Genomic DNA, 1129476 nt, shown 5'->3' with positions numbered 1-1129476 from the left:
AAAAATGCAGAAAAAAACCACACAAGCTTCCAGATTCTTGCAAACCCCTCCTCAACTGTTCCCCCAGCCACCCACCACACAGAAATTCAAATCCAGAATTTTTTTAAAAAAACAGCAGAGTGGCCCAATGATCACAGAAAATCATAAAAATGCAGAAAAAAACCACACAAGCTTCCAGATTCTTGCAAACCCCTCCCCAACACCAAGTCCTTGAATTCCAAACACCCCAACCCAAAATCCAAAAACCCCCAAAAAAGTTTTAAAAGTTTAACTTACCAAATGGCTGCAAAAGAAGTTTTGGAAAAGCTTCAAAAATCACCGAAGTCTTCAAAAACCTCAGAAAAGGCTACCACACCGCGTTCTATGAGTTGCTCCTCGGAGTCAAGTCGCAACTGTATTAACGGTGTTAAGAAAAAGGAAACAAACTTGCAAGACGTTTTCGTCTTGCGAAGCAAGCCCATAGGGAAATTCGTCTTGCGAAGCAGCTCAAAAAACGCAAAACCCTTTCGTCTAGCGAGTTTTTCGTCTTACGAGGCATTCGTCTTGCGGGGCACCACTGTATCTAGTGATTGGATTGTTCAGTTGCACACAATACAGAGACACAGCATAATTACCTGTCAAAAGATGTGGAGGCAGAATAGTAGCAGGGAGTATCATTTGTGTATAAGTTACACACACTTTTCAGTTACTTATTTCTCACAGCATAGGATGGGAATTACTGGTTTAATTCTTTTACTGATGGTCTTATCTTGCAAACCTGGAGCATGCATCTAGATGGTGCAGTGGAAACCTAAGATTCTTAGTGGGTCTACTAGAGAAGTAGATCGGCAGTGTGAGAATTGGTTCCATTTTTTAAAAAAAGTAAAGGTTTTTTCCCTAACCCACCCCTTTTCTGAGAGCACTTCTGTACACTCATGCCTGGCAGTAGGTCCCATTGAATTCAGTTGGAGTCCATTCTGAGTAGATATGCATGGGGCTGCACTATTAAATTATTCAGAGACAGGATAATGTTGGTTTGGATGGGTTAGAGGCATTTGCAAGGAACTAAGCTCTGTCTTTCGTGCCTTCATTTTACATCTGTTGTAGACTGAGAGGTGTTCCTCAGCGTCAGTACCACTTTTGTAAAGAATTCCCCTGCTTTGATGGTAGAACAGCTGCTTTCAAGCTATCTTCCAGGGCACTTGGGCATTCCTCACTGGTCAGAAGAACAGCCAGTAGGACTAACTCCCCTGAAAGAGAGTCTGATTTTTCTTCTGCCAAGCACAGATGCAAGATTATGCTGGGTGCATTCTAGGACAGCAGTAGAACTGGGAGGATTTATTAGTAATTTGCTGAAAGAATTTCATTGGATGGGTAAGATAGTATGAATCCCAGTGGTTTAACGAAAATGCAAAGAATTCTCCCCCTACTCCATTCCAGCACTTCCAAACCCTGAAATGTGTGATCTGCAGTAACTCTCATGTAGATTTGCAATTCTTTATGTAAGTCATCTCAATGTATCACTCTGGGTGCAGTGCAGCAGGTAGCTGGATCCACCTTGAGCCATCATTTTGCACCTGGTTTCAGTTGGTGGATGACACATTTCTAGTAAAAAATAAAGTAGACCACATGAGTCTGAAGTCTGTGCCTATCCTAGGCCACTCTCCCCTTCGCGGATTTCCCATGTGCATCTGCTTGGTCACTGTGAGAACAGAGTGTTCGACTACAAAGTCCATCAGCTTGATCCATCAGAGCTCTTCTTATGACTTATGCTCTTTGATGGTAGAAGGAAAGGCTGAGCAGGTCCTAGTCAATTCCCCACATCAGTTGAGGATCCCCACTACAACGCCGGCTAGAATCCTCTGCACACCTATAGGGTCCGTTACAAGAGGTAGAAAGGATCCCTTAAAGACAGGAGTTTTAAGGTTTTGGAGCTTTTCTGTATGTGATTTGTTTTTCTTTTACTTTGATTATTTACATTAATGCTTTCCCCTTACCTTAACGAAAGCACCTGAGGCAACTCATGAGCGTGAAAAAGCAATGCACAGCCAAATTAAAAACTAATGGGCAGGAATCAACTCTTTCTCCTGCATCTCAGAGAGGTAATTGATGTTCTTTTTTTTCTCAGCCCCTTTGTAATCAAGACCTCTTTCTCACACAACAAAGTGAGTGGCTGAAGGAAGGGTGCAGATAATTAAACCCAGGGCACTTAAATGCTCTTGCATACAAACAGTGGGTTGTATCTAGGGTTAGTCTACTCAGAACAAACCCATTGAAAATAATGGCATGGCTAACCTCAGCCAATTTCAATGGGTTTACTCTGGATAAAACTGATTTGGAGGTAACCCAGTGCCTTTTCCGCCATTTTGCCTCTGTATCTCAGGTGCCATGTAAATGCTAACATAGTGTCTGCACCTTCAGTATCTTTTTGTGCTCAAGTGGTTGTGTGAGCTGTTTTCCACATCTAGAAATGCACATCAGGAGCAGTAGGGCATGAAGGGAAAGGGCTCAGTGGTCAGGCACCGGCTTTGCATCCAAAAGGACTGTGGGTTTTTTTTGGCATCGCCTGATGGGGCAGGGAAGGCCCCGTCAGAAACTTTGGAGAATTGCTGCCTATCAACTTAGAAAATGTTGAGTTAGGTGGACCAAAGGTATGACTAGGTAGAGCAGGGGTAGGCAAACTAAGACCCGGGGGCTGGATCTGGCCCAACCGCCTTCTCAATCCGGCCCGCGGATGGTCCGGGAATCAGTGTGTTTTTACATGAGTAGAACGTGTCCTTTTATTTAAAATGCATCTCTGGGTTATTTGTGGGGCATAGGAATTCATTCTTCTTCTTTTTTCAAAATATAGCCCACCCCCCCACAAGGTCTGAGGGTCAGTGGCCCGGCCCCCTGCTGAAAAAGTTTGCTGACCCCTGAGGTAGAATATACCTTCTTGATTTCCTTTTAAGGCAACACTGCCCTCTAGTGGCTACGGGTGCCCGGCATCCTGACAGCTGCATTCTTAAGTGTCGCACCGTCCAAGCGAATTGCTTTGTACCACTTAATTCTGCTGAGTGTATACACTAGCCCTGAATCTCCCTTTCCCTCAGTGTTTCAGCACAAGCTTTGCATGCAAAAGGTTGTAAGTCTGATCTCTGGAATCTCCAAGGAGGGTTTGGAACAACCCCATCTTAGGCCCTGAAGAGTCAGTGCAAAGGCAGACAATATTGGCAGAGACAGTATAAGGCTGCTTCCTGTATTCCTATGACAACCAAACAGCTCACATTTCAGGGCCAAAGTGGGGCGGGGGGAGGGATTGGCAGATTTAAAAGAGGAAATTACCTCCTGCTCACAATAAGCTGTAATCATATTCGCCCTAAAATGTCCTCCGTATCATACTTTTCTTAAAAGCATCATTTTATTCCAAGCCAGAGTAATGCCATGGGCAAGGTTTCCCGAATTTCTCATAGAAGGAGCACACTTGTTATGTGGAAACTAAAGGGACGCTTTGCTGTTGCAACAATTTTCAGTGAAACAGTAAGAGCTACTCACCCTCAGAGGCTCTGCCCCGTGCTCTTTCTGCAGGAGTCGCTGATCTTGAATAGAAAAGTGCAAGCCCAGAGCAGTGACTCACACAAAGCACAACCACCAACCTCCTCTGAGAGCGGGTGTTTATGAGGTATTGGAAATGACTGCACGATTGAGCTTATCTGATGCAGCAGAATTACATGTATGTGCTCACATCTGGCAAAGGAGGAAGCTAAGTTGCAGCAGTGGCCCAAGTCCAGTTGCCTGCCTACTGAGATGATCAGGAGAAACTTTGCTTCCATCAGAGGAACAATAGGGGATGACATTGGACGGGGTATTTTAAGGGGCCTCGGCTATGGAACTCCTTCCTGTAGGAAAGCTGCATGGGACCCACACTGCAGTGTTTCAAAGCTCTTTACAAATGGTTCTGTCGGGCTTTTAGTTTAGAATGACCCTCATTTCCTCTGTTGCCGTTGGAATTGTGTTGCCCCCCACCCCCCACTGCTCCACCTTTTATGTTTTTATTTCTATTCATTCTTTATTGGATTCTTAGTTTTTATTTTGCTGCCTTTTTTTACCTCGTAAGCCACTTTGGAAAGGTCTTTTTGGCAGAAAAGAGCCTGGAAGTATAAATAAGTAGGGCTGTGGCAGACTAGCCTCCAAACGAGGAGGTAATTTGGGCTCCAGGGAACTTTTAATAATTTGATTTACGTTCTTGCTCCAGGAACACAGCTTGGGAATTAGCAACTTAGAGGAACCGATGCCATGTCTCTGGCGGCAAATAGCAGGGGTTTTATAGATTTCTCTGTGTGATATGCATCCCTACTCAAAAAGAAATAAATACATTAGTCTCTACAACCCTAGTACTGGGGACATGGCCAGTTTTTCTTTCCCTCCTCTTCTCCCCCGCCTCCCCCCCCTTTAGGAGAATCTGGTATCTTCAAAATCTTTATGTGCCGCAAACACCTTCTGCAAATGCCTCCAAAGAGTCAGTGGGCACCTTCTAACCTTTTTTTCACAAATACTGCTCAGCCTTTTTTTAGCATAAGACACAGGGAGGGGTGAAGTGTTTACCTTGCTAATTTCTAGCACCTCTGTCCATGGTGCTGAATATGATTTGCTAAGAATGCGTTGGCAGCAATCACAGAAATTCAAAAATGGAATTGGTATAGGAAGCACCTGTGTCTGTAGTACAAGGGTGATCCAGATGCTGCTGGACTCCATCTCCCAGCAGCCCCTGTGACCAATAGCTAGGGATGGTGGGAGTTGCAGTCCAGCAACATCTGGAGGGCACTGGGTTGGCTGGCAGTACAGAGAAAGAATCATAGAATCATAGAATGGTAGAGTTGGAAGGTGTCACAAGGGTCATCTAGTCCATCCTCCTGCAATTCAGGAATCTTTCTGCAATGTGGGGCTTGAACCCACAACCTAGAGATTAAAAGCCTCATGCTCTTACCAACTGAGCTAAGAAGCCGGCTGCTCAGGCCATGTGTTTTGCCATTTATGGGCAACTCTTCCCTATTTGTAATACAGACTCTTAGCACCACATGAACTGAGTCTCATGAACAAAAGGCTAGTCCAGGCAAAGGCGTTGTTGTCTTCTGCTGTTCATTTCAGTGGAGTTTCAATAGAGAAGCTCCCTGGGGATGGTGTCCCACGACTTCTCCCTGCCTCCTAGATCCAAGTATGCTACTTTGTCGCAGCCTGCGCTCACTTTCTAAGCAGCTAATGCACAGCCTCGGCTATAAAGATTTCTTTGCTGCATCAGCTCCGCTCTGTGACCTGTGGGTGGTCTTCTCCCGCTTGCCACATTCATCACGCCAGCTCGGCACGCAGCAGAATTTTGCTTAAAGCTGCAGAAACAAGGGAGGAGAAGCCTAATTCCATCTGCTGTAGTGACTCCCAGCCGGAGATCCTTCGAACCCCATTAAAGTTGCTCACTCCTTCAGTCGACCCCTCCAGCTGCAGCCAGCAAAGGGACTGTCACAGAAGGAAGGGACTGATAAGAGAAATGGAAGCTAATTCCAGGTATAAGTCTTGTCAAGGAGGGCTATCTAATACCACCAGGAGATGGGTATTTTCTGAATAAATCATCTCTCTGTTAGGGATTTCGCCTCTAATAATGGGAGGAGGGGTTCTTATTTATTTTCTGCTCTTGTATCATCAGAATCACTGGCTCATCTCTTCAAGAAGCGATCCTGTCTTGAAAAACTCTTGTCTTGCATGACACAGTAAACTATCATTTACCAGGGTTGTGCGAATGTACAGACTCCCAGAGAGGAGTTGCTTTGCCCCTTCTCTCTCTCTCTCTCTCTCTCTCTCTCTCTCTCTCTCTCTCTCACACACACACACACACACACACACACACTTTATTCCTGTACCATGCTGAACTAAGCCAAGGTTTGGTTTAGCTCTCTCCTCACTAGCCACAGGCTATAGTCACGGATAAACCTTGGTTTACTGTGTTGCATGAACCAAGTTGCAAACACCTCAGAGAGGATGCAGAAGAGGTCAGATCGATCTCTGTCAAAATAATAGCTCTAGCTGAGTCTGTTAAGTGTCACTTTGCATGACAAAAGAGTACAGGAGACTGACTGCCACAGAAACTACTAGCTGGAGATGCTTCCAGAAGGGGGTAGGCTTCCCCTCCCATGGCCGTAGGTGATGTCATTGCTTAGTGTGAGAGAACAATGGTCCTGAGACAGTCTTAGTCTGGGCTGGAGAGGCCTGGACTGCTTCCTTCGCTGAATCCAAAAGTCACCTCTAGAAGCCTAATGGAGGAACACAGATAAGCACAGCATCAAAGCAAGCCAATTAGCATATTTCAAAGCAAATGAATATAAACATATATGAGCTCATTCTTGCAACAGCTACCAATTAGTTTTGAGGTTATCTTGACTACCAATATGGCGTTTGCAGGCCTTCCGGAACATTTCACCTTTGGTTTAACATCAGTTGCGGTTGCTATGGAGGTGTGGTGATGCAAATTCTGCCTTAAAGTAACATATATCTATCTAATAAATGGAGCCTTTGACTGCAGCAGTGGAAACTGCTGGTCACATTAAATGCCAAGAGCATTTGTTGGCCCGCAGCTAGTGTGACATTTTCCAAAGCCTCTCAAGGGATGAAGGAGCAAAGGCACCTGACATTTCCATGGAAGCAATGAATCATTATCTCCTAGCAAGGCGCAATTACCAATTCATGGTGAGGAAGGCACTGAAGACCTGAGACCTTCAGCCCTCTTGCTATCTCTTCTCAGGCAGTTGTGGTTGCAATGAGAAGCTGCATAGGTCGATGGGTATGTGGCTTTTTGTTTTTTATTCGGCACCTGGGGGCATGAAAGACTATGCAAGCTTTTGAGGTGTGTGTGTGAAACCATTGCAAATGAAGCTTGCATTCTGTGAATTGTTCCTTGCTGCTATCAGTTCTCGCTCCTCCCAAACCAAGGCGGGTTCAAGTGGAGGACAGATGAATGGGTTTAAAAGAGAATGAGACAGATTCATGGAGGATAAGGCTATCAGTGCCTTCTAACCCTGATGGAGATGTTCTACTTCCACTGTTGGAGAAAGTGTGCTTCTGAATACCAGTTAGGTGGAAAGAGCTGATGCACTCAGGTCCTGCTTGCAGGCTTCCTATAGGAATCTGGTTGGCCACTATGAGAACAGGATACTTTGTGTAGAACACATACCAGCTACTGATCCATCATGTGTCCGGTGAATTTTTGACTTGCGTTGCTAACAACTTCATCTCCCTAAAGATGGAAGAAGGAACGAGGGGATCTGCTATTCAAGACTTAATAATCCTGACCGGCAGAGAAAAACTGATCTCTGAAATGAAAGTGGGGGGGGGGGGGACCTTAGGCGAGAGTGACCAAATGTCACCTTGGAATTTGTGAGCATAATTAAGCATGTATTTCTTGGATTTCAGGAAAGCCAACTTCAAGCAGCTTAGAGAAAAAGTTGGGTAGGATCTCATGGTTAAATGTTCTGAAGGAGAAGAGAGTTCAAGAGGGATGGGACGTTGTGTTAAAACGGCATTGCATTAAAGGGAAACGGAGTGGAAATAGTTTGCTTTTAAAAAGAAAACATGCTGTTTTATGTATATTGGGGATGGGGGATTCTTAAGTATTGTGGTCTGCTTCCCCACCGCCTGAAGTTCTGTTTGCTTCCAGTTCCGTTTTGTGAAGTGTGACATTATGGGGCTTGCATGAGAGAACTTCCTCTGAGTCAGCCTTGCCCACAGAGCTGCGAGAATAGAATCGGCAATAGCCGCTTGCGGTTCTCATCCCTCCACAGAGACAAAAAAGAGAGGAGTTTATACATTTTGGGTTGTAGCCAATGTTAGTCATACTCAGACTAGATGTATATAATCCTAACTGAAATATAATAATAATCCATGGAAACATCATTAAAAAATCCTGTAAAATAAAAGTTACTTTTGGCATTTGGGAACTTCCATATTGTCTTGTGAGGGAAAGAGCTTTATGACAAGTGACTGAACTGACTCACTCTAGGCCACGGCAGAGCAAAGGTGTTGATACCCGGAGCAAGGACAGAGAAGTTCATGTGGAATGCATAGCCCCTAAATATGAAGCTTATGAGCAATGTGGAGCCCATGTTGGTATGGCAACCTTGAGGTGCCCACAAAACCTCTGCACCGCCCTCTCCTGGTTGATAAGGGAAGTTTCTGCTCTTTTCCCTTCAAAAGTACATAGAGCTGAAGTTGAAAGAGTGACATTCTTTCCCGCTTTCTCTTTCAGGAATTTGTGGATTGTACTCAACCAGCTTTTTCCCTTTAATTTTAATTTTTATTAATAATTTATTTACGACATAGTCCACAACAACTCATACATACAAACAAACCCACCACCATTGACAATTTAATTATCAAAATTAAACTCCTATCCCCTTATATAAAGAAAACATAACATAAAAATAAAAGACTTTGTTTGTCCTGTAAATAGCCTCATTTACTTCTTTTATACTGTTTTTTTTATATGTGATTATTACAATTTTTCCTAGTTATGACTTAAAAAACCACAACGTCTCCTGTAGAAATTAATGAAAACAAGTCCAGGTATATATTTTGGGGCACTGTTTGGTAAAGTATTCTCTGCATTTTCCCCATTCTTTTTGAAATTCTTGTCCGGGTTATCCCCTAATTGTCTCTGTTAATCTGGCCAGTTCAGTATAATCTAATAATTTATCCTGCCATTCCATTTTTGTTGGCACAAATTTTTCTTTCTTTCTTTCCAAAATAGACCCATTGAAATGAATGTCCCTGACTAATTGAGACGTGTTAATTTCAGTTAGTCTACTCCAGGTAAAAGTTAGCTGAATACAATCACCACATGCTTTTCAAGGCACAGATTAGTTCCACCCAGATTCGTTGGAAAAGTAAAATGTGTGGGTTTTTTCCTTGAGTGACACACATGTGTGTGTTTGTGTGTCCTGATCTGGATGAGTGAGGAGAGAAGCTATCAGAGGGAGAGTCACCCACAACAGTTACTTAAAATTACAAATGGGTCCCTGGGTCTAAAAAACATTGATGACTGGCTGCCATTTCAGGTAACCCACAATTTCAGGGACCGTCTTATTCCTGACCTCTGTGAGCCTCTCTGGGACCCATATTTATCTCAACAATGAGGTAAAAATGCTTTAAATTTTAAAAAGGGAGGGATGATAGGAGCTGTATGGGGATGAATGGGTAGGGTTGAACTCACTGGGGGGGGGGGATGAGGTGGCTGATATGCGTGCATTTAAAACTATGCAATTTATGCAGATAAACAACTTTTATGCTAGCCACCCACCCAAAGTCTGAGCATTGCCCACAGACCCATTCTGACCCAGGCTTCAACCAGGTCTTAGCATCTTTTCCCAAAAGTCAACAGTTACAGAGGAAACAGTTAAAGTTGCTGTGCAGCACTCCTGCTAAAAGCAGGGCCATTTAATTCTCACCCCACCCCTAGCCAACATCTCCGGCTTAGATTCCATTCCAATGCCCATTTCTCAAGTTAATAGAACGTAGCTTCTGATTGTCGGTTCCTTTTTACTGTACTTAGATTGGGGTGTGTTTTGGGGGGAAGGAAGAAAATTAGTGTTTTCTGTTCCACTCTCTTTCAAAGGCTCATATTTACAAAGGGAAGGGAAAAAAGCAAGATATACATTTTCTAGGTTATCGATTCTCCTCCCACCCTCCAGCCCAAGTGCCCAGAGTTGCTGATTTCAGACTTCTTTGCTTAATGGGATAATCTTTTTTGGAGGCTCAGGGCCATGGCCTGCATTTGCAAGAGACATAAAGCAGGACAATTTGAGCTGGTTGCTTAAGAGGATTTAAGCAATGTCAGGAAGTTTAGACATGAGAGAAAGACAAATTGTTTTTTTTCTGTTGGGAGGCGATGGGGATTAGGAAGCCACTTGGATCGTAGTCTGAGTCTGGATGGAGCCCCAGAACCAGTCACAGAGCGCTGGGCAAATAATATATTGTGTGAAGAATGACGGTGTGAGAGAATAACCTTGAACATGTACAGAGTAGCTTTGCCTCGCTGCTGAGAAATCATAGCCAGCCTCCAGCTGGCTTGGATTTAGGAGTTGGCTTCCTCAGACTTTCCTAACGGACACAAGCCACAATTTGAAACCTTTTCACTGTTAATGTGGAGAGGAAGTTCTGTAATATTCCATGAACAGAGGTTGGTTCTGTGAGGTAAATTGTTTATGAATTGCCTCCTCAGAACTAGTGTGATGTAGTGATTAGTGCTGGAGTAGGATCTAGGAGACTAGGCTTCAAATCCCCACTCAGCCATGTTGTTTATTGGGTGACCTTGGGTGTTGTTTATTGTGTCTCAGGCTAGGCTACATCGCAGGGGTGTTATGAGGGTGAAATGGAGAGGGGGAGACTCACATACACCACCTTGAGGGCCTTGGAGGATAGGTGGGATATATAAATATAATAACAAACAGTGCTTTTTCTAGGAGTACTCAAGGAGATGCGGTACCGCCACCTTTAATATATATATATATATTTATATATATATATATATATGAAAAATGTGGCACTTACTATAACAACTTCATGGTGAATACCAACACCATTTTTCCTTAAAAAAAGAAAAGCACTGGTAACAATAACAGCAACACTAGAATTATAGAGTTGGAAGGTACCCAAGGAGTCATCTTGTCCAGCCCTTTGCAATGTAGGAATCACACAGCTAAATCACTAGAATCCATGTGCATGGTGCAACCAACATTTAAGCAATTTTAAGTCCCATTTCACTGCAGGTTGAGGCCCAGGGTCAGACCCAGCTGGGCATCAGCAGAGCCCCATGACATGGCAGAGGATGCAATGCTGACTGGAGATACTGGACTGCTCTCCTCTTTCCGGGGGGGGGGGGGTGTCAGCAGAGAGAGATTGCCAACTACCACTGGGCACTCCTCCCATCAGAAAACAGAGTACTGTGATTACGAAGCTGGAAGAGTCCTAGAGGTCCTTTGATCCAATTCCCTGCTCAGCGCAGCATACAACTACAGCCTTTCCGACAGATGGTTATGCAGCCTCTGCTTAAATAAGGCCAGTGAAGGCCAGCCCACTGCATCCTGAAGCTAAAGGAGGGCACTGTCCTCATATACTCAGCTATAAACAAAGGTTCTCCTGGTGCTTATTGCAGTACAGCTTGGGGGAGCAGCCTCCTTCCACAGACTTTTAGGGTGATTTTCCCATTCTGGACATGCGCAAGGGGGCTACACAGGCTTCACATTGTAAGATAGATTCTTCATTCTCCACTAAGGCCGCCTTTGGGTCAAAGGTTCTTAGTCAGCTGAGCTTTGGTCCGCAGGCAGCCTGTCCTGCAGAGAGATAGGTAACTGTTATGCAACCTTTAGAAGACACCTGAAGGTGGCCCTGTATTAGGAAGTTTTTGATGTTTAATGTTTTGCTATGTTTTTATCTATGTTGGAAGCCACCCAGAGTGGGTGGGATATAATAATAATAATAATAATAATAATAATAATAATGACATCCCTATTTTAACTGAAGAAATGTTGGAGGGTATGATGTAAACAGTTGGTCCAGGCAATATAGGTTTGGGTAGCATTATGTACACATTAGCTCCAAGTAACCACCTTGCTATTCTGCTGGTGTTGCTTTTTGGAGCTTTAAGTCACAAACCCTTTTATTCTTTGACTGCCATTTTTATTCTGAACAGAAATAAGTTTATTTGAACTTATTTATTTGAAATGGGGACTCGCTAATTCTGGCTAATTCCCTTAAGTAATTTAAGTAACTGAAGTACCACACAAAGTCCCCAGGTAGATGCTTTGAACTCCAGATCGAAGGTCTCAAATACCAAAACCTTCGTGGTCTGCCTTCTATGTAACACAAATGATGCTCATTTCCTAGAATTAGGACTTAACATGGGTGACCTCCATGGCACAGCCTGTAAGATGGGGTGGGGGGGGACTGACTTACCAATGTCCTGCTGCCAAAGGCCCACAAAGACTTGGAGCCAGCTTTGTATGATCATTAAATGTTCCTCATCCTAAATTAATGGGGCTTCAAAATACCTAACTTTAAATGGATCATGCCATGGGGCTTTATGCCAAAACCAATCCATTACTCTGTCAAATGACTTTTTCTGCAGGACTCCAAACGTTTTTCAAACATCATTACTTGTTCTGCCTGAAAATTGTCTTGAGGCAGTGATAGAATTTTTTTTGCACATTAGCTTTTTTTCTATTGTAGTCAAACTCCTATCATCCCACACCCAAATAAATACTAACTTTGCCCCCCCCCAAGTCCTCCTCTCTCCTTCTCTTGCAATTTAGCACATCAAACCCTGTTATTTTCATCGCCTCACTTAATGACAACTCCCTACTTTCCAAAACAGTCTTCAAATTTTGGCTTGAGACGGTGAGAGGCTTTCAGTCAGTGTGTCTCCAGTGCCATCTCCTGGGCAGAACCAGAACTGTAAGGCTTGAGCAGAAACAAGTTTGACAGAATGGGCAAGACATCTACTGTATTTTTCGCTCCATCGAACGCAGCGGACCATAGGACGCACCGGATCATAGGAGGGGGAGAACAGGGAAAAAAATTTTTTTCTTGTTCTCCCCCTCTAAAACAAGGTGCGTTCAAGGTACATTCACCAGAGCTTGTGGGGCTGGTGGTGGGGGGAAGTGCTGCTTTCCCCCACTGCCAGCCTCAAAGATCCCTGAAGCCTTTGGAGCGCAGCGCCCCGCTGCCCTGCACAGGTTTGCACGCAGCCGTCCCCAAGCTAGAGCAGCGAAACGGAGCCCTCCGTCTCGCTGTTCTGGCTTGGGAACAGCCTTGCTAGCTTCTGCAGGACAGCGGGGTGAAGGCACCCCGCTGCCCTGCAGAGGTTTGCGCGCAACCGTCCCCAAGCTAGAGGAGTGAGACGGAGCCCTCCGTCTCGCTGTTCTGGCTTGGGAACAGCCTTGCTAGCTTCTGCAGGACAGCGGGGTGAAGGCACCCCGCTGCCCTGCAGAGGTTTGCGTGCAGCCGTCCCCAAGCTAGAGCAGCGAGACGGAGCTCTCCGTCTCGCTGTTCTGGCTTGGGAACAGCCTTGCTAGCTTCTGCCCTGGAGAGGCTGTGCACGCAGCCGTTCCCAAGCTAGAGCAGCGAGACGGAGCGCTCCGCAGTGCTCTGTCTTCCTTTTCTGGCTTTGGGCTTAGCGGCGCAGCCTGCATTTGCTCTATAGGACGTACACACATTTCCCCTTAATTTTTGGAGGGGGAAATGTGCGTCCTATAGAACGAAAAATACGGTATTTTGATGCAGGTAGCCACAGTTCTATAAATCCTCTGCAGGACCAACTGAACTTAGGCAGCCTAATAAAGAGTACATTACATTTATGCAACCAGATGTAACTAAGGAGTGAATCCAAGAATTTGCTTAGCAGGCTGCTAAAGCAAAGGAAGTATCTATAATTCTACCAGGTCATATACTTTGTGTTCCATAAATGTATGGCAAAAATATTTGATAAAAATCTAGTCTTAATCTGTGCCCCTGGTGTTGTCAAAGTGTTACCTTGGAAATGGGGAGAGGGGGCGAGGCGGTGAGAAAAAATGGCCTAAGACCGCCATATGCAATCACGGAAAATGTGAGATTTCAGACCAGCAACAGCCTCACATAGCAGAACTCATTCACTGAGTCACCCCACTACAAAAGCACTTAGTGCACTTACATCATGGTTTTGCTTATTCCCAATCAATTTAGGGCACTGTAGGGCGGGGGGTGGGGTGGGGAAGGACCCTGTTTTGGGAAGTAACTTTGTCTCCAGGAGCTGAATAGTTTTGCTTTTCCTCAGCTGCACAGATAGAATGGGGCTGCAAATTTGTCCGGATTTTCACTTTTGGGAATATAGCAACCCTTAGATAGAAGGGTATATCCGCATTAAATCTTGAGCTCAGATCTTTAGGGAACATGTCTAACTGCTGTTTCTGGCTTCTTCACTAGGTGGGGAGACATACGGTAATTGCCATTTATGGAAGAGTCCAGAGTCCTTCCACTAGTCTCTTGCAGCAACAACAAAAAGTTTGGGGGCACCTTAAAAAGACTCAACACTCTGAGTACAGAATTAGCATTCATCTACCACACAGACCATGAAGTCAGAAAGAAATGAAATTCAAAAAACAGAAGGCTGGTGCCCGGTCTTGAGCTCCTGAAGTTTCCCAAGATGGCAGAAGATGGCAGCATTTCCTTACTCCAAAGGCAGTGAAGGGTGGGGAGCAAAGGTGGCAGGCAGCTAAATCAGGGTTGCCTACACTATATACAGGGCCAGATTTAGGTTTGATGAGGCCCTAAGCTACTGAAGGTAATGGGGCCCTATATATGTCCAGCTGTCCTTTGTCAACAACAAATTGTCGCTGTTTTTTGTGTTGAATATATGCTATATGGTAATTTATGGACCTAACAGGTATCTAAAGCCATTTGCACATAACAAAATATGTATTTTATCAAAGTAATTGTTGAACTGAAATACAATTAAGAAGAAATATATTAATAGTGAAATGTAATTAAGAAGAAGTATATTAATAGTGAAATAATTATTAAGCTCGAACTTAAAATGATTTGGGGCCCATTACTTACATCATAGGAGCCACAAAACACTGTTGCTGAATGTAGGTTTTATTTTATTTGTTTTTTATCTTATATTTTGGAAATGTACATCTAGGTGTTTTTTTCCTTTAAATTTTTTTGGGGCCCCCAAGAGAGTGGGGCCCTAAGCTATAGCTTGCTTGGCTTATACGTAAATCCGGCACTGAATATATATTGAAGGATTGCAGAGTGGTTTGCAATTGCTTAACAACACCAATGAAATAACACCTAGAGCTATCATTTAAAAAGAATGAGGTGACTGTATATTTCAGCCGAATAAGAGAGAAAAATCTGGAGGAATGTTGTTAGCCATCCTCCATGTTTCAGAAGCCCAACTGGCAATGTCTAGATGTCAGGCATTGAGTGCTATTGATTCCATGCAGTGAAATTCTCTTGTAGTAGAGACACAGCACTCATCTTCACTTGTAACCTGACTTTTTTTTTTTAATGTTGACAGGCCTGTTTAGTGGTTTCAACTTTTAAGATGAGCAGGTCAGTGATGGCTGTTGCCCACCAGACCAGGGGAAGCTGCTAGGAGGTCCTGGGGGCATGACCAATGAGCGGTCACAGAGGTGTAGCCAAGTTGTTCTGGTTTTTTCCACAACCTCCTCCCTTGTAAAGTTACGGTGGGCACTTAAGCGCTGCAATTTTGCATCAGCAACTGACTAAAACTGAAAAGTACCTCACTCTGGTTCAGAAAGGGGTCCCTGCTGTCACGATTCCTAGTGTGGGTTCATGCTAAGCAAACTGCACAGAGGTGAGCCCTGCTTAATTCTATGGGGATTGCCACCTTGTAAGTATGTACAGGATTGTAAACCTGAACTGGCTGGTCTTAAAAGTGCAGCACAGGACTGTTAATAAGTTACCCCATAAATCTCCAGAGCCTCTTTTCCTGTCCTGCTCCTTTCCCCTGGGGAAACTACTCTTTATCGAGGGGGGGGAAATAATCTGGTTGTCCCAGACTGCCGTTCATTCCGATTTAGAGCCAAAGAGCAAGTTTTCCCTGGGAAAGGAGTGGAGAGAGGGAAAAACCACACAGACCTCCCATGCCTAGAAAGCATTTGTCAAGCAGAAAACCGCTCAGACCTGTGCTTTCTAGGCACAGGGAAAGAGGAAGTGTGAACGATCCCTAATAATCATCCATCCAAAAAAATTACTCGCACACAGAAAGCTAGCTATCAAGGAGAGTCCAACTTTATGCTTGATATGTTAGATTTCCACGCACAGGAATTTGGAGGTGGAAGGGGGAGCAATCAATCTTGTGGGTCCCCACCTATTTCTGATAGTTTGGTATGTCCCAGGTTTATCAGAAGACACTCGAGGACACAGACAGGACTTCCCTAATGGCTACTGCAGGGGGCAGGAGGTTTCGCATCTAAATTGAGCCGCTATCCCATTTTCCTGGCAGGGGACTCTATGAAGAAGGTTTTCCAAAGGTTAATGCATCCCAGCATAACAGGAAGCAAGACAATGGCCGAGGCTCTTATCTCGACTGTGCAGCTTTTCCAGGTGCTGACCTCTCCCCTCCCCGCTCTACACACATCCAGCGGTGGAGGCATGCCTGCAGACGTCTCAGAGCAAAAGCCCCTGAGGCCAGAGCTGAGGCTGGAAGTGAGAGCAGGAAGAGTCTGCTTCTGTCTTTTCCCCTTCCCATGGTGCTTTGCAATGAGGCCAAGTTTTTGCCAGGTAGGCCAAGTTTGGGTGTATCAAAAGATACCTCTGGTCACAAAAGTAGTCTGGCTACAGATCAGACGTGACACAAAAGTGTGATGGCATTCCTGTCCTTTTTCAATGTAAAACAAAAACCCACAAGATTGTCGTCTTTGACTCTTTCTGCAACTGACGTTTTCTTCCTGAAAATTACCCCCAAGAGGAAAAACCCCATCTGGACAAAAAAATAAAATAAAAAGCAGCCTCTTCAAGAAGTTACAAATACGCCAGTTTTCCTTTGTATATTAATGAAATTTACAAGTTTAAGTGTCTTTAGGAAAACCTCAGTGTTGGTTTCCAAATACCAGCGGATAACCTCTCCCAGTTCAGTGTGTGTGTTTTCCTGGGGTGTGCATGCTAAAATTTAGCCTAAGGCTCCAGGTGGAAAGTAAGAAACCAGCCACACACAGTTCTTGCCACTGTCTTTGATGCACTTTATTTACAAATAAGCAAAATAAATATAAAAAGGCTCTTAGAAATACAAAACCTTCTGCATAGACAAGATAGTAGGATTGCTTCTGTCTTTGAATAAGTTCTTGATCTACGCCTGATCAGAAGCAACTTCTTTGGAATGTAATAACTTGAGAATTTGGAGCAGGGCTCCCTGCCGCTGCCGCCACACACAAATCAAGTTTTGTTCATTCATGCAAGTGTCAGCTGTTAGTTGCAAAGGTGGAGATTCCCTCTATTCAGAAACCAGAGCGTGTGGATAATACACAGGTGCTCTGAGCCAGCTGAAGAGATCCATGTACATAAATAGACTTTTAACACGTGCATCACCTCCTGGATCAGTAACCTTTCCATGATTCTTTGTGGAAAGCCGCAACAGACAAACTGGTTATATTTATTTAGGTTTGCAACATTTATGTCTCTGAGCGCTTCCAGGCTGTTCATATTTCTGGGTGGAATTTAGTCACATTCTGGGCAAATTCCGGTTGTGCAATTACAGTTAACTGAGAGGTCCTGGGCAACAAACCCACTCGGTCAGACTTTCAGCAATAGGGAAAGTGACAGGGAAATGCTCTGGAATGTGTCAGATAACACTAGCTGGATGCAACACCCTCCGCAGTCGTCCTCCAGCCTCCCCACAAGCAAATCAGGATGAATGTTCACTTAACAGCAAACCCTAATGAGCCTCCCTGCAAACAAGTCAGGATGAATGCTCAATAAACAGATTGTCTGGAAGTTCCCTATCTGTCACCATTTGTTTTACTTTTCATCTTTGCTAGCCCATAATTTGCACAAATAGCAATGACAAACCTAGACAGGATCTTAAAAAGCAGAGACATCACCTTGCCAACAAAGGTCCGTATAGTTAAAGCCATGGTTTTCCCAGTAGTGATGTATGGAAGTGAGAGCTGGACCATAAAGAAGGCTGATCGCCGAAGAATTGATGCTTTTGAATTATGGTGCTGGAGGAGACTCTTGAGAGTCCCATGGACTGCAAGAAGATCAAACCTATCCATTCTGAAGGAAATCAGCCCTGAGTGCTCACTGGAAGGACAGATCCTGAAGCTGAGGCTCCAATACTTTGGCCACATCATGAGAAGAGAAGACTCCCTGGAAAAGATCCTGATGTTGGGAAAGATGGAGTGCACAAGGAGAACTGGACGACAGAGGACGAGATGGTTGGATAGTGTTCTCGAAGCTACCAGCATGAGTTTGACCAAACTGCAGGAGGCAGTGGAAGACAGGCATGCCTGGCGTGCTCTGGTCCATGGGGTCACGAAGAGTCGGACACGACTAAACGACTAAACAACAACAACAATTTGCACAAATGCACCTATATCCAGTCAATGTTATGCTGTGTGCTTCAAAGGGGCAGGGAGAGCAGGCACTAATATAACAGCCAGTCTTCTAACATGGGGAGTAACTGGCTTCTCAGAACATTTTGGTCAATGGCACCACCTGAAAAGGCAAGGCTATGCCTCACTTTTGCTGAATTTAGCAGGCCAAGTCAGCTGCGACCATTTTGAATCCCTCAAGTTTTGAAATTATTTTAAGCACAGGCTGTACATGTAGCAGGAAGAGGTGGCAAGAGTCCTGAGGTGGAAGAACAAGGTACATAATATCAAAGGGCAGGTGGGAGATCACATTATTCAATGTGCTGATACGTTAAAAATCTCATTGCAAGCACAACAGAGTGCGTGGCTGGGGTTAGAGCTTTTAAAACCAGGCACTCATAACATTTAGATCAGCTATGGTAGGGTTTTTGTTTTCATTACTTTCAGTGAATTATTTTTAAAACCCGGGGGAAGCATTTCAAAACGGCATTGCCAACCCACAGTCTAAATCAAGTATATTTCATTCTTATAACCACTAGGTTCTTTCATCTCATTCTCCTGCATGACTTGGCCTCGGGTGCAAGTTATGACTTGTATGTGTAAATGTAGGGCTGCCATATGTCTGGAATTCCCTCGACATATCCAGGATTCGCCTGCTGAAAATGGAGTCCCGGTGGAATTTCCAAAAGAGGTTACAATAACTGGGAACCCATAGCAACCCATGTTGAAAATGTTGATTTTTTTTTTTTTTTTTGGTCTAATTTCCTTTAAAAAAGCTCTAAAACTTCAATTTTTTTCAGAGATTTCCCAAAGGAAGCTCAACAGCTATGGCAACCCTATGTAAACAGGCCATTGCAGATAAAATGTTGCGGACTGGAGGGATGCCTCACTACACTCCAACAGCCATGCATTTGTTGGCCATTTGTAGGGTCTCCAGACACACAGTTAGCCTTGAGGAACTTTGAAACTCCCTTCTTCACAAAAATTTCATCACAGTTCAAGGGCACCAGTTACTTCACACATTGAGCTACTGATGAAGTGCCCAGCAACTAAATGTAAAGAAAAAAACTGAGACATGTATGCCTGTCCGAACATTCTCTGGAAGAGGGCTACCAAGTTTAGTCAATGGGTGCACAGATGCACTGATGGCAATTCATTACATTTTCTTATCTTTCCTTTTTCAGTTAAAAGCTTTGATAAGGAAAGAAGAAGAAGGGATGGAGCTATAATAGCCAGGAAGTGGGCAGCATTAGAGGATTGCCCACAATGATTGCACAGTAGTTACAAATGGATGTCAGAATCTAGGCTGCTCCTAAAAACAGCTGCAGCTGCTGCCAGCAGTTTAGAGAGGACAGCAAGTCAACCTAGGATGGAAGCGTGGACTGCAGAGCTTGACTGTATCCCCAATGCACATTTCCATTCCCAAAGCACTTTGAAATGGACAGGTATCCTGGAGGCAGTTCTGTTCTGCTTTCATGCAGTGGCCCAGTTCTCCCTGGTCAACCTGTGTCTGGATTATACCACTGCAGACTGCGAGTGGAGGCACACATGGAATACTTTTCATGCCAAAATTAAAAATGCCATCTACCTGGGCAGATGCCATGGAGGTGGGTTTGCACCTTGCTTTCTCCCTAGCATGCTTACTTTCCATGTTTTTATTTAAAATTTTCATAGAACAGTCCATGCATCCATCACCGCCACCTGCAGTCTGAAGTGGTATAGTCCCAGCCACAGCTTTATGGGCCTGTGAGTTCTAAGCCAAGGTCTGGGCTTAGAAAATCCACAATCACCTGGATGTCTCTTTTTCTGCTTTGATCTGGGCACATGTACTTGCTGGCCTCTCCCTTGTTAAAACTTCATTTGGACTCCATATGGAGTGCTGGCACAGATGCTTACTCTAAAGCCTCGCTGCCTCAGTCAGGCGTGAACGCACTCCACTTTAATGTGCGCTTTCACTCTCCGCTTCTTTCACATGAATGGGGGCGGCTCGGTGTTTACACTGACGCTTATGAAGCTTGCAAAAACTGACAGAACCAGCCACGACGCCTGACTAAAGCCCCCTTTCATCAGCACCAAACTCCCAACAATGGTCTTACTAAGCCAGGGTGGGATTAAGCACCCAAAGACCCCCACATCCTGTACAGAAGGCTCAGAGACAGGCGCTAAAACATGAAAGAAAGGGACAGGGATAACTGATAGGGGCAGAGTGAGGCCAGAGCAGGGGAGAATGAAGGCTTTCAATATGGATAATATATGGGCTGGTGCACCGAGTTCTTCGTGTCAGCAAAACTCTGTGTTTGCAAGAGATCTCGGGAGGGCAAATGAGAAAACAGAACGGGATTTTAAAGGGGTTGGGGAGAGAAAAGAAAAAAAGGATTTCCTATTTTCTAATTTGGAAGAGAGGAGAAATGGCATTGTGGTAGGGAAAGAGCACGGGGCTCTAGCAGGACAGGGGGCTGATTCTGGCTTGCTCTGCCAGTAGGCAGGCGGATGCTTTTTTCAGATAACTGAAGGTGGTACAATGGAGTCATCCCCTGTGGCACAAACAAACACTCTGCTCTGGCACAGAGTAAAGCACACAGGAACCCCATGCCGAGTTCCTTCCTCCAAGAAGCACAACTTCTTCTGCAAACTCCTGACATCATGATACGGTGTGTTTCCTGCTACAGAACATTGGCCGCCCTTGGCAGCAGTTGGGCAGTGTTCAGCTTAGAGATGTCATAAGGACGTGGGCTAAGTTATGGAGAACTTGGCTGAAAGGTTGCTATTTTCAGTGTCAGCCCCACATTTTTTTATAACATGTTGCTTCAGCCTCCTTAATGGATGGTTTCTGCCATGTTTCAAAAATCTGCCAAATTCATTTGATCAGAGAGGAGTGCCAGACAAATACAAAGGGTGTGAATACAATTAACAACAATGCCTCCTTCATACCATCCTCAGCTCTCTTGAAAACTATTGCTTGTCTTCCAATCGTTTGGTTGATCACCAGGAATCATAAGATACACAACCTTTTTTGGGGGGGAGGAACCCTAGCAGTAGTTCATTCCACCACCCAGGTGAATTTCCCACATGCCTGGGCAAAGCTGTCTAGAAAAACCCAGTCTTTGGGGTTGTTTCCTCATTCTGTAACTGGACGCCATTTCCATTTCAGGATTGGGCCTCCAAGAATGATGGACCTAACTGAGCAGTTCTAAAAATGTCTTCTCAAAATCGCAGCACTTCCTGTGATTTGGACTGACTCCTCTGTTTGTGAGGGCATCACCTGACAGACTTGAGATTTGGGATTCCTTCTTTTCTTTTATATGTTAGCCAGGCTGAGGTAAAGCAATGGGAATTTGGAGTGGCTAGGAACGAAACTATGGGAGTGTTTACGAGAGACAATGTGTATTAGGCTGTGAGGCCTGATTGTTTTTGTGTGGTCTCCATAAGACTGGTGTTGGTACATGTGTGAGGAGAAGGAGCAGCTAAGGGGAGATCCCATGTTATCTGAGGCCCGAAATGGTTTGACATGAGAAGCCCACAACTGTTGGCATTACAATGGCTGCCAATTCCTCGAAAGAGGCTTGTTCCTGACTCAAACCACTGTCGAACATCAGGTCAGAGAAACCAGCACTTCTGAAATGGCTTCATTTTGAGGCACTGGTGAGGTGTACAAGAGATTACTGGATACCCACAGAAAATGAGATGCTGATTTGTCCTCCCATACAGTTCACTGTATGGCATTAGCCACTCTTCAGGCAAAATTGACAGGGTGTTCCTTATTTGCTTCTGATGTCTCTGTGGCAAACTTTGGGTTTTGAGTGTAGGCTAACAAAGATGCAGAGGAGCATGGGGGTGTCAGACAGAATAACTTTCCCTTCTGACAAAACTTCCCCCTCTTCAGCTGTTTCTTGAGTTCTCAAGGAGCTTCCAAAGTTTCCAAGAAGGCCATCCAAAGCCTTTTAGACATACCCAGGGCTTCAAGAACAGTCCTAGGCCTCACACAGTCTTGTGCAGACCCCAGAATGTGGTCAAGCATTGTTCTCTTCAGAGACAGACACAGTGGTGAAAAGGAGCTGTGTGGTGTTCTTTGGCTGATCCAGATCTCGGATTTGATTTTGTTTTCTTTTTTTTGGAGAAGAAAAAAGGTGTGGGCAACAAAAGGAAGGAAGTTCTCCCTGGTGACCTGCTGATGCAAGGTCGGCCTCCCAAGTTCCTCACTTCTTGTGGTGCATGTCCTCCATCCCGACTCGGCCCCAGACGCCTACCACAAAGGTTTCGATCTCACACTCATTTTCCCCACGGGCAATGCGGAAGTAGCCGTCCTCTCCCCAGTCCTTGCCCCACGAGTTGGCAGCAATCTGAAGCCAGAGACACAAAATTGCCCAGAAGATAACATGAGCCATTAATGGTTTCCGACAAAACAGCTTTTCACATTTATACTGCGCCGTAGCATTCATACATAGCAATCTTGTTGCCATCCTTACAGCAAGCATGCAAGGCATGTATTGTCAGTATGATCCCCATTATCTTGCAAAGAGAAAAAGAGAAGCTCACCTAAGGCTGTCAAGTGAGTTCATGGCAGAGGCGAGTTTTAAACTGGGGATTCCTGCTTTGTAACACTATCTCATAGTGGCTTTGCTACACCAAGTCTCACATTAAAATGAGGATGGGGAACCTTTTCAGCTCAACAGGCCAGATCCTGAGCCCAGTGGGTCAGTGACAGGTGGAGGGGGCACCCACCTCAGGGAACCCTTTTTCCTTTGCAGCATGGCTTGATGCCACCCGCTACCAGCTGGTTGGTGGTGACTTCAAGCCCTGCTGGGATCGGCTACATTCCAGAGTTTCCAATCAGCTGACTGGCACTGTCTTCAAGCCTCATTTACAGCAGCGCTTACTTGTAGACAGCGGGGCAGGAGAGATCCAGAGAAATAGATGTCTAGGATAACGAATAATTATTAAAAGGTCCTATAGTGTGCTTTGAAGGTATATGTTGCAGCCACTTGCTCAAGTTAAAACCAATTTAGGTCTGGGTCAGTGTCTCGATCGTCACCCCCACACTGAGTTGCTCCCTGACACCCTGTTTAATGAGCATGCATTCTGATTTGTTTTTGGGGAGATCAGATGATGATGTGTCAAGGGAGTTTTATCACACACTTCCATTTCACCATATTTTTCCTTATTGCGAGTCTGATTTCTTAGGGAAGCAGGTTTATTTCGCAAGAGTTCCAAATCAGCTTTGAGTGCACAGGCTGAATTTGCCAGGATTTGACTGAATTCCACCTGAAAACAGTGACAGTCTGGAAATGCCCTGACTGGGCACCCATCTATGCCACCTTGAACTCTATGATGGAAGACCTTAAATGAAATACCTCAAATGAACAATACCTAAATTTGTGGCAATTCCTGGTTAAGAAACGGCAGCACTCACCCAGTATTTCTGATTTGACCCATCAGGCAGCTGTTCCTCTCCCCACCTGTGACACAGAATAAAAGAGACAGCTTTGTTGAGTGGTCCTCCTTATCATGTGCTATGCAAAAGATTTCAGCCACACATTTGCACACCACCCAGGCATCTTCTGATGAAGGACAATTAACAAATATTAGGGAAACTACTTGCAAAAAAAAGTGTATATTTGGAGTAATCAGACCAAAATGCTGATGAATTTTCATGCAGATCTTAATACAGTAATAACAATATTATGTGGAAACGTGGCAAACATCTTTAAGACTGGAACAATAAGAAACCAAAATGAAATTTGACAGATTCTTCGGTCCATACTTACAAATGAAGCTGAGAGTGATAAATATTTTGCCACACTTTAACTAAAATATGATAAAGCCAAAAGTACCTGGAATAAAATATATGCTTCAGAGGCAACATCCAGTGTTTAGGCCACTAGGCAGCCCTGTTTAGGGAAGTTTTTAATGTTTGATGTTTTATCATGTTTTTAATATTCTGTTGGGGGCTGCCCAGAGTGGCTGGGGAAACCCAGCCAAATGGGTGGGGTATAAATAATAATAATAATAATAATAATAATAATAATAATAATAATAATACCCATCCTTCTTTAACATGTCAGGAAGCTGTTTTATGACAGATTTGCTCAGTGGAATGCATTTCACAAAAAATGAAGCATTGTTGTTGCTTTGATTGCTAGATTTTAACCAACCCCATTACATTCATCCTTCTGATTTGAGAAGATCATAACAAGAGACCCTCTGGACTCCAGCATCCTGTTTTCCACGATGGGACAACCAGATGCCTCTAGGAATCCTACAAGTAGCACATGGAGGGGAAAGCCTTCCTTGGAAGCTGCCCTATACCAAGTCAAACCATGGCCCATCTGGCCTAGTGTTGTCTGCACTGACTGGCAGCAGCTCTCCAAGGTTTCAGGTAGGGGGCATTCCCCATCCTACCTGGAGATGGTTCTAGGGATTGAACTTGGGACCTTCTGCATGCAAAGCAGATGCTCTACCATTCGTTATTGCCCAGAATCTGGAGGTTACAGATAAATATAATGTCTAGTAGCTGCTGGTACATGAATCTGTCTAGTCCCCTTATAAAGCCATCAAAGTTAGTGGCAGTACTTCATACTGCCTGTCTGGGAGAGATGCCCAAAGTCAGGTGTTAGCAAAGCAGGCTTGGTGTCCGACTGGAAGGGGTTTCCCATTTCATTCCTTACTGATTAGCTCAGAATCTGGTCTGTCATTTCCTTCTGCAAGCAGCTTGAGAAGATAAGCCCAAGTGGAAAAGACAGCGTGATCTAGCTGGCTGGGAGCCCTCCACTTGTTTCTCCTTAGCTTGCCCCCATAGTTCAGTGTTTTCCTTTGCCCTAAGCAGAGGCCTTTGCCCATCTCTGAGTGTTTTGATCTCAGTGTTGGAATGGGTAACTGTGGCAACATTCTGTGTACTTGCAGTCTGTGAGTCAAGTTAAAAAGACTCAAAGCATCGCCTGGTGCCAATGTTTTGTTTAGGTTTCTGCTGTATTCCCAGCTTGTTCCAATCCAGTGAGAATTCCTCGTCCCTCACACAGTATTATAAGTAGCATTATTATTATTAGCATTTCATCCACAGCAGCTTAGAAGTGAGAAGACAATCTATTCCCTTCCCTTCCCTTCAGGCTCAGTCTCCCCATTTCATCTGCGAAACGTTGGAGAGTCTTTTGCATGCTGTGGAATAAGTCTCTGAAGCCGTTTCAGTCCTGGTGAAAGAGATCTCAGAGGGGAATCTGCTCCAGCTGTGCTCAGCTCACCCAAAGAATGACTCTTTCACCCGGCTGGCGGCTGTTTGACGTCAGAGAGAAAAGTTCTCACTTCCCCCCCAAAGAGTGGCCTTATCTGGCAGTGACTTGTTCTCAAGAGCCTCTACTCTCCCCCTGCGGGGCCTCTCTTTTTAGTTTTCCTTCCTCATTCCTCGAGCAGCAGTGAGCTGGCATGGATCAAACTCCGCTGTCCAGTCAGTGCCCACCAAATGAGGGAAAGTGGAGAGGAAGCCACGTGGCCCCGCGGAGAGGAAACATGTTGAACACCCTATGGTGCCCACCATCAAACACACACACACACACAGACAGAGAGAGAGAGAGAGAGAGAGAGGCAGAGTAAGCTCCAAAGAGTCACAAGGCCAGGCAGTCATCAGGGGTCCAAGAAGAGCCACAAAGAGGAAGGAGTAATATGAGGAAATTCTGCCCCCTCTTCCAGGTTAAAACAGCCTGTGGAGGATGTCCTCTGCAACTGTCCCCCCAACCCAACCCTGGGAAAAGAGAGGAGGCCTTCAGAAGCACCTTTAAAAAACAAAAACAAACATTTTTCTTTACCCAAAGGTCTCCTTTATTCCTTTTTCCTGCAACTGGTGCCCTCTCCCAAATTCTGGGGCCAGGGCCAAGCTCACACACCTCTCAACCAAAACATACACAGGCCATACAGTCATACGTTCATGCCATACATTTATAGCACCATGATAGCATTTTAACCAGTCATGCCTCCCCCCCAAAGGATTCTGGGAGCTGCAGTTTGTTATGGGTGCTGAGAGCTGTTAAAGGTAAAGGGACCCCTGACCATTAGGTCCAGTCGCGGACGACTCTGGGGTTGCAGCGCTCATCTCGCTTTATTGGCCAAGGAAGCCGCCATACAGCTTCCGGGTCATGTGGCCAGCATGACTAAGCCGCTTCTGGCAAAACAGAGCAGTGCACAGAAACGCCATTTACCTTCCCACCAGAGCGGTATCTATTTATCTACTTGCACTTTGATGTGCTTTCGAACTGCTAGGTTGGCAGGAGCAGGGACCAAGCAATGGGGGCTCACCCCATCACAGGGATTTGAACCACCAACCTTCTGATCAGCAAGCCCTTGGCTCTGTGGTTTAACCCACACCCGCGTCCCTGAGAGTTGTTAGGAGGCCCCTATTGCCCCCACAGAGCTACCATTCTCAGAGTGGTTGAGTAGTCAATTGCTTTCATGCCCTGCTCTGAGGCTCTCAGAAGCTGCTGTCTACTGTGGGAAACAGAACACTCGACTGAACCGGCCCTTGTCATGATCCGGTAGGACATAACATGTGAGAATACCATGCAATTGGATATTCCTGTGATCAGTAGAAAGGCAGCCCCTGAACCAACCAACATTACCCCCTCAAGCAATATCCCTCACCCAGTGACTTTGACAGAATGGGTGCCGTGCCGTCGGTACTGTTCTGGCTTCCCGGCAGCTACAGATGTGTGCCGATAAATGCCACTTCTATACATGAAGAAGTCTTCATGCACCTCCATGATGGCTGTACAAGAAGAGAAAGGAGATGAAGTAAGCAACAGGAAAAAGTCGGCAGGCACAGACCCTCCACCTCTGACGTCGACTTCACCACCAACCCTTTGGAGGCCTGTCTGCACTACAAACGTGTATCAGTTTTATAACTCTCTTGGCTTGCACATTCACACTTGCATATGTGCACCCCAAAGGATCCTAGTAATTGCAATCTGGCTGAGAATCCTGTTAAGGGTTCTTACACTCACAAAGCCAGAATTTCTTCAGAAGGTGGAATTGTTAAGCAGGTTTGCTGTGTGAACACACCATTTAGAATTCTACGATAGGCATACCGGCTGAATTTCCGTCAAGAAGCAGGTGTGCATTTCTGCACTATGGATGATGGAGCTGATCATGGGGGCCAGAAAGGATTGTGATTGGGCTTGCAGGGCTTGGAAGGCAGGAGGTAAAACTTGGGCTAGTGGTGGTGATACCCATTGCTAGTAGTCTGTGGGTTGTGTGCTTCCACTTTTGAAAGTCAGTGTGGCATTGTGAACAGAATGCTGTACTTGAATAGGAGGGAGCAAATTAAGATCAACTGACCCTAACGCAGGGTTATATCTAACTACGTTTTACTCAGAGCTGCTCCATTGTGATTAATAGGCCTAGCTTAGTCTTGCTCATTCACTTTTATGGATCTACTCTGAGTAGGACTAGCACTGGCTACAAACCATGTTCATCTATCATCATCATCATCATCCTACTACTATACTACTACTACTACTATTATCCTTTTGAGATTTAGACCATTGAAATTAATTTATTTTTCTTTCTTTCCATCTGTGAAACTTTTGAACAACTTTGTGGTGCTGAACGTCCAGTGTGCTCTGCTTTAAATGACAAGGACATGGCTTTCATAATATCTAGCTCCGGACTCAAATTAAGCCCTCCACCCCCTCCCACCCAATGGCAAAACTGTTTGTATGTAGTGTTATATGTATATCAGCACAACCCTTCCAAGATTGCTGGTGCTGGTGAAATGGAGCAAACATCTTCCATGTGTTCAAAGAACATGTGAAAGGATTACACAGGCTGCCCCCTTCCTTGCTGATGCACCCAAGAATGCCCCCCTCCAACTATGTGCATGAAGCTTCTCTATGCAAGGGAGGTGGGTCATGACTGGACCTCTGATCATAGAGTCTCTTCCCACATGTGATGAATGCACCGGTGGCAGAGGGACACACAATTCCCTATTAATGCATGTGGGTTTTCTTCTGTCTTACATCACTGTCTCAGAAATCTCAGTCATAGAGATCTGTGAACCACTGAAATCCAGAGTCCAACTCCCTCAAGCTTAATCATTGATAATTTTCTAACGGAAGGTCTGTCTTGATTGTGCCTATCCTAAAGATCATAAACCAACTTCTACTGGGTTTTTTATCTCTGAGGGTTACAGGAGCATTGCTGGTTGCTGTGATGGAGGCATTTTTTTTGTACAAAATATGAAAAGACAGCATTTTGGGGAGCTGGCTTCCTGTTCTCATCATTGTGTCTTCCATACTGGGCACCACAGCACTGTAAATAATCATTTCTACATCAGGCTGGCACTGGGGATGAGACTGCCAAGTCTATGACCTCTTCCTGGCCAGGATATAGCACTGGAGCTAAGGTTCTAAATGCTCAGGTAACCTGCTCTTCCTCAAAGTGCTTTCTGGAAAAGCTCTGAAGCTACAAATCTCTCGGGGTTTTTTCCTGGGGGAGATCCATAGCTCACCTTGCACTGGTCCATTCTCCATTAACTCCTTCATGATCTCTTTCTCCTGCAAGCAGACGGAAGAGTAGCAAGGCATTTTACAAACATATCATAAACAGCTTTAAAAACCCTATAAAAAGAAAGATACTTTGTAAAATTTCCTCCCAAGATTCTCCACCATTTTTGATGGCAGATCCCCCTGACAGCACCCCAGAAGGATGCATAGGCTAGGACTTGGTAGAAGAGGCAAAAGGTGGTCAGGCTGCCAGCATAGTTGAAGCTGCACCGTGCAACAGGAAAATACAGCTTTGTGACAAAAGAAAGAAAATCCACTACTGCAACTTTTAAGAGTGATCCCCACCACAAATAAAGTACTGGGACCCTGCCCGCCCCCACCACAAATATAGATGTGCCCACCAATAGGATAGAGGATTTAAAGAGGCCATTTGTGCACAGCTCTAGCTTGAAAACCCTGCCCAGAACCATCAGCTGTGCTCAGCCCAACCTCTACAGCACTCACGTTAGAGGAGAGGCGATACGCAGGGGTGGACTGGAAGATCTCATTGGAGTCCGTCCATGGGTTGGGGCAGCGTGCTGTGGCTTGTCTCTTGCCCCGGCCTGTGGAGCGGCTATGCATCATGCAAGGGATTGCAGGCGGGGTGCTGTCTTTTTCCTGGCTTGTGAAAGGGTAGCATTCATCCGTCACCACTCTGGAAGACCGAAGGTGGGGGAGAGGGAAAGGAGAAAAGTATGAGATTTTGTAGGTAACTGAATGGCTTATGTGGAGACTTGCTCACTCCCAAGGGTGATGTTAAGAACATGGTCTGTATGTACCTTAAAAAAAAAAAACCCTCTAACTAGGAGTCACCCAGGATGGGGATAGCATGAACAGGGAGGTGATTATTTAACCCTTCCCTCCTATAGAAATGGAAGGGGGAAGGGATTCACCCCCCTAATCAGGAACACAGTATGGGGGGACAATTTAAAAACACCTTCCTCCTGTGTTATGGTCCTGATCTTCCATCCCTTGGCCCCTCTCAAAGCTGCAGTTATTTATAGATTTTTTTAAGATACAAGCAATGCCAACCCACCTGCCTAATGCCACGAGTTGTTCAGCTTTAAGTCTTTACATGCAACTCCTTCAAGACCCTTCCATTCCCACCCTTCCTCCCCCCCCCACCTGACATCCCTTGCTAGTTGTGTTGATACTTTTCCTAGCCTTCTAGCCTTCCCAGCCATCAAAGGCTAATAGCCCCAGCCCTCCAGCCCTATAACAATGCCAGACCAGTATTGCCTAGCAGTTTTCAAGGAGAGTAATGGAGGCTGGTCTTTCGTGAAAGACAATATGTACATAGGAAGTTGCCTTATTCAGAGTCAAGCCACAGGTCCATCTAGCTCATTAGACAGTAATATGCCAAGGAACTGTTCTACCGTTGAACTTTGTTTCTTCCCCATGACTACTCTTGCGTGCATTTTTTTTAAAAAAAAATTGGGGGGTGGGGGAATTCCTATTCCATGCCCGCTGGTGGTGAAACACCCCATGCAGACTCATTGTGCAGTGGATGTAAACTCCCCAGAATCTTCTGCAATGCACTGGGCTTCCATGGTATATATATGTAGAGGTGGAAAGTCTGAACGTCACAGTTCTCTAATTCAACAGCCTGCTGTAAAATGATGATGCCTGAACATTTGAGTTTAAGTCAAATTCAGCATATGATCCCTTTGTTCTTCCTACCTTCATGGTCTCACGGCTGAGCCAAAACTGGGGGCCTGGCAGAATCTGGGAGATCCAAAAGGGTTTTGGAAAGCCTCCAGAGCTATACTAGGCCATGCCACATTTGCACAGAGACCATTTCTGTCCCGTGCAGGTTGACAACCTCATCAACTTGCATTGCTACACCAGGTTCCATTTCTGAATGTGACAAAGTGGACTTTTCTGCACAAACTCACCCTCTCCTGCGCAGGAACCACCAGGCCCCATCAATTCGGCCCCCGCTACAGCCTTGCTGGTTGCGAGTGTTGCAGGAGAGGAGGTTCTGGGGCGATAAAGCGGGAGTCATGTGTCCCATGGAGTGGATGGAGATCCTGTCCGAGGCCACCGCTGGTGAGAAGACACATGTGGTTAGAAGTCTGGAGAGCTAGTAATGAGGATGAAGGTGGTTTCTTGAATCACAGGAGCATTAGCATTGTGCTACAGTAGCATGCAGTTGATGCAGTTCTCCTATTTGGATTTTCAAAGCATAAGGAATCTCCAGATTTAGGGAGGAGAAAGTGAGGGGCAGCAGTAGTAGGAAGAGAACACCGGATGGATGAGAGGGAACTAAAGGGGACACCAGGGGTTCACAATCTGCATTAAGATGAGGTATGTCTGGCCCCTCTATGTGTGAGAACAGCTTGTACAGGGAAGTCTAGGGCGTTGCTTGAAAGACTATGAGTGATGCCCTCTCAAGAACTACTGTTCCCAGAGTCCCTTAGCATCAGTACAATGGAAGGAAGAGGCAACAGAGTGTCACAGCAGGAGGGTGGGACAAGCACAGTGATAATAATCAGGGACACAGACATGCCAAGGATGTTGGAAAGGAGCCAGTACTGCTATTAAGATTTACAGGCCTCTGAAGATGTGTGAGTCAATGGATGAGGCCCATTCCCAGAGCACCTAGAAGAACTGACAGTAGATTGCCAGGTACAGAAAACCATAGCTGTCAACTTTTCCGTTTTCTTGCGAGGAATCCTATTCGGAATAAGGGAATTTCCCTTAAAAAAGGGAAACATTGACAGCTATGACAGAAAACATCTGTATGGGAACAGGTTAGCCTAGCCTACCCCACCCCAAAGTAGAGCATCAGGAGGGTAGCAGAAGACATGCCCTCTCCCTGCTCCATCATTGTTATGGCACATTCTTTCCACCTGTGAGGTGGGGTACCTGCAGTAGAAAAGGCCCAGGATCCAGCACAGTTGCCCTGGTCCAGCGGTTCGTGGATCATTCGTGGCCACTTCTCAGCAGCGTTGAAATGGGAAGGCAGCACCTCATTGGCATCCATATTCATCTACAGAAAGAGGGGAAAGAAGGAGAAGGAAGTCACTAGAGAGAAGGGAAATGTACCCAGGATTCACAGTGGAAACAGCAACAGGAATCAGGCCAGGGATATTCATATCTTGCAACAGGCTCGCCTCGGTTGCTGCTTCAAGATACTCACTGAGGCAGAATTGTTGGTCTTCTGCTCCAATTTAGTGCTAAAGAGCAGGTTTTCCAGGTAAAAGTAGCAGGGCAAAGGCAAAGCCGCCCAGACCCGTGCCTAGACAGCATGGGACAAGCGGAAAAGCTCTTGAACCCCTTGTTTTCTAGCACAGGCAGACTAAGCAGAACAAGCCCTGAGAGTCAAGAAACCAGAACACAAGCTGTGTAAAACTTCCTGCCCTTTCCTGCATCTTCCTCTCCCAGCTTACATAACCTTGAAAGTCCCCACGTTGCTCAGTCTCAAAGCAACAAGAGCAAGAGCAAAAATTGCTCAGGCTTGGAATCATGTCCTGTTCTGTTGACGGACAGCTTGTGCTCGTAGCCCAACAGACAAGGTCTCGTTGCTTCCCTTGCTGGAAAAGCGGGGCCTTCAGTCCAGCCTGGCCTCTTCCCTTTCCTTGTTCTAAAAGAGAGCAGAGATCTGGGGGCCACCCTGGCTTGATTCCTCTGACATTTCAGCCGGCTTCCTTTGGTCTGGTGTTTGCTTTAGGGGAGCAGATTACGTCAGGGATAATGCACTGCTGAATCAGCAGCCTCTGCTGATGTCCTGAGGGGCTGCAGTGGCCTTCCCAGGAGTGGGAAAGAACAACACAGCCAGAAAAAGAAAGGACATGTGTCCTCTCCCCCTGAAACCACCCTCATCCCGAGGACTGAAATTGCTGAAGCAGCTGAGTTTGTTTGCAAACATCTCCAGGGCCCCTGAAGTCTCTGGATTGTTTTGTAGATTGTATGATTGATGGTGAATTTGTAATGTTCTATTATGTTCTATTGTGTTAGTGTTATTTGTTGTTTGTAAACTGGTTTGGGATTCATTTGAATGAAAAGCGACATAGAAATACAATAAATCAAATCAAACCCTTCTCTTAACAAAGTCACATATCTTCCCTCTTTTCCCCACAAAAAAGTGTAAGTGACCTCCCTCTAATATTGTTGTAGATTGTAAGCAGGGCCTTTTTCCAGCTGGAACTCACCAGAACTCAGTTCTGGCACCTCTCAGGTGGGCACCATTGTCCTTATAAGTGAACAAGGGAGGCGTTCATGGTGAGTTCCGGCACCTCTTTCCCTAGAAAAATAGCACTGATTGTAAGCCTTCCTGATTTAGAGCTCAGCGTTCCAGGCCATCCTCATTACTGCCACTGTAAGGACTGGATGCCTGACTAGATGGGCTTTGGGCCTGATCCAGTAGACACTCCATGTTTTCTCCCCCCCCCTTTTTTTTTTAATTACTGTCAACAGGTAACAAAAACAGGCTTGAAACTGACCTCTCAGAAGTCAGAGGGGTAACTGGGTGTGAGTTTCAGAGCTCTAAGAGCTACGTGCCTGAAATCAGTCCCTTGTCCCTTCTGACACAACTGGGAAAATTATGCACATGTTCTTTTGTATTTAATTTTACACTGTCCTGTGCTCAGAAGTGCAGAGGAAGAAAACTCCCAGGCTTTGGACTGAAGAAGCGCAGAATGAGCCTTTCTGGATCATCCACCAAGCGAGACTTACATGGAGTTCATTCATGTTCATGACAGCAGTGGGGGGTTTGATGGTGCCAAGGCGATACTGGATGCCCTCCTCTAGCGTCATGCCCCAGAACTGGCTGTAGTTGGAGGCTGTCCAGCTAAAGAAAGATGGAAGAGACTCCATTGAGAAGATGAACCTTTGCTCAGAGAGACCCTGAGAGATCCATTAGAGAGGGTGCCAGCATTCGGAACTAACCAGCTACCTTGGTAAGAAAACACCGCCATTTCATAGTTCTTGGATAATATGACAAGCCAGCTCCCTTTCCTCTTGGCATTCTTCCTTGACTCAGAACTGGCATGCAATTTAAAGGGAGACTCTGCCTGCTCAGTCTGCCCAGGAAGGGTGAGAACCCCCCAATTCGCAAAGAAACGAATTGATTGCTGTGGCGTTTTGAAGAACTGGAATGTAATATAAAACAATAATAATCAGTTCTAATTCTGAACATGGTGTCCCTGTGCCAACAGAACTGGAGTCAAACCACTGAGAACTCACCACTGAGAAACAAAATGGAGGCATTGGTATGCTCAGCTGAATACTGAGGTATGCAACTTTCGGAACACTACTGTGCCATTACATAATGGGCATATAAGCACCACTTTATGTCAGATATATACTGACCACCACATGTATCTTATAAGTTTCCAGCTTCTACCCAGAACAGACCACAAAAACCACTGTCTGCATTCTGCCATCAAGCTCTGTGATACAACCACATCTGTTTTAACCCATTGGATAGAGACTCACAACTGGAATTCCTTATTAGACTACAAACACTTAGAGATTTTATTGCAATCAAGCTGTATATAAATGTTGCTAAATAAATCAATACAGTACACACACACACACACACACACACACACACACACACACCACAAAGTGAAAATTCAGATCAGCAAAGCCAGACAGGTACCCAGAAAGGACTTATTCTACAACAGGACTAGATGACGCGGCTTCTTGTTACTTGTAGTTCCCAGCTAAATCCACTCCAAGAAGCTACAGCCCATCCTCGACAAAGGTACCTCCCTCTCACTGGCCTTGGGTGGTAGGTCTTACTTACAGACACATCCTCAAGCTAGCACAGCTCCTCTCCAAGAATAATAAGCCACAGACACAAACACAGGGACCAGACCCTGCAACAGACCCAGGTTCCAATCCTATCTCCACAGCTCCTCAGAAAACACTACTGCAGATCCTAATAATGTCAGCCAGAATGTCAAGAGGACACTGTCCAGCTCATCTTACATGACGACAATCTCTCGTTTGCCAGCGATGTCTTTCTGCATCCTACATAAGAGCAACAGAACAACCACTGTGCAAAAAGTATAAATGGACATAAACTTGACACTTGAAATAGCAATTTAAAACACACACACACAAAAAAGCCCAACAACTGTAGGGGACCATTTCAGTGTACTTGGACACTCTGCCATGAACCTTGCTCTTGAACAGAGGAACTTCAAAAGAAAACTGAAGCATGAAACCAATGAATCACAGTTTTCCTAGAGGTACCATTTTTCAAGAGCTTCAAGTCTACTAGCTTCAAGTCTACTAGCTGCGTTAAATCAGGATAATGGGTTGACTCTTCAGGTGAGCTTGGGGGACAAGATCCATGAGGGTCCTAGCTTGGGTTCCACAGACCCCCTGGGCCACTCCCCTCAGGTGTGGTATCAGGAACTTGTTCCAGGCCTTACAACATCTCCACATCCAGCCAACCTATCCTTTTATGACACTGAGGTCAAGGCTGGAGCAATGGCAGCTTTTTCTTTAGGCTTATTCCTTCCTGCCCACAGCTTTGACCACAAGCCGCAAAATGGTGGATATGTGGCTCCACTCCTCACGATCGCTACACTTCCCTTGGAATGGAGACCACCAACTTTTGTTGGACGCCTCCTCCCTAGCAGCCTGCTTGATTCGTCAAATTGAGGTTCTTCTTCTTACCCATAATTCCCTCTGTTGATGGCATCTATCATATCCCCATTGATGAGGCAAGCGTGGTTTTCACAGGACCATCGCCCATTTCCTTCGCAAGTGCTGAGAAGAGAAGACATGGGAAACGTTAGATATACGAAGCTATGGAAGGGTGGTGAGCTAGTAGCCAAAGGCAGATACTTCCAGAAGTCTAGATCCAGCAGTGGCCTGCGAGGTGGTGTGGAACTGCCCTCCTGACACCAGCTTTGCTGACACTTACCTGAATGCAGTGAGCTTGGGCAGAATGATGATGCCATTGGGGCTGTGCTGGCCCACTGGCAGAGCCAATCCAACACTGGTGTGCCCAAGCAACTTCAACCTTGCCGCCAACCTGCTTTACACCAGAGCTTGCCAATGCATTGCGTGAAGGTGCCATAGCACCCACCAAGGTCTTCCCTGGCAAACCACCTTGCAGGTTAAACTGAGCAACTCATCAGTGAGCAGTACGGAATTCTTCATGTTTGTTACAAAGGACTAGTGAGCTCTAAGCTTTGTGGAACCAGGTGCAGATCACCTGAGGATCAAATTCATAACAGTACAAAGGAGATAAGTGATGAGACAGGATGGACCACAGCACAGATATAACAGAGGCAGTTCTGACTTCTATAGGAACCTGGGAAGCTGCCTTAAACTGAGTCAGAACATCAAGCTCAGTGTTGCCTACACGGATTGGCAGTGACTCTCCAGGGTTTAAGATAGAGGATATTCTCAGCCCTGCCTGGAGACACCAGGGATTGAATCTGAGACACTTTGCAGGCAAAGTAGATGCTCCACCATTTAACTACAGCCTTGCCATTTACCTTCCCACACAAGACTTTCCCCCCATCATCTTGGCCCTCTTTGCTACCACCTTTGAAGGTGCTCCAGCGTGACTACATCCAAATTCAAAGTGCAGAATCTACAAAAAGACACAGAGCTCCAAGTGAGATCCGACTAGAGCTAAGAGCTTTATTTACTTATTGGAACTGGCTCCTTTATTAAAGAAAGCTTGAGATTCTGAGGATGCTGAAAGTAAAGGGCTGTAGCTCGGTGGCAGGACATCTGCTTTGCATGCAGAATGTCCCAGGTTAAATTCAGGATCTGCAGGTGGAGCTGGGGGAGACCACTCTGAAATCCTGGAAAGCCACTGTTAGACAATTGAGTTGGATGGACACAATGGTCTGACTTGATATAAGGCACCAAAAACCTGTGTGTGTGTGTGTGTGTGTGTGTGTGTGCGCACGCGCGCACACATGCTCTTAGACCAAGCTCCCCCTGCACATGGTCTATGGCCAGGCCTTCTGCAAGCACATTGCTAGCACAAGGTGCCCTAATCCTTTTCATGAAGCCTTCAGGAAACACGGTGGCCTTGCTGACGAGGAGCCAATTCCAACATTAGCTATGCTTCATAGAACGCTTGGCATTTTCTCTCGGCCAAAAGGCACTTTAAAAAGCAACAACAATCCTTTCCCCCACCCCCTTCCCCATCCTGAAGGCAGAAAAGGTTTTGTCCTTTTACGGACCTGCCTGGCAGCAACACTCTCCCCTTAGAGTCTGCATCCTGCCAGGGCCTACTGAGCAGTTAACTGGAGCTCAGTCGGGACTCTTTGTTTTACCCTCATCTTCCCTTTGCCTTTCAGACCACAAGGAAAGCTTTGTTGCTGGATCTGGTCAAAGGTCCATCGAGTCCAGCACCATGGTGAACATAAGAACAAAAGGAAAAAAGAGTCTGCTAGATCAGGCCAATGGCCCATCTAGTTCAGGATCCTATTCTTGGAGCGGCCAACAAGATGCCCATGGGAAGCCTAGAAACAGGACCTGAGCACAATTCTGACTCCCAGCAACTGGTATTCAGAAGCATTACTGCCTCCAACCATGGAGACAGAGGCTAATAGCCACTAATAGCTTTCTCCTCCATGAATTTGTCTAATTCTCTTTTAAAGCCATCCTAGTTGGTGGTTATCACTGTCTCCTGGTGGAGTGAGTTCCATAGCTTAACCATGCTCTGTGTGTATTGTGTTTACACTAAATAATAATAATAATAATAATAATAATAATAATAATAGTTGTTGTTGCTTTATTTGCATCAGGCCCTTCTGACTGTGTTGCCCCAGCCACTCTGGGTGGCTTCCAACAAATACATAAGCATAATCAAGCATCGTCATTCATCCAGCTTATTTCAACGCATTTCCCTGTCACTTTCCTAACTGCAAAAGTCCATACAAGTTTTTAAAGCAGATTTGTTGTGGTGAGGATTTGTTAGGCAGTGCAAACTGAAAGCTCTAGCATGCGCTCAGATTCCTTCTGCCAAATGCTGACGGCCTGAAGGGAACCTTTGGCAGCAAGACTTTGACTGAAAAAAATGCTTCTGTGATCAAAGAGCCCAACTTACCAGAAGTTGCAGTTATCTCTGTAGGTTGAGCCTGCTGGGAACTTGTGTCCATTACGGATGCAGGCTGGAAAAGAGGGAACAAGGAGAAAACTGGGATGGGAAACTGAGTGCATATGGATCCATATAGATAGCAAGAAGGCTTACATTTTGGTAGAGGGGCTCAACCGCCCAATATCAGGATTCAGAGCAATATTCTGTACAACTGTTTACTGCTGTGGATGCTGGGAAAGCAATATTTAGTTAGGCTGATTGCTTGTACTAAAAGCACAGATGTCATGCTTATATGGCATTATATTTATTGTACACTTGTATTTGAATTTATCATACTCTATTGTATTTTTCTTTTCTATTTTGTCCATCACTTTGGGGGCATTTGGGCCAAAAAGCAGTATGTATGTATGTATGTATGTATGTATGTATGTGTGTGTGTACACACACACACACACACACACACACACCCCAGCCATAACCAATAGGAACCAACAATGGGGGATAGACTCCTGATTGCTGGGAATCTCTCTCCAGCTTTAGGAATGCAACCTCCATCAGAGTTTGGGAAGGCAAGACTCTGCTCCATCTAGTGGGAAGGGCAGCAGAGAAATGGTTTGGGAACCAGTTGCACAGTTTCAAACCAGCTAAAACAGATAGAGAAGAAAGAGAAAGAGCTTAGAGCACTGCTTGGGTGTAGCTGCTGGTGTTTATGGGCATCTATTAACCCCTGCCATGCTCTGATTGTATATTGTAAGCACATCAAATATTACAAAAGACATCATTAAGCCTTCAGGGCTTTATCATCCAAGCTAAACCCTGTAGCTCATTTCTTGTAACTTCTCACTAAAACATAATAAGGCATGCTGGGGGAACCGACACACTGATGTAGCCTGGCTTAATTACGTACCACTCCCTGGTTCTGGAGCAACAATAACTTACTGTTTAGAAGCTTCTCTCCCTCCATAAATGTACATGGAAAGTATGGGATAAATTCTACCCTTTTAACCTTTCCAGAGTACAAAAGGCTGGTTGAAGCTCGCAAAGGTTGAACTGTATAAAATCTCACTGTGTTCAGTAGAGTTCACACTCCTGTGCTGAGGATTTGGATCGAGAGCTCAGGGTCAAAGTTTGATTAATTAATTCAAGGCTGGAGCGTGTTTCAAATGCCATTTTCCAAGTCGGGCTTGGAAAATGTGAAGGGAGGGGCAAACCCTAGCTCTTAAGAAGATAGGAAGAGCCTGCTAGTGGCCCATTGGAGTCCAGAATGTACAGAACTTTCCTAGTTGTGTAGGGAGAGGCAAGAGGAAGGTTTCAGGCATGTAATTCTGCTCCATGAACCCTGAAACCCCTCTGCCTTCTGAGAAGTCAGTTTCAAGAAGATATGTGTTACCTGTTGGCAGTAATGTACAGAAACATAAGAATATACAAAGAGCCCTGCTGGACCAGGCCAAGGACCTCTTCTCACAGTTGCCAATCAGATGCCTACAGGGAGCCTGCAAGCAGGACCTGAGGGTAGCAGCACTCGCTGCGCCTGCAGCTTCCAGAAACTGGTATTCAGAGGCATGCTGCCTCTGACAGTGGAGGTGGAACAATGTGAATGTGATAATGCATGATCTTGTGGCAGTAACAGAAGGTGGTGTTCCTGAGCAGCTTGCAAGTCAGGAAGCCTCGTTTGAGAAGGTTGTCTCTGCCATGAACTCAGCAGCATCCCCAATGCCCTGGAGAATGGCTATCTCTCAGTGTAGGCAGTACTGTACTAGAGGGGTCAATGACCAGAAGGCAGGACATCTGGTTTGCAAATCATTTATTATTATAATTATGATTCACTTTAGGGAGAGCTGGGGATGTCCCTGGTCTATAACCCTGACAGCCATTGCCAGTCAGTGAGGATGAGGCTGAGCTAGATGGACCAATGATCTGGCTCAGCATTAGGTTGCCTCCTACGTCTCAGGATAAGGTACCTCCCAATGTGAAAAATAGCAATAAACATGACAATTTATCTGAGTATGCCCAAAGTGCTTTTTTCCCACCACTGGGGGCGGGGAAGGTGAAATAGTCCATGCACACCAAAACTTGAGAGTGTGGAATTGGTTTCCCGGCTAGGGTTTAGCACTGCTCTTTTTAGAAATTAACTGCTTGGAGTGGGGAGAAAATTTAGCCCAAAATGAAAATTTCTATTTCCCCTTTGGATTCAGCTTTGATGGGGTTAAATGTCTTATTTCAGAGGGAAGCCAGAGCCCTGAGGGAAGCTGAAGGCATTCCCCACCATCAGCCCTTCTATGAGGCGCTCAAGAGAAAGGCGCCTATTGTTTTAAGCAAGGATGGAAGGGGAAATCACATTTTCCTTAAAGGGGGTCAAGGGGATTTTGCAGCTGCTGCGGAAGTATCCCTACTGGGACTCTGGGGACTGCGATTGTGCCAAGGGCATATTTGCATGACACATCTAGTAGAGGCAGATTTAAGGACCCAAACACTGACGTCTTCAGCATGTGGGGTGAAGTGAATGGGAGAATCCCAATACAGTGGTACCTCAGGTTACATACGCTTCAGGTTACAGACTCCGCTAACCCAGAAATAGTACCTCGGGTTAAGAACTTTGCTTCAGGATGAGAACAGAAATTGTGCTCCGGCGGCACAGCAGCAGCGGGAGGCCCCATTAGCTAAAGTGGTGCTTCAGGTTAAGAACAGTTTCAGGTTAAGAACGGACCTCCGGAATGAATTAAGTACTTAACCCGAGGTACCACTGTAATAATAAATCCACACATTTAATCATAAGGTTGGTCTTTCCCAGATCAATCCAAGGGCCCAGTGTAACATTACAACAACAGCATCCTAATTATTTTATCTGTAAGCCTCCTTGAGTCCCAGTCTGGGGAAAAGGTAGGATGATGATGATCATGATCATGATCATGGTGATTTGGCCCCAACATTGGGCACTCCAAAATGCACTGCCTCTTCTCTGGCTATCTTCTCCAATGTGGTGGTGCTGGTGGAGCCTGAAGAGAGCTGTGGACCAAAATATCTAGAGGGCATTTGGTTGATGAATGTGGCTTATCCCCTTCCAGGAATTTGTCTCTAATTCTGTATTGAAGTCACCCAAAGTAAAAAAGTCATTACTACATCTTGCGGCAGTGAGTTCTGCAAATTAAATGCAGGTTGCAAGAAGAAGTGCTGCTTTCTATGCCGGCTTTCACAGCAGACATTTACCATAGAATTGTTGTTCTTCATCATTTTTTTACAAGGCATCTACACGATGTCATTATCAAAGCACTGCCAGCCTGTGTTTCCCCTGTGCTCTGTTTTCTGCAGCATTTTTTTCAGACTGCAGGAAATCCAGTTTGGGGAGGAAGGATCAGAAGAGTAGCAAGAACTCAGCCTGTCTCATCAACAACTACTGGGCACAGTTTGGATGCGTTTAGTGATGAACTGGGCAGGAGAGTCTATCGCCATGCCCCTAAACTTTGGCACACCTCCAATAGGCACCATTCTATCCATGTGCTTATTTCTTTAAGCAATCTTGGGTAGTGCTAGGAACCAACAGCCTGCCTGCTGTGACTTTCCTGCTGATCTGTTTCTACAGTCTATAGTATTAACACAGAGGAAGAGAAAACGAAAACACACACAAATGCAACCATTCATAATTGTCCAGCACACACAGCCACTTATGCCCACAGACCCTTATCTGCACAAGTCACAAACACCTATCTCAAAACATCTAACCTCCTAAACAACTTTTCTCAACCCTGTGCCCTCCAGGTGACTTGGACTACAACTCCCATCAGCACCCCAAGCAGTGTGGCCAAAGTCTGCAAAGCAGCCCACATCTGTACCCCCCTCCTCTCCCCTCAGACTCACCTCCATTGTTATATATATCTACCCACCGGTCAGGCAATCCACCCGCAAGTAACCTACCTTTCTGCACAGCAAACGGAGGTTCAATGCCCAAACAGTACTCCCAGAAATCGGGGCAGCAGTCAGAGACAGTGCGGTTGCAGAAGAGGTCGCAGTAGCAGATGGTGTCCAGGTATGGCACTGTGCAGCCATCATCCCTCCCAGGACAGCAAGCATTACGGCGTTCGCAGTAAGAGCCTCCTGCGTCCCGGATCCCGCGTTCATGCAATCCTGGGGCCAGCTCCCTCCGCGTACGAGATGCCCGGAGAACAAGGGCCTCTTCTGCCAACAGCACTGTGGCCAAGAGAGTCCAGAAGGCCTTCATTCTTCTGTTTGATCTTCTGGGATCTGCAGGTCCTGGAGAACAATGAAAAGATGGAGAATCACACAGAGGAATCGATCTCCCTTTTACACTATGTGGAGCTTGGTTGGATACATACCAACTTGTGCACCCCGTAAAATGATGCTCAAAGTGATTTACAATACAAAACAAAAACATAAAAAATTAAAGTGACCTGTTCAGTGCAATAACATCAAGGACAATACTTTCCCCCAGAAGAATAGTGTTTCCGGAACTCTGACCCAAATCCTCCAACAGAGCACCCCAAAGTGCAGTAGCAATCATGCCCCTGAAGGCAGACACTCACAGCAGGCACCAGCAGCCCTTCCCATTGATGGTCTCCCTTGGGTTGCTCTGCACCCTGCCTGGCCTGACAGTCAATCCCCTCCATGAAACATGCAGGAATGTGCAGGAACCGCGGGAGCAATTTTGCAGGGGAAGGCGGGCAGTGTTCAACATTCAAATGTTTTGCCCAACAGGATCCCTCACTTCAGCTGGCAACTCGAGAGATCCTCTGAAGAAATCCCACAGGTCTTGCCAGCATGCTCTGGGCTTCCCTTGCTAGAAGATGGTGTTCAGCTTGACCTTCAGGTATCCAGGAGCACAGGGCTGGCCAGAGCACAGTAATCATGTCTCTTACATCCTGGCTGGCCAGAGCACAGTAATCATGTCTCTCTTATATCTGTCCCAGCCATTTTCCCTGAGCCCAGGCTTTCCTAGCCAGGAATGTAACTCGGGACATTTTCCTGTTTACGCTGCCTTCAGGATGGAAAAAGAAAGCAAAAGGGTACAGCCTTGAACTCATGAACTGAGCAGCAAATGAGGAGGGGAGAGCACTGGGCGTTCTTCCAGGCTGGCTTTTACTGCAGGACAGAGACACCTCATTTTTACACCATCCTCAAAACATGATGCCAGCCTGAATTCCAGCCCCCCCCCCACCTCCAATTTAATTCAGATTTAATGAATTTCTGGGGGTAATCTGATAAGGGTATTTTTTTCCCCCTCAAGATACCTGTTGCCAATGATACATTTGGAATATGAAGCTAGAACTCCAAAGGAACTGTTTCTGAACTGTGATTGAAGTTTAAAGTTTCTCAAAAAATAAATTGGAGGAAGGATGAGCCCCCTCACCTCTCATGTTAGAAAGACTGGGTGCTGGTGTCTGCTGTGCCCCCTAGCCCCGGAAGAGGAAGACATCCTCCTTCTCTGGCATCTCCCCTGTGTCCTCCCATCTCATGGCCACCTGGGATTAAGAAGGCACCTTCTATGATCTCAGACTTCAGCAATGCAATAAGTTTTCTACTCTCAGCAGCAGCAATCTCAAGAGGAGGGCGGCTCAAGGTCAGAAGGCAAGGAAGGAATCTGGGCCTCTCCCCCCACCCCACACCTCTGCCTTGCTCTTCCAGATGCTAGGAAGTAGTGGGGCGTCATTTTGATTAACTGTCGCCTTCTGACCTCAGTCGGCAAAGTCCACGGAAACACACCGGGTGGCTCATCAATCTGAGGAGGTGGAGCGTTCAAGAACGGCTCTCATCTCGTGCAAGGCAGGGAATCTGGGCTTGTGACTGTTGGTGTGTGGCTTATCTCCCTTTGAACTGTGGTGTTTGTTATGTGACTGTACAACTATGGAAGTTTTCCAGCCCAGAGCCGGCGGCATTTCAAATGGAAGAGGATTTTTTTTTTAATTGAGTTCTTTTTTTCTTTTTTTGGTTTTTTGTTTTGTTTTGTTGTTTTTGTTTTAGTAGTGATGGGAAAAGATCTCCAAAAGACATAACTGCAAAACAGGAGAACTTTGTGCCCACTTTACAAGGGCACAGTTTACACAGTACACATAACACCATCTGCAACAGTTCCAGTCAATTCCACATCCCTCCTAGCGACACGGGATGAGTGGCACCCACACCCTAGTTCCCCACCCCAAACACAAACATTAGCAGCATGTTCTAAATTTCGCAGACAGTTATTAAATATAACCTTTCCTGGTGCACCTTTATTTAAACACATTGCTGATAAGGGAGTCCACACAAACACTTGGGACTGGGGGCCTTCCGTGGCAATCGGAACACTCCCCTCTGCTCAGACAAAACTCTTCTTCACTAAGTAAACACGGGAAGGAGAAAGAACACTTATATGTTCAAGCCCCCCCCACCCGCCCCCCCAAATACCCTTTCATTGGGGACTTCTTAAACGACATCAATTAGAATAGAACTAGAATAGAATAGAATAATTAGGGTTTCTTAAACCAGAATCCCTCCCCTTTCCTTCCCCAGTTGCCTTAGATGTGTGGGAGGCTTGGGGGAGGGGATGGTAGAGAGAATATGTAGTAAAAAAATTCCTTCTCACTTAGCAAGTTCTTTATATGGATCTTTTAAGAGATCTCCAGGATATCTGTCTAACTCGTTGCATTTTTATCCCACCCTTCTTCCAAAAAAGCTCAAGTGGTGTACATAGCTCTCTTCTGCTTCAATCCTTACAACAATCCTGTGAGGTAGGCTAGGTGGGCCCAAAGCCAACCAGTGATCTTTGTGGCTGGACAAGGATTTGAACCCAGCTCTCCTCAGTCTGACACTAACCATGACAGCACCCTGGTTTTCTTGATCCACAGACTTCTGCACCCTGACCGTTGTTTAGGAAGCTTTTAGATGACAGAACCCAAGGTGGCATGCCTATGGTTCCAAGGTGGTCAGCCACCAAGGCATTGACTAGACCCAGAGCTGCTTAGCTTCAGCAAGGTACCCTGGAACTTGATCCCAGGGATGTGCAACCCAGATGTTGTTGCACTCTGATCTGGAACCTTGATATAAATATGCTTAGCATTTTCCTTTGCAGCTTCAATTATATTATAATTGCCTAACAATTGACAACTCGATTGTTGCTCTCACCTGTGCATGTAAGCATGGTTTTAGTAAGTTGGCAACCCTAGTAAGCAGAAGCACCAAGGCCAACTTGTGCATTTGGCAACCTAGCAAATCAATGACATTCATGCACATGATACATTCACATATAATACTTAAAAAAAAAACCATACACCAATCCTCTTTATTCCATTCTATCCTGCATTCCCCCCCCCCCCCAATTTTTCTGTGATAGAACTTTCGGGTGGTCAGTCAAATATGATGGGAGTTGGAGTCTGGAGGGCCACGAAGGAACATAGACCAAATCACACCTTTGTCCACCTAGCTCAGTATTGCACACACTGGCTGGCAGCTCTCTTCAGACGGGGGACATCCCCAGCCCTGTGTAGAGATGCTGCGGGGTTGCGGTTGAACCCAAGACATTCTGCATGCAAAGCAGATGCTCTCCCCACGGAGTTACAGCCCTGTACCCCACACGTTTCCCCATCCCTGCCCTACTCCACGTTTCACACCTGGCCGTGTAACACTTACCCCACCAGCTTCCCAGGTTCAGAGGAGCCTCAACAGGAGAACAGCCTCGCCTTCCTGCCCCGGTGATGCTCAGGCTCTGGCCAAGTTGGATCGCTTTTCACCCGGAGAGGAGCAGCCGAAGGGAAGGGCGGCGGCATACCAGAGAGGCTGATCTCCTGAAGAATCAGTCGCGCAGGAGAAGGCGCGGGCTTCGTGGACCTGAAGGGGGTGTGAGCTGCAGCTCTGGCGCTCGCAGGCAGGCAGGCAGCCGTTGCTCCTCGCCGAGGAAAAGTCCCTGGCAGGGGCGGCAGGAGCGGGCGGACGTCTCTCTCGCACTGCTGACCGGAGATTCAAGCGCCTCTTATGTACGCTTCCCAGCCCACCGGCTCCCTCGATCCAGTCCCGGCAACCAAGCCTGCCGCCTGCCTCTCCGACCCGCCCAGCTTTACGCAGGGGCAGCGCGGAGGACCCTTCTGGGGTGGGGCGTGCAGTGGTAGTTTTTCCTAGTGGTGAGAGACGCAGCGCTAGGAAGGGACATTCCCCTTCCCTTCCTCGCTTTCTTTTTTTAAACGGTCGGCTTTTATCTGCTTTTAAAGCCTCTTTTTATCGTTATTTTTAATGACTATTTTATCCTGTTATGTAAGCAACTTAGAGCTAGTTGTTGACTAAGCGTAATACAGTTGATTGGTTTTTTTTAAATAATAATAAAAATAATAATAATCATTCATTCATTCAACGATTTCTCAAAGAAATTCTCCAAGCGGTGTTGTGCAAGTCTGGTTTTACGCAAAGCAGTACGAAAATATACAAACCAACTAGAAGCAGATAGAATCACTGAAAACAGTTATAAAATCAGTAAAACTTTAAAGCAAAGTATACCTAAAATATGCAGCTGAGTGGGTTTGTTGAAACAGAAAAGTTTTCAGCAGGCAGCTAAAACAGTATGGTGAGCGCACCTGCCTCACGTCAACAGGCAGGGAGTTCCAGACTTGCTAAATAAATACTCATTCTTTTATATGAACATTTCCTCTCACTTGCACCTCTGTTGGGGATCTAGGCATGGCATAAGCACCACACTAAAATAAATAGCAGCTTTAAAACAACAACAAATAAACACAAGGTTCTAGTCCCTGTGACTGCAAACATGAGAGGGAGTCCTCTTTGAATTTCAAAAGCAAACATGAATAAAGGCTGAATCAAATCTATAGGCAGCCAGGGTGGTGTCTAATAAATATAAATAAATATTGCTGGACTTTCACAGTTCCAGTCATCTCTGACTATTGGGCATGCTGGCTAGGGCATGATAGGAAAGCAGCAGCATCTGGAAGGCCACAGATTACCTTCTTCTCGTTGGAGTGTTGGGTTTAAACCTTGGAGATCCCAGTGCACACCCCTGCATAGCCAGAAAACTTTCTTGGTGAACTCAGAACAAAACCTTTGACAGATTGTTGTATAGTGTTGGAATGGGAGCAGGGAGTCCTGAGTTCAAATCTCCGCATAGCCATGAAGCTCACCAGTCGATCTTGGGCAAGTCACCCCTTCAACCCAACGTACCTCACAATATTGTTGTGAGAAGAGGGCATGGAGGGTATGCTAAAAATGCTTTCAAGTACTAAAGATCCCCAGTGGTCCCATGGAGAGATTGGGGTTGTTGTTTTTAGTACCCTGTCCCTACTAAGGACATTTAGTTTGGAAGATCAATAAATGATTATTCACTTAACAGCAGCTTTCCTTCTGTCATGGAAGAAGTCACACCCACCTAAATCAGAAATCTGATGGATAAAAATTGGGGGCATTGTCTAGATGATAAAATTAACAAATATAATTCTGGTTTGGGAAGGTGGGCAAAGGGATAACAAAATATTATTTAAATATCCACCTGGAATAAATGAACACACAGTGCAGTAAATCCTTATGTGGTCTTGAGGGAGGGAGAGAAAACGGGGGGGAAAATTAATGTGGGAATGACAGCTTAACAACTGATTTGGTGACTTTAATAATTATCTGCTAAAGGAAAGAAATGAAATGTTAAAAATTGCTTATGTGTTTGCATCTATTATGATGCTCATTGAACTCAGTGGAGGCTGGTCCATGAGGTTAAATGGGCAGAATCCAACCAGGCTCAGTCAACTCCTGCCTGTTACCTGCCTGCCATCTTACATACAATGACTCTGGGGGTGGGTCTGCCTACAGGTGTACTTAGGGGTTGGTGAAATCAGCCCCCTCCAGGGTTGCAGGCCTTTGAGGGGTGGGTATATGACATATATGTGTTTGTTGAAATGCCCCTGCTGTTGTGGCAAGATCAAACACAGGAGAGTCCTCCTACCACGGCACAAAGGCATGTGATTTTTTTCACTCTTCCTCCTCACTTTGCCCACAATCCAGACACTTAGAATACTTGGGTCATGTAAAATGCAATCACATCTAATGTGGCTATTTGGTTTTTTGTGGGTGGGGCAGGGATGCTGATACAGCTTCTTGACAAGGGTGCAAGGAACCTTAGGTAAGCCTCTGGTTCTGCTCGCCATTGGCTCTGGTTCAGCCTCATGTTGGTCTCCCTGCCTTTCAACTCCACCAGCCACCTCTGGTTGGAGATGATTTTGTACAACACTCTACATGATAATTATAAATATACATGCTTTAAAAAAGTGTGTGTGTTGGGGAGGAAAAACTGGAGGCTCTGGCAGCGCATTCATCCCTGGGGAAGGGGCCTCTGCTGAAGCAAAGCCTGACCTGAAGCCTCAGTGAAGTCTTTCAGCTGTGATTTCCTCTTCCCACCCCCAAGAAGGATCCACATGGAGATGCGTTGCCAAAGATCAAGGCCGAATCTGCCTCCAAAGACATGGGATGCAGCATCTCATCCTGCTCAAGCAGGAGCCAGCAGGGCAAGGATGTGCTAGCCAGCTGCACCCTCGATAAAGGCAGAGAGATATGCCACCAAACTGTGGCATCCCTCCACAGGTTTCTCTTGGCAGCACTCAGTGCCGAACCAGATGGCAAGTTGCCCATTGGAACATGCAAGAGGCTGGGCTGTGGTTGCGCCAAGAAAAAAAAAATTAGCCACAGTGGTTGGGCATGCTGCCAACTGTGACCTCAGGACGCTGGCAAGAAAAGAGATGGGAATTAAGCCAGGCTGCCACTGTCTGTGGCTGGTTGGGATGGAAAGGCGGTCGCGAGGAGGAAGGCTTAGCCGGAGCCACAGACCCACCTGAACTCAGCCTACTTTAAAAAATAGAAATCTAAGCTTCTGATAGCTGAGACACACCTTTCTGAATTGAAATATGGAGCACATTTCATCCCACATCTGAAAAGGGTTCCTTTGGAGGCATATGAAGCCAAATATAAAACATGAGCCACCCACAAAGAAGTCCAGCTTTTGTGTTTCTGCATGAGTCTCTGTTCTGGCCCTCATTGGAAGGAGGCCAACCTGGAGCAGAGATTCACCCAGGGGAGCAATGAGAGCTGAGATGAAACATCTCCCAAAATAACTTGAGAAATTCCTTTTTTGGAATCCCTCTGAACTGTTGGTGGAATGGGAATTTTCCTGCCTGTGAATAGGGTGGAAACCTCTAAGGACCATTGTGGATCCAACCCATGGTACTGTTATGAGTTTTGGGTGCCAGGGTGTATGGGTGTCAGACACCCATAATTTCTAGTTTTAGTAAGTGTTAGAATACAATCAATGCTTGGCAAGTTAAACTGGAAGGCACACTCTTAATAGCTGGACTGTTTCTTATGTGTGTGTGGAGGGAGAGGTCAGTTCACACACAATTGAAGGAGTATTTGAAGATTTATGGAGCTATACAAACTAGCTCTGAAACATGCATGAAGTCCCTTCATATGGTGCCTGAACATGCAAATGATGTGTGGCTGTTGCATGGTGTGCCATGGTAGGAGTGCCTAACCCACCTCATGAATTCTTTCAATGCTTTGGGGGATTGTCTGAACCCTCTTTGGTCACCCCTCTCTGCCTCAGGAGTGAGCACCTTACCCAATCTCATCTACTGAAAGCTGCAGCACAATGATTTCTGAGTTAATTCAGTGTGAGCTTTGAAATAATAACACCATCATCAACAACAATTTATTTATATGCCACCCATCTGAGTGGGTTACCTCAGCCACTCTGGGAAGCTTCCAACAAATGAAAAAGCTCATTCATCTCTCATTGTTGCCATTAGCCAATTGCCACCAACCCATTTCAGCAAGCATCTTCTAACCATCAGTTCCCAGTGTAAGTCTTTTTCTTGGGTATTAGCAATACGTACACCTGGAAAGGGAGTGTTCTCTTCACAAGAGGACATTATCAGTAAGAAGATACAGAGGCCTGGAAGGAGGTGAGCGTTGGAGCCCGGTTGCTGCTGATTTTGAACAAACCACTTGCTCAAAAAGGTCCTACCCAGAGTAGACCCAGTGAAATTAGTGGACATGACTAACTTAGGTCCATTCATTTCAGTGGGTCTACTTTGAGAAGGACTAGCATTGGCTATAACCCAGGAAGCTGCCTTTTACAAAGTTTTCTCTCATCTCCCCCTGTCCTCTTTGGCGGTTGGGGGCCCCTGCCTTTGCCTCAAGGCTTGCTCTGGGATTGACCTGCCAGCGTCCCATTACACAACCCCAAGTGGCAGGACTCTGCACAACGGGGTTCCTGTTGCACAACCATGTGTCATGATCCCTTGCACAAGTGGGGTGGGGGCGGAATAAGAGGAACTGAAAGCATCTTGGAAAGGCAAGGGAGATAGCATTGGACCCTCTTCCAAGACAAGGGCAGAGGAAGTGAAAATCTGGGTCTGAATCACTTTAGCACCAACGTCCCTCAAGCAAAGTGCTGAAAGGTTAGGAAATGTGGAGGGAACATCACTGAGTCACCCCAGGGCTGTGACCTTGAAGTCAGGTGGGGACAAATATGCTGAAGCAAACCCCATCCATCCACACAGTGTGCGTCACTTCATTTCTGCAGAAAAAAATGCCAGCAGTCATCCCCACGACAGGCAGGACCACTTCCCCTCAAATTTTGCATCTATAATTAAAATAGAAATGCATTCATCTCAGCATGCTGGGGGAGGCAGTGACCAGGTGAGCTGTGTGCCTTCCTCAGCCTGCTGCCTCTCAGGTGCTGCTCACTGTCAAGGGGCAAAATCAAGGGCTGCCTAGTTTCCTAGTCTCCTGCCAACCTAGCAGTTTGAAAGCACGTCAAAGTGCAAGTAGATAAATAGGTACCACTCCAGCAGGAAGGTAAATGGCGTTTCTGTGCACTGCTCTGGTTCGCCAGAAGCGGCTTAGTCATGCTGGCCACATGACCTGGAAGCTGTACGCCGGCTCCCTCAGCCAGTAAAGTGAGATGAACGCCGCAACCCAGAGTTGGTCACGACTGGACCTAATGGTCAGGGGTCCCTTTACCTTTACCTTGTTTCCTAAGTGCCAGGCTGGTCTTTGAGATCAAGTGTTGCAGAGGCAGATTTAGAGAAGTGCAATAGGAGATGTAGTCCAAAAACATCTGGAGGGCACCAGGTTGATGAAGGCTGTTCTACACAGACCTTCTGATTAACATATGGTGGTCAGAGTGGTCGGTGGTTGGGGGATAAGAAAGCAACCCCAATCCCACCCCCCACTGATGAGTCATTGTTGTTCCCCACTGTCCATATAAGACCAACATTTTCTGTAGGTCCAAGGAAAGGTTGTGCAGAGCCCCAGTGAGATATTTTGCTAGTTCACGGAAACTCTTTTTTGCTTTCCTCCAAATTCCTCAGAAATCCCCACCCCCAACAGGAACCTCCAGAATTCATTCCAAAACACTGAAACCCAGTACTGCCTTGCACAACAACCACCCCCTGGCCCAAGAGGCACGGTTTATAGAGGTACAAGTACAAAGCATGGGTGTCATTAGGCATGTCCAGGCCAGCCTCTTAAGAGCCAGAGGCCCACTGCTGCTCTTCAAGCGACAGACCTTTGCCTCTTCAAAGGTCTTTGCCAAACAATATGCAATTATCTTCCAAACCCATTCCACATGCCCTAGAAGAGGCTACTGTAATTTAGCAAAATCAACGCTGACTCCATCAAAGAGGAAGTTGCCCAATCCTGAAGAAGCTTTGGGGCACCAGTGGGTCAGGAGGAAGTTTCCAACTCCTGGCATGCCATTGCTCAACTGGAGCTCCCAACTTATTCTGAAACAGCATTCAGTGCTCGCTTCTTCTCCATAGAAATATAGGAAGATCCCTGCGGATTGGGCCTATGGCCCATCTAGTCCAGCATCTTATTCTCAGAGTAGCCAATCAGATCCCTCTTCTGGAAAACCAACAAGTTAGGCCTGAGTGCAACAGCTGCTCCACCCCTGCAGGGCTTCCAGAACCTGGTATTCAAAAGCATTGCTGCCTCTGACCATGGAACCAGTGCATAGCCATTGTGGCTAGTAGCCATTGATAACCGTGTCCTCAACGAGTTTGTCCAATCTTCTTTTAAAGTCATCTGCTGGTGTGGCTGTCACTGCCTCCCGTGCAAACAAATTCCATAGTTCCACTATGCGCTGCATGAAGAAGTACGTCCTTTTGTCTGTTCTGAGTCTTCCAACATTCAGTTTCATTGGATGACCCCAAGTTCTGGTGTAATGAGAGGATAAAACTCCTCTGTCCACTTTCTCCATGCTGTTGCTGGTGTTTGCACATTCAGAGGCCAGAGAGAGAGAGAGCCCAACAGAATGCAAATGGGATAGAAGCAGACATAAGGAAGGTTGGAGATACAGTGGTACCTCGGGTTACAGACACTTCAGGTTACAGATGCCACTAACCCAGAAATAGTACCTCGGGTTAAGAACTTTGCTTCAGGATGAGAACAGAAATCACGCTGTGGCAGCAGGAGGCTCCATTAGCTAAAGTGGTACCCCAGGTTAAGAACAGTTTCGGGTTAAGAACGGACCTCCAGAACAAATTAAGTTCTTAACCCGAGGTACCACTGTATTTGCTTGCCAGAGTGGGAAAACAACAACCACAGTGGAAGTTGAACCAGACATTCCTCCTACTTGTGATGGGTTAAAACAATTGTACAAATTCTTCTACCCGGGCCCTATTTTAAGAAAGAAGCGTCACCTTTAAGATAAGTTTATACAACTTTGATAGATTTTTCTAATCCGCCAAAGCTCCTTTTCCTGTGTTGGTGACTGTAAGTCTCACTTCCTGGCGGTAGCAGCAACCCCACCTTCTGGTGAAGGGGCCGGGTGCTGGACAGGGTGTCAGGAAGGCCCAGCAGGACACTCGGAGACCCAGCGTCTCCTCCGCACATATTTTAGCAGTGACTGAGTGGATGGGAATGTGCCATGCGTCATGTGCCTTCCCATGCGCCCCTGGGGAAAAGCAGCAGAGATCCCCTTCCACTTGACATGAGTCTTTAGCCATTGTAACGCAAGCAGGGAATGGCTCTTCCCGGAGCATTTCTTTTCTCCCCTCAGCCTGGCACTTGGATGACTTTTAGTATGCAAGAATGTTTATTTCCAAAACTCCCCCACTTCATTTCCCAAAATAAAGATGCTCTTTCTCACATTGCTCTTGTTTTTCAGCCAGTGGTCCACATGGAGTACACAGGAGGATCCCATTGCACTTTGCCAGAGAGAACATCCCTAGCGATTACTGGAAAAGGGAGGCAAAAGTAAGAAAGTTGGGTTTGGGGCAGCAGGTGGGGTGCTTAGAGGAAGAGGAGGAGGAGGAGGCAAACAGGATGCATTAGAACTTCTAAAAGTACAGCCAGGGCCGGCCCACTCAGGAGGCACACTGAGGCAGCTGCCTTGGGTGGTGGAAACCCACCAGGGCAGCTCCCAGTGGGAGCCCCACTTGCTACAACCACCACTACTGGAGAAGTGAGGGAGAAGCAGCAGCAGGGAGTTCTGGCAAGCTCTCATAAGATCTTGCAGTGCTCTCACAAGACCTTGCAGAGCTCTGCATGAGATCTTGCTGCCGCTACCACTTCTGTGCCCTTCCTGCCTCCCATGCTCCATTCCACCCTTGATCTGGATGGATTTTGCAGTTCAGTCTTCAGTCTACAACTGACTCCGCCTTGGGACTGATGCTCTTCTGGATCTGCCCTAAGGTTCCATTCTGTGTGTAGCCCTCATCACACTAGGCCTTGCATGCCAGCTGTCTCCCTGCCATATTTCAAAAAGTAAAAAACCAGGACACCCCAGAAGTTGTTGAGCCAAATAAACACAATTTTCTGATTGACTTGCCTATGATCCAGGACAAAGCGCCACCTTTGCCAACCTGACATGCTCTCCAGTAGTACTGGAGCTAGCACTGTCCCTGCATTGCATGGTCAGGCTGATGGTCCTTCAAAGGATTTAGAGCATGAGTAGGCAAACTAAGGCCTGGGACAGGATCCAGCCCAATTGCCTTCTAAATCCAGCCAGAGGATGGTCTGGGAATTAGCGTGCTTTTACATGAGTAGAATGTGTCCTTTTATTTAAAATTCATCTCTAGGTTATTTGTGGGGCATAGGAATTAGTTCAATTTTCCTTCAAAATATAGTCTGGTCCCCCACAAGGTCTGAGGGGTAGTGGACCGTCCCCCTGCTGAAAAACTTTGCTGACCCCTGATTTAGAGGCCTTGAGACTGGGGAAGGCTATCCCAAATGCTGTGCTGCCAAATGAACCATGGATCTACACAGACCGCCCTGTGCGACAAGAAAAGCACAGCTTCAGTGCAACCACAGACAAGCAAGAAAGACAAGAGGAGGGTGGCCTCCTCCTCTTCCCATCCCCAAAGAGGCAGAGTCCATCTCCATTCTGATCTAGGAGGGAGGGATTCCATCCTGTCCCCAAAGATGCTGATCCATCAGATCAGGAGTATGAATGAGACCCAATCACTCAATCACCCCAAGGGCGTTTTCACTGGGTGAAAGTTGTAGGCAAGAAAGTTATTGGTAAACTGTTTTCAGATATGCAGAAAAATTAAAGGGGCAAAACAGGACCTGATGAAGCTCTGCTTGCCCTGCAGAGTATTGTGGGGGCAGCAGATGCTGTTATGCTGCCCCTTCAACATCCACCCTGCAGTTGTCCCTAACCCTGATGCCTCGAACAATATAGGAAAAAGAAATCCACAATCCTATGTTAGGAGAGAAGGGTGAGCATGGAACTTCCTGATCCAAGGAGCCAGAACTGAGCCAGCAGAAATCAAGTCTCATAAATTAATTAGTTTACCCAAGGCATGTCAAAAACATCACAATGAAAAACCAAACATTGCAACCTTTCAACATCTGGTAAATACCATTTAATACCATTCTACCACAACGTCTGATGTCTAAACTGGAAGATCTGGGGCTTCCGTTATCACTTTGTGGGTGGATATTGGACTTTTTGTCAGACTGCCCCCAGAGGGTTCGGTTGGGCTCTTATACCTCTAATATGCTCAAGACTAACACAGGAACACCACAGGGATGCGTACTCAGTCCGCTCCTTTATATTCTCTACACGTACGATTGTGTCGCTACTCACCCTAGTAATAGGGTTGTCAAATTTGAAGATGACACAACCGTGATTGGGCTCATCCCTGAAAGGGAGGGTGAAACGGATTATAGAGATGAGGTGGAGCGGCTGACAGAGTGGTGCAGAGCTAACAACTTGCTCATAAATATAAGGAAGACAAAGGAGCTTGTGGTGGACTTCAGGAGACAGAAGAGCAACGTCCAGCCACTTTTGATTGATGGGGTCTGTGTGGAGAGGGTAACAACGTTCAGATTTTTGGGCATTGAATTACAAGAGGATCTGTCCTGGAGTGTCAACACAAGGGGGCTTGTGAAGAAGGCGCAGCAGAGACTGTACTTTTTGAGAATACTAAGGAAAAACCATCTTCCGCAGAAACTGCTGCTTGCCTTCTATCACTGTGCCATTGAGAGCGTGCTCACTTATGGCTTATGTGTGTGGTACGGAAGCTGTACTACCCAGGACAGGATGGGGTTGTGCAGGGTTGTTAAGGCAGCAGAGAGCATTGTTGGCTGCCCACTCTCCACCTTAGAGCAGATTTATGCCACAAGGTGCCATAGGAAGGCACTGGACATAGTAAAAGATCCATCGCATCCTGGTCACTGTCTCTTCGAGCTCTTGCCGTCGGGACGGAGATACAGGACGATGAAGACAAGAACGAGCCATCTTAAGAACAGCTTCTTCTCCAGAGCGATCTCGGCCCTGAATGGGAAGCCCGGACTTTGAAAGTCATCTAATCTCCCTTGCTGTATTATACTGCATTGATTAATTAGAGTTTTTATGGAGCAGTCAAGTAATTTCGTTGTCCCCGAAGGGGGCAATGACAATAAAGATTTTTTATTATTATTATTATTATTATTATTATTATTATTATTATTGTCAGGGGTTCAGGAGCAGAGGCAAGGGCAAGGGAGGAAACAGAGAGCGAGGGAGAGGAGGCAGAAGAAAAGATGAGTGATGACGACGACCCGAGATCTCCGAGTCTTTCCAGTGAATCAGAAGATTCACAGAAAGGAGCACCAGTGGCCAGGGCAAGGGGGGAGCCTAGGGGGACACCCCAGGAAGATAGAGCCAGAGGGGACTCAGAGGGGAGCAGTTGGAAATCAGGACCAGCGTCACCGCCAGAGAGCAGGGAAGAGGAAGGGCGCCAGGGATCAAGCGCTGGCAGCTCACAACAGGGGGGAGGGCACGAGTCAGGAGTGGCCACACCTCCATCGGGGAGCGAAGAAACGGTCAGACGGAAGGTGGAAGGTTGGGCGCGCGTGCCAAGTTCAAATGCACAGGAAGGTGGCGCAGTAGGCAGCCCGGAAAGGGAGCCAGGTCCTAAAGCCCGCCGAAAGGAGGGAGAAGAGTCAGGGGGGTCAGCGTCAGAGGAATCCCGGAAGGAAGAGACCCCGGGGGGCAGAGGGACCCAGAGAAGAACAGTCAGGCGGAAAAGGTGGAGCAAGGCTAGGATATTAAGTTGGTGTACAAGGGGCGGAGACTCAGATGGAGCTTCGCCGATCTAACCATGAGACGTAGAGTTGCACGCAGCAGCTTGAGAATGGAAACTGTAACTCAATAAAGACTTTTATTTAATGATCGCTGGCTAGCGTGATCCTCTGTGAGCTAGGATCTGGAAGCAGCTCTGACAGTAAGCTCCATCTCCTTGATTGTGGGCATCTACGTCCTCGCGGAGAGGAGAGAAAGCGGGTGCCTACTAGCGAGCTCACGAACGGCAGACAACATGACGGCCGAACAGCAGATAGTGGAACTCAGAGAAGCAGTGACACGACTGAATGCCGAGGCTCTTGCATCCAGGAAGAGAGAGGAGGACGCAGCTGCCGCCTACAGGGATCTCCAGGTCAGGTTGGAAGTGCTTACGAAGCAAGGGCAACTGACACCCAAACCGGAGGGGATTGGGTTGGGGAGACGAACAGGCGGTCTGGTCTCTCACTTCGATGGGAATTTGCAACAGTACCCCAACTTTAGAGCAGATGTAATGTGTGCACTGCAACTGCTGAACAAAGACTTTAGAGATGAGCAAGAGAAGGTGGGATTCATCATGTCCCATTTGCATGGAGATGCTAAAGCATGGCTGCGCAATTTGTGGAGAGATAATGATCCGGCGCTCCAAAATGCGGATGCCTTTATTAAAGCGATGGATGGGTGCTTTTTATCAAGCATTGACGTGGATCTTGCTCGGCAGGAGATACATGGACTGAAGCAAGGGAGGGCCAGCGTAAGGCAGTACCATGCCCGCTTTTTCGCTTTGGTCAGTGCCCTGGAATGGGACAGAGATTCGGCTCCTGTAAGAGACCTGTTTTGGGAGGGATTGCACGGCTCGGTTAAAGATGAAATTGCGAGGGGGGAGAGACCCCGGACCACGCAGGAGATCGTTCAGAGGGCGCTGGCGGTGGGGGTGCGGCTGGAAGGACGTCCGTGGAGCAGGGACGAAGGGCGTGGAGGGCGCGAACCAGCCAGGGGCTCCTCCTTCCTTCCCAGAGAAGCAGCGCGTGCGCAATCCACGCCTCCGCCAGGAGGAGGAGCGGAACCTATGGAGGTTGGAGGTGCAAGGGCTCAGTCAGCAGCCAGAGCCCTAGCACCGGCAGCAGTGAAAGCGAAGCCTCCTAGAGGGAACAGGAAGTGTTACATCTGCGATGATCCACAGCATATGGCGAAAGAGTGTCCCCAGAGGCTCCACAAGCACACTGCAGCCTCAGCAATGGTAACTGCAGCAACGCAGCAAGGACAACCACAGCAGGGAAACGAAGGAGTCTGGTTGGAGGAAGAGGCACTGGGGCCCAACCAGACGTGTCAGTGAAGCAGTCCCCAGAGATTTTACAGCCCATGGACCCCCTCCCGCCCAAACCGGTAGTGAAGCTCACCGCGTCGCTCCAGCTGCCCAATGGAATCACCATGGACGTGCCAATCACCATTGACTCCGGAAGCAATGCGGACTTTATAGGGCAGGACTTTGTCGACCGGCACGCTATACAGTTGCTGCCTGCCACGCTGCCCCTGCAGGTTGTCACGGTGGATGGCAGGGAGCTGCTAGGGGGGCAAGTGGTGAAGCAGACGCCACCAATGGTGATGCGACTTGGGAATCACAGGGAAATCATCAGCTTCAATGTCACTCAACTATCGGACACGCCCATTGTATTGGGCATGAGTTGGCTGGACAAGCACAGCCCGACGCTGGCTTGGTACCAGAGGCAGCTGACCTTCGGCTCTTCCTTTTGCGCTGAACACTGCATCGTGCCCAGGCAGGAAGGAGGGGAAGAGGAGTCACAGCTGCAGCTAGGCACGCTGCAAGCGGTCCCCCACAAGTACGCAGAATTTTTGGAGGTTTTCTGCGAGAAAGAGGCAGACAGGCTACCCCCCCACAGACCATATGACTGCAAAATTGACCTGCTGCCGGGGGCGGCGCTACCCAAAGGGAAGCTGTATTCCATGTCTGAGGACGAACTGCAGGAACTCAAAGAGTTCATAGATCATAATTTGGAGCGCGGTTTCATCCGAGAGTCCAAGGCAGCGGGGGGCAGTCCGGTATTCTTTGTTAAGAAGCGGGACACGCCCCAAAAAAGACTTGTAGTGGACTTTCGCATCTTGAACAGTGTGACCAAGCCATCGGACTTCCCCATGCCCCGAATCGACGACCTCCTCGCAAAGGTACGGAAGGGCAGAGTGTTCACCAAGTTGGACCTGCGAGGGGCATACAACCTCATTCGCATGCGGGAGGGAGATGAGTGGAAGACAGCCATGTTCACGCCCCTGGGCACCTACGAATATAGAGTTATGCCTTTTGGATTGCAAAATGGCTCCCACGTTTTTCAAGCTTTCATGCATCACGTGTTGGCGGGGCTCCTCTACAAGACGTGCGTCTGTTTCTTGGATGACATCCTGATCTTTTCGGAATCGCAGCAGGAGCATGACAGACACGTCAAGGAAGTGCTGAGCAGGCTACAGCAACATAGGCTTTACGCCAAGCTGGAGAAGTGCCAATTCGACGTGACCGAGGTGGATTTCCTGGGCTACAAGTTGTCTGATAAAGGGCTCGCCATGGACAGCGCCAAGGTCCGAGCAGTGTTGGATTGGAAAAGCCCACGCAACCGGAAGGAGGTCCAACGGTTTGTCGGCTTCGCGAACTTCTATCGCAAGTTTATCAAAGGCTTTGCGATGCAGACAGCGGCCATCACGGACACGCTCAGCTCCAAGAAAAAGAAGTTCATCTGGACAGAGCAGGCGGAGCAGTCCTTTCAGGCACTCAAGCGTCTCTTCGCGTCGGAAGAGCAGCTGCTTCATGTCAACCCCAGCAGGCCGATGAGGGTGGAGACAGACGCTTCGGACAGAGCCGTGGGAGCAGTCCTGCTGCAGAAAGACCCGCAGGGGGTTTGGAGGCCGGGAGCGTTTTACTCAAGGAAGCTCAGCAAGTCCGAACAGAACTACACCATCTGGGACAGGGAGTTGCTGGCCATTCATGCAGCGTTCAAAGCGTGGAGGCACTTCCTGATCGGTGCCAAGCACACGGTGCAGGTCTGCACGGACCACAAGAATCTAGAGCACTGGCGCACGGCACAGTTCCTGAACCAGAGGCAGATACGTTGGGCTGAGTTCTTTGCGAATTTCGACTTCCGAATAGAGTATGTCCCGGGGGACACCAACATCATGGCGGATGCTCTCTCCCGTAAGCCACAGTATCTGGAGGAGGCAACGCCAGCGGCCGCCATGCACATCTTCGCACCGACAGTGTGGGCGTGCGCGGCGGCAACAGTTGACCTGGATGCGGTGCGACGAGCGTTGCAGGATGACTCCTTCGCGCAAGCAAAGATGGCAGAGGTGCACAGGGGCACGGCAGCGACCGACGAGTTCCAGCTGCGAGATGGTTTGCTCATCCGTAAAGGGGCCATCTACGTGCCGGGAGACGAACTTCGCGCCAAGGTACTGCAGCAGCTGCACGACGCGCCCACTGCCGGGCACTTTGGCAAGGAGAAGACGGTGGAATTAGTAGCCAGAGACTTCTGGTGGCCCGGAATGAGAGGGGAAGTCGCGGACTACGTGGCGAGGTGTGACACCTGCCAGAGGGCCAAACCAGTGCACAGACCGCCGGCCGGACTGCTGGAACCGCTGCAAACTCCGTTCGAACCATGGGAGAGAGTGGCCCTGGACTTTGTCACGGATCTGCCCAGCTCGAGGGGCAAGACGGCTGTGCTGGTGGTGGTGGATTTGTTCTCCAAGATGGCACATTTCATTCCGTGTGCGAAGGTGGCCACGGCGGAACAAACCGCCAAACTGTTCATAGACCACGTGTTCAAGGTTCACGGTCTGCCGCGGTCTATTCTGTCCGACCGAGGGCGACAGTTCATCTCAAACTTCTGGCAGAGGCTGATGGGCTTCCTGAACGTCAAGATCAACCTGGCGTCGGCTAGACACCCGCAGACCAACGGGCAAGCGGAGCGGGTCAATGCCATCATGCAGCAGTACCTGAGATGTTATGCGAATCAACAGCCTGCGACGTGGGTGGATTACCTGCCTCTCGCCGAGTTCGCCTACAACAACACGAAGCACGTGTCCACGGGGGTCACGCCGTTCTTCGCCAACAACGGGAGGCACCCTAGAACCTTCCCGGGACTGGAAAGAATGGGGGAGGGGGAGCCGCAGACAGCAGATGCGTTCGCGTCGGAGTTGCAGGAGGTCCACGATCAGCTGCGGCGGCACCTGGAGCTGGCTAAACACGCATACAAGGTACAAGCGGACAAACACAGAAGGGTTGGCGAAGAGATCCATGTGGGAGACTGGGTCTGGTTAGCAGCCCACGCAGTGCCGGCCAGGTCGTTGGCGAAGAAGAAACTAGGGCATAAACAACTGGGGCCCTACCAAGTCGACGAACAGGTCAACCCGGTGGCTTTCAGGCTGGCTCTTCCGGAGGGTTCCAGAATGCATCCGGTGTTCCACAGATCGGTGCTCACTCCCTACAAGGCACCTCACAGGTTTCAGGAACCAGGAACGGCACCGGGTCCGCTCCGAGAGAGAACCGGGCAAGGGGGAGTGGCACAGGAGGAGCGCATCAACGAAGTCACGGAGATTTTGGACTCCAGATGGGGGGAAGAGGGGGTAGAATACCTTCTCGCCAAGGAGGGCACCCCGGCCAGTGCCAACAGCTGGGTGCCGGGCTACGCTTTAGACGAACCTCTGCTCAAAGAAGAGTTTCATGCCCTCTTCCCACATAGGCCAATGCCAGCAGACTTTTTCGACGACTGGCTTTTCACGCCCACGCTTTCAGCCAGCACGTTCCGGGGGTTCGACTCGGACGAGGAACCGACACGAGACGCCCGTTCCCCAGAGGGGTCACCCTCGGGATCTGCTTCAGAACCCTCGTATTGGTGGGATGATCGACCAGAGGAGCAGTTCCGCAGAAGGTGGCTGGAGGGTCCAGGACGAGCAACGTCTCCAGAAGGCAACGAAGGAGAGACGGACATGGACGTTTTCGGGGACGACCCGGGTTTCGAGCACGGCGGCACAGAGATGGAAGCGGAGGTGACCGTCGTCAACGAGAGCAGGGAGGAAGAACCGGAAGACTTCGGATGGCGGCCCGCCACGGGAAGCGAACTGTATCCGACATTCGTCCCCCTGACACGGCAGCACCCAGATCCCGCACCGGAAGGAGGGGAGGGGGGAAGAGGGGGCTTCGAGGGGGGGATGGATGTCAGGGGTTCAGGAGCAGAGGCAAGGGCAAGGGAGGAAACAGAGAGCGAGGGAGAGGAGGCAGAAGAAAAGATGAGTGATGACGACGACCCGAGATCTCCGAGTCTTTCCAGTGAATCAGAAGATTCACAGAAAGGAGCACCAGTGGCCAGGGCAAGGGGGGAGCCTAGGGGGACACCCCAGGAAGATAGAGCCAGAGGGGACTCAGAGGGGAGCAGTTGGAAATCAGGACCAGCGTCACCGCCAGAGAGCAGGGAAGAGGAAGGGCGCCAGGGATCAAGCGCTGGCAGCTCACAACAGGGGGGAGGGCACGAGTCAGGAGTGGCCACACCTCCATCGGGGAGCGAAGAAACGGTCAGACGGAAGGTGGAAGGTTGGGCGCGCGTGCCAAGTTCAAATGCACAGGAAGGTGGCGCAGTAGGCAGCCCGGAAAGGGAGCCAGGTCCTAAAGCCCGCCGAAAGGAGGGAGAAGAGTCAGGGGGGTCAGCGTCAGCGTCAGAGGAATCCCGGAAGGAAGAGACCCCGGGGGGCAGAGGGACCCAGAGAAGAACAGTCAGGCGGAAAAGGTGGAGCAAGGCTAGGATATTAAGTTGGTGTACAAGGGGCGGAGACTCAGATGGAGCTTCGCCGATCTAACCATGAGACGTAGAGTTGCACGCAGCAGCTTGAGAATGGAAACTGTAACTCAATAAAGACTTTTATTTAATGATCGCTGGCTAGCGTGATCCTCTGTGAGCTAGGATCTGGAAGCAGCTCTGACAATTATTATTAAATTTTCTAAATTTGACATGAAAATTCAGATTTCAAATTTCAGAGATGAATGGATGGATGGATGGATGATGTCACTATACATTTACTCAATTTTATTACAATACACTTTTCAGAAAGCATCAAACGCTAACTGCTGTTGTATGCCACTTGTCAAATGTATTCCCAAATGCCAGCAACTATATGTCGGGTCTTAGTATCTTCTGATGACAAGTGCTGAATATTAAATATTTACCCAATATTCACACCCCCAGAGTGTGTTTGGAGAGTCTCTCACTCAAAACTTCAGACAACAAATTGAGTAAAAACTACTACTCAAGTGTGGTATAAAAATGAATATAAGCACCTTAAGATATGGGCACATTAAAATGTTATGTCCATGTAGACACATAATGAACAGACTTGTGTGGCAAACAGTGTTCTGTATGTACTTAGTGGCACAATTGTCTTTACCCAAATTCTCATCTGAGATTTGTTTTGGAGTCTGGGGTCCACATATCTTTTTCTGGGTTGTGATTGTTTGCAGAATACAGTGGAACCCTGGTTCTTGAACTTAATCTGTTCTGGAAGTCCGTTCAACTCCCAAAACCATTTGAAAACCAAGGCATGGCTTCCGATTGGCTGCAGGAGCTTCCTGTCCTCAAGTGGAAGCTGCATCGGACGTTTGGCTTCTGGGTTTTCAGCCTTCAGGAGGCGATTTGTTCATCAACTAAGCCATCCGAGAACCAAGGTACCACTGTATCTGCCATAAGAAAACTGAATAGGCAAACTTGGAAATTTAGCAAGCAAATTTGTTTCAGCCCTTAAGTTCTTTGAGCTGCCAAGGAAACTCCTTTAGAAGACTTTTCCACCACTAAGAGGTGCTGCATTGTGAAGGTTAATTATTCACATAGAGAAGCCTGGACACTGAGATCACGGCAGGCGGAAGTCATGGCCTCCCTGATTCATTTCCCCCTTTCTGCCTTCTCTGGGCAGCCCTGCCTATAGAGATAAGAGCACATAAGTCCTCCTCAGCACAGGGACTTCAGTGACTCACATTTCCTTCCCTGGCATTCCGTACCTTTTTCATTCTAGGTAGCTGTCAACCTGGTGAATATTTTACTCCCCGGAACCCTCTGCTGGTAGTCTAAATTACAGGTTTTCTGCATTTCGCCTCTGTGATGTTGCACCGTATCAACAGATGTGTCACACACACAAACAACATGCACAAACACAGCTACTGGAGCTGCAGATCTCAAGAAGGATCATTAATGCACATGTGGTGAGCATGCCAACTTAGGCAGCAATTTTGTGCAAAGGTGTGTGTTTTTTGGGGGGGGGGCAACTCAGTGTTTATCTAACAGATTGTACCACCCAGTCTGGCATGGGAATTTCTATTGATGGCACCAGCTCAAAGTTATGCAGAAGGAGTTAGTCAGCTTCCTCAGGGGAGCGGAAGTCACAAGGCATTGGAAAATGAAAACTGGCTGCTTGGTAGAGCAAAAAGAATGGGGCAAATTGCATTGCTAGAAAAATCCACACACCACAATAGGTGGATAAGAGACATGGTCAAGCAGGACAATCTTACCTGGTTTCTATTTTTGTCATATGTTAAGGGGGGGGTCACTTAAAACTCGTTTTGGAGAAATGCTTTTTCTTGAAGAGTGCATCTGATGGGTGAAACAGAGACATCAGAACTGTCCCTTATGGAAGTAACTTGTTTTCTGTGTTTAAGTCTTGGTGTATTTACTGTAGTTGCTGGTGTACTTGCTCTTTATAATCCCCACCCCCCTACCCCACAGATTTTGTCTGAGTCCAATGCTAGGTGAAACAAAGGGATTCGGGAGCCCAATTCTCCCCAACCACACACCTGAGCAGATTAAAACAGGGACAGTTTCAAATCATCTCTATTTCTCTATCACTTGGTTCGGTTCCCCATCATCTCAACCACTGATGCATAGCTGAAAGCTCTTTCCTCTTGCCATATGACATTTTCATCTATCCTGCAATAACCTGTCCTAAAAGCAAAAAGGAGTATTTTTGTTTTTTAAAAGTATGCAATATAATATTATGGTACCCTCTTCCCACAAAAATAAAAATAAAAAATTATAATGTAAAAGAAAGATAACCAGTGGCCAGGAATTGTGAGAGCTGAAATCTAGCAACATCAAGAGGACCAAACATTCCTCACACTTGATTTTGATATTTAAAAGGTATTTTGTTTTGTGCTTTTGTGCATTATAACTGGATTGCAGAATCTGTGCAAGCGCATAATCTGCCTAGGAGTTGCATTTTGATCCACAAGCAAATTTGGGAGCCCCAGATTGAGTTGGTCTGCCATGAAATAGATTGGACAATTTTCTCCATCCCTCACACATGGCACTAAACATCTGGTTTTATACCGTGAAAACAAACAGTTGCTGATTTCTACAACTCAATTATACACTAAAAGCTCGGGAGCAGGCCAGGCTGGATTTTTTTACTGGTTAGTTAGCAGCCCCACAACTCCAGCACAGAAATTATATTTCCTTGGAACATAAGAGGGTGCTTCTATTTTTAGGTGGGATTCAATCGCATCCTGGCAAATTCAGGTTGTGCAATTATAATTGATGGGGGTGGGTTTGTACAACACACTTCTCCCCAAAATCAGCCTTTTGGCGATTAGGAAAGTGATGGGGAAATGCACTGCGGAGTGCAAGAGAACCTTTGCTTCTATGCATAGCTGCCAACGTTTCCCTTTTTTAAAGGGAAATTCCCTTATTCCGAATAGGATTCCTTGCAAAAAAAGGGAAAAGTTGACAGCTATGCTTCTATGCAACATCATTTAACCTTCCCACAAGCAAAGCAGAGTGAATGCTCAGTAAATAGCCGACATTGTCTAATCTCCCTGAAAACAAAATAGGGTGAATGCTTAATAAACAGCTTGCCTGGAAGCACCAAAAGACCCAGTCCGCAAGTGATTCCTCTTATCGTGAGGAATTCAGCACCATTTGTAGGAGGCTTTGTGTGCTTAGCATGCCTGAAGATAGACAGAATGGAAAGACGTCCTTCATGGCACGTTTCTGTCTACTGCTGCTGTGGCACAGCTCATAGTGACCCCCTGAGGCACATTCATGTTCCCAGAGGCATCATGAAATGGGGGAGGGGGTCTGTGCCTACATGGGCAGATGTTCTGAGCCTTGACAGACAACAGCTCTGTTCTCTTCCTGGAAAGTTCAAGTTCCCATAGAATAACTGGACAAAACCCACCATTGTCCTTGAGTAATGCACATTTATTTGGGATAGTTCTGAGAGCAGATTGTGAAAGGGTGAGTAGGCAAGGGGGCTGAATGTCACAGCAAGTGAAGGGAGGAACAGACCTGAAGGAACTTTGGCACAGCCCAGAAGCATTGTGGGTAATCCATTACCTGCCTGCCATTTTGGTTTCCATTTCAGCGTGATTCTAGTTAAAGGAAAATGGGAAAGGTTAAAAAATGTGGCTATAGGCCACAGGAAGTGGTAGGCTTGTAACACAATCATCTGTGTCCTTGTTATGCTCACAATGGATTATTATCATGCACCCTGCATAGGGCTATTTTCAAAAAGGGCTTTTGGAAGTTTCATTTGGTTCGCAACACAGCCACCAGACTGTTCTTTGGGGTGGAGTTCACTCCACTGCTCTTTCAAGTGCACCAGCTACTAGTTTGCTTCAGAGCTCGATTTAAAGTGCTGCACTTCTAAGACCAGTTCAGAGGCCTCATTCAGCTCCCAAAGCAAATATTCCCCCACCCAGATTCCACTGGAGCTGAAGTGGGGGGAGACCAGCATTTGGATAGGTATGCCATTCTCAGGCATCAGATTGGTCATTTGAGGAGCAGAGGGGCACAATAGCCTCCCTCACTAGTTGATCTGCAAGAGAGGAAGGGAAGCACACTACATGCTGATGTCTGATTGTGTGACAGAGTGTGTGGAATGGTCCCATTCACTTTGGCCATACCCACATGGCCCCAGGAGGTAGACCAAGGTTTCCAGAATAGGTTAGTCACTTCTGCTTCATGGCTTTAAACCAGGGATGGGCAACCTGCAGCCTTGCTCTAACTTTATGCATTCCTCAGCCTTATTTCAAAAGCCCTTTGCAAACGATCAGTTGAAACAACTGGCAAAGGTTTTCCTGGCCCTCAAAGGATGAAGAACTTGGAGTAGTGTTTTTGCCAAAATCTTTCATGCTCAAATCAGTGTGTTACATAGGCAAAACAGGGCGCAAACACTCAACAAGTGTTATGCATGGCAAATGAGCAAACAAACAGGAACTCCTTCTGGAGGGCCGGACATGTTATGAAGACAAATGCAAAGAATTAATTCAGATTCTGTGCAATTTCCTTATCGTTCTTTAGTATGCCTTCAACTCTCTTGTCATCCAAGTGTCCAGCAGTCTACCTAGGTGGTCTCCTGCCACTGATGTATTTAAAGGACATCTTGATGGTGGTCTTAATGTTTTTAGGAATGCACACTTCTAATTCTTTTCAAGCATCCTTTACAGTATGATTACACCGGGGGGGGGGGGAGGTGTCAGAGGCTGAACAGAGGTAACAGGGTTTAGTGAGCAAGAAGAAGCTGTGGCAGAGAGCAGCCAAGAATCAGAGGCAGAAGCAAAGGCTGGAGAGGAGGGGCCTAGAGGCAGAGTGGGGGTAGGCTGCTGAAGAAGCCAGGGAGTCTCCCCCTTCCACTGTGACCTGCTTTCTCCCCCTGCCCCCTCCACATCTCCCAGTACATGAAGAGGAATGAAGAGGGCAGAGCAGAGAGAGACAAGATGAAGGAGCTTCAGGTTGCTGAAGAAGGTGCCGGTGCAGAAAGAGACTTAATGAGCAGTGGAAGGTGAGGACCTTCAGTTCTCGCAACTGCCTCATTGGGACAAGACCTACGGGGAAGAGTTGCTGTGATCACTAGGCTTGAGCTGTGTTGTTTCTTTGAATAAAGAGTGAACTTCACTGATAGCTTGTGAGTTATTGCTGACTTGCTCCTAGCTCCCGCCTTGACATGGGAGGTAACCAGTGCTGCATGCCATATTCCTCAAAACAGAGATGGGGAATGTGTGCCCCCACTTGATATATTTGACCACCCATCAGCCTGCATCACCAATGGTCAGGGGTGATGGGAGCTGGAGTCCAGCAACTTCTGAAGGGTCCCCAGGTCTCCCCCTGCTGCTTTAAGGAAAGGGATGGAAAAAAACAGCTACAGCACAAGTGAATCCTCAGTCATACATTCTGCTAAAATTCACTGCGTAATTGTAACAGCTGATAATGTTATGGGGACTGGTAGACTGCCTGCAGGTATAGAAAAAATTAACAGGCTGCTCCTAGCAGCTGTGAAGGAATGCAGACCCTGGGGACGGGATAAGTGGTCACTTCCAAACACTCAAAAGGCAGAATGGATGGTGATGGCAGGAATCTGAGTGACTCCAGATCTTGGACCATGTCGCAACCTCCCAACATTCCTTCCATACTACCTTCTCTGGCACCAGGCCAGAAGGCCACCCCTTCCTCAGAGTCCTCTTACGTCCTTGGGTTGGAACAAAATCAGGCAGGTAAGCAGCATACCTTTGTCCCGGCCTTGTCCTGCCCAAACCAGACAGAGGCGGCTCTTTGAGATGGGAATGTTAAGAGCTCTGCAATTTGCTGGGAGCCAAATTGCTAGGAACCGCAGGAAGGGAGGGTGATCTTGCACTCAGGCCCCAAGCAGGGTGGGTTACAATTAAAAAACAAGGTCAGGTGGTCCACGGCACGTCTGCATGAAATATCCATAGTGATTTCTAATTGTATTTTTATTGATTCGTCTGTTTCTCCTGTTCGCATTCTGAATTGTGTGGATTTCAAATGGTAATAAGTGAAATAAAAGAAGTAATAAAAATACAATTAAGGACCTACAGCATCTAAGACGGTACATCATGATTACTAGTATAGGCTGAACTGTGATTAATTGGTCCACCAAGACCTTCAGCAATATGCAGGTGGTCTGAGAGAGGAAGAGTTTGGGAACCACCAACCACAATCACATTGCCTCCCAAGGGAAAAGGCACAGGGACCCCCATATCTTTTCACCCATGGGTGGGTGTCTGGGGGAAGATAGTCTTAATCAGAAAAATGCCCCCTGGGGGAAAGAGTTCAGCATTCCCACCCTACTGCCACTGCTCCAATCCAAATTTGCTTCTTCCGCCCCATGTTTGTGTTCAACTTAATTGTTTAAATTTCAGTTTAACAACCCCACACATAAACCATCAGGAGACTGTTCATTTCTGCATCTAGATGAGCCTAACGCGGGACTTTGGCTTCATATCTGGGGGGTGGGGGGGGGGGGGAGAGAAGCCAAAATATGCTTAGCTCATTTATGGAAGTGGCAAATTGTGAGCTGCTCTTATGGCCATTGGGATGCTGCCAGAGGTCATGTTTTAGCAACCATATAAATTATGGCCCAGGGCTGAACAGCTTGACATGGCAAGCAGCCTTCTCCCTCTCAGTCAGTGGTTCTCAACCTGTGGGTCCCCATCATCCCTGAGCTCTGGCCTTGCTAGCTAGGGGTGATGGGAGTTGTAGTTCAACAATCTGGGGACCCACAAGTTGAGAAAGGCTGCTCTAGGTCAAGGCAGGGGTCCAAGTCTCTTCCAGTTCTTGTGCTTCTTCCTAGCCCATGGGGCAGGGGAAGAACCTCTGGCTCAGGGACCAAATCTCTCCCCTGGTGCTTTGCACCCTGAATGTTTTACCTGGCTGGAATGTATCCTTGAATGCTTGATAATGCCTGTTCCTTGCCTAGGTGGAGGCTAAGAGGACTGTGTGTGCATAACAACAATAAAATTGACATTTGTTGCTTCATCCACTTTTACTTGGGATCCTGCCCACCACTGGAATGTGGCCCTGGGAAACCTGCCTTGGAAGGGAATGCGGCCCTTAAGCTGAGGATTCCCCACCCCTGTTGTAGCCCAAGGCATCTCCTGGCCCTTTTATAGCTTCTTCCCAACTTCTTGGAAGAACAGAAACAGCAGGAAACAGCCAGTAACTACCTTCTCCCCTCATCTGCCCTCCCCCCTGCTGGACCAGACTCCTCCTCCAATACGCTGTCAGTACAACTGTGCCCCCATTCCCAATATGCTATTGCCTGCTTTTTAACTGTGAGTAGCTCATCTCTAGCCATGTTGGTCATTTACAAGAACGATGTAACAGAAAGAATTGGGTGTCTCAAGTTTACCGGCATTCATCTTCCCTCCCCCTCCCTGTTTCCTTTGTGTCATCTGTTTTTAGATGGTAAGCCCAAAGGCAGGCACTGTGTTATTCTTACTGATTTGTAGGCCGTGCTGGGAGCTAAACATCAGGGTGTAAATGCTTTGAATGAATTAATGTACAACTTTCCCTCAACAGTAGGCCTCAATAGCCTTGAAAGGCAAGGGGGGGCGGTCCTAGTGATTGCCATATCTCACTCCATCTTTCACCCCGCCCCATGCAGATTGACGGACAGTCATTTCCAAGATGGAGCCCAAGTTAACTCTGGCCCCCATCCACACAGCCCGCAGGTTTCTCCCACAAACAGATAATTAACGAGACACACAGGCAACCGTCTACTGAAAACTTTAATGAAACAAATAAGTTAATAAGTTAATAAAGTGAGGTAACTATTCATTGTCTCAGAAACAAGGTTTATTTGGAAATCCATTGGAGGGTCCACCTCATTTACCTTGGTTGGTCAAAGCCATGCCCCTCCTCTCTTCCTCCCCCAACCGCACAAGCCCCTTCTCCCTCCCACTTTTGGAGACGTCCGTCTTGGATGGAAGACTTGGGGTGTATTCTCCAAAGACGCCGTGTTCAGTGCATTGAGAGGTGGGGAGAGGTGGGCTTCGGTGGGCTGAGAAGTCAGGAAGAGCTCTAGCCATTTCTTCAAGACACATGCATGAGCATGCAAAGGAGAAAGGTGCACGGGAGGCCAGAGGGGCTTTTGTGGCATGCACCCTAAGGAGGCGTGAAATGGAAGCAGGGCCCTCCCCCTAATCTGATACCTCCTGGGGCAACTGGATCACCCTGGTGATGTTGCCTGTGAGGTGAAAAAAAGGGATAACCTTCCAGTTTTAAACCCTCCTCCAACTTCATGTATGGCAATGGTGGTGGTGGCGCTAAGAAAGAGAAGACAAAATCAGTGGGGAAGGGAAGACAAAAACCATGAAGAAGAGGAAGACAGAAACAATGAGGAAGAGGAAGACAGAAACAACGAGGAAGAGGAAGAGGAAGAGGAAGAGAGACAAAGAGGAAGACAGAAACAATGAGGAAGAGGAAGGACTTTGATCTGATCTCCTGCTTAAAAATAATTAATTATCCAATCGGGGGGGAGTACACTGTGAAATCCAGGTGGCCAGGTAGAGGCCAGAAAAAGGGGAGGAAAGGCAGAAAGGAACAAGACATTCAAGCTTGTAAATTATCGTGGGATGGCTCTGTACCAACAAGAAATGTGCAATGGAAATGGAGAGCGAGGAAGTATATGGTCCCCTCAAACTACTAGATCTAAGGGCCACTGCTTAAACAGCAGCAAGCTCAGGTTTGCGGCAGAGTGTCAACTCGGCAGAGCTGCAGTCAACTGTGGACCTCTGACATGCATGCTGGTATGATGCATGTGCTTTTAGACACATCTGGTTTGTACATTATTTTTGCAGATGAATTTCTAAAGCAGAGTTGGGAAATCTCAGGCCCATTGGCCTCTCTCTCTCTCTGGCTCTTGGGGCTTTTCACAGGCCACAATTCTTCCTAGTCCATGCCCCTTTCCCCCAGGCCATTCCTTTCACAAGTGTTTTGCCTGTGTCCTTGGAATACAGGACACAAGTTTGCCTAGATGGAGAGGGGTGTGCTGCATGTGGGTGTAGGTAGAAACCTCTGGCTCTTGCTTAGTTGGAATGTTGCCTACTAGACAAAAGTCACCCCTGTTGCTCCACCCACTTTAGCCTCTGGACCCTCCCACCAGGACATGCGGCCCCTGGAAGCTTGCCCATCAGGAAATGCGGCCCTCAAGCTAAAGAAAGATTATCCACCCCTACCTAAGTGTTGTTGTCACTGTTGTTTTTTGTAATAGCACACACCTGGAATGGTAATGTGTTGAGAAAGCCTTAGCCACTGATCTTCCCCAAGAAAGCACACTCAAGACTGAAGTCTACAGTGATGCTTATTGCAATTAAGATTAAGAAAACAGCAAAACAAACTAATTGGGAAAGGTTATTAGGAAGGCGAGTTAGAGTTCTGGACCTTGGGGACCAAGATTCAAAGCCCTAGTCAGCCATGAAGCCCACTGGGTGACTTTGGGCCAGTCGTAGCCTCTCAGCCTGACCTACCTCACAGGGTTGTTGTGAGGGTAAAACAGGGATGGGGGGAGCTATGTGCACCACCCTTGAGCTTCTTGGAGGAGAAAGTGGGATAGAAATATAGTAATAACATAAAAAATAAATTAGAATACCGTATCATATCTAGAGGCACAGCCTCATAATGGGAACAGCTCCCAAAGATGCAGAGGTTGGGGCTTGAAATGATGTTGGAAACAAGCTTTTGGTGAGGATCATAGGAAGGCAGTTTAGTGGGCTGCCTGCAGGAGACTGAGGGGTGGAAATCGGGGGTCAACCAGGGTCTGTCCGCTAGCAAAGGGGCTGGATTCGTTAGGTGGTCAGAGGGGAGGGAGGATCTAAAGCTACGCCAGAGCGCCCTCCGTCAAGGTAACCACCACAAAACCAGAGCCTCTAATCATGAAAGCCTAATGCTATTGGATGCACGGGAGGCACAATCCCTTGGGACAGGCTGGCTGCTGTCCTAAAGACAGGAAACAGATGCAACACACCCTGCAGGTCACCAGGAACTTCTCTGCTGCTGGCCAGCTGGATTTGGCCTTCTTAGGTGAGCATATAAAGGCATCAGGATTGCCTCCGTGTCCTAGTCAGGGGAGGCTCAAAGTCCACTGATCGACTGTAAAGATTGATTTCAGGTTGCATATTTAAGATTGTTGCATATCGTGTTTGCTCTGCACCTGGGAAGCACTTCCCCTGCGAGGAAGGTCCCGCTGTGCTTATGATATCAGGGCCACAGAGCAACGTCCACTACCTGGTGGGGGTGAGTGGGGGAAGAGCCAAGGTGCTTAAACACTGCCAAGAGCAGGAATAGACATTGCCAGTTATTATTCTCTTCTAGATGCAAAGGTAAGAAACCACATTCACTTGAGTCGCAATGCCCCTTGCTTTTGACCGGGGAAGAAAGGGTTACCTAGCATTTGCATAGCTGTTAGTAAGCATCTCCGACCTGGTAGAAGTCTGGAGCCAGAGGCGGTCAGATACAAGCCAATAAAGTAAAGTGTCTGGAACCACTGGTGTTATTTGCTGGACTCGGGGAAGGGGCTGTTGGTGGCTCTTCAGCCCTGGTACCTCTGTGACAAAGGAGGGTCCAGCCCCTATGAAGTTGGATGCACCTGGAGATGCTTTTGATAGAAGAGAACCTTAAAAGATGCTCATCAAAGGCTGAAGGGCAAAGGATGGAGCCCTCTGCATCATGTTTCAGGCTAGCGTGGCTTTCTCCCCATGGGGAAGACCACCTGCCCCATGTAGTTCAGACTGCCAGGCGCTGCTATTTAGCACTTTTTGTTTAAAAAGCCACAGAAGTGCCACAATGGCTCTACAGAGGGCATGAAAACTGCATCCTTCTTGGAACGCCCAGTAATAGCGGCTTTGTTCTGCAGCTGGAAGACTTCAAGTAAAGTTGAGGTGCATTGAGAGGAGTCAGTTGGCGCCCCACCAGGATGGCGAGGGTGACAAAGGGCTCTCGCTCTCGGAGCGTTGTCTGTCAGAGCAGCCGGCAACGTTTGTCTATCCCTCCTTCTGCCCTGCAAGCGGAGAGATGCCGCCCTCCCTAATATGGCTGGTGTGTAACGACCACATGGCTAGGCTGGACGCCATCTTAGTCCATGTTGGTGCTAGCCGACCGGGAGATGTTCAAGGTCTGAGCGGAGACAGAGATGTCCTCGTGGTCCACAGGGCTGTGGTAGTCAGAGGTGATGTCAGGCTCCCCGGTGGGGATTGGCATTGCCGTCAGGCTGATGGAGTTCACGGACCCTTTCCGCAAGCACTGAGAATAGACACCCAACAGCAAATCCAACTTGTGCTCAATGGACTGCACCTGCACAAAGCAAGAGAGGTCTGTCAAAGGCCAGGAGTTGGGTTGCTTTCCATCAGGTGATGGAGGTGAGGACACTGAACCTGAAGGGGAAGGCACTGCTCCTGAAGGAGTCAAGCCAAGAATGTGGCATTGTCTTCCTCTCACAACTCCACTGTAAAAAGACCCAGGAAGACCTGAACCTCCCCTGTTCCATTGCTGGAGGAGATTATTAGAGAAGGCCAAGTCCTTTAAGCAGAGGCAGTTTCAACAATTAGGCTACATCTGTTGCTGCTACTCTATCAGGGCTCTGTTTCAACTGCAGTAACTCCAGAGCATAGTCTGAGCCCTGCTTTGTCTTGCATGTAGCTTGAACCTCACTGTATCCTACGCCCTGGTTGAGCCTTGCCACACTGCAGAGCAAGACGAGAGAGGGGTGGGGGAGAAAAAGGCCCTCTGGTGCCCTGGATCAGAGTGGAAAGGGAAAACCTCAAAAGGGGAGAAACTCAACTTTCACATCTCTAGCTTCTAGATTTGATTGAGTCCCTAGCTGAAAAAGTAGCTCAGAAAGTCTGCCACCATTGCAGCCAAGTTCTCTCTAATGAGTGTTCAGTGCAATTCTTTGATCTCATGGCCACTATGTGTTCCAGCTGGCAACGAGGCCTTAGTTTAGCTAAATAAATAAATAAATAAATAAATAAATAAATAAATACATTATTTCACATCCCACCTTTCCTGCCAAAGGAGCTCAGTGTGACAGATGTGATAAAACACTAAAAAAAATTAAAACATTTTTTTAAATTGACCACATATAAAGCTATTCCTAGCTGGGGGTTGCAAGAGGCCTCTCAAGTGTGTGCATTACAGACCCTTCCTTCCTTCCTTCCTTCCTTCCTTCCTTCCTTCCTTCCTTCCCTCCCTCCCTCCCTCCATCCTCCACTTCCAGCCATACCTGCTTCTCCACCTTGACCACTCGGCCCAACATACTGAAGTCGTCCGCCAGCTCCACCTCCAGTGGCGTCTTTTCCCCTTTTTTCTTATCGATAGCGACAGCTCCCCGGCCCACAATCTGATCCACACTGCCAGGCAAGGAAGAGAGAAGAGACAGGCAGGAAAATGAAATCACAGATGCAACAATGCATGGAGGGCTAAGGATGCAAGGGCGAGCAACTGGCATTCAGAAGCAGTCCTCCATAGAGGCAGAGCATGGTCATCATGTCTGCTAGCCATTGATAGCCTTCTCCTCCTCCATGATCCTCTTTTCATGCATCCTCCTCCATGATCCATGATAATCCTCTTTTAAAGCCATCCAAGTTGGTGGCAATTGCTGCCTCCTGTGGGAGTGAGCTCTGTAGTTTAACTGTTCTATGCATGCAGAAATACTTTCATTCATATTTCCCAAATCTTTCAACATTCAGCTTCATTAGATGCCCATGAGTCCGTGTTCATGGAAGACAATCTTACTCGGCTATGAGTGATCACAGAAGAAGAAGAAGAAGAAGAAGAAGAAGAAGAAGAAGAAGAGAAGAAGAGGAGGAGGAGGAGGAGGAGGAGGAGGAGGAGGAGAGAGGAATGAGTTTCCCCCCTCCCTCTATCCACTTTCTCCTTACCACTTATAATGTCATAAACTCCAACCATATCACCTCTTGCCTTCGCAAAGCTATAATTCCAAGCAGCCTTTAAAAAAGGGTTCCCAGGATTCTTTGGGGGAAGTAATGTGCTTTAAATGAAGATACCTTGCCTGATGCCAAGAGGCAGCAAGTGCCAAAGAATGGCTACAGATTTCTTATAAATGCTGAGCAAGTATTACATGGCACCTGCAACCATGCAAGTGCTACAAATTGAAGCAGCCAGGTGGGAATATATTGGGCAAAGTGATTCCACATGTAAACTGGACCCTGGCTAATAAAGGCTATCTCGATTAATAGTGACACCTTGAATTTGGCCTGGTAGTAAACTGGCAGCCAGCGCAGACACCTGAGCACAGGTGCTATATGTTGGAAGGGTCTCACTCCTGTCAGCAGTCATGCTGCAACATTCTGCACTGACTGTAGGGATCAAGCACAAGGGAAGAAGCCCCATGAGCAATGATGGCAGTTGTAGTTCAACAACACTGGGAGGGAGGGAGGGGGGAGGAGGAAAGGAGGGAGGCAGGTTCTGGGTGAAAGTGGGTTTCCTACAAGAGAAACTATAGTCCAAGCAGGCATTGGCAGCTCCACTTACCGGGTCTGGAGACTTTTGATCCTGCCAAGCATGTCCAGGTGACCAGCTGAGTACTGCTCAATGACATCCTTGACGTCATACGGACGCAATGTCTCCTTGAACTTCCTCTTGGCCACCAGAAACTTGAGGATTCTGCAAAAATGTAAGAATCCAGAAGGCTTGAGGGAAAGGCAGCCTTATAATTTGATGAAAGCTGCTCTACAGAGAGACGGACCACTGGCCCATCTAGCATAGTCTGCTCTGTTAAGTAGCACCTTTCTAGGGCTGCAGACAGAAGACTTGTCTATCCATACCAGGTAGTGGGACCTCATCCATGCAAAGTAGATGCTCCAACCCATTTCCATTACCACTGGTCCATGTAGCCCAGTAAGAATTTTAGAAAAGGTGCACGGGATCAAGCCAAAGGATTAGCTAGCCAGAGCATCCTGTTCTCACCATGGCCAACCAGGTGTGCTGAACCAAAGGTAAAGTGTCCCGGAAGTGTTGCTAACACCACCTTGGTAGTCAAGATAACCCCACAATTAATTGGTAGTTGTTGTCATATATGTTTATATTTGTTTGCTTTGATATAAGCTAATTGGCTTGCTTTGATGTTATCCTTATCCGTGCGCTTGCAGTACTGGGCTCTGAGCCCAGAAAAGGGAACAATCTGTAAAACTTGGGTATTTGCCACCTATGCCCTCATTCAGACAGGTGCAGCAATGGGGAGTCAACTACCTAAAGTCAACTACCCAGCCACCCCCATCACAAAGTTCAAGTTGTCTCATCAAAAGCAAGGCATCAATCCATCAGAGAGGATGGATGGAAGGAGGAAAGGGGTACCCAGAGCCACACTTGCCAAATAACACAAGACAAAGGCCCCCAGGGGCCTGAACCAAGAGCACTTGCCCCACAGGGCTCACCTCACTGCCCTGATGAGCATCTTCACAGCAGGCATGATGTCCTCAAAAGTCAAGTCACACTGGTAGGCCTTCTCCTCACTGCTTTCCTCTGCAGGTCCATCAACTGTGAGCAGAAACAGGGCTTCATGGGAGGAGAGTGACTTGCCTGGCATTCATGCCTTCTTAGTCAGTTTAAGGAAGGCAGAAACCTCTGTGCACAGCCCACCATTCACAAATTTCCCTCCACTTTCCTCTTGATTTCTCTCCACCCTCCATCAGTTCATTTGCACAATAATTTCTTCTCCCTACCATCAAACACACACCCTGTGTGTGTTTTCCCCTTTTTGCTCTGATTTTGTTTATCCAACAATTGCTCAATACAGTGGTACCTCGGGTTAAGTACTTAATTCGTTCTGGAGGTCCGTTCTTAACCTGAAACTGTTCTTAACCTGAAGCACCACTTTAGCTAATGGGGCCTCCTGCTGCTGCTGCCGTGCCGCTGCTGTGCGATTTCTGTTCTCATCCTGAAGCAAAGTTCTTAACCCGAGGTATTATTTCTGGGTTAGCGGAGTCTGTAACCTGAAGCGTATGTAACCTGAATTGTATGTAACCCGAGGTACCACTGTAGTATAAGCTTGCATCCAAATAAAACTTGTGAAGATTGAAGGGCAGGAACAGGGCAGTTGATGGCTGCTGTTGCATACTATCAATATCATATTTAGAACAGGGATGAAATTCCCCTAGCAGGTTCAGATTGATTAATGACCCCGTGACGTCTTTATTTCTTCCTTCCTTCCTTTTGTAGTAGCATGTGGCTTGGCTCGCTTCCTCAAGCTGTCTAGAACTCTTTCTTCTGCAGGCATCTTGAGGAGCAGCCCCTAAAGAGAAGCACACTCTGCAACATTCTCTCCCCACCCCAGAACCCCTTCACAACCCCAAACTGTAGGTGCTCCCAAGACCTACCCTCCACAGGTGTCCGGGGCTTCAGCCTCAATGAGGCCCGGAATCTTGTCCTGTCATTGAAGCTCCAGCTCTTCTGCACCTTGGTGGGGCTGGTGGCCTCGTTGACATTCTCAGTGCTGGGAGAGCGGCGGAGAGGTGGGACCAGATGCTGCTTCCCCCGGCTGCCCTGCCTCTGGGAATTGTTCAGGCGGATGCGGTCCTTGATGCCCATTTTATTGCTGCAAAGGATTCAAGGGAGGAACGGAGAAATTAGGATGAAGGTGAGGGGCTCTTGAGCTGGTGAGGATGCAAGCAGCAACCTAAAGGGGGCGCTAGAGAGAATGAGATAGAGAGATGTGGCGCATTGCACTCTGGTCCCCGGTGGACCTGCTGACTACTTCCAGGAGGGAGCTGACTGGAGCTGACTCAATGGTTCTGACATCCTACACCAACTCTAGATGTATGTCAGAATCCGAGAGGAAATATTGGTACAAAGAATAGCCTGATCACAGCAGGCTAAAGACAGGGCATTTCCCAAGGTCTTGAACTCAGAACCTGAATAAATGGCTACTCTACCCACACTGAGACTCAAAGAGGTTCTTATTTAGCCTGTGGTATCTCCCCCCAACTCAAATGAATTTCTGTTTGCTCACAAACCAAATTCTAGAAGTCAGGCATCAGCGAAGACCAATGAATGGTCAAAATACAGTGGTGCCCCGCAAGACGAATGCCTCGCAAGACGAAAAACTCGCTAGACGAAAGGGTTTTGCGGTTTTTGAGCTGCTTCGCAAGACGAATTTCCCTATGGGCTTGCTTCACAAGACGAAAACGTCTTGCAAGTTTGTTTCCTTTTTCGTAAAACTGTTAAAACCCAAGGTGCATTGCTTGAAGAGGTGCAGTTGCGACTTGACTTCGAGGAGCAACTCATAGCACGCGGTGTGGTAGCCTTTTTTGAGGTTTTTGAAGACTTTGGCGATTTTTGAAGCTTTTCCAAAACTTCTTTTGCAGCCATTTGGTAAGTTAAACTTTTAAAACTTTTTTGGGGGTTTTTGGATTTTGGGTTGGGGTGTTTGGAATTCAAGGACTTGGTGTTGGGGAGGGGTTTGCAAGAATCTGGAAGCTTGTGTGTTTTCTTTCTGCATTTTTATGATTTTTTGTGACCATTGGGCCACTCTGCTGTTTTTTTAAAAAAAAAATTCTGGGTTTGAATTTCTGTGTGGTGGGTGGCTGGGGGAACAGTTGAGGAGGGGTTTGCACGAAACTGGGAGCTTGTGTGGGTTTTTTTTGAATTTTTATGATTTTCTGTGACCATTGGGCCACTCTGCTTTTTTTTAAAAAAAAATCTGGATTTGAATTTCTGTGTGGTGGGTGGCTGGGGGAACAGTTGAGAGGGGTTTGCAAGAATCTGGAAGCTTGTGTGGTTTTTTTTCTGAATTTTTCTGATTTTTATTGTTCCTTCAATTTTTGAATTTATTGTTCCTTCAATTTTTGAAATGCTCTTTACAGTATGTGTGACTTTAAAGAGCACTTAATAAACTCTTGTTGTACCAAATTTGGCTTTGTTTGGACTTTTTTTGACCATAGGAACGCATTAATTGAATTTCAATGCATTCCTATGGGATTTCGTGCTTCGCAAGACGAAAAATTCGCTAGACGAAAAAACTCGTGGAACGAATTAATTTCGTCTTGCGAGGCACCACTGTATGCTGTGTGTCCACCAGCCCCTCATACAACACAATCCTGTAATATTTTCCTGGGAATAAGCCCCACTGAACTCAGTGTCACTCACTTCTGAGTAGATATGATAGGATTGCAATATGACTAATCCAAAACAGGGCTGGAGAACCTGTGGCCCTCCAGGTGTTGCCAGACTACAACTCCCATCATCTCTGACTTTGGGCCATGTTGGCTGGGGCTGGAGTCCAACATCTGGAGAGCCACAGATTCCCTACCCAATCAGGAATGTAAGTGTGACACGGTGGTTCAAAGGCATGCATGTTGTGCCCCAATTGATGCATTTTAGCCTGGATTAGTTAATCCAGAATAAGAAGGTGGAAATATCTCGAAATATGTGGCAGAGAGATATTTCTAGATTTGTCTGGCAGGGCAAGAAGCCTAGAATAAAATTTAAATTTAAAATACTAACAGATGCAAAGGAAAGAGGTGGATTTGCCCTGCCAGACCTTAAACTTTACTATGAATCAGCAACTTTTTGCTGGTTGAAAGAATGGCTGCTTCTTGAAAACACAGACATTTTGGATTTAGAAGGTTTTAATAATGTATTTGGATGGCATGCATATCTGTGGTATGATACGATCAAAGCACATAAAGCATTTAAGAACCATATTGTCAGGAAAGCATTGTTTAATGTTTGGATAAGATATAAGGATTTATTGGAAAATAAAACCCCAAGGTGGCTGTCACCAATGGAAGCGAAAGCATTGAAAAAGCTCAATATGGAGGCCAAATGGCCAAAATATTGGGAAATTCTGGAACAAGAGGGAGAGAGATTGAAACTGCAGAGTTTTGAGAAACTAAAAAACAAAGTGCAAGATTGGCTTCATTATTATCAGATAATGGAGGCATATAATTCAGATAAGAAAATTGGCTTCCAGGTGGAAAAATCAAAATTAGAAACAGAACTGTTAGAACCCAAAACTAAGACTTTATCGAGGATGTATAACTTGCTGTTGAAATGGAATACTCAGGATGAAACAGTGAAATCTGCTATGATTAAATGGGCACAAGATGTTGGACATAACACAATGATAGCTGACTGGGAACAGTTATGGACCACAGGTATAAAGTTTACGGCATGTAATGCCTTAAGACAGAATATTATGAAAATGATTTACAGGTGGTACATGACACCAGTCAAGCTTGCAAAAATCTATCATTTGCCCGATAATAAATGTTGGAAATGTAAAGAAACTGAAGGTACATTCTTTCACCTTTGGTGGACGTGCCCAAGGATTAAGGCTTTCTGGGAGATGATCTATAATGAATTGAAAAAAGTATTTAAATATACCTTCTTGAAGAAACCAGAGGCCTTTCTCCTGGGCATAGTCGGCCAATTGGTGCCAAAGAAGGATAGAACTTTTTTTATGTATGCCACAACAGCAGCAAGAATACTCATTGCAAAGTATTGAAAGATACAAGATCTACCCACTCTGGAAGAATGGCAGACGAAGGTGATTGATTACATGGAACTGGCGGAAATGACTGGCAGAATCCGAGACCAGGGAAAAGAGTCGGTGGAAGAAGATTGGAAGAAATTTAAAGACTATTTACAGAAATATTGTAAAATTAATGAATGTTAGAATGATGTTGGATAGAAATTAAATGGTTTTTAGCTGAAATATTATAAGGGAATATGAAAAATGGATTACTAACAGGTAAAAATTTAATGTTACAATACTTTAGGATTAAAGATTAGGATAATCAAAGAGGGGAAGGATTTGCTGAACCAACAAACTGAACTGGAATAGAAAAAAGGGAGGCGTGAGGAGGTCCGGGAAATAAGCTAATGAAAAATAAGTAATGGAAAGATTGACTTGTTTTTACCTATTTTTATTTTGTATTTTTCTTTTTTCTATTTTTCTTTTGTAATATTTTGAAAACCTTAATAAATATCTTATAAAAAAAAAACAGAATAAGAAGGTGGTCCTAGCTAGCGTACAAATGGCAGTATAAACTGTGGTAGTGATTTTTTTTTTTTTTTGGTCATTTTGTTTTGCGATTAATGGGTGTCTTTTATTTTTTAACACTTTTACAAATGATTTTGACTGCTTCCCTTCCACAAGGATGGCTTTATTTTCTGCTGCTTGTGGAAGTGAAAAGAAAAGACTAAATGACTGGTTCTTAATCTCTGGAGGGCATCAGGGCACGGAAGGACATCCTAGCTATGCAGGAGTAGGGGGAGAAATCTACATGAAAAGGGAGAGGGACCAGTTTCCCCTCTATGCTTAGTAAGGGCACTCTCTAGGTTGTGGGGACAGGCATATCATAAATCAGAGCTGCAAGTCCACACAACCTCCCCTAAAAATGCAAAAGTGACTTAAGGATTAAGACTCTCTGAGAACGTCAACTTTTTTTTTTTTTTTTTTTTAAAGGATTCTAGTCTTTATCATTGCTAACAACAACATGAAAGTGTGTGGGCAAGTTCTGTTGAATTCTGGTTAAGATTTGCAAGGATTAGGGATGGAGTTTCAGTACCCTGAACAGCTCCTGACCCCTCCTTCCAACTAGAAGAACCAGAATAAATGATGCAAAGTAAGAGAGTTCATGCATATATATTTAACAGACATAAGATTGCAGAATCCAGCTTGTTGTAGAATTTGAGTTACCTTAGTGCAGACACACACACACAAATATATATATATTTGTGCACTATATATATATAGTGCACCCAATCCTGACCACTGACAGTTGTTTTGTTGTTGTTAACAAAGAAATAGGTGAGGGGAGAGAAGGAAAAGGACAAAATCAAGTCATGCCACAAAACGCTATTCATGGTCCAGATGCTACTGAGGTACTTACGGTAAGGGCTGAAAAAGAAAGAAACAAAAATATGAAGCATTAAAATGACCAACCGATAAAGAGAGATTGAAAGACACCGCCAGAAAAAGGAGGCCTGGAAAGGAGATGTTTGGATACTCCAGAGGTTTTGGGGGAGTACATGGGAGCTAGCTAAAATAAATAAGTCTTTCGGCTGATGTTCTGGCTAAATGGCCAAGAACATCTCCCTTGGTAGGAAGCTGAGGCCTCCAACCCAAGCAAAGCTGACAGTGCGAGGAAGAGGGCAGCAAATCTGTCCCAGAGCCAAATTCAAAGTGCTGGTTCTGACCTATAAAACAGCAACAACCTCAGGGGTTATAATGCTCACACCATATTTGAGTTGAGCATTATGAACTCCTGAAGTATTTCCAAGTCCCAGAAATACAAATTTTGGAGACATTACTAGCACTGACCCACAGGATTTTTATGAAGATCCAGCATTGAAAGAATTTCTACCACTGAGTAATCCAGAGATGGAACAAACAATATGTAGCACAGACCACATTGGATAACCCTTTCTAAGATGTCTGGAGGCTACGCAAGGGGAGCCCCACACCCAAGGTGCAAGGACCAGAAGTCACCATTTGGCATAAGATCCACACAAAGGCAAATGTAACAGCAAAGGATTTTACATTTGGGTCTTATCAACTTTCCTTAAAACAAACAAATGAACAAAAGTCAAGAGAAATGTTAAGTTTCTTGATCTCACTTGTAAGCTACTCTGGAAGGCATTCTGCCACCCAGGTACAACAAAGCATTGTTAGCCTTCAACATTAAAATAAGAGTGAATGGGCAAAATGTGTCTGTCAGAAGCACAATAAGTAAGAACATAACAAGAGCCCGCTGGATCGTCTAGCCCTGCGTCCTGTACTCACAGTGGCCAACCAGACGCCTGTGGGGAACCCGCAAGCAGCACTTGAGTGCAAGAGCAACTCTCCCTTCCTGCAGTTTCCAAAAAAAATTATTCAGAAGCATTGCTACCTCTGACCATGGAGACAGAGAACAGCCATCGTGGTTAGCAGCCACCCATAGTCTTCTCCTCCCTGAATTTTCTGGAAATTGCAGCAGAAACAAAAGGGTGGATGAGCCTTGAGACTAACCATCTCTTGGCCACCTTCAAGCCCCAGGCGGCCTTCTGAATTGGGGTGGGATGGGGGGAGAACATTGCATCTGCTCTGGGTAACTTCTTCCACCAATCCTTCCAGCCAGCGGTTTTCAGCCTTTTAAACTGGAGACACCCCTTTCCACATTGGCTGGATTTCAGCAGAAGCCACTGATGCACTGCAGGGGAGTCTACCAAAGTGGACCCTCAGTTCATGCAAAACACAGATCACAGGCCTCCTCCTAGTCCTCAACATCACCTGAGAGCAGCTTTCCGCAACCAGGTACCCTCCAGGCGCTTTTGGACTGCACCTCCCATCAGCTCCAGCCAGCACAACCCATGCTGGCTGGGACTAATGGGAGTTGCCACCTAAATCTTTTGTAGCGCACCTGTCCGGCAAAGTCTGCCCTCCAAGAACTGAGAGTTCACCCTTTCTGCGCCCCCAGCATTCCTTGCAGCTCTACACTGCTGGGCTGAGGGTAGGGCCATAGCCATGGGTGTCCATTGTGGGGGGGGGGCATTTGCCCCCCTGAATCCTAAATGCATTTATTTGTTTTACTGTACACAGACTCATGCAAGTGTCACAGACTTCCCCCGACAAAAATTATTTCTGCACACATCCATGGCCATAGCTCAGTGGCAGAGCACATGCTGTGCATGCAGGTCCCAGGTGCAAACCCCAGCAGCATCTCCAGGTAGGGCTAGGAAGGACCTGGCCTGAAACCCTAGAGAACTGCTGTCACTCACTGTAGACAATGCTGAGCTAGATGGACCAGTGGAATATAAGGCAGCTTCCTATGATCAGTAATTGTGATCAAACTGTTGTTCTGGAAACACTTGTCCGGGGTTCTTGCTGAGGTAATGCCAATAGACTTTCAAGCCAGGGTTCCTTGGCACACAATAACTGCCACCAGGGCAGAAATTATTTGTCAGCCTTGTTCCTTGGGTTGCACTGATGGGGCAGTTGTCAACCTCCTTGGCCCCCTCACCTGCTCCACCTTTCCCCCATGCATCTTAACTAAAAACACAATAGGAATAACTTCAGGGCCAGCTCTTGTGTAGCATATTCTGCCAGACTAAATTCTTCCTGTGGCTGAAAACTGATTGAGCCCATCCATGACAACCACCAACTTTTAATTCCATGGATGCACACCTAGGAAAGCCTCGGGGTGTGGGGTCAGTAGGTGAGCTTTGAATGCGATCCTTTTGAGGTTTAATGCAGCAGAAGTCCTACAGGGTGAGCTGTGGACTCTGAAGACTCTCTGCATCCCTGCAGATGTGGGTGTGGCACCCAGACACAGAAGCAAGTGCTCGTATTGGAATCCAGACGCCCATGAAAAGTGGTGACATCACCGTGCTAATGGAACCACTTCCCCTGGAATGATATGGTGTGTGGGTGAGAGAGAGAATCCACAAAGTCACTACTGGCCCCAAGAGTTATTCCAAACCCACTTTGTCGTCAAGCACCTACAGGCAAGCAGATCTCCAGCACAGCTTTCTTAGGGTTGCTATAAGAAAAAAATGGGGAAATCCCATTTTCCTCCTATTAATTTTTGGCATTGCTCAGATTATGAAGTGAGGGACGTAGGGCAGGGGACTTAATGAAACCTACAGGCTCCACCACCAAACTGGGCTTCATATAACTGAGCTTTTTTTCTTCTTCCCTTGCCTTCTAAAAAGAGACAATAAGTGAGCTGTTGCAAAAGGGAAGGGGCAGAGATTCTTCTGCCCAGCTGAGCACTGATGGAAGCAGAAGTCTATCTTCCTTACTGCTTCATGGGGGCCATCTGATAGAAGTGGAAGCAGGACTCCCTGCTCACAACACAATCGCATTTGAGAACAGGAACTTCCTGACTTGAAGCCACATGGACCAACTCTGTCTAATGGCCACATTCAGTCACTAAAGGAATTTCTAAAGTACAGCATCCATCATCTTCAGCCAACAGCCGTTCTGACTGAGGCTGATTGGAGCTGCAGCCCAGAAGCATCTTGAGGGCTGCACGCTCCCCTTCCTTGGAATGTAGAATTCAAGGAGGAGAAAGTCATTGTCCTGGCAATACAGCTTGTCCAACAGTGATCTCTCTCATGTGAACCCACTGCATTCTCTACAGGTGGGAGGGACCTCGGTGAGATCAGCACTCTATAAAACTGAATTCTAGCACAGGGTTGGTAGCCCTCATGATTTCACTTGTCTGGGGTTGAACCCCCTCCTCACTGTCCTTGCTGTGAAGAGGAGTAAAGTATCAAGCTGTTTGGCCAGAAATAAAGAGGGTAATCTATGTTGAGTTTAGCTTGATGAGAGATTCTGCTATTAGATCCAGGCCCTGTTCAAGAAGCCCCACCCTGAGCCATCACTACCATCTTCTGCCCCAAACACACTCCACCCCCTTGGCTGCTGAGTCTCCACCCCTTGAGCCTCTGGGGGACTTGGGAGTAGTACCTTTTTGAACCATGGATGATTCCCTCTATGACACTGTCCTGATAAAATCCATGTCACATACACATTTAATCAATTTTTGGTTCATCAACTGCCCTCTGTTCAGACAGGTTAAATCCCAACCCAACAGGAAAGGAAGTAGAAAAGTTTAGAAGACTAGGGAAAGGAACCATTTTAAAAGGAGTTTGGGGGACATTGCATAGTTCTCTCTCCTTTTTCTATGGTTCCAGCTGAAACGCATTAATGGACTCTCCTTTTAAGCTGCACTGGAGACCGATTATCTGGTTGCAGGAGAGCAAACATATCTCCCACCAAGAAAGGACTTCATAGCAAGATTCAGAGGGTTACCCCCCATGCACATCTCCATTGCACATTGGAGCAGCATGCCATCCTTTTTTTTCTAAAGGAAAGGAAAAAACCAACACAGGACGAAACAATGCAATGACAATTAAAATCCAATTCAACCCCAAAACATCTCTTGGGTAGCAGATCCAAAGCCTCGGTACCTCTGTTTCCAGCCGGTGTGAATCCGAAAGAAATTCCTTTTACTACTAAAGATCTGGCTAGAGAAATGGAAAGAAAGAAAGAAAACAACAGAAGGGGAAAGGTGGGAGGAGGAGGAGGCAAAAAGTTAGTAAGGGGGGCAGCAGAAGGGAAGTTAGAAGGATGATCCCAGAGGGAAAAAGCCTTGCTGAGGCTGGCAATAATGGATGCTTGTGCGCATACAGCACCCCCTGCAGAACGAATCATTCAATGACAAATGTGACTGAATATTTAACTCTTATCCATAAGTTTCTGGTCCTAATTCAAATGAGCAGGCATGGGGCAATTTATTGGACCCCTTCAGGAAGCAATCCATTATTATATTTTTTTTAAAAAACACCTGTTGGAAAAACTTCTGGTTTAAAAAGGATAAGCACATTTCAGAGAAAGAACTGGGGGGACAGCAAATAACCAGTTTTTGTGGAGGAAGTTTTGGTTCAGGCATTCTCTCTCACTTTTTGCTCTCTGCCTCCATATGGGAAGGTGCGTACTTGAAACTTTGCATGAGAGAAGCAACTGACAGGGGCATTCCTGGGAAAACCGGAAGATGCCTCTCTGCAATCGTGATTCTGAGACATGCATTCACTGGAACACTGGAACAGGTGGCTGTGCAGTAGCATCAAAACAATGCAGCTGTGTCAGCAACCAACTTTTTGGAAGACTGCTTGGGAGAAATAAGTGAGGGCAATGGGCTGAGTCCCCATGACCCTAATGTGGCCTGCTATCAAATCCCATTTTTTGAGGTGTTGCTTATCCATTTCTCTGTTTCTGGGACTGGCAAATGGCTCCCCTCTTAGGCCTGGATATGATCCAGAGGTCATTGATCATTTGTGGTACCCTCCACATGTTGATGGATTCTCAGTTCCCATCAGCCCTAATCAGCATGGCCAATGGTCAGTGATGAAGTTGCTAGGAGACCAGCAGGAGGACACCACCTGCTTTGGAGCCTAAAAAGCATGCAGGCAATGTCTCTGCAGTAACAATGTACTGGCTTCTTTCCCGATACTCACACACACATTCACAAACACACACTCAAGGTTTATTTGGCTTTGATGACCTCTCCCCAAGCAGCAGCTGCAGATCGTCCATACTTCTGGAAGAAAACCTACCGTCCTGTGGTCTCTCTTTTGAGGGGGAATAAAAGCACACAGCAGCTTTGAGGGAAAGGTTACCTTAGGCGTAAACACTTGTGGGGCGGAGCTTCCTCTTCTTTCCAGCTTCCAGGAATGAATGGGGAATGGTGAAGATGGGAAGGTGGAGGAAGGACGAGGAGGAGGAGTGGAGGGAGGTAAAGAGGAGGAGAGAGAGAAAAAGATGATGAAATGAGGTAGGGACTGCAAAGGAGACTTGAGGGGGGAAACTATCCGGCCCAGCAACACAGGCCTTCATATAGTCAAGACAATCCAGTTGGTTGCATCCAGCGACAAATCTGCCCTGCTGCGGGCTAGCAGATTTTATTTTTTTAGCCTCAAGAAATATTTGCTGCCTGTCTGTTATGAAGGAACAAACACACAATGGATTTCCAGCACCGTGAAGCACAAACTTTGTAGTCTCTGCTTCCCACCTTCCAGCCCCACAAGTTGCCAAACCCTCGTCAGTGTTTATGGGTTCTATAAACAGCTTTCTGCTCCTAAAGCAGAAGTTCCTTGTCCCTCCTCTTACAAATAAGGACCCACCTGCCATGCTGTTTGCTGCTGTCTGTTTAGAGACCACCTCCCATTGGAAAGACCCCCAAAAGTCTGACTTTGGCCAGATGGCAAGGGAAATCTTGGGATTCGGCTCTTTTTGAGCATCTAACACAACACAGAAGAGCTGTCAGAGGCCAAACTAAACATGATCTGTATAACAAGTTCTGGTTCCCGTACAACAGCCATGTAAATAGAAGTGATGTCAATGTCAGACCTCCAGCCACTCATGCTGGCTTTGGGAGAGGCTATGTCTCAGATAATTCAGTTATTTTGCAGTGCCTCTCTTTCTTATATGTGTGTGATTTAGGCATGTAAAAACCTACAGGTTTTATTATAGTTGTTAAAAACCAATAAAATATATGTCTTTTTTTAAGTCTCTCTCTCTGATCCGGTCACCATGTGCATAGATCACCATACCTTCTGCCTTGCAGATCTTCCCCCTCTTGTCACTCTCTGCCACCCAGTGGCATAGCATGGGCAGGGCCACGGGGTGGTTGCCCTGGGCACAAAGTTCTTAGGGGTGCAAAATTTCAAAAGAGAAAGAAAGTAGTAATGAAAAATGAAAAATATTGCATCCTCCCCCTCACACAGAAAATCTCCCAATGTTCACATGGGTGGACTGGGGAGTGGATTTGGGCAGCAGCTGGTTGCTAGGGTGCCCTCTGAACAGGTTTTAGAAAGTCACCCACTCCCGACCAATCCCCGTCCCACTCTCAGCTGTGCTTGACACTCATGGGGCACTGCAGCTGCAAATTGGACAGGTTGCCTAGCTATTGCCCCTTCATTTCAGCCTATTGGCAGGCAGTGCCAAGGATACTTTCCTTAACCCGGACACAGGTAATCCACGCTATGCCACTGCTGCCACCCCTTTGATTCAGAGCAGATTTCCTGATCACATGAATGAGAGAGAGGAAGTAGCTTGTGCTGCTTATTCTCTAAACCTCTTTGTAACTACTGGAGAGCAGAATAAAGAAGCCCAATCCTAACCTCCAAGTCTTCAGAAACAAATTCTCCAGTGTCCATTGTCTATTCATTATGCCCTACAATCACAGCAGCAAGAAACATATCCTAAAAACTTTGGTTCTCAGGGTTCTGAGGTGGGTACTAAAATCTGTGATAGAAAACTAGATTCCCACTGTTAGCAAAGTCTTACAATCCACACCAAAAGGCCAGGATGGTGACAGCTATAATTCATAAATGCCGAAGTTTTCTGTAGAAAATGCACTTGTTAAAAATGATTAATTAGAATAGGCAAGATGTAGCAGCAGACTCCAGTCAGAAGGGGGAGGCCAAGAACAAGGGCTGGTGGTGCATTCAAGTCAAAGGGCCATTGCAGACAGGAAGGAAGCCAGTTCAACGTCTGTCAGATGTTAAACCAGAAGGCAGCAGAGTGAGAAAGAGCCAACACACCAGACAGACAGAGGGGACACACCACAGGCATGGAAGAGGCTTTGACCCTACCTTTCCCCCGAGCAAAATGGAGGATGGATGGTTTTCAGGCCAGAGGTGAAGGAGTGATACGGTGGTGGAGCTCCATCAGGGAATTTCCTCACCTCAGAGTTCCTGAGCCCCCCGTTGCGAGCTCGGTGCAAGTGGTCAAACATAAGGACCAGTTCTCTAGGGGTGGGTCCAAATAAAAACATGGAGAAATTAAAATGCTTTGAAAAGGGGGAGAAAGAAAATAATAAAATAATAATAATAATAATAATAATAATAATAATAATAATAATAATAAATATCAATATAACATGCAGAAATTGAAGGGAAGGAATAAAGATGGGGGTAACCCATAATTCTTTCAGTTGTTTGAGTTGGCCTCTCCGAGGTGTGAATTGACCAAGGTGGGTTTGTTGAACTGGGGGGTTACAGATGTTCGGCTTTGGTATTTTGCCTTTGAATGACCGGTCAAAACCTTGCAGTGGTGAGGCTTCATAGTTGGACCTGAACCTTATAAACTGCTTGGTTATGCACACAGCTTGAAAACACATTGAAATTACTGGACACAACAAAATATGCCATCTCTAACCTTCCGATGGCAGCAGAGTGAACTGCATACAAAGCTAGTATATTGTCAAAGCAAGTTATGCCTCAGCTGCGGAGTGCTTTCACTGCTGACGGAAGACATGCCTGTTCATCCAGGCCAAGGGTAGCAACATGGTGACCTGAGGATGCTATGGTCTAGAGCTGTGTTTCCCAACCTTGGGTCTCCAGCTGTTTTTGGACTTTAACTCCCATCATCCCTAGCTAACAAGACCAGTGGTCTAGGATGAGAAGAACTGTACTCCAAAAACAGCTGCGTGCCCAAGGTTGGGAAACAATGGTCTAGAGTTCCCATCACTCTCAGTCAGCCTGCCCAATGGGACGAGATGCTGAGAGTTGTACAGCAAAACAACTGACTAGCCCCATGCTGGCTACCCAGCCCTTCATGTTATTAGTAGACTTTGGTGATTGTGACAATTTTACTGCTTACTAATTTTTATTGGATACTGTTATGCCTTATAAGGGACGCAGGTGGCGCTGTGGGTTAAACCACAGAGCCTAGGACTTGCCGATCAGAATGTCGGCGGTTCGAATCCCCGCAACGGGGTGAGCTCCCGTTGCTCGGTCCCTGCTCCTACCAACCTAGCAGTTCGAAAGCACGTCAAAGTGCAAGTACATAAATAGGTACCACTCCAGCGGGAAGGTAAACGGCGTTTCTGTGCGCTGCTCTGGTTCGCCAGAAGCAGCTTAGTCATGCTGGCCACATGACCTGGAAGCTGTACGCCAGCTCCCTTGGCCAATAAAGCGATATGAGCGCCGCAACCCCAGTCGGTCACGACTGGACCTAATGGTCAGGGGTCCTTTTACCTTTACCTTTACTATGCCTTATTATTGTGCAAACCACTGTGGTATTCTTTTTGGTAAATGAAAAGCAGTGTAGAAATCTTTTGATTGATTGATTGATAAATAAATAAATAAATAAATAAATAAATAAGAATGAACAAAATAGCAGGCAAACAAAACTTGCAGCACCTTGCTCTTTAGAATGCTCTATTTTCATCTTGCTACAGCAGAGATTGCCCAAGTTGTACCCACTGGCATTAATGTAATTGCTTCTTATGGTGCCCATAAAAGCTCTCAGAAAATATCCCCTCAAAAATCGACAATGAATGAATGGCTGATAGCTTTTCCCGGCTGGTTCCTGCTTTCACTGATTCAGGCCCTCTTACGTTGGACCTGCCCCCTTGAAACACGCCTGCAAACCACGGGACGCCAGGGCTGGACATCCATCTTCCCATCTGTTCTGAGAAGTGCAAAGAGCTTCTTTCTGTGAATGAACATGGAGGCACTTGATACACATGCCATTTCTCCCACTGACTTGAGGGGGATTCTGGGAGGGGGGGCTGCTTTATAGCCCTGTTTTTTCCCCTGCTGTTGTAGATGCGGCAGCAATTTTGTGTTCTGCCACACCCCAGCAGCAGCTATTGGGAGGCAAGCACCCACGGCACTTTCTCAAAATTCCCGATGTGCTTACTGGCCCCAAAGGTTTGGCTGCCTCTGCGACAGGGTGTGCACCACTGAACATATTTTCTGAAACCAGCCGTGGAATCAGGCCATATAAAGGTAAGTATGGAAGTCATTCCCTGTACTTTGCAGAATCAGTCATCTTACAACTGCATTGCAGGGGGTTGGACTGGACGACCCTTTGTCTCACTTCCATTCCATGATTCTGTGGTGCAAACTTGCTGGGCTGGGTTGTCATATGACTTCTACTATGGGTTGCTATACCTCTCTACTTGAGACCCTGAAGAGCCTATCAAATGAGGCAGAACTTAGCAAGATGGATTAACAAGTCTGATTCAGTAAAGGCCACCAGTGCATATTCATGTATTTATGTATGTATGTGAGTGAGTACAGTATATATATCAGCATGTAAAGACCAAGAGTCTCCTCCAAAATCCACACCGCGCCTCCCAGTCTCCACAGAAGTCTTTGCAAACAAAGTCCCGACACTGATTGAGATGGGAAGGTCATGTGTCAAGGGAGAGGGGGATGGAAGTGTGATGGAAGTGTGATGCGTTGTGATGAGGGTGTGAGATCTGCACACAATCCCCAGCCAGCAGATGTTCTGTTTCACTCCTCCACTGGCTCCAGGGAAAACAGCAGCACGGGAGACATAAGCCACTGCCTCACCTTTAAAAGTCATACCATCACATTCCTGAGGGCACCTGGGTTTTTTTTCCCCTCTCCCATGCAACAGAATGGCTGTCATTCACTACTATGGAAGCAAAAGAGTGTTGCACAGGGAGAGAGGGAGAGACATTGTCCTTTCAACCCAAGTGCCTGCAATGTTCAGGCCTTCTGTGCTCTCCCTTCCCATTCTAAAGACAGACATCTGACTAGCACATAGACTGAACAGAAAAAGAACAGTGGATTATTGCTGCATGGCAACATTTCCCCCAAATTAATTCACCATATTAACTCAACTTAAGTTAACATAAGAACCCCCCTGATTTGGATCTATCCAACACCAGCTACTCAACACTGGATGAATGACAGAAAGTCGGTGACACAAAATGTCCCCACCGTTCTTATTTGCTGGGGAACGGATACATCCATTATATTGAAAACTGTTACATGAAATGGCAACAATACACAAAGAAAAAATGTACCTTTAGTCCAACCACTGCCATCCTGAACCTGATGTTAATTATCAGCCCCACTGGCTTAGCCATTCTGGCCAACCCTGGCTCTCCACCTCTTGGCTTGCAGAGAGTCTGTGAATTTTAGGGGCCCACCACCAAGTAGGCTCCTCCACCAAGGCAACTTCACACCTACCTAAATGATGGAAGGATGCTGTCGTAATAGCACCAGGTGGCTGTCAAGTAGGCCCGGCTGACATCCGTTGAGTAGAGGCGCCACGCAGCCTGCACCAACCGGGACAAGGGGGATGGAGGTGGGGAAAGAGAAGGGCATGTTATTTATGCACCGCTTGTTTTCCCCAGTGGCCACCTCGTTATTGTTACTGATTGACACTGTTGTTTTTTAAATCAAGGTGGCTCACGAAGATATCACAATATAACACGATAAATAAGATATATATCTCCCTCCTTCCCTTCCTTTCTTTGAAATCAGCAATTAACAGCATTAATAACAAATGCAATTTAACGTCTAGTGAAGGATGATGACTGGACATTAAACAAGAGAAGATGCGGCTTTGGGAGGAAATGATCAACATATGTTTGCAACAGGAGCTGGAAACCTGATTTTAAGAAATTGTATTAAATTTAAGTACCAGTAATCTGGTCTGATTTGTAACAATTTGGGGAAAACAATTTTTTTTTTTAGAAAAAATGAATAGCAAATACAATGAATACAACTAAAAAACACAGAATTGTGTTTGTTTGTTTGTTTGTTTGTTTGTTTGTTTGTTTAAAAAAACTAAATAGTGTCCCTATATTTATAAGGCAATCAGAAGTGGTCTCATAAGGATGGCCATTTTAAAAAATGTGCTGTGGGTGATTTACTGGAGCCTGAAGCTAAGTGATCATGAGAGACTCAGAAAAGCAGCCAGGAAGGGACTGTATAATGGGATATATTAGGGCTTTCCTAGTCCCTTGGGAGAAACTACAGTTAAAAAAGACATGCAAGATAGACTCCACCTCAGTATTGTTACAGGAGATAAACAAGATAAGAGTAAAACCACCAAACTGCAACAAAAACACAGCAATTTAAAACTGCAACCGGGACCATCTTTTGCTGCATACACACCATACATTCAAAGCACACCCAAATCCTGGGAACTGTAGTTTGTTGAGGGTACTGGGAATTGTAGATCCCTGAAGGGTAAACTACAAATCCCAGGATTCTGGAGGGGGGTGTGTGGATGTGCTTTGAATATATGGTCTGTACACTTCTTTTTCTAATACAGAAGACCAGGTATATTTTCACCCACCAACCCAACCTGCATTTGGCCAGACGTTGTTGGGAAAAGGATGCTGGATTTTAAAGGTAAATCTAGAAAAAGCTTCACAGGGAAGGAATTGCACTATTGCTTTGGCAGAAATGGGGCCAAAATCTGCTGCCTTTTACCCCACAGGTGTCCCAGGCAGCTGTCTTTGCAAATCAAGATGAAAGATTCACTCTCCATTTATGTATTTATCCATTTATACTTGCATACTGTAATGTAACAGAATCTCTAAGTGGTCCACAAACAATGCAAGCACCATTTTCCTCCTTTACTTTTCAGAGCAACTTGCCCCCTCTCTTCACAGAAATATGGTCTCACTTTACACGGGCACCAGTGGCAGTTGTGGTTCTATTACAAAACTGAAACGGTACCCGTGGTTTGAAGCTATGGTTAAGAGGGCATCTGATTTCTGTAAATCACAGAGGGCATTTAACATGTAGCCATGTTTAACGCTGGGAAATGAAGGGAGTGGTGGTGCTGGTCTGCATTCACAAAGCCGGCTTCTGATTTGCAAACCATAGCAAAAGGGGTTCTGCTGCATGGGCAATGGACAAAGGAGCTCCCCTTTGTGTCCCCTTCCACATACAGATACAGACCGTATTTCACCACGCCTTCAGGTGTCAGATTATTGGCCCATCTAGCTCAGAACCGTCTCAGAATTGACAGCAAGCTCTCCAGGGTTTTAGGCAAGGAACTTATCCCAGCCCTACCTGGAGAAACCGGGGATTGAACCCGGGACTTTTTGGATACCTTAGGCAGGTGTGGGGCATGTCACTCAGTGTATTCAGCTCTGGGCTCCACAACAATGGTAGGAATGGCCCAGCTGGAAAGTCACATTGTTGTGAACTGGCTTTAGACATTCTACTTCTCAGTCTAACACAGAGGCCCTAACGTATGCTTTGTCTCATCACACATTCCAGTATTAATCTGTTTCATTTGATCAGATGCCTCGAGTACGAGACGCTCAAACCCATAGAGAGGATTTGGGGCAGAGGCAGGGGGGCAGGGCAGAGAATAGGGCTGGGGCCTAAACCAGAGGATGGTGAGCACATAATCTTCTCCCAGGAGTCCTCAAATTACAGCAGCTCAATATTCTGAGATGTTTCTCCCAAACCTTTTCCTATTTATTTCTGGGGGTGGGGAAATGCTCTATAAGAAATGATTGTGGGTGGGGTGGAAGAAAGTAGATGGCCATATCGTCATTTTCCATCTGCTCCAGAAAGCAAGGCCTTCTGAACTGGCCGGCGTTATCAGGTGGGAAAGGACAGAGGAGCCCTTTTCAGGAGCAAAGGGGGCAGAGAGCTGTGTCCTTGCGATTGCTTTGTGTGCTGAAACAATGAGTCTGTTCCCCTTTTGTCTCACTCACTGTCCATTTCCAGCTGTTGGCCTTTCAGCGAATGAAAGGCAACTTGGAGTTGCATTTAGCAGTGGGGCAGCAGGAAAGCTGACAGGAGGAGATGGGAGGGGCAGGAGGGGTCCCCTTTGTCACAAGAGTCCTCTGAACCAGAGAGATAACGCGGGAGTCAGAAGCATCACCTTTCCAGCAACAATGGGAGGGAAACAATCTAGGCACATGGCTAATACACCAGGATTTTTGTTCTTTGCCCCGATGGCAGGTTCTATATTATAAAATGCAGGGCAGATGGAGGGACAGCCAAAGAAAAACTGAATCGGAACTGGGTGTGAGCATGCAACATGGGGAGGGGAAAAGGGGCCAAGAAGGAGGTCACAGATAGAACAAGGATGAACAGGGAAAGGACCAGACTGCAACACTGGGCTTCTTGGGGAGGCAGGGCAGGATATAAATTTAATAAATGATATTATTGTGCAGGGGAACCAGCCAGGGGCATGCCAGAGCTTGTTGGACTCCAACTCCCATCATCCCCCTGACCACAGGCTGGGCTGGCTGCAAGGGCTGCTGGGAGTTGGGCAGTTGCTGCCAGTCAGTGTAGACAATATTAAGCTAGATGGGCCAATAGGCTAAAGCCTCCAGTGTTTCTATGTTTCAGGTAAAAATCTGCTTCTTATGTGAAAAATAATAATAAATGTAACCATGGGAGATAGGCCATCTACACCCAAACCTCTATGACTTGGAGGAGGTTTCCTGGCTAGCTTTAGCAGTTTCCCCTTTGGATCCAGCTTTGATAGGGTTAACATGCTGAGCTCATAGGAAAACCAGAGTCCTGGGGAAAGCTGAAGGGATTCCCACCCACCACCTTTTCCTATGACATGCTCAGCTATTGTATTTAAGCAAGAGAAGGGGGCTGGAGTTGCATTTTCCTTAAATAGGGCTTCCATTGTTCTTCCAACTGGCAGTGTCTCTCTGAGATCTCAGGAAGAGAGAGGGAGCCTTTCTTTCTGAGCTCTGATGAGATATTTTTATCCAGAGAGAGTGGCAACTGAACCTGGGACCTTAGGCACAATCTTGTACTGTGAACTGGGACCCCTCCCACTTGACCATTACTCTACTAGCAATGCTTCATAGGGCTTGCTCCATGCTTTCTAGGCATGGGGCAGAGTGGTTTTTCATTTGCCCTGCTGCTTTCCCCAGGAAACCCTGCTGTTTACCACTGAATCTGGCAATGTGCAGAAAACCCAATTGCCGTTTGTTCCGATTCAGTGCTAAACCATGGGTTCTCCCAGTGGAAAGCAATGGGACAAGTGGAAATCTGTGTGAGCCCTTGTTCCCACTGTCGTCAATTTTCCAAGGCAGGCAGAGTAACGTTTTCCCCAACTCAAGATCCGTTGCCAGGGATGCTTTGCCACTAAGCTGTGCCCCCCTTTTGTGCCAAGAAAAGCTCCACTCTGTGATCCATGCAAATTTGCTTACTTTCTCTTATTTTGCATAATGCATTGTCATATTGTTTGTCCTGGGGAGGAGCTATATTACTTTAAGAAACTGCTACTCAGCCTTACTTTTTTTTTTCCTCCTCCCCACCCGTCCCTCCTTCCTTGTGTGCCGTGCCTTTTAGCTGATTTCCATAAGCAACTGTGAGAGCCTAAAGAGCAGGGTAAAAATGTTTCGAGGGGATTCTGTATTTGAGATTCCTGCATTGCAGGGGGTTGGATTAGATGAATCTTGGGGGTCCCTGCAACTCTACCATTCTGTGATTCTAAATAAGTAACACTTAGCTTCTTTGGGAGGATTATTCCAGCCATTCCATGAGGTGTTGTCAACACCCTTCCAAGCATACCCCCACAATTACAAGGGCAAGGATTTGGCTATCACAAACAAAGAAGTGGGGGGAAATCCCAGGATCACAGCCCACCCACAGAGCTGGAGAAGGGCCTTGTGGCAAACTCTTCTCTCCTTTCTATCCACCTGGATCAAGTTGGCCGCCGGTGTCCGTCTCTTCTCAAAATGCTTCTGCCGATGTTGCTCTTGGACTTTGAGAGCAAACCCCGAGCCCAGGATCCCCTGTGTGGAAAAGAGAAATGGAGCCAGAAAATAGAGGTCAAGGCCTAATTTCGGAAGAGGAGCCCCATCAACTGCTTGGAAAAGCCCACCAGCCCACCTGCTTGTGCCAGACAAGGGCATTGGTGTCTCCTCACTTCCCCTACCCACCAGTCTGCCATCCCTGTTAGCCTCTCCCCCAGGTCTCATTGGCACCTACTTACAGCAGGTAGAGCAAAGAAGGAAATGCCCAGAAGGGCAAAGCAGGCTGCCAACACCCGGCCCAGCCACGTCTGTGGGGTCTTGTCCCCGTAGCCAATGGTGGTGAGTGTGATCTGAAAGCAGAAGAGGAGATATCAATACAAATCCTTTGCCATCACCCTGCCTTCAACCTGGCAGCTTCCAAAGGTTGTCGGACAGCAGCCCTCGCAAGCCCTGACCATTGGGCATGCTGGCTGATGGGAGATGTAGCCCAACAACATCTGAGAATAGAATAGAATAGAATAGAATAGAATAGAATAGAATAGAATAGAATAGAATAGAATTAAAGAGTTGGAAGGGACCATGAGGGTCATCTAGTCCAACCCCCTGCAATGCAGGAATCTTTTGCCCAACACGGGACTCAAACCCACAACCCTGAGATTAAGAGTCTCACTCTCTACTGACTGAACTATCTCAGTCAGGATGACTGGCTAGGACTAGGCTGGCATCCTCTCGATTCACGTCAACTTCTGGTTCCTTTACACGTTCAGAGGGTGCAGCTAAGAGGTACACAACACTTTTCATTTCTTAACTTCAGTTCACCACAAAACTGAAAATAAAACCGCCGGCACCATAATACCATTACAAACATCTACGGTGTCATTTGAAATATGGTGTCCTGTTCTGGTTGCCTCACCCCCAGTTGGATCTGGGCAAGGTTCAAAAAAAGGCAACCAAAATGATCATGGGGATGGAGCAATTCCCCTATGAGGAAAGGTTACAAACATTTTGAATTTTTCAATTTAAATAAAAGGTGTGTAAGTGGGGGTGGGGAGCATAGTGTGGCAAAAGAGAAGGTTTCTCTCTCTCTCTCTCTCTCTCTCTCTCTCTCTCTCTCTCTTAATACTAGAACTCAGGAATATTCAATTCCCGGTAAGCTGAATGTTGGAAGATTCAGGACTAGCAAAAAGAAACCACTTCTTCACACATTACATAGTGAAACAATGGAATATGCTCCTACAAGAGGTTGTGACGTCCACCAACTTGGATGGCCTTAAAAGGGAATTAGACAATTCCATGGAGGATAAGGCTGTCAATGGCTACTAAGCATGTCGGCAATGTACTACATTCTGTGCATTATGCACTGGGCATTATGCCTCCCAATGCCAGTTGCTGGAATTTCACATGGGGAGAGTTGCGGCTGTTGCTTTCAGGCCCTCCTTGCAGGTTTCCCATTGGGGCATCTGGTTGGCCATTCTTAGAAAAAGATGCTGGACCCTTCTGGTTTTTATCAAGTACAGTTGTACCTTGGAAGTCGAATGGAATCCATTCCGGAAGTCTGTTTGACTTCCAAAACGTTTGAAAACCAAAGCGTGGCTTCTGATTGGCTGCAGGAAACCCCTGTAGGGGTCTTTTATGTTCTTATTTCCTCATCAGTTTGCTTGGCTTTTTAGCAAAGTCCTCACTCTGTGTGTGTGTGTGTGTGTGTGTGTGTGTATTCCTAATACACACATTTTCGTTTGCAGCTTTGCCTAATGTACAAATTTTACCAGCCATTTCCCTTAACATAGTTTTTTTTTAATTCAACAAGATGTATATATACTGCTTAAAATAAAAAAGCTCTAAGCTGCTTACATAAATAGCATAAAATATTCATAATAAAAAAGTACACATCTGGGTAGGATTGCCTAAATGAAAGTGCTTCTAGCAGGCTTTTAAAAAAAAATACAACAAGGGTACCTGCCTAATATTAACAGGAAAGGAGTCTCAGAAATTAAGTACTGTCACACTATATGATGGGTTCCTTGTAAGTGTTAGGGTGAGCATTAAACAGTACATGTAAAAGGGCAAGCTCAGCATTTTGCTTTATTCATGTATATTTTTATGCACACTTTCCCTTAATATATGCATTTTTGCACCCATCTCTTTGGTTGGCATTACAAAATTCAAAGAAGTGTGAATTTCAAAGGATGGCTGCCATTTGCTTTGTTATGGGAAGAACGAATTAGGCAGCTTCATATTAAATGGCAAATTGAAGTCAATTTCTTCCCCTTCCCTAGACTATGGAGGATATTCTCCGCACTCAGTCATTCCCACCCCCTGCATCTTAAGAATACAAGACAGACCTTTATGGACCAGCATCTAGTCCAGCATCCTGTTCTCACAGTGGCCTACCAGATGCCTATGGGAAACCCACAAACATGACCTGAGCACAACACCACTCTCCCCACTTGTGATTCCAGCAGTTCCTAGCATACTGTCTCTGACAGTGGAGGGGGCACATAGCCTGGTCCTCCACATATCCTAAGCACCCAGCATGCTCTCAACAGGTCAGTTGAAACATCTCCCCACAGACTTAACTTCTTCTCCCTCCCTGCCCATCCCAAGACGAAAGAGCAGGCGAGATCAAAAAGATGTCTAACTTACCGTACCCCACCAGAGTGAGTCTGCATAGGTGAGAAAATCTTTGTTGGTATCTTTCTCTGCCAGGTAGACAAGGAAGGAGGCGAAGATGAGGACCAGGAAACCGATGTACCAAGCTGTGATCAGCTCCTGCCCACACACACACAAACACACACACACACACACACACACACACACAAAAGTGAACTTCAGCAAGTAACCTGAAAAGGAACTTGGAGCAAAGCAGTCCTAGCTGAAGACATAAAAAGCCAGCTAGAAAACCAAAGGAATAGGACACAGAAACCTAAGTCATGGAACAGAGTGCAAGATTCAGGAGCTCTTCTACCCAAAAGTACCAAGAAAGAAAGGTCTTCCTAAACTACAAAAGCCGCAACATGACTGGCCATTCTCTGGAGTCATTCAATGTTTCTCCAGCTACAAAAGCCACACATGGTTGGCGATTCTCTGGAGTCACTCAGTTGTTTCTCTGGGGGGGCTCTGAAATCCACACAAGGAGATAGCAGCATGCTCAGGGGAACCTTGAGCTTTGCAGAAGTACAGTTTTAAGAAAAACAGCTTCCCAAAGAGACACACCCCAAACCAGCCTAATGATGACTGAGCATGCTACGTGTCCACAGAAAGTTGAACGTCACTTAAAAAGGAGAACGGAAAACTGGGCAGATGGTGAGTGGAATGCCCTGCTTGAGTTTCTAATAGCTTCTAGTCTCCTGTTGGAGGAGTTGGCTGGCTGGCTTGGATGCCACACATCATCATTCCCACTAGAAGATGAGAAGGCCACTCTGATATATAGTCCATGCCAATTCTCTCTACTTAGTTCTGTTCCATTTGGAATTACAGTGGTACCTCATGTTAAGAACTTAATTTATTCTGGAGGTCCGTTCTTAACCTGAAACTGTTCTTAACCTGAGGTACCACTTTAGCTAATGGGCCTCCCGCTGCCGCTGCACTATTTCTGTTCTCATCCTGAAGCAAAGTTCTTAAGCCGAGGTACTATTTCTGGGTTAGCAGAGTCTGTAACCTGAAGTGTCTGTAACTGGAAGCATCTATAACCTGAGGTACCACTGTATCTTGCTTTGTTTTCTAATTGCAACATTTTTATCTGTTTTTATAATTGTGTGCTATATTTTTGGTGATTTGCCCTGGGACCTTACAGTGAAGGGCAAGTGAGAAATATTACAAACAAACAAACAAATAGTGATCTTATTAAGAGACCGTGTGGTCTCCTGGAACTTCGTATAAGCTTTGCTGCTTTACATCATTGCTTATTCAGAGAGGAAGCAGGCGTGCTGAGAGGAGGGAGGGAGAAGAAATTTAATCTCTGCAACTGACAGACCCAGTTTTCTGTCACCAAAATTTCTTTTGGAACAGAATTCAACTATCACTCAGATTATGCACTTCTCCAGAATTTGCAGTGCCCCAAAAATGTGCACACAAAAGAAGTACTACACATTTTCTTAAAAAGGAGGAAAGACAGCATGTATTTTATGCATTGGAAAGCATACAAAAATGTGCATTTTAGGGGAAGAAGAATACATGTACAATGCAGAATATGTACAATTTAAATGTAGAAATTTTTGTGCTTTCTATTTTTTAAAATCTGTGAAACCTGACATGGGACAGACCTTTGATTGGGCAACAGCAAAATGCCATAGAATGGAAACAGGTTTATCCATCTGCCTCTGGTTGAGAACCCCTGATGATTCAAATTTTTTTTCAGTCTCATAGTCATCCTCAAAAAGATTTAAAACCACTTTCCGCATTGGAAGCAGTATGCCTCTGAATACCAGCTGCTGGCAACCATGTGTGGAAGAGTGCTGTTGTATTCAGGTGCTCCTTGTGGGTTTCCTGTCTACATGTGGATGGCTACTATGAGAATAGGATGATGGACTGGATAGGCCTTTGGCCTAATCTGGCAGCAAGACTCTTCTTGAAGACAAATGAGAGGCTGAAGGTCTTTAGGTCTTTGCAGCGCTGGAACTGAGCCTATTTCTTCCCACACCTCAAACATGGCCACCCCCACAGTGTGCTTTGTACCTTCTATTTTTGCCTCAGGCTGCCAACTCACCTTGCTGTGCGCATAAACCACTGAGCCCAGGAGTTTCCAGGTGCCGCCACGGCGGTCCATGCGCACCATGCGCAAGATCTGTAGGAAGCGCATGCTGCGCAGTGCCGAGGTAGCAAAGATGTTCCCCTGGGTGCCAGCAGCGATGACGGCCAGAGAAGCAATGCAAACGATGAAATCTGGAACAGAAGAAGAGAAGGGGAAAGCAAGCATGATCCAGGGCCCAAGGGGTGGGCCGGTCCCCTGTGTGTTCAGCAAAAACCCTCTGCCTAAGCGCAGAAGCTGGTCATCTGAAGCACCAACAAGGATTTGCAACTGGGCCAAAATTACACAGAGAGAGAGAGAGATATTCATAGGATGTTTACGTTCTAATGGGGCGACAGGGACGCACACATCCTTGAACTATGAAAAGTCTTTAAATTATTTGTATAAAAATGTGTCCCTCGGGTGTAGGAAGCTGCCTTATTTTGAATCAGATCACTGGTCCATCTAGCTCCATACTGTTGACACTGACTGGCAGTGGCTCTCCAGAGGCCTCTCTCCTCTCTGCCTGGAGATGTGGACGACTGAACCTGGGATTTTCTGTATGCAAATAAAATGCTCTGCCACTGAACTGCAAGAGCAATTCAAAGCACCTTGCAAAATATAAAAACAGACATAAAAATAACAATAATCCAATATAACTGTCTAACTAAAAGCTGCATCAATAAACAAGAATCCAAACAGCCAAAAGTCAAAAGCAATTACTTATAATCTGAACCACATGGAATCAAAAGCTTGTTTTAAAAACAGCATCTTCAGTTGTAGGCAGAATAGAAAGGAGGAAGATAACATAACCTCTTGGGGCAAGGCGTGCTATACAGTGACACTGCTGTGAGACTGGGGCAACGGAACTATTTTTAAAGTTCTCTTTTCAAAGGGCTACACCAGCTCTCCTGCGGCGAAGCGAGTAAGACTATGCAATGCATGCAGTGCTCAGGACTTCCAGTAGATGGCATTCAAGGCCGCCCTTGGTGAAGAGAACTTGATAGCTCAGCAAAAATTAAGAAAAATGTGGGTCTCTAAAGGACAAAGCAGGGCTGAGATAAAGGCTGCCCAGAGCTCTTTAAGAACTGCAGTAAAACAACTTGGATGTCTTTATTCAAATCATGAAGAAGGTATTAAAAACCTTCCGTGAAAGGGGAACATAAGGTCTATACGGCTTAAGATCACCTGTATCTAGGATCTCACTGTTTCTGGGTGCTATTAACCTTTGGAGCCCTTAGTAGCTTGAGAACAAGATCCCTGAAAAATCATATTCTCTTATATATACCTTAGATCTTCAGAGGCCTTGTTCCAGGTGCCCCCATGAAGGGAAGCAACAGGCACGAGGGCTTTTCAGCGGTAGTAGTTGAGCCGTGGGACACCCTCCTAAGAAAGAACTATCTGATGACTGCCTTGCTGTCTTTCTGGAACATTTTTATTCTTTTTTAACAACCTGCATTTATTTATTTTTTACAATTTTAACCTTTTCAGCCACTGTTTACGCGCTGCATGATGTACTTTTGAATTGTCTGTTTTGATTCTCCTTTCTTACAGAAAATGAATTTTATGTTGCGAGTTGGGTTATTTAAAAAATAAAATAAAATATGAAATTGTCTTTTTAAATTGTATGTTACCGTTCTATGCACACTACCCCAAGAACAATGTTGCTGGCTAGCCTTGTATCAGCGGTGGGGAATTAGATACAGGCAGAGGGCCCCATCCAGAACTGGTTCACCCTCTGTGAACCATTTTTGATGGGCAGGTTGGGGCCACCTATCTGTCAATTACCTGATGTCATATGGCATCCCCTGGGTCAAAGTTCAGGCCACAGCAGCAGGTACAGGCTTATATCTGATCTCAGCACATCACTAAGATCAGAAATGAAGCTCTGTTTGCTCTTTGAAAGGCAGCAGGCAAAGAATTATCTCCTGATCTTAGTGCAGTGCATATCTGAGTGCTTAGATCAAGGATAAAAGATTGCTGCTCCTGATGTCTGGTGGCTAACAGGTGGATGTGGTTTACACATTCGGTGCAAAGATGTGGTCCAGCTGTGCATGCCTTGTCCCATTGCTATGTCTCTTCCCATGACTCCTCCTTCTCTCCTGGATGCTATAGGGCAAAACGAAAGGCGTACCTATGACACAGAAAGGTTTCCGGGCAAATCGAAAGCGTCCCTGCCAGCCTCTGTAGCGGCAGCAGCAGCCGGCTGACCACACCCTGATGATGTATTCCATGCCAAAAACCACAATCATGACAAATTCCTGCAAAGGAGGAGAGAGGAAGAGAAAAAATCAGGTGTGGGGTTTGGGAGAGGGGGAAACCAGGCAGGAGAAAGCTACCAAACACTTTTGAAATCACTCTCCATTAACAGTAATTGTAAGAACCTGCCCCCCATATGTGTGTGTGTGTGTGTGTGTGTGTGTGTGTGTTGAAAGTCACGCAAATAAGCAGACATGTGGCTAAGTTTAAAATCAATAAAGGAACATGCTTCTTCGCACTCATATATTGTATTTAATAAAATATTTACACCTCACCTTTCAGGACAACTGTACCATAAGACAGGCTACACCTCCTCCCACAAAAGCATATTAAAGACAGCTATTGAACCCCTATAAAAAAGGAAAAATAAAACCAGAGCAAAGCAACGGTCTTTCATAATGCACAGTTAACTTACAAAATTTGCTGCCGTAAAAATTAAGAGAGAGCTGTTAATTTGGAAGACTTTAAACAAACTCATGATAATGTGTTTTATGGCTGTGGCGGCTGCATTTTATAATTCAATATTGCATTGTTGTAACCTTAATTTGTCACCATGGTCGTAACCTGGTATTATCCTTGTAATCTAATATTCTGTTGTTTTAACCTGGGACCTCACAGTAAAGGATGGGCAAGGAATCTAATAAATAAATACCTCTTTGATTACTCATGACAACTAAAATGGAGCCTCCATGTTCAAGAGACATTCAGCATAATCTCTGAATGTCAGGCCCAGGGAATGAGCCGCAGGAAGAGGCTCCCGCTTAATGGCTTCCCAGAGGCATCTTAACAGGCTGGCTGAAATGGGACATTGGACCAGGTGGGGCTTGGATCAGACCAGAAGTCCAGCTAAAAGATTCGTCCTTATGCGACTAACAAATGTCAGTTCAAGCCACGCAGAATGAGACCTCCCCCCCCCCCGCAGTTTCTGCCACAGCCCAGTGACCAGGCCACCTCGGCAGGCCCCCGTGGACCCCACAAGCAGAAATTAGAATCCGGAAAGGGCAGGGTGGCATAGGGACCTGCTTTCTAAATATAAATGTCCTCATTGCAAATCATTGATCCCTCTCCCAAGCAAAGGCCAGACCTCAGAAAGCAAAGGATCTCTTCTGGAGAAGGTGGAGGAAGTTGGTTTACACCGATGCCGGGAATTCACTTTCAAATAGATATTTGGGGGATGTATCATGAGAGCCCCCAGAGAACTTCAGCTGCAAAGCCACTTGTGAGCACCAGCCTGGTTGGCCTATTCGTAGGAACACAGGAAGCTGCCTTATACAGAGTTGGACTATTGAACCATCTAGCTCAGTACTGTCAACACTGACTGGCAGCTGCTCTCCACGGTTCCAGGAAAAAAGTCTCTCCCATTCCCATCTGGTGATGCCTGCAAAGCAGAGGCTTTCACTGAGCTACAGGGGAGTCTGCTCCAGGACACCCTTGTTTCAAGCCAAGGAATTGCGGCAGCTGTTTCCATGTACAGCTGAGGTATGGAGCCATGGTTTCTCATGTAACTGAAGAAACCCAACCTTTTATCCATAAAGTTAATCACTGCAGTGGGGACATAGGAATCTGCCTTACACTTAGCTAATCTGTCTGTCAGGTGGTGAGGTGGTTGCTCACGAGTAACCAGGCAGGACTCCAACCTGTCTTTAGCAGATTTTTATTGTGCAAACTATTTACAGTGCAGAACCACAAAGTTCATGTCCGTCTTAGTCACCTGCAGATTCTGGGAGTGGCCCCTTCCGGTTTCTCCCCCAGCATAAATATTTAGACACCCCAAATCTCCGCCTCCCCTCCTTATGTTTCACCCCTCTGCTCAAACTGGGCGACGGAAATGGCGTGCCTGTTTCCTGGCCAGCCGGGCTGGATGAGGCGCTTGGGCTCTCAGTAGCATCTTCGAGCCCTCCCCTCTCTTGGCTTTCCCATTCCGTCTCTGCTCCACTGGAGGTGTGGCTTTCCCCACAGTTGGACAAGGAGCTGCTCCTCAGAAGCGTGGGAGGCTCTCTATATGCCCCTGCCTCCCTCCCCTGTCCCGATGGCAGTCCCCTGACACTGCCTTATAGCAAGCCAGACCCTTGGTCCACCCAGCTCAGTATTGTCAGCACTGACTGTCAGCAGCTCTCTCCAGAGTTTCTGATGGGGAACATTACCAGTCCTTCCTGCAGACACCAGGGACTGAACCTGGGGGCTTCTGTGCACAAAGCGGGGGCTCTGGCACTGAGCTTTGGCCTTTCCCTTTTGCTAAAGTAAGATTCCAGCCCTCGTGGTTCCAAATAAAGGGATGGTTTAAATAGGAACAAAGGAAGATCCCTTCTACTGAGTCAGACTATTGCTCCATCTAGCTCAGTACTGTCCACACTGACTGGCAGCAGTTCTCCAGGGCTTCAGCTGGGGGGGGCAGATATTGCCAGCCCAGAGATGCCAGTGATTGAACCTGGGACCTTCTGCATGGAAAGTAGATGCTCTGCCAATGAATTATAACCCTTCCCTCAGAGATGGCAGCTTCACAAGCCTCTCCATCTTTCCTGGTCTGACTGGAAAGCCAGCGTGGCGCTTCAGCACCCTTGCCCAGGAAGCCCGTATGAGCTGGCATCCCTTTCTTGCACCCTTGGAGCGCTAGTCAATAAGGGCACGTTTTCCCGCCGTGTCAGCTTTGTCCTGCCTCGTCGCCTCCCTTTCCTTTCTTTCCTTTTTCACAAACAAGCCCCTATTTTGCTTACTAGAGGGAAAGTCACACGGACCTTCTTAATTTAGTCTCCATCTCAGTTGGGAGAATTCCAGCGTCAGCCGTTTCTGACAGTTTGGGGGAAAGTTGCTTTTTTAAAAGATTCTTCTCGCCCACCCCCTCCCCCTGGGTTTGGTCGCCCTTCCCTCTTCCCCAAGTTGTCACCCGCCTTTTCCACACGGATAAAGTTCACCACCAGGACTGCCGGCTATAAGAAGATGAATCTTGCTACCAAATCAAACCAAAAGATCCAGCTAAGCTAGCGTTATGCACCCAGAGTCCTCCAGGAAGCCCACAAGCAAAGCATCTGACAGGTACCGGCCCTACCATTAGGCCAAGCGAGACACTGCCTCTATTAGCGGAGGTTTGGGGCGGTAGCGGCCACTCCCTGGCTGTCCTTCCAAGACCTGTGGTCGTATCCCTCTGTTGGAGGGTAGACTTGCAAACACAGCAATGGTGGCTGGTGCTCACTGGGGTGGAAGGCAGGGAGGCCAGCACCAGGTGGCGCCAGAGGCAACTGTCTCCATCGTCATCCTCCCCACTGCTGAGTTCTGCAAGGGCAACACTGAAACCCAGGAGGAGGAAGCTGACAGCCACTGCTGCCACCACCTGCAAAGGTTGCAAGGCAGGAGGCAGGAAAGTAGATGTAAGCTGAGGTTGGTGAGGCAGTGCTCCCCCAGTTGCCCTAAAGGACCAGCCTCCATTGCTACACAGCCTGTCCCAGCCCCCTCCTAAACTAGTCTGTGTCCTCAGGGGAAGCAGAGGATGCTTTTCCAGTCATCAGTGTGGAATAATAATAATAATAATAATAATAATAATAATAATAATATAAATAAATAAATTATTATTTATACCCTGCCCATTTGGCTGGGTTTCCCCAGCCACTCTGGGTGGCTTCCAACAGAATATTAAAATACAATAATCTATTAAACATTAAAAGCTTCCCTAAACAGGGCTGCCTTCAGATGTCTTCTAAAAGTCTGGTAGTTGTTTTTCTTTTTGACATCTGGTGGGAGGGCATTCCACAGGGCGGGCACCGCTACCGAGAAGGCCCTCTGCCTGGTTCCCTGTAACCTCACTTCTCGCAGCGAGGGAACCGTCAGAAGGCCCTCGGCACTGGACCTCAGTGTCTGGGCAGAATGATGGGGGTGGAGACGCTCCTTCAGGTATACTGGACCAAGGCCATTTAGGGCCATTTAGGGAATTCAGGTTCAGTTATTAGGCCAGCCAGCTGTAGGTGGAATGGAGAGGGGCGGCCTCATTTATATATTTGCTTATTGCATTTGCATCCCATGCAAGGAGCGGAAGGTGACACACATGGTTCTCCCCTGCCTCAATTAATCTTCACAACAGCCCTGTGAGGCAGGTTAGGCTATGAGGCAGTGATTGGCCCAAGGTCAACCAGTGAGCTTCTTGGCTAAGCGGGGATTCGAACCTTGGTCTCCCAGGTCGTAATCTGGCACTCTAACCACGGCACCACCCTGGATCTCCTTGGCACCTGCTCCTCCCCACCCACTTCATTCCTTCCACTTCTGGTTTGCTGAGAGAAGAGGAAAAGGAGAAGCAGCAGCAGCAGCAGAAGGAAAAGAGCCTTCCGGGGCTTATAAGGCCTGGCCCACTGAGACACGACCTTTGGAAGGTGACCAGTGATGTCAAGCTCTGATTCCAGAGCCAGTGTAGTGGTTAAGAGCGGTGGACTCGTAATCTGGTGAACCGGGTTCGCGTCCCCGCTCCTCCACATGCAGCTGCTGGGTGACCTTGGGCCAGTCACACTTCTCTGAAGTCTCTCAGCCCCACTCACCTCAAAGAGTGTTTGTTGTGGGGGAGGAAGGGAAAAGAGAATGTTAGCCGCTTTGAGACTCCTTCGGGTAGTGATAAAGCGGGATATCAAATCCAAACTCTTCTCCTTATTCTTCTTCCTTTCCTGGGGCAAGCAAACCGAGAATGGTGGGAAGGAACTGCTACCACCCTCTTGGAGGGAATGGAATGGGGGTCCCTAAGTCCCTTCCTTACAAACTTGGAGCTGGCCCTGTAGCAAAGCCACCTGAAGAGAAAGGATTGCAAAACCAAGGGTGGGGAGAAGGGATTTGCAAGAATGAAGAACAGACTTAAGATGGGCAGACAGGAGAGCAAGACAGATGAGGAGGGGGCCAGAGGAGCCCCCCTTACCAGGATGAAGAGACACTGGTTGGCGAATTTGTGATGCTCTGGGATGGTTGAAAACACAGACAGGACCAGACAGCTGAAGACCAGGAGAAATCTGGAACAAGAAGAGGAGGGGGACACAGATTAGCCCGGCCTGGCAATGGCACATACCTCTGACACTGTTTTCTTCCTCTTTCATAGAATCATAGAACTGGAGAGTTGGAAGGGACCCCCTGACGGTGCTCTAGTCCAACCCCCTGCAGTGCAGGAATCGCAGCTAAAGCAGCCCTGACAGATGGCCACCCAACCTCTGTTTAAAAACTTCTAAGGAAGGAGAGTCCACCACTTTCCAAGGTAGGCAGTTCCACCGTCAAACAGCTGCTACCGTCAGAAAGTTCAGTCTAAATCAACTCACTGAACTAGTCAGAAGACCCCACAACACATCCTGTACGTACTATATGAAAATAAGATACAAGATCAAATAACTCTATGGTCAGGGAAAGAAATGTGGCAGTGTTTATTTGGCAAAGATTTTCTTCACTCTTTCAACACAGATTTAGAAAGTTGATGTAATTTTAATCTGTTTTGGTATTTTAGCTTTTGTATGTTTCAAGTTAAGGTTGCAAATTTTTCTTGATTTTATCATCTTATCTTTTTGTAAATAGCTTTGAAGGTTTGTTTGTTTTTTACAATCAAGTGTATAAATGTTACGAAATAAAAAATAAAATAATCTCCTGGGCTGGATTTTTTTTAACTTCTCAAAAAACCCCTCTATATGTACTGTTTTTATTATATTTTACTGTTTTGCTCTGTTTTATCAATAATGTTTTATTGTGCTGATATATTTTTAATCCACCACTGTAAACCACTGTAAAAGGAAAATTGTTTTTTTTTAATAAATAAATAAATAAATACAACCATAATATATAAATGTTAAGGAGAAATGAATGGAGACTGGCAAGGCTTCCTTTTTATTTTAAAGTGTGCATTTAGGATTACATTTATGCCCTGGCTTTCCTCCAAGGATATGAGAGTGGCATGCCTGGCTCTCCGCCTCCCCACTTTATCCTCTTAGCAACCCTGTGAGGTAGGGCGGGCAAAGGGAGCTTCATGATGGAGAGGGTTGTTTGAACGCTCGCTTTCCCCCTCCGCAGGTTGTAGTCTAACCACCACACCACACAGCCAAACATCACAGAGCAAGGGTGAGGTCCTCTTTGGACTGGCCTATGGAGAGGGATCAGAGCTCAGGTTCCTTACCCAACACCTACAATTAAAATGGTCAGGTGGCAGAGGCACTGGCACAGGAACAGGAGTATGGAGGGAGCGGACTGCCCCTGGCACCACTTTTCTGGTAGGGTGCCATTGTGGCAACCCCCCTGGACGCGCGCCGTGTACCCCCGCATGCGCCGGGTGCCACACCCCCACAGACTGTGTGTCACACCCCCAGAACGCATGCCACGCTCCTGAGGGCAATGTGTCATGCCCTAGGGATGCGTGTCATGCCCCTGGGGGGCGCCGGCCATGCCCCCGCCTGCTCTCTGCCCCTGGTAGCAGAGCATGCAGCTTCGCCACTGGGCAGAGGGAACCAGGAAGGCTCCTTTTGGAAAAGGAGGGCACGGGCGCACCAGGGAGCAGTGGAGCCCCAAGGCAGGCCATGCTCAAAGGAGGATGGACATAACTCACACTGGAGCGGCCATGTTTGAGAGCGGGAGAGTACGTTTGGCGCTTGGCCATCTCTTGGTGCAGCCAGGCTTGGAGTCTTATCAAACACAGACCAGGTGGAAACTTGGAAGTGGAAGCTAAAACCCAGCATTCTCAGCAACCCTCTCCTCAGAAGGACTTCTCGCTGGGTCACAGCCTGTGGAAGACAGCTGGAGTTTCCACCTCAGGCACCAACAATTTAGAGAACCCTCAAGAACTTGCCACCAGTGCATCTGACCAAGCTGCAGGTGGGAGGCATGGCCCGTAGGTGGCAGCATGGAGCAGCTGACGGAGCCTGGGAAGTCTCGGAAACCAGAGCTAGAGGCACAACAGATTTTTTGCTGCAAAATCTGGGGGATAAGCCATTGAACCTCCTAGCCACACATGCACCCCAAATGCCAATCCTATCTTAGTTTATTGAAGCCTCTCAGCTTCTTTAAGAGAAATGAAGGTGATGGAGACTTGAATTTGCAAGCTTGAAAAGTTTTCTTCTGTCAGCGGGAGGCGCCACTTTGGAGCGACCTTCCTGCAATAGTAAAATCTCGCTGCAAGTAGAAGGCTAGCACATCAGGGGGGAGACATTTTAGCCCACACCACTTTCTGGGCTAGCTTTCTAAGTGCAGGGATGTTTAACTACAGCCAGGGAAGTGTTCTAATATGCGATCCTTGCCCAGCACTCTACCACCTTAGAACTTTATCACTTCCCCTCCCTTTATGTGCAAACCAAGTCCAAGACATGGCTACATCAGAGAAGAGAGACAAATACCTAATGACCAGCAGAAATCTCTATTGCATCCAGAAAACAACCTCACAGATTTTTAAAGGATTTTTTTGGAGGGGGGGGAGCAGTAGCTTAGTGGTAGAGCTTTGCATACAAGAAGGTTCCAGGTTTGATTTTTGGCACCTCTCAGTGGGGTTGGGAAAGAGCCCCATCTGAAACACTGGAGAGTTGCTGCCAGTCAGTGTAGATAATATTGAGCTGGCTGGACCAATAGTCTGACTCAGGCAGCTTCCTGAGTTCAAATATATAAAAGGATGTCACACAGAGGAGGGAGAAAGGTTGTTTTCTGCTGCTCCAGAGAAGCGGACACGGAGCAATGGATCCAAACTACAAGAAAGAAGATTCCACCTAAACATTAGGAAGAACTTCCTGACAGTAAGAGCTGTTCGACAGTGGAATTTCCTGCCAAGGAGTGTGGTGGAGTCTCCTTCTTTGGAGGTCTTTAAGCAGAGGCTTGACAACCATATGTCAGGAGTGCTCTGATGGTGTTTCCTGCTTGGCAGGGGGTTGGACTCGATGGCCCTTGTGGTCTCTTCCAACTCTATGATTCTATGATTCTATGATTCCTACATTCCTAAGTTTCTAGCCTACAAAGATGTAGGCTGGGAGCAATGCATGGTAAAATCTCCAAAACTGGTGAGTGTCTCAGTAGGAATTCCAGCAGTTGTGGAGGCTGGCACCAGGGTTGCTCAGGGAAAACCCACTGCCAGCAAGCTCAGGACAGACAAAAGGAAATGCTTATTCACACAACACACAATCCAGGTGGAATTCATCGCTACAGGGTGTGGCATAAGCTACCAGCATACGTGACAATAAAGAAGAGGGTCCTGAGGGCCAGGCAGAGAGGTCTTGGGGGCCGCTTTTGGTTCCTGAGCCTGAGGGCCCCCCCCCCCGCTCAATTCAGCCACAGGGAGCCAAACCCTTCTGACTGGTCCATTTCCCAGCTAGCCAAGGGGAAGCAACAAAACCATTTTTACACATTGTCTTTCTTTCCCAAACAGCAACCAGGGAAAATGCTGATCTCAAACAAGCAGAACAAGAGACGCACACAGCCTGTAATATTCTGAGCGCTATCAGAGTTGAGCCAGAATTTTAAATATTTAATCACTTATAAAAAGAAAAGGGGGGGGACACTTTGTAGCCATTCTCTGGGGACTGGTGAAAGGAAGCACTTTTGTGGTGACAAGGGGCTCAGAATCCCATTATTGCACTAATAACTGGCATGACCAGCAAAGTTTTTTTGGGGAGGAGGGATCAGTCATGGCCCCTGAGGTCACAGCTGTGAATAAAGCCAGCACTCCATGGAGTGTGGCAGCTATTCCCCATGCATGTCTTTCTGAATCATGCCAGATTTGCTCTTGGAGAGAGCTGCAGTCCTTCATCTATTCAGAATTCCCCCATTAAGCCCAAAGCTCTCTGTTATCAACCACTCCTTGGTCAGTTACTCCATCAGTTTTCTGCCGTGCTTCAACCTCAAGCTTCTAGTCCTTATGGCAAGTCGGCAGTAGACTCACAGACCAAGCTGCCCATCAGCCATGCACAAACAGTCCAGCGGGAGCATGACAAGTCTTTTCTTTTCGGCTGCCTGCCTGAGACTGGGGTGGGTGGGGAAATACAGCCGTGTCCAGCCAGGAGGCCACAATAGAAACCTGATTGGTGGGTCACACGTGGAACACTCTACAAAGGAAGCCAGGGGCTGCTGTGCTGAGGCGCAGTTTAAACCCTGGGTCCCAGTTTCATGGCAAGTTTTGTCCATGCAGCATGCAAGGTAAACTTAAGCAGAAAAGGACTCCACTCAAGAACAGTGCTTGGCATTTACTATACTCACAGGTAAACCTTAGCTACCTAGGAATACAAAGCAAAGCCCCTGGGTCTCATGACAGTATATACACACACTCCCCCTTGGCCTTGCAAAAGAAGACTCTCTCACTAGCTGAACCCAGGGTTTGGAATTCCTCACATGGATGGTATTTCTCTTTGGCAATGCTTTTGCCCACCAGACTGAGGTCTCTTCCATACCCTCCAATATTTCTCCAATGAAAGGGACAACTATTATTATTATTATTATTATTATTATTATTATTATTATTATATTTCTACCCCACCCATCTGACTGGGTTGCCTCAGCCACTCTCAGCGGCTTCCACCATATATAAAAAAACATAATAAAACATCAAACATTAAAAAAACTTCCCTATACAGGGCTGCCTTTAGATGACTCGGGGGTCAGATAACTCCATAACCTCCGGAAATTTTTCCAGTGAAAATAGGGAAGTCCTAAGGAAAAGTGGGACATTACAGGATCAACTCAGAAACTGGGATGGCTTCTGCAAATCTGAGGCCACCCCGGAAAATAGGGACACTTGGAGACAGGGGTGTAGCCAAAGGAGGGAAGGGGCAGCTGCCCCCCCCCCATCAAGAGAAATCAAGAAAAATACATAGCAACTTGAGGTTCTGCCCTCAACAAAAGGCCTGCCCCCTAATGAAAATCCTGGCTACGCCCATGCTTGGAAGGTCTGCTCTTCTGCCCCCAAGGTGCAGTTTTATTGCTGGGCAGCTCTTAGTTCTTTTAGCTGGCTGCTGTTCTTGCAGTCTCTCTCTCTCTCTCTCTCTCTCTCTCTCTCTCTCTCATGGGTGGGTGGTTATTTTCTTCTTGTTTTCTTCACTGCTTTGGGTACTTTTTGAAGACAAAGCAGGATATAGGTTGCAAAACAAGCCAACAGCATTAAACTCCACAGAGCACCAGAGGCATCCTTTTGGTTCCAAACAAATGACCTATAAGCACAAGACCAAGGGTAGGTAACCTAAGGCTCGTGGGATGGATGCGGCCCAATCGCCTTCTCAATCCAGCCCGCGGATGGTTCGGGAATCAGCATGTTTTTACATGAGTAGAATGTGTACTTTTATTTAAAATGCATCTCTGGGTTATTTGTGGGGCATAGGAATTCGTTCATTTTCCCCCAAAAAATGGTCTGAGGGACCACAGACCGGCCCACGGCTGAAAAAGGTTGCTGACCCCTGCACAAGAGTCTCCCAAGCACTTCACAGGTAGCTTCAGATGGATCAAGCTGTTGCTATTATTTCTATTAAAAAACAAACAAAACCCAATATCTTTCACTCACAATTTCTGACAACTCTGCTACAGAGGACAGGTTAAGTACAATCAGCAAAGTTTGGAAGTAAACCTTTTGCAGGCTGGGGGCAGAAAAGCCAGCTGTATGTTTGAATCTTCTCCCAAGTACATATGGGGGGGGGGGCAAGGAAAGCTAGGGTGAACACTTCTCCACTGCATGCTAGAGTTCTCCATGCAGGGAGATTTCTTCTTGGGACAAGGAGTCAGCCTCCTCTCCAGCTGCAGCCTGAGATGGCACAGTCCACAAAACACCTTCACTACAGGACTCTGCAGGCTGCATGAACTCAGTAGCAGAGTTTGTGTTGTTGGAAACACGTGAGAGATACTAAAAGAATAATGAAAACAGTGAGTCCTGTCCTTTTGGCCTTTTGGAAAACTTCTCAAGTTGGGCTGGAAAACTGGAGCTTGGGTAGAAAAGGCACGCAGCAAAGGATGTGAAACTCTCGCCCCGCTGCAGTCCGAGAGCAGGCGCCTGAAATGAGAAACCTGCCGGATCTCAATACTGCCGATTCTGGCGGTTTCTAAAAACTGAATGAATGAAAAGAGAGAAGGAGCAAACAAGACCCAGTTGCCAGCCAAACATATCAATGTCTTCCAGTCTCTTCTGAGGAAGGAGGGCTCTGTGGTCACAGAGTTCACACTCCTGGGGTGTGTGGGGAGAAGAGATGGCTCATGCTGAAATTTGCCTGGCTTGGCCTCGGGAGGAAGATGTGTCAGACCACAGGGTGAACCAGGGAGCATTGTTCCCTCTGAGCTTTCTTTTAAAGAGTGCTGCAAAACCAACAGAACCTTTAAAGCTTGCAATGCTTGGCTCAGGGATGAATGTGGAAAACTTGGCCTCCCACTCTGGGTCAATGAACTGTAGTGGCTAAAGCCCATTGGTAGGGTGGGAAGCAGGGAGCCCAACAGTAGGTGGCACTAGAGCCATTGAAAGACAGCTAACTAATTCTGGTTCTGTCTCCCTCCTCCGCCCTGCTGTGTTCTGCAAGAGCAACACAGAGACTAAGGAGGAAGAGGAAGCTGGGAAGCAGGGCTACCTCTTGGACTGGTTTTAAGTAAGAATGGGGGCTGGTTGAGAGTGGAATGAGGTTGGTGGAACTGAGCAGACGCCACTGCTTGCTGCACTTCATGCTTCAGTTCTAGTCTGCAGGAACCCCGGGCTGAAGAATAGCCACCTGGAGGTCAGACAGGTGGCTGTCAGAAAAAGAACAGACTTTTTGGTGGTGGCACCCAAATTATGCAACTCCCATTTTTGGGTGCTGCACCAAGTTCATCTTGTTCTCACATGCATATTAATGACTTTAAATGGTACTATGGATCTTTTCAATTGCCTTTTATGCTGCCTTTTGTTTGGGCTTTTAATTGTTGGCTCTTGTTTCATCTGCCATTTATATCCGCTGTTTCTACTGCTCCTGTTTCATCTTTGGTATATTAGCGTTTTACATTGCAAGCTGCGTCAATGCCATTCGATGAACGGTGGAATGTCAGTGCTAGATATTAGAAGAAAAACAAAGAAACTCCATACGTGGACTGAGAGTTTCATGAGGCACCCAAAGCCCTGGGGTTGGGCTGACATGGTGGATTGTGACAATCAAGAACACTTGCACTTTTTTTGCGCTGAACGGGAGAAAATGTTACCGTTTCGTCTCTGAATCATGGCCAGTTGTTACATCGCAAAGTGACTTTGATCATTACTAATTAGAGGGGTAGAAATCTCCACAGAGAAACATTATACTATCTGAAAGAACTGTTTCTCTCACCAATGCAGCTATATCCTCCAAAAATGGGCCGATTAAGAATGTAAGCTAAGCTATTTCAAATCTTCCTCCCTTCTTTTATCCAAGCATCCTTAAAAGAAAAAAAGTGGGGGGGGGGAGGTGGAGTTGGCACAATTAGCAAAGAAATGAATAAAAGGGAAAACAAAGATTGCTGAAGACAAAGGAATGGGAACTGTGCAAAAATATTTTTCCCCGATCCAGCAATTCTAAATATGGCACATGGAAAGACTGGCCCACAAGCTTGCGTAACTGCGTGCAGAGACCATCCATCTCCCAGGGCAGCGCACTGCCCCCAAGACCCACAGGCAGCAACACTAGGTACATGCGTGTACGTGACAATTTGACAGCACTTGGTTTAAAGAAACGGGGGGGGGGGGACTCTCAGCTCCTACAAGTCAGTATGCCAGTTACCAGCTACACTTCAGAATCGTATCAGTTAATGCACAGCCAAGTAGCATTAGAGGACTGTCTCCTCTTGACGGCACCCAGTTGTCCTTTGCTGCTCAACAGGACACGAAAAGATGTTTATTAAATTGTGTTCAGTGCGGGGAATGCGTGCAGACAGAAGTTTTCCTCCCTCTCATATAACTCTAGAACTCAAGATCATCCGATGAAACTGAGCAGCAGCAGTACAGCTGGAACATGGGAGCTGCCTCCTATCAGATCAGACCTCTGGTCCTTGCAAAGCAGTATTATCTACCCCAGGGGTGCGGTAGAGATTCTGGCCTTCCAGATGCTCAAGGATGATACAAGTTCTACTCCAGCAAAATCTGGAGGGTCACAACTTCCCCAGCACTGCGCTATACTGACCAGATACCTGTTTGTTTGTTTGTTTTTTAGCTAGAGATGCCTAGCAGCTCCATCCTGCAAGACATATGGTTTACCAAAGAGTTAAATTGGCAATTAAGGCACAGGAACACAGATAGCTCTCTTATGCCAACTCAGACCATTGAGATCTATATTGTCTACACTGACTGGCAAGGGAGAGGAGAAGATATCCAAGACAGGAGAGGAATTGGAGAGGTGAGAGAAAGGAGGTGCAAATTAGGAGTAAATAGCTGTTGCATGGATCTCAGGTTTGTTTTGATTATGGGTGAGGGCAGAGGGGTTAAGCCAGGGAGCTTCTGGGTAAGATTCAATCACAAATGAGCAAATTCAGGTTGTGCAAATTCAGATTGTGCAATGGAACTCTTAAACAACAAATTTCAATCCTCCCTCCCCCAAAGCTGAACTTTTTCCGATAAGGAAAGTGATGGGGAAATGCCTTTGCCTGAAACGATGCTGTCTAATTTCCCCACAAACCAATCAGAATAAATACTCAGTAAACAGCACCTATTGTCTAGCCTCCCTGAAAGCAAATCAGAACAAATGTTCAATAAACAGGCTGTCTGGAAGTGACCCCAGATGATTTGTCGAAGAAGGGGATTTTGAGCTGGGATTTAAAAAGAGGAAGGCAGGCTGGAGAGAGAGAGAGAGAGAGAGAGAGAGACAGACAGACAGACAGACAGACAGACAGCCACAACAGCAGTAAGAATACTTATTGCAAAGTATTGGAAGACACAAGATCTACCCACTCTGGAAGAATGGCAGATGAAGGTGATGGACTACATGGAACTGGCGGAAATGACTGGCAGAATCCGAGACCAGGGAGAAGAGTCGGTGGAAGAAGATTGGAAGAAATTTAAAGACTGTTTACAGAAATATTGCAAAATTAATGAATGTTAGAATGATGTCAGAATGAAGTTAAGTGGTTTTAGCAGCAATGTCATAAAGGTGTATATAAAAATGGATTGTTAATAGGTGAGAATCTAAAGCTATAATATATTAAGCTAAAGGACTAAGACATAAACAAAGAGGGAAAGGAATTGCTGAATTAACCAATTGAACTGGAATACAAAAAAGGGAGGTGAGAGGAGGTCAGGGAAGCAAGGAAATGAAATGTAAGATACGGAAGGATTAATTAGTTTTTAAGTGTTTTTCTATTTTTTTCTGTACTTTGTATTTTGTATGTTTTTTCTCTTTTTTATTTTTTTCCTTGTTTCTTTTCTTTTTAACTATGTAATTTTTTGTTTCTGAAATTTTAATAAATATCATTTACAAAAAAGGGAGAGAGACAGACAGACAGACAAGGATCATATATGTGTTTAGGGGATGGAGTTCCAAACATAAAGGGAGGGTAGGCAGAATTAATTTAAGATACAGTGGTACCTCGCAAGACGAATGCCTCGCAAGACAAAAAACTCGCTAGACGAAAGGGTTTTTTGTTTTTTGAGCTGCTTCGCAAGACGATTTTCCCTATGGGCTTGCTTCGCAAGACGGAAACGTCTTGCAAGTTTGTTTCCTTTTTCTTAACACCGTTAATACAGTTGCGACTTGACTTCGAGGAGCAACTCATAGAACGCGGTGTGGTAGCCTTTTTTGAGGTTTTTAAAGACTTTGGTGATTTTTGAAGCTTTTCCAAAACTTTCCCGACACCGTGCTTCGCAAGACGAAAAAAATCGCAAGGCGACAAAACTCGCGGAACGAATTAATTTCGTCTTGCGAGGCACCACTGTACTTTCCATAAATGTGTGTGTTCAAAACAAAACTTCTGAGTAGTCATACCTCGTGTTACGTTTGCTTCATGTTGCAGCTTTTCAGGTTACGAACGTGGCAAACCTGGAAGTGTTTACTTCCAGGTTTGCCGAACACACAGAAGTGCTCTATTACGCTTCGCGCATGCGCAGTAGCGCACTCTACTTATGGACTTTTTGGGGTGCTGTTCGCACTCTGAAACAGATCGTGTTCGTAAGTAGAGGTACCACTATATGTGCAATTGATAGTGCTTGTTAAAAGTAAAAAAGAGCAGGATGTCAAGTTCTTTCAAACATTTTTGGATCTGCTGAATATGTTAGCTTGCTGATCTGCAACTGAACTCTTGCAAGATCTCAACTTTCAGCAATTTAATGGAGATGACCTCTTGCTCAGCTTCAAATCTAGGAACTCGTTGCACTTGGGCAAGTGTGTTACACTGCCTGGAGAATCACAAACCAGATTACCCAAGAAGGCAGGTTCCATCTCCAGGCAAGGAGTGAGGGTGGGGAGCAGAGCAGAAGCTTAAAAGTTAGTGCACAGTGGTGGGGCAGTAACGTTAGCCCTCTAAGACCCTTGAGTTCTCCATGCAAACCCTTTCCCTAGTTCAGCAGAGAGACGCAGTTCCAAAACAGCTTCTCCAACAAAAGAGACCCGCCAAGATGAATCAATCAACTTGCTAAATATAGCAAAGGGGGGGGGGGAGCCATGATCACAGACACCCCTCCACCAAGAGAAAGACTGAGCCTGCCCAGCACTGACATTGAGTTTCTCTTCTTTTGTTGCTGATGTGAAGGATTACAGTTGAATCAGCTGTAACAGGAGTCTTTGGGACCTGAAACTAATCCCCAGAAAGCAAGTCAGAGTGTAAAAAACCCTCAAGTGGTGGCTTCCTAGCTTTCCTGATCTCTTCTCTGCCTACTTCTGCACCATCCCATTCCAACCTCAGGCAATTTATCCAACCATTGGCAGAAACCCTGATTCGCCTGCAAGAGTGCACTCCCCAGCAACTCTCAGTCGGAGCATTTCGGCACTTTAAGCCAATGGTCTGTTCTTTTTTCAACTGTGAGGCCCTTGGGGCAGGAATCTGACCATTGGGGTTATGCTGCAAAGTGCTATGTACAACAGAAAGGGCTGCATAAAGAATTAAATAATGGCAACACATACTTTTGGTTGATGGTGCCTCGTCTCTCTTCCTCAACGACTTTGTCATTCAGCAGAGACTCCATCTGAAAGCTAAAATTGAGGGGGGTAACTGACAACTTGGGGAACCTGCAACCTTTGACCTGGATGAGAGCCCCTGCCAGTCCTTCACCCTAGAGACAGCACAGTGAAATATCTTTAAGAAGCATCTGTGTCTCTCTGCCATCGACAACTGCTCTACCAATATCCATTCTCATCTCAAACCTATTTGCATGCCCAGCAACCAGCAAAAATCTGTTAAAGATGGTCATAGCTAAAAAAACCAAAACAAACCCGGTGACAAAATATAAAACAAAACAAAACAGTTCTTCCACTTACATGTCCACCATTTGATGAGCATTGTGTTAGTAACGGAAATCTTCTCTGGCCTCTTTCTACCTAACAGTGTACTGGCCTCTGTTCATTATACTGACATGTATCTGGCCATCCGTCATGGATGCTTTAGTTGAGATCCCTGCATTGCAGGGGGTTGGACTAGATGATCCTTGGGGTCACTTCCAACTTTACAATTCCATGATTCTATCTCACAATCCACACTATTTCATAAAAGAAGCACCTATATGAAGATGCTAAGCAAATAAAGGTTTTTAAAAAAGGTAAATATGTTTAATCAATTGGGCTAAACATTTCTCTAATTCAGGGGTAGGGGACCTCAGGCCCAGGGGCCAATACGGCCCTCCAGGCCATTCTATTTGGCCCTCAGGCCACACCCCTCACCAGCCCTGCTTTCTACCCTGAGTGTTTTTGCCTGGCTGGAATGTGCCCTTTGAACTCTGATAAGGCCTTTTTGCTTGCTAGTAGAAAGGCAAAATGTACATTTCTTATTCCTCCATCTTATTTTGCCTCTGTTCCTTCTCACCACTGGAATATGGCCCTCAGGAGAAAATATGCCACTGGGCTTATGCAATTGTCTAAAATATCCCTTGATGGGTTTGTGTTGCTTTTCAATGTTTTTATGCAGTTGTCTGACTCCCTGAAGTTTTGTGAGAGGCAAGATGCAAATACATCTGTAAATAAATATGCCCCCAAGCTGAAAAAGGTTTCCCATCCTTGCTTTAATTGGTCAACAGCATGGCAATTTTGTACATGAATGTGTGTGCCCCCTCTCCCACCCCCACTGTTTTATAAGCATCAGCAACAAGACTGCTTTGATCCAGGCAGAAACTATCTCATCAACTCATGGCTCCACCCTTAGGGGTTGGGACTTTCTTGTTCCTTTCCTTTCTTTTTCTTCCTGGAGTATTTGATTTCATGACAAGGGATTCCAGCCCTTGACAAAGGGTAAAGAAGGGGGGTTGCATTTTTCCCCTTGTCCCCCCTCCTCCAACTTCCTTGCCTCTGTAGCCAGACTGCCTCAAACTTACGATAGGATGGAGGGAGGCAAGAGAATTGCTAAGCTCATTTTTTCCTAGCCTGTCAGCAGAAGATGAGAGAGATGGATTCAGGTAACAGGGTGGCATGTGTGAACAGAGGAAGGAGAGCCGGTAAAGGGAAATGGATGCAGGGTGGGAAATGGAACCTAGAAAAAAATCATTAAAAAACAATATATATATTCTATTAAAACCATATAAACAGTTACAATAAAAACAGCACAGCACAAGCTCTTTCATTAAAAACAGCCAGTTCCCAAATGCCTGTTAGAACAGCACAGTAATCAGCTGCCAGCAGAGAGACAACAAGGAGGGAGCCAATCTAGCTTCACTAGGGAGGGAGTTCCATAGTCTGGGAGCAGCCACCTGAAAGGCCCTGTCTAAATGGGCCCCTCCAGGTGTCCTTTTTACTGTGCATTCACGATTATCTGTGCTCATGAGCTTATATGGGACAGTTATATCATATAATCCCACTTTCAATACTGTTTGCTCCTGAAAAGGTTTCAGGGCAGACGCACTGCTTTGTTTCCAAGCAGTGCGTTAGCCCTGCAGTTTCCTGCTGAAATCATGTACAGTGGTACCTCGGGTTACATACGCTTCAGGTTACATACGCTTCAGGTTACAGACTCTGCTAACCCAGAAATAGTGCTTCAGGTTAAGAACTTTGCTTCAGGATGAGAACAGAAATCGTGCTCTGGCGGTGCGGCAGCAGCAGGAGGCCCCATTAGCTAAAGTGGTGCTTCAGGTTAAGAACAGTTTCAGGTTAAGTACAGACCTCTGGAACAAATTAAGTACTTAACCCGAGGTACCACTGTATCGTGTCATACCACAAATGTTCAGATTGGGAGAGTTGTTTTGCGGCAGAATAGCACAAGAGGGCCCCTCCGGATTGCATTAATGCAATCACATTCAGGAAGCACTGCAGACCAAATGATAAAAAGGAATGGCGTGTGGATGGTCCAGTTTAAACCCAATAATCCACAATTATTGCATTAATGATGTTGCAGAATAAACCCATGCACAAAAACCCGGTCCAGAGTGCCCTTGTATGGGGTGCACACCCATCCCTTCTTCCCCGCTGGGTAAAACAGCTTTGGAGTGTTTCTGTGTGGCTGGGTGGGTATGTGACCAGAGACTCGCTGATCCTTCTGCATTTCAAGGGGAAGGATTAAACTATCCTGCAGCTTAGGCCAAGATCTTGCAATGATGATGATGATGTACAATTACCATCTTGCCTTCTCCAGCAGCAGCAAGAGACAACTCTCTCCCCTTCTGAATTATTAACAAGCCCCCTTCCTTCTTCCCATTCAGCATTTCTGATGTTAACTCTTTCCAAACAGGAGCCCAGAGGGAGTCTGGGAGGATGAAGGATAAAAGGAATGGTGGTGAGCCCAAGTAGAGCGTGGCCAGTTTCAAGGAGATACAGGTAGCAGGGCGCGAGAGTGATGAAAAGTTGAGGGTTTGATGCAAACCTACCTCATTTGCAATTCCCAAAATAATACACGTCACACAAAAAACTCCTTTATAATTCACACTTCTCGGAACTTTGCCATGCAGTTTTCCAACCAAACAATATGCACAAAAAGACATTATATGAGAAAGTGTGCATTTTAAAAATACATATATTAAAGGAGACAACATATAAAAATGCATTATATTAGTGACATTTGCTTGGAAAAAAATGTCCATAGTAGGGGAAATGGTCACTGAAAATGCTGGTGGATTTTCATGATGACTTAAAAATAATAATCACAAACTGATGTGGAATGTGGCACCCTCAACTTAAGACTGGAAAAATGAGAATCTACCATGGGCTGATTTTGTTCTTTTTGCCCAGTGAAAGCAGACTTGTTGAGGTTTGGCAAAGAGATCAAGAAATCCAGCATGCAGGGCAGGATAGTGGACACTAGTTTTATACTGGGGGAGGAACTGGGGGAGGAGCCTTAGAGAGCAGTGGGGAGGCAGGGACCTTCAACCCTCGCAACTGCCTCATGGGGGCAAGACCTAATGGGAAGGGTTGCTGGGACTACTAGGAGAGAGCCATTTTGTTTCTTTCAACAAAGAGTTAATTTCACCAACAGCAAGTTCTTTATTGCTAACCTACCCCTGACTCCAGCACCTGACAGCGGAGGGGTCTTAGAAGCCACCTGAGCTAACCCCTTGCTCAGTACAGTGGTACCTCGGGTTACATACTTAATTCGTTCCGGAGGTCTGTTCTTAACCTGAAACTGTTCTTAACCTGAAGCACCACTTTAGCTACTGGGGCCTCCTCCTGCTGCTGCGCCGCCGGAGCACAATTTCTGTTCTCATCCTGAAGCAAAGTTCTTAAACTGAAGCACTATTTCTGGGTTAGCGGAGTCTGTAACCTGAAGCATATGTAACCTGAAGCGTATGTAACCTGAGGTACCACTGCACAGGAAATTGGAGATCGAGAGCATCCCCTGCAGAATGCTGCTCAGCCTGTGCTTGAAGACCTCAAGGAAGGGTCTTCACACCCCCCCCCATAGGACCCAGTCCTGCCCTCTTCCAGCTGCAAAGCTGGAATCTGCCCTGTGCCAACTCAGACCATTGGTCAGTTCTGTCTACAGTGGCTGTCCAGAATTTCAGCCTTTCTGAGCCCTGCCTGGAAACAAGGAACCTTCTACATGTGCTACAGATGTTTTGGAACGCAACTCCCATTAGCTCCAGCCACAGCTGGGGCAGAAGGGAATTCAAAACATCTGGACAGGCAGCTTTTTTTTATAGTCATAGGAGCTGAGTAGGGCTTCCATGTGCAAAGGCACTATACCCCAGGGTCAGGGGAGAATAAAGAAGAGAGAAGGCCATTGCCGTTATGCTTGTGAGCTTCCATAGAAGCTGGCTCCCTTCCGACGGAAACAGCCCATTTGTCTGATGCATCCTGGCTCTTCCTATGCTCATTGCTACCAAGAGAGAACATAATGCCCAGACCATTTGCCATTAGGAAAAAGGTTTCAAGAACAAGGTATGGGGCTTCCAGAAAGTTTTTAGCACCACCGTCCTGTTTCTTTTGCTTGTTTTCAGAACTTAGCTATTCTAGAGAGCTCTAGACATCACTCTGCACAATTCCGACAGTTTTAAAAAAATTAAATCCGCACCAGGAAAAAGCCAGGGTAAGCCTACCATTTATAGTTAAGTTTAAGAGGCAAAAATAATTTCATCTAACAGCAGCCCAGATCTTTAATCAGATGAGCTCAACGCCTCCCATCACCAGCAGCAAAGACTATCAAAAATCAAAATGTTGCAAGCGATTTCAGAGGGGATGCAGGTGCAACAAAGCAGAAAGTAATTCAGCCGTCATTCAGCTACCAAGAATTTGGGCACTGTATGGCGATCCAAAGTCAAGTGGGTAAGCATGAAACTGCACCACGCAAAGTTCCCTTGAGGTCTGGGTTGGGGGGGTGGTTTGAAACAAAACACTCTGCATGCAAAAGAACCCAGTTTCAATCTGTGGCATCTCCAGGTAGGGTTGGGAAGGACCTGAGTCTGTGTCACTAGAAAGCTGCTACCAGTCAGTGTTGACAATAGTGAGCTCAATGGAACTATGGTTTGGCATGATATAAGGCAGAAAATAAGGCAGAATCCTGTTTCATTTTCATGCTGGGCATGCTTGCTGTGGAAGTGTTGCTGGGGACAGACTACTCCCAGCACATGCCTCGGGTGCTTAGCAGCTTCCACTGGCTGCCTGGGTGCTCCTGGGTTCATGGTTCCTGCATTAATTTACAAGGCTCATAACTTGAGTCTAGGATAGTTTAAGGACCACCTGGGTTCCTTATATCAAGCCCCATCACTGTAGTCTTTGTGGGAGTCACTGTCATTTCAAACAGTCCCCCTCCCCCCATGTTCAGGAGGTTTTAGTATTATTATTATTATTTCAGCAGAGGTTTCAAGTTAAACCTTCTGATTTTATGCTTAAGTTTTAACTATTTCATCTTTGGGCTTATCTACACTTTCGCTTGTCCCACTGCTTTACCCCACGAGGAAACTGCTCTTTAGCGCTTAATCGGAGCAAACAGCAATTTAGGCTTTTCCGGATTGACGTTTGCTCCAATTTAGCACTAAAGAGCAGGTTTTCCTTGGGAAAGGAGAGGGGTAAGGGGGAAATCACTCAGACCCATGCCTAGAAAACTTCTTGGATCTGTGCTTGCTAGGCACGGGACAAGTGAAAGTGTGGAAGAGCCCTATATTTTGTTTTGTAAAACCGCTTATGGAATATGGTATTAGGTTGCTCAGAAGCTGCTGAAAAAAATAATAAATCCCTCTCCATGCTCAAGACCAACATCAAGGGATGATCTGCAGGCACCTGCCGAGGGTCCCTCAGTCAAGAGCCCCCCTGGACCTGCTGCAAGGAAGAAGTAGGCTGAGAGGCGGGGGCGTGGCATGGAGGGTACCTCACACAAGGGCCTTAAAGAAACTTTATCAGACGCTGCTAGATACCATAGCATTCTGCCTCCAGTACATCAGCACAGGTGACATCCAAAGCTGAATGATGGAAGATTCAGGACAGGCAAAAGGTACGGCACATAGTTAAACTATGGAACTTGCTCCTACAGGAGGCAATGATAGCCACCTGGGCAGCTCTAAAAGAGAATCAGACAAATGAATGGATTAATGGCTACTACCTTGGATGGCTCTGCTCTGCCTCCACTGCCAGAGGCAGCAATGCTTCTGAATACCAGTTTCTGGAAGCCACAGGAGGGGAGAGTGCTGTGGCACCCAGGTCCCGCTTCTGGGCTTCCTCTAGGTGTCCCACTATGAAAACAGGATGCTGGACTGGCTCTTCTTGTGCTCTTATGTCACATTGCTTGTGTTTATGTTTATGCATGAATGTGCATATAATTTCAAAAGGACTTTGCCAAGGACAGATAAACAAACAAACAAACAAACAGGGGTGAGAAGCTATGAGAGTAAAAAGGTAAAGGACCCCTGACAGTTAAGTCCAGTCATGAACGACTCTGGGGTTGCAGCGCTCATCTCGCTTTACTGGCCAAGGGAGCCGACGTTTGTCCGCAGACAGTTTTTTGGGGGTCATGTGGCCAGCGCGACTAAGCCGCACGGAACCAGAGCAGCGCACGGAAAAACCGTTTACCTTCCCACTGGAGCGGTACCTATTTATCTACTTGCACTTTGACGTGCTTTCGAACTGCTAGGTTGGCAGGAGCTGGGACTGAGCAACGGGAGCTCACCCTGTCGCACGGATTCGAACTGCCAACCTAGGCTCAGTGGTTTAGACCACAGCGCCGCAGGGGTGAGAAGCTATGAGAGTATGCTGGTCCAAAAGTCCAAGTGTGAATCCAAAGCAGGATCAAGTCCCTGAAAGAACAGAGTCCATAATGGAGGCATCGCCAGCCCAACTCCATGCTAAAAAAACCCAAACATCTGGCCTTGAGCCCAGGGTGCAGAACAAAAAGGGACTTTTTACATTGGACAAGGAGCACCTGAAGGCTGCTTGAAGGAGCTTAATTGTTTTAATATCTGCACTAAGGGAAGCATGAATTGTTTATAGTAGTGATGACTCCTTGATACTTGGGAGCTGGGAGGAGCAGAGGGAAGAAAGAGAAAGGCCTAATATTATGGGTGAGTGCCTTGTTCAAAAGACTCTCTGTCTCTCTTTCCAGTAGTGCACAGCACAGACCACCCCAACTTGATACCCCCTCTGGATCTTTTCCTTAAAACTCCCATCAATGCCAACCTGCAAAACCAGGGGTGAGGGTTGATGGGATCTGCAGCCCAAAACCTGGAGGGAAGCACCTGGTGCAGGGACTGCAATGTCCATCTCCCTTTGACAACAATAAGCTGTACTGGGGGCCATGTGCAATATTCTCCTGAGTTTTGGGACCAGCTTGGGAGTGGGGTGGGGGGAATCAGTAGCACTGTCGCTTGCAGAGCAGAATCCATCAGAAAGACTTTAGAATTGCTACCCTAAATATTTTCTATGCAACAAGTAAAAATGAATGCAGTTCCATTTGCCACAGAAAGCAACTGCTGCAGATCAACTGTGAAAATCCCACTGGTGGTGTGTGGCACCCTGGGCAACTGACATGTGGCAATTAAGCCGACAGGAAGTAGATTCAAGCCAGGCCAAAAAAGAGGAGTGAATAATATGCACGCAATTTACAGAATTCACTTCAAGATTTATACAGCACTTCATGGAAAGGAAGGGGGAGTAAACAAAAAAATACACATTTCGGTTATTATTTGCGGTTATCACAGATCCCTCGCTCCTGCTGCCACCAGCCTGGTTCACACATAATACTGAGCCAAACCAAGTGTGAACAAGATAATGGTTGCTTCAGTCCTCTGCCAGTCCTGCTATTGCCACTCTATCAAGAGCAAAGCCATAGTTTGGCTTAGCTTGACATCTGAACCCAGGCAGACCAGAGGCTGCAGCCAGGGCTTGTTTGAATGTTAATACCAAGCCAGACCACGACTTCACTCCATGCAGAATAGCAACATTTATCTGGGCCCCATACTCCTCCCCCCTACCCCACCCCACCATACTCCCTTGCCTGGGTTAGGGGGGAAAGTAGAGGGATGATGGCTTTAGCTGCTTTGGGTCCCTTTGTCTAAATTCCTCACATTCCTGGCTGTCTGACTTGTATTTACTGCCAGCCGTATGACTCGGATGTACGTGAACTGCCCACAAGTGACAAATGCCCTTTACAGCGGCCTTCACCACGCTGGCGCCCTCAAAATGGTCTGGATCCCAACTTCCAACGCTGGCTAGAGCTGATGGGCATTGTGTTGGATGTCTCTGTTTTTCCACGGCAATTGACAGGTATGGGAGTGTGCGCCTTTGGGGATGAAGTCAAACTGTCGCAAGGTTGCAGCGCCTGCTGTGGCTGTAAAAGACCTAGAGTCTCAGTTAGACACCCAACAACCACATCTAATATATCCACCACTAATACACTATTTAGGCGCCAGGTGAAAATGTTTCTTTTCAACCAGGCCTTTGGCTTATTAACATCGAATGACCTTTTAAATGTGTTGTGGGAGGGGGTGATTTTTGGTTTGGTTTAGTTCTTATTTTTATTATGTGTTTTGTGTTTTTATATTGTAATTTTATGTTGTGAACTTCCTTGAGATCTATGGATAAAGGGTGGTATACCAAACAAACAAACAAATACTGCATATTGCACACACAACACAACCACACAACCAGTATGTTGTGAGGGACTCATTAGCAAGTACTTATCAGCATGCAGTGAAACACTGCAAAGCACTGCAAAAAGTTGGGGCTACTTGCAGCTGGTTCAATTGTACTGCACCCTTTCTCATGAGAGGAATATGTATTAGCGAAACCCCACACTCCCCAATCCTGGATGTCCGCCCTTCTTTCCACTTCTGCCTAATAATCCCTAAATAGGATTAGCATCCCATGAAAAGGGTCATGCAAAGTACAGAGTATGAGAAGAATACTTCGTAAACTGGATCACCTGCTAGGCATTAATGTCTAAAACCTTTGCTGAAAGTTTCTCCCCCCCCCTTTTTTTTTTTTAAATGTGTACTTCTATGCAGACACACACTAGAAAGGGGCTTTCTTAAGCTGCTTAGTAGAGAGCGAGTCACATGTGGCTAAGGGCGACTAATGGGAGATTTGCCTTAAAATGGAAAAAAGGCAGCAGAGCTGGAAGGCTGAGGAGGTGAACTGTGCAAGGAGAAGCTGCAGATGTTGCAAATATGGATGCCAGGAGAGCAGGCAGGATTCTTCTCCTCCCCAGGGTGCAAAGGAAACAGTCAATGCTGCTGATAAGAGTCCTGAGCAGGCAGCAGGTTTGAGACCAGGACTGTCAGATCCATGAAACAAGAGAAAGAAAGAAAGAAAGAAAGAAAGAAAGAAAGAAAGAAAGAAGCAGTAGCAGAAGAGAAAAGCCATGGTTCTATATACAGTGGTACCTCGGGTTAAGTACTTAATTCGTTCCGGAGGTCCATTCTTAACCTGAAACTGTTCTTAACCTGAAGCACCATTTTAGCAAATGAGACCTCCTGCTGCCGCCAGAGTACTATTTCTGGGTTAGCGGAGGCTGTAACCTGAAGTGTCTGTAACCTGAAGCGTATTTAACCCGAGGTACCACTGTACAGTGTGATATGCAGTTAAACTGCAAATAGTGACAGCTACAAGATGTGCAATAAAGACTCAGATCTATATTGGAAAAAACATCCTGAAACAGCCCCTTCATGCCACAGCACCAATAGGGTGCATTAACAGGGGTCTGCCAGCCTTTGGGGGCCCATGTGTACATCTGCAAAGTGGGGAAACTGTCGTGGGTACCCCATACAAACTGCAACCAATCACACGCTGCAACCTAGTCTTCTGGCTACAACAGAATGCTTCCTTCAAGTCTACTTTGAGCAGGGAGTGGGGATGCTGCACGCACCATGGAAAGCCTCTGTGGGGTTATGTCCAATTATGGATGCCACACTGGCAGCCCCTGCTTAAAAATGTTGAAAGGCCTGCATGCATAACTCAATATGTCTTCTGACAACCCTACAAAGTGGGCTGGTGTGTTTGCCACAGATCTTTTTCTAGTAACCATCTGTTTTCGTTGCTGGGGTCCACACTTGTGGGGTACACTTTATTTATACAGGGTGCAAGTCCACCATAAGGAGACAGGAAGTGGCTTGGGCTCATGGCTGCCATAGTCCAGAACATGTGGAGGGCACCAGGCTTGGGGAAGACTGGATTGTTGCATCCTTTTTCTGCCCTCCCCCTATATCAAGCTCAGGGTAATGTACAGCCACCCCAATTTTATTTGCTACTAGTTCATCATCATCATCATCATCATCATTATGGATTTCGCAACAACCCTATAAGGTAGGTTAGGTCGAGAGATAGTGCTTGCCCAAGCTTACTCTGAGCTTCATGGCTGAGTGAGGAATTGAACCCAGGTCTCTGTGACAAGATGCTTGTGCTCTGGTTCACAGATGCCCACAGGTATTCCTTGGAGATGCATTTTTGTGATGCTGTTGGGTTTATCCGTGACTATTGTAGGGCGAGATTATCTCCCTCCCTCCTGCCCTTGCTAGCAAATGATCCCTGTCATGAAATTTAAGAAGGTAAGCTGCCAACTGCACAGTGGCATTCTTGGAATAATTGGCCGTGGTCAAGCAACAGATGATCAACTGACAATATCTGATTGATCAATTGTCCTGCATGCCTGCCAACCTGAATTACTAAAATAGTATCCGATGAATTTGGATATAGCAAGGCATGGTAATGCAACAGTTGTGCAGAAGAGCAACAGTGCTCTCTCTCCTAAAAAAAATTTAACATGCCCCATTTCTCAGTATATTAATTTAAGAGTGGGGTTCTTAAAACTATTACACCAATGCTTATCATGCAAGGATGGAGAGCCAGCAGTCCTCCAAACAGCATTGGACCCCAACTCCCAGCAGACTCTGTAAGCATGGCAATGGCAAGGGATGAAGGGATTTAGAGTCCAACACCATCTGGAGGGCTACAGGTTTCTACCCCTGCAATAAAGTAGGAGTCCATAGCAGCAAATCTGGTGGTGAGGAGAGCTCCTCTTTGCCACCAGCACACTTGTCTGGTCTCAAGTGAGAGAGGCAGGTGAGCAAGGAGGTTGCCATGGCAAAGAGGAGCAGGCGGTCCAAGAAGGCCCTTGGCAGTGGGTCCCTTGCTAGGGTTAGTGGGCCCTCACAAAATGCCCAGTTATGCCAACCCATGGAGCAAGTCCTGGGTAGTGTGTAGGAAGAAATAATCGGAAGAACTGACTCAATTGTAGGAAAAAAAAATTATTTTGGCAGAGTATCTCCTTACAGTTGCTAGAATAACATTGTGTGGAGGTTGGTGGCTGGGAGAGAAATGAAGATTACAACATTTCCCAGGCCAATTGAAATGATCACCATTTGGGATATCATGTATCTCAGATATGGAAAAAACCTAAGGCCTGGGGGTCAAATATGGCCCTCTCAATTTGGCCCTTAAGACTCTGTCCAGGCTAGACCCTCTCTTCCCAGCTACACCTCTCACTGGTCTTACTCCACACTCTTTTTGAGTCCTTGAAGACTGGAAAGTAGCCAATGTAACACCAATTTTCAAAAAGGGATCCAGGGGAGATCCTGGAAATTACAGGCAGTTAGCTTAACGTCTGCCCTGGGAAACTGCAGAAAAAATTTCTTAAGGATAACATAATTGGGCATATAGAAGAACAAGCCATGCCGAAGCAGAGCTAGCATGGCTTCTGTAAGGATAAGTCATGAACCTCATAGAGGTCATTGAGAGTGCCCACAAACACACAAATAGAGGTAATCCTTAATAGAGGTTGACATAGTATACTGGAACTTTCAACAAGTTTTAAATAAGGTCTGTGGGGTGTGTAGAAACCTCCAACTTCTGCATAGCTGAGTGTACAAAAAGAGTCTCACCCACTGTGCCACCCATGTTTTGCCTGTGGCTACCCCTAGAACTAGCACGCAGCCCTCAGAAGGGTCACCCAAAAGGGAATGCAGCCCTTCAGCTGATAAAAGTTCCCCACCACCTATGTATATGAATAAACTCCCATGTTACATATCAGTCTATGTTAGCATTTGCCACCCTGGCACCCTCCAGCTGTTTTGGAATATGCACCATCAGCTCCTGCGATGTGAGCTGCAGTGCAAAAGAGCTTCAGAGCACCAGGATGCCAAAGTCTAACGTACGTATACACCAAAACAGGCCAGCAAGGCAAGCATTGATGGAAATTTGGCATGCCTTTCATAACTTTTGGAATAGTTTGAGAAAAGACATAAATATACTTGATTGTGTGTTTTATTTATATAACTTCATAACAAAACTTGAACTATGTTCTCTTCTGCCCCTTCTGTTAATAGAAACCATAATTTAGTTTTTTAGACAACAGGCAATGCATGGACATTCGTTCCTTTTAACATGATTCCTACAGCACCTAACCATTGAGCCATTTTATTCATGTACTGTATATTTTGGAAAGCCGTTTGTTCACTATGCAACTGGACACATCTTAAGATACCACAACCAAATCCTCTGAGTGAGAGGCACGGGAGGGAAGGCCTCCCAGGGTGAGAGACCAGGAGAAGAAAGGAAAGCTCCCTGGTAAAATTTAGAAGGATCCACCACTTTCTGTGTGAGACAAGGGTTAAGAGCTACATTTGAGAGAGGACTCCATGTTTTCTTTTCTCTTTCTTGCTCTTTTTCTGCTTTTATCTAGATTAGTTTCTTTTATCCTACTGTATCACGAAAAAGCTTTAACAAAATCTTATCAACAATAACAACCACCAAATCCTCAAGGAGTAGGTATTTGTCTATGTTTGGACACACTTGCATGCCACTTTGAATCAAGATGCCAGATTGAACCTTTCACCACTGCACCAATTATAACCACTGATTTCAAAACTGTGCTGATTCCCACCCCCCTTTGAATTCCCAAGCAATGCCAAGGACAAGGCTGCTAGTAATATGTAAATATTCTGATAAAGCTTATCAGTTTTGCAAAGTGGTAATGTCAAACAAAGCAATGCCATCACCTGTTCATGCATCTAGCATGTTTGCACGGCTGCTTCAAGCACACTGGCTTGGGAGTGAGTCTCAAAGAACAGAGCAAGGCTTTGCTTGCAAACAAATGTGGCATAAGATTGGGCTGTCCATCTGCAGAGGACATCTGTACCTTTGGGGGGTACAGTCACCCTAGGGTGGTAGATCATGGCTAAAGCCATTACACAGGTGAGGAAAGTTGTGGCCAAGAAAGCAATTTGCCCTGGACCAGGTATCACATAGGTGCCAGTGAGCCCACCAGAACATCCTATGGAACCTGCAAAAAGTTTCAGTAATTATCACCCCCCCCCCCAAAAAAAAGCCTTTCCCTGTTCAGTTCAGTTCAGCAAGAACTTGAACCCAGGCCATGTTCTGCTTTAATGCATTGGCATTGCATGCCTCTCTACATATACCACTTAAACAGGAGGAGGAGGATACTTATGAACTAATGTGTGTACATGGTGGGGGGCAGAGAACTCAAATACAAGTAGAGTCTGCTATTTTTATTTGCGGGTGAGTGGGAGGAAAGATAGCTAATACTACCTCCAGCCATTGAAAAGTCCAGCTGTGTCACTTATCCACTCCACACAAAATAAAATAAGTTGTTGGGGAGACAGAAAAGCGCTGCACTTTTCAGAGACGTTCCTGCTGTGTTCTCAGCTGACAGAGCCCTTGCTCCCTTCCCTTTCCCACCCAGATTAAAGTATTTTCAAGGCTTTAATCTCACGAGTCTGGTCTCAGGTCCTCCTTGTTCACAGCTTAGCATCTGAAGTCAGAAAGTGTTGGTGGCAAGAAGGGAAGAGAGTTGGGAGACTGGGACAGGATGGACCGAGTGATCGATCTTAGCACAAATGGTCCCCGCACAGGCAGGGGCATTCCTCTCTTACAAATACGGTAGCTCATCAGCTCAGCATACTGTGACAGCAAAGAAGGGGGAAGACCACAAAGGGAGGCCAAAGATGAAGAGGCCATCTCATAAGCCTCCTAGGGACCTGCAGCCCACCGGCAGGCAATTATATTGCTACTGCTGCCTTTATTCCTCACGTTCTGCAAGGAAATGTGTCAAAGCAGTTTACAGATCCATAAAATACAAATGAGCTTGGCAACAGTTTAAAAGCCAAATTCACAGGGCAAAAAAAAATACCATAGAACAATATGCCTAAAAGTGCTGCTACAACTATAAATATAAAAAGGATGCACCCTTAATGCCACACCACTAAAAAATGACAACCAGAAAACAGGCCAGAGACAATAGGATGAGTGGCCTGCTGCAGGATGACGAGGGTAGCACTGTTGTGCAGCAGGACAATGCAACCTATTTTGGGCAGCACCACAAGCGGGATCCATGAAAGGCAAGAAACTGATGGGTGCGGATGATGCAGCGATGCTTTCTAAAGCAAGGGTCGGGACCTTTTTCAGTCCAAGGCCTACGTTTCCTTCTAGGCAACTTTTTGGGGACCACATGCTAGTGGTGGGTGAGGAGAGCAGCAAAAGTGAGTGAAACAATAAATGCAATTTAATAATAATAATAATAATAATAATAATAATAATAATACTCCGCCCATCAGGCTGGTTTTCCCCAGCCATTCTGGGCATCTTACAGCATATATTGAAACATAATATCTGGAGCTACATAGTGCATATTTAAAGTATGCAATCCAAATTAACCCTGATATTCATATTAAATCATCCAGCTTATACAGTAGGCTAGGTTCTGCATTCACACACCACTCTCTATAATCTCCATCCAGGAAAGCAAGAGGCATTATCAAGACTTCAAGGACATATTTCAGTTCAGCCAGGTAAAAGCACTCAAGAAGGGTGCAAAGCAGGACTGGAGAAGGTCATGGCCTGGGAAGAAGGGGTGTGGCTTGAGGAGGGTCCTGAGGGTCAGATAGTGGCCCCTAGGCCTAAGGTTCCCAACTCCTGGCCTAATTAAACATAGTTTTTCCAGCACCTAAGCCCGAGGTTCCTCACTGCATAAAGGGTTGGTGGTCCTGGTGTGGGGCAGGGCGAAGGAGCAGTGTTTGGGCTGCACTTCAGGGAGGAAAATGTCCTACGCTAGCTGCTAGCACCCTGGATTTCACCCAAGAACAGCTCAAGCAAAAGAGTGTAAGAACTGCAAAGGGTCATGAAGTGATTTCGGTAGAACTCAAGACAGATCTCAGAGGGTTTCAAACATCCCAACCCAAGAGAAAAATATTAATGCAGGCTGTTCGCCAAGCTATATTCCATGCTATCATTTGCTTCCCACCAAAACCGGATGAGCGAGTGAAGAAGAAGAAAACACTCCATCCAGAAACAAGACGAGAGCCAGGAACAGAGTCCCCATGGATGAAACAGAGAGATATAAACCCAGTAAAGGAGGGGAACACATTGCTGCACCTTAGCAGTCAAAGGCTAACTTAATGTTTATCTCTATTGTTGTGAGTTACTTGCACACTGCTTAAAGACAATTGTAATTGAGTAACACACATTAGCTCAATAAATAAGTACATAAAGAGATGTGTCTTCAGCACACAGGGGGGAAAATCTGTACAAGCAAGATGCTAATTGCACTACTGTGGGGAGGAAGTTCTGCATTTGAGGGGCTGCGACAGAAAAAGCCCTCTCCCCTCCTGGGCCACCATCTCCCAACTTCCTGAGGGTGGCAGAACTACCAAGGAAGTGTTGTCCTTGTCGTCCCAAACAGATCTTGATATCCAGGAAGGTTGGGAGGGATGGAGATGGTTGGTGGGCAAATTGAGATGGCCACCTTAGGAGGCTGATGCTGGAGGAATGCAGTGCTTGACTGTTTTTCCCAACCCTCCCCTCCCCCAGCCATTTCCCTCTGCTGCACAGTCTGTCCTTCCTCCTTCCCCACTACACAAACTAGCCTGCTGCCCATCACCAGGCAGCCCTTTACATGGGGTAAGAAGTGGGGGGGGGGGGTGGAGAGAGAGACATCTTATTTACCTCAGGCTGCAAAATGTGTTGGGTCGGGCAGCCATGCCAAAACCCAACCCACAGCCATCATGTTAATTTCTCAAGCCAGAAAAAAGGGGGGTTCCTGCTGGCTGTCTCCAAGCCAGCACTCAGCTCCCAGGAGGACTTGAAGGGCCGCCTGCCTCTTATATAAACAGCATGTCGTATAAATCCACCCATCCCTCGTTCTGCCGACCTTTATGGAGAGTGAGAGAAGGGAGAGAAGGCATCCGATCTGCTCCGAAGGATATAAATACCCTTCTGTGGAGCAGCGTTTGTTTCTAGCCGTCACCATGGCAAGGGCCGCTGCTGTTGTTTATCTTGCTGCATGTTACACTCCAGGCCTCTCCGCCCTGCCTGCCAGGGCACCCAGGACTCCTAGACAGCAGTGAGAAAACTCGCTCCCACTGGCCGGGGCCCAGAGTAGGCCATCAAACCTTCTTCCTGCCCCGCATCCCTGCTCTGTAAAGGGTCAGAAAGGGTCAATCTTAAATCTTATTCCGCTAACTTTAAACCAATTACATTCAGACCTTGTCCCGACAGGGCAGAAGTGCTAAAAGCACCTCATTTTGCAGTAATTGTATTTCTCCTTGCGTCTATTGAATAGGAGCAATCATAGCTATTAATGTAAAGCTGTTGAGGGTTCAGGGTGTGAAAGAGATAGCAAATTAGCAAACGGGGAAAGAAAACCCACTAGGTAAGGTAAAAGTAAAGGACCCCTGGACAGTAAAGTCCAGTCAAAGGCGACTGGGGTTGCGGCGCTCATCTTGCTTTGCAGGCTGAGGGAGCTGGCATTTGTCCACAGGCAGCTTTCCAGGTCATGTGGCCAGCATGACTAAACTGCTTCTGGCGCAATAGAACACTGTGACGGAAACCAGAGCGCATGGAAATACCGTTTACCTTCCTGCTGCAGTAGTACCTATTTATCTACTTGCACAGGCATGCTTTCGAACTGCTTGGTTGGCAGGAGCTGGGACAGAGCAACGGGAGCTCACCCCGTCACAGGGATTTGAACTGCTGACCTTCTGATCCGCAAGCCCAAGAGGCTCAGTGGTTTAGACCACAGCGCCACCTGTCCCGAAAACCCACTACACCTGTCATCCATCAAAGTCATTAAATCTTTATAAAGTTAAGGTAGCACAAAGCCTTTGCCCATCATACTCGGCCAGAACAATGGAAGGTGGAAGATTGCTTACCCCCAGCTTTGCAACTGAACAAAATACCACCAGCGTATCCTCAGTTATGCCTCTGTAAGTAAAAGAGCAGCAGATGCTTTTTGGAAAAACTCAGCCCAAAATCCAGAAAGGACATTGCTGACAGGGCTAGCCTCCACAGACTGTGTGCCTGCTGTTCCAACTTAAATTATCTCTATGGTCAACATATAGCCTTATAATCCTCTGGTTTTAAAATGAAAGCTCTTCTCTAGGTTACAGATCTCAGCTGTGGTGGGTGCCCTTCCTCAGTGCCCACTTCAGGATGTAAGTGATGCTCCAAGCAGTTCTTTCCAGACTCCTGGCATTCAGAGATGGTACGAACTGGATGGAACAGCAACTACTTGACAGGGGATGGATTGATGGACCATCTGCCTCTGTGATGGATGAGGAAAGACTTCCAGGGGAGAGTTGCAGTGAGTGATGGGCAAGGGGGCTTGGCAGGGGGGCATTTTGGACAACAGCACGTGGGCTCCTCCTTCAACCAAACAGCTCAGTTCATTTAAAATGATAGTTCCCAAACAGCCAGATTCTATTTCTTCTCAAGACAGCAGCTAACTTTTTTTAAGGATTAGTCCCCCTTTGAGCAGCTGTGGCTGAAGAGCACCACTGCTTTGTTTATTTTGCAAAAATTATATATCGCTTAATCAAAAGTATCTCTCTTAAGTGCCTTGCCAAAGAATATAAAATATTAATTTTAAAAAGTGATACAAACAAACTTTAAGAATAGTTTCTTCCAGCTCATCACCAATTCACTTATTCCATATGGCTGCACCAGAAAACAGAAGGAGCCCCACTTGTGACTGTGTGCTCCAGCATTCCCCCCCCCCCCTTGGCTATGTAGACCTGACAAAAACCAGCTCACTATGGACCAACAGTGGCCTGGAGACAACAATTTAAGAATCAGTAATCAGGCATAGGCAAACTCAGCCCCCCAGATGTTTTGGGACTACAACTCCCATCAACCCTGACCACTGGTCCTGTTAGCTAGGGATGATGGGAGTTGTAGTCCCAAAACATCTGGAGGGCTGAGTTTGCCTATGCCTGCATTAGGATGTGGTGCAGTGGAGGAGGCAGCTTGCGAGCTCCAGGTGTAAAAGCCAACTCAGATTTAGGAACACTTGGCCAATTCTTTGTCCTCAGTGTCAGGAGAGAGGCCAGTCAGGAGGCTCCAGCATCTGCCTCTCAGGAGGTCTTCAAGAAGAAGAGGAGTTTGGATTTGATATCCCGCTTTATCACTACCCGAAGGAGTCTCAAAGCGGCTAACATTCTCCTTTCCCTTCCTCCCCCACATCAAACACTCTGTGAAGTGAGTGGGGCTGAGAGACTTCAGAGAAATGTGACTAGCCCAAGGTCACCCAGCAGCTGCATGTGGAGGAGCAGAGACACGAACCTGGCCTACCAGATTACGAGTCCACCACTCTTAACCACTACACCACACTGGCTTCAAGAGCATATTTGGGAATCCTGGGCAGCTCCGAGATTCCCAAACACAAACCTCAAGGCTGAACCTTCAAACCAGAACTATGGGATGGGCAAAAGCTTTTTACATCCCATCCAGTAGTGAAAGGATCCCCGACACAGCAGCTTGCATGCTGAGGGGGCGGCTGAGGGGAACCAGGTCCAGAGGGGATATTTCTACAGGTGGAAACACAGTCCTGCCTTAGAATCAGTTGCAGCCCCTTGGCAGAGCATAAATACATTAATAAATTGACCTTTCTTTCAGCAGCCGAGCAGTACACACGAGCATCCTGCCCATCGATCCATCCATCATCCAGCAACACCCCACGACAGAAGCCCAGTTGGAAAAGGATGGCAAAACTCAGTCCCTGGCGCTAGAGCAACTGGATGTAAATATTTCATGTTGAGTGTTCTGTGCGACGCTTCGGCTCACCTCTACCTTATCCATCAAACAGCCAGCCCCATAAAGCAAGGGAAATTTTATCAAAGCTAAGGGCACACACATAATTTTGTTATGCTTAGCTGAAACAGCGTCTTTGAAGCATTGATGCCGAGGGAGGAACAGAAATACAGCACTGAGAAGGAGCAGAAGGTCACCACCTCTACCTGAAAGTTGGCCTTTTTGTTTGCAAAAAGACCTCCCAGAAAACAAGCAGGTCATAGGGTCTGAAAGGGGAAGCTTCCATTCCAAGGTCACCGTTGGCAGTAGTTGAATGGAAGGAGAAAGGAGTCACTATTCCCACCCCAAGCTCCAAAAGAATTTAAGCAGGTGGATTGATTTAAAGTGTCGGGGGGGGGGGGGGAGATCAAGATGGATAAGACCTATTGTAGAACATTAACCTAAAAATCAAAGAAGGGAACTCGAAGAAGCCCCATCCATACAATTAGCAATTGCCTGAATGGGTTTTCTAAAATTCCAGGTGCCAGGAGGACAGGGGGAGATGTTCTGGACTGGCCGCTTTAAACCTTTGCTACTTGCTGTAGCCTCAGTCCAGGTCCCCTTTTGTACCAATGAAAACTCATGCTACTGATGGGAATCCCTGACACTGCAAAATTGCGTGTGTGGGGGAACAGCAAATGGGATTGGGATCACAGCAAGGGATAAAGGCCTCCCCCATCTTTGTCCTGAAAGTAAACATTCATTCTGTTGCAGGGGGTAGAGAGTCATGAATTTGGGAACTGAACAGAGAGAGAGTATAATGCAGAAGTACAAGATCATTGAGATGGGCGCATTAGAGAATCCTGGTGAGATACAGGATGACACATCCAGAATCGTAGCAAGCAGCCCCTGGGTCCAGAAAGAAGTGACCAAACTATATGATCTATTGCAACATCTTCCAACCTAGAGCTCTCCAGAAGTTTTAGACTAAAACTCCCATCAGCCCTGTGCTGTGCAGTTACCAGGTTGGCAAAGGCTGACCTACTGTGTCATGTTTGCAAAACTTGACCTTGAGTGTCGCATATCTCCCCTGTGCTATTCATTCTTTTACATAAAAAGCAGACGTAACTCATGTCTTCAACAGAGGACAATGGATCCAGACTAAAACAAACATGTCTGCATTGAATATTGGATTATAAAACCAGGTTATATTTTTTAAAGGAACACTATTGTTGAAACCTTTATTTTTAAAATTGCGTCTATTTTTTAAAGAAAGGTTTAAAATTAAAGAAAAACCAATTCTCCGCTCAATATTTTTTAACTCCATGTAGGACCAGCCCATTCTTTGCATGGATCTATCTCCTTTTGCTTCCTTTGAAGCCAGCCAGTTGATTCCCACATATGCTTGTTCTTCTGGCTGCTCTCTTTGGTTGCAACTACATCGATATCTGCATGGACAGCAGCCTTCCCCAACCCAGTGTCCTCCAATTTGAACTCCCATCAGTTCCAACATCATTCAGCCATGCTGAGTAGAGCTGATGGTATTTGGCAGGGGTGGTACCAGGTTGGGGAATTCTGGCCAAGGAGATGAAAGCAGATCAGGGCAGCTTTTAAAGAGGCTGAGATTCTTGGGCAATTGCTAAGGCCCCAGAAACCTGGAAGGGCTAAATATTGACACCTCACCTGCTGCCAGGTGGTGCTCAGGCAAGTGGTGGTGGTGGTGATGAGCAGCAAGCTCCCATCAGCATGAGAGGGCAGGTGTTTTCTCACTTGCCAGCCACAGAGCCACTGTATAGTAAAGAGTGTCTCCAAGGTCAAATCCCCACACAGCCACAAAACTCCTTGGGTGACCTTGGGTCCAGATTCTTTCTTCTAAGAACAAAGGTGGGGCAGTGGAGAAAGAAAACCATGTGAGCCCCTTGGAGGAAAGGTGAGGCAAGACTAAAGAAAAGAAACTCTCAGAGGTAGTGGGAAGCGGTTTGGAAGAAAAAGTGCTGTCATTGAGGAAAGGGGAGGAGAACCCACTGAGAGCACCTTTGTGGTGGTAGGAGCTTCCAAGCCTTGCACCTTGGCTGTTTACAGCTCTGTGTAAGACACTGACCTCTGCAATCCTGACAATAGGATGCCACAGTGACTTATAGGCTATGTTCCACAAGAGCCACCAAATCCAAAATTGACCACAGAATTCAACTTCCTGAGATTTTCAACTTCCATATCTTTGTTCATTTTTGTTGTTGTTGTTTTAAAAAACACACACCAAATTTCTAGCCCTCATGGCTATGAAAGGGAACACATGCTGGAACCTCCAAAGCAAGATAAGAATTTATGGGGCTTCACTGCGCTGCCCCTTCCCATGACCACGAAGAGCAGAATAAATTGTGTAGAAGAAGGAAATTCATTTATACAGGTTGCAAAATCCAGCTTTTCACACTGGAAGCTTTTGATCCATTTTAAAGTGAAGAGTACATATCAGACTGATTTTTTTCAGCTGCAGTCCCACCCTCTGGCCCAACTGCATGTTCTATGGGCACAACCCTCCACTCTTTCACATCTTGGCTCTGCTCAAAGTAGACCCTACCAATTTCCCAAGCAGGACAAGACGAGGCAATGTTTCTTCTGCAAGATCAACCTGGATGTTATGAAGACATAAGGCTGCCTTCTACCAAGTCAAGGCCACAGGGGAACACAGCTCAGCAGCAATCCAAGGTCTCCAGCTGGAGGACTTTCTTAGTTCTGCTGCCCCAGGCGATTCTAAGTGTAGACAACCAAGGGCAGAATTGGGGACCTTCTGCAAGCCAAGCATATGCTCTACCGCTGAGCTCTGCACACCCACACATTGCCTTCACCATCCTCCTTCCCTGTCCTCACCGCCTTGTATTAAGTTACAACAATGGGACAACTGCATTGCGAGACATCTCCCTAACGTGTAGGAGAACAAGGGTTTTTATAGCTATTTCAGAAGGGATTTCAAGTGCCATTTGTCATCTTTTTGGCAGCCCTGCTGCCAGGTGGCTCTTTATAATTAAGCATTGTGCTATTATTGTAACACACACCGGCCCACTGCAACTCCGCTCAGCACCTTTACACCCTTCTCCTCAAGGCGCTCGCCGGCACCTCCCTGTAGATGTGGCGGGAAAGGTGGGGAGCTGCTCCATTTCGGAGGCAAATCTGCTGACAAAGCTGGCTTTTATTTTAGTTTCCTGGGGAACAAGTGCGCGCAGATGCTCGCGGGCCCCCTTCCTCCCACTGCTGCGCATTCCCTGCGCGGTATTCAAACCTGTAGCCTGCTGAAGCTATTCTGTGGCGTCTTCCTCCCTTTCCACACCCCCAAAATGTCTCATCACCACCACCCCTTCCCTATGCAACTGCTTTCCACCAGTATCAAAGCAAGATGCAAATATCAAGTCTCAAAAGATGGGGGCAGGCATTGTACAGGGCTGTCCTTTTCACTAAGAACCAGTGTGGACATCAGATTCCAGCTGCAAGATCACTGGGCGGGTGGCAACATCGTGCCTTGCACCATCACAGCCTTCACAAAAGAAGAGTGTCACCCACTTGTTTTCTATGTCCATCAATCCACAGTCATTTTTACCACTTGATTCTGGTTATGATGTTCTTACAAACATAGTTTGCCTTGCACCGAGTCAGACAACTAGTCCATCTAGCCCAGTATTGTCTGTGCCAGAGGTGGGGAAACTCATGCACAAAGGATGAATGAGGCCCCTAAGACCTCTCTCTCCGGCCCTTGGGATTCTGCCTGGGCTATCCCCCTTCCCCGCAGCCACACCTCTCACTGGCCCTGCCGCCTCCATGCCTAACAGGAATCTGTCTTTGAACTGTGATCATGCCTCTTGCATGTGTGGAAGAGGGGATAGAGGGATTGGCAGAGGAGGGCAATAAAAGCGTGTGAAGAATTCTTGACTTTTGTAGGCCTGGAATGTAGCCTACTGTACAACATCTGTTTCTGCACTCAGGGTTCGTCCACATTTCCGCTCGTGTGCTGTGCCAAGAAAGCACGAGTTCCGGCTCTTTAGCGAAAGATCACAACAAATGGCAATCTGAATTGCCTTTTGCTCTAACTCAGCGCTAAAGATTGGCTTTCCTGGGAAAAAGCAGCAGGACAAGAAGCAGGGTTCGAAATTAGCAGGGCGCCAGGCACATTTTGTGCCTAAAGATCCTCCATTTGCGAGCACTTCAAAAACTCTGGGTGCCATTTTTTGTGCCTGGCTGACACTCAATAATTACTGAAATGCATGTGCTTTGAATCCTTGAAGTATACATTAAGGATAAACAATGTTAAGGAGTTTAACAATAAAGGGTAGAGTGTTTTGAAAACTGAAGTATGGTACCAATACAGTCGTACCTTGGTTGCCGAACGCCTTGGTACTCATATGTTTTGGCTCCCGAACGATCAAAAACCGGAAGTGAGTGTTCCGGTTTTCGAACGATTTTTGGAAGCCGAACATCCAGCGTGGCTTTCACAGCTTCTGATTGGCTGCAGGAGCATCCTGCAGCCAATCAGAAGCTGTGCCTTGGTTTTCGAATGGTTCCAGGAGTCAAACAGACTCCCAAAACGCATTCTGTTCGAGAACCAAGGTACGACTGTATCCTTATCATAAACACCAAATTAAACATGAATCAACAATTTCTGATAAAAATGTGAAATTAACAATGTGTCTCTTATGCGAATTACATATTAGTTTATGCTTACCAAAAGAATAAATAAAAAGTGTTGCTGACCCCCACCCCATGGCGACAAGACATTCCGTTTTGGCTCCTAGCTTTTCTATCCCAGTTTCTAACACTGCACAAGAGGCAGTGTGGATAGGCCCTTACTTTTGCCTCTGGTCCTGCCCACTTTTCTGTCTCTCGCTCCACGCAACTCTGGCGCACATGCACAAACACAAATAAGCTTTGCTTAGAAGGGAATGCATCAGGCTGAAACGTGGTTCCCCACCCCTGGTCTATACTGACTGGCCCTGCTCCTACAAGTTTTCAGAAAGACATTTTGCCAGCAGAAGCAGACAATCTGACAGGGCGCCCTCCATCTCCCACAGATTCACATGGCGTACAAACCAAACAGGAAGTTCTACTGCTCAGGGCTTGAGAACTTCCTGCTGGATTGTGTCCATTAAACAGAACCGTCCCATCTCCCACCACCAACTGTACCTAGAAGTCGCTACCCGGGCAGTCACGTCGGTCCATGGGCAGCACCGTTTCCCCAACACACAAATCCAAAAAAAAGGGGGGGGGAGAGGGGAAAATGCTGAATTGGTTGTTTTTGCCATTCGGGGCCGAATTAATCTCTCGAGCCCCCGGGTGTGCAGGCAAAGCTTGCCAGGGTGTGCAGCTTTCATTAAGCAGCATAACAGATGTGCCAATAAAGCCAACACAATTCCCCCGTGGCCACCAATTTGCTTGCTCCCGTCTCATCATACCCTGAACTCAGAGTCCAAAAGGTGAGGTTTTTAACAAGGGGTCCTCTAAACAAGTATGCATCAAATAACTGTTAACAAGGGAGAGACGCAAACAGGCCTCCAAACTGTAGCTGGGGAGGGAGGAAGGAACAACTTCCAATTTCTAAGGAAACAGCGACTGCGTTGTCTGGGCGGGGGGTGGGGTAGGGTGCAGGATAGGGGAAAATGTCTCTCTCTCTCTCGCCTGTAATTTGCTTCTGGTCAAATTGCTCTTTTTAATGAAATGGTCCTCCAGGAAAACGGGGAAATTCTGCTGAGCCAACTGTTCCATTCCCATCCCACCCCCCAGCTGATTTAGAGGCATTAAGAGCAAAGCCTGCTACATACTTTTCAAAAGAGTAAATTGGGAAATCAACAGGTGAAGAAACCCCACCCAAAAGGGGGGTGTCATGAGAAAGGGAGGGCAAACGGCAAGAGTGGGTTGTATAAATGAAGTAGTCATTAATGGCACAGGAAAGGGCAAATCTGTCAAATTTTGTTTCGCTCATTTTTGCATTTTTCTAGCCTTAAGGTTTGTTCTACATTTCTGCATCAGTTTGTGATTTTGTTTTTAAGTCCTCGTGAAAATTCACCAGCATTTTAGTGCAAGCTTCTAATTTGTATGTGATTTTGCCTAATATGCACATTTCTGCAAGAATTTTCCCCAATATAATGCATGTTTATAGCTTTTTTTCTCTAATACACACATTTTTGCAAGCAACTTCAGCATTGTGCAGATAATGCCAAGATTGCAAGTTTAATCCCCATATGGACCCTGAGGATCATTGCGGGGGGGTGGTATTTTTATTGCTTCTCTTATTTCTTATACTGCATTTTATCATATTCGAATTAAAATTCTGGTGGAATCACATTTACTATGACAGGCAAAAACAATCAGTAATTTTCAAGTGGTCTATATGTTTAAAAAGGGTTTGGAACCAGTGGTCTATAGCAGGCATAGGCAAATTCTGGCCCTCCAGATGTTTGGGACTACAACTCCCCTAGCTAACAGGACCAGTGGTCAGGGATGATGGGAATTGTAGTCCCCAAACATCTGGAGGTCTGGAGTTTGCCTATGCCTGGTCTATAGAACCACAAATTGCCCACCCCTGCCTTAAAGCATTGTTGCCAAATCCAATTTGAGCCACAATATTTTACTTTATTTATAAAATAAAATTCCACAAAAGATTAAGTACCCTGTCTGTTTGTCATTTGTGGCGCAAAAGAGTGTGGGGTGGGGAAATAACCCATTTTGTTCAAGCAGCCATCGCTAGCCTGGTGCTCTCTAGATGTCTTGGACTATAATCCCCATTGGCCCAGCCTTCCTGGCCATGTTCCGTCAGCCTGAACATTCCGAGGTCATGCTGGCTGGAGCTAATGGGAGCTGCATTACATAGCAGCTGGAGAGCCCTACCTGGGCAATCCCTGCTGTAGAGCATCCTAGCACCATTTGCCACAAAAGCACTCAAGTTTATGAGCCCCCTCCAGACTGGTGCTCTGTGTGTGAATGTGCGTGTGTGCTGTGTAATGCGTCCTCGATGCAATAATAGTTCATTAGTGGTGGATATAAACTGGATCATTCCCACATCATTCCAATTTGTCAGTTGTTCTGTGATGCTCCCCCAATGTCACCACATCATTTGCATCTGGAGGAAAACTATAGCATGACAAAAGCAGAATGGTGATAGTGGTGGTGGGGAACTCCAAACATTTGCATTACAAAAAGTTACCAGATTTCAGCAGGAAGTTACAGGGAACTGGAATCCAAGCTGTACGTGTTCACCTTTGCAGGCACAAACAGTATGGAGAATGAGACTGCCCTGATTCCATCATGAGCACAAATCATCGTTAACGCTCAAGAAAAGGAGCCCTATGCCTTTGGGGTAGGTATGCTGAAACACACTCGCTTCATCCCGGTTCACATCTGCAGGTGCCCAAAAGCTTCCCTAATAACTCAGTGGAGGCTTTTTCAACCCTTCTCCTTAAGTATCACTAGTAAGAAATATCACACTCTTTAATCCACATTAACTCCCATGCACAGAGGTCTACAGGGAGGGTACCCCGTTGCGTCTCCTCCAAGATCAAAGAGAACAGCAGTAACGGCAGGCGTCGGCTGGTGTTATTGATTCCCAAATGGCAATGGTATTTTTAGAAAGGTTGCCACCCTGGAAAGGAGAACAGAGCTTCTGTAGCAAGGCATGAATGCCACCTTCCTGCTTGTTAGTGACGCACTCAAAAAAAGCGGATACTACAGGTCCCCGGTGTTTAACTGCTGATCACCCAAGGAGCTGGTTAGAGAGGAACACGATCTCACCAGTGAGGAAGTCGTCAGCACCTCAAGAAAAAGTGCTGCAATTAAGGGAAGGCTGTGAGTGAGGACTGGCTGGCAACAACATTTTCCCCACTGAAAGCATTTTTGCTGGAAGGGGATTTTCAAAGCAAGTGGTCCAAATTCTGCTGCATTCATTGCAATGGTTATATGAGGCTGAGAGTCCAAGCTAAGCCAGAAAAAAAACAAGCCTGGTAGGGGTGGCTGTGTAGCTCAGTGGTAGAGCATCTGCTCTGCATGTCGAAGGTGCCAGGTTCAACCCCCGACATCTCCAGTTATGACTGCAAAGGTCCAAGACCCTTTGGGAGAACAGCCCATTCTGACCTACCTTGGATCATTGTTTTAATGGTCAGGCCCCTAAGGATGGCTCTGCTGATCGGACCAAAGGTCCATCTACTAGTCCAGCAGACTGATGCCACACAGCAGCAGGCCACATGCTTTTAGGAAGCCCACAAGCACAAAGTCAGCCTTTAAAAAAAGAGGACTGGACAAATTCAGGGAAGGTAAGCCTATTGGGGGCTACTAACCATGATAGCTATGTGTCCCCACCTTCATTTGGGAAGGCAGAAAAACCAATGCAATGTGATATTTATACTATAAGGAATTGTTTAGGGTGGCTTTTAGGAAGTAAATTGCAATCCCACAGTTGCTAGAAGCCTCAAGTAGGGGCAGTGCTGTTGACCTCAGGTCCTGCTTGTGGGTTCCCCATAGGCTGGCCACTGTGGGAACAGGATGCAGGACTACATGTCCTATGGTCTGATCCAGCAGCCAGAACCATCTTATGTTCTTCAGCAGAATAAGAGGGTAATAGCTGTCTTTCCCTGCTGGAGGTAATGTACATAGCCATGATAGTCCTATTCATCATGGATTTGTCTAATCCTCATTTAAAGCCGTTTAAGTCTTCTGGTAGTGAACCCCACAGATGATGCATTGTGTGAAGAAATGCTGCCTTTTGTGTCTGTACTGAGTCTGCTGCAATGACCTAAAATTATGAGAGAGATGGCAAAGCTCTGTCTACTTTCCTACACGGTGTATGCTTCTATAAAACTCAGTCCTGACCCCCACTTACTCACCTTCCCCACCAAAATAAAAGAGCCCCAGATGTTGAAGTCATTCCTCACAAGGGAGTTGTTGTTCCAGCACCTTCATCAGAGCTGCCCATTTATTCCTCCTTTTCACTTTCTATTACGTATTTAATCAGTTACTAATCCATAAGAGAACCTGTGTTCTCACATCACTACGGCTAAGTTGATTGTGGAGATAACATCTATTAAGCAATCTGAACTTAAGAAAGCACTATTTTAAAGTGCATTTTAATATTAAATACTAAAATATATACAGTACAATCTTCGCTGTACTAAGTGCAGATCATTTCTGATTATGACACATATTTTGCTCAAAGCAAAATACAATTGATTTGGCCTAAAAACAGCACTGATTTGCCCCAACTTGCAATATACGATAGGTTTTACCTTATCTGCTTCATCATTTATTTATTTTATTCTTAAAAAAATAACCCTGAAGCAATTTAAAGACAAGTTAAAGATGCTGATTTTGAATATATATGGTGAAGCAGTTGTGGGGTGGGGACGGATTTTACAGGATATTGTGGGAATGTTTAGGAAGGTAGGAGAGGATATATTGTTTTGATATTATCCCTCCTCACTCATGCTAGTGAGCGAACAGCAGAGAACATTCCCTTGCAGCTTATAGTGAAGCAGTTGATGACTCGCTAGAGCAGGGGTCAGCAACCTTTTTCAGCCATGGGCCGGTCCACTGTCCCTCAGACCATGTGGTGGGTCAGACTACATTTTGAAGAAAAAAAAGGACCAATTCCTATGCCCCACAAATAACCCAGAGATGCATTTTAAATAAAAGCGCACATTCTACTCATGTAAAAACACTGGGCAGGCCCCACAAATAACCCAGAGATACATTTTAAATAAAAGGACACATTCTACTCATGTAAAAACATGCTGCTTCCTGGACTGTCCGCGGGCCAGATTGAGAAGATGATTGGGCCGCATCCAACCCATAGGCTTTGGGTTGCCTACCCCTGAGCTGGAGTCTTTTAATTAAGCAATCCAGTCTGGCTTGTCCCATCTGGATTGTTCCAGGTAAATTTCCCCTTTTATTTCCCTCTTAAAATAAGAATAACACAACACAGTCTTCTTGAAAAATAACAATAAACTGTTGCTATCATTCAGTTCACAGCAGTAATCTGAAGGCAGGCTTTATCTTGTGGTTACAAGTTACATTTGTAGAGAAAAGAAGTCAGAGCTAGGTCTCAGACTTTCTGCTTGTTGCACTGTGGTCTAAACCACTGAGCCTCTTGGGCTTGCCGATCGGAAGGTTGGCAGTTCAAATTCCAATGATGGGGTGAGCTCCTGTTGCTCTGCCCCAGCTCCTGCCAACCTAGCAGTTCAAAAGCACGCCAGTGCAAGTAGATAAATAGGTACTGCTGTGGCGGGAAGGTAAATGGAGTTTCCGTGCACTCTGGTTTCCGTTACGGTGTTCCGTTGTGCCAGAAGTGGTTTAGTCATGCTGGCCGCATGACCCGGAAAGCTGTCTGTGGACAAATGCCGGCTCACTCAGCCTGAAAGTGAGATAAGTGCTAAAACCCCATAGTCGCCTTTGACTGGACTTAACCGTACAGGGGTCCTTTACCCTTTTACCTTTTTTTTTTTAACCTACTTGTTGCTTTCATCCTCTGTAAGGATGTGCCATGCGCTGGCTAAGAGCCAGGAGCAGTAGAGATCCAGAAGTGAAGATCCAAAAGAGGAAGTCCAAAGGAGAAGAAGGGAAGATGGCTGCGTGGCTAGCCCTTTTACATGGTCAGCTAGGGTCATGCCCATCCACCTGGTTACACACAAGGGGAGGAGGCTCCAGAGCAGGTATGACAGGAAGTCCTCCCTGTCTGGAGCCACATTCCCCTGTGTGTTCATTCTAGGCAACAGGAAAATGTTGGACTTGACTGCTCTAGCAAATAATACATCCCTCAGATATGACCTCTTATTGAACATGGGAACAGTTTACATAGATTTATTTGGCGTTAATGAGCCCACAAACTCACGTTGCCAATCTTTTGCTAGCAGCTAAGATTTTAGTGCCTTCTAAAGCAAGAAATAACAAACACATCACCCATAACTGAATGGTTAAACAAGGTATGGCATGTGGCTGAAATGGAAAGACTGACATCATACATTAAATTAAGAGAACACAGAATAAGAAAGCTTTCACTCAGTATAGGGCCCTTTTACATGATTCTGGACAGCACGGTACAATTTATCAGATTTCAATATATATTTGTTTGGAATTCTGTCAATCATTGTACCACTCCCAGTTTGCAACAAGTCATGCCTGCTCAGCCCAATGCAATGTACCTGTGGAACTCAGCACCCCCCTCCCGCATGACCCCAGCCACTTCCCAGCAACCAGGGATGGAGCCCAAAGACCTGAGCTTCTAACTTCCACAAACTGCCAGGGTACCAGTTCAGTAGCAATGGAGACTCCTTCTCCGAACAACAGATCTGGCTAAGAAGACAACTCTCTGTTGAGAGCTTCTCTCCATGACATTCAAGGAGTTAAGGAAACATTCTGCACTGGGCTGAATTTTCTGCTGTGCTTTGGAAGTTCACTGCCATCCCTCCCACCCTGCTAAATCCCTTGCTGGGATTTCTCATTTTCTAGCACAATATTTGCAAACAAGCAACTAAACAACTACTGAACCCTTGGAACTTACAAACAATGCAATCTCTCACTTCTATCTCTTTTGGGGGGACTGAGAAAGAAAGCATTTTGTAATGCGACAGCAAGGAGATCACAGCGAAACAAACACAACTCTACTAAGTGGCATTTTGGGGATCTGTTTCTTAACCTTTTACTATATGTTTGCATGGTGGTAGAGCTCTTGCTGCGACCCACCTTGGATCAGGCCATGACCCACACTAGTGAGTCCCAACCCACCAGGTGAAGACCAGTGGTGTAGACAATACTGATCTAAAGGGATCAATGGACTGACAGTAGAAGCTGAGTACAGAACAGTTGCTGCTACCAACTAAGACTGATTCTTTACTTAACAGCTCCCCCATATTTCTGGCTTGGCAGCTGGCACAGGAACTCAGTTGCAGAAGCTCTGTCAGTTGTAGAGACCAGCAGGTGAGTAGGCAGGCAATAATGCACACCGAAAAATATGATGAGGGCTAGAAACCTGGAAGATTACAATGAAAAGCCAAGATTGTCAAAAGCCCAAATTCTGCATCAGCACCAAGTTCCATGTGGACTTTTCTGCACTACACAGCATGCAGTGGGGTCCACAGCAGCTGTAGAAACTGGTGCAGAAACTGGTTCAGGGGGCAGAGAAGAACCAAATCTACAACACACACCACGAGGGCTAGAGACCTGATGAATAGGGTTAAAATGAAAACTATGCCTCTTATGAATCTGAACATTACACCAGGCTTCAAAAGTGGGGTTTGGTGCATGGCTAATAGGAAAAGATCAGTAATAATCATCAGGCACACCACTTCTCTCCTTTTGCACATTGATATTTTTCTCTATCTATCCATCCTGTTAAAATAACCCAGTTAAGAGAGACTGGGGGGAGGGGAGGGAGCAAGATCCCCAGCACAGGGGAATCGTAACACCTGCTCTTTGATTTATAGCTTTCCTGCTTTCTCGAAACCCTGCTGCAACCCTGATGCTCAAAGAAGATGAGCTATCTAATTAGGTGGAAAAGAGGGGAAGTCATCTTCGATATCACAAGGCAGCCCCACCTCTGAACCCTCCAGAATTAACGCTGTCTCTTTGCGCCCAGCACAGGAGTCGATGCAAAGTTTCAAGGCCTGCCACTCCTCCTTTTGTTTTGCATAATTACCCTTTGTGCTGAACCCAAGAAACATCGCCACCCAGTGCTATTAACTCATAGATCATTAATGCTTTTGTGGGCTTTACAAAACAATTAGAGGCAAGGCGGTCCTCCGCCGCTTGCCGCTAACCCAATCACTTTTCATTCCGAGACTCCCCGGTGCACGGACTCGTGAGGCTCTCCCTTCCAAGGCCCACATTTGATGAATTGTACTGTCTTTTCTGCTGTTGCTGAGCGTGAGTTTGTTAATGAAATTAACAAATTCAGATGTGTGTTTTACGTGGCACGCGTTGGTAAAGGGAGAGAGGGCAAACCTGCTTTTAACAAATGCTTAGCTTTTATTCAGCACATTTCAAAACGCAATTCAAAAGCATTACCCATGCATCATCTTAATTATCTCTACAACAGTTCTGCAAAGTAGGCCAGTATTAACACACCCAGATGGCGGAGACAAAGCTATAAACAACAGCCAGCCGAAAGCTGTCTTATTTGTACCAGGAACTTCCACCTCATGCAATTAGCTCCCATTTATTTATAAAGAGGGTCACTTATGACAACTTAAGTTTCCTGATAATGCTGATTTTTAAATATATATATATATAATGTTTTTATAAGTTAAAGACTATAAGAGTAACTTGCTGAATCAAACCAAAGGTACATATAGTCAAGAGCTAAGCTGAAATTTCTCAAAATACTATTCCGAGAAAATGTCTCGTATTTTTCTCACACACTCCCCTGCCTCAAAGAAGACCACATGGCAATTCCCATCTTGCAGTTCTGCACCATTTTTTGATGATGGTTACCACTCATGCCCCCACCCCATTAGGGATTGTGGAGAATTCAAAATAGTGACCAGACTGTCAACACAAAAGCAGCGACAAATAATATTCCTTAGAGGGGGAAACATGGCTATGTGGCTACAACTGCTAATAGGGTACCACACCGACTGGAGGCTGCTGGGAAAATTGTGACTTACAAATAGAGAATGTTGAGAGGACATTTGAGTACAACTCTAGTTAAGTCCAGCATTCTGTTCCATACGCTAGGCTAGACAACAGTACATCTCCAGGAATTCACAAGCAGGATGTGAAAATAATAGCACCCCTCCCTGCAATACTGCCTGTTCCCCAGAAACCTACATTCAGAGGTAGACTGCCCCTGAAGCTGGAGGGTCCTCTTAGCTCATTGTTGTTGCTAAAACCCTCCCTCTGGGAATTGTCTGCCCTGCTTTTGAAACTGTTTGGCCATTGCCACATCTTGCAGAAGCAACTTCCAGGTGTTAACCACAGCACACACACACACACACAAATTGTAAAACACTCTGATATATTTTTTTTTATGAATACTGGTATATAAATATTTTTACAAATCAAAATAAATAAATCTGCAACCTTAAAAAGATATAAATATTCCATTGATTCTGCTTAGGGATGGGGTTCTTATTCTCCACATTGTGGAGCTAGCTGATATATTTCCATCTCAGTTAAAAAAGAAAAGGAAAATATTGCTAGCTACCTTGAGCTTTCAGATGTAGGGAGAGACAGAAGCCAAATGCGGAAAGCAGCACCCAGGCAATTCAGAATGAGCAAGAGAATTCCAAAGAAGTGTATTCAACAAGAGCAAATACAAAGCCTTGTTCTGAAGGAGGAGAAAACATAGGGAGCTGCCTTATAGTAAGTACATTGAGTACATTGGTCCATCTAGCTCGGTGTTGTCTGCACTGGCTGGCAGCAGCTCTCCAGGGTGTCAGGCAGGGACCTCTCTCAGCCCTACCTGGAGGTGCCAGGGACTGACTCTGGTCCCTGGGGCCTCTTGCATGCGAGGCAGATGCTGTACCGCTGAGCTATGGCCCAAAGCAATTTACGGCAACCCGTTGCCAAATGAAAGATGGATTTATAGATATGTCTTCATCTTGCATTATGCCTGGAATCAAATTGAAGCTGCTATACAGCTGGGACAATGCAATAATAAGCATTTATAAAGCACAACCCTTTTATACATGTCTCCTCGGAAGTCCACCCCACTGAGTTTAATGGGATTGCAATCTAAATGTTCAAAATGCTTTACATCCTGCTGCAAATCAGACAGATTATCTCCATACTGCAGATGGGACAACTGAAACTGAGAATGTAGCTTGCTTAAGTGCCCCTTCTGACTTTACAGCAGTGGTGAAATTAGAACTAGGCCTTTTCTTTCTTTTTTTATAAATAATTTTTATTTGGTTTTACAAATTCATTCATATTCATCCATAGTAAAAACAAATATTGCACAAGATTCTTCCAAATCTCAAGACTTCCCTCCTCCCCTCCATTTGAGTAACTTTTTAACTGTATATTGTAAGTCCTAGAACTAGGAATTTTTCAGTGTGCACCTCGGACTCTTCCCCGTTATGCTCTTCCACAGGCATTCACAAGCTGTAGCCCCAAATTTCTAACACCAAGGAAACCCAAAGTTTAGTGAAATGCACGACATTTTGATGTACATACAGTCCTTTAAGTTCCAAAGGCAAGCAGATACAACATTTACAAATATGACCATCTCTCTCTCACCATGTGGACTAGGAACTTGCTTTTAAAATCATATCCTGCCATTGCCAAATTCCATACTGGGAACCAGCACATCACAGTTGAATAAAACACAGGTAATATATGTGCTTTGACCACAGAAATGGGTCAATGATGTGCAGCAACGTGAGTGGGACCTTCATCTGAATTTTATTCTACTATTACCTGCCTCTAAGGCTCTGGGATGAAACAGACAGTAAAGGACATGATCCAGGGAAGTTTTAGAACCAAGTCATCTGCATTCTCATGACTACCATTATAGAGACTACCAGAGAATCCCACTCTTGCAACATCCAATTCTTTGGGTACAATTGCAAAACGACCATCTATATACAGTGTCAAGAAGGATTTTTTTCTTTTCTTAGTTTTTGCTTTTAAATGCTTTTAAGTGTTTTGTACTGCTTTTAATTACAGTATTTAATTTTTAACAATATTTATATTGCTTATGTGGATTTAGCTGTATTTGTTTTCATTTATGCTCTGAGCTGCCTTGCATCCTGACTGAGAAAAAGGCAGAAGCTAAATTAATTAAATAAATGGGGACTATGGGGTTGTGGCGCTCATCTCACTTTCAGGCTGAGGAAGCTGGTGTTTGTCCACAGGCAGCTTTCCGAGTCATGTGGCCAGCATGACTAAACTGCTTCTGGCACAACAGGACACTGTGACGGAAATCAGAAGGCACTGAAACACCATTTATCTTCCCACCACAGTGGTACCTATTTATCTACTTGCACTGGTGTGCTTTCAATTTGCTAGGTTGGCAGGAGCTGGGATGGAGCAATGGGAGCTCTCCCCATTGTGCAGATTCGAACCGCCGACCTTCCGAATGGAAAGTCCGAGAGGCTCAGTGGTTGAGACCACAGAGCCACCCATGCCCCAATTTAATAAATATCTGTGAGATGGCAATATTAACCAGGAAAATTCGGAACCAGCAGGACCAGGCTTTCCTAAAGGAATGGAAGAAGTTTTCGATATATTTGGAAAGCAACTGTAATCAATTGCCATCGCTTGTATGCTTAAAAGAAGTTTTGTAAGGAGTAATATATAAATTATTGTGAAAAGAATAGGTATTAAGATTTGAATTTATAGCAATAACTATAGTAACAAAATGCATAATTAGAAAAGATTTTAGAAAAAACATCAGTTGAGGTTGAAGGAAGTCTTAGGTGGTGACAGCCAAAGATTTTGAAATGATGTTTAAAAGAATGATATGCTGGAAAATATGTGTAAAAACCAATAAAAATTATTATATAATTTTTTAATAATAAATAACTACAAATAACAGGATCATCTTTAATATGCAATTATTATTTTGCAAAATATTCTTCTACTATTCTGGGTCCCACAGCAGGAGAGCAAACAGTAGCTTCTCCCTGGCATTTATTAGGCTGAGTGTTTATCGTAAGTCTGAAAGCAGAGGGGCAATCTGTTACAGAAATATATTTCCACTTGCTTCTCAAGTTGCTGTGTAATTCAACTGAGTCCCCATTGCCCTCTAGATCCTGGCCAAAGGAACTTTTAAGGCCGCAGTCCTAAGTGTGCTTACCCCCCGGCAAGTCTCACGGAAGATAGCTCTGAGCAAACCTGCATAAAGTCAAACTGAACAACATACACAGTCAAATGAAGTCAAGACAGCCTTGTTGGGCAGCAAGAAAGAGATTAAGATTTTAATCTTTGTTTCCTCCAGTGTAATTAAACTAAGCAGCCTCTCTCCAAAAGTCCATTGCCGGCTTTAACATAAATAACATTTCCTCAAGTACAGTACTAAGTAGATTTTTCACCAATTGCCTCTTTAGTTGGATGCTCACAGCCGGGTTTTTTTAAACAGTTTGTAATGCCAAGAGACTTTTACGCACAGGAAAAAGAGACCCACAAATGAATGGTTTTGGCTCTGGGTCCTTTCCAATCCTGGAAAGCCTATGAGCCTGTTAAACCAGCTTATTTAAACATTCAAACAACTTTTCAAATTCAAAGCAGGAAAGCACACCCTCTCTCCCTTGAACTTGGGAGTGGAAGGGAAGAGACTGGAAAAGCCAGTATGTATGAAATTCACAAAAAGAAAAAGAAAAAAGTTTTTCTTTCTTAGATGAAAAATAATGTGTTGTTGTTGCTATATTACCCATCCTTCACCCTAAGGTTTCAGAGTGACTTACAACAATTTAAAAGACAACATTAAAAACAATTTCAAAAATTAAAAAGAGTATCAGCAGAAAAGTTTGTGCTGCTAAGCTGCAGAACAAGGTAGGGGTGAGAATTGGCCTTTAAAAGTGACAATAATGATTCATTTCATAGAATTTATACACCGCTTGATAGCAAAAACCTCAAAGTGGTTTACAAAATGAATAAAACAACAGAATCGGCAAAAACAACTACTTAAAACATTGAAAGAAACAATAAACTGAAAACAGATTAAAGCACATATCAACAGGACTGACCGATCTCACAGGGCTTTTTATGTATATTTTGTTTGAAATATTTAAATTCCACCTTTTTTGACCAAATCCCACTTTTTTAAAAAAGAAAGGCGATTCCAACTACCGTATTTTTTGCTCTATAAGACTCACTTTTTCCCTCCTAAAAGTAAGGGGGAATGTGTGTGCGTCTTATGGAGTGAATGCAGGCTGTGCAGCGATCCCAGAAGCCAGAACAGCAAGAGGGATTGCTGCTTTCGCTGCGCAGTGATCCCTCTTGCTGTTCTGGCTTCTGAGATTCAGAATATTTTTTTTCTTGTTTTCCTCCTCCAAAAACTAGGTGTCTTATGGTCTGGTGCATCTTATAGAGTGAAAAATACAGTAAACATCAAGAACATTCTGATGGTAAGGGCTGTTCAACAGTGAAACAGTCTCACTCAGGACGATGCGGACGCCCCTTCGTTGGAGGTTTTCAAGCAGAGGTCTGTCATGGATGCATTTGTTGACATTCCTGCATTGCAGGGCTAGATTACCCTCAGGATCCCTTGCAACTCATCGATTTTATGATTCTATGAAAGTTCTCAGGCAGCTCAAAACAAGAAATTTAAAAAATAAAATTCTTTAACAATGAAAGTATAGCTAACAGTATCAAAGCATGTCACAGTTCTTCTTCTTCTTTTAATAGCCTAAAGCTAAAACCAATTTAAAATGCCTAGGCATCAGGCCATAGCTATTGTATCATGATTGTCTATACAAAACACACCTTCCCAAAGAAACAAAAAGCCTCAGCCAAAGTTTCCAGTGCAGAGAACAGCTGCTTGTGTCCTCCAGGGCACACAAAACTAACATCTTCCACCCTGCCTGACTCAGAGCAAAGAAATATGGAATAGTTACCTATCTAGTTCCTGTTTGGAGACAAAGGCAGATAAGAGGAACAGCCTGAACTGAATCCCTACTCAGACGGTAATATGATCAGTGGAGAAGCAAATAATTGTATTGTCAAAATTAAGGGGGGGAATAAAGGACTGCTTCTTTAAAAAGATGAACATGGAGGTAAATGCCCAGGGTGTTGGAGGGCAGGATTGCCAAGACAGTCTGATGGTCTCACACACCAATCACACCAATCAAGGAGAGATTCTGTTCCACTTTACAGCTATGCTAGCTTTGCTCCTTGCAGTATCTGCGAAGGAGGTAGACACAACTGAGAAGAGATGGTGGTCTAATAGATGGAGAGATAAATAATGCCACAAGGAGCAGCTGGGTAGGGCAAGACAGAGGCCCAGAAAAAGTGCAGCACCTGCCTTGCACGTAAAAGGTTCATTCCCCAGCATCTCCAGGTAGGACCAAGAGAAATAAAGGCTGTCTGAATATCCTGGAGAGCCACTGCCAGTCAGTGCAGGCAATACTGAGCTAGATGGACAAATGGTCTGAGTCAGGATAAAGGAGCTTATCATGTCCGTAGTGGAGATCGGATTCTGCAAAAAAGGGAGGTATTTTGGGGTGAATCAGCAGAAAGGGAGCTGGGACAGGAGACTGAAGCCCAGTTGCCAACAGCATTGTATGCCTATTGAAACCAAGATCCTTTTCCCCATGATGGAAGGAATACCCTTTGGACCTCATATTCAGCTTTCCTGTTGCAACTCTGCCTTACATCTTCCTGAAGGACCTTGCAGGAGCCAGCCTAGGGTAGGGAGATCTGGAGAAGCCTCTCCAGCAGTGGTCCTCCAGGTGTCATGGGACTCATTATTTAGAGACAACTATGATTAACTAATATACAAATGGTTGAAATAAATAAGGTATGAACTCCCATCAGCATCAACCAGCATGACCAATGGTCAGAGGTGAAGGGAGTTTTAGTCCAGCAACTTCCACTGGAGGGATAAAGGTTCCTCATCCTTCCTCCACAGACAGACCTTGCCAACAGCCACCAGCCAGGTACCTTTCAGGGTTCACAAGCTGGCATAACACAAACGGGCCCCTTTACCTGTTAGCCCCACAACTAAATGGTACCCTAGCCAAGGAGGATCCCCTTAGCTAGTATGGCCAATATAAACTTTTCAGAGATCAAAGGCTCTGGGGCATGGAAGCATCATCAAAGACATCTGTTGTTACTCATGTGCAGAGTTACCTACTGCCACCTTACAACTTCACATGTTTTCTTGTTGAAAAATGGGTCCTGAGGCAGAAGAAGTGTGCATTTCTGAGCTCAGAAGCTGGGAGGAACATGCCCTGGGTAAGATTAAGCAGGCGGCGGTGAAAAAGAGGGAGATCTGCAGGAATTGCTCTGTCCAAACAGCCTGAAATGCCGTTCTGTCACCACAGGGTTCTCTCAGCATCAATAAGGTTAACTTTCATTTGGGAGGGGTGGACTTTCCACTGACTTTCCATACCATTCAAAAACATCACACCAATGCACCCCGGCAGCCCGGGAACTGGTTCTGGCTGCTGGCACAATGTTGTGGCTGCACAGCTTGAGATGCACAAGAAGGGGAAAATCTATGTGCTTGGTTGCCTCCAAAGTTTGGTGCCATCACTTAAGAGATCTGGCCCTCCCTTCCCTCAGTCGGCTCAGGCAACGGAAACCCCTGGTGCCAAGTCTTCCAGATAATGCCTCTAACTTGTCGTTCCATATAAAAGAAGCAGAATTAAAGAACACTTTAAAATCCAGCTCTCCTTCCAAAAAGGAAACTGAACTTTGAGTCCAGGCAAGCTGCTTTTGCTCAAAATCCATCCCTTCTACCCTTGTCTCTTCCTCAGCTGCTTCCACTGCTGCAAAATTTGAACTGTAAGCTCCTGATCTGTTTTGCTGTGCTGCTCTGAAAAGTACTGGATATATGGTGCCCTTAATGTCTCAACAACAGGGGCACAGTCAGAGTTGCACCTCAATTTTAGATCCAGCCACTCCCAACCTCTCACCTGGAAACTGATTACTTACATGAAAGAGGGAGTGGGAAGAGTACAGTGGTACCTCGGTTTAAGAACTTAATTCATTCTGGAGGTCTGTTCTTAACCTGAAACTGTTCTTAACGAGAGGTACCGCTTTAGCTAATGGGGCCTCCTGCTGCTGCCGCGCAATTACTGTTCTCATCCTGAAGCAAAGTTCTTAACCCGAGGTACTATTTCTGGGCTAGCAGAGTCTGTAACCTGAAGCGTCTGTAACCTGAAGCATCTGCAACCCGAGGTACCACTGTAATCCTATGCTATGGCTTTACCCAGGATTTTAAGACAAAAGTAAGTAGTCATCAAATCACAGCCAATCACTCCCCTTCCAGGTGAGTTATCTGCCTGGCTTCATATCCACAATCATTAAGGCAAAAAAACACAAACTAAAAAACCCCAAGCCCCTTTGTTCAATCTGCAGCATGCACAGAAGGAGCAGCACTAACCCTTTTACCACTTATTAACCAGACTAGGAATACAGCTTGGGCACACTTATGCTTAATTGCAAACAGTTACCACTAATTACTGAATACAGGGAACAATGCCTAGCCAAATTGGAGGCTATAGCTTCAGTGATATCAAGTAAGTGAAGACCTGCCATTTGCTTAAGTTGCCACCAGAAGTTAAGAGCAAAATAATGGCTTCATCATTAAATATATTTTCCAAACTGATTTTTAAACTGCGCCCTAAGTCTTGCGGGTGGCAAGTGGGGACCCGAGGAGCCGCCTGTCTATCTGCATCAGCTCAAGTTATTGATCTCTGTGTTGGCCAAAGAAACAGAGCAGCAAAACAAGCACCACAATACCTTATCATGGCTCAAACTTTGATCAGCAAAAGAACGTGCAGGCTTCAGAGTTACACAGGGCTCTTTTATCACACCAAATTGCAAAAGAAAAGGGGGGGAGCAGAAGAAGCAAGGATTTGCATATGGGAATGGGCCATTGTCCATATAGGATCTCTCTCACACACCCATCCCATCCCTTCCTCCAAAGATATAGATGTGGCATGCATGAGCATAGCAGTAAGGTGGGCATGCACTTTACAAAAAGTAAAAAAAAAAAAAAAAACTGAGAAGGGTGGCAGGGGGAGAGCAGGCTAGTTTCTCAGACACTCAAAAATGAGAGGAAGAGTGCCTGAACATTTTGCTTCATATCTCAGGTTCTAAAAATGCTCCCGATGTGGTCCCTTACAACTTCACTATTAATTATATGATTTTATGATATTTCCTCTTTCTAAAGTATGAAAGCTGGGAAACTGCCGGTTAGGATTCATTGGAGGGAAGGCTGGCTCTTTTGCGCGCGCGCACACACACACACACACACACACAGAGAGAGAGAGAGAGATGCCCAAAGAGTTAGCCTAGTTTGAACACTGGGGACTGGCCCTGCCTGCACCACTTTGTGAGTTTCTTTGGCTAAACAGGAATTGAAACCCAGGTCTCTCCACTCCAAGTCTAACATTCTAACCGTGACACTGTGCAACTTTTTTCAGTTCAGCAGCCACTCAGCAAGAGTAAGAGGGTGATAAAGTTGGGCATTTGCCCAAGACCAACAGGGGACCGCTGGACCAACAACGCTGCCCTTTCCAGTTTGCACAAAATATCCAAGAAGCAGCAGATATTTCCTAAGGGAAACAATAGTTTGCACGTCCTGCCTCTTCTAGCAGAGCTCCTGCCCCCACAGCAAATCCTGGAGTCCGCACTGAAGAATAGAGAAAACCAAATAGGAGCCTGCAGGTGCAAAGTAGTTCCCAGATAGGCTGGGGCTGTACAGATGCCTAAGAAAGCAAAGGTCTTGGCCAAGCAGGCCAGAAGTCAAGGAGGAAATGGATTTCTGAAGGGGAATATGGCCATGATCTGGATTTGGTGACAGAGAAGCAGCTTTGCCCTCCAATTCCAGCAGTCCTTTGTAGGAAGGAGGGGCTGGGCCCTTAAGAAAATAGGATGTAGAGGGCAGGCTGCGTAGTCAAGGACTGGTCAGGTGAAACTTGCACTTCCCAAATGTCATGTCAAAAGTTGCTTTGCCAAGCGCCATTTAAATCTGGCTTTGCATTTCACAGACGTGCAATTTAAAGAACACAAGACTTATGCAGACTGGGAATAGCGGCAGGCTCAGCCCTCTGTTGACTTTCAGGGCCACGTTCACAAGTGGAGCAGCACTGGCCTGCTGAGCATCCCTTGCAACAGTGCCCTCAATATGCTTTGCATGAGCCTGCACACCTGCCCAGTGCTGTAAACAAGCTATTTACTAAGCAGCTCAGGGTAGCAAACCTTGGTTGGCTTTAGACAATGTTGGCTCTCACCTGTGTTTACTAGGAAGCAAGCCCCACTAGGAAGCAAGCTCCACCAGAACATCTCTTATTTAGTGAGTCCTCTCGCCCCTCACCCCATGTTTCCTCCCTAAGCATAAAACTGTGGGAAGTGGTAAGAATAGCTGGAATACATCTTAATACTGCAAGGGGAGGAGGAAAGACACAGAGAGGAACATGGTCTTTAGTTCTGGGCCTGTTAAAAGATGGGACAGGGAGAACGGAGGAATTAAAGAGTTGGGTGCATGAGTGGATGGTGGCATAGGATCCAACTCTAGGGACCATGGGGGCTTCAGCCCCCACAATAAAATATTTGAGGGGGCTGGGCATTCCCATTCAAATGATGTGTGTGCACTGAGTCATGTGATCGATTATGTAGTGTGGGGCTTACCTGGGCCCCCACAATATTTTATTCAAGTTGGCACCCCTGGATGACGGAACCCCATGCAAAGAGGCACCTTTCATATGCAAAGAACCTTAGGGGAAAGTTTCAGGTTGGCCGGGAAGGGTCTGGGGGGTCCAGTACTCACATGAAGGCGTGATAGATAAACGCCCAACCTCGGGGTCTTTCCAGCACATTGTAGAGACAGTTCTGGAGGCGCCGGTAGCGCTTGTTAGAGGCGGATCGGGCTCCGGAGCCCCCCGGGGGAACCGGCAGCGGCGTCCCGAGGAGCCCCAGGCGCCTGGGGCTGCCGGCGGCAGGGACGTCGTTTTTCTCCGTCTGCACGGCTGTAAGGGCCACGAACTCCACCCGCTGGGCTTCCACGCCGCCGCCGGGGATCGTGGCCGAAGACAACATGGCACGGTCCCCGCCAGACGCCCCGGCCATAGCGCTGGCAAGATGGAGAGGACACCGTCACCGCATGGAGAGGCACCAGCCCCGAAGCCGGTCAGCCCGGCATCATGGCCTGAGGAAGGGGACCGAGAGGGGCTCCGCCGCGACACTTCGACGCCCGCGCCAGGTTAGGGACCTCCGCGCCCTTGCTCAGCTCGCTTCTCGCCCAGTCACACTTCGCCCAGCGCCGCGCCCGGGTCTCAAGGGCTGGAGGCGCCCAGGGCGCACGTGCGGGACCCTCTTCGGAAAGTGAGGTGCGCTCTTAGCCTCGGCCGCGCCGTCCCCGCAGCTTCTTCAGCCTATCCAGAAAAGAAGGGGGCGCAGAGAGAGAGAGAGAAAAGAAGTCCGGAGGAACTGGGATTCTTCCCCTTGCCTAGCTCACCCAATTACTTCTCCGCCTACGCCCAAGTTTAGAAGAGTTGCCGCTTTACATGGCGCTTCGCTTTGGAGAGCTGGACAGCGTCAAAAGTGCAGCCGGCTGGAAACAGGAGCAGCCGCCGCGGCTGGCTCTTTCTCCTCTTGCCTCGGCCCCTCTCCATCCTGCTGGCTTTCCCACCTGCCTTTTGCTTCTCCGACTCACATGGCACCTTCTTCACCCGCCTCCTTCGGCCTCTCTCCGCCCCTCGGCGGCTCGCCTTTCCGACGGCGCGGCGGCGCTCAAGAAGCACGACGCCCGCGACTCAGCCCCGCCCTGCCTCGCCAGCCCAGAGCCGGGGGCGCGTTTCCTCCACCAGGCGGGAGGCTCAAAGGGAGACGGACGCGAAGGAGCGCGGCTTCCTGTTCGGGACTGGGGGTCTGCCGTCTTCCTTTCCCGCTAAACCACGCTCCCAAGCCGGAGACTGAAAAAGGCGTTGAAAGTCGCCAAGCCACACGCTTCCAAAACTCTCACGAATACGTAGGGTTGGCCACCGTGAGAACCGGATGCTGAACCAGATGGGCCACTGGCCTGATCCAGCAAGCGTTTCTTATGTCTTTTCTCTCGGGGATCTGTGCGACCGTCTGTCTTCCCGATCGTGTGGGAAGCCCAGAAACCCACCACGGAGGCCTCGACCTACGCACCTCGCTTTCCAAAATACAGGCAGAGAGATGCCTTGTTTCCCGAAAAGGGCGAGCACAATGTTGCCAACTGACTGGAAAGGAGCTTACTCTTAATGCCTGAGGTGCAGAAACCAGAAAGTGAAGCTCCCCCCCCCGTCCCCACAGGGGGAGGTTCATGTTGATTTGTGCTCAGGGTGGTGGCACAGAATCTCACTTTCAATACTGTTTGTGTCTGCAAAAGTTTTTGGGCTGCCACACAGCTTCATTTCCAATCACTGCATATCCCGCTGAAATCGCATAACATTTTATACCATGAATGTGTGTGGGTGTTGTTCCACTCTAGCCCCTCTAGACAGCAACAATGTGGTGACACTGGAGAAGCACCACAGAACAAATTAAAGCAGAATAAAGCCACCACTACTGGTGCTATGATTACATCAAGAACCTGTTGCAGAGCACACCCTGAATAAAACATTGGTCCGAAGGTGGGGCCTTAATGATAATAATAATAATAATAATAATAATAATATATTATTTATACCCCACCCATCTGGCTGGGTTATGTCTCTCCAAAGATTGAGCTTCTTGTGAGAGGCAGAGCTACGGTGGGGCGCTGTGAAGTTGGCAACCCTGCCTCCTTGTGGTTTTGCAAGAGCCCTTGGGAAAACATCCAAAGCAGAGTGCTCATTTTAATGGAATAGGCTGAGTAAATTGGTAGATTAATCGACAGCTGACTGCTTTAATCAGCAAAAACAAACAAAAAAGGAGAATTTTAATCAGTTGGGCAGGGAGGCTCAATTCACCTGAAAAATTGTTACTTTTCCAGAATGTGGCAGCTAGACTGGTGACTGGGAGTGGCTGCTGAGACCATATTATATTGGTCCTGAAAGACCTACATTGGCTCCCAGAACATTTCCAAGCACAGTTCAAAGTGTTGGTGCTGACATTTAAAGCCCTAAACGACCTGGGCCCAGTATAGCTGAAGGAGCGTCTCCACCCCTATCATTCTGCCTGGACACTCCTGGACAGTCCAGCTCCAAGGGCCTTCTGGCGGTTCCCTCACTGCGAGAATTGAGGTTAGAGGGAACCAGGCAGAGGGCCTTCTCGGCAGTGTCATCAGATGTCAAGGAAATAAACAACTATCTGACTTTTAGAAGACACCTGAAGGCAGCCCTGTTTAGGGAAGTTTTTAATGTTTGATGTTTTATCACTTTGATAATAATAATAATAATAATAATAATAATAATAATAATAATATTTTGTTGGGAGCCGCCCAGAGTAGCTGCCTCCTTGTTCTGATTCTTGTATGTGTGATATATGAGTGAAAAGTGTTAATGTCCCAAGGCACATGGCTCTCAAGCCAGATTGGTGTGCCCCATGACTGAATGGAGGCAACAGGCTATTCTCCATACACAGACACCTGCAGAGATAGATTGCAGACCATAGATCCTGGCAGGGAGGGCAAGGATTTTTGAAGCACCAGGAATCATCCAGTCATAGCTGATGTAGAGAAATAGCAGAATCACCTGATTCCACACACCCCTCCCCAGAGGAAGATGATTGGATGGAGCCAACAAGCCTAGAGAAATCAATCATTCAGAGATGCAACAGGCAGCCTCTACTGTGAGCAGCACTTCTTTGGACTCTTGGGAGCTTTTAGTTATGTGATGCATCTATTTCTGTTTGGGATTTTGTTGTACTAAGCAGATCAAATTAAACAGGGGGAAACTAAGGAGATCAGTAGGAAATTAGCAGCCACAAAACCACTAAATAAGGACCCAGTGTGAACTTTAATTGTCTCAATTTCTGATAGGAAGACCCGGACATGTTTCCCACCCAATTTTCTGCCCCTTCCCACAAACATTAGTCGGGTTTCTGTGGGAACTCAGCAAGGGGGACAAATTATTTTTTGTTGTTGTTGTTGTTGTTTGCTCCAACCTCACTGTGCTGAATTCTTTTTTGGGGGGAGCAGGTGGGGGTCCTTGTCCCATTGAGGTTATTTTTTGTCCTAAATATTTTTACACTTACAAAAACCTTGGGGTTCCCCCAAGGCTACTGATATTGCCTGGATGACACTGTCTGGTCAACATAAAGATCCACACTCAGAGAATTCCAGCCAGACAAAAATATTCAGGGTGCCAAGCAAGGTCAGTGAGAGGTGTGGCCTGGGGAGAGTTCCAAGGGCCAGATCTGGAAGCCTGGAGGGCCACATTCAGACCCCAGGCCTGAATCTCCCCATTCCTACTCTATTATATAACCACTCAGTTTGCCTTGTTAAAAAACAGGGGGAAGCCCCAGACATTTTAGTCTTTCCTCATAGGTAAAGTGTTCCATCTCCCTGATATTTTTTCTGTTCCTTTACTGCAACTTCTCCATTTCTGCAATATGCTCCTCTTCTCTTCTCTTCTCTTCTCTTCTCTTCTCTTCTCTTCTCCTTTTTTGAGTTGGGACAACCAGAAGTGCCCACAATATTCCAACTGTGGATCTACCATTGATTTGCATAATGACAATTCAATACAGTACTGGCAGTTTTGTTTTCTGCCCCTTTCCAAAAAATCTCTATCCTGAAAATTGCCTTTTTCACAGCTGTCATACACTGGTTTGACATTTTCATTGATGCCAGATCTCTTTGCTAGTTAACCATTGCCAGTCCAAATCCTGCTCTGTATTTGTGTGAAGTTCAGTTTCTTATTTTAGTCTCAGTGGGCATCGCTTGGCACTTATTTACATCAAACAGCATTTCCTTGCTTTGTTGTTCATTCACTTATTTTGGACAGGTCCATTTGGATCTCGTTGCAGTCCACTTGTGGTCACCCCACCACCATCCTGAACAATTTGGTGCCATCACAAACTTGACCTCTTCACTACAAGCTCTTAGCATTTAACTGTCCAACAGGGAGTGTGCCCAGTCATCAAAATGACTTAAGTTGCAAGCGCTGACCTCATTCAAGGCAAGACTCAGGATATACTAGAAGAGAGCAATGCTCCAGTGTTGCTTCAGCAACAGCAGCCTCTTAGCCTTACGGTGGAGCAGCAGTCCTGTCTCAAATGTAAGTTCTACCTTTACTGAAATGTGCCTCTTCAGTTAAAGAGGCCCAGCCCACTCCAACAGTCTTTGACAGAGCATGCAGTGTTCTATCTTTAATGATGAACAAGTCAGAGATCATGATAGCTCAGTCGGTCGAGTGTGAGACACTTAATCTCAGGGTTGTGGGTTCAAGCCCCACATTAGGTGAAAGATTCTTGCATTACAGGGGGTTGGACTCAATGATCCTCGTGGTCCCTTCCAACTCTGAAGTTCTAGGGTTCTAAGTTGAAAATGAAATAGTTCTAATAAAGAGCCATGCACAACAGGTCTTCTCTCCCTTCAACTGCTTTCCCACTCTGCTTCTAGCCAGGCCTCCTAAACTAGATGTGACAGATGCCCTTAAAGGTATAGTCACACTTATCCTTACAGAGCAGGGGAGACTGATTGCACTGGGCTTCTGTGATGGAGTTGTCTGCCATCAGAGACCAGCAGATGCAACATCCTCAGGCCAGAGGTGGGATGAGCACTGACTCACCTTGCAGACTTGCATCTGAGACTAGTCCTGTGTGCAAATTCCCTTCTAACTCATTCTTTAACATCATAATGAAGGAGAAGACTCCAATCCCAGGGTCATGGCAAACCAGTTTCATTTTTGTGGCACTGTCAGATTACGTCCCCTTAAATCTTTGCCAACGGAACCACTTCCCCACCTACAGATTAATCCCACAGGAGGTTGGGTCTGTTATGCTTTCAAAACGGGCTTTGGTTCCTCCAAATGCACCCACGGGATCCCAACTGCTCCAAGCCACAAGGAACAAGAATGAAAATTAAAGGCTCATGCATTAGTGAATTATTTAATGTGTGGTTGAGGGGCTTGGCACCGATGCCCAGTCCTAATGAGCGTCGCTGCTTTCGGAAGGCACTTAGAGATGTGGGCCATAAAAGCATCAATAAGTAATACCTCTGCCACCTACATTCTCCTCCCAGTAAAGGGGCTTGCTAGGAAAAACTGGAACAGAAGCAATCTCCCAACGTCCAGGAAAAGGTGACCAGTGGTTGGTCAAGGCACATGCTTCAAATGTCCCTATTTACTCCTGGGCCCTCAATATAAGAGGAGCCTTGCTGCTGGGTCAGGCCAAAGGAGGACCACATCTAGCCTAACAACCTGTTCTCACGATGGCCAGCCAGGTGTCCATGGGAAGCCTGCAGGCAGGACCTGAAGGCACCAGCACTCTCTCCCCACAACAACAGAGATTCACTGTTGCTCTGCCCATCTTATGCTAAAGGAGAACCCCAGTTAGCTTTCTTTCTATTTTATTTTAAATACGCTTTATTAATTTTGCACACACTTTAGAAAACAATAAAACACAATGGGGGAGAAATGGCGAATCACATTCTGATGGGCAGAAGATATAAATACAGTGGTACCTCGGGTTACATAGGCTTCAGGTTTCATACGCTTCAGGTTACAGACTCCGCTAACCCAGAAATATTACCTCGGGTTAAGAACTTTGCTTCAGGATGAGAACAGAAATTGTGCTCCGGCGGCACGGCAGCACCAGGAATCCCCATTAGCTAAAGTGGTGGTTCAGGTTAAGAACAGTTTCAGGTTAAGAACGGACCTCCAGAACGAATTAAGTACTTAACCCAAAGTACCACTGTAATATAGATGGTTTGTGTATCTTGCATTTCACAGAAGGAATACAAACTTATGGATAGAGCCATGTATGGTAATTGTAGAGTTGGAAGGGAACATGAGAACCCACCTGTCAAAGGCGGCCCACTCCTTTACACATTCAGTTACCCTGGGTTGACAAACTCTGAACTGAACTCATAGGCTTGGCATATAGTCTGAAGGCCCAGGAGGCCTCAGCCTTGCTGGAACTGAGCAGGTCAGGATATTGTCAGCACCTGGAGGGAGACCACCTGAGAACCACATTTATGCTGTCCTGAGCTTCATGATGGAAGAAAGGCAGGAGATAAGTACAAGATTATATTAATTTTGTTCGCTTACTTAAGGAGGAGGATCAGAGTTGCGTGTTGCACTGGGGGTGGATTACATGTCCTCCAGGATCCCTTCCAACTCCAAATTCTGTGATTCTGTGAAGAAGAATCAGTGGTTCCTTGATTGTAGCAGCAGGGAACTCTTGACCAGGGCTGTTAACTCTGCATGTTGCAGTTCTATAGGAGAATGGAGACACACAACATATGGTTTCCAGCTTTCATTTGAAAAGAGAACTAGGTTTTGAGGCCTTATTAGTGTGAGGATATATTTAGGAAAGGCTGCCTGATGACATCTCACTAATTAAAGAATGTGACTGCCTAGTTCTGTGCCCTTCCTCCTAACTAGCATGACCAGAGTCAACTATGCAAAACAACCAAGTTCTCTTCGTTTGCCTAATTTCTACATGCCACAGAAATCACCTTTGCTTGAAGCAGGATTTTTCTTCATCAAAGAACACGCAGAGTAGCTTTCAGCCCTTGACTCACCTTGCTTTTTCAGGATAAACAATCATATGTACAAGGGCAGGATGATCTTTTCTGGTGGGCGTCTCTGGAGAGACACAGCTGAGCTGTTCCTTTGCCTGCTGATCTGCACAATCAACAGTTCACATGCTTAGTCTGCTTTATGGGATTAGCAACTGGGCCAAAGCTGGTCCTGAGAGGGATATTGCAGCCATTCTCCCAGTTGCCAGGCCAGAGAACTCAGAGTCAGCAGTGCAGTGGTCAGAGCATTGGACTAGCCCCAGGAAGACCCAGGCTCACATCCCCACTCACCTGAGAAACTCACTGGGTGACCTTGGGCCAGTCGCTCTCTCTTAGCCCAGGGGACATGAAGCGCCTTTGGTTCAAAGCCTGCATTTCCATCTGGGCATCCTTCCAGTGGTGGGTGAGGCCAGAGGCAAAAGGGGGCAGAGCAACCTGTATGACTTTTACCTTTGCCCAGTAGCTTCTGCACACACCCCACTCCATCCTCCATCCAGGGAAGCAAGAAACATCACAGTATTACTGTTCAAGGACAAATTCCAGTCAGGCAAATACAATCAAGGATGGTGCAATACAGGGCTGGTGAGGGGCGTGGCCTGGAGAAAGGGGTGTGGCCTGGGGAGAGTTCCAAAGCCAGAAAGGAGTACATTTGGCCTATGAGCTTGAGATTTCACGTTCTGGTCTCAGCCTAGCCTAACTCACAGGATTGTTGTGAAAATAAAATGGAGTGTGGGTTGGGGGAACCATGTGCATGGCCTTGAGCTCCTTGGGAGAGAGGTTGTATATATAAATGTAGCAGTTGGGGGGGGCAGCAACCTCTGTGGCATGGCACTTGCCAGCAGGCTACATAAACAAGCAGAACCAAGACCTCCATTCTCAAAGCAGGCCTCCAGCATAGCCAGCCGCTGATCAGGAATCTACTCCTGTGAGTGGTAAGAATGGAGTAGTATGCTACAGATCAGTTTCTGCAATCAGGGGTTTTCCACATCTCTGCGCCTTTCCTGAAAAGGCTTGCACAAAGTGTGTTGATGGTCTCTTTGGGTTGTTTCCTTTCTCTCCTGAAACTGGAGTGGAAAGGCTCATTTTGTCCTCCATAATAGCCTAAATGTGTGGTGGTGTTGGGCCAAAGGGAATTTGTTTGTGTGCATCCAGGAACCAGTATATGGGTCACCAGTTGCCAACCCCTGCATTAAACCACCCCCAGCAGAGCTTCTCTCAGCTCAAGAAAATGCCTCAAGCCTTCCATTGTATTCCGGTGGCAAGATGAGAGCATCTCCTCTATTATGCAGGACACTGAGGTCATAGGAAGAGCCTGGGTCTCTGGGTACTTTGCTGGCCATCAAGACATCTCCAGCCATGTGTCCAAATGACTGTGGACAACCAGTTCCTCATGATGGTTGGAGGACGGAGGACTTTCCCTTGGCACCGGCGCACGGACACACAAACCACACCCGTGATGAACAATGACAGCTGGGATATCTTTGCTTCTGCTTTTTTGGTGCCTCTTCTGAACCTAGAAACCTCCTCCGATCGATTTCATAGCCGAGAATATATTTTGTTAGTTTTTGTCTTGGTCCAAAGCCAGAGAGTCTAAATCAATATGGCACCAACTTATCCATCAGATCTGTCATGGGTTTCGGGAAGCCAGCCTGATCTCTTTTGCTGCCACAATGTTGCCTGGTTGGACTGGGCTTCAGCACTCTCCTCCTCCCCTCAATGAAACTTTAAAAAGGCTTTCCAAGGCCTGAGCTAATAAGAACAGGGAGTCCTGAGCGCCTGGAGCCCACTCCACTCCTGGGAACGAGGATTCAGTTCCTGGCATGGCACTAAGGACAGAAATGGCATCCTCAGGGTTTCCTGTAAGAGTAGCTACACACACACACACACACACGCACACACAACTGGGGTGGCAGGGGGTGAGGGAGACCACCTTTGAGGGAAGCGGGATTTACGGTACATTGCCAAAGTGGCTGGCGCCTCATTCTACAGTCTCCACTGTGTGTGGTGGACTGGATCACATCTGGGTGGTTTCTGAGCAGGCCAGAACTGTAGGAGGCAGTTCCTGAGTCCTGACCAGGAGGGTCTGCTTTGCAGATCAAGGTCTGTAGTTGAAAGCTGGGTGGGGGGGGGGGGGAGAAAACAGTAGCATTCCTGGCTAAGGGCCAGGCTCCAATTATTTAAACCAGGACTGCCCAATCCAGTGGCTTGGTTCTGTCCACCACCAATCCAGAGGCAAGGTGAGGCCTGAAAGCCTCTGCAAGCCATTCTGAGAGTCCTAAAGGAAGAGTGTAATGTAGGAGTAGGGAGCCTCAGGCCCGCCCTTGAGGCCTCTCTATCTGGCCCTCGGAACTGGGGTGTTTTTGCCCGGCTGGGATATACCTCTGATAGCACATCTTGCTTGCCTACATAGAGGATGGAAAGGGGTGTGTACGAAGGTTACAACCACATTTGTTGCTCTGCCTGCTTTTTGCTTCTGGCCCTGCCCACCAGGGGCATATTGGCCCCCAGAAGTTTAATGCAGACCTCAGGCTGAAAAGGGATTCCCCACCCAACATAATGAATAGAACAGGCCATCCAGAAAGCTTGAGTGCAAACCGGGAAAAAACCCCATGGAGCATCAAGCGCCAAGGGCTGCACTGACATGGCTTACCCTCTGCTAGGGGTGGAATCAAAGCAGCCTCAGACAGGCCTCTGACCCCCCTGAGTGGCTAAAGCTCCATCTGAGGAGTTTGGAGTCCCACCCACTGGAGTCTTCAGCCACAGTGGAAGCAATGCCAAGGAAACCAGTGTCAATGTTTTAATATGTGCATTCATCAAATTCCTAAATGCATGCTGAAAGCAAAAACATTAAGTCTTAATGATCAACTTCTGAATGATTAAGCTGTTTCAAGAGTCTTTGCTTTTCTACTTCCTCTGTTTGTCTACCCCAGCATCTCTGACCTTGGGTGATAGTAAACAGGCTACTACAAACACATAAAATTGTCCAGGATCTTAAGATTTTGCAGGTTGTGACTGCAAGACCTTTGATCTTGGTTCACTAGCAGCTCAGGATCAGTCACATTTAATCTCATTTGCAGTAGGACAATAGCAGACCCTCCAAGTGTCCCTATTTTCCAGGGATGTCCATGATTTAGAGAAGCCATCCCAGTTTCTGATTTGATCCTAGAATGTCCCACTTTTCCTTAGGATGTCCCTATTTTCACTGGAGAAATGTTGGAGGGTATGGAGTTATCTGACCCACAAGACATCTGAAGGCACTCCTCTATAGGGAAGTTTTTTTAAAAATGCAATAGATTTTCAAGGTTCCCATTGCTCCAGCAGTTTAGCTTTAGACAAGGCTTAATCTCATTAGCTGGCAGAAGATATATTTTGCAAAGTGCTTTGCACTGATCCTGCAAGAGCAGCTCTCTGCAATCTTATCTTAATTCATAGCATATATTGTGGTTGAGAGGACCTTAACAAAGAGCAAAGGCAAAGCCCAGAGAGCACACTCTATGCAAGCAGGAGGCAAAAAGCAAACCAGGAAACCCAGCCTCGAATCCAGGTAGCCACCACTCAAAATAGTGATCAGCAGGTGCAGGTTCATAAGGGATTTTTTTATTTTTTTATTTTTGCATATAATGAAGCTGACAAGCACCTGCTTAAGACACTATCGTTTAGGGAAGACATGGTAGATGTAGACATATTAGAATTGCTTTGACTGTTAATTGTAATTAACTTTAAATACTTTTAATTGTTTTTCACACTTTTCATTGATATTTCTTGTAAACTCTAGAAATTTAAGAGCTCCTACTACTTTCAAGCAGTAAATGCAGGGTGCTTTTTTTCAGCCAGAACTCAGTTCCGGCACCTCTCAGGTGGGCACCATTGCCATGATAAGAGAACAAGGGAGGTGTTCATGTTGAGTTCTGGCACCTCTTTTTCTAGAAAAATAGCACTGAGTATATGTATTTTGTTTAATTAATTAAGACTATGATAGTTAGCTAGGAAGGGATGCGGGTGGCACTGTGGGTTAAAGCACAGAGCCTAGGACTTGCTGGTCAGAAGGTCGGTGGTTCGAATCCCCACGACGGGGTGGGCCCCTGTTGCTCGGTCCCTGCTCCTGCCAACCTAGCAGTTCGAAAGCACGTCAAAGTGCAAGTAGATAAATAGGTACCGCTCCGGCGGGAAGGTAAACGGTGTTTCCATGCACTGCTCTGGTTCGCCAGAAGTGGCTTGGTCATGCTGGCCACATGACCCAGAAGCTGTACGCCGGCTCCCTCGGCCAATAAAGCGAGATGAGCGCCCCAACCCTAGAGTCGGCCACAACTGGACCTAATGGTCAGGGGTCCCTTTACCTTTAGTTAGCTAGGAGACAACACAGCCCCCTCCCCAGAAAACAGGATCAGCCTACAGCAGGCACCCCCAAACTCAGCCCTCCAGATGTTTTGGGACTACAATTCCCATCATCCCTGACCATTGGTCCTGTTAGCTAGGGATGATGGGAGTTGTAGTCCCAAAACATCTGGAGAGCCGAGTTTGGGGATGCCAGGCCTACAGCATTTTGTGGCCTGAAAAAAATGGGAATGGAGGAGAAATTCGAAACAGTTCACATTTAAAGGCAAATTTATCAAACTCACACTTCCTAAAACAACATGCAAACCAAAACACTGCCATCCTCGAAATCCACATTTATCTGAATTGCGTGATGCAGTTCAGCAACAAAAAATGCATGTATTGGGGAAAGTTTGTGTAAAAATGAATATATTAGTGAAAATAGCATACAGAAATGCATTATATTAGGGGAAATTGCTTTACAAAAATGTGTATGTAAGTCAAAGCTGCCTACAACAAATATGCTTATTAGGAAAAATTCTCATTAAAATGTGGATGAATTTTCACGAGGACTTAAAAAAAAGTAAAATAATTGTAAACTGATGTGGAAATTTGGAGAACTGAATTAGAAACTGAGAAAATAGCTGAAATTGACAGACCCTTCCATCCATATTGAGGAGAAGGGTAAGACATTGCCATCCATTCCAGATAAAGAAGCCAGCCAAACTGACAGCTGAATTCATACTTCAACACAAGTGGGATCAAATCTGGTCCAAAGCTCTGTTAAAAACAAATATCATCTTCATCAAACTGTCCACTATGGCCCCAAGGTCACATTCCTGGTCAGTCACTGCTAGTTCAGATCCCATGAGTGTATATGCAAAATGAAAACGTTTTGCTCCAACATGCATCCCTAATGGGATTGTAAGGCCAAAGAAAAAATCCTGCCCCTCCAAAAAAAATAACAACTCCACAGCAAGCTAAACATGACAAAATCATGGAAGCAGCAATATCACACAGCCAATAGGGTGAAAATGGCATCGCAAATATGCACAAGTCTGGCTGTTACTGAAGTCCTGAGCAATATGGAGAACTTGCGGTTAAAATTAAACCAGCACTTTCTGTAGAATCCAGAAAGAAACAGGAAACTGTGAATATTTGTGTGTGTTCCTCTTACTGCAGAACTCCGAGCTTTCCTGACCTCTGTAGTTGCTGACCATTCATCAGGGTTGTCATATTTCAAAGAGTGAAAATCCGGACAGAAAGGTTGTTGAGCATTTTTGCCAAATTTGCCGAAAGAAAATAAGTTTTTGAGCTATTTTTAAGGGACGTCACCACTGCCGACATGGGCTGCTATACGTCCAGATTTTCCCGAACATTTTAGCGATTGCTGCCCAGGCACTGCTTCCAACTGCAGTATTCCGGATATGTGCAGGAAATTCTGGACCTATTCCAACCCTGCATCCATGCTACTCAAACTTCTCTTCCTTTCCCTCCTCTTCCATTTTCTTACTGTCATGAACTGGCAGGACAATGGGGAGGAGGAAGAGGATCCCGGTAAGGAGTTTAGCCGGGACTGGGACACACTGGGGCAAGTGGTGGATGGGGAAGGAAGTACTCACAGTGTGAGGGAGGATTGGAAGTGGATGGGGGTCAGTGCACAGGAACCAGAGCAGCAGGACCCATCACCAGAGCCAGAGGGACCTTTGTCTCCATGAACACAGTGGGCTCTGAGCTGTAGGGAGCAGCAGGAGGAGGGGCACTCTAGGAGGCTGAGGCAGGCAAGGACCCACAGCCCAGCTCCCTAGCTGGCCAGGAGGGGCTCACTATCTCTGGGGGGCGGTGTGCGATTCCTCAGCTGGAGTAGGAACAGGTGAGGAATGCCTTGTCAAGCCCAGATATTGCAATCAGCATGCAAGGTATAAAAGGGCAGCAGAGTGCAGGTGCTGGGTCTGCTCAACTGCCCATATTGGATGCTCCAGGATCTCTGTGGGGCTTTGGATATGTGGATTGATCCTGGACTGAGGACTTGACATACTGACTTGCTGCAAGGTAGGCCAGGGGCTCAGGACACTTACCAACGCAGGCCCCCAATTTGTATCACATAATGAATACCCACCGGATTGATTGGATATGTGGAAATCCCTGCTAGCTCCCTCACCTTTTTTTTTCTCCCCTCCCCAGCTCAGGCCCAACCCCAGTTTCCTCTTCCTTCTCTTTCCTCCTCTCCATGGACAACACTCAAAGCCACAGTAGACACAACACACGATTGTGTGAATGGCATCTGAAAAATTAAATAACAGGTACAAGGGGAGGGTAATGGTTAAAGCCCCAATTTAGATTAGGGTCTCCTTCCACACCTGACATTTACAATAGAAGCAACTACTGAACCAGTCAGGCGAATTTCTGTAGCTGGCCAGTTAAGTGCTCTCTGCAGCATCTCAAAGAGTAAGCTATGGGACACAGCAAAAACTCAGTGGTGATGCTGTCCAGGAAAGCGGTAGGCATTTTCCAAGTCCACTCACCTGGCTGGATGTCCCTGTCATCCTAGGAAGGAGGAAAAGACAGGCCAAGTGAGTTAAATTTTTGGTGTATGAGTTTTGGCTGATGCTGGAAGCTGGATACACAGAGGAACACTTTGCTCTGTGCTGGACCCAAAGCTGTGGCTTCAGATGTCCCTGGAAACCTATTGGGGAAGCAAGATCTATTGGCATGTTAATGCTGTGAGCCCCTCTATCATACCCTCCAACATTTCTCTGGTAAAAATAGGGATGTCTCATCCCATAATGATAATTTAAAAAAAAAAAAAAAAAGTTTATTGAGAGTTTAAAAGTTACAAAAAGAAAAAAGAAGAGTTAAACAAAGCAAAACAATACAATACAATACAATACAATACAATACAATACAATACAATACAATACAATACATAAAAAATAAAAAACACTGCTTATCTTAACAAAACAAGAACAAGAACAAAAACAGAATCAATTAAAAACACATCCCATATTTCCATATCTTGTCTTTCATTTACTTGTTTCGACGACCTCCTCACACCTCCCTTTTTTGTATTCTAGTTCAGTTAGCTATTTCAGCAAATCCTTTCCATCTTTCTCAGTTTTTGTCCTATAATTTATCTTAACACAATCTAACCTTGTTTTTTTTCCCCTTTAGCCCATTAACAGTCTATTTTTACTTAATTCTTTATAACATTTCTGCTAAAGCCATATAACTTCATTCCAGCATCCTTCTAACATTCATTAATTTTACAGTGTTTCTGTAAATAGTCTTTAAATTTTTTCCAATCTTCTTCCACTGACTCTTCTCCCTGGTCTCGGATTCTGCCAGTCATTTCCGCCAGTTCCATGTAGTCCATCAGCTTCATCTGCCGTTCTTCCCGGGTGGGTAAATCTTGTGTCTTCCAATACTTTGCGATAAGTATTCTTGCTGCTGTTGTAGCATACATAAAGAAAGTTCTATCCTTCTTCATCACCAATTGGCCGACCATGCCCAGGAGAAAGGCCTCTGGTTTCTTCAGGAAGGTATATTTAAATACCTTTTTCATTTCATTATAGATCATCTCCCAGAATGTATTAATCCTTGGGCACGTCCACCAAAGGTGAAAGAATGTACCTTCAGTTTCTTTACATTTCCAACATTTCTTATCGGGCAAATGATAGATTTTTGCAAGCTTGACTGGTGTCATGTACCACCTGTAAATCATTTTCATAATATTCTCTCTTAAGGCATTACATGCCGTGAATTTTATACCTGTGGTCCATAACTGTTCCCAGTCAGCCATCATTATGTTATGTCCAACATCTTGTGCCCATTTAATCATAGCTGATTTCACTGTTTCATCCTGAGTGTTCCATTTCAACAGCAAGTTATACATTCTTGATAAATTCTTAATTTGGGGGTCTAACAATTCTGTTTCCAATTTTGATTTTTCCACCTGGAAGCCATCATAATGATAATTTTACTATATATGCCCCACACATCTTATTGGGTTGCCCCAGCACTCTGGACAGCTACCAACATATATAAAAACTTAAGAAAACATTTTTTAAAAAACCCTTCCCTATACAGGATTGCCTTCAGATGGCTCAGGGGTTAGAGAACTCCATACCCTTCAACATTTCTCCAATGAAAATAGGGACATCCTAAGGAAAAGTGAGGGACGCGGGTGGCGCTGTGGGTTAAACCACAGAGCCTAGGACTTGCCGATCAGAAGGTCGGCGGTTTGAATCCCCGCAATGGGGTGAGCTCCTGTTGCTCGGTCCCTGCTCCTGCCAACCTAGCAGTTCGAAAGCACGTCAAAGTGCAAGTAGATAAATAGGTACCGCTTCAGCGGGAAGGTAAACGGCCTTTCCGTGCGCTGCTCTGGTTCACCAGAAGTGGCTTAGTCATGCTGGCCACATAACCCGGAAGCTGTACGCCAGCTCCCTCGGCCAATAAAGCGAGGTGAGCGCCGCAACCCCAGAGTCAGCCATGACTGAACCTAATGGTCAGGGGTCCCTTTACCTTTAAGGAAAAGTGATATATTTTGGGATAAAATCAGAAATCAGAATGGCTTCTCTAAAACAGGGATGTCCCTGGAAAACAGGGACATTTGGAAGTTCTGCCTCTATCCTATGCACAATGTGTGTTTGTGTGTAAATAAAACAACATACCGTAGACACCACAGTCTCCACTGACCTTCAATCCAAGGAAACAAAACCTTGAAGTGCTGTAACCTCTGGAGTCTTCAGCTGCTCAGAGAGTTAGTGGCAGACTTTAGGCTCTCAAATTTCAGTGGCATGTTGTGCAACACTAAAATTCAGTGCTCCCCCCCACACACACCTTTCACGCTCCATTCTACAGCATTGTTGTGGTGCCCCCTGCAGCGTGGCCCCAGTGCGGCCAGACCAGTCATGCTACCCTAAAACCGCCTTTGCCAGAGGCTGGGGATTTTGCAGAAACATACTATTCTTTTCTGCAACAAAATGGTTGTTATGCCCAGGTAAATGTGCTGAGCATCAGGGCAGCAGAAGATGACATCCTTTTGTGAAAAGATGATAGTATTTCTTTGGAGCTGATCGAGATGGAGTGACTGTCCTATGAGGAAAGGTTGCAAGTGTATGTGACTTTTTAGTTTAGAGGAAAGGTGAGGAAGAGGTAATGTAATAGACGTTTATAAAACTATGCATGGCATGGAGAAACTGGATAGAGGAAGGTTTTCCTCCCTTTCTCACAACTCATGAACATCCAAAGAAGCTGAATGTTGGAAGATCCAGGACAGAGAAAAGAAAGGACTTCTTCACATAGCACATAAACTACAGAATTCACTCCCATGGAAGGCAGTGATGGCCACAAACTAAGATGGCTTTAAAAGAGGATTAGGCAGATTATTGGAGGACAGGGCTAGTCTTTATGGCTGTGCTCTGCCTCCGTGGTCAGAGGCATACATTGCTGGAAACCACAGGAGAGAGGGCTCTTGTGCGCAGGTCCTGCTTGTGACCGGCAGGTGAAAGCAGGATGCCAAACAAGATGGTCCACTGGCCTCATCCAGTAGGTTCTTACGCATTTATTTCACAACACTTTCTCTCTTCACCCTGCTCTTTGAAACTCCATAACCTTCCCGGAGGCCTAGAAATAGTCCAAGCTTCACATCTGAAACCAGCAGAGACAACTTTGGTCTCCGGCCTTCCTTCTGCACATGGTTGCTTCCCTTCGCCTGCCCAAAATCCACTGTTTTGGAGACATCACAGAGGCAGGATCTGCAGCAGCAGCAGCCACCCCGTACTCTTAGTGCTAAAGTCGGGCATTCCTCGGCCTGCTGCTTTGGGAACCGAGAAACGTTCATGAAAGTTCTTTACCACACAGATTTTGCTCTTTTTAAATGCTGCGCCAGCGAGAGCTTAAGAGTGCTGATCACCCGTTAAAGCTACAATCTCATCTCGAGGGAAAATCCGATCACTTAATCGTTTGGCTGGCTCCTTCCGCCACCCCCCGCCTGCAATCCTCCATCTCCTTAATTTGGCACAAATCTTTTTCCTCGTTTTTTTTCATTCCAATTATAAAAAAAACCCTTTTGTTTTTACAAGCACTGCCAGCGGAATTAGCTGTGGTGTCCCTGAGATATCCTATTTATCACTGTGTAGGCGCAGCCACTGGAGCGGACAAATGACCCCAGGGGAGGTTTTAACATGTGGGAAGCTGTGCACAGGGTGTGACCAGGGAAAGGGCCATAGCTCAGTGGTAGAGCATCTGCTTTGAAAGCAGAAGATCTCAGTCCCCAGTAACCTATCCAGGTATGGTGGTGAGAGACCCAGGTCTTACCCCGAGAGTGCTGCTGCCAGTCAATGTGGCCAGTATTGAAATAGAGGGGCCAATGGCCAGACTCTGGATAAGGCAGCTGAATTGTCTGGGGGAGGCAGAGTACACAGTCAGTCCTAGGTTCAATCTCCAGCATAGAACCCCTGATTGAAAGCCTGGAAAGGAACTGCCAGTCAGTATAGAGACAATACCAAGCTAGCTGGACCAGTCGTCTGACTTGGTGTGAGGCAGCTCCCTATGTTCCTATGAACACCCAATACAGCCAAATGAAATGCAGACCTTCCAGATGTCCCTATTTTCCAGGGACGTCTCTGATTTAGAGAAGACATCCCGGTTTCTGATTTCATCCTGGAATGTCCCACTTTTCCTTAAAGGTAAAGGTAAAGGTACCCCTGACCGTTAGGTCCAGTCGTGGACGACTCTGGGGTTGCAGCACTCATCTCGCTTTACAGGCCAAGGGAGTTGGCGTACAGCTTCTGGATCATGTGGCCAGCATGACTAAGCCACTTCTGGCAAACCAGAGCAGCGCATGGAAACGCTGTTTACCTTCCCGCCAGAGCGGTACCTATTTATCTACTTGCACTTTGACATGCTTTCGAACTGCTAGGTTGGCAGGAGCAGGGACCGAACAATGGGAGCTCACCCCATCACAGGGATCCGAACTGCCAACCTTCTGATCAGCCAGCCCTAGGCTCTGTGGCTTAGACCACAGCGCCACCCGCATCCCTCACTTTTCCTTAGGATGTCCATATTTTTATTGGAGAAATGTTGGAGCATATGGAAATGTTTACTAGACTCCCAGAACAAGGGCCACCCAGTCCAACCCTCTGCAATGCAGGAACAGAACCCCCTGCGGTACATATTTCCTACTGAAGTTTCTGAATTTGAAACAACCTTGCAGGGTTGTTCTGAGGAGGTTGAAGCAGGGAGGGGAGAACCATGCATGCCATGTTGCACCCCCTGTAGGAAAGGCTGAGTAGAAAAGTTAAACAAACAAACAAACAAACAAAAACAAATTAGCATACATAGGGTTGCAGGCTTAGAGTTTAGCAACAAAGTTTACATATGCTTTCTAGCAGTTTAGCTAATTGCAACGCACCTCAAAGAATTATCAGTAGGTGTGAGGTGACTGAGAATTCTTCCTAAGAGATCTCTTCCACTCTTTTCCCTCACAAGCTACAGTTCCCAGGCTTCCCTGGGGAGAGAGAATGACTGCTGGAGCTATTTAAATCTGTGGCACACATAAACTAGGGAAGAAAGGATGCAAACGGCAGAAAGAGCAGCTAGTGCCTGGGAAGCAGGTGGGGGGGAGCAGGGAGAAGGAATTATTATTAGAGGTCCCTCCCAATTTCACCCAGAGGCAACAATGATTCTGGATTTAGAGGGTCCTGTTGAGGCAAAACAGCTGCAGGATTTAAAGTGGAGTGAAATGAATGTCAGTAAGATTAGGAAAATCTTTTTCAAGCCAGCCGGACTTTCATCATTTTATTGTCACTGGATTTGGCACAAAGTTCACATTGCAAGGTGAATTTGGAGGAGGTTCACAGGAAGGGTTAAAAGGCAGGCCTTTTCTTAGAGACTACCTTGGCCAGCCTGATCCGAGATGCTGCTGGACCACAGGGGGCAGATAGATCAGAAACATCCCCAGTTGCTCTCTCTGGTGCAACACCAAGTGCAGATCCTCTAAGCCCTTCCTAAGGTAAAGAGGTTTTATGGTCAAGGAGATGGTGCTTTTATGGACAATAGCAACCTGCTCCCAGTCTAGTTTGATGTACCAAGTACCCAGGTAGGCACAGCTGGGTAAGGTGAGGACCAGCCAGCTCACTCACCTATCTCTCCTAGAGGAGAGTGTGCATGAAAATGCACATAGTACTGTAGTGAAAATAACTTACCAAAATGCCTTATACTAGGGAAGGCAGCTTGCCAAAAATGTGTATATGAGGTAGAAAATGAATTCCAAAATGTGTTTATTAGGCGGAATTCACACTAACAAGCTGACAAAATTTCATGAGCATTTTTAAAAAAACCATTGCAAATCACTTCAGGAATGTGGAGAACTGAATTTAAGATTGGGAAAATGAAAAATGGAGAGAAAACAAAATGGACAGTGCCACCCGTACTCTAGGGATGTGTGTTAATTCCCCTGTGGTGATCTCAAAGAATGCTGCGCCTGATGAAACTGTAGGTTTAAAGGAGAGATTTGAAGGGAAAGGAAGAGCTGAAGTGTTCAGGGAGGGAGTCCTGTGCAGGGCAGCCAGAGAGAATGGGCAGAGTTGCATCAGAAAGCAGTGAGGCCTCTGAGCAGTGATGGTGGTAGCGTTACTGTTTGTTTGTTTGTTTGTTATTTGAAATTATATACCGCCCTATACCTCTGTGTTGGAGTAGCAAATGCCAAGAGCAGGTTTTCCTGTCTGAAAAATGGATTGAGTACAGCACAGCCACTGAGGGATGGCACCCAGGTGACCTCCCACAGTAACAGTATCCCAAGTTTTCTGCTGAGTGGAGACACTCGCTTCCTTTTAGCAGAGCTTAAAAAATCTTGCCCTTGCGTGCGTCAGAACGTCCCCTTGATCTCAGCTGAGAAGCGGAGACACCTCCGTCCCCGTACAACTGAAACATCATTCCACTTGGCAACACCTTCCGTCATCTTGCTTCCACCAAACCCGTCCTTTTGATAGGATATAATTTCACAAGGCAAGGGAGGCACATTCAGCAAGGGGTGCTCTGGGAGACGGCCTGCCGCTTGGGCATCTTAGCAGAGGGCCCTTGATTTATTGTTTGGAGCTGTGACGTCCACAGGGCTGCCCATTCCCACGGTGGGCCTGGTCCGTCTTCCCTCAGAGGTTGTCGCTCCTGAGTCCGGACTATTTTTAGCAGCCTCTGCTTCCTGGCAATATAAATATACCCGGCATCACTTTACCTTTGTGCTGGTTCCCAAATTTACCTTTTCCACCCTCTCTCACGGGCAAAGGAAAAACATAAACATGAACAAAATGGAATTTCTTTATTGCTTTTGGCTGTCAGCTGACCAGGGGAAAAGGGTTATTTTATATTAGCCAGGACCAGAATTGTAAGCAGCAAGACTGCACACTCATCTTCCCCATCCTCTGTCTTTTGCTTTGTTTCTAGACATCCACCTTATTTGACAAAATACTCCAAAGTCTCTTGAGTAATCTTAGCAGTCATGGAGTAAGAAGAGAGGGCCTCTTGTGGATCAGTAACTGGTTAAGTAACAGGAAGCATTGGTTAGGAACAGTGAATAGTTTTCACGATGGAGGGAGGTAGAAAGTAGAATCCCACAAGGATAGTTACTGGGACTTAAGCTTTTAGACTTATTCATAAGCAAGTTAGGGAGGGGCAGTGAGGTGGCCAAGTTTGCAGATGACACTAAATTGTTAAGGATTATTTTTGAAAAAACCCCAAGGATTCTGAAGATCTCCAGACTGGACCTTTCCAACCTGAGGGAATGGGCCATAAAATGGCAAACACAATTCTACATAAACAAGTATATAGAGTAATAAATGTGAGGGCAAAATAATCTTTATTTCACATGTATACATGTGGGGCCTGAACTGGCGGTGACTGACCAGGAAGGAGACCTTGGGGTTTTTAGCTGATAGCTTGATCAACCCAATTTTTGACAGTTGTGGGGGGGGGGGAGGCAAATTCTATGCTGTGGATAGTTTGGAAAGGAACTGAAAATAAAAGTACCAATCTCATAATAATACAAATATGCAGTGTGAATCTTGTGTACAGTTCTGGTTGCCTTTACCTCAAAAAGGATATACTAGAGTTGGAAAAGGCGAACCAAAATGATCAAGGGGGTGGAGCAACTCCTGTTTGAGGAAAGGTTGCAGGGTTTGGGCCTTTTTAGTTTAGAGAAAAGGAGAGCAAAATATGCTGGAAGTTTATTAAACGATGCATGGCATGGAGAAAGTGGATAGAGAACAGTTTTTCTCCCTCATAACTCCAGAATTTGGGAACATCCAATGAAGCTGAATGAGGATTCAAGACAGACAGAAGGGTAAAATCTTCCACCCATTACCAGATTGAATGAAGATACAGCTGTCCCCTGCATGTTTATCTGACAGAGCTCAGTCACGTAACTATGTAACGTTTAACCAGCCATCTTTAAAGTGGGCAATTCGATGCTACTGTCTCCAGAAGAATAAAAAAATTAAAATGAGTCCTGCGCCCTCTAGTGACCAGAAGAGGGATACAATTTGTACATTCTGGGGTCGACCAGCTGCTACAATTGTAAAACACAAAAGGTGCAAAAGACAGAGGCCTCCACTTTCATCTTTTCAGTTCTCAAGCAGGTCTTGCCAGTATAGCAATGCCCCTGGGAGATCTCAGAAACCAGAATGGGTTTGGGGATGAGACTCTGGTGCTCCAGTAGAACTTGAGTCTGACAGAAGTCTTTAACTACACATTAAGGTTGCAAACTTAAATTGTAAAGAGACTAGTTAAACAGAAGGTGCTCCCTAACCAATCAGGTTACATATGTTATTGTTAAAGCTTTAGGCTCAAAGGACTTCTGAAAGTTGCAGATAGCGCTTCAGACATTGTCTTAGAGTCAGGCATTCTCCCATCACTCTCCTAAGTTGATGCTGTGATGTGAATGTGTTTTGAAGCACCTTCAAAGCACCTCATTTTAGTCCGATGCAAACTTAGGGAGGTTTAATTTAGAAGACCTTATTTTATTAGATGGCATAAGACATGGATGGGTAATCTCAGGCTCAGGGGCTGAAGGAAGCCCCCCAGGTCTGTCTGGCCTTTGGGGAATTTCACCAGTCACCAGCTGTGCTTCACTCTTCCGGGTGTAATGGAACTTTGTATTCCATTCTTGCTCACTTGGACAGTGTGTGAAAGTGTGTAGAAACTAGCCAAGAGGTACAAAGGCAACATTTTCATTCATTACTCTGCCTGGTTTTGCCACAGGCCCTGCCTGCCACTGGTATACCCGCCCCCCCCAAAAAAGATTGCCCAGAGGGCAATTTGGCCCTTGTTGTACAGTTCCCCACCTTTGGCTTCAAACTTTATTCACTGGATGGAAGACATATATGGTCATGGAATGATTGAAGTTGTTGAGCTTTTTTTAGGATTGAAGTTGTTAAGCTTTTTTTAGGATTGAAGTTGGACTTTGGACATGCCTGGATTAAAGGAAATGTATCCTGCCCAATTGCATGTTGTTAGGTCTGAGGGTGCATTTTCCTCTTTTGGGAGAAGCAGCGAAAGCAAAATTTACAGCACCTGCAGCGACATCTCCCAGACTGTGTGGTGTGTGACTGTGCCAGGGGTAAAACTGCTACAGTATGCTGAGAAAGCAAGCAATTAAATAATGACTGACTCCTGTAAATCCAGCATATGCACCCACTGGGGAGGCTGCCTGCTGTGTCTCTGCTTGATTTGTTGCTCTGGTCCTGCTTCCATCAATTCAGCTTGCTTGGCAGGGATGGAAAGCTTAATGTTGCGTTCCTGCCCAGGTCACTCTTCCTTCCAATTAGGAAGCAACCATCGTTCTCACTGAAGCACAAAGACAGGGACTCCACTGAAGCGGGGTGAGTGGGTTATTTTAAATCTTTACAGAGGCTAGCACATAACCTTTTTTAGGCGTAAGAGCCAACTGAGCTCCCAAAGACTGGGACACCCAATCGTAATCAGCACGCAGGTCAGAAAGGAGCTCCTTCAGATAACTGTAGGATTTCTGATGGTATTTTCATTGCTTCTTCTATGTCTTGAATTTTATTGTATTACAGTTTGGAATTCATAGAATTGTAAGTGGCATTGGTTAGACATGCCATGGACCACCTGAAAGAATCCCTCAGGCCACTGGTGGTCTGCAGAGCACAGTTTGAGAACACTTGCTGTAGGGTAGCTTAGCTGCTGCATTTTACACTCCAGACCAGCTGTAAGGGCAGCCCCCCGAAGAACACATTACAGTAGTCCAATCTTCAGATCCAGAGCATCAGCATCTTAGCCATACTAGATTTAGAAGAAAATCTTCCTTTTTACTCTATAAATATCCAGGGATTTGGAAAGTGTGAATTTAAAGACCGTAACAAATTAATTCTTTGGGCAGCTTTCAAGACTATTCAAGTGCACAAACTGACCACTAAGCAGACATTTTCTCTCTTTCTGGAACTGGCTCCCTCTGGACTAGCCAGATGCCCACAAAAACAATGTTAATCGTGAAAGAGTTTGCTTTCTTGACTTGTTCCCCCCACCCCACCCAGAACTGGAGACTGTGAGGGGGAAACCGCCACTGTTATCCTGACTTTGGAGTAGCACCATCTCAGAGATGCTTTGAGGTGTGGTTTCAATTTTGAAATGAAAAGCGAAGGTTTTCACACCTACGCCATGCAGAGGGGGGAGACATATCATCCAGAATGTTACAACCAAGGAAGATCTAAGTTCAGCTCTCTGCTAAACCATAATCCCAGCTGTGTGATCATGGCACAATCACCAACACCCAGCCTTCCCCACTGCTCTCTGTGTTTTGAACTATAACTCCCATGCCCGACATTGGCAATGCTGGCAATCATAATCCAGAGCATCTGGAGGGCAGTAGGTTGGGGAGTGAAGACCCAACCAATTCCAGAATGAAGTCTGCTATATACAGCTCAGTTTCTCCAGGGAGGAATGCCTGGATACCAATGTGTTAATAGCCGCAAAGCAATGTCTGCCTGTAGTGACAAAAGCAACTCCAGCCTACTTCGCACTCTCGAGAAATGCTATCAAGTTTACCAATTATTAATTCCTTTTCTAATAATACTGAACTTGGGTGCTGAATTGTACCAGTCAGGTAGGCAATCTCAGCATTCTTGGAGAATAATAATAATAATAATAATAATAATAATAATAATAATTTATTATTTATACCCTGCCCATCTGGCTGAGTTTCCCCAGCCACTCTGGGCGGCTCCCAATCAAGTGTTAAAAACAGTACAGCGTTACATATTAAAAACTTCCCTGAACAGGGCTGCCTTAAGATGTCTTCTGAATGTGAGGTAATTGTTTATCTCTTTGACATCTGATGGGAGGGCGTTCCACAGGGCGGGCGCCACTACCGAGAAGGCCCTCTGTCTGGTTCCCTGTAGCCTCACTTCTCGCAATGAGGGAACCGCCAGAAGGCCCTTGGCGCTGGATCTCAGTGTCCGGGCTGAACGATGGGGGTGGAGACGCTCCTTCAGGTATACAGGACCTAGGCTGTTTAGGGCTTTAAAGGTCAGCACCAACACTCTGAATCGTGCTCGGAAATGTACTGGGATCCAATGCAGATCTCTCAGAACCGGTGTTATGTGGTCCCGGCGGCCACTCCCAGTCACCAGTCTAGCTGCCGCATTCTAGATTAATTGCAGTTTCCGGGTCACCTTCAAAGGTAGCCCCACTTAGAGCGGGTTGCAGTAGTCCAAGCGGGAGATAACCAGAGCATGCACCACTCTGGCGAGACAGTCCGCGGGCAGGTAGGGTCTCAGTCTGCGTACCAGATGGAGCTGGTAGACAGCTGCCCTGTACACAGAGTTAACCTGCGCCTCCATGGACAGCTGTGAGTCCAAAATGACTCCCAGGCTGCGCACCTGGTCCTTCAGGGGCACAGTTACCCCTGGCACAGTTACCCCAGAGTTTCCAGGAAGGGGAACCATGAAGTTTGTGGGGAAGAGGAACACTATGGCAGATATCAGCCTTCCTTTTAGGGCAAGGCCAAGCCTTCCAGTGTTGTAGGACAGGGCAGCAACCTTGCCTCAAGCAGTGGATTCTAGGGCAGCCTTGAAATTCAGTAGATTTGTCACTTTACCACCACAGGGGAAGATGCCAGTTATATCTTCTGCTACTGGGCTCAAGTTGTCTTGGACCATCCAGTGGGGGCTATTGGGCTGCTGATTTGAGAGAAGACACACGGCTCTTGAACTATCATAGAAAACAAGTTTATTGCATTTCATGCAGCTTTATTTTACACATGCATTGACTGAGACTTCATACAGTTAACCAATAACTCATATCTGCGCATCCAAACCGAAAGTATTTCAAAAAAATAGTTCAAGGCCAATATTAAAGCCTATGGGGCAGCTTTCCCCAACGTGATTCCCCACCCGCAATGCCCTATCAGCCCCAAGCCAGTTGTAGTCCAGAACATCTGGAGGGCGTCACATGTTGGGGAAAGCTGCCTTCAAAAACAGGTTTAATACAGAATTGCTGGGGCTGGTTTACTCCCCTCCCTGCCCCCTCCCTCAGAAGCTGAAGTTAACAATACTTAGATTGGGACATTAAAAAAAAGAGAAACCTTTCAAACACATACACCCACACGCAGGCTCGCACACTTCCTGACTGAAATATGAAGATGGGGATATGTCCAGCTTTTGCAGCCAACGCAGGGTTGTTGCAGGATGAAAGTCCTGGAAGATGAAGTTTACTGGACAGGGAAGTGGGAGGGACAAGGATGCTGCACCAATGAAGAAACAGGGAAACAGATACACTGCTTTTGACAGAGCCCTATAAAAATTCATCAGTTATATACAAAGCAGAATTGCTGAGCAATGTAGAATTTGCCATTTTCTTTTAAAAAAAGAAAAGAAAAAGAAAAATATTGCAACATTGTCAGTTTGTGGGGTTTCCTTGTCTGCCACCAGATTGAAGCAGTTCATAGAATACAACGTAGATTGCTGCCCTTGGCAGGTTTATATCAAATGCAGATATATATTGGGGAAGGGATGGAGGAGAAGAGCTGAAGAGGGCCTCTGGTTGGCTGTACAGCAATCAAGATGGTGTAACTTCCATAACATCCCACAGCCCTCTGGCTGAACCAACTCAGTCTCCTGTAACTTGTGGGGCCTGTCCATCTGTTGTCTGATTGGTGGACTGGATGAACATGGGCTGGGTGATGTCCTGGCCGGCAGGCATGGTCACTTGCTGGATCTGGTAGAGCTGTTGGAAGAGAACAAGCAAGGAGACCCACTGAGGTTCCCTCTTCAATGGATACATTCATATACAGAATCGCAGCATCTTGGAACAACCGTTACATAGGCAAAAGTGAGACCCACTATGCCAGGTCAAGCAGTTTAAACACACTGTTGATGCAGTGTACCCCACACCATGGTCATGTATGATACTCAAGAAGGAGTCCCTACTTCACTGAAAGTGAAGAATTAACACCGCCATTCACATTCCTAACAACACCGTTGCTCATCCCAAAGGCCCATCTAGTCCAGGATCCTGTTCTCACAGTGGCCATCTAGTTGCCCATTATGGGGAACCTGCCAGCAGGAACCGACCGCAACAGCCCTCTTCTCACTTGTGATTCTCAACAATTGGTACGGAGAAATATTGCCTCTAGTTTCCCTGTCTCCTACTGTAAGTTTGAAATAATCAAATGGAGACATAAACTTAACTTTGCAGAAGCCATGAACTTCCCAAGCTTTTCATTTTCTTAATGAAAATAAGAGGCAATAAGATGGCCAAATAGGAGCTAGATCAAGCTAGACCTACATCAAGGTGTTAGTGTATAGCGTAATAGCCCTACTGGATCAGCCCAATGACCCATCTAGTCTAGCATCCTGTTCTCAGTGGACAACGGTATGCTTATAAGAAGCCCACAAGCAGGACCTGAGCACATCAGCATACTCCCCACTTCTGATTCCAAGCAACTAGCATTCAGAGGCATACTGCCTCCAGCTGTGGAGGGAGAACATAGTAGTATCATGGCTAGTAGCCACTGTCTGATCCTCTTTTAATCCAACTCAATGGCTGTCACCATGGGTTCTGAAGCTCATACCTGTCCGTCTGTAAACTGGCTGAATTGCTGCTGTCCCTGCTGAACCTCCGTCTGTGCAATCTACGAAATAGATGATTGATTTATTGACATTTGCAGCCCCACCGTGTAAAAACAAAAAAGGAGGTCAGAGGCCACTTGCCTTAACTGCACTCCCACACAGAGAGACCATTTTAATTTTAAAGACAGGCTTGCCCCACCAGGCGGCTCTTCTCTTCTGCTGGCATCAGAGCCCTTTGGTTCACAAATCCACCTCCTTGCCCCCATTTAACGGAACAAGGAATAGAATAGAAAGGAAAAGAAAAGAAATGCTCTATGGAAGTATCTTTAACATACAAAAACACAGCAATTTGCAAAACAAATTTTCTTCATCAGAGAGATTAGAGAGAATAAAACAAAAGGACAAAAGGATGATTGAGGCTGCTTTGTTATGCATGCTAGATTTTCATATTATTTTGCTCATGTGGATTATTTGACAAAAAAATGCCATGGTGCCTATTGAGATTGGATGGATGGACGTATTTCACAGGAGGAAGTGGTAGAGACACCTGGGGGTGGAAGTGATATTGAAAGCCTCAAGACAAGCCTTTGCTATAGGCCAGGCATAGGCAAACTCGGCCCTGCAGATGTTTTGGGGCTACAACTCCCATGATCCCTAGTTAACAGGACCAGTGGTCAGGGATGATGGGAACTGTAGTCACAAAACATCTGTAGGGCCAAGTTTGCCTATGCCTGCTATAGGCCATTCACATAGCCAGCTGAGAGAAGGAAGCTGTGTGCATGGAGTAGGAGGGGAAAGGCATGTGTTTTTTAAAAAACTGAGTGTATTGCTAGGCTGTATATAAAGATGCATCCCAGACTTGAAAGAGCAGGAATACTGTTATATAGGATGTAAAAGTAAAAGTAAATGATGCTTTTAATGAATGTATTAACAGTGACTAAAAATGGTTCTTGCAAAGCACTGGAAATCAGATATGGTGACTGAACAGAAATAATGGCTGTGTTAAATCTGGCAGGTGGCCAGAACAGAAAAGCTGACCTATGCAAGAAAGGTGGGAGTGGGAAGAAAAGGGAAGGAATAGCATTTAGCTGAATTTGCCAAACACTGGAGGAGGCCTGTGCCAAACAACAGCCAGGTTTTTGTATTCCAGCATGTGTTCCAGGACAGGTTGTATCTTTTGTATCTTGTAGTTTTCTCTGGTGCATGACAGGTATTTCCTGAAAGTGCACGTTAACTGTAATTTGTTTTCTGGGAGTTGTCTTTTGATGGAAATTCTGGTGATCAAGCCTCAGGACCTTGCTTGAAAAATGAAGGGGTGGGGTAGAATGGAGTAGGTCCAAAACAGGTTTCCGTACTTTTTAAAATGGAAAAAGGCAGGCAACAGAAAAAGGACCAAGGAAACTACTGCCACTCCCTTGCCTCAGTGACCAAGTTCAGGAAAATCCACTTCTTTTCAACAGACTAGGTACATTTTAACAGCTATTAACAAGCCACTGGACCTCAGTTTATACCTGTTGTGTGTTGGCTGCAAGTGTCTGGATTTGGCCCTGGACCACCTGGGCACCAGAAACGGGCTGAGTTAAGCGGATATACTGCAGCTGACCGGCATTGAGATGTACCTAGAAACAGTAGGAGATGGCACATAGTTGGTAACCTGAAACATGCAGGCTTTACACACTTGTTTTAAAAAGAGACAGAGATATTACACAGGGAGGGCTAAATAAAGCCAGGGCTGAAATGTGACCACATATCCCCCTTTTACATTATCCCCCTTGACAGCCTTATCCCACTTCCCTAAAAGATGAGCACCTCAATATAGGCTACTTGACTACCAAAGGTCTGGGCAAACGGAAACATTAGTCTTGCACCTACAAACTGACTGTCATAGGGCCAGTTGTGTTTCTCTGGGGACAGAATTCCAAATAGTCAACTTTCTGTCCTTTAACATTAGACACTTGTGTACTATATGCATGGAAACCCCCCCCCCCCTTTTTTTAGGAGCAGGTGGGAGAAGATCTTCAGACAGAGAAAATGTTTTAATACCTGTCACTGATGCCCAAACCATTTGGAGCAGAAGCTATGAAGCTTGCAGTTTGCCCCCTTGCCGATTTCTCCATGATGCAATATTTTTCTCTAAAGGTCATCACCCTGTTACAGGCAAAGTGTAGCCCCCTGTAGCAGATATACTCTATGTGAGCACAGGCACCTCTATGCAGCTGTCTTTCAGCAATGAAATTTGCCTTCAGGGGAAAACCCTGTTTGCCACGAAAGGCCCCTAGTTAGACTTTAACTATAAGAGCTAACTCTGAAATGGACAAGGCAGACTTTCAGGGGTTTAACTATTATCCTACTCCTCACAACCAGAAAGCTTTTGTCACAGAGTTAAAGTTAAATCCCATTGCCTCAAGCTGTTTTGAGGTGCACCTGCAAAACCTTTTCCTAAGGTGGGCTGGGTATAGTTTGAAACACTTGTGCAGCACTCACACAAAGACTCTACATAACACTTGAACAGTTTATTATTTTAAAGCATTCATGTATCTTTTCATGCGGTTTTAAGGACTGCAACCCATCCTGGTTGTACAAAGCAGGCAAATGAAGATTTCAGAGCTGAATGCAGCTTTGGCAACAAAAGTTGCAAGATGATGTGATCTTTGACTTAAGAGCACTAAATATATATTGTCAAAGTGTGCTGTGCAGAACATACAAATGACAGCCAGTCCTACCCATAGGGCTTGCAGCCTATGCGACGATGAACAAGATGTGTGCAAAATGGATGTGTGGATATGGGTGAGAGACAAGGAGTTGGCTTGGTGGAAAGAAGGGAAGGCTGTCAGAGGCATAAGGCATGCTCAAAAATTTAATGAATTCAGGTCCCCCCCCCCAAAAAAATTTACTTTCAGAGCCTCACAACCCTCTGGCAGCCAAGCATGCAGTATCCTCTAACTTATCTACATGAATGCATGCAATTAGCTGCTGTATATAAGGATCTGTTGACTGAGATATGACGGCAACAGTGGCATCAGAAGAGGACGACCATGGCTCATCCAAGTCTTCCTCTTTAACCCATTCCACCAAGTGAAAGAAGCAGGAAGGGAATGAGCTCACTGGAGCCAGGAGCTCCCACCTGTACCTCACCCATCTCTGTATCTTTCATGGTAAGCACAGCCGCTCTGGTGGCAAAAAGTCTCTGGCTCTGCCTGCTGGAGGATCCTCTCTCACTCCCTGAAACTTTGGACCCTTCCTCCCAGTATTATGCACAGTTTTAGAGCCACTGGTGTAAGTCAGCAAGAGAGGAAGAAAGGGAGGCAGAAGAAGTTTAGAAGAAGAGCATGAATAAGAAAAAGGAGGACGTTTAGGCATAAGGTAGACTGCTGTGCAATGAATGGAAGGACCTTGAAGCTCACACAGAAGAGAAACAGTATGGATTTGAGAGCAAGTGAGAGTCAAGTGTCCAGAAAGCACTCCAAATGTGCTGGTGGCAAAAATGACACCCCCCCCCCCGCCGAATGCTCCCACACATCAAAGAATGCTGTGCAAATGGAAAGCTATCATGTCAGGGTGTCAGGCTCTATCCTAATCTTCTTCCTGATTAGTGAGCTTTTACAGAAAATTGTGGTTTATGACAAAAGAGTTATAATTATTTCAGCGATTATTTGCAACATGCAAACACTTAGCTGGATTACAGAAGTGTTCAGACTTGAGAGCACTGCACCACATATGCTTTTTCTGAACTTCTGAAATGATGGCAGGAAGGAGGGGCACAGATGGTTTGCGAGTGTGTGTGGGTTGGTGGGTATTTGAAAGTGCAGCAGCACAGCAGAAGGCAGAAGTGGGAGAAACACAGAAGGGAGCTACTGGGTTCTTTATTGTAGCACAATGTTCTTTAACCTTGGGGCCCCAGATTTTGTTGGACTACAACTCCCATAATCTCTGAGCATTGGCTAAGTTGGCTGAGGAGTTGCAGTCCAACAGCTTCTGGAAACCCAAAGTTGAAGACTGAAGCCCACTCAAAGCAGAGAGAAGCAAACACAAGTCCCTAACATAGTGCCATTTCTGCCTTCTGAGTTGTCTTAAAAGCAGGATATCATCGTCAACAACAACAGCCTTCAAAGAGAAGACCCTCTTGAGAACAAGGGTCACAAGAGGACAGCCTGAGTACAAAGAATAAGATTAGTCGGATGCCTCCTTACCGGTATTTGCTGAATTTCTCCAGTATTGGTGATGATCTGCTGCATGACCTGCATGGTCTGCCCAGTCCCACTCTGTGCTGGCTGAGCCTGCCCCTGCGGCTGAGCCTGGACAATCTGAACCTGCTGCCCTTCTCCGACCTGCATAGTCACAGGGGTGGTCTGAAAGAAAAGAGCACAAGGGAAGCATCCTGAGCCTTGAGGGATCCCAAATATACCTGAAGCCCGGCTGGTTCCCTGCAACAGCCAGACTGAAAAGAAAGAGAAAAAACCCCCACAGACCCTCAACTTTTTCCAAGCAATGTCCCAATCTGCCAGAATTTCTCTGCTGACTACCTTCAAGGAGGTGCAATGGATAAGATTTTGATTTACACATGTTGTGCTGAAAACAATCTGAAAGCAAAAGAGACCAGTATCTCCACTCCCAGTGGAAAGTGTAAGTGGGTTAGAATCAGGACACATCTATGCAGCTCAGTTGCTTTCTACCTGAAAAAAAAGACTGCATTGTTGCATCTGGGAACATGCAAGTACCTGCATGCACCTTCACACTGCATGGCAAATACTTATGAGGAGGATCAAGAGTTTGGATGTCAATATAGATTTGGGGCAGGAAGACCCAAAGACTTGCTCTAATGGTGGTCTAAAGCAGATAATTCTCCTTTCTCCACACATCTTCTGCACATGTCTCATACTTCTTTAGAATTTAGGCTCTTTTTGTGAAAGCCTGGGCTGATGAAAATAATCAGACCTGCAGTTTTCTCTCCAAGATTTTTTCTTTGCAGTCCTCAAGGCTGCAAAACAACACCCAGATAGTGGGTATCGAAGTCTCAGAGAGCAGAACGTTACTAAATCTCCCGGCATAGGCAGATGCTAGACTTGTGGGGATCTATTCTGATTTCTGCCAGAACCCCGAAGTCCACCAACAGGAACAGAGTCAATGAACACCTGAGTCCCATGAGCCATGCGTTGGGATGATCCACATATAAAAATGGAAATCTACACCAAAATTAGTTGAGATCAGGGGTTTTGATTACAGACGAATTAGGCAAATAGGCAGATGATGACACTTTTTAGGTGTTGCTATTGTTAAAACTATTATTGGTCCAAAGCCCCATGTCAATGTATTTCAAGACATCTGCAAGCCCATAATCTAAGGTGCCCAACTTAAGCTTCTCCACTAGACTTAGAACTTCCAGAGAACTGTCCATCCAGCAGCCAAAGGATCTTGCCACAATTCTGGGTGACTCACCAGAGTGCTGGCATTTTCCACTAGGAAGTGGAATGGGCTGCAGTATTATCTAGGACGTTTGGGGTTTCTGCTGCTGTCAGAGCTAGGGAAATTCAGACCCTGGGACCAAATATGGTCCTCCAGACTAGGGCTTTTTTCAAGCAGAAACTCATTGGAACTCAGTTCCAGCCCCTCTCAGGTGGGCACCATTGCCTTTTTAAGAAAACGAGAGGTGTTCGTGGTGAGTTCTGGCACCTCTTTTTCTGGAAAAATAGCACTGCTCCAGACCTTTCCATCTGGCCCTCAGAACTCTCCCTATGTTACACCCATTTGCTGACCACATCCCTTGTTAGCTGTGCTGTGTCCTCCTTGGGCACTTTCACCTGGCTGGAGTTTATCACTTAACTGTGATAATGCCTCTTGCTTGCCTGTATGGAGGATAGAAAGGGGTGTGTGTGGTGAAGCCGATTTCGCATGGCCAGAACGTACCAAGGTAAGTCACACAAGGGGCACTCTTCAGCCCACCTCTAACGCAGAGCACAAGCCCTCTGGAATGCAATTTACCAACCTGCCCTTGCTGAGGCTGTGCTATGATGATCTGCCCTGGCTGGATGGTCGTGGTGGACGTGGTTGTCTGCTGCCCTTGCTGCTGCCCCTGAACCTGGACAGCTGCAGGCTGCTGAGCAAGTGTGAAGTAGTACTGGACAGGCTCTGCCGGGGTCACAGCCTGGCGTACCTCCTCCTGTGCCAAAGGAAAAAAAGGGGATGAAAAAGCAGAGTTCATCAGCCAAAGTCCTCTTTGTGATATCCAGTACAGCAGCCTGTGCAGTGCTTCGGAATGGGATGTTCAGATCCTTAGTAATTCGCAGCAAGCCTATGCCTACTGACCTGAAAATGATGGGCTTCAATGGAATCAGAGAACAATGCCTGTCTCTCCACTGTCAGAAACCTTATGGTGTGCGTCCCCCAATTTTTTAATTGATTTTTTGTTATATACAAAAACATGACACCAAAAAACCCAAACAAACCCAGATACCTTATATCTGATTGGTTTTGTGCATCTATCAGCCACTTTGCTCAGCATTCAGTCCTGCTTTCTGCCCAAGCTCATTGTAATTTGAATTATTTAATGGAAGCCACAAGAGGTTAATGTGTGCTGCATACATGGGACATCCCTCAAGGGTTTGGTCTTAGCAGAAAGTGGTGTGTGTGTCTATGAGACAATCTTCCAAGTCTGCAAAGTTTAGTGAAATCCCCAGCTGACTCAAGGTTTTCGGTGGGTAGTGGGTGGGATCTGTGAAAGTGCTCTTATGGTATAAGTACTTTCCCCACTTTTTAAAGAAGGGGGTGGGCTTTCATACTCCTAGAACAGGCTTCCTCAAACTCAGCCCTTCAGATGTTTTGAGACTACAATCCCCACCATCCCTGACCACTGGTCCTGCTAGCTAGGGATCATGGGAGTTGTAGGCCAAAAACATCTGGAGGGCCGAGTTTGAGGAAGCCTGTCCTAGAATGTCACTACAAGCAGTGGAAAAAATGGCAGTCCTCTAGCTGAAAATCTAGGGTGCTACAGCCAGTAGAATGGTGACTTGGAAACGGGAACACCAGGGTTCAAATCCTTGCTCATCTATGAAGTTCACTGGGCAAATCGTGCCTTGCCATCTCTCCATCTAATCTACCTAGGTATGGGTGAAATGGGACAACCTCTCATATGCCACTCTTGAGCTTCCAGAAGCAAGGGTGGGGTGTTAAATGAACTCCAGAAGGAGAAAAATCACTCCCATTCTGAATTCTCCAAGGTGGATTTGGAGAGCAGAAATACCTCCTTGATCATAACCACTGCAGGCTGGATGAAAACTTCTCTGTAACTCAAATGTCTGAGTGTGTATGGTGTAGGTGGGTGGGTTGCCCTTTCCGGAAGCATGAGACCGAGAAAATTATTTGTACCATCTGGACTAGTGTTGCTGCCCCTTGCAGATATGGGCAGCGTTGGGTAATAAACAGCGTGACCTTTGGGCAGGAAGCTTTCATAGACTGCTTTTGGGCCCCTATTAAAGCTGTGAGTTAATTATAATGAATTATGGTGATAATCTAGGGCTGAAAACCTGGCTCAGGTTGTTTTTTTGTGTAAGAACAGCATTCTCTTCCCCACTTTGAATCAGCCTGTAAGAGATGATTTGGAGGTAGTAGATGAAGATGTTTGAAGATGAACAATCCATGGCAGAAGGCGTAAACAACCTTCTCCCAGCCACCAGAAAGTCACAGCTGAGAGTGTAGGATGTTTACACATGCTGCTGCATGGGAAATTCTGGTTCTATGTAGAGCACATGCCACAAACTGCTTGCAAATCAATTTCTTTTGACTTCCTTTCTATCCTTGAAGGTAGAGAAAGAAACAGGGTATGGACCCTTGTCACCTTTCAATTGCCAACTTGAGCGCCAGTTCTGCAAAGCTGTTACACAACTACCTTCTGGTTCAATGGCAGCTCACCAAACATCCAGTTCCTAGTACACAGACATGCATATGAAGCTGAAAAGTCTGTAAGTTAGTTACAAGTATGTTGAAATCCTTTTTTGGGAGCGTTGGTTGCATCTGAGGGTTAGAAGTCATTCATTACTCTTTTTCGTTCAACCACAGTTGGCTTCAATATGCTCTCCCCCCTCCCCAGCATGGAGTAAATTTTCTCCATGTAGGAAAAAGGAAGGTGTGAAGATGTCCTCACCTTCCAGTGTTCAAAACTGTAGATCCTGTGGGTTATTCTGGCTAACTTTACATCTTAAGCTTATCAGAGACAAACAGGTTACACAAAGCAATTATCCTCATACATAATTGGGGGGGGGGGAATAGTTCAAGTACAACTTTCATTGTTTCTGAAACATTTTTGGATGCACAGTGATTGGATTTTAATGACTTATGCTTCTGAACCGCAGTCACAGTCACCCAGCCCTCCTGCCAGTAGTCTTGTAGATTAGTGGAGGCCAAGAGACAAGACCACCAAGAATGGCTGGAATGGATTCCATCAACATAATGTAAGGATCTCTTGTGCAAACTTATTGGTCTGTCCCACTCTGTAGATCCAGGGTTGATTGCTTTAAGGGGAGGAAAACTCTCTTTACAACGCAAGTACTGGATAATGCTTTGCCAGAAGAATGCATGCCTGCAACCCACTCAGCCCCGCTTTTCTGAAGGACACACTAGATATCAACCCCAAATAATGCTGTTAAACAAATCTATGGTACAGCCATATTCGGAATACTGTGTACAATTCTGGTCACCTCATCTCAAGGGTAGAGTTGGAAGGGATTAAAAAAAAAGTAAAAACAAGAATGATCAAAGGGCCAGTGCAACTCGAGTATGAGGGAAAGTAACAGTATTGGGCCTTTTTTTAATTTAGAGAAAGAGTGAGTAAGAGATGACATGATAGAAGTTTATAAAATTATGCATGGCATGAGGAAGGTGGATCGAGAAAAGCTCTTTCCCCTCTCATATAATACTAGGAACTGTGGACATCCAATGAAGCTGAATGTTGGAAGATTCATGACCGACAAAAGTACTTCTTCATGCAGCACATGGTTTAACTACGGAATTCAATTAAACTACGTTCTCATGTTCTTAAAGAGCGAGTGTCAGAACCATTCCTGTTTTCCCTGCTGTGCCATATAGCACAAGAGGGCGGAGGAGCAGGGCTGGCTGTCAGTCCCCAAACTAGGCAAGTTTTAGCTATACAGCAGGAGTTGGGGGCTGAAGGGTGAAAAAGCTAAAGATCCATTTTCTTTTCCTACAGAAACCCTGTATAGTAAAGGGAGGGAAGTCTATTTTATAACCCAAGGGTAAACATCTCCCTAACCCTAATCCCTCCTCCTCCTCCAGGATCATTACTATAAACTGCTAAGAGCTTGAGCAGGTCAATTCCCTCTTCTTCCCACACACCTAGTTTCTTCTCCCTCCCCTTCTAATGACACCAGCTTTTATTACATGGTGAAAGTTCTTGTGAGGCTGTTTTGGTTGTGTTTTTTATAAAACAAAACTAAAAATCTTTTAATTTGCAAACTTATGTTCCAAGAGAGCTCACCAAATACGTACAAACCATTATATTACTTCTCGGTGGTCCTGGTTTGCTTTCAAACCAGTGACAAACATGAGGTGGTTAAGTGCTTAGTAGATAGGCTGAAAACAAGTATCTGCCAGCAGGATGTGGCCCAACTCAAATTGGGGTAGATGTAAAGCCATTTCTGCCTGGAACACTGCAAAATATTAACTAGGAATGCAAGCTATTAAGATGCTGAGGGTGACTTCATTCTAGACAAAATCTCCATGGAATCTGAAGTGTTGCAATCCTTGGATTGCAATAGGGAGAAAGAGCTGCAGCTTTCCCCACACTTGGCCTCCTGAGGCACCTAACTTACTCTATGTTTGCAGTGAAGGCTCAGCTGAAACACAGTCTGCTTTGGGATTGACCTGGGAAAGACAGAAAGTAGAAAAATCTTCAGAGTGTTGCAGCCCAACCAGCTAGAACCGGGGCTGCTGATTAAGCTAGCGTTTGCTCTGATGCTCAGCAGCTTCCTTGGAATCTCTCTGCAGCTAAGCAAGCTCACCCTCCCACCACACCTGCTTTCTTTATGGATAGAAAACCAAGGGCTGCCCTGCAATCTGGCAGCTGGCTGAGTGGCAGCGAGGCCTTTGGTCCAGACTACCTGTCCTGCATCTCCAGTTGTGTTTCCAACATGCACATTCTCCCGGCACACTGAGATATTGGAATTGAATTTGGTATGTGCTGTGGACCACAAGTTCCGGGGTTCAGAAGTGAGTGCCAATTCTTATGTACCCAAAATGACACAGTCACAATGCAAGAGGGGAGGTATCAGTAGGGTACCTTGTGGTTTGCATAAGAACAAAAATCTTTTGGAAAAAGAATTACCAAAACAGCCCAATGAGAACATCTGGAAATGGTGCCCCTGCTGGAGTTATCAATTGTGCTGGAGATAATATCCATCATATTCTGAAGTGCGGGTGGGGGGGATTTTAAAATCACAGAAAGCAGGTGATAGTTCCAGTATTACTGTATGTTTATTCTATAGCAGCTTTCAAAATTCCAGCCATATACATGGTGTACTAGCAGGAATGGAATTTAGAAACAGGCACTCCCTGTGGTTGTCAGATGACAGAAGCAGAGGCTGCTGTATTGATGAGAGATTGAATTTCAAAGACAGCAGACCGTCCTTACAGCAATCCTGGAGAGTCAGCTTCCTCAGAGCTGAGGAATCAAGGCTATCTTAAGCTTCCCAGTAAAAGCTCTTAGATAATCTTGGAGCTCCCCAGTGACAGCCTTGCCCAAATAGGAAGCTTTCCCTTCTGCAGTGACTAAAGGCAGATTCTCACACACTCCATATCAAGTCTGTTTGTGTGCCTGCAACCAAGAAGTACCAGATTCAATGGACCACATTCTCTTAGATTGTCCTTTGCATAGCAGACCTCGCCAACTGATGCTGAGTAAAATGTTGGATCTCCAGCCCACAACTCTGAGAAGAAATCAAATGAGGGTTCTCCTGGCAGATCAGGACAAAGATACCACTGCTCTAGTAGTCTCATTTTTAGTCACAATTTTACCCAAAAGGGTTCCCAACAGACCTCCCCCTTGGGAAATAGACTGGGTGTAGCAGAACATCTAAGTGCACATGACCACAGTGTGATTCTATAACCCTTGACAGCTTCACCCTTGTCCTTTTAATTATCCCAGTGATTTGAAAAGTTTTATATTGTGAGGTATTTTATATTGTGAGGTATTTGATTTGATTTGGAAGCAGCTGGCCCCAGAATCTCCCTGGATCCAAGGTGTTTAACAGAAAGGAACAGCATTTTGCATCCCTGAAAGAGAAAGCTAAATTGTGATTTGTTGCATTCCTGCAAGGGGATATTAGCAACTGCCATCTATTAACTCCACTTGAACTGCACACTAACATTCCCACACAGTAAATAAACTTGCAGAAGACCATCAGCTTGATCTTCTCCAGATGTTTGGACTCCAACTCCCATCAGTCCCAGTTAACACAGCCAGTGGATGATGGGAGTTGCAGCCCAGCAACCAATTCCCCACTCCTGAATAAAGGGTTGCTGACAACATTGCTACTAAGAATACTTAAAGGTCTCTGGTTCATGTAACCCAGCCTAATTATGTGTAGCTTCATTTGCTTCAGCCTTTCCTTTCCTCCCACTCCTGTTGCCTCCTGAACTGTCAAAATTTAGTTTATAATTTTCTGTGGAGCCAGGGACCTGTCTTTTTTGCTCATGAAACTGCAAATGTCCCATGTACAGTGATGGCTACATTACTGCAAACTTCTCTCTGAAGGTCTTCCAAAGACATTGTCTCTGCTATAAGACAGGCACAATAAGGCACCGCCTTCAGCATTTTTCAGGAACAGTGGGATACAAAAACAGTGGGATACAAAAATACAAAGTGCTCTTAGTATTCAATTAAATAGAATTATATAGCAACATCTGTACAGAAATGCAAGTCTATTTACGAGTAAAGAAAGATGGTAACATAGTTGTAGGCGTTATATATATATATATATATATATATATTCTCTAAGGGTGGTTTAATGTAAAGCTGTGACCTAAGTGTTGATCCTTAACCTGCTCTAACACCACAGTTGCTTCCAACCCCAAATGTCGCCTCACAGTGACTCTTCAATACAAACCCGTTATGTTTCAGGAGAACTGCAGCAGCCTGCCGCTGTAAACATCCGACTGAAAGCCCCTTCAAGCACCATACAGCTTCCAGTCAAGGATGTTTACAGGAGCAACAACTGCCGAGAAAGATTTGGGATGTGACGTTCCTGGGGTGGCTCAATCCTTGTGGCAGGGAGGACATGGGCCCTCAGTGTGGCCTGGGCTGGTGCTCTGTACGGCTTCTTGGAGGAACTGGAGTCTTCTGGAAGACGGTGGTTCTTCTAAATTAGAATAATTATCTCTGACTGTTGCTCTAGGAAGTCAATGTTTGAACTATTTGACCAGCACACTTACAAGGTGTTTTGACCAGTCAGATGTCAGCACCTTAATGAAAGTTCCAGATGGCTGTGAGGAGAGTGTCATAAACCTGTATGTATCCAATCTCTAAGCACCTGGCATAAACCGAGGGCATTGTGCACAGGTTATTGCTTATGTAATGGGAGCCTGCTGTGCAGCTAATAAAGTGCCCAATTGTGCCTCTGTAGAAGGGTGCATGTGTGTGTGCTCAGCACTTCAAATCAACACTCATGCTGCTTTTCACAATTTCTAAAACATTCAATTATTCTTCTCAAAAGGCGCCAGCAATACCATTTGTCACTCCAACAAGACAGAAAAGGTAAGGGTTTTGAGAATAAGCCTCATTTAATATAGGCTGGCAGTCTATCTATACCCAGTTTAAATATATATGCAAAAAGCGGAGTGTTGAAGCTGAGTGAATAGCTCTTTCCCACCCCCACTAAAGGAGAAGATGTGAACTCTGGTGGCCATGCAGGTCAGCTGAACTTTGTTCATATACGACAGTCTAAAATCCGGTTCTGTGTGACATCCACTGTCTGGATCTTGTGTCTTACCCATTCATTCAAGTCACTATCCCTATTTCTTCCCCCAATCCTATGTGCATCACCTCCAGGTATCTGCCTGCCCCAAAGGCAATGTCTCAGGTGTACCCAGTATTTTGTGCCTGGTCTTCCATAGCCTCTGACCATGGAGCTTGGCCACTCAGGAGAGAGGGCAGCAATGGCTCTACTGGAAGTTGCTTCCACTGCACCATTTGGATCCCCAGACCAAGCTCACCTACAGAGTGCCAATTGTCCCAAATCTCCCCAACCTCCACAATGCAATCAACACTGATTGCAAGATGGTCTGATGGGCTTGCTGCTAACTTCTCTAAATGGTAGATAACGGAGGCTGGAGAATTTTGAGGGTGGTAAATGCTGCTCATGAAAGACCTCAGCTGTCTAACATGTAATGCTCTTGTTGTTTAAAACTGATTTTCTTTATGCAATTGTATCAATTGTTTTTATATCTGTAATTGTTTTATATAGGTTATATTGTAAATCACTTCAGGTGCTGCGTAAGAAGCAATTCATAAATGAAATAAAATCACCATCATCTCATCAACATCACAAGAGATTTGAATATGTGCCCTTATGTTTTGGGGGGCAAACAGAGCTAGTTTAGAATCAATGCAGTGCTTCCAGACTAGTGACATCTTGATCCTAGGCAAGCACTTTTGTCTGTTGTATGGTGATCTTGGGGGAAGGAATCAGCACAGGCAAAAATACTGGCAAACCCTCCCCCCACCCCGCCCAAATCTTTAGAGACCACAAACACAAACAGGGCACAGACTGTTTCACTCTCACCTGGCGCTTGGGAGGTTTAAGTTCATCCCTCGGAACAATGTCAATGAGAAAGTCAAACTGATCAAACTTAGTGATGGCCATGGCAATGTCGTTTCTCTGTAACAAGGAGAAGGTGGTGGTTACATTAAGCCTTGCCCACCTGTACACTGCTGGAATTGACCAGGCTCAGATTAACAAGCAACAGCACCTCATAGATGTTAGAGTAGCCTTTCTTCATCTTGGGTCCCAAGATGTTGTTGGACTACAACTCCCATCACCCCTAACAAGCAGGACCAGTGGTCAGGGAAGATGAGAGTTGTACTTCAACAACATCTGGGGATCCAAGGTTGAGAAAGGCTGCGTTAGAGATACTTGGCAATGAAGAAGCGAATCCTTAGCAGTGGGAAGCTATCAGAAGAACTGTAAGGAAAGGTTATTCTCAAACTTCACAGCCTTGTGGAAAGTCAATCAATAAGAGATATCTTGAATTTTGCTAGTTTACTCAACCCAAGGACACATGCACTGCTTATTTAATATTATGTGGATGTGATTCAAAATCTACCTAAGGCTACTCTACAGCAGCTGGTTAAGGTCACAAGTCTTGTATGCTTCACACAAAGGAGCAACATCATTTAATACTACCAGCCAACTACTTTATAATGAGTCGTGGGTGGTCCACTTGCCCATAACTGACCCTCAAATTGGGTGGAGAATTCTGGATCCTGAGATCTGATCATGGAACTTTCAGCATCATGTCTATTTTGGTCCTTAGTGCAGCTTGCATGAAATCCATGATTATTATGTTGGATTACTACTAGAATTCAGCCCCATGAATTTTGCTCAGGAACCTTTGGAAAGGCGAACCACTAGTGCAGCCAACCAGTTATTACATTATTAACTGAAAGCAGAAGCAGAGGAGCACTTCAGAAAGCGGACTCCCCCCCCCCCGACATTCGGGATTCTTTTTGCCTTCAAATTGTTTCCGAGTATCAAACCAGTGTGGCAGCCATCGACAAAAGTCTGAGCTGCACTTCTAAAGGCAATGACACTGGTGAGGTTGAACAGAGCAGCCTTCGCCAACCTGGTGCCCTCCAGATGTTTTGGACTACAACTCCCATCAGTCCCAGCCAGCCCTGCTGCTGTAGTAATCTGAAACATGTGGAGGTGAAAAGTGACATGGAGGTTCGACAGAAGTTCTCAGGACACACACGTACTGAACACAGAGGCCAGAACTTCATATTACTAGCCACCTCACATATGCAGACACCTCAGGGCCACTTTCTCCTTGCAACTCTATCCTCACCCATTAGCACCATGGGGTTCTGACATATATCTTCAAAGGAAACAAAGTCTGGAAGTGGGGGAAGGGTTAAGTTCCTAAATGCTGCTTCTCCATTGCAAACTGCCTCCTCCTCCTCCTGACACCACTCTGCAGCAAAGGTGCTGCAACTTCGTTTTACAAGCCCAAGTCAAATAGCTCCAGTCTACTCTCCATTCCACTCCCCTGCCCCAGCCCCTACTGGAGAAATATTCAGAAAGCAGAAGGAGATGCCATGGCACTTTTAAGGTAGCTGAGAAATAAGTCTTCCATTACCTGTAAGGTCCTGCGCTTGTTGTCCTCTGTGTGTATCCAGGCCCGTAGTGTTAGTTCTGTGATGAATATCTGAGCAGCCTTGGCAAACAGAACAGGTGCCTCTGCACTGATCATCTAATAAGGAAAGGGTGCATTTACTCTGACTATAGAAAAACATAACTAGATGCTAAAGTCTGTCCCCACACACCCTTAAGTTTTGCTGCTCAGACTCCAGAAAGAGGTCTTCCTCATGTACAGGAAAGAGATGTCAAATCATTTTTGTATTATCACATTTGTAACATGCTCTACTTGAAGTGGCACATGTGTGTTACATGTAAAAGCACCTCATGGCCTCTTCAACCCAAGTTGATGCAAGGTCTCAAGGCCAGCAATGTCACAGCAAGTGATAACATATCTACAGAAGAAGGGGTAGTTAGGTCTCTGTGTTCTTTAGTGCGGGGGGGAGGGGGAGGGTGTACTTGTGTTGTTCACCCTTGTAGTTTAAGAGCGGATATGACAATTCCCCAAGTCATCTGCAGAACAGACAAACTTCCTCTCTCAAACAGGAAATGTCTCATTTCACACTGTCAGCCTCAGTGCAACCCTCACCACTTCCAGATACAGTAAAAATAAAACTGTCAGTCAAAGAAGTATTAGCCAATCATGAGTTTACTTAGTTAAAATTGCATATAAATAAAACGTTCTGAAGTATAAAAAAATACAATTTAAGACACAAACACAACTACATGCACAATGCCAGAAAAGGCATTTCATCTTCTGTTTATTGAACCTCATTTAGCTAATATTGAGTCTACAGACAGGGGTTCAGAATTTCCATAGCCTCTCCTGATCCAAAAGACCAGGAGAAAGAGAGCTGTGTATTATCTGCATACTGATGACACTGCAAATCCCCAGATGACCTCAACCACCAGTTTCATATAGATGTGAAAAAGCAAGGACAAGCTCAAATGCCATGGGGTCAAGCATAAATCCCCCAGTGCTATGTTCTGAAATTAATCCTGCAGATACGAGTGGACCCACCAAAATCACTGTGTCTCCCAACCAACATAACCAATCCAGCAAGATAACCATAATAAATGGTATCAGAAGATATTGACAGATCAAGAACAAACTAAGCAGAAGTAAACTTCCAGCTCTTTCCTGACAGAGGTCATATTTCAGGGTGACCAAGGTTGTCTCTTTGCCAAACCCTGGCCTTTATCTGGACTGAAATGGGTCTGGGTGATCCAGAATATCCAATAGTGCCTGGAGTTGGCTTTGTTACCAATTTGGGAAGAGGAATCAAGCAGGGATGTGTTTTTTAATATTAAATATGCTCAGAACAAATTTATTGACTTGCAAATGTCAAAACTCAACATTTTTTACAGGAATTTTACCTTTACATCTTCATCTAGTTTCATGATCTTCTTTATGCGTGCCAATGGAAGTTCCTGAACTCTGAAATCTTTCTGCAGAGATCAATGGAAAAGAAGAGACTTTGTATCACTCTGGTACACACAATTCAGTCTAGAAAAGGACAGTCAAAGGCATCTACTAAAAAAAAAAATTAGCTAACACAAGCTGGCTTACAAACATATTGTACTGGAGATTGTCTATTTTTCCTTTAGGCAGCCTTTTTCAACCTGGTGCCCTCCAGATGTTTTGGGCTACTACTGTACTGGCTGGGGTTGATGGGAGTTGCAGTCTAAAATGTCTGGAGGGCACCAGGTTGAAAAGACTGCCCTGAGGGAGGACAAATGTGGTCACTTAACATTTGGAGCTGCTCCTGCTCCCCTTCATTAGAGTGCCATTGCTATGGTTATGCAAGTGACCCACAGATCTGAAAAGGACAGTTTGGCTTCTGTAATAAAATCAAAATATCCACAGGGATTGTTAGGAAAGGCACCTGACAATTACCCAATTCAAAAAAGCAAAAACAAAACAGGCTTAGCAGCAGCAAAGTCAACTCTTAGTTATCCTAAAAATGAATCCTGCTCTAATAAATTATGTTCTGTTATCTCCCCACCCCTAAGGTCAGAGTGGACAGGCATTTCTAAAGTTCAAGGGAAAATTTCTACAGCTTCAGGGTCACTATAAAAGTACAAAAGAGATTCTGATTTATCTTCTAGCTGTTGTGACTGCTTATGAAGAGATGTTTCTAAGCAGAACCTCACCAGTAGATCTTAACAACCATCGGGATTAATATAGAGGGCATTCCCAGTTATGCAGGGTCCAGGCCATCAAGTAAGCAGTCTGTGAAAAGAACTGAGTGGCAGGAGACCTCTTGACCTGGATGGACATTTATCTGCACTGTTCTTGGATTCAACTGTCAACCCTTGTGTGCACAAACAAAGCAAACACTGGTTCCAGAGAGAAAGAAGCTCCCAGATGCTTAGATCACACACACTGGCACCATCAGCATATAGGTGACACTGCATACCAAAGCTCAGGAAGATCTTGCCCAGCAGCTTCTTGCAGATGTTGAAATTACAGAGGTGACAATGTGCAACTTTGAAGAACTCAGCATATTGGTAGCCGTGATGTACAACAGGCTGCATTCTGAGAGAAATTAGCACAGTAATATGCTAGCTGCATGAGAATTATGTTGGCCTATTTCAGCAGGTTGTTAAAGGATGACCAAAATAATATAGGAAACACTTGGAAAAGTGCATTCCAAAAACTTTGTGTTACCTTAATCTACACTGTCTCCTACAAATAATGGAATTAACACCTTGTGGTTAATTCCAAATAATGGAATTAACACCATGTCAAATACAGCCAAGAGGTTTAGGACAGTGGTTGTCCAAATGTATTTCAAGAAACACCAGGATTCCTTGGAACATCAACAACCATTCTTCAGTTAAAAGAGTAGACACGTTTCTCTGAAAACAGCTGCTTCCCTGCAACACAAGGTGTGCTCCAGGATAGAGTGCTCAGCTGATGTGAGGGTCAACATGCCATGTGAAGTTAAGGATGTCTCAGAAGCCTCCACAACTTGCAGGCTAATGTGAAGGGTTTTTTCCTACAGTAAAGTCAATGTGTAAGTAGTTTCCTTAAGCTAGAAAAATATGGGAGAAAGAAAGAAAGAAAGAAAGAAAGAAAGAAAGAAAGAAAGTTTTTCTTCTACTGATCTCTCCGAACAGCCAAGAGGGATACCATCAGTAAGAGTTGTATCCAACTCAATTTGACTCAGTAGTCACACTGAAATTAAAGGACTGAACACTGTCATTTTCACTTATTTAAATGGGTCTACTCTGAGCAGGACTAGAATGAAATACAAACCAATGCCTCGATGTCTCACACCCAGATCAGGCATATGACTGAAGTGGGACTTGGGCCCATTGATTTCATTGGATACATATAGCCCAACAACAGACACCAAGGTCACTTCAAACAGAAGCAGAATCTGAACATTTTGTACACCCGCCAATTGCATAGTACAGGCAAATCAGGACCTGTATTTGCATAGAGGAACATTTAGTGGACTGGCTGTACAAGACGTAATTTCAGCAATGATTATAAACAGAGTAGCTGTAGAGGGCTTTTTTGTAATTATCTTTCTTCCACAGTCCCTATTAAAATTTCCACTCAGGCAGAAGGGTTATAGCTTGACATTCAATGTTTTGTTCATTCACAGTGTAATAAATTGAATCACGTGACCAGAGTACTAAAAACAACAACCCCAAAAACCCACCAAAAAAACTGCGCCTTTTTGGAAAGCTGCAGAAGACTTTTTACCACTGAGCTGAAATCTCAGACTTGCAGCTCCTACATGTCAGAGCTATGTTTACTAAAGGAACATAATTAATTCTGATTTTTATGCATCAATATCTTTTCACTGGCCTCCAAAAAGGCAGCTCTAAGAATCAGATCCAAATGTGAAATTTATCTTTAGCCTGCTGGTTCCAAGGTGGGCTCTAGGGTTTATTTACAATTATATTAAGACTCTAATACTGATTAATCTCTAAGATAAATTCTTCAACAAACAGGTCCAAACTTCTTCATAAATTTGTTGATTTAAAAAGAAGTGGGAGAAAGGTCTAAAAGGTATTGTACTCCTGACTGGGAATCAAAGTATAGTTTTTACTTATCAGATTTGTAGAAGGAGGCATGGTAACTAACCATTCAAATTTAGAATTTTCTCAGAGATGTGTATGTTTCTGCAATTGATTATTTATGATGTGTCTTAATTTAAAATATTCAAAAAATGGAGAATTATATCCAATTGGTGGCGATGCAGGTCTCTAAAGGGGTCTTATTCATCTGTAAATCAACTATGTTACGAGTTTAGTTCCTTCACAAATTTATAAAAGGCACTGGACCTCAGGCCAATGAGCCATATGAAAAACTTTCTGAATGCAAGAGTCCTGTTTGGTCCATCCATTGCAGCATGTAGATGCTCCAGAAAAGCCCTTCAGATTGTGCCCTCCTAACTGGTATTCAGAGGCTCACTGCCTCTCACCTTGGCGATTTCATTTGACCATCATGATTAACAGGCACTAAAAAACCTAACCTCTGCAAATTTGTCTACTCCTCTTTTCCAAGATTCCTCTGAACATACATCACACCACTGAGCTTCTATTAGAGAGATGCGATTTGTGAAGGCATGGGCCCCATTTATTTTCAGTGATCCCACACATACTGTGAAGCAGCCTCCCAAGAGAGACCTCTTCATTACATCAAGTCCTCCAGAAAGCAAAGACCTTATTATTTGTAAATGCTTTTACCGTCTGATTTTAACAGGCTGATTTATTCCGGCATTTAAGCCTGTGTGTTGCCACATTTAGTATTTATTGTAGCTAAAAATGACTAACATTTAGTTCTATGTATTTTCCTCCTTTCAAATTTGCCACCTTGAGCTTTTTTTAAAAAAAATGGGAAGGTGCTCAATAAATTAAAAACAGAAATAAATAAAATGTAAGAAAATCACATGCGCTAGCTAAAGATATGAATGTCCATGCTTAGTCTGGGTGGCAATCAGATGACAACTCCACCTAAGTGAGGCATCTACAACAGGCACAATCACTTCTGTGGGACTGCAGGTAACATGAAGGAATGGTGAATGACGGAAAACTGTACAGAAGACCAGATACCTGCCATCCACCTCAGCTGCACAACCCTACCCACCCACAAAGGCAAACAATACATTTTCTGACCTGAACATATGTGTCTCTTGTAGTTCTATGGCAGGGGTTGGCAAACTACAGCCCCGAGGCAGGATCAGGCCCACCTGGGTCCTAAATCCGGCCCATGCAGCAAAGCCGGAACCTGCAACTCCTGGTGATGGCGATGGGAGGAACACCGCGCCTGGTTTACCTCAGTGGTGTTTGACTGGCAGAGCCGCCGACGCTTGGCCTCTTCCTCCCACCACCGCCACCCTGGTGCTCCTGTGGGCCAGAGAGTGGAACGGACGAGCTTCCTCTGCCTACCCGCTTCACGAGAAGCGGCGGTGGTGGAAGTGGTGGTGGCGGCAGCCCCTGGGAAGGTAAGCGCAGCGCCTTCTTTCTCTAGGCGGGGAGGAAGCCTTTTTGGCACCACTGCCACCAGCCCTTCAGCGAATGAGGCAGGCAGCAAACCAAGAAGGCAGCTGGGGCTGGAGGTGGGGAGGAGGACTACTTGCCCCCCTCGCAGTGTGCATAGGAATTATAGTCCGGCCCTCCACAAGGTCTGAGGGACAGTGGACTGGCCCCCTGAGGAAGTTTGCTGACCCCTGTAAATATCACCTGAAAGTTCTGGGTTGGGTTTTTTTAATGGAATAACTTACCACTGTTAGATTTCGAATCTCCTCCATGACCCGAGGCCAAAAAGACTGAAGGCATTGCTGGGCATCACTGTTGCCTCCTGAGCCAAAGCCCCCATCTGTGGACATTTTGGAAGCTAGAAAGAAATTAAGAGACATGTTAGAAGCAGAACTGTCTTGAGGAGCTGTAGAGTTCACATTTCAAAGGTCCTCAGATGGCTTTGGGACATGAAGAGCAAATGCAAAGCCTTCCCACAATTCTCCTTCATTACTAAAATTTTCTTAAGAGTCTTGAGAAGACACAAAGGACTTCTCCACAGATTCTATTCTTATATACAGTACCTTTCAGAAAGATCTTACATTTTGCATTTGTGACCAAATAGTGTACTTTTGGGAGTTTATTAACCCACATGAGTCTTCTGATTCCTTCAGATTAGAAATGGTTGTTTTGGCTGGAGCTGATGGGAGTTTTAGTTAGCAGTATCTGAAGGGCTGGAGAAGGCTACATTAGAGCTTTCTCTGCCATAGCACCTACATTGTAAAACAGTCTCCCCAAAAGCCTACATTCCACTATTTTAATTCAGATATTTTTGTTCACCAAGATTGCAATCTCAGTACAGTACTCATACACATGTATTAAATTCTACTGAGCCCTGTGGGTCTTTTGTCAGAGCAAATATGCCGGAAAAATAAATAACTAGATTGTTTGGCATTTAAGTTAACATTTCTTGGCTTGCAGACACTTGTTACGGTTGTATATTGTTATGCTTTTTCAATGTTGTTGTCGATTTAACATTTTTGATGGTAAATTTACTGCTTTGTATGATGCTTTTTGAAAAAGTTTATAAATGATATATATGAACTTCAGATCACCCTAGCTTAGGTCTGGGAGGAAAAGGTTTCCAATTCATTGATGACCTTGAGAAATATTGCCTTAAGTATCTTTTGATAGCACGATGGCCACAGAAACAGAAGACATTCCTAAATGTAAAATGAGAATACAATTCACATTCTAGCTAGGAAACAAGTGTTCCCTAGCATTATCCCTTCAAAGACTTTTAATGAAATGGATGCGAAGAGGTGGTACATTTCTCCTAACTTCCTAAGAGCTGCTATCAGGCACAGAATTGTTTGGAATTGCAGTCTGGTAATAATAATAATAATAATAATAATAATAATAATAATAATTTATTATTTATACCCCGCCCATCTAGCTGGGTTTCCCCAGCCACTCTGGGCGGCTTCCAAAAGAATATTAAAATACTATGATACATCAAACATTAAAAGCTTCCCTAAACAGGGCTGCCTTCAGATGTCTTCTAAAAGTCTGGTAGTTGTTGTTCTCTTTGACATCTGGTGGGAGGGCGTTCCACAGGGAGGGCGCCACTACCGAGAAGGCCCTCTGCCTGGTTCCCTGTAACTTGGCTTCTTGCAGTGAGGGAACCGCCAGAAGGCCCTCGGTGCTGGACCTCAGTGTCCGGGTAGAACGATGGAGGTGGAGACGCTCCTTCAGGTATACTGGACCGAGGCCGTTTAGGGCTTTAAAGGTCAGCACCAACACTTGAAGTTCCTGGTAGGAACTTGAAGCTTCATGACTGTACTGCTCATAAGGTAAGTACTTCCTCATCTACGACAGTTATGTCAGAAGGGAAGAAGAAGAAGAAAACAACAACAATTAAAAGGGGGAAATACAGAAATCAGCACTTTTTCAGAACAAATTGAGACCTAGCCTCACAGCTGCTAGGCAGAGCCTATCAGTGAAACTGAAGAACCCTCCTGAGAAGCCAATCTTCAGCTGGCCCTGCCTCATGTTTAGATGGAAGAGAATATCCCAAAGGAGAAGATACCTCTTTCTTGCCTTCACCTGAGAAGTGATAAGAAACTCCAGGAGGAGATTGTATACTAGTTTTTTACAGGGGACAAAAGCCTGGATTGGCCAGAGAAAATTTAAGTTTGTAAGTAAGTAAGAAAATTTAATAATAGTCAGAAGATAATTCCACAGCTGGTTTTTTGAAATGACTGTGTTAAATATACCTTCCTAAGTTTGCATAGAGGGGAGAAGAAAACCAGAGATTGTTTTCATTCAGACTTTTAAAGAAAGCAATCTTTCTGCATAGTGGCGTAATGGGAAATGGCTGGGGGCCAGGAACAATTCTAACATAAGTGGGTATGATTCCCACTGACTTATGATCTATTGTGTGTGGTGGGGTTTATTTTGGACTTTTACTCAGGCCGAGAAAGGGAAGAGTGCTCCACTCCCCAAAGAATGTCGAGAATGCCGTGGTCCTGGGTCAGCTAGAATCTGGACCCTGGCTTATGCTATGTAAAGCACCAAGCTATTGCTTAAAAAAATAGCAACCACAGTGCTAAATAATTCTATTGTGGAAAATTATTAGTACTTAAGTTTGCAGATACAACTCCATGAAGAACAATAAATTCTGCTGGTATAAAAGAAAAGGAAAAATCAGAAGTTAGCTAGGACTGGTTAAGTTTTCTAAGACTGGATTTTGATGAATACTCCCTAATGGCACAGCATCTGCAATATCTTGAGAAAATAAAAGATCGCTCGCAGCTTCTTTAGAACATACTTATTTAAATGTAATCAATCCACTCAAATATGCAATTAGTTGACAACCCTAATAAGTTATGCTGCCACGTGTATGCAATTTCCATAATATATACCAAATAGATAATTCATGTGGAGCTGAAAAGACCAAGGCAATATGCAGCCTGATCCCGGGCAACAAAAGCAGGGCAAACCCCCACCAGCTGCGAGCACATTGTTTACTGATGCAATCTATATCACAGCAGGCCAGAGCAAGCTTGCAACAGAAAAGCACCTGCAGAGCAAACAGGTCCAAATGACAAGACCACACCACCCAACATATCATCTCACTGCAGAATCTACCGTAATTAGGCCTCTGAGGAAGGGAAATAACTTAATACATAGTCATATATGGTGGTGTGGATTGTGCTCCGACCCCAGTGGGCCACTTTGTGTATTCTGCTCCACCCTGGGGGATGCAAAAGACATTTCTGCATAATGGTGGTACATGCAGCAGGGCATGGCACTTGCATTGCGTTGTACTGAGCAGTCAACCTGCTCCTGCAAGATACACATACTTCCACACCAGTGCAAACACCTTGTCCATGAGGTGGGGGAAGAAACCTTCAGGAATCATATAGACGATGACCCAAAATACACCTTCCAAAATTAATTTTAGTCCATCTTTAAGTTGGCATCATAGTTCTACAGCGGTATCTCGGGTTAAGTATTTAATTCGTTCCGGAGGTCTGTTCTTAATCTGGAACTGTTCTTAACCTGAAGCACCACTTTAGCTAATGGGGCCTCCTGCTGCTGCCACGCTGCCAGAGCACGATTTCTGTTCTCATCCTGAAGCAAAGTTCTTAACCCGAGGTACTGTTTCTGGGTTAGCGGAGTCGTAACCTGAAGCGTATGTAACCCGAGGTACCACTGTATTATGTTCTTGCGCTGTCCACGGGAGATTATTCCAGATTTCCACATCAGATTTCCATCAGACATTTATATTTTATTTTCTAGCCTTTTATGTAAAGAAAGAGCTCATCTGGAATTCTCAAACAGAAGTACAAGAATGATGACCAAGTGTCCCAAAAAGCTTGCCCACCGCTACCAGTTCCCCCAGTAAAATTAAACTGCATGGTATTTTACAGCACACACAGTTTTTGTGGGATGATGGCAAGAAATAATGGCTCAGGTGAACTGAGAACATCTCAGGATATTGTCCCAGCCCCAGAATGCTCAGCAACAGAGGGGTCCTCAGCAAATAAGCTAGTATGTGGAAGTGTTCTCCTAAAGGGGAAAAAAGGGTTAAGAGACTGTTCCTTGACAAGAGCACACACATACTGGCATAAAATTTACTAGGGGGTTTATATTTCTTTTAACCATTAACACTGTTTGCCTTCAGATGCTTAGAAATTTTTAAGAACATCAGCAATTGAAAGGCGTGCCTACATGAAGGCAAGTCTTGATTTAAGGACACACAAACTAATCCCCCAGATCTGCTCTGTCCTGGCAGGAATCTCTTATGTAACTGATCTTTCAATGTTAGCACACTAGAACCAGGCAGGACTTTCTCCTTTCAAGCAGCAATATAATTCACTCAAAAAGCAAAATCAATATATGATCCCACCACCCTGCAATTTCCCCCTTTCAGTAGCTATTTTGCATCCCAATCTATTTAACCTCTGCCTTGTGCTAATGAAGAAGAAGAAGAGTTTGGATTTGATATCCCACCTTTCACTCCCTTTAAGGAGTCTCAAAGCGGCTAACATTCTCCTTTCCCTTCCTCCCCCACAACAAACACTCTGTGAGGTGAGTGGGGCTGAGAGACTTCAAAGAAGTGTGACTAGCCCAAGGTCACCCAGCAGCTGCATGTGGAGGAGCGGAGACACGAACCAGGGAGAGAAAAAGAATAAAACATGCCAGTCACTTGAAAAAATGTTTGCTATCAGTTATACCACAATTTGGGTGTTTTTTATGGCATATCTCACAAAAAATTAAAAGATCAAACTATTTTAAAGATACATCGGGGGGGGGGATCACATTCGGAAAAAATAACAGAACAGCAATGGAACAGAATCAGTTTGGGACTGAAGTAAAAGCATCTGGCACAAAATTTGTGGAGCAGGAGAAGAGAGGAAGAAGTTTGATTTCTTTTTCCCATAATGAGTCTAGGAAATATGCGGGGACATAAATCAAACCTTTTTATTCCTAGCTATTCTCTAACATAGTTGAAAATGTGTACTTGTTTTTCTAAGTTGCCTATTGGCACAGAGTGTCCCTGAGACTAAAGTGCTTCAATCCTCTCTTACTAGGTCAAGCAATAGGCTGACTAGAGCAGGGCAGGGCAGCCTTAAAGCACTTCACATACATTGCCTCCAGAATTGTTAACTCTAGGAAGATGCCATGTTCTCCTTGACATGGTGCTAGTGCCAGAACTGACAGCCCCACTTCAAGTTTCTCTCCACCACACCCTCTCTGCAGAAGCTTAGGCACACTTCTTTGTGTAGTATATCATCATATGGTGCTATACACCAGCCTGCAACACTGGTTGCCACTGGCATGGAAACACATGAAATGAAGAAGTCACTACCACACAGGGAAACAAGCCTAAATGTGAAAGAAGGGGAGAGAGAACTCAACAGAGCTGCCATTTTCAGAGGCAGCATTATGCTGAGTGTAAGGTGTCGTTCCATCTTAACACAAACCATTATCATTATCCCCTTATTGTTGTGAGAGGGGATTATGAAGGTTGACAAAAATCTGTGTCTTCCTGCATCAGCTACATGCTGGCAAGAACTGGAAGTCAAGTAGCAAATGGCATACCTGCAAAAACAGCCACATTATTCTACTTTATGGTATTCTTTTAAAAAGTTTCCTGTTTTTACACGATGCTTTAAAACCTAAACATCAGTGCTCCCTTTAAAAAGTATCAGGGAGAAGAAATGGAGCCTGATTTAGTAAGTTGTTTGCAGAATGAAAAGTCTACTAGAAACTTTAAGGTGCTAACTTTCATTCAACAATCACAGGAAAGCAAGAGATAGCAAAATAGCATTTCTGCCCCCATTGCTGCATCCTACATTTGGGTGAACGCTTTAACATATCGCACCTCTGCTCACAAAACTAAATTGCTTACAGTGATTTTTCAAACTTTCCAACTTCAGAGAACATTTTCCACATCTTTGCTGAGGAACTTCAGCCTCGCCATCAGCCCACTTGAATTGCGACTGTGTCCGACTTCTGTAGGTGACACACATTTCAGGGAGGATTTCCCAACATTACTGATTTTCTCGTTCAGGAACCCCCCAGTTTCTCTGGGCAGAATTTCAAAAAACAATACCTTGAAGAATGCTAGGCACATATGCTATTTAAGCCTAAAATTTTCGTTTTCAATACCAGTAAGAAAAGTTTCTAGCTCTCAGTGCAAATGACAAAAGTTTGAGAACACATGGGGAAATGCTTAGTAAAGGTTGGGAGGGGACATGGCTACCAGAAAGATTTCCAACATCATTAGATGGTGATGGCAAGAATGCAACATATATACTTTATTTGCTTATATTAAAAATATTGGATTGTTTTGGAACTGCATATAAATGAGATCCCGCTTCCCATTCTGGAGTTGTTGCGTATATACGTAGATGCTTTTAAAGCGTGTATTAATTTTCCATGTTGAACTGTGGTATGCTATATTTATCTTACAAAAACATCACTGAAAACTGCTGCATATTCTCAGCAATAGGAGTTTCCAAAATATGGGCTCATTTTACATTCACTTTTCTTATACTGGTTTCTCTCCTCATCCCTAACACAAATAAACGGAAAAAAGAACGGGAGGGGAATAATTTGAGCATACAATGACACATACACCAGTCCCAAGGATGTTTGCTTCAAGCTTTATACCACTCTGCAAAATTCACAAGCAATGTTTCTCTTTTTAGCAACTGACCTAATCAGTGAGAAAACAGCAAGCAAAATGTGTACTTTTGTTATCAGATAACATTATTCAGTATCAATAACCATCTACATGACATATGATTCCCCCAAACTGAAGCTTAATTTTATTTCTTTTAAACAATATCATGCTATAGCAGCAAAGCCAGGAAAAAGAACAACATTTGGTTCTTTATCAAGCTATTTGCTGAAAGGACAAGAGTTCCTCCATCCAGAGCTGCACAACAGTTGCTCAACTGTAGCCCAGCTGTTCAACTATGGCTCCCCCAATGCCTTCAGTGCAAGTCTGGCCTACAAGCTTCCTACAAGCTTGGCAACATTCCTGCTCACTTTCACAAGCAACCTACACTGTCGTAGGCACACTATGCCTACAAGATATTGTGCACAATATGCATGGGAGACAGAGCTAAACCATACAACCTGAAGTCATTTGATACTACGGACTCTAGTCCCTATCACTCCTGACTACTGCCTGTGGCTTATGGGAGTGCAATTTCAAAATATCTGGGAAGGCATCATGTTGTTGTTTCAGCCCTTACCTCTGGTTTAAGTATTTCTCAAACCCAGTTCACACATCACAGGAAGCCATGGTCAATGGCTCCCTGTGAGCAAGCAGGGTACATGGTGCCCAGTCACTCCGCTTGTTGCTCCTTTGCCACAAGAAGGAGTAACAAGCCACGAAGCCTGGACTGCTGTTATGCCCAAACTGGGATTATCATTTGTTTATCCCTAACAACCATGATCAGGAAGCCAAGAATAAACCATGATTTAATGATAACTGTTTGTCAGGGAGAAACAAACCATGACCTCCAATTTGGATGCAAGGACAACCAACACAAATGCTATTGGGGAAGAGCAAAGTGGGAGCAATCAGGCAGTACATGCTAGCATGCTGCTCATTCACGGTAAGCAATTAACTATGGCTTACCATGATGTGTGAACTGGGCCATTGCCAATGTCAATCAGATTTCTCCCTCACCCCCCCTTAAATTGCAGGAAACTGAACTGAAATAGTTCGGGCTTGCCAATATTTAAAAATGCAAAATACAACAAGAGACAATATGGTGTATTGCTTTAACATTAATTTATTCAAAATTTAGATGCAGAAAGAATAAATGCACCTGCTTTTCTTTTAAAGAGATAGCACCGTATAATGGGATAACGGAACTTGGGTCTGGAATACATAGTGTCCCAATCCCACATCAACCCCATGTATTTACTGGGAAGTCTCAGCTAGCTCCAACTGTTTCATTGTAGTTTCACATGAGTCAAAATGTGTAAACTCTATACATACTTGCAGTGGCAGTGGAAAGAACCCATACAAGTCTGACATCTCATGTGAAGATGACACAGGGATCTATTTTTACATACACAATGCAAATGAACTTTCAAAATAAAGCTGATCTTCCCATTAGAGGCCAATTGTGTGTGTATGCATAGGGATATATAAATATGTAGATCTGCATCGAAAGTTAGAAAGCGCCCAGGCTAAAAAGGGCTTGTGACAAAGCCACCCAACACTTAGGCTGAAGCTGACATCTAGAAAGTGAATTTATTCCAAATTTATATTCCACTCTTCCTTCCCAAAAGGAGACTATGACAGCTCACAATAAAATTATGTAAAAGCAATTCAAAACTACACACCACAGACAGATGTTAAAAGCAGTACTATCCTTCATAAAACTATTGGCCAAATAAGTATTTACATGTTTGCTGAATACAAGAAAGGGGTGGTGGGGATAGCGGGGGAGAGAACTGCCTGACTTCCCTTAGGATGGAGTTCCATGGCTGGACCTAAATTATTTCTTCCAACACTACTTGCACCTCTACAGCTACACAAACTGAAATTTTGTCCACAAAATTACTGGCTGGAAAGTCTACACACATAGTAGAGAATCACCTCGCCCTCAAAAAACAAGAGAGAAGGTTTATGTACACCCAGAGGATGGCATAAGAACATAGAAATAAGTGCCGTGTCATTATGTGTTAAGGCAAGCATGCCTAGTCCTAGTTCCATTCCCCCATTGTGCACACAGTAAAATATATGGTTATGGCCAGACGGCCTTAAAAAGGGACTAGGCAATTCATGGGGGATAGATCTATCAACAGTTACTGGTCACATTAGATAAATAAAACCTTCATATATCTCAAGTGATGGGTGGGGCAAGCAACAGGGAGGAGCCATTGCCTTCAGGCAAGTTTCCCAGAAGCACATGGCTGTCCACTCTTGGAAACAAAACACATGCCTACAGGAATCATTGGCTGGGTCTGGCAAAGTCCTTATCATCTAGCAAGAGACATTTTCTATTGGCAGTGAAGTGTGTATCCCATGCATTACAAATGCATTGGGCAGCACAATAATTGACTTCTTGACTCTTTCAACTTTTAAGATCGTTTTTAGTTCTCATGGCTGCACAAGGAAGTTGGAAATAAGTCAGAGCAAAACAGCAAAAAGCCAGAGTAAACTTTTATATGCAGCAACCAACTTCCCACCAGATGCATGAAGTAGACCAAGAAAGTGGGAACACAAGAGGGGTACTGAAAAAGGAACTTGCAACCAGCATGTTTATTCTGATCATAGAATCTCTCAAGGTGCAGACATGGCACTGCCTCTTAGAAGCATAACTGATTTGGTTCTATTGTGTTGGTTTTATAACCATCTCTTCTTAAATAGATACTTAAGTGCTAACATTTCCACATATATGAAAAAGAATCTGTGGCTCTTAACCTGGCTGTTAACTTGTGGAAAAGTTTACTTTCACTAACTTATTTTTGTTAAGTGTTTATAATCCACACAATTAAGAGTAGCTAAGCACAAATTGTGCCCACAAAATAAAGAATAAGAAGTTAAGTAAAGCCGCACCATACATAATCCAATTCATGTACTCAAAAACTTGAGACACTGGTGAAACACAGTTGCCTTGGCAGTTTCTTTCATGCAAAGTCGGAGGATTTTCAATTTACAAGCAGACGGAGGAATCACAAGTGGCTACAGAAACAGCATGCAGCAAAATTCCAGAAGAAAGGCAATAAGCTAAATGCTCACCAAGAGAAGAAATGACCTTTTGCTGGTGCCCCACCACAATCACAGTCCATTTGGAAAATGCTTCACTTGCTAGTTTTAAAAAGTAATGTATTAAGAGAAAAGCAAAACTCATTGGCATCGCTATTTCCATCTATTGTAGTTGTCTTTAAACAGAACAGTTCAAGGACATAAATAAAAATGGTACTTCCAAAGTTAAACATTTACTGGGTCTAGTTTATCAAACGGCTCATTATTTTACATTTCCTCACAACCATTCAGATTTTCCAGGTTAGCAAGGTACTTTCCAAATGTGGAACCACCTTAGAAAAGATCGATTCAACATTGTAATTTAGATATGTTGTTAAATGTAAGTCAGAAAAGACTGAAACTCAGGGGTGAAACACTGCGTGTCATGTGCTGAATAGTACACAGGTGGTGTGGTTTGTCCTTTAAGTTTTGTGATTTGAGGGTGAACTCTGTGGTGTGCTCTCTTTTAAGCTGATAACATTCTGAAAAACAGGAGACCTCATGCTTAAGGCACACTGATCCCACCCTAATATGCACCTGCTCCTGCCCATTCATCTTTCCAAAGTGTTAAGAGACTAGTTTCTTGGACCCTAAGGTACCCCTGCCCGTACGGGCCAGTCGTGTCCGACTCTAGGGTTGCGTGCTCATCTCGCTCTAGAGGCCGTGAGCCGGCTCCGTCCAAAGACACTTCTGGGTCACGTGGCCAGCGTGACGAAGCTGCAGCTGGCGAGCCAGCACCAGCGCAGCACACGGAAACGCTGTTTACCTTCCTGCTATAAAGCGGTCCCTATTTATCTACTTGCACTTAAGAGTGCTTTCGAACTGCTAGGTGGGCAGGAGCTGGGACCGAACGACGGGAGCTCACCCCGCCACCGAGATTCGAACCGCCGACCATACGATCGACAAGTCCTAGGAACTGAGGTTTTACCCACAGCGCCACCCGCGTCTTGGACCCTAAGACACTGTTTAAAAACAGTAATCTTGAGCAGTATTTTATATACATTTTCCAAAAAAACTAAACAAAACACACACACATTTTAGAAATAGGTAAGGTTTAACTTCCTATTGGGGAGAACGGCTGTAGCTCAGTAGAAGAGCACACATTCAGTATAGAAAAGTTCCCATGTTCAGTCCCTGGCATCTCCTGATAGGGCTGGGAAGGACCCTTGTTTGAGACCCTGGAAAGCTGCTGCTAGTCAGTTCAAACCAGGGGTGATGAACCTCCAGGCATAGCTGTCAACTTTCAGATTTGAAAATAAGGGATCAGCAGCCTCGAAAATAAGGGATCAGCAGCCTCACCTGTCCCGGGGACAGTCTATGGGATATCTAACAATCCAGGATAGCAGCAGGAAGCAGTGGAAAACGGTGCTGGAATAAGGGAATGTCCTGCAAAAAAAGGGAAGGTTGACAGCTATGCCTCCAGGTCATGGGCAAAATCTGGCCTGGAATAGATCACATGTGACATCAGTTGTGGGGCAGGTACCAATGTGGCTACTAAGGAACTATTAGGGGCTTAATGAGTTCCCAATTGTTCCTTTGGTGGAGCAAGACACTTTCCTGCCCCCATCAATAGCTAAAGTGTTGGTGCTGACCTTTAAAGCCCTAAATGGCCTTGGTCCTGTATACCTGAAGGAGCGTCTCCACCCCCATCGTTCAGCACTGAGGTCGAGCGTCAAGGACCTTCTGGTGGTTCCCTCACTGCAAGAAGTGAAGCTACAGGGAACCCGGCAGAGGGCCTTCTCAGTAGTGACACCCGCCCTGTGGAATGCCCTTCCATCAGATGTCAAGGAAATAAGCAACTATCCTACTTTTAAAAGACATCTGAAGGTGGCCCTGTTTTGGGAAGTTTTTAATGTTTAATGCTGTATTGTGTTTTTAATATTTGATTGGGAGCCGCCCAGAGTAGATGGGGAAACCCAGCCAGATAGGCGGGGTATAAATAATTATTATTGTTATTGTTATCATCATAGCACAAAACAGTTTGTATTGAAACTGCTGCTAAAACCTAGCTTTTTAGTAGAGAACTGACTTATGCAGCTGACACCTTCAGAAAACAAGTTTGAACCCAAAGCTATTGCAAATACCTGACAACCAGCTGGCTGATGGACAACTCAGAAGCACTGCATAAGGACCTTAGACAGGTGAGTCACTTGTCAGGTATCTAATGTCATATTGGTCTGACTCAGTATAAGGAAGCTTCCTTTATGTCTTCTTGGTGGCCTCTTAAAAGAACATATTTACTGTATCATTGCAGGAAAACATGGGAGCTAGAATTTTCATCAAACCTCTGAGTGGACAATTAAAGAGATAGTCTACCTTCAGGAGCCAAATCTGGCCTCTGAGGCTCACAGCTGCTTATTCCTAGACACTTTCCCAAGTCATCCAAATTTAGTACGAGGTGCCACACATTTTCACAGATAAATGTGTACTGGCTGTACTGCAACAATGAGAGGGTCAGCTACATGTCTTGTGATCTACACTTTGGCCACCTTTGGCCATTGTGTGATCTGAGCATCTCGTAGGTGGTCTTTACCAACTCAAGAAGTTGGCCCAGGTCAACATCAATGACCAGATTATAACAACTGAAAACTTAAATGTTCTGAACCAACTACTGAACCACAGCAAGCACAGCAATGTGAGTCCAACTTCTGTTATTTTTCATTCCACGTTGCATTTAATGGAAGCTCTAAGAAGTTCTAACTGTAGAGGGTACAGACTGCTTCCTCCATTCTCTGCAATTCATTCTCAGCCTCTGGGAGAATTATGTTTTCAAAACATTTCTTAAGCACCACACTTAACAAATGTAGACTTTCTTGATTTTTACAAAGCTGGCTAAACATTATTTGTAACCCCTTATCCTTTATGATTGCAGATGGTGTAAATATTCTATCCTTAAAAAAATATTCTAATTTTTTTTAGTTTTTTATGGTATTGTATGCTGAAAAGTTCCAATCTTTTTTTCTTTTTCTTTTTAGAAAAAGTAATTATTCTAATTATTTTTCATTGGCTTGTGTTAAAAGGACTAAAGGATAGAATAACGTTTAGTGAAAGCATAAGCCAATTACAGTGTTAGAAACTGAGATATGAAAGCTAGGGGCTAAATGGCGCCTTAAACCTAGGTTATGGGTGCCAAAACAGAATGTCTAGGCACACTTTTTCATAACAAGAACACAAAAAGCTGAAAATGAATGAACTGCAGCTATAATATTGTGTTCATTTTTCACATGGTCCAGTCCTTCCCCTAATATTCTTAAGGAGGTCTCTTCTCCAGACTTCAGAGAGTAGCTGGAAGTGGGGAGGCAGAAAAGATCCCCCATTCCTTCCACTCTGCAGTTTTAAACTGAAATCTTATGCACAGTACTGTGCCCTGAGCTCAGAAACTGCTCACACTAATGAAATTCCCTGTCGCAAAATGTGCCTAGAACAATGGGAGTTTCGAACACTGGCCAATTATTATTCCATATAATTCAATCACACCCTTTCTTTTTATGGCCAAATCACACATTTGCAATCTGGGAGTAGTGTGTATGTGTTCGTTCGGGTGGCAGATTCTATGTGCACCACCTCCTACCACTACCATAGTCCTCTTGAACTTACAGCACTGTGTATAATGCCCAAGTTCTGCAATCCTCCTCCATCCAAAAACACATACAGACGCAAGGATGATGGAAATCAGGTTATTAAATACATATGTATATGCGTACCTATGTCTCAAACATTACACTGTTAGTGAGAGTCTGCTATATGTACAATATTTCCAGATCATAGATTAGTTGTCAATTTTCTATTTAATTTATCTATAAGATTCTCTCAAAGTGACATACAAAACATTTAATCTGTAGGGTGTGGGGTATCAGTTTAATACAAATTGTTATAGGGTGTGTTTAAAATTGGATGGAAGCCATTAAACACAATTTCCATTTGTATGTAGTGTAATGGGAAACTAAAGCTACGTGCAGCTTCCTGGTTTGCTTTGCCACTCATGCAAAGGGAGGAGCAACAGAATTGCATACTAAATGATAATAAACTAGGACATGGTCATGTGAATACAGTCAGAGTTTTAAAACTGATTCATTTCCACCTATCAAACATTGTGGTAAAATTTGTTTTTTCTATGTAAACAAGAATCACTGGAGAGGATATCTAACTACTTAGGTTAATTATTATAACATGTAGTTATAACAAATGCTATATACATGTGGATTTCCTACTGGACTCAGGGACTAGCAACCAGGAATTGCACATCCAACAACTTGAACTGTGCAACATGTATAGTTCTCCATAAATGCTTATGACTCTACTCAGAGTTTGAAATTGAAAATTGAAATTTAGCACCTGCCTATTGACCACTTGTGACCAGGTGAAGATGCCTGGGCACCAGTATGGTGCCTTACATCTCCACCATCTTCAGGTGCATGCCTGGGGATCCTTGGATTTTGACTGTTTTCATGCATTAGCAACACATCCCGTAGAATTCAACCTGCTATATTTTATCTGCACAATCAGAATGAATTTCAGGAACCAAAAAGATGTATTGAAAAATACGGCTTTCAAGCTGTCGGGCCCCAAAATGGCAACTAGACACTCCATTTTGGCGACTATAACCCTGGTTTGGCACCTAGCTTATATATCTATGTTTCTAACACTGGCTCTACTAAGCGAAAGCATGGACATTAAAAGTTTGTATCGCATGGAGATGCTATTTTGCCTAGTAACTCCTAGTCTTTACTTTTGGAACAGTTACAACTCAATCTTATGCTTACTTGAAAGAAGTACCACTGTATTCAAATAGGACTTAGTCGAAAAAATGGGCATGGGATTGCAGCCTCAGCCTTCATGTAAGTGATCTTGCTTAGCATCCTTACAAAGAAAGTTAACAGAAATATGTTCCTTAGCTCTAAGCAGCAGTAATTCTGCAGTATAAAAGGCACATAAGCTGAATGATGAAAGGCATTCTAAAATGCTGCTACACTGAAGACTCTATATAGCTGCAAACAAGTATGTTTAATAGTTATAGCAACTATTTAGTATGCATGCTTCCAAATGCTTTCACAAGGTTGAAGAGATACAAGAAGTTATTGATATTATAACACCTGACAATGCCCACACATAAATGTTCCATAAGCTATTTATCATAAACCATAGCCAGAAGTGCATTTACAAAACATGGTCTATGCCAACTATGTGTTTACATACATAAACAAACCATATTGGAGGTAACAGAACAATAATATCAGAGGCTACTACACCATCGAAAAAAGCTGAGTGCATGGGAAATGAAAGCAGACAGGCACCTTTAAGACAGGTTTGCCTAGTGCTTTGGGGAAGCTCAAACCATGGTTTGGGTTCTAAACTATGGTTAGCACAAACCACTGTGGGAGGAAAATGGCAGTAGTGAGCAAGATACCCTGAAAATGAGCTTGTCCGCCATTATTAGTCATCTCATTATAGAACACCTAAAAAGCTGCAAGGATCCCCAAGGTTCCCTAGAATGCATGTCTGAAAAGCATCAAACAGCCTAAAAGCCATGGTAAACAGTTCTGATGTTCCATCATTCTTTTCCATGTAGCCCTTCTCTAAAGATGTCCTCCTCATAGTCAAGACTCCTACTTCCTTCAGACTTCCCTCAAAAATGCACTTCAATAACCTCATCTTCTCCAAAACCTGTATAACAACCTAATGACAGCCTAAATTTTGTCAAACAGAAGTGAAGACTTCAGTCGAGCTCCTGAATAAGACTGAACAGAGCAATACTCTTGTTAATGTCACTAAAATGGCAATCACATTTTGAGTGACATCATCAATCCTTTAAATGGAGATCTACTGCTATCCTCTATTTGCCACTGGGTTCAATGACTTGAATAAAGGGACAGGAGGCATGCTTTCATTTTATCTAGGACACTGAACTGCAAGCTTTAGCGAAAACAGGGTCAATCTTGAGAAACTGGGGTGCTAGGATAAAAGCAAAACAATGCCTGGTTTATGATTCATAAAAAGGCCAGTTCTGCAGTTTCCTAACACACCTTTATACGTGCAAAGCAGAGTCTATGCATTTAAGGATGGTGGTGACCAATAGGCTTGGCTTGAATCTTATCAATCCCTTCCATGAGGAGCTAATATTGGGGCAATACAGAAGCTAGTTGGAAGGAATAAGTGTAGCAATGTACACAGAATATGCCAGTGGCACAATCCACAAGGAAGCTCTACTGTACAAGCTCCACTGATGTTGCTATTCATTTCAGGAATGTGCCCTAAGTTCTTAACTACAGCAGAAACAAGGATGCATAGACATTTGCAAAACTTCGGTGCCAGCTGGGGGTGGGGGGGATGGGAGACCTGAGGACATCCATGAAATGGGATATCTTGCTTTTGCAGTTAAGTGAGAGCTGCTACTGGGCAACCAGAGCATCTGTTTGGGAGATCTATGTCCAGCAAGGGGTTGTTGCTTGCAAATGGGGACAAATGAAGTTAGAGGTAGCTGAAGACAGCAGCAATCTCACAATCTCTCTCTCTCTCCCTCACACACAAACACAAACACACACACACACACACACACACACACACCAGCAGCATACATGGGGTCAGGGCAGTGGAGGAGGAGAAACAAGCTTCCTGTCCCCTTCAGCAACTCAAGGCACCAGGGCCAATTTTGAGCCAACAAGGCTAATGGGTGGCTGGATGCTTGCCACCCTCAGTCATGAACAGCTGATTCTTGAAGGGTGGTGTAAAATCCATCCTTAGAAACTGACACTTGGTAAAGTTTATTTCCAAGAGACACTCTTATGTTAACACTATGTTTAATGTTGATGCAAAATTAAGTTGTGCCCCTGCTCATCACCACATTACATTGGGGGGGGGGGGGGGGCTGGCAACCTGATTTGAACACTCAAAATTTAACTCCCAAAGCCAGTGGAGAAAGGTTAGGCAGGATATAAGGACAGAAAACAACATTCCTTATCATCTTAAATATCACAATCCTTTGGAAACTTTGGGACTGAGGCAAAGGGGGGGGGGGGGGAGAACAATTTCAAGGATTTTTGTTTAAATGGCTTCAGTTTCAGTCTTCCACTTACTTATACCAACTATGGTTTTGCTCAGGTATTACAAATAACTCTTCAGCCTCCTCCTAATCCAGATGCTTCTTGATAGCTAAGAACAGCATAAACAAACTTTGTCCTTCAATCGTTAAAACTCAGAGAAGCAGTGCTTCAAGGTCACTCTTGTTAGCAAAGGAAGGCCTTGCTCCAGCAACTTTTACTGCAACACCATTCCAACTACGAGGAGGGAGAAATGTAAAAAATAAAAAAGCCATGAGTGTCAGTCTTTACTCTATGCAAACAGGTAACCCATTCCAGAGTGCACTTGTTCCCCTTCTTCCAGTAAAGGATGACTGATCTCAGTGGTAGGAACATCCCAGTGACCTTCATCATCTACTTACAACTAAGAAGAAAAGCAAAAGCCTTCTAATACTTGTCAAAAGAAAGCAGAAGTCTGCAAAAGAGATGCAAGTCTTTTGGTACCCACAGCAAAGTCTTTAGTAGCCTGTGACCAAAGGAAAAACTTGTCTCACTTAACCTAGATAAGAGGCAGAAACTACAAGGGCAAGAGATTAAACCCTTCTCTGTCCCCTTACTTTCCCACATCAACAAAATGTGGTTGCTGCAAAGGTTTTCAGATCACAGCACATGGAAACTGACTTTATGATATATGCAATACAATACAGAATGACAGCTGCTGCTCAGAACGATGGTGATTTAAGCAAGTAATACACCCCCCTCACTGAAGCTTTATAAACACTGGGGGGGGGGGGGGAGAGATGACAGGTGAAAAAATGTTGCCAAGATTTACAAATGCATGGCACCTACATTAACGCTAATATGTACAGAGTAATGTATCAGTTTAAGGCCTCAGCTACTAAAGACTGAATGGTATATAGCAAGGGAGCAGGTTAATGCTAACTCTCCTCCCTACACCCCCACTCCTCCAAATGTGTTGCCAATGTTCTTTGTATTTCCCAAAATCAAAAGGGCATTTGAAGAACAACTCCCTTATGTTTTCTCCTTCTATGAAAGCTTCAGTGCATTTGAACAAAGACAAATTATCAGGAGGGGAAAGGGGGGGGGAGAGAAAGAGTTCCAGGTTTTCAACCCAGATCTTGCACAAAAGATTAGGCATCTCTGCACAAATTAATCTCTTTCCTCACACATCTCCTTTTACAGCTACAGAAGTGGGGGCAAGCGGGGGGTGGGGGGGGAGGACGGGGAGCCAGCTAAAGGGCATGCACAAGCCAAGGAGAGCAAGGTAACGTAGGTGCTCCTCCGTAAGGTATGCAAGGAATGCAAAGGGGCCATTTTCTGAGACAGTTTCAACTTATCTGCACTCTTGGATTCTTGGTTACAGCTAGGAACGCTACATAGAAAACAAAACAAAAACAATTAAAAAAACTTACCAGGGATTGCGTTTATTTTATGTGCAGTTAATTGTGCTTCCTCTGACAGAGCTAATTAAGTCATTCCTAGCCCTTCTCCACACAAACACACACAAAACCAGAGGTGGAGGAAGAGGAAACAAAGGCAGCAGGAGATGCAGGAAAAGGTCTCTGGAGTGTCCACTGTGGTACAAAACTGAACAGCTGCCCTCCCAACAAACTATTCGCCATTTTCTTTGTCTTTCAGCTGACCCCTGCCTCAGTGAAAAACTCCCAGAGACTCCAATGAAACACTGTGCAGCCTCCTTCCACTTTAACAGTCAAAGACATTCAATCTAGCATGCTATTTGACACCAAACCTCGCCTCCGCCTGCATCTCATTGGCTAAGCCCCTTTATCTAGGAAGATCACAGAGGCTGGATTGGCTGCTCCAGTCATCACTAACATCCTTTGTACACTTCCTGTTTTAAAGTTACCTTGAGATGCAGAACAGGGGTCAGACACGGAGACTTCAAGCTAGAAACAACTTACATAAAAGGAATTTCTGGCAAAGACACACTTTTAGCAATGAGAATAGGAAATCATAAAAATGAAAGGCAAGCCTTTCCCCCCTTTTTTGTCCGTACCCAGCACAGTAACATCTACATTTCTGGCCCTTTCCTTCACATTATATTAATAAAAACGTGGCTCTGCTAATCATAGGATTTTTAAAAAACTGGTACTAAAAAAAAAATCATTTTTTTAAAAAAGCTGTGATTTTCACAGCATGCCTATTGGCCCCACAGGCTGTCCATATACAGTATAGCTTCACAGGCATTGAAATACAGAGCAACAGCAAGCACCTGGCGTTGCTCAGAAGTAAAGGGGAGAGAGGAGAAGAGAAACAGTGGGCACATATCATTATTAAAGTACACAGGCACCCTTATGGCAGCAGGACTCATCAGCAGACTTGAGGTTCAGGAGCGCTGGTTCTCTTCCCACCCACCCCTCTTGTCAAAGTGGTCTTCTGGCAAAACTAGCTGCTCATCAAGGGATTCCCTTACTGCACACAGTCATCACAAACGCTTCCCACACATCAGCAGTTACACATCAATTGCCAGAAATGCGGCAGGTTTCCATGCCCGCAACTGAGCTCAGCTTCCTGCAACTGCCAAAGACATGCCAATATAATAATTCAAAAGGCAGGTGAAATCATTTTATGCACCTACACCTGCACGCTTTTCATGAGAACATTCAGATACCCCATAAGAACCTTGTGGCACCTTCCCTAACACAGCATAAGCTGCCGTGGACTAAAGCCTACTTTGTCAGATGCATTTGTCTATCTACTGAATGACCCGCAGCCCCTCTCTCTTCCTAGGTTCCTTCTTCTCCCTGACACCGCTCCCTCTCTCTAATCCAAACCCTCCTTTCCTAATACTGCCTGCTTGTCTTGGGCTGCTGCCCTCTCAGGCCTGTTTTCCTAAGTTTTCCCTCTTTCTCTCTTTTTCCATGTCCTTCTCCTGCCTCCCTTGATCTCTGAGTAGCTCAGACCATGGCAACAAAGCTGCGCTTCCTCCACAACCACCATGACATTAGAGCAGGCATAGGCAAACTTGGCCCTCCAGATGTTTTGGGACTACAACTCCCATCATCCCTAGCTAACAGGACCAGTGGTCAGGGATGATGGGAGTTGTAGTCCCAAAACATCTGAAGTTTGCCTATGCCTGCATTAGAGTAACTCAACTAAACAATGTTAAGACCAACACCACCATAATCTCTTGCAACATTACAATGCTTTACCTGAATTGTAATAAAACACAGTATTTCACTGAACAAATGTACATGGAAAGTGGCTAACCTAACAGGCAAACCTTACTTCTGTTTTGCGGACCTGGAATTGCGACCAAGTACTAAATTAACTGTGGACATCAGTTTTCAATCCAGAGGCAAAAGCAGAAGTGCTATGGTGCTTGCATTGCACAAATCCCTTCTTCCCCAAAGTCCAAGCTCTTGGATCAGGAGAACACACTGCATATATTAGGCAAGCCTTGCAACTGGTCTGTGGGAAGAGTAAATGATTCCTTGTAATACAATATAGCAATATAATAACGCCATCCCAACTCACAGGCAAATGTGCACAACCTGTTGCAGAAGCAAGCCAATTATTCTGTGCATATATGAAAGGCTGAATACTTTTGCTTCTAATATCTCTTTAATAAAAGGGGTGGTGGGAGAAGCAGCAGCCATGAATGGACTGGCAGAAGAGAATCTTTGCTGTTCCATTCTCTTCTGCCAATCTAGATATGTCACTCTAGATATGAACTTGAGGCATTTACACAATCTGATATACAAAATGCCAAGCAGCCCCAGCCCCCAAACACAAATGTGAATGGGTTTAAAAAGCAACAACATTAAAAAATAAAATAATCTTCTATATATTTTGGAAACAGTTTGGCCTATCTGTCTGTTCTCTGAGTTTGGCACTTCTTGAGATATCGTTGCCAAAGTTGGCACAACGGTTCCCAAGGTGAGGGTGGCTGACTTAGTTGATGCCAGGCACCATTTTGAATTAAGATGGCAGACCAAAACATCATTTTGGCATGACTTTGCCTATTTCTTGGCATAGGTTTGGCCATCTCTTGAGATTAAGTCACCAAACCTGGCACAAGGGTTCCTTCAGTGATATTTGTCAAAAGTTGGGTGCCAGGTGCCATTTTGAATCAAATGGACTGAAACCTGACTTTGGTGTGGCTTCTTCCTTTTTGTGTGTGTATCAGGTACAAACTATGCTGATTTGGGCACCTCTGAAGATATTGTTGTCCCATTTGGCAGGTCTTCAACAAATTTAACCTGACAGTCCCACTCTGCACCAATTTGGACAGGTTGGACTCAGCAAGAGTTCCAGAAGTGGAGGTGGAAGTCTTTGCCTATGTTTGGACATCAGGTGCCATTTTGATTCAAGACGGTGGGAAAAACTGACCCTAATTAACCATTGGCTTCCCCCTCCCCAATTGATTCAGGCCTGGTTCCTTAAAACTCACACATGACACTATCCATTTACAATCACATTTTAACAAATTTCTTCAAATTTCTGGGCAGCGCCAGGCTCTTCCCACTACTATGAAATAACTTGCATATAAATATGTTATCCCTAATCTCAAAACTAAAAGTAATACCTCTACCAAATACATTGATTTAAATGAGTCTTTTCTATGTAACTGAAGAACCAATTTGATCATTTCTAAAGTATGAATATTTACATTCTACCTGCCAAACACAGGCAGCAAAGAGATTTAATACTGAAAATACTACCGTATTTTTCGCCCTATAGGACGCACTTTTTCCCTTCCAAAAATGAAGGGGAAATGTGTGTGCGTCCTATGGGGCGAATGCAGGCTTTCGCTGAAGCCTGGAGAGCGAGAGGGGTCGGTGTGCACCGACCCCTCTCGCTCTCCAGGCTTCGCGGACCTCTCCGCAAGCAGCGGGAGCGCTCCCGCTGCTTGCGGAGAGGTGCCGGCATGCCGAAGCCTGCACGCGCTGAGATCAGCGCGTCCTGGCTTCACGGACCTCTCCGCAAGCAGCGGGAGCCAGCGCTGGGCTCCCACGGCTTGCAGAGAGCTGCCTGTTTGGGGGCTGGGGTCGGGGGAAGCTCGGGCCTCCCCCGCCCCAGCCCCGCGCCTGGGGGGGGGGAAATAATTTTTTTTCCTTTATTTCCCCCCCAAAAAACTAGGTGCGCCTTATGGGATGGTGCGTCCTATAGGGCGAAAAATACGGTACTCTATTCAATTGTAAATTAACAGAGTTTAGGCTGCAGCCATGTATACCAGGGGTAGGGAACTTCTATGGTCCAGTGGGTACCACAGCTAGGGCTAACTTTGACAGGTGCAAAGTTGACAGAAGCAAGTCCCCTAGCAAAGGCAAATGTTTAGGAAACAAGCATCAATAAGAAACTTGATTTAAATCAACTCTTTTTCTTACTGATTGTTTTGTAGTAATAATAATAATACTACAAAATAATAATTGTGCTTCCTCTGACAGAGCTAATTAAGTCATTCCTAGCCTATAATTTATTTTGCCTTTCCTTCCAAAGGAGCCCAGGGTAGCAAACAAGTGATAAAACAATAAAAACTAAAGCAAAAACAATTCCAATATAGATGCAGTTGGGTCAGATCTCAACTTAAAAGGCTTATTGAAAGATGAAGGTATTCAGTAGGTGTCAAGGCAACTGAAATAGCACTAGTCTAATATTCAACGGGGGGCGGGAATCCAAAGGGTAGGTGCCACACCACTAAAAGCTGGATTCCTGCATTGTGCAGAACAGACCTCCTCATAAAATGGTATCTGCAGCAGACCCTCACCTGCAGAGCACTGTGATCAACCAGGTATATATAGCAGGTAAGGTGGCCTTTAAGGCATCCTGGTCCCAAGCTGTTTTAAGGCTTTATGCAGTATAACTAGTACCCTGACCTTAGTACAGTAAATCATCAATTTAAATCCTCTTGGTTTAAATCAATCTACCTGCTACTACATTCCTGTCAGTGCAGCTACCAACTTGCACAAATCTTCACAGCTAGAAGGAATGTGTATAGAAGCATAATTTTTAAATGATCTTGTGCAATTCCTCAGAACCAAGTTGCAGCTCGGAAGTCAGCCAGATCAAAACTAAAACTCGATGGAAGCCTGAAAAAGGACATTCTCCTGTTCATAATAAGGGTACTATTTTTTTTTATAAGATATTTATTAAAGTTTCAGCATATTACAAAAATAAGAGAAAAAAGTAAAAGAAAAGAAAAAAAACGAAAATGAAAATACAAGGTTAAAACAGTTAAAAACAAATCAGTCTTTCCATATCTTATCTTTCATTTGCTTGTTTCCCTGACCTCCTCACACCTCCCTTTTTTGTATTCCAGTTCAATTAGTTAGTTCAGCAATTCCTTTCCCTCTTTAAATTTATCTTAATCTTCTATCTTAATATATTATAACTTTAGATTATCACCTGTTAACAATCCATTTTTACATATTCCTTTATAACATTGCTGCTAAAAACCACTTAACTTCAATCCAACATCATTCTAACATTCATTAATTTTGCAATATTTCTGTAGATAGTTTTTAAATTTCTTCCAATCTTCTTCCACCGACTCTTCTCCCTGGTCTCAGATTCTGCCAGTCTTTTCCGCCAGTTCCATGTAGTCCATCACCTTCATCTGCCATTCTTCCCTGGTAGGTAGATCTTGTGTCTTCCAGGATTTCGCAATGAGTATTCTTGCTGCTGTTGTAGCATACATAAAGAAAGTTCTATCCTTCTTTAACACCAATTGGCCAACCATGCCCAGGAGAAAGGCCTCTGGTTTCTTCAGAAAGGTATATTTAAATACCTTTTTCATTTCATTATAAATCATCTCCCAGAAAGCCTTAATCCTTGGGCACGTCCACCAAAGGTGAAAGAATGTACCTTCAGTTTCTTTACATTTCCAACATTTATTATCGGGCAAATGATAGATTTTTGCAAGCTTGACTGGTGTCATGTACCACCTGTAAATCATTTTCATAATATTCTCTCTTAAGGCATTACATGCCGTAAACTTCATACCTGTGGTCCATAACTGTTCCCAGTCAGCCATCATTTTGTTATGTCCAACATCTTGTGCCCATTTAATCATAGCAGATTTCACCGTTTCATCCTGAGTATTCCATTTCAACAGCAAGTTATACATCTTTGACAAAATCTTGGTTTTGGGGTCTAACGGTTCTGTTTCCAATTTTGATTTTTCCACCTGGAAGCCAATTTTCTTATCCAAATTATATGCCTCCATTATCTGATATTAATGAAGCCAATCTCGCACTTTATTTTTTAGTTTTTCAAAACTCTGCAGTTTCAATTTGTCTCCCTCTTGTTCCAAAATTTCCCAATATTTCGGCCATTTGGCCTCCATATTGAGCTTTTTCTGAGACTTCGCTTCCATCGGTGACAACCACCTTGGGGTTTTATTTTCAAGTAGGTCTTTATATCTTATCCAGACATTAAACAATGCTTTCCTGACAATATGATTTTTAAATGCTTTATGTGCTTTGACCTTATCATACCACAAATATGCATGCCATCCAAATACATTATTAAAACATTCTAAATCCAAAATGTCTGTGTTTTCAAGAAGCAGCCATTCTTTCAGCCAGCAAAAAGCTGCTGATTCATAATAAAGTTTAAGGTCTGGCAGGGCAAATCCACCTCTTTCCTTTGCGTCCGTTAGTATTTTAAATTTTATTCCAGGCTTCTTGCCCTGCCAGACAAATCTAGAAATATCTCTCTGCCACTTCTTGAAGCAATCCATTTTATCCAAAATTTGCAATGTTTGAAACAAAAACAACATTCTAGGCAATACATTCATTTTTATCACAGCAATGCAGCCTAGCAGTGAAAGCTTCAAATTTGACCAAATTTCTAAGTCTTTTTTCACTTCAGTCCAGCATTTTTCATAATTGTCTTTAAATAGATTCCCATTTTTAGCTGTCATGTTAATCCCCAGGTATTTCACTTTCTTAACCACTCTTAAACCTGTCTCATTCTGAAACCTCTCTCTCTCAATCGCTGTTAAATTTTTCTCTAAGACCTTTGTTTTTAACTTACTCAGTTTAAATCCTGCAACCTGACCAAATTCTTGAATCAGTTCCAAAACTCTTTTAGTACTAGATTCTGGCTCCTGTAATGTCAATACCAAGTCATCTGCAAATGCTCTCAATTTGTACTGTTTAGCTCCGACTTGTATACCTTTAACCAACTGGTCCCTTCTAATCATATTCAGCAAAACCTCCAGGACCGATATAAAAAGCAATGGGGAGATTGGGCAACCTTGTTGTGTCCCTTTTTCTATCTTAAATTCCTCCGTCACCACATTATTAACAATTAATTTAGCCTTTTGTTCTGAATAAATTGCACTTATACCATTTCCAAAGCCTTGACCTACCCCCATCCCCTGTAGGTTCTTCTTCATAAAACTCCAAGAAATGTTGTCAAAAGCTTTCTCCGCGTCCACAAATATCAAAACTGCCTTGGTATTAATATTCACTTGTAATTTTTCTAAAATACTGATTATGTTTCTCATATTATCAGATAAGTGTCTACCCGGGACAACGCCTGCTTGATCTTTATGAATCTCTTCCACTAGCACTTTTTTTAGTCTTTTAGCCAAAATATCTGCAAAGATTTTATAATCCACATTAAGCAGTGATATGGGGCAGTAGTTCTTGAGCTGCGTCTTTTCAGTCTCTGTTTTCGGTATAAGTGTGATATACGCTTCCTTCCACGACTCTGGTGCCTTTTTCCCATCCATTATTTCATTACAGACTTCCTTTAAAGGTTGCACTAACCATTCTTTTAAAGATCTATAGTATCTAGAAGTCAGTCCATCCGGTCCTGGAGATTTACCTAATTGCATATTCTGATGGCACCTTCTACCTCCTGTTCAGTTATTTTCATAATAAGGGTACTAAACAGTCTGAAAATGCGATTTTGTCTTTGCTCTGTTGGATTATATGAACAATACTCATTTTTCTTAAGAAGCTAGTTTCCAAGTTGTTGTTTTTTAAAGTGGATGTTTTCAACTTGAAATATAAAATGTTAGAAAAGAATAGGGATGATGCTCACCATTCAGACAGGAAGAACAATTCCCATCCCTGACAAGGGAGTTGAGAAAAAGAAGTTTCTTGGAAGCAGAGAGTTCCAGCCTAAAAAAGAAAAGAGGGTGTAGAACTGTGGCACATAAGGTTTAGTACAGGCATAGGCAAACTCCGGTCCTCCAGATGCTTGGGGACTACAATTCCCATCATCCCTGACCACTGGTCCTGTTAGCTAGGGATGATGGGAATTGTAGTCCCAAACATCTGAAGGACCGGAGTTTGCCTATGCCTGGTTTAGTAGGAAGCTATACATGGAAAGAAGTTTATGAAGAGTAGGGAGGTACCTTATCACACCTGTTAATCCTAATAATTGGCATAGAGCAGGGTCATTATTAATACAGTTCCCTCAAGAGCACAGGGAGACACAAGAGATCAGTATTTTATATTCCATACTGCATAGTAATTTATGTCCTATAGCAGAAGGGTGGAAGGAAATGTAACAATGATATAGCCATATTACCTTCCAACATCCAAGGGTTAGGAGGGAGGGAATGTATGGCTAAGCTGTCCGAGCAGGCAATGCCTTACTATTATTAGTGAACTTGTGTGGTTGGTGAAGATACACAGAATGGACCCTTGGCCAACATTGGTTCTTTGAGTTGAATGCAAACGCGTAGATTTGTTTATTTGTAGCTTTTCATTTACTTGATTAAAATAATTTGTATGTCGCCTTTCATTTCAACAAAATACCTGCTTTAGTGGGAAAAGTCCACATATGGAAATAACTCGCACAAAGTGGCTGCTTGCACAGATAAAAACCATGCTGGCTACTGTGCATTATCACACTGTTTACAGATAAAAGGGGTATTTAAGACTCATAACTCTCTGTGAAACACTGTGATGTTAAGTTGATAATAGGAGCAGGGAAGGAAGAATAAACTTTTTAAACTTCTGTTCATGGGTCCAAAGTACAGATTAAAATCATTGGCAATAACCACTGAAATTGCTCTGGTGATAGGAACCTAAGAAGCTACCTTACACAGGGTCAGACCACTGGCCCTTTCAGCTTAGTTTTATCTTGACTGGCAGCAGCTCTCCAGAGTTACAGACAGAGGACATTCCCAACTCTTCTTGGAGATGCCAGGGATTGAGCCTGGGACTTTCTGTATATGCATGGTAGATGCTCTCCCACTGAGCTATGGCCCTTCCCCATGTTCAAAGGTAGCATACCTTTAAGCATAGGTGGCTGCTATGAAGTATTATTTACTTCTACTGCTTTCACAGCTCACATCTAACTAAATTGTGTGGCTTGGTCAAGAGAAACAAGAGACCAAACGGGAGCTTTAGACAGCTTGCCCCTAATTTCTGGAAAAGAAAAACGGACAAAATCAGGAGAAGAAAAGGGGGGGGGGGTCAGAGTGTAAGAAACAGTAAAGAAAAAGACCAAAAGGGAACAAAAAATTCAGAGGAAATAAGGCACGTTTTGGAGGAGAGCAAGGCACACATACATACTCTCAAAATGGAACCTCTACAGGGACTGACAGAAAAAGCAGAGTAGGCAATAGGAAATATGGGTTTAGTGGAAAAAGCAAATCCTAGTTATGAAAGAGGGATGGCTTCAGGCCAAGTCTGCCCACCAGTATTAGAAACACTAGATATGAATGCTAGGAGCCAAATGGTACCTTAAACCTAGATTATGGGTGCAACAACAGAATGTCTAGGCACGCTTTAAAAAAAGAAAGAACACAAAGCTGAAAATGAATGAACTGCAGCTAAAATATTATGTTCATTTTGCACATGGTCTAGTCCTTCCCCTGCCCACCTCCCTAATAATCTTAAGAGGGTCTCTTTGCCAGTCTTCAGAGAGTAGCTGGAATTGGGGAGGCAGAAAAAGGTCCTCCTTTCCTCCAACTGAAATTTTAGGTGCAGTACTGCACCCAGAGCTCAGAAATTGCTTGCGCTAATGAAATTCCCTGTTGCCAAATGGACCTAGAGCAATGGGAGTTTCGAACACTGTTGCCCAAAAGATCCACTTTAGAGGAGAATGGACCTCCAGGGCCATTAGAAAGCATCACTGTGTTTGACTCTGGTTTTGATCCTTGCCTCATAGTGTGAAACACATTCAGCACAAAGTATTAGCCCAATAACTGTATGAAATTCCTTTCAAAGCAGGGCATCCAGATATGTAGCTGACACTGCCACAAGAAAAGAAGAACAGAGAGCCACTATTATGACATCTTGAGGCAAGACAATCATATGACCAAGAAAATCAGAAGTTCTTGCAGGAGAAATAATTTGAGGCAGGCTGAGGCTGAAAATAAATCAATATAGTGGAGTAATAAAGATCTCCAAAGACAATCTGGAAATCTCAGAGGCTGAAAAAGGAGTCCTACAACAGAAAATCCAGCATCAAGAATGGGAGGCCTCTGAGGCCTATACTTCAAAAACTGATGCCGAGATGTTCAACAAGATCAGGAGAATAAACCAAGTAGAGACAGTGAAGAAGATTACTCTGGACAACCTGGGGCAAAAATTTAGGGCTAAGACACTACTGCATGATGATTTGGAAATAGAAAACAAAAAAACCCATAATCCATGCCTCCAAGGCAGAAACTGTTATCAACAAAGAATAAGAGTCATGATCCCGATTTTAAAAACATGGGATGGAATCCAGCTATACAGCTTCGCTAGCACAATAACTTTTAATTGCATAATGGAACTTTCCTGCCTGCTTCCTCTCCTCTAAACCTGTTCCAGGAGTTCCTTCAACCCTACAGAGCAGATTTACGGGCACGCAGGAGGTACATAGGGAAAGGAAAGTTCTATTGCATCACTGGAAGTCCTTGTGCTAGTCAAACTGTTTAGACGGATAATGTTCATGGTTGTGACAGATGTTGAAAATGAGCTTTTATAAGATGAAACATTGCATGTTCTCTTCCTGCTCCAGAATCAATAGTTTGTTTGCATTGCCTAACAGTACAAAAAACTCTTAAGACAGCTATGATGGTGTCAGATTACATCAGAGCTAGAGTGAGGAAGCTGGTGCCCCCCAGATGTTGTTGGACTCCAACTCCCATCAGCCACTGTCAACATGGACAATGTCAGGGATAATAGGAACTGCAAACCAGCATAGGAAGCTGCCCTATACAGAGTCAGATATTGTTCCATCTAGGTCCATATTCTCTACATACTGGCTGCCAGTTTGTTTTTGGGCCCAATTGAAGGTGCTCATGCTACTGTTTAAAATTGTAAACAACTGATGCCCCAAATATCAGAGGTATTTCCCTAGAGACCCTCTCATGTGTTAAGAGCAGCCAAGGTAACTCTGCCACCCTCAGAAGTTTCAGGTGGTGGCAGGCTGAGAGACAGCATTTTCTGTGGAAGCACCTAAGATGTGGAACTCCATCCCCATGGAGCTGCATCTCCCAACCCACTACACAGCTTTTGATTAATGCTAAAGATGCACATCTTTACCGTGGCTATTGACAATATGTGTTTCCTGAGATTTGTTTTAACTGTTTTTAACACTGAATTTCAAGCTGCTGGTGAAGGGCAAGTAATCCATTTAATTCATTCATTCATTATCTGACTGGCAGCAGCTCTCTGGGTTTCAAATGAGGAACAGTCCCAGCCCTGTCTGAAGATTCTGGGGACTGAATCAGGGACAATTTGTATGCAAGGCTCTACCAGTGAGTTATGTGGAAGGCCACAGGTTCTCCACCTCTGCATCAGAGTAGTAGGCAAATTGAATGGGATGAACTGCAAAAATCATATGCATGCTTATTAGTAAGTCAGTTCCACGGATTTCAGGGCGATTCACGCCATAGCACACAGAAGTGCACTGCACAGTATAACACAACCTTCAAATGGAAATTAGAATACAAAACAAGGAAAGAGATAGGTAGGATGGAATTTGTTATTTCTTTCAAACAAATTTGATAGGATTCAATATCAGCTTAGTGTGAGAAATAATGATGGGTCAGAGAAATCAGTTTATGGCCATTTCACAGTTCAATCCTGTGTATATCTATTCAAAAATAAGTTTTATTGAGTCCACTGAGATTTATGAGGTAAGTTTATATCGCTAGGGTGGGGAATCTTTTGGGCTTGGCAAACCAAATCGTGGAGATGGGGAGAGATACAAGGGTCAACTGTGAAAGATCCAGTTTGGGGGAAATTGCCTAGTAGGTCAAATGAGGAGGTCTAAGCAAGCTAAATTTGGGACATGGGTCAGAGCTTCCTTTTCGTGTGTGGAAAAAAATGCATTTGGAAACAAAAACATATCCAATGGGGCTTATGCAGCAACATTACTGCAAGAATGTCTTGCAGCTCAGAGGTTCATAGCATACACAGGTCCCCTTCCCATTGCCTCTAATGCAACTGAACTGCCTCAATTTACACCAGGGTGTCGGCAACCTAAGGCCCATGGGCCACAAGCGGCCCAGGGGGTTGTTTAACCAGCCCATGGATCCCCACCGCCCGCTCGGTCGGCTCCTGTGCGCCGTGCTAAACCGGCGTGGAGTAGAGCAGGGACCGCCTTCCACAGTGCTGGCTGGCTCCCATTGGCTGCAGGAAGCTCCTGCAGCCAATGGGAAGCTGGGCACGCTTCCTCCACACCGGAAATAGCATTTGCACATGCATGCGTGCGCACTCTGGCCCACTGCGGCGTCTGTGGGACCATGAACCGGCCCAAGCCACAAAAACTTTGCCAACCCCTGATTTACACCCACCTGCATTCCTAGCACATGCTCATTTTAACTAGACAATACTACCTGCTGAGAATAGATCAGTGTTGTGTAGCGAAGGACAAGGACACAGAAATCACAAGCAAAGTCACTATGAGGCAAATATAGCCCTGGGCTGCCTAGTTAATGCCAGGACATTAAAGGAAGATAATAGCAGTCAAGCTGGAAACTTGCTTGACAGAACACTTCAAGGTGTAGTAATGTTTCCCTTAACATAAAATCTGGAGTTTCAAGTTTAGTGTTTTCTCCCATAAAGTGCATGTATTGTTTTTAGAAAACAGCCACTTAGTTCTACATGTTTATAGCTGAAGTGTTGTAATTTATCACTATTTATCCTACTTATTTACTTTAATTGTACAAAATACTTTAAAGACTTTATATGAAAGGTATTATTAAATGCTTTTCCAAAAACATCTTCATAACGAACTTAATATTGAAGGGCCATATATATATGTTTTAAGGGAAGGCAAATAATTATACATAGTACAGTAGCACCTCGGCTTATGTTACCCTTGGGTAATGTAAACTTCGGGTTGCGAAAGCAGCAAACCCAGAAGTGTTTCGCCGCGCACGCATGCGCAGAAACACTCTACCATGCTGCATGCATGCACAGAAGCAGTCCCTCCGGTTGAGGAAACCTCAGGGTCCAACCAGAGCTCCAGATCGGATCCCGTCCACAACCAGCTGTATTTCAATTCCCAGTGTTATGTTACTTGCCGCAAGAGCAGCTAAAACATGCCAAATGCTTCATCTATTTGCTAATATCGCTAAGTACAGTCATACCTCGGGTTACAGACGCTTCAGGTTGCTTTTTTCCGGGTTACGGACACGCCGAAACCCGGAAGTACCAGAACAGGTTACTTCCAGGTTTTGGCAATTGTGTTTTGCGCAGAAGCGCTGAATCGCAACCCGCATGTGCGCAGACGTGGTGCTGCGGGTTGCGAACGCTGCAGGTTGCGAACGTGCCTCCCGCATGGATCACGTTCGCAACCCGAGTGTCCACTGTAGTAGTAACCTCCAAAACGACGTTTACTCAAAAACAACATTTAAAAGTAGCTGACTATATTCATATTCACACAGGATTAAAAGCTTAAAGGCTAAAATGTGGGATGTTGCAAGGCAGTCTTGCAAGGCAACTGCCCCTCCAACTCTCTCCTCCAATGCATTACAGTAGAGCTTTCCAAACTGTGTTGTGACACTGCCAGCTGCAAGCTCCTCCTGGGGTTAGTTTAACCTCTGGTTTGCTAGGAAAATTCTGTCGTAAAATATGTTCCTATTAAGATACCTTTACTTGCTCCCATGCAAATATGCTCCCATTTCTATGCCTTTCTATCAGACAGGGTATTCAAAGCCACTTACAACAAGAGGATAAAATCAAGTTATGAGGAAGCAATGAAAATTGTTTGGGTGAAGCTTGGGAAGCATACAGGGGTACCTTGGGAGATATTACGGGTTCAGTTCCAGACCACCACAGTAAAGCAAATATTGCAATAGAGTGATTCACACCCTTTTTGGTTCTGTTCCCCAGTGCGTATAAAAGTAATATTTACACTATACTGTAGTCTATTAAGCTAGCCCTCCCTCCCCCCCCCCCCGGTTGCAGGGGCAGGAGGGGAAAAACCTTGCCCCAGCCAGCTTCACTCCAGTTGCCCAAAGAGGGGTGGCATAATAATAATTATTACACACCACAGGGCTTCATTCCCCTGGAAGCAGCAAATCTGCCTGCAACTGCATCCTCGTAAGAAACAGTATCTGTGAAGTCCAATAAAGTGAAGTGCAATAAAATGAGATATGCTTGTACAATAAATGTTTTATCAAAGTTAAACAAGCAATACACAAATGAAAAAATGAAGTGTCACAAAATCTATCAGAGCAGAAAAAGGGAGGGAAAAAACAAAAGCAGTTGAACATAACATCCTTGGGTCTTAAAATATAATAAAAGCTTCTATGTAGAGTTTGCTTATTTTCTTCCTTTCCTCCTCAACCCCTTTTCCATGTGCATCATTAATGTTTTATAGATTATAAACCTGTATTGCTTCTTATTGGCCTGTAAGCCTATCTAGGAATCTTTTCAGCTGAATAGCAAGGTACAAAGATGCTTTAAATAAAATCAGGTCAAAAACAAAGTCAAGGCTTGGATGAATGGAAAAGGACGAATGCAATGACTGAGGCAGCTTCGTTCTTTATTAAAATATCACAATAGCCCTCCAATGAGCTCAGGGCAATATACATGGCCCTTTACTACCCCTCTCCCCATCCTCACGACGTTTATTCTTTATTACATTTATATCTCATCCTTCCTCCACCTAGCTCACATTAGCATACATCGATCTCCCCCACTCTATTTTATCCCCGCAACAGCACTGTGAGGCAGGTGAGACTGAGAGACAGTGAGGGACCCAAAATTACCTAGTGAGCTTCATGGCTGCATAGGAATTTGGGTTCTAGTCTAATAATCTACCCACTATACCACCCTGGATCTAAGAGGTAGGTAAGGCTGAGAGGAGAACACATAGCTCAAGGTCACATACTGAGCTTCATGGCTAACAGATGTGAGCTACTCTAACTACTGTGCCCACTGCCTCTTTCTCAGGTTTCTAGGTCCTGCATCCCTATAACATGCTTACTCTGAAGTCCCACTTGGCTCCTTCTGTCCAACCACCTTAAGTGTGCACAGGATGTTGATGCCTCAAGGTCTACTGAGACCCCAAAGCTTGAACTCCCCTGATCACTTCCCTGATCGCCTTGCCCTCAGCCCTACTCCGACAACTTCTCCCGCTCTCTCCCACCCTCTATCCTGGCTACCTCCATAAACTTCCATGCATTCCCTTTCAGACGCACGCGCTCGCTCTCAGCCCCGCCCCAATACCGTTGGGCGCTTAAGGGCATCAGAAAGGGGCGGGGGGCGGGGAAAACATGCGATTTCCGTTGAATCCTGCTCTCTCCACGGTCCGCCGGCGGCACTCACCCAATCGCCGAGCTGGAGTTCCGGGCGGCCGCCTTACCCCACTGCCGGCCAATCAGAGACAGCACCGGAGGGCCCATCCAACCAATCAGAAGCGGGAAGGGAGGGAATGGCGGCGCCGAGAGAGGGGGAGGGGAAAAACAGAGTCCAACCGCTGCTACTCCTCTCTACGAGATCTACCCCCCCACCAACCAACAAACAAAAAAGATCCATCCCAGACTCACCAAGCTAATCAAGAGTCCGTGGTTTCCGCTGCGCTCCGGTGGCGGGTGCGAGTGCTAGTGCGTCAACCGCAGCCCGCGCGCTCCCGGACGCAACGAGGAAGGGGGGGCGGGGATGTGACGGACGGAGCGAGCGCAAAGTGGCGGTGAAACAAGATGGCGGCGGGGCTGGGACTGAGGAGGGTGAGCCCCGCCCCTTCTCTACGTTTGTGACTGCTTCTACTTACTGCGCAGGCGCAAATCTCTTTTCCCCCCTCCATGTTCCTCGGTATCGCGATATTTTTTGCCATACGCGAGCGACGCGCGTTCTTTCCGCGTGGGAGCCTGGGAGTTGTAGTTTTTGTTCTACCTCCCCGGAAGGTTATAGTTGTGTGTACGAAAGAAATAGAACCACGTTTCCCAAGGAGGAACAGGAGAAGTGAGCCAAGGAGGATTGTGGCACCGCGATACGATCCTGTGCACACTTAGTTAGGCGTAGATCCCATTTCTTAGTTCAGTGGGATTAACTTCCGAATTGGTTTCCACTACCTGTAGGGTATGGTAGTAGGAGGTGTCTCCCTCTGTCCTCGTTATTGTGCATCCACGAAATTTTGTCTTCATCGTTTTGTCCGGGAATGGTGGTTCTACGTACTGTCCTCATCTGCAAAAGACCTAGGGCAGACCTCACAAGAACATAAGGAGAGCCTGCTGGATCAGCCTAATGGTCCATCTGGTTCGGCATCCTGTTCTCACAGTGGCCAACCAGATGCCCATTATGGGAAACCTGCAAACACGACTCCAGCACAGCAGCCCCCGCCCCTTCCATCAACTTGTAACTCCAAGCAGACATGCTTATAAGAGCAGGGGCGGGTTTTGGTAATCTTCTGTAATACAGCGCCCTGTGTGAGGCCAAAAATTGGCACGGATTCTAGGACAACAAGAGTGCAGGAAACAAGCATAGTCTTTGGGCTTATCCACACTTACTTTTTTCCCCTCTTCCCAGGCATGGCCCAAACTTTAAAGCTCTAGGTCTGCGCTCCTTTTTTTTTTTTTGCCCTGGAGCCCCCCCCCCTCTCCAGAAGCCTGTTCTTTAGTGCCCAATCTGAGCAAAGGGCAATCTGTTTAAAACTCAAACTGACGTTTGACTGAGAACGGAAGAGTGAGTCTTCATGGGGCTGCTGAATTTGCTGCCTGGTGCCTTTTTAGAACAGACCAGCACCTTATTTCAAACCATCAGAGAAGTCCAGATGGCTTCAGGAGATTTCTGTCCATCCATTTTCTTTTTTATGTCTTACATTCTCCACCACTCATCAAGTAATGCTCCATTTCCTACCCAACAGCCTCTGTATCAGTAAATGAAAGCCATTGCTTCAACAGAATGGCCAGCTTGCAGTACAAAAAACACCACCGCCTTTTGCAGAACAAGGTCTGTGTGTGCCAGGCAGGCCTGAAAAGTTGCAGCTCGCAAAAGTGAAGTTTTCTGCCCACCCCCACCCAGCACATTCCAAAATACATTCTCCTCTGTCAGTTTCACGATAGAGCAATATCTGCAAGTCTGCAGTGTTTTTTGTTTCTGCACTTTTGTCTGGCACCTCATATGGTGCCTTTGCTGAAACACAGAAAAAGAGAGTTGGTTCTTCAGAAGTTAATTGTTAATTTCAGAGCATAGAACATTATAAGTCTGCATACTCCAAGCTGTAGATTTATGGGCATGGGGGAACAAAGTACAAGATTTTTTCCCTGCAAAATAGGCACTTAGAAAAACAATAATCTGCTGTTCCACATTGCATAATTTGCCTTGAACAGAATAATCAGAGGTTTCATGGTCAGTTTGATGGTCATGAACCCCTATGTGTATCTGTAAAGTAAGGAAACAGTATATTTTTATGTTTCTTTTTTGCCTCCAGATGGCGGCAGAGAGCAACCACTGATCCTCATCCTTCAGACTGCTTTAGTTACCTTGCAGAATGAGATTATGATGATGTGTTGTTACAAAGCTGAGCCCACTCAAAAATGCTAGCTCCAGGGCCACCACAGCTGAAACCACAATTTTCCTGACACACTGGAATAATTAATATGTAATCAAGCATAATGGCTTGCTGGGGGAAGCTTACAACAGCCTTCCCCAAGCCAGTGCCCTCCAACTCCCATCAGTTAAGGGTGCTGAGAGGATGTTAGGAGTCTTCTATCCCACTCCCCGCCCCCAGACCTACAAGTCTAAGGGTGCTTTAATGTTCAATCCCTCTTTCCAAGGAACTCTTGGAATTGTAGCTCTTTGAAGGGAATAGGGGTCTCCAACACCCTTAACAAACTACAGCTCCCATAATTCTTTGAGGGAACCCATGATTGTTTATTGTGGTATCATGGTGCTTTAAATGTGTGGTGTGAATGTGGTCTGAGGAAAAGCACAAAACATAGGGTTCATCCACACTTCTGCTTGTTCTGTGTGTAGAAAGCATGGGTCCAAGTGGATTTCTACTTGTCCCATGTTGTTTAGGCAGGGGTCCAAGCAGTTTGGGCATTGCCCTGCTGCTTTACCCTGGAAAACCCATTCTTTGGTGCTAAATTGGATCAAATGGCAATCCAGGGAAAATCCAATTGCCGTTTGTTCTAATTCAGTGGCAAACCATGGGTTTTCCTTGGGGAAAGTGACAGGGCAAACAGAAGTGTTAGCATGTTTGATGCTGCATGGCAAACTTCAGGCTTGCCAGATCTACTTTTTCTTTTTTACTAGAACCTGTCATGGACTGTTTGGATGCAGAGGGAGACAACTGAGAGAAGTAGGTTCAAAGGTCAGGGTGTGGTGGTTGGACAACGGTGAGTGGTGAGAGCAAGAAGACTGGGAGGAAAAGGTTTCAGAAGCTGAAGAGTCACAGGACTTAATAATATTATTATTATTATTATTATTATTATTATTATTTATACCCCGCCCTCCCCAGCCAAAGCCGGGCTCAGAGCGGCTTACAAGCAATAATAAAAACAAGTTGAATGATTACAACTTAAAAACAAAATTAAAATACAACATTAAAATATTGAAACATTAAAATATTAAAATGTAGCCTCCTCGCAGGAGAAGGAAAAGAAAAAAGAAAGAGAGGGAGGGAATCAAATTGGCTCCAAGCCAAAGGCCAAGTGATACAGCTCTGTCTTACAGGCCCTGCGGAAAGAAATCAGATCCTGCAGGGCCCTGGTCTCATGCGGCAGAGCATTCCACCAGACCGGAGCCAGAATTGAAAAGGCCCTGGCTCTGGTTGAAGCTAATCTAACTTCCTTAGGGCCCGGGACCACTAGGGTGTTGCTATTTATGGACCTTGAGGCTCTCCATGGGGCATACCGGGAGAGGCGGTCCCGTAAGTACGAGGGTCCTAGGCTGTGAAGGGCTTTAAAGGTCAAAAGCAGCACCTTAAATCTGACCCTGTACTCCACTGGGAGCCAGTGCAGCTTGAAAAGCACTGGATGAATATGCTCCCATGGCAGAGACCCCGTGAGGAGCCTCGCTGCAGCATTCTGCACCCGCTGGAGTTTCTGGGAGAGCTTCAAGGGCAGCCCCGCATAGAGCGAATTACAGTAGTCAAGCCTGGAGATGACCATCGCATGGATCACTTGGTGAGCTGGGAGAGTCTGTGGCAGAGAGAAGTCCAGAATCGGAGGCATAAGTTGAAGCAAGAGGGTGAGATGAGGGAGGCCGTGAGGCAGAGATGAGTCAGTCTGGTGAAGAGTCATGGTATCTCCCTCTCCTGCTGCGACAAGCTGCCCTCCCCCTTGTCTCCCAGAACCAGAAGAGGCATGAAAAAGGCAGAGGAGGCAGGGACTTTCAGTCTCCACTTTCATGGAGGAAGTCCACTGGTGACACATCTACACTCATGGTTTTTAATGCTTAAAATGAGTTTCAAAGGGGTTATGCTAATCTTATAGCCATATGATGTTCTTTTAAAACTTCAATAATGAGTTATTAAAATGTGACACCAGAGGGCGCTGTAGAATTCTCCCCGTCAAATAAGTGGGTAGACCATGTAGAAAAGGAAACGGAGAAAAGAATTCCTTTATGTTTAGAATATCAGAAATATCGTTCTAAGAATGTTTAAAGAGTGAGTATAGATCCAGCCAGGAAATGTGCTGCTCTGCTCATTAGGCCTGACACTCAATCAAGTCTGTGGAGATTGTGTTTTTGCTAATAAGGAATCAACTCCATCTTTGAACTGTGTGATTACTGACCAGCATGATCCTGTGACAGAACCACAAGATCTACCAACCAAAGCAAAAAGTAAAAGAATTAGGTGGTCTGTGAGCACATTCTGAGACTCAGAATTTATTTTCAGCACCAGTAGTTTGTTGAACTCCTAGACTCCTAGTTAGTCCATGCTTCAACAGTCTGATTTGGTATGCAAGGGAAATGATATTTTTGTTGCCACTGCAAAATGTCCAGAGATCTGCCAGTAGGTCCTAGTCTACCTTTGGTCCCAACCTGCAGGCTATGAAAAGTTTCCAACCCTGCTTAGCGGCCTGGGCAGAACTCATTCTGGAAAGGCAGGGATACATTTGTGGCCAAATGCAAACTAGCTGGCACACCCAAAGCAGGGTTGGACTCCTTGTTTATCAGCCATGTCTTTAGCAGCCATGCTTTCTTTTCCCCACACATGTGGTGTAACATGTGACCATGGTTTTGGGGAAATGGCCTGGCAGGGTAAGTTGGGCTGAAAGTTTCGCACTCCTGCTAGAAAGGAACTAAAATGGAATTTATTAGATGCACACGCGTCCTAGGGGGCGTGGCACGCATGGGGGTTCGTGGAAAGTGTCGTGCGTCCCCGGGCGTGTGCGGCAAGTGGTGAGCGTCCTGGGGGGCGGCCGGGATGGCACCCCCTGGGATGGCACCTGGTTGGACCGCCCCCATTCGTCTGCCAGTGCACCTCCAAAATGTCACAAGTTGACTCTACACTATGCAGGAGATCTGTTCATGTCTGAGACCAAACAGGTGCTTCAGGCTTCACTTTGGAGCTTGAAATGGCTGCCATTGGAAGCTTTGGTAGAACCTGGGAGGGTAAAGATCTAGGTTAACTCCCCCTCCCCAATAAAAATTGCAGAGGGAACCTCAGTTCTACTATCTCAGTTGCTCTCGGTATGAAGCTGAGAGACTCCTAGTGTAAATAATATTATGCAGCATGCTAACATTTCTCCACCCCTTTCATTAAGTATGTTCATCCATGTGCGTTGAAGGGGACCCACAAATTAACACATGTATGCCATCTGTCCAGAGGCAGCATCCAGACCTACCTTTTAGCCACCTGCATCACCAGCTCTTCAAACACTCCAGATCAGTTCACAGATCGTTGATGGGCTTTGGAGTCAAGCCTATCAAGGAAGCCCTCCTTGAATCCTCTTAAGACATGCCTCAGAAGGCTAATCCTGTTAAAGCCATTCCGTTCCTTTTGCAGAGAACCAACTGACAGTGATCACTGCCAGGAAGTGGCAAAGATCCAGCTTCTCTCAAGGTTGAGTGCTTTAAAAGAATGATTTGAATCAAGAGATTGAAAAAGATCTAAGATTCTCTGGAACTTTAGGCCTACAGAACAGTCTAGGTTTTTTCTTTTTCTTTTTTCTTTATTTATGTTAGAAGAGCTGGCCCATGACATTTTGCAGCCTGAGGCAAAGGACCTACTGCTTTTGCTTCTTCTGCTCACTGATACAAGAGCTGAGCAGAGTCTGTAAGACTGAAGTTTAAAATAGTTGCGGAGTACTTGTATTCCTCCAGATGTTCCTATCAGGGCAAGTGGGTGGGCCTTTTTCCACCTCTCTTTGCTAGATGCCACACCCTCCTTGGAAGGGGAATGATAGGCCGTGGCGACTGGGTACATGAGAGTTGTGTGTCTGCGCTTTTGGAGTGAGGCTCAGATTTCCAGAGCTCTATGCCAGACTTTCAGCTTCAGGGGAGTCTTTAGCATATGCGCTGCCAGGGTACAAAGATCTGCCCAGAGCCCCCGTGTCTGACAAGCACCACCATTGTGAATGATAAGTGCCATCGTTGAGTCTGACAATCGCCACCATTGTAAATGACAAGCACTGCGTCTTTGGTAAATGAGTGCACAAAGTTGAAAGTCCTTTAGTGAAACAGTAGGTATACATTTTGGTACTACCTAGGTATTACTTAGGTATTTACTACTAGGTATATAGGTATATCTTACCTAGGTATATATTCTTGAGAGTCCCATGGACTGCAAGAAGATCAAACCTATCCATTCTAAAGGAAATCAGCCCTGAGTACTCACTGGAAGGACATATCCTGAAGCTGAGGCTCCAATACTTTGGCCACCTCATGAGAAGAGAAGACTCCCTGGAAAAGACCCTGATGTTGGGAAAGATTGAGGGCAGAAGGAGAAGGGGACAACAGAGAACGAGATGGTTGGACAGTGTTCTCGAAGCTACGAACAAGAGTTTGACCAAGCTGCGGGAGGCAGTGGAAGACAGGAGTGCCTGGCATGCTCTGGTCCATGGGGTCACGAAGAGTCGGACACTGCTAAATGACTAAGCAACAACAACAACATTACCTAGGTATATATACCTAGGTATCACCTAGGTATATATGTGTTTTGTTTTTCTAGCTTGATCAAAATTAATTATTTCATAACAGGTATATAGTTAAGAGCTTAGGCGGCTTCAGCAGCGGGCGCCTGGCCCTCCCCAGAATTTGGCGCCTGGGTGCCCTGCACCCCTTGCACCCCAGGGTAAAGATGGCCCTGTTCAGCTCCCTTGGAAAACTAATGGGGAAGGAAGATCTGCTGGGATGTTAATTCTGCGAGCCCTTCCATACAGGCTGTATATATGTGTAACTGAAACGATATATCCAAAAGACTCCATGGTCTCTGTTGACTATTCCAAGGAAACTGAATCCTGAGGAAGCACAGGAATCCCTGGAGTTTCTTGCTGATTAGAGGTTGGAGCGCCTGTTTGCATCTTTTATCTAACTTTCAAACTCTTGTGGCATATATTGTGCAGCCACGTTCAATGTTTTTGTACATTTTATTTCCTAAAATAAGTTTTTAAAAAGTAAATAATGTGCTGTTTTTATTTCTTTCTCATAGCTGCTTTGACTAGAATGTTTTAGAAAAGCAGGTTCGTTCAGTAAGACAAATGTATGTTATGATCAGAATGGAATCTTCATAAAGCATTTTCCAGGAAAGGAATATCCTGCTCATGCATGGTTTTGGCAAGGGCGCTAAAAAATACACAAATAGTTAATAGTTAATAGTTTCTCCTTCTGGCCCATACAGGAAGGGCAGAACAAAGTCTGGCCGGAATTGAGGGATTTGCAGCTGGGCCAGCTGTGAGGAATTAATTAATTGATCCCCGGTCACATTGTGGACAAGGAGACCTATGGGGAGCTGAAAGATGGCCTGCAGGGCACCACTCCTCTCTTCTTAAAGGGGGCTTAGCTCTAAGGAATGTTTTCTGAGTAAGCACAGCATCCTTGAAAACCCAGGAAAGGAGACTTTGATTAAACATTCAAATATTGATTAAACCCTAGGAAGAACTTTTTCAGGGCGAAAGCTGTTTTGACAGTGGAACAGACTCCCTAGGTGGTGGACGGCCCTAGGATCATTAGAGGCTTTTAATCAGAGGTTGGATGACCATGTATCAGGGATGCTTTAGCCGAGATTCCTGCATCGCAGCGAGTTGAGCTAGATGACCCTTGAGGATCCCTCAATTTAAACAATAAAGTTTAAATTCAAATGGTATTTATCAACCTGGCTTAGATTTGGAGTTGCCAACGTTTCAACTGGTGACTCTAGTTGTGTGCTTCGTAGCAGGTAATGACAGATGTTACTGGGTGTTAACATTTCTTTTTGTGTTTGGAAAGCTTCAGCTCCTGATATTCTTGCAGACAAAGTTTCTGATAAAGGCACAAGAGCAGGCTAGTTTTCCACCCCCACTGGAAAACTGGCACGCCCAGCCCAGCTGGCAGTGAGTGTCATTGGCAGTGTCTTGTGGAACTCTCTGCCAATAGAGTTTCTTTTAAATGCCTGCTAAAAACTTTTTTATTCCATCAGGCTTATGCAGGCAATTAAACAACATGTACCGTATTTCCATAACAGCTGGCTGAGCTCCGATTCTAACTTTTTGATACTTTTTAAAATAAGTGCCCGGTGCTCACCATGAAGTTGTTACAGTAAGTGCCACACTTTTAACATTTGAAAGGGAGAAAAAGAGTGCCAGTGCCCCTGGGTACCCCTAGAAAAAAGCACTGGTTTTTATTGCATGAATTTATTTATAATTGTTGCGACTCCTCCTCGTTATTATTATTATTATTATTAATAGCAAAATATAAACATTTTTATAAATATTAAGGAAGCAAAACAGTCTACCGATCAGGAGCTGATCTATGTGTCAGTCAGTCAATGTTTGTTACGGCAAACAGCCAGCATATTAAACGAGAAATTCTGGATAATTCTCCACATAAACAATAAAAATGACTGATACGGGGTTTTAACAGTCAATATACTAATTAAGTGTACAGTACTTATAATACGTGTCCAGAGGAATAAAACACCAGAAAAGAATAAGAGATTTAACTAAGAACTGTACCGGTTTATGGTGATCTATATATGTAATGCATCCTTAAGCTTTATTTGATGAGCTAGTATTTATTTAATAAGGTGATATGGTCATCCGTGTATCAGGGGAAGCTAATCTAGTGCCCTGCAGATGTTTTGCATTTGCAGTTCCCATCAGCCTCTGCAGCCAGCTTGACTACTGGTGAGAAATGTAGTCCCAGCAACAGCTGGAGATCCACAGGATTTACCACTCCTGCAGTAAAGAAGGTGTTGGACTTTCCTTCATTGCTATTTTTTAAACAGAAGCTGGATGATCACCTGTCAAGGGTTCTTTAGCTGTGATTCTGGCATTGCAGGGGGTTGGACTAGAGGATCTTTGGTGTCCCATCCTTCCAACCTGACGCTGTATGATTCTGTGTTCCAGTCTGGTACCCAGACAACGAGAGCTGATATCCCCACTGGGCAAAAAAGGCAATTGATGATTTGCATGCTGAGATGGAAGCAACACTGCAGGGTGGAGACAGGTGTGTGTGTGTGTATGCATGCACCCAGTGTTTTCTTAACCGGAGCAGCAGCTGCATCTGAACAGCACAGCTCAGAGTAGCACCGTCCAACAGTTGGGCTTTCCCTTGCCTCCGCCCCAGCTGTGATTTCCAGAAGGGGATGCTGTGCTGCCACTGCTGAGAGAGACAGCTGGTACCCACCCCGCTCGTTTAAGGCTGCATCGTCAGATCCTGGCAAGCATCTTTCTACAACAGCAGAAGCAGGGAAAGGCTGCGAGAGACAGGTGGATGCATGCAGGAGGCAGCGGGGAGCAGCTCTTCGCCAGTGGCAGCAGGGAGAAGCGGGGAGGTGAGTAGCTACTAACCGCCGGCTTGTTTTTATTCAAGTCGGGAGATGTTCTCTTTGGGAACAATATGGATGTTGTCTAGGAAGGGAGCGCAGCCTTCTGGTCTCCTGGGTTGTATTCAAGCGGCTGCAATTTACTCTCGGCTGTGATACTCTCTTAAGTTCGACAAAGGGCCAGCCTGGGTTTTAATTCAACCCCACGCCCAGCAACGAACGGACTAAAGGGGTTGGGTGGGGACTGGTGTGTGTGCATGCACAGAACTTGTCTTTTTCCTACAGGTCCTAAGGAATTCTGGGGTATGTGCTCCAGAGGGCTGTTGGTCATCAGTTCTGCAGATGTCCCCCTCCAGTGTTATGGAGGAGTGCATTATTACCCCCTCCTAGGAAAGAGTTCTGACTTTTTTTTCTGTGACTGATCCTGGTGATCTTATGCCTTTTGCAGCAACCTGCCCGTCTATGCCCCATAACATGCTCCCCGCCACTTGGCTCAGTGATAGGGAACATGTGGCCCTCCAGGTGTTGTTAGACGACAGCTCCCGTGGCCATTGGCCATGCTGGCTGGTGCTAATGGGAGCTGTAATCTAACAACACCTTTAATTTTGCTCCACAACTGGAAAAGCTTGCATCTGCTGTGGTTTTGCATGCTGGGTGGCTGTTCTAGGCGCAGCAGCAGAGTGAGTTAAAAACAAACATGGCAACCCAACTGGAAGTGACCATCTCTGGGGGGAAAACCATCCCCCCGAAGTGTGTGTACTTTTTACTCCAAGTGTTTCCCTGCCAACAGTGTAAAAATATGCATCACGGTGTTTCATGTTTAGAATATTTAGAATCCTTTTTCTCACAGAGACTCCTAGAAGCTTGAAATAAATAACTCATCATGCAAATTAAGGCAGTGGTCCTCCTATGCAGATTTACTTGGGAATCGGTTCAGTGGGTGTTATCTCTAAGTAATAAGGCTTAGGTTTGGGTTGCATGTGTTTCTGCCATAAATTAATACCCCAAAATCTTCTACACAATATTTTGTTTATCGTCTTACAATCACCAGTCAGGTTTGCCAACATCTTTACTGCTCTTTGTTACAGTACCTTTGGTAACAGTTTGATCCATACGCATTGACAAGTATAAATCTCTTTAGGTGGGTTTTGATAGCTTTTTTCTTCTGTGTGGTTTTTAATGAGTAAATGCTGCTTTATATACATTTTTTTATATTTAACTCTCTGGTTGTATTCTTGTTGTGTTCTAATATTGGGAGTCACATTGAAATAAAATTTTCTATTTTTAAACAGTGGGTAAAAATGACTTAAATATATAAATAATGATAATTTCCATGTTGTCAAGTGTTTCACTTGCTGGTTTCTATAGCTGTTATTAAAGGCAGAAGAGCATGTCAGTCCTTTTTTTCCCTGCTGAACTGGCAACCGTAGCCAAAGTCCAGCCAAAGTCCATTGCGACTAACTACCCAGCTAGATTTATGCAGGAATTCCGTGTTTGGAGCTTCCAATTTTTTTTTCTGTACTCAGAAATAATTGTGTGTGTGTGATTTGGATTGGGGCCTCTGTGCAAGAGGAAGAGGTCAGGTCCTGGCCCCTGTGCTAATTCCCCACATTAAAGCAGTCCATGGAACACAGGAAGACATGAAGCTGTCCACTTTGGTGGGAGGCATACAGCCCAATTCTGCATGTTTTTACTTTGGAGCAAGCCTAGTAAGCAGGGTGAAGTTTATTCTTAGTAAGGATACATAGGATTGTTACCTTACAGTGCAGTCCTTTACATTTTCATTCAGAAGCAAGACCCATTCAGTTCAATGGGACCCTTCCTAGGTCAGTGGGTATTGGGCTGCAACCTCTGAACTGACAGTTTTAGGTAGCTTGGGATGAACTGAGTTGATGGACCATCCATACAGGACTGTGGTTTTGTTCTGTTTTGCTTTTGAATTAGTTTACACTGGGCCATCTGCACATCTTCTCATAGTGGGATTTTGCGTACAACTGCTCCTATTCCATCATAAGCACTAATCATTATGAATGCACAATAAAAATCATGTTTGGATACCCAGTGTCACTGGTGGACTGTACTCCTGCAGTTGTTCAACAGTTGGTCTATTGAAAAACTTGACAGAACATTTGGAGAATGTTCTCCTAAGTCCACCTTCTCCAACCTAGTGCCCTCAAAATCTTCTGAGACTCCAGCTGGAAGTCAAACAACATCTGGAGAGCTACAGGTCCCCATCCTAGATCAAGGTTGTATCAAGACAAGCAGTGATTTCCCCACCTTGCAATCTGCTAGCAAGGGAATATTTATCAGTCAGTCACTACTTGAAGAGCCATTCTGTCCACGTTCTGTTTAAATAACTGCAAGAAGGGAGACCAGGAGAGGGGCTCAAAGTGGTTAGCACCATCAGTAGTGGACAGCACCTGGGCAACTGACTAAGTAGGCACACACAACGGATCACCTGGTTATACTCTTATTCCCCACTATGGTGAGACATATCATGTTTCTATTTAAATTATAGTAATTATTTCTAATTGAACCTATAAATTAGCCTCTTCAGTTTTATGCAACTCTCTTTTTGTAGTGGGGTGTGTGTGAATGCACTTCCTTTGTTTTTTGGCCGCATCTGTGACCACTCTACTGCTGCACCGTATGCAGTACCTTTGCCCTTCATAATGTTGCTTCATGCAGCTTTAACCAGTTGAAACTCATATGATTAACTGATGGAGATTTCCTAATTGACTGAGAGCATGCTTGGCTACTGATAGATCTTGTGCCATACCTCTTTCTGGTAGCATTACCAGCTTATCAAGGGGAGTGGGTAAACTTGTGGAAGGTGAGGATGCAAAGTAGATCATAGAATTGTAGAGTTGGAAGGGACCCCAAGCGTCATCCAGTCCACCCCATGTAATGCAGGAATCTTTTGCCCAATATGAGGCTCAAACTCACGACCCTGAGATTAAGAGTTTTGTGTTTTACTGGCTGAGTTGTGATATGCTACCTCCAGGGTCAGAGGCAGCCTGCCTCTGAATTGCCACTTGCCGGGGTTTAGCAGCTGGAGAAAGCTATTGTGCTCATATCCTGTTGGTGGGCTTCCTTCCCAAGGGCATCTGGTGGCCTGCTGTAAGAAGCAGGATTTGGACTACATATGCCTTTGGTTTGTTCCACCAAGGCTGCTCATACGCTGTTATGCCCAGGAAATAGCTGGTTTGGCTGATTTTCTCAATTGAACAGCAGCCAGAGCCATTCCCAGGTACTTAAAAGATTTGAGACCTATGTCCATAGGCAGAATTTGCAGAACAATTGAATATGCTAATTTGTATTGTGGGTGCAAATTTAGAATCTAAATGTCACAGAAGGCAAGCCAACTGACTTCCCATCCAAATCGCCCCAAATTAATTCTTCTTCGGTTATTTTGCACTCTACCCCCAAACCAGTTCCTTTTCCATTCATTTGCCCCAATTAATTTCCCAACGGATCCTGTTATAATTCAATTTTCTTTCCGTTGCCCCATTTTGTGCCCCCAAATCATCTCTAGATAAGGTGATCTTCAATTTATTTTCCCAAATTAATATTCTATGCAATGATTCAGATCACCACTGCCAGTTCACCACCCTTACACACACACTCGGAACACTTGGGGCACACAGGAAAAGATTTGGAGCCTGTGCCCCATATGACCACCCCTAACAGCACCCAGACAGGAGCTGGAGAGGTGGGAGTTAGCAGGTGAAGCTTTACATGGCATTTTCATCGGCTAACCTCAGGAGATCAGGCTGTTGTTTAAAGCACAAAAAAGCAGCGGCCGTTCAAGAAGTTGGCAAGCTTTCTTTTCATTCCTATGAGGTGCAGCCAGATCCCATACAGGTGTATCTGTAGGTAATATTCACTGTATTCAGTATGGTGTGAGTTCTGCGGAAGTGTGCAGCCTAATCATAAGTATGATTATTCAGAAGTGAATCCTATTGAGCTGAACCGGGATTGTTTCTTAGTAAACCTGTTTAGGATGACAACTTTGGCTAGGCACAATCCAGCCAAAAGAACTCTTAAGGCCCAGTGATTTCAGTGGGAGAGAGTTAAGCATCTGTTTCACTTGTGGAAATCAGAGGGACTTGAATTCAGGCAAATTTAAAGACATTCTTTATTTTTGCAAAGCTTTTCCAATTACACATTGATTTGTGGTGGAGAGTAAAACCCTAATAACTAAATCCCCCAGTACTAGAATTTAGCCATGGCGTTTTCATGAAAAAGTACTTATATGAGCACATGCCTATCCAAACTGCCAATTCTCCACAACCAGTTTGCACATATCAGGAAGCAAGACCGGTCATTCCAGTTCTCATCCAAACAAACTGGGTCCAGAAGACCTCTTCTTCGAAATGAATCACTGAAGGTCACACAGCTGAAATTCCTGTGGGTAGGCAGTTGCAGAGTAGAAATCCATTCCTACTCCACTAACTTAAAAAAGCTGTATCCACAACCTTGTTTTGCAGGGGTGGGGAATCAGTGACACACAAGCCAATGTGGCTCCCCGGGGTGGCCTCTATCTAGCCTGCATTGCCTCCTCCTTGTTCTGCCTGCCACCCTGTGCAGCTTTTAGGCTTGAAAATATTCTACTGGATCCATTAGGAGGATTTTTTCAAAAATACTACAGAGCATGGAGGTGTTTGCAGAAGCATCACAGCTGGGGAGGAAAAGGTTAGGCCATGGGTCAGCAAACTTTTTCAGCAGGGGGCAGGTCCACTGTCCCTCAGACCTTGTAGGGAGCTGGACTATATTTTTTAAAAAAATTATGAACGAATTCCTATGCCCCACAAATAACCCAGAGATGCATTTTAAATAAAAGGACACATTCTACTCATGTAAAAATACCCTGATTCCCAGACTGTCCACGGGCTGGAATTAGAAGGCGATTGGGCCAGATCCAGCCCCTGGGCCTTAGTTTGCCTACGCATGGGTTAGGCTTAAAATATATTTATAATAGCTTGTGTGTGTGTGTGTGTGTGTGTGTGTGTGAGAGAGAGAGAGAGAGAGAGAGAGAGAGACAGAGAGAGAGTGTGTTGTGTGTGGTGGCCATGCCCACTTTGGCCCCACCAACCACTTGCATGTGTTGTAGGAGTTGAATTCCAGTGTAGAATATTTGGGGAAATAAATTTTAGATCGCCTTATCTAGAGATGATTTGGGGGCAGAAAATGGGGCAACTCCAGAGGTCTGGTTAACAGGGAATGCAACCCTCAGGCTGAAAAATGTTCCTCACCCCTGTTGCTGGGTTGAGGTGAGGAGAGGGTCCAATAAATTTTTAACAAAGAATCAGACAGCCAGGGGTTAACAGGCTACCTTCAGCCGCCAGAAGCTCTCTTCCAATTAGCTTTAATAAGACAGCAGCAGGTCCCTTTGGGGAAATGTGGCTTGGACTAATTGGCGGCAAACTTAAATGATTTGCCCAAATGCTGGGAATGTAAAACCGATAATGGAGCAGGGGTGGTGTGTACATGTAGAGTGCACAAGGCCAAGAATGAGGAATGCAGGGAGTCTCCCGGAGCGCCACCTTTGCATCTTTTTAAATCATTCAGTTGCTTGACCAGTAGAAATCCAGCAGGTGAAGCAACCCACTTTCCACAGCTCCTCCTGTCAGCTAACAAGGAAGTACATGGAACTGACACTTTCTGGTGGTTAACACAACAAAATCGAAAGAAAAGAGAGGTGTGATGAAAGCTTTATCCTCCCTGGTCCTCAGCATGTGGGGATGCACCGTGTTCTTTTAGCACTCTGTATATTCTCTGGGGCACTGCTGAATGTAATCCAGGTGTTGAGTGGTAGAGCTCTGGAACCGAAAAACCCCATGGCCAAGGCTGAGTCATGGTGAGCTCTGGCTTAGCATAAACATTGTGTAAAGGTAAAGCTGAAGGGACCCCTGACCGTTAGGTCCAGTCGTGGACGACTCTGGAGTTGCGGCACTCATCTCGATTTACTGGCCGAGGGAGCCGGCGTACAGCTTCCAGGTCATATGGCCAGCATGTCTAAGCTGCTTCTGGCGAACCAGAGCAGCGCACGGAAATGCCGTTTACCTTTCCGTCGGAACAGTACCTATTTATCTACTTGCAATTTGACATGCTTTCAAACTGCTAGGTTGGAAGGAGCAGGGACCGAGCAATGGGAGCTCACCCCGTCGCAGGGATTCAAACTGCCAACCTTCTAATCGGCAAGCCCCTAGGCTCTGTGGTTTAGACCACAGCGCCACCCTGGATTAACACTAGTGAGGATTTGGGTGGGTACACATATCACTATAAATATCAAGTTTCAATGACCAGGGTAGGGGAGCAGTTTTTGTCACCCCCCACCCCACTTTGAAGCTTCAGGAAGGGGAAAGTTAGAACAGACTGTGTTGCAATTAAAATTATCTGCATAAACACCCCGGGAATCGTTTTTATAGTATTACTCCAGATCAATAACTAGAACCGGGGTGATGGAAGGGATTATGCATAAATGCCTCTTGTTTTTTTCACTTCTCAGACAAGGAGGCATTTAAAGCGAACCTTCAAGGCTATGCTAAACAAGCAATTAGCCTGGCACTGTATTACATCACTCAGTGTACTGAGACAGTGTCTTGTCTAGAGTGGCTGATTTCATTAGCACCATGACAGGGCCTTGTATTATCTGAGAGATGGCAGCTTATACAGCCCAAAGCCCAACAGCACTCTTTGGTGCCCTGCTCCTTATTTTGGAATGAAAACTTATCATAGCTGTTCATTTATTTCAGAGTTTTTATACCCCAATTTCCCTCCAGATCTGAGCACAGGGTTGTTTGCAATATGCACCATAAATTATGAACAGTGATATAAAATAAAACAGAAGAAAACCATGCATCCATTATTTTAAAAAACAGCAGCACTAAGCCTAAGCTCCAATCGGCATCAACTTCATCCTGCTCCAAACACCTGGACAAATAAATATATTTTCTCCCATCACGTAAATATAGCTGCTGTTTTCATGAATATGTGCATTTTTAATGCACATTTTACTCCATTATATGCATTTCTATACACTTTAATTAGCCAATGAACTGCATTTCAAAGTCTGGAGGCAAGTGAATTCCAAGGGATGGCTGGGTCGCAGTCTGTGTGTGTTTCAGGAAGAGTGAATAGGTAGGTTTACCTGTAAATGCTAACAGTACCAAATTTCTCCCCCATCCCTAACGTAGGGTGACCAAAAAAGAAGAAGAAAAGCAGACTGAACACCAATATTTTATCTTTCATAGTAGTGCACAAGAGAACATGAATTTAGCGACATAAATAGAAAAATAGCCTCTTGGGGGTCCTGAACATAGGAAGCTGTCTGATACTGTCAGACCATCCAACCATCTAGCCTGGTGGTGTTTACATGGGCTGAAAGTAACTCTTTGGGAATTTAAAGCTGGAATAATTCTTCTTTTAGTATTATTCCACAAGATCCTGAGTTGGCAAGGATTAAATATGGGACCACCTTCATCCAAGTCTGGGCTTTCTCACTGAACTATAAGCTGATTTTAATTCTTGTTTCTTTTGTTGCCAAAGGCAATAGGTTTCCATCATGCTGTAGCAAAATAATAGTAATAATAATTGACGATGAAGGGCTAGAGGGAGTAAAAGCAACAGTGCTAGAGGCTAATGACTTAATTGGAAATCATTTAGGAAACTGCAAGAAAGGTTGAAAGCAAACCAGAGCACAGATGGAGTCAGTAATTCTGGTTTAGGGGTGTACAAGACTTGTTTTAGACTGGAAATTATCTTAATCTAATGGATTATTTTGCCAGATGTCTGGAAACAATCTGGACTGAAGCCAAGGTTCACGGATACTAGCATGGGCTGAAGCCATGGGTCTGCATCAGTGTACCAGGACTGGACAAATGGAGGTGGGGAGAAAAGGGACACAGCTTTGGGTGAAGAAGATGATACTCTGTAGCATCTTCCTCAGCCAGTGACCCTCCAGACATTTTGGGCCATGACTCCCATCCGCCCCAGCCAGTACAGCCAAGCCCAAAGCATCTGGAGGCACCAGGTGGCAGAAGGCCGTAGTAATGCATGATGGAAATGGTTTGAATTTTGAACACGCAGTCTCTGCCCTAGAAACGGATGTCTTGCAATGCAGCAAAAAATGGGTTTCACCTATTCATTTTGTTTTAGGTGTTTTTATACCACCCTTCAATCATATTCTCAGGGTGGGATGGTGAAATAAGAAAAAAGAAAACAATTAAAATGCAAGTACAAGTTAACCCAAGGCCACAGAAATATAAAACAGTCAGTTTTCAGATTAAAATTGTATCTGAAAAGCTTGGAAGGGAAGGTCTTTGGAGGCTGAAAAGACATGATGGTAGGAACCAGGTGGTCACCTCTGGGGAGAGCGTTGCACACCTGGGGTGCCACCAACAAGAAGGCTGCTCTCTAGTAGCCTCCTGCTTCATGTCAGATGGTGGGGCACCTGCAAGGATGCCCTCCACTGAAGATCTCCATGGATAGGCAGGAGCAGATGAAGACACACTTTTTCAAGTTCCTTGGTCCTCAGGATTTAAATACAGTGGTACCTCGGGTTACATACGCTTCAGGTTACATACGCTTCAGGTTACAGACTCAACTAACCCAGAAATAGTACCTCTGGTTAAGAACTTTGCTTCAGGATGAGAACAGAAATCGTGCTCTGGCGGCACAGCGGCAGCGGGAGGCCCCATTAGCTAAAGTGGTACTTCAGGTTAAGAACAGTTTCAGGTTAAGTACGGACCTCTGGAACGAATTAAGTACTTAACCCAAGGTACCACTGTATCTAGAACAGCACTTTGGACTGAGCCTGGAAAAAGAATGGGATCTTGCGTAGCTCACAGGGCATAGGTATAATGTGAACATAAGTACCTGGTCCCAGTTAAGCACTCCAATAGCCACATTCTGCGCTAACTGCAGTTTCTGAGCAGACTTCAAAGGCAGGCTCACACACAGTGTATCAAAACAGCCTAAACTGGAGGTTACTAGAGCATGGATAACTGAGGCAAGGCTATCTCTGTTGAGATAGAGGTACATCAAAGAATATCTGCTTGTTTTCGGCCTTCTCAAACCTTCGGGCCCTTTCAGAGGGCTGATGGCCAAAACTCTAGCATCCTTCACTGAAATCCTGTATTTGTGGAACCTCCAAGCAGAGGCCAAAGCAAGGAAAAGCATGGTCAGTCTCAACATTATGCACGTGTCTGCTGAAGCCTTGGTGGGTCTGAATATACTGATGAGGCATGGAATTTCTCTGCATTTGAAAACCGATGCCTTGCTATCTGATTTCCCCCATGCTGACCTCACTAATTTCCCCCATTTCTAAAACACAGACACTCTTTTTGCCCCATAGGGACACCCCTCCCTCCTTGAGAGCTTCTCTTTTGTTTGTGGTAAGCACAATCTTCTCCAGGGTTTGCTGCCAGCCTTTTGGAGTTCTCCCGAAGGGAAGATTAAGTTTTGTTGTTGATGAGGCTGCAGTGCCCTAATGAAACCCAAGCACTTGCTTTGCAGAGATCAGCTTCTGCTTTGGCAAGGAAAAGCAAAGTATGACTAAGAAGCCATCAAGTAAGGGCCCAGCAACTGATCTCTCTGGGTGAGGGGACGCTGCTTGATCCCTCCAACACTTTCCCCAGGGCAGGTGAAGGGTATTGAGGTTGGACATGGATGACCCTGTCAATTTTTGTTTGTCTCCGTTTCTCATTTTTCTAACCAATTCTCCACATTTCCCCATCAGTTTACATATTTTTAAGTCCTCATGGAAATTCACCAGCATTTTAATGCAAATTTCTCTGCATATTCACATTTTGTATGCAATTTTGCCTAATATAGGCACTTCCTCAAAGCTTTTTTGAACATGTTACTTGGCATTGCAAAATTCAGAGAAGTGTGAATTTCAAAGGCTGGCTGTGTTTGGTTTGTGAATTGTTTCGTAAAGTGTGAATTAAGTAGGTTTTCCTTTAAATTGAAACTGCATTGATTTTCTCCCCTCATTCCTCATAAGAGGGCTGTTGGAGATCACTGCCCAGGTGGAGGGGTTGTTAGTTAGGGTTAATCTGTTTCTGGTTGTGTTAATTTCACATGTGTTTATTCATAACTACATTCCATACTTGTTTCTGCATTAATCTATATATATATATATATATATATATATATATATATATATATATATATAAAATCACATTATATATATATATATATATATATATATATATATATATAATGTGAAAATTGTATTTAAATGCCTATTTTGTTACAAAATAGGTATTTAATTATAAACACATACTTTGGGATAAAGCATAAATGAGACAGAATGGATTTATAAATTGGCACATGTAAATTTGACATAGTACACATTTCATATCAATGTGTGCATTTCTAAACATACTTAATCTTAAAGTATACATTTTCATAAAATGAATGTTGACCTTTTAAAAATTTGAGGACTATATTGCAAATTTTGGAGAAGTGCAAAATCCAAACGATAATTGCATTTCTATCTGTTTTTAATCTGGGACGTGAATTAGATCAGTTCTCTTAAAAATATTGACTGATTCTCTCTCTCTCTCTCTCTCTCTCTCTCTCTCTCTCTCTCTATTGTTGATACTACTGTATCATAGCTGCCATCCCAGGAATCTAGCTGCTAAGCAGAGGTCACTTCCAAGCTGGTGAACAGGTGGACTGAACCAGTGAGTGGTTAAAGAGCTCAGTCTGTAACCAGCAGAGGTGGTTTTAGGGCAGCGTGACCCAAGCAGAGAGGGTGCCCAGTAAGCATGTGGCTGGTTATGGGAAGGAGCCATGAGGGCTCTGACAGGGGCTGTCTTTAGCGTATGCGCCGCCGGGGTGCAAAGATCCGCCCAGCGCCCCCAAATTTAGTTTAGCCACCCCAAATTAACTTTTATTGAGCTTTTCTTGGGAGGGGGGAAGCCAAAGTTGTTGACCTTTTTTGGGGGGAGCAATATTTGAAGGTACGGGGTAACAGAGCAATGGAGGAGGGGGCGGGGACTTTCGCTCCATTGCTTTTCACTGCCACCGATTGAGAGGGACCGGTATACAGTAGTTATACATTTGGCGCCCCCCAGAATCCGGCACCCGGGTGCACTGCACCCCCAGGTAAAGACGGCCCTGGTCCTAGAGTCCTCCCACCTCCTTCCCAAAGCCTTGTGGGGGGAAACAAACCCACCCTCCCCAAAATAGCCCAACGAGGGCTGAGTATGCTCTGAGGCCTGTGAACATCATCAGACACAGGACGTTGAGTGTCAGTTGGAAAAGAAAAGGGGGAAATAGAGATGGAAGAGAGGAGAGTTAGTGCTTGAGACCCTAACTAACAGTTTATAATATTCTGGGGTAAAGGAATTGTGGATTTGAACAGCAGCCCTTCTATTGGGCCCTAGCAGTTAGGGGATGAGGATACATAGCAACATTTCATTATAGTCCCACCGGTAAACAGGTATTATGAAAAAGCCCGAAGTCTTCAGTACACTCTTCACTCTCCCTGCTGAAAATGTCTACCCCCTCAGGACATTGGGGAATGCAAAGTGATACAATAGTCACATGTTTGAGCAGAGTACCTTGCAAACAAATAACCAGGCATGTGACACACCTGCCAGGCACAAAGGCAACTCAAGGGCTTCCAAGCAGCTCCCCTGCGACTCAACAAGCACCACATTCTCCCTCGGTTCCACTGAGATATGTTTGTGCAGCTCCTTGGGTCTGATTACATATTGATCCTGGTGGCAGCTTCCATTAAGCCCAGTTCCCCCGGTGCTTGGCCTTGCTTCATAACCCTGACGATGGAAAATGCAATGGCTTCCCACAAAGCATCCTGGGAACTGAAGTTTGGCAAAAGCGCCAAGAATTCATCACTGGAGGCCTTGTAGAACTGCATTTCCCAACGTTCCTGGGAAAAGGGAATGACTGGGAATCTACTTTAAGATGTGTAGCTCATGCTCTCAGTAGTACACTGATGAGTCATGCCAGTTCCTGCCTAGGCTCTTGTTCTCACACCCTTTTTTTCTCTCCTCTCAGTTGAAAATTAGCATATAAGGGCCTGGCCGGGGAGGGGTGGGGGTGGGGGTGGGGAGAGAGAGCGAGAGAGCAGGGATCAGACTTTTTTGTTGTTGCCTAAATTACTCTGTAAAGGACTATATACACAATACTGGTAATAGTCAATAACTGTTCTAGGTTTAATAAAAATACCCCAAGGAAGCCCATTTTTCCATTGGTCAAGACACCTCTGTCAAATCTTACTTTTTGAGACCCTTTTCTTATCCTTACTTGAACAACCCTTTAAATGCAAACTGAATCAAATCCTCCCCCCGCCCCATCCCTACCTCTGATTTGTGGTGCGCCTTGGGCCTAGAGGGAGAAAGCAAGTGAGTGGATGGCAGAAGTTGTGGGAGGAGGAGGAGGGGAGCACAGTGGTGCTATCAGGGCCTTGCGGGCAAAAGCTTGTTTCGCACTTGTGAGTAATTAATCCTTCAGTGCGGCAACACCTACCCTTTGGAACTCTCTGCCCCTTGATATTAGGCAGATGCCTTGGCTGTATTGTTTTCAGCACCTGCTAAAAACGGTTTTGTTTCAGCAAGCCTAGCCAGGCATGTAATTTTAACATGCCGTTTTAACATGTAATTTTATTATGTATAATGGATTGCTGATTTCATTTGATTCCACTATTCAAATGCAATCTTAGCAGCATGGGTTATAGTCACTGGGAAGCAGTAATGATATTGCCCTGATGACGTATGAATAGGCCCTCGGTGGAATGATTTAATGTGACAATTGTAGTGGATCTGCCTCTAACTGATCCTCTTTTCTTTTCCCTCCTGCTCCCTTGAAAAATTGGGATTTGCATCCTGTGCCTTAAAAGTCTTCATCATTTGCATGCTTCCCTGTGATTGGGCAGCACAAACTGCAAAGTCCTAGAAGATGCCCAGTGAGAGAACCGCATGTAAATTGCAGCGTTGGTTCTTGTTACTATGTCAGAAGTGTGATGCTCTGGCAGATCAGCTTATGGGCATCAGACGTGCATCTCAGTGGCTTCAGATTAAGGGGGCTGTGATTGCTGAGCTGCTCCCACAGAGAGCAAGATATATAGAGAGCAGGGATGAGGACCCGTCTTCAGACAGAGGGATGTATCCCTTTTGGACCCCCACACAGAAGCAAAAGTGATTAGAGCAATGGATGTGGATTTGACCTTTGTACAGTACGGTAGTTTCTACACCCAACTCACACAGCCCTCTGTCCTCCATGCAGGAAAGCAAGAGCTGTTATCAGAGCTGAAGGACATATCCCAGGCAGGCAAAAACATGCAAGGAGGGTACAAAGCAAGGCCACTGGGTGCTGTGACTTCGGGGGAGTCTTGGGGGACTGCATTTGGCCTCTGGGCCTGAGTTTCTCAACCCCAATACAGAAGGATAAAAGCAGGAGTCTGGTTACACGCTAATCTTGAGAGCAATGGGGCAATATAACCACAGCAAATGACATGATGAAATAACTAAAATATTACTTAAATGGTCTCACGTTCCATCTTCTTAGTGTAATAATCATGGTGCTATGATTTAAGTGAGTTTTAACTGTGAAACTATGTGCTCAAAGAGTTTTTCTATTTTAAACAAGGTAGCGAGCTGCTTTTTGTTGTTGTTTCTTTATGCTTCCTAACTGCTTCTTCCTTCTGCTTCTGCATATTTCCACATCAGTTTGTGATTTTTTTTTTTTTTAAAGAAATGTCCCCATGGAAATGCATCAGTGTATAATGTGAATTTCTCCTAAACGTACACATTTTTGTATGCAATTTTGCCTGATTATACATATCTTTGCAAAACATACTTTCCCTAATTTCCCCCCTTATGCTCACTAATTGTGTTTATGCATACTTTACCTTAGTATATGCATTTTTGTACACACTATTCAGATGGAGAAATGCATTGCAAAATTTGGAGAACTGCAAATTTCAAAGGATAGCCGTGTTTCAGTTCACCTTTTTTTCTTTTTTGCAACCTGTGAATCGGGAAGGGTCATCTTTAAATGTGAGCTGAATTGAATTTCTCCTCCCTCCCTTTATTCTGGCTCAGAGCCATACATCAGGCTGCCATTGAATTACCTTGAATGGTACCTTTTGCCCTCTTCAGTAATGACCTTTAGAAGCGCAAAATCTCTCTTAGACAGTGGCATTTCACATAGTGAACACTTGCCACACCCCTGTTCTCCTTCCAGGAAGCACTGCCTGAACACCCCCACCCTCACAAGTTGCTATAGGCTTTATTCTGCCTGCTGATAATTTACTCTGCAATAGCGAGTCCTGACCTGGCTACTGAAGTACGAAGTATGTCTGTCTGGAAAAGCAGTTGACTGGGATAGGAGGAAAAAGGATTACATTGCTCTGCCCAAACAACAATGTTTGGGAAATGACTTTAGCTCAGTGGTAGAGCATTTGCTTTCCAGGTTCAATTCCTGGCATCCCTAGATAGGGTTGGAACCCCTGTTTGAAACTCCGGAGGGTCACTGCCAGTCAGTGTAGACAATACTGAGTTAGATGGACTAAGTTAGATGCATTTCTGTACACATTACTTGGCTGGAGAACAGTGTTGCAAAACTTGAAGAAGTGTGGTTTTCAAATGATGGCTGCATTTTTTCCCTTATTGTTTCAGAAAGTGTGAATTGGGCATTTTATTTCTCCCCCATCCCTTCTGAGATGACAAAACCCTGTCCAAAACCCACATGGATTAGGATACTGAGAAATCATTTACAGACCTCTCCTCAGATGCAACGGGTTTGCATGTACATTCACACATACTTGCCTTCTATGAAGGGGCCAATTCCAGCTTAGATGCTACTGTTGAGGTCTGCTATTCGTATGATGTTTCTCTTCTTTGGCCTTCCCCATTTTTGGTGACCTCCCCTGTGTGATGGGTGGTGGATAGACTTCAGCCCTCTTCACTGACCTGTGCTCTGCAAAGACTGCTCTCAGCCTCTTCTTTTATCCTGAATTGGATTAGGAAAGTTAATCAGCCATTTGATGGAGGTCTCAACCCTTCCTGCACTTCAGGATTAAGAACCTACTGCCAGAGCTGTTAGCCACTTCTCTAACATGATAATTGTTTCTTGGCTGCTAATATATCCTGCCCCCCCCCCCCCGCTTCCTTGCAGTGAGAATAGCTCTGTCTTAGGAGAAAGAAAGGCTCCGGAAGATACTGGTATTGCCTGTTGGTACGACTGTGCTCTCTTGATGTCTAAGCCACAGGGAACCTTTCTTTCACAAGAAGAAAGATAAGAAAGCTCTGATTCACACATGTATGCATGTCCTTTGATGACTGCAATGCACAGAATACCACTGAAGCTTTCTGACATCAACTTAAATTCACTGCTTTTCAATAGAGTTTGTAAAGGCCAGGGCTACTCAAGTGGCAGAGTGGGGTGGTGCGATCCTGCAGTGGCAGAATGGACTGTGCCACTTCAGACTTCAAGTAGGGGGCAGGTACCATTGTTAATGGTCTCTTATGTGTTAAAAACCAACCAAACCCAAACTTCATTCAATCGACAAGGAAATTGAGAGGGAAGCTTCTAGTCCAGTGTGGTGTTGCATTGCTATTCTTCTTGTACGGAGTCCCCATCACCACCTATAGGCTGACGGGGTATAGTCCAGTCTAGAACCTCAGAACTATGCCACTATGTTCAAGATTTTGGGCTCAGTCTTCATATTCAGCAGCATGAGTTGATGTAGTGCTGAGGCAACAGAATAAGAAACCTTATTCTCTGAACTGCATGTGGAAAGGAGATTACCATTTTTGAATACTCCCCATGTTCTCAGTTAATTGAAATAAACAACGTTGAGGAAAGCAATTCTAGCCTAACCCTGTCCCTCCTGGACCGGCTTTCTGTTTGCAAGGAGAGGTTTTTCTCCTTGATGTAGGAAAGCAGTAAAAAAAATATGATTGGCCCACCAGGAGTGATGCAGCTCATTTTACCACCATATTGCTTGTTTGTTTGTTTGAAACATGCCTATATTGCCCTTCAATTAAACAGATCTAGAGTAGTTTTCAATAGCTTATAAAACACAATACATTTGCAACAATAAGTAAAACACTTTATTGCAGCAATAAAAAAGCAATTGCAGCAGAAACATTCTAGGCAGTCTTCAGGGACAGCCCTATGCACAATGCACTGCGGTAGTCTAACCTGGAAGTTACCCAAATGTGGGCGAATGCAGCTGAGCTATCTCCATCCATGAGGGGTTGCAGCTGGCAGAGCAGCCTTAGCTGGTGGAAGGTGCTCCATGACACTGAGGCCTTGTGGGTCCATTAATCACAGAGCTGGACTAATGAGCACCCCCAGGCTGTAAATATGATGCTTTAGTGCAAGTGTGATGATTTCCAGAACAGGCTGAGTAACACTCCCCTAGACAAATGAACCGTTTAACAACGTACTTCTGTCTTGTCAGTACTGAACTTCAGTTTATTCATTCTAATCCACTTCACCACTGCCTCTAGGCAATGATTCAGCACATGGACTACTGAATTTGTAGGCCCACTCTTAGGGGTCATTTGTAAGTGTGTGGTAATCAAAGGTAAAGAAATCAACAGATGTGCAACCCAATCCAAACTTGATAGTTGTTTTTTTTTACCCTTTCTTTATGAGGGCAAGAGATGCACTTGTGACCAACTCTGGCTTTGTCCAGTGGAGGACTGAATCTCGAACCTGGGGTGTAGAAGGAGGAGACACAGAAACTTGATAAGCTTTAAAGATGAACCAAGTGTAGAACATCATAGCTTACAGAATTTTTGCGGTTCATGGTTGACTCTTAGCCTCATCTGCCTAACCCAGGGCCTGAATGTAGCTTTCCAGGCCTCTCTGGCTTGCATCCATCTCTGGCCCTCTTCTGCACCTTCATAAGGTACTGTTGCCTGGCTGGAATGTGTTCTTGAGTTCTGATAATGCCCCTTGCTTGTCAGGATGGAAAGATTGCTCTGCCCACTTTTGTATCTGGCCCCTCCCACCCCAGAAGGTTGCCCATGAGGGGCCATTGGGCTGAAAAAGGTTCCCCATCCCTGGGCTAGAAGCTATATATGAGCTCTTCTGGGTCAAGAAGTCAGTCCTAAGGAATGGGTGTTCTCTTGGTAAGCCCTGGGCATCTAAGCTAGTATTTCCGTATAGCAACTGCTGCCATTACTACTTCACCCCCTTTTCCGGGTCCTCACTCTACAGTTAAATGGGAATTTCAGTCCATTGACAAGCCTGTTAAGTTGCTAAGAGAAAGCATCTATTCCATCCTCCATGAATCCTGGGACAAAGATATGTGAGGCTACATTTTCCTTGGTTCCTGAGGAATGCTGTTGGAGTAAATTTATTGTTCAGCAGTGGGCAATGAAACAATTCCAGGTGACTTCACTGGAGCCAGAGTTTTCACCTTAGTCTTCAAACATCTTAATTCTGGAGCCGCCTTTGTCTCCTGCATCATGCCCAACATGGACATACGGACATTTGGATGCATGGGCTATTTTATACTCAGCCTAAGAATCAAGTGCTCTGCAAAACAGAGCAACGGCAGCAAAAACAGTGCTTTTTAGAACTGAAACAATAGTAAGCAGATATTCAGATTCGCCCCAGAATTTCATTTGACAAATTTTACGTACAAAATTTTGAACCTGAAACTCGCATTTAAATATTGTGTGAAATTTTAAAGGAGTCCAATTTTCAGTTTGTTGGCATCTCTCGATTAGTTTGATTTGGGCAGGTGTCAAACCTCATAAACTGTCACCTCTCAAATACTAAATCCGATTAGTCATAGGCCCAGTACACACAAGCATAAATGTCACTTGGTATCTAATCACTCAACAAATCCCTTATGACTCTCGGCTCAATGTCACAAATAAACAAAATTCCCAGCATCCAAATTTTACCCAAGATTCTATGGTTTCAATTCACCTGATCTTGTTTGTGGATCAGCACCGAGTCAGTGCTGTCATTACCAAAGCACAGGAGCAACATTATGTGCATTGATTAACATATCATTTAAAAAGGAATACTGATGTAATGAGACCATCACATCTGGATTCCTTTCCTGTTGTGATTTAATCAACGTACTTATACGTAATTACAGCATCAGAAACAAACCCATCAAGATCCCTATGTTGCCTGGCATTTTGATCAATGCACATTTGCTCTCCTCCACCTGGTGGTCTGTCAGTAAGAAAGAAAAATACATTATGCAAACCTGCAGCAAACTGTGCACCTACCAATCCTGAAATTAATTTTAGAAATCATTCTAGTCAAACCAGAATCCCACAGAATGAAAACAAGATGGAATGGGGTGCACACCCTCTCGTCCCTGGCAATTTGCGTTTGAGGTGCTGTGAGGTGATGCTGAAGCTCTGTCTGTGGCATGTGATCTGCAATGTTCAATTCATGCATGATACAATCACTGATGTCGCCGCCATCAGAAGATGGAATGTGTTCATTTGCAGCAACTCACAGTGGCAGGCAAATTCCAAAGAAGAGGAGCCCATTTGGAAGGATTTTAGGGAAACTGTGAGGGTAATAGGGATGCATGTGCTGTGTGCGTCACCACTTGTCAGTGATCTGATTAGCATTGTGGGATAATGAGCCAGTGATTTGTACTGCTGTGGTTGAAATCCAGAACACTTGGAAGATAAATATCCTGCGTATTCCGATGAACCTCGAACCTTTTCCATTGAACCTTGAACCGTTAGCACTATACTGTCTGCTTTTCTGCACTGGCTCAGACCCAGCGCTGTATCAGTGGCACAGTGGTGGGGGTGAGTGCTGCGTTTGGGTTCAGCAGATTCTTGCCCCTCTCTACATTTCCTCTGTGGCTAATCCCTCCCTGTCACTGTATACTACTCCCACCCCCCACCCCAGTGACAATAGAGTTAATGTGGTGGGGAGGAGGAGACACAATATTTTTCTCCCCCGTTTCATTTCTGGAGGGGGAAGAAATCCAGAGGCTGCTACCCACATGCTTGGACTTTCTTTCTTTCTTTCTTTCTTTCTTTCTTTCTTTCTTTCTTTCTTTCTCCCTCTCCCCCCCCCAACTTTTGGCTGTGAGGAGAATTGGGTCAGCAAGGTAACCATGGTAATGCTTAAGCAAAGAGAGTCTACAATCCAGCCCCCCTCCCCACCATCTCCCTCTCCCTCTCCCCTTCTCTCTCTCTCTCTCTCTTTCCCTCCAGAAACCCTTACATTACAGATTAACTAGATTTGTCAGCTCCAGCAATGAGATTTGGGGCCTGAATCCCTTCCATTTGGGGGCCACGATTATTCCAATCTATTTCTGGAGGGGAGGTGGAGGGCGGGTTGTTGAGTTGCTTCCGTGACTCCATTTACACTTGGATGCAATATAGGACCCGTCCATCTCTAGGTAAGGAGCATCCTTCTTCCCATCAGCATTGATGTTTATTTTCATTGATGTTGGGCAAATGGGGGAGGGGGAGGGGAGGGGAGGGGAGGGGGTGTAGCATTACTTTTGCAATAACCCTTGGCAGTGTCAATTCTGGGTTGGCAAAGCTGAATTTTTTTAAACAAATACAGTGAGGAATTTGTCCGTCCCCCTCTGCCAAATGACTGGGTCTATGCATTGTATTTTCCTTGCCACAAAGGAAGATTTCTGTTTGCATTTTGCATGCATGGCTCTTTCAAAGAACAACCAAGCTGGCACCAGGAGGCAAGGATGCTAAAAGATGCATTCTTTTGATGTCCTGCCTCCTCTTTGCTTCCTAAGGGTCCTGGCAGGGATGACAGGTCATCAGGAATGTGAAATGGATGCATGATTTAAAAGAAATCTCAGAACAGTGTCTGGAGGCACAAATCTCTCACATTGAGTTCAGTGGCCCTTACTCCCAGGTAAGTGGATGTGTAATTACAACCTGGTCAAGCATCTGTAATCATGTTAGCTGATGATTGCTTCACTTCAAACCCCCACCCCCCGTCCTCTTGAAATAAGTTTTTCATGATTTTAGGAACCTGGTATCTTTGAGAATGTTTTCATTTGTTAAAAAGTCAGAATGCTTCTGCAAGAGAAAGACAGCAAGAATTGGGAACTGATTGAGCTTCTCTTGCAAACCTTCCCCTCTTCTTGCTGTTTATTTGGAGAGAAATGAATGAGGAAACAAACAGCGGTTTGGTTTTGGGATGCTGAAGTGAATGATGGTATTAGCTGTTGTGAGTCTTACAGCAGCCACCCTGTGGCTAAATTAGCAGTGCAACTCTCAGGGTTTCTTTTTTGGAACTACCTTAAAGGCATAAACAGCCTGGGAGAGCCGAGGAAAAGGTAAACCGAAAAGACAGGCTAAGAAAAATAGATGCCTTGTCTTGTGTTCCAAAATGAGCAAAGAAGCACCCACCATTTCAGTTTTTTGCCTCACCTTCTCTTTCACATGTTGCATTGCCAGCGATCTTACTGGCATCGCTGTGGCATAATGATCTAATTTCTGCACCCACCCTAGTCTGGTCAATCTCAGCAGCAGCAAATAAAGAGCAGGGCAGAAGAGGCAACTGACATGGTCCTTTCTACCTGCTTTTAGAGAAGGCTGCTTTGATTATTGTTGTTGTTAATCATAAATGAGACATAAATTTGCTTCATTTATGAATCACTCCCAATGAAGCATATAAAATCAATTTCACAGTACAATAAAAACATACAAGACAATTTCAAATCCAATGCAGATATCGATTGGGATAAAAATCTCCATTTGGAAGTCTTATTGAAAGAGGAAAGCAAGCCCTTTTACCAACACAAATGTTCCCTCATTTAGCTATCTATGGATACAAGAGGTTTGAAGGATTATTGCACCCCACATCTTTTTGCCAGTCGTGCCTTGCCTTGTCCTGAAGCACAATTTCACTTAACATTGTGGAGTGTTGTCATTATGATAGCAAAAAGAACTGTGGTAATTAGTCGTTCCAACATGTGCTTGGTGTGGGAGAGTGGGAATTAAGCAGACCAACAGTGCAATCTATTGGTTGCCTATCTGGAAGCAAGCCCCGTGGAGTTTCATGGCGCTTACCCCCAGGTAAGTGTATATAGGGTTGCAGTCTAGGGGCCAAACTATACATGACCCTAAACCAGGAGTGGCATTCCAGATGTTGTTGGCCATTAACCAAACTGTATGGGGCTTGTGGGAGATGGAGTCCAGCAACATCTGGAAGGTCACAGGTTACCCACCTAGAAACATCACTTGCAGTTGGTGCCTATCGTGTCGCTGCATCCATGTCCCCACTGTTGCCCTGAGTGGGGCTTAAATGGAGATGACTCACCAGCAGCCACCAGCACCTCTTTGATGCCACCCAAACCTGAAGCCATTGCTCTCCAATCATCCTCAGACTCATCAGATAAGCCTTCTGTAATTTCTCCTGCTCCATGGCCCTGCAGGAGCATGCGAATGCAGAAACAGCTGTGGGCTTCGCTTGCCAACTTTAAGCCTTCAGATGACTTTGGTCCTTTGCTGAGACAACATTTTCATTCGCTCAGCCAACAGGGCTTAGCACTCCTTTAACAGAGGTTGGATGGCTATCTGCCATGCATGCTTTAGCTGGGATTCCTGCATTGCAGGGGGTTGGACTACATGGCTGGTTGGAAAGAGTCGTGCATCTCTAGTAGGTTGCTTAAGAGAAGTTTGAAAAGGATTTAACTTGTTAAGATCTGAGGTTGCAGCCTTCAACCAGTCATTTGTTAGATTAGTCAACTAAAAAGCTGACCCCAATGAACAAAGCAACAGGTTTTTTAAAAAAGTGGTTAACTGTCTTAACACCAGAATGGGCAAAACCTGTAGGTGGCAGACAACTTTTTAAAGTGGATGTTTCCCCTTCTCTTTCACACATGACTGTAAGTTGGGTGCTGCTGTGACATCTAGAGACAACACTTAAACACAAATGAAAATGTCTTATTTACTCATAGAGGTATTGCTTTATTCATTTGCTAATAGAATAGAAATAGAAAACCCTTATCAGGTAAGAGTTCCTTTAATTGGCTGATGGACCTATTAAGAACTTGAATAAGGTGTGTTAGGATAGCTTCAGTGCTGGTGTTGTATGGCATCATAATGAATTTTCAAAGGGTCTACCTCAGAAACCTCAGCAGCCTCCTTTGTAATTCTAAGGAGAGTTAAGTGTCTTTCACTCTATATCTGGGTCTCAGTGTTGCTATACAGGAGCATTCAGATGAATCACTAGTGATCCCATTTGGATCAAATTGGGCTCTTAGCACCTCCTTATGCACGCTTCTGGCCTGGGGATATGGCTCTCCCATATTATTCATACTCTGGCTCTGACTCCCCTGTAGCTTCTTTAGCTCCACAGTCATGTAGGAACACACAAGTTTGGAATCTGCTATGGGTCTTTTAAGGATTGCAGGCAATTTCCTGGGAGAGGCGGGCAGAGATCCCGGCAGCTTTTTAGAGCCTTCACATAATTCTGGTCCTTTGCTGATAAAACATCTTTCTATAGCCCAGCTAGCAGAGGGTACATAGAACTATCCATGGTCCTGATTGTTGCTCCCTAGAACCTGCCTTGTCAAAGGCAGTAGTCAACTAACCAGCCTTGACCTTGCTTTTTATATCTGGACTTGTCTCCACATAGCTGTGATCTTAAGGAGCTGGTGTTGTCCCATGGCAGTGGCCTTACAGGGAGGAACTCTAAGCTGCTCTAAAATGTCGTTTATTCATTTCCATCTTAACAGCATTATGGTCGGAGCAGGTTTTTGGGCAGATTTCCACTTTTCTTGTCTTTGGTGCCATTCCTCTAGTTACCCATATTTGGTCAATTCTTGTCCATGTCATTTTGGCTTCAGAGAAGAAGGTTCCCTCTCTAGCCAATGAAATGAAAAGGGTATTTAAATATACCTTTCTGAAGAAACCAGAGGCCTTTCTCCTGGGCATGGTCGGCCAAATGGTGCCAAAGAAGGACAGAACTTTCTTTATGTATGCCACAACAGCAGCAAGAATACTTATTGCAAAGTACTGGAAGACACAAGACCTACCCACTCTGGAAGAATGGCAGATGAAGGTGATGGACTACATGGAATTGGCAGAAATGACTGGCAGAATCCGAGACCAGGGAGAAGAGTCGGTGGAAGAAGATTGGAAGAAATTTAAAGACTATTTACAGAAATATTGCAAAATTAATGAATGTTAGAATGATGTTGGAATGAAGCTAGGTGGTTTAAGCAGTAATGCTATAAAGGTGTATGTAAAAAAGGATTGATAACAGATGAAAATTTAAAGTTATAGTATATTAAGTTAAAGGATCATGAGAAAACAAAGAGGGAAAGAAATTGCTGACTTAACTAATTGAACTGGAATACAAAAAAGGGAGGTATGAGGAGGTCAGGGAAACAAGGATATGAATGTAAGCTATGGAAAGATTGATCTATTATTCTTTTTTTAAAAAGTGTCTTTTATTCTTTTATTCTGTAGTTTGTATTTTGTATTTTTCTTGTATTTTTACTTTTTGTTTTTGTGTAATTCTTTTTTTCTCTGAAATTTTAATAAATATCATTTAAAAATAATAATAAAATGTCGTTTATTCAACCCAATTCGCGTTAGCATGTATTCTTTGTTTGTTTGTTAGCCCAACAAAACAGTACACTGCATTTCCATGGAGCAGAACAAAGTGGTAGGATTGGCAGCAGATGAAGGAATTCACAGAGCATTCAAAATCCTGTTTTGAATAGCAAATAGGCACTGTTTTTAGGGAGAGAGCAAAACTAGAGCTTTTCTTCCCAGTGTGCTACTTTGCTACTCACAGAGAATCTTCACATGAAAGAGCATTCTAAAAAACAAGATCTCTTTCCTGCTATCAGAAGAGTGGGGACCGTCTCCTTTTGATGTTTGTGTTGAAAAGGCCCAAAAAAGTGGTAAGAGACAATATTTTTTGAGCCACCAGTATAGGAACATGAGATCTTTGCAGTGCAAGTAGGAAAGGTTTTGCACCAACTCACGAAGTGAGGAGGGAGATGGAAACTCACAAAATGGATTTGCTGCCAATGTGATAAAGTGAAGGCAACATTTTTCAAATTGAGCTGCTCATAACTTGGGGCACGCAAATTTGAGGTGCTCTGTAGGAGGCTGCAGTAGAAAGCACTTGCCAACAGCTGAAAAGCCACTTGTGAATATGAGTACCTATGCTTAAAATGTGCTGGGATTATTTTTGCCAGTTTAACTGTCATTCTTTCTCTGCAGGGAATTCTGGGCACAGTAGTTCTGTGTGCAGGGCCAAGGAATCTGTGGTAGAGAATTATCAGCACCCTCCTCAAATTCCAGTTCCCAAGATTATTTGGGAGAAGCCACTGAAGTAGCATGAAACCAACTTTCCCCTCATTGTATGGCTGAATACCTAGGTTTGCTAACATTGGAACAGGTAACAGCAGCCAATCACTACAGGAGAAGAGCTTTAGCTCAGTGCTAAAGCAACTGCTTTGCACTGGAGTGATTTCTGACATGGGACAGATAGGACAAATAAGCAAACACTGGCAATTTCTGCTCCTGTTTCAATTTTTGTCAGAATTCTCTGACGACCCTAGTGAAGTGCACCTAAAATGTAATGTGTGAAGTGACCCTGAGAACTTCAATTATATACCATTGAAAGCAGGATGTTACAAAAAGTGTGTGTGCGCAGTTAAGGATCTCATTATTTTGACTATTACATTACTCTTTAATTTTCACCACTGTGCTAAGTATTGCTTTGCCATTTATGGCTGGCTTGAAGGAAAGGTCCCCTGCCTCGTTCATTTTCAGAGAATAGAAAAGCGACCCGCTAACCCATTTTGTTACTAGGAGCTGGTTAACGCTCTTGAGCAACAGCCAAATCTTTTATTGAAAGGCTGGCAAGAGAGGTCTATTTATCTAAATTTCCTGGGGAACTGCTGATTTGCAGGACTAATTGAGGGCTGGGGTGGCATTGGCAATGATTTAAACTTGCCGCACAATGCCTGTCTAAAACAGAGTCCTGCTCCTTGACAATAGAGATCATTGGCCAACAGCCTATAGCTAGCACTGTCTTTGTTCTGGGCCACAAAGAAAATCTCAATTTCACATCCAAATTCTGAACTGAGAAAAGCCTGATTCTGCAACCTGAACAGATTCTGCAAATCAAATGAAGGGAGTCCCCTGGAGATTGAATACCCTGCCCTATTAATATTCTGTTCATTCCACCTTGGGGCTTCTTAGATATTGTGGCTGCTCAAGGTTAACTTGCATTGCCAGGGGCTTAAAATATGCAGAATGGAGAGAGAATTCAGTTTCCTATCCAATATCATTGTCCTTCCCTTTGACTCCCCACCCTGCCCCCACTATATGATTGGAACAAAGTCAAGGGGAACCATCCACAAGGGAGTTCTCTTGCAGAAACTTCATTGAACTGGATGGGGAAAGCACATGGACACCATGTTCTTGAACTTCTGCCATTCATGTGCAGGAACTTTTCCCAGTGAATGGTGCTTTTATTCAGCACCTCTGTTTCTAAATGTGTGAGTAGCTTGGTGTCTCCTGCACACACTGGGAAAACCAAAAACCAAACGTTCAAAGAGCAGTGCAGGGTTATTTGCAAAAAGGCCTTCAAATAGCTCTGGACTGTGCTTTGAAGTCATGAAAGTTAGGGCTTCAAAGCACAGCATCATCTGATGCAAGATGATTGGCAGGTGGGTGGCTCTGCCTGACAAATTTGACCAGGGGTGGGGAGATAATGATTTGGTCTAGCCAGAAAAGCCTCCCCACCCCTGTGGTATAGAGTAAACTGCTAAGTCATGGCTGGGCCTCCAAATTTGACCCAAAAGGCCATTTTGCCCACCCAGTATTCACCTGACATCAGGTGTAGGACAAGTAAAGCTGTGGCTGCAAAGGAACAATGGGAGCCTTAAAGTGAGCTCTCCCAGTTCTTTTGCAAGCACAGTTTGGTTCAGAATGTTTAAAATTGGCACAAAATGCAAGCTGTGCTGCTTACAGCAGAGGTTAGATCCACCCAACATCATATGATGCCAGATGATTGACAGGGGATCTGGTCCTCTGGCCAAAAGTGCTTCCCCGCTATGATAAGTAATCTAATTCTTTCAGGCAAACAGCAATGTTGGCAAGCACTCTTTCTGGAATCAGATCAGATGAAGGGACAGGGCTCCTATGCAGATAGAAGCAGGCTTAAGGTTCAGTCACTCTAATTCACTTCTGTGATTGGTAGACTGTCAGGGAAAGGGGGGCAGCTACCCCCCTCCACTCCACAAACCTGAGTTGCAAGGGGCATATTCCTCCCAACATTTTCTCTATGCTTTTCAGCAAATGGTTGCCATTCACTTTTATAGACGAGCCTTAGCTCAGTGGTAGAGATCTGTTTTACATGAAGGTCCCAGGTTTAATCCCTGGCATCTCCAGATAGGACAGGGGAAAATATTTCCCTTAGATTCTGGAGACCCGCTGACAGTTAGTGTGGGCAGTACTGAGCTTGTTAGATCAATGGCCTGACTCAATATATAAGGCAGTTTCCAATGTTCCAGTGGCAGAGCAAACCCATTGCATGCAGAAAGTCTCAGGTTTAATCCCTGGCATCTCCAGGTAGGTCTGGCAGAGGCTCCCTGTCTGAAACCCTGGAGAGATGTTGCCATTCAACGTAGCTAATTCTGAACAAGATAGACCAATGATCGGATTCAGAGTAAGGTTTCCTGTGTCACCACTAGATTTCTCCTTTAGGTTGATGAGAAACAGTCTATTCTCTATAACCTCAAGGTGCTCTGTACTCAGGTCTAGGTTAGTAATCCCTTTGCCCAGTATTGCCACCTGGAAAGGAGACCTGGGACAGAAGCCTCCCTTCTCCAGCCATCCATAATCAGGGCCAGTCCTACCATTCGGTAAAGTGAGGTGGCTACCTCAGGCGGCTGATTTTGAGTATCATGAAAGAGCAGCAGATTGTTAGTTCTATCATGGTCCACTTTTTGCTGCTTGTGGTACTTTGTGCCCCAGGTGCCCAAATAATTTGGCAGGCTTTGCGTACAATGCACCTTTACTGGAGGGGGGACACCATTTGCAGCTCCACCTCAGGCAGCAGAATGTCTTGGGCCAGCCCTGTAAATAACAGGGATGCTTACCCGGCTTCTTGCCAGTGACTGTCTCAGCACTCTGGTCCTTTCCTTCTTACTGTCTCCGAGGCTGAGGTGAGACTTGTGTGTTGCTGTATCATGCCTATTCTGGGTAAAGGGCCATGGCTCAGTGGCAGAGCATCTGCCTTGCCAGGAAATGACCCTAGGTTCAATCCCCTGTTGAGATAGACCACTATCTGAAAGAGAGAGAGCTCCTGCCAGTCAGTGTAGAAAATATTGGCCTAGAGGAACCAGTGGGCTAGACAGAATTCAATTAATCTGGGATGTTTTCCCACACAAATTCCACTGAAACAAATGGAGGATGCAGAAGGCCACAGTAATGTTATTGTACAACACCCAACTATTTCAGTGAGGTTTGTGCTGTGGAACTTCTTCGTGGATTGCGCAAGGTCTGCAAGTAGGTGGCCTGTGAACTTTCTGACTCCAAGCATCAAAGTATTTCAAGTTGGACCAGCAGTAACAAGCTATTTACCCTCTTCCTTGCCCCTTAGTGCTGTTTAGTGTCCAAAATTACGTTTGCCACCAGAAAGGAGGAGAAATGTATGTATTTAAACCTGCCCTTCCTCAGAAAGAGCCTTGGGCAGCTAACAACCTTTATCAATACATCTGGGGTTCCCAAAATGGTGCCTTCACCATCTGCCAAGACTGCATTTCTCTTTAAAAAAGAAAGAAAAAGCTTTCATTGGTAGGGGTTGTTTGGTTGGGTGCCTGTTGTTGTTTTTTGTCTGTGCATTATTTGTTCAGGGATCCACGTTTTGTCTCTTCTTTGGGGTGAGTGTCTGAACATCACTGTTTATTCTTCTTTTGTGGAATGAGTATATTGATGTGCCCATGACAGAGCCTTAGCTTTCCAAATGTGCCCTCAGGACCCAGAAAGATTGAGGACCCCTCCAATAAATCAACATCACCAAAATCATCACGCCAAAATCACAAGGATGCCACACAAGTTGCTACAATGTTGAATAAAATGCCAGGAATTTGTTGTCTCCGAGTTAGCTCCAACCAGCTAAAAGTGCAACACAAAACCTTTCCCACACAAAAGCAGTCCAATTCCACCCAGGCACAGCTGGTAACTTGGCAGGCCAGTGAGAAATGTCATTTCTAGAGATCTAGAGAGTTTGCTCATATTTAATCTTTATTTTATTTTTTCCTCCCCTTCCTCCCCACTTTTTTCTTTCTTACCGCTTTCCTGGAAGTGTTTTCCAAGGCGCAGCCGCCTTCCCCTCTTATTACAAAGTGGCAGGGAATGAATAATTTAGCTTCCTCTAGATGATGGATGCATCCCATCACATGGGAAGGCTGAATTATTCATGGCAGGGAAAAGCAAGAGTGAGCAAGTTAGGCATTTGGGCATTTTAGAGGAGCGTTGGAAGCTGCCTTATAGCGAATCAGGCTGTCTGTTCATCTAGCTCAGTGCTGACTGCACTGACTGGCAGGGGCTCTCCAGGATTCCAGGCAGGGAATTTTTTCCCATTCCCTACTTTGAGATTCTGCTGGGGATTGAACCAAAGAGTATCTGTGCACAAAGTGGATGCTCCGCCATCGGGTTGCAGCCTGTCCCACTACGGTCCCTATGGCAAGGCTGAGCCACTTTGGCACAGAATGGGCAAAAGGAGACATTTACTGGGAATGTGACTAAAACCTAGGCTATCCCAATGGCAGAAGCTGCCAAAGAAATTAAGTGGGGCTGCAGGTGGGGAACCACTTCTTTGGGAGCTGAGAGTCGTGGCCATACCTGTTACTGGCCTTGCCGCACACCCTCCTTGAAGCGTGATAATGCTTTTTTACTTGCCTGGAAAGAGTGTGTGTTTGTGTGTGTAGACCTCTGCCTTGTGACATCAGCAAGCTCTAGTTTCTGAGTCCCAAAGGACACATATCAGAAAATGTCTGGGAAATAACTGGAATGGAGTGTTTTGACCATATTATGCCTGTGAAATGTCAGTTCATTTCTGGGCACAGTTTAAAGTGTTGGTTTTGGCTTTTAAAGCTGTTAATGACTTGGGAACAGATTAACTGAAAGAGCCTCCTTTTCTTGTAAGTACTTAGCCAGCTCTTAAGCTCTTCAGAAACCCTAGTCTGAGTGCCCTCACCAAACAAAATGAGGTAGGCCACCACTAAGGAAAGGGACTTTTCATTCAGTAGAGGCACCCCAGTTCTAGAATAGCCTTCCCACAGATGTTTGCCTTTATGATCAGAAGAGAACCTTCCTATTTTCTCAGTTCTTTAACTTCTGTTTCACTGTCTGGGCCTTTCAGTTTTAAACTGTTTTAATTTTTCAGATCGAGCCATTCTAGTTTGTATTGTTTTGTGCTGCGTGCTAATACTGTATTATTTAAAAATGTGTTGTTACAACATTATTAATATAGTATTAAAAACCATAGTTCAGTGACAGGGCATTTAGTTGGCATGCAGAAGGTCCTAGCTGCCATCTCTGGCCTCTCCAGATATGGTTGGGAGAGACTCCTTTCTGAAATCCTGATTTGCTGCCAGTCAATGTAGATAATACTGAACTAGATGGACGCAATGGTCTGGCTTAGTATAAGGCAGTTTATGTTCCTATTTTAAGGGTGCAGTCCTATAGCTTGTGAAAGAGGAGAGGGATACAACAGCACTTTAACCACTCATTTGACACCCTCTTAGACAGGCACCCCCAAACTCAGCCCTCCAGATGTTTTGGGACTACAATTCCCATTATCCCTGTCCACTGGTCCTGTTAGCTAAGGATTATGGGAGTTGTAGTCCCAAAACATCTGGAGGGCCGAGTTTGGGGATGCCTGCTCTTAGAGATGCAGAAGGGATGGATAGAGTAGCGTTCTGTGTTCTTCCAGATATTTCTAGGCTTAGATTTAAAACAACAATAACATTGAAAACATTTTCCCTTCTGAAAGGGAAGCAATAAGTTTAGACACACTTAGAAGTGTGACCAAATTTCTCTTTGTTTGGGGACCTAACAGGGAACTGGAAGAGCTTAGGATAGTTCAGATCTCATCTGCTTTCCCATAAACTCCACTGTCAGTTTGGCCACAGCAGCAGAGGAGCCCGTGTCATTGGAGAAGGCAGCCAGGGACAGGAAGGCAGATCATGGGCCTACTGTATTCTATCAGTTTGGCACTCATACCCCTAATGGATCAAATATTTAATTCACTGATGGTGATTCCCACAGAGACAACCTAAGGAAGAGATCCTGTATAATCTGTGCATATAGGGAGGAAACTGTATCTCAGTGGCTGGAGAACTCACTTTGCATGCAAAATGTTGAGGGTTCAATTTTTCAGCTAAAGTTTCATGGGTGATAGTCAAAGAAAGGTCTTTCCCAGCTCTAAGTCTTGGAAGCAACCTCCCCCAACCTAGACAGTTTGGACTATAACTCCTATCGGCCCCAGCCAACATGGCCATTAATATCCTTCTAGCTGGCTGTGCCAGCCCACTTGCAGGCTCTGCCATTAGCTAACAATAAAGAAACGAAATACGGTGATAAACATAATAACATTTTATATCCTTAGCTGTCAGTCTTTGTTTAATTATGGTGGTAAATGAAAGAACATATCAGAAGACAATGCCAAAGGACCTGCTTACATTATATGAAAATCACAGTTGAGGTCTGGTAAATAGATCTCCTGGGCATCAAGGACAACAAAAACAATTCAAGAGCTTCCCAGAAACTTGTTTTCTGGGTGTTACAATGTTGGCTTCTAAAATAAGACTGAGAGTTACACCATCTAATAGGACTTTTCAAATGTAGATATAGCCATTGGGTATTCATTGAACAGGTAAAAATATGACTATAGGAAATGTTTGGAGGATTTGACTAGATTTTCAGTAAGGAAATGATACATATTTTATTAAGAGCACTGTTTCTATGTACTCAAAAGTGTCCCATGGAGTCCAGTGGGTCTTTCTCCTAATTACGCTGTGGCTGAGGCTCCAAAAAGCACCTTTTGCTATCCTCCTCTTCAGTGTGAGAAATAAGAATATCCTGCATGATTTATGTTGCTGCATTTTTTAAAAAAATTTTTGTTAAAGACAATTATGGTCTGAGATGCAAAACATCTCTGTTTTCTAAAGACCCCATCTGTGTGTACTGCTTGGTACTGTCATAATTCAGGGACAAATGCCATTGACTAGGCACAGCTAAATCTAATCCATGCCACGCGAGAGAGCTAAAACAGCTCTAATGTTCAAGCTGGCGGTCAGCTCTGGTGGGGTGGGGCAGACAGCAACACTCAGCAAAGCTTTAGGGCCGTGGTAGCTGGTGTCCTTCGAGACTGGCAGGGTGGAAAGCACGGAGGCAAATAGTAGATGGAGACAGGACCTATGAGAGGCAGAGCCAATTAATGCTGGTTTTGTTTCCCCCTCTTCTTGGTGGAACGCTCTGTCACAAGAGACTAGGGCCCTTCGGGACTTGACATCTTTCCACAGGGCCTGCAAGGCAGAGCTGTTCCGCCTGACCCTTATGTTTTTCCTCCCCTTACTGTTTTGATCTATGGGCTACTTTTAAAATGAGGCTGCATTTTAAATAGCATTTTAAGCTGTATTTTAAATTGGTTCCCCCACCCCCCCTTTTATGTTTTCATTGTAATTTTACTGGTGTTAGCCGCCCTGAGCCCGGCTCTGGCTGGGGAGGGTGGGGTATAAATAAATTGTTGTTGTTGTTGTTGTTGTTGTTGTTGTTGTTGTTGTTGTTATTCCCTGCTGTGTTCTGTCAGAGAAAACCTGAGATTAAGGACTTATCCACACTTCCTCTCATCCCTCTGCCCCCCCCCCCCGGGGAAACCACTCTTTTGTGCTCAATTGGAGCAAACAGAAAATTGAGTTTTCTCTGGATTGATGTTTGCTCTTAGTGCTAAGGAGTGGGTTTTCCCTGGGAAAGGAGCGGGGTAAGGAGGAAACTGCTTGGACCCATGCCTAGAAAGTGTGGGTCAAGTGGAAAATGGTTTGGATCCATGCTTTCTGGACACAGAGAAAATGTGGACGAGCTCTAAGGAGGAGGAAGCTGACAGCCGGGATTGCCATCACTTGGTCCTTTTTAGTTTTTTAAGAAACAGGTGAGTAAGGGGATGAGGACATGTTTTCCCCCCTCTCTCATAATACTAGAACCTGGGACTTTTGGTCTTATCCCAGCCTTTAAAATAGGTAATTATAATGTTCAAAGTGAAAAAACCATTGAGACATTGACAGTCTCTTTCCTTGGACACTCATGTCTCCTTTGTCTTCTGTTGCAGCTTCACCCTGCTGGCAAGGAGCCACTGAGATCGCCTCAGGTGACCATGCTTAACGGGGAGACAAGTTCTTCCTCAGCCAGGAATGTGGTCCGGAGCTCCAGCATCAGTGGAGAGATGTACAACATTGAGAAGAGTAATGCAGGCAACCCGGATTCAGCTAGCCTCTCATCCAATAAGAAGCGGCGATCCAGCCTGGGGGCCAAGATGGTGGCTATTGTGGGGCTGTCCCAATGGAGCAAGAGTACGATGCAGCTCAACCATCCTGGTAGGGAGGCTGTCAGGGATTTTTGTGTGCTGCGAGATACCAGGGGAGGGAGACTGGAATCAGCCTTCATAGACCTGAGAGTTAAGCAGTCTCTATGTATGGAGGGCTGAGTAGGGAAGCCTTGGAGGACTCCCCTTAAGTGAAAACACTGCTTTTGATCGTGCTCAGGGGCATCATTTCCTGCCAGAAATTTTATTCATTTCAGGAAGCAGAAGGAACTCCAAGTCCCATGCTACGCGATAATAAATGACACTTGTAGATATGCTCAAGGACAGCCTTCCCCTTACCTGATATCCTCAGGTACTAGCCAAGGCTGATAGTAATTGTAGTCCAAAACATCTGGAAGGCACCAAGTTGAGGAAGGCTGCTCAGCCAAGCCACTGAGTGACTATAGTTACCATTTGTTAAACAGGCCGATATGCATGTCAAATTGACAAGCCTCTCTGCCTAGAGAAGGAGTTACTCTTTCCTGATTTAAAAAAGTAACCACAACAAATGTTCTCAAGATACAGTTAGGTGCTTGGCAATTCCCTGAGTGGTGAGAAATGCCAAGAGATTTGGAGGCTTATGTTGTTGCTGTTGCAGTATCTAATTTATTTACATATATACCAGCAGCAGGGAGGCAAACCTGCCCCCTCCGAGGTTGCAAGTTCCATCTAACTTCCTCCCCCACCAGTGGTAGAGCATCTGCTTTGCATGCAGAAGGACTCGAGGTCAATCCCTGTCACCCCACAGGTAGAGCTAGTAAATAGTCCTGTCAGTATAAATAATACAGAGCTAGATAGACCAATGGCCTGGACTTGGTATAAGGCCCCTTCCTACATTCATATGATGCTCCTTGCTTCTTCTTCTTCTTCTGCAGAGTCAATTAACTCCCCTCTCTCGCTTACATGCACATTTTGCCCTTTCTTTTGCCTGTGGAATAGTTTCTCCTTGCAGAATTTCATGCCACTGCTCTCCCCAGCAGATAGCTTATGCTTTTTTTTTGCTTCGGCTCGGCTGCGGGCATCAGGGTCAGCTGCTGCTATCTGGCACCATGCTTGCTAAGCTGCTGCCTTGTCCTCAGGAGTTAGGAAGGGTTAGCACATAATGGATAGCTCACGCTGGCTCTGCCACCTGCCCCTTTTCGTCCCATCTCTCGCCAGAACAGTGATCAAATTATAATCATTTAATAAGGGGAAATCCCATTCCCGTCTGTCCTCTTTCTCTTCTGCCCTCTCTCTTTTTCTTGTAACCTCTAACATCGGATGGAAGAAATCCCCTCCAGTCACTGTATATAAATCACACAAAAGGGTTCACAGTAGGATACCGAACAAGCCAAGTGGCTGAGCTACATCCCTAAGGTTTCGCAGCATGCCTCCCCAAAGGACTTTGGAGAAAGGCCCTGCCACACCCTCGCAGCTAAAGAAAGTTTCACTCTGTTTTGCATGCAATCAGTCTGTTTATTCCTCTGTTTGAGGGACAGGGAGTTTCTTTCATTGTAAGTGCCACACTTGCTTCTGGAAACCAGTGGTGGATGTGGCCAGAGGCATAAAGGAGAATAGCAATTAATGTAAACTAGCAAGAAGCTAACTTCTACACCCACACCCACACTCATCTATGTCTTCCATCCTAGGACTAGATATTTGTGTGGAGGGGCTGTGGGTTCCATTCAGTTCTTGCCAAAACAAATTACTGGGTTCAGAATTATTTCTGACGCCTGTCTGTCTTCTGCACCAGGCTCTGGTCTTTGGATCTCAGGGTTCTAGTGAAAAACAAGCCTCTCATTTCATAAAACAGTATCTATCAGCAGTTAAACACTTTAGAGCAGCCTTCCTCTACCTGGTGCTCTCTGGATGTTTCGTACAACAGCTCTCATCAGCTCCAGCTACTATGGCCTTTTTCACTCTGGCAAGAATCCTGGAAGTTGGGAGCTGCTCCTCTTCTTACCATTTGAGTTGAGGACCATCTGAATGGCTTAATTAAAAGGGGGAAGGGGTGCCTCCTCCATCATCTGTACAGAGGAATAAAGGAGAAGGGGCTAGGAGTCTGGTGCCCTTGTCAGTTAATCAAAATCATGTGGTGGGGAGGGGCCTGCTTTCCATGTCAAAGGTTGCCAGTGCAGTCCCAGGAAACCCAAAGAGCCATTGCTAATCAGTGTAATGCTAGCCCGGAAGGAACAATAATCTGAGTTGGTATATGGCAGCTTCCTATGTTCCCATGAGTGGCAAAGGTAACAATTGATGTACCTGTGCAATTTGAAACAGATACTAGAACTTGTTTTGGTTGGACCAAAGACTGAGGAGAGATAACAAAGGCATCACAGAATGGGTGGGTTTTGAGGGGGATTTGAAAGAAGAGCCTGTGTGGTATAGTGGGAAAACTTGGATTGGAAAGCCTTGTGTTCAAATTCCTGCTGTTCAAATTGAAGCTCACTGAATGATCTTGGACTCTGTATCTCAGCCTATTCTACCTTAAAGAGTTGTTGCTGCAAGAATGAAAAGGGGGCACTGAACTCCTTAGAGAAGGGGTGTTGTAAAAACACATGCAACATAATTGAGCAGGAGATCAAAGCAGAGGGGAATATGCATATTTTGCAAATAAACAAAAAGGCTTTCATGCATTCAGCAATTGCATGCAAGTCATTTTTGTTACCCAATTGCATTTTGAAACTTTAGGCTTTGAATACCTACAAGGCATGGGACAATGGGCAGTATCTTCTGTGACCTGCCCTTCTGCATTTGGCATCATGAATTTTCAAAAGAGACCACCAAGTGGAACTGCTGAAGGGGTGTGGAAAATGCTCTTTCAGAAGAAAAGGGGCTTGTCAACTACTACAGCTTCAGGAAATTTTTATTTGCCTAAAATAGATATTTGGGGGAAAGCCTGAAAAATAATAATATGAAGAGCCCATTATAATCTTGGCAGTTGTTCAACGTCGTCCCTTTGCATTATTATAGTTCTGGTATTTGCTGGCATTTCATGGTTCAGCTGTGATTTGAAAAGAAGGAGTTTATTTGGAGCTTTTTAAGACTTGCACATCTGAGATGTATCCAAAGGGTTGTAATTATCCGCAGAAAGGCTAAGAAAAGAAAGAGCAAAAATAAATAAGTTAAAATGGTGAAGAACATAGCTCAGTAATGTGGAACCCCAAAGCAACATTCTCAAATTCTACTGAACATGAAGAAATACTGCCAGTTTAGCTGGAGAAAAGGTGAGGCATAGGAATTTTAGATATGAACAAAAAATTCCAGTGCTCATTGCCCACATGGAACAAGGAGCAGAGACACCAACCCAGGTTCACTTTTGGTGGAGTGAATCAAACTTTCCCAAACTGGTGCCATCCAGTTGTTTTAGCCTCTAGCCATGCTGGCTGAGGCTGATGGGAGATGGGGTCCAGGACAGCTGGAGGGGACCAAGCTGGGAAAAGGCCTCTTTCCCACAAATGACTATTGTGCAGCAGGGGAAATTATTTATCAAACCACTAATATCAGGCGTGGGGCACCTATGGCCCTCCAGATGTTTTTTGCCTACAAGTTCCATCATTCCTGACCATTGGTTATGCTGGCTGGGACTGATGGGAGTTGGAGTCCACATGTTGCCCATGTCTGGTTTATATATTGTCTTTTAGCCTCAAAAGAACCTCCCAGACCAGTTTACAGCTTTAAAATCACAGTGAAATTAAACCAGAGCACATTAAACATGCCAATTAAAAGCAAATCTAAAAAACAAACAAACCAAGTATGTGTTAAAATAAGTCAGAAGCTTGGTGGAAAAAAATGCTCACCTTTCCACCTAAAATCATTTTTAAAAGTGCCATTCTAATGTCCCTTGCATGTGTGGGAGGAAGGGGTGGCAGTTCTACAGAGAATGTAGAACCACTTAAACTTGCTTCATGAACAACCAAATATCTCTTGGTGGTAAAACACAGAACACAGCCTCCAAAGGTTTATGCAGAATGAGGTGGTCCTTCAAATACCTGGTCCCTAGGTAAAGGTAAAGGGACCCCTGACCATTAGGTCCAGTCGTGACTGACTCTGGGGTTGTGGTGCTCATCTCACTTTACTGGCCGAGGGAGCCGGTGTACAGCTGCCGAGTCATGTGACCAGCATGACTAAGCCACTTCTGGCAAACCAGAGCAGCGCACGGAAATGCCGTTTACCTTCCTGCCGGAGCGGTACCTATTTATCTACTTGCACTTTGATGTGGTTTCAAACTGCTAGGTTGGCAGAAGCAGGGACCGAGCAACGTGAGCTCACCCTGTTGCAGGGATTCGAACCACTGACCTTCTGATCGGCACGTCCTAGGCTCTGTGGTTTAACCCACAGCGCCACCCGCGTCCCTAGACATTCCATTTTTCAAAGGAAAAAAACACCTGCCTACTTTGGTTTTTCAGAAGCATGATCTCACAATAGGTGGGGATCTCTTTCCAGATTTTGGAATGCAATACTCATCAAGGGTTGAGCACTAACACCTTCTAGCTCTTGGAAGCGGGGACAGAGAAACAATTTGAATGTGGCAGAGATGATCACAGTGATAGAGAGATTGGGGGAGATGGGAGATGAGAAAGAGAAATAGCACTGAGAGTTTTTGTCTAGAGTTGGCTGATGATGAAGCAGCTGTGGGTGTTCTGGCCTTCCCTGGGAATCTGGCAAATTTTCTGCCTTCTGGAGAGTATCTGTTTCCAATAAGCTCAGCTTGAATATTTGTAATTAAAACATATGTTATAAAAATGTCAATAGATCACTGTCCTAATCCATAGGCGAGTGAACTCTGCAGTGATGCTCCTGAACTTCTTGCTGTTCAGGGAAATAAGGAACCAAGTGGCAATATATAAAGATGCCCAAACATCTCTTCTGACAGAATGAGTACAGAATTCTGGCCCATTAGGCGTTCTCCTGAATCCAATGGCTTTGCCAATATCCTAGCAGCCACCTAGAAAAGGTCAGAAGCTTAGAGCTGAGCTGATGTCCCTTGGTGCTCAGTATTGTATTATTACATCTTTTGTCCCCTGCTCTAGATGAGCTGAACAGCCTCTGGGGCAAAGAAGTGAGACATAATTCAGTTTCTGTTGTGCTTGCAACCCTCCCGTACTCTGAAGCTGCTGAATTAGCATGGGCCGAGGGTGCTGGCTGTTTGTAAGGCATAGGTGCCCACCTACAGGGAACTGGACCAGACAGGAAAGCAGCAGTTTTGAGTTTCTACCCTCTTGAGTGTTGAGCAGAAAAGTAGAAGCATCTGTGCCTTCCTTTTCCCCTCCCCTGTCAATCTCATCCAATGGGGAGAGGGGTTACAAATCGGTAACACTTTGCCTTGCTGTCCATGGTGCTGAACTTTTATAAGTAGGGAATGCATGTCTTCTGAGATATAGAGTTGTAATCAACTAAGTTCTATTCTGAGTAGACCCGCTGAAATTAATGGGTCTAAGTTAGGCATCTTCAGTTCATTGAGTCTACTCTGAGTAAGCCTAGCAACAAATACAAACTATAGTGCAAGTGTGGGGAACTTTTGACTCTCCAGATGTTATTGAACTACAGCTCCCACTAGCCCCAGAAAGCATGGTCAGTGGTCAGGGATGTTGGGACTTGTCATTCAGGAGCATCCAGAGGGCCAAAGGTTCCCCCCACTTGCTGCAATGTTCTGGATTTAGCCCAGAATCTCAAACTGCTCCTGCTCTGTTCACATACAAGACATTTTCAGAAAAGTTCAGTTCTGACTCTATTTATTCTCCCACCCTGCAAATCTTGAATCCAGGTAAACTGTGGCATGAAGGAAGGGAAAAAAAGAAGCACAGAGGTTCAGCTGTAGATTAGTGTCAATGCAAATTGGGTTAATTAATCCTTGCCATGGATTTGCCCACACTGTGTTCTGATCATGAAGCAAAATAGAATGGGGGTGGCAGGACTTTTATCCTCCATGACTCATTAGGAAATAGCTCTCTTATGCCAAGTCAGACCATTGATCCACCTAGCCTGGTACGGTCTACCCTCTGGACTTTGGGCTATAACTCCTATCATCCCTAGCCATTGCTCCTGCTGGTTGGGGCTGATGGGAGCTGTGGTCCAAGACACCTAGAGGGCACCAGATTTGGGCAGGTTGCTTCATTCTAACTGGCAACTCAATCTAGCTGCAGTTCCCTCTCAGGACCAGCAGCACTGGTGGACCAGGTGCTCCTAGTTTGAACCTTACAGTGTTTGCCCCCTCCCCCATGGCTTAATCACTTGCTTGAGCAGGATCCTAACTAGGGTTAGAAGGAGCCTGAGAACATCATAATAGGAAGGGGATCCTGTCCAGGCACTGATTGTGTCATTTGGTTTCCTTACAACACTCACTGGAGATTTCTTGGCATTTGGGCTGTTTAAGCCTCATTTTTTACTCCTGCATGCCATGGTCTGGATTTTGTGGGTGTATCTGTGAGGTTGATTTCTCAGTCAAAAGTAGGAATGGGGTACCTGTATACTCTTGGGCTCCAACTTCTACCATCCCCATCTAGCATGGCCAATAGTTGGGAATGATGGGAATTGTAGTTCAGCAACATTTGCAGGTTTGCAGATACCCCATCCCTGATCTAGGGAGACTTGGCATGCCAACATTCCTGGGGATGTTTCAGCCCCCTGCTGCTGGCATTCCTTCCGCTGGTGAGCAACTCCTGGAGGGAGGGAGGTGAATTCATGAGCAGCTGGTAGTCAGGCCATGCTCTGTGGGGATGAATCACAGTCAACAGGACCAGAGGAACTGCCATGTCAGATCAGGCCACTGGCCCGTCTCATTTCCCTTCCCATGACAGGCTTACGCTTCAGAAGAAACAAAGCAGCCGGCCTCCACGTTCTGCTCCTTCCTCCCACAATGCTGTTTGCTGTGGTACTGGATGTGTGTGGGTGGTGGACTCCAGCAGATTCTCTCCTGACCTTTAAATCAGTTGACTTATGTCCTGCAATGGTCTAGTTTAAATTCTCCCAGAAATGCCTCCTGAGTGACTGTAAACCAAATTGTCTGGTAACCGTGAATGAGAGAGATGTATAAAGATGGGAATGAGGGGGCTCTCCAGTCTAGCGCAAAGGTTCACAGATGCTTGTTATTAACACAATCAGTTATTCTGTTGTATAAAAGGAATCCTCTCTAGGTTTCTAAATAGTTAAGCATTTGATGGAGAACAACAGGCTTTTCATAATGGGCATTTTGTACTGCTCCTTGACTAAAGAGCCACATTAGAAAGTATCCTAGAATTAAAGAATCATAGAATTGCAGAGTTGGAAGGGACCCTGAGGGTCATCTAGCCCAACTCTCTGTTGTGCAGAAATCTCAACTAAAGTATCCAAGACAGATGGCCATCCAACCTCTGCTTGAAAACCTCCAAAGAAGGAAAGTTCACCACCATCTTAGGGAATCTGTTCCACTGTCAAACAGTTCTTACCACCAGAAAGTTCTTCCTGATGTTTAGCTGGAATCTCCTTTCTTGTAACTTGAATTCCTGCTCTTCAGAGCAGGAGAAAACAAGTTTGTTCCATCTTCCATGTGACAGCCCTTTATATATTTGAAGATTGCTATGATACCTCCTCAAGGTCTCCTCTTATCCAGGCTAACCATACCCAATTCCCTCTACCATTCCTCATAAGGTTTGGTTTCCAGATCCTTGATCATCTTAGTCACCCTTCTCTCCACACATTCCAGACTGTCAACATCCTTCTTAAATCGTGGCAGCCAGAACTGGACACAGGACTCCAGGTGTGGTCCGACCAAGGCAGAATAGAGTGGTATGATCTGAACACGATACTTCTCTTGAAGCAGCCAAGAATAGCAATAGCTTTTTTTGCTGCTGCATCACACATTTTGAGTGATGCAAGATAGCTAGGGGAACTAAGGTCAGCTTTGATTAGCAGAGGCTAACACTTTCCTTCCCCGACCTGGAACCCTCCTGATGTTTTGGGCTACAATTTCCATCAACCTAAGCCAGCACAGTCAGTGGTCATGGATTATTGGAGTAATTGTCCAAACATCTGTAGGTTGCGGGTGGCTGGTTGCCATATAGGAACAGATCTGTGTAAAATTTGCATATGCAAATTATTTATATAGTTGAAAATTTAGGACCAATATAATTTAAATGAAAATCCAGTGAATTGCCCCATAGTGGGGAAGGCTGTGACCTGGGGGCATGGTGTGCTTGCTGGCAATGCACTAACAGTTGATGCACAGTTTCAAGGTTCCTTCTCTCCTGTCTCTGGTTCTTTATCTTGAAACAGGACACTTTCAAATAGAGGACTGTCCTCTTTAGTGCAAGACATATGGTCACCCTAAGCCCTGCTCTGGTTCCACTTTGTCCTTTCTTCCAGGCCTGCTCCTCCCATAAGGGCCTGGCGGTATGATTTATGCCAGACTCTCCCTGGGGAACAGCCTGCTGAAGGATGCTGGCACAGACAGATTAGTATTAGTGAGCAAAAGAGAGAGCATAAGCCTGCTCTGGGAGGAAGGAAGGTACTGGGGAGGGGGTTGACAAGGAGAGGAAGGGTTGTCATGGCAACTCTGTGAATGATTGTGTGAAGTGCTGATTAGGACAGAAATTAGAGGGCCAAAAGGAGCCTGGATAGTCTTGCTCAGTGGTGCACACAACTTCTTTTGCTTCTGTTCTGAAAATTATCCTTATCTACGCCAGCCTCCTTCATTCCCTCTCTAGGGGCGCCCCGTTTTAAAGCAGGCTGTGCTCCTGCATCTGTAAGAGAAATTTAGCAGCTTTGTTTTGCTGTCCAACTGCCCACACCTCAGTCTGTGGCAGCATGGTCATGAGTCAACACCAGCTGGTTTCTGAATCACATCTGCCTTGGTGTGAGGCAGTCATGTGGATGGCCCCTACATCAGACAACACAGCATCCAAGCTTTAAAGCCTAAGGTTACCCAGATGCAAACTGGAAAGCCCTGTTTGCCTTTTATTTGTTGGCTGGCTTGCTTTAGTAATTACATTTGCATCCCGCCCGGGTGGGAGCCCAGGGTGGCAAACACAAAAGTGGTAAAATAAAAACAATTTTAAAAATGTAAAACAGTCACATACGCTCATAGCTAACAATTTTGAGGTTGCCAGAAATAGTCTTTCAGCTAAAAGATATCTGGGAAAGCAGAAACAGATTAAAATTCCAACTGAAAGCCAATAATGAGGGAAAGAGACACCTCACCAAAGAGCATTCTACAAAGGAGCTGCTACCAAGAAGGCCCTGTAATGGGTCAGTGCCAACTGGGAAGCACCCGGTGGCAGCACCTCCAGCGGGGCCTCCCGTGTTGCTTGTAGGGCCTGAGATGGTTGGTACTGAGGGGAGGCACTCTTTTAGGTACTTAGGTCTCAAGTCATTTAGGGTTTTGCATGTCAGGCCTGAAACCTTGAATTGGGCCCTTATAAAGCAGGAGCTGTGTGCTCTTCCACTCCTGCCTCTTCTCCACACCACCCTTCCCTCTGCTTTCCATCCCTTCCTGCATCAGGTCAAAGGCTGCTGCAGATGGAAGTAGAGAAGGACAAAAGAGCTAAGGGGAGAGATGGACATAAGACTCCAAACAGGTTCTTTTGTCTCTAGGATTGTCACCTGACCAGGGAAAAACCAGCCTGCTCTGTTCCTGGGCTTTTAACTGATGCTTGATAAACAGTTGAAATTGCTGCTAAAGGTACAATTTTGGTGGATAGTTTAGAAGTTGGAAAACTAGTGCCTTGCATTGTTGGAATTTGACATTAAGTTGAATTTAGCATCTAGGCCAGGGAGAACAAACCTTTATCAGTCCAAGGTTCCCTCATTTGCAACCTCCAAGGGGCCATGTGCATGTGGTGGGCAGGGCCAGAGGAAGAAATGGTCAAAGAAACAGTGAGGAGTGTACAAAGAGTTATATTCCAGCCAAACAAAAGTCACCAAGGTCTACAAACACTAGGGCTGCCATATCTTTAAGAGCAAAAAAGAGGACAGCCCAAGCTGCTGCCAGCCCGAGCTGGGAAAAGAGGTGCGGGGGCTACCACACCACTTGTCTCTTTCCCTGGCTTGGGCTGGCAGTGGCCGCAGTGTACAGAGCAGCCTGAGCCCGAGCCGCCGAAGCCCAATCCCCCCTCCAAAACCCAAACATTTCATTTAAAATGTAAACATCTGCCTGGATATTGGCCCCCCCAAAAGAGGACATGTTTGGGTTTTGCCGGATGTATGGCAACCCTAACAAACACATCATTCAGGCAAATGAGAAGCGGCATCATCATCATCATCGTGTTCAAGGACATTCTAGCCAGCCAAAAACACTCAAGGAAGGCATGAAGCAGGGCCAGTGAAGTGTGTGGCCTGGGGAGGGAAATGAGGGTTAGTTAGGGAGGATGAGGGGGTTGCATTTGGTCCCCAGGCTTCAGGTTCCCCACTCCTGATCTAGACCAAATTGCGATCTCTGCTAGGTAGGGTTGAATAGAATTTTAGTCAAAAACATATGGAAGACCCCAGGGTGGAGAAGGTTAGATGCCGCTTTGCCACCAAAGATCTGGAGGAGGGAGATGTATTTTCAGTAAGATGGGCTCACCTTCTTCTTTGTTTGGCTCCGAGACACACAGAAGTGCCTGAGTTTGGAGCTGGAAGGGTTTAAAAATAGCTCTTTTATTTTGGATTCTCCAGAGGCCTGGCAGGAGGCTTGTCCGCGTGAGGCTTCATTGCGCAATCTGTGACAGCCTTGACGAGTTGCTCTTGAGCCCCCAAATATTGTGAGTGGTGCTGGTAGCTCAGTGAGGAGGAGGCTGCTAATGAGTGGAAAGAAGTACAATCTCTCGCACAGAGGCAAGCCTTTTCGATAGGGCTGGGCACGTTTTCTTAGGCTCAGTTCTGAATTGAGTCACATAAAATGAGCTGATTTGGGATTTCTTTGGACTGATCTTGAATAGCTTGGGTCTATTCTGGAAGTGAGAGCTGGACCATCAAGAAGGCTGATCGCAGAAGAATTGATGCTTTTGAATTATGGTGCTGGAGGAGACTCTTGAGAGTCCCATGGACTGCAAGAAGATCAAACGTATCCATTCTTAAGGAAATCAGCTGAGTGCTCACTGGAAGGACAGATCGTGAAGTTGAGGCTCCAATACTTTGGCCACCTCATGAGAAGAGAAGACTCCCTGGAAAAGACCCTGATGTTGGGAAAGATGGAGGGCACAAGGAGAAGGGGATGACAGAGGACGAGATGGTTGGACATTGTTCTCGAAGCTACAAAAATGAGCCTGACCAAACTGCGGGAGGCAGTAGAAGACAGGAGTGCCTGGCGTGCTCTGGTCCATGGGGTCACGAAGAGTCGGAAACGACTAAACGAATAAACAACAACAACAATTCTGGAGACTAGGACATGGGTGGTGATGTGGGTTAAACCACTGAGCCTAGGGCTTGCCAATCAGAAGGTCAGCGGTTCGAATTCCCATGACAGGGTGAGCTCCCATTGCTTGGTCCCTGCTCCTGCCAACCTAGCAGTTTGAAAGCACGTCAAAGTGCAAGTAGATAAATAGGTATCGCTCCGGCAGGAAGGTAAACGGCATTTCCGTGCGCTGCTCTGTTTCTCCAGAAGCGGCTTAATCATGCTGGCCACATGACCCAGAAGCTGTACGCTGGCTCCCTCGGCCAATAAAGCGAGATGAGCGCCGCAACCCCAGAGTCGGCCGCGACTGGACCTAATGGTCAGGGGTCCCTTTCCCCTTTATTCTGGAGACTCCCAAGTATTGTCACACTCCTGATGATATCATTGCAGATATGACCAGCTCTGGAGACCTTTTCACCTCCACCACCCAAATCCATGGCTATATCTGGGTGGCACAGCACATGCTTTGCTCGCAGAAAGTCTTGGGCTCAATCCCCAGCATCCCTGGGGTGGGCTGAGAAACGGGGGAGAGCCACTGACACTCAGCATAGACAACACCAAGCAAGATGGCGTATTGGTCTTGCTTAGTATAAGGCTTTAGGTCCCTTTACAAGCCCTCTCTTTCCATTGTCCCTGTTTCTCAGAAATGATACGGAGTGCTGCTCTGGCAGTGGCACCACTGTGAGTACAAAGGGCTCCTGGATCCTGTGTAGTCTTTAGTAGCCTTATCCTCCATGAATTTGTTTAATACTTTTATGCAATCGTAATACAAGTTGTTGGCCATCGCTACATCCTATGGGAGAGAACTACACAGTTTAACTATGTGCTGTAAGAAGAAGAAAATATACCTCTTAGCCTGTCCTGAATCTTCCAATGCTCAGCTTTCTTGCATGGCCCCAGCTGAGTTCTAGCATAATGAGACTGTGCACGTGCAGGATCTTGTTTTTCATTCTGAGCCAGCAAAGAATTTGGAGGACAAACGCCGCTCACTTCATCATACATCCAAGCATTTTGAACTTGCTCCAGAGGGCAATGTTAAGTATTTCATCACTGAAAGATCAACTGAGCACATTAAAGGCCTTTTGAACATTTTTTTTTAAAAAAAATATATTGGTTGTGAATAATTTATCAAAGGGCCAGGGACTGGCAATGCAGGGATCAGAAATCTGTTGTAGGGAGTGCGCAATGTGAATCTGCTTTGCTCTCATCTGCTTTCAAGTATTCACAAGCGATGCCACCCTTGATTCTCCCCTTCCAGAGCCTGGGGGTCTGCAAGTCAAGGACTGTTTCTAAGTGGTTAATCTTGTCCGCTCTACTGTCCCTATCTGAGGGAAAGGTCAGTTGTAAAGGGCAGGTAAACAGCATAGCTGAAGCACAAAGCGGAGTCTTGCTTTGGTGAGCTATCAGGAGGGAAAATTCACTTTCTTGTAACTCTCTGAGAATTACAGCTTGGGCACAGGGGATGGGGGTGGGGAACACACTAATGGAGACAGATTTGCTCCCCCCAGGTTAATTGCTGTGGATTCTGAGGTTGGTTAGCTGTCTGATATCAGTTGTGGTTGTGCAGTAGAGTTATCAACTTTTTTGTTTTAACTTAGGACATAGTGCCACATTTTGGAAATTCTCTCCAGACGTCAATTCTGCCTTTGAAATCCCAGTGATGTCCGAACATATGGCAGCCCTATTTTAACTATACCCCACCCTTGTACATTTAGCAGTAGATGAATTGGAGGTGTTTCCATCTCTGTTCTGAAAAGCATCACTTGCTAATACCTAAAGCACAATCACAGAGCAGGTGCTCCCCTCTCCCCACTATGGTGGTGCAGAACATGAACTGCGAACCAGGAAATCCCTGAGTGAATATTAACCTCAGGAATGAATTCACTTGCTAGCCTTAGGCATGATACTGTCCCACACTTGTGTAACTAGCCTCTCACCCACCAAGATGAAGGCAGCCCACAGGGGGATCAACATTTTTGCTCCCTCCTTGGGACACCACAGACCATGGAGTTGTGAGCTAGTTGTGCTGGTGGGCTGTGTACAACTCGGTGGTCACCGATTCTGCAAACCTGCCCCATTTTCTCAGCCTTAGTTTACCATGCCTCAGACTGCAACATGGGATGGGGGATATGATCATGCTAAAATATAAACAGATTGTCAAAATCTGTATATAAACTGACAGGTGATGGAAAAGGAAATGTCTAACTTAGTGTGTTAGACATTCTGTTACAGTATACAAAACTATACTATAACACATATTCATTTTATACCAGTTTAGTGGTTTCCCCCAGATAATTCTGGGAGTTGTCATTTGATGAGAATTCTTTGTTGTTTAGCTCCCCCCACCAGACTTTCCCTGTTGGGGGGTGGGTGTTAATAAGCATTAACTAGGTTTAAGTCTGTATTGGATGTTAATGATGTTGTAATTTTCAAATGGAGAGGCGGGGTATAAATGTTTAATTAATAAATAACATTGTGGCGTAGATACATCCAAAGAGCAATCCTCAATAATTTAATGGACCTTAAGGTGTCTTGAAACCAATAATAACCCAAGCATGGGCACTTTTAAAGTCTCTGAAATCTACTGCCCCCCCTCCCCCAAGTATAATGATTTCTTTTTTTCAGATGGTGGGCCAAAAAAGCTTCGTAGTAACATCCGCAGGAGTACGGAGACTGGCATTGCTGTGGAGATGAGGAACAGGGTCACCCGGCAAGGCAGTCGGGAATCAACTGATGGAAGCACCAATAGTAACAGCTCCGATGGCACGTAAGGCCCAGTGGCAGTGAAGGCCACTTTTCCATATAGGGCAGATGTCCCACATCTTTTTGTAAATGGCTTTCAGGTTTTACAATCAAGCGGTATTGTCAGAGCTGACAGGTATATAAATTTTATGAAATAAAATAAACATAAATAAGCATAAGCACAGGAGAGACATATTATACAGTTGTTTCCCAGTGGTTTGGTTTTTTCTTTTAGTGATCTGCTGTTGGTGGCTCATAAATGGGAAAAAGGCACAAGAGGAACAGGAAGCATCATGCCCTGGTGCTTCCTGTTCCCTCACTCCTCTGCATTATCAAAAACACATTCATCAACAGAAGCTTCTGCAAGAAAAGTGAATGAAACATGAGATAGTTGGCCTGTCTTTTCTTGCTTTGCTTCACCATCATGTCTGAAACCACCCTGTGGCATGAGGAAGGAATGAATGAAGGGGCAAATGAAGAAGTGACTCACATGCCTTACCCTGCCAGGCTTTATCTGAAGGCAGGGGGTGCATTTCTTCTGAGGGAGATATGAACGTACTCTGTCCTCACACAGGAAACCCCTTTGTTCCTCATGGAAAAGATGTGCATTTTCCAGACCTAGTGTTAAAGGTTGACATCGCTGAGGGCCCAAACCCATTGACAAGAACCCTCTTAGCCAGCTCCTTCTCTTTCCCATCACAACCTGCTTGTTCGCCCAACTCTCAGGCAGGATGAGCAGGGAAAGAATCATGGTGGGGAGATGGAAGCAGAATTGCTGCCACAGCCTGCTTGGCTCTGTCTGTCAACCAGTCAGGTGGTAGCACTGATGAGGCAGGGGAGCAGTAGCTGCTGGCAACAGAGGTAGAGAGGGGAGTAGGTCTGCTGAGAGAGGGGGTCCCATTGATGGTCTGCCAAAACCTGGGGCTGGCACTGCATCTTTTCCATTAGACAAAGGGATGCAGGGATAACAGTGAATCTCGTTTCTGCATCTTCTCTCTTTTCACCTCTCAAATGTCCAGTGTAGCACCTGCTCACTGTATTTCCACACTGCCATTTCTCTCCCCTCACTACCTAACTCTCTTGTCCTTTCCTTCAGGTTTATTTTCCCCACAACTAGGCTGGGAGCTGAAAGCCAGTTCAGCGACTTCCTAGATGGGCTGGGGCCAGCACAAATCGTAGGACGGCAGACACTTGCTACTCCGCCAATGGGTGAGCAAACCAGTTCTAGGCACTCAGTGCTACAAGGTCACCTGAACACCGACCTCCTTTGGATTTTGTGCAGTTAACACGCTATCAAAGTCGTCTTTCATTGAGCAGTCATGGCACAGGGGTGGATTCCTGCTGAGCTTCTCTCAGACTGATGGTGCTGTTCCTCTAGCCCATTGTTGAGTTTTGATGTGGGAATCACAGGTTCAAATCTTCACAGAGCTCTGAAGCTCTCCAGATAGCTTAAACAGGGGTGGCAAATGCTTGGCCTGTCTGATGTTGCTGGTCTCCAGCTCCCACCAGCAACATGGCTGACGGGGATGATAGGAATTGTAGTCCAGCAACAACTGGAGGGTCAGAAGTCCCCACCCCTGCTTTAAGTGGTTCTTATTAGAAACAATCAAAGAAGGCCATGAAAGTGGGCCAAAAAGGCGCCATAAATCCCCTTTTCATTGTTGTTAAGAGGGGATCTGTGATCGCCTTGTGTTGATAACCTTGCTATTCTGGGGTATAACAAAATGCTCTATAAATACACCTGTTGTTTTGCAGTTCAGGTGTGAACCTTGAATCTTTTCACTCCAGTACTTAATTTTGAAAATGAAGGTTTTCTGAGAGATTCAACCATCACTGCTTGAAAGCCTGCATTTTAAAATTCCTCTCGTCTTTTTATATGAGACTAGGATGTGGTTGTTAAGCAGTGAGGAAAAGTCTATTTGCACATGTTCAGAGGTACTTCTACATCCTTTTTTCTCGTGTTCCAAGCCTGAGCTCTGGCTCAGAACAAGGACCACTTCCCCCAATGCTGTTCTGTTCAAGATCCTGTTCTCACTTCCTATCAGCTCCATGTGCCACTGTTACAAAAATTCCTTTGAGCATACTGTTCAAGATAAAGCAACTGTGAAAATGCACTGTTGGCACAACAGTCGTTTTCTTAAAAGGAGAGCTCCTTTTGTTTTTCTGTTTCTTGTGCTGCTTTTATCTTTTTTATTTTCTTTCTGTGCTGCTTTATTTTATTTTATTCCAATTTGCCTTTTCAGCCTGAAAACCGTGCCCTCTAGTGGTAAGATCTGAGATAACAGATGGCTCATTCTCTTCTACAAATAAGACATATCATAAAGGAGTCGTCTCTCTTTTTGCACTCCTAGCAATGGAGAACCCAGTTTCTTTTTTGCCCTCTGCTGGTTAAAAACAGGAATGATGGGCTTAGACAAATATCCTAGGGCTGTATTCACATGAACAGGCAAGACAATGTTGCTTTGTGCTGTTCACACATTACATGTGGGATAAGCAAGGCTTTTTTCAGCCGGAACTGGCCGGAACTCAGTTCCAGCACCTCTCAGGTGGGTGCCATTGCTGTTATAAGAGAAGAAGGGAGGTGTTCGTGGTGAGTTCTGGCACCTCTTTCTCTAGAGAAATAGCACTGGGTATAAATGTGCACAGAGAGCAGCAGGCTGTGCTTTTAGCTCCACCCTTGATGTCACGTTTGGTATTTGTTTCCTACTTGTGAGTAAGGGCTCTGCATAATCAAAATACCAGCACAATCAGATGTCCTGATGTGAAGAGCTCCCACTCATTAGCAGTTGCTCATACATTGAACTTCCTCCTTGCAGAACTGAGGCCCACATGTGGTGGATGGGGCAGGGAGATTCAAAGTCAACGCAGCGTTTAATGCATGGCCCTGCTTCCTACACATGTATTCCCTGTACACAAGTCGTGTGTGAATAGGGCTGCAGTCTCAACATAAGGGCAAGGCAAGACCATGCAGTTCTGTGGATACAGCACTGAATTGTCCTCTTTGGTGCTTTCTGAAGAGGATCATAGCTCAGTAGTAGAGCATCTGCTTTACATGCAGAAGGTCCCAGGTTCAGTTCCTATCGTCTGCAGGTAGGACAATGGGAGACCCTGGAAAGCCTCTTCCAGTCAGTGTAAAACAGTGACAAGGAACCTATGGCCCACAAGATGCTGTTGGATTACAAGTCCCATCATCCCTGATCGGTGGCCATGCTGGCTAGGAGGTGGATGGGAGTCCAGCGACCTCTGGAGAGCAACAGCTTCCCTGTCAGTGCTGTAAGCAATTCTCAACTCAAGGAACCAAGGAACTAAGTCAGCAGACACCAGATTACTAGGTTCCTAAGCTGTCCAGCCTGTTCAAAAGCATCCTGGCAAGGGAATGCATCCTGGTGAGGAGCCACTTTTGGTAAACCCTTTGCACTGATGGGGGGGAAATGCTTTCATCTGGTGAACCCTGCTTCCATTTTATATTGTTTTGTTTCAATATTGTTGTTTTATTATAGGATTCTGATGTGTCCGGATTTTTGAACCCCCCTTTAGCAGTGTTGGCTGGTATTCATTGGGACTGGTAGGGCAGAAGGCGGGCGGGCAACCGTAGGTGGAGCCAGAGCCAATGACAGGGAAAGCCAGCTAATTCTGGTTTTGTTCCCATCCTCCTGCCTGATGAGTTCTAAAAAGGCAAAACTGAGATGGAGGAGGAGGAAGCTGACAGCCAGGGCCACCCCCTGGGCTGGTTTTGAGTAAGAGGCATGCAGGGTAGGAGCAGGCTGAGGTTGGTGGGACAGTGCCCCATTTGTCTTTAGAGACCACCCTCCGCTGCCCTTTAATCTGTATCCAATCCATGGTGTCACAGTATTCCAAATGAGGATATGCTACAGAAATGTCAAGGTGGCATAAAGCAAGTTGAAGAGATGATACACGACCGGCACAGGACTGTGAATGTGTTCCCATGCTGACTTCTCTGTCTTCTTCTAGGTGATGTCCACATTGGAATGATTGACAGGAATGGACAGCTGGAGGTAGAAGTAATAGAGGCCCGGGGACTCAGTCCAAAGCTAGGATCCAAGTCCGTTCCCGGTGAGTAGTCACATCAGAGAAGGCCATATGGATAGAAAATATCACGTATGACAACTGGCATGGAGCAATTGGATGTGGTTTGGGGAAAACAGATTAGTGGACTAAATTTGGTCCATACACCAGAGATATCCCATGGAGGAGTTAATTGAGTTGTTTCTAGTTGTTTACTTGTTTCAGAGTGCTAAACCTAGTCATTATACATCCTCCTGCCTCATTTAGAAGTAGAAAGAATATGTAAAACGGGGTTCATGTTTGTAGTGAGGCAACTGAGAATTAATATATTCAAGTCTTCCTTTTGAGGAAAAAGTACAGGGAAAACTGGGTCTTTTCCAGTAACTTCTACCTCACTTAATTTTTCCTTCCAAGAGTTTTACCATCATTAGTCTCACTAAGACACCCAATTCACTCTAACATATTTTTTTAACTCTGAACATACAGATTATTATTATAAATAGTCTGACTTAGTAAGAGTGCTAATAAATGCTTAACATTTAATTAATTCATGAGATGTTTTCATAAAGTGCTATTTGATTATATTGTTGCCTATCTGGCAGGTCCTTTTTAATTCTGCCCCAGCTTCTACCTTTTTCTTTACCAGAAGGCTACATTTTATCTGAGTTTCCCTGCCACAGGATAATTTTGTTTAACCATAAGGGCAAATGAAAGTGCCTTAATGTAAGAATAAAGTCTCCCCTCAAGCCCTATCCCCCAAATCCCACAGAGACCTTAAAAGCGTTTCATCTGCTAGACCACCTCAAAAACCAGCCCCGAGACATGGCTGCCGTTATAACAGGCCATTCATGTTTCTCTCTCTCTGCCAACGCAGCCACCTACATCAAGGTTTATCTGCTAGAAAATGGCGCTTGCTTGGCCAAGAAGAAAACAAAGACTGCCAAAAAGACCTGTGACCCGCTCTACCAGCAGGCCCTACTCTTCGACGAGGGCCCTCAGGGAAAAGTGCTACAGGTGATTGCTTTCCTCCTCTTTAAAGGGTAAGAGGATCACTACCACAGCTCATCTTCCCTCGGACAGAATATGTCCTGGTGGTACATGAGGGAAAGAATATTCTAGAACCTTTGTAGGAGGGTAACCCATTGGGACACAGTGAAAGTTTCTGCTGAGGTAAAATGCCCTGGTTATGGGAAGGGGCTCAGTAGGTCTGTGTGGGCATGTGGGAAGCAATACAAAAGCCAGGGTGGTGTAGTGGGTAGAATATTGGACTAGGACCTGGGAGACCAGGGTTCAAATCCCCACTCAGCCATGAAGCTCACTGGGACCAGACCTTGGGATAGTCACTGCTTCACAGCGGGGTTGTGGGGATTAAATGAGGAGCGGGGAGAAGTGTGTACACTAAAACCTCAAGACAAAGGATTTGCTTCGGCAAAACCCCAGTTTTAGACAAGAGTGAAAATACATAAGGCATGTTCAGGCATTCACAAATGCTAAAAGTGAATGAGCATTTCCTCAGTCCCTTATCTTTCCCAGAGGTCTGCTTTCTCAGGGTCCCCCAATGCAAGTGGAAGCTCCTTATAGATCTTCCCCACACAACAGGGGAACTGACAGCCTCTGTTCAGGGTTTCAGGGAAGGAACATTTCCAGCTCTATGTGGAGAAGTTGGGGATTGAGCCTGGAACCTTCTTGGTTGCAAGGTAGATGCTCTACCAACTACGGTCCTTCTTGCATAAAGCAGCCCTTTGGTTGACTCTGTAGGGAGGGATTAAAAGGGATATAGTTTATGAATGTCAGCAAGTTAAAGGCAATGGAGCTCAGGATTGCTGGCTGTATACAAATTATTATTATTATTAATTAGCCATGCATGTACTATTCTATTTCCTGCTTTCCTGTGTGTATAAATGTCCAGAATCCAGTTCAGATATAAAGAAATTAGAGGTGTCATTTTAGATTTCATATGGGGCCAAGGAGCTGATGTTAAAAGCCTGCTCTTCAATATATTCAAAATAGATTGCAGACAGAAAAGGAAAGGAGAGTAGCATTAAGGGCTCATTCATACCTTTCGCCCCTGTGCTTTCTAGGCACAGTTGGCACAGGCTGTGCTTTAAAGTGCTCTGTCCTCCTCTTTAAAGCTGAATAAGAACAAACAGAAATTTGGTTTTTTGTGGATTGCTGTTTGCTCTGATTCAGCAGTAAAGAGTGGGCTTTCATGGGGAAAGCGCCAGGGCAAAGACAAACCTGACAACAACAATGCTTGGACGTGGTGCTTTAAAGTATACACTTGTGCCTGGAAATGCGAAATAAAAGAAAGTCTAGATAAGCCCAAAGACTATATGTTTGTGGTTACATTTTTATACTTCATAGTTGGCATAGTAATGTTAACCACAAAGGTCAAACAGTTGCACATATATTCCCCATTTTGGAACAAAAGGATTTAATTGTTTATTTATGTATAGAATTTACAAGTTTACCTTTTGATGGGAACATCCTCAAGGTTGGCTAGCAGCTTACAAAAATCAGTACAAAAAAAATAGAAAATATAGTTGGTACGCATGTCTAATATACTCCCAGTGCATGTCTGCTCATAAATAGGGATTTTGCTCATTTTACCAAATTCAGTAGTAGTAGTAGTAGTAGTAGTAGTAATAATAATAATAATAATAATATGCTGCCCATCCGACTGGGTTGCCTCAGCCACTCTGGGTGGCTCCCAGCAGAATACTAAAAACCCATTTCTGCAGGCGTGTGTAATTCATACATTTTTGTGTGCCATTTTCACTAATAAGTGCATTTTATGCATGCTTCCCTTAATATGCACATTTTTTTGGTCACAAAATCTGGAGAAGTGTTAATTTCAAAGGACAGTTATGTTTTGATTTGCATATTATTTCAGGAACTGCAGATTAGGTAGTAACCTAACCAAATGTCTCCCTAGTCAGTTCCACTGAACTCATTGGGACTTACTCCCAGGTAAGTCAGTAAACCGCTTTTGCTGCAATCCCTATTCACGCTTGCCTAGGAATAAATCCCATTGAATGGTGTGACTCACTTCAGAGTGAAGATGGATAGGACTGTCCTGTGGATTATTTTGTCACTCAGCGGCTGTATTGCACCTCACAGTAAACCGGGGTGAATGGTTTATCACTATGCACAGATCACTCCCACTTTGCTCCACTAGGGAGAAGGAGCAAAAAACCACAGTCCTTGGCTTAGTATTACATCTGAACCAGGGTTCAAACAAGCCATGATCTGAAGCTAATGTTTGTTCTTGGCTTACCAATCATGGGTTGTTTGGAGCGAAACAAACCACAATCCCTGGGTCAAATGCAATGCTTTTGGGGAAGATCTTCATGTTCTCTGTGAAGCACTAATCATGGTTTAGGATGGTGTGCGAATGCATCCGATGTGTAGAACTAGGGAGTTGGCTAGAAACATAGGGGCTCCTAAAGATTAATCATGTGGTCTGAAAAAGCAGGAGGTGGACAGATTCCTTCCCAACTTCTCTAAGTGGCATATCTGATAGGCATACCCATTACCTTTTACTCCCCATAGCAAAGTTCTGCTCACAGTTCAACTCCTCCTTCTCCTTCATTGTAGGTGATTGTTTGGGGAGATTATGGGCGCATGGACCATAAGTGCTTCATGGGAATGGCCCAGATCGTTCTAGAAGAGCTGGACCTGTCCAGTGTGGTGACCGGTTGGTACAAGCTCTTTCCCACCTCCTCGCTGGCGGACTCCACCATCGGACCCCTTACGCGACGTCTCTCCCAGTCCTCTCTAGAGAGTTCAATAAGTCCTTCTTGCCCTTAAGGATGGACTGGGAGGAAAGAAGGAAAGCAAAGGAGGAGACACCCTGCTCTGCCACAAATTTGGTAGCATGGTTTGTAAATATCCCATGTCTTTCCCTCCCATCACCCTTCCTTCTACTTCTTCACAGAGGGAAGACTGCTACCAACGATTTTAGGCGTTCCCTCACTCACCCTGCAGGTATGCGATTATAGGAAGAGATAATTCCAGAATGTGGTGGGGGAGGAATTAAAAGGAGATGGGGGTGGGAGGAAAGGAACATGTGATAAAAGGCAAGTCATGCGACTGGCTCCCCATTTTCAAGACTGTTGCATCACTTTCAAACAAATTGCCTTTGAAAAGGAGTCACCCATTTCTCACATCTCTAATGCATTTTGGGGGACACATCTCCAACCTGACTCAGTTAATCCCATTGCAAGTAGCATGTTAATTGAATATGTTTCTTTCCTGCTCCATATTGTTTCATTTCCATATCTTTGAATGAGAAAGTAGAGCTTTTCTCATTTTTGTTTAGAAAAAAAGAAAAAAGAAAGACTGACTGAAATCAAGCACTATTCAGCTTTTTAAAAAGGAATGTAGCATCTTCAGACATTATGTAGCCTGCCATGTGCTCACAAATCTCTCTGCAATATATGGCTAGACAGTTTTCCTCCTGAATTTCTGGGTGCAAGCCTTGGAAATGTTGAGCAAGCAATCAGAGTTTTGTTTGTTTTGCATATAAGGGGGGAAACAGGTGATTCTGCCAAAGTTGTGAAGTGGGGGGGGGGGGAGCTATAAATGGTGCATTTGACATGACTGTTAAGTTTAAAGCATAGTAAGGTTCCTGTTTTGCTTTCTCATCTTATGAACAATTTAATTTGTTTCTCCTACTCCAACCAAGGCATTAGCCTTTTGGCATAATCCAATCTCTCATCCAAGCCCCACTGGAATTGTGGGGCTTGTGCAAGAGCCCAATAGCGCTGCATTGCTTCAGCTGAGAGATGCACACAAGATAATGCCAGAGATTGGTGTCCTTTGCAGTTTCATCTTTGCATGATCTTTGTCTTTGCATCTGGGTCCAGTTGGTAACCCAAGAGGCAGGATGTCCAACCACTGGCATTCAAATAGAAGGTGAAACTTTCACTGGGCAAGGTAGAATATGCCTCTTTGAAACCCTTTTGGTGGGCATATCTGAATAGCACATTGTGGTTTTCTCATAAGGGTGAATGTGGTTCTGTCAATCTACTGTTTTGAATTTAAAACGTTCTGGCTGCAATCATAAATGCACTTACTAGGGAGTAAGTCCCCTCTGAATTCCCAGTGGGGTTTTACACCTGTGTAAACCTGCATGGGACTGGGTTATTAGTTGTGTATTCATGTGTTCTTAAGTAGCAATCTGGCACCCAAAGCAAGGGCCAGTTCCTGTAGCAAAACTGAGAATTACAGCTTTTAATGAAGGTGCCTACTAAAATTTGATGAAAATACTCAGGGGAGATACTACTGGAAATCATTATTTCTTCTTCATTATTCCTATGTTTTTTAAGTTTCACACTGACCGTAGTGTAGGAGATCTAAAACAGAAGGACCCCTTGTCACTGCAGAAGCAAACAAGAAGTTGCCAGGTAGCTTTGGATGTTTCATATTCAATCCAACAGTGCTCAAATTGAGATTTTAAAAGAAATTATTGTTAGTGGTAAGGAGCACATTTCACAAAGAAATTTCATAATCCTATATATAATGCACAAGATAAGATATGGGTTCTTCTGTTGCTCTAGCCAAGCATGAAACAACCAAGTTCTTAAGAAGAGTTAGAGTCAGAGAGATAAGAAAACAGCAAAGAATCATTTCCACCATTGAAATGAAGTGGATGGCAACCTTTTGCTGATGATGATCTGAAGGGATCCTGTCTCTGCCCTCACAAGGCACAAAGATCTGCACAGTAACCCTCATTCAGCAACTTTAAACCTTGCTGATCTTTCGGATTTGTAATTTATATGCTTTCATGTTTAAGGCATCAGATGTACAATTTCAGCAAACCTGCAGCCTTCAGAGAGTTGATGAAATTCCATTGGTCTGGGTGTTCTCCTTGGCCAATTCATGCCTTTGTTCCAGTATTTTGTCCATTGTGGCTCCCCTTGCCACCCCACCCCACCCCCAGAATAAGCAATATGTTGGTTTGCACCCAAGGTGCTCATTCTCTGGTTAATGGTAGAAAGTCTTCAGCGGGGGTGGGGAGTGGGGAACTGATGCTCACTGATGTGTTAGTCAAGTCATCTGTATTGATTGCTTTTTGCTATCCTCCTGCTGTACCTGCAGGTGTGGGCACTGCAGAAGATATAGCAAAGCATGAACTACTTTAAGTTATTTTGTCCATCAGCATTTATGACAACCAATGCATCCAACTTTGCTCTTGCAGAAAAGTGAACAGATCTGTTTGGAGGTGGAAAAAACGACTAAATTACCACTTAGGTCATGACATGAAAGTTATTCAATTGGCTGTCCAAGCCACCTACTTTCTTGTGCCAATAGTAGAACTGTGCAACCAAATAGACCTATGTCTTGAAACCAAAAGAGGGCCATAACGAGATTTGCTGCCAAAGGCATCACTGAGCCCACTGTTTGTTTGTGAGCGAAGTAGGAAAGACCATTGAGATAGTGGACCAGTTGACTTGCTCCGCAAGTCACACCAGCTGGAAGAATATTCATGAAGCACCTAATGCCTCTGGGCCAGAATAGGGAGGAACTCTCTTGCAATACATGGCTTAAGTTTTCATAATGGCACTCATGCTCTGGAAAAACAAGAATAAGAGAGCATCACTTCTAAACACATCTCACCAGATATTTCTTCAGATGAAACTGGAACATTGTTGCTAGGCTGAAAACACCTGGCAGCAGACAGAAAGCGGGTCAATGATTTTCCATTCCTCTTGCACCCACATGGTGAAATCATGACAAATCAGTTTCTAAGATGGACGCAGTATTCTTGAGCCAGTGCTGATAGGCATGAAAAACCTGACCTGCTTCACATTGCAGTCAACCACACGTTAGCGCAATCATTGGACTGCTATGCTGTACATTAACTCAACCCACAATTACTGCACCAAACATCAAGGTTGGTCTCTACGGGAGATGTTTCAAGAAGGGTATGAAGACAAGTCACAGGTGCAAACTGGGGCATAGTCCACGTGTCAGCATATGGGCTTAGGCTTTATCAATTGGCCCATAACAAACTGTGGCGGTGGGATATCTTCTTTGCTTTCCTTACCATGAAAAAGCCCAACCCACATTTGTTCAGCAATGTGTGAATTAAGATTAGCTCTATATTTTAATGTCTGCTTCCAAACATAAGTGCACTGGCCGGCATCCAAAGAAAAAAGCAATTAGTTTCATGCATGCATTCAAAGACCTTAAAAAAACACACAACATTTAAAACTTTTTTCTAATGGCTCATCTTTGTAGGCAAGGGGTTGCATCCATGGACAGAAGATATAAAGGTTCAAATGGTATTTGAAAAAAAATTCCAGATTCTCTTGCACTAAACAATTTTCTAGAGGACACACAACCCATTCTGGTGGCAGTAATACTGTAGAAAAGAAGCTGATGCAAACTAAGGGCGATGGGTTCATAGGAGCTCCTTTCATTGGAAACCAAGCTACCAAGAAGAAGCTACTCTGCATTCCCAATCTTATTCCACTAATAAATAGGACTTTGAGCAGTTTCCCAGCACATCCTGAAGGACAGTTGGGTTGTAGGGTGAATGTATAGCTGATGAATGAATAATTTGGTATTTATTTGCCCCATATATTAATCCAGGTTACAGGAAATGCATGAAGGTGGAATTAAAATTGGCATCTATGGTTAAAACAAAGCTGGAGGGGGGCGACTCATTTGAAATATTTCCTCTGGGAGTAGAAATGGTGAACAGCAACAGTCTTGGCCTTGTGCTGTTAATTAATAGCGCAAGACTAGCTGCTCCAGTTAACTGCTAGTTATTGGTTGTATACCTCATTATTTTAATTACTAATATGTTGTGACTTGTTTCAAGTGTTTGTCTGTCTGATAAAGGAAACTGTGGGTGTTGAGAAACAGCTGTGAGAAGCCTCCATTAGCACATCTCTTCCCCTATTTGCTTTGCCCGTGAGTAGATACAGATTCAGAGTTTGTCTACTAGTGTGCGTTTATTTATTGCCATCATGTATATTTCACTTTTTTAAAAAGTTTACAAAAAAGGAGTCCGCAGAACCACAATAAAATCACAATTGAAATAATATCAGATAATTATGAGCACTTCAGCACAAGCTGTATAAAAGGCAGCCACTCGGTTAGCCATTCCCAAGCTGGTGCCCTCCAGATGTTTTGGACGCAGTCAGCACACATGTGCAATAACAATGGTTATTAGAGTTCATATTGAAGTTGCTGTTGAGAAGTAGGTCTTGTAGAAGCCATTTGTCCGTTCCACAACTTCAAAAAAAGTAGTAGTAGTTTTTGGCTTGAAAAAGCATCCTCAGAACTGTTGAGGAGTGTTGGCAAAGGGGTGATGTGTGTGTTAATTGAGGTTGTTTTTAAGTCACTGGTCTCTGTCCACATTTAGGGGGTGGGTGGGTGGGAGGGGAAGAGAGAAAGATGTTTGTCAATTAGACATTCCAAGCACTTGCTGGAATGGAGGACTGTATTTCCGATATTCATAGCAAGGACCTCGAAGCAATGCTTTCCTGATGCCAGAGATGACAGCTTGTTCTCACTGGGCTTGGGTGCAATAGTCTCCCCCAAGACTGGGCACCTGCCTTTGGCCTAGTAGCGAACAGTTCTGGACTGTTAGCACTTTTGATGTTGGTGGCCTTGTTGGGGTTTCTTTCCTTCTTTTTTTTAAAAAAGGGCTTATTACCGTACCGTATTTGTTAACTGGATGAAAATCCTTCACCTCCCCATCAGTTTGGTCTTCCCATCCCTTTTAAACAAAGCAACTAGCAAAATAGCACAGGTGATACCCACTGAATTCCCAGAGTGTGACAATGGAAACTGGAGGCGATTCTACCTCTAAATCTTGTTTGGCCTGGAGCTGTTCTGGAACTAGAATTGTGGTAAGGCCTGAGATCTGTTCATAAGACAATTTAAAAAACACCCCCAAAATGACCATTTAAATAAAAAGAGACACTGATAAATGCAAACCTGATTTAGAAACCTCTTTATATTGCCATTGCTTTAAAATGAGACCTAATGCTTCCCTGAAGGAAAGAGTCCTTGTGAATATGATTCCTTCAGAATCGCTGCCCATGGCAGATGTGGTGCAGGAATTCATATATTTGCAGTTTTATAAAAAAATTCAAAACAGTATACAAGTAATTAAACTTCATACAAAACATACACACACTGTAAAAACCACATTAGCAGCAGAGCTGAGCAGCATCTTAGCTAGGGGTCATCAACCTTTTTCAGCCATGGGCTGGTCCACCGTCCCTCAGACCATGTGGTGGGCTGGACTATATTTTGAAAAAAAATATGAATGAATTCCTATGCCCCACAAATAACCCAAAGATGCATTTTAAATAAAAGCCCACATTCTACTCATGTAAAAACACACAGATTCCTGGAGCGTCCACGGGCCAGAATGAGAAGGTGATTGGGCCTCCTCCGGCCCCCGGGCCTTAGGTTGCCTACTCCTGATCTTAGCAGATGCCACTTCTAAATGCATAACAGAAAAATATGTTAATCTGCTTCAAAAGGGATGACAGAGAGGGAGTCAAATAGGCTAAAAGTTCTGGGGCTAAAACAGAAAAAAGCTCTGCTTCATGGAGGCCAACTTGATTTCTATATATTATACTTTCAACAGTAAACCTTAAATTGGTGGTGTTCATATGGAAACAGATTCCCCATGGGAGAATCTGGACCTAAACCATTTATGGTTCTTTAGGTCAAAAACAGAACCCTGAACTGAGCTCATTAACCAGGGGTGGCTGACATTTGGTCCTCAACATGTGGGACTACAGCTGACTACTGGACATATTGGCTGGGGCTGAGGGAAGTTGGAGCCCCAACATCTGGAATGGCACAGGTTAGCCCTGCCAGGTTAACAACCAATGCAGATTCTCCAAGGAGGTGTAATGCGACTGTGGCATGTTGTGTCTGACAATAGTCAGGCACCAGCATTCAGCTCCAGCTGAAGTTTTCAGACTTGCTTCAAGGGTAGCCTCAGTAACTGGGAAGCAGGCACATCCGTCACCTCACCCACGTTTCCTTCTGTCAACAAAGTAGCACGGGCCATGGGACATTTCCATGGATACAGGGAGATGAGGAACAAAAGATTGAGGACTTAGAAGCCTGACATGACTGAGGAATGAAGGGGTATGTGTATGACACGATCACAGCAAAGAATGTTTAATTAAGCAGGGGTGACACGAACAATCACTAGGAGTTAGAATATGGCAGGGAAGCAGGGATCAGTCTATTTCTGGCCTGTGTCAGTTTCACATAACCATTTCCCCCTCTTTTGGCTTTAATCAGCAACTTATTTATTTTCAGATCTTAATATTTAAATAAGTATTTCATCTAGATATATTTTATCCCAAAATATTAATTTTGGTACACTTTTTTGAGCTGATAATGGTATAATAAAATTTGGACCAGGGCGAAAGCCAAAAGATGATTATTTTCCAATCAGTGTATTTGTCTGGGAGGTGCAAATCTTTTGCTTAAAGATATGGACCAAATATAGTTCTGAATAGCTATGGTAGTCTTCACCATACAGCACAAAAAAGGTTTCAAAATCAGGTTTTTTAAATTGTGGTTTTGGGGTGTGTGTTTTTTAAAGCACGTAGAAAGTCAATATTCTTTAAGTTGAGGTGGAGAACACTTTTGCCCTCCAGATGTGGCTGAGCAACAGCTGCCATAATCCTTGGCCATTATTCATGCTTGTTGATGCTGATGCAACATCTGGAGGGCCAAAGTTTTCCCATCCTTGCTCTAAGTCAACCAATACAACTGCCAACCTGCCTTCAAATCTCTCCTATTTGGCTATTTTTTTTTTTAATGTATAATGGCCTTTGCTTTAAATGATAGATTTACCACAAAGTTTGAATACAAGGGAAAACCCCACACTTGGAGATTAGAGTTCAAAATCTCCTGGTCACACTGAGCACAAGAAGGGATGAGCTTGTGATGGGCAGTGGAAAATTTGATTATTTATGAACCAAGAAACATAACACACACTAACACACAAATGGCAATTTTATACCTGCGCTCTGTAACGTTTTCTATGTGATGTGGTCTTTCCTAAATGTAGAACTCTTGTATTTTTCTGTGGGTTTATATGCAGCAGGACTGACAGCTTTGAGGGTGCACGCTCAATTTTGTATAAACATTCTTGACAAGTTTTTTCTCCTCTTTCCAAAGGAGACAAGATGGATTAAAAAAAAAAGTTAATGTCTCTCCATTTGGCTTGTTAAATGCATGTACAGTATTTGGGCAGCAAGTAAAGACAATTAAAGCCAGTTTTGAAAACTGTTTTGACTGCAAACTGTGTTTGGAAAAGTTGCGCCAATAGTATTTCCAGTTCTTGACTACACGTTTCATGCATCCTGTACATGCACCCACGCAAATAAGCACCAAAGGTAGGTGTTTGCATAAATTCACACTTGGTTTTAATAGGAGTCTACCTTAATTTTTGCAGATAAATGTACGTGACCGTGTGTACGCCACACTAAAGATGGAAGTGATTCATTCAACTTCTCCACAATATTATCCCACCTTCATTAATCCTTTCACACTGTTGTCATCAAATGGTTCAATGATCTTGCTTAATGTTTCTTGCATCTGAAGCATCTTGCTTTAACACACGTTTTTAGCTTTGAAATCGTTTTCCCCCTTGCTGTGTTGTCAACCTGCATACATTTGTTTTTCTGGAATTTGTGCTCTTTTATCATCTCCATTTAGGCAAGACTTCCACTTCTTTAAGGAAGCCTTCTTGCATTTGATTATTTATCCATCTAAAAAAATTATAATCTGCTTAATGAAAGTACACCTGAGCAGCACAAACAAGACAATATAAAATAATCACTAGGCAGGTATCTAAAATAGTATAAACAAGGGTGCATGCTTAATGTTAATGGGCAGGAAGTTCAGAGTAATAGATGCTGCCACGATGAAAAAGAGACTCCTAATAGACACAGAATCAATACTATGTCATTTGTAAAATGTTTACCAGATTTACACTGAGGAATTTTACTTCCCTCCTTTTAAACTAGTCTCATGTTGAAGAAGTTTCTGTTTTGAAATTAGATGTGGCCACGGTGGACTTTCTGGATAATTGTCCACTTACACCTGTTCCTGGGAGGTTTTTCAGTGCTTGCCTCACACACCAGATTTCAGGTCCCTCAAAGCTTCTTTTAACTGCACAACTTTTCTTGTGACTCTTTAGTCTTTTGTTTCTGTAGGCTCATTGCCAAAGTTCACCCCTCCCTAGTTTGAGGATCTGAAACACTTAACACCATCCCTAAAGGGTGAGTTTTCCCAAACCAGATTCTTCCAAGCAGACAGCTCCCTCCCTAACTGGTCACTTAAAAACCCATAACATCTTCCAAGTGAGTGAAGCTTGTCTCCTTCAACAAGTCCAACATGTCCCAAAATGTTCTCAGTGCTTACCAAATCTAAGTCCTTCCTCCCAGCACCAGCCTCATTGTTAATTTGCTTGTCAAACCCTGTCCAAGCAGCGATAATGAAAGCAATGCCTTGAGGTCCTGGGCTTAACATCCTAAAATTTGGCTGCCAGGACCTTGCAACTATATTTATGGGATTACAACACTCTAGGTCAGCCACTTTGGACTAAAGATAACAGATTTGGATTCGCAAGAGCCAGAAGCTCGCAGCACCAAGGACACATGCATGAGTTCTACCTAGCAGGCAAAAGAGCAGACACAGGATGCTCCATGCAAACAAACAAAAAACAAAAACCAATGCATGGTTCTTACAGTTGCTGATTAGCAGAGACAACTGAAATTCACTCAGCATAAATGCTTAATGCATTTGGGTACATGTGTAGAAGTATTAAAATAATTTTAACACAATGAGTTAAGATAAGAGAGAAACAAGGTTTCACTGCAATATTTTTATTAAGGAATTTACATATACACAAGGTAAAGTAGACAGAAGATGCCTAGCTTTCATTTATGCTTTCTTTCAAAACCACAGATTGGATATTCTTCCTCTGTGTAGTTGCTGAGGAGAGTCAGACCACCCCAGTCCCATAGTTTGTATTCCACCACTAAAACTTTCAGGCTGGCAAGTGTGTTACACAGGAAAACAAAAAAGTGCAAAAAAAGTGCAAGGAGAAAACTTGCCAGAGTCTTGGCCCTTTTACATTTTAATGACCTAATTGATCAAAGAAAGAAAATATTGGTGGGCAGGTGGGGAGAGGAGAGGTTGTTTAAATAGGTCGCCACCACTGGTGGTTAGAAAGAAGAAGCAGTTGTTTCAAAATGGCGCCAATTTCACCCCACCTTGTTCACAGTTCCAGAAAAAAAGATTTGTGCTCAGGGGCCTCATGGGAATTCTACCAGTTCCAGGGTAATATATTTCAAGCTCATGAAAGGTGGAACTAGTTCTGGAAAACCCCATAGTGTGTGTGGAAATGGAATGTTCAGTAGAAAAAAGGCAAAAGGATGAAGGCAAGATAACTTTTTTTTTTGGTATGGGGGAGGGGGGAGAAGAGATCGTAAACCTCAGAGAAGGGGCTTGATTTCTGAAATACAGGTCACCTCCCACCTTATGTGCACGCTCACATAGTTTAAAGAGCCAAGATAGTGAAATATCCAGTTCCATCATCAGTTCCATGGATGTGGAGTTGGAAAGCAGCAGAGAAGATTTCCCTTATTACAGGGAAGGTCCAGCCAAGATCACCAGAATGGAAAGCAAAACCTTAAAATAACCTCAGGGAGCAACTTTTTAATAATGCGGAAAACAAACAAACAAACAAAAACCCCTCAAACAAGAAAACAGAAGTAAAGGAAGAAACAAAAGGTCCAAAATCCTGGTGTATTATTTCCACACCTGGGAACTGAGGGTTTGATTGGTTCCTTGGGCCCCTCCTCTGCCCATAGACTGTCCATATCCCACCATTCCATTTGTGCCATAGAAGTTCATCCCAGCCATCTGCTGCGTCATCTGAATGAGAGAGAAGGCAAGAAATTGGTCAGAAGGCCCATTCTACAATACCAGGGATGAGGAACCTGTGAGTCTCAAGATGCTATTTGACTACAGCTCCCATCAGCAGTGGCCAGCGTGGCCGATAACCAGGATGATGGGAGTTGGAGCCCAACAACTTCTAAAGTAGCCTTCATCAACCTGGTACCTTCCAAATGTTTTGGCTGAGAACTCCCATCACCCCTGACGCTTAAGCCATGTTGGCTGGGGCTAATGGGAGTTTCAGTCCAAATCATCTGGAGAGTACCAGGTTGGAGAAGGCCAGTCAGGAGCGCTGCAGAGGATACTCATCCCTGTCCTACACACACCTCTTAAATTTCCTGCTCTGTAAACAGATTTCAGCTGGCTACGACACCTTTGCTGCTCTCATTTTTCTGGACTTGCTAGCATCTAGGTCCAATAACCAGTTGCTAGTGACCATGGTAGTTCTCAGAACAGACTTAATGAGCTTCCACAATTTCTTATCCTTTACAGAGAGGTCATGATTGTTCGGTGGCAGCAGGAGGCCCCAGTAGCTAAAGTGATGCTTCAGCTTAAGAACAGTTTCAGGTTAAGAACGGACCTACGCAACGAATTAAGTACTTAACCCGAGGTACCACTGTATCTCTCAATCCCGAAAGGCACCTATATGAGAGACCCTATTTTAGTATCTCCTTTCATTCCCTCTTACAAGTAGAACACAAGAGCCAGAAAAGCTCACCCACCTCACACTGTTTAATTCCCAGCCTCCATCAATTACATTTGTTTCAAGCATTTCATTTAAGAAACTTTGAGAACTGTTACACAAAGAACTACCTATAAAATGAGAATACACATAAAGTGAGAGGCAATTTTATTTGTCAACTACCGTACTTTTCTGTGTACGTACTTTTTTGGGGAGGATTGCACAGAATTGTTCTTTTTTGGGGGAGGACTGCCCACAGTTGTTGAACTTTTTTTTGGGGGGTGCAAGAGTTATTGAGCTTTTTTAAGGGGCAAATGCCAAAAAACACTCACACGGCAGACCAACAATGCCGTGTGCGTGCGTCACCAAAGCAACCTATTCTCTGTCCCATTGCCAAAAAAGCAGCAAATTGACCGGCCATTTGCCGCAGCGACAGCCAATCAACAACAGCCCTTGCAGCCACCAATCACAATCTCCAACTTGTGGCAACAACCTATCCCACGGCCCCACAATCCACTACCCATGTAAAAGACGACCCCTAATTTTGAACATGATTTTGGAATAAAAAAAATAGTCTTATACACGGAAAAGTACAGTAACTCTACTGACTAAAAATCACTGCATCATTTCAGGCTTTCCAATTCATTGGGGGGAAAAACAGGCTAGAAATGTAAAAACTAAATTCTACATTATTTGTAAGAGCAGGCAGCTTGTTTTTGTGGAAAGCAAGAGAGCTTGCCCCATGCCCAAAGGAGTTATGCAGCAGCCACCCTTGCCCCCAAAGCCCCCTCTTACCTGGGCAATATTCCACTGTAACTGCTGTGCTGGTTGCACCCCATACACGGGGGGTGGGACGGGTGCCATGCCAGCCACGTACCCAGCCTGCTGTGCTGGCATCATCCCATTGGGGACGCCGATGACTGCTCCCTGCATGCCGCCCACGTAACCCGCTGGGATCGCCATGGGTGCCACCATGCCAGCTGCTCCCTGCTGTGCCATCATCCCAACTGGTGGTGCCATCATGCCACCCATCATGCTGCTGGGGGGTGGCATGCCTGGAAAACTGGGGTATGCTGCAGGGTAACCCATTTGGGCTGGGGTGATGAACACAGCTCCTAGATGAGATTAAAAAAAGGTGTTAGTGCTGAAGGTGTTAGTCCTGGGAGGAGTCTGGGTTATTTTGATTTCTCTGCTGACATGCTGTCTTTATGCCTGACGAGCCCACAAGGCAGCCTTTCTTTGCTACTCCATTCTACGGGCATCAGAGTTTGACATTTTGTGTGAGTCACACCGATTGTAATCAAGAAGCAAGGTTGGGAATTGGGGGTGGGGCAAGAGGAAGAGACAATCACCTCTTCGCATACGCACATCCAAATCGGGAACTAACCTTGGGACGAAAGACTAGTAACGCATTCCTCCTCTGCAGCCTAGAAAAGTGGTCTCAAAGGGTGTGAATGACGTAAAACAGTCTGTGATGATGGAGACAGGGAGTGGGAGGAGGAGAGTGCAACTACTTCTTTCGCATGCAGCGTGGTGAAGTGCATGCAACAGTGTCAGATGAGGGCTGCATCAAAATGCTAGCCACACCACTGCTATCCAAATACAGGATATCAAACTAAATCCGATGCAGAGTAGACCCTTTTCAGCTGCTGTCCCTCCCCCACTGCAAATGGCTGTAGAATGCTCTCCCCAGCAAGGACTGCCTGGACTAGGTGCCGAAATTAATAACTTTTTGGTGCCCAGTTACAAAATATCTCTTCTCCCATGCTTTCGTAGGATTACGATAACCATGCTTAATGCTGAAATAGAAAAATTCCTTCCTGTAGCACCTTAAAGACCAACTAAGTTAGTTCTTGGTATAAGCTTTCGTGTGCAAGCACACTTCTTCAGATACCATGCTTAATGCTGTTTGGGATGGGGCATAGGAGAGAGAGGGCACTGCTTTATTGCTAAGCTTCATGTAGATTCCCCCCCCCCCCCACCTAGAGCTGCTTTGTACTGGATGGTCAATAAATCAAACAACAAGTCCATCAATTTCTACTATTAAATTGCCTAACTCCAGTGATTTCAGTGGACTTATTCAGAGCATGATGAACATTAGATATCACCCACAGCATCTAGGAGAAGCACTTTACTTGCCTGTCATAGCCCCAGCACCATAAAAAACCAACATAAAACATTGACATAAACTCTTCAAGAAAACCAATTGCATATTCAACAAGCCTTCCTAGCTTTACCATTAGAACATCTCCATGCAGTCTACTAACTTGAACAAAACCTTTCCTAAATTTAGAAGCTACACCAAACAATGCAACTTTATGCTTCAAACCCAGCAAATGAGTTCACCACTTACAAAATTATTCTCTACTAGTTACATTCATTCGCCTTCCCCAAATATAGCATTAGCGATAAATGGCCACAGGATCTTTCCCCTACCCTTCCCATCCCTCACTGGGTACCTTGTGCAGGCATTTGTGGGGTCTGGGAGCCATATAAGGAGAGGATAGAATCCTTTGAGAGCTGCTTCTTTCCCATCTCTTCTGACTTGCTTCCAGGCTCTGGGAAAAGGTTTAGGTTTTCAGGAACAGAACCAGCACTCCCAGCTGTGGGCATAGAGCCAACAACCTGGCAAGAGAATGTACCATGTTTATTCCCAATGGCGGAGGGAGGGAGAAAACAAGGGATACAGCATTCTTCCTAAATATTCAAAAGCATTTCACAAAAATATTTGAGATACTGTACCTTATTCTCTGTGACCAAAGAGGCCCTCAAGGTAATGCACAACAAACTAATTTACAGTCCTTACACAGCAGCTCTGCATGGTAGGACAATATTGCCATTCCCATGCAACAGATGAAAAGCGGAGGACAAAAGAAAAGTGGATTTGCTGCTCTTTGAAATCTCAGCCAGATAATCCATCAGGGACAAATAAGAGCAGATAGACAATGGAGAGAAAGATGGTCAGCAGCTCCACAGTCAGCCTTTAGCTTTTCTGCCTGCCTGAGAGGATCTTCAGAATTCTCAAGAGGAACAGCCTGACTTGCACAGGGTTACCTGTTAAGTAATGTGTAACCAGAATCTAGTTACATACAGTGGAACCTCGGTTGTAGAACGTAATCCGTTCCGGAATACCGTTTGACTTCCGAAACGTTCAACAACCAAGGCGCAATTGCTGGTTGGCAAATTCCTTTTAAAAATAGAGAAACGCGCCTCAGAAGCCTTTCGACTTTTGAGGCGCGTTTGAAAACAGCAGCATTCACTTCCGGGTTGTCAGCATTCGGCTTCCGAAGTGTTCGACAACCAAGGTTCCACTGTATTAGCAATTCGCCGCAGATGTTGCAATCAAACACTGAAAGCAGACATGTCAGCCAAGCTTTCTTTGCTAGTCAATTTGATTTAACAACAGTGAGACGCAACAATATACAAGCATTTGGAAGCTGGCTGCAAGGGTACACCAGCCCATCAACATGAATCTTCCTCCTCCTTTCAAAACTTGGGTTGCTGGGTATTCTACTTTTCTCACCTTCCTCTCAGAGGTCATGGAGGCAAACAGGTCCAAGTCCTTCTCTAAACAGCTACTTGATCTGCCATTGGGGAGGGTTGTTGAAACAGGAACATCTGGAAAAGAGGAATGTAATGGGAACAGCCTGAAAGAGGGGCTAACTAATCCAAATCCAGTAAAAATGCACTGGTGGCTAGCGGCCCAATCACCAGCTGGCCCGCCACTTGCTTGGGCCTTTTGACCCCAAACAACAAGATGTATTAAATCCCTCTAGCTATATAAAAATTGCGCAAATTAGGGTGAGTTCTCTCACCATGGATTAATTCTGTCGCTGTGTTCTCATGGAGGGCAAGGAGCTACACAGAGCAAAGTCCCATCACCTAGACCAAATGAAATCCTATTCAGCCTCCCCGTTACCTCTGGCTTCCGAGGTTTCATCAGGCATTGCTCACACATGTACAAGTGTAACTTGGCAGCTATGCTGGCAGCAGGCAGTGAATTTGTGGCCATCCAGATGTTGTTGGACTCCCAACTCCTATCAGTCCCAGCTAGAATGGCTACTGGCCAGAGATATTGGGAGTTGGGAGTCCAATTGTGTCTGAAGAGCCACAGAGATTCACCATCCCTGCCAGAGGGGCTACAAATTTGATTTAATTTTTTTACATGAAACGTAAGATTCTTAGGAAGCTGAATTTTACTCCATATACTGTAATCTATGCAGGACTCAGGGAAGACACAAAGCATTGGCTTCAGGATATAAAAGGAGAAACTGCCACAAACGTTAGTGCTGCCACCCCCCCCCCCCAGTCATCTGTCTTTTTTGAAAAAGGCAGGCTGGAATTGTCATGATCTCCACCCTAAACTAGGCACCCACCACTAACCCAACCCCAATGGCTCATGGTGTATGTTAATTTGGACCACCGTGTCCTTTAAACCAAGCTACACTCTTCACTTTGCTGATCCTGCAGAAGCAACTGAGACCACAAGCTCTGTTGCAGTGCTGGGTAGCAGCTGCAGTTCAGAGAAGACTCAATTCGGTGATTTCTGCTGCAGAGGCAGATTTTCAGTACCTCAAAGGATATGTTCCTGTCCACCTCCCATCAGGGGACAACTCTTGGGGAGCAAAGGCAGAATATTACATGCTACATAATCTGCAAAGAAGAGAGCAAGTGCAGAAGGGAGAGTAATGCAGAGAGCAACATCTGCAGCTGTTCCTTAACCCCATTAAGAGGGAGGTGAGCTGCTGCAGCCAGGATAAGAGGAATTTCATGCATGGCTTGCAGTTTTGCTTTGTTGTCCCCCTCCCTTAAATATTTCAGCATCTTTAAAGAACAGCAGTGAGATGGGCTGGGATCTAAACCTTGGTGCCAGATAGAACTATGTGAGCTGCAGAAAGCAGAAGAATAGAATATCTAATTCACTTTAAGCTCAAAGGCAGCCCTACACCAACAGTCTAGCTCGGTAAAGCCTACTCCGACAGGCAGCAGCTCTTCAAAGTTTCAGGTAGAGAGAACTACTCTGCTAGAAGCCCTTTTGATAGGGCTTACAAGGGACTGAACCTGGGGTCTTCTGCATGCTAAAGCACCTGCCAGGTTATGGGTGTGCAAAACCCCTATGCAAAAGCACAATGATGTAGAGGCAGAGACAAGTTATACTACACTGGAGCCCACCACCCAGGCAGATCAAAGAATCCTATTGCCAATGCCAATGGTGTGATCCATGCTGCCAAGAGGCCACCTGCCAGGAGCATGCTCACCTGAGGGAACCTGAAGCACCCCTTTCTGCACAGGTATACCTGCAAATCCTGCCTAACAATCTGCTTTGCAATCTACCAAAGCCACCAGATCTCTTCCAAAAGAAACAATGGATGGAAGTAGATCCAGGAACATCTACTGAAAGGTAGAGGTAGCACTGAAACACCCCAAAGGATTTGTTGCTGTGGCCTCTCTAGGGAGCAGCACTTGTTATTTCTGCCTCCTCTTACTCACGAATGCCTAGTTTTAATACCACACAGAGTATGACATCACCTTGCTGTGCTCTTCTCCACCCACACTGCTGACTGGCAATGGTGCAGGCAGGGGAAAAAGGCAAGAACAAGGATGTTGCGTTTTATGTTGTATTCAAAGTGGATCTTTTGAGGAAGGCAGTCCCAGGAGTGTGGGAAGGGAGACAGACTGAGCCATGGGCTCTCTTGGAACACCCAGTCTCATTCCTGAGTGTTTCAGCAAATGTCGTTTATGCAGTTCCATTTCAGTCAAGGATGTAGAATGAAGGATTAAAAGGTTAGGCCAGAGTCTTTATAGGAGGGGTTGGTCTTGGAACTTTGAAGACAGTGATTTTTATGCTTCACTGAAACACAGAAGTATAGCACAGAAAGCTGCCTTATACAGAGATAGGTCATTTGCCCATCTATCTCAGCCCTGTCTACAGTAGGGGTGGGGAACCTTTTTGGCTTGGTGGGTCAGAAATTTATTTCCACCCATCATGTGTGCCAATTTTAACAGGTGGTTGGGACCACCCACCTCTTAAAGTGGGGAGAGATAGTGAGCGACCAGCAGGCTTGAACTCCTTACACATCAACTGATGAGCAGGAAATTCAATCCTGCTTTCTTCAGGTACACAAGTGAGTTTCCAGCAAAGAACCCGCTTGTGCACCCAAACCAAACAGGATTGGTTCCCGTGTTGATGCACTGCAGAGGATTCTGGGTGACACACAGTTCACACGGGGTGGTGCAGGGCCTGACTACAGAAGCTGCATAAGCTTGGGAGCATATAGGAACACACCATATGCTCCACCACATCTCACACTGCAGAGGATGGGCAGTAAAATCAGCCACAAGATGTCTTTCAAAGAGGCTTGCCTGCCATGTGTGTGTTTTCCTTATGGATAAAAGCCCTTTGTTCAAGGGAACACAAGAGTGGACAGAATACCCTGTGGCAGCTATTTAACCTGTTTCCAGCACCTACGGTGTGTCTTATCATGTATAGAACATGACACCAAGGTGAATTTGGACAAAGAAAAAGCCCCAAAGTGCACATCATCTTACCAAGTCCCAGCAAGTCCATGACGGGCTCAGAAGATCTGGAAGGACTTTTCCTGGCATGAGAGTCGTCTTTCTTCTGAGGCTGAGCCAAATAGAGTAAAAAGCCCCTCAGTTACTTTGATGCAGACTTCGCCAATCTGGCGCCCTCCAGACGTTTTGGACTACATGCTGGCTAGGGCTGATGGAAGTTGTAGTCCAAAACGTCTTGAAGGTACCAGGTTGCCAAATGTTTCCTTTACATGTTGTCAAAAGCTGCCTCCAGTTTGAAAAGCTTTTTCAAATGTTTGGAGGCTGTTTGAAAAGCAGAAAATAAACCTACTAAGTAAATCGGAGACAGGCAATATGGAGCACTCTCGATGTTGTCACACTACAACTCCCATCATACCTGACTACTGGGCCATGCTGCCTGGGAGTTGGAGTCCAACAACATTTGAAGGGCATCTGGTTGCCTACTACCAAAGTAAAATAACACATACTAGTTCTGTACATAAAGAGGGTTTACCCAAATTCCCAACAAAAAAACAAAACAAAAGATACACGGAGCATAAAATTACAGTCCCAGATGTTAACACGCCCCCATCTGTCCATCTGAAGTTCAGGAACAACCACACACAGCAGAAGGAAGGGTTGTCTTACCATTTTCACTTTCTCAAAGATTATTGGCTCCAGCTTTTTCCCTGAGGCTGTCTCTTTTTTCCATTTGTCATCCTTTTCTCTCTGTGTATACAATCAAACGAAGCAGTGAGAGAGTGAGGAAGGTAGCTGAACATGACATTGTCTTTTCCAGGCCAGTGGGACAGAAAGCCCAGCTGGTCTGGCAAATGTAAAACCCCTTAAAACACACCACACTTCCCCAACAGAAGCGAAGCATTCCTAGTTTCCAGCCATATTACGTCAGAAATGGGACATGTGTTGGTGCTTATTCCCTTTCAACTTCTCCAATGTGCAAGAGGACACAGTAGCCACATCTGGCTGCTGAGCAAATGCAAAAAAGGTTCAGGTAGTCTAAAGTCCCAGTGTGCTGTCCAAGATGGCAGCCTCTGGCAAGCTCAACTGGATTTCTTTTTGTTGGGGGGGGGGGGAGGTGAAGAACTCTCATCCTTTCTACCATAAAAGGACAGTTTAGATGAAAATTCTTCCAAAACCTGGGCCATCAACAGTTTGGCTGTCTCATGCTAACAAATTAGTCCAGATTATGGCTTTATACTTTTGAATTTATACCACTGCTTTGTATGCAGCAGATCCCAGATTCAAATCCAGGGATCTTGGGAAGCCAGGCTGGAAAAGACACCTCTCTGTCTGAGGTCTTACACTGGGGGTAGTCAGTGTGGCTCCTTCCATGCTTTGGACTACAACTCTCATCATCCCCAGCTGGCACAAGGTAATGGAAGTTGTAGTCCAAAACATTCAGAGGGTGTTATGCTGGGGAAGGTTGCCTTAAAAGAAGCACTGACAGTCAGAATGAACAGGACTGGGCTAGATGGCACTTAATGGACATCATATATTCAGGATGCAGCAAGCATTCTAATGCATTTAAGACTCACTCGCAACACGTTGATATCGAGGCTTCTGTCGATGTACTTCTTCTTTTCGTATTTGTCCCTGATAAAGCCCTCCACTGCTCTGCACGGAAGTTAGTTAAAGAAGAACAAGGAAGGGTTGACAGCTTCTGCACAACATGGTCAGACAGCAGCAAGATTCTAGCCCAAGCTAGACCTCTGTCATGGCATGGTTTGACCCACACCTTCTCTATTCTTGTTGAAAAGGTAGACATTGTGACAACAAGGATCCTTGGCTGAGTCGCTATAGCTGTGCTTGCCAGCCAAGTGGTAACAGTGCCTTTCTAGTATGAGCTACAGGACATGTGCAGATCCAGCAGCAATCCAGTGCCTTTTATGGTGCTTTCGCCTCCAATCTACCTAGACCGTGGTGGGGATACCATTTTAAGCCCAATAATTACATTCCCGTCTGGGCAACCTTCTGAGGACCACATGCCAGTGGCAGATGAGGCCAGAGGCAAAGGTGGGCAGAACAACAAATGCTTTTACTTTTGTATGGTAGGCTAGTTTTCACACACGCATCCCTTTCTATCCTCCATCCATGCAAGAAGCATTATCCAAGTTCAATGGGATGTACCAGCTGGGCAAAAACACTCAGGGTGCAAGCAGAGGTGGTGTGGCCTGGAGAGAGTCTGAGAGCTAGACAGAAGGGCTGCATTAGTCCCTTGGGCCTGAGCTTGACAATTAGAAATGCAGAGGCCATAGCCTTGGAATGCGCAACACATGCCAAGATTTTTTGAGCGAATGCTGTGCACCACCCACTCCAGTCAGTTCTCTCTTCCGTCCCTTTGATCAGCCCCCCTGCCTCGCAAAGAGACAGAGAGAGACACACACACACACACACACACACACTTCGCTTTTCCAAGGAATCTTGGATACAGTATAATTAAGCTGAGCATTAAAAAAAGCACCTAGAGTTGAAAGAGGAAGTGAGAAAACATCACTCTTCCAACTCCAGCTCTATGGACTTTTCATGGGTGAGAAAAGTCCATCTCATGACCAAGGGGGATTTATAGGAATATGGCTCAAAGGCATCATGGGTGCTGGGGAAGACCTCAAAGGCACAACTGCACCCATGGGCACCATGGTAGCAACCCCCAGTTTGACCCGGCGGGAGTGGGAGCAAGATCATGACTGCAGGGAGGGGAGAGCAGATGGGTGTGCATTGGAATGCAGGCAGAACTGAAACATGGTCACAGTCATGAGGAAGGCAACCACCAATGAAGTTTCACCACCTGTTCTGCTGGCCCTGCATTCAAGACCCATAGTCACAAAATGGGACAAACCCGCTGCATCTGTCTGCTTTGCTGTGGGCAGTCACCCCTCTAGCAACAGCACCTTCTGCAGCCTAATTTTCCAAAAAGTGCCAAGTAACAGAGAGGCCTCAATGAATACAGATTCTAACAAATATTTTAAAAAGTTATACATTTCATTTAAGGTAGACTTCTGCTCCCTTCAAAAGTATGCATTCAGAGATTAGTGAGATGCCCTCCATCCAACAATATGCTGGGAGAAGAGAGGCAGAAGAAGGATGCTGGTCCGTCTGAGGTCGCCTGAAGTTCTCCGGAAGGTAAGCTTCATAGAGGCGATTTGCTTTGCCATTCCCCATCTCCTGCATGCACTGGAACAGAAGCAAGAAACCTTCAATAATGGCATGGCATCAGGTGCTGCCAGTTAGGCTATCCTTGCCTTCGTTTCACTTTGAGCATAAAACGTTTTATGGAACCCAGAATGCAGGAGTATCACAGAGCCTGCTCTGTGCTGGTATGAAGGAGATGAGTTTTCAAAGTCTGCCAAAGCAGTTTCTGAAAGGTGCTCCTACACCAATCTGCAGAGTCATCGGTAACGGTGACTTAGTTAATTCATGCCCTCGATTTCTGACAGATCAGCAGAAAATGACTGCAGCTCCTAATGGCTACAAAGAGCAGGCTTCTTGCAGTTTTTGTTCTTTCAACAAGGAACACTTTTTGCTTTTGCAATAGGACAGATTTACTTTAATTCTTCTCTCCTTCCAAAGTGGATGCCTGATATATTCTTAAGTGCCTGCATCTTTATTTGTCTTGCCCATTCATATCACTGCCTGCCTCAAACTTCCCACAGTTCAGCTTTCCTTTGACTATGCCGCTTTTTCAGCACAGTTATTCAATTTTAGTTTTTATTAAAGTCAAGGCAAGGAACAGAGAACACTGCCAGGAATACATTTGCAATTCTTCAGTACTTGTGAGAGAGAAGTTCATCCTCACTCACTCGAGAATTAGGAATATCAACTGAAGTACAGATTGGGCAGGGTGTTGTAATACTTAGGGTTTGATTCAGGCTGGATAATTTTGTTTGTGTGTAATACAACCATCTTTTTTTTTTACTTTCTACAGAGTGTGTAAGCACTGCAGCAAGCATAACCTGATTTGCATAACACAATGATGTCCTAGATCTGAAGCACAGTGATAAAAAGCAAGAGCTGAACTGCAGAGCATGTCAATGACAATCTCTGAGTAATAGCACACAAGCTCAATTTACTCTTGTTCAGACTCGTCTCCTTAAGGAGCACTACCTACCAGATCCCTTCTGGAGGGCAGACTTCAGGCTTGTTGGATCTGCATTGGTTGGCAGCTCTTGGGGTTCTAAGCAAAAAACAGAGCTACACTCCAGCACAAAGCTATGCTCCAGCACATGAGTTTTCTAACTATTGGGGGCAGGGAGTGGGGGGAAGATTGCATGGAGGAGCACCCAAGTAGTCCAGGCTCACGTTTTCCCTTCTTATCTGCCATTTGAGAAAAGAAGGCCAAGGTTCCCCATATTAATATAAGCAGAGATACAGAACTGCAGAGAAGCTGAATCGTCCTCAGTAATGAAGCCCACATACAAGGGAGATAGTATTTTGTTACTAACCTGTATTTGCTCTTGTGTCCATTGGTCCAGATTGACAGATTTTACCCGGGATATGTGGACACCCAGGTTCCTGTGGATTCCGGCGCAACGTATGCAGATGAAAACACCAATATTCCATGACGCCCATCTTGGCCCTGCAAAAGTACAAAGGAAGTGGTCACAGGAGCACTTCTGAGCATCAAGCTAGTTATGATGGGCTCTGCCCTGAAAACTGCTGCAAGCCAGGCAGGGGCTGAAGAGTTTCCATCTGCAATGTAGGCTGGCTTTAACACATTCATTACCAAAGGTCACAACCATGCTGGAGAAACGAGGGATTGGGAAAGAATCCAACCATGCTTTCTATCTTAAAAAACAGGCACAGGACTGGAGAGGTGGGGGACAAAATGGGTGCAGGCAGGAAAAGACAGTTTCATTTTTATTTTTTTTATTTAACAGGTCCAAAAATTTGTCTATTCCAACCACATTGACTAGGAATCCATAAGAAAAGCATGAGTTTCAGAGCACCATCTTAGAACAAGAAGAAACATTCGTTTTCAAAGGCAAGAGTGGAAGATTTCTCTGTATGCAAAGGCCTCTGCAGCAGATATGCATAAATCACAGGGCGAAGGACATTGGACACTTTCTAGACACTGCTCCTATCTGCACTTAGGTCTAGTTTACACATGTGAAGAGACTGAGGTGCAGATTGCAGGTGAGGGGGATGCACCTCATTAAAAAAAAAACTTGCTGCAAATCTGTGATTTGGGAGCCCCCGCCCAAATATGAATTGAGTTTCATTCATTGCAAAGCCAACCACAACTCTTTCCCACACAAGCAAACTAGGAAGCCCACTGCAGAGTACGAGAGGAGTCACTACGCAAGGCCGCACAGTGCTGCTTACTTTGTTCATGTGCCCTTGAAACTGAATAATCAGCTGCTTTGAATACAACCAGCAGTGTGGGACAGAAACGGTTTCTCGCCTACGCTGCTTTGCACAGGCAGATCCTTAAAGGAATAGAATCGCAAGTCTTCAAGTCCAGCCACAGAGGCAGTTGAGTGCAGCAGTATTGGGAAGGGCTGCAATTCAGTGGCAGAGCATCTGCTTGGCATGCAGAAGGCCCCAGGTTCAATTTCTGGCAACCCCACATAGGACCATGAAAGACTCCTGCCTGAAACCCTGCAGAGCTGCTGCCAGTCACATGATATAGTTACACCTCACTTTTCTTGCTGGCTCTACATTTATGTCTTGCTTTTCCCATGGCTGTCTTAAGCATATGCAGCGCCGGGGTGCAAAGATCCACCCAGCGCCCCCCCCCCCAGGTTGCCCAGTCCCAGGCGTGCAGGAGGGCAGAGCCGGCCAGCCACCTCAGTGCCTCGCTGGCTTGGTTGCCCCTGAACTCGCAGTGCAGAACCGCCCGCAGCAGAAGAACCCGCTGTGGCGTTCTGACCAACGGGTGGGCTCTTCCCCGGACTCAACTCTCGGCCTGGCGCCCCTGAGAGACCGGCGCCCGGATGCCCTGCACCCCTAGCGCCTATGGGTAAGACGGCGCTGGCTTTTCCTTCCAGGAGCTCAAGACTGTGTACATTTTTCTCCCCTCCCACTTTTTATCTTCTCAGCAGCCCTGTGAGATAGGCCAGGCTAAAATAAGCAGCAATAGGTTGCTTATTCCTGCCAATAGGTTGCCTAGCTAGGGGGAAGATGCAGGGGGTCCAGTCCTGTTGGCATGCCTGCACACGAAACCTCAGACGCCAGAGAAGTCAAGCGTTTGAATGATGAAAAGAGAACCCAGGTAACCACATATTATAAGTTATTTTTAGCCCTGAAAGTTAGCTAGGAATCATTTAGGGTTAGGTCTAAAGTCCCTGTTATATTTAGCATTTACTTTGTTGGAAAGGATTAGTAATCTAGATAAAGCCGTTTCATCACCTTGAGGGTTAGCACCAACTGATTCACATACAGCTCTAGCCTGCGCTAAGAGATGCAAATGTTGGAAACATCTGACCCCCCCCTTCATTGAGACAGTAGATGGGGGACATACACCAGTTCAGAATATCATGCTAGTAGGGCAGATTTGTTTTTCCTTTTCCCCACCTGCATGCACAGTTCTATTGAAAAAGCTTAAGCAGACATAATGAAAGCATTAACTGTTTTAATTGTGTCCTACTATTAAGAGGCAATTTCCAGTTTAGCTTCTTGGCTTCTGCAGGCACAAGAGTCAAAACTTGATTTTAAAGGTGTTCTTCTTCCCTATCCTTCACAATCTAAAACAGGAAGTCTGTTTTATTGTTTCATTTCTATTTTATAAATGATGTAAGAGCAGCTTTGAAGGCGCTGGATAAAAAACAGAATCTAAAACTACTCAGTAAATCAATATATACATAAAAGGGGCTCCCCCCCCCCAATATCTATTATCTCTGAACCTACGATCAGCAGGGGAGGCCTTGTTGGTGGTGGCACCACTGCTGGGTGCTGCCCTCTTGGCATTAACCCATGATAGGGCTTTCTCTGTGGCGTTTCCCTATCTGTGCAAAACCATCTCTGGTGAGGTGAATTTTGTCTCCCTCATTATTAACATTCAGGCAGAATTTTAAAAGCATTCCTGCTTACCCAGGCAGTTGATGGTTGAAATGTGCTGTTCCTGTCAACTTTGAAATTATTAGCTATGAGGGTATGCAACTGTAATAAATAAATTAATTAAATATATTTTTATCCCTCCCTTCCTCCCAATGGAGCCCAGGATAGCAAATAAATGTTTTTTAATGCTCTTAAATTTAATTTATTTTAAATTACATTACAGTGGTACCTCTAGTTACGAACTTAATTCGTTCTGGAGGTCCGTTCTTAATCTGAAACTGTTCTTAAATAGAGGCGTGCTTTCGCTAATGGGGCCTCTTGCTGCCGCTGCACCACCAGCACACGATTTCTGTTCTTATCCTGGGGCAAAGTTCTCAACTCGAGGTAACTCTTCCAGGTTAGCAGAGTTTGTAACCTGAGGCATTTGTAACTCGAAGTACCACTTAATACCAAAATGGGCTTTAATTATATTGCATTGCCACTCTTCTTGCCACCCTGGGCTCCGCTTTATTTGTCCACCCCAACCCACAAGCTCACAAGCAACAAATGCACAAACCACTGGACAACAAGCCAGACTTTGGAGAAACAAAACCATGGCCAACACCACCACTGTGAATGCTTGGGGAAAGCGTGACATAAAATACAAAATTTATAACCGCCAACCCCTTCCTCTCCAGTGTCGATGCATTTTCATGACTCCATAGAATAACTTGAAATCTACAACACAGAGGTATTGAACGGGGATGGAGAACCTTTTTCAGTCTGGGGCCGCATTTACTCATGGGCAACATTCCAGTGGCTGTATGGCAGTCAAAAGTGAAGCAATATTAGTATGGCAGGCCACATTCCAGCCACACAGAAGTCATAGGTTTCTATAGAGACATCCATTTCTCCATCCAGGTATGCTAGAGGCATCACTATATTTCAGAGACACATTCCAGACAGGCCAAAGCACTAGAGGATGGAATGAAGCAGAACCAGTGATGCTCATGACCTGCAAATAGCCCTGGAGAGTTGCATCTGGCTCTTGGCTGCCCACCCCTGTTTCAAAACACAAGAAGCAAGGAACATCACAGTATCCAAGAGAAATGCCTGAACAGGATTAACTAGGCTATAGGTGGGCAGGCTTCAGTGGGCTGGGAAGTGGAGAAAGATTTCTATATAAATAAAACATTAGCAGAACACAAGCAGCTCTGCCTGCCAGCTCCACCATGAAAGCAACTTAAAAATGCACAAATGAAACAGCAACTGTACTGCCAACCTCTCATGGTGCCGCACAGCACTAAAAATGCATGTATGCTGGAACTTTGGTGTGAGGGGAAGTGGAAGACGGCACAATTTTTATCTGGATGTTATGGAAAGTATGTACCTGCTCTTGTTGGGAAAGGATAACAGCCAGTAAGGATATTATTGAAACCAAGTTGGATTGTGGGCTTAATCTTGAGGGCTTCCCAACAACATTCAAGCCATGGCTGTGGAAGAATCCCTTAGTAGACTGTCTTCCTAACAAAAAGAGATTCTAATGTTTGCTGCTAAGGAACAATTAAATTGACTTTGCATCCCTACTGCTAAGCTCCTGTGCCTTGAAAAGACCCAAGTGTCCAAGAGAAAAAACAAAAAAACAGTGTGTACAGTCACCTTTCCAAAACTGGTGCCTCCAGATATTTTGGATCCAGCCAATAATCAGGGGTGATGGAATCAGTGGTTCTGGAGGGATCCAGGTTGGGGAAGCCTGGTGTAGAGAACTCTGTTATTCCAAGAAACAGCTTTTTACGCTGTGAAAGATGCACATTTTCCCTATACCTTAAATCAAAGTAGCAGCAACAATTCAGATATTAACCAAAGGCTATTGCAGGGAGTAAATATCATCCTACAATTTTATGATCTCAAATACTCATCATATTTTCCAGGGCAAGTCAAGAAGGGGGAAAGAAAACACTGTTAGGCCTTCAAATGGAATGAATCCCAAAGGCACAACTGTATATATAGAAGAGGGAGGGAAGGTTGTTTAAATTGTGGGTTGTGCCAATTTACAATTTTGAGTGGTTTTAAAGGCTACAATGGGTTGTTTTAAAGGGTGGCTGATCCACCACTGGAGCAATAGACTAGGGCCTTTTCTCCATTTGCCAGAAAAAAATTCAAATCTATGAATGTCCAGCAGAAAGTTTAAGCATATACCTAATTCATACTTAGGAGGAATGAGCCTTCAGGGTCAGATATCTGACCCCAAGTAAATTGGCCAGGATGTACAAAAATGGTTCAAACCTATGTTGGAAGTGTCAAGAGATAGAAGGCACATTTTTCCACATGCAGCAGACCTGCAAAAAGGCTAGAGGATTCTGGGAGACAATATATATTGAATTACAGAAGATGTTTAAGACGTTCCCCCCCCCCAAAAAAAAAATTAAACCAACCCCAGAAGCCTTTCTTCTAGGAATAATGGAATTGGATATCCCTAAGAAGTTACTTAATTTATTCCTGTATTCAACGACAGCAGCAAGAGTAACATATGCACTAAAGTGGAAAGACAAAGATATGCCAACCAAGGAAGTTCGGCTGAACAAGCCGACAGAGTATATGGAGTTGGCAAGTTTGACAACAAAAATCAGAGACCAGGAGGAATCTATATTTTGAGAGGAGTGAAAGCCCTTTGCTGAGTATTTGAAGAAACATAACAATAATCAGATTAACACACAAGTAGGATTTGAACTGTAATCAGCAATAAAACAGTAGCTATGATGTTTTGATGACACTGTGTGAAATGTATTATGAGAAGTTGTGGGAACTTTTATAACTCATGTAACCTTTTGTTCAGGGTTCTTCTTCCTTGTTTTTGCTTGGGAGTTGGAACCTTGTTGCAACAATAAATGATCAGGCTTAACTAGCTGTTAGTTTTGTTTCTTTAACTTGGCTTTGGTCTCGTGCTTGAACCTGACCAGTTCTGAACCCACAGGGCTAGACCCAAAGTTGGGAAACAATTTAATTAGAGAACCCCAATATCTCGTCCTTAATAACATTAAGAACACATTACGGAGCATCAATAATAAAAAACATAATATAAAGCATACTGACAGCATAATAATAAAATAGTCATGATAACAGTCCCCCCCCCCCGACCCCACTTAACAGGTCATAGATTATTTCATGGTTAAAGCCCACCATCACAGTGACACAAGTTTACTGATATAATCTCTCACCGGCCAAGGAATATGCTCATAATGTGTGCTGCCCAAAGTCAGATTTTGACTATATTTACGAAAACAATCTTTGCTTTCATCGCTCCCCAGACAGACAAGTCTCTCTGTTAAACTCCAAGCAGGTTCTGTTTCAAAAGAAAGTGGTATCCACGCATGTGGGTTTTATGAAGGCGTTTTGACATCTCCCAAAAGGATTTCATACATTCATCACTATGGCAACCTGCCAGGTTTTTTTGTGAAAAAAATATTAAATTCAAAGTTCAATTTTCTACAGAAAGCAGCTGTCTTTCACACAAAACACAAATTTAGAGGCTCCAGTTTCACAATACAGCCCATGCTATGAGCTCGGGGGGGGGGGGGGATGTATACATTTCATTGTTCATAACCAGGTAGCTCAGGGCATCTGCAAAATGGAGTCTGGCAAAGACCAACTAAAACATCAAATGGCTTGCAACCAATGTTAGGGAACACTGAGCTGTACAGCTCAGTTAGGATATCAAATCTTCCACAAAAGGTGGACAGTCACACAATTACATCACATACATGCCATTCCCTTATCAAACCACCTATATATGCTTTAGATATGTTGCTGTCTCTGAAACATCACTGGCTTTGCCTTCTAGCTCTAATGAAACCACACAGTGGCAGTTAGATTGCAGATGTAGAAAGTTGTCATTTCCACAGCTTGGAATGCAGGGTGGCACATTGAAAACAAAACCACTCAAAAACTAATACAAAAGTTGTTTCCAGCCTTACCACTTCAAGAGCAGCTGTACATATAATTTAGCCCTCAAATGCTATGCACTTAGCTGGAACTCCAGAAGACAACCCCAAGTTGAGAGCAGGTAATATCTGCCCTCCAGATATACTTTTGGAAACACATCTTAGGTAACAGCCTATGTAAACAGACATCCCTTCTCCCTTTGCACAACTGATTTGGTAACCACATATGATGTTAACTGACTGCATCAGAGGCTCTAAGGCAGAAGCTGGAAAGCTACCAGCCACCTAGAAATCTGAATCAAGCTGGCATCCAGGAGTACTGAAATATTTATTTAGGTCTGTCCAAGGCCGGAGCCCAGAAGCTTCCACTCCCAGGGTGGAAAAAAGTACTTGTGCCTTGGAATTTGAAATACTCTTCCAACCTTGTTTATGGGAAGTACCCATGATAAAAGCAATGAATAAATGCTATGGTTAAATACCAAGAACTGTGCGCCATCACAAAAGTAAGGAAGGGTAAGGTCTTCCCATCTACCTGGCAATGTGCTGCAAGAGGGTTGGATTTCAGAGAGGGGAAATTAAGGGGAAATTCCCACAACGCACTGGGGCAAGAAGGAAGCAGGGAAGGCAGGGGAATGATGTTTGGACAAACCAAAGGAGGAATTAGGGGGCAACCTTAAGACCTGATGAGCAGACACAGTAGAAGTTGCAATAATCAGCTGGTGAGGGCTCCACTTGGGGAAGAACCTGCAGCTCTTGTCACCTGTGGCTCTGGATCCAAAGGAACCTGTGGGAAAGAAGGGATGTGGATCTGGAAGTAGAGAGGAAGAGTTTGGAGAAGGGGAAGTATCAGATACAGTACATCTGCGCAGCGTGATCAGTTTAGTGTTAAAGATTCAAAGACAAGCGAGCCAGAGAATGTCACACATGCTTAGAAAACTCCAATGTTAGCTTGACAAACCATTCGCAGCATCCATACCCCGCAGCAGGGTTAATACAAATCATAAGGCAGGTTGGGCCCAAGGCAACATGGCCAAAGACAATGCCCTTTTCTGGTTATGCGAGGCTCCTGGAGACCAGTGGGACAAGCCTACTCATCTTTATTTGCATGTGAACAATGTAACCAAAGCAGCTATCCTGAAAAACACAGTAGCATCCAAGAATACAGTAAACCTGAAACTTGTGTGCATTTAACTTGTGCACATTCAGCTTTACTTGCTAGGCGATTTTTGTTTTTAATTAAAATGTGGAAAGGGGGCAAGCATCCGGAGGGTGGGAGGAAATGGCAATTCCACCCTTCATTGCACGCAATGTGTTTTGACTATGTGTGATTTTGGCTTTATGTGCTATCCCCGGAATGTAACCCCTGTGTAAGTTGTGGGTCTACTGTATTCAAACCCACTTTGCGTGCATATAAAATACCACAAGTGACCATGGTAGGCAGGCAGAACAGAATATCAACAGCTGCCATGGGCAGCAGAGAAGAGAGTTGGGTCGCAAAGGCATTTGGGGATGGGAGAAGCCGAGACAGGTGTGGGTCCTGTGAACAAATGTTTTGGTGGGGACCACCCCACCCAAGACAAAGCAGCAATCAACCTAACTAAAGAGGGACATGCCAGGGACAGCAGCTAGAGTAAGCCTAACCATGACAGGCTAAAGGGGAACAATGGAAGTTGCCTTATTGGTACATCTAGCTCAGTATTGTCTGTATTTGCTGGCAGTGGCTCTCTAGGATCTGACAGGGTTCCCTCCCAGCCCCACATGAGGATGCTGGGGATTGGACCCAGGACTACTGCATGTAAAGCATCTGATTTGTCAGAGTTACAGCCTGGTTTATGGTGTGTGTGTGCATTTTAATATTACGTGCGAATGCACACACCCCTGCTTAAGAAGAACCCAAATTATTCCAAGGTAACCAACATTTTACATCCTATATAAATTATGCAAATTTAAGCATAATTTTTGCAGTTTGCCCTATATCCACTAGACAGGACAATGGGGCCACGGAAGGTCATGTTAGATGTCACTTCTGAGAGTTCACAATCATAGTTTGCATGCTTTCAAGCATATATTCTCAGCCATAAGGGCTGGAATCTTGCTTTTCGAAAAATAATAGTCCTGATTCTAGGAAAATGGAATTGTGCACCCAACACTACATTCTGTACTTTTCTAGCGCTACTGCAAAAACAGTAGTATAAGTTATCACTGCAATTTAAGCAATTCCATTTTGTGCTGTGGCAGTGTTACCTTGCACTGAACCTTTGTGGGTAGGGGCCACATGAAAAAAGTTTTTCCAGCCTGGAAAACAAAATGAATTTGTTTCAACAAGCACATTTAATAACACACACTGAGCAGCCTTGACTCAGCTTTACCATCAAGCACTGGGAACGATAAAGGACAATTTCATCATTTCTCTGTGTAGTCACAGGAAGTTAATGCAACAGGACCTTTTGAAGACGACAGCATTGGCTACAGCCAGTTGGAGGGTTTCTTGAGCAAGGCAAAGGAAGCAAGTGTGGTTGAAGAAACAGGAGCTAAGTTTATGGTCTGAAGAAAAAACCTGTCAACAGCCTTTGCCCTTCAGTTCCTCTATTTGCCATACTTCCCCCTCACCCTCAAGAAAAACTCAGAAAGCTGCTATAAACCAGAATAAGCTGCCCATGGATCTATTTCTTTGTTTATAGTGGCTCCAGTTCAAGTTTCAACCAGATTAAACATGCCATTGTTGACTGCAAAAGGTTTGTCACCTCCTTAGTGTGTTCTGCAACTGTAACATCCCAGAAGGCACAGACAGTTCAAGTTCTTAATTACCAAAAATTTGGGAAGTATGTTCCACTGCAATCAGTGGGTCAGGCTGCTCATCAAGCAAAAGAAGTGTCATCATCACTGCAATATGTACAGCACTGAGCACATTCTGCACTACATAAATGTTAGAACACAGCAACAGCCCCACAAACTGCCTTCACTCAGACTCAAGTATTGCAGGCAGGCAGGCAGGCGATCAAGTTTGCTCAAAGCCAAAAGAACAACCTTAGGTATACACACAAATGGACACCCTGCAATTAGCCATGTTACGCACAATCTGATTAATCTTCTGTTGTTGCCTTTGTCCCATTTTCTCACCACTGAAGTCTATATGCCTGCTTAGGCATAAAACCTCCTCGTTCACTGCCATCCCATTTCTACAAGATATCTTTCCCTCTTCAAGGTTGCTGTGGCAGCGTTTGTGCTGCCTTATGCCCCAGTTGCAATCGCTAGAAAAACAAAACCACAGGTTCAAGCCAAATGCAACCTCCCATGAAACAAAATTGCTACAAGCCTGTACTAGATACCATTATCCAAGTGGTTTAAAAATGACAAAATCCAAGTGCTTTAAAAATGACAAAATCTCAATGACCATTATGTATAGAAGAGGAACACGGGAGGTCAACCTTCCTGTACCACCTTCATCTTCTGACTTCTGCCAGGGGCTCTGGCTGAATCACTAATTTTTACTCCATCTTGATCAGGATGAACCTCTTGGAAGTATTGGGGTGCAACCTAGCTTGCACTCTAGGCCGATGCATCTGCATGAGAAAGCGCCAGGTTTCCTAGACTGTCCTTATCCCAACCCGGGTTGTTCTTCCTTTAGTGTTACTGGTAACTTAGACTGCCTTCTTCCTTAGCGACCCTCTTGGGTGCTGAGATAGGCAAAGAAGACCAGCTTGGTAGTTCCTCTGCCTTCATAGAGACTCAGGCGGGGGTGGAGGGGATGCCTGGGAGAGAGCATTGGCTGTGGTGGGCCCTAATCTGTGGAACTGCCTCCCTATGGAGGTGCATCTAGTAACTTCATTATACAGTTGCTGGAGAATGCTGAAGATGCACTTTTTTACCCTGGCTTTTGACACTTGAGGCGCATGTTTTTAGGACCCACCTTATTTGTATGATTGTAAGTTTTTAGTGTTTTTAATGATGTAACCTGCCCTGGGACTTTAGGGTGAAGGGTGGATGATTGTTGTTATTAATTGCTGACCTGATCTTACTTCCTACTTCTCTTCCTTCTCTTAACAAGACAGAACTAGCATCTTTCCTATCCAACATTTATTCCAATAATAAATATCTTTCCTATTTTCTTAAAACCAGACTCTTGATGTGATTTTATCCAGAGTAAAGTGTGCTGCTCCAACAGGGTTCAGCTTCTGCCAGCATTCAACTCAAATGCTAATGTCCCCAATTCTGCAGTCCCCATATTTATATTTTGTAAGCCAATTAGAAGCCAAATTTAGCATTAAGCAGTATGTAAATAAATAAAGTTCCGCCTAACTAGCTTGCATAAGCCCTTACTGTGGAGGATGCAAACCAGACCACAAAATGTAGCATTATAAGCTGAAAGAACAAGAGTGCTGCAAGCAAAATAGAAGAGTATATTCAGATAAATTAAGGAAGAAGACCAACTCTCTGCAACAGAAGGCACACCACTCCCTCTCTCTCCCCCTGCCACCCCACCAACAGCTGCCAAATCCCCAAATTAGGGTTGTTAATCTGGCCCAAGGGAGAAATTGTTTCAGGCCCAAAAGATGGCAGGGAAGCAAGCAGTGAGCATTAAGAAAACCCTATCTACGAAGTCATCCCAAGAGATATTTAAATTGAGCACACTGTGGATGTGCATAGCAATCTTCACAATCAATTATCTGGCCAGGTGTCATTTCAATGTCAAAACATGGCTCAGGAGACTGTTCCATTGAAGACAAATGGAAAAAAACCACGTTACCAAGGAGAGTTTAAGTCAAACTCAGGCAACTGCAAAAGGTCTCTTTCCCCACCCATATCTCTCCACCTAAGGCTCTACCCACTTATAATTCCAGTCTGAGGTTCTGCACTTTTGACTAAGTTCACCTGTGAAGTTGGAAGCCCCACCAAGGTGAGGGAAAACTTCCTACATGATACAGAGGATTCTGGAAGATGTCTGAGGTCACATACACAGCCCATGTGAGACGACAGCAAAGCCTGTTTGGTCTTGCCATTTACTCTGCAAAAAGGCAAACATATCTGTGAATGGATCCTAGAAGTACACAACACAAGGAAGGGTTGCCCACCATTACTGACCTGGGCACTAAGGATCCAGAACTGCTATAAGACACCCTTAGAACCCTAAGAGTCCCTGATCACAGTCTGAAAATCATGGATCTATCAGGTATTAACCACAGACTTCCCTCGTCAAACCTAACCTGCTTTCTTCTTATGCTAGGCATCCTTTTTCACTTTTGTTTCCTTTTTGTCCCCATGCTTAAAAAAATTTCTGTACAGTTTTGCGGGGACACTGGCTGTTTGAAATTTGTTGGCTGTGTGGTGCATGTTACATTTTTAATGGCACACTTCAATTTTACATTAATTATACCACCAAGGTAGCTTGCTGTTTTATGGACTACTCAAAAACGAATGCTGGCAGGTCAGGGAGTGGATATTAAATACTGTACAGACTTTAGGGAACCTTTTAGAAAGCGGTTTCAGCCAAGTATCATAGAGAGCAAAACTATCAGTCTTGGCTTCTCAGGGAACTGTCATAGAAATATCTTCCAACGCTCAACCACGGGGAGGCTAGCGTAGGCTGCTTGGAGTCAAGGACTATGAGCACACAGGAAGCTATGCAAATGAAGAAAGGAAACTCAGAAAAACAGGAAGTGGACAGAAATATGAGGCAGGCACACCAACAAGAAACTAAGCAAAGGTCTTCAGCAATATTGGTCATTGGTGTTATAGATCTGAACCCTTATTGACATGGGATAACATAAGAAGTGCCTATGGACTTTACAAGAAGCTTCTTCATCAGACATACACAATCTTATGCCAGATATGAATCAATGGTTCATTCCAAACAGGCCAGCACATTTTTAACAAGATGCCCTTAGACAAGCAGAGCAAGACAGAAATTATTCCTCTAGCGACTGGTATTCAGAGTTATACTGCCTCTGAACCTGGAGGCTCCATTTAACCTTTCACCATCACTTGTGGCAATGAATTCCATCTTTTTAGGATGTGTTTTGTGAAGGGGTATTACCCCTGCCACTAGCCTTGAGCTTCCAATCAATTTAACTTAATGACCCAATTCTGTTTGCACATGGGCATTCTTCACATGTTCTCTGTAGTCCAGACTAGAAGCTCTGAAGTTTGGTGCAACACAAAGAGTGAAAGGGGCAAAACCTAAATCAGCCTTCCCCTGCCTGGCGCCCTCCAAGACTATGAACCCCCATGAGAATTCATAATCTAAAACATCTGAAGAGCACCAGGTTGGGGCAGGATGACCTAAATCATTGGTAACTCAAGCTTCAAGCCATCAACATCCACCAATAAATCCACTTGACTTCCAAAATACAGGAATCTTTCTGCTTAAAGCACAGATGGGACCGAACCAACTGAGCAAAAACATTATTTGCTTAGAGTTGGGCAATCTGGACTGCAGCTAATCTTTTCTCAGTTTTGCATTGCATTTTGCAAAGTGCTACTAGACCCCAGAGCAGAGTTTGTTGGAACATGTTTAGTTTATACTGGGTTCTCAATTGTAATCTATATTACTATTCTTAACCATAAGCTTTGGAGCCTTGCATCATGAAAGCAACCAGAAGGCCACTGGGTCCTGCTTCCTGAGCAGCTGATTTGGGTAGCAACAAGAACACAGGAACACAAGCAGAGTGTTTTCAGAATGGTTACTGCAGAGCAAACAGCACTGGGCAACGGAAGTAAGGGGGCAAAGATATATGAAAGAAGCCAAACATGCTCCATTTTTCTAGCTAACTCGATTGGGGGAGGAAGCATCACCTTCTCCATTCCAGATATGGCAATCCCCTTCCACAGAGTTTTCCAAAATCAGTTTTTGAGGATATCATGAGTCAGCCTTCCTGAGAACTCTGAATAGATCTTAGTAACCAGAGGCATTCAGAATAAATCTTGAGCTGCCTTACCAACATGTTTGTTTGCGACCCTTCCAGACACTAAGTTTTTTAAAAACTTTTTTACAACCCGAAGAGCTAAAAAGTTAAGGCATTTAACAGGAAGCTGAGACACAGGAATGTTAACAGGAGCCTGGGAGTACATAATGCTAGATTCCAGTAGACAGATGCTGCCCATGGCTCACATATACATTTCCCAAATCTGTATTTTTTGTGAATCATCCTTCCCTTCTCTTTTCTGATGCGGCCTTCCCATGTGATCTGGCCTTATCAGCCTCCAGAAAGAATTCATCCCCAATGTACCTTCTTTAGATACAGAATTTATAATACAGTCTGTGCTGTCAATTTGCCCAGTTGATGCCATTATGTAACCAACTGCATGCAGTACCCCCTGCATTAGGCGTGAGTTCCCTCCCCCCCTTTACAAAAATGCCAGCCAGCCTGCCAGCAACCTTCCTTTCATACCGCCACTTGATTTTTCCAGCATCAGGGACCATTTTCACCACCTGTTTGCTTTTCCTCCCTCATCCAACTCAAGAGGCAGGGCACGAGCGCATACATCCAAGGAGCTAGAATTTCTGACAAAGAAACCTGCAGTACATGCTTCTGCCTAAGAGGAAGTCTCATCCTGATACCACACAGTATTAATGAAGTTGACCTGAAATTCACAGCATTTGCTGCTTACATTTATATAATGCTTTTAGTAATTTTTAAATAAAAAAATCCTTACGCATATTAACACACTCTGGCACACACCAATGAAGATATAATCATCATCCACCAACAGTGGCACAATCTTATCCCACCTACTCGTTGCCACACAGTTCCCTACGGTAAGGCTAAGCTCAGAGTTTTCCCCAACCCCACAATACGGTCACCGGTTCCGCATGTTACCTTTGGCCTGACAGTCTGCACAGTATTTGTTCTCCTCTTCCAACAGCAGATTGGCAAGGACAGCCTGATATCTATCCACATCCCGGACCGATTTGCCTGTCATTGCAGATAAGAGATGGCTGCGCAGGAGTGCAAAAAAAAAAATAAAAAAATAAAAAGGGAGAGATGTCCTTTCCTTCCTTTAGCTCTCTAAAGCAGGCCTTTCCAGGCTCCTTCACTCCACACCTCTGATAAAGTGCACCCCACCCTAAAATTCAGCTCACACCCTTCTACATAATCAAGATCTTGGTCTAGAGAGAAAACGGCCTCTCAGCTCCCAACAATGCAACTTCCCCTCTTGCTCTTTGCCAAAAAGGCCTTCTGCAGTGCTGAGCCGAGCACTCCTCCCCAACTGACTGTCACACAGTTTTTAACCCCTCCACAGACCTTCCCATTGAAATAATATCCCAGAAGCACGCTAACATGTTACAAAGGATTACGCTCTGTAATACAGCCTCTCTGCGGCCTTCCTCTGGTCACAGCATCCCTCTAGCACTTCCCGAACCGAAAGCACAGGCCAGGTCAGGCTCCCCCCTTTCCACATAAGAAGCAAAACCCAGCACCAGAACTAAATAAGCTGCAGCTGCCAGTTCCTCCTCCCCCAACCACCACCACCTCAATTGACAGTCCCCAAGGTTTCCCTACCCTGGCAAGTTCTCTGGAAACCAAGGCTCCAAAACTCAGCCTCCCCAAAGGCACCTAGCACCCCGGACGTCTGAATGCCCTTGTACCTCCGCCAACCTAGACCACCGAAGGGTCACCCCTGAAAGTAACTAAGGAGCATGTCCCAAGCACACTTCTTCTTCCCCCTTCACCTGCAGACACGACAGAAGGGGCCCTACAGGACCTGCCAAGCACCTGGCAAATAAATACCTCTCTTTCCTCAGATATACATGCAGTGCCGGCACTCAGGTGTACCTTCGACCCTGGGCGACTTAAGAGGGGTTTTTCCTGAGGGACTCCGGAGCCTCCCACCGCCACCTTCGTGGGAGGGGGGGGGGAAGGGGACGGACGGTGCCTGTGGCCACTTTAAAACCGCGCCTAAAACTCCAGCAAAGGACACCCCCCCCCAAAAAAAAATAATACAAAAAGCCCCTCAGCCGCAGCTCTCCCCTCCCACACAAAGCCCTTCTGGCCCCTCAAGGGGAAGCAGGGGGAGCCCGAAGAGCCCCAGCCCCCGGTGTGGTGGTGGCGAAGGAGGACGTTGTCAAGGTACGGAGAGAGGCGGGCAGGGAAGGGAAGGGAAGGGAGGAAGAAAGAAAGAGAAAAGAGGAAGGAAGGGGGGAAAGGAAAAAGACGTGCGCGCGCGCGCGTCTCCAGGCAGCGACTGACGGCGCCGCCTCCTGGCAGCGCAACGCGCGCGCACGCGCGCACACGCACACACATAGCGCCGCTAGACACTTCCGGGAGAGGTGGGCGGGACTGTGATATAAGCCCCGCCCACCGGCTTTCTGAGGGTTTTTTAATATACATACTGTGTATACTTTAAACCCGTCAACCTCGGTTTATTCGACGAGTGGATTGCAGAGGCGTGTGCGTCGAACGGAGAGCCAATCAAATCGGAGGGGCGGAGCGAAGTCGGTGGGGGGGAAAGGGTGAGGCAAGAATGAATGAACGGGAGAGTGAATGAATGAGGGCGGCGGGGGGGGTATAAATAGGTTGGGGGCGGGGGAAGAGCGAAGTGGTTTTTGTTTCAGGAGAAGTGGAAGCTGCTGTGTTGATCCATGGAGGGGAGGGGAATTTCGGAGGAAGGGGGGCTGCTTTGCCTGGCAGATGCCCAAAGCTCAATTCCCAGCATCTCCAGTCAGGGCCGAGAAGGAGCCCTGCTGAAGCCCCGGAGAGCTGCTGCCTGTCAGTGTAGGCTGCATACTGCAGATGTTGCAGACTGCACACTGCAGAAGGCATACGTACATTTCTGTACACGTTATTTGGTTGGAAAACTTCACTGCAAAAGTTGGCGAAGTGGGAATTTCAAAGCGCATATTGTTTTGGGAAGTGCAAATTAGGTATATGGACCTCCAAACTGAATTGAATTGAATTTCTTCCTCATCCTTAGCTTTTTATACGCCAAACTGTAATACTGCAAGACTAAAAATCTACACAATGTTTTTTTTGTGTGTGTGTGTGTGTGCACTGAGCTTTCAGATCCCAGAAGTCTCAATTTGAGGTGCTAATTGGATTAATTAAGAAATGACACTATAGGAAAAGTGAGTAACACAGAGGCAGTGCCACAAGTGGTTGGTGGTAGGGAAGGCTGTTGAATGTGTATAGCCATGCAGGAGACGCTTCAGACCTGCCTTCCCCAGCTTAGGCACCTCCAGATGTTTTGGACTACAACTCCCATTAGCCCCAGCTGTCACAGAATTGATTATATCAGTTAAGCGTCTTTTACTCTCCATCTTTACAGATGGACCCAGAGTGTGCCATGGGTGGTGAGGGTATATTGACCTTTCCAGTGTTTTGAATAAACAGCTACCACACAGTTTCAAAATCATCTTTGGTCTTGGTGCTCTGAAATGCTGTGTTTCAGTTTCTCCATAAGAACTACATTCTAAAGCTAGCCTCAGACCAGGCACTATCACCTCTCACAATAGCAGAAACTTTTTCAAACACCATTTTCCAAAATAATTGTACAGGTTTGCATTCTCATCGTATTATTTAGTTATTTGTTTATTAAAAATATCTATATACCTCTAGCATAAACAAAAATATCAAGGCAGTTTGCAGCAATAAAAATATGAACCCAGCGGTTCCCATTGTCCATCTTAAGACGGACACTCAGGCAGGATTTATGGCTTCAACACCAAGCTTGCTTCGTTTTTGTTGTATTTCAAACCTTGCTCCACTTCAGGGACAGGGGCAGACAAGATGGAGATCTTCTCTATTACATTGAAAAACCCTGCCACCATTGGTTTCCTCCAAGGAGTTCACGCGGCACTCATGGTCTTCCATTTCCCCACAGCAACTCTGGTTAAGCTGAGAGAGTGATTGGCCCAAGGTCTCACCATTAGTTTTGTGGTAAATCTAATCCTGGTCTCCCAGGTCCTAGTCCAGTTCCTATAATATCGCCTTCACCTTCTAGAGAAAAAGAAGATATAGGAGTGAATAAGCTGGGGAAGGGGAATCCCCCCCCCCCCCGATGGCTCTCCCACACTTCTGTTTGTTCCATGTTTTCTAAGCATGGGTTGGAGAGCTTTCCTTTGCCCCAACACTTTCCCCAGGAAAATCCTGTTTATTGCTGCTTCAGTCTACAGAAAACCCAATTGACATTTGTTAGGACTGAGCAGTAAACAGCGGGTTTTCCTGGGGAAAGCAGCAGGGCAAATGAAAAACCTCGAAAGCATGGGACAAGCAGAAGTGGGGATGAGCCCTAAGGAAGGAAGCACCTGAACAGTGGCAAATAATTTCTGCAGTGTCCCACATCCCAAAAGGGAGTGATATAGGCTGTTCAATGTCTGCATGTCTTCGCCAGCTACTGCCCACATCTTCTGGCATGGTGCAAAACCTTTTGGAAGCAATTGCAGCTCCCTCACCAGGCTCAGTGCAAACAGAAAGAATTGTGTCCCTGCATAACCTTGTAGCAGGCAACCTGCGAAGAGGTATGACAACACAAGCAGTTAATGAATAGCTACGCATAGCTTTGAATTGGATTGGTACAGCCTAGTCCGCTGTACTTTACTTTCGTTCAACCAGAGGCGGGAGATGACGAAGGCCTGTTCCATAGGTTTATGTTCAGCGGGATTTTGTAATAAAATAAAATAAACTATTTTGGAGTTGTGGAGTTTTAAATGCTCAGTTTATTTAAATCACAGTAATTACTGTAATTACAATTTAATTTAATTTAAATGAATGCCTTGTGGTACTTGTTTATTTAAATAAAGATTTAAATAATCTTTAAAATAAAGATTAAAAATACCCCTTTGCATGATTTTAAAGTACCATCTTGAGTTCACCCCCCGCACCAGTGAAAATTCATTTAAAAACAATAATAATAATTTATTATCTCTACCCCACCCATCTGGCTGGGTTTCCCCAGCCACTCTGGGCAGCTTCCAACAAAAGATTAAAAATATATTAAAACACCAGTCATTAAAAACTTTCCTAAACAGGGCTTCCCTAAAAAAAGCCCTCAGTGTCTAAGTCAAACAATACCTGGAAGGCCACATCTCTGTGCTAAGGAAAATAATAATAATAATAATAATAATAATAATAATAATAATAATAATAATAAATTTATTTATACCCTTCCGATCTAGCTCAGTATCCCCAGCCACTCTGGGCGGCTTCCAACAAAAGATTAAAAATACATTAAAACACCAGTCATAAAAAAATTCCCTAAACAGGGCTGAATAATGAATGTTTTATACTTTCCCACAGTCCAAGAGGAGACAAAAGGGCAGGATGCCTACAATAATTTCCCTTCACCTGGCCCATGAATTCCATCTTTGAGCCCAGCTCCTCTCGTCTCATATGTCAGTGGGCTGGGAGGGGAGTTCCCAGTCAGGTCATTAACTCCCCTTTCACCAAAATACTACATATTAATGACCCACCATCTCCTCCTTTCTGCCTTTCTCTCTGCTCCTGTTGGATCTAAAGATTTAGTCATTCAGGGGCTGGCGGGCCCCCACTTTTCATCCAGCTAGCCTGAAGACCTCGATATGGCTAGTTTTTTGGGTAGCCTCAAATTCTGCCTTCTCCTCCAAACCATCTCTTTCTCTGTGACACAATTCGTAAGTTTCCTTTTTACCTATGATTCTACTGGAAAACGTCTAGGTGTGGGGGGTGAGCCAGATGGGGTGGGGGCCTAGAAAACAACAAAACTTGATTGCAGTTTGGGATCCAGTGCTGGAGGACAATGTCTGAATAATTAGTTTTAATACACTATCTTTTCTTGAAAGCTTAAAATAATGAGGGGAACTGGCACAGCTTGATTGTTGGGGTTATAAAACATACTCTCTTTTTTTTCTTTTTCTTTGGCTGGGGCAGGGGAGGAGAGAAGAGCTTTCCTTTTATTCCTGGCGAAACTGTTTTTTGTTGTTTTCAGGGGTCTCCCTGTGCTTCGGCACAGAGACTCCTGGGGAATTTTACTCCCTGGAAGTGAACGGGGAAGAGATCTGTGGAAGAGATTTGTGGAAGCAATGTTGTAAGAAGCAAAACAAAGTGATTTCAGATGTCTAAAAGGGATCTCGCATTATACCATTATATTGAGTAGGGTGGTAGTAAGTAGTATGGCAGGAAGTACTGCCTTTTGTAGGGCCCTGGGCAGCTGCGGAAAAACATCTTGCCTTTGGGAACCAAATTAAAAAGTACTTATGTGGATCTGTCTTTTGGGGCAAAAGATGTGTTATTATTATCCTGATCGTGATGGACAGGGTATGTCCAGCAACCAGGACTCTCTGCGGATTGCAAACAAAAGGAGCTGATGAAATTTGGCTGGTCCTCTGATGATGGGAATGGGATGTTTTAAAATAAAAATCCAAGCCCCTGGTTAATTCTGAAAAGAAAAAGAAAAACAGTTTTTGAAGCTGTGAGTGACAGAAAAGAGAGAAGATAATGCTTTGAGTCATTTGGTGGTGGTGGTTGGAAAGCCCTTGATTTGCTGAATATTGGGTGCCACCTTCGGGACAGTGACATGCAGTCAGAGATACACGCAGTCCTTTCTACAACTTCTTTTTGGTTTGGAAAAGAACGCAGGACCCTAACACAGAGAAACTTTTGCCACCCTTTTTGAGGGACAAAGGGGGCTATTCATTCAGCGAATGCCTTCAGGAAGTTTCCATCCCCAGTGACTGCAAAGCTGGTATTTTATAAGTTCAATGCCTTATTTAGGAACGTGTACATATATTATTTGCATCAGTCCAGACCCTACAATTTCACATTTTAAAGTAAAGAGAAGTGGGGGAAATAAAGCCAGAGGCCTCAGATTGCTTTAGGATGTGACTGGACTGCTTTGTTTTACGTAGCTCCAAGGCTCACAGGGGCCTGGACTCAATTTGCTGTATTCAGTGCTTTTTTCGGGGGGGATGCATATCCCTAAACATTTTGTGAATCTTTGTACTTTTGTCCATTTACTGTATTTATTTTCCCTGATTTGAACTGTAAAATGGTGATTTTCTTGAGTCAAAATGAGAGTACCCCTAAACATTTTTTTAAGAAAAAAAAAGCACTGGCTGTAATCATACATGGAGAAATTTAAGATGATCCTTAGTAACCAAACCACCTAGTAAAACTTCAGACAGGAATGCCTCGTTTTATTTCAAACAATGTCGGTCTAATCATCTACCTTCCAAACCCTTAAATAAGAATACTGGTTGATAGAGCAAAATGTAAGCACTTTGAAATCTCATTGATTTCAATGGAATGTATTTACTATGCATATGCTTAACCCCACTGAAATCAATGGAACTGCAAAGTGCTTACATTTATCATTCCCTTAGCATTTATTGTTGAAAGCACTTCACATACTGAAACTCAATCAGCCTTCCTTATTATTATTACTTGCTGTTATTTATAGCATGCCATCATTGGGGGGAAACGCAGGCCAACCCCCGACAGCTATAAATATATACCAAAGGACCTGTGCTTTCATAGTAGCTCCTTGTTTTACACACAGTAGTAATCTCAGGCTGACTTATTACTGTCTGTATTAAGGTATGCAGCCATCTATTCAGAGAAATTATGTACTGAACACGTTAGACTGTATTCATTCATATGCTGGCAAATTCAGGTTGTGCATTTAAAGGCGATTTGGCGCTCTTTTGCAACAAACCTGCTTCGCTGAAAAATTGGGTGTTTTGCGAATGTGATGGGGAAATGGACTAGAAAATGTGGGAGAACACTTGATGCAATGTCATCTAACCTACCCACGAACAAATTGGGATGAATACTCTGGAAGCACCCTAAATTGTTTTTAGAATTTCAAAGGAATTTGAGATACCAAATTCAACCAGAGTTCTGCGCAACTTCTGCATGTTTGTTCAAGCTACTTGTAAAATCGCACAGAGCCTGTAATTTACAGCACACCAAAGTTGCCTTTGGGTATGTGGAGAGCAGATAATGGAGAAAAATGAAAGCAGCAGAACACATCACGAAAGCCAAATTTTGCAATTTGGTGGTGGGGGAGAGGATTTGACACACAAGAAATGCAGTGCCACCAAATGGCATAGAAATGTTCTGGTTCTTCCTTATCCTTAGAAACATGTGATTTGTGAGTTCTTTTATCTGCAGTAGCCAGGGTTCACGTATGCTTTTACCACAATGAGAGGCTTAAGTCCTGTAATGTCTTCCGTTTTGGGGCCAAAGATGTTCTCGCTGCGGCCAGCATCCTCCTAAGGAGTTCCTTAGATTGGAGAGTTTCTGTCTGATCTTCCCACAAATTCAAAAGGCCAAGTTGCAGAGAAACTTGAACAGAGCATTTAAAATTTGTTGATACTACTTAAAAAATGTCAGTCCAAAATTTGGATGCCTGATGGCATTGCCGCAGCCCAGTTTATGAAGCTGTATGTGTTGGACAAGTAGGCAGCTGAAGCCAGTGATTCATATTGAGGGGAAATTTCATTGAGGCCAAATTCCATGCTGACTTAAGATCCTGTGTCCAATTCTAGGACACCCTGAGATCTGAGAGGAAAAGGAGGAGGAAGCAAGATCTATTTGCCTTTACCTGGTTGATCAAAAGGGCTTCAAAGCTGCAGCCAACCCTTTTTCTTTTCCCAAACAAAATTCTGTCTGTTGTCCTTTTGCATCTTACCATTACAACAACCCTGCAAAGTAGTTCAGACCAATAGATGGTGCTTAGTCTAAGGTTGCTCAGTGATTTGCCTGCCTGCTTGAGGATTTTAACCTCAAATCTCCCGGATCTATCATGATCTGTGCCATATCCCTTATTGTCACCCTTATTCTCAATAGTTAGCTTCACTTATTTTCAGCTAATTTTTTTGTGGTTTTTTTTGCAATATAATCAGGCATGGGGGGGGGGGGTGTTTTGGAAATCTGTCTGCCCTTCTCAAGGCTTCAGGCACACTCATATCCACACCTCTGTTTTGCAACCTAGCTCTCCGGGAAAGAGGTTGAGGCTTTCAGTCTTTGGCTTCTCTGGGGTTATGATGTGATTGTGGGACAAGCTCGTCCAGCTTAGTTGGTTCTTGGTTTTCGGTGACCTTTTCCTCCACCAAAATAACTCTGCTTCTTGTTTGATTTCTCTCCTTAGCAAGGTCCTCCAGGAGAACCTGGACCACGAGGGCCCCCGGGTCCGCCAGGAGTGCCAGGCGCTGACGGCATTGATGTAAGCACACTGCACAGGAACCTGAGCAGCAGAAGGGATTGTGTGTGTGTGTGTGTGTGTGTGTGTGTGTGTGTGTTGGGGGGGGAGAGATGGTTTGGGTACAAAAGAAGGCATTGTATACAGGATCTCAGGTGCAGTGCCCATCCAAAAAGGCTAGAGGGAGCCAGTGGGCTTTGCTTTCTCAAATCTGATTTACAGTACAGACCAGAATCTGATTCATCTCCAAGTGGTACGGTGGTACCTCGGGTTACAGACGCTTCATGTTACAGATTCTGCTAACCCAGAAATAGTACCTTGGGTTAAGAACTTTGCTTCAGGATGAGAACAGAAAGCGTGGCGTGGCAGCAGTGGGAGGCCCCATTAGCTAAAGTGGTACCTCAGGTTAAGAACAGTTTCAGGTTAAGCATGGACCTCCGGAACGAATTAAGTTCTTAACCCGAGGTACCACTGTATTCTCGTCCTGCAATAACACCGTATTACCATACGTATTACCATACACAGGTGGTGCTGTGGGTTAAACCACAGAGCCTAGGGCTTGCCTATCAGAAGGTCGGCGGTTCGAATCCCTGCGACGGGGTGAGCTCCCGTTTCTCAGTCCCTGCTCCTGCCAACCTAGCAGTTTGAAAGCATGTCAAAGTGCAAGTAGATAAATAGGTACCGCTCTGGTGGGAAGGTAAACGGCGTTTCCGTGCGCTGCTCTGGTTCGCCAGAAGCTGCTTAGTCATGCTGGCCACATGACCAGGAAGCTGTATGCCGGCTGCTTTGGCCAATAAAGAGAGATGAGCGCCGCAACCCCAGAGTCGTCCACGACTGGACCTAATGGTCAGTGCTCCCTTTACCTTTACCATACGTGGGCTTATCTTTAAAAAACATTCCCTGGAATGCTGGGGAGGGCTATAGCTAGAGTGGGGGGTGTTCATTCATCGGCTTTATTTATAAGCATTGCCTTTTCCTGGGGAGGGGGTGTTGGGCTCCTGTTATTGTTTAAAAGCTGCCTAAGGAGTTGGCCAAGGGGAGATGGATGTGGTGGGATGGAAGGGATGGGAAAGTGTAAACTGGGATGGATGATGATGTAGAGGGAAATCTGTTCTATGACGCCATGATCCTATGGGGTGGGGCCTAATCCCAAGTCTTCCACCCCCTTGCTTGTAACCCTTAGCACGCTTATGTGATTCTGGGATTGCAGTGCAAACTCAGAACAGGATATCTGGATTGCCCACTGGTAATACAGGCACCTTTGATTTCCAAGTGCAAGTTTCTAGTCTTTATGGCTGCAGACAAAAAGCTTGGAGGGGGTGAAATTGCAGATGCCAGGGGCTTGAGACGGCTTCCAGTACACAGTTCTGGAGTCTTAGTGCCTTGGATGCAATTTTTGATTCCCTACCATGATGACTGTTTGTGGTTTTCCCTTCTCATGGACCTATCTCTAATTTCCATCTCTTAATTTTAGAGTCTATACAGGTGACCATAACTTATAACCATTCTGGCTTCTGAGATGCACCAGGCCCTGCAGTCCACAGCAAGCAGTGTGGCATGCTTCCCCAGCAATCATATGGACTAGACACTTTATTTTAAAAGAAAACAAAACTTAACACTTTTGCATTAGCCTCTACAAACTCTCAGTTTGTGAGCCAATTTTTCTAATAATGTAATACCCCACACCAGGCATAGGCAAACTCGGCCCTCCAGATGTTTTGAGAATACAGTTCCCATCATCCCTGACCACTGGTCCTGTTAGCTAGGGATGATGGGAGCTGTAGTCCCAAAACATCTGGAGGGCCGTGTTTGGCTATGCCTGCCCCACACCTTTGTATACCAATAGTCTATATCGTTCCAGAGGTCCGTTCTTAACCTGAAACTGTTCTTAACCTGAGGTACCATTTTAGCTAATGGGGCCTCCTGCTGCCGCCTTGCAGCCGGGTGCGCGATTTCTGTTCTCATCCTGAGGTAAAGGTCTCAACCCAAGGTTAGCGGAGTCTGTAACCTGAGGTGTTTGTAACCTGAGGTGTTTGTAACCCAAGGTGTTTGTAACCCGAGGCACCACTGTATCTACTTCCCTCCATGTCTCCCCAGTGATAAGTTTATTTTCACTTGGTATGTGACTTATTGTTAATATCCAGGAGCATGTCTGGCCCCTACCGACAGCATTACAAATAATTGCTGTTTTTAAACTTTTCCTCCTGTTGATGTGTCTTCTTTATAGTGGACCCATGCCATCCTGTAATGGGTGAGGCATATATTTTGCATTACTAAGAAAAAGAAAGAAAGAAAGATGGAAAGAAAGAAAAGAAAACCTGAAAACATTTGTTTTATTTATGAGATTTATCCCCCACTTCTCTTCAAAAGCAAATCTCAGAGCAGGTTACAACAATATAAAAGGCATTTTAAAAAAATGTTGTTTAAAATACAACTGTAAATTTAAAATGCAATTAAGACAGGGGTTGGCAACCTAAGGCCCATGGGCCACAAACGGCCCATGGGGGTTATTTAACCGTCCCATGGACCCCCACCGCCCACTCGATTGGCTAAACTGACATGGAGCAGAGCGGGGACCGCCTTCCGTGACACTGGCCAGCTTCCCATTGGCTGCAGGAAGCTTCTGCAGCCAATGGGAAGCTGTGCACGCCTCTTCTGTGCCAGAAGGAGCGCCAGAAATAGTGTTTGTGCATGCATGTGTGCGTACTCTGGCCCACCGCGGCGTCTGTGGGACCGTGAACCAGCCCAAGCCACAAAAACTTTGCCGACCCCTGAATTACGGCATGCCAGCACATCCATCTGCATTATATGACATGTTCAGAAGGCCTGTTCGGAGTAAGTTTGCCAGGTCAGGAGCATCCCAGATTTAAGGCTCCAAATCTGAGACCTGGGGTCATCCCCAGTGATGTCACGGGATGGTGATGTCACAGGGGCAGCCTCCAGTGATGCCATTGAGCCTGACATATTAAGCCATAACCACAGTCGCTGAGAGCATGCCATTAAATAAAAAACTGAAAGTCTAACAAATGAGCAAATATATCACTGCTTAGAAATTAAGATAGAAACCTCAGACACCCTCCCTCTTGAGAGTATGTAGTAATCTGCAGCTGGCTCCTGCCGGGCTGATGCTTGCAAGCTGCATAAACATTCTTCTTAATAAAAATGTTTCTTAAAACTGCTCTCATCCAACTGGGGTGTCAAGCCTTCCACCTTCTACCTGGGTGTGCCAGGCAAAACAACCGTATTTCAAAGACCTGCAGAAAGAGGACTGTCTTCAGCTGATGCCAGCCAAATTGATGGAAGGAGGATGTGCTGCAGCTGGGGGTGCCATTGTTGAGAAAGCTTATGTGGGGCGATCAGCTGATGTTGGCATTGCCATCCCTGCTGAATCTCAGAGCCCAGACAGGACAATATGAGGAGAGATGTTCTTTCAAGTAACCAGGTCCTAAGGTTGTCGGGTCTTTACACATCAAAACCAACACCTTGAATTGGTTCCAAGGAGGCAGCCTGTGCATATCTTTCAGCAGATATGCTCATTATATCCCCCAGAACTGCGTATTGGTGACTTTGCATTTCCAGTTGCTTTGACAGCGATCATTTCAAGTGGAACATGCTATTAACCATTTCTCCCCTTTTTTCTCTAGGGCGATAAAGGCCCACCAGGAGCAGCAGGGAGCCCTGTGAGTATCTAAGCAAGCAATGTCAGCAGGGGTGACTTGGGCCTATAATTTGTTTATAGTGTGAACATTAGTATTAATAAAAATCTGCAATCACTTTCAGGTTACATACAGTACCTATCTCCAGCTTTGAGTTGTATTGAACTGTCAGGATTAGGTCTAGAATGCAGAGCCCAAAATACGATGCTTATGAGAAGCTGCTGTTGTGGGAGGCTTAAGACCTGTTTTGTAACTGTTGGAAAGCAAAGACGGCCTTCATTTTAATATGCATTGTTTGTAAGTAGTATCAGACCTTATCACTGTAAAGCTGTGGTTGTGATTGTGTGGGAAATCAAATTACTTTGCACTAAAAAACAACAACCCACCAGTCTGCTCCAGGGGGTTGGGGGACCCTCCAGAGCACATCTGGGGGGCATGTGGAGAGGGAAGAGGGAGTTTCATTGCGCAAGTGGAACTGAGCTTGCAGTGTTGGACAGAGCCTTGAACATCCCCCAGAGTGGCAGTGTGCAACTGTGATGCTTTCACTTTCTTTTTTCCCTAAGAACACTTTTGATTCCTCAAATGTTTTTCTGTGACAGGGGGCCAAGGGAGAACCCGGCCTTCCAGGTCCAGATGGCCCTCCGGGGAAACCTGGGATTGATGTGAGTACAAATGGTTGTCCTCCTTTGCTCACTCCAAATCCGGTGTGATTTGCATGCTTTGCTAGTACAGTCAAACTTTGGTTGTCGAACGTAAACTGTTCCAGAAGCCCGGTTGGCTTCTGAAATGTTCCACAACTGAGATGTGGCTTCCGATTGGTTGCAGGAAGCTTCCTGCAACCAAGCAGAAGCTGCGTTGGATGTTCAGCTTCCGAAAAATGTTTGAAAACCAGAGCATTTACTTCCGGGTTTTCGCCGTTCGGGAGCCAAAACGTTCCAAAACGGAGGTATTCAGGATCCGAGGTTTGACTATCCATTTTCAGCCTGTCCATGGTAGGGTAGCAGGATACTTTAGCAACTCATGCTTTATATTTGTTTATTTGTTTCCCCTACTTCCATTAGACATATTAAAACAGGGGAAATCTTCTGTATTTGTAAGACTCCTGGCCCCACTGCCTGAGCCCCATCCTGCCTGCACGAGGTCGAGCATTGCCTGCTCTATTTGTTTACTTTGCAATCTCCTGCCCTGTGCTGATTTAAAAAGCAAAGAGGGTGTGTTGTTTTGGTTAAAGATATCCAGAAAAACACTATTGTCCTCAGTTACATCTTGAGCTGTTGATAACATGTCAGTGGCTGCAGCAGCAGGTGAAATAGCAAACTGCGTGCTCTGCTTGGTGCCGTCGTGTTCCTGCATGTGCTGTTAGAGGCAGATGCACTGGCAAGGAGATGCAGCCGCCTCCTGCTCAGAGATTGAACTGCTAGCTAGAGATGTGGGGGCTGAAGCCAGAAGGACTGCAACTTGTGCTATCTTTTTTTTTTTGTAAAAACGGCACCCCCACATCACTCCCAATCACTCCCAAAGCTAAACCTTTTTATTTATTCACAGCATTTCTTTTCTTTTTTTAAGAAATAAGCTTTGTTTTCAAAAGCTATAAACTATAAATACAGGTACAAAAGAAACAGATAGATAGATGGAGGAAATAAATGGGGAGAAAGTACAAGAGATGGAGAGAGAACACATATAAATAGAAGTACCGGTACATAACATTTTTATAGTATTCCCAGAATCTGAATTTGTGGTTTAGCATTTTCCTGTATTTTGTGACACCAATACATAATAAAGGGATTCAATCTCTTATCAAAATATAGTTGTGCCTTGGAAGTCAAGCAGAATCTGTTTGACTTCCAAAACGTTCGGAAACCAAAGCGTGGCTTCTGATTGGCTGCAGGAAGCTCCTGCAGCCAATCAGAAGCCCTGTCGGACATTTGGCTTCAAAAAATAGTTTGCTCCGGGTTTGCGGCGTTCGGAAGCCAAAACGTTCGAGAACTAAGCTGTTTGAAAACCAAGGTACAACTGTAGTTATCTGCATGCCCGCCTTCTTATAATAGTCCTCAGTTCAGTGTCTGAACAGTCTCCCATTCTTTCAGAAATATGGCTGGCTGCTTCCACCTTGCCACACTTCCTGGAGTGCTGCTGCTTCAGATTCTACTACTCTGAAACCCGTCCAGTAGAAAGTGCTGGGTAGGGGGAATGGGCGCTTATGTGTGACCCTTCTTTTCTTCTTCTTTTTTTAAAAAAAGTTTTTTATTTTGCTTTAAACCAATACAGGTAAATATAAACAACCAAAATTACAAAAAAGAAATGCTCAATAATAATAATAATAATAATAAAAAGGGATACAAAATTACTAAAAATATCAAAATGCATGGCGCAAAACATGAGCCATTATTGGTGGGGGGGGGGGGGAGGAGGGAAGGAGAAGAAAAGGAAAAAAAGAAAATAGAAAAACTAGCCAAAACACAAGAAGGCTCGTCTATTGTACACTTCCGTCAAGGTCACAACAGATCATTATTCTTATCAATTCCCTCTATCTGCATTCCATGGAGTCCCTCATCTTGGTATCAGGGAACATTTCCCTATGCGGTATCATTCTAAACATAACCAGGTCTTTATTGATGAACCCTTGCCCCTCAAATAATTATTTAAACATTCCCATTCTTTTTTCACCATCTTTTTAGGTTTATCTCCTATTGCATCTGTCAGCTTCACGATCTCCAAGTACTCACACAATTTAACAACCCATTCATCTTTACTGGGTGTATTTGTATCTTTCAAGTGTTTTGCCACTATAACCCTTGCTGCTTACGTCGCATACATAAATAACCTGATTTTGTTTTTGGGAATATTATTTGATACAATTCCTAATAAGAATTCTTCCGGTTTCTTGCTAAATGTAGTTTTTATCGATCTCGTTATCTCTTCATAAATCACATTCCAAAATCTTTGTTTCTCTGGACAGGACCACCACATATGGTAGTATGTTCCTATCTGTTCCTTACATCTCCAGCACTTATTATTATATGATTGATTTGTTTTTGCTAGTTTTACCCTTGGTCACCTCATATATTTAAGGTAAGAATGGAAAGGACAAAGCAGGTGGGGGAGGCATCTAGTCTCCCCCCCCCCCAACCTGGCTGTGCCTGTGATCACTGGGATTAGTACCATAAAGTAGGTAATTTAGGAATCTTGGTAAGGGAATGCACATTTGAGGTTTTTTTATGAAATGCTAGTTTAGATGACTAGCTTATTCCTTGATTTAGCAGTGAAAGTTATACGCACATGCCTGCATTTCCACAAAAACTTTATTTTACACCTGCAGTTTCTATTTCTGGATGCTCTGCAGCTGTGGCAAAGATTTTTGGTTTGAATTCGCCGCTTCACCCATTTCTTTTCCAGCCCTGGTGTTTTTACCTATTTTATTGCAGATGCCAGTTGATATCCCACAAGCTGATCCTGTAATTCTCTTTCCATTTTTTTACAGGGCCTAACGGGAGCAAAAGGGGAACCAGGACCTTTTGGGCGACCCGGCCCCAAAGTGAGTGACTGTTTTCTGTGTGACTCGAGGAGATGGAGTGGTTCTTTTAAGACTGGCTTGTGATTGTGACAGCTGTGCATTGCAGATGCTGTAGTGGGGGGCTGAAGTCCTCCAGATTAGGACCAATTGGGGGACAAAATGATTCAAAGTGGTTTTGGATGCATGTATGCACTGTACACATCCCCAGCAACTACAGCGGGGGAAACGGGGGATGTAATTGGCCTATGCAAGGTAACAGAGGCCTTAGGCGAATTCAGACAACAATACTGTCCAGACTGCACCTGCAAACACAAGAGCTTCAATCTTATCTGGTAGGGCTGGGTCCTTGGAGCTCATATCTGGATCTGTCCCATGAAGTAGATCTGCAGCTTAAGTCATATTCCACTTGTGTGGATCCTGCTACACTGAATACCTCTTCCCTCTTGCATTCACTCAGGGCCAGACTGGACTTCCAGGACCTCCAGGGCTTCCGGTAAGTGTTTATTCTTTATTGGCTGTATTTGTCAAGAAAGTGTACCACTATATGAATGCATCCAGTGTACACAATCACGCCAACATGTTGGATTATAGTTGAGTGTGGTGAGATTGGGCTTGCACACTCCCCTCCTCTCCTCCAGTGCGGCAGTAAGGAGGAGTTATATAGCATTCACTTTTAAACTAACCACAGTTGCTTGTTACCTTTGGACTTGGGGAAACTGTGGTTTGTTGAAACAAGCCAAAATCAAACTGTCCTTTATGGTGCTGGCTTGTTAACAACCCGTAGTTTAAACTAGCCAGAGACCCCCCAGGTTTAGACACAGAGGGGAGCTCTCATTAGTTTAAAAGTGGAAGCAAGTGCTTCTGATCTCTTCTTTGCAGCCAGAGGAGGGAGCATATGAGCCTGGGGCTTATCAAGGCTCGTTCCTATAGCTCTAAGATATAGTTTAGAGCAGGTGTAGCCAACACAGGCTACTTTGGGCCAATTACCATCTCTTAGCCTAACTTGCCTTGCAGGGTTGTCGTGAGGATAAAATGGGGAGTGGGTGGGGGGGAAGCTATGTATGAAACCTTAAGCCCCGCAGAGGAGAGATAGAAGGCAAACATACTAATAACTAAGTCACTTATTTGTTAATGTCCCATTGATTTAAGTAGAGCTACTCTAAGCATGGATAACAGTTCAATCCTAATAATCCATCTCTACTAGAGTAGACAGAAGGTGGTGGACTCTTTCACTGGAGGGTGTGTTTTGACCTGTAAGATGTTTTAAGCCTCTGCATTGTGGTTTTGATGGATCTGAATGCTGCACGCTCAGTTGCTATATTAGATCTGTTGGTTTTTTTGTTTGTAACTGTTTTTATTTGCCTAAACTGTCTGTCACCCAAAGAGAACCCTGGTTATGGGGCAGGTGACTCAGAAATGCAGTTAATTAATATGACGCAACCAGATTGGGAAAATGAGGCAGCTGCTCTGCCTCTGGGAGATGCCTCAGCTGCAGCCTTCATGTTTTTCAGCTGGTTTCTTCAACGCAGCATGATTGTTTACTGTGGCTGTCTTCTCATTTCAGGGGCCTGGGCTGAAAGGATCTCCTGTAAGTGCTGTTCATGTGAGCTTGGGTTTGGCTGGCGGGAGGCAGTGTGCTGGATTTGTGAGGGGTGCTTACAGGAGTGTGTGCTCATAGCTTGGCTTGGAGGAAGGGGCAGTGACCCAACACAAAGGGTCTTGTGCTGTCACAGCGTTGTGAGCAGTGATGTGCCACTGGTTTGGCAACTTTTTATTAAAAAAAATAATCACTTTATTAGTTCAGCCATTTGGAAGAGGGATCTTGAGCCAAGACGTACTGGGGGGTGGAGTGGAGTTTTTCCAGCCAGTGGGCCAAATCCTGGGTTTCCTCACTCCCGTGAGCTACCTTGGTGGGTAGGTAGGGATGCCCACATGCCAATCACTTGGTGTCATCATGACATCATGAAACGAAGATCCCTGCTGATCTAAGAAGGGCTTGAATTCAACACCTCTCAGCAGAGTATGACTCCACTTGGGAGCACTGACTGTCAAGGAGCAACCAGGAGCCCATTTCAAGGCTCCCAGTTGTTCCTTTGCAGCCACATCATATATATATATTCATATAATATTCATATAATATTCATTCATATAATATAATTCATATAATATTCATATAATATTCATATATATTCATATAAACAAAGATTATAGGAGTAACAAATGAAACAAATAAATAAATAGACCAAGTCTTCTAGCATCATTTGTATATCACAAAAATTGAATAATAAATTTGCAGGAATATCTGTGGTTCATTATTTGTGGCCAATGCCACATCTTTACGTGCCCCATAACTGACATATATGATGACAGATGTGGGACAAGGGGATGTGGCTTGGGGGGAAATAGCCCCACGAGAGCCCTGCAGGCCTAATTTGGCCCACAAGGCAGAGGTTACCCACTGCTTCTCTGCATGCACCAGACGCTGACTGACAGCAAGGGGTGGGTGAGTGGGAATTTTGCTTAGTGGCAGAGCACCTGCTTTGTATGCAGAATGTCTGAAGTTCAGTTTCCAGCATTTTCAGTTAAAAGAATCCTCTAGCAGGTGATGGAAAAATGACCCCTCCCTACCTGACCTGCTGCCAGAGTATTGGGCTAGAATCTAGATCGATCTGACTCAGCGTAAAATAAACCAGCCTTATCTGTTGATAACTATCCAGACTTTTGCTGGATTAAACAGATTTTTTCCTTGCTTGGTCAGTGGCCAGAATTAGAAAATGCAAACCCAGAAGCGCCTCCAGATGAGCTCTCTCTCCTGTTAAACGTGCACACACTTGTGCTGAAATAGGGCACATATGTTCACTAATGTGTCACTTAAGTGGGAGAATGAGGCACTGCGTTTTTAGCAGACATAGATGGAATCGTTTGCTGTAAGCTGGAGCGTGCCTGCTCATCTCTCCTTCTTGCTTGTTAGCCTAGCAAACACTTTGCCACCGCAGACGTCCAACAGAGCCTGAACAGATGAACAAAGGGCTGTTCCCATCATATGACTAAAACAAAGCATTTTCTCCCCTCTCTGTTTCTTTCTCTTAAGGGCTCTCCAGGCCAGGTTGGACTCCCTGGAGAAATTGGAGCTCTGGGACCCAAGGTAAGGGATCCAGCTGAGATGGGTGAATACTACTTGGGGTTTGCTGGCTTTCCTAGGCCTGCTCTGCAATAAGAGCCTGGCTCTATGCTGCTACAGTTGTCAGAAGTAGATAGGCTTTACCTGTTGAAAATTAAGATGTGCAGAGAAAACTGAAGGGGATTAAAGGCAAGCACAGGGAAAGCTGAAGCCGGAGGGCCATATCTTAATGGTGCAGCATATTATTTTTATTATTACTACTACTACTACTAATTAAGTTAAACATTAGTCATTTTCAAAACAAAAGTAACTCAAAGGGACTTACAACAATAAACAAACTCACACTAGCATAAATTAAAACAATGACAAATCTAAAACACAGTCCTGTTTTTTAAAGGCATGATTAAAACATCCCACCCAGTCAAGGTGGTTACAGTTAATTAAGAGCCAAAGGCTTGGAGAAAAATGAATGTTTTTGCCTGCCGGCTTAAGATATGTAATGATGGCCTCAGGGGAGGTTCCCTGAGGAGAGCATTTCACAAATGGGGAGCCACTGCTGAAAAGGTCTGTTCTCGTGTTGCCTCCCTCCATATACCTGTTATTTACCTCAACTGCCTCACTCATCCTCATCTTCCCCATCCTTACTCTTAATGAAAATTTGCCCCTAAAGGAGGGAGAAGGTGACCCTGAGATGGAGAAAGGCATCTAGGGGCACTGTGATCGTCTCCAGCTTTCTCTGCTTTTCTCCTAATGAATTTTTAGAATTTTGAATAGTCAGAGCATAGATATTTTTCATGTATTGACTGTAGCACGTAGCCAGGCCTTAGACCAGGCTCCCTCAAACTCAGCCCTCCAGATGTTTTGAGCCTACAATTCCCATCATCCCTGACCACTGGTCCTGCTAGCTAGGGATCATGGGAGTTGTAGGCCCAAAACATCTGGAGGGCTGAGTTTGAGGAAGCCTGCCTTAGACCCAGTGTTCATTGGCATCCAGAGCTTCTGTGATTTTTATTTGCGTATTCAAATGGATAGACCATGCTGCACAAACAACTCAGGTTGGGGTGGGAATCAGCAAGGCTGCAACAATATGCAAATCTAAACGTAAACAGGTGGGTGGGTCCCCCTGTAGCCAAGGGGCTCATGTGCTAAGGAGAGGGGAGAGGACAAAAGATCCAGAAGTAGAAAGAAATATGTCAGCATAAAATGAAAACAGCTACATCTCTTCCCAATTGCTTCCATTATCTCATCCTCTTCCGTATCACTAGGACTGTGTATGCTAATATAATTGAACTTCTCTGCCAAATTCTGTATCAATATGTGCTGTAGGCTACAACTTGCATAAATTATGCAAAATTATATTTGCATAAACTATGTGGCACATGTATTCTGCATGTTGTTGTTTTGTAGTATTCTGCAAAATGTATGCTTTTTCTGTTAGGCATGAAGGCAGCAGGGGCGAGAAAAATGTTCCCTTCCACCTAATTCAGAAATCCCTTTCCGTTCAGACACACTCCAAATGGGTTTCCCATGCACACTTTCCAAAATGCCTTTGTAAACATAAGAAACATACTTTTTAGAATGAAACTCGTATTCAACTTCCCCATGATGTTTTGCTCTTCCTCTGTGCCACTCTGCAGAACTGCGGCGTAAACGTAAACCTGGCCTAAGACCTTTCCTCCCTGTCCTTATCACTGTATGTTCATTCTCAAATTCCCCTTTTTTTCTAAGTGGCCAAGCAGTCTTTCCAAGGGCTGCAGATCAGTGGAAGAGCAACTGCTTTGTACTCATGAGGTCCCTGATTCAATCCCTAGTGGCACCTCCAGCTGGAGCTGAGAAAGACTGAGACTCTGGAGTGCTGCTTACTAGTCACTGTTGGCAACAGTAAGCTAGATGGACCAATGCCTGGCTTGCTATGAATGAGGCAGCTTCCTGTGTTCAAGCCAGGTTGTGCGTTCCCATCATCTGCTAAGCCATTATTCACCAAAGACAGCCTCTGTTCTTTTCCTTCCTCGGTTAACTCATCCTCTCAGCAACTACTGTCACAGTCATTATCTTCACCCTGATATTGATGCTACCTTACCGGCAGTCACTGTACTCTTGCCTGCCCATCAGCACCTTTGGGTATTTGGGCCTTCATGTCTTCTTCTGGTGGCTGTCAGTGACTCATGTTAAAAAACAACATTTAGTAACTTCCCTGCGTAGGGATTGTGACAGTATTAAAGGGGAACATTCTGGATTGTTTTTTCACATGTTAGGCTGCTAGTCTCTTGACTTTCATGTCTCTTTTTCAGGGTGTACGTGGACCAGAAGGGCCACAAGGGCCTCCAGGGCCTCCTGGGAAACCTGTAAGTTTTATTGCTACTACTTGGGGTAATTTCCATAGAATTGGAGGGGGAAACACTTACAAGGTTGGAAGCAGCCCTGGCTGACAGCTAGAGACTACAATGCCCATGATGCCATGCAAGTGTGATACTTTATTTAAAAAAATGAGTAACTACTGTGGGCTGTGGGAAGCACCTTTCCCTGTGCAAGTTGACCATGCACATTTATTTTTTGATCTGCTCCAGGCTGTGACCTCTATTGTTTGAATCTTAAATCTTTTCTTCCGGTTAAAAATGAGAGGGGACAGTCCTCCTCTCCCTTTCTCAGGCTGATGCACATATTGCCATTTTGGATACTTGATTGTTTTTCTTTTCTTTTGCAGGGCCCTGTTGGGCGCATCCAAGGAGTTGAAGGCAGTGCAGATTTCTTGGTAAGGAGGGTTGCATTTACATGCCGTGTTCCATTAAAAAAAATAAAAATGAAAGCCACCCATCTTGTACACGATGCTTGAAAAGTAGAAGGCAAAAGATAGAAAGTGCATTTGGGATTTTGGCTTGGATTCCTTTGTTGGCACAGATTCATTGGATGTTTTCAGAGCTTGGCGGTTCCTGTTTTGCCATTCCTTTAAGGGTGGCAGTGTGCACAGCCATAACTAGTCAGAATCCATGATGTTTGGTACGCATGGTGCATGGCACACCGAATGCAGATGCATATTAAGGACATAAGGGCCCTGCTGAATCCCTCTAAAGGATTTAGCTCCTGCACCTTGTTTCCAACAGTGGCTGCCAGACACATGCTTCTGGAAAGCTTATAAGCAGGGTATCGTACTCACAGCATACAGAAACTTCATGTAGCTATCATATCTGCTGATAGGCCTATCCACCATGAATTTGTGCTTTCTGCTTTTTCAGCCCAGTGGCCATCAACATAAAGCAAGCGTGGCTAACCTGTGGCTCTCCAGCTGTTCTTGTTGGACTCCAGTTTCTGTCCTCTCCAGTCAGTCTGGCCAGTGGGCACAGATGCTGGGAGTTGTAGTCCATCAACATCTGGAGAACCACAGCTTCTCCATCCTTGCTATGGGTGTTCAGAGCAGAGGGAAGGGAACTCCTTTCTCACCCTCATTGCCTCTCTGCAAAAGTGCATAGTTGAACTAAGAGGGTTGCTTCCACAAGTTGTACAGTATATTGATGGCCACCAACTTTAGAAGAAGACTAGACAAATGCAGGAGGATAGTGTATTAACTATGATGGCTATGTTCTATGCCCACCATCAGAGGCAGTAATACCTCTGAATACCAGTTACTGGGAATTGCAAGTGAGCAGAGTGATGCTGTGCTCAGATCCTGCATCTGGTTCGTCACTGTGAAAACAGGAGGATTCCTCATCATCTCTCTTTGCTTGTCCTGATGTTCTCCTCCTTTTTTCCCTTCACAAAAAATAAGGCCATGTATAAACCTATTAGTTTATCACTGTAAGGTTCCTGGAGGAGGATACTACCTGGAGATCTTGTGAAAGACCAGGTAATGTGGGCTTTAGGAGGAGTAGCTTGTGTTTATCCCTAGCTGCTAAATTCCTTCTCAGTTGAGACAGACCTCTAATCTCCTCTTCCTTCCCTTTTCTCCTCACACAGTGTCCAACCAACTGCCCAGCTGGACCCAAAGGCCCTCAGGGATTACAGGGCTTGAAGGTAAAGCATTACATGTTGTTTTGGGGTTGATAGTGGTTATGGTAACCTCAAGGAGTTGGGGAATCTTGGACAGCTGCTCTTGGATAGCTAATCGATCCACATACCCTTGAATGCTGAGGTGAATGAACCTGAATTAGCTATTACCTTCTACTCTCATTGTCACTAACAGAAATACCAAAATCCTGCAATATGTTTGGCACCAGCTTGGCAGCAGGAGTTGCCAGAAGGAGGCGTAGAAGATGCCATCCAAATATCTTAGGGACTCCACTCTGGATTTGTGTAGGAGGTTCGGGATCAGAGTTTTCCTTCCCAGGTAGACAAGCCCCATCTGCCCCTCACTTCCCTCTACTGCATGTGCAGAAACTGCCTTGTTGACCATTGAACCCAGTATTGGTCTTGAAGCCATTTCCCAGGGTGTGGTGTGCTGACAGTTTCTAGGAGCCACAAATGAGAGCTGAGTGCAGAGTGGGGACCAAAAGGGGACAAACTACCCCAGAAGGAGCACAACATGTCCCCCACCAGAGGTACTACCCGTCCCCTAACACTTCATACACCCCAAGGCCTGAAGTAAGGAAGAGAAAACCTCTCTGTTTCTTAACAAATTATAGTCTTCTTGTTCAATTTCCTCTGTAAAGTGTTAGCAGGATCCCCCCCCCCCTTTGGATTCCTTCTGTGTTATTTAAGTGATTTTGCTTTGCAGAGGATTGGATTGGGATGTGCGATACACCAGTTCAAATCCCTGCTCAGTCACATAAGGTTCACCAAGGCCAGCAAGCTGCTGTTTCTCAGGACAATCTGCTACACATTGTTGTTGTTAGGCAACAATAACTCTTGAGGAAGGGTGGGTTACAAAACTTGTATTAATGAAAACAGCAAAGTGTCTTGTAGGACCTCAAAAGACTAGAGCAGATTTATGGTGGCATAAGCTTTTGTGGAACTAGAGTATAATCATCAAATGTTTCTGTTGGAGTAGATTCTAGGCCATGAAAGCATTTTGCCATAACAAATTTGTCATTTTAAGGTACTAGAAAACTGTTGCTTTTGCTTCAAGAGACTAACATACAGTAGCTACCTCTCTGCTCAAACCTTATTAAATAATACAGCCTTCACCAACCTGTTGCCCTTCAGATGTTGTTGGACTACAACTCCCATCAGTCTCTGCCAGCATACCCAGTCATCAGACTGGATGGCACCAGGTTGGCAAAGGCTGAAATAATAGGCAAATGAGCACTGTTTGCCCATTCTCTTTCTCAAATGATGAGTTAGGCCCGCACAGAAATGGCAGTACTCCATCCTTTTTCTGTGGTAGTTACTAGGCCACAAAAACATGGTGGCTCTCTCTCCGTCTCTGCTTATAACGATGGTTGCTAAGGGAACACAGTCTATGGAGCACCTGTCCATTGTGGTTGCTAAGCAACATGATGGATATGGTCCTCTAGAGGTGGCTGCTAGGCAGTGCTGTAGCTGTGATGCTGTAATTTATCTTCTCATGCAGGAATAGGGAACCTGTTGCCCTCCAGATGCTGTTGGGCTCCAGTTTCCATCAGCCCAAGCCAGCATGGCTAGTGGTCAATGATGGTGGGAACTGTAGTCCAACACTAAATAGAGGGCCAAGATTCCCCTATAGTGGCATCTGGTATTCCTTTTTCTGCTCTGTGAGCCTGTTGCTTCTTTAATTAAAACAATCCTGGTATGTCATTGCTTTATCTGAGACCCATCTTTTTGAAATTTCAAAACAAATTTTCTAGCCGTTGTGGCTGGTCGGTCTTTCTTTCTTTCTTTCTTTCCCAATAATCCTTGTGCTTGGAGTTGTGAAGATGTGTTTGGGATATGCTTGGACTTCTTATTGGTATGCCTGAGAACTCTCTGTCTCTCTCGTCTCTGTCTCTGTCTGTGCGCGTGTGTGCATTCGTGTGGTCAAACCCCATGTAACAACCACTAGCAAATCGCATCGTAATTGGTTGGAGAGGTGGCATGCTGTTTGATTATAGAGTAGGAAACTATTCATTCTATGTGAGACTCAGGCAGCCTTTAAAATGTTGGCTTTCTTTCTCTATAGGGACACAAAGGCCGTCCTGGAGCTCTGGGAGAGCCTGGCAGACAGGGCAGACCAGTGAGTACATACTTGGTCTATCTCTTCACGGTACCTGCAGTTGATTTTAAGGAGAAGGGTGCAGCCTGGGCAACTGAAGTGCTATTCACACATTACACAACAGCAAACCCAGCCTGGCAACTGGAATTACGTTCAGCTGGAACCCCCATCTAATCTGGGCTCCCCGTGAAGTTTATGTGTACATTTGCAAAATTAAGGCTGTTCCCATCTACTCCATTTTCCCCCCATGTGTAGATCCTTTAAACATAAAGAAGCACCACATCATGTGTGAACCAGCCCCGGGTTCTGAGATCTTCATATTTAGAGTGTTGTTGGCATGGTCTTAGGGATCTTCCAGGCGACCTTTTTATTGAACATCCACCCTGATTTGTTTTCACAAAGTGTGTGTGGAAGTTATACTACATTGTGTCAAGTGATGGTTATCCCCCCATTTGATTTCCTGTCACTTTCCTTACTGCAAAAAGGCTGGGTGGTTTGTTTTTTTATGGAAGCACATGAACACCAAATCTGCTTCCTTTATTATTTTAAAATTTTATAAGATTGAATCCCACCTGCAAAATAGCAACAGGGTTGCCATACTTTGAAGAGCAAAAAAGAAGACACATTTACCGACTTCTGCTTTTACCTTTGAATCGCTATGATGACTCTACTCATGAAAAAGAGGACGTGTCCTGGAAAAAGAGGACATATGGCAACCCAATGGAAACAGTTTCATTGTTAGGTGTTGGAAAAGAGAGAGGCAGATAAAAAGAAGTTGTGGGATGAAGATTTTTTTTTTTAAGGAAGAAAGAAGCAAGGGGAGACATGAAAATTGCATGGCAATACCAAGGGCAAGGAGAAAGACAGACTTGTGTAGGATGATGAGGGAAGACCTAATATACCTTGACAGCATAGAATTGAATGTAGATTTCCTAAATTCTTTTCCATTCTACCATAGAATCAAACTTACAGCTTAAAGTCCACATTTCCAAGCTGGTTTTTGCATTTTTGTTTCACTTGTAGCTCTGACATGTTCCTGTTATTATTTATTTATTTATTTATTTATTTATTTATTTATTTATTTTCATTTCCTCAGGGTCCGAAGGGTGATGTGGGCCTCTCTGGAGAACAAGGCATTCCTGGCCCTCCCGTAACGTATTTATTTATTTCTGTTTCTTAATGTTCTTGTTTTCATCTTAGACCTGTGGGGACATAATTTATATGTTGTATTTTGTCTTTCCACCAGGTCAGTGGAGTTATATTAACTGTATTAATATGGACACTTTTTTCAAGAAATGTGGATTTCTTCTTTTATTCCTGCCTGTTCGGTTGTGCAAATAAGTCCACGAAAGGGTTTACCAGTGTATCTGTTCACATACAACCTCACCTGGTCACCTAGAGATATGCTCATTCCTTACCACAGGGGACCAGATATGCTATTGTTTATACCCCTGTATTAGATAATATTGAGACTTCCATACAGTTTATGAGGTTAATTAATATAACCTTCATTTTTACTTGGTATTAGGTTAATGGTTTCTGTTTTTAGTTTCTCTACTTGCTAATTGCCAAAGGGGGAAAAATGGCTGGAGAAAAATATGCTTATGATGTAGCCGCTTCAGTCTAGGCATATTGGGGGGCCGGTGAGGTGAGCGAGTGGGGAACTAAATAAGACTTTGTTTGTTTGTTTTTAAATTTCATATTATACACATAGCACAGTTTTATTTATTTATTACCCACCTGTGGTGTGAGTCCATTGGACTCAATAAAATTTACTTCTGATTAGATATGTACAGGATTGAGCTGTAAATTGTATATAATGCTTTTCATGTTTGGAATGCAGCCTGCAATCCCCTGCTGCTTTCACTGCTTGCTTCTGGAAGAGCCTTTGCAGGGCACTTCCAGATGACCTATTTATTGAGCATTCATCCTGATTTGTTTGTAGCAAGGTTACCAGATTTTTTTCAATGAATCCGGGGAAACTTTTCAACTTCAATGGATTTTGTATGGGGACTGATGTGTAAATCCGGGGACTGTCCCCGGAAAACAGGGGCGTCTGATAACCTTAGGTTAGAGTACCTGCATCAAAGCAGGTGCTTTCTCACATTCTGGTTCATTTCCCTATCACTTTTCTAATCTCAGAAAGTCCAATCTTTTGGGGAAACACCTTTGTTGCGCAAGGCCTCTCAAAATCACCTACAATTGACAACCTGTAACAGATTTAATTCCACCCCGAAATAGTGACAATCTGGGAAGGACCATAATTCTTAACAGTCAGAGCCTGATTACTTACCAGTGATCACTTTTTGACATGTGGGGTGTATCATATAGGCAGACTCTAGAGTTCAAAGGCAAAGTGGGAGGAGGGTCAATTTGGGACTGTATTCTTGGCCAATCCATCTTAGTTTATCACATTACCATTGAGGCATTCTGCTCTCAGGGTCTACAAAGAGCTCACTTTCCCACCGAATTCATTAGTTCAAAGCTCTTCTGCTTTGGTGATAAGAAGGAATTAACAGGACGGAATTCTTTGTTGAAGCCGGGTGGAAACTTTGTCTTTGCTTGAGTAAATGTTATGGTCCTTTCACTTAATATAATCATTAAACTAATGTCTCGACTCCTGAATGGGGTTGTGGGCAGGAAATATCAGCATTAGGTGATAATCAGTGAATCAGACAGAAAAGGTGGTGAGGAAACTGGTGATTAATCTTTACGGGTAATGACTTCCCACGCTTCATCCATGGATGGATATTTTTCAAGATGACAGATGGGTTGGGGGTTTGAACAGCTTTAGCTGCGAGATGAGACCTCACCCAGAAGGAAGGTAATTAATCCAGGCTTGGTTTCCTTTTCTTTCCAGGGCCCACAAGGTCTCAGAGGATATCCTGGAATGGCAGGCCCCAAAGGAGAGATTGTAGGTACACTAGGCAGAAGGGAAATGGTGAATGAGCTGATGATGTCACAACTCAGCAGGACACCATTTTGGGAGTTTACTTTTGTCATCGGAGCACAAAGAGTTTGCTGTGAATCTTAATGTCTGCTTCTTTTCACTCTGTGTTTGCATAGGGCCCTCAAGGTTATAAAGGCATGATTGGAACCATTGGGGCTGCAGGGCCACCGGTAACTCATTTATTCTTCGTTTTTGGGTTTGTTTTTCTGGTTAACCCTATACATTCACTATGGTCCCATGTCTGAGCCCTTTGACCAGTGGCGTGCGGCGAAATTTTTCATAGGGGAATAGTTAGGGCCAGAGGCGCCATCTTGTGAGGGTGATTAGCAGGGGAGGGGGATGTCCTGACGTCACATGTGTGAGCGTTGTGCCTCCCTCCTCAAGCCAGGCAGAAGCTTCAAAGGCTCTGGGAAGGAAGCACCAGGCCTCTGACAGGATGTTGAAGACTTGTTGCCCCCTTCCCAAAGCCAGATGGCCTTTGGGAAGGTGGAGGAAGGGCTCTTGGATCCTGTCAGAGCATCAAGCCTCCCTCCTTTAGCTGGGCAGAAGCTTCCCAGACTTTGGGAAGGAGGCGCCAAGCTTTAATACTTTAATACTCTAATTAAGGGGACTAGCCTAGTTCCCCATGTCCACTGACTGCACGCTGCTGCCTTTGACATCGTGGATTGAAACTGGATTGTGGGTGTGGAAGTCTCTTCCTTGGTTTTTGCCAGAGGAGTTTTCTGAGAGGATAATCTGAGCAGATGTCCCAGGAGCTGGACATCAAAGGACATCAGTTCTCTGACACCACAGAACTTCTCCTGGGCCACAGGGCTTGGCTGTTTACCCATGTTCCACTCTGCACCACATGCTAAAAGGAACTCGTAGGAGTTACTGGCCCTGAAAGAAGCATTCATAAAAGATGCTAGAAACAACATTTTGCCCTGCTCTCTTTTGAACTTGCGAACATGGTTAATACAGCATGTAATGCAGCCATTTCTTAAACTCAAATAGTGGCTCCCTCAAGGGTTTCAATAAATCATTGCATTTATGGTGTACATTTCAAATTTTCAAAGTGTGTGCTGTACATGAGTTCAGCTAACCTTCTGCTTCAAATTCAGAGGCGGAGCTAGCTGCTCCAGCACCCGGAACGGTGCACATGCTGTGCACCTGGAGGCACGGCTAGCGCCCCAGGGCGAGCGTCCCAGGGGGGCGGGGCAGCGATGTCACCCCCCCTCAGGGATGACACCCGGGGCGGACTGCACCCACCACACCTCCTTCCTCCACCAGTGTTCACATTTGTGTTTGGTCTATTGTTAACCAGTTAAACTTTTTTCTAGGGGGTATCCGTGTTAAGTCTTTTTCAGAGTCTTGTAACCTCACAAAGATAGTCAAATGGGGCTAATTCTACCATTTCCTGTTGCTGTCTTTTGGGTGATTTAACAGTTGCTGGGTTTTTTGTGTGCTATTTTATTGGATATATATTTAATTGCTTTGTGTTACACACACACAGATATATGCCACTTGGATTGCTTTGACAGAAAAATGAGGAAGAAATAACGAACTGTACAGCCTGATGCTGGTTATTTTGTAATATTTGCATATCTTAGATATGGGGGAAGAAGTATCAGGCCTTAAAATGACAGTGGCTTGCCTAAGTATGCCTGTGTTTAAGGGTTTTTTGTTTGTTTGCTTTAAACCAGGAACTTCTTGGTTTGGAGCTCTCACACTTACTGCACAATCAGACTCATTACCAATGGGGCTCACTCTCAATTTAGCGAGCATAGGGATTACAGGATTCGCCACTCTACTCCCCCACTCTCAAAAGATGCAAATTGACTATCCATAATCACCTGGAATCAGAAGCTCTTCCCAGCTCTCTGGCTCTCCATAAACAAATTGAATCAGGCTTCAGGGACTTTAGAAGGATCCATGTTGGAGTCCATGTTCTCTGAAAAGGATTATTAGAGTGCTTCCAGATAGTTGGGCATGTTGTGGGATTAAAAAGGTCAGCCCATATCCCTTCTCCTCTTTAATTTGGTATTTAAAAAACCCTAAAAACCTCTATTGCCTCTGATATCTCAGCAAACTGCCTGCAATATTAAAGACACATGTTAATTTTAGGAAGGCTTGAAAATATTCACTTTCTTTTTCATTTTCTATTTTAACCATAAAACATTTGTTGTAGGGTGAAGAAGGACCCAGGGGGCCACCAGGACAGGCTGGCGAGAAGGGAGACCTTGTGAGTAAAACATTTCACTGCAGCATTCAGTTGAATCATCAGGAGATAAGCAGTTTCGTGATAAGGGTGCTCCTTTGACCTTTTTTGGATTTCTTGATAAATTCACACCACACCACCCTATCCCAGGGGCTCAAGAGCATGTGACAACTCTCACTTCATTAATTTATTTCACTGATTTTAGATATTTCAGTTATATATCCCACCCTTCCTCCAAGGCTCTTAGGGCAGCAGAGCATATATTTCTTCCCCTACCCCTTTTATCCTTGCAAGAACCCTGTGAGGTAGGCTAGGCCAGTGGATCCATGCCAGTTTTACGGCTGAAGGGGAATTTGAATTTGGCTCTTCTAGATGTGAAAACCGGGGCAAGGGCTGTCACTCAGTGGCAGAGCATCTCTTTGCATACAGGAGGTCCCAGGCTCTATCCCCAATGGCATCTCTAGGTAGGACTGGGAAAGGTGCCTGCTGCCAGTCATGGGAGACAGCGCTGAGCTGGATGGACCAAGGGTCTGACTTCCCATGTTCCCAACAGCACTGGAAATTCACTTGGAACTGGGCATCTTAGAGACGGCAGAGCATGTCCAATTAGAATTAGTTCTTTAATCTGCTCCCCATCTACATCTGAAATTGCTTTTTGAATCTCTCCCAAGAACCTGAAGGGAAGAGCTTTCTGACCTATGCTTCCCTCCCCCCCCCCCAGCTGTGATGTTTGAACAATACCGTTCCTTCCCTCTTTATTTCACCGGGGCAACAAAAACCTCAGCTCCTTCCAGGTTCCACTGGCTCATTAACTCAGCCATCATCAAGATGCATGTTGACTTGCCTTCAGTACAAACGGGATTAGTGGGATTCCAGCCTCCCTGCTGTAGCTGAAGTGGGGGGAGTTGGAGTCTAAACTTGTATCATGAATCTTGCTTTTGAAATTTATCCAGCTACTTTCCTCCTCTCTCTCACGCACACATTCCCTGGGGCCAGCCTAAGACATTTTGCTGCCTGAGGTGAAAAACAAAATGGCACCCTCCTCCTGCTCCAGATTCTAAAGCTGATGGGACTGGCAGTTTGGGGCCGGCCCATCCATGAGGCAAGGTGAAGCAACTGCCTCAGGCAGCAGGATCTGCAGGAGCAGCAGATCTGGCCTCCCAGGAAAGCACTGTCTGCTACCACCACCGCTGCCATGGTGGTGATGAAAGCTGCGGCACACTCTTTGAAGGCTGGATCTGCCTTCTCCACAGCAATCCCCCCGCCACCTCTGCATCAGCCCCTCAGTGAATAAGTGGCACTGCTGGTCTCTTTCCACCCCTAGTGTAATGGCGGGAGCAGCCCTCTGCAGACACATGGGCTCTGCACCCAGCCAGTGGGTTTCAGATTGGTGTCTGCCCCCAACAGCCTTTGATTCCCACTTCAATCGTTGGGTAATGGTGATTTGATTCCTCCTGTTGTCCCGTCTTCCCAGGCACTGGGAGGGGTGCCACTGTGTGGTTTGCCTCAGGTGCCAAAACATTTTGGGCTGGCTATGGCCAGTTGAACCTTCAGCCCCATCAGCACCATGCATTTAAGGCACTATTATGATAGGTTCTTTAGAAAAAATAAAAAATTGGTTGGCTTTTATTTCCACTTAGCTAATTGGTAGCATCAGTTCACAGCTATGCTTTTGATTTCCGGTACAATGTGCAGTTACTTGACGATCAAAAGCCCAGAGGGATTTAATGCTACAGGAACTCCCTTCCTTCTTGCAGTCAAAAGCCAGCCATTGATTTTCTGCACATTCAATGTCTTGTTAAAGTTTGGCGGGTCAGTTGGTGGCAGCTATAAGCAGCGCAGAAACCACAGCCAGAAGCTCATTCAGATTTTTGTGGTTGGTATATTAACAATGGGTCTTTCTGGGGGGTTACTTTTTTTAGGGTGCTCGTGGTTTCAGGGGCCCTCAAGGAGGAATGGGGCCAAAAGGAGGACAGGTAAGTATCTCCTTTTTTCTGACCTCCATCTTGGAGTCCAATGGTGTTTGGGGGAGAAAGATGAAAGTAAGATTCCTTGATTTTCTGCTTGGGGTAAATCAGCTTCCAAATTGACTGAAAACATGTAAACATCCAGAAACAGTATTACATTTTTCTTCTTCCCCCTTTGCTGTAGGGTCTTCCTGGGATTGATGGCAAAGATGGCACCCCAGGTATTCCTGGGGTGAAGGTAAGATGATGCCCTTAAACGATGTAATTGACTCTTTGTTCTGTATGCATTTTCTTTCGTGTTGTTTATTGTTCTGTCGCGATTGTAACTTGTTTGTCTACATACAGCAACAGTATTTTGTTTTGTGTTGTGTAGGCTCCTATGTTGTTAGTAATGGGCCCCACCTGCTAGCCTGCTCCCTAAAATATCACATATTTTGTTAAGTGCAAATGGCTTTAGATAACTATTAGGTCCATGAATTACCATATAGCATTTATTCAACACAAAAAAGCAGTGACAATTTGTTGTTGACAAAGGACACTTGGACATATAAAGGGTCCCATTACATTCAGTAGCTTAGGGCCTCATCAAACCTAAATCCAGCCTGGGTGAGGGTTTTTGATGGGAGGGGCAGCAAAGCAGCTACACCTATCAAGTCTCTCTCTCTCTCTCTCTGTATGTATGTATATATATTTATATATTCTTTCAGAAAGCTAATGTATGGACCAAAGTCCTCCCTTCACAACCACCAAGCACATGTGACACCTACCCTCCATATTTTTTATGGTGCCTCCACTACACAAGGCCTACTCCCAGTCTCATTCCTGCTTGGAAACCATGTCATGTCTGAATGGGCCTGTTCTCCTTCTTCCCTTTCCCATTTGTAGCAGTTGCTAAGCAACACAGAGCCCATGTTGTCCTTTTAGTTGTTAGGCCTCGCAGGTGCCCAGACATCGCTTGTGTTTGCTTAGCAATTCCCAGAATTACAACCCCCGCAGGTAATTTTTGTGTACTAGGCCACAGAGGGGCTGGGGATGCTGTAACAGTATTATTATTTTATTTCCCCCGTAATTGTGCCCTAAGTGGTTCATGACACCAGAACAACAATACAACAACAACAACAGTTCATATTAGTACAACCAAGAGTCTAATCCTCATTCGGTTCATAGGTAATGGGTTGTATCCGACTAAGTTCTACTCAAGAGTAGGCCCACTGAACTTAATGGGCCTAAGTTACTTGCATCCATTAATTTCAACAGGCCATTTCTGGGTAGGACTGATATTGGAAGCACCCTGCTTAATAATCTAAATGAACAGTTCATTTTGCTAACACTAACCTTATAACATTTTAAAATATAAATCACTGGAATTATCCATAATTAAAACACAATATTATGTATGAATTATATGATAAATGATAAACATTTATGTAGTGCTTTCAGATGTTCAAAGTGCATTATCTAGCTGTAGTCCTTACAACAACCCTGCAAGTATTACTATTATATTATTACTACTATCACTTGTATTACTGTTACTATTATATGCTAGTTATAGAATATATCACCACATTCTAGACTGGGGGACTGAGGCTGAGAATTGCTGGGCTTGGCAAGTTCAGGCAGGAGGAAAATTCAAACTGGAAGCCTCTTAATATTTTTTCTCAGTCTTCAGATTGCAAAGAGATCTTGGTGTGACCTTTGCTTGATGTTAGGTCCCTGTGAGATCCCACGAGTCTCCTTTTTGTATAAGCAATAAGATGGTGTTCCCTTCTGTGAGCCTGGAGTTGTGTTCCTACAGCTATTGAAGTTTTATTTTTTTAAAAGACAACATTGTAAGTGCTGCAACCGTGTCCTGTCTTGCTGTTTCTCAATATTTGCTTCATTCTTTCCTGCCTTCCATTAATGGCTATTCTTCTGTCTTGTAGGGAAGTGCAGGGCAACCAGGTCTTCCGGGGCCTCCAGGCCACCGAGGCTTAGCTGTAAGTATTATTTCAAATCATTTTATTATATCACCTGAAGGTAGTTTGGCAACCTTCCTAGTTTAGAATCAGCCCAGTCAATTTATCCATTGGTGAAAAACTGCCACTGCTGTATTTCATTTAAAACAAACAAACAAAATCTTCTCGTCTGTGTAATTGTAAAGCTCTTATTGAATATGTGCTGGAAACAGTGAAGATTGTGATTCGAACTAGAAAATTGGTAGTTTGGGAAATCTTTAGCTGAAATGGACAGGTTAACTGGATAATGTGGCTGTAGATGGAACTGGGAAGTCTCAGGAACTGCTGCAGAGATAGGCTCCTTAGGTCAGGAGTGGGGAAACCTTGACTCTCCAGCTGTTGCTGAACTACAACTCCCATCAGCCCCAACAAGCATGGCCAATGGCCAGGGATGATGGAACTTGTAGTTCAGCAACAAATGGGTTCCCAAAGGTTCCCAACACCTTTGTTAGATATTTGAGCAATAGCTGTAAAGGTCCTCAATTAGGGGTTAAAACACAGAGCCTAGGACATGCCGATCAGAAGGTCAGCGGTTCAAATCCCCGCAACGGGGTGAGCTCCCATTGCTCGGTCCCTGCTCCTGCCAACCTAGCAGTTCAAAAGCACCTCAAAGTGCAAGTAGATAAATAGGTACTGCTCCGGTGGGAAGGTAAACGGTGTTTCCGTGCGCTGCTCTGGTTCGCCAGAAGTGGCTTAGTCAGGCTGGCCACATGACCCGGAAGCTGTATGCCGGCTCCCTCGGCCAATAAAGCGAGATGAGCGCCGCAACCCCAGAGTCGGTCACAACTGGACCTAATGGTCAGGGGTCCCTTTACCTTTACCTTTATGTCCAATAACATATGATTTTAACATTTTAAAAAAGCAAACCATAAGCATACCATAGATTCATAGAATTGTAGAAGTGGAATGGACCCTGAGGATGAACTAGTCCAGGCATGGGCAAACTCGGCCCTCCAGATGTTTTGGGACTACAACTCCCATCATCCCTAGCTAACAGGACCAGTGGTCAGGGATGATGGGAACTGTAGTCTCAAAACATCTGGCGGGCCTAGTTTGCCTATGCCTGAAGTAGTCCAACCCCCTGCAATGCAGGATTATGCAACAGTCCTACACAGGGATCGAACTTGCAACCTTGGCATTATCAGCACCACACTCTAACCACTCTATCCAGGCTGCCACATGTTGGCAGAACTCTGCTTATAAAAATGATCCACGTGGCTTATCTAGCTGAGTGCCACATCCACCAACCATCTGTGTTAATGCATTATCTAATTTGTCTCAGAAGGAATTTCTCTTTGGATCTGGACCGAGAAACCCACCCCTCGCCAAGCCAAACAAGACAAGAAATTCTGGTATAATAAATACTAAATTATCACACAATAGATAATTTGGGGTTGTTGTTTTTTTTTTTCATCGCAGGGCTTGCCAGGCACACCTGGAACCAAAGGTGGCCCAGGACAGAAGGTGAGTGCCTTGACTTAATAATATCACCTGCTCCTCTTTCCTTTTAAACCAGCCTTCCCCTGGTTGGGGCTGATGGGAGATGTAGTCCAAAACCTCTGGAGGGCAACAGTTTCAGGAAGGCTGTTATAAACCATATACAAATGGCCACCATAGGCACATTGATGAATCAGGTAACCATCAAATGCTTTGAATTATGTCTTTTGATGTTTTAAACAGGGTGAACCAGGGGGTCGTGGCCTGGCAGGCTCATCGGGGGCACCTGGGAAACTTGTAAGTAAACAGGGATCTCCGCCCCCCATTATATTTTGTCCCTTAACTTTAAAACATAGACACTAAGAGCTCTGCAATACATCCCAGTCTCTGAGGTTTCCTTGCTTATCCAGTAGGCGTTTGCTTCCTGCCCCCTTTCTCATAATTTCTTGTTAATTCATTTTATTTATTCCCCCCCCTCTCTCACACACACACTTCCTTCACTTCTGCTGTTTTTAGAACCTCTTTTTCTCTTCTGCAGGCTGTGGGGTTTTTTGGGCAGTGAGAGAAATTGCAGTCTACTTGGACTCACAAACACTTTCTGTTACATTAATGATGCTTCTGCTGTTAATAATGTATATGTAAATGACAGCTCTATGTTGGTTGGTTTCTGTTAGTTGCCTTGGTTATATCCCATGGTCATATTCAACATTTATAAATGAAGTTGGGCTCCTGTTACTCCCCACTGCAGGGGGAGAAGGTCCAATATGGCTTCACTTGCGCACATCAGATTCTTGCATTTGAATGGCAAAAAGGTGCCAAGGCAAAGCAGGCGTTGCTTTGGGTGCTTGCACTTTCCTGCCTTGGACAGCAGGGGGCAGCACGAGCCTATCAAATTCTTAAAAGCAAGCAAAGGCTGTGCTGCTTTTAAAGAAGTGTAAATATAATATTGAATTGCTGTAATTCTGTGCAGTAATTTTTTTTTTTAGCTTCCTTCCATGGCCGAGTAATCTTTCTCTACCTGCCCCCCCCCCCAGCCCTGCAACAAAGCAGACTTCAGGCCTCACCAGACTTACGTCTGGTACTGGTGTGTTTTGCAGATATATTCTTTGACCTGTCATTGACACAATAACAGTGAACTAGTGGTGGATTTATACTGGACCCTCCTCATGGTATTCCACTTTGTGAGTTGTTCTGCAATGCTTATCTGCTGTTACCATGTTCATGCTGTCTGGAGGAGAACTTTTGTGCTATTGCACAATAAAAGTGGTACAGAAAGAATAACTGGAGCGTTAGCGGTATAAAAAGTTGCAGGACATGCACTGAATGGAAATGAAGCAGTATGTCCACCCCAGAACCTTTGCAGTCACAAACATTATTGAAAGTGGGATTGCGTATTGCTGCCCTGAGCACAAATTGTCACCAATACACAAAAAGGGGCTGTTCATTCCTTAAAACCAGATCTTCATTTGGTGTGTTCTGCCATCCCCATTCAGGGTGAGCCAGGACCTCAAGGAGAAGCAGGGCCGCAAGGGATCGCTGGTGTGAAAGTAAGTCTTTTAAAATTAATTCCTCTAAGGTACGGATAATGTAGAGGCATTATGGGAGTGGGGGCAGCAGACTTAGTTTGTACACCGAATTGCTCAACTAATATCAGTGCATCCTTAGGGCCTTTTGCGGTTGAGGCAGATGATTCCTTGAAGTTGAGTATTTGCTTCAGGAGGTGTGATATTTTTCCATTCAGAATCTGAGGTTTATGCAGACCAGCCTTCCTCAGCTGGCATGATGTTGCTCAACTGCAACTCCCATCATGGCTGACTGTTGGCCATGCTGGCTGGGGCTGGTGGGAGTTAGAGTCCAATAGCCTCTAGATTGGGGGAGGCTGGTGTAGGCCTTGTCTGGCAGGGCGAAGGATGTCTTGCTCCCTGTGGACACATTTAGCTCACAGTTATGGCAGAATTGAACATCTTGACCTCTCCCCTTCTATTTCACAGGGAGATCGGGGTGAGAGAGGCCCAGTGGGTCCTCCAGGAGTGCAGGGGAAAGTGGTGAGTATGAATAAATTCAGTCCTTGAATTCAAATGCATTTCTTCTGAAAAAAGAACCAGAGCTCTTTTCCAAGAGCTCCGTTGGATGGTGGTCTCCCCTCCGGGCACTTCTCTCTCTGTTTCACCTCAGAAGAGACCATAAGAATCAAACTTTCATCCTACTGTTTTCTCCAAGGAGCTCAAGGTGACATACATGGTCCTCCCTCTCCTCATCTAATCCTCACATCAACCCTCTCAGGTACCGTAGGCTGTGAGGCAGTGATTGGCCCAAGGCCAACCAGGGAGCATCATACCTGAGTGGGGACCTGAATTCAAGTCTCCCAGGTCCTAGGCCAACTTTTATATACAGTTGTGCCTCAGTTTTTGAACGTCTCCGTTGACTAACATTTCGTTTTACGAACACCGTAAACCCAGAACTAAATGCTTTGGTTTTTGAACACGCCTCAGAAGTCGGACATGCCACGCAGCTTCCGCTGAGTGTGAAATCTGGAGGCCTAGCTGTCGGCTGTTGAGTCCTAAGCACCCACGCAACATGGAGATGTTATTGGGGCTTTTTTGGTGACTGGGTGCAATATATTTGTGCTCATCACATCTCAGGAGCACTCCAACCAATTTGTTTTTGTGACTGTGTGGATCTATGGCAGGCATGTCCAACTCCCAAGAGAGTGTGATCTACTCTCAGTATAAAAAAAAAACTGGCAGTGATCTACCCATTGTCATTGGAGGGAGGAGGAGCGTGTGTGGGGTGAGTGGATTGCCCAGAGCTGTTGAGCTTTTTTGGGGGGGGGGAAGATTGCACAGAGTTTTTCAGCTTTCCCCCATAACTTTTTGTACACAATAAGGATCCCAGGATCAGCCAGGGATCTACCAGTAGATCGCGATCTACTGGTTGGACATCCCTGACCTATGGTATCGTTAGATGGTAAAATTCATGTTAAATTGCTATTTTAGGGGTTGATTTTAAAAGTCTGGAAGGGATTAATCCATTTTGCATTACTTTCTATGGGAAACTGTACCTCGGTTTTCAAATGTTTCAGAACTCGAACGGTCTTCCGGAACGGATTGTGTTCAAAAATCGAGATACCACTGTACTTTGACCATGCTGTAGTGTCTGTTGTATCAGTGACTATTTTATTGTTTTTTAAAATATATTGTAAGCTGCCTTAAGAACTTTGGTTAGTAGGCAGGGTATAAATAACTCCCAAATAAATAAATGCTTGGACAATCTCTGTTTGTGGCAGGCAGCCCATGGTCCATGATTGTGGAAGGACTGGAACACCTGCTTTGCATTCAGAATGTCCACTTTCAGTCCCCGGCATCATTTCCAAGCAGGGCTGGGAGATACCCCTGCCAGACTAGGATATCAGCCTCTTCACTGTGACTTACTTTCCTCCTAATGTGTTTTCTCCTTTTCTTTATTTCCAGGGTCCCAAAGGAGAGCAGGGCCCCCCAGGAATTCCAGGCCCACAAGGTCTCCCAGGAGTTAAAGGTGGCAAGGTACCATTGTCTTGAACTCTTTGAGCAGAGTGGTGTTGAGGATGGAGTCACACTTGGCTTTTCTGCAACTCTGGAAATGTGACAGCAGGTTTTGAAACTTCCAAAGCTGCTTTTAGAGCAGATCCTGCAAACGGAGCAGATTTGCATAAACACACATACTTTGAATAGATGTGGACATGGGGGATGGGTGGGAGGGGGCAAAGAGGAATATCTCCCAGAATGCACCAGGCTTCTTATGCCAGGTCTGGGTTCCACTGAGATGAACCAAAGCTCTAGTTCCCACACGGTGATCCATACAATGTGACGGCCTGCATCCATAAGTACAGGTCTACACCAGGGATTCTAACTCCACTTCAGTTCCAGGTCCAACTTAGTGTTTAAAATCCTAAACAACTTAGGCCCCAAATATCTAACAGACCCCTCCTTCTCTACAGAGAGCCAGTATGGTGTAGTGGTTAAGAGCGGTAGACTTGTAATCTGGGGAACCGGGTTCGCGTCTCCGCTCCTCCACATGCAGCTGCTGGGTGACCTTGGGCTAGTCACACTTCTTTGAAGTCTCTCAGCCCCACTCACCTCACAGAGTGTTTGTTGTGGGGAAGGAAGGAAAAGGAGAATGTTAGCCGCTTTGAGACTCCTTAGGGTAGTGATAAAGCGGAATATAAAATCCAAATTCTTCTTCTTAATCTACAGACCCCTCCAAATGTGCAGATCAGCAGGGAGAAGGGACCTCTTGGTAGTTCCACCTCCCTCAGAGGTCCATGGTGTGTGTGACCTGGGAAAGGGGATTCTCTGTGACAGCCCCTAAGTTGCAAAATGCCCTCTTCATGGAGGTGTATCTGGTGTCTTCACCATCATCAGCATATTTTCAGGCATATCTTCTTAGCCATAAGGGCTAGAGCATCTTGCTTGATTCAGTGGTGTTTACTCTGCAAGCCCCTTTTCTGTTGAAACTGGGCTTGCACACACTGTGGTCTGATTTGTGGAAGGTTTTTGAGAGGCTGATGAGTCATTTGTCTTTTCTATCTCCAGTGAAAAGCTGGAGTGGGTGGTCTATTACTGGAAATTTATATAGAATTCAGCATCCCTTGAATCTCAGCATTTCCCTCTTGTCTGCTCTAGGGCTTTCCAGGAAAAATTGGGCCCAAAGGTGACATTGTAAGTCTTTATGATTGATTTTTGTCTGTTTTTTTACTGCTCTGTTTATAGGGTTACATTGGTGTGAGCAGCTGGAAATTTACTGCCTTCTACTTTTGCCATATTTTATTAATTATATTTTTCATCTTGCACCTTGAGTATAAAATGCTCCCAGAGGCTAGCTAACAAACCATATTAAAAAGCCTTATGCAATTAATCCATAAAAATCAATAACATGACAAACAGTAGGAGATAAAACCTAGTCAGTCAATAAGTAAATAAGGCGGGCAAAAAACCTACCAGCTTAGGTTGTCTGGAAGATCCCAACAAATCTAGAAAAGCTAAAATATCTAGAAGGCCTGGAAGATAAAGGTTGGGGGGGGGGACATATCCCCATGGCCTAAAAGGAAGCAGTGTAAGTGCCAGGTGAGTCTCCCTGAGGAGGGTCTTCAAAAGGCAAGACATACAGTTGAAAAGACACTCTCTCTGGTCAGAGGAATCTAGAGAAGAGCCTCAGATGACGACCTCAGTAGCTAAGGGCATTGGTGTTAGGAAGGCAGCCCAACAGGTATCTCGCTTTTCAACTAGGGAGGGGTTTAAAGATAACAGACACCACTTTGAACTGAGCTTGGAAATAGACCAAGGCATGAACCAGCCACCTGGCCCTGTGTGACCAGTGCTGGTCTGAGATGCTTTGCCACTGTAGGCAAAATGCCCTGCCGCTGCTGCCACAGATCCAGGCCCCTGCACTTCCCCCTCCCTGCCTCCACCATCGTGCCTGTGATGCCACTGCCCCGCCACCACAACTGCACCCTCGTCTGTGGCTGCAAGAGCACAGTGGTGAGGGCACAGTGGCAGCAGGGAGGGCAACAGCGCTGTGGCAGCTGCATGGGCAAAGCCCTGGCAGGGCTGGTAGCAGCACAATGGCAGGATGGGGGTGGGGAGGAGGTTGGATCTGCCGCCTGAGGCAAATGGCTTCACCTCACCTCTTTGAAGGGCCACGTCTGCCGTATATTCTGAACTGCAGTTTCTGGATTGTCTTCAAAGGGTGCCCCATATACAATGCATTGCATTTTTCCAAATGCCAGATTGCCAGAGCATAGATTATCATGGCCAAGATATCTCTTGTGCACTAGTGGCTTCAGTTGGTGCTCAGCCTAAGCTGGTGAAAGACTGGACTTTGTAGCAATTCAGAGACAAAGGGGCATTCAAGACACGAGGGAGTGGAGCACTGCGAGGGAACAGGAAGTGTTAGTTTTGGGATGATCATTTTCTATTCTGGCCAGAAAATAAAGCTATTGTTCCTTCCTTATAGGGAGATCCTGGCGTTGAAGGCCTTCCAGGGGAGAAGGGGGAAAAGGTAAGATGGTTTCCAAAACTGTGCTTCTTGACTTGCAAAAGCCAACATTGTCTGGTGGGTAGAATGTTGTAGAGCAGTTTTTGGAGCTGGCTCAGTTATGGCCTTATGGCAGGGATGAGGAACCTGTGATATTCCCAGATGTCGTTGGGTTCCAGCTCCAATCAGCCCCAGCCAGCATGACCAATGGTCAGGGGTGATGGGAGCTGGGAGCTGGAAACATCTGGAGGGCCACCAGTTAGACACCTTATAGCATCCTTGTGTCCTTTCTGAAATGTTCCCTACTGACTCCTTTTTGTCAGTGCTATTTACTGCAAACATAATCTTCAGCAGCAAACAGTAGCCAGCTAGGGAGTGCTTCTGGCAGAAAACGGGCTTGAAGCCCAAAGCTATTGCCCTACTCTAAATAAAAGCAGCCCTACTAAGCACACCTGTTGAAGCACATGACCAAGGTCTTGCCCTGTTGAGCAGCCTGGCTGCTGAATTAGGCACCAGCTGGCATTCTGTACTCTCTTCAAAAGCAGCCCCATGTATAATGCATTGCAGTAATCTAACCTAGAGGTTACCAGAGCATAGACAACAGAAGTTAGGTTATCTCTCTCCAGATAGGGGAGCAGCTGAGCTGGGCCACCAGCCGAAGCTGATGGAAGGTACTCAGTGCCACTGAGACCACCTGAGAAGTACCCTTAAGCTGCACACCTACTCCTTCAGAGAAAGTGTAACCCCCTCTAGTGCAGGCAACCTCCCATCCACCGGGTTTAGGGAACTGCTCACTAGCAGTGTCTCAGTTTTATCTGGATTGAGCTTCAGTTTGTTGGCTCTCATTCAGTCCATTGCCAAGGAAAGACCATCGGTCCAGCGCATCCACTGCCACACCTGCAGATGTAAAGGAGAAGTAGAGCTGTGTGTCATCAGCGTATTGCTGACAATGTATTCCAAAACTCTGGATGACCCCACTCAGCTGTTTCATGTAGATGTTAAACAACGTGGGGGATAAAAGCAAATGCTGCAAAACTCCACACTGAAAGCTCCATGGGACTGATCAACACTCCCCAAACCCCACCCTCTGACAGCGACCGTCCAAGTAGGATTCTTTTTTTAAATAAACAAATAAATGCTTTATTGGTTGGGTTGAAAATTGCATAACATAACAAAAACTATCGGTTAATGTTGAAAACAAAATAAAAATAAGAGTATACAATCTTTCATTCCTTAATTGATACTTGCTTTGTACATTGTTTTGTAATTCAATTTAACTTGACCTCCAATCCTCCCATTGCATTCCCTGAATAAGTTCTTTAAATAGGCATGTGGTGGAACTGTAAAAAGATTAGACAGTTTTGGGAAATGATTTACAACGAGCTTAAGAAAATGTTCAAATGCTCTTTCCCTAAAAAACTTGAAGTCTTTCTGCTAGAAATTATGGGTCATGAAATTCCAAAAAAGTTCAGGAGAATCTTTATGTATGCCACTGTAGCAGCCAGAATCTTAATTGCAAAAGATTGGAAAGGAAAGGATATACCAACTAAATCAGATTGGCAAAACAAATTAAGGGAATATGCTGAACCTGTGAGATTATCAGCAAGGTTAAGAGGCGTTGCAGATGAAAAATCTATCAGAGAATGGGACATATACAGAGTTTATGTAAAAGAACACTGTCAAATTACCAATCCATTGGCAGGTTTTGATTGAACTTCTGTGTGTAAAATAGGAAAACTTGATAAAACTCAAAGTAAGTCAGACAACATGGAGAAATCTTAGGCAAGTCCGTCCAAGTAGGATTTGAAGCACTGCAGAGCAGTGCTGCCCACTGCCAGTTTAGGCAGACTGTTGATTATGGTGTGAATTAAATATACATAGGGAGTTTTTCCTCAACTGATGTTTAGAGATTGCCCAAGCAAGCTGTTAAGAAAAAACAGTGGATGATCTTTATTTTTGGTCTCTGCTTTTCATCCATAGGGTGAATCGGGTGAGCCAGGACCAAAGGGACAGGTGATTATTCGCAAACAAATATGCATTTCCTTTAGCATTGTGAATTAGGTCGGTTTACACCTTTAAATACAAAAAATAAGAATGTTTTATTCTTCTGATGATCGGGGAGGGTGGATTGCATTACTTATGGGGCAAAGTGTGTGACTAACTGAAGTTTTTTTAGGTAAGAAAAAACAATGAAGGGGAAACATGCTAGTGACTTAAAAAGTTATGGGGATAGAATTTGGTACGAAGAGAATGCAAGGAATAGAACCAATAATTTCTCACGCTTAGAAAGCAAGCGCTATGGAAACTGATGGCCAGCAAGTTTAAGGCAATCATAAGGAATTCCTCTTTCAAGCAGTGCATAATTAACCCTGGAATTTACTGCCAGAGGATGCCCTAATGGCCATTTTCATAACTGTTTTTCTTTTGAAGAAATGGTTTAGATGAGTTTATGGAAGCTATTGGGCAATTAGACATTTTAATCAAAAATAGAATCCTCTATGGCTACTTGGGGATTCACAATGGGGTGGTGGTGGATATTACCCTCATGCCTAGCTTGTTAACTGTAAGAGGCATCTGGCAAGACACTGAAACATGGAACGGTAAGCTGGTCTTACCCACCATTAGGGATTCCAGAGAATACTGTACAAAACAGATACTGGGGCGGAAATTGTTGCAGTGCTTATGTTTCTCCAAGGACAGAACAGAAACCATGCAAGCAGATACAAGCAGTATTCCCTATTATTTGCATGCTAAATAATAAAAATGTTATGTAAATAATTATTTTACTTTCCACATGTTTTTAATATTTTCCTTCCGCTGAAATTCATTGGAATTGATTGCATAATTACTGAATGTTAGTTTCCGCCATTGTTAATAGTGAGATACATAACCTAGGTTTTAGTAGAAACCAAACTGTAGTGGAACGGAAACAGTGCTGACTGCAATGAACACAGGATGGGACATAAATTTCTGCCTCCTTATGCCCCTGTCCACCAGGCATTCTTATCACGGTGCGTTAGCTCTCCAGTTTTAAAAGGGGCTTTTTTTGAGTCTTGGGCCTCTTCTTAACTAGCATCTGATCTTTCACAGCAAGGTGTCCGTGGGGAGCCTGGTTTTCCTGGACCTACTGGGGATGCAGGCGCACCAGGTATCAGAGGCTTCCTAGGACCTCCGGGGCCCCGAGGGCTACCTGGGGAGCGCGGTGTACCTGGAATGCCTGGGACTCAAGGTGCTCCGGTGAGTTAAACCTGATAATGCTTCATGCTACTACAGAAAACAGCCACACAGCACAATGGTCCGGCTCATAGTATAAGACCGATTCCTGTGTATTCTGGCAGTGGCTCTTCAGGCTCTGTCCAAGAGATCCTGTTCTCACAATCTGTTAGCAGGTTTTTAAAATAAGAGGTACTAGGAACTGGAACTGGGTTCTCCTGGATGCAAAGCAAAGGGGCAACTCACAGAGGAAGCAGTTCACTGTGTGTCTTCATGCCCCTCTGTGCTGGTCTTGCCTTCTTCCCGTTACCCTCCTCTAGAGGTGAATAATTCTTGTCTGTGTCTCCCTGCGTCAGGTGCAATTGGATCACTGAGGAGACTGGCCTATTACACCTCTGCATGAATGATTATTCCTCCTTCATGTCAGGATGCATGCCCTGCTGTTGATACTTTGGATGCTCTGAATTAGGGCACAGCACCCTCTCATGGCCATCACTAAGTAGTGCAAAAATAATCTTTACCAAATCAGAAATTTAATCATTTGCACGTGAAGTAGAAACCCTGGTTGGCTGTTGCTGTTCTGCAAGCGTGCAGATTCACTTGTCAGCCCAGCAGAGCTGAACTGCAGGTTGTGTAGACACTGCCTCTCCAAGGAGATGCTATCATGCACTGATATTTGCCCATTGCTTCCTCTTCCACTGATTTGCACACAGAATCTCAGCAGTACCACAAGCAGAGAGTAGAACTGGAAAAGGCACTCTGGAACTGGGCATTGCTTGATAAAACAGAGGGGCGAGTAGACCTTCCTGGTTTAGTGATTGGGGTGTCAGCATTCTGCATGGCTTTTTGTCCCCCACTCCCAGTCCTTCATTGCAAGTAGATGCACAGCTGCACAGATCTATTTAGGTTGCAGGTCTGATAGCACATGAGTCAGATATTTTCCTCCATGTAGAGTCCTGGTTGTGATAACCAACAAATCACCTTGCAGGCCTGTAAGGTTTCAGGAGTCCAGAGCTAACTATGATGGTAAAAAATTGGTGCAGGCTTCAACGGGGGGAAATTGTTAGGCTATGGAATTCATGACCACAAGAGGAATGATGACCACCAGCTTTAAAAGTGAATAGAACAAATGCATGAATGACTAGGAGCCTTGTAGCTGGTGTTGCTTAGGAATTCTACGAAACCCCCCAAATTGGTGCAGTTTCTAAACGTTCAGTCTACGGTCTTGATTCATAATGGTGTCCAATTTTATCCAAACACAGATGAAAGCCTGCTCCTTGATTTCGGGAATCATTGTGCAAAATTTAGTTATGATATTTTAAGAGGTGTCAAATGCATAGCAAAGAGACAAACAACTTTTGAAAATATATGGTAGACTAGAGGGTTCCACTCTGCTTGCTCTACTTCCCAACCATGTTAGTGCCTCCCACCCTTCTCTTCTTGGGATGACCCATTCTGAGGTGGATTCCTGGTAGGGCTTTCTTCCAAGTCTTCGCTCAGTCTGTGTGCCTCTTGTACCCCCTAATGACTCAGAGTGTTGTCATTGGTCATGATAGCTGTGTATAATCTCTGGTATCAGAGCCTATGCCTTTGAATACTTGTTGCTGGGAAACAACAGCAGGAGAGGAATACTGTGCTAGTGTCCTGTTTATGGGTGCCTCATAGCTATTTGGTTAGCTGGTATGAGAACAGAATACTGGTTTAGGCGGGCCTTTGATCTGATCTACCAGGGCCTTTTCTTAGGTCTACTGTGATTGTAACTGTGGTGCGTGACAAGATCTCCTCTCTTTCCACTTTCCAGGGCAGGGACACAGGAGATCAGCACATTATTGATGTGGCCTTAAAAATGTTACAAGGTGAGTACATAAAAAGAGCCTGCTGGATCTGAACAAGTTGGGTCTGCCTTGGCCAGTGTCTAGATTACAACAATGTCCAGCCAGATGCGTCCTATGAACCCACAAATGGAGCATGAATGAAACAGCCTCACCCTTCCATTGTTTGCCCCCAAGTAACTGGCATTCTGGGGCACATTGCCTCTGAAATTGGTAGTCCCATACCTTCTAAAAAACAACAACCAGGGTTGAAATCCATCACAGAATTCACACAGCATTTTCACAGATGTAGATATACAAAGACTATCAACCTAGTGAATTGGCAGGGTTTAGAAAATGATCTTCCACAGCAGATCATCTATTAACTATGAAAATATTGATAGGAAAATGCAATGAATATAGCATCCCTATTGTAATGGGTTTAGGGGTTGCTCGTGCGTAAGTTGCCGCCACTCCTGGCTAGGTTACCTGGTTAAACCCTTTCTGACTGAACAGCCTCCAGCATCGTGACTGTCTCAGTCGCTGGCAGAATCTGTCAGTGGGCGTTTCTTAAACTTCTTCCGGCACAAAAGTTCCTTGACGCCAAGTCTCCTCCTACTCTCCCTGCGCGGAAGTCTTCTGCACAGGGAGGGTGTGGGCAGCGGAGTACCTGTACTCTCTCCGCTGGTCTCTGGTGAGGAGTCTTGGAGCCTTCTCTCCGATTCCCCCATCTGCCCCCCTTCTCTACTGGTGTTACGCTGATTTCCTTCCCCAGCGGACGGGCTGCCTCTCTCCCTACTGGGACCCTCTCTGCCATCCTGCTGGAGCCTTCCCTCCGCCTCTAGCTCCGATGGCAGTTCCCTGACATCCATCTCCCCCCCAGGACCCCCCCACCCTCGGCCCAACCTTCTGATCCAACCTCGTCCCTTTCCTCGGCCGATGATGCGGGGAATCCCCTGAAGGAGCTGTCGCCATCCTCTGAGGATTCAAAACCCACTTCCCACCCGCTCCGAACTCTTGCCGCAGGGTGGGCCTCCCAGTCTGATTCTTCTCCCTCTGACACCTCCCCTCCCTCCTCTTTGGAGGCAGGAAAACCCACAAATTCCTCTTCGTCGTCTATGGTTCCAAATTCTTCCTCCCAGAATCTCACTAGTGGTTTTGGTTTGTCTGGGAACAGGCTGTGTAATTCTTCCACTAGATACTCCTCATTGACCGCCTCAGCGGGGACCCACGTGTTTTCTGACCCGGGTTCTCCTTCCCAAGCCACTAAGTACTCCACCTGGTGCCCTCGCCACCTTGAATCGAGCATTTCCGTGGCTTGGTTGTGGAGTTCCCTCTCCTCTACCCGCGGGTGGGTGGTGACTCCTCCCTCCTGCCCCGGGAATTCCCGCCCCTCCCTGTACGGTGAGAGTAGGGACCTATGGAACACCGGATGTATCTTCATGCTGTCAGGCAACTTGAGCTTGAATGCCACAGGGCTCACCTGCTGTGTTACCTCAAAGGGTCCCAGCCGCCTTGGCTGCAACTTCTTGCACCCTCCCTTTAGGGGTAACTCTTGGGTTGACAACCACACTCGGTCTCCCACCCGTATCGCATCCCCCTCCCGACGGTGCTTGTCTGCCTGCCTCTTATAAACTTCCTTGGCCCGCTCCAAGTTCATCTTGAGTTGCTGGTGCAGTGCCTCCATTTCTTCCACAAACTGCTCTGCCGCAGGTACACTCCACCCTTCCTCCCCCCTCCCCGGGAAGGCCCGGGGTGAAACCCATAATTGGCCACGAATGGGCTCATGCCCGTGGACACATGTTCAGCGTTATTGTACGCAAATTCAGCCAGCGCTAGTTTCTCTACCCAATCGTTCTGTCTCTCGCTGTCGTAGCAGCGTAGGTATTGCTGGAGTATACTGTTCGCTCTTTCTGCTTGCCCGTTGGTTTCCGGGTGTCGCGCCGTCGAGAATCCCACCTCTATCTGCAGCAAGCTCATGAGCTTCCTCCAGAACCGGGAAGTAAATTGTTTCCCGCGATCTGAGATGACCCTCGAGGGCGCCCCATGCAACCTGAAAATGTGATCCACAAACAACTTGGCTGTCTCCTCTGCCGTCACCGCATGTGAGCAAGCTATGAAATGGCACATCTTCGTCAGTAGATCGACTACTACCATGACTGCTGTCTTCCCCCTAGACTTAGGCAAATCTGTCATAAAATCAATGGACACCACCTCCCAGGGTCTTCCCAGCATGGGTAAGGGTTCCAGTAACCCTGCGGGGGCAGCCCTCTCTCCCTTTGCCCTTTGGCAGCGGTCGCACCCCCATACATATTCCCGTACATCCTCCCTCATCCTTCGCCACCAGAACTGCCTGGTGACGAGCAGCATGGTTTTGTGCTGTCCAAAGTGCCCAGCTGTGGGGTTGTCGTGGAGTTGTTTGAGTACCTTCCCCCTCAGGGTCTCCCCCGGTACATACAGCGCCCCCTTATAGTACAGCACCCCTTGCTTTTCCTCAAATCCTCCATGGTTTTCTCTTCCGTCTCGGAGTTCCCTGATTTTAGTTTGAGCGAACACGTCGTTTCTAGTAAGCCCAGCCAGTTCTCGTTTCCCAACCAAGGCTCCCCCACACACCCATCGGTCCTCGGGGATCACGTGTCGGATCTCTGGCGGTCCCTCTCCTTCCATGTACTCCGGCTTCCAGGAGAGAGCATCTGCTCTTACGTTTTCCTCTCCCGGCACGTATCGGATCTCGAAGGAAAACTTGGAGAACTCCTGTGCCCATCGAATCTGTCTCTGGTTGAGTACTCGCGCGGTCCTCCAGTATTCCAAGTTCTTGTGATCAGTACAAACCTGGATCTTGTGCTGCGCCCCTATTAACAGATGTCTCCATCGGCGAAACGCCGCATAGATCGCCAGCAGTTCACGGTCATACACAGTATAGTTTTGCTCCGACTTGCTCAGCTTCCTCGAGAAAAAGGCACATGGCTTCCATTCCTGCTTGCCCCTCCCTGGCTGCAAAAGTACCGCCCCAATGGCTCTGTCAGACGCGTCAGTCTCTAGTCTCATGGGTTTCTCCAGATCAACGTGCAGGAGCTGCTCTTCTGAAGCGAACGCCTTCTTCAGTCTTTCAAAGGATTGCTGGGCACTTTCTGTCCAGGCGAACTTCCTTTTGCTACTGAGACAACCTGTGATGGGCGCCGTCAAGTGGGCGAAGTTCTTGATGAACTTCCTGTAGAAGTTGCTGAACCCTAGGAACCTCTGCACATCCTTCCGGATTTTGGGGGCTTTCCATTCCAGCACTGCCTGCACCTTGCTTGGGTCCATAGCTAGTCCCTTGTCTGACAGCTTGTACCCCAGAAACTCGACCTCTCTGGTGTGAAATTGGCATTTTTCCAGCTTGACCCACAACTGGTGCTTCTGCAGCCTCTTTAGCACTTCCCTGACGTCTCTGACATGTTGCTCCTCATTGTCTGAATAGATTAAGACGTCGTCCAAGAAGGCTATGCAGTTCTTGTACAGCAGGGGCCCCAACACGTGGTACATGAATGCTTGAAAGCAGGCGGAGCCCGCTTTCCTCTCCCGGCACGATTGTAATCCAAATGGCATGACTAAGTACCCAAAAGCCCCCAGGGGGGTAAACATGGTGGTTTTCCATTTGTCCCCCTCCCTTACCCTGATCAAATTGTACGCTCCCCTGAGGTCCAGCTTGGTAAAAAAATTCCCCTGCCTCACCCGTGTTAAAATGTCGTCAATCCTGGGCATTGGGAAGGTCACGGGTTCTGATACCAGGTTTAGGGCCCTGTAATCCACGACCAATCTGGGCTGATTAGTCCCTTTTTTGTCCACAAATAATAATAATAATAATAATAATAATAATAATAATAATAATAATTTATTATTTATACCCCGCCCATCTGGCTGGGTTTCCCCAGCCACTCTGGGCGGCTTCCAAAAGAATATTAAAATACTATGATACATCAAACATTAAAAGCTTCCCTAAACAGGGCTGCCTTCAGATGTCTTCTAAAAGTCTGGTAGTTGTTGTTCTCTTTGACATCTGGTGGGAGGGCGTTCCACAGGGAGGGCGCCACTACCGAGAAAGAACACCGGACTGCCCCCCACCGCCTTTGATTCCCTTATGAACCCCCTCTTCAGGTTCTTGTCAATAAACTGCCGTAACTCCTGCATCTCCCGGTCCGACATGGCATACAGCTTACCCACCGGCAGCTGAGCCCCTGGAATTAAGTTGATTTGGCAGTCAAAGGGCCTATGGGGGGGTAGTCTATCCGCCTCCTTCTCACTGAAGACTTCCTTTAGGTCAGCGTATGGTGGTGGCACCTCTCCCTTTGTTTCCACTGCCAGCCCAGCCACCCTGGCCACTGTCATTCTTGGGGTCCCCCCCCCAGACAGTGTTCCAAACAGTAAGCTGACCCAAAGGTGACTGACCGCTGATGCCATGACACTACTGGATCATGCAGTGCCAGCCAGCCCATCCCCAGTATTATTGGGGGTCTTGCCAGTGTGGCCACGTGAAAGGCAATGGTCTCCGTGTGCCTGGACACCCTCATTCGCATTGGCAGGGTCTGGTGTGTCACTTCCCCTCCCAGAAGTTCCCTGCCATTGATGGTGGTCACTTGCAAGGGAAAATCCAGGGGTAGCAAGTGTATTTGGTGCTCCAAGGCGAAGTCCCTGCTGAAGAAATTGCAGGAGCTGCCCGAATCCAGCAGCCCCTCAACCTTGACTGGGTGCCCATTCGGGAGTTCTAGCACCACTGCTATGGCTATCGCTTCCCTGGGGGGGGGGTCAGGCTGGGGCACTTCTATTGGTTGCTGGCCTGGCTGCTGGCCCCTCTGGTTGGCAGCCAGGCGTTGTTGTTTCCCTGCGCCTGCCCTTCCTCCCCCTTCTCCTCACAGCCGGCAGCCCCCACCATCCCTTGCCAGGCCTTTCTTTGAGGGCAGACCCTTGCAAAATGTCCTGGCCGTTGGCAGAGGAAATACTTCTTGGTGGTTTTCCAATCCTTCTCCTCCCTCTTGTGACCTTCATTGGAGTTTGAAACCTCGTGCGCGTGCGCGCCATCTATTTCCATTGGCTCAGCCGCCTGGGAAAGATGTCTTGGTATTTCAGGAATGCGGTAGTCATGGCAACATTCCCCTCTCACTTTGCGTTTCTCCTGACCCCGCGCTTCCTGCCGCACTCCAATCGCAAGCACAGCCTTGGTCAGCTGATCCATCGACTGTGGGCGGGGCGCGCGGAACAGCTTGTCCTTCACCGTTGGGGACAACCCCTCCTCAAACAACATTTGAATAGGTTCAGAGTCCAGATCCCACCCGAGCCGGTGGATCAACATTGCAAAGCACGACCAGTAGTCTCTAACTGACTGGCTCCCCTGCTTGCACCCCATCAGTTCTCGTCGAGTCACACTTTGCTGGACTTCACTGGAATACATCGCATCTATTGCCTGAAAGAATTTCTTAAGGTCCTTCAAGGCATGATTTTTCAAGGATTGATTTTCCACCCCCACCCTGCTTAGGTGGCGAGCCAATTTGGGCTCGCCCGCAGAGGCTGATGGACCCTGATAGATTCCGTCAGGCCTTGCGGGACCTTGCTCCCCCTGGCGACTCATTGTTTTTTTTTTTATAGCAATTTATTAAGTTTTACAATAAAAATAAACATAGTAAACAATGTAACATTGATCTTAACATATTTTCACATTTTCTTTGGACTTCCTCACATCTCCCGCTCCCACTTTCATCGTTATAACGTTTTGTCAGCAATTTATCTTCTTATTTAAACTCTTATATCCCTTCTATATTTCATAATCTTATAATTCTCAGAAGGAGCTAAATTTCACAGTCTTACTTATTTTCTTAAAAACTTCTAAATTTAGTGGTGCTCAGTTATTTTGATCTAGCGTCTTGTTTAGCATTCACTCAAGTTACAATACTTTTGTAAATAGTTCTTAAATTTCTTCCAGTCCTCCTCAATCCTCTCTTCTCCCAGGTCACGGATTCTGCCGGTCATTTCAGCCAGTTCCATGTAGTCTATCAGTTGTATCTGCCATTCTTCCAGTGTGGGTAGATCTTGAGTTTTCCAATGTTTTGCGAGAAGTATCCTTGCTGCTGTTGTTGCATACATAAAGAATGTCTGGTCCTTCTTTACCACCCCTTGGCCGACAATACCCAAAAGGAAAGCCTCTGGTTTCTTAGTGAAGGTATATTTAAATACCTTTTTCAGTTCATTATAAATCATTTCCCAGAACGCCTTCACTTTAGGGCAAGTCCACCAGAGGTGGAAGAACGTTCCCTCACACTCTTTGCATTTCCAACACTTATTATCAGACAGGTGGTAAATTTTGGCAAGTTTGACTGGGGTCATATACCATCTATAAGTCATTTTCATTACATTTTCTTTCAGAGCGTTACATGCAGTAAATTTCAATCCATTACTCCACAACCTCTCCCAGTCCTCAAACATGATATTATGCCCAATGTCCTGTGCCCACCTTATCATAGCCGATTTAACCGTTTCATCTTGTGTATTCCATTTCAACAGCAAGTTATACATCCTAGAAAGTACCTTAATCTTTGGTTCTAACAATTCTGTTTCTAATTTCGATTTCTCCCCCTGGAACCCTAGTTTCTTATCATTTTTAAAAACTTCTTTAATCTGAGCGTAATGTAACCAATCTCGCACTTTGTCTTTCATTTTCTCCAAACTCTGCAATTTCCAATTGTCTCCATCTTTTTCTAGTATTTCCCAATATTTTGGCCATTTAGCCTCCATATTGGGTCTTTTTCGGGCCTTGGCTTCCAAAGGTGAAAGCCACCTTGGTGTTTTATTTTCCAGCAAGTCTTTATATTTTGTCCAGACATTAAACAATGATTTTCTGACAATATGGTTCTTAAAGGCCTTATTTGCTTTAACCTTGTCATACCATAAATATGCATGCCATCCAAAAGCATTGTTAAACCCTTCCAGATCCAACACATCAGTGTCCTCAAGAAGTAGCCAGTCTTTTAGCCAGCAGAACGCTGCGGCTTCATAATACAACTTTAAGTCTGGCAGGGCAAAGCCCCCTCTTTGTTTTGCATCAGTTAATATCTTAAACTTAATTCTGGGCTTTTTGCCCTGCCAGACAAACTTAGAAATGTCTCTCTGCCACTTCTGAAAGCACCCCGTCTTGTCCAAGACCTGAAGTGTTTGAAATAAAAACAACATCCTTGGCAATACATTCATCTTGATAGCAGCAATTCGGCCTAACAAAGAAAGTTTCAGTTTTGACCAACTATCTAGGTCTCTCTTAATTTCTGTCCAACATTTTTCATAATTGTCCTTAAATAGACTTAGATTTTTTGCTGTTATGTTTACCCCTAGGTATTTTACTTTTTTAACCACATTAAGTTCCGTCTCATTCTGAAACCTTTCTGACTCTGTATCAGTCAAATTTTTCCCCAAAACCTTAGTTTTCTGTTTATTTAGTTTAAATCCAGCCACCCGACCAAAATCATTAATCAGTTGTAATACTCTTTTCGTACTGGGCTCTGGCTTCTGCAGGGTCAAAACCAGGTCATCTGCAAAAGCTTTTAATTTACCCCCTGGCGACTCATTGACTGAGCTTGTTGAGGACTGGAATATCCAGCTCCTAGCAGCCATCGATGAGATCGCACCTAGACGCCCTCTGCGACCCCGCAGAAACCGGGCTCCCTGGTTTACCGAGGAGCTTCAGAAAATGAAGCGGGACCTCAGACGGCTAGAGCGAGTATGGCGGGGTGCCCGTGACGGAGCCTCAAGAACATCTTACAGGGTTTTAATGAAAACCTACGAGATGGTAGTGAAGGCCGCTAAGAAGTTCTACTTCTCGGCCTCCATTGCCTCCGCTAGCTCTAGCCCGGCGCAATTATTTAGTATAATTAGGTCTTTAACGTCCCTCGAAGGACAGCCAAATTTAAATAACAATTTGACACACAGCTGTGAGGCATTTGCGAGCTTTTTTGCGGAGAAGGTCCTGTTGCTCCGCCATGACCTCCCTGCCAATTTGGATACAATAAAGGAACTGGAGGCCCCTCGACTGTCCTCGGGTCCAGTATTGGACCACTTTGACCGGATATCCCCAGCCGATGTGGACAGACTCCTCCGAGCTGGAAAGCCCACCACCTGTCCTCTTGACCCGTGCCCGTCTTGGCTGATTAGAGTGTGTCCAGACGAGGTGCGGGCCCCCCGGGTGATATCATCAATTTGTCCCTTGGCACCGGGATATTCCCAGGGGAACTGAAGGAGGCAGTGGTGTGCCCGCTCTTAAAGAAAACATCATTAGATCCCTTAGATCTATCCAATTACCACCCGGTTTCGAATCTTCCATTCCTGGGTAAGGTGATTGAGAGAGCGGTTGCTGAACAGCTTGGTAGGTTTCTGGATGAAACATCGGCTCTCGATCCATTCCAGTCCGGCTTCCGCGGTGGTCATGGGACCGAGGCAGCTCTGGTCGCCCTAACAGATGATCTCCGCAGGCAGCTGGATCAAGGCGGGTCGGGGCTGCTGATTCTTCTAGACCTGTCAGCAGCCTTCGACATGGTCGATCACGAACTTCTGGACCACCGCTTTGCCGACGTGGGGATCCAGGGCACAGTCCTTCAATGGCTGCGCTCGTTTCTCTCTGGTCGGGGACAGAGGGTGGCGCTTGGGGGGGAATTGTCATCACCCCACTCCTTGGTGTGTGGAGTGCCTCAGGGTGCAATTCTCTCCCCGATGCTTTTTAACATCTTTATGTGCCCCCTTGCCCAGCTTGTCCGGAGTTTTGGGCTGGGTTGCCAGCAGTATGCCGATGACACCCAACTCTATCTGTTGATGGATGGCCATCCTGACTCGGCCCCAGACACACTGACCAGATGTCTGGAAGCTGTGGCTGGATGGTTACGTGGGAGCCGGTTGAAGTTAAATCCTTCGAAGACAGAGGTCCTCTGGCTGGGATGGGGTGATATGGGAATGAGGGGGCAACTCCCATCTCTTGCGGGGGTGCAGTTAGTGCCAGCATCGTCCGTTAAGAGTTTGGGTGTAATCTTCGATACCTCCCTCTCTATGGAGGCGCAGATTACAGCTATAACAAAGGCGGCATTTTTTCATCTCCGCCAAGCTAAGCAGTTGGCTCCTTATCTCTCTCGCCCTGACCTAGCCACTGTGATCCACGCGACGGTCACCTCCAGACTGGATTATTGTAACTCGCTCTACGTGGGGCTGCCCTTGAGACTGACCCAGAAACTCCAGTGGGTGCAGAATGCCGCGGCGAGACTCCTTATGGGGTCTTCGCTGCGAGATCACATTCATCCGGTACTATACCAGCTGCACTGGCTCCCGGTGGAGTACAGGATTAGGTTTAAGGTGCTGGTTTTAACCTTTAAAGCCCTATACGGCCTATGACCCTCGTACCTACGGGACCGCCTCTCCTGGTATGTCCCACAGAAGAACTTACGGTCTGCAAATAAAAACATCCTGAAGATCCCAGGCCACAGAGAGGTTAGGCTGGCCTCAACTAGAGCCAGGGCTTTCTCGGCCGCGGCTCCAATCTGGTGGAACGCTCTGCCACAAGAGACTAGGGCCCTGCGGGACCTGACATCTTTCCGCAGGGCCTGTAAGACAGAGCTGTTCCACCAGGCCTTTGGTCAGGGCGCACCCTGACCCCCTCCTCTGGCAATCTGCACAGAATTTTGCTTAATGGTTGCCATCAATTTGATTTTAATTAATTTTTATAATGAAAGGTTTTTAGAATGTTGGACTATTTTGATTGTTGTTAGCCGCCCTGAGCCCAGCTTCGGCTGGGGAGGGCGGGGTATAAATAAAATTTATTATTATTATATAGAAAAACTAATAATTGTATGTGACATATATTGAAAGTTATGGATGGTAGTGGAAAAGGCCACAAAATTAAAATGGACATACGCAGGACATGTGGTAAGAGGCTGTTCAGGCTGATGAAATTAGCAATGTTAGTATGGAGGCACTACAATTTCAAATGACCACGGGAATGACCGCCTATGTGATGGGTTGATGATCTAAAACTCACAGCAGGGCTTATGTGGTTGCAAGAAACAAACAACAGAAAATAATGGTGAGAACTTGAAGAGGTGTATGTCCAAAAAAGGAAGGAAGGAAGGAAGGAAGGAAGGAAGGAAGGAAGGAAGGAAAGATATACAGTGTAGTCTTTCTAGAGTTTCATCAGCTGCACATTAGTAAATAATGTCCTCAAAATTCAGCCACTTTTGCAGTTTTATTCTGCAATAAAATCTATTGTATTTGGCTACTGGGGTGGGTTTTTTTTGTCCTAAATAATGCTAATGTGAAAAGTGTCCCATTCATTATTTTCAAGGAAAAAACAACCCGGTCTTTCTCCTGACACATTTAGCACATATTATCACTCCAAGACACACTGGAATTTGGCTTGGAGTAACAAAATGTCCATTTCTTAGTAGTGGAGGGGCAGGAATTTGGTCCAGCATTTAAATGTGAAGCTACCCAATTTGCACTTTCTAAACCAAAACATGAACTCAGCAATCCTTCGAAATGCCCACTTCTCTGAATTTTGCAATGCATTTCCCTAGCCATGGGATGTGTATAAATATGCATATATTAGTGAAAATAATATACAAAATAAATTCTATTACGGGGAATTGCATAAATTGTGTATATTAGGAGGGATTCACATGAAAATTCTGATGAATTTTCATGAGGACTGATATGGAAAAGTGGAGAATTGAACTCAAGATTGGAAGAATGAGAAACTGCGAGAAACTAAAATTGACCGATTGGCCCATCCCTATTTCTTAGTTTCTGTCTGTGGAGGTTAATAGCCATTCATAGATCCATCCTCCTTGAATTAATTTTGTTTAAAGCCATAGTGAATTCCACGTGTTAATTGCGTATTGTATGAATACATACGAAAAGCACATTCTTTTTGTCTGCCCTGAATCTGCTGAAGCCAATAAGGATGGAGGATCCCCAGGTACATGCAATGCCTCTCTCTCATTCTCTCTCACTCACTCTGCATTACAGAACAACTGGCTGAGTTAGCTGTGAGTGCTAAAAGAGATGCCATAGGTGGGGCAGGTGTGATGGGACCACCTGGACCTCCAGGACCACCTGGGTCACCTGGTCAGCAAGGGCCACATGGACACCCTGGCCCTCGAGGCATCCCAGGAATCCTAGGAGCTGTAGGACAAATTGGCAACACTGGACCTAAAGGTAAGAGCCCATCTTTGCATGAAAAGCATCATTGAGTTTTGTGGCTCAATTCAAATGACATGTGGCATGCTTCCTCCTTCCCATGCTGCCTCTTCTTCAGTGCTTAGCAATGGTTCATTCTGACATCCAAACCAGCAAAATATGGTTAGTGTTTGCCCCCCAAACCAGTATCAGAATCCCCTTGGTAAACTTTGCAAATATGACTATTTTCTCTGACATGTTCTGCAGTGTTTACTGTCTTGCATAGTTTCAAGTTTTGCTAGTCATGGGGAGGGGTGGCAAGGAGCTATGTGTGGGCACTTAAACCCCATCAGATTCCAACCACCTGCTGATTTCAGCCATGAGGGCTAGAAACTTGCTCAAATTTTAAAGCTGAGATTCTGAAGAAACTGACTTCTGCACACGTTTGCACATTCTATGGGTTTTCTTTGTGGAATCGCAGCATAACTAAGCATAACTGGCAATGGGGGTGGGGAAGCTGAATCATGTCAGTTTCCTTTGTGATAGCTTATTGCTGATTTTAATTACCGTTGTATGTCTTCAAAAAACTTGTTTTAAACTGCCTTTTACTGATAAGTTCAATGTTTTAATTTTTGTAAACCACTTTGAGGTTTTAACTGCAACCGAGTGGTATATAAATTTTGTTAAATAAGAGCTTTTCTTCAGCAAGAGCAATGCAGAATCAGCTGCTCTGCTGTCAGTCCCGGAGGGGTGTGTGCATGAAGTGTTAAAAGTCTCTCACTATTCCCCCCCTTCCAATTCTACAGGAAAGAGGGGCGAGAAAGGGGAGCAGGGAGAGCCCGGCCGTGGACATCAAGGGATGCCAGGGCCACCAGGAATACCAGGTAAGGTGACTGCAGAGGCACCAAGGGCAAATCACAAATGGAAGGCTTGTCAGGGACTTCCCACATGACATCAGTACAAGTTGCCTGGGGCAGTAGTGGTACATGTGGTGTGGCAGAGGTGCCTTCTGGTGCCCACTTTGCCCCTGATGGGAATGAAGCAGTAGTGAGGTTGGGGCCAGGACACTGGTACAACCACACTGCCTTGCCCCTGCTCCATTTAGGCCCCACAGATCTACCCCACCACACTCCATGGCCATGGGTCTTCCACTCAGCATGATCCCAGATCACTTATCACACCTACCTTTCAGTCCACTGTCTCTTTGAGCAGCATTGTCAAGGGTCTTGCCAACAGGCTGGCATCCCGCAACCCAGTCCCCTCCCCAAAATGCCCACCCAGAAAGCGTGAGAATAAAGAGGTCACAGCAAACAGGCCCAGCATCAGAATCTAGGCTGCCATGGGTATGCTAGGGCTGACCCCGGTTGCTGTGACATCTTTTTGTTCTTATTTCTTTTAGAAACCTTTTATAGTCAGGGGCAGCCAACTGGGCATGCCCATGGCTACAGATGATCTTTTCATTATTTTTATTTTAAAGAGCATCATCCATTTCCATGGTGCTTATGGTAAAGGTGTTTAGGACCAGACTAGGAAAAGCAAACACCATTTTATTCTTACAGTCATGATGAAACTATTTTGCCTCCTTTTTCTTTTACGATTGGTAACCTGGTTTGGGTTTTTCTGTTTGCTTTAACATACCAAGAATGTGGAATCAGCTGTGAAGCATGGAATGGCAGTGGAGAGGAGAAGAGAAATGTTAATTGTGTGCTTCACACCTGAAACAATGCACTTGGCTGCCTGATGGGTGTGTGTGTAAGACTGTTACAGGTGTGGGAAACTGTCCCACCAGGTGTTGGACTCAGGCTCCCATCAGCCCCAGCCAGCATGGCCACATGGGAATCTCTTTTGCTTTTCTCCCAGAACTTTGAGGTCCACCAACTGGAGCCAAATGCAAAATAGTGTCATAGAAAGGGGCAGTGGCAGTGGATGAAGGCACTCCCAGATGCATCTCACTCCAGGAAATTGTAAAAAATTGTTCTCAGTAGTAGAACTGAGATCACAGTTCTATCACACAAAAATCTGTCTTTGTTTCAGCAAACAAAAGTTGTTGTGATCATTAAGTGGTTGGGTGCCAGAAACACTTGGTGATCTATTGCAAATCAGCCAGACACCTACCAGTAGGTCCTGACCTACTTTTTGCCCACAAAAGATGTACAAGCATGAACTACCCATGCCTCTTTTCATTCTTCTAGGTCTTCCAGGACACCCTGGCCAAGCCACGAATGGCAAAGAGGGAGAGCGAGGCACCCCAGGTGTTCCAGGAGAAGCCGGGCGGCCTGGTTTACCTGGCCCTCCTGGTTCTCCTGGGCTCTGTGAGGCAGCCGCTTGCCTAGGAGCCTCTGCCTATGCTTCAGCCCGCCTGACTGAACCAGGTGCTGTCAAAGGACCTTCGTACTAAATGTGGTCGGGGGAAAGTTCTGTTGCATTGAGCTGGCAAAAGCTCCACCACTGGCATTGAGGGACCAAACACACCAGGACTTGAGAGCAAAGAGACGGGGAACAGCCAATCAAAAGCTCTTACGGAGTGAGGAGGCTCTGTCTATTGCTTGGGCAACAGTCCATTGCTGTTGAGAAGACAAAACTTGGCCACTGTGAGTAGCCTGAATCGAGGTGAATTAAAAGGCGCCCATGGAGACTCGCAGAGATGCAAAACTTGTCTTAATAGCTTGGATCGAAATTGCACATGAAACCTCACTAAATGACTGTTCCTCTTTTAAATACGTAGAGGTAATTGTTGACCCCATCTCACTGCCATGAAAATAAATGTGTGTTTTGTCTAGATAGATGTTGTCAATGGTTCCAAAGCAAGGGGGAGGGGATTTTATCCTTTATCTTGACCCCAAATCATATTATAATTTGTTGACTCTGTAGAGCAGCCTCCCCTAATCCGGTTTCCTCAGATGTTTGGACTACAATTCCCATCAGCCCTAGACATCATGGCTGTCCTGGCTGGGGCATATGGAAGATGTAGTCCAAAAACTGAAGGCATCATTTTGGGAGAAAGCTTCTGCAGAGTACACACAGTGACTTCTCTCTGTGAGTGTTTGTGTGGAATAGTTCCACATTGGGGGAAAATTGGAATTACGGCATGAATGAATTTTCTTTAAAAGTAGCATTTGATTTTTCAAAATGTAGTATTTGATCATTCCCTACCCATCCGAGTTTTTCTTCACCTCACTATGTGTAAATAGCAAAGCAAAGCTTGCTATCAGAAGAATTTAAGAACAAGCTTATCAATTGATCCCTTGATAATTCTTTAATTATTTCATTGATTCACTGGGCCCCCTTTACTCTTTCAGCCCATTTCCTTCTAAATCTCTAACTTGTTAACTTTTTGTCACATTATATTGCATTTGCATGGAAGGATTGAAGTCTCCAAATTTGTCCTCATTTTTACTTGCATTATTATTGTACTTTTTATGAGATACAATTTTTGGTTGATTATTTATCAGAGTCGCCCCGAATCATCTCTCCAAAGCTGTAAATCTTTGTAAAATAATGTTATTTTATAAGTACTAATTAAAAATCATTATTTTTTTCCCTCCACAAAAAATAGCTAGTCAAACAAGACAATAAAATGAAGAATGAATGCCAATTAACTTAATTGCTTCTCTGGGTTTAATAGACTTGTAAAATTTTGCTTTTCATTAGTGTGTGTTTCAATAATTATCTTTTGTGGCTAATTAATCATCCTCATGATTTATTTACTGGATCTTGCTTCTGTTCAGGGGATAAAACGGATTACTTTGGAGGACCAACCTGGCTCTGTGATCCTTTAGATACCGTATTGTCCACATTTTGTGGAAGGGCTTGAAATGTAGCTAACTTGCCAAATTTGATTCAAATTCCAGTTCTGAAATGTGTTTGTTGTGTGTGTGCAGGGATGAATCTCAGGTTTTAATGCTAGGACTTTAGCTACATCATTTATTCTAGGGGATAGCCATACTGGACGATGGAGCATCATGAAATGCTGTGAAGACCAACCATTTTTTGGTGCCATAAGCTTTCATGGGCTTTTTTATTGGTTTTAGGTAAAAGTTATACATAACAAACACAACATTTTCAACATTAGAAAAAAGGTTCTTTCGAACCTTCAGACCTCCTTCCATGGGGTTCCAATTCTAAATCTATTATATAATCATAGTGTCCTAAATTCATGTTACTTTACAAGTGTCACTGTATTCCTGCCAGTGATTTCAACTGTTTACAGTGGTCTCTCAAATATGTTAGAAAGTTATTCCAGTCTTTTAAGAATACTTGGCCAAGGGTAGTGTTCCATGCCTCTGATGAAAGCTGGTTCACAAAAGCTTATGTCACAATAAATCTGTTAGTTGTTAAGGCGACACAAGGCTGTTTTCTCCCTAGTTTGTCACTGAATTTTTAACAAAACTTGAAATTCCCCTACCCAAACTCTGAAGTCCTGTGTCATTCTCATTTGACAATTTATCCACTTTTACAAAACAATTAATTGAGGCTAACACTTCATATATCTGCTAACCAATTTAGCTGTAAGATCTACGAATTTGAAATCTTACAATTCAACTTTCAAAGCAGGAGGATGTGGTTGTAGGGAATGGCAGTGTTCTTGAACTCTCCAAGGTCCTGAACAGCAGAACTGTCCAGGTTATTTAAAATAGGAATTCCAAGCACTTCTTGAACTTGAGGCTCTGTGTATAAGACCATAATAAATGTTCACAGCTGTCCTCTACAGGAGCATTTGTAGTGACATTACTTTTATTTGTGGGGAAGAAATTTATTCTTCCATTTCTTTATTTTAGAACAAAAACCAGAATAAGAAATGGTGCCATGGCAAATATTTCCAGTTATGCCACACCCTGTGGCAGCCATTTTGTGGCCGGTGCTGATAGAACGTCATCAAAATTCCAAGTGTGCTCATTGGCTTTAAAGATTTCGCTACTCCTGATGTACAGTTTTGAAGGACAAAACCGCTACCACAGACTACAATAGGCAGTGCCCTTCTTTCAATACGGAAGCAATATGCCAGCTTGCACGTCTCACCAATCATAGGGTTTGGTAGGAGAGTCTGAATGCATAATAAAACCATCACAGATTTCTCATCGCTATTGCATTGTGCCCTTTTACAGAATACAAGCCCAGGTATCATTAGCTTCTGTGGGGATTGGAGAGGGGCTAATAAGGAAGAAGTTGTTGCGAGACCAGCCAGTATAGCGACATGGGCATGTACCATCACTGGTGAGTCCTGTCATGTGACGCCCAGGGGACCACTTCCTTGATTCTCTGCCACCCACCTCAAGTTGGGCAAAATAGGTGGAAGTTAATTTCCAATATTATATTTGTAAGATGAAATTTAATCAAGAAATTAAGCCTCTTGCATACTAACAAGGCTCCACAATGCATCTGACAAATGGAAAAAATGAACGAAAACCCTCTTCCCCCTCCCTCCTCTTCCCCTTCGAATGCTCCATCTTTTTCATTAAGGCCTTCATAAATATTCATTGTATAAATAGAAGATTGGATGCCATGAAAGCAGTGGGGGCTGGGGGGGAGAGAGAGAGAGAGAGAGAGAGATTGAAATCAGAGTGTTTCTGCAGGAATAAAAGGCCAGGCGACTGGCCAAACTTCAGCCCAAATAACAATAAATCATTGGCACAAGGAGGATAAGAAACAGTCCTGTCATCTTTGTCATCTCAGTCTTCAGGGTAAATCAAAAGAGAGTTAGCCAATTTTTTTTATTAAAAAAAAAATTAAACAAAGACCTGCTGGTGCTTTAATTGTATTGGACACTTAGAATGAAGTGCTATGAATATTAATTAATGTGGCCAGAGGCAGCTAAACAGAAGACGTGGGAATATAACCCAAGTCAGCCCCAACCACCTGCTTAACAAGTCTACTGATTCGGAAAGAAAAACGAGTTCCCTAGTTAGCTTAATAAATTGCACATTATAATTTATATAGCAGCTCAGTGTAAGATAATGCTGTGCTGAAAGTTCTGAATTGATTTCTTTTCTTTTGGGCACATTCCCTGGGTGAGGAACAATAAAAATTTTGTGGGGGGAGAAACCTACAATCTTTGGTGGGCTGGCCGTTTCAGAGGCGGGAGGCTGAATTTTTTAATAGACATGCTCTCTGCCCCCAACTTTTTTTGCCGCCAAGGGTTCTACTGAGGGCAGTCGGGTCCACCCCTGACCCCCAGCTGCAAAAAACCCCCAAATGTACCTGACTGGATGCTGCATTGTCACTGCTTTTCTGCAGAGACATTGTGGGGTGAAATAGGCCCAGACAATGCTTGGAGCACCACTTTGTGTTTCCCATTGTGGCAAAAACATTTGCAGTGGTACCCCGGGTTACATATTCTTCAGGTTACATACACTTCAGGTTACAGACTCCGCTAACCCAGAAATAGTACCTGGGGTTAAGAACTTTGCTTCAGGATGAGAACAGAAATTGTGCGCCTGTGGCATGGCGGCATCGGGAGGCCTCATTAGCTAAAGTTGTGCTTCAGGTTAAGAACAGTTTCAGGTTAAGAACGGACCTCTGGAACGAATTAAGTACTTAACCTGAGGTACCACTGTATAGGATGCCTGCAGACCATCAGTGTTTTGTGTGAGGGACTCAGCACAGACCATCAATTTAAGTTCGTGCAATTCACTTTTAAAAAAGAATGGGACTTTTTGAAGTTAGGGAAGTAGCAGGAAAATGCATGGAGAAGTCTGAGGTAACTGGATGATTCACAAGAAGACACATAAACACCCCAAAGCCAAATCAGGATGAATGCTCATTGTCATATAACGGCCCAGCAATGAAGAAGAAAGAATATTCAACAAATACCAGGCAGCATCTAACCTTGGAATGAACACTCAGTATACAGGTCATCTCACGGAGCCCATAGAGAAGAAGGGGCAAAAGGGAGGCCTGTGCTGCCACATCCTGCCAACCTTTCCTCAGAAAGTGCCTCCCCACTTTTGCTGCTATAGAATGGTGATTTTAAATTGGCACTTTCAGCCTGTTAGGGCTATCAGTTCGTATGTACAGTTGTCATCATTTGTCTGTTTGTTTCAAATATTAACCTACCGCTTACTGTTCAGGACTACCAAGCGGTGCAGGAGGCTCTCCGCCTCATGCTTGCCCTCATTTGTGGAGACTGAGGATGAAAAGCGGGAAGGGTACATGCCAGAGGGGCACTGTTCCTTCCTTCCCTCTCTCGCTTGCATGATGATTGCGCTTACAACCTGAGTGTACGAATAAGGCTTTGATGTGTGATGCACTTGGTAGGCGCATAAGATGAGCTTGGCTGTTTCATCAGGCCAGAGACCCATCCAGCCCAATATTCTCTTCTCATAGTGGCTAATTTGGTGCCTATGAGAAGCCCAAAAGCAAGACCTGAGCACAGCAGAAGGTATTCAGACTTAGGCACTCTGGCAGCCAGAGCCTGGTGCCTCAGTCTCTATGCTGCTGTGGAAGCTTGTTAGAAGAGGAAGTTGCTGATCTACTCCTAGCTAGAACACAGAAAGCTGTCCTATACCAAATCAAATCATTTGCCCATCTAGTTCACTATTTTCTACAATGACAGGCAGCAATTTGCAGAGTTTCCAGCAGGATTCTTTCCCATATCATCCTGAACAGAGGGTCAGGGTTTGAATCTCAGACCATCTGCAAGAAAAGAATAGGTTCTGCTCCTGCACTACAGCCCAGCGCCATCAGACAAGTTTTAATGTTTGCAGTCAGTTCTTTCTTTCTTTCTTTCTTTCTTTCTTTCTTTCTTTCTTTTGTTCTTTCTTGCACCAGGGGGCACTGTTTGCTTTCCAAAGATGCACTGCAAAGCATAAGAGTTTGTGTGGCATGAAAAATAAAAAGACCAAGATCAGACTGGTTGAGTAAACAGAGCACTAGTAAAATGGGGGAAGGGAGCAAGGTGTATGAGTGCCCCTGAAATTCTCCCACTTTCAGATTAGATCGCTGCTCAAAGATTCTCAAATGTTGACACCGCGTGGGTTATGGACAGGTCTTTAAATTGGAGACCTGCTTGCAGTAGCACAGTATATCAAAGTGGGAAAGACATACACAAACAGTCCAACCAGTGAACATAAGAATGTCTTTGCTGTTTCAGGCTACAGATACATCTAGCCCAGCTTTCTGCTTCTAACAGTGGACAGCTAGATGTTGTTGGGAGTTCATAAGCAGGGCCTAAGGAGGGTGGTAGCCACCCCCTAGGTGTTGTGACAACTCCAAACACTTGTATGGATCTGAAGCTACTTAGCCTACTGAGATGTAACCCACAGGTAGAGCCTCTGCTTTCAGTATAAAAGGTCCTGGTTCAGTATTTGGCATAGCAAGCAAAAGGATCAGGTGGCAGATGATGAGGCCTCACAGAGCCAGAGTAGGCAGTGAAGGTTATGTGCTTTGTAGGCAGATGATATCATTTTACTGAGACTGAGCAGGTCTGGGTCTGGTCAGTGCTTGGATGAGAGGCTGTATGGGAGCCACATTTACACTGCCTTGGGTGTTGGGGTGGAAGAAAGGTGGGATATACATATGCAACGGGATAAACATAAATAAACAAAAATGTGAAAGTAAATAGTGTGTAGAATGAGATGAGGAAGAGAATTAGGCAGAGATGCAACGGAGCCATTTTGGAGATAAGTGTGGAACCAGTTTGACAAGCTGTCATATAGTGTATCCATAAAAGAGGAACAATATAAATTGCTCTTCAGATGGTACCTAACACATAGCACTCGAAAGATTAAATAGACTCTACAGGGCTAATTATTTTAAATGCTGAGAGTGCCAAGCTGATTGTGCTCACTTTTGTCATATGTGGTGCGGCTGTCCGACTGCTATATGTTACTGGAGAACAATTTTTCAATGTATGCCAGACATCGTGGACATTACAATAGGAGCTACTTTTTTTTTGCTGGTCCTGTTCAATGTCATTGGAAAGAAATGAGGTGGAGAAGACTGTAAGATTTTTAGTTTTATCTTATTAATGGCTGCAAAAATCATGCAGGCAAGGAAATGGAAGGACCGGAATTTACCACCCGTTTGGGAATGGCTAATGAAACGTGTTGAACTGGCAATGATGGATAAACTAACAGATGCAATTCAGGAAAGAGAAGGCATGAAATGGATTTCAATAGCTGCAGAGAGATGGAACTGTTTGGAGGATTATTGGAATGAGCTATACAGAAATGAGATTAGAAATATTTTTGGTTATTTAGCTTATGTATTTGACTATTCCACCTTCTCTTCATCAGCCTATCGTAAGCTACCATTTATAAATGAATAAATTGTCCAATGGGTGGTTAACCTATAGCTCTTCAGGTGTTGTTGGACTCCAACTCCCATCAGCCTCAGCCACCATGAGGGGTGATGTGAGTTGCAGTCCAGCAGCATCGGGTCTTTTGGCAACCTCTGCTATAAGACATGACTCTTTCTCCCAAGTGTCCTCAGTAAAGCTGAAATAAAACAGATCAAGGCACTGGATCCTTATGAGGAAAGGCAAAATGCTTCGGAGCATTTTGCTTAAGAAAAAGGCAGGAAAAGGATTAAGGGGGAACCTGACTGACATTTATAAAATTGCACATGAGTCAGAGGAATTGGAGAGATTTCTTCTCTCCCTCCCCCCTCCCACTTCTCAGTAGTGGCGCCCTCCCTGTGGAATGCCCTCCCACCAGATGTCAAAGAGAACAACAACCACCAGACTTTCAGAAGACATCTGAAGGCAGCCCTGTTTAGGGAAGCTTTTAATGTTTGATGTATTATAGTATTTTAATATTTTTTGGGAAGCCGCCCAGAGTGGCTGGGGAAGCCCAGCCAGATGGGCAGGGTATAAATATTATTATTATTATTATTATTATTATTATTATTATTATTATTATTATTATCATTAGAACTTGCTGCAACCTTTGTCTGTGGGGGAGTCACCCCAGCCTGTTGATGATTTCGGTTTTCCTTTTCTGGACCTTTGGTACCATAACTGGTATGGAGGATGGGAGAGATCACTTGATGAAACTGACTGCCTGCAGCTTCAAGAGAGACCAAAGCATGTCCTCCTTCATGCAATGCAGAATTAACTTAAGGAATCCACTTCAGATGCCTGGGAGGATATTTGTGTTCATAGACCCTCCCAGGCTTAACAAAATGCATGGCAGAGGAAGAAGGAGTAGGAGAAAACCCTTCCACAAGCTTATGATTAATGAAAATGCAAAGCTTACCCTTTGGACGCCTGGCCCAATCTTCAGAGGCCCCAGCTCATGGAAGGCTACCAAGCTGATATGATTAAAGAGCTTTCCCCACAACTTTTACAAGGCAGTGATTTGGAAGGACAGTGCCTGAGCAGATTAAGAAAGATTATGTTTTAATTAAAGTAGCTGCCCAGGTCTCGATGTCTTTCTTCCTTTCCCTTTGCCAGTGCATGTCTTAGCTTGGCTTGAGTCACTTCACTGGTGCAGACCAAATGGGACTCGCCAAACCTTGATATTGCAGGGATATCCTAGGATGCAAAAGGACCCAGCTGATATCTTCTACTGCCCTCATCTGTGAGGTTTCCTTTTGTGTTCTTGGATTTGCAGCTGCTGACTGAACTCAGGCATCAGACTCATTCAGCACAGAGCTGAAATGGGCCACGAGAAAGGCATGTTGTGGAGCATTCAGAGCTTTCAAGCTCTGGAATGACATCGACCCTCTCACCCAGGCTCACGTTAGAAGGAACATTAATTACCTGAAGGTTGTACACAGTGTGTGGGACTTTCCTCTGAGTAAACTTGCATATAAAGCATTGGGAGTCTCTCTTCTTCCAGAGTTCCACAATCTGTCTGGAAAAGATTCAGGTAGGTAGCTGTGTTGGTCTGACAGAGTCTAAATAAATAAAAATGGTCCAGTAGCACCTTAGAGACCAGCTAAGTTTGTGCTGAGCTCCTGGAAAATTTTTTATTTATTTTGTCTGGAAAAGAGCGAGGAACATTTAACCAAAGAAAGGAGGCAGGACCAGCCCCACACATTTGCCTTGGTGAGGCAGTTGCCTCAGGCAGCAGACTGGTGACAGCTGGGAGGCCTAGCAGATCTAGGCCCCCAAAGAACATGTGGCCCCATCACCTCCAGTACAGAACCCAATGGATTAACAATCTATTGGGAGTGATCTTCCTTCCCTGGATTACAGTTTTCTTCCATTTCCTTTCTTCTTCTTCTTCTTCTTCTTCTTCTTCTTCTTCTTCTTCTTCTTCTTCTTCTGTGTGTGCTCATGATTATTAATTATTTCTGTACTCTCTCTTGAAAGCCATAGGAACTGGGGATGCTGAAGTGTTCTGTAATTAAAGGCACCCAGTTGTGAGCATTTACCAGCAGGGGATGTTCCAGGGCGGGTGGCAGGCTGCGGTTTGCATTGGCAGAAGCCCCACACTCCATCCACTTCATGTTCAGACATGTTTTGACTGAAGGGGCTGTGGATGCAATGGTCTTCCTTCTGGGGCACCAGGCAAAATAATTGCTTCCTGCTTCCCACACAGAAATACAAAAAGAGCCCTGTTTCTTTTCTTTTCTTGGAACAACCAGAAGGAAAAGAAGGGGGGGGGGCGGTGGATGCCATTGTAATGCGTACCAATGCTCAAAGACTTATCAGGACATCATTGTATCCATGTCTCAGGGCCTGAGCTAGATGTTGTTGTTATAAATTTTCCAAAAAAAAATTGTACAAAATTCTGCAAAACACAGTGTTATCAAACAGGATCTGATGACAGTATACACAGTCCATATACAATGATAAATCACTGTTGAACAAATACAGGCATGGAAGCAAATAAGCTACAGGTAAGTGAATGCGTGGAAGGTAGCAACTAAAACTGTATATACCACAGACATAATGGTTAGACAAAACAACAGCCCTATTACACCAAGGGAAAGTAATTGGAATATTTAAATGCCCAAAGTCATTCTATATCAACCATATTCGTCCTTAGGCTGTGGGTGGGGGAGGGATGCGTGTCTATTTATGGAATCCTATCTCACTGAAAAATTCCCTGCAGAATGAAAATCATCAAGTGCAGGAGATAGGACCAGCCCACCTTTCCTCCTGACGTGCCAGTCCTTTAATTTTAATTGTGGAGTTTTCAAATATGCACCCCATCTGCAGCCTTAAATATTATATTCCAGAGCCTGTGTATATGGGAGGGGGGAGTGAGGGTCTGGCTGTGCTCCCACCCTATACACATTCATTAGAAAATCTGAACACATTCTAATAAACACGCATGTAGTCGGGAGGAGAAGCCTGTTGTTGTTTTCCACACTCTGGGGGACTGCAGGGAGCTTGGGAAAAGCTTTAGCATTTTCTTTCTGCTGTGAAGGGGTCCTGGGGGAGAGAAATGAAAGCAAACTGCAAAGAGGCCCACAAATAGCAACTGAATCCACTGACAGTTGTGTTGCTCTAACTGCTAGACAAACCTTCACCAACCAGATTTTGGGAGCTACAGTTCCCGGCCTGCCACCCATACTGACGGGCTGATGGGAACTGCTAGATGCAACCAGGTTAAAGAAGGCCGCACTTGCCAGGGCATCCAACAAAGGCTTTGTGTGGCCAATGAAGGGCTTGTGTAGGTCCATACAAAGTTGTTGCACTTCATTATATAAAGATGGGGTGTTCAGCTCAACTTTTAACACAGGGAAAGCTGCATCCACCCCCCTCAAAAACAAAACAAAACAAATAAAAACAATATTCCAGTCAATTCTCTCCATAACAGTCTTTTACTGAGCTCGAACACACACACACACACACACACACACACACACACACTCTTTAAAATTTAAATGACTGTTAGCTGAATTTGTTGCTGACCGTGTGGACTGCCTTCACATCATATTGCCTGTTACATTCAATTTAGGAGTGGGTTGTCTTTTCTTCTTCTTCTCCATTTCTGTAATGAGAAGCTGGGAGAGAAATGAGACCGTCACGCCTCAGCTTCCTAAATTGGAAATGCATTTTTAAATGTTTTGCCTTCCTGGCTGGGTTGCATTTATTCTCATCAAATGTGCAACATAGGTACCTTTCAACCCAGGGTTTCCTAGAGTTCAGGAGTGGAATCTGGGACACTGATAAACAGTGAGACTTTTGTATTGGGTCCCAGATCTGTCCCTGTCCCCCCTTTTTTTAAAAAGAAAAAGGGAAAAGTTTTTTTTATTTACATTGACAACACTTATACAGTGGTACCTCGGATTAAGTACTTAATTTGTTCTGGAGGTCCGTTCTTAACCTGAAACTGTTCTTAACCTGAAGCACCACTTTAGCTAATGGGGCCTCCCGCTGCTGAAGCAAAGTTCTTAACCCGCGGTACTATTTCTGGGTTAGCGGAGTCTGTAACCTGAAGCGTCTGTAACCTGAAGCGTATGTAACCCGAGGTACCACTGTATACTACTTCATGTATGAAATTTTCCAAGTAGTGTACAGAGATAATAAAATTGTAGACTAAAACGACGTTGGGGGGGCCCATGTCTATATTTTATTTCTGTTATATTTGGTTCTTATTTGAGCCTCCACCAGAAGCCCAACTTGAATGACAAGGTAGCTGTCTCTCCCCGCACCCACCATACACACCTGAGTGATGGTTAAACTATCACATTTATTCAAATTGACAATGCCAGCAGCAAAAAAATGTAGCATAGAAAAGGATATCCCAAAGTTCTTTCCACCCAAGCTCTAGATGTGCCAACAAAAGTCTGCATCCTGTCACCTTACTCATTGTTAGTGCAAGGAGGTGTCTGGTGAGTTGGTATCCCTCGCTCGCTTTTCCACGATGAAAAAGAAGAAGGGTTACGAATATAGTGGTCCAGTTTGTGGCAGAAGTAGGCTCCAGCAATTCTTCTGCTCCAGCTGAGAGTTGCAATAGCTGATCCAGCCAACAGGATTGGAAAAAACATAATCCCAGCTGAATGTGTCCTTTCCTGGTTGAAAAATTGTCTCAGAGCATGTGGTTCCCCATAGAGAACCAAGCACTGGAGCAATACTCCACACATTTATGGGAATTTGAAGCCAATGAAAGCTGGCCTCCCACCTCAGATGGAAAGGGGCTGGACCAATGCCAAACCAAGTTCCATGTAAGTGGAATCACAGTAACCAATCAGAAATTTACTTAGAGGATCATTCCACCTTCTTAATAGTTTCGAACTTCCTTTACAAAAAAGATAGCTGGGCTACTGCAAGGGGGGGGGAGGGAGAAAAAGACGGACTAAACTGGGAAAGTGGATTGGAGATAAAACCAAGGATATTTGTTCCCAGCAGAGGTCCAGAGTCCCAAACACTCTAGATGGTGCTAGTGGTCTATATCAATACAGATGACTTATTTAAAGTTCTACCTTTTAGTCCCTTTGTGGATCAGAAGAGTATAGAATTTTCCATAAAGGGTTCTGGGAATAGGGTCAGCTTTCCAGAACAGAGTGGCAAACCTGCTTCAGATACATTGATTACTAAGAAGTTGTAGTTTAAACTAATCTTAGAAAACAGTCAGGTACCTACACCCTTGTGCGAATTAATTGAAACAAAGCATGTTTTCTATTTCACTCGTAATCCTGTACTCAAAGCAAAGACGAAGTCAGTTTGATCATTTTTTTTTACATTTTAATGATGCAATCATTATGTCAGCAGCTCCTGTAGTGCATCAGATTGTAGCTTCCTGTCCAACCGCCATAGTGTATGATGCAATCATTACATCAGCAGCTACAGTATTTCATCAGCTTTTGATTCGACTGCCGTTCAAGATGGATGTGACACCTAGGAAACATACGAAGATCGTACCTCTGCATGAACGCACAGCTAAAACGTATCGAGAGATTGCTTCAGTGCTTGGTGTGTGTTTAGCAACTGTCAGCCGTGTCATCAAGTTTCGGATCGGTTTCTCCTAAACATAAAGGAAAGTGTGGTCGTAAGAAGAAAACAACTCCTAGAGATGATGCTTTCTTGCTTCGACAAAGCAAAAGGATCCCTGCAAGATGAGTGACATACTGAATATGGATTGGAAGGAGAAAGGAATCCAAATCAGTTCCTCTACAGTTCGCAGGTGCCTTATTGCAGTCGGACAAAAAGCCAGAAGACCTGTCAATAAACAGCTTTTAACCAAAAAAATGAAAGAAAAGTGGTATACATGGGCAAGAAAGTACAAGGAATGGATGAAAGACCAGTGGAGAAAAGAATTTGGGGGCTATATGCAAAAGTCGCCTCCGTGCTGTAGACTGTACAGCTTTGGAGAAGCTCATTCAGGCACTGATTCAAGTGTGGTTTTGATCAGCTCCGGCCCGTCTGGAGCTGATACAAGCAGAGTGTAATCTCGTAGTCCGCAACGAAAGGATAAGCAGGTAAATATGCTGCATGCTAAAGTTTATTTACACTCTATGCTGAGAGCATACAAACATCCATCCTGCCTCTGTGAGAGCAGAGAAGCAACTCACTCTCGACACAAAGAAACCGAGAGAACACTAAAAAACAGGAAACCAGTGTACGTCACATCCAGTCTCCCATTCCCGTGGGAATCCAACAGTAACTCGGACTGTGGAATGTAAACATTTGTCTTGTGACAAGCATTTGCTGCTCAGTGAGGAAATAGAAACCAACATGTGGTACAGGGATCCAAAAATCAACAGTGAATGTTTGAAACTAGTAGACGCCAAGCCAAACCGTGTTCAAATGCTGCTTAAAAATAGCAGTGGTCATATCCATTACTAATGTGTGTATATGTGAGTTTTGTACATGTACATTTGAATTTTGTACAATAAACTGCTGAATTCATTGTTTGTTTCAATTAATTCGCACAAGGCTGTATAGGGAAAAGAAACAAAAAACCTTCCAACAACTTAGTTTGATTCCCTCCCTCCCTCCCTCCCTCCCTCCCAGGGAAGTAAAGAAACATCTGGAGATCCACAGGTTTCACAATCCTGGTGTAGCAATTAGAGTCATTTTCTCAGTCAAACTAACCTCACAGGCCATTGTGGGGATGAAATGGAATGACTCCCCATAAATGCCAGCTTGCTCTCCTTGGAGGAAGAGAAAGGAGAGGATATAAATGGGAGAGAGGAACTAAGTTGCCCAGTATCCTTGCAGCCATTCACCGTCTCCAGCTGTTTGCCCTTGTCCTCCGCCAACGTGACTTGGGTAGTGGTTGTTGATACTTGATATCACTGACTTGTATCTTTCTTGACTTTATAGGCTTAATGATGCAGGGCCCTATGTCTTTCTTAACTGGACCTTAACTGTTCACCTTTTTGCCCTTGAGTTTGTGATTGTTTGAATTAATTCATGTTCTCCAAGAGACAGATTGAATATCGGTTCATAGCCAAGGATGTAATCAGATTTGATCCATGCACCTGGAAAGTGATATGCTCAGCATCCCTGGAGGGCATTAGAACATCCTGACGTGAGGCAGCGATGGCCTGATTTGAGCCTGAGTCTATCAGCTGTGGCTTAGCCCCCAAGCGTATGTTCAGTGTTAGAGCTCTACTCTCTAGCTTATCATATGAGAATGAGTTTCAAGGAAACGAGAGAGGTGTGGGATTTTAAAATAATATGTACAATAATAATTATTTTTCGAAACTCTACTACAGAGCAATACACGTAATGCACAGAGTACATGCTTGACAACGGATAATTGAAACAGAGCAAAGAATGCAAGTCCAATTATGAGTTGTTATTTATCCTTTTATGAACATTAGAGGGTCTTGTTTTGTATGAAACCTCTCTGCAGTTTTGCTTGAGCCACTCAGGGTTGTAATAACCATTTATTCCATTTCACACAAGCCAAGAAAAGCATTGAAATTGTCTTGAACGTGTCCTTCTCCAGGTTTATCCTTTTCTTTTTGGCAAAACCCCTTAGAAATTTATTATGATACCTCAAGTGCTCTGAGAGTGCAATTTCCCAATTCCCACCCAGTCAGCATTTCTCAGAAAACGAGGGTGTCATCTAATGACTGGCGAGCTTCAGGCACACACCTGTGACCAAGAGAAGCACCAGTGCCTGAATTTAGTATCCTCTGACCACTTGATCATAGAAAGGCAGGTCAAGGGGGCATCACTTGCCCTGTAGCAGCAGAGATTTCTGCAAAGTCCATGTCCCAGTAATCCCTTACCATACTCATCCCTTCACCACATGTAAAGTTATTTTCCAAGTAATCTGCAGTTCTGGATTTCCATGGCCCTTTTCTGGGACCTCTTCCCCCCAATCTGAAGCAGAAGCTTCATATTTCAGCCCCCACCCAGTTGCACCCTCCTTCGCTGGCCTTCCCACTCACCTGTCCTGGTGGTGGCTGCAGCAGAAGGCTGGGAGATTTTATTCCCCTCCCTAAAACATGCACCAGGGACCATGGGGTGGGGGGAATCTGCCAGTTTTGGTTTCTCTCCATTTCTCATTTTTCCAATCATAAATTCAGTTCTCTACATTTCCACATCAGTTTGTCATTTTTGAAGAACACTCATAAAAAATTACTAGCATTTTACTATGAATCTCTCCTATTGTTCAAATGTTTGTATGCATTTCCCCCTAATATAATGCATTTCTGCATGTTATTTTCACTAAAATATGCATTTTCATGCATGCAATCTGGTTGGAGAACTGCACTGCAAAACTGTGAGAAGTGTGAATCTCAGCTGCATTTTGATTTGCATATTGTTTCTGGAAGCGAAAGTTCCAGATACAGTCTCATTAAAATATGACCTGAGCCAATTTCTCTCCCCAGCTCCCCATCCCTACAGGACAGGTGTAATTACAACCTCCAGTGCTGAGGAACTTGGAAGGGGTCAGAAGACAGGGCAAGGTTGGGCAGGGTCAGTATTTGAGGGTTTACTAGGGACTCGAAACCCATTTTTTAAATTCAATTTCAGAAAATAGAAATTGATTTTTAAAAGGGTTTTAGAAAAACAGGTCTTTTTCTGAGCTTTCAAGAAAACCATTCAGTTAACTGAGCATATTCCAAGATCCACTCCAAGGAAAAGAATTGTTCATCTCTACTTTATCCTCCCTGGAGTGTGTAGGTAATCCACACAAGGGTGGCGCGTTCTGCTTTGCCAGTTGAGGCAAAATGGGAAGTGCTGCCATTCCTTGCTCTGCTGTTCCTACCACCATACCTGTGACTGATGGTGCCATTTCTTCATCCGCCCTAACACCTCCACCACTGGCGAAGAAGTGGCAGTGCCTTGGCAGAGATTTCGGGTGAGATCTTGCCCATTTTCAAGATCTTGTGAGATTTCGGATGTGATTTCAGCTGATACTGGCGTCACTTCTGTGGCAGTTGTGGAAGGGAAGGTGGAGCACTTGCCCGGCTGCTGCCTTGGGGGTTATGCCACCTGAGGCAGCCCCCTCAGCTTGCCTAAGGACAAAGCTGGCCCTGATTCCACACATAGGATCCTAAGAACACAGGAGACTGTCAGATGGTTAGGGAAATATTGGGATTCAATGTTCAGTACCCTGTGGGTCCAGGCTGGATGGCCAATAAGATCCAAACTCCAACGGTCGGTCAAACAGCAAGGCCAGTGTGACACAACCTCAGCCAACAAGTAGTTGAGGGTTGGCACCAGAATATGTCTCCTTGCCTGCAGTTTTGTGGACCAATCCCAATATTTCCCCAACAAGACCAATGGTCCATCTAGCTCTGTACTGCCTACACTGACTGGCCCAGCGGCTCTCCAGGTTTCAGGCAGAAGAGATTCTGAGCCCTACCTAGAGATGCCAGAGATTGAATGTGGTACAAAGCAAATGCTCCACCTCTAAGCTATGGCCTTTCATCAACAACCCCCGTCTTTGCAGGCAAAAGCTGAAATCCTTTTCACTCACAGGGCCCCCCAGCAACCTCTGGCACATCTTCCAAGTGTCACCTTCATCGTGCTTTAATTAGCCACGTCAACCACAGGGAAGTGACCCCCTGTCCTAGTAGAGGGAGCTTTTAAGAGCTTGCTTGTTCCCTCTTTGAAGAGGGCCCTCTGATGCTTGCTGCCATCAATGTGATAAAAGTGGGGCGGGGGGGGGGGGAGACTGATACAGAATGCACTGCGAAAAGGCTGTCTTAATTATGGAAATCATTCTGATTACAGCCTGCAAACACTGTTATCTTGTAATTATTGCCAAGAAACCACCATTAGTACATGATTAAACACAATGACTTGTGGGCCGCCAGCTGATCGTCTGATGCCTTAGGAACTTAATTGGTTTGTGCAGATAGAGAGCGATTGGGGAGAGGGCAACTGGGGTTGTGGGGCTGGGGGGGGCGCTTTAGATTTAAGAGGGTGGTACTTGAAGGGGAAAACAGACTGGCAACTCCTGATCATTTCCAACGGGGATGCCTTAGTGCTAATAAATCCAGACCTCCTTTTTATCTGAGGATTAAAGACTTCTTTTATATGCAAAGGTTATCTTCATTTATGCACATTCCCTGTGCTTGCTCTGTGAAATGCCATTCAAACTAAGATGGTTCCTACTGGCACAGACCATCTAGTTTAGCATTCTCTTTCCAGCAAGTGACCAACTAGAAGCCCCGAGAGGCTAACAGTTAGGCTACGATGGTGACGCATTTCTCTGTTGTTTGCTCCCAACACTTGGTATTCAGTGGTAAACTGCCTCTGGACAGGGATGCGCCATTCACCTAATAAAGGTTAAGCCCAGAATCTGCAATAAATTAAAGCAAATTAAAACACTTATCAACATTCTACATATCTAGGTAAACAAACAAAAACAAACAAATGGTAAAGTACCCCTGGAGGGTTAAGTCCAGTCAAAGGCGACTATGGGGTTGTGGTGCTCATTTTGCTTTCAGGCCGAGGGAACTGGTGTTTGTCCACAGACAGCTTTCTGGGTCATGTGGCCAGCATGACTAAACTGCTTCTGGCGTAAGAGAACACTGTGACGTAAGCCAGAGCGCATAGAAAAGCTGTTAACCTTCCTGCCACAGCGGTGCCTGTTTATCTTTTGCACTGGCATACTTTTGAACTGCTAGTTTGGTGGGAGCTGGGACAGAGCAATGGGAGCTCCCTCCACTGTGGAGATTTGAATCACCAGCCTTCTGACTGGCAAGCCCAAGGGGCTTAGTGGTTTAGACCACAGTGCCATCCATGTCCCATTCATCTAATACCCATGGATAGGCCTGTCCTTCCCCCATGGATCTGTCTAATGCTCTTTTGAAGCCATCTAAGCTAGAGGCTCCCAGTACAACTTGTGACTTGCCATGTATTGTCTCCATAGGCCCTGTTAAGAACGTAATATCCTTACTGCTAGATCAGACCAAACATGCAATGACAATCAAGTGGGTGAGAAGCTCACCTGGAGATGCCAGGGATTGAACCTGGAGTCTTCTGCATACAAGCAGACTTTTTGCCATTGAGCTACGGTCCTTCCCCGACCCATGAATGTTAAAGTGGTAAAAAAAGAAGAAGTGTTTTAAATGTATAGCGTGGCTGTGATCTGAGAGAAACTGAAATTGACAGATTCATCCATCCCTAGATCTTCTGAAAAGTCTGGGCACAAGAGGTTGCAAGGCAGGATATCCTATAAATCACCTCTCCTTTCCTCTTCCTCCTCCAGTTTTATAATTCAGCAAGATTCTGCATAGAGGGACTGATGAGCCTCTCTCAAGCACCGCCAACCCTGACCCCTTTGTGAAACAAGGGCTCACAAACTCATCCTGACATTTCATTAGCAGAGCTAATTTGCAGCCAGAGTCCCCAGCCCATTGCAAAAGCCACCCGCGTCTAAAGCTCCAGTGTAGCTCACAGCTGTCAGGCAAAATGTTGTGATGGCGAAGACTGCCCAGGTCACCAAAGTGTTACAGTTAGGTGGTGGAGATGCAAAAAAGAAGAAGGAAGGAAGGAAGGAAGGAGAAAATGGAGGAAGCTATTCTAATAAATATTGCTTTGGTCTTCAGCTTAAACCCTGTAGTGCAGGAAGAAAGCAGCAGTTCTTTTCTTGGCCAGTTATTGTTCCTGCAGGGTGGCATCAAGTTATGGAATTCACTGTCAGAAGATGGAGCCCTGGTCATGACCTTGGAGGGCTTGAAAGGCAAAAGCAAGCTGACCTCTGGCTATTGTGGGAAGTGGGAGGCTGACCTGGACAGACTCACCTTGATCAGATTTATTTATGACAGTCTTTCATCACCCTGAGCTTCAGTCAAAAAAGGCTCCTGACAAAGCTCACCATGAACAATAGCAAAACAGTCTCTGTCCTAAAGGACACCATTCAAAAGGAAAGAAGAACAAGAAAGCAGGAGAAAGGCCTGCTGGATGAAGACACTTGCTCATCTAGTCCAGCATCTTGTTCTGACACTGACCAATGAGATGCCCCAAGCACAAGAGCCCTCTCCCCTCCTGTGGTTTCCATCAACTGGTATTCAGAAGACTGTTGAGGCAGAGCATAGCCATTCTGGCTAGTAATCACTGATAGTCATATCCTCCATGAATTTGTCAAATCATCTTTTAAAGCCACCCCAGTTGGTGGCTCTCGCTACCTCCTGTGGCAGTGAGTTCCATAGACTAACTATCCACTGCGAGAAGAAGTACTTTCTTTGCTCTGTCCTGACTCTTCCAACATTCAGCTTTCTTGGTTGTCCATGAGTTCCAGTGCTCTGAAAGAGGGAGAAAATCTTTCTCTATGCTATGCATAATTTTATACACATAAAACCATAGAATCACAGAGTCGGAAGGGACCCCCAAGGATAATCTAGACCAGGAGTCTGCAACCCGCAGCTCCGGAGCCGCATGTGGCTCTTTTACACCTTTGCCGCAGCTCTGTGGCGGATACTAGCGAGGGGAGGAGGCGCATTATGCGCCCCGACACTCCCCACTGTGGCGGGCACTGTACTGGCTGTGACGTCGCATGGGGGCAGTGCGTGCGTTAGTCACGCACCGTCCCGACGTCACCTTCCCGGTTTTGCGGCTCCCAGTTTTTTTCCCTTCGGAAACGGGTCCAAGTGGCTCTTTTTGTCTTAAAGGTTGCAGACCCCTGGTTGCAAACTGATCTAGACAGTTTTAATCTCACTTCCTTTCCTAACAATCTCTATCATGGAATTTGCCTTTTTCACAGCTGCCCCACGCTGGGGCAACATCTTCTTTTTTTTAAAAAGTTTTTTATTTATACAACAAGAAAAACAAACAAACAAAAAACACAAATACCAAATTACACACAAATTACAAAAATAACCATAGACACATAATTTTCTTAGCAAACAATAAAACATCTATTGGTCTTAACACTAAAGACCCAACCTCCTGTCTATTCCATACTTCAAATTCATATTACTTATTGCCAATACACATTTTTTTCATAATTAAACTTATTCTCATTAAATCTAATTTCTTATATCTACCTTGCAACTATTACTGAAGTTCCTCGAATGCTGCAACAGAATTTAAACTACTATATTTATTTTTCAGATATTCTTTAAAAACCTCCCATTTAGAAACAAATTCCTGTTTTGATTTATTCTTTATTTTTTCTGATAAACCATCTAATTCGGCATATTCTGTCAGCTTTTGGATCCAATCTTGTATAGAGGGGATTTCATTACTCTTCCATTTTGCTGCGATCAAAACTCTTGCTGCCGTCGTCGCATATAAAAAGATACCCTTCCTCTTTTGTGGAATATCCAAATCTGTTATTCCTGGGGCAACATCTTCATTGAACTACCCAGTAAAACCACAAGGTCTTGTTCTTTGTCAGTCACTACCAGTTCAAACCTCATGAGTGAAATTAATGATGTGAAATTAAGATATCTCCCCAACATTCATGACTTTATGCTTGTTTACATTGAATTGCATTTGCCATGTCACTGCCCATTCACTCAGTTTGGAGAGGTCCTTTTGGAATTCTTCACATTCTCTTTTTTGTTTTAATGACCCTGGATAATTTAGTTTCATCAGCAAAACGGGTCACTCCTAACTCTAGAACCCTTAAGAAATTAAAGAGCATGTTTCTTGATGACTATGCATACTGACCAGAGAATGTGCATATTACACAGAGAATGTACAAAACAGAGATGAGGGATGTGCACCACCCAAAGCCTGCTGAAGATTATACATAATGGCCATAATGTACAAAATTCATTCAGTCACTCTATGCACATTCCCCAAGACCTGTTGGGGAATATATTGACTAGGAAATGTGAACAGTTCCCAATTCATGTGTTCATTCACCATGAGGCTTGGTGATTGTGCACAATAGCCAGTTATTATGCACATTAATCACTCAACTTGCATTTCCCTTAACATATATATCCTACATTCCACCCATTTCTTCTACAAAAAGGATTGCTTCTCTGTCTCCAGAACTGGATTACCCCATGAGGCTAATTTAACATGAGCATATGTGTCCAATTGTAGCTGACATGTCAAGCTGCACTGTCTCTCTCATTGCTAAAATTGAAGGTAGTCTAGGTCCTTCCTTTTTATTATTGTTAGACCCCATCACTAGCCATCCAAAGAGAGGTGTTAAATAAACCACCTCTAAAATTAACCAAGCTGGGATACCGAAGGAAGAATACACTTGGCAGTCATTTTTATGTGCTAACAAATCCGACTTACAATATAGGCTAATATCTGGAAAATTAAAAGCACCTTTCAGATACTGGCATTCTCTTAAGTGTGTGTGTGTACACACACACTTGGAGAATATATAATGAAACACCATGCAGTACATATATTACGTGTTGAAATATATTAATCTTTACCCCCAGACACTATATATAAGTAATGCCTGTTGTTCCAAACCACTACAAACCTCCATTATCAACTTATTCAGAGGCAATTTAATCATCTCAGTAATATCTCTTGCATCAGGACACCCAGGTATGTTAAGATCTTCTAGTACATTCTGTCATCTTGCAACTGGGAAAGGCTTTACTCGACCTACCTGATCTTTGAGATTATTTCTCGCTGCCGTGCTCTTCCTTCCCCCCCCTTTTCTTTTTTTAAAAAAGTATACACACACACACCCCAAACCCTCAAACAAACCTAAGGTCAATTCTTAATAATGTGTGGGTAATGAAGTCCCTGCAAAGAAGGGCTGTTGATGGACACCTGTCTTGATGGGAATTGACAACAAAAGCTAGCAGAGCTCAAGGAGGACATGACAGCCAGTCAATTGTCCTCTGGTGCATATATGATGCCCTTGCCTCGGAGCAGCAGCCAGTAATTTGTCCTTTAAGAGGCAATGTCACTTCTGTGGAACTGGCTGCAATTTGGAAGACAAAGGATTCCTCTTTGGCTTGAGGTGAGACACCATTGGAGGTCAGGCCAAGTGTTCTCATAATTAACTTCCCCACTTCAGGCTTCTCTTCCACTCATGAAAACCTCTCAGCACTAAAGGTTGCAGGGATTATGCCAGAGGAAAGAGGCACTTGATTGATTTTTATTCCTTATACCCACCTGGAACAAATCATATTCTATACTTGCATGGCCCAGACTCCTGCCATTTGCATTCAAGTTTCCTCTCCAGGCCTCCATTTTTTAGCCCTTCCAGACCCCCGGCACCTCTCTTCAGTAATGTTTACTGCTGTGCCAAATCTACAAGTAATAAGGGGACGGCGACGACTGAGAATTGTTGGGGGGGGGAAGCTGCATTCAAAAATCATCAGAGGAGAGAGAAAATGTTGGTGAAATTAGTTGTGTATCTACAAACAGCTCTTTTGATTCAGATAAAATTTCAGATATGAGAGACTCCAAACTTCATCTTCTCAGGGGGCTGTGGCACAAGGCCCTGGTCTCCTGGCCCCCTCATTTCTCTCAGCCAGGCTGACTCAGGGCTTGTCCACACTTCTGCTTGTTCCATGCCCAGAAAGCACTGGTTTGAGTGGTTTCCCTGCCGCTGAATCATGGCAGACATCCATCCGCAGAACTAGCATTTGCTCTAATTCAACAGTTCAGAACAGGCTTTCCTGGAGGGGAAGTGGCGACACAAGTCACAGACTCTGAGTTTCACTGTGACAATTCTCCCCTGCAAGTGTGGGGGACCAGTTAGGATGGTCCACCCCTGGAGACTGATGGAATCTGATAAATTTCTTGACTAATCTGAGGAGTTTTCCAGTGGCCAGAGCAGGTGGTCCTGCTGAGGCCCTAGTTTCATAAGAAGACCCTGCTGGATCAGGCCAGTGGCACATCTAGTCCATTTATCCTGTTCTCACAGCAGCCAGCTAGATGCCTATGGGAACCCAATAAATTCCCCTGATAGAGTGCATTCTTGAAGGATATTTTCACAAATTTATGCATTCAAACACACAATTTATCCTGGTGTACGTGTTTTGGTGCACATTACTTGATTTCCTTTACTGCAAAATTTTGAGAAGTTCGGATTTCAGTGTCTGGCTGCGTTCACATATTGTTTTAGAACATGTGAATTATGTAAGTTTGCCTTTAAATGTGATCTGAAATGAATTCCTCTCCCTATCCCTACAGATGCCTGCGCCTTGCTTTCCTTCCTCCGGACTGCTGTTTTCTACTTGTCTCTGTCTGGTCCTTCTGATTGACTGCTAGCAGGCCTTTCCTGACCTTGGAAGGTCCCAACACTCTCCAAAATATGCCTATTCCTTGACATCCTCTCTCAACATCCCATCCCACCCCCACCTGCCACTTAAAAACAACAAGTGTTGTAGAAGAAAAGGAAGTTGGGGAGGCCCAGAAGATTTGTTGCTTTGCAGAGTCATGTTCGACATGAGCAAATCAATATAAAAAACCTGTACAATGAGATTCCAGGGTCTGAATAAACAACAGTCTGGGCAATTTCAGCCAATTGTCTGCCATGTTAAGTTTCTCAGGAGAGACAGATTTGAAATGGTACCAAGATTTCTTTTTTGCATGAGTTAATTACACCTCTAAATTTTCCATTTCTTTCCCCTGCCAGTTCCATTCTGCTGATGGCTTCCAGTCAAATGGAACTTTGATGACACTTATGTGGGAGAAGATCCCAAGATTTTTACCATTCCTCTCTGCCCATTTAGCCAAGGATGCTTGGGAGTGGGCTGCTGTGCTCAGGTCCTTCCTATGGGAGCATTCGGCTGGCCACTGTGAGAACAGGATGCTAAACTAGACAGGGCATCCTCTGATCCAGCAGGCTTTCCTTATGTTCTGAAACATAAATGATAAAATCAGCATAAACCAAACCAAAACCAAACCAAAACCTGGTGCCAGTAGAGGCCTTCATGGGCAGCCCAGACTTCGGTTTGTTGTTGGCGTTGGATAAAAGTTGGTGCATTTAACAGCATGGCAGGCAGGATAAACCTTTTCTAGCATGGACATAAGATTATGGTAAAAGCATCAGCAACTACAGGAAAAGTTTCACTCTTTCTAATGTTGTGTTATGCCATGCCCCTCATTGCAGCCATTTTGTGCAGGTCCAATATGGTTGGTGACCCATGGTTTATGAACCTGTGAGCCATTGTGGTGTAGCGGATAGAACTGATGGCTTCACGTTCAGTATTGACAGGAGGTTGTTATTCAGGGTTGTGGACTGTAGAAATTCCCAGCCATAACTGGAGATGCTGAACATTGAACCTGCAAGTTTTTGCATGCAGATCAGTTGCTTTACCACTGAGCTACAGCCCTTCCCCTGGTCAAAATATATCCACCATTGCAGATCAGTTGCCCCAAGGCCCCTGTGATGGAATTTCACCTACAGATGGTAGCTTGAACCACCGGTTTTGTTTTGTTTTGGTTTTAGGCCCTCTGGGAAATCAATGCAAGCACACAAAAATGAACAGCTGTTGGTTATTGTTTGACATGCTTGGGAAGCAGCTATAATGCTATTTTCTCTGTTTGTCCTCCTCAGTGTGTCTGCAGGCAAGGAAGGAGAGATCTAGAAAAACAATATATTTGATGAAGTAGCCCCATGTATATCTACTGCTTTATCTATTTTGCTATTTCCCTAAGTGATCTGAGATATTAAAGTCAAATTCCTCTCAGTACCAAACCTTTTTGTCAGAGGTTGCCAACCTTTTTAGACTAGTGGGCATATTTTGAATTTTGAGAGTCATATTAAATTATGCACCAATGCATATAAAGTAGCATTTGCACATTTTATGCTCATTTGTACCATGGGCCTTTGACCGAGTGTTTTAAATATCCAGCAATGCTCCTGTCGGCAGCTACCTTTCTGTATGGGCCAGACTGGACGATTGCAAGGGAATTCCTCTCAAGGCAATTCTTCTCAACTGTAAGCAGCAATCTACACAATGAATAATAAGGAGATGTTACTTACTCAGCAGCAATCCCATAAATTTACAAATTCAATTGTTTTGTGAAAATTGGTAGAAATCTAATGACAACTTTCTTTTTCTAAGTGGTGACCAACATGAAGGTTAGAATGATTTCTCCAACCTGACATCAAATTAAGGGCAATTTTAGCTCTCCTCAAGCCAAGAAGTACCTAAATATAAAAACAAGAGGCTGCAGTACCCACAAATAACATTGGTGTCATTTTTAAAAAAAACACATTGCTGAATCCATGGCAACTGAAGAATTATTTGGGGCATGACATGTTGTGGGGCTGCCAAGTCACAGAACACAAGGGAACTAATTCGGATGATGCACCGCCTTCTCCTTGCCTTGGCAGACATATAAGATCAGTTGCAGCTGGTGACTTTGTCAGGAGGGGAATTCTGGACTCCTCTTGCAGATATATCTACATCTCTCTCTCTCTCTATATATATATATCTATAGAGAGAGAGAGAGATGAAAAATACAGAACTATCTCATGTATATGATTTATTTATTTAAACTAGATTTATATACTGCTACTTGATTGTAATATAACCTCAAAGTGGTTTACAAGGAATATTCTAATTATTAGTTAAAAAAACAACCCAGTGGTTTAAAACAAGCAATTAAAAATATTTAAAAGATAATTGAAATTAACTCTGAAAGCTTAAAATGCCCCAATGTGCCGAGACAAGTTTACCTAAACAAATATTGATTTCTTACTAGTACAGAATGAGCATTATGTGGCACTTGCAAAGAGTGCCACGTGTGCAGATTAGAGTAAAGCGATCTTACATGAAACTGGTCCCAATCTGTTAAAGGCTTGATATACCAATAGTAACACCTGTGGTCTTTCTGAAATGAGAAGTAGAGGATACAACTCAAGTTGTGAAATGAGCCTGGCCAAGGCAACAGCTCTCCTTTCTGTATATAAAAATGTTCCAGCTAGCGTCTTCCAGAGGTGCCTTGTTAAGGGTGCAATCTTACCCCCCAAAAAAGATGAAAACCTTCCCTGAATCACCCAGATTCTCCTCATAATCCAGCATACACACAAGATATCCTCTTTTCCATTTTAAAAAAAGTGGTCAAAGCAGCTGACAATCTCCAAGACACATGACAAAATGAAACAATGCATCACTAATAATAAAATGGGCAAAGATCAAAACCGACAGAAAACAAAAAGGTTTTAGCCTGGTGGCATGATCAGCAATACTGGCACAAGACCACCTCGTGGAGGTCATTCCATAGTTGGGGCCTTCCTACTTCCAAAATACTGTATTCTCTCTGCAATTGGTGTAAAATGACAGAGGAGGGCTAGAGAAGACAGCCCTGGAAAATGGCCTTCCAAACTGTTTTCATTCTCCCTTGTAAGAGTAACTCAGTGCCTCCGCCAATAGATACTGCACCCAGAAATTTAGCTCCCAGTGATGAAATATCAGTCAATTATTCTGGACTATTAGCAGCTATCAGCCTAACCACAAATGCTACATTTTTGTACTATGTTCCTGGAACTGCCTCTCATCCAGCCACACCTCATATAAGAACTGGTTGACACGTACCTGTATATTATTTGCTTTCTCTGTCTTATACTTGAATGGAAACTGAATTTGTGTACCAAGTTGGCGTGAGGGCTGGTATTTGCTGTCACACAGGTGTTCTCTCTGGGGTTTTGATCTGGCACCTGGCACTAATGTTCCATTTGACTCACCTATCACTTGGTGAGTGCTACCTTTCGACTGAGAAAGAAACACCATCAATTGGGAGCCTCCTTCCCATGCCCTTCCAGATGTCCTTAAACTCTCTCTCGAAAAACATTTGCCAGGGGAGGGTGTGTTGGGGGGGGGGGGAAATGGCAACTAGAATGAGTCTGCTTACATAATCACAACAGGCAGGACTGGTGCATTGCCGGTTCTATTTCTCCTGACCATTAACCTGCCCATTTGTCTAAAAAGATCATTCCGGCAACGTATAATTTGGTGGTTGGAGAAATGATGCAAAAAGGGGATGTTTACTGGCCACCGAGTTTTCTTGCACACATTCGCCCAGCAAATTACATACCCCCAGCTCCACACAGGGTGCCATTAGGGTGTTATTTCCATTTCATTAGATAGGAAAGCATAGCTGCTGTTTGTCAAGGGATAGGTTACCTAAGCTACCATAGCCTTTCCCTCCTTCCTCTTTTAGTATTGTGGGTCTAGCAAATGGAAAGACAGCTGCCTGTGCTAGACTGATAGGCGCTTCTTTTTTTTGCACAGCCCCAGAATAAATACGGTAGCAGAGAAATGGCATCATGCAGATCCCAAGAAATGTGTGTGCCATAGACTGATAGGCGCTTCTTTTTTTTGCACAGCCCCAGAATAAATACGGTAGCAGAGAAATGGCATCATGCAGATCCCAAGAAATGTGTGTGCCATATTTAAATGAATCCCTTCAATTTCCCCCCACAATGCACATCTGGTATCAGTAAAAAAAAAAGTTTTCAGTTTCTAGCCCTTGTTATCACCCTGGTCATTTGATTTGCAAAGGCACGACGATAGGACTGAAAATGGGGGAAATGTAAAAAAAGAAAAAGAAAAAAAAAAGAAAACTATACTTCCTCTGACTAGTTTTGTTGTTGTTGTTTAATCGTTTAGTCGTGTCCGACTCTTCGTGACCCCATGGACCAGAGCACGCCAGGCACTCCTGTCTTCCACTGCCTGCCGCAGTTTGGTCAGACTCATGTTGGCAGCTTCGAGAACACTGCCCAACCATCTCGTCCTCTGTCGTCCCCGTCTCCCTGTGCCCTCCATCTTTCCCAACATCAGGGTCTTTTCCAGGGAGTCTTCTCTTCTCATGAGGTGGCCAAAGTATTGGAGCCTCAGCTTCAGGAACTGTCCTTCCTGTGAGCACTCAGGGCTGATTTCCTTCAGAATGGATATGTTTGATCTTCTTGCAGTCCATGGGACTCCCAAGAGTCTCCTCCAGCACCATAATTCAGCCTTCTTTATGGTCCAGCTCTCAGTTCCATACATCACTACTGGGAAAACCATAGCTTTAACTATACGGACCTTTGTCAGCAAGGTGATGTCTCTGCTTTTTAAGATGCTGTCTAGGTTTGTCATCACTTTTCTCCCAAGAAGCAGGTGTCTTTTAATTTCGTGACTGCTGTCACCATCTGCAGTGATCATGGAGCCCAAGAAAGTAAAATCTCTCACTGCCTCCATTTCTTCCCCTTCTATTTGCTAGGAGGTGATGGGCCCAGTGGCCATGATCTTCGTTTTTTTATGTTGAGCTTCAGACCATATTTTGCGCTCTGCTCTTTCACCCACATTGAGGTTCTTTAATTCCTCCCCACTTTCTGCCATCAAAGTTGTGTCATCTGCATATCTGAGGTTGTTGATATTTCTTCCAGCAATCTTAATTCCGTTTTGGGATTAATCCACTCCAGTCTTTCGCATGATGAATTCTGCATATAAATTAAATAAGCAGGGAGACAATATACAGCCTTGTTGTACTCCTTTCCCAATTTTGAACCAATCAATTGTTCCATATCCAGTTCTTGTCCCACATAGAGATTTCTCAGGGGACAGATGAGGTGATCAGGCACTCCCATTTCTTTAAGAACTTGCCATAGTTTGCTGTGGTCAACACAGTCAAAGGCTTTTGCATAGTCAATGAAGCAGAAGTAGATGTTTTCTGGAACTCTCTAGTTTTCTCCATTATCCAGCATATGTTTGCAATTTGATCTCTTGTTCCTCTGCCCCTTCGAAATCCAGCTTGCACTTCTGGGAGTTCTCGGTCCACATACTGCTTAAGCCTGTCTTGTAGAATTTTAAGCATAACCTTGCTAGCATGTGAAATGAGCCCAAATGTGCAGTATTTGGAGCATTCTTTGGCACTGCCCTTCTTTGGTATTGGGATTTAGACTGATCTTCTCCAATCCTCTGGCCACTGCTGAGTTTTCCAAACTTGCTGGCATATTGGGTGTAGCACCTTAACAGCATCTTCTTTAAAATTTTTAAATAGTTCAGCTGGAGTGTTATCACTTCCACTGGCCTTGTTATTAGCAATGCTTTCTAAGGCCCATTTGACTTCACTCTCCAGGATGTCTGGCTCAAAGTCAGCAACCACACTACCTGGGGTGTACAAGACATCCATATCTTTCTGGTATAATTCCTCTGTGTATTCTTGCCACCTCTTCTTGATGTCTTCTGCTTCTGTTAGGTCCTTACAACTTTTGTCCTTTATTATGGTAATCTTTGCATGAAATGTTCCTTTCATATCTCCAATTTTCTTGAACAGATCTCTAGTTTCCCCCATTCTGTTGTTTTCCTCTATGTCTTTGCATTTCTCGTTTAAGAAGGCCCTCTTCCCTCTTCTTGCTATTCTTTGCAAATCTGCATTCAATTTCCTGTATCTTTCACTATCTCCTTCGCATTTTGCTTGCCTTCTCCCTCCAGCTATTTGTAAGGCCTCGTTGGACAGCCACTTTGCTTTCCTTTTCATTGGGATGGTTTTCGTTGCTGTCTCCTGTATAATGTTACGAGCCTCCATCCATAGTTTTTCAGGCACTCTGTCCACCAAATCTAAATCCTTAAAACTGTTCCTCACTTCCACTGTGTAAATCAAAGGGATTTGATTTAGATTGTATCTTACTGGTCCAGTGGTTTTCCCTACTTTCTTCAGTTTAAGCTTGAATTTTGCTATAAGAAGCTGATGATCTGAGCCACAGTCAGCTCCAGGTCTTGTTTTTGCTGACTGTATAGAGCTTCTCCATCTTTGGCTGCAGTGAATATAATCAATCTGATTTTGGTGCTGCCCATCTGGTGATGTCCATGTGTAGAGTCGTCTCTTGTGTTGTTGGAAAAGAGTGTTTGTGATGACCAGCTTGTTTTCTTGAGAGAACTCTATTAGCCTTTGCCCTGCTTCATTTTGAACTCCAAGGCCAAACTTGCCAGTTGTTCCTTTTATCTCTTGACTCCCTACTTTAGCATTCCAATCCCCTATAATGAGAAGAACATCCTTCTTTGGTGTCATTTCTAGAAGGTGTTGTAAGTCTTCATAGAATTGGTCAATTTCAGTTTCTTCAGCACCAGTATTTGGTACATAAACTTGGATTACTGTGATGTTAAAAAATCTGCCTTAGATTCGTATCAAGATCATTCTATCATTTTTGTGATTGCATCCTTGTACAGCTTTTGCCACTCTTTTGTTGACTATGAGGGCCACTCCATTTCTTCTATGGGAGTCTTGCCCACAGTAGTAGATATGATGTCAATATTTATTCTTGCCATCTTATTTTTGACCACATCCAGCTTACCATGGTTCATGGATCTTACATTCCAGGTTCCTATGCAATATTTTTCTTTACAGCATTGGACTTTCCTTTCACTTCCAGGCACATCTGCAACTGAGCGACCTTTCTGCTTTGGCCCAACCACTTCATCAGCTCTGAATCTACTTATACTTGTCCTCCACTCTTCCTCAGTAGCATGTTGGATGCCTTCCGACCTGAGTGGTCATCTTCCAGTGTCATAACTTTTATATGCCTGTTGTTTTTGTCCATGGAGTTTTCTTGGCAGGGATACAGGAGTGGCTTGCCGCTTCCTGCTCCAGGTGGATCACGTTTAGTTAAAACTCTCCACTATGACCTGTCCGTCTTGGGTGGCTCTGCATGGCATAGCTTATAGCTTCTCTGAGTTATTCAAGCCCCTTCGCCACGTCAAGGCAGTGACCCATGAAGGAGCCTCTGACTACTACAGACAGGCAAATAGGGAGCTGGAAAACCCAGATTCAAAGTCCCATCCCTGTCATAGACCAACTTCATAGCTTTAAGTAAGTTTCTTGCTCTAGGGGGTCTCTGCTCTCTCAATGCACCAAACTGACTCTATTGTATTATGCTGTTAAATTTTATTTGCCACAATTACTCAGCTAATAACAAAGCCGCTGATCAGTCAAGTGAAAAATCTAATCAGTTCACAATTCAAGGAGAAAAGGGGGGGGGGAGTGTATTACCTGGGCAGAAAAACATCTGGAAAACATACTGGAAAGGACTGAGGAATGCTTTGCCAAGGGAAGAGGGAAGGCTGAGAAGGGAAAACAGCAACCCCACCGTGGAGGCTGTGTCCAAACCTCTCCGCCCACCCAACCTGCCCCAGAGGGCTTGTCTGCCCATAATTAAGGGCCTATTTGTAAGCAAGGAAGCAAGACAGGAAGGAAGGAGGGTGCAAAAGGCACTACAAAAAAAAAAAAAAAGACCGAAAGGAAATGTATCACCGAAAGATGAGGACAAATTTGTATGTGTTAATTTATCTGCATATTATTCTGTGTTATTATTTATGACATTTCTACCTCACCCTTCCTCCCAATGGAGCTCAGGGCAGCAAAGACCAACATATAAACACAATTAAAACCAAAATAAAAATGTATTTAAAACATTCAAAAGCAATGAAAAGTGCCAAGAACATCTAAAGACAATCGCATACCCTGATAACCGCAGGCTTACCAGGAACAGCCGCTTTCAGCCATTAGATGCCCAGGTGAATGGGAACGTGTTTATATTCCTCCTGTCTGAGGGAGACAGACACATGTTACCAGGGAGCAAGTTGCACAAATGAGGAACAGCCACCAAGAATGCCCTGTTGCAGGTCAATGCCAACTGGGCAGCACCCAACAGAGTAACCAACAACAGGACCTCCCCTCCCAGTCATGACTGATACTGGGTGTGGGGGTGCTCTTTTAGGTATAGTTGCATATTTGGAAAGTTTCTGTAATGTAAACAGGAGTGTGTCTTGCTATACAGCAGAGAAAACTGCATAAGCTCCAAAATTCTGCTGGGACACATTTCTTTCGGTGGTGCTGTTACTTGCGAGTCAACTGGTCTCTCTCCCTCAGAAAGTGGCGGACTCTCCATCCATGGAGGTTTTTAAGCAGAGATTGGATGGCCAACTTCAGGGATGCTTTAGTGGGGGTCATCTAGCCCAGCCCCCAGCAATGCAGGAACCACAATGCAGGAAGGGTCGCAGCTGAATGGTAGAGCATCGGCTTTGCATACAGAAGGTCCCAAATCCAAACCAGGTAGGATTGAGAAAGTTCCCTGTCTGAAATCCTGGAAATCTGCTGCTGGTCTCTGTAGCCAATACTGAACTAGACAGAGCAAGAGTCTGTCTCAGTATAAAACAACTTCCTACTTGGGCTCCTCAGCAACCAGCAGTCTCGGGAATCAGGGCTGACAGAGCTTTGTGCAAGAGATCCAATAGGAGACTTTCAAGCTAGTGGGATAAACTAAACGCTACACTTTTCCCTTGGAGAAAGTCAATAGAAGAATTTTTGCTTTGTACGTAGAAGGTCCCAAGTTCAATGTTTGGCGTCTCCAGATGGGCAAAACACTTGTCTGAGACCCTACTGAGATGCTGTTGTTTCTCAAAGGCAACAATGGGCTGCAATGGTCTTAACTCCCTCTTAGCATATATTTCCAGTGGGGTCTAATTTGAAGATGGACGTATCAACCCGTTCTTTTGTGAGAGACATTTCTCCTGCTGTGCTTATTCTATAACCAGCTCTCTTGGCATCTATTTCAAAGGCTTCTTAAAATCAATATCTGATTTATGTTAGTTCTGTATGGAAAGAATGGAAAGCAGGTCATCCTGGTGCTGATACATTCCATGTACAAGAACCTACAGGGAGGCAATCATTTCCCAGTTGGTGTGCCAGAGGTGGGGGAAGCTGTTTAACTACTATTCAGACTCCCCCCCCCCCAAAAAAAATCCACCACACACACACACAAATGCTTCCAACAAGATCAAAAAATTGATGTCATTTTCTTGTATATTTATACAAAATAATGCTGTGGTTTTCCTAGTAAGAGAATGTTTTCATGTCAGAGATGAGGGGCTGGTCAAAAGGGGGAAATGTAAGGTGGAAAATAAGGAATATTTTCCTAGCCTGGTAATCAACTCCCATCATCACTTACCATTGGCCAGGCTGGCTAAGGTTGATGGGAGTCCAACAATATTTGGAGGCACATAGGTGAAGCACCTTTCAATTAACAGCTGGAGCTGCGTGGCAAATGTGGAAATGGTGCGCAATGTATTACACTATAGTCTAGACAACCAAATATTTTGATAACCCTCTAAAAGGGGATTCCGGGTGTGGAATATTCAGCTGCAGCTTTCAGTTTGTTAGCATCTCATTGACATTGCCATCTCCCTCTGGGTTACCAAGGTGCATGGATAAAACGCTTCAAAAAAGATTTTTCAAAATGTGACCGTGTATATGATTGCACCAAGTTCCAGTGGTTCATTGTTACTCAAATGTGCTTTTGTACATTTGGTAAAACAACTGCAGTGAAGTCACTTTGATACAACTAAATCTGCAGTCAGGTCAAGCTTCCTCTTCTTCTTTTTTGCATAGCGTTATCAATCAGCAGAAGTGAAGATGTACACTGGGAAACTGGGAAACCAAATGAACCTTTGTGTAACAATGTATTATTTATTTTATTTATTAAATGTATATCCCGCCCTTCCTCCAAAAGGAGCCCAGGGCAGCAATCATGTGCAGAAGCCATCAGGATTGCTTATGTGTGTGTGTATTTTATTATGCTATACAGTGTATACACACATATATATGTAAAGTGAGGGGGAGCAACATGAAGAAATTGAAAGTGGTGGTGTTCATTCAGAGTCCTTGCACAAATTTGAATTTATTTGTTTGCTTGTTTTAGAATGAAGTAGAATTCCTAATGCATCTGCTGTGTTTTTTGAAACATGCCTAAATAATTCAGGATTCCAAAATCCAGAGAGAAATTTGGATGAGAAGACTTACAAAAATACCGTTGGTTACAGTTCTCAACACTTTCCAAAGGTTGCACCATTAACAGCTTCTATATTGTGTCCCACTTTTTTTTTTACAGGAATCCCCAGCATGGCTGACAACATTCACAAAAAGTAACAATTCCACTAAAAACCTTACGAAAGTTTAAATAAACAGATCCACAAGCAATATTATTAGAGATGGGGACTTCCGGGTTGGCGCGATCAGGAAATGGCGGATTCCCTCCGAGCTGCGGAGGGAATCGGCTCCGCTGAGGATGGGTCTTGCCGCGCCGGCGACGCGGGGACCCTTAGAAACCGCAGGCGCTGAAGCCTGCGGACGGGAAGACTCGGTGGGCGCCTTAAGCGCCCCCGACCCACGAAGAGCCTTTTTAAAGGCTGCGGAGAGGGTACGGAGGGTGGCGTGGCGCTGAGAGTCGATCACTACCTCGGTGGCGCGAAGCCGCGAGCCAGGACTGGAGAGCGCTGACTTCCTTCCTTGAAAATTGGACTGAAAAAGAATAACCCATGAGTAGATGGAATTTGGCTTTAAGAAACTTTTCCTGTGAATTCGAGACGACCGGGGGGTGTGCTAAAAGGAAGCCCGCACCCCCCTTACTTACAGACAATTCTAAGCAAGGAACGGAGAACTAAGGTGGAGAGGTTATTTTGTTTAATATAAAAGAAACTAACTTCCACGATTTGACAAAAGAAGTGTTGTACTGGAGAGTGAGAGTGGAACTTTGGAAATTTTTGATGAAATCCCCCCCCCCCCGGACCAGGGGGAGTCCCGCGTTTGAGCCTGTTGAAGAGGAATAAGGAGTTTGACAGCTGTCAAAAGAGCTGTCAAAGGGACAGTTTCAGTTAAAAGTTTGTTAACTAATATCTCTCTGGACTAAAAGTGCTATAAATTGAAACAAAGTTGTTGGAAATTTGAAAGAAAGAAACAAAAAAGATTTGGACTGTTGGAAAAAGTTTACAAAACAACTAGAATCCCCCTAGGGGGATTCTTAAGGTATTACAATGGCTGCAGATGGAAAATTACAGGCACAGATAGACAGGATGTTTTTTCTCGTGGGAATATTGCAAGAGCAGAGCTTGACTATGAATAAACAACTCATGACCTTGACCTCTGGAATAAGTAACTCTGCTGAATGCATTAAGGACTTGACAGGAAAGGAATCTGCAGCTGAAATAGAAGTGACATCTCAAGAATTGGAGGAGAAAGTACAGATGGGAAATATCAACAAAAAGCCTACAATGGTGGAGTGCAAGGAAAAAGACTCTTGGAGTACATGGATTATAAACCTGCAAAGGATGTTAAAGATGAAAGAGGGGGCCCCTAAAGTATTTGGAATACAGGAACTTAAAGGAAATAAGAAATATGATTGGGGCTCCCCTGTTGAACATGAAAGACTGGTTGATTTTTGGCAGCAGTTGTTATCAAGCATCCTGGTGGGAAGAAAAACTGGAGTGACGGAGATTGAACTGCTTCGAGACCTGACGACCAACATAAAGGATTTCCAACAAAACCGGCGGAGAGGAACTGAAAGAGATTTGAAAGCCTCGGACGTGAGGAATCCAGGCTAAAAACTACTGCTGACTTTTATTTGAGAAGGGACTAGTACCTGGGGAGGGGGGGAGGGGAAAGCAGAATTGTAAAAATGTTTATGAATTTTGGGTCGGGTGAATAGGGCCTATATCTAATATAAAAATGAAATCTGTGGAAGGGAATTTGGGTCGACCTTAGGAAAGAATCTAAATGTTTATAAGAGATGGGGATAAGAAAAATGGGGTTAACTAGGAAGAGTTATATCAAAAATATTAATCTATAGGTTAAGGAGGAGAAGCTAGAACTTGCTGAGCTAATTATGGGAATAGGGATGTAAGAAGGGGGGTGGGGGGGAGTCCAGGGAACAAGGTTAGGAAAGTAAGGTCCTGAGAATATGCTTGTCTTGTTTTGTTTTTGTTGTATTTTTGTGTGTTTGTCTTTAAAAATTTTGAAAACCCAATAAAAATTTATATATATATAAAAAAAGGAATATTATTAGAGATGACTCCTTTGCCTCTTAGGACCCTCACGCAACCCCCCCGGGTTGTCAACAGGCCACTCCCCCCATCCTGATCTGACCAGCCCCTCCACAATGTCTCTTCAGGACTCGTGACATAGTATAATCACTACATCTCAATCAACATCAATGTAGTGCATATTACAACTGAGCCTATTTTTATTTTCAGAAGATCATTCTTCTGAGAACTGTTCTTCAAATGTTCTTCTGTGTCCTCCACAAACCTTTGGAGAACAAGGCCCCAAGGAGACTTTTTGGAGAAATGTCTCCTACCTGATTTTTCCACCTGCGGGAGGATGTAGAATTTGGAAGGCCACTCTCACTCAGCCTTAGTTTAAGGGATTGGGGAAGACTCAGAAGTTGTTTACATCCCGGCGGGGCAGTTGAAAGTCTCGCATTCCCCAAACACTTTCAGCAGATGTAGTTTTGTGAGCCATCCTGCTCCCTCCTGGTACATTCTCATCTCCAGAACCCATCGACCATGAAAATATAATAAATAACCAAGGATTCATTTATCACACACCTGTTCAGTTATAATTTTGCCAGTGCAAAAAAAAAAAAAAAAAAAAAAAAAGGAAGCAGTAACACCACCTGCCTTAATGGCCCTGCAACTTTTAAAAACATCTCTTGGGAAAAGGCTCTGAAGAGCGAGTTCTTTTTCCAACATTTCATTATGATTATTTTTAAACTCTCTCTCTCTCTCTCTCTCTCTCTCTCTCTCTCTCTCTCTCTCTGTGTGTGTGTATAGGGAACAGAGTTTGGGGGAAATGCAGGAGTGAGGATCAGCACAACATTAGAGGCAGAAGCCCAGTAAAGTGAAGTTCTGGTAAACTCCTGTAAATATCATGGTGGTGATTAGGATACCAACCCCTTGTTCATCCTTAGCACCTGGTTCAGAAGCACATTCTGTTTCTGAACATGGAGGCTCCATACATTATTTTGCATTTTAGGCAAAACATATAAGAACATAACATCATCAGACCAAAGGCTCATCTAATCTCACAGTGAGCAGTCAAACCTGAAGGCAGCAGATCGCCCCCCACGCCGTGGCCCTTTAGCTAGTGGGTGACATTCCTGTGCCAGTTATTTGCTGGGATGGATCTTATGGGCATCACTAAGCCCAATTTATATAGCTTGCCATCCACCAAGCAGCACAAGGTAGGCACAAAACTAGCGAGAAGGCCTCTTTGCACATGGAATGGAATAACGAGAAGCTGCCTTACAGTGAGTCAGAACCCTAAATAAATAAGATAAGAAGAGCCTGCTGGATCAAGCCAGTGGCTCATCTAGTCCTGGATCCTGTTCTCATAGTGGTTGACCAGATGCCTGTGGGAAACTAAATCGGGACCAAACACTAAAGCACCCTTGCCTCCTGTTGGTTTTAGCAACTTGTATTCAGAAGCAGGACTGCCTCCAACCATGGAGGCAGAGTATAGATAGCCATTGTCACCACACCTCTTTTGAAGCCATCCATTGCTGCCTCCTGTAGGAGCAAGTTCCATTCATGCACTTTATGAAGAAGGGCTTGCTTTTACCTGTCCTGAATCTTTCAACATTCAGCTTCGTTGGATGTTCATGAGTTCTAGTATTATGAGAGATGGAGAAAACATGCCCTTTATTTTCCATTCCTCCACATCTCATTTCTCCCTCTCTCTCGCCTTTCTCCTAGTGGTGCAGCAATAAAACTGTGGATACATTTGGATGGGGGACTGCGTGTTGAGGTTCCCGTATTGCAGAGGGTTGGACTGCATGAGCCTCTGGGTCCCTTCCAACTCTACAATTCTCTAAATCCGGAGCTCACTACAGGATCTTCCATCAGCCCATGCTCTTGCCAACTCCCTGCACTCCCAGTAGTTCAGAGGACATCCTTTTGTTGCCTACCAACCATGACCTCCTCCTTGTCCCCCCTTGTACCCAGCTGCACCCAACAGAATGAATTCTTTCCCTCACCCCAGAAGTAATTTCAGTGCACGATGGAACGATGGTCTGCAAGGTCATGAAACCTCAACCCATATTTCATCCTTTTCCTTCTCCCCACATTACTGCTCTGGGAAACCAGTTTTAGAAAGAAGGCTATTTTAAACATCAAATTAACATACAAATGTAAAAACGGGAAGGAGGTGGCCTGTGTCTCTGCTAGAGTGACATAAATATAGAGGGCGGGGAAAAATATAATGGTGCATTAATGCTAATTGAAACAGCGAGGGCTCCACTTATGAAATCTGAATATGCATCAATTGAAGAAAGAATTAATAGCACTTCCCTTTCACACAAATGCTGCATTCTGTCCCCCCCCTCCACCCCAACCATACAGCCCTTTCCCTACCATGGGTAAAATGTGTTAATTTTTGGAATAAGTGCCTGGATTTGCAAATGGAGATTAACCTCTGAGTCGCCAGATTGCTCTATAATTAATGGCTTTACATGTTCATACTGAAGAATGCCTGCAGATGGACTCAAAATGAGCTGTGATTCCTTTCCCATCCTCTGCGACTGCCTATCCAGAGAGTAAATCTGTCTGGATGCATTTGAGCTGCATCTGTTCTGTAATAAGTATGATCAGATCATTGTGAAATTAAATATTCAAGGCTTCAATCTTTCAAAGGAAACTGTTGTGGGCTTTTCCACCGCCTGTACTTCAGAAGTCAGATCTGGCCAGGCTATGTCACAATATATGGAGAGGCGATGGAGAGGAATGCAGAAATCTTCACTAGCAGTGGGGTGGAAAAGCTCAGGCAATTATGGCATTAACTATCCTGAAACTGCATGGGATGTGTAAATGTATTCAATGAAGCCCTGATGGACGCTTTTTGTTTCAAAACAAGCCACTTTGGAAAAGAGCAAATCTTGGGTGGGTGGGGAAGAAATGCTTAAACCCTTCCACAACTCACTGTTTTGTTTTTGTTTGTTTAATTGCACACTCCTAAGCTGTTTCCTATGTAAGTACATATTAGTTAATTAACTTATTGCACATTGTGAGGAGGAGCCAGCAATGCTGCTGTGTTTGTATGATTCTTTGCAGGAAGCCCCCAACAGCAACCCATCAGGTCAGGCTAGAGATCATGCTTCTCCTCTCAGCATGCAGAGATAATGCAGACTCACTTGGGGGGCTGTGGCGGCATGGGATTAGAAAATTGAGAGAAGGAGGACAGTGGAAAGAAGGAAAGGTGTTGTCAGGGTGCGTTTCATGCCACTTGCAGAGTGAGCAGTTTGGAGGAACAGAGATAAGAGGGTGGAGCCAGCGCAGCCTTTAGAATATGCGCCGCCAGGATGCAAAGATCTGCCAAGCGCCCCCAAATTTAGTTTAGCCCCCAAATTAACTTTTATTATGCTTATGTCAGACACCACGCTTATGCCTTATCTCTTGTTTATGAAAGAAGAGATGAAAAAGAAACAAACTTTTTATTTGCTCATTTACAGTATTTGCAATACACTTATACTTAAGTATACAACATCACCACACTTAAACTTATAAGTATTGTTTAGGCACCTACTTAGGAGAAACATCAGTCGTGTCAAAGGTGCCGCTGACCCCGCTGCCGCATAGCAGCTCAGTACAATATGTAACATAATATTTTGATGTAAGAGTTAATTTCACATGCATGGCACCGTTGTCAATGACAAGCGCCATTGTTAAGTCTGACAAGCACAGCGTGTCTTTGGTAAATGAGCACACACAGTCGACAGTCCTTTAGTGAAACAGTAGGTATACATTTTGGCAATACCTAGGTATTACCTAGGTATATATGTATTTTGTTTTTCTAGCTTGATCAAAATTATTTATTGATTCATAACAGGTAGATAGTTAAGAGCTTAGGCGGCTTCAGTGGTGGGCGCCAGGCACTCCCCATAATTCAGCACCCAGGTGCCCCACACCCCTTGCATGCCCAGGTAAAGAAGGCCCTGGGTGGAGCCCTCTAAAGCAGCATCAAAAGAAAGAGCAGAGGAGAAACATGACTTTGAACAAATAAGAATGCAACAAGAAACAGTCAGGATTTTTTTTGGGGGGGGGGGAGTCCTAGTGGTGAACCTATAACAGGAGATGGGTGGAAAATAAGGAAGTAGAGGTAGGAAGCAGGATTAAGTGCATGCTGTTGGGAGGAGTCCAGTGATGAAAAGGAAATTTGTAGCATTTGAGCTTCTGTAGCAATGGTCCCAACCCAGCACACTGTGAAGTAAAAGTATCCTGGCGTTCTGAGGATCCTCTGGGGAAGGCGGAAGATGATGGGTGAACACAGAGTGAGTATGACAGATATGCTTTGTGTTAATGAACTGAAAGATTTACTGACTGACTTTCAGGCATAACAAAGTGGTGCAGGAAAGCAAGAGGGCAATAAAGTGACTGTTCAGAATAAAACAGCCACTGCCAGAACAAACACAGGTAGCTAAAATAATCCAATGGGTATCCCTGATGGATCTTGGGGTCTCAAATTTCAGTGATGTCCTGTGTGATGCCAAAATTCAGCATCTCCCTATCTCATGCACCATTCTAAATCATGGTTGTGGTGCCCCTGATTCTCTGTGCCAAGTGCAATTGAATCAGTCAAACTTTCCCCAAATCCACCTCTGTTGGTATTAATGGACAACAAAAGTCTATGTGCAAAAATGTGTTTTCAGCATGTGCTGAAGTTGTATGAATGAATGAATGAATGAATGAATGAATGAATGAATGAATGAATGAATTCCCATGATGGGTGACTCAGGCAATTATGGTCCATTGTTATTATGAAGAAACTGACAAACCTTTATGGAGAAAGAACAACCGGGAAGGCAGAATCCCTTTGGCATGATTTAACTTTATGCTGCCATCAAAGAACACCATGGCCATCTTCCGATCACTCAGGGTGACTTGTGAAAGAATATTTTGGGATAAACCTTTGCACTTACTGGAACATGGTGGATAATTTGGTTCTGCAGTTGAATGGACTGGTGTTACATTTCCTGTTTTCTTGGATTCCTGTGCATTGTCTCCATTTCCTTTTTTCCTTATGGGTGACTCTGCTAAAAAATATATATTCAGTAAATATCATTTGTTTTTAAAAGAACATAAGAGTTGACAGAGGAAGTGAGAAGAGCATCACTCAGCCAACCTTCTCTGCTATGTTATTTTGCAAGGATGAGAAAGGTAAGTACCCTCACTACCTTATGCCCAAGAGAAAAATGGGGAGGGGAGCTCAGAGGGTTCATGGGTGCTGGGGGAAGACCTCAAGGGCACCAGTGAGCCCAAGAGCACCATGTTGGCAACTCCAGGTGTGTGACCTCATTGTAGGAGCTTGTCTTAACAACAAGAGTGAACATACATCTGGTGCTTTGAAGATATAAGAGCAGCTATGGAGGGAAGAAGCAGTTGAGTACCCCCTGCACAAATGCCTCAGCTTTAGTCAGGGTTTTGTGCAAAAGTAGGGAACCTAATAGCTAATATAACCTCTCTATATATCCCCCATGGCTCTCTCTCTGCAGGCCACTCCCCTAAATGAACCTGCTCCACCCCAGTGCTTTTGCCTGGGTGGCTTGTGTCATGGGAATTTGATGACGCCTCCTACCTCCCTGGATGGAAGAGATCTGTACACAGAAACCTCTGGGTTTTGCATGGCTGGAGTGTAGCCTGTTGTACAAAGGCAAAAGCCTCATCTCTTGCCCCATCCACACCCAAGATTATTTATTCATTTATTTTTTTCTTACACCACCTCATTATTTCAGTGTAAATCTCTGCGGAAAGAAAAGATTACCACAAACACCTTGTCAGCCACCTCAAAAGTAAGGCAACCACAACTAAACTACACAAGACCTAGTCTGCATTTGTCAGAAACTGGCCATTTAGTGTGGCAGCACCTGCCCTTTGGAACTCCCTGCCTGTTGACATTAGGCAAGTGCCTTCACTGTAATCTTTTTGACACGGGTGGCGCTGTGGGTTAAACCACAGAGCCTAGGACTTGCCGATCAGAAGGTCAGCAATTCGAATCCCCGTGACGGGGTGAGCTCCCGCTGCTCGGTCCCTGCTCCTGCCAACCTAGCAGTTCGAAAGCACTTCAAAGTGCAAGTAGGTAAATAGGTACCGCTCCAGCGGGAAGGTAAACGGCGTTTCCGTGCACTGCTCTGGTTCGCCAGAAGTGGCTTAGTCATGCTGGCCACATGACCCGGAAGCTGTACGCCGGCTCCCTTGGCCAATAAAGTGAGATGAGCGCCGCAACCCTAGAGTCGGCCACGACTGGACCTAATGGTCAGGGGTCCCTTTACCTTTAGCTTTTAAAAACATTTTTATTTAGACAAGTCTACCCAGATATGTAGAATGTCAAGGACTGAGAACTCTAATTAAATTAAGGGGTCAAATAGAACATATTTAATCTTGATGTGTTTTAATGCCCAAAGGACTGATAGAATTCTCTTGGAGGGGTATACAATATGCACTCACATCCTTTTGACTTAGAATGACCTTCCTGCTAACCAGCCATGTTTGGATCTGTTTTTGAATCTTCATGTTGATTTTAATTATTATTGTAGGTGTTAAATAGCTGTTTTTAATCATTTCTACCGATAATTTTATGGTTTCATTTCTTTTTGTAAACTGGTTTGCATGTTCTTACAAACAAGTGGTATCTATCTTTTACAAAACAAGTAAGAAAGAAAGCAAATAAAACCCTGCAGTGCACCTATGAGAATTTTACCATTTTCTCTCTCTTCTTTTAAACAATTCCAAAATGCAATTTCTTTTCTCTTCAATTGATGGAGAAGGGTTGCAAAACCAACCCACCCCAACAAGTTGCTAATGAACAATAAGAGAATGTCAGAACGTTGCTCAATGCATTCTGCTCAACCAGTAGAATATTTTGGGCAACGTCCTCTTTAAAAACCACAAAGCCTGCATGGGGCTTGTGTGAGTGTTTAAGCAGCTGCTATTGCTCTTGGCAGTGTCAGGCTGCCTTACGTGACCCTGCAGTTTGAGCATTCAATTAAAAGATTGCTGAAGATTGCCTCTGCTAACGTATATGGGACATCTTGAGCATCATCTATGGCAGGGTTCAAATGGCCCTCTTAGAGGTATCATAGTCAGGATCTGGAACAGAGGTCATAATTAAGATTTAAGCACCTTTGCAGGAAGGGACAGGGAGCTGATTCTTTGAACTAACAAGCACGGCATGGATGAGCAAAGACTGAAACTCTAATTAAATTAAGGGGTCAAACAGAACATATTTAATCTTGATGTGTTTTAATGCCCAAAGGACCGATAGAATTCTCTTGGAGGGGTATACAATTTGCATTCACATCCTTTTGACTTAGAATGACCTTCCTGCTAACCAGCCATGGGATGAAGTTCAGATTGTCTTATTAAACTGTTATTTGAGTCACAAGAAACTGTAGATTTGGGACCGGGTTGGTGTGTGGGTGGTTAAGAGAAATATTGCATGAAGCTGAAACCAACAATTCTCTCCCACATGTGTATTTTGATGTGACACGTTCCCTGAATATTTGAGCCAGTGTGGTTTGGAGGAACCATGGAGACCTGGGTTCAAATTCCTGCTTAGTCATGGCCATTGGACCATGGGATGTTGAGCCTGGGCACTGGGCCATCTAGCTCATGACAGGCTGCTCTCAGTCCTCCAGAGTTTTAGACAGATTGGCAAGTATTGCCTTGTTAACATTCACCCTCCTGCATTCAAACAGTTAATAACACAGGCATTCTGCCATTGGTAAGCCAATTAACACATGTAGTGTGATTAAAACCCAGTGTGCTGATTCAGTGCCTCTGGATGCATTGCAATTCTTGGTTCCAGCCTCCCTTTGAGTTTTCTTTGTTCAAGGATGGGCAGCTTAAAGTCAGCTGAGGAGTATCTTGGGAAGCTAAAACGTTACCCCACAGGCTTTTCTCTATATTTCTGATCTCAGATTTGTGCCCATTTGTTCTTTTGCATAGAGACTGTCCTGTTTGTCTTGTGGAGAATGCAGAAAGGCCACTGTTGGTTGATGTATTATATTGGAAAGACAAGCAGGGGAATGATGTTGTGAATGGCATTATTAGTTCCTGTAATGGTGCCCTGCAGTCCCATATCTCTCCCTCTCCTGTAACCTGATGGAACAGAACATAAAAGAGCTAATTACTAGAAACAACAGGCCATTCGACAGTAGACCCAAATGCCAACTATAGCCCCATCTCTACCCTGGCAGCACTATTACAGGAATTAATAATGTTATCCACAACATCAGAGCTTCATTCACCTGGTTGTCTTACAATGCATCAGTGCAGTGGCAATACCAGAAAAAAATAATTCAGGAGGGGGTACAGAAGGGGGAAAGTATTTTTCTAGGTGTGTAAGTTTTCTCCCACATATTAAGATCTCCATTGACCTTCATTCCAAGGAAAATGAAGGCACTCCTCAAAACTGGGATGCATGAATCAATATCACCATTCCTTGCAATTTCTGTTTTTGAGTGGCCATATTGCCAGTGTCTCTGGCTTCCTAGTGCCCATCTAGTTCCCTGTTCTTAGTTCCCTGTTCTAAGTGCCCTCCAGCTTGCTAGCGCCATGTGTCCAGAGACAGATGCCAAACTGCCCTTCTCCCCCACTCCCCCAACCCCTTGATACAAGTCTAATTTCATAGAGCTGCCACGGCAGATGATTGGAACGGGCTGTGAGCAGTTGGTACGCTTTCAAAGTGTCAGAAGCGATGGAGGAGAATGAAGCTTAACTCAGACCAGCAGAGCATAATGTTCACATTGTGTTAATATTAACACTTCCAGAGGAGAATGAAAAAAGGCAGTGGGTGGCCTGTGCTTTTTTGCTCATCTCATTAGTCTCCACTGGCAGCCTTTCTCTTCCATAGGGAAAGGAACTCAGTTCCAAGGGGCAGTGGCGGCTGGGGCGGGGTCAGCTTCCAAAACAAACCAATGTCCCTGCAACCCCAATGAGATGTTGCATTCTATGAGGGTTTCAAAATGGGGTATGTTTGAGAGCAGGGCAAAGAAGAAGGGAACCAGAAAAAAGACCATTTGGAATCTGCTCAGCAACGCAGATGGTGTTTATCCATTAGGAGTTAACCCGAGTCCACTTTGTGCTGCAGCACTTTAATAGCATGGCAATAATTTGATCCATTTTTTTCAGAGAGAGCAACCCACCCCACAAACAAAAATGTCAGGAAATGGGAAAATGGAGGATCAGTAATTTTGCATTGGCATGAGAGGATTAGCTCAAACCCTAAGAAATCCATCAGAGCTTGAAAGAGCACAGTTGTCCTTCACACCATTCAGAAATAGCTTGAAGGAAATGATTGCCCCAATCTCGAATCGGGTCAGCCCAGTGAGAGCTGGAGGTTCCACACTGTCCTAGTTCTCAGCCATGGCCTGTTCTGGGCAGCTGGTTACATCCCTGGCCTCTCCAGGTAGGACGGTCTGAAAGCACGGAGACCCTACCACCAGTAAGTTTTGCTTTAAAATGTGGACTGAACAGAAATTCACCACCACCCCTGCCTGTGGCACAGTGATATGACAAGGCTGTGCTCGTCAATATTCCCTCACTGACACTACTCTGAAAGGGGTAGCAGGAGTGCTGGTGCTATTCATTTTGGCTGTCCCTGGTGTAAGAATACTTCTAATCATGGTGGCTTAAGGCAGCTGAAATATACAGCCATTTAGGTTCTTCTTTTTTTTAAAGGAACACAACCCTGCATGATTCAGATTGTCCTTTTCTGCGAGGGAAGGGAGGGAAAAATCACCTGCTCTTTTGATCAATTGGCAGCTTTTCACTTTATTCTTGATTGAAGGCAGAACAAGGAAGAAGAAAAGAGAAAAGTGCCAGTGGAACCACATCCAGAGGATATATATATATATATATATATATATATATATATATATATATATATTCTAGCCCTGCTTGCTTCTTCCAAGTGTATTTAAAGTGGGCCTCCGGGGGACAGAGGATAGAAACATGCAGCACGTGACATGGAGGCCAATTTCTTCTGATGGCATGCGGTTTATACCCAGAGCACAAAGACAAGGAGAGCATAACCAGGGCAGGCTGACACATCGCTGAGCTGCATTGTGATGACTTCTAATTCCACTTGTGTTTAGGAGGCGCCAATCCATCTCTCCTTCCCGGTCGCATAGTAACGTGGTGAACTCTGACATGCCTTGCTGAACTTCTTTGAGGAATAATTATAAAGATCTGAAGGAGAGGGAACTGATTACTCACTTCCTTTTTGCAGCAAGGGCGACAATAGCTAAACTTTAGAGGGGGGAAAATGTTAAGGTCATGAATCTAGAATATCGTTACAGGAAAGTTTGGGCCAATAGCTGTACTGGAAAGATTGTCTCGCAAACTTCGAGTAAGGCAGAAGTCAAAGAAACACAGACAAGTTTTTAGAAGGCAGGCATTTGACTACTAATATTGTAAGTAGCCAGGAATCTGGGAGATCAGTTCCAACTGCATATAAAATGGTTTGTTCTTTTTAAGGGAAATAGCATCAGTTGAAGAAGGGTGAGATGAATTAAGGACAACAAAATGCGAATCTTTTTAATGGAGTTAAGGTTATAGTAAACCATCAATGCTGTAAAGGGGGAAAAATAGTATGATCTATTATAGTAGTTCAAACATTAAATTAAATAAAAGATTCTTAATTCTACTTGTAGAATATATTGTGCTTTAAATGTAACCTGAATTTTGAAATACTGTTGATGGAGTATTTCTACTTCAATCAATATTACTGTTGTAAAACAGTTTGGTATGGAAAATAAATATAATGAAAAGGAAAATGAAAACCTCTGATGTGGAGGGCTGGGACACTGGATTTTAAGTGTTTGCCACCCCAAATACATTCGTTTTACATCAGACGCCAGACCAGCCTTTCCCAATGCTTTGGACTCCAACTCCCATCAACCTCAACCAGCATGCTCAGTGGTCAGGGCTGACTAGATTTGAAGTCCCAAGCATCTAGATGTCTCCCATGAGCTGAATTGGTGACGCCTTCTGAAATCTGATGAGTCTCCCCATTTTGTGTATTTGTATGAAGGGGAGTTCCAGTGCAGCTGGGGAAAGGGATCCTGGAAGTGGGGGCAGGGGAGAAGAAGGCTATGATCTTGCAGCTAAGCCATCCAGAATTCACCATGGCACTAGGGTGCTGCAGTTGCTAGCATATTCCTAATGTGCTGAGAAGTTTGAAACAATAAAAAGGGGAAGTTTATGTGTCCACAAACTCAAAAGTTTATATGTTCCTGGACACCAAAATAAACACTGGGATACTCCATATCATACACCTGCACAATCGTAACAATAATGGTTGTACAAAGTTATCATGCTTCCAGAATACTAATAAATGCATGATGACATTGCATTGTCTACACCAGGCAGAGGCAAACTCTGGCCCTCCAGATGTTTGGGACTACAATTCCCATCATCCCTAGCTAATGGGACCAGTGGTCAGGGATGATGGGAATTGTAGTCCCAAACATCTGGAGGGCCAGAGTTTGTCTATGCGTGGTCTACACACACAGAGAGTTGTATTTATTCATTTGGGGTTTTCTTTTCCCCTCAGGCTTCTCTAAATGCAACACTCTACATAAATTCAAAGATTTCTGTGCTTAAAATACTTCAGTTTTGTGTGTTTTCACTAATAACTTTTGAATTTGACCAGGAGGAAATGTTCAAGCAGTGATACTGATGTAGAACAGAATGTCTCTATTTTCATCTGAGGAATGTTGGAGGGTATGAAGTCGTTGCATACAACAGTCATACTGGGAGTGGACCCACTGAATGTAATGCACATGACTAATATAGGTTCGTTCATTTAAGTGGGCCTACTCTGAGGAGAACTTTGTTGAATGCAACTCTATAACTCCAAATCTAACCCCACATACATGAACTAGCCCCACTGAATTCCACGGGACTTCCCCTCGAGTAGACATGAGTTAGGCTTGCGCTATAAACTAACTTATCCAGTGTCACATTTGCTGCTGACATTGCAAAATTATAGCATCATCAACAGTAGAGAGCCAGGATGCTTTAAATGGGCACTTACAGAAAAAAAGCTCAAAGTCAAATTTTATTAAGAGTCTATTAACAACTTGCCATCACCAGCTCATTAGCAGAGACGTGAGACAACAAAGCTATTAAAAATGTATAAAACCAGCAATATGCCTCTCTTCACTGTTTTACAGGCTACTAGCAAGGCCAATAAAACAGAGTGCCAAATTTATTTATTTTATTTTTTTAAAAAACCCCAACAACAATTACACAGCAGTTTAAAGATCTGGAGCATCCTTCCCATATTAACCCCTGACAAATGTTTGGAGTAGGAGAGAAGATATGCACTTATATACATTACAAGTGCTTTCAAGCCAAGAATATCAAAACATTCTTCACTATGAATTAATAAATTACCAAATCAATCTTTTATTTTATTTAATATATTAATGCAGCCCCTGCTCTCAGGTTTATAATCTAAGAGACACAACAGGAAAGGGAAAGAGATTGGGGTGGAGCGGGGAGGAAATTTAGGCATCAGTGCTGTGCCAAATGGTCTTTATATTAAACATTCACAGCATAAGGGAGTTGAAGTGAAATTATTGTTGGGGAAGGGGGTAAAACACTTTTTTAAAATTGTGAGAGATGAGGTTAGGAGGGCCATAGGAATCAAATAAGGCGGCAGTACCTCTGATGGGGGAAATGTCATGCCTCTTCCCGGGGAATTTGTCCACCTTTGGTTCCCACCTGGGAATCGACTCTCAGTTGTGGCTCCTAGAAGCTGTCAACGTGCGACAGCAGTCACACTGGGAAACCGCTTTGACTGGCCAGCTAAACCAGATGAGGGTAGCTGATGGGTCTCAAACCCTCAGTACGTTAGGGACATCCTTTGCATGCGAAGACACGTTTTGGTGGATTGAGCAGATGAGACCAATAGTGGGTCCAAAGGCCAATAAGCTCATCAACCTTGGAAGGTAGTCCATCAAACTCTCACCCTCAACCTCCACACCTTGCATGATACCTTCAGGAGAAGGAAAGGCTAAGGAGTATACACCCTACACAAATCCAGAGTGGTGCCTTGTACACCTCCTTCAGGCAATTCCTGCAGCCAAGCTAGTGCAAACACACTGCTGTGCTTTCCTTTGGACCATATCAGTGAGGCCAAGAGAGGGTCTTGTTGTCTGGGAGCCTAGGACCTCCATACACTGGCCAGGCTTGCGTCCCATGGAGGTCACTTTAGTGCTGCTAACACAATGGTTGGACTTCACCCCCGGAGGTGCACTCCATGGTTTCTCAAGAGAGACAGATGCCAACAACAGCAATACAAGAAACAGATCACAACTGTTCCTAAAACTATATTGCAATACAAATATTCGCTTGCCAATTTAAAAAGCCAGGCTTGCAAGCAATTCTCATTCTGGTCTGCTCCAGAAGCTCACTGCTGAATTCTCCTTACCGCTCAACATCCTTACGTATCCACACTGCCAATATTCATCTTAAACTGATGATTCGGGTTATCATGACGGATCATACCACCAGGCTTTCCCTAACCTCAATAGTTTCTTGTCTATCTTGCTTCTGCACCAGACTTCTCTCTCAACTCCTTCTCAGCCAGTGTTTCTCTGTCATCTTCTTTCTTGATTTCCTCTTCTCTTCCAAAGTCTCTCAACAGAATAGGCCTACTAGCAAGCCTATCCTCCAACCAATCAGATTTGAATTGGCATAGAATGCTCCCCCTCCACTTTTCCCATCCAATGAGTGACCATGAATTGCTACCCAGTAAGCCAATCAGGTGTGATTTTAGAATCCTCTCAGTATTTTAAAGAACCCAGTTTTCCTCAGACCAGTCTTATGTTAGTAAATAACAACTATCTGTCAGCCACCAACTGATACTTACGGTAATATTTCAAATTTACATGACCCCACATACACATACATTATATCTAAACCAAACCCTGTTTTAGTAAATAGCGATTTATCCATGCTCTTTAACCTTATTAAAGAGGGAGGGGAGACCCCAGTGTCTCCAAGCTGAGATATGAGAGCCCCATCTGTATTGGCATTCTGCTGGCTTTTGAAGATGCACCTGTTTACACAGGTATTCCTTTGATTTCTCCTGTTTTCATTACTGTGTTTTAATGCAATTGCCTTTTGTGTGTGTGTTAACTATGGATCTTTATATTTTAAGTACTTTTATGAGATTGTTTTACTGTGTATTTTAATTATGGGTGCTTATGCTCTGCACAATAGGATTTTTATACTTTAAAACCACTGAGAAGCCTACTTTGGTATTGAGCATTATACTGATAAACAATTAGCACAGGCCTCAGGATGCTGGCAAAGACCCACATAGTTAAGTCCCAGTTTAACCCAGTGGGTTAACTAAGAAAACCTACTGGGTTTTCTGAAGTAGGATGGCAATCTCCTGTTTCTTGCAGATGAAGGCAACATGTGACACTGAAGGAGCGTGTGGCCTTTTGCCTAAGCACTGAGGCAAGCCTCTCCCACCAGAGGAGAGAAAAAACAGGCAAATGCTGGTATAGGAACTGAACTCAGCTATACATCACTGTCGGCAGCAATTTGCACCAGGGCATGGAGCTCTCATAGGCGTGTTATTGGCTGGATGGTGCAGTGCTCCTGGCCATATATTACTGGTGCCTGCCAGGGGAGGGGATTGTTCAGAAATAAGTGGGCCAGCAGCAAGTAATTGATGCCCAAGGTGGAGTTCATCTCATTTTTCTTTCTCTGGTGCACACATCCACTTGCAAATCTCTCTCCTGTTTTATAGTAAATACCATGATGAGTGCAACGTATCCGAAGGGGTGGCATCTTGGAGGAATCATGTTGCAGTCACATCATTGATGCACAGAGAAGAAGGTGAGGATGCATACTGAAAGCAGCCTTCCCCAAGCTGGTGCCCTCCAGATGTTTTGGACTACAGCTCCCACCAGCCCCAGCCAGCAGCGGACCCAAGAGAGCAAATATTGGGGGAAGGTGCTCTTTTAGACCAGTACCCAAGTACCAAATGGATCCCAAGCCATTTAGGGCTTATTGCACCAGTGTCAACACTTTGACTTGGGCCTGGTAGCTCACTGGAAGCCTGTGCAGTTCTTTCATGACTGGCAACTCATGGTCCAGTCGGGCTGCCCACATTCCAACCTAATACAGTGGTACCTCGGGTTACGTACGCTTCAGGTTACATATGCTTCAGGTTACAGACTCCGCTAACCCAGAAATAGTGCTTCAGGTTAAGAACTTTGCTTCAGGATAAGAACAGAAACCGGGCTCCAGCGGCACAGCGGCAGCAGGAGGCCCCATTAGCTAAAGTGGTGCTTCAGGTTAAGAACAGTTTCAGGTTAAGAATGGACCTCCGGAATGAATTAAGTACTTAACCCGAGGTACCACTGTAGCTGCATTTTGCACCAGCTGCAGTTTCTAGAGACCAAGGGCAGTCCCATATAGAGCGCATTGCAGTAGTCCACTTGGGAGCAGACCTATTTTGGGTGATATAGTCTAATATACGCAATGGTTAACTACACTGAGGAGGAGATATAAAAGGTACGTTCCCCTTTTTAGGGGTTCAAAGTTGTTGAGCTTTTTTTAGGGAGGGAAGATGCTCGATGCTCCGTTCGGCTCAAAGTTGTTGAGAAAGGGGAAGTGCCCCGTTTTATGCCCGTTTTATTGGGGTTCTGGGAGGATTAGTCGCTCACCAAGTGATCGCTGTGGAAGCAATTTGCCTCACAGCAAAAACTCCATCTTCCATTCCAGAGACCAGGAGAAAATGCAGGGAGGGGAGCGGGGCCGGGGCCGGGTGGTCTTAGGCAAAAGCAAAGGAAAATGAGCCCGCGATCGACTGCAACCTTCCGGGGATCGGTCAGTCGATCCCGATTGACCTGTTGGCCATCCCTGGTCTAAACCACAGAGCCTAGGGCCTGCTGATCAGAAGGTTGGTGGTTTGAATCCCTGTGACTGGGTGAGTTCCTGTTGCTCGGTCCCACCTCCTGCCAACCTAGCAGTTTGAAAGCACATCAAGGTGCAAGTAGATAAATAGGTACCACTCGGGTAGGATGGTAAATGGTGTTTCTGTGCGCTGCTCTGGTTTCGCCAGAAGTGGCTTAGTCATGCTGGCCACATGACCCAGAAGTTGTACGCCGGCTCCCTCAGCCAGTAAAGCGGGATGAGCGCCGCAACCCCAGAGTCGTCCGCGACTGGACCTAATGGTCAGGGGCCCCTTTACCTTTATATTCTGAGGGGGTTCCTCATGTGAGCAAACATACGACTAAATCTTTTTGTAGGGCTACAAAATGTGAGTGTCCAACAGCTTGCTCACTCTCTCTGTGTGTTTAAACAGGACTGAGAGCAGAGATCTGAGTTTCTGTTGGCTACTGAGGAAGGATGCCTTATTTGTGTGCATGCTCATGAGAGTCGGCATTGGCCTAAAGCTCTGCTAGGTGCTAAGAATTAATAAAACTCCAATGCTTAAGAGTGCATTGTTTCTTTTTAGGGGAGGATAGGGAAGGGAAAGAACCAGAACAGAGGGAGGCCACACAACATTTCTCCTATCCTGGAGAAGGAACGGTGATAGCAACAACCACTTCTGAACTAAAATAGTTTAGTTAGGTGCTGTTTCTGAAACTGTAATGCTTAAGTGTCCAAAGTGTGTTTGAAAGGGATGAAAACGGTGAGAAAACCAAATGTGGCAACACCCCTGCAACCTTGTTGGCCAGGCACTCAAGAACTCCTTGCAGCTCCATCCAGTCTAGTGAGCACCAGTCACCACTGGCAAACCTCCCCCCCCCCCCCAATAATGGGGTTCAGGAGTGCAGCTCTCTCTCTCTCTCATACACACCAAGTGTGTACATTGTTATAGATTTTGCAATTCACAAAGCAGCAGGCACTAATCAATGGGTCGAAATCTACAAGCCTTTCTTTAACTGCACCCATGAACTCAGTTTTATAGAAGCTGCTGTATGGATTTCCCCCTATCTCAGCCAATAGACTGGCTCTGTCTGTCCGCTCTTCTTATATCATCATAAGTGCTTTTGTGTGTGTGTGAAAACAGCTAAGCATTTTAATCCAGTGCGGGTGCCCAGCTGGAGTGCATTGATCCAAACTGTTGGCCAGTTGCTAGCAGGCAGAAAGCCATCCTGGCCTGACAGCAAACTGCTAAGGGAGATGCCTTTGAGGCTTCTGGCTCCGAGTGGCACATCAGTAAATCCCAGCTCATTGGATCAGTTCTGCAGCAGAGTCACCAATCATGCAACAACAACTTCCCATCACTGGGAATGCTATTGCCAAGCAACTGGTGGGTTGGAGGACTATTGGCAAGGCAGAGTGCCAGTGCATTGGAAATTCACTTAGGGAAGGGCCATAGCTCACTGACAGAGCTTTTGTCCTGCATGCAGAAGGTCCCAGGTTCAATTCTGGTATCCCCAGGTAAAGGCTGGGAGATACCTCTGAAATGCTGGAGAGCCACTGCCAGTCAGTGTAAAGCTAAAAGGACAATTGTTCTGAATTGGAGTGACCCTGATCCAACCTGGATCTGGGCTTCAAACTGAATTGCACAGTGTTTAATTAGAATTGGGAGTAGGGGAGAAGAAGATGCAGATTGGCCAAGGAAGACTCTCAATGCTGATCGGTTTGTACAGGTCAGGTGATTCCTCCCCAACTTCCACGGCAGATCTGCCCCATCTTCTCGGCAACTCAGAAGTTTGCTCTTGCAGCTTGAAGGCTTTCTTTGCTCCCCCTTCCCTTGAATGGCAATCAGGTCTGGCACTAAGTCTCCACCACTTGAGAAATAGCTGAGTGAATCGTCCCTTAAATACAGGAGGTGACTTGATGCCACCGCTAAAGTTTTATGGAGCGTCAAAGTCCGGGGGGGAGTTAGGATTTTTCTTGCAGGCACACACTTAGTCACCAGTTCACTTTAGGGCCCAGCTCAAAGAGAGTTATTCTCCTTGCAGGCTGGGTTTCAGGCTGCTCAATCATTCCTTGCCAGCAAGATGCAGACATAGAGCCACGATCCTCAGAGAAGGATCATCAATACTGCAGTAGTAATATAACCTTCAGCTTTCTCTAAGCCTCTAGTCAATCACCTGTCAGTGGAACCCATTTATCCAGGGATGCAAGGGAGGGGTGCTGGGTGGAGGATGCTATACTCTTCCAGAACGCCTGTTGACTCCACTTACGTGATGTTCGCTGTTGCTTTTTGCTGCCTGTCTCCCTCTCTTGATTCCTCCTCCTGCTTGGTGGTATGGAGGCTGGAGAACTGCAACGAAAATGGAAGCAGGAGTGGAAATTGCTGGTTCTCACCCTATTCATCCTATGAATACGACTGGTTGTTCTTCTTCTTTTCCGTTCACAAAAAAAATGTAATTGATTACCTCCCCCACCCCCAGTTGCATTGTGTTTTGTTTGCATTGAAATGTAATGTAGTAACAATGTAATTAATGCAATTTTACCACAGTGGACAGCGTGACAAACAATGTAGTTTTGAGTGGAAGACGAACTGTAGCAGAAAGGAACCAGCGTTGCATGTGATGAATACAGCGAGGAATGGAAATCAATGCCTTCTGACATCCCTGTGTGGTGGAGAATATTTCATTGTTGGAGTAAGATTCATTGCCAGTCCAGTTGGCTTCTGTAGGTGGAAGAGGAGAGTAGCATCATGCACTTTGCTTCAGGCAGTCAAATGTCTTGGGCTTGCCACATGCCTCCTTGTTGTCCTAAAGGCACAGATGCTCCTCTTGAGATAGAAAAAAATCTGGCTCAGTCCAGTGCTCTTTAGAAGAAATAGAATAAACATACAGATTCACTTCCTCACCTCTTGACCTTGCAACACTTCAAAACAATGATAATGAAGGTGGTGGGGTAGGACAGTGGGGAAGGAGGCCAACAGTAGGTGGCGCCAGAGCCAATGTTAGGTGGAGCCCACTGTTTCTAGTCTTGCTCCCCATCCTCTTCCTGCCTGCTGAATTCTGAAAGGGCAACACAGAGATGACAGAGGAGGAAGAAGGCAACCGGTAGCCCCCTCTGGACTGGTGGTAAGTGAGAAGGCAGGAACAGGTAGCAAACTGAGGGCAGGCTGAATTTGGTGGGACATTGCCCCCCTTTGCCCTAACAGAGGAGCTTCCCATGGCTTGCAAAGCTTTGCACACGTTAAGTCCTGCTCAGGACATGCTGAGTGGATAGGGAAATCCTTCACCTCTTCTCTTCTCCTGAGCCTCCTGCCAAGTTAACTCCACATCCAGAACCATGGGCTTTGGGCCTGTCTACTCAGCCCCTACTGCTTGGTAATTTCCCTTTGGCAGCTAGAAAATTATGAAGAATTACCATGGGATGCTCACAAGAGAGAGAGAGAGACAGAGACGGAATCACTGGGGCAGGCCTGCTCATATTTCAGAGAGCGGAAGACGGACACACAAGCACACATACCTTGGGCACATCACCTATCTGGTTTACTCACTGTTCCTACATATCATTGTACCAGGGCCAGACACCCTGCCTATTTGTATTATGGATCTAGCGCAATAGAATAGTAGAATTGTAGGGTTTGAAGGGACCCCAAAGGTCATCTAGTCCAACCCCACAATGCAGGAATTTTTTGCTCAGCATGGGGCTCGAACCCACGACCCTGAGGTTAAGAGTCTCATGCCCTATTGACTGAGCTATTCTGTTGCTCATTAAAAAACAGCAACAACTTTGCCCATGGGCAGCCCTTCAGACCCACTGCCACCCCCTTCTATCGCTGTTTCCAGCGGCAATAAGGAAAAGGCAGGTGCTCTGCTTGCTCCCCCCTCGCTGGTATTTTGGGGACATTTTTAGATTGCAAAGATGCTCTGACGAAACGTTTTCGCATCCAGCTAACGATGTGTTTCACTGATCAGCGTCACAAGAAAAAACTAAACTTTGTGTGCTTAGAACTACTGGTAACCTTACAAATGAATCGAGGACAACCCAGCCTGTGTTCCTTAGTCTCAGGTGCTCCTACTCAGAAGTATGTCCTGCATTGCAGAGGGCTGGACTAGATGACACTTTGGATCCCTTCCAACTCTACAGTTCTATGATTTTATGATTAAAGGCAAAGGGACTTTCTCACAGGTAAATCCACCCAGGAAAAAGAGGATGTTGTACCTGGGAATGAACAGCGGCAACAACAAAGAGGCAGGCTGAGACTGGCTGCAGTGGGTGCTGGCAGCAGTAGCTCAGAGCAGGATGGTAGAGAAAGGGGAAAAATAGGATAGCCCCCAAACTGAGATATGGCAAATGCACGTCGCCAGGCAAATCGCCATGTAATCTGTTCTGAAACCTTACCAATTTACTGCCACTTAGAAGAAAGCTGGATGTTAGTCATGCAAAAATCATCAGATCAGTATAAATTTCACATGGTTCATCCAAAACATATAAGAGAGCAAGTGAAAAGCAATGTGTTTTTTTCATACGGTGCCAGTCTGATATCCTACAGGAGTGGTCTTTTTTTTACAGTTCCTTGTTGCAACTGGAGTCCCAGCAGGCACAGGCAACAACCAGCAGGGGGCAGCAGAGGCCAATGATAAGGTTTGTGCTCAGCCCTCCAAATAAATGCTCAATGCCTCATCCCCCCCCCCTCCACCCCGTGCCATTAGCTGACAAATGCCATTCCTGCAGAAAAACAGCAGCTTCAATCCTTCACCTATTTTAACTTGGATTTATAATAAATGTCCCAACTGGATTTTAAAAGGGGCTGCTGCATAAACTGTGCTATGCCTCTGCAGGAGTCGTGGCTGGCAGAGGCGGAATGGATAATCTTGCCAGCTGCAGAGTAGGAGGATCAACAGGAATCACTTTTTTTCCTTTGGGGTCAAAGCAAGAACAGACAGGGCACTTAGAAGAGGCAGGTGGACTAACCATGAGCTGGATGATCTCCCAACCAATGTTTTGTTGGCTGGGAACGTAAATAAAGTAAAATAATAATAATAATAAAGTAAATAAAAAGAGAATTCCCTGGGTGATTAAGATCCAGGTTTTGGGCAACTATTCTTTGGTGAGCAAACAAAGTAAAATGTCCTCTTCTGCTTTAACAAGTGTGTGTATTGCATTGTTGAGATGTGACTGAAGAATACCTAGAAGTTGCAGCCTTCAGCAGCCCAGGTGACAGCCATTTCTAGCCAGTGCAGTGATCATCTTTAAGTCTGGATGTTGCCACCAAAAATGGAGGTTGCCAGAAGTTCAAGGGTTGTATTTATTTATTCTCACTTCATTTATGGATCGCTTCCTCTGAAACATCCTTGACAATGGAAATATATCTACACACATGAAAATATACCACACGCGTACACACACACACTCACAGTTTTAAATCCAATACAGATGTAGTCTGGGATATGAATCTTCAAAGACTGGTGAGAAATAAAATGCAAGGTGATCTTTCAGGTGTGCCACTTTAGTCATTTAACTGTGACCAATGGTGGCCTTGTCAGACAAACCACATAGAATCATAGAATTGGCTCCAGACAGTCCACATCCCCTGCTCCTAAGCTGTTTATTCTCAACATTGCAAGGTATAAATCCCTTTCTTTTCTCCACCCCTTCATTCTTTTTGCCCCCAGGGTTCCCCCTAACCTATTCAGCTTGTCAAGGAGTTACAGCTATGCATAAAAACTGCATGATTAAAAAAAAATTATGGAGACCTGGGCAGGAGTCAGCCATCATGATTTGAATTGCACTCAGGCTGATAAGAAGTTAGGAGTGACGGGAGAAATTTGATTCATTTCACATTTAAATGTGAACCAGTGTCATGGATTGCCAGCTGAACAGCAGCCTGAAGGGGGAGAAGGTGAAGTGACTCCACCTGCGGCTGATCAGCCTTCAAGGACACAGAGAAGGCACTGATGAGAACCAGCTGGCTTCAGCCTACTTAAGTAGAGCTCTCAACAGCACTCACAGGCTGGTAACAATGTTTGTAGTTCCTGGTCCTACCTTGATGCTTCCTGCTCGTTTTGACCCTTGACCACTATGATCCTTGGATTCCCTGATTCCTGGGCTGCCTGACCAAGTGGACTGCTGTTCTCCTGAGCCTGGGACTGGACCTGACTTGGGATGCTGCCTCTGCCTCCAGGCAAGTACATCTCATAGACTCTTCTGGTTGGTTGGCCACTGAGCTCTGCTTGTTGTTGCTCAGCAATGAGACTACAGCAACCGACCTCATCCACAACTTTCTGAAACTGTACAGAAACCGATATGTGGCCATCCTTCTTTGAATTTTGCAGTGCCAACCATGTGAAAATAACACACAAAGTGCATTATATTGGGGGAGGGAGCTGCTTTGCAAACAGGTGCAACTTAGGAGCAATTCAAAGTAAAATTTCTGGTGAATTTTCATGAAGTTAAAAAAACAAAAAACAATAGCCACAAACTATTGTGGAGAACTGAAATTAAGGTTGGAAAAATGAGAAACTGAGAAACTGAAACTGGTAGGTTTGCCCATTTGTAAACTGTAGGAAGCCAGGCTTCTCCAGCACCTGGCCTTGCATAGCCTTCTTTTGGTGACGGGACAGTTACAGGAGCTTTCTTTATATCATGCATGGCCAAACTTGGCCCTCCAGCTGTTTTGGGAGTACAACTCCCATCATCCCTAGCTAACAGGACCAGTGGTCGGGGATGATGGGAATTGTAGTCCCCAAACAGCTGGTGGGCCAAGTTTGGTCATGCCTGCTCTATATCATCCTCAGAGGTGGTGCTTTGTGTTTGCCCACCTGCATGAGGGTCAGCGGGCATCCATGACTTGTGTCAATGGTTATTTCCAGGAGTCGAAGACTGGGCTGGCATATGCACTTTAAAATTGGTCTCTGGTTTTCATGGCTGTGGACGTAATGAATTGTTAAAGTATGAAAATGTCTCGTTAAAAAGTAAAAAAACCACACCCAACAACTGTAGAGGTTTTTGATAGGTGGACTCTGAACTGAGACCAGTTAAATTTGCAAAGTTGCCCAGAGACCTTTTGATTCTCTGCCTACCAAACAGCTCTGGTTCAAAGTTCCTTTTCCAGCTTCTGTTCCCCTTATCCCACCCCAGCCCCAGTTCCCTTGTCAGAGAGAAAGTGAGATGCTCCAAACATTCTTTGGCTTCCCATCCTCCCAGATCACTGTCAGCCACAATGCCAATGCTAACTCAATGGATATGTATTCTTTCTTTTATATTAAAAATATTTTTCCATATTTAGCTCTGGTGCTGTCTTCACACTGAGAGCTGAGATGGTAGAATAATAATAATAATAATAAAACACCTTCTTTCTATGGACTGCCTCCTTCTTCCTCCCCACCTTCTAATCCAAGGTGTGTCCAAACTGCCACTATTTTGGGGTGGAATTCAATAATATACAGGCAAATTCATGTTACGCAATTATGGCTGATTGAGAGGCCCTTGCAACAAACCTGCTTCCCTGAAAGATCAGTGTTTTTGTGAGAAGGAAAATAATGGGCGAAGTGCAGGATAACATTTGTCTAAAGCAATGGCACCTCACCTCCCTGCAAACAAGTCCAGATGGATGCCCCCTAAATTGGAAAAGCCCCAGTTCTTCAAGCTTGCACTGAGGAAAATGGTTATGGATTTTTATTGATAAGCTCTTGGAACAACATCAGGTTTTCAGCGTTTGACCTGAGGTTTCTTCATCTCAGTCTCTTTCTTCTCAGAGTTCTGATTCCTATGGACAATGGTTTATTATAATTATTGTGCATTCATGGTTATTTGCACTCATGATGGTATCAGGGTCTTTATGTGCAGTTCCACGTTCAATGATTTCAAAAGGTCCCTCCTGAACCATACATTCAAAGCACTCTTGCGCCACTTTTAACAGCCATGGCTTCCTCAAAAGCATCATGGGAACTGTAGTTTAAGGGCAGGGAGTTGTCAGGAGATTGCCTACTGTATTCCACTCACAGAGGTACAATTCCTGTAGTTCCCTAGGAAGAGAAAGTTTGTTAAACTACTCTGTGAATTGTAGCTCTGTGAGAGGAGTGGGGTCTCCTAATAACTCTCACAATCCTTAAACTACAGTTCCCCAGGATTTTTTTCGGGGAAGCCATGGCTGTTAAAGTGGTATAGCAGTTCTTTAAATGTAACAAAGGTTACATTTGTGGCCTTGAAGAGTTAACAGTGTCCTGGAAAAAACACCTCAAATAGCGAGGGAGCCACCTTAATATGCTGAAAAATGGAAAGCGTAATGCTGGCGGTCAACAAAAGAGGTTAAAAGACTGTCTCAAGGCAAATCTAAAAAAAAGTAGTATAAACACTGACAACTGGGAAACACTGGCCTGTGAGTGCTCCAGTTGGAGAACAGCCTTTACCAAAGGTGTCATGGGCTTTGAAGACACTCAAACTCAGGACGCAAGGGAGAAACGTGCTAAGAGGAAGGCATGCTTGGCAAATCCACACCGTGATCAACTCCCACCCGGAAACCAATGTCCCCACTGTGGAAGGACATGTGGATCCAGAATTGGCCTCCACAGTCACTTATGGACTCATTGTTAAAACTGTGTTTATGGAAGACAATCTTACTCGGCTACGAGTGATCGCCAAAGAAGACGACATTAGGCACATTTTCCTTTTGGCTGCCACATTCTCCCCCCCCCCCCGAACTTTAATATATTTTGCGCATAAATCGATCCTTACAATCTCTAATACAAAACAGATCTTATTCTATCTACTGGCTTTCAAAAAAGTGTCTGTTTTCCGATGGAGGGATATCACATTGAATGTATGTGCACAATAATATGCACTTTGAAATATTTCCTTGAAAATATAAATAAATAGAATAAAATAAATATTGAATACAACTGAACAGCAACACAGGTTCATCAAGTTGTTCTGTGTGTGTACATTCACATCCTATCTTATAAGAGAGCAAGATGGTTTAGTGATTGGCCTAATAGTTGCTCTGCAGTACGCAGGCAAAGACAGGCAGTTCTCTCGTCACCCTCCCTTCTGAGTTTTACAATGGACAACACTGAGAACAAGGGGGAGGAGGAAGACAGGCAGTGCCACCCCAAGGACTGGTTGGGAGTAATACGGCAGGCAGGATGGAGCTGGCTGATGGCAGACTGAAGTTGGTGGGGCAGTGCCCCATTTGCCCCAAAGGACCAGGCACAACTGCTATACAGAGAATGCTGCATCCTTCAGAGATTTGGGCTCTGGGTGACCACTTCTTGGCTCTCCAGGATCAAACAGGGAAAACAAAATACCCTCCCTGTTTTGTCTCTTTTTCACACACCACCGGCATTGCTTAAAAGGCAAAAATAAAACTTACACGAGTCCCCCTGGTTAAAAAAGAAAAAAAAGTTATTGACTTACAGTTACTCCAGTTACTTCACAAGGATGAGCTAAGATTCTAAACAACATGACCGAACTGGTTTCCTGACAATGCATCCTCGTACAAGAGAGAAGGGGAAGAGAAAGAGAGCAAGGGGCAGAGATTTCCAAACTGTGTTTCATGACACATTAGTGCAGGGGTAGGCAACCTAAGGCCCATAGGCTGGATCCGGCCCAATCACCTTCTAAATCCGGCCTGTGGACGGTCCAGGAATCGGCATGTTTTTACATGAGTAGAACATGTCCTTTGATTTAAAATGCATCTCTGGGTTATTTGTGGGGTATAGGAAATTGTTTATTCCCCCACCTCCCCACCTCAAAAAATAGTCCGGCCCCCCACAAGGTCTGAGGGACAGTGGTCCGGCCCACAGCTGAAAAAGGTTGCTGACCCTTGCATTAGTGTGTCGGCTGCAGTGTGGAGGTGTGTCGTGCAACCGCTCCCCATTCGCCTCCTGGGGCTGGAAAGGGATTAGTTTAACCTCCGGTTTGTGAGTAAAACTGAATGACTGTGTCGCGAAATGATGCATGTCTAAAAAGTGTGTCACCAGCATGAAAAGTCTGGAACGTTCTGGCTGAGGGGTTTACTGTGAAACCAAAAGTGTATTTTCCCTTGCTATCTGTTGTCTCAACTCAGCCCTCTAGTGACTGGAAGCATGGAAGCTTGCTTATACCCAGCAAAATGTCCCCCGTCCTGGCAAAGTCTAGGCAAGAAAGTGTCTTCTGTAGACAACTGTGTTTAAATTGTCCCCAGAACAAGGAGGGGACTTTTAGAAAGTAGGTGTTACGTCTCTCGCTGCCATGGACTTGTGGATTCCTCCCCACCCTTAATCACAGCAAAAGGGCTCATTCAAAAGCAGGCAGCAAAGCGAAAGCTGCAGGGATGAGGGCTGTGACGTCTCATCAAGCAGCTGCCCCATGGTGACATGCTAGACAGGGCTCTGCAGCTTGTCTGTCAGCAATCATAATTCACCAGGATTTTGCAGTAGCTTTTTAAAAAGTGTGTCAAATGGGAACGATTGATCAGCTGCACCGGCAAATGAAGATAGCATCTTGGAGAGAGTGGTGCCCGAGGGAAGTGCCTGCCCTGTCCAATTGTTCTTATTCTTAAATAACAGAGTTGGTGGAGGGGGGATTAAGTTAAGCATCACAACGGGCCACCTCATCTTGCTTCCTCAGCTTTCTTCCGCTGCTGCTTCTTGGTAGGGATGGGCAAATTTGTCAGTTTCAGTTTCTCCGCCTTTCTCATTGTTGCAGTCTTAAGTTCAGTTCTCCACATTTCCACATCACTTTGCAGAGCGCTTGTTTTTTCAAAAAGTCACCATGAAAATTCATAGTGTGAATTTCTCCTAATACTCACATTTTTGCAAAGCAAATATCCCCAATCTGATGCATTTGCATGTTACTTAAACACACACACACACACACACACACACACACACACACACACACTTTACCCCTGTGTATGCATATTTGTACACCCCACGTACCTGACAAACTGCATTGCAATATTCTGAGTATTTCAAATTTTGAAAGTTTCCTGTGTTTCAGTTTGACTGTTGTTTCAGAAATGGCGAATTAGGGTGGACTTCAGCTCTTTGTGAACAAACATAGAATTAAGCATTTTGGCAGAGTAGGCGTGTCAGGCCCAGGGGAGGATTAGGAAGTAAAGCACTTGTTCCTTGCAAAAACATGAGATGAACCATGCCTGCATATTTTGCCTCAAATCTCAGTTTCTATAAATGCTACAGACTTCCCCCCTTTCTTAAAAAAAAAGAAAGCAAGTTGGGAGCAGCAGCCCATGTAGAGATCGCCTTTCAGAGGAAAAACTGTAGGAGATTTATTGATTAAGAGATGGCTTAGATAGCGTGTGGGAAATAGCCCTGTCAGGGGAAAAAAAAAACCTTATGCAACTTAGTAGGGTGATACAGGGGCAGTCTAGGAAAGATAAGGACTCCCTCTTTCCTTTTGAAGAGAGGGGATGGGGAGAGTGAAAATGAACAAACCTCACTTTTAAAAAAACTTGCCGCTCTAAATAATAATTACAGATCCTTCTGCATGTAACAGCAAATGAAGAAGTATTATTATCACAGGCCAGTGAGTTATTTAGAGTCTAGATTCAATTAACTTATACCTCGTTTACCATTTGGAAGGTGTAAAAATACCTTTCGTTGATGTTAACAAGACACTCCGTAATGGAACTTGACAGTACGATGGAAAGGAAAAAGAATATAGCTTTAAAAAAAACAACCTTCAGAAATGCAAATACAAAAGTTACAGTAGCTAGAATATGTGGTAGCTATCAGAACTGAGCCCTTGGTGGGCCTGGCACCAGGGGCTGACATCACTATCAAGGCCCACACATGACCATTGGGCCTACCTTTAAACTCTCTTTCCAACACCTGGCCTCACATAAATCATTAAGACTTAATGCCAGGGTGGGAAACCTCAGGGTAGGGAACTAGTTTTTATGCAAACCAGTTTATTCACCCAGAATGATACAAAAAAACATGGTAGCTTTCAAGAAGGGCCACGTTTGGCTTTTCTGCAAATGTTCTGTTGGTTGTATCTTACTAGGTCTACGTTAGTGCCACAGCCTCCCCCCCCCCACTCTTCCTGACACACAAAACAGAAGAAAAAGTGGCCCAGGTCCCATTCCCCGCCACCAATCATGTGTGTATGCCTATCTGTCAGTAGCTAGCACATTTAGCATAATGTGTATTTGTAGCAATTGTTTCCTTTTGGATGGGAATATGTCAAATGTTTGTTTGCATGTCATCTGACAGGGTCTTGCCAGCGGAACAAGATGTGCCGCCAAGAAAAATTCAGAGAAAGCAACAGTGTAAGTACATCTAATCTCATCTACTGTGTTCCTCATTAACCGCAAGGGAGAAAATTTATTCCTAGGGAGCTATTTGTCTCCTGCTGCATCCAGATCCATTCCTCCCCCCTCCCCAGCTTTTAGTAAATGTTTGGGGACAATGAATTATCTGCATGGGGGAGGGTTAAAAAGAAGAAGAAAAGGCTTACATTTAACTACATAAAATGATACAAGGCAATTGCTTTGCACAGTTGAACATACACTTTTGCCTGTGAATTTGCTGCTTCACCCCATTTTATTTTTAAAAAGAAATATCTAGACCATCTTTCCACAGCCTGATGCCCTTCAGATGTTTCAGATCAAAACCAGGATCATTAGCCCCAGCCAACTGACCCCATGTCTTGTAAGGATGCACACATGAGTTTATTTCGGTTTCTCATTTTTCCAAGCTTAAGTTTCAATTGCCGCATTGTGCATCCGTTTGTAAGCTTTATTATTATTATTAAAAATGTGTGCATATCACCTCGAGACTCCCTGCATCAGGTGAATTCAGTTGAAATGCTGCTGCTGCTTATAATAATAATAATAATAATAATAATATTTCCTCACAAAAAGATTGCCAGCATTTTAAGAACATAAGAGAAGCTTGCTGGATTGGGTTAATGGCCCATCTAGTCCAGCATCCTGTTCTCACAGCGGCCAACCAGATGCCTGAGGGAAACCAGTGAGCAAAATATGAGCACAAGAACCCTCTCCTGTGGTTTCTAGCAGCTAGTATTCAGAAGCATTATGGCATCCAGCTGTGGAGGCACAGCAGAGCCCTCATGGCTAGTAGCCCTTTCCTCCTTGAATCTGTCTAATCCTCTTTTTAAAGCCATCAAGGTTGGTGGCCCTCACTTCCTCCTGGGGGATTGAGCTCCATAGTTTGACTGTGCACTGTGCGGAGAAGGACTTTCCTTTATCTGCCCTGAATCTTCCAACATTCAGCTTCAAGGGATGAACATGAGTTCTGGAGAGAGAAGGGGGGAAAAAATTCCTTTTACACATTTCTACCACATGTAGCACACATTTCTCCTAACACGCACATTTCTGCAAGCATTCCCCCCACCTGCTAGCATAATGCCCTTTTGACCCTTATTTCTTGGCTGGAGAACTGTATTGCAGCGTTTGGAGTTGTGTACAGTGGTGCCTCGCAAGACGAAATTAATTCGTTCCGCAAGTTTTTTCTTCTTGCGAGTTTTTCGTCTTGCGAAGCACGGTTTCCCATAGGAATGCATTGAAAATCAATTAATGCGTTCCTAGGGAAACCGCTTGCCAGGCTGGCGGTGCGGAGAAGGGCTTTTCTCCCCACCGCAAGCCTTCAGGACAGGTACGGGAACAGAGGGGAAGGCGCGCAGCGCTTTCCCTCTGTTCCCGGGGCTTGCGTGGGAGGAGGGTTTTTCCTCCCCACCGCCAACATTCAGAACAGCATTCTGAATGTTGGCGGTGGGAAGGAAAACCCTCCTCCCACCCCAAGTCTTCAGGAAAGCCATCCGAAGCTGGGCGGCGGGAGAAGGTGTCCCCGCCCCCCCGCCCGGCATCGGAGCTTCGTTCCGATGCCGGGCGGCGGGAGGAGGCGTCCCCCCCCGCCCGGCATCGGAGCTTCGTTCCGATGCCGGGCGGCGGGAGGAGGCGTTCCCCCCCCGCCCGGCATCGGAGCTTCGTTCCGATGCCGGGTGGCGGGAGGAGGCGTTCCCCCCCCGCCCGGCATCGGAGCTTCGTTCCGAAGCCGGGCGGCGGGAGGAGGTCCAAGGACAGTGGGGAAGACGCGCTGCGCTTCCCCACTGTCCCGGAGATTTCCCTATGGGCTGTCGTCTTGCGAAGCAAGCCCATAGGGAAATTCGTTTTGCGAAGCGCCTCCAAAACGGAAAACCCTTTCGTCTAGCGGGTTTTCCGTCTTGCGAGGCGTTCGTCTTGCGGGGTACCACTGTACATTGTGAAATGCATATGCATATTGATGAGAAGGTCAGCGGTTCGAATCTCCGCGATGGGGTGAGCGCCCGTTGCACTGTCCCAGCTCCTGCCAACCTAGCAGTTCGAAAGCACGAAGTGCAAGTAGATAAATAGGTACCGCTCCGGTGGGAAGGTAAACGGCGTTTCCATGTGCTCTGGTTTCCATCACAGTGTTCCGTTGCGTCAGAAGCTGGCCACATGACGTGGGAAAGCTGTCTGTGGACAAATACCAGCTTCCTCGGCCTGAAAGTGAGATGAGAGCTGCCCTCCCATAGTCACCTTTGACTGGACTTAACCATCCAGGGGTCCTTTACCTTTTACCTTATTGTTCTGGGAAGTGTGAACCAGGCAGATTTGGAAAGCAAATTTATTTCTCCATCCTTGGGTTTCTTGTCAGATACTTTTGTGGAGGGAGATTCTTCATGGTGGATGTGGGACTGGGCCCATGACAGACTCAGGAACATCTGGGCTGCCTGCATTGGAAATGGCCAAACTCCCCCCCCCCCAGCAGCCTAGTACTTGCCTTTAAAAAGAGGAGAAACCTACGCAGCCACCCCCAAAAGCCTCATTACTGTTGGTGTTGTTATATGCATCTGCTGGAGTGGAGTGGTCTGTCAGCAGAACACAAAAGGACCACCGAGTCCCAGCTTTCCCTAATGGAAAGCGGCCGCTCATCATTAAAATGGGATTGTGAGGGGTTTGGTGATTTCTTTTCTTCTTGCCAGTTAGGACTATGAGGAAGGTGATGGCGGGGGGTGAGCTGTGCTTTGAATCCACTGAGCGTGAAAGAAACTGGGTCTGCTTTGTGACCAGGTTGCCAGTTATGTTAATTGACTTTGTAATTTTATAAGCTGTGTGACTCAGTTCAGTCTTTTTAGATGGCCTTCTGTGTATCGTGGTGTTGGATGCATTGTGACTTAGCTGTTATTTTCATTGATTATAGCCTGGTGATGATATATCGTAATTGTTGTCTGTTATTTGTTGATATTTTGTGGGTTAATTTTACTGTGCAATGTTTTAGTCTAAATGGATTATTGAATATTGCTTTATTTGATATAAATTGCTTATTTTAAAGTCAGTTTTTTAAAAATTATTTGCATTGGATCAGATTGTTATAGGACATGTGGACTTTGTTGTACATTTTGTTGGTTTCTATGACTTGTAAGCTGCCGTGTGTTTCGCAATACAGAAAGGCGGCATACAAATTAAAAGTGAGATGGAAATGAAAGGAAATGAGAAGGTCCCAGGTTCAAACCCAATGGGATGTTCCTTGACCTAGATGGACCAAGTATAAGAATGCTCCCAATGTTTCTGTGCTGGGGTGCAGCAGAGAGATGGATGAGGTTGGGGCTCTATGGATGTGCCGGCAGAGCCATGCTAGCATCTACACAGGCTTAACCCCCTGCTGTTGCCCTGCCCCCACACCATGCAAGTAAGCTGCAGTGATGCCAATGAAAGGAGAGTGGTTCCATAGTTCTTCCTTACCTCACTGGCTGCTACCAACCTAAATACAGTATTTGGGGTGGGTTGGTATGACTTGGGAAAAAAAGCTGATGGAGCAAATAACATCGGAGACGAATTCATGTAGGACAGCTATATCAATGGCTGTTAGCAGAGAGATCCGCAGCAAAATGTTGCCCTATGGGCTGGAGGAATGTCAGAGAATTCAGAACATCAGAAATTTCTGGTGCTCACTTCTTCATTTGTTGGGCAGCTTCACTTCTTGCAAAAGAAGGGACCTAAAGCAACACAGGGGTATATGGACACAGGCAACTATTCTATAGGGAATAACAGAGCTCCCAGAGTGGGGGCCTTGATCCAACTTGTAGGGGATTGGATGAGATGACCCTCTGGACCCCTTAAAACTCTACAATTCTATGATTCTAAGGACATCTGGGAGGGGGAATACTCCTGTATTACCACAATTTGCCTTGTTGTTCAACTCCCCTGCGTCCCCAGTATTTGGAGATGGGCTGCAAGTTGTGAGGAAGTGTCTTTGGCCTTCACCAATTTCTAGAGCAATCCCCACCCCTACCCTGGAGACAATGGAAGGAAGAAATAGATTTGAGGGGAAACTATTTTATGTTGGGATACTTGGAGAATTGTAGCAGGCGTTGAAACTGTGATCGCCAGCAGATTGATCTTCCCCAATGTTTAAATCTTTCATAATAGATGGGCTCTGAAAGCTGACAGCCTTGAGCAAACAGCCTTGAATCAACAGCCATGAGCTTAACTAGATTGGTGTCATGGAAAGCAACCCAAGAACCAGCCGTGCCACCCCTTCTGATAAAGGCAGCTGGGCCTGATAGTTCAGGATGGTTTTGCTTTCTGTCTGCCTTGGAGACACAAGTAATTGTTACACCTGAGATAAAGAACGGGAATAGGGCTGAGTGAAAATTCTTGGAGAACAGGTGCAGAGCTGAAGGAGTGGTTGAAAAGAGGAGAAAAGAAGAACAATGCAATGCCATAGTATCATATTCCATTGTAGGTGGAAGGGGCCCAACGGGTCATCTACTACAACCCCCTGCAATGCAGGAATCATAGCTAAAGAATTCCTGGCAAATGGCCATCCAACCTCTGTTTACAAACCTCCAATGAAGGAGGTTGGTCAACAATGTCTTGAAAAGTTCTAGAACATTCTGATTATGAAGATCCAAAATGGGTTCTTTAAGAACAAGTCGTGCCAGAATAACATCTCCCTTTTGGGCAAAATGATGAGCTTGATAGATCAGGGGAAGATGCTGTGGACATAAGCATATCTTGATTACAATAATGCTTTCAGTAAGGTTCCCCCATGAATTTTTTGTTGGCAAGCTGGTACCATGTGGGCAATATGATGCTACTGTTAAGTGGATTTGTAGCTGATTGATGAACCATACCCAAAGTGTGTTAACGAATGGCTTCTCACCAACCTGGAGAGAAGCAGCATGTGGGGTGCTGCCAGGAGCATTCCTAGGTTAATAAAAGACTTTGGGCAGAGACCTGTGGCAAAACTCCAAATAAAACCAGCCCATACTGATTTATATGCATAGATGTAAAATTAGTAGGCTTTCGGGGGGAGGGGAATAACTCTAACTCTTGCTGTTAGGTCTTACTCTTGTCTATCTGGGCAAATGGGTTGCTCCCCCACCAGCTGAGCCTGCCCCTCAGAGAGCTGTCACCTGCCCTCCTTCCTACTTACAACCAGTCCAGGGGGTGGCATTGGCTGTCAGCTCACTTCTCTTTAATTGTAGGGTTGCCCTTATGAAACTCAACTGGGAGGAGGATGGGGATGAAACTAGAATTAGTTGGCTCTGCCTGTCATTGGTCCTGACTCAACCTGTCATTGGCTCTAGTGCCCCTTAATGTTGGGCTTCCTGATTTCCACCCAATGGGCACAAGCCTCCTGTGAAGCTATGGGATGCCTACAAGATTTTATGAGTGCTGTACATTGTGTCTCGTATGCAATGGAGCACTAAGTCAGCATCCTGTCAATGCAAAGATTCCCACGTCTCCTCCCTCTATACCTCACCAAATCTGTTCCAGAGGGTTTTGGGGAAACCCAGAACAGATTTAGAGTGTGGGTGAGTGGGGAAGAGGGAGAAAGCCCCATCGCATGAGTGGGAACCTCTGCGCTAATGGGACACATACTTAGCACTGCAGTGGATAAACACCTATATTTGGATTGGCTCTTCTACCCCACCAATAATCTATTGTCAATAACTGCTGCTTGTGTACATGTTAAAATGAAAACCAGTCTTGTTCAAGATCTAACATGGGTTTTCTCAGGCAAAATAAAGATGGACAGTGGCTCAGGTCTCACACACATGGGCCAGGGGTAATAGGCATTGTAGTCTAGCAACATCTTGAAAGTCACAGGTTCTCCATCCCTGACACAGAATGCATGGCTATTGACATTTTTGAAGTGTGTGGGTATATTTCCCCACGTGCTTCTGCTCCTTCCTCATCCTAGAATTAGTCCCATACAATCTGGGATCACATAGTGAATAGAATGAGGTCACAGCAAGTTGCCTGCCATTGAGAGGTCATCTGAATGCCAGTAAATAGAATTACATGGATTGAAACAACCGATTAAATCTGGTAAAGTGATGACATCATTGAAAGCAAATGAGGGGAATGAGGTGTAAGGGCAACTTAAACAGGCAAGTGAATGTTTTCAGAAGGAATGCTGAAAAAAATCACATGAAAGGGAAAACCGTTTTACATGGAAGATGTTTTCTTTACAACCGCAAAGGAGTGAACAGTTAAAAAAAATGCAAGCGAGCTTTGTTTCCAATGAGCTGATATATGGTTATGCCTTTTGTACAATTGCAATCAATAAGGTGGGGAATGCGGTGGGATGAAAAGCTCATACCACAAGGGATCTCATTAGTTTTAATGGCAGTAATAACTCACTGTGCAGACCTGGCTCTATGTTAGAAAGGGTGGGGGGACAAGAAAGCTTTGTATTGGAGACAATTATTTCTCTCTTAAATATCTGCAGCCTCCCACCTATGAGCAGAAGATAAGAGGTGGAGTTTTTAGATTATTATTTTCTGAGGAGGGGCTTTTTTGGGGGTGGGGGGAGATTGTCTAAAGGGGGAAAGGCTCTTCCATGAGGGAAAGGAATTGAATAGTATCTACATGCTAAGGTTCACACAAGGAACTGTAATATGTTTGGAATGTTCTGTATTCATTATTCTGTCACCTTCAGCCTGCCCAAGACGACGGCTAAAAGTAGTTGAATCCTGGGAGCCATTTCAGTGTACCCCAAATCAGTTGAAGATTTACTTCCCTTCAAATTTGAGGGAAAGTATCTAAAATGCCTGCTGCTGCTTCTGTACAGAATTATTTCCGTTAGTTCTCTCACCCAGTCGGGAATCACTTTGTGACCTTGCTGTTATTTCATTCAATTCACATCTTGGCCTTGCTCTGAGATGGACTGCAGCTGCGGTCCAGTTTGGGTTCGGGGGAGGAATATCAGGACTGCTGCCAGATTGGAAGAGGTCCTGGCAAGGTTTCCTCTGGAGCCCTCGCATCACCCTGCCCTCTCCTGTCCACACACCTCACTTTCTAAGCCCTGCACTGCCACTTTCTCTCCACCCTGCAGTCCAAAGCAAAGCAGAGCTATACATTTAGCACCAGCTTGGTTTCAGGAGATGCTGGAAGGAGGTGTACAAGGCACCATCCAGCCATCTTAGGGACTCCACTCTGGATTTATGCAGAGTTCACTCCTTAGCCTTTTCTTCTTCGGAAGATAGCCTGCAAGGCAGTGGAGATTTAGGATGAGAGTTTTCCTTCTCCTTTTTTTTTAAATAATAATTTTTATTAATTTTCCAACACAAATAATCATATCAAAATTTCCACAAATTTGGTTCTGTTCAGACTTCCTTCAGCTTCTCTGACAATCATCCATATTTACTTCTCAGTTACGCATTTCTTCTGTTTATATTGCCATTAAACTTCCCTCCCACTTCTATTTCTTTTTAACAATATATCTTAACTTTCACAGTGCTTCTTGAAACCCCACTAGCGTTGTTTGCACATCACACGTTTTTTTCAGATATTCAACAAATTTCCCCCAGTCCTCGATGAACTTTTGGTCTCGAAGATATCTAATTTTCCCAGTTAATCTGTCCAGTTCTGCATAGTCTGTCAGCTTCAGTCTCCATTCTTCTACCGTCGGTATTTCCTCTTGTTTCCATTTCTGGGCCAGTAGAATTCTTGCTGCTGTAACTGCATATTGGAAAAGTTTACAGTCCTTTCTTCTTATTTCCTTTCCTGTAATCCCTAAAAGAAAGATCTCTGGTTTCTCTGGAGTCTTGGTTGACCACAAACTTGACATGAGCCAACAGTGTGACGCGGCAGCTAAAAAAGCCAATGCAATTCTGGGGGCCTAATAATAGGCATCTCCCTCAACCTACATTCTAAATTTACTCTAGTACAGGCTTTGCCTCCTTACGCCCTTACCGGGCTGATTGCGGGGGAAAAGATCTCACTTCTAGTTACAAATGTTTACTTGCCTCCTGGGGGTTCTTCCTCCGAACTGAGCTCTAAATGGGGCTCGCTAGAAGAGCATTTGCTCTCATGCTATGTTAAGTTTCCTAACACCCCGGCCATAATAGGTGGCGATTTTAATGCCCGCACAGCAGCAAATTGGGACTCCCTGACCAAAGCCAAATGGTGGGTTACCCCAAACCTTGATAATTATTATCTGGAACATATCATGAGGAGAACTTCTAAAGACCAACGAGTTAATGAGGCTGGAGTACTCCTCTATCAAATGGCCATCCGTTTAAATCTGGTCCCCCTAAATGGCACATGCCTCCCTGATATTCCAGGGGATTTCACTCACCTGAGCGTCAAATCAAACAGCGTCCTCGATTACCTGTTGGTCTCCAGTGATCTACTTAAGTGTATTTCCACCTTTAATATCGAGAATGTACAATCTAGTGATCATCTTCCCCTGGTAGCCAAGCTTTCCCTGAACTGGCAGTCGGAGGCCCATAGACATGCGACCCAGATGGTAACCAACGAATCTTTCCAAGTAAGAGGAATCAAATGGTCGGAGACCCAGGCTCAAAGGTATCAGGAATTCTTTCAAAAAGAAATCCTCGGGCCCCATTCCAACATAGGCTCTGTCTCAGATGAGCATAGCATAGTGTTGAAACGCTTCCACCATCATACGACTGATCTTACGTCCTTCTTCAGGTTACCACCCAAAATATTAAATCGAAACGAGTATACTTACGGTGCCCCCTGGTATAATTCTCAGTGCAAACAAGCAAGACAGCGCCTTCGTGCTATATATAATGTATATAAGACCTCCGATGCATCTACTCTGCCAGCTAGTTATGCACAAGCCAAGCAAGTTTACAAACGCACGCAGAAAACTGCCAAACGTGAGTGGCAACATAATCGCTGGCAGGCCTTGATTACTGCTTCAAAGCCACATAGATCCAGGGAATTTTGGTCTTTGATTAATAGAAGGGTGAGGAAATACCCAAGGGCAGTCATCCCAGCACCGACATGGGAATTGTTCCTGAAGAAATGTTTCTCACAGGCAGATGCTCCCTCCGACCATCTGATGCATCTGTTTTCCCACCTACCTATTTGGCCTCCCACCGATCCTGACGAAATAGCCAAGCTAATAGCCCAGCTGAAACCGGGCAAAGCCCCAGGGCCCGACCTGATCCCTGCTGAAGCCATCAAACTACACCCAAAATGGTGGGCTGGCATCTTGGCCAAAACCTTCGACGCAATCAACGCTTCTGGTCTCATCCCCAAAATATGGAAGGAGGCCATTATAGTACCAATTCATAAAAAAGGTTCTCCAATGGAGCCGGAAAACTACCGTAACATCAGCCTCCTCTCGATCATAGGGAAAATTTATGCCAGCTTTTTGCTGACTAAACTATCGCGATGGGTAGATGAGACTAACCAGATTGGCCACGAACAAGCAGGGTTCAGAACTAAACGTTCTACAACTGATCATGCGATAGTTCTTTACCATCTGGCACGGAAGTACTCCTCCCCTCCCCGGGGCTACCTTTGTGCTGCCTTCTTAGATCTAAAGGCAGCCTTTGACAGCGTTCCTAGAAATATTCTTTGGGAGAAACTTGCGAAACAGGGCATCGATAGAAGACTCCTGTGGCTTATAAGTCAGCTCCACGAAGGTACCCTTGCCAGAGTGAGACTTACTCCTGCGGGCGACCTCACAAATTCGATACCAATAAACAAGGGAGTGCGCCAAGGATGTATATTGGCTCCCTGCCTATTCAACCTATTCATCAGCGACATGCAAGCACCCCTAGTCAACTCATCTCCAAGTACACACGCGCCTAGACTAGCGGATTACCGCTGTCCACTCCTTTTATATGCGGACGATGCGGTAATTCTATCTTATACACGTGTTGGACTAACCAGAGCTCTGAAGATCTTTGCCACGTATTGTCAACTCAACCAATTAACCATCAACCATGCTAAATCTAAGATTCTGATTTTCGCCAGAAGTCGGAGATTATACGAATGGAAGCTTGGTGGAGCAAAAATAGAGCAAGTCCTAAAATTTCAATACCTAGGAGTTATTTTTCAATACAATTTGGGGTGGAAAGCACAAATTCAACACCTACTTAATAAGGCCAAAACTCTGTCATATGCGCTCCTCCGATTTTTCTTCTCGGATGGAGCTTTGCATGTTCCCTCGGCCCTAAAGGTGTTCAAGGCAAAAGTGGTTACCGTGCTTGCTTATGCTGCCCCGCTCTGGGCCGTGATGACTGATCTTGCTCCTCTTGAGACTCTGCAAAACCAATTCCTACGTCGGACCCTAATGCTCCCCCTGTGCGTAAGTAACACAGCCATGCGACTAGAATTGAAGATCGCATCCTTAGAAACTTGCCTGTGGAAGCAAGTCTTCAATTATTGGTTATCATTGTGGCATAGATTACCAGACCATTACCTTGTCCAATGCTTATGGCGAGATGAATTCTCCAGCCTTTGGACTAGTAGAATTCATGCCAAACTCCTGAGTTATGGAATCTCTCCCTTAGATTCCCTAAAACTAGATCAAATCACTGCTCAAAGACTGATCCGCCAAAGACTGGATGACATCGATTTACAGCGAAATTATACGCTGGGGGGAGGTGTTTGTTCGCCCCAGAACATTGGTATTACTTTAACTTACTGTGTTCCATCATACCTCTCCTCCCTTTCGACTGTTGCCCATAGGCTGGCCTTCACCAAAGCGAGGTTTAACGTTTTTCCCTCCAATGTCCTGAGACATAGATTCTCAAAGGGCCAAGCCTCCGCCATGTGCGAATGTGATAAGGAGACGCCGGAGTCGCTTCAGCACATTATGTTCTCTTGCCCCTTGTTCAACGTGCCACGGGCAAATTTGTTGGGATCAATCATGCAGAAACTAGAGGGTACCCCACCAAAATTCCACCTTGCCCAAATCTTGCAGGATAAGGATACCCATACGACCCTGAAAGTGGCTAGGTTTCTGGTCGCTGTCCTTACCCAAAAGCGTTGCCAAGGAGCACTACGAGCTAATTAAGGCGCAGTATGTCATTCCATCTTATAGTATTTTATTGTTACAGTGGTGTTTTAGCGGCTGTTTTTTCCCACGTGCACAAGCTGTTATTTATGTCTTGTTTTTATCTGTATGGGCCTATGGCCGTAATAAATATTATTATTAGTAGGAGTATAGCATCAAGATCAAGGGAAGTAATAGTGCCACTGTATTCTGCTCTGGTCAGACCTCACCTGGAGTACTGTGTCCAGTTCTGGGCACCACAGTTCAAGAAGGACACTGACAAACTGGAACGTGTCCAGAGGAGGGCAACCAAAATGGTCAAAGGCCTGGAAACGATGCCTTATGAGGAACGGCTAAGGGAGCTGGGCATGTTTAGCCTGGAGAAGAGGAGGTTAAGGGGTGATATGATAGCCATGTTCAAATATATAAAAGGATATCACATAGAGGAGGGAGAAAGGTTGTTTTCTGCTGCTCCAGAGAAGCGGACACGGAGCAATGGATCCAAACTACAAGAAAGAAGATTCCACCTAAACATTAGGAAGAACTTCCTGACAGTAAGAGCTGTTCGACAGTGGAATTTGCTGCCAAGGAGTGTGGTGGAGTCTCCTCCTTTGGAGGTCTTTAAGCAGAGGCTTGACAACCATATGTCAGGAGTGCTCTGATGGTGTTTCCTGCTTGGCAGGGGGTTGGACTCGATGGCCCTTGTGGTCTCTTCCAACTCTGTGATTCTATGATTCTTTACAAATGTGTATTTTAACATCTTTTTCATTTCATTATATATCATCTCCCAGAATCCCTTCACTTTCTTACACTCCCACCACATGTGATAAAACGTTCCTTCTTTTTCTTTACATTTCCAACACTTGTTACACGTCTTATACATTTTTGCTAATTTTACCGGTGTGATATACCATCTGTAAAACATTTTCATAACATTTTCTTTTAGTGCCATACAAGCAGTGAATCTTAAGTTCTCCTTCCACAGTTTTTCCCAGTCCTCAAACTGTATATTATAACCAAAATCTTTGGCCCATTGTACCATTACCGATTTAACTTCCTCATCTTTCATATTCCATTCCAACAATATTTTATACATTTTTGACAAAATTTTACAGTCATTATTTATCACTTCTGTCTGGAACTTTGAATCTTTTTCTGCATAACCCCTTTCTTTAATGTCTTTTTTGAACATTTCATTAACCTGAAAATAATGCAACCAATCATAAACATGCTCTCTAACTTGTTCATATGGCTTTAATTTCCATTTTCCTCCTTCTTTGGTTATCAATTCACCATATGTAATCCAATTACCTCTCATATTTATTTTCTTTACACTCATAACCTCTAATGGAGACAACCAGTGTGGAACTCTAGGTTCTAATAGGTTTTTGTACCTATCCCATATTTCTATTAGTGGACTTCGAAATATGTAGTTCCCAAAACCTTTATGAATTTTGTTCTTTTCACACCATAGATACGCGTGCCATCCAAATCTCCTATCAAATCCTTCTAAATCTAATAACTCCTTATTCTCTAATTTTATCCATTCTTTCAACCAGCAAAGACATGCTGCTTCGTAGTATAGTTTCAAATTCGGCAGGGCGAAGCCTCCTCTTTCCTTTACATCCGTTAATAACTAAAATTTAATTCTCGGCTTCTTGCCCTGCCAGATATACCTTGAAAGCACTCTTTGCCACTCTTGGAAAATTACTACCCCCTTTATTATGGGGATAGTCTGGAACAAGAATAACATCTTTGGAAGGACACTCATTTTTACCATAGAGATTCTACCCCAAAAATATAACTTCATTCTTCCCCACATCTCTACATCTTTCCTGATTCCATTCCAGACCGGTATATAATTATTCTGAAACAAATCAATATTTTTAGGAGTTAACCAAATTCCTAAATATTTTACCTTTTTCACCACCTCTATCTCTGTTCTTTGTTGCATTATTTCTATCATACTTTGATCCATATTTTAACAATTATTTTAGTTTTCTTCTTATTTAGTCTGAACCCTGCCACATTTCCAAATTTCTCAATCTCATCCAATACTTCTTTTACACTTTCTAATGGTTCTTCAATCGTAATTACTAGATCATCTGCAAAGGCTTTCACTTTGTATTCGTTCTGACCAACTGTTACCCCTTTTATTAATTCATTTTGTCTCATCGACCTTAAAAAAACCTTAGGACCATTATAAATAGTAGTGGTGAGAGTGGACATCCCTGTCTAGTTCCTTTTGTTATTTTAATGTCTTCTGTAGTCACATTATTAACAATTAATTTTGCTTTCTGCTCTGTATAAATTGCCTTTATCCCATTAAAGAACTCTATCCCCACATCCATATACTCCAAATTCTTCAACATAAAATCCCAGGCAATATTGTCAAAGGCCTTTTCCGCATCTACAAACATTAATATAGCTTGTTTCTCATTCCTGGCAGTCAGATACTCCAAAATATTAATTACATTTCTTATGTTATCTTTCATCTGCCTGCCTGGAAGGAAACCCGCTTGATCTTTGTGAATAATTTCTTGCAATATCTTTTTCAATCTGTTCGCTAAAATCCCTGCAAATATCTTGTAGTCTGTATTGAGCAGTGAAATAGGCCTGTAGTTTTTAACTTGTGTTAAGTCTGAGTCCTGTTTAGGGATAAGTGTGATAAATGCTTCTTTCCATGTTTCCGGGATGTCTCTTTCTTTTAAAATATTATTCATGACTTCTTTCAATGGTGTCATTAAAGCATCTCTCAGTTCTTTATAGTAGCCTGATGTGAATCCATCTGGTCCAGGGGCTTTCCCCCTTTTCAGTTCCTTTATAGCCTCTTTTATTTCCTCATTTCCTATTGGGGCATTCAGTTGGTCTTTCTTTTCTGCCGGGATCTTCTGCACCTTTTTTTTCTTTCAAAAGAAACCTTTTTTTCTTTCTATTTTCCTCATATTATTTCTTTCTCTGTTTTTATATAATTGTCTGTAAAAATCCAAGAATCCTTTTCTAATTCCTTTCAGATTGTCAACCTCTTCTCCGTTTACAATAATTTTATTAATTGTATTTTGCTCCTTTCTCTTTTTGGTTTGCCACGCAAGCCATTTACCAGATTTGTTTGCGAATTCAAAATTTTTCTGTCTTAACCTTTTAATATTCAGTTCTATTTCTTTATTTATGATCATTGCAAATTTTGTTTGTAAAGTCTTGATCTCCTGTTTTATTTTTGAATTATTTGGTTTTTTAATTAATTTTTGTTCATTGTCCATTATCTGCTTTAAAATTTCTTTTCCCCCCTTTTCTCTGTTCTTATTCTTCAATGAATTCTGTTGAATAAAAAAGCCTCTCATCACTGCCTTGCTTGCATCCCATACTACGCTCATCTTCGTTCCTTTATTACTGTTATCCACAAAATACTCAGTTAATTTCTTTTGTGCTTTTTCAATAATTTTTTGATCGTCGAAGAGGTAATCATTAATTCTCCATCTAAAAGTTCTTTCCTTGAATCCTTTCAATTCCATTTTTATTGGATTATGATCTGAAATTATTCTTGGTTGGATCTCAATTTGGAGAATTCTTGGAGTCAATTCGTTCGAGACCCATATTTGATCTATTCTTGACATTGACTGATTCGGTTCAGAAAAATAAGTGAATTGTTTCTCCAATGGATATCTGAGTCTCCAAATATCAATCAAATTATAATTCTTAACCATTGAAAAAAAAGTATTGGGCAATTTTCCTTCTTTGCTTAATCCGTCTCGTAGTCTATCCATTTCCAATGAGACCACTCCATTCATGTTTCCCATTACTATGATTTTCTGGTCCATATACTCAAATAATTTTTCTTCTAAAGTTTTATAGAATTCTGTCTTGTTTCCATTAGGTGCATAGATCCCGACAATTATCAAATTTTCGCCCTGCCATTTGATCCGTACTGCTATCATCCTTCCTTCTTCATCTTTGAAGATTTGTTGTGATTCAATTTTACTTTTGATGTATAAAACTACCCCTCTTTTTTTCTCTTTATCTGAAGATACAAATTCATTTCATAGTCTTTTGTTAATCAAAATTTTCCTGTGTTTCCTTGCAATGGAGAGTTTTCCTTCTCCTAGATGGAATACTTTCCAAGGTTGATGATCCCCATCTGCCCCTCACTTCCCTCTGCAGTATGTGCAGAAACCACCTTCTTGCCCACTGGACCCATTACGGCCTATTACGACCCCTAGATATATTTTTTTTATATAAGATATTTATTAAAGTTTTAACATATTACAAAAATAAGCGAAAAAAGAAAGAAAAAAAGAGAAAACAAATAGAAAATGAAAATACAAAATAAAAACAGTTAAAAGACAGATTAGTCTTTCCATATCTTATCTTTCATTTGCTTGTTTCCCCGACCTCCTCACACCTCCCTTTTTTGTATTCCAGTTCAAATTAGTTAATTCAGCAAATCCTTTCCCTCTTTGATTCTATCTTAATCTTTTATCATAATATATTGTAACTTTAGATTATCACCTGTTAACAATCCATTTTTACATATTCCTTTATAACATTGCTGCTAGAAACCATTTAACTTCAATCCAACATCATTCTAACATTCATTAATTTTGCAGTATTTCTGTAGATAGTCTTTAAATTTCTTCCAATCTTCTTCCACCAACTCTTCTCCCTGGTCTCGGATTCTGCCAGTCATTTCCGCCAGTTCCATATAGTCCATCACCTTCATCTGCCATTCTTCCAGAGTGGGTAAATCTTGTGTCTTCCAGTACTTTGCAATAAGAATTCTTGCTGCTGTTGTGGCATACATAAAGAAAGTTCTGTCCTTCTCTGGCACCAATTAGCCGACTATGCCCAGGAGAAAGGCCTCTGGTTTCTTCAGGAAGGTATATTTAAATACCTTTTTCATTTCATTATAGATCATCTCCCAGAAAGCCTTAATGCTTGGGCACGTCCACCAAAGGTGAAAGAATGTACCTTCAGTTTCTTTACATTTCCAACATTTATTATCGGGCAAATGATAGATTTTTGCAAGCTTGACTGGTGTCATGTACCACCTGTAGATCATTTTCATTATATTCTCTCTTAAGGCATTACATGCCGTAAACTTCATACCTGTGGTCCATGACTGTTCCCAGTCAGCAAACATGATGTTATGTCCAACATCTTGTGCCCATTTAATCATAGCAGATTTCACCGTTTCATCCTGAGTATTCCATTTCAACAGCAAGTTATACATCTTTGACAAAATCTTGGTTTTGGAATCTAACAGTTCTGTTTCCAATTTTGATTTTTCCACCTGGAAGCCAATTTTCTTATCCAAATTATATGCCTCTATTATCTGATAATAATGAAGCCAATCTCGCACTTTATTTTTTAGCTTTTCAAAACTCTGCAGTTTCAATTTATCTCCCTCTTGTTCCAAAATTTCCCAATATTTCGGCCATTTGGCCTCCATATTGAGCTTTTTCAGAGCCTTCGCTTCCATCGGTGACAACCACCTTGGGGTTTTATTTTCAAGTAGGTCCTTGTATCTTCTCCAGACATTAAACAATGCTTTCCTGACAATATGATTTTTAAATGCCATCCAAATACATTATTAAAACCTTCTAAATCCAAAATGTCTGTGTTTTCAAGAAGTAGCCACTCTTTCAGCCAGCAAAAAGCTGCTGATTCATAATAAAATTTAAGGTCTGGCAGGGCAAATCCACCTCTTTCCTTTGCGTCTGTTAGTATTTTAAATTTTATTCTAGGCTTCTTGCCCTGCCAGACAAATCTAGAAATATCTCTCTGCCACTTCTTGAAGCAATCCATTTTGTCCAAAATTTGCAATGTTTGAAACAAAAACAACATTCTAGGAAATACATTCATTTTTATCGCAGCAATACGCCCTAGCAGTGAAAGCTTCAAATTTGACCAAATTTCTAAATCTTTTTTCACTTCAGTCCAGCATTTTTCATAATTGTCTTTAAATAAATTCCCATTTTTAGCTGTCATGTTAATCCCCAGGTATTTAACTTTCTTAACCACTGTTAAACCTGTCTCATTCTGAAACCTCTCTCTCTCAATCGCTGTTAAATTTTTCTCTCAGACCTTTGTTTTTAACTTATTCAGTTTAAATCCCGCAACCTGACCAAATTCTTGAATCAGTTCCAAGACTCTTTTAGTACTAGATTCTGGCTCCTGTAATGGCAATACTAAGTCATCTGCAAATGCTCTCAATTTGTACTGTTTAGCTCCGACTTGTATACCTTTAACCAATTGGTCCCTTCTAATCATATTCAACAGGACCTCCAGGACCGATATAAAAAGCAATGGGGAGATTGGGCAACCTTGTCGTGTCCCTTTTTCTGTCTTGAATTCCTCCGTCACCACGTTATTGACAATTAATTTAGCCTTTTGTTCTGAATAAATTGCACTTATACCATTTCCAAAGCCTTGACCTACCCCCATCCCCTGTAGGTTCTTCTTCATAAAGCTCCAAGAAATGTTGTCAAAAGCTTTCTCCGCGTCCACAAATATCAAAACTGCCTTGGTATTAATATTCACTTGTAATTTTTCTAAAATATTAATTATATTTCTCATATTATCAGACAAGTGTCTACCCGGGAGAAAGCCTGTTTGGCCTTTATGAATCTCTTCCACTAGCACTTTTTTTAGTCTTTTAGCCAAAATATCTGCAAAGATTTTATAATCCACATTGAGCAGTGATATGGGGCGGTAGTTCTTGAGTTGCGTCTTTTCAGTCTCTGTTTTCGGTATAAGTGTGATGTACGCTTCCTTCCATGACTCTGGTGCCCTTTTCCCATCCAATATTTCATTACAGACTTCCTTTAAAGGTTGTACCAACCATTCTTTTAAAGATCTGTAGTATCTAGAAGTCAATCCATCCGGTCCTGGAGATTTACCTAATTGCATATTCTGAATGGCACCTTCTACCTCCTGTTCAGTTATTTTATAATTCAACATTAATTTGTTTTCTTGAGAGATTTTTTGTAATCCATTTATTTTCAAAAATCGATCTATATCAATTTCTTTCTGTGGCCCTTGTGTATATAATTGTTTAAAGTACCTCTGGAAACAGTTTCTAATCTCAACTGGGTTCTGTATGTTCTTTCCTTCCACTTCTAGATTTATAAGTGTTTAGTTTTTGTCTTTTTTTCATTTGCCAGGCCAACAATTTCCCACATTTATTAGCCGACTCAAATGTCTTTTGTCTCATTTGTTTAATTTTCCATTCTATTTCCTGATTCATCATTTTCATATATTGTACTTGATATAACTTTATTTCTCTCAAGATCTCTTGCGACTTTGGTTTTGCTCTCAATTTCTTCTCACTTTCCTTTATTTTCTCCAAAATTTTATCTTTCTTCTCATTTTGGATTCTCTTCTTTATTGCATTCTGTTGTATCAAAAACCCTCTCATAACCGCTTTGCTTGCGTCCCAGATTACTCTTTTTTCAACATTAGTGTTCATGTTTGTCTCGAAATAGTCTCTCAAGGTTTTTTGGGCCTTCTTAGTCACTTCTTTGTCTCTAAATAAGGTGTCATTCATCCTCCATCTGAAAGAGCCAGTTGGTGTTAGTTTCATCTCCATCTTCACGGCATTATGGTCGGAGCAGGTTTTTGGACAAATTTCCACTTTTCTTGTCTTTGGTGCCATTCCTCTAGTTACCCATATTTGGTCAATTCTTGTCCATGTCATTTTGGCTTCAGAGAAGAAGGTTCCCTCTCTACCCATGGGATTCTTTATTCTCCAGATATCAACTAAGTCCAAGTTGTCTGTCATCTCAAAAAATGTTTTCGGTAGTCTACCATCCTTAGTGACTACCTGTCTTTGTGCCTTATCCATATTTGTAGATACCACTCCGTTCATATCCCCCATCAGAATCACATTATAGTCCAAATAGTCCATCAAGGTCTCATGCAACTTTTTAAAGAATTCAGATTTCCCCTCATTTGGTGCGTAAACTCCTACTATCAGAAATTTCTCTCCTTGTATTTGAATTTCAATTGCCACAAATCTTCCTTGGTCATCTTTAAAGATAAATTTCGGTGATAAACTCTCCTTTGCATAAATCACTACTCCTCTTTTTTTAACTTTGTCCGATGAGATGAACTCCTGGCCCAGTCTTTTGTTGATCAATACTTTTCTATGTAGCCTTATCACATGTGTTTCCTGTAGACAAATCAAGTCCAATTGTTCCTTTTTTAATAAATGAAAAATTATTTTCCTTTTCTGGGGGGAGTTAAGACCATTAGTATTCCAGCTTAATAGTTGCAGAGCCATGATGTAGTTACTTTGCTTTACCTCCAACTGCGCCAACTGTTTGTTCTTGTTCTGTCGGTGGTATCGCTTTCTCTAAGCAGTCCAGTCCAAAAGGTTGTTTTGCTATGTCTAGTATTCCTCTTTCTAGTGCTCTTAGCTCTTCTCCAGATTCTTTCTGCAAATCTTCTCCGTGATCTTTCAAAAATCTTTCTTTGTCATCCACTGATCTTATTTTTATCTTTCTTCCTTTGAAGCTAAAAGATAGGCCTTGGGGAAATTCCCACCTAAAGATAACTCTGTTGCTTCTCAACAGGGCGACCAAATCTCCCTAATTGGACCTGAGGTCCAAAAGATGTTTCAGGATGTCTTTAAATATCTCCACTTTTGACTGATGTATTTCCAGAGTCTTCTGAAAGTGCAGACTCAAGATTTTGTCTCTCTCCTCTTTTGTTCGGAGGGTGATCAAACAGTCTCTCACCCTGTTCTTCTTCCCCCCTCTTCCAAGCCTGAAAGCACTCACTATCTTAAAATCTTCCTTCTCCAAATCTAAATCCCAAAAGTCTGTGAATTCCTGCATAAGAAAGTCAATCAGATTGTCTTTCTCAAGTTCAGGTACGGCCCTGACCCTCAAATTCGTTTGTTTCTCCTTCAATTCAATCATAGACAACATCGACCTGTGGTCCTCAAGTTGCCTATGTATCGGTGGTATCTTCTCTTCTGCAGCAACTGCTATTTCCTTTGCTTCTTCAGCTGTCTTTCGGGTCAAAATAGATTCCTGTAGCAGTTTCTCAATAGTTTCTGTATTAGTATTCACCTTCTGTCCGAAATTGTTAATGCTTATAGTGTTTTGATCAATTTTGATTGATGCTTCAGCTACTTGTTTACTTAGTTTTTCCAAAGATTCATTAATTTTGCCTAGTGCCAGAGCTAAAACATCTTCAGATGCCATTCCTTTTGGTTTAGGTTGTACAGATACAGCCCCTAATGGTGCAGAGGGCCCAGAAGCTGATGCTCTTCGCTGCAGCTCAGTGTCTGTGCGGAAAGATCTACCAGACCTCGTTGTTTTTTCTTGAAGCAACTCTATCTTTTCTTTTCCATCTGCCATAACACTCTAGTTGAAGCCCAAGGTCAATCCCACGGTCAAAATTTGTTTTGAAGTGGAAAATTCCCCTGGCCCAGTTGTTGTAACAATTTCAAACTTCCTCTAGGGGGACACAGTAGCAGTCAAAACTTGTTGCGTTAAAAAAAACAACTCCTTTTTAATCCCCCAATTCACAAAATAGGTAACAATTTCAGTTTCAATTAGTTTCCAGTTACTTTAAAACCAGGAGAAGCCAGCCAGAAACTTTGTATCTCTTTGCAGAGTTAGCTCTCAAAAAGTACTCTATTCACCAACAGCGCATTTCACAGTACGGCATTCTTATTGTCCATTGACAGCCCTTTCCCAGGTTTTAAGCGGTGGATTTTAACTTCCTTTCCTCTCTTTCTGCAGGAAAATATAGTTCACACCTTTCCCCCCTCCTCTCCTGCAGCCAAGGGGGGAAATCGCTTGTTTTGATGTTAGGATTATAGTCCTTTAATCGACTTTCCAGGTTTTAGCTTACAACTTCTTTGCTTTACTCTATTTACAAAGAACAGAAGGCGGACTTCCTGTTTATGCCTCCCTGCTCGGTGCCGAATTAAGTCTTTATTTTCCTTTATTTCTGAATTTAACCTACTCACGGGTAGTTGTTTTTGTAGCCAGATTGTCACAGGAAAAGGTCAGCGCTCTCCGGTAACAGCTGTGCGGCTTCGCTCCACGGAAGAAGCAGTTGACTCTCAGCACCACGCCGCTTGCCCCACTTCGCTCCAGAGCCCGTAATTGGGTTCCTTTACAATTTGGGGGGGCGCAAAAGGTGCCCGCCGAGTCCCACGGTCACAGGCTTCACCCGCCTGTGATTTTTTAAAGGGTCCCCACCTCGCCGTAGCGGAACAGACCCGATTTCCATAGAGCCAGTCCCTCCGGATCAGAGGGAGTCCGCCATTACCGATGGCGCCACCCCGGAAGTCTCATTACGACCCCTAGATAGATCCCTACTAAGACACTTAGTCAACCAGCTACAAATCCACCTAACAGTTACCTCATCCAGCACACATTTTGCCAGCTTCTCAAGAACAACATGGGGGACTTTGTCAAAAGCTTTACTGAAATCAAGATACAGTACATCCGCAGCATTCCCCTCATCCATGAAGCTGGTAATTCTGTTAAAAAAAGAAAAGAAATGATGTTCACCTGGCATGACTTCTTTGAGGAATCTATGCTGGGTCTTAGTAATCACAGCATCCTTTTCTATGTGCTCACAGACAGACTGTTTATCTATTCAAGGACCTTTCCTGGTATTGACGTCAAGTTCACCGGTCAGTAGTTACTTGGGTCTTCTTTCCTCCCTTTTTGAAGATTGGCACAACATTTGCCTGCCTTCAATCTGCAGGAACCTCATTTGTTCTCCAGTAATATTAATGTTTGTAGACAGTGGCTCTGAGATTACATCAGTAAGCTCCTTTAGTACCCTTGAGTGCAGCTCATCATTGATGTGTTAAGCTGAATGTTATCATAGCAATTATTGAAACTCTGCTTTGGGTGTCAGTTTGCATCATGCGAGCTCATCCAAACTCCACCACTAATATGGTAAACCACCTTTCACCAAAGATCAAAGGGCCTTTTCACACACTATACAGAAGTGTACTGATGGGTGTTTTCATTCAAAACATCTGTTGGGCACCAGGTTGCTCATGTATTTTTAGGTGCATACTAAAAATCTAGAATGGGAAGAGGTCAAGAAAGCCAATCCTCTCTGTAATTATATTTTTTGCATTCAACATGGCCTTTGATTTAGCTCCCCAAACCTCTGCCCATGCTAGTTAGGCTGTGCTTTTGCTTTTAAATTCAGCACCAGTGTTACCTCCTTGCTATAGGACCTGGAAGTCTTGTTGCATTTTACTGGAATTGAAATGGCACATGATAATATCTGGTGAGTTCTCCTGCTGATGGGAAGAGAAATTGTGTCTCTGTGCTCTAATGGCCTTGCTCTGAAAGGAGAGTGAGGCAGGAGGAAGGGAGTGTGTTTGAGGTGTTTCTGGGAAGCTGTTTGTGGGGGTTGGGGAGACAGGCTGACAGCATGCAGAGCAAGCAATAATTTAAAGCATTAAGGGTTTGGCAGACACATTAGAGAAAGCCAAGAGGCAGGTAAAGAAGCGCTAAAGTGCTTTGCTATGGTTTTCAGCTGAACCACTGTTAAGAACTAGAGGATGGGCAAGCAGTGTGGTGCCCTCTATATATCATTGGACTTCACCAGTCCCAGCTGGCATGGCCAATGGTCAGGCTGGATTGGTATTGTAATGCCAACAAAATGTGGAGGAAAACATGTTCTTTGGCCTTTAGCTAGAGAAATCCATGAGCATCCTACATCTTTGATGTATTCCAGAAGGTGTCGTTTGTTAGTGCTGAGAGTTGTTCTTTTTCTCTCAGAACTACAGTTCCTAGTGTGGTTTCACAGCCAACCTCCCTTCTCAGGAAACTCTGGGAATTGTAGCTCTGTGAGGGCAATAGCGATCTCAGCACCCTTAACAAACAACAGCTTTCAGAATTCTTTGGGGGAAGCCGTGAGTTTGCAGTGGTCTCATGTTGCTTTAAAATTGTGGTGCGAATGTGGCATTAGGCAGGTCATTGGTCTACAGTGCCTCATAGTGGCTCTCCAGGGTCTCAGCCCCCCCCAACCCTATCAGGAGATGTTAGGGATTGAATCTGTTACCTTCCAAATGTAGGGCAGATGTTCTGCCACCAATCTACGGGTCTTCCACACTTCCCTACAGGATTAGCAGGTGCTAAATCAGGCATAGGCAAACTCAGCCATCCAGATATTTTGGGACTACAACTCCCATCATCCCTAGCTAACAGGGCCAATGGACAGGGATGATGGGAATTGTAGTCTCAAAACATCTGGAGGGCCGAGTTTGCCTATGCCTGTGCTAAATGCTGGGCATTGAAGTGGGAGAGCAGAGCTGGACAAGTGGCCCTGGTTTCAGCAGTCACCAGCTGTTTGAAGTCAAACAAGATGTGTCACTCGGAGATCTATGAAAGGTTGGGCCTCTGTATTTTTAAATGACTAAATTGGGGTGGTTAACCTGTGGTCCTCCAAAAGTTGTTAGACTACAGCTCCCATCACTCTGACTGTTGGCTATAGTGATCTGGGGATGATGAGAATCATGGTCCAGCAACATCTGGAGGGTCACAGCAAGCCCCTCCTGGACTAAATGCAGCTGCTTGGGGTCTGAATCACTGTCACACATGCTGCTAATATTTAATTAGGTTTTGGAGGGAGGCTATTGAGACTGGAGACATGGTATGTGTGGAAAGCATTCAGCTCCTATTCCCCAATGCCATGGTCCAAAAGTGCATTTACACTTTTGAATACTGTGTGAGATATGATAGCAGGTATATCTTGCTGTTTTACTCATCCAGTTGCATGCTTAGATTAACATCTGTTTCCCTCTCAACTTGTCTTGACTACTATCAGTTTCCAGCTCTATTTTGAAGAACTAACATTTCACCTGTTGCTGTCCATGGTACTAGTTCCTCCTACCTTGCTGTAATCCCAGAAGCAGAAAGGAATAATGTGAAAAGAAAACAACCACTCTGGGGCTTGTATTTATAAAGCTTTTGTAAGTCCAGCCTCTCTAACATGGAGCCCAGGTAGCCCCAAAGGGCTGCTGTGCCAATATGTCATCACCCCTCTGAGAAGTCCAGTCAGCATCTTTTAATTAACGAACCATCTGGACCAAACAACAGCCTATTCTAAGGGAAGATGCATTGCTTTATAGCAGAAAGTCTGCAAAAGAAGACAGGCTAATGAAAAATATAGTTAATCAGTGCAGCAATTAATCCCAGCATACTACACTCACAATTTCGCATCTCCATTTCCAAATAAGTTGCTGATGTCTTCTGTGTTTGAATGACACAGAGCAAGATAAGGAGAAAGGGAGGAAAAAATTTTCCAGAGTGATTTGACTTTCCTCCTGTGAGCTTGAAGCAGCCAGACAATGGTAGCTAGTGCTGGAAGACTGCACAGTTGTTCTATGCAAATTATTTCCAGAAAGAAGGGCAGTGGTGTGCAGTTGCTGGACCTTGAGTCCAGGAGAGGGTCTGGTTTTAAATCTCCATAGAGAATAGTTTGAAGATAGGCAGTGAATGCTTCAGATATGTTGTTATCCATACTGGAAGGTTTCCTTTCTCCCCAGTCCTCTGATCTTGAAGTTCCTGGTTAGTTGACTTGTGCTGAGATTAAAACTAGTAAAACCATTCTAACAACAACACTTCAATTCACGAAATTTATTTATTTATTTAGCTACTTACTTACTTACTTACTTACTTACTTATGCAAAGCACTTTTACCCTTACTCTTCAGTCAAACAAGGCTCCCAGAGTGGCTTACAAATGTCCATGATAAGACAATCAAAGCTCTCGGGCATAGAATAAAAAAGACACAGCACAAAAAGAGAAGCAATTGGAAGGGAGGAGGAAGAAAGAAACCCCAGCTAGAATGGAAATATTTCAAGGAGAGGGGGACATTTGATCGGAGGAACTGGCACCGTTGCAGTTGCCACATAATATTTGTTCCATATCTGCAAGGAATCTGTCTTCTAGTGCAGGAACTAGAAGTATTAGAAATAAACCATATTTATTTCATCACCTGATAAAAACATTGTTCAGACAAGCCTACCCAGATATTGGAAGGGATGCAGGTAGCACTGTGGTCTAAACCACTGAGCCTCTTGGGCTTTTTGATCGGAAGGTTGGCGGGCGGTTTGAATCTGCATCATGGGGTGAGCTCCCGTTGCTCTCTCTCAGCTTCTGCCAATCTAGCAGTTCGAAAGCATGCCAGTGCAAGTAGATAAATAGGTACCACTGTGACTGTAATGTAAACGGCATTTCCGTGCTTTCTGGCATTCATCAAGGTGTCTTGTTGCACCAGAGGTGGTTTTGTCATGCTGTCACATGACCCAGAAAGCTGTCTGTGGGCAAATGCTGGCTCCCTCAACCTGAAAGCAAGATGAGTGCCACACCCCATAGTCGCCTTTGACTGAACTTAACCATTCAGGGGTCCTTTACCATTTATTTGTTTACCTAGATATGTAGAACGTTGATAAGTGTTTTAATTTGCTTTAATTTATTGCAGATTCTACGTTTTAAAAAATGTCTTAAATATCTGTTTTTACCAATAATTTTATTGTTTTGTTCTTTTTGCAAACTACTTACAGGTTTTTTTTTTTTACAAACCAAGCACTGTGAAAATGTATTAAAAACATGTTTATTCATTTCAATAGATGCACTCTAATTAGGACTAGCATTGCATTTTAGGTGATTTTTTTTTAATATATGAAAAAATCTGCTGGATATTTTACTTTTGTTTGTATATTGTATCATCTGAATAGATGGCTGAATAGAGAAGTAATACGTTTCCAAACAAGTAAAGTGAAGGGAACATTTGCATCTCTTTATTGTTCCATTTTCTTTTATGATTGCATAATACCATATGCAGACTAAAAAACTGGCATATATATTCTTTTCTGCACTAGCACATAGTACCATCATGACCACAATTATATTACCATTTGCTATACTAATAGCAAACTCATTTGGCAAGCGTGGGTAGGGGTAATATAGGGGTAATCTACAAACAAGAAAGGCATACAAAATATTTAGGTAATAAATTGCAGAATCACAGCAAATATTTAGGAATTGACAGTTAAGGTGGGGGAGCACATCCCAAGGAATAATAAACTTGCTCAGTAGCCAAAGAATGCTGACTGAGATCCTGAGAGGGAAACATTTAGGTAATTGAGAGTGGGTGGGCATGGAATGGAATATATGCAGAGGGTTATGGCTCACTGGACCCTGAACCAGAGAACTCTATGCTGCAACATTTTTTTGCAGGTCTCACTTATTTTTATTTATATAACATCATCCATATGCATGGTGCCTTTGTCTAAATTGGCTAGGGAGAGTGCAAGTTGTACTCCACCAGGTAGGGATCCCAGGTTGAAGAACACTGTGTTAACAGAGTGGGGGAAAAGACAGATCCTAGGTAGAACAACGTTTGGAGGGTCACAGGTTCCCCACCCTTGTACACTGGTCCATCTTTCCCAGCATGCATTTGACCACAGAGTCATTGACTCCCCTCCTATTAAAGTAGTGTAGCAACAGAGCTTTGCAACTGCCTCTCCTTGCCAATATACTTTTGCACAGACTGAGCCTGTGGTATATCACAGCAAAATTGATTTTCATTGGAACAAAGGGACTTTTCTGAAGCACAGGCTGTGTTATGACAAGCTTATATATATCCACCAGCCAGCAAAAATGAGAAGCAATTAAGGCAGCAGCTAGAGGTCACTTTTGCATTTCCTTAACCTGACACCAATTTGTTTCCATTACCCCAACTACATGGCAATTCATTAGAGGCCATTAAAGCCCATGCCTGTGCAACCCTTATCTCCATGAGGCTGAAGGCTCTGTCAGCCTTTGTTCCCTTGCACTTAATTATTGGCATCGGTCAACAAGGGAACCAAGCTCTAGGTAACTAGGTAAGTTGCTTGAGTGGCATTTAGGCAATGGTGACAGAAGCTGACTCATTAGGTGTGTCATTCTAATTCAGGAGGCAGACACAGCCGCACCACGAAAACACCATAAATGTCCATGAGATAGGGCAGGAATGTGGCTGTCTATGCCAGTAAGGAAAGGGAGTTCTATAGTTTAGGCCCAGTCGATAGTGGCATCCCATCTCGCATCCCCAACAACCTAGCAATGTTTGCTGGTGGGACAAGTAGGGCACCCTCTGCTGATCTCAAAGCCTGGTGCCGGCAGAGGCTCTCCATTGGATGCCTGGGTCCCCAGCTATTACATGTAAACATCAGCATTGAAACTGTAACTAGGAATGTTTTCAGAATTCTGACAAAAATTGCCAGTGTTCGCTTGTTCATCCGGTGCCTGGAATGGAAATTGATCCAGCAAATATGATAGGCATTCACTATTGCTGTTTTTAAAATTTGCACTGCATTTCCTTTCCTTTGCATTGAAATGAATTGTGTGGAATAACATGATATCATGGCTGTTTAATTAACTATGTAGAAGTCCACTACAGTGGATAGCAAGATGAACAATTTAGTTTCTGCTGGGAGCTGAACTGCAGCTGAATGGAAACGATGTTGCATGCAACAAGCAAGGGTCAGAATGATAACTGATGCCTTCTTATACTTCTAAAGTTAATGTATATGCAGCCATTGCAAATCCTGTAAAGCAAAATATTAGTTTTCAGAGATTGGAAGCAAAAGTTGTTGTATGCCTCTCCCAGTTCCTCAAACCCCTAGGCAAACTTTCTTAGCCCGATATGTACTTTAATATTTAAATAGTCTTCTAAGTTCAAGGAGTGTAGATAAGCAAAAAGGACACCTTGGTCCAAAGGTTGGAGCCTGTGTGTCTCTTAGTTCTGTGTGGCTGTCCCTTCCCATCTTCCCAGTCTTGTTAAAGCACAGAGCACCTGCAACTTTTATGTTAGCTCTCAGTGAGACAGCAGGGGAGAACAGAATCCCAGTGGAGACTTTGGAGAATAAAAAGCAGGGCAGCTGATGGATGTCTGCACTGTAGCATGGAGATGTTCTCTCTGCTCCCCTCCCCTGCCGCTCCCAAAGGACTCTAACAAGACCGCCCAAGAGGAACTAGTGACTTGCTGAAAAGTAGCAAAGCAGAAAAAAGTAGCAGTTAACCATTCTATGTGGAACAACTTGACAGAAAATGGAAGAGTGTCTTGAAAAAGACATTTGGCCTGGTAAACAGAATTTGAATTATCTTCCTGCCCTAGTCCCTGAGTTTCTATTAGTAGTTTTGCTCTTGATTTACCTTTTCACATCTGCCACTACTGGATCTGCAATTCAGGGGCCCTCGCTTGTTCGGATATTGCTGGGATATCCCATACAAGGCAGTCAGGCATAGGGAATGATTTCAGCCTCTTACTAAACCCCCCTTCAAAGGAGAGGAGAGCTTGACAAGCCCCAGAATTCCTCTCTCTCCTCTCTGATTTTGCTTCAACAGCCTCTTTTAGTCGCTCGAGTACAGGGTAATACAACTACTCCCACCCTTTATTTCACAATATTCCACAACCTGATGCCATTCAAAGTGTTTTGAGCTGCAACTCCCAGCTGTTTTAGCCAGCATAGCTGGCAACTGGAAGCCATAGTCCAAAGGGATGCTCTGGGTGGGGCTGATAGTTGTAGTCCAAAAACACCTGTAGGTCAGCAACTTTGGGAAGAAAGAGTCTCTCTCACTTTGCTTGAGAGAGAAGGGTGGTGGTGCTGTGAGGTTTTCCAAAATCTTTGTTTAATTTGGAGACATTGCTCATTCCCACCCCCCATCTATTTCTCTGCCATCAAGCACTCAAGATGATTTCCAAATTAATCTGAGAGGATCTTTTGAAAGCTTGCCCATTTGTAGTTCCAAAGAAAGAACAGCAAAGTGCAGGGTGAATAAATCCAGAGGCCAGAGTAGTGATTTAAATCTGCCTGGATAAAAACTCTTCAGAATTGCCAGACAAATTTGTCCAGCTCAGCATTCTGTGGCCAACCAGATGCTGCAGGGATGTACAAAAATAGAGCTTGAAGTAGGGCGCCTGTTGGTTGGCTGCTCTTTGGCCCCCAGCATCTGATAGAGGTGAGCGGATGCATCTTGGGCCATAATGATAGTCTTTGCAGCTTTCATTCTGGGCTGTTGCAGACCAGCACAAACTGCTCTTGCCTGGCAGCAATTGGCTGGATACTTTGATGTCACAGAGCAGCTATTGAGGCAAATGGATCTGGAAAGGGTTAGGGAGAAGAGAAGCAGATGGTTGGGGGGAAAGTACAAAGCCTGGATGGAAAGGCGAAGAGAGTCAAATTTCACACATTGAGTCAAAATAACTTTAGCAGTAGGCTTCTGGGGTGATCAAATGCCACTGGCTGTAATCTTTCTTTGCTCATAAATAACAGGGGTTTGCACCAAACACATTTTATGATTTGATAATTTTAATGTGTCTTAATGATTTCATTAGACACTGGGTTAAAAAAATATGGCAGTTTATACTCCTAAAAATCAAAATGATTAAGGTTTGGATCGCAATTCAGAACTTCTAGCACCTCTTCCCCATTCCCTCGCTATCCTCAAACCAACTATTTGGATTGAAGAATTGAGGGGATGCTCATCAAATGTGCAGATGACACCAAACTGGCTAATGTTGCAGGAGACAGGCCCCAGAAGACAGAAACGGGATTCTAGATGACCTTAAAAGATTGGAGAACTGGGCCAAAACTAACAAAATGAATTTCAATAGGGACAAATGGCATGTTCTGCCCCTAGGCAGGAAGAACCAGCTGAACAAATATAAGACAAGACAAAAGGATATAGCTTGCACTAATACATGTGAATAGGATCTGGGACTCTTAGCAAGACACAAGCTTAACCTGAGTTGACAGCAATTATCACAACTTTGGTAGATATGCCACTGGGTGTGGTCCTTTGTCATTATCAGAGGGGGAGATGCAAGGAGATGTCCTTCTCCTCTAAGGCTGTCAGGTATCCCATTAAAGGGATCCTGGAAGAGGTGCGTCTGTCCATATGCCCATGCAAGGGCTGGGGGCCATAGCACTCCTCTACACAATGATCCTGTCAGGATTACACCTAATTGATGTGTGTTAAGAATCAGCCCTGTATTAGGTCTGACCACTGGTAATTATCCAGTAGGTGAGCCAGGTGATATTCAATGCCAAGACAAATCTCACTTATATCTGTAATCAACTAAGTTGCTGCCTCATTTGAACCTAATAATGTTGTCTGTGGTCCTTTCTATGTTTGCATGCATGACACAATCAGGGCAGTGGGCAGACAGTGTCTGGCCATGCAACTGTGTGCCAGTTGGGCAGACTTCCTCAGAATGTGGTCTGGACTCTGTTTCCTTGGAGGTTTTTAAGCAGAGCTTGGATGACCATATGTGGTGTATGCTCTCGTTGAGATTCCTGCATTGCAGGGGGTGGGACGAGATGACACTCAGGGTCCCTTCCAACTCTACGATTCTATGATTAATGCAAATCGGATGTCAACATGTTGATATATTGGGTTCATTATGAGAATGACTAATGGAGGTTGAAATGATGGGCTTAAGTCTTGTAATGCATGAAGACATCAAGAAGATTAAAGAGCCCTTTGTTTGATGAGACTACAGCAAATAGTTATGGGTTTGTTGTGTATTTTATTAACATTAGTTCTAAGTGTTGATGTCTGCATGTGACAAAAGGATGTAACGATAACTGCCTCTTTAACATTTTAGAATGTGCTTTTGTTAATATTGTTGCTTAACAACAACAACAACAGTAATCATTCTCTCTCTCTAATTTATTTATTTGGTTTTCAGATTAAAGTTTTTCAACCACATATCCAACATACAACATAAAGACAAGATTCCAGAGAATCTCCTGGACTTCCCTCCTCCCCTTTGTGGGTCCTATTGTTAATCATTTCCTCCTGCATCTTTTATGATAATCCAAATCTTTTACATCTCCATTATGCCCAACATTCACCATTAAACTACAAGTAATAGTTAACTATAAAATAAAATTTTTAAAAAACAAATCAACCCCCCCCCCCGATTTATTTCAACATGGTAGCAAACCCTTTTTTAAGTGCAAGGGAGAAATTCCAGGAAGCCAAAGATATTGCTCCCTTTCCCCTCAAGTCTTCACCTCATTCCAGCTTGATGGTATTTTACCTGAGGCAGAGCATAATGGCTCTTATTAAGTAATTGGCACTCAGTTGCTCCAGCACTAAATGTATGTTTTGTTGCGGTGTTTCAAAAAAAATCAGATTCACAAAGAGGAGCTACACTCTGCAGACTGATAGCTCCCACGGAGTGCCACTTAGATAAACTCATTAAGGAAACGAATCTATTCCCAAGACTCCTGGGAAGCGAAAAGGCAACCGAGGAGGACACACCTAATGACAGCTATAGGCAAGAGAAAGAGCAATGGGTGCATTCTGCACATTGTGCTGAAGAAAAGTTAATTTGTCAGAGTTGGCCACATCTTGATTCCTAAAGAGCCCCTAGCATAATTTGCTTTCAAAAAGGATTTAATAATAATAAAAACCCTTTGTCCATTGCACATTCAAAGATATCTTAATAAATCTCATGACTTTGACTCAATTAATTACTGCTAAATCTAAGTGTGAAATGCATTTTCCTTTCCTTCCTTTCCTTTTAAGATATCTCTTAAATGCAAGATGATGATGATGAAGATGTTGATGATGATGATTACTATTAAATGAAAGGAGACATATTTTTGAAATGGTGAATACCTTGACTCCACAATCCATTGTCACAGGCCTGTTTTCATTCATTCCCTTTAGGCAGGTTTGCTTGGCTATAAAACATATACTTGTCAGGAATGTCCTGCTTTGTGACTTGAGATGTTCTCTGAGGTAGACTAGGGGGAAATAAGGACTAGATATTGCTCTGTGTACTATTTTGGCCTGAGTTCATGGGCATGGCCAGGATTTTTTGGGGGAAGGGCAGGACTTTTGTTGGGGGGGGGGGAACTAATGTGATTGGTCAGTTAAGTATTTCTATTGTTTTACTTGATCTGGGGGGCAGCTGTCCCTTTCTGCCCCACTTGGCTACCCCATGCTTGAGTTTAATTGAATAAAGTGATATTTCATTACAAAATGGGTATCTTTGATTCATAAATAGAGGCTGATAGAAAGTATCCATAGGTAATAGACTCTCAGCAGATATCGCTGGCAATAGCAAAAACTTGCCTCTGTTTTATTTCTCAAGCTAAGAGACCAGTTTGGCTAAGATGGCAAAATCTCTAATTTTTTCAAACCACGCTCTGAGTCTTTTGGATATCATTTGTGATCTCTAGTGTTTTGCATAGAGAATTTTAGTTGCTGTTAGCACGTCTTCCAACCTCTCTAATTGTTTAATATAATATAATAATAATGTACATGGTAAAGGGCTTTCCTAGCCTAAAACCTTTATACCTTCATATTTTAGAATCATCCAGTATTTATTGAAAATATATATATTTTAAAAATCTCCCAACTCAGCTTGACATTTCTAGCAGAAGGGTGAGTAGTTCTTGCTAATTTTATTTATCTTGGAGTAATATGCCATCTGCTCATACTCTAAACCAGTTTCCCCTTATGCTCATGTTCAAAGAAAATTTGTGAGCTGGTGATAAAGGTAATTGAGAACTTACAAGATCTGTATGAAAATAATTATGGGGTGTTAGTTAAGGATTGCCAATTACTTAGGGCAGGGTGGCAGAAATTATCATCACTCTCAGGCACAATAGCAGAAGTTGAAATAATTACAATACTAAAAATCCTCTTCTTTTTTTATTCCAACCTGCTACTTAAACTACCAACAAACTAGTTGAAGATGTGTCAACAAGGCATAAGAAAAATTATATGGAATAAAAGATCAAGGTTGAAAACAACAATTTTGTGTGATAAGAAAGAAAGAGAGGACTTCAATTTCCTAATTTAAAATTATTATATGTTACAAACTGTATAACATGGTTTATGAACTGAATATATTTGGGTATCTCAATATTCAAATATAATATCATAGCATTTTCACTGCAGAAATTACTTTGAGGTAATAAAAAGATTAAACTTAATAAGAATATTTTTTGATACAATAACTTCTAAAGATTTGGATTTATGATAAAGGTTATTGAGTCCAGGTCCATCCCCAATTAAGTCTGTATTGAATAAATTTAAGCATCTCAGCAGAAATACAAAAATTGTCTTTGGACCATAATAAAGAATATGTGAATAAAGAAAGATGTAAGAAAGGGTGTGTAATGTGGAAAAATAACAATTTACTTAGGCATAATAGTCTTAACAAATGATAACCAACAGAATCCCTTCTTTGTTTCATTTTATCTGTTACTACAGTTATGCAAACAATTTCTGTGTGTGCATTATTTAGCTTAAAATCTGCTTCTGTATTTTTCAATTTACCCTGATACATGCTGCTGAGATTATGCAGATGAAGGAGCGTGGCTTTGCGGACCTGATTCTCAAAGGCTGCGACCACCGTGGACAAGTTTAGCTCTCATCTGTTTCCAAGCACATCCTTTACTTCTTACCTTTAAATGATGGCCATTCACCATTAACGCCAGGGTGAAAGGAAAAGCACACCTCTGCAGTTGGGCAAACTGCTGTGTCCAGCCAAGATGCTGGGTAGCTCACAGATCGAGCGATCTGCTGTGACTGTACATCCTTCCCAATACACATGTGCCACATGTGCAGAATGCTGAGTGTTTTGATAGATGAATAAAGTACTGACATTTGCTTTCCCCCTCACTATACACGTATTGCTTCACAATGCATCTTTAATTGCTGTGTTTCTTGGTAACAAAAATGTCTGGCTAGAAATGCTTCTTTTCTTTGTCTTTACTACCTGAGACTTTGATTTAGGCTGAAGGCCCCCACAATCTGAGTGGCGATTGATGGGCGGCAATTCTGTTGACTGCGTGAGATGCTTCTGACACTGAGTGTGTCCTCTAACCAATCTATATTGTCCTAAGCCAAGGTGGTTGGGATTCCAGGGTAAATAACAGATGTTGATGCAGCCATATATCTACTGGTGGCTGGGCACAGGGTGGGGACTTCAGGTCTGGAGCTGAACGCAGCCATCTCTATGGCCCTCATCTGCCCGACACCATGCCCTGTAAACCCTGTCACAGGAAAGATGGGGTGCAAATAATAATAATAATAATAATAATAATAATTTATTATTTGTACCCCGCCCATCTGGCTGGGCCTCCCCAGCCACTCTGGGCGGCTTCCATAGAAACCAAAAATACAGTAAAATATCACAGATTAAAAACTTCCCTGAACAAATGTAAGAATAATAAACGAGAATAAGAGAATAAAATAAGAGAATAATTTCTCTTGTTTGGCTGGGTGGAGAATCGTGAGATGTGTGTGCAGAAACCTCTGAATCTTCGTGCATCTTACCAGGGTACTAGGGTCAAGGGTCAAACCACAGAGCCTAGGGCTTGCCGATCAGAAGTTTGGCGATTCGAATCCCCGCGACGGGGTGAGCTTCCGTTGCTTGGTCCCACCTCCTGCCAACCTAGCAGTTTGAAAGCATGTCAAAGTGCAAGTACAGTGATAAAGGTAAAGGTACCCCTGCCCTTTCGGGCCAGTCGTGCCCGACTCTAGGGTTGTGTGCCCATCTCACTTAAGAGGCCGGGGGCCAGCGCTGTCCAGAGACACTTCTGGGTCACGTGGCCAGCGTGATGAAGCTGCTCTGGCGAGCCAGCACCAGCGCAGCACACGGAAACGCCGTTTACCTTCCCGCTATAAAGCGGTACCTATTTATCTACTTGCACTTGACGTTCTTTCGAACTGCTAGGTGGGCAGGAGCTGGGACCGAAAGACGGGAGCTCAGCCCGTCGCGGGGATTCGAACCGCCAACCAGGTACAGTGGTACCTCGGGTTAAATACTTAATTCGTCCTGGAGATCCGTTCTTAACCTGAAACTGTTCTTAACCTGAAGCACAACTTTAGCTAATAGGGCCTCCTGCTGCTGTTGCGCTGCCAGAGCATGATTTCTGTTCTCATCCTGAAGCAAAGTTCTTAACCCGAGGTACTATTTCTGGGTTAGCGGAGTCTGCAACCTGAAGCGTATGTAACCCGAGGTACCACTGTAGATAAATAGGTACCGTTCCAGCAGGAAGGTAAACAGCATTTCCGTGTGCTGCTCTGGTTTGCCAGAAGCGGCTTAGTCATGCTGGCCACATGACCCAGAAGCTGTACGCCGGCTCCCTTGGCCAATAAAGCGAGATGAGCGCTGCAACCCCAGAGTCGTCCGCGACTGGACCTATGGTCAGGGGTCCCTTTACCTTTATTAGGGTCAAGAGGTACTTGGATCACCTTTGCACATGCCCACTACTGGCATGCAGCACCCAGGTTTGCTCCAAGGGAGTGTGACCTTTGGGCTGAACAAAGGTTCCCTGTCTCCAGATCATAAGAGAGAAAGTGCAAATGCTCAGCCACTGACTTCAATGCTGCTTTGGGGGGGGGGGGAACCACGTTCATATTGACTTGATGGCTCCCATTGTAAGTGCATTGCGCGTCTCAGACATAAGCCAAATTGCACATGCTTTGCCTCTGTTGAAAACTACGTCAACAGCATCTGTGTCCCCCTGACACCCCTTCTCTGGGCCTGCTTCTGCCTCATTAAATTCTGCAGACTCCCCTTGTCCCCCCCCCCTTTTGTCTGTGTTTTTTTTATTTTTAGGAGGTTGTGTGGTTTTTTTTTGTTTTTTTTGCTCTATTTCCCCACTCACCTCCCCCCACAGCTGCTGAAGCTTATCAGGAGATGAAAGATTTGAAGGACATGCATAATTAATAGCCTGGCATTATTTGAATAATTTAATTTTGCCATCACAGCGCCATTCTCCAAGTTCAGCCTTAATTTTGCAATTAGGAGATACAAGCAGAAGCTGCAACTCACATGATTAAGGCGCATGGAGGAGAAAAGGGACACCGTGGCAGGGAGGAGGGAACAGACCGGAACGGAAAGCGGGGAAAGGCCCCTCAGGAAGGGCAACAAATTTATGAAGCATTTTCTAGAGCAACGCTATTGACCTAGACACATGGGCCCAGAGTCTGTTCATCCAGCTCACGTGGAAGTGTGTCATGATGATGGAGCCACGGGGAGGGCTGATTGTGCCATCTCTTGTTATGATACCCCCTAGGAAGATGGGGAACTCAGGTCCAGGGACCAAATGTGGCCCTCTAAGCCTCTCTCACTGGCCCTCCGAGCTTCCTCCCAGCCATGCCCTTCATCAGTTCTGCTTCATGCCTTCCTTGAGTGTTTTTGGCTGCCTAGGATGTGTATTTGAATCATGTCTCTTGTTTGCCTGGAGGGGTGTGATAATGTGGGTAGAAATGAGCCCAGTGCACAAAGGCAAGATTTATATTTGTTGTCCTGCTCACTTTTGCTGCTGCCCCCACCCCAGATGGGCTGGAAATGGTTCCATACCCCTCCAGTAACCTTTTTGACTCTTTCTGACTTTCCCAGCTATTCTCCATGTGTTGCATCAGTTACTGGCCAGAGAAAAGCTTTACTTCCTCTTTCATAACACTAGAACTCACAGACAACCACAGAATTCAGGACAGATAAAAGAAAGTACTCCTTCACACAGCGCATAGTTAAACTATGGAACTTGGCTTCCACAGGAGGCGGTGATGGCTCCTACCTAGAAAAGTTTTAAAAGAGGATTGGACAATATAATGGAGAAGAGGAATATTGAAGGTTATTAGCCATGATGCTTATGCTATGTCTCCACAGTCAGAGGCAGGAATACACCCGAGTAACCATTACTGGAACCCTTGGAGAGTGGAGAGTCCTCTTTTGCTCAGGTCCTGCTTGCAGGCTTCCCATAGGCATGTGGTTGGCCACTGTGAGAATGATGAGCCTTTGGGCTAATCCAGCAGCCTCTTCTTATGGTCTGATGTAGGAGGAGATATAGTCCTTTGGACATTTGGCTCAGAATTCTGCACAGTGTTTATCAGACTCCTGTTCTTCCTGGTACATCCCAGGCTCACCCTGGTACTACATCAGTAGTAGGCATCTGAACATCCTTTCCCAGAGGCTTTCTTCACCCCATCCTGAATTCTCAGGTGTCCACCTAAGTTAGCTCCCCCAATTGCAAGGAGCAGTGAGGAAACTGCAGCTGACTTGCCTTTCCCTGATCACCATTTCTTTCTTCTAAGCAGGTACACTGAACAGGCACCACTCAAGCATGCAGCTGGAATTTTGTCCCTGGAGCGTCATGGCCATCTTGAACAAGCTTCTCAGAGGGCAGATTATGCATGCTACCATCTGATGGCTACTCCCACCTTGGCAAGCAGACTTGCTGATGAGAAGGGATGATGGAAGTTGTGGAGAGAAAAGTAGGGTAAGTAACACACATCACTCAGCTTTAATTTATAAAATTCTTCATAATTCTCTGCTTAGTGGCTGGAGCTTTGGGAGAAGTTCCCTTGCACCCAAGAGCTGGTGGGGCATGATGGAAACATTGTGACTCGCTAGCATGTCTTCCAACCAGGTTTTTGCAATGTAATGTTATTGGCAAGTTTGTAAAAGCAGTTTGGGCAGAGGCACAAAGAATATGAGTGTGTCCAGCACTACAGCAGCCTCCCCCAGTCTGGTGCTGGGAATTGCAACTTCCAGCATTGCCAACCAGCATGGCTCTGTTCAGAAAAATTCAGGTCAAATACGACTTGTTCAAGCCTCTGATTGGGACCACAAGATCTGATATCTTCCCATGCCTCCACAGTGACCACCATCCCCTTTCCCTCTCCCTCCTTTGGACCTCTATGTTCTCCCCACCCCCATGTAACTGAAAGCTTCCAACCCCTCTCAACTCCTTCTAAGTTGCCCACTTACCTTGAGATATAACTCCATCAGAAGCAACAGTTGTGGGGCAGAGGAATGAAATCATGTTTCTCCTCCTCCTGACATAGGACTTGGCCAGGGCTGGATTTAGGTTTGATGAGGCCCTAAGCTACTGAAGGTACTGGGGCCCTTTATATGTCCAGCTGTCCATTGTCAACAACAAATTGTCTCTGTTTTTTCTGTTGAATATATGCTATATGGTAATTTATGGACCTAACAGGTATCTAAAACCATTTGCACATAACAAAATATGTATTTTATCGAAGTCATTGTTGAACTGAAATACAATTAAGAAGAAGTATATTAATAGTGAAATTTGGGGGGGGGGGGCAAGAGAGTGGGGCCCTAAGCTATAGCTTGTTTAGTTTATATGTAAATCCGGTACTGGACTTGGCTCTGGGCTTGATACTGTAGCAGCATCAAGTGCCCTTGAAGGGAGGATAGAGTTGACTAATGTAAAGAAACCGGGCTTTCCATTGTTTTGTGATGGAAACTTGGTTGTTGAAAGGTTGCATTTTGTCTTAAAGGTTCTCCTGCACAGGAGGGCCAAAAGTTTAAAAGCAGCTGTTTTGCTTGGGATGCTTTGAACAGGAGAGTCAGAGATTCATCTTAGAAACCTTGCAGTTAAGGGGAAACAGAAGTGTAGTCAAAACTCTACTCACTTCTTGACTGGCCGAAAGGTTAGAAGGGAAAGTGAAACTATTGTATACAAGTCAAGCTAGAAAATAAGTAAGTCTGGAAGTTCAGAAAGCAGTAACTTGAAGAGGTGAAGAGCTGTAAGAGAAGGAAAGGGTGTAAACACTTTACAAGGTAAATGCATCCATTTAGTCCTGTCTTAGACTGTTTTCCTAATAAAGCCAATACTTCTCGTTAATATCCACCCTTCAGCTCCTGGGTCCTTTTTGGTATTTCTTGGCTTCTGCTGCATCTAGTTTTACAGTCAGATAACCTAAAACGTGAAAGCAAATACAGGATATATGCATTCAGAATAATTTGTTTTTGGGGAGAAATGGTCTGATGCCTTGTTATTCACCACATGCCCGGATGACACTCTGCTCTACCCGGTAATGAGAATAGGTCAGTCTAGTCCAGAAAGCTAAAGGTCTGATTAGTGAAATCAGCCAGAGAAGGCAGCCAGGGTTGGTTTGGCTAGTTAGTTTGCTTCCCTTCCCTATCAAGGTGCAGACTGCAACCCATGCTGTTGTATTTGTATGCAAACCTCGAAGTTTCACACCTCTAACTTCAAATACAAGGTGAGCATTGTAAGAAAGAGTATTGTGGTGCTGGAAAGACTACAGCCCTTCTCATCAGGTGCATGAAGTGCTATCTTTGAGCCGCAGGTACACACCTGAATTGGAAGCGGGGGTTGTAAACATTTTCAAAGGGATATGAAATGCAGAAAGCACAGTGATAATTACATAATTAACCATAGTAATTAAGAAAATAGTTGTTGAAAACACAGACAACTTGCATTGGAAAGCCAATTAACACACACAATGTGATTAGGGGGGGAAATCCCTTGTATCCGTTCAGTTAACAAGTGATAGCACTGAACTTCCCAATGTATTGAAATGCTCCGGTTTCACATTGCAGACTCCTAATGAAATTGCTTTGCTGCCCGTCACATTCAGAGTCTCCTACTAGGTTGAAATAGTTTCCCCAACCATCCCAGTGATGTTTGTATATTAGGAGAAATGCATCCTAAAATGCTGATGAATTTTTGTGAGCATATCTATCGTCTTTCATCTATCTATCATCTATCTATCATCTATCTCTATCTATCATATATCTGTCTATCTCTATCTATCTATCTATCTATCTATCTATCTCACTGCTGCAGAAATGTAGTAAACAGAATTTAAGACTGAAAAGAAAGAGAAACTGAAATGGATAAATTTGACCTTACTTGCTTTCTGGATTTAAAGGGGACAAAAATAAATCTTGTCTATTAAACATTATTAAAGAAAGGGGGGTTGGATAGCTTCCATTGAGTTGATGGTAATGTCTAATAACACACTAGGTAATCATTTCAAAAAGGCAGAAGTTTAGGCCCATGTTACTTCAGTAGTAAAGCATCTCACTTCTGTGTAGATCACATAGTTAATTCAGAACAGCCATAGACCATGTTGAGCAGGGCTGATTATCAACAGCATCTTGAGGGCACAAGGTTTGGATTTTTTCCCCCAGGGGATGGAATTGCTATGTCCAGAAAATGCCTGGCACCAGCTGGAGTGTAGTAGATTTATTCCAAGGTCCCTTCTAGGAAAATATTGCACTCTAATTGAAGTCTGTGTGAAAGGGCTTGAGGTTCATTTTAAAAAGACTCCGCCGTCCATGGAAGTATAGAACAGCTTGAGAGTTATTTTCAGCCATGTCTGTGGGTGACCCATTTGTTTCTAGTAACCAGTGGACATGGTTTAAAAATGCTGGTGGGGAATCTCTGGCCTGTGGACCTTAATTAGGCTTTGAGAGTTAGCCTACGAGGACATTTTGTGAGACTTACATCCTATTTTCCTGGGTCTGTATTATAGGTTGAAGCCACAGCTGCAAAAGAAGAAAGAAGAATGCATTCTAAGTGTGCTCCTGATCCACCCCCGCCCCCTTTGCAGAAAAAATTGGTACATTTTGAATTTGGTAGGGTGCCAAAAGCACAACAAAAACATCAAATTCAAAAAGTGTCAAGTTTTGGCTGTAAAAGAAAGCTCATGAGTGCATCTGGAGAACATTCTTAATTCTTCCTCTACATTTGACATCAGGTGACTGGCCCACCTTTCAAACTGGCCTGTGGAGTGTTGGCATCTATTTGTGATTTAAAGCATGGGAAATGGACACAACCTGTGGCCCATGACTTCATTTTATGTGGCCCTCCAATGCACCCAGAAGTGACTCCAATCTCCCACAATGATTCTTTCTCATCTCCTATCTCATTTTTCCTGGCGTTTAAAAGTAGTTTCTCCCTTTCTATAGACTTTCTTAACAATTGGGACAATACTGTATTGGCTAGATATGTTTCTAACCTTTTTATTCCTGGTTACGTGACTGGGAAAGACATCCTCCCTGCATTTTCTGAGAATAAATTGGTAGGCTTCAGATATGTAGGAAACTACAGTTAGAAAAGAATTACTGAGTAGACCAGCACAGGACTGGGAATTCTAATCTAAGATAACAGTGATGAAAATTGTATGAAGGCTGACTTTATTTTGAATTAGTTAATCCAGTACACTTTTGATTCAGGCTCCACCATAATCAGCCCTGGCTCTGCCCAATGATGACATGTGGTTCTGAGAAGATTACCCTCAAGAAAATGCAGTCAACAACAGGGGGCCAGGAAGACACTGACCATCCATGGTCTAAAGACTAAATCTCTCTAGTGTAAGATCAGTAAATATAAACCCATGAGATCTAGCTCTTGACCGTTTGTGGCTTCTACCACTCCTTGCCATGTAAATTTGGATTGGCAAGGTGGTTAACCCACCACAATGGGAAATGTATTTTGGTCAGGGAAAACGGGCAAGAAGATAGCAGAACTGATGGCATAGTCTAGCCATTTGGGGATAAAGGCAGAAACAATGAATAGACATGAGTTTTGTTTGCTCTTGATGAATTTAGGAAGCAAAATTAGATCACGGAAGGAAGCTATGAAGCATTTTTTAAAAAATAATAATTTAAACAAAGAACAACAAATGCTTCCCTTGCATAAATGCTTAAACTCTATAAAAGCGGCAGAGAATGAAGGAGTGGGAGGGCTGGATGTGTAGGATACCCTGGGAGTTAATCGCTAATTTACAAAGAACTAGTATATAAATTGCTGTTAATTAGCTTGGTAAATGCTTACTGTGGGCTGCTGAATTAGAACCTGCAAAAGGGCAAGATCGGCAAACTGGAAGGGATCAGCTCTTTTCTTAACTTCCCACCTTGTGAGAATTTTAATGGGATGAGTGATATAATATAATATAATATAATATAATATAATATAATATAACTCTCCAACTTATAAAGGAAGTGCACCCATAATGTGCTCTTTGATGCTTGATAGACCCAGTGCTATTTTTCTAGAAAAATGGTGCTGGAACTCACCATGAACCCATCCCTTGTTCTCTTAGAATGGCGCCCATCTGAGAGGTGCTGGAACTGAGTCCCAGCAAGTTCAGGCTGAAAAAAAGTCCTTTGTGCTCATCAAGCCAAAAGCAGCCCACCACCAAGTACATCTGTGTGACTGTGTCTTGGTGACTCTAAACTAGCCTGTTGCCACAGGCGCAGTGGAGGTTGCTCTCTAATGGGCTTCCATGGGCAGAAGTCCATCAAAAATCCCTTTGTCGAAAGCATGAGATGTGTTTGCTGGATCAGGCCATGGTTTCAGCAATCTTAGGAAGGATTCCAACAGCCCACAAGCATCAGGTGGTCAACCTACTGAATGCGGCTAGGTCTAACTTCTGCCCACCCCTGAATATTTGCTGCATTACCCTGCAAAAGGATAAAAGAACGAGGAAGAAAAAAACACCATGTAAGAAAAGCAATGCAAAAATTTATATTTTATTTTAATTCAAAAATTTAAAATAGCTCTCAAATTCAGTAAAGTACGCTGAGACACAAAGGATAAGCCTCATATACAGAGACGGGATAACTTAAAATGTTATATACTGCAGACAAGCCAGCTTTATGTAGAATACATATTTACAGTTGGTTTTCTTTTTTTCCTTCTTTTTCTTTTTTTTTTAAATGGAAACCATATTTATACATTTTATTACATTTACAAAAAAAGCTGAATCTTCCACTACTTTTTACTACAATAATGAAAAAAGAAAATTTACATTGTGTCTTTTTCTCCACTGTACAAACTTTTATTTCATAAAAATATATCTCTGTACAAAAAAGTTTTTTTTCTTTTTTTTCTTAATTTTTTTTCTGTTAAACTGTGTGATGCAAGTCCAATGGGCACTGAAAATGAAAAGATCTCTTGTCCAGCTTTCAAAAAAGCAACAGGGACATAAAAGTATCTCTCTCTGCCCCCTCCCCCCCACGTTGATAAGAGAAAAGGAATTCATAAAAAGAATCAAGCTTTCAGTGGGAGAATACTCAGCAGCAGGGGCCCCCTTGCTCTGGGCCAGGCTTCACCAACGTAGTGCCTGCAATGTGTTTTTGGCTGCAACTCCCATCAGTTGGGAGTTTTAGTCCATAACATCCATAGGGCACCAGGCTAGTGAAGGCTGCCCTCGGGTTTGAAGAAATAACATTGACATTGCAGCTTTATACTAGCCAGCCTCCCAGGGCAGTGGTTTTCATAGTTTTCTACCTTAAGGTAACTTTTCACAGTGGCTGCTCTGTTAAGTTCCCCTCAACTGCATGTGGCAATGGGTTCTGGGGCCTAAGCTCAGTCCACAAGGGCCTGTTGACCACTTAAACTGAGACTATGCCTTTAGTACACACCAGAGATCAGTAATTGTGGGCAAGCTGCTCGCCATTGCTGATCTTCCTGAGGAACTTTGGAGAAGTCCTGAAGAACGGTTTGGAAACCATGTTCTATTGCATTATCTCAGCAAGTTTCAGAAGTGTAGTGCAGGCTAGGCTGAGAAGGTCCCCTGGTTTTAATCCCTACGAGAATGCAAGATGCTGTTTGCAGGGGAAGCTGGTACTCTCCAGATGTTGGTGGACAACAGCTTCCATCCTCCCTGATCCCAGGCCATGCTGTTCAGCGAGCAGGTGAATTTGTAAAAGAGAACACAGCTTTTGGCCAAGTAGCTCCCGTCCCGAGTGACCCAAAAGCCAGGGAGAGGGGAGGCAAGTTCTGAAGCAAACCCATGATGGCAAAAGTGGCGAGTGGAACAAAGTTCCTTCAAGACAATAATTTAAACATGCTACTTCAGGGGTATTGCTGCATGGTGCTGGATGGGTTTGGAAGCATTCACACTGCCACATGCAATTATTAGCCCTCTGTTACCCATGTCAAAAGTTTAGCCCGAATCCCTGAAGTTTTAACTCATTGTCCTCTGGAGAAAAATGGTAACAAGCCAGAGTGGAACAGACTGCTTCAGGAGGTGTTGGGGTCTCCTTTCACTGGAGGAATTAAAGGAGAGTAGACAGCCATCTGTCAATGATGCTGTATCTATAGCCTGCCTTGCAGATCAGGAGATTTGGACTAGATGATCTACAAGGCCCCTTCCAACCCTATGATTCTGTTCTATGAATCACCATTAATTTAGGGCTTCAGTTGGGGAAGCAGGGGACTTTGGGTTCTAGCATGAAAAGTTGGTGAAAGTTGAAGGTTTATTGTAGCTCAATATGGCAGAATGAGTGTCCAAACTTGCCCTTTTAAACAAGCTGTACTGTGTTACCTCCCATGGTTATGAAAATATTTCACTACTTGGTTTAAAACCAAGCAAACTGCCCTGCATGTAGAAACCTATGCATTAGGGGAAAGATCCCTAGCCTGGCTCTCTCTCTTGACACTCACTATAGTACTTTTCTATGTGCAAATTGTTTCTTTCTTATGATGAAAGCTGCTCCTTTCTGCTCTGTCCCCAGCTGATGGGAGCTTCCACACAGAATGCCCAAAGTAGTTACACTGACTCTACTCTTCCTGAACTGCCTACACTCTCTGTTCCAAACAGCTCAGAGAAATCAGCACTACTACAAAAATATATCACCAAATCAGTATTTGGAGAATGCTAGACTGCTAAGAAGTACACAAGGGTCAAAAGTGCACATTCACCCTGATTAGGCTACATTCCTGCTCAAATCTGTTGACATGAAAAGGGTGAAAATTAATTCAGAGTCCTCAACACTAGCTGTCTGAAAATTTACTCAAAATATACATGTTCCCTGCAAAAAAATAAAAAAATTCAAAAGGGATAAGGCATGATTGTGATTTTACTGTCCCTGGTTCTGCCCGAACCTGGTTGTGTGCGTTAAAGCACCAGTATGTCTTCTCCCTTGCTGTGAGTCTCAGCTAAAAAACCTCAACTACCCCCAATGGCATCTTCCGACGAAAGCATGCTTTCCAGGTTGAAAGCTTGAACCAAACCCAACAATACTGGTGAAAGTCAACACTGCCGGTTTCTCCCTTTTATTGGGGTGGATGGCAAAGAATGCAAACACCTGTGCCCCTTTATAGCGATTAAAAATGTAATGGTATTTGCACATAGTAAAACAATCCTGCACTTTGAATTTCCTCTGGGATTCTAAAGCCGTTTGGTGTGGAAATTATACAAGACGTTATTTGGGGGAAAGGTCAAAGAGTTCTTATCATGGGGCTGCTGTTCAAAAGTTCTTACTGTAAAAATCTCCTGAAAGGCTGGTAAGAAAGGTGATTCCTACTAAACATCAGGAAGAGTTTCCTGATGGTAAGATCTGCTTGACAGTGGAATGGACTCCCTTGGAAGGTGATGGAGTCTCCTTCCTTGGAGGTTTTTAGCAGAGGTTGAATGGCCACCTGTCATAGATGCTTAGTGGAGCTTTGCTTAGCTGATATTCTTGCATTGCAGGGGGTTGGCGTGGATCCCCAGGGTCCCTTCCAATGCTACAATTTTATGGTTCTGTGCTCTCAAGTGGATCCAGGATTACATCTAGAATCTTCTGGACATGACTGAAGGATGCTCCAGTTTAATCAGATTTTGCCTCAATTTTGCCCCAGTTTTAAACCATCCCCCAATTTTGTTTTGTTTGGGAAAATATTGGGCCAATCTACCCTACTTTACACAAATGGTAGATGAGGCTTTAATGTTTAGTCAACTGTAATATACCTTTGATCGCTTGGTGATGGATGCTCAGTAGATGAGGCACATCAAACATGTGTTCTCGATTGTACCACTTCAGACTGCAAGTGGGGGCATTGCAGGGCTGTATTTATACCTATCCCTCTGCTCTCTAAAAATTCCTGCATGTGTGTGGGGGTGAGGTGAAGAGATGTCAAAGAGAATATTTTCAACCAACTCTCTCCCTGGCAGACTACTACTGTAACCAACACTGAGCTAGATAGATCTGACTGCATGTGACAAATGGGCTGCTCTAGACAATGCAAAGTCTCTAGTCTATTGCCAAGAGTAAAAATCCGATCTAGACTAGTAGTGCAAGATTCTGTCCTTGTAGCAAGAGATGGGGGCTGAGTGGGTTTGTTCAGTTTCTCACTTCAGTAGAGCAGTCGTGCACTCCAGCAGGAAGCACAGAATGTAGTAAAATGGAGAAGAGAGCAGTTCCACAATGCTGCAGGCAAACGTATTTGCCATATTTTTTGAAATAAATGTAAAAGAAATGCGAGCAACCCTACTATGGTGGTACAGATTTTTTTGGGGGTGGGGGCCCAGCCTCTTTTTCCCTAAAAGGAATCTAAATGAGGAGGGAGGGGGTCAGAACAAAATGAATTAGTCTCGTTAGACACTGGTGAGGCCACATACAGTAACCAAAAGGACTTAATGACTCTCATGCTGCCATATTCCACAGGGCATTATTCAAAAAAGCAAGGGAAGTGCATTTGTGAGAAATTGTTCCCCAGCGACAAAATATTGTAGTTCAAGGGCTGGCAAAATGCGACCGACCTGCAATGAATGTGCTAGCTAGGGAAAGATGCTTCGATTTCAACTTTGACAACTGTGCAAATAAGACTGCCCATCCCCTATGCCAAGAAAGGTCCTTGGCATGGTCCTTACTCTTTAACAATTCTGTCAAAGCTAGCAAGGACAAAGCAACAATGGCAGCTGTGGTTTAAAAGGCAGGGTTCGAATTGGCCTTATACCTGGAACAAAGACAAGCAGCTGACCTTGACAGAATAAAGCAGAGGTTATTTTAAAGTACAGAATGAAGTGGGTTGGGTCTGGGTGTGTGTGTCAGGTTTTGCAGAAACCTCCAGTCCTTGAAGTAGGCTATTAGCATGAAGTACCTACATGAGATGGGGGAGGAAGGAGAGAATGAACACATATGAAGCAACCATTTCTCCATTTGCTAAACCTGCTGCTTTAGTTCAATGTGATGGGTGCTTTTGTGCCCCATACTCTCTGCATCCAGGAAGTCTCGTCAGCCCCAATGCAGCCACTTCATCTTACATGTCTTTCACTTCCTCTGGTAATTTAATGCTCTTAGATTTCCCTACCAGGTTACGATGTATTCCCCAGAAGGCGATAATCAACCAAAAACAAGCAGCTGGACAACCTCTGGTTTCTGGGTTCTAAAATTGGCCAGAATCAGCTAGAAAAAGGCTCAGAGGTGGGGGACGTGTTGGTGGATCCACTCCCATGTAGTCGTAACACAAGGGCTGGAGTGGGTGCTTTGGTTGATTTGACTATCGGCTGCAGAACGGAACGGAAGGCAATGAGGATGTGGAGTGGTGATGAACAGCAAGGCAGTCACTCTCTTTCTCTTTCTCTCTCTGGATCAACTCAAAGGCACCATATCAACTCCACAGCCCCAGCATTTCTGGGAGGGATGATCATGGGCAAAGATGAACCAGGAGGAACATCGGGCACTGGCGAGACTCCCGTCCCTGGAGAATGCTGCAGAGGAAGAGAAAACGAGAAGCAAGGCTGGATCCACAGCACAAAAGAGTTAACCTGCTATCAATGGGCTGGCTGTTAATTCCCTCTACATTTCTAAAATTGAGAAAGGGTTATAACTAATCCTTGCCTGCTTATTATTCCAAAGTGGTGTGAATTATGTCCAGTCATGTTCAAATCTGATTACCATTTTTTCCTTGTGGAACCTAAATAAACCAAGTAATTTTACCCAAAACAGCAGTTTATTTATGAAAATATTTACATTGCATCTATATTACCATAGAAAGGAAACCTTGAGGTGTCTACAAACCATCATAAAAGTAACACCAAATGTGGACTCCATCAAGCACCGAGCATAGTCATCTGGAGGCAAAAAAAACCCCTAAATGGGGATTGTGAGGAAGCTTAAGAAGTAGAGTGATTTATGGTATGGCCAGTAGCAGTTGGTGGGATTTGTGTGTGGCTGCGTTGCTGCATTGCTGCTCTGCTTTCCCAACACCCTACATCATTCCCTCTTGGCACAGTGTGGGCAGGAGCATTGTATGGGCTTTGCTGCTGCAGGCACACCACACTGAGCTCCTGCTGCCTTGCCCCTCTCCCTCTCCCTCTGGATAAGCAGCAACAATGCACGATGTTAGGAAAGCAGGTCGGCAATGCAGCAATCCACCTGCACTGTCCTGCCAGTCACTACTGGGCATCCCGTCCCTATTTATTTGAAATTTATGTCCTAATGCAGAGGCCCAGATCTGGGAAGCCTTTGGCGTGTGTTGAGTCACCAATAACAAGGTTGGGAAACTCCAGCAAATACTTTGCAAATTAAAAACGCTAGATCGCTTGTGAACTGGGAACAGCTGAACAACACGGCACTTACTGCGCAGGTTTGTTAAGTGCTATACCGCAGTGCACACGGTGCTGACTGTAAACTCTGCCTCGTTGGCCATGATATCCGTCGGCTGCAAGTTGCGGTCATACATGGGGTTTTCAAACGTTCCACGAACATTGGTGTTTTCATGCCCAGCGTAACCATTGAATGGCACCTTCGGTCTCCTTCTGTACCAGACAAGACCAAAAAGGGGAGTCAGAGGTGGCCCTGCAGGGCATGCCAGCAGAGAGGCTACTTTGATTGAGCATGGTTGATCAGATATTGGTTGTTCTTCGTGGGGAGTTCCTTTAGACAAGCAGAGTCACTCTCCTCCCTACAAGGTTAAGCATGTTATTTTGCTTAGTGTCCCTCCCGCCCCTGATTAGAGTAAAAAATACATGGTGCCCATATCTTTTGCCCAGCGGGAAGGGACAGAGTTTGGCGGGAAGCGATTTCGAAGTCCATTTAAGCAATTAATGATTAACAATAAACAGGGAAGGTTACGCAGCCTCTCTCTGCTTTTCTCCCCTCCACTCGGACTGGCAGACTGGTTAAGAACACACACAAACACAGAGATAGGAAAGCAATACAAAATTTGTATTTTGCTTTCTTGCCTCCCTCCGTTTGCTCCCAGGTTTGCTCACCTGTGTTTGTAGAGATAGAGCACAAACCCTGCAATAATCAGGGCAATGAAAGGCACAAGGATAGCAGCTGCCACTGAACTGCTGTTGGATGCAAATGGATGTCCTATAGACTCGGCATCTCGTTCAATGATGTCTGAAAAGGAAGATGTGCCATTAAATTGCATGCCATGCTTTGCTGGGAGACAGAGGTTGGGGTTTCTGAGTCTGGATGGCCCATCCCTCGCCATGTGCCCACTACTGCATAGTTATTTGCTCAATTCACATAACTTATGCAGAAAATATTGGCAGATAACTGGAAACTCTTATATGTAAGAAAAAGGGGAATAAATGCCAAAACTAACCAATTAGGTAAAGACTGTGGCAAGTAGAAAACACTCAGGTTTCTCTCAGCCTAGACTCCCTCTACTAGCCAATCAGAATCAAACCTTTTATACATTACAGCTTGAACTGAAAATTTCCCCATTGCATTGCTGTATAAAAATTACAGAAATAATAGTTATACTGGTATTAAAATAATGTACAAGAATAAATTTAAAGAATAGGATTTTTGCACGAAGGCAGGATAACTTACCTAGCCTCTGCAGGCCAAACTGCCCAAAACCTTTGCCATGCACAAACCCCTGGTAGACAAATGCCCCACTCGATGAGTCTGGAGTGACCTGCGTATGGGAAGGAGGAACAAACTGCAGAATCCCATGTTTCTGATTGCATAAAGATTTTTGGCTTTGGCGGCAGGGTGGTTTAGCATAGATTGCTAGACTTTTTCTTCAAAAGCCCCCAAATAATTATTCAACGAAATAACGTAACAGTACAAAAATGATGAAAGGACACATTTTGACAGCAAAGATATGGCGCCCACAGCAAAGAGAATTGATCACACACTGCAGGTTGCTCATCCTGAAAGCAAATCCAGCCCTCCTGAGTAGTCTTTTCAAATGTTGGAACTGCTCAAGTGTAGTGTTGGGTCCGGGTGCTCAATCAGCCACCCGAAGGGCACTGATTCAGCTCATGCTGGTTGGACCAGCACAGAAACTAAGTATGCATGATTCTCCTCTGTCAATGTGCTTCATGCTTATGCTGGTCAGAGAGACAAATGTTGGAACCAGAGCTAAAGAGTCCCTGCAGATCGCCACTGTTGAACAGCTCTAACCGTCAGACTATTCTTCCTAATGTTTTGTTGGAATCTCATTTCTTGTAATTTGAATTCATTGGTTTGGGTCCTGCCCTCTGGGGCAGCAGAAAGCAAGCTTGCTCTGCCTTCCATGTGACAGCCCTTCAGATATTTGAAGACTGCTATCATATTACTACTCAGTCTCCTCTTCTCCAGATTAAACACATCCAGCTCCCTCCACCATTCCTCAGAAAGACTGGCTTCCACTGTGGTGCCCAGAACTGGGCATAGTATTCTAGGTGTGGTCTGACCGAGGCAGAATAGAACAGAGCTATTACTTGCCTTGATCTGGGCACTTCTGTTGATGCAGCCTAGAATTGCATTCATTATTTTTTTGCTGCTGCATCACACTGTTGACTCATCTGAAGCTTGTAGTCTACTAAGATCCCTAGATCATCTTTTTTTTTACATTTACTGGTGTCAACCCAGGTGTCCCCCATCCTATATTTGTGCATCTGATTATTCCTGCCTGAGTGTATATCCTTATCTTTGTATCTACTGAAATTCATTTTGTTAATTTTGGTCCTGCTCTCCAGTCTGCTATGGTCATATTGAATCCTGATTCTATCTTTTGTGGTATTAGCTGACCCTTCAACTTTGGTGTCATCTGAAAATTTGATGAGTGCCTCCTCTATTCCTTCATCCAAGTCATTTATAAAGATGCTGAACAACACCAGGCCCAGGACAGAACCCTGCAGCATCCCACATCACTTTTTTTCTAAGATGATGGGAAACCATTGGTGATCATACTAGATTAGGAGCTAAAAATCTGGTGAAGTGGAATAGAATCCAGCGAGTCGTGTTGGAGAGGATATTCCATAACTATAGTAACTAGGGGGAGGTCACTACTCCAATTAGTAATCTTATGTTGACTTTTGCTTCTACAGACTCCCAGTGCAATGGCTCCTGCTGTTTCTTGTTCCCATCCCTACTACCCCCCCGCCCTCCGCAGCTCTAAACATCTGCCATTGGAACACTTCAGACAAATTCTGAAAGCGTAATGTGTGGATGGGCCAAACGAACAAGACAATATTGGGCTGTGCTAATACTTACATGACCATCTAAAGCCCACTTTTCATTCTTGAATTTGTTCATGAAGATCTCCACCGGCCCTGTAATCTGGTATACCTGGAGGAGCAGGTGGACATCTTCTCTTTTGTAAATACCTGTAAAGAGAATACAATGAAAAGGTTGGTCCTTCAAGAGCTTGTGCCTTCTCTTAGCAAAAAGAAAAGTGTGTGTGTGGGGGGGACTTATTCACACTTCCTCTTGTCTCACTGCTTTTCCCTGGGGAAAATCACTCTTTAGTGCTCATTTGGAACAAACATTAATTTGGGTTTCCTCCAGATTTCTGTTTCCTTTGACTTAACACTAAGGAGTGGGCTTTCCCTGGAAAAGGAGTGGGGCAAGGGGAAAACATGGACCCATGCTTTCTGGACACAGGATGAGCCAAAGTGTGGACAAGCCCTGAGAGAGACAGAATGAAAGTGACAGCGGTGGGTAATATCCCAGTGATATTGAGAAGAAGACTTGCAAGCTCTTTCACACACTGGACTTGCACTCTCCAGTTGCACCATGTTAGAGTTAAGATGCATTTTATTTCAGATGCTCCTGTCTTCAGGCAGCACTGAATTATTCAGAATGGTGAAATTCCTAAGAGCTCCAAAAAGCTCACTCCAAACAAGGTGGATGGGTGATGAAACATCAGACAAAGGTAAGTGCGAGTAAGTGTGCAGCGATGCATCTTGGAAGCAAAAAAATCCTAACCATTAATAGAGTTTCAGTTGATTATATGGAAGCTGACCTCAGCTTGCCTCTTTGATCACTTGTTTTGCCTTGCCTGTTGGTTAGATGCCTGAGCAGGGAGGACTAAGGATCACTGCAGTTCATGACTCTACACACTTTATTGCAAGGAACCCAAGGAAACGGCAGTTTCTGGGTCCTCATTGGTCTGACGCAGGAATGAGAAACCTGTGGACCCTCCAACTGGACTGCAACTCCCATCAGCCACAGCCAGCATGGCCAATGGATGATGGGAGTTGAGTCCAGTGCTATCTGGAAGGCTGCAGGTTCCCTAGCCTTGGCCAAATGCTGCTCCTGTTTTGGCAGGGAGATAGCTACCTACACTTCTATCCATAACCTGGCACCATTAATACACTATTAATTTGCTACACTGTATACTGCAGGGTAGCCAATGTGGTGCTCTCCATGTTTTATTAGACTGCAGCTCCCATTATCCACAGCCAGATGGCCAATGGTCAGGGATAATGTGAGTTGTATTACAACCAAATCTGTAGGACACTGCATATTGTGCTAATTAAGTGAAGTATGGAATTTTTCCACTTCTTTATTACCCAACACGGATGGGCAACTGACTGCATCACCTGTGGCAAATGAGGATATACAGAAGTTGACCTACCAGACAGTTGTAGCTCCACACCACTGTGGTCTTTCAGGGTGGCATTGACTTTACTGGTGACTGGGTCAAAACTCGTGACAGAGAGCATAGTCAGCTGCTTCTTGCCCATGTACTCATAAGAGCCTTTCCAAAAGGAGTTCTTTGCAAAGACGTCAGCAGGAACTAGGAACAATGCAAGGCAGAACATTTGCAACAAGATGGCAACGGTTAGCCAAAATTGCCTGACATTCAGTTTCATACTCATTGAAGCTGTCCATGGAGTTTCCATGGAACTGTGGTTTGGTTTGTGAATGCAGAGCGCATTGCAACTAGGGCAAGAGGCACCACTCAGTGGTAGAGCACCTGGTTTGCATGCAGAAGGTTCCAAGGTCGATCTTTGACATCTCCAGGTAAGGCTAGGACATACCCCTGTCTGAAATCCTTGAGAGTCTCTGCTGCTCAGTGTGGAAAATATTGAGCTAGGTGGACCAATGGTCTGACAAATGCAGCCTCCTATGTTCTTAAGGAGAATTTGGTTAGCACCCCTAGGCCAGCCCTTCCCAGTGAAGTAAACTAAGTGAAGTAGGAGCACAAGGATAGGCAAGCAGGACTTTATAAAATGTTGGCAGCCTAGCAAAGGGTGCAGATGACACATCCCTTCAGAGCTATATCTATGAGCACAAAGGGTTTTGCTCACTACTTGGGTTCAAGGTTGCTAGGAAATCTGCAGAGACATAACTTTGAGGAATTATTATAAGGCATATTGATATGGGGCAAATAGGACTCAAGCCTTAGGATATGGTTCAGGATAGCAGAAGGGATGGCTTACCCTTTAATTTTGCATTGCTCACTAAAACTACCTGGTCCTCTTACACTGAGATCATTCAGTACACCGAGCACACAGAGTTTATACTGGTGCTTACAACTTTAATGCGCATATGGGGCAAAAAAAGCTTCATTTATCTGTGAATTTATCTTCCTTTACTTTCAATTAAGAGCACTCATTTAAAGTATTTTAGTTGATTAATGGAATGAGTTTTGATCTATTAATCAGTTAATTATTTGATTCCACTTGCATAAATTTGCAAGCACTGATTCTGTTGGGGGTGTGGGTGAGTGGAATGGGTTCTGTGCCGTTTCTTGTTTGAGCTGATTTTCTAAATTTGGTACTAAGGTTTTAATAAAGGAAAGCAGTACCTGACACCTTGGGAAGAGGCAGGTCCCTCGCAGTGCCCACTGGTCTCCCACTGGGACGGATGTCCGCTATGAAAAAAGAGACAAAGGTCAGTTCTCTAAGCAGCGCAACACACAGGTCTGCCAGAACATGTGAGGATACAAGAGGACCTTTCTGAATAAAGGGGAACATTGTTGGGGTGGGAAGGGTTAGGTGAAAGACTACAGGGGCTTTCTTGGTAGAGGTCTATAAAATTGTTGTTATAGGTTTTGGGGTCAGTTTGGATGATACCTCTGGGTACCTTTCCAGGCCTGTGATTCTGTAATCCAGTGAGGTCTAGAATCTATAAGAGGGAGCTTGCTGAATCAGTAAAAGTAGTTCCTTTTCAAGGTGGTCTTGAAAAGTTAGCTAAGAAGAGATGTTGTCATAGTGACAACTGAATATGCTTCCAGGAGGGGGATAGCCATGTCCTCTGCACACACCTTGTTGGGCATCAAGTCATCCTAGGAGTTAGTTTTTGGTTTGTGAGTTTTGGCTGGTGCTGGAAGCTGGAGACACAGAGGCCTATCTACTCTGTGCTAGACCCAAAGCTGTGACATGGGGCTTCCTTGGAAATCTGATGGGGAAGCAAGATCTGCTGAGGCATTAATGTTGTGAGCCCTTCTATCTTATGCTCAAGCTATATTTATGTGTATATGAAAGCATATATCCTACAGACACCAGTCCAAGAAAACTGAACCCTGGGAAAGCGGTGGAACACCTAGAGTCTCTCACCTCTTGGCGATTGGGATGCAAGCAACACTGAATGGGGAGAGACAAGACGGAGGATTTTCTTCCCCTGTGGTGATATGTGTATGGCAGGCAATAGGAAGTAACTCTTTCTGCAGTGCATAATTCAATTATGTCAGAAGATGTGGCCTTTCTTAAATGGCTTTTTTTTTTTTTTTTTAAGAACTAGCCAAATCTATAGAGGAGAGATCAATTGATGGGAGGAGTAAGGAAGCTTTTTCGGAGCATGGATGCCCATATCTTTTGAGGAACCTGCAGGTCAGGGGATGCATGGCCCAGCATTGGGTGGAGCCAGAGGCAAGAATGGGTGGTGTAATGAGTGTGTGTGTGTGTGGGGGGGGGAGAAGAGTGAATAAATGAATGGCCAGGATAGTGAAGGATGTAAATGCGATCTTGCGATCTCTCTCTCTCTCTGAGTCTGCAGGCAAAGGACAAATTTCAGCCTCATCACAGAATGCTTACCAAGGCAAATAGGGGGCTTCCCTGTCCAACTGCCATCTGCTTTACAGGTCCTGTGTTCTGATCCTCCGGTGAGGTAAAAGCCACTCTGGCAAGAGTAGATCAGGGTGTATCCGAGGGAGGGCAGGTCCAGAGCGCCCACGTTGGCATGGGATGGGGTTTCTGGCTCCTTGCAAGTGTGAGCTAGAGTTATACAAAGAGAGTACCCTGAAAACTCAACACACTTTACACCTACATAAACTCTACACAGTTATGGAGATGGGCATTATTTCTAAGGAGCAGGAGGGCCCAGTAGGAGAGGCTGCTGGGCTGGATGGGAAGGTCCTGTGAGCTGCAAATGACCCACTGGTTAGAGCTCCCCCCCCTTACCAAAAAATGATTTAGCTGCTTAAGCCGGTCCTATTGAGATCAGTCAGGCAGAGGTGCTCATTGTAAGATGCCAGGGGTCTCTGGTAGTGGGGTTCAGAAACTTACCGTATTTTTTGCTCTATAAGACTCACTTTTTCCCTCCTAAAAAGTAAGGGGAAATGTGTGTGCGTCTTATGGAGCGAATGCAGGCTGCACAGCTATCCCAGAAGCCAGAACAGCAAGAGGGATTGCTGCTTTCGCTGCGCATTAAGTATACCACTTAATGATGTCGTTTCTGAGCAGGGTACAATAGCTTTACTCTTTGAACCATCATGGCAGTTTAGCAGGTAAGGGAGCAGCTGCACTTCAGCGCCGCCAGTGTGGATGGCCAGAGAGTGCTATTGCACCAAAAATCTCTGTAAGCTCTGGGGTTAAAGCTGCTGCCTCTGGCCTACCGCCTCAGCCAGAGCAATGTGTTGCTCAGCCACAAAGCACATGGACTTTAAGACTTTGGCTTAAAGCACACCCTCTGATAAATGCAACCTCTTAGATCTCACCCCTATTTCCTTTTGTGCCATGTTTTTAGACACAGATTTGTGCTTCAGAGCTCTGTGTCTGAGCACTTTTTTTTGCCCCAGTGCTTTCCACATGAAAATCCACACTTTATCTCTGAAAACAATTCCATGGAAAGCCCAAATTGCTGCTTGTTCTGATTCAGCATTAAAGAGCGGGTTTTCACAGGGATAGCACCAGGGAAAAAGGAAGGAAGGAAGGAAGGAAGGAAGGTGGGTGCTTGGACATGGAACACATGGACATGTCCCTAGAAAGTGTGCGGCAAAATCTAAGTGTGGATGAGCACTTAAACTAAGAATGGCCAGTGCGAATTTTGTTTATCCCCCAGACCTTATTGCTGTATCAAAGCTTAGCTGCTTGCCAGAGTGGAAGTGGAAGATGTCACAAGGGCAAAAGTGTCATAAGCTCCCCTTGCTATTGTGCTGCTACTCTGAGCACTAGGCTCACTAACCATGAGAGGAAGATAAGGAGACGGGCTGGAGAACTCAGTGGCAGAGCACATGCTTTGCATATAAAGGCTCCAAAGTTTGACCCCCCAGCTTCTCCAGCAGTAGGGCTGTGAAAGACATCTGCCTGGGTTTATGGAGAGCAGTTGCCAGCCAGTGTAGACAGCGTACTCTTGAATCTAAGCAAGGCAGTTCCCTATGAACGGCTTTCAGAATGCCAATCCCTGCTTCACCATTTTCTGGCCCATCTGCTTCCCAGCTGGACTCCCTGCCTGGATGGAAGCCATTGCTTCCAGACCAACCAACCCGTACACTTTCCATGGGGCCATTATAAAATCTGAAGGCAGTTTAGGAGACTTGCTTCACCGCACACCCCAAACCCCAGGATTTTAGTGCAGGCTGCACCCCAAAAGCCGGCCAAGACATTCTGCTTCACATCAGGCTGCAAGACTCACGGATGCAATCAGGCTGCATTCCACTCCATGTCAGGTTTGGGAGACAAGCCCGCGTGGTGGAGCCCTGCAACAGGTATCCTTTGTGGCACTTGAAATAGACAATGCTCCCGATCTGTTGGGATGGAGAAACAGAGACTGAGCGGTGGAAAGAAAAGGGGTTTACAGCCTTTACAGCCTTGGAACCTGCCTGCAATTCCAAGCTATGAGATGTGGCCCAATAAACTTCAGGCAGCATCTTTAGGCAGCTCAGGCACTCTCGCAGCCACCCTTCCCAGAATGATGCTTTGGGAGCCTTTCTGGGCTATTGAGAAGGATATATGTATTCCAAATAACTAATAATAATAATTGGTGCTTTTTAGAGTGCAGCAGGGACTCTACTGTTAAAGGTAGGGTGAAAGAAATAACCTAAGCAGGGGGAAAGTGGGCTAAAACGAAGAGGAGGAGTGGGGCGGGGGCAGTGGTAGCAGCACAATATCTTGTGCCAGCCCAGTTTACGAAAGGCCATGCATAGCGGTAGCCAGAATGTTGGACTGCAGAGATGTCGATTCAAACCCCCAGTCAGCCGTGAAGTTCACTGGGTGACCTTGAGCCACTCATTCTATCTCAGCCTTGGATTGTGTGTCTAATGCTTGCTGCTCTAAGTTCCTTGGATAAAGATGTAATAATCAATAAACAGGTATATACACCAGGATGGTGCTCAGCACATGAAGGGAAGGGCAACAGAAATAGGAAGTTGTGAGAACCAGCGCCTGCATCCCACTGTCAAGGGAGGAGGAGAGGAGGGGATTTGATTCTGAGCGAATAGGAGTCATTAGATGCAGGGGTTGGTTTAGCCCCTACCTCAGTTCAGGTGACCCAAGGAGCCCCGCAACATCAGACTAAAGGCCTATCTAGTACGCAGCACCCCATTTCCCCACAAGGGACAACCAGCTGCCTCTGGAAAATCCACAAAGCAGAACAGGACCACAATTGCCCCACCTCCCACTGTTGTTCTTCAGCAACTGGTATGCTGCCTCTGATCCTGGAGATCGCAGGTGACCACCATGACCAGTAGGGAGTACTTCTGCACACAGTACCCGGCTAGCCTATGGAATCTGCTGCCACAGGATATACTGACAGCTAACAGTTTCAAAAGAAGGATGAGACAAATCCCTGAATGATAAAGGTAGTGACGGCCACTAGTCACAAAGAGTCAACATCTCTGTGAATCACCAGTTGCTGGGAACAATTATTGCTCCTCATGTGCTTCTCAGAGACATTTGGATGACCACTGTGGGCAGCAGGATGCTGCATGAGGTAAGCCTTTCGTTTGGATTCAGTAGGGTCTTCTTATGCAACACATTTGCACTTCAGTTCAATCAAAGGAATCATTCTGTGTCTGGGAAACGTTACGTGGAAGGGAGGAAGGGAGACTAGATTAGATGGATGGAAGGATCGAGAGATACTATGCATCAGGCAGATAAAGGAGTTCATTTAGAGAGAGGAGAGAATAAAATTAGATCAATAAAGAGGCAATAATAATTACCTGATAACCTTGGGAGTTGTTTTGCATTCCATAAAGGGGCACACCAGGATCTATACATGTTGTGTGTGTTGAGTCTGATTAGAAGCAGACAGAAATGTGGTAAAAGATTGAAGAGCAAGGAAGAGTTAATGGCACTATTAATCTAGCATTATTTATCTCCATTTATCTTGCTTAATTCCAACAAGTGAGCTGTGGCAAAGGGATGGGTGAATCTGTCAATTTCAGTTTTTTCAGCTTCTCATCTTTCTAGTTGTAAGTTCAGCTCTCCACATCAGTTTGTGATTTATTTAAAGAAGCCCTCATGAAAATCCACCAGCATTTTGGTGTGACTTTCTCCTACTATACACAATGTTGCCTAATGTATGCATTTTTGCAAGCAATTTCCCCTAACAGAATGCAATTTTATGCTATTTTCACTAATAATAAAGTGCGCATTTCCCCCCTAATGCACACAATTTTGCACATAATGCTTATTTAGATAACTGTATCTTTAAATTCAGAGAGGTATGAGTCATGAAGGATAGCTTTGATTTTGTTCAATGATGGGAAGTGCAAAATAGGTAGATTCCCATTAAATCCAAACCAAAAATGAATTTGGTTTGCCATTCTTCCCTATGGTTCCGATGAATGTTGCACTGGGAACTTCTGGGCTGACAGTTTTGCACTACAAGGCTCCATGAGCCTCCCCCCAATCTTGTGTGTCTGGATATTTAAAGTAGTAGCCTGAGACAAAGATCTTATCTCAGGTGTTGACTGGGAAAGGGAGAGAACTGAAGATCCCATCAACTGCAGTTGGGGAGGCACACAAGTGTCTCATACCCTGGTCTAGCAACCATACCAATCACTCTTCCTCCTCCTCTCTCTCTCTCTCTCTCTCTCTCTCTCTCTCTCTCCACACACCCATATGTGTGTGTGTGTGTGTGTGTGTGTGTATGTATGTGCACACACACACACACCTTCTAGACATTTTGTTGTCCATAATAGACTTTCAGCACTCACTGGCTCATAGCTTTCATTGGTGAAATGCCCCACCAAAATGCCCTCTTACCTATGCAGCTTGGCTGTGTTCCGCTCCACGATCCATCAGATTGACAGAACCTCCTTGCTGATCCCACCAGCACCAGTGGAGGCAAACAGGAATACGAGACAGAGGAGCGATACGTGAAGCCCCGGTCTTCACGCCTCCCTTCAGCTGGGATTCCCGGGTCACCACAGAAAACGGCTGTAAAAGAGCAGTTAGGCTACCTTAACAAAGGCCACCAGTTCAGTAAGGTAAACACTTCCCAACTCAAATGAATCCTCCGATTATAGACACATCCCACATAGAGCTGCAATTTTAAAGAAAAATCAGCTTCCAGCATGAGGGGTAGGCGAGCATCATTCAGTACACTTCTGCCTTGTCACCAATTACTGTTTAATTAATTTCCTTCTACCCACCATCTCCTAGCAGAAGGGTTGAGGGAGAATGAAAGGTAAGCTTCCATTTTTCACCCCTGCTTTGGTTTACATTTAAAATGTATCTTCAATTGTACAGTGGAAACCGCATTAAACAAGAAATCTTGTTTTGTTCTACAACAGGCGAGGGGTGGTGTGCAGAACATGAGCTCCCCCCACCCTCAATCTTTTGATGGCCATTGTCCAGGGAGGTCAGTGGGAAGAAGCCACCTTAATGCCAAGCTTTACCGTGGCAAGTTATTTTAAGAGAACCCAATGCAGCGGCGGTGTGGGCCGATGAAACTCTCTCTGCACAGAAACAATCAAAGCTTGTTCAATCACACACAGTTTGCGCTTGGAGAAGGATTTAGCATCTAGCAAGCCTTCAAACACTTCCTCAACATCAAGGGCCAAGTCTGCAAACAGAGCTTAGCTTCTCATTTTCTGTCTAAATGAAAGGCAGGTTTGAAAAGGGGTCAGCAAATGCCACCCAGCATTTCCCTCTGGTGCAAGAACGAAGAGGATGGGTTGTAAATTGTGGATTTGATGACACCTTTGGATCAGCGGTTTGTGTGTTAAGGAAGACTCACAAGTAGAGTAGAGTGGGGTGGGCTGAGGCTGGGCCACTTGAACCAAGGGAGTACTTACATGTTCCCCCGCTCTGCTGCAAGAGCCTGCACCCTGCCATTTCTCTCCTGCCTTGATACCCTTTTGGGAAAGTAAGTAACCTTACCCCCTTTGCCTGTGATAGACAGAGACATTTGGGAAATGGCATGAAGTCTGGGCTCAAGTTACTTCAGTGGTCCTTCCAAAGGCCTCTGGGTCCTAACCTTAGCCCAAAGCAGGTAATGTGTGTAGTGAAATATGTCCCGCCCATTCCACTTCCAATTTTCCCTTACAGCACAGTTGAGATTGCATGCTTACGAAAACACTGCGGGAGTTCTCCGCTCCATGATCCATTCCCTTCGCAGGTCAGAATTGCGGGCAGGGACAGCTGATATCCTTCTAGGCAGCTGTAGCTCACACTTGATCCCCAGCTGAAATCTGACCCCACAACTTTTCCATTGGGAACAACCTGAGGTGGTTTGCAGATGATAGCTGGGCAGAGAGAACAAAAGGGCACATTCAGTCCCACGTAACCATCAGGGATGAGCAGAATCCAGTGGTTCAACTCCTCAACGTTTTGGCAGGCAATGGAATGGATTCAGATTAGATCTCAGCATCCAGAATGAATAATGTCAGGGGTGGGAAAGTACACTAGAGGTCACATCCAGGCTTCTGTCAGGCCCTTGGGACTCTCTTCCCAAACCATGGCTCTCCCCCCCCCCCCCAGGCAACATCTTTCACTGTTCCTGCTCCATGCCTTACTGCAGTAAAGGGCTGCAGTAATGTTTCTTGCTTGCCTAAATAGAGAATGCATGACTGGGACGCAGTCTATTGTACAACAATCACTTTCACTGCTCAATTTACTTTTATCTTTGGCCTCAGCCATCATTGGCACACAGTCCCCAGAAATTTGCCCATGAGGAAAAATTAAGGGAGGCAAGCAGGCCCAATGAGGTTGACCTTAGTGCCTGGGGCAGGATCATACTAGTGGAGGTGATCTTTCAGATAACATGGCCCCAAACTGTTTGGAGCTTTAACCATCAAAACCAGCACTGCTTCATTTGGCGGCCCTTGCAGATAGGCATTCATTGGTTTAAAAGAGAAGAGCAAAAACCCACCTGGTCTCTCTCCTCCAAAGGAAATTGACTTCACAAATGCCAGCCTGCCCTTTCCACTTGGGAAAGGGGATTGTCAAACACTGCATGGATATAGATGGCCCCCATTAACAAGGGGACAAGATGACCACAGCATACATGCAACCAGCCATACAGTAAGCTGGCCATATGGAACACCTGTTGTATGGTAAAGTGGACTTCAACACACATGCACACCCAGTCAGAAACCCATGGTAGGAATAGTAATATTCTCCTTGTCCTACTTACTGTGTTCGCAACCATGATAATTGCAACCTTGACGAATGGTTGTCCGTATCAAGCGCTGCAATCCAAATTTCTTTGGAAAATCTCAGATTATATTCCCAGGCATACAATGCATCTTAAAAAAACAACAACAAAAAACAAACTAATCCTGAGGATGCTGAACAAATAGGCCTTACCTTTGCAGACAGGTTTTGTTCCATTCCACGTCCGGTCCTTGGTGCAGGTCAAAGCAGAGGCTCTGTCTGTCTCCATCATGTAGCCAGGCATGCACAGAAACGTGACAGTCTTATTGTAGGTGAAGTCATTGCCCAACCGAATGCCATTGGCTGGCACTCCAGGATCCCCACAGTTAATAACTGGGTGGAAAGAAAAACACATAAAGTGGTTACATTCTCAGAATGTCTCCAAAGCAAAGTTGCAAAGCTGGCCTCTGAATAATGAGAGTTAATGAGCAAATCTTCACTTCAGTTCTAAATATAAACCTGTATTTTCTCCAGATTGCAGATTTGGGTGGGTGAAAGCAGAGAATGGTCATTTGCCTAATTCCTAAATGATGTGCTGGGTAAGGCTAAGCTAAAACTCCACACACACCTAAATAATTTGTGGTCCTATTCACAGACTGCAAAAATGAGAGGAAACATTTCACTTTGGGTGCCTATGTGATTTTTAGCACACGAAAATCACTGAAGCTCTCTCATGGTTCTGATTAGCTTGTGTCTGCCATCTCTCTCCCCCCCCCCCTAAAAAAAAAAAGTCTAATTGGAGGGAGTATTCTAGGAGGAAATTCTGGTTGCCAGGAAAAAGTGGCCATATTTTAGTGGCAGCTACCCCCAAAGTCCTTTAAAACGGGGGCACTTTGTATCTCTGTATGTGTGAAGGTTGCAGCCACCAGCCAACTAGATCTTCAAAGGAGCTGCAGTGATCCCCCCCCAAAAAAAAACAAGAGAGAGGGGGGAGATTTTCACCCCCTCTTATGATTCAAACTCCACCCCCCACCCCCCATTTGAGTACATGCCGCCTGGGGCTGATGGCATTCCAAAGCATCTGAAAGGCACTAGGTTGGAGAGGGCTGATATAGAAAAAGAAGGGACCAAATAGGAGTGGTGGATGCAAATAAACTGCAGAGCGGCTATTCAATTCTTCATCATTAAGATTAAGAGCCTGATCTGGACTCTTCCAATGGCATCTGGCTAACTGGTGTTGAAAAAGAGGGAGGACTAGACAAGGTGGATGAAATTTTGGTCAGTGTACTGTATATATAATGCCTTAATGGATTGCTCTTGAGCTACTCACCTGTACACTCTGGGGTACTTCCAGTCCAGGTCCCATTGACTGTACAATGCCTGCTGAGCACCCCCGTGGAGTAGTAGCCATCCCGACACTTGTAAATGATGGAGCTTGAAAACACCAGGCCATCATTAAATGTCACTATTGCATTGCTGGGAGTCCCAGGGTTTCCACAAGATATAACTGCAATGAGTAAATAAAGGTCAAACAAGAAGTGTCAAAGGTTACTTATGAAAGCTACATTCCAGAAGCATTTGGATTGATGTATGTAGTTGACTTAGGACAAGGTTCCCCAAACTTGGGTCTTCAGTTGTTTTTGCATTACAATTCCCATAATCCCTGCATCCCTGACCACTGGTCCTGCTAGCTATTGATGATGGGAGTTGCAGTCCAAAAACAGGAAAATAAACCACTTGCACCTGTGCATGGTGCAAAATGAAATCTGGAAAGCATGGTGCAAAATGAAGTCTGGATGAGTCCTGCATCTGTGCACAAGATGTGTAGGACCAAACAGCTGTAAAAATGTATAGGAAAACACAAATAAATGAACAGCTGTGTATAATAAGAGTCTCCTTTATTTCCCAAAGGAATCAAGTTCCCTCTCTCCTTTATATATAGTAACTGTCCAGTTAAGTTTCCTCAACATGCCAACATCCTTTTCAATAGAGCAAGAAGGTGACATAGCCAGTCCAGCCACATTTTGCTACCGAGAAGTTTGGCTTTAGAACTCCTATTGAAGGTTCCAAATGCTGCTTCCTCCAGATCAGATGACTTTTAAAGAATATGAGCATCTGCAAAGGAGTTGTGGAAAATATGACCTTCATCTCCTCAGTTAAACATATGTATTAAAGATTATCAACCTAGAAGGCTCAGGAACATGAAATCTGGCCTTTTACCTGATCCTTATTCAGGATTTTTGATCCCACACGCTCCCCTTTATGTTTTCCTTGCTGCTGAAACAACAGCCTGCAATTGCTCCCTAACAAGACACTACAATGCATTTGCTGAAAGCCTGCTTTGGAACAAAATGCTGTTGAAAGCCTTCAGCGCCCTTTAAAGTCCTTGCTTGGAGCTGGCTATTTCACACGCTTTTAAAATTAAACAGTAACTTACATTTTGCTTGAAATGCAAAGCAAGACGTGCCGGCATGGGGGAGAGGGATGGCGACAACAACAGCAACACACTCAGGCAATGTAAATGTACCTTTGACGGTCATATCGGAATACGGAGCAGGGGGACATTTGCCAATTGAAAGAGAACACAGCGGCATTGATTTCAAAATGTGTTCAGCCTTTTGTGGCATTCAAGGGGCTTGATTTTGAACAAAAGTCTGCTTTGGAAATCCCGTCGGGGGTATGAATGTGCAAATCAACGATGAAAACAGCAGCAGCAGCAATTGAAAACTATTTTTGTGAGATCCCGTGATGTCCATTTGTCCCCACACCACTGGCCCAGTTGGTCCCATGCTCAGATGAAAGAAACTGGGAGAAGGACAGGGGACAGCTTTGGCTGGCTGACTCATTTTTTGTTTTAAAAAGAAAAATGTCCATTTCCATGTTTAAAAATTGCTGGAAATTAAAGTTAAATGAAGCCTGACACTTGCGCACAGAAAATGGGTCTGGGATACAAGGCAGCCTCTGTCGCATAAAGCAGAGAAGATAATACAGCAGACTTTTAATGCAGAGCGATTAATTAACTCGCTTCATTTCAAACCATTTGTGGCCTTTGAAATACTGATTGGGATTCCCCCCCCCTTAAAAAAAGAAATCCTTTTTTTCCCTGTGAATTTTTATAATTATAGAAAAAAGACTTCAAATTAATAATCCCACCAGAGAGTAAGTGCTGTTCTTTTCACTGCAGATGAACTAGACCAGAAGGAAGCCTATTCCTATGTAGGAAGCTGCCTTATGCTCAGTGAGGCTATTGGTGCATCTTGCTCAACGTGGTCTACCAAGTCTGGCAGTAGCTCTCCCAGCTCTACCTGGAGATGCCATTCAGGATTGAACCTGGGACCTTCTGCATACCACTGAGCTATGGCCCCTTCTCCGTCCCTGCCATTTCACCATGACTTGGAGGCAGAAGGTGTGGGGCAGCAGGAGATGTTGGTCTTGGGGAACCACCAGAAGGCGCTTGGAACTGGACCTCAGTGTCTCGGCAGAACGATGGGGGTGGAGACGCTCCTTCAGGTATACTGGGCTGAGGCCATTTAGGGCTTTAAAGGTCATAGGGGTTGATGCCAGACTGCCACAAGTCTGGGGGTTTACAATGGAATCCTAACCATGTCTATGCAGAAGCATGGATGGACAAGAAACCCAGTTTGGTCTGCAGATGAAGACGAACCTATCTAATCCGAGTTCCGTGAAGCACAACACAAACCAAAACACGACCATCCTTCAAAATTTACACTACTCTGAATTTTGCAATGCTATTTCCAAGCCAAGTAATGTGTATACAACTGTTTATAAACAGAGTAAAATGTGCATTGAAATACACTGTATTAATGAAAATAACATGCACTAATGTATTTTGCTACACAAAATTGGTTTGCCAAAATGTGTCTATTAGGCTGAATATCATACAAAACTGCATGAGTTAGGAGTACAGGCAACGGGCAATTTAGGCATAGCACTGAGCCCAGAAGTAGCCCCAAAATGTCCTAAAGATGTAATGAAAAAGGGATGGAACAGGGCAGAGTAGGCTTAGGTGTGCTTTGCTAATGTGCATATGGTTCTTGAATGTAACTCCCACGCAAAACGAGGATAGCATGTGATGTTGGGAAAAAGCACCAAGGCAAAAGCCAGCTCCAGATGGCTGGAATGCAAAACAGTGCAGATGTACTGTTGGGGAAAAGGTGGAGCCTATTCTCTGTACTGAGCACCGGATGTTAGCTCAGAGTGTCATCTGACCTGTGCTGGAAGTACAGGGGAGGAGTGTTGTGACTCTTCTGATGGAGACTGAAGGGTGCAGTCACATTTCTATGTACTGTTGAGTGACAGGAATAAAACATGTAAAAGGACTCCTGTCTGTCTCTTCTTCCCCTCCCTGGGAAGGAATGCAGGGAGGGAGGAAGGAGGAGGGTGTGTTCTCCTCACGTCTGGGGAGAATCGCCAGGTTTGTTTACCTAGCCTGCCGGAGGTCGCAGACGGACGGTAAACACAGTATCTCACTCAATTGCCTCGGGGGAGGCCAGGTACCTCTGCCTGTGAGCTGAAGATACTGACATGTAATTCATGCTAAAATGATGGGTCTCTTTTTTTTCTTACTAACAGTTGAATCTGACTTCAGTGCTGCGGACAGTTCATAGTCCTGCACTGGACCTGAGGGCAGCTGGTACTTGACGCAGAAACTAGCTTCCTGGCAGGTGAGCCACTGTGGATTACTGGGAGGAAGAGAGGGAAGAGTGAGACATTGGGGAGGCTGTCATGGGATGGAAGCACCAGGGGAAGCCCATCTGCCACTCCTGCCAGTGCATTTGTACCATGCCAACCTCTCTGCCTTCTCTCCCTTTTCTCCAGCCCATAAAGAAAGAGGTGCTGAAGAGAGGGAGGACATGGCCATTGTGGAGCTCTGAGTTGCTTAAAGCAGGTCAGGCCCAGGAAAGTAAAGGCAGAGAGCTGGTCTAGGAGGTTTTCTTTGGGGTTGCCTGCTAACAACATCCTTCTGTGATTCACATTTGGACGTCAGCCCTTCGAATACCTTCTCCTTCCGCTCTCTTTGTCCTGAATACAAATCAGAAGAGCCCGTGAACTACACATCACTATGAATTACTTTCTGTCCCCTGATCGGTAAGCGCCTAACATTAAAGGATCCGCATTAGGGGCATAATATTCCTATTATTCATAAAGCTGTGATTAAAAAGTCTTGCCTGGGATCTGTATTCCTGCTTGCTTTTGAACTTGACAAGTTATTTATCCTGGGATTAATGTACATAACTCCTCCCTAGCTCAAGCAATTTTTTTTTAAAGAACATTTTTGATAGCACAGGGAGGAATCAAACCCTTCAGACCCAAGTATATTAATAAATGGGACACAGCGTCATTGGCTACATCAATTCAGAATAAATTTCCAACTCATTTGCAAAGTGCTCGGCTTTCTGATCAGCCAGGGAGACGCATGAGCTCGCTTGGGTCTTCTTCCGTGTCGTTTCCCTGCCTCTCTCCAGCTTTTGTGGCTTCTGTTGATTGATTTTTAAGTATTTCTATAACAGCATCTGCCTGAAAAGGTTGTCTGAGGTTTATCACACCGGATTACCTGATTTTACTTCTTCTTTTCTATATGTAACAACAGTCGACACAAAATGATTTTTTTTTTTTAAAAAAAGAATCTGCACATAAATGTTTAGGAGGCTTCTAACAGGACGTTTAATGTAAATTAGTCTGGTGTGAGATGGCAGTGGGGAAATGCAAAAGCCTTCTTTTGACTGAATTTCCTCCTGCCTGCCCAAACCAAGGAAAGAATTCATAGATTTCTAGAAATGACTCATTTTGTGTATGTGTTATAAATCAATCAATGCAGCATCTTTAAGGACATAGGAAGAGCTTGAGGAATCAGGCCAGTGGCCCATTTAGTCCAGCATCCTCTTCGGTGGGCTGTGGCCTTATGGCCTTTTGTGACCTTCCTGGAGGCCACATTGGGGGGGGGGACAGTTGGGGGAGTGGAGCTGTGCTGCCCCTAATCCTTTCTCTACTGCAGCAACTAGGCTTAAACAGAATAACTGCATTTGTGGGAATGGGCCTATTTTTCTAATTGATGCCACAACTGCCAAATTGCCCCACCCCACACAGCAATTAGGTTTCAGAGGTAAGGGGCCTATTTTCACCTAATCTAAAACCTAACCGGCATTGGGGGGGGTGGGCTGGGGTGGAGGGAAGGGTAAAGAGAAGGGGGCAAAGAGAGAAGGGTGGGGGCAGAGAAGGCAGAAAAGAAAGGGAATGGCAGAAACATTTACCCCAAGGGCCATGAGGCCTTTGACAGAAAAGAGGCTCCACTGCCCTAGACTGCTGCTGTGCCCTTGGAGGGTATGAAGAGACACAGAAGCCTCTAATGGAGTTGCTTCCCTCAACATTTTAAATAATAATACTAATAATTTATAAACTGCTTTTAATATAAAAATGTCCTGGAGGTGAACAAGGGTATGTAGTCTGTCCAAATAATTTACTCCACCAGAAGCTCGCCCCCAAATCCTCTGTGCTTGTAGTGCTCCACGTGGCTCATTCGCTGCACTGACCTTCGCATTCTGGCTGAGTCCCACTCCAAGAACCGTTGGCTTGGCAGATTCTCTGCAGTGAACCCCGGAGGGTGTAGCCTGGCTCGCAGCTGAACCAGACGGTACTCTCCACACTTAACTCATTACCGCCATGCCGGATGCCGTGAGAAGGTATTCCTGGGTCACCACATAGTCCCTCGAGGCTTCCTGGCAAGAGGAAAGCAGAAGTACTGTCATTCAGGTAGTCCCCGTTTTCATTTCTCTTTCCACGCCTAGCTGATGCTAGAAAGCAGAAAGTCCTAGGAGAAAGCTACCAGAGACCTCTTGGATCAGGCCAAGGCTCACCCAGTCCAGCATCTTGTTAGTACAATGAACAACCAGATGCTCGTGAGCAGTCTGAAAGCTGGAGCGGGATGCTATAGTGTTTGTCCCACTTGCTATTTTCAGAAACTGGTATTCAGAGGTAGAACATAGGCTATCAATGGGTCACCCCTCTTAACTTCAGCAGGCATTGCCCACAAACTTTAAAGCCTGCTTTTGCAGCTGTGAGGGCTAGAAATCGGAACAGTAATAATATCAATAATAACATCGAACAAACGTGGAAGCCGGTATTCTGAGAGAGCTGAATTCTGTGCCCAAAACTGCATTTTGCAAAGTTGCTTCTGAGTTTGTAGGGTTGTAAGAAGATCATTTCAGCCTGTCATCATCCCATTCCACATTGTTTCCATTCTGCCAGAGTGTGGTTTCTGCCACATACTATGTAATTCATACTGTTGCCCGCTATTGAATGTAATTTATGTTATGATTTATTGAAGCTATTAACTTATATGATTATTTAGCATCATTACATTCATTTCAATGTAAATAAAACATAAAACAATGCAAAAAAGTCATTAATTGTGGACTTTTAAAAAAGGGTTGTGAGTGAATACTGATTTCTGTTCCAGACCAGCAACAAAAACACAAATAGTGGAAACTTCCACTTCTGTTTCTGATAGAATTCTCTGATAGTCTTATATGCTCACATGGTACATACACAAGGATGGAAATGACACACCAATGGCTGAATCATCAGGTGTAAGAACACCCTTGGGTAGCTCTGAGTACAATCCCAGCCAGATGTACACAGCAACAGCTGTTGCTGTTTGGGTATTTTTTCATTCGGTTTGCCAGCTCTGGTCTCCTCAAACTGAAAATGACAAGATGCTTCAAAGCCACCTGTTGTCCTCACTGACTCAGAGCTGCTGTCTTTGTTGGGAATCCAGTGAAGAAAAAAGACATACCACTGAGCCAGCGAGTCATTTGCTCGCAGAGTACAGAGGTATGCAAGGAGGCCAAGGAGGCCACCTTGCGGGATTGCCTTGAGAGATGGAGATGTGCCTGTTCCTTTTGTGGCATGGCAACCATCTGTTCTTGGCTCTTTCCACCTACTAGCTTTACAAACACAAAAGTCAGCAAACCATGAACACTGTGCTTCTCATGTGAAAGCCACCATCCCTTTCAAGGACTGAACAGGGATCTTCTGAAGGCACAGCTCTGTGACTGGGATACAAGCACCTCCCTAGCAGCTTTGCACTATCCGTGTCTCATGTAAGCACCTAATGGGAACTTTTAAAATCTTTTGTAAAATGACTTGTTTGCAAACAAGGAATAACAGCATCCTCTGGTGTGGGAGCTCACAGAATCAGAAAGTGATCTGAAGGCCCACAACTCCCCAAGCTGTGCTGTGAGGCTAGGCCTTTCACTTGCCGTTGCCAGAATAAAGATCACAGTGAGCCACAAGCAGGGAGGCTTTCTTTTTCTGTTTTTACACAAGTTGCATCTAAATCAGACTTGGCAAACCTGTGCCCCTCCGCATGTTGCTGCCTAAGGCTGTGGCTGATGGGAGGAATACGATCTCCCAACCCATGACCCATACAAGTCCCTCCTGGAAACTCTCATTTTCTGGGAAGCATCTGAATAATCCCCCCTAGTCCCTGTTGTAACTAATCTGTATGTATGTGTAATTGCACTAACAATATATTCTATCACATGACTTCATTTACTCTCCTCCCCATTTCTCTGTGCTGACTGGGGCTGACACAAGTTGTGGTCCAAAACATCTGCAGGGCACCAGGTTGGGGGAAAGCTGTATTGGAATGAACATCTCCCCTTTCATCAAAATTGTCTTCACTGCATGGACATCCTACAACATGTTTACCAGATGCTGGGGTGGCAATGCCATGTTCTTTGTACACTGCTTACAAGCTTCCCAGAGGCACCGGAAACTAAGCCCCAGAAGGCCCATCTGAACTGATGGCTCCCCTCCTTGTTTAGATGGACCTCTGAGTACCAGCTGCTACAGGCCAAGGGCAACGCGTTGCTTCTATGAGCTGGCAGGCCACTGTGGGAAATAGAATGCAGGGCTAGGTGAAGCACAGGTCTGAGCCAAAGGGCAATTATTTTGCTCTCACATTTGGCAAATGGCTCAGCCCACTTTCCAAAGGTCTGCTGCTCCTTGGGAAGACCCTGCCCATTCCCCCTTTCTCCTTTAAACTGCCTCCCACAACACCTCTGTGCAACCACCTCATTTTTTCCCCAGATGGCAGATGGATGATTTTTTCTTCTTCTGTCAACATCCAATTTCAAAGTCATCCATCTATTTGTCTACAACCGTCCCAATTATTTTTCTTCTTCTAAAGGCCAACTTGGATAAAAAAGCAGGACAGAAATAAACAACTGCAGTTGGTGACCTTGCGATTTAAGGAGGCAATAAATAAAACCATCATTAGCGTCAACTGTGCCATGAGGCCAAGTCTTCCCACCTGAGCAGTGAGGGAGAGACCCACTCCAGCGCCCATCAAGCTGACACATACGGGTGGAATTGCCAATCAAGCTCCTCCTTTCCAGGCAACTGTAACGCACCACAGAGCCAACTGTGTAGACTTCACCCAAGATCTGGGCATGGGGCGGGGATCCAGGATGGCCACAGGAGACCACTGAAACAAGGTGGGAGGGGGACAAGAAGGTTTTGAGCAGATACAGCATTAGCCTTCCAGCACATTCAAAGAGCACAAACTGGAAAGCCACCTCGTCAATAGTGTTGGCAATTTTGGTCCTAACCCAAAAGTAGTCAATTGATAGAACCATTTCTCATAAGCCCAACCTGAGCTGACATTTCTGGTGGATTTCAATTTGTGTTTCAATGGGAAATCCAGCTCATGCCTCCCTCAACATCGCCCAACACATCTTCCTAAAATGGATTGAAAACATAGACTCATAGAATTGTAGCATTGGAAGGGACCCAAAGGATCATCTAGTTCAACCCAGTGGAAACAGAAACTCAGAAGTCCATGCAGGCCACTTAGAAGGCCATGCCAACATCCTGAAGTTCAGTGAATATGGGAATTAAAACTGATTTGAGCATAGTTCAATATACAAAGTAAGAAAAAGATGTGATGGTGTTATTAGTCCTTAAAGCCATGAGCACAAACTGAAGGTGATATATCTACTGGTGGGCTGTGCCATTTTAGACTGCAGGTGTGTGTTTGTGTGTGTAGTTATGTATGGATACTTATTCCCTACATATGCAAAACTAGCACACCAAGAAGGCTAGCCTAGACCTTCCTCTTGATGAGTTGTTTCCATGTCTGAAGGGATGATTTTATGGATAGAAGTATTCAAACCCTGACATAAAATGGCACAGTCCATCAAGAAATAATTCATACCCAGCTTCAGCTTGCATTTTCAGCTCTAGGGATCAAATCACACTGCCATTTTTTTTATTTTTAAAAATGTGGTGTATTTAGCTCATATGGGCTGACACATAGAATATGCCTGGTAAGAATATGTCTCGGAGGAGTTTCAGCTTGCCCTGTCTTAGCTCTCAGACACAGCTGGCTCCAAGTTTGAGGGGGAATGCTGCAGCATTCTGGGAAATTAAAATGGTAGCTCACAGACCTAGCTGCAGAGCATGGAGGGTCCACATCAGATGTGGACTCTGGTGGGTCCTGCTGGGGCATTTGGTCCCTGGCAGCTATTTCAGGTTGCCAAGTGTTAATGCCATGACTACCCTTCAGCCCAGTCTATGCCACTGGCAACACCAGTACAAGAACCAGAAGCTACTGGGCAAAGGAAGGCAAAATGCACTGGGTGGAAATAGATTTTTATTTCTAAAAGAGAAATAATGGTATATTTCACATTAACACTCCCATCCTAAACATACTTTCTCTGAATAAAATCCTATTGATTTTGACAGAGTTAAACTACAAGTAAGGGTGCTTAGGGTTGCAGCTTTATTTTAATCTCCAGTTTATGATTCCCTTAGAGTTCGTACATTGAATTTCTGTATGTATGAACAAAAGATTAGAATAACTCCTTTTAAAGAAATGTAACATTTTAATCCTAACAATTTAAAATTGTATTTTTAAGTGTTAGATTACAACTACTTAGTTTATTGTTGAGATAATTATTAATTAAACTTTCTCTGTTAAGCAGATTCATGAACTTTTCTAATTAGAATTTCCTTCGATTGTCTGTCCCTTGGTCTCATGTATTATATGTTTGATAAAACAATTTAAAATAGTTTGAATATGAAAATTAACCACAGGGATTCAGCGGCTGGCAAGCTACTTGTACAGGATGGTACTTGGCACCCTTCCCTTGACCTATAATTTGGGAGCCAGTGTGGTGTAGTGGTTAAAAGTGGTAGACTCATAATCTGGTGAACCGGGTTCGCGTCTCCGCTCCTCCACATGCAGCTGCTGGGTGACCTTGGGCTAGTCACACTTCTTTGAAGTCTCTCAGCCCCACTGACCTCACAGAGTGTTTGTTGTGGGGGAGGAAGGGAAAGGAGATTGTTAGCCACTTTGAGACTCCTTAGGGTAGTGATAAAGCGGGATATCAAATCCAAACTCTTCTTCTTCTTCTATAATTTGAAATGGTGCAGTCAACACTAGCATCTCATTCTGGTTTAGGGAAAGCAATATGGAAATGGGGGCATCATCAGGGAGCTGAAGCCTAAGGCCTGCTTTAATGTCCCAACAAGGAAGAGATTTGGGTCTATCTCTCATCAGTCCTGGGCTATGGGCAAGCTTGCTTCCTTTTGGTCTGGTCCCAAACTTTCCAATCACCAACACGGTGTGACAACTTACGTGCTTTGCATGCAGAAGGTCCCAGGTTCAATCTCCAGTATCTCTAGGTAATGTTGAGAAAGCCGGAGTCCCTGGAGAACTGCTGCCTTTCCATGCTGACAATACTGAGCTAGATGAACCAATTCTGACCCATTATAAGTCAGCTCCCTATGTTCATACGTGATTGCTTATTCTGTTTGATTGTGTGAACTCATTTGCACTTGTCCAGTTAGATTGCTGTTCTTGAAGAAATTAACAGAGGCAGGTCCCAAGTGCTGCCTAGTTTAAAACTGCTTTTAAAAATCCATGCAGCACCACCATATTATCCCAGCAATTAGAGGGTGGTAGGCTGGCTATTGACAAACATCCTAACTTCTGCAAGAGTCATTGAATCTGTTCTCAAGTTGAAGGATTATTAACATGAAAGGAATGTTAGCCATGGAAGCCTCCCCCATCCCCTCTCCCATTTTTGATGGGTTCTAAAAATGTTATTGGCAACATCCAGATGGAATATCCAAAATGTACTTTTTAATAACAAATAAAAGATTGAACTAATGTGTTTGCCTACATGAGCATTTTTGGTTTTGTCTTTTAAGACCCTGGCACTGTGCTGTGAGTGAGACCGTGCCAAGATTTCCAGACCGATGCTCTGACAGCCAACGCAAGAAATCATGCTGTAGCAAATAATTTAATAACTGATCCTCCAGGAATTACATCTAAGCTAAAAACCTGCTTCAGCGACAGCACTTCTAAGGATTAACAACGTACAATGTGCCAGATTTCACAAATGCATAATTCACCTTCCTGAGCAGGGTCTTTTAAAACTAGAAATTGCTGGAATGTAGCAATAATCTCTCCCTTACCACAAAAATTAGATATATTAACTCCATTTGAAATGCCTTATATAAACATGTGGATGCCAGCCATTAACTGATGCTGTTGGAACCAACTGGTTTTAAACAGGAATTTTGCCTTACTTGTACATTTTTTGCTCTTTCCGGTAGATGTGAGGCCAGTCACTACAAATGCCTCTCCCCATGACCTTAGACAGGGTCTTCCTCCAAATAAGCCTTACTCTATACTCAAACCATGCCTGAGCAATGGAAGCCTGAAATATTCCCCAGCCTAATAGATGAGTAGAGGAATCCAAACTCCAGGGGTATGGATGAATGAGGTGGTGTTCCTCTGTTCAGATCTGCCTGGCTATGTGAATTTTCTGATAACCTGGTGGGCAACAGATTTACCTGACGTTCCTGTCAATCATTCTGACATAGGGAAAGCACACTGAAGTCTAAACCCCAAACCAAAAAATGCAGCAATATCTAGGGCTATTATAGTTTGGGGTTTTTTTTGGGGGGGGGGGATCTCTCTTACTAGAGATAAATTTGTGACAAAAAAAATGAATCTTAGCACTCTCATTGCCAAGATTCTGAGACAGAAACATGACCTGCCACTGATAAGTTACAAGCAGATAAAATACAATATGGCCCTTTTGTTTATGTATGGAAATTGATGGTATCCTACACTTGGCAACCACTAAAGAAAGCAGCAAATCACATTCTACAACTGCTTAAGGTGAATGGGACAGGCAATGGGTAGATTAGAAAATTAATTATCAATACCTCATTTCAAGCACTACCTTTTCAACTGATACACTCAAAAAGGCTAAATAATTTTATCAAGCCCATTTCCAGAGAGCACAGTACAAGTCTGGGAAAAAATGGCAGATTAAATTGGCATGGATTATTTCTCTGGTAATTCTGATAGCATACCATCTGCTCTTTTCTCAATCAGGTAGAGAAGCTCAATTTAAGAACTGGAAAGTCAAAGGTCTCTACCCCTTTACAGGATTTCTACTCTGCTGCTCAACCTCTAACAATTAAAACGACTCTTTAATAACAATTGGACAAATTGGTTGCTCCTTGATCAAATTTGTAGGGGTCATTGTTTTTTTTTACATGTGATTATGTAAAAGTGCAAGCACTGAGACCATTAACACAGTTTGAGGGCTTAAAAACTGAAACGAGTGAATAAAGTTTAGTTACTACAGTCTACTCCAGGCATCCCCAACCTGTGGCCCTCCAGATGTTTTGGCCTACAACTCCCATGAACCCTAGCTAACAGAACCAGTGGTCAGGGATGATGTGAATTGTAGTCCAAAGCATCTGGAAGGCCAAAGGTTGGGGATGCCTGGTCTACTCTGTAGTATTAAAAGCAACATATTGTTCCATGGAATCATTACTGAAAGTATGGGAGTCAGATGTAGGTAAAACAATTCGGACTCAAGACTACAACAAAATAGGGGAAACTCACCCACTAAAAATTGGATCCAGCTTTATTAGAGGACACATGCTGAAGTTACTCTGACGGTGGTCTTGCCCACCATTCTGCCCGTGTGGTGGGACTGTTATCTGGTAAAACAGTGTTGGGCTCGGGTTCACATTGAAATGTGTACAATTTCTGTGGAATGGCTTATAGGTTGCTCTCAACTGATGGTATTAAATGTATTTGATGATGAAAATGATAGCACATTATGAAAGGAATTTATGACTTATACGATATTAGCAGCTCACCTTGTTTTCGCAACCCAGTGGAAAATGGCTTAGGGTCTCATATTGGACAGATGGGAGGAAAATCACGCATAATCTGAAATTTAGGCAGGGACCAGAATCTCTAAATTCTTTTTATATGGTATGACATTCTTTCATATCCTACACAGCATGCACCACCTTCTCTCAACAAAAACCTCTACAAGTTTGGGATGTTTGATACCTATAGCTGACTGCCATATGCTGTCTCTGTACCTTTTCTTTCAGAAAACACCCAAGCTTGGAACAAGGCACAGGTTATTGTTGTTTTCACCTCCCCCCTTTTCCCTGTATGTTTTTCTTTTCTTTATTGTTACCTACTTGCTGCTATTTTCTGTTAAAAATGGAATAAAGGTTCCTTAAAAAACCAGCACTGTGACATTTTCTTACAGGTCCTACTAGAATTCCCAGAAATTTCTTTGGAGGTGTATCCTCAGCAGGAGAAGGCTCCCCACTTGAGAAATGGGGAGAATATCAGGATATAAAAAATGAGTCCCTTCCAAGTGATTATTTTTCTCTTCCACAACACCTTCTTCTTCTGGGTTCTTCATTCGCTGTAATAGCAATGGAGCTATCATGATGCGAGTGGAATCTCCCTAGCAGGTCTCTGAAGGCCTCGTCTACACAGCTTTCTCTCTCTCAGCTTTTATAAGCCAGCAACCTTAAGCCTGAGGGGAAACACCCTCTCCCCTCAATCTATCTAATCTATCAACACACACACACACACACACACACCACTGAAAAGTGCTGGTATGAAAACATAAAAAAGAACCTCCTGAATTTCCAGCTTTCTAATTTTTTTAGGGTGTTTGTTTTTGTTTGCATTTAAGGGTTGTTTTTTTAAAGTGATGTTCTGGGCTGTTAGGATAGGCGAGGCTGGTTCTTATGTTTGCTACAGTAGGGAAAGGACCTTTTTGCTTTGCTGGCTTCCTCAATCTGTTGCGAAACTCCCAGAGGCATCACTTCAAAATATGCTCAAGCTAGGGCTCTTGTCATGATGGTAGATCAAGACCACTACAATCAAGAGAAGGCTCTGAGGACTCCATTTCCAAACCTACAGAAGAGCCAAAGAATCCCCGGCTTCACCTCAGTCAGTATCTGAAGAATCAAGTGCAACCACTTTAAGTACTAATGGCTCTCTGTTTGCAGGTGGCCTTAGAAGTCATGACATGCCTGCAGTGTATTCCTTCCAGGTAGCTCTTGACCTTTGCTGGACTGACATCCTCATCTGTTGCCATTCAGTGTCTATCAACCCTGAAAAGTGCTTTGCTTTGTTCAAAACTATCCATGGTTCTGCTTCTGTGCCTGAACTCTTGTTCTGGCCAATGGTGTAGTGTGGGTTGCCAGTGCCTGAGGCTGCATGGAGGGGGTGGGTGGGAGGGAGGCACAGAATACACATGCACAATCAACTGCCTAACAGCATCCGCATCACCCAGCCACAGAAATAAGAAAAGAAGAGTCATTCTATTGTCTGGAGAGGTCACATCCTGGTTCGCATGGAGAAGCCGTTTTCAATGGAACCCAGTGAGGGAAGCATGCAGCAGTATTGAGGCAGCACTTGGTGTTGAAATTTTGCTCCATGGCAACTGCCCCTGTGACCCCCACTATGCTACACCACTGGTTCTGCCTTCCCAGTCCTCCCTGTATACTTCCTCAGAACAGGGCAGGCTCGAACATGAATTTCTCCCAGCTCCTCTTGAAGCTGTCTGTGGCTCCACTTCCCTGCCTCGAAGCCTCTTCCACTTTTCCTGCTTTCTCAATAGACTTCGCCCGGAACTGGATATAGCCTCTGATGAACTTCCAAGGCAACACTCCCTTCCCCGGCAGTATCCCAGAATGGGATTGTGCAGTCCCTTCCCCCATCCATCAAGGCCCTGATAAATATTGTTAGTCTTACTTATTGATTGATTATAATCCCAACGATCACTTTAACACCCTGCATATAAAACGCCAAGCACAAACCTCCAGATTCACCTCGGAATTTTGCCTTAGGTAAAATTGCTGAGCGGTTCCCCACTGTGTGGAGATAGTCTTCACTAATTCCAGGCTTCCCAAAAGGTCATATATGTTGCTAGTGAGAGGCAGGACTTGTCTAATAACCTGCTTTAGTGTTTTCTGCAGGTCTCAGGTATACAGTAACCTCTGAGAGGTTGCTCCAGTTTCATCAAAACTCCTTTCACTTCATTGAAATTTCACAGATGTTTAGGAATCTTCACATTTCCCCAGAAATGTTGCTTGCTGGTTGCTTCAGTTTTATAAAGAGCAGTTGTTTAAGGCCATTTGTCCAATATTTACCCATCACCCTTAAGAATACCAATGTGGGATTCACTTATCAATTTCCCATGGTTTGCACATAGTGGCAAGGTAGCATGCTGATAACATGGGGAAAACAAAAGGTGCAAAAATGTGTGCGCGTGTGTTTAAAAAAACTGCTTAACGTGAGGGGAAGAAGGGAGAGGAAAAAATAAAACTAAAAAAACCCCAAAACTTGTTCAAAAGGGGTGAGACTTTGGACCATCTCAGCTTTATGAAATGTAAAGCTGTTGGGCTCTCCTGGTTGGTAACTTTTCTCAGGCAGTAATGATTTTCTAATTTGTTTGTGCAACCAGTGTCTGTCCTAAGAATAAAAATACTGTCTAAGCAGGGCTGCTCTTGTCTTCATTGCCCCCTAATTCTAGTAGGGATGATGGTTGAGGACCTGGATTTTTGTGAATTAAATGACAAGATATGGACCTCTTAGATGAATGTTCAAATTTGAACTTTGCTACTTTGCAGTGCTTCACTCAAAAGTTTATCTGTGCTGAAATACACATCTAAATCTGAATTTTTGGTAGATATTACACATTTAAGAATATGTATGGATATACTTTTTTAAAAAAATGAGCAGAAATGGAATGGGACAGGGTTACAGGGGAAACACGAGAACATGATACAGACTGAAAAAAGACAGATTTATCCATTCCTAAATCCTATCCACTGGTCCAGTTTTTCAGGGGTTTATATGTATACGTGAGTTCCATACATTAAATTTTGGAGATACTTTCAGCTTCCACCTTCTACACACCTTCTACAATTGTGTGCAACTACAGCTGATTTCAGCTCTAGTAGGCAAGAGGAGGAGGCTGAGAAGTCTCAAAAGCCTGGGCATCAAAAGTAGCCCTCTGCCCCTGCCAGGCAAGCACACAGAGAAACATAAGGAGCTAGTTGCCTTTTCTCCATCATCTGTTGCTGTTGCTATTAAGTTATCAAACACACAAACTTCTCTAGTGCCATACAGACATTAAAAAGACATTATCTGTCAGACAGAAATTCTTTAGCTGTGATTCCTGCATTCCAGGGAGTTGGACTATATGACTCTTTGGCTCCTTTCCAATGCTACAATTTTATGATTCTATCTCTGGTCATCATCTTCAGTGGCTAATTACTCCTTGCCCTTGTAACTTACAGGAAATATTAGAGGAGATTGAAGTTCTCCCTCCCTTGGGCCTGCAAAATGACTGACACGGGTGGAGGCCAAGTAACCCTCAGAAGTGAGGGATAATGAAGAGGAATTCCACCAAGAGAAGTTGTATACCCTGCCCAAAGCTGGGGCCAAACACAAACAAACAAAAGGGGATGGGTAGAGAATCCTAAATGATTGCTTATCTGAGTTTGTTGCAAACCACCTTAAACGTTCACCACTCAGTTGTGCATCTCCTTTCTTATCTCTTTACTCACCTAAACCATTTTAATGTATAGATTCTATGATGTCAGCTTCACTTTAAGAAAGATTTAACTACTTGAAATCAAACAGCTAAATATTCCTCCGCTCACCATTCTTATTATTCATGAATTTTAATTGGATAAAATCTCAAACACTGTGTTCCAAGTAGATCCATCAGAGAAAGTTTGGTCAAAACCTTCCAATGTGCATTGCAGGCTTTGACCCAACTAAACAAATAACTCCAGTTTCCTTAGCAAGATTTGGGTTGGTTGGTGGCATCTACATTTCAATTGGTCAGCTGTAATATGATGTGTATGTGGCAGTGGGAGATCACCATCTCAGAAAAGGGGGGGGGGGCATTTTCAGAACATGTACCACCATAAGGGAACTCAGCCTCTAAAGGAAACTGAAGAACTTACAATGACACACTGGGAGGGGCCGATCCCAAGTGCCATCCCCCTGACAGGTAAGAACATGGGTGCCCAGCAAGTAAAATCCATGGTTGCACTGATATGAGACAGTTGTTCCAAAGCTGTATCTGTGAGGCCCACTCGGTTGCACTTGTCGGACGCTGTTTTCCAGGTGCCCAGGGTCAGTACAGTTTACAACTGCAAGCAAATCACAGAAAAAATAAAGAAAAAGAAAAACAGAGGGTGTAACAAAGGGGGAAATATTCCTAAAAAAGGGTGTTAAATTCTTACATCATACTTTTCCAAAATTTGGTTTCTTTTCAACAATGCATTGAAATTAATGTGGTGGTGGTTTGCTTTTTGGAAAAATGTTTAATTATAATGTGATTTTTTTATTAAGTAAATACGGTCATTCACGGGGGAGAGGGCTCCCAATCCTGAAAAGAAATGGAGGGTTATAATATACATTGCCAGTGGGATTGTTCTAGGATTGGGGTCCAACCTCAACCCCAATCAAGAGAAAAGACCTTGTCAAGATGTGTGTGGGGGGAATATTTGACAAGGATATGGAAGGAAGGAGACAAAAGAAGGGAAGGGTGTGTGTGCCCAAGATGGGGGAAAGGCAAAAGGGTGGGAATTCGAGAAGTGAACTTTAATAAAATATATAATGCTACAAGCTGATAGAATAGCCCTGGAGGGCTGAATAACAGGAACAACATTGAGGGGCCTTGAGATAGGAAATATCTCCACTTGTGCCTGGCTGACATGACCTTTGAAAATGTGCACTCATTCCTCCTGCAATCATTTTTTTTTTTACACATCCCTTTATCCAAATACCTTCAAGGTGGCTTACAAATCAAGCTGCCAAAACAATTCAAATTTCAATAGAACAATGATATAATCAGTAGATTAAACACTGGTCAGCAACGTATTAAAATGCAAAAGCATCCCACCCGATCTCTTAACCATCTGCAAAACTCACCCCCCACCTAAAAAAGAACAACTCTCAGCCCTTCCTGAAAATCACCAGGGTTGGGGGTTGGGGGCTGTGCAACTCTTCAAGAAGTTGGTCCAGAGGGAGGATGGAAGGAAGGAAGAGATGGGCACACCATAAATATCAGATTTTTAAATAGAAAGTATAAATTATTTGAAATGTCACGAACAACTCAAGCTATTTACTGATCAACATTCATGCAACATCATGTAAGTGATAATATGTACATTTCACAACCTGGAAGGGTAAAGCAATTTTCACCATAGTTACATACTGCATCATTTATATATTCTGTCAAAAGTCAGCTATTCAGCATTTGCTTTGGCACTTTCAGTTGGTTTTAATATCCATTTTTAAATATACTTTACTCATTTTTGTGCTCCTGTGAGAAAAATGCACTGCATATTCTTTATGAAATACATTGATGCTTCCCAGCTTCAGACGTGAGACCTTACTCTCCTCCTTTGCTCCTGCATTCTTTTGGCCTCTCTGTCCCCCTTCTCCTTTGCGCAGTCTGGAGGGACAAGACTCCAGGCCCCTGAGATACCAGGACGAAGTGTCCCCTATCACCACCCTGATCTGCTTTTTATTCCTTCTCATGAATTATATTGGTTGCCCTTTTTCTGAATCTTTTCCAAATCTAGAATAGCCTTTTGGAGGTGAGCTGAACAGCACTGTACACAGTACTCCAAATGCAGTCGCACCATAGATCTGTAAAATGGCATTTTGCTATATTGGCAGTTTCATTTTCAGTTCCTTTTTCACAACTGGGTCCACTACTGCCCCAAGTTCTTGATCCTGGTCTGTCACCACCAGTCCAGACCTCATGAGCAGATATGTGAAATTAAATGTTTTTGCCCTGACATCGATTTACAAGTGTTTAACAAATGCAGACACAAAGACGGAATACAAAAAGAAGAGAAGGTTGACTTACTGCGGCAGATGGGAAGGGCATTACTCCACTGGCCATTTGCCAGGCATTGGGACTTGGATGTCCCTTCCAGGCGGTACCCAATGTTGCAGACAAACTTGGCCACATCATTCAGGTTGAACTGGTTGCCTTGCGTCAGGCCATTCGTTGGATTTCCCGGGTGACCGCAGGTTATGGCTGCCGTGAGAAAGCTGAGATGTTAGCCAGTCCGCCCTTGCTGTGTGGCTGAAGTATGGGTGCTTTTGGACAGGGGACAGAATGTAACGAGGTGCTATGCACAAACTTTTTCAAGCACAGAGGATTGCTGCAGGGGAGAGACCCTTGGAACCATCAAGGGGCAAGTTCTTCCCCCTTCTTTGCCCCACCGCTGATGCTTAAGTATTTACTTTTGCTCTTTCTTAACATTTTTAAATAGGGAATGTTCTTTGCCCTTTTGGTAGGAATGGAATGTATTTGGTTTTCTAATACTTTTGAAATGTTAAGGTTTCGGTTTTTTAATTTTTAACATTTGCATTGTTTGTTATTTGCAATTATTCTTTGTGAGCCGCCTCGGGGAAATTTTTCAGCCAAAAAGTAGCATGTAAATAAACAGTAGCGTAACATAACTTATCCAATGTCAGTCCTACTCAGAGTAGATTCATTTGAATTAATGAACTTGGCTTAGTTAGGTCCATAATTTTTTATGGCTCTACTCTGAGCAGCACTTGAGCAGTGACAGAGTTTAAACCAAAATTGATCTTTTAAAAAATGTAAATATAAAAAGGGAAAGAAATTTTTCTGCTGCCACCACTGCTACCAGTAGGGATGCACAGATATGCCAACTGTGGTTTCTCTTCTGTTTCTCATTTTTCCAATCTTAAGTTCAGTTTTCAATGTTTCTGCATCAGCATGCTAATTTTTTTCAAAGTCCACTTGTCCAACGCCTTGGTGTGCATTTTTTCCTAACATATATGTTTTGCTACATTTCGCTTGTATGCTACAATTTTTAGGGAGCAATTTATCTTAATATATTCCTGTTTTTCCCTACTATTTCTATGAGTGCATGCAACTTTATGCACTCTTTCCCCAAATACCTGCATTCTTGTATAGTTTTTTGGTTGGAGAAATGCAATTGCAAAATTTGGAGAGGTGCACATTTCGAAAGACTTCTGCATTTTGGTTCATGCTTGAAGTGTGAATTAGGTAGGTTTACCCCATGATGAAAAGTAAACCCAAATTTCTTCCCCATCCCTACAATGGTAAACCTACCCCGCCTCACAAAATCCTGAACAGTTTTCTGCCCCTTCAAAATGCAGGTCCAGCAGGGTCCCTGCTAGTGGGCCCACTGTTGACAGTTGCCCAGCTGTTGCCCCTTTCTAATGGGACATGCACTGCATCACACACAACTCTATAGTAAAGATAGCAACATACTTACGCACACAGACAGGAGTCTTTCCAGACCAGCGGTGGTCTTGCTGGCAGATCCGGACAGACATCCCAATGAGTCGGAAGCCAGGGTTGCACTGGTACACCACACTGCCCCGGTAGTTGTAATTCTCACCATTTATTTGGCCATTGACGATTGGGCCAGGTTCGCCACAGTGACCCGCTAGGCAGAGACCAAACCAGGGGGGAAAAGATCAGCCGGAGCTACTGCTTTACCCTAAGAACCTCATATGGTCCTCTGAACCTATACTTGATGTTTTTATTAATAATTTTAATATCTCTTTGTAAACCGCCTGCTTTTTTACTACAATCAAGAGGTATAAATGTATAAATAATTGCAATCCTGGGGTATGTTTTGAAAAAGAACTTGAGCTTATCTTGCAGAGGTAGAACATAAAGTGCTAAACTAGTGTGGGTACCCAGTTGTGGTGCCTTCCAGATGTTGCTTGACTCCTGACTCCCAACTCTCATCAGTCCCAACCAGTGTAGGCTGTGATCAGGGATGGTAGAAATGGGACTGCAAAATATCTAGGGGACGCTACAATGGTTACCTACCCCTAAGAGAAAAAATACTAGAAGGATAGGTAAAGGTAAAGGAACCCCTGACCATTATGTCCACTCGTGACCGACTCTGGGGTTGCAGCGCTCATCTCGCTTTATTGGCCGAGGGAGCCGGCATACAGCTTCTGGGTCATGTGGCCAGCATGACTAAGCCGCTTCTGGCGACCCAGAGCAGCACACGGAAACGCAGTTTACCTTCCCGCTGGAGTGGTCCCTATTTATCTACTTGCACTTTGACGTGCTTTCAAACTGCTAGGTTGGCAGGAGCAGGGACCGAGCAACGGGAGCTCACCCCGTTGCGGGGATTCGAACCACCGACCTTTTCATCGGCAAGTTCTAGGCTCTGTGGTTTAACCCACAGCGCCACCTGTGTCGCCACTAGAAGGATAGGCACCTGGAAATCAGACGTAAGGCTGGAAATAAAAAGAATTAGAAGAACAGGCCATTTCTAATACATCTGTGGCAGATGTAGGGTAGTTTGTTACTTATAAGGTAATGCTAGCAGTGAGAAACATAAAACATACTTTTTCTTTTCCCCAAATCAGTGTCAAATGGATTTATTTATTTATTTATTTTTAAAAAGTCTAAACAATTTGGGGAACTTTCTCATTTTAAATTTAGATTATTTGCAGTTCCAAAACTTGTTATGTTGAACTTACTCCAGAATTGTCTTGTTTTTAAATTTTTATTATAATGGCTATTGGCTAGAAACAATAAGAATCTGACTGATATCATTAACTTATCATTAATAAATTGATGTCACTCCAAGGATAAACATCAGGTAACTCCAATATCTGGGGAGAAATTCTCAAAGCAACCGTTCTTTCACAATAATGTTAGAAATATCCCAATCAGGTAGTCAGAAGGACTGCAGGGATTTGTGACAGTTCTCTTAGTTGCTTTATCAAGATCATTCATTGGCTATTCCCAGCAGGGAGAGATAATAAAGGAAGTTCAAGGTACATTTCAATCTAACAAACAAATACACTAAATACTGTAATGCAAGCAAGAAAAACCACACATATTTTCTTTTACTGTGCATGCCAATCTAGCATTTCAGATACCAGCTGATTAGCAATGGCAACCAGAGATTAATCAACCAATGTTTCAGTTGATTCATCTATTGGCTTGATTTAAGCTTGCAGCCTCCATTCTAAATCTACATGCCACAGAAATACAGCATTAATGGTGTTCATCAGGGCTACAAACAACATGCAGTTTAGCGGCTCAAAAGCAGCAAAACATTACTCAAGCACCTACCTAGGCATGTCACTTCCAATCCACTCCAGAGGCCGTTTGCCATGCACTCCCGCACACGTGAGCCCACCAAGGTGTAACCGGTATTGCAGGAGAAGATGGCAGTAGCACCATAAATGGTTAGGGTCCCAATCTTATTCCCATTGGGTGGTACAGGCAGATCTCCACAGGAGATAACTGGAGGGAGAGGAGAAACATCCGACTGAAGGACAAAGCAACTTGGGTAGAAAGAATAAGCAATGGTCTCCTGCTAGGAATACTCTGCTCACAAAGCTGGATTAATGATCACTTACATAAAGAGTTTATTTTTTTTGGAGGAAGTTTCTACCATATTGAGCATTTGAGAATTCTTCACTCAAGGCATCCACAAGTTTTTTTTTAAAAAAATATCTAATTAACAAAACAATTATATACTGCTTCTTGCAGACCAAGGCAGGCACCACAAATGGGTTTTGTGTGTGTCCACAAATGTCCACGTTTCTGAATGTCTGTGGTGTGAAGCTCTTGACAGAATAGGAAAATTATCTGGTGCGGTGTGCTGTGCTCCACAATTTACACTTAATGGATTCATCACCTATGATCTCCGAAGAAACTCGCTTTTTTTTTTTACATACACAGACACAGGTAGGTAGAACAGGAAAACAAATAAAATGAGTTGCAGGTAGCTGTCAATTTGCAGCAGAAGTTTAAAAGAGCCAGAGCAACCTTAGGCCTGTACACCAAAAACAGAAACTGCTGGTGATGCCACCAAAACACTTAATTATAATCTTGTTCTGCCAGTCCCATCATACAGATCAAAGGTTATTTCCCTCCAAAGTTCTTCTACAGCTCAGATTACAAAATGAGACACTGCATACACAGCTATTTTTAGTCTGTGTTTTGGAATCAATTAGTGCTCACACAGAGCTAATCAGACAATCCAAAGAGAGTCTCTCTCTCTCTCTCTCTCTCTCTCTCTCTCTTCCCCCCCCCCCCCGTCCCTTAAGGCTCCATACACTGGTAGTAACCCCCAGCAATGCTCATAATGTTTAGGATTAAGGAGCAGTGCAGCATACAGCTAGGAATACAAAAAACCCCAAATTAAAACTGAAGCCAATCTAATATAGGACAACCAACATTACATGCCATTTTATAACTTGTTAGGTGAAAATAAATTCCCTTAGCCCTATATTTTCCTCAAAAAATACTCCATTGCTATGAAAAGCTGGCAAAGAAGATATCTTAGTGTTATCATAGCACTGCCAACAGCATCCTGTTGCTCTCTGGTTATTTGGACTACAATTCCTACAATCTCCAGCCAGTTGTGCTTTTTGGTGAGAGTTTTACTAGAAAACATCTAGAAGGCACCAAGTTAGTGAAGGCTGTCATAGCACAACTCCTGGCTTGCTGACCACATGAATCCATAGTGGTGATGTCCACATTTCTGCCTAGTATGTACAGAGTTCAAAAGTGGCAAAAATTTGCCACTAGATGCACATTTTCTAAACTACTGACTTGGTCCATGTGCTCAACAGATGACATTCTGGATGATCTAATGGTTGTAGATGCCCTGTGGATCAGAAACCAAATAAGCTTGTGGAATATTGTTGTTTCAGAGCTGAGGATTGGGGAGACAAAGTGAAGGAGGACAAAAATGTGCACACATCATCCAATTGCCAAAATCTCCCCCCCCCCGCCTCAGCAGTAATTATATGGAAAATGTGTTATCCAGAGTGCAAAATACTTTTGTAAGACTTCTATTTCATCTTATGACATGAATTTCCTACAAATGAGAGCATTCTCTTATCAAGAATTCTTGTATTTACAGCTTGGTAGTTCTTTGAAAGCAACAAACAGATCTGTCTGGCAAAAACTTACTGAACAGTTTTAATATGACAGATTTGGGCACCTGTGAGTAGAGTGAGTAGAGTAGAGCGAGTAGAGTGAAGACCTCAAAGAAAAAGAGGCATATTCTCCAATTGCCACAGCAATTGGCAAAGGAGTGATGAACCCTGCTCACTATTAAGGATGGATGCACCTGCTAGTTTTTGTTCCTTTCAGGTTCTCATTTTTCTAATCTGAAATTCACTCACTAATTTGCTTGTTTAAAAAGTCCCCACAAAAAACTATCAGGATTTTAGTATGCATTTTTCATAATATACAGACTTTTGCAAAGCAATTTCTCCCCAATATAATGCATTCTTTTCACTAATGTGTGCACTTTAATGCATACTTTCCCCTAAATATTAAAGGGCAATGTGAATTTCTGTACACAATTTTTGGTTGGAGAATTGCACTGCAACATTTGGAGAAGTGAGAGTTTCAAAGACTAGCTGTGTTTCAGTTCACAGTTAAAATACCGATTGAACCAAATCTTCCCCACCCCCAATTCCTACTCATTACACAAAAGCTCACCTGTCACTCAGCTATGCTTCGGTGCAGATTCTCGTGGGGATTGGGATAGTAAACTGATTTTTTAATTTAAGTAGCAATATCTACTTGACAGTTTGGTTTGGCTTCATTTATCCCACCACAAAATGGGGAAGCTAGAATAGCTATGCAATATAGTATGTGTCCTTGCAAAAGTGAGAAAATGTTCTTTTGTGTGTGTGTGTGTGTGTGTGTGTGTGTGTATATATATATATATATATATATGAAGCAATTTTTTTTTTTTACGGGAGGGCAGCAGGGAGAGGGGATGACAACACTTTTCATAAATGCTGAGCTTAAAACACAACACTTTTGTCAGGGCTTACAAGACAGCTGTCACAGCTTCTGCTCTTGTTAGCTTGGTGTGAGTGACAGACTAGACCCTCTGATTTGTTTTTAAAAGCAGTGCTTATAGAAGACTGAGCTGGGGCGCTTTTAGTGACCGGTTCTGTCAGCAATGAAAGGCATCCCTTGCCCAAACATGGATCACTGTGAAAGGCAGGTGTGTGTGTGGGGGGGGGGGGGGGGGAGATATCTGTCTATAAAATGAAAGTGGCTCTGAATGGTCAATGCTTCTTCTCACTTATGCAATTGCTCAGGAACTCCAGCTTGACCAACTACTCCAAGAATTATTGCTTAGAACAGGAATGGGAACTCGATCTGCCCAGCAGGCTTAATCCAGACCTCTCCCAATTCTTATGGGCTAATTTGACATGTGGGCAGAGCATCACAATGACAGGTGAAGCATTCTCCTTTGCTCTTGTGGTTTGAAATCAAATTGTGCAGATAAATGAAAGCAGGGAAGTTGCTTTCAAACTGCACAGGCAAAGGAAGTGTTTCTCTTATGCTTCTTTTGTCTGTGTGGTTTGAAATCAAACCGCAGGGGCAAATGAAGAGGGGTTTGCAGCAACTGATGATCAGATACTCAATGGCTGCTGCTTTCTTTGCCTGTATGCAATCCAACCATGCAGGCAATGATTTGCTGTATGTGTCAAGTAACTGTTCAGTACTGACAGCACATCTTGCTTGCCAAGGAACAACCAGGAGTGCACTTCAGGGGTCCTGATTATTTCCTTTGCAGCCACCAATTTTCCTTGCCCCACCTAGGATATATCATGGAGTAGCTGGGGGTGATTTTGGGGGAAATGACACTGTGGGCTGTATTAGAAACCCCTGCTAGGCCTACAGGTAAATAGATATTTAAACTAATTTGCAATGCATGTTATTTACACTCTTCCAGTTTCTGAATGTTGCTGCCAAAAGCAACTGATGTGCACTTAAGACTGCACTCCTAAGTATGTCTCCTCAGCAGTAAATTCCATTGAATTTAGTGAAGCTTACTCCCAGGTAAGTGGGGTTAGGATGACGGTCTTTTTTCTGCTTCTTATTGTGAATTTCAAAAACCAATAGAATGCATCACTCATTATTGTTCTTTACATATGAAAATAAATTATCCCTTGTTACCTGTAGATTTTATCTCTGCTCCTCAAAGTCCTAGCCTGTTTGTCAAAGTGGGGAGAACCATCTGAATTTGACTGCTCATTCTAAAAACTCATTTTAAAATTAAACTTCGCCTTTTCTTCTCCTCCCCCCTTCCCTGATGCCTGAGTGAGGGGAATGAGATTGTGAAACTAAGGTAGAGAGAGTGGCTACAATATTAACCTCACTTACCTGGGAGTAAGCATCACTGAATTCAAAGAGGCTTATTTTCTGACTAGACACGGTTAGGTTTCACGGTCATTAACTATGAAAGGGAACATGGAGGGGAGATAATTGATTTGCAAATATCTATTGATGGCTGAAAGGGAAGCAATAGTTCTGATCTATTCTGCCTTGGCCAGACCACACATGGAATAATGTTTATGGTTCTGGGCTCTACAATTTAAGAAGGATATTGACAAGCTGGAATGTGTTCAGAGAAGGGCAACCAATATGTTCAAGGGTCTGGAAAACTAGTCTTATGAGGAATAGATGAGAGAGGAGAAATGATAGCCATCTTCAAATATCTTAAGGGCTGTCACATGGAAAATGGAACAAGCTCTGGAGGGTAGGACACAATACAATGGATTCAAGTTACAAGAAAGGAGATGCAGAAGAACTTTCTGACAGTAAAAGTTGTTTGACAGTGGAATGGGTTCCCATGGGAGGTTTTTAAGCAGAGGTTAGATGGCCATCTGACATGGATGCTTTAGTTGAGATTCCTGCATTACAAGACATTGAACTTGATGACCCTTGGGATCCCTTCCAACTCTACAGTTCTATGATTCTGTGAAATATGAATATCCGTTGTGTGTTACATAACATATATTTCTGCATTAGTGAATGAAATGGAACACCTGAGTGAGATCAACTATTTGCTGCAAAACAGAATATACCAGATGAAAGTGCAAATGAATATTGGAACACATTGCAGCATATTTGTCCATCCCTCATCATCTTTATCTTCTCATTTCTGAGCAGCTAAAATGCCAAGGTGGCAGCTAGCTTACTTCTGCAGGTTGGCTTGGGCTCTCCTATGCTCCAGGTTTCATTGGCTTGACAGTGGATGACACGGTAACCTGTGTAGTAGTACCCGGGGTCGCAGATCAACATTAGTTGTGCATTGTACTGGTACTGGGTCTCGTAGATCAGCCTCCATCTACCATGCTCCACAGCAATGCTGCCAATATCAGGGCAGCTAACCGCTGAGCACCAGCCATGGAAAGAGAAGAAAACAAAATTAACAAAATTACCTGCAAGAAGCCAGACAAAAGACCCACCACCACAGCTGAACGTTGACCAGTTGTGTGACCTGATGAAGCTTACAAGTAAGGCAAAATGGCTGCTTCTGCCACCGTTACTGAGCTCAAATATTTGGCAATGCATGAAAGTCGTTGTGAGTTGGTCACAGAGAGGGATGCTTGGAGGGAGCAAAAGGCAACACATCACAATTAGGATACTGCACCCTCATTCCAACTGAATAATGCTATCCATGTGACACTTGATAGTTTGTCACTGTTTAATGGTTTGTAAGATGCACTGGGAACCTTTTTCTGCCTGAAGTTTGGGTTTGTTTCTTTTTAAGTTCTAAACAAACAAACAAACAAACAAACAAGGAAGATGAAATAGCTAAATGGATGAATAGCATATTGGAAACTCTGTGATCGGAGGAAATATACATCCAGACCAGATGCTGAGGAGGACAAATGGCAAGGAAGGGTAGGTCTATCAGAGGTAATTAGCCATGCAAACTGAAAAGGGAATCTCCTTATTCTTGAGCACCAGATGATAGAAACAGACTACAAAGGAAGGTTTATGCTTTCATGTCCTTCTTCAAGTCTTCCCAGAGGAATGACTGGCCATCGATGGAAACAGAATGTTGAACTACACAGACCATTTGTCTGATTCACCAGAGCTCTTGTATTCTTCTTAAATAATGCCAGATGTTTAGTTCAACAAACATATAACTCTCGAAAGGGAAACATTACATAAAAGGGGACTTACCCACGCATGGAAGAGGGTTATTGCCATTACTCCACTGCCCGTTTGTCAGGCACTCAATGCTGGATGCTTCCTGGGCTTGAAGGTGGAAACCCTGCTTGCACTGGAAGACTGCTTTGGTGCCCACTGTATACTCCTTGCCAAAAACGACCCCATTCTTTGGCGCTTTGGGAACTCCACAGGAGAGGGCTGCGAAGGAAATGGTGAGGTGTGCCATCATTTGCCTTACATGGGGTTTTTGCTTCTCTAATTGGATTATTCCAAAAGTAGCCCTTCTTGCCTATCCACAACCTCCCACCCCAGAAACACAGGAAGCAGCAATGCTGTGATTGCAAAATTTGGAATAAAAATATAGATCAATGCAAGTGGTAGAGATAATCCACTCCTTCTCCTTGCCTCCCCAACAGCTTTGACCAATGAGTAAGCAGTGGTTCCAAAGAAAGGGGTGGGGTCTGAGACAGCTGGCCCCACTTCAGCACCTTATTTGCAGGCAAATAAAAATTAGGGGGCAGCTGTGTTGGTCATGATTCAACCATGAAACAATTTGGGGGGTCGGGGGAAGAAGGAATTTGCAGTTGCAGTGCAGAAGGAGCTTCTTTAGTTTTTTCTTTTATTTTTCAAAAGGAAAAAAGGAACTCTCCATAATTACAAGTCCCTCCCTTCAAACAAGGAAAGTACGAATTAAGTAGGTCCACCTGAAAAACAAGCTGAAATTAATTCCCACCCTAGTCCTATTGCTGCCCAAATCATTTTGCCCCATTCTTTAATTTTGCTTTGTGCCCCCCCCCCGCAAAAAAACCCCCACATCCAAATGCCCAAAATGAAGTGAAAGGAGATCTGTCCTATTCCAGATCTGGAAGCGGCATTGGCAGAACTACACCTGGCTATATGATGCTTAAGTATCTGGCCTCAAAGGCAAATGAAGGCAAAAAATTGAGTCCAAGCTCATGACACAAAAATCCAGACCGAGTTCAAATGGACAACAAACAGTAGACAGGAATGGACATCTGGGGAAGAATTCTCATAAGCGCCTCAGTGGGGAGTGTCATATAGGTAGCGAATGATACAAAGTACACTGTAAGGATCTCACAGTGCCATAGCTATGGGGGTGAGGGATGCTAGCTGGGGGTTTTTTGCCCTGGGTTAAACCTCCAGATGAGTGGCATTGAGGTTCCCAGGCTGTGTTCATGTGTACACAAATGCATGCATGTGTATGTGTGCCAAACTGCGTCTCTGACCAGGTTGAAATAAAGCCCAGTTTTTTCACCCCTGGGGTCTCATTCCCTACAGTGGGGCCCCTAGAACCACCCCATCCACTTGAAACAGTGCCAAATGCCCCACTCTTCCTTGGCATAAGGAGAATGAGAGCTGTTTAAACTTTGGATGAAATGAAGTGGCAGCTGGGATAAGGGGGGGGAAAAAGAGGCCTGCACAAACGGATCTCACTGGCCGGCACAAGGGTCATCAGTCGCATTCTGGCTTTGCAATGATAATTGTGTGCATGTCATCTGAGCCACTAAGGAGCTCAGCAAATCCTTTGGCAAGGCCAGGCGTCTAGACGGCTGCTTGTGATGAATACCAATTTCACACAGCAGCAGCAGGAACAGCAGCAAGCACAGCAACAGGCGCCTGGGAATCCTTGCCCCTTCCAGCTCCAGTGCTGTAATCTCTTTAACCTTCAGGTGTTATCTGATCAAAACAATCAGGAGGGCCTGGTATGCAGCTTATCCCCACCTCCCCATACAGTCTATTCCTCTTTTTTTTTCAAATCACTTTTCTGCCTGATTCTTCTGAACTTCTGCACACAGACTCTTTTCTCTCTCTTTTTTAGATACTCATTTTGTACATCCTATCCATGCAAAACATGAGGGCCATTTTCCGATTGCAGGGCAGGACAACTGTGGAGCTGGCCCAGGGGAAGGGCTGTAGCTCAGTGGTACAGCATCTGTTTTGCATGCAGAAGGTCTTAGGTTCAATACCCAAGGGCACCTCTTGCCTGAAATCATGGAGAGGTTAGTGTAGACAATTCTGAGCTAGGGGGACCAGTGGTCAGACTCAGCATAAGACAGCTTTCTATGTTCTGAAATATCTGCTCAGAGCTCACACAGTAGACAGCTTACGCTGTCCCTCAGCCCATCTGCTTAGCAGGCAGAAGGGAATTTGCCCCATCCATATAAATCAAGGAAATACTAGTGTCAGGGCTGGATGGTGGGGGTGGTGGCTGTACCTGAACCCAGACTTGGAACATATATCCCTCAGTTAAAGCTTGAAGCCCAAATTGCAGCAGACCACTTTGTTATTCATGCAAGGGCAGCTGACTGGCGTGAATTAAAGAAGCTTTTAAATGCAAACTGTATCAAATTTCTCCTCCATCCCTAACAGCACTGACCAAAGTCGGGGGCCATCAACACACACCCTTATTCCTTTCTGTACACAAGCTATACAGGTGTTGAACACTACATGCAAATATCTGTATAAGTAGACAGCCCAGGTATTTGTGTAATGCTGTTTAATATACATCCATGAAACCATAGTGCAAAACTACAGGATGATGATGCTCAGCTTGATCTCTCAGTTTGAACTTCAAAACTAGGAACTAGTGCCTGAGCTTGCTTTTTCCTTCTCTTCCCTCCTTGCCCCCCTCTTTTTTCCCTTTTTTCCTCCTCCCTTCCAGTCCCTGAGGGCATGGGCTGTCTTATCACTGATATTTATAAGCGGCTTTGGAAAGCAAATTTTCACCTTAAGAGCAAAGGTAAAATGCTTTAGATATATAAATGGTATAAATTTTGTGGTGCATTATATATATAGAGAGAGAGAGAGAGAATGAGAATGAGAATGCTATTAGCTTGTTATAATAAAGGCTTTCCTCAAGTTGTTACAGCAGCCCAAATGCTTTTTCTTTTTTAAAACCCCGCTCCCCAGCAACGGTGTCTTGAAATCTGAATTCCAAACCATTCCCCGCTCCCCCACCCCGCCAAAAGTCAGAATGAATGATCACAATTTTACTTGACTGCAGACATTTTGGCCCCTCTTGAGTTATCTGCTCCATAACTGTGATATTCCACACTTTAATTAACCATCTTTTAACATCTGGCATGCTTGCTTCTATTGCCCTGCATAGCTTCCAGCTGGATGATCTCCACTAATTCTATGTCAATATACAACCTAGTTAGTCTGAGCGCAGGCCTGTCCAGACCAGCTGCAGCTCACCAAAAAGTTCATTAAGCCACTAAAGGCGGCCCTTGACTTCCATCCACTTCACTTCTACCACAGATGGTCAGGCAGAAATGGACTCTGCTACTGGTTCGTCAGAGAAGGTGGAGGCACCCCTTTGGCATCAAAATGACATCCCAGTTTGCAAAATTTGGCAGAATGTGGTATGATGAGTCTTTGTTTACATGCAGCAGAGAAACCTGGTTTTTCAGGATGGTAATAAATTTCCCATTTGCTCCTCCACGATACCCAGCAGAGAGTACTGCTCTCCAGGAGTGATGTAAAAGCAGACCAAAATATATGGCTTTTTGAGGGAAGAAGCTAGAGTGGGTATTTTCCTTGGAAAGAAATCCTACAGTCTTCAACTGGGAGACACCTGCTGGCATAGTGGTATTTGTAACTGTGATGTGCTAAGGAAATGAAGCGGGAAGCAGGACATAGATTTGGGAGTGCCAATAAGCCACTAGCAAACTCCAAAAAACCAGAGAAGGTTGTTGAGCCAGGAGGCACTGGCTTCTATGTTTTCCATGTTTCAACTACTTTTCCATGTACAGTGTAAGCTCTTGAAAAAGGCATAAGGGAACTGCTAGGGAGGGTAAGTGGGCTGGCTGGCGGCAGGCAGCTCCTCTTGGCTCATTTCAAACCAAGTGTGGGTTAAATAGATAATTCAGGCTCCATGGAGCCGCCAAGGAGCTCAGCCTTCACTGATCCTACTCCACACTCGAATGGAGCACCCTTACTCTCAAAAGAAAAATGGGAAAGGTTTCTGTCTATTCAACACTGAGAGTGCATGAATTTATATTCCATGGCAAGTGGTGTCTATTTGTTCCTTGGGCTACATCAACCTGCTTTCAAACCTGGAGCCCTCCAGAGGTTGTTGGACTCCAACTTCCATCAGCGCCAGTCAGCATGGCCAATGGTCAGATATGATGGAAGGCATCAGGCTCTGGGGAGGCTGAGGCCTATCAGAATAGAGTAGTTGCTTTGGGTCCCCACTGTGGAAGGACATGTGGATCCAGAATTGGTCTCCACAGTCACTTACAGTCTCATTGTTAAAACCGTGTTTATGGAAGACAATCTTACTTGGCTACAAATGATCGCCAAAGAAGTAGAAGAGGCCCATCACATATAAATATGTATTTTGAGAGAAAATACACATTTAAATACATATTTTGAAATGGTTTTTTAAATGTAGCAATTGATAGAGACTTGGAAAGAAGCCTGCAAATTACTAGCCCACCAAGAGGCTAGTAGCTAGCATGCTGGCTATGGCAGAGGGGAAACTCAGTCCTCCTTGGTCTGGAAGAGGGATAGTAGTCCACCTGTGTTTTCATGCTGGTTCTGGGGAAAGGGACTTTTTTCCCTCCATGGCTACCCTAGAAAGCAAGTTGGCTGGTGACTGAACAACCTTCCTTCCTTCCTTCCTTCCTTCCTTCCTCCCTTCCACCAAGACAGCACATTCACTCACATCAAATCCCAAGCACTTCCTTGCATGTAGATCATTTAGCCACAAACAAATGCAATGCCTTGCGACTTTACTGTGCTGTGACAGTGAAGTACACACACACTGCAAAACTGCCAAGGTAAATCACAAGTCCAGAGAAACCCGGAAAGAGTTTTCAGTAAGCAGCAAAAGTGACCACTGGCAACAGCTTGACCTAGTCTGAGAAAAATAACAATAATTTTCTCTCTGATATTTCATGTGCTGCTGTGTGAACTATAGCTGTAGGAAGCTCAGCTGGAACTTTCTTCATTCCCCAAAAGCGGCACACGTTGCCACTTGATTTTTTTAAAAAATATTTTTATAACGTCTCAGGAGCTGGCATTATTCAATGGAATCTGCCCTTTCAGGGCAGTCAGTGCTTTGGGGATGGTGGGATGATAATTGCTGCACATTATCACTTGGCTGCCCTGGGTTCCAGCAGCTAAAAATCAGCTGGCTCTTCATTTCAGAAGACACTGATAATTAATTCCTGCTTTCACAGGTGGAGATGTGCTCGCACCAGTGGGTTTTTTTAACATGTTGCTCTCAGTGGGATTTGAAAGAGTTGCAGTTACCATGGTAACCCCAGCCTAGTGCTGAGTAGGCCGCACCGCCCAATTCTGCTGCTCCACTCAAAACTAGCTGCTTTCATCCCACTTCTGTTAGACTGGGCTCTCTCCTTTTTCAGTGAGAAGGAGGTACTGTAAGATTCTTGCAGCGATGCCCTACTTAGACTACTGGTGGATGTTTAGTCAGAAACACTTGATTAAAGATCTGATAATCCAGTTGTTCTTGTGTGACAATGGATTTTGCTGATCTAGCAGAAACTCTTTTTGAATTCCCTTGAACTTCCCTGTAGATTTTGCTCAAGGAGGAACTTTCAAATTCACTTTGACTCCCATTTAGGGGGCCGGGAGAAGCTGCGGATGACTGAGAGGTGGTTGGAAAATTCCATTAGGCTGATTGCTCCTTTGGGGGGGGCTTCCCTCAAAATGTTTCATGTGAGGAAAGCAATCCAAGTTTGCTTTAGATTGGGATTGTAACTTGAGGGACTGGTGAGAACTTGGGACAGCCTTCAGAAAAAAATGGGAAGACGAAAAGTGAAAACCATCATTTTGCTTGAATTGCAAGTCCAAGTCCAAGAAAAAGAGATGTGGTCATGAACATTTGGACACCTTCGACAAGATAATTCTTGTGCTTCAGACCTCTAATTTATGCAATATAACAGCCCATTTTTCCTCACTCCAAAAATATATGTAGAGCAGGGTAAATCATAAGCCTAAATAAACAATAGAAATAATGTGTTCATTTCACAGCTTCTCCCTTGCCTACCTTGGCACAGAGGAATGGCTTCATTCCAGTGGAAGTAACCCTGTGGGTGCCTTGAACACGTCGCAAAGCTGTGACCAACAAGGCGGTAGCCGGCATCACAACCGAACTGGATGGTGCTTCCTGGCTGCAAACCAGTGTGGCTGAGGATGGAACCGTGGAGAGGAGGTGGAGGGAGGCTGCAATAAGGGGCTAGACAAGAGGGAAGAAAACACACCCACAAGAGTGTGAGAAAAACATGAATTGCTCTTGCTCACATATACATCTATATTGCTACACAGAATCTGGGTTCAGATGACCCCACCTGCAGGCACTGAAAAAATACCACAGGCTGGCCCTGCCTCCTATGTATTCAGCTGGTGTGTGAAAGGTCTCTGTACATTGGTACACACATAGAACTCCTTTTGATGGTTGCCAAACATGCTGATGGCAGAAGGTGTGGTCACTGGATGCCTTGGGGGCAGGGAATGGCATAGCTCATGTGGTCACACAACCCCCTGAACCCTTGGAACACATATAATTGTGTTGTCCAGAACAATTTCTTTAGTTTAGTTTTCAAAGCCCTTGATTGCTTGTCACTGAACTGTGCCCAGCACATCCGGATATGCATTTATTTCTGCCCCACCCTCCAGTCCGAAAGGAACCCCCAGCTTGTTTACAAGAGGTAATAAAAATAAAATTAACAACTGCTCAGACCATTAAATTCAAGCAATTAAAGTCACTGTATCAACCATAAAACCAGTAAAAAATAATAATGCGGATATCTGGCATCTGTATCAACAATGCAATGATGTTAGGAACTGTGGCAGCACAAATTACAACTGCGGACGAACATTTATTATAAATGTTAAGAAATGTACCAGTAGAGGAGATCCTCAGGTCTGGGAGCTAAATGCAGCTCTCTAGACTTCTCTAATTAGCCCCCAGTGAGTTCTTTTTCCTGGATGGAATGTGTCCTTGAACTCTGATCATGCCTCTTGCATCATGCCTTGATGGAGGATGGAAAGATCGGTGTGGGTCTGGGGAAACCTTTGATTTTTGCATGGCTGAAATGTAGCTCATTGCACAAAGGTATGTCACATTCCTTGATCTGCTCTTTTTTTTTTTTTTTGCCCTGGCCCCACCTACTACTGCCATGTCCCGTCCCTCCGTCCCATGAAGAACGAGGGCTGAAAAAGATTCCCCGCCTTTGAGATGCATGCTGAACATTTTGGAGCAAGGAAGTCAAAAGTGTATGTTAAGACCACCAGATTAATCTGGGCTGGTGCAATGTAAGGAAGGGAAAAGGTGTGGAGTATGAAGAGAGGTGGAATATGGGATACATCTTTCCGCATTATGGTTAGTTGATTTCTGATTTTCACTTCCCTCAGCACATCTCCCTCTAACATGTAGCTTGGGCTTCATTGTTTTTTTCAACAAACACCACAATGAGAGGAAGAGAAAGGAGAAGGAAATGAGAAATGTACTTGTTTGCTAGCTAGTATTTAGTTATTAGCTTCAACAACTAGTGCCTGGCAAAAGGTCCAGAACAGGGGTGGGAAACCTCAAGCCCAGGGGCCAAATGTGACCCTCCAGCCTCTCCATCTTTCCCTAGGGACTCTGTCCAGGCCACAGGCCCTTCCCCACCACACATTCTCTTCTCAGGCCAGACACCTCACTGCCTTCACATCCTTTCTTGAGTGCTTTTGCCTGGTAGGAATCTGCTCTTGAATTCTGATAATGCCTCTTGCTTGCTTGGGTGGGGGACAGAGAGGCATAATAGTGTTTGTCAGGCAGAACCACCTCCTGACTGGTTACAGTGGTACCTCAGGTTAAGTACTTAATTTGTTCCGGAGGCCCGTACTTAACCTGAAACTGTTCTTAACCTGAAGCACCACTTTAGATAATGGGGCCTCCTGCTGCTGCCGCGCTGCTGGAGCCCGATTTCTGTTCTCATCCTGAAGCAAAGTTCTTAACCTGAAGTACTATTTCTGGGTTAGCGGAGTCTGTAACCTGAAGCGTATGTAACCTGAAGCGTATGTAACCTGAGGTACCACTGTATAAGTAAAATGGCAGGGAAGGGACTTAGGTTAAGGGCATCCTGAGCACAGCCCCTTTTTCCTTCATGCACCAGCTTCTACTGGAGAGGGTGTATGCGCATGGAATCTAGCCTACTGTACAATGTGCATCTGTTGCTGTGCCCATTTTTACCTTTGACCTTGCCCACCTATGAAATGTGGCTCCCCAAAGGGAATGTGGCCATCAGACGGAAATAAATGTTCCCAGCCCCAGTCTAGAAAGACAATATTAGAACAGACACGGCTATATAACATAAACAGGCCTGAGATGGCATCCAATATATTTCTGCTTGAATTTGCTTTTGTGCCTCTGTGTTGTGTTGTGTTGTGTTGTGGGGGAGGGGTGAAATGCCATGATAAATTGCCAATTAAAAATGAAAGGAAAGGAAAGGAATTGGATTTCCCAAAAGAGAAACTGCAGCTAGTTTCACCATTAACATTTTCAATGTGGGTGTTTTTTACACTGGTCTTGGTTTCATATGAAGTTTAATTACTCCGCCTGTATAAAAGCAATTACCGGGTGTTTGGCAAAGAGTCCCTTTAAAATTAAACAACCCAGTCTTGGAATGAAGCATATTTTAATTACTTAATGAAAAGCAATCAAACTCGGGACAGGGACACGTATAAATGTGTCATAAATAAGTTAATACTGTTATTCCATAAATGAATGAATTAATATTTAATTGGCAGAAATTATGTTTTGGTTGCGTTGCTGAATGAACACAGAAGCTTTGTTCCTCCGAGATTGCTGTGTGTTACTTTTCATCTCCTGGCTGCCATTTAGAGTCCCAAACAGAGTATTTCTGTGCACCTCAAAGGCTCAAAGCAGAGGAAGGTGGGGATAAGAGGCAGAAAGTGGTCCCAAGTTTGAGAACATGAAAATGTAGGATCTTAAAATATACAACAGGCTTATAATAACCTGTAAACAACGAGAGTGGGACCATACTCACACCACATATTTAAAGCACCATGTAGCCACTTTAAAAAGCCATGACTTCCCTCCAAAAATTTTGAGAATTGTAGTTTGTTCACGGTACTGGGAATGGCTGAGAAACCACCTATTCCCCCCACAAGCTATAATTCTCAGAGTTATTTTTTTTAATATTAAATTTGTATGCTGACCTTCATCTGAAGATCACAGAGTGTTTCATAACATAAAATTTCAAAATGAGAACACAAAATACATATTAATAAAAACAAGCTAACTAATAGCTCCCATCCCATAACGCATTACGTCAGGCTTGATCCAGGTGACTGAGCTGGGATATAAGGGTTCAGGTGGCCCCAAAGGTACCCTGGACCTAAGTTGTTCAGGGATTTGTAAATTAATACAAGGCCTTTGAACAGGCATCCCCAAACTTGGCCCTCCAGATATTTTGGGACTACAACTCCCATAATCCCTTGCTAAACAGGACTAGTGGTCAGGGATGATGGGAACTGCAGTCAAAACATCTGGAGGGCTGAGTTTGGGGATGCCTGGCTTTGAAGATGGGCTTGGTGGTAGATGGGCAGTCAGTGCAGATGCTTTAACACAGGGGTCAGCAAACTTTTACAGCAGGGGGCCAGTCCACTGTCCCTCAGACCTCGTGGAAGGCTGGACTATATTTTGGAAAAAAAATATGAATGAATTCCTTTGCCCCACAAATAACCCAGAGATGCATTTTAAATAAAAGGACACATTCTACTCATGTAAAAACACACTGATTCCCAGACCATTCGCGGGCTGGATTTAGAAGGCAATTGGGCCGGATCCAGCCCCCAGGCCTTAGTTTGTCTACACATGCTTTAACATGTTATTGGCCAGGTGCCCCCCCCCCAGCAATCTGGCCACTGCATTTTGCACCAGCTGGAGCATCCAAACCAGGCCCGAGGGCAGCCCCGCAGAGAGCCCATTGTAGTGATCCAGCCTCGAGGTTTATTCAAGACAGCATGTATAGGATTTGCAGTCTCAGTTACATGGCGAATCATTTAGCTAAAGAAAATGGGTTGAGCTATTTTTGTGCACGAGAACAGGATACTGGAGTTCTATTAATAACTTCAGATTGCAAAAAAAAAGCTCCAAACAAAACTGAGCATAAATTTCTCAGCTCGTTATCACTACTTTATGCATCAATACACATGTCATTTCTATCCCTGCTATTTACTAACCTGAATAGCGGATTCTGAAGCCCTTTCTGCTATAGGCGTGGTCAGAGGACCAGTGCAGATAGACTCTGTTGCCAGAACTGGTTACCGTTAGGGGAGCAGAGTAATTCCCACTTAGGGACAGCAATAATGGACTGTGGCCTGAAGGACCTTGAAGAAAGATCAGACAAACAAAACATAATAATATATAATAAGCCCTTCCACATCAAGCCATGGGTGCATATAGTTTAGCTGCATTTTGTTTCAAGCTTGGTCAGCCAGTGCCTCTTGAAGCTCAGAAACTGTACCTAATGAAACAGCTGTCTCCTCTTGTTTGTCTCTAGGACTTGGTAGCCAGGAGTAGGAAGCCTCCAAAAGTGGGTGCTTCACTTAGCTACCATAGCTAATGCTGATTGATAGACCCATCTTCCTCCATGAATTAGTTTAATTTCTCCTTCTAATAGCAAACTCATATGGTGAGGGCCAACTAATTTGAAGCCCAAACATGGCCATTGAAAGCAAGGGGGAGTTATCAGCATGCTTGAGGGGATCCTCAAGTTTTGCAGAACTACAAACATTCTTTAGGGAACCTAAAAATTGCTGGTAATTTAGATGACATTTGCAGAGTGGATTAAGCCCAGCAAATTGGTGAGGAAAAAGGACTTAAATGTGACAGAATTGGAGATTATTATTATTATTATTATTAGGTAAACAGACACTTTCACAGATGTGTTTATATTGTGCATAGCACAAAGTACAGTAGGCTCATAGGCACATAGATACCTTATGCATGGGGAATGTCACAAAGAGAGGGGAAGTGTGACCAAGAGCACTGACTGTTTCAGGAGGGCTGTCCAATGGGGATAAGGCTGCTTTATGTGCTTACAACTTTGAGTACTTGCAAATAAGAAGGCTGTATTGCAAAATGATCTCACTGAGCTAGAAGAGTAAGGAGGGGGAAAAAAGGAAGACATGGCAGATGCTTCCTGAAAAGCCCCAAACCAGGACTAACTAAAGCTTGACCAATTTATATATATACATAAAGGCTGTCTCAATAGAGAATTACTAAGCTGATGGCAAACATTGGCACTGAGATTTAACAGTACGGAATTGGTCTTAATCAAATGAGGTAATCATAGATGCTCATAAGAAAGGAAGGAAAATTGGTTTGTGAATCTTGCTGAGGCCTGTTAGATCTTTGCTTATGTGTAGCATTTGCTTAGACATGACTAAGACAATGGGTTTTGGTGAAGATCTTGGGTATTTTAGATGGCAGTCTTATTCCCTCCCCCAGAACACTGTGATTGAAGTGCCTTGGGAAAATCATTCACTGAGATTAGACCTATATGTCAAAATGAAAGACACACAGGGCCAGCCTGCCCATGAGCAAGGTGAGGCAGTGGCCTCAGCATAGCAGGCTCTGGGCAGCTGAGAGAGGGCAGATCCAGCCTTCGAGAATGCCACTTACCATCTCCTGCGCTTGTCAGCCACCACCACCTCCTCCTCTTCTGCTGTGCACCTGCATGCCATGGGTGGGTGGCATGTGCATGCATGCGGAGGCTGCGGCGTCAGCATGCATGTGTGCTGTAGGTTAATGCATGCAGCATTTTCTATTTTGCATCTTGCAGCAAAACATCCTGGGTGGCCCTTCCCTCACAAACTCTCTGCTCCCTCCCCACTCAATCATTTCCTTAGTCAGCTTGGTTTTGCTTTAAAATAAAATAAAAATGGACTTCCGGGGGAGGCGCCTCCGGTAATGGCAGAATTCCTCTGACCGGGAGGAATCTGCTCCGTGGGAATCTGGGTCTGGCCGCCACGGCGAAGGCAGAGACCCGTTAAAATCACAGGCGGGAGAAGCCTGTGAACGTGGGATTCGGCGGGCACCTTTTGCACCTCCCCCACTCGCGGGGAACCCCGGTTTTTGGGGCTCCAGAGCGATGTGGGGTGAGCGGCGCGGTGCATCGAATCGTCTGCTTCTTCCACGGAGCAAAGCCGCATAGCTGTTGCCAGAGAGCACTGACCTTTTCCTGTGGACAATTTGACTTTAATGTAATTACCCGTGAGTAGAGCTGAAACAGAAGAATTGGATTTCTAAAAGTTTAATTTGGTATCGTAACGGGGAGGTTCAAAACAGGAAGTCCACCTTCCCTTTTTGTAAATAGACTGAGGCAATGAAGTTGCAAGCTGGAGTCTTGAAAGGTCTTTTGTAAAAGATCAAATTTCCAACGGTAAAGAACATTAAACCCCCTCTTGGAGGCAGGAGAAGAGAGGGGGAAGTTGCGGACTGGAAGACACAAGATTTATCTATCCGGGAAGAATGGCAGATGAAGTTGATGGACTATATGGAATTGGCGGAAACGACTGGCAGAAATCTGAGACCAGGGAGAAGAGTCGGTGGAAGAAAACTGGAAAAAGTTTAAGACTATGTATAGAAATATTGTAAAAATAATGAATGTCAGAAAAATGTTGAAATGAAGTTATATGGCTTTAGTAGAAATGTTATCAGGAATTAAGTATAAATAGAAATAGAGTATTAAAGGGAAAAATAAGATTAGAATATGTTAAGATAATTATAGGATAGAAAACAGAGGAAGATGGAAAGGAATTGCTGAAACAATTAATAGAAGTGGAATACAGAAAGGGAGGCGTGAGGAGGTCGTGGAAATAAGGGAATGAAAGTTAAGATATTGAAATTGTTTTGTGTTTTAAATGGTTTGCGTCTTGTTTTGTTAATCTTATGTTTTTTCTCTTTTTTTTCTTTGCTTTTTCTTTTCCTTTTTTATTTTTCCTGTTTTATTATGTTCAAATGGTTGGAAAATCAATAAATATTATTTTTAAAAAAAATATTAAAAAAAATGCAGCAGTCACTTTAAAAATGTAGCTTTTCTGGTGGGGGGGCCACCCAAGTCCACAGAGCAACATGGGACTTTAGGGAGTCCCTGATCCAACTTGAAATGCCTTCTTAACAGTGCAATCCAACTCAGGAATGTGAAAGACTTACTCAAAGCACCCCTGCTTGCCTTGTAAATCAGAAAGTACACAGAGGCAACACATACCTCTGCCAGCAATTCTCTCAACACGATTCTTAGATTTTATAAGGCTGTATACCTTCTACTTCGTAAGTTATTTTTCTTTCAGTGACCTGAACAGCTCAAAATTTCCCAATCATCCTGGTGACTCACCATCAAAGATGCCAAACTCATCATACTGCTTCTCACTCAAGAAGTACTCGACAGTGAAGGTGATGTTGTATTCTGGCTCCACCTTGACCACCCAAGAGCAAGTCTGAAAGTGAGGGTAGCTGCCTGTGAAGGTCGGACTCAGGATCACTCCCATGGAGTCTGTGCGGACCTCATTCATTGGGCAATGAACTGATTGGTGCAAAAGAAAGCAAACACAGAACATTGCTTTGTGCCAGGGCTACAGAGAAACAGCAGCAGGACAGGATATATAGGGACATAGAAAGTCAAATCCTTGGTCGACCTAGACTGGAACAAGGGAATTCTGTATGCAAAGCAAGTTTTGAAAACAATAAAATATTTGTGTGGGGGATTGCTCATGAAAATTCATCAGCACTTTAGTGTGGATTTCTCCTTTTGTATGCAATTTTGCCTAATATACATTTTGCAATGCAATTTCCCCAAGTATAATTTTTTTTCTATTTAATTTTCACAAATGTATATAAAGTACATATTCAATTTTATGCACACTTTATGCAACTATATACAGCTTTGTACACATTACTATGCTAAATAACTGCACTGCAAAATTCAGAGAAATTCACATTTTGAAGGATGGCTGTATTTTGGTTTGCATGTTGCTTCAGCAAATGCTAATCAGTTAGGTTCATCCCTAGTGCAATTTGAATCAAATGTCTCTCCCATCACTATTTCATGGGCCCTTCCTACTTTGGAAGGATCATGTATAAAATTATACCAAATTTCTTTTTATTCCTAATTTCCACAAGAGAATATCAGTCTGCAAGTTTTAGGAACACTGCAATTAAGGTATTATCAATCTCTTCTGTCGAGCTTCTGTATAACTGCTGTATCTTTTGATATTTTTATGTGTTTAATATAGCTGTTGTTTGTTTTGCATTTAGTACACTTAGAAAAGATTTTAAAACTAACAAAGAAATCCACCGAACCCCATTTACTGCCTGGTAGTTCTTGTCTCCCTTAGGGCCCTTCCAAGAGCCACAGTAACCTCTAAAAGACTTACCTTCACAAGTTGGGGGAGGCCCTTCAAACTGGAGGTGAGTGCCAAGCCTGCAAGTCAGGATCTCATTTCCAACCAAGGTGAAGCCAGGAAGACACCGATACCTAATGATATCACCTGGGGAAGGAGACAAGGGAGTTCAAAATGCATTTCAACAGCAGAAGGGGCAAATCCCCCAATGAAGAAAATCAGACTGTGGTCAAACTAGACAGAATGACTTACTGAAGGACAAATCTGTAAATTCTGGTTTCACTTAGTTTTTACAGTGTTAAGTTCAGTTCTCTACATTTCCACAACAGTCCTCATGAAAATTCACCAGCATTTTAGTGCAAATTTCTCCATATACTGGCATGCATTTTTGCCTAATATAGACATTTTTGCAAGCAAAAAAGTCCTCCTGCGTTATTGCTTCCTCACCTTTTTTAATGCAAGAAATCCTTGTGCCACAGTTGTGCCCTTAGAGAGTACTGCCACAAATGGCAGCAACATAACATTTATTGAGCTACTTTGCAATGGCTTCCCCAGCTCTCTGTGGCAACCAAACATTCACTAGCCAAGCCTCATTGCTCTCTGTGTCTTCGTCTGGTGAGGTTTCCCCTCACTTTGCTTCAACCCCAGCCCCATTTATCTTCCAAATCCCGCCACTGCTGCAACGATGGAGACCCATCCCCCAAGCCTGGTTCTAAATCAACAGCTGAATGAGGTGGGTGAGTCCTGGCTTGCTAGAATGGTCCAAACGTGTAAATCACTTTTACCTTGCATGCAAAACACTATCATGGAGTCGCCTAACAACTCTCAGCACAACCTGACATGCTGAAAAACCTGTCAGCTTAGTCTGCAGGACCAAGGACAGCAACTAGGCAACTCAGCCTGAGTTACCGTACTTTTCGCACCATAACACTCAGTTTTTTCCCCCTAAAAGGTAAAAGGAAATGTGTCTGCGCATTATGGAGTGAATGCAGGCAGGAGGAGCCACTCTTGCTGGCTGTTCGGCAGCCTCTCTTCCTCTGCTTGGCTTGCTGAGAAGCCGGCAACAGCTGAGCAACAGCTGAGTGTTGGGAGACAGCCTCTCTTCCTCCTGTCTGCCTGCTCTATGGCTTTTTGGCGAGGTGGGAGAAGGGAGGCAGCTCGGAAGCCGGCAAGAGCTGCGCGCAGGGTGTAAAAGCCAAGGTGGGGAAAGGGAGACAGCCTCTCTTTCTCAGTGTCTGCCTGCTCTATGGCTCTCCCTTACACACATGTAAGCGGCTCTTACTCTGCTTTCTTTACAATGAGCTGGAAGGAGGGACAAAGAGGGCATCCCCTTCTGTCCCTCCCCCAGCACCTCACCGGTAAATTCAAACAAAGCGGCTTACAAGGCTCGTGTCCCTGAGTCTCCTCCTCCTCTTTTTGCTCCGGTTCGAGGCAAGGCAGCTGCACAAATGTGAGTTCCCCCTCTCTCTTCCTTCCCTCCCTCCCTCCCTCTTCCAACTTCAAAAAATATTGGGGGGACAGCCAGGTAAGCCCCACTCACATACCACAATGGGGGGTGGGGGATGACTCCCTCAAATATTTAATGGGGGGGGTGAAGGCACCTAGGCCTATAGGAGTTGGCTGCTTTGCCTAGGACAAGTGTGAGCTCCCCCTCCCTCCTCTTCCTTCATCACTGTATTGGAGATACCATACATTACTGACAGTTCCTTCATTCACGTGGTTACAAAGCATGGATCCACATGGATCCTCAGGATTTTTGCACTGGGTCACCCCAAATTCACCATCAGATCACATAGCATGTCCATGGCTACAGCTTGCACCAAAAAAATCACGCACCCACTGTTGCCTGGGGCCACAGTGGTGCAAAAACGTGGTTACAAAGCACGGATCCACATAGATCCTCAGGATTTTTGCATTGGGCTACCCCAAACTTACCGTCAGATCACATGTCTGTGGCCACAGCATGAACCACAAAAATCATACATCCACTGTTTCGTTTAGAATATTTTTTTTCTTGTTTTCCTCCTCTAAAAACTATGTGCGTGTTATGGTTGGGAGTGTGTTATAGAGCGAAAAATACGGTAATTAATGACAAATTCCACATTCACCCTGTACATTTAAAATACTCATATATCACGTTAACAGCCATGTCTTCCCCCCAAGTATCCTGGGAACTGTATTCTGTTAAGGAAAATACAGAAAACAACTGAGAGCAAGTGCCAAGGATGCAAGTCATGCAGTCAATACCTATGTTGTAATCCTCATTCTCTGTAATGATCTCAGCATTGGGGACCATGGTTGGAGGTTGGCATCTAGAAAGCTGATAGGCTGAGAAGAGAGGGGAATGAACAAGATAAGTCACAATTCCAGATTGCCAGCTATATGGATTTGCATGTGCCTTTTGTGTTTAAAGGCAATAAATGTGAGCATTTAAATCTATCTCAGGAAACCAGAAACCATAGGTCTGAAGATCTATCTCCATCCAACCTACCTACCTGAGACAGATCCTACCCATCCCCACCTCCAAATGCAACCTGCTTCATCTTTTCGTTGTTGTTGCTGCTGTGCAAGGACAAAACATTTTTTTAAAAGAAGTAGGTTTGTAGCACTATAGAAACCAGCCATGCCAGACATGTGAAACCTGTGCCCCTCAGATGTTTGGTGCATTATAATTCCCATCATCCCTGACAACTGGGCATGCTGATAAAGCTTAGCAAAGGGTGGGCTTTCATATGCTCTGGCGGTGGATACTTTTCAATGAGGAATGCAGCTTATCAATGCTTAAATAAATATGTAAATGACATGGAGCCTGACAAATGTTGCATGCAGTAGTTTAAAAAGACATATATATCATAGCAGATGTCAGCATGTCAGTGAGCTGTACAGACCGTAATAGTGAATCGCAAAGACTCCTCCATTGGCCACGTCACTGTAGAATTTTAGGAGGACCTGGTTGGAAGAGCTTTGGGTGGCTTTCTTAGCAGAGTTTCCTGTAAAAACACCCAGTTGTGGGGCTGTCTGCTGAGGACCATCCCTAAAGAGAAAGAAGAAAGATGAATGAAAAAAACAAGTGCACGGCAACTGCATGGGTTAATGTGAGAATACTCTGCATCAGAGGCTGGCTCCCTGTGCCCCCCACCCAAAAGCTCCAGATGTCTTATTTATTGCAGCTTCAAATGACTATCAGCAGGATTAGGGCCTTCTAAGAGGATATGGGAACTGTAACCAGTGTGGGTGTAGTGGTTAAGAGCGGTAGTCTCGTAATCTGGGGAACCGGGTTTGAGTCTCCGCTCCTCCACATGCAGCTGCTGGGTGACCTTGGGCCAGTCACACTTCTTTGAAGTCTCTCAGCCCCACTCACCTCACAGAGTGTTTGTTGTGGGGGAGGAAGGGAAAGGAGAATGTTAGCCGCTTTGAGACTCCTTAAAGGGAGTGAAAGGCGGGATATCAAATCCAAACTCTTCTTCTTCTAACTGTGCAGGGTCACAATAATGCAGGCTTCCTGTCCTTTTCCTCCTTCCATGCCTCTAGAGCAGATTTGGGGAGGGCATGGAGTTTGTGCAGGGTGTGGGTTTCCACTGCACAAGCAGAAATCCTTGTGTTGATGAAACACATCAACCATGGTTTTGACTCTTCCACACTCATGTGACCTCTACTCAAGTTGAGTTACCATTGTTGGGCTTTCTCAGTCTGCATGTCCTTCTTACCAGACGGTGATGAAGTCATTATATGGCTCTGTTTGCAGCAAGGTGAAGTTGAGGTAGACGCCATATCCAGCTGACACTGTAAGAAGCCACGTGCAATCCTGGGAACTGGGATACTGATTGGGAAAGCCTGGAGAGTAGATAGTGCCATTGTGTGCAGTGATGTTTCCTCCACAAGGAACTGCATGTTGATTGACAGGAAAGAGAAAAAGAAGTCTAGTAAATTCCTGCATCACAGTGGGTTGGACGAGACAACCACCAGGGGCCCTTCCAACTCTACAATTCTATAGATAAATAACCTTCCAAATCAGGAGTGGCCTGATTTTGGTAAAGCATCACCTACCTTTTCTCTCCATGAACTTTCAACTCATTAGTCAGGATCACGTCTAATAAGAACGGTCATATTCAAAAACTTTGCCTCTTGCCCTGTGGCTGACTTACTGAAGCAAAGTGATCAAAAGAGCAGCTAGGAAGGGATTGTATAATGGGATATATTAGACCTTTCCTAGCTCCTTGAGAGAAACCATAGTAAAAAAAGGGGATGCAAGATAGATTCCATTTCAGTGCTGCCACTATTGTTATTGGGCTTCATTGTATCTGTCTTCTAATGAATAAGAAGGGAGAACATTAAACCTTGTTAAAGAGATGTCCCGGAATATCCCTATATTTAGGGATAGTTCACCACCCCAGGTACGACACTCCAACTTTACAGGGGAGGTATGGTCATCCCAGTGGCTGAGGGGAACAAAGTCCCTGTGCAGTTCCTTGAAGTTCCTTAATCAAAAGATTGTCCAAAGGATGTGTTGCTCATAAAACCAAAAACTTAGCAGCGTTTTGGAATCATGGCAGCTACCCACGCTGGGTGGTTGAGAAGCGTGTGCTGACAAGCCATCCCCAAATCCATGGGGTTTGACTGCTGGAAAGCCATCTCTCAGCAAGTGGAGCAGCAAGGAGTTAGTCATTAAACTTACTCCAGCACAGCAAGATGGATGTCAAAGGCACAAAGCAAGAAGGTGATCAAAGCCCCGTTCCTTCCACCTTATTTATACTGCTGCTTGGCTCCTAGTTCTGCTCAGACTTTGATGGCTGATTGAATGTGAAAAGGCAAAAGCTCACTTAGAACAATAAAACTCCACTCTAATCATCCTAATGGAGGTGGGGGTGTCCAAAAGGGGGAGAAGGGAGAGAGATCAGGAAGGAAAGGCTGCCTTCATAGGGGAGAGGGGAAGGGTTCAGCAGTCGTATCTCGGGGAAAAATATAATGGCTTGTTTCAGATGTAATGTGAAACGAGGTCAGCTCAAGCATTTTGCTGCCCAAGGGCCAGATCAAGATGGTGCCCACTCCATGTCATGTAGAGAAGCCAGTTGGAATGGCAGATGAATATTGCTTCTACATTGGTGACTGGAAAGCCAATTTCTACCATACCTGAAAGCAGTAGGTTAGCTTAGGGGATCAAGGGAACACAAAATTTCACCCTCTAATACTTTACCAACCACTGCCCCCCTCCCAGCATCTGTCACCTGACTGCCTAATGCTAGGGCCAAACTTGATGCTAAACCATAGCTTAGTGTTACGTGTATGAGCAGAAGCAAGCCTTACACTTGTGTTTTCTCTGTTCCTCTCACCTTCACAGTGTGGCCACAAGAAGATGATTAAAAGGATCCACTTCCTGTTTTAAGATAACCAGCATTTTTTGTTTTGTTCAAATGGGGTGAAACTCTGGTTAGTTGAAACTCTGGTTTGTAAAAGGAGATGGGAACATAAACCATGGTATGACCTAGCTTGTTTCTACAAACCAGAGTTTAAACCAACCAGTTTTCCCACACTTTGAACATCAGAAGTCTCATAGTCAGGACGGCTATATTTTGTGTCCTGCTTCTGGGCTTCCCATAGGCGTCTAGTTAGCCAGTGTGAGGATTGGATGCTGGGCTAGATGGCCCTCTAGCCTGATCCAGCAGGGCTCTCCTTGTAGTCAAATACTGAGATAAAACGTTGCTGGCGAAGGGGCAGAGACATATCTTTCTTCTTTTGTGCCCACTCAAGGAATTTCCTTTTTTAAAAATTGGGTTTTATAAACAAGAATAATGTTATACAAATAAGTATACCAAGTTTTCTCATGTTGTATGTATATCACAAAAATAGCATAAGAAATGTGGAAAAATACCTACAATATATGTTTCAATATTAGTAGTCAATGTATGGGTTCTTGGTTTATGAATTGGTTTAAACAATTAGGAAGAAGAAGAAGAAGAAGAAGAAGAAGAAGAAGAAGAAGAAGGGGGAAGAGGGGGACGGGAGTGGTGGGTGTGGTGGGTGTGGTGGGTGTGGTGGGTGTGGTGGTGTGGTTATGCTTCTGTTATTCTACTTAGTGTTTTCCTTTTTGGGAAGTGACTCAATTAAGCCATACCTTCACACCTGGGCAATGGGTGGTCCCAGTTTCTATTGGTTCCATGTTGACAGGTCAATACCGGGTGGCCAATGAGCTGATAGCCGGGGAGACACTCAAAGGAGATGGACTGGCCCACACTGTAACCGGCTCCTCTCACAATGCCATTGGCAAAGGGCTCGGGGTCAGGACATTCCTGTAGCTCATAAGCTGGAAATCAAATGAGACAAGAGGTGACACATTTTAAGTTAAGCATTTATTAGCATGGCTTCAAAGAGGCATCTGGGGCACAAGCAACTCTGGGACACACAGTCTATTTCGCAGGGTCCCTGGTGTCCGGGATGCTGAAGGACCATCTTCCCCTTACAATGGCTCTGTAGTTCACTAAGATCACTAGAAGAAACCTTGCTAATAATGCAGTGAACTGTTGAGTGTGTCTGAAGACAGTAAGTCATCCATGGTAGCATGTACCCTCTGAATGTCTTCCTCACCCCACTGTCCCATCCCACCCCTGGCATTCCCCTGGAATGCCCTTTATTGGAGACTTGCCTCAACTGAGCTGGGATGGAGGACTTACACCAGCATATCTCTGGTGAGCTTGGATGGGGGACATCAGTTGGCATAGCCCTGGTTGAATAGCTGGTTCAGTGGAAGATCCACTTATTACAATCTCCACTCATCCTGGAAGATCTTAGGTTTGGACTGCAACCTAAGTCCCTTTTCAAGACCCACCTTTTCTCTTTGGTTTAAATACCCTGGTCTCACTCCCAATCAAATCCATGCCTTAGGACATATAACTGCATAGGCTCACATATATCTCCCCCTTATTATCTTTTCCCCTTCCTCTCTACTCCCCTGTTTTCTCTCCCAGTGTCAAAAAATTAGTTTGCAGTCTCTTTGGGCTGTGCGTGGGTGCTTCTGTTTGGGGTAGAGGCTCTTTAGAAAGGAGCAACAATAATTCTAAAAACTTGTAGACAGACACCAAAGCTTTCTGTGCTTCTAATTAAAACCAGAATAAGAGCAGCAGGAAAAAGCCTGGACAAAAGACCACTGGGACAGAGTATTCCTCTGATGCAACAATTATGAGGTCTCCAAGCATCTAAGAAATTCAGGTCAGGTTGAAACCCCAGGCAGAGTGCAGAAGCCCTCTACGAAAACCCATTGTGAATTAACTTGTCTGTGTCGGCAGGGGGAACAGGCCCTGGCTATTAGGATTAAGCCAGGTTACTGTGTAACCCTTTTATAGTTGCTTGGATTAAAGCCTCGAGAAATGACTTCAAAATTAGAGAAGTGGCTCTCGCATTCTGAGCACTCTTTCCACGAGCCTCAAGGGCAATCTGGCTGCATCATCCACAGCTTCATTGGCTCCCTCTTCCTTACCTTGGTATTCTACCTTAAAGCCAGGCTTGTTCTGTGAGTGGTCGCTGTGGAAATACATGGTGGTTTCATGGGATGTGGAAAGGAGGGAGCCTGGGAGGTCACTCCCACTAAACCGGCTGATGATGTTGCTGGTGTCATATGGCCCATTACGGATTTCAACAAAGTCATGGTTAGGCTCGGTGGAAAAGTTCAAAAATTGGAGGTGGGCACCTGTATGACAAGGGGAAAGAGGGAGAAAGGAGGTATATTCCTGGGTCTCAGCCAGAAAGTGGACTGTGGCTCAACTAGGACTGCAGGCCACTCTTATGTTCACATGTGCCCAACTTTAAGATCATTTCCACATTAATTTGCAATGGTTATTTTTTAAATATGCATAAAAATTCACATTTAAATACTTATTTTCAAGTGCCCCTCAATACACATTGTTAATGTATTTCAGTACTTTTTTGAAATGAGGACTGTGTCATGACATTCAGAAAAGTAACAAAAATTCAACAGATATCGATGTCCAGATCTGCATGTTAGTATGGGAAGTGCAGTTTAGATCAGCTCACTTCGGAAAGATTTGCAAAGATCAACTATCCCTGGGCTCAACAAAACTGTATATAATTTGGCTGTAATCCCCAAAACATACCCAGCTCCTTCAACAGTTCCTCATAAGGTTTGGTTTCCAGACCCTTAGTTATATTGGTTGCCCTTCTCTGCATACATTCCAACTTGTCAATATCCTTTCTTAAATTGTGGTGCCCAGAACTGGACACAATAGTCCAGGTGTGGTCTGATCAAGGCAGAATGGAGTGGTACTATTACTTCCCTTGAACCAGACACTATACTTCTGTTGATGCAGGCTAGAATAGCATTAGCTTTTTTTTGCTGCTGCATCACACTGTTGACTCATGTTAAGCTTGTGGTCCACCAAGACCCCTAAATTCTTTTCACATGTACTAGTGGCAAGCCAGGTGTCCCCCATCTTATAATTGTGCAGCTGCTTCCTCCTGCCTAACTGCAGAACCTTACATTTGTTCCTGTTGAAATTCATTTTGTTAGCTTGTGCCCAGTTCTCCAATCTGTTAAAGTCATTTTGAATCCCGATTCTGTCTTCTGCAGCATAAGCTACCCCTCCCAATTTGGTGTCATTTGCAAATGTGATGAGTGTAATGGAAGCACAGTTTAAAATATAGGCACAAGTCCAAAAGGTTTATGGTTAAAAGAGTAAAAAGGGAAGCACTGTCAGAGAACATTATCATCTTGGATCCTGGGAACCAGATGTTTCTGGAGAGGCTGCCTCTCTGATGATTGCTCTCCCTCATGTCTGGGCAGTCTGTCATTGAGGGAAGCCACTAGACCTGGAAGCCACTTGGCCAAACTTGGCCATCCAGCTGTTTTTGGACTACAGCTCCCATCATCTCTAGCTAACAGGACCCTGTGGTCAGGGATAATGGGGACTGTAGTCCCAAAACAGCTGGAGACCCAAGTTTGGCCAACACTGCACTAGACTCTTACTTTCAACTTCCATATTCTTTTCCTGCTTCCTATCTGTTGCATCTTTTGAATAAAGATTACTGGAGTTTCCTCAGCATTTGGAGTTGGGTCCAGGGATGTGCAATCCCCTTTGGTGCTCATATTGTAGATAGCTAATTATAAGAAACTTTTGTATCCAACTAAAAATGTTCTTATTTTTACCACAATTTGTCACCTATTCACTCCTATTACACACGTGCACCTCTTTACCCTGGCTTTTTGACAGCTGAGATATATGCTTCGTACACTACCTTTATTCTCTTCCTTTTATTTGTAGTTTTGGTGTTGTATTAACTATTGGTTTTATTGATTTTAAATTGTACCATGGCTTCCTTCAACCTGCCCTGGGACCTTACGGTAAATAACAGCCACAAAATCCTAAGAATAAAATATATAAGTAAACAGACACATTAAAAAAAATACAACATTCATTAAAAAATGGTTAAGTTTAGCCAAATTTGGCTAACTGATCATGAGTTTTTTGTTTTGTTTCTAAAAAGTTGATTTATATGGGACAAAGGCATGCCCTGCCCTTAGAGCAGATTTGATTTTCTCTAGCTTCAGAGATCATGACATGTAAATTATAGCATGTAACAGCCACTACATTTTTAAAAGAAACCCTCAAGGAAGGGAGGACAGTTTCTAAGAATGAGGTGTGTGTGTATGGGGGGGGGGGTTTAAAGCAGCCTTCATCAACCTGGTTTCCCCAGATGTTTTAGACTACACAGCCTATCAGCCAGCACAGTGCTGGCTGAGGCTGATGGGAGTTGTAGTCCAAAACATCTGGGGGAAACCAGTCTGGCAAAGGTTGGGTTTAAGCCATCAAGTTCTACATAATGCAGAAGAAAGAAGGTAGAGGAGTCCTGAGGTGATGTAATGGACTGCACCATGTCAAACTACAGGTGGAGAATTCCATTTCTGGATGCTTCCCTGCATAAGAAATTTAATAGATTCAGATAGGGCAGGCTGGGTTAGAATGGTTAGAATGATTTCTCCATACCATTATGATTTTCTTATATTATTTAATTTATTCATATTTTAATTGCACAGCAGTTGCTTGCACAGGGTTTTTATATAAAGGGCTGAGCATTTAAAAATGGCACCCCCAACTTGACGTCTTAAGTGGTACAACCCATTCTACAACTTCATTCTACAACTATGGCTTATCTCCACTTACTTTATTCTGCTTTTTCCAGGAATGGCCTGTGTTTGAAAGCTCCATGTCTGAGCACCCCCCGTTTTTGTTGTGTTTTTTTTTGCTCCCGAGTTTTCCCCATTAAAACCCATAGACATTTGCTCTGATTGAGTGCTAAAGAGCAGGTTTTCATAGGGAATGTTCTGGGGCAACATTTCCCCCCCCCCTGCAACCCGCCCCTCCAAACCCTCAGTCATGGCGCTTTTAAGCAGGGATCTGTGCCTGGATAGAGTGGTGGAAAAAGTCAGCATGGATAAGCCCTGTGTAGACAAGACCTAAACTTGTTCAACCTGAGGTCAGCCTAACAACAGTAAGTGCAAACAGGTTTATTCATTAGGCTTTTGATGAGATGCAAACAGCACAGGGCACTCTCTTACCAAACCCCACCGGAAGGGATATCCTCCACGTACAGTCGCTGTTGCTAGGATAGTTTCCTGGGAAGCCGGGACTCAGAATTACACCTTCCATCTCTTCCATGGTCCCACCACACTGAGCTGTTAGATAAGCAAGAAGATGGTGGCCAGGAACAAATATCTGCGTTTTGGAAAGCTGTTTATCTGTTTGCAAAACCCTTGGACACAACTTAAGACATTGTAACATAATTTTGCATGATGGTTCCTGAGATCAAGGAGCAGGTTTTCATATATTTTTGGGTACCACTGGATGCCATTTGGAATCAAGATGGCAGACTGAACCTTTTAAAACAGCAAAACAGCACTGATTTTAACCACCAATTCCAAAACTACACCATTTAGTTTCTTGGAAACCCCAGCAACACCAGGCTGAAGGCTGCCAGTTAAAAATAAACCTATTGCAATATTGCTTGCTCTTTATCCTGAGGACACAGGCAAAGGGATCACAGCTCAGCAGTGGAACACATGCTTTGTGTGAAGAATGTCTCAGGATCAATCCCCAACATCTCCATTTCAAATTATTTTCTTCTTCACCTTACTTCAGACTACTGTAAAATCCAGCCCTCTGAGAGAATATATGGCATAATGCCCCTACCCTTCCAATTTCACTACTGATTTTTGGGAGGTGGGTAATTTTGGGAGATTTAGCTCCACCACCATAACCTTTCTCACCTGAACCACAGAGTCCAGTTTTCATCTCCCAAACCTAAATCCAGGGCTCTCTCTGTTCCTAATTCCTCTATATTCATTCACCTATGAAAGTCTCCACAAATCCTCTTGGGTCCCCCCCTTGCACAGTCTAAAATAGAACATGGAGGCCTGTGCTTTTAATCTATGCTGACACTGACAACACAGATTTCCCTCCATTTAATGGCTCATTATATGTATTTTTTTTCTGCTGACTTTGCTAGTCTCTAACTCCCCACCCTCTTGATGTCTACTTAAATGGAACTCCTCCTCAATTATTAAAGAAGGATAACATCTGGATTAAAGAAGAAGAAGAAGAAACAGCCAGTCAAGCTTGTAGGGACTCATGAACATTTCACCAAAGCTTGATCACTTCTGCCTTTCTAAGTGTGGCATAAAAAATATTTGAAAAATCTCCAATCTAGTTTCTCTGCTATGAAATGGTGTGCGCCTTTGTGTGTGTAGCTGTCAAAGGCAATTTCTCATTCGGGATCTGCAGCTAACAGATTGAGATTCAAATGCATATTTATGCACCAAATTAAGCATCCTGATTTTCAAAAGGAGCAATGAAAGACAAACTCTCGTGGGAAAATGGGCTTCTGATTTCAGCTGTTATAAAGCCAAATTGCCTAACTCAATTACATTGCAGACCAATATTCTAGTTTGCAATATTCTTTGCAGACCATCGGACCTTCTTACATTGTGGTTTTGCAAATGGGAACCTACTTATCAGGCTTTTGGGTTAAAACTCTGCTCCTTCTGCACCCCAGTGCAGCTGTGCTGAAAGGGAAGGTTGAATGGGGAAAAGAGCTTATAACCCTTTATTCTCCCCAATGGTCCTGAGAAAACCATTCCTCTGAAGCTGCTATTTACATTGGGAGGAAATCCTGCATTCAGCCTGAGTACTGCTGTGGAAAAGGCTTTGCAAGTGTCTGCCAGCTGATTGGTGGTGCCTGCAAACGATATTTCAGCCCAGACCTGTGATATATGATGTCAGGCATAGAGCAGTGTGTGTGGCTTGGCCAAAACAGAGAGGCCTGGTGAGCCTAATTGGACCAAAGGGCCAGAGGTCCCCCAACACTATAACAGAATCAACAAACAGAACAGCTTATCAGTTCAGGTTCCCCCAAGGGATCCCTTAAGCAGCCAGGACATCACCATGCTCCCTTTAAATGAAATAAAAACAAATAGTAAATAGTGAGGAGGCTACAAGGGTGTCCCTCTAGGATGTCACGGTCTTAAAATAAATTTCATGGTGGACTTTTCCTACCGATGCAAAGTGGAGGAGGGTAGTTCCAGCGCCGGACAGTCCCTGGCATGCAGGAAATGTGAGAATGTCCCTGAATCAAGGAAGGAAAACAGACTATGAGATGGTGGGATAGAGGAAGAACTGAAAAAAGTCCTAATGAGAAGTGAGAGCACCAAAGCAAGTTTATATTTTGCAACCACTGAAACAAAAAAGATATATACACAGACTTGAATCCTAAATTAAGTTAATTTACATGTGTGTGTTTTTTAAATCGCATATTTATAAATTGTACAAAACCACATTAAAGACCAAAACAATATATAAACATGAATACATTAGACAGCTAAAATGGTGGTTAAATAATCTAGATCGATTTCTTTCTCAAAAATAAAATTTAGTTGTCAGATTAGTCTGCAATTTCCTAATCTGTGTCATATAATCTATCACATAAGAACGTAAGAAGAGCCTGCTGGCTCATCTAGTCCAGCATCCCATTCTTACAACAGCCAGCCAGATGCCTGTGGGAAGCCCTCAAACAGGAACCGAGTGCAAACAGGACATGAGCATGTTGCCTCTGTTAGTGGAGGTGGAACATAACCATTGTGGCTAGTAGCCATTGATAACCTTGCCATCCATGAATTGGTCTAATCACCTTGTAAAGCCATCCAGGTTGGTGGCTGTCACTGCTACCTATAGGCATGAATTCCACAGTTTAACTATGCACTGAATGAAGAAGTCAGTTCTCAGGTATGGAAGCTGATCTGAGGAACAAGTTACATATGTTTACTAGTTGATCAGCAATTTCACATTTGAGTTGTTTGAGAACTCTCAGGTGGGTGCCATCCAGACCCAGCAATTTGTTAGTTTTTGTTTTGTCTATTAGGCCTAGAACTTCATCAGCCTTCCTTAGGCCCCCCAAATCCTTCTTAAAGTATCGTGTTACTTAAACCCATCTATTCATTGACTCACTATATATTTCACTGTCTTTAAAGAACACTGCTAATTTCATTATAATTCATTATATTTGGCTGTTTCCAGATTTGCCCAGCTACATCAAATCCACCCATTAGTTGATGGGTACTTTCCCATGATCTGGCATATAAATCTCTGCCCATAGTTATAGTATATAATGTTTGAGTGAAATATATTGTCTTAATCTCAAGAGGTACATCAGAGCATCTAATGGAATATTAGATTGGAATATTTATTTAATCAAGCTGATTACTACAGCCCAGGACACTTAGGCTTTATAACATTCAAACCAAAGCTGAGGTCACTTCATATAAGAATTTGCAATGCTCAAATGCCTTAACTATCCTGTTTTCCCCTGAATCTGTCACATCACAGATCCCTGTGTATCTCTTTCAATCAGCTCTGTCAACTCACACATGGGCAGCTCACATATCCACAGTTTTCACTGCAAAGTGAAACACTTCACAGATTCAATAACAGTACCTGGAGTGCGTAGCCTGGCTCACACTGAAAAGAGACAACGTCATTCACCAAGTACCGCTCCCCGATCTTCAGACCACTGCTGGGGACAGTGGGTTCTGGGCAGCTGGAGAGGCCTACAGCTGCAAGAAAGCAAGAGGAGGTGAATGGGGGTGGTGTGTGTGTGTGTTGTGTTGTGTGTGTGTGTGTGTGTGTGTGTGTGTATGCATACACACACACATACGCACACATAAGCAAGAATTCCGCCAGAAGTGTACAAATCAGGATGTAGATTGGGGCAGGGCAGGGAACCTCAGGCCTTATCAGTCCCAGCATGAGTCTCAATTTGGCCCATGAGGACATTTCCCTCAAATCACACCAACCCAACAACAGAGACCTAGCTGCCACTGAAGAAAGTGTGCTTTGCTTCATGCATTGGTCTGATAAGTGCACATTTGATAGGTCTGCATTAAATGCACAAATTTCTCCTCCATCCCTACTGGCACACAGCTGATTAATCAGCTAAGTCTAGAGTGGTGCTGCTCATAAGAACTGGCAGCTGGATCAAGCCAGCGGCCCATCTAGTCCAGCATTCTGTTCTCACAGCAGCCAACCAGATGCCTGTGGAAAGGTTTCAAGCAGGACCCTGCAGCAGCCATTACATTTTGCAAACTAGACACACTAACTGCATTGATGTGATAGCGTTGTGTCCAGTTTGGCCCTAAAAAGAACTCCCCCACCAGGTTTAAGTGAAGTGAGCCTCCAATTCTAAAGCACCACCAGATGTACTAAGCCTGTACACATTCCGTATGGAACTGTGTGTATCATGTCTGCTGTTGATCTCTGTTTGGTGAATGAAAAGTAACAGAATGCTGCTCTCGTTTCTGAAAGTGACCTCTCCCATGGGACTCCCTCCAGCAGTTGGCACTGGCACTTTACTTTTCAGCCACTATGACGGGTGCAGCAGGCCCAGTCCAGCTGCTCTGCTGTTCTCAGCCAGACGTTTGGCTGTGAAGGTAGCAGCTGAGTTGCAGGACTTAACGCCTTTGTGATCAATGGTGCATCAGCCAGGGAACTGGCAAGAGCTTCAAAGCCTTATAGAGTTGTGCTGTCTGCACCAGGTGATTTGTGCACCACTTGTTAGCTGCATTGTGTTGCTGGTTTGTGTTACATTTTTGGAATCTTGAAATTTTCCTGTCAACCACTTTGAAATCCATTTTCTTGCTTCTTCTTTTGGATCAAGGGCGGTTTATGGGGAGCTAAACAGTACAAACTGAAAGCATTTGCTGATGACTTAGTATTGACTCTACAGGAGCCAGAATCTAGTACTAAAAGGGTATTGGAACTGACTCAAGAATTTGGACAGGTAGCAGGTTTCAAGTTGAACAAGATGAAAACTAAGGTGTTAGAGAAAAACTTAACTGTGAATGAGAAAGAGAAGTTTCAGGAGGAGACAGGACTAACATTGGTTAAGAAAGTGAAATATTTAGGGGTTAACATGACTGCTAAAAATGTGAATTTATTTAAGGATAATTATGAAAAATGTTGGATTGAAGTGAAAAAGGATCTAGAAATATGGACAAATTTGAAGTTATCATTGTTAGGCCGAATTGCTGTGATAAAAATGAATGTGCTGCCAAGGATGTTGTTTTTGTTTCAAACATTGCAAATTTTGGATAAGATGGACTGTTTCAAGAAGTGGCAGAAAGATATTTCTAGATTTGTTTGGCAGGGCAAGAAGCCTCGAATAAAATATAAGATACTAACCGATGCCAAAGAAAGAGGTGGATTTGCCCTGCCAGACCTTAAACTCTATTATGAATCAGCTGCTTTTTGCTGGCTGAGAGAATGGCTGCTTCTTGAAAATACTGACGTGTTGGATTTAGAAGGTTTTAATAATGTATTCGGTTGGCATGCATATTTGTGGTATGATAAGGTAAAAGTACATAAAGCGTTAAAAAATCATATTGTTAGAAAAGCATTGTTTAATGTCTGGATAAGAGATAAGGATTTGTTAGAAAAGAAAACCCCAAGATGGTTGTCACCAATGGAAGCGAAGGCAAAGAAAAAACTCAATATGGAGGCCAAATGGCCGAAATATTGGGAAATTCTGGAACAAGATGGAGACAGATTAAAATTGCAGAGCTTCGAAAAATTGAAAAATAGAGTGCGAGATTGGCTCCATTATTATCAAATAACGGAGGCATACAATCTGGACAAAAAAGTTGGTTTCCAGGTGGAAAAATCAAAATTGGAAACAGAATTGTTAGATCCAAAAATTAAGAATTTGTCAAGAATGTATAACTTGCTGTTGAAATGGAACACTCAGGATGAAATGGTGAAATCAGCTATGATTAAATGGGCACAAGATGTTGGACACAACATAATGATGGCTGACTGGGAACAGTTATGGACCACAGGTATAAAATTCACAGCATGTAATGTCATAAGAGAAAATTTAATGAAAATGATTTATAGGTGGTACATGACACCAGTCAAGCTTGCAAAAATTTATCATTTGCCCGACAATAAATGTTGGAAATGTAATGAGACTGAAGGTACATTCTTTCACCTTTGGTGGACATGCCCAAGGATTAAGACATTCTGGGAGATGATCTATAATGAAATGAAAAAGGTATTTAAATATACCTTTCTGAAGAAACCAGAGGCCTTTCTCCTGGGCATGGTTGGCCAATTGGTGTTAAAGAAGGATAGAACTTTTTTTATGTATGCAACAACAGCAGCAAGAATACTCATCGCGAAGTATTGGAAGACACAAGATTTACCCACTCGGGAAGAATGGCAGATGAAGTTGATGGTCTATATGGAATTGGCGGAAATGACTGGCAGAATCCGAGACCAGGGAGAAGAGTCGGTGGAAGAAGACTGGAAAAAGTTTAAAGACTATTTACAGAAATATTGTAAAATTAATGAATGTTAGAAAAATGTTGGAATGAACTTATATGGCTTTAGTAGAAATGTTATAAGGAATTAAGTATAAATAGATTAATAGAGTATTAAAGGGAAAAATAAGGCTAGAATCTGTTAAGATAATTAAAGGATAGAAAGCAGAGGAAGATGGAAAGGAATTGCTGAAACAATCAACAGAAGTGGAATACAAAAAGGGAGGTGTGAGGAGGTCACTGAAATAAGTGAATGAAAGATAAGATATTGAAATTGTTTGATGTTTTTTTTAAACTGTTTTTGTTTCGTTTTGTTAGTTTAATGTGTTGTGTAGTGTTTTTGTATTGTATTGTATTGTATTGTTCTTTTTTCTTTTTATTTTGTTGTGTGTTCAAATTGTTGGAAAAGTAATAAATATTTTTTTTTTAAAAAAGGGCGGTTTATGCATGCATTAAAACACATAAAGAAGCATGTGCATAAAACACATTCCCTGCCATCTCCAGCTAACAAGCTGCATCTCTCATTCCTGCGTGGAGCACCTCAGAAATAAACCATCGCAGGAATCAAAGAAGAATGCCCCCAATTTTAATTCAGAAATATTAGAAATAGACTACTCTTATGCAATGGCCATTCTAGTTTCCACCCAATGCTCTTCTCTGGTTTCTGAGCATTCCCCAGTCACCACCTGCATATCCCCCAGCCCCTTTCTTCAGTCATGAGATCTGGAAGCTTGGCTTTATTTTAACTTTTATACACTGAAGTTTCAAATTATATTAAAGTCCACACCATATCCCCTTTCTCAATCTTGTATTTGCATGATCACTGTGGCAAAGTGTGCACAACCCTGAGAGTAATTGCTCTCGCAGCAGAAGCTACAACTTGGACATCTTGGAACAGCATCATCAAGAAGAATCCTTACTTTTGTACTCAAGGTGAAATCCTGCAGCAGAGACACTGATGTCGGAGTAGAAATGCAAATAGAGTTGGTTGGAGGTGCTGTTCAGCAGTGCAGGGACTGTGGTTCCTAGGGGAGAAACACATGCACACAAGAGGCAGAGACGTTACCAGGGTGCTTCAGAAATATTGGAGAAGATCCAGACTATTTCCAGAGCCACTCACCATATCTGGGGAGGTGTCCTCCCTCCACCCTCTTGCAGCCTAAACCCTGGAAAGTAAAACTAGAAGAGGGGATTTGGCAGTGGTGGTGGGGTCCCATTTAGCACAGGAGGCAGGCAGGCAGGCTGTAGAGCGGTCTCCAGGTCTTTTGTGCATGAGGAACAGACAAATCTGTCAATTTTGGTTTCTCTCAGTTTCTCATTATTTCCAATCTTAGCTTCAGTTTGCCATAATTCTGCACCGATTTGCAATTCTCTTTTTATGGTCCTCACACCAGTAGCATTTTAGTGCACATTCTCTTAATAGACTTGCATTTTTGCCCTATACAGTTTTGCAAACAACTTCCCCGAATATAAGGCATTTTGTATTTTGTTTTCACTAATATATGCATTTCTAGCCACACTTTCCACACACATACACACACGCCTTTTTGTACCACGTTTTGTTTGGTTGGTCAGTTGGAGAACTGCACTGCAAAATTCAGAGAAGTGCAAATTTTGATGGCTAGCTACATTACAGTTTGTGTTTTGTTTCGGGAAGTGCAAATTAGGTAGGCTCACCTTAAAAAGTGAACTGAACCAAATTTCTCCAACATCCCTAATGTGCACACACAATTATAAAGGTGTGAGCATCCTGAAGGTTAGCGCCTTCAACAGCTCATTACTGAGCCAGTAAAACAATCATTTCACACAATCAGCAGATGTCCCCATAACAGATCTGTATTAAAAGGATGAAGAATGAATTAGACTTAGGGGGCTGCTCTGCACACCCCCTTCTATCCCATTGGTCTTGGAGAACTGCAGGGCAAAGCCTGACTCTTATCTGAGAACACATCAGAGATTGCATCTGTGTGTCTGAGAAGGCAGCCTTTAACTTTGGCAGCATGGTTCATTTTTGATCAGGCTCCACAGAGGCCAGCAGAGGGATACTCAGAAATGTAGTTTTCAAAGCGCAAAGACGCATTTCTCATCACAGAAAGCATTATCCGGTTGGACTAACAGATAGAGAAAAGGATTTGGAGATGAGAAGTTACAGGGATGGGGGGGGGTACGGGAGTCACAGAGGACCCCTCATGGCACTGTTCTTCCCTCTTTGCTGGCTGAATAACAGCTTGGGGTCCTGAAATGAAAGGAATAAAGGCAGATCTGGAGGGGAATGGATGCAACTCTGTGGAAAAATGGCTCAGAAAGCTTTGGCAAGAGACTCCAACTGTGGTTTAGGAATGCAAACAGATTCACTCTCAGCTTTGCTTCTTTGATGCACTTTCCTGTTTTGAAAAAATCTACTGCCCACTCAGTTTCTTACTCCATATAAGCACCATTCATGCATTACTCACATATAGGACAACACAATGCTTTAAGCCCTACATCCAACATCACATCTGCTTCCTCCAAGAACCATGTACTGCACATGGATGCCTGCAAAACAACTTCAAGGCACAAACTCTTGATCATGTGCAATTTCCCCACACAACTGGGACACCCAGCTGTACAGGTGTCCTGATCATGTGGTGCCTTTATGTGCAAGCAAGAGTTCACACAACCGGTACAAACAACACACCATTGTTGAAGGTGGCAGATGTGATGTTGGAAGTAGGGCAAAAAGTGTGACCCTGCTCTCAAGTGAACATGACACTGTCCTTCACACAAGTAACGTCATTCACAGAAGTCAGGTAGGGAACAAGATGGGGAAGAGGCCCAAATATTAGCAAAACCGACCCCTTCAAAATAAGGGGTATTAAATTTGGAAATGTTGGCACTGCTCCAAGCCTAAACCAGACCACAGGGTGCCAGCTAGTTTGTGTTGGCCAGATTAATGACAAAAAGGCTTCCCTTCTCAAGCAGCCATAAAGTTGGACTGGAATTCAATATTTGGAGTGAAATGTAGTATTTCCAAGTTTGTGCTTGCTTCTAACATGCAAAACATGGGAGGGAGGAATTTGTTTGTGTATGTGGCGGTGGGGAGACTGTGCATGGGGGTAAGAGTGTTCAACCTGTTCTCCACCTTGTCTGTGCAAGTGCTGCCTTGTACTATTGTCATTCATTAATAGATGATATTTGTTCATCCTTTTTTAACATAAATTGTCTCATTTGAACCAAAGGGTTCAATAAATAGTGAAAACAAGAAACATACAAAAGCAGCAGTAAAATTAGACCTAAACTGCTCACCCAAATATATATATTTATATATACATAGAAAAGGAACACAATCCTAGCCACACCCCACTTAAAAGCATGAACACAAAAAGAGTTCACAGATGTAACTAGTTGCCCTCCCAATGAAGGACCAGCAGCCTTAAAAAGAGAGCAATGTTTACAAAAAGCATGTTTCCCTAAGTACAGAATTCCACAAGCAGGGAGCCACCAAAGAAAAGGCTTTTCTGTGCTTGACCGTGGAAGCAAGTCTCAAAGCCCAGCTAGAGGAGAAGTTGCAATGGAGGGAAAGCGGAATCTTTCTGTCCTCTGTCTGTCTTGGGTGTTCTTTCATTACTTTGGAGGTGGCAAGCCTGGTGAATGGTCAACACTGGAGCTGCAAAGGCCAACCTGATGCTCTCTAGATGTTCTGGTCTGAAGTTAAGCTGGCTGGGGCTGCTGGGAGTTGTAGTCCAAAACATCTGGAAGGCACCAGGTTAGTGAAGGCCCATTCTGTGTCCACTTCAGAACTCACCTGAGAAGCTGCCCAGCATGGTGGCTGTGTTATCCCCACCGTCAAAGACTTCTAGGGAATCCCAGTTCTGTTCTGTCACAAAACTGATCACTTGAATCTGGGAAAAGGGGAGGGAGAAAAGAAAAGAACTGAAAAATTATGATATGGGTTGCCTTTTAATTAGTAAACCAAATTTAATTTTGTAAAAAGAAACAAAACATTTGAGGTAGCCATTGGCATACTTTTCTGCCTACACAGAATCCTTTCCATGTTGAAATATCTGTCAGGATCCTGATGGGCACTCTGAAGTGCATTGAAAAGCTTTGCTGTCGAGCACAGCCTTGACTAGCAAGTGTACATTCTAGGGCAGTGCTCCCCAACCTTTTTATCGCCGTGGACCGGTAAATGTTTGATAATTTTTCCGTGGCCCGCTTGTTTTGATTTAATAATTTTAATTTAATTGTATTTAAACATGCCTTCAAAATAAAATACAGCTACACCAAAAAATGAATATAAAGTGATTTATTTTATTTAACTCACTAGAATGCCAAATCAATGAGAACCCTGAGCTTGTTTCTTTGCAACGAGACGGTTCCATCTGGGGGTAATAGGAGACAATGACACCCAAAGTGTGTTGCTTATGTCCAGTTTATTCTGTTGTTTTGTTTATTCCGTTGTTTTGCGCCATAGTGCTGAGTCTCCTCAATAGCAGAGAAACCCCCCCCCCCGTGCACTTATGCCTGAACCTGCACAAACACATTCGACCCAGGAGTTGTTGACCTAAATAAGTGCAATAGGCCTGGGTGAATGAGAGGGCATTCTAATAAAACCATTGCTGCTCCTCTTTCCGTTTGATAGTGCTGAGTCCCCCCCTCCATGCACTGACCTCACGCCAGCTTCTGTTCAGTCCCCGCATCTCCGACCTCGAGTCCTCAGTCCTCCCGTGGCACCTCCTCCTCGGCCAATGGCGTGAGGTTTGCCTTTCGGCCAATCAGGAAGCGGGAGGACCCACTCCCCGATTGGCCAGGAGGAGCATCAGTGTAACAATAGCAAATTTTCATTTGCTATTGTCACACAATGGGCGGGCTTGAGAGGGCGCAATGCTCTGCGTCTCGGCCGCCCGCCACAGTGAAATGATTTGAAGTTCCTCAGGCGGCCCGGTGCCGATTGATCCACGGACCGGCACTGGTCCGCGGCCCGGGGGTTGGGGAACACTGTTCTAGGGCACAGACTTGACTAGCATGTGGTCAATTGGGCTCCCCTGTTGCCAGACCAAAGCTGGCAGCATGCTCTTAAGCAGGCCCCTGCAGTTGCCAGTGGTGTTTTTTTTCCAGGGAAGCTCCTCTGCCGTTAGTGATGTTCTGTTTGAGGAAACCCTATTAAATGCCCAAGATACCTCAGGGTTCCCTGAAACACTTGCATGCTTCCTGTGTGCATCTGGCTGGCTTCTGCAAGAACAGGATACTAGACATGCTCTCCTAGGAGCCTCAAGTGGTACAAGTCCAGGTTAATTTTCACCACTTGATTCTGATGATAGTATACACCAGCCCCAACTTGGTCTCTCTCAGCCTTTCCTGGACATTCTCTAGGAAGTGCTTGATCCGTGATACAGCTGTGCAAAGCTCCTCCTCTTCTGCCAAATGCCATGGAGGGAAAAGGTGTGTGTCACAAGAGTGATAATAAACCATTATCTCTGACATTCTAGCTTGCTTATCCTGAATAACAACTTTGCAGGGACTTTAAAGCAAAAGCAAAAACATGAAAACCTTTAGAATCCATCTCACTGAAATGCTAATGACCTCCACCGAGTCTTTACCAATTGCTCCAGCCAAATCAGCATCTGCATAATTATCCCCCTAATAATAATTTCATGCATTACAGAAACAAGACTTGGGGGGGTTTCCCTCTCACCATCCCGTCTGACCCCCAAAGCTCCCCTCCCCACACTGGAAGGGCACAAACATTGTAAGCTTCTAATTTGACGCTCATGTGCAGGATTTCACGAAGGATCAGCCTGTATTTTCTGCCAGGGATCTAAATTAATTCACCCAGGGAAGAGCTGCCTTTGGGATGAATAATTCATACCAGAAGTGCTAGTGAGCAGGATGATTACATAAAATCCTCACTGGCCTGACACTGCCTCTGTTGTGCTATCAAGAACGCTTTCATCTCCAATGCCTCCTCTTGTTTTGTCACCACTTAACCTATACCTGCGGTACAAAACAGGGGTTAACAGCTGTCTAAAGGGATGGGCACCGATGGAGCTGGGCCTCGTCCTAGACACTGGCTGCACGTTCTGTGAGCCTCCAAACCAGCACCCATTCAAAGCACAGAACAGCCCTCTGCATTTGATGGCACTGGAGGTCTGCCAGCCCTAAACCAGAACATTTTACTGGTATATGGGAAGGGGGAGTTGGTGGCTCTCACTGCCTCCTGTGGGAATGAAATCCATAGTTTAACTATGTGCTATGCCAAGAAGAACTTTCTTTTATCTGTTCTGAACATTCGGCTTCTTTGGTAGTCCATGGGTTCTAGTGTTATGAAAGGGGAAGAGACTTTTCTCTACCCACTTTCCCCATGCCATGCATAATTTTATAAACTTCTGTCATGTCGCCTCTTACCTGCCTATTCTCTGGGCGAGTGAAACTCAAAACATTCTGGGTCTCAGTTGCTCTCAACCTGACAAGGCTCATGAAGTCGAGCTGGAGTCTAGCTTCTGCAGACTATTCCCCCCATCCGATATCTCTATAGGCTCAGCTGCCATAAACATCTCGTAAGCTCACAAGCTATCAAGCGAGTTGTTTCAAAAGGAACAAATCCTTTCCCTTTCAGCTTTCAAACTTCTGTACTTCTTCCTATCTAGGGCACCCCCAAATATGCAGAAGCAACAGCTGCATTCTGGGGGTGGCCCCATTTCGCTTCCAAAGAGATTTGACTTTGCTATGAGGGTTTGATGATTGTGGCAGCTTTTGTACTTGCTACCTCTGTGGAGCACTTCAGCTGGGCAGCTGAAGGAGCCCTGCACAGAAGAAACAGATAGTTGAGCATATTCAAGAGTCCACACTCAGGTCACACAGAAGACTGGCTGGCCAGGACTGCTAGGCCTCACCACTGTCCTCTGTGAACTGTTTCCAAGAACACATTCAACATTCCCCTTTGGTTGCACATGGCAGAGGAGGATCAGCAGCAGTGATCGGGCTGTCTTTTAGGAGAGCGTATCTGTCACGACTGATCTGCTCATTTAGGAACCCTTAATAAGCTTCTGAAAAACACTAGGTAGCTTTCTCCAGGAGAAAACCTGAAAATCGCTGCAGTGGTATTGCAGGAAGTGGGAAGAGAGTTCTATTGTATGAATAAAGTCATGTTTTGCTTAAATGTTTCACTTTTCCCCAGGTCTGGATTAACCATTAAGCGAAATAAGCATGTGCTTAGGGCATCAAGGAAAGGGGGCCACCACAGAAATTTTCCATTGTCAGATTTTTAACATTAATCATCACAAATCGCTCAGCTGAATGTTCCTTTTCTCAGTTGAAAATCCCGACAGAACTACTATGCAACAAGGCAGGCTGGGTGCCTTATCTCTACTAAGTATAGAAGCAGACATGTTACATAAGATTAGGTTTGAGGATCTGATCAAATACTTTGCAATTAGAAAAGGTAGGAGAAAAAAATTCAAATATAAATAAAGTGGACGTATACAAAAAATAGACATTCCATTCCATCTTACTATAGGTTTTGTTTCATTTTCAAAAATAAAAGTTTATTTTACCATTTATTATTGTGGTTTTTTTTTATAAAAAAAAATGGAATTTGAATTATGGGGGCACCACAATCTTCTAAATTTTTAGGGCCTCTAAAGCTCTTAATCCAGCCCTGCTTTTCTTTTTGCATATATTCCAAAAATTCATTAGCAGCTTCGCTGAGGATAATCTCAAAATTCTCCACTGCGTTTCAAACAAAAGGCGCAAAGAAAAAGAAGTGCTTCATTAGTGGATATTGCTCTCTCTTCTCCTCATTTTCTTTCCCTCCCTGCTTAAATTAATGAATGAATTATCACCTTTTGAAATTGCAAGTGCCAAATGCTTTGCAACTCCACCTCAACTGTTCCAACAGTTTTGCTCTGCTAAAGTGAGTATCCCCCCCACCCCTCTCTTTCCCCTTAGCAATGCCTGTGGGAAATACTGATAACAATGCAAACAAGTCACAAGATATCCAGGGCAAAATTAAACATAGCGGGAGGGGAAACAAACCCAGAACAAAACCGATCTGTTAATTAGCTGTAGCACCCACAGAAAGACATGCCAGTTGCTAGTTCGGAAGTTGTAAATAGGTTCACTTGCTGGCACTAATTGTTCCTCTGCTTCCCTTTCCCTGCCTACCAAAGCAGAGCAGTTGCTATAAATAAAATAAAATAATACATTTTTTATTATTAAGAATATTGCAAACAAGTATAGCCAGCATCATAATACACTGGATCTAGGTTAAATTAGTTGCATCTAGGTCCCACTGAAATAAATGTGAAAAGTTATGTAGCTTGTGGAGTAACTCCAGTGCAGTTCTATGGATCTAGACATATCAGAAAAGCGTTTCAGAAAAATGTGTTGTAAACCACAAAGGAGGAAATCAAGTTGATGAAAGACAGAACTCCACAGCGCCATCTGGTGTGACAGTGTCATAACTAATGTAGCCAAATCCCAAGGCTCATAGTGGAAGCAGGCAGTGTCCAACCATTGTCTAATCAAAGTTGGACTCAAAGCAGAAAGTAGATAAGAACAGGCTCTTGGATAGTTTCAACCAGGAGGGTCCCGCTGACTGATTCATTCTTCTGCTAAGCCAGGAGTGAGGAACCTTTTTGGCTCCACAGGCCAGATATCAAGATCAGCCTCATGTGCCAAATTTGACAGCTGGCAGAATGGACTTCTGTGTTGGCCAGGCCTATCATAAAGACACTGGCCTTCTGACTTTTCCTTGCCAAGATAAGAACATAGGAAGAGCCTGCTGGATCAGGCCAATGGCCCATCTAGTTCAGCATCTGTTCTCACAGTGTCCAACGACATACCTGTGGGAAACCGGCAAGCAGGACCTGAGCATGAAATCTTTTTCTTCTCCTGTGGCTTCCAGCAAGAGGTATTCACAAACATTGCTGCCTCTGACTGTGGGGCAGAGCACAGCCAGCATCTTCTGCCTTCTGCAGTTTGCTCCTTGCCCTCACCTGTGCTCAGATTCACACCTTAACTCTGGCCCCAGCATCTTCAGCAACTGACTCCAGAGACCCTGGGCTGGAGAATGCACACTACTCCAAATGTCACTCCAGATACCTGGGCCCGCTGCTGTTCAGACCATTAAAGGTAAGCAGCTGTACTTTGGCCAAGAGTGAAGTCTCTCATTATATTAGTGCAATGATTCACCCTTGTACAACTTACCCCCTTCCCCTATGCACCCCTAGACCTGTTCTGGGTCCCCCCCCCCTGCATTGCAGACTACCTTTTGCATTGCACCTGGAAGTGGACAAGCAGTCAGTGGAGCTCATTACATGCAGGCCTCAGAAGTTCTCAGCTCCTGGTCCCATTTAGGATCCTGACATATCTGGCTACATCAGGAGGGAGTTTTTATTGCTCTTGGGATATTTGGACTGGGACTGCTGTACAAGTCCTTCAACTGAGCTTACCAAACAGGGCATTCCTCTAATGTTTTACCTGTATTCCTGCTCCTTCAGGGACGGTTATTTTCCATACACAGTTGAGGCTGTTCAAGTAGGGCTCAGGGAACCCAGGGGACAAAATGGTGCCTTTTCGCTCAGTTAAGTTTCCACCGCAGGGCACTGAAACATAGAAGAGAGGCTGCTACAGGTCTATTCCATATGAGGCTTCCTAATTGCTAGCAGGCTGCTACTACTCTCTATCAACACTGTTATCGGCTTTCACTTTCCCCTAAGTCCTAAGATTTATTCATAACATTCATATGCAGCCCAACAATAATGGTTCTCTGGGACACTTACAAAAAGATTTAAAAAATAATTAGACCATAAAACCATAAAATCTAATGCAGTGTGGTGCCTGCAGCCACAGATAACATCCATGCAACAAAGCTTAAAGCAACACCAGAATTTTTACAATAGAACCTAGGGCCTTTTGCATGCAAAGCACTGAGCTGTGCATCATAGCTGTCAACGTTTCCCTTTTTTAAAGGGGAATTCCCTTATTCTGAATAGAATCCCTCGCAAGAAAAGGGAAAATTTGACAGCTATGCTGTGTATCCTTCCCTTGAACAATTAAACTGTCATATCCTAAGTAATAAAAATGGTCAGTCTTGCTCAATATTGTCTACACTTACTGGGAGAAGCTTACCCAGGTTTCAGGCACAGTTCACTCCCAGTCTTACCAGGAAATACTGGGAGTTAAACTTGGGACTTCCTGCATGCATAGAAAATTCTGTACTCCCGAGATATAGCCGTTCATTATGTATCAGAAAAAGCTCTCGCTCTTCATTTGGCACGAGCTATTGGAGAAGGGCCTTGGGAGATTGCTCTAAGGCCTGGATAGGTATTTGTGAGAGGAAGCCAACCTTCAGGTAACATGTCTCCAAGGCAGTTAGGATTGTTAGGGTTGTACCAGAATCTTGAATTGCACTTGGAAATGGGCTAGAAGCCCCTTCTAATGACAGGAGCAATATGATCAACAAGAAACCATGCCTTCAGAATCATTGGTTTCCGAAAGGCATCTTGTCAAGAGGAGACGTGCTTTTGGAGGAATGGAATTCACATCAGAAACAGTGGAGAAAATGCCAAAGAAGAGTAAGCAGCCAAACTTCCCCTTCAATCTTACACATAAAGGTTAGGATATGTCTGTTTATCAGCATTGTGTGCCTAGCCTTGCTCCCTTGCATGGTTAATGAAAACAGGAGTCCCTGCCTGCTGTCCCTTGGTGCTAGCACCAGCTCAAATCCTAGCTTAAGCCCATGACCCTCCAGGAATCTTGGAACTGAACAGATCACAGATCTGTAGTCGGGTTCAGTGCTGTTCCAGATTTTATAGGTACATACCAACACAAGTAGGCACAGAGGAATTCCACTGAGCAAGGGCTCCGGGCATGGTCAGGCACTCAATGCTGTGGGATCCTTGGAGGGCATAACCAGCAGTGCACTCAAACCGGATCACAGCCCCCACGGAGAAATCACTGCCTATCCGCCTCCCATAGCGGGGTTCAGGCACAGAGCTGCACTGCGTGGCGCTAGTTCGTGGGACAGCTTCAACAAACACACAGGGGGAGAAAGTTACAGAGCAGAATACATGCCTAAGATGAGCAAACCCTTAAAGCAATAATCCTGGAAGGTTGCCCCTCAAATGAATGTGGCTCCTCAGGTTGATCCACCCCACCCACCCACATTAGACAGACACAATAAATTCACTCCCTGCTTTGCTGTTGGAGATAATCCTCAGCTGTTGAAAACTTCTCATACATGCCACACTGATATAGCTAAAGTCATCCACCCGCTCCTGCATGTGGCCAGCAAAAGGAGGCAAGAACTGGCCACCAAAGCAGACAGCGTCCAAATGGAAAGGTGTTTGATGTGGACTTAAGAGAGGTCAGATGCTGGGTGGGGATTACTCCCATTGCTATTCCTCTCCAAAAGGCAATCAGAAACGATTGTGCAGCCCAGGAGAGGCTGCAATTAACTCTCTGGAGGGAAGGCGGCAATTTTTATTTGACTTCATCAGAGTCTTTGATTCGGTTAAATCATTAACAATTGCTATCAAAATCTCTTCCCCCATAATTAGGTACGAGAGTCAACTGAAAGGTTCTCTGATTAGTGCAAAAAAGCGTCAAAAGAAATCAGGGTCGAGCCTTCCTGCGGAGGCTCAAGCTTGCAACTAAGCTGAGCTACCCAGGATATCTAGGGGCTATCAAAAATTATGAAGCCCTCCTGAGGGAGGAACATCTGATGACTTTGTATGCTTTCCCTACTGGGATAAATCATGCACACCAGAATTGTCATTAATTATGGGCTCCCAATTAAGCTTTTGAAAAACACCACAGGGAAAGATTTATTTTTCCTTCCCTTAGAGTAAAATTGTCAAAAGAATATAAAAGCAGTGTTTTGACTCGCAATAAGAGAGGTATCTAGACCAAAGCCAGAAGGCAAGCACACAGAGGCAGTCTCCTTTCCATCCTCTCCACAGAGGCACATACAACTGGGAACCTTCCTAACCCTGCTATTCTCTGCAGAGGGAAGCCATGGCTGAAACACAGCAACAAAGTCAGAGTCTTTGTCTCCCTAGCTCAGTATGGCCTGCATTGGCTTAGCAGAGGCTCTCCAGGGTTTCAGGCAGTAGACTTTTCCTGTCCCACCTGGATATGGAGATACATAGATAGAATTCCCTGCTTTTCTTCCAAACTGGGATTCAAGGTGGCTTACTGTTTCTTGGTTATGCTCAGAATGAGGCAGAATTTTGTGACTAGTCAGGGGTAGCTATATATATAGCTTTGAACATATTTTAGTGGAAAGGGAGTGGGCATTTCAAAAGAAAAATAGACAAGTGAGACCTGCAACAAAATGTTTCAATGTGGAGCGCTCCTGTTCAGGGTTCCAGCCAGCCATATCCTCTCTTCCAGGATGCTCCATTCACTTCCTTCTCTGGTTTTCTGTATCCCTAGCATTTTGTGGCCACTGAGCATACTTGGTCATCAGCTGACTGTTCTGCCCTCTTCATTCCCCTGAGTATGCTGGTCACTTTCTCTATTTCCCTGCCCCTCCTTGTCTGAGCTACAATTCTGTTAACACTCACAAGCTGAGCTCACTACTAGAGGGAATGATGAAGAACAATTACAAGTGAGTAGTCTTCTCATCAGGGCACACTTGAGGAGAGATGGGGACAGCAGGAGTGACTGGCATAAATACATTAACACTAGAGCACTCAGCCCAGATTAGTTCTGGATTTAAATCTGCTCCTTGTAATATATTGCACAACCATACTCCTCTTTGCTTGGTGAGATTTAGGCTATGATCCTCCCAAATAACTCTCTCCCGAGTGACCCTCCCTTGATGGCTTCCACACCACCCAACACATGCCTCCATTCCAGTTTGGTTATTGATATCTCTGCCTACCTTGGTAGACAAAATGGAAACCTTTGGCTGTGGCTTGACCTTTGGCACTGAACTTGATGAGGATTTGGTTGGTGGTGGCTAAAGGCAAAGATTCACCTAGGGAAGGAGAAAGCACACAACAAAAATAACAACTCCCAAAGAAAATACAATAAAGCACAGTTCTCACCTAAGTGAAGCCAGGATTGGTCTGGTGCAGCAAGCCAATAAGGTGGCAATATGAATTCTGTAGGGCAGGAGAGGGGAACCTCAGGCTTAAGGTGCAGAGGTCAGAGCAGCACAGCAGTGGTTCACAAAGGTGCCCTACACCTGAGTGAACATGTGACTATGGCACAACTTCTTAGTGTTGTGTTGATCAACCCCATTCTCAGCCTCTTGCCATATGGGAAGTAGCGTACCTATATTGGAAGCCCAATAAGACACAGATCTTTATCCCTCGTAATACAGGAATGGGGATACATTGCAATCCTTTCTTTGCGTTTTGGGCTCTGCACACCCATGTGACAAAAGATATCTTAATTACACAGGCAACACTCTACTGCAGGGCAGGTATGTTATGGACCTTCTCCTGACTCCCCACTAAGCTATGTAGGCCATACACCCTGCCCCACATCCATCCTATTCTCATCTCTCCTCTAGTTTCAGGACTTTCCCACAAGTCAAGCTTCCATATATGCCTTCCATGTCTACCCCAGGGAAGTGTAGCCCAGATTTCAGTTATGCTAGGCACGAATGTACCAGGCATCCTCTACAAAAGGCCTTGTCTATAGCAGCTACCCGTTCTCCCCCTCACCCCACTTTACAGAGTGCAAACCAATAAGCGTACACTTTTACACGAACACTTGCACATGTGTAGAGACAGCTTGTACCTGTGCTCAGTGCACTGCATGAACAAGCCTCTTATCATTGCTCCGGCAACAGGCAAAGATGTTCTTTTTCTTTTTCTGGAGGCCACCGAAAAGATATTACGATACTGTACCATTAAATCTGTTTTTAATGTTTATGTGATTTTTATTGCGTGCGGGGGTTTAAATACGTTGGTTGTAAATTGCTTCAGGGTGTTTGAGTGGGAAGCAACATAAAATGGAACAAACTCACCCACTCCCTCACAAGAACAAAGCAACTGATCAGACTAAAGGCCCATCCAGTCAAGCATTCTGCTCTGAAAGGCACACTAGCAGGACAGGAGGGCAATATCACTCTCCCGCTCGTTTCCCCCAACAACTGGAATTCAGCTGCATATGTCAAAATCACTTAGTTAGGGCTACCTGAGAGCTGGAGCTCTTCTTGGAAGCAACAGAGCACACCGTCTCCACCAAGGAGGAGACAGGGGACTCCCCTGAGAAGGAGGCTAGTTCACCAACACAGGAGCCAGATATATGGAGAAACGTGACTCAAAGAAGTAGGAGGCCCAGGGTTCGCTCTGATTGTTTAGAAATACACTTTGAAGTCCTCTCCCCTAGCATGGAAGACGAAGAGCAGACTCCATTTGAGGATCTCTCCCTCATTACAGTCGATCAGGTATATGAAGACGAGCAGCAAAGTCAGTCCTCAGGGAATGTGCAGGCGACCTTAGAACGGACAGCTCACGGAAGAACCCCGACCAAACCTAAGAGGAGGCATGTAGTGGTGATAGGGGATTCCCTACTGAGGGGAACAGAAGCAGTGATCTGTGGGCCTGACAAGATGTCTCGGGAAGTGTGCTGTCTCCCCGGGGCTAAGATCCAAGATGTAACTGAACGACTGCAAGGAATCATAAAACCCACTGACAAATACCCCTTCCTCTTGGTTCATGTGGGAACCAATGACACTGCAAGCAATAGCCTCCAGAAGATCAAAAGAGACTACGAGGCTCTGGGCAGGAAATTGAAACAATTAAATGAACAAATTGTCATCTCATCTGTCCTCCCAGTTGAACGACGTGGCCCAGGGAGAGAGGGAAAAATAGTGGAAGTGAACAGCTGGCTTCGCAAATGGTGTAAACAGGAACGGTTTGGATTCTTAGATCACGGACTGCAGTTTCTTGAAGATGGACTTCTGGCAAGCGATGGGCTGCACCTCACAACGGTTGGGAGAAATGTTTTTGCCAAAAATCTCAGAAACCTCATCAGGAGGGCTTTAAACTGACTAATGTGGGGGAGGTAGACAGTGCTCCTGAAGGTAGGAGTCTATCAATTGATGAAGATGATCATCCAAATGTCATAGACCAAATGGAGCAAACAGCACGCAGACCTAGTGGTGGGAGGAAAAAATCCTTAAATAAGAGACACGGGGGAATGATTAATGGACTTCAATGTCTGTACACTAATGCGCAAAGCATGGGAAATAAACAAGATGAGCTTGAGCTCTTGGTACAGCAAACTAAATATGACATAACAGGCATCACTGAAACCTGGTGGGATAAGTCCCACGATTGGAATGTAATAATGGGGGGATACAATCTATTTCAGAGAAACAGACCAGACAAGAAAGGAGGAGGAGTGGCGTTATATGTCAGGGATGTGTATACCTGTGAAGAGATCCAAGATTTAGAACCTCAAAGCCAAAGTGAGAGCATTTGGGTCAAAATTAAGGGAGAGAAGAATAACAGTGACCTCATTGTGGAAGTTTACTATAGATCCCCAAGCCAAACGGAGGACATAGATGATGCCTTCCTGGAACAGATGGCCAAGCATGCAAAAGGAAGGGAGATATTAGTAATGGGGGACTTCAATTACCCGGATATTTGTTGGATGTCAAACTCAGCCAAGAGCATAAGGTCAAACAGATTCCTCACTGGCCTTGCAAACAACTTCATTGTCCAGAAAGTGGGAGAAGCAACAAGAGGAACAGCCATTTTAGATCTGGTCCTAACCAATGTTGATGACCTGGTTAGTGGGGTAGAAGTGGAAGGATCATTAGGTGCGAGTGATCATGCTCTTCTGAAGTTTACTGTACAGCGGAAAGGAGCAGCCAAGCATACTAGGACTCAATTTCTTGACTTTAAGAAAGCCGACTTCATAAAACTTAGGGAAGTGCTGGGTGAAATCCCATGGACAGTAATACTAAAAGGAAAGGGAGTTCATGATGGCTGGGAGTTTGTTAAGAGGGAGATAGTAAAAGCACAACGTCAGGCAATACCAATGAGACAGAAACATGGACGGTGCCTAAAGAAGCCAAGGTGGCTATCTAAAGAACTTTTAACTGAGTTAAGATTAAAAAAGGATGTGTACAAAAAATGGAAAAGGGGGGAAACCACCAAAGAGGAATTCAAACAAATAGCCAGCACGTGTAGACACAAAGTCAGAAAAGCTAAAGCACAGAATGAACTCAGGCTTGCCAGAGAGGTTAAAAGCAACAAAAAAGGCTTTTATGGGTATGTTCGTAGCAAAAGGAAGAACAAAGAAACAGTGGGGTCACTCAGAGGAGAAGATGGTGAAATGCAAACAGGGAACACAGAAAGGGCTGAACTCCTCAATGCCTTCTTTGCCTCAGTCTTCTCTGATAAAGAAAACAATGCCCGACCTGAAGAATTTGAAGCAAATGATTCAGCAAAGGAAACACAGCCCAGAATAACTAAGGAGATAGTACAAGAATACTTGGCTAGTTTAGATGTATTCAAGTCTCCAGGGCCAGATGAACTGCATCCAAGAGTATTAAAAGAACTGGCAGATGTGATCTCAGAACCACTGGCAGTCATCTTTGAGAATTCCTGGAGAACAGGCGAAGTCCCGGCAGACTGGAGGAGGGCAAATGTTGTCCCTATTTTCAAAAAGGGGAAAAGAGAGGACCCAAATAATTACCGCCCAGTCAGTCTGACATCAATACCAGGGAAGATTCTGGAGCAGATCATTAAGCAAACAGTCTGTGAGCACCTAGAAAGGAATGCTGTGATCACCAATAGTCAGCATGGATTTCTGAAAAATAAGTCATGTCAGACTAACCTGATCTCATTTTTTGACAGAATTACAAGCCTGGTAGATGAAGGGAATGCAGTGGATGTAGCCTACCTTGATTTCAGCAAGGCATTTGACAAGGTGCCCCATGATATTCTTGTAAAGAAGCTGGTAAAATGCGGTCTTGACTATGCTACCACTCAGTGGATTTGTAACTGGCTGACTGACCGAACCCAAAGGGTGCTCATCAATGGTTCCTCTTCATCCTGGAGAAGAGTGACTAGTGGGGTGCCACAGGGTTCTGTCTTGGGCCCGGTCTTATTCAACATCTTTATCAACGACTTGGATGATGGACTCAAGGGCATCCTGATCAAATTTGCAGATGACACCAAACTGGGAGGGGTGACTAACACCCCAGAGGACAGGATCACACTTCAAAACGACCTTGACAGATTAGAGAACTGGACCAAAACAAACAAGATGAATTTTAACAGGGAGAAATGTAAAGTATTGCACTTGGGCAAAAAAAATGAGAGGCACAAATACAAGATGGGTGACACCTGACTTGAGAGCAGTACATGTGAAAAGGATCTAGGAGTCTTGGTTGACCACAAACTTGACATGAGCCAACAGTGTGATGCGGCAGCTAAAAAAGCCAATGCAATTCTGGGCTGCATCAATAGGAGTATAGCATCTAGATCAAGGGAAGTAATAGTGCCACTGTATTCTGCTCTGGTCAGACCTCACATGGAGTACTGTGTCCAGTTCTGGGCACCACAGTTCAAGAAGGACACTGACAAACTGGAACGTGTCCAGAGGAGGGCAACCAAAATGGTCAAAGGCCTGGAAACGATGCCTTATGAGGAACAGCTAAGGGAGCTGGGCATGTTTAGCCTGGAGAAGAGGAGGTTAAGGGGTGATATGATAGCAATGTTCAAATATATAAAAGGATGTCACATAGAGGAGGGAGAAAGGTTGTTTTCTGCTGCTCCAGAGAAGCGGACACGGAGCAATGGATCCAAACTACAAGAAAGAAGATTCCACCTAAACATTAGGAAGAACTTCCTGACAGTAAGAGCTGTTCGACAGTGGAATTTGCTGCCAAGGAGTGTGGTGGAGTCTCCTTCTTTGGAGGTCTTTAAGCAGAGGCTTGACAACCATATGTCAGGAGTGCTCTGATGGTGTTTCCTGCTTGGCAGGGGGTTGGACTCGATGGCCCTTGTGGTCTCTTCCAACTCTATGATTCTACCTGTTGCTGTGGCCCTCAGTTTTCTCTCCACGCTACTGAATGATGCCTGAGCAGTATGTATGGCCCAAGCAAGCTTAGGATCTTAGGGAGCCTTTCTGTCTCCAAAAGGGAGATGGGTGAGAGGGGGAACATACTCTTACCTGTGTGAGTACCAGAGAGAGAGCTGAGGAGACGGGAATGCTGGTTGGGTCCATCATGCACTTCGATGATATCATGGAGAGCGGTCTGGAAGAAGGCAAACTGACCAAACACCACTGTCAATGAAGCACATTTGGCACAATTAAACAGCAGATTAAAGAGCAGAAGTTTACCATCACGCCAATGAAGCAACAGAGACACAACAGAGTAGTATTAACATACCCCAAAGTATGTAGAATCGCAACAAAAAATCAACAACTAACAAGATTATTTAGGGGAAGCCATAGCTATTTACACTATTGTGTAATACATTATTGGATAGTGTATTTACACTATTGTGTAATACACTATTGGATAGTGTCTTTGAAGCTACAAACATGAGTCTGACCAAACTGCGGGAGGCAGTGGAAGACAGAAGTGCCTGGCATGCTCTGGTCCATGGGGTCATGAAGAGTCGGACACGACTAAACGACTAAACAACAACAACAACAAATAGCTATTTAATGTGGTACTGCTTTGAATGTATAGCGCAGATGGAGCCTTGGTTGGATAAAACCCTTTGTGGTTTCAGCTATCACTGTCCATACTGATGTGGTGCTTTATTATTTTATATTTTACTGTACGGCTGGTTTGTATTATGTATTGTATTACTCTGCCCTTTTATATCTACACAGATGAAGGGCACATTATAAATATTTAAAATCAATCTTGACGTGCAAGAACACAGATTGTGGATTGGAGGAGCTATGGGTGCTCAGCAATATGCCCAAAATGAAGATCCAGAAGCCCCACTGGAAATGAATGGAAGCTGCACAGAAGCAGCACTTGTCTGGATTCTGCCCAGAAAAAGGCAGTCAATGTTTAGTCCCATCAGCTCCCCCAAATGCTTTCATTGTAAATACATCTAGCAGATTCCTCCCCCTCCAAAAATGAGAGGGAAATAAATAACAGGCAGCTCATTAGTCCATTTTATTTATTTCTTTTCAAAATATTACCTTCTGAGGGCTTTGGGTTATTTATGCATATCTATTTTTTCCCAAAGCATAACAGCAGTTTTTCTGACTCAAAACCCTGAGGCTCAAGTTCTTGTTGTTGTCGCTTGTTTTTTTTGCATGCTAGATTTGTTATTTGCAGCTTGTAAATGCCCATTTACAGATTCACAAGTGCCTCGCTCTCTTGTTAGGAAATTTCAGCAGTGAAGCCAGCGGCAATGTTTGTGAACTTTGCAAAATCAGATGTTGTGCTGGAATGCTGCAGGGAGCCCCAATCTTCTCCTGATGCCCCCTCAGGTAATCCTCCAAGGAAGCTTCTCCACATTCCTTTCTTGTCAGACTTTGTAGCACAACTTGTGAAGCTTGGATAATGAAATATCCAATAGGTCCAAGCTGGTGTCCTTCTGAGCTTGCTAGATTACAACTCCCATCAGGACCTGCATCATATGGCCAGGCTGGTTGGGGCCAATGGGAGTTGCAATCCCTGGTGGGCAGCTTCCTAAACCATTGGGCCACATTGGCAGGACTGTCTGGTGGTGGTGGATGGCAGCAATCTCCAGTAAGTGTCAAGAGAAAAGACACCGTTTTAATTTTCCACAGTAGGCCCATCACTGCATCTCTCAATCGCAGGTAGGCCCCACTGGGATGCTGAAGTGCCTGAAACCGCCCAAGGATGCCACATGCTGATGCTAGTCCTGATTTCACTCTGCAAGGGTAGCTAACCTGGTGCCTTCCAGATGTTGGTGTTGGACTCCAGATCCCAACACTCATAGCTGGCAACGGTCAAGTATGATGGGAGATGTAGCTCAGCAACATCTAGAGGGCACCATATTAGTCACCCTTATTCTGTGGAACCCTGGAAGTATTAATCTTCCCCAACAAAGTGTGGCTGCACGGGACAATTATAAGATTTCTAGAGCTCAAAGAGTCGAGGCTTTAGACCCCTGCATTAGTTCTCCACTGAATACTTTTGGCTGAAAAGTTTGGGCCACTGGGGAGGGGAGCTGAATCTCCAGGATTGGTTCCAGGTTTCTGGGGGCACAGGATTTTAGTGGGCTCCTTCTTCCCTTGCTTTCCTCTCAAACCACACTCCTCGTCCCTCTTGGCCTTTAAAGCAAAACTAATCTTGACAATATGGCAATCCTTTTCTGTCAGAGAAAAACAACTCAACATTTTGAACTTTTGAACTGATGAGTGCCATTTTGTCATCAGTGAATAACCACACTGCTCCCACACATCTAAAATTAATCCTTGGGTCTCTCCAATATAAAGTGTATACACTGCTGCATGCAGATTAAAATATTCCACTAGACCAGTCCTCAACAACTTGGTGGCCTCCAGGTGTTTCGGACTACTCCTTCCAACAGCCTTAGGGACCAGTGGAATATATTCTTCTGGAGGGAAAATCGCCAATCATGTTGCTTCTTATTATACCTCTCCCATCAAGTGGCACTTTTATTTCCTGTCTCAGGAAACAAAGATGTCATCTGCTGGGTGGAACTGTAACAACGTGAGCAATCTAACCATCAGGGCTTGTGAACACCAAGAATATACCATAGTCTTTGGGCACAACGATGAAATACAGGCACACTTGTCCACTGGTGTAGTTCTGAGGATAGTTTGGAGACAGGACAACACCATCTGATCCTGTGTACTGACCGCCACATGGTGCTGGAATGGGCGAAAAACAACAACAGCAACAATCAAATTGTCTGTCTGTCCTGCAGCACGTGCTTTTCTCTTTCCTCCCCCCCCCTTTGTTTTTAAAGATGTCAGACAATGCATTCTCTTAATACAATGCCCAGCAAGCAGTAGGAACCCTGTAGTATCTCATTGAGGAAACAGAGGAATTCACCCTAAGCAGAACTTGTGCCTGATACATATTTCATTACAAACTCTGTGCCATCAACTGGAAGGTTTATCACCATGATGTAGGGTCTGTTTAATCTCAAAAGCTGCCGCGAGCAGCTTCTTGAACCATGTAGGTTGTTGAGAAGTGGAGTGGGGTACGTATGGGTGATGACTGCTTGAACTGCTCTGCTATGATTTTGGATGCATAACTATCTGTACCCGTGCAACAGCAATGCTCACATGATGCAATTTGAAGCTGCCCTGGTCAGCTTTGGGAGAATTTTTCCTTATATATGATTATTCTTTATATATCTAGTAGGTCACTGAAGTCTGTGCGAGAGCTCCTCCTGCAAGTTTCAGAGATATCAGAAGCCAGTCCCACATTAACTTGGAGCAGGGCTTTCACAGTGTGGCTGCCCACTCTGTGAAACTGTACTCCTGTAGAGATACAACAGGCACCCAGTATTTGCACTTTTTGGAAACAAACAAGTACGTTTTTTGTTCTGACAGCCTTTCCCAACTGCATGAATGGGTCTCTGCCATAAGTGTCTATTTTGTATCTATTGTTTTATCTAAAATATACCAGCTATCTAAAACCGTTTTCAAGCTGTTTTTATTGCACGTTGCCTTGAGACACATGTGCAGAAGGTGATAACTAACTAAACAGAAAGAAGTCCACTTCCACTCTACCCTGCTCACCTGTACATGTAGGTCTTGGTTTGTTCCACACAGGTTTTCCATCTCCTCCCATAATGCATGTCAAGGTAGACACCCCATCAATCACGTAGCCACTACCGCAGTAGTAGGTGATAGTGGATCCCAGTTTCAACTCGCTACCAGCCCGGGTGCCATTCTTAATCGAACCAGGATCGAAGCAAGATTCTCTGGGGTTTTCTGGAACAATAAATTGCCAGGATGTTAACTGTTTACTGCTAGCAACTACCCCTGCTTTGTCTTTCTGAATAAAACAAAGTGCCAAAGGATCCTCTCAGGAAAGAATGCCAGGATGGTTTATGGAAAACATATTCTGGAGCACCTATTAACTACCTATGAAACAGGGATTCAGCAGGCTTCAGCCTTTGAATCCCTGTTGAAAACTTTTCTATTCCACCAGGCTTATGCAGGCAATACACACTGCTATACACACTTAATGAGAAACATGCCCTATGGAATTCCATCAGGCTTTCCTTTTGAAGAGACCTCCATAGGATTGAAATATGTCTCAATTTATATATAAATAATTCGGGGTGGGGGTGGGGAATGAATCCAGAAAAAGTGTGCTCCTTTTCTCTATTCTCCCCTCATCTCCTCCTGATTTTCGTATGCATGAAATATAATTAGGGGCTTTGATTAATCCATAGCTTTTGTCTTTTGAAAATTGCTCATTAAAAGCCCAGGGCTTTTTATTGTATTTTATTTTAATTGTGAACATCGTGGCCCTGGAACAATAAGAAAATGTGCCCTGAAATTAGATTGTCATGGTTCTTGAAAAAACACACACAAAACCCACCACTTCCCCCCATACCTCACCTATTCTCCCACAAAAGATCCAAGATCTTATGTCCTCATTAGGTATAAAAAGTCGGATACTGTATTGTCACCTCATCTTCTTTGCCACTTGCTTCTGCTCCCTTAGCTAAGCTCATTCTGCTTATTTACAGCCTCAACTGAGTTTCCAATAACTACAAACAGAAACCATATTCCCAAAGTAGGAAACCTCTAAGGCAGTGTTTCCTTAAAACCATTTGACCTTCTAAATTTGTTGAGCTCAGCCTCACATGCTGGCAGCAACCACCTGTTCCAAGGTGGATGTGGAGAGATCCATGCATACAGACATATTCATTCAACCAGTTGCATGCAAGGGGCTCTGGATCTGGGTAGCAATCACTGGCATTAGACAAGAAAGTGAGAACTGGATATATCAGATGGCTCAGGAATGTAGGGAGCTGCCTTGTGCCAAGTCAGACCACCCATCCAGTTTAGTATCAACAACACTGGCTGGCAGTGGCTTTCCAGGGTTTCAAATAGGAGTCTATCTCGTCTCAAACTAAAGAAGATAAGAGAGCCCCGTGGAATCAACCAAAAGACGCATCTAGTCCAGTATCCTATTTTCACAGCGGCTGACCAGATCCATATGGGATGTCTGCAAGCAGCTTTTCACATGCATGATTTCCAGCAACAAGTATTCAGAAGCATCCTGCCTCTGGAGGCAGAACATAGCCACTGAGCTACAAAGCTTGCCAGAATATTGTGGCAAATCAGAACATCTCTTACCAGCATTCAAAGGCTTCACAGGTGTCTAAACTGCTTCAGGCTACAATTCAGGATGGTTTGGGCCTATTAAGTCCTATATGGTTTGGGGCCAGGATATCTGAAGAAGCAATGGCTTCCTGCTCATTCACTGAGACAGGGTTCAGCACCCGAGCCATGACGATGGCATCAGGTGGAGCTGCTGTATGACGTGAATGAGAAAGGCATCGCTCGGATAAAGCCTGTGACCAGGAGCAGCTCCATCTCCTTGGGACTGGAAGGGCAGAAGGCAGGGAGCCCAGCAGAAGGTGGAGCCAGAGAGCCAACGAGTGGCAAAAACAACTAAGTCTTGTTTTGTCCCCATCCGCATCCCTGCTGAGTTCTACAAGAGGAAACACTGACAAGGAGGAGGAGGAGAAAGCTGACAGCTAGAGCCACCCTTTGGAAAAAAGCAGAGACATCACCTTGCCAACAAAGGTCCATATAGTTAAAGCTATGGTTTTCCCAGTAGTGATGTATGGAAGTGAGAGCTGGACCATAAAGAAGGCTGATCGCTGAAGAATTGATGCTTTTGAATTATGATGCTGGAGGAGACTCTTGAGAGTTCCATGGACTGCAAGAAGATCAAACCTATCAATTCTTAAGGAAATCAGCCCTGAGTGCTCACTGGAAGGACAGATCCTGAAGCTGAGACTCCAATACTTTGGCCACCTCATGAGAAGGGAAGACTCCCTGGAAAAGACCCTGATGCTGGGAAAGATGGAGGGCACAACAAGAAGGGGACGACAGAGGACGAGATGGTTGGACCGTATTCTCGAAGCTACCAGCATGAGTTTGACCAAACTGCAGGAGGCAGTGGAAGACAGAAGTGCCTGGCGTGCTCTGGTCCATGGGGTCACGAAGAGTCGGACACGACTAAACGACTAAACAACAACAACAAATAATGTTGCAACTTAACAGGCTGAAAGGAAAATACCACACTGTTGCATGAGAAGAACAAAGGAACGTTTATTGTCTTTGCTGGCCAGACAGACAGGCTCAGTGGATTAACATCCAAAAGGACTTAGCACCCTCCCGAAGAAGGGGGCTTCCTAATATACTTTTCCCTTATCAGTTAAGACTATACATATGCATGGAGTGCCTTCCAATCATTTGGGATAACGTCCTACTATGATTCCATATAAGGACTCTGGTTAATTGCATATTAATTAAGCAAGCAAGCAAAGGACTCTCTGAGCACCTTCATGCAGCACGTGGGCCTCTTCTGTATTGTGCATACACTTTGGTATGTGGTAACAAGATAAGGAGTAAGGCGGATCATGGTTCCTTGAGGACAGAATGTTTCTTGATAAAGGTAAAAGGACCCCTGGCCGTTAGGTCCAGTCGTGGTCGACTCTGGGGTTGTGGCACTCATCTCGCTTTACAGGCTGAGGGAGCCGGTGTTTTTCCGCAGACAGTTTTTCCGGGTCATGTGGCCAGCATGACTAAGCCGCTTCTGGCGAAACCAGAGCAGTGCATGGAAGCACCGATTATCTTCCTGCCTATTTATCTACTTGCACTTTTGGCGTGCTTACAAACTGCTAGGTGGGCAGGAGCAGGGACCGAGCAATGGGAGCTCACCCCATCACGGGGATTCGAACCGCCAACCTTCTGATCGGCAAGCCCTAGGCTTTGTGGTTTAGACCACAGCGCCACCCACGTCCCTAATGTTTCCTGATACAATGGGGCAACTCTTTGGTGCAAGATTAGCTGCAGGTCTCTAATTGCCACAGTAAGAAAGAAGGCAGGTGAGCGGAGAATAGCTGAGGGAAATAGCTGGTGGGACAGCACCCCATTTGCCCCAATGGAGCAGCCTCCTCTGACTACGAGAGAGAGAGAGAGAGAGAGAGAGAGAGAGAGAGAGAGAGAGAGAGATTGCCTTGATGACGATAGGCAGCCAAAGCCTCCCTGCAGACAACTCCAGCCCCAAGCCACAAGGTAAAAATAAAAATGTTGCCTTTCTTGTCTGCAGTGTTGACTTCTAAGGGATATTATTATCAGGCCCTTTCTCCACGCTAAAGAAACTCTCACCCCTACAGGCTTCCTGCCACCATTCAGTGCCTCTATTTCTCACTCCCCCCCTTCCCACTTGTTATTCTGAAGAGCCGTGGTGCCTTTCATGTAAGGAGCTGAAGCAGCTACCGCTTGACACTCTGCCTCCCACTCAGCTGTCAGGCATCTTAGGTCTTCCTCTTGATCTCTGCCTCTGCGCTCCCTTTGAGAAAAAATTGAAATGAAACCATACTGCACAATGTTGTGCTTTGTTGCTGGAAAAAGAGGTGGGAAGGGGGATATTCCTTGACCAACTGTCCTCCCCCCCCCCTTAGCTTTTTCATGGAGATGTCTTCTCTCTTCACTTTCATTCCTTCTTTAGCTTGGAGATGGAGGAGAATGTCAATTGATCTGCACTTTGAAGCAAACTGACCTAATTTGCAAACTCCTGGACCAATACACAGATCAGACAGTAATTATCCTTCAGTATTTGCACTTCTCTTAATGCTGAGATACAGTTTGTGGCTCAAAAGTGTTTATAATATGTTGAGAAATGTGCACACTGAGATAAAATATGTGTTTAATTGAGCATTTTGTGATAAAAAACTTATCTAAGTACTATGTATATATGAATTACACATTAAAAAGAATCACAAAAAAGAACAGCAACCCCCCTCATATCTTAGGAACAATGGAAGCTGCCTTATTTTGAGTCAGGTCATTGGTCCATCCTCTCATTTTCTTTTTTTCTTTTATTCAATCTTTATCATTTTTTAAAATATACATTTATACAACATTTATACAATACTCTCTGCTTTTGTTTGTAACAAAAAAAGCAAATGATGGCAAGTGAAGCAAAGATACTTTGTATACCTCACAATATACATGACACTACAATTTATGGAAAAAAATAATAAAGAAAAATAAAGAAGAAGAAAAAGTAGTTGAGGTTTTAAAAAAGACTTCCAAACATTTTCATTGTATGTTATCTGTTAAATACACTTTTACTGCACAGTTATTTATTTCTTCTATTTTTTATCATATTTCTATGTAAATTGTCAATTACCTTTATATACTACAAGGCTCAGTCTAGGTCTGCCAGGAGATTACCCTTTATACCATGGTTCTTCAAATATTCTTTAAATATTCTCCATTCCTTGTGGACTTTTTGTTTTGTTTGGCCTCTGACTCTTCCCCTCTCCTTTGCTATCATTTTCATCTACAATCAGGGGCAGCAGTTCTCCTGGATTTCAGTTCAAAACATTTCCCATCCCTACTTGGGGATGCTGAGGATTGAACTTGGGAGCCTCCGCAAGCAAGCAGATGCTCTGCCACTGAGCTATGGCTCTGCCTCTCACAACCCTCAATTTTAGCTCCTGCAGTCTTTAATTTCCCCTCACTGGATGGAATGAAGTGACATCGCTCCATTACATCCAAAAATCCAGAGTTGAGTCCCTAAAGCGACTGGAATCCAGTAACTCCTGCAGCCAAGCTGGTGCTAATTGTATTGCTTTCCTTTCCGTTGGACCACATCAGTGAGGCCAAGAGGGGGAGGATATTGTTGGCTGGGCAGCCCAGGACTTCCATACACACCACCCAGGCTTGTGCCTGGGAGAGGTCACTTCGGTGCTGCAAAAGCAGTGAAAACAATGCGAGAGCCAGCAGTCATGAGTTATAATCTCTACCTGATTGGCATATGGTACGTGTGTTATGGGTTGCCTTTGTTGGTGGGAGAAATTGCCGTGGTCAGCCTGGACAGAGGAAGCTCTACAGCAGCCTTTCTCAACCTGTGGGTCCCCAGATGTTGTTGAACTACAACTCCCATCACCCCTAGCTAGCAAGGCCAGAGCTCAGGGATGATGGGAGTTGTAGTCCAACAACATCTGGGGACCCACAGGTTGAGAACCGCTGCTCTACAGAGACTCATAAACCATTTTGCACAAGCATGCAGAGAGTTCAGCCTCATCATCAGCTTTACGAAGACCAACATCCTGGGTCAGGACATCATGAGCACTCCAAGCATCAGCACTAGTGGCCACACACTTGTTCTCATTTTGAAGGAGCTTCAACCTTGTAATCATTTTGGGTGCCTTTTTTTAAAATTAGAGCTAAGTGAATGCCTAAAAGGAGCAACAGCTAAACAGGTTTAATTGGCTGGATGTAAATAACCAATAATTGAGCTTTTTTATTTTTAAAAAACCCCCAAAATTTGTTATTGCTAGGTCTGGAGATGGGGAGGGGGCAGGCAGTGTATTTTAAAAACATGGCTTACTAACCTGGGGCTTGCTGACAGATTAGTTTATCCTGAGATTAACAGCCCCCAAACTCACATAAGGCTCATGTTCAAGAAGTGAAAGAGAGGCTGACAGTGTGTTAAAACAGAATCGGCAACAGGTGGCATAGATGGGGCAGTGGGGTGGGGAGACAGGGGTCACTCTCTTTCACCCTAGAGTAAGTTATGGTGTGAATAATGAGACTTCTGCTGGGTGGAGTTTGATACAGAAACACACAGGACATATTTAAACTGGCTTAAGTCCAGTGAGTTTAACAGTCATCCTTTCTGCCCTGGTGAAACCTGAGAAGCATAACTGATTTTGGGAGTAAGACAGAGCTACAGATTCTCTGGAAGCGAATCACCATCCACAAGAGGCAATACATCCTGGGCCAGCCCTGGGGACTGTCTGAGCTTGGTTGGACAATGCCCCATTTGCCCTAATGGAGCAGTCTCTAATGCAGCTGGGGTCTTCTTAAATTCCTTCTTGGTTCTCAGTCTTGTCAGCATGCAACAACTCAGTTTGCTATTAGAGGGAGTGATGGGGCTCAGGTGAGACTTGAAATCGGGACTCCCAAGATTACAGTTCATTCTCTCAAAAGCTACACTGCATTAATTCTCAAATGGAACTAACTTCACCACAGAGAGGTCTGACTCTGGAGCAAAGTTTCATGTTAATTTTTCCCTTTGAACAAGCCAGAGTTGAAGGGGAGAGAGAGACAGGGCAGAGCATCCAAATTCCTTTTTAAGAATGACATCCGTGCATTCAGCATTAAGTCAAGAGAGGTTACCCCCACCCCCATCCTTTCCCTCCAGAAAGAGCTAACAACCCATGTGAAGAAATCTTTAATCCTGCTGCAATACACAGAGAGGTGCACCTGGTTAACCCCCCAGTGCTCTCCAAGTACTCTGGAGGCTGAAAGCTGAGAGGAAGTTGCAAAGGGCACGCTCTGCTCTTTGAAGGGTTGCAAATGCGGGATGGGATTAGTCAAATGCAGAGAAGAAATGGAAGGGGAAAGAAGATGGAATATATTACACCTGTACAATCCCACTTCGTTCCCTCTGCAGATGTTCCTCACCAGGCATCCACTTAGGAGATTATGCTTTTGTTTAAAAAAATAAATTGCTCCCTTGTCCCCTTTGAAAATGTTAGACGGTGTGATTCTCAGCTAAATGGCAGCAGGTTTATACATGAAAATCAGCAGTGTTTAATATTTCCTTTAAAACAAAAACTGCTCATGGAGCTGCAATCATTCCTGGTTTTGAAATTCTGATGGCTTTCCTTCTAAATGTGCACCACACTGCCTTTACATGAGACTAGAAGCTCAATCCATGTCATTTCCAGGTAGTGTAAGGAAGACACGCTTGTCTGAAACCCTGGGCAGCCACTGCCAAACAATATAGGCAAAACTGAGCTGGCTGGACCAATGGATTAGCTCAGCTTCCTCTGCCCCACTGCTTTCTGTTGCTTTCCTCAACCATGGCACAAGCTCCCATTCTTTTCTCGCTCTCTCCTGCACGCCTGTCTCTCTAACCCCCTGCCCCCCCAATGCAACGCTCATGACAAGCCTTCGCTGCCACAATGGTAATATAACACAGATGTCTGCTGAATTAAATGCGACTAGGGACTGGTAGCAAAAGATAGGGCAGGATAAAAAAATGGTAGAGATAATAACAACGTAGCTATCTCCTAGAATTTGACACACACCTGTGTAATAGATTACAAATCCCATGTTGCTGACGGAGGCGTCACTCCGGAAGGCCAGGAAGAGGTTATTGCTGCTGCTCTCAATCCTCTCTGGTAGCTGAGTGTCGTAGAAACTCCCAATAAGGGGGCTAAGCGAGCTGGGACCATCATAGATGTGCAAAAAATCGTATCCTGGTTCCAAATTGAAGCTGATGAAGAAGGTAGGAAGGGGGAAAAACCCATCAGTGTTAGATTTATTACCATTTCCACCACTGCCACCAAGTATATTTTTCAGTTAGTTGCCCCTCTATTAAAATGACACTAGAATTAAGTGATAAACTAAAATGGAGTTGGGAAATATTTTCCTGTCTGAGCGCAACCTTCTGCCGGGGGTTGCATGTGATACTTACAGAAAAAGAAGGCTACATTTCGGCCAGAGAATTCTACACACCCACACCCACACCATGTACCGGTATCTCTCCATCATTTATGCAGGCAAGGGAATGGAATAATCAAAGTCCAGGGTCACATTCCAGCCAGGCAAAGTACTCATGGAGGGCACAAAGGAGGGGCAGGACAGGGTGTAGCTCAGAGTCCTGAGAAGCAAAGAGAAGGGGCTGCATTTGGCCCCTTGGCCTACGTTCACCCACCATGTAAAACAGAAAATAATGACAGGCTTCAGCACAGCAAACCTTTATCGTTTTCAGCCAGCAGCCATAAGATAAACATCATAAATAAAAATTCAAGCTCAAAATATGGGAGAAGAAAACAACAGCAACTAAAAATTGAGACTTAATTTCAGTTTTGCTCGAAATAGCATCAAATCCAAATATACCAATGACTGAAACATCACCATGGCAATTAACTACCAAGTCTGAAATAGCTTTTACTTGGATTCTTGAGTGTAGAGAGAAACCCCATGGGTCACATAAGAGTTTGCGTCATACAAGAGGTAACTTAACTTTTTTTTAAATAGAGAAATTGGAAGTAGGATAAAATAGCTCTTTGAAATTGGGAGCGTGACTCAAGATAGAAAAAGGGGAACTGCATTAATGTGGAAGGTCTTCCGATGCAGAAGCTCCAGAAATACAAACTCATTGTGCCAATGGAACCCGGTGGGATCTGGTGGCATGGCTTAAAAGTGAATGGTTGTGAAGGTTTCTCAGAGCCTGCAAAATGGAACAGTAGGTGGTAGGAGGTTCTATTATGGTTATGCTAAGATTTACCACATGAGATAAAAAAAAAAATTGCCCATCAAAATAGAATGTTTTGATTTGTAAAATGCAGCCTCAGAATGTAAACACTAGCTTCAGAAAGGGCCTGAAGATCTGCTGGAACTGAGATGGAGTCCACTGTCATTGGCCCTCTATGTGGAGGCATACCATGGAGAAGAGGAATAGGATTGTGCCTCCTGAACCACACCCCAAAGTCATGCAACTGCCCTGCCCTGCCCTGCTCCTTTGAGCTCCACATGTTTGGCAAAAGTTTAAAGGGGAGGCAGATGTCCTTGCAAAGGCTCCTCCACACAAGATGGAACTCTGATTTGTGCAAGGCTCCAAATCATGCCGTGGAGACTCCCTAGGTAGAGCCACCTCACCTTTCAGACTGTCGTACCCCAATGCACTGAAGTCAAGGAGACATGGAAGGCTGGAGATGAGGCCAGTGGCAAAGCCCTTCATCCCCTGCTTCATTACAATGTTGGCCCTTCATGTGGCCACTTACATGAAAAGGGCTCTCACATTAAAACAACACTATACTGATACACAATAAAAGCAGCATGAAGGAAAAATACAAAGCGTGCTTCCATGAGATTCATTTGGCAGAATGACAGGATACTGATTTAATAAACAATTATGTGCACGCACACACACACATATATACACACACATACATACTTATATACCAATATTTCCAATTTCATATATATATGAAATATATATGAAATATGTAAACAAATGTATTATCCACTGGTTCAGAATACTTGTAGGAAAAATATGAGTTGTCACTTGCCAGCAAAAAGGCAGCAGAAAAGGTGGATCTGTAAAGTGACTGAAATTAGGATCTACACTGTGCTTCCCATCCCATTGTTCTCACTTCAGCAAGTGAGGTGGTGAGGAGAGACGGGGAGCAAAATAGCATCTTTAGGGCCTTAACAAATAGGGATAATACAAGCTGGGGTTTCAACTTGAGCTAATGTGTTTATCATGCTGGCAACACACTGGTTAACAAATACTCAAAGAAAAAGCAAAGCATATCTGTGTAACAACTTTTACAACCCTTTTGGTTATTTCCCACCTCCATTTCCAAGTTTGCTGCAGCTGAAACTGAATTCAAAAGTTAGGCTGAGAAATGTTTCTGCCCAGAAAGATTTATCACTGTTGACAAAAATCTGCACTGTGACAATGAGGAATGTTCCCACCCAAAAAGATTTATCATTGTTGACAAAATCTTCACCCTGCCAAAAGCAGAATTAAAATCTGACCAATGTTACAAAAGCTCTTTGTCTGATCTCAGAGCATTGTCAGTAAGGAGGTTTTCTAACAGCTGAAGTTCCAGCAAATGTCTGCAGCCATTTTGGATGGTGTCTAAAAAGCATCTCATATGATCAAAGGCGTTCAGTTTTCAGTGTGGGTGTTGCAGAGGACACCCATCTTTGATTTATTTCAATGTTCTATCTACAAGAAGGTAGGAACAACCCCAAGCTTCATTCCAATTTTCCTCCTTGCTCAAATTTGAAAAAAATAGTAACAGAAAAAAAATGCATCTATCTAAGTGGGGAGAAGTCAGTGACAGAGAATATCATACTTGTAGCTAAGGGGCCAATGCAGAAATGCAGATGTCCAATTGTTGTAAGGAGGACTGCTGATGTTAATGACACCCCCTTCCCCTTTTGCAATAAATGTGAAATGTGTTACGGAAGTCATTCCTTTCAAAATTTATTTTGGAATTGGTTCATGCGCAGTTTTCAACCTGTGTCTTTCCCTCCCTACACAGGTAAGAGCACATAGATTAAAACCACCACACAAAACAGATTCCTGATGTGAGCATATAATCACATCAAGATTCCTTTACATCTGATGTGTTCCTCAATCTGCATATGCACTCATGCACACCTGAAAAAGAAAAGGAAATATGCACATTGAAAAAATATGTCAAACTGAACTTGCACTATGGTCGGAACCAAGTCTGGAAATTGAATACAGAATCATGTAAGATCATTAAAGCACTGGTGGTGCCCCAGGCACTTCAGAGTCCTAAAACTCTGCCGCCAGGAGAAAAGAGAAAAGACATGGTGATTAACACAGAGGGGGGTGCTCCTTTTTTTCATTTTTCCAAATGATTTTTAAATTTTTTTCCATTCCCCCCAATTTTTCAAATATGGTTGCATTTTTTTAAAAACCAACAACTTCACATGAAATTCTTATTTCCGTGTGTATTTCTCCTAATATATGTGGATTTTTTGTACTTAGTTTTGCCAAGTGTCTGCATATTTGCAAACCATTTCCCTCTCCTGTAATGCATTTTTGTAAATTGTTTTCTTCTAATATTAAGATTTTGTGAGTGCTTTCTCCTCATATACACAAGAGAGCTGCTGCATCACGCAGTTTGGTGAAGCGTGAATTTCAAAGCATACCAGCAAACTGAAGAAGGCACCCCACTCCCAGCTTTACCTGGTAAGAAAGAGAAACTTGGAGAACTTACGTGTGAAATACCAAGGCAATGACATAATCGGGAGAGACAGTCAGCTTCCAGTCACACTCCTTTCCTGGGGGGTAAGGCTCTGGGTAGTTTGGTGACAAGATCACTCCTGAAGGCCCAGTCAGGATCCCACCACAGGGAGCTATAAGAGAAGGCATACACGAGGCTTATCTTTCAGAGCCTCTTTCTCATGCACACATGCAAGGCATCTGTTTCAGGTACTGGAAAAACTTAGGAGCAGTCTAGGGACCTGAGTAGGGATGAGGGTGGCCCTGTGGTCTAAACCACTGAGCCTCTCGGGCTTGCTGATCAGGAGGTTGGCAGTTCGAATCCCCGCGATGGGGTGAGCTCCTGTTGCTCGGTCTCAGCTCCTGTCAACCTAGCAGTTCGAAAGCACGCCAAAAGTGCAAGTAGATAAATAGGCAGGAAGGTAATCGGTGCTTCCATGCACTGCTCTGGTTTCGCCAGAAGCGGCTTAGTCATGCTGGCCACATGACCCGGAAAAACTGTCTGCGGAAAAACACCGGCTCCCTCAGCCTGTAAAGCGAGATGTGCGCCGCAACCCCAGAGTCGTTCGCGACTGGACTTAACTGTCAGGGGTCCTTTACCTTTACCTTTTTAAGGACCTGAGTATTACCTAGCAACTTTAGGAGCAGCTTCCTCCTCTACAAGCCCTGTATCTTCCTAGGTTTGCTGCTAATGACATTTTCCCCTCCAACAACATGCTCCTCTGGATTACTTGAAATAATTTCCAACCAGCCAGGCTCAAAACACAGAAAAAAGCAGAGCACAGTTGGGGTTTTGTGGGGTGAGATGGTCTCGGCAAGAGGGATTTTCATAGGAATGGTTATGTGGCCCTTCTCCCTGCTTACAGTTCTTTTCCTTATAAGGCAGAGATGGGCCTAGCAGATGTTGACAGACGCCAACTCCCATGATGACATCTGGAGGGTCCAGGGTCCTGAACCCAGCCATAATGCATTTCCATGCTTTTTGGCGCATGTTTGCCAAAATAATGTATATTTTCACCTTTCCAAAACTTTCCAAAGCAGTGGTTTATCTGGCTATGATTGGTTGGGTTGGGTATCAAATTATCAAGTTAGTCACTCACAAAGGAATGAAACCCATAAGCTGCCCTCCGGTGAAAACAGAGAAAGAAAGAAAAGAAACAGAAAACTCCTGACCTTCTTTTTAAATTAGTTTTAGAATGAAAGGGTATTAATTAATTTCCCTTGCTTGGGATTATATTTTATAAATACAAATTAAGTACAAGAGGATGACACAGACAGCTAACATTTAATTAGGCCATTAATTGAACATTTATTGCTTCGGTGTACTTGGCATGACAATTTTAATACAGAGTGGACCTGTGTGTGCACACATTTAACTTTTGGCTGGGGACGGGGAGGCAGGTTTGGTAAAAAAAGAGGGGTAACACTGCTCTCCGCTCTTTCTCTGTTTCAAAAGTCAGTGAATTTGGGTGATGTGGAATTCACCCAAACTGCTCCCACCATTTTGTTTTCTGGAGAGTGCCCCAGAATGATGCCACCTCACGACACAGCATCATACTGGGCCATTCTGGTGAAGAAAATAATAGTAGCTGGCAGTTGACAAAAGCCCTTGTGCTCTTCATCCCCCTCCCCACAATATTTACTCCCTCCAATCACTGAAAATGCTCCCCCTCCACCAACTACAATCTTCTCTTTGCAACACAAAATCCTGGAAGATGAGAGGGAATTGCAGCTTCATCACTGCCAGAGTTACTGGGTCCTCTTCCTCCCAACTCATTTGACTTGCCAGCTCAAAGGAGAAAGACCTCTGTGAAACTTCTTTTTTTAAAATAAAAATAAAAATCATACAAACTGTATTACAAAATTAAATATAAATATAGATTATCCCCCCCTCCCATGAACTGTATTTCAAGATTCAGATTATATTTGTTTAAACCACAATATATTCTACAGGTAGGATTAAGAATATTCTATTTCACACAATAATCTGCTACAATGTCCAATAATAATAATTTATGTATTCATTTATTATTACTACTACTACTACACTAGATTGAAAGATCACTTCACTTGCAGCTCCGGCCCTGCTCCACACTAAGTTCTCATGAAGCGTACACTAAGTTCTCATGAAGCGATCCAAGCTGGGCTAAGCACTTCCTTTTCCTGCTGGTTCTACTGTGACTGTCTCTAGCTGCTGTCAACTTCTGAGGGAGCCAAGTTGAAGCCTCTACCTATGCAGGTTGGGGGGTCAGGTTGCCAGAAAAACCTGTTCTCAATTTGCACGCAGCTGATCTTGGCGTCCCCCTGCAGGGCGTAACCAGGATCACACTGGAAAATGATGGAGTCTCCTGCTTCCTTGCTGTCGCCACTGCGGCTTCCGTTCTGTGGGACACCTGGGTCATTGCAGGAGGTGGCAGTGGATACTGAAAACAAGAAGGGGAAAAGTGAGTGAACTAAGGCAACAGTGTTTCTCATATATTAACCAGTTCTCAATGATTCCACGGTTCAAACCACGGGTCGAGAACCTCTTGGCTGGAGGGAGGATAGAGAGGTGTGTGCAAGTGTGTGTAGAAAAAAGGCTACTGTTCAAGGGCAAAATTCACATTTGTTGCCCTGTTCTCTTTTGCTTCGGGCCCCATCCAACACTAGCATGCAGCCCTTGATCTGAAAAAGGTTCCCCACCCATGGCTTAAACCTAGAAAGGCCAAGTCAGGTACTGTGAACTGGAGGTGCTCAAGGCTCCCTGCAGGCAGCAAAGGGAGAAGGGCCATCAAAATAAGAGCACATGTGATTGTCAGGCAGTATTAATCCTCTGGATTGGCCAGGACCAGCATATACCAGGGACACAGGCTTCTATTCTTGCCTAGTCAACAGAACAGGGGCTTCCACTAGCCACAGCTTTCCCTGGTTCTGTTTCCAGTCTAGTCCAGATTTGGGGGATCCTGAGCTGGAGAACATGACTCTCATTTCAGCTACCTCCACCCATAGCCTGACATTGTTGAACAGAACATCTCAGACACTGAACGTGTCACTTGTCATTCTAGGGAAGTTCCTAGAGTGCATACCAGTCTTAGCCAATCTGGGGGTATTTATATTGCTGGCCACTTTCCAGACTTGGAAGGATGAGGATGCAAGGTTTTCCTGCATCCTGCTCAATGGAAGAAACGCGTGGTGCAAGATGTCCACACTCCTAGTCCAACACTCTAACCTCTCCACCACACTGGCTCCCTTTGTCACCATAGTTAGCCACTAGGCGACATCAGCATTCCTAAACTTCAGAAGTTCTGCAGAAGTTTGCCTCCTGCTGGTTGAGGACAACAATAATGCCAGGCCATCTATGCTACATGGTCCCCTTTGGTGTTCCCATTCCACAACACTGCCTGAAACTTCTTGCCTGTGTGCAGACAGCCCTTCCTCCCAGCCTAGATGTTCTGTTTTTGGTTTCTCAGTGGCAATGAAGTACACTCTGCACATGCTTAGATGCGCTGTCACTGTTTCAGTGTAGGGCATAAAGCCTGGCACTGACAACAGGCTTTGGTGACTCTGCACATCCTCACGTCAAACTCTGGTGTGCACGTGTGCGTGTGAGCTTGCACAGGGATGCATGCTCAAGCACACAATATCACTCGTTTCACAGATGACATCTGCCTCTGCAGCTGGGAAAAAGCTGCAGGGGATGACAAGTTCAAGTGTGCTCCGTGGAGTTCAGCCTGATGTACATTTGCACTCATTCATGTTTACTTAATAAGCCTGGGCATCTGCTAATCCTACATGGCATTTTGTTACAATCTTATGTCAACCATATGCTCTCAAATAAACTGTACTGCAAAAAGATGCTCCTACTAAGTGATGGAGAGGAATTTTGCCGCCAGCTTTCAGAGGTAGTCGTGGGCCTGACCTTTTTATAGAAGGAACTTGGGAAATCTGATGTTATGTTAAGTGAAAACTCACTCTTGTTCTTTCCAGTGCCCAAGGCTTTAAAAACAGACAGAATACCTCTTAATTGGAGGGGGTGCTGAAAGCAGCAAGCAGCCCCTTGAAAAGAGGGACTCCAAACTATGCTTATTAAAAATAAAACAAAGCAATGGCTTTGTTTGGGGGAACACTGAGGGTCCCCAGGTGCTTCTCAGGGGTTACTCAAATAAGATCATTCAACGCCTAATACAAGACTGCTGATGATTTGCTGCAATGTGGAGGGAAAGTGCTGAGGGTTTAGAAAGCATTTATGACACACTTTGGCTGATCCTGGGGCCCAAGAGGCATAGCCGGGGATCCATGCACCCTTGGGTGTGCACCAAATAAACTTCTCAGAGTCCTCTCCTGTGCAAATGTGTTTCTGCTTGCTTGGTTTGTAACACACTGTCTCAGGGTGGAATTTTCATTGTGGAAATGAGCTTTCAAAGGTCATGAAATGTTCTCCACTATCTTAGAGGTTTCTTATTTTTTCATACCTGTTTGCAAATAACATCACAGCACAGTATATCCAGATTTAGCTTCCTGGTGACATGACTGAGGGCAACTGAGGCCCTTGTGTTGCCCTCACTTCAAATGGATGGATGGGAAGAAGGGAACACATTCCCTTTGCTGAGGCAACTAGGCCAACATCCCCTATCTTGCCATGCTGCTCAAGAGTTGCACCTGGGCAGTTAAAGAACCAGTGTCTTTCAATGCTGATGTTTGATTCTTTGTGTTCATGGGCTTTTTCCGCGGGGGGGGGGCACTCCTCAGGACATTCCTGATGCTCTGATGGGTCCAAGGTCCATTCATTAGTGTGCAGTGACAAAGGGATTATGAGGAAGGAGTGCAGAGCATGGTACCAATTCTAGAAGGGCTGCTAGTGCTCAAGATTCTGCACCTAAGGACACCTGGTCTAAAGCCCATGACAGGATGAGAAAAGGCATTTCCATCTGATTCTTGCCCTCCTCTCAAATGATTAGTACTGCTTATCAGACCTACCCGAAAACTGAATGGCAAAGCCCTGCTTGCTGGTGAAAAAGTCTGTGTTGAACTGGAGGACCACAGAGTTGAAGGTGCTGTGGACGTCACTGGGCAGAGTGGAACCGCTGACTTCCTTCAGGAGAATCCCTTTCTCCACAGGCCCGTCCCAGATCCTCAGAACATCATGGAACTCCTCTGTGTGGAAAACCATGAAATGGAGGCTGCCATGCAAGGTGAGAGGTGGAGGAGAGAACAGATATAATAAGGCTATATCTGCACTATAGACTTGTTGTAAGTTTCAAAACTGTAACTACCTTGGCTCCCCCCAGAGAGCCCTGGGAACTCTAAGGAGATAGGAAAAGTCTGCTGAGTCAGGCCATTGGACCATTCAGTCCAGTATTCTGCTCTCACAGTGGTCAACTCTAGCCTGATCAGAATGTCCCAAAAACTTTGTTACATATCTCCTCCTACTCCCTTCACTGCACAGTTGTCCTCAGGATTCCTGGGTTGTGGGGGAGGAATTGGCATTAAACAAGTCAGTAGGGTGGAAAAATAATATGAGATTGCTGGTTAAAAGGAACACGGAGAGGAGCACAGTTCACGGTGACAGGAAATTGGGTATTTGCTACGAAGAGAGAGGGATAACTAGACAGTCACAAAAAGATTCAATTCAAGATAAGCTCATTACAGAAAGCAGAAAAGAACAGGGAGAAAAGGAGTTGCCTTTTCCAAATGTCTCTGCGCACTTCAAGCCAAGTTTAACAACCACTTCTGTTTTCTTTATTATTGGCGTTCTTTTCCACCCTGTTAAGCGGCGGCCGCAGCGGCACGGCGCTTTCAATATTTTAATTCCATCTTCGAGATAATGGGTACTGTGGCAATGCATTATATATGTCAGACAACTGCATGGTTATTAATTGACTGCTTTTTCAGGCGGCCCAAACCTCTCTGACTTTTTATTGAATATGCTTGTTATATCTGTATTTTTGCCAACGTTTGTACTTGAGATGCAATAAAACGTTGAGGAAAAGCAGTGAGGGAAGATGTGAGGCTTTGAAGAAGGTCCCATCACTATTGTTTGGCACTCCTCTGAAACGTCTTAAAAGACAAGAACCCCATCCTTCCTCCCGCTGAGGGAACTTACAGGGGACTCACAGCTTGCTCACAGTGACTGAATCTGTTTATCCATCAGTATGTATCTATTCTCTCTTTCTCATACACACTTGTCCCATTTAATACAGGGATGGGGAACCTGCAGCCCTCCAGATGTTGTTGGACTCCATCAGCCCCAGCCAGTATCACGGATGGTATGGGATGATGAGAACTGTAGTCCAACAACTTCTCCATCCCACAGGTTCCCTAGCAAAATCTCTAAGAGGCTCACAAAAATTATGACCATAAAATCCCAAGCAAAAAGTAAATACCTACTATCCAAATGCAATATGAAAATCGAATCAGCAAAGATATTGAGCAGTGAGTTCAGAAAACCAAGTCCTAGGGAAAGCCTGACAAAATAAGTAAGTTTTCAGTAGCTGTTTAAAGCCTGCCACAGTGAGCACCTTCTGGTTTGCATAGGGAAGAGACGTTCTAAGGGGTCAGTGTCACTACAGAGAAGACCTACTTTCATGATGCCACAATAGGAGAATCTGCCAGCCATGATTTGCACACAGGGCCTCCTTTGACATATATCAACCGTCCTGTCATGGTTCATTCTAAGCACTCTGATTCAGATGAGACCCTCCTCATGCACACATATCTATGGGCAAGGTAAGAGATCCAGGGACTGAAAATGATAGGCTGATCGCTTTGATTAACGTAGGTGTAAAATACTAACAGTGATTTTGGCTAATAGCAATGTTATAGTAGTATATTGGGATCAAGGGATTTTTATTCAGCATAGACAGGGGGCTGATGATTTACATCACCAAAAGGGTGCACAGAGCTGCTTAACCCCATTTGAAAGCCCTGCTGCCCATTTGCTGAAGCCCTCCCTGCTCCTTCCCTTTTCTGGTCCCAAGGAGGTGACCTCATGGCAAAGCAGCACCATGGAGAGCTCCCAATAGGGTAACTACACTTGTGGAGGGCTGGATGTGAAGTCTTTTGAACTTCTGCCTCCAGTTCCACCCCTTATGTTAGAGGACTGTAAACTCTAAAAGGGCCATCCCTCTGGCCTGAAAACAAGCACTTCTCCACATGCCCCCACATCTGGTGCACTCTGTGTGCTGTTGGTCTAGCAAAGTGATGTGAGAGGCCCTCAGTTCCTCGGGTCCAGGGAAAGACGCCTGTGATGGTTTGGGCTCTATGGGCCCTTCCACTGTGGCACCCTGGTTTAGTGTCATGACACACATACCCTGCCCCCACCAGCTAGGTTCTAATATTAGAAGTAAGTGTAGACTGGGAAAAAGTTGAGTGGAAAGGGTGAAACTGCAGAGGAAATTACGGGAAGGCAGACAAGGAAGGATTCAGCATTCTTTGCTCAAACCTCTGTTTGGTATTTTGAATTCCTGTTTGGGGCACTCAAAGACTTCCTTTTGCCAGTAGCGTAAGGTTACCAGACGTCCCCGTTTCCCAGTGACAGTTCCCGGATTTACAAATCAATCCCCATACAAAATCCATTGAAGTTGAAAAGTGTCCCCGGGTTCATTGAAAAAAAATCTGGCAACCTTACAGTACCGCCTAGGCCAGAATCACAATTTAGAGTATGTTCAGCCTCTGGGCTGCAGACACTGCAGTTGGGAACATAGATATTTCCAGAAGTAATCCTTGCTATAAACTCTGCAGAATATATAAAACTGATTGGTGCCTGGATGGAAGGACTCTTTTCAGAGTAGATCTACTGAAATTAATGAACATGACTTAGGTCTATTAATTTCAGTGGGTCCTCTCTGAATAAAACTTAATTGCATGCCACCCACCATGACAACCAGTTTTTTTTGCAGGGTTGGGAATCTGGTACCTTTTTCTTTTCTTTTCCCGGTCTCTATTACAGCAACAGGCACAAAGATGAAACTACCGTAACCTCAAAAGAATCAATAGGTATGGCATTAACTCTCTGCCTCTACGATTAAAGCTAGCCCACCCACCACTGATTAATCAACTAGATTTTTTAGAAACAAAATAGTTGATTAATTTACTGATTATGAAGCTTGAGGTCCTATTTTTAACCTTCTGCCTATGCAAAATAGTAAACATTGCAAAATAAATTATGCAAAGTAAGAGAAATCATGCAAATATGGTCAATTTGCATAATTCACACACATTGCACAACCCAGCTACTCTTGCCAGAGATTTTGGGTTATTTTGGCACAGGCTTTTTCATCTATTTATTTATGTTTAATTGCAGAGCACAAACAGGTCTACACAGGGGCACCTGTTCCCTGCATATAGCATGATGTGATTTAGATCACCAGGGGACATGGGAAGGGGAGTTGAGTGGTTTGCCCCATCTCACATCATGAGCCTGTTTTAGAGAAGTGTGAATCTTGTCTATTCCAGCTCTATAATTAATAAAAGCCATGTTGCTGAATCAGGCTAAAGAGCCATCTAGTCCAGCATCCTAATCTCACAGTGGCCAACCAGATGCCCATGGGAAGCCTACAAGCAGGACCTGAATGTAGCATCATTCTCTCCCTGCTTATGAACCCCAGCAACTGGTATTGTGAGGCATGGCACCTCCAACAGGGGAGTTAGAACATAGCCATTGTGGCTGGTAGCCACTGATTGTCTCCTTCTCCCCCATGTATACTTCTAATCCTCTTTTAAAGCCACCCAAGTTGGTGGTCATCAGTGCCTTTTATGGGAGCAGAATTTGGTGCAAAGAAGTGCTTTTCTTCCATAAACTCACCCTATTGTGCAACCAGCTTCTGCTTCAATAGTCCAGACACAGTTGAGGTTGTGGTCATAGGGCGTTGGGTAGCCTGGAGACAGGATCCTTCCCGAAGGCTCATCTTTGATACTGCCCCCACACTCCGCTGAAAAATAGCAACACTGGGGTTCCATTGCTGCTCTGCATTTGCTTAGTAGTCTTTGGCAACTCCCCCCCCCCATATAACCCTTTGAGTTCAAGAGGCAAGGGATCATAGTAACTGCATACAGTACATAGACAAAAATACAAGGGAGGTGATAATAGAGAACAGGGGCACCAACTATAGGGGAAAAGGGGCTTCACCCCCTCAACATTTGTGGGTAGAGGGCTGAGCCCCCCCATATTCAGGGGGCCACCGTCCTCTGCCTCCACTTCATTTGGAGCGAGGACAACCTTCTAAAGAGAAGGGCTGCAGCTTAGTGGCAGAGCACATGCTTTGCATCTAAAAGTTCAGATATTCAGTCCTGAGTGTCCCCAATTAGTGCTGGGACAGATTCTGCTTGAAACCCTCATCAGCTACTGCTAGTCATTGTCCACTCTACTGAACTAGACAGGGCAGTGGTCTGATGGCAGAAGGCAGATTTCTATGTAACCCTTATTTAATTATCTGTTTTGTTTTGTTGTGTTTTTTTAAAAAAAAACACCCTTTCAAACTATGAATTATCTTTGTCTTCCATTGAACCAGGTAGACAAATCTGAAGCACAAGGTGATTGCAGCACTTGTCCCAAGGGGAGGAAGGACTGAGCCAGTTGAGGCTGTGAAGATGTTCACCCCAGAGTGCTACCCCCACTTGCATGTCAGATACCATGGTGGATAGAGACTGAAGCTGCACTTTTGTTCAATTTTTAATCCGCTCACCAATACAAAAAATCACTTGAGAAAGTTTATGCAAAAAGTGGCCCTCTGTGGCTCACAATGGAAACCTTCCAAAGGGGGTTAGACTAGATGACCCTCGTGGTTCCTTCCAAAGCTACAGTTCTATGATTCTATGAAGAAACAACCCCCAGCCCTGAAGATATGTCCAACGAACAAGCTAGTGTCCTCTAAACAGATGAAGAAGTAAATTTCATTCAAATTCAGCAATGATTATCATACTGCTAATCAACATGTACACAAATAAATGGACACTAATTGCTCTCCTGTGTGGCTGGAAACTAAAAGGACAGATTTTCTTATGTGGACAGATGTAGCCAAACTATTAAAACAAGATATTGCAACAAGCGGAGGGCTTGATTTATATCCTCATTGTATACTCAAGGAGACAAACAGCCCCGCTCCTATTGATTGGCTAGTTAACCTGAAGGTTATTGGAAAATGGCTGGTGCGAAACCTGGAATGGAAACAGCAGCAATTAAAACTACTGCCAGCATTTAAAACTGAACTGGATGAAGCACAAGTGAGTAAATCTTCTGGAACAGCCCTTCCATTGATTGGTTCCCACTATTAGAGCCGGTGCTCAGCTCCTATTGCACTTGGTTCATTCAGAGCTGATTTCAGACTGAGCGTCAGAGCGGCACTCAAATCCAGACTTGGAAATGTTGCTCTGCAGTTCAAGTTCCACGAGTTCAGCAGACTGAGCTGAAGAAGGTGCTATCAGGAGGCCCTACTCTGATAACCAAGCAAAAACATGTGAATCTCAACGACCCTGACACTCAGGACAGGTCATCTGTAGAACTGTTTTGTAGTGGGCAAGTCATTGTTCTAAATGAGGGGCAGATCAGCTTGGTGTCCTTCAGATGTTTTGAAGTACAACTCCAATGGTCAGGGATTCTGAGAACTGTAGTCTAAAACATCACTGGCTACCCTTGTTCTGAATTCAGTTGAGACTGGTTCATAAAGGGGTGTTGCCATACAAACTTTACTTGCCTGCCTTCCTACTTACAACCAATACAGGAGATGGCTCTACTGATCAACTCCCCCCTGCTCCTTAATCCCAGCTGCAGACCTCGCAGAACTCAGTAGGGAGGAGAACAGGGACAAAGCTAAAATTAATTGGCTCTGCTTGTCATTAGCTCTACCTCCACCTACTGTCTGGGCTCCTTGCCTTCCACCGCAGCAGCCCCAAATGGCACCAGCCACCACTGTCAAAATCACCCAGCTCCTCAGACAATGGCCCCACAGCAGTCATGCTAAAAGTGACCCAAGTGGGTGGGTGGTCACACCAAAGGGAGGAGTCATACCTACGCAGATGGGGAGTGGCTGATCCCAGGCTCGCCGCTCCCCAGTCAAGCAAGCCAGCACCCGGCTCCCTCGCAACGTGTAGCCAGGATCACAGTTGAAAGAGACCGAGCTGCCCGCAAAGTGCCCTTCGTCGTGGACTTTGTAACCAAACTGCGGGATGCCGGGGTCCTCACACTTGATCAGCTCAAAACCTCAAAGCAGAAGAGAGAAGAAACTTGTTATTTTGGAGACCTTGCCTGGCCCAATCCATGCCATTGCATCAGCATAACCTGCTCACAACTGCAACTTCCACTGGCAGATGAGGCTTCGTTGGTGGAACTATCACCAGGGCCTGCCCAATTGCCACTGACCCGTGACAGGGCCTTTTCAGTAGTGGTTCCACATTTGCAGAATGTTCTCCATAGTAAAGAGCATCTCTCTCCATCGTTATTTAATTTTAAGAGGAATTTGACAACATTCCTGTTTACCCAGGGATTTGGTGGGCTCCTTTGGGAGAAAGCGATAGGCGTAAATTCAATTAATAATAAATCAATAATCTGAGTGCTCCCAGGATCTCAGCACCATAACCTTGCCAGGATTGAACCACTGAAGGCATACGGTAATGATAACTAACAAGCAAAAGGAATAACTATAGTTGGCATTCGTCTGTCTCAAGGGACATTGGGGGGCACATTTGGGAGTTAAGTCCAACCACTGTGTTAGCAGCACCAAAGTAACCTCCCCAGGAAACATTCCTGGACAGTGTGTATGGAAGTCCTGGGCTATCCAGACAACAAGACCCCTCTCTCAGTTTCACTGATGTGGTCCAAAGGAAAGCAGAGCAATAACAGGCAAGTAATAATAAAGAAGAGTTTGCAGCTGAGTACATAAATATTGCAACAGCAATAGATCTGGAGTAGGTGACAGGACTTCCAGGGCCAATTTCTGGGTAACTATCTCCTATTTTAGAAAATAAAGCATTGGTGATCCACCACATCACACAACCTTGCTATTTGCTGAAGGCCCCAAAATAGTGATGGGCAACTGGCAGCCCTTGAGCTGAATGTGACCTACAAGCTCTCAAATGCAGCCTTCTGGTTCCTCACAGCTGCTTTCGGGAGAGAAGAAAATCTGCTCCCAAAGCACAGGCTGCATTGCCCACTAAACCACACATTTCTCAGCTCCAAGTTCAATGCTGTTTCACTGATCAGCAGCCTCAACCATGTTACCTTTGCCTATCAAGTTGTCCTGTGCTTAAGTCGGAATACAGGCAAAAGAGCTTATTAACCAGAGTGTATTAACTAGCTTCTCCCCAGGGGGAAGAGCCCCATTCCTATTTGTTAGCTAACACAAGCAAGGCTGAAGCCAAGGCCGGCAAGGGGAAGAACTATGGCCAGAAGCTTTGTTGCTATTCATACCAGGTGTTCCCAAAGATGTGCTTGGGATCACATATTGAGAGAAAGCACTACAAAATAACACTGGGGTGGGGGACTTCATGGGAACTAGGGGCTGTGCTCAGAGGCTAGAACATCGGGCTGCTAGTTGAATGTACCTAGTGGCCAGCCCCCCACACCTGTCAAAATGTCCTACAGGGTTTAGGGCACAAGACATGCAGTCCACTGGCTGGAAACAGTTTCCTCCCTCTGCAAGAAACGTAGGAGTCCCATACGATGATGACCCAGCTTTTAGGCCTTGTGTCACAGCAAGGTTGCTTATGGACTTACTAGAAAACTGCAGTTCGAATCCTTGACTTGTGCTGTTGCCATCTGAGATGAATTCGAGCCACATGGAGCTGGAGGTGCTGTTGACACTGAGGCCCAACATCTCTGTCCGGCTGAAGGTGCCCAGGAGGCGGGCAGAGTTATTGTTGCCATCATAGATCTGGAAAAGGGAAAAAGAATTGCAACTGAGGATGGGCTGCTCTCCACAATTCTGCCCACCCCCAGCCTTTGCATTGTCTTGACCCAATGCCTCCTTCTGGATAATAATTCTGCTCATTTTCTGCTTTTCTTAACTATAAATACTGATGGCATTATATCAATTAGAGTTGAGTGAATGCCCCTCCCCAATTTCTTAGTCCCATTCATTGTGAAATGGGAGATATTTCTGGTGGTTTTCAGGGGTTGGTAGAAGAGAAGTGAGATTTCCCAGAGGTTTTCAAAGTTCTGCTAAGCTGTGTCTAGTGCCGATTTCTCACAATCATAGAATCATAGAATCATAGAATCATAGAGTTGGAAGAGACCACAAGGGCCATCGAGTCCAAACCCCTGCCAAGCAGGAAACACCATCAGAGCACTCCTGACATATGGTTGTCAAGCCTCTGCTTAAAGACCTCCAAAGAAGGAGACTCCACCACACTCCTTGGCAGCAAATTCCACTGTCGAACAGCTCTTACTGTCAGGAAGTTCTTCCTAATGTTTAGGTGGAATCTTCTTTCTTGTAGTTTGGATCCATTGCTCCGTGTCTGCTTCTCTGGAGCAGCAGAAAACAACCTTTCTCCCTCCTCTATGGGACATCCTTTTATATATTTGAACATGGCTATCATATCACCCCTTAACCTCCTCTTCTCCAGGCTAAACATGCCCAGCTCCCTTAGCCGTTCCTCATAAGGCATCGTTTCCAGGCCTTTGACCATTTTGGTTGCCCTCCTCTGGACACGTTCCAGTTTGTCAGTGTCCTTCTTGAACTGTGGTGCCCCACTCTTTTTGTGGGAAATTGGTTGTCACCATGGGGGGTGGAAATGATACCCCTCATCACCCAATTAATGACATTTTAATGGATTAATCAGATTATTTTTTAAATTAGCATAAATTTGCATATGATTGAGGAAATAAATATATCTCACAGGAATCACAATATTAAAAGTGACATTCTTTCTGGGATAAGGGTGAAATGAGAAGCTGCTGCAGCTTACATTATTATTTATTAAATTCATATTCTGCCCTTCCAGGTCAGCAAACATGTCAGTACTAAAACAGCACAATTAAATGCATGTATAAAATGTTCCCAAAAAAAGGGTGTTACCTGATTAACTGGGAGGGGGGCAGCTTTTCAGTCAAATAAAAAGTTTCATCCAATCAATCAAACTGATAAATCAATGAAAAGCTGCAATGAGTGGCCCAGAAGTGTATTAGATAGTGTTCACTGGAACTCCCCTGGTGGCTACATTATTTTTCTGTTGGAGGGTTTTGCTTGGTTTTTTAAGAAGCAGAAAGTGAGAGGCAGAAGAGGAGAAAAAAGACAGAAAGAGAATGAGAAGGGAGGAGAAAGATGAACATGTAAGGTGGAAACTAAGGAAAAAGAGTGCCCGGGGCCTCAGGTCATGTTAAAGGTGTTCTGTATTTCCCTGTGTGGTAAACCACCTCATAATAAGCCATCCCTGTCCCACTCCTCACCCCAAATCCAAGGAAAGTGTTGTATATTGTGAATCAGTGTACTGAAGAGGATTTAGCTCTTTGGCATTAAACTAGAACAAATGGCAATACGAAGAAAACTCACTTTCCCAGATGAAAGAGGCAGGGCAAATGGAGGTAAAGATGAGTCCTTAGTACTAAGCACTTTATAAAAAAATATGAAATGAAATAAAATGATAGATGGAGAGCACTTTGGGGAAAAAGACAGAAACCCAAAGCCTAGTCACCAACATCATCCCGTCCTCTTAAAGAGGCAGATATGCTTTCCCAAGAACTTTTCATTGAAACATCAACCACCATTTTGAAGATGTTTTCTCTGACAAAAGTTTGAGAAAATCTAGGCTGTCAACATTTGGGAAGCAATTGTACTCTGACAGCTGGTTTCTGCTTGGCAGGGTTGCAAATTCTGCTCAGGATTAATCCATTTGGAGATGAGTGGTTTTTCCTCATTGTAAGCCTTTCATCTGCCCACCAGATAATTAGCCATTACCTTCAAGACATCCCGGGCCTCCAGGCTGAAAGTCCTGGCTTTGAGTTGAATTCCTTTCCCTGGCTGTGTCTGGATGGAGTAGATACATTCGTGGTTGTTGTTATAGTTCAGAGGGTAGTTTGGGGACAGCAGGACGCCTTGAGTGCCCGTTACAGAGGAGCCGCATTCAGCTACAGAGAGATGCAGAGTGGTTGGGTTTTAATATTTCCGAAACAGGCCACTAGTATAAAGTGTGAGCACACACACCTTTGGTATGTTCCCTATCTGGGTTGGGATGTGCACAAATTCTCCTATCTACACACATACACAGAATTCTAGATCCAACACAAACACATGCTAAAACTCCCATGAACCACAGAAAAGAAAGCAGTGCCATTGAGGCAGGACTTTGGAGAAGAAGTTCAGGATCCCACCCACAGAAGGGTAAGCAGGGATGGTGTTTCCTCCATTCCCAAGAGGACCAGCTTACCACATTTTAAAGTAAGCAAGGGCACGTTCAGACACTTCCCTGAGCATGAAAACCCAGTGGAAGAAGTGCACATGCGAACCCTGTGCCGTACGTCCCCACTGAGTGTGGGAGATCTGCAGCGGGTTCTTGTGTTTACTTGAACAGAGGCAGAACTATCTGTGCAAAGGATACTGATAAAGCACAGTCTCTGCTCCTGTGAAGCTTTCCATTTGAGCTCAGGCAAATGTGAGTAAAAAACAATAACAAAAACCCCAACCCTGCAGACCTCAAAACAAAATATTCCCCCCCCCCCTTCCAGTAGCACCTTAGAGACCAACTAAGTTTGGTTTTGGTATGAGCTTTCGTGTGCATGCACACTTGTATCTGAAGAAGTGTCCATGCACACGAAAGCTCATACCAAAACTAAACTTAGTTGGTCTCTAAGGTTCTACTGGAAGGAATTTTTTTTATTTTGTATCGACTATGGCAGACCAACATGGCTACCTACCTGTAACTAGACCTGCAGACCTCATTCAACATGAAGAGGTTGGGAACATAGAAAGGAGACTGATGCACACAGAATTTGCATGTTTCAGAACTGGCTTCTACAGGGAAGTTCCCATAACACCATTTAACTCCTTCCGGCCATGGCACACACATTGAGGAACTCAGGACTCAAAGTTATATCACTCAGAGTTATAGCAGACCAGCCTGCTGCCCAGCAGAGGGACTGGAAACAACCTCACCTTGACTGAAATATCGAACCAGCCATATCCCCCAGCTCCAGTAAAAGCAAAGCCAACTTCAAGATTCCCTTGCGAACAGCCAAGTTGACCAGGGAAGGCAACAGGAAGACAGTGGTCCTGAGAGTTCCCCACAGTTTCACCACTGACAGCATAGGAAGACATCTTCTTCTTCCAGGTCAGACTATGCGACTCAGAATTGTTACCTCTGATTGGCATTGACGTTCCAGGGCCTCAGGAAGAGTTGTGCTTATGGGAACTGTAGTCCAAAATGCTTTGAGAGCACCAGGTTGTGGAAGGCATATACCAAAGTGGGAACAGAGATCTGCATCTGTCACTTGCTGCAGGCAAAGCATTTCATTGCCCGTTTCAATGCGCTGCCCTGTGCAAGTCTCCTACAGTCACCCAATGTTACAGCCAACCCAGGGATTGCTAGCATCTGGTGTAACACAACCTTTTAAGAAGTGCAATTAGCACATGTGTCTTTATGGAACTCATTAGGCTCCTGATTATTGAGAGTGGCAAAATTACCGAGGGAGCACTTCAGCATATTTAATTCAGGAAAATGGATCTTCAGCAAAAGAAAACCTCCAGGTCCTGAACAGACTTGTGTTCTGAGGCTTTGCAGTCCACAAATACATTCACACATATTTCCCAGTGCTCACAGTAAATGTTTTGGCATGTCTACAGGGGTCTCAGTCTCCTAATTGCTCTACTTATACCTAGTAGACATGGTATTGATTCACCACTGCATTCATCATCATAATCACCATCATGATGATGATATGAGTCAAGGTCTTCAGGGGAAACAGAGCACCTGAGGTGGGACTAGGACCCCTGCATGAAGGTCACACTCTAGGCTGCCTCCTAGAAGTGGAGGAGTGGGGGCAGCAAATAGAGATTGTTGGTGAAGAACACCTGGACACTGAGAGGTAGTCGAGGGAAAAATTACTTCCTTAGCTAGATCTACTAATAGAGCCTCCTTGAGAAGGTGCAGTATATCTGGAGGAAATTCAGGAATTAACAATGCTGTCTTCTGAAGTAAAGGCTGTTTTTGGACAGCTGAGTAATGAAGTTGAAACACCGGATTCATGCTAGAGTGAGCTGCATGAACACCTTAGCTCAGAGAGAGGTTTCCAGGGAATGAGGAAATTCCTCTAAATTCAGTTGAGGAAGATCTTCCCTGTGAGTTATTGAGCTGGTGAACTGCTTGCTCTCCTTCATCAGGGAGATATTCTGTTGTCCTCCTCTCCCTGTGTAGTGAGCGCTCCTCAACCAAAGCAAGAGCAGAGGGACTTCCGGGTTAGCGCCACCGGCAATGGCGGGCTTCCTCTGATCTGGAGGAACCCGCTCCGTGAAAATTAGGGTCTGGACCGCCACGGCGAGGCGGAGACCCATCAAAAACCACAGGCGGGAGAAGCCTGTGGACCTGGGATTCGGCCGGCACCTTTAGCGCCTCCCCTACTCGTGGGGAAACCCGGCTACGGGGATCCAGAGCGACGTGGGGTGAGCGGTGCGGTGCTTCGAATCGACTGCTCTTTTCACGGAGTGAAGCCGCATTGCTGTTGTCGGAGAGCGCTGACTTTTTCCTGTGGACAATTGGACTCTAAACAAGTACCCGTGAGTAGAACGGAAAATTGGATTACTAAACCGGAGCGGGAAGGTCTAAACAGGAAGTCCGCCTTCCGCTTTTGTAAACAGTTTGAAGCAAAGACATCGTAAGCTAGAGTCTGGAAAGTCGTTTGTAAAGGATTAAATTTTCATCATTTAAAATTACTGAACCCCCCTTGGAAGCAGGAGAAGAGGGGGGAACCTTTTTTAGACTGTTTAAACCTGCAGAAGAGAGAGTAAAGAAAGGTAAATTTCCATTGTCTTGAACCTGGGAGCGGGTTGTCAGGACAGACGTTTTGGGGAAGTTCATTGACTATGGACAAACGTTTTTGACAGATAGTCAAAAGAAGAGAAACATATTGACTCCATTGTTCCCTTTCGCATTTAAAAGGAACAAAATATCCGAAAAAGGAAAACTTTGTTGCTAGATCTGCTTTTTAAAAAATAAATAAAAAAATGGATACAAATAGAAATTGTTTCCCCTAGAGGGAGTTTGTGAAACTGTTATTAGAGTCGAACTGGGGAGCTTTGCAGCTGTAGAGATTAAAGATCGTGGGACCAGACTTCAACCTTGAACAAGAATGTGCTTAGAGGAGGCTTTGGTGCTTGCTTTTTGCAAGACAAGTGCTTTATTGGAACAGTTACATGAGAAGATGGATTTGATGACTGTTGCGATTGGAAATTTTGGACAGGCAGTGGGTACCTATATAGAACCCACTCAGGAATTAACCCAGGAATGTGCTTTGACAGATCAGATAAAGGAGGAGGCTGTTGCTGAACCTCAAGTAACAGAAATGGAGAGAGCTGAGGCCCAGCAGGAACATGAGTTGTTGGATTTGACGAATGAACCTGGAAAAAGTCAGATTTGGAGAGATGGAGTTCTGTTTGGCTTGGAGATGGGTGGTTGGATGGATCCCCCTATGCAGGGATGTTTTGACCTTTCGAGTCTGGCTTTGGGCCGGGGGGAGTTCGGAGTTGTGGGGGCCTTTAACTTTGGAGGGACTTTGAAACGTGCCTTTAAATATCATATGGATTTCAGTGTTGACTATGGAAAAGGGGCTGACTTGTCGAGAAGGGACAAAGATATTGTCAAGTTGGAGTCTCCCCGAGTGAAAGGAAGGAAATTAAGAATAAGATCAGCAGAAGACAAAGTAAAGTACAGGTATAAACATGAAGAAGACCTGCGGAAGGGACATGGAAAAGACTTAAGAGCCTCGGATACAAGGTCACCAGGTTGATGGACCAGATGGATGGGATAGAAAGGACTGACAAAACCCGAGACCAGGAAGAAGAGACGATGGATGAAGATTGGAAGAAAGTTATAAAAATTTATTTAGAAAAGTATCGTAAAATTAATGAGTATTAGAAAAATGTTGGAATGAAATTATTTGGCTTTAGCAGAAATGTTAAAAAGAATTATGTATGAATATGTTATGGTTAAAAGAATTTGGTATAAATAAGATTTAATTTTTAAGTTTTAAGGTTTTTTATGGTAAGATAAGGTTAAAATAGATTAAGGTAATTTAATGACAGAATATTGTGAAAGATGGAAAGGATTTGCTGAGATAATTAACAACTAGAATACAAAAAAGGGAGGTGTGAGGAGGTCGATGAAATAAGTTAATGAAAGTTAAGGATTTGGGAATATTGGATTTGTTTTTAAATTTTTTTGTTCATTTTTGCTCTTTGATATTGATGTATTGTGTGTTTTCTTTCTTTTTCTCTTTCTCTTGTTTTTTCCTTCTTTTTTCTTTGTAACTTTAAAATTCTCAATAAATATCATTTTTTTAAAAAAAAGGAAATTCCTCTAAATTCAGTTGAGGAAGATCTTCCCTGTGAGTTATTGAGCTGGTGAACTGCTTGCTCTCCTTCATCAGGGAGATATTCTGTTGTCCTCCTCTCCCTGTGTAGTGAGCGCTCCTCAACCAAAGCAAGAACAGAGCTCCTGCTGGCCTTCCATTGTAACATCCCCTGTAACTAGAGTATTTCCAGAAGGAGGGGAATTCATGGGCCCACCTGATCTGGCTCTGAGATGCAGGAGAAGCTGGCCAACTGGGAAGATCTGCCATAACTGAGCTGAAAGTGGCAGGTGCTGCCACTGAATGTGGGGTGGCTGGGGTGGAGACAAGAGCCAAAACTTGAGTAGAAGCAGAGCTGGCTATAATAATGTCTAATGGCTTTACAGGCTGCAATTTTGCTGCTGCAATTTGCTGAGGGGGGTGGGGAGTGTGGATTCCCCCCCCCCTTTCCTAGTTAAGTACAGGCAAAGAAGCCCTTTGAACAAATCCATTGTTAGCTGATCGTTAACAGAAAAAAATGTGGGAAAATTGGCTAACCTCCCACTGAGAGCTAACTACTAGCAGTTTGAAAAGACTTAGCTGTACTGAGCAAAAGGATGGCAGGGAGGGAAATCCAGAGGCTATTGTGTCTGAAGTCAGAGTCTAAAGAAGATGCAGACAAGCAAACTAACAATTGAATAGGCCTCAATTAATGAGCAGGAAAACACCAGAGCTGCAGAAGGAGAAGAACTGTGTGGCTGGATTGTAGCCTCCTGTAGAAAGTAACCCACATATTTTGCTCCACTCATTTCAGCCTCTAGTCTCATCCATCTTTTGCCTCTGATCCTGCCCACCACAGGTTTGTGACACCCAGAGAGTTAATTATTAGATAACGAAGCCCTTCAGCTGGAAAAAAAAGAGCTCTATTGTAGACCATTAACCATAGTTTTTAGGTTTGCACAGAACAGGCAGCTCTGATAAAGCTCTGGCTTGTTCACCTGCTTCCATGATGGAAGGAATGAAGCTTCCAGAAAGGGGCTTGGACCAGGTGCACACCACTTGTTCATGTTCTGGATTATTAAGTCAGGATTTGATCACAAGAATTTGCTGAGTTTTGCCACCATGGTTTGAGCTACCTATGCTTTCCAAGTCCTGATTTCACCTGCCTATGCTTAGGAGGAATGATAGTGCAGATGGAAAGCTGTTCTAATGTTTTAACTGCATGTGACGACCCAGCTTTCTCCAGGTCTTTGCTTGTCCATAGAATTGTAGAAGGGATCCTGAGGGTCATCTAGACCAACCCCTTCCAATGCAGGAATCTCAGCTAAAGCATACATCACACATGTTTTAAGCAACCTCTGCTTAAAACATTTGATGGAAAATCTACCACCTTCCAAGTAAGTCCATTCCACTTTCTGACAGCTCTTACTTTCAGAAAATGCTTCCTAATGTTTAGTTGGAATCTCCTTTCTTTTTAACTTGAAGCCATTGGTTTGGATTCTACCCTCCAGGGCAGAAAAAACAAGCTTGCTCCATCTTCCATGTGACAGCCCTTTAGCTATTTGAAGATGGCTATCGTACCCCATCTCAGACTCCTCTTTTCCAGGCTAAGCATACCCAACTCCCTTAACCATTCCTCATACAGCTTGGTTTCCAGACTCTTGGTCACCTTCCTCTGCACATGTTCCAGCTCCCTGTTGTCAGAGAAACTCCACATGTGGGTGGTGCAATAGAATGCAAGACAGATCCCCCAAACGCCTTTCACTTGCCTTGCCCCACCTTGTCCCTCCAACGCTTCCTGCGTGTTGGCACTGAGAAAGCCCACAACCCCACAGAGGACTAGCTATTTGCCCGTGTAACATTATGACATGGTAGATTGCCCAAGCAAAATTAAAGCACGTGACCACCTACCAACACACCTTGGCAGAGGCGAACTCCACACACGCCGTCTACCGCCCAGGCAGGTAATGCGCGAGACACCCTCCAGCCGATACCCAGGGAAGCAGGAGAAGGTTAAGACATCCCCCACACCAAACTGAAGGCCCTTGCGGATGCTGTAGACTGGCACTTCTGGCTCGTCACAAGGCTCTAGGTCATATTCTGACAGACAGACAAAAAGCAGGCATGGCATTACTGAGCAAGCCAAGAGTTTTTCTTCTCCCACGATTCAAGGGCAGCCCCATGTAGAGCGCATTGCTTTATTCTCCATAAGGATCCAACATTGCCCATTCCTACAAGGCTCTTCCTACTTCCTGAGCTCTTGACTTAACACCTTCATGTCACGTCAGAGCTGCAAGGGCAACAAATGTTCCTTTGAAAGATTAGTTGCCTGATTTTTGGTGACTGGAGGCATTTTGGACACACATACACACACACACACACACACACACACACACACAAAAGTTGTAAGGATTGTGTAGTTAAGGAGGAAGCAGAAAAGGCCATGTGTGTGTGTGTCAGACAGCCACATCAAAATATTTAGGAAGGTGGATAAATGCTGTAGGTTAGCTACCCTTGTTTTAAAGGAAAAACAGTGCCTACCTGAAAAGGTGATGTTGAAGCCCTCATAAGAAATGGAGAAGTCTGAAATGAAGCGGATTTGAGCAGAGAAGTTCCCGAAGAGGCCAGCGCTGAAAGGAGCAGGCAGGTGGGAGCCAGTGAGCTGTTTCAGTGGCTGGCTGAAGCTGCCATTCTCCGTGATCAGCAGGTAGTCGTGGCCACTCTCCAAGTGGAAGGTGTGGAAGGTGAAGAAGACACCTGTAGAGTGACACAATGCAGGGAGGCACCCCAGTTCAAAGATATGTGTTGAGAAACATGGTTGAGCAGCAGCAGCAGCAGCATTAGAATTGACCATTCACCGAGCCACTGAGTTCCACGGTACACAGCGTTTTTCAAAGAACCAGCTTTTCACTCCGAAAAGACGACAGCCAAGGCAGTCTAAAGAAAGTTTGCTTTTCTATTTTATTGTTTTACATATTTTATTCTTATTATGGAATAGGACAAGGAGCTGACCTCAAACACTGGAAATCTAAATCGGATATCAGGGATATGTAAAGGAAGTTGAAGCAGCTGCAGGTTGGAGCTGCTGATTTGATTGGAGCAGCGCCTGCATTAAAGTTAATAAATAACAAAAATAAAAATAAATGGGGACATTTCATCCTTATTTAGGGGCCATTCTCACTTTTTGCTTTCAGTCATACGGATTAGAAACTTGACTTCTAAACAAATAGCAAATGATAATAGTGAGATACTCATGAACTATGCACTTTATATAACATCATGTGGAACCTGCACTCCTTTTCTACTCTCATGTGTGGAATCACAGCTCACACAGAGCCCTGAACCTGGATGCAGCTGAGCTTTGTTGGGGGTGGGATTTGTATGTAGGTAAAAGCCTTGGGGCTTGAGAGGAGGTATAGTGGAGAAGTGCTACTGCACTGGGCCCAGACTCAGAAGATGGCTCCGACTCTGAGATTTCATTCTCACTTCTTTCCTGAAAAGGTCTTTTTTAAAAAAGCAAGTCTCTAGACCTTACCCAGGAAGTCCCATCTCTAGAGTTCAGACTCCCTGACTCCTTTTTTGAAGGCTATATTTTGGTCTGCCTTGATGCATGTGTCACTCTATGACTTTTCTCTAGAAGGAGACATTAGAAAAGTGGTCGTCTGGCTCCCTGTGAAGGGACTCCACAGACAGAAGCTGCGTTTTTATCTTCCCTGGTAGAGAAAGCAAAAGGTAGCAGCACAGACAGGAACACATGCTCTTTCCAACTGAGGTTCAATTTTACTTCTGTTCTGAGTGTGCAAACATTTTTTTAAAAAACATTCTAATGCAAATAAAGCCCACCATTAGGACCTCCATGTTGCAAGCAAGAGGCAGCTGCGGTTGAGAAAGAATTGGTTGCATCAGCCCAGCAAAATTGTCCAGTGTTGCTGGTGGAGGGCTGAGAGAGAGAAAATAAACCCTGCAGTATAGTTCAGTGTTTCTATCTAGTCTCATGTCATATTAGGGTTTTTTTTTGGGGGGGGGTTAGGCAGCTGGGGAGATATTAAGCAGATTATAGCAGCAATGTGGGAGGAGTGATTTACTGCTTTCCCACCCCTGGGAAAAAACAAGGGGCTCCTTGGGGGTGGATTGGTGCTGCTTGTATAAATGCCTAAGTGAGTATGCCTATTTCAAAGGCTCAGATTTTTTATTGCTAGAAAAAAAGCAAAAAAAGCAAAGCAAAGGGAAGGGTGGCTGTTTGACCCATGCTCATAACATCACTGTAATTACGCATTATAAATAAATAACCACTACAAATGCTCTTAGGATGCACTGTTTGCTTTTTAACAATTTATGCTTCAATTTATCCAAGCACGGCCATCTGAACCTTAGTTGCTGTAAATCTGAAATCTCTTTTGACATATACGCCTGCCACCTTTGAATATGGCAAATACCATGCCTGGCCTTGTGCCTTTAATAGCTGTGTGTCAGGCAGAAATTCAACAGACGAAGCCTTTTTTCTTTCTTTCTTTTTTAGTATGGAGGTACAGTTATGGGGGAAAGCTTCACCTCCTGAGATTCAGTCTGTCAGACACGTTATTTGCATGTAGTTGCCGATATATTTTGGGGCCTTCCAGCCATCTGTGAAAAAGGGTACAAATGCACACACGGCACACAACATATGAAAATGTTATGCAAATTTGCATCCGCTTTTGCGAATGACTTGGGGTGGGGGTGGGAATTGCATTCAGTGTATTGGATCTAGAAAAATCCTCTTGACATCTCTAGTATTAATCTAACTGAGGTTTTTTCTGGGTAAATATGCCCTGGATCAGGCAGTGTGCTTCTCTTTGGGAAACCCCATAGAGAGAGGTCCCTGAGCTCAAAGGCTGCTGGAAGAAATGCTCTATGATATTGCCAGTGCATCATCATGGCAACTTAGATGCGTGATAGAAACGTAATTAGTAATTTTTTGATTTGCAGCTTATTCCCTTAAACACCCATTCATCACAGATCAAAGCATGCTGAAAAGGGTATTCTGGTCACACACCAGAGCTGTGGAGTTGGCTGACACACTTAGCAGCTTGTCATACAAGTGATATACAGGGAAGTAAAAACTGAACAATACTGTAAGGTACATCATTCTGAACATACACTGTGGTGAAGGGTGGAGACAAAAGCACTCTGCACATGACCCAAGGCATTCCCTTCTTTATTTACTTATATTTCACATGTTCAGAGAGCGACCATTGGCATTAAAAACAGGTCCAACATTCCTTGCTGAAACTGAGCTTTGCTTTTTATTCTTAGCAAACCCGGGTCCTGCCAGACAAATTGGTCGAGCTGGATTCTTTGCTATCTAATCTCTTACAAATATACTGGGATTTCTTTCTTTCTTTCTGATGCATTTTAATGTCTTAAAAATAGATTTATTTTTAAACTGTAATTTTACAGCTCATTAGTCCATAATGCAGATAAGTTCTCTTGGCCACACAGAAAAGAGATTAAAAGCACAGAGAATCACAGCTGGGAGGCGAACATGGGGGAAAGTCTTATCTCTACGGTGCTAAAACATGAGTAAAACCTTGGACTGAGCCAAAGCCACTCACGGTCGGTACAAAAAATGATCAACTGTGCCAAATACATCTCCCCCGCCCCAACACTCCTTAAGAATTATCCATCTGCATACTGAGATTGTCAGTTGTTGTCGGTGCCCTCCATGATAGCATGTAGAAATATCTGATTGGTTATGCAGTACAGCGACATCCTCATATTCACTATGTATCTGACTGGCTTGGATCACCTGCATGACTGCTCTAGGAAGCATTGCTCTTACTCATATTGCCCACATTTACCCTCACTGACAACACTGTGAAGCAGGATCTGATAGGCTAGGGAGTGCTATGATGGTACCTCAGTCACTACAAAATATGTGACTTGTGATTGGGAAAGGGAGAGAAGCAGCAGTTGTGGGTGGAGGCTACCAGTGCTAAAGCAGAAGCTTGCAAAAGAAAGTTATGGCTTACCAGGACAGTGTGAAAACGTAAGCTCTGGGAGAGGAGCTTGCAAATACTTTGCACCTCCCTGGTCTCTCTCTCTCTTTTCACTCCCATACCACATTGTGCTAAGCCAATATTAGCATGCTATCCAAACTAGAACTTGTGGTTCAGCTCTCTCTTCATTAACAATGAGGTGTAGCCAATGGCATAGTGCTGTCTTGCTCTTTGCCCCTCAACAGGTGGCATTCAGTGGCATATTGCCTCTAATTCTGGAGGACTAGGACTAGGAACCTTTGATGAATAATTGTCCTGTCCGAGCCCTACAAGAATGCATCTATGCTATTCTCCCATCACTCCTTTGCAAGAACTTCATGCTTATAATTGACTTGGGGGATCAAGATGCCAAGGGTCGATTTCATCCATCATTCTAACTGCTGCCAGCCAGATAGTTTTGGGAAGCTCACGAGGTATGAAAGCAATAGCCTGCCCTTGTCAATTCTCTTATGTTACCTGGTATTCAAAGGTATACTACCTATGAAAATGGAAGCTCCATGAATTAATTGCTAATAGATCAATGTATTAATTTTTCTGATCCTTAAAAAAAAGCCACTTGAGTGAGAGCCATGACCCCTATTTTAGGGTAATACTACTTAATTATCTGCTTCCACTGATTCACTTTGCCAATCAATTTGGAGAACTGCTTTCCGGTGAAGTGGGGTTTCCATTTGGCTGTGCCAAGTGTCTGAATCACCTAGGCCCAGCTAATCATGTGGCTTCTTCCTGTCTGATATTAATGACGCATTCAGCCTTGAAACTGCCATCATGGCCAGCCCCAGATATACATAGCGAACTAAAAGCACATCTGGAAGAGGTGTCCTTGTGCCAGTACCACCAGCTTGCTATGCTGTCCTCCACTAACAGAAGACTCCAGTTCAGAAGTCTTAGTGAAACCACATTCTCCTCTGCTCCATTAAAGTCAAGGACTATTAAAGGAAACTGGGCCCTTGCAAATGAAGAGGCTCTTTTCATCAAGGGCAGATGAGTTAGTAACTGAGACAGAGCTGCAACTTCTGTTGAAAGCTCAGTTTTGAGGATGATCCCTGCTGAAGCAACCTCTGAGCTTTATGCTCATGAAGCTTCCAGCCAGAGCCCTGCATGGAGCTGTCCAGGGTGCTACATGGCCTTGCCTCCCCTATTGCTGAGGAGATCACTCAAAGCAGAACACTACTTAAGGGTGAAGATTCCTTGCCTGGGGATAAAAACCTGTTTCTTATCATATTGGGTTGAAACCAACAGTGTTCTGTCTTCCAATAGTGGCTCCCTATGAAGGGCTGCAATCCTTCTTAGGGATTGATCAGTGCCTGGGGACCGTTGTGATCAAAAAAACATTCAGCAGTAGCAAGGAGGAGGGGGCAGCTAACTGTAAAGCAACCATGTATAGGAAGAAAAGCTGGCAGCCTCAAAGCTTTGATAGCACAGGATTTAAAAGGCTAGCAACTTAATTCCAATGGATAACAGAAAGCACCGTGCTTAGCTTTAGGTTGGTAAGAAGGAGAGTTTGCTTTCTTGGTTTTCAAAGGCAGCCATGGCTACATTTGCAAGGTGGGATCAGAGACGTCAAGATCCTTGATATGCAAATGGGCATGATTCTGCTGTACCTCCCGGAGACCATGAGACATCAAACCTCTCTGACAGTCTGTGCAAGTCAAGCTGGGGGGGGGGGCAGACGGGGAGACAGAAAGACTAAGCAAGCAGGTAAAAACCCCAAGTGAAAAAAGCAAGACTATGGCCCTAGGAAAATGTGTGCGGGAGGGGAGGGGATCTATGTGTTAGATCCTTCTTAAGACACAGAGGGGGAAAGGAGAATACCTGCCTCTGTTTTGAGAACTGGGCAGTGGAAGCCTGTGGAGGTTGGTGCACAGCTCCCCTGTATGGTGAGCAGGCAGGATTGCAGTTTTTAATATCTCCCTAGTAGGTAAAGCGTTTCCAGGTACTAGAATGAGTCTGTCCATCCAGATTGGCTAGTATATCTCTGGCCCCTTTTAAGGCCCTGAGAATCCGCCTGAAGGCTAAAGGCCCCACCCTGCACTAATTCCTTCTCATTGCATTGTTTGTCAAAATCATGTTATTTTCTCAGGAAAACAAGCACACCTAGATAGACAGGTATTGTTATTTCTGAAAACGCAATAAACACTTCTTTAAAAAGTAATCGGCAGCAACACACACTATTGAAAACAGAAGAGAGGGTGTCATGAAGGCCCACCAGCTGCAACTGCATGGAAGCCTTAGCAAGTGCATCCGTGTGAACAAAGGCCTCATGCCCACAGACATCTGCACTGCATACAGAAACACTAGAGGGAGGGAGGCTGACATTTGCAGCATGGGAGGAGAGACTACATAGCCCACCCCTCTTCCCTCCCACCCCCTTTGTGTCCCAGGTGAATTGATGAGTAGAATGCTTGAATAAGAACCGAATGTCTCAAAAACTGGAAGAGAAAAGCAGAAAAAGTCCCTTGCAAATAGCAGGATTTCTCCCACATCTGGGATCATGTTTCATCAACTAATAAACACATCAGATACAAAGTCAAGGGTTGTGGCAGAGCCAGGAAGCGTCCCTTGCTGTTCTTGGCTGGGGTGACAGCCTGGCTGGAGGACAGGTCAATGGAGCTATCAGTCAATCAGCAGAGGAGAGGAGGGATGGAGTGTATTGGACTAAATGTTGATTAAGTTTGCTGGTGGAACAACAGGCCAGTGGACAGATCCTCATGTCAACAGCACAGCAAATGGAGCTGTGAGGAAAACTCAAAACACTGAAATTACTTCTGCAACTGGGTGAAACACTGACCCATATTATTACATTGGGAGTGGGGAAAATGTTCTGATTGTTTTTTTTTGGGGGGGGGGGGAACCAGCAACATTGCACTTTATTTCACCCTCTTCATGGGTGAGGTCCAAGTTAATTGCCCACATTCTATCCTGCTCCTCCCCCCAGGGCCTGGCTCTCCTCAACAAGAGGGACTAATAAAACCTTCCTCTTCAGGCTGAGACATTGCCTGAGCAGCAATCATCATTGCTGGCCTCTTGCTACTGGATTCTGCTTTCCCTTTTGACACCCGTCTCTGACCTTGGTGTGAACTCCTGGCTCCTGCTCAATGGCTGCCTGCAGCTCAGCTCTGACAGATTGTCTGGCAGTACAAAGCTTCAGGATTAGCTGGCCTGATATGAATAATTCCAGGAGACTGGCTTTCTCCCATGGCCCTGTCAACAGAGCAGGACCTTCTGATTGCTGCACTTCATGGTATGATCTGCTCTGCCCCAACAATGGGATTCAGGCAGGGATGGGGAACCTGTGGCCCTCCAGATGTGGTCAGGCTATAACTCTCATCATTCAAGACCACTGGCCATTCTACTTGTGGCACATGGGAACAGGAAGCCAACAACAGTTTGAGGGTCACAGGTTCCACACCCCTGGATTAAGGTGAGCTGTCCCTTCCCAATTCTGATGGGCCTTTATACTCCTTAGCACAGACTCATGCACTGGAAGGTACCAAAAGGCACAAGACCCTTGAACAAGGACACCCCAGAAACTGCTTAAGCCAAACTTTTCCATGGGATGAGAACCTTTCCTGCTAGGTATGTCATGGGCTCCAGTTCCTGCTCTTCAATGCAGGTAGTGCTCCAAGTGAGGGCAGGTGGATAGGTGAAAGAGTACTTGGAGTCAGGATCAAGGATTGGCCCTATAGGTCCTCCTCTCCCAAGTCAGGGATGGAGTTGAGGCCATGGAAAGCTGGTTTGGGTCAGTTTTGAGCTCAGATGTCCTTGGAACAAGTGATCGGCTCTCCATTGACCTGTCCAAGGTCCTGAAAACTATCTATCTGTCTGCCTTCAATATTTACGGTATCCTGTGTTTGTGCTCCTGGATTTGAGTAACAAACTGGACTCTTGCCTGCACTGCCAGTTCCTGCCCCCTTCGTGAACTTCTGATTCCATCTGCCTCCCAAGGGCTTTTGAATGGTCCTTGGGACACGACAGCTTACACCAACCATATCGGCTCCACTATTCATAATTCACTCTGGCCCCCTAAGGCCGATACAAAAGGCCCCACAGCCTTTCCCAAAATGAACAATTTCAAGCAAAGGTGTCCTGGGATCCACATCACATGGCCCCACACGGCTTGCAGACGCTGCTCACGTAGGGTGGTCGGAAGCCGCTCTTTGATCTTCAGGAAAACAAGGAGCTGCACAAATTACATCTTACAGGAGAGTGTCAGGCTCTGTGTGCTGCACGTTAAGCATAGCGGTAGGATAATGGGAAGCCTCTCATCAGAAGAGAGAATCCAGGGCTGAGTGGATTAATGAAGAGTGGATTGCTCCTGCTCTGTGGGGTACCTTGCACAGTGTGTAACGCCTGCACTAATGCATTGCGCTTTTCAGTAACTGGTTTATCTGCCTTAATACAATTGGCATCACAGAACTGATTGATAGTGGCTCCCATTGTGCTGGTATCTAGCAGAACTCAAAGAGCAGAGCTGCTGAATGCAGCTCAAAATTAATGTGCACTTATGTGCCTGATTTCCTCTCTCTTTCCCCTTTTAAAAATCTGGCTGTTTGCAGCAGCATTTCTTCAAGTCCCAACTTTGTCCCAAATCAGCATGAATTAGCAGAGGAACAAGCAAATCCTTTGCAGCTGAGGAACTGCATTGAGGGCAGGGTGTGCTAGTGTGGCCTGCAGCAGATTAATACCACAGCCAGAGGGGTACAGGTGAAAGGGTGTGGCAGAGGTTACGTAGCCCAGGACTGCACCCCATCACAGGGCAAAGATGATTAGAAGCAAAGCAGTGAGGAGGTCATGAAAACAGTGTTGGAAGATTGCAAAAATAAAAAAAAAGCAGGAAATGCCTGCCTATCTATTGCAGTTCCACATTCCATTCCACTTCAGCACCGTGAAAAACTGAGGAACTAGGAAATAGGAGAGAGTTTGGTTCTTGCTTGAGGGGCATGCCACAAAAGACAGGGAGCAGGTATAGAGCTCCTTGCTTCATGCTGTCTTTGAGTACATCCTTTCATTTTCTCATAAAACAAGGGAAACTACTATCCTTTCAGTTTTATCATTCATGGAGGTACTATCAATATCACTGTATTTATAATTGCCACAGTGCATTTCAAAGCCAATACATTATCTGACAACTATTACAACAGCATTGTTTCATTAGTATTTCCATACTGCAGAAGTAGGCAGTAGGCTGCGCTGGGACTTGAACCACAGAGGGATGTACCTTTTGCACTATGTTACTCCAGAGTATATTTTTAGTCCTTCCACTTCATGGTAACCTCAGAAAATGTGGTGGAGGGACACCTCCCTGCTCTGAGGATCAACTGGAGACCCACAGAGCTAGATCCTTTCTTTCCACCCCCCGTGGGATGAAAGGTGGGAGCATGTCACGTGAGTTACCTTTGCCATGAGAAGCTTCTATAATCCAAGTGCAGTTCAAATTGTTGGGGTAGAAATCTGGGAAGCCTGGAGAAAGCACGGTGCCACTGGAACCACGGACGTAGCCTCCACAGAGAGCTGTGATCAAGCAAGAGAAGAAGAGGAGACATTAAAAGCCAGAGCTCTCAGAGGTGGGGAGGGAGGAGCAGTTGCTTAGCAAAGACCCAAACACCTTCCCAGCCGCTGCCTGGTTTTCAGCCTTGCTTGGGCTAGGCAGCCTGATGCTATTGGACAGCCTTTATGACAATTTAGCAGTACTGAAGGCACCTGCTTGAATTGTTCCACTGACTGAAGTCGTTGTGTGGGTACATGTGGAGTAAGGCGATCTCATAGGTGGCCCCTGACGCTGCCCTGTTTTTCAATCCTCTCTCAGTTAATTTTGGTTTACTTCCACCTTATTTTCAAGAAGTTTTAAAGTGTCCACTCACCCCAATTTTCTATTCATATCAGGTAGGTACCTTCTCTGCACTAAAAACATTTTTTTGTTTACACACATCTACCCAGGTATGCAGAATGCTGGCCGGTGTTTTAATTTGTTTTTTTAGCTCATCATTTAATTTAATTATTTTTCAATGTTTTAAAACCTGCTCTTAACTGCTTCTACTGATCATTTTGTTGTTTTGTGGCCTCCAAGTCAGAGAGGAAAGCAACTGAGAGTCAAGAGAGTGCTGGCACCTCCTCTGATGCAAGTGCTTCTGGTTTAGTATGTATAATCCACGACTGGGCCTGACAGCAATACTCTGCTCCACTCTGAACCCTGGCCTCATCCCCTGAAGAGTCAGCATACTTGAATCCTAATTCCCTAAGGTTTACATAAATAGGAATTGGTTATGGTAACAAGCGGAATAAAGAAAACAGAAAAGATAATAGAAACATAGAAGCTATTTTGGAAACAAGGCTATGAGCCATTTTACTTCATGGTGAGCAGAAGAGAAGGATGGATGGGGCCAATGGTGTAGTGCTCTGTTGTTATTATTCTTCAAGCCCAGACTTTTTAGCTTTTCAACGCTCAGCTCTTACCCTCACAGCTAGGAAGAGGCCTGCTCCACTGAAAATTAGGTTCGCACTCCAAAGCTTCACTGTCACTCAAGGTGTAGCCTGCATCACAGCTGAAGGTCACCAAGGCCCCCACATAGAAATCGTCCCCATGTCGTTGCCCACTGACAGGAATCCCTGGGTCCAGGCAGTGGTCCGATTGGAGTTTTACCGCTGCAAAGAACACAGAGGGAGAGGTTTGGCTGCTGGTCCGGGGCACAAATTTGGGCATTGAAAGCATTAAACGCTACATTTGTACTTATTTATTTGCAGATTTATAAGCCACTTCACAACCCAAAGATACTAGAGTGATAACAAAATAAGAGAAACACTTAAGTTTAATTGGATATCACATTGTCTTAAATTTACTTGCTTATCACATTGACTCAGCTTCAAGGTATTTGGAGGCAGAAGTGGGGGTGGGGAGAGAATCACACCTCAGAGATAGACATAACTCTGCACAATAAGCAGGGATGGCCCACCCTGTTTCACCACCTGAAGCAAAATAGGAATTGCTGCCCCCTGGGCCGCCCTGCTGCACACCAGTTTCACAGTACTTGGCGGGAACCTGGGTCCTCCTCAAAGTATGGCTGTTCTCTCGGCTTCTCCGTCTGAGGGCAGGGAAGATGAGCAGAAATGCTGCATGCTGGAACCCCTCCCTCTAGTTGGTGGAAGTGCTGGGGTAGGCAGAGTGCTGCCTCTTGCACTTCCGCCACCTGAGGTGGGAGCTTACACCCTGTATTATGGGCGGGCCGGCTCTGTCAATAGGTAATGATTTTACGACTCTGTCTTGGGCTGCAATCCTCTGTACATTTACTTGGGATTAAATCCCATTGAACTCAACAGATTTACTTCTGAGTAAATATGCATCATGTTGGGCTGCCAGCTGATCTTTAAGGAGACAGGGTGCACTTTAGATATGAGGTTGCTTTCATTCTGATCTGGTAATATAACATGAAATGGAAAAAAGGCCTAAAACTATGCAAGGGAAACACAATGCAAATTGGGGTGGGAGCAGTGATCAATTACATATCATTGCATGGCGTTTAAGGGCTGAAAACAACAATAATTGTGAATTATGATTAGCTGAATTCCTGCATTGCAGGGGCTTGACCTAAATGACTCTTGGGGTCCCTACTAGCTTTACAACTCTACGATCATATTTGTTGGGTTGATTTCTGCTCCAGAAGCAAACATTGGAAATTTCATTCTTTCATTTCTGTTTCTGCCAAAATTCTCCAACATCTTTAGATATAAGTTTATATATAAAGCTGTCCTGACATTTCATTTCAAGATTCTGCAAAATGTTTCTCTTGTGTGTGTGTATGTGTGAGAGAGGGGGGGGGGAGTGTTGAAACTTAAATCAAAGAGGGGAGCCAGCTAGTGAGAGATGGATCATTCCTGATGTAAATTTGACAGATCATTTTTGTGAGATGCTTACTTGACATCCTCAAAATAATATAGACTGAATCTGGTTTGGAATCAGTTTTCCCCAACCTGGACTACAGCATCCCATCATCCCAGCTGACATGGCCAATGGTCAGTTGTAGTCCAAAAAAGAAAAAAAGAGGAGGGCATCTGGCTAGGGAAGACTGATCTAGAAAACTATGATGAAGGATGATATCATCACCACATGACTGGACCCAGGAGCCAAAGAATCTACAAAATATTCCCTGGAAGCCTCCATCACACTCTCATTTCCATTCAGCACTAAGTCCCCACCCTACACCAAGCTTCATTTCTGAGTCCCCCATATACAGGCTGTGACTGACACTAAAGAATTTCAAGGTCTTCTAACATTTGGTATCAATAGTGAAAACCAAGCAAAGAAGATGAATGGGGGGGGGGGCATATTCCAGACAGTTTTAAGGAGTAATTTTATGACACTGGTGAGGGCGTAATTGCCTGCATTTCCTGACTTACTTTCATAGCGGATTTGAAAGCCGACATCAGAGTGGCTCTTGTCAGTTGTGAAGAGGAGGTAAAGGAAGTTGCTGGTGCTAATGAGGAACTGGGGGACCTGAGTGCCGTCATAGACGCCTATCAAGGGTGACGAGTAGGACTTGCCATCGCGCACTTCCAGTGTGTCGTAATTCACCTCCGTTTTAAATCTGCAATGGGGTGAGAGAAGTGCCTGTAAAAACAACAACTCCCTGCGTCCCCATTTGCCCGTCCCTTTCTTTTAAACCAGGGTTGAGGAATATTTTTCAGCTGATGGAGCCTCATGAGCTGCTTTCTGGGGCCTGTGTGCCAGTAGGGGCAAGGGCCAAAGATGAAAGTGGGAGGACCCACAGATACAAATCCTGTACAGTAGGCTGCATTCCAACCCCACAAAAGGCAGGTGTTCACACACACACACACACACACACACCCCATACCAGGCTTGATCCCTGGCATCTCCAGGTTGGGCAGCGAAAGAAACCCATTTGAAATGTTGGAGAACCACTGTCTGCCAGTGCAGACAAGACTGACCTAAATGGAACTATGGTCTGACTTGGTGTAAGGAAGCTTTGTATGTTCTTAAAGGGGCAAAAGTTCATTTGAAACAGAACATTCCAAGGATCTCAAGCTTGCCACAGTTTTCAGGTATCTGGCAACCACACTGTTTTATTTTATTCTAAAATTTATTTTTGCATTTTTAAAGTGATTTGGTTGGAATAAATCATAATAGCACCCACCTGTCAAATGTAATTTTGATAGGGTATCCTGGTTGAGCTTCTATGACCCACGCACAGTTCAGAGAATCCTTGTAGAATCCAGGCCAGCCAGGAGACAAGATCATTCCACTTGGAGAGGTCAGATGGCCACCACATGGAGCTGTCCGTGTGTGGGGAGGGGAGCAAAAATACAAATGTTAGGCCAATAGATCAGTGCCAGCCACACACCCACATTTATCCCCCACCTCACAGAAGGCTCCCAATAAGCACTATTCACTTTCAACCCCAAATGCCCAGAACAGCCCCACATTTTCATATACCGTCATACCAAAGGGGATTCTGGAGAGGAAGAGTGGTGGCTGTCAACAGGCTGCCTCTCAGAATAACCTTGGCAGAAGTAAGGCCACATCTTGAGATTGCTTAAATTTTCCCTTACAGTTGCATGGCCTGCAATGGTGCAGTAAAATGGGAAAGCATTTTAGCCCTCTCCAACCACACATTATGTACACAGTATGTACAAAACTACACCAAAGACATTTAGTTTGAATTGTTCTGAAGAGGAGGGGAATTCTGCTGGAGCAACTTCTTACCCCACATCTGACAAGCCGTATTTCTTCCAAAGTCTCCCCTTTGGTGTTTGTGTTAAGGGACAGGGACCCATCCTCATCTGATCATCCTAACACTTTAGAAGAAGGGTAGTCCTTATACAAGTATCTGGTTAAACATGTGGGGGCTTAATATGGGGGCCATGCAAGACTCACCCCCAGTGTCCCCCAGTGTCACTCCATATGCAAAGATCAGAAGTGGAGTTGGTAAACAGAGGAATGTTGGAGGTGGGCCACCCGATTTTAAGCTCATGTGCAATCATCAATATTGGGTTATGACAGAAAAACCTTAAAACAGTAATAGAGCAATCCAAACTCTCTTTGTGCCAGGCTGGTTTGTGCATGGATTGAGCAGAAGTGTCGATCCACCAGGGCAGAGCTCTCCCTTTCATTTGCCAAATGGAGCATTCCAGGCATAGGGAGAAGGCAATCCATTGGATCTTGAGTTGACCCCACTCCTGTCACATGGTGGCATTAACTATGGTTGTTGTACTAGCTCCAGCTGGCGCTCCCTCCCCCTGCCTTCTGCCCCCATCTGGCATGGTTAGCAGAACTGCAGATATATTATAGGTTAATCTTATGAGTGGTTCCTGGGTCTACTGATTCACACTTTATTTACCACGCTACATGGATCAAAACTCTCCAGTGGCTTAGGACTGGAGACCTGGTGCCCTCTAGATGTCCCATTTGCTCTAGTAAGCATTGGCAATGGTGAAGGATGATGGGAGTTGTAGTCCAGAAACACCTGGAGGGCACCAGATTGCTGCTCCTGCTTTAACTATTCTGTCAGGAATGGAACAGTTGGAAAGGGAGCACCTCTGCCACACAGTGAGCCCACAAAAGGATACTTCTCTTCCCAATATAAGAAAACAGGAAGCAGCTGTACACTGAGCCAGACCATGGGTCCAACGAGTTCATTACTGTCTATGCTGAGTGGCAGAGAGTTTTCCAGGGTTTCAGAAAGGGAACATTCCCTGTTCTACCTGCAGAGAGCCAGTGAGGTGTACATGTGAAGGATTTAGGAAATATCCCTATAAGAGTGTTCATATAGTTTCAGAGAAGCATGCTGTCCTTATAGTGTGATGTAGTGGTTAGTGTGTCAGACTAGGACCTGGAAGGCCAGGGTTCAAAACCCCACTTGACCATGAAGCTGATGGGGCAGTCACTGCCTCTCAGACTAGCCTACCTCACAGGACTTTTGCGGGGTTTAAATGAGGAGAGGGAGAACCCTACATGCAACCTTGACCTCTTTGAAGAAGAATGTGGGATACAGATGACTAAATAAATCAACAAATAAATAGCCACATTCATAGCTCTTCCCCATATTAAGGACATAGGAAACTGTCTTATCCTAAGCCAGACTATTGGGCCATCTAGCTCAGCACTGTCTGCACTGGCAGCAGCTTTCCAGGGTCTCTCTCCCAGACCTACCCGGAGATACCAGAGATCGCAGCTGGGAAGTCCTGTATGCATAGTTAGTCTTTCCCCAAAGCAGAAACCTATAAACTTTGAGGTGGGCCTACCTAAGTGATTCTGTCCCACCTGCAGCTTTGTGAAACCCCACCAGAGACATTTCAGTAATCTTAACATTTTGGCTGATCTTGATTTTTCTCTTGATGAGGACAGTCCAAATGAAATTTAAATTTTATTGGCCGGTGGGATGTGCATGGAATCAGATGACAAGTTGGGGGTGCCTAGAATATCTATGAGGGGTGGGGAATTACTCATCTTATTGAAGCTCCTCTAGCCTCTACTGAAATTCCCAGCTTCCAAATTCTATACAGGTTTCCTTTTAGCTTTTGTAGAAACCCGGGATAATTTTTGGTGGCTACGCTATCCTCTCTCCCGACGGAATCTCAATCAACCTTGCTGGTTCTCTCTGCTGATTTTTTTATTCAAATGTCAAACAGCACTTTAAATATTCTAGACAGACTTCTCCCCTCTTACTTAATTAAAAAAAGGAAGCTAATTAGGACTCACATTTAATTGAGCTCACACTGGAGGGCGAGTCAAAGGCGAGTCAACGAGATGGGCGATAAAGGAGTACACGTTAATATTGGTGGGGTTATCAAAGCTTCCCAGAGATGAAAAGCAGTTTTAATTTTTTCGAAATATATTATTCATTTCCCCCCACCACTTAAAGAGAAAGTGAGGAGGTAGGTGTATGCAATATTATACCAAAGGCAGTGATGGGAGGAGGGGGAGTAAAAATTCACATTAAGTGAATTAAAGTAATTAAAATGAGTAAACAAATAAAGCCACAGGCATTTTCTGACAGTATTGATGGTATTCTGGAATAGAAATGAAAGAGAAGAGAGCAAAACAACAAATTCCGTCATTCCAGTAACTGGATGAGAACTACCTCCTCTCTGGCAAGCTATCACAGTATGACCCACTGATGCAGTTCATCATCTGAGACCTCAGATAATTGCCTGATGCTTCCTGGCATTCCAAAATGTGGAGGGTGGAGCATGTCTACTTCATCTTGCCAAATGGTAGGGCCAGCTCTGTTCTCATTAAATCAGGCATGGGCAACATGGGGCCCTCCCAATGTTGCTGGACCACAACTGCCCTAATCCCCAACCACAAACCATGCTGGCTGGGGCTGATGGGTGTCTGGAGGACCACGGGTATAAGGTGCACTAATTATGTAGGAAGGTTAAAACAGCTTACATAAGATGAATACAGGTGACCAGCTAAGTAAGGGTTAAATGCAGGAAAGTTTCTGTGTTTCTAAAATGTGTGCTAATGGGCAGCAACACGGATGGTTTTGGTGGGCCTTTGTAGTTTTTTTTTTGGTGTTTTTTTTTTGCTGCTGTTGCACCCCCTTTGGCCCTTTGGTTACTGACTTGTTCTGGTACTATGGAGCAAGGACAGATCCCTCCATGCATCAGGGTATGGTTCCTAATGAGCCTCCCACACTTTATGATGTTGCCCATTGACATTAAAGACTCGGAGAACCAATTACTAGAATTATTTCTCAAGAATTTGGCACATCTGTATGCAAACGATTGCAAAGATATCACGCACTGGCATCTTTCTCAGAGAATAAAGGGCAGGCGAAAGCCTTTAAATTTGTAACAACTTATTTTCATTTCACTTGGTTTTCCTGTAACAGAAAATGTTAAGGCTCACAGAGCAGCTTGCTGGAGCGGGGATATGTTCTATCAGAGACTTTAATTTGCTATCACTTTAACTGCTCTTTCTTTCTTTTTCTTTCTTTTCTAAATTGTATGCCTGCAATGCAGAGTGATGGATCACAAGATATCTAACTTCAGCATGCCAAAAGCTATAAGCTTCAGATATGTCCTAAGGCCATTGATAAGCTTCAGAACCATCCCTTGAACAAATCCCTGAAAACTTTACTCTGAAAACTTTACTCTGGTAGCAGCAGCCATGTACACCCAGACACTGAGGGTTGTATCCAATGCCCCTCCTACTCAGAGTAGACCCACTGAAATGAATGAACATGAATAAGTTAGGTCTATTAATTTCCACATTCTGCGTGTTGGTGTGAATATCTGGAATAGTGCACAACTATTCTTAAAGGATCAGAAGGTAAACACTCTTACTCAATTAACCAGAAAGATAAGACAAGCGTACTTTCTCCTCAACAGTTTATTAATGTGAAGACTAAGGCTTTCTGTATACTACCACTGCAAAGTTTGCACTGTGGACCAGGAATGGAGCTTCCCTATGCTGCCCTCTAAAGTGTGGATGGGGCTCTTTTAGCTGCATAAGGAGCTACACTCAGAGAAGGAATTCACTATTACTATATAGGATGTTCTGCGTGCATATGTTAGAATATCCAACATGCAATTTTCAAAGATGGATTAGATATCGGTAACTGCCAGCTAATTATGCCAAACTTGCTGCATCTGCCTCCATTTTGGCCTATCTCTGCCCCTGTGTCAACCTTTTGTGACTGCTAAAAGGTAAAGGTAAAGGGACCCCTGTCCATCAGGTCCAGTCGTGGCTGACTCTGGGGTTGCGGCGCTCATCTCGCTTTATTGGCCGAGGGAGCCGGCATGCAGCTTCTGGGTCATGTGGCCAGCATGACTAAGCTGCTTCTGGCGAACCAGAGCAGCGCACAGAAATGCCATTTACCTTCCCGCTGGAGCGGTCCCTATTTATCTACTTGCACTTTGACGTGCTTTCGAACTGCTAGGTTGGCAGGAGCAGGGACCGAGCAATGGGAGCTCACCCCGTTGCGGGGATTCAAACCGCCGACCTTTTGATCGGCAAGTCCTAGGCTTTGTGGTTTAACCCACAGCGCCACCCGCGTCCCTTTGTGACTGCTAGGCCTCTGTAATTGTTAGCCATCTCAAGTGGGCCCTGAGAGTAGAAAGTTTGAGGACACCTGTACTGCTGCCATTTTCTACTGATCCATCTTTGGGAATGGCTAAATTTCCTTGTTTCCTTGTGGCAAGGAGCTGCATAGCTCAGTTTATGTCTTGTGAAGTAAATACATCTGTTCTGAAGATAGTCTCACAGCCTTCCCGCTTAGAATTTGCTATAAATAGAGACGTCTGTTTTCTTTTATAGTTTTCTCTTCCCACTTCCATATGCCTCGTACAATTTGTTTTACTCATTTGCTGCATGAAGGGGGGGGGGGAGAATCACATGCATGGGTGCATTTAAAATAAATCCATATTTTAAATGCAATTTCTCCCAAAATACACATTTCCAAATGTATCTTCTCCTCAAAGTACACATTTTTATACACATTTTATTTCAAAACACACATTTTGAATTGCATTTTGAAAGCCTTTTGAGCAAAATAAAACACTTGGGAAGTGTGAAAACCATCAGAGAAACAAGTTCAAATCCACACCTCTTCTGTACTGGAAGAGGCAAATATCAAACTCCTCCAGGCCCCCTACCTTGTTTGTACCCCAATCAAGAACATGGCATGCCAGTTTGGCAGCTCACCTTCACATCTCAGCACGGAGTTGTCCCACACCACGTTGCCTTCCTTCAAGATGCAGGTGATAGTCTCCGAGCCATGTGTCCTGATGAATCCCTCATCACACAGGAAAGACACTGAACTGCCAAGCTGCAGACTGTCACCGAAACGCTTGCCATTAACAGGCACACCCGGATCAGGGCACTCGTTGTGTCTGAAGGCTGGAAGGAAGCAACAAGATGGCAGATGAACAAAAGCATTTCCCTTCCGGTGGAAGTGCAAATAACCAACAGCTTATAGGCAGTCTACATTCATGGATCTTTCTGCAGTAACAAACCAGTCTGTAATCCTGGACCCAACACTAGCTCTTCGGCCACTGAAAGAGACTTACATCCCATCCTTTTTCGCAAGGAGCTGCTAGCTCTGCTGCTGGCTACGGCCAGACTTGAAATCGCTAAACAGTGAAAGTCTGCATTAGGTTCATCTAGGATGGTTTGAGAGGGTATGGGATGCTGCCTTGTCTGAGTGTTTAACTCATCACATGAGGGTTCTAAGAGGGGTGGTAAATCAAGACCATTTTGATGTTGTAGGGTTTCTGTTTACAGTGGTACCTCGGAAGTCGAATACCTTGCAAGTCGAAAATTTTGGCTCCTGAACACCACAAACCCAGAAGTGAGTGTTCCAGTTTGCAAACATTCTTTGGAACCCAAACGTCTGACACAGGTTCCATGGCTTCCGACTGGCTGCAGGAGATTCCTGCCACGCCTTGGTTTCTGAACATCTTGGAAGTCAAGTGGACTTCTGGAACGGATTCTGTTTGACTTCCAAGGTACTACTGTATATGCTTTATAAATTAAAATAGTAGGCTGCATCACACATGCTTCTATGTGGCAAGGCTAGCAATATTTGACTCTTACTTCCAAAATGCCCTGTTGTTGAATCTAGGCTCCCATCAGCTGAATATTGGCCATGGTGCCTTCAGCTGATGGGAGTTCAAAACAACTGGAAGGCACTGGATTAGCCACATCTGTGTTAACTGAATGGTTTTCAAGGGCAGCCCCATGCAGAGTTTGTTACAGTCATCTAATCTGAGAACAATTCCAGAAAATGACCCCTGTGACACAGCTCAAATAGCAAACTACATTCACATTTTCTGTATGTTTTGGATGGAGATGTGCAGGCCCAACCCTCCTCCCTAGTAAATTTCACTGGGCTTAGCATAGCTTTGCTGACTTCCCTGAAAAATTCACAGACTTTTCACCTGGCTTCCTATATACAGTCGTACCTTGATTCTCAAATGGAATCAGTTCCGACAGGCCATTCAACTTCCGAAAATGTTCAAAAACCAAGGAGCAGCTTCCGATTGGCTGCTGGAGCTTTTTGCACTCAATTGGAACCCGTGGAACCTGCGTCGGATGTTCGGCTTCCAAAAAACATTCGCAAACCAGAACACTCACTTCTGGGTTTGTGATGTTCAGAAGCCAAAACGTTTGAGTCACAAGGTGTTTGATAACCAAGGTATGACTGTAGATGCTTAGGAAACTGACTTTGGGGCTGGGAATTGTAGTTCTGTGGGGGGCACACTGCAGTCCCAATTAACAGAGACTGCCTGTGCACCATACATTTAAAGAACATATAAAAATGTATAGTGCATCATATGCATCCTCCGTTAATACATTACCAAACCATTTCTCCACCTCTCTAAATTTGCAGCGGCAACTGCTTTGCTGACTAACACCCAGAGAGCAACCGCTCAATCCATGATGTGACCCAGAATAACCCCTCTGTTCCCAGTGGGGTGAACAAATTCCACATCCACACTTCTAAACATTAGGCATTAAGCCCCTGGCAACCTCCCCCCACAAAACCCCCCAACAGGTTAGGTGACTTTGATGAACCTGTCCCCTAATCTAGCCCAGCAAATTATTTTTAATAATAGCCGGTTTGCAGTTGTCAACCAGAAATACCATTAATTTTGCAGAGCTGTTAACCACTGTTATAACAAAGGTCGTTCATCACTCCTGCCAAGCCAATGCAATCGTGTTCTTTAGAAAATTATAGGAGAGCGCGTGAGAGCACATTGCTATGGGAAGCTGGCATTCATGGCTCAAATTTAAGAGGACCCAAAAATATTTCCTGCTCTGTTATTCTATGCAACAAAGTTTATCCTTTCATTTATGCAGTGCTTGGCGGTTCTGAGGGTATACTCAAAGCAAGCACAGTACATTGGGGCCATGTTAATTCAAACAGTAATATTTAGGGCACTGAATAAATATGCAATGAATATCCAGGGTCTCCAGAAGTGAAAAATCACATATTTGCAGACTGCTGCTAAGTATCCTTGAATAAAGTGACAGGTTTCCAAACATTTATGGATCCACATGCAAAAATGAAGAAAAAGAAGAAAGGAAGCTGAGGTCACATCCACAACACACATTTAAAGCAACCTGAAGCCACTTTAAGCAGCCACGGCATCCCCACAACATTTTTTGGGGAGCTGTAGTTTGTTAAGAGTGCAACCCTTATGAACCACATTAATAGGAGAAATGTGTACAAAGTCTGGAAGAAATACAAAAAAAAAAAAAAATTGTTGGAAAGAAAAACACCTCTATGGCTATCCCCCACTGAAGCAATCACAATCAAGAGAATTAATAAGGATAGACAGTGGGCAACCTACAGAGACTTGTTGGACCTTTCAGGAAGTGAACCCAGACCAGCGGCGTAGCGTGGGTTATCAGCACCCGGGGCAAGGCAAGTAATTTGTGCCCCCTAACCCGGGGCAAGGCAAATAATTTGCGCCCCCTAACCCGGGGCAAGGCAAGTACAGTAATTTACTCTCCCAAGCAGCAGCAGCAGCGAGGCTTCTCTTTCCCCCGCGCTCTCCTGGAGCTGCCTCTTTTCTTTCCTTTTTTCCCTTTCTCCAAGGCTTTTCGCTTTCTCTCCTTAATTGATTCCTCCTCCACACCGCAGCGTTTCCTAGCTGCTTCCCCCCCCTTCCCCTCTCTCTCCTCCTCGCTCTGCTTGCCTTGCCCTGCACCGGCAGCAGCAGGCGCAGCCAGACCCCCGCCAGCCAGCCCGCCCGCCCGCCCACCCGGCTTCCTCTCCTTTTTTTGCCCGCGGCAGAAGGCTTCGCTCTCCCCCTTCCGCGACCTCCTCGCCAAGCCGAGCGAGCGCGGGCTCCCTAACCCTTGGATTTTAGTAGGGGCAGAGAGCTGCTAGTGCGAGCGCGCCCCCCGCCCATGTTGCGCCCGGTGCGGCCGGCCCCCCTGGCACCCCCCACGCTACGCCACTGACCCAGACTGAAATCAATGGAAGATTTAAGGAACCACGTTATAGATTGATTACAGTATCACCAGTTACCAGTACATGATATGTTTAAACAAGATAAGAAAAATGGGTTTTTGGACCAAAACTCACAATTTGAAAGTGATATTACAGAATAAGGATACATTTCTCTCTAAAATGTGTAAATTACTAATGGAATGGGAAACAAAGGACGAACTAGTTAAAGCATCAATGACACACTGGGCAATGGACATAGGCATAGGATAGATCTAAATCTTTGGGAGAAACTTAGGAAGAATGATTTGAAATTTACTGCATGATATACACTGAAAGAGAAATAAATGAAAATGATTCATAGATGGTATTTAACCCCAAGAAGACTGGCTAAGATGTATAAAGTAGAATCAGATTTGTGTTGGAAGTATAAAGAAATGGTGGGAACTTTTTTTCATATGTGGTTGGCATGTAAAAAAGTTAAAGAATATTGGGAAATGATTTCTAATGAGATGAAAAAAAAATGTTTAAAACAACTTTCCCAAAAAGAGCGGAGACATTTTTGTTAGGAATGGTTCAGACAGAGGTTCCCAGGTGCCAGAAAAACTTATTTATGTATGCAACAACGGCAGCCCGGGTTTTGTTAGCCCAAAAATGGAAAGTGAGGGAGGTCCCAGGTAAAGAGATTTGGCAATTTAAGATGATAGAATATGCGAAATTAGCTGGTCCAACATATAGAATAAGAGAGCAAAAAGAACATGTATTTAAAGAGGAGTGGAAAACTGAGTATATGGAAAATAATTGTGCATAGTTGAAAATGCTGGCAGCATTAAGGTAAATTCAACAGTATAAAAACACTTGAGTGATGTAAGATTGGAGACCCTGAATAAAATGGTTATAGTAAAATATGCAGGAATGGTGGATAAGGAAGGGGAAGGAGGTCATTGAATGTATGGTTCTATGTACGATGTTTATTTTGAGATGTAAAATTGAAAACTTAATAAAAACAATTAAAAAACCCCAAAGGCTGCAACCCTGAATAAAGGGGGGGGGGAGGCCCCTTCAGTCCATGCAAAATGAACATGTTTGGCCACTTACTGGTAAATGTGATATTGAAGCCTCGCTTTTCGGTGGAGTGGTCAGTCTGAAATTCCAGCCTGGCGACATGGCCGCTGCTGGTCAGAGAAGACGGCAGCTGACTCCCAGAGAATGTTCCCAAGACAGGCGATTCAGCTGTCCCGCCATCCTTGATAGCCAGGAAGTCAAACTGGGGTTCCACGTCAAAATCATTAAAGGCCAAATGGATCCGGCTTTCAGGTTTTGCAATGATTAACCAAACGCAGTGCAGGCTGCTGCCGTATTCCTCTGGGTAGTTTGGAGAGAGAACGATGCCAGATGACGTGGTGAAGTTGAAGAAGCAGGAAACTGCAACGAGAGAGTGCGAGTGAAGGCTGGTGTCAGTTAGGTATTGGTAAATCTGTCAATTTCAGTTTCTTGCAATTTTCCAATCTTAATTTCAGTTCTCCATATTTCCACATTGGTTTGAGATTTTTTGGAAAAAATGTCCTCATGAAAATTCATCAGCATTTTAGTGTGAGTTTATCCTATGATGCATGCATTTGTATGCAATTTCTCCTGCTGTGGAAATCTGCAAATAAATTTCCTCTAATGCAATTAATTTTTGTATTTTTGATAATATATGCATTTTACTGCACTCCTTAGCCTAGTTCATGCATTCTGGTACAAATCACTTGGCTGGAGGACAGCACTGCAAAATGAGGAGGAGGGTGGATTTTGAATGATGGGTGTGTTTTTTTAGTTCATGTATTGTTTTAGAAAGTGCACTTTAACAAATCCCACCCCCACCCCCCATTCCTAATGTCAGACAAGCCATAATGCATCAAACTGGTTTGATTTATTTTTAATTTATTTTTTTAAAAAATTTAAAATATTTGTTAGTTGCCCTTTATCTAAAGATCTCAGAGTTTTGTACAAAAGTGTAAATAGAAACCAATTCAAGTTCCAATTTTAAACCAGGAAAACACCTGTAACAAAATGTAAGGGGGGAAAAAACAAGTGTAAAACCGAAGCAACCAAAGCACAAATTGAAACAAACAAAAATTATTTAGGAAGGTATTAATATTGCACTGAAAACCTTGGGGTGCTGGTGCCAGCATAAATACTCAGGGAAGGGATTCCAAAGCTGGGGAGCCACAGCTAAAAATACCCTCTGTCTTGTAGCAACAGAAGGCAGCTCAGCTAAACAGGTGACAGACTTCTGAATGTGAGATTTTGGGGAGGGGAGAAAGAGGGGGAGTCATGCAAACTAATAATCTCTCAGTATTACAAAGGCAATACAAGGAAAGGGGAAAAGAAAGGGGGGGGGACAGAAGAAAATTGGCTGCCTCTGCATCAACGCAATAAGCAGCTTAGAAATTAAAAATAAAATAAAATAAAATGAAGCAAAACGTGGCAGTATTATTATTCACTTATCCCCCCTCTCTCTTATGTACCTCATTAGCTATGCTGCTAAACTTCTGTCTTGCAGCTGGGTCTTTAAAAATATATAAATAAAGTTATAATGTGTGTGTGTGTGTGAGAGAGAGAGAGAGAGAGAGAGAGAGAGAACCTTTCATTTTCTGGGCCAAGTTCAAAGTGCTGTTTTTGACTTATTGAGCCTTTTGTGGCTCAGGACCCCAATACCCCAATGACTCCCCATTTGAATGGTCCTAGATGCTGTAATCTCCATCTGAGGCTCTTCTTCATGTGTCCCCTCCTTGAGAGGTCTGGAGGTTGGACAACAAGAGAACAGGCTTTTTCAGAGGTGGTTCCCCATTTGTGGTATGCTCTTCCCAGGGAAGCTCACCTGGTGCCATCATTACATAGCTTTAGATGCCCAACAAAAACATTTATTTTTTCACCAGGCCTTTTGCTATTATTTATCTATAGACTCCTTTAGTGGGTGGGAAGTTTAAACCTGCCTTTCCCTCCCCCCTTTTCTTTAAAAAGGTCTATCATATTTTTTGTTTGTTTTCCTTTTATGTCATTTTAATGTATGTGTTTGTTTGTTTACATATCGTAAGCTGTTTGGGAACCCATGCTGTGGTTCTGATAAAAACCATCTTCTGCCAGGGGAGCAACAGATAAATGGCCTGGGAAGGCTGGAAGATGGTTTGAGACCTTTTCCTTCCAACCCCATCTAGAGGGAGAGGGCAAGGTAGCTGGAGATTGAAACAAAAGAAACATATATCTTTATCAATATATTTTTTGAAGAGGGCAGTCTGGGAGAGGGGCAGATGACAGGGTTTAGGGGCAGTGTCCTTAAACTAACAGCATCAGGCAATGCAGAACTACATCTCTCTCTCTCTCTCTCTCTCTCTCTCTCTCTGTGTGTGTGTGTGTGTGTGATGTGTGATGTGTGGCAGTGTATTTAGCTGCCACTTGTAGTACTAAGTTGTGCTGCTACATTAGTTCATAGGAACACACAAGCTACTGAGCCAGTAGGAATGGGTGAATCTGTCAGTTTTGGGTCCTCTCAGTTTCTCATTTTTCCTATCTTAAGTTCAGTTATCCTTTTTTTTAAAAAAAGTCTTCTTGACAAATCACCAACATTTTAGTGCTCATTTTTGCCAATATGCATATGTTTGTATGCAATTTCACCTATTCTTACATATAGTAAGTATGTAACAGCGTTGCCATGCTGCAGTTTGTGTAGCTGTCAACAGGTGGTGGTGCTTCAAACTATGGTGTGACAACAAACTGAGCTCTCAGAGCTGCTAGGTTATTTCAGCAGTGTTGGAGAGTGAGGAGGGACAGCTGGGGTGAGTGAGTGAATGGGCAGTCCAGGCTGGCAAGCTGGTTGCCCAGGTAAGCGGTTAGGGTAGGTGGCCCCAGTCAAGTCATAGAAGAGCAGTCAGGACAGACTGAAGCAGCTCCCAAACATCTGTCCTGTACTGCTGTTGCTGCCCTCTTCACACCTACTGTCAGTCGAGCTGTAAGGGGACGGGAGGTGGTTCACACAAGCTATAAATATTGTGTGCCGTGGCAGTGGCTCTGCACAATTTCACATGGAGTGTTTCTCAGTCCTAGCTGTGGATGGTGTGGATTGAACTTGGGAACGTCTGAGCCAGTGTGGTGTAGTGGTTAAGAGCGGTAGTCTCGTTATCTGGGGAACCGGGTTCGCGTCTCCGCTCCTCCACATGCAGCTGCTGGGTGACCTTGGGCCAGTCACGCTTCTCTGAAGTCTCTCAGCCCCACTCACCTCACAGAGTGTTTGTTGTGGGGGAGGAAGGGAAAGGAGATTGTTAGCCGCTTTGAGACTCCTGAAGGGGAGGGAAAGGCGGGATATCAAATCCAAACTCTTCTTCTTCTTCTTCTGCATGCAGTCCCTTCCAAAGGACACTGTCTCAGACTGAATCAAACCACTGGCTCATCTGGATCAGAACTATCTATACAAACTGGTGGCAGCTCTTCAGGGTTTTCCTCAGTCCTTCCTGGGGATGTTGGGGATTGAACACAATACCTTTTGCACATGAAGCAGATGTTCTATCACTGAGCCACAGCCTCTCCCCCTGGCGTAACCATTCTGCATACAGTCAACTCTCCGCTTACTTAGGGATTACGTTCCAGGGATAGCACATGAAGTCAAAATTGTGTATAGTCAAATCACACTCCACCTCCACCTCTGAATGCTCTTTCAAGGCCACTGAACACTCTCCCTGCACCTGCAAATGCTCTTCCAAGGTGAGTGCAGTAGCAGGTGGGATTGCTGTTGTCCCCTCCCCCCGAGAATGCCAGCCCCCTTTTTATTTTTATGTTTTTGGGCCAAGTATGTAAATCCGCTCCACTTCCCTGTGGAGAGGAGTTGCGGTGGACCGTGTGGCCACCCACACTCCTCCGGGGGCGGGGGACTTAGTCCCCCATTGCCTGGGGGAACCTGGCCACATCAGCGACTGGCCAGCCAATCCACTGGCCGGGGGCGTGACTGGGACCATTTAAGCAGAGGTGCAAGCTGGAGGTGCTTCCTCTTTGGCTTGCTTCCTCAATCACCCACCCTATTTGCAGGTTTTAGTCATTGACCTTGCTATGGACCTTGGTTGGTCGCCACTGAGGGGCCTGGTAGGAATTTTTCCACATGGCAGATTGGCACAGGCCATTTGGTTTTCGCCTACCTCGTAGTAATCATCACAACTTTGTTAGGGTTGTGGTTAGGGTTAGGGTGGTTTACCCTTACTGGACTCCCTGCACATCGGGTAGGAGTCAGATATAGTTGGGTCCATTCAATGCATAAGCCAATACCGCTCACATTCTGTAAAGCCATTTACGAGCCTGGGGAGGAGGTGGGGTTGCGGGCATCACGCCCACCCCACGTGCCTCCAGCCCCCGCGAGATTGAGGGAATCCGGGCCGCGTCGTCAACCCAGCCAGCCAATCGGGTGGCTGGGGGGCGTGGCCTGCCTTATTTAGGGCCGGCACGGCCGGGCTCGCCCTCTTTTTGCCGCGCCAGCCTGAACGTTTTTCCCACCCTCCCTCCCTTTAGGTAGGCTTCTGACTTTGCTATGGGCTTTGGTCGGTCGCTGTAAGGGGCCTGGTAGGAATTTTTCCCAATTGGCAATTTCAGCCAATTGGTTTTTCGTCTACCTCGTAGCAACTCGTCACAACTCCTTGGTATTGGCGGTTACGCATTGGTAAGAAGGGGTTAAGAGGATGTGTGTGAGGGGGAGGAAAAACCATCACCTCCTCCCCAAAAGCTAAGGGTAGTCCGATAAAGGATTCCGGGGGGGCATGGCCCTGTCCGAAGCCTATGGAGGTGAGGGCCTAAGGCACGCCCCCGAGTGGTGACCCGGGGGAGCTCCTAGTTGACATGCCTCAGCAGGACTCCTCCTTATGGTCTTCATGCAATCGGGCTGGAGCCGGTTAGTCGATAGGATCAATGCCTAAGCCAATACCTCTCATTCCTGAAATCAATAAAGTTGTGGCCTAATTCACCCATTTAACCTTACTACCTGGTGTCCAGTGTCTTTATTTCTTCCTGGTGGGGGACGGGAATTCGCCACGCAATCAATAAAGTTGTGGCAAAAATTTGCCCAATAACATTAACCTAATATCTGTGTCCTTGTGTGTGTTATTTCTCAACGAGGGGGTGGCTTTGCGGTCTCGACATGCAAAGCTGAATTTGCACAAGTTAAATGTGTGTAAGTTGTGAGTCAACTGTATTGGTCAATAAACTCAAAATGCCACAAGTCTCCACTGACCTCCTTCCAAAGGAAACTAATATCAGGTAAGCATGACACCCCTGGAACACCTCCCTGCTTAAACTGGGGCAAGCAGAACTCAAAAGTCACCCAATGCACGAGGCCTAATTGCAGTGTCTCCAAAAAAGTTTGTGGGGGGGCATATTTGCATCTTCAGTCATTAATCTGGGATTGTCAGTGTTCACAGTGTTCCATTTTAGCTACATCTAAGACACTTGCCGTAAGATTATTATAAGGTATGAATTATTTCCTTGCCAGTGCATTCTGCACATCACTGTAGACAGCACACAGGTGTGGGTGGAAATGCTTCACACAAGTCATCGGGAAACAGTGGACAGGAGGAGCATTGCACACTATGGAAGTGGTGTGCAGAAGCTGCCACTTGGAGGCTGTTTCCCACAGGAATCTGGTTGTCCGCTGTGGGAACAGGATGCTGGACTAAATGAGCTCCTGGCCTGATTCACCAGCCCCTTCTTATATTCTAAGCAACGGGTGAACCACAGAATTTCAACTCACAACATGCAGACTTTTGAAGCGCTACGGAGCAACTAGTTGCCACCCTGCCCGTCATCCTCTCCCTTTATGAGTAGGCCAGGGGCCTGAGCTAACCAGGTGTGAAGCCAGATGCTGGAAAAGTAAAGGCAATTAAGGAAAACATTTAAAGCACAACAATGAACATGGAGCCCTTTAGCTGTCTAGAGGGATTCCCCCCCACACACACACATTGCAGCTGACAGGGTCCATTTGCTTCCCATAGCAAGGAGGCTGTTTAATTGGTACTGTCTACTGCTTGTCTAGGGACGCGGGTGGCGCTGTGGGTTAAAGCCTCAGCACCTAGGACTTGCCGATCGAAAGGTCGAATCCCTGCGGCGGGGTGCACTCCCGTCGTTCGGTCCCAGCGCCTGCCAACCTAGCAGTTCGAAAGCACCCTCGGGTGCAAGTAGATAAATAGGGACCGCTTACCAGTGGGAAGGTAAACGGCGTTCCGTGTGCTGCGCTGGCTTGCCAGATGCAGCTTGTCACGCTGGCCACGTGACCCGGAAGTGTCTTCGGACAGTGCTGGCTCCCGGCCTTTAGAGTGAGATGAGCGCACAACCCTAGAGTCTGGCAAGACTGGCCCGTACAGGCAGGGGTACCTTTACCCTTTTACTGCTTTTCTAACACATTACTGATTTAATAGTGCCCCCACCAACGCCACATGCACAACCAAAGTGGCTTGCGACGCTTCACCTCCTACTCCTGGATACCCTCTGGACCCGCCCCCCTTCCACCTAGTATGTAAAATCTTTTCATGTTAATTGCCGGCCAGAAGAAAAGGTTCATCAAGCATGTTTTCCCAAACACAGAACTGTATTATTTATGCCGTTGCTTTTCTACCTTCCCACAACCCCCACCAAAGGTTATGATGCCATGATTATATTTTTTAATCTATAAGGGCTGTAATGGTCTAGCCATTTTCTGAAATGAGAGAGGAAATGGGAAGCAGTTCTATTACAAGGACAAAAGAACTAGGTGATGCAATTAAGTCATGGGTGAAAAATCTTTTTCAGCCCCAGGGCCAGATTCCCTGACAGTCAAGCTTCAAGCGGCCACATTCCAGTGATGGGCAGGGCCAGAAGCAAAAGCTGGGCAGAGAAATAGATGCACCTCCCATCTCTGTACTATAGGCTACATTCCAAAATATGTTAATACAACAGGGCTTTTCCAAACTTCTTGCTTTACCCAAACTTTGTTTTCAACTGCCACTTTGCTCCCTCTGTGTTACTTTCTGCTTCTTCTTCTCAAACCTCTATTGTTGTTTACATTGGCCACCTATTTTTCTGTCAGTATCCCTCTGCTCCAATTTACTCAAAAGTCTGACATTGTTTAAAACAACCACTTTTTTCTTTTCAGTTTTCCTCCCTTCTCACTGAACTCAAATGCTTCCCTCTTCCTTTCCTCAACTGTCACATGTGAAAGAGATAAGGGATGTAGATCCTACAAATATTTTGTAGTACCTTCCTAGAATGAAGGAACTTTACTCAAACCCCTGCCATTGTTTAAAACTGCTATTTTCCTCTCCGTTTTCCCCATCTCTGCTTTACTCAAATTTCTGCCAGTGCTTTAAGACACCAGTTTTCCTCTCCCAGTGCTCCTCCTTTCTCACTCCCATGCCAGGACCACTGCTATTTTGCAACTGGCCTTCACTTTTGTTTCCCTACTTGACTTCAAACAATTGCAGGATTATGACAAGGCATTACAAATCCTCCAGTGAGAGCTGTGTGATGACATCCTTACCTTTTTATCATAGAGAGAGAGAGAGACAAAAGTCAGAGGTTTCTGCACACTCACCCTCAGCTTGCATCCAGGCAGCAAGATGCATTATCACAGGCCAACAACACTTTACTGCCAGGCAAAAGTACTTGAGAACGACAGGGAACAGGAATAATGGTGGTGATGCAGCTGAGTGGCCAACAGAGAGTTATGAAGGTCAGGAAAAGAGGCCCCTGAAAAGTGTTAAACTAGTTGTCCTACACTGGCAGAGGCAAGCAGTTCTATTTATAAAGGCTTCCAGGACCAAATCATTCACAACAGTATCCAAATTGCTGGTGAACTTCCATACCACCTAAAAGACCTGAAATGTGGTTGACTGTATAGACAAAGGCAACTGATTTACTGAAAAAAGTTCTCCAAGTTAGACATTTACACACCTCTGTCTTGAAACACAGTAAATAAAGAATAAAATTTAAGGTAACAGAAGATATATGTACGTACACAACACATCTCCACACCCACCTTAGTAATACAAACTCTCCTCCAAAGCTTCTGCACACATTGACACCCCCCCCCAAAAAAATACCACTTTATGCATCACCCCTCCAGACATGAAACTTGATTGTAGGCCTTTGGAAACTCATGCAGTCTTACTGGAGACTAGGAGCTGTACCCCTATTCATGTTGCTCACGAAGCCCACCTACTTGCCACCCTTTGCCAAGCCCTATCTCCTTGCCAACCCCACTCCCTTTACACTTGACCAACCCCCCCATTACAGCTCTCCACCCACTTTACACTTCATTCCCTTCCCCCAAACTAGTGGTGAACATGACTTTCTCCTTTCCAGAGCAGCCATCACAACAGTATCAGAAGCATGGGGGTGGTTTACAAAGGGGACAAGGATTTTCTCTCCTTCATTTCCCTCCCACCCACTAGTGGTGGCGCTAACAGGGGAAGCAGCAGCATAGTGTAGCAGGATGGTTGTAGGGTAGCTGCCCCAGTCTGTCCCTGTGTGGCTTACCTGGGCTGCCCACCACCTGCACTGCTTGTTCTCTCTGTCCACTCACTCCCCCTTTCTGCATGAGCAACAGCTGCATGACAACACCATTACAATTTTATTATATATTAAGAAAGGGATTTTTCAGAACTGCATTCAGGTTTGAGATGGATCCCAGTGGCTGCTATTTTAAATTTGTGGAGAAAGAGTACATCTGGGGGAATTGTGAGAACTTAAAAATGGCAGCTTTCACACTTGACTGCCTACTGGAGGGGAGCAGGGCAGTCATCAGTGCTGGTGAGTATTGCACAGAAGCAGTTGTTCAAAGGTGCCAGTTGCCAATGCTAGGCCAAGGTTTAATTTTTCCGGTATGGTGGCTGAATGACACATCATGGAAACACAATGCTAGAAAAGGACTTTTGTGGAAGGGGAGGCAAGGAGTCAAAATGACACCTAAACTTTCCACCTAAACTTTAAACGGTTCAGCTCTTACATTTACCCAAATGATAGTAAGGTCAAGGAATTATTCAGCCTGCCTCTTTCATTACAACAGGGTTGGAAAATCTTTTTTCATACCAAGGGCTGCATTCCATTCTGGACTGCCTTCTGGAGCCCACATGCCAGTGGTGGGAAAAACCAGAAGTAGAAGGGGGCAGAGATTTTTTCCCCTTTGTACAGCAGGCTGGCTTCTATATGCACCCCTCTGCGTCCTCTATCCAGGCAAGCAACAGGCATTATCAGAGCTTAAGGACACATTCTAGCCAGGCAAAAAACACTCATGCAGGGTATGAAATAGTACTGGTGAGGGATGTGACCTGGGGAGAGTCACAAGGGCCAGTTAGAGAGACCTGGAAAGCTGAATTGGCACTCAGCCCTGAGATATCCCATCCCTGCACTACAAGAAAATATACTAGTCCACAATCAGAATGAGTGACACTTAACCTCTATTGAGGAAATAATAGCAGTTGACAGGAAAGTAGTACAAGGATGAAACTAGTGTTTGATTTAGAAACAGAGAATTGATCACATGGCTGTAAAATAAATGCAATGAACTACCTACAGTCAACATCTGGCTTTAAATGCCTTCAGTTCTTGGCACATGCATCTCTCCTCTCTACACATTCTGCAGTTTCCTCCCCCTTCATACTCTTGCTTGGCCTGATCATTTCTAGAATCAGAGGCAACTTCATTGCTAGAGACTCTCACACTGTCTGCCTCGTTCCCCTGCCATGACATTAGAGAAGTTCAGCCACTTAGAGCCAATTGTTTTGTGAGCACCACCATCACAAAACAGCTTTAATACACAACCACATAAATAAATATCCATGGAAATATACTTTGTGCAAATCAAGGATTGTGATGTGGCACTACAAATCCTCCATTGGGGGCTGCATGATGACATGCATACATTTTCATTATATAGAGAGACGAAAGCCAGAGGTTTCTGCACAGCCACCTTCAATTTTTGATCCAGGCAAACAAGAGGATAGCCCAAGGACTATCAAGCATTAAGACCCAATTGTTTAACTGTGAGTATGTGTTCCACTACGCATGAAGTTTGGAAAGAAGCAAACCCAGCTCACCCTGAGCGGAAGTGTACTGAATCATAAAACAGGTCCATGTGAACCACTTCACTGTGGGGAGTTTAGGTCAGCATGGGTTAGCCTGCTTTTGCATTTTGGCCACACTCACTTTGACATGCATCCCCAGAAGGGTTGATCCATCCCTGGGTTAGCATAAAGCCAAAGCTCAGGGCAGATGTGCATCACGGCCCCAAATTCAAGTAAATTCACAAAGCAGCTTTGGCACAAACATGATATCTGCAGTGACTCTATGGTGCAATTCTGATGGATGACAGTCTTATGAAGGGACCAACAGATGAAAGGTAACAATCAGTACATATCCCCAAGACCATCCTTCCATGAGGTAACACTGAAGAACACACGCTGAGTAGACCACACTTATCTGCACCTTCTCCCCTCCAATCCCAACTCGATAACCCAAAACCTCTTACTTAGTGGTGATTAAGCTGTGGCCCTAAAGAAGTTGTTGGACTCCAGTGCCCATCAGCTCCAGCCAGTATGGCTAATAATCATGAGTGGTGGGAGTTATAGTCCAGCAACATTTGAAGGGTCAAAGCTAAGCCACCTGGGCTCTAACCATTTTCTGATTAGCCATTCTAAAACCCACCTCCATGTGCAGGCCAAGGTGGTTCCTAGGCAAGATTCAGCTGTTTTATCCTGTTGGCAGAGGCAGTTTTAGGGTGGCATGACTGCTGTGGCAGCACTGGGCACTGCGCTGCAGGGGGCACCACAGCAGTGCTGTGGGATGGGGAAGGGCACCAAATTTAAGCATTGCACAGGGCACCGCTGAAATTTGAGAGCCCAAAGTCTGCCACTGCTGTTGGAGATTAGTTGATAAAATGCTTGTACTCTGAGGTTGTTGAGATCTGAGTTCAAACTCCTGCATGAAGTTCTCTTTTTGTGTGTGTTTGTGTGTGTCTTTGGGCCAGTTACTATCAGACTAGCCCAGGTTTTGTTAATTTATACCTTCAATGTATGCAGCTCATAGTACAGAATAACCTACTTTCTGGAGCTGTTGTGATGATAAAATAGGGAAAGCTCACGTACACAATCTTCAGCCAAAAAGAGGAAGCATAATACACAAAATTGCAATAAAATGAAATAATTGATTTACAAGGGGGGTGGAGAGGAAAGGGGGAGGGGGAGGGGGGAAAGGTCAAGGTTACCTTTGCAACACTTAGGATTTATAATCTGCATACCAATGAACCAATGAAAGATAAGATTCTCAAGATGATGAAGTCTGAACAGACCCGATGTTTGAACTTGTACAGTCAACAGAAGAATGTGTTGGGCATGCATGTGGTCACAAATATATTCACATACCCACCCACTCATTCTAGAAATGCTCTGCTTAAAATTTATTGGACTGCTCTTTGCAGCAGGCAGTTTATTTTTCAGGACATCAGCAAATGTAACTAGGCTTAAGGGGATTTGGCACAAACCTGCGGGAGGTTAATCCACTACATATTCCTTCTGCAGTTCTCTCCTGAAGTTCAAAGCAGAATCCACAAACTCTTTTTAAAATACAGCAACCCATAAAACAACAGGCAGGCAATTACTCCTCAATTCCTTAGTGGAACTTGGCAACTTACAAGGAAAGGATTTTTTATTGTTTAATTGTTTTGAGATGTTTCATAGGATGCAATTCAGAAATGGAAATAAATAAACAGATAAACAACCTCAGCACAATGTTATGTAATATTTGTACTCAACAGATTCCTACAAAGAGATTTCCCAAATTAACAGATGTTACATACAGGTGTCGTGAGCATCACCATTTTTCTGCTCCTGAGGGAAACCACAACACACACACACACAAACCATTAGCAGATTTGTTAATACAGTAGTAGCATAACCTTTCAATTCAATCTTTCTTCTTCTTCTAAACCAAGATAGTTCCTGCCCTCAGGCTTACAATCTAAATGACACAATACAAAAGGATGAAGGGATGAGGTCGGAGAAGGAAAAAAGCAAACTCAGGCACTGGTAGTGACAAGCTAGGATGGAAACTGCTCAGAAAGAGGAGCCAAAAAGAGCTGATCTCTCAGTAGGGCCAGTGCATTGGGGTCTGCAGGCCCATCTCTTCCTCTACTGCAGCCTGATGGAATGGCTGTGGCTTGGGCATCCCCATATGTGCCATTGCTGACAGAAAAATACCCTGAATGTGCACAGCTAGACTGTGGAAAAGCAGAAACTTATGTTGACGTAGAACCACGATCTGTCTGCCTCTGTCCTTTTGGAGTGAGAAACCAAAGGCTACAGGTCAGAGTGTTTCATGGACGGGCAAAACGTTACCACACTTTGGTGCAATTCAACTCATCCAGTCTAGTCACTGGCTCCCCTTAAACTGGAAGGGCTAGAAAAGCAACCATGTCAAGCTCAGATTTATTATGGGCAACAGCAGCATCTCCTGCGACTGACTCTGACTTCTGATTCCAGGTTGTGACTCCACAGGTCTAGCAACAGCTACACCTTTCCCGCAAACTCAAGGTAAATCAAGAGGAGGCTGAAACTAGGCTCCAGCATATGCTGATCAAACATAACTGAGTTGGCTTTGGAGACAATTCCATTATCTTGGTTCCTTTGCTAAACAACATGCCACGCCTGTTACCAAAACCCAAGAGAAGATATGTGAAGAATGTAAGAAGAGTGGCTGGATGAGGCCAATGTCCCATCTAGTCCACCATCCTGTTGTCACAGTGGCCAACCAAATGCCTCTGGGAAGCCCCAAAGCAGCACCCAAGCACAAGAGCAAAACTCCAGAAAGTGGTATTCAGAAGCATTATTGCTTCCCAGCTGTGGAGGCAGAGCATAACCACCACTGTTTTGTTTCCCATCACTCATTTCTCCAATTTGCCACTCTGGGCCTCTGTATGAAGTTGTGCATTATGGGAAGGAAGAAGCGAGAGAAGGAAAGTTGGGAAAGAAAGCAATAGTCAAGTGACAGGTTAATTTTTAGCTGAATGTAAAGCTCATCATAGTTAACATGAAATTATATAGTGACTCTGGAAACATTGCGAGGAGAAAGCCATTGATCACAGTTTGAATTCCCCTCTTATAATCCTGAAAGCATACATGGGGCAGTGAGCACAAGAGGCTAGACATTCAGAAAGCAGCCTGTTTATGATGGGGGCCTGGGATCATTCAGCAGGTATAATAAGGCAATATGGGATTAACAAGAACAGGTAATTACTACTAAGGGTTGCAAAATTAATGCACGAGAAAGAATCCATTTTGGCACACAGGAGGAAGGGCTAAGAGGAGGATTAGCAGAGAAACGAGACTTCAGAAGGGGAGAAAAACTTTTACAGCTGTTAAAAAATGGCAATTAAAAATAGTCCCCCACTTAAATCTAAAAAGTGAATTTAGGCCTCTCAGGTGCCTACTGCATCATGGGTAACTGTGGATAATGCAAAATGAAACAGAAAAGTGAAGTTTCTAGCTCAGGTGTGGTAAACCTGTGGTCTCCAGATGTTGCTGAGCTACAAATCCCATCATCCCTGGCCATGGTTGTGAGGGCTGTTGGGAGTTGTATTTTAGCAACATCTAGAGAACCCAGGGTTCCCCAGTGCTGTGCTAGCTGACAGATATTGTAAATTCACACAACATTATTGAAGCCCAAGCAAATTTAAAAACTCAGGTGTGAAAATGCCCTTAGAGGGTGGAATGAACATGAAGAGCTCCTGTTTTCCATGGAGGTAAAACACCCGGCAACATCTGGACACAGAGAGTTAACTGTAATTGAAACAGATAATTCTAGACACAAATAATATGCAGAGGCTGTCAGTATTCTCGGTGGATATCCTCTCCTCTTTTTTAAAAAAGAAAGAAAGTTAATATCCTGCCTATTGATCCGAAAAATCTATATGATGGCTCAGAAATAAAACCAATACAATAGCCAAAGAAGATGATACAACAGAAGCACATAGCAACAGCAGGGAAACCAAAATCAACAAACCAAGAAGAATTAATCTGGCTGCCCACTTGCACAAAGCTTGCATGGAGGTTACACAATGTCTGTTCTTTACTGAGCATCCATTATGTTTTCTTTAAATGATGATTATACATCTTCCTGTTGATCAGTCTTTATACCACATATTTTAGTGAATCTACCTGTCACTGCATTCCCCCCCCCCCGGCAATTTTTATTATTATTTTAACACAACAATGCAAACAACACGTGAAACTATACAAAGTTTTTCCTGTTTTATGGATATATTGGGTGAAGCCCAGCATAGGAAGAAGTGAAGCATTAATTAAGGTGGTAGCAAAAATGATCTGCTCATAAACATGGAAATATTCATCTTGCCCTAAGTACCCGAAGGTCAGGTCATCATAGCCAGTGGGCTACTTACACAACCTCTCCACACGGGGGCTTGGGAAGCCAGGGGATACAGAGAGTAATGGAAACAAAATCTCCTCAAACCTATCCCTCTTAGATAATCCTCTTGTCATCCTTCTGTGCTGCATGAGGCTATTCAAAAGAGCTACGTCTGAGATGCTATTTATCCAAGCTTCCATCAGGAGCTCTGAGTCAGATTTCCAATGATAGGCAACAACCAATTGCACTGTTAACAAAAAAGAACACTAGGTCTCTGTGCTTGATCTCTGGATTTTTGTCATTTTGCAGTGATAGCAGGGCTAGGGATAGATCAAGTTTCAATACTTTGGCCATAACGGAAGAGGCAATGGCAAAAATCCATGCCCCCCCCTTTTTTGCGCTTTGTTGCAGGTCCACAGCACATGAAAAAAATGAAGCATGTCCCCTGCAGTCCTTCTAGCACAAAGGGGACAGGGTTTTGTTTAATCTGGAGAGACACACTGTGGTCCAGTGCCATCGGAGAAGGACCTTGAGGGGCACAACTGCAGGTGCACAAAGGTTATCTTAACCACCTGGGGGGGGCAGGACCACACCCCTTTCAACTTATGTACATCAATTTGTATCTCAAGGTCTCCCTCCCAGACCTGGTGAAAACCATCAGAGGTGCCCAAGGTGTGATCTATGAGTATACATTATATCACTGAGGCCACGTCTCTATTTCTTAAATTTGATCTAGTGCATAGGGAGTCAAATAGCGTAAGAGAGGTAGACTGGAAATTAGCATGCCTGGGTCAGCTGGAACCATGCAGCCCTTCTAGCTGTCCTCTAAGAGCCTCCTTCTTGGTGGCTTGGCCTCTGTGTATTAGATCATGAATTCTATATACCTCAATGGATTCTCAGGCCCAAAATTGCTGATATTTATCTAAATGACTAAATGTGGGATGTTCAAACAACAGGGTAAGGGGAGGATACACCCAGGACCAACATGGAGCCCTGCTCCCTCCAAGGTAGAAAGTTGTTCTTAAGAGTTATTCATTTTCCTCATTGCTCCCCTGGAGAACCACAGAAATGGAAGTGCTCTAATGGATGGTGTGGAGGGAGAGAGCTCAAGATGTACCCAAGGGGTCTCCAGAGAGACTCTGATGAGTGGAATTAAGTGTTTGACTTGGAATGCATTATAGTAGGACTTCAATGGGGAACACCCAGCCCACCCCCCTCTGTGCTGGGTCCATAAAGCGTAGTGAGGCTTACCCTCCATCTCTTTCCCTGGGACACAAACTGTTTAACAGTTTTTGGCAATGTTTAAAACTTGCAATTTGGAGCAGGGATGGGAATCACTTGGAATACATCCAGAAATCTGGCAAAATAGACATTTTGACTGCTGTGATGCAGCTGAGGCAAATTAAGACGGCTCCACCTTTTTAATTCTGCCAAGATTTCTTTATGCAGGTGGCCAAAATTTTGCCCTGACAATTGGTTGGGGTCTGACATAAGAATTAGACCTAAGTATTTTTTAAAAAACAACAACAACACAAAAAATTGGGTTGGAGTAAAGGCAGATGCAGTGAATGGCCACTTGTGTTTGGGCTGGGACATGTTAATTGGGAGGACAACACATTTAGCGTATTGGATTCCAGTCCTGCTATATGATAAAACATACTGAGCTGTGATTTTAGTGGTTTCAGGGCTTGTCTGGGCTTTTGCAACATTAATAGCATGTTAGTCACAAACATATTTACCTTATGTTCTGCTCCACAAAGCATCACCCCCTTCAGAGCAAATGGCAAGCCTTGTTTACTGCTCTCTAGAAGGCTGATTGCTGAAGCATCATCCCAGTAATGGAGATCACTGCATGGGATGTGGAGTGGAGTAATTGTATCACATGGAGGAACTTCAACCACAACCACATTTTAGAAAGTAGTAGACTTAGGAAGTTCCACTGAATTCTGTCAAATTCAGAATTTGGTGCCCTATGAGGCCAACGCTGCAGAGAAGTGGGTAGAGTTGACTTCATTGATAAGTTTTATTACCTTACTAAATGTTCCTGTGGGGCATGAAGCCAGTTTGGTAGGGCACTTTAACATAATGGCAGTAAGTAATTTCACATCCACATTTATGAGGGTGATGGGGTGATGGGAGCCCAGAGCTCTGGGTTTGAACAATAACAACAGTCTGGAGGTGCGCCACATCAGTGGATTTTTGCTCCCATCCAAAATAAAATAAAACAGTTTAATCAAGCATGGCAACAGTTGTTCTTCTTCTTAAGCTTTGTAGCATTCCACCATGAAGTCATCAGTCTCCGGGGATTTCCCAGATTTGAGCTTTTGGATAACTTCCAACACCTCCTCCCAAGTTACAGGGCAGCTCAGAAGTTCTATCTGCTCATCAGACAGCTCCTTTAATTTAACCTTGGAAAGGTATGCATTTGTTACACTGATCCCAGACTGTCTGACGACTACAAGGGTGCAAATAAATTTTAATGCCAGGTCATCAGTTGCCATTTGCAGGACTTGTCTCTCCAACTGACTGACTAAGAGTCTCATTTGCCATTCTGGAAATTTTCAAAATCAGATTCTTCAATGCTTCCATTTTTATTTTTTTTACTTGAGCGATAACAAGGTGGTTGCCCAGTCCAAGGAAAAGTCTTTGCTAATTTTAATGACATATTCGTCTGCTTCTTGGGCCTCCTCCATTGTGAGGATTGTTTTCTGCTCTTATGTGAGTGGCAACCTCTGCTCTTCATGTTGGAGTCAAGAGGCCTCATCCGACAGCTCTGAGTACTCTCCCACAACTTCTTCCTGTAAGTCAAGTTTATCTAGCATACATTTGGGGACACACAGTCTCTAATATCACCTTGCTGGGAATATAGTTTTTGAAATGGGAAAGTGGAAATAAATGCCATGTTGCCTTAGATGTCCCATTGTAACTGGAGGGATTGTTTCACCATTAGGCTCAAAAGTTAGCCACTCCCCCAAGTCCATTTTTTATAAAGTAAATTTGCTGTGCCTGAACAGTTTAATCCACTTTAATTGCACAAACCTAAATTTCCAAGTATACTATTTAATCCTTCCTATCAAACAGTGACAGTCTGGGGGCAACTCTAATCTGAACAGCAGGTCCAAGCATCAACAAGTTAATGATTTCCCCCTAAGCTGCAAATGACCAGGATTAGAGCTGTATGTCAAACTGATTTTGCTGACATTTTAGTTCCATTTCAGAGATAGGTAATATAGCTTCTTCCATTTCTTGAACGCTGTTCATCCCAAGTTCCTAACCATTCACATTCACCACACATTTCCATATTTATGTATTCAGTTTCTAACTAACTAGTTCTCATAGAGGCTTCAAAATAATCGTGAGGTTAAAAGAAAGAACAATTACTGTGAGGGCAGCCAACCAAAATTAAAATACAGTAGATGGAAACTGAACAAATTTAGGAACCTTTCCTCAGAGGTCGATAGATGGGGTCCATAGTGAAAAAAACTCCACTCCAGTATCCAAGTTGCATCACCAAAGTAACTAAACACAAACATCATACAAGGGTTTGTTGACAAAATCAGTGATCCTGACATGTGAATCCCTCTAGAAACTCCATGTTCAGAAGCAGTACGCCTTATAATGTCTATGTAAACATCAACACATGGTGTGGCATCATTACACTTTGCTGCTTGTCTTTATGGGTAGTTGCTCAGCATCTGCGCTCAGCAATTGGTGTTACCGGTACATCACACATTATACTTATTCACAAAGAGGTTACAAAGAAAGCAGTGAGAGCCATAGGCTTCATGTAATGTGCAGAGACAATATCCTCCCATGAAAGCCAGAATCCTATGTGAGCTCAGGGTAGAAAGCAACATCATATGTACCTTTCACATCACAGCTATTCACGGAATACGAAATAAATAAATAAATATTACAATCATGATGCTATTATCACAAGAGCCACATTTTGGACTGGAAATGGTAGTTCCCACTTTGGTTGCAAAGTTAAGTGGATGCACAAATTCCAACAGACTACAAATTCTAGCAGAACAACAACGACTTATAGACCTAAACAAGGATCTTAGCCAATTAAGACAACCAAGCTTATTTCTTGTTGAGTGTGCAGGCATGAGATAGTTGTGGCCTATCATACAGCCAAATGTAGAGCATTCATCATGGACAAATCAGTCAAATGCAGTTCCAGCCATAGAAGGATGAAGTGATCACTACCTTTCTTTTGATTCATTAATATTTGCTGATTGCTTAAGAGAACATGGCAACAAGGAAAAGCAGACTTGTGAACACCTGGGCAAGACGCTGACAGTGGGGCTCACAACTCTACTGAGGCTCCAGACCTTCTAGCTGTCACCCCACCTTCCCTCTCAGCTGAGACAAGTTCATTGCCATTTGGGAGTTAGTGGCTGAAAACACACGCACATACACACACTGCTTCCCACCCACATTCCCTTGCAATATGCACATAAAATGAGAGGCAGATAACACCACAGTGTTTAATACTAGGAAGACCCTCCCCTCTCTCCTGCCATTCCTAGTGGCAGGGAACTGCAGGGCCCACAAGCAATGCCACCAGCCCTAGCACATGCTGCCCCCCTTGCCAGCTGAGACCCTGGACCTCTTCCTCACAATCATAATGTGTTTTACCCTTTTCTTTCCCCAAAGTCAGCTGCATATGATCACCACACACCCATGAGGCCCCCAAGTTGTAAGGCTGCCACTCATTTTATTATACAGCATCAGCTCTAGCTTTGTGGGTAAGTTTGGGTTGAAAGTCCAGATGGACCGAACTACCACTCCCCACCTGATCAAGACGCCACTGTTTTGCCAGTCCTGGGAAGTGACTACAGATGCCTGGACAGCAGAGTAACTGGGGGTGGGGGCTAAGCAAGACACAGCAGGGTGCTCAAAGCTGTCACTGAAGGTACCACAGGCTTCCTGGTTATCTGGCTGACCTTCTGATCCCATCTGTGGGCTTGAAAGATTTGGAAGGGTTCCCCAAATCTTCAGCCTATAAAGAACCAGATCATTTGTGACACTCCTTGGCTCAGATCCAATCCTGCTCATGAACTTTAGAAGGTTTGTGGAACAAACATAGCCCAAAGCAGTCCACAAACTGTTCCAGAGCTATTCAGATGATAAAATATGGAGAAGCTACATATGACAAAATGATATAAGATAAATGTACCATGTTCCCACATTATAACACACACATATGCATTTATTTACACTTTTAAACATTTCACTCTCTTTGTTCCTCCTCCAAATTCCCACCACCACCAATCTACTTCTACTTCTTATTCTCAAATAATACTGAATCACAACTACAGAGCTACAGGTCAGCCTCATGTACAATCAGGTATCATATGCAGTGGTGGCTGCTAACATTGGGACTGGTGGGGGACAAGGCAGTCAGGCCAACGGTGGGTGGAGCCAGAGCAAATGAGTGGCAGAGCCAGAACCAATGGCAGGTACAGACAACTAATTCTAACTTTAGTTGTCCTGCCCATTGAATCTCACAAAGGCAACACTGAGACTAAGGAGGAGGAAGCTGACAGTCAGCTCCACCCCCTGGATTGACTGTAAGAAAGAAGACAGACAGGTGGGGGTTAACTGAGAACAGACTGAGTTTGGTTGGGCAGTGCCCCATTCTAGCAATGGCATTTAGAACTATGAACAAGCCTTCACTGGTGGCATCTCATGCAAAAGGGTATCAAGAGCAAAGGAAGACACAGCTGATTTCTTCATTGACCAATTTTGCTGCAATTCTTGATCAAACATTTGCATGGACTCCTTCCTACCATCTCTAAGCCTCTCCCTGAACTGCTTCATATCCAGCTACTGAACCATCAGAAAATAATCCAGGATTATCTGGAAACCAAACCAAAACATACCAAAACAAACCCCACCAACTGTGGATCTAAAAGCACACACAGATTTCAACTGCACTAGTTAAATGAATAAATTAAACTAGGGGTCACCAACCTGTCACCCACCCCAAGCACAGAGGCCTTTACAGGAGCCCAAAGGGTCTCCTCTTTCTACTGAAATTAGGCTTGAAAGTTGCATACAATTCAAGCCAATTGAATAGGTGGCTAGACTTGTTTGGTTGTGGGATGTGCACATTTGTGTGGTGCCCACCAGTTTTTCTGGTATGGAAACATGCCCAGAAGGAAGACAGCCCCAAATGCTAACAGAAAGTTTCCAGAGCAGTTTTATATGCAACATATTAATAGATTCAGCCTCCCCTCCCCAGTATAATGCTCTGTTCTCTATAATGTTTGACAATCAATAATTGTGAGCATCAGTGATACGCTGTGTATGTCCCCAAATTAAGCTGCATAAATAAAAGTACTTTGCCTATGGCTATTTTTTGAGGGGAAGCTCAGAAATTTCAGCTAAGCATTTCACAAGAAACCAAGGCAGGCCTTACATTAGGTGAATGCCTCAACTCAGCCCCTAAAAGGAGAATCAAGATGGAAAGTAAAGCCCACTACAAGTGCTCTGCCTGACCTAATTCTACTCTCACACAGTCTCAATGCCAGTCTATTGCACTTCCCCCACTCCATGGTCAAATGCTTACCTTAGGGGCCATGCAGAACTTGGGCAGATCTTTGGATGGAATGGGGCTACCTGGCCTTGTGACCATGCAGTTGGGCTAATGACCCATGTGGTTCCTTCCAGCTCTACAATTCTATGAAATTCTTGCTATGATTTTGGTGTTGTGGAGCCTACTTCTGTTTGGGATCACAATTCCTATCACACACACCCAGCACAAAATGTTAATGGCCAAAGATGGGGAAATCAATGTCCCAAATCCAGGGTGTAAGTAGCTGCCACCACATCAGGATGCCAGCTGCATCTTCTATCACTTTGGGAGGAAGAATGGAGGAAGGAAGCTAGGTGGACATAAGAATACAAGAAGAGCCCAGCTGCATGGATCAAGCCAAAGGCGGCCAGTCTAGTTCAGCATGCTGTTCTCATAGTGGACAACTAAATGCCCATGGGAAGCCTGCAAGCTCATACATACAGTGGGTATGATCCATCCAAGGAGATGATACCTGCCTGGCCTCCAATATGGTCCCCATGCCAGGCCTTGGACAAGGACAGACTGGGAGCAGTGGGGGAGAAAGAGGAAGTAAGCAGGCATGGGGTGGGTTGGAATAAGGAAGGAATCAGCATTCCCAATGACTATCAATCACTTTCCTCAGGAGTTTCAGTGTCTGAGAGATTCCAACTCATATTAAGGGCAAGTAGACTGTTGTTCAATCTTATCTGTTTTCAACAAGCGGCCTCTGTTGACCTGAATGCAACATTCAACCAGTCTCTCATGTGTGATTCAGACTCAGACCAGGACACCTGATTGTCTCAGGAGCAAATGGGGTTGATGGTCTTAGGACATGGCAAGGATTACATGTTGTATGAAATGGCCCCTCCACATAGTAGCATTGTTTCTTATTATCAAGGTGGCTCAGTCTGGATGGTGGGCTTGGGTCCACCTCCTCCCCAGACCCACTCAGCCTCCATGTCTGTGTCATTGCTGAACTTTGAGGTTTTGACACCCCCGCAGACAATCTATGCATGGGCTGCTGAGAATCTAAACTGCTGAGACTTTGAAGCATTCCCCGCCCCCCGTCCCCCAGTTGACCTACTTGTTCAAGATGCAGCCTGCAGGTTCACTCCCTCCCCCCACCTGCTCAAAAATGTTTCCAGAGTTATTGCATTAAACAAAGAACCAAAACCTCAATTTCTCAGTATCCCACATAATAACCCATTTCCAAAATGTGCAATGTCGACAGCTCCTTTGCCATCCCTGACAAATGGCTCAAGGCTGCATTCCTTCTCTCTGACTTACAAACACAGATTGGTTTCTGAGAGGACCACTGGCTACTCTTTTGACAAGTGATTGTTTTCTGTCCTTTCAGTTCAAATGCAGGCTGGCATTCAAACGTCAACGAGTCCCCGTGGCGAAAGGTTGACCCTTGTCTCTTGCCGTAGGCTGGCACTCCTGGATCTCCACAACTCCCTTGGTCGATTTCTGAAAAAACACAAAAAAAAAGAGACAGGAAGAGAAGTGGGGAGGGCAAAAGGAGACCTGGGTGCAACTTCTTTTTACAATCCCTGGATTTTATTCTTGCAAAGCTAGGAACGTTCTTTTTTAAGCACAACAAAGAACACCACCACTTGTGATTAAACTGGGGGAGTCTGGCTTGTTTTCCTTGTTAAAATAATAATTTGGGGAACACTTTAATTTTCCAGTGGTAGCCAACACTTCTATAGAAGAATGTGCTTGACTCCTGCAGTTCCACGACCTTGTTGCCCCCTTCTGGCCTCATTGATCCCCTTCCTGGGAAATGAGTCTGGCAATTCAGAAGTGTTGCAGAACCTCGTGTTTCCAATCTGATGTGGAAGGCAACTTTGGGAGCTGAGAAAAGCCAAGAGTGACGTGGTCTTAGCAGCCTCTGGGATGCTGGCTTGCCACTCCTTGGTATAAAAAGCAAGTTTTTAGATCTAAAGGTTTTTGTGGGGGGAAGTGGCTCAAATCTTCTCTGAAACAATGCAGCTCAAAGTGTAGGATGAAGGGGAAGTTACCTGCAATCATGTACAGGCTGTTTCCCAGTCTCTCCTGTAAGTTTTTCTTTTAGATACAGAATGGGGGTGGGGGTGGGATAGCAGCAAAGAGAGAAATGCCAACATCTGAATGAGCTGCTTGCTAATCCTCAGCCCAACACACACACACACACACACACAGAGAGAGAGAGAGAGAGAGAGAGAGAGAGAGAGAGAATGGCTAGGACCAGAACACCTATAAAACTGGGCCAAATAGTTTAAGTGGTATTTTGCCAGATTAATTGCTAAAAATATATTTGGATCTATTTTCAGAGTTCATCTCATTCTATCTGCCTTCCTAACTGGCCCACTTTAAGCCACTATTGTCATCACCTCAAATGCATTTGGATGTTTAATTAGAGAGGGAGGAAACATTTCCTAGGCAGCATTTTTGTACTCCCTGCAGGGGAACTGAATATTTATTTCATTTTGTGAACATGGCTGTATGAAATATGTGAAAAGTCACTTTGCTAAGAGAATTTTCCAAAGCTCAGAGCCATTTTGAGCATGAAAATAAGCAGCACAGAAGTAATGGTGAGGAAGTGCAATTCACCTATGCTTCCTCTGTCCCAGTTTTTCCACTGAGTAACTTTTATCATGGCAATACAGGGAACTGTGGGTTTCTCTTGTGGTGACTTTTCCACCTTAAAAATTATGATTGTGTGAACTGGCTTTAAGTAGCATACCTGGTTCTGCTAATCAAGGCAATTCCCTTTACCAGATGCCCAGGGGTGCCAACTTGAATAAAATATTTTGGGGGAGGGGAGGTAAGCCCTGTCCCACATACTTGATCACACGACACAGCACACACCATTTGAATGACAATGCCCATCAACTGGGGTGAGGCTAGTCCCCTCAAATATTTTAGTGTGTGTGTGTGAAGGAACCTCAGCCCCAGGAACTGACTCCCATGCAGGTGCCTTTAAGTTATTAATTACATTAAAGTTTGCCATAGTGAACAGTAAGCCAGATAAAGTGTCTTCCTGTGGAAAGAGAATGGCAGCAGTGTGGAAACAGCCCCAGCCATTATGAAATACAGGTGGAAATGGAAACGGCTGCCTTCTTACATCCCTTGTCTTCAGCAACCCTTTTTGTAAACCACTCTCAATGCTCCTCTGATTAACCCCACCTAACCCTCCCTCATCCAGTCTTGATTGCTCAGTGTAAATTCTGTGTTTCTTCCACTCTCCCTGCTCTGCTCACCTAACATGGAAGAGCTTCGGATCCTGCAGAGTTTCACACACTGATGAGGCTAAGCAACAGTGATGCCACTGGCGCTGTCCAAGTTTGTACTCAACATTGAACTAAAAGTGTCTGTCAAACTTGAACTTTTCAAATCAAACAGAGAGGTCCCCCCAGCCCTCATGCCTTGATAACAGCTTGTACACAAGCATATCCAAGTAAAAGGGTTTGTGTGAGTGTACACTTCTTGATTTCGACAGTTCAACTGTGTACACCTATTGTATATTCACAGAACGTAATATGTGAACACCCCTACTAGGACAGGCTTGCAGAACTATCAGAGCTGTGATTTCTCAAAGGGTTCCTGCAATCGCAAGAACATAAGACCCTGCTGGATGAAGCCAATGGTCCATCTAGTCCAGTCTCCTATTCTCACAGTGGCCAACCAGTCGTCTCTGGGAAACCCACAAGCAGGATCTAAGAACAACAAAACACTCTCCTCCCGTGGTTTCCAGCAAATGGATTTGGAAGCATTATTACCTCTGGCTGTGGAGGCAGTGCACAGCCATCACGGCTAGCAGCCATTGATAGCCTTATCCTCCATGACTTCATCAAATCCTCTTTTAAAGACATTCAAGTTGGCCAACACTGCCTCTTGTGGGAGCTAGTTCCATAGTTTAACTCTGCGTGAAACTCCCAACATTCAGTTTCCCTGGATGTCCATGAGTTAGTGTTATGAGAGAAGGAGAGAAACATTCCTCCTTCCACTTTCTTTGCGCCATGCATAATTTTCTATCATGTCACCACTAAAAAGTCCCAAAGGCTGTAATATTTGCTCATAGGAGTGTTGCTCCTTGTTTATTATGCATGCCTTTTTCTGAACCTTACTCAACTCTACAGTATCGTTTCTGCACTGAGGTAGCCAGACCTGCACACGGTATTCCGAATGTGGTCACACTGATCAGAATAACTACAGGAGGAAGGGGGAAAGCAAGAAGCAGATGGGGAAGGGAACTCTTTTGATTAATGTGTTGTGTTGCTGAACATGATGGATTGAGGGGTGGGGAGATGGCTGGTGGGCTGAGCATGTCATTTGCTGGGCCTCTGAGCTCCTGGATTGGCTTAAAGATTCCCCCTCCCCATGACTTCTTGTACACACACACCCTGTCCCCTGAAAAATCTCAAGCAGATCTGAGGAGCTGGCTGGCTCATTTTTACTAAATTAAATGTCAAATCAAAGTGTGAAGAGATGCAGGGTGTCAGCTCTTTTGCAGAATTATGATGGAAGAGAGAAAAAGTGTATGTGTGTGTGTCTGTGTTTTGTGTTGCATGACCATCGCAGGATCATCTCATTTATTTTATTTATTTCATAAAGTTTATATACCGATTGGTTGTAAAAAACAAACAAACCCCAAACCTAGCGTAAAAGGTTCTCTCATTTCTAAAACCAAGGCAAAACACCCTTTTGTGTTTCTGCAGAGATATACAAGCCTTGGGGAGATAAATAGCATTCTGAATCCAGGAATATTGCCTATGCGCAGTCATCCCCCAGTCCCAGTTATCTGCTTACACACCATTTCATTTCTAAAGAATTTCATTTCTCCCTCTTGCTATTAACACCAGCAGTTTCTCCCTTTCATACCTTCTCCCGTACTTTCCTGCTATTAATCTGTGTCACATTATTCCCATTTTCCACTTTCTCTGGCCTTTTTTTATCCCCGTCATCTGTGATCAACCACCTTGCTTTCATTGCCCTTTCTTTTAAAAACTAAAGTAAACTAAATGTTTCTCTTGGTTTTCTCCTCCTTCTTCTCCTTCAATTTTTAATAGCAAATTTGAAACATCTTTTGTGACACCTTCCTTACAGAGAAAATTACATAATCCATGATTTGCATTAATCCAGCTCCTGTTTTGATGCAGGCTGAACAGCAATGAGATTTTCCCACTGCTGAACTGTCTCTGGAAAGGCACTGATGCAGGTTGGACTCTCTGCCAAATAACTAAGATGGAGACATGCTTCATAGGTGGTGAAAATAGAACAATTTGTTGTTTTCAATTTTGTCACTGCTGATAATATGTCAAGGACACAGGCTTTCAAACAGGCTGAATTCTGACCTGCCCCTGCCCCACCATAGCTAAAATCCAAACACAGGACATTAAAAAAAATGATTAACTGTTTATTCATCAGGAACTCTGAGCTACTTAATGCTGAAGAACTCCCCCCAACTCCAGTGGGAAACTTTGATAAGTGGTCAGGCTTGCCCAACTGGCAATCACCAAACAACACCATGATCTCCTAAGCCAGCAGGAGGAAAACTCTGGCACTAAATGGGCCTGTGAGGCTGTTTTCCCCAATACATCTGCTCCACACCTCACATCAAATGTGACTACAGGTGTGGGGCAGGTAAAAACGTCAGTGGGTTTGACGTCAGTGCTGATCAGCCCTGACTTCAAGCACTGCTGGTATTTGTTACACTCTGGAGTTCCCAATTGTAAGCTCTGGGATGCCCATAGTTTCATGTTATTTTTGAGGGTGTACCTGGATCCTCAGCCTCTCTTGGAACACCTTGTTTTAGTCTCTGTTACTGATGGAACTCTGCTGATAAGACTTCCCTGAGTGCTGTCCTACCAGAGTTTCCCACTTCCCTGATAGAACAGGTAAAAAAGTAAAGGTAAAGGACCCCTGGATGGTTAAGTCCAGTCAAAGGTGACTATGGGGTTGTGGTGTTTGTCCTCAGACAGCTTTCCGGGTCATGTGGCCAGCATGACTAAACAGCTTCTAGAACAATGGAACACCATGATAGAAGCCAGAGCGCATGGAAATGCTGTTTACCTCCCCACCACAGAAGTACCTATTTATCTACTTGCGCTGGTATGCTTTCAAACTGCTAGGTTGGCAGGAGCTGGGATAGAGCAACAGGAGCTCACCCCGTTGTGCAGATTCAAACCGCCAGCCTTCTGATCAGAGAAGAGTTTCCCTCTTCTCTGGCAGAACAGCACACATGCTTCTGGCCAAAAGACTTTTTGCAGGATTACACTCTTCTCCTGTTTATGTTGAAAAGCATTTATAAGCAACTTGATTTTTTTTTTAATAAAAAAAACTTCTAAGACGTGCAACACATAAAAACAGCAAAGGTTGAGGTATATCCACCACACTTGTTCTGTCAGCTCAGGGATTTATGCTTGTGCAACAGAACTTCCCCCCTCTTCCCCTCATGCACACACAACACACCCCTCAAATCTCTTCCAGAAGGTTGGGCGATCCCACAGAACAGATCGGCACATATGAGAACAAGAAAGGGGAATGGTCTGTTGTGCAAGTGTAAATCCTTGCGCTGACGGTACAAGTTACTTCATGCTACAGTGGACACAGTCCAATATGAAAAATACAGCATAAAACCAGTAAAACAGTAGTATAAAAACATAGAAAAACAAATGAAAGCAGAAATTCAGGGAATTCAAACCAATAAAAACAGGGCCCAATCTCATTGGTCAAGCAAAGCCTGTGCTTATAAAAAAGGGAGGGATTTAAAAGACATCTGAAGCAACTGGTTGCTGCTTCATGTCCAGCAGAGGAAAGGGCATTCCATAATAAAGGAATTCCATTCAAGTTGATCAAATTCTATTTAACGTGATTGTAGTTGATGATGTAATGTTCTTTTGTAAAAAGAAGAAGTAAGGATTGATGTTATCCAATTTCCATTCCAGTGCATAAAAATAGAAACATATTTTCAAAACTCTTGTAATAATCCAATGCAATTTTTAAATGTTATATGCAACACTAGTTTAATTAATTTGTATTTGTAAACAATGTATATAAAAGCTATTGTTAAGTGCTCTGATTTTAATAAAGTCAATGCTTTTAAAGAGGCTTGATCATTATTTGACTGTATTTGACTGTTCAATTTTTATATATTTCCTAAATAAATAAACATTTGTCACCCTTCACCATAAATATTCTCAGGGTGGCTCATTAAAAACACTGAAGAACAAAATATACAAGGAACAAAATAAAACCCTTCATAGAGTTATTGCAGAGGGGGGGGGGGGAAGCATAATGGTTAAGAAGGAAAAGTCTGGGGAAATAAGCAGCACTCAGTCTGCCATTGGAAAGGCCCTCCCTAGGGTCAGAGCTCCATAAATGCGGGAGGGGGCAAACATTTGAATGCCCTCTCCCCACTTGCCCCTGATGGTGAGGAAACCTGGGGGTAGGACTCCAATGACAGTTCTGGGTGTATGGATAGGACGATCTGGAATCAACTGACGAAAGCCATGCACACTGCAGAGTATAATGGAGTCCTTTGTAGGATAAGGTTACCAGATTTTTTTCAAAGAACCCAGGGACACTTATTGTTTGCTATGTACATGTGAATGCTGAGAAAGTTGTAATTCCAGGAAATGTCCCTGGGAAATGGGGACATCTGGTAACCTTATTGTAGGACACTCGCCAATCTTGTTGGGATTGCTGACTCCCATGAACTGAAACACACCAGCACCCCACAACAACTGCATACTTGCAAGAGGCAATGGAGGGCACATGCTTTGTTTTAGGAAAAAGGTTTGCCTGCCATGACTTATCTTCTCATTTAGGAACCCTTGACAGGCTTCCAAACCATTTCAGGAGTGCCTGCAACCTTTCAAAAATGCTCTTCCACCCAACAGAAGGGGTGGGTGAGTGCAGACTCACAGCATCAACAGCAGGTGGATTTGAGCTGAAACAACTACTGACAGCCTCAAGCAACAGAAAGGAAAGTAAGCAAGCATTAGATTGCACTGTGGGATTGGCAAATCAGGGGTGTATGACTTGTAGGCAATATTAATGTAAGTACATAAAAAAAAAGCCTGATGGATGAGGTCAATGGCCCCTCTAGTCCAGCATCCTGTTCTCACAGTGACCCACCAGATGCCTGTGGGAAACCTGCAAACAGGCCACAAGCACAAGGGCAATCTCCCCTCCTGTGGTTTCCAGTAACTGGTATGCAAATTAAGCACAATGAAGGGGAAGGCATTGAAGAAAAGTTTAGCAAAACAAACTCCAGATGGCTTAAGCAAAATGTCAACTGGCAACGTGAAATGTTGCCCCCTTTTTAGTCTTCACTCCATTAAGCTTTAAAGTCGTTAAGAGGGGTCAATAGCAGTCAGTCTGGAGGCGGAGCGACAGAAAGGGGCAAGTGTGGGGAGAGAAGTACATTAAAAAATAAACATCCCTTGAATATCCGGCAAACATCCATTACAAAGGTCGGCAAACTCATAAAGCTGTTTTGGCAGAGAGCCAACGAGGGATGTGTGTGTGTGTGTGTGTGTGTGTGTGCGGAATATGTAGCATTCAGAGAAAACAATTTGTTCTGACCTACTTCTTTTGAAAACTAGATGATGAAATCATCTGATACAGCAAGCAGGCTACTCGAATATCTGCAGCGCAATACATCTGCAAGTATTTGGGCATTAATCTGCTGACTTGACCTGCAGAGAACAGGGCTTGGGTGTGGATTACAAAGGCCCACTATAGTCTTCCCAGCCCTGTCCATGGTGCTGAACGCACTACTGTCCTGCTGGACACATTGGAGTGTGGCCAGAGTGTTCACTTTCTGTACACTGCAGCACCTAATTCACTGACTCATTCCTAGCTCCAGACCCACAGGTTGCTAAACAGCCGTAGTATTTCCAGCTGCATGAGAAGAGGGCTGGGCAGGAGTCTCTTACCACGCTGCACAGTGATATCTGCATTCCTAGTCTTCATTGATATTTGCCAGCCATCCCTGCATTGAGACAGACAGAACAATCCACAGACCCCCTTAAGGATAGGAAAATAGGAAGCAGCTTTAGCTCAGTACTTTGAAGCACTACTGACAGTCTGTGAAGGAGACAGTATGCTTCCAAATACTAGTTGCTGAAAACTACAGGAGAGGAGAGTGCTGTTATCCCGCTTCCTGGTTTCCCACCAGCATCTGAATCACCACTGTGAGAACAGGAAGCTGAACTAGATGGGCCACTGGCCTGGTCCAGCCAGCTCTTCTTATGCTCCTGTGTTTCAGACCAAAGTCTTTCCTGGTCCTACCTGGCAGTGCCAGGGATCCAACTTGGAACCCTCGGCATACAAAACATGTTTTCTACCACTGAGTTTTGGTCCTCCCCATCTTCTTACACAGAAACTATCTTGCACCAAACCTCTAAAACTATTTAAGCATGATGAGTCCTACTGACTCCAGTAGGAGTACCTTCTGGATGGCATGGCTCAGTAGGAACATACGGGAGAATTAGAATTTGGGACCTGCCTTTAGTGCAACAGTAATACAGTGGATGCTCGGGTTGCGAATGTGCTTCCCGCACATGTGCCTGTCACGATTCGGTGCTTCTGCACATGTGCAAAGTGCGATTTAGCGCTTCTGTGCATGCGCAAGCGCCAAAACCCGGAAGTAACCCATTCCGGTACTTCCGGGTTCGACGCAGTGCACAACCTGAAATCACGCAACCCAAAGTGTCTATAACCCGAGGTATGACTGTAATAATAATAATAATAATAATAATAATAATACCCCACCCATCTGGCTGGGTTTCCCCAGCCATTCTGGGCAGCTCCCAACAGAACATTAAAAACAGAATAAAACTTCAAACATTAAAAACTTCCCTAAACAGTCACATTCGTTGAAGTATCCTGATCTTCCACCTTTTCACTTCCCTTTTATCTTATTCTAATATAATGTGCAAGCTGATGCCCCAGAACTATAATGGGCAGGTTGATGCCCCGGGTTGATGGCACATGAACAGAGGTGATGGTAGCAGATTGGGTGGAGCTCATATTGAGGGACTGGTGAGCAGGTGATGCCAGATGTCCCTGCTCCTCTGAGCAGGTCTACAGATTCATTCTCTCTCTCTCTCTCTCTGTGTGTGTGTGTGTCTGTGTCTGTGTGTGCAAGCATTCCCAGATCTGGCTGCACTCCCAGAGTCCCAGGTGGTAACAGTGGGAAGGAGTGCATCTGCATTTTGCTATAAGGAACATTTTAATTTTTAACACCACCACCACCCTGCAAAAAAAAAAAAAAAAAAAAAAGACTGAGAAAATAGGAACATAGAAAACTGCCTTATACCAAGCCAGACCAATGACCCATCTCTCTAGCTCAGTACTACACCAACACTGGGCAGCAGCTCTCCATGGTTTCAAGTAGGGGACTCTCCTAGCACTGCTTGGATTTGCAGGGAACCGAACAGAGGACCTTTTGCATGCAAAGCAAATACTCTGTCATTGCAAGATGGTCCAGTTATGGTTGTACTAAATTGCTAATGCAGCTCATCCCTCTTGAGGAATAATCCACAGGAGCTCTCACTTAGTTAAATTCTTGTCCTTTAAGTTAAATAAGACACAGGAGAACCTCCATGGCAGCTGTAGCAGAAAACAGAAAGACTGGTGTGTTCAATTGATTCAGTGCTCTTTAAATACTGAGGAGGGGGGTTATATTTGTTTTCAAGAGTCAGCACAATAAAAGAATGGGGGGAAGGATGCTAACAAGAGCTTTTCTGATAGGTATTGGGGGTGGGAATACAGTATAGATGGAGAAGAGACATTCAAACACTGCAGGAACCAAGGTTTTCATTTTTATTTTTTAAAAGGAATATATACATACTTCAAATGGGGGGGGGGTCATATGAATTTACAGTGAGAGGAAAGAAGGGCTGGGGGAGAACCATCCATGAATGCAGGTCTTCCCTGCTGTGCTTGCAGAGAGATGGGCAGATGGGAAGGTGTCTGTATGTCCTTGCTGCGGCTAGGATGGCTACGCCAGAAGTGGAAGAGCTTGCATTAAAAAAAGGATCAATGGGTGGGTGATGAGTCAGTGTGATGCAGTGGAATGTGTGTTGAGCTCGGCCTCAAATTCCCACCTACTCCCCCATAATTTTCAGTGGGTAGCATTGAGCAATAACTCCTTCTTTGCTGGTAGTGAGAGAAATGAAAAGACCCTGATGTACACTGCCCTGAGTTCCTGGACAAAAGCCAGAATACAACTGTGATAAATGAGTGGTGGCTAAAAATTAAGGAGGGTGGTACTCTAAAGAAGACAACAACAACAACAAATCAGTGAGGGAAAGTGAAAAATGAGCATAGTAGTTGCACGTGGTTGGAAGGGGAAGCTCTAGGGGGAATAGCAGAGGCGTTGGCAAGCAAAACAAGCAGGGGCACAGCCCCTAGTAACCACATAATCTGTAACTGTAGTGAATTCAAGAACTCTGAGAATTTTGGAACACTCATTGGCGTTACATGACCAAAGGATTGGAAAACATAACAGAATAGGAGAAAGTATTTTTGTAAAAAAAACAAAAACAAAAAAACCCCAACACACACATGTGCGTGCGCGCACACACACAGTTTTCCCCTCAGAGACTTGCTTATTTAAGTCTATTATTTATCCAATTACATTTCAATATGAAAATTCAGCTCCACTAAAGACTTTAATTAGCGGATTAAATAAGGTACTCGGCTACTATAATGAAGTCCAGCCGAGAGGGCCAATCTTAATAGATTATGAAAGGGGGAGTCAAGCTGACAAGCACCCCTCCCATACACCTCATGCTCACTACTTTCTTCCCTTCCACCCACCTCCAGACAGGTGTGCTGGATAGTCATGTTACATTGGTATAAGATCAAGGTATTGTATTCAGGAGACTTTGTTAAGCAAGGTGCTATGAACTTGTGGTGAGTCTATGTGCAAGCCACTCCAACACTTGAGATAATCTGCAGTTCTCTTAACATGTGTGTGGGGGGGAGTTGTAAGCCACTTTGAGAAGCTGCTGCAGGATAGCGGCTAGTTGCTAGGGAGACCCAAGTATGAAACCCTGCAGAGCTTGCTGGGTGACTTTAGAACATTTACTATCCTTCAGCTTAACCTACCTCACAGGGTTTTTGTGTGGCAATGCTGTGGGGAGGAGAACCATATACACTGCCTTGAGCTCCTTGGAGGAAAGATGTAATATAAGTGTAATAAACACACTCAATTTATTGATAAAGCGGTGGGCTGTGGCTTTTAAAAACATATTAACAATTATACTAGTTTTGCTTCTCTTGAAATCCCACAAATGTGCCTGAACAGGAACATCCAGATTAAACTTAGAAGACTTTGCTTTAGGAAAACCTCAGTGGGGGCTTAGGGCTGTGCCAGCACCACTTCCCTCCACATGTGATATGCTGCTAACCTTAGCAATACATTTTGCTTCCTCAGATAGTTCACCCAAACAGAAACCTACAAACTGCCTGAGGCAACTCCTACACTCTTATATGACCCACTTTTGTCAGTTTCTCACACTGCGGTACCAGAGGAAAACTGATTCCGGTTCGCCCACACTGGGTGCCAAGCCAAGAGGGCCCTGCAGGGGGCACTGCAATGATGATGTAGAACGGAAGGCAAGAGGTGGCAGGAGGAAGGGCTGCCACTGAAATTTGAAAGCCCAAAGTCTGCCTTTCCTGAGATCCCATTTCACATCTATGTCTGACATCCTGGTGGTGTCACGAAGACACATTCACTCCTTATCCTCAAAATGGAAAGGGGGGAAAAATCATCTTCAGAAGAAGAGTTTGGATTTGATATCCCACTTTATCACTACCCGAAGGAGTCTCAAAGCGGCTAACATTCTCCTTTCCATTCCTCCCCCACAACAAACACTCTGTGAGGTGAGTGGGGCTGAGAGACTTCAAAGAAGTGTGACTAGCCCAAGGTCACCCAGCAGCTGCATGTGGAGGAGCGGGGACGCGAACCCGGTTCACCAGATTACGAGATTACTTCTCTTAACCACTACACCACACTGGCTCCCATGCAGTGAGCTCAACTACTGACCAATCTCCAAAAGCATATTGCTTGTAATCCTTGCCTAGCTGATGGTAAATTTGTGCGTGGGGAGAGAGAAAGGGTTTCCACACATGTGGGAAACCTCCACACCTCATTGTGACTCAGGCATGACCTTGATCATGAGCCCCACTGCATGTGGATCTTTGTTTTTATTTCTAAAGCCACACACTGCTACAGTATAAAGATGGCCTGTTGTCAGGGCAATCATAGACTCACATAACCTGCATCAGACTTTAGGTCAGTGAAAACCAGCTTGCTATGAATCTAGGAATCTGGAGTCACTGGTTTGAGTAAAATTGGTTGCAAGTTTTGCCTCAGGGTGAGCAGACTGTATTGTTCACCAACTGAGAGACACTCTGTAAGTTGAAAGATGATTCGTGCCATTGTCAGGATATACAAGGCCGCTGTGAAATACATATATATATATATATATATATATATATATATATATATATAAAACCATCCTGCCTTTCCTGAGTTCAGTTCTCCACATTTCCATGTTAGTTTTCCAAAGTCCTCATGAAAATTCAGCTGTATCTTAGTGCTAATTTCTCCTAATATACACTTCTTTGTTTTGTTTTCCTGATATATGAATTTTTTATGCACACTTGACTCTAGTAAATGAATTCTTGCCCCTATTACTTCGCTGGAGAATGGCATTGCAAAATTCAGAGAGGTGTGAATTTTAAAGAACGGCTGTGTTTCCATTTGCTTATTGTTGTGAAAAGTGCAAATTAGGTAGGTTTGCCTTCAAACGTGAACTGAATTGAATGTTTCCCCAATCCTTAACCCACAGTAGGTGTAACAAATTGCTTTTTTGGCAATGGGAGATGCTTAAATCGGAGGCCAGCATTCTATTTTCTGGACAACAGTAAGCAATACTATTGCTGGACGAGTGTGTTTCCTCCTCCACCACCTATTCCTCACCATTTTACCCTGGGATGTCTTTTTTCTCCTTTGCTACCTTATTAACCAGAATAAGATTAACACTTACATTTCCAGACTGGCACTCCAGGACGGAGAACCTGGCCAGGATATATAGCTATTTAAACATGCTACAGAAGCCAATATCTCCCCTTTCCCTGATAATTTTTGATGAGGTTCCCCCTGCCCCCGTTTCCATCTAGGTTTAACAAGGATCCATTAGCTGTACTTTCTTTCAGACAAGCTGGCTGTAAAACTACATCCAGTTTGCAAGTATGTTGCACATAATTTCATCACCTAATTGGCAGCCCTCTAATTGCTGCTTTCCTCTACAAATTTCTCATTCTGTGCTCCAACTCAAAAACGTTTTCAAGGCAGGATGCATCACCAATACACTCCCCACTGCCTTGCACACAGCTGGTTCAATTAGCAGCAGGCTACCCCCAGGGGAAGGCTCCCAGCAGGTTACATGTGATGCTTTCTGTATTTTTGCTATTCACACTAGAGCTGAAGGAGGGGGCATGTTTCACAAACACGTTGCTCACTGATATGTGCCCTCCCCTTTTGCAGAACAGTGCAAAGCTGTTTGCAAGTAGAGTGGAAGATGTGTTGACTGGATATATGTATATATTTGGTCCAAGGGTTACACTCCCTCAAGGACATCCTCCAAGAGGCCTCGTGTCAGCAGTGGGTGGACGCAGAAGAGGTGGAATGATAGACATGTACAGTCCAACTAAGTTTTACTCAGCAGAGACCCACTGAAATTAATGAACATGAGCAAGTTCGGTCCATTAATTTCAATGGGCCTATGTTGAGTAGAACTTAGTTGAATATCACCCTAAGTCTCTAGCATTCATCCAGACAAGCAAGAGGCATTATCACAGTTCAGCCAGGCAAAATCATTCCAGGATAGTGCAGTGCAGGACCACAGGGGTGTGGAGCCAGGGAATGTAGGATGTAGGACTGGGAAGGGATGTGGCCTGGGAAGAGTCCCACAGGAAACATAGAGCCCTAGAGAGCCACATTTGGTTCCCAGACCGAAGGGTGGCCACACCTATGCTAAGACAACTGGGCTAACTCTCTTTCACCCCAGTTAAGTCACACTTAATTGACTTGTTTGAGCAGAATGTGGATGGACATTTGAATGGCTATCCCAAGGATGGTGTCTGAATCTTGATGTGCATCTCTAACCCCGAGCTAGTCCACATATAAATAAGTGCAAGCAGAGTTGGATGAGGCTGAAAGTCTTGAGGCTTGATGAAACAGGGAACACCAGTATTGATGATGAGACAGTGTGGATGCATTCTCCTTCCCCACATCTACACACAGAGCAAGGACAATGGGATAGACCTCATTTGCACTTAGCAGCATCAAAACTAATCTGATTGGCTGCATGGTACTTTTATCATTGTGATCAATATATGATCCCTGATTGCATGGTTCAGCATCATGTCTAGTTTTGGGCAAAGCATTTTAAGTCAGAACAATGAGGACTAACTGGAATTAGGTTCAGAGACTTGTTATCTGTTGCTGCCCCAGAGGGCAAGATTAGATCTAGTGGTCTTAAATTAAGGGAGGGTAGATTTTGGTTGAGTATTAGGCAGCATTTCTTCATGGTAAGGGCATTCCAGCAATGGGGCCAAAGGTGGATGGGCTTTCCCTTGCTGGAGGTAGTTGGAAACTTTCTGTAGTAAAAGGTTCGACTGCATGGCCAACTCTGTGGTTCTATGACCGACTGGATAGAATTCCTTGTGGCAGTGGTTGCATCACAGCCACAGTCTTTGCAAACTATGAGCTGTATCCAACCAAGTTCTACTCAAGAGTAGTCCCATGTCAGTCATGCTCATTAATTTCAATGAGTCTACTCTGAGTAGGACTAACACTGGCTACAACCTTATGACTACACACAGGCATGGAAAAGCACACAAAACAGTGGAAGGATGATAAACATGTTTGTGCCCATCTGCACCTGAACAACAACTTCCAGAGCCAAAACATAAACTCAAAACAATGCATAGCAACACTAATTCTTGTCCCCTCCTCCCAGGGTAGGAGGGATGTGTGATTTCTGAAGTCTCACAGCAAGATGAAAAACCCATTTATGTTTCAAGCTGTGCTATTTTGCAAATAATTCTACAGAAGTTGTTGGTCAACATGTTGTTTGTTTTGTTAGATTTGTGTGGGTGGAAAGGCTATGTCAATTATGTGTAGCATACACTGACAGACTAATAGGAGATGGAATAAACCCATATAAGTTGCAAAAACAACTTATTTTCTGATCTCCTAGAGGTGATTTTCTTAATACAGGAGCCAGTTGAGTGGCTATTTATACAGGATGTGGCATAGTACATGCTAGGCACATCTCCTGGTTCAAGGGCCTGAAACCCTAGAGAACCACAGCCAGTCAGCATACTCAACACCAAGTTCAGTGCACCAATGGACTGACTCAGTAAAGGCAGCTTTTTATGTTCCTTATACTACTAGTAGCTCTCCAGGGTCTCTAATAGAAGATGCCAGGAAATCTGGAGATGCCAGGGGATGAACCTCCCTGAAAACTTCTGCATGCACAGCATAGACTGTACTAGTGAACTAAGGTCCTATTGCTCCCTACAACCTTTTCTGCTGTTTACACCAACTCTCAGCACACACACTCTCTACCATTATGTTTTCTTTCAATTCTGTACAGAAAGTGGAGCCAGATACCTGGACCAGATTGTCAGTGGCAACAACAAGCAGCAGGCAGAAGGAACAGGTGATTGCCCGAAATAGCAGGTCAAGATGACCTAGCATATGCTCTGAGAAGCTATCTCATCTCCACTTACACAGTATCAGTTCTGAGCCTTGTACTTTGCTTTGTTAAACAAAGCTGGGTACCTGGCATCCAAACAAACTAAAACAAACAAATGGACGACAACAACAACAGGCTGCTGTTTGGTCATTGGGGATGGAGGAATCTGATAATTTCTATATATATGAGTTTCTCATTTTTCCACTCTTCAGTTTGCCCCATTTCTGTATCAATTTTTGAACTTTTTTTTTAAAAAAAGGGGGGGAACTTCATAAAAATTCTTATGCATATTATCTTCATCAAAATATACATTTTGGTGCATGATCCTACATTTAGAGCTGGTCCTAAAATAGACAATACTAATTTAAATGGACCAACAGTATAATGAAGCTGCATAGGTTTGTATACTCAGCTATCAGTGGCTGCTAGCCACAATGTTTACATTCTGCTTCCACAGCTGGCGGCTGTATCCCGCTGGTACCAGCTGCTGGGTATCACAAGAGAGGAGAGTGCTATTGCACTAAGGTTCTGCTGACAAGCTTCCAATGGGCATCTGCTTATCCACTGTGAGAACAGGCTGCTGGAATAGACAGGGATTAGATAGGGTGCCTTTGACCTGGCTCTCCTTATGTTAGGGAGGTCTCAGAGCTCAGTGATAGAGTACACTTTTTGCATTTATAAGGTCCTAGGTTCAATCCCTAATACCCATTTAAAGAAACTCAAGTAGCTAAGCTGGGGAAGACTTCTTCCCAATACTTTAGCCAGCTCCTACCACTCAGTAGACACATGATGGGAGATCAGTATTACCATGACAAAAGGGAAAGGAACAGAAGCATTTTTTTTATAAAGAAAAGAAAAACACAACCCAAAAATTGTAAGAAACTTTCCCTTAAGAAATGTGGGATTGTGTGGCATAGTCCTCAGCAAACCTCCTGACAAGTTCTCTCTCAGTGGTTAATTGTTCCACGTTAAATTTTCTTTTGTCTTGCCTTGTTTCCCATTGTGCTAAGGAACATATTAGCATAGTCAAACACAAAGACACTCTTTGATTTTTTTTAATAGTCACTGAATACTAAAGTGTCGCCCTGCAGGTGCCTTCCTTTGAATACCTCGTATACATTTGTATGCACTGGAAATCCCCCTTAAACTGTGTATTCTTAGCACCCAGCCATTCATTGAGGCCACTGGTTTTTACATGGTGAATGGAGACAGCCGTAGACTACATTGGCAGTTCTTCACCAAAAGAAACAGTGATGGCAGGAAGGTGCCCTGAAAAGTCACTCATCACTTTTCCATGAATGTGTGGTCTGACTCCCCATCTTTAGGAGATGTGGCCAAAAATTTGGAGGAAATGTTGGAGAGGGAGAGGGATTTTCCCTCAGAACTAGCCCCAGACATTCCCGCTGTCTTGAAACTCTGCTGCAAGAGGAGCCTCTTTTGCCAGAACTTCTCTGGCCTTAGAAGCTCATGGTGCCTTCCTTAGATTCTTGCTCAGAAGCCCCAGCAGAAATCCTTGTGCTACTGGAGGCAATGGCTACCAAAACTCCATCACTTCAGAGGTGGACCTAATCGTCTATGGAGCTGCAATTCCATTTAAGTCTTAGTCTAGTTTTGCTTGCTACTGAAGCAACATTTTAGCTCATGTTTCACAGGGTGCTGTCCAAGGTGCTGCCTGCTTTTCTTGGAACATGATCTCTGCTTTGCATGATGTTGCCTGACTAGAACATGAATTTAAGACTAGTACATATTTGTACCTAGCACCTTGCCCAATCTTGGGCTACATCCTCATCTGGCTGAAGTGGTGTCTGGAACACCACTACTGATGTGCCCCTGTAATGCTGAGGAGCATTTATTTGTTATATTTATATCCTGCCTTTCCTCCAAGCAGCTCAAAGTGGTATACAGTCATACCTTGGATCCCGAACGCCCTGGAACTCGGACATTTTGGCTCCCAAATGCTGCAAACTCAGAAGTGATTGTTCTGGTTTGTGAACGTTATTTTGGAACCTGAACATCCAACGGGGCTTCTGCGGCTTCTGATTGGCTGCAGGAGCTTCCTGAAGCCAATCAGAAGCTACAATATGGTTTTCGAACGTTTTGGAAGTTGAACGGACTTCTGGAATGGATTCCATTCAACTTTAAAGATATGACTGTACTTATTTCTTCTCTTCTCATTTTATAATATTGAGTGTGTTCTAGGTTGCTCTTTTAATTCACACAGCATAATTGTGGGTCCCAATAGCCCTGGTTTCCACTGCAGGCAAGTCAATGGGGAAAAGGGAATCTGAGGGTGGAAAGTTTGGAAGCCACATATCTAGTTATTTAACTCTGAACCTCTAAGAATTGAGAAGAATATGCAGTACTTTTGCAAGAACTGCATAAAAGGTACAATTGTATGCACTGCCCTGTGTTATGTTTGTAACCCTTGATTCACCTGGACAAGAAAACTTCAGGGAAGTTGCAGGAGGGGATTAATCAACATATTAACCTGGATTACCTTCATATGTTGCTTTGAATCCCAGTAAGTTCCTCACACTGTCTGTCTGGAACAGAAGCCACATCTGATGTTGGGTGCTGACAATCAGATCAGGGACTGTTGTGCCTGTTAAACTGTCAACAAAGAAGACAAAGGAATGGTAATAGCAACAGTAACATCAACTGAAGGCAACAATTTAACTGAATTTTGGGGTGGGAGTTCCTCCTGAGGCAAAAAATAAAATAAAAATAAAAATGCAAGGAGCGAAGATTTTGCTAGGGCAACTGATTTGTCCTGACCACAGATTCCAGCAGACACAGAACCAGAGGTTTCAGGGTCAATAGCTTCCTGAACCTCTGTTAAAACCAAGGCAGCAGCCTTCTGGAATAGATCCGACAGCACCAGCATCACAGATTCAGAACCCCTGGGGCTGAGAAATGGAGTGCTTCCTGACCTACCTCACAGTCCAAGGGTACCGAAAATGCACCAGAAGGCCAGGGATTGCAGAAGAGGTTCCCATCTGCAGGCCAGAGTGTTAACCCTTTAAGGACTGTAGTACTCAAGAAGGGGGTGGAACCTAGAAAAGATGGACTGGAGACTCAGGCTCAAAAAGGCCTCGGTTCACCTCTAGCCTTCAGAGGAGCAAGTTGTTCACTCTGTTGTGCTGAAGCACCTGAACTACCTTGCTGTCCTCCTCTGTTGGGCTCCCTTTCAAGGCCAGGACAGGACACAGTTGGGGATGAGGGAGCATGAGCTAGCTGGATTTTATTTAGTAAGGTTGGCTCAGTTGCCAGAGATTTTCAGTAAAAGCAAGCCGTGTCCCTTCTCCTTAGTGTGCATACATGAATTGTGTAGCCAACTCATGAACAAGCAAGGCCACCAAGCTTGGCCACTATACACCACTCACACACTGCTGCGTGCAATATCACCATAGGAACAGGAAGGGATGGGTGCTTCCTAATTGCCCTGCCCCTAATCTTTTGAGTCAAGAAAGGCTGTATGGTTTGTGGCAGTGTAGCATGGCAATATGGCAACAGCACCTGGGGAGATTCTTATCACATCCTCTTCCCCACATTGTCTTGCCCCTAAACCTTCCCCCGTTTCCACTAGCCTCATCCAAGTAACAGAACTCTCAAAATTGAGTGTTGGCAACCCTATGCTTTTCACAAACTAATGCAGTCTTTTCAGAGGGCAGAATATAATTTCCTTGCCAAAGATGGCCTGCATCAATATTTTCTGAAAGTACAGACCTTAGGCAACATGGGGAATGTAACCCAATCTAACACGTTAGGTTAAAATAATACTCAAACCAAACCCACCAGCACCAACCGCCTATACGGCTTCACTCCTAACTCCTCTACTCACTTAAGAACAAGCCCCATTGAATTCAATAGGACTTACTTCTGAGTGGACATGATTAGGATTGTGCTGTAAATCCTTAGTTTAAAATGCAGGCATCATCTCAAGTATCTTACACTCTGCTGTCCCTCATTTCTGTGCAAGTCTGTGCCTACAAATACCCTGAAATCATTCTCTGTCAATTTGGTCATTCCAGATAAATGTTATGGCATAACTCTCCCAAAGACAAACCCGTGTTGACATCAAAAGAAGAACTCTTAAACATTTGGGATTTTCACTGTTGTGGGAATGAGGGACCTCAAACAGTTGTATTTCCTAGCTTGGTCAGGAGCAAAGACCGAGGGATGTGGCTATGCTGCCTGATTCCACGTCAATGGATTCATGATCCACCAAGGAGCAACAAAGTAATTCCCAAGGAGTTCACAGAATCATAAATCAAGGGATCATCGTCCAATCCCTAGCTTCAAGGTTAGGCTGACTCATTCCAGATTAACTAACCTGACACATCTAACAACAAGATAAAGGATGAGCAGACTTTAGACAAAACCCTGCAAAACGAGGGCTGAAGGGAAGACACTATAGTATGACACTAGACCTGAGGTGGGAACTAGATGTGTGACTGGTTTGCCCTTGCATAACTGAACACACAAAAAAAGCTGTGGAGCAGATTTGGAGCGTTGTGTGTGTTAAGGGGTTTAAATTCTTTGCCCCCACATGAAATCCTCCCCCTTGCACCTGTTATTTGCAATGAGAAGAAAATACTCATGGCACCATATATAGATGCATTTGTCCCTTGTCAAAATGACAGTGTCTATGCTGGGAGACCACGTGACATGGTCCTGATCCATTGCTGGGTTTTCTTCTCGAGGGGTGGGTGGGTTTAAAAGAGCCACACAAGGCAAACTACATGAGAAACACCACATCATCAACTCTGGTACTGTCTCCAAGTTTTTCTTTCCCCCCCCTTTTGTAGAGTGGATGGATAACTCAGTTGTTTAGCAACAGCAACAGCTAGACTGAGTCAGAAATCTCTTTTGACCTTCTGTAAAAACCCGTAGATCTCAATCTGTTTACCGTTAACCTAGACTAGAGTGCCCTACAAGCAGGAAACACAAGCAAAGATTACCCATCATGGTAAGGGATGGGGTTCATGCCCTTGGAATTCCATAGCATCCATTCCTCAGGGAACCTCTTGCAGTTATAACACAGTGAAGTTTAGGTGGTTAGTGAAAATCTCTGTCTCCCGCCAGGTTTATGGGGAAGCAGATTTGAACCAATTATGTTGCTGCTATCTTGATTGATAATAGTCTGGTTGTTGCTGCACTCCTGTGGATTTTGTAATATATTATTTTGATGTTGTTTTTATGATAGTCTTGTGATTGCTTGATGGTTGTTTTATTGATTTCAATGCTTTTATATTTGTAGGGTTGGTTTATTGTTCCTTTGGTTTCCTTTACTGGCTCCTGTGCATTGAATTGTGGAAAAGCAGCCTAAACTTTTTTAGAAAAGTAAAGAGAAGGAAAATCTCTCCAATCAATTCAAGCAAAAGTCCCACACTATGTGCGAGTCAAACAGCAGGTGCAAGTAAGGCAATTGTGGAGCAGGTGACAAAGCCTCAGGTTTGGACTGAGGCGACTCACGTTTAAATTCCCCAACCCAAAGCACACTGGATAACCTTTGGGCCAGTTACTGTAGCCTGGTCCCAGTTTAGATCCTAAAGGTACATGAAGTCATCACCTTGATGAAGCTAAGCAGGTCTGGGTCTGGTTAGTGCCTGAGGGGATGGCACCTGGGAATGAGTCGTGATGCATGCTAGCATACCTGAGAACTCGCCTTGATGCATTCGCTTTGCCTCCATGGCTGGAGACAATAATGCTTCCAAATACCAGTTTAAGGAAACCATGAGGAAGGGAGTAGTAGTCTTGTGCTTGGGTCTTGTTTGCAGATTTCTGATAGGCCACCATGAGAACAGGATGTTGGACTAGAGGGGCTACTGGCCTGATCCAGCAGGCTTCTCTGATGTTCTAACATCCAATCCTGGCACAGTTTTCAGACCTCCAAACCAAAAACATTTCTGCCTTATCTAGACAGCTTCAGACCGTCTATATCCCAGTTACTGCCTGAAACAGTTCACTGTTAATTCTACTGACCCCTGTACTGCACATTTTGACCAGCTTTTTGTCTGCAAATGAACAACTCCATGTACAGCTCACAATTCCCAATCTTTGCATGCCTCGCCCCTTGGCTGTTGTCAGCAAAACCCTTGCCCTTGCTTCTATCCTTTCACTGGGAACTTCTACTTGGGAAGCCTTTCTAGAATTAACCTGAAGTCTTTTGAATGGCTGTTTCATCTTGCCCCTCAATCTGAAGCAGGGGCCTGACTATGCTGCTAGAGAACAACAGGGTCCCGATCCTTCTAGTCTCTCTTCCAGCAAACTCACATACATGTCCCAAGAGGTACTGGACTCACAATGGAGCATGGACCTCTTACAGTGCTTGAGTACTCTGGCACAACAATTGTCAAAAGAAAGATGAGGTGCAGGACCACTGAGGAAGTTATTCCTGGCCAGTATGAAATACTCCAATATGAAAGTCCAGGAGGATTTGCTCTGCAACTTCCCTGGACACTTTTCTTACAAGTGCTTCTCACCCCATTTAGAAAATGTTGTTTTGTGAAGAGAGCCTCTGAACTCACCGCAGCTCCTGACTTAGATATCGAAAGGGAAGAGAGCGTTTCTCTAGCACAATCAGACTCACAGGAACCCAGGGAGCTAAACAACTCCAAGTCAGATCCACTTGGCTCCATAGTGTTTACTATTAGTTTCAGAAAGTGAGTCTGTCCCAGCTCTACCAGGGACCAGGGGTTGAACCTGGGGCCTTTTGCATGAAAGCACGTGTTCTGTTACTGAGCTACACCACTTCTCAAGATTTTTTAGATTGTGAGACCTTTCAGTCAGGGTCCTCTTTCCCACCTCCTTATATTGTAAGTTCTGGGTATACTGACTCTGCTGTAAGAACAATCTCTTGTCTTAAAGCAACTTATCATATTAACCTTGGCATGGCTGTGAGGCTCTTTCTGGTGAGAGGAGGCCATAGGTTTGGAAGGTAAATTCAGACCTGACTAAGAAGATTGGGGGGGGGGGTAGAGTGGCCTGTACCATTTCAATGCAGAACTGTACTTTTTAACTATCCCCTAGTAAAAACTCCCCACAAGCAAAAAAAGTGACACCATGAGGAGAAAGGTCCCAGGCCATGCTAGCCTTCTATTGGCAGGGAGGGGTTTTCCGGTTTGTTTTTTATACAACCACATTGGGTGAAATGATCTCCCTCACCTGCAGTCTGAACTGTTATGGCTTACTCTACCACCTGAGGACGACCATCTCATTCTGCTGCGTATGAAAATTCAGTCACAGCAACCAGTAAATGGCTCAAGACAGTCTGAAAGATGATGTAGCTGAACCAACCTGAATTTCTTTCTTGTTTTAAACGGAGGAAAGCAACTCTGAGATAAATCCTCTGAATCTTGTTTGTGTAAACAATCTAGTAGCCAGTGCAAAATATTAACTGTGGGGCAACAGTTAAAATATGTGCCCAAAACCAGAGTCCAGAACTCAGGCTTTGTTTGAGCCAAGATTCCCCAGGAACCTGTGACCCAGACCTGGAGTTTCTGAAGGAATAACAAAGAAGAAGGGGGAGGGGGAGAATAATTTCCTCTTCTTTGTCCATTTATTGTTTCAGAATATCACTTTGCCCTGAAATCTGATCTACGCGAGGAGAATATTTTGACAGTACAAATGAACCCATCAAGATTGCTTTTCAATGCTGAAAGTGGTGGAAATTTGTGGATATTCTAATTCGATAATTAATCTTATGCATTTTACTGACACGTGCATATGCTCAAGTGTATTGGTAAGGCACCTGATAAGAAAAACAATATTCATATTATTGTATATATCTAGAGAGAGAGAAGGTCAGGATTTTATTCTATTTATTTACTAGCACTTTTCTACCTGGCAACACTCAGGAATTCTAATAAACCCCAAAATCATTGCAGATTTGAAGTCATGGCAGTTTTGCAAGGTTCAGTACTCTACTTATTCAAAATGGCATCCACAGGAAAACATGCTCCTTGATCTCAGGAATCAACATGCAAATTTTGGTTACAATATCTTAAGAGATGTCCAAATGCATAACGAAGAGACAGTCAAACCACTTTCCAAGTTATATAGAAGATTTAATAAAGATTTCAAAATGTGCACATGGCAGGAATGAAAGGGGGGTGGGAAGAGAAGATGCAAAAGGAGCTAAAAGTGGTAGTGAATATTGCATACAAAGCGCTTCGTATAAAATTCAGTAATCGACTTTTTAGAGGACAACAGAGGCTCTTAACAAATTTAATAGAACTTAATTTGCTTTGGGTTGCCTTGGGCAAGATAAAGCAACTAACTAATAATAATAATAATAATAATAATGGCCTGCTAGATCAGGCCAATGACCCATCTAGCCCAGTATCTGTTCTCACAGATATGCTCTAAGGGCCACATGTTATGGAACTGAAGAAATCTATGAGATGGACCTTCAAGTTTGGTACATCAGAAGAACCCTGGTAGTCCACCATCACACTTCCCATACTGACCAGCTGGATGCCTTTAGGAAACCCATACACAGGACCTGAAAACAACAGCCCTCTCCCATGATTGTTCTTCAGCAACTGGTAATATGGAGGCATGGTAGTACCTCTGAATCTGGAGGGAACATTTAGTCATCATGGCTAGTAGCCACTGATAACTGTATCATGCATCCTCTTTTCAGTAGCAAATTCCACTAGTCGGTAGCTGACTGTGAAGGACTACTTGTCCTAAATGCTGTCCACTTGTTCCGCTTTTGATTCACAGCAGCTAGTATTCAGAGGTATACTACCTCCACCATTGAAAGAAGTACATGGCCATTATCGCTTGTTGCCTTACGCTCCATGAATTTGCCTAATTCCCTTTTAAATGCATCTGAATTGGTGGCCATCACTGCATCTTGCAGTACTTCTGGTTGCCCTTTCCTGCACCTTTTTCAGCTCTCTAATTTCCTACAGGAAATGTAAATGGCATGAAAGCTGTCATTTCCTCTGGAGTACCATGATAACCCAACACCTTCAGTGCACTTAGCTAAATCATCTGTTTGCACAGTGTCTGTCTTGACACTTCCAAGTTACAGCAGAATCTCTTCATTTGTCCAGACTTAATTCCCAGCAGAAATTTTGCTGCAGGGTCATCTGAACTGGAACTAGATAACCTGTTGGAAGAAGGAAAATATTTCCCTCTCCCAGATTCTGTGTGTCTTGTCCCCATGCTTCTCTCAATGCATAATTCATCCGTCCATCTGTCCACCCATCTTCAAATAAAGACCAAGTCTGCTTACTCCTTTGTGCTGAGAGTGAAATCAGTAATGGCATTAGCTTCCCCCATAATTCAGTGCTGGCACAATCTAATGCACCTGTTTTCCCAGGCAGTTAGTGTAATGTGGTTTGAACGATCACTTACTAAATGCATTTATAGCCTCAAGGTCAACTTGAGCTTCTGTTTAGCAGAAGGGGACTGGGGAACACTATGGGGGTGACCTCCTTTCCTTGACAATCTCTCTAACTTTTCCATAAGAACCAAGAGGAATTCAACGTGACTGGTAGAAACAGGAACTCTGTGAAAAGGCTTATTTGATTTCTATCCTCCACTTAAGTGTAGAAAGTTCTTTAAACTGTCTGTTGTTCCAAGCACAGCTTTGTTTTATTTGTTATAGTTTTGCATACTTTAGAACTTGAATTGCTTTTATTGCTTAGAGTTATGTTAAGCCACATAGATCAAAGGATGAAACGGGATCCAAATAACTAGACGCAAAACCTTTGATGAGCAATTTGCAATTGGGAGCTGGGGAAAACTATTTCACAGCTCCAAATATGGCCAAGACGCTTTTTGGAAAATGCCCTGTGTTTCCTCAGTGTGTTTGATTTGACATCATTTGTGCCAGTGTTTCCCATCCTGACAGCCAATGAAGCTGAAGGGGAGAAGAAAATGGGAACTTGATGATGTCAGAACAGACTTCTTTTCATCAACACATTACCAGGGACACACTGTTCAGCAGCATTCCTGCTTTTCCATGTAATATGGAATTTGGGTTCAATACCCTAAAATGTTCAGTACTACCCCATCCATTGAGGGTGCTATATTTGGGGCGGGTGAGTGGGGGAATCCATTTTGCCTTGTCTGTAGCTGCAATCACTCACAATTATATCAAAACATTTCCATAACAACCCATGCCACCAAATCCTACACATGTACTAGCTACCCCAGTGGCTACATTAACTAGTCCAATAGCTGCATTCGGAAAATGACAACTGAATAGCTCCAAACCTGAACCACCAAATGTCTCTCCAACTCCTTTCAACCCTTCCTCAAAGGGTTGGGGAGGGAAGACTGCCACTGTTGACTCTGATTTGCCTCCAATCCATGGCACACCACATGCAGCGTTCAGCTTGATAAATGGCTGCCCACTTCCTTTTCTACCCTGTACCACCAGCTATGTAAATGGAAGAAGCCACCATCTTCCCATTTCTTCTTGGTTCTCTCAACCCAGAGTATGTGGCCATGAACACTGCTCTGCCTATTTCCCCAAGACAGACATTTCAAACACTATGAATGCCCCACGCCACATATATCAAGATAGTATCAAGCCCAGTGGAAAAGGCAGTAGCTGAGGGAACAGCACGTGCTTCACATGTGAAAGTTTCCAGGTCAGTCCTCAACATCTCCAATAAGGGCTGGAAAACACCCTTGCCTGAAACCCTGGGCAGCTGCTGCCAGTCAGTGTAGGCAATGCTGAACTAGATGGACCAAGTATAAGGCAGCTTCCTATATACTTTGAATATACTGAAAATTAAGAGGTGATACACAACAGGCAGCCACCCAGACTCATTGGTGTGGGTCTCTGGAGAGACCTGTAGCATCTCAGCAGAGGAAGTGGTTACAGAGCTGAGGCAGAAGAAGTGGTGTAAGCTAGCATTTCTGCAAGGCCTAGCAAAACAAATAACTTCTTACTGTAGAGAACAAGCTCTTTAATCTAGGCCCACTATCACTTGCTACCTGCCTGAGACCCTTGCCACAATCCAATACCAGTAACTCTCTCCCAAGAGAGTGACCATTCCAGTAACACACGTTTGCTTCTCTGTTCCAGGCCACCCCAGCAAATTATTTAGTATACAAAAGGGAGCATGTACATTCTGCCAAAGAAGTCTAAACTGCCTACAGTGATGAAGACATGCACACTCCAGGAAAACCCAACCAGAATCACATGAAGAAAAGCCTACTTACACATAGAGCACACTCTTCTGGTCTCCGACCTGACCACCGTCCCCCACAGTTAGCGTATCATAACCTCTCTCCAAGTCGAATTCTTCAAAGTTGAGTTTGATGACCTACCAAAGACACATGGTGTTAGAACAAATGGTTGAAATGTCAGGGAGGAACCAGGTTAACAGAAGGAGTGGATCGAACAAACTGGGGCTAATATGGAGTAGTGACTAGCGTGTTGAGCTTGGGTTTATTATACCAAGGTTCTTATTCCCACTGAGCCATAAAAGAAACTGAGTGGGCCTTGGAAAGCAACAATCTTTCAGTCTGTCCCACTTCTAAAGTTTGTTGCAACACTGAACATCTGGGGTAACAGCCAGTGTTATAGAAGTGATGCAATGAATGATCAGGAAGCCAACTTCAGTGATTCTACCCCCAACTATATTCAAGCTGTGCAATCATCTAAATCAGCCATATTGCTCACAGTTACGCCAAGAGCATCTGCATGGTGTAGTGCTTACAGCATCAGATAAAGACTGGGTTCAATTTACTACTCAATCATGAAACTTACTGAGTAACCATGGGCCAATCAGTCTAACTTACCTCACAGCATTGTTGTGAGGATATATGCTGCCCTGGGCTCCTTGAAGAAAGGGTGAGATTGCTCCCCTTAAAAGCAATCTCAGTACTTGTGGGTCAACAGAAAAGGGAACCTAAATTAAGCCACTGGGAAAGAAGGTGAGGGATGAGTATCCCCCAAGGATGTAGAACTAGAAAAAAATATATATTTTTTTTAAAAAGGAGACAGCTCCCCACCCCATAAAGTCCTGTGAAGACAGAGCATACTCAGTGCACACTTAGGAAGGCTGAATGTCAAGGGGGGGGGGGCTGAGAGAGGAGGAGAATGAATTTGCTTGCATCCATGTCAGTTTTTCAGGCGAAGCCAGTGTGGTGTCCTCCAGTTCTTGTTGAGCTACACCTCTCATAATCTGTGACCATTGGCCATTCTGGCTTAGGCTGATGGGAGCTGCAAATCTGTACAGTACCAGGCTGTCTAACATTCCCTAGATCTTGGGAAATGACAGTGCTTGTTTGACAATACTGCGGCTTTGGTACAGCTGACCAAAAAATAGCATCCATGACTGCTTGAAGCAAGTGTAAATCATTGAATCCAAACAGGGTATTCTGGCAGCAGGGACTAGGCATCTCTGCACTATCTGGGAATCTCTCAGGTAGACTGGCATCAACCTTGCTGCTCCACATGCCACAACCCTACAGCCCAGCAGAGATCATGACACCAAGTCGGAGGCTGCAGTGCTATGAGCTAAAGAACCAGATTTGGTCCCTGGTTCTGAGCCTGATGGTGATGATTAGGGGACCACTGAACCTGAGGTTGGCTAGCAGGAATCCATTGAACCAGCTCCCACATCACCAAGGCATGAAGAACTGGGACCAGGACTCTCACAGACACATTCCCTGGGTCTAAGGAGTGCCTCCCACAGTATCTTGCCAGTCTAGTGGCAGAGGAAGAGCACATCAGGAGGGAGGCCATGGAGCAGAAGTGCCTTTCTTCAGGTCAGAGGGCTGGCCCTTAAGGGACTCTAGAATTGGACAAAACCTAGGAAATGTGGGCTGGAGGCAGAGGTTCAAGAGGGGCCAGTTCACTTCTAACCCTTGAAGTAAGTAGCTCATTAGGAGCTCTCCTTCATGCTGACTTGACACCTGACCTGCCATGCTCCATGGGTGCCTCTGCAAGACCAAAACAGGACACCACAGGTCCTATTGGGTCACATAATATACAGAGTCCAGTTGGGTGACATGATATACAGAGCCAACTGGCTATTTTTAACTGCTGTGTTAAACTTTGTTCCCCAGCCTGACCAACTTGTTGGATGAAGCAGCTGTGCCGGCTAGTCCTGTGCCCTTGCTGCATTTTTGAAGCTGACCTTAATTACACACTTCTCCCTGGTTCCTCAGAACTTTGATTTAAAGAAGAGAGAAATAAAAATAAGTTTTTAAAATTGGGAGAAATATGTTTGTGTCTTTTTGGTGAACACTCACCACAGTATGTTCTTCAAAGTATCTGACTGTATTTATGGGAATAAGAAAAGTATCATGCAATAGGCACTGTCTAAATCAACCTTCTCCAACCTGATGACCTCCACATCCTACTGAACTCCAACTCCCATCAGCCCCCAGCAAACATGCCCAATGCTTAGAGATAATGGGAATTGTAGTCCAACACAACTTGAGGGTACAAGGTTGGGGAAAACTGGTTTATTGGTTTTTGTTGCTGTTGTTGTCTTTATTCAGGATCAGGAACACTGTGCTGGTAGTCCCAGCACTGCTGTAACTCAGCAGATGTGGACTTGATCAGTCCCTTGGATAGCAGACCCCTGGGAACACTATTTCACGTTTATTGATAACCAATAAAACAGATAAAGGGCAGGAGAAGAGAAACATTCAGGGAAACAACAGAAACCTTTAGCCCAGACTTGCTCACCACCTGAAGGTCTAGGCTGCAAATTTGTGTTTTATAAATTACCTTACTCAATGTATGGCCCACCACTTCACTTGCTATATGCCACTTTAGAAAACACAATCCTGTAAACAGCTTAATCTGGGGATTCAGCACAAAATTTAACACCACCACTTCTGAAATCTATTTTTAAAAAATGCAGGAGAAGAGAGCTCCACAGCTGCATCAGCATCACCAGCCCCCAAATTCAGACTTGAAACCTCTAGGTCTCTGAGCTGGTGAACTCCTCTATGGGCATCATGTGGAGTCTCAGAGAGGAGGTGGGAGGCCAGCAACTTGCTCCCACAAACTCAAGAGTTCCATGGCTGTCCCACCAGGTTGCATATGTCTGGATGAAAAAGCTACACTTCACTGAAAGAGCAACTTTCAATGTGGAAATCAAAACAAAAAAAAAAAAATCAATCCTGCCCAAGTAATAATATATCACTGGAAAAATGGCAAACAAATATAATGTGGTACATTTGATTAAGCACTCCCCACACTCCTCAGCCACCAAGTGAAAGTTCTTACACTTTTTTCAAAGTGAAGGTAAAAGTGTTTGCATTTGTACATGGGAGGAAAAGAGCGCAATCCTTCTCAAAGATGGCTGTAGCCCATTCATGCATTCTGTTCATATGGGTACCACACATGCAAGAGAAAAGTGTCATAGGATCCAGCAAGCCACACACTTTACATGCTAGTCATGCCACTGAATGGTCATGCATTCAGTGTGCATGTCAAAGGCTCCTATTGCATGAGGCCCCTCCCACACTGCTGCCAAACACAAGGACATGGCTGGCACTCATGTCAACCTGCAGGGGGCACAGGGAGCGGGCATATTCTGCCCTCTGGCAAGGAAGAACTGAGTGAGAGCAGCAGGCAAAGACTACACCAGGGCCTGCTTTATTTATTATAACATTTTAAAATTGTCAAGCGCCTTGGGTTCCTTGGTAGAAAGGTGGTATATAAATGCAGCAAACAAATAAATACATACAATTCCACTCCCTGCTTTATGCATTTGGCCCCCAAGAGGCTTTGTCAAATTATTTTTACTATTCTCCCTACACTAAGTTGCATTAAACCTCCACCTAGTATGAACCTGTACTAAAAAAAAAAAATTATTAAAAACCATGTAATGATTGAATAATGTAATTAATGCAAAGAACAAAGGGTTGTTAAGTGACACACATCATTAGTTAAAGCAGCCATTCAAGTAAACTACATTTTAACAAGTCTGACCCTAATTAAATAGCTAATTACATTGTAGTACACTGTGGACCATAACCTTGTTGCAGAGACACAAGTTTCTGGAGTCCAAGAATTATTTATGTATTCTTTCCTCCCCCTACCTTTCCACTCTCTTCCTTGCCCTAGTTTCACTTTTGCTCTTAGTTAAAAATGGAAAATTATTTAATGAGTCATTAAATAACAAGAGACCTCCTAGAAAATATAGATAAATGGATGGCATAAAGCCCACCTTTCAAAAGTCACTAAAACAAGTAGCAAAAAAAATGAGATGTGGTGAAATCTGCTGAGCAGTTTTCAATGGGCCCAGCTATTAAGGCTTGTCAATAGTCATTATGGGTCACTTTACTTCAGACTAGTTGGCTGGTTATTGACAACCAAGGATAAGATTTCAGCTTAGCAGATCTGCTGGGGTGTGTGTCCATGCATATGCAGGCCGTAGAAATTCCATATCCTTACAATTCCATATCTAGGAATATTTCCACAAACCACAATCTGCTAGGGCCAAGTGACCCTCCAGATAGTGCTGGAATCCAGCACCTATCAACCAAAATCAGTATGGCTAATGGGCAGTGATGATAGGAGTTGGAGTCCTACAACATCTGGAAGGTCAAAGGTCCCCCACTCCTGTTTTAGGGCTACACAATTTGCTAGCCTTTGAACACAGGAGGTAGCTTACATGGAGTTAGACCACTGGTCTTTGTCTGACCATTGTTCGGTGGCTCTCCCATGGTCTCAGGTGGAGAGAAGATTCCCAGCACCAGCCACCTGGGGTTATTCTAACTAGAGATATTCAGGATTGAACCTGGGACATTTTATATACAATGCATTCCTATTAATGAGTTGTCATCAGCATTTTTACTGTTTCAGGGTATATCTGTGTATCTGACTACAAGAGAGGGTGATTATAACACTTAACATTAAAATTTTTAGTCCAGTAATGTAACCCATCAGAAGAAGTCTCCAGTTACCCACATGTGGGAGATTTCTCTCTAGATCACCCTGCCACCCACATCTTCAACACACACACAATTTGCTTTTCTGACACACTCTAAACTCGTTCAGCTGTATTTTCTGCAATTGCTGCAGATTCTGGTGACAGCACTCAAATGCTAAAAGGAATTGATTTGTTTTCCACCTTCTCTCTCTCTCTTCCCCCTCATGCGCCTGACAAGAGAAGCCCACAGGACTGTAAGGAATATCCTCAGCTATTTAAACACAGGGAAGATATCAGTCATCAGTTGTGGAACAACTTCTCAAACTAATAGCAACAAGCTGAGTGGTAACAAGTGAGCATAGCTGCATTTTTTCAAAATCCATCAATACAAGTTCTGGCCAGTCATCTGATTCTCAGGAACAAGGACAGTGAGGATTAAAGGAGGGCCTTGGAACACATCCAGGGAAAAGTTTCCTGTGCTGTCTGCTAGTTGTCAGGAAAGCGAAAGGGTCCCAACAAAAGATGACTGCATCTTCTCCTTGTAATCCTTCATGTTCCTTACACGGGGTACAACTCTCCACACGTCACACTTCATGCTAAACTAGAGGTGAGGAACTTGTGGCCGTCCAGATGTTGTTGGACTCCCATCAGCCAGCAAGGTCAAAGATGGTCCATTAACATCTGGAGGGCTACAGCCCTACAGCCCCTACCCCACATTAAACATACAGCATGACAAAAGTCAATGGAGAGGGTCTTTCCATTCATCTGCCTGGCCCAACTGCCATCTGGACCATTCTCCCTCTTGGATCAATAGCAGCCAGCCACGCAAGAAAAGAGCTCTTTCCTTGGTCTGCTTGGACAGGCTATCCCTCAATGAGGGTTTATTCTAACTTACCATTTGTCCTGTTCTTTCTAGGCACGGGTTCTTACTTTAAAACTCCATGTCAGAGTGCTTGAGTGTTTTTTAGCTTAATCTACTATAGTGGCAAGTGAGAGCTGGACCATAAAGAAGGCTGATCGCGGAAGAATTGATGCTTTTGAATTATGGCGCTGGAGGAGACTATTGAGAGTCCCATCGACTGCAAGATCAAACCTATCCATTCTGAAGGAAATCAGCCCTGAGTGCTCACTGGAAGGACAGATTGTGAAGCTAGTTGTGTAATTAATTTCAACTCATTTCAATAGTAGGGAAACATCAAAAACAATGCAGAAAATAATGCAATTATTTGTGTAATATTTATGTACTAAAAACTAACAAAAATGAATAATGTTCATATTCAGTAGTATGATTTTTCATTCCTGATCTCAGATGAACAAACAAATTGCAGGGATTTCTGTTTCTGATGGAATTCTCTGACATCTCGAACCACTGAGATACAACCCTTCTACTGATCAAGTATTTGTTCTGCACAAGACAATTTACACCCATACAGTTGGGGCTGCATATACTCAATGCAATTCTGAGATCAGTGTCCATTTGCATAATTTCCCCTATATTGTGCAATGGATGATGTATATTTTTACAGAATTCACTTTCCTTTTGTTAGTCATAGGCAAGGGGAAGGAACTATCACAGCAAGCTATAGCAGAGGAAGAAATGGGACTCTGCTGGCTCTGGAAAAATGTCAGCTCCACCAGAGTCCTCCATCAACTGTCATCTGGTGCAACCATTCCACTAGGCTATAAGAACATAAGAGCCTATTGGATCAGGCTAATGGATGAGGTTACTGCTAGGTGGATTTGTAGCTGGTTGACTGACCCAAGCCAAAGAGTGCTCACTAATGGTACCTCATCATTTTTGGGGGAAAGAGATAAATGGGCTGCCACAGGGTACTGTCCTGGGCCAGTTGTTGTTCTACATCTTTATATATTACTTGGATGAAAAAAACTGAGGGGTTGTTCATCAAATTTGCAGATGACACCCAAACTGGGAGGGGTAATAATGCCACAGAAGACAGAATCAGGATTCAAGATAACCTTAACAGATCGAAAAACTGGGCCAAAACTAACAAAATAAATTTCAATAGGGACAGATGTAAGGTTCTACACTTAGGTAGGAATAAACAGCTGCACAATTATAAGATGAAGGAAAACTGGCTTGCAAGTAGTACATGGGAAAAGGATCGAGGGGTTTTAGTAGACCACAAGCTTAACATGAGTCGAGTGTGATGCAGCAAAAATACCTAATGCTTTTCTAGGCTGCATCAACATGAGTCTAATGTTCACCTGAAGGGAAGTAATAGTACCACTCTATTCTGTTTGGTCAGACCACACCTGGAATACTGTGTCCAGTTCTGGGCACCACAACTTAAGAAGGATATTGACAAGCTAGAACATGTGCAGAGGAGGGCAACCAAGATTATTAAGAGTCTGGAAACCAAGTCTTATGAAGAATGGTTGAGGGAGTTGGGTATGTTTAGTCTGGAAAAGAGGAGACTGAGAAGAGATATGATAGCCATCTTCAAATATCTTAAGGGCTGTCACGTGGAAGATGGAGCAAGCTTATTTTCTCCTGTTCTGGAGGTTAGGACACAAACCAATCGCTTCAAGCTACAAGAAATAAGATTCTGACTAAACATCAGGTATTACTTTCTAAGGGTAAAAGCTGTTTGACAGTGGAACAGACTCCCTAGGGAGATTGTGGACTATCCTTCATTGGAGGTTTTTAAGCAAAAGCCATCTGTCATGGATGCTTTAGTTGAGATTACTGCAATGCAGGGGTTTGAAAGAGATGACCTTTGGGGTAACTTCCAACTCTACAATTTTATGATTCTATGAACACTCCATCTAGCCCAGCCCCTGTGCTCACAGTGACCATCCAGACCCCCATGGGAAATCCACAAACAGGACCTGAGCACAACTGTCCACCAGCAGTTTCTAGCAACTGGTACTCAGAAGCATTACTCAGAAGCGTGATTAGCCATCACGGCTAACAGCCATTGGTAGCCTGTCCCCCAGGAAAGAGAGGAATATGGAAATGATTGCAGCCGCTCCCCCCCCCCATAGGCTCCACTGAGAAACCAGCAACTTTCAAACCCTCCTCTCCTTGAAATCTTTTCAAACCAGCTGGTCATTACAAGAACTCTGCATGTAGGAGCCTGTGTGCAAATTTGCTCCTTGATCTTCTTTCCTTTTATATTGTGATATGTTATATTATAAGTGAAGGCAGGAGTGTCTTATGGTTGAGTATCTGCTGATACCACTATGGGATTCTCTAAATTAACTGTGGTATGTAAATCACTTTAATATTTTTTTATATATAAAAAATCTGTAAGCTGCTGTGGGGGCCTTTTTTCAGGGTAAAGTGCTATAAATACATAATGAATACACAGGGAACCATAACCCCACTGGTTCAAAAAAATGGGCATCCCTTTTCAGCTATGTTGATTTACTTAAATAGAGTTCTAATTTTCAGGATGGGCCACAACAACAACAAGTAAGGATAAATGACATAACAAAAGTTTCCATGCATATATTCACACTGCCAGCATGTTCTATAAATGCTTCCAGGTTAGATTTATTCATTTAAGTACCATTTCCTTGCATTTATATCCCACCATTCTTCCATCATGGAACCCAAGGCAGCATTCATGATGTTCCCAAGCATTTCCCTCTCTGGGGACTAACTAGACTCAGGCTTGTTTAGCTTGAGTGCCTTCAGACCATTTGCTGGGACCAAAAGCTAAATGCTAAAGGTCTGTCTGAACAGCCGGACAGAAACTCTAGACCTTGTTGCATCCATCCCACCTCCCTGTTGCCAATTGAAGGCCTTCTTGACCTGTGTATGGCATATCTGCATCACATTACAAAGCAACACACCTTTCCTTGGTTGCATTAGCTCAGCCGTTACCAATCTGGTGCCTTCCAGATGTTTTGGACTACAACCCTCATCAGCCCCAGCCAGCATTGCTGTATTTTGTTGTAGCAGCTGCAGCCCGAAACATCAGGTGGGCAGCAGATTGGGGAAGACAGCATTAGCTGGATTGTCCCATGGCTGAGCCTGTAGCTACATTTTAGCCATTTAGTTTGGAACATGATTGCCTCACCCTACTTTCATATGCCTCTCACCTGCTGCTGATGCAACTTCCTGTCCTTTACCAGGTTTGCTGCTGAATTATGAGCCCAACTTTGCAAACACTCTGCTCAGGTTTCCCAAAAAGGGCACACACCCAATCCCCCCCCCCAGCAATGCATCTGCAAGACCTACCTTGGCTGGATTGACTGCTGTTATCACCCACACGCAGTAGGCATTGTTATCGTACTGGACAGGATAGTTTGGAGATGTGATAATGCCGCTGGGGCCTCGGAGGTACGTATCACACATCCTAGCTGTGGGGGTGGGGGGGAAAGGAAAACAAAAAGCAAGGAGTATGTGTGGAGGGAATATTTAAGCTTGGGGTGGCCCCTTTGTTAAGAGGCCAGGAATGCACAGGCAGCAAATTAGGTGTCATCTTTTATCTGCTGTTTCCTCATCCCACCCCACCACTCTGCTTTCCACCCACCAAGTCATAGAATCACAAAAGGAACAAACTGAAAAAGCACCTGAAGATCATCTGCTCCCAGCCCACACATCACAAGACCACCAAGCTGAATGCATCCCACTAGTCATGTATGGAAATACACAAGGGCTCAGCTTCTGCTGCCTGCCTTTGACTCTGTAAGGGGGATGGGATTATCAAGAACCTGGCAGACTTCAATGCAAGGCTGGTGGTCTGTGTTCAGTGGATTGCAGACTGTGCCAACCTGGTACCCTCCAGATATTTCGGGTTATTATTACTATTAATTAAATTTATATACCGCTCCTCATCCAAGGATCACAGAGCTTTTATAGTATAAAAGCACAAATGTATAGCATAAACAAAACAATAACCCCCCTGAGTTTAAAAGGCCATAGATTGTTTAATTAGCCAAAGGCCTGGGAGAAGAGGAATGATTTTGCTTGTCACCTAAAAATATGCAATGAAGGTGCCAGATGGGCCTCCTTGGGGAGAGTATTCCACAAATGGGTCCATTGGTCCATCTAGCCCAGCACTTTGTCAACTATGTGCCCTCCTGATGTGTTGAACCACAACTCTCACCTGCCTCAACCATCCCAGACATATGGTGCCAGGGCTGATGGGAGTTGTAGTCCAAAACACCTGGAAGAAGAACAGCTGGAAAAGCTGGGCCTATTCCAATGGGTGCCAGTTCTCCATTGTGCTTCCAAGCCAGACTGTTTGAAATCATTTTACTCAGAGGTGCCAGTGGATCAAACCTTCTGCATATGAATTATGTGCTAGCCAACCTGAGGGCTATCCCCAACTTTCCACCTTTGCAGTAGTATTAGGACACAGTGGCAGGGATGCCACACTGAGCCAAGAGCAGGAGTGAGTCCTTCAAAATCTGACCCAAGCATTGCATCTAGCTGACTCCAGAGTTCCTTTCCCAGTCCCCTATAACTCCCATCAGCCCCACCTGGTTTATTGGGTCACAGCTTGTGTGGGCCTGGGCTACTGTAAACAGGTTGCCCAAAGGCAGGATCATCCCTCATTTTGGATCTTGAATGCACAGAGTAATCACACAAGTACAGTAGCAGAAAGGGGGTGGGGTGGGATATTAACTCAATAATAATAATAAAACCAACCCCCTCCCTAACACAAAAATAACAAACCCAAACTGTACTTATGGGGAGGGGGTGTTTATAAAGCTGAGTGTTTTTGTCTTTTGCCCCCACAAATCTAATCTACAGACCTATACCCATTTACCTGAGAGTAAGCTCCATCAAATTTTATTGGATTTACTTCTGAATAGACATGACGAGGACTGCCCTGTGCATTTTTTAAAATAGTTTTTTTTAAAAAGAAATGTTCAACTGTTGGTTTGTAAGACTTGAGTTATACAAAACAAACAAAGAAGCAAAACATACCTTAAAGTCTTGTGGCCGAATTCTAAGGCAATAACATTATAAATTATTTACCCTTCATAGTTCATTTACAAACTCTAGCTCCACCACCAATGAGAGCTAGAAACTTATTTTATATTTCTTGTTTTTAGAAGAAGAAAAACGAAATAAAAATGAAATAAAGCTGGGATTCAAAAGATGCAGAGCACCTTACAAGATTGTGCATATAACTCCGCACTTATGAAACTGAGAAGGTGGTTTGGCATAGATATCTCAAGATGCAATCAATTTATTTCAAAAAAGAGCAGGGAGAAGAGGCCATACCTGGCAGCTAAGCAGACTATTGGCAACACTATCAAATTTGTTTTGCAGTATGGCTTCCTGATAGAGAGTGAGGTGGGCTTTAACTTCCTTCACCCACGCTCAGCCTGAAGGCCTAATCAAATCCCAGCACTGTAAATATTTAATAGAAGGCAGTCAAATTAAGTCTGGCTTTTCCACAGGTTCTGGGATGATGGAGAATATTTCTGAAGAACACTTTGGATGAAAGAGAGGATAAAAAGGCAAGATTTAAGAAGAAAAGGTGGACACAAAGTGTCTCTCTCTGGGTTCATGGGGAAATCCATAAGTTTGGATGCCAGCATCAAAATTCATTTCAGATTAGGATTCAGATTCATGAAAGGCTCAGTTTTAGACCTTAAATGCTCTGAACACCACTTTGGGAGGCAACATACAAGGAATTTCTTGTAAGTGTCTCTTAGATCTGAGCAGGAACAGAGGAAGCTGCCTCATATGAAGTCAGACCATTGGTCCTTCCAGCTCAGCATTGTCTACACTGACTGGCATCACCTGCTCAGGGTTACAGACAGGAATCTCTCCCAGACCTACTTGGAGCTGCTGGGGATCAAAGTTGAATTGACTTAAATTTGGGACTTTCTGTGTGCTCTACCACTGAACTACATCCCTTCGCCAAACTATTAAGCTGCTTTATTCTGAAACAGACCTCTTGGTTTCAGATAGAAGTCTACCTGGAGATGTCCGGCGACTTTCTCCATGCAAATTGTGTGCCACATCACTGAGATAAATCCCTTCTCTGAAGCAATTCCTGGAAGCCTATTGTGCTATCCTTACTTTTGCCCCAACCAAACAAATCAAGTGTTGCACACACACTAAATTGGATCCATCCTCAAAATACTAACAATATTTACTCTTATAAATAATAATGACTAATTGCTGCTAGTGGTAATAATAAAAGCAGTTTTGAAGAATCTATTAAATTTACACAGATTTTTTTTTCCTAAATGAAAGGAAAGCACAGGTCCTGCCCTCTTGCTCACATTACAGATGAAACAAGGGTGACATAATATGAGGGTGATACGAAAGAAGAAATGACCACAGTGGAGATGCCTGAGCAAAGAAGAGTGTCTTCAGCAGCTGTTTGAATACAGAGACAGATGGAGATGTCTGTATGTCAGGAGCCAAGACACCCCACAGGAATGGTTCATTTAGCAAAAAAAAAAAGATGGAGATAGGAGACAGAGGAAGACATCTCAGGCATGGCGTGGGGAAGAAGGGACTGAATGTAGAAGGGCAGAGCAGGAGAAGCAAAAAGAGAAAATGAGGAACAAGAGAACTGGCTACATGCATTTAAAGTACGATGATATTACTTTAAATAGTCATGCTCCCTTCCCAAACAATTATGGGAGCTGTAGTTTGTTCAGAACACTGACAGTTGCTAGGAAACCCATTCCTTTCACACAACTACACTTCTCATAGTGCCTTAACAATGGATCCCTCTTCCCAGAGAAGTGTATACAGGTTTATTTGCACAGGATCTCCTCTGGATAAGCCAGATCCCTGGCTAATCTGCTTTCTCACTTGACCAGAGGAGCTCATACAAGCAAACATCTGTCTCTACGTAGTCTCTTCAAACTGATGTCCTCCCATCAGATGTCAAGCGAATAATAGGGAACCCTGTTTAGGGAAGTTTTTAATGGTTGATGCTTTATCGTATTTTTAATATTCTGTTGGAAGCCGCCCAGAGTGGCTGGGGAAACCCAGCCTGATGGATAGGGTATGTATAAGTAAGTAAGTAAGTAAGTAAGTAAGTTCTGTCAGATTTGGGGCCGTGGGGAATAGACAGTGAATGCAATATGACTGCCCCCTCCCCAGTGTAGTCAGTGAACACATGGGGAGGTGTTGCTTGAACTTTCCTAGTCTAGCAGAGCCACTAGGGTGAAAGGGGTTCTGCCCCACCAATCCCCTAGCAATCTCCTATCTGCTCGCCTTCTTCCTTCCAACCAGTCAGGGAACGGCGCTACCTGTCATTGCCTTTGACTCTACAATGGACACTAACCACCATTGATCAGAGCCCTTCTAGCTGGTCAGACTTGAATTTGATAGCACTCAGGGTGTTTCACAGTATGTACTGTTATGGGCAATCATTCTCAAGAGCCTATCTCACTGGTCCCCTGTAGTTCCCCTGCCCCAAATGGCTAAAGTAGGTTTTTGGAAGTCCTGATGAATACCCAGCTAATGTTCCTTAGGTCCCCGGTTGAGCATCTGCAAACTCACTTCTTAATACAATTCATCAAAAAGGCAAGGCTTCAGCATTTGAAAGTTTTTTTTTTTAAATAAAAAACCTAACAAACCCAAATTACAGTATAAAAAAATAGTTACAGGGATAAGAAAAGTCTAAATTTTAAAAGGAAGGAGTTTGTGACTGTATATAAAATTAATGATTAACACGATCACAATGGCACTGGCAAGTCCTCCCTTATTTCAAATGAAAGGTTGCTATAGAATTCATTTGCAGAGTCAGATATTTATGCCAAATATCCTCTTATGTTGATTTAATTCATCCACACATCAGGGAATTAGCCGGGATTTTGCAGTGCCAAGCAAGTACCAAGAAAAAAAGGAAAGAGCAGAAATGCACAAGCTGTGCAGTGATGGTTCAGAAAGACTTGTGACGGAGAGATCCAGTGAAGTGGAAAGTGTGATGTTCCCTATTAACTAAATACTACAGCAGATAGAGAAGGAGACAGGACTCTCAACTTCCGTCTCCAGGACATCTCTGGCACAAACTTGCCTCTTCTCTTTCCTTCTTGAATGTCTTGTAAGCCCAGAGAAATACCTTGTATGTGCCCCATGGGGCACAGAAATCTCCAGTACACCATACATCCTCTCCTTTCAATTGCTTGGGGCTATTCCACACTTCCACTTGTCCCATGCCCAGAAAGCATGGATCAGAGACGCTTTCCATTTGTCCTTTCTAGGCATGGGTCTGAGTGTTTTCTCATTTGTTCCAATGCTTTCCCCAGGAATACCCACTGTTTAACACTGAATCGGAAAACAAACATCAATCTGCAGGAAAAAACACGATAGATGTTTGTTCTGATTCAGCAGTAAACAACAGGTTTCTCCAGGAGAAAGTGCAAGGCAAGCAGAAGTGTGGATGAGCCCTTGGAGTCCCTATTTGGTGATGACATTAAGAGCTTATCCACATTTCCGGGGGGGGGGGGTGCTCTTTAGCACTCAGTCGGAGCAAACAGCAATTCTGGTTTCCCCTAGTTTGCCATTTGTTCTGATCTATCACTAAAGAGTGAATTTTCCCTTAGAAAGGAGTGGGGCAAGAGGAAAACTGCTTGGACCCATGCTTTCCAGGAGTGGAATTGTGGATGAGCCCTAAGCGTTATTAGCACTGATCCTCTGGCATATGCCCCCCCCCCCCCCGTTGATTGCTTATGCCAGGGGTGGCTAACCTGTGGTCTTCCAGATGTTGCTGAACTACAACTTCACTCTACCCCCCTTGACCATTGGCTATTGCAGGTTGGGACTGATGGGAGTTGGAGTCTGACAACATCTGGAAGTTCACAGTTTAATCGCCCTTAGTTTATGTTCATTACATGTACTGTTTCTTTAGAAATGAAGATAGTAGACTCTCTCCTGCACTGGAGGCTGTTAAAGAGAGGTTGGGTGGTCCTCTGTCATTCCTGCAATCTGTGATTACTGCATTGCAATGGGTTGGACTACATTACTTTTGGGGTCCCTTCCACTGCAATTCTATGATTCCATGAAATAAATAAGTAAATAAATATATTAACCTCAAGCAAGTTTCCCTGTTACGTTCAGTAAACATGGCACGTGGCAGTTCTGTGTAGGCTAGTCAGTATAGCATCATCATGTCAACATGGAATGTTCAAACTGCACTTTTAAACATCTATGGAAAACCCCCATGAACCAGCGACTGTCACCTTTCCTTGCTTTTAGCCTAAGCATAAAGGATTTCGGAGATCACACCTGTTGACTGTTTGGATCTTGAAGGACACTCTGACCCCACCATCCCAATTCCTGCTGATTTGGGACACTAAAACACTTAGAAAATGGGCTTCGGTGCCTAATGTTGCTCACACCTGTCCCAGCCAAAGAGGTAAGTTTGACAGATGGAGGAAGAACTCAGTGACTGCACCTCTTTAGCTGAACCACACCTTACAATTAGGGAAACGTGTGTTTAGAAGATTAAACAAGGAGAAGCAATTAAACCATTCCCAGCCCCACTGCAGGCTACACATGCTGCAGGATTAATGGGCCAACCAAGGCTCTCAGCAAGGATGTTATTGGATGCTACCCTGAAAAGAGACCCCTACCGAGTGAACTTGATACAGTTCACAGCATCATATTTCCCCCCCTTCCCTGCTTATAATGAACCCCCAAGAAGGTGGAAATTGAAACCAATTTCCTGCCCAATTTGGAGTGTTTGGCACTGCACAGTTACTTGCCTCACCTCTACAAACTGGCCTCTGGTCACTCCAGGCTGCTATCATACCACTTAGCTTCTTACAGGTGATGCTTTTGGAACCTTGCAAATCGTAGCCTTCGTTGCAAGTGAACTGGATGCTGGATCCTAACCTGAAAGAAAGAAATGGCGTTGCTTTCAGCTTCTGGGAAAACAGATCAGCAATAAGAACTAAAAGCTGTTCTTCGTGCATTCTGGTTTCCAGTCAGGAAGTCACTGCGGCAGCTGACTGGCCATTTATCTATTTATTTGCTCCTCAACATCCAGACTTTCTAAGCAGAGTACTTCATTATAAAAAAGCATACAAAGAATAAAAACAATTTAAGAAGCCTGCTGAAATATGGAAGTTTTTGTAAAGTGCCTCAAATTCAGGAGGGAGTTCAGAAAGGAGTCCACAGGACTGGGTCCACAATACTGAATGCATGGCTTGTGGTAGCTACAAGCTATGCCTTTGGGCCATGGGAGACTACTAATAGAGACTGCCACTTGGAGCTCATGAGTGCAGCTGATCCCTGCCAAAAGTGGACAGTGAAAACAGCACTGACCAAATGATTGGTGGTGACTTTACAGGTGGTTTGGATCAACAGGGATCTTCCTTTGCACTGGCGCTTGAACTCAAGCTGAACTGCAGAGGAAAAATGGGTCACCTGACATCATTGTGACTGACAGGTGGTTGGCCCCATCCAACTGTCCAAGTGGCTTGCCAGGAGTGATGGAGCTAAGGATCTGGTCTGCCAGTCAAATCCTGTCCCCCATCCCCTGCTCTATGATATATATCAACTTTTTATTATTCTAAGGTTTATTCGCGATTCCACCAAGGACATTTCAAAGGGGCATTTTCAACACATATTAAACAGAGTGGTACCTTGGTTTACAACCATAATCTGTTCCCGAGGACCGTTTGTAAACCCAAACAGGTTGTAACCCAAGGCGCGCTTTTGCAAATGGGGCCTCAAAAATAATTTTTTTTGTAATCCAAAAAAAAGTTGTAATCCAAAAAAAAGGTTGCAAACTGGGACACACACTTCCTGGTTTGATGTGTTTGTAATCCAAAATGTATGCAAACCAAGACATATGCAAACCAAGGTGCCACTGTACCTGCACTTTTTAACCTGCCCCAAATACCAGCATAGCATATGGTGTGTCTTGGCAACTGGCACTTCATTGACACAGCAATCAGCTCACCACATCCTACGTACTTATTTTCTGGTTCAATGGGGAGAGGATGTCATTGATGGAACAGGGAGAAGCCTCTGTTGAGGTCCTGGAGAGCAGCTGGTCTGAGTGTGCATCTTACGTTTGATGTAGCATATAGATTGCAGCTTATAGTGTCTCCAAATACTCTTAGATGGGATTGTGTGTTTGCTCCCTCCCTGCCCCATCATATCCCTCAGTGGACATCATTATTTCTTTATATTTCTTTATTTCTTCTTTATATTTCTTTATTTCTTTGGTTCTGACCCAAATTCCAGGAGAATATGGACAGAGGCTTGGGGTGAAAATTGAAAGGCATTTTTAGAGAACAAATCAGGACTTGGCAGAGAAGTTAGATTAAATATTGATCCACCCCCCCCCCCCCACACACACCCTTCACACACACAATGTGAAGAGCTTGACTGGCTTAATTTAAGCCAAAGGGAAGAGATGGCAACACAGCAATGGGAAGCCACTCCTGCAATTCAAACAACCTCATGGAGTAGTCTCCCCCAACATGGTATCCTTCAGATGTTTTGCCTGTGCTGGCAGGGGCTGATGTGAGCTTTAGTCCAAAGCATCTGGAGGGCACCAGGCTGGAGAAGACCATCAAAGGGGTTGGTTCACACACACACATTTGTAGCTTGACAACTATTGGTGCCAGCCACTTGTCTGGATTGAGAAGCACTTTGCTTGGGTTGGGATGTAAGCTCTGACTGATTGTGGTATTTGATCTGTGATTGTTAAATCCATGCAGCTTTTCAATTTACACAAGGACAGACATTGGCACTTTATATTTTAGCCACCATCTAACCTGAATTCCTGATGACTGCACAGCTAATTTTTCCCAGGCCACAAACACTCAGGCTGTTTCACACATTCTCATGCACATTAAAAAGGTAAAGGTAAAGGGACCGCTGACCATTAGGTCCAATCGTGACCGACTCTGGGGTTGCGGCGCTCATCTCGCTTTATTGGCCAAGGGAGCCGGAGTACAGCTTCCGGGTCATGTGGCCAGCATGACTAAGCCGCTTCTGGTGAACCAGAGCAGCGCACGGAAATGCCGTTTACCTTCCCGCCGGAGCGGTACCTATTTATCTACTTGCACTTTAACATGCTTTTGAACTGCTAGGTTGGCAGAAGCAGGGACCGAGCAACGGGAGCTCACCCCGTCGCAGGGATTCAAACCGCCAACCTTCTGATTGGCAAGCCCTAGGCTCTGTGGTTTAACCCACAGCACCACCTTTACCTTTACCTTTTTAATGTGCATGAGAATGTGTGAAACAGCCTGAGTGTTTGTGGCCTGGGGAAAATTAGCTGTGCAGTCATCAGGAATTCAGGTGTGTGAGAGTGACTTGGGCTGTGTACTCATCATACACATAATCTCCTGCCCAAAGGATCATGGGAACTTTAGTTTACCCCTTGCAGAAGCATAATTCACAGCACCCTTATCAAACTACAGCTCCCAGTATTCTTTTTTTGGGGGGTGCTTTTAACTATATAGTGTGTATGCAGCTGTGGGTTCAAATCCCACATCAACCCTTCACTGAGGGCTCCTCCATACAGGAATAACTCCTTTTCAAGGGACACTGAAACAAAAGGGGGGAAGGGGGGAAGGAGAAGAGTGATTTCGAAAAGAAGTGATAATTACATGATATGGGATAACTCTCTGTAAACAGTTGTGGCCATACTAAAAAATTTACATAGAAACTACTATCTCTAGGGACACATCCAGTCAGTAGGAAACTTTAGCACAGACCCCACTGTGGTGACTTGTCAGTATTTCCCTTTCTTTTTCCTCACCATGTTGAGAGAGAGAGAGAGAGAGAGAGAGAGAGAGAGAGAGGCCCCATTCACACGTTACTCAAGTGCTGGGCTTGCCATGTTGAGATGCCCACCCCATTTCACTATTACTTTCCGCAACAACCACGTGTGTTGTGCACAGTGAAATTTCAACATGGAAGTATCTGCTGGAGGTCATAAGGAGGGTGTTGGTGTAATGTGAACAACAGGCTAAATTACACAGCGCTTGGTCTCATGTACTGAGTGGCACACACCCCATGTCTGCATGTTCTGAGATGCACTGGGCTACCATAGCAACACCAGTCTCTAGGGCGTTTCCTTTTTCATGTCCTCTGTCCTATTTGCTGTCAGGTTCTGAATCTGTGAGAGTCAGAGGAAGAGGCTGTGGGTTTTACACAGCAGCGTTAGCTAGCATGGTGGTACTGTTAGTGGACCTGTACATAAGTATCTTTACTTCAAAGACCAGAATACTGTAACTGCATATAGTATATTAGCTTTGTTTTGCATCTGGAGACAATAAACACATTGTTACTTTGAACTGTGTGGGAGAGGAGTTTTTCCCTTAACTGGAGACTCTGGAAGAAGCTGTTCTTCTGGGAGCAGGAAATCTCTGCAGACCCTTCTGATACATCACACGGGTTGAGGTGTGGTGGACTAACAACTGGCTTCCACAAGACACTAGCATAGGAACATCTGGTAGTGTAGGTCTCCTGATTTTGCAAAGCCCCTGCAGGTGTTATAATTTCACTACCAGCAAGTGCACATGACATGTGGTGGTTGGAGAAAGGAGTAGGGACCTTGGGGGTGATGCTAAAAGCACAACCCTGCTTACCTGTGGACATGGCAAGGCCCTAAACACAACACAGGGATATTGTTACACCAGCCTTTGCCAACCTGGTGCCCTTTAGATGTTTTGGACCATAACTTCTGCAACTATGATAGGAGTTGCAGTCCAAAACATCTGGAGGGCATCAGCAAGTTCCCCACACCCTGCAGCAAATAACCAGGATAGCATTTGAGCTACAGGCAGCCATTCCGAGAAAGATACCCAGGAGGAGTGTTCTTCAATTCAGGATCCACAATTCCAGATTTCTGAGGTTCCCATTTCAAATGTCAGAGCCTTAACCAGCTCAGGGCTTGGTAGAGCGATCTATAGCTGGGACTACCATGGAATGTGATCCATAGGGAGTAGACAACTGTGTGTTCTGAAGGCAAACAAGCAAACCCATAAGTGGACAGATGTGAGGATGCTTGGGACAAATCACATGAAGAACAGAACTATAATGCACTGGTTTTCACACTCTGTTCTGGGGAACGCTGCAGCTCCACAGAATGCTATTAGGAATTGACCAATGAGATGATCATTGACAGTGGACAGCTCCCAGAAAACTACAACGTAACACCACCACCCATCTGCTGCAATACCCTGTAGGGTGCAGGAGTGTGTTGCCACATTTGAGAGTGCACTTGCATTTTGAAATGAGGGAACTCTGGGGCACTCAAAAAAGAAAATTCTGTCGCTTCCAACTTTCTCAGACTCTCAGTCCCCCCTACACCCCCATATTCAGTTCACACCAGTTAAGGATGTATTTTTTTATCAGCTCATATATGCATTTTTGTGCACATTTTTTCTAATACACATTTGCCCATTTTTACAAAGGTTCCCCTAGTATTATGATTTTTTGTACTTTTTATTCACTAATGTACACATTTCAGTACACACTTTCATTACACACATTTTAATAACACTTTTAAAATAACACATAATCCAGAAAATGGCTACATTTTGGTTTGGGTACTGGTTTGGGAAGTACAAACTATGCAGGTTAACATAAAAAATTGAACCAAACTAATTTCTCCCCCAGCTTTATAACAGACCTCACCAATCCTGAAGACCTTCACCCTATGGGGCTGGCCTTGAACATATCCCAAAGTCTTCTGCACCTCACAGAGGCCATTTAGCAGATACAGCAATGTGGAAAGACTCATCAGAGAGTTTGAAAAGTGATGGAGTGGGAGGAAAACAAATATAACATTTCTCCTGTGACACTCCCAAGCAATTAAGAGAGCTGTGTGGATCAGTGGGGCCTCGGTGTGGGCTGAGACACACCACATATCTGATTGTAGGTGCCTACATATCCGACCTATGGATTCAAGCTAGTGTGGCCCCCATGTTGAGCTGCAATCCTAAGCAGTTTCTTGAAAGTGACTGCAGATGAGATCAACCATGCTTGCGCTTGAAGGAAACATGGCTGCAATGAGGTTGCAAGGCTCAATTCAGATTGGAAGAGGTCACCATGTTAATAATAGTGTAGACTCTCATCCCATCATGAAATAGCACATTCCTGGGTTACCTTAATCACTTTTTCAACAGATCCATCTGTGAATCACTCCTTATGAAATAATCCACTTTGTCCAACTGAATGAGCTTTGTTTTCCACCCATTTCGCATGGGCAGCTGATAACAGAAATATTGTGTGTGTGTGTGCAGAAAAAGAACATTATGAAGTATGTTGTTGACTCCATAAGAACAAAAGAAGAGTCCTGCTAGATCAGCCCAAACATTCTCACAGTTGCCAACCAGCCCTCTCACCACTTATAATTCTTCTCAGCTAGCTTCAGAGGGATATTGCCTCCAACCATGTGAGAAGAACATAGCCACTGTGACCAGTAACCATTCACAGACTTTTCCTCCGTGAATTTAAAGCCATGCAAGTTTGTGGCCATCACAACATCTTACGGAAGCTAATTTTTTTACATTTAACTATGTGCTGTGTGAAGAAGTCCTGGATCTCCCAGCATTCAGCTTCATGGAATATCCATGAATTATATAGTCTTATGAGAGTGCGGGGGGGGGGGGATTCTCTTCAACATTCATATACATCTTGATCATGTTCTTACTCACTTTTTTCTACCAGGTCCCTATTGCTGTAACCTTTCCTCAAGGGGGAGTTGCTCCAGCCCCTTGATATTTTTGAATGTACTTTTCTGAGTTTCCCCCCAGCTCTACAATATCCTTTGTGAATTGAGTTAACCAGAAATGTACACAGTATTCCAACGGTGGTCACACCACAGATTTGTTTAATGGCATTATGATAGGGACAATTCCATTTTCAATCCCTTTCCTAATTAACCCTGGCAAACAATTTTTACCTTTTTGATAGCTGCTGCCCACAGGGTCAGCATCTTCTTCATGCTCTCCACTGCGATCTTCTGTCACAAGCCCCATGATTATGGCAGCCCCAGACAGAAGAGAAGAAGGACCAAGAGAGAGCAGATGGGAGTCCCTTGTAACTCTAGACAACGGGGGGGGGGGAAGCAGAGCTGCCTGCTCTTGCCACCCGCCCTCACGTGGACTACAGAGACTTATTAGGCAGCAAGGGAGGACTCTACCAGCCAGAGGGAGGAACTGAAGAAGAGTTGAATGTAAAGGGGCAGGGTATTGTGCCCGGTGCTGCTTTTATAAGTGGGATCAGCTGTGTTCACCCAGGAGGAGTGGGCAAGTGCATGCATGGAAGCTCCATAGGTCTTATGTGAAGGTCTTATGAGTGAGCAAGCCCTACCTCAATTTTGAAAGCTTGGAGGGAGGAGCACGTCAAACTGTTGTGACATCTCCGTAGCTTCTGTTTGGTTCTGAATCTCTCGCCTTGCTCATGTACTCTGAACTCTTGACTCCTGGACCTTGTGCTTGCTGCTGAATCTATATGCTTACCACAAGCTTGGCATTATTGAAACTCTTTGATGGCCCAAATAAATTTTAAAAGAACAAGGAGCTTCTTGTTGATCTTATCGTGGCTAGGTGGAGAAAAGTAAAATTTTGGAAGGGAAAATATTTAATCTTTTTTCCCCCTGTAGTTGCTAGTTAGAAATTTTGTATTTTGTAAAAAGGTAACAGAAGGAGAAGAAAGTATCTAAATATTCAAGCACTGCTTTTGACAGTTTGTTAAGTTTATATTAATTGTGTTGTCATGTTTACATTGCACCTTGGATTGTAATATGGCATCTGGATCCTATTTATCTCTGTAAGTGGGTGGGTGTTTCAGTTTTTGGGTAGTTTTCTTTTTTTGGTAGTAATGTCTTATCATTATTTATTATTATTTGTTGAATTTATATTCCACCCTATACCAGGAGGTCTCAGGGCGGTTCACAGAAAAATCTTATGATAGTGTCAACGTTTTCTCCTTTGTAATATGTAAAAACCCAATAAAGGACTTTAAGGGGGTGAGTAAACTTGAATAAAAATCTCTTCTTACTTTGGCATTAGTGCCACCATCATTGTGTTCTGGGACAGGAGCTAGACATCTCCCAACATCTCATTTTTAGGTCAGTCACTGCCAGTACACACTCCATACTGTTTCCAACACCAGCCAGCTAATTTCTCTCGGGAAAAGCTGGGCACGAAGGCAACAGCATTCCCTAGCCATGCCCTTGCCCATTGCAACTGATATTCAAAGCAAACTGCCTCTTCTTGTAAGGATTCTACATAATAATCATGCTTAATGGCTGTCAGTAAAACTCCCCTCCACAAATTTGTCTAACTCCTTTTCAAAAGCCTTCTAGACCATATCTGTAACCACCCTTGCAGCTTCCAATTACAGAAGCTAACTGTGCATAGGGTGAAGAAGCTTCTACCTCTGATCTGCTCTGAACAGACCTTCAAAGAATCAAGAGCAGTACTTTGCTGAAACATCTGCAGAGGCTGATGAAGACTGAAGCGCGCGCACACACACACACACACTCACACACCAGTGGAGTTGGGGGACAGATAAACAAATTCTTACCTGAAATCATTGCCTATCCTTTTGCCTTGGTCTGGAATCCCAGGGTCCGGACACATGTTATGTCCCTGGGACACACCAACCTGTGTTACTACAAAGCAAAAAACAGCATATACAGAGATAGAATAGAAGACAGAATCATTAAAAAAAAAATCAACTCTGTTGGTGAATGTGAAGAGAAAATGGAAAATTACAAGTTGGAATGCATTTAATTTGTATGTTTTCCCTTTTTTAAAAAAGCAACAAAATCTTTACATGTCTACTAAGGGAATAAGTGCAATGGAAAGACTTAATTTAGCTCAGTCTATGCAGCAGCCTCTGAGATCCACCCATCGCTGCCCCCCCCACCCTGATGCAGAGCATGTTTTTGCCTATCTCTCACACACATACACACAAATTAAAGGGCACATTTCCAGAACCAGCTACTTAAAAGGACACCTGTGGAATGACGTAGAATATCTGTAAAAAGCCCACCATCACCAAGACACAGATGTGAATGAAAAACACAGCTAAATAAATAAATAAACAAATAATGAATAAATAAGTTGTATAGTGTGACATCAAAAGTGTGCAGAGATATGAAGGGAGAAGAGGTCAGAAGCTGGTTGCAGTGTTCCAAAGTCGGTGATTTAGTTTGAATGTGGGGCAATCTGCAACAGAGCAAGCCTCTTCCTATTAGCAGAAGATTAAGAAAAGTCAACTGGACCAAGATTAACTCCATCCCACCCACTGCAGTCTTGCACTCTTGGCCACAAACACACACAGCAGGGATCAAACCAGGATGAAATGAGATTCAGAAAAATATGTTGGTCTTTCAACTGTACACCAGCTTCTTTTCTTAAAAAAGACCCCAAAGTAATAAACAAAGAAACAAATAGTTTCTACTTCATAAATGTCATGCATCTTCATCGTCATTGCTTTATTTCCTCCAACCCTTCTGCTATTTGATGCAGCTTAATTTTCTGACATTGCACTGGGTGGGTGGATGGGTGGGTGAAGAAGAATGTGAATGTTCTTTAGCAATGAATGGAAAAGCCACAGAGCATGAAAAAATGAATAAGCATGCCCAGTTCCCACTGCTGAGTGGCTAACTAAATCACACACACATACACACACATCTATACTATGTGTCCATAGGTCTCAGCAGATTCCCAAAGATCACTGGAGAAGACTGGGTGCCAACGGTCATAACAATGATGAAAAGTACAGGTAGATCAATTTTGCACATGGAACTGAGGTATGCCACACAGTGAGCCCTCAACAGGGAGCCATGGTCAATGCTGGCTTTGGGACAACAGTACTTGGCAAGATACATAGGCTTGCAACCACATATGTTTCTGACAGGCTGTGCCTGCACTCAGAACCAGACAAGAGGACAGCCATATCACAGACCCCAGCACATAGTGAGACTGGGAGAAGTTGGGATCAGGTCATCCTTAGAATGACACTGAGGTCACAAAACATCTATCTATCATCTCTCTCTCTCTCTCTCTCTCTCTCTCTCTCTCTCTCATCTATCTATCTATCTATCTATCTATCTATCTATCTATCATCTATCAATCTATCATCTATCATCTATCATCTATCATCTATCATCTATATCTATCTATCTATCTATATCTATCTATCTATCATCTATCTATATCATCTCTCTATATCATCTATCTATCTATCTATCTATCTATCTATCTATCTATCTATCTATCTATCATCTCTATCATCTATCATCTATCTCACTTCCAGGTTTTTAATCCTAGCAACATTTGGGAAACTCCATCCCACTGTGTTCAAAACTTGTCCCTCTGACTTCCAGTAACTCTGCTGGTACTGATACACCTTGACTGCTAAACCCTGATTTTCAATTTTGCTGACTTGGATGAACTGCTTCCTGACTCAGCCTAGAAGACCTTGACACATTCACACATTTCACTTTGAGGGGTACACAAAGTTTTCTGAATGCACACTAGTGATGATGATGATGATCATGGTGTGTGGAGAAACCCTCAGTTGCTATGGTGGGATAAAGATTGAAGCAGTATTATCAGCATTCATCCTTGTATTGTGAGTGCATTTGTATTCTCAGAAACAAGACGCAAACCCCATGAGCACACATATGAAAAAAGTCCTCAACAACTCAATGCAATCTTTTTTTAAAAAAAATAGGTAACATCCCTTTATGGCTGATATTCTAGAAGAGTGTTTATGTTGCCTCTTTCTTCAATTCTATAATAGGAGGCTCACCCCCACCACCTCCCTTAGCAAACCCTATCATCCATCCTCCCCAATTTCTGCCTTTGGGGCGCAGATCCATCACTCCATCTTGAAACTCTTGAAGGAGGGCTATTCAGTTCTGTGCATTGCCCACACAGACATTTCCCTAAGGAATGAACCATTCATACAACCAACCTGCAGGTTGTCCTATGAACCACAACATTTTATGAACCCAGTATCACCTCTCTGGGCCTTCTTTTCAAGCACATTGCATGGAAGGCCCAGTCCACAAACCATTTCTGTATACATGAACCAAAACAATTGCTGCAGAAGATGAAAGGCAGACTTGGAATGCCACATTTGTATATAAGGATGGGCTCATCATCCAGGTGGGAGACAATTTCCTTGCAGCTACCACATATGGATGCATCACTTTTTTCTGTAGAAGCACCATAACCATCAGCTATATTATTTAGAAGCCACTGATCACATGCTTGGTCCACCCATTTGGTTCCAGTCACCAACCTTTCTTAGGCCCATGGGCACATTTAGATTTTTGAGTGAGTGTTGTGGGTGCCATCCTCTCTGGCCACTGCTTTCTCTCCCCCTCCCTGTATCAGCCACCCCCCCCCCCAAAAGAGAGAGAATGTATGCAGATACACATTTAACTTTTCCAGGGAATTTGGGCAAAAGCCAGATCCAGTAGAATTTATCTGAGCCTTCAAAAGCACATAGAGCTGAAAGAGGAAGTGGGAAAGAGCAGCAGTCTTCCAACTTCCTCCTTCAGCTCCATGTACCTTATAAAGGAGGAAAAAGTAACCATCTTCACCACCTTATGACCAATGTGGCAGTGCAGGAGGAAGCAGTCTAGAGGCTTTGTGGGCATTTGAGTAAGAGCTCAAGGTCTTGTGATGGTGAAGCAATCATCATATTGTCAGGGAAACAAGAGAACACCAATGCAACCCATTATTACTACTACTACTACTACTACTACTACTACTACTATTGCATCACTGTCAGTGTGTATGGCACTTTAGAGAGTCCTGAGAATGTGAACAAAAGAATATAGATCACAATAACCATGAGAAGGTGTCAGGATTTTACTTGATCCAGACTCACCACCATTATCCCTTCCAACCTGCCTTGATCCCTTGTTCTCCCTGGGATTGCTCCTCAAAAGCAAAGGTGGGAGCTCAGAGTCACTGTAGGAATGCAGGTTTGGCTGCCAGAAGTCATCAGATGACTCCTTGGCAGGAGGGAGAAGATCCAGCTGAGAACAATGAAGATGACGATGAAGAGCAGAAGTTGACAGTTTGCGGGGGTGGGGTGTGTGTTTTTGTTAGTTACTATGTTATGCAGTTTTGTTTTTATATTGTAAACCACCCTGTGATCCTCAGATGAAGGGTGGTATAGAAATGTAATTAATAGTAATAATAGCACTAATAGCAGCAATAGTAATAATAATAATAATAGTAATAATAATTCTCTCCATCTCTTCTGGACCCTTGTTGAGTTAGCAGCAACTTATTGAACTCTTTAATCCCCACTTGGCTCAACTTATTGAGCATTTTAATCACTTGGCTCAGATCCAGTTCCTATGCTGGATGCCAGTCACGGTCACAGAGAACATTGGTTCCTGGGAACCAAGAAGTGGTTTTAAGGATGGTTGGAAATCAAGGCAGTCAAGACACTGTGGTTCTGTTTGCATGTCACATTATACCATAGTTAAAATAAACTATGGCATCATGTGAATGCAGAGTGTGCTGGTGCCTTGCTCCTAAATTGTGGATGCTTTGCTCCTTCTCGGCTCCTTCTGATGCTGCCATGTTGTCAGGAAACAAGCCATGCTCTGGCCTAATGTTATGTCCATGATTTGTTTTCTTCAAACAAGCCATGAGTGATAAGTCTAGAACAAGCTTTGGTTATGACTCATGGTTTGTTTAGGAGCAAGTGTGGTGTAGTGGTTAAGAGTGTTGGACTAGGACCAGGGAGACTAGGGTTCTAGTCCCTACCTGACCATGAAGTTCACTGGGTCACCTTGGGCCAGTCACAGCCTAACCTACCTCACAGGGTCGTTGTGAGGATAAAATGGAGGGGAGAGAACTGTGTACACCATAGGTGAGCTCCTTGGAGAAAAGATGGGATATGACTGTAATAATAAATAAACTAAATAGAGAGGAAACAAGCCAGAAGGTTCAGAAGTCAGACTATGAGCTGGGATAGCTCAGTCGGTAGAGCATGAGACCCTTATTCTCAGGGTTGTGGGTTCAAGGCACACGTTGGGTGAAAGATTCCTGCACTGCAGGGGATTGGAGTGGATGACCCTCAGAAAGAAGGGAAAGCAGCCTTCAGGCTGGAAAAGGGTTCCCCACCCTGCCTAGACACTGACGTGTATCTTGTCCTTGCCTCTTGGACCAACCATCTGTGTCAGCCTGAAGGACAGTCCAAAGTGCATGCAGATGGGGGTGGCTGGAGGTGTCTTCTCCTTCTAGATCCTAGCTAGCCAATCTCTCCTCTGCAAAATAAATAAATTTGCCAATTCACAGTTCTGTGTTAAATGTATCCAATTATGGTTTCATTGTTTGCTGTGATAATTTACTTCAGCTACTCAAAGGCCAGGCAAACCCTCGTCAATCCTCCCTCCCTCTGTACACAGCATTAATAAAGGGATAATTGATCCGTTTTTTCCTTGGGGGTGGGGGAAGCTTCCATTCAATGAGGGGTTGTCTTTTAATATCAGCTAGAAGATAAATGAGTTTCATATTGTCTGGGGAAGCAGGATCTTAAGTTAAAAGAAAACAGGCCCTCCCATTAAAAAAGCTTAGCTTTGGCCTGTTATTCCTCAAAGACTCTGTTGTTTTGTTTTGTATTGTCTGGCAGATGTACAATAAAACACTTAGAAAACACAAAAGGACATGGCTGTGAACAAACAGAGGACATTCATGTTAAGGGCCTCAACTGATTCCATGATAAACTATCCTAAAGTTTCACATACACAACTGGGTGCTGGGGGGAAGGCTGCCTGTGTGGAGGTCAGAAGATAGGACTATTGGTCTTAACCCTTCTCAGGAGTGTGTACACAACCAAACAAGAGTGTAGGAACACAACTGTCAGGGTCCAAAGAGCACTACCAACTTGACACACACACACACACACACACACTGCATGAATTGTTCATCTTAACACAGAGCCATGACCATCCGACTGGGAGGATCGACATGAAATCCACCAGACTGAGAAAGTCTTTCCAAAATTTGAATTGCTCCACCCACCTCTGTTCTCTCTTCTAGAGATTCACCCTGGCAAAGGCCGATAACCCAAGGCCATTCAACAGCAAGAAAACTGGTCTTTTAAATTTCCTGAAATGGCCCTTGAAATTCTGGCAGTCATCAGGCCCTGCATGAGTATAGAATAGCTCAGTTGTGAACACTAAAATCTGTTGGTTGCAATCTGCTTTCCTTGGAAGCTTGCTCAAGTCCTGGAGTTTGCTGCATATTACCTATAACTGTACATTGTAGTCTAACAATATCCAGAGGGTAACTCGTTTCCCATCCCTGGTTTAGACTGATTCAGATGTACCAATAAATCATTGTTTCATGTCATGACAACACAATGTATTTTAGGTTTGTGTGCTCCTCCTCCTCACCTTACATACATGTGCAGAAGATTTAATGCTGCTCATCACATTTTGTAACAACCCGAAGTTTCTGTTGCATCCAAACAAGGAAACTGTGGTTTGTACAAACTCAGTTAACTAAGTAAAGTACTAAACCAGGTTCAAAGTGTTTTCTTTTCTGGTTTGTTAACTTGCTGTGCTTTGTATAGAACACAGTCTTCTATTTTCAGATAGCAAATGCCTTTTTCTAATGAACTTTGATGAAATGCTTTACATTTTCTCCACCTGTATGTGAAGGAAGGAGGAAGGGGGTATATGTGAGCCTGAGGTTCATGCCTTTGGCAACAACAAGCAATTTGTTGTTATGTATGAACTGAAACTTAGCTTGGTGCCCCACAGGTTATTAGCATGGTTGGACGGACGAGCTCAGAAGGATTGCTAACCACCCTCCCCTTAAACAGCAGACATACAAATCACCAGCGACTCTCTTAAATTGCAAAAAAATGGCTCACCATGTGGCAAGGCACTTTTTGAGAAGCATAAGATCAAAGCCTGGTTGTCTGTCGCTAGGAGGCCTTTTCACCTCCCGTATACTTATAATTCATGTCTTAATTTTAAAAATGCCATTTCACAGTTCTATTTAAACAAATCCATTCTTTGCTTTACATGCAAACTACTCTCTGTACATATCCATTCAAAGCTGGTTCTATTATTAGGCAGAGTCAGGCAGCCACCTTGGGCTGCAGATGCTGGGGAATGTGGAGCAGCTAGTAGTGAAGTGGACAGAGTTGTGTATGCCACACATACACAAAATTAGACCATTCAATTGCCACTTCATTCAGCTTCTGCACATGGAAGTGTACGTGGAAGTGGACCCCATCTTACTCAACAAAATCTTGGAGAGGCCCTTGGCACATCCAGGTGCTAGACAATCTTAGTCTTCAGCTCATTATGGCTACAGGCTGGTTCTTGCTAGATTGCTTGCTAAGGAGCAGAACCACTCACTGCATTATGCTGAGCCCACACCATTCCTCTATAAAATACAGCAAGGGGTGTGCCAGTGTTGGATCAACAGTCTAACCTTTGAGTGCTTAGATTACCTGTGTGCCTTGGATTAACTATGTGTATTGCCTGCTGTGCCACAAACCAGAGATTTGCATAGGTATCACACCAATCTCAATATTAAAGCCTTTGGAAAGAATCATTCTCTGAGTTTTTGTTCTTCTTAAGCTAGGAGTCAGGATAGACAGCTGCTTGTAGACAAGATGTGGTCCTTCTAAGGAGACAGATGCAGGAACTGCCTATGTGGACATGTGAAACAAACTCTCTTGCCACTAGAAATATGTCTGCAGGAATCATTGCTGCTAGTGAGGAGAGGACCCAGAAAGCCAAGATCTGATTGCACCTCGCATTAGCAGCCATTGCAAAAACTATATTGAAGTAATGGACAATCACCTTCACATCTATTTGGGAAGAAATAGTTTGACATTTTGGCTCCTGATACAATCTGGGCTGAGAAGATCAAGCATATTATATTTTTATTCTTAAACTTCCTACATTTTTAGAAACACCCATGCCATGTTGAGAACATGGTGTGTCACTGAACTAAATATCTGATTTAAGAGTCACTTGGTTGCAGGATGCCCAACCAGTGTCTTACAACATGATTAAGAACACAAATTATTATTTATTTTTGCTTTGTATTGCCAAAGCAGAGGGAAACCAAATGCGCCCCAATATAAACGACTGTGCTGCTTCAGATGAATTTGTGTTGAAGAAACGGGCACTGTGACTTACTCTGCCATGTTAAACACACACAATCTGTCACAACTGTAGCTTATCTCTCAGCTGCTGTCTCTCCTTGCTCATCAATCTCTTAAGAGTCCCACTATCCACACAGACAACCATGTGAAATAGATAACACATAACAGAGCACAGGTGGGGATGAGTAGTTAATAGCAATATTCCCAGCCAAATAAGTTGGACTAGATCAAAATCAAATTTTATGTCACCATCTGAATCAGGTATTATTACCCCTTCACCTTGAGAATGTTCCTTTAACTCTACATCCTGTTTTTCATCCACTAGCCAAACTACAGCCAGTTTGTGCAATCACAGCTCGGATGCCAGAAATGAGCAGAAGAGTAGAATGCCATTTGAAAGAGCAATTCAAAACCACTCTGGTTTTTTCCTGCTGTCTTTCTCTCTGATACAAATGCCCAAATGGAATTACTTTAAAGCAGTCTGCATCCCATAACGCTACGGAACCACACAAATAGCACAAGTAACCTTTCCCCATACCGCTTTGAAAGATGTCAGTGTTTAGTATATTGACCCAAGGAACCAAGTGAGTTTTTAGTTCTGATCCTACGTTAAAGGTAAGCCTAGAGGCACTTCTGCGCTGTCTAGGAATGACACAAACCTTTCCTGCACAGCCATTCACACCACCAGATGCCCACTCTTGCGCTGTTTCTATCCACATCCAGCAGGGGTAGACTTTGTGCTTTAAAATTTCAGTGATGCTCTGTGTAATGCCAAAATTTGGCTGCCTCCAGGCTCGCTTGTCTTCCATTGTTCATCACTGTTGCAGCGCCCCCTGTGGCGCCCTCTTGGCTCAATGCCCAATGCAGGCAAACTGATCACACTCCTCTAAATCTACCTTTGACATCCAACTGCAAAATCCCAGCTCAGTTTCCATTCCATTCCAATGCAGTTCTATGGAGGGAATCCACACCCAAGGATTGCTCCACTTCAAAATCACACACCTATCAAAGGAGTGCATCTAATGCTTTTTGTGTGTATAAGGGATCACATGTACAAACAAAAGATCACGCGCACACACACAAAATACCCAAAGGAGTCTGTTAACTTCAGTAAAGGAACAATCCCAGGACAAAACAAACTATCTATTCTAGGTCTGTTTCTAGCAAGTTGTTTGTTTAAAGAAAGGCAAAGTTAGTGAAAAACTAAAAAGCATATCCAGAATAAGTGTGGTGAATATTACTATTTTCTCCTTTTGTCTTTTTCTTTAAGTTAGGCACAGTGAAATTCAATGACCAGAAATGGGAGAGAGGAAAGATCTCATTTCAGATTATCAGTGGAGTTACTGCAGCTTTTTTTGTTGCTTGCTTCCTCACCGCTGATCCAAGTCCTCTTACATTCATGCTAGACAAATACATCTGGTTGTCAAAAAATGTGTTTGCATCGTGATGACTCTATAGAGTATGTGACAAAAAGCAGAGATATCCGAGTCTCCCAAAGCCCTCCACAGGATTACTAACACTATAGATTGCACACACATGGCTTTCCCCTTCCCACCCATCCAGGCCGCATCTTAACAGTTAGTAGGTGCTTGCAAACAGAGCACCAGAAGAAGGAGGTGAGGCGATAATGCAGGGTAGGAGGTGGGGGTAACAAGCATTAAAACTTGAGAGAAAGAGTGGCAACATTCTGGAGATTGCTGTAGAGTCATGGAATGCTTAAGGCGCTAGTTCTCACTGAACGTGCAACGGTGGGTGAAACTTACACACAGATGTCTTCTGGTTTGTGTCCTTACTCGGCATCAATTTCACTCCCCGGGACTTCATCTCCATTTGTTTTTTGACTAGAGAGGTAACAAAATGGAAGAGAGATCAGCAAAAGATGGACTGCAACCTGCCAAGAAACAGACTTTTGTACAGCTCAGTCCATTTGCAATGGATGCAAATTAAACATGCAAATTAGTGGAAGAACAATTCAATCTCCCAAAGGAATTTCACCCACAATGTTTACAGCCTTCTTCAGTTCCTCACCCCTGAGGATTACACCATATGCACCTGATAAAATGGGCTTTATCTTTTAAAGCTTATAACAAAATGTCTCTGCCTTTAAGGTAACACAAGACTGCTATTCTTGCAGACTTTTCCATGTAAATTGCTCTCAGTTCAGTTGGAATAATTTTCTCCAGAAGCGCCAGATCATGAAGAAGAGTTTAGACTGGATTTGATATCCCGCTTTATCACTACCCGAAGGAGTCTCAAAGTGGCTAACATTCTCCTTTCCCTTCCTCCCCCACAACAAACACTCTTTGAGGTGAGGGGGCTGAGAGATTTCGAAGAAGGTCACCCAGCAGCTGCATGTGGAGGAGTGGAGACACGAACCCGGTCCCCCAGATTACGAGACTACCGCTCTTAACCACTACACCACACTGGCTCTCAGCAGGATGAATGACCCACATCAGTAAAATTACCCCCTATTTCCTTATTTGCCACTCGGTTCCTGAACCTCACCTGTCTCTCACCCTCTCAAAGATGCCCTTGAAACAGCAGGCAATAGAATCTTCATTGGACTGTACATACTGTATTTAGTGCATGCCTTGCCAGCATCTTTCCCCCAAAGAATTGTGAGAAGTGTAGTTTGTTAAGGGTACTCAAAGCAGTTAGAAGACCAGGAACTCTGGGAACTGAGAATTCCATCCACTTTCTCTTGCTGGGAGGAAAGCAGACGGATGTGGTGTTTTGAGTAGATAAACAGAGGGATGGGAAAAGGTTAAGATACACCTTCCACCCACAGCTATAGCCTTACAAATATAAAGGAAAGGGTAAGGGAAATAGTAAGGTTTAATTTAGCTCTCTCTGTCCTTTGCAAGCATCTTCTGTCATCTGTCTAAACATAAACCTGTCTCTAAAAAGTAACACAAGAAATTGGTTCGGAACCCCCTAGTGTCTCTTCCATATGAGCAATGGCTTCTTGGAAATTTATCTTTTAAAGCACTCAACATGCAAACACTCAGGCTATTATGTCTAAGGTTTTTTAGGGTTTTTTAACCAAGCTTACTGGATTAGAAGCCCCTGACATTTTCCTTAATCAGAGAGGAAATTATAACATTAATCTTTACTTGACTATTTTTGCAAAAAAGAAAAAAAAAAGGTATGATTCAGGCAGGTGTATTTTTAATAAGCAAAGCAGCAATCATGACTTTGATTTCCCTTTTCTCTTCCTTTTTTTTTTAAAAAAAATCAGCATCAGGGCAATTTAAAATTATGACTAAACAGCTTCAGGTATTAAATCTGAAAGATGATTCATAAAGATCACAACCTGAGTTTCTTAACCGCAGAACACAGTGGTGGGAGGGGAGGAGAACCCAGTCTGAATTAACACATATGACGCCTTATTCTGAAAGCACCATGCATCTCACACACACCATGGCAGAGGTTTGAGACCGGATCCTGCTGGTGCTCTGGATTCTGACCTCCCACAAAACCTGCATGCCATTTTGACTAGTGAACAGGGGCACCCACCTGCCAATCACCTGACTTCATCACAGGTGAAGTGCTTTCCTTTGCCTGAGTAATTTGAAATCCGCAGTACCTGCAAACCCCGATTTCAGTAGGAGGCTGCATATTTAACACAATTGCAGGTATAGAGCAAGATGGGTATGATTTGGGGGAAATGGTTTCCTGAATGAAATTAAGACCCTGGAAGGCCAAAGTAGTCCTGTGGGCCAGAAAATCTACATTGCTGAGTTGTAGACACAATCCACCTTCCCCAAAAAGTTCTGATGTGAAGAACACAGGAATCTGTTTCATGCTATTTGTCAATCAAGCCCAGTATTGTCTGTTTTGACTCACAGCCACCCTTCAGTGTCTCTGGCAAAGGATTTACATCATCTGCCAGCTGATACTTTTAACTGGAGATGCCAGGAGTTGAACTTTGGACCATCTGCATGCGAAGAGGCAGCTCCGTCACTGAGCTATGGTCACATTGGCATGACTTTCGTTCCTGGCAAATGCCAGACAAATTTGAGGTCTGCAGGCCGTGCAAGAGTCACCAGCCTTGCCCTATTTGTGGACAGCAGTTCCCATTGCTAGCCAGGGCAGTGTGGAAAAGAATATTTCAATACAATATTTGTAGCTCTGTGTTAAGCTATAATTTTGTCTCCTGTTTCAAAATCATTGCAAGGAGTTGATCAGCAGGGTGGGGACAGGAATGGATAAACCCAAGGAATGCTGCAGGGTCTGCTCTGGAATGCAGCCCATTGAGGTGGTTATGAGCAAGCAAAGGCCCACTAGGTGTTTGAGGGATTCCAATATTGGTGAATATCAATAAGAGCTGACTTAATCCTCCCCTCCCAGACTAATTTATGGATTAGATTTGGCTACCTGCCAGCTTGCACGTTTCCTGAATATTCTGACAAAATTCTCAGCTCAAAAAATCAGCAAAAACTAAAAAAAAGCACTATGTTTAGATATCTGCATTTTGATTAAAAGTCTATTTAAATAGGATGGAAAAATGAACAAGAGAAACTGAAAGCTGCAGCAAACAATGCATACTCCAATTCTCAAGTTGGTTTTAGGGATCCCCACTGTTCATTGGTCATTCAGGAGGAGCAGGGGACTGGGCAGAATAAATCAGGAGACTGCCAATACCTTGGTACTGAGCACTGAAGCCCTTCTGCCTGTGGTTGCCATCTGACATAAAGTGCATGCGAAGCCAGTTTTTGCTGCTGATTACAGGGGCAGGAAGGTTTGTTCCCGTAAACCTGCAAAAAAGGAAGACAAAACAAAGACAGCAAAGGTCAAAATTCTGTGGATTATTACTATATATATTTTAAAAGTATTCTTTGAAGATGTAGAGGAAGTTCCTGTTGTAACAGTGTCTTTCAAATACCACCCACACCCATAGTCAGTGGATTTGTGTGGCTATTTCCTTGTCTTCAGATGGTCTCTCTCCACCCCAATGAAGGCAAAGAAGTTGAAATGAATACATCATAGAGTATCACCAGGAGCTGAATCTCTGTAACAAGGGAAAATGCTACCCTTCCACAGCTTCCCAACCCATTTCAGAGAATTTTAAGGGAGAGGGACAAAATATACTACGGTAGTAGAATGATTCAGCATTGCTCAAGAATTCCTAAAAGTTCTGCCATCTTGATTCAATATAGCATGAGGATGTATCCTTTCATACAGATTCAATCTCGGGAACTGTCACACCTAATTGGTTGACAACACCTTCAGAGCTATTCTGATCAGTGCTGTTTGGAATGATTTTGCCTGCCATCCTGATTCAAAATGGCATCCAGTGGCATTGAAACATGGATGAAAGACAGCTCCTCCATCTTGGGAACCTTCTCAAGAGGGGTCCAAATGCAGAGAGAACAGACAGACAAAGCACTTTCCAAAACATATAGAAATCAGTAAAAGGAAAAATACCCCACCGACCTTCCTCCTCACACCTCATCATTTATACATACCTGGTTTTAACTAATATATGTATCATGTTGTTGTGATGTATTAAATTGTTTCTATGACATCTTATTATCAGGAGCTGTCCTTGACTCCTTTGGGTAGGAAGGTTGCATTGTAAATTTGAAATCATCATGATATCAACATGCAGGGAACGATTCCATCTACTGGTCAGGAGTCCATACATTTTTTAAAATAAATAAATAAAGTTGTTTATATGTTTAGCAGAGGCAGAGCCTGAATCCAGTTCTGAATGCAGGAAAATACTGCTCAATGGTATCACTGCTCTTAGAGGCAGATACTTTGAGCAATTATGGTTTCTCTTGACTAAGACCACATTCACACCATATATTCATATCAAAGAACTCTGGGAGTTGTAGTTCGTTAAGGGTGCTGAGAGTTGTTAGGAGATCCCCTATTCCCCTCACAGAGCTGCAATTTCCAGAGTTCCCTGTGCAAAGGCATTCACCATTAAATCATGGACCCCAAAATTCTTTGTGGGAAGCAATCTCTTCTCAAGGTGGCATTGTAGTGCTCAAACTATATGGTGTGAATGTGGCTGAAGTCAACAAGAAAAAGAAACAAAAACATATTGAGATAGGCCACGAAAAAACACACAGAGACATTATCCATGGCTCACTTTTGGGAGCACTAAAATGGCACTGGTATTTCCATACAGCATTAAGCATCCTATTGATGATCCAATTAAACATGAAACCACACAACTCTCTACTCATTTATTCAATACTATATATTCACTTTTTAACAAAAGGAGAGAAAAAAAGGATTGCAATGAATATTTTTTCTTGGAGGGGGATAGGGAATTAATAATAATGAGGGAACTCTTGGCCAAGCCATCAAGGATTCTGTCGGAAACAAATGTTTACCTAATAGTCACAAGCACCCTTGAAAATTGGGGTATATGAGAGCAAAATTAATGGCCTTAACCAGAACAGTGCAAACAACATTAATGCGATAAGAGCTATTACAGAATCCAATTACTTTTAACCAAAGTCCATTTCAGACATTTTATTAGAGACAGTGTCACATTAGTTATATGCTATTGGCATTCTAAGACCAATTCCGTGTTTCAAGAACAGCATAAAAAAGAAGAAGGCAATGACAAGAAACCCCACATATTCTGCCCTTGAAGAGACTGTGGTTTTCGGCTCTCATTGCAAGAACAAATCACCAAATCAATATGCAACCAAGTACAATCACCAGAATAATCTACTGAGGATGCGTCTGAGATAATAGACCAATTCAGCAGTTAACCCTCTGCATGAAGAAGTAACAGATGGATGGGAAGGTGTACCATGCATCCTGGCACTGCCCCTACCCCACCCACCTCACCATACCATGTGTTTAGAGGTTCAGAACCTTGCATAGGTGACCCGGAGCTCTAATAATTCAGGTTTCCTAACTGAGTGGATGAGTCTACCCCAGTCCAGCTAACTCACCCTCCATACCTTTGCTGATGTATGGTCAGGTGGGTGATACCAGCTGTGTAGGTTGAACTTTGGAGTGAGGATCCCTTATACTCCCACCCTTCATGTGGCTAATGCAGGCTTCTTAACCTTGGGTTCCCATATGTTGTTGGACTACCACTCCCATCACCCTTGACTGCTGCCCTGCTGCCTATGGATGATGGGAGTTGTTGTTCTGCAACATCTGCAGACCCAAGCTTGAGAAAGGCTGAGCTAATGTGTGGATAGAGCTAATGCCAGATGTGAAGAACCTCAGGCCCAGGGGACAAATGCAGTCCTCTAGGCTACTCTAACTGGTGCTTAGGACTCTCCCACAACACACACCCTTTCTCCACGCCCTGCCTCCCAACGGTCTTGCTCTGCATCCTCCTTGAGTGTTTTTGCCAAGCTGGAATGTTTCCTTGGATTCTGACAATGCATCTTAATTGACTGGATGGAGGATACAATGGTAGGTGTGCATATAGACGAGCCTATTGTTCAAAGGCAAAATGTGCATTCCTTGCTCTGACCCTGCCCAACAATGGCATGAAGAAGGATACCTAGAGGGGAATAAACCCCTGGGCTGAAAAAGATTCCCCACCTCTGGGCTAACGAAATAACATAAGTAGAGTACTGAGAAATGGCACCTGCACTCTCCTGCCACTTTGCATGCCACATGAACAGCCATTGGGGTGGGGTGGGGAGGTCCTCAGTAATTCCCTGCATGTTGCAGACATTCCCCAGTATGCAGGAACCAGCTGCAGAGCAAGCCGATCAGGTGCCTGGGGCGGCATGTGTGCCCTGCGCCTAGGGGTGGAGCCAGATGCCTGTGGGGGCGGGGCCAGCCACCACAGGGTGGGGCCAGCCAGGGCAGGATGCTTTGTGGGGCCTCCGAGGAGTCTGCCTGCCTCCTCCCACTCAGCCACCCTACAGTTGAGGGGGAGGTGGCAGGCGGACTGTTTGGGGCAGCGCGGAGCCTGCAGGTGCCCAAGCCACCATGTCACTCCCAGGAAAGACATGTGGCTCGGGCATGCTGCAGGCCCAGCAGTGACTGCCACCCAGCATTTTTTCACCCCCCTCGGTAGTGACACCTGGGTCAGACCGCCCCAACTGCACCCCCTTTCCTCTACCCCTGGCAGGAACACACTGCAACCTTTGCCTGGGTCTATTTTGGTACCCACGGTCTGCCCTTTCTCCACATTTAAAACTCATAAACTGCAATTCCCCACCTGCATATGTAAATTAAAATTAGTTTAGTGTGAAGTGCAAATGGGTGATTTTACTCTCCTTTCCTCACGCATGGAGAATGGAAAGAGGAACCCAAAGTACAGCTCATTCATGAAAATACAATCTACCATGGTGTAGATTATCTGAGCTAGGCAGGTATTGGTTGAGATGGACTAATGGTCTGATTCTGCTGAAGGCAGCTTCATATGTTCAAACAGGGTAATGCCACCTTTCTGTCACAATGCACTAATCCTCCCTTAAGAATGACACAAAGAGCCTTTAAATCATTACGTTCCCCGACCCAAAATAAATCTAGAACTATTCTGTGTGGGTGGGGCTTCTGGCTTGGGTTGGGGTGATATAAAACTAGTAAAAGAAACACTTTGCCTTTTAATTAGACTAATTGCTTAGAAGGCAATCTCTGGCAGATGATGCATCTGTGCTGATCTCAGAACCCAATGCAAAGACCCAGGGGGATAAATTAATACGCGATGCAAAGGAATGTTTGTGGCAGTGGCTGTCTGCTATTGATCTGCGCTGAAAACTATGCATGTCGGGAATTGATGCCTGAAAACTTGGTTGTGTGACTAGAAATTGCATAACTTCTCACGTCTTGATCTAGTTGCTCAATCTGCTTTAATGCCTCTTTAGTGTGTGTGTGTGTGTGTGTGTGTGTGCGCGCGCGTTTTGGTGCATGTACCCACACCTATCTGAAATTTATGTTCTGGTTTATTCCCAATAGGGTTGTGTCCACTTGGTGGGGAAGCCCTGAGGAATTTCAAGGGAAGTTAGAGTAGTTAGATGAGAGAAGGGAAATTTCTTGGGAATTCACACATCCTTATGCAGGCCTCCCAAGGCAGCTGAAGTCCTACCAGAAGCTTCTCCTTCCTGAATAGTTTGCTCAGCAGCTGATTGAACAGCTATCCTTTCATTCATGTTCAACCCAGTTGTGATTCTACAGATTCCAATTCAGAGAGTCTGGGTGCAGCATAGAGCCCTAATGGCCATCTCAGCCACAGCTAAGAAAGAATCAATTGCTGCATGGAGAAAGAGGCAATGGAGGACACGACTTGAATATGATGAGCAAGAAGATCACTATGAGATACATATCTTAAATGAGTCCATTGATTGATAACTGTTAATTTTTACAACAGAAGACTGTGATCTCCATAGGGCTAAAAAGAATGGTGATGAAGCTTTAATGCCTAACATAATGGGCTATTTAATTATAGGTAAAGACACACAGAACTCAAGTAGCTGCTTAGCTCAAGGGCGTACTTTAGGGGAGAAAAGTCTCTCTTGCTGCTTAACATAATATAAGTTTCCAGTGCAACAGGAGGCAAGTGCTCCCACCCTCAGGAAGGAACTGGGCACTGTAAAACACATGGAGGAACCACCACTCCATGGCCCTTTGCCCTCCCTTCCTCACAATGTGACCTGTATATTTTTTAAAAGATGGGTTTGTTGAGCTTTCAGAAATAACAATATACTGACAAAACAAGCTTAAAGTAACAAATAAAAATGGATGTGTGGAGCACATACTGCAGTTGGAATATGAACAGAAGGTTTAGTACACTTTTTCAGATGTCAAAATAAAATAGATCTTGCAAAGGGAAGTAAGAGTCGCATATTTTTAGGTAGCATTGTCTCATAGGGGCATACGTTATCTGGGTCTTATGCAGTTCATTAATGTTATTTATAAAGCATAAAAATGGAAGCCATATAACGATCCTATGATGGGTTAAATGCTCTGCTAATGTGCCCTATTAATACTATAAATGGCGACATGTCATCAGTCTGTGCATCTCCCAATCACTGTCAATCAAAGATAACAAGGATGCTTGACACCCAATATGATGACATCCTATCACCCCACATAACCCTGCCAAGCTCCAGACAGACTGAAAAGATCTGGGTCTACTTTCCAAGATGAAGTATTAATATATACCAGGGATACCAGGACTTCCGGGGTGGCGCCATCGGCAATGGCGAACTCCCTCTGAACTGGAGGGAGTAGCTCCGCGGGAAACGGGTCTTCTCCGCTACGGCGAAGCGGGGACCCTTCTAAAAATCACAGGTGGATGAAGCCTGTGACCATGGGACTCGGCGGGCACCTTTAGCGCCCCCCCAACTCGCTAAGGAACCCACTAAAGGGCTCTGAAGTGAAGAGGGGGAAGTGGCGCGGTGCAGTGAGTCAACTGCTATTTCCGTGGAGTGAAGCCGCATAGCCGTTGCTGGAGAGTGCTGCCTTTTTCCTGGGACAATTTGGACTCTAAAATAAGCACCCATGAGTACTTAGACTTTGAACAACTGGACATTAAATGGGGACTTGTGAGCAGAAAGGAATTGGATCTTAAAAATCTATTTCAATTTGGTACGGAACGGGAAGGTCTAAACAGGAAGTCAGCCTTCCGTTCTTTTGTAGACAGAATAAAGCAAAGACAATGTAAACTAGAGCTCAGAAAATCACCTTTAAAGGATTGGATTTCATCATTTAAAATTGTGGAACCCCCCTTCGACAGCAGGAGAAGAAGGGGGATCTTTTTTGGACTGTTTAAAGTGAGTTTAAAGTAAAGCAACTTTCCTCCGTCCTGATCCTGGAGCGGGGTGTCAGGACTGACGTTTGAAGTTCATTGACCAGAGACAAACGTTTTTGACAGATAGCTAAAAGAAGAGAAACACAGTGATTCCACTGTTCCCCTTCGCATTTTAAAGGAATAAATATTGACAAGGTATCTCAAAAAGGGAAACTTTGTTGCAAGAACAAATAGAAGTTTTCCCCCTAGAGGGAGACTGTGAAACTGTAACCAACTCCAGGGAGCCGGCAGCTGTTACAGATTACAATCGTGGGAATAGGCATTTGACCTTGCAGGACAATGTATTCAGAAGCTTTGTTGTGTGCTTTCTATAAAACAAATGCCCTACTGGAACAGTTACATGAGAAGGTGAATTTGATTGCAACTTCGACTAGAAATTTTGAACAGGCAGTGGGAAATTTTGAACAGACAGTGGGAAAATATGTGGAGCCCACCCAGGAATTAAATCAGGAGTGTGTCCTGACAGAACAGGCCCAACAGGAATATGAGTTTTCGGATTTGACAAATGAACTTGGAAAAAGCCAGATTTGGAAAGAAAAAGTTTGGTTTGGCTTGGAAATGGGGGGCTGCATTGACCCCCCTATGCTGGGATGTTTGGACTTTTCAAATCTGGCAATGGGCCGTGAGATGTTTGGGTTTGTGGGGGCTCTTAATTTTGGAGGGTCTTTGAAACATGCTTTTAAATACCACATGGAATTCAGTGCTGAATATGGAAAAGGAGCTGATCTGTCGAGAAGGGTTAAAAATATTGCCAAGCTGGAGTTACCACGAGCAGGAGACAAGGGAAAATACAGTTACAAATATGAAGAAGAGCTGCGGAAGGGACATGGAAGAGACTTGAGGGCCTCGGATATAAGGTTGCCAGGTTAATGGGCTAGATCGATGGGATAATAAGGACTGACAAAACCCGGAACCAGGAGGAAGGGACGCTGGATGAAGATTGGATCTGTTTGTATTTCTTTTTTCTACCATTAGAACTGTTTTATAAAATTGATGAATGTTAGAGAAATGTTGGAATGAAATTACTCGGCTTTAGTAAAGATGTTTAAAGAATTATGAAAGAATATTATGGTTATGAGAAGTTGGTAAGGATAAGATTTAAGTTTTAAGCTTTAAGGTTTATTTTCTTATAGAAAGATAAGATTAAAACAGTTTAGGGTAATGTAATGACAGAATATTATGAAATATGGAAAGGATTTGCTGGGATAATTAATAACTAGGATACAAAGAAAGGGAGGAGGAGGAGGTAAAAGAAAGAAGGTAATGACAGTTGAGGATTTGAGAATAATGAATTTGTTTTTAAATGTTCTTAATTGTCTGTGGTGTATTTTTTTTCTGTCTCTTTTTCTTATTTTTGAATTTGTATTCGTATGGTTGGAAGGGGTTTGTTTTTTTTTCTTTTTCTACTTTGTTAACTATTTTTATTTTGTATTTTCTTCTGCTTTTATTTTACTTTGTAACACTGAAAATTTTAATAAATATCTTATATAAATATATATATATATATATATATATATATATATATATATATATACCAGGGATACCAACTTGAATGAAATATTGTGGGGGCCCAAAGCCCCCACGGCTCCTAGGAGTTGGCTCCTATTGAGGCATCAGATCAAGGTCTGCATTTTAAAATGAGCTTAAAAATATATTTGCAAATGTTTGTATGTTTTATGCCAGGCATAAAGCAGCTGGCTGAGTACTCTGGCAGTTGTTTATCTTCTTGATCAAGGGCCCCCCTGATCTATAGCAGTGCCTCAGGGTTGTAAAAGGAAATTACAGGCTGGGGGCAAAGGTTACAGTGACCCTACAAATTACAGAATACAATCAAGCTGCAAAAACACAATTAAGAGTTGGTAAATAGTAAAATTTATTGTTTAACAGAAATACCATGTGCCTCCCATCAGACTCGAGCCACATCTTCCTAAGGTTAAAGGGCAAGAGCTAATAGCAACAGCAACTGGCTTGAAAGGGGGGTGTAAATTTAAGGGGTTGCTTTTGGAAACTGTTTTTACTAAGTTCCTTTCCTTCTAAAAATCTATCTATGTTATGTATGAAATATATTGGCTTAAATGTAATTATGCAAAGGATTTAGAAAGTAAGAAATGTTAGATTCTTATGTTAGATTCTTATTTCATTGATGGTGTGTGAGAAGGTGAACCCAAGATCTCTGTTTAAGATAAAAATTAAAACCATTAGCCATCTGTTTTGGAGTGAATAGGGCAATAGGGCAATAGGGCAAAGATGATCTGATAATTAAGGTGCCTGGTCGAGGCAAATGTAAGATATATGGCTACTTGTCTGCCATTTATGGATAGAAGGAAATATAGCTCTTTGTCTCCCATAAAAGGTAATAGGAAATGGGTGTATCTTTTATGATTGGTTCTAGCAAACAGCCAATAGGAATTTCAACCAGGCTGATTGGACAGAGGCAGCCAAAGGAGGAGCAAGGGGGCTGGGCTGAGGAAATATAAGTGCTGGCCATCAGGGCTGGAGTGGGCAGAGCTTTGGTATCCACATACCACTGTGTCTCTCATTTATTTGTCTGACAAATAAATTATTATTTTAATTTCTCTATTGCTGCGTTGAATATTTCATTCCAGCTAAGCGTTAACCACAAGCAGGGTGCTACACTATGATATATACAGACTTTATAGAATTATTTACTATGATCATTACCCACATAAGTGGTTTAGTCATGCTGGCCACATGACCAGGAAATCTGTCTGTGGACAAACCCTGGCTCCCTGGGCCTGAAGCGAGATGAGTGCCACACCTCAAAGTCGCCTTTGATCAGACTTAGCCATCCAGAGGTCCTTTACCTTACCTTTACCTTTAACTGCTACAATTATATATATGGTATGCTTTACCTCTGTAATCACCTGGCATGGGTTTAAATATTAGTCTCAAATCTTTGTGGTTCATGCTAAAATCTCCACACACGCTGACCAAAAATATTTCATCAAAATTCCAGGCAATTTCTAGGCTTGTTTGTTGTTCATTGGCCAAATTGCTTCCTCAGCAAACTTATAACTCAGTGGCTTAGTGGCTTAAATGCACTTGGTCCTTGTGTTTTGCCTTAAGCTATGTGCTTACTTGCCCTAACCTGGTACCTTCCAGATGTTTTGGACCACAACTCCTGAACTCAGGGTTTGTTGCCCACAATAGCTGACAAGTACCAGGTTGGGGAAGGATGATCTAAACAGCTTATTTCTTTCTCTCTAACCCTACACCCCCAGAGAGGCCTTAATTTAGAATGGCTATTGAACTTCCACTAGTGAGTAATGATTATTGATTTTTTACTTTAATCTTAATAGGCGGCTAGTCATCCAAACCCATGAGGATATCCAATTAGTATATTGCAATCTTTAGGAAGTTGAAGATGTACTTAGATGGTTCTTGTTTCCAAATAAGGCAAATGCATCTTAGCCCCACTCCCAAAACAAGGGTGTGATGTTCCACGGGAGGAGGAATAACCTGGGAGAGAGGAGGAAACTTCAACCATATCTCTATTTCCTATCTATCCAGATATGTTCAGTGTAATGCTGGCCCAAAATCCTCAGCCCCAGGGTCTCAAAAATATTCTCTCCATGCAAACATTGGGGGTAGGCTCCTAAATGTTCAGGAGGCAATTCTTCAGCCTTGCACTGCTTCCTGTCAGTAACATTTCCCAGGATGCCTTCAAGTAACACAAGGAGACATAATGTTACATGGCTCCAAAGGTGTTCTAAGAAGTGATGCAAGCAGGAAGCTGTGAATTTAGCTTTCTGCTGTTATGAGTAATATGGGGCTTTTATCTTAAATAGGATGGGGAGGGGCGGGGACTGGAAAGCACTTGGCTGCTTCATAAGTTTAAGCAACAAAAGCTCTAACCCTTTCCTACACAATAGAGAAATACACACAAACACCCCTTCACCGTCCCTCAGGAGGGTTTTCTTTTATCCCCATCCATCAGATGGATGAAAAAAAGAGAGTAATTTTCAGTGCAGCTCTAATTCAGTGGCCAATTCATGATGCTCCAACAATTTAAAGAGACTCCAAGATATTTCTGTTGACCATGGGCTGAGGTCCCAGTCTCTTTAGACTCACTTTTGTAGATGTGAGTTTGTTTGCTTTCATGTACTAAATTGCTTCCAACAATAAAGCCATCAGAAACAAGAAAACAAAAAAACAAAGTGTTGTGTGCACAATGGGATTCCAATGAGAAGCCCAGCAATAATTCCCAACCAATTCCCCACTAGGAACACTGCTTGGAGATCTCAAGAAGGTCACCCTGGAGCAATTGTCCTGGTCCTGGGGATCAGGTGACCCAAGGGAGCCAATCTGTTGTGAGCAGAGTGCTGAGCTCAGGCGAGGCTTGGTGTAAGGCCAGGCTCAGCCTGGATGCAAGTCCAGACAGGGTTCCAGCTGTGCTATAAGAGAGTTGAGCTATGATGCAGCAGCAGCAGCAGCATCTGCATCCCAATCACTAGCCTGGCTGCCCATGGAAGGTGCCATCACTCGCTCCATCAGTCTTCTAATCTGGTAGATCAGGGAAGAGTTATGGGGTGAGTTCAGTGGCAGAGCCCTCTGAGTGTGAGGACAGCAACACCTCAGCCTCAAGCCAGAAGGGTGCTGGCACTACAGGCTCATCTGGTGAAAGCCCACCTGGAGCTAACCTCGACTGCCTTTCCCCTTCTGCTTCAGAGTCCTCACCCCTGTCCCCTGAAGACAAAGGATCCACCTCCAGGTTCATAACAGCCTAATATAAAGCTCCGAAGTTCTGGTGAGCTCCCTCACTCTGAGCAACTCCTTGCTGCAAGAAGCCATGAGGCCTTCACTTTTCATTCCCAAGCTGCCTGCCTGGCAGTTGCTTCCTCTGCTCCAGGTTCACACCACTTCTCAAGGCATGGGATGGTAGATTATTGCCAGCACTCAGTCAAGCAGAACAGTGATTTTACAATATGGTGTCGTTCCAAGGATGAATGAAGCAATTCACAATACCTTTGCATAAGACCAACTGAAACAAAAGGGAGCAACACAAGATCTTTTCATGTCAGCTTCAAGTTCCTGGTCCTTATGTTTAAGTAGGTCTTCAGAGATAACACACATTTCTAGGTAGTAGATAGAGGGGCATGAAAAAACATGCACTTCAAGAGTCAGTGTGATGTAGCAATCTAAGCTTGGATCTAATGTTGGAGAGAGACCTGGGTTCAAATCATCCTTGGCCATAAGGCACATTGGGTGGCCTTGGGCCAGTCTTTCAACCTAAGTTACCTCACAGAGTTCTCCTGAGGATAAAAAAGGGAAGGGAGAAGAAGTGGGTCACAGCTGGGAGGCAGGTGACAGGGGTAAAATAACAAAAACAAATAATAATAGTGCAGACTTCCCCCTTTTTTCTTAAAAGAAAAAAGAAAAATAGATATTACATAAGACTCAATATTTTACTGTCTTCACATTTCATGTTTCTTTCTCTGGGGGAGTTTTTATTTTATCAGTTATACATTAGATTTGAGATGTATGCACAGTACAGCATACATCTGAAATAGTTCTACAACAATCGTAATGAACAAAACTGGGGAAAGGGGAACACATTTCATGTTTCTAAGAACAAACTTGTCTTGGTGAGGAACGCCTGCAATGGCTATTGCACCTGATGGCTGCAAAGCTTATTAAATATGAAAACCACACCATTAAGCAATTCATCTACAGAAAAGAGAGGGAAAGAGAGGGTGCCGATCTTTCAGTAAGCAGAAGAGACAGTGTTTCACAAACTCTACATCATTATTTATTACTGTATTCACTTTTTTTTACCCCTTAACCTTTCCCTCCGAACTTCCAGTCTAATTATCTGAAGAGGTGAAGAGATGGCCCTTAATTTAAAAGCACGTTATTTTAGGCGATTCTCTTTAATAAAGCACATGGGCAAAGCCCCCACCCAACCTCCCATTTTATTTTACCAGCAGGATGAGAAAATTCCCGCCAGGGCTGGACTTCTGCAAGGAAAACAAGTAATTAGGTCAAGTTGTTCTTCAAGATTAAAAGCCACAGGAGTAAAGAGCAAGAGCACTTCTCCAAATAGATCCATCTTGTTTCCAAACAGGAATTGATGAAGCCAGAGTTCCAGTGGTTGAAGGGCATGGGGGGGGGGGGCTGTCACTGCTTCAGGGATTATGGTTTCAGGTTGCAGTCCAGAAACCATTCAAGCCATTTGCACAGGCAATGACACCCCCCCCCCCAATAAACGTTTCAGTGTATATGCTGGGGCATTTGCTCCTTATGCTTTGCCCCTTAACAATGGTAGCTTAATTGTGCTCCATATTACACCTTGGCCATTTAACAAATCTTACAAGTGTACATGAGCTATCACTGTGTAATATAATCAAAACATCTCATAACCAGTTTCATCAATAAGTTGCACAAATTCAGTGCAAGAGAGGGTATGTTGTGTAGTAGTTAAGCATTCAAAACCAATCTTCTACTATGAAAAATTAAAGGTGTGCCCATTTAGCATACATTTGAAATCTAATTATCACCGACTGTAATTCTGGCATCTGACTGCCATTCAACTCCCACCTTACAATTTTCTCCATTATACTGTACATTATAATCTGCCAACTAAGCTTTTGCATTCATGCATCTGACAAAGTGGGGCTGAGTCCACAAGATTTTTTTCCATAATGAATTTGTTAGTATTTAAGGTGCCATAAGTCTTTTTTTATGGTTTTTGCTGCAGGAGTTTTTGCAGCATGTGCTGGCCGAGGCTGATGGCAGTTGTTTTCCAAAACATCTGGAGGACACCAGACTAGGGAAGGCTGTGTTAATCTGAATTTCCTATTAGAAGTCACCATTCACGACAATATTTGAAGCGTAATTCCCTCCTTCTCACCAATCCTAGGCATTTTCAAGCCTGTTCTGCAGATTTGGACATTCAGAGCATTTATAGCAGTACAGGTTTATAGGGGGTCAGTTTGAATGATATCCATGAATCCCTTCCAGGCCCATGAGTCTGTCTCAAGGCAGCTTAGAAGAGACCACTGTCAAGGTTATGGTCTCAGTTAAGTGCCCATCACCTGCATCTTAAAAAGTGAGCTCTGTTGCCATAGAAACAAATGGGTGAGCATTAGCCCACCTCACCTGGCTTGATAGTACATCATCCTAGGCTGGAGAACAACAGGCCAAGAGGTGTGGGTGGGTGAACTAGGCTGCTGCTGCAAACTGGGGAGACACAGAGACATGTCTGCTCTGAGCTAGACCCAAGACCTGCGGTTTTGAGTTCACTAGACCCCTAATGGGGAAGCAAGATCTGTTGGGGTGTTAATGCTGAGAGTCCCTCCAACCTATGCTCAGGTTGCATATATGTGCAAATAAAACCATGTATCCAAAAGACACCACAGTTTCTGTCAATCTTCTTCCTCAAGAAAACAAACCCTGGGTACATGCCGGTACCCCTGGAGTCTTGCGTCACTTGGAGGGGATGCAACTATAGCTGCATGATGGAACTGAAGGTAGAAATAGGTAATTTATTGATGAGACATGAAGCCACCTAACTCATGAAGGTAGAACTTCTAGTTGTCTGAAAGGAGATGTGGTCGGTACTTCAGGGCTTTATTTGTCTGCGAGGAAACCAATTCAAGAGGATGACCCCTGTATCTTTACTGAACAAGCAAGCACCCAGCAGAGCAATTCCCCCAGCACCTGCAAATCAAAAGCCTTCTAAGTCAGCAGCACCTTGTTCTTAAAAGGCATCTTTTGGAACAAAGGCCCTTTCTTACTAGAGGTGACCTGAGATAGTGTTTATCATTATCTCGACCACTTTGGGGGAGTTAGTTCCCATAAAAGATGCAAAGGCTTGCACAGAACAAGGAGAATCAGCCGGGGCTGTCAGCTTTAATTACCATCCACTCTCGCATTACACTGGCTGGCCAAAAACAAAACAAAGCAAAAAACAGAGAAAGAAACCAATCAATTTTTTTTTTCATTGCAAAAGATTTACAGTGATATTCTTAATTCATGCTTTTTTAATTTAAAGAAGCAAAGATGCAATTTGAACTCCCTCGGATTTCTCAATGTGGCAAGCATCTGCAAACACCAGCTGCCTCTTTAAACAACAAAAGTAGAACAAAGCTAGTTTACACTTAGTTCAAGAATGTTCATGAACACTCACAGTGTGGGAAGGGATAGGGATGCCTGCCCTGCCCCCAACATCCTCATGTGCACCCCTGCCCTGTTCTACTCCCTGCCCTTCCTCATGTTGGCATTCAAGAGATGCCCCATGCAAGATGGGGTGGTTGGGGATGGGGTGATGTGAACGAGGACACTGTGGGCGGGGCTTGCATGTGCACCCCTGTTCCCATATTCTATTTGAGCACACCTATATCCAGGCAAAGGGACACGGGTGGCCCTGTGGGTTAAACCACAGAGCCTAGGACTTGCCGATCAGAAGGTCGGCGGTTCGAATCCCCACAACGGGGTGAGCTCCCATTGCTCGATCCCTGCTCCTGCCAACCTAGCAGTTTGAAAGCACGTCAAAGTGCAAGTAGATAAATAGGTACCGCTCTGGCAGGAAGGTAAACAACTTTTCCGTGCGCTGTTCTGGTTCACCAGAAGTGGCTTAGTCATGCTGGCCACATGACCCAGAAGCTGTACGCCGGCTCCCTCGGCCAATAAAGCAAGATGAGCGCTGCAACCCCAGAGTTGGTCATGACTGGACCTAATGGTCAGGGGTCCCTTTACCTTTATATATGCAGGCAAATGCCTGAATGAGCCTAAGGTATGTTCTGCATTAGCATTTTCTAGCACCATACCAGAAAACACATCCTTTTTTGCATGTTCCCATGACCCAGAAGGGATTGCAAGAGCATAGTGGTTTGCATTCACAAGAGCCTGGGTTCAGTCCAGACAAACCAATTGTCTGATACAATGTAAATTAACTTTGTGTATCCTTTATGACTAGCTGAGGATGTAACACAGGAAGCTGCCTTATCCTAAGGGCTCATGCACACTTACCTTCTCCCTCCCTGAACTTTCTAGAAACAGGTCTGTGGATTCTCTGTCCCTACCACTTGCCCCAGGAAAAACCGTTCTTTAACATTGAATTGGAACAAATGGCAATTTGGGTTTTCCAAATAGTTTGATCACTTGTTTATCTAGTTGTCTACTACAGTGATGGGCTGCTGTGGCTCTCTGGGATTTCATAAAGGGGCCTTTCCCAGCCCCATCTGGAGATGTGGGGGATCAAACCAGGGACCAAACCTTTCTGCATGCAAGGTAGGTGCATTAAAAAAAAAAAAAAAATGTAACCAAAGCCTGGAATTCAACAAGCCTACATTTTTTGCAGCATAAAGCATACTGCTATATAAATAATGTACTTTAGCCATACAGATATTTCCTTAATGAACTGCATTCCAGTTGCAGGGGGAAAAGTGTTTTGTTTTATTGGAAGGGATGATGGTAGTGAAATGGGAGTAGGGATGACATGGGTGGGAATAGCTCATCAAGAGCCCTGCCCTAGGAAACTCCCTGTGCAGACCCCATTCCATGTCTGAACATTTACCACATAAACTGCTACACTTTTCAAATGAGGTCTTATTAAGGAGAATGGATGGGTAGTCTCAAGATCCATCAACTGGCATAACGTGAACGTGCCAAACTGTATTGGGAAGCCCCAGACTTCTCTGTCTGGCTCTAACAACTCTTCATAAGTCACTAGCCCAGCTTTGCACCCTCCTGGGGGGATTTTGCCTGGCTGGAATGTATCCTTGAACTGTGATGTTGTCCCTTGCTTGCCTGAGGGTATGTGTGTTTGTAGAAATCTCTGACTTTTGGATGTACAGTAATCTGTTGTTGTTGTTGTTGTTGTTGCATTTTCCATATATATTATATGTACTTTTGTTTTTCATCCTATCATGTGTATGTGTATATGTGTGTGTATGTGTGTGTGTGTGTGTGTGTGTGTATATATATATATATATATATATATATATACACTTCCCAACCTATCTTTCCTTGACATCCTATTGTACATTCTGTTGACTTGCCACATCTCCCTTTATTGTCTATTGTTTTCTCCCTCCATTCATAATCATTTGTTTTATCTACTGCTGTTCATAGGGTCAACCCTGCTTGTAGATTTATCTTAATACCGCTTCATTTTAGATACCCTTCAAGTTGTTCCCACTCACTTATTACTGTCTTTCCATCTATATTTCTTATTTTGGCTGTCATACTTCCTAGTTCGACATATCCTATTAGTTTATGCAGCCATTGATCTTTTGTTGGACTTGACTTCTCTTTCCACATTTCTGCGTATAGTATTCTTGCAGCTACCGTTGCATACAGAAATAAGTTTTTAATTTTCTTTGGTATTTCCTGACCTACTACTGCTAACAGGAATGCTTCTAGGAGATTTTTTCTTTTTTTTGGGGGGGGTGCACTTAAGCATCTTTTTTTAGTTCCTTCTGCATGTAATATGCTGTAAAAAAGCAAGACTGACATTCTGGTCACTTCTTGCCTATCTATGGCCCTGCCCACCACTGGCATGCAATCCCTGGAAGACTGCTCTTGCAGGAATACAACCCTCAGGCTGAAAAAGGTTCCCTTGTCCTGGTGTAAGAAGGAGAAACATTTCAGGAATCACCAAAAAGATCCACTCCTTTCCTGACCCAAAATGCCACAGCTGTGTTTTCTCCTAGCCATCTCCTCAAGCTAATCTAATAGCTGACTATTTGTACACATGGCCTTCCTGCTCACACCAGATCAGAAAGAATGGGAAGTTATTCTCATTTCCTTCCTATGTTTAAGCCTCTGAATGTTTCTGGTGATGGTGATTCAAGCTGGCCCTTTGGCAGCTTACTCTATGGTCTAATAATCGTCCCGACAGCTATAAAATTGGCTTCTTGTTCTACCTTCGGTTACCACTAAGAATAAGCCTCCTCCCTTCCTTCCGGTATATTCACACATGTTTTTATAGTTATAACATCCAACTTCATCATCTTTTACGTTCATCTCCTCAGAGGGCTCGCTTCGGAATACATTTCTAGAACTGCCTGTTTTGAAATTCCCTTCTAAACCTATTGGATATTTGCCTGTAGGGGGAGGGCTGGTTTGCTTATTTCCACATTCCAGCAGGTCTTTTGCAATAAGCTGTGTCCCTGATTTACTTCATGTAAGCCCCCATTTTGCCAAAGGCAGGAAGCTAGAAAAGAGAGATTATTGAACATTATGTGTCTTTCACACTGTGACTAATATGCTGCAATCATTAAATTTTTGCCAAATTTCCTTTAGTGTGGGTGGACATTTTCTGTCATCCCACAGAATGGGGTGGGGTGGGATCTCAATGATTAATGGAGAGAGAAAACAAATGTGTGCAACTATGTTTAGTATATGCCCAACTCATTCAGCTCATCAGAACCTGACTTTATTGGTAGAAAAAATATATATGAAATTGATTACTGAAACACTTGCACATTAACACTGGGTAAAGTTCCCAGCACTTCAATCAGAATCGGCTTAAAACAAGCAATCAGAACGAGGGTTCTGAGATTTTCCTTGAGCTGACTATATGGATTTATGTATGCACGTATTTCACAAGATTTATATACTGCTGGATTGTAATAAAATCTCATAGCAATTTACAAGAAGAATAAAGCAATAAAATTATCAGGTAAAAAAACAAAACCCCACCACAGTTAAAAAAACAACTATTTAAAACATTCAAACAACGATTAAAATTAGTAGTACGTGAAAACCTAGGTCAATATTCCACCTGTCTGGATAGGCTTGTGGCAAGCCACTTGCCTAAACAAAAATATTTTAGCAGCCTCTGAAAAGAGTTCATTGAAGGCGCCTGCTTGGTGTCAGTACACAGGGAGTTCCCAAGTGTGGGTGCATACATGTTGATGGGGCTGCGCACATGCACATTGCTGCGTTGCACCCTGGGAACTGTAGTTGGTTTCACCAGCTCTATGGTCACAACCACAACACCCAGACATGGTGAGAGGCCTTTGGAAACTCAATGTTTCTCCTTCCAAACCCTGCACAACTGCAGTCAGTCAGAGTTTCATCAGGAGTGAGGGACTAAAATCAAAGAGCTTGCATGTTTGCACGAAATGCAGAGCACACATAACCTTTTTTTTTAAAGAGGGAGGGTCCACAAAACTCAATTCAGCTTTGCTTACTTACATACGTCACACCTTTAACACACGTTTATGTTCCCAAGGAGGCTAAAAAAGTAGCAAGAAGTAACAAATATAAAAACAGCAATACATACAAAGTAACGCAGAAATTTATAAAGCAACAAACTAGTACAGCAACAGCTGTGGTAAAATGAAGCTGATCTAAGATTTAAAAGGCTTAAATTAGCAATTTTTAAAAGCTTGGGGCACGGGGAAGTTTTACCCAGTGAGTTTTGCCAGGTAACGAGGTATCTAGGCAGGCCTCCTTAGGGAGGGCATTCCAAAGACGAGGAGCCACCACAGAAAAGGCTGCCTCCTGGGTCACCCCCTACCACACCTCAGAAGGTGGGGGCACCCAGGAAAAAATAAGTTTCAGAAGACCATCTCAGTGGGCAGGTGAATTGAGGCAGGAGAAAGTTGTCCAACAAATATCTGGACCCCAATTCATCTGACAGTTCTGAACCAGGCAAATCTGTAGGCTGAACAAAGTAATGACAACCTCAAATGACATCACTGCCACAAACATCTCATTTGGGCTTGTCAACATTATAGGTCAGGCACCAATTTCTTGCTCGACGGGAAGGTAACTGAAGACAGTTTGTGCTAGGAAACAGGCACCGTGGATCAGAGTGCCACCCCTTTAATCTCTGAAGGGATCTGTCCATTTGAGATGACAACTTAATTGAGGTGTTGAGGTTGCTCAGGAGTGTCCACCCTATTTGCTATCTTTAGCCACGTTTATCCCAGTAGCAATCAGAGTGCTACCACTTGTGTTATCCGGAAATATTAGTCTGTCTACCACCTCACCTCTCAGGGGATTTCCAGCTCACATAGTGAACCTATTCCCACTCCTGAGTATGCAGAGGATGAACTAAGGGAGTAAAGAACAGTGCAGAGGGGCAGCCATTAAAGGGTTTTACTCACGCAATGCTTTTTATTATTTTTTTCATAGATTTTTATTAAAGTTTTTAAAATATAAGAGAAGGAAAAAGAAAAAGAGAAGAGAGAAGATACTAGGGGGAAAAGCATTCTGCAGCAACAACCCAGGCAAAGAACATGAATACAGCACAAATATTGTTGTGGTTTAACAAATATATCTACATATTTCAGAGGGGGAAATACCATGGTAATTACCATTATGTGGAATGCATGGTGGCTCAAACAAAAATGTTAATCTTAATTCCCATGCTTCCTTATGTGTACACCATATGAACAGAGCTATGGCAAGATATGATAAAATAAAACAAAAGAGCATTGGTGTCTTGTATACCTGAAGGAGCATCTCCACCCCCATCGTTCAGCCCAGACACTGAGGTCCAGCGCCGAGGGCCTTCTGGCAGTTCCCTCACTGAGAGAAGTGAGGTTACAGGGAACCAGGCAGAGGGCCTTCTCAGTAGTGGCACCCACCCTGTGGAATTCCCTCCCACCAGATGTCAAGGAAATAAATATCTATCTGACTTTTAAAAGACATCTGAAGGCAGCCTTGTTTAGGGAAGTTTTTAATATTTGATGAATTATTGTATTTTAATATTTGATTGGGAGCCACCCAGAGTGGCTGGGGATACCCAGCCAGATGGGCGGGATATAAATAATAATATATTATTATTATTATTTATTGTGCCTTATTGATTGTATTTTCATGTAACCAATTCTACAGCATAAGCTGGAGAGTCTGGGGTGTCTGGCTCTTTTTGCCAGAGTGCCCACTTCAAGACCCACAGAGCATGGAAGCTAAAGCTTTTACTTCTCACGACAGGCAAGACCACCTTCACTGAGGTAATTTGAGGTGCCCTTCCTTGTTCGGCACTCCCATTTGTCTAGAATCCCTTGAACAGGTCGCCATGTAAGACAGCAGTGTTGTCTGAGCCAATTTCAGAAATGGTTAACTTGCCAAGGAAAAAGAGTGATTTAATTATAATCAGTGACTGTCCAAAGTCCAGCTGCAGTGGGAATATTCATTAAGCATTCCCATACCCTTCTTTGCCATTCCCTCGCTGCTACTCTTTCCTGCTCAACCTGCACACGCATGCACATCCTTGCATGCTTGCGCTCTCTTCCCTCTCTCTTGTGCACACATGTCAAGCTTAATGAGGCATTATCTCCTCTGGCTCCTGGCAGGCTTCAGGAACTGAAGACAAAGGAGGTCAGCAGCCAAGATACTTAGGGGGCTTGGAAAGCTAAACCCACTGAAAGGAACAAGGCTCCTGGTTTGGATACTTACATGCAAAAGCTGCAGGATGCAAAGGAAAAAAGAAAAGAAAAAAAGTTGCCGGCTCTTTGCCGTCTAGTGGAGAGAATGAGCCAACAATATTCTACACTGTAATGAAGCTATTAAACAGTTAAGGAGTTGGGGGAACCACCCCAAACCCAAAGTCACCAAATCCCTGAGACAGGGATTTGGACAGTTATTTGAGCTGCCTCACAACTTGCTGGAAACAATAGGTCTTTAAATTTGTAAACTGCCCTATGACTGTTTGTTAAAGGACGGTATAGAAATCCCTCCCTCCCTCAATTAACCTATAACGCTATGGGTGAGATCCAATGTTAGAGGTTCTTGAAGCAGATCCACTGAAATCCCTGGGTATACTCTGACTTAGTTGGCTATCACCCATAAACTACTTTCTATAAAGAGAAAAAAAAGTTCTGAATCAATTAACAACTCCACTTGATACTTTAACTGCCAAGTCCACAGCAGTGGCGGAGGAAAGAGGGAGTGGGGAGTGCAGCCCACCCTGTGTGTCATCACGGGGGGGGGGGGGTGTGACAAAATGAGTTTTTTTTAAAAAAAAAAAATCGGCTCATGAAACTTTTTAGGAGTGACATGGTGGTTTAAGTGCCTGCAGGTTCTGTGTTGCCTGAAATGGCAGGGTGCGACTTGCGTCTGCCTACTGCCTCTCCCTCAGCCACCCTACAGCTGAGCGGGAGGCGGCGGAGAGGCTCCAAGAGTCGGAGAGGTTTGCCCCATCCCCATGGGCACGGATCACGCTGCCCATGGCTGCAGGACACGCCTCCCCACCAGGCATTTGAGCAGCTAGCTACACCACTGGTCCACAGTCCTCTCCTATGTTCTTCCATTCTAACCTGGCTAAGGATGGTAGATTGGGGGGGGGGGGTGCTAGGGAAAATAACTAACTAACAATTTATTCACTTACAAGTACAATTCACAAAGATTGTAAAACAATGCCTTTATGAGGAGCATTTTGTTTCAATCTTTAGAGAGTAATGGAAGAAGCCCTTTACAGACTGTAATAACTGTGTTATATGCAGATGATTCCAATGATCTTGGGTTATGCAGAGGTACACTGGGACAGGGAAGCAATGGAGGTTCTCCATTTGAAAAAAATAAAATCTGGAGCAGTTATACAAATTCTATTCTAATGCTAATCAAAACTTACACATACCCCGTAAAGTGGAGACAGCAATAAAGAAAACCACATTCTCTCCAGCCTTTAATGGCTATGAGCTGGGAATCATGTGCTTTCTGCTGTTGAGATGTTTCAGCCCAAGACTCAGGTCTTATCCATACTTACCTTTCCTCGGTTCTTTCCAGGCACATTCCACACATTCAAGCACTTTTTGTTGTTGTTGCTGCAAAGATTTCTCCATGAAAACATACTCTTTAAAGCTCAATTGGAGCAAACAACAATCCGTGTAAAACCTGAATGGATGTTTGCTCTGATTAAGCACTAAAGAGCAAATCTCATACGGAAAGCTCTGAGGCAAAGCAAAAAAATGCTCAGGCACAGATTTCAAGCACAGACCTGCCCCTGAAAAGAGTGAGGCAAAAAGGTAAGTGTGGATAAGCCCTCTGTGGCTGAGTACCTTTATCACATTCCCACTATATATTGCTGAAGTTTCTTCTCCACCTGCTGAATGATGCATTCATTGACTCTGCTATAAGTCTGTGTGGGCTTCTGAAGCAGACTGTGTTAAGCATTCTGGCAATATGAGCTGGCAAATGGAATGCTCGATCTCACAATGGATTTGGCTGCAGTTATTATGAAATAGCTGTTATTTACATGTATTCAGCAATATTTACTATATTGGTGCTGATTGTGGGTGAAAGATGAAAGTGAAGCTATTGTAATACAAATGTTAAGTCCATGTACAAACATATTCATCAAAATTAGTGAACAAACCTTTTTGCTAAAAGGAGAATGTAGGAGTGAGGGGGATGGAGAGAGTGAGACGCTTCACAAAAACCTGCCCCATATTCACTTTTTTCACTGCCAAAGTCTGTTCTGCACTATACTGGTAGTGGTAGCCATGCTCTCTGATTATGGGTTCCATGTGAATGCTGCTGCCTTTAAGTTTACCCACTACTATACCCCTGTTTACAGGCCCTGCCAGAAACTTGCCAAAATATCCCCATCTTTATAATTTACAAACAAAGTGGTAAATCTTGAAAAGAGGGCATTTTGGTACAGCCCTAGATGCACATGAATTGTCAATGTATGCATAGGGATTTTGGATATTGAGATCACGAAGAAAGGGAAGAATCTCAATGAAATCCAATGCACAAACATGTTTAAGACACACCCCCAATGTCCTTCCCCTGAGTCCTATGGCAAACAAAAAAAATCAAACAAATAGCAGAAGCTAAAGTATACTAAAAACAAAGCAAACCTAGAGCCTTTCGCCCCACAGAAGTCAGTGAACTCCCCGTTTGTGGCTTGATATAATTTCTAAATCAGCATTAAGAAAAAATGCAATCACAACACTAAACATGAGCTCCCTTTCACTCCTAATAAGCAGCTTCCAAGACCTAGCGAGAACTATCATCAGCTTTTTATGACTTCAGGCAGGTAGCGGGAAGAAAGAATTAAATTGCCCTCCAAGGTCATCTTTGCCCGGCACTCGGTAAATGAGGCCTCCCCAAGGATTCATAAAACTGAAATACTTGCGTGCCATATATTAAAATATAAAAGATCAAATATTATTAAACATCTGAGCAAAATCTATAAAAGGCAGGACACCCTGAACCAAGGCTGGGATTCTGGATAGCCTCCAAAACAGGGCTAATGGAGAGCAGAGAAAAGAAACAGACCAACAGCAGCAGCAGTAGCACCATGCCAGCTATTAATACACATACGTGCACTTGGACAAAAAGTTCTTTATATCACATGTGGCAGCCGCTGCTGCTACAAACACTCCCCTCTGGGAGCTGGGGAAAGAGTCAGCGACACTTCTCACAGCCACCGCTGCTTGCAAGGTTGCTCCCCTTAAGAAGCTGGCTAAGGCCTCAGCCAAGCCAACCCACCTCGCTGCTTTGAAGCAGAATGGAGTTCAGGTGATTGGCAAGCCCCCACCCAGCCTGCTGCATGTTGGAGCCCCTGTTGGCTAGCAGCATGGGTAGACAGAAAAGAGATTAATAGATTAAGGTGGGCTAGGGAGTGAAGAAGTAGCTAGAGAAGGAAAGTGAAGAGAGAAGGGTGGAGCAAGCTTTTATGACTTTTTTTTTTTTTTAATAGCTTCTTTGACTCTGCTTGTTAACCATGCTGACACCTGCCTGTCCCTCATAGTACTTTTCCTGATCCCCTGCATACCTCCAGTTGTGCTTCTAATATTGTGTTTTTGAACAACTCCTAAGAATTTTGGAGCGATTTGTTGACCCCCTGCAGCCTACAGCCTCATTCTCCACCCTCTGTAAGCAGCCTGATGAAGGCAATATCGACGAAGACCTCTTTAAAGAGCCACATTAATAATGCTGCTTTATTAGGGTAATACATACATGGAAAAGCAGGCTGTGGCAGCAAAATTAGCAGCACTATGACAAAGAAGGATGCTTATGAAGGTGTGAAGATACAGTAACGATGATGTTGAAGAGGCAGGAGGCAATGTGCATTGGTCCCCGTGGTAATTTCTGCAACAGCTATAGGGATGTGATCTATAGCTTCATTGCCAGGAACTATTTTATAACCTAGCAGATTCCTCACACGGCTAGGCTCAGGCATTTAAAGCTCTGTTATTCTTAACATAAGTCCCCGTTTATTTTGTTTATTTTTTAAGGGATCTTGGTAAATTGTCAATATTAAATTCAATGCAACAGTGATACACTGAGGCAGATTTTCCTTACACAAGACAGAAGATGAGTAAGGGTATTATAGACCAAAAGTAGCATGCTGAATTATGCCTCAAGGAAATTCCGAGCCAAAGCAGCCAGAGAAGACTGGGGCAATATGGATCACTGAAGTGAGCATCAATCTGAACTTCCAGAGTGTCATCAATGGTAAACCCATTTGAAGTAGAATACAATAGTTTAACTTTAAGATTGTGTTAGCCATAAAGATGTCTCGGGGATACTAAAATACTGAGTAAACTTTCTTTTATACTCACAAGGGGTTGAGTTGTTCCTAGCTCTGCTTGCCAATCTCCCTGCTGTTTTCCCCAAATTTGCTGCCTTCCCATCCTATGTAATCACTACACTCACTTTTCTCCTTCCCAACCACAATAGAATGTTTGAGGGCTCCACAGCCTTCATCTCTCTCTCTCATGAGGCAGCTGAGAAATGGAAGAGAGAGAAGTTTGACTATAGTGAGAAAAGAGAAACACTGAAGGGGTAAAAGTGGCTGCTTAAAACAATGACAGAATTCCGAGTAAAGTGGAGGGACACAGAAGAAAATGAAAGTTTTAAAGCCAATGGGAAGAAACAGAGAGGTTGCTTTTTTAAAAAACAAACAAACAAACCAGTTTTGACAAGGAAAAATAGTAGAGGGGTACAAAACAAAATTTAAAACCAAGAAGCTAACACAACACAGCCAACCCTTTATTATTGCTGTATTCAACCAATGTTATAAACTGCCACTTTCTACCCCTCAGTGCTCCCCCTTGCTTGCTCTACTCAAAACTCTGTCATTGTTTAAAACAACCATTTTCTTATCAGTATTCCTACACCACAATGACCCCTAACCAGCCTTGCCTTGAATGACATTGTCTGGCTGGAATGTGTCATATGAACTCTGATAATGTCTCTTGTTTACCAGGATAGGTGATAGATAGATAGAGATAGGAGGGTCTATGTAGAAACTAGTTCATTGGACAAATGATGAGGTTGTCCATGATAGCCCTTGGTTTGTAAAGGTTCCCCACCCAGCAGGACGTGGGTGGCGCTGTGGTCTAAACCACTGAGCCTGTTTGGGCTTGCCGATCAGAAGGTCAGCAGTTCGAATCTGCACAATGGAGTGAGCTCCCATTGCTCTTTCCCAGCTTCTGCCAACCTAGCAGTTTGAAAGCATATTGGTGCAAGTAAATAAATAGGTACAGCTGTGGTGGGAAGGTAAATGGCATTTCTGTGCAGTCTGGCACTCATCACGGTCCTCTGTGTGCCAGTAGCAGTTTAGTCATGACCCGGAAAGCTGTCTGTGGACAAACGCCGGCTCCCTTGGCCTGAATAGCGATATGAGTATCGCACCCTATATTCGTCTTTGACTGGACTTAACCTTTTTACCTTATAAAGCAACAAGAAATGTCAGGCTATTTTTCAATGCATGCAGATCAAAAAATTCAACATATTCAATAATGGTGAACTTTAAGAGCAATAATACTACACTTGCAAGAATATAGGTCACTACTGATCTTCAGTAACAGGGTCATTAAACAAACAGACAGACAAAACGATGGGATTTTATAAACCAAGACATTACAGGTTACTTCTTGACACTAGCAGGCCTATAAATTCAGTTGCTTAATTTCAACAATGCTGTATTTCAGTAGCAATACTACCACTCTTGCAATAAGAGTTTCAATAAGAGGTCACCCGGGTTGTGGCAGGGTCTGCCTTGGTCCTTCTTTGATCTCCCAGATACCCTCCCTGCTGTTGAGAGCAATGTTAATGGGCTCAGATCTTCAAGAGACCAAAGCAGCACCCTGAAGTTGTGCTTGTAAGATCATGTATATTTACTGAGCAAGCAGATGAATAATTAGAGCAGAAGAATACGAAACAAGCCTGGGTCCTATCACCTGAGTGAATTATTTAAGCAACCCATTCTTCAAAGACTGGTGCAACAAAACGGTTTCGTGTTGACGGAGCACTCTGTGACTTCACGGTAAATAAACCATCTCATCTTGAAGGGTCAGGAGCATCTTCCACTCCCTGAGAAGTAGACACTGATGTATTTGCTGTAATGTGTTAGCACACCAAACAGGAACAGACGGGTTTTACTGTGGTCTCTCTTGCAAAAAATATAAAATGAAAAAAATGAAAAATGAAAAGGTGCATATTTAAAGTAAGGAGGTCATTCCATGCAAACATGCAGCCAGATCACTGGATACCTGCAGGTAGCTCGGTTCTTTTCTAACAAGTATAAGCAGTAAAATAAATTAAAATAAAAGTGCCTAAGGAAGGGGACTGTATGTATACAAATTTAGGGTGGATTTAGATGGCTGTGTAGTCACAAGATGATTGCAATTATCACATTACTTCCTGGTAGGCTGGAGCTTAAATCCAATTGTGTGCCAAAGTGAGGCAACCCTAAAAGAATACTTTTCATCAGATGGCATCCATGTGATGAAGCTAACTACCTCCACTGCCAGAGGCATTAATGCTGCTGAATGTCAGATGCTGAAAATTGCTGGAGGGGAGGGGCTGTTGCACTCAGGTGCTGCTTGCATGGGCATCTTGTTAGCCACTGTGAGGACAGGATGCTGGACTAGATGGGCCACTGGGATGATTCAGTAGGGCTAGTTTTAACAAGCCATCTTAATCTACCCTAAAGCCTGGTTCATATGCTGCTCTGGGGGCTGGAGCACCCTCCCTTATAATTCAGCTCAGTTCAGCAGTATCACTCGAGATCAGGGGTGCAGAACATTTTTCATCCTGAGGACTATATTCTCTTCTGGGCAACCTTCCAGGGGGCACACCCCGGGGTGGACAGACAAAAAATATGTTCATTATACCTTGGACTAGTTTCTTCATGGTCCCACATCACTCTCTAGACAAAGCAGGAACCATTCTCAGAGTTCAAGGACACATTAAGGGAGCGTGAGAAGCAGGGGTGGGCATAGCATAAAACAAAATGGCTGCTGTGAGGGTGTGCAATATTACAAAAGGGATGACATGGGAGCATGAGATAATGGTTGTCACATCTTTAAAAAAGAGCAGAAAAAGAGACAGGATCAGAGAATGCTGTGGGCATATCCCTGCAATGTAGGGAAGGGTATATACATCAGCTGCCACCACAGTTGTTCAAAGAGAAAACTTATTTGTACCTCTCCTCTATTCAAAACAGATTGGCATCCAATCTTGACCCACTGGATCAGGCATCCAATCCAATGATGGGTTGGCATCCTCAGCATAGAAGAGTCTGAACCAGTGCAAAAAGTAACTGAGCAGGAAACGCCAACAGTTTTGCATGTATTGTGGATTTTTGAGAGGATATTTGCTTACACCCTTCACAGACACCCTAAGAGGCACTGGTGAGCAAACTGGAGCCTGTCAACACCACACTGACAACTCCTGAATTAGACCCTCTAAATGTATTTAGAATTTTAAAATGATACATATTTGCAGTCATCATAAGAGGGCATAGTAGCTAGAATACGAGTACCCATCTAGGATACATGTCTGATTCAAATGATGAAGGTAGGGCTCGCCACTGCAGTCTTATATAGTAATTGTGGTCTAACAACTACAAGATGTTGTCTCATGAGGCTGACATACAAAAGTCTTGGAAACTGAAAAACTGTCCAACATTAACAAAAGGACACTCGTCAAGGTTGGCTAAACACTGCTGTTAACTTTTCTTTAATTAATTGCATCATCCATAATGATAATGCAAGGTAATTCATTCTGAGCTGGCCCTAACTGTCAAGATGTTGCTCAAAGGAAGCTGCTTAGAAAGTCCATGTGGCCAAGCCAGGCTCTGTTTCCCCAGAGTCATAGCCGTTTGCTATGTGAAAGCTGTTATCTTTTAGGGTCAAGAAGGATGGGTTTTGCTGTTCCTCATATATTATCTTTTGCGCAGTCCTTCCGCCTTTATTTTGAGCATCAGGGACTATCACAAGCAGAGACAGGCTGTTGAATGACATTCATTTGTGGCACAAGACTGTTTACCTTGGGAAGTGTCAGTGGATGAGAATTGCTCTTTAAGACAATCTGCCACAAATGTAAAATAGAAGGGCTTTATCCTTTGTGTTAGAGTGGTTAAGAATACTTAATATTTCCAGTTTTTTTGAGCATGCAAAGACCTTCACAGTACCTTTTCTGACTTTTCCAAAAGCTAACCATGAAAGGGAGACCAATACCACTACCCCTGTGTTGCAGATTGAGAAGAGAGGCTGAAAAAAGATTGCTGAAGAGCACTACCTCCCAAAACAGTCTCTTTCATTGTTGCATTGTCCACACACCATCAGAAAGTACTTCCTCAACCACCTTGTATTTAGAACAGGGATAGGAAACTTGTGGCCCACCAATGCCCACCAGCCCCATCCAGGATGGTGAAGTATCTGGGAAGATGGAAACCAAAGTTCTGAAATATCTGGAGAGACACAGATTCCCCATCTCTGGTTTAGTGGTAAGATTTAACTCACTTGTCCCCTGAAAATAACCAAAATATTCATCAATACTTTAATTATGATAATTGGGGGTGAATGGCCCCACAAAACTGCATGTGTATAATATTCAGCACATCTTTAATAGCAATGATTACCATCTTACATATTTTTTCTGTAAGATTTCTTAGAAGATTAATGTGAAATGTTCTAAATTAAGGCTCCAAACACTGAAAAAAAGTGGTTCCAAAATGCTAATTTTTAGAAAGCGTGTTCTCATTAAAGAGAGAGCACGTGTTGCGGATGGGGCCAGACAAAACATCCTCAGTTGCCAGCCAGGCTGTTGCAAGGGAATTGAATTGATTGGTGACTGTTGTTACTGGGGTAAATTTGATGTTGCCAAGTAAGGGGTGGAGTCAGAGGTTATTTATACTGGGTCCACAGCTTGTTCCTTTCTCTTTCGCTGTGGACACCGGATCACATGGAGCACTTGGACTGTCTGGAGGACAGTGATGCAATCTTCTCATTGTCTGGTTACATTTCTTTATTTCCCCCTTCTTTTAATCCTCTCTAGTCCCTTAAATAATTTAATTCCCTCTTTTTCCTGTTTGATTTCCCACCCCACCCCTTACCCTGTCCTGTGAGAAGATTCTCCCTGTATCTGTGGCTTGCCTTTCCAATAGGGAGAGAGCCCCATTAGGGGCTTTCTTTCGCAAAAAGGTTTCCCCCATTTCTCCTGTTGTAAATTGTGGGGCTAGTCAGGGCTGTTCCCAGCTTAGCTGGAATCACTTTCGTTTATAGTATCCCCGAAGGTTGGCTTTATTTTGAGTGTGTGCAGTGCTGTTGGCCAAATTTTAATCTAGCCTTGGACAGGAGCACTATTTTGAGTTCCTTTAATATTGCTATGAGACTCAGATTCTCAAGAGCAGAAGCAGGGAGGCCTAGTCGGCCTGCACACAACTTCCAAGCCTAAGTCTGCTACAGGTACCAGTTAATTGTTAAGTCTCTGACACGTGATTCATTCTCTCTATGTATCTGCTTGCAGGCCCAGTTGCTGCTAAGGTATATCTGAGGCAGACAGAGGGTGCCAGAGGCTCTCTGTGCCTCCAGTGACTATGAGCCCGCTGTATATGCTCTTGAACTATACTGTTTCTGAACAAGTTTATTTTCTCCAAGTTTGTTTTGCCCTGATAGTGGCGACTGCCATTTTAGAGATGAGCCATTGTGGCTTAGTGGCTAAAGTGTAGGACTAGGACCTGGGAGACAGGGTTCATATCCCCCTCTTAGTCATTGTTGTAAAAAACCAAAACAAACTGCTCCTTTTGGGCTATTCTGTTGCTGGGTAGTTCGGCCCATTTGTGATAAAAGAACTTTGGGTTTCTTGAAGGGGTGCTTCCCTCTAAAAGGGCAAGCAGGGGTACCTGGACAAGCTGTGGGCTACCTCAACTCTGCTATTTCACTGGAAATATTTATGCCTGGCCTAGCAGGTGATCCTAGGGCTTTGCCCTAGTATTCGATGGCCTGGAAGCGTTTCCGGCCTGAATAGTGTCCCCATGTGGTCCATGAAGCATTGGTTTCACTGGGTCAGCGCATAGTGCCGGTAATGCCTAGGTTGCAGGATTGGTCCCTGTATGGGACAGCTGCATGCTCCCCCATTCCTCTACCTGGACACTTAGGTCCTTTTGGTGGTTACCTCACTGCGAGGGATGTAACGGGCGCCACGTTTGCAATATGCAAGCGGGAGAAAGCACCTTTGCGTGCCCGCATTGCAGTATGCTCTGTGCGTTGCAGGGCACGGTGCTGCACGGGCTGCAATTGCATTGCATTGCGTGAGAGATTTGCAGTTGCATTGCATGGAGGGTGTGTGCATTGCATAGAGGGTGTAGTTGCATTGCACAGAGTGTGTTTTTTTTGCATTGCACGGAGTGTGTGTGCATTGCACGGAGTGTGTAGTTGCATTGTCCGAAGTGTGTTGTTGCATTGCACGGAGTGTGTGTGCATTGCATGGAGGGTGTAGTTGCATTGCACAGAGTGTGTTTTTTGCATTGCACGGAGTGTGTGTGCATTACACGGAGTGTGTAGTTGCATTGAACGGAGGGTGTGTGCAGTGCACGGAGTGTGTAGTTGCATTGCACAGAGTGTGTAGTTGCATTGCATGGAGTGTAGTTGCATTGCATGGAGTGTAGTTGCATTGCATGGAGTGTAGTTGCATTGCATGGAGTGTGTGTGCATTGCACAGAGTGTCTAGTTGCATTGAACGGAGTGTGTAGTTGCATTGCATGGAGTGTAGTTGCATTGCATGGAGTGTGTGTGCATTGCACGGAGTGTCTAGTTGCATTGAACGGAGTGTGTAGTTGCATTGCATGGAGTGTGTGTGCACTGCATGCAGTGTGTTTTTGCATTACACAGAGTGTGTGTCTGAAAAGGAAGCTGGCTCGGCGGCAGCTTTGTCGGGACTTCTTTAGGGGTTCTGGCCAGCGTCGGCCCTGTAAATTTACATATCATGATGGCAGCACAAGATGCCCCCTGCCCAAGCGGGGGGCTGGAAGCTGGCAAGCAATAGCTCAATACCTTTTGCCCATATTCCCATTTTATTTAGGGATCCAGTTGGATATCATTGCTAAAACATACCTCTTGCCTATGGAGAAGCTGTCTGCCTTGAAGGAAGTTATTTTGTAATACTTCCTCTGTAGCAAGTGATGCTTCATCAGATCCGATCTTGCTGGGTCACTTAATTAATCATGCAATGGTTGCAATTCCGAAATGAATGCAATAGTCGTTCGCCATGGCAGGATACCTTGAACCCGCACAGGGATTTTCAGGTTCAGGCTGCTGCTGCTGGATCTTTGCCCTTTGGTTGTTATTTCAAGGGCTGCTGGTGTGCAAAGCCATGGCCTCAAGCCCAGTGTGGTGAGGCAATCATGTGACCTAACTTTCTTGAGTTTTCCCCATTGTAGTAGCAGTTCACATGTGGCCCGAGGAGTCCAGTGACCATCGGATCTGCTTTTGGCCTGATAACCAGGTAGTGGTGAGCGTCTTGGCAAAACAGTCCTCACGCTCCAGCAGAGTCTCCGCCCCTCCGCTCACGTTTTCGAGCTGCGCCTTTTAAGGTTTAATATTGTGCTTTCTGCTCCTGATTACGGGATCCTCTAATGATGTCGCTGACACTCTATCCCATTTTCAGATGGAGCGCTTCAGATCCTGGGCTCCAGACACTCAGCTACTGCCAGAATTTTCCAGACCACCTGTGGCATTTTGACAACAATTAGTAATTACAGAGAGCAGCAGCTTCCATTTCCCCTGCTGCTTTTAGCTCTTATGGGAAGGCCTGGATGGATTTCTTAGACTTAAGCTGGCAGTCCTCGGCTATTCAGATGAACTGGCCCCCATCCTCTGAGCAGATCCTGCAGTATTTGGTCCACCTGCTGCAGATTGGGCATGCGGTTATAACTATTAGAATTCAGTCCGCTGCAATGTCTGTTATACTGAAGCTTTATTTTTCAGAGACCCTTGTATAAAGTTTTTAGTGCGCAGGGCCTTGGAAGGTTGGAATAGGCTCCAACCTCATAGGACAGTGGGCAGGAAGTCTGTCAATTTTTACCTATGCAGTAGCTGCAACAAGTTAAAACTTGTCTGCTGGTTAAAGATCAAGGCGAGACTCCTTTCAGCATTCCATTGCCTTTTGGTGCACTGAGGGTTGGGAAAATGGTTGTTGGTGCCAGCACGGGGCTGAGAGTCTGGAGGCTTATTGCTTCAGGACTTTTCCTTATCCGCTTTGGAGCTGGTCATTAGAGTTGGGAACTCTAAAACAGACTTAGTGGGCAGGAGTGCCACAATCTGGCTTCCCGACACAGGTGAGGAGGGCCCTTGCCCAGTTATGGATAACAGAATATTTGGCTTTTCATTCCCCTGGGGGCTGGCCCGCTCCTAGTGCATGAAAATGGGTTCCCGTTAGCCAAGCATCAATGTGCTTACCTCGTGCACCAGTTATTACGGCCTGCGGCTTGCTTACCGCTGAACACGCCTCATTCCTTCCGATTAGGTGCTGCTGCAAAGGCTGCACACTGGGGGCCTGTCAGTAGACAGGATTTTGAATACGGGTCATTGGAAGTCTGACGCTGACAAGGGTTATATCAGGAAGTGTCACAATGATGTCTGTGCTGATGCTTGTCTGTTATTTCCTTTTTTCATAGGAGCAGCTGTGCACATTTGGGCCACAGCATTGTACACTGGGCTGGCAAGCGCGCTGACGAGTCTGGACTGGGGCGCCATCTCAGTCTTCCTGCCCATGTGAACATATACTGGCTGTCCAGATGGGGAATGCTTTGGGAAGAGATCCTTCCTTTGGTGCGGTCGAGTGTGACCTGTGCAGATCCTCCCGCAGTGCTGGTGGTACAGCTGGGCGAGAATGATTTGCTGTCTTCCCTTAGTTTTACAGGGAGTAGCTGCATTTCTTGCCCCCTCCACTGTTGCCCCCTCTACTTTGAGGTCTTATAAAAAGGCCTGGGCAGATTTTTTATTATTTAATGGACAGACGGTTGAGGAGGTTACTGCCCCCCATTCTTCCTCTCAGGTGCTCAAGTATTTGGCACATCTATTCCAGATGCGCCGGGCGGCCAGGACGCTGCGACTTCATTCGGCAGCGATTTCCTTTTTTAGCAGGGCATTTTTTAACAAGGATCCGTGTGGGAAGTTTGTGGTGCGCAGAGCTGTGGAAGGTTGGGGGCGTCTCACTCCCTCTAAGCCTATTCCTAGACGGCCTATTACATTAGAGTTGCTGGCGCAGATGCATACTAAATTGCGTAGCATCTGTTGGTCTAAATTCGAGGCCCGTTTGTTTTCTGCAGCTTTCTCATTGGCTTTCTTTGGGGCCCTGAGAGTAGGAGAGGTGGTCCTTGAGCCAAAGCGGGATGGAGGTTCCAGGGGCTTGTTGTTGCAGGACGTGAGTATGTCTCCGTCTGACTTGCAAATTAATATCAGAAACTCAAAGACGGATCAGCTGGGTAGGGGAGCCGTTATCAGGCTCCCGGCGTCTGGGGAAGGTGGCCCTTGTCCGGTAAAGGACCTTAAGCGGTACCTGGCCTTGCGACCAGTGGGTGAAGGGCCCCTGTTTATTCACGAAGATGGGCACCCACTAGTACGGCATCAATTCACTAAGGTGATGCGTAAAGCCATTGTAGCGTGTGGGCTTGAGGCTTCGGAGTTCGCTCCTCACTCCTTCCGGATTGGTGCTGCAACTACAGCCGCCCATTGGGGTTTATCCGTGAAGAGGATAAAGGACTTGGGTCGATGGAGATCGGATGCTTTCAAAACGTATGTGAGGAAATAATGTGGCTGTGTACTTACATTTATGTTTTAACCCTAGGTCCGGGCACTATCCGTATCTGGATAGTGGGCCACAGTATTGTGCATTGGGCCGCTGACAGAGCTCGTCAGTCTGGATTGGGAGATGGCCTGGGCCTTCCGCAGCATGTGCAGGTGTCCTGGATCTCCAGAAGGGGGATGCGTTGGAGGGAATTCTTGCCACTCATAAAAAGGCGTGTCCTCCTGCTTGGCCCACCTTCAGCGATTGTGGTGCAGCTTGGGGAGAATGATATGGTTTCTTTTCCTTGCTATACGCTGCGTACTGTTATTTTACAGGACCTAAGGGAGTTGGCGGCTATGGTGCCTAATACGAAATTGATTTGGTCACAGTTGCTTCAGCGCCGCATTTGGTGGGGCAGTTCTTGCCCAGCATCCACTGAGAAAGTTAGGAAGCGGATTAATTCCGCGGTGGGCAAGTTGGTGGTGAGCTTGGGCGGATGCGTGATTCCTCACCCTCGTATTTCATTTAAGGAGGAAGTCTTATACAGGGCTGATGGTGTTCATCTTTCCACGTCTGGGAATGATGTATGGTTGGATGCAGTGGTGTCCAAGTTGAGGGTGTGGTTTGCTTTGTGAGTGGTTGGCGGCGAGCATAAGGGCTCGGGTGGCGGTTAGGCATTGGTTAAATTGGTTGGTGGAGGGGTATGGATTGGCTGTGCCTACCCCTCCAATGCTGCTGCGGAATGGGAATTCCGTTAAAGGAATTCTGGGGCTTACCATCCCCTTGTCCAAACCCCTGGAATCGGGTGCGGGCCGTGTAAGACCCCAAGGCGCAGGCAGGGAGGAACTGAAGGGTCTGTAACGCAGCCCCAGTTGCCCTGCTTGTTCCTCCACACTGACTTACGCTGGAATCCGGGAGTCAGTGCTATCCCCCAAGGCGGGGGGGATAGCTAGTCATAACCAATGCCTACGCAACCACTCACAATTTTGTATGATAATAAAAGTTGTGGCCAAAATTATGCCAAAAACCTTAAACAAAAATTATGTGTGATGTGTGAGTTATTGGGGTAGGGATGATTTGGGGGACCTCAGCACGCAAATAATAATAATAATAATAATTTTCAGTCTAGCTCTTCCAAAAACATTATCCCACACTTCCCAGTACTCAGACTTGTCTGAACAAGTATAGTATATGCAGAGGACCTATTCTTGGTTGCCACATAGCTCAAAACAAACAAACCTAGAAGTCTGACTACCTGGTGAAACTGACTGAAGATGATTTAACATCCCATCCCACTCACCCCTACAAAAAGAGCTCTGCGTTTGTTCAGAAACTGATCACCACTCAGCTCAAGCAATTACAGTATGTCAAAAATAAAATTCAACGAGGAAGTGAAATTTCCCCTGAAATTCAAAGCTTGAGAAACCTTTCATCATTCTTCAGCATAAATACCAGGGATCCCATCATGCACTGGCTCTTGCCAGCTAAACAGCAGATAGGAAGAAGCTGGAATAACCCCCTTATAAAAAGGCTCAGAGACATTTATTCTGTAAAGAAATAAGAGGCCAGATTCTCCAAGGAGATACAGCTAAGCTTTTAAGTCAGCAGTGAAAAAGGAGAGTGGGGAACCGGGAGAAAAGCAGACAGAAACATATTAAGGAGCTGAGGTTTCTCCTTATCCAGTTTCTTCTATCAGTATATACAGCAAGCTCAATGTACCTTGTTTTTGTATTCGGGCAGAGCCAGTCATTTTAAAATTATAGCGCCTTATAAACCGCTATCAGATAACTCCTTGTTCCATTTTATTGTGATGTTACTGACTTATCATATTTGACAGGGAAAACAAACAAGCAAGCAAAACAACAACAACCCAATGCCAAAAGTTTTCCTAGCAAAAGATAGGCTGTCAGGTGCTAAGACAAGTATGAAATGCCATTCCTACGATGGAAAGAAAAAGAAAGAGAGACTCAGGCTGAACTGTGGACATCAATATAAAACCTGTAGTGGGGAGGGGAAAGGGGAAAAAACAAAACCAAGGCAGCATGCATGATGTAAAAGGGTTGACATGAATGTCATTCACCTAGAGAGCCAGCAGCTTTGTTGACAAAAGACAATGGAAAGGTGATGAGACATGGTCCAAAGCAGAGCAATATGTTATGAACTTCAAGAGGCAGTACCTTGTCCTCGTCTTGATGACTGTGAGAACCATCAAGGTCACCTCCAGACCTTTGGTATATTGCAGAAGGGAGTCAAGCGCATACCCAAAATGTAGGTTTGTGCAATTAAAAGGGATTAAAGCGCTCCATCTCCCTCACACAACAAATCCACTTTAAAAAACCAACAGATTTTCTGTGGTTAGGAAATTGATGGGAAATGCAGTGAAAAGTGTGAGATAAACAAATGATTAACGGGAAGGTGTATAAACACGCCACAAGCAAATCAGGATGAATTCTGGTTGAATGGTCATTGTTGTATGACCTTACCATAAATGAATCTGAACAAATGTTCTGGAAAGACAGGTCACAGTTAGGGATGGAGGGGAAATTCAATTTGGCTCCAACTTAAAGGCAAACCTACCCAAGGCAGGGGCAAAACTAGGGTTTATTTCACCCAGGTCAAACATCCAGTTTGGTACACCCACTCACACACATTTGCATACACACACACATACACAAACAGGCTGGGAGCCTCAATGGTGCCCCTCTGGAGGCTTCATCTGGGGCAATAAACCTGGCTAGTCCCCTCCGTAGCTATGGCACTGCCCAAGGTACATGTTTAAAAATGGTACACAAACTGAAACCCAGTTACAGATAGCCGTGTTGGTCTGCCATAGTCAAAATAAAAAAAATCCTTCCAGTAGCACCTTTAAGACCAACTAAGTTAGTTCTTGGTATGAGCTTTCGTGTGCAAGCACACTTATCTGAAGAAGTGTGCTTGCACACAAAAGCTCATACCAAGAACTAACTTAGTTGGTCTTAAAGGTGCTACTGGAAGGATTTTTTTTATTTTAACTGAAACCCAGTTATCCTAAGTTTGCAGTTCTCCAAATTTCGCAGTGCAGTCCTCCAGCCAAGTAAGTTTTACAAAATGCATATAGAATGCATTTATCGGTGAAAGCAACATACTGCACAAAAAACACCTTATATTAGGGGAAATATTGTTTTGTGGAAATGTGCATATTAGGATAACTTTGCAGTAAAATGCTGGTGAATTTATATTAGGACTTAAAAAGAAAAAAAGAAATTCACAGACTGATGTAGAAATGCGGAGAGAGGTGAATGTAAGATTGGAAAATAAGCTGGGAGAAACTGGGAGAAACCAGAATTGTCAGATTTGCCCATCTCTAGTCATCGTCTAATTTCTGTGTAAGTTTAGTGCAAGCAAATCAGGATGAATGCTCAATAAACAGTCTTTCTGGTGAAGTCCCATGGTGACCATATTGACGCTTTCGAAGCAAACCAATCCATAAAGGAATGTCATAGTTTATTATCGCCAAGACATATCATTTTAATGGATGTGATCCCAAAAACTCTGTGTTTAAGTCCCACTGATTTCAATGGGGACATTATACGCTGCAACAACAGAAGTATAGCATCCAGATCAAGGGACATTATGGTACCACTCTGTTCTGCCTTAGTCTGACCACACCTGGAGTAGTATGTCCAGTTCTGGGCACCACAATTTAAGAAGACTATTGACAAGTTGGTACTTGTGAAGAGGAGAGCAACTAAGATGATCAAGGGTCTAGAAAGCATACCTTATGAGGAACAGTTGAGGGAACTGGGTATGTTTATCTTGGAGAAGACTGAGGAGTGTATGATAGCCATCTTCAAATATTTCAAGGGCTGTTACATGGAAGGTGGAGCCATGTTGTTTTCTGCTGTTCCAGAGGGTAAGATCAGATGCAGTGGATTCAACTTACAAAGGAATGAGAATCTAACTAAACATTAGAACTCACTCTCTGATATTAAGGGGTGACAGTGGCATGGACTCCCTCAGAAAGTAGTGGACTTTCCTTCATTGGAGGTTGTTAAACAGAGGTTGGCAGTCTGTCAGGGATTCTTTGGCTGTGATTCCTGCACTGCAGAGGGCTGAACTAGATAACCCTTGGATCCCTTCCAATACTGCACATAGAAAACTAGATGGCAGGGGAAAGGTCTTTGCTTAGTTTTCTCTCTGATATACGCTGCTTTGCTATGAGTGGGATTTCCCTTTCCCCTCTTCTGTGCGTATGTATGTGGATGGAGGAACATTCACCTTATTCAAGTCTCCACATGCAGTCTGAAGTGGCAATGCCCAGACATAACTCTGTTCTCTGTGAGACGTAGTCTGCAGTCAGTGCTTCTGAGCTCTATTATTCTGGGCACGAGTCTCTTGTGAACAGAGGTTGCCTGTTTTGCTAAATTATTTACTTAAATCTGGGGACAATGGGAAGTGCTCTGCTGAAGATGAGATTAAGAGCTGCATCTCCAAAGCCGTTTTAGACATGACCTCTATCAAATGGTTCCATTTCTCTCGTTCCCTAAGATCATCACTACAAATGCTGCAGGTTCCTGGGGAAAGAGTGGAAATGACTCCAAGAAAATGAGGCTAAATGAGCTTAATCAGGGGTTGAAGAAACTGAGGAGGGTGGTGGGAGTGAGAGGTGAAGAAGCTACCTAGAACTCTTGAGAAACAGGGAATTTGGAAACATTGTTGAGGCTGAATTAGTGAGATAATAAAACACCTGTTTAAGGGACCGTAATCAAATTATTTTGCTGCCTCAGAATAATCAAATATGCTTATTTTGTTCTCTGAAGAATGGCAGGGAGAGGGGGCAGCATGAGAGGAGGACAAAACAAAGGATATGACCCAACACATGCCTACATGCAAGAATCACAGCAGAGAAATGTGCTCTGTTATTGAAGTAGTTTGGGCTGAGTGGGTTATCAGATGTTTTATTGTTTGCTGTGAGGTCATTACTAAAAGGCACCTTCAGGACATGCGTACTACAGGTCAACGGGATTGTCTGCTTGGTTTCACAAAGTTCACAACTGGGAAGAAAACATCTTGATTCTTGCAGACTGGATTATTCCAAATCCACAATGGCAATGCAGCTAGAGATTGAAATTTTGCTCATAGTGACATTATTCTAAGTAAATTTCATGGTTTCTCATCAAGCAAAATATTTGAAGGATATTAATGGAAGTCAGCACAGTTTTAGGGCTAAGGCTTAAAGTGCTTTTGAGTAGTAGTAGTAGTTTTTTTAAAAATGTGGTGATTTGCCATGGAACATCCCCATTGAAGAAGATAGCAGCAGTTACCCAGACCTTGTTGCTGGTTGCAAAGGGCCCCCCATCAAAGATCAAGTTCAAGGCCCCCAAAATGTAGGCCTGCCACTCGGCATGGGAGACTCTTGCCCCCTCCACCCCACTTTTAACCACGTTCACAAGTGCAGGAGCTATGCTTGTGAGAAGGCTATGCTCATCAGTTGATGAGCAGAGATTAAATCCTGCTGCTTTAGCTGTGCAATCCTGTTCCCTTCTGGGAACTGGGCACACAGCCAATGCAGGATTAAATCCTGTCCTTCTGCCCATCACCAGTGATGTCAGCTGATGGGTGGATGGATGGATGTGATTTGAGGGAAATGGTTTTGTGGGCCAAATTGGACACCCTTGTGGGCCAAAGTTTGCCCAGATGTTGGAGGTTCGCACCCCTGTATTATTTCAATTATTATGTCCGCATTTCACTGTCTTGAATGTGTGGTGTTCACCAAGTTTAAATTTTATATGGATACCACCACATTCCCTGCATTTCCCAAAGGATGAATCAAATCTCCAGGGCCCTTCACAAACTACATAATGGGAAACCTGAGTTGTACATTTGCTAAGTGAAAGCTCAGCAAGAAGCTCCTACTAATCACAGCTCCTTGAGGACAAGACCGGCATAATACACTTGATTTCAAACACACAGTTAGTTAACACAGCCACACTTTACATTTTAGATGTTCATGCAAGGCAATTAAACATGGACACCTCTAAATTCAATTTGTGAATTAGTCCCAACACACACACACACATGCTCAAGTGCACACGCACACACACAAACACACTTTGTGTAGCAGCCACTACTAAATGCAAATGTACTGCAACTTAGCAACCAGCAAACAAAACTGATGCATTGGGACTTGGCTCTTCCTTCGGGATTCTCAATTACCACTTAAAGAATAATGCAGTTCCAGGACTGTTCTGAAATGTGCCCCCTTTAGCTACCTCACTTGCAGGCTGCAAAACTAGAGAAGGAGTAGGGCATTTTTCAGGGTAACAGGGCACACAGTTTTCAGGGATGGGTGTGATCAACAGAGCACCTGAAGATTATTACTACTGACTTCCGAAACGTTTGGAAACCAAAGTTCGGATGCTCCTGTAGCCAATCAGAAGCCGCGGAAGCCCCATCAGATGTTCGGCTTCCAAAAGAACACTCACTTCCAATTTTCAATTGTTCGGGAGCCAGAACGTTCAACTCCCAAGGCGTTCGGTAGCCAATGTATGACTGTATTATATATTATATTTCTATCCCACCTTTCATCCAAGGATCACAGGGCAGTTTGCAATATAAAATACATACCACAGCAACAAACAAAAACAATATCCCTTGCCATTTGACTGCTGCACCGCATTTTGATTTTCCCAGAATGATCTGTTCTGAAAGGCATTCTTTCCTTCTCCTTTTTTTCTCTCTTTGGGTTGGAAATGAAATGGTAGCTGCAACAAAATAGTGGCTGCCAACTGATCAGAACTGCAGAAGCTATGGAAAGTTTCACCTGTCAAAAATGGCATGTTCCAGCCTTGAAAAGGAAAAAGAAGGGAAGGCATTCTGGGAGGAAAGTGCAGGCCCAGCTTCACTCTAACTATGTGGTTGGTGAGCCAAGGTATTATCCCACCAAACAAGAGAAGGCCCTTGATGTTCACTTGAACACTGTTTCTTGCAAACGGTCCCTTGCAATGTTTTGCAGAGATTTTTTAAAATCACTGTTGACAGAGTCTCTACAAACTTTGCTGCTTCAAACTCACAGCTTGCTAGCAACTTGAGAATGTATGAGGCTGATAAAGGGACTGTAGCAGTAGTGGTGCATGTGGTGGGGCAGAACTGCCCTCCTGACACTGACATCATTGCTGCTTACCTGGATGGAGTTGGGTGGTGGGAGGTTGAGCGAATGCAGGTGCACCAGAGGGAGTGATGCTGCCTCATCCCTATCCAGGTAAGCAGCCATGGCAACAGTGGCGGGAAGGTGAAGGTGCAACACCCCACCCCCAATGTTGGTTTTGCTCAAAGCTACCCCATGAGATTCATGGCTGAGCAGAAAATTGAACTTGGACCTCTTACATACATGCCCAACACTGTTCATTGCATCACACCACACATCTCCCTGCAATACAAAATCACTCAAGGAAACCATGACGTCAAAGGGAGAAGAGAAATATCTGTATTTTCCCAGGAGGCAAATTGTCTTATCTGAAACACACACACACACACACACACACACACACACACACCCAAATACTATAGTGGGGGTGGGGAGATAGTTGTGCTCCCTTTTGAACCTTATTACATTTTCATTTACTAAAATGTAATTAATGAAGGCTTTTAAGCCCCAAGAACCTTTCAAATTAATGAAAAGTCCACCCAAGTAAATTAGACTTGTAGTCCAAGTGCTAGAGATTTAAATTACAGTAGTTAGGCTGACAGCAACCAAGAACAGTTGTCACATACAATTATTTTTAGGGCAGCAACCAGTTCTTACATTATCAGCTGCCACTTCTCAAGGGCTAACAGTAAGACTTCATGTTTTACCATACCAAGTAAGTGTGCTTGGACTTCTAGCTTCCTCCATTTGCTCACTGGGGTGTGATAAATATTCAGGTGGGGAGGGGGTTTGTCTCCACTTCACAATGCTGCCAGTGCTTGAAATGTATCAAAACTAACAAGACAGGTGTATGTGCACACAAAGCAGGAATAACGCTTGAGGCGGCAGATCCGACCCCGCTGCATATTTTATAACATTAAAGACAATCTAAAGCAACTTTTTTGAGTTTATCTTAGCTTTGTGCTTTGTAAATATTTTAAACCAAGTGATTCCAAAACGGCAGCTAGAAATAAAAGGCTGGTCAGGGAAACATGGCACCATCAGCAATGGCTATGATGGGAGCAGTCACAGTGCAAGTAAAACAACTTATTGCTTCTCTAATTTCAGAATGTCAGAATGTCTTTGAGCTGCTAAAAGATCAGCTGGAGAAACTATCACAAAAAAAACCACAGGCAGTGGAAGCAACTGATGACACAGCTCTACACCTAGGAATAACACCCTCTCCAATAATCCAGGGTGGTGTTTTTCCCCCCTGAAAGCTGACAGAGAACTTAGTGGGGATGATGACTTATGGACTTGCAAGACTCTAGAGACTGGAAAACAGTGACACCTAGAGAAAGGTGTCCATGCTTTAACAAGCAAGGAGAAGCACAGAAATCTATGAGGCCACTATGCTCTTTCTCTGTTCACAGAAGGGACATTACAGTGAAATCCAATGAACTCATTATCTTTGGGCTACTCCTTTGTTTGCTATATATATGACTATATTACCAGCTGCTTTAATACTGTCTTTGGGGCGTTTTCATTACTGGACATGCAGATGCAGGTTTTTATGTTTCCTTGATTTTGTTTAGACAGGTATAATTATATTGACGCTATCCTGTTAAGGAACCTTATGACAGTGGTACCTCGGGTTACATACGCTTCAGGTTACATACGCTTCAGGTTACAGACTCCGCTAACCCAGAAATAGTACCTCAGGTTAAGAACTTTGCTTCAGGGTGAGAACAGAAAATGTGCTCCAGTGGCACGGCAGCAGCGGGAGGCCCCATTAGCTAAAGTGGTGCTTCAGGTTAAGAACAGACCTCCAGAACAAATTAAGTACTTAACCCAAGGTACCACTGTAATCTGAAATACTAACTGGGGTATATCTAGACCTGGGGGAGGAATTTTCTCAATACAGTTTTCAAGTTTCTTTCCCTGCAGTTTATAACATGCCTATGCAAGATAGCACATCAAAATGGATGGGTCTTAGAAGCTCATGAAAGGAGTAGGGTTCTTGGACTTCCGGGGTGGCGCCATCGGCAATGGCGGACTCCCTCTGAACTGGAGGGACTAGCTCCGTGTGAAACAGGTCTTCTCCGCTACGGCGAAGCGGGGACCCTTCTAAAAATCACAGGCGGATGAAGCCTGTGACCATGGGACTCGGCAGGCACCCTTAGCGCCCCCCCAACTCGCAAAGGAACCCACTAACGGGCTCCGAAGTGAAGAGGGGGAAGTGGCGCGGTGCTGTGAGTCAACTGCTATTTCCGTGGAGCGAAGCCGCATAGCCGTTGCCGGAGAGCACTGCCTTTTTCCTGGGACAATTTGGACTCTAAAATAAGCACCCGTGAGTACTTAAACTTTGAACAACTGGACCTTAAATAAGGACTTGCGAGCAGAAAGGAATTGGATTTAAAAATTTATTTCAATTTGGTATTGAACGGGAAGGTCTAAACAGGAAGTCAGCCTTCCGTTCTTTTGTAGACAGAATAAAGCAAAGACAACGTAAACTAGAGCTCAGAAAATCGCCTTTAAAGGATTGGATTTCACCATTTAAAATTGTGGAACCCCCCTTCGACAGCAGGAGAAGAAGGGGGATCTTTTTCGGACTGTTTAAAGTGAGTTTAAAGTAAAGTAACTTTTCACCGTCCTGATCCTGGAGCGGGGTGTCAGGACTGACGTTTGAAGCTCATTGACCAGAGACAAACGTTTTTGACAGATAGCTAAAAGAAGAGAAACATAGTGATTCCACTGTTTCCCTTCGCATTTTAAAGGAACAAATATTGACAAAATATCTCAAAAAGGAAAACTTTCTTGCAAGAACAAATAGAAGTTTTCCCCCTAGAGGGAGACTGTGAAACTGTAACCAATTCCAGGGAGCCAGCAGCTGTTACAATCGTGGGAATAGACATTTGACCTTGCAGGACAATGTATTCAGAAGCTCTGTTGTGTGCTTTCTATAAAACAAATGCCCTACTGGAACAGTTACATGAGAAGATGAATTTGATGGCGACTTCGACTAGAAATTTTGAACAGGCAGTGGGAAATTTTGAACAGGCAGTGGGAAATTTTGAACAGATAGTGGGAAAATATGTGGAGCCCACCCAGGAATTAAATCAGGAGTGTGCCCTGACAGAACAGGCCCAACAGGAATATGAGCTTTCGGACTTGACAAATGAACTTGGAAAAAGCCAGATTTGGAAAGAAAAAGTTTGGTTTGGCTTGGAAATGGGGGGCTGCATTGACCCCCCTATGCTGGGATGTTTGGACTTTTCAAATCTGGCAATGGGCCGTGAGATGTTTGGGATTGTGGGGGCTCTTAATTTTGGAGGGTTTTTGAAACACGTTTTTAAATACCACATGGAATTTAGTGTTGAATATGGAAAAGGGGCTGATCTGTCAAGAAGGGTCAAAAATATTGCCAAGCTGGAGTTACCACGAGCAGGAGACAAGGGAAAATACAGTTACAAATATGAAGAAGAGCTGCAGAAGGGACATGGAAGAGACTTGAGGGCCTCGGATATAAGGTTGCCAGGTTAATGCGCTAGATCGATGGGATAATAAGGACTGACAAAACCCGGGACCAGGAGGAAGGGACGCTGGATGAAGATTGGATCTGTTTGTATTTCTTTTTTTTACTATTAGGACTGTTTTATAAAATTGATGAATGTTAGAAAAATGTTGGAATGAAATTACTCGGCTTTAGTAAAGATGTTTAAAGAATTATGAAAGAATATTATGGTTATGAGAAGTTGGTAAGGATAAGATTTAAGCTTTAAGTTTCAAGGTTGTTTTTTTTTATATAGAAAGATAAGATTAAAACAGTTTAAGGTAATGTAATGACAGAATATTATGAAATATGGAAAGGATTTGCTGGGATAATTAATAACTAGGATACAAAGAAAGGGAGGAGGAGGAGGTCAAAGAAAGAAGGTAATGACAGTTGAGGATTCAAGAATAATGAATTTGTTTTTAAATGTTCTTAAATGTCTGTGGTGTATTTTTGTTTTTTTCTGTTTTTTTTTCTTATTTTGAATTTGTATTCGTATTGTTGGAAGTGGTTTGTTTTTCCCCTTTTCTACTTTGGTAACCATTTTTATTTTGTATTTTCTTCTTTTTTTTATTTTTATTTTGTAACATTTTGAAAATCTCAATAAATATCTTATAAAAAATAATAATGAAAGGAGTAGGGTTCTGCTCTAGGCATGAAGTTTCTGTTTGTTTGTTTTTCTGGAGTTACTGAGAGCCACAAGAGATGTGGATTATCCCATACAGTCAGCATGATTCTGGAGATGGGTAATGTTGGTTGATATATATCAGGGGAGAGATTTATCCCAAAGTATTTCAATTCTCCTCCTGATGCCTTATTTTATGTGTTACTCACAACTAATGCTATTAAAATTTATACCCTGGGTAGTCCAATTAAAAGGCAGATAGTTTATGATTTAATTCAAAAGGACTACTCTCATTTTTTCCCCCATCAAGAAATCCGTAACGGAACACAAGACTTCTCCCACATAATTATTATGGAATACAATATTTAGCCCCAGGGAATTCAAAATTGAGGGGAGCTGCTGTACTGCTGACACAATCTTTCGCTTTTGTATGTAAACAAATCTGTAAAGATAAAGAAGGTTGCTTTGTTTGTTTTTCCCCCAAAGGCAAACTAGCCAGAGAAGCAGGGGACAACAGTAGGGGGAGACGAGTGGGGCACACCCCACAAGGAAGGTACCATTAGCTGCACAGGCACCCTCGCCATCTGCCTGCTCGCCCATGTGAAATGCAGAATGCATTGCTGTGGGTCTACTTGCTTAGGCGAGTTCTCCCTGGCCAACCTGGAGTCCTGTCCGTACTTCTAGCTGGACAAGGAACCCATCAAGGAGCTTTGCCTGATGCTGGCTCCCCACCTGCAAACTCAGATCCCTGCCCACGGGGTCATCCCCATGCTCTAGAACAGGGTTTCCAACTGTTTTTGGACTACAATTCCCATCATCCCTGACACTGGTCCTGCTAAAATAAAAAAATCCTTCCAGTAGCACCTTTAAGACCAACTAAGTTAGTTCTTGGTATGAGCTTTCGTGTGCAAGCACACTTCTTCAGATACACTGAAACAGAAGTTGCCAGATCCTTCTATATAGTGAGAAGGTGGGGAGGGGTATTACTCAGAAGGGTGGTGGGAATTGGAGATTGGCAGATAGCTGAGATGAGCCTGCTGACGACTCTTAACGACTGTAATAGGTCTTACAGGAAAAGGCAAGGGGTGAGAAGGTGAGAAATGGCTTAGTCATGTATAATGGGATAAGAATCCAATGTCTTTGTTCAAACCAGGTGTCTCCATGGTTTTAAGTTTGGTAATGAGTTGCAATTCAGCAGCTTCTCTTTCCAGTCTATTTCTGAAATTCCTTTGTAGTAAAACAGCTACTTTGAGATCTTGTATAGAATGTCCTGGGAGATTGAAGTGTTCTCCTACTGGTTTCTCTGTTTTGTGATTCTTGATGTCAGATTTATGTCCATTTATTCTTTGGCGTAAGGTTTGGCCTGTTTGTCCAATATAGAGAGCTGAAGGACACTGTTGGCATTTGATGCCATACACAATGTTAGATGATGAGCAATTGAATAGTCCCGAGATGGTATGTGTGATGTTGTTGGGGCCAGTAATGGTGTTGTCCGGGTGTATGTGGCAGCAAAGTTGGCATCTGGGTTTATTGCAGGCTCTGGTGCCAGTGTCCGTGTTAAGTCTGGTTGTAGTATTATTGTGGGTTAGGAGTTGTTTAAGATTGGGTGGCTGTCTGTAGGCAATGAAAGGTCTTCCTCCCAGAGCTTGAGAAAGAGAACTGTCATTGTCCAGGAGAGGTTGTAGATCTCTGATGATGCGTTGTACTGTTTTAACTTGGGAGCTGTATGTGATGACTAGAGGTGTTCTGTTATTTTCTTTTTTGGGTCTGTCTTGCAGCAAGTTCTCTCTGGGTATAAGTCTGGCTCTGTTGATCTGTTGTCTAACTTCATCTGCTGGGTATTTTAGTTCTGAAAAGGTTTGCTGTAGATCTCTTAGGTGGGAGTCTCTGTCTGTAGAATTGGAACAGATGCGGCTGTAACGTAGTGCCTGGCTATATACAATGGACTGTTTGGTATGTTTGGGATGGTAGCTAGAGGCATGTAGATATGTTTGTCGGTCAGTTGGTTTACGGTATAAGGTGGTGTCTATGCGCCCATCCTGTATTTTTATAGTAGTGTCCAAAAAATGTATTTCTTGCATAGATTGATTCATTGTAAGGTTGATTGTGGGGTGAAAATCATTAAATTTCTGGTGAAAGGTGTCCAGGGTCTGTTGACCATGTGTCCAGATGATAAAAATATCGTCAATGTATCGTAGGTACAAGAGAGGTTTGAGTGGGTAGGAGTTTAGGAAACGTTGTTCTAAATCTGCCATGAAGATGTTGGCATACTGTGGGGCCATGCGGGTGCCCATTGCTGTGCCGCTGATCTGAAGGAACAGGTCATCACCGAATTTGAAGTTGTTGTGGGTAAGGACAAATTGGCAGAGTTTGGTGGCAAGGTCCGCTGTGGTTTTATCTGAAATGGTGTTCTTTATAGCTTGTAAACCATCGTTGTGTGGGATGTTGGTATACAGAGATTCCACATCCATAGTAGCTAGTATAGTATTGTTGGGAAGATTATTTAAAGATTGTATTTTCCTCAGAAAATCTGTGGTGTCACGTACATAGCTGGGAGCACTGATGGCATATGGTTTCAGAACAGAGTCCATATAACCGGAGACATGGTCAACAGACCCTGGACACCTTTCACCAGAAATTTAATGATTTTCACCCCACAATCAACCTTACAATGAATCAATCTATGCAAGAAATACATTTTTTGGACACTACTATAAAAATACAGGATGGGCGCATAGACACCACCTTATACCGTAAACCAACTGACCGACAAACATATCTACATGCCTCTAGCTACCATCCCAAACATACCAAACAGTCCATTGTATATAGCCAGGCACTACGTTACAGCCGCATCTGTTCCAATTCTACAGACAGAGACTCCCACCTAAGAGATCTACAGCAAACCTTTTCAGAACTAAAATACCCAGCAGATGAAGTTAGACAACAGATCAACAGAGCCAGACTTATACCCAGAGAGAACTTGCTGCAAGACAGACCCAAAAAAGAAAATAACAGAACACCTCTAGTCATCACATACAGCTCCCAAGTTAAAACAGTACAACGCATCATCAGAGATCTACAACCTCTCCTGGACAATGACAGTTCTCTTTCTCAAGCTCTGGGAGGAAGACCTTTCATTGCCTACAGACAGCCACCCAATCTTAAACAACTCCTAACCCACAATAATACTACAACCAGACTTAACACGGACACTGGCACCAGAGCCTGCAATAAACCCAGATGCCAACTTTGCTGCCACATACACCCGGACAACACCATTACTGGCCCCAACAACATCACACATACCATCTCGGGACTATTCAATTGCTCATCATCTAACATTGTGTATGGCATCAAATGCCAACAGTGTCCTTCAGCTCTCTATATTGGACAAACAGGCCAAACCTTACGCCAAAGAATAAATGGACATAAATCTGACATCAAGAATCACAAAACAGAGAAACCAGTAGGAGAACACTTCAATCTCCCAGGACATTCTATACAAGATCTCAAAGTAGCTGTTTTACTACAAAGGAATTTCAGAAATAGACTGGAAAGAGAAGCTGCTGAATTGCAACTCATTACCAAACTTAAAACCATGGAGACACCTGGTTTGAACAAAGACATTGGATTCTTATCCCATTATACATGACTAAGCCATTTCTCACCTTCTCACCCCTTGCCTTTTCCTGTAAGACCTATTACAGTCGTTAAGAGTCGTCAGCAGGCTCATCTCAGCTATCTGCCAATCTCCAATTCCCACCACCCTTCTGAGTAATACCCCTCCCCACCTTCTCACTATATAGAAGGATCTGGCAACTTCTGTTTCAGTGTATCTGAAGAAGTGTGCTTGCACACGAAAGCTCATACCAAGAACTAACTTAGTTGGTCTTAAAGGTGCTACTGGAAGGATTTTTTTATTTTGACTATGGCAGACCAACACGGCTACCTATCTGTAACTGGTCCTGCTAGGTAGGGATGATGGGAGTTGTAGTCTTTAAAAAGTGGGAGACGCAAGTTTGAGGAATTCTGCTCCAGAAGGTGCTCCTGGGCTTGTGCTACTTGGCCATGGGTCTCTTCCAGTAGGATGTGGCCTATGGTGCTCAACCTGCCTCCCGGTCCTCCACCAGCAGGTGCCTGTCTTCCTTGCTGGATGGCATAAAGGCCCACCCGCATGTTTACTGCCACCCGCATGTTTACTGCCACCACCAATACTCCATCAATGTGATGGCCATCTGCAGCAAATAGACTTTTTGCAGTTTGGAATGTGGTGGGGAAATGCATTGAAATGAATAATGGGAGACTTGTAAAAAACACTCCATATGGAAATCAGGATGAATGCAGGTTGATGCTCATTGTAATACAACTGCCCTGTAAACAAATCAGAACAAATGCTCTGCAAAGACTGAACATGGTCTACCAACCATATCAGCTTTCTCCAAGCAAAACAAGATGAATGCTGAATAAATGGGTCTTCTTGTGCAGTTCTTTATAAATGAGATGAAGTTTAAAACATATGAAGAGAAGGTAAAAGAGGCTATTTAGGTTTGTGATAAAAGCAAGGGTGCTTGGGGGGGGGGAATGATCTTTGCAAAATCTGATATGAATAGATCTGAACTTCACCACCTACACTAATGTGCAGATGGGAACTTGGGCTGCAATCCCAACCCATTTACCTATGAGTAAGCTCCACTGATTTCAATAGGGCTTACATCTGAAAAGATGTGGTTAAGATTGTGCTGTTGGTTTTCCACTGGCTTTCACACTTTTTAAAAGATGTTTATTTTAAGAGAAAATACACATTTTAAAACATGTATTTAAATATAAATTTGCATGCTGACTTTTATTTATAATATAGAAATGTGACAGCAGAGACTTATGGCTGAGCAGATGTGAAAGGGGCACAAATAGAAATAGACTGGTTTGCTCATCCCTAGATAAAAAAGAAGAAATAAGTTCCCAACTCAGGGGCAGGGGAGGGATGTCAGAAAAGTTCAAAACAAAAACAGTGACAACCACAGGTCCTATAGGAATGTATTGGAAGAGGGTGAATGAGAACATGCTTGGTGTGCAAAGGGCTCTTTCAGAAAGCGGGAATATTCCCTGAATGACCTCTCAAAAAGGTCCCCCTTCTTCATGCCTCTTTTCCTACAGATCATAGCAGTTGCTTCGATAGCAGGATGTTGTTGTGGGATCCTTCTTTCCCCCAACTAGGGTTGCTTCCTTCTCACAGTAAGATGGACCAAGTTGTGAGCATAATAACACTGCAGAGCAAAGCAGATTAGGTCTTTGTGATGATTCAATGAAGCCAATTCAGAGTGAGGGCGGGAAATATTGCCGTCACTCTCTAGCTGGGGACTGTAGATGTAGTTTGAGTGGCTATCAGAGGAAGGATGAGACCACTGCTGTAGCCACAAACACTAACCTGCTTAATGTTAACGGTTTCACCTCTTGCATGCTTGCCCTCCATCATATGCCCATTGAGATCAATACCTGACCATTCCTGCTCTTTTCGCCCTGGCAGTGGCTCTACACAGTGAAGGTTGATTCAAGAGGGTATATGGGACTCTGCCCCACCAACCTTAGCCACCCCTCAGATAGCCCCCACCTGCCTGCTTCTTATTTTCAACCATTCCATGGGCCGGAACTTGCTGTCACCTTTCTCCTCCTCAGTGCTGCCCTTGTAGAACACAGCTGGGAGGATGGACCAAAAATAGAATGAGTTGTCTCTCACTGATTCTGGCTCCTCCTGCTGTTGGGCTCCTGGTCTTCCAGCCTACCATTCCCAACAGGCACCAGGCACCACTGGCTCCACTTTTTGCATGCTTCCACCATGTGCATAGTAAGATCAATACCTTCATAGTCTGCCCCCACCTCACAACAGGTGAACGTTTTCATACACACATCCCAATTGCCAAAATAGGTGGGAGTTTGCACAGCAGGAAAAAAAGTCAATGGAAAATATCTCACCCTTTCTGTTCCATCTCACCTTTAGACCCAGTTTAGGTTACAGTGCAAAAAAAGGCTGCAGCAACATTTGCAGTCTCCAAAGATAAAGCAAGTTTTATTCCTTGCATTCTCGAACCCTAGGGAAGGGGTGGTCAACTGTGCATGCTCCAGATGTTTTAGACTACAACACTCATCATCCCTCACTATTGGCAAAGCTGGCTGGGGCTGATGGGAATTGTAGTCCAGAACATCTGGGGAATACCAGATTGGTTACATTTCCCTAGGGAAACTAGCTACAGTTAGCAGACCCTTGGCCTGCAAAGAAAAGCCTGGAAGGACTTAAGCTATCTTTTGAGGGTATGTGGCTATACTGGCAAAGAAAACATGGCTTATATCAGTAATGAGTTGGTACATTCCTGCTTGTAACTATGACTTTGCAATGGGCCAATAGGCCTGAGGTATGCAAATGGTTAAAGTCAGGCTTTGTCCTTATTGGTTCACTTTGAAGTTGAAGACACAATCACACTCTCTTATGGAACAATGGTATATCATTTAAATGCACAAGCTGGTCTAGGGAAGGCCTTGAAGGCCCACAATAGCAGGGGTGTGTGTGCAACCAGGAAGACACCTCCAAGATGACCGCCATCATGCGTTAACACCCCTTTATAGACACAGTCCGGTATAGCATGTCGGAATCAAGGGGCATAGTCTCGTCATAGGCGGCTTTTTTAATCATCTTCAAGGAGCAGCAGTCCAACAGGCTGAACTTCATTGAACTGTTTCTAGAGGTGCTGAAAACAGCAGAGGAAATTGCCCGAGAAACGTGTGAGAAAAGGAAAGTATGACAACATGGCCAAGGGATACAGGACCCACTGCTCAAAGAAAAGGCAAAGATCCAGTCGGCTGAGAAGAGTGACAAAGTCACACCGGAGACATCGAACAAGATCAAAGAGGAGGAAACATCACTCCAAAAGACGGAGGCCGTTACCTGCTTTCTTCCTCTTCATGGCAGACAAACGTCCCTCGCTCAGGTGTGATCATCCAAACTGGACTGTGGTCCAGATGGCCAAACGGTTGGGGACTATGTGGCACCAGCAGTCCACTGCTGACAAAGAAAAGTACAAGAAAAAAGCAGCTCAGCTGTGGAGCCAGTACCATAAGGGCAAGGGCAAGGGCAACTGCACCAAGAATCAGAAGAAGAAGAAGTCAGGCAGGTGCTCCGGATTTATGAGAGACTTGGAACGCCTGGGCTGTTGATAAGTCTGGGAAGCCATTTTAAGACAGCTCCTCACCCACCACGTCCAGAGCTTCTGTTAACGCTTGAGTAAAACTAAGGGCACATCCCTAGCTAGTGTACTGATTTATGAGTGGAATTATTTTCTAGAAAAGAAATAAGCTGTTGGCGGGGGGAGGGGATGATTTTGCTTAGCCAGGTATACAACTTCTTCTAGTGATGGTTTAAGATGATTCAGAACTCCAGATTTCCAACAACAAAGTGGTAAATTTGGGTTGGGGTTGGGGTGTGTTGTCTGGCAGAGAGAGGATCTAGTGCTACACTGGAAAGCCGTCCAGGAAGACCTGAGTAGAAGCAGGCCTGCAGAGGATGCTGCACCAGTGGCAACTGAGGATTTATATACAGGACTGGCCCTACCATTAGACAACATGAGGTGACTGCCTTATATGCTCACAATAGGTCTACTGAATGTGGGGTATTGTCCTCGGGTATGGTCAAGGGGTTTCTCTGGGTACCATGCCATCCTATGGTCAAGCTAGGTCCACCGAGTGGGGTCCTCATCAGAGGAGGACTTCAATTCCAGCTATAGAAGCCAGCGGTTTTTAAGACCAGATAAACTCTGATTCTACTTAGCGGAGCTTTAATTGTCTGCTCCACTTTCAGTGAAGTGTTGTTGTTTTGGATTGCTTCATTTTTATCTGCCTTGTGTCTGTTTACAGAGAAAGGCGAGGTGCAATGGCTGTTCTAAATACATAAAATATGCAGTCAAAGACATGAAGCTCCCTTATATCAGGTCAGAACATTTGCCCAGTTTAACCCAATACTGGCTACACTGACTGGATATAGCTCTTCATGGGTCTTGGGCAGAGAAGAGGGCCCTTATCATCACCTTTTAACTGGTGATCCCAGGAATCAAACCTACAACCTTCCAAATACTAAGCATGTGCACCACCACTGAGCTGTATGACCCAGTGGTCTAATGCTGCGCACTGCAAGCATAACCCCCAGTGGATGGATTAGACCTTGGTGTATATTCCAACATGCACATTGGAACAGATCAAAAGGGGTGTGCACATGCACACACACCATTGCAGATACTGAATTTGCAGGAAGAGCATTGGGGAGCAGCATGGCCAGCAGATTTTAGGGTAAGGCTGGCATGCACAATCCTGACCCCCTTTGCACATCCAGTGAATGTTTTGGGAGGGAGCACTGATGTGTGAAGATCCCTGTAACAAACAGGTTTACCTACAGCCCCTACTAGTATGATGGATTATGATGGAGGAAACAAGGGCTCAATCAGAGCAACTTGTCTGTTACCTGGGAGCTACCCTTGGTTCTGCAAACCCACCACTCGATTCTGCTTCCTGATCTCACTTTGGAACCTGGTATCTCAGAGTCTCCAGGACTGCATTTATGAACTGTGCTTCCCTCAGTCTCCCATTCATCTGTCAGGTGAGCTCTGCCTGAGGTCTGGCCCATTAGGACTGAGGAGAGGGATAGGATTCTAAACTAGTTTACTGACTTAGGTTTCCCTGGAAATTAGTTAGTACACCACATATGACTTTCTCCCCTTTTCTCCATTGTCAATCCTGCCCCCTTCAAAAGAACAAACTTGACACCATCTGCTCTGATGCCAAGAGAATAATTCTGATGGCCACAATTTTGCCTTAGAGAGAATTTAAGAAGCAACGACAGTTTGTTGTTGCAGATGCCACTGTCATCTTGAGCGAAAAACAACCACCACCCAATTCTATTCTATTCTATGACTTCGTGGCAGAGTATTTAACTGAGCAGGGACAAGGAAATATCACCCTAATGGGACACCAGCATCCTGACAGTCTCCATTCATTAAAAACTATTTCTAGCCATACTCCAGAAGGGTAACTGCTTGGGTTATTTTTCACTGATGCTGCTAAAAATGTTTGAAAGACTATTAAGTTTTGTTTTCTATTTTTTTAAAAAAATAAAATGCACGTTTTAACTGCATTGTGCTCCCCTAAATGTGGTAATGGGAGGAAATAATGCAAATGCTCCCCCTGCAAGGCATACTCTCAAGGGAGTGTTGGGCAAATCTCAGCTCACTCAGTGTAATAATGAAGCCTAACATAGTCACACAACCACTGTCAACTAGGATTGCACCCTGGAACATTCTACAGATTCCCCAGCAGCAGGAAAGGGTCCTGTAGTAGATGTGGATGGATACCTCAGCAGGCATGGGACGCGGGTGGTGCTGTGGGCCTAGGACTTGCCGATCAGAAGGTCGGCAGTTCGAAACCCCGTGACGGGGTGAGCTCCCGTTGCTTGGTCCCTGCTCCTGCCCACCTAGCAGTTCAAAAGCACGTCAAAGTGCAAGTAGATAAATAGGTACCGCTCCGGCGGGAAGGTAAACGGCATTTCCGTGCGCTGCTCTGGTTCGCCAGAAGCGGCTTAGTCATGCTGGCCACATGACCCAGAAGCTGTATGCCGGCTCCCTCGGCCAATAAAGTGAGATGAGCACCGTAACCCGAGTCGGCCACGACTGAACCTAATGGTCAGGGGTCCCTTTACCCTTTACCTTTACCTCAGCAGGCAAGTGTGCACCTTAAGCAGGAGGATATGATATTATTTTTCCTTGGGGCTGCCACACTCAGGATAGAGAAATCTGTCTATTTCTAGTCTTTGCCACTTTTGCAGGATTTTGCCCATCGTTCTATTGTTTTAAAGTTATAAATTAGGAGTGGGGGAAGACTTTGGGTGGGGGAGTTCCATCTTCTAGAGAGAACTCATCTGATCTACAACAAACTAATCAATGTGTAGACTGGAATGTGGTGTGCTTCAGAATCTGTACTCCTCCCAAAGAGATCTGTGAGGTAGTACTAGTCGAAGGGCTACATCCTGAACTCTTCCCTTCTTTTTAAAACAGGATCTGGCCCTTCACAGAGATACTATAGGGGAGATGGCTGCCCCATGAGGGACAATGGCATCACCTTCTGTCCCTCACAGGCCACTTCAAATTGTGCGGCAGATGCTGTGGTATCTAGAAAGATGTAAATACAGCCCTCAGACCACCTTGTAAACGTGTTGTGAGTATATTGGTGGAATCTGTGTTCGTTTGTTATAAAGTGCATTTTTACGGAGGGGAGGGGCCTACACTTGCTGTTTCAAACTAGACCTAAAGGACTTAATATTGGTCATGTGTGGAATGGGCACAGACCATATTGAGGCCGATCTGTCCATCCCTAATTATACTACATATTGTAATGTGTATTTCCCCCCAACATATGGTTTCCAATGCACATTCTGATAAACTGCTGAGACTGTCTTACAGCATTTGGAGAAGTGCAAAATCAGGTAGGTGGCTCCGTTTCTTTGGGGAAGGGATAAAACTCAGTGGTGGAGCATCTGCTTTGCATGCAGAAGGTGTCAGGTTCAGTCCCTGACATTTCCAGGTAGGGCTGGGGAACACTTCTATCTGAAACCCTGGAGAGTCGCTGCCAGTCAGTGTAGATGGGTCAATGGTCTGACTCAGTACAAGGCAGCTTCCTTATGTTCCTATGATATGCTTGGTATTCTCAGAGATGTGGAACAGGTTGTTTCAAGTGAGTTCTGATCCATTCATAAATCTTAGAGATGTGGATCAGGTGGTTTCAAATAGGAGTTTTGCAGAGTGAATCCCTGTGCCCAGGCTTTTATCTCTAGGAGCTCTGAGGTTATGCCACTGGGTATCAAGGGGTCTCAATTCCATCAGTCCTGACAACCTCACTTAATGTAAGCCACTTTGACAGCAACCATAACTTCTAACAATGTATAGATCTTTTGGGACTCCCTCCGCCTATTTCAGCTGCAATTTCTCTCTTTCTAGCTAAGGTTGAGCTAAGCCTCTAACTGTTCCCTGATCCTACAAGAACTTAACCCTAAGCACCAAAGCAACCATTATATGGGCAAATGCACAGCCCCATCCTCCTGTTTGCAGAGAAAACACCAAACACAGAAGGGGGTCTGCTTTCAGGAGAAGAATGGAATGGGTTGGGAGGAGTGAACCAGATTCGATTCCCTCCTCCTCCACATGCAGTTGCTGGGTGACCTTGGGCTAGTCACACTTCTCTCTGAAGTCCCTCAGCCTCACTCACCTCACAGAGTGTTTGTTGTGGGGGAGGAAGAGAAAGGAGATGGTTAGCCGCTTTGAGACTCCTTCGAGTAGTGATAAAGCAGAATATCAAATCCAAACTCTTCTTCTTCTTCTTCTTCTTCTTCTTCTTCTTCTTCTTCTTCTTCTTCTTCTTCACAAGGCAAATATCCTCCAGAAATCCCTACTCCCAGACAGGCTCACTTTTATTTTCTGAGCCAAGCTTGGGAGACAAGTTTGCAAACTGGTGAGAGGATTTGCTGGGCAAGATTGACAGAAAGGACAATAATTAGTGCCCACGTACTTCCTTCCTGAGACATGAGTGGCGCTGTGAGTTAAACCACAGAGCCTAGGACTTGCCGATCAGAAGGTCGGCGGTTCGAATCCCCGTGACGCAGTGAGCTCCCGTTGCTCGGTCCCTGCATCTGCCAACCTAGCAGTTCAAAAGCACACCCAAAAGTGCAAATAGATAAATAGGTACCACTCCGGCAGGAAGGTAAGCGGCGTTTCTGTGCACTGCTCTGGTTCGCCAGAAGTGGCTTAGTCATGCTGGCCACATGACCTGGAAGCTGTACACCAGCTCCCTCGGCCAATAAAGCAAGATGAGCGCCGCAACCCCAGAGTCAGCCACGACTGGACCTAATGGTCAGGGGTCCCTTTACCTTTACCTTTACCTTTACTTCCTGCCTATCAAGTCTCATTTGAAAGTACTACACAACAGGTTGAGGTTTGATCCCTGTGACAGCTACATGGTCCTGCATTACAGGGGGTTGGATTAGATGATCCTCAGGGTCCCTTCTAACACTACAATTCTATGAACACACACACACACACACACACACACACACAAAACCCAGCTTAGTCCCTACAACATGAAGAAAAAGAGGTGGGAATCCCCTATTTATGTGGTATCACCTAATGTGGCCTTAGGGCACTCTCAAGAAAGGGACAAATCCTCACATTCTGCTCTCACAAAACTCTCATCAAGGACCTGAATCTTAGTCACTATCTACATCAGGGGGGGATAAACTGCAGCTGTCCAGCAGTTGCTAAACTATGGCTCCTATCATTAGTGGCCATTTGCTATTCTGGCTGGGGTTTGATGGGAGCTGGGAGCCCAACAACATATGCAGGGCCACATGCTCCCCACCACACCACTCAACATCTTACAAACAACACAACATGATAATAATAATAATAAGGTTCCCCTGCACACTTGCAGACTCTGAATTCAATGTATATTGGTTCAATCTGGGACCATCGCTCCTTCTCACATGCACAGCCTTCAGCAGGGAGAGACACTTTACATATTTTTCATATGCTCCAAACTAATGAAAATGACATTATAATAGATCTTGTAATATCATTTTTATACAGCTTAATGCGGCCTTTGTTACCGTTGCTAAGAGGCAGGAGATGACTAAAGAGAATACCTTTTAAGTTCTGCCGAAGAAAATCAGCAGCAATGCCACTTTAAATTTAGCGAGACAGGCTAAATGGATTAATTTGGATCACTGGCAGATAAATGAGTGGTGGTGTGCGTATGTGGGGAGTGGAGTAGAGAATGGATTAATTTTGATGGCTACCTGACACAGCCTAAGAAAATACTGGTGCTTCAGTATGCTTAATCCACTGATCCAGGAAAGGATATCCCCTTACTTTTTAAGGGCTCACAGCAATCAAGACAGGGACTAAGATACTGGTGGGCAGTGGAGGTGCCAGCCATTTCCTCCTGAGCCATTTTCTTGATCTAACCACCACCATCCCGCCGCCCACCAAAAAGTGCCTTAGGGCCAGATGACATTTTTGAGGGGAGATATTCATCAGGAAAATAGTGCAGAGGAAATGGCTAAATCCCCCTTCCCTCAGCATCAGGGTGCTGATCTGAACTTTGCACACACATACACATCTCTCAAGGTATTTGCATTAAAAAAAAACCCTGCACAATGAATGCAAAGTCAGGTTAATGTCACATGGCTCTAAAACTAGCAAAATGTTTCAGAAAGGTTCTATTCTCCACTGTAAAGCAGCGTTCCACTTCCCTAATTCACAGCGTCACTAGGAAAGCACTAAAGTTTTATTAGGCACCAGATAACCTGTACACAATACAACCTGGATCTGAAACAAGTTTGCTATTTTGATGTAACAATTCCCTCCCGAGAAGTGCTTTTAAAATAGGTCCTGTGAATTCATGTGAAGGTCATGTTGGCATTTAAAAAAGACAAAGAGTCAGTTTGGTCCCTGTACCCCAAATCTGAAAGCAATACATTCACAGAGCTGAAAGAAATCTATAATTCTGATCATATTAGGTTGCTTTAGACAAAGCCAGAACATTGGTCCCATCCACTCCCCGATTTATCTACTCTGAGAAATTGGGGCTTGTGGAACCTCAGCCAGTGGCATTTCCTCTTCATTCATCTAAGGGTGCCAATAATTAAATCTGGGATCTTCTGCATGCAAACCATGAAGCTATGGCTTCTTCTACCTGTTGGGTTGATCAACTCCTGAACCAGGAATCAAGCTGCTAGCCAGACTGGACCTTTAGAAAGAGCAGAAAGGCACATCTGTCCGTGGAGGCCAACCCAAAAATGGCAATCCCCAAAGTTCCCCAAAGAAGCCCCCAACCCCATCACAAAGCATAGAAGTACTTGATCTGAAACAAAACCAACCTGAAACTCTCTGGGAGGGGCACTGAGAATCTTAGATGAGATTGTGAGATGCTGACAAACCTAATGCATTTCTGGAAGCTATGTATGACTGACACGCACACACCATTTTTGAAGGTCAAAAGCATCCCTTACAAGGAAGACTTTACACGATTAAGATTCCCTTGGCAGATGTATTAAATTTTAGACAAAGGTCTATTATTAACTTTAGTGGTATTTCCAAAAAAGGGAGCTATGTATGTCTTTAAAAAAATATGGGGAAACAACAAGGTCAAATTAAACACACACACACACACACACACACACACACACCCACCCCAAGCAGCCTGAATTGTTGAAAGAAGAAGTGAATTACTATGGAAGGAGAGGTGAGCTAACCTTAAAATGCCTCTCCAAGTGAGCCCCCTGCCACTCCTCTAATGGAGGTTATTTGTAGCTATACTCATTTTAACCGGCAGAGTTATGGCTGCATCAGCGCTTTCTATTAACAACATCTTTCTCTTCTACACCTTTAAGCCACTGCACCAAAAGTTCTACAGAATCAAATCTATAAGAAGGGAGGAGGTTTCTCTCAGTTTCTCATTTTTCTAATTTTAAGTTCAGTTCTCAGCTTTTCCATATCCTTATGAAAATTCATCCAAATTTTAGTGTGTAAATTCTCCTTATATACTCATTTTAATGCAATTTTTGCTTGTAAAACATTTTCCCCAATATGAAGCATTTTTGTTTGTTTTTTGATGATAGATATCATTCAGTTCTCCTATTGTTTCAGAAAGTGTGAATTAGGCAGGTTCAACTTTGAACGTGAACTGAAGCAAGTTTCTCCTCCAGCCTTGCATGCATAGTCTCCAACTGCCCCCAAAATGCCAGGACTGTCACAAAAAAACACTTAGGCCACTGCAACTTCTCACTTTGTCATGCAGAATCACAAATTCCTATCCTGCGGCTACTGAAAGACCTAGCTCACTGCTAAGTCTTCACCAATTAATGCGCTCCAGATATTTTGGCTTACAATTCCCATCAGTCCCAAGTCAGCATGGTCAATAATATGAAATGATGCGAGCTTTGAAATAGGACTTTATTTTATTTCATTTCCTGGTGCAAAACATAAAGGGTTCCACAAATTCAGATCACCAAGCCAAAAAATTTGGACAATAGAACACTGCCCCTCTCTTTGACTGTGGCTCTTCTCCACACCAGTGTTACTATAGGTTGGAATCCACATGGAGGGTGCTTTGTGAAATTTGATGCAAAATTGGGAGAGAGTGGGGAGGAGTAATAATAATAATAATAATAATAATAATAATAATAATAATAATTTATTTATACCCCGCCCTCCCTGGCCAGAGCCAGGCTCAGGGCGGCTAACACCAGTAAAATTACAGTAAAAACACAATAAGGGGGGGGCAACAATTTAAAATACAGGTTAAAATGCAATTTAAAATGAAGCCTCATTTTAAAAGTAGCCCATAGATCAAAACCATAAGCAGAGGGAAACGTAAGGATCAGACTGAGTCCAAACCAAAGGCCAGGCGGAACAGCTCTGTATTTCAGGCCCTGTGGAAAGATGTCAAGTCTCGCAAGGCCCTAGTCTCTTGTGACAGAGCGTTCCACCAAGTCGGGGCCAGTACTGAAAAGGCCCTGGCCCTAGTTGAGACCAATCTAACCACCTTGCGACCTGGGACCTCCAAAAAGTTGTCATTTGTGGACCTTAAGGTCCTCCGCGGGACATACCAGGAGAGGCAGTCCCGTAGGTATGTGGATCCTAGGCCACATAGGGCTTTAAAGGTCAAAACCAGCACCTTAAACCTGACCCTGTTCTCCACCGGGTGCTAGTGCAGTTGGTAAAGCAATGGATGAATGTGATCCCATGGCAAGGACCCCGTAAGGAGCCTCGCCATGGCATTCTGCACCCGCTGGAATTTCTGGGTCAGCTTCAAGGGCAGCCCCATGTAGAGCTAGTTACAATAATCAAGCCTGGAGGTGACTGTCGCATGGATCACTGTGGCCAGATCAGGGCGAGAAAGGTAAGGGACCAACTGCTTAATACGGCGGTGATGGAAAAATGACACCTTTGCTGTGGCTGCAACCTGCACCTCCATGGAAAGGGAGGCATCAAAGGTTACACCCAGGCTCTTGACAGAAGGCATTGGCACTAATTGAGCCCCCGCAAGAGATGGGAGTTCGCTCCCCAACCCCGTGTTGTCCCAACCCAACCAGAGGACTTCTGTCTTCGAAGGATTTAACTTCAACTGGCTCCCACGCAGCCATCCAGCCACAACTTCCAAGCATCTGGTCAGCGTGTCCAGGGCCGAGTCAGGGTGGCCGTCCATCAGCAGATAAAGCTGGGTGTCATCAGCATATTGATGACAACCCAGCCCAAAGCTCTGGACAATCTGGGCAATAAAGATATTGAAAAGCATCGGGGAAAGGATTGCACCCTGTGGGACTCCACACACCAAGGAGTACCGTGGTGACAACTCCCTCCCTAGTGCCACCCTCTGTCCCCGACCTGAGATAAAGGAGCGCAGCCATTGTCGGACTGTGCCCTGAATCCCCACGTTGGCAAGGTGGTGGTCCAAAAGCTTATGATCGATCATGTCAAAGGCTGCTGACAGATCTAAGAGAATCAGCAGTCCTAACCCGCCTTGATCCAGCTGTTTACAGAGATAATCTGTTTGGGCGACCAAAGTAACCAGGGCGAAAGCTGGACTGAAATGGGTCCAGAGCCGATGTTTCATCCAGAAACCTACCAAGCTGTTTGGCAACCTCTCTCTCAAATACCTTACCCAGGTACGGAAGATTTGAAACCAGGCGGTAATTGGATAGATCTAAAGGATCTAGAATTTTTTTCTTTAAGAGCGGATGTACCACTGCTTCCTTCAGCTCCCTTGGGAAAGCCCCCGTGCAAGGGACTGGCTGATGATCTCACTGGGGGGAGGGGACGCACCTCGTCTGGACACACTCTAATCAGCCAAGACAGGCACAGGTCAAGGGGGCAAGTGGTGGGCCTTCCAGCTCGGAGGAATCTGGCTACATCGGCAGGGAGTATTTGATCAAAGTGGTCCAATACTGGACCTGAGGACAGTTGAGGGGCCTCCAGTTCTGTTACTATATCCAAATTGGCAGGGAGGTCACAGCAGAGCAGGAAGACTTTCTCCGCAAAAAAAGTTCGCAAATGCCTCACAGCTGTGGGTCAAATTCGTATTTAAATTTGGCTGTTCCTCTAGAGTTCCTCCTATGCAGCCCATAGCTACCGGCATGCCTGTGTTGAGTTTCACATATCCCCTCTCTGTGTATTTGTATATATTTCATCTGGAGAATTTCCAAGTGCTATTCCCATGTAATTGGCAGCCATTGCTAAGGGAAAGGAAAGACATGACATATTGATTACCAGCATACACGAGTCATGCTTAGTCAATGTGGCAAAATAGAGGCCTTCTCATACAACAAATCAGTTGAACAGAGGCCTATCAGTGCAAGGACTTCCTCACCCTCTCATCTTCTCGTGCACTTGCACCCCGTAAAACTGTTCTGGGGTTTTTCCCAACCTTCCAGAGCAGTTTCAGGAGCTCCATTACTCAAATGGAAATCCCCGAGTTAATGGAACAAGTGTGTTGGACACTGCCATAATGTCTCGGCTGATATGACAACTTCCTCCCTTGACTGAAGACCTTGAGTCTTTTCCCTCTCAGCTGTTATGAACATACATGCTGAATCAGACCACTGGTCCGTTTAGGTCAGTACTGTCAACACCGACCGGCAGCAGCTCCCCAGGGTTCCAGGAAGGAGTCATTCCCAGCCCTAGCTTAAGATGCCAGGAATTGAAGCTGAGACTAAGGTAAAGGTAAATGGACCCCTGACCATTAGGTCCAGTCGTGGCCGGTGCTGGGGTTGCAGCGCTCATCTTGCTTTATTGGCCGAGGGAGCCGGCGTACAGCTTCCAGGTCATGTGGCCAGCATGACTAAGCCGCTTCTGGCAAACCAGAGCAGCGCACGGAAACGCCGTTTAGCTTCCCGCCGGAGCGGTACCTATTTATCTACTTGCACATGATGTGCTTTTGAACTGCTAGGTTGGCAGGAGCCGGGACCGAGCAACGGGAGCTCACCCCGTTGTGGGGATTCGAACCACCGACCTTCTGAGCGGCAAGTCCTAGGCTCTGTGGTTTAACCCACAGCGCCACCCGCGTCCCTTGAAGCTGAGACTATCTGCATGCAAAACGTGAAAACTATCAATTTTCTAAACCTTCGTGAGCAGAGATCAAGTTTGCCATCCAACATCCTTCAAAAGGACAGTCGGTAACACAATGCAAAAATGTCTTACAAGCATTGTGTGTGTTCTACTGTTAAGCCGCTGCCTGTCCTGCACCCACCTGCCTGCCCCTGCTTCATACAGATCCCCCAGCCCCATCTGTTTCATTTCCACATAACTCACTTGCAGAGTCCATCTGCTCCTCTGGAAAAACAGAGGCTATTTTGCCAAAAGGAATGTTTATCAAAAGGGTTCTGGAAGACAATTTGCTGTGGTTTGTTTTCTTAAAAAGCTGGAGCAAATGTTTATAGAGTCTTCAGCTCCAGAGGAGGGGGTCATCTCGAAAAATATGCATATTAAAAAGCCAATTTTGCCTACAAGGAGTAAATGAGCTCTCCTCAAAGTGATTTGATGTCATCCTTTGGCCAATTAGCCCGAGACAACAGGCTTGCCAAGCAGCCTTACAATGCAGTTTTTTACCATGCAGAAACAGGCACAATATGCTAATCGGTTTATTAGTGGCATTACTTATAAGCCATTCCATAGCTCCCCAGCTGTGATTACTGCTATGCCACAGTCAAATTTTCAAGAAAATGGCCAAAATTAGCCACAGCGTAGATGAACTTTCCCCCCTCTATCCATCAATAAAAGGCCATTAAAAATTCTCTCAGAGTTCAAGCCTTGTGTTTCATGCCAGAGATTACACACACACACCACACACAAACTCTCCACCACAATTGCCTGTAATGTATTAGCAATATTCCCAGTCAAATTGCATTAAACACTAAAAGAGCACATTTTGCAGCTGGGGAGCAAGTGTTTGTGGGTGGTTAAGTGCCACTTTAATGCAAAAGAATTAGTGCAATCTTTATCATTTTATTTTACGGGTGGTTGTGCAGACAGAAAATCCCTACATTCCAAAAGACTAGCAAGAGATGAGAACCAAATTCATAAAAACTGCATTGTCTCAATCAAGGACAAATCCAGCACTCAGATTCCAACAGTGGCTTGACAGGAAGCTCAAAAGCAGGCATGAAGGCTACAACCTTCCCCTGAAGTTTGTCCCAACACTCAGTACTCAGTGTTGCCCCTGGACATTGAGGTTCCATCATCAGGTTATCTAATTTTTATTTTATTTTAAAAAGCCATTTAAGCTACTAGGCAGAGAATTTGATTCAGCAATGAGCAGAACAGCTCATAACTGGGGTCTGGGCAGGTCAGTAATAGTGTGAATCTTGATATTGAAAAAAGGAGAACTATTCAAGCCTGAGGAAGGGCAAATCTGTTCATTTCAGTTTCTCCCAGTTCAGTTCTCCACATTTCCATATCAGTCAGCTTTTTGTTTCTTAAAAAAAAAAGTCATCGTGAAAATTCAGCAGCATTTTAGTGGAAACTTACCCTAATATACAATTCTTTGAATAAAAATGTGCCTAATTTGGGCACTGGGTTATCAGGACAGATTAAGGATTCTGCTGGTTTACCACCTGCCTTGTAGCCCTGCAGTCTCCCTGACTGAGCTGACAGAGCTGGTCTAGTAGGCAGTGTTGAGGACTCCCAGTTTGTGGGGACTTCAACATCCAGGACAAGGCAACTGGCTCTGGGGTGTCTCAGGACTTCATGGCTGCCATGACAACCACGGGGCTGTCCCAACATGTCATTGGCCCAACGCATATGGCAGGCCGCACTCTGGATCTTGTCTTCTCACCTGAGCAGGAAGAGGGTAATCCGAAAGTGGGGGATACTGATATCACTTCCTTGTTAAAGTCAGATCACTTTGTGTTGAGATTCAGGCTTTCAGCACCTTTCCCCCTCTGCAGAGTTGGGGGAACTATTAAAATGGTCTGCCCTTGGAGGCTGATAGATCCAATGGGTTTCCAGTCAGCTCTTGGAGATTTCCTGGCTGATGAGACTGGAGCTCCTGTTGAAGCCCTGGCTGACCTCTGGAACATTTGAATGTGCCCATTGCTGTGGACTCACTTGAGTTTGCAAAGGGCCACCATTTTGATCAGACAAACAGGAACAAAAGCTTACTTCAACCGAGTCAGACCATTCTACTGCAATGCACTCTGTCTGGCAACATCTCCCCAGGGTCCCCAGAAGAGAAGCTAGGCCTCCTAAAGGCGGGGTATAAATAATAAATTCTTCTTCTTCTTCTTTTAACTAGAGATGTTTGGGATTGAACCAGGGACCCAGCCATATTGCACAGTACTATACATGAATGTGAGTCTGTGCTGAGGAAGTTGTTATTTTTCTTTGTGGAGGAAAAACTGCTAATGCTGACCCCAACAGCAGCTAAAGCTGAAACTCTCATCAAAGGTTGAGTAAGTCAAAGCACCTGACTGCCCTGACTGAAAACATATGTAGTTCTGGCAACTGGAAATAATATTTAAGAAGTTGTTAATTGTTTGGGAGGTGGGAAATATCTGAAAATCTCTCTCTCTCTCTCTCTCTCTCTCTCTCTCTCTCTCTCTCTCTCTCCCCCCCCCCACACACACACACACATAAAAATCTTCCTCTGAAAGGAAAGAGAGGCACATGCCAACAACTAATTGATTGCCAGCATAATAAACCCTGTTACCCAGCAACGTGCATAATCTATCATATTGTCCCCTTGGACTTAATTATTCCAAATTTGCAAAGAATGACACCAATAAAGCTGTGTTAAGCATTAACAAATCTTCCTTCCACTTACTTCAAAAACAAGTGTTAATTGCAAGCCTTCAAGGTTTGCAGAAATTCCAGGGTGGCATAATTTGTATGATGGCTTTATTTCTCACACACATTTTCACAAGAAAAGGCAATTACGCAGCCCACCCCCCAATGCTAAAATCTGCCCATTTTGTAAGGGGGTAAACAAAGCAGCAAGAGAGCACCCCTGCACATCTTCGAACAAGGGAGGGACATGCTGGGAAATCTTTGAAATGAGCATGTTCTCTTGAAGACTTCATCATTTGTGGCAAAATTCCTATAGACTAGCGACAGCAGCAGCCCAAACAAGCAATCATTTATATGTGTACAAAGTACAGAGAGGGAGGGAGGGAGAGAGAGAGAGTTGGGAGGAAGCCCAATGGGCATTGTGGGGGGCGCTAATGTTCAGAACTAAATGCCACATGATTTAGTTCTAGGTTGAGTTTCTGTGCTTTTGCCTAGGGGCATGTCTCGCTGTAATTAAAAACAATTAACATGACTTGAAAGTTGCATTCTTTTAGCTTCTAGGATGGTCAGAAAAACCTCAGTAAACTCCTGGCAAGCATTAAACTGAGCCCTTTGTCATTAAAAGGATAAGGCTCCTTAGGGGCATCTTTGGACGCCCAGCCATTCTCACAATTCCACATATATATCACTGTATGATAGCTTAACAATGATACAAAGTCAATATCTATAAAGGCTAGGATTGTGCTCTTTAAGCCCAGCAAAGCATCATTGTCAAGTAGCAGCAAGGATGGACAAATCAGGCCAAGACTGGCTCATGTCAATTTTACATATGTTCACTCCTTAGCCTATTCTGCCTGGTTCCACGTTAGCATGTCAGATATTTTAATGAACATGAAAATTCATATTTAAGTGCATATTGCTAAAAAAATTCTCTCGAAATATAATATTTTAGGCATATTTTCCCATCAAAATGCATGTTTCAAAATGCATTTTGGTACATAACTGAGCTAAGAGTTGTGCCAGGATGTTTGGGAAGTGTGAAAGCTAACAGAGTAATCCAAATCTGCATTGTGAGGAGATGGAAGTGGTGGGTGTGTTTGGGACAGAGAAGTCCCTCAGCTCATCCCAGGCTGTGTAGAGAGGACGTCAGTGTCAGCCCACTTACATGCAGCTCCCCCTGGGAAGAAGGCAAGGCAGATGCAGGGCTGAGATGGCATGGGGCCCATTGGATCCTGAGCCAGGACCAATCTGGGGCCATTGTTGTAATCTGCCTATCCCCCTACTCCATCCACCTTGGCTACCATGTGTACTAGGGCTACAGATATGTTGCCGCTCCATAACTCTGCTGGGTTGTGGCCCTTTGCAGCCAAAACAAGGCATCAAAATTGAGGTGGGGTAGAGGAAGGAATAACCTTCTTCAGGCTCCAATATGGATCCAGCCCCACAGCAGCTCATTGGCTCTCCCTAACCTGTGGCCTGGCTAATAAATTGCTTCTAGGTCCTGCCAGCTTCGCCCTGTCCCTTATTTTTGGCTTCTTCTGTCTGACCCACCATTGCCCTCTTGCTCTCTATCTCTTGCCCTTCTCAACTAGGCTGACTTATACATGTCTCTCTTCCACTCCCTTCAGACTGAAATCTTGGCTTCAGTCCTGATACCTCTCTCTGTACAACTGCTTCTGAGTGATGACTTCCACTTCAGGTTCTGGGTTTCTGGCAAATTTGGTGACTCACCCTTCATGTTGTATGGGCTGCCTATGGGCCAGAGTGGATGCACAGTGGGGGGGTTTTCTGGGGGGATGCAGGGGTATGCATACCCCTAAACATTTTGTGAATCTAAGTTTGGCCTCATTGAGGGGCAGTATTTCAATATGAGAAGGAAAATGAAAGTACCCCTAAACATTTTTTTTTAGAAAAAAAGCACCGAGTATGCATAAGGCATTCAACTGCCTTCAAAAATAGAAACTGGAATAAAGAAGTGGAGGGAGGCTGGTCCATCACAGCAAACAGGCCACTGCCCCACCAACCTCAGTCTGCCATCAGCCATTCCCCACCTGCCTGCCAGTCCAGTGATAGCACTGCCTGCCAGTTTCATCCACCTTAATATCAACGTTGCCCTTGCAGAACTCAGCAGGGAGAAGGAAGATGGGGGCAAAACTAGAATCAGTTGGCCCTGGCTTCTCTTACTGTTGGTCTCCCTGCCTTCTGCAGGAAGTTCCCAAGGGGACCAGCCACCATGAGAATAAAGGGATAAATTTTGAGTTACGGGTCACAACTGAAAAGAGATGAGTCAGGGCCTCCTGAGCTGGCCATCACAACTGTTCTTCATCTTCTGATTCATCTCCAAGGTCATGTAAAGTAATGAAATGTTAAAATGACATGAAAAAGGTTCTTTTCTCAGGACAACTGATCTTATAAACAAGTTCTTAAAGAGTGCTGGCCAGTGCATTGTTTGAACAGAGTTGCCTAAGCAAGACCACAGAGGAAACTCATGTAAACTGGCGGTCATTCTCTCTCTCTCTCTCTCTCTCTCTCTGTGTGTGTGTGTGAGAGAGAGAGAGAGAGAGAGAGATCCTTGCCCAATGACTTTAATGGAAGACTCAGAAAAATATGTGGAGTAGTTCTCTCCTCCCCTCTTTCTCAGACATTGCAATTTGCCTGATGCATCAGCATCCCACTGTATTACTCAATGATTAACAAACACTTGCGCACAGTGCTTGGATGTAGTAAAAGCACTTACTACGATTAAGTGCTGAGCAATGACACTGTTGCCAATTTCCCCGCATTCACTGGGTGAGTTGTCTGACTCATTGACTCTCTTTGTAGGCTGCCTTTTGTTCAAGGCATTTAACAGGATGTTTTATCTGCCCCTGGGCAACCTTCAAATATCCACATTACCCTTCAGTTCTTTATGCTTCATGCTCAGGCCCTCATCAGTGTGCAATACCAGAATGCCAGCCAAGTCTCTTACCCACAACTGGGCTGTCTCAAAATAGGTATCTAACATGTGGCAAATGAAGAGCAGAAGAACAGCAGCTTACAATAGGCCAACCACATGTAAACTATTCAGAAACCCTCCAGGAAGCAAAGAATCACACCCCAAAAGCTAACAGAATGGATGCTCTAGAATAGCTAATGTTTTCCACTTCTGCTCCCAAAAAGAAAGTATTGGAAGATCTGCAAGAAAAAATGAAGTTTTAAATACCCACCATACTGCTATTGGAATAGAGGAAGCTGCCTTATACTGAATCAGACCGTTGGTCTATCTACGCAGCTTCATTGACTGGCACTGGCCCTCCAAGTTTTCAGGCAGGGTAACTCCCCAGCCCTTCTTGGAGATGCCAGGCAGGGATTGGACATTCTGTATGCAAAGCAGATGCTCTAACACTTAAGGTTCAGTCTGTTGTTGATAACATATGTGCAGCACTTGGCAGTTATTTGGACTTAAAAAACAAAAACTTAGGAAGCTGCCTTATACCAAGTCAGGCCATCAGCTACCTAGCTCAAAATATCCATTCACCAGAGAGCATTTGCCACTTGGCTGATCCTGGGGCAGTGAGGGGGTGGGGCATCTTCTTGCGCTGACAGGGGAGGGGATGGTCACTTGGTGCCACACAACTCCAGTCATGCCAGATGCTCTATTTGGGGTGGGCCTCACCCACAAGGCCAATCAGGGCAGGGGCACAGGGGCACCCTGCCATATTTAAGAGGGCAGCCATGTGCAGGCCACTAGAATGCATTCTTGCCTAATGAGGACAAGTGCACAACAGCAAACCAGTCAGATGTGAGTTGCAATGCAGAAATGAAATAAAAAATCTAGTTCTGATGCAGTATATTTAAAAGTCCAAATCTCATCTATAATGAAATCATAGTGATGCTAACCTACTTTATATAAACAACCAAGAGTCTTGTGGCACCTTAAAGACCAACATATTTTGCTATTGCATAAGCTTTTGTGATGAGAATACACATTATAAGATGTAAGAAATTCAAGTAGACATTTCTACTTCAATCTTTTTATGTCGTTTTCAATATTGCTGCTGATCTATCTACAGTGGTACCTCGGGTTACAGACACTTCAGGTTATAGACGCTTCAAGTTACAGACTACGCTAACCCAGAAATAGTACCTTGGGTTAAGAACTTTGCTTCAGTATGAGAACAGAAATTGTGCTGCAGCAGCAGCAGCGCGGCGGCAGCGGGAGGCCCCATTAGCCAAAGTGGTGCTTCAGGTTAAGAACAGTTTCAGGTTAAGAACGGACCTCTGGAACGAATTAAGTACTTAACCTGAGGTGCCACTGTATTGGCACTGCTCAATATTAAGAAAGTGTAAGGTAGTTTTACTTGCATGATACTTTGTAATTATTGCTCTGCTTCTATGAACCCTTATTCAGCACTTCGAAGTGGACATTTGTGCTCTAAACGGTGGTCTGTATATCAGTTAATGAATAAAAATACATTTGAAAAAGAGGATTGTAAGGATTTAAAAAATCTCATGGATATGAAGTGCTCTGTACATTTCTGAAGCATTTTGCCTCAGGTTTGTGTCTACTGAGCTAGTTGGGCAGTGGCTGGGGAGGAAAACAACAGGGAGGGAGGAAAAGTGATTAGCTGGTGTTGGAAGAGCTTTTTGTATGTGCCAAGTGCCATTAAGTTCTAAGTGTTATTAATCCACCATTTGATCACTTCACTTTTATCATCAGCACAGCTGTTTCCCTATTAACCCCTCTCTCCCCATCACTTTCACACAAAAGGAAGGTTGGTGCAACAAATTTTGAAAGCTCATCAAAGGCAGCTTCTATTTCCCCTGGCTTAAACTAACATCATGTTGGAAATTACTCATTCTACAGGTCCACTGACTAACAAATAAATAAATTATTTGATGTTGTACAAGACAGCTCAAATATCCCATTAACTAAAACTAGGAACATAGAGAGCTGCCTTATACCAAGTGAAACTTTTGGGTCCACCTAGTTTGGTACTGTCTTCACACATGGTAGGCAACATGGTACTTTCCAGAAGTTGCTTAACTGCCAACAGCCCCAGCCAGAATGAATGGTCAGAGATGATGGGGGTTGTAGTTCAATATGTGGAGGGGACAATGTTGGCCGACCCTGGTCTATGCTGGCTGGCAGCGGCTCTCTATGGTTTCAGGCAGGAGATTCCCAGTCCTGCTTGGCAATGCCAGGGATTGAACTTGGAACCTTCTGAATCGGAAGCAAGCACTCTGCCACTATGCTATGGCTGCTCCCCAGAGAGAGACCACTCCCTCAAGATACACTCGAGCAAGGTTGTATAGCAATTCAAAGCACGGGGTAAGTGAAACTGGCAAGCACAGGTTTGGGACAGTGAGTGCTAGGTTCAAGTAATCACTCAGCCAAGAAGGTCCCTGGAAGATCTGGGGACAGCCACTATCTCCTGTGTGAGTGTCTGAGGGCCCTGCTCCTTCCTGCCACTTACCATCTGGCCCGGGGCGGGGCCTGAAGCCTCACAGGGACTGCTGCGCTCTGCTGCCCAGGAGGACTCTCCTGTGTGAGTGTCTGGGGGCCCTGCTCCTTCCTGCCACTTACCACCTGGCCCAGGGCAGAGCCTGACGGGCCTCACTAGGACAGTTGCTGTTACTGCTGGAGGGGTGCAGAGTGCTTTTAAAATGTTTTTAAAAAAATTCTTTTGAATTTTTTGTAAGTGGGGTGGGTGTGGGGGTGGGATGGATGTTTATTGGGCCTGGGAATTTGTTTGATTTTATGTTTTTGTAATTTTTACTGTTTTTTGTTTGTATTGTTTTATTGGGTTTTTTTTTTAAGGTGTTATTTTTTCTTAAGGGGAGGGGTCAGGGCTGCCGGGGAGTGGGTCCCAGCCAACAAAATGGCTGGGGCATGTTCCACAGGGGGGAGATGCACTGGGACAACCGATCTCAGTGATCACGGGTAGGAGGAGGAGTTACGCTAAGACCAGACCATGTCATTACAGAGGAGGCAGGTTTAGTCGTTGTCTGAAGACTATCCCTGCCTCCGGGTCTGGTCCTGACCAGATGGATACTAGAATCAGCAAGGGATACCCACATGACCTGAAGGTGCTGCTGTGCAATGCCAGGTCAATGATTCATAAGACCACTGCCATCCATGACTTGATCATGGATGGAGGACTTGACCTGGCATGTGTGACAGAGACTTGGTTGGATGAAGCAGATGGGCCTGTCCTTGCCGCTGCTTGTCCACCAGGTTTCTCTTACGCACAGCAACCCAGGTCATGTGGGCGGGGAGGGGGGGGTTGCAGTGATTTTTAGGAAGTCATTAGTTTGCACCAGGCGTCCTATTGGGAAGACCCAGTTTTCCGAGTGCATGTTCTGGAAGTTGGGCAATAGGGGCAGTACAGGATTCCTTTTGGTGTACCGACCTCCCTGCTGCACCAAGGATTCCCTGCCCGAGCTGCTTCAGGTTGTGGCGGATGTTCTCCTGGAGACACCTAGCTTGGTTGTCCTAGGGGATTTTAACATCCATGCTGACACGACCTTACAAGGGGCCGCTCGGGACTTCGTGGAAAGCATGGCTTCCATGGGGCTGTCCCTGAATAAGTCTGGCCCAACCCATAGCCGCGGACATGCCTTGGACCTGGTGTTTACCTCTATGGATGTTGGTGATCTGACACTAAGTAAAAGCGAAACGAAAGAAGTGCCATGGTCAGATCACTTCCTGGTGCAACTGGACTTCTCTGCGACCTATACCCTCTGCAGGGAGGTGGGACCAATTCGGATGGTCTGCCCCCACCACTTAATGGATCCAAATGGTTTCCAGAGAGTGGTAGGGGATGCTTTATCCCATGTTGATGGCCTTTCAGCCGATTCCCTGGTGGCCCGCTGGAATGTGGAGTTAACCAGGGCTATTGACTGTTTGGCTCCGAAGCGCCCTCTCCGATTGCATGGAGCCCGGACAGCCCCGTGGTTTTCCATGGATCTGAGGGCAATGAAACAATCGTTGAGACGGCTAGAGCGCCGGTGGCGGATAACTCATTCCGAATCTGACTGGACACAGGTTACAGCTCAACGTCGAGCCTACCAAGTGGCGATAGCGACGGCGAAGAAGACTTTCTTCGCCGCCTCTATTGCATCTGCAGAAAACAGCAGCAGGAGACTTTTTCAGGTGGTTCACAATTTAGCGGAACCACCTGCGACATCTGGGCCCAGTACGGGCCACATGATCTCCTGCAATGATGGCCAATTATCGCCCAGTCTCAAATCTTCCATTCTTGGGCAAGGTGATTGAGCGAGTGGTTGCTGAACAACTCCAGGCACACCTGGAAGAAGCGGACCATTTGGATCCCTTCCAGTCGGGATTCAGGCCTCATCATGGGACTGAAACTGCCTTGGTCGCACTGGTTGATGATCTCCGGCGGGCTAGGGACAAAGCTGAGAGCTGTTTCCTAGTTCTGCTGGATCTCTTAGCGGTGCTTGATACCATTGACCATAACATCCTTCTGGACCGTCTTGAGGGGCTGGGAGCTGGGGGCACTGTCCAACAGTGGTTCCGCTCCTTCCTCCTGGGCCATGTTCAGAAAGTGGTGGGGGGGGATGAGTGTTCAGACCCCTGGGCTCTCACTTGTGGGGTGCCTCAGGGTTCTGTCCTCTCCCCCATGCTTTTCAACATTTACATGCAGCCACTGGGAGAGATCATCAGGAGGTTTGGGCTGGGTGTTCATCAGTATGCGGATGATACTCAGCTCTACCTCTCTTTTAAATCAGAACCAGTGAAGGTGGAGAAGGTCCTGTGTGAGTGTCTGGAGGCGGTTGGAGGATGGATGGCGGCTAACAGATTGAGGTTGAATCCTGACAAGACAGAAGTACTGTTTTTGGGGGACAGGAGGCGGGCAGGTGTGGAGGATTCCCTGGTCCTGAATGGGGTAACTGTGCCTCTGAAGGACCAGGTGCGCAGCCTGGGAGTCATTTTGGACTCACAGCTGTCCATGGAGGCACAGGTCAAATCTGTATCCAGGGCAGCTGTTTACCAGCTCCATCTGGTACCAGGCTGAGACCCTATCTGCCTGCAGACTGTCTCGCCAGAGTGGTGCATGCTCTGGTTATCTCCCGCTTGGACTACTGCAATGCGCTCTACGTGGGGCTACCTTTGAAGGTGACCCGGAAACTACAACTAATCCAGAATGCGGCAGCTAGACTGGTGACTGGGAGCGGCCACCGAGACCATATAACACCAGTCTTGAAAGACCTACATTGGCTCCCAGTACATTTCTGAGCACAATTCAAAGTGTTGGTGCTGACCTTTAAAGCCCTAAACGGCCTCGGTCCAGTATATCTGAAGAAGCGTCTCCACCCCCATCGTTCTGCCCGGACACTGAGGTCCAGCTCCGAGGGCCTTCTGGCAGTTCCCTCACTGCGAGAGGCCAAGTTACAGGGAACCAGGCAGAGGGCCTTCTTGGTAGTGGCGCCCGCCCTGTGGAATGCCCTCCCATCAGATGTCAAAGCGATAAACAACTACCTGACATTCAGAAGACATCTGAAGGCAGCCCTGTTCAGGGAAGTTTTTAATATGTGACATTTTAGTGTATTTTTCATCTTTGTTGGAAGCCGCCCAGAGTGGCTGGGGAAACCCAGCCAGATGGGCGGGGTACAAATAATAAATTATTATTATTATTATTATTATTATTATTATTATTATTATTATTGTTTCAGTCTAACCTGCCACCATTAGGCTGTTGTGAGGCTATCACAAGAAGACCCCATACGCTGACTCTGAGATCTTTGGAGGAAGACTAGAATACATTTGCTTTTTAATTGCTCCATCACAGTTCTATCACACTGTTCCTTCACTGAACTCAGGATGGCAAATGGAGTCTAGAAGCACAACAACCCTATGATATAGGTTATGCCAAGGGATAGCAACTATCTCAAAGTCACCCAGTCAGCTTCATGACTGAGTGAGGTTTCGACTTCTTCTTTCCCTGGCTAGAGTCCAACATTCAAACCACTACATCATAATGGATCTGTTATAGTGATAGTCTAATGGGCACCTGTTCCCATATTTGCTGAATAACATGAATACAGAGTAAGGCGTTCATTGAGAAGCACCGTTTTGTGCATGTGTGTGTGTGTGTTTACCTCTGCCAGACTCATCACTTTCTCCTTGCAACCCTCATTCCTTGGTGATCATCACTCACTCTCTTGCTCTCTTAAAGGTAGAAAATGGATGTCAGGGAGACATTACTAGGCTATTGGTGGCGGCAGAGGAGAGGTAATGTACTCCCTTCTCACTTGCCAATTCTCTCAACTGAAAAGGGCATGGCTTGACATCTTACGCTTCCTTGGGAATTTAAGCTCTTCAAGGTCTCTGTAGATCTAAGTGCTATGAAACAAGTTCTTCTCCCTGGACACATGCTGGTTGGCAACAAGAGAGCTCTCAAGGATGGAAGGGCGTGTGTGTGGATAAGGCTTCTGCCATCCTCATGGGAGGCAGCCTGCTTTGCAGAGTTATCCCTCCTGGGACCGTATGCAATGGGATCTGCCTCAGAGTCTTTGTCACTGTCACAGTTTTGCAAAATGAAGAATACCAAAGCAAGGCCAAATGTGAACGAAAACAACTGCATTTACAGAGGAAGCAGCGGCAATGGTCTGGGTCTGGAGGCTTAGGGCAGGGAAACTGAGAGTGCAAAAGAGTTTGTATGTGTGAGCCTTTGAAAAACACTTTTGATTCACCTCTGATAGCACTTGGAGCTTACAGATGCTATTAACAGAAGGAAGACTCTTGTAGAGAAATGGAGTGCACAATCCTGTCAGTGTAGATTTTACAAGTGCCTTAACAGGATTTCTTATTCACTACAAAGAAACAATGAGTAAAAATACTGGGATATCCAAAATACTTCTTTTTATTTAAACTACCAATGTAAACAAGAGCAAGAAGAAAGGGAACAAAACCAGCAGATTTGATGTGCCTAGTGAACATCCTGAACAAGCAGCAGTTTTGAGAATGTTATGATCAGATTTACCCAGAGGAGGAAAGACAGGATGCCCAATTAAGCCAATGGTATATGCAGTACACAAATATTATTCAAATCTGCATAATACTGCCCTGAGAGAGAGTTGAGTACATTTGGATGGGGCACTGAGGTTATTAATGCACATGCAACACACAACAATTATTTGGATCTGCAATGCAAGAATAGCAAAAACTGTTCTTGCAAATAACTGTCCCAAGCCATGCCTGTGGAAAGAAAATGATAGGTTTTGCATATCACCTAGGCAAATGGCCAAGAAAAGTTCTGCATCAGCCTGGCAAAAAAGGAAGGAGGGTCTTGTCTTGGAAACTGGGGAGAGAAATCCCAATAAGGACTATAGGCCCAGCCTGTGAAAATGCCTTAACAATTCCTTAATAAGCTCACATAGCCTTAACAAGCTCAGATTTCGAGGATGTAACATTTTTCACGACATAACAGATTATAAAAATTATTCCACTTCCACCCTACTGGTGCTTGCACACACTTTGGACATCCAATTTCCTGTTTTCTGTCTCCTTCCTTCTTTCTCTATTCTTTCCATATGACACCTCCATAGAGCCATAGAATTGTAGGGTTGGAAGAGATACCAAGGGCAATTCAGGAATCACGGCTAAAGAATCCTTGACAAATGCCCACCCAAACTCTGTTTAAAATCCTTTAGTGAAGGAAAGACCACCACCTTCCGAGATAGTCTGTTCCACTGTCAAGCAACTCTGTTTGTCAGAAAGTTCTTTCTAATACAGTGGAACCTCGGAAGCCAAACACCTTTGAACTCAAACATTTTGGCTCCCGAATGATCGAAAACAAGAAGTGAGTGTTCCAGTTTTGAAATGATTTTTGGAAGCCAAACCTCCAGCATGGCTTCTGCAGCCAATCAGAAGCTGCGCTTTGGAAGTTGAATGCTTTGGAAGTCGAATAGATTCCATGTGACTTCCAAGGTACGACTGTAATTTGAAACCGAAACAGCTCAGGCAGAATGACCACAGCAACTCTTCCTAGTAGGTCTTGCCCCAATGAGGCAGTTGTGAGGACTGAAGGTCCTCGCCTTCCCACAGTTCTCTAAGTCTTGTCCTCACCCGGCTCCTTCTCCAGCAACCCACGGCTTCTTTGTCTTGTCTCTCTTTGCTCCACCCTCTTCATTCCTCTTCATGTTCCGAGAGACCAGGAGGGAGGGGAGCTGGTCACAGCAGGAGGGGGAGACTCCCTGGCTCCTTAATCAGCCTGCCTATACTCTGCCTCTTGGCCCCCCTCCTCTCCAGTCCCCACTTCTGCCTAAACCCTTTTACCTCTTCAGCTTTCGACCCCCCCCCCCTTCCCAGTCTGCTCCCTCTTCTCCCTCTGACCACTCATCATTGTCCCACCACCAATCCCCTGGCTCTGACCCTTCTTCCCCTGTGGCATCCAGCAAGTCCATGACACTGACTTGGGAGGGGAACAGGCATGTTTTGGATTCAACAAGAACAAGACTTATTGCTTTTATGCATGAAACTCCCATTATATTTTTTCACAGATCCCTGTTGAAGGTTGGGGATCTCAGCATTCTACAATGCCCAATTAATGTTACTGCAGTAGCCAGTCTCTAATAAGAGTGGTCTAATTATTGCCAAAGGTATTCGTCCAACCTCTTATACCTCTGCCTCAGCAACTGTAGTAAAGCCATTTATCTAGAACACCCCATTAATAAACATATTCAAAGTGTCTACACCAAACTATCTTATGCACAGACACACACCTTGCCTAGAGCTATTTTCCCTTCCTTTCCTTTGAAAAAAAAGCTGACATTAAATAAACTGTGCTTCATAATGAGAAAACTAACAGGGGCCCAGCCACATTATTATAATTGATGCAATTAATTACATTTATGCTTTTTTTAAAGGGTTTCTTAATATGCAAGGAATGCTTGCCAAAAGAGTTAATTTGAATCCTTTCATTACCTAAAAGACAATCAGCAGAATGCATTTAAAAAAAAAAAATTCAGCAAGGGGAAAGAGGGAAATGTATACAGGTGATTCTTCCTTCTTATTAACTAGTTGAATTTTGCACTAAGTATCCACATGATAGGGGGACGTGGGTGGTGTTGTGGTTTAAACCACTGTGCTGCTTGGACTTGCTGATCGGAAGGTCGGCGGCTCGAGGCCCCACGACGGGGTGAGGTCCCATTGTTCGGTCCCCGCTCCTGCCAACCTAGCAGTTCGAAAGCACGCAGTGCAAGTAAATAAATAGGTACCGCTGCGACGGGAAGGTAAACGGTGTTTCTGTGCGCTGCTCTGGTTTCCCCAGAAGTGGCTTAGTTATGCCGGCCACCTGACCCGGAAAAACTGTCTGCGGAAGCAGACGAATGCCAGCTCCCTTGGCCTGTAAAACAAGATGAGCGCCGCAACCCCAGAGTCGTCCGCGACTGGACCAAATGGTCAGGGGTCCCTTTACTTTTATCCACATGATAAGCTCTTCCTGACACGGAGTCAGCTAGCAGCCAGTTCACACATTCATGCACATCTCGTGCATGCTTATTACTGAAGGAGTCAGCTGTTGATAAGTTGAAGCTGAATGTGTGAACTAATTTCCCATGAAGGCACTGTTCTTAAGGTGACATGAGAGCTTGCTTGTGGTGTTGATAACAACAACAACAACAAAGAATGTCTGGCAGACCTTAAACTTTATTATGAATCAGCCGCATTTTGTTGGCTGAGAGAATGGATGCTTCTTGAAAACACGGATGTGTTGGATTTGGAAGGGTTCAACAACGTATTTGGTTGGCATGCATACCTGTGGTATGATAAGGTTAAAGCACACAAAGCATTTAAAAATCATATTGTCAGAAAAGCACTGTATAATGTTTGGATAAGATATAAGGACTTGTTAGAAAATAAAACCCCAAGATGGTTGTCACCAATGGAAGCAAAGGCTCAGAAAAAACTCAATATGGAGGCCAAATGGCCGAAGTATTGGGAAATCTTGGAACAAGAGGGAGACAGATTAAAATTGCAGAGCTTTGAAAAATTAAAAAACAGAGTACGAGATTGGCTCCATTACTATCAAATAATGGAGGCATATAATTTGGACAAAAAATTAGGCTTCCAGGTGGAAAAATCAAAATTGGAAACAGAATTGTTAGATCCTAAAGTTAAGAATTTGTCAAGAATGTATAACTTGCTGCTGAAATGGAATACTCAAGATGAAATGGTGAAATCTGCTATGATTAAATGGGCACAAGATGTTGGACATAATATTATGATGGCTGACTGGGAACAGTTATGGACCATAACACCAGTCAAGCTTGCAAAAATTTACCATTTGCCCAAAAATAAATGTTGGAAATGTAATGAAAATGAAGGTACATTCTTTCACCTTTGGTGGACATGCCCAAAGATTAAGGCATTCTGGGAGATGATCTATAATGAAACGAAAAAGGTATTTAAATATACTTTTCTAAAGAAACCAGAGGCCTTTCTCCTGGGCATGGTAGGCCAATTGGTGCCAAAGAAGGATAGAATTTTTTTCATGTATGCCACAACAGCAGCAAGAATACTTATCGCAAAGCACTGGAAGACACAAGATCTACCCACCAGGGAAGAATGGCAAATGAAGCTGATGGACTACATGGAACTGGCGGAAATGACTGGCAGAATCCGAGACCAGGGAGAAGAGTCGGTGGAAGAAGATTGGAAAAAAATTAAAGTATATTTACAGAAATTAATGAATGTTAGAAGGATGCTGGAATGAAGTTATATGGCTTTAGCAGAAATGTTATAAAGAATTAAGTAAAAATAGATTGTTAATGGACCAAAGTGGAAAATTTAAGGTTAGAGTGTCTTAAGTCAAATTTTAGAACGAAAATTGAGAAAGATGGAAAGGACTTGCTGAAATAGCTAATTGAACTAGAATACAAAAAAGGGAGGTGTGAGGAGGTCGATGAAACAAGTATATGAAAGGTAAAGATATGGAAAGGCTGGATGTGTTTTTAAATGTTTTTGTTCTGTTTTTTCGTTGTTTTATTGTTTTTTTTTTCTCTTTCCCCCCCCCCCGATGTATTGTAAGGTATTGTTTTGTTTTGTTTAATTCTTTATTGTTCTCTTTCTTTTTCTGTAACTTGTAAACTCTTAATAAATATCTTTTTTTAAAAAAAACAAAACAACAAAAAATGTATAGTGTGTCAATCATGAAGAATGAGAAGAGGGGTCTCTGTCCCAAATGAGTATACAATTCAGAAAGCAAGACAAGGGAGAGGAAGGGGAGATGGAGTGTGGCCTGGGAAAAGTCCCAAGAGCAGAATAGAGAGGCCTAGAGGATCACATTTGGCCATCAGGTCTGAGGTTCCCCACCTATTTTAACATGTATACTATTTTTATATCTCCCTGTCCAGATTTGTGTTATATTAAGCCTCCGCCTGCCAGCTCCTTGGGCAATAAGCCTTATTTTGCCAATGTGAGCTAGATGCCACAGCATATGCCCTGACCTATGATGACGCCTGTGAACTTCAGTTGCAACCTCCTGGGTCTGATGCTTGCCAGCAATTATTTCTGAAAACTGGATGTAACCTTCATAGAGCTCTCCTGCTGTTAGCTAGCGCTCTTTCCCCAGCTGCCAAGGCTCTCTGGGGATGGAGAATTATAAAGAGAGAGATGCTCATGGAGCTGCCCTCAAAATGACAAAAGCACTCAAAGTTTAAAGCCCAGGAAAGAAAAGACGGACAAGCTTCCCAGGCACAGTTTGACATTCATAGGGATCTTAAAGTGGTGCCCATTACAGTAGAGGAAGCAGCAAAAATGGCATTAAAGGAGAACCTTGAATGTTAGCAAATTCTCTAGTGTGCGAAGGCTAAAGGGCTCAACAAACACTGCAATGAAGTGCTGTGATATCCCAGCAAAATCACACACATTCACAAGGTGCTTTGAAATAGCTAATTGTCTTGCTTTCAGAGCAACCTTGGGAGTTGAGGTCATTAATATTCGATCTTTTACACAGAACTGATGCTCAAAGCTATGGGGAAGATTCATAGATTATTTGAAAAATTATTGTAAACAAACAACAACAACAACATCAATAATAATAATAATAATAATTTATTATTTATACCATGCCCATCTGGCTGGGCTTCATTAGTAGGATTAATTTAAAACAAGCAGTTAAACATATTTTTTTAAGGAAAACATAGGGAATAACTAATAAATAGAATTAAGTGGGAGATGCAGTAATGAAAATTAAAACATATGAAACTACAGAAGGAGGAGGGAAGTCAAACTGTATATTTTTTACTTGAAAATCTAACTAATCTGTATGATTGTCAAATGAATAAAAAACTGAAAAAATAAACTGATGCTAAAAGTTGATGTGATGGAATGCACATAGTTGGCACACAATTTATTATTATTAGTACTGTTGATTAATTTATTAATTATACTTATCTACTGCTCTTCATCAGAAGACCACAAGGCAGTTTACAACACACAACTCAGCATAAACATCAAAACAATTATGTCAATACAATGATAATACTTTTGCCTCTGGCCCCACTCACTATTGGCAGGTGGTCCCAGGAAGGTTGACCAAAAGGTAAAGTGGCCCCTCGGCAGAAAATTCTTAGCTGTCACTCCCAAAAACACTAGTCGTAACATTAGTTCTGAAGAATGCCCATTTCCAACAATGTTACAATGCCTCTTTTTTCCAAGACTGTCAGCTGCAAAGAGTTGGCAGAGTTCAGTCCCTCGGGGCACCCAGTCACTTCAACCTCCAAAGAAAGTCTTTCTGTTTGCTGCCTAGCAGATTAATACTTGCTGTCTCCAAACTTGCAGTTCAACATGTCAACATAACCTGCATCAGATGTGGAAAGACCAAGATACAGCCTGCTGCAGCATAATTTGGGGAACCAGGGTAGGATTTTGATGCACCCACTGCATCTAGGGGTGCAGGTGGTAAATAAGGCAAAAATTCAGGCCTATTTAGCATTCAATAGCCACACAGATAGGGACGCGGGTAGCGTTGTGGGTTAAACCACAGAGCCTAGGACTTGCCGATCAGAAGGTCGGCGGTTCGAATCCCTGTGACGGGGTGAGCTCCTGTTGCTCGGTCCCTGCTCCTGACAACCTAGCAGTTTGAAAGCATGTCAAAGTGCAAGTAGATAAATAGGTACTGCTCCAGCGGGAAGGTAAACGGTGTTTCCGTGCACTGCTCTGGTTCGCCAGAAGCGGCTTAGTCATGCTGGCCACATGACCCGGAAGCTGTATGCCGGCTCCTTCGGCCAGTAAAGCGAGATGAGTGCTGCAACCCCAGAGTCGGTCATGACTGGACCTAATGGTCAGGGGTCCCTTTACCTTTACCTAGCCACACAGATACTACACACACACACACACACACACACACACACACAAACACAAACACAAACACAGACTCCTATGTCAACCAAACTGAGGCAAAGGGATTATGATTCGCACCTCCTCAAAACCGTGTGGCCTGGGCTACGTTCCCCTGGCCCTTCTCACACTATGCCCCTGTTCTACACAGCACCCAACTCCCTCTCCGGAAATTCCTCCTTGTTCTATAGCAGGGGTGAGGAGCCTCCATTCAAGTTATGGACATAGAAAGCAGGTATTTTGGCAGGGGCACCTTTTTGGTGCAATCCAAAAGGCAAGAACCAAAGGCCCCTTGGCCCTTTGGCCTGTGGCCCGTGGCACAGCACCCGTGGTGAAAAACTGAAGAGGTGGATTAAAAGGGCAACGGGAAGGACTTGTTTAGAAATACCACTCCCAAGGCTGGCCTTACACAACGAAATATAAGCCAATGATACCACAGATAGAGACTGTCATCATTCATGTCTACAGACTGCCTTGAGGAAGATGCGTAAGCGAAAGCAACCCTTTGAGATGATCCTTCAGAGGATCCAAGTAAGAGTACCAGAAACTGTATGCCCTGCTGAAGATAGCAGGATTAGCAGCAGCTTGATAGTATTATTGCTATATTGAACATGGAACACAATATCTTTATATTTGATTTTTTTTTTGTTTTTCATTGCCAGCCACTTCCATGTATTATTTTATCAGAGAGGAGAGGTTTAACCTCTCCTTCACCTTCTCTTTATTTAATGTTACTTGCAACCAGTTTCTGCTGGGAATCTTTATCTAGAGTCTGCATTCTGGGAGGATGGTCACTGATGCTCACAAGAATGTACCCTCCTAAAGAATAATACCCCTGGCATGGGACTAAGGCAACAACCCCAAAAAGCTTCTGAATAACTCAACCTGGTGCATTTTAGAGGAAGCCACTCAAGGACAACAGCCCCTCCTAATTTGCAGTGGCCTTGTCAAGCTGAACTTCAGAAGGCTGGCAAGAGGGGAAAACACAACCTGTTAAAATGTGGTGAAGTAAGGAGCAGCAATGGACTAGCTCCAAATATTTTCTAATCCTTCATCTTAAAAGTCCTTTTTTTGTGCTGTGGCAGAGAGATGACTAGGATATGCTGTTCCTTTTGTTTCACCTCTCTTGACACATGAAGCTTGGCCTCCACTCTGCACAGTTAATTAATGTTTTTGTAGCTCATCCTTTGCCAGATTACTCAGGCATTGTTTCATTCTAGCTTCCTGTCTCCAGAAAGGGAGCTTTATGAATGGGAAAGGTATCTGGCTTTGTCTATGGGGGGAAAAACAAAGATAATCACTTTCTCTCATTTGAAGTGAGGATTTCACATGAAAAAAGAGTAATTAATTCAGGGTAGTGGGGATGGTTACAAAGGCATACCTACAGTATCTGTGCAGATGAAATGGTTGGGCACTTAACAAACTTGTAGAGGGTTGACTTTTCCTCAGTGTAAATAAAAGAATCTGAAGATTTACTGTAGAGTCACAAGGAAAAGGTTGCACAGAAGAGTCCACCCCCCCCCAAAAAAAACCCACAACCTCTTTTTAGGGGAATCTTTTTATTTCATAATAAAGTTGCATTTCCAGTTAAAAGCCACCTCCCAGATTCCGAATTATAGGGTTCTATCCAAAGTTGTATTAAATAACACCTCCATCAGCACAAGGGTTTCCACTTCTGTAATGGAACCTTCACCTTCCCCCATGCATCCTCTAAAATTGTTCTACAGCAGATTTCCCAGAGCAGATTTGAGGAGGGTGCAGGGTGCATGGGAGGAGAAAGTCCTATTGCACAGGCATAAATCTTTGTGCCGATGCAATTCATTAGCTGAATGCTACTCACAACCTCTACAGATAGCAGCTCCTTCCACCAAACATGCAAAAAGAATGTAAGAACCACCTTTGCGGATCCATCTAGTCCAACATACAGTTTGCATCGGAGGCCCCAAGGAAGCCACCAAACAGAGCATGAAAGTTACAGCCATTTCCTGCTGTCAACTCCTTTACAGGAAGTGGTATTCAGCTACGTACTGTCCAGGATCATGAAGATCCAGTTGGGTCATCATGGTCTGTTTTACTTCTCATCTTCTTTTAAATTGATCAGACACCACAACCATATGGAATAGTCAATAAGATATACCATATAGCAAGAACTACCTGCAATGGTCCCCCAATCTCTTCACCCAAACCAGGGCATGCAGCTTTGCATGAGGTCACAGTTTCTATCCAGTTAAAAAGCTCTCCAATAGGAGGGCTGGGGTGGGGAGCCCTGCATGAGGTACTGGGGAGCCATTGCCAATTGCTGAGCCAGAGGAACCAGTGGCCTCCCACAGTAGGGAGCATCTTTCTATCTTCAGTGCCTTGACTCTCAGCCCTTTTCAAGTCAAAAGGCAGATAAGTCTCCTGCATGGACTGACTGACTGGCACAGAACAACAAATTCCCTGACATTCTGTTCCCTCTTACTAAATTAAAACCAAACAGGCAGCTAATGAACAGATCAGAAGCCAGAGCACTGAGTGTACACATAAACGGTGATCATGTGTCCCATTCACAGAGGATAGTCCTCGGTTTCAGGAGCTGCCTGATCAAAGAAAGAAATGAGATGGGGGAGGGCTCCCAGTCAGTTGCCAATCAAAAGTTAGCACCTGCCTGGATAGTAGACTGAGTAGCCACACAGATCACCTGGTCATATGGTGGTGATATGCACTGCTGTGTGCAATGCTTAACTCTGGATGGTGAGAGACTCCAGGGGTGGCTGCACTTTCTCAGGGTTAGGTTTCCTTGGAATGAAAGAGACTGTGGTGTCTTTAGGATATATGGTTTTATTTGCACATATATACAACCTGAGGATAAGATGGAAGGGCTCACAACATTAATACTCCAACAGATCTTGCTTAGCCTTTAAGTTCTCAGGGAAGCCGCAGCCACAGCTTTGGGTCCAGCAGAGGGCAAGATATGCCCCTGTGTCTCCAGCTTCTAGCATCAGCCAAATAACTCCCACATACACAGGTCTCCTTGGCTTGTTGCCTTCCATCCTAGGATGTTGCAGCATCCAGCCAGGTGATGTGGGGAAAAGCACACCCATTTATCTCTATAGCATCAGAGCAACCTCTTTGGATATGGTAAACATAAGTACTTAACTGGCCAGCTAAAGCCATTACCTTAACAAAGAAACTGGTTTGGCTTGTTCAGCATCCTCTTCTAATAGATTATGAACAGGCCTAGAAGGTACCCATGGGTATCATCCTGTCTGACACCAAGCCTATAACAGTATTCTATTTCCATTAGCATTACAGTAATTATTTCTAAATTTGCATCTATACATATGCATTAGAATATGCACATTTAATTTAAATCTGTGTCCTCTTTTTGCCCTCTTGGTTATGCATTTTCTCTTTCTTGGCAATTTGAAAGTGGCCATCTACACACACCATACATACATCTACACACACACACCATACATACATCTAAACAACAGAAGTGATGCACCTCCTTCAAACTGCTAATGCTGATGGAGGAAGTGTGCACATCATCCAGTAGACTCATACAATGTAGAACTCTTACCATTACTGATACAACACAAGTGCCTGCCATTGAGGAGTAATAGTAGGATGGCAACAGCATGGTGACACATGTAATTTGTAGATAAGGCTCAGCCTGGAGTGTGTTGATAGTTAAAGCAGAATTTCTAAGGTGATACACACCCAGGTTTCTGTGGGCCCTTGAACAAAAGGCTGTCAATGCCCACCCCCTGACATTAGGCCTATTTTGATGTTAAAACATTAGAATAAAAAAATGAAATAAAGTACATTATACTCCTTTGCCTGCAGCCAGCCTCAAAACATCTGAGATAGGGAGAACAGACTTTTGGGGTAAAGACAATAACTTACAGGTAGGCATGAACCCCAGAACCTCTAGTTTCACATAATGGAGTTTGGTGGCAGCACAACCAAGTCTCAAATCCCAGCTAAGCAAAACACCCAAATAAAAAAACAGACACTCCAGCAGCATCAAATATACACCCTGCTAGCACCGAAGTATCTGAGGATTGGGCGAAGATCCCACAACAGTCTCTGGGCTTCAGGAAATGTCCAACTGTGTGAGACACTGATTGTGGAGAAGAGCCATTCTAAAAGTGTATGTGGAAAATCATATGTAGGGAGTTTAATACATATATAAGAAAAAGAATAAATTGCAAGTATGGAAGAAGGAAGAGTTTAATTTCATGGTGTGTTCAGGCTGAAATTGTAGAGACATGCCATTAATCTTCTGGTACATTTTTTTCCAGCCTCATTCCTCATTCATATACATCTGCCTCACCTGAGCTTCAGATTTGTTTTCAGAAACAATTCTCATTCTCTCTCTCTCTCTCTCTCTCTCTCTCTCTGTGTGTGTGTGTGTGTGTGTGTGTCTCCCTCTCTTTTTCTCTCTCTTTGTCTCACCTTTCCTTCTACAAGGGAGGAAGTCTGAGATGGGAGTTAATTGTGGAACAAGAGAAGCATTAGCATCTTGAAATCCAAAATGAATTTAAACGCAATGGTGTGATGAATTAAACCTTATTGAGCCAACTGACTTGCAATTCTTGACCAAAGTAAAGTGACAGTGATAAGTTGTAAGGGCCCTGTTAGGCACTGTGTGCTTAAGATGCTGTTTTGCTGACTCTTGGGATGGGGCACAGGGGTGGCGAGGGGTCGTAGAATCCCATAATTGTAGAGTTGAAAGGGACCCCAAGGGCCATCTAGTCTAAACCCTTGCAATGCAATAATCACAGCTAAAACATCCATAACAGATGGCCATTCAACCTCTTCTTAAAAGCCTCCAAGGAAAGGAAGTCCACAACTTCCCAAGGGAAACTGTTCCACTGTCAAACAGCTCTTACGGCCAGAAAGTTCTTCCTGATGTTTAGTCTGAATATCCTTTCTTGTAACTTGAAGTCACTGGTTCGAGTCCTACCCTGCGGAGCAGGAGAAAACAAGCTTGTACCATCTTCCATGTGACAGCCGTTTAGATATTTGAAGATGGATATCTCCTCTCAATCTCCTCTTTTCCAGACTAAATACAATGAACTTCCTCAACCCTTTCCCATAAGGCTTGGTTTCCAGATCCTTGATCAACTTGGTCACCCTCCTCTGCACGTGTTCATGCTTGTCAATACCCTTCTTAAACTGTGGTGCACAGAACTGGACACAGCATTCCAGGTGTGGTCTGACCAAGGCAGAAGAAAGAGTGTGGTACTATTCTTCCCTTGATCCAGACATTATACTTCTGTTGATAGCAGATCTGTTGATAGCTATCTGTTGATAGCGGTAGTTTTTGTTGTTGCTGCTGCTGCTGCATCACACTGTTGACTCTTGTTAAGCTTGTAGTCTGCTAAAGACCCCTACATCCTCTTCACATGTACATGGCAAGCCATGTGTCATTGACCTCATTAAGTTTCTCAATGTTCAGAGAGGGGGGAGAAAAACAACAGGTTATGCATTGGGTTATGTTCCCATGTCCTTTTATGAACATGTCCTAAACCACATCTCCATAGACCCATGGCTCAACCACAATAGCCTTGGATTTGATAGACATATTCCTACTACTACTTGACATTGGGCACACCTCACTATGAATTTTACTGAATTCTTAGGGAGGGTAGACTTCCAGTTCCCCACTTTCTAGCTCCACATGTCTATAGGATTTCATTTTGCTATTCATCTTTAAGCAGTATTTCCATCCAATTTCTCTTTTTCTTTCTCTCTCTCTCTCGGAGCTACATTTGCATAACCTGCCAATAATTTCTTTTTTAGCCTGCAGGTAAAAATTTATTTTTGGAAGCAAGGGTAAGATTCAGAAGGATGAGGGGTGGAGAACCAGCAAATGGGAATGTTTAAATACTTCTCCTCCAGCTTCACATTCTTATTGTCATACTCTCAACATTGTACACTCTCACAATGCCATGGATTTGGAGACAGAGCCGACAAACCATAAACTATGTAAATTAGAATTTAAGTTAGTGTATTGATAACATGCCATCCTCTTTATGTCTATTGATGGAGACCAAAGACGCTAATGCGAAATTAGGAGCAGTGGTAATCCGGACCATAAAGAAGGCTGATCGCCAAAGAATTGATGCTTTCGAATTATGGTGCTGGAGGAGACTCTTGAGAGTCCCATGGACTGCAAGAAGATCAAACCTACCCATTCTGAAGGAAATCAGCCCTGAGTGCTCACTGGAAGGACAGATCCTGAAGCTGAGGCTCCAATACTTTCGCCACATCATGAGAAGAGAAGACTCCCTGGAAAAGACCCTGATGTTGGGAAAGATGGAGGGCACAAGGAGAAGGGGGAGACAGAGGACGAGATGGTTGGACAGTGTTCTCGAAGCTACCAACATGAGTTTGACCAAACTGTGGGATGCAGTAGAAGACAGGAGTGCCTGACGTGCTCTGGTCCACGGGGTCAAGAAGAGTCGGACATGACTAAATGACTAAATAACAACAATAATCCACAACATACTATGAACAACACGTCTGTCTATTTTTCAGCTCACTGAGGTCATGTCATTGATAATTTCTTTTTAAAATCATCACCATCATCATCAACAACAGCAACAGCAATGAACTAATGCTGTATTGGGACTAGCACTGCTAGCCTGTAAGCTTGCTCCTCGACCCTGATAATGTCTGCTCAACCAGTGTATTTGAAAATAAAATTATAATGATGCTATCAGCAGCCAGTGTTTCCTGGGGAATTTGTCCTATAAAGGGTGCCATGAACCTAGCACCAATAGCGAAAAGAATGGCATGAAGTGCGACCATAGCAATTGTCCCAGAATTGTAGAAGGGCTATAAGCTCAGTCCCATAACATTCACTTTGCATGCAGAACATTCCAGGTTCAATTCCTGGCAACTCCATGTGGGGCTGGGAATGTCTCTTTCCTGAAACCCTGGAGAAACCCAGTGGAAACCTTGCAAAGCCACTGCTACAATCTTGAGCTAGGTGGAACAACAGTCTGACTTGGTACAAGTCAGCTTGCTATATACATGGGAGAGTACAGTGGAACCTCGGGTTACATACGCTTCAGGTTACAGACTCCACTAACCCAGAAATATTACCTCGGGTTAAGAACTTTGCTTCAGGATAAGAATAGAAATCGTGCTCCGGCGGCACGGCGGCAGCAGGAGGCCCCATTAGCTAAAGTGGTGCTTCAGGTTAAGAATAGTTTCAGGTTAAGAATGGACCTCCAGAACGAATTAAGTACTTAACCTGAGATACCACTGTAAGTGTGTAGGATCAGGAAATAGAGATAAATATATGGCACTGTGGTGACATTGCACCACAACATCACCCCAGTAAGTCAACTCCACAACATTGTTGGCTGGAGTTAATGGGGGATGTAGTCCAAAACATCTGGACAGCACCAAGTTGGGGAAGGCTGGTGTATGTGTTCATGGGGAAAACACCCTGGCCTATCTAGCAAGCTAAATTAATCATATTTCAAGTATGCTGAGGAGCAGGGGAGGTGAAGGAAATCAGATTAGTCAGGAAACACTTTATAAAATCTAATCATGTTTTATTGAATGAAACAAAGCAGGAAAGGTCAAAGGGTCTCTGCACTGTAATGTGTTGTGAATTCTTTTTCTTAACTGCCTTGCTGCAGAAGGGGAGCGAAGACAGCCAGAGGGAAGGGGGATGGGAAAAGAACCCGCGGCCCAACTGCAGAAGTGTAATGCACCCTCCAGCCACACCAGAATGAAAAAGGGAAGGCCATGCTAAGATTTTAATAAGCAGGATTGTGGCTTCTCTCCAAGACAGCTGTCTGGAAGGGCAGCTCCTGCCAACAAACTGGATTTCAAGCTTCAGAATGAATGCAAGTTTGATGGTGCACATGAGGATTCAACAGTAATGGAACATGCAGAACCCCATCCATGACACCCTGGGCTCCTCCACCTGCAACCCAGTGTGGCACGATGCAGAATTCAAAAACAATGTGCAAAAGTCAGGCTTCTGGGGTGTTACATTAAGCTCTAGAGGGGGTTGTAAAAGAAATCCAATATACCCTAAATCAATCACTCAGTCAGTCAGTCAGTCAATCAATCAATCAATCAATCAAGTGGTGGAGTGAGCTTCACCCTAGGCAGAAGGTGGAAGCTAGCAAGATCTGTTGATGCACAGAGAAACAGCCACAGCCTCCAGCAAACAAAGGTGGATCCTGCAAGTTTCATAAGGCTTCAGGTGAGACATAGGAACCATGTGTGACTGGCAATTAGCAAAAGAGGCAGGCAGACAGAGGACAGCCAAGGAGCCACCCCCAAAAGCTCCATTATAATAGATGGGAAAACCAGGGGCAACCCACCTATGATACAGGGTGAAGCAGTCTGTTTCAGGAAACACCTGGGCAGATGGCTAAGTCCAGTCGAATTTGACTATGGGGTGCGGCACTCATATCCACTTTCAGGCTGAGGGAGCCGGTGTTTGTCCACAGTCAGTTTTTCCGGGTCATGTGGCCAACATGACTAAACTGCTTCTGGTGCAACAGGACACCATGACAGAAGCCAGAGCACAGGAAAACGCCATTGGGAACACAGGTGGCACTGTGGTTTAAACCACCAAGCCTCTGGGGCTTGCAGATTACAAGGTCAAGAGTTTGAATCTGCAAGACAGGGTGAGCTCCCATTGCTCTGCCCCAGCTCCTGCCAACCTAGCAGTTCAAAAACATACCAGTGCAAGTAGATAAATAGGTACCACAGGAAACACCACTGTGGGGGGAGGGGGAAGATGAAGGCAGGAATTGATGACTGAATGGTACAACAAGTATTTTCACAAGTGGTCCTTGCAAAGTCATGTACAACAAAATGCCTTAGGGTGGCATTGGAAAGAACCAAGAGGAGGAATTAGGTGATAGCAGACATTATTTCCTTCATCTGAGGCCTTTGATTCCAGGTAGACGACATCAACATCACATTTCCTGACACGTCAGAAATGCCCTTTCCAGTGAAAGACATTGGAGAGAGAAGCATTGGAGATAAAATCTTTTGCCATGGCTAACCAGAATCTGCCTCCAGCAATTGCCTCTCATCTTGAGACTTTTACTCTAAAATACAGTGCAATAATAATGTGGGTGTCTCTGAGCATGTTTAGTAAAGGGATCCCTGACCGTTAGGTCCAGTCATGGACGACTCTGGGGTTGTGGCACTCATCTTGCTTTACTCGCTGAGGGAGCCGGGTCATGTGGCCAGCATGACTAAGCCGCTTCTGGCAAACCACAGCAGCACACGGAACCGCCGTTTACCTTCCCGCCAGAGCGGTACCTATTTATCTACTTGCACTTTGACATGTTTTTGAACTGCTAGACTGGCAGGAGCAGGGACCGAGGAACAGAAGCTCACCCTGTCGCAGCCTTCTGATCAGAAAGCCCTAGGCTCTGTGGTTTAGACCACAGTGCCACCTGGGTCCCTTTAGAGGGCACCCATTCTTGTATAACCAAATTCATCTCTCTCCCCTCCCTCCCCCACCCCAATATGGTTTCTAGGCAAAACTGATTCCTGGTACTGATTCCTGGTTTCCAGGGTTGCTGTCTATATACTGTAGCATATACACAGAGTGTCTAGTATATACACATTTAGTAAGACAAGTCCCTCAGTGCCAGAGGCAAGGCTTTCTGATGGCACTGTCGATGAACTCAAGTTGTTAAAACAGCGGACAGTGAAGCAAAACATGGAAAGGGAGCTTGGTCAGCTGTTTCCCATCAGGCAGTATTCAGCTCACTGACTTGCAATTTGCTATTGTAATGTCAATCGGAAGAACACAGTTCTGAAACCTACTGAAGGGGCTAGAGGCACCTAAAGGCAGCCTTTGTGCACACCCTTGGGAGGAGGAAAAGGAAGATGGAGTGAGTAGCTAATAGCATCTTCAAAGCCACTTACATGCCCAGAGACCCTCCAGAGACTCCCATTCAGAGCTCCTTTGCAAACCTTGCTGGAGATGGTTCCTTGCACAAAATTCTGACCCTTCCATGTGCAACAAACTTCACCAAAGAAGAGATTAAAAAAGAGTGGCAGTTTCATGTCATAATATTACTAGAGACAGGCAATAGTCCAGTCCATATAATTTTTGCTTATGTTGGGTTTTCTTCACGCTTGACCCAGATGGAGTGAGGTCTTGTCAGCATAAAACACCTGTGCTCAGAGATCTGTGGTTTGCAGATTTGCTGCTGGGCGAGGTTCAAGGTGTTACTATTAGTATAGAAAGCCCTTAACATATTGGGACCAGTTTACAGTGGTACCTCAGGTTAAGTACTTAATTCGTTCCTGAGATCCATTCTTAACCTGAAACTGTTCTTAACCTGAAGCACCACTTTAGCTAATGGGGCCTCCTGCTGCCGCCGCACTGCCAGAACATGATTTCTGTTCTCATCCTCAAGCAAAGTTCTTAACCCGAGGTACTATTTCTGGGTTAGCGGAGTCTGTAACCTGAAGCATATGTAACCCGAAGTATATATAACCCGAGGTACCTCTGTACCTACGAGATTGCTATATCCCAGATGTGCCTACACAACTGCTTCAAATACTACTACAGGTGCCACATGATACCCCTTCCACATTTGTAAGATCTTGGTCATTTAGTGTGGCTGCACCTACACTTTGGAACTCCCTGCTTATTGAGACCAAGCAGGCGCCTTCGGTGTACTGCTTTCAGACCTGCTCAAAACATTCCTGTATAGACAAGCCTACCCAGATGCTTAGAAAGTTGAGGTATTAATCCTTTTTTTAGTGTTTTAACTTAAGCAGACAACCTAAGCAGTGTGAGGTACCACCTATGTAATAAATAATAATAATAATAATAATAATAATAATAATAATAATAATAATAATATCTTTATTGTCATTGCCCCCTTCGGGGACAATGAAATTACTTGACTGCTCCATAAAAACACTAATTAATCAATACAGTATAATACAGCAAGGGAGATTAGATGACTTTCAAAGTCCGGGCTTCCGATTCAGGGCCAAGATCGCTCTGGAGAAGAAGCTGTTCTTAAGACGGCTCGTTCTTGTCTCGGCTTGTAATAGCTTTATTCAGTTCTTAATCTAAGTAAAGTGTTCACAGTACTAGAAATGAAAGAAGGCAACCATGACTGGGATCAGACAACCCTGGGCAAACTAAGCTCTTTCTCAGATCACAACTCTTACCTGGGAACAGAACAAATTTCAAAAGAGCACAGGCAAGGCTATGGGAGCCAGGGAAATAATTACTAGCTTTAGGATCTAGTTTTGCACTTTTATTTTAAAGATACATCATACATACTGAACTGACTTCCACACAGTTACGAGACGGTAATTAACATTCAAGCAGCAACAGAGAGAAAACCTCTGTGTTTAAAGAAAAGGTTCTAACAACTGATTCACACAGCGCCATTTGGGATAGAGACCAAGGACTGATCATGTGGATAGGGTCAGCCTACAACTCGCTTTCCAGCACTTTTTGGTGAGAGCTGTCAGACTCTCAAATCAAAGTCTGGGCAAGTATTTGGGATGGAAAGACCAGAGGCAAGGATGCCTGTGCAGAGGAATAGTAACCCATTGTCCAAGCTACAGAAGTGCAGCAGGTCAGGATAGCAATACAAGTCCCACAGTCTTCTCAGCTCTAGCCTCGCAGTAGCTGACAAAAACTATACAGCAAGACCTTCGGTTGGGGATAGACAATGTGTTGTTGGACTCCAGTTTCCATCAACCCCAGGTCCAATGGTCACAGATATTGTAAAATACCATATGGAGGACACCAGCTAGGCTCTCCCTGGTCAAGGCACTTGAATATGATGCCACATGTGGATCTTGCAGAAACCCTTTAGTTTCACAGATGCTCTTTATTTCTGAGAACACGTTGTACAAATTGTTTTCAGTGTTTGTGCTTTTTAAATCAACATCATGACCAGATGCCCTGATCAGATAGTAACTTATTCTGCTTGCTCATGGAAGGGTTGTTTTGCACCTCACACTAGAAAGTCATGCAAGGTGTTCTTCCATTTGCACAACCTCACACACAAAACTGAAGTGGAACACATCTATTACAGAGTGACACAGACTCTTTTGCAACGTTCTTTGGGCCCAACCCTCTGAAAGGATTTCTGTTAGAATGACTTTGGTTATAATCTACTAGTTCACAAATCAATACTGCTTACCAGAATGGGAGCACAGGAAGCCACCTGAGAGCATTCAGGGTGTGATCGATCATTGGTCCACCTAGCTCAGTACTGCTTACACTGACTGGCAGCAGCTCTTCAAAGTTTCAGGCAGGGGATATTCCCAGCCCTACCCAGGGACACCAGGGATTGAACCTGGGACATTCTGCATTTAAAACAGCTGCTCTACCATTTAGCTTCCCGTAAGGATCACTTTGTAAGTTCTTCCCTTTTCTTTGCAAAGTACATTTCAAAGCTGGTCTCCAATTTTATCTTCCAACTATATGTCCTTAAACAGTACTAAAATCAAAAGCTGTTCATCATCATTACAGAAGACACTGTTCAGTGGCAAAGCAATAATTAACTATGATGAGGAAGCTGTTCATATTCTGGGGACAGAACAGTTGTAAAAATGTGTCATTTAACCACCAGAGCCTCTTTCCCTACACTCCCCCTGAAAGCTAAATGTTTAATGACAATTGGCCAAAAGTTATAAAAATCAATTAAATGATATTACACTTTTAACTTCCATATTCATCATTGCAATATCTAAGAACACTTGCCTTAAGAAACTGCAAGCTATTGCAGTTTGGTTTTATGGCTTGCATTGACAGCATTTTGATGGAGAGGCTATCAATTAATGAATAACCCAACCTTATTTCAAGTGCCTGAAATTATTCCAGGTTAAATTCACCTCCAAGGAAAAAGCCAAAGCAAAATATCTCCATGCTTGCAGTTCATGGCAAATTCAGATATCTTGTTAGATTAAACTTTTGATATCTGAGCACACTTGGCCCCAAGGGTTAAAGTCTAAATCATGTATTGGACTCCAGATTTTATTTGATGGATAAGGTGAGGAGAGATGATCTATTGAGAAACCAGCATTAGGATGAAGCAATAAAGAGCAGGTCTCAGATGCTAGAGAGCTGGTTACAGCAACTGGCCAGTCTAGGTACTACAGGACCAGAGAGAGCTCCCAGGGACAATAGCATTGTTCTATAATCCATTTCAATCTATATGCCTCAGTGATGGCCTACCGTGGCCCAACTACCAAAATTTCTAAATACAGAAAACTGTATTTAGGGAAGAGATGCAAATGAACTAAGGAAGCCAAAACTGCAGCAAACTGCACATATTTCAATGCTGGAATTAATTCTAGAAATTCTCCTAATTATATCAGAATTCAGAATAAGAAGAATGCTGGCCAGAGAAACTCATATGGGGCATTATAGGCTATATCTCTTAAATCCTAATAAGAGACATTTAGCCTAAGTAAGGATGTACGTAAGTAAGGATGCACGGCGTTTCCATTCGCTGCTCTGGTTTGCCAAAAGCAGCTTAGTCATGCTGGCCACATGACCCAGAAGCTGTACGCTGGCTCCCTTGGCCAGTAAAGCGAGATGAGTGCAGCAACCCCAGAGTCTTCCGTGACTGGACCTAACGGTCAGGGGTCCCTTTACTTTCACCTTTAAGGATGTTCAAGGATTTTCTCAACTCACAAGTATATCAAAATTCGTTTTAAAATGCATAAATTTTAATATGAATTTTCAAGCAGGTTCTTTTTTTATGGCAAACTTCTTGCAGATGCAAGAAAGAACCAACTAATCAGGGAACACATGAAAATTCTGCAGACCAGAATACATTTGACCTGAGCATCCTTCTGTGCTGAGCAGTGCAGTGCAACAGTGAAAACAACTTGAAGACTTGCTCTCCTTAATATTATGAAGCCTCCTGCAACCTTTCTTGCTTCACCTGTGTCTCACCCCATGCCCAGCTTGACAATAATTTGGTCTAAACCAACAAGAAATCTAGGAGAGGTGAATGTTGATGCCTGTTTATATCTCTGTGTTCTGGTGATGGCTGAGAAGTGGAAACAATAGCTTTCGAAAACGAGAAGGTCAATATGGCAGAAAATATATATGGTATTTTTGTTTTCTATTCTTCTATAAAGCCTGTTCACCCGTTCCCTACAAGAGAAAACACAATTAGGGAAGGCCCACTGAACTAGAATATGTTGCCAACATTTCCCTACCAGGCGAGAAAACCCAGAACTGTCATTTCTAATTGGCTAGAAGGCTTTTCATTCCCCCTCACTGCTTCTCTCCTACTTTTATTCCATCTCCATTACAGCTTCATTTCACACTTTTCAGGAAAACAGGAGGGCCCAAGATCTCACCAGAAACAGTGCAATTGCCATTAAAGGGGCTGTAAAAAGTGTTGTTTCATGAGCTGTGTGAAGTGTCGTTTCATTGTTAGGTGATCCGCATGTGGTGAACCACTCCTGGATTGCCTGTTTCACACCCACCTGGTAACATGATATCCATGTGAGCCTGAGGCAGGTAAGAGCCAAAAGCCAGGAGGTCAAATGCAGGAAGCAAACAAATGCCCTAGCACACGTCAAGCTCAGAAAGAAGTTTAGCAAAATCCTGCTTTCTCGCAACTGAAGCAATGGCTGCATGACACATCTATGGCATTCTCATTTCATCTGCAGAAGAACAACAAAGCTGTCCTGATGTATAGAGAAACTCACTCTGGAGTAGAGCCGAGGAACAAAATTTGCAACAAGGCTCAAAAGCTCACTCTTGGGATTAAATCTAATGCAGGTCAAACTATCATCCTTTTTATTAAAGGATTGCTGCTCTACTTTCTCCCCTTGCAAACCCTACCTTGCCAACCACTCTTCCTACACACCTAAGCAAACCTTCTCACTTTCCACTTCATCCACCCCCTTGCCTATACCCACAAGCTCACCACCTGCCCCCTGCCCTCCCAGCTCATCCCTACCCCATTTTAATGGAATTGGAGAGGTGCTTTGTACAGCAGCTTGCTAAACTGCTACGTGAAGTGCCTCCCCCTTCATTAAACCTCACTGCAGGTGTGAGGCCACCTACTGGCAGCCACACTAACTGCAGCATGGTGACAGTGATATTTTTATGCATATACGGGAGAAATCGATTTGTGCCTTTGACATGCATTTATTTACTTGCTTATATATCACTTAAGGACTTTTTAGTGGGAAGCGATACATAAATTTAATGAACCTAAACTTAGCAACAACTATGGCTATGACTGCTACTTAATATTTGTTGCTGCTAGTAGTTAACATTTGTATAGTGTTTTAGTGTTCTAACTTTTTCACGTTATCTGGTCCTAATTCTAACAACAATCCTGTAAGGCAAGTCACTATTATTATCCTCAGTGTTAGTGGATGGGAAAGAATGAAGCAGAGAGAGAGAGGCTTGTCTACTGAGTTCATGGTAGAAGTGATATTCAGACAAGACGGCACCTGGTTCATAGCTCAGTCTCTTAGCACTTGGTATGTAGAACCAGACCGCTGGCATGTATAGGTTATCCTGAGACATAATTGTATACAGACATAAACAGAGGGGGCAGCAATTGCTCCTCCAAAATGGCACCCCAATTTTGTGTTAGGAACAGCCACAATACACTGTTATTATGTATCGAGACCATTTCTCCCTCACACCATCCCAGGCATTAGGAGTGAATATCTTAAGCCTGGCTGAATAAATTTTAAACTGGTTAATTTCTTTAAAAAGTTAACTTTCTAGTCTTAAGCCAGAAACAGGTTTTTTATATAGAAACAAGAGGGAAGAAATAGTTGACTAATGACTTAGCAGGGTACATGATTTAGTCACTACTAATCTGCTAGTAGCAGCCTTGAAAACAACAACAACAACAACAACAACAACAACAACAACAACACTAATTTCTCTATATAAATGGGAAATGTAGAAGCTGTAAGACTTGCCTGCAAGTGCCCATTTTTCTTCCAAACCTTGGTTCCCAAATCTAGAAGGCAAGTATTGATGTGATGCCCTGCTCTGTCAGTTGTGAGTCCTGACACAAAAGTGAGTTAAGGCAAGACTTTTTTGTGTGTGATGGAGTCTCATTAGGCAAGCCCTTCTTTTTGAGGGAGGGGGTTATTCTGGATGTGAATTCTGAAAGATTTACGGTAGCTGGGATCTCAGACTTGGAACTTTGGCCATGCAGCCCAGGCACATTGGCTTTTTCTACCAGAAGGAAATTGGCAGCTGGAGGGCCTTGCTTGATCACCACTGGACTGTCACATAAGGAGACTACTAAAGCAGCTCATGCCTTTGGAAAGATGAGGAGGGGCAGAGACAAAACACATCCCACCTGGCACTGTAAAATTGTCCTAGCTCGAGAATGAGCTACTAGCACGCTGCCAATTCTTTCTTGTTGTCTCCAGGCTTAAAAACTTCTGTCGAGCTGTTTTGCGTACAGATGCTTCCTCCTCTTTCTGGGAAAGAGTGACAAGTGGGATGCCGCAGGGTTTTTTCCAGGACTCAATGTTGTTCAACATCTTTATAAATGACTTGGATGCAGGATGACACCAACCAGGGAGAGGTAGCTAATGCTGCAGAAGGCAGAATTGGGATTCAAGACTGAAGAACTGGGCCAAAACTAACAAAACAAATTCCATTAGGAACAAATGTAAGGTTCTCAACTTGTGCAGGAAAAATATGACTTGACAACAATGCATGCGGAAAGAATATGGGGTTTTTAAGAGACCACAAGTTTAGCATGAGTCAACTGTGTGAAGCAGCAGAAGAAAAAAGGCTAATGCCACTCTAGGCTGCATCAACAGAAGTATAGTATCCTGATCAAGGGAAGTAATAGCACTGCTCTATTCTGCCTTGGTCAGACCACACCTGAAGTACTGTGTCCAGTTCTGGGCAACACATTTTAAGGATAATACTGGCAAGCTGGAACATGTACAGGATGTTCCCAGGATGTTCAAGAGTCTGGAAACCAAGACTTATGAGGAATCATTGAGAGAGTTGGGTACATTTAGACTGGAGAAGAGAAGACTGAGAGGTGATACGCTATCCATCTTCAAATATCTGAAGGGCTGTCACATAGAAGATGGAGCAAGTTTGTTTTCTGCTGCTCCAGAATGTAGGACCCAAACAAATGGATTAAAATGACAGGAAAGGATATTCCGACAAAATTTTAGGAAGAACTTTCTGAGGGTAACAGCTATTCCACGGTGGGACGGACAACCTCAGAGGGTGGAGGACTCATTTTTTAGAAGTTTTTAAATAGAGGTTGGGTGGCTATCAGTCAGGGATTTTTTTCAGTTGTGATTCCTCCAACCCTCCAATTCTTTGATTTTATGCTGCCTCCCGTTATGGTTGTGCCTCTTCCATCCTGAAGCATGGCACCACATCCAACACAAGTTTGCTACATGGATGGTTCAAATTTTTCTGTGTGTTTTCTATGAGTTTTTTGACCTAATTATAGCTGTTTATAATTCTTATTAAATATTTGAGTCAGAATGCGTAATTTGGCCTTGAGTCTATCTGGCATGTTGCTAATAATTAAAATCATGGCTCTTATTTTGTTTTAATAAAGGAAATTAAAAGGCAAAAGGGGAAATGATTTCTAGCAGTATTGTGAAACAGAATCATAAACATATTTTAAAGAAAACACCAGATTTCTTCTCTCTCTCAGCCCACTCCACCCCCACCCCCACTGGCAAAAATTACTTACAAAAAGAAGGGGGGAAATGAATCATTTGAATTTAATTACCAACCTCTGGGTATTCTTTGGCAGCTTTCAAAAGTAAAATTTGAAAAGCCTTTTCCAAGTCTGTGCCTAGAACTTGAGAAGTTAGTTTCTTGTGAATACGAAATTAAATTATGCTGAAATCATGGGGAGTTCTCCAGGCCAGCAGACTGGAAAGAGCAGCCCTCTGGCTTACTTTAGACAACAGAGACCTGGCCCTTTTCTGAAAAGGGACTCTTACAAATAATGAGGTTTGCCAAAGGCAGCTAGTCCCTGGGGGGGGGGGGGAATCCACACAGTATCCACTAACATAGCATAATGCACCAGGAATAAGTCCTTCATAAGCATAACAGAAAGATGGTCTGCTAGTCTTCTCCTTGACTCATTTATGCTGTTCAACACCCATCTGTCACAGACAGCGTACCATTGGCCAATTGTACCCAACAAAATCTGGAGGGCCACAGGTTCCCCATCCCTACATCAATTCACTGGATATAATCTGAAAGCTCTTATAGAGATCAGAACTGGTCACATGACTTGATGTGGTCTTAATCACTGTTAACCAAGATTTTGCAGATCCAAAATACCCAGGAGAAATCTCTGCCCAGGAACATAGCAAGCTGCATTATACTGTGTCAGACCACTGGTCCACCTAACTCAATACTGGCTGCAATGGCTAGAAGCAGCTTTCTAAGGTTTTAGGCAGCAGTCTTTTCCAGCCCTACCTGGAGATACCAGGGATCAAACCAGAGACCTTCACATGCAAAGCAGATGCTCTCCCGCACAGCTACAGCCCTTCCCCTGATGGTAGCATAATACCACCCCATATTCAGGACCAGCTGCAAACTTGGGCTCTTCTCTGTCCTTAGGGAAGAGAAACAGGACAGAAAGGCTGTTGGGAGAAGCTCACATCCCTCCTACCTGCAACAGACACTCGCTGCCAGCATTACACCAAGACAAGCCAAAGGCCTGAATAGTCTCAGAAGCTTCATAGCTTGTGAAGTTTGCCAGCACCAGATGAAAGTGACTGCCCCCTAAAGTATTAATGTACACTAATAAATGCCATTTCTGCATTAAAAAGAGCAACATCTAATTTTCATGCAAGCTCCAGGAACATTAAACAATTGGGTACGAGTTAAATGGCAGCTATCCCAGATTAATAGCTTTGCAACAACTCAGACTATAATTCCCCCCAAACAGCTTGTCAGGCAAGTATAAAATTAGCTACATGAATACGTCTTTACTTCTGATGGTGACACAACTGTGGTAAACACATTACCTTTTAATTTAATACCCAGCAATATCTCTAATTATGTCAGCAGTTGACAACCTTTCCCCTTCCTGGGAGGATTTGGAGTGTAGAAATAATGGCCTCCCCCCCCCCAACATCTTGTAAATTGCCTGGTCACCTACGATGACTAAGGATTGGTTATGAGTGACAAGGCAAGGAAAGGATGATCTGGTCAATTAGAAAAGAGTTCCTCTCCTCCACCACCTCCTTTTCACCATCTAACTACCACAAATCACTTACAGCATTATGTTTGAGAAAAAGAATGTTTGAAGTTACTGGAGATTTCAGGTCTGTGTCAGCATTTTTCATGGCTAGAACAGGGGACCTGCAGGCCTGTGTTCTGCTGTCCTATCTGGTGAGCCACTGAGGCTGTAGGTTGGAGCATTCCCTGGATGGTAAAGTGCTCGTAGGCTCTGGAGTGATTGACCCAAGTTGACCACTGGCTCTCTGATCTGGCTTTTGGATCAGGCTGGGATTTTTCCTGGGCAACACAAGTGTCTACTCTACTGTGTGTGGCTCCCAGCTCCTGATGCTCATTCCACAGCTACCAAAGGGCCAGAACTTATACTCTCATTTTATCAATGCAGCAGTATGTTCAACAGGACTTTGGAACAGGAAATATTAGAAGTAAGTGAAACCTCTGGGCTGCCAAACCTGCAAAATTTCAAGAAATGTGTCAATGTGCACAAAGCCTATCTGTGGTGGAAGCAGGTTCTTCTGCCAATGACAGACAGTGGGTGGCTGCCATGATTAAGCATCATTCCAAGTCATTTTTTGGGGGGGAGGGTTGGGGTTGGTGGCTACTGGACATCCAATGCTGCTGGCACTAATAAGACCTCCCTCCATTGCACCCACCCCAATTTACAAAACATATTCCTTCTCCAATTTAGCCACCTGTAGATTTGTTTCAGTCCAACATACTGGCTGCTTATTGTGGTGGTGGTCATTTCCACTGTCATGGTGGCATTTTATTTGGGCAGCCACTAAACTCCACCCAAGTTGGTTTCTCTTCTTCAGATACTTCACAAGCACCCTGTCTTGGACCTCAAGACATGCCCTCTGTGTCCTCCTCCCTTTCAGAAAGAAAGCACAGGTCCAGCCCCAAATGCAAAGGTTGCTCTCTTTTCCCCACTGAGAATTATTTACCACAGGAAATAAAAAAGAAACACAACTGTGATTACAAGAGAAGATTGATTTATTTTGCTCTAAGCAGATGGAGCCTGTGTTATTTTAAGACTCCTTCATGAATGATTCTCTGCATCTTTTATTCTGGGTATCTCTCAGTCACAGTGTCTTGTAACACAGCAGGAGGGGAGAGCGGAGAGATAGGTGACAAAATGCTAATCCTGCCATCAGAGCCCAAAAGGAAGACCTTGTCTTTGAAGAGACTGCATTCCCATCCTGCAATGTAAAGCCCTGGAGTCAGCAGCCGCTGCAGCCCAAGTGGGGGCCTTGATAAAAAATACTTTGTCAATGTCACACGGGCCCAGGGTACACTTACACATTAGAAATTAAGGCAAAAGCAAGATACTACAAAAGACACATGGCTGCTTCCAATTGCTTCACGTATCTTCCTTTCATCTTCCCATTTAATATTTGATGAAATATTACTGCATTGCAATTAAAGTTTCCATGTCTCATTCTATTTCCCCACCCTAGAATCCTCCAGAGCAGTTAGAAAACAAAAACCTGCTTTGAGTTCCTCTCCAAAACACATTTGTATTGCCTTTCCAAGAATCCCCATTTTACTTGAACATAACAACATTAGAACATAAGAAGTGCCTTGCTGGATCAGGCCAATGACCCATCTAGCCCACCATCCTGTGCTCATAGCGGCTAACCAGATGACTATGGGAAACCTCCAAGATGCACCTCGGTTACAGCATCATACCAACACTGAGACCACCTGGCTTCAAAAGTCTTATGGCTCCTGTTACTGCTGGTACATCTTAATCTAAAACAGTGGGACATTTCCAGCAGCACAAATATCTTCTTCCCCTTCACAATTTCTGGGGGTGAGGATGAGGTGCCATGGCAGAAGTTCAGAGTTTCACCAAGTCAACAAGGGATTGTGTACCCTAATTGCTTAACTAGCGCCACCAATGGTTACAGAGACAAATGGACAGAGTCAATGGTAGCGTTCCAAAGGGAAGGGAGCTTGACTGGTCTACAGGAGCCTGAGGTTCATCCCAAGCCACAGTTCAGAGCAAACCTAATTTTAGCAAGATCACCACTGTTCCCATAACAGAGACAGCAACCCATTTTAAAATAATCACACCATTCTAAAAAGCAAGGTTACGGACCGTTACATCCTACACTTTAAATTCTACTTAACCAGCTCTCTGCTATGGAAATCATCAGCAAGGACATGTATCAAAGACAGAAACCCATTGCTGCAAAGCTTAACCAAGCTATAAAAAATATCTAGATATTTCTCATTACTGCATGCTTTAAAAAGCTCTTAATAGTGACTATAACAAGCTGCAAATCCTGATCATGAAATCTTCCCTTTAAGTGCAAAACTTTAGTGCATCATAGATGACACCCTACATTTCATTTCAGAGTTAAAATCATAAATGCACAGATACAATTAAATCTGTATGCCAATGTGAGCAGTATAGAAAATCAGAACTTAACTGCACTCCACAAACACTAACAGCAAAGGGTTGTATCCAACATCAGCTATGCTAAAAGAAGACCCACTGAAATAAATCTAAATTAGTCATGTTCATTAATTTCAGTGGGTCTACTCTGAGTGTAACTACTGTGAGATACATCCCACAATTCCTTAAAAAAATCTGGACCCAGACTATCAAAGAGGCTGCCTCAACCCCTATGATATATTGCAGCATTTAAGACTCGCAGTGCCCTTTTTAAATACCTCTACTTTTATTTATTTATTTTATTTCAGAACTCATCTGCTGTTCTACATCAAAGTGTACACGAGTGGTGTGCAGAAATAGAATATAAAACATAATACAGGTCATTAAAAGAAAACAACCAACAAGAATGAAAGACTGCATTAAAGATAGACTAATTTTGGAAGCCTTGAGAGATATGTCTGATTTAAGTCTGCAAGGACACACACGTAGAGTCTTGGAGCTTTCTTTCCCCACAGATTCACCAAAGTTGAGAGATATACTGGCAGATAACCCACAGATATAAGAAAGCATAGCCGTCATCTTACCATAGGGAGGACCCTTCAGTTCCAGTAACCTCTAAAAAGTCGTATTCATCTTCTAGCTGGAAATCCAGGAATACCAAAGCGATGGTGTCCCCAGGCTCTGCTAGAATGGTCCATGTGCAGTCTGCATTGTTGCTGTACTCCGAAGGATAATGGGGGGTTGAAATAATCCCACTCTGGCCCCGAAGTGTTCCACCACAGGCATCATCAGCTGAAGGCAAAATAGGAAGTTGAATTAGAAGTAAGATGTATTCAGTTTGCATTTTCAGGCAAACCTATGTCATTCTCACTTCCTTACAGATTTTGTGATGTAGTTCTCCAACCAAAATGGTTTGCACAGAAGTACATATAATACTGAGGCACTCTTAGTGGGTGGCTACCTAGACCAATTTTTGCATGGAGGAAGAGGATGATGATGATGATATATGCAAATGGATGTGGAAATGGGTCAAACTGAACTGCCCCACCACCATCCCTAGGCACCCACAACTTAAGGACAAACTCCGGGTTCTAGTTTTGTAAGGTCTCGGAAGACCTGCTCTAAAACAATGCGGCTGGAGGTGCTTCATCGTGTGGGGAAGGCAGTCTGCGCATGCTTAGAAGCAAATTTAATATTTCTTCATGCATATTCCAGGATCCAACTTTAGGGCTCATACAAACTTGTGCTTGTCCCTTGCCTAGAAAGCACAGGTCTGATTAGTTTTCCCTTGCCTCTCCACTTTCCCCTGGAAATCCCGTTCAAACTCAGTTGACATTTGCTCCAGTTCAGCAGGAAAGATCAGGTTTCCTTGGGGGGAAAGCTGCAGGGCAAGGGCTGGATGAGTCCTTAGTCTGCTTATTTGTGTTTCTGGCTTCTACAAGGTTGGGGGCTTTGTTGTAAATGCCATCAAGAAAGTATATCCCTCATCCCCATGGGAGGGCACAGCAAAGTGATGACAGTTTGCCAAAGCTGAAATATTATGTCTATATGGTTCTTTCCGACACACAGTCATTTAGCACAAGGCAGTTCAGGCTCAAACGATACAAGGCAGAAATGTGAGTGACCTTTCGCCCTGATATAGTGGTTTGTTTTTAATGTAAAACTCCTTGGAGGTGATAGCAAGGGGGAGGGAATGCAGCTTGGAAGGGAGCAATAGAACAGATAAAGAGACCGGGCAAATCTGGAAGGTGGGTGGAATCAGGAACATAGAAAGCTGTCTTATAGCAGGTCAGACTATTTGTCCACCGAGTCCAGTATTGACAGGCAGCAGCTCTTCAGAGTTTAAGGCAAGAAGTCCTTTCATATCACCAACTAGAACCTGATTCTTCTAATGGAATACACTGGAGACTGAACTGTAGATCTTCTGCAAGAAAAGAATGTGCTTCGCCACTGGGCATTAGGACCCTCTACTCGGGGATGGGGCTTTGAGCATTAGTTCATTAGTGGGGCACCACCCTCCACTGGGGCAAAAAACCAATTCTGCTTTAGAAAAAAATTCACCACTATTGTTCTTTTTGCAATAGCTTATATTCTGACATTCAACATAAACAACACCCAAGGCAGCTTTCTCCATGAAATGGCTTGCTTTGTCCTTGTTTTTCATCACGCCGGTTGTGGAGTTGGATGCAATGCTCATTTTACTGTCTATAATGTAAGCCTGCTGTCCTTGGCTGAAACCCCTTCTCAGCCACAAGCTCACAAAACTAACAACAAATAGGAGTGCAATGAAATCTGGAGTGCACTTGAACATAGCTTGAAGGAAACAGTTCACAAGTATTCTATCAAGGTGGCAAAACACAAAAATACCAAGGCAGCAGCAGCTTTAATGAAAACAGAAGAATAGACAAATGATTGATTTAGCTATCTGCAAGCTGAATTCTATATACAGTAATCTTGTATTCCACAGCATTTCAGAAGAATTTGGTAATTTGAGTTATCTCTTGTTGACATGTTGGACATTTTCATTTTTAAAACTTAATCTATTTAAATTTTTGACAAGTCACAGTCAAATATTTGGTTCTATTTAGTTTATTGTTGCTTATGCCATAGAGTGTGTGCATGTGCCAAGTGGCATATATAACTGGCAATTATTTGTAATAGCTCATGGCTAAAAACGACTTAAAAATGACTGATTCATGAATGTAATCCTTTCTGTTGCTTAACATGCATATTAAAAAAGAGAAAAGACCACAAGTCTCCCCCCTTTCCATATTTCAGAAATATATTATGTTAGCAACCAAAAATAATGTCTTCATTGCCATCAGTTGATAACAATTGTTGAAAAATATTAATTGGGTTCTTGTTCTGTAAGTATCTCACAGCAAAGGCTCTCCAGTCCCCAGAGATAGGAGTTGCAGCATTTTCCTCGATCTTTGAGGGCTGAAACAGGGACTGGGAGCAGGAAGATGGGAGTTTTGCAAACAAGTTAGAGCTGAGCATCAAAACAAAGAACCAGAACTGAAAAACATATCATAAAATTGCAGAGCTGGAAGAGACCATGGAGATCATCTGGTCCAGAACTAGCAGCACCATTGCTGCTCACGCAAACTCTCAGCCCAAACAATAAACACTTTATTGCCATTTTCCTGTCTAAGAAGTCCGCTTCTTTGGTGGGTGGCCCTGGGTCCCATGGTGATCCGAGCAGAGGACAGAGACTGGCGCCCTTCTCACTGCTTCATGTCCATGCCGCTGGCACTGGGTGGGCTCCTGCTCGAGGGGTGGGTTCGAGGGGTGGGAAGTGGGGTTATCCAAGGCTGGTGCAAGGGAAATTATTCTCTCCCTTCCTCCCAAACTCCATCATCTCTTCAATATCCAAGGCCTCATCCCCAAAGCATTAGGAGTTTGGCAATGAATGCAGTAAGGGAGGGCTGAATAGTAAAGGATGATATAGGAACGGAATGGGTGCATTTGCTCACCTTTGCTATTAAACCACTATTAAATCACTATTAATATTAGGTGGGTTTCCTCTAGTTCCAAGTTCAGTCTGTGATTATTGCTGCTTGTGTAGCCAAATCAGCACCGCCCACACATAAAAGAAAGGTATCAGCAGGCGGGGGGAATCCCAAGGTTTGCAGAAGGACAGAAATACTGAAGGGGAAATAACCAGACCCAAAAACAGTGAAATGAGGACAGAGGCATGAAAAACCTGAATGGAGGGTTTTTCATGGACTGGAGTAGTTGGAATCCTACACAAAAGTACTGTACTCCACACTGCAATGTTTTGCTGCAGGTCCCGCCCACCTCTAAATAAGCAACACACAAACACACACACACACACACACACACACACACAGAGAGAGTCATTCAGTAAAGCTGACAGCATTTACTGTGCAGAAAGAGAACGGGATCCGTGGCTTGCCACAGGTTATCTTCCTGTACAAGCTGACTCTATTAACGCAAAGCTATTAGAGCAAATAAAGTAGGAGGATCAAGGACGAAAAACATGGGGAAGAAGATAAAGGGAAGTGAAGAATTAATTTGACTTGCATTGTGGTAGTGTGTCACTTTAGGATGTTGGAGTGCCATCAAAAGGCGGCACTATTTATTGAGAAGGCGCCAACAAAAGCCTGTTAACTTTACAATGCACACTACAAAACAGCATTGCAGATGCGTTCGTCAAGGGGCTCTCTCCAGCTTTACATGGTGAACACCTATTTGTCTCAAGCAGCTTTAAAACCCAAGGATAAATATTGTCATCATATTTTCAAAAGACTTCTGGTTGAAGGCACAGGTCATCTCCACTTGAACATTTACAGCACTGTTGCATCAAACTCATCAGTCCTATATCTGGAAACTTTGGGTTACACAATACTATGCCAGCAGCAAAACAGCCTCTTAACTCCCCCCCCCCAATACATCTACTCCCTGGGTGTCCTCTTCAAACTGAAGAGAGGAAAATATTTGCAAGGCCCAATACCATCTTAGGTATACATCAGTCTCTTATAGGCTAAGCCCTATACACTTCTCATTAGGGTATTGAAGCAGCTCATCAGATTGCCTTCCTACTTTAGGTGAAGCTCTTGTGATGTCATATGCTGCAAGCTTGCAACTTATGTGAATTTAACTTGTGTACATTCAGCTTTAGGCTCTTGGCAAAATATTCTCAATAAATTAAAAGGGGGTGGAAAGGGGCCGGGCATCCAGGAAAAAAGACTTCAGCAATCCCACATGCATTGCACCCAATATGTTTTTGACTATGCACGATTTTGGCTTTAGGCATGATCCCCGGATGTAAGTTGTGAGCTTACTGTACATCTTTAAAAAGTGAGTAAACATGTTCATGAAGTAGGCAAGCATTATTGGCTACTAACCACAATACCTAGGTTCACCATGAGTCAAGGCAGCCTGCTGCTGAACATCAACTACTGGAGAACAAGCAGAGAGCTATTGCCTCCATGTCCTGCTTGCCTGGGATAGCTGTTGGGTCACTGCAGGAAACAGGATCCAGACTAGATGGGCCTTCAGTCAGACCCAGCAGAGGGATTTAAAAATGTACCTGTAAACCTGCACTGTTCCTTGCACTGTCCTTACCTTATCCCACAATGACTTGACAAGCTTCTATCTGCTTCTTTGGTTCTGCCAGTTTTTTCTTCTCTAGACCAGAGATATCCAACATGGTGCCCTCTAGTGTTTGCTGGACTACAGTTCCTATCAGCTCCAGACACAATGGCCAATGGTCAGGAAACTTGAGTGCTGTAGGAAAACAATCTCTGGAGAGCAGCATGTTGGCTACCCCTGCTCTAGACTGATCCTTGGTCAAATCAGCAGAACTCTCCTTTTCACAATATGAGACAGCTGGCTTGGTCCTGGAATATTTACCACCAAGGCATATTGTCACAATGTTATCTTGATTATTTCCTGCATAATCTGTGCCAAAGGCTTTGGTCTGAGCTAATCCACAGCCCCAAAGGCCAGTCCAAACAGGTACAATTTAAGACACTTGGTCCAAAAGGTGCTCAGGATTTGGCATCTCTGGAATTGTAATATTGGTAGGTATACAGAAGTTTATGGTGAAGCACTAGGCCACATTGTGCAGGAGAATTCTTGCATCAGTATCTTATTCCCAATACTTCAAACAGTCTTAAAAAGAGGGGGAGCCACAAATAGAACTCAGAAGCCTGAATAAAACTTGCAGATCATCATTTGTCATCTGGAATTGAGGCTACGCTTGGAGCAAGGTACTGGGTGTGCATAAAAGCTGGACACAAACTTAAATGTTCCAGCAAGGGAGATTCCCAAGGAGGTGGGATCCACTGAGAACATCTCTTTCCCCACATTTGCTGCCTGAATCTAGTACATGGATAGCATCATTAAGAGGAATCTCTCTGTGCACCTTAAAATATAACGGTATCCAGCGGAAGGAAGCAATCTTTAACACACTTTGAGCCCGAGTTATGATATGGCTTGGTAGAATCTTGGTTTCTGAACAATTCAGCCACCATCTCAATGAGCAGGGCCTGAAATGACTGCTGTAAACTCCAGGAAGAAAGAAGCTCCCCTTCACGCCAACTCAGATTTCTTATGACCATCTGTTGCCCAACTGTTTCTAGCCGGTGAGGCAAACACATTGCGTAAGTCCAAATTGCATCCCTGTGTGTGACAGCTGGTACTCGGGGCAGAAATAACCCAAACCACAATTCTGTCTGCATTTTGAAAAGGAACAAGCCAAACTGGCAAATAATTGCTACAGCCACTTGGGGGACAGGAACAGTGTCTGAAAGCCATGGACATGCGAGTTTCTTAATCACTTCTGTGGAGTCCATTATGCATTTCCCCATGTGAGGAAGGCTAGAGGTTCAGCAGTGAAGGTGCTTTTGCTGACAGGCCCTGATCCAAACAGGTGCTTCAGTGACCTTCAGCCTCCTCCCAAGTAGCCTTGCAGGCAACTAGCAGGGCACTTTGGCTCTGAAGTTTCTGCCTGGCTTATTGCTTCCTCTACCCCTGTGGTTCTGGGTGAGACGAGAGTAGTCCAGGAATCCAGGCAGCTGATGTGAGGCAAGGCTTCCTTAGGACAAGGTCTCCTCAGGAACATTGGCATTATGGAGATTTGCTGGAGAGTCCTGCTCCTCTTGCTCCTCCTCTGAGGACAGTTCAAGTTCAAGGTCTAGGCAGAGTTCAACTGTGACAACCACGATCCTTTACTGGCCTTCCAAAAGCCCAAGTTCCATTTAGAACAGAATGAGTAATAACAGAATTAGTTTTAAGTATTTACTGTATGTATGTCTAATGCTCAAGTGCTTATCATAAAGTACCTCAAGGAACCCTTCCAACAGCCTTCTAAGGCAGGCCAGTGGTATTCTCTCCATAATTAGGAAGGGAGACACTGAAGCTGAGAGGAATAGTGGTTAATTTGTGGCTGAGGCAATCTTCTTCAAAACCAGGGGCTTTCCAGATAACACGCTGCATTCATTGAACCATTTCCAGCATCCTCATCTGGGTAAATCAGACTAAGTTTCTGGTACTCGTGATATCATGATCAGGCCAAAGTTGTGTGGTGATCATTCTCAAAATCCAGAACTAGAGTGTGTTCTCTCCATCTTAGGATCCCTAAGGTCAGTTGCTGGAGCCAGGATCCCTAAGGTCAGTTGCTGGAGCCAGAACAGCTGGGTTTCAGCTGACATAAGGCATTGCTCTGTCAGGCAGGCTGGGGCAGCTTTTAGAGTTTATAGTATATTTGACTTGGCCAAACCAGAGGTCTCTTGCTGCCTGCCATATTCACAGAGGTGGATGATACACACAGCCCCATCTCCTTCTGTTGTGCTGACCAGTGAAGAGCAGAAAGTCAGGTTATAAGTCCACATAGCAGGCCTGCCCAATCCAGAGGCTTCCCAGTGCTTGTGAATCGATATGTTTTAGACAGTGGCAGTTGTTGTGCAGCAACATTCCCTTCCACATCTGAAGAGTGCTTTGAGGTCTAAGCACACATGGTCCCAGGTAACGCACCAAGATAGGTCACAGCCCAAGGCTATGAGTTTTGTAGTTCAAGTTCCTTAGGCCTGGATGACATGACTGTTGACAGACAATTTAAGAACAGGACAGCAGGAATACTGATGACAGAGACAATGTGAATGTTTCTTTTTTTAAGGCCCCAATTAAAGAGTCGATTTTCCATCCTGAAAATCATTTCTCCATTAAATTCTTCATGGAAATCATCCCACGGCACTCTCTCTGAATAAAACCATTATGTCAGACCCGATACCAAAACAGTGTAAACCAGCTGGTTCCTTTTCTGGAGAATTATCCCCTTTGTTCTTGAAACTTTAATTAAAAAATCCTTTTAAAATATTAAGAGCTTCCAGCACTACTTGTTAATATTTCCCCTAATTTGATGAGCTTATTTTTAACTTATTATTACAACATATCAAAGTGCCTGTCAAGAGCCCAGGATTAATAAATAAATAAAAACAAAACATAAACACACACTTTGTGCACAGCACATTCCAAGCAACTGTTTGAGTTCTAATAGGCCAGGGCACTTTTAATGAGATAATGCGTATTTGATATGCTTAAAAAGCAGCATTACAAATGTTCTCAACTCCTTCGGCTGGCTTCCTGAATCTGTGCTCAGCTGCCAAGTGGAGTCATAAACCCATCAGCTCCGCTTAAATTCAGCAAACTAACTAACAAAGGGTTTGGGGTGTTTTTCACTTAGCAAGCTTTGCCTATGTGGCAGGAGGAAGGTTTTGTTTTTTTTTACTCCTCCTAGAGCATGGAAGATGGTGTGGTGGCATCTCTATTCACCATGAGGGCAATGAGCCATGAGAGGATTCAAATGACACACCTCTCAAGAGCTGAAAACCTTTGGAAAGTACAGGTATTTGGAGAGAGTGGGTAAATTTTGTAGAGGTTCGGCAAAACAGATATATTTGTTTTTGGGCTGGTTCTGTATCCATTTTTTGTTGACTACTTCTCCTCCTAATGCTTTGCAATTATATGCATGATCACCCTGCAACAGGTTGACAGACATAATATTTTAATTATGGTTCTACTCTGGTGTTTTCCCCTTGGATGCTTGTAACTTCGGATGCTGTCTCATCTGCGTATGTCAGCTCTTTTGTGCTGATTGCTATTACCTATGGCTAAGTTAAACTGAACTGAAGGTGGCAAAGCAATCATATCAGCCACACTTGATTTTAGAATTCTGTTTCCAGGACCTTAGGAAGACAAGTTGCTACTTGTCTTATACTGACTCAGGCCATTAGTTTATATAGCTCAGTACAGTGGTACCTTGGTTTTCGAATGTAATCCATTCCGGAAGACGGTTCAAGTTCTGAAACATTTGAAAACCAAAAACTCAACAGCTGACAGTTTTGCCTCGGGATCTTGCACTCAACGGAAGCCGTGTGGCATGTTCGACTTCCGAGATGTGTTTGAAAACTGAAGCATTTACTTCTGAGCTTACGGTGTTCAAAAACAGAAAGGTTCGTCAATGGAGATGTTCGAAAACCAAGGTACCACTGTACTGTCCTGGACCTTGCTGGATGAAGAACTTGAACTTGGATTATGGTTTCTGCCAGCATCTTTCATACTCAGATAAGTACAGTGCAGATCAGCAAGGTGAAGGTTTGACAGCACAGCAGAACAACATAGCTAAGCAAGCTAAGCCCTCTTGCTCTTTGCTTCTAAGGAATGGGATGGGCACAGTGCCTTTAGACTGGGGAAGCAAATGGGCACTCCCCTGAAAGAACTGGGCCTTAAATGAATGTGGGACTTAACTCAAAATTACTGGCAAGTGGTGTTAGACAGCAGCAAACAGTTGCTGCCTATAATAGGTTATGAGGGTATCGAAACTTTTCCAGATTTATTTTTGATACATTTGATTTTAGGTAAGCTGACACAAGAAAAGTGCAGATGGAAGGGCATCCATAAAAGATGGCGGGGGGGGGAATGCAGGAAAGGTAGGGGAGATTTGGCTCCTCAGGAAGGGAGACCCTTACTTAACCTTAATTGAATTCCTAAGCAAATCCTCTGCAAGTCTACTCAGAAGTAAGGCCCGTTTATTTTTAAAGGGCTCACTCAAGTATACACAGGACTGCATCTTTAATATTTCAGCATTGATTTGGGAGTATTAATATTTAGTTCCTTTTAAAAAAGAACTGTAAAATGAAAAGACTTTGCAAACTAGAAGAAAAGAAACTTCTTGTTTTGGAATAACGATGTGTTGCTTCAGAGTGGGAGAAACAAGTTTCTTCAAACATGAGCATCCTGCAAAGAGGCAACAAAGAACAGCTGCTGCCCATGCTAAGTTAAGAGAGTGACCTCCCCAAGAAATCCTGTTGATTTTTTTTTTCCAGGCAAGCTGACATTAGGAGGTGCCACGGATCACAGAGAGGTAAACTGAAGTAGCAGATAAGGTGAATTAAAGTGAGCAGAGTATAAAAGAAAATGAGAGGGAGACGGAAAGACCTTGCTGACAGGTAAAAGGAAGCGGAAGGTGAAAAAAGGTAGGAGAGAAATGTTTGGAAAGATAAAGAGAATATGGAAGAAGGCGCAAGGAAAGAAGCTAGAGGCAGCTGATGATAGAAAGGGTTGGGGGGAGGGCAGGCAACAGTAAATATAGAAGAAAGAAATGAGAACATGCAAGGAGGCAAAGGGGAGGAAGGTGAGAGGAAGGGAAAAACAGGTAACAGAGGACAAATACTTCAAGAAGGTAGATGGGGAGGGCAACCGCCATCTGGCCAGGTGGGGGGTGGGGGCACGAGGAGGGGGGGAGAAGGTAGATGGAGAAATGGGCACCAGCAGGAGGTAGATCAGGCTTCCTCAAACTCGGCCCTCCAGATGTTTTGAGACTACAATTCCCATCATCCCCGAACACTGATCCTGCTAGCTAGGGATCATGGGAGTTGTAAGCCAAAAACATCTGGAGGGCCGAGTTTGAGGAAGCCTGAGGTAGAGAAAGAAAGGTGGTGAAAGTTGCAGAAACCAAGAAGGTGATAGAAGGTGCTTTTAGAGGAGGTCCTACAATAAAATAGGTTAAAAGAGAAATATTTTACATGACGTTATTTTAGCTCAGTGGTGATCAGGACAAGTTGCTTCCAGCATAGTTATTTGCTCCTTGCCCACACCCTTTGATCTATTTTGTGGGTTTGTTTTTTGTTTTGTTTTTGCAAAATCATACAATCATATCCATTAACAGAGCAGCTCTGAAAATAACATGAACAGGGTTTCCCCTGGAGAGAGAGGAGGAGCATGCCTCTGGTTTCTTACCCTGGAATGCTTCCTAACTGGCCCAGGAAACGAAATACCAACCCATCACTTCTCAAACTGTGCAATGGAAGATGTCCCATGCTCCAGCCCTTTGTGCCAGCTGTCAGTGCTGTGGGCCAAAGGAGCAACCCTCTTTCATTTTTTGGCACATTTCTTGCCCTGCTTTTTAAAAAAAATTTAAAAAAATCCTCCTTCTACTACGAAACAAATGATAGCCATAACTCAACCAGGGATTCTGTGCAGTTGAGGGATTTATTACTTCTTTTAGCTCAGAGCTCGAGAATCAATTGTGGCGTAATGGGGCTTCCACGCCAGTGCTGACAATGCTGCAGCAGCTGCACCCACGAAAATGTGCCTCCTGGGAAACGTTGGGCCTCTGTATACAGTGAAGCCACTTTCAGCAAGACCTGCACTGGTTACAGCTGGGTGCCACATCTCTATCCATTTTTATTTATGTATTGAGGCTTCCAACTGAATGACCATAGGCAGCAGGACACTGGATCTGTCTTCCTCCCTACATGGTGATTCTCATGCTACTGAAGCTTCAATCATATGCACACTTTCCTGGGAGAAAGCCCTACAAGACACAGCAGCCCAACGGGTTTTTAAGGAAGCACGCATCAGCTTGTGCTGTAAATTGCAGACCATGTCAATGGCAAGACAATTCTGGACTCGCTCAGTGAAAGGCATGATAGGTTGTTACTATCAACTTATTGACCTGCTTGGCCCTTTTAACAATTGACCAGCAGTTTATTAGGATCTCCATTATTCTTTTCTTTAACAGCCCTGTTCCCCATGTCAGTAGAGTCTTCCTCCAAGGCAGGAGCTTTCAAACTTTAAATCTTAAGAGATTTTTTTCCACATCTGAAGAATCTTGAGAGCTGCATAGGATTCCAGAAACGTTCCACTCATACCCTACTTCACACAATATGGGGATTAGGATGGTTGGCTTCATTGCCACCCTATATTAACTAAATTCACATCCTAAAACACACCTGGCACTCCCTACACCTACTTTCACACAACATGGGGTGGGGGAGCTGTCTTTCAGGGAAGTTTGTCTACCATTAAAAAGGTAAAGGGACCCCTGACCATTAGGTCCAGTCGTGGCTGACTCTGGGGTTGCGGCGCTCATCTTGCTTTATTGGCCGAGGGAAGCGGCGTACAGCTTCCGGGTCATGTGGCCAGCATGACTAAGCTGCTTCTGGCGAACCAGAGTAGCGCACGGAAATGCTGTTTACCTTACCGCCAGAGCGGTACCTTTTTATCTACTTGCACTTCATGCTTTCGAACTGCTAGGTTGGCAGAAGCTGGGACCAAGCAACGGGAGCTCGCAGGGATTCGAACCGCCGACCTTCTGATCAGCAAGCCCTAGGCCCTGTGGTTTAGCCCACAGAGCCACCCGCGTCCGTGTCTACCATTACTGATCTTCTAATTAAATAACCCCTGACATGGTCCGAGGAAACCCAGGCTTTCTCAGCAAGAGTGCCTCCAAGGAAGAACTGGATTGCACTCTTGTTTTATTTGAGGCAGCAGTCTCTGTTGGGGAAAGGGTCTGTGGTGGCACAGCTACAGTGGGAGAAATAACAATGGGTTCCATGCCCAGGGTGCAGTAAGCAGAGTCGTTTAATTTTAGGTTGATGTCTGGAAGGGCAGGTCAGCAAACAGGAGTCCAGTTCCAATATGCACAGGCAGACACAGCAAAAGGTCAAGTTCTAGGATGGCCAGAAAGGAGGGGGTTCCAGAAATGTTGTCAGACGAAGCAAAGGTCATGTCTCCAATGGGCAGAAAGCCACTCTCGACATAAGGAGGGGGGGTTGCGGGCTCACACCCTACCTACAGCCTCACGGGGCTGGCTGCAGCCCCGCAGGACTTGGGAAACCCAGGATTCATCATTCACCATGCCAGCCAATCGGCTGGCGGCGGGGGCAGGCTTAGAAGAGTTCATTTAAGGTCGGGGCAGCCCATAGCAAACGCTAAATAGATTTTTGGCCAATCACGGGAGCTTACAAGTGTTGTGTGTAGGGCTTTGAAAGCCCAGGCATTCAGCTGATCACTGGAGCTAGCACAGCAAAATGATAGCAGGTGATCTGTTTTTGTCCATGCACACTTTCTGGGGCCTTTTCCATTGAGAAAGGGGGATTGGAACCCTGGGTTGTGGCAACTCAACAACAACAGCAATGGTCTTTCAAAATGCTGTTGATTTTCCTTTGCCTGCAACAGGTATCCTTTCACTTTTCCCCATGACACAGGAGCAGGAATTCCTTGGCAAACAAGTCAACTTGGAAACAAGTATGAAAACAGTGTAGATGCTATAGATCTGATATGGGGAACCTGCAGCCCTCCAGCTGTTCCAGTTAGCCCCAATCAGCATGTGAACAGCCAGAGATGATGGGAGCTATAGCCCATAGACATCTGGAAGGCCACATTCTTCACTCCTGCCAGAGATGGGTATTTGTTTTTACTGTCTCATCTCTGCAAGTCTAATTTGTCACAATGCATGATGCTGGGGTGTGTGTGTGTGATTTTGAGGTTCTTCATGTGGCTGCTCCCCTAATAGGCACAAATGCCTGCACGCTGCCATTCCTCCCACTGGTGTGCAAACTAATAAGTGAGGAAAGTTAGTATAATGCTGGCGCAGAAGATAAATTTGACTAAAGCTAATTGGAACAGGCAAAAGAGATAAAGGAACGTGATCACTGTGAAAAAATAATCAACAGCCGTAAGAGAACCACAGATTCAGAGCTGGCTATGCAGGGACGTGATCTGAATTTTCAGAATGGGATGAGTATTCTCTGGGCAATTCTGCCTCTAATGGGCTGCAGGTGGCAGTGCATAATTGACGCTCCCATTGTTGCCCAGAGTGGCTAAAAAAAGAGAAAGAGAGTACACACAAATCCACATACACAGCACACACACTCATTGCACATATGCAGCCATAACGCTTGATCGTATACATGGACACAAACTCACATGCGCACACACATACACAGCATTCTCTGAGTGCTGCAAGATGATGTCTTTTAGTCTTCACAATATGATCTGTGACTGCAGTGTTTACAGGACCCGCACCACCACATGGCTCTGGGGTGGGGTGAAATGCTTCATTTTCTTTTTCCTATCTAAAGAGCAGGCAGAGTGCCTTATCTCTGGATCTCATTACTGAGCACCACAGTTCTAGGATCAGAAGATAAAAGCTGTGTGGCCTGGCAGATCATTTCCCACAGCTTGACAGGTCAGATTCTACCCATGGGTTTGCCACCTATGCCCTAACAGGTGGGTTAAAAGCCATTAGATAGCAGCAACAGCATGCAGCAAGGGCTGCTGAATATGCATGTTTAGTCAGGGGCTCCCAGCTTGCCCTGAATCCTCCGTTCCCAGCAACCCCGCATTGGCAAATGCCTCAAACAGCATTTGCTCATCCACAATATGATGCAGTGACGGGTCATTTAAGGTTCCAGATTCCGTGTTCTCATTGTTGGAAGGAGGGGCTGCACTAAAGATGCCATTTTCAACAAGTCCCACAAGGGTCTCTCAGTAGTGGCCTTGAGACCCGTTACCTCCTTGCGAAGCGAGTCCATGCTTCTAAAAATTCATTCCACAATGTGGTGAGATAGAAGACAGTGGTCCCAAAAGGGTCTCCCACAGTTCAGAGACCCCACTTTCACCTGGTGGCTGCGTTTCTGTGATGGGGGCATCTTTGCCTGTTGGCAGTGTAGTTTTCACTTGCGAGGCTTGGTGTTGCCCAGGTTCATTAGAGACGTCATCATAAAATGCTGGGTCAATAGACCAGTTAAGCATCTCTTCAGCAGTGACAATATCAGGTCTGCCTTCCGTGGGGAGATGAACCATAGTGAGGCCAGGGCTTTCATGATTATCAAGAGGCTGAATTGCATCCAGGCACCTTGTGTTTGCAATATTAGTCCTCGTTGGTGTGTTGTTTTCTGTCGGATGCTTTAGTTGAGATCCCTGTATTGCCGTGGGTTGGACTAGATGACCCTTGGGGTCCCTTCCAACTCTACAATTCTATGAACTTTGTGGGTCCAGCAAGTAGGTTTGGCTCAGTCCTACATACAACACTGGTCTCTGCCAGTGCAGTGTTCTCCTCCTTATTCTTGCAAGAAAATAAAACATGATGCAGAGCAGAGCATCGAGATAAAATGATTATTTCCTACAGCCAAGTTGAAAAATAAGGTTTCTCGGTGGAAGCACCAACTCAGCATGAAGTTCCACTAAGGAGTCAAGATGGATGATGCTAACTTCAGAGAAGAAAAATGAAGGAGGCAGAATGGTCCCTCTCTGGTATCACCCCAGCTGCACTAGCCGTACTCTTCGTACTCAGAGTACTGGTAACAAAAATGGGCAGGAGTGGATAAATGCAAGACAAAAATGCAGCCAGCTGCATATATCAGAGTTAAACTAAGCACCGGGAATTATGCATCGCTAGGCAAACCATCTTTGCTCAATTTAAATATAAGATGTAAGCTCCAGCTCAGGATTGCTAATTGATTACATGAACAAAGAATCAATAAAGGAATCAATATGAGATAATTGAGTGAAGGGAGCGTAGGATACATGATAGAATGGAGGAGAGAGGCAGAATTCTCACGACATTTATTACTGTGTATCAATTCAAGTGCTTCTACTTATAGATTGATTGGCTAGTCCCAAATGTGAGGTGGGGGGGTATTGGGAAGCTTTCATATAATCAGAGTTGGAAGGGACCCCAAAGTGTCATCTAGTTCAGCCTTTGAGATATTTGAAGATGGCTATCATATCACCTCTCAGTCTTCTCTTCTCCAGGCTAAACATACCCAACTCCCTCAACCATTCCTCATAAGGCTTGGCTTCCAGACCCTTCATCATATTGGGCGCCCTCCTCTGCACACCTTTCAGCTTATCAATATTATTCTCAAATGGTTGTACCCACAGCTTTTCTATAGATGCATAAAAGAAATGAAAATAGACATACATCCCCCCCCCAAAAAAAGCCCCTCCTTATACATGCCATAGTATAAGCAGCCTATTTTTATGTCACAATTCTGTGGAAGCGCATGGGGGGAAATGCAAAATGTAGTATTTAGGTTCTTATGCATTCTCCCTTTTACTTAAAACCAAGTTTCATGCCATTATGGGTACCAAATTATATTTACGTGCCTGGTGTCAGCTGAAATTGTGGAAGCAAGTAAGATGACTGGATATTAGCATTTCTAGTGGTTTTAATAAGGAGGACTTCCCTTCCTCCCCCTGCTCAGCAGAAACATAATAAATTATACATAATAAAATACTCAAATATTCCCAGCTTAGTTTATATATGCAGGCCTCACAATTCAGCTTTGCTTGGTGCAGACTTTGGACTGAATGACACAGATTCTCTCCCCCCCCCAAAAAAAAACCCAAACATCCCATTAAAATGCAGTCTGAGTATTGTCCCCTCCCTACAGAACAACTTCAAAATGTCTACAGTGTTAGTCTGGACCTAGACATTGGAATGACGCAACAATAGTGATTAAAGGGGGGCAGGGAATGACTCAGTTTGCCTTTAAAGATGAATCTACATAATTCACGCTTTCCAAAGACAATATGCAGACTGAAATTTAATCATCCTTCAAAATTCTCACTTCTCTGAATTTTGCAACGCAATTCTCCAACCATGTAATGCATACAAGAATGCATATACCATGTGAAGTGTGCATAAGAAGCATTCTGGGAAATTACTTGCAGAGGTGTGTATATTAGGCAAAATTGCAACAAAAGTGTGCATTTTAGGAGCAATTCAAACAAACATGCTGACCAATTTTCATGAAAGAAAAAAAAACCTTATGTGGAAATATGGAGAACTGAATTTAACACACCATCCCTTCCCAAGAATAAATGGAAGGGAAGCACACCTACCTCGACAGAAGGGCAGAGGGAAGTCCCAGGAGGCAGTGTTTTCTGAACTGGAGTGACAAGTGAGCAGTGCATGACCCTCCAGAAAGAAGCCCGGGTTACAGCTGTAACGCACTTTGTCGCCAACACTGAACGTAGTCCCCTGCTGGATTCCATTCTGCAGCCTTCCTGGGTTTCCACATGTGTGACTCGGCAGAACTGAGTGGAGAGCAGGAGAAGAAGGAATGACACTTGGTTAGTCAAAAGCACCAGGCTATAATCAATCAAATGTTCAGTCCCTTCTGCAAACACAGGCTTCATTTACTGCTCTGCCCTCTTCCACCACCCTCTCGCTTGCCTTCCCATTATTCCACATCACTGAAAAGACTCAGAGTACAGGAGCAGTGTCTTGTCTTCCTCTTCCAGACCTTTCAGGTCAGGCCATGCAAAGCATCAAACAATGGGAATCGTGACATGACAACTTCTTCCTTGATAAGCTGTAATAGCTCCTAGCTCCGGGCCCAGGGTTGGTGAAAATAAGTACAGGGGTGCTATCCCCATGGTTCACACTTCATGTCTCAGCCTTCAAGGATCAAGACAGGCAACACCAAATCAATGGGAACAAAACCTGTCCGTATGTGCTCTTACCTTATCCTCATCTTGTTTTGCTTAATTGCTTATTTCCTGCTTTATGACAAACCATCGTGACATCCAATCCTTCAAACTATAACTTGCCCTTGTCTTTCAAATTACATCAAACCCCACAGATACCTTTTCTCTGGCAGCAGCTATTATTTGAAATGCATTTCCACTGGAAGTGAGTTTAGATTTAGCAACCACTGTATGTGGGTAAAAACCTAGATTTTTGGGAAAGTGTCTGCTGCTGGCTGAAGGCAAATGAATTTAGTTTCCTTCCCCTGCCCCCCTGCATACCCATATTTTTAATTGTCACTGAATGTTCTACAATATCCAACAGCAATGTTTTGCACAGTTTTCAATGTCACTTCAGCAGCACAGAACACAGAATTAGATTTTTAAGATAAATGAATAGAAAACACATTTTTATAGGAGATATTATACAAACAACTTAGATCTCTTCTAGGGATTAACAGCTGAAAGTCTCTAGTTCCTCTAGGAGTACTTAGCTGCTAACTCAGGAGCAAGATAGATGAAGAAATTCCTGTGGCAACCAGCACTTCCATGAAGACAGCCCTCTGTAGTGGAATGGGGCCCCACTATACATAATCTTTCCTTCAGTGTGGTCCAGTTGCTGACTAGGCTGTACACATGTTCAAAATCATAGAACTGTAGAGTTAGAAGGGTTCCCAAGCATCATCTAGTCCAGGCATGGCCAAACTTGGCCTTCCAGATATTTTGGGACTAGAACTCCCATCATCCCTAGTTAAGAGGATCAGTGGTCAGGGATGATGGGAATTGTAGTTCCAAAACATCTGGAGGGCCAAGTTTGGCCATGCCTGACTAGTCCAACCACCTGCAATGCAGGAACCTCAACTAGATCATATATGACAGATGGTCATCCAACCTCTGCTTAAAAACCTCTCAGGAAGGAGAGTCCACCACCTAGAAAGTGTGGTGCTCCTGTTAAGATAGCTGAATTAGGGAGCAGGAGGCCTAGATTCAAATTCTTGCTCAGCCATGAAAAGGTTCACTAGATGACCTTCAGCAGGCCACTGTCTCTCAACCTGGCTTACCTCCCAGAATCATTATGAAAATAAAAGTGTACTCTGCCTAGAGCATTTTAGAGGAAACATTGAATCAAAATGTCATAAGTAAATACACCTATTAAGTCTGAATGTGTGAAGCTGTCAGGGCCAGCTCCAGATCTAAAGAAGGTATGGGAGAAGTGTCATCTTCTTGGCCCCTAACCAGTGGGTCCCAATGGGACCACCTGACTGCAGTGATGATGCAGTGGGTGGCTGTGTCTATAAATGTCTCAGAATATCCCAGGATGAAGTTTAGTTGTGGCATTGTATGGAGTTAAAAGGATGGCTAAATCCAATTGCTTGGCACAGTTCATAGTGATGGGCTAAACAAAATAAGAAATGGGGGTGGGGAAGTCATCCACAATGGGTTTCACCAGGGTGATGTGTCCCTGGCAGTTCCCATGGGTATCAAGTGCTGACACCAGCCCTGGAAGCAGTTCTGCAGGGCAATTCCCAAGCACCTAATGTATGCTGTTGTGGCTAATTGCACCTCTGCTCAATGTCCTTTAATAGCCAAATTGTTTAAATGTGCTCCTCAGTCTCTACAGACACAGCAGGTGCTGTGACTCTCTAGTGGTTTGACTTCACCCCCAAAGGCACACTCCTCCACTGTCTGCAGAGACAGACGGATGCCCACTAGAGTGTCCTGAACCCCTGGCCTACCTGGCAGCAAGTCAGTATGTCAAGCCCCCAGTCCAGGGTCAAGCCACACATTCAAAGTCCAAACTGAAGCACAGTCCCACAGAGATCCTGGAGCATCCAAGCTGAGGTCCATCAACATGGGTAATTGAGTAGACACAGCTCTGCTGCCCTTCTATACTTTGCATGCTGACTGCAGCATCTGGACTTGATGAGGCAGGCGACCTTCACCTGTTCCAAGCTTACTTCAGCTGAGAAATCATACTCCTCCTCCCAGAGCTAGCGAGCCCCACCTGGCCAGCTACTGAGCTGGGTTTTGGGCCCTTGCCTGCCTGAGCCTCCTGGAATGCCTAGCCCATTGCTTCCTATACATTAGCACCAGCCATGTTCATGAAGACGTTCCCCTTTGACTCTGGTGATGGGTCCTGCTTCTCTAGTTCTGTCACCCTATGAGTACTTCCTACACCAACCTCTCCTTCCCCAGCTTGCCCCTGTGTGTCCCAATCCCAGCTACACCCCTCACTGGGATTCTCTTCCTCCTCCCTGTAGTTCTGCCAGTTCATGACACAGAGATACCACCAAGAATGACTGCATTACTGTGGCACCCCATCACATGGGAAATGAGGCAAGAATCCTCCAGTGCTCCCACAAATAGGGGCACCATTTAAAATGAACAAATGGTTTGAGGAGCAGCACAAAATGAGCACTTCATTTTCTGCACTGACACTCCAGTACCCAATTTAATTATATCATTGATGTCATTTTTAAAACAGCAGCAACAAAAATTGAACCTGTTCCCGGCTTTTGAGCCTTCTTCGTTTGAAATTAATGACCGAAACGTCACTCCAAGTAAAAATCTATCTTCTTTTTTTTTCTTAAAAAAGGTCACCACTGAACACTCTCTGCTCTTTACTTAATGAACTGTTAAGATAAGACGCAGGTTGAGGCTGCTTGCTTCTTTACACATAATATTTGGAAAACTAGAATCTCGTTTACAAATTCCGCCTCATTTGCCTCTTTTAGCAAATGTGATATTCACTTCTAGACAACATGCACATCCTGAGGGCTTGGGTGCACATTACAACGTTGTAAAATGCACATCAGTGTAAGCTGGCTATGGGCAGGGCTGGGGCTGCAGACAGATATATCCTTGCCTAGTAAGTGTATTCCCTAACTGAGAACCTCAGCTTATGCAGGAATCTGAGACCCAGAAGACAGAAAGTTCTGTTCAGTTGACCAGATCAGAAGACCATGTTCCTCTTATTTACAGCAAGCATAGCCAATCCTGGGATTTTATATTGTCTGCCAATCACAGGTGCTGATACTACTCCAGGGTTCATAGGCCACTTCTGGCTAACTCATTAGGCTAGGACCCAGCCTTACGCTGTTAGGTTTAGCCCTGTATCCCATGATGGTTATACTCAGTATGTCTTTCCTTTAGGTTAAGCAGGTGGGGAGGGTCTGTGGTCCTTGGGATGTTGTGGTACCCCAACTCCCATCAGCCTCAACCAACACAGTCAATGTTCCAATAAAATGTGGAAGGTCATGAATTGTCCACCTCTGGATTAGAGGCAAATTGGAATTAACCCCTGCTGACCCTTCTCTGTCTCTAGGAATGCTTTTACAGCAGGTGTTGACCATTTTTCTTTTGAGAACCACATTTTTTGAGGGCATCTGCCAGCAGCAAAGCCAGAGAAGAACTGCTCTGGATTAATGAAGTGAAGATGTCTTTCCTTCAGTTTTCACTATGGCCACCTCAGATTAGAACTCTCAGGTCCATTGTAGGCCTATTCAGAAGAAGCAACTCACATGAAAACAGTGCTGAGTGACAGGGGAATGGGGGTGCCATAAGAAATCGTACGGGAACTTCTACAAAAATCTCCACCCTGGTTCATACTTTTGTTGAGGTGTGTTCAAATGGGGCCCTGTTCAATCCACGCTGCATGTGTGCTTGCCATCACATCCACCTTCACAGATCCAGAAACATACCCAGGAAGTGGGCAGAATAAGAGAGAGAAGGCAGTGGGAAAGGTGCCTTCTTTGAAGGGTCTTCTTTTACATGAAGGACCATGGCTCAGTGGTAGAGCATCTGCCTTGTATACAGTAGGTCCCAGGTTCAATCCCCAAAATCTCCAGGGAGGACTGGGGATGCCCCCTATCTGAAACCCTGGAGAGCCACTGCCAGTCAATGTAGACAATGCTGAGATAGATAGAGCAAGGATCTAACTTGGTATACGGCAGCTTCCTGTGTTCCTGCATGTGCCTTGCTTGGAGTACATGCAAAAATGTAACTGCATGCTCTTGTTCTGAGCACATGAAAAGGGCCCTTTGTGCATGCCCATCCTCTCTCCCCTCTTCTTTCCTTCCCTGCTTTCATAATTCCACATGCTCACTCAGTGATGGTGAGCTTTCGGGCCAAGGAACAGTATATTTTCATGTTTTATAATGCAGTGTAAATCACACCAAGAGTTCCTGGGATACAGCAGCATATAAACTTAAATACATAAAAATTCCACCACCACAAATGTCCTCTGAACTAATATTATTGCTTACGTTTGCCTGATTGTCAGAGCTGTCCCCTTTTCAGCTGCTGCTGAGATTATGGCATAGATATTATTTATTATATCAGATGCTGTGCAGTGTAATAATAACATCAAGCCTTTGGATCCAGCCAATTTCCAATTCCTCTACAGCCTTTGGAAACAGGTCCCCCTCCATAAAAGCTTTTCTGCTAACAACCAACCAAAGAGTCTCCCTTCCCGTAATTATATGGAAGCCAAGGCAGGCAAAAGACAGAGATAGATACAGCTGCATAAAAGCCCTGTTTATTGGCTCGCAAATAAAAATCCAGTTCTCTGCCTGATGCATCAAATTAATGGATGTAGAAAAGAAGAAAACCTTTGGGAGTTGTCAAAAGATTTGCTGAATGTTTTAAAAGCAGGGAGCAAAGGGGTATACGTGCAGTTATTTGCTCAGTGATGTCTCCTAGAACAGTTGGAGGGGGGGAGGGAAAAAGGACCACTTTGGATGTTTAAAAAAAGATGGGGAAAGATGAAAATGCTTACACACCTGCCTCTGTAATGTCTGAATGGCCACAACTGCTGAGAGGAATGAGACCTTGTCAGCATATAACAGCTCTGCTCAGACACCAGGGCAGCTTGTTGATTTTCTCCCAGGCCAAGTTCAAGGTGTTATTATTAGTGTATAAAGTCCCCAAGAGCTTGGAGCCAGTTTATGTGTAAAGATGCCTTACCCCATCTTTAGCCCAATTCACTGCTTCGATCAAACTGTTACTGGTGCCACATAATATTTGTTCCACACTTGTAAGAAATTGATCTTTTAGTGTGGCACCACCTACGCTTTGGGACATATTATTTATTTCTCCTCTGCTTGCCCCCCTCCCTCAAAATGACAAAGACCTCATTTTCACATATAAACAGGGAAGGGAGAGGAGAAAGGCAAACAGGAACAAGAAAATTCAGGCACTAAAACTTTCTAGCAGGATGGCTATTAAGGATGCCCTCCGAGCTTATGGAGGGGAGCCCTGTTTTTTCACCTCTCCCTCTGCCACAGCAGGTGGAATGGTGGCTGCCAGGTGGAATCCAGACTCCAGCCAGAAGCAGCCCAAAGGGCACATATGCCTGGCCATTTTTGATCCTACAAGCTTGAAGCTGATTTCCTTACAAAGTTGAGAAAGATGCTTCCTCCCGTGTTTCTCACATAAAGAAATCTGGCAAGAACAGCACCATCTCAGATAATTTTCAGTGGGAGAAAACTACCCCCTCCTCATTTACCATTCCGATTAAATGTCTTCCCCAGTTTCTCTCCAGATCAATCTACAGTTCTGCCTCCATCCTCTTCTGCACAGCTTGCACATAGATATCCATTCCTCAGCCTTGCTTATTGCCTTATTTACATGGCTAAAAGAAATACTTTATTGCCTGAATTACTTGTGGCAGCCTATGACAGCTATATTTTAAACACCATTGTGGATCCAACCTTGAAGCTTTATCAGTGAGAGAAACATCCTTTGCCTTTAGGAAATAAGGTTCCCACACAACTTCCTCAATCATCAGCCAATTCACTTTCGAAGAGCGGGGGTGGATGAAGCTTCCTCAAATTCATTCATTCATTCATTCAACGTACCCTCACAGTTAAGGACTTAGGTCAGGTCAAAATACTGAAACATCAGATTAACTGAAAAGCACCCTTTAATAATAATTAATGATAATTCAAATGAAAAAACCAAGGACTTATGCATATAAGGAAAGGAGTGTTATTTGCTGCTTTAACAGTCTTCTTCAACTCCCCACCTTGACCAAAAAGGAAAGAAAAGCCAGTATGTTTGGAGAACATACAATCTGTATGCCAAGAGAGGGAGAGGAGAATCTTTCAACACATTTGCCCTTTAAAAAGTGCAATGTTTTAATAATTATTAAGTTAAAAAAAAATAAAAACCGGTCAGATTCTCTAGAGAAAAATACATTTTCTTCTCCTTTTTTTTTGCTGAACCAGATATAAAATGCAGTATGTAATATATATGTATGATAACGAGGCTGCAGAACGGGGGGGGGGGGAGGGGAGAGGAAAGGCTATCCTATCCCTACTGCTGAGAGACTAGTTGTCTTTAGTCCTCCATAAGCTGCCACCTAGAAGGAGCCATTACATCAGATGCCCGGGGTTCCAAGTTGGTTGTTACAAGAACTGTTGCCTGAGCTGACTTGCCTTCTACCTCTCCACCCTTTCCCCCTTGTGTGTCATGTCTTCAAGACTGTAAGCCTAAATAAGAAATAACATTCTTATTACTGGTGTTTGCAAGATGCTCTGGCGGGAACCTTTTTGGCTAAAGCATGGGATAAAGGTGCTCTAAATCACAAATACTTGGGGGAGGACATTTGGGCTTGAGGGAAAGTCAGACCATTGGTCCCACAACAACTGTCACTGTGAGTACACTGGTTCTCCAGCACCTTAGGAATAAGCAACCTTATGCCAAGACCTTACAGGTTTCCTGAGCAATATACACAAATGGATATGCATTTGGAAGCTGAGCATCTTGATAATGAAGGGTAGGATGGATAGAGCCTTTCTTTGCAAGTGTTATTCCTCCACCTACTGCTATGCAAAGTGGCTATGAAAAATTTTAATGGGAGGTGCCTATCATTGACCCCAGAGCTTTTTGCATGCAAACAACATGCATGGCCATTCATCTACGATGACCTCTATACAAAAAAGCTACCACCTCTAAAAACACTTAAGCCATACTAGCTTTGTCGGCAGATAAATTTGTTTTCCCCAATCTGTGGCCATAATTCTTGGCTAAGTAAGGCTGTGGCTGTTTGAGAGCCTTTTATCTCGATCTTCATGTGATGTGTTTCAGTGCCAAAGCAAAGTTTTTTAACCTTCAGAATAAGTGTCCAGTGAGCTCTAGAGAAGAGGAAATAAATGGTATCTTTTTTCATTTCATTTTATCCCCCTTTTATGTCATGATTCATTTCCAGTATGGCCAAGAAAGCTAAAGCTAAATGGAAACTATTTTCTCGCTCTTCTCTATTTCTTTGTTCACTAAAAACAACAACCAGAAAGACACTTTCCCCCTTCTCCCTCTCTCTCCACCCCCACCCTCAAATGTAATGGTTTTGAATGCGACATCATCCATCTTGTAGATATGGGGAGGGAAGGGGGGGTATGTGGGGAAAAAAACACTTTTTCCAATTTTCCACTTCTGGAATCTGCCAGCACAGGAGAGGAAATTGAAAGTACAAATCGAACAAAATCCTAGGCATGGTTACTTGGAACACAGCCCTACTGCATTTGATGGGGATTACTCGCTAATTGAGACGTCAGAAAATTCCAACGAAAACAGAAACAGGAGCAGAAATTAGCAGTGTTCGCTTATTCGTTCCAGCCAAAATCATCAGTATTCATGGTTGCTTTCATTTTGCAGATAATATGCAACTGATTACCTTTTCTGCATTTGCATTGTGTTACCTTTGCACTGAAATCAATGGGGTGGAGTAAGACAATGTCAACATACATAACGTAATTAGGTAACTTACCTAAGTTATGTAATTTCTCCAGAGCAGGCAGCCAGGCGAATATTGTAAATTTTCGCAGAAGATGAACTGCAATGGAATGGAAATAGTGCTGCATGCAACAAATACCGCAGGGGATAGAAGGCAATGCCTTCTTACATCCCTACTCCCCAATGCATGTTTTTAGAACTGCCACCACAATGATTTCTCACAGAAATAGCATTCCTTCTAGTCCATGGCCATGACCTCCAGGATACCATTAGACCCCAGATGTTTACTCTCCATTAAGAGTAACACACCCACACACCAGGCCACCAAGTTCTTTACCACAGAGAACCTGAATGCTTGGAGGGGACTAGGGATGTTCCTGCAGTCTAGGACCCTGGTAGTTGCCACTGCAGCACAGATGTTCCTCCTTAACAAACACAGTGACAGGCATACAGAAACTTCAGGATGTTTAAATAAACTTGAGCAATGTGTTCAGAGGAATTCCTCCCAGGCAGAACTCGGCATCTATGGGCAGATGTCAGGGTCCCAGCAGCCTGGGACAGTCTATTGCAAAAGCCTGCCCTAAGCCTGTATTTACTCATGAGCTTTCATAGGACAGTTTGCTATTTAAAGGTGTCCACTATTTGTGGGCTGTCCAGTCCAAAGCTGGTTTAAAGGTAAAGAACCATCAAAAGAAAGAAACAGGAGTCACCCAACACAAGCCACACAAGCCGCCTGGTGTCTTCGCCACTGGAGTGAGATGTACTTTGTTTCTATTTAAATTACACTAATTGCTACTAAATATGTGTCTATACATATTAATTACCATAAGCATTTTTTTGTCCTTTACTGGTGAAAATCCTCTTTTCTGGCAAAAGTAAATTTTCCTGAGAAACTTTGCTCATCAAATTCTTAGGTTTCTTTAAAATCTTCAGATGATTTTCCTGAGAAAGAACCACTAAACTTGCTTTTCTCAGTTATATTGCCTGAGCCAGAACCTCCATATTTGCCCCCAAATGGGCTAGCAAATAGCCGCATGGGTCAACAAACATTGCCTTCTAGGATTCTAGCTATCGGACATGATCAGAACATTTTACACCTTGATTTGCCAGCAGGGGGAAGACAGGGAGACAGAGGTTCAGATCTGAAATTATTTCATCCAAACACTGGGGGCCAGTGTTGATCTACACTGTATATAATATGCTGGAGATTCCTCCTTTGTCCAAGAGGTTTTGTTTGTTGATCATGAAAATACTCAGAAGCTTACAACTTTATGGGAGTCAGAAAACTTTGCAGTCTCGCTGACCTTCCCTCGCTACTGCTTGGCTAGGAAGAACAAAACATCTTGCCAAGAACATGGCTGGGAGCATTCATCAAATCGAGTGAAGATGTAATTTGCTATGTGGATTTCCCCTCTTCCATTTCTCTCTCAAAAGGTAAAAGCTGTGAGATGGCAGGAGGGTAGGGTGAAGGCATCCCGGGCCCAAGATATTTGGATGGCTAGGAAGGAAAATCCACATGACATCCCCTTCCTTAAATTAACTGTTAGATGAACCAACTATGGAAAAAACAGTGAAAGCAGATTGTAAAAGCTACCCTTCAAAAATAATTTATAATGGCCTCTCGTGAATAGAAGAGCCTTGCAATGTCATCAGACGCTATCCAGTGAAGTACCTTGCTTGGTAAGCCTCTCCGGGGAGAGTGTTCCACAGTTGTGGTGCAACCACCGAGAAGGCCCTACTTCATGTGCAACATCTGCACACAGGCAAAGAAGATGGAAGTATGACTGGAGCACAGATAAATTCCTTCCTGCCTCCCTATATTTCCTTTGAAAATATCAATACCTTTTCAACATTATGTGCTGCACAGAGATAACTCACCAATCAGTTTTGATCATTTAGACCAGTGTTTCAATATACTTTTTTGTTCCTTGGGTAAATGGGAGGCACATGTTACTCTCACATGTGAAATGTTACATAAATATTTTCTGAAACAGCAGCTCCCCAAATAATGTGCAGCCATCTTCCTTGCGACTACAACATTCTCCAGGTGTGCCTCCTAACATTCCTTTACGTGGTTATTCAGAGCTCAATGCTGGAATTGGGCTTTGTGGGAAATGGTGGTGCTTTCAGTCATTCCTGAGAACTGTAAACGGCAATTTAGGCTGACTAAATGAATCCCTGTGTGGTCACCATCCCCAAATAGTGACAGAAAAGGGGAGATAAACACTGCACAGTGCCTCCCTGCTCAAGCAGACATACAATATGGTGCCTTAGAGTTTTTTTCAAGGCACATAATGCAACTTCTCTTGGGACACTCATCATGGGACTCACTGAGCTGGATGTAAACATACCCACAGCCAGCATATCACTTTCTCAGCTTAACAGATCAGTCCTAACACTCCATTGCAGCTGTGGTGGGGGCTCTTGCAGAGCACTGCAGCCCTGCTGCATTGGTAGACAGGTCACTCATGGCAGCAGCAGTGGAAGCTCAGCAGGGGCAGGGAGATTGGTCCTGGTCCCCATGCCAGCTCCGGGCTGGTGCAGTGATTGAGCCAGGTTCAGGCCTGATGCTGGCAGGTGCCAGCTGCGATAGTGGCTCAGAACCCAGCAGACCCGCCACCCTCAGAATGCCTAGCTAGGCCAGCCGAAGCAAGCGGTGTGTGTGTGTGCTTCCACTCAATCCAAACCCCCCACAATCCAGTGCAAGGTGGGCTTGGATTGCATCTTAAGTCTCCAAAATAATATAAAGCATACTATCTGAGTAGGAAATGTACATATACACTTGCATATCATATGCATATGAATTAATCTGCATGTTTCCCAGGTGAGAATTTCATTTATACATTATAAATCGTATACTCATACATTATGGGTATGAACCAGACAAGCACTTTGGAGTCACGTTGATTTCAGTGGGGAAATTAAGAACATGCTTAAATCCCCCTTGCTGGGTGTGTGGAGTGGAAGCAAAGTCCTTAACTTTGGCTGCATCATGCCCCACCACTTCCAGCATCACACTATTGCAACATTTGCCCACTCCAAAACATGGTCTCAAGTAAGCCTCATTTGTCTGAGTGGGGCATACAAAGGAGGCAATCCTCACAAGGTTATTATTGTGGAATCTCAGACAGCATTTGATCAGACTATAATAGAAAACATGACCTTTTTGACACTTCCAGTCCACGAACCAAAACCTTGCAGCAGGGAGCCTGCAAGCACCAATGGGAAAGTGTGTGTTTATATGGAAGGGTTTGTGCATGTTGTGGGTTCTCTCTTAGAGGCTCATTAATAAGGCGCACCAGAAATGCTGAGCTCATAGTTCAAGTCAGCTTATGCTACAATGCAAAAAGGTCACATAAATTTCCCCTGAATGGGCCGCCAGACCATTGCATTGTTGTAATGATTATGGCGTTTTCTCACGGAGTCTGGGAGATTGATGACATAATATGCAGTCATAAACGATCATCAAATAGGAGAGTATGAAGTTCAAGAAGAAATCCTATTATGCTGTACTGCAAACAAAGCTGAAATGGCATAACTGTGCCATAAAAACATACCTAAGGGCTCTGCATCTCACTACTAGGGTTATTCATGGGGGCCTACATGCCAAAGGTGGTCAGAGGAGTGGGGTGGGGTGGAGAGCAAGAGGAGGGGCCAGTCTCCAGGCTCCATGTTGTTAGGGACTCTTGAGGCTTCAAGTGGGAACTGCTTGGCCTGAGCTACCTGAAACAATCCATGTTCAAAGTCTCTTCACGCACAGACAGACCAGAGATGTACGTTCCACATTAGCTGCATAATTCAAGGTGCTGGATCTTACCTAAATAGTCCTAAATGGCCTTTGACCACAGACTTACAGGACCATCATATTAACTTGTCCATTATTTAAGATGTGCAGTGAAGACCCTTTTCCGTGAGAAGTTTGTAAGGGATGGCTACTGTGGAGACTGTACATCCCTTAGGCAGTTCAGCAGACACCTTCAGGCATCACTCCAGGACTGTCCTATCCTACTAAGCATTGCTTCAGTTTTTATTGGCATCATGCTTTTATGCCACCTTTGAGTTGTTGGTTTTATCACATGCTTGGTTTTTAGAGTGTATGGATAAATGGAAGGGCCATAGGTCAGTGGTAAAGCACCTCCATTGCATGAATAAAGTTCCATGTTCAATGGCCAACATTTCCAACTAGGAGATCCCTGCTTGAAACCCTACAGTCCCTGCCAGTCAGTGCTGATAACACTGTGCTACATGGACCAATGGTCTGACTTGGTAGAAGACTGTTTCCTATGCTGTTCATATGGATGGACATATGTTGTTTTGCAGTTTTATTGCAAGGCACTTTATAGATTCTATTAACAGAATGGTAGGATAGAAATCAATTAAATAAACAGATAAATATGCTTCTAGCCCCAATCTTAGGTTTTAGAGATGGCAAATAAATCATAGCTCCCTTCAGCTGAACTCAGAAGTCCCTGGTAAGGAGGTCTGATCCAACATGACTCTTATTATGTTCTACTCCCGCTGTCAAAGGCATTGTGCCTTTCAACGTCTGTTGCTGAGAATTGCACGTTTCACTCAAGTTCTGCTTTGGGGCTTCCCACAGGCACCTGGCTGGCCACTGTGAAGAATAGGATGCTGAACGATGGGCCATGGCCTGCTCCAGGAGGGCCTTTCTTGTGTTCTTAAAGGAGAGAGACATGTGCAAAGTAAATCAATTATCTAAGCTGGCACTAGTTTCCCCAATATCTACGCACTGTCGTACCCTACTCAGTTTCAAGAGGAGCTCCCAAGGGCCCTTCAGTAGTGTTCCACAGCCAAGGGCATTGCTGGCATTCCAAAAAAGAAGAAAGCCACATGGAATTGTTGCAAAAAGAGGGGAGGGGGTAGAAATGAGGGAGGTGGGGAAAAAATAGAAAGGCTATTTCATAAACATTGTCATGGAAACAGAACATCTTCTCCACTTAAAGGCCTTTAAAAGAGAATTGTACGTATAAGGGTGGGAAGAAAGAGGCTGCAGCTCAACCCAGAATAGAACGGAGCTGATTAACTCTTTTTTTATATATATAAAAATATTTATTAGGGTTTTCACAATATTACAAAATGAAAAAGAAAAAAAGAAAAAATACAAAATAAAAATAGTTAAAAACAATTCAATCTTTCCATTACTTATCTTTCATTTGCTTGTTTCCCGGACCTCCTCATACCTCCCTTTTTTGTATTCCAGTTCAGTTTATTAGTTCAGCAAATCCTTTCCCTCTTTGTTTTATCCTGATCTTTAATCTTAATATATTATAGCATTAAATTTTTACCTGTTCAAAATCCATTTTTTCATATTCTTTTATACCATTACAGCTAAAAACCACTTAACTTCAATCCAACATCATTCTAGCATTCATTAATTTTGCAGTATTTCTGTAAACAGTCTTTAAATTTCTTCCAATCTTCTTCCACCGACTCTTCTCCCTGGTCTCGGATTCTGCCAGTCATTTCCGCCAATTCCATGTAGTCCATCACCTTCATCTGCCATTCTTCCAGAGTGAGTAGGTCTTGTGTCTTCCAATACTTTGCAATAAGTATTCTTGCTGCTGTTGTGGCATACATAAAGAAAGTTCTATCCTTCTTTAACACCGATTGGCCGACTATGCCCAGGAGAAAGGCCTCTGGTTTCTTCAAGAAGGTATATTTAAATACCTTTTTCAATTCATTATAAATCATCTCCCAGAAAGCCTTAATCCTTGGGCACATCCACCAGAGGTGAAAGAATGTACCTTCAGTTTCTTTACATTTCCAACATTTATTATCGGGCAAGTGATAGATTTTTGCAAGCTTGACTGGAGTCATGTACCACCTGTATATCATTTTCATAATATTCTCTCTTAAGGCATTGCATGCCATAAACTTCATACCTGTGGTCCATAACTGTTCCCAGTCAGCCATCATTATGTTATGTCCAACATCTTGTGCCCATTTAATCATAGCAGATTTCACCGTTTCATCCTGAGTATTCCATTTCAACAGCAAGTTCGGAGCTGATTAACTCTTCTCTAACCTTTCCACCCCCCACTTTCCTTCTTCAGCCTTGATTGCGCTAATGCAAATTCTTACAGCACTTTTGATATCTCTTGCTCAGCCCTGCTCCATAAAGCATTTTATATTCCACACCCTGCCCCAGAAATAGGCAAAAACCCATTCCTAGGTCTTGGAGCATTATCTAATGATGCTCACTGGCAAAAAACAAAAACAAATTCCCAAACTCTTGAACCCTATGACATCCCCATCACATGTGAAGATATGATCTAATAGAAGCTGGTGGGCTCTTCATTTGCGGTTTTAAAACAGAGGTTGGGTGACCATCTGTAGGGGATTCTTTAGCTGTGACTCAAGCACTGCAGAGGGTTGGACTACATGACTCTTGGGGTCCCTTCCAACCTTACAATTCTATGCTTATATGTCCTCACTTACTCACCTTTTAGCTCCAGGTGTTGTCATAGGAGAGTTGCTTGGTCATTTTGCTTGCTTTTTCTGCACATTTTCCAACTCTACATAGCCATTTTGGAGGTGCACCAACCGTAATAGTACACTGTATTCCAAATGTAGTCACACCATAGGTTTGTAAAGCAACATTATAATGCCATTATGCAAAACTACCCCAAAACCCTTCCCCTGTGACCCACTGTAGGCACACAACGTTCCAGTGGCCATGGCACTCGCACATAGTTTTAACCATCATTCCACTCCACTGATGCATTAATCTGCATTTTTTTTTTAAAGGATCCCTTTTAAGATGTTTATTTAAATATGAGCTGTCTCTCTCTCAGAAAAAAGATATATTTTAGATGTACAGTATATTTTGATATACTTAAATTCCACTATAACCTATCTTCAATCTGGTGGACAGTGAAATTCCAATGCACATATTAATGCAAAGGATTCTGAGCAGACCATTCATTTCAAAAATCAAATTCTTCCAATAATAATAATAATAATAATAATAATAATAATAATAATTTGTTATTTATACCCTGCCCAGATATTCCTAGTGGCACGCAGACAAGGTACGAAAGAATGGACCAGAGACATGCTCATACTTCTAAATAAACTGCTTAAGCTTCTCTCTTGGAAAAAGCATATAGTCTTAAATCAACAAGTCAGCAGTAGGCTGTATGCTAGAAAAGGAATCTGGAAGATTAGCTGAACCACAATAGCCCAAAATGTGTACCTAATGATGCTTGCTATGCACTTCTGCTATCTATCTATCATCCTCCTGTTCCATTTTGATGGACATTTCTCCAGGGCAAGAGCTATAGCCCAAGGCCACCTTCTGTTGTCACTGCTGCAATATATCTCCCCATGATGTTTTAGAAACATCATCCACTGAAACGTGGGAGAGTTGCTCAGATGCTCTTCCTGTGGAGTGGTAGAATCACAGTGGTTTGTGACTAAGGCTGTTTTATATAAGCTGGCTATGGACAGATCGAGGGCTTATCCACATTTACCTTTTGCCCCACACTTTCCAGGCACAGGTTCAAGCTTTAAAGCTCTGTCCAAGTGCACCCCGGAGCTTTCCCTGCGAAAACCCACAGGCATTGGCGTTTTCCATGTATCACCATTTCCTTTTATTCAGAGTGGGTTTTCTAAGGGAAAGCTGTGGAGCAAAAGAAAAAAAAAAGGTGCTTAGACACAGAGCTTTAAAGTGTGGACTGTGTCTGGAAAGCACAGAGGAAAGTTAAATGTGTTAAGCCCTGAGTTAACAGCAAGATCTGAGATTCAAACTGAAGTTTTACTCAAGGCTCATTAGGATTTGTTCATATTCCAAGGCTAGTACAACTTGTAAATAACCTATGAAACTCACAGCACAATATTTGAAAAGAAACATAAGAAGAAGAAAAAAATCTAGGCATGGCTATTCACCAAGTTCACAATGATTACAGACATCAACGTTTGTGTCAAAAGGGAGCACTTAACAGATGACTAAACATCCAATTTGCCGCAGAGACAGAAAGATATTTACCAAACCCAACAAAGTCAGCAGAAGGAGAAATGTCCAATACAAAAATCAATCCATGGTGCCCATTTAATTTTCCAATATATGTGTTTCTGAGATGCAATTAATTCTTCCTTTGTAACTCAAACAATTGGACAGTGGGACTCAAACAAGTGGAACCTACCGCTGCAGGATACTGTATTCAGGACTAGCATAAATGTTTTCAAGAAAGGAAGACACACAAAGAAATAGCTCCTAGCTAGGGATGTTGCCAACTTTGCACCAGGAAAATTTCTTGTATTTACAGTTTAAATGATTTTCATCATCAGAAGCATTTCTACATGGAAAAAGAAAGACTAGAAGACAAGGAGAAACAAAACAAAACTGATTTAAGGCTCAATTACTTGCAAACTGCCATCAAGCATATTATTTTACTGCCCTTGAATGGTCCAATTGACTCCACAGTGTTTCACATGACTGGGCCCCAAAACTGAAAGGTTGGCTTCCCTTTATGGGACTCTTAATTCCAGTTCCAGTGGTTGCACCTTTTTGCCCTGTCAACTCACACACACCCAGTTCCTTGTTTGCTCCTGTATTGCCACCGAAACAAAGCATCACCATTTTGTTGCCTCCTGAGCACCATTACAAATGCCCTGGGGATAAGAGGACATGGTGAATTGACCTTAAAGGCAAAGCCATTAACTAAAATAACTTGAAAACCTATGTTCAAAAGGTCACTATGGTGAGATGTGCTGCATTTCTGTTTCAATTACAGTACTTATTTCTAAATCTGTGTTTATCTTTGTGGAAACAAATCTTCCTTCGGCATTTTTGTGTGTGGTGCCTTTTCTTCTTATTTGGCAATGCAGAAACCACTACTTTAGAAATCCTTAATGGAATGGAAGGTGGAGCGGGGGTGAGTTTTATTAAGACCTTCCCTACCTCTTCTCATAAGTCAAGCACCAAGAAAGCTAGCCCACAAAGATGGGTGCAAGCTAAACAAATCCAACACATTAATGATGTGGAATTTTAAAAACAAAACAAAAACTAGCACTTTCAGTCAATAAGAATCAGCAACTTAGTGGTGGCAAATCTTGGTCAATCATGTCGTACATGAAAAAATGGGAATTAGGGTTCGTGATAAGATTGTGCAGATTTATATATCTGAGGACCTACAAATATATGCATTTGTGCACCCATCAGTGTGTGTTTATTTTTATCCAATTAATCTTTGTCAGCACTAAAATACAAGGAAAATGCATTTGCTGTTCCCCAAGGCATAACAAAACAAAACATGAAGATCTTTTGTGTTAAGGAAAGGATGGAGCTGTTTATACAACAATGACAAGAAGATGAAATTACTGTGAAAATACCCCCTCCCCCTTTTTAATAAAGATTTTCTTTATCTCGTCTGATTTCTGAGCCTGAGGACAATATTATTCTGAATTGAGTGTATGGATTCTTTGACCTTCTTTCCCCATCTTATTAAAATTTCAGCTGGTTTAATAGAAAGGGGAGGGGGCACATGGGTGTCACAATTCCACTGAAGCAAAGATTACAGAATTTGACTTCATGAGAATCTGTATTCTTTCATTTCTACAAAATAATAAGTTTCTAGCCTTCATGGTTGGAAAGCCACACTGAAAGCATGTGGACAACACTTGGGATGGACAGATCAGCCTCTCCACACCCCCCATCATAAATCCATTCCATCCGGTTTTATGTGGATTTTAAGGGAGATATGGCTATCTGAATGCTTGATGGAACACCAATGGGTAATCAAAGATATTTCAAAACATGACAGATTCAATGGGGCTTGCTCCCTTTCTCAGCTACATAATTTGGCGTGGAACTAATACTTTCCCTCCAATGTTGCGTGCTACATTATGGAACAGATATGTCCAAAAAACTTGAGCAATTTGGTTCATTTCTTAAACTTTAAACAGTACTATATCTGTATTTCGCTCAGCATACGCTAACCTTGTTAAACGTTGACTGATATTACTCAAGTCTTGTTTGTTTTCTTGTACTTTTGAAAATCAATAAAAATATTTACCAAAAAACAACCACCGGTGAAATCACAAGCAGATAAACGGCCTCAAGGTTACTTGTGCAGGGATAATGATGGCCAGATCCCCTCTGTCCAGAAGGTATCACAGCTTAATCTGGTAAAAAAATGCTCCAAACTGCAGCAGCAGGAGGTGTATCATGCCCTCAGTAGGCAGCCATATGTGGGATGCGGACAAATATATATATATATATATTCACATCTCGCTTTCTGTGGACATGTATTCTTTACACAACTGTCCATTACTGCAAAGGCTCAAGGTCCTGGCATTAATTTACAAAGCCATGGACAACTTGGGTACAGGGTACCTCAGGGACTGCCTGAACTCGATCACTGAGATCATTTGCAGGAACATCGTTAGTCATTCCCTACATTGGCAAGGTTCATTTGACAACAACAAGAAACTGAGGGTCATCAGCCCAAGCCTCTGGAATACTATTCCAATAGAGATTCAGCATGCACCTTCTGTTTTGACTTTTAAACGGCTGCTGAAAACTCTTCTATTCCATCAGGCTTTCGCTGACAGTAAATCTTTCCACAATAGTTATCGGATTTTTGATTTTACTGTTTTTAATGCTTTGACGGTTTTGTGTACAATTGTTCTAAACCATTCTGTTTCTTTAAATAAATAGAGGCATATAAATATGTTTTATAAATGAATGAATGAAGCCACCATTCAAAAAAAAAAAAATCCACTTACCCAAATCCCCACAGCCGTGTGGTCTTTAACAAAGTCACCCCTAATGTTAAAAGCAGCCACTGTAAACAAAGCAACTTTCTGTATTATATATGCATACACATGCATCACTTCCATTGAAGGAGAAAAGGCACGAAAAAGAGACAATAGAATATCAAATAAAAATATATAACATTCTGCTTGGAGGGTAGGCTGCTGAAACTGCCTTGGTGATGTGGGACTAATTGCACAAAATGTTGAATTCTGGTCTGCCCACCTACAAAAGCTCCTCATAACCTTTCACATAACAAGCCTGGGAAGAAGGTTGTATTTATTCCCATTTCAACAACAGCAATAGAGATGGCTCAAAGGACATCTTATTTCTCCAACATAGAACAAAAGCTGTTGAAGAATCATGGTGAAAGATACAATGTGAAAGATAACATAGGAGTACAAAATTCAGATAGTTCACAGGGGGGAAATCCTAACCCAACCCCTTCCCCCTTCTTCCCCACCCACTGAGCAAACAAATCTCAGGATCCATCACACAAATTTGCTAACAAGAGGTGTCCAAATGCATAGAGAACAGACAGAAACATTTGTATAATTGGTCAAAATGTGAAAAATCAATTAAAAAGAATTGCAAAGAAAAAGGACAGGAACACCTTTCCAAAATATATAGTAGATAATATTGATGATAATAATAATGATGACTTGTTCAAGCTGAAAGGAGTGCAGATTCAGAAAAGACAAATTCAAGTTCAGCTTCATGTTCAACCATGAAGCTCTCTGACAGGTTTGGGACAAATACCTACCATAGAATCATAGAATCATAGAGTTGGAAGAGACCACAAGGGCCATCGAGTCCAACCCCCTGCCAAGCAGGAAACACCATCAGAGCACTCCTGACATATGGTTGTCAAGCCTCTGCTTAAAGACCTCCAAAGAAGGAAGTCTCAAATTATGGGTCTCAAATTATGAAACAAAACATATTTATATAAACATCATGTCAAAAGTCGCAGTGCATTTGGAGAATGGAGAACACCAAAACGCTGACCACCACAACAAACAATGCTCATTATTACTGTAAGCATTTCCTGCTTATTAAAGGTAAAGGTAAAGGGACCCCTGACCATTAGGTCCAGTTGCGGACAACTCTGGGGTTGCGGTGCTCATCTCGCTTTACTGGCTGAGGGAGCTGGCGCACAGCTTCCAGGTCATGTGGCCAGCATGACTAAACCGCTTCTGGCGAACCAGAGCAGCGCACGGAAACGACGTTTACCTTCCTGTCAGAGCGGTACCTATTTATCTACTTGCACTTTGACGTGCTTTTGAACGGCTAGGTTGGCAGGAGCTGGGACCAAGCAACGGGAGCTCACCCCATCGCAGGGATTCGAACCACCAACCTTCTGATCGGCAAGTCCTAGGCTCTGTGGTTTAGACCACAGCGCCACCCGTGTCCTGCTTATTATCTTACCTCAACTGCTTCGTTGGTATATGAAATGTTCAGTTTCTTACTTAGTGATCAAGACCTCTCTAAATGGTCCAGGGGCTGTCACTTTCACACACACACACAGAGAGAAGCTTTCCCCAAAATAGTTGCCAGCTAATAGCCTTCTCATCTTCTGCAGTCTGGCAGTGGCCTTCTTTGTTTAGGGAACAGCTCTATCCTGGAAAGTCAATTCAGGCACTGAACAATCTTGGCCCAGTCACTGTCTCACAGTCTAAACTACCTCACAGAGTTGTTGTGCAACAGTAAACTGAGTAGACGAAAACCAAAAATTAACAAATAAAAATTAATTAAGAGTTTCAAACACAGAGGGGTGTATCCAACATTAGAAAGTTTTAATCTGTTTTTAGCCTATTGTTATTTCAACTTCTCGAAAGTTTTGAATTGTTATTAACTATTATTGGTCATTTTGTTGTTTTACCTTTTTGGTAAACTGCTTTAACAGTTTGATTGTTTTACAATGAACATTGCATAAGTTTTATGGAATAAATAAGTAAAATTGGTCCTACTCAGAGTAGACACATTAAACATAATGGATGTGACTAGCTTAGGCCCAGTTATTTTAATAGGCTGGACCCAACTGGATACAACCCAGAAAAACAACATCCGAATTCCACTCTGCGCCGCATTGACTGTGATCCAGCTCTCAGAATGTGAAAGGGGCGGGGGCGGGGAGTTGTGTGACTGCTTTCATGTTGGTGGGCATGGGAAGAGGCTGTCAGAAAAGGCTCCTTCCCCTCCTTCCTTCTTTTGTGTGAGAAATTGCAAGATGTTTTGAAAACAAATACACACACTTACGGTCTCAGGTTCAAACCTTAAAAGCATTAATTATCTTTTCTTAAAGGTAATTTCATCCTTCCAGTGCCAGTAAGCACAATAAATAACATAACAATGTAGGAGCAGAAAAAGCAGAGAAAAGAACAGTCTTCTTCAGCAGCAGGAGCCAAGACTCACGGGGAAGTGTTGTGTGTGTGTAAAGCTGCTGCTTTTTCATGTGCATATGCCAATAACCATTCTAGAAAGAAAACAGACCCAGAACATATTTAACTGCAAACTCTAGGCCAGTGTTTCCCAACCTTGGGCCTCCAGCTGTTTTCGAACTACAATTCCCATCATCCCTGACCACTGGTCTTGCTAGCTGAGGATTATGGGAGTTGTAGTCCAAAAACAGCTGGAGGCCCAAGGTTGGGAAATGCTGCTCTAGGCTACTGGGTCTCACTGCCTTGTCTAGGCATGCCACAAACTCACAGCTGCAGAGAGCTGGACTATATGACTCTTTGGGCACCTTCCAAGTCTGCAATTCCATGTTCCTGTGGTTCTAATTGTGCTAGCTGAGGTACCCAAGAAGCACATTGGCCACTAAGTACTAGAAAGAAGCATTTTCCACAATTATTATTAATACATTTACATCCCAGGAGCTCAAGGGAGTGTGCATTGCTTCACCACTCCCCATTCTATCCTCACAACACAACAATCCCATGAATTGAGCTAGGCTGACGGATGATGACTGTCCCAAGAGGTCATCTAGTGAGCTTCATGCCTGAGTGGAAACTTGAACCCTAGTCAAACACTCTTTTTCACCACACATGCTCTGTTGACCACTTCCTCCCACAACGTCTGCCACAGAAAGCACCGTGCTGAGAAGATATAGGAGCACGCTCCAGGGTATGGGTTGGCAAGATGTAAATTGTGGTCAAACTATGGTGGACTAAATACTGGTTGTTGTTATTCTTGCACTGAATGCTGGACTAGAGGGGTTGATCCAGCATTGCATTTGTATACTTAAGGGGGGTGGTTATTATCAGGATGCACAGATTGAGAGAGAGAGGTTTCAGAAGGAGACAGGATTAACACTGGTTAAGAAAGTGAAATATTTGGGGGTTAACATGACTGCTAAAAATGTGAATTTATTTAAGGATAACTATGAAAAATGTTGGACTGAAGTGAAAAAAGACTTAGAAATATGGTCAAATTTGAAGCTTTCACTGCTAGGCCGTATCGCTGTGATAAAGATGAATGTATTGCCAAGAATGTTGTTTCTGTTTCAAACACTGCAAATTTTGGACAAAATGGACTGTTTCAAGAAGTGGCAGAGAGATATATCCAGATTTGTCTGGCAGGGCAAGAAGCCCAGAATAAAATTCAAAATACTAACGGATGCAAAAGAAAGAGGTGGATTTGCCCTGCCAGACCTTAAACTTTACTATGAATCAGTCGCATTTTGTTGGCTGAGAGAATGGCTGCTTCTTGAAAACACAGACATTTTGGATTTAGAAGGTTTTAACAATGTTTTTGGGTGGCATGCATATCTGTGGTATGATAAGGTCAAAGCACATAAAGCGCTTAAAAACCATATTGTCAGAAAAGCACTGTTTAATGTCTGGACAAGATATAAGGATCTACTTGAAAATAAAACTCCAAGGTGGCTGTCACCGATGGAAGCGAAGGCCCAGAAAAAGCTCAATATGGAGGCCAAATGGCCGAAATATTGGGAAATTCTGGAACAAGAGGGAGATAAATTGAAATTGCAGAGCTTTGAAAAATTAAAAAACAAAGTGCGAGATTGGCTTCACTATTATCAAATAATGGAGGCATACAATTTGGACAAGAAAATTGGCTTCCAGGTGGAAAAATCAAAACTGGAAACAGAACTGTTAGAACCTAAAGTTAAGAATTTGTCAAGAATGTATAACTTGCTGTTGAAATGGAATACTCAAGATGAAACAGTGAAATCTGTTATGATTAAATGGGCACAAGATGTTGGACATAACATTATGATGGCTGACTGGGAACAGTTATGGACCACAGGTATGAAGTTCACGGCATGTAATGTCTTAAGATAGAATATTATGAAAATGATATACAGGTGGTACATGACCCCAGTCAAGTTTGCAAAAATTTACCATTTGCCCGATAATAAATGTTGGAAATGCAAAGAAACTGAAGGTACATTTTTTCACCTTTGGTGGACGTGCCCAAGGATTAAGGCTTTCTGGGAGATGATCTATAATGAAATGAAAAAGGTATTTAAATATACCTTCCTGAAGAAACCAGAGGCCTTTCTCCTGGGCATGGTCGGCCAATTGGTGCCAAAGAAGGATAGAATTTTCTTTATGTATGCCACAACAGCAGCAAGAATTCTTATTGCAAAGTACTGGAAGACACAAGACCTACCCACCCTGGAAGAATGGCAGATGAAGGTGATGGACTATATGGAACTGGCGGAAATGACTGGCAGAATCCGAGACCAGGGAGAAGAGTGAGTGGAAGAAGACTGGAAGAAATTTAAAGACTATCTACAGAAATACTGTAAAATTAATGAATGTTAGAATGACGTTGGAATGAAGCTAAGGGGTTTTTAGCAGCAAGGTTATAAGGAGTATGTAAAAATGGACTGTTAACAGATGAGAATATACAGTTATTATATATTAAGACAAAGGTTTAAGATAAAAACAAAGAGGGAAAGGATTTGCTGAATTAACTTACTGAACTGGAATACAAAAAGGGGAGGTGTGAGGAGGTCAGGGAAACAAGTGAATGAAAGACAAGATATGGAAAGATTGATTTGTTTTTAATTGTTTGTATTTTTTCTTTGTATTTTGTATTTTCTTTTTTCCTTTTTTATTCTTTTATCTTTTTTCCCTTTTCTTATTATTACTAGTGTAACTTCTTTTTTTTATTTCTGAAATTTTAATAAATATCTTATATATAAAAAAAAATATTATCAGGATGCACAGAACACAGATTTATTATGCCTGTCCAAAGCTCTTAGAAGATGCTTACCACAAACTCTACATTTAAATTCATCAGTGGATCATACAAGTAGACCATGAAGCATCCTGTTAAATCAGACCAAAAGCCCATTTAGACCAGCATTCTGTACTCATAGTGGCCAACTGAGACATCCATTTTAGGTTGTGTGCCCAGTTTATGCTGTTTGTCCTGAGACCCACTGGGCATCACTTTACATGATCTAGAATAACACAACATAGAACTATCTCAACTTTCTTGCATTTATAAACAGCAGATCTGCCACTGAAAGGATCATGGCCATGCCTCAATTGCAGATCACATGCCCTGCACACTAAAAGTCCCGGACTCAATCCCTGGCCTCTCCAGGTAGGACTGGGGAAGAAGACCCGTCTGAAATCTCAGAAAGCTCCTGCCAGCCAGTGTAAATAATGAGCGAGATGGAACAACAAGGAGGCTGGGTACAATGCAGCTTCCGATACCAGCACTTAACTCCAGTGCTGAAAGGCTTGCACTGACTGCCCATATGACACCAGGTCAAGTTCAAGGTTCTCATATCAATTTGCAAGGCCCCTTAAGAACCTGAGTCCAGGATACCTTAAAGGACTGCCTGATTCCTTGTATCTCTGTCTGATTACTGAGATATTTGGGAGAGTCGCTGTTAGTGGTCACCTATGCCTCAGATGCATGACTTGTATCTACCAGGAACTGTGCATTCAGTATTATGGTCCCAATTCTTTGAAATTTCCTGCTGGCTGAGATCAGACAAACCCTCTCTCTGTTGAATTTCAGTATCTTGACAAAGACCTATCTATTTTAGCAGATATTTTAAGGAAGTTTTCTATTTTCCTTATGAATTCCAACTGTTTTTACCTACTGTATGCTTTCTGTAATCTTTATGTACACTGGTTAGAAATGTCAATGATTAACTAGATGAATTTTTTTTTAAATACAGTTTCTGATTCCATAACTGAAAAACCCTTGTAAAGCTTTCAAGGAGCCCCAGAGTCCTCTAGAACACAGTTTAAAACAACAACAACAACAACAACAACAACACTGAGCTATGTGACACTCTGGCTTCCCTAACAATTGTAGAATTCATTCCAATACTTCACAGGTCATATTCCAGTTGGATGTGAGCTCTAGATAGGCTCACACCACCTGATTTGCTGGTCATAATGTGCACCTCTCCCTCTGGTCGACCAATATCTTCTACAGGTGAATTTTGGGATCCATTAAGCTTTGTTTACTGAGTATATGGGGGGGGGGGGAGAGAAATACTCCTCAAGCAACTGCCACTCCAGTTATGCTCAAAAAAGTGAGGCCCTCAACTACCTAAGTTCAACAGATGATTGACTGGTTGACCTTTAATAGGTGCTGGGGTTATGTGGTACCATGTATGTTATGATTCCATACTTGGAAGTAGTTCAACGCCCTCCAGGGTGCAAGCCTACTATGGTATAGATCGGGGTCATTCTCAGGTGAGAAATGGGAGAGGAGTATTAGGTGATCCAGTGGGAGTGGAGCATGAGTCCATTTTCTTTCAGATATTTGGAGTGTATCTTGTTTCTGTGTGCTTGGCAGTGACCCTTTATATTTAGGTTGTAATACTGTTGAGTGTGTGAGTGGCCACTGAGCATGCTGGGTCTTCATTGGACTGGTGTGTGTAGAGTTTCTTTCTTCTGCAAATCTTGGGATTTCCTCAAGTGCTCTGACACTTCTCTCATAAGTGTGGGTGGTGTCTGATTGGCTACATAATATGACTACATAAAGACAGCATTTGGAGAACAAGTTCACTATTAGTATGTAGGATATGTAAAACACAGTCTGGATGAATAGAAGATTCTCCCACTCTCTTCCCACCTCCACCACAATTCCTTTGGCCCAGACTTTATCTTAAACCGAGTATGGCTAATCGTCCTGCAATTCTTAATAAAATTTTGTTCAAGGTGAAATACAGCATAATCAGACACACACAGATAAACATGTGGTGCACAAACTTGCTTCTGGAAGTGGAGATTATGTTAATTAAAGTCATTTAATTTGAATTAAGATGGATTCACTCTGCAGTCACCCTCAGTTGCTGCCATCCTCCAAGATTATTATTTTTTAAAGGAATACAATGTAGATTTTTGCCCGAACACACGCGATTCCACCACCATCATCCAAGAGTGTGGCTTTCATTCCCTTCTATTCATAAATGGCCCAACTGAAAAAAGCCATAAGCATGATAGAATTGTATTGCCTCACCCTGTGCAGCTTTGTTTACTTCCCTTGTCCCACCTCTTGATGCCACAATAAGTCTTTGGTGCCAGGTACAATTTGATTCCTTTTATTGTCATCAACTTGGGTTCTTATATATCCAGAGGGGCTGGCCTGTATTGGTTTGGGCACTTAATTGCAGAGGGCAGAGGTAGACAATGTGCTGCCATCTAGATTTTGGTGGACACCAACTCCCAGCAGGTCCAGCTAGATTATAGGAGTCCAGCAACATCTGGAGGGCACCACATTGGCTACCATTGATGTAGGGGTTCCGTGGTAACAATAGAACATGAAACCATAGTCATCCCATGCAAATTTAGACCCACCTCTTCAGGGGAAGATGGGAGATTCCCCACATCATACACTGCAGAGGAAACATGATAGGGAATGATTTCCCACCCCACCCCCCTTATTTTGTTTTACTAACATATCAAACCAGCTGAAAAGACTGCAAAATGAAACTATATCTAATCCTTTGGCTAGGAAAGCACATATTGGACAAACTGCTTTGAAGTTCATGGCTCCTTTACAGTCAGGCTCTGCTGGAGTGGTTGACAGTTTAATCATGAAAATGGAAAGAAACACCACCAGGTGAAGAAGAGGAGAGAAAAGTACCAGTCAGGGGCCAGGCGGATTTGAGCGGATTGAGATGAGATGTTTTACAAGCAGCTTAGATCCAAATCAGCTGGCAGAAGTGGATTTTCTGTGGCTGCATTTTCCCTTGCTCCACAAGTACCAGCAGAAGGATTTGAGCATGTCTTTCAAGCAATATTTGCTTCTTCTGTTCTCCTTTACCAAATCCACACCCCACCCCAAAAACGTGGGAGCCCAGGATGTACAGCATGGGTAGGCAAACTAAGGCCCACGGGCCAGATCGGGTGCAATAGCCTTCTGGATCCAGCCCACGGACGGTCCAGGAATCGCCACGTGGATCGCCAGTGCACACGTTCTTTCCCTCTCTCTCCCTCACACGCAGCCATCGCCACCTCCACCCTCCCTCCTCCTGGCTACTCCCTGCCCTGCCTAGAGGAGGTAGGGGGCTAGGCTTTGTTGGTGCCAGCAGCAGCAGCGCTTGAGTGGCCACCATTTTATGCAGCCCCTCTCTGGAGCCCTTTCACATCATCCCTCCACCGCCGCCAGCCCCTGCCGCTCGCAAGACACAGGTAAGCAGCCACCGGGGCTTGTGTTGCTCTTGCATCATTTCCACACACCCCATATAGTCCGCCGCCCCCACAAGGTCTGAGGGACAGTGGACCAGCCCCCTGCTGAAAATGTTTACTGACCCCTGATGTATAGCATGAAGGATGAGCATCACAAAGCACTTTGTGGCTCCTTGGTCGCTTTACAAGGCCAAAGCAATAATAGCCTATGTTATAAAAAGAAAATGACTTTACACGCTGAAGTGAAGAGAGTAAGTTAGGGGCGGGGAGGAGCACCATAAAAGCAAGATTGTAAAAAACAGAAACAAAAGAACCCAATTAAAACATAGTTATAGAAAACACCCACTTGACATTTCAAAAGAAATAATGGTGAAGTACCGGAGAGGATACAAGAGTAAAAACACAAGGAGATCAAGGTAATAAACACGGAATCCAACTGAGGCATTACTTTTTAAAAGAAGTCTAGCACTTATGAGATTGCAACCTTCACATCACAGGCTGGTTGGTCTGGACCAACCTCTAGGTTTCCCCTAGAGAGCCTTTCCAAGGCTACCTTTTCCAGGGCTGTTTCACTCTCAGTGCAAGCAGCTCTTGCTGGATTTGACAACTTTCAATTAAAGAAATAAAAATAATTGTGGACTTCCTTGATGACGACAGGGGACAGAGTTAGGAAAAGCAGAACTAGTGAATTAAGGGCACAATCAGGCTACAATGAGAGTGGTTTGTGAGTAGGGTTAAAATAATTTCCCTCACCCTTTTCCTCTAGTTTACTGTACCCTGTCCTATTCCTGAATTTTGAATGAAATAGGACAATTTCTAAAACTGGAGAATGCAGCTCCTTCCTTTCATTTGCATAAAACACTACCAATCCAGACCTGATTGTTCATGATCACATTAAGATTCTGAAGGTGAATCCCATCAAGACTGAAGCGCTGGTGGTGGTTGGTTCTTGTGGCGCAGGAAATGACAGTTCAGCCTGCTCTGGGTGGGGTTGAGCTCCCCTTGAAGGAGGAGGTATGTAATCTGGGAGGGTCTCTTACTTGAAATTGTAGCATTGTTCTCATGTTGATTTATGATACTTTGCCATCACCCTCTCCAACACCCAAAAGTTAATATTAGACTTTGTATGATGATAGTTGTCCAAGTTCATAGGACCTACACTTGTGTAGTTTTTTAATAATTTGTTTAAGCAAAGGTCACACAATACTGCTTCATTTTTTTAAAAAAAACTTGCCCCCTACCCCACCCCACCCATAAAGGCATTCACAAGCACAGAAGTCAAAGTCCCACGCTCTGAAGGCTTTCAATAACCAAGATGGGGAGAGATCAAGCTATGAGTCTCAAATTTCCTTGTAATTGACATAAAGTTTAGCTAAAACACCTCCCGCAATCTCGACACCCCATTCAGAGGCAGCAAAACTGAAGTTACCATACAAGGGTATGTTTAAACTCAGCGGTTACAGAATACTCTTCCTGGTAGCTGCCATTAACACACACACCCAACCCAATATGTGAGGATGCAGTATCACTTTTATGGGAACTTTGATGTTAAACTTAGCAACCCCCAGAAGAAGTGTTCTGCCTGGTGAGTTTTCCCCACCCATCTCCATCCCCGCATCTCTCTCTCTCTCTCTCTCTCTCTCTCTCTCTCACACACACACACACACTTTCAAGGCAACAGGTCTTCAGAGAGCTCTTTTGCCTCAGCTCTAATCGGACAACCCTCATGATCCCAGGAAGTGCTGTAGCTGAGGTATATCCAGGTCATATATTACATTCCCTGTACAGAGACACATTCAAGGGTGGTCAGGAGTGCTTGCATATAAAAAGAAAATGCTATGTCAATGGATATAAAGTTGGGAGGGAGGTGAAATAAAAAGACCAGATAAATCCACCACAGTTATTAGCCCGTCTGCTCATGCAAAGCAGTGCAAGTCATTGACAATAGATCAACAGCCTGAAAGGCTACACACAAGCCAACTTGCTTCTAGCTGGAGACAATTGATACTTGCCAGAGCTTAGTGGGCAAGTGGCTCTTCTGCAAAAGACATTACCATGTTTTATACTTACACACACACACACACACACACACACACACACACACACACACACAACATAAGACTGGATAAAATTAGAAGCAGGAGGAGGGGGAGAGCTTCAGCCAACTCGCCATGTGGATGGAAACACCAGCAGCTCCATTCCTAATTTTGATGGCTCAGTTCCATTGATGAAATATAGCCAGGAACCCAACATATGGAGGATAAAAATAAAACTCAAAAATGAAGTAAAAATTAAAAGGAGGGGAGCAGCTGTACAGCATCCACCAGGGAGGGGGCACATTCTTCCAAAGATTTGATATCATGGGATGTCATCCTTTACTTTTCTCCAGTCTCTGTGATTTACACCTGTTTCCTCTTTGCACAAGCCAGTTGGTACAGAAGGAGGGAGGAGCCTTATAAACAAATTGTCTTGGCAGAGAATCTGATGTTTTATCACAGTTAATTGGTAGCCAATATTAGAGAGTTTGCCTTTTCTACCAGATTCAAAGACATTTAATGATTGTATGATCTGAAAAAATAAACTCAAGAGTAGGGTTGTATGAAAGAGTAGGGTTGTGTGAAAGACAAAGGGGGAGGGAAATACTTGGGGGCAAAATTAACTAAGACCCAGCATTTCCACCTCTGGTTCGCAACAGTGTATTTGGGCTAGTTCATACTACCAGTCACCTTTTGTTCTTAAACTGCAATCTGGAAACTACAATCTGCTGCCCCTGGCTCTTGAGATCACGATAGAAATACTGAAGACAGAGGGTTTTAAAAGAAGATTTCACAACTTGCTGAAGAATCAGCCCATTTACATTTTCATTTTTAAAAAATTTCCCTGGCTTGCCTCTTCTGTAAGGAAAGGGCTTGTGGCAAACATACAAAGAACAACCCATGTTGTGGGTACCAGAGATGTTGCAGAAGTTCACCTGAGTGGTTGTTCTTAAAAGGGCTCCTTGAAAGAAAAGTGTGCTTCTAAGTACCTGCAAAGACGCAGATGGCATCACAAAAGTAGACTCTGAAAGCCTTTGGGGTTGCAGAGACCTACGCAGTGTGTACATTGCCACCTTAGAGCACATTTAAGTTCTGAATGTCAGTTAATGGAAAATGCACAAGGAAAGAGTGCTCTTGTGAGAACAGGATGCTGAACTAGATAAGCCATTGGCCTAATCTGGAAGGTGGTTCTTCTTATTTTAGATGCTTAAGTCAGAATCAATAACATATATTTATTGTTCATGTCAATTGACAATGTTTCTATCTTTTTCTTTCTGTAATGTTTGCATTTTTTTAAAAAAAGAAGAATCCACCCCCCCAAAGCTTTTTGGCTTGAATCAATACCCAAGCCAGAAAAGGATTCACAGCAATCCTCCCCGCATCTTTATCCTTGCACCTACTCCCTCCTGGCCATCCTAAAATGCTCCACTGTGCATCTGGAATGGAAGAGCAGTTGCGCTTGTAAACTGGAGATCTCTCAAGATCTACCTGTCAAAGCGTTTGCAATGACTTTGATCAAGTGCTGCTCATTTGGTCCAGATGTGCTGCCCAGTTTGTTATGGAGGAAAACTAGCCTTCTCCATGCTGTTGCTACCACCAAAGTCTCCACTCCCTCCTTGTAGTTAAGTTTGCAGATTGGTGGACATCTCCTGAACCCCACCCCCAACTGGCTCAGGAAATGATCTTTAGAATATGACATGATATGACAGCATTGTTTTTACAGTGACCAACCAGATGCCCATGAGAAGCTTGTAAGCTGGACATGAGCATAACAACATTCTCCCCGCCTGTGATCCCCAGCATGATGTATCTGACAGTGTTGGTAGACTGTAGCCATTAATTTGTCTAATCCTCTTTTAAAGCCATCTAACTTGGTGGTCATCACTGGCTCCTGTGGGAGAGAGTTCCATTGTTTATGCACTACATGCCCCCCCCCCCATTTCTGTTTGTTTGGGTCCATTTTCAGCCCAGTCCAAAAAGAGCAAAGGATAGTTTGTTCATCCAAGGCAGGGGACGGTCTCACCTGTGCTTAAATATAGTTCCACAAAAGCAAGACCACAGAGGAGAAATGGAATTATTTCAATCTCCCACTCAAATATGCTCCGTGAGAGTATATGCAAAATGGGTATCTGATAGTGCAGACAAATTAGAAGATCAGTCCTCAGTTATAAAAGCACTTCAGAGCCACAGAGTGAGAAAGATACCATATTTTTTTCCGCTTTGACTCCTGATTGTCTAACTAAGGACATGGAAACTGTGTCCTACTAGATTTTGCTGGACTACAACTTCCAACCCCCTGATCCGCAACCACAACAGCTTTTTCAGCCAATGTGCTATGAGGTGGGCAGAGCAGCGACTTGGGTGAATCCAGCAATATCCATAAAACATCATAGGATATGTAAGTATGTATCTGTAGAGGTGGCTTTTGACTGGCAGATTCTCCAGGTGGTTCTTTAAGAGGCAACTCTGGGTTTAAGCTGCTGATTAGTTAGTATGTAGGGCTCATCATGTTGTTTAGATGTTTCTTTCCTGTGTCGTAATCTGTTTCCAATGCCTTCTATGGAACAGACTGAGAAGCAGGGGACGTGACCAACAGACAAAGTCTTGGTTGTGTTTTCTGTCTTTGGACTTGAGATGGCAATATAATCATTGCGGGAATTAACATTATGGGATATAAATATGGTGGGAATGCTAATGCTAATTAGGGAGAATGGGAGTTGGAGTGCATCAACATCTAGACAGCCACACGTTCCCCACATCCCTGAACAAAAACAATGGTGAGGCTGCAGGTGCAATCTGCTACCAATACACTTCAATTAGCTGGCTTAACTGTTGCAAGATAGCTTACTGGGGAAAGGGATCGGATTTTTTTTCCTGGAGAAGTCAGTAAGGAAAGCTGGCCCAGTGCTTGGAGGCCATGTGCTGCATTTGCTGCAAATGGGTTTCTCTCACTCATGTCTGCAAGCAAAGTCTCTCTCTCTCTATTTTCTAGCTGACTCGGCAAATGCCATTAAACTTCACTGCTTTCCCAGCCTTAAAAATCAATTAGTTAGTATATTAAGCCACACTGGCTGGGAGCTCATTTAAGTAATAAAAATCGTTTTTGTGTAGCTTAACAAAGTGGAAGGAGGAGGAGAAGAAAATGCACGTGGATGAGGCTGGGTTCCAAGTGCCCCCCGGGAGTTGTTTTAATCTGAAGTTGTAATGGAAAAGGAAAAGGAAGGGGAAAATCGGGGCATCTGCTTGAATTGCTTATTGAAATGGGATGCTAACACTAACAGTATTACCCAGCACACAGGACATAATGGCAGAGATAAGCGGAAAATGCCCACTCTTCTGGCAAACAGATCTTTGTCTCTTGGAACAAAATACAACACGCTTGTTTACCCTTAAAGACTTTAAAAGATACGTTGACCCTCTTAGGAGATGCAGAGAGACAGGTGTGTGTGAGAGAGAGACAAGGTCCACTCATCAGAGTGAAAAAGAATTTTGTGTTTGTTTATTTTTTTAAATTAACAAAATGATTGGTGATCAGAAGAAGAAGAAGAAGAAGAAGAAGAGGAGGAGGAGGAGGAGGAGTTTGGATTTGATATCCCGCCTTTCACTCCCTTTAAGGAGTCTCAAAGCGGCTAACATTCTCCTTTCCCTTCCTCCCCCACAACAAACACTCTGTGAGGTGAGTGGGGCTGAGAGACTTCAGAGAAGTGTGACTGGCCCAAGGTCACCCAGCAGCTGCATGTGGAGGAGCGGAGACGCAAACCCGGTTCCCCAGATTACGAGACTACCGCTCTTAACCACTACACCACACTGGCTCTCAGCAACTGAAGTTGTCCAGTTGACCAAGTGACCGGAAACATAAGAGCAGGAGCCTGTTTCTTCCTCTTCCTTGCCCATCCAGCTGTCCCTTGCCTGCTACCCATTAGGCTGAGTCACACATCAGCCAGGATCAAAATCTGGAAATACAGCAACCTACATCTCAAGATGTTTTTAGCAAACGCCTAACTGCAGGAACGGTTTCCAGCCAGGATACATTTTGGATCTCACCCATCCATAGTCCAGGCTGATCCAAACTGGATCCCTGTCAGCCTTAGTCCTAATCATGGGGTTCTGTGAAGGTCTGCAGCTAGCACCTATCTAGCCTCTGTGCAACTTATTGAAGGTGAAGGAAGATAGCAGAGAGGGATCAAAGAAACACAGCAGTAAGCATACAGGCCCCAAAGGTGTAATAGGGTTCACTAGGGGTGGGATGGAGGGTACAGGAACCTGCTAATGGGCAGGAAAATATAAGGAAGCAGTTGGAGACAAAGACTCATTGTTTCTGTTGTCTCTGCAGTAGGCCTGAAACTTATGAGAGGGTTACATTCTGGGGTGAGGTTAGTGCACAAAAGCAAGATCACATAAAGTTGGGAAGACCCCTGGAACTGCCACTCCTTCCTCCATGACCATATCTATCTGTCCAAAGCTAAAGCGTTGAGCGGGTGAGATCTTGGGAGTACCATAGGACCTTCCTAGAGGCCAGTAAGCAAGGTGGAAGGCTTAAAAATTTATTTCCATGATGGGTTTTCCTGCAGTGGAAGGAGCTTTTGAAGCCTTCCACCTTGCTTTCCAGGCTTTGAAGGCTCTTGTAAGATCTCTCACAACCCGTTTTGACATTTCCGCCCTGTCTCCTGCCCCTTATCTATCTATCTATCTATCTATCTATCTATCTATCTATCTATCTATCTTTCAGCAACACCTGCAAACCTGTGATCACATGAATAAACTGCATGTAAGTTTCAGGACAACTGTACAGTAAATCTGCAACAAGAAATTGATGATGATGATGTATTTTCTGCTTATTTTCTTTGTATTTCTATCCTTTTCTATTCCTTAATATATTTACTTTTACTTGTGACTATGGATGTGTATGGCTGGTTGCAGTAACTGAAAATTATCTCTAGTTTCAAGTATCTTTTATTTCCCAGCTCCAATCTACAGCAGCACACTAGCAACAGACAACATAACAACCAAAGCTTAACAGTGTCTGGAAAAGAACAAAGTTTTTCATTCATTAGTTGTCATCAAGAACAACTTTTTTCTTTCTGTTTTCTTTTGGAGGTAGCAGCCATTTTGTGTCAGACCACACCCCTGGCAGCAGCCATTTTGTGACTTGTGCCATTGGCACCTATTCCAAATTCCATATTTGTCTGTGGACCAATAAAAGGTTGGCAACGACTGCCTAACAGATAGTAGATGGGTATATATTTGTGCACACATTACTTGGCTAGAGAACTGCATTGCAAAATTCAGAGAAGTGCAAACTTTTTTTAAAAAAAATGTTCTGTTTGGTTCTGTATTGTTTTGGTGTGCCTTTAAATGTATTTATTATTTATTTGGCAGAATCTTAATAAGAAATGAAGCCTATGAGTGTTTTAATGTGATCCAAATAAAATGCCTGCCTCCTAGCTCAGAGTACCATTCTCTCTCTCTCTCTCTCTCTCTCTCTCTCTGCCCTTGACTTTCAAAAAACACACATATGGTATTATTAAAGTAGTACTCTCTGGTGATGTGAGGGATTGCACTATGACACATAGAAGAAGCTGGACACAAAGATATGAAAATTCGTGCTGCATTAAAGAACCGAAGAACACCTTTTAAATATAAATATTTCAGCACATCAGTGGGGGAAATGCAATCAACCTGCACAAGATTTATCTGTAGACAGGATAAAACAAACAAAGCAAGACTAGGTGAGGGCTGGTTGTACGGTGTGTGATGGGTTTTTTAAAAATCTAGAATATGAAAATTCAGAAAGAGAGATTAAAACATCCCTGAGGATCTGAATGCTGTTTATGCGGATTTAAATTACCTCAGGCATAGATGCAAACTGAAATTGCTCATCAGCTAGGGAATTTCTAAGTATTGAAGGCTGAGAATGGTCATTGCTTAAACAAAAAAGCTACAGGCCCATTTGTATTTCTTATGTATACAGGAGACAAGGAGACCCAGGAATTGCCTGAACAGGCCCCACCTATGCTGATGTATTTAATCACCGGCAATGGCTTCAGAAGTGGAGAAACTCTCAGAGGGCTAACTGGCATAAAACAAATCTAAGATTTTTCTTTTTATTGCCCTCCACAACCCCCCTACCGACTCAGCTGCAAAGTCCAGAACATTACTAGCTCCAGGGTATTGTGGAGGATGCAAAATGATGGACAAGCTTCTTCTACTACCACTACTACTTGCTCTCTGTGTGTGTGGTTGTGGGGGCATTAGGAAAAAAATTAAGGAGCTGTGCTCCTGCCAATGTTGAGCCCTACTACAGAGAAACTGTTGGATAACCTGACCTCCCCATGGAGAAATTCAGAGAAATGGTCCCTGCAATTTATCTGTCTGTACATAGGGTGGAAAAGTTCAAAAACTTGAGACATGTACTCAAATTCTTAGGGATTGAACATTTCATGCTCTAGTAAATGGAGGGTGGGGTCCTGTTTATGGAATTCCCAAGAGGCATCTGGTTGGCCAGTGTGAGAACAGGATTCTGGGGAAGAAGGACTTTTGGTCTGATCCAGCAGCTGGGCTCTTCGTATATTCATATGAAAATCACTGACATATTCTAGGTCCTAAAAGGCTCAAGCCATCTGGAAGGTAAGTTGAAAAGAAAGAGGCGCTCTTTAGAGGCTGATCAATAATTTAAGGCATTAAGAGGGATGCGGCTGAGTGCAGGTCATTTGTTATTTTAAGCCCATTAAGCTGCTTCCTAACAGGCTGCAGCCGATCAGGCAAATGAAATGGTCTTGGGGCACTGATAAGAAGAGAGAGGGGTTTTTCCTCTCCTAACCTCACACAGCAGCAGCAAGAGGAGCTTTATAATAGGGATGGTCAGTGCTGGTTGCCTAGAGGTCTTGGATGTTTGGCACTGTCAGGTGGAGGGTGGATTTCAAACCAAGGGGTGGCAGATGCTAATAGGATACACTTTCCTTCCTTCCTTCTTTCTTTCTTTTTCTTTTGCTACAGCACCACCTCCTGTAGCTAAATGTAAAATGGTAGCTCCACATGCAGAACCAATTGCATATGGCACCCAACAAGTCTTATGGTAGGGTAACCTGCATATACAAATACAAATCTCTTATTAGAAACCCAACCTTTTATTTTACCTCCTCACCCCCATCATAAGTTGCTACTGGTCAGAGAACTGAGGAAAAATACACCAAAATTTGACCAGGACAACTGCATAAAAAACTTGGCCAGAGGCACCAATCAATACCCTCATTTTACAGCTTGGTGAGATTAAAGGTGCTTCCAGATTATTACTATTTCCAACAATCTGGCAAATTGATGTTGCACACAGAACATTTATTTGGCACTCTTCTGCTGCAAACCCACTCTGTCCTCCCCAAATCATAATTTTTTTCAATAAGAAAATTTACAAAAATATTCATTGGAAAGTGTGGGATAATAATTCCAGAACATCTGGAAGTGGCCTAAGAGGTAAATGATTAGCACAAGGCCAGCTATGGCAGATAATGGGTGTGGGTTTTTATAATTTTTTTAAAAAAATAATTTGTAACATTACTTTCTATGACTAGATCATTGGAAATCAGAAACATTTGCTGGTCTTCTGCAGGGAGCCAGGAGATCTACCTGTAGATTCTGATCTACCTTCTGGTTTATAAGACATGGAAGGGTCTACATTTTTAGATGCCAAGTACAGAGCGCTGGGAAAATTAGTTCAAGGGACTGATTAGGCTGCAGAGGAGACTGGGCTGTGCCCAGACAGCAGTTCCTAAGGTTCTCAGGACCAGACACAGATGACAGGATTGCATAGGCAAAGGGGTCAACTGTAGACAGCAACAACTTGGAGGCACAGGGGCGGATCTATTGTGAAACTAATGAAGCTTAAACTTCAGGACCCCTAATAATCCTGGAGAGAGCCCAAAAGCGACTTTGGCCAACACTGCTTAAATTTTTTGGGTCTAGTAGACCCAATTTGATTCGCACAACTCAAAATGATCAATATTTTTTGTTGATGTATATATTTGAACAATCCCAAAGTTTGAGAGTCAGTAGCACAGCTATTGTAAATATGTGGCAATTAGTCATGGAACAATCCCATTGTAGAAGATGACAGTGGTTACCCAGACCTCGCTGCTGGTTGCAAAGGGCCCCCCATAACAGTTCAAGCTTCAGGGCTCCCAAAATGTAGGTCTGCCACTGAGTAGGCAGCAGGTGGAACACCTGGAAGCCAAAGTGTACCTAAACTCACGGCAGTAAATACTACTGAAGGAAGGATTTTGACACAAAGATTTATATAGCTGGTAGTGGCAAGGGACTTGCTCTCCTAGAGCTTCCAACTCTACTCTATAGTATTATAGTTTTCTACTTCAAGCAGAAACCCTAGCAGTGCAAGAACTGGTGCCTTGCCCACAAGGCTCCCGATTTGAACCTTGTGACAGATCCACTTTCATGTTGTGCTCTCTCTATTGTCATAAATCAAGATAGCTGTTTGGATTGCATATTGTTATTTTTTAACCAGCCTCATAATTTATCTCCTCTCCACCAGGTAGAAACTGTAAAACCAGCAATGTCTGCTGTTAAATCTGCCTGCATTTAAATGCATTAAATTTGTGAAAGATGCAGATGTTCTTATAAGATAACTATTATGGAAAATACTTCAAAGATCATCCAGCAGATCGCACATGTGTAGGAGTAATACAGCCAGGTTATTTATTTCATAAAAATTCTACACACACACACACACACACACACACACACTGCTTGATTGTTAAAAAACCTCAAAGTGGTTTACAAAAAAAAAGATAAAACAAGAACATCAAGAAAAAATGGCAAACATACTTTAAAACATACAAAAGTTAAAATACTAAAACTGATTAAAATTTCCTTTTAGACTTTGTCTAAACAAGAATGTTTTTAGCAGGAACAGAAAAGAGTGATCTAAATGGACAGGAAGTTCCAAAGTGCAGATGCTGCCACACCAAACAACTGAGTTCTTACAAGTTTGGATATTATGTGGCATCTGTAGTAGTGCCAATTCTGCTGAAGCTTTTGAGTGGACACATGTGGGTAAGGTTAAGAACATTTCACCCAACACTCTGTTTCCAATTCTGAAATATCATGTGCTCTGCGGACACTTGGAAGCAAAGTATGCAAGTGATGATTTGTCCCTGGGATCTTCCCCCAGGATCTATAATTCAAAGGTAATAAATAATAAAGGTACATTGCTTATACAGTGGTACCTCGGGTTACATACGCTTCAGGTTACATACGCTTCAGGTTACACACTCCGCTAACGTAGAAATAGTGCTTCAGGTTAAGAACTTTGCTTCAGGATAAGAACAGAAATCGGGCTCCGGCAGAGCGGCGGCAGCAGGAGGCCCCATTAGCTAAAGTGGTGCTTCAGGTTAAGAACAGTTTCAGGTTAAGAACAGACCTCCGGAACGAATTAAGTACTTAACCCGAGGTACCACTGTATAACACTTCTGAACATAAAGGTTCCACCAACCTATCATGACTGACTGTCAATACACCTATGGTCCATGAATATATCTGGTCCTTAAAAGGAAAGTCAATATAATCTAGAGGCTGCCACCACAATTTCACGGTAGCAAATTCTATGTGTGAATTTTGTGTCATGTCAGTTTGTCCCTCACACATACTGGTAATCAACTTCACCAGATGACCCTGAGTTCTAATATTGTGAGAGATGGTAAAGCAATCTAGTAACTGAACCATGTGTTCCTAAAGTAAAAATAATGCAGTCTTAGAAGGCATGCAAAATCAGATAGGCTTGCAAATCAAACTGATGGGTACGCAAGAGAGCGGAAAGCAGAGTGGCTTCAGGAACACTTGTGGGGGATGAAGACAATTTGAATAGTGCTACAGAACCAGCCTGTTAAAAATACAAATAAACATTTTGTGCAAAAAAAGAAAGGAAAGGAAAGCATTGGGGAAGGGGAACAGAAAGAGAGATGGAGGGAGGGACACACACACACACACAGAGAGAGAGAGAGAGAGAGAGAGAGAGAGGGGGGGGGGGGTACTGTCATTTACTTAAGGCTGCTTCTCTCTGTATGTAAATGCTTCAAATTTCTTAAAATAAGCAGTATGCTTCAATGCATAATTACTGCTTTTCAATGTTTGTGGCCATCAAATTTGTCACAGCTGGAATCACAACACAAGAAAATGAATCCTCACCTACTTTCAGAACAGAGCACCTCTATGGAGCAGGATAACAAAGCACCACACTTTTCTCGACTGCATGCTATAGTACACAACCATCACAAACCACCTAAGGAAATGAGCTTGAACCATGGCATGACAGATTTCAAGTCCAGCATTGAACAGGAGGTTCGACAAAGAGACCGCCAAGGTCCCTTTCAATGCTATGATTTCCCTGAGAAGAACAATGCAAAAGAACGTTCTCTCTCTCTCTCTCTCTCTCTCTCACACACACACACACACACACACACACAAACACACAACACCAGAACTCGTGAATATCAAATGCAGCTAAATGTTGGAAGATTCAGGACAGATAAAAGGAAGTAGAATGCATTGTTAAACTTTGAAACACACTCTCCCAGGAGGCAGTGATGGCCACCTACTGGGATGGCTTCAAAAGAAGGCTGGCCTCACTCCCCTCCCCCCACCGCCAAGACAGTGTGTGGCCTGTGAGTTCTGTGTTGAACTACTCTTTCAGCCCACTTGGTACAAAAAGTTGGGCCGCCCTGCCTTAGATACATGCTTTAGATACGGACTTAATAATGTCCGTATCTGTGGCCATATCACGACTACTCCATCCCCTAATGGAATAGCTCTGCCTGAGAACTCCTTCTTATAGACTAATTGCTTGACTTGGTAAAGACTCTAACATATGCAGGCAGAAAGTAGCAAGAGGAAGGAAGCCAAAGAGAACTAGTTCCACCATATTTTTAAACTAACAAAGTTCCACATAAGGGGACCAGATCTCCATGCCTCTAGGTCCCTGAGCCAATTAGAATGGGGGAAGTCATGGATACAGACATGCACCAGAGCTTTGTCGCCTCATCTCGACCTATGCCTACTAACAGAGTTATTAACATTTAAAATAAGAGTCTTCGGAAGGTCCAAACTTACTCCATGTGTAGATTAGAGAGGCTTAAACAAAGGAAATGTAAATTTCATCCAGATGCCCTTTAGGACTGGCCTTAGAAAATCTTAAAATGCAGTCTGGACTTTTAAAAAATGGAAGCAAATAAATGTCAAATCTGATCAGTCCTTGTGAAAATAACCCACAGCCACATTCTAATAAAGCTAGGTGTTTGCATGTCAAAGCACTACATATGCAGCTGAGAGTAGGGAGGTTCGGATAATCCCCCACTCATTCAGGGGCAGGAGGCTCATGTGGCCATGTGAGCTAGCCATGCTTAAGTCAAACCAGTGCAGAATCACTGTGGCTGCGGAGACTGGTAACTCATAACTGCTGCCTCCTACATGGTTTTTGATGCATTAGCAGCACCAAAGTGACCCCTCTGGGGCACAAGCCTGGGCAATGTATATGGAAGTCCTGAGCTGCCCAGGCAATAAGACACACACCCCCAGCCTCACTGATGTGGTCTAAAGGAAAACAGAGCAATACGTTTGGCATGTTTGGCAGAAACCACCTTTTTGACCATTGGACCCACTATTGGTCTCATTCGTTCAAACTGCTGGAGCCTGTCTTCAAAAGACAAGGGAAGTCCCTAAGCCACCAAGGGTTTGAGACCCATTGACTACCTCCACCTAGTTTAGCCGGCCTGTAGCAGCTGTTTCCTAAGGTGTGGCTGCTGTCACATGCTGACAGCTTCTAGGAACCACACATGAGAGCTGACTGCAGGGTGGAGACCAAAGGTGTGCAAACTACCCCAGAAGGAGCATGATAATAATACTACTGTTCCCCATCACCCCATACATTCCACATGACCCAGAGGATGTACCCAGAACTCTGTCTCACTCACTATGACACAGAAGGGAGTTTCATCTGAACCCTTCTACTTTCCTTGAGCAATCCACTGCTGCCTCCTGGACTGCTGAAGAGGCAGACTGTTTTTACATCAAAACAGCAGTTGCTGCACTTTGGAAGGTCACATATTGCTTTCTGACAATCTCTGGGGTTAAACTGAAGAAATGCAAGTTTTGCTCGTTTGTAGCATGACTCAGCTGCATGTTGCTCTGACTGACTGGCAGCTTTGACAACAGAATACCACCTTCTTATCCTTGTCCTCCCACCAGTTTTTCAACCTCTTAAAATTAAATTGGTCATGTTTTAGTTGTTTCATTCCTTGATTTCCCTTCAGTATGAATGTTGTGGCTGCAACCTGAATAAAGAAATGTGAAATTGATTAATCATATGCATTTGGCTGTGTAGCTGATTGATATATCAGTTAGATTAGCATATGGGTTGAAACAATATTTCTGAATCAAGCAGCGCACTTTTTAAATGTAAATCTTTGTGCCACGGCAGGCATTCTTTTAGAAGGCTAGGTAAAGGTAAAGGGACCCTGACAGTTAGGTTCAGTCGCGGACGACTCTGGGTTTGCGGCGCTCATCTCGCTTTACTGGCCAAGGGAGCTGGCATACAGTTTCCAGGTCATGTGGCCAGCATGACTGAGCTGCTTCTGGTAAAACCAGAGCAGTGCATGGAAACACCGTTTACCTTTCCACCAGAGCAGTACCTATTTATCTACTTGCACTTTGACGTGCTTTCGAACTGCTAGGTTGGCAGGAGCAGGGACCGGGCAATGGGAGTTCACCCCATCATGAGGATTCAAACCGCCAAACTTCTGATCGGCAAGCCCTTGGCTCTGTGGTTTAGACCACAGTGCCACCCACGTCCTTTTTAGAAAGCTAGTTATCTTTAAATAGCACTTTGCAGCCATTGTGGCAGACCTTCAGTAGCGCAGGTGCTTTTTGGACAAGTGCATCCACAAAGGACTCCTCATACTGAGTCACAGAGGATCAGTGTCACTTCTGTTTTGTCGGCAATGGGTGTGCTAGCAGAAGGCACTGGAGATACTCACATATTCACACACCCACCTGATTTTCTAGGGACAGTCCCAGAATTATGAAAACCATTTGACTTGATCCCAGAATGTCCCTTTTTCCCCACCAGCAGCACCACTGCCAAGCTGGGTGAGGAAGAAGAGCCAGTGCTTGTCCCGAATGATGATAATGGTCACGGCTAAGAAGGAAACCCTGTTGTCTCTCCATGGCCACAGCAGCTGGTCTCCTCCCTTGGAAGCTCATAGCAGCTGCTGCTGGAGAGTGGGCAAGGAGGAGGAAAGACTGCCGTCGCCAAGGCCAAGGCCCACATGACACGCTGGCTCTGAGGGGGCAGGCAGAGGGCAGAGCTGTCCTTGGTTGGAAGAAAGGGGGAGCAGAGTAGAGCACAAGTTGGGGTGGGGGAATGTTTTGTGTGTCCGTGTCTAACCTTGCCCTTTCTAAAATTCATTCATTGGTGTGTGTTTTCTTTTTGTAAATCTACCAAAGAAAAAAATAAAATCGGGGTTAAGGGGTTTTCTCAGGATGGTGGAGGACATGTCTGCTGTGTCCCATTGGTGTAGTGGTGGTGGCACTGTTAGAATTCCTGCTCCATGATTGCAGTCATGGGATTTTTGTTTATTACATGACGGTATATGTTTTGACTCCACAGAGTGGGAAGTGACGGAGACAGGATGTTTGTGTTACTGTGTTCCGTGAAGTGGGACTATTGTCCTTTGCTCTTTTTCTCTTTGCTGTCTGATGCTAGAGAGAGAGGGAGCCATGTTGCAGTGCTCCGTGTGTGTTTATATGTAAATAGAGTAGATTAGCCAAAATGCTGAGTTGCTGAGGTCTGTCACACAAACTGCGAACACTCTGCGGATCCCTGTGTGCCGATGTCTGTTGGCATCGGTTGCTGTGATGTTTGGGCAGAAGAAAGCTTTTGAAGCTCCCAAATGAATGACCAGGAGGGAGAGAACATGGCAGTCGGGCATGTGTCTCTGCCAGGGTCCTACTCAAGTGTAGGACAAGCTCCTGATAGGCACTTGCCCTTCTTCTGATAGGAAATGCTCTGTGGGGCAGGGAACACAAAAAATGGGGAGTCGAGGAGGGTCAGTTGGGGGAGGAGTGATTAACGTCCCATTTTCATCTGAGGAATGTTGGAAGGTATGTACTCAGTGAGTGGGCTATGAGGGACTGGTGGGACTGAAGCAACCATGGATGAGAAGGAGTCAACTCAGTTGTATCTCATGCTTCCACCAGTGAGCATTGGATGGGGAGCATACCCTTTCCTGTCTGCCACCTGAGTCAAGTGGCTCAATGAAGCTCATAGTAGGCCTCACTCTGCCTCCAGATGTTGTTGGACTCCAGCTTCCACTACCCCTGAGCAATAGCCATGCTGACTGGGCCTGAAATCCAACAACATCTGGAGGGCCAAAGGTATCCTACTTATAGATTAACCGATTAAACACTCTAACTTTTTCCCTCAGACACAGCCTGCTAAACGAGCATTAAATTGAATACAGCATGCATTTGTTTTTTAAAAAGGTTGACATTAAAAAAGGTGAACAGCCTGTCAGAATGATGTAGGGATAATGTGCAAGAGACAACTGAGCCATTATTGGAACGAGGAGTAAGTATGTGTCTCTCTTTTACAGTGAACATGCAGGAAGGAAAAGCAGATACAACTGCTGCGCAAATGTGAGTTTTAAAACTGAAACTGCAATTTGGATTGTCCCTAAGATGCACCGTACTGGGAACTCCAAAGAGATCTCAAGGTCATCATCATTTTACATATGATTTTCATCCTGGTGCAAAGGGGACGCCTGAAAAAGCTTTAAGAGACCACAGAAAGGTCCAAGCCTAGGTGGGATCGATTCCCAAATCTTTCAAGTCACCCACTCCACTTCACACCTCCTTCAACATCTGAGGATGTTTGAAATGAATTGGTTCCTAGTCCTAATGAGAATTCTAACACCAAATTCTTCTTGGTGTTTTTCTTTCTTTCTTTAAAAAACCCACCATTATGCTTAGTTTATCAGTAAGTGGGATGGATTGGTTCATTAACACATCAAAGGTACAGTATAGCTGCTGCTTTCTTTATCCAATGGACAGACCACCATCAACTACCAGAGCACCAGACAGTCATGGTAGACAGCATGTTTCCCAGCTAAGCATTGAACCAGAAATCAGCACAAAAAGCTCTGAAACTTTATTAAGCCCAGCTTGTTGTTTTATAGAACTGCTCCTTCTTTATTTGCCTTATGATAAAGAACAAACCTTCCCATCACTGCATTTAGCTTTCCCTGACTTGTTACTCATGCCCTCCACGCAAACAACAGCACAGCCAAGAGGCAGCGGTTTATAAATTATAATGCAATTCTGTCATGCACACAGTATTAATGTGCTTATTTTAAAAAACAAAAAACCTCGTCCTCTGCTATGATGAACTGTTGTTGGTATTAACCAGGATGTGGTGCGGAATTCATACTGATTTCCCATTTACTGCAAAACACTCCCTCAATTTATTTTAAATGTCACTTCACCATATATTCATCAGGTATGCTGTAGAGGTGATTGTAATTAATTTCACATCGTACCGACATGGCTAGCATACGTAATCCTCAGGGAAGGGTACTAAGAGCACTTGCTTGTCTGCAAGCCAAGGCAGGCAGTGTGAACTCCAAATCAGTCTGTCTGTGATGGATAGAAAGATATAGAGACAGACAGAGATGCAATACATGTCTCTCTATATCAGGCATAGGCAAACTCGGCCCTCCAGATGTTTTGGGATTACAGCTCCCATCATCCCTGACCACTGGGAGCATATAGTTAGAGCATATTGCCCAAGCTCCCACTCTCATTCATGGCACTTCGACTCTCAACTTGATTATTCCCGAATACTTTATTCCATAAGTTAAGTGCAGGGGTCTGCAAACTTTTTCAGCAGGGGGCCGGTCCACTGTCCCTCAGACCTTGTAGGGGAGGACTATATTTTGAAGGGAAAAAAGAACAAATTCCCATGCCCCACAAATAACCCAGAGATGCATTTTAAATAAAAGCACACATTCTACTTATGTAAAAACACCAGGCAGGCCCAATAAATAACCCAGAGATGCATTTTCAATAAAAGGACACATTCTACTCATGTAAAAGCACGCTAATTCCCAGACCGTCCGTGGGCCGGATTTAGAAGGCGATTGGGCCAGATCCAGCCCCTGGGCCTTAGTTTGCCTACCCATGAATTAGGGCATGGTTTAAACATAGCTCTAAGATACACGGATAGGCACAAGCTGAAAACTTTCTCTCAGCACTGGACATGCCCCTTGGGCTTCTCTTTTGAAGAGCGGCGTGGGTACAGGGCACGATTCACATCTCAAGAGATGGGACTGTGCAAGCAAGTAGGCTCTCCTGCGAGTGGGATGAACCTGTTCAGTGGCATATTCAACAGTGGTGGACCTTAGAGTCTCAAATTTCAGCAGCTCCCTCAACGCCAGAATTTGGTGCCCCTACACCTCTCACACTCCATGTGCTTTTGTGACCAACATAACACACTCAGCCAACATATTTTTGATTGCCCTAAGCTCCTCTGATCTTATTACTAACATAAACCTTCTTCTCTGTTACCAAATAAAAAACAAAGCTATCAACATAATAAAGGATCATTAATCTATTGCCTATTTGCTTGGAGATATCTTTAACTGAAGATTAGAAGAAAATTATTGTCTTGTCATCTTGGATGTCACACTTCTAGTTATTTTACTCACATGTAAAATTCCATTTTGAAAAATTGTTGCCAGATAATGAAACTTTGGAAAATTGTATTTAAAATGTTACAGAGCATATTAACAATAGATGAAAATGAAAAATGGGTTGACATTTCCATGGAATTACTCAACATTTTGATTCTTTCTTACACATACACATAATTTGTCAATTTAGCCATTGTGTTCTCTCTCTCTCTCTCTCTCTCTCTCTCTGTGTGTGTGTGTGTGTGTGTACTGATAGATAAACAGATACAGTAGATGGAGTTTCTTTGTTGTCGTTTTTAAAAAAATGTAAGGAAAGCAGTATTGGTCCAATTTTAGATTCAAAGCAATAATATAGTTATATATTTCCCCCCAAAAAAGCATTTATATACTAAAATATTAGGGTGGTGAACAGTAATGTAAAACCACAATGAAAACACAATTAAAACCAGGACAGAACTGCAGCAAAATACAGGACAGAGTACATAATGCACAGAATTACCCTTAAGAAAAAAGACAATGGATTTGAGTTGCAAAACATAATTTGTCCCAGAAAACCCAAATGGATCTTGACAGAAGCAAAGGCTGGACACCAAAAGCTGACCTACCTTCATAGTTTGCCTGAAATCCTTGAGCACTGACAGCATAATCGCTTACAAGCCACAAGGACAGCACCACCCCAGTACTCACGATGGGAGGAGGCAGTTGGAATCCTGTTAACCTGAAAGAGATCACAATGGGAAGAATCACACCAGGCACTTCCTATTAAACATGTAACGCAGAACCATCCTGTTACCAACCTGCCCAACCATCTCCTGCCTTCCTTTTAGGTGAAGGTGTAATACTGTAAAACGGGGATTACTCAGACTGTGGCACAGTCCTGACCTCTTGTCTTTCTCTGCACTACCTGGGCAACATGACTGCCACCCACAATGGTTGGGGCCCCTTTATAGCTGATCCTTTAAACTCTCCCCAGACCATAACCCTCCCCAGGCCACATCCCTCAGCAGCCCCTACTTTGCACTCTCTGTGGATGCTTTTGCCTGGATGGAATGTGCCCTTGAACTCTGATCATGTTTCTTGCTTGCCTGGAAGGAGAGAGAGAGGGATGGGTCTGTGCGAGTGTGTGTAGAAACAAGGCAAAAATTACCGTAATTTTTGCTCTATAAGACTCACTTTTTCCCTCCTAAAAAGTAAGGGGAAATGTGTGTGCGTCTTATGGGGCGAATGCAGGCTGTGCAGCTATCCCAGAAGCCAGAATAGCAAGAGGGATCGCTGCTTTCACTGTGCAGTGATCCCCCTTGTTGTTCTGGCTTCTGAGATTCAGAATATTTTTTTTCTTGTTTCCCTCCTCCAAAAACTAGGTGCATCTTATGGTCTGGTGCGTCTTATAGAGCAAAAAATACAGTACATTTATTGTTCCATCCACGTTTGCCCTTGTCCTCCCTCCCACTGGCATTTGGCCCCAGAAAGTGGTCCAGAAGGGAATCTACCCCTCAGAATGAAAAAAGATTGCCTACCCAAGAGCTACAGTAGATGAACAAAAAGGTTGACAATTACGGTAGCTTCATATGTTCATTCACACTGATAAAAAAAGCAACACTTATGTCTTTGTCGTCAAAGTAACTCATAGGGCAGGCTCAATGAGCTTGACAAAGGCTGACTCGATATGTGAATTAAAGATAATAGCTGGTGACATTCTGCAGGCCTCCTAGGTTCCATCCCTGAATGACTTTTCTTCCACAGCTAGATGGCAATTGTTAATTTTATTAACACAGGTTTGTTCAGCAATCATTTCTGAACTGGCATTACGATATCCCAGGTATTAATTCCCAGCTGTTCTATTGACACAGCTGGGAAATAGCTGATGTACATTTCTGACGAACAATTACAGTTTTATCTTCCAATCCTATTGCCTCTCACCTGGCTAAGGCAATTTATTTTTTAAAAAAACTTTAAATGTGGATTTTAATTTAAAGTGCTCTCTCTCTCTCTCTCTCTCTCTCTCTCTCTCTCTCTCTGCTTTCATCAGCTTAAGACCTAAAATTATACTACATAAAAACACTGGAGAGAGGCAATAACTCAGTGGCAGAGCTTTGAACACAGAAGTTTCCAGGTCCAGTCCACAGCAAGCAGGGCTGGAGGAAGGCACTGAAGACTCAGCCAGCCAGTGTAGGCAACACCAGGATAAAAGGACCCATAATCGGACTCAGATGTAGGGACAAGGGAAAAATTCATTTGGTCCACTTTTCCCAGTGGGCTGACCCAACACAATGCTACCAAACTTCTTTCTGGGCTGGAACACGACTCTTTGTCGGATAACCCTCTTCGGCGTATTTCATGATGCAGCTTCGGTGTGAAAAATGTGTGCACCCCTTGCTAAATAAAAGATGCACACAAAAAACTGAAAATTGTGTGTTTTTATGTAAAAGGAGCTGTACAGGCAATTTATGTCCACACTTTTAATGTGTTCCTTCAAAAAGTCCACACAAATTGAGGTTAAGCATCAGTGAGACTGACAAAGGACAGAATTACTTGTTCTGTTCACCGCCTACCAAGAATAAAGCAGTTCCCTAGGTTTGTTTGTTGGTTTATTACATATATATATACCACCCTGCATTCAAGGATCACAGGGTGGTTTGCAGTATGAAACACAAAAATACGTAACATAATAGCAAACAAAGCAACACCCCCCTCCTCAGTTGAAAAGCTGTAGGTTGCTAATTAGTCAAAGGCCTGGGAGAAAAGGAGTTTATTTTTTTCTGCTATTCTTGTTTTTTCTATTATATTTTGTTCTGCTGTTTAAATTGTGTGGTGTTTTCTTTTTTCTTTTTTTAAAAAGTTAACTCTCTCATTTTGACTACAGCTTACGAGGAAGACAGAAACTATGTTCCTTCAGAACCATAGCTCTCATTTAAAGTTATTTTCCCATAGTCATATAGTCCAGGGTTTGTCAACTATTTTAGGCCCACGGACACATATACAAACCACAGAAACTGTTATGTCCTCCCCCACAACCAAGTACACACCACAACCTGCTGCATCTTTCAAGCCTAATTCAGCAGGGGGCTGTGGCAGCAGAGAAGGCCTCTGAGGTCACAGGTGTGCTCACGAGCACCACCCTGGCAACGCAATATATATCATATGTGTCTGCAGTTGGCAAGGCAGTGCCTGCGAATACCACAGCACCCCCAGACTTCTCACTTGGTGCCATTTACACTTAATAAAAGTTTGCTGGATTGTAACAAAGTCTCCATTGTACCAAAGTTGGACTTTGGGGTACACATGACCTTCCTAAACTAGAGTACTCCCTGACAGGTTCTGTTAAGGCTGCCTGAAGCCCAGTTCCCAAGATCAAGCTCTTAGGGGAGTGGGTGGCACTGTGGTCTAAGCCACTGAGCCTCTTAGGCTTCCTGATCAGAAGGTCAGTGGTTCAAATCCCCGCAATGGAGTGAGCTCTCATTGCTCTGTTCCAGCTTCTGCCAACCTGGCAGTTCAAAAGCACACCAGTGCAAGTAGATAAATAGGTACCACTCCGGCAGGAAGGTAAACGGCATTTCCATGCACTCTGGCTTCTGTCACAGTGTTCCGTTGCGTCAGAAGCACTTTGGTCATGCTGGCCACATGACCCGGAAAGCTGACTGTGGACAAATGCCAGCTCCTTCAGCCTGAAGCAAGATGAGCGCCACAACCCCATAGTCACCTTTGACTGGACTTAACCATCCAGGGGGCTGGATTTAACTGTCCTTTACCTTTTTACCTTTTTACTAAGCTCTTAATTAGATAAAGATATGACCAACTGCCACAAATACATTACCTTAATAGCATGGAGTATGAGAATCTACCAGTGCTCACATCCTCCATTCTTAAATTTTCACCCTCCAGATACACACATCAACTCATATCACAGGTGAAATAGGGGGGAGCACATTAACCTCCATTAGTTGCTAAAGCAACACACAGGTACACACTTGTAGATTCAAGAATATTGTAAGCGGGAAAACATTCTTGTCAATAAAGTGGGTTTCTTAGTAACATCTATGTCATATTGTCATGGAAAGCTTATCAACACCCCCTCCCCCCACATCCTTCAAACAACCTGAGAAAAGCATTATGCAGTACACTCACTTCCCCTTGCAATGAGCATTGTAGTAGTGATTACAATTGGACTATATAGCAGACAGCTACAGCACAAGTGGTTCAAATCTCATGGTGAGTGTGACAGGACAGAGCACATAGTCATGTTTGCTATGCGGCAGCAAAGAAAGCTTACTTCTCTGTCTCCAATGCACCCAGCTCAGCAGCGCATTGCAAGAGTTTTGCAAAAACTTTGAGGGTAAAAATAAAAAAAAATCCTTCCAGTAGCACCTTTAAGACCAACTAAGTTAGTTCTTGGTATGAGCTTTCGTGTGCAAGCACACTTCTTCAGATACACTGAAACAGAAGTTGCCAGATCCTTCTATATAGTGAGAAGGTGGGGAGGGGTATTACTCAGAAGGGTGGTGGGAATGGGAGATTGGCAGATAGCTGAACTAACTTAGTTGGTCTTAAAGGTGCTACTGGAAGGATTTTTTTTATTTTGACTATGGCAGACCAACACGGCTACCTATCTGTAACTGGAACCTTTGAGGGTAAAGTCCATCTCACCCATCCCAAACTTGATGCCACAATTAAGCAGGTCTGGTGGAGGTGTTTAGGCAACCATCTGGTCAGAGTGTGGCAGTTCAGGTGCCTGGGTGGCATTCTCTTGTGCCATTGGTTTGATCTCTGTGCAACGGCTGTGGTCTGTTTAACTTCCATTATTATATTTGTCCATTCTTACAAATACTGTAATAGGTTAAGATCTGGTGAAGTGCAATAACAACTTTGTAAAGTATATAGTTTTGGGTTTTTCCCCCTCTCCCCTTTATTTTTCCTTCTATACGGGTGCTGTTTCTCTTTTTCTTTCTCTCTCTTTTATTTACAGCTTACCATGTTTAGTGCACATATAACTATGTACTTTCTGAACTTTCAATAAAGATGTTACACACACACACACACACACACATATTGTTCTGTACTGTTGGTGAAGAAGGCATCATGGTAGAAGGCAATTCACGTTTTGCCTAAAGTGGAAATTGAAGCAAACCTGTGGGTTCTGCTTGAAGCAAAACACTTGAGAAATGTTGAGGTAGTTTTGTTACAGCTATTAAAAAATTCCAGGAGTATTTTTTTCCAAATATATTGCTGAATTATATCTATAGTTAAATATGAGACATATTTGAAGGTTCTCTCTTATATTATGCATCTGAATAATTCCAAGGGAAATCAAGAGTTCTAATTAAGTCTAGCAAAGTTTCCCAGAAAGACTTCTCCTGTATTTAATATAGAGAGATATCCTGTCATATCACAAAATAGAATGTAGGCTATAAGTGCCCCCTTTTCCTTTCTCTAAGTTTAAAACTTCTCTGTGATAACACAGAACCCATTACCCCTTTTCCTGATATGGTTCTCATCATCAATTCAATCAACACCAGTTACTGCTCCTGGTGACTAACCTATTAAAAGCCAGAAGGCCAGGGAACTCTCTCTCCAAACTTTTCCGACTTCCTCTAATGAAAATCCAGTGGAATGCACCATTTAACCTGGCATTAAATTACTCTACCTCATAGTCCAGTGCATTTACTCGCACCAAATTTAAATGCCGCCTATTAATGAGAATTTCCCCATCAAATTAGCTTTTCTCTTGCTTTTAACCATATGCAGTTAATATGATATGGGGTCTTGTGGGGAAAAGCAGCACAAGGCTACCTACTCTAGGAAAAACTGCAAAGTTGGAAGAAAACATCTTTTTAAAGAGAAGCAAAACAGATACTAAATGTTTTGAAACATTTATAATCCACATATTAATTAAGCAGCAGACCGCTCAGCATTCATTCAATAATGAAGACTAACCAGAGATCCTTTCCAGAAATGAACAGCAAAATAAATTTTCTGAGTTTTTCCTTCATTAATTTGCAATTCACGTCTCACTATCTGTGAACTGCATACAGCAGAACTATGGCTGTGCCAAATGTTTGCCCATTTCAGTCTTCAGGATGAAAGATGTGCTTTGGAAAGGGAGCTGAAATTTCCCTTGAAAAACCACTTGTACCTTGGTGTGTTTGTTTTTGGTGACTGTTCCCAGTCATCGTGTCCCCTTTTCTCCATTGTTGGCTTAGAAGCAGAATTGTAGAGCTGCCCCCAGTAAAACTGGGAGCGAGGTCAAAAGCCAGCACTCTCAGAGGACCATTGGACTAAGACCATTAGACTCATTCCCATCTCCCCAGGGCAGCTCTTCAAATCTGCCTATAGCCAAGCAAATATTTATATCGTATTATATTATCTATCTATCTTTGTCTTGTATGTATGATACTATATTATGAGTATTATGAAATTTATTTCCCAATCTTCCTCCCAAAGGAGTCCAGGCCAGCAAATAACAAGCAATACAACAATAAAAACATATTTAAAGCAATCCCAATATAGACCCATGCTGGGAAAGACCTCTACCTAAAAGTTTTGTTGGAAAGTCTACAGAAGGTGCCAAAAAGAAAACAGAGGCAACACCTAATATTTTAAAGGAGGGAATCCCAAAGGGTTGGTGCAATAAAGGTTTGGTTCCTGCATGGTGCAGAAGAGAGCTCCTGGTTAAATGGAATCTAGGAGAGCTCTTCTCCTGCAGAGCACAGTGATGAATTGGGTATATAAGGGGTGAGAAGACCTTTCGGGTGATCCAGCCCCAAGCAATTTACAGCTTCATAGAGCAAAATCAGCACCATGAACTTAGACCAACAGCTAATTGGCAGAGATATGTCTTGTTGCTTTCTCAGGGACCTGTTTTGAAAAGCTCACACACTTACACACAAATTCTGAGTGTAGAACAAAGACAAGAGACTCTCTCGGCCAGACAATCCCAGCAAGTGGGATGTTACCCTCCCATTTCCCAAGGGGCAGGGTGAATATTGGAAACAATGTTATCCAATATTATTTTGTTAGAAGCTGAAGATCTGCACCCAGAAAAAAATGGGGATGAGGAGAAAAGCTGCTGGGTCAGAGACATTTACAGAAGATGTAGTCAAAAGACAGGCTGATGGTTGGTTAAACAAAAGCTAAAGAGCTGGAGGCAGGAATGACGTCAGATATAGGCTGGATAACAGGTATGAGGGAAGAGAAGGCAGCAGGAGATTGCTACTACTATGCATAAAGATGAGTTACTCAGACTAACATGATTTGGAGCAGATGTTATATAGAGTTATATAGAGCCAGCCCGCCCATATCGACTCTTCAAGTCACTTGGCCCTGGCTGAGCTGTAGGACTGCAGATCCAGCTCTAGCCATCACATGGGTGTTGTTGTAGCCTAATAGAGACTGGGCCTGTACAGCTGCACTCACAGTGATACTCAGAGGGCACTGGATACCTTCAAAGCTTTGTTCCAAAGATGGGGAACCTGTGGTCCTCCAGATGTTGTGGGACTCTGACTCCCATCAGTCCTAGCCAGCAACAACCAAGTGCCAGAGGTGACAGGAGGACATCTGGAGGGTCATAGTTCCCCATCTGGTTCTGCCACACTGGGTGCTAAGTCTAGGAGCACCTAAGGGAGTCACAACTATTATGTAGTGAATTAAACAGAATGGAAGGTGAGAGGCAGAGGGGGAGGCGCCAAATTTTGGCTTTGCACAGGGCGCTGCTGAAATTTGAAATTCCAAAGTCCACCCCTGCTCCAGGCCCCACTGCTTCCCCTCTCGTGCTTTTCTCGTGTATTTTTATTTTTGCCTGGTCGGAATGCTATCTTGGACTCTGATTATGTCATTTGCTTGTCCCTATGGAGAGCAGGACGCAGGTAGCGCTAGGACGTGGGTGGTGCTGTGGGTTAAACCACAGAGCCTAGGACTTGCCAATCAGAAGGTTGGTGGTTCGAATACCCGCAACGGGGTGAGCTCCCGTTGCTCGGTCCCTGCTCCTGCCAACCTAGCAGTTCGAAAGCACGTCAAAGTGCAAGTAGATAAATAGGTACCGCTTCGGCGGGAAGGTAAACGGCGTTTTCGTGCGCTGCTCTGGTTCGCCAAAAGCTGCTTAGTCATGCTGGCCACGTGACTCGGAAGCTGTACGCCGGCTCCCTTGGCCAATAAAGTGAGATGAGCGCCACAACCCCAGAGTCGGTCACGACTGGACCTAATGGTCAGGGGTCCCTTTACCTTTACCTTATGGGGAGCAAAAAGAGGTATGTGATGAGTGTGAACCAGCCTCCTGTGCAAAAGTAAAATTGACATTCTACCTGCTTTTGCTTCTAACTCTGCTCATGTGTTCCTTAGAAGGCTGTAGAAAAGGGAATATGTCCCTTTGGCTGAAAAAGGCTCCCCATCCCTGCTTTAAATGCAACTCTGCTCCCCTCCATAAAGAGATGGCACACAGATTGCCAATGCACTGGCCGCCAGTGGTGAAATTGAGGAAAACCTCATGTCAGAAATAGCATTTTGTAGCACAGCCAAAAGTTTTCACTATAAGTTTTGATGACTTCCATTTTTCTCAAAGGATTTTTTTTTTTGTCCCCTAGTTGTTACTTTGAATTTTTAATACTACAAGCCATTACAATGAGATTTGTAGAGTGACATTATTTTATATTGGCAGAATAATAATTGATATCTTAAATAACCTCATTAATCAAGAAGGAAAATTAGCTCAGTGCAGAAGTGAAGCAAAATTCTGCTGCACTGCCTTATATGGAATCAGTTAAAGGGCAGTGCTGTCTGCCAGGCTGAGCTTAGGAGCACTACACGGATGGTTGTCCTTTAAATCTCTGCTCCCAGGAGGCAGACACGGTGCTCTGGGCCACACAAAGCTCAGCCAACTTCAAATTATATTGTTATGACACACTAAGGCAAAGGCTTTGTGTAGGTTTTTGAAGCCATTTGTCTTTATTTGATGGCATTCAATCCCTGTCCCAATGATTAGGCTAATCCCTCCAGTTGATTTTCCACGCAAAAGACAAATGAAAGAGAGAGCCAAACATGGGGCTAGAGTATAATCAAGAATTCTGTGTAATGCATAGTTCCTCAGAGTGTGGAAAGGGATCCACACATGTTGAAAGCTTGAAAGTCATTGTCCTGGCAGAGATGTGTCAAACCTGTGGCCCTTCAGATGCTGTTAGATTACAACTCCCGTCATCTCTGCCCATTAGCTGTGTGAGCCTGGACTAATGGGAGTTGGGAGTCCAACCATATCCAGAGAGCCAAAGGCAGCCACCAGGATCACAGGGTCACATTCTACCTAAAGGACAAAGGATGATCTTGCCTGCTCTCAAGCACCTGAAACCACTTGTGCAAGTGCCAGTGATATGTGTCCCCTGCCACAACAGACATCCAAGCGTTTTCACTGGTAAAATATAGATTAACTAATTAGAGCAGATCTTACTAACCATTGCAGATGTCAGTAATCTGGAAGGCCTGATTTACAACCTGGGCACAGTAATTCCAATTCTGAAGACAATTGTGGGGTAGGGAAATTATCGGTGGTTGAATGTGCAACTGCACACACAGGTTAGCAGGAATTTATGAATAGGGGTTCACATCCAATTGTGCATCTTACTCAAAGCAAAGAAATGCATCTACATTTGGATGTGCATCCAGATGTGCACTAAAAGCAATGGATACCATCGAGATATCAATGTGCATTAGCCCTTCCTATTTACACACAAGCATGGATTTCTAAGACACTCTGTAGAGTTTCCATGGATATCTCAGGCCATAGGTGAGAAACTCCATGGAAATGAAGGGAAAGGATTTGCATATCCCTATAGGCCACTCACCCACACATTTTCAGGTTTCCAATGCAAAAACAAACGAACAAACAAACATATAGTCATCTCTTCCTTTCCTTTATTAATTTAAAAACCTATTAGTTCTACAAGTTAGGGAGGAAACAGGCTCACTGCACTCATAGTAGAAATGAGAGATGGTGGAGCCAGTGCATTGGTATGATTTGTGACCAAAATCAGGCCTCCTTTAATTTCAAGTCAAGCTGCACAGAGATCTCTGAACCAACACCTTCCAACATGGACATGTTGCAAGAAAAACACAGCAAGCCATGTACTTGTTCCTTTCAGTACACACAGAGAATGTACAACTGTGAGTCAATACAGTTGCTAACGTGAGCCAAGTTAATCCTCTTTCATCCTATGCCCGTCTCTCAACCTTCCACTTCACTTCCCGAAAGCTCGACTTGAGACCCTCTTCTTACATGAAGTTTGTTTCCAAGGGAGTGTTTCTGGAATGAATCCCATAAAGAAAGACATGCATGCAAAACAATCCTGTTATGGCAGAATTGGATATTATCTGGACCGTTTTGAGAATTTCCATATCCTTCCTGGAAAATCCACTTGAATGAACAACGTACAGAACTTGCCCCAAAGCATTTTAATCATTTCCCATGAAACTCTTTTGGCTTTCTTAATAGTTTGATTTTGCCTTAGGTGCAATTTTGGTGGCAGGTCATGATTACTTTGGTCACACCTTTCCCCACGTCAGTTGCTGCCACTGTTGTAATTATTCTACACATACTCCCCTTTGAATGCAACTCTCTACAAGGTAACTGACCCTAAGTACTCTAAAAAAACAACAACCATAAATTCAATTTGAACTGATCCCTTATATCTATCTATTACACATAAAGAACCTAGGAATGTGGAACAGAAGTTTGATTCCTATCTTTCCATGTATGACCACAGCAGTGTTGTAAAAATACAAAGAAGTGAGGAAGGAAGCACAAACAGAAGTCAACAACACATATCACATCCCCACCTCATGCCTTAATCTCTTCTCTAATTTTAGGTGTGATTTGTTTATTCTTCATTATTTGTTTAATTGTCATTTTTTCCTCCTTTCTTTGCATCAAACCCCAAAGCAAATATGGAATGGAATAAATAAAGCACCTGAATGTCAATATTGCAGACAACCCCCTTTAACCTCCACCTTGTTTTTCCATGCACCAAAAGCAATGTATCAAACTGCCCTCTTGCTTACTAGTCTGACATTGATAATAAACACTCTATTAACCAAATAACATGGGCTTGTCTCTTGGGACAGTCTTACATTTCATAGTGGATGGGTCTTTGCATTCAGTTTAAATGTATCTGGGGGGGGGGGAACCTTCCTAGACAAGACAGCACCCTCAGCCAGGGATCTCAGACTACACAGTCTTCACATATTCTGAATACTCTGAATATCAATAAACCACATTTTCATATTGCATAATCAGGGAAGTTAAAAAGCATGCACTGTCTCTGATGCCTATCACTTTTCCACCATACAGAATACTAGGTTGCTTCCTCAGTTCAAATCATGATGATCAAAGGCAGGTTTATGCAAAAAGAACATGTGACCATAACCCCAAAATGGCTAACTAACCAAGGTTTTGGTTAAGCATTATGAAGCAACAAATAAATCTGATAGGATCTGACAAATTTCTGGCCCCGCATGGACTGACATCCGAAACAAGGTGCCCTAGGGACAGAAACTGAGACAAGGGGGAGAATTGGTCATGATTAAATCCAGGCTGGGCAAAGACACATCAGAACTGTCAACACTTCCACCATGTGTGGCTGTGTTAGCACACGACAATAACACCATGGTATAATAATATGCAGACTAGCTTGGCATTCATACAAAAACTGATGGATTGGGTGGATTTGGGTCTGATCAAGGAATATCGATACTTAAAAGTAAAAGGTAAAGGTACCCCTGCCCGTACGGGCCAGTCGTGTCCGACTCTAGGGTTGTGCGCCCATCTCACTTAAGAGGCCGGGGGCCAGCGCTGTCCGCAGACACTTCCGGGTCACGTGGCCAGCGTGACGAAGCTGCTCTGGCGAGCCAGCACCAGCGCAGCACACGGAAATGCCGTTTACCTTCCTGCTATAAAGCGGTACCTATTTATCTACTTGCACTTAGGGGTGCTTTCGAACTGCTAGGTGGGCAGGAGCTGGGACCAAAAAACGGGAGCTCACCCCGCCGCGGGAATTCGAACCGCCGACCATACGATCGGCAAGTCCTAGGCTCTGAGGTTTTACCCACAGCGCCACCCGCGTCCCTTAAAAGTAGGAAACATTTAATATTACTTAATATGGAAAAGCGATATACTTTGAAAAATGTATAAGCCCAGCACACTTGGCCCTACCACAGATTAATCAGCAACATATTGCCTCTGCCTATGGAGGTTTCCTTTCCAGCTATTATGGCTCATACCCACTGATGAACTTACTATCCATAAAACTGCCAATATCATAACGGCATTACACAAATCTACAGTGTGTAGTCACTTGGAATATTACACACTGATCTGGATGCTGTGCCTCGAAAATGATATTGGAAAAAAGGATATTGGAAAAGAAAATCCAGAATGATAATCGGGCTGGAACAACTGCTCTATTAAGGGAGAAAAATAAATGGTTTTGGCTATGCCAAGCAGATGAACAAACCCCCGGGAATGGGGAAATACTCTAAATTAAGTGGATAGGGACTAGTCATTCCGCCTTCACCCTGTTCTCATAGTACTAGAACCATTCAGGGAAGCCAAATGTTGAAAAATCCAGGACAGACAAAAGGAAGTACATGTTCACCCACAGTTAAACTGTGGAAGGCACTACCAGAAGCTTTTGCAATGGTCACCAACTTGGATGGTTTAAAGAGGAGTAAGATGAACTAGCTACTGGCTACTATCTCCAGTAATAGAGGCATCAAGTCTCTGGGTGCCAGTTGCTTGGAAACATGCATGGAAAGGCTACTGCAAGCATGTGCTGCTTGCAGGCTTCCTACAGGCACTTGGTGAGCCACTGTGGGATCAGAATGCTGAATTAAAACGGGTCTGTGGTCTGATTCAACAAGGCTTTTCTTATGTTCTCCCCGAATTTGTCTAAATGACTGTTTTAAAGCCATCCAAGTTAGTCATCGTTATCTTTTCTGATGTGGGCTTCTGTTAAATGGATAGAAATTGTTAAAAATGCCACTGTTAAAAATTAGCCACTGTTAAAAATTAGCACCTGGCAGGCCAAGCCTCAAGAACTGAGACACACCTCCATGGTATGCCCCCCCCCACCCCATTTAAGAATTTGCTTGCAGAGTTCAAGCATGCAAAAGGTATTATTTTGTTTTGTTTATTTATTTATTTTTAAAAATGTCTCTGGCTATTTCGGCTCTATTTCTGCTTCTCCTAAGCAACAAAAACATCAATCTGACAAATTTTGACAAGCGGTTCCATGTAGCGAGCCTGACAGAACGGTTAATTATGTTTCTTGCCAGGAGAATATGCGGCATACAATCAATAATGTCAAAAGGGGGGGGGGTATTACTACCTACGGGCCATTGCCACAAAATGGCTCACTTTCCCTCAATCTCTCTCTTCATTTTTCAATGAAATGGTTTCATTTATGATTTGGTAGTTTTCATTAAATCCTTCCAATCAACAATTTAAAGCAGTTTGGGATAAATGACAGCCATGCTGTGCCATTTTTGTGGGTATTTTTTTTAGCCCCACTCAAGACTATTCAAGCCTTCTCAGGGTTTTGTTTTGTTTTACTCCTTTCTTCCCCTTCTTTGCCTTTCCCTCCATAATAGCTTTGTAACAGTTCCATTTAGAATTATTTTTCCCCTCCCGAAAACACCTTTGTTTACCAATTTGTCCAAATTACCATGCATTCTTGTGTTCTAATGCTTGGATTGGGGGCTGAATGACTATTGTCAAGGAAGGAAGGAAGGAAGTCCTGGTAGAATAATGAATGCCGGATCAGGCCAATGACCTATCAAGTATGAAACCCTTTTCTCATAGTGGCCAATAGGATGCCTGTGGGAAACCAGGACTTGAGCACAAGAGCACTCTCCTAGATTAACAGATGGGGTGAAAATGTCATCAAACTACACCTGCTAATGTCAAAAGAGAATCCAAAGAGATAGCAGCAATCTAAGCAAGAAAGGACATAGATGAACAAGGGTCACATATTTTTGTACACCACTGTCCTGACCCCTTAGAACTGGAACAGTGGCAGGGTCTGCTGCAGGATTTGAAAGCCTGGACAAGGGACTATCAGTGCTCTTCATTGTCCAGTGAGGAAGCAAGATGCACGGAATATCCCCAATGCTCTTGAATTTCCCCCCTCTCTCTTTCTCATGGCTTAGCACCTTACTGAGGGTCAGGCCTGCCAACTTGGCACTGGGGCCATGAGTGCCTGGGGCTGTACATGCCACGGGTGAGTGGGTGTCTGGCACGTGCAGCCCCAGCACAAAAAAATGTGGGTGCCTGGCCCCTTCATGTGGAATGTTGAGAGATCTGGAGCACCCAGGGCCCTAGACACTTGGCACCTATGCTGTGGGTGGAACAGAACATCTTATTTTGCACTGGCAGTGTGGGGAATAGGAGGTCTGCTTCTACTTTTCCTGAACCAATGAAAATTGTGACATCTTAGGTCAGCAGACTCTTTACCAGCCTCTACCTCCACCATCAAAGACAAAATGCTTCTGAATACCAGTTGCCGGAAATCACGGAAGGGGAAAAAGCTGTCATGCTCAGGTCCTGCTTCCCATAGTGTTGGCCACATGAAGAGGATGCTGGACTAGATGGGCCACTGGCCTGATTGTGTGTAGAAACCAGCTTACTGTACAAACGTAAGATTTACATGTGTTGCCCCATCCACCTTTGCCTCCGGCTCCACTCACCACTGGCATGTGACCCTCAGAAGGTCATCAAGAAGCAAATGTGGCCCTCAAGCTGAAAAAGGTCTCCCAGCCCTGGATTAGAGGAAAATGGCACAACACCCAACACATAACCAGTCTAATTAGTGTAAGTGAAACACTCTGCCAACATCAGAACCCAGGAGTTGACCACTATGCCAGGAAAAACACCACTCCAATCATTCCTAGCTGACACTTCTCAATGGTGGTTCAAGAATATGAGGGAGCTACTTGGAAATAGAAAATACCAACATGTAGTCATAGGCAATGATGTATAGATGTTCTCTCCCATCCAGTTCCTTTCTTTCAGCTTTTGAATCCGAATTCAGCCCTGAAAAACACTCCTGCCTCTCATCTGCACTACCACTGAGTGGCTCTTACATAACTTCTGGTGTCACCTGCACACTACAGAAGTTGAGGACTTTTGTTTAGACAGGTGTGAATAGCCAGAGATCCTAGCAAGGTGACTAAAAAGTCATAAGAAAGCGCTAAAGCAGAAACAGTACTCTTAAAAATAGTATCAACCATGCACCGTTCTTCCCATATGGAGGGTATTTGTGATTCATGGGCACCAGGGCGATTAAGAACCAAAATTGAGAAATGTATGTTTACTCAGTTTCTAAGCTTGATAGAAAAACATGCACACAGACCATTAACCATAGACTCAGGATTAAGACAACAGCATCCTATCTCGCTGTGATGAACAGCAGCTGATGGCTGAAATAAATATGGATAGACAGTGCAAATCAACACAGCAAACAAGGATTTTGCCAGCTATTACGGGCTTCCTCCATAAATATGTGACTGGTGTAGGCGTAGCTCTGCTGTCAGATGCTTCACTTCTGTCAGCGCTGCATATGATCCACAGTAAATAAACTTCTATGCCTGAAATAGATTGGAGCAATGGGAGAAGACCATGGCTTGGCCTGCTAATGAAGGGTGAATGTAGCTCTGGCCCACACCATAGAGTTCCCCCTCTTTCTTCTGTCCAGTCATTCTTGCCCCACTCTTCATCCAAAAAGTACCCCAGAGCCTTTTACAAAAATCAATAGCAAGCATGCACTGATTTGGAGTTCTTAAAAGGTTCATTAAATTTTGTAAGAAAAGTCTAGAGTTGGGAGATGCTACTTCTAAGGATAGTCCCCAAGAGAGCCTAAAGTTAAGAGAGAGAAAATATAGAAATCCTCCCACCTGCACTCAGGATTTGATGTTGTCATTATATATACTGCTTAGATTTGTTTATGCTGTATATGTTGTTTTGGAATATTATCTGTTTCTTATAATAAAAGTTTTAAAATAAATAAAAAATCAGTACCAGCCTTGGGGTTATCATCTTAACAACATAAAAGGAAAAATGGGGACGGGAAGGGAAGAGTGAAAAAAATCAAGCTCAGACACCAGTTCCAGTTCCACTTCTCATAACTACCAGCTGGGATGGAAACAGTTCAGGTAGCCTGATGGGAGACTGCCACTAGGTAATGACTGAGGGAGAGCTGAAGACAGCTGTTCTCTCAGCAGAGGAGATGGAATAATTATTATTGTTATTAATAATATCAATCATCATCTCATTTTTATTTAACATGCACCATTTGTGTAGATGCCTTTTGCAGAGTAATGCAAGCAAATGACAGCTGCCTGCCCCCCCCCATAAAAACCTTACAATCTAAATTTAGTCAGAGTGTGGGAAGACAGCAGAGGCAAAATTAAGCAAAGTAAAAATGATTTAGGGGGGAAAAATACATGAAGAGACATTTTGTGTCATCTGTGCCTACCGATATTGTCAGGTCAACATCTGAGGCCTTGCTCTGGAGTTTGCTATGCTCAGAGATGGGACAGGTGAGCACGCAGGGCAATGCCCTTTGGGCCAAGGTATTTTGTCCGGCAAGTCCTCCCAAGGAAAAACCCACTTGGTCCCATTACTGATTAAAACATCATAGCTGTTTTAAAGAAGTAATTAGGGTATTCGGGCCTCATCATGGGACTGAAGCTGCCTTGGTCACACTGGTCAATGATCTCCAGTGAGCTAGAGACAAAGGTGAAAGCTGTTTCCTAGTTCTGCTGGATCTCTCAGTGGCCTTTGACACCACCGACCATAACATCCTTCTGGACCTGGGGGCACTGTTATACAGTGGTTCCGCTCCATCTTCCTGGGCTGTGTTCAGAAAGTGGTGTTGGGGGACAAGTGTTCGGACGCCTGGACTCTCAGTTGTGGGGTGCCTCAGAGTTCTGTCCTCTCCACCATGCTTTTTAACATCTATATGAAGCCGCTGGGAGAGATCATCAGGGGGTTTCGGCTGGGTGTTCATCAGTATGCAGATGATATCCAGCTCTACCTCTCTTTCAATTCAGAACCAGTGAAGACGGTGCAGGTCCTGTGTAAGGTGCGCAGCCTGGGAGTCGTTTTGGACTCACAGCTGTCCATTGAGGCACAGGTCAATTATGTGTCCAGGGCAGCTGTCTACCAGCTCCATCCCTACCTGCCTGTGGACTGTCTCGCCAGAGTGGTGCATGCTCTAGTTATCTCCTGCTTGGACTACTGCAACGCGGTCTTCATGGGGCTACCTTAGAAGGTGACCCGGAAACTACAATTAATCCAGAATGCAGCAGCTAGACTGATGGCTGGGAGCGGCCAAGACCACTTAACACTGGTTTTGAAAGACCTACATTGGCTCCCAGTACGTTTCCAAGCACAATTCAAAGTGTTGGTACTGACCTTTAAAGCCCTAAATGCCATCAGCCCAGTATATCTGGGCGTCTCAATCCCCATCGTTCGACCCTGATACTGAGGTCCAGCGCTGAGGGCCTTCTGGCTGTGCTGCGAGAAGCAAAGTTACAGGGAACCAGGCAGAGGCCGTTCTCGGTAGTGGCTACCGCCCTGTCAAAGGAATAAACAACTATCTGACGTTTAGATGACATCTGAAGGCAGCCCTGTTTAGGGAAGTTTTTAAATGATTGATGTTTTAATGCATTTTAATCTCCTGTTAAAAGCTTCCCAGAGTGATTGGGGAAACCCAGCCAGATGGGCAGGTATAAGTAATAAATTATTATTATTATTATTATTATTATTATTATTATTATGCTGTTAGGTATTTAAAAATGCGTTTGGCAGCTTTCTTATGCTTCATATTGCTGTTTCTGCTTGTGTGTTTAAAATAATTATTTTAATTATTATATCATTCTTGGAATGGTTGTCTAGTGGCTCCTTTGGGATTGGAAGACAGAAGAAAAGGAGGAAAGGATGGACACACAGTTGTGTTTCCTTGGGATTTGTTTTGGTTATGAATAGAAACAGAGGTTTAGCCAAAGACTTCATAGAAAAGGTGGGCTTTGAAGAGGCATTTCAAGAGAGATCACTGATACCATGCAGATGTTCCAAGGAATAGGATATGTATCAGGAAACTTTAAGAAAAGAAGCCAGAAAGGATGGCCTGTTTTGTACCCAGAGCTAAAGCAAAGTTGGGAAACCTGTGACCTTCCAGGTATTGTTTGGCTCCAAGCTTCATCAACCCCAGCTAATACTAGGGATGATTGGAGCTGTAGTCCAGCAACATCTCGAGGACAACAGATTCACCATCCCTACACTTAATGATGGTTTAGGATTACAAGAACAAAAAGCAGTGACCCTCAGGTTCAGCTGCTCATTTGTCCCCTTTCCTCCTCTGACATGGTCATTAGGAGATCACAAGCTTTTGTTTCCATGATTTTTTATTCCAATTTGTTAATGAATCATAGTTTCAACTAACTAGAGTTCCTCCGTGTCAGTTGAAACAATAAACTATTGTTAGTTTAAAAGCAGATGCAACAATCTCCTTCTCAAGGCTGGACCAGGAGAAGGAGAAAGGAAAGGAAGTCTAGAAAAGAATACAGTTGCCACTGAATGTGCCTAACTGAGCGCTTCTCTCATACTTAGTCTAAGGCAAACTGAAGTAGACACTGTGAAGCAGGGGATGGGAGGCGACTGGACATGGAGCTGCCATTTTCAATGACAGCTTGGACTCTTTGTCATGTGCCATTCCATCCTCAGTATAGTGGGTCACTGTCAGGAATCAGCTGACCTCAGAACTGCCTTCCTGAGTCCAACTCTGGCTCTCCCTTCTCTCTCCTAGGATATCAGGAGCAGAGATGACACCAAACAAGGGAAAGACTCAGAGGAAACACCAAATAGCCCACTTGACTGCATGTGAATGCCCCTTGCATTGTATTAATTGGCAGGAGGGGGAAGTCAGTACCAGTGCACAGCTGGACCAGAACCTAGCTGTAAATCATGAAGGGATGGAGTGACCAAATACTTAGGCTTAATGGTGCAGGTGCCATAGGAAAGGCATGTTGTGACTCAAAGACAAACTTTTAGCATTGTGGCACCAGTTCTGGACCAGTTGGGTCTTGCTGCTCTTCTTCCCTAAGAAGAGCAGAAAGACCCAACTTTCTTGTGGTTTTGGTGTTTATAGAAAATCATTTTTCTGCCAAGCCTTCCCAGATATGCCTATTTATTTTTACAGTGTTAAAAATAAATAAATTGTTAGTTCTCATGTTGTTTCTATAATCTGTATTTTGCTTTACATTTTCCCCCTGTCCTTCACATTTTATGCTGGTTTATTGTTTAGTTGTATCTTGTATTGTTTATTTTTTATTATCAGATGGAGTTGGCTTTTATTTGAGATTGCAAGCTCCTTTGTGGAGGCAGTTCCCCAAAAAGCATGGTATAAATGTTTAAATAAAAATGAAACCAAATGGTTCCCGTAGGTTTTTTGTGAAAACTCCAAACCCATTACCAGCTCCACCTGAGGTCTCAAGGTACAGACACCTTCTTCCTACCTTCTGGGGATCGGGGAAGCAAGCATTCATCAGTTGAGGATGCTAACACATTTCTTCAAAGCTCTGAAAACCCAACGATTGTTTTCTATACTGAACGAAGAAAAGGTTGTTTGAAGCTTGGCTCTCTGAGCACGATTTTCCAATTCTTAAGCTGCTTCTCAAAGCTGCATTGTTCTTCCCTCCCCTTAGAGAGCCCAGCAGCAGCAATGAATTAAAGTCAATGGGTGCAAAAGATTTGTCAGTTCTCCATTTGATATCTCTAGCAATTTGATATCTCTAGCAATAGCACTCCACAATTTCATTGTATCTCCAATGATCTACTAAGATTGCATTGCTTCTCGTAGGCGGCCATTAATTTTGATAAAAGGGAAATATAGCAGCTAAAGAGGTGCCTCCCTTGGGAAACTCTGAAGGTCACGACTACTGTGTGTGTACATCCCTGCATACACTCCCATTCTCCTCACATAATATATGAAACAAAAATATGCATGCATCTAGGCTGGTATAATCATTTATTGAGAAATAACTGAACTTCTCTATTACACAGTCTTTGTCTCTGATATATTATAGAACTCCAGTTATATGCAATGATAGTACAATATTAACCATCTGTATTGCTTAAAAGCCAAAGGAGTGGTGTCAGTAGTGGGAGGGAAATCAAATCATCTCTTACACGGACAGTTGGTTTTGCCCTTGTAACCTCACCCCTTTTACTTTAGTGATGCCCATTCAGAAACTCCATTGCATCTGTGCTCATGTTTCTCCATTTAAGAAGCAATTACATCATTGGGGAATAGCACATATTATTTACCAGCTAGAGACCCTTTATGTTTGGCAGGCAAAGAAAGGGAGAGGGAGAAATTCAGATCCGGTCACCATCATCCTGCAACAGAACATAGGGAGCTGCTTTATTCCAACTCAATCCAATGGGTTCGTCTTGCTTAGTCTGATCCACACTGACTGACAACAGCTGTCCAAGGTTTCAAGGCAGGAGTCTCTCCCATCCCAAGCCCTACCAGCAGATGGCAGGGACTGGGACCTGGGGCTTTCTGCACAGAAAGCATGTACTCTACCAGTGAGGTACAATTCTTCCCCCAAAAGCAGGCCTACACATGCCTCCCACAACATTTAAGACTGTCAATAAATGCTAGATGCCTGCAGTATGATATACAGGGCCTTAGCCTGCACCTCCAAATGGGTACCTGTTGGTCACACCATCCACTGTCAGGGGCGGTAGGCATGCTGTGCCCCAATGTCTCCATTCTGCCATTCACTTATATAGGAGAAGCTAAGGTGATGTAAGTTTCCAGGGAGCTCACATCAGAGACTCTGGCAGCAAGAGCCAGGTTCCTTATCCCCTGTACCACCAGGCCAATTGTCAGGTGAAAGAAGCTATTGGCATGATCTTTGGGACACTGTTGTGCCACCTAGATGATGATCGGAGGGGGGTACTGCTACTCATTGGCCCAGCCAGACCAGGTGATCTGGGGAGCAAATAGGAGTCCAGCTGGCCTTATATAAACATTGCCTTGGGTTTGATTCCTCAGTTTACGCAACTCGTCAGAAGTTGTAGCTGTTCTAGACTCCTGTGCCTTGACATACCATCTGACCAGCTGTCTGAGCTTGACTATGAACCAGCCACTGGCCCCTCAGAAATTTGGTTGGTGCTCTGGATCTTAACTTTCACCTGACCTGGACTACCTACTTGCTCCCGACCCCGCCCCCTTCGCCAGTTTCAGGACTAGCTCTGCAGCAGCCCTACAAATTTTGCAGTTCTGAATACTATTGGGGAGGGGTCTACATCTACTCCCACTCCCTAGTATCTCCATCTTTTCAGAATAAAAAATGATCCTATTTGAGTTTGTATGGAAGGAGGTAGTCTCTCAGATATCTGGGGCCTAAGTCATTTAGGGCTTTGAACACTAATGTCAGCGCCTTGAACTGGGCCCAAAAATGAGCTGGCAGCCAATGTGGCTGTTTTAGAACAACGGGCTATATGAGTTCTAAAAGCAACCTCTGCCAATAATTTTGCTGCCGCATTTTGGACCTGTTGAAGTTTCTGGGTCGTCTTCAAGGGCAGCCCCAAGTAGAATACATAGCAATAATCCAATCTGAAAATTACCAGCATTTTGGGCACCATGGCCAAGTCCAGTTGCATAATTGCACCCTGCTTAGTGCAGAATTCCAGTTTTTCTAGCATGCACAGCCTGTATTACAGTCTATGCTTCCATTTCCATTACCCATCTACATAATTCCTCTCAAGCCCTTTTTAACAGTAATTTTGCATCTCCTGTTCTATTTTTCTCCTCCAACAAGCCGTCTCTCTCATTAACCACACTAATTGAAGGTCAAAATGATCATCAGGTATGTGTGTTTATATAACACAATTCATTTTTATGGCTGTAAGAGGAACAGAGGCATTTATAAAATGATCTAAATCCCCATTCATTCACGGCAACAGAGTAACTGTTCTGCTTTCTCTCTCTCTTTTTTAAGTGTGGAAGCAGCAATTTGCAAAATCTGCTAGCGGCAAGCATTTGGGGTCAGCATTAGGGAGACCCTTCCTTTCAAATGGGAGAAGGGAGAAGCTAAAAATACATCCTATTCATACCACTTTGAGGGTCTTTGGTTTTTTTGCAAACCTTCAAGCACAGTGACACCTTAGAGTTCGGGAGCCGGGTGCTTCCATTGACTGATGAGGAAAAATATGGTACTGGAAGGTTAAATGGCTAACAAAGGCTAGAGGCAGGGGCAGATGAAGATAAATTACAAATCTGAATGTTTGGAGGAGGGGAGATTTTGCTCCCAGACAACTGAGAAAAATAATTAGGGTTGCCAGCCAGCATTTGACTGGCACAACCAGTAAAACTGTGTTCTGCCAGGTAATCAGTGCTGAGGTATGGAAACCTAATAAACAAAAACTTGTGATTCTGCTACCTTTCACCATCCTTAAGCTGTCATGTTACACCTTGGGCATAGTTGTGATTGGAGCTGAGCCAAAAATGTCATGAAAGACATGTTTTTGGTTGGGGCTGGAATTCTGAGAATTTCCTTAGCCCCTTTCCTCCCAGAAAAAAAGACCGCTTTGCAGAATTTTCTATAAATATTCTCCATGGTTTTTTGGTGGCAGTCACTGCCACATACATACACACTGGCCCAGATGGATGCTAGGTCCCAGGCATTGCAAAGGATGTGACCTGGTGGCCACAAGGGCAACACCAGTGCTGATGCTGCTACTTGTAACTGCAGTTTCCCTGGTGGCCCACTGGAATGCGGAGTTAACCAGGGCTATTGAAGCGCCCTCTCCGATTGCATCGAGCCCAGACAGCCCCATGGTTTTCTCTAGGGCTGAGGGCGATGAAACAATTGCTGAGATGGCTAGAGTGTCAGTGGTGGAAAACTCATTCTGAATCGAACCAGACACAGGTTAGAGCTCAGTGTCGAGCCTACCAAGTGGCTATAGTTGGATCAGAATACATCAAACAAATTTAGAGTTACTTTTAGATATATTTCAGGTGGCTGGAACTAATTGAGAGAGATCTCTCATTAGCTTTCAAGTTGTTTCCAGGTATAGTTCAGAGTCCTATGCAGCCTTACTGTTACCTGTTATTGCGTGGTGCATGGCTACAGAGACAGAGCATTATCTGTGGTAGTGCCCCAGCTGTAGAATGCTCACTCTAGGAACGCTCAGCTGGTATCTAGCTACATTTGCCATCTTTTCAGAGCTAGGTGACAACCTTCCCCCATACATTTAATATATAACTTTTGAGAGCTTCTGGTTTTAATTTTCATATTTTTATGCTGGGTTTATGTTTGTTTCGTGGTTCTCCCACTGTGACTTTAATTGCAGTTCTGTTGTGTTAAATTGTTCTTGAAAAGTGTCAGCTACCTTGGAAGCTTTGGTTGAAGTGGGGGGTGTTAAACACCTTTTTTTACAAATAAGAAAAATAAAGCCTGATTTCATGCACTCTCAAATTTCTCACCATTGCAGAAATGTGCCGAATCATTTTCCCCAGACCAACATTGACTGTCCTTCCTGTCTCTTGCCTTGTGCAGTAGCAGGAGTCAAAGTCACATATAAATATTCAGAACCTCCCTAAGGTGATATGACAGGACCTCTGATTACCTGACCTTTCTCAGGTGAATATGTGCGCGAGACAAACAGTGCATAGTTTATTATTTTCCAACAGCAGCACACAGATGTTAAGTGCATTTAACTCCCGGCAAGCCAATGCAACATGACAAACAATAAACTCCCCCCATCCCTCCAGCACAGCAAGATTGGTATTTCAGAAAAGCTAATGCAGACACATATAATTTCCCTGAATACAGCTATTTTGTATATTCTGCAGAGGCTGCAAGCCAAGTTAAGTAATGAAGTGATCCATAGCACAGAAAGATTTCATTTTAACTGGAGAGGTAAAGATTCAGTCTCCAGCTTAGCAAGGAACTCATTGGATGCCAGATGAACTGTGCTGAACCCAGGCCCCCTTGCTCATCATGAATCTACATCCACATGGGCTACTGAAGGCTGACCATGATGTCATTCCAAATCTAAAGTGGGGAAATTTCACAGGATTACAACCCAGACCTCTCTGATTCAGACCCAGATTCCCATCTTCTGCTGAAGAGGTCTCATAGCCCCTGAAGAACCCAAACACACTATTAGAGGAGCAGCATTCTGTGGAGGGCAAACCTGGCAGCAGCAACTGACCATTCAAGAAGCACGACTGTTTCTTCAAAGTTCCCAAAGATGAAGGCAGAGAGCACACAACCCAAGGGATTCCCTGGTGACAAAGCACACAGCATGGACCCAGAATTCTAAGAGTGCAGTCATCACGCCCTGCTTGTGGATAAAAGGACTCAGCTGGACTTTGTTGAGTCAACTCCTACTGTTCCTGGGAGCTTTCCCAGATCCTGCAGTACCTAAAAGCCAAAACAGACATGGTGTGCAAGATCCATCATGGATCTTGCAGCCTTTAAAACCTTTTTAAAAATGGAAGTGCAAATGATACCAACAACTGGCATTCAAAAGCATTTTCGCCTCTAATCATGGAGGCAGAGCATAGACATCATGGTTAAAAGGTAAAGGTAAAGATACCCCTGACCGTTAGGTCAAGTCACGGACGATTCTGGGGTTGCAGCGCTCATCTTGCTTTACTGGCCGAGGGAGCCGGCGTTTGTCTGCAGACAGCTTCCGGGTCATGTGGCCAGCATGACTAAGCTGCTTCTGGTGAACCAGAGCAGCGCACAGAAATGCCGTTTACCTTCCCGCCAGAGTGGTACCTATTTATCTACTTGCACTTTGACATGCTTTCAAACTGCTAGGTGGGCAGGAGCAGGGACCGAACAATGGGAGCTTACCCTATCATGGGGATTCGAACTGCCAACCTTCTGATCAGCAAGCCCTAGGCTCTGTGGTTTAGACCACAGCGCCCCCTGTGTCCCTTTAGCCATCATGGTTACTTGCCATCAATTGGTCTAATCCTCTTTTAAAGCCATCCAAGTTGATGACCATCACTACCTCCCGGGGGTGCAGCTTTCAAAGTTTAACTATGCGCTGCATGAAGGATTACTTTTTTTTATCTGTCCCGAATCTTCCAACATTCACCTTCACTATAGGAACACAAATTCCATCACTGAGAGGGAGAAAAGCTTTTCTCTGCTTTCTCCACCTCATGCTTAATTTTTAACTTCTATCATGTTGCCTCTTACTCACCTTTTCCTCCAAACTAAAAAGTACATGCATTGGGTAGACAGCCTGCTATGGATAGTGTTGGACTCCTGCTGAGCAAGCAGGTTTATAGCTTGCAGGTGCTCTTGGAGTCACTGGTGTTTTTTGGAGCCCAGCTGTCTCCAATGCCATGAAGTACCTTTACCCAACTATGGCTGGTTCAGTAGCTACTGCCTTTCCTGAAATGGCTTAGTTACAGTCGTGCATCCTCTACTAACCTCTTGATTATATGATTCCAGTGGACTCTATCTGGGGCTATCCTTGAAAACTTTCAAGGTTTCAGCACATACAACTGAAAATCATTGAAGCCCAATTCTCTTGCAAGAATAACTACAAGATTAATCAAACAGGTAAACAGGTAATTTGTCAAGATCTTTACACTGACCAACCTGGTTAATAATTGATCCTCCCTTCACACAATCACACAATAAAAGTTTTGTTTAACAATAATGACAACAATAATAAAATTATGTCTCTCATCGGTTGATCACACTGCTGAGGAGGCCAAGTTTTACAGCTGCAAAAGCATTTAAGACGCTTCTAAAGCCAATAGCACTCATTCGCAGATCTGACGAGAGCATTTCTCCATTAACAAATGATGTATGTTTCTGGCACCGGGCTCAGCGGCTGCCATTGAACAGCACACGAATGCCAACAGATGCTCACTGAATAATGGATAAGAGATTCTACTGTTTCCTCTAATCTTACAGTAGCAGTGCTAGCAAATGTTTCCTCTTTGATGTCAGGGTCCATAATCAGAACATGGACAACAAGGGAGAAGGGATATCAAAACATAGGCTCTTGTTCCAACCTCAATTTATATGGCTCCATCATTTCCTTCTTCAGGTGTCAGGTTATGATTGGCAAAGGAAAGAAACCAAAGCAGGGGAACAAGGGAACGAGAGGAGGTAAATGCATGCCTAGGGAAGCTGAGACTGCAAACGTACCAAAAAGGGGAAAAGAACAATTAATCTTAAGTGTGTGAGGAGGAACTACGCCCTCAAACAGTCCAAGGAGGATGGAACATGCTAAGTAGCCATGGAATGTGGAAAGTCAATTGGAAAAGAAAAATGGGGAAGGGGTGGGAAGAACAGAGTGGAGTAACCTGGAAGAGGGAATGGCTGGCTGGCTGGCTGGCAGGCACTCTGAGCAGGTGCACTCCTGTTAGAAACTAAATCTAAAGTGCAACATTTACTAATATTTGTCATTCAAAGAGCTGAGTGGACCTCATATGTAGAGGCTTATGTTTTTCTGCCTTGTGTACAGGGGACTTTAGAAATTCTTCAGAATCTTGGTGTGTGCAGGATTGAGTATACCATATGGCTGCACGGTGGCTGACAATGCTGTGTGTGTGTGTCTTTGTGTGTTTGTTTCCTCATTAAAAAATGCATCCAGTGCTTTGCAACCTACCCAGACTGTCTCCCTTGTTTTCTTCCCAACCCAAAAAAGGTTCTCTTGGAGGAGAGTTACCTCATGACATCTTCCCCTGAGCCAATTTCAGATTCTCAGTTTCTCTTTTTTCCAATCCTGAATTCAGTTCTCCTAAGTTTACATAGGAAATTTTGCTTAATATACACATTTTTGCCCATTTCTCATAACATAACACATTTTGTATCTTTTTGCTAAAACATGTATTTTTATGTGCACTTTACCAGCAGTGTATATTCACTTTTGTACACATTGCTTAGCTTAAGAACTGGATTGCAAAATTCAGAGAAGCGTGAATTTCAAAAGTTGCCTATGTTTCAATTCAAAGTGTAAATTATGTAAGTTCACCTTTAAATGCAAAATACATCAAATTTCTCCCCCATCCCTAAGCAGGAAAAGGAGATGCACAGAGGGAAAGCATTTGGGGCAGGGAAATTATAACCAGAAAAACAATCTTTGAAAAGGGATATGCACTTTCTCCCTTCTGCCACATTTCTGCTCCAAAGAGCAAGCTTCTCCATTAAAAAGAAGAAATCAAATGCAGATGGGGCTTCATCCTATACACTTGACTGGAGCATGTTTCACCGATGGACCTGTTCATCTTTCCTTCCAGAAACTTTCCTCTATAGTCCTCCCCTGCTCCCCTTTTCTGGCCAGCAAGTTGGTGGCATGAGCTTTGATAAATGATGTACAGTCATCCATCTTCAAGGCTAGCAGGCAGATGATGAATGGAGTACATTTGGAAAGCAGAGAGAGGAAGTTGGAGGGGCACGTAAAATTGATAGCTTAGAAAAGAAACAAAAATTCTGTATTGGCAACAGCTGTGAGTTTTTTTGTTTTTAAAAAAAGTTTTATAAAGAAAGGATGCAGGAAAAAATATTAGTAGAACCAAAATCAAAATGCTGATAAAGCACAGAACAATGAAACATGGGTTAAACTCTTTTTAAAATTCATTTTTCAGGATGGGACATCAACTAAAGCTGCAATCTTAAGTACAGTGGTACCTCAGGTTAAGTACTAAATTCGTTCTGGAGGTCCATACTTAACCTGAAACTGTTCTTAACCTGAAGCACCACTTTAGCTAATGGGGCTTCCTGCTGCTGCCGTGGCGCTGGAACCCGATTTTTGTTCTTATCCTGAAGCAAAGTTCTTAACCTGAAGCACTATTTCTGGGTTAGCGGAGTGTGTACCCTGAAGCGTATGTAACCTGAAGGTACCACTGTATATTTACTAGGAAACTAAAGCCCCAGGTATGCTGGTGTGTGTATATACATATATGTGTGTGAGAGAGAGATCACCCATCCAGCAGAGGAAAACCAATGCTGGCATAGATGCATGCTGTCAGTGCCCACAGGATCTGCCCAGCATCACCATACCCTCAAAAAGGAAGTGGGGGACAAGTGGGAAGTGGGGAGATTAACCACTTAAACTTGGCACTGACAACACACTGTGGGGGGCGTTGGGAAGATACAGCTGCAGACAATAGCAGCCTTCTTACAGAGGGTTTGCAGCATTCTGGTCCCCTGCAGCAGAGTGTGATGAAGCTTTGTCAAGACCTGCTGTGAGAGAGGGTGTTTGATTTGCCTGTCTCTGCTCTGAGCTGCTGTGCCATTTGGGGGCTGCATCGCCTTCCATGCTAGCAGCAAACCTTACTTTAACGGCTCCCCATCTGTGGTGTTTGTTCCTTGGCCTGTGTGTGAGAGACTGCCATCACTGGGCACTAGGGACTTTGGGCAGGTCTGTGTCTGTTTAATGTTCTGCTTGGTCTTGCTGTTTGTGTGTGTGTTCTGGCTGTGCCATATATACCTGTTTGTACCTGTTTGCCTGTACATGGGGAGGGTGTTTGTCCATGTTCATTCATGATTGTGTGTGGTGGGGGTGCTGTGCATGCCGAGTGAGCAGTGTGTGCTGATTCTGTGACATCAGTGGTGTTGCTGTGGGTGCTGTATGAATCTTTGTGTTTCCTCCACTGGGCTCAGGTGATTTCTGCTGGCATCAGACCCTCCCAGATGATTCTGAACAGGGTTTGAATGAAGTTTTTAAGTTGGGATGTTGCCAGCAGACACAAATCATGCCTATAGTTTCGATTGTTCTGTCTGTTTCATTTAAGCTAATGGAACTTCCAGGTAACCACATAGAGGATTAGGGTTAACATGGGGATATGAAAAGGTTTCCCCCTTCAGGAAAAAAAACCCCCAAAGAGATATTTTAAAATACATTTTGCTTTAAGTTGTGCTGCCACAAATATATGGCAGTTTAGAAAGTGAACCTGATGGGTTTGAAAAGACTGGATGTGGACCAAGCCTTACATGGCCCCTAGCTAATATTATTGTAATTCAAACCACGATCGATTGCAAGTTAATTTGAAGTTTGTGCGCTTAGCTAAACTCTGCCTGCCTGCCTTCTCTTCAGGAGTGACTGGCATGGCACTAAGGGGCTGGTCTTCTGGTAGTACCTTCACTGACATTCACCTCAATGGTTTTGCAGGATGGGGCCGGGGGCAGTGCATGTTACTCTTGGTCTTTAAAATTGATTTAAGTCACCTACAAGCAGCCAGCTAGTGCATGGGGCTCCCTGTCACCAAAACATGTGAAAAATTAGGAGGCCATGCTCATTTTGTTAATATGGAAACTCACACTCCATAAACAACTTCACAGCTTGGTTATGGTTGGTTCAATAAAACAAGGGAATAACTAAACCCAACTACATAACCCCAAGTGAGTTTCAAAGTCCAATCAGTTCCATACGAACGAGGGTCACTGAAAGCACACATTCAAGAATGTCTCTTTTGAATGAGCATCTTTACTTCCCACCTGTACTCTTCAATGCTCGGGAGACTCTCATTGCCAATGTTCTTCAAGAGAACCAGTCAAAACGTTTGCTGAAGAACAAGGATGACCAGGTGTTCCTGCTGATTAGTTCCTAATGCTCAGTGCTGATGAGTTTATGTTCACTGACTGGGAGCTGATTATTAGTTGTTGATGATGAGAATCCAATGTAAGATTTGGTGGGTTTCCACCTTGTTTTTATGAGTCCCCTTACTTCCAATCTGCTTGTATATCTGAGAGTAAGAAATGTAGCAATAAGACACCAGGCGTCTTCTTTACTGTAAAGTAAAGGGACCCCTGACCATTAGGTCCAGTCATGGCCGACTCTGGGTTTGCGGCACTCATCTCGCTTTATTGGCCGAGGGAGCCAGCGTACAGCTTCCGGGTCATGTGGCCAGCATGACTAAGCCGCTTCTGGCAAACCAGAGCAGCGCCGGAAATGCCGTTTACCTTCTCGCCCAAGCGGTACTTATTTATCTACTTGCACTTTGACGTGCTTTCAAACTGTTAGGTTGGCAGGAGCAGGGACCAAGCAACGGGAGCTCACCATGTTGTGGGGATTCGAACCGCCGAATCTAGGCAAGTCCTAGGCTCTGTGGTTTAACCCACAGCGCCACCCACGTCCCTCTTCATTACTGTAAAAAGGAAACTAGATTTCATTGTTGGGGGATGTGGGTTGTTGTTTTTATTTTGATTATATATTTTGTGGTTTTCTATTTTGATTTTGTTCTGTGAACCGCCCTGAGAGTCTAGGGTGATATATAAATTCCATTATTCTTATTATTGTCAGTGTTGAATACCACCAAAGGACTTCTTAGAATAAGGTGCCACCACCTACATGGACAAAGAAGATGCTTTAAACCAAGTCAGAGCATTGATCCATCTAGCTTAGTATTGTCTAGTACAGGCATCCCCAAACTCGGCCCTCCAGATGTTTTGGGACTTCAACTCCCATCACCCCTAGCTAACAGGACCAGTGGTCAGGGATGGTGGGAATTGTAGTCCCAAAACATCTGGAGGGCCAAGTTTGGGGATGCCTGGTCTAGTACATTTACTGGCTGTGGCTCTCAAGGATTTCAGACAGGGGCTTTCCCAGCCCTAACTGGAGATGTTTGGGATTAAACCTGAGACTTCCTGCATTCAAAGCAGATGCTGTACAACTGAGCTACAGCCCTTCCCTTTTAGGAATTAAATAATAAAGTAAGAAATTTGCACAAACTTGATCTTAAAGATAATAAAAAGAAAGGAAGTGAAACCTCCATTGTCATAAGCAAAAGGTATAATTTATTTACTGGCGCTGCTCTGCTCATCTCTCACACCAGCAGAGCAGCTGGTTTCCACTGTAACTTCTGCTTCTTTAACCCAGATTCTTCCAGTTGAGCTAACAGAGACACTCAAAGGTTGTGGGACTTGTTCTGAAGTTATACCAGAGAGCAAATGGCTTACTGTATAATGTAACACATGATAGCTTTCAGAGTACTTCAAGGCCAGAGGGGACTATTAAAAGTTGTCAACATCTGACCTTGTGCACATAACTGGGTCACACAGAAATCCACCCAGTTAATTCCTGCCTCAAATCAATGATGGGAGATCATGGCCCTCCATTATCATAGCTTTTGCTTGGTTCTGAAGTTTTTGTCATAGTGAGATCTCCATCGGCTAGGGAGCCAAGGCATGAGGATGCGCCAAGAGGACTGAAAATACTCAGTTCTTCAATGAAATTTTCCTGCTAAAGGCAGTCTGCAGCTTCCACCTGGACCTTTTCAGGATGCTGCTCCTCAGATTACTGTACAAAGTGGACATGTGGCCCATCTCACACCAACACTGTCAAACTCTTGATAGACAGCAATTATCTAAGGTGTCAGGCAGTCTTCTAGCTCTGCTGCCTGAGGTCCATGTAGACAGGGGTGTCAAAGACTGGGGCTGGAACTTCTGCACATTAAGCATGGGATTCACTACTGAGCTACAGCCACACATATTTGGAAATCATCTGCTGGACTATACATGGAGTCTGGCACTAGGAAACTCTGCAATCTGAATGAAATGCAAATCAAATGCTGTTGTGTAATAAACTTGGCATAATGAATGTGCTTTTGTTAAACTCTGAGGAAATAACCAAGAAACAAAGTAGGGAGCTGGTGTACTGACAAGGAATGTGTGAGCATCCTGCTGCTTGTCCCTAACAACAAACTGTGCTCTTCAAGTGATCCATACTCCATGCTCAAAACCACTTTGAGGGATTTTCATGTGTTCAGTACAAGCACTCAGAAAGCATAATTTAATTTAGCCAACACTCTTTTTCCCCTGGCCCCTTCTTCCCCAAGTGGTTGCACACTCAGTAGCAAATGACCTGTATGGAATCATTGCCCGCTGAGGATCATGGGGCTGGTAGTATTTCTGATCATGGGATCTCACCCAGCAGTTCTTTCTGCTTTTTGAAGCTTTTTAAAGACAAGAGTGCACCTCCAATTACACTCAGCTTTCTCTTTCCTCTGTATCATGACACCCAAGAGGACATGATCAATTCTTCCCACGGTTTGCAGTACTTCCACTTCATCGATCAGTTTCTCTCTTTTGTTGAGGACCCTCCCTTTTAGTGAGGACTAAGTCCAAGATAGATGTTCCCTTTGTTGCTTCTTCCACCTTCTGGTAAATGAAACTGTCAGTGGGGAAATTTAGGAATTTGTTGGATCTAACATTCTTGGCAGAGTTTCAGTTACAGATAGGTAGCCGTGTTGGTCTGCCATAGTCAAAACAAAAAAATTCCTTCCAGTAGCACCTTAAAGAACTAACTTAGTTGGTCTTTAAGGTGCTACTGGAAGGAATTTTTTTGTTTTGGCAGAGTTTGAGTTCCAACAGATATCAGGTTTATTGAAGTCTCCTATGACTACTATATTTCTCCGTTTTGAAAGTCTGATAATCTGCTCTAGGAAGGCATTATCTAATTCTTCAGTCTGGCTTGGAGGTGACACAGTAACGTCACTGTTGTTTCCCTCTCCTACAATTTTCCTCCATATACTGTCAATCTGCCGTCTGTGCTCCAGGTCATGGATCTTTTCACAAGTGTACACATCTTTTACATATAATGCTACACCTCCTTCCTTCTTGTTTGGTCTATTCCTTTTAAACAGGTTATACCCCTCAATTCATATATTCCAGTCATGAGTCTCACCCCACCAGGTTTCAGTAGTGCCTACCAGGTCATATTTGCCATCCTGTATTAAAAGTTCCCATTCTTCTTGCTTGTTTCCCATACTATGTGCATTAGTATAGAGAAAACTGACACCACAAGCTGCTTCTTGTAGTTTCCTGCCCTTTGGCAAGTTTCTGTACCACCACCTCAGTTTCCTGTGCAACAATAAAGCTATTATCCCCAGTACCATGTGTTCCCCTGTTATCTGTAATATTGACTCCCTCTCCCTCAGGATTTAGTTTATGGCTCTCCTAATCAGGTTCATGAGACTCTTAGCAAACACATTATTGCCAACTGCTGTGAGATGCAGCATGCAGCCCATCTCTAGTGAGAAATCCTTCCTCCAGTAAGTGGAGACCAAAGTCCAAGAAGCCAAACTTTTCCTGCCTACATATATCTCAGCTTGATATAGCCCAGCATGACCTCTTATATTCCAGTTTGATCACTTAGACCATCTGGAGCATTGCTAGTTGTAACAGGGGGCCAGACTTCAAGTAAAAATCAGGGATTTAGTGCTGTTAGTCCCATGTTGGGTAACATTCTTCCAGCAGAGATTTCACAGGCATCCTTGCTTTTGACTTTCAGGCATCTCTTGAAAACCATTTTATGCTGAAACACTTTTGTGGCTTTTTTCATTATTATTTTTTAAAAATGATTTCCCAGTCATCTTAACTATTATCTGTATTTAAACAACAACAACAACACTATGTTTCTGTGTTTTATATTTTAACTGCAAAGCACCCTGATATTTTATGATATATTGGTATAGAAATACTTTAATATATAAAGTGAACAGTATAAGGTTTTGAAGAGGGAGACTTCAAAGACTGGAGAGGGAGTGCAAAACCTCTCAGTTTTAAGATTTTCACAAATTGCCAATTATTTATCTGCTATCCCTAAAGATGGGGTTGCAGGGAGGGGAGGGACTTGACTTTTAGAAAGCTTCCTCTCCAAGCTCAGTTCCTCTAGCAACAACTTCTAATTAACTTTTCCAGATGTCTCAGGCAGCAACTGCACTGATAACACCATGCCATCGAACATGCTTAGCAATATTTTTGAGGCCTTATCAAGTGTGTGAAATCCAGACAGCTGAGATAACTTTACAGAAATAGAGCTAGGACCTGCTTTTATTGAAACATAAAACCTTCATTCAAAGTGTTCTAATCCAACCAACAGACATCTTAATGTGCTTGTGAACATTTCCCATCTCTGAATGACAGATATTTTTTTAAACCCTCCTTTTTCATACCTCGTTCTTAGATTTCCCTGCTGAGGCAACCCATCGTAGACAGACAGCACATCAAAATCTTCCTCTAGCGCAAAGGACTGGAATACAAGCTGCACTCTGTTCTGCTCCTTGGCGGTGATTGTCCATGTACAGTTTGCATAATTTGGATAGCCGTACGGGAATCCTGGACTTTGTATTGTCCCGTTTGGACCTCGCAAAACGTAACTGCAGTTCTGGGCTGGGGAGAAGAGGAAAGGAGAAAATATGACAGAAGCTGCATTATTGCTGCAGGATTTTAGCTGGGCAACACAAGAGCCATCACTGAATCATTAGGATATTATAGCCCAATCATAGTAATGACTAGCTCCCCCATAAACTCAAAGGCCACAAAACAACTAATTGATTTCAATAGATTTGATCTGAACTAGACTATCATGAAGGCAAGTGCTTCTTTTGTTCATGAACATATTGAGGAGATCCTGCTGACAAAAGTCTTGTTGAGGGGCAATTTTCCCCCTGTTCATTCAGCTCCTTGTGCCACCTCTCTCTAATTTGTGGAAATGGAAGGGGCTGAAAAGGGAATCAGCAAGAGTCATCTCTCCCTCCCTCCCAATCCTTCACTGGTAGGGGAACCACATGAGCAGGACCACTGGCAGATGTGAAAAAGAGGCCACACTTTGGGGGGAGTCCAAGGCCAACAGAAGCCCCAGACTCTTAGGTCTCAATTTAAAAAATCAATTGGTTGTTTCTAAAGAAAGTTGGAACACAAAGCATGGAGGGACTTCTTAACTTCTGCTAACATCCACTGCTGTTGCGAAGCAATCAGAGGAAGGAATGTGGACCACTCCTAAAGATGTAAGTTTCACAAGGAAGTTGTGGACTTGGATTGAATTTGGGGAACTCTGGAGTGGTAGTGCTATAAGATGACAGCAGCCACCATAAATGCCTTTGTTTGTTTCACTGCTTTCTGAACATAGAAACATAAGAGCAGCCTTGCTGGATCAGACAAAGACCTCTACAGTCCAGCATTCTCTTCTCACTGTGGACAACCAGGTGTCTATAGGAAGCTAACAAGCAGAGCATGAGTGTAATAGTACTATCTTGCTCATGAGCCCTATCAATTTTCTCAATAAGCCAATTGGCAAGAGTCTTGTCTTTAAACTTTTTTTTAAGTCAGCCCATCAGATCCAGAGACCTAATTGAACATTTCTGCTGCCACAGGCTCATTATGCGTTACTCATTGTTACATTGCTCTGGCACCCTATCAGCCAAAGGGATAGCAGAAATAAAGCAATAGCCCGGTAGTAATTTGAAGGTGAGCAAAGGTATAATTACATAAACGTACAAAGATTATGAGGAATGAGGCATCCAATAGCCAAATAAAGCTTATGCCATAATATTTATCCCTTTATTAGTCTTTAAGTCACAGTTCCTTTTGTTTTGCCAAAACTGCACTACATTCCACTTTACATGTCTCCTGTAAGGATAAACCGTATTTATGGAAGACAATCTTACTCGGCTATGAGTGATCGCCAAAGAAAGGATAAGAGACTATAAAACAATATGGTAAATTTAAAACGCTCTTAGAAAAAAGAGGATAGTTCAAAGGAGAACTCAAGTGTGCAAAGACTACATGCAGCAGGGGAGCATGAATTGCAACCTGCCTGAACGCCTCACTCATACAAGCTCGTCCCAGCAGGCAGCTACACATTAGATCTGCTGCAGATCTACATGTAATGTCTGGTTGTGTCCCAGATTCCTTTTTCCTTGATTTTTAGGGTGTTTTTTTTCCTAATTCCAAACCTGCCTCCCACCCCACACACCCATTCAAAATCAGAGACAGGCAGGCAGGAAACAGACTTTTTATTATTAGCATTTTTAAATTTATCATTAGCCACATCCCTGTAACCACCTAGCAGCCCAATAGCTCTAGTGAGCATAAACTGCCAAGGGGGGCATAGATCTGTATTTTGATTTTCCACCCAGCAGCTCAAGGTTGTGGATGTTTTCCTCCCCCCCCCCCTTTTATATTTGCAACAGCCCTGTGAGGTAGGCTAGGTTAAGTTGTTACATGTACATATGCAGCAATTCTTAACGGATGTGGGGAGGGGGTGGGATGCCAGAGGCCCAATCCACACACAGTGTACTGGGCCCAGGAAATCCTGTTGGCATCCCTGCATATGAGTGTAAATCTGTGCAGGGAATACTCCTGCCAACAGGAACAAAACCAGGATCTCAGCCATTGAACAAAATCCGCACTGAAACACATTATAAAAATTAACCACATTAAAAAAACCAAAGCCACTGTGAGGCTTTGTCCTGATGCAATAACTACTGTCTCCCTTTCACCCATGATTCTGGCTTGGTTCACTCCTTGCACATGATAAATGCTGAGCCATTTTAATTTTAAAATGCATTGATCTGTGGCAGTGATGGCATTTTTAAAAATATTTATTTCTGCTTGCTGCTGCTGCTGCTTTTCATACACACTGCCAGTGGAGTTACGAACACCAGGCTGATTGACTACACCACATCCAAAACACACACAAACACACCAAGGAACGAAACTAAATGTGAGCATTCATTAGAACCAGGCGTAATTTGTTTGACCTGCTCTGGCACCACAAAAAGAAACCCATAGCTTTATGTCCTTTTTGGTGGGGAGGGGTGCATATTTGTCTTTTGAACGCTTTGACTCCAGTTCCGTGACTGTCTGCTTGCTGGACTTCCATTGCTCCCCTCCACAGATCTTCAGTTGCCATATTTATCCCAAGGAGGGAGCCTGTCTGTAGTTGGATTAGGCAAATGATCATATTTATTAGGATTGCTCCAGAGGGGCAAGACACTAATGAGTCACACAGTTAAGTCAGAGCAGCAAAGCAAAATTACAGTGCCTTTACAACAGAAATGTACCAAGGTGACCGATATATAAATAGCTTGCTAGATGCTGTTCCAATAAAAAGAAATTTTTATTTTTCTCAGCATTCTATCTGCTGACAACAGCCAACCACAAGCCGCTGAGAAGCACACAATGGTATCATCGATCCCTCCCCTAAATCAGATTAGGCACAGGATCAGTTTCTTTCCAATCCGTCTGTCACTCGTAAATGTGTTCACTCATAAACCTGTTCTGTTCCTTTTCCACAATAATTTGCATTTTAAATAAAACTCACATGAAAACCCACATTTGAATATGCATTTCTAAACACATTTCGATGCTTTTTGTGAGCCAAGAACTGAGTCGCAGCATTTGGATGAGTATGAAAGTTGGTGACAGCTATGTTCAGATCTGCACATTAGTTTGGGAGGTGCAGATTAGGTCAGTCCATGTCACAATTTGCAAGATTGCATTCCTCAAGCATTCCCAAGTTAGATCCATACTGTGGCTGAAAGTGGAAGGTGTGTTTCTGGAGTTCCTGACTGGTAGCCATAAAGAAGTCCCGTCCTTCTCTAATCAATCTCATCTTTTTCTAAAGCCATTTTATGTCAGTGGCCATAATGGCATCCTGTGCCAAACAGTTGCATGGGTCATACTGAGTCTAAGTGATTGAGGGGATGGGTAGGCATTACAGAGGAAGACACTGAAGGGATGACGATTGGTGTTTGTGCCTGATATCCCCCACCACAGGTATGCAAGTGCTGCTATGGTTGTAGGATGGTTGCTGTTAAGGAATAGGGAAGGAATTTCCCTGCATTGGCAGGTTTCGCCTTCCCCGTAGCAGATGTCACAACTTTGGCGGTTTTAGGCCTTGGGCGGAATCATAGTCTATCTTCCCTAAATGTGGGGGAGGGGGTGAAGCAGTGGTGCCTCCCCCGCCTCCCACGATCCCAGGGTTCTCCATTAAAGGGGCTGGGTCAGTGGGGAATCACTGGCCATACACTGAAAGGTGGTCAGTGCACTCCCCAGTGCTGCAGGGAAATGGGGGCGGGCACTCTGAGTAAACAAACATCTTCCAGAGCCAGCCCACTTCCCAGACGGACCTGATTACCCTGATGTGCCTCAGATCCCCGGCTGGGGACTGGAAGGGATACACGCCCAATTCATAAGCCAAGGAAAGTTTAAATAAAGTTGTGGCTAATTTAATCCCACAACACGTTGTCATGCCTTATTCATTTCTTCCGGGTGGCTCTTGGGGTCGGGGGTCTCCGCCTGGGCATGCCATAGATGTTCTACCACTGCCCCTAACAGTTGGGTGGTCCTGCTCCTGATTAACTGGCCAGTCTGTAATAAAAACATGCTGATTCATGATTTGATTGTGTATAAGCAAGCTGACCTGGTGTGCATCACCAAGATCTGGGTGGGAGAACCTGGTGGGCCAAATCTGACTCAGCTCTTCCCACCCAGTTACTCAGTGCAACCCAAGCCCAGCCTGGAATGGGGTTGTGGTGGTGGTACAGGTTGTGTTATTGTAATCTACAGGAGTTCACTTCATACCACCAGGAAACCCCTCTCTCTTGCTGTGGAACTGGAGGGCTTGCATCTGGTGTTGGGGCCAGAGAGACAGGTTAGTATTTGACTGACTGAGCTGGCTGAGGTTGTCTTGGGTGTTGCGTTGAAGGAACCCAGAACTGTGGTCTTGGGTGACTTCTACATCCATGCTGAGGATGCCTCAGGTCCGGCTTGGGAATTCATGGCCTCCATAGCAGTGATGGGCCTTTCTCAAATGGTCATCAGTACAACACACGGATCAGAACCATGCCCTTGCTTTAGTCCTCTAACCACGTGGAGAGAAGGGTGGTCTGGAAATGGGGGGGGGGTGTGGATTGTCATAGTCACCCACCAAAGTCCACCAACAGTCCAGTAAGCTAAAGCCTAAAGCTTTAATATGCATTTAGCTAAATGGGGACTCAGTCTTGTGGAGTAAAAATAAAGGAGCATGTGCTAAGAGCATTTTACAATCAGCCTTCACATATCTAGGCAAAGTTACAAAGAAGGACATTAGCTCACTTAGCTCGGATTCTCCGTAGCAGAAATCAGCAAGAGACTGCTGCATCAGGTTGCCAAAAGTCTATTTGGATATTAAGGAGCCCTTGGCACAGTATCAGTGATGGGCTAAACCCCCCACCCCACCCCATGACACAACCTCAAGTGCACAGTATTTACCCAAATGCTAGATTGTATAGGTCTATAGATTTTAGAGATCTATAGGCTGGGATATATATATATATATATATATATATATATATATATATATATACCGAGGCATTGCATTTTGGATAAATTAAGCTGGCAGGAGGCCACTGTGAATGGGAGCCAACACAGGCACTTGCCCACCACTAAAATGGCCAGCGGAGAGGAACAGTGAGTTGACAGCAGAGTCAATTCAAGGCCCTTTTGAGCTCCTGGGGCCCTTGGACAGACTGAGATGACATTTTTCTTTAAAACTGAAATTAAAGGCTAATTTCACCTGAAGAGTAATCTGTGGCAAATTTGGAGGCCCCTCTTCCAGCAAGAAGAACAGCAGGATAGGAGGGTAGAAGAGTGTTGAAATGACCATCAGGAAAAACTTTCTGGCAGTAAGAGCTGTTGACATTGGAATGGTCTCCCTCGGGAGATTGTGGACTCTCCTTCATTGGAGGTTTTAAAGCAGAGGTTGGATGGCTATCTGTCGTGGATGCTTCAGCTGAGATTCCTACATTGCAGGGGGTTGGACTAGATGACCCTTCGGGTGCGCTTCAATTCTATGATTCTATGGCCAAGAGTTAAGAAACACCAAATTCTCAAAGGGAAAGAATTCAGTTCCCTTCAACTTCCACGTACAGCAACATTCTGAGGAGAAGTTTGGAAGTTCCTGCTTGGGAAAAACAGCTGATGACTGTCAAGAAAAATTAAGCAAGTTTTGATAAGACTACCAAAAAATAAAAAAATGGAGCAGGAGGGGGGAATACAGAGTGCCACTATTGCACAGGGCTCACAGACCTGTCTGTGATGCCTTGGTGATAGTTTCAAAGGGGTGCCCCCGCCCTTCTGCCAGATATCACTTCAAGCAAATAGACAACATGTACGTTCTTTTCCTCAGGGCCTCACAAACAGGCCTGGGAGCCGCCACCCCCTCAATTTTCCAGCCTCCCTGTCAAATCACATTCCCATCCCTGTCACATCCACGACGGCAGCGCAAGGGTTCAGCAAGCGAAGCCGAACGAAGCCATTTGACTCTACAGCATACTTTTAATTTCAATCATCAGGAAATGTCAAAAAGATGTTAAGAAAGCAGCAATTTATAAAGGCCGCGTCACCAGAGAAGCTGCTGAGAAGTCTGTCAGATGCCGGCAGGGCGTTAACTCGGCAATTTCAAGGCTGTGGGTTTAGACATAAACACCAGAGACAACCAAACTACTGTATACTGGGGGATTGGTCTTATCTTGAGGATGTGAAGCTGGATTTCCTCGGAATAGCACTAAATCCTAAACTTTCTGCTACTTGGACTCTTTTCCTCAGACTTTCAGAGGAAACGTAAAGGAAGTCAGTTTGGACTCATGGGAAGACCAGTAATCACATCCCAAGCTTTGAAGTTTGCTGGATGACCTTGAGTCAGCCCCTGTACCTCAGAAAAACCTTCCTCTCAGACTTGCTGCAAAGATAAAATTGGGGGAGGGGGGGTCCCAACATGTAACATGCAATACAAATAGATTAGATTCAGGAAAAGGCAATATTTAAAAGATATTAAAATATTTAAAATATATTAAAATGTTCATGAGAAGACAATATTTAAAATATTGGTTATCAGGTTTACTTGCCATTTGAGAGTTTGTCCTTGTAAAGCAGCTCATTTAAAATGTTAGCCCATGTTCTTCTATAATGAAACATTTACGGGGATAAAATATTCCAAGTTATCTCTCTAGAACTTTCTTGTCATGTGGGGAACACAGATGAATTCCATGCTTCAATTTTAATAGCAGACTTTGACATAAGATTGCAGATAACATAGGCAGGTTCTTCACTGTAGCCCTCAAAACTAGACCACCATTATTGAAAGGAATATAGACCCGATAAGAGTCTAAAACTTAAACCATATGAAATTGAAGGTTTTTTACAGGTTGGGTGCAATATCATCAACAATATTTTTAACGTTGATAAGAGGAAGGTTGGTTTTGAAAATAAAAAATCAAGATTTCAAATCGATCTGCTGGAAAGCAGAGGTAAATTATTATCTAAGTTGTACAATTTGTTGTTAGAATGGTATACAAAAGATGAGGAAATCAAAGAAGTGATGATAAAATGGGCAATAGATTTTGGGCACAATACTGAGTTTTATTCTTTGACAAAATTGTGGAATGAAAACTTGAAATTCACAGCTTGTATGACATTAAAAGAAAATGTAATGAAGATGATGTATAGATGGTATTTGACACCAGTAAAGTTAGCTAAAATGTATAGGATGAGAGATAAAACATACTGGAAATGTAAAGAAGCGGGCAGAGACTTTTACCATATGTGGTGGACGTGTGACAAAGTGAAAACATTTTGGAAACTGATCTATAATTAATTTAAAAAGATGTTTAGATATACCTTTCCCAAAGAACCTGAAGCATTTTTGCTAAGTTTGATGGGAGAGGAAATTGCAAAGATAGACCAAAGACTATTTATGTATGCCACAGTAGCAGCGAGAACTTTAATGGCCCCAAAGTTGAAGTTACAGGAATTACCAACGATTGCGGAGTGGCAGGCAAAGATGATGGACTTTGCAGAATTGGCCAAACTGACCTGCAGGATTCGAGGCCAGGACGATCAAAAATTTCAAAGGGACTGGAGTAAATTTATTGTATATTTGATTAATAATTACAAAAATTTGAAGACTCTAGCAGGACTGAAATAAATCCTACAACGTGGACAATAGGTTAAAGAGCTAAAGTGTGAGATAGGACTTGAAAGTGGAAAACCTGCTGAAGGGAGGGAGGGAAGCCACAGGCTCGGCAGAGCTGAAAGTAAATGTGTATTTTATTGTATTGTTGAAAATATTGTTTAAGGAGAAAAATAATAATAAAATATTTTTTTCAAAAAATGAAGGGAATGTAAGTTCTGAGACAAAATTGCCTGTAATTTTTATATCTGATTGTTTTCAGTTTTTGTTATAGATTTTTTAAAAGACACAATTTGTGTCCATGTATTTTGTGCTTTTTCTCTTCAGTGGTTGTTTTCATAATCTTATGATTATTATATTGTTTTGGGTTTACTGTCTGGTTATTGCAAATGAGACAGTTACCATGGTCTTGCTCTAATGCAATACCTGAGCAGAGTCTGGGAATAGACAAAGGAATGTTAATATTTCTTAATCGGCCTGTAAGGTTAGTATATGCCTCTTTGGGGAGCTAATTGTTGGAAGAAAATTTCTTGATACAATGTTCTCTCTGGAAAGTGGCGAATACAGAAGGATGATAGCAGCATAGAATTGTACAGTTGGAAGGGATCCTGAGGGTCATCAAGTCCAACCCCCTGCAATGCAGGACATGGTCCCCCATCCAGTTTGAAACCATACTGGACCCTGCTGAGCTTTTGCAAGATGTGGGGAGCATTGATTGCTCTGACCACATCCATTTTTGGCAATATGGCCCACCCCTCCACTGGAGTCTACTATGAAATAATTTTTATTTCTCCTTTGCATCTGCAAAGTGTTGGTGAACAGTTACTCCAAGCAGGGTGCCTAATTATGCAGCACCCAAAAAAGAAAATATACATTGGCATTATGCAAGGCATAGATGCAAATTTAGAATTACTAAAATAAGAAGTGCATCTCACCGTAGTGAGGAAGACTAGATAACCTGTATGCCTGCTCAGTCTGTTCTCCAGATGCTCGCTGTTGACAGGAAACTACTTCAAGGCCCCTGTTCTCCCTTCTTAAGAGTCCTTTAACTTTATAGCGAACTTGGACTGGACAGCTATTTAAATAGACAGCTTCCTTCTGGAAAGTAGGACACACGATTACCCAAGTGGCAAAAGGGCTATTTCAGCCTTCCCCAACCTGGTACCCTCCAGATGTTTTGGAGTACAGCTCCCATCACTCCCGGACAGGGTGACAGAGTTGTAGTCTAAAACATCTGGAGGACACAAGGTTCTACGTGGTGTACGTTTGCTTGTTTTTAGTACAGTGGTACCTCGGGTTAAGTACTTAATTCGTTCCGGAGGTCTGTACTTAACCTGAAACTGTTCTTAACCTGAAGCACCCCTTTAGCTAATGGGGCCTCCTGCTGCCACCGCACCACCAGAACACGATTTCTGTTTTCATCCTGAAGCAAAGTTCTTAACCTGATGCACTATTTCTGGGTGAGTGGAGTCTGTAACCTGAAGCGTATGTAACCTGAAGTACCACTGTATTAGAATGGCTGTTTTCTGCTTTTAGTTTGGTTGCTGGCTTTATAAAACAGTCTGGAGCTGATGAAGAAGGAACGGACCACTCTCTCTTCCACCAGCCTGTTTAGTTGATATGTGGGCTTTCAGGAAAGAAAAGCCTCTTTCACCACAACCAGCACAGCAGCACAGTGGGTTGTGGATAATCTCATCTTCCCTACACCAGTACAACTGGTGGAAAGCTAATTTTTTATCAGCATAATAAGAGACTAGGAGCCTGCATTTCTTTTGCAAGCCTGGTCCTTGCAAGTGGGTACTTCCCTCCTCTTAGCAGACTAATAAAGAATATGCAGCCTAGTAAATTGGTGGGAATATTTACAAGTCGGTTTCATACTGCCTGCTTTTATTGTGGTTTTACAATAGTTTTGTATCATGCATTTGATTTTCATAGTTGGGCATTTTTTTGTAATTCTTGTAAAGCTCTTTTGTGTATCATTTGGTAATATAAAGTGGGAGAGATATAAACAGCCGCTGCCACTGGGGATGGAAAACAATAAACACATGAGGGCGCAGCGTCTAAGAACAGGAAAAGAAAAACAGAGCACCTTACTTTTCCAATCAATCCACTAAAAATAATTTTGCATTCACAATCCTGGCTAAGAAGCACTTTGCAGATGGATCTGTCCATAAGAAGAATTTCTTACTGCAGAGGAAAACAGAAAGGGGGGGGGAGGCAGAGAAAATAGATTTTCCCCAAAGCTGACAACCTGGAAGGCAAATAAATTCTTCATCAGCTGTAATAGGCAGGAGCTTGGATTATATTGGATGGTGATGAGACCAGTCAGAAGGCATGGGAAAGAGACGAAGGAGCCACAGGAGACTTCATTCACACTAAATAATCTGGTTTGGGTTGGTGGTTGCTCAGTCTGAGTTTGATCAGCCATCCTCAATTTAAAATTCTGCATTTCAAAGCAGGGAGGGCAGGAGAGGGTTGGAGGGAAGAGTTGTGAAGGTTCATCACAATTCTCCCCACTTTTCCTCTCCAGCGGCCTTTGTTAAATACAGAAAGGAATTTATATTTTAGCAAATCCCAGACCAGCACCTTGGAGACCTGCAGGCCACACATTCAGCATGCATCCCTGGACTCCCACAATGACTGCACATGACAATGTGTGGCTGTTCCTCCTCTTGTGACTGTTCTGAGAATATATGGGGGGGGGGAGAATACCAAATACAACTTCAGCCCCCAGATCTTGAGGGGAACTCAGCAGTTCCTTTTGAGAGCTGTCAGGTTACGAGATGTACATGTTTTTCCCCACCTGCTGGGTGACCAGCATGCTTCAGCTCTTAAGGCAGACCAGGTGCAGGGAGGGGAGAGGAGGATGCAGAAAGCAGTTGCCTAGCAACCGAAGGACACATTCCTTGCAAGCCTCTGAAGAGCATCACTGCAGCAACAGAACTGTACACCTCCCATCTCACTGTCAGAAGCTGCTCCTCCCCATGCTGGAGAGGGCAAGGCAAAGGCAAGGCAGGGCGGAAACAGAGGTAGATCTACTGCAGAGAACAACAGCTCTTTGTTGCCCAGATGATGAGCAAGCCTAACCTGGAAGCATTCACAGGCGTCAGGAGAATGCAGAAAACCTATGGTACAACTTTAAAGGTTTGGATGAAAACCTTTATTTTGGAAAGCCAACCAGCCTTATTTCAAACTTATCACTTGCTCAGGCCTGGTCTCTCTCTTTCTCTGTGTAGCTCAATTACCATCCCTGTCTGAAGTTGGAATCAGTTGCCCATTCAAATATTTTCAATTTCTTCTCCGATGGCCTAAGTATACTTAAATACTTTCAAAATGGTGAAGGGAGCTTTGTACATTTTCCTCTTCATGGGTAATGTCCACCTTCCTCTGTTTTTCGCTGAAACCCAATAAAGCTTCACAACATTTATGTTATTTCCAAAACATATTTTTCTCCCTGCTTCTTCTGTTACGCTGTTTTGCTATAATAAATTGGGAGTTGTTTTGATACTTTGTTATTTTTGGATGATGTAGGAAGCTGCCTTATACAGAGTCAGACCACTGGTCCACCTAGTTTAGCCCAGTTTACACTGACTAGCAGGATTCCAGGGTTTTCAGATAGGGAATCCTCGTCAGCCCTACATGGAGATGGAAGGGAATGAACCAGGCACTGTCCACATGCAAGCAGGTCCAATAATAATAATAATAATAATAATAATAATAGTAAATTTTTATTTATACCCCACCCTTCCCGGTTCAAAAACCAGGCTCAGGGCAGCTAGCAACAAATTTAAAACACTTAATTATAAAAGCAGCATAAAATACAGTATAAAAACATGAATAACAATAAAATTCAAAAATCAATTTAGGGGAAATAAGCATTAGATAATCCCCATCAGCCCCAAGTAGCATGAACAATTGCCAGGAATGATGGGAGTTGTGATCCAAAAGTTCTGGAGGGCACCAGGTGGGAGAAGGCTGCTAGAGAACTCCTCACTCTCCCCTCGAATGTGTCCACAACCATTTTTCTTTCGAGGATGGCTTTAAAACTTTTGAAATGACCTTTTCCAATTGAGAAATGAAACCTCCTGCTCTACCCCTCTGCCAAATGTTCAGAAATAAGCTAGTATTAAAGCATGGACCATTTTCATGTTACTTGTTGATCTTTCCCCCCATCTTTCCCTCCATCTGTTTGAAGCCCATAAACCCTGAGTGCCATGAATAAATCTCATTTCACTTTTTAATCACCAGAAGTTTATGCCTAAGGACTTGATTCCCCACCCCAGTCCTACCCACTGCCATGCTGAGTCTGCTCTCATAAAGTGTTTGGAAATAGAAATGGACAAACCACCCAGGGCTCACATCAGACGGGATCAGAAATGTGCTAAGTCACTTTTAAACAACGATAATAGATGAGGAACAGCTATTTCCAAGCCACTCTGAATCTGACCACCCCCACCCCCTCTCACACGAACAGCAGTCAGGGATCACTTGCAAGCTCCCCAGGGCTGCACCTATAAACACTTTTTGGAGAGATTCCCGCAAAAAGAGAATTTGGGGGCAAGAGGGCAGTCTCCAAGGAGTCCCCTCCTCCCTACACACCCAGAAGCTTCTACAGATACAGTTCCTTCAAATTGCCCTCTCTGTGGTTCTGTTAGACTAAACGGGGTTTGAAAGATACTTTACCCATAAAACACTCCCTCAGAGGACCCTTGGAGCAAGATTTATTTTATTTATTTCAGCAATTTATATACCACTGAGCACCATAGTGTCGAAGCAGCGTACAAGATAACAAAGGACACAACAGATATAAAATCAGTTAAAATTAACCATAAAATCAGAAAACGTATTGAAAAGGCCAGCTGAAATAAACAAAGGTATTCACCAAGCAAGTTCAACATAGAGGGCCCTGTTTGATCTCAGCCAGGGGGGAGTTCCACAGGATTGGGTCCCCAGTATTGAACCAACAGCTCCTGATGGATATGAGCCTTATGTCTGAGCTGTGGGGTACCACTAACAGTGGCAGTGCTCCAACCAGGGCAGAGTGACTTGGAAATGAGTTGAACTAGAGATCTGAGTTTTCCCTTTGCATCAGTGACTTTTACAGCTGCCAAAGTCAGCCACAAATTGTAGGAGGTATACAAGCCTCCCTGGTCCCCGGCTCCCCTTGATAGATTTATGTAGCCAAGAGACATCCCAAGGAGACTTCTCCTTGGCCAAAGAAAGTTGTCATTTGGGTTTTCAGGGCCTGGTGGGTCAAACCAAGACTTCTCTGACTCAGAGATCATTCCAAGTTGGCAAAAAACTGAGGGATTTGCAATGCTCACTTCTCCCTTTCCTAGCTACAGGTTATTCCTTGATTTTGAAACACACATGCACATGATTACTGGGGGGGGGGGTGTTTTATATAAAGCACCCCACATCCTTTGTTTAGTAGTGTGGCAGCCACAGCAGGTCTAAGTGTTTTGTGCCTAAGCAGAGACTTGGAGCTCCCCAAACCTGCTTGTGTCAGCCCAGATTTCTGCAGGGGATATTGCATGTCCCATTTTGGCCTATTGCTGCAGAGTCAATCCTTAATGAAGATCTTCCAGTAATTTCTTCTTTGGTCAGAGCTGGGTGGAACACACACACACACACACACACACACACACACACACAAACACACTCCACCTGATCTCCCTCTGGTTCCAAGTTCAGGGCTCACCATTGTGTAGGAAGACCTTGGCTTAGGCCTTGGGTGTGTACCCCTCCCAGCCCCCCAGCCGGGGGGAAATGGGGCTCATCAGGGTAAATGGGATATGGGGGTGCTCTGTGAGACGTAAGTGTAGCAGGCAGCCCAGCCCATATCCCCGCACGCAGGGTAGTTCACTGACAGCCTTTCGATGTATGGCCAGTGACACCCGTTATATAACCCCTTTTAAGAGGGGACTCTGGAATTGACGCCGCAGGGGGGTGAGTCACCACTTCATGCCTCCCCCCCCCCCCATATAGGGAATAAAAGACAAAAGGATTCCACCCAAGGCCATAACCGCAAGTTGTAACAAATTGCTACGGGGAAGCCAAAACCTGCCAATGCAGGAAAATTTCGTCCTGGTCCTTCAACAGCAACCAGTCAAAGACCACAGCAGTGCCCACTAAACAGGAAGAAAAAGTTAACCTGCAAACAAGAAAACATTAAACTAAGAGAGGGGAGGGTGGGTGAATCTCCTGAGCCAATTGCCTGGCTACTGTCAGCTCCAACCCTTATATAGTGGTACCTCTGGTTAAGAACTTAATTCGTTCCGGAGGTCCATTCTTAACCTGAAACTGTTCTTAACCTGAGGTACCACTTTAGCTAATGGGGCCTCCTGCTGCTGCTGCGCCGCCACCGTGCGATTTCTGTTCTCAACCTGAGGTAAAGTTCTTAACCCAAGGTGCTACTTCCGGGTTAGAAGAGTCTGTAACCTGAAATGTTTGTAACCCGAAGCGTTTGTAACCCGAGGTACCACTGTATATAAATTGTACTGGCCCCACCTGCCAGCAATGAAACTTGACTACTGAAGCTGGGCGTAAACCTCCAAATAATAACACTGAGAGGCAGGCCAGTCCCTGTTTGTCATAAAGTTCCCTAGGAACTGCAGCACCACATGCGATCCCGCAAAGGGCACCCACAATGTAAAGTGTGAGTGCTCACTGTGGCTCAAGTCCTGAGGTATCCCAGACATCATTACTTCACTGAGCATGATCCACCATGTCATGGTGGAGAGTATAGGCCTATAACTGATGTGCACAGAACATAGTCGTAAGGCATGGTCTCCTTAATAACCCCCGCACAAGTATCAAGTGAATACATCCACAGAGAATTAAACCTGTCTGAAAATGCCTTGTAAGAAACTCTGAAGCAAGAGTTTGTTTGTGCCATTTACAGTTTAGGCCAAACTGAATGCCTGTCATAAATCCAGCATGTCCCTACACTGTCCCCACAAATCGTCTCAGAGCTGCCTGATCAAGCTAAATCATCGTCACAGCAGATGCCAGCAAAACACTAGGGCAGACAGAACCAATGCGATTGCAAAATGCAATTTCCTAGAGCAGCGGGGACTCTTGGCTGGTGGGGGCAGGCAGCAGGCCTGGCAAAGAGGTGGGGAAAGAAACAGAAGCTGCACAGACTTTATATGCATGGAAGTCAGATCAAACAGTTAGGAAGGGGGCAGAAGTCCCACCAGGTCCAAGTATTTATCACTAATCACCCATTTGTCAGCCACCTGTAGATTAATCTACATCATCCAGGTAAGAGGCAAAGAGAAGTAATAATTACACATAGTGTGGTGAGGAGAACTTTGCATGACGCAAGCCCCATATCATAGGGCAAAGGAATATTCAGGTCATGCATTGATGGTCCTCACCAGTGCCAAACTCCCCACCCCACCCAATTTTATTCTTCACTCAGTTACCTTATTTGCACATAATGCCAAGTCACAGTTTTTTTATCCAAGTTTGGTTTCCTTGAATATACAAACCCAGGCAGTAGACTAACCATGGTTTGTTCTCTAGCAACAATCTGCAGTGTGAAGCTATGATTTGTTTTTGATGTGATGCTATGGCTGGACGGTGGCTTTAACTGCTGTTTAGAGTTATGTTCAAACCCAGTAGTCTCACCCCACCCCAGACACTTGCCAATCTATAGAAGCTATAGAGGCATAATGCAACAGCAACTGGAACACAAACAAAGTTTTGGAGAAAGAAGCCACAGCAGTTCGCTTGTCTGTGGTTGAACAAACCATGACTTAAGTCAAAATAAAAAAAATCCTTCCAGTAGCACCTTTAAGACCAACTAAGTTAGTTCTTGGTATGAGCTCATACCAAGAACTAACTTAGTTGGTCTTAAAGGTGCTACTGGAAGGATTTTTTTTATTTTGACTATGGCAGACCAACACGGCTACCTATCTGTAACATGACTTAAGTGTTATACACAAGCACAGTCAATGCATCCTCTGCTGATAGGAACCTCCAAAATTCCAGAACAGGGACAGTTGCAAAACTCAAAAAAAATGTAGGATGGAATTCAGACATTCAGCTTTGTATGACTCTTCCACCCTCCTTCCTATTAGCCCATCTATGATGGGATTTTAACCCGGATGCCCAGGTTCCAGACTCTGAACTCAGTCATGTGGCAATGACATTCACCAGACACATCAGGGAGAGCTTTGTCCACACAATTGAAACAGTCTGCATCAGATATTACAGATATTAAGATTTCAGTTTCTTCATCAAGGATGTAGTGATAAGAGTCCATAGGTTTTAGCTGGTTTATTGCACCTCCCCCTCTCTTTTACTGGGGAAAGAGCCATAACTTGATGACAGAGCAAGTGCTTTGCATGCACAGTGGTGAAGTGTGCATATAAATGCATATAATCATGAAAACAGCATTAAAAAGGCATTTGGGGACAACGCTTTTCAGAAATGTGTATATTAAGCAAAATTGCATACAAACATGAGCATGTTAGGAAAAATCATGAAAATTTTGATCGTTTTCCATGGGGTCTTTAAACAAACTGATATCAAAATTTTGGGAAGTGAACTTAAAATTGGAAAAATGAGAAACTGAAATTGACCAATCCCCAGTCCAGAGTCTAAAAACACCTAACTACATTGGTGGCAAGGATGGCAGCCAGGAGCTTGTCCCTCTTACGCTCAGCATCATGATCACCAGAGGCTAAGAAAGGGAATGTATATTTAGAAGGTACAAACTTCGGAACAGGAGAACCACAAAAAGCATGCTGTGTTTCAGCAGGATCTCAAGCCCTGGAGCTCAGCGCATATCTGGCAACAACCCTCCTATGTTTCTGCTATAGCAATCACAAAGCCTGCTTGCAAACGTTGCCCTTTGTGTGTGTGCGCGCGCACACATGCACACAAATGTTGGTTTTGTGACTTCTAGTAAATCTACGGTCTTTATTTCCATACTCTGCATACGACTAGACCTAGTTCAGGCACACCATATCACAGCCAACATCCCTTCTGCTGGGGCCTCTTCATGGCTCCTTTCTCCTAAAGCTTTCGACTTTTTGCTGCTCTTTCTACTTAGCCCACAATCTCATAGCAGGAGCCTTCTGGGTAATGAATAATGCAGAACAATTCCATTTGCTATAACTTTTAATCAAAATTCACCAGTACAGAGAGAAGAACATCAAGGGGAAAGCGGTTGTCATTTCGCCTGTTCAGTACTTCCCTATCTCTTAAGGAAAACACATGTAAAACCCTTAGTGGTATGCATCAGTCCTAAGCAAGGAATTTCTTTGTTTCTTGCCAGAAGGCAACTCACAACTTACATAGCTTTTCCATAGCTTTTCCAAGGTCACCTGCCCAAGAAATATCAGGTACAATTAGGGATGGGGATGACATCCACTTCAGTTCCCATTTAAAGGCGACCCTACCTAATTCACACTTCCCAGTACAAGACGTAAACCAAAATGTAGCCACTACTTTGCACTTCTCCAAATTATGCACCAAGTAATGTGCAAAAAAGGGATGCGGGTGGCGCTGTGGGTTAAACCACAGAGCCTGGGGCTTGCTGATCGAAAGGTCGGCGGTTCGAATCCCCGCGACAAGGTGAGCTCCCGTTGCTCGGTCCCTGCTCCTGCCAACCTAGCAGTTCGAAAGCACATCAAAATGCAAGTAGATGAATAGGTACCGCTCCGGTGGGAAGGTAACGGCATTTCTGTGCGCTGCTCTGGTTCGCCAGAAGTGGCTTAGTCATGCTGGCCACATGACCCGGAAGCTGTACACTGGCTCCCTCGGTCAATAAAGTGAGATGAGAGCTGCAACACCAGAGTCGTCTGCGACTGGACCTAATGGTCAGGGGTCCCTTTACCCTTTAATGTGCAAAAAAAACCAAACCTGCATGTGCTAGATAAAGTGTGGATGAAAATGCACATATTACTGAAAATAGCAAAGAAAAATAATTATCTTAGAGGAAATAGCTTGCAAAAATATGTGTATTAGGGAAAATAACATAAAAATATGCATATCCAGATAAATTCACTCTAAAATGCTGGTTATTTTTGTAAGGACTTGAAAAATAAATAAATAGCAAACTTATGTCAGAATGTGGAAAACGGAATATAAGACCACAAAAACCAAGAGAAACTGCAATTGACACACCTGCCCACAACTGTACAACTGTGGGCACTTCTGTGTGGAGCCTTAAAATGGTTTAACAAATATTTATTTATCTCCAGGGAATTGTGGGAATTGTAGGGAGGGGTCAAGCATAGGGTCCTATAACAGAAAATTGTCATGACTCTTATGCAACTAAAATAACAAGGATTCTTTGGGGGTGTGAGAGAGCGCTGACAGTTAAACTGGTATACAGCCAATGGAACATTGAGGCATGGCAGGTGGCAAATTGAGGGAGGGCGTTTTGTTACTTTTTCAGAGGAAGGGGGGGCTAAATGATTCAGATGGTATGGGGGGGATGCACATTGTTGCCGCGTTAGTGGCAGCTTCCTCATTTTAAACATTTGCGTGTTCAGACCTTTAAACCTCCCCCTTAAATAAATTCAGACAAGACTCAAATTTTGGTTTGGTTTTTGGCAGAATTTAGAACACAACTTTATTGATTACAGAAAGTGACTGGTTGCTTAGACTCTGATTCAACTAGCTCCCTGCACAGTTGCAGATAGCGCTGACCCAGGGCACCAGCCTAGGGCAGCCTAGGGTGAACATCTGGATAAGCGGAAAGCCGGGAACAGGCTATCTCCGCCACCCAAATGCCCCCCTGGATTCAGGCATGGGCACAACCCCCTCACAGGGGTTGACCAAACCATGAGTCCCTGGATTCCTTTAACGGAATACCCTTCACATAGAGATGGCAAGAGTGTTCTCCCATCCCTTTCACCTGAACCAGAGCCTATCCGCAGCCTTACAAGTTGTGACAATTTGCTACGCGGCAGGCGAAACCCAAATGGCAACAGCCAATCCACCAAGTGGGGAAATTGGTTGCCAGGTCTCACCACAACACGTGCCCTCTTTAAGGGAGGACCCAATTTCCTTAGAAGTTTGAGAACCCTTGGAGGGATTTTTTGTTCATTTGTTCAGATGCCATGCTTTTCTCCTTTTGGAATAGCAGCAACCATGGGAAGGGGTACATAGCAAATGAATCTGCTCTGGACTCCATGGTTTAAATCAGGAATGTGACCCATCAGCCCTGACTAGAACTCCCAGCTTCACAGATCATTGGTAATTCTGGCTTTGGGTGATGAGCGGTAGAGTCCAATAAGGTTCTCAGGCTTTAAAAAAACTCAAAATCAAGTGGAGTTTTAAGTTGAAAAGAAGTTAAAAACAGTGTCACCATATTAATAAGATATCTCTCCTTTCCCTCTTAAAACCAGCTGAATTATTTTGCCCACACCCGAGACATATACACCATTGAAAATCATAGCTCCCATTTCAGGAAACCTCCAAATGCCCCTCCTTAGGGAAAATACTTCATTTCAGGGATTTTGCCACAGTCCTAATATACACCCCACAGCATTCCAGGAAAAATGCCAGTGAATTCTTGGGAACACATCCAGGAACCAGCAGGTCTACCCTACATGGTCTTAGTCTCACTCCTTAAATGCAACATGAGATATGCATGTTCAAGTATTTAAACTAAGGTTGGCAGGTAGAATTCAGTTCTGTTTGCATTCTAATGAGAAACTACACAAATCAGATTACAAACCAATATGTGACTCAAACAAAGCTTCATTCAAAATTTACACTTCTTCAAATTTTGCGATGTGGTTCCTCAGTGTGCACAGAAGTGCACATATTAGGGGAAAGTGGTCAAAAAACTGCATAAATAAGTGGGAAAAATATACAAAAATGCAGCATATATGGGGAAAGTGCTTGCAAAAAGGTGTGTATATTGCCAAAACTGTGAACAATAATGTGCATATTAGGAGAAATTCACACTACATTGCTTCCAAATTTTCATGAAGGTTTTTTAAAAAACACACAGGGATTTCTGTGGAAAAGTGGAGTATTTACTTTAGGTTTGGGGGGAAATGAGAAACCGAAAGAAACCAACTTTGACAGATATGTGTGCTTTGATGCTGAGAGTCTTTCCTTGGTGACATTAAATGGGGGTGAATTAATATTTCATTGACTGTTAGTCTTTCCAAGAACTCGGAAAACCTGCACTGAGTCTTTTCAGGATGGAATGGAAGTTCATAGTAGCATCAGTTTGAGACTTAATCCATGTGTCTTATTTATGCGTACCTGTGCCACTGCTTGTCACCTGAATGGTGCTTTTCTTCGGGGTTTCAGGGTTTTTCTTCGGGGGGGTTTTCAAAATTCAATACATAAGACCAGTCCTCCCGGATCAGACCAAAGCTCCATCTGGTTACTCTAGTCCAGGTATGGAGAAGCTGTTGTTGTTGTTGTTGTTGTTGGCCGTATTAGCTTGAGGGCCATATTAGCTCAGGAGTAACCTATTGGGGAAGTGCGCTGTGGTCTAAACCACTAAGCCTATTGGGCTTGCCAATCAGAAGGTTGGCGGTTCAAATCCCTGTGACGGGGTGAGCTCCCGTTGCTCTGTCCCTGCTCCTGCCAACCTAGCAGTTTGAAAACACGCCCAAAAGTGCAAGTAGATAAATAGGTACTGCTCCGGCAGGAAGGTAAATGGCGTTTCCGTGCGCTGCTCTGGTTTCGCCAGAAGCAGCTTAGTCATGCTGGCCACATGACCTGGAAAAACTATCTGCGGACAAACGTCAGCTCCCTCAGCCAGTAAAGAGAGATGAGCACCACAATGCCAGAGTCATCTGCAACTGGACTTAACTGTCAGGGGTCCTTTACCTTTACCTTTACCTTTAATCTATTGGGGACCACATAGCAGCAGAGGGTCGGAACAAAACCAGCAGTGGTTGTGGTCATCTCTTTTATCTCCCTCTTTTTGCCACCTCCATCTCTCGAGCTCTCTTCATTCCCACACAGTGGGTTGCCTGGAGTGGGGCAGGTCATTCTCCATAGGAAAATGTCCCTAAAGAGCCTCACAGTACACAGAATGCAACAGCAATACTTCAGTGTCAAAAATTAGCATGAGGTCATATCCATAAATGAGCCCTCCCCCAATCCCAACAGTGATGGATGATGTGAGTTGTAGTCAAAAACATCTGGAGGACATAGGTTGGAGAAGGCAGCCATAAAGCATTCACAACCCAGTGAGTTTCATATGCCCTCATATGCCTCATAAAACTGTCAGGTCTGCTATTTTAAAAATAAGTTTGGGGTTTGTTTCTTTTTAAACTAAAATAAAATCACTCAAAACTTCACTCCGGAAGATTCCCATTTGGTTTTGATGGCGTAATCTGCAGATAAACCACAGCATGACTGAAGCTCACAATTAGTCATCCACAAAGCTTGGCCACGTAAGTCCTCATTTTATGACAACAAATAATTGATGAAGCTTGTAATGTTTTCACGGTCAATAGCTCTAAGAAGGGTTCAGGTGCCCAGCATTTTCAATCATTCCAATGGGCAAGAATTGCGCTTCTTTTGTCAGGAGGCAAATTCCCCAGCTAAGGCGGCCTGGCTAAGAGAATTAAACGAGCAACTCAGAAGCAGCCAGAAACTCATCGGTAATTTCATTATCCTATTGAGCCCCCACCCCCTTCTCCTTCTTGTATTAAACCAGTCTATTCTCAGGCACACAAACAAGCAGATAAATTGACCCAGCGCAGCCAGACAAAAGAGAGAGCAGTTCCCAAAAGAAGCCTCTCCAAGAGAAGCTTTTAATAATGGCAGCGTTTTTTATATTTTATTTTTGTCATCACTGTTGCTATTTTGAACAGCTCAGATTCCCACTTTCTTCAGCAACAGAAACATGAGGTCTCAAGATGTCAAGCAAACACAAAGGATAGTACTCATCACAATGCACCACAAGGCTGCTGAATCGTAACACCTGCTGGCATACAGACACCTTTTCTCTATTCTCTCTCTCTCTCTCTCTCTCGCTCTCTCTCCCCCGCTCTGTGTGTGTCTATGTCTGGAAGGAGAAATGAGCATTAACAGGGGGTTGTAGCATGGATGGGTATGTTTGCGCTTGGTGTTTGGTTCTGCATAGGAACAGCAAAAGAGGTATAGCTGGAGTAGTGTTTCTTGGTCCTGATACCCAACACAAATATTTTCCTGAATTAAAATCAGAAGGAAAACTTCATTTCTTCACTCAAGTAAGCTAGGTCACAGGTTCCTCACTACTGATTTAAAGCTACCTCAGATTACAATCTAGACCTGTCAGTTGCAAAGCAGTTCCCTCTCCCCCATCCTGATGCCTTTCTTAAACAAGTTTTGTTTTCAATAAACTGCTACTTCACTCACACCCACCCCCTTTGAGGTTTCCCTTACTATGTAAGTTTAGGTGTATAGTTCCACTTTTAGCAAACTTTTGCATGCAACTTTTTTTAATGCCTGGATTTCTGAGATGTCACAGAGAGCTTCTGGGGTCCTTGTTCCGGCCTGTGAATCCCACTTTGCCTCAGACAAGCCACAAATCCCTCTGAGGCACCCTACTTTGGCTGGGATTATGGGAGCTGTAGTTCAATGACATCTGAAGGGCCACAGGTTCCTCACACCTGCAACAGGCAGTTCCCCCCAAAGATGGACAGAGTTTGCTGCAACTCTAAAATTAGGAGTAAAGCAGAAGAACTAACTACAAAAACTGACTAGAAGGAGGAAAGGCCAGAGCTGCAAATCATGCAGAGAAGCAACGGGCAAAATTGTTGGTGAATATTACTGGAGCCTCTAATTTAATTCTCATGCTGCACAAATTGGGGGTTTTAATCAGCTAGAGAAAAGTACAACAATGGCCAGTGCCTTCTACATAAGTATCATTGCTCCCCTCATGCTGATTAAATGCTTGTCCCAGTTCACAGGGTATGATCCTAAGATGTGGGCTGTTAGAATTCTACTTCAGCCATCCCCGGACATCTGAAAAGTGCCTTTGACCTCAAGGAAGATAGCATCACTACTCCACTAGCTTCTTCCCTTATCTAACCAGCTCCCCCTGGGCTCCCCATCAGCTGGGAAGGTCTCCGCCATCAGAAGACATCAGAAAGCCTCTGCCAATCAGCATAAACAACACTGCGCTAGATGGGCCTATGGCATGACTCAGTATAAAATGACTTCCTGTGTCTTTAACTCTCATTCCTCTGGATGGACTGCAGAGTGCTGTCTCTCCAACTGGACCTTTAGTCAACTGGGGTCTGGGTAGACCCAAGGCAGACTTCTGCACCTGCCACTACAGAATTTTGTCTGCAATCCTTTCCATGACACAAGGATTCTCAAAGACCTTTGCACTCGTTTCATTTATTTTTAAGCCAAAGCAAGTCACTAGGCTCTCATTCTCTTGAAGGATTGCTTGCTTTTTTGAGGGTGGTAGTGGAGGGCCACCTATCATGCTTGAACAGTGACACACTCGCAACCTGAGCTATCTCAGAGGGTCATTTGAGGATTTCTGTTGAAATCGACATGCTATAGTTATAACTGCTTTACCTGAATCTTCATCTGGGAGAGAGACCATCCTCCTCCCAAGTGTCTCAGCCCTCTAGGATCAACAGTAATGTCTCACTCACATGAGTTTTGGACTGCTGTGACATCAGCAACCTGTAGACCAATCCTCTCCCTCTACCATACCTGTAACATCTAAAAATTCCAAGCTCAGATACTGCAGAAACCATTCCTTCCTATCCTCTGGTGTTTATGATCCTAGTAACCCTTGAACCATTGTGAGTCTACAGATTATCTTGCTGCTCATGTTTTGGCCAGTAAACTAACCATAAGAAATGAAAAATGCAGTCCAAAAAGTCCTATTGAATTCAATGCTGCTTAAAGGTAAAGGTAAAGGTACCCCTGCCCGTACGGGCCAGTCTTGCCAGACTCTAGGGTTGTGCGCTCATCTCACTCTATAGGCCGGGAGCCAGCGCTGTTCGCAGACACTTCCGGATCACGTGACCAGCGTGACAAGCTGCATCTGGCGAGCCAGCGCAGCACACGGAATGCCGTTTACCTTCCCGCTGGTAAGCGGTCCCTATTTATCTACTTGCACCCGGAGGTGCTTTCGAACTGCTAGGTGGGCAGGCGCTGGGCCCGAACGACGGGAGCGCACCCCGCCGCGGGGATTCAAACCGCTGACCATGCGATTGGCAAGTCCTAGGTGCTGAGGTTTAACCCACAGTGCCACTCGCGTCCTTTTCAATGCTGCTTACTCCCAGGTAAATGGGCTTCAGATTGCAGCTGAAGCAGCTCAGTGTGCACACACTAGTCTCCCTTCCTAGCTTCATGCAAAATCTGGCTTCAGAAACATCAAAAGAGGTCTGCAGTGCTTTGGAGAAAATGATACAGATTCAGTTCTGTTATCACTGGGTTTCAAAAAGCAGCAACGTCTCCACAGCAATGCCTGTGGCTGGCAAAGATCCAAGGAGGAACCTAAGTATAGGAATGCATCGTTCAAAGGCAATGATTTGCTCTGTGAATAAGAAGCCTAAAGGCAGAAGAGAAAGAGAAAAGCAAAAAGCAGAGGAGGGCTAGGGTGTAATCTGCTATACTGAACCCCCCCCCCCCCCCCAAAAAAAAGAACAAACAGCATTAACTGGCAACTAATATTAACTCCTTGATTTGCTCTGGATTTCCATACAAACTCTCAAAGATAGTATTTAAAAAGAGCACACAAGCTACATTCAATGTTAGGGCAAACCATAGTTTAGTCCTATGTGAACAAGCTTTAATATGCATCCTCTTCTTCTTGCATGGCTGTGAGAAGTTGAAAAAATTACACTTCCAGTTTTTATTAACTACAGTTTATTGTGTAATCCAAAATTGACAAAACATGGCTAACGTTAACTACGCTTTCATTTAAGCCAGCCAACTTGGAACCATGGTTAAACATAAAGCACAGTATATTGGTTCAGACAACAAGCCAAGCTGCGGCTGAGCAAAAACGGAAGCAAATCATCCAGACTCCTCTTTGCAGGGATGCCAGAGCAGGAGAGAGGACAGGGATATCATACAAACCTAGGTTCATTCACATCGTGCTGAACTATGGGGGAAGAAGTAGGCAAAGAAAGAGAGGAGAGGTCCCATATCCACTTTTGGACCTAACCCCACCCCCTTAAGCCTCACTCACCACTGACATATGGCCACTGACAAATTGCCACCCCAGGGAATGCACCTGTTCCCACACACTGAAGTTCCACACCTGTGGTATAGCATAACATCCAAGCACAGCAACTATTTCACAGCTAGGGGATCCTTCCAGCACATTTCTGATTGATATTTTGGAGCAGCAGTTTTGGAAGGTCAACCACACATACCACTCTTCTACCTGAAGGGGCAGAAATGCCATCAGATTATCGGATGCTTTCCGGTGCCCCGCCATTTCTCACCACTGTCCATGGCATGTACACTTCTTCATCCTCTTGGCACAATCCAGTACCAGAAATGAGACAGCAGGCTGCTGCATATAGCCCTCATCACCTCCTTGCTCTCCCAGGTGAATAGTAATGGCAGCAAGGAGAGTCAGCTATATTTGCCACCTTCACTCTCCTTCCAGATAGGAGTGGGATTAGCCTTAACGGGAACAGAGAGGTTTGTGTTGAAGCATGAAAATATGGCTTATTCCAAGCAAGTCAATTTCGCTCACTACTGTCCACACCAGTGTTGGGGGACTGCATCCCCCTAGCATGACCACCCCACCCTGGGCAACTTGGATAGGTGGGTGAGGCCACCCACCCAACAGTCACCTGATGCCATTGTCACGTCTGCTGACGACCTGAATGGGACTCGCACTTGAAGTCCATTTCCAAACACTTTCGCAATACAAGCCATTTGCAAAAAGACTTCAGTGTGATGTCTCCTGGTGCCCATCAGCTAATCAGCATGGAGACACATCACCTTCGAAGTCATTTCAATTTCTATGCAAACTACTTGGAAAGTAACTTCAAAGGGATGGTAGCCATGCCTTTACTTGCTTCACCCCCCAACTTCAGGGTTGGGGCAGGTGGGTGTGGTTTGGGGGAAATGGCCCTGTGTGACAAATTAGGTCCCCTGCTGGGCCTCACTAGACCCGTGAACCAGAAGTTCCCCACTCCTGGTCTGCACTGACCGGCATGCAACTCTCCTGTGTCTGCAAGCAAACTGCAGCAGTTGACGCATCTCCCTGGATGATGGGTCTTGGCAGCTGCCTGAGGATGCCAGCCCCTAACTCTGGCCCTGAATGCCTCCTGACAGAGACTACAGTGTACTCTCTTAGTTTAGTCAGCATCATTTCAAGAGAAGAACCCCTCCGCGGCTCATACCAAGAAGGACAGAAAATCAATGATCTGCTCCTTCAAGGAACAAGATGCCTTTGCACCTCTGCTTTTAAACAATGATTGCAAAAAAGGAGAGAGAGAGAGAGAATTAAATAAAATAGATACATGAAACACATCAATAGATTTTAGATTCTCATTTGACCACACTGGTGAGAAGGAAACTGGGATGATTACAAAAGGAGGATGATAGAGAAGAGTGTTGCACACATTCACAACAGAGCAACAATCCCCGCTGTCAAATTGGGTGTATGGGGGTGGGGAGGGTGCAGCATTTAAAGGCAGCCTTTGGATAAAAGATGCTCAGTGTGACATTGAGAGAACCTCAGGCACGGTTGTCATGACAACACAGCACACACACCTCTCTCTCCCCTCCCCTCCGCCCCATAAAACAAGGGGGAAAGCAGGGGACACACATCCTTGATGCTGACTGCCAAACAGCACTCTGAAGACTTTGCACCGGTTAGGAGGACACACGTCACAGGTCAGTCAGATCATAAGAGAAATCCAGGCTTAAGCATCATTTAGCAAGATTTCTAGAGTAAAGAAGAAGGAAAACCATTCAGCCCAATTTCTACATTCAGAATCACTGCGATTCTGCCAGCATTTGGAAGGAAGGGGACATTGCATTTGTAGCCTTAGCAACTCCTCTTTACTACTGTGTTTGCATACAAGCTGGCCACTTTGCATTTCCATGCAGTACAAATGAATGAAAAACTCACCTTAAAAATAGTAATAATCTAAGTGCTAGTGATTATGGAAGAACATTAGAATAATTTACACTGGAAGGTTTTTTCAAAATGTCCAGAGCAGACTTTGCCAACCTGGCGCCCTTCAAATGTTTGGGATGGCAATTCCCATCAGCCCCAGCTAACACAACTCATTTAGGAACAAAGTAAGCTGTCTTATACCATGCCACATGATTTGCCAATCTGGCTCACCACTATCTACACCAGTCTTCCCCTACCTGGTGCCCACTAGACATTACTAGATTACAAACTCCATCATCCCATGCCATTGGCCATGCTGGCTGGGGCTGGGGCTGATGGGAGTTGGAGTCTAACATCATCTAGAGAACATCAAGTTGTAGATGTTCCCTTAGGTTTCAGGCAGAGTAAGGTATTTCCCTATCACCTCTTTGAGCCTTGCTCCACCCCACTGACATCTGGGGAGGGTCTCCACACGAGCCATGGAGACTTTCCAGCTCTCTCCTGCCATTTCTGGGTTTGAATTGAATTATTTACCTGTTTCCGGGCACTGCATGTATGGGTGAAACTGTGCGAGTTGATCACACGTAAGGGGATTTTTGGGTGGAGGGCCTGTATGCATTTTGGTTGGTGAACTGCATTACAAAATTCAGAGGAATGTGACTTTTGAAGGATAACTCCATTTCAGTTCTGCTGTTGGCTCAGGAAAGGCAAATTAGGTGGACTTGCATTAGAAGGCAAAGCAAAACTATTTTATATTTCATCTCTAACTGGGAATTATACAATTTTTTTCATAAAATGCATTTTTCATAAAATGCATTTTTCAAAAAAACCCACATTTTTTTCTGTACAATATACATTTTATATACATGTTTAATGTAAAATGCATTATTTCTTACGCACTAAAACTGCATGGCAAAATCCAGATAAATGCAGCATCTGGGTGGGGAGTTGCGTTCCAATCTTCAAGCAAGTTTGCGAGCTTTGGGTCTAGCTGGTCTGCTGTAAAAAGCAGGCCAAATGAATTTCTCCCTCATCCTTAGCCTTTTGGAGAGAAAAGGCAAAATAAAAACATGGAACAAATGAAGCATTCCAGCATTCACCTTGGAAGGGCCAGATCATGGTCTCACATCAGACCATTGGGTCCATTTAACTCAGCACTGATGAGCACTGGCTCTCCAGAATTTCAGACAGGAGTCTTTCCCAGCCCTACCTGGCAATGCCAGGGATTGCACAAAGGGTCATTCTGCATGCAAGGCACGTGCTCTGCATGCCCACTGAACTCTACATGCCCCTCCTTTACATCACTCCTATACACCCCACCCACTTGGCACAGCTTACACAGCTAGGGCAATGAATAAACTAGCCAAAACAGAGCTTTATTTTTTAAAACATCTCCATGCTACAAGTGGCCTTTTCTCTCACGTAGTAACATGGCTGCATTGAAAAGAGCCGAAGGTCCGCAGATGGCCCTCCTTTTGCTTTATTTTGTTATTAAAGCAACTCAAGTCTATTCAGGAGGGTTGCATAGGTGGGGGCAGCCCCATCCTCCTCTCCTCTGCCGATTCTGCCAGGCAAGTCACAGCGTGAGAGCAGTGAGTCTTCTGCAAGCACTCAAGGAGGACTGAAGATCAAGAAATGGGAGCCCAGCTTTTGAATGCTTCGCGCAGGAGGCCCGAATATCTTTCATTACAAATTACCATTCTAACCAGCTCCCTGACAGCCAGCCTGGTTCATCCCCTCGTGATGGATTCTTTGCTGTGACGCTATGACGTTGGTAGGCACAGTTGCTAGGCAAAGGCGCACAGGAAACTGCTGAGCTGTTCCATGGCAGGATGGGCTTTGAAATAAAATAAAATAAAAATGAAAGCCGGGCCTGGGTGATTAAATAAACAACAATGGCTTTCTGGAGGACAGGAAGGGAAGGAGAACCCCGACTTAACCAGTGACCAGCTTATAAACAATCCCTGGCGAATTCAGGCTTGCATTTCGAGAGGTCGCCACAACTCAGGTCTGTTGCCTCTTTGCCTTTACAGCACCCGGATCATCAATATTCAGCAGCATTAAGTGCAGTCAGGTATGACACAGGACAGAAGGCTTTTTGCAAAAAGAGAAGAGAGTGTGTCAGGGGCTAAGTAGCCACAGGGAACTGGAAACCCGATCCAAGAGCTCCCCGTTCCAGCTCCAGTGGATTCTGACCATGTAGAGAGAGGCAGATACAGAATAGGAGTAGAGCAAGGAAAGGACAAAATGGGGGTCAGGAACCTCAGGCCTAGGTGCTAAATGCAGCCCTCTGTCTGGCTCTCCCCAAGCCATGCCCCTCCCCAGGCCTGCCTTATAACCTCCTTGAATATTTTCCCTTGGCTTCATGTGTTCTTGGACTCTAATAATGCCTCCTACTTGTCTGGATTGAGGATAGAGGTGTAGGTGTTGGGTGTGGGTGTGTAGGTGTAGAAACTAGTCTACTATATGAAGATAAAATAAATACAATTTCCCCACTTATTTTTGCCTGTGGCACTGCCCACTACTGACATGTGGCCCTTGGAAGGTCGCCAAGATGGGAACAAGGCCCTCAGGCTGAAAATGGTTCTGTACCCCGGTATAAGCCACCTAGCTATGAAATGAAGAGCTAAACTCTAAACTGGATTTTTAGCCCGATAAGAGTTTCAATCTTTGGGAGATTAATTCCTTGTTCAAAAACTACAGGGGAAAGAGAAACATAAAGCTGCCTAATATTGAGTCAGACCCCTGCTTCATCTGGCCCAGGAGATCAGATTAATTTATATGCTGATTTTCCACAGAAAACTATCCTTAAAGAGGCTCACAATAACACAGAATATAACAGCTAATATCAGCATGAAAATGTATCTCTAATCTGGAGCCTCAAGATGCTTTGGACCACACTTCCCATCAGCTCCAGCCAGCATTGCCAATGGTCAATAAGTAAACATCAGCAATTTCCATTCCTGTTTCTGTTTTTGCTGGAACTCTCCAACATCCCCAACCAGTGCCCATTGCCAATGGCTGACCACAGTCGAAGAAAAAACACCAGTCCAGCAACCTGAGCCATTCCAGGTTGCTAGATTTAGTCATGCATTTAATTCTTCTGCATTAGTATCTCTGTGGGGCATTGTAGGAAATAAAAAAGATGGCTAGTGCCAGCCAGCCAGAATTGTTCAGGGCACTTCCATCACAAGCAAATAAACTACTCAGAGAGGAAGGGAAGCCACCAGAGGACACACTGTCCAGGACACCCTCCCCCAAGCTTAGGGCCAGTCCTGCTTCACTTCCTGTGTCACAAATGCAGATCAGCAGAGCTGTGGCTACCACCAATAAGCCCAAATTCAGTTAAATTCTGAATTTAAAAACAGAACGGATGTCACAAGAGACAGCCTGGCAATGATCACTGGATTTCAAGGCTACTAACAATGAACACAGTCAAGGCTAAGGGCAGGTAGCTGGGTGCAGGAGAATAATGCAGCCTTATAAATACCAAATTGGACTATCATTTCAGATTGCAGCAAACAAGAGGCACAAGGTGCAGCAGACCTTGTCCTTCACAACAGTACCATTGCAGAACACAAGGCGTATAAAGCAAGCACATAAAGCTTAGAAGGCAGGAAAAGGTCTCTCTGTCCCACCCTTGGCCACAAGCACAGCCAAGTGAGGAAAGATGGAGTGGGACAGAGAAAACCATGAAGATTCACCACCTGAGAGGTGAATGGATAAGGGATGTGTCTAGAACAAAACAAACATTGTGCCTTCCAGGAACAAAGGTTAAAATTCACTGAGCTTATCAAGGCTCCTAAAAGGACAGTATGTGGAAAACAAGAAAGGAGATTCCAACTAAACACCAGGAATAACTTTCTGGCAGTAAAAGCTGTTCAACAGTGAAACAGTCTCCCTTGGGAGGTGGTAGACTCTCCTTCCTTGGAGATTTTTAAGCAGAGGTGGTCATCTGTCATGTATGGTGTACCTGAGATTCCTGCATTGCAGGGGGTTGAATCAGATGTCCCCCTGTGTCCCTTCCAACTCCATACTTCTGTGATTTTCAAGGAAGAATGGACCACTGCCTCCATTTACAGGTGGCCCATAAGAGAAACTCCTTTGAATGTCTCCAAGGTTATCTTTAATTGCTCTGACAAGTATTTATTTATTTTGTTATCATGGTGTCTTAAAGGGAGATCAATTTGACATGCACCCCTCATTGTAGCAAAACTGGGATCAAAGTGAGAAAGCCCTAGTCATACCAGATGCTTCAGAAGGTTCCTGTTGCAACTAAGGGCAAAGCACATGGAATTAAAATAATATCTTATTCTGTCCCCGTCCAGCCTCCATTCCCCTCCTTCCTCCGTTGATTCTCTCTGTTTGTTTTTTTAAATTGTAAACGCTTTGGGGGCTGTGACCTGTCATATCTGCTATTTGTAAAGTGCCATGAGTACAAATACAAATAAAAACAAAAAACAGCAGCAGCAACAATTCACAAAACCAAAATCACACAATGTACCTTGATTAAGAGGGTGTTCAGCAGGGCACAGTGTAGCTTTACAAGCCTATTGGGCTTTCAAGTTTGACTGTATGCCTAGGGCTTTTCTTCAATTTGCAAGCAATTTCCCCTGAAGATTACATGAAAATGCCAGAAGGGATGCAACCTTGTGTGTTCTGGTGTGGTCAACCAGGAGTTCAGGGTATTGGAAGTACAAATATGAGCAGAACAGAACTGATGCACAGAGGGGAATGCATACATTTGAACAACTCTTATTAAAATGGCACACTCCCTATTTTCCTGGTACTGTCCCTGGTACTGTCCCTGGTACTGACCTAGCTTGGAGACAACACTAAAGCACAGATAAGTGCCATCTGCAGAAGTCTGCTCCCCTCCCCTCCTAAGCCTATCTGGCTGGAAACATCTGCTTCCATTTTAAACTATCCACAGTTTGTCACTTTGTCCAAACTGCAAACTGTGGTTAGTTTTAACTATTGTTTATCCAATAAGCCAATATCATAAACCACCAGTTGGAGTTTGTTCACATCTACAAGTTTTTTAAAAAAGAATAATGGTAAGCTCAGATAAGCCATAGTTGAAACTAACCACCACAACCACCCAGTTCAGACCAAGCAACAAACTATGTTTAGTTGAAAATGAAAGTGGCCACTTCCCATATCCTATTTGTGACCACATCAGAGAAGAAAAAAGGAGGGGTTGTGCAAGTCAAAATTTCAGTCACATAAAAATAACTTAAAGTGTTATATCTGAGTTGGATGATGACATCTCTAACTAAGATGGAGCCTTAACCCCCCCCCCCCCAGCTCTTTCCCACTCCACAAATAAAAAGGCAACACTCAAAATAGAATACCATCTTGAGAAACTCAATAAACCCAAATTGATATCTGACCACAATAATTTTCTGAATCAGGCCTTGTCCACAGAATTATTTTTTAAGGGAAAAAATTAAAATTAAAATCATTGAAATCCACCTACCCTGATGGCTACACTGTAAGCTTCTATAAAGCCATTGGCAATCCATAGATTCCCTTCTTATTAAAATTATCCCTAGATATTCAGGAAAGTGGCTGAGTCCTGAACACCTGGAAAACTACAGCTATTGTAGTCTGGGTCTGGAACTGGTGGACTCTTATCAGTCGCCTGTTGACTTCCTTTGAACCTTTCCACCCACCCTTTGGGGAAACTTTTAACCTCATTGATCTACAAGTCCTTGTTTCAGTTTTCCTTAAAACCTTTAACCACTAAAGGCCTGCTGGGAACAAGACTCAGGCAAATCCATTGATGACACCTCCTGGAATCATATGTGGAATAAGGCCCCCTTTCCCTCGAGTTCAGAAAGAGCCCAAGAAAACTCACTTAAATTAGTCCACAGATAGTACATGCACCCTCTTTTGCTTAGCTAAAATAAGGAAAACTAACACAGCAAACTTTAGAGAGCTTGCAGGTTGAATTCACTTGCTAGTTGCTCTGGCACTGCAGAACCCAAAGGAAACAGGCTTTGGTTCCATCCATCAAGCAGCAGACTAAGGGCTGCTGGGTTGTGTTTATATGTGTACTTTGGGAACTGGGGTTGCATTAATAATAATAATAATAATAATAATTAATAAATAAATAAATAAATAAATTTTATTTATATCCCGCCCTCCCCAGCCAAAGCCGGGCTCAGGGCAGCTAACAATAATAAAACAGTACAAAAGTACATATTAGAAGAGTGTGTGTCCATTCCAAGGCTGAGAGACCAGCCCCACTTTCCTTGTGACTAGAATTATGAAAGAACCTTCTGCCTGGGACTGTGCTTTTGCATTGGGTAAAGAAGCTCCCTTCCCAGAGGGAATATGTCAACTGGTGCTGGCCTGGTGCTTAGCAACCATTTCTGAAAAACTATTTTGGAATTATTCTGACTTTGTATTAAATTGCACCAGTTGATTACTTAATTGCTTGTGTGTGTCCCCCCCCCCCCTTTACTTATATGGTATTGTTGGTATTTTATTAAAAAAATGATCATATTGATAGAAATGTTTGCAAATTTGGAATTCTTTGTGAGCCACTTGATGCTTTGCATCATTGTTGGAAAATGACAGACAAATATTAAATCAAATCAGATTACAACCCGCTGTAAGCAGCCTTAATAATAATGTGATCAAAAGGTGAGATGTAACTCATAAAAAATGAACAAAATGAGCAAACGTATGTGGTGGATGCCAAGCAACACATAAGTTATTGCACACTTTTGGTTGATGTAAGAATTCAGATGAAGAACTGGCAAACATCACAGAACTTATCAAGCTTTGACCACCACAGCCTCTTTTGGGGGACATGATTTACCTTTTAAAAACTTTCCTCCTCTTAACCATCTCTTAATCGGTTCCAATGGGTCCCTTATCACATTGCATAGTCATTTTCAGCATAATGATAACCCTAGGCATTACTCAGCTATTTCTCACCTCTAATGCACTACACAAGCATTAACCAATTAACACCCATTTTTCCAACACTCTCGCTAACCTTCCTCGGATTTTCAGTTGCATGCATCTGTCATCCAATCCCCTTGGAACTTACTTATTGTTTATATTTTCACCCTGTTCTTCTTCCATAGGTACTCAGATCAGTTTACAAAATTTAAGGTACATAATAAATACAATGTAATAAAATTGCAGATAAAACATATGCAGTACAATGACCATCAGTAAGAATCACTAAAGATCTATTGAAATAAAATTATCTTCCACCACATGCTAAGGAGGCCACTAAGGAGTGGAGCCTGGTGGGCTCTCCTCCACAGATCATTTCAAATTCTTGGCACCACAGCAAAAAAGGCCCTATTCATATGCAGCCTACTTTGAAATTTTAAGGATCAGTATTTTGACGGATTTGTGGTTCAAATTACCATATTTTCCGTTGTATAAGACGACTGGGCATATAAGACTACCCCCAACATTTCCAGTTAAAATATAGAGTTTGGGATATACTCGCCATATAAGACTACCCCTCTTCCAACGCACACCGAGCCGGACTGTCTCCAGTCCGGCTTGGAAATCTGCTCCACTTCCCAGTGGCTGGGGGTGCACTTAATGCTGTTGTTGGTTCCCTGCATTTGTTGTGAGCCTTTCCTTTGCTTTTACTGCGGGGGCTGCTTGGGCTGAGGCAGCAGCCACATGTCTAGTTGCTGGGGCAACGTGAGGCCGCCATTTTGGACCACATGGTCTACTACGGGGAGTGGTTAAGGTCATTCTGTTGCTGGTGATTGGGGGGGGGGCTTCTGCGGCCAATTTTCAAGCGTATTTCTGCTTCATCTAGAGAGCTTGGTGTCCTCTGATTTAATTTGCTGTCGTTTTGTCCTTTGGTGGGGAGTTGCTGCAGGAGCTGCTGCTGTAGCCGGCGTATAAGACGACCCCCCACTTTTGAGAAGATTTTCCTGAGTTAAAAAGTAGTCTTATACGCCAGAAAATACAGTACTGTCTTCACTTGTTCTTATTGTTGATAGTTTTGTTTTAGTTTTTTGGTTTGTGATTGTTTTAATGTATTTGTTGGATTCTGATTGCGTTATACCCAATGCTTTTTCTGATGGTGCTCGTAGGTACAAAATACTGGCAGTTCTTTTCTTTTTTGCTGCCCGTGGCAGCCATTGAGTGCTGGTACCCACAGCATTTTATTCGGGATCCAAGTACCAGCACCTCATATTTACACACATACCCAAGCACTGGTTGTATCTACTCCAAGATCATGAGAGTTGGGCTACAGATAAATAAAGGTCTGAACTAGCACTTTGAATTGGGCCCAGAAACACACTAGTTACCAATGGAGATGACTTAATACTGGAGAAATATGGCTTGACCTACTAGCCCTAAATCAGGAGGAAGCAGCCTCAAGTCTGGGGGCCATTGTGCACTTCAAAACATATCTATCTGACCTCTACAACTCTTCTCAGGCTGCACCCCACATCAGCTCTGCTTCTGCCCCCAGCCCCTTGCAATTCTTCCTGACTGGAGTGTGCTTGCACTGTGATAATGCTTCTTACTTACCCGGAGAGAGGATGGTGAGGTGTGTGAGAGGGTAGAAACCTCTGGAAGTCTATTCTATTGCTCCATCTACTTTGCCTTTTCTCCCCACCCCCACCGGTTTGTGACCCTTGGTACATTGCCTGTGAGGTAAAAGTCCCTCAGGCTCCTCACCCCTATCCTAGATAATAACTTGGCAAGTGCATTTTGAACCAGATTAAGCCTCCGTTCAACACATTGCACCTAGAAGCATTTTCTTCTCTTTACCCAGCAGACCCTGCTGCAAATCAACTTGGCTGATCCTTAAGAGAGCTGGGAAATTTCCTCTCATTCCGTTCTCGCCATTCGAAATTTCATAAACCTCTATCATGTCCCTCCAGACCTGAACTACTTCAGAAGAGCCACTGCATTTATTTAAATCTTTGTCTACATAATCTTCCTCACAGCTGCTCTGTCTCTCCAGCTGCTCAAAGTTCTCTTCGGTGCCCTCCTTCATTTTCACAGGGATGCAAAGTCATTTTCTTGAACAGGCCAGTTGGAAAGAACTTCTGCTGATGACTGTCATTTCACATGCCACGGTTATAAAGCAAGCCCTAGTTACTACACATTTCCTTAACAGGTTTAAGCTGCTCTGACCATTTTTCCCCTGTGGTTTCCACCACATGATATTTAAGGTAATTTAAGATTCTGTTTAGGAAGAAAGCCAATTTACCTTTTCTCTACTCCACATATATACACATATACTTCAGTGGGTAGCTAATGTTTTTCTGCTAAATCCACACAGTCTTTAGAGGCTAGGATTGTCCACCAATGAAATATTATTTATTAAACTGAAAACTCTTCTGCCCTGGGCTAATTTCAATCTGCATGGTTCCCTGAACCTCAACATAAGTGGCTTTTGAATGTCATTAAGGGCTCACCCACAATTACCTTTTGCCCCACCCTGCACTTACTAGGCAAAAGTCCATGTCTAAGCTCTGTGTCTGAATGATTTTCACTTTTTGTACCCTGCCACTTTCTCCAGGGAAATTCGTTCTTTAATGCTGAATGGGAACAATGATCAGTCAGAATATTTTATAGATCAACAACCAGTGATAACTGCAACAAATGTGGCAGTACAAAGTGCTGTAGGACAGTATACCAGCTAGCCAGCCATGCCCTTTTCCAGGATACTCCATTCCATACTCCCTTGGCATTCTGTCATCCTTACTCCACAGACAGTAAGTCAGTCAACATTCCATATTCAATGAGAACGCAAAGTTGTCACTGAACTATCCGGGGGTGTTGGGTGTTCCCACCCCTTAAACTTTTTTTCCTATAGATGTTATGTACTTCTGCAAATTTCAAAGTGGGCACACAGTGTCACACAGGAGGCTGTTGAAATCTGAGAGCCCAAAGCCCACCATTGCAACAGTTTTGCACTAAGGTTGTAACTTGCTTTCTTCCACAAGATGCTAACAGGCAGACAGCATGCATTGCATAATTCTGTACACACACAAAACATAATACTTAAATGAAAGAGAACAAATTTCTAGCTGACAGTGAGGAAGGGATCCACCAAACTCACAATTCCAAAGCAGACTCATCTGGTTTAATTTTGGCAGATCAGATCAAGGGTCCTCTTCCAAATCCACAGATCCCTTTATGTTAATCTAAAATATATTTCCTCATTTAAAAACAAAAATAAAACAAAAACCAAGCAATCCAGCTGCCTACAGTAGCCAGCATATGGAACTTCTTGCCACCACACACACTGAATGCAGTACATAAAGTATCTGGGGAGCAATGGGATTTAATGACCTTCCATCACTCTCAGGAAAAATTAGACAGAGGGGAAACACAGCTGCCCCCGTTCTCTACAAGACTCCATCAGTCCTAGCCAGAATGACCAATGAGAAGGGATAGGGGCTATTGTAGTTCAACAAAATACCGAAGGCACTATGTTGGCTACCCCAGCTAGAATGTCAGACTACAGCTAGGGAGACTCAGGTTAAAATCCTCATTCTGTCATTAAGCTCAGTGGGTAACCTTAAACTAGTTACCATTTCCAATACTATTTAAATTACCAAAAATAGGGTTGCTGTGAGGAGAAAGTTGGAAAGGAAATCATATAAAGCACCCTGAGCTTCTTAGAGAAAGTGTGTGGGGCAGGGTTATAAATGAAATTTCCTTCCTAGTTTCAGGCAAAGCTTCCTATACTTCTGGTTTCACCTTGCCAGCATTACAGGGACAGAGTCTGTAGACATAAAAAATGGGGGCAAATAGGTTCCTGCAAATTAGATCAGGATTATTCATGTAATCTATGATGGCCAGAAGCATCTCAAGAAGGGGGCTGTGTACTAACAGCACTTTTATGTATGGACAGTTCAGATGCAAGAACTGTCTATGAAAGTTTCTTGACAAGATATTGCTGCTGGTCTAACATGGAAGATGAACTGTTACCTCTGCATTCGGTACACTAACTGGAACCAAGAGAATAAATGAGACAAAAGCTGGAAGATCTGGCTGGTTACCTCTAATTGGTGTATGAAATTGAGCTCTCCAAATTGAGGCATCTCCCTGGCCCAGCAGCTTTTGAATATCCACATCCAATTGTGTGCCAACATACCACTGATCATCTGCAACAAGAATTGTCAGTCCATTTATCTGTCAAGTGGTTGAGTAACAGCCATTACTTGACAATGGTCAAATATTCTGCGAATGTCTGTAAAAGATGGCAGCTGATCTTTCGTGTTTCATTTGTTAGGAAGGGCAGAAATCAGGACAGTGTTGCTCCTGACCTTCCAGCAGTGGGGACGGGTTTCTCCTGCTGGCCACTTGCTAGGAATGAACGTATTTCCAAGCGAGAACACAGACACCAGTGGAAAATACCTAGGTACCACCTTCGCCAACCTGGTGCCTTCTATTTGTTGCCGAATGTCATAATTCTGAATTTCCATCATCTGGAGAAGAGGTCATAGACTCAAATGACATCTCTCCCTGGGAGGAGGATGCACCCTCTGAACCTCAGCCTTTGATACCCCCTCCTTCTTAGAAGTTCCAGCACCTGAGGAATACCAGCATCTCTCCAACCTAAAGAATTTGAAATCAGACTCAGAGGGTTCAGAGGCCATAGTAGAACCATGGCTTATCCAGTGCTGCTGGAGTCCATGGCCCTAAAAGAGAAGAGGCTCCACTCATCAGAGGTGACAGCAGTTGCTCAAGGGAAGTTGAAGGTCTATTTATGGGTCAGGCAGAATTTGCAGGCTGTTGGAGCAATATTCAAGTCTGCTTCATCTCACCAGCAGCTGAGGAAACTCTTGGAGCTATCCAGGGTGCTAATTATCTTGCTTATTTGCTTGCCTTTTGGACTTTGTCCTCTTGCTTATCTGCACTTACACTCTGCTGTGTTTGACCTTGCCTTGCTGGAACCTGAACTATGCTTGGCCTGATTCTGCTTCTTAGATTTGGAACTGGTGCTGGTGGTATTTGAACTGGTGTCTCTGGATTGTATGTAAGCACTGTCCTGTGGCAGGGACAGAAGCCTGGGACAGAACCCTGGGCTTCCACTTCCATCATCATTGATCACTGCCCATGCTGTCTGGAGCTGATGGTAGTTACAATGCAAAATACCTGGAGGGCACCAGGTTAAGCAAGGCTGTCCTAGTGGGAAAGGTAATGGATTAGGAGCTGAGAGAGCCAGGTTCAAATCTTCACACAGCCACAAAGCTTCTAAGGGCCAGTTGCACACATTCAGACTAGCAAACTCTACTCCATGGGGCTATTGTGAGGATCAAAAGGGGCACAGGGAACAAGCTTGAGTTCTGGGGAGTAGAGGAGAGATGGTGCTGTAAAATATGTAATAAAATAAAAACGAACAATTCATTACAATTAGTGGATTACAGTGAACTAATGTTTAATAAGAGTAGACCCAATGAAATGACTGGATATGATTAACTTAGGTCTATTAATTTCAACTCTGAGTAAAAGTTAGTTGGATGCAATCCAATGTAATTGTTTCACAATAGCTCTCTCATTTGTTATGATTAGCATAGATATCAACCAAAACTTTGTTGTGCCCATAACACTAATGCATTAAAAATAGTTGATTGGTCAATTAGCTACATCTTTTTTTCCTTTGGGGGGGCAGTCAAATGATTATCCCTTTCTGTGATGGAAACCCCTCCTGTTGTAGAGGACTCTGAGTCATGATCTGGGGCAAAGAACACACTCAAGACATGTGGGAATCCTGTTGAAGACCATGAAGCTTCACCATTGCTCCAAGAAAACAGAGGAGGATGAGCCCTGGAGCACCCCTACCATTCACCTGTGGAGGTATATTGCTGGAGAAGCTGGGGACGAATAATCTTTCAGGGAAACTTGGTTCACTATTTCTGATAATCTCATCATGAACACCAGGAAGTTGATGAGAAAGTTCAGTGGTCCACAGTGCGTATTGCCCATAGGGCCCCCAAGTGGGGGGCCCCATGCGGACCCTATTCATACACCACTGACACCCCCTTCAATTCCTAAGCACCTTAACCCCAGCACTGAACCCCGCCCCCATGTTTAGCTTCTCTACTCCCTATGCAGCAGATGGGATCGCTTGACCCTTGGCCCTAACATACCCACCAATTAAGTTTCTATGTCCCTCACAGCAGCACTAATTGCCAACACTGACTGACCCTTCCTCCTTATTAATTAAACTATTCATTCTGTAATACCATTATAATTCAGGAAGGAGATTGGGAGAAGGCACTGCAAGTAACCAGTAACCAGGTTTAAATGTAGATATCTGTATCTACCCAAAGACAGGTCCTAGGGACCTGTGAATTCAGTTTCTGTGAATTCTGAACTGTATCTCCCAGACATCTTCATGCAGATTAAAAATAATAATGGCAGATCAATAGGAACATGGAATGGAGCAGACTTATAGAGTGAACACGTGCAAAAAAATGGTATGCACCAAAAACAAACTATTTGCCCATTCCTGTATCTATATTAATGGTCTCATGACAATAGTAACCATGTGAACCAAATGTCCCATTTGAATTTGCGTCTTTCCATTTGCAGGCTAGCAGACTCACATAAAATATATGCACTACCTTAAACAGCAGCAGAGTATTTTTGCCCAATCCAGCAATATGCCCAGAGTAACAGATCATCAACAGTAAAAGAGTGCTAAAACAATTCTCTTAGTCAACGGGATTTTCCCAATTACACATTAAACACCATCAGATCAGGCTGCTGCTGCAGTAGCAGCACATGGTACGAGTATAGCTATGGGTTTCTATTGCCATGCAGTGTTTATCGTAAGCCAAGTTCACTGAATCACGTAAATGTGTTGAATTTCAATTCTTTTTTCAAAAAGAAAAGAAAAGGAGGTTGTATAAACAGAAGGTACAGCTAGAGTGGTAACCTCATTTAATTGCTTCTTTTAAAAAAACAAAACCAAAGCCATCCACTGAACTAGCTTCCTTCCTAACACCACATCAGAAAGCACCACAAAGCGCCAGGTAATAATTACCCGTTTCCCATGTTACAGCAACTGGGACTGATGGAAAACCTTGACAACCCGTAACAATCATTCTCCACCATCTCCAAACAACACAGCAGCAACATTTACCAAAGGAATGAGGCTTGCCACAGAGCAGCAGCTCACACTGTGCGAGAACAAACAATGATCGGAAAGAAAGAAAAACACGCAAGGCAGATTTTGTTTTTCTTGTTACACTCATCATATCCATTCAGAGAAAGGTGTCCATTTTTAACAAGGTCATGAAACCCTAAGAGACAGGCAGCCAAGCCTGCTTCATTCATCCCCACCAGGGTCATTCCTTCTAACACAGCAGTAAGTTCATTTTTTTCAGAAAATAGAGAGTTTATTTTTACATGTATAGCCTACCTTTCACATGCAACAGCTCTCGGGTGATTTTCCATCCAGGCACTGACTGGAGCTAGACCTGCTTGTCTTTGGGAAGGCTGCTGCATCATGTACCTTCAGATCACATACTAAGGCCTCCTTCCTTCACCTCCACCTCTTCTACTATGTGATCCTGTCTGGTTTGCAGGCTTACCACAAGCATCTTGTTATCCACTGTGAGAACAGGATGCTGGACTAACTGGACCTGTGGCCTGATCCAGCAGGGTTGGTCTAGTGTGCACTGGTACTTTGGTCCTGACTTCTGATTTGCCCCACAGCTTCTGTTTCTTGTCTCACCTTTGACTGCCTTCAAAGGCCCAACCCTGACCCCATCCTAGGTACTGCAGTCACCTCCTTATTATTAGTCTATATGTGGAGGTGAAGACAGCAACCATTCATTCTAGTCCCACACCTGATTGTCGTGTGCTCCTTTGGCCCAGCCCCAACACCCACATGCTCAGTGTGCTGTATGGGCACAGCCTGTCTTGCTGATTGACTTCTCCATGATGTGCCAAGTCCATATGTATACAACAGATACATTTTGCCTGATGTGTGGATGATGGCAGCAGCATGTTTGTGGTGTTGGAGGATGATGACCAGCAACTGTGCTCCTGCTACCCCTCCACACATAGATTAAATGTGTGCAGCCACATGAATAAGTCTAACAGTGAGAGAATACCATGAATGAGTCGTATCACAGATGTGGGCTGTTAGGTGGATTTGTAGTTGGTTGACTGGCCAAACCCAAACAGTGCTCACCAATAGTCCCTTCTCATCCTGGAAAAAAGTGATGGGGGGTTCTGTCCCAGGCCTAGTGTTGTTCAACATCTTTATATATTATGTGGGCAAATGAATTGAGGGGCTGCTAATCAAATTTGCAGATGACACCAAACTGGATGGGGTAGATTCTACCGCAGAAGATAGAATCAGGATTCACGATAACCTTAACTGATTGGAGAACTAGGCAAGAATTAACAAAGTGAATCTGAATAGGCTGAGGAACACCTGTCTTGACAGCTGTACATGTGTAAAGGATTTAGGGGTCTTAATAGACCACAAGCTTAACATGAGTCAACAGTGTGATGCAGCATCAATGAGGGGGGGGAGCTAATGTTGTTGTATGCTGCACAGCAGAAGTATAGTGTCCAGCTCAAGAGAAGTAATAGTACTGCTCTATTCAGCCTTGATCAAGCCCCACCTGGAGTACTGTATCCAATTCTGGGCACCACAGTTTGAGAAGGATATTGACAAGCTGGAACATGTGCAAAGGAGGGCAAAGAAGATGATGAGGGGTTGGGAAACTGAGCCTTATGAGGAATGGTTGAGGGAGCTGGGTATTTTTATAAACTTCTGCCATGTCATCTCTTACTTGCCTTTTCTTTATATAAAAACACTCCACACACCCCCACGCCTCCCCCAAATCCATGTTAGAGGGACAGGAGAACCTGTGGAACAGTACGCAGGGGGAGGAAGGGAGATCAGTCCCCCTGGAAGCAGAAACGCTTGCACTGATGGAACAATTGTGTCAGCTCAACGTTAAATTCCATCCAAAATGTGACCCAACATGCAGCTGTCCTTTGACTTTTGTATTTCACTGAATTTTCCTGTGTATTTCGCCAACCAAAAACTAGGGAAACGCTCACATATGTTAGTGAAAACAGCATACAAAAATGGATTATATATGGGGAAATTGCTTGCAGAAGTGTCCATAGAAACATAGAATTGTAGCGTTGGAAGGGACCCCGCGAGTTGTCTAGTGTCTTCAGACATCTAGATGTCTTCATCTGAAAAGGTCCTTTTCAGAACCTTTTCCAACTCTACAATATCATTTTTGAGGTGTGGTGACCAGAACTATACACAGTATTCCAACTGTGGTGTCACCATAGAGTTGTATAAAGGTATGATACTGGCAGTTTTATTTTCAATTCCTTTCCTAATGATCCCTAGCACCTGCCTTTTTCACAACTAAAGGGGAAGGCAAAGACACATATACCTTGAGGACATCTAAAATTAAGGTGCATGTGACTCTTGTGTGATCTGCACCAGCTCAGCAAACAGGCTAGAAAGAGTTGATCTTAACATTTCTGGGGATTTTTGTGGGAGGTGGGGTGTATATTGGATAAGCCTTAGTTTTTTCAGCATGTCTTTGATTAATTTGATTCTTCCCTTCAGATTTTCAACCTGATGTATTGTAGTGCTTGTGGTTATGGTAAGTCTGTGGGTTGTTGTTGCATTTTGTGGTATCTTATTTCTGTGAGCTTTTTTATTGATTTTTACTAGTGAGCCAATCTGGTGTTTGTCATCATATAAGGGGGAAGGGGAGCATTTATGAAATAAATAAAATATTTGTCCCAGTCTTTTGCCGTCTCAAGTGAAGAATTACACTCATTGCTTTCAAGAAAAATCACATCTTTCGAGTTTCAAATAAGTGTTTGGAAAACTATGACTATATTTAAGACACTTAAATACAGCCAGAACTTTGTGAAACAGTAATTTACAGGGAGATTGAAGTAGACTTTGCCTTTTTCCCACCTGAAAACAGCATCTCAAGAAACCATATAAAAATCCAACCCTCATAAAAATTTGCTTTTGCACAAAAGTGTCTTAAGAAGTGCCAAGTCACTTTCTTGATAATATGAGTTTGTAGAGAGGAAGATTTTGCACGCCAGTCATAGAATCATAGAGTTGCAGGGTCCGCAAGGCTCATCTAGTCCAACCACCTGCAATGCAGAAAACTTTTTGCCCAATGTAGAGCTCAAACCCACCAACCTTAAGATTAAGAGTCTCATGCTCTACCGACTGAGCCATAGCTGTCATGTCAGAAGCACCACCTGTGTTAGTGCAATAGAATACAGGGGCAAAAACCTGCTGTGGGTGGGATGAAGAGACCTATCCAGCTTAATGTATGTGCTGCTACTCATGCTGCCTCAAGCAAGGGAAGCACTTTGCACCTGCATCCAACAAATTGGAAGGTGCAGGTGGAAAGGCACTTACAGGCACTGTCTGTTAGGTGCCACAGTCCTCTGTAATGAAATGGAAAGGGGGCTAAGTGGAAAGAGCTTTGTATGCAGAGGGTGCCAGGTAGGGCTGACAAAGATGCTGTTTAGGACCTTGGAGAGCTAATGCCAGCCAGTGCAGACAATATTGATCTAGAGGAGCCAATGATCCAAATTGGTATTTGACAGTTCCCTGTGTTCACCAACCGCAACCGTACATGACCAAGGGACAGAGAGTGAGGTGAGCAAGAAAAAGAGGAAAGAAGTCAGAAGTTCCTCCTAGACAACTTGCCTCCCACAATTCTCTCCCTCAGTGCATCCCTCTTCCTTCTCCCATAGCTCTGATGGAACCGCTATCCATGGGAAACGGAGGAAGAGATAATGAGGGAACTAGTGGTGCTGTTGCTAGGCAATATCCTCACATGCTGTCTTAACTGTTTTGAGCCAGGCACAGCCAGTACAAAGCAAGGACACATGAACCCTTCTGACAGCAAAGACCCAAGGATGCACCAGCAACCATAAAGCACTCTAGTCACATGAATGGTAAAACAGCAGAGACACAAACACATGTGGTTCTTACTTATGATGTTACACTGCTCACACAAGTAGACTGCTCTCGTAACTAGGGTTTTGCTTGTGTATGCATGCACATATAAGCATGCTCATATTTTGTCAGAAACGAACGGTTGGGGTAAATAAATACAGCACACTGTGTCATTGGGCTCTCCTTATCCACCCGGTTCAAGACTGGTTCACACATGGGTGTTATTTATTTGTTACAGTTTTACCCCACCCTTCTCTGCCACAGCTTAGGGTTGCACACTACAAATCAAATCAATCCAATTAAAATCCTTAATATAAAACTAATATTAAAAACAGTAAGAATGTGCCATGCTGTATACAGTAGAAATAAATAATGGGCAATCATTCCCAATCACCATTCCCCAGACACTTGAGTATGTTTTTAACTGTTGACAGAAAGATAACAATGTGAGGAGCAGCTGCAACTCGAGGGAGAGGGAGTTCCGGATTCCAGGCGTCACCACAAAGAAGGCCCTGCTATTCAAATGGGTCATACCTGTTGATGTGACAACAAGCAGGGCTCAGCAGCAATTCTAAATGCCAGAGACAGTAAATGGACAAGGAGCTCCTGCAGATTTCAGTAGCCCATCCCTCTCCAACCTGGTGCCCTCCAGTTCTTTCTGACTCCAACTGGGGCTGATGGGAGTTGGAATCCAAAACATCTGGACAGTTCCAGGCTGGTGGATGCTGTGACAGCTCATCAAGTGGTGTTGTCCTGCATGGAGGGAGGCTAAAACTGGATGCTTTACAATATGTGTATGCTTGCATTTAAGTCAGTTATATTAAGTGTCTCTTTTAACCTGTACTCACAATCTCTTAAAACAGAATCCACAGCACCAACTTAAAATCTGCTTTCTTATATAATAGGAAGAGCCATAAGAGAACCGTATCTGACTTTTGAGGTCAAGGACACCACAGGTCACATGTTATTGTGGCAGGTTATGAATATTTATGACTCCATCAACTAAAATGCATGGAGATTTATTTTTCATTGCAGAGAAGAAAACACTGTTCTATCCAGTCCATGCTTCTGGAAAGCTATGAGAAGAAAAGGCTTAAGGGTTAGGCTATTTAAACCACACTGGAATTTAATCCCGCAGATGCTTGTTTTTATTTATTGCATTTGGAATAATAATAATTTTATGATTTATACCCCACCCATCTGGCTGGGTTTCCCCAGCCACTCTGGGCAGCTCCCAACAGAACACTAAAAACAGAATAAAGCTTCAAACATTAAAAACTTTCTCCAGGCTTTCTCCAAGTAATTAAGGACAGGATACATGGGATTCCACCACCACCCCCTGCCTAACTTTAGCACCACAACAATCCTGCATGGTAGGCAGGCTGAAAGAAAAAGTTTGGACCAATGCCATTTGTCACTAAGCAGGAATCTGGAACCGAGGCTACCCCCATTTCTATTTCAACACTCTGTTATGGCTTCAAAGATGTGCTTGCAGGAGTCTTACAAAGTCACACAGAGATTTACAGAGTGAACTCCAGCTTTTGGAGGGTCTTTTGGCAAGTCAACCTCCATGGGCCCCTCTCTCTCAGTGAGTTCACCTCCTCCTTGCAGCATGTCTAGGAGACTCTTGTCAGTTGGCACCCAGGTGGGCTCTGTAGATGCTTGACCATGCTGACTCTTGACTTCAGCTTTGGAAGCATCTCAAGAGTTATTCAATCAGATCTTCCATGGCAAGCAAGCATCTCTGAAAGGAAGCTTGCCCAACACTATCTTCCCAATAATACGCAACTACCAATGAATATTAAGAGTGTTTAAAACTGCACTTTGTTTACATATTTCAGTGGTGCAGAAACTCCTCATTAGACCCATTAGGCTCCTCAATAGCTCCAATTTGGTTTATGACATCACAACATATGTGATAGCAGGTAAGGACATGGCTGAAAAAGATCAGTTGTAAGTCTCTAAAGTGTATTCCTAATTGTTCCTTGCCAAGCAGGACTCATTGACTGACCACTTGAGATTGGCTGCACCAGGGTTTCTAATGGGTAACTCCCTAATGCAACACATGGACCTTGCACTCAGCATTGATCAGCACTGAGAGTGAGGCCCATTAGAACGATGTCAGGCATTTGCAGGCGGGTGGCCCTACCAGCCTGTTAAATGTGTCCCATGAGATAGATGAGGTAAGCATTCAGCACACAGGCTGGAGCCAGTTCCCCACTCCTGACAAAGCCTACCAGGCCTGTGCTCCACACAAATTCAACATGCACCCTTGAACATCACTTAGAATTTACTGTTGTTGCACTGGGATTCCATGGCAAATAAGCAGGGGTAATTCAGCACACAAATCACAGTGGAAATGACTCCCTGAAGACAGAGAGTCCAAAAGCCATAGTACTCTTCTACATGGCCAGTGGCAGTCAAGTATTTACAAGGATATTGGGGGGGGGGGAGAGAGAGAATCACGTTTTATCTAGTCAACAAAGACAGAAGAGGCAATAACACAGTAGGAAGCCAGTTTGGTATTTTAAAATCTAAACTCTGTGTGTGGGGGTGGGTGGGTGGCTAGGTAGGTGGGGGTGTTAAAAAAGAACCTCCTCAGGAAATCCCATTGCTTGTTCCCACATCAGGAGCTGAGAATTTCCACCAAAAATCAAGTCCTAATATCCACATTCTATAGGAGTTGCTCACACTGCTATTCCTTTGAATGAAAAGACCTGAACTGTTTAAGTTGTTCACCGCTTAAGCAGAGACATCACTGAAGATCCACAGTCACCACACCTGGGATGTACATACAAACTTCCAGACTGAATCTAGCTCAGGAGCAACTGCTTTTTCCTGTTGCCAGGAGAAGCCAGATGTTCAGAACACCAATTGGCTGGCCCTTGTTGGAAACACAAAACTGCCCCTCCCCTCAGAAGTGTGTAGACCACAATCATGAAAACCCTTCCAAACTCCCTCTGCTCCATCAAGAGCAATGTTTCAAGTCTTTTAAGAAATGTGCTGGCTTCAAATAATATCAATGATCACACCAAATAAATGTTTGAAATAGAAACATGTCCAGCACCTAGGGGGAGCTAAAAATAGCCAAGAGACTTATGGAGGTGAGCATAAATGCCTGCACTGTCATCTGAACCAAGCATAGAAGAGTGAGAGCAGGAGGAAGCACAATGGAAAAACGCACACTTGCTCCTGGAGGAAGGTATATTTGTTTGTTTGTATGCAATCTTACTGACCACAAGATGACCAGATTTTCTGGTACTGGTTACAACTGTTTTTCACTACAGGAAACAGTCTTTGCACATGCTTTGAACTTCTCTAGATCCAAGACTGAGAGTTCTCACATTTGCTCAAAAGCCTCTCATTCCACTTTGTGACACCAGCCCCCTAAACCTATGTTTGTGGGTGCTGGCTATGTAAGGCGTAAGAAATCAGCCCAAGACCATAATTCATCCACCAATGAATCCAGCACAATCTTCTGTGTCTTGAACATTAGATCAACTGGTAAAGAGTTTCTCAGGAAACAACTGAAGTAATCAGAATCTTTTTTCTCCAGAACTGCCCTTGAACTGACAGTTTTTAAAGGTGCACAAGCTATGTTCAGTCAAAAGTAGCAGCCTAGGCTTTAATTTCAGCCAAGGAGCCCTCTTTTCCCTGCCTGGATATAAATGGCTGATTTAAGCAAAGATGTGACAAAGGGTCTTGCGGGGCGGGGGGGGGGGAGGCATTACTATCATGTTTTCTAGAAAGCCTTTTAAGAGACACAGCAATTCAACAGATGCTCTGTGCTGTGATGCATGAAACAATGGCTTGGCTGGCATTATCACACACCTAAGACTTTGTACAAATCTTTAAATACAGATACTTTTCATTTAGTCCTGGGTATGGAGTTGCAAAACTTCCTCAAGAGAGGACATCCATTTTTGGATCAATTTTGGTATTCTTTTCCTGTACTGTCTTATATGACACAAAATAAGACTGTGAAAAATCACTTGCCTTCAAGGTTCTCCAGTACAGGGAATAAAACCCAACAACAACACCTTAAGAGCTAAGAAATATAACACATGAGATTTGCATAGCCCTGACCTTTCATTTGCACAGCTCCACCCAGAGCTCCATTTCTTTTCACACTGGAGTGTGACTGCAGGACAGGCTGGAAGAACTGGCTTCCATTTATATTTTATTCTTCTCTGAAACCACCACGCCTTTGAGGATCCAATTTCTCACCCACTTATCATTCCTTCTAACTGCAGACTCAGGTGGTGAGTGTCAACAGAATGTGAACCCAAAACAGAGTAACTGTGGAACAAGAAGCTCCGGCATACTTAGGGGGACTTCAAGGTCTGCTGAAGTAAAGGCCTGTTTAAGTCTACAAACAAACCACAACAAACAAACTAACAAAAAACCAATCCACAGAATGCTGAGCATCAGATGGGAAAGAAAAGTAGTGGAGGGTGGAATGCCTTGATTGAACTCTTTGCAGTCTAGCACAGGCATCCCCAACCTGCGGCCTTCCAGATGTTTTGGCCTACAACTCCCATCATCCCTAGCTAACAGGACCAGGTCAGGGATGATGGGAACTGCAGTCCAAAACATCTGGAGGGCCGAAGGTTGGGGATGCCTGGTCTAGCAGGTATAGCAAATGTGGCACTCTCAATATGTTTGTGGACTTCAATTCCCATCAGCTCCAGCTGGAAAGCCAATAGCCATGACTGATGAGAGATGTAGTCTAACAACCTCTGGAGGGCACCACATTGGCTCTCTCTATTTCAATTACAGTGGTACCTCGGGTTACAGACGCTTCAGGTTACAGACTCCGCTAACCCAGAAATAGTACCTCGGGTTAAGAACTTTCCTTAAGGATGAGAACAGAAATTGTGCAGCAGCAGCGGGAGGCCCCATTAGCTAAAGTGGTGCTTCAGGTTAAGAACAGTTTCAGGTTAAGAACGGACCTCCAGAATGAATTAAGTTCTTAACGTCAGGTACCACTGTATCTTGAAAGAGCATGGCTGAACAGAAACCCTGAATATGAGCCTTCCTATGCTTAAGAGATAGATTGTCACAACTTGTCATGATTTATCAATCATTACGGCTGCACCCCACTTTTCCTCCGAGAAGTTCAATGTGATGTACGTGGCTCGCCTGCCTCCCCTATTTTATCTTTCACAGCAACTCTGTGAGGTAGACTAGAAAGTGACCGGCCCAAGGTCACCCAGAGAATTTCATGGCTGAGAACTATACAACACTGCCTCATTTAATTAGCCATTTAATCAATTGTTTTAATTAATTGATAAATAATGGCTGAGGAGGAGCCCCATCAAATGTCAGGCTCCTTTAGAGCATCTAAACCAATGATTGTAAGAAAGAGCTCGATGCAAGACAGAGGGAGGGAAGAGAAGAGGGGGAAATCATCCTGGCAAATTGCTTAGTGATACTCTCAACAGTGAATCAACCTGACAGTGAACATGAATGACCGAGATCCCATGGCAGAGTGCCTGGATCATATTCCATGCACCCATTTTGATATGTGTCTCCTTCTGACAGAACCTCCCAGACAACTGGAAGACGGCAACACAAGGTTACCTCTCGCCTTCCTTCCTTCCCATCAGTGGCTCTGCAGAAAAAGCTCAGCAGGCAGACTGAACAATCCTGAGACCAGAGTGTCCCTTGACAAGGTTTGTACTGCTGAAACACCAGGATGTGTGAGCCTGACCACCAGAAGAATCAAATACCAAGGTATGCTGGTTGGACAGTGGCATTTGTCACTGCTATTGCTATTTCTGCTATTATTTAAAATATTAATAATCCAGCCTTTGTGGTACTAATGTGACAATGAATTCCCAAATCTGAGCTCAGGGGGTGGAAATGGGTGTGTGTGGAAAAGAGTCCCCTTATTTCAACACAGAGATATAAAATTAACTGTAGGGGCATAGTTTGGAAATTAAACTGTGTATATCTTCACTACAACTTTCTGTGGAACAGATTTATTTATCCCCAAACTCTCAGTGTTTACTTGCCGTGTACTGGGGTGGGGATTGGAAAGGCCAGGGAAGACTTTCCTCGACATTTCCCACATCCAAATTTAGAACAGCAGGTTCCACCACAGCCCTTTTTGAGATGCTCTTGAGTTGTACTGTTTCTTAAACTAAAATGGTACCTGACACACACGGAATTAACCCAGGGCATAACACTGTTGTGATACCACAGGGTGTTGTAATAGATCACTTCCTTAAAAGATTGAACCGCTTCATGGAGGATAACCTATCCATTGCCATTGGCTATTGAAGCAAAGTTAAGCCTTCAAATGCAGAGGTAGAACACCTACATCTCATACTCTGGGCACAAATAATGAGAGAATGCTATCACCTTCACATCTTGCTTATAACCCCAAAGAGGCAAATGTATGCTACCTCTTAGAAACAAAATGCTGGACTAGAAAAGCTATTGAGGCAATTCTCATGCTTTTACAGTCTACCAAGAGGCAAGTTCTACTTGTTTCAAGATGTTCAGAGTGGATCTGAACCTCAGTTGGCTTTTTTTCCCCTCTCAATCTTAGCATTCAGCAATTGGGGCATCTGTATAATTCTTTTCCACTCCCAGATTCTAATCTTAGCACTGGAATTAATGGGAAGGTCAGCCAGTCTAACCCCAGTCTAACAAGAGTAGGACACTGCACCCACAACCTTATTAGAGCCAGTGTGGTGTAGTGGTTAAGAGCGGTGGACTCGTAATCTGGGGAACCGGGTTCGCTTCCCCACTCCTCCACATGCAGCTGCTGGGTGACCTTGGGCCAGTCACACTTCTGTGAAGTCTCTCAGCCCCACTCACCTCACAGAGTGTTTGTTGTGGGGGAGGAAGGGAAAGGAGATCGTTAGCAGCTTTGAGACTCCTTAGGGTAATGATAAAGCGGGATATCAAATCCAAACTCCTCTTCTTCTTCTTATTACAGATTAAGTGAACTAATTCAGAGTATAAGCAAGGAATTGGAATAAAATAAAATCACAACACCAAAGGAGCAGAAATGTTCATTAGTTCTAGCACAAGATGGCTCTAGTAAGTGAGCCTAGTCACATGGAGACCATATGAAACTGTCTCATACCTTCCCCATCACTCCAAATGTATTTATTTGGTTTCCAAAAGTATTTCTGTCTCTTTTACCAAGTCAGAACATTGGCCCATCCCAGTATTGTGTACTAGTGGTAGCTTTGAAAGATTTCAGGCAGAGGTCTTTCACAGTGGTCAATCAGTCGTGTTTTTCTTATCAGCCATTTTGAATATTCTTTTTTTAAAAAAATGAAGCAATAATAATTGATTGTAATCAGCTGATACGTTTAACGGGAGATACCAAGGAACCTCTTACTTTCAAAATTGCTGCTTTACCAACTGAACTATGGCCCTTTTTTAAACACAGACACACACACACAAAAAAAACCCAGGGTCACCTATTAGGTCTTAGGGAATCTCTTTCCTGTCCCAACATAAGGAGAATGGTTTTCCACCCACCATTTCCTCATAAGGAGACTATTTGGGGATGACCTCTACTGGGATGAACACTCATCTTTCCTAGCCTGGTCATTGTTTAGTCATTTAGTTGTGTCCGACTCTTCGTGACCCCATGGACCAGAGCACGCCAGGCACTCCTGTCTTCCACTGCCTCCTGCAGTTCAGTAAATCTCATGCTGGTAGCTTCGAGAACACTGTCCAACCATCTCGTCCTCTTTCGTCCCCTTCTCCTTGTGCCCTCAATCTTTCCCAACATCAGGGTCTTTTCCAGGGAGTCTTCTCTTCTCATGAGGTGGCCAAAGTATTGGAGCCTCAGTTTCAAGATGTGTCCTTCCAGTGAGCACTCAGGGCTGATTTCCTGGTCATACCAGTCCCTAAATCCATCCAGGCCTGAGGGGGCCCTTGGCCAAAGGCACTCTGGTGAAACACCTCCTAAGCTAATTTGGTGGCAGCAATAGCTTAGTGGCCATTTTAATATCTCACAGTGTCCTGGAACCTGTGTGCTGATGCTGGATGTGCTCTGAAGTCTTAGAAACTGTGGTCAGCAATCAGGTTCCCTCAGCAAACAGTTTTGAGAATGGAGTCTTCACCAACCTGGCGCTCTCCAGATGTTTGGGACAACAACTCTTATCAACTGTATTGGCTGGGGCTGGTGTGAGTTCTACTCCAAAACATCTGGAGGGCACATGGTTGGCGAAGCCTGGAATAAGAAACGGAAGGCCAGGGCTGCAACCCCACCCAATCCAAACAGCTGCTGCCAGATCCTATTGCCGCAAGCACTACAGCCTTTTTTCTTTTCTTTTATTTCATCCACCTCTGGGTGGGCAGTGAGGAGATAATGGAGGTGCACTGACAGGGGCCTGCAGTAGCTGACCCCTACCCTTGAGAAAAGAGCAGGTGGCGGGAAGGAGAGCAAAAGGAAAGGAAGATTCCAGATGAAAGGGGAAACACATTTCATACCAGAATCTTCAAAGCCAAGATGGGAGACTTAAGAGCACCCGCTGATATAGTGGGAATGTAAGATGCCTGGTGGAATGGTGATAATCAATGCGATGAAGTTATCTCTGGATATAAAATCTCTACATAAAAGAGAGTAGGTCATGCCGGCAATCGTGTTGCCCTACATGTCAAAGAGGACACCGAGCACAATAAATCAGAAACCTGAGGAAGAAATCAAATCACAGAATCGCTGCTGGTAGAAATACCAGGTTAAAAAAGGAAATATATTTACACTGACTATTTCCAAAAGGTGCCTTGGCTATTTATATGAAGAAATAGTTCTTTCCTTTAGAGACAGAAGAAGCTGCATTCACTGTTGCAATGAAGCAGTTCAGGCAGGCCATTTTAGACCTTTGGTGGTCTAATGGCCTCCCTCTTTAGGTGGTCATGTGCACTGCATTTCAGGGGGCTCATTCTGCTGATTGGGGACCCTGAACTTCTTCCCTTGAATCCTGCCCTGAGAAACAGGGGCACATATTTCACTTTAAAGTAGACTTCATATTCCTCCATCACTTTTAATTTCCTCCCTCAAGATGGTTTGAACATTACCTCTCTTCAAGGCGAGTTATCAGGACTGGGCCTTGGGCCTTACCCTGCATTGAAGTGAATGCTAATACAGTGGTACCTTGGAAATCAAACGGAATCCATTCCGGAAGTCTGTTTGACTTCCAAAATGTTCAGAAACCAAGGCGCAGGTTCCGATTGGCTGCAGGAAGCTCCTGAAGCCAATTGGAAGCCACGTTGGACGTTCGGGTTCCAAAGAACTTTCACAAATCGGAACACCCATTTCTGGGTTTGCGGTATTTGGGAGCCAAAATGTTCGACTCACAAGGCATTCAGAAACCAAGGCATGATTGTACCAAGGTTTCCCACATTCATTTGAAGCTGAAAATTAGACTTGCTTACAACCAACTCCAGGTCCAGCTTTTAAGGCCTCTAAGCATCATAAAAACTCTTGTAGTGGTTTGTTTATATCAGTGGTTCCCAGTTAGGGGTCTGGGGACCACTGAGTGTCCCTGGCAGGGGATGGTGCCAGGAGGGTCCCCGGCACCACCCCCTGCCTGGGACTCACTTACCTTGTTGATGGCACATTGAAAGCCTTCCACAGATCATCCAGCCACTGCTCATGAACAGCGCCTGCTTGCTGGCAGGGGAAAAACTTGTGAAAGAGTTGCTGGGTGGCAAGTAAGCTGGGAGTGGGAACAAACTCTGATGCAGTTTCTTAAGGCTCGCTCTTGCGATTGAAGGGGTGGGGGAAGAGATTGCAAACAGCTCACATGCTTATCGTTAAAAAAAATAATGTAAGGGATTCTTTCCCCTTGCTCTCTACTTTTTAACTGAAAAGAACTTTAATTGCTTTCAACAACTATCAAGATTTGAGCACTCTACCAGTGCTTGTAGGTAGGATTTTCATTGACTCTTACCTCATGTATTTGGGCTTCATGTTCCCAACAGGGGAAATAGCTAAGCAAATTGCCACAATGATTAGCACAACAGCTCACCCTCTGATGATTTAGTTTAGTGCTCGGGCTGGGTGACACTTTCGTTTCAACATCGTGATATATCAGCAGCTAAATGCTGGTATATGCTGATATATCACAATGAATGGAATTTATTTCGGCTGCTTCTTCCTCCCCTAGGGCAGGCCTTCCTTAGGGAAGGAAGCAGCAGCAGAAATACATGGCCCAGCCCTACACAGTGAGCGAGTCCTGATGCCTCTCAGGGCTCACGTGTGAGTTGAGGAGCACTGGGGCTTTGCTGAACTGCTCAGCTGGGGGATGGAAGAGGCCTCAGAATTGTAGAGCTGAAAGGAACCCTGAGGATCATCTAGTCCAACCCCGTGTATTGCAGGAATATGCAGCTGTCCCATATAGGGATTGAACCTGCAACCTTAGCATTACCAGCACCACACTCTAACCAAGTGAGCAATCCAGGCTGAATTATATTCTTATATTTATGATATGTTTCTATTAGCCTTTCAGTTTGCTGGACTATTTAAATTTTGTTATGTCCTCTAATTGTTAGTGAAATATCTTACATAAACTTCTTGATGTCATGAGCCACTTTGAGCATGCTAATAACAATAATACCAACATTACAAAATTCCAGCTTTTTTCTACTCAGTCTTCACCAATTTCTATCAAGCCCTGACCAAGCCATCACTTATGACTTGAAGGTGCAAGATTCCTCAGTTAGCAGAAACATATGTTTCTAACGTTTTGCTAAGATGTACCATCTTAGATTACAAGTAAGGAATAGCATGTCTGAATACTCTTTCATATACAAAGACTTCTGCATATAGAACACTTGCAAATTAGGGACACAATTCCTTTTTTTAAAATTAAGTTGTAGTGGAGTAATGGAGACAAGTTTTTCCTACTGTCTGGGGATAGGCAATTTGTGGTAATATCACAAATTTTATGGTCTGTTTTTTAGTACAGTGGTACTTACATGGGATGCGGGTGGCGCTGTGGGTTAAACCACAGAGCCTAGGACTTGCCGATCAGAAGGTCGGCAGTTTGAATCTCCTCGGCGGGGTGAGCTCCCATTGCTCAGTCCCTGCCAACCTAGCAGTTCGAAAGCACATCAAAGTACAAGTAGATAAATAGGTACCACTCCGGTGGGAAGGTAAACAGTGTTTCCGTGCGCTGCTCTGGTTCACCAGAAGCAGCTTAGTCATGCTGGCCACATGACCCAGAAGCTGTACGCCAGCTCCCTTGGCCAATAAAGAGAGATAAACACCGCAACCCCAAAGTCAGTCACAACTGGACCTAATGGTCAGGGGTCCCTTTACCTTTTACCTTGGTTTACAACCATAATCCATTCTGCAGGTCCGTTTGTAAACCAAAACAGGTCGTAACCCAAGGCGTGCTTTCGTCAATGGGGCCTCCAAAAAATTTTTGTTCATAATCCAAAAAAAATGGGTTGTAATCCAAAAAAAGTTTGCAAACCGGGACACACACTTCCGGGTCTGATGTGTTTGCAATCCAAAACATATGTAAGTCAGACTGTTTGCAAACCAAGGTACTACTGTATACCTAAAATCCTTTGCTTTTTAGGGACCACCCCACATTTTCTTCAGAAAACTGCTTTGCTCAGGTAACTACCATAGAGTTATCAAAATTTTCAAAAGTATGGGGTCCGTGGCTTAGCTTTTGAAAAATAGGGGGGTCTTCATTAATTAGCTAATTAGGAACCACTGGTTTATATAATCAGCTGATCAGAGAGGACACAATCATCATGGTCTAATCTTGTGCCATCAGAATGCATGTATTTTTAAATGTTCATAAATATTAATTGACCTCTTTTAATATGACAAAATCTGCATTGGTTAGCATATTGATCTATCTCCAAATCACATCTCTTATTTGCTTAAATTTGCTGCTCCAAACTGAGAGTGTGTGTCACATTTTGGCCAGATACAAGTAAATGAAAGGCAGTAAGCTTATCGAATGCCAAAAGATTAAGAAGTGTATTTATATATATATATATATATATATATATATATAAAAAAAAATTCAACAACACAAAAACAGGTAACACAAAAGAAAAACAACAGAGAATCAAATGAAAACTAAAATTAAGCACGCACATGCACAGGCACACAAATACAAAGTACAGTGGTACCTCAGGTTAAGTACTTAATTCATTCCGGAGGTCCGTTCTTAACCTGAAACTGTTCTTAACCTGAAGCACCACTTTAGCTAATGGGGCCTCCTGCTGACGGAGCACAATTTCTGTTCTCATCCTGAAGCAAAGTTCTTAACCAAGGTACTATTTCTGGGTTAGCGGAGTCTGTAACCTGAAGTGTATGTAACCTGAGGTACCACTGTACAAATTTGGCTGTTTCATTGCCATTCCCTTTGCACTTGATGTCCAGGCCAAATGCCTCACCACCACCCTTTAGTTGGTCCTGCTTGCTTATATCCAGTGTGCTGTTAAACTATCAAGCAGTTATTAAAACTGAAACAACAGGACTTGTGATCAGGATCTCTGCAAATTCTGGTCTCATCACCAACTGTGTTGTGGCCAAATGATTATTTAGACAACTGGTAAGAAAGATGACTACAACACCCCTAATTATTCAGGAGCTCTTTTCTTGACTCCTCCTTTCTACTTCAGATTTATCCCTGAATCATGTAAATAATTTGTTTCAATCATGCATGGATCTAAGATGTATCAGACTAAAGACACGTTTCCCCAATCAGTCAGCTCTCTCATATCCCTTATGCACAGATTGAAACCAGCATATTATTTGCATAATTTGATAAAAACAAAATACCCACTTCAAAGCCACAACACACGACAACGGTCTGCATGGGAAAAGTAGAATTCATGAGTAACAGCTGAAAAGAATTATGATGAGACTAACAAAATACCCATTGTTTACTTGTATCCTGCTTTTCCATGGTAAACCACACTCAAAGTGGCTCACAGCATCAGGAAGTTTATGTAAGATGTTTCATTAACAATTAGAAGACATAACAAAATTTTAAATAGTCCTACAGTTTGAAAGGCTAATAGAAACATGTAAGAATACAATCCAGCCTGGATAGCTCAGTTGGTTAGAGTGCGGTGCTGATAATGCTAAAGTTGCAGGTTCAATCCCCGTATGGGACAGCTCATATTCCTGCAATTACACAGGGTTGGACTTGATGATCCTCAGGGTTCCTTCCAGCTCTACAATTCTATGGTGGTATATTAGGCATTAGGGGCTTCTGGCAGAATTACATTAGGCAGGTTTTCCTCACCCTTTCAACCTGGTCCTGGTCTGCAGGTTACCCAGAGTCACCTTGCTGGCCATTGTGAGAACAGGATGCTAGACTAGATGTGCCACTGGCCCAATACATCTGCCTTGGTTTGGGAAGTAAATCTCTCCGTACCTGCATATCCCAAAGTTCAGTTACTCTGTTGTTATGTAGCATGACCAAGTAGTAGAATCCAGCAAGTGACCTTTATAGAAACTAGCAACATTCCCACCACCCTGAAGGGCTGAATGTATATGGTGGGAGAGCATGGCCCCATGCTTTTGAAGCCCATGGGGCCATATGCAACTCATCAGACTTTCACGTATCCTTGGGTTGAGAGAGGTAGCCTGGTGCGACGGACAGAATGTTTGGATAAGAACCATCAAGATTTGGGTTCAAATCCATACTCAGGGATGAAACTCCCTGGTTGACTCTGGTTGAGTTGCTATACTCTCAGTCTAGCCTACTTCACAGGCTTGTTGTGATATCAGGATAAGTTAATAAATGCAGTTTCCTGTGGACTGCAACCTGTCAGAAGCAGTTCAGCAATGAAATATGCTATCATTGGAAGCAGTGGATTAATTTCCCCCTGTATTGATTTGCAAGTAAAGACTGGAAAGACACAAGTAAATTAGGTATAGAATATCCTGTTTTAGAGCAGAGTATTAGGTTAAAATGAAAAATTTCAACCCTAGGAAAACTCTGTCCCTTCTTACAGCTTGTTACTGTATTTTTTTTCCCTTAAATGCTTTATTCCAAAATATCTTTATGCAAAAGAAGCAAGCTATTTTGACAGACAATCCAAATCAGAAGTAACCTTACATAGAATAAGCTATCTATGCATCTCAGGATTTGGCTGTACTCATTATCACCTCCAGCCATCAACATCTGCACAGAGAATTGGTGTATTTGCCCCTTTTTTTGTAATGCTCATTTACAAAACTCCAAAAGCAATTCAAAATATTGACAGGTTTCAATAATTAGAAGAAGGTTAACGCAACACTAGTAAGGTGGGTGGGTTTAGATACACAACTGAATTTATATATTTAATACAGGCTACAACTACTTCCTGGTAGTTTTATTCACACAACTGTAGTGCCACACTTTGGGCACTCCTGGTCATTACTCTCTAATAAAGCACCTTTTTCCATGGAAAGAGAACCAGGTAGATGTCAAACCACTGAGGCTCCAATTTTGCTCCATTATAGTGCCTAATCCTTTGACTAACCAGCCAAGCATCACACCGCAGCCTTGAAAAATGCCAACAATTTGATGGCAACAGTAACATCTGTGCAACAAAGGAGCAAGGAAGCAAGCATGAAATAATTGCTGCATTCATTTCTATATCTATTTAGGCAGTAATAACTTGTTCCCTTGGGGAAGGAATATCATTTTTCTTCCTAAAATCTAGGATAGGTATTTTTTTCTTTTTAAACAAACCAGACAGGTGGATTCAATAGGTGTGGATTTAAGGAACCCAACTGAAACTCACTGAAGTCCACGGAGACCACGGACTGAGATGGTGGCAGGAGAGCATAAGGGAGAACCAAGAGATAGTAGTACAGACTGTACCTCTGAACACAATCCAAAGTATTGTTTGACTTCAAAGCAAGCATCCATTTATAAATAAATTAAAAAGGCACATGAATAGGCAAAATTGGGAACATCAAGTGATCGCAGAAGTTAAAACTGGAATTAGCCAGTGCGAAGAAACAATGGAGATCAAGGGAGGAGAATAGTAGACCCATATGACAATCCATCAGCCATGGTAACCAGTGTCCCACTTGTAGGATAAACCAGATCTGACTGCTTTCCTCCCTTTCGCCATCACAGACCCACAAAGGTTTTGCAAAGAAGAAAAAGTGCCTGCAGCAAGTGAAAAGGAATATTCTATCCGTACCCAGTTAGTTGACTCTCTCCGCACCCCCTCCATCTCAACGCCCATCCATATACGAGTTTCCAAAAGATACTCTCAGACAAACAGTTAATTGTCAGCCAATGTCCTCTTGGAGAGACTCTCCCTATGGAAAGACCTCGGTGCTGAATTTCAATTACAACCACAAAGTTGACCAACCATATAAACCTATCCACAGAGCAATCCTACACTGTTATTTTTTTCTTTCTGCAGAAGTAATCCTCATTATGTTCATTGGAGTTTACACCCTTGTAATGTATGCTTAGGATTGTGGCCCACCACTTTAAAAAGTAGGGTGGGGGGAGAGAAGGGAGGAAAACCTTCATGATTCTGGTAGGGAAGAGTGCCAAAAGCAGCCATCTATGAAGACATCCTCATTATTCCAGACAGTAACAGAAATTTTAGGAAAGCCCTCTTAGGGAAGAAAACTGACCACCACTTCTTCCTTCCCTCAATCCCACTCCATCAAGAAATGAAACTTCAGCAATAGATTTCTTTGCTTGGTTTCTGCAGCAAGGGCATTTACAGGAGAAGCAGTCAGGGGCTAGGATGGAAAAGGGGGGCATTTGTGATATCAGACTACCCTTTTACCTCTTCTGATAGACTGGGTTATCAAAAATGCCAGGGCCAAAATAGGAAGGAGCCCATCCTTAACCATTCTGTCCTTATAATGTGGGGAGAGGAGGTGTGATGTGTCACACAGTGGTTCTATCATCATTCAAGAACTACAGGTTTACAGACACAACATTTGGCGAGGGATCATCAAGAGGGGTGGCGGGTGGAAAAAGCCATGAAACATGTTCAGTTTCCCACCTTGATGGAGCTATCACCCTGCTTTGCAAGGGGGGGTTGTAGGCTTATTTGACATTCTGAAAAGAGGAGTTGCCCATTTCCGTCCCATCTCACCCACCCACCCACCCCCAAAACCAAATCTCCCTCGGAACAGCGTTGCTCTCACAACCAGATCCCTGCAAACTTTAACATCCTGCTGTAAAAACAACAACTGCAAAGCAGAGATCCTAGGAAGGCTTTCCTTAAGCACAGAGATTACCCCCCCCCCTCCGCCCCGACACACACAGCTGAAAAATGCATGAGAATTTAGGTGGTTCCATGAACTAAGGGAACCCCCAACCTCAGCCCAAAGTCACCAGCCACCCACACCTCGAAAGGTCTTCCCAAACTTAGCCACCCTCCTCTGGCCCCACTTACCGGCGGCTGATGTTGCCAAAACCCCCACCGAAAGCAGAAGAATCCGGCTCCAGTAGCTCACCTCCACCGTCATGAGAGCAAAAATCCCCAATTTTCCCCAATTCCGTTTAAAGCTGCAGTGGCATGCCGGCTTGTCCCAACCGAAAGAGGGTTGCATGTCAAAGAGGGGTTGGGGGGTTGATTTGCTTGGAGGAGGAGGGAAGACGGGGAGGAGGAGGAGGAGGTGGAAGAGGAGGAAAGGGGGGGGAGGAGAAGAGAGAGATGGGTGATTGGTTTGAAATTTTCGTCTTAACCCCCCCTTCCTTTGCTCAATGGGATAATTAGGATAGGAGGAAAGGGAGGCTTCTTTTAAAGGGGGGGTCAGGATGGCGCTTATTTAATCTTATATACATATATACATACATATGTATTTGCTCATAAAGAAAAAAAAGATCCGAATGCACAGAGAGCTTTTTTCCTCTCTCCTCCCAGCTGCTGCAGCTGGGCTAAACCAACTCACACCGTAGCTTGGGGAGAGAACTGGCTATCTCTTTCTCTCTCCCCCTTTTCCACCCTCCCTTCTCTTCTTCCTCGGTCTTTTTTTCTTTTTTTATGCCTACCTTGGATCAAGCTTTTCAGGATTAACAGCTGAAGCTCCCCAGGGAATTATTCTTTTAAGTTCCAGGTGATTAATCACCACTACATCGCTGGGGATTTTGTTTTAATGGTCTCTTACCTTTAAAACAAACACTAAATACTGGGGGTTGGGAAGATTGAGGAGGGGGACGCAAGTCTGGATGGGCCGCTGAAAGGTTCGTTAACTTCCCAGCGCTTTCCGCATCGTGCGGGGAAGGAAAGCCCTCCAATCCAGCTTGCATTAGCTTGATTTGATGAGAATAAAATTCCCTGCAAAATCTCTTCCTCATCACCACCTTTAAGAAGAAAGGGGGGCGCCGGGGAAGCGTGCCAGTTTCACGCCACCATTTCTTCCAGGGAACAATCCACAGACCCTTGAGTTGAATTGACAAGGTTCAAGCCCTGCATTGATGGGAAGGTGGGGAGAAAATCGCCCCTTTCGCTCGGGAGGGCGAGGGCGAGATGTCTGCATTTGTAAACCATTTGTAGGATGTTGCAAGAGCTAGCGAGGAATTACAAGGTAATTCTCTCTCCCCCCCCCCCGCAACAAAGAATCGGAGCTCCCCCCCCCCCCCCGCTTTCGCAGGCGACTTTGTCTCTGTCTGCTCTTGGAAGGGCTTTGAGTGGGACGGAAAGGGGATTCAGAAATCTCGGCCATTACCCTGCCGAGTACTCCTTAAATGATGCTGGGCTCGGGTACTAGTGTCCTTTTGCAGAGAGGAGAACGGCTTGCTGGGGAAGGAGGAGGGGAGGTTCCCTCTCTCTCTCCCCCCCCCACCCCCCTCACCCCCCTCAGATGGCGCACCTATGCAATGCAAAAGGACGAACGTAAAGGAAATTAAAGAAACAGCGGGGGGCTTGATTAGCTTTCGGAGGAGGCTGGAAATGGTCAGGCTGTCAATTCCCCCCACACTCCAAAAGCTTCCGGATTCGTTCCCAAAGGCATCTCACACACACACACACACACACACACACACACACACACACACACGGCTTTTCCATTGACCATTTCGAACCCAGTGTCCCCTCTCCGACAACAGATAAGGGGGGAGACACCCTCTTATTTATCTGAGAAGTGTACTGGTGCTGTGGGGAGTAATATTAGATCAGATTCAAAAATACAAACCAGGAGAAAGAATATGAATGAGAAATTGTGTAGTGTAGGCGCGCGCGCGCGCGCGGAGATTCGGGTGGGAAACGCGCTTGAGGTGCAAAGATGCCTCTCCAGACAATGCGCCAGCGAGAATCAAGGCAAACAACAAGGTCTGGCTTGCAATACTGTACTATGCACACTTTTTTTTCCCTTAAGTAACAACTCAGTGCAGCTTACTCCTGAGTAAACGCGTGGCTGCAGTGCAGCCCTCTGTATGCTCGAGGAAGTACCTTAAATGCCAGCAAAAACCAAAGGAGCGATTACTTCCGAGGAAGCATGTATTCTGCACACGTTCTAGGCTTGCAAGCCGATTGCATTAAATGTAAAAGTTACCTCGCTTTGTTTGGGGTTGGAGGGCAAGGACTGTTTCCCAGAGAGAGTAACTGTCCCTTCTTCTGTTACTAAGACCTGACTGGTTTCAACTGAAATACCCAACTTCTAGTTGTCACACACAGTTTGCTCCTCCTCAAGTAGAGATTCAGCAGGAATCCTCACTACTGACTTCCAGGTGTCTCTTGAAGACCTCTTTGTGATGCTGCAGCTGTTTAAACTTTCTTGATTAGCCAGTCATTTAAATGGATTTCTAACCTCTTACCTGGGAGTAAGCACCACTGAATGCAATAGAGCTTGCTTCTGAGCAGACATGGCTAGGACTGAACATAAGAACAGTCTGCTGGATTAAACAAAATACCCATCTAATCCAGGATTTTGTTCTTACAATGGCCAACCAGATGCCTCTGGGACGTCCACAAGCAGGACCTGAGCACTATTCTCTTTCCAGGAAATAGCTTTCAGCTTGCCGTGGACATAGAACATAGCCATTGTAGCCAGCAAGTATTGTGCTGTAAGTAAGAAATTTTGCTCGGGACTGATCCATTTGCCACTGTTTTAAAGCTTAGGCTGCCAGAAAGTTTGTGTGTGAATGGAACTACTGCCTTGAGCTTTTTCCCTATCAGTCCATTACCTTCCACAAGGCTCTGCTCTTAATGACTTAGGTGCCTTCAGTGCACTCCATTTCCTGCCCTACCAAGATCCATTCGCTAATCTCTAAAACACCACCCCTGAGCTCCCAAGCCCCACCTTCTATTCAAGGTCTGAACCTAAGGACAAGAACCAGCCATATGATGAAGTTCTCACTTTTGGCCCTTACACCCAGCTTTCCATCATCCACAAATATGATTTTCCTGCTTCCCTTCTACATGCAAGGAAGCAATAGCGTAGTGTGGGTTGCCAGTGCCTGGGGCCACATGAAGGGGGGTGGGAGGGAGGGGAACGGATGGAGTAGAGGTGTGCCTCCAACTTTGTAACGGCCTCTGTGTCACCTAGGAGATCGCAGCTGCAGAGATAAGAAAAGAAGAGTTGCTCTCTTGTCTGCAGAGGTCACTTCCTGGTTCTCTCAGAGAAGCCATTTCCAAAGGAGCCCAGTGACAGAAGAGCACAGTTGTATTGAGGCAGCAACGGGTGTTGAAATTTTGCACCCCTAAGAATTTTCCACCTGGGGCAACTTCCCCTGTGTCCCCCCCATGCTACACCACTGCAAGGAAGGGAGATAAGAACTGTACCTTTCACGTTTAATTACAATACACATACATACATATATACGTACAGTACAACCACATCTCACACACATTTAACTTGCACAATTTCAACCACACCTTGTTGAAGGCCAGCTGGCTGAAATTCTGCAAGTTAAATGCAAGCAAGGCAGGGGAGCTTAAAAGCTCTTTTTTCTCTGGGGGAAAAATATGTCTTTCTTGGGATGCACCAAGGGAAGCTCTCATGAGATCTCATGTCACCATTTGAGTTCCTCTGTGAGCATCCCTAGCCTTCTGGAGCTGGTGTGCTGAGCGGGTCTCACCTGACAAGCAAGGCAGAGAGCTTAAAAGCTTTTTGTACTAGGTCTACTTGGGTTACCCAGTGTGAAAAGAGCTTTTAAGCCTAGCTTTCCTTGCAAGGACCGCTCAGCGCACCATATCCAGAAGGCTAGGGATGGTCGTGCAGGAGTGGCTTGACTATACATGTTTTTGTGTACAGTGGTACCTCAGGTTACATATGCTCTGCTAACCCAGAAATAGTGCTTCAGGTTAAGAACTTTGCTTCAGGATGAGAACAGAAATCGGGCTCCGGCGGCATGGCAGCAACTGGAGGCCCCATTAGTTAAAGTGGTGCTTCAGGTTAAGAACAGTTTCAGGTTAAGTACGGACCTCTGGAAGGAATTAAGTACTTAACCTGAGGTACCACTGTATAGGTGGAACCAAACCCCTGCATGATGCAATTGTACTGTATGTGCAAGCACAGGGCCAGGGCCAGGCCTATCATTAAGCAAAGTGAGGCAGCAGATGCTATGGTGGGAGTGAAAGGTATCAATTCCTGTTCTCAGGTGCTGCTCCTGTACTCTCTCCTGCCCTCCCCCAATTCCCATTGTCCTGATTCGGTGCCATGCATGCCTGTAAATGGTTTGGGCTGTCTTGCTTAGTTGTCTTCTTCCAGTGTCTCACCAACAGCACTGCTTGGAATGGCCCATCACTGAATAGGCAGAGAGCCATCCCAGCCCATGTACTCCAGCAGGCATTGTGCATGCACGTGCATTGCTCTGATCATGTGCCACATACTGGTGCCACCACTGCTGCATTGCAGCAATTGTTTGAGTGAGCGAGTGCTAGGCAGAGCACTGAGCAAAGCAGAGGCAAGTTTCTTTTTCCTCGCCAGTGAATGCTGCTCCATTAGGGTGAACAGGGCACTGCCCCACCAGCCTTTGTCTCCCCTCTGCTAGACACCACCTGCCTGCCTCCTTAGTTACAACTAGTCCAAGGAGTGGTACTGGCTGTTGGCTTCTTCCTTGTAGTCTCGTTGCTGACTTTGTAGAAATCATCAGGGGAGAGGTTGGGGACAAAACCAGAATGAGCTGGCTTTACTGGTCATTGGGATCTCTGCTCACCATCATATGAGATAAGGAGAGAGAGAAGGGGTGGTTCTGCCCACTTTATGTTCAGCCACACCCACCACAGCTAAGAGGCTCCAAAAGATTACCCACAAAGGGATGCAACCCAACATAAAAAGATTCCCTGCCTTTGTCTCTGCTCCATCTCCAAGCTCCATATGGAGATAAGAGATTAGGTAAGAGCTTAGGTCTCAGAGAGAGAGCGTAAGCAATATGCTTAGGTATATCACCATTGAGGAACTGAGCCACTACTGCTACTGGCTCCATCATCTCTTTCTCAGGTTCCACTTTCCTATTGTGAGAGATCTGCAGATCAGGTTTCCAGGATGTGTCATCAATTAGCCGAATTGAAACAGAAACATCCCCCCTTTTCTGCTGCATTTGCCAGAGTGAAACCTCCCATGCCTAATGCAAACGTTCCTTGAGTCTTTCAACCAGCAGTTCTCCCAGATTTTTTCATTTCTGCACTCTGCTGCAATATATACCAAACTCCAACAAATCTCAGATTGTGAGCAGCCAGATCTGGAATTAGATCATATATTCACACTGGGTAACAAAGCAACTCATATAAGAACATCCCTTGGTACTGGGTTGAGCCAAAGGCTCATCTAATCTAGCATCCTGTTTTCACAGTGGCCAACCAGATGCACTCATCAGAAGCCCACAAGCAGGACCTGATTATGAGAGCACTCTTTGCACTTGTGAATCCCAGAAACTGATATTCAGAGGCATACTGCCTCCGGCAGAGAAGGTAGAACATGGTCATGTAGTGAGAGAACTAGGAAAAGGCTAGCAGCTGGAGGCAGGGGCTTCTAGTAGCAAGTTCTAAATACAGTGGTACCTCAGGTTACATATGCTTCAGGTTACAGACCCAGAAATAGTACCTCGGGTTAAGAACTTTGCTTCAGGATGAAAACAGAAATCATGCGGCGGCGGCGCGGCAGCAGCGGGAGGCCCCATTAGCTAAAGTGGTGCTTCAGGTTAAGAACCGTTTCAGGTTAAGAACGGACCTCCGGAACGAATTAAGTACGTAACCAGATGTACCACTGTATAGGGACTGGTTTGTGGGATTTCTTCCCATTAGCCCCTGTGTACATTTAGCTCAGAAATGCATCCTACAGACTTGAATGGGCCTTGCTACTGGCACTTAAACAAGTTAATTCAACAGGCTGCTTACTTTCTATTGGCATGCATGTCTGGACTCTTGCCAGAGCATGCATGCATGCATAGGATTCGTGACTTTCCTGTCTTTTGCAAAAGCAATGGCTATGTGCTTTTAAAAAAAAATAAAAAAATATGGAACCTGATCTGAGATTTTCAGCGAAAGAAAACAAGCCTGAACAAATTTATGGGTGGGGAGAACAGAAGCCATGATATTGCTGTAAATGCAAAGTCAGTGGCAATGAGGGGGTGGGGTTTGTCCTTACTTCCGCTTGTCCCATGCCTAGGAAGAATGGGTCTGAGTGGTTTTCTACTTGCCCCACTCCTTTCTCACCCTGCTCTTTAGTGCTAAATCAGGGCAAAAATCAGGGCAAACATCAATCCAGAGAAAACCCAAATCACTGTTTGCTCTGACTGAATGCTAAAGAGTGGTTTCCCCTGGGATGTGGGGCGGGGTGAGAAGCAGCAGAATGAGAAGTGTGGTTAAGCCCTTACCTGTTCCTTGGAGGGGGGGGTAGACTTTCATTACTTGCTGCCTGTCCTTTGTTCCTTTCAATATAACACTATGGTTATGGGTCCAGCATTTGAAATTAACTTTCAACAAACCCCTGCCTACTTAATTTCAATTTCTTTATGAAAGTGAATGTTTTCCCAGGGAAATGGTTGCATACATCCCAAATAACACACAAACACTCTCTCTTTTTGCAAAAGAATTTATTCGTTAATCCATATTAGATCTCTCTGTCCTGAACCCTAATTGGTAAGTGTTTTACTTTGCTAAGAAATATATTTAAAAGCTCATAACCATTTCGACTAGTTGTAAAAAGAAAAAAGAAAACAAGATCACTCTGCAGTGCCACCTACAGTCAAAAGATAATAACGGGAACAAGCAAGTGAAAAAGGATTCCTCCTGTTTTGAAACTCCTACCCAAAACAATACAGCGATTGAAGGCTGAATAAACCCCTTCAATTCCAGGAGCTAAAGATACCAGGTTATACATCTGGGACTCTGGGATAAAGAAGCAATGATTGCACCCCGTCTCTTATGAAGCTACCTATCACTTGCCGGTCGGTCAAATGCTCTTAAAGGCACAGCTATGGGATCTGTTGAAAAGTTTTACATGGAGAGCGGCTGCAAGCTCCCCCCCCCTTCAAATTGCTTCTTGGGATCTCTTCTGTGGAAACTTTGGTTTAACACAGGTATTTATCTTTGTTGATATATATTGATAGGATTAGTAGGGCAGCAGACAAACATTCCATCTATTGTTGTTTACTACACCTTTGCACACTGTACTCAACAGAATAACATACCTGTTTTTAGCAAGAAGAGGCAAAAGCTTACAACTTAATTTTGACAGAAGAAACCAACTGTAGAATGCAGGGAGGAGAAAAGAGAGCATCAAGGGATGGATTTCCTTGCACAAATGTGCTTCTATGTGTTTGGGCTTAGAACCCTGTTTCCCAATGTGGTGCCCTCCATATATTGTTGGACTACAAGTATAGCTGATTGTATCAGTCCCAGCCAGCAAGACTGAAAGCAGCATCCCAGATTATATGTTCCAGACATATCACTTTGAGACACTGAGCTCTTTTGAATTCATTTATGTGCCATCTTCCTTCAGCTGCTGCTGGGTCTTTGGGACTCAGTATAGCTCCATCCGGTTGTTATCCTTCATAACAGTTGCTATGCCACAAGGGTTCTACGGTTACTTGGCTACCACGGTTTGTTGCCATCTAGTTCATTCTATGCCACCTTTTTAAAAAAAACAAAAAAAATAAAACACACTACCCAAAGGTGTCTAGGCAGCTCTCCTGTTTTTAATTTTTAATTCCCCTGTTCTTTATTGTACAAGGCAGGATGCTGACTGGTAGGAGCAGCCTTCAGTGTTCAACAGTCAACCCTAAAGGTCCTTTCCCCCTAGGCCCTTTTCCAAGACACATCTGGATCCATCACAACACTCCCCAGGACAGCTTGGACAAAGCCTGCCATGAGATCTGGAAAAGGGTCCAAGGCCTCCCTGAGGAACTCCAACCAAGATCCTCATCACCGCTTCTCCAACTTAGCTGTCATCCTGTCACATCTTCAGAGGCTCTCAGAGAAGATAGCAGTAGTACCACCAGCAGCTCCCAAAAAGAGTGAGTGTTTAAAAAACAAAACACCTCAACAAAACAAAACAAAAAGGAGAGGAGGAATCTTTCCTAACTCACAAATCAATAGAAGCTCTACCTAGCTAGCTGAAACTGGAGTCTTGGAGAATATATTTCATAGCGGTTAATCTGAAATAATGGGAAAGTGTTTATGTAATTCATTTATTTAATTAATTGTATAATGCCCTAATCAGTCCCCATGGGCTTCACATGCCCCAAGGACAATCTTCTTCCATGCACCCAACTGCATTTTTTGTGGTCAAACCCTCTTCAAATTGTTCTCAGTCTAACTTTGAGCCTGGACCTGTGAGCATTCAATCCAAGGACCTCTTTGAATGCCAGAGAACCATGCATTAATAACAGAGTGGAAAGTAAATACTGAGCATCTGCTGAGTGCCTTGTCATAACCACAGGCACCCTGGACCAGTAACACTTCTTGGCCCAAAATTATGGCTGTAGGAAGGATGCCACACATTCTCATATTTTTGGACATTAAGTGTTTCGTGTTCTCCATCTGCCAAGACCATACAACAGGGGTGGTTAACGTTGGGTCTCTAGAAGTTGTTGGAATACAACTGCCATCTTCCTTGGAGGCCGTGTTAGCTGGGGGCTGCTGAGATTTGACAGTTGGCCACCACTGCCATGTGGCAAAGACATGTAAGAAGGGCCATAGATCCGTGGTAGAGCATCTGCCTTGAATGCAGAACATCCCAGATTCAATCCCTGGCATCTCCAGGTCAGTCTGGGAGAGACTCCCTGGTTGGGAAACCCTGGAGACCCACTGCAAGTCAGCATAGACAATAGTGAGCTAGAAGAACCAGTGGTCCTATTCAGTATAAAACTACTTGCTATGCTCCTATGCATGTGGAAAGGTATGCTTAGCTCCTAATCCTCAACTTTAGAACTCTCCTCCAGAGATCTAAAACAGTCAAACCCCAAGAGGATTTCATAAGTAGGGGCATGGAATTCAGATTGGCTGCACATTTAGACTCAAATCTTTTTAAGGGTGAAATCTGACCACACTATGAGACGGCTTCAATGTCATATTAAAAGAGAAGGTGCAGAATAAATAGAACGTCTTTTTCCCCACTGTAAAAATTGTCTCCTTGTGACATCTCCTACATCTGTGATATTGGAAACAACCACAAGTCCCCATAGTTGCTTGTGCATTTATATTTTTAAAATTGAAATATTTCAAGGGGAAAGATGAAAGGAAGCATTCGGATGTTAAAAACGAAAATGAGTTTCAAAGATAGTGGCGAAAAAGATCTACTTTTCTGAAATGCCAGATTTGGCAAGGGGGTGTTTTACCAAAGCCTCCATTGGTGAGGAAATGTCAAGGGGAAAGGTAGAAAAGAGAAAGGGAGAAGGAGGAATTTGTATTTATATTTTCATTCTCTAGGACGCTGCCAAAGTAGGAAGATTATAGCAAATTTTGTAAGCATGTGAATTGATTAATGGCAAAAAGCAACTGTCAGGTTTGAAAATACACCAGACAAATCAGGGAGCGGGTCTTGCAGGATGGTCAGTGCCATGGGGCCCATCAGCTTGGACACTAGCCCTGCCCAGAAGTAGGAGTGTCATTGCTCAGAAAGTATTGTCTACCACTGAACTCTCACTGACTGAACAAAGAGTGGGGCCACATTAACTAGGCTGCCATTCAGTTACACGGAAAATGAGTGCAGAGGTACATACATTTTTATTTTTATTTTATTTTTTGAGTGTGTGCCTCTAGTTTTAAACTGTGTCCTCAATATCAAAAGTTTGGGAAAAGGTTGTACTTCAGTCTCAGTGAGGAAGGGATAACAAGTTGGGGCCAGAAGGGATTCATGATGTTAAATTATGGCATCTCTCAGCCTTAATGTAATGAAAAATAATGTTGACACTGTGATAGAATTCTCCTAATTCTCATCCCTTTGTGGTTACAAAATAACACTAAGCAAAAGAAAATACCCCAGACTAGGAAGGCAAATCTTTGTTGTTTGTTCAAAAGATTCCAGAGCCCTTTCAAATTGGACTTGGAGCATCCTATTTGCATAAGTCAATATGTTAAAATAATTAAAGGCCGTGGATCAAGCAAAAGGGCAGAAGGTATAATCTTGGCCCAAAATGTTGCAGCAGATGACAAATTGAACAGACACCTTCCATCCTTGGCAGGCAAGTGTAGGCAGAGATCTAAACAGGGCAGCGGCAGGATGCAAAGAACAACAACAAAACTGTGCCCTTTAGGAAGACTCTAATGAATCAAAGGTGTTTGTCATGGAGGCTTCTGCTTCCATGGTCAAGAGAATTTAAAATGACAAGATCAAAATTCTCTTCACTTTATTCAGTGAGATTTAATCACATGCCTCAGTAGAAGCTGACCAGAATTCACACACACCACACACACAGTTTGGCTTGTGTCATGCCTAATTTTTTCTCCCTCATCAGAAACAGTCCCCGAAAGGTGATATGAAATTTCTCAAGTTTCTGCAGTTTCAAGACAAGCCCCACTGCCTTGCAGAAGTCACATGAGGAGGGAGAACCAGGCTAGTCTTCTGGGTTGTGTCTCCTTCTGGAGGTTTTCAGGACAAAATGAGGCACTGAGAGATATAGGTGCTAGTAACAGAGAACGGCAGTCCCAAATCGAGTTGATTTATCTAGGCTACTTGGAGCTCACTTTTCAATTTCAAATAATAAAAAATATCCAGAGTGACAGTGTTAATATCAAATCATTTTAAACAAAAATATTTTGAAACATCAAATAATGAAAGCAACATATATAGTGGTACCTCGGGTTAAGAACTTAATTCATTCTGGAGGTCCGTTCTTAATCTGAAACTGTTCTTAACCTGAGGTATCACTTTAGCTAATGGGGCCTCCCGCTGCCGCCACACCATCACCATGCGATTTCTGTTCTCATCCTGAAGCAAAGTTCTTAACCCAAGGTATATATATATATATATCTGACTAAATTTGTTGTTGTTTATTGAATTTTGATCAGACTTTGATCTTAGTAGAGAAGTGAAATTGATATTATACTATTTTTTTTGCAATTTTATCCATTTTGAGTACTGGCTTTCATCAATTTTGTTACTATCTATTAGCTTTATAAGGATTTTGGTCAGGTGTTGACTTGAATAGACAAGTCAGGCAGATGTTGTCCCCATTTTCCAAAAGGGGAGAAAGAAGACCTAAGCAACTACCAACTGGTCAGCTTAATGTCAATACCAGGAAAAGTCTGAGAACAGATAATTAAGCAGTCAATCTGTGAGCACTTAGAGGCGGATGCTAGGATCACTAAGACCCAGCATGGGCTTCTCAAAAACAAGCCATGCTAGACAAATCTCATTTATTTATTTATTTTGATAGAGTTACAAGCTGTTGACATAGTGTATCTGGGTTTAGCCACCAACTTGGATGGCCTTAAAAGGGGTTTAGACAAATCCATGGAGGAGAGGGATATCAATGGCTACTAACAGCAATGGAAGCAGCAAAGCTTCCAAATGTCAGCTTCTGGAAACTGTGAGGGGGCAAATGCTCTTGTGCTCATGTTTTGCTTGCTGGTTTCCCAGAGGCATCTGGTTGGCCATTGCAAGAACAGGAAGCTGGACCAGATAAGCCATTGGCCTGATCCAGCAGGCTCTTCTTATGTTCTTACAAACTGCATTATATGTCTCACTGTCCATTTTTATGGCAAAATTATGTAACTTGAGTAATTAACTACATAAAATACATTGTCGTTATGTTATACCACCCCATTCATTTCAATACCAAGGAAACAATGTGAATGGGGAAGGAGGAACACGATCAATTATTTGTTGTTTGCAGACTGAAAGTAACAAGTACACCAAATATCGCTCATATTGACTGGATTGATTCCCGTTCCAGACATGGGACAAATGAACAAACACCAGCAATTTCCACCTTTGTTTCCATTTTCCTTGGCGTTCTCAGACATCCTCACCATGCCCCTGCAATTTGAGCAGCAATTCAACAATTGGTGTCCCTTTGCCAATTCCAGTTTCCTATGTACTGACATTTATCCCTCTATCATCACAACCCAAGAGGCAAAGGAGGAATGGAGACAACTAGCCATTTTGACAGTCACATCAGACCACCCAGGAGTCTGGTGGGTTAATTTCTCTGGTTAATGATCAGGGGTGTCTTTCAGTCTTTTGCATCAATTGCAGGAGATATATACCGAGAAAAGATCACTGAATTAAAAAACAATAACCCAGCAACATTTCAGAGATGCTCTAAAGGAAAGGGAATGGAAGATTGGTTCAATTTATAAAATAATAAAGGCAGCTCTAATTACACAGTGATGCCATAATTAGAGGATAATTAAGTAATATGCAGTTTACAAAGAAATTTGACACAATATTTATATGTATAGATAAGTACATACATAGTGCATGTTTATAACACCAGCTGTTCCATCCTCAGAGCCTGTAACAAAGTAAGTAAAAAACAAACAAACTACATTTATGCTGTTAATGGCAATCGGTAATGAGTGATCAAGCTGGATTGGCAATCCAAACAAAGTTCTTGTTTGTGTTGCCAGATGGTGCAGTTGTACAAACTCTTACTGTGGCTTCTTCCTCGGTTTCTCAGACAGCATAAAAGCAAAGGCTTAATCTTTGTGGCCCTCTTTTGTAGCATGGAAATGGACTCCCTTGCTTTAGTTACTCTTTTGTCTCTTTTCCACAGTGCACCTTCACTTCACTTGCCACATCATTCTTTTCACCCCTGTTTGTTATATTTCCAAATAATATCAGAGCTCTGGAGTAACTAGGGATGTCAGAGAATTCTGACAAAAGCAGCAACGAGAGAAGAAATTGTCAATGTTTGCTTATTCATCCCTTGTCTGGAATGGGAATCAGTCCAGCATATATGATTGGTATTCACTGTTGTTGCTTTCAGTTTGCAAAGGATATGTAATTGATTACATCCTCCCACACTTTGCCTTGTGTTTCCTTTGCATTGAAATGAATGCGATGGAACAACTTAATGACAATGAGACTTGTGGTATTTGTGTATTTAATTATGTGATTTTTGTAATTTCACTACAGCAGAAAGTAAGATGATGGATGTAATTTTGGGCAGAAGGCAAACTGCAGCAGCATGGAGACAGTGCTGCATGCAACAAATACAGGACAGAATGGGAAACAATGTCTTCTTTAATCCCTAATAGTAGTGCAAGTTGAGGGGGTAGCAATGTTTCCTACAAATCCGCTGATCCCAACAGAAAATGATGCTTCAACTTTTAGATCCATTGGGCAGCCAGGGTAACAGGCCTGTCTGGATCACAGTCAAAGGCTTTCTCCTACCACCAGTAACTTTGCTGCCTTTTACAAAGGTTAGTTGCAAAGGGATAGAATGATGAGCAGGAGAGGAGGTCTGCCATCTGGGTTTGGTAAACATTCCTTGCAAGTAGTCATAAAGCCCATGGAGGCTTTTCAAGTATTATCAAGGAATGATTGCAGGACCCGAACAGTTCTTCAGAAAAAATGCAGGTGGAAATTGGTGACCAACAAATCAGCCTATTTCCATTGAGTTTTAGTTTTTCACACACACTCTCTCCCCCCCTTGCAAATAACTGTCTCAGTACCACAATGTGCAGAAATTATCATGAATGCTCAATAAAAGGATGTCTGAAGGGGCCCTTACTTTAGTATTTTGATTGACGTAATTGTGAATAGTCTTGCATTTCTGGACAAGCCTCTTTAGGATCCTATATGGCTGAATGGTGATGTATAAATATAATATGTAGAATATTTTTGTTTGTTTCGTTTTAACATTTTTATACTATCCCCTATCAAACTTGGTTGAAGAAAGGATTTGTTTTCTATTTAACTACACTGGTAGTTGCCTTTTCTATGATCAAAGGGAGCTGGTCTACCTAGCTCAGTATTGTCCATGCTGACAAAAGCTAACAAAAGCCAATAGCTTTCAAGGTTTCAGAGAGGGGTCTTTCCTAAACCCACATAGTGATGTCAAGGATTTTCATGAAATGCATGTGCTCTATCACTAGGCAACAGCCCTTCCTCTTATCCAATTTGTGCAATCCTACATAAATGGTTCTTTCTCTGTTTCACATAGATCTTTGGAAAACAGCATTTGTAAAGATGAAATATCCATGCTGGTTGAGCAAGAGTATTTGAGCCTTACACAAGAGAATGCAACTGAACTAGAGATGCAAAGATCTGAAGATGAGAAGGCCACCCCAGCTGCTTCGTGTCAGGCCCCAGCAAACAACCACCTCACAATGCCCTCTGATGGAGACCAGATGTTAGATGAGAGGGATGCAATGGAAAATGTCTACAGAGCACTCACTGGAAACAAAAGGGAAGTGAAACTGAGGTCCATATGTGATGTCCAGCTGTCCACTAAGTCCACTGTCACAGGGATCTTGCTCCCTGCAAAATTAATCTACAAGAATGCCAAAAGTACAGAAAGTGGAAACAGTAATATGATGGGTTCCAACACTCAGATTGCCAAGCTTTTGGCACAGTTCCCACTCAAACGTGTTGAGGCCACCAAAACTCTGGACACCAAAATGGTGACAGAAGAAACCAAGTTTATCAAGGACCTACTACTGCAGAACAATGTCTTTGGATCTGCAGCCCACAAAGACAATGTAACAAGGCCATCCCCAATAATGGCGGTCATGGAAAGTCAAGGATCTGTGCAAAAGAAACAGCTCCCAGTATTTGCCAAGATCTGCTCAAAAACTGACCCTGAACTAGTTGCTGATGGGCTCTGTCAAAATAATGGTAAGGGTTGTGGGCTAACTAGTGATGATTATTCGAGAATGATGAAGGGAAAGGAACCCAAGGTGTGTGGTGAACATGTGCAGAGAAAAATGCTTTCCCTATCATCATTGTTTTATGAAACTGATTGATAGGAGTTTCAGGAAAGACATGTTCACATATGTTCATCTACGGAATTATCTGCCAAAAGATGTAGTGAAGGCTTTAAAAGGGTATCAGACAAGTGTATGGAGAAAGATCAGTCTATAAATGGTTACAGCTCATGGTGGCTATATAGAGCCTGCATGTTCCAAGGCAGAATGCTACTGAATATTAGTTGTCCTGCCAGTGGGCTTCTAAAAGCATCTGATTGGTCACAGTAGGAAACAAGATGCTAAACTAGATGACCCATAGTTCTGATTCAGTGGGGCCCTTCTTATGTTACTATGTAGCATTCTGGTTAAAACAGATGAGTCAGTTGAAGGAACTCCTGTTACCCACTCCTCCTGTTATCCTCTTTCCTTTGGCATCCCAGGAGTTCCTGTTTATTTTGCAGTCAAACTCTATATGAATTGGGTGCCCATCCTTGCTCAATCTTCAGTTTTACAGGTGGGTCACTTCGGGGGGGGGGGTGTCAGCTCTGAGCTGTGGGCAGGAAAGGCAGAGCCAGGCTTGTATAACACCTTGGGGTCAGGGATTAGGGTTGATAGAGGATCCTCATCAATTACCTTCTTTTATTGTTCCTTTTATTGTTCCTTTGGTTCAGAGCAACTGCAGTAACTTATTGGCAAAGCACAAGTTTTGTATGCAAAAGGTCCTGAGTTCAATCTCTGGTATCTCCAAGGATGGCTGAGAAAGACCCCCTGGAGAACCACTAGCAGTCAGAGAAGACAGTAGTGAACTTGGTAGACCAGTGTTTTGACTACTACTACTACTGTTATTGTTGTTGTTCTTCTTATTTATTACAACAACAGTGGCCCTCTCTTTCAGCTGCAAAAATGCTCTGTTTCATAGAGGTCTATTATCTATTTTAGAAAGTTGTTTGCTCACTATACATTGGGACACCTCTTAAACTACCATAATCAAATTTTGCATTGATGGCTCCTGAGATCAAAGAACAGGTTTTTGTTCAGGCTACAACTGGTTTTGTACAGGATACAACTGAATGCCACTGGGATCAAGATAGCAGACTCAACCTTTCAACCCTGCACTGATTTGAAGCATTGATTTCAAAACTGTGCTAATTGCTTTGGTTTCCTAGAATTCCTGACCAATGCCAGATATGAGGCAAATATACATATAGTTAAAACGTTAAGAGTTCTATCAAACAGCCCCCATTGATGGTGCCTAACTCTGTTTTGTATTTTCCACAGCAACCTCTTCAGCCATTGATAAGAACAACCTTAAATACAGTGGGAATGTTTTCACCCCACGATTCCCGACGAACTCAACGGCCACCTCATTAAAACAGCCAATGTGGCTTAGCCTTAACTACCCTCCACCTCCTGTTTTCCCAAACCACTCCAGCTTCCCACAGTATCAGGTAATGAATGACACAAGCCCTTATGAATGGGGTGTGGAAAGAGCTCCAAAACTGAATGAGGCTGGCAGTGAGGAGGAAAGAAAGAGCTATGAGGTTGCATAACTCAGATTTAGAAACACCGACAGGCAACCAAGCCTGAAGTGTCAAGATTCAGACCAAGACCAAATCTGGAAGGGTGGCAATTAATAGAAATTAAGAGGGCTTCTAGACATTCTGGAAGCCCAGAAAACCTAACTATGGATTCCTTCAGTGAAGAATCCAGATTGAAGGCATGTGCAACAAACGTTTGAGTCATAAGGCAGGCCGTGGCCTGGGATTGGCTCATCCATGCTCATCTGATTTTCATGACCAGATGAATTCTAGTTTGTGGTATCTCCTCCCCGGTTGCTGCTGCTGCCATCAGTTGCCTGGTGCAAGAAGATAGGTCCCTCCCTCAAGGAATTTACAGTATAAAATTTGGCACACAAGAGACAACAGGGAGGGAAGGAGAGGCAGTAGTTAACAGGGAAAGAATATTTGATTTCATCACATATTTAGTTTGGAGCCCAACTCTGTGTTCTTTCTGGAAGCATGAGGAGATCAAGCAGGTATAGGGCGGAGGGCATGCACACCACCCTGCCCCCAGTGTCCCCATATGTGCCAGGTGTGTTTGCTCCAATGTGATGCTGAGTGGGAGGATCTGAAGGAGGCTTCTATGCACACTCAGGTGGACATGTTTAGAAACCTTCCCACAATCAAGAACTTTATTAGGGTTCCCACCTGGGTGGAGGTTTTATAGTGAATTCAGTGGAAATAATGCAATTCCAAAACCCCTTCAGACCAGAGTTTATGTGCCCTCAGCCCTTGTGTGCTTTTTGCCATCACAATTTCTATCTGAGAGCCTAAATAAGGTTTTGGTTATCAGCTTATTTAGACTTAGGCCACATCCACACCATATACCTTAAGCAGCCAAGGCTTCCCCCAAATAACACTGGGAGCTGTAGCTCATTAAGGGTGCAGAAAGTTGTCATGACACCCCTATCCCTTTCCCCAGAGCTACCATTTCCCAAGTGGTTTAGCAATTAATCCCTCTTCTCAGGGAACTCTGGGAATTGTAGCTCTGCGAGGGAAATAGGGGACCCTTAACAACCCTTAGCACCCTTAACAAATTACAGCTCCCAGGATTCCTTGGGGAAACCCATGACTGTTTAAACTGGTGTCATGGTGCTGTAAGGGTATGGTGTGAATTTGGCCTTAGTTGCAGGCATGGTTGCATCAAGGCGTGGGAATTTGGGGAGTTGTGCCCAAGACATTATGGGGGATTGTGGGACATTATGGGCATTTTTAGAGCAATGTGAAGTACAAGAGGTAGTATCTAGGGATAGATGGATCTGCCAGTTTCAGTTTCTCTCATTTTCCCAGTCTTAAGTTCAGTTCATCATATTTCTACATCAGTTTGCAATGTAAAAAAGAAAAGAAAGAAATCTTAATGAATATTCATTGGCATTTTAGTGCTCATTTCTCATATACACATGCTATTCTGCAATGCAAGCAATTTCCTGTAGTATAATGTATTTTATATGTAATTTTCACTAATATATGCATATTTATGCATACTCCTCCCTAAAGCATGTGTTTTTGTGCCCATTTTTTGGTTGGTGAACTGTATTACAAAATTCAAGAGAAGTTCAAACTGAAGTGAAGGACAGCAGTTTTGCAGGAAGCGCGAACTAGGTAGGTTCGCATTAAAATGCAAACCAAATTTCTCCTCCATCTTTAGTAGCACCACACAGGCATTCTGGGAGGCTGTGTGAAGCATAAGAGGCAGTAAGTCAGAGAGGGCAGGAGTCTCAGTGGCACAGGGAACACTGAAGCAGTTCCTGATCTCCGCGTGTTCAAGTTTTCAGGATGCTGGAGAGGACCTGAAAATCATGAAGACGCCCATTAATGGTGTATGTTGACAGGGGAACTGATTCAGAGGAGGCCACTACTAATAACAGGGGGCCTTGGAGACACACCTTGCGTGAAAAAGCAGAAATAATTGGGTGTGTTCAGTTAAGTCTTTTAGTACAATTGGAGGAAGATATGAACTAGACATGGAAGGATTCCTGAATGCTCTCAGAGTTTTTCCAGTGAACACGCAATCCTGTTGAGACCCTTGTTTCACTGTAGAATGGGGAGATGCATTGAGCTCTTGATAGGGGGTACCCAACTGCCTCCTCTAGCACTGCAGAACCAGTTCTGCACCTTCACGTATCAGAGCACTAAGGATGATGAAACAGGTTGGACAACTGAGTGCAAGTAGCAAAAGATGCACTGGGAAGCTGACCCAACATGAGTTAAACAGCACAATCATGTTTATCACATGGTATTGAAGACAGGGAAGATGGGTCACTTCTCTGCTTTCATCACATCCTCAAGTAGCCATCCCACGGAGCTTTTCTGTATTGTCCAGGGCATATAAACATCATCTCCAGTGAATAGAGTTTTAGACCAATTGGAAGCCTATTGTGTGTTATTTGAAAGGCACTTTGAGGGCCCTGTCTCTCATCTCTGTAGCAATCTTGGCTTCACATTTACAGCATTGAGATGTCTAGGGCAACATCCGCTGTAACATCATGGTTTCAATACCCTTCAATACGTGTCTCATCAAGGTAGCTCAGGAGGATACCATGGGCAATGGAATCAAAAGCCATTGAGAGATTAAGTAATAATAACAGCACCACACACACACACACACACACACACCCTTTTGATTCATCCATCAGCATGACCAAGTCTGATTCAGCCGCAGAACCAGGCCAGAACCCAGATTGGGTAAAGATTATCTGTTTTATCCAGGTGTGTTTGCAACTGTCCTAACATGGTCTTGATCACCTTCCCCAAATGAGGTATTTGACACTGGGTGGTAGTTTTCAGAAACCAATGGATCCAGTGCATGGCTAGCACACTCTTGCAGCATGGAGTAGATCTGGCCATCTTGAATGAGGTGGTGATTCAACTTCCAAAAATTTCCATCCTTGTCTTGTTGACCATCTCTGGCACCAGAGGCTAATGTGACTTCAGTGGTGAACCATGCCTTTTATCAGCTTTGGTTGGTAAGACAACTACAGCTGTTTCTACATGGGGATAGCCTGCTTGACCACTGTTGACTTGGCACTGTAACCTCCAGGTTGGAACGGTGCAATGTGCTGTATACGAGGCTGCCCCTGCGGTTGGCCCTGTAGCTGCAGCTAGTGCAAAAAGTAGCGGCTCAACTTCTCACTGGGGCAGACTATCACCATCATATCAGGCTGTTGCTAAAAGAATTACACTAGCTGCAAATTAGCTGCCAGGCTAAGTTCAAGGTGTTAGTACTAGTGTACAAAGCCCTATACAACTTGGCACCAGGACACCTAATGATCAAATTACCCCATATATACCCAATCAACCACTGTGCTCTGTGGTAGAAGACCTCTTGCAGATACCATCTCATCAGGAGATCCTTATGTTCAGTGTAGGGGTCAGGGTTTAGCATGGTAGCACCTCTACATATGTAAATGTTTTTATGGTTGATGTTTTTAAATTATGGAAAATAAATAAGAGAGAAAGAAAGAAAGAGGAGATTTACAGGTTTGATTCCCGATCCAATGGGGAATGTATGTGCCCTGGATTGGAGTGTCTATAGAAGGGAAGATAGAATTCCATATAAATATCATGATACCATGGTGCTGGAGGAGACTCTTGAGAGTCCCATGGACTGCAAGAAGATCAAACCTATCCATTCTGAAGGAAATCAGCCCTGAGTGCTCACTGGAAGGATAGATCCTGAAGCTGAGGCTCCAATACTTTGGCCACCTCATGAGAAGAGAAGACTCCCTGGAAAAGACCCTGATGTTGGGAAAGATAGAGGGCACAAGGAGAAGGGGACAACAGAGGACGAGATGGTTGGACAGTGTTCTTGAAGCTACTAACATGAGTTTGACCAAACTGCGGGAGGCAGTGGAAGACAGGAGTGCCTGGCATGCTCTGGTCCATGGGGTCACGAAGAGTCGGACACGACTAAACGACTAAACAACAACATCATGACAGTAACTTGTGTGATGGCACAATGCAACATGGACCTTCCCCCGCTATCTTTAAAGTTCCTGTTGTTCCCTGCAGCACTCTAGGCAAGGAGAAAATGGACAGGAGAATGCCATGTCTATTCTCCCTCCCAATTTAGCACTGCAGAAAATACAGGGCAGAGATCCAAGCTGCAGCAACCTGGGGAGCCCCAGCAATTACTGCAATGACAATAATAATGATTCCTATTATCTCATGTCTACATAATGATTTCCCAATGTGTCTACTGATGATCCCTCCCAAATTAAAAGTCAACATGACTTGAGAAATATAAATCACTGCCATGTTTATTTAATTTTCTATACATAGCACAGAAAGAAGCAGCAGAGGTTGATCCGTTAAGGCTAATGGGGCACTGCCCAACACACCTCAGATTGCCCTCTCGCAGCTTCCTCCATCTTAGACTCAGTGTTGCTCTTGGAGAACTCAGCAGGGAAGAGGATGGGGACAAAATTAGAAATAGTGAACTTTTCCTATCATTGGTTCTGACTCCATCTGCTATTGTCCTCTCTGCCTACTGTGCTACCAGTCCCAATGGGCAACAGCCACAGCTGGGGGGGGGGGAGGATAGCAGCAGTAGCCATAATAATAGGTAAAATCCTCAATTCCTTCCATTTATATATTAATTAAAGCTTTGGTTTAATCAGAGGGGGAAATTTATCTTGGATAATTGGAAGTTAAGGGCATGTTGCTCACCTTTGGGGGCTATTGTGGTTTTGGTGTGTTACTGTTGTACAGAATGGGGAAGAAAAGATGCACTTTCCATCTAGCAGTTAGTGAAGCTTCTTGAATATGATATCTATGCATTCCATTGTGAACTAACCTGACTCACACCTGCCAGACTCATGTGTGGATTGGGAATGTACAGATCACTTCTCTGAATTTTGTGATACAGGCTGCAATCCTAACCCAACTAACCTGGGAGTAAGCCCCACTGAATTGAGTAGGCCTTACTTCTGAGTAGACATGGTTAGGATTGCACTGAATATTTTTGGCTCAAAAGAAATACCAAAAAATTCCCCACAATGCATATTTTAGGATAAAACACACTTTAAAATGTCTATGTTAAGATAGAATACGTAGCTAAATAAGTCTGTAATATGACCTATTTAAATTGTCATGTTGATTTGGGGGTGGGGGGCAGAATCACAGATTAATGCAAAAACAGGACAGAATGGATTTATGAATAAATAGGTGCAAAATTGACACAGACTAAAAACAGACTGATCTGCCCATCCTTACTATTAAGGTGGTATCTTCTGCAATCCTATACATGCTTACCTAGAAGTAGGAATGGGTGAATCTGTCAATTTCAGTTTCTCTAGTTTCTTCTTTTCCCAGTCGGAAGCTCAGTTTTCCATATTTCCACATCAGTTTGAGATTTTTTTAAAAATGCATCCTCATGAGAATTCGTCAGCATTTCAGTATGAATCTCTCCTAATATACACATCTGTATGCATTTTTGCCTGATATACACATTTTTTGCAGCACAATGCCCCCTAATAAAATGTAATTCTGTATGCTATTTTTACTAATTTTACTGGACATTTTACTCCAGTATATGCATTTTGGGACACATGACGTGACTGGGGAACATGGTAAAATTCGGAAAAGTGGAAATGTCGAAGGATGGCTATGTTCAGTCCTTGTGTGGTTTTGAAAAGCTCAAATTAAGTTAGTTTGTCTTAAATGAAAACATAATTAAATTTCTCCATGATCCCTACCTAGGAGTAAGGACCATTAAACACAGTGAAGCTTACTTTTGAGTAAGTATGTATAGATTTGCACTGTGAGGCACGGATGAGGGCACAAGGATTCCAGTTGACACTGGAATAGACCAAACTTTACCAGTTGTGATTCCTGCATTGCAGAGGGTTGGACTAGATAACCCAATTCTATAATTCTATGATTCTATGATTCCCTCAGTTTCTTAAAAAAGCATCTGTCTAAGAGTCTGGCAAGATGCAGATTTATTCAAATTTGTATGAGTAGAAAATTAAAAAGGAAAAAATGAATTGCCCACTCATATAAGATATGATGGTGAGGTCCTCAGATCAGCATGTGATATCAGAACACAGATCACCACTGGAGTGAGATCCAAAATTAATTGGTTAAGCATAATCATAAGAATAATAGGTTGAGGCCTACAATGGTCACTTCCTGCCTTGTGTATTTTTAACAGAGTTTGTATCAGCAAAGAGCACGGATCCCATACCAGCAGACACTACATCCTCAGTTGGGATGCTATTCCAGACAGGTATGGCATAAGTCCTCTAGCATGAATCAGTATAGAGTCTGTTGATTTGCTGGGCATGGGGAGGAAGAATATGATTTCAGCTTTCAGTGGCTTTAAGCAAGTCCATCTCTTGCAGCCTTTTGGTGCTTCCAGAATGTCACCATATTGGAGTGGGATTCAATCACATAACAGCAAATTTGGGTTGCACAGTTATGCTTGTTTGGGAGGTCTTGTGCAACAAAATTGCTTCCCCAAATGTTTAGACTTTTTGCAATAAGGAAAGTGAGGGGATATGCTGTGGAAAGTGTGGAGTTATTATGCTTTGGCATAACGTCATCTGACCTTGGTTAGTCCAAGTTTCACTGCTACCTTGGAGCTAGATGGCTGTCAAGGGTGGAAAGATTGACCTAAGTCCCATATTTGTTCTCTGGAATTGTCACATGGAGTTCATGGTTTAATCCCCCTTCCAAAATCCTATACATTGATATGGGCTTAAGCAGGCCATTTCTCTTCCTCCTCCATTTTCCTCTGCCCACCTCAGTGACATGGCTGGGAATCCAATTCTGGGCTCCTCCTGCTGTGAAGTAGACCTAGGGTGGCGCTGTGGGTTTAACCACGGAGCCTAGGACTTGCCAATCAGAAGGTTGGCAGTTCAAATCCCTGTGACAGGATGAGCTCCCGTTGCTCGGTCCCTGCTCCTGTCAACCTAGCAGTTTGAAAGCACATCAAAGTGCAAGTAGATAAATAGGTACCGCTCCGGCGGGAAGGTAAACAGCGTTTCTGTGCGCTGCTCTGGTTCGCCAGAAGCAGCTTAGTTATGCTGGCCACATGACCCGGAAGCTGTACGCCGGCTCCCTCGGCCAATAAAGCGAGATGAGAGCCGCAACCCCAGAGTCGGTCATGACTGGACCTAATGGTCAGGGGTCCCTTTACCTAGGGACCTAGGCAATATGAACAAGGGGAGGAGATCAAGTATGGCCAGCTTGGGAAGATTATTTTTTATCAATAAGAGAGACTGAGTTGTACATAGTTTGCAGAATATTCTGCTGGAGTAGGGCAAAAAGCAGGGGCTCAAGATGTTTGGCAAGTTTAGAATCCATATGGATTTTCTAGGTAAGTTGAGAGGGAGAGGATGATGAGGGAGAGAAGGGAGCTTTCTCAAACTCAGCTTTTAAAGTGGGAAGATCAAGGCCATGTGAGACAATCAAGAGGCAGCATAAATATACCTTGTGCAACAGAAACCCAAGAGGCAGCAGCCCCATGAACACCTGGCCCATCTTGCTGCCTCTGCCACTGACGGAGATGTGGCAGTGGCTTCTGGTGAGATCTCTCAGGTGGGGAACCAAGACATGCCACCCCTTTATGTGGCTGTTGCCTCGGACATGCCCCCCTCCATGAATAATTCTGATATTCTGTGATTCCAGCCCCATTTTGAACAGGTATAACAATTTAAGACATTGGGTTGTAGCCAAGTAAATTATACTCAGAGTAGACCCATTGAAATCAATGGCCTGAGTCAGTCATGCCCATTAATGCTGGTGTATCTACTCAAGCCATTGTGAACTCTAAAAAATTTCCGCTTCCCCCAAAGCATCATCCCTTTCCATTCCTCCTTCCCTCCTGATTCTTTAGGTCACACCTTACAATCCGCAGCAAATCTTCCGCTCACCTTACACACCTGTGCTCAGCTACATCCCACTGGTTCAGCCAGGTTACTCTTATCAGCAGAGGAACCCGACCAAGCCATCCAGCAGCGTACGTGATCCCCCAGCAATGGCAGGTGATGGTCCACAGTATCCATTTTCTCCTTCCTATGGGTGAGTCTGTGCTTTGTAGTGGCCGTGCATAAGTGCAGAATAGTCAAAGGTGGAAATCAATTTGCATGTTTAGGGATAGTTTCCTTTCCGTTTCAGGGTTCACTTTCTTCTTCTTCTTCTTCTTCTTCTTCTTCTTCTTCTTCTTCTTCCTCTTCCTCTTCCTCTTCCTCTTCCTCTTCCTCTTCCTCTTCTTCTTTGGGGGTCAGGGGTGTGTTTAGGATGAATTATGAAGATACATGTAGGGAGAATCCTGAAATGGGGAGAAGAGGGTGGCATAAAGTAATTCATGCCAATTTTGGAAGGAGGATTTTGATGACAGAATCAGGCTTCTTCCTTTCTTAAGCACATTTTGGGGAATAGGGAAGGGGGCTTGAAATGGACAGGGAGTTTATTTTTACATTTCCACGCTTTTTGGTAACTTTTAAAGCATAATGTGGCACTCTCCAGATATTGTTGGACTACAACTCCCATCATCCATGGACCCTGACTGTTGGCTATGCTGGTGGGAATTGGGGTGTCAAGCAATATCTGGAGGGCACCGTGTGGCTCCCCGGTTCCATCGCCACCCTTTCATTATCAGAGTACTTTGGGAAAGTATGCTGGAGAAGGAAAGGAGGGCAGCGGCCATCACTGCAAGATTGGGTGGGAAAATCTATACCAATGGCATATCTGCATTCCCTAGAATTGCTGAAGAAACAGAACCCTATCTGTATCTTTAGAATCCCCATAGGTGATGATCTCAGGATCCAGACTTCATGAATTGGAAGAGGGGGCAGCATACAATAGATAAAATAAAATAGTGGTAGTTATTCAGGGAGGCTGAGCTCAATCTGTTTATTTTACTCTCAGGTTCACATCTACTACTGCTGGACCTGTAAGGACCAATCCTTACTTCTCTTCCAATGGAGGTGGCAACAGTTTTTAGATCTGCCAGCACTGTTTTTAGGGTGAGGCTTTTTTTGAGATAGGAACATTTTGGGAGCAGTATGAAATCCTTGGGGTTTTTCATTTCTGTTTGAACATTTTGGAACAAAGTTAAAATAATTTGATTCCAAACCACAAACAGTGTAAATTCAGGGCAAATAGGCTCACAAGTTCATCTGGGGGAAAAAAAAACCAGAATTTTGTTTAGCAGAAATGGATGAAACACTCAGGTACTTTTAAGAAACTTGTTTTTTTATTTTTTGAAATGAAAGAGAGAGGCATAATAATAATAAAAAGTTTATTGAAACTGTTTAAAGTTGAATTTTGCTGTAATAAAGATGAAGAAAAGATCCCATTGTGTTTTTGTTTTTGTTTAAATAGAAGTGATATCTTTTAGCCAATGTTCAAAGTGAGATTAACTGTTTGACTGCTGACCTGAGTTTATGGGTTATCATTTGCAGCAGAGCTAGGGAACTTGCAGACCCTCTCATATTGGTGGGTTACAAGTCCCATCATCTCTGACCATTGGCCATTCTGACTGGGGCTGATGGGAGTTGGAGTCTAAAGAACATCTGGAGGGCTGCAGGGTTCCCCATTCCAGATTTAGGGTAAATCCTGAAATGGAGAGAAAGGGAATTTGTGCCATTTCAGGGCTTTTGATGACATTGTCTTAAAACACTGTTAAAGGAAAGATGTAACAATGGAGGTAGGAGGGCTTCTTCCCTTTCTCCCCTTTTTGTAACTTTTAAAAGTTGTGCATGGTGGGCAGACATGTCTTTGACACCCAATCCTCACCTTCAAAGAAAAAAATGAGGGCTGAGAAAAAAACAGTTTTGTTTTGTTTTAATGCTTGTTTACCGGGGGGGGGGGGGGAGAGGGAATGATCCCCTTGTTCTTTGTTTTGTCTTTGGCGTGGCATTCTGTGTTTCTGTCAGCACTGGAACATACAGCAGCTCTTTAGTTGCTGAGCAGACAAATATCAGGCTGAAAGTCAATCTGTGGGTGACCATCTCATGCCAAACAAGGGACCTTCAGAGTAATATCTGCTAACTTTGATTAACCTTAATTTCTTTTTTTCCAGTCTTTAATTTAATTTGCCACACTGCCACACCAGTTTGAATTTTTATTTAAGTCCTCACAAAAATTGGTCTGCATTTTTTTTATTTGCCGGTTTTTATCGCGCATTATCCATTACATCAGTAAACCCCGGGACAGTTTCCAACATAGAAGCAACCGAATTAAAATGACTTTTAAATGGAACAACCAATAAAAATTGAAACATTGCTGTAGCAGTTCAATGACCAATAACAATGGCAGCTCTCGCTGGTTAACCATCAGTGCCTGGGAGAATGGTTTGTTTTGTTTTTTGTTTTTTTTTGGTGGTGGAAATTGGTTAAGGTCTCTGCTGTCATTCTCTTCTCCAAGAGAAGGGAATTCAAAAGCTGGGGAGCCACATCTGACAAGGCCCTATCCTGTGTCACCACTCAGCAGGCAAAACCCAGTGGAGGGATAGCGAGAAGAATATTCCCCCAACACACACACACCAAACACAGTGCCTGGAAGGGTTGATATAGGAAAAGACTTTGACAAATAGTAGGGTGTGCATTTTAGTAAATGTACACAATTTGCAAAGCTATTTCCCCTAATATAATGCATTTTTGTATGTTATTTTCACTAGTATTGTATTTTTATGCACATTTTATCATAATGCATGTGTTTTTGTTTACATTTGGCTTGACTGGAGAGCTGCATCACAAAATTTGGGAAAGTGTGGATTTTGAGGCATTATTTTGAGTGGTTGGAGCAACACCAGTCAGATGAGCAGGGTACAAATAATAAAATTACTATTATTATTATTATAAATGAATGCAGTATTCCCTATATCCAGGGCCAGCCCACCCATGAGGCTAGGTGAGGTGGTCTCAGGCAGCAGGATCCACAGGGTAGCAGATCCTGATGTAGACCTTTAACCCCCAGCCCCAAGATATAGATCTTCACTCACCCCTTCTTCCCTGGCAGGGAGGGCAGCACCATTTTGTGGTTTGCCTCAGGTGCCAAAATGTCTTGGGCCGGCCCTGCCCATGTCCAAATGCACCTTGGTCTTGCTGCCTATAAGTCACTGTTGCGGACAGATGTCCAGGCAACACAGTGGAACCAGTGGGGTTGATGTTTCCATAATGTGTGCTGGTGTGGAGGTTGTGAAGGAGATGATGACTGGCTTTTGCTTCAAAATACTGGGGGAACTTTTCACAACTACCCATTATTCTCTGGGATTCCTAACACAATTTAAGTAATGAGATAAAGCAATCATCAAGTCAAATTACATCCCTCCTCCACCTCGGCTTCTCCTTTAGCAAAGGGCTGATGACAAACTAGGAATCTGATTTGTTATTGAATTACTTTTACCACAAAGGAGTTCATTAAGTTAGAGCGTCCAATAAAAACTCTCATCTATCAAACGGCAGGACAGACTGAAAACCACTTAGCAGAGCCGTGTTCATTTCCACATTTCCTTCTATGGTCACATGGCTCGCTTTCTGGTCCACAGTCATGAGAACTTAGGGTGCATCGAACCTGCAAATCTGTGTAAGCTTGGGACTCTGGCAGGATCCTATTACACTGCAGCATCCTTTAGGACAGGTATCTATAGCAGCCAGGACTGACTTGAGAGTCTGTCTTGGACAGGATGCCACCCAGGGCCCTGTCACAGGCAGAACATATGTAAGGAGAAGATCCCTGCTGGATCAGGCCCATGCTCTATCTAGACCAGTGTCCTGTTTAAAATAAAAGGGGAAAAAATGCAATTTCAGACCGCATAAAAATGCTATTTTAGAGGGAATGTGAAAATGGATGAATTTTAAAGACACCACCAGTAATAGTTGGGAACCTACTTTCTAGCTACCACCTTATTATTTTTGAATCTCATTTACCACTGCAGATTGCTTGTTTAAACAGTCAAGATTCAGGAGCTCTTATCTCAAGGAGCGGTAAGAGTGGGATAAGGAGAGCATTTGTTCAAAGCTGCAGCTTTCAAACGCTCTATTGCCTCTCTGTGCCTACTTATTTGCTGAGCAACCACCGAGCCTCCAATCACACTGTTTAGCATTCTGGGGTATCGCCTGTTTACCCAGGCTCAGACTGCACTGTAAGGAACATAGGAATCTTAACTAATACCAAGTCAGACCATTGGTCCATCTAGCTCAGTATTGTCCATACTAGCTTGCAGCAGCTCTCCAGGATTTTAGGCAGGAGCCATTCCTCCTTAGACTTTCTGAGGAATGACTCTGCACACAAATCATGTGCTCTCTTGCTGGGCCACAGCCCTTCCCTATCACCATCTCACATTATAACATGGACCAGCAGTGTGGTGGTGCCCTTCAGATAATGCTGGACTCCAACTCTCATCAGCCCCAGACAGCATGGTTAATGGCCCAGCAGTATCTGGAAGGCACCACATCAGCTTCATCACCCAACATTTACTGAGAGTGCACCCAATTGCAGCACAGTTGCACATTGCAACAAAGGATACTAGGTGCCATGGGCATAAACGGTCGTTCAGGAGAGCTTGCCTGCCAATTCAGAGATGGAGGAGAAATTCAATTCAGCTTGTGTTGAAAAGTGAAGCTTGCAGGCTTAACATATAGAATAAGAGATCAAGAAGGACATACATTTAGAGAAGGCTGGAAAACGTTTATTGAATATATGGGAAATAACTGTGTGCAGCTGAAAACGCTGGCAGCATTAAGATAAATTCAACAGTGTAAATAAATTTTGATGGATGTAATAATGGAATATTGAATGGTATAGTTTTTGTAAAATATGCAGGGATTTATGATATGCAAAATGAACCATGGAAAGAGAAGAACGGAAGTCACTGATACCTTAAGGATGTAAAAATTAGTGTTTTAAATTGTAAAACAGAAAAGTTAATAAAAATTATATATAAACGAAAGGCGAACCTTCACACTTTGAAATTTTGCACTTCCCAAAACAATATGTGAACTGGAGCACAGCCATCTTTTGAAATTCACACTGCCCTGAATTTTGTAATGCACTTCTCCAGTCAAGTCTTGTGTACAAAAACACATATATTAGCATAATATATGCTGATGAAATGCATATACTAGTGAAAAGAAGATACACAAATGCATTCTATATGGAGAAATTGTTTTGCAAAAACATGAGGCAAAGTGGCACACAAAATGTGTGTATTAGGAGAAACATGCACTAAAATGCTGACAAGTAAAAAAATAAAAAATACAAACTGATGCGGAGAACTGAATTTAAGATTGGAAACATGAAAAACTAGGATAAACTGGAACAGATTTGCCCATCCCTAACTATCTTCTCATTGAGGCGTGGCAGATAAGCTTCAGAAGAACCCTATTCCAGACTACATTTGGTGGCCATCACGTGGGGTAGATACACCTGAGTTGATATAAGCAACTACAATCTTGGGTTGAGGTATTTTGGCTTGGCTGGTGCTATCACCCACTGTGGCAACAGGGGGCCTCTTCTAGCAAGGAAAGGTGAACCTGGATCAAAATGAGACATTTGGGGGAAAGAGGCATGGTGAGGTCAGAAGCCAATGATGGCAGTTGGGTCAAGTCAGGGTGTAGGAATGGAGGAGGTAGGGCAGATGCATACTAGAGAACCAGGGAAGAGACTCACAGGGCCTAGAAGAGAAGCAGGAACAAATGAGAACAGGAAAGAGGGATAAGAAATGAGACCTGATCAGCATCGCATCCACAGCCTGTCCGCACACATTTCCACACACTTGGAGTACCTTGCTAGTCAGTCTCGTAAGTTAGGCGAAGCTCATTTGTTTGTGTGTTGATAAATCAGAAACCAAGTTTCATGCCTTTAATTCTTTCTGACTTTTAGCAGTACTTTGCAGATTAACCTCTTAACACTCGATCATGCTATGATAGACACAGGTAATAAGCATATTGTACTTTTAACAGGCCTCAGGGACTGAAACCTCGTAGATGCTGAGAAGGTATTTATCAATCTCTGTGTGTAATTACTCTTCTTAGAAAGGGGAGGGGAAGAAAGGGGGCTGTCAATGGAACTGAATGGCTAAATCCATCTTTGTGACTGAAGCATAAGAGAAAAGCTGTCATTAGGGAATGGCAATGGTTAGAGGAGAGTAAAAGATGCTCAGGAATAGCATCCGACACCTTGATATGAAAATCTAATTCCATATGCATAGTCACTTTTTTATGAACATGCCTGCAAGTTAATCTTCCTGGGATGCTTATGCAAAGAGGCTGATCAGAAATTAAGTGTCTCATTGAATTGGTGCTCAACCCTCACCTCACGGTTCAGATTGTGCCTCCTGGGAGACTGAGGCATCCAGCACAGATGAGCAAATGGCAAATCTGCTGTGATTTTCAGCAGATTGCATTCAGAACAGGAAGTCAAACTGGCATTTGCTTAACTTTGGCTCAAGTTGGTGCTGCTGACTTCAGATCTAGTTTAAACCCTATTCCATTATTATTATTATTATTATTATTATTATTATTATTATTAACTTATATCTCACCCCTCCTCCTGAAGGAGCTCAGGGAAACACATCAGCACTAAAAACATTTTTAAAGCATTCCATAAACAGTTTGAAACATGATTTCAAGGTTTCCAGGAGCAGTATTCTTCAGTCATCAAGGATCAATAATGAGAGAGAGAAGTTGCACCTTACTAGGATTCAGTAAGTGGGGAATTGTTACTGAAAAGACTCTGTCATGGGTCAATGCCAAGTGGACTGCTCCAGGGTGGCACTAAAAGGGTCCCAACTGCTGACTGAAGGGTCCGAAATGGTTAGTAGTCAGGAAGGTGCTGTTTTAGGTAGTTGGGTCTTGAGCCATTTAGGGCTTTATATACCAGTACTAATACATTGACTTGGGTGCTTGCTTTCTGTCAGCCAGTGCAGTGGTTTCAAAGCCAGTGACACATGGTCTTCCAACTCTGACCACAAGCTACAATTTCAATTTCTCTGACCTTTCCAGTCTTAAGTATACATCAGTTTGTGATTTAAAAAAACAACAACAACAACATTAAGTATGAATTGCTCATAATAGGCACATTTTTGTATACACATTCTTGCAAAGCAAATTTCCCTATCAGAATGTGTTTTTGCATGTAATTTTCCTGTGAATTTCAAAGGATGGCTGTGTTTCAATTCGCATATTGCTTTGCAAAGTGCCAATTTGGAACATTCACCTTTTCATGCAAACTAAGTTGAATTTTGCCCCTATTACTAATTCATTCTCATTCTCTCTCTCAGCCCCCCACCCCACCCCCACTCCACACGGAGCACCCACAAATAACTAAGTGCCATGTGGGCTACTTGAAAACACTGTGGACCAGAAACATGTGTGTTCTTACACCTTGTAGTCCCAGGCGCACCTCTGTTTGGAGGTGAAGAAGAAGCAAAGTGCATCTAGAAGAAATTATTTGTGTGAGATCTTATTCAGGAGGGCGGAAAGTTTGCATATTCCTCCCCCCCCCCCGCCACCTGTGTTGATTAGGAATGGTTGCCATTCGGTCTCCATCTCTCCATCAGCACCTTCCAGCTATCCATCAATGTCACACACAGATAGGAGTCCAAATGCAATCATTCTGACCCATCAGCTTTCTCCTAGTCTGGAAGAGATGAACGACAATGATTTGCTGTCAAGGTCTTCACAATCTCTGTGACTGAAGAGAGGAGGCATGGACTGATAAGCTCTGGGAGGCTGGGGTGTGTGTGTGTGCTTCTGACCACTTGGGGCCTTTATATATTTGCTTGCTGTTGGCAACTTCAACGAATCTTTTGTAACAAGTAAAGAAGGATGGAAGGAGACAGGGACAGGCTGCAGACTAGAAGGGGGGAGCTCTGCAAAGCACACAGCTGGGTGGGTGGGAATGAAAAGCTGTGCTTAAGGATATACGTTTTCCAGCCACCTCTGCTTTCAGCAATCATATCCAGATTGCGCGGCAGCTACCTTAAGTATTTATATCATGTTACATTTCTCTTTAAATGGACTTTGAACACTTATATTTCCTTTAGACTCTTGGAAGGCTTGCTAACTTCTTCTTTCTTACTGGCCCTGCTCCTGTGTCTCACCACCAGCCTGATCCGAAGGACAAGTAATATGAAGGAGTTGAGCAGGTGAAGCCCCTTGACTACTGTATATCTGACTGCTGTGAAAAAGCACAGGATTTGGATTGGTAACGAAACCTCAAAAGACAATTGGCAACTTTTGCTGTCAGAGAGTGGGTGGGCAATTTGGGACGGGGATGTTTTGGAAAACTTTTTTTAAAAAATTATTATTGTTGTTGTTTTTATTTAACCAACATAGGAAAAAAGAAAGACATTTTAATAGGTTGATAAACAGAAGGAAAAGCTAAACACACAATCTAGATCACCAAACAGATTTCTGGAAAGGGTATCTGTATATTGGGGCAGTTCCCAATAAACAATAATGGTTGGAGCATGTCCACCCTGCATTTAGATGGGTGGTGGGCGTTGCATCCTATTTTTGGCCCCTTGCTAAACTAGGAGTAGAAATGACACCATTAATGTTTTGAGGTAGATTTTGTTCTTGCTTCATGCTTCGGCATTGCTCTGACACAAGCACAAAAACAGGCAGCTTTCATTGAATGGTTATATGAATGGTTCTGTTTGTGCTGGAACCTCTATATGTCTGTTGTTTTCTTCCCCACCCCCTTCTGCTCTTAGACTGTTACCATGTGTCAGGGGTTCAGGAGCAGAGGCAAGGGCAAGGGAGGAAACAGAGAGCGAGGGGGAGGAGGCAGAAGAAAAGATGAGTGATGACGACGACCCGAGATCTCCGAGTCTTTCCAGTGAATCAGAAGATTCACAGAAAGGAGCACCAGTGGCCAGGGCAAGGGGGGAGCCTAGGGGGACACCCCAGGAAGATAGAGCCAGAGGGGACTCAGAGGGGAGCAGTTGGAAATCGGGACCAGCGTCACCGCCAGAGAGCAGGGAAGAGGAAGGGCGCCAGGGATCAAGCGCTGGCAGCTCACAACAGGGGGGAGGGCACGAGTCAGGAGTGGCCACACCTCCATCGGGGAGCGAAGAAACGGTCAGACGGAAGGTGGAAGGTTGGGCGCGCGCGACAAGTTCAAATGCACAGGAAGGTGGCGCAGTAGGCAGCCCGGAAAGGGAGCCAGGTCCTAAAGCCCGCCGAAAGGAGGGAGAAGAGTCAGGGGGGTCAGCGTCAGCGTCAGAGGAATCCCGGAAGGAAGAGACCCCGGGGGGCAGAGGGACCCAGAGAAGAACAGTCAGGCGGAAAAGGTGGAGCAAGGCTAGGATATTAAGTTGGTGTACAAGGGGCGGAGACTCAGATGGGGCTTCGCCGATCTAACCATTAGACGTAGGGTTGCACGCAGCAGCTTGAGAATGGAAACTGTAACTCAATAAAGACTTTTATTTGATGATCGCTGGCTAGCGTGATCCTCTGTGAGCTAGGATCTGGAAGCAACTCTGACAGTAAGCCCCATCCCTTAAATTGTGGGCATCTACAGCCTCGCGGAGAGGAGAGAAAGCGGGTGCCTACTAGCGAGCTCACGAACGGCAGACAACATGACGGCCGAACAGCAGATAGTGGAACTCAGAGAAGCAGTGACACGACTGAATGCCGAGGCTCTTGCATCCAGGAAGAGAGAGGAGGACGCAGCTGCCGCCTACAGGGATCTCCAGGTCAGGTTGGAAGTGCTTACGAAGCAAGGGCAACTGACACCCAAACCGGAGGGGATTGGGTTGGGGAGACGAACAGGCGGTCTGGTCTCTCACTTCGATGGGAATTTGCAACAGTACCCCAACTTTAGAGCAGATGTAATGTGTGCACTGCAACTGCTGAACAAAGACTTTAGAGATGAGCAAGAGAAGGTGGGATTCATCATGTCCCATTTGCATGGAGATGCTAAAGCATGGCTGCGCAATTTGTGGAGAGATAATGATCCAGCGCTCCAAAATGCGGATGCCTTTATTAAAGCGATGGATGGGTGCTTTTTGTCAAGCATTGACGTGGATCTTGCTCGGCAGCAGATACATGGACTGAAGCAAGGGAGGGCCAGCGTAAGGCAGTACCATGCCCGCTTTTTCGCTTTGGTCAGTGCTCTGGAATGGGACAGAGATTCGGCTCCTGTAAGAGACCTGTTTTGGGAGGGATTGCACGGCTCGGTTAAAGATGAAATTGCGAGGGGGGAGAGACCCCGGACCACGCAGGAGATCGTTCAGAGGGCGCTGGCGGTGGGGGTGCGGCTGGAAGGACGTCCGTGGAGCAGTGGCGAAGGGCGTGGAGGGCGCGAACCAGCCAGGGGCTCCTCCTTCCTTCCCAGAGAAGCAGCGCGTGCGCAATCCACGCCTCCGCCAGGAGGAGGAGCGGAACCTATGGAGGTTGGAGGTGCAAGGGCTCAGTCAGCAGCCAGAGCCCTAGCACCGGCAGCAGTGAAAGCGAAGCCTCCTAGAGGGAACAGGAAGTGTTACATCTGCGATGATCCACAGCATATGGCGAAAGAGTGTCCCCAGAGGCTCCACAAGCACACTGCAGCCTCAGCAATGGTAACTGCAGCAACGCAGCAAGGACAACCACAGCAGGGAAACGACGGAGTCTGGTTGGAAGAGGCACTGGGGCCCAGCCAGACGTGTCAGTGAAGCAGTCCCCAGAGATTTTACAGCCCATGGACCCCCTCCCGCCCAAACCGGTAGTGAGGCTCACCGCGTCGCTCCAGCTGCCCAATGGAATCACCATGGACGTGCCAATCACCATTGACTCCGGAAGCAATGCGGACTTTATAGGGCAGGACTTTGTCGACCGGCACGCTATACAGTTGCTGCCTGCCACGCTGCCCCTGCAGGTCGTCACGGTGGATGGCAGGGAGCTGCTAGGGGGGCAAGTGGTGAAGCAGACGCCACCAATGGTGATGCGACTTGGGAATCACAGGGAAATCATCAGCTTCAATGTCACTCAACTATCGGACACGCCCATTGTATTGGGCATGAGTTGGCTGGACAAGCACAGCCCGACGCTGGCTTGGTACCAGAGGCAGCTGACCTTCGGCTCTTCCTTTTGCGCTGAACACTGCATCGTGCCCAGGCAGGAAGGAGAGGAAGAGGAGTCACAGCTGCAGCTAGGCACGCTGCAAGCGGTTCCCCACAAGTACGCAGAATTTTTGGAGGTTTTCTGCGAGAAGGAGGCAGACAGGCTACCCCCCCACAGACCATATGACTGCAAAATTGACCTGCTGCCGGGGGCGGCGCTGCCCAAAGGGAAGCTGTATTCCATGTCTGAGGACGAACTGCAGGAACTCAAAGAGTTCATAGATCATAATTTGGAGCGCGGTTTCATCCGAGAGTCCAAGGCAGCGGGGGGCAGTCCGGTATTCTTTGTTAAGAAGCGGGACACGCCCCAAAAAAGACTTGTAGTGGACTTTCGCATCTTGAACAGTGTGACCAAGCCATCGGACTTCCCCATGCCCCGAATCGACGACCTCCTCGCAAAGGTACGGAAGGGCAGAGTGTTCACCAAGTTGGACCTGCGAGGGGCATACAACCTCATTCGCATGCGGGAAGGAGATGAGTGGAAGACAGCCATGTTCACGCCCCTGGGCACCTACGAATATAGAGTTATGCCTTTTGGATTGCAAAATGGCTCCCACGTTTTTCAAGCTTTCATGCATCACGTGTTGGCGGGGCTCCTCTACAAGACGTGCGTCTGTTTCTTGGATGACATCCTGATCTTTTCGGAATCGCAGCAGGAGCATGACAGACACGTCAAGGAAGTGCTGAGCAGGCTACAGCAACATAGGCTTTACGCCAAGCTGGAGAAGTGCCAATTCGACGTGACGGAGGTGGATTTCCTGGGCTACAAGTTGTCTGATAAAGGGCTCGCCATGGACAGCGCCAAGGTCCGAGCAGTGTTGGATTGGAAAAGCCCACGCAACCGGAAGGAGGTCCAACGGTTTGTCGGCTTCGCGAACTTCTATCGCAAGTTTATCAAAGGCTTTGCGATGCAGACAGCGGCCATCACGGACACGCTCAGCTCCAAGAAAAAGAAGTTCATCTGGACAGAGCAGGCGGAGCAGTCCTTTCAGGCACTCAAGCGTCTCTTCGCGTCGGAAGAGCAGCTGCTTCATGTCAACCCCAGCAGGCCGATGAGGGTGGAGACAGACGCTTCAGACAGAGCCGTGGGAGCAGTCCTGCTGCAGAAAGACCCGCAGGGGGTTTGGAGGCCGGGAGCGTTTTACTCAAGGAAGCTCAGCAAGTCCGAACAGAACTACACCATCTGGGACAGGGAGTTGCTGGCCATTCATGCAGCGTTCAAAGCGTGGAGGCACTTCCTGATCGGCGCCAAGCACACGGTGCAGGTCTGCACGGACCACAAGAATCTAGAGCACTGGCGCACGGCACAGTTCCTGAACCAGAGGCAGATACGTTGGGCTGAGTTCTTTGCGAATTTCGACTTCCGAATAGAGTATGTCCCGGGGGACACCAACATCATGGCGGATGCTCTCTCCCGTAAGCCACAGTATCTGGAGGAGGCAACGCCAGCGGCCGCCATGCACATCTTCGCACCGACAGTGTGGGCGTGCGCGGCGGCAACAGTTGACCTGGATGCGGTGCGACGAGCGTTGCAGGATGACTCCTTCGCGCAAGCAAAGATGGCAGAGGTGCACAGGGGCACGGCAGCGACCGACGAGTTCCAGCTGCGAGATGGTTTGCTCATCCGTAAAGGGGCCATCTACGTGCCGGGAGACGAACTTCGCGCCAAGGTACTGCGGCAGCTGCACGACGCGCCCACTGCCGGGCACTTTGGCAAGGAGAAGACGGTGGAATTAGTAGCCAGAGACTTCTGGTGGCCCGGAATGAGAGGGGAAGTCGCGGACTACGTGGCGAGGTGTGACACCTGCCAGAGGGCCAAACCAGTGCACAGACCGCCGGCCGGACTGCTGGAACCGCTGCAAACTCCGTTCGAACCATGGGAGAGAGTGGCCCTGGACTTTGTCACGGATCTGCCCAGCTCGAGGGGCAAGACGGCTGTGCTGGTGGTGGTGGACTTGTTCTCCAAGATGGCACATTTCATTCCGTGTGCGAAGGTGGCCACGGCGGAACAAACCGCCAAACTGTTCATAGACCACGTGTTCAAGGTTCACGGTCTGCCGCGGTCTATTCTGTCCGACCGAGGGCGACAGTTCATCTCGAACTTCTGGCAGAGGCTGATGGGCTTCCTGAACGTCAAGATCAACCTGGCGTCGGCTAGACACCCGCAGACCAACGGGCAAGCGGAGCGGGTCAATGCCATCATGCAGCAGTACCTGAGATGTTATGCGAATCAACAGCCTGCGACGTGGGTGGATTACCTGCCTCTCGCCGAGTTCGCCTACAACAACACGAAGCACGTGTCCACGGGGGTCACGCCGTTCTTCGCCAACAACGGGAGGCACCCCAGAACCTTCCCGGGACTGGAAAGAATGGGGGAGGGGGAGCCGCAGACAGCAGATGCGTTCGCGTCGGAGTTGCAGGAGGTCCACGATCAGCTGCGGCGGCACCTGGAGCTGGCTAAACACGCATACAAGGTACAAGCGGACAAACACAGAAGGGTTGGCGAAGAGATCCAGGTGGGAGACTGGGTCTGGTTAGCAGCCCACGCAGTGCCGGCCAGGTCGTTGGCGAAGAAGAAACTAGGGCATAAACAACTGGGGCCCTACCAAGTTGAAGAACAGGTCAACCCGGTGGCTTTCAGGCTGGCTCTTCCGGAGGGTTCCAGAATGCATCCGGTGTTCCACAGATCGGTGCTCACTCCCTACAAGGCACCTCACAGGTTTCAGGAACCAGGAACGGCACCGGGTCCGCTCCGAGAGAGAACCGGGCAAGGGGGAGTGGCACAGGAGGAGCGCATCAACGAAGTCACGGAGATTTTGGACTCCAGATGGGGGGAAGAGGGGGTAGAATACCTTCTCGCCAAGGAGGGCACCCCGGCCAGTGCCAACAGCTGGGTGCCGGGCTACGCTTTGGACGAACCTCTGCTCAAAGAAGAGTTTCATGCCCTCTTCCCACACAGGCCAATGCCAGCAGACTTTTTCGACGACTGGCTTTTCACGCCCACGCTTTCAGCCAGCACGTTCCGGGGGTTCGACTCGGACGAGGAACCGACACGAGACGCCCGTTCCCCAGAGGGGTCACCCTCGGGATCTGCTTCAGAACCCTCGTATTGGTGGGATGATCGACCAGAGGAGCAGTTCCGCAGAAGGTGGCTGGAGGGTCCAGGACGAGCAACGTCTCCAGAAGGCAACGAGGGAGAGACGGACATGGACGTTTTCGGGGACGACCCGGGTTTCGAGCACGGCGGCACAGAGATGGAAGCGGAAGTGACCGTCGTCAACGAGAGCAGGGAGGAAGAACCGGAAGACTTCGGATGGCGGCCCGCCACGGGAAGCGAACTGTATCCGACATTCGTCCCCCTGACACAGCAGCACCCAGATCCCGCACCGGAAGGAGGGGAGGGGGGAAGAGGGGGCTTCGAGGGGGGGATGGATGTCAGGGGTTCAGGAGCAGAGGCAAGGGCAAGGGAGGAAACAGAGAGCGAGGGGGAGGAGGCAGAAGAAAAGATGAGTGATGACGACGACCCGAGATCTCCGAGTCTTTCCAGTGAATCAGAAGATTCACAGAAAGGAGCACCAGTGGCCAGGGCAAGGGGGGAGCCTAGGGGGACACCCCAGGAAGATAGAGCCAGAGGGGACTCAGAGGGGAGCAGTTGGAAATCGGGACCAGCGTCACCGCCAGAGAGCAGGGAAGAGGAAGGGCGCCAGGGATCAAGCGCTGGCAGCTCACAACAGGGGGGAGGGCACGAGTCAGGAGTGGCCACACCTCCATCGGGGAGCGAAGAAACGGTCAGACGGAAGGTGGAAGGTTGGGCGCGCGCGACAAGTTCAAATGCACAGGAAGGTGGCGCAGTAGGCAGCCCGGAAAGGGAGCCAGGTCCTAAAGCCCGCCGAAAGGAGGGAGAAGAGTCAGGGGGGTCAGCGTCAGCGTCAGAGGAATCCCGGAAGGAAGAGACCCCGGGGGGCAGAGGGACCCAGAGAAGAACAGTCAGGCGGAAAAGGTGGAGCAAGGCTAGGATATTAAGTTGGTGTACAAGGGGCGGAGACTCAGATGGGGCTTCGCCGATCTAACCATTAGACGTAGGGTTGCACGCAGCAGCTTGAGAATGGAAACTGTAACTCAATAAAGACTTTTATTTGATGATCGCTGGCTAGCGTGATCCTCTGTGAGCTAGGATCTGGAAGCAACTCTGACACCATGGCATGCATTTCTCTTGAGAGGTTCTCAGTCCAAGGTGTGTACATCAGATTGTGCAGTGATATAAATCCGCTTGTCTTCATTTTGGTCCTTCTAAAAAGCCTTCTTTCTTCTAGTCACCATTTTCAAATATTCCTTTTCAAAAAGCCTGGAACAGGTTTGCGAAGTGAATGGTGGGGTTGGGTGGGGATGTCCTGGCCTGCTCCCTTGCCTTTAGCAGCGGCAGGAGACCATTGCCTCAGAAGAGCGAGGAACATTCTCAGGGATGACTCACACCCTGGCCAGCACCTTTTTAATCTCCTGCCCTTGGGCAGGAGATATAGAAGCATGATAAGCTGCACCAACAGATTAAAGAACAGTTTCTACCCGTGGGCCGTGAGGCTACTGAATGGAAGACAGCAACATTGCAGATGACGTTCGGGGTTGGTGGTCGTACGACAGCACACAGAGTCTAACAAGGACTGAGAGATTGTGGGGGGGAGGGAGGGCTCATTTAATCTCATTATAAACAAGTGGTACAGTGACAATAAAGTATTTCTATTCTATTTCTATTAGCAGGAAACACCAGGCACAGCTTTATGGAGTTGAGCAGAGCAGCATTACAGATCAAGCCACTGTTAAGGTCATAGGAACAGAAGCCTGCAGCAACATTGGCTACCCAAGGAGGCTTACCATATCAGTGCAATTGCAATGTGCCAAACCATGGCTACTGTAGATTAAATGGGTTTCAAACTCATCTAACCATCCAGTTCCTAACAAGCAGGGAACTGCTGATCTGTTATGAAGTGGCTAGCAATGAGCAGGGTGTGTAGCAAGTACAGTGGTACTTCGGTTTAAGAACAGTCCGGTTTAAGAACGATTCGGTTTACAAACTCCGCAAAACCGGAAATAGTGTCCCGGTTTGAGAACTTTACCTCAGTCAAAGAACTGAATCCGAAAGGTGGAAGGGCACCGGCGGCAGGAGGCCTCATTAGGGAAAGCATGATCTCGGTTTAAGAACAGTTTTGTTTTAAGAACGGACTTCCGGAATGGATTAAGTTCAAAAACCGAGGTACCACTGTATAAAAGTTAAAGAATAATGTTGGATTACTGAAGTACAGCTATGCCCAGAAACCCAGAAAACTCTGGCCAGCTCCATCAGTCTTCAAAAGTATAATTCAGCCTCCGGGATCCTCATTGTCTTATTTTCCATGCTTCTCCCAGAACCTCTCTTCCTCCAATCCTTCAAGTTTTATAACCAACCAAATATTTCTGCAATTGCATTACTATCACTCGTCTTTTTTTCCATCCCCCAGACAGACTCCAATATCAGCTTAGGCAATCAATTCTGTTCAGATAGAGGACTGTTCATTTTTTACTGATAAATGTTTAAACAAAAGCCTAAATTATTAATTGGGGAGATTTTTTCCCCTGTTCTTTTTCACATTGTCTCGGAGGATGCAATTGGAGAGTCTGGAAAGAAAGGGATCTATAGAGATGAAGTGGTGGTAGTACTTTATGGTTTCGGAATGGGAAAGTTTCCCATCCACCCCTCCCTAAGTAGATTTTGGAGTCTATCCAGTGTCCTGTATCTGGTAAATTAGAACAGTGGGAAGAAGAAAAAGAAAAGAATACTAGGAAAATGAAATATAAATGTATAATAATAACTCAAAAAGAAACCAGTAGCAGCAGCAGTAATAATAATGAGGCGACATCAGTGCCAGCATTTTTATTTACTTATTGATAAAATATGTGTATACTGTTGTGTAGTAAAAAATGTATCAAAGCGATTTACAGCAATAAAAACATAAAACTATACTATGGAAACAACAAAGAAGTTAAAAACAGACATCAGTTAACCATTGTGGGAAAATGATGATAGTAATAATAATAATGTATTACAGTGGTACCTTGGTTCTCAAATCCATTCCGGAAGTCCATTCCAAAACCAAAGAGTTCCAAAACCAAGGCACGTTTTCCCATAGAAAGTAATGCAAAATGGGTTAATTTGTTCCAGACTTTTAAAACAACCCCTAAAACAGCAATTTAACATGAATTTTACTATCTAATGAGACCATTGATCCATAAAATGAAAGCAATAAACAATGTACTGCAGTCACACAATCGATCAATCAGTAGCTGAACTGGATTCTACAGTGTCACACAAAAAAAGAGCCGCATAAACAAAAACGCAAAATAAATAGCAAAAACAGACAGACCTCAGTGTAACACTCAAAATGGACGTGTGGCACTCAAATTGGAAGCATAACACTCAAAACAGAAGTGTGGCACTCAAATCGGAAACCTAACACTCAAAACGGAGCACGTTCAGCTTCCAAAAAAAGTTTGCAAACTGGAACACTTACTTCCGGGTTTGCAGTGTTTGGGTTCCTGGTTGTTTGAGTATCAAGGCATGTGAGACCAAGGTACCACTGGACTCATCCCCCACCCATCTGACTGGGTTGCCCAGCCACTCTGGACAATCTCCAGCATAATAAAAGCACAGCAAAATGTCAGACATAAAAAACTTCCTGATACAGGGCGGCAAAACTTCCTGATACAGGGCAGATGTTTTTGGAAAGTCATGTAGCTGTTCATCTCTCTGACATCTGATGGGAAGATGTTCCACAGGGTGGGCACCACTACCCAGAAGGCCCTCTGCCTGCTTCTCTGTAACTTAGTGTGGCAGCCAGCTAACAAACAACCCTGTATGGATGTCAGTATTATTGGCCACCAATTGCAGATGGAGAGTTGAGACTGAGAAAGACTCTTGTCCAAGTCCCTGTCTTGGTCTTGCACCCATAGGCTATGCCAGCATCTGTGTTGTTGTGCCCGTGGACATAGCAGCATACATTCTCTGAGGGCCCTGCTTCCCAAATAATAGATGCAAGGGGGGGAGCTGGAATGTATAATAAGATATGGTGCAACATTTATACTTCCACTCAACCGGCACAAGCTAAAACCTGACTTGAGAATTAAAGCTTTTATTTTAGAAAAGGAATACACAGATAAGCCATGTCTGGAAGGAAGTGGGGATTTTCTTGCAGGCACAGAAGTTTGGTGGTGGATTAGATTTATTTGTTCCTTTGTTGGCCGCCACGTGGATGTGCACCCATTCCCAATTCACTCTAAGGTTGCCAGCATTTTAGCTAGCTGCTGTAGCTATACTTTTAACACCAACACTCCCCACTAGGGATGGAAGGATCTGCCAGTTTCGTGTCTCTCAGTTTCTTTTCTTTGTTTTCAATATTAAATTCAACTCTCCATGTTTCTGCAGCAATTTGTGCAATCCTCGTGAGAATTCTTTAGCATTTTAGAATGAATTTCTCCCAACAAATACATTTCTGTTTGCAGTTTTAACTAATGAACACATTTTTGCAAGCAGCTTTTCCTAACAGAATGCATTTTGGTCTGTTATCTTCACTAATAATACTAATGATATATTTGGTTTTATGCAGACTTTCCCTGAATACATGCATTTTTGTAATAGGTTTTTCATTGGAAAACTCTATAGAAAATTTCAGATCAGTGCAAATTTTGAATGATGGTTGTGTATCAGCTTTTTCAAAAAGTGCAAATTTGGTAAATTCAGCATTAACTGTGGGCTGAATCTCTCCCCAATCCCTACTCCCCACGTCCCTGATGTTCCAGTGGCAGAACTACCTGAGTTTTGTAGGAAAAGGCGCTGGAGAACAAAGAGTGTTTTTGCAATAATTGATCCCTTTTCAAAAAAAAAGCAGGGGTGGGGAACATTTCATTTGTTGGGGTAGTAGCCTGGGAACTGTGAAGGGAGCATTGCCCCACCAACCTGTCTGCCCTAAGCCAAGCCCCCTTACAACTAGGATAGGAGGGTACCCTGGTGATCATCTTCTTCCTCATTAGTCTCAGTGTTGCCCTTGTAGAACTCAACAGGGAAGAGAATGGGGACAAAACTAGAATTAGTTGGCTCTGGTTCTGCCTGTCATTGACTCTGACTCCACCTGCTGTTGACCTCCCTGCTAGCCCCAAAGGACATCAGCCACAACTGCTGAGGGAGTGAGGATATGCTGCAGTATTTTGTTGCTGGTTGAACTTGCTGTGGCAACTAACCTGTATGTACAGGGCAATATACTTGAGTATATAGATACTGAGGTCAAACCACAGTCTCAAGTCTAGTCTGTTTTCATTTAGGAGACCACTGGGAAAAGCTGCACTGAGATCCATCTTGGAAGGAAGAAAGTACATGAATTTGAGAAATAAATACTCTTAATATCATGCCCTGCTCCTGACCTTTCCAGAAACATTTTGCTGGTCCCTGTGGGAGACTGGATTAGTCTTTTATCCTTGGAACTATGGTTAAATTATATTGCAGAGTAAAACATCTGCTCTCAAACTAGGGAGCTGTGGGAAGCCTTACTCCTGTTTTGGCCCACTAGATATCCTTATTTAACCCATCAAGTGGTTTTGATTATAAAACCCATAACCACCTGCCCATTATGTGATGTCTAATGGTGTCATGTGATGGACTGGTGAGGCTACAATGCAAAATTCCAAAGGAGGAATCAGGAACATGTTCTAAGCAGGCATAAATATATACCCACTACTTCACAGCACTGGTGGAGTAAGAGGAGTGTAGGGTTCCATCGCGGCTGCCCCCCGCCCGCGCTGGGTGCCCCGCCCTTGCAGGCGGCATGCCCTGCCCCCAGGACACGTGCCCTGCCCCCACCTGCTCTCCACCCCCCGGTGCCGGAGCATGAAGCTCCGCCACTGCTTCACAGTGGTCTGTGGGTGAGCTTTTCCTCCAAGTTCCAAAATACCAGATGCCCACTCCACTGTAACATGGATCAGAGCTTCCAGTGTGGTGCCCTTCTTCTATGGATCATCATTCCTGTTGGGATGTGCACTATCTGCACTTTCCAGAAATGATACAAGGCATTTCTGTCCTGACAAGCTTTCCCAGCTGGATAAATAGGTCTCTGCTGTGGGTGTCTACTTGTATTGCTGGGGCATGAGGCAAAGTACAAGATGCCCCACTCCCCTCACCATTCCACGTACAGAAGCTGAATGGACTGGCAGTTCACCCTTACTTCAAGTCTTGTTGATGGGATTTCATCCTCCACCACATCTGATGAGTAGGCCAAATTAGGATGCTGAGGACAGACCAAGTAATAATAATAATAATTTATTATTTATACCACGCCCATCTGGCTGGGTTTCCCCAGCGACTCTGGGCAGCTTACAGAGTGGCAACAGAGGAAAATAGACTGGGACCTCAGGACAAACAGCTGGGAACTGCCACCTCACAGCTTCTGCCTCCTGAAGCTGTCATCCCACTTTGCCTAATAATAGGGTCAGCCCTGCTTCTAAACATCAGGCAGAGACTTTTTTTAGAGAGAGAGGTCTTTGGTGGAGACTGCAGGCTGTTTTACTTTTGTTTTCTTTTTGTTGCTGCCTTGGGATTATGTTTCCCTCTTTATTGTTGACCTGCTGATGTTTTTAGTGGTTCCTTTGCTGATTTATGCTGCTCTTGGTTTTTCTAAGAAAAACCTGGACTTGAGAAAATGCAAAGGTTTATGGTATAGAACATGCCATATCATTTCACAGAATAAAGAATGTGATTAGCAAAATCATATTGAAAAACACAAGAAGAAGGCAAAGAATAACAGAAAAGGAAAGATGCGTGTATAAGGGATATCTGTCTATCTGTCATCTATCTATCTATACACACACCTGCATATAGTCCTATGACATATACCAAAAACATAAGCAGATGCTCTGTCAATGATACTCATAACTTGTCAGCAAAATCATATGAAGGAAACTAGCCCATCAGGATGAGCATTATCTTGGAACTTTACACTCCAGTGCTTTTGATTTGTTTCTGTTTCTTTCTGTTTTGTTTTTCTTTGGTTTATATGTTGAGTTGATGCCATTCAATTATATCATATGCTCTGGCTTTTTTTGAGGAACAGTGGGATACCTTTTAAATATATACATTTTATTTTATTTTTTGCAACGAGAAACAACTGATTGTTTTAAAAAAACTCCAGAAATATACTAGTCACTGTTGTACAACAATACAATGCAATGGCCCTTAGCCACAAATTTATGATTTAAAACAGGGTTGGGGACCATTTGGCTTTCCAGATGTTGCTGGATCTAAACTCTCCCCATCCCTGACCATTGGCCCTTCTGGCCGATCTATCTGATTAGGATTACCATATTTTTAAGCAAGCTGTACTCCTATATCCTCAAGAGAAGTCTGGCACATGGAAATCAAGCAGTTTTGCTTTGTTGCCCAGCTGGTCAGCCTTGTGTGCAAATTCCTTTCCTTGGGTCTAATGTAACAAGGCCATGATTCAACACCAGCTCTCTTTTGCACCACACCTCCCATGGAGTGATGCAGTCACTTGAGCAGCCCTTACCTTGAATGATCCAACAGGTTAGGGCAGCAGTGGGAAACCAGTGGCCTTCTAGACGTTACTGGACTGCAATTCCCATCACCCCCTGATCCTTAACCAAACTGGCTGGGGCTCCATAGTGAGTGGCAGGGCAGAGCGGGGTAGTGTGGCTCACCTAGCTTCCCAACACAGAGGCAACCAAGAGGGAGAGGGGGAAGGCAGCAGGGAAAGAAGTGCAGGTGCAGCAATGGAGCCAATCCAGCACTCCTGCCACTATGCCTGCACTGCGCTAACCTCCATGTCCATCTCTTTCTCAGTTATTGCCAGGGACTGGGCAGAGGAGGAATGGTGGAGACTGCCTCCCCAGCCTGACCCTTCCAGAGAAGAAAAAGACAGTTCAGAATTACAACAGGGGTTTGAGGGAGGTCACAGCTCAGAGGAAGATGGGGGGGGGAGTTAGGAAATAATGGGAGAGGAGGAGGAGGCAGAGCCGGAGCAGCTGACTGACACATTATCACTAGAAAGCATTCCAGACCCACCATCTCCCAGAACCTGGTGAGCCTTAAAAGTAGGAGAGCTAAGAGCTTGGAGACAGATGAGCCTAAGTGGCAACCATAGCTGTGGTGGTGCTGTTGACGAATGAGAAGTGGGAGAAAAGTGGGGTGGAGATTTACTCGGGACAACACCATTATTCCAAGAAGCTGCATTCTCAAGCCTATCTCTGTAAATATTGAATAAATGCAGATGGTAAGGACTTTTCCTTGTCTTATCTGTTCCTGGCAACCTGCTGTGGGGTTGGTTCCTTTGCTGCCTGACAGTTATCATCTGTGACTTCTATGTTGGAAAACCAGGTGAGCAATGATGCTCCAACTTACCAGCAGTTCCTGCAGGGGCTGATGAGAGCTGGAATACAGGGACATTTGAAGGTTCACACTGTCCCCATCCCTGATGGCAAATGGCCGGGCTTGCCTATCGTGGGGGTCAATGTTACACTCTTCTATTCCGTGGTGTTTCCCACCTTGAGGCTACACAGCCCTAAACTGCAACCCCAGCCATTGACATGAAATAATCACAGATCTATGCAAGCAGCAGTAGTGGGGTTGGCTGGTTATGACTGCCAGCCAGTTTGCTCTAGCAAATACCTTACACGGTGGATGAGGGCTTACTCATCCAGCAAACAGAATGGATGTTGCTATGGCATGGAAAAACATGCACAGCATGGAAATCAAGCAAGTGATGGGAGACACAAATAAAATGACATGCTATTTATTCATTCAAGCCGGTCTCGTCGGAAGCAGCCGTTGTTTACCTCGGCATTGTAACAAATCCCTTCTAGAAAACCAGGAGTGTGTGTGTGTGTACACATTATAAACGATACCTTTAAAAAAAAAACAACAACACAGCAACAGCAAGTAAAACAACACATTTTGCTCTGTGGACAAAAGCCTGCCAGCAAGGAAAATCTTGCCTGTCTGTTTGTTTGCTTTTTGGTCAAGGATGGAAATAAAATGTGGTGTCAACGGATGCTCCAATGGTGTGGGATCTTCACTGGCTGCCGATATGTTACTGGGTCCAATGCAAGGTGTTACTGTTTGCATTTAAAGTACTGATTTACCTGGGACCTGGGTTTTTGGTGGACCACCACTCTCTCCAGATCAGCCAATTCTGGCTCCGAGATCAATTTGAGGAGTGCGCACTTGTGGTCCCATCAGCAAATGTATTTCATCATGTGGGAATGCAGGACAGGGCTTATGGGTACTTGTGCTTTGGCTTAGGAACTTCTTTCTCCTTAGAGTCACAGATGCTGTTGTCTTATATTTTCTCCTAGGCCTTTAGAGGAGCTGGTCAGTTTGCCCTGGGCTTTTCAGGAGCCCTTTTAAGCTGCTCTGTTGCGACTGTCTCATTGCTTATTTTCTTTTACTGTTACCTTTATACCCCACCTTTTCTCTAAGGAAAAGTGGCATATAGGGCTCTCCTCACAACAGCCCTATGAGGTTGGTTAGACTGAGAGGCAATGTCTGCCTCAAAGTTACACAGGGAGCTTCATGGCTGAGTGGGGTTTTGAACCCATGTCTTCCAAGTCCTAGTCTAAACACTATATAGTCTAGACCTAGTCTAAACACTATATAAAGGTAAAGGGACCCCTGACCATTAGGTCCAGTCATGACCAACTCTGGGGTTGCGGTGCTCATCTCGCTTTATTGGCCGAGGGAGCCAGCGTACAGCTTCTGGGTCATGTGGCCAGCATGACTAAGCCGCTTCTGGCGAACCAGAGCAGAGCACAGAAGTGCCGTTTACCTTCCCGCCGGAGCGGTACCTATTTATCTACTTGCACTTTGACGTGCTTTCGAACTGCTAGGTTGGCAGGAGCTGGGACTGGGCAACGGGAGCTCACTCCGTCGCTGGGATTCGAACCGCCAACCTTCTGATCAGCAAGTCCTAGGCTCTGTGGTTTAACCCACAGCGGCACCCGCGTCCCGTAAACACTATATACCACACTGATTATTGTTACAATGTGATTTTTTTCCCCATTTGTTTTCATAATTGTACTGGTATTATTATGACTATTTTGGAAACTACTCTGAGGTGTCGACAGAAAGCAGTATATAATTATAATCATTTATTTATTGCATTTATACGCTGCCCTTCCTCCTCAAGGAGCCCAGGGCAGAAAACTTCTGCAAAAGCATTATAAAACATTATAAAAGCAATCACAATGAAGAACATCTAAAAGCAGTTACCGTGGTAGACTGTCCTTCATTAGGGTTTTTAAAACAGAGGTTGGAGGGCCATCTGTCAGTGATTCTTTAGCTGTGATTCCTGCATTGTGGGGGGTTAGACTAGATGAACCTTTGTGGTCCCTTCCCACTCTACAATTCTGTGAATCTTGAATTCCAACTCCACATCCATGCCACATGTTCTGCACTACATTAAACAGATAAATCAATATTTACAAATCCCAGTGCAATCCATGGCTTTGTCAACATGAAAACATTTTACCGTGAAATACTGAATCTTTTTTTGACTGTATTTCATTTTCACTTTAGATAATATAATATTCATTATTCAGCACAGCTGAATTCACCCTTTTTGTGTGTGTGCCTCAAGTAATGTCCCTAGAGACGAAAAATCAAGAGTGAAGCAAGTAACTTTTTAAACGGAGAGTGAGCAGAGAAAAGTGGTTGTGAGGTAGGAAAAGATGTACATATTAGAAAATCTGAGCCGATTTCTGCATGATGCAAAGAAGTCACTTTTTCTTTAATGACTCAAATATTGAGGCTGTTGAAACTATTTAAAAATTAAGTCAGACGGGGAGGCTGGGAAGCATTAGAAGCTGGGATGAGCTGAATGGGAGAGAGCTCAGAAACATTTGCATCTCCCATAAAATGCCCCCCCCCCCCATTTAAGCAAGTTTAGTAGCGTCCATCCAGCCATGACACCCAGGCATGTCATTAACTTGGCTTTCTACCTACTAATCTCCTGCTATATATATGCCCTCATTCTTTGGTCTCAATTTCTTGTTCCCTTATTATCTTGTCTAAGGTGAGGGCAGTATTTTTGCTGGTCTGCTGCTGCTTTCATAGCAAAAATGGCACCACTCTTCAAATTCCTTTTCTACTTCCGCCTCTCTTTGGGTGCTGCCTCTTAACTCTGCTACCCTAAGGCTAAGCTGTTCACTCTGAAAGCGGGATGGGAAGTGTCAATATGGCTCATTATCTTTGCTCTTGCTCTTCTCTTTGTTCTTATTCTGACTCTAGATTAAGCCCATGCCCTCCCTTGGTGTTTCCGCCCTCTACCCTCATTTCATCAATTCGCATACATGCCCCTAGACAGGTATTATTTGCCAGTCAGGGACTCAAGGCAAAGCAAAATGAACTCTTTCTCCTCTTTGCTGACTTAATTAGAAGCTGTATGGTCTGTGCAGCATTTATGTTCTTACTGTCTTCAAAATGACTTAGCAAGTAGATGTACTTGGGTGGGGTAGGGGAGAAACATTTGAGGACAATAAGCTGGATATGTGAGTGTTGGAACATAGGCAGTGCTACTAAGATACAACCACACTCCAAATTTCCCTGTGCCTTTGTGATGTATTATGGGCTCCACCTGACTGCTTTTATCTGGCATTTAATATCTCATCAACTTTAGTTCAGAAGGAACCAGTGGCTTCCTCTTGGGTGTGGTGGAGAATGGAGCCATGCAGACACCTGGAAAGAGGCAATATTGACTGTTCTTTCCCTTCTTGTGACCTCTGGCGGCTCTCCGGGAAGCTCCTGGGCCAAATTCCAGCTGATCTGGACATATTGGCACCCAAGTTCAAGTATTGAAGTTGTGTCAATAGACCACAGAAACTGGTTGCATTTCACCTTGATCTTGCTGAAGATTCCACAGTACAATACAGTGGTACCTTGGTTTACGAACTTAATCCGTTCCAGAAGTCCGTTCTTAAACTGAAACCATTCTTAAGCCAAGGTGCACTTTCCCTAATGAGGCCTCCCTCTGCCGGTGCCCTTCCACTGTTCAGATTCTGTTCTTAGACTGAGGTAAAGTTCGCAAACCAGGACATTACTTCTGGTTTTGCAGAGTTCATAAACTGAATCATTCGCAAACAGTGCTGTTCTTAAACTGAGATAACACTGTATACTTCAGCACAGTGATATCTTCACAAACTGCTCAGCAGGAAACCCTCCACCACAAAGCATTCCAGTAGCTACCTGAGACCAAATGGCATTGCTGTCTCCTCAGCTCCAACCAGATTGAATGTAACAGCCTTCAGTTAGAGTAATAAGCATCTAAGTTGACTTGGCAGCTATTTAGACAGAATGATGCCTTGAATCCTAAATTAAAGCTGCATTTTTTTATTTTTTATATGTTTAATGAAAGGTCAAAGCCTACAGTCACCTGAGAATTTATACAATTCAAACAGCTTGTTGCCAGTTTCCTTGATATTATTTTCTCCCATCCCCTGTTGAGGTTAGAGCCAACTTTATGCCAGTACTGACTTTGGGGAAAGTGACCTTTGCTGGGGTATGTCCTTGAGTGTGACCTTATTTCAGTGCTATTAATTACCAACTGGCATTCATCAACTGCATATGTCTACCAATAAATAAAATAAAAGGCTCTTAATTGAGAGAATCAACCTACCTTTGCAGTGACAGGAGTAAGCAAGAGGTCTTTGCATGCAAAACAGCAGGGCTCCTTCATTTATGCATTCTTACTGGAGCAGAAATGTTTATCTATTCAAATGCCTCTGCTGAATATTCACAAGTTTGGATTTTTGGCTTAGTAGTAGAGATTTTAGTGGGGCAGAGGAATATAGCATATACCCCCTTCCAATGAAATATTTACCTAATGTGAATATTAAACACTGTGAGTATCCCTCACAGTGAATCCCTCTGGTTCCTGCCACTGCTTTCTCTTTGTAGGATCAGTCGCAGAGTTCAACCCAATCAGTCAGGCACCATGCATGAATGAGATGACATGGATGTGCATTAAAGCTGACATTGGGGCTGGTATCACTGGGCTGATGGTGCCCAGTGAGGGAGGAGGGGGTAAAAACCATGACAATGTAAATTAATAGGGAGGGGATATTTCTCAAGGAATGTCAAAAAGCAGAGCATTTTTAGACCCACCCCTCTCTCCAAATATTTTTTGCACAGAATGAATAAGATGTGTTGATAATCATTTGTTTAGATGACTTTAAAAGGAATTAAGGCACACATGGAGAGGATAGGATTATTAGCAGCTACAGTCCATGGAATTAAAATGGAACAGAGGGAGTATTCAGTGAACTAACAGTAAAGAGGATGGTGGCCCTCTTGTATTGTGGGTTTCCTTGAAACATTTGTTTGCTCATTGTTGGAAAGAAACATGATGAACTAGAATCTAGTCACTAGTTCAGAGAAGGGGGACCTTGGGGAAGGGGCCCCTCAAATGTTCCAGGCTTCTCCATCTTGCCATCAGAAGTCTCCACAGGAAACAAATCTTCTTCCATGGTCACATCCCTCACCAGACCTTCTTTTGTGCCTTTGCTTTTGCCTGGCTGGAACAGAGGACTCTAATAATGTCAGGGACAGTGCTGAGGAGGGCTGGACTGAGGAAGAATGGTGGGAGCCACACCCTCCCCCTGATCCTGAATCTTCCCAGGAACAGGAGGACAGTATAGATTTGGAACAGTGGTTTGCAGAGGGGCATAGTTCAGAAGGCAGAAGCTGGGAAATACTGGATGGGGAACAGCTAGGAGAAGAAACACTAGAAGAGAGAGGGTTAACAGATTCACAGTCTATGGACAGCATTCACCCCCCTTCTCCAAAATCACGGAGAGCTCAGAAAGTGTTAGAACAGAAAGTGCAGAAGGTACAAACTCAGATTACAAGACGAAGGAGTGACATAGATTAATAGGGACCGTGGGGTTACCCTTAATTGGGAGCACCGCCATTTCTAGGAGATGAGTTCTTTGTTCTCTCACTGTGATTATTAAAGATTCTAACTGGTACGGCATTCCTTTTCATTTGATCTTCTTATATACTGCCGGGGGGCAGGGGGAGAGAAGCCGATTCCTCAAAGCCTGACAAATAACGCCTCTTGCCTGGCTGGCTGGAGGATTGGTAGATGTGTGTAGGAAGTAGCATACTGTACAAAGGTAAAGTTGTTCTGTCCACCCTTGTCTCCTGCCCTACCAACCACTGGCATGTTACCCGTGGAAGGTTGCCAACAAGATAAGGGCCAAATAAGTTTCTCCATTCCTGCACTAGATAGACCATCAGTGAGATCTAGTGTAGCTCATCTTGTGTTCTTAAGTGAAACAGCAGCTAAAAATGCAAAGTTTAGATTGCAAGATCACATGATGATCCATTACTGGTGCTATGCTCATTACCCCAAATTTGCCTAATATTGAAATACTTTTGTCCCCCTCCCCACTAATTCCTTGGCTATTAGATCAAAAAGAAACCTCAGCATTTGCTGCAAACTTCACTTTAGCTGATATTTGGGGTCCAACATCACCAAAGAATGGCTTCCCACAGGCGTTAGATGAGACACTCTGAATAGTGATCTAGATTGGAGTTTGGTCTGATCCAGGAGTCAGGCTCGTCTTATAAATGATAATATACATTTAACTAGGCCTATGACTTTGACTAAGGTAAAACAATCAAGGAAGTTTTATGCACAATGAGCAAGCAGAATCTGGGTTCTAGAAGCAGGGGGAATTGACCAGGAAATAGATGCATGGGTTGTTTTCTTCTTCTTCCACAGTAATGGAGGATGCCTCCTGTACATAAATAATCATGTCTCCCCTTTAACTGATGAAAGTGTAAATGACGTCTAAATATAGCCCTTAGTTCCCTGCATGCCACAGTCACAGTGCCGAGTTTTTACTGACAATGCTGTAAGCTATATGCCAGACACCTGCATGGAACAAGAATTTGTAAGAAATAAATGAAAGGGATTGCATCGTACTTTCCTTGAGAGGAATATATCACTCCGATTTGGCCTTGTGTTTGGTCCATGCAAATACCTGCCTGCAGAAACACAAAGGTGTTTTACAAAGAAAATTCAATTCCAGATATAGCCTCCTTTACACATCTGGGCAGCTTTAGCGATTGCAGGTTTTTACTCTCATTATGCTTTTAATACATGGATGTATTTTTTATCACTCTATGTCATTCTTGTTATAAATCATATCATGGCTTTTTATTGTGGGAAGGAAAATATCAATTCAGTTAATCTAACCTTTGGATAACAGGGACTTTAATGCATTCCCTTTCCCCAATGAAAGTGGGGCTGGTGGGGATCACTTTGATCTCCTGCACAATTTTGATGAGTAGCACTCATTAAGATGGTTCAAACTGTCGACAGACTCAGGTTTGGATTTGGGCTGATGGAAACATGTTCTAACCCGCACAGAGAAATCAAAAGGCCTCTTGTGAGAGACGGTTTTCAAAGGCTGCTGAGTCAATTTCTTTTGTGCTCGTTCCCAGTAACTTTCCCAAATGATTTATTGTGGGCCACAGCAAACGTACACAGAAATTAAGGACTCTTTCATGCTGAACCGTCATGTTTGGAGCAAGACCCTTGGAAAGAGGATCTAGCAAATGGAGAGAGAGTTTTGGAGTTGGCTCTTTTAGCGTTCAGCCGACAATCTTGACAAAGTGTGCCAAAATCGAGTCCATATGGGGATACCTCTCAACCCCTGGACATCAAAATGAGGGATAGAAGCTCTCTACATGAAGGACAGTCAGGGACATGCCCTCTCCTCAGAACAAATGAAGGCATGAAGGACATTGAATGTTTGATGAGAACAATTACAGAGAAGGAAAGAAATTCAAAGCCTGTGAGTCTTTGTAACACAGTGATGGGAAAACTTTTTGCCACCTGAGCGGAGCCATCTTTCCCATATGGCTTAGTGGTGCATCGTGCCATGGTGCCGGCCTCTTAGGGGCATGCCAGCAAGTAGGGGAGCTATGCAGCTTTACTGGAGGCCTCCCCTTTCCCAGCATGTCTTCCAGTTGCACCCCGGCAACCATAAGGCTGGCGGGCATGCAGCTTCCCTCCCAAGCCTCCTTGGGAGGAGAGTGATCCTCACAGAGGGAGTGAAGTTGCAGGCCACCTAAGCCTCAACGGGAGAAGAGCGCAGCTTTACTCCCAAGCCTCTGTGGGGATCGCTCTCCTGCAGCAGCATGGGGAGAGTTGTGGCTCCCTGATGGCTGGCAGTGTGCAGCTACATCCACCCCAACATTCGTGGTAATTTGGGGGTGCTGGGTGGATATTTGCACCCTGGCGCCGCATCTGCTAAAAATGGCCCTGCACCTGAGGACCACATTCCGTTGTGGGAAAACTTTCTGAGGGTTACGAGTAAGTGGTGGGTGGGGTCAGGAATTGGGAAAGGTATTATTTATGTTCCTTACCTGTCCTTCACTATGAGGTTCCAACAGTGGGTAACAACAACAACAACAACAACAACAACATTAAGACAAGCGAAAAAAGATTACAGTCAGGAGAATAGGATGGGTCTAAGATGGGCCTCTCAGGTGTTAAAAGCCAGGGTGCATCTGCAGGGTACCAGACACACCTCTTTGAGGAGGGAATTCCACAGCTTAGGGGCTGCCACAAAGAACACTCTTACACTCTTTACACCTGATATTGTATGTAGGAAGTTGGTAGTCTTTCATATATTTGGGGCCTAAGTCGTTTAGGGCTTTAAAAACTGATACCTTGAATTCATCTCAGAAACCAATTGGCAACCAGTGCAGCTGTTTTAAAACAAGGGTCATGTGACCCTAAATGGAAATAAATGAATTTACTTTCTGAAAGTATGTGATAATTGACCTGCAATGGCATTTGAAATTTGCCACTTACTTGATAACCAACATGTAACAGTAACTCTTAAATGGGATACGACAAACTGTGGTTGGAAACCCAAACCCCATTATATAGGGTGATGCTGACAACCTTACCAACCAATATAAATTAATGTCCGTGCAATACTGCTAGACAGCAGCTATGAATGCCTCCTGCTAACAGTATATGACTGCTAAAGTTATTGAGTTCAGCCTCATACAACTGAATCCTTCCTAATGTTCCAAAGCATATATAGAGTCCTCCCTCTTTCCTAAATTACTGCATGCAGAAGAATTGTCCATCTATCAGAATTCATAACCTATCTGTGACCTTTTAGCCTCTCTTGAATGAGAGAAAATTAGACTTTCTAATCCCAGACTCATTTAAAAGATCTGGTGTACTTAGAGCTACCTCCACCTGAACTTGCACTAGGAAGGTTCAAAACAGGAAAGGCCTGGAGCTAACCTAACTTGTAGCAAAGCCCCTTCTGCGTTTCTGTAATTAAACTATCGGTGATCCCTCCAGTTTTTGCTTCAAAGGCTTTGGCCTCTACATATTTCCAACATGTCAGAACATTTGCTTTGACTTTAAACCACTTAAGAGTAGCCTGAGCCCTTCTTGTTCCTTTAATCTTCTTTAAAATGACAGTCATTCATTAAATCTGCCTCAGGAATTAGATTTATTCCTACTATTAACTCATGCAAAGAATCTGGTGGCCTTCACTGACCAGAGTGTTCATTTCCATCTTATCAATAACTTCATACTTATCACAAAGCTGTTTCCATAGTGTTTGCTGTTGTTGTTTTGAACAATCTATCCTTCTATCCACTGCCAGAGCCCAGTATATGGTTGTGGAGATCACGGGATCACCAATGGGAGCAGGAATCCCCTGAGTCTTCATGCACATCCACTGTGGAGAGGGGTTATTGCTTCTTCAATCAATCCGATTACTGAGGCAGGAAAAATCTCCCTTCCCACTCCCACCCGTTGCTGCTGCTTTCACCAACATTGGGGGAGGGTCCAGGGAGGGGGAGAGAGAGAAAGAAAAGTTTGGGGAACTGAGCCAGTGTGGAGCCATCTTTGCCCTAGCTTGGCTTGCAATATGCAAGCTATCTACTTGCCATCCTGTGATAGGTCTCTGGGGCTTGTTGGTCCTTTCCTGACACCTTGCCCTTTAAGCATGCCCACCCCTTCCTCCACAGGGAGGCATAGAAGTCTTGGATTTAGCCTGGCAAGGTCAACACCATGGAAGCCAGGCACCCCAGGAGAAGAGGCCTGCTGAAGGACATGGGTGAGAACAGCCTGGGACATGGGTGGAAACAGGCTTAGAGATGCTTGACAGGCCTTTGGCACACATAAAGTTGCATTCTGCTGCCTCGCCCTGGCTAAGAGTAGGTCTGGCTGCTGGCTGATAGGTGGGGCCAGAATGTCCTTTCCCCTTGCTTCTGTATTCTCAGGACGGCTGTTGTCATGGACTGGCTAGATGCAGAGAAGTGGTGGGAGACACCAGCTGGGGAACCCTCAAGGGAACCCCCAGGGGTAGAAGACTCAGAGCCGGGGATTGGTGGTGGGATAACGATGAGTGGTCAGAAAAAGAAGGAACAGGCTGGGAGGAGGAGGTGTCAGAAGTTGAAGTGGCAAGTGGGTTTCATGAGAAGGAAGAGGCTATGGCAGAGAGCAGTTCAGAATCAGAGGCAGAATCGGGGGGGGGGGTCAAGAGGCATAGTAGAGGCAGGCTGCTGAATAAGCAGGGAAGCTCCCCCTTGTCCTGTGATCAGCTCCTCTCTTCCCTGGTCTCCCAGAACATGTGGAGAAAAGAGAGACAAAGATTAAGGAGTCTTAGGCTGCTGGGGAAGGAGCCTTAGAGAGTGGTGGAAAGGCCTTGGCCTTCAGACCTTGCAACTGCCACATTGGGGTAAGACCTACTGGGAAGAGTTGCTCCAATTACTAGGCCTGCACTGTTTTGGTTTCTTTGAATAAAAAGTTAACTTCACTGACATTGGGTGTTTTATTGCTGAACTAGCCCTATCTTGTACTCCACGTTCGATGTTTTTAATGGATGTGGTACAGTACATAAATATTTTTAAATAATTAAAATTATTCTTAACATTAAACACAATGAACTTATTACTACTAGAAATAAGAGTAAATATAGGGGTTTTTATTGGTCTGTTTAGTGTAACAGAGGAAGAATCTGAGAGGAAGTGGCTGGACTGGGAGGCGAAAAGCTTGGATGCACCTCTTGTGAGCACCATTTCCATATCTGAAATGGAGCTCTTGTCAGGAAGATGAGCAATAAAACACAAAAGCAGCTAAGCAGCCCACATCCAGTCTTGCTACGGCCATGGGGCCCTGCCCTATCCATTCTACAGATCTCTCTTGCCACAAAGCTCTGGAAAGTTTCCTTCCCTCCCCCACCCTCCACAATGCTGCCCTTCAAAATGGGAGAGATCTGAAGCTGTCTGAGTCTCAGAGGGCCCACTAAATGGCTGTGCACCGACTAGGAAAGAAATAATATGAAGCTGCGGTCCACAGCCCTGTCCATACGCCGTGGCTCAGCAGGGATGCAGAACCCTCTGTGAAGTGTTCAATTGTCCAGGTGGGGTTTCTACAAAGGCAGGCAGCAGGAGAACAGCTGCATGTCAAGTGCCAGGCCTGTGGAAAGCAGGCCACTGCACCACGGGAGGGTGATGAGGTCTTTTATCTGACTGAATGGGGGAAGTGGAAGGCACCCCCCTCCACATAAGAAATACAAAGGTGGAGTCATTAACAATACTGTAGTATCAGAGTAAGCTATAGTAAAAAATGAAGGATGGCTGCTGTCTTTAATCTAGACTCCTTCCTCCCTGGCTTCCTATATTTATACCCCAAGCTGAAGCTGACATACCTGCTTCTCTCCCTCTCCATTTTATCCCCCCAACACACCTGTGTGGTAGCTCTGTGAGACTGTGACCCAAAGTCATCCCAGTAGGCTTCATGGGGATATGAACCCTGGTTTCCCAAGTTCTAATCTCAAAATACTCACAGCAATACACCATACTAGCTAATGAAGAGCACTTTGGGCACCGGCAGCACCCATTGCCAGCATGCGCCCTGGCAGGTGTTTACCCTCATGGCAAAATCGTCCTCAACAGGAAAAAGGTTCCTCCATGCCTACGACATACAACTTGGGAACTCAATAGGTTAACATGCATAGGATTGCCCTGTCAAGTTCAGAGGTCTGGGGGAGGGCCATAGCTCAGTGGCTTTGTGTATAGAAGGGTCCAGGTTCAATCCAGCGAGGGTGGGCAGAGTCCTGGAAAATGGCACCTCTAGTGACAACTCTAACAGCATTTGTAAAAGTCTACCCCAAATCTCCTTATAGGCACAAGACAGGCAGGAATTTTCTGAGGATGGTTACTGGAAATTCAGGATTGTCCCTAATAAAAAGAGAAAGAGAGAGAGCTATTGAATCATATGGACCCTTTTAAAGCCATTCAAGTCAGATGGGGCAGACATTCCATTTAAGTTTGCATTTATAGGAAGACCAATCTAATTTGCACTCGCCAAAACAATATGTGAACTGAAACACAGCCATCTTTTGAAATGCTCCTTTTCTGAATTTTGCAATGTAGTTCTCCAGCCAAATAACGTCTATAAAAATGAATATACTGGAGACAAGTAGCATAAGGATGCATATGTTAATGAAAATAACACCAAAATGCATTAGGGATAATGTGTATATTGGACAAAATTAAAATGAAATTGTTCATATTAGGATAACTTTACACTAAAGTGCTGTTGAATTTTCACCAGGACTTAAAGTTCACAAACTGCCATGGAAATGTCAGTTAATGTTGCTATAAATTGTTCTGGAGATTGTGGAGTTTAATCTGAAGGTGAGTTAGTTGGTGGTACTTCTGACTGTTCTTTTATATTGTTGATGTTTGTTATACTGCTATTATGTTTGTATTTTGGTAAACTATAATGCAGTTGCTATGGCCTTTGGCTAGCAAAATAAACTTATTGAACTGAATTAGGAAATGTGGAGAACCGAACATAAGAGTAGAAAAACGAGAAGCTGAAACTGATAAATTGATCCATCCCCTGTACACATGCACAGTTTAATATTATCAAACCCATCTCTCTCTTTAACCGCTTTTGGTGTTTGCACAGCATGCCATATTGTGGCCAGCACCAGGACTTTCTGCTGCTGAACAATGCTTGTCCCCTTCGGGGCTCTGAGACCACCCCTGATGTTCCACTGTTGTTCAGGTTACATCATTCTGCCTCCTGCTTGCTTCTTTTAAAAGAGGCTCTCTGGCTTGGCTTTCCTGGCCTGTTGATCCTGCATAGAATAAGCAATGCATAGTAATGCCACTCATAATAATCATGTCACATTTATATGAAACCTCCTAAAGACCAGAAATTGCTGGAGTTCTGAAACTAAATTAATTAAGTCTCAACTTCCACCCTCCCTTTTGCCCTGCATGAGACCTTCTCAGCACTTCTAGCTAGCCTGGCTGCACCATTTTGGCATGGTTGTTATTAATTGCTTTTGTGGTATTCAATGTCTTCATCAACAGAACGATTTAGCCCTTGCAGCTGAAGTCTGGGCTGGGAAGAGGGAAATAACCAAGGCCACAAAGGCAGTGTTTTAGCAGCTGCTAATTCTGGGGCAGATCGATGGATTACTCTCCCCCAATGTACTGCAGAAATAAGCAATGAAAGGCCAGTTTGTAACACCACTGAGATTAAAGGAGAAGGTCCACTTAACCGTACCACCTGTGCACTGATTTTTTTTACAAAATTATTCATTTTCAATAACAATCTTCCAATTAATGACAGATTAAATCAAATCAGTCCAAATTACAATAATAACAATACCACCAATTATATATCCTGTGCACTGATTCTAAGCGTTGTGCATTTATATAGAGAAGCGTTCTTCAATGTGCTCCTCATTTATGGAATTTCCTTCACCTGGAAGTTCCATTTCTGGTGGTGTGGATGTAATGTGCAAGATATTGCCAAGAGATTAAATGGTTTGTGCCATTTTGCAAGCAGTAAGGGTGTCTGGGAATTCTAACAAAATCACCAGAAATTGTTGGTGTTCACCTATTCATCCCATATTTGAAATAGAATATAATCCAGCAAACAAGCAAACTTGTTTTTCAGTTCACAAATGATACATCATGGATTACTCCCCATTTCTATTTACATTCCATTTCCTTTGCACTGAAATGAATGGGGCGCAATAACAAAGATAATGTAACTTATATAATTTACATCCTTAATTATATAAGGTATATAGATTACATAATTTTGCTGTAGCTAACAAAGAGACAAAGAAGGTATTTTTTTGGTGAAGAGAAACCACAGAGGAATGAAAACAGTGCTGCTTGTTACAAATGCGGGGTTGTACAGAAAACAATGCCTTTTTATATCCCTATCTGTTGGCATAAAAAATTCGTGGCCTGGATGAAATGTGCATTTTTGCACGAGAGACAAGAATTTAAACATGCAGTATCTCATTTATGACCATTGGTCTGTTTCCATTTCTCTGACCAGGGATAGGGATGGAGGTAGAATTTGTTCATTCTGTTTTTTTACAGTGGATTGACCAGGTCTGATGCTTACAAATTCCCTTGAGGATTGTAAGTGGTGGAAAGTATAGTTAAGGATGAAATAACCAAGCATATAAAGAAACAAGCATTGCTGAAGCAGAGCTGGTATGACTTCTTCAAGGGCAAGTTCTGTCTCACAAAGCTATCAGAGTTCTTTAAGAACCACATAGAAAGGCATGATCCAGTTGACATAGTGTACTTGAAAAAGCATTTGAAAAAGCAACTCACCAAAGATTCGTGAGTAAGCTGAGCTGAACAAGAAGAGAAGTATTTTTGTGGATCAGCAACGGGTTAAGTAGCAGGAAGCAAGGAGCAGGAATAAATAGTCCTTCCTATGGAGGGATGCAGAACATGGAGTCCCTCAAGGATCAGTATTGAGACCTGTGCTCTTTAAATTGTTCAAAAATGACCTAGAGCTAGGAAAAGCAGTGAGGTGGCCAAGTTTGCTGATGATATTAAATTGTTCAGGGTTGCTAAAACAAAAAAGAGATTGTGAAGCACTCCCAAAGGAGCTCTCCAAACTGAGTAGATGGGCAGTAAAATGGCAAATGCAATTCATTGTAAACAAGTGTAAATTGATGCATATCAGAGCAAAAAAATCTTAATTTCATGGATATGCTTACAGGGCTCACACTGTCAATGATTGACCAGGAATGAGATTTTGGAGTCATAATGGATTGTTCTAAGGAGATGTAGACCCAGTGTGTGGCAGCTGTGGAAAAAAAGGCAAATTCCATGCTAGGGATCATTAGGAAAGAAATTGAAAATAAAACTACCAATATCATAATGGCTTTATATACATTCAAATGTGATTGCAGGAATATGGTCTACAATTCTGGTCACCTCACCTCAAAAAGGATATTGTAGAGTTGGAGAAGTTTCAGAAAAGGACAACGAAAATGATCATGGGGAGGGAGCAACTCTCCTACGAGGAAAGGTTGCCACATTTGAGACTTTTTAGTTTAGAGAACATGTAAGAGGTGACACAATAAAGATTTATAAAATTATACAAGGCATGGGAAAAGTGGATAGAGAAGTGTTTTCCCATGTCATAACAATAGAATTCATAGATATCCTATTAAGCTGAATGTTGGAAGATTCAGGATGCACTAACACAAGTACTTTGCACCGTGAATTGTTAAAATATGGAATTTGCTGTCACAATTCCCAAAAGATGATTTAGACAGATGCATGAAGGATAAGGCTTGTCGATGGCTACTAATCAGGAGTGGCCTAATCCAGAGTGAGGCAGTAATGCTTCTGAATACCAGTTGCTGGGAAATGCAGTTCAGGGGAGTGTTCTTGTCCTCAGGTCTTGCTTGTGGGCTTCTGCAGGCATCTGATTGTCCATTGTGAAAACAGGGTCTTGGAGAATGTGAGCCTTTGGCCTGATCCTGACTCTTCTGATGCTCTGGGATCCCACCTGTAGCTGACCTCCTTTGGAATGTTTTAGTTTGCTGCCAATTAGTTGGTTCGAATGTATATTTCATATTTGAATTTCATCAGTAATGTCTTATTCTAGATTGTTTTATTTGATTTTTTAATATATTGTAAACTGTTTTGATATTTTTTCTTAAAATATAGAAATGTAATGAAAAATAATATCAATAATATGAGGTTGCCATATTTCAATAAATTGTTGACCCAAATTTGTTGAGCTTTTTTTTTTTTTTTTAGAAATAAACTAATTTGTTGGGCTATTTGGGGGGGGGGGGGGCACAAACACAAAAACCATGATTTTTTGGTTATGTTACCGGAAATCCAGGATGAACCCCCAGACATCACAAATGCAACTGAAATCCCAGTAATGACCAGAAAAATCCAGAAGTTATGCAACCCTAAATAATAATAAGGGAGCTATGTGACACTGCCATTCAAGCAGTGACAACTATATTGAGAAACTGTAGCCTTGAATTCCACCACAGGCATGGTCATGGAGCTTGCATTTGGGATGGTGAATATGCATTTTCTGGCATCTCCACTAGGTCTCTGGCTTTCCATTTTCACCGGAAATTCAAGCTGTGTTTTACTCTTATTTTTCCTCCTGTTTCTCTACTTTCCAAACACTCCCCAACCTGTCATAATGGTGGGTGTTTTGTTAGAGGATAAGTACTGGTCTCTAGTCACATCATTGTAATTATTTTAATTATTAAGTACAGCATTTGAAACAAGGTTAAAAATGCCAGCAAGTGAGAAATAGTTCTTTTCTAATCAGCATTAATGTTTTCACCATTAGTGTTTATATTTCCCTTTGAAATACTAAGCACTTCTGTGACCTAACCTGTGAGCGATGGAGCTAAGGGGGTGATATGCATTATAGTCCTTTATTACCTTGCTTAACAATTTTAGTTTGCAGAGAAAGCAAGGAAAACAAAATAATACTATCACATGATATCTCCACAAGCCATGTTTTCCTCAATTATTTCATTCACTTAGGCAAAGTAAACCAAAGCCAAAAACATCTGCTTTCCTTTAGTTCTCTGAAGTCTCCAAAAGGAAACCTTTCCTTCCCATATACAAAAATATGCACATTTTTTGAAAATGGACTGATTGGTGCTTGTTATTGCTTGTTGGAGCACAATGTGTTGCCATATTCTGTCCTCGCACTTTGTTGTTGTTCAAGATGTAAAGAGCTTCCTGATTGCTATCCAATTTTGGTTAACAGTATGATTTCTTTGCATGTCTTTGTGTTCCTCAAATATTTTTCATTGAATTTTAATAACAACTGGCAGGTTGCGGGGGGGGGGGGGGTGAAACAAAATTCATTAAAAAAATTATAAGTTACCACAATTGCCAATAAAGGAAATACAGGATACAGCTATGCAATTTACTGAGTCATAATAAAGCATACCAAAGGGAAAAGGATGGGTAGTGTATGATTAAAAAGGGTTCCATAGTCTAAATCAATTACAATTTTTTTCCCCAAAAAAGAAATGAAAGGTAACCTTAAACAGTACTAAACCCAGACATTCACACAGACTTATCGGACCTGACCCTCTTGTGTTTGTATAGGAAATAAAATTAAACCACATGGCAAAGAAGAAATCTCAAGCACTTTGGCCAAGACACATTCAGCTTATGTGAGATTTTTTCACGCAAGGTGATGTGCCATGTATGGGAATACCAATGGTCTGAATTATAGATAATTAAACATGAATCATGAAGGGGCACGGGTGGCACTGTGGGTTAAACCACAGAGCCTAGGACTTGTCGATTAGAAGGTTGGCAGTTCAAATCCCCACGACAGGGTGAGCTCCTGTTGCTCGGTCCCTGCTCCTGCCAACCTAGAAGTTTGAAAGCACGTCAAAGTGCAAGTAGATAAATAGGTAGTGCTCTGGCGGGAAGGTAAACAGCGTTTCCATGCGCTGCTCTGGTTCGCCAGAAGCGGCTTAGTCATGCTGGCCACATGACCCGGAAGCTGTACGCCGGCTCCCTCGGCCAATAAAGCGAGATGAGCTCCGCAACCCCAGAGTCGGTCACGACTGGACCTAATGGTCAGGGGTCCCTGTACCTTTTACCTTTAACCATGAATCAACAACCAGCAGTGCAATTTCTCATATGTTTCTTCTCCATTCATTTATGGCCCAGCACTCTAACCACTGCCCTACTTTGGCAATAGCTCCCACTGAGGAGTTCTGAATTGCCTTTCCTTCTTGTAGTGCTTTTGCCGACTAGATGCTACTCTGGCACTGCTGAATGCCAGGGTTCACAAGTATGCTAACACTAGCTTCTGCCTTGCCAGTTGTCACCCAAGATGCATTACAGTTTTAAGTACTAAAATAAATCAATGTTGCAAAGATGCAGCACCAAGGTCAGACATCTGTTGGGGCCCACACACTACCAAGGGTGTCCATTTTTGCAGTGACAAGGAAGCTCAGGAGGACCCCCAAACCTGGAACTGTTACAAAACACAGCATGAAGGACTGATTGTCGCTTGAGGAGCTGATATCCCAAGCTCCCTGGCATGGTTTTCTTCATTTCAGGCTGCAGACACTGACAATGGCTGCCACCTGACAAAGGCAGAGAAGCAAGATATTGGACAGACAGGTGGGAACTTAGCTCAACTACACAGGTCAACATAAGGTTTGTTCACAAGCTGCCAGTCATTGTAGAAAATACTGAGTTAGATGGACTAATGGTCTAAGGCATACAAAGCAGCTTCCTATGTTCCTAGAGCTTCTGTGGTTTTGTCAGAGGCTGTGACCCACTCAATTCACCAGCATTCTTCAGTAACAGTTCTTCAGTTTCAGCGATCACCTTTATTTGCTCAAAGAGAGGCGTTTTCAGGAGTTGTGGTCCAGGAGCCTCTTCCCAGTCCTGTCAAATGTCCCATGCTGGATTTGTGGAAGCACAGGTCTGAATTGTAGCTAGGAGAACAATTTGCTTATTCAAAGCAGCTGCCAGTTTCTGAAGATGCAATACTGTGACATTTTCTTCCAGCACTCCTTTTGGATGATTTCAACATTGCCAGTAAATGACTTTACAGCAGAGGTGAGCAGCAACTGCTTTGGGGAGGTTTGGTTTGGCCACAGGGCATTGGATATATAATGATGTACATGAGCGCTGGGCAGATTGGGTGATTTGGAGCAGAATATCATGTTTCCCAGTCGAATCATGCTGTTAATAAAGCATGTTAAGGCAGTCTCCAACCATCTCAATACTTTTGTTACCTCTGTTTTTCGAGCACATACCCTTTGATTTTATGAGAAACAGAATCAAGCTGTGAAATGCCCAGAACTTGAGATGGGAGGGGTGGAGACTTGGGGAATATTTCATTTTGGCAAAGAGAGCTAGCATTTCACCACAGTGAATTATTGTCTCAGTGCACTCCAGCTGCAGTGATTTACAGGAAAGGTGGTCTTCATATGGGTTGTTTCAGCACTTTGGCTGTGAGAGCAGGGTACAATCTATGGAGGCAGACTTGGGTACAGATGAGCTAATATAGATTTGGGTTCTTTTCAGTTTCTGGTTTTTTTTTCTCAGTCTTACATTAAGTTTTCCACATTTCCATGTTGGTTCACAATTTTTTAAAAAAAGAAATCCTCATGAAAATTAATTATCACCGTAGGGCAAATTTCTCCTTTTAGACACATTTTTGTATGTAAATTTTCATAACATACACATTTTTGCAAAGCAATTTCCCCTGATAATGGTGTGTATTTTCACTAATGCATACATTTATATTCACAGTTTACCTGAGTGTATGTGTTTTTGTATGCATTACTTGACTGGAGAACTACACTGCAAACTTAGATAAATGCAAATTTAGAAGTGTGGCTGGGTTTCAGTTCACACATTGTTTTGCAAAGTGTGAATTAGTTAACACCACCTTTAAACGCAAACTGAGTCAATTTTTCTCCCCTGTGCCTTCTCTGGAGACTGTGCTAACTGGAAATCCAAATATTACTTAACCACGAAGTTCACTGGGTGATTGTGGGAACATTGTTTTTCTTTTTCTTGCAGTGTAATCTACCTCGCAGGATTATGGCAGGGTTAAAACCTGATAAACCCATTTATGTGGTTCCTGAGCTGCTTGGATGAAAGGGGGAAGGAAAGAGGGTTAGGTGAAAAGATGATAAACAAAACAAAAAACAAAAAAAGGAAAAGCAACAATATGAGAAGTGCCCCCAATTTCACCCAAAGCAATTTTTCACCATTACACATATTATAAACAGCTGCATCGCCTGTTTACTGATTTGATTTGAAAATGGCTGGCAGCATTGCTGGCAGATTGTACCAATGGCAAACATTGACTGTGGAAGTTCTTGGTTAGTGAGCATCCCAGCTGTTCCATGTGGAACTATTTTGCTGTTTACTTTGCATATTAATACTTGGGGTCATTGTTTGAAGAGGGCGCTGTGGCGTGTGAATACTAACAAGCCTATAATCTACTCAAGGAAAGCATCCCTGGATGCCAATGCAGCAACTGCAATGGAAAGAAACACTCTCCCTTGCCTTAGTGAGATCCCGAGAAGAGAACTGGCTGGGGAAGTACAGACTTGGCCCGAGACCTATCAACAAAAGCAGACGTGATTTTTCACAAGGTGGATCTCAATTATTTCTGGAAATTGCATAGTGAGGAGAGACCCCAGACTGAAACCCTGGAGAGCTGCTGTCAGTCTAGATGATACTGAACTAGATGGAACAATGGTCTGACTTAGTATAAGCAAAAATGAAACAATAGTAGTACTACTTTAGAGGCTCGTAAAGGTATTATTACATAAAATGATTGCCAAGAATGATACCTTTTATGAAGGTTATGTCAAAAGAAATTTATTAGTCTTTAAGGTGCTAGCACTATACCTGTTGATGTTTCCCTACAATTTACAGGTTGTTATGAGGCTAAAAAGACTATAAAACACTTTAGCAAATTGAAATCATGATTTAAAACAGCAAGATAATTTGAAAATGTATGGATTCCCATGTTATCAACCCTGTGTGGAACCTTTAATACTAACCAATTCAGGCTGCCACCCTGTACTTACTTATCAGGGACCAATCCTCATGGAATTCAGTGGGGCTTACTTCTGAGAAATGTAGTTTCTTTGGCATGAACCCACACTAGAAACAGTGGCAGCAGGGACCTCTTCTAAACCAAGCTATGATACTTGAATGCAAAGTATGAACAAAACTGCAATGTTTTAAGTGCCCACTGTTTCTTTGCAAGGGAGGAGGATAGGAAGAGAACCAGAACAGGGTTGGACTCACACAACCTTTCTCTCGACACCAGGAACCCTGCTGAATCAAAGCAAGACACTTTTCAGTTTAGTGATAAGTATTTTTAAAAGTGTAATGCTTAACTTCTCACAGTATTTTTTGCAAGGGAGAAGGATGGGGAGAAAACCAAAACAACTTGGTCACATCACTGCAACCTTTTTGGCTATGCTTCTGTGACCTCTTAGGAGCCCCCCCCCCCCAAGTCTTGTCTGCATGAACCTCCACTGGTCTGGCCCAGGAGGGATACAAGGCTTCAAGTGAGCAACAGACCTTATGGGAGGAAGGTGTCTGCTTAGAGCTGCCCAAGGTCCTGAAATTCCAATCTGATACTCAACTGAGACCTTTTATCCCCCTTGGGCAGGGGTACAGAACCTGTGACCCTTCAGATTTTGCTGGACTACAATACCCATCATCCCTGACTGCTGGCCATGCTAGCTGGAGCTGATGGGAGCAGGAGCCCAACAACATCAGGAGGGCCACAGGGTTCCCTTTGACAGCTGTGCTCTTTTAAGAGGCAGTCTTCTGCCCTCGAGGCTGGAAGTCCATTACCTCCCAGTCAGCTCTTCATTCACACTCTGTGCGAGACTAAGGTTGTGTACTGGGGTCCCTGATCTGATCCAGGGCCTGATCAGGCACTTTGGAATGGTCCCAAACCAACCTGGGATGATCTGGGGGCAACCTGACCTCTGAACTGATTTGGGGGCCTTGCACAGTGAAGTGGGTGGAATAGGAGATATGCCTAGGCTGCCTGCACATCTCTCCCTCCCCTCTCCTCATTATTAAGCCAACCCCATTTTGATAGCCCCAGATTAGTCTGGGTAATCTGAGCTGGGTCAATTCAGGGTTGCTTCAATCTGATCTGCCCAAACCCTTGTTTGTGATCCAGTGGACAGTCTTAATATGAATCAGGTCTCTAGATTGTCTGCATTCTAGGCACTGTAGGGCTCAGCTTCTATCTTCAGGTCCAGGAAAAATGCCTCCACTGGGATGGAGAACCCACAGACAGCATGGTTGCCTATCTGTCTGGTTTAATCTTTAATTGCCAGTGAATGTTACTCACATCAGTTCCATAAGTGTCAAATGGGACCAGATAAAAGTCAACTTCTTAAAACAGAAGGAAAAGAGACAGAAACAGAGAAACTTGAAATATGTGGTGTTTCATGGCAAGGTGACAGATCTAAACACAGTGCAAGGTCAACACCTGGATTAGCAATAAAATCATGCCAAAATCTGATCTGGGTGTTGAACAATCTAGAAACCCTGATTCATTCTCTGTTTTAAAGAATGGACGTTGCTGCGAGGGAAACAACCCAAGTGTTATCAGGATAAAAGCATCCACTTGTCCACAACCCTTCTCTCCCTCCCCTGTTTTTTTTAAAGAAGAGAACATTTCCCAATTTTTCTTTCCCCTCTTCCCCTTTCCTTTTTTTCTTGCAGAAGAAAAATGGACAAGATGAACTGAAGCCTATTTTATAGCAGCCTGGGGAACGTTTCAAAGATGAGCGCTTCCATAAGCTAATTGGTCCCCATTATCATGAAATTAAAAGGCACCGGGAGAAAGAAAGAGCCGCTCAAACTTGTCTTTCTTGTATTGTTATTTTTGGAGAGGCACCTTGATTTTTGAATAATTCCAGGGAAGCCAATTTGATGTATGAGGCTGACAGCCCTTCTGCTTCCTTGTCAGAAAAGGGCATATCATCGAAAAGTCCAAAGGTGCTAAAAATGACAGAAATGACAGCTGGAAAGCTTGGGACTGCAATGAAATATTCTGTAGGTAATCTAGAAACAAAACATTATATATATATCCCACCACCTTAACCACGGGGTTGGGGGGGTGGAATGTTCCTAGGAAACTGACACTGGGTTTTTCCACTTGCAATTGAGCTCTAAGACCAAAAGCAGTAGGTCTGCTTCTATTGGCCAGTGTCTTTGGCCAATTCCTTTTGACCTGTCTCATATAAGTTGCCTTACTGAACATGGGAGACAATAACTAGTATTCAGTTTGTTGAGCAAGGATGATCTCTTGAGGCAACAGAAGAGCAGTGGCATCTCATAGGATTAGTACGTTGGAACCTCACATGTTCTGATTTAGTTTTGGGATGGAGGAGGATTGTGTATGATTTGGGTGGGTTTTTTTCAGCAGACCAAGCCAATTCAATGTACCTCAAATTGTGTGCATATTGGAACATCACTTCTTCATCTTGCGTGATGCAGTTTCACCCCTCCCCTCAATAAATAAAAAAAAGAGTTATTTTATTTACTGCATATATATCTCAGCCAAGGAGCCCAAGGTGGTGCACATTATTTACTTCCACTCCATTTTACCCTCATAGCCATCCTGTGAGGTAGGTTTGACTGAGAGACAGTGACTGACCCTGGTTCACCCCCTGAGGATTATGATTTGAATCCTGGCCTCTTAGGTGCTGGTCTAATACTCTAACACCTACACCACACTAGCTCTATGCCACATAAATGTGGTTTTCAAAAAATGCACTGAGTGCACTCATGACTGAGCACCAGCAAAGCTGACACGGGAGGCATGGCGCTGTGGCCTAAACCACTGAGTCTAGGGCTTGCTGATCGGAAGGTTGGCAGTTCGAATCCCCACGACGGGGTGAACTCCCGTTGCTCAGTCCCAGTTCTTGCCAACCTGGCAGTTCGAAAGCACGTCAAAGTGCAAGTAGATAAATAGGTACTGCTCTGCTGGGAAGGTAAACAGTGTTTCTGTGCGCTGCTCTAGTTTTGCCAGAAGTGTCTTAGTCATGCTAGCCACATGACCCGGAAAAACTGTCTGCTGACAAACGTCGGCTCCCTCGGCCAGTAAAGTGAGATGAGCACTGCAACCCCAGAGTCGTTTGCAACTAGACTTAACTGTAAGGGGTCCTTTCCCTTTACCTTTTTTATCCTTCACTAAGTCAGAACATTTGGTCCATCTAGCTCAGTATTCTATACAGCAACTGGCAGTAGCCCTCCAGGGGTTCAGACAAACATCTTTCTTTGCCTTACCTGGTGATGCCCAGAATAGAACCTGGGGTCTTTTGCATGCAAAAGCATTCACTCTGCTACTGAACTATGACATATCTCATGGTGCCATTGGTTAGTTTCTGAGATATTCTGGATCTGCCAACTTTTACCCTTGTGATGGGCAGAGAGTACAAAACCTCTGGATTTTCCCAGTATAAGAAATATGTCTCTCCTTGCATGATCAACCAAGAGCTTTCTGCTTGCTAGGTCTAGATTTTCTGGCTCTGGATTATCTAGATCCATTTCAGTCTGCTTTAAGGCTTATTTTTTGCACCTAAACAGCTTTGGTCACCCTTTATCAGGAGAGAGGCAGGGGAGTAAGTCCCTGTGTGTGCTGGCTGGGCTGATGGGAGTTGTTGTTCCAAACATCTAGAGGATGCTAGGTTGGCAAAGGCTGCTCAAGAATCAACTAACTTCTGGAACAAGGAGCATTCTGGTTTATGGTGTTAGCATTATAGCATGATCTGCTGGCAGTTCCCTTCCCCATCCATCAGCTCTGCTGCTGGAGGAAGTGAGAAATGGTTACCTGACCCTGTAGGGTTCCTGGTGCAAATCTTGCAATGTCCTTCTTGGTAGCAGTAGTTTTGGGGGAAATGGGCTGTTCCTATCTCTTGGGGGCCTTTATAAGAAATGAACGGAGCACTGCACAAGGCAAGTCTGAAGAGGCTTTGCAGCTATTATTGGCTCCTATGATTCGTATATTTCTAAATATGACTAGATTCTTGATGGCTTTAAATAACTAATATTCAATCCAGTCTGCTAGTTTCTAGCTGTGATAGGTCTCACTTTTAGCACTGCAGAAACTGGCCGGCTAATTATTTTTATTTTATTTCGCAAAGCATAAGACCTTCCTTTCACTTCCAGGGCGACCCATCATGGCAAATGAGTAGTGCAGCATTTGCTCTGTGAAACTGCTTTTTGATTTTGTTGCCCATTCAGCTATTGGGGATATAATCAAATATCACTCGAGTACAACAGGAGCCGCAAATTGTTTTGCGTTCAACTTTTGTAACCTTATTTTAAAAGGGGTTGTTGCACCTCGGGTAATTTATTTATTTACTCCTCAATTGGGTTATTGCAAAAAAAAACTGGCAACAATTGGTCCGTATAAAGATCTAGCTACTCAATAAGATTGCTAACAGTTTGGGAAGCTGGAAAGGGCCAAGATGACAATCTGGCTTGGGCTTCATGCATGACAAGAGTAAGCAGTGATGACAGAGGTTTAAAAAAAGTGTAGCACCGAGAGAAAGGGAGAGTGGCAGGCAAGGGACTTTGTCTGCTGCCCACATGATATGAAAACTGGAAGTCACCCAAAAAGCTAATTGGCATTTACATGCAGGACAGCACAAATTTCTTCATACAATGAGTCATTTATTTACGGCCATGGTAAGAAACTCCCCCCCCCCCCAATCAAGGGGCACATCCTTGTTGTTGTTGTTTAGTTGTTTAGTCGTGTCCGACTCTTTGTGACCCCATGGACCAGAGCACGCCAGGCACTCCTGTCTTCCACCGCCTTCCGCAGTTTGGTCAAACTCATGCTGGTAGCTTCGAGAACACTATCCAAACATCTCGTCCTCTGTCGTCCCCTTCTCCTTGTGCCCTCCATCTTTCCCAACATCAGGGTCTTTTCCAGGGAGTCTTCTCTTCTCATGAGGTGGCCAAAGTATTGGAGCCTCAGCTTCACGATCTGTCCTTCCTATGAGCACTCAGGGCTGATTTCCTTAAGAATGGATAGGTTTGATCTTCTTGCAGTCCATGGGACTCTCAAGAGTCTCCTCCAGTACCATAATTCAAAAGCATCCTTAGCCAGATGGTCACATTCTTACCATCCATTTAAAGCAGCTTATACCACTTTAACAGTCATGGTTTTGGGAACCTTTGGAACTGTAGCTGGGAGCTACGATTCCCAGCACCCTCAACGAAGGGTAATAATAATCCATTACCAGGATTATTTGGGGGAAGCCATGCACTTCAAATGTGCTTTAAGTGTGGATATGACCTAGGGCTGCATTTCCTCAGTGGTATTCTGAGGAAATGCAGTGGGTGTATGTTTGTGACAGGTTGGGTCAAAAACCCTGGCAGGTAGATCAGATCTAAAAGTGGGCAGCACCTGAGTCAGGATGGGTGAGGCCACACCTTTATCTCTCCTTCCCTCACCCTCCCTCTTCTTTCTCTTTCTGCCACCCTTCTCTCTCTCCCTCTCCAGCCCAAGCTTTCTCCCCCTCCTCCCTCATCCAAGGGGCTTACAGGAGAAACACAGATTGCTCTTGCCAGGGGAATGAAATGGTTACTTTCAGAGTGCCCCCTCTCTGCCTTCTATTGTGCCCTGAGTTTTTGCCTTTACCTTCCCTCCCGCCCTCCTCTCCCTGCAAACTCCTGCACCCCTTGAAATGCATCCAACTAAGTTCCACTTAGCATAGATCTACTGAGATTAAAGTTAGTCATATACATTTATTATACTCTAAGTATGATTAACACTGGGTGGAACCCTATGAAACCAACTTGGATGGCTTTAAAAGAGGACTCCACAGTGCAGGGACAATAGCAGAAAATGCCCATTTTCTGGTCACCCCCCTATGCTGTTCTTCATGGTATGGCACCATGGGTTGAGTTTTCCTAGATGTGATCTTACAGGTCTACCCAGGGGCAGACGGTCTTTCAGGTAACCTGGCCCTAAGCTGTCTTCTTGAAACAACTTCCGAGTTCTGCTTGCAAATTTGCCAGAGGTTTGGCCCAGACAGGAACCTCCAGATTTTCATTTCCTTTAAAGAAGAAACCTCTGCATTTTAGATGATAGTTTGAGATGGGAGATGTCAGGTTAGGTTCTTCTGAGCAGGCTTCAATGCCCATTCCTTATGTGAAAGCCTTCCAAATCACCTCAGTATGCCTTGCTGGCAACTCTACCCGTCGAACGTTGTTGTGGCTCAAAGCTCTTTGTTGCTGGGGCTGTGGAAATGACATACAGATGCCTTTTCCTGAGTTCCATCACTGCTCTTCTAACTCTTCATTTTCACATCTCTCGGAGACTGTAAGGCTATTTGACGGGACTTATCTTTTTTTCAAAAATACTGGATGTCAAACTCAATGCATCTTTACATGTCAGCTTCTGTCAAGGCAAGGGGGGGGGGAATGGAAGCCAAGTAAAGCAGACAGCATAGATCTGCTGTGCATGGCATTTTTTTTAAAAAAAGGACAAAAATGGCCATCTATTTGTTAGGCCATATTTTGTTGTATTAAAACAGGCTTCACCAACCTGGTATCTTCCAATTCCTAACAGTCCCAGTTAGTGCAACCACAAGAGTATAGAGTAAAAGTGGAGAAATCTGAATGGAAATGAGATTCATCATGAATTTAATGAAACTTTATGGTGCAACTCTATGTGTGTTTTTGTATACGTAAGGGTGCATTCAGACATGGACAATATTGCATTAGTTTTCCTGACTGTAATGTTAGCACTTCTTTTCTGTTTTCTAATGGTCCTTTCACTCTGCAGTATCTATTGTGTTATGGAACTGTGGCGTTTTGAGCAAAATACTGGCATGTCATTCCAGAAATTTATTCACATCCAGTGGATGTGGTGGGACATGGCAACCAACTTCTTTGGACAACCTGTGCTACTCCCCCTCCCTATTCACACATGTATGTTCCTGCTTCCCCATGATTCATCCATTAAAACAGCTGTATGTTGGTATCCCACTCCAAATTTCATCCCGTTACTCCTGTAATTTTCTGAGTTAATGGGGCTGCCCATGAATTTTGTCAGAATGAATTAACATAGAAATGAGTGCTAAACATCCGCTATATTCTGCTAGATTTCCTGAAGTGGCTTTTACATCATGCAAATGCTCAAATTCCCACTGAGTTTGATGGGACTTACACTCGAGGAAGCAGATGTAGGATTCCAATATAAGAGTATGCAGCCGTGTTCTTGGTCCAAGTGAAGACAAACTTTTTGATTCTGAGGGCTGCATGTCAGTGGTGGATATGGCCGATGTCAAAAGCGGTTGTACAGTAGACTATGTTCCAGCAGTTCAAAAGCCAGAAGCTTTCTCTTCTTCCTGCCAAGCAAAAGCAGTTCAATGACAGATTCTAGCCAGGCAAAAGGCATGGAGCAGGGCAGAAGGTGGGCATGGCCTGAGGACAGTCCTAAGAGCCTGACAAAGAAGACTGGAGGATCGTATTCATCCCACAGGCCTCAGTTTCTCCACCCTTGTGACAGTCTTGGCCCCTAGGTTAGTTATGAACCTAATGGTATTAATAATATGTGTTAATCACTTCATCAGTTAATTTGCATATTATGCAAATTGGCCATGCTGGCTGGGACTGATGGGAGTCCACCACCATCTGTTTCCTTCCACATATTTTCAATTGACTTTCACCCCATCAAGCAGCCTCCACTGGTATATCTCCATACCTGGCTGGCCTCCTCCTCCACTTGGGTGGACAGAGGTACCTCTACTGCCAAATATCTACACCACAGATAGAGTTCCTGGAGTTGGTGCATAAAAGTGCCAGGGAACAGGAGTAGGAAGTCTCCAGACACATAGAAATATATTTATTCATCCACATGCATTTCACATATAGAGGGGCTGAGATTTAAGAAGGACATGTATAATAAAAGGAAGAAATGGGAAATCATGAAGGAAAAGTTTACATGAGTAGCTAACAGTTGCAGGGAGAAGGTTAGGCAGGCCTAAGCTCAGAATGAGTTCAGGGTTGCAAGAGACATTAAAAATAATTTTTAAAGTTTCTTTATCTGTGTTTGAAGCAAGAGGAAGGTCAAGCAAGTAGTAGGTCCTCTGTGTGAAGAAGACAGAAAAATGCTATTGGGTGACAGACATAAGGCAGAACTTCTCAATGCCTACTTTGCCTGTCTTCACCCAATAGGAAAGCAATGCCCAACCTAGTGATAACAGTATAAATGATGCAAGGAGGGAACTGCAGCCCAAGATAGGAAAATAAGTTGTAAGGGAACACCTTGCTACTTTATATGACTCAGCTCTCCAGGGCTTGATGAGCTGCACCCAAGGGTACTAAAGGAGCTTGTGGATCTCTGTCTATAATCTTTGAGAATTCTTGGAGAACAGGTGAGGTCCCTATGAACTGGAGGTGGACAAATATTGTCTCCATGTTCAAAAAGTGGCATGTGGGAAATAACCAGGTAACTACCGACCAATCAGCTTGATGTTGATACCAGGAAAGGTGTTAGAACAGATAAACTGTCTGTGAGCACTTAGAAAATTATGCTGTGATTACTAAGATCCAGCATGGGTTTCTCAAAAAGAAGCCATGCCAGATAAATCTCATTCTTTTATATATATAAAGTTACAAACGTGGTGAATCAGGGGAATGCTGTGGATGTAGTGTATCTTGTGAATCTTGATTTCATTAAGGCTTTTGGCGAAGTCTCTCATGATATTATTGTGGAGAAGTTGGTAAAATGTGGGATGGACAAGGTAACTGTTAGGTGGATATGCAGCTGGTTGACTGAACCCAAAGAGTACTCAGTAATGGCTCATTATCATCCTGGGGAAAAGTGGCAAATGGAGTATCACAGGGTTCTGTCCTGGGCCCATTGTTGTTCAACATCTTTATAAATGGCTTGGATGAAGGAATTGAGGAGATGTTCATCCAATTTGCAGGTGACACCAAACTGGGAGGGGTAGCTAATGCCATAGAAGACAGCATCAGGATTCAAGATTATCTTAACTGGTTGAAAAGCTGGGACCTTACTAACAAAATTAATTTCAACAGGGACAAATGTAAGATTCTACACGTAGGCAGGAAGAACCAGTTGCACAAATATAAGATGAGTGACACCAGGCTTGCTAGTAGTACATGGATCCACATGTTGAACATGAGTAAACAGTGTGATGATGCAGCAAAAAAGGCTAATGCTATTCTAGGCTGCATCAACAGATGTATAGTGTCCTGACCAAGGAAAGTAATAGTCTTGCTCTAATCTGCCTTGGCCAGACCACACCTGTACTGTGTACTGGGTCCAGTTATGGGCACCACATTTTTAAAAGGATATTGACAAGTTGGAGCATGTATGGAGGACAGTGACCAAGATGATCAAGGGTCTGGAAACCAAACTTTATGGCAAATGGTTGAGGAAGTTGGGTAAAAGAGGAGACTAAGATATGAGAGCCATCTTCAAATATCTAAAGGGCTTTCAGATTTCTGCTACTCCAGAGGGTAGGACCCAAACCAATAGAGTCAAGTTACAAGAAAGCAGATTCTGACTAAATGTCAGGATGCTCTATGTGATGGTAAGAGTTGATCGACAGTGGAATGGACTCCCTCAGAATGTGTTGGACTCTCCTTCCTTGGAAGTTTTTAAGCAGAGGTTGGATGGCCATCTATTATGGATGCTTTAGTTGAGATATCTGCATTGCAGGGGGTTGGGCATGGATTTAATCTGGAAGTTGACACAATTTCTATTTAACCTATTGACTTCCATTTCCTTTGGGAGGGGGAATCTTCTGCATGTGTGCATTTGAAATCCCAACTGTGTGAATGATGAAGGCAAAAGCCGAAAGGTTTAACTCTCTATTTGGACATTCACTTAGACCTGGAAAAAATGATACATTTGCCATGTGACTGCCTACCCAATACTTTTTTTAAAAAAAGGGGAAAGTGTGTGCACACTTGCTAACCAGGGTAGGGACTGTGATACACAGGGATGATGGTGAAATCTGATTCTTCATGTCACTGAAAATTCCCAACCACCTACCATTTGTCTCTTAAATCAGTGTGAATCATCCAGTGGATCTAATTAGGCTGGTAGGCTTTCCCATTTGGCCCACAATGCTATTTTGGCCAAACTATTGCTATCTCCCCTACACAGTTGATGTCATCAGGTTTGGGGTAGGTAAAGACCTGGCTGGACCAAAGGAGGGCTTGCAGTCACTTTCTATCTGGCAACACCTTCAGAGCCACTTGCACAGTCCTTTGCAAAAATTGATGATCAGCTGATTTAGATAAAGTTCAGGCTATGTTGCAAACATATACTCAGTTCTGTGGTGTCTGTGTGAATGTTTGTGTCTATGAAAGAGGGAGGGAAAGAGAGATCACAGAGCCAGGAATGGAATCTTACTAGAGGATTCTGAGATCCAAGAGTCTTTTTTCTGCACCACTGAGAAAGTACAAAGCAGTGTAGATATTAGGATTACAAAAAAAAAGTCATTCGGGAAGCTTTAGAGATTATATGATGCTTAGAATCTACAAACAGCATTTCAACATTGACAAGGGAATTAAAGCCTTTGCTTCATGTGGGTGTCAGCTCAAGATTGATACCAAGTTTGATTGGATCTGGGGAACTCCCCTTTACCATTGATTTTTTATGTACTGTGGACTCCTCTAGAGCTTATGTGCTTCAGTTACCTTCAGGAAAGTATCACAAATTCTTCCCAATTCAACTTAAGCAAAGACAACATGACTCCTGGTATGTTAGAGGTGAAGAGGTTGCATTTCATCCTGTGTACTCTGAGCCTAGAGTAATTTCATATGAAACATCTGAGCTCAGGAGAAGTGTACAGGAGGGATGATCTGAAAACTCTGGGGTTTTCCATGCTGAGGTGAGAGTGGCTCAGATCACTATTTCACTCTTGCTTTCCCTGTGAAATTTGTCAGAGGTTTGGCCCAAAAAGGAATTTCTTAATTTGTGCTTTGTGTGAAATACAGAGTCTTATCAACTCGTTGAGAATTTCTGCGCATCTTTGCAAGACTCTTTCAGAACCAAGATGATTTAAAATGTCATGTTAAGCAGAATTCTGGAGCTCAACTCTAATGAGTCTATGAAAAAGCAGCCAACCGCTCCACACTGCATTTCAAATTGTGTGGCTTTGTCAGTGAGATGTGGCAAAAAGTTTAAGGTTTATGCTTCCACCCTTGTGCAGATAAGGTAAATACCACATTTCTGCTTTCCCTGTATCCTAGGATGATGTGGTATCCAACCAGGTGAGATAGGAATAAGTCTACCCATTTGATTCTATGACAATAGAGCAGCTTCTTTGGATATCCTAAATAGCAGCACTTAGCTGCTGAGAGCCAGTGTGGTGTAGTGGTTAAGAGCGGTAGTCTCGTAATCTGGTGAACTGGGTTCGCGTCTCCGCTCCTCCACATGCAGCTGCTGGGTGACCTTGGGCCAGTCACACTTCTCTGAAGTCTCTCAGCCCCGCTCACCTCACAGAGTGTTTGTTGTGGGGGAGGAAGGGAAAGGAGAATGTTAGCCGCTTTGAGACTCCTTCGGGTAGTGATAAAGCAGGATATCAAATCCAAACTCTTAGCTGACCAGCCAAGGCCATTACCTTAACATAGGAACTGATTTGGCTGATTTCCTCCTTTGGATTCTGTCTTACAGACACAAGATCACAGGTCTTAAGGGGATGTCAGATGTTATCCAAACCTCCAAATTCATAACAATGTTATTTTCGTCATGGTATAAACTAGGGATGGGGAACTCATGGTCCCCCTAGATGTCTTTGGATTCCAACTCCCATCAGCACAGACCAGAATGGCCAGGGGTGGTGGGGATTATAGTTCAGCAATGTCTGTAGAGCCACAGGTTCCCCATCCCTAGTGTAACTCCTTGTGGTGCATAGCTCCTGCCTGTTCACACACAGCTCCCTACCCAAACACTGGAAAGGCTGTGAATGAAGGCATAATAAGGAAACTTGCAGCTTCCCATTGAGCCAAAATGAGCCAAGGAAATGTATTTCTTTATCATAATTGAATTTTCTCCCTATTTGTTTTTTTCATTGCTGTTTAATAATTTAGGAGGTAGTGACAATTCGTGTACAACTATGGATATATATTCTAGGCAGTTTTATACCCATTTTGCAAAACAAAGACCAAAAAAAAGCACTATTTCTTTGGGCGGAAGAACTGTGCATGTGAATTTTACAGAGTGGTCTTTAATAGAGCTATAGATTTAGCCACACTCGTATGATTGACTGCAATATGTGCTGTGTGGATAGGAAGGGGTACTTGCATCTGTGCCTGAGGCCCCAAACATACATTGTTCAATATCATATCATTACATTCTTTTCCAGTTGAATAAGTTTGAATTAGACAGTTTGCTGCAACCTGCTGACAAGAGGAAGTGAAGTGATTGCCAGTTTTTTAGTGACACATTACATAGCGGGTGTTCAGGAATTGGGCCTGGCTGCTGAACCTAGTTGTTGGGACCAAGCGAGGTTCCTGTATCAACAGAGTCGGGAAAGGGCCCTCTCACTGCAGTTCCAATACATGCCCAAGACCTGAGCCCACCAACCTTGACAGGGTTTTGTTCCATAGACATGAGCTGGCCCTATTAAGTACAAGTGAAGAGTATTTAATTCAGGAGAGCCTTTAAATCCTCCAAATGTTAGATCATTATTATGGAGCTTTGAAGCCCATTGGGAAAAGTCTACCAATCTTCCTGAAACTCATCTAACTTTCCTCAGCAATCCATTGTAAGTAAAGGTAAAGTGACCCCTGACCATTAGGTCCAGTCGTGACCGACTCTGGGGTTGCGGCGCTCATCTCACTTTATTGGCCGAGGGAGCTGGCATACAGCTTCCGGGTCATGTGACCAGCATGACTAAGCCGCTTCTGGCGAACCAGAGCAGCACACGGAACCAGAGCAGCACACGGAAATGCCATTTACTTTCCTGCCAGAGTGGTACCTATTTATCTACTTGCACTTTGACGTGCTTTCAAACTGCTAGGTTGGCAGGAGCTGGGACCGAGCAATGGCAGCTCACCCTGTCACGGGGATTCGAACCGCCGACCTTCTGATCGGCAAGTCCTAGGCTTTGTGGTTTAACCCACAGTGCCACCCGCATTGTATTTTCCCCCAAAAGAGTAACCCCCAAATTTGCTTTGAATTTTGTTTTAGGCTGTTTTAATCTAAAGACAATTTGCTTTTCAAAAGTCTTTTGATACCCCTCAAACAGCGATACCCCTCTGTCCCTAAGACAGGGGGATGGATGGGCAAATTTGACAGTTTCAGTTTCTCTCATTTCCCCCCAATGTTTATGTTTAGTTTGCCAGAAGTCCTCAACTTCTCAGCTGAGAAGGACCTCCCAGTTTGCTTCAGTTCTTGCTTTAGGCAAAATTTCCATAAAAATTCAAACAATGGCTCCCTTCTGCCTGGTCTTTAGTGGCTACTAACAGTTCTGTCTCTTCCACATATTTTATCCCAATGCTTCCAAAGTGGAAAAAGCTTCTTCTACTAAGACCAATGGGAATTTAATTAGATTGTGGGAATCAGTTGCCTTCTGTTTATTTTCCATCCCTTAGCTTCTCAAACAATATGCAGTTTCAGGCGCATCTCTTGAGGGGGATCAGGTTTTGTTGCAGCTTTTACGCACTGACTGTTTCCATTTAACACACCTTTGTCTGGCTCAGGTACACCTCAAACAGTTGGTATGGAATAGAAACATGACAGCAATTGCTATGTACATTCTACTCATTTTTTACACACAGCCATAAAATGCTCCAATTACTCTGTCTCTGTAGTATTTCTCTCTCAGCCCCCTTTAACAAAATAATACCCTCCACTGCAGAAAACTTCTAAAAATAGTATCTAGGATAGTAGACACAAAAGGTAGGGGGCCACCAATTACAATTTGAGTATTAAATTCTGGTAGAACATTAGGGCTCTGCGGGACTTGACATCTTTCCGCAGGGCCTGCAAGACAGAGCTGTTCCACCAAGCCTTTGGCCAAGGCGCAGTCTGACCCCCTCCTTCTGTAATCCTCATAGTACTCTAGCCCAAAGGTTGCCATTAATTTGATTTTGAATTGATTTTAGAATGAATTGATTTTAGAATGTATTTTAATTAATTGATTGTGATCTTATGTAAACTGTGTTATTTTTACTGTTGTTAGCCGCTCTGAGCTTGGCTTCGGCTGGGGAGGGGGGATATAAATTATTATTATTATTATTATTATTATTATTATTATTATTATTATTAAAGTATGGACGTGTTGAATGCCTGCAGCAAATATTTTAGTGGCCCAACCAGTAAAAACATGTTCTGTTAGATAACCAGCAGTGGAGTCTGCAAAAAAACAGTAAGCTCCAGATCCTATCAAGTTCAATTCAAGGCTCCACCCTTGATTTACTAGACTCTTTTTTAACTCCATCCTGACCCAAAGATTCTGCCCTGCCCAACCCCACCCCACCCCTGATTCATCCTTGGCTGGTTCCAGCTGCTGCTCCTGCTGGTAGCGAGTAATTTTCAAATCAAAAGAAGAGAGACCTGAAACTAGGTGCCTTCTGAGATTTGGCAGTTGAAATGAGAAGCATTGGTTTTTCTTGGCATCTGCCTATTTCAGGAGACAATGGAGGGGTGTGCCTCTGAGGGTGAAGTCAAACTGTTGGAAGGTTGCAAGGCCGTGGAACCTTCTGAGATATGACACACACTATTTCCATTTGTAGTAGAGATAGGTGAATCTGTCCATTTTGGTTTCCCTCGGTTTCTCATTTTTCCATTCTTAGGTCTCCACATTTCCACATCGGTTTGCATTGTGTTTCTCCCTCCCTCCTTTTTAGAAGCAAGTGCTCATGAAAATTCATCAGTGTTTTACTACAAATTTATCCCAATCTGTATCCTTTATCTTAGTATATTCATTTTTGTAGCCATCTTAGCTGGAGAACTGCATTACAGAAACCAGTGAAGTGTGAATTTCAAAGAATGGCTGTTTCTTTTTGCATGTTGTTTTAGAAAATAGTGCATTGGGTAAGTTTCCCTTTAAATGCAGATTGGATGAATTTTCCCCTGCATCCTTATTTCTGTAGGAAGTGGATAACGTTGTCCATTTCCAGTTGGTCTAAGATGGCAGGGCAAGTTCTCCCTATGTGAGATTATGTAGGATTGGCCTTAAACTGGCTTTGTTATCACAAATAGGAGTCAACAGAGATGGTTGGAAGTCCCTCTTTTGAACGGTGGAGGGTCTACTTAAGGCTCTCCCACTCTTTCACTTGTGCTGTGCCTAGAAAGTCCAAGTGGTTTTCTGCTTGGCATGGGTCTGAGAAGTTTTCCCATTGCCCCGCTCCTTTCCCAGGGAAAACCCACTCTTTAGTCATAGTTTAAAACAAATGGCAATCCAGGGAAAACCCAAAATGCCATTTGCTCCGAATGAGCACTAAAGAGAGCTTTTCCCTGACGAAAAGCATTGGGACAAGAAGAAGTGTGGATAAACCCTTAAACATAGTTGTTTAAAAATGTGTGCCTCTCACATGGGAAAGGAAAGGAAACTGTCACAGTGTGTTATTTGGGCTCTTATTTAACATGACAGCATCAAAGTAGCACTTGTGTTTTGTACGTTAGGATAATGAGTATGTTTGTGCAGGGGGGGTGGAAGAATAACACAAAGCATTTCCCATTTCTCTAAAGAAATGATTAGATGATTACTTGGTGGGTAAACTGGGATGTAAAGGTATTTGCTTCTCTTTTTACTCTCATCAGCATCTTGTCTTCTGCTATTATAATAGGGGATGATGTATTTGTTCTGCCTTGATTCAAACAGATTGACATTTGCTGCTTTAAATTATCCATTGTTATCTGTAGCATGAAGCAGGGAAAGTTTTAGAAACTGGAGTGGAACCTACAGCCCAAAGTGCCGCCATTTATTTCAGAACAATTCAAGAAGTTTGGGGAGTTTCCAGGCTGTCTTTATTTCCAGCCTCGATTCTATCACATACTGGCAAATTCAGGGCACACAATTAAAGTGGATTTGGTGGTGTTGTGCAACAATCCAACCCTCCCAGACCTTCTGCAATAAGAAAAGTGACAGGAAAAGCTTCGTGCAATGCTGTATTAGCTCCCCTCAGACAAATCAGAATAAATGCACAATAAATAGTGGCTGTCATATAACCTCCCTGAAAACTTTGCACAATCAAATATGGCTTAATGTTCCATAAACTGTTGACCTGGAAATGTCCTGTGTGTCCTCTGCTGCTTCTTGTCCTTGTATTCCAAGTGTGGCCGCACAATCAATTTGTATAGTGGAATTATATTGGCAGTTTTATTTTAAATTCATATCCTAATGACCCTAAGATCTCATTCCTCGTCAGTCACTGCCACTTCAGGCCCCATGAGTGAATACATTAAATTAAGATTGATTTATTCTTTGCCTGTCTAAAACATAGCCATCGTGGCTAGTAGCCACTGATAGTCTATCATGAATGTGGCTAGTTTAACCATGTGCCATCCAAAGAAGTACTCTCTATTGCCTGTCCCAAATATCCCAACACTGAGCTTCATTGGGTAGTCCTGGGTTCTAGTATTGTAAGAGAGCAGAGTCAGGTCCCTGGTTTCTCTGCCTCATGCTGCAACCCTCCCCTTCCCACCCCCCATGGCATTTGGCCACTGGCCCTTGACATAATTCTACCTCCTCTTAATATGTATGAGGTAATTGGTTTACATATATTTTTTATTGCGTCCCATGATTAGAGGGATGTGATGCGTTCAGATATATTATATATTCCTTTAGTTTTATTATATTACAAGGAGCCACGTCCTAAAACAGCCGTTGCCTTAAACACCTTATAACTTATTCATAGCCTCTTGTCATTGAGAGAATGGTTTAATGGGGCAAGAAATGTCTATATAAAGTTGTATACATTCCGTTTTACGGGTGATAGTGGTATTATGGTCCATTGAATAAGGGAATTGATTTCATATAGATAAATGTATAGAGGTAGGCAGGGGGAGAGGAGAGGAGGGAAGGGACACAGAAATCTCTGGGCAAGCTGTTTTCTCATCATCCAATCATCCAAAATCAGTGAACCGCATCACAGCACAACACAAAGGGGGGGGGTCTGTTTCCTCAGGTCAGGAAGTCTGAAGCTTGGGAAATGGTATGAGAGCTGTTGCTCCAGCAAAAGAACAGCTCATACTGGAAAGTTGTACAGGAGGAGAAGGTTCCACTCATTCATGGCTCTCTGTTCACCCTGATCAGTGGTGGCTAGTGTCCACTGAGGCTTGCAGGGCAGAGGGCAGTAGCTGGAGCCAAAGCCCATGAGAACCAGAGCTAGATATTTTTTATTTTTGTCCCCACCTTCCTTCCTGCTGAGTTCTACAAGGGCAACAATGAGACTGCTGACCACCAGCACATACAGCCTGGCTTTAAACAAGGCAGGCAGGCAGGCAGGCAGGAAGGGTCTGGTTGATGGCAGACTGGAGTTGATGAGGCAGAACTTCCTTTGACCTACTGTGGTTTGATGACATCACCACTTAAGTGCTGCAGTAGAACAGCAGCCCATGTGGCTTTGTCAGGTTGGGTATGTCAAACCATATCACCTTATTTGCCACAGACAGACATGGAAGTAGTAGAAAAAATACAACTGAGAAGCGTAGAGGGGTTGTTGTTTTTTGGTGGGGTGTGTATGAGTACATAGTTTTTCAGACATCTGTGTATGTTCTGGCTCTATGGAACTTTATATTTTGCACTTGCAGAAAAACTGGTGTTCAGTATAAAATTGGCCAAAGGAAAGCTAAAACCTTTTGACTCCCTCCACCCAAAGCCCAAGCATGGAATACATTAAGGGGCATATACAAGGTCTTCATCACTTGGCTGCCTTCCTGAGACTGTGCAACACTGGTCAAAGTGTCCTCTGTCATTTGGACTCTAAATTATTCTGCTTTGGATAGCCTCAAAAGCTATTCAGCTGCTTATTCTTGTGTGGGTGAGTGAGGGGGCAATTTTCTCATGAAAATCAATAAAATATATTTTAAATAAGAAATGAAAGAAAGTCTTACATTTGTCTGAGATGTTGCCCTTCAGAGCACACACTGTTGGCCTTGATGGACCAATAAACCAACATGATACTGTCATCAGGGGATAGAAAAGGTGGGGTACAAATTTACTGGGAGAAATCTGTATCTTGTAACACTCAGTTTGATACTTTAAGTTAAGTTGTAAATGCCTTTAAGATGTTTTTGTTTTTGAGATATAAAGTGGTTATGGTCTGTCATGAGGATAGAATATAATAATCCCATATATTTCTCTCTCACACAAAGATCTTCTTGGCTGAAGTGTACAATGATGATAAATCCATTTCCATAATAATTGTTGGCAAATTTCCTACCAAACATAATTCCTCCATTCAGCAACCCTCAGTTTGTTTGCTATTTTCTAGAGTCAATCATGATTGATAAAGTCATTTAATTTGCCATTCTTTAATTGCTGGAAATAGCAAACAGTTGGATATATGGGTCCATATCTATCTATCTTCCTGCTAATTGCTGTTTTCAGTCATTCTCTCAGCTAGCTATGTACACCAAGCAACATCTTAGAATATTAATCAGTCAATTATATATCTTGGAAAGCAGATTATAAGAACATTTCAAAGTACTGAATCCTGACAGGATGGTGGTATTGTGGGTTGGTGGTTCCTGGGTCTAGTAAAAGGGATTGATATCCAGCATCTTTTGAGTTTCTTCCCCTTTTTTGAATATTTGACCAAGTTTTCATAGTGTCCCCTAGTTTATTTTTAAAATTTATTATTACATTTAGATCCCAGTTTTCATGTTGGCATACATGGTTCTGCTTCCCCCCAGGTAAATTAGGATGAGAAACTGTGACTGCTCCTTTAGCTTCATGGCTGAGTGGGGATTTGAAGTGAAAGTAGCCTTTATTTATTTTTTTCCTTGCAAGGGTTAAATTTACCTGCTCTCAATGGATGGTTGTCAAGGTCCAACAAAAACCCTGGTCTCCCGGGTCTTAGTCCAACACTGAGATCACTATGACCACATTTCCATATAATTCTGGAGGGTGGAATGTCCCTATTAAACTGTACTTTCACACACAAACATAGTCACATTTTAAAAATTGACACTTCAGGTGTCACCTCACCTTGAATGAATCCACGTATCAGGGTTCGAATTGGACAAAGAGTTCAACTTTAAAGTGTTTGGAGGGTAGGAAAGAGCCAAATCAGTCGGTTCATGGAGCTGCACTTTCTTTAGTGTAAACTATTAGCTGTTAAAAGAGATATTTTTTTCCTCTTCTTTCTTCTGGTTTGATCTGGTGATTCCAGAACATCAAAGGAAAACTTCTGAATCACAGTATCAAAGTGATTTGCAGTGAAAGTGGAATTTCATGTTGTTGTTTTTTCTCAGCAAAGGTTAGATTTACCTGATATCAATGGATGGTTGTCAAGGTCCAACAAAAATTCTGAAAATTCAGTTCTTTGGTTTTCCAAAAATGAACAAATGTTATGATTAATGAATAGTATCATACAGAGAGAGAGAGAGAGAGAGAGAGAGAGAGAGACTCAATGCATTCACCTGTTGATTCTGAATTGATGTGATTCTCTGCCTGACTGAGGTGGACTGGGAAAGTGGGATGGTTTGAAGAGAGTGAGGTGGTTTTGAAGTGGGAGGAAAAAAGGAAGTGGAATGGCTTGACCTTGTTGGGAATTTTGCTACTTGCACAGAGGCCATGCTCAAACAACTAGGCCTTTGCTGGGATACCTGCCATTTCCTTTCCTCTGTTGCCATTCTCATGACATGACAACTTGCCACCACACTGAAACCTAGTTTATGATTACCTTGAAACTTAATAAACGTAGGGCAGATAATTATGTTTGATAGACAAAGGGAAGAAGAAGTATTCACACATGCATGATGGATGAAGAGATATATGGGGGGGAGGTGTAAGAGCTATGGAACCCTTTGTCAATTATTTGCTTTAGTAGCATTTTACCCATAGCAGAATGAGAAAAAACTGACTACCTGGCATTTTTCAATGACCTTGAGCTATCATTACCTTCAGCTCTCTGCAACATCCACTTATAGCCTGCAAAGAGACAGAAGTAAATTAAGACATAAGAAAGCTCTCATCTTCCAGAAATGCTTTCAAATTCCAGGGCATCACCCTGGAAGTGCCCTACAGGCTGCCATCTGTCATATTTGTAGAAGAAATTTCCCCTCTGGTCAGAGGGGACGTTTCTTGATTTTTCTGCCTTTTTTTTTTTTTACTTGTTGTCAGGTCTGGTGGCCTGGAGGCTCAGACATGGATGAGCTGATCAACAGAAGGGTGATTGCCATCAGTTAATCAGTTGGAAGATGGGATGCACTGCTGCGATGCTAGGCAAAACAAAGTTACAAGCAGGTACACCCTGTCCATCTAGCAGCATCTAGGGACTATTTCCTAAGGACAAGTTGCTCAGACTAAAGACCCAGGATGGAGTGGGAGACTTTGTAGGGCCAGGAGAAACATGTCACATGACACCTGCTGCATTAGTGGAACTTTAGCTCAATGTCTCCCTCTGGCCATGTTGGAACGCCCTTCAGCTGCCTTGCTCATGAGTAGACCTACTTGCAAGAAGGCTTCCATTTGAAGTGATCCTTTACTTTCCTGCATTCGTGCCTTATGTGTGGCACACTGTGTTTACATGGTAAACATCTCAGTTCTTGAGAAACTGCATGCCTGGATGGTAATGATATTGTTTGGTTGAAGTGCATATGGAACAGATGCACAATCATGCTTTCTTTTTTTTTTCTTTTTCTTTTTTGGAGACCGGTTAACCCTAATTGTGCTGTCAAAATAGCTTAATTGTAATGGCTCCACTGGGAAGATTCATATTTTTCTCCCCCTCCCTAATTTCTTTTGTTTAATTTACGAGGCATTATTTATTGGTATAATCAAAGCACAAGACAACTTACAGCTAATAATTTGTTCAGTGATGTATTGAAATCTCAGCAGAGACACGATAATAATATCCAATATTTATCAGAGGCAGAAATGTAATGAAGTGTGTGTGTGTGTGTGTGTGTGTGTGTTTCATGGGTGGAATGGAAAATGGTGAAGTTGTACATCTACTCTCAAGGACAAAGTGGGAAGGAAAGATGGTGCCTGTTTTAGGAGGTGTTTGTGTTTTTCAGAAAACAGAGGGTGGAATTAAAAAAAGAAAAACCCATAAAAGTCAACCTGCATACTCAAAGGGTGTGTTCCCTGTCCAAACAGCAAGGCAAAACCAGAAGGCATGGTCCAGCCAAAATTTAGCATACTGAGAAGCTCACCCCATTACCAATTTCTGACTTCCCAAGCCATATTATGATCCAGAGGGAAAGGGTGGGTCCTCTCCAATAGTGGCCTCTTTTCTCTGCCCATTGGATGGATGGATGGCCTGTTATGCCCTGCCCCACCCCCCAAAATGTATTGAAGTTTTTATTTTTTATTTTTTTATTTTCCTTGGTACAAAACTATGCTGTCTCTAATTCAAAATTTTGTCATAAACAGAGCCAAGAGAATAAACTACATTCCATTGAAGCATGCAGAAGGAAACAGGGGACATTAAAAGGATATAAGCTGGTCATGTGGGGACAAAAATGTGTATGAATGAATGTGTTGGGAAATAGCGAGTCGGGAACATGCTTGCTAGCCTCACCCCAAACCTCCAGATGGCCAAGGTCTCACTGGTATTGGGTTGAAGTCCTAATGAGCATAGGCTCTGGACATGCAATGTGTCATTGCAGAATGGATGGCATTCGTATGTGAGGAGCATATGAACATTTGGATTTTTGCACATATGGTAGGTCCTATAGGGACATCTGGAGATTGGGATGATAGCCTCTCAGTTTCATGGGAGAGCGTGGGCTAATGGGATAAGGATTCTACTGGCATGGTGTGTGTGTGGATTTTTTGATATGCAAGTGACCCAAACTGTGCAGGCTTCCAAGTGGGATAGGAAACAACAATTTGCTCTATAGTTGCCATCTGTATTTGTGTTGTGATGGTATCTGTATTCTTCCTTACTATTTGATGCTTTGTTGGTTTTATTGTTATGGCTCCTGCTGGTATTGGATTTCTTTGTTTTTTATTGCTTTTGTTTATATTGCTATATTGCTCCTACATTAATTAGATTCAAAATGTCTACCGATATGCTGATATATATTTTCCTCAATAAATTGCTATTGCTTTCGGGGTTTCTGTGTGCGTTTATTCGGAGCCATTTAGAATGCAATTGTTTGTGGGAAACTAGCATGTGCATTTAAAAACTCATCTCCCAAACCCCTAACCAGATCACCTGGAAGTTCTATTGATTTCCATGGGAGTGATGGAACCAAATGCTTAACTCTTCCAGTGAAATCAACAAAGGTTTGCATTGTTGAACAAAAGCCAGTCTGGGCAAGTGAAGCCAGAGAAATAGGTACATAGGGACAAAAGGAACTGCCATATAGAGTCAGATCATTGGTTCATTTAGCTCAGTATTGTCTACTGCAAGTGGGAGGAAGCCGGCTATGCTTGTTGGTCTGATGGGAGATGTAGTTCAGCCACATCTGGACGGCCAAAGGTTCTCCACACCTGATCTACTGTGAGCTGCTGTCTTTGCAAGCACTGATGGAGTTACCAGGTTTCAGTCAATTTGTGCAATATTCAGCTAAATGGCATTGAAGGCACTGTCTTGGAGCACAACATACTGAAGCACACCACACCTTGTGTGCAGACAAAGCTCCCATCAGCCCTAGCAGGAATGGCCAATGGTCACGGATGTTGGGAGTAGTAGTCTAAAACATCTGGTGGGCATATTGTTGGGGAAGGCTGATTTAAATACAAGGATGTGGGGCTCCATTCCAACCTAGCAAGCTTATCTTCTCCTGCCCCAGAGGGTAGGACCTGAATCAATGGCTTCAGGTTACAAGAAAGGAGATTCCGACTAAACATCAGGGATAACTTTCTGACAATAAGAGCTGTTTGACATTGGAATGGTCTCCCTCAGGACATTGTGGACCTTCGTTGGAAGTTTTAGAGCAGAGGTTGGATGGCCATCTGCCATTGATGTTTAAGCTGAGATTCCTGCATTGCACGTGATTGGACTAGATGACCCTTGGGGTCCCTTCCAATTCTACATTTCTACAATGCTACAATTCTATTATTCTAAGACCCCCAGACCTAATGAGCTGATGTGCCTTAATCACCTATATTGCCATCACTGGGCCATTGCCATAGCAACTGGCTTAGTTGACCTTGCACCTGTTGTCTTATCTCAACCATAAGGTGCCTTGTGCTCATGAAGGAAATTAACCCCTTCCCCCATGTCCAGTTCCTCCAACAATTCTAACTAGTCTCCCCCACCCATGTCCAACAGCATGGGTTAGGACTGCACTGTAACGTAATTAAGAACTCTTATTTCTCGGCATTTCCTTTTTATCTTATAATCTGATATAACGATGTTATTTTTAAACTAACGACACTAAATTACATTTTATTTCCTCAACAGCTGCTGACTCTGTGAGACAGGCTGGGTGCTCAGTTATCTCAGTAGTGAATGAATCTATTTTTCAATAGCATTTATGGTAATTCTATATGATGGAGATATCTGGGTGACTCCCAAGAACTAAATGTAAACACAAAGCAACAAGGATAGCAAAGATGCAATTTAGTATTAGAGGCACCTAGAATGAGATGGCCACCTCTTTCACAGGTTAGGATCTACTGCGGGAGGGGAGAAGCCTCTGAGCATCTATATCTCACCCTCAGGACTCTTCCTCAGACACACACCCTGCTTCCTAGGCACACCTCCTAATGGTCCTGCTGTTAACCCTCTTTGAATGTTTTTGCCTGGCTGCAATGTAACCTCTTGCTTGCCTGGATGGAAGCTAGCCAGGAGCACATGAGTGCGTGTAGAAACTAGCCAACTGCACAATGGTAAAATTTACATTAATTGCTTTAGCTGCTTGTGCCTCTGGCCCCACCCTCCACAGGCACATGGCTCACAGAAAGTTTTCCAGAAGGGAATGTGGCCTTTGGGCTGAAAAAGATTTCCATAATTTGTGCACTGTGCAAAGAAATGTTTCATGTTGCCTTGAATTTCCCAACATGCAGCTTGCTTGGATGATTCTGTCCCTTCCCCTGGATTCTTGCATTGGGAGGAGGCCAGCTTTTCCTCCTCTGACTATTGAGCTGAAAGCTAGGGCTGTGACTGTGACAGGGTCTGGAAAGAGAGTGATTCATTCATCTGTGGATTGCAAAAATGGAAACTTGTAAGCAACATGCCACATGAAGCTACCTGGAGCTGTGCACACGAGCAAGTTGATCAACATGATCTTTCTTTTTTAGCATACAAAGAAGAGAGGAAGTAACCACTTTCCAAAACATAAGTGGAGCTTACAGACTTGTAGCACAAAACAGATCAATATAAGTAATTAGATCATAAACAAATGAGGTGGGGGAAGGGATGATCATATTCCCTCTTATATTTTTAATGTACACAAAAATAACTTCTGCACTTTGACACGTGAGTGGCTGGAGCACAGGGCACTTCTTCCATTTTGCTTATGTAAGTGATAAATTGATATCGCACCCAACAAAAATGGTACTTTTCGTGCCCCCCAGAAGCACTCTAGTGCCTAGCCACTGTCATTCTGGTGGCTGCCAAGAGCAAAGATACAAATGTTTTCTGTTTGACTTCAGGATTCTAGGTCATTTCCAGAGATAGCGGCGCTAAAGAGGGACCTCAAACAAGAGTTTTACCTGCAATAGCATATAATGGAGGAAAGACTTAAGACCGCAAATGCCAAATCTCTCCACATTCCCACCACATATGGAGGAAGGCACTTCTAGATCACACTTATTAAGATGATTATATACTAATCTACATGAACTAGTATGTCAGGGTAGGGGGATCCAACTGTGAAAATTGCTTATCAACTTTTGTTGACAAACATTCCCAAAATATTGTTTTATTTATTTTATCATTAAGATTGAATGTACCAGTTGATTGTAAAAACAACCACCTCAAAGTGGTTTAATAAAATAATGAAATTATCAATAAAAACAGTAAAAAAAAACCCCAATTTGTAGAACATTAAAACCAGCTTAAAACACATATTAACATTCTACATATCTGGGTAGGCTTGCCTAAACAAAACTGTTTTTATCAGGTGCCAAAAAGGGATACAGTGAAGGTGCCTGACCAATGTCAGTATGGAGGGAGTTCCAATTTGTGGGTGCTGCCCACTAAAAGAGTAATTTCTCACAAATGCAGAAGTAATATGTGGTATCTGCAACACTTCCAGTTCCATAGACCATGATGCTAGGTTGTGTGTGTGTGTGTGTTGGAAACAAGGAAGCAGAAGGAAAAGATATGAGCCAGGCACATTGCAATTAGAAAGTGGAACATTGATAGAGTTCACTGCTGGCTCCATAACACGTACAGAGCTGCAAAAGTCCCCCACACATGTCATGTTGCCATTTGTTATCGTTAGGGCTTTATTGACTAAAATTCGGCAGAGGAGAATTGAGAGCAAGCTCTTTAATAAGAAGCACGCTTTGGCTTCTAAGCTTGGCTGCACCCAATGTCAGGCAGCAATCTCTCTCTCTCTCTCTCTCTCTCTCTCTCTCTCTCTCTCAGCCACCTCCTTGTTTCTCCTCCCTCTGCCTCGAGTCGCTCCCTTGCCAATAGTAGAAATTAAAAAATTATACCAATTGCAATTATTATTTGCTAACAAGGCAGCTGAGGGCTGTCAGAGGCAAAACATTTGGAGAGGTAGGGAGAATCAACATTTGCTCATCTCCTTCCAGTTTTTCTTTCAGAAGCATAGCATGGTTCTCAGTACTCTTGTCTCTCTTTAAAAACAAAACAAAAAGGAAGTATTCAAATGCTTTTAAATAATTTTTGAAAATGCAACATGTAAGTTAAAAGAGAGATAGGGTGAGCAAAGGTGCTCATTCTATCATTTGATATTTGTTTAGTTACCTTAGTAACTAAATCACACTTCATATGCACTATGAATATAAATCATGCAATTAATTGGAAAGAATTTAAGAAAGCTGGTTTTCAGAAGTATGTTCGTGGGAAATCCTGTGGTTCCTTAGTAGCTTCAGGAGGTTCCTTAATGATAAGAGCAGTAATAATGATTGAGCTTTCCTGAAAGACAGTTTGTTCACTGCTGCTGTTCGCTCTCTGGGATTTGAAGTCTTGGGGAATTGTTGGGTGTGCTTTAGATATAGGCCTGGCTCATTGCCTTCTATGGATTGAGTGTGTGTGTGTATCCCTAGGCAATTGCCCCAAATCCTCTTGCAGCATGCAGGGATTCATTGGTAGATGCACAGGTGCTCTTACAGGTGCTCTTGTCAGCCTAGACAGGGTAATCTGAAAATAGCTTAGAAAAATCACTTATTTAAGAACTTCACAAGCAGGACCTGCAACAAAATGATGCAGTGCGAAGGGATCCTTTTCACGATATTCCTGTTGGTTTCTGTGTGTTGTCACTGTGCACTACTTGGAGTCACAAGACTCTGTTTACATTCCTGGGATTCCATACTGTTGGAAGTCTCACAGGAGACGGATGTGACGTACTGGTTTCCTGTTCCTTTGTTTGTTTCAGTTGCTCTCTGCTTTCATAGAGAGAGGATGTATATTTCTTTGCTGTCTGCGTAGTAAGAAATAAAGCATAGCGATGTAGCCATAAATCTCATCACTTCCTTGTGCTGGAAACTCTGCTGAACGGGAATGTGCCTGAGGCCTCATCAAAGGCTCAGGTCATTAATTATCGTCGGAAGACTTGGCCGGAGGAAAATGAGCTTTATCAGCTTGGCCAAGTGGAGATCCCGACAATTCCATCCATTCCCAGTCTGCATTCTGTGACTACTGAGCCTGCTCATCCTCACTGGGCTCTTCCCCTTTTAGTTTTCCTTCCTGAATGTTTTCTATTTTATTTTTTTAAAAAGGCTGTCCCCAAACTGTGAGGGTTCTTTCGAGCATGCTGAGACCTTTCTTTTTGATATGGACATGGCTTTCTGGCTACATCAGGGCTGGCACTCAGAGAATGACACTGCTATTCATATATATATATATATATATATATATATATATATATATATTAGGCTGTGCATGGCCCCACTGTAAACCCAAAGGTCCCATCTGGGGGTCCCCAAGCAGGTTGACCTATCCTGGGCTACCCTGGGGACCACCAGCTCTCGCCCTAGATCTGATATTGGATTACTTTTGAGTCAGGTCTAATGTTTAAATTTTCCTCACTGCCAACTGAGAGCAGCGAGGTGGGGGTCAATTCTGCAAGGTGCTCCTTTGCAAGTGGCTTCTATGCAAAGGAGAACCCACATCATGCAGGAGTGTTGCCTCCATTGGTGGAGCCATTGATCCCGCATGGTGTTGCTTCCAGCACAGGCCTCAAGAAGGAAGGCAAGTCAGGCAGTGGGCTCCTATAATAATGATGACAACGACAGCAATGACAATGACAACAATTTTATCATTTGTACCCAGCCCATCTGACTCAGTGGCCCCAGCCACTCTGTCTTCTCCCATGAAGATGCAGCTGGCAGTCAGGGTAGGTCCTGGCCTTTTCATGGGGCTTCCTGTCTGATGCCTTGCCTTCTTATAGCCATGGCTTGCTCTAGGCTATCCAACCTATAGTGATCCATGGCTGCCTGTGCCCAACTTTTCTGATGACCAAGTCCCTCTGCATATGCTCTGCTTGGCTTGAGCCTTCGAAAATTCTGGTGCGCAGCCCTAGTATGTACGATGCTGTTGTTCTTAAAGCTTTAGGAAAACAAAAATCTGTCAATGACAATTGCAGGTCCCCCCCCCCCCTTTAGACACATAATGAGATCCATTCCTTCAGCTGTGCAAAATATATATTCACACAGTTAGGTTGTTTTGACAACAGTCAGCATTTACTCACCTGCTCAGGGCCTCGTCGAGCTACATATTCATCAGATGTGAAGAATCTCCAGTCCAACCCTCTGATAAATTTCACTAGTCTTCTTGAAACTCAGTTTTGCTTGAGGAGGAAGCCCTGAATCCATCTGCCTGTCTATCTATGCGGCATGCACGCATGCTTTCAGTGTAATTTGGTGGCAGGCTCTATTTCTAGTTTGCAGTAGAGCCAGTATGGTGTGGTGGTTAGACTAGGATTTGGAAGACGGGTTCAAATCTCCACCCAGCCATTAAGCTTACTGGGTAACCTTGGGACAATCACCACATCTCAGCCTAACCTACCTCACAGGGTTGCTGTGAGGAATTTGGGAAAAAATCAGTTAATCAAACAAACAAACAGCACTGACCTGGGCTGGACTCCTGAAAGCTTTCTAAGGGCTTTTTTCGGGGCAGGGGGTGCACCAGCCAGATACATGCATCATTCCATCTTCCTTCAATACACATACCTTGATTCTGGCCTATTTTCCCCCCAATATACAATGGTAATTTCATCCTTCTTGACGCTAATAGAGGTGTGGCCTCCTGTTGCCAATCTCTGTATTAACTCAATGGCATTTATGATGCCTTTGGCACCTCAAACATTATCCTTCAGTTCTGTGTCAGACCATTGCTCCTGCATACAATGGGAGGCAAGAGGGCATCAATCAAGATTTAGTATTATTTCAGAGCCTGACAGCTGTTATAACTTCTGCTGGGCTGAAAATGCCAACAAGAGAAACCGCATAGTTACTGGGGAGGTTAATAAACTCTTCAAAGTGCTCCTGAGTCAGGAAAGTGTCTGCCTGATAGCCACCATTATCTTAACTCACAGATAACCCCTATCTGTTCGGTTCCTTCCTTTGCCTATCATGTCTTATGAGATAGCAAAGATACTGCCAACTCTTTTACAACTGCACATATTTTGCCCGACTGTTCAATGAAGCCTGGATAGAGCATGACTTTTACTTGGGCAGGAAGAAAGGTGAAAAACACAGTTTCCTTTGCTGAAACATGCACAGACTAAGATGCCCTCCTTACACATGACTCCCGCAACATGGATATAAAGGGCGTGGAGCTCCATGCATTTAGCCTTAGCCCCACCCCAAGGTCTCACAGCTCCTCCCACCCCCTTGTGTGTTGAGGGATAGTTTGTGAAGTGGGCAACCCTTTTCATTCAGCATTCTCAATAGTGTGGGGAGCTACATGGTTATAAAATTCTTCCTTCTTTCTCTCTCCTGCTGCTGAGACATCTTTTAAAGCCACTGGGAGCTGTCCAGAGTTCTGGCCTGCCTAGAGTTACCATCAAAATAACTGCAAAATAAACGGCCTCGGCCCAGTTTACCTAAAGGAGCATCTCCACCCCTTTTGTTTTGCCCGGACACTGAGGTCCAGCTCCGAGGGCCTTCTGGCAGTTCCCTCACTGTGAGGTTACAGGGAACCAGGCAGAGGGCCTTCTCGGTAGTGGCACCCACCCTGTGGAACGCCCTCCCATCAGATGTCAAGGAAATAAACAACTATCAGACTTTTAGAAGATATCTGAAGGCAGCCCTGTTTAGGGAAGTTTTTAATGTCTGAAGTTTTATTCTGTTTTTAATGTTATGTTGAAAGCCTCCCAGAGTGGCTGGGGAAACACAGCCAGATGGGCGGGGTAGAAATAATAAATTATTATTATTAAGAAGAGAAGAAGAGGAGTTTGGATTTGATATCCTGCTTTATCACTACCCGAAGGAGTCTCAAAGTGGCTAACAATCTCCTTTCCCTTCCTCCCCTACAACAAACACTCTGTGAGATGAGTGAGGCTGACAGACTTCAAAGAAGTGTGAGTAGCTCAAGGTCACCCAGCAGCTGCATGTGGAGGAGCAGGGAATCGAACCCGGTTCACCAGATTATAAGTCCACTGCTCTTAACCACTACACCACACTGGTGTAGTATTATTATTATGCATAGCTTGACTTTGGAGGAACCATCTGACTTCAGGGACAGGACTAAATGTGTGGCTTTACAGCTCCTTTGTACCTGTATTTGTTTCTTTATGCAACTGCATATAAAGAGAACTATGGATGTGACATATTCTTATTTCACTAACCAATACACCAATTGGGTCATGGGTTATGATGATGTGATGTTGTAATAGGGACAGCAAATTGAAACAGTTGAGAGGGAATGCTGCACCTGCTTTCAAAGGGCAACAGGTACCCCAGAGGCACCTACCAGTTGCACAAGCTTGCCATATGTACTAGTGAATCAAGTGCTTTCATGTCTTACTGGTCAGTTAGCTTTAACTGGCAAAGCCGCAGCTGAAACCCCTTGCCCTTGTTTCGTTTGAAGTTTGGAATGAGAAGCTTTTCAAAAGAGTACTTCCTTGTTGACATAACCTTTCTGTGACAAAATATGCCTCCAGATTTCCTGTATTTTGTGGAAGGATTGAAGTACATACCAGAACTTTAAGTTTGCACCTTTAAAGTGAATTAGAGGATGCTGTCACCCTAACACAACAGATCCATTTTAAAAACAAATACTTTTGTGGTTTGAAAGTGATGGAGAAATGCATTGAAAAGTGTAGGATGAATGAATGATTAATTGGATGATACCCTGGAAGGATGAATGTTCATTGCCATATAAGTGTCCTGCAAAGAAATGAGAATGAGTGCTCAAAAAAGACTCATGTGCAAGCAAATCAGTATGAATCTTGAATAAATCGGTCATCTGGAGGGGCCCTAATTGTTCCACATGAGATACTTGCTTTCACTTCGCCTTTGATTCTGAAGGCCTAGTAAAACTCCCTCCTCCCCAGTTCCTCATTATAAAATGAAGTATCAGATTTATTGTCCCACTGCAATGAATTAAAAGTTTAGGGAGTGGGTGCTGAATTTCAACGGGTCTCCTTAGGAAGGGGAAGAGAGACTTGTGAAGCTTCTTCAAATAAAAAGGTACATCCTATGACATTTGGAAAGCAAGTCTCCTTTTGAATGCAGATGTATAAGTCTAATAAGAAAGCTTCTGATGCAAGGTGACTATTGATTATTTAATGGTTTGATAAATACCACAGATAGGCAGAGTAATTACTCATTTATGCTGGTTTCTCAGCCTGTGCATGTAAGAGATGAGGAAAGTGACTCAACAAGATTCATGTCTCTGCAACTAGTTGTTCGCTCTGACAGTGACTACTTGCATATTGTGGCTCCATGCCTCTTAGAGGTGCTGGGTGTCAGTATTTTCACTTCCAGTAGCACCATAGAGACCAACTAAGTTTGTTATTGGTATGAGTTTTCGTGGGCATACACATACCAATAACAAACTTAGTTGGTCTCTAAGGTACTACTGGAAGGAATTTTTTTTATTTTGTTTCAACTATGGCAGACCAACACGGCAACCCACCTGTAACTAGTATTTTCACTGCTACTATTGCAGAGGGTCACATGATTGAATGTTTCCACTTCTTATCACTCTGTGTATAAGCGGAAGTTAGGCTGACGAATGTCCGCTCTTTGTTCTCTCTCTCCGGACAGAGAAGATGTGTGAGGAGGAGCTCACACCGCACGCTGTAGGTAATAAATGTTTGATGCCACAATTCCTGCACAATCTTGCTTCTGCTGACTCTGTTGGTGTCTCATAGCATGCATGTGTCTTTCGGATGTGTGTCAATGTTTATTACAGGACTCTGGCAAGTGGGTCATCCTGTTACTGGATGTTTGTCTCACACATCTCCAGCAAATTAGTGAAGATGTACAAAAAAGGGGTCTAATTTATGCTGGAAGTGCCACGAGGTGGAGGGAACCCTAATCCATATGTGGTGGTCATGTAAATATGCTAGAGAGTATTGGGAAATGATCCACACAGAATTAAAAAAAGATTCCAAAATTCACATTTCCCAAAAGACCAGAGGCCTTTCTATTAGGGATAATAAGTGATGAAATTCCAAAAAAAGCAATATATTTCTGTATGTAACCACTGCAGCTAGAAACAAATATACAAAAACAAAAAAAACAAAAAAGGGAAAGAAGAAGAGATACCCATGAAGGAAATTTGGCAGAACAAATTGATAGAATACATAGAATTAGTAACCATGACCGTGAAGCTAAGGAATATGGATGAGCTAAAGATAAGAGAAGAGTGGAGGTGTTTTGGAGATTATCTTAGAGGGTATAATATACAATTGAACCTACAAGTAGGAGTTAACATATGAGCAGCAGATAACATCAAAAAAGGAAGACTTGGCATGATAATGGGTGAAATATCAGGATATGCAGCAGATCAAGATTTCCCTAGAATGCCACAGAGAGATCGACTGGGAAGTCTTAGGAAAAGAGATAAGCGATGGATACTGTATAATGTGTGTATAAAGGCTGTTAAAAGTGCATAAATAAAAGTTTTTTAAAAAGGAATGAATGCTCTGTTTTGGGGAAAGTTATTGCCTGTGACTTACTGCCAAATTAAGTGACATATTTGAAATAATAATAATTTGGCTTATACATCTAAAGAGAAAATCTCACATATCACAGCACCTCCTGTGAAGCCTTTTCCTTGGCCAGCTCAACTGCTAGCCTTTGTTATATGCTGCCATAACTCTACCCCCACAAAAGAAATCAAGAAACTGTAAAACTTCATTTGGGTCGTAGTTCTTCCCATTAGACTTAATTAGGTTGAATCTGGCCTCTGGGTGTGTGTAAATTGAAGACCAATTGCCCTCCCCCCAATTGCCTCCAATAAAGGAATATTTAACCATGTGAACCCCTGTCTGCAGTATGATATGGTAAGATTCCCCAAGCACCTCTGTGACAGAACAGCTGAGTCTTGGCATATTTAGTTAAAAATATTTTTTTTTACTATTGTCTTGAGCCACCAGTTGCAGCCCAGAGCTGTGGGATCATTTGCAAAACAGTGATAAATCTTCCAACTCCCTCTTCCTCTCTCTTTTTATTTTCTATAACACAATTTCCTATCAATAAACCCAATTTATGATGTTGTAGTGATGATCGTGGAGGAGCAAGGCTTTCTGCAAGTTTGAGACTACTCCAGTTGTTAGACTCAAGGGAGATCCTTTATGATCCTTTGCAGAAGACAAAAAAGAATGGAACACTAATTTGCAAACAATCTGTCATGGTAATACAAGTTAAATTAAGACAGTAAAATTCAGATGAGTGGGCTACCACCCAATGGGTGAACTGTGGAGCTCATAAATGCCTTGCATCTAAAGCTCCTGCATCGTCAAACAAAAGTTGAAATTGAAAGTGTTTTACAAGGACAGCATCCTGAGCCCAGTAGGGTAGTTTGGGATGGCAAAAAGAAATATGTGGCAAATACCCATTAAAAGAATGATTTGTTCACTTAGAAGTAGGTGGTCTGTTGGCTCTGCAGGAAACCTAAGGAATTTTACATGCTGGCAGCTGGTGTACAATCTTGTACGAATTATTCTTAAGGAAGGGGATTATTAACTTGGAGATAAAAAGTAATAAGGAATGTGAGTGCCTTGACTAAGCTCTGAGTTGAAAGAGAGGCAATGATAGACCAAAATCCTGTGGAAAAAAGCAGTGTGCTGGGAAGCCATGTGCATCAGGAAATATGTGGGGCTTGTTCACATGTTACGCTGAAGACAAAGGTACAAGCTGTCTCTAAACAGGTATAAGTGCTTGTTTGAATTAGGGTTGCCATATTTCAAAAAGTGAAAAACCAGACGCAAAAGTTGTTTAGCTTTTTTTTGACAGTGTTGTTGAGCATTGGGGAGGTGGGGGTGGAGTTATTGAGCAAATTGGCAAAAACGATGCTGCCAACATGGGTTGCTAGGCATTCTTCCAACTGCAGTATTCCGGGTATGTCCAGGAATTCTGGATGCATGGCAACCCTAGTCAGAATGGGCGCACATATGTTGATTTGTACAGTTCAGCCACAGTGTACACTCATCCTTACCTTGCTTTTTGGCAGCAATCAGTTGCATTACAGATTTCCTAATTGGGAATGGTTTGTTCAGGAACTTGGCAATTGCAGTAAGGAATCATCAGGCTCCCTACTGTTCCTTTGCAGCCAGGTTTTTATCGGCTCTACACTTGGCAACACATATGATGCCAAGTGTGAGACAGGTAAGTGTGGTTTGTGGGAAATAGCCTTACAGGCCAAATTACCTGCATTCAAAGAAGGGGCTTGTGATGTTCACAACAGTATCATTCCTTTTGCCTACGCTTCCTAGAAGGGCTTCAGCTCCAGAGCTACTCCATGAATCATGGTTGGATAGTGCCAAGTGAGCTAGGTGCTCCATCGACTGCTGAGACCAGACTGAGCCTTTGCAAGCCTACACCTGCAGACTACCTCTTTCATGCTCTGCCTCCTTGTGGATTCTTAAAGGACCACTCCTCTGGCCTGAAGAAGGACACTCCTCCTCAGTTCTGTAGACCCCTTCCTGGTGCACTCTGTGTGCTACTAGACAATGAGGTCCTGTGGGAGGCATTTGGCTCCTCAGGCCCAGGGGAAGTTGTCCATGAGGGTCCAGGTTCTTCTGGTGGCTCATGTCCATCAGCTCCAGGCTCATTGGTCTCCTGATCTCTAGCAGCAGACTGGGGTCCTGCACCTGGTCTGGCTCCTTAGCTGAGATTCTGCAGCCTCTGAGTCTCTACTGCTTCTGGACTCTTGGGACCACGACAGGAGCTGGTGTAGAGGAGCTCACACTGTTATGAGCAGTATGTTTCTTTTCAAGGTTTTTTTAAAAATGGTCAACAGACCCTGAACACCTTTCACCAGAAATTTAATGATTTTCACCCCACAATCAACCTTACAATGAATCAATCTATGCAAGAAATACATTTTTTGGACACTACTATAAAAATACAGGATGGGCGCATGGACACCACCTTATACCGTAAACCAACTGACCGACAAACATATCTACATGCCTCTAGCTACCATCCCAAACATACCAAACAGTCCATTGTATATAGCCAGGCACTACGTTACAGCCGCATCTGTTCCAATTCTACAGACAGAGACTCTCACCTAAGAGATCTACAGCAAACCTTTTCAGAACTAAAATACCCAGCAGATGAAGTTAGACAACAGATCAACAGAGCCAGACTTATACCCAGAGAGAACTTGCTGCAAGACAGACCCAAAAAAGAAAATAACAGAACACCTCTAGTCATCACATACAGCTCCCAAGTTAAAACAGTACAACGCATCATCAGAGATCTACAACCTCTCCTGGACAATGACAGTTCTCTTTCTCAAGCTCTGGGAGGAAGACCTTTCATTGCCTACAGACAGCCACCCAATCTTAAACAACTCCTAACCCACAATAATACTACAACCAGACTTAACAAGGACACTGGCACCAGAGCCTGCAATAAACCCAGATGCCAACTTTGCTGCCACATACACCCGGACAACACCATTACTGGCCCCAACAACATCACACATACCATCTCGGGACTATTCAATTGCTCATCATCTAACATTGTGTATGGCATCAAATGCCAACAGTGTCCTTCAGCCCTCTATATTGGACAAACAGGCCAAACCTTACGCCAAAGAATAAATGGACATAAATCTGACATCAAGAATCACAAAACAGAGAAACCAGTAGGAGAACACTTTAATCTCCCAGGACATTCTATACAAGATCTCAGAGTAGCTGTTTTACTACAAAGGAATTTCAGAAATAGACTGGAAAGAGAAGCTGATGAATTGCAACTCATTACCAAACTTAAAACCATGGAGAAACCTGGTTTGAACAAAGACATTGGATTCTTATCCCATTATACATGACTAAGCCATTTCTCACCTTCTCACCCCTTGCCTTTTCCTGTAAGACCCATTACAGTCATTAAGAGTCGTCAGCAGGCTCATCCCAGCTATCTGCCTATCTCCCATTCCCACCACCCTTCTGAGTAATACCCCTCCCCACCTTCTCACTATATAGAAGGATCTGGCAACTTCTGTTTCAGTGTATCTGAAGAAGTGTGCTTGCACACGAAAGCTCATACCAAGAACTAACTTAGTTGGTCTTAAAGGTGCTACTGGAAGGATTTTTTTAAAAAATGAAGCAACCCTCAACCACCTCATGCGTTCAAGTTAAGTGGCTCACCCTGCTCCTCTCTGAGGGAGAACAGCCAGGGGGGGGCTGGAAAATACCTGGTCTATGAGGTACACTACAGAATGAAAAGAGTGAGGAAGGGAGAACAGAAAGCTAATAAAATCCCATGAAAAATAAAGTGGAGAGAATTTACATATCGGCTATGTGATAAATACCAAAACTCATGACTCAGTATAACTAACATCTGGATGCACCTTTCAAGAATTTGAGAAATGATAGGCTATTATGATGCTTTTACGAGCATCTTTTTTTCAATTTTGCAAGCACCAGTCCCAATGAATGTGGGGAATGAGGTGTTCCTGCTTGTGAGTAGATCGTAAGTGAGAGGTATGTGGTCATTAACACTGATCCCAGAGGTTGCCATGAAACCAGGGAATGATATAAATTGCTTTCTCTTTGTTCTTAATCTTTGCAGTAAAAAAAAAGTTGTTTTATTAAATTGGAAGGTAGGCAGACTTCTCTTCACTGGGGAGTTTTCTATCTCATTGTCTGATTCTCAATTTTTTTCTTTTCCTTTGCTGCTATTAAAGGGAGTGGTTCAAATTAATTGAGGAAACTGAACTTTGGGAGTCTATTTAGAAGTTCTGCAATACAGTCTCAGAGGACATGCTTTCATTTTTAATATAAACAGAATTCCGAATTTCTCTAGTCATGGAGCTTGTAAGAAGCTTGGTGTAAATGTAAAAAAATATGAACAAGTTGGATCCAGATTGGCAGTGTAATTCAAATTTTCTATATGCTGGCCTGGTGGAAGATTGGGTGCAGACACCCCCTGCAGCTCTCACAATCTCCACTGGCCTCTGCGCATAGAGTGACATCCGCATTACTCTGCTGATGTGGAGCAGGCAGAAGTGTTGCTGGTGAGATCCCTGCCAGCAGGAACCTCTTCTTGTGCTGCTTACGCATAATAGCACAGAAACTATAACTATAGCCATGGGAAAATTAAACAGCATCCAGCAAAACAACAACAACCCATTGAGAAATGCTTTAACTGAGCTGATATTCTTAGCAAAATTCTAGATACTTCTCAATTGTCTCATATTTTCAGTATTATGCCCCACCAACTGTGTACTTTGCAGAAGGCAGCCCTGTGGCCATTTGTATATTTTTTTACTCAGAGGATGAGTTTCTTGGAGCACCTCTGTCTCCCTAGCCTTACAGAAGTCAAAGACTGCATAACCAGGTGGGGACTCCACAGCGGAGATAATTTTTTTAATTGACATATTTCATAAAATGTAAATACTGTTTCCTTGTAGAAGAAACATCAAAGAGGCAGAACAGAGCCAGAATGGCTCTCACCTCTCAGTTTCCCATGTCTTTGTCTACTTCTCTTATGAAGCCATCCCAGTTGGTGGACATCCCAACATCTTGTGGAAGAGAAGGTTGGGCAGCTCAGCCAACATGCAACTTTATCTTCAGTGCTACCCATATAATCCACCTCCCAGCTGGAATACAATGTTGAGCTCTGTGAATAGCTCTACCTATTTTCCCTTGTTGACCCTTGCAGGGATGGATAGTCTTGCATTGCATCCAACAGCCAAGCTCTGTTTCCATTCCAACAACTTAGCAGCTCAAGTATACTGAAAAACAAAATAAAACACCACAACAAAAGAAGGTGCCAGGAAAAGGTAGCATTTGTGGCCGTGACTGTACAAAGTTATCAAATGCAATTAAATTTTCCAGTGATTATGGCAAATATCTCCCACCCAATTTCCCCTTCCTTCTATGAAGCTGATCATAGCACCGCGTGAAATATTTATGCTGAATTCATTTAGAAGGCTGCCATGTTCAGCCACAGAGCTGTTCAAAAAGCATTTGGATCCTGCAGTAGGAATAGCATCATGCAGTAAGAGGCATTGCTCTAGTTTCTCTCCCACCACCTCTGTGGGCTCCATGCGGTGATAAACCTGCCATTCAGAAACAACGGTGGAAAACAACATCCTATGTATGCAAATTGCTAATCTCTTTTCAAAGTGGCATGCGGAACCTTTTTCAGCCCAAGGAAAACCTTCCAAGAACTACATGCCACTGGGGGCAGAGCAACATGTATAATACCTTTCTGCATCGGTTAAAAGGTAAAGGACCCCTGACAGTTAAGTCCAGTCGCAGACGACTCTGGGGTTGCGGCGCTCATCTCGCTTTACAGGCCAAGGGAACCGGCGTTTGTCTGAAGACAGTTTTTCCAGGTCATGTGGGCAGCATGACTCAGCTGTTTCTGGTGAAACCAGAACAGTGGTAGGAAACGCCATTTACCTTCCCACTGTAGTGGTACCTATTTATCTACTTGCACTGGCATGCTTTCGAACTGCTAGGTTGACAGGAGCTGGGACCGAGCAACGGGAGCTCACCCCATCACAGGGATTCAAACCACCGACCTTCTGATCGGCAAGCACAAGAGGCTCAGTGGTTTAGACCACAGCGCCACCCGCGTCCCTTTTTTCTGCATCGGTTACATTCAGCTAAAGGTTTCTCTAAGAACACCCTACACAAATCTGAAGTGGAGTCCCTAAGGCAGTTGGCTGGTGCCTTGTATGCCTCCTTCTGGCAACTCTTGCAGCCAAGCTGGTGCCAATTGTTTTGCTTTCCTTTCCTTTGGACCACATCAGAGAAGCTGAGAGGGGGGTCTTGTTGTCTGAGCAGCTCGGGACCTACAGACACATTGCCCAGGCTTGTGCCAGTGGTGGACCTTGGGGTCTGCGTGACACCAGAATTCAGCACCCCCTGCCACTTGTCTTCCTTTTTAACCTCGTAGTTGCGGAGCTCTCTGTGGTGCCCCCCAGGCTCTACACCCAGTGTGACCAAACCAACCACGCTCCTCTCAATCTGTCTCTGTTTGTGCCCCCTTTTCCTCTCCTGATTTCTGCCCCCTCTGGTGTTGCCACTGGTTCAGGTTCCACCTGTCATTGGCTCTCGCTCCACCCACTGTTGTCTCCCCTGCCTTCTGCCCTTCTGTCCCAAGAAGACACCAGCCATTATTCCTAAGCATGGCAAGAGCATTGCTTACATCACTTCCTCTAACATTTCTCACCCAGGGGATTGTTAGGGAGAAAACACCATTTTCTGCTGCTCTCTGAAGTCCTTAGAGGAAGCATGAGATGCCAATGAGATAAATCAATAAATCCACTGGGAACAATATAAGCATTCCTGGAATTTGCTACCACTCTCCACTCCAAGAAATACTGCAGCCTTTTTCTTCTTCTTTTCCTTTGGATGCTGCCCAGGCTGCTTCAATGATAAATATGCCACGCTACTGATTTTAATAATTAAAAAGGCACTTTATAAAAATGGTCCTCTCAGCCTCTGCTGTAGGGCAGACGACGGCATCTGTTATAGCCTCTCCTGATCCTAAAGCTGGAATGTGGAGGTCTTGTTTTTATATTGGAAACAAACAGATGTCTCTCAAACAGCCTTCTTGTTCATCACAAGTGTAGTTATTTTCTCTTTTAAGATGTGGCATCTGGATCATTTAGATGCATCCCTTTTTATTTAAGAAGTGTTGTGAAGGCCAGAATGATGAGGGAAAGGTTGGTCTGAGGGAACAGCTGCCTCCCGCCCCTGGCGACACAGTTTGGCACACAAGGCAAAATGCCCTGCCATCGTGGCAAGATTGGTGGGAGAGGGGAGGGGAGGCTCTGCAAGGAAAAGCCCTTCAAACCTATATAAAAACACTATAGAACATTAAACATTTTTTAAAAAACTTCCCTATACAGTCATACCTTGGGTACAGATGCTTCAGGTTGTGTTTTTTTGGGTTACGGACCGACGAAACCTGGAAGTACCAGAACGGGTTACTTCCGGGTTTCAGCAGTCACGCATGCGCAGAAGCACTAAACTGTGCTTTGCGCATGTGCAGAAGTGCCGAATCACAACCCGCACATGCGCTGCTGCGGGTTGCGAACGCTGTGGGTTGCGAACATGCATCCTGCATGGATCATGTTCACAACCCGAGCGTCCACTTTTACTTAGAAGGATATCTTCTAAGGGTTGTATAGTTACTTATCTCCTTGGCTCGGGGGGTTGCATAACTCCATACCCTCCAAGATTTCTCCGATGAAAACAGGGATGTCCTAAGGAAAAGCAGGACATTCCAGGATCAAATCAGAAACTGGGACAGCTTTGGTAAATCTGGGACTGTCCCTGGAAAATAAGGACACTTGGAGTGTCTCGATTCTGTGTTCACAAGAACAAAGACAAATTCATGGAAAATAAGGGCATCAATAGTATAAATAGCTTGTGGTCATGATGGCTATGTTCTGCCTCCACTGTTGAAGGCAGCATGTCTATGAATACCAAGTGCTGGGAATCTCAAATGGGGAGAGCTGCTGTTGTGCTCAAGTCCTGCTTGTAGGACACTGTGAGAACAGGAAGTTGGACTAGATGCAACTGAGTTCTTCTTCAGCCAGATGCAACTGGTTTCTTCTTATGTTCTTAGGATGTTGTCACACCTATCTGTCCCTGAGAGCCGCATGTTTCAGGGCACACCTGCACAGGGATGCCTCTGTGTGTGCAGCTATATGTATGCAGGCACTTCATGGAATTAGGAGCCCTGATTGCACACAGTTAGGAACGCAGAAAGCTGCCTTTCGTTGTGTCAGGCCATTGATCCATCTAGTTGTCTACACAGCCTTGTCTACACTGACTGGCAGCAGCCACGATGTCTTGTTAGCTGCTGAGTCCTGACAATGCAATTAGTCTGTATAGTAGAAAATTCAAGGGAGAATGGTAAGAAAAATGCATGACAGGCAGAGCTGTTGTCAACAAACCAAGGCAAGAGAGGCCTCTAAAATTGCAAAAGAATTGGGAGATGTGTCTGTATTTCAAATTATGCCTCCTGCCTCCTAGCCCAATTGGGCAAGTGCTGAAATGCAGTCTTTTGCTTATGTTTCTCTCTGTCTGCATCATTTTACAAGAGGGTTCCCTGTTGTGGGAGTATAATGAAGTTAATAATAACCTTCCCAACACAAGCAGATGAGATATCAGGTTATACATACACATATACACCATTGTCTGTCACTGTGGAACAGGAGACTAAAATAAAAGATTCTTCTCCTCCAGCACTAGGGAAAAAATATATATGATTCTATAAAACAGGGATGAGGCATCTCTGGCTTGGGAGCCAAATGTGGCCCTCTAAGCACCTCCATCTGGCCCTTGGGACTCTTCCCCAGCAAATGTCCCTCACTGGTCCTGCTGTGTGTGTTTCTGCTTCCTTGGAATGTATCATACCTCTTGCTTCCCTAGATGAGGATAGAGAGGGGTTGCCTACTGTACAAAGGCAACTATTATATTATTATTATTATTATTATTATTATTATTATTATTATTATTATCCTTTTTTCCTCCAAGGACCTCAAGGTGGCATGCATGGTGGTCCCTCTCCTCATTAATCCCCACAACAACCTTGTGAGTAGATTAGGCTGAGAGACAGTGACTGGTCCAAGGTCACCCAATGAGCTTCATGGCTGAGTGGGGCTTTGAACCCAGGTCTTCCAGGTCCTAGTCCAACACTCTAACCACTGCACTGTTAGGATATTTCCGTTCCACTTTAAAAGGGAGCAGGCTTTGTGAGTCAGAGTCTGCGTATTTCCTGTTCACAGGATGTTTATGTTTTCTGTTGCTTTCGTTTTCTCTCTCTGTGTCGTAGACGCTAAAGCAGGCAGTCATGTTTTTCTGTGTTCTGATCAACGCTGAATAAACTTGTAAATAATGCTCTCCTGAGTGCAACTTTTGGCTGTGCATTATCTGCTGATAGAGTGTGCATGACCTCTGGAATGTGGCAAGATATTTTCTAGAAACTCATGTCGCTAATTGCTGATACTGCGTGCCTACGGGAGGTCGATGGATCGTCCGGCAGACGGCTTGGGGGCCATGATGGACTTTATCTCCCTGGCAGTATCCCAACAACAGGTTATGGGCCCAGATTCACGGCACTTACAGGAGAGTAAGACTGCGACAGACTGCATTGAGGTATGTGGGAAAAGCGAAAGTGAGGCTTTTCTGTTTGCCGCGGCAAGGGCTTCAGATGTCTGGCTGGCCTAATTGGTCTGGGAGCTGCACCAGGCAAGCTTCGTGATTTATGAGCAGCCGAGATAAGAAGTCTCTGAAGTGAATAAGACTCACGGCTCAAGTAAAAAGCTGGAATGGAGTTTTTCCAAGCTTCTGAGGCTGCTGAGTGCCCAAAGCTAAATCGGCACAATTATAAAACCTGGGCTGTGTGGTGTGAGAGTTTGCTGCGTCAGTTTGGAGTGTGGCATACTGTGTCTGAAGCCCTTCCAGTTCCTCTGACAGATAGATGGAAAGCCCAGAATTCGAGGGCCACTGACGTAATAGTCTTGTCCGTCTCTCTGGAGGAAATTAAAACGTTAGCTGGCAACGTGACTGCACGTAAGATGTGGAATGCTTTGAAGATAGCCCACCTGCCAGTCATCCCAGCCCAGAGTTTGACTGCATCGGAGGTCCTGGCTGTTTCCCAGAATGCGAGTGAATGCAGGGATGCTGAGGGCACCGGTTGCAAGCTGCAGGGGGAGCTGACTGTCACGTCATCCCAGGCAGCATTCCAGCCTCCATGGGGAGCCAAGGAGTCGGCAGCTGAGAGCTCTGTTTCTCATGGGAGCCAAGGTCATCCTCACAGATACCGGAAGGCTAGAAGTAAACAGAGGCAGATGCCTGCAGATGGCCAGAAGCAGAGGGAGGGTGAAGAGCCCACGCCAGTGGAAAACAAGGCTTTGTTTGCTGGCACAGCTTCACCAAAGGCTAAAGGCAAATCTGATGGCCAGGAGCAGGGGGGCAAGCTGCAAAAGCCCACGCCAGTGGAAAACAAGGCTTTGTTTGCTAGCACAGCTTCACCAAAGGCTAAAGGCAAGTCTGATGGCCAGGAGCAGGGGGGCAAGCTGCAAAAGCCCACGCCGGTGGAAAACAAGGTTTTGCTTGCTGCAAAGGCTGCTCCAAAGGCCAAAGCCAGGTTTGTTGTTGATTCAGGGAGTACCCGCCATGTCTCAAAAGACCGCCATCTCTTTATCTCCTTCAAACCTCAAGAAGGTGAGATCCACCTGGCTGACGGAAAGACATTGCGGATCGCAGGAGAAGGGACTGTGAGACTGGCAAGTCTGCACACTACCATCAAAGATGTACTATATGTTCCATGTGCTGCAGACAATTTGCTCAGTGTCCCACAGCTGACTGGGCGTGGTTTTGAGATTTCCTTCAAGAGGAGCGTCTGTGTCATCAGAAAAGGCAAAGAGGACATTTTGCATGCAAAGTTTATGGATGGCTTATTCTGTATAACTTATGATGACATTGGTGCTGTTGTGTCTAATGTTGATTCTTGTTGTGTTGCACAAACTAACAAAGTTCTTCATGCAGGATGCATTCACGATGCACATCGAAGGTTTTGTCACCTCTCTTGGAAGGCACTGGCCAAGATGCCAGAGATGGTTGAGGGTTTGAACATCAAACCCTGTAAGTTTCACATGAAATGTGTATCTTGTGCAGAGAACAAGGTGAAGGTTGCTCCAAAAGGCAAGGAGTCTAGCAGGCAGGCTTCCAAACCCTACCAGCTAGTGCACGCAGACCTGGTTGGTCCACTTGCGCCCTCTTTGGGTGGAGCAAGGTACTTCATGGTTCTAATTGATTCTTTTTCCAGGTACATTCATGTGTTTATGCTCGAGCAGAAATCGCAAGCGTTTCCGAAGTTCAAGGCATTCTGTGCTTGGTTGGAGAATGTTCACGGTAAACGTATTGGCTGTCTCTTTACTGATCGGGGCGGGGAGTTCACTTCTCAGCAGTTTGAAGCTTTCCTGACTGAGAAGGGAATTCAGCATGACTTGTCAACGCCTAGATCGCCATGGATGAATGGGCTTGCGGAGCGAGCAAATCAAACGTTGCTGCAAGGACTGAGAACCTTGTTGCATGATGCCAATCTCCCTGAGAAGTTTTGGGGGGAGTCTTTGAACTCATTTGTTTACACTTATAATCACAGATTGTCATCACCTATTGGTTGTACCCCCTATGAGAAGATGTTTGGTAAGAAACCCAACATCAAGCACATGAGAATCTTTGGTTCTGACATGTGGGTACACACCCCACAAAGCAACAAGCTTGGGAAGCGTGGGGCACATGGTTTGTTCATGGGGTACGAAAAAGGTGCATACAGGGTGTAGATTACCAACTCTAAGTCCATTAAGTTCACAAAGCGTGTTGAGTACAATCCTAAGTGGGGGGGAAATGTGGGAATTTTCCAGAGTTACCCAGAGGAGGATGAAGGTGATGTCAAAGAAGCAGCTAAAGCTGAGGAAGCTGCTGAGGATGATGATGACAATGATGATCAGAGTTCGGATTCCAGTTCAGTGGGCGGCGCTGCTGCTGATGTCAGTGACAGTGATGACACAGCAGACTACAAGAGCGCAAAGGCCTCAGTCAGACCATCTGATGCGTCTGACAATGAACTGGAAGAACCACTGTTCACCATTGGTCACTTTTCTCCTAAGAAGGAGGAGATGAGTCCAGAAGACTTGCGTCTAGTACGCAGATCTGAAAGGGCGACGAAGGGCAGACCTCCAAAGAGATTTGCTGATGAGTTTGCTAAGACAGCAACTGCTGTTCTTAGTAGCTCAGAGAAGGTGTGGGAACCTTCAAGCTTCAAAGAGGTTCAGGAGTTAACCTCTAAAGATGCTGAGCCTTGGCTTAATGCCATGAAGGCTGAAGTTGATTCCTTGAACAGGAACCAAACTTGGGAACTGGTACCGGTAGTCCCAGGAATGAGACTGGTTGGCAGCAAATGGGTCTTCAAGGCCTAGACAGACCAGAATGGCAAGGTAGTTAGACACAAAGCCAGATTGGTTGCCAGAGGCTTTTCACAGGTACCAGGACAGGATTACCACAAGACCTACTCACCCACCGTCAAATATGAGAGCATTCGGCTGATGCTCAAGATAGCTGCAGAGGAGAAACTGCATGTTTCCCATCATGACATTAATACAGCTTTTTTGTACGGGATTTTGGGGGAGGAGCTGTTTATGCTTCCACCTGATGGAATGCAGATACAGAAGGGAATGGTCTGTAAACTGCGGAAATCCTTGTATGGTCTCAAGCAGAGTGCCAGGTGTTGGAACACAAAGCTCACTGAGACGTTGCTTTCTCTAGGTTTTCACCAGGGCAAAGCTGATCCGTGTGTGTTTGTCAAGGAGGAGGGGCAAAACAAACTGTATTGTTTATGTTTTGTTGATGATCTTCTGATGTTTTGGAAGAATCAGGCTTTGTACCAAAGCACCCTAGATCAGCTGAAGGAGCACTTTGACATGAAGGATCTTGGTGAGGTATCCAACTATGTTTCTCTGCAGGTGGCGAGGGACCAAACAGGTAATTTTCTGGTACACCAAACACAGAAAATTGCTGATGTATTAACCAGGTTGAATTTGGTTGATGCAAACCCAGCAGACACACCAATGGTGACAGGTTACCAGGTAGATAGTACTGCTGAAGCGTTTTCTGACACAACGCTGTACAGAAGCATTCTAGGCAAGTTGAATTTCATTGCTAGATGCTCAAGACCTGACATTGCTGTAAGCGCTAACCTGCTTAGCAGACATGCTAACAATCCTACTGTTCAGGATTGGAAAGCTCTGAAGCGCATAGCCCGCTATTTGAAAGGGACTATGCACTACAGGCTGAGGTTCACCAGTCAGAAGACTGGAGGTCTTGAAATCTTTGCAGATGCAAGTTTTGGAAGTGACACCACGGATGGTACAAGCACTTCTGGAGTATGCTACATGTACAACCACTGCCTGTTTGACTGGTTGTGCAAAAAGCAGACGACAGTGAGCCTAAGTTCCTGTGAAGCAGAACTCAATGCTCTGTCATTTTCACTCATGGATTGTGAATGGTTGATGCAACTGTTTAAGGACATCAGAGTTTCTGTGAAATGTCCTGTACAAGTGTATCAATAGATCGTGTTTGGCTTTGCTGAACTCAGAGAGTTGCAAGCAAAGAACCAAGTACTTGCAGATTAAGCTACATCGTGCAAGAGAGTGTATTCAGAAAGGACTCATTCAGGTGTCCTACATGCCAGGAAATGAAATTCCTGCTGATCTGTTGTCTAAGGTTGTTAACAGAGAACAACTTAAGGTTTACATACAAAGGTTGCAATTGGGTTGAACCACAGGTACTACAGGTTACACGGAAAGGGGGAGGATGTTAGGATATTTCCGTTCCACCTTAAAAGGGAGCAGGCTTTGTGAGTCAGAGTCTGCGTATTTCCTGTTCACAGGATGTTTATGTTTTCTGTTGCTTTCGTTTTCTCTCTGTGTGTCGTAGACACTAAAGCAGGCAGTCATGTTTTTCTGTGTTCTGATCAACGCTGAATAAACTTGTAAATAATGCTCTCCTGAGTGCAACTTTTAGCTGTGCATTATCTCCTGATAGAGTGTGCATGACCTCTGGAATGTGGCAAGATATTTTCTAGAAACTCATGTCGCTAATTGCTGATACTGCGTGCCTACGGGAGGTCGATGGATCGTCCGGCAGACGGCTTGGGGGCCATGATGGACTTTATCTCCCTGGCAGTATCCCAGCATGCACTACACAGCCTCTTTGCATTTATTGCTGTGCCTGACCCTGGCATGCAGCCCTTGTAAGATGTGGCCCTTGGCTGAAAAAAGGTTTCCCAATCCCTTTTTCTTTTTGATTTTTTTATAAAAAGAATAATAGTTCTGATGCCATGCCACAGAATAAGGATGGTTTATTATTTATTAATTTAATTGCTAGTTTACAAATTTTTGTTTACAAATTTTTAGAGTAAAACAAAAACAACAAACATCGGCAATTCATTCATTGTGCATTTCTCCTACTATTTTTAAAATGTAATTTTGCCAAATATACATACGTTTGTAAGCAATTTTACCTAATATGATGCATGTTAGTATTTCATTTTCACTAATATATCCAATTTTATTAACACTTTCCCCAGTTTTATATGCACACTTTTTTGTACATTATTTGTATGGAGAACTGCATTGCAAAATTCAGAGAAGTGGGAATTTTGAAGAACAGCTTTGCTTCAGTTTCTGTCTTGTTTCAGGAAGTTTGCCTTGAACAGCAAATGTTTTAGGGGGATGTAGAAGTTTTTGCAATAGGGGAAACACCTGTGGATTTTCAAATGAGAGAGAGAGAGAGATATTTTCGCTTGAAATATTCTGCCTTTCTCATTGTTATACTACCACCTTCCCCCATGATCTCATTTAGTCAAGGTGCATGACAGACAGACCTTGGAGCTCCCTCCTTGGGACCCAACAATCAGTGGGAACATGTGAGTAGATCAGCCTGCGGGGGGGGGGGGAGAATTTAAGTTAGGTCTCACAGTTAGCAGTCAGATAGGGACATGGACTGTCTGAGAGAGTGCAAGCATGGATTGTCTATGGATTAGGTAGGTAAAATAGGGATTTTCTGTCTGGGTGGGCAGAAGGGGTATTTGGTTATCTGAACAATACTTGGGTAGGATTTATCTGTTAGAAGGAACAGTTCATTTAGTTGCTCTCAGAGTTAGGAACAGTCTATGCCCAGATAAGGGTTTAACCACCTGAGGGAAAGGCTACTAGCACTGTAGAAAGGGCTAATATAAGCCAATAGCCATCCTATAAAGAATTTCACTGTTCAGTGACAAATTGAAAGTGTTAAGACAGTTATTAAACACCTCTGTTAAAAGTGAATATTTAAAATAAAGTATTGTGCCTTGCAAAAGTAACCACTAAGCTACATCTATGAGTGTAAACAAAGTTCCTGTTTTCGCTTCAAAAGTGCCTCATCCTTACTTGGTTCTGCTGGATGAGGGTTGAGTGCTTGCAGAATCCCCTTCAACCTATTTGTTATCTTGTGAGTTATCTGCATGATATTTGAGAGAGGAGGGTGGGGGAGAAGTAGCTACCCACAAGGCTTGCCTAATATTTTTTCACTCTTTCAGAAATTTAACATGTGGAACAAAGCTCTTCCCCTCATCAGAATATGCCTGTATTTATTTAGTTTTAGTTTTGCCCTGGGCTGTACAGTACTGCCTGTGTGTGAAAGGCTGTG

At 44.2% G+C, this 1129476-nt stretch overlaps 8 protein-coding genes and 4 long non-coding RNA genes across 34 annotated transcripts; 6 read left to right on the top strand and 6 right to left on the bottom strand.

The window, feature by feature from the left end:
* Nucleotides 1-21705: 21705 nt before the first annotated feature.
* TINAGL1 (tubulointerstitial nephritis antigen like 1) lies at nt 21706-45648 on the bottom strand. 2 transcript variants are annotated; one of them, XM_081019625.1, is made up of 12 exons: nt 45258-45648; nt 41553-41888; nt 37650-37713; nt 35249-35341; nt 33293-33407; nt 31484-31607; nt 30511-30661; nt 29081-29270; nt 28582-28627; nt 26718-26841; nt 23503-23548; nt 21706-22432 (listed from the first exon to the last, which is right to left on the bottom strand). In XM_081019625.1, the coding sequence occupies exons 2-12, from the start codon at nt 41854-41856 to the stop codon at nt 22289-22291; spliced, it is 1401 nt and encodes a 466-aa protein (XP_080875751.1). In that variant the 5' UTR covers nt 41857-41888; nt 45258-45648; the 3' UTR covers nt 21706-22288. The 2 variants fall into 2 exon arrangements, with proteins under 2 accessions (XP_080875751.1, XP_080875750.1); XM_081019624.1 differs by lacking the exon at nt 45258-45648 and adding an exon at nt 43003-43024.
* A 24058-nt stretch (nt 45649-69706) lies between these two features.
* KCNQ4 (potassium voltage-gated channel subfamily Q member 4) lies at nt 69707-163164 on the bottom strand. Of its 4 annotated transcripts, XM_081019607.1 has the most exons (16): nt 162300-163164; nt 108838-108928; nt 103825-103951; nt 101670-101845; nt 99608-99733; nt 97204-97314; nt 96908-97003; nt 92454-92542; nt 89097-89252; nt 87120-87164; nt 85911-85967; nt 77330-77547; nt 76388-76490; nt 75486-75617; nt 74215-74341; nt 69707-73286 (listed from the first exon to the last, which is right to left on the bottom strand). In XM_081019607.1, exons 1-16 carry the CDS (start codon nt 162596-162598, stop codon nt 73068-73070), a joined length of 2172 nt encoding a protein of 723 aa, XP_080875733.1. In that variant the 5' UTR covers nt 162599-163164; the 3' UTR covers nt 69707-73067. The 4 variants fall into 4 exon arrangements, with proteins under 4 accessions (XP_080875733.1, XP_080875734.1, XP_080875735.1 ...); XM_081019608.1 differs by lacking the exons at nt 85911-85967; nt 87120-87164 and adding an exon at nt 119945-120013; XM_081019609.1 differs by lacking the exon at nt 85911-85967.
* LOC308484692 lies at nt 78784-81403 on the top strand. Its single transcript, XR_013990084.1, has 2 exons — nt 78784-79359; nt 80969-81403. It is a non-coding gene; the product is annotated as an uncharacterized lncRNA (long non-coding RNA).
* Nucleotides 163165-187698: 24534 nt separating the features above from the next.
* On the bottom strand, nt 187699-244294 carry NFYC (nuclear transcription factor Y subunit gamma). Of its 3 annotated transcripts, XM_081019642.1 has the most exons (11): nt 244142-244292; nt 242639-242704; nt 210660-210772; nt 206293-206364; nt 204917-205030; nt 203344-203439; nt 195540-195713; nt 193747-193905; nt 191068-191175; nt 189559-189618; nt 187699-188711 (listed from the first exon to the last, which is right to left on the bottom strand). In XM_081019642.1, exons 2-11 carry the CDS (start codon nt 242649-242651, stop codon nt 188595-188597), a joined length of 1026 nt encoding a protein of 341 aa, XP_080875768.1. In that variant the 5' UTR covers nt 242652-242704; nt 244142-244292; the 3' UTR covers nt 187699-188594. The 3 variants fall into 3 exon arrangements, with proteins under 3 accessions (XP_080875768.1, XP_080875769.1, XP_080875770.1); XM_081019643.1 differs by lacking the exon at nt 242639-242704 and having other exon boundaries at nt 244142-244294; XM_081019644.1 differs by lacking the exons at nt 242639-242704; nt 244142-244292 and adding an exon at nt 228630-228878.
* Nucleotides 244295-252998: 8704 nt separating this feature from the next.
* RIMS3 (regulating synaptic membrane exocytosis 3) lies at nt 252999-309575 on the top strand. Of its 3 annotated transcripts, none has more exons than XM_081019578.1 (7): nt 252999-253515; nt 285829-286093; nt 300035-300176; nt 301248-301360; nt 304124-304225; nt 305052-305191; nt 307775-309575. In XM_081019578.1, the coding sequence occupies exons 1-7, from the start codon at nt 253459-253461 to the stop codon at nt 307985-307987; spliced, it is 1032 nt and encodes a 343-aa protein (XP_080875704.1). In that variant the 5' UTR covers nt 252999-253458; the 3' UTR covers nt 307988-309575. The 3 variants fall into 3 exon arrangements, with proteins under 3 accessions (XP_080875704.1, XP_080875706.1, XP_080875705.1); XM_081019580.1 differs by having other exon boundaries at nt 305052-305217; nt 307775-307876; XM_081019579.1 differs by lacking the exon at nt 252999-253515 and adding an exon at nt 272631-272887.
* Nucleotides 309576-317048: 7473 nt separating this feature from the next.
* Nucleotides 317049-345496, bottom strand: SMAP2 (small ArfGAP2). 2 transcript variants are annotated; one of them, XM_081018096.1, is made up of 11 exons: nt 345019-345496; nt 344107-344225; nt 329816-329949; nt 328462-328547; nt 326912-326990; nt 326004-326084; nt 325371-325449; nt 322345-322439; nt 321281-321446; nt 319617-319936; nt 317049-318118 (listed from the first exon to the last, which is right to left on the bottom strand). In XM_081018096.1, the coding sequence occupies exons 2-11, from the start codon at nt 344207-344209 to the stop codon at nt 317993-317995; spliced, it is 1269 nt and encodes a 422-aa protein (XP_080874222.1). In that variant the 5' UTR covers nt 344210-344225; nt 345019-345496; the 3' UTR covers nt 317049-317992. The 2 variants fall into 2 exon arrangements, with proteins under 2 accessions (XP_080874222.1, XP_080874223.1); XM_081018097.1 differs by having other exon boundaries at nt 345064-345496.
* On the bottom strand, nt 333993-343943 carry LOC308483846. Its single transcript, XR_013989812.1, has 3 exons — nt 342932-343943; nt 338659-342899; nt 333993-337097 (listed from the first exon to the last, which is right to left on the bottom strand). It is a non-coding gene; the product is annotated as an uncharacterized lncRNA (long non-coding RNA).
* Nucleotides 345497-348664: 3168 nt separating the features above from the next.
* Nucleotides 348665-404328, top strand: COL9A2 (collagen type IX alpha 2 chain). The gene is made up of 32 exons (XM_081019611.1): nt 348665-348875; nt 352352-352426; nt 356047-356082; nt 356658-356720; nt 359540-359593; nt 360030-360065; nt 361137-361160; nt 362664-362717; nt 364985-365038; nt 365398-365445; nt 366645-366701; nt 368761-368814; nt 369890-369943; nt 371654-371707; nt 371860-371913; nt 373911-373964; nt 375863-375916; nt 376092-376145; nt 377830-377883; nt 379321-379365; nt 379582-379635; nt 380832-380885; nt 381330-381383; nt 382809-382880; nt 384000-384035; nt 385330-385374; nt 387331-387363; nt 388441-388587; nt 390365-390419; nt 401400-401588; nt 402356-402433; nt 403742-404328. Exons 1-32 carry the CDS (start codon nt 348804-348806, stop codon nt 403945-403947), a joined length of 2073 nt encoding a protein of 690 aa, XP_080875737.1. The 5' UTR covers nt 348665-348803; the 3' UTR covers nt 403948-404328.
* A 45115-nt stretch (nt 404329-449443) lies between these two features.
* Nucleotides 449444-458123, top strand: LOC308484048. Its single transcript, XR_013989883.1, has 3 exons — nt 449444-449962; nt 454321-454409; nt 457999-458123. It is a non-coding gene; the product is annotated as an uncharacterized lncRNA (long non-coding RNA).
* Nucleotides 458124-513141: 55018 nt separating this feature from the next.
* On the bottom strand, nt 513142-1014388 carry CSMD2 (CUB and Sushi multiple domains 2). 13 transcript variants are annotated; one of them, XM_081018269.1, is made up of 71 exons: nt 1013972-1014387; nt 952840-953056; nt 919465-919577; nt 872308-872502; nt 856230-856437; nt 751483-751595; nt 748602-748679; nt 739252-739339; nt 731462-731586; nt 725002-725123; nt 716116-716219; nt 707423-707535; nt 689441-689623; nt 667279-667605; nt 662928-663122; nt 657412-657550; nt 656657-656844; nt 654719-654907; nt 653660-653776; nt 644769-644984; nt 644139-644327; nt 637648-637817; nt 635469-635625; nt 633765-633956; nt 631563-631689; nt 627737-627939; nt 625012-625203; nt 622776-622914; nt 619095-619282; nt 611533-611727; nt 610537-610653; nt 607993-608106; nt 602732-602827; nt 600668-600871; nt 599323-599447; nt 593648-593744; nt 590784-590888; nt 586985-587103; nt 585551-585620; nt 583558-583674; nt 580465-580674; nt 579106-579294; nt 576701-576878; nt 575882-576027; nt 575241-575321; nt 573027-573140; nt 571988-572176; nt 568830-568976; nt 564628-564816; nt 558603-558788; nt 557609-557803; nt 552714-552887; nt 550882-551055; nt 549471-549644; nt 547552-547740; nt 538535-538708; nt 535752-535937; nt 530531-530707; nt 529414-529593; nt 528177-528350; nt 526867-527040; nt 525819-525892; nt 524294-524405; nt 522475-522654; nt 521247-521312; nt 520071-520232; nt 518705-518817; nt 517052-517139; nt 516481-516613; nt 515846-516024; nt 513142-514974 (listed from the first exon to the last, which is right to left on the bottom strand). In XM_081018269.1, exons 1-70 carry the CDS (start codon nt 1014126-1014128, stop codon nt 515865-515867), a joined length of 10791 nt encoding a protein of 3596 aa, XP_080874395.1. In that variant the 5' UTR covers nt 1014129-1014387; the 3' UTR covers nt 513142-514974; nt 515846-515864. The 13 variants fall into 13 exon arrangements, with proteins under 13 accessions (XP_080874395.1, XP_080874400.1, XP_080874401.1 ...); XM_081018274.1 differs by lacking the exon at nt 547552-547740 and having other exon boundaries at nt 1013972-1014388; XM_081018275.1 differs by lacking the exon at nt 667279-667605.
* LOC308483945 lies at nt 1001858-1021503 on the top strand. Its single transcript, XR_013989841.1, has 3 exons — nt 1001858-1001954; nt 1003142-1003333; nt 1020818-1021503. It is a non-coding gene; the product is annotated as an uncharacterized lncRNA (long non-coding RNA).
* An 84-nt stretch (nt 1021504-1021587) lies between these two features.
* Nucleotides 1021588-1039505, top strand: LOC308483936 (uncharacterized protein C1orf94). Of its 2 annotated transcripts, none has more exons than XM_081018314.1 (6): nt 1021588-1021977; nt 1028074-1028747; nt 1030097-1030266; nt 1036532-1036606; nt 1038218-1038365; nt 1039252-1039505. In XM_081018314.1, the coding sequence occupies exons 1-6, from the start codon at nt 1021700-1021702 to the stop codon at nt 1039278-1039280; spliced, it is 1374 nt and encodes a 457-aa protein (XP_080874440.1). In that variant the 5' UTR covers nt 1021588-1021699; the 3' UTR covers nt 1039281-1039505. The 2 variants fall into 2 exon arrangements, with proteins under 2 accessions (XP_080874440.1, XP_080874439.1); XM_081018313.1 differs by having other exon boundaries at nt 1021589-1021977; nt 1038218-1038402.
* The last annotated feature ends 89971 nt before the right edge of the window (nt 1039506-1129476 follow it).

The sequence above is a fragment of the Podarcis pityusensis genome, assembly GCF_964106645.2.
Source record: "Podarcis pityusensis genome assembly, chromosome: 8".
In the NCBI taxonomy this organism is placed as follows: domain Eukaryota; kingdom Metazoa; phylum Chordata; class Lepidosauria; order Squamata; family Lacertidae; genus Podarcis; species Podarcis pityusensis.
Note: the sequence above shows the minus strand (reverse complement) of the source record. Positions and strands in the feature narration are given on the sequence as shown.

What these genes read in the sequence shown, in the direction of transcription:
- LOC308483936 (XM_081018313.1), top strand. Translation starts at nt 1,021,700, where the DNA reads ATGCTGACTGGTAGGAGCAGCCTTCAGTGTTCAACAGTCAACCCTAAA. An exon ending in ACCAGCAGCTCCCAAAAAGA is followed by an intron (nt 1,021,978 to 1,028,073) that starts GTGAGTGTTTAA and finishes TGTTTCACATAG; the next exon opens with ATCTTTGGAAAACAGCATTT. An exon ending in TGGGCTCTGTCAAAATAATG is followed by an intron (nt 1,028,748 to 1,030,096) that starts GTAAGGGTTGTG and finishes TATTTTCCACAG; the next exon opens with CAACCTCTTCAGCCATTGAT.
- KCNQ4 (XM_081019607.1), bottom strand. Translation starts at nt 162,598, where the DNA reads ATGGCCGGGGCGTCTGGCGGGGACCGTGCCATGTTGTCTTCGGCCACG. An exon ending in ACTCACTCTGGTGGGGTACG is followed by an intron (nt 97,315 to 99,607) that starts GTAAGTTAGACA and finishes TTCTGCTTTCAG; the next exon opens with ATCACACTCACCACCATTGG. An exon ending in TGGTCAAGGTGGAGAAGCAG is followed by an intron (nt 73,287 to 74,214) that starts GTATGGCTGGAA and finishes TGCTTTGTGCAG; the next exon opens with GTGCAGTCCATTGAGCACAA.
- SMAP2 (XM_081018096.1), bottom strand. Translation starts at nt 344,209, where the DNA reads ATGACAGGCAAATCGGTCCGGGATGTGGATAGATATCAGGCTGTCCTT. An exon ending in GGACACAAGAGCAAATACAG is followed by an intron (nt 328,548 to 329,815) that starts GTTAGTAACAAA and finishes CTTCTGTTCCAG; the next exon opens with TGCATGCAGGAGATGGGGAA. An exon ending in CCCACAAATGCCTGCACAAG is followed by an intron (nt 319,937 to 321,280) that starts GTACCCAGTGAG and finishes AATCTCATCTAG; the next exon opens with GAGCTGTGTTCATCACCCCA.
- RIMS3 (XM_081019578.1), top strand. Translation starts at nt 253,459, where the DNA reads ATGCAGGAGGCAGCGGGGAGCAGCTCTTCGCCAGTGGCAGCAGGGAGA. An exon ending in CAGCAGGGAGAAGCGGGGAG is followed by an intron (nt 253,516 to 285,828) that starts GTGAGTAGCTAC and finishes CTTCTGTTGCAG; the next exon opens with CTTCACCCTGCTGGCAAGGA. An exon ending in GATGCAGCTCAACCATCCTG is followed by an intron (nt 286,094 to 300,034) that starts GTAGGGAGGCTG and finishes TCTTTTTTTCAG; the next exon opens with ATGGTGGGCCAAAAAAGCTT.
- COL9A2 (XM_081019611.1), top strand. Translation starts at nt 348,804, where the DNA reads ATGGCTAGTTTTTTGGGTAGCCTCAAATTCTGCCTTCTCCTCCAAACC. An exon ending in CTGGCAGACAGGGCAGACCA is followed by an intron (nt 368,815 to 369,889) that starts GTGAGTACATAC and finishes TCATTTCCTCAG; the next exon opens with GGTCCGAAGGGTGATGTGGG. An exon ending in AGCCAGGACCAAAGGGACAG is followed by an intron (nt 387,364 to 388,440) that starts GTGATTATTCGC and finishes GATCTTTCACAG; the next exon opens with CAAGGTGTCCGTGGGGAGCC.
- CSMD2 (XM_081018269.1), bottom strand. Translation starts at nt 1,014,128, where the DNA reads ATGCAACCCTCTTTCGGTTGGGACAAGCCGGCATGCCACTGCAGCTTT. An exon ending in GCCACTCCCCATCTGCGTAG is followed by an intron (nt 631,690 to 633,764) that starts GTATGACTCCTC and finishes GCTATTTTTCAG; the next exon opens with CGGAGTGTGGGGGCAGTATC. An exon ending in AACACAGCCAAGCTGCATAG is followed by an intron (nt 525,893 to 526,866) that starts GTAAGAGGGCAT and finishes GCTTCTAATCAG; the next exon opens with ACTCAACACACACAACATGT.
- TINAGL1 (XM_081019624.1), bottom strand. An exon ending in CTGGGCCTTTTCTACTGCAG is followed by an intron (nt 30,662 to 31,483) that starts GTACCCCACCTC and finishes TCTTCTCACCAG; the next exon opens with CGGTGGCCTCGGACAGGATC. An exon ending in GGAGAATGGACCAGTGCAAG is followed by an intron (nt 26,842 to 28,581) that starts GTGAGCTATGGA and finishes CTTCTTGTACAG; the next exon opens with CCATCATGGAGGTGCATGAA.
- NFYC (XM_081019642.1), bottom strand. An exon ending in CACAGCCTCAGCAAGGGCAG is followed by an intron (nt 193,906 to 195,539) that starts GTTGGTAAATTG and finishes CTTTTCTTTCAG; the next exon opens with ACCACCCCTGTGACTATGCA. An exon ending in TTGCAGCCAACACACAACAG is followed by an intron (nt 189,619 to 191,067) that starts GTATAAACTGAG and finishes TCTATTTCGTAG; the next exon opens with ATTGCACAGACGGAGGTTCA.